General features: G+C 39.7%; 2 protein-coding genes and 2 pseudogenes across 4 annotated transcripts; 1 reads left to right on the plus strand and 3 right to left on the minus strand.

The window, feature by feature from the left end:
• Positions 1–13,757: 13,757 nt before the first annotated feature.
• LOC136884219 (post-GPI attachment to proteins factor 6) lies at positions 13,758–86,330 on the minus strand. 2 transcript variants are annotated; one of them, XM_067156274.2, is made up of 2 exons: positions 86,284–86,330; positions 13,758–16,179 (listed from the first exon to the last, which is right to left on the minus strand). In XM_067156274.2, the coding sequence occupies exon 2, from the start codon at positions 16,155–16,157 to the stop codon at positions 13,767–13,769; it is 2,391 nt and encodes a 796-aa protein (XP_067012375.2). In that variant the 5' UTR covers positions 16,158–16,179; positions 86,284–86,330; the 3' UTR covers positions 13,758–13,766. The 2 variants fall into 2 exon arrangements, with proteins under 2 accessions (XP_067012375.2, XP_067012376.2); XM_067156275.2 differs by lacking the exon at positions 86,284–86,330 and adding an exon at positions 75,965–76,060.
• A 20,254-nt stretch (positions 86,331–106,584) lies between these two features.
• LOC136884493 (uncharacterized) lies at positions 106,585–972,442 on the minus strand. Of its 2 annotated transcripts, XM_067156699.2 has the most exons (7): positions 972,427–972,442; positions 926,349–926,463; positions 634,835–634,999; positions 482,384–482,755; positions 386,840–386,969; positions 379,660–379,835; positions 363,216–363,299 (listed from the first exon to the last, which is right to left on the minus strand). In XM_067156699.2, the coding sequence occupies exons 3-7, from the start codon at positions 634,872–634,874 to the stop codon at positions 363,295–363,297; spliced, it is 723 nt and encodes a 240-aa protein (XP_067012800.2). In that variant the 5' UTR covers positions 634,875–634,999; positions 926,349–926,463; positions 972,427–972,442; the 3' UTR covers positions 363,216–363,294. The 2 variants fall into 2 exon arrangements, with proteins under 2 accessions (XP_067012799.2, XP_067012800.2); XM_067156698.2 differs by lacking the exons at positions 363,216–363,299; positions 972,427–972,442 and adding an exon at positions 106,585–106,786.
• Positions 190,765–190,883, minus strand: LOC136884584 (5S ribosomal RNA; annotated as a pseudogene).
• LOC137502801 (uncharacterized) lies at positions 764,822–767,649 on the plus strand (annotated as a pseudogene).
• Positions 972,443–990,888: the final 18,446 nt, after the last annotated feature.

A 990,888-nucleotide genomic window follows, 5' to 3' on the forward strand; every position in this document is an offset into this window, starting at 1 on the left:
GGGTTAGCGTCAGGAAATGGTTCCGGCCGTAAAACGGGACCAAATCCACATGTGCGCCGTAGTTCGAACTCGTGACCACACAGGTGTGTGGAAAAGTGGTAGAAAAGAAGAAAATTTATTTATTTATTTATTTATTTATTTATTTATTTATTTATTTATTTATTTATTTATTTATTTATTTATTTATTTATTTATTTATTTATTTATTTATTTATTTATTTATTTGGTTTGTTCCTTAAAACAACCCTGAGATCACCTCCTGCGTATTTCATTAAACATTCTCCCCTGCTCTAATGTCAGATATACTGAACGAAACTTTTCACGTAACATATTCCGTTTACAGTGTAACATTAATATGCTAATTTGGTGTATCAGTTTGACAAGCAGAAATAGGGTACACTTTATATGTAAAGTTTATAATCGAGTTGGGACTATATAGTTGCCATATAAAAGGTTATTTATGTTTTACATATATTTTTGAAGTCTCTTTTTCTATATCCCGTCATTTCGATACTTGTAGTGTTGCGATGTAACTAAAAACGTATTTACATTTAAATCAAACTGCACTGGGGAAGAGATAGAAAAATTGAGCTCGGATGCAGAGAATAAGCTATTTAACAAACTTCTACCAGGATGCTTTCTAGGTGATTATAACAAAAACAGTTCAGCACAGCAGATTTCTAAAGTTCTAAATACAGAAATAGGCTATAAATATATTTCTTTCAAGTTAACTACAAATAGGACCTGAGGTCCTTTTGTCGGTAACCAATTTCCACTGTAACTTAAATTAATCAATTAATATATAAAATCTAAAAAAAGATACATAAAAGAGCGTAAGATAATTTTCCTACTGAGGATAAGAAATATTAAGAGATAAACATCTAGGAAATTACAATATTAATATTATCATTTCAGAAACATAGACTATACTAACAAGGAAGAGGACACATAAGAGAAACCTACGATACATCTTAATGCCGAGGATGAATCAAGAATAAATCTAAACATCTAAAATGTATCAAGGATGTTATAATATTTCGTTATATTTAATTAATTCGATTAAAATTCACTTACATGGCTTAATAAATGGGAAGTTAGCGGTATTTAAAACATTTCTTCTGAGTTTTGATGCTACTAATGCTGTATTTCATATAGTTCAAGGTCACTGTATAATTGAGAGGCAGTGACAATGAACGACTTACTGCATTTTACCGTACGATGCTGTGGAACCTGAAGGGTGTTAGCTGTAAACCTATTGTCCCGATCATGCACTTGACTCATCTGAAAAATCGACTTGGTCAAACAGGAGGGAGCATCAGATCTTTCGAAAACTGGATCATTCGAATGAAAGTGTATCCCCTTGAAATTCCTATTGTAATCAATGCAAAAAAATAATAATTTGAATTTTCGAAGCTTAAATGTGGATAGTTCGAAGTCAAGATTGTATCGCAAGTTACTTTTGTAACGATTCCATCCATGAATTGAAGCCTTCGAATAATTTCCAAGGATTGTCAATTTTATTGTAACTTCCTAGTTATGGTCAGGTAGTCGCTATTGTTAACAGACTTTATCTCTGCAACTGCAAATGAGTGTAGGATCGGTATGGCTTTGACCATCGCTTGTCTACGAGCATCCGCAGTTGGCCACTGGAAAATGTCCCCTTCCCCCCATCCCAAAATCGTCAACCTTGGAATGAATAAACTCATGCAGATTGTTCCAGAAGAACTAGGAATGCACCTGAATCTGAGCGATGGCAAGAAGTAATGTCTGACGTCAGTTATGACATCAATATTTCTGCCCGCACTACCAACTTTTCACCTCATACGTCTATCCTTTGTTTACATCTCACGGTCTTCTTGCGACAGATGTAGTCGAGCGGTGCACATAGCTGCCAACCTCTCTACTTATGAACTAAGGCCACGGGATGGAACTGGGAAGCCTGGACTACCAGTGATATGGGAACAAGCAAAGGGAGTCTGGGAGCGTAAGCCCCTAGATTAGAAGCTGCGAAGCGGCCTTAGGCCTCTAGCTTCCTGTGAAAACATCATTGTTCTGTACTGGTTAGGGACAGGCAAAGGCGGTCCTGGGACGTAAGCCACCAGGTTAGAAGCCGCGAAGCGGTGTTAGGCGTTTAGCTCTTTCTGCCCGGGTTGGTAATAGTTATTAGTTATATCTATATAGTTATTATGATTGACGGGAATGGCGCCACATGCGACTTTACGTTGGCCAATAGGAATGAAAGTTGCTAATTCAGCAATAGAAAATGGCGTGTATAGCTCTTGATTACGTTATAAAAGTAAATATGCCACTGGGAGTGGGACGGTGGGTTCCTGGAAATCTCAAAGAACACGTCTCTCCTCTGACACTCATTCCAAGTAAAATTTCAGTAATTTCTACTTTCTTAGAATGTTAGAAACGTAAGATAGTATGGGGTAAATTTTTACCGTTTTGAGTGTATTTAGCTGTTGATACTGCAGTTTAAGTGTGTGGAGATTTTAGAAGAGACGAGATTCTGCGACAAGTTCCAATTTCTAATCCATCCCATGATGAAGAGGAGAGCCAGTACTGACGACATCTAAAGCTTTCAAAATGGTAGGAATTGTAAGATTTGTTGAAGCTCAAGCAAATGTTTTTGATGACACGTTTCAAGCTTTAAATGAGATTGAAGATTTAGTCTCTCATGTAAAACTACGCTAAATAAACAAACAAAAATCACTATCTTAAGTGAGGAATGGAATTAGTGCCAAATTGTGTGTTAAGGCTGCTGATTTAATAGTCTTTATACAGTATATTTTCATGTGAAAACTTCCATCTACAGTACAGGGCAACATGGCAGATGTTACGGTACGGCAGAATGCATAATACTGTAAGAATTATTCATTATACTGAATTCGTTTTATGTATTTATACAGTACTGTATTACATTTTCGTTAAAATAGTCATTCTTTGTTAATTCGAATTTTGGATGATTCTATTTTTCTGTTTCCCCTTGGAGGTCGAAGGTATTCTATCACTTTTAGTGTTCAACATATATAGAAGCTGTCGTAAGAAATACTGATCTGACGGAAGCTGAAATCTGGTGAAAGAAATATCGTGGTGAGTTGTCGGAGTATTGTATTTATATTTACAGTTTTGCCTTACCCATATTAGTGAATCGAAATTATCAGCCTCTTAATCAGTTCATATGAACAATATTTACTTACTTTATCTGTAGTTTAGATGCAAGAACGTTCTGAGCTATTTTTCAAAGCTTAAATTGTCAACCATCAGGCGGAATTTCTCTTTCTGATTTATTGAAAAAAATCTATACTCCCAGCCCTTCAGGCAAACAACTCAGTGTTGGAAAAATTCTAGGGATATGAGCTACGAATTTTAACTAAATAAAATATAATAAAGTATGAGAATATATTCTTTATTTATTCCTAAACATTGCAATCATTTTCCTTAATCATCTTTATTCGGTCGATTAGATTAGCAGTTTGTCTTTTCCTACCACTACGAGCGCTAATGAAAGTCAATGCATTGTTTCACTTAAGCAGCACTACGAGCGCTAATATGAGTCAAAGTAGAGTTTATTTTAAGCCCTTATACCTACACTCGGTGTGGAAATTTTTCAAAAAATCAAAAAGCGCCTGAGGGTATTGAACCAAGGAATACATTACAGAAAGAATTATGAAAATACGTTAATTTGTCTAGGATTTGAATTGGAAAGAATACGAGTAAAGAAACAAGTGATTTTAGGCTTTTTTCCCCCGAAATTACATTTACCAGTAGGTCGGAAGTTAGTTTCGAATTTTTTTTAGTTTGATAGAGCTATCCAAGACTCACATTTTGAAATGTTTCCGGGCCCTTTAGCCCTTCAATTTTCGGCACAATTTCGGAAATTGCTTAATTTTACGTTTTTCATAGAAAGGTTTTCAAAATTAAAATACGATATTTGGTTTTTCAGGTCAGGGATTAAATACAGTGTTTTACAGTCTCCAGTGTATTTTTCAGCATAGAGTCTCCCATGGTTTGTATGATGATCTCCGATTTTTTTAAATCCTCAGCGGAAGGCCTTCTCTTCGCAAACTAATTGAGGCTGCTGTTCATTTTCCTCGAATCTTATAGTGGGATCAACCAACATGCCTGTATATTTTGCCTGGTGAGTGACAACGATATCAGTTCGTCTTGTAAATCCACGTATGGAAACACAACCCATTTCTTCATAGATCTCCAGGTGTTGTTGTTTACGGAGGCTTTCAGCAATCAATGTGCGAATTACATAGTGCCCATTGATTCTCTTCAGTTCTCCCTTATGACAGAACCCCAACACATGAGTTAACATTTCGAACTCGTCGCATATTCTGCGACGGGATGTATCAATGCTCTTTCCAGGATGAGATCGAACTGGGATGACATTATAGTTAATTTCAATAGTTTCTTCCCAATTTCCAAATGACATACTGATTCAAACGTTTCCTTTCTTCCAGTGAAATGATAAAATACTCGCAGTCACTACTATTAGGGAATCGAAATTATCAGCCTCCTAATCAGTTACTTTGGGTGGTAACATGCACCAACTTCTAAAGGAATCTACAAAGAATACTTTTCGGATGAGCTTGGGAAGAGGATTTTGAATAGGTTCAACTTGTTCCTTGATAATATCATCTAAGAGTTCACTTCCTTCTCACGAACTGTTGTTCATCACAACTGCGAGCTTACTGAATTAGCTCTGCTATACCTTCAGTCTATTTCACTTGCTATACTACCATCCTGGGAGAATACAGGTCCTAAACATTTGAAACGATCTTCGTGTTCCAGTTTTGTATTTCCAATATGACTTTCAGTCTCCCTAGATTTTTTCCCAAGCAACATCACATTAGTACTGGGAATCCTAATTTTCATACCTTATTTACAGCATCGTTTTTCGAGCTCCAAGATAGTAGATTAGAGGGTTTCCATCAGAAGAAACAACCTGGAAAGAACACACTAAATCTCATTCATTTTAATTCTGATGGCGCGTTTTAATATTCCCCATGCAGTGCTGATTACTGCAGCAGAAAATAAACTAAAGAAAGACCATTACAAATACTATAACTCTTTTATTAAACAACTTTTACAAATATTAACTTATTATACTATATGCATTTTCATGTAACTGTATATACAACAATAACTGATGAAAGTATGGGAAACAAGTACAGAAATACGAAATAGTAATACGTATAGAATATATAAATTTTAAAATATAAAACAACATAATAGTAAACAATGAAATCAACTACCAATGAGTTACTGAGAACCAAATTGCTGAAGTACCATTTAAACTATTGAGACAATGGTATTTGTCCTATATTTAAGCGATGAATGAACAACATTTCGGTAATACTCAAAACGAATCCGCAAATAGCAAGTAGGTGTATTTATTCTAACTTCTTTGATTTTTACCAAAAATCATACATTCTAAATGGATGATATTTTGCTAAACTGAATCAATTTTATTATTTTAAGCGGAGTTTCTGACATCAAACGACAACTTAGAGCACAATCATTGATATTACAGAAATATGTACTATTTTTACTACAAAGGAAATTAATTAAAGGCGAAAGATTATGATCATGTTAACGCAGATTAACATAAGGTTAACCATAAGTCAGTAATGCCAACAATTTACTCATTTTTGTTTTGTGCAGAAATCATTTGTTTCATTATTTGCATTATCGAATTACGATATCAAACAGTAACAGTACATGTCATTTTCTAAATACAGATACATTGATCATGAACTTCTTCAAATCAAACATATCTCTTTATGATCAATAAAATGCTCTACAAGTTCTGGTGTGAGTAAAAGGAATTTAAATCTTTCATACTGTAAATAAGTTGTGGGAGTGTGTCGAAGTTTTTTTTTTTAATATAACTTAAAAGCTTTGCAGTCTGTTGAACACACAAGTTAAACATAAACAGTAAACTATATTTTTGTTTTCAAAATTTCCCTCAGTTGAAGGTCACCACAATGGACAAAGCATGGACGAATAAAATGAAATTATAATTTTGGTTTACAATAATTTTGTTGATTACATTATTCTCATGGCGTCTTTAAACTATGAGAGTTATAACACGTAGCAATGACTTCTCAGTAATGAAATGCAACCTCATTAAGCTATAAGAAAGACACAGTTTTTAGTTCCGAAACGTGTAAATTAAACTACTTCCAAAAATTCAAAATCAATCGAGGAATAGTCCTACGAGCTCCTATCATTAATCCTATCACTTTAACGTCCTCAAATCCAAATTTATCTTTATGATAAATTACGGTCGGTTCATAAATAATCTTATTTTCCATATCAACTGCTTCTGGCTGGTCTGTGGAGATTTCAAAACGAACTGTGGGTCTTTAATTTTTTTTCTGGAGTAGAGACAAAGGAGATCATCATTGAGATAAGTTCCTTTTTTCGAGTTCCTAAGTGTTAAACAGAAATAAACATAAATATGGGTGTGATTTGATAGAAACTGATGATGTTCTTTTATAAAAACGAAACATGTCATTCTTACTTTAAGAGTGTGTACTTTTATTCCCTGTTTAATAAAGAGTTTCTTTTACAAGTATGTTATAATGTAATACTTAACTTTTAATTCGAGAGACTGAAAAGCTCTTCAGTCACATAACTGAGTCGACATTGGAAAGTATGGCTCCTTTCTTAACAAAACAAGTTTTCTCAGTAATTCTCGAAAACATAACAACTGTAATGTCACTACGTTCATTTCAGAGCAAGACCATCCATGTATCAATCAACTTTATTAGTGCATCATTCCACTTAATTATGTACTTTATCATTTATACAACCAAAATATAAAAGGTAATTTTAAAATTATGACTGTCCATTCTTTGTAATACTGTAGAGCAGGGCCTCTCAAACGTCCAAAATCTCACGCGTGCAAATCGAGGCGCAAGAGCTCCGTGCACTGTGCATCGGTCCAGCTCGGCTGGTCCGACCAACCCTTCGTCTCTGGGCTACTCGGCTCAACTCAGCTCGGATATGGAGTGCGACGGGGCAGGTGGGGAAGAGGAGGCAGTGGGAGCGAGCGAGACAGGCGTGAGGAAAGAGAGAGTAACCGCTATCGCTCCAAATCGAGGAGGGGTGGTTTGCACTCTGGTCAACCAAGCGAAGTCGTCTTTTGCACCGTGCACCACGCGCATGCACCCTGAGAGGCCCTGCTGTAGAGTATTGTCACGTCACTGACTGCCTAGGTACGCAAATCATTTTGATTCCCAGTACATCATATAAACTATACAATAAAAAAATTATCATAATTTTCATTAACAAAGTTTTCACGAACTTGCCAGGACTAGATACATACAATTTTATAACTTTCTAAAGAGAAATATAAAAAATAACCATTTGAAAATATTCTTAAAACAAGTATGGCATCGGAATGTTTTATAGTTTAAATTCTGAAACATACTTAAAATCATTAGACGAGATTATTTTCGCCAACAAAACCATGATATACAGTATATGAAATTACCTACATATTTAGTTCTTATAATACTTGATACCTTCAGGTCCCAAAATTTATCTTTTTATGCTCCATAGTGCTTTAGAACTTCCCCCTCTGAATGCTATATTATTTCAGTAATAACTATGAACTTACAAATAATCAGAGGTAGATTGCGACGACTGTGTCAAGAAGTGAATTTCTCACGGCTACCATTGAACTGATTCGATTTCCTTACACATTTTTATTATTTTTACAGCTGGAACAATTATCTGAATAGAGAAAGAAAATACAGAAAAAATGATTATGATAAGTATTATTTTACATCCCATTAACTCCATTTTTATGGTTTTTGGAGATGTCAAATGCCGGAATGTTGTCCCCCAGGAGTCCATGTACATGCCAGTACATCTACCAATATGAGGATGACATATGTGAGCGCCTTCATATACCACAGGACTGAGCCAGGATCGAACATGCAAAGTTAGGCTCAGAAGGCCAGTGCTCTGTAGCCTAATCCATTCAGCCCAGCGTGTGGAAAATTACATTAAAGTTCTTAAACCGCTACCATGGACAACTAAACTCATCAACAACAAAATAAATTACACCCCTAGTAAATACTGCAAAATTTTACCTATTATCTCTTTTTTTAGCTGTATCATTAGAAGTCATCGTTGTATACTCGCCCTTCTATGAGAGTCAGTAATAAGTTTTACTTCTTGGTAACTGTTTAGGGAAGTTTGTAGGAAGAGGAGGAAGATATTTATTTGAATGAATGATCAAAGAGAAAGTATGAAGTCTAAGATTCAAAGTACGTAGACGTACAGGAGAGAGCGAAATTACACTGAGGAACAGCTCAAGCATGAGTCTTTTAGCTGCACTAGAGATTAACTCAAAAGACTGGTATATTGGACCCTGAATGTGTAAACCAAATCATGGAAACTTCTCAGTTAGCCATTAAAACCTAAAGAGAAGAAAGCATTTTGAAACACGAGATAGACTCATATAATTAAACTCTAATAATAAGTTTAATGCAATGCACGAGGGAAAAATTCGTTGTCGTGCCAGAACCACCTAGAAAAATACTGTCTTAAGACACTGACCAGATTAATTGATAAAGAGTACACCAATTTGTTAAATAGTTCATATGTACAGGCTGTCCCAAAAATCTCCATGCATATTATATCTCCATTGTTATTGTTGACATGAAAGTACAATGAGCTGGAAAGTTGATGGTGTGGTGTGGCTTATTGGTGGCTAAGTGAGCAGTTTCCAAACCATTGGATCGGAAGACGAGGACCAGCTGAATACCCCCCATGATCTCCGAACCTCTAACCCAATTAATGTTTTCATCTTGCGAGATGTTCGGCAATATAGCCAACATATCGGGAACATTTTGTAAAGTTTAATTATTTAATATTACCAATTAATATTCAATTTGAAATAAACTGAAAGTGAAATATGATTTTTTTTTCCTATACATGGAAAAGTTTGGAACATCCCGTATTATAGTATAAGGGGAATGTATTTTTTTATCTGTTTCTTATGTAATAATACAAGAAAACTATCATATAATAGCAAACAGGGACAGTGTAAAGATTCAATCCATTACTAACAGTATTAATTCGAAAATGTCATTCAATAGTTAGTTTCTACAATTATAATCATATTTTAATATTGGAAGCCTAACTATAAATCATGGACACTAATTACAATTTAGTCTTCGAGGACATAGATTTTCAAATAGCATCCTACTAATTGTATAACATTTATTTTAGTAAAAACTAATATAAATTTGCCGGTATCTACTTGGAAGAGTACTGTATGTATCAAATATTATAGTCATGCTATTGAAAGTCACCCACTAACACATTTAAAGGCATCATTGTTCTGTTGTACTTTGCGACTCTCACTGGTTAGAGATATTGAGTATTTTGATAGAACTTCCTGTCTACTATTTTTGAACTCTGAAATACAGCATTGCATTTGGTGATGGCAGATGTCTTCTCACTCTTTTCACATAGTAATCGTCCGGCTCTATGGCTAAATGACTGCCTGGCCTTTGGTCCCAGAAGTCACGAGTTTGAATCCCGGCTGGGTCGGGAATTTTAACCTTAACTGATGAATTCCTTTGGTTCGGGGACTAGGTATGTGTGCTATCTTCTGCATTAGAATACGTCAGTGGATCTCAAACTGTGGTACGCGAGCAGCCTTCGGGGGAGAAAATGAAGAAATATTAAAATATGGAAATAAATAAGAAGAAAGTTAAATGTGTGTACAAATGGAGCCACGCTTCGCTCGAAAGTTTCACCTGGACTACGACACATCACAAAACTGTGTTACGCCATGCAGGCACATCCGTTCTATTGAAATTTTGATGCTTCGCAATGTCTGAATTCCAGAATTACGATCGAAAATTTTCCATCCTTATTTATTACTTTGATACTGAGGCTAAAAATACAGCGTTTCGTGAAAATTTCATACAAACAGGGCACCCTGTGATACTTTATTACCATTGTATTATACTTAATACAGACAAAAACTCTTAAATTTCTAGTATTGTGTTAACATTTATTTTATTTCACAATCTCGTCTTCTTTGCGATGTTTATTTAAAGAATGGTTTATAATAAATTAAAATGCCTTAATAATTAGTCAGGTACTCATATTTTTAAACCTATAATTTAGGGACTTTTTCGTTGAGCTACATTAAACTTCCAGCCATGAGTGAGGGGTACAATCTCATAATAGTTTGAGAAACTCTGGAATACGTTATAGGTAGGGCCCCTATCTCCACAGACGCACAGGACACGTATAAGCAACAATTTGAAAAACCTACATCAAGCTTCTATGGTGGCCATTATTACACCAAGTAATAGCTCTCATTCATATAGATCTGTTTCAAAACATATGCAAGATCCAGTTTCACATATCAAAAACAGCGAATATTATAAAACAAACTGCAGTGGATCTCCGTTTATGGAAAAGTGAATGTGTGGTGCGAATTATGGCTAGCTAAGTGCGCAATTTCCAAACCACTCGATAGGAAGACGAGGACCAGCTGAATGGCCACCGCAATCTCCGGACTTCAGGCCCCTTGATTTCTACCTGTAGGGACATCTGATTCGGACGACTTAAAGTCGGGATTAATTTTAAAATACACTACGCCATAAATATCACAGATTCTATACAATTTACTGCACAATGTCTTTTACAATGCTAGTAACAGTACAAAGCAAAGTACGAATCTAAAATTAACAATAAACACAAATACAGAACATAGAGTATAAATTCAACTTCAAGTCAGAATTTCGTTTGCGGTAACGCTTCCGTATCCTTCACGCGGAAGATAGGTTTAAGATTCAATATGGTGAAGCTTGGACGATGTCACAATGCAGTACGCAAGGCTTACCAATGTCAGCGCATTAAGCGATGTCAGAGAAACGCATTCTATGTTCAAGAGTTTTCAAAACTGGAAATAATAAACTACTCCCTGCTTAGGCGAGTGACATTCTAACTGGTTGGTTGATTAGGAGGAGAATGCCCTCCTACTCCCGTGATAAAAAGCTACCCCACATAATAATGATAAAATATGGAATTTCTCTTCCACAACATTAAAAATTGGTGGATTTCTTTTTATTTTCACCGAATGTGGCAGCCTTGTGGCCTGACATAACTCGAGCTCTGTCGGAAACAGTATGAAATTTGCCTTGGCCAAGATCAACGGAAAAAATGGCCGCATTTCTCAGATTTACACGGTTTCACTGTTAATTCTTCTGGACAAGTAACAATACTATCTGGAACGGGCTGGAGGTCTCCTGGCAAGCATAAAGGAACAATCATTCCTCTCTCCTACGTCAGGTATTGTATCAACACTATCTTTATGATGCCCCTGTCTCCCAAACATTCATGGAGGGCACAAAAGCACCACCTCGTTTGTTTCAGCTTTAAGAGCTGTCCGGTATTATAGACGCTTTGGAGCATTAGTTCAATCGGTACCGGGAGATAGTGCGTTCGAATCCCACTTTCGGCAGCCCTGAAGATGGCTTTCCGTGGTTTCCCATTTTTTTTGCTATTTTGCTTTACGTCGCACCGACACAGATAGGTCTTATGGCGACGATGGGACAGGGAAGGGCTAGGAGTTGGAAGGAAGCGACCGCGGCCTTAATTAAGGATGAGTCAGCGACTAAAGTGTTGTTTTCTTTGCTTTGGGCTAACATACTATTTATAAATGTGGCATATCTCATTATTATGTAATAACCTGTTAGAAGGTGCGTGGGTGCGTTTTACCCATGGCAAAATTAATTATTAGTAATTTTTGGTGGGACGGGTATTTTGTTTTCTACCCCTTGCTAAATTCTTAATGAACTCTCCCAAACAGTGGTTATTGTTTGATATTTTACTAACATCCGTGTTGTTCGAGCTGGTAACCTGTCTGTGTGTTGATCGATCATATTATCGATTCAGATTTCATTTTCATTGAAAATTACCGGACCCGGGAGAGCTCCCTCCTTACTGATGTTAGACCAGCTGTGTGAACTTAGCTCAGTTACCCTATTATGGGTCCCTGGGCACACAGGTGTCAGTGGAAATGAAGAAGCTGATAAACTAGCGAAACAAGGCTCTAAAGGTCCTTTCATAGGACCAGAGCCCTTCCTGGGAGTGTCACTCCGAAGCGTGAAACTGGTAATATCCCAGTGGACAAACCAGTCTCACTTAGACATTTGGAAGAGGTTAACTATAGCAAGGCAGGCACCTGAACTTATCAAAGGGCCTAGCCAAAGTTATAAAAAGGTCCTGATAAATTTGAATAGGACCAGAATGCGAATGGTAGTTGGAGTGTTGACAGGCCACAATACCTTACAGAGACACCTACACATCATGAAAATCAGTCAGGATTCGATGTGTAGAAGATGCGGCAGGGAGGAGAAGACCTCCGCGCATGTGTTATGTCAGTGCCAGGCTCTTGCAAGCACTAGACATCGATACCTTGGCTCACATTTCGTGAGCCTGGAAGACATCAGGAATGCCAACATCCGGACACTGGTATCCTTTATAGGAGCACTAGGACTGGGCTAGGCAAACCCGTTTAAGGGACACAAAGGGTCTTCACAGACCTACGTGTGGAGCTCTGCGAAGGCAGGGTTCACCCATTCTTTATCTATCTATCTATCTATCTATCTACCTATCTATCTATCTATCTACCCCTCCTTACTCCTCACCCCCGTAACACCAGCTATCACTAAAAGTTGCGCGAGTAGTGGTTGCTACTGCTTTTGAGCGCAGCGGGCTGAGATGAGCTGAATAGCTGCTGGTTGTCAGCAAAGATATGCGCTGGGCAGTGCGAGTTGAAATATGTAATATATGTAATATTTGAAGTATCAATCGAAAAATACACTAATAAAAGCGGAAGCAAACTAATTTTGGGATTTAAGGGTAGGCCTTAAAAGGCGCCTCGCCCCTGGGTATGAATGAATGGCGTAATGTTATGTTTATAAATGCTAGATACACGACGTTAAAGGATGTAGAGACGTAAAGGACGCAGTGGAAAATACCAGCATGTTCAAGAAATGCATTTGTTTGGAGATGGTGCTGTCATATTTTGGACCGGGATTATGTATAGCCGTCGTACACCTTTGATACCAATTAGAAGGAACGTAAATTACCCAGCGGTATATCGATAACATTATTCGACCAATTGACCAATCGATCATTTAGAGGTGAATATGGAGCGGAGTTAGTTTACGTCGACGACAATCTCGCCCACATCGGGGTGCATGAGTGAGGAACTTCATCAATGAATGGCCGATATAAACTGGCCAGCTACTTCATCAGACATGAACTCCATCGAGCATGCAGGTTGAAAACTGGCTATGTTTGATCGTCCACAGACACTCCGAGATCTCATTAGAGTAGCCCAGATGGAATGGGATATTGTTCCTCAGCTTGACGTCAATGTACTGATTGTAAGAATGCCACAGCCTGTCAGAGACCTGAACAATGCCAGAGGAGGCCAGACACGCTGTTAAGGCAGAGTGAAGAAGGCAACACCTTCACTAAAAAACACACATATTTTAACCTTTTCATTAATCCTGTTTGTTTGTGCTAGATATTGGAAGAAAAACATTTCGGTTACGTACATTCCAACTTTCGAAAGTGTGGAAAATAAATGTAATTGTGTAAAAAATGGAAGGCATGTAGTTTTAAACTCACCTGAATGATTGTGAAAACATGTTCGCACAAACTATCTAAACTTGGATGACAGCATACTGTTACAGCGAATATCATTGTCTTCGACAAAGTTTACAACGCCGAAATTTCTGGTTTGCCCAGAAACTCCGAATAGAAGAAACCAAAGAATAATCAGAATAATCAGATTCATCAGTGTTAATTTCAGTATATTTCTTCATCGGTAAGAGAAATACAATCGATACAGCCATTAATGCATGCCATAAGCTATGGATGTATTTATAATTACTTCTAGTTTGTAAGAAAGAGTAACAAATGAGTCCAATAAATACAAGAATTAGACCGACAGAAAAATAAAATAGCCAATAGTGGCGTTTAGGATAACATGCTTTTTGCCGCCTACATCGGGAGCCCCACTGATACCCAAGTATAGAAAGACCGATAAAGGCAGGTACCAAAAATACAGCTAGAGAAGTTCTATCATACTCAGTTCCTAGAGCGATACCAACAGCACCAACCATATGAGCTAAAGACTTCCAAGTAAACGTCAAATCTGCCATACAGAGAAGAGTAACCCATAAAGATAATATCGCAGTATAAAAATCACAAAATTGTAACACACCCAGTTTCATAATACAGAATGAATACACATCTTCACCTGCTTCACAAGCATGATAGAATGTTGAGAAAAACATGGTGCATGAGTACACAAAAGATTCTGTCCACAACTTCCTTCTTATAGCAATAACAATTGCTGGTATAAAGAACATATTGCTTAAAGTTAGTAGCAATGCAGCAATTAAAAGTTCATATAATGGAGTAACTCTGCTATCATCAGTACATCCCCAACCTCGATATCCATGATCACATACACACGTTGAGTAGATCACACCTCCACTCATATAATGAACACAAGTTCCATATCTTCCACAACTATCAGGACCACACGAATCAGAATCAAAGACGAAAGCCACTGTAATAAAATTAAGACCGCTACAATTCACCTCCTTATAATCTGTATCGTAATTACCTTTTGAATGGCTGCTGTTTTGAATGAAACAAAATGGCTTCAAAGTAACATACCACCAACCTGGCTCGGGATAAGGCACAAGAATCTTCCCTGAAACACTTGAAGATGATGTTGAATTCACAACAATACTTGCTCTTGATACATTATTAGAGTTACTCACACAAAGGTCAGGAAATGTAGGCTTGGATCTAGACTTGTAACTCATACAAGATACAACACTTATATTGTAGAAATGATCTGTTATATTTTCAAATCTCGGATCTTTATCTAGCCTCATTTCAAATGTAAGTGTACCACCGATATCTTTCACTGAATGGACTTTACCTTTGAATACTGTTGGTGAGCTGGTTGTTATGTTGACAGAACTTGATGGTTTAACACCCCAGAAAGGAATTCGAACGAAGTCGTATGTGAAAAATGCCGGATAATTTTGTCGCATGAGAGGTACCCGGGGCCAACAGTGGTTACAATCCAATTCGGAAGTATTACTCTGTTCAGTTGCATTATTGCTCAGAAACAACAAATCATCGTTATCTTTATCAAAAGTAACTTTAATTGTATAAGAAAACACATGGCTACCATCGCCTGACTTTTTGGATGGAACGCTACCTACTGACACGTAATACCAGGCTTCTTCAGAAGGCATGAATTGTAAGACACAGCTATCACCTTTAGTTATTTCTTCTGAACTACAATGAATTTGCATGGAACTATTGTGATTTACATATTTTGTATCTGGTAACCGAAAATCCTCGGCAACCACGTTCAGCGAAGGACAAGTTGGTTTACAATAATCTACAGTTAAATTGATATGTACTTCCCACACTAAATCAGGTACATAAAATTTATAATGTTCAAGAATTTCACTTTCATCATTGCCTTCCACGGTGCGTTTCTCAGACTGATTCAAAGCTAGAGTAATAACGTTCTCCTCTCTTGTGAAATTCATTGAAGATTCCATTAAGGCAATGCAAGAGGATGTGAGACCTTGTTGTACAATTTTGTCATCCTTAGGATCAGTATAACTTAAAAACACTGCGGCATACCAGTCACCTGGGGTTGGAGATTTTATGTTGAATATATAATTTTCCTTGCTTGTTAAAAATTCTGCACTATACTGAGGAACTCTGTGATTCCAATAGAACTTTGGAAATGCGGCACCATCTGGATTTACAACAGGAAAGCTACCCGATTTAAGCACTACAGTAACCTTTCTATGCGGGCATTTATTTACACCAACATGAATTCTCTCTTCACGCACAGTAAAATTGAAAGAGACCACACTAGTTTGTTTTGGAACATTATAAGGCAGGAGAGAGACATCTTTATACATTCTGTACTTTGAAATTTCTCGTCGTGCTGATCTCGAGTGACGAATTTCTTGGGAGTTTGTAGGTAGAATGACGGCTAACAACAGAAACAAACCAGTCATCCACGTTGAAGTTAGAAAAGCCATATCTTTTCAGTCAGCAGGCCATCTGAAATAAGAAAAGAAGTAATGTTATCTTTACATTCGAAGACGTTCAAAAGCGCACAAAACACACCACTCAACAAAAACCTCTACACACTCTGAATAAGTTTATCGACATAACGGATATAAGGGATGCGACATTAAGAAAAATGAAGATATCGGCCAAAGAAAGGCGATGACCAAGAAGGGCGTGAAAATGAAAGATTCCCTGGCCCTCGAATTCTCTGATACCGTCGGACTCGGAACAAGAGTTGAGCAAGGGAGGTCGGATAGGATAGATGAAAGTGAGGAGCCTGGCACAAGTAAGTGGAAGCAATACCGGGATTAAGCTAAGGGTCCCGCGGTCATCAATCCACACTCCAAAGTTCAGAGTCTCTGGGGCCCCTTTTAGTCGCCTCCTACGACAGACAGGGAGTACCGTGGGTGTTATTCGACCGCCCCCACTCACTGGGGAATTTTAGTCCGGGTCCACTATCTTGTCTTCAGGTAGATACTTTAATGCCTCACATAGTCTGAATGGACTCGAACCAGCCCTCATATACATGTAAAAATTCATGTGCTGGCCGAAAATTGAATCTAGGGCCTCTGGGTACGAGTCACGGAGCTGACGGATATTCCTTCAACCTGAGTAGGCCTAGTCATCTATCACTGTGTTTTCTTATCAAACACGAAGAAAATTAACGAAAAATAGAAATTAATCCAAGGATTGTGGATTAAAAATGTTGAATTACCAAGCGATTTGGCTACGCGGCTTAGGTGAGCTTGCATTCAGGAAATGGTGGGTTCGAATCCCATTGTTGGCAGCCCTGAAGATGGTTTCTGCGGCTCTCAGTCTTCATAAAATGAAAAGCTGGGGTGGTGGTGATTATTTTTCGGGCCGATGACCTTCGATGTTAGGCCCCTTAAAACAACAAGCAAGATTATTTTTCTGATTCTATTTCATTTAGCCAGTTGTTCTTGACTTTCAGTGTGAGGGCAAGTTACATTATTATTATTATTATTATTATTATTATTATTATTATTATTACTGCACTTGTTTTACGTCGCAGTGACACAGATGGTGGTGGTGATTATTGTAATTAGAGGAATTTTATTAACCAGAGATATTCAGTAATTAAAGTATTGTGTTTTATCGATGTGAGGTAAGAATGGTATCGATAGAACAAAGTGGCAACCCTGATAGTGTACGTATTAATTAGGAAAGAAGTATGCACCAATTAAGCAAAATTGATTTTTGAGTTCAGTGTATTTCAGTGGTAATACAGGAGGATTCACTCCGCAAATTTTCATTTAAAATATGGGGTATACCTACCTCGAAGAATGAAGGTATCGGCGGAAGGAAAACCAAGGCCTCGACACCTTATAACATCCGGGTCAGAAAAAAATAAGATTTGATCAAGGGAGGTCGGTTAGGATAGATGAAAGTTAGGAGTCTGGTACAAGTAAGTGGAAGCAATGCCAGAACTCAGCTACGGGTCCCGTTGTCCCCTACCCACGCTCCCAAGTTAAGAGCCCATTTTAGTCGCCTCTTACGACAGGCAGAGGGGATACCGTAGGTGTTATTCTATCGCCCTCACCCACAGGGCGATCAATTGTGAGGCACAATCTTCATGTTTAGTCACAATGCCACAAACATATTTACACAAGCGAAATCGGACATCACGTTCAAAGTACGGTACCTTTTTCTGTGCAAAAAAAAAAAAAAAAAAAAAAAAAGCCCAAATATGACTTCAAGCAACTAAAATGACCGAAATACGACCAAAGCTATTTTTAAATTGCAAAATAAGCATTTATATGCCTGAAAAAAGGTTAAATATGCTTAGAAATGTCCAATTCGTGCTTAATTCTAACAGGTAGCCAAAAACGAAAGACGGGGGAAAATAGGACACTTTCTGAACAGAATGGAAATTCTAAGTTCCCAAGGAGAGAATTAGATACTTTTCCACCAATAGAGCATGTCAAAAAACAGATCAGATGTAAGGCTTTTCAGTCGTTTGCTCTATTATCCAGCGTTTCGTCTTAGGTCTGACACTAGACTTGTGGAGGATTAACGATGCCTTTATTTTCTCTGTGTGTGAATTATTTGTATCTTCCTTGACGTCACTGTGTTTTTCTCTTGGTACGAAGTGAAGTAGTATAAAGAAAACTTGTTTATATATACGGCATAATTTGGTGCCGAAACCCGCCCTGGGAAATTTCGGGAAATAGGGAATGAATTGCGAAGATACACGAACACGAGACGACAAGTTTGAATACTTCCACTAGTTGACTTCAGAACTGGCGAAGAAAGTGAACGAAATTGTCAACATTATTATTAAACGAGCTTCACATAACGATCACATGGTACCGGTACTCCGCCACGAGACATCGAGAACGCTGATAAGTATCTAAATTACCTATTTGAATTACTTTGAGGTATTATACGGGAGTTATTCATTGAAATTGTGCCAGTTAAGGGTTGATTTGTGGTCGTATAGCTAAATGCTAGATTCCTTTATGTGCGAGAGAGTGGCCAGTAATATTGAAGGGAAAGAGCAGCCATCTTGTTTTCTTAGATACAATGAGTGCTAAAGGAATCTAAGAACGTATATGTGACTAGTGCTGCTATCTATCGGATACGTATAGCAAAATAACCAACAAGAACTTCCCTTGCAGTCTGTTTAAAGTAATATTTCACGAGTATGGCAGACGAGAACGGAGATAAGGCGTTAATGTTGATGAAGAGAAAACGAAAGACAGTGCGGGCAAACATAACCAAATTCAGTAATGACATTACAAAGGCAGCGTCGGATGCAGAAATAGATCACGAATATAACCGGACGAGTTTGCAAGACCGAGCTCGATAGCTGCAGTCGCTTAAGTGCGGCCAGTATCCAGTAATCTGGAGATAGTGGGTTCGAGCCCAACTGTCGGCAGCCCTGAAGATGGTTTTCCGTGGTTTCCCATTTTCACACCAGGCAAATGCCGGGGCTGTACCTTAATTAAGGCCACGGCCGCTTCCTTCCAATTCCTGGACCTTTCCTATCCCATCGTCGCCGTAAGACATATCTGTGTCGGTGCGACGTAAGCAAATAGCAAAAAAAAAAAAAAAAAAAAAGATTGCAAGAGACCTTATATCAACTCATTTCCCTCGATAATGGCATTCAGACGCTGAATATGACGCAGACGTCATAGAGTATGAGAAATACATCGAGGTCGCGAAGCGCGCGATATTTAATTCGACAGGCGTCATTCGTGACAAATTATGTGAGTCCTTCGGAAACATGAATCTTGACCCTTCCAGACCTTTATCCGCAGTACCAGAGCCATCACACTTTTCCATCACGCACTCCGTAAAATTACACACTATCAAACTAGAACCATTCGCAGGAGATGTAGAAAAATGGTCCCGGTTTTGGGAGCAATTCCAGTCAGCGGTAGACAACAACCCGACCATCAACACTATCGACAAACATGTCTTCCTTCGTGGATACCTGGAGGGAGAACCTAAGGAGCTAATTGATGCCATAGCGGTGAGTGCAGACGCATACGAGGAAATAAAGAGGATTCTTATTGGACGATATGGCGATAGGAACCGCATCATCCAGGCGCATCTGGATTACGTGGAGACCATGAGACCAGTTCGTGATACTACGCCCGACGCCCTCAATCGTACATATATAGAATGTAATAGACGTATTCAGGCTTTAAGGGCATTAGGGGAAAACGTCGACCACTACGAGATAATGCTAGCCCCAAACTGTTACGTGCATTTGCGGATGATATCTGTAGAAGGTGGATCATCTACGCGAAGAGAGAGAAGATTCCGAAGCGCACATAACAAGGCTTACGGAATTCCTCAATGAAGAAGTGGAGGGCGCAATGATGGCGCAGAAAATCAAAGGAGACAACGCCATCTCAAACTCATATTACCCAACTGCTGCTGCCTTGCAAGTTACTACTAGGACGGGCCAGACGTCCAAGAAGACGAATACGTCACCATTTTGCGTTTTTTGCGAAGGCTCAAAATTGTACCAAGATGACAGATGTCAAGCAACGCATAGACAAGCTGAAGTCTACTCACCGATGATTTTTATGCCTAAACAGAAGTCACACCTTGAGAAACTGCAGCAAAAAGAACAAAGTATCCTGCACTAAATGTAAAGGACCACATCACATCTCCATCTGTTAAGGACAAGTGGGAGTAACTGTCGGAAAAATACATGTTAGCATGCCGAACTTGCACATACCTCCAAACAGCTCGAATTTGGGTAATCGGACCAACCGGTCTTCGGAAAAGAACACGTTGCATTCTGGACGCCGGAAGTCAGTCAAGCTTCATCAGCTCGGAACTGGTAGACGATTTGAAGCTGAAAGTCATTGACAGGAGAGATCTGTCAGTCACAACATTTGAAGCACCATTAAGTACATCGGTGGCTCGCAGATTGGCCAACTTCAGCATGTGGAATGTGGACGAAGGATTCCGTGCGAATCGCGGCATTCGAGAGCAGGAACACGTACTCACCACACCCAACCGTCCCACGTGACATCCAGAGTCTATCACGCCTTCACAAATTGCAACTAGCAGATCCTCAAGTTGATGCAGACGATCTGATGATTGAGGTCCTGATAGGAGGAGACCAGTACTGCAGGTGATGAAGGACGAACAGTTCCATGGTACTTCTTCCCTCTAGGTTTGGTTGGATTCTTAGTGGGAGTAAGTCTGGTACTACAGTGAATCATGTGTCCGTAAACCACGTCAGTATCAATGCAGAATTACTATCTTCCGAGGACAATCTACGCAAGTTTTGAGATCTAGAGGCACTAGGGACAAAGGAAGATCAGCAACGAGCACTCACTGCGAGAGAGTCTGCAATCTTGGAAGGCTTTCATGAGTCATTCAAAATGGAAGACGGGAGGAGGGTTGTCTCCCTACCAAGGAAGGAAGGAAGGAAGGAAGGAAGGAAGGAAGGAAGGAAGGAGTAATACTGCACTCGAATCGCAAAATCACTAAGAACCACCGAGGAGACGAAATAGAAGCGCTCCTACCTGTGGATCGCATACAAGCCACAAAACCTTTCACGGTCACAGGAGTGGACTTCGCCGGTCCACTGTATGTCAGGGTGGGGGGCATGTTACAGAAATCGTATATTGTAATGTTCACTTGCGCCACTACAAGGGCTTTGCACCTGGAATTAACATCGGACATGAGTACTGAAAAATTCATCATGTCGTTCAGACGCTTCTCCAGCAGACACGGATTACCTCACACCATCTACTCGGACAATGCGAAGACCTCTCTAGCGGCGAGCAGAGAACTGGCGGAACTTTCTCGGATCTTCACGGACCCACGTACGAGCCAGCATTTCGCCCACAACGGTGTAAGTTTATTGTTCCACGGGCGGCTTGGTGGGGAGGCTGGTGGGAACGAATGGTGGGCACAACAAAACGATACTTGAGAAAAGTGTTGGGCACGTCTCAAGTGGACGAGGAAACTCTGAAAACAATACTGACAGAAATAGAAGCCGCCATCAAGAGCAGACCAATTATTCAAGATGGTCCCAACGTACTGACACCAAACCACTTCACAAACGGGGGAATATTAACAACATTACCCAACGGTCCAGAACCTAGCGTCAACACAGATCTGAGAAAAGAAGTGAGACTAAGGGCAAAAATGCAAGACGACTTCTGGAAGAGGTGGAAGAAGGAGTACCTTCTCTCCCTAAGAAGTTTCCACGAGGTGCGGCAACCAGACAGAAGATCGACGAAGTGACGGAAGTGAGATGTCGTCCTGCTTCAAGACGATCTGCGTCCACGTCACATATAGCAACGAGCTCGCATCACTGGAGTGAGACCTGGCCGTGACGGGAAGGCGAGGACTCTCGTCCTCCGACTCAGCGATGGAACGGAGATTACCCGACCGGTACAGCTGGTCGTACCATTGGAGATCGACCAGGATGGGGACGATGTGGAGGATTAACGATGCCTTTATTTTCTCTGTGTGTGAATTCTTTGTATCTTCCTTGACGTCACTATGTTTTTCTCTTGGTACGAAGTGAAGTAGAATAAAGAAAACGGGTTTGATCAACCCCGCAAGGTATAATCAATGCTCAACCGACTCAGGACGGGACACGGAATATGTGGGGATTCACTTTTTGAATGGCGAATGCTCTCCTCGCCGCTATGCGACTGTGGTGCACCGCGACAAACTATTAAACACATCAGGGTGGAATGCAGCATCAGAGCATATGGAGGGCCATATGAAGACTTCTTGATGGCAACCCCAAAATGTATTGAGTACATACAAGATCTAGATATTTGTTTGTAGATTGGTTCATTGGTTATTTTTGTTCATTTGTAATAACGTATTTGTATGCCATACGCTAAATAAATAAATGTCACTAATCAATGTTATTAACCAGAGATATTCAGTCATTAAAGTATTATATTTTATCGATGTGAGGTAGGAATGGTATCGATAGAGCTAAGTGGCGACTCTGATAGTGTTCGCATTAATTAAGAAAGAAGTACGCACCAATCAACGACATTAAAAATATAGACTGCTAATCTGCCGGCCATCTTTGAATCAACTTGAGCCACTGGCGGCCATGACACTTGAAGGCAAAACATATGCTTACCGTTCCTTTGAATTTCCCACAGAGAGGACCTGTAGAAATTATTGTGTGATGGAGTACGGTCTTTAAGAAGGCATACAAGGTTAAAATAAATAAATAAATAAATAAATAAATAAATAAATAAATAAATAAATAAATAAATAAATAAATAAATAAATAAATAAATAAATAAATAAATAAATAAATAAATAAATAAATAAATGTACGCTATGAAGTCAGGCGAGGATTGACCGAGAGAGGTCCGACAGAAATATTAAAGCGGTGTGAAATGCCGTATGTCCTCCGGAGAGGCCTGGTACAGGTCTATTGATTTGACTCCCGTAGGCGACCTGCGCGTCGTGATGGAAATTAATCAATTATGGTTATAATTTCCGACCCTGCCTAGAATCGAACCCGGGACCCCTAAGACCAAACGCCAGCACGCTAACCACATTAAAGCAGTGAAGCTGGTAGAATGGTACCGTATGTGGAAGGAATGCTTCATTCAGCCAGGGTTCTAGTGGCCTCAAGTTTAGAATCTGGGGTTACCCAGCTTAGTGGCCCCTTACGACCGGCTGAGGATGCCGTAGAGATGTTCTACACCGCAACCAACGGGTGTATGTGCTGTTTGTTGCACAGCATTTTTCAAAAGGTAGCCATAAGTAGTAAAATGCATAAAATCTAACAAACTAGACCAAGAAGCAAAATTGAAAAATTGTTACCCTTCAGATTTCGTTCGAACCACTTCCTAAACCCTCTCAGGAGTAATAAGAAGAACTTGTGAAATTTTCAGCGAGATCGGTCCATTAGTTTTTGAGTCTATTAATCTCAAATATACCAACATTCACTTATACAGTATATAGATACATTGGAAGAAAATAGGTACACCGCCTTTTAATCTTGCCAAAAGCGATAAATCTGTACAACAGCAAAAGCTAACAGAATATTTTTATCTGAATACTACGATTGTAAATATGAATGACCGTATGCCTCGTTTGCCTCATCCACAAAACCTTGATAACACAGACGATTACAGCAGCTTGTACAGCAAACAAATAAATATTTAGCATATCACACAATTCCCAGTATATCAACAAACCATTTATTTTTGAAGATAACGGCATAGAAAAAAAGAAAAACGCACATTTGAAAATAATTACAAATGTAATTCACTCAATCACTGGGATGAGGGTATTGGGGAGGGAAAGAGGAAAAAGGTGTTAGGCATGCGGGATAAATGATTCCAGTATCCAAATCTGTATGCATATATTAATTCCGACTAATCTACTTGTATATTGTGGGTTGGTTACGCCAGATAAGAACACGAGAGTCGGCCTGTTGTTTTTCGTGTCATCAGTCATTATATCTGTCTGTATGTATACGCATGCGTATTTTGATTAAAATTTAGCTTATTAATAAATAGTACATGAGCAACATTATTAAAGTACACATATAGTATTAGAGCGGGATATTTGTATGTAATTTTTTGCTTTTTTTATATGTTGACTAGCTAGAGTTTCAAAGGCAATAACGGACACTTATTTCTTATTTTAATCCTAATAAATTCACTGATCTCTCCCCCAATCTCAGTTTATTCTACTGCTGGTCCTAAGCCCGGATAAAGGAGGACGATGAGTAGCTGGTATTTTTTTTTTAAAGTCCTGAGGTTTCCAATGATGCCGAAAAGATGCAACCGTTAAAAGTCGAGAAACGCTTAAGGGGACGTTAACTGAGTTTAAGGTCGAAACGTGGAAAAAATGCTGTTAAACCCATATCTTGTACAGTTTAAATGAACTTGTTTTATTATTATTATTATTATTATTATTATTATTATTATTATTATTATTATTATTATTATTATTATTATTAATATCTCCTACCTGTTTTGATGTTGTGGGCTGTTAAAGTCGATTGTAAGGTGGGCATGGCATTTTAAATAACGTAGCTGTACAGGTAAACGTTTTACTTTACAAAATAATAGGTATACTTTCACCAGCGATAAATGATATTGAAAATGAACACCTACAACCTGTTTACCAGTCACTGACCGGGTCAGGGATGTAATGAATGAAGCAGATATAGGCTGTTAGTACGATGGGGTCGCCACTCCCAAAGTGATTTATTAATGAATGACAGATGCAATGAAATGAGAATGGAGAGTGTTGCTGGAATGAAAGATGACAGGGAAAACCGGAGTACCCGGAGAAAAACCTGTCCCGCCTCCGCTTTGTCCAGCACAAATCTCACATGGAGTGACCGGGATTTGAACCACGGTATCCAGCGGTGAGAGGCCGATGCGCTGCCGTCTGAGGCACGGAGGCTCATAAATGATATTATAATGCTTAATTTTGCGGATATATTAGGTCGTGTAATGTTTATAATATGCTGACGCATCTCGAACCTGCGACCAGGATCGTCTTCAGAGCAATAACAAAGATGTTATTGGCAGTTGTCACTCCATAGTAATCAGACTCAAGATAGAGAGAACCCTTTTAGAACTGTACAGGTCATCGTGCTGGTCACACGAACATCGTCGTTCCCTATATAGCATAACGAATTTTACGTGACTATCATCACCCCAATTTAGAGCCACAATTACGTGAACAGCTTACAAATAATTTAAAAATTAAAATATTTAAATTATCTGCAATTACAATCGTCAATTTAGCGTAGAAAATTTTGTACAGACAAAAAATGATACCGTGGTAATCAGGCAAGCAGTGTTCGTCGTATGTTTATACTACGTCTTCATCATCTTCTTCCTCACATTATTACCGTGTGCTAGAACTCTGTCTTACAAATGGTACCGTGTTTTAAACAAGTTTCCACTGTCTTTGACCGGCGTTTCATCTAAGTTACAGCAAAGCCCCTTACACAACCTAATATGTATCTTTTGAATATGCATTCATTCATACCCTAAAGGCAAAGCCTTGTCGCTGCAACCACATTTTTCTCTCCTCTGCTGAGTATTTCAGGTGAACATATTTTTTTTTTCAAATTCAGCCTGTCCATCACGGAATCCAGATACTTCTTCCTCGGCTTTCCTCTTCCCTTCTTACCCACAACGTTTCCTTCCAGCATAGTCGTGAGGAATGTGTTATATCGAAGCCAAGGAATTTGGTTTTCCTCTTTTCTACAATGTTGAGCAATTCCCTTGTTTCATCTATTTCCGTAAATACGCTATTACCGAGCTGGATAGCTGGAGTCGCTCAACTGCGGCCAGTATCCAGTATTCGGGAGATAGTAGGTTCGAACCCCACTGTCGGCAGCCCTGAAAATGGTTTTCCGTGGTTTCCCATTTTCACACCAGGCAAATGCTGGGGCTGTACCTTAATTAAGGCCACGGCCGCTTCCTTCCCACTCCTAGCCCTTCCCTGTCCCATCGTCGCCATAAGACCTATCTGTGTCGGTGCGACGGAAAGCAACTAGCAAAAAAAAAAAAAAACCAACCCTATTATTTGACTTTTTCTTTGTCAATGTTATTTTCAACATCCTCCTCCATATCCACACTTCCATTTCTTTCAGGCTTTTTATATCCTGTATAGCTAAGACCCATGTTTCGCACCATACAACAAAACACTCCACAGAAACATTTTGGCAAATTCTTTCCTAATTTCACTGTTAATGTTCCTGTTTGTTAGAAGCTGTTTCTTGTTACTGAAGGCTTGTTTAGCTAGAGCAATCCTCCTCCTGATTTCCTGTTGTCCTGAGTGATAATGCTTTCCAAGTAGCAAAACTGTCTTACTTGTTGCACAGTTTCATCACCTATCTTAATATTATTTGGTATATCTCGGTTGTTTCTTGACAACTAACACTTTTGATTTCGAGGTGTTCAGTTTCAATTTTGATTCTTATAGTGTTGATGTTAAAACTCGTAGCAATTTACTCATTTCCCTCTCTGAATCTGCAATTAATGCAATGCCATCGGCAATCTTTTATACCGTGGATTTCTTCTCCGTTAAGTTTAATGTACGCCCATAAAATTGTGTGCTAAATTAGCCATAATTTTGTAGAACGTATAGATCTGGTTAGGAGCGGCTATCTTTTGACATGGCATGGAAATGTTGTGTGCTTGATCAGCTGCCATATTGTTGAACATAGATCATGATGATACACAGCCTTTCGATTTATCTCCACTGTGGTTAGAGCCAGAGGAGGCATTATCTATACCCTTGTATGTCGGAAGAGGCTACTAAGAAGGGAACAATCACAGAATCTGTACTCGCTTTCTCGTCTTCTAAGCCGAAAAATCATATCAATATCCCTAGTAAAAACAATAGTAGTAGTAAAATTATAGTAGTGATATTAGCAGCACCTAGTTTTATTTCTCTCCTTACGATTTAGAAAATATTGCAGTTACAGTGTTAAACAAGTAGGTACACAGTGATTGAAATTTTGCATTTTACAATGTTGAACTGATACACAGAAAGAGTTATACAATGAATACTGTTTTCTTTGGTTTATAACGTCTCTTATTCACATTTCTCTTTCCCCTCTTTCGTTGAAGAAATCCTCTTGACGCGTTTTTTCTTCTTTTCTCCTTGTCCGCGTACAGTCGTATAAAATATGTCCCACTTCCTTCGCAGACTCTGCATTTATTTTGATCTTCTTTAATTCAGTGCCTATTGACCAGGAAAAAAATTGTTTTGTTTTATGCTTTCCAAGTCTTCTTTCCTAATTGGCACTAATGTGGATTACTTTCTTTCTTTCCTTGGATGGAGGCGCTAGAATAACACCCGCGGTATCCCCTGCCTGTCGTAAGAGGCAACTAAAAGAGGCCCCAAGGTCTCAGAACTTTGGAGTGTGGGTAGGCGACCACGGGACCCTTAGCTGAGTCGTGGCGTTGCTTTCACTTACTTGTGAAAGGGTTCACACTTTCATCTATCCTATCCGACCTCCCTTGGCCAATTCTTTTTTTTCCGACCGCGACACTATTAGGTTTCCGAGGGATAGGGAGTCCCTTCATTTTGACGCCCTTCGTGGCCGTTGTCTTTCTTTGGCCGATACCTTCATTTTTAAGTGTCGTATCCCTTTCATTTTTCTCTCTAATTAGTGTTATAGACCTAACTAGTTGTACTTCCTCCTAAAACAATAAGCATCACCACCACCTGACGTCAATCCTATGTAGAGGGAGGTATTAAATATTTCGTGTTTTTGTGGTGTCTTATCGTTATGATGAGTTGTGTCTAAATGAAGACGTGTTTCAATGATAAACACCCAGCCATCGAGCTGAAGTAATTATTCAAACGTCGCCTAAATCTCCAGCCCAAGTGGAAATCGAACCCGGGGCCTTGTGACCCCAATTCCACTATGCTAACCAGCCAAGACAATCTCTATACCTATATTTTACCTTCATTAGCTGTAATTTCACACTTGAACAAGGCCGTCATCAAGTTCTCAGCCGAAAGAAATGCTAAGCTGCTAGGCCAAGCATAATATGGAAAATTTGCTTGGGTCGTTGCGTAGCTACATAGCTTCGTAGCTTAATATCGAAGTCAGTGCGAAGTGTATTGCTGTTTTATTTATTTATTTATTTACGCATTTCTGTACTAGACGGGGCTCAGGCTGTGAAGCCTGCTATTATGCCAAACCATACACCTGCATAAACAGAACATACTGAGCACTATAACTATTTAAAATTAAAAGTAAATTTAATATAATTTTATTTTAACGTCAAATGGAATTGAACTGAAACTTAAATTATCATAAAAATTAATTTTAAAGTGATTAAATGAATATAGATACAGTGGTGTAGGGGTGGCGTGCCTGCCTCTTACCCGGAAGCCCCGGGTACGATTTCCGGCCAGGTCAGGGATTTTTACCTGGACCTGAGGGCTGGTTCGAGGTCCACTCAGCCTACGTGATTAGAATTGAGGAGCTATCTGATGGTGAGATAGCGGCCCCGGTCTAGAAAACCCGAGAATAACAGCCGAGAGGATTCGTCGTGCTGACCACACGACACCTCGTAATCTGCAGGCCTTCGGCTCAGCAGCGGTCGCTTGGTAGGCCAAGGCCCTTCAAGGGCTGTAGTGCCCCATGAGATTTTGGGTTTATTTACTATGATTAAAAACTAAGTCTTATACATTTAAACTGCAGTGGTACTGATCTTGCATTTAAATAATTTTTATTTAATAATCTTACATTTGAGGGTGCTTCTTAGTTTCATTAATCTCAATGTAGGTACAAATTCCAGCACTTTCTTCTGAATCGCTTTAGGTTACTTAAGTCTCTAATTTCAGCCTGGATAAAATTCCAGGAACGCATAGTCGCTGGTACAAATGCATTGTTGTACGTACTATTGTAATGAATGGGGATGGACAGCAACGATCTGATCTTGAAGGTGTTCTGCCTGAGAAGGGGAGGTAGTTGAAATCTATTCTGAGGTAATCTGGTTTGCCTGTTTGCAGTATTTTTATGAAAAAGAGAAAGATCATGGTACTTAAGACTACCATTTGATTACACGTCGTCTTTCAGTGCAGGACTAAGGATTGTACTAAGGGCAAAACTAAAACGGGCTATGCTGTCGAATATGCGAACTCAATTGTGAACAAGGCCTTACATTCAAAAACCAATATTAGTTTAGGTTAAAGTTGTAAAAGGAGCTTCGAATTTTATGTAAATACAATATTATAAAGTATGATAATATATTCTTTATTTCAGACGTCATCACGTAGTTGCTCTAGGGAGCCGGTGTTACTTGCTCCGCTCGGGACGGGTGTTTGCCACGTGACAAGAGATCGGCAGTCAGGCGGGTTGCATACCGTGGCCGTACTGTACTTGCGTCACAGGCCTTCAGTACATACTACGTCATGCATTTCCCCTACTTCTTCCCCTACTTGCCCGCTAAGCTGCTCTCGTTCCTCGAGAGCGGGGAGCAAACTGGCTCCGAAGACATTTCGCTCTCGATGACGATGCCTGCTTTATTTTTTTTCCTAAGAATTAAAATCATTTTCTTAATCATCGTTATCCGGTCGAATAGATTAGCAGTTTGTCTTTTTCTACCACTACGAGCGCTATTGTGAATCAATGCAGAGTTTCATTTAAGCCCTTATAACTACATTCGGTGTGGACATTTATCAAATAATTAGAAAACGCCGGGGGGTATTGACCCAAGGAACACATTACAGAAAGGATTATGTAAATAAGTTCATTTGGCTAGGATTTGAATAAAAAAAGAAAAAGAGTAAAGAAACAAGCTATTTTAGGCCGTTTTTCCGGAACTGCATTTAGGCCGGAAGTGATTTTCGATTTTTTTTTATTTTGATAGAGCTATCCGAGACAGTTTTTAAACATCTCCGCGCCTTTTAGCCCTTCAACTTCCGGCACAATTGAGGAAATTGCTTAATTTTACGTTGTTCATCGTACGGGGACCCCTAGTTTGTCTGCTGAGAAATGTTTTCAGACTAAACTGATGATAACAACCTGGAAGATGCAAGAATAAACCAGGAATATCCAGAGGAACTGGTTACGTCCGAATGAATCATGATAACTGTTGTGTTTAGTTAGTCATTTTTAGAGATGACCTCTGTCTTGAAAGGCTATCAATGAATATTAATCATGTCGAGCAGAGTGGCGGAGAGTGTTAACGCGCTACGGCTATGGAGCGAAGTACTGTATTTGGGAGACAAGTAGATTCCAACTCCACCGACGGCTGATATAAGAATGGTTTCCCATGGTCCCATTTCAATTCCCCCCCCCCCACTCTAGGCAACTTAACATAGACTCCTCTTCCCTCCTCAGATTATTACTACACTTACTCTCCCCCCAAGTCTCCCTCCTGCCAGCTATGCCAGACAAACAACTTCCCATCCTCTAAGTCCCCAAGTCAACTACAGTCCTAAGCAGCCACCTCTCCTTCATCCTCCCTTACTCTTCTGAAGTTCTACTTTCAGCTACAATTACGATGGTTAAGCAACATTGGTCTTGGTCAGTACATGGATGGGTAACCATTCCCAGGCCATTATCTCACCTACCAATACTCTGAAGATATCATGAACTTAATATACACTTCCCCTCACGGGAAACTTCTATACCCTAGGGCCTGACCCTAGGCCACTTTTTCTCACCCCTCGGGGTGCAGGTCACACTCTGACCAGTGCGATATCTTACAAGGTACCACCACCTACCAAACCATCCTGTACAGTTACTACCTGTCGAAAGCAGCACTCAAGACCTTCGGGTCGAAGGGCTATAATGGCACAAAGAATCCGGGCTCCCACCCGCATATCCCTTGTGACGCGTGGTCTGTCATTTTAACTTTCATAGTACTGCGACTGTTCCTTCTCACAGGCGATTATTTCCGCTTCCATACTCAACTTCATTCACCATAATTCGTTTTGTCTTCATTAGCTCCTCAAATGATGTTGGCGTCAGGAAGGGCAACCGGCCATAAAAACATGCCATATAACTTCACCTCATTCTCGACCCCATATAAGAAACTAAGGGGAAGATCTAAAATTAACATGAATCATCCATTTCATTTTGTAAAACGTCTCTATCTTATTGGGGGGCATGCTCTTCTACCACAGACTTTATCTGTAGTTCTGACCTCAGGTAAATGGAAATGATCTTTAGAAAGGTAATCTATACCAATATAATAGAGAGTGCGAATTTTGTGACTTTGTGTATATCTGGAGGGTAATCTCAGAAACTACTGGACCGATTCTAAAAATCCTTTCACTAATAGAAAGATACATACCGGGCGATTTGGCCATGCGGTTAGGGGCGCGGAGCTGTGAGCTTGCATCCGGGAGATAGTGGATTCGAACCCCACTGTCGGCAGCCTTGAAGATGGTTTTCCGTGTTTCCCATTTCCACACCAGGCAAATGCTAGGGCTGTACCTTAATTAAGGCCACGGCCACCTCATTCCCATTCCTAGGCCTTTCCTATCCCATCGTCGCCATAAGACCTATCTGTGTCGGTGCGACGTAAAGCGAACAGCAAGGAAGATATATTATCCCCTGAGTGCTATAGGCTGTATTTTATATTGTTAAAATATAAGTTTTCAGTGATTCCCAAAGGCGTTTATGGAGTGTGGCTGAAAAAAAAAAAAAATCAATTCACTGATACACTGATAAGGAAAACTCCACAACCGTTAAACCTAAAGACTTGGAATTTGGAAAGCATTTTACTTTTTCCGATTACAGATTTCCTAGGAACACGTTTTTTGGAAATCGACCCTTAAAGGTTAAGGTAAAGGATTAAAAATCCAAACCAAGGAAAAACGGCCGAGTGGGGATATGAAATGAAGGAGTTTAATTTGTACGTTAAAACGTTGATTTCGAACTTGAGAAGAATGCAGAATCTCAAGGGCGGGGGGGGGGGGGAAGGAGGGTTAGCGTAACAGGGGGTCTGAGGGTGGGGGGTTAAAAATCGAACGTAGGAAAAAACGGCAGAGTGGGGTATCAAATGAACGAAAAAGCTTAATATGTACATTACACAATTAATTTGGAACTTGAGCAGAATCGGTCGGGGGCGTTAGCGAGACAGGAGGTTTGAGGGGGTGGGGGTAGAAATCGAACCAAACCAGTCTCGTCGAACTAAACAAAGGTATTTGCTTTCTTCAGAAAAGTGTAAACCTATGTGTTTTCTCCAACTCTACGTGTATGCAGTCTAAAATGGTCAAATATGCCAACATCTATGTCCCTAAGGAAACCACTGATAATGTCCACTTAGTTGCACGAAACCAGTTTGGTATATCAATCTACCTATCTATATTAATATAGTAAAGAGAGAGTGCGAATTTTGTGAGTTTGTATTATCACTAAACACAAAACTACTTCACCAATTTACCCACACGCACCTTTGTTAATTAATATATAATATCATTATGAGTTCCGCGCATTATTACCACGGACGAAGCTGTGACAGGTGTGCTAGTATATATATTTGCGCTAGTGGTTTAACGTCCCACTAACACATCGAAGACCGGGCGAGTTGGCCGTGCGCGTAGAGGCGATAGTGGGTTCGAATCCCACTGTCGGCAGCCCTGAAGATGGTTTTCTGTTGTTTCCCATTTTCAAACCAGGCAAATGCTGAGGCTGTACCTTAATTAAGGCCACGGTCGCTTCCTTCTAACTTTTAGGCCTATTCTATCCCATCGTCGCCATAAGACCTATCTGTGTCGGTGCAACGTAAAGCCCCTAGCAAAAAAAAAACAAAACAAAACACAAAACACATCGAAGGTATTTGGCGACGCAAGAAAGGGAAAGGTCTAGGATTGGGAAGCTTGCGGCCGTGGCCTTAATTAAAGTAAAGCCGCAGCATTTGCCTGGAGTGAAAATGTCAAACCACGGACAACCATCTTCATGCCTGACGGCGGTGGTATAATTTTAAACAGCAAACCACCGGGCGAGCTGGCCGTGCGGTTAGAGGCGCGCGGCTGTGAGCTTGCATCCGGGAGACAGTGGGTACAAATTCCACTGTCGGCAGCTCTGAAGATGGTTTTCCGTGGTTTCCCATTTTCACACCAGGCAAATGCTGGGGCTGTACCTTAATTAAGGCCACGGCCGCTTCTTTCCAACTTCTAGGCCTTTCCTCTCCCATCGTCGCCATGACCTACATGTGTCCGTGCGACGTAAAGCAACTAGCAAAAAAAAAAAAAAAAAAAAACCGCAAGCCTATCGCCGGGATATCGGTGTATGCTGAGGATATTAAGGGATGAAAAGTCTTGTTTGAGGGCGTCGAAATAGGCATTATAAAGAGATGAATACGCACGATAAACATTTTTATAATCTTGTATTACTTTTTCCGCGTCTTATTTTTCTTCTGTTGGTGGTGATTACTCCTTTAAGAGGAAGTACAACTGGGCAACCATCCTCGATTAAGTAATCAGAAAGAAAATGGAAGAGGTCCGACACTTCGAAGAATCAAGGTATCGGCTAAAGAGAGGGGAGGACCGGGCGAGTTGGCCGTGCGGTTGAGCGCGCAGCTGTGAGCTTGCATCCGGGAGATAGTGGGCTCGAATCCCACTGTCGGCAGCCCTGAAGATGGTTTTCCGTGGTTTCTCATTTTTACACCAGGCAAATACTGGGGCTGTATCTTAATTAAGGCCACGGCCGCTTCCTTCCAACTCCTAGCCTTTTCCTATCCAATCGTCGCCATAAGACCTATCTGTGTCTGTGCGACGTAAAGCAACTACAGTAGCAGAAAAAAAGAAAAGAAAGAAAGAAAGGGAAGGGCCACGGAAACCCAATAACGTCGGGGTCGGAAAAGAAAAGGGTTGAAGAAGGGAGGTCGGATGTCAACTGAGAATTTTATTTGTGGGTGGAGGCAGTAGAACGACACCCACGATATCCCCTGCCTGCCGTATGAGACGAACAAAAGGGGCCCTAGGGGCTCTCAACTTGGGAGCGTGGGTTGGCGACCACGGGTCCCTTAGCTGAGTCCTAACATTGCTTTCACTTGTACCAGACTCTTCCTTTATTTTTTTATTTTTTTTCAGAACTGTAGTCATGGAGAGGCAAATGCAAAGGTTTGGGTATAGCACACTGCTCGCGGAGATGAGAGGCAAAACATGGGAGGGGCGTGAAATAGTGTTTGGTGACAACGGACTCGGCAGTCTAGATATGAACAGAAGTTTTTTCCTTATATTAATACTTGTAAATTTATTATTTGTCGATACTGGTTCATATTATCACTAAACTCTCTATCACTGACAAGTTTACGCAACGTAAACAAACTGTACATATATAAAAGAATGTTTTAAGTGACTTGATACAATCTGAGGATGTTCTTGTAGAACGAAACATGTCATCATGTGTATATTTGTATAATAGTGTGCATTTTTACAGGTATGTCTATAGTGATATAATTCATATTGAAATTGTTGAGTGTTTGACAGACTGGAAAAATTTTATGTTACATGTGCCAGGCTCCTCACTTCCATCGATCCTATCCGATCTCCCTTGGTCAACTCTTGTTCTTTTCAGACCCCGACAGTATTAGAACACTCGAGGCCTTGGGATATTTCATTTTCACGCCCTTCGTGGCCGATACATTCATTTATCGAAGTGTCGGATCCCTTCCATAGTTTCCAATTATTGTTAAATAGAGGATGGTTGCCTAGTTGTACTTTCTCTTAAACACGATAACCACCACCACCACCACCACCATCACCACCACCACCACCACCACCACCACAGGCCAATCCTTCCAACTCATTACCCAAGAAATATACTTACTCTAAGATAGAGAAGATCACGGACACAATGCGCAAACGCGGAGCTCGCTTCCACAGTCACTTACAACGGATGGACGACTCTCGATGGACAAAATGCATTTTTAATAATTTTGACTCAACCCCCCCCACCTCAAAAAAAATTCTGGTACGTTAACGTCAAGAATGACTTCGAAGAAATGGGCCTTCGACTAGAAGACGTGCACAAACGAGACCTTTTCAAAACAATCATCGTGACTTTTGTGACTTTCCGGGAAGTGAAGTGGACAACTGATGCAGAGTGGTCGGATGAACGTCGTACTCGACACAGCAAGCTAATGAAAACCTACTGGATCAATCAAGAACTGGGCAAACACCAGAACGTATAATGAAACATATCGTAGTACCTAATTGGCCAATTAGCGAATAATAATAATAATAATAATAATAATAATAATAATAATAATAATAATAATAATAATAATAATAATAATATTGATAACTTATGACTAACTTTGGAAATGTTCCTACAGTGTTAATAACAGATTATGGAAAAAATCGACGGCGAAGAAAAGTACTTGAGGGAAGTAATGCAAATTAATGGTCTAGAGCCAGGGATTTCCAAATGGCGGCCCACGGGCCACATGTGACCCGGGAACCCATATTTTGCGGCCCGCGAGGGCTTTAAAAATGTATTTTAAGAAATGTGAAGAAAATTTACGAAAAACATTATATTATATTTTTATATCTTGTATTGACCAAAGTCAGAACTAATTCATTCTTTAATATTATCTCCTGCTTTTTAGTATTCACTTGTGCTGAATAGATTCTTTCATTTAATAAAATAAAATTCCAAACTTCACCGCAAAATGAGTCTTCACAAATACCAGTTCTAGGTCTTAATCATTATATAAATGGCTATGGAATAAATACCAATTCTTGAACTCCATGCCAACCTCACTGTGGCCTTTATATTCAACGTAGCATGCAATGAATACCAAGCATTACTTTAAAAGCCACTGGTGTAAGAAGCGGTTTCATTTCTTCGTTCTTCTCTCATTGGCAGTACCGGTTCAGGGAAGTACTCCTGGAAGTACAATGTTGGGATTTTAGGCTCTTAAAAATGTATAACATTGTGCTCTTCACACTACTCCCACTAAATTTTCCTTCTTTTTGTTGTGACTACATTATTAATTTTAGTTTGTCCATTCTTTTACTTTTTTTTTTCATTTATCAAATATTAATTCAAATGGACTGACATTGTTGAGTGCTCTTCTACCAAATTCAATCGTCCTGGGCATAATGGCGATTATTCTTAATTTCACTCTTTTATGCTATTTTAAAATAGTGCTTTAAGCAATTAAAATTATTAAACCTTCATTTCAATTGAACTATGCACATTATTTTGTATACTGGTACCTCTGCTCTATTTTCAGAATTTTACCAAAATTGGCCTATTATTAAAGTGCGGCCCGCGGTCATGCTTCAGCTTTCCAATGTAGCCCTTGAGTTCTTTGTAATCGGAAATCCCTGGCTAGACAAAGAAGCAAATAAATCAAAAGCAAGGAAATTGGAACTCGCTTACCAGCTGACCAAGGATACCTATAATAAGAAGTTTCTCCATCGAAACTAAAATCAGTCACTAAAACACTAATTAAATCAGAATGTCTCTATGGTACAGAGTGCATGTTCCCTATGAAAACAGGAGAAATAAAATAGCTAGAGAGAAAAGAAATACAAATTCTAAGAAAAACATGGGCTCCATTAAAGACTGAAAATGGGGAGTTCAGACAGAGGAAGAATGAAGGCCTCTACAAAAAACAAAGAAACTGGCAGAATGTCTGATACGATCAGAAAGAGGAGAGTTCAGTTCTTTGGTCACCTAATGAGGATGGATAATGCGAGACTCAGAAAACAAAATTTAATCATGTTCACGAGAGTAAGGATGGCAACCAGAGGATGCAAAGTTTAAAGAGAGATATGGCAGAGGTAGGAATAACAGGAGATAAAATACACGGCAGAACAACTTTTAGGAGATTCATACAAAAATTTCAAGCGTTTCCAGGAGAAAGAAAAGAAGGAACGGAATAAAATCTTGACAGAAGAGAGGAAGAAAAAGAAACACCGAAATAATGAAGAACATTTGGAAAGCAAGAAAGGAAGCAATAAACAAGCGGAAATGAATGCAGTGGGTTATTTTACATGGCCCTAAGATGGCAGAATTCAGAATAATAATAATAATAATAATAATAATAATAATAATAATAATAATAATAATAATAATAATAATAATAATAGCGTTACCCAAATATTGCCTCCTTTATCGAACTAATTTAATGCACAATGATGCAGTTAGTACACACACACAATTTTATTTGAAATGGATGACAACAGTTCCCTAATTAGTTGCTATTTATACAGTCTCTTGTCCTCCTCACAGTAGGTCGTCAGCTCTGGTATTTAGCTGGAACGACGGTCCTTTCCGTAATGTTGATTGACAGCTCACCTTTCGTCTCACTTCGCTTCAGATCCTCAGTCACTGGTTCGATCACACGGTCTGTTAGCATTCACGACGCTCGATGATTGGACCTTTCCCTCGACTGCAGATAAGACCGTCTCTCACAGAATCATTTCACATGGCCGCTCCACTCAGTGACTACTTAGTACATATCAGTCGGGCTACTAAAAACAACGACCACACTTTCAAACATTACTCTCCGTCGTATTCCTCCAATACACTCAGCGACGACAACCACGACATGCACTCCAACAACAACAACAACTACTGCTCTTTTTACAATTAGCTTTACGTCGCACCGACGCAGATAGGTCCTATGGAGATGATGGGATAGGAAAGGCCTAGAGAGTGGGAAGGAAGCGGCCTTGACCTTAATTAAGATACAGCACCAGCATTTGCCTAGTCTGAAAATGGGAAACTTCGGAAAACTTCTTCAGGACTGCCGATTGTGGGGTTCGAATTTACTATCTACCGGATGCAAGCTCACAGCTACGCGCCCCTAACTTCACGGCCAAATTGCCCGGTACTACTGCTGTCAAGCTCCACAATGTAACGACAAAACTCCAACACGACTGATATGGACAAGAGTGCCAATCAGCACTCCTCTCCAAAAGTCGACCGCGACGACACTCACTAGCCCGCACTACTGCTGTCCTACTCCCCTCGTTTTATATCGCAGGTGATGCAATGCTAACATCTTCGTGGCTCGGCTGGAGAAGGAATATTCTCGTTTCACGTTCCAGAAGGCTCACGTGGATACCAGACAAAATGACAATACAAAGAGAGGCCGGCCCATGCTCTCGGTCCTTCTCGGAGTTCTCCGGACTGACTTACTCGTCCCAGCCGGCTGGGTGGCTCAGACGGTCGAGGCGTTACTCTTCTGAGCCCAACTTGGCAGGTTCGATCTTGGCTCAGCCCGCTGGTGTTTGAAGGTGCTCAAAAACGTCAGCCTCGGGTCGGCAGATTTACTGGCACGTAAAAGAACTGCAGCGGTACAAAATTCCGGCAACTCGGCTTCTCCGAAAACCATAAAAATATAGTTAGTGGGACGTAAAACAAATAGTCCAACATCATTATTATTATTATTATTATTATTATTATTATTATTATTATTATTATTATTATTATTATTATTGCTTGAGTCATCAGTACTACATCCTACGTCTAGTCTAATATGTTTGTCATATTCATACATTGGTCTACCCATGCAGTTTTTACCACCAACACTTTCCTCAAAAAGTAACTGAACAAGACCTCGGTGTCTTAAGGTGTGCCCTAGCATGCTGTACCTTCTTCTGTTCAAAGTTAACCAAATTGTTCTTCTCTCACCAATTCGATTCATTATCTCTTCATTTGTGATTCGAACTACCCACATCACCTTCGGAATTCTTCCGTAACACCACATATCAAAAGCTTCTATTCTCTTTCTTTCTGAGCTAGTGCTCGTCTATATTTCATTTCCATATATTGCCACGCTCCAGATCAGGGACTTTCAGGGTGCATGCACGACTTCGCTTGGTTGACCAGAGTGCAGACCCCCACTCCTCGATTTGGAGCAATAGCGCTGTCTCTCTCTTTCCCCACGCCCGTCTCGATCCCTCCGCCTGTCTCCCTCTTCCTCACTTGCTCCGTAGCGCTCCAAATCCGAGCCGAGTGCAGCCGAGCTTAGCCGAGTCGCCCCGAGACGACGCGCTGGTCCGAGCCGAGCCGAGCCGAGCCAAGTGAGACCGATGCACAGTGCACAGAGCCTCAGTTTGCACGCGTGAGATTTTGGGCGTTTGAGAGTCCCTGCTCCAGATAAAATCCTTCAGAAAGTCTTACTAATTCCTATATCAATGTTCAAATTGAGAACATTACTTAACAAATGCCTTCCTTGCTTCTGCCATCATTAGTTATTCTAATACCCAAGTAAAAATATGCATCAACATCCTTTAAGACTTAATTTACTAATCTAATATTTCCTGCATCACCAGACTGCATTCGACTGCACTCCATTACCTTTGTTTTGGATTTATTTATTTTCAGCTTGTACTCCTTCTCCAAGACTTTGTCCATATTATTATTATTATTATTATTATTATTATTATTATTATTATTGTTATTATTATTATTCACTAATCATAGAGGGCTGGCAGTTGACTGATCGCGGAATAATAACATAAAATACAATCATCAGCATAAAATATATACACACGTATAGGGCCTAGGCCTATTTTTATTATTATTTTATCTGGCTATGGGTATAATCTACCATATTAATAACAGATGGTGGTGGTGGTGGTGCTGATTATTGTTTTAAGAGAAAGTACAACTATCACTAACAGAGAAACATTTTAATCTAACTCGTTTCTTGGTATAACACAAAAAGAAATACTCTGTGGACTATACACATAATATGAAAAGTACAAAGAGTAGTTCCTCCATCTAATCGTACAAATTCTACTGATCGTGTGCAGCAAAGCAGAATACTTGTAGAAGAAGATCCCGCCTGTGTAGGATATGTCTGCAAGAGTCGCATTAGTACGATGCGGAAAAATAGAAATACAGTGGTATCTTTTTCCTCGATGGTATATCGTCCAAAAAAAAAATTCATATTTTGCTTTTTTTCTTTTTTTGCTAGGGGCTTTACGTCGCACCGACACAGATAGGTCTTATGGCGACGATGGGATAGGAAAGGGCTAGGAGTTGGAAGGAAGCGGCCGTGGCCTTAATTAAGGTACAGCCCCAGCATTTGCCTGGTGTGAAAATTGGAAACCACGGAAAACCATTTTCAGGGCTGCCGATAGTGGGATTCGAACCTACTATCTCCCGGATGCAAGCTCACAGCCGCGCGCCTCTACGCGCACGGCCAACTCGCCCGGTCATATTTTGCTCATAGTGAAGCTTGTCATCTTTCATTCGACGACATTTCACCCACGAACTTCCCAACCGGAACGCTAGCACTCCTAATCAGACTATTATCAAGCAGCTTCCTTTCGGCTCCACACTGCAGGGAATTTTTAATCGAATTAAACACACGAACTATAACGAATGAAAAGTTATAGAACATGTAATCATATAGATGGAATAAACACGAAGTAAGTAAGATCCCAAAAGAACAAAAATTCACAACTTTGATGATTGACTCCAATTCGGTCGAAGAGTTCCGTCTAAGTCTGAACATCCCAAAAGTGTTTGATTATTCCCCTGTGTCTGGCCACATTTGGCACAACTCATACATCGAAACCTAGACAATATCTAATAATTTTCTGGATTTCTAATAATTTTATTGCTTTTATAGCATGTATTTAATACTTCTGTTGAATCAATAAGTAGGGCCTAGTTAAACTGGGTTTTCCGAACGCCAAAACGCAACCTGGTAACATGAATAAATATCCATATCTTATCTCTATTCTTTTTTAATTTCGTGTGGCTATTTCTAGCCGAGTGCAGACCCTCCGATGAGGGCAGGCAGCATCTGCCATGTGTAGGTAACTGCGTGTTATTGTGGTGGTGTGTGATTTGCAGGGATGTTGGGGACAGCACAAACACCCAGCCCCCGAACCATCCAATGAAGGTTAAAATCCCCGACCTGGCCGGAAATCGAACCCGAGACACTCTGAACCGAAGGCCAGTACGCTGACCATTCAGCCAACGAGTCGGACATCTCTAGGTGATTGGGCAGATCATTGCTTAATTATTAAACAACGTTGGCGGATGCCGAGTCGGCTGTCGAGCAGTTACGGGAACGCAGCTGTGAGCTTGCATTCGGGGGATAGTGCATTCGAACCCCACTGTCAGCAGTCTTCAAGATGGTTTTCAGTGGTTTCCTATTTTCACACCAGGCAAATGCTGGGGCTGTACCTTAATTAAGGCAACGGCCATTTCCTCCCCACTCCTAGCCCTTTCCTATCCCATCGTCGCCGTATTACCAATATGTATTGGTGTGACGTAAAGCACTTGAAAAATAAAGCAGAGTAGTCTTCGGTTGTACCGGTGACCATTGCTGGACCGTGGTCCATATCTCTGCATCGGAAAACGTAGTGGAGCTGGTCCTGAAAATGGTTTTTCGTGGTTATCCATTCTCCTGCACTAAGGCGAATGCCGGGACAGTTCCTAGTACAGGTCACGGACGCCAACGAACATCACGGAATGAAAACTTGAGTAGTAGTAGATGTAGTAGTACACAAGAATGGGAAAAGGGAAACGAGAAGTAGGCATCAGTGTATGTGTGTGAACATACTAACATCAACAAAGGGGCTCAATGTTCCAGAGTCAACTCGATTTTATACGTAGATACAAAAATATGTTTTTAAAAGTACTCATAAGAATAGGTAGTGAAAGCATTATAGGCTACGTTAGTGCTTAAAAATGTTTAAAAAATGATTCCATAAAGTAATGGGTGTCAAGTTCAAAGTCACCCTATAAATATCACACCACTTCCCAACTATTCTGTTCTCAGGGTGTCGTCCGTCCGTCCGTCCGTCCGTCCGTCCATCCATCCGTCCGTCCGTCCATCCATCCATCCATCCATCCATCCATCCATCCATCCATCCATCCATCCATCGCTACTGATCTGCATTTAGGGCAGTCACCCAGGTGGCAGATTCCCTATCTGTTGTTTGCCTAGTTTTTTCTTAAATAACTGCAAATAATTTGGAAATTTATTGAACATCTCCCTTGGTAAATTATTCCAATCCCTAACTCCCCTTCCTGTAAACGAATATTTGCCCCAATCTGTCATTTTGCATTTCAACTTTATCTTCATATTGTGATCTTTCCAACTTTAAAAACATCACAAAAACTTATTCATCTACTAATATCACTGCATGTTATATCTCCACTGACAGCTCGGAACATACCAATTAGTCGAGGAGATTGTCCCCTTTCTTCAAGTCTTCCCAGACTTGATTGATTGATTGATTGATTGATTGATTGATTGATTGATTGATTGATTGATTGATTGATTGATTGACTGAACACTATAGTAGTCAGTCCTTAAAATACATGCTGCTAACAGCTGCCGAGCGAGATTACTGCGTGGTGCGTGTAGCATATGCGTAAATTTGCAATCAGGATATGAACTCGAATACTACTGTAGACAGCGAAGAAGATATCTTTCCGTGTGGACCTTCAATAAAACCAAGGCTACTTCCCTACCTTTCCTATCCTATCCTATCGTCGCTGAAAAAAAAAATCCACCTGAAGTTCAACAACGAGGTTCTCTGACGAGAAATTTCCATATTCCATTTATTTATTCTTTAGTTCCTGGTCTTCCTGAAATTTATCAATGAACACAACAGAATACCGTTTTATTTTTATTTTATATTTGTTAGAATTTGCTTTACGTCACACCGACGCACATAGGTCTTTTGACGACGATAGGATAAGAAAGGGGTAGAAACGGGAAGGAAGCGGCCGTGGTCTTAGCTAAGGTGCAGCCCCAGCATTTGCATGGTGTAAACATGGGGAAACCACGGAAAACATTTTAAATAAATACGGTCATTAATTTTATTCAATAACTTAAAAATCCTAGTCCACAGACTATTATAAGCTGTATTTCCTATCCGTTTTTACCACTGTTAACATTATTATTATTATTATTATTATTATTATTATTATTATTATTACTATTATTATTATTATTATTATTATTATTATTAGTAGTAGTAGTAGTAGTAGTAGTACAGTAAAACTTGTTCAGAGCGGAAACTTGTCCACTATGGAATGTTTTCTTGGTCCCGGTGAAGCTTACTACGTTGCAATGTTTTTACTTTCGTATAATGCGGAATCTCTTCAACGCGGAAACGAATTATGAAAGAAATTTTAAAAATCTGCTTGAACAATGCCGAAAATATTACGAACTGATGCAGTTTTACGTACTGCATTGCTGCTGCTGGTATGATCAATGCCACTGTATGGACAAAATGAAGCACGTGTTTGGACATCCCTGCCATCAGAACATCTGCCTTTCTATTTCCTCATTGGGACACTTCAGGAATTTTTGTGAGGGAAAGGCCAGTAATCCGTCTTCTAAAATAGAACAGGTACAGTGATACAGAAGCTGGGAAGAATGAAGCGCTTGAAAACGTATCGGCAATATCCGACCTGTGCCAAGAAAGAATCAAGGAAATTTATTCGAAGTGATGAACAACTTACGACACATCACAATTTCGAATCAGCAACAGCCCTTCTAGCAGTTATAAAGGGAGAGAGAGATTAACAGAACGGAAGAAGGAGACGAGCAAGAAGGTGAAGATCAGATCAAGATTCGAATCTACGAACAGATGTATCATACTGTATGTAATAATAAAGCGCAGTAATAGGCTAATAATTAACAAATCAGTGTACTAAAGTACTACGTACATCAATCTGGACAGCCGAGCGTCATGCATGTGCATATACAGGTAAGCACTAAATAATATTTAAAATGTCTGTATACTGTACCATGTTTTGTGTAGCGGTGGTGATGATTGGTGTTTTAAGACACGAAGACAATGTGTTCTGTAATGAGAAAACTTGTCCAATTCGGAGAAGGAAATTCGGTCCCTTGAGATTCCGCTGTCAGCAAGTTTTACTGTAGTAGTATCCAATTCTTAAATCATTATTAATTATTTTATATGACACTTCTTAATTATTTCAACTAACTGTAAACTGTATTCGTTTCGCGTATTTTTATAATCTTGGCTTAATAAGTAATAATAATAATAATCGTATGGCCTCAGCTACCGTGTGCAGACATTTCGATTTGACGCCATCTGGCTGTCTGCTCGTCAATTTCGACGTTCCGTTTTACTCTAGGTCCGCTAGATGGCAGACCGAGTAAACCGGATTTCTCTTGGGCGTCCATGGCTGAGATTGAATTAATTTTGTCGGGTAAATACCAAATGTATCACCAGACATCTTTTACATGACGACATCGTACGACATGGAGTGTCGAATGGACTTTATTCCGCCCTTCAAAAATCCGACTACCTCTGCCGGGTTTGAACCCGTTATCTTGGGATCCGGAGGCCGACACTCTACCACGGATCCACAGAGGCAGTTTAGTGTATTGATAAGGTTTCACGGTCTGAACTACACGAACCAAAGCAAGGTAGGCTATATAAAAATAAATAAATAAATAAATAAATAAATAAATAAATAAATAAATAAATAAATAAATAAATAAATAAATAAATAAATAAATCATATATTTATATTCATATAGTATATTTATGCCTTTGCTGGCAGTGTAACGTTCCAGACGTTACAGTGTAATTATGTTAATTTTATTATGTGTAATTAATTCAAGAATTTAACGTCATGATATTTATTTTGGTATGTAATTGTATTATAATTCATGTTTAATCATTTGCTCACTATCATTTCATTACTTTGTAACTACGACTTGTAAACGAGGGCTGAATATCCTAATATTCACTTAGATTCTTGCGACATTTGTTTAAAATTAACTTGCAGTAGATTTCCTCTATCTTGCCACATCACCGAGGAAGAAGGAAGGACAAATTTAGACACCAAGTTCTGGGAAAAGCGAGCACGTGTTCAAGCGTTCTAACGTAAGCTACCGTATTTCGACCAGAATTATTCAAACTGATCAACGCCTATATTTTCAAAGGAGCGTCATGTTGCCATGGATACTGAGTGAAAGGACTAATAGAAGAACAGTTGAGATCAGGGTTAAGACCCGTCAACTCTAATATCTGGAGTGGGGAGAGACATGTCATCTGATTGGACCACGTGTAGCGACCTGTAATTAGCACCAGAGAAGGTTATAAAAGGGCGTGTTGGAGCTCTTGGCTTCATCTTCTTCGTTTGATTCTGCATTCGTATTCTACATTAATTACTTCATTTACCACGACGTGGTACTTAGAAATTCTGAATGAGGGGTGTATAGCCACTCTCATCAGGAAGTACGTACAGCTCGGCTACAAGACCGGTTTGAACCAGTCTAAGTCAATAGGTAGTATTAATCTAGATAGAAATGAAACTTCAGAGCACATTTTCAGTAAAGTTGGAAGGATTCTTAATTGAGTATCCTCTCCATAAAACCCAAGGTGGTTCTTCTAACTATGACTTAGGGCTTATCTCCAATATATGGGATAGAGCATAATAGGGAGTGTTAGTTTTGAAGTCATCTTCCAATTAGTGGGAGGTGCAAATTGCAAGGCAGGAATGGTACTTAGCTGCAGATGAAGAGATCTCAAAGACGACCGATGATGTTCCCGCTACAAGGATGGAAGCTTCCCAAGGACCAGCAGAACAAGACTACATGGTGAGCAAGCGAGTTAAAGATATTGCAAGTTTTCGCGAAGTAGAGTCATTCAACTTTTTGTTAAATTCATTTTCTATTTTAAATTCAGTTCTCGTTAAACCGTCGTCATTTATATTAAATATAATAAATAGTATTTTTCTAGTTCACTTTAATCAATCTGCCTTAATTAGCCTTTTGATTTCTAATTCTCCTGCTTAATGATTAGTGCACTATCACCCCACCCCTGTGATAAGAGTCCGTCCAAGCTTGATTATAAATTTTTATCTTTAAGTCCTCAACTTAAAGATTGGCGCCCTTAGCTTGAATGGTTGCATTTCTCGTTCGATGATTGTTCTCCGAGAGGGGAAGTCACATAAATGCCGCTCCAACGTGTGGCGAGAAAATCATTAAGTACGGAGCAGTTAATGACAGTAACGATATCAGAATTCGTATTATGGGCAAAATTTGGATATCCACGTTTCATTAGGAGTGTTTGATTGTGGGAAGGGTCATGGCTGATCAGACGAAAGAGGAGAGGATGTTGCGCAGTGGACGGGCGATAAAAGGCAATAACGTATTGAGTTCAGAGGAAGAGTTGTGTAGTCTGGTAGAGGAAATTGAAGATAGAAGTGTAAGTAGTATGGAGAGTGAAGGCAAGCAGAAAGAGGTCAGTATGGAGTCAGATGATAGTAGGATGGGGGGCGAAGCGGAAGTAAACACTAACAATGAAAGTAATAATAATGATCAGTTAATGGGAATGATGCAGTTAATGTTAAGTAAGATAGAGGACAGTAAAACTGAAATAAAAAATGAATTGGAACAAACTAAATCTGAGCTTAAAGGTGAATTAGAACAAACTAAATCTGAGCTTAAAGATGAATTAGAACAAACTAAATCTGAGCTTAAAAGTGAATTAGAACAAACTAACACTAAAATTGAGAATATTAAATATGAACTTAAAGAACAGTTAGAGCAAACTAAAGCTGAATTAAGCAGGGAGATGAGGGAAAATAAGGAGGAAGCGAATCGGAGAATGGACGAACACAGTAGGCAGTTACGCGATTTGGTGGTAAAAAATGAATATTTTAATAAGCGATTAGAGGACCAGAAAAGCGAATATGTACGGCAAGGGAAAGAGGTAGAAGAAAAGTTTGCGGAGCAGAGAAGTGAATTCCTGGAATTAATGGGGAAGGAAAACAACTCTACTAGGGAGGAAGTAATGAGGCAGGTCACTAGTATTGATAGGAGAGTTGAGACTCAAAGAGGGGAAATACGGATATTTAAAGACCACGTCCAACAAGAGATTGAAACGGTAAAGCTTAGAATAGAAGATGAGACCCGGGCAAGTGAAGAAAGGTTTGCGATAGCTGAAGAGAATAAGATTGAAATTAGGACATTGAAAGAGAAGCAGGTTAATTTGGAGAGAGAAATTGATAGGAGAGACAGAGATGTAGAATGCCGGATGGAGAAAGCAGAAAATAAGTTAAAACAGGTGGCAAAGGATAAACAGGTTTTCACGGGAAGGCAATGTCTAGGAAATAGCTACATTAGGGAAATTGAACTACCTAAATTTAATGGGAAACAAACGAACCCGCTAGATTTCCTTAAGATGATAGAAAAACGATTTGAAAAGCGTCTAGAGGAAGGGTCTATGGACTGGGAAGACGTTATGGAAAATATTGACCATGCTTTTGTAGGAGAAACTCGGTCTTGGTTCATGGTATATAGGCAGACGATGACGAACCTGAAAGAATTCAGAAATAAGTTTAGAGAGAAATTCTGGAATGAAGCGATACAAGCTCGGGAGAGAGAAAGGGTGGTATTTGGGAGGTACAAACAGCATGAAGGAGTTACTATGACCGAGTACTTCCTGGCACATGTCATGATTTGTCAGAACTTAGATGGTATAACCGAGGGGTCTGATGTAGTAAGACTACTTTTGAGACATTTTCCGGACAGGGTGAGAGAAGCGGCCTGCATGCAAAAAGTTGGAACTATTCAGGAGATGGAGAACCTACTAGGCAGTTTTGATGCGTTAGGTAACCTTAGGAGTAGAACGGAGAATATTCAGAACTTTAGTCATCACAACGGAATGAGACATAACGGTAGAATACAGAATCACGAAGCTCGCAATCAGTTCAGACCTCAGCAGAACAGCAGGAGCGGAGCACCTGAATATAGGACAGGAAATTCCCAACGGAGGCCAGAGCAATGTACTAATGAGTCCAACGTCAATACACAAAGGGAACCTTTAAACTAACTAGAGGCTGTAATGTTAGGTCAGAATTCCAGCCTAGTACGAAGGTAGCGAAGTGTCTTGCCATGAAAGTGTTACCATATGACCTAGATGTTAGAGACGATTTGTTGTATGAACCCGAGCAGAATAATGGAGATTCAAGTAATAAAGTAGTCAATCCCGTTGTTAAATTGAAAGTCTGGGGGGCGTGGGTTAAAGTTTTGATTGATTCTGGTAGCCAAATATCATGTATTAGTTCTCAGTGGTATGAGTCATTAGTGAAACAGGGTATTCAGTTGGAGGAAATGCCTGTTAAGTCTACTTTCATCATTACGGCTGTTGGAAAGAAGTCTAAGCAAATTTGTAAACAAGTAGCTGTCCCGATCTGTATTAATAATTCTATTAGCGTTCAGATATGTTTGGTAATTCCGCATTTGATATTTGATCTTATCTTGGGATCTGACTGGTTAACGTTAAAATTGGCTCAGTTAAATTACAATGATCTAGCGCTAAATTTGAGGTGGAATAATGAGTATATCAAGGTCAAGTTTGAGGAGGAAATTCAGAGGAAAACGGAAGTTAGTACAGTGTGGAGAATGAGAGAGGTTTCTAAAGTAAATGAAGAGGCTAGTGAGGGCCTGAAGTTGTGCCAGTTGTGGATTAATGAGGATAAAATATGTGGCTTGAAAGAAGCCGTAAGTAGAAATGAGTTAAATGAAATCCAGAAGGACAAGTTATTTGAAGTGTTGTGTGAACACGTGGAGATTTTCTCCGAGAAACCTGGTGTTACCCATCTGTATGAACATTCTTTTTCTGTGCTGGATAAGACTCCATTCAGCGGACCGCGGTATCCGATACCACACAAATATGCCAAAGCCGTAGAGGATCAAATTCAAGCTATGTTAGCAGACGATGTGATTGAATTATCAAACAGTCAATATGTTAATCCCTTAATTGTCGTGCCTAAGTCTGATGGATCTATACGTCTGTGTATTGAATGCGAGAGCGTAGTGAGAGTGTTAGGTTTGCCTGAGGAACCACCTCGTAATGCTGAATTTTACGTCCGACTGGCACGGGAGAACCTGATTAAATCTGGAGATAAACGTAAAAGGCAGCAGAAACGTAAGGTACTGGATAACTTTGAGGTAGGTGATATGGTTTTGGTGAGAGTTCCTATGTTGTCAAATAGTGAGGATAAGGTAACAAAGAAATTTTTTCTTTTATATCAAGGCCCTTATAAAGTACATAGAAAACTAGGACCCTGTGCTTACAAGTTAGCGGATGGCGAGAGCGTAATGAATGGTTCATATAACATTAGTAGTTTACGGAGATACCTGTCGTGTGAGGTGGCTGAACCGGATTGTGAGATATAGGTCAGTAACTCGGGGAAGTTGCTACTTGTTATGTCAGACTACGAGCGGGATGAGTTTACGTCTCAATTGTGGTGGTATTTCCTAGTTGTGTTTGTAAACAAGGGAGGTGTTTGTGTGGCGGTAGAGTTACGCTCGTTCATTGACAATAGATCATCTGTTTTCCGTATGTGAGGCCATGAAATTTTATATATTTGTTTTCTGAGATGTTACAGAAGGCTAATTAAAGCTGACGACGGCAAATAATTAATTTTCCCGTATGTGCATTTCTAACTTGCAATAATTTTACCGTGAGCTTAAATCACGTGTGGATTTGTGCGAAGTGTATTGCATCCTGCTTCAAGATAAGGTTGAAACATTCGAAAGAGTGATAAAAGTGTAAATTGTTTGTATCATTTGTTTTCCATGTTTCTAATGTAAAAGATTGGAAGAGAACGTGTTACTGCTATCTAGCAAAGAATGTCGGAGAGATGGGGAGTAAAAGGACAAATAGACACTCGGCAGAGTTTGTAATCTGAATTGTGTATATATTATGTTATATTCTCTAGGATAATCTTGTTTTTTTACAAAAGTGAAAAGTTGCTCATGTTGGGCATAATTTAGCATCTAAACCTCAAGATGAACTGAAATAACAGACATTCGCAATGGTAAGCAGTCTAAGAGAGATATGGAAACAGTGAGATATAATTAATTGTATGAAAATAATGTCGCTCGTAATGGGCAGGTAATAGAGGTATTTCAAGTCAATGTGGGAGTAAGTGTGTGAGTTCTCAACTCATGTGATATTTGTTAAGAACTCATGGGGGCGTATGTAACGTTCCAGACGTTACAGTGTAATTATGTTAATTTTATTATGTGTAATTAATTCAAGAATTTAACGTCATGATATTTATTTTGGTATGTAATTGTATTATAATTCATGTTTAATCATTTGCTCACTATCATTTCATTACTTTGTAACTACGACTTGTAAACGAGGGCTGAATATCCTAATATTCACTTAGATTCTTGCGACATTTGTTTAAAATTAACTTGCAGTAGATTTCCTCTATCTTGCCACATCACCGAGGAAGAAGGAAGGACAAATTTAGACACCAAGTTCTGGGAAAAGCGAGCACGTGTTCAAGCGTTCTAACGTAAGCTACCGTATTTCGACCAGAATTATCAAACTGATCAACGCCTATATTTTCAAAGGAGCGTCATGTTGCCATGGATACTGAGTGAAAGGACTAATAGAAGAACAGTTGAGATCAGGGTTAAGACCCGTCAATTCTAATATCTGGAGTGGGGAGAGACATGTCATCTGATTGGACCACGTGTAGCGACCTGTAATTAGCACCAGAGAAGGTTATAAAAGGCCGTGTTGGAGCTCTTGGCTTCATCTTCTTCGTTTGATTCTGCATTCGTATTCTACATTAATTACTTCATTTACCACGACGTGGTACTTAGAAATTCTGAATGAGGGGTGTATAGCCACTCTCATCAGGAAGTACGTACAGCTCGGCTACAAGACCGGTTTGAACCAGTCTAAGTCAATAGGTAGTATTAATCTAGATAGAAATGAAACTTCAGAGCACATTTTCAGTAAAGTTGGAAGGATTCTTAATTGAGTATCCTCTCCATAAAACCCAAGGTGGTTCTTCTAACTATGACTTAGGGCTTATCTCCAATATATGGGATAGAGCATAATAGGGAGTGTTAGTTTTGAAGTCATCTTCCAATTAGTGGGAGGTGCAATTTGCAAGGCAGGAATGGTACTTAGCTGCAGATGAAGAGATCTCAAAGACGACCGATGATGTTCCCGCTACAAGGATGGAAGCTTCCCAAGGACCAGCAGAACAAGACTACATGGTGAGCAAGCGAGTTAAAGATATTGCAAGTTTTCGCGAAGTAGAGTCATTCAACTTTTTGTTAAATTCATTTTCTATTTTAAATTCAGTTCTCGTTAAACCGTCGTCATTTATATTAAATATAATAAATAGTATTTTTCTAGTTCACTTTAATCAATCTGCCTTAATTAGCCTTTTGATTTCTAATTCTCCTGCTTAATGATTAGTGCACTATCACCCCACCCCTGTGATAAGAGTCCGTCCAAGCTTGATTACAAATTTTTATCTTTAAGTCCTCAACTTAAAGATTGGCGCCCTTAGCTTGAATGGTTGCATTTCTCGTTCGATGATTGTTCTCCGAGAGGGGAAGTCACAGCAGGATGTAGTGTTTACAGTGCACTATATCTTGTGGTATGGGCTAGAATAAATTTGTTACTTTCATTGACCTGTCTCAGTCTCATCCTTGGCTTTGACAATATGAAAGTGACTGAGGTATGAGCGATGCCAGTAATGCCATTCCTTATGCAGACAGTCCCTGTTATGAATGTTGTGAAAATATCGCTCACAGGGTCGGTTAGTGCATGCATTTCAGTGGGCTTGGCAGACTGATATGCAGTAGCAACTTCTGGCTCAGTGAGGAAAGCAACGGGAAACTACCTCACTCCTCACTTCCCTAGTATGCCTCTTCAGTGACACCTAGGCTATCTATGACAGCTGTTGGTGGAACTGTAGAGGATCAAACCAGCCTTCCGGCTGAATACTCAACAACAACATATTATATTTATCATATATAATTCCTAGACATGGTGAGAGCAGAGAAAAACTTACATTAGGCGCAATGTCGGAAATAGAACACCTGACATCTGTTCCGATTCGAACATCCATAATGTTCTTATTCTGAATTAATCTCCTTAAGATAAATGTCTGACGTCTGACCTCCTAATCAGTCTGGAGATAATGGGTGTTTATCATACAGGTTCAATAAGATCGGGCGAATGACAGGTAGAAGAGACAGCAGTAGATACGGGCATTGAAAACGGATGATATGATTGACAGTTCCATTGCATGTTATTGCTGTAAGTTCGACAACAATAGTGCCTACTAAAAAAAAAACATTAATGGAAAAAGAGTACAAGGAAGAACTAGAGAAGGTCAGATGAAGCAGACAGAAAGACCTGGTTAGGAACAACCCAAAATGGGAGAACATACTGGAAGAGAGGTGGTGAGGAGATACTGTACAAGTTTGCGGATGGGTCGTGTTCATTCCAACACGCAGTCTGCTCAAGGAAAAGAAATGGTGACAGGGATTATGATTAATGATAAATTAAAACATCCTCAGGCACTACCGGCCCCGAGGCTCATAAAGTGATCGCTTCTCAGTCCGAAGGCCAGCAGATTATGTGGTAACATGTGGTCTAAGTGACAAAAATGCTCTCACCCAGGCGCTTAAGACCGGGGCCGCTATCTCACCGTCAGTTAGTTCCTCAATTTATTGCTTTCAAGTAGATGGAGTGGATCTTGAAACAGCCCTGAGGTCCAGTTAAAAATCCCTGACCGAGTTCGATAGCTGTAGTCGCTGAAAGGCGGCCGGTATCCAGTCTTCGGGAGATGGTGGATTCGAACCTCACAGTCGCCAGACCTGAAGATAGTTTTCCATGGTTCCCCTTTTCCACACCAGGAAAATACCGGGATTGTACCTTAATTAAGGCCACGGCGGTTTCCTTCCCACTCCTAGCCCTTTCCTGTCCCACTGTCGCTATAAGACCTCTCTGTGCCGGTGCGACGTAAAGCAACTTGTTAAAAAAATCCCTGACCTGGCCGGAAATCGAATCCGAGGCCTTGAGTAAAAGGCTTACAATTTTACTAACAATTAAAAAAATGAAAATCCACAGACTGTTTCCAGTCATTTGTCTGGTTCAGGAATGGAATGCATGAAGGCCCATCTAGCGGCGAGGATAGGAATTGTGCCGGCTGCCGAAGCTTATCGCACTTCTCAAAGAGGTGTTGATAGAGAATAGGATCACCCCCGCCTGCAGGATCGAAGAATGAGGAAATGATTAATAACTGACAGATGAAATGAAATTATATTGGAGTATGTTGCTGGAATGAAAGATGACAGGGAAAACCGCAGTACCCGCAGAGAAACCTGTCCACCCGCCGCTGTGTCCAGCATAAATCTCATATGGAGTGACCGGGATTTGAACCAAGGAACCCAGCGGTGAGAGGCCGGCCGCTGCCGCCTGAGTCACGGAGGCTTCTTAAAAAAAAAAATGTCGGACTGAGTGACTCAGACGGTTGAGGCGCTGGTCTTCTGACCCCAACTTGGCAGGTTCGACCCTGGCTCAGTCTGATGGTATTGGAAGGTGCTCAAATACGTCAGCCTCGTGTCGGTAGATTTATTGGTTCGTAGAAGAACTCCTGCGGGACTAAATTCTGGCGCGTCTCCGAAAGCCGATTAAGTAGTAGTTAGTGGGGTGTAAAATAATAATAATAATAATAATAATAATAATAATAATAATAATAATAATAATAATAATAATAATAATAATAATCCCAGGTCTTTCTTGGCTATGTTGTCAAAGTAAACGTAACGTGCGTCTGTCATCAAGGTGTGGCTATCCGAGGTAAACCTAAGACTGGGTGGCGTAATAAAAAATGTCTAGTTACAGGTATGAATGTCACGAAGGCATTCTGTGTCCGTTTTATGCTACTCGTCATGTAAGCCTATACACTAAGGGTGCAACCTTACCCTTTCTCCCCTATTAATACTGAAGGTAGTGATTTATAGTTATTTTCTAACTGTTGAGTTTGGTTCAGTGTCGCTAACTTTACAGTTTAGGGACCCTACCAAATACAGTAGAGATAATACGCGACACTTCCGGATTTAGCCTTGTTAAAATGGGTGACAAGTCGCGCTAAATTCAAGTATAAATGGAAATGTATATACGGAAATGGATAAATAAATTACGTCTAGAAAGAAAGTGTTACTAAGATATTAATTTCAAAGTTACTAAAGCAATTCTGGATAAATGAATCAAGAATTATTTAACAGGTTATTATTTTAAGACTGAAATTAGACATATAATCAAGATGTGAAAGGGACTGCTGTGAAAGGGCTTGATCTTTCATTTATGCATTACTTTTTTAGCTTTAGAATTCCTGCCTGAACGTTCACGGCTAGATTTTTCTTTTTTCTCATTTAAAAGCATTGTATCATCATATAAAACACTTGTCAACAAAAATATCGGCACATTCCTTACACAGATGATTCAATGAATTTACATTTAAGAACTGGACAATTTTCCTTTTAACTTGAAGCCTACTAACAGAAAGAAAATCTATAAATTTAGCCTCAAAAACATTCAAACTTTCCCTATAAGCAATATTTGCCATGATGCCATTATATTAGGGCAAAGCAAATTTGCATCATCATATTGTTTCAATAAAATATGTACATTTCTTAAATCACCCATATTTTCTTCAGTGCTTGACAACGCATTACGGCATTCCAAATGGGGTAACTTGGAACACAATCAGCCACACTCATATGCATATGTATTTTCCTGAATTAAATCAAACCCACAGATCACACCTGCAACAACACATCGGTACTGAAGGTTAACTGCTGCACTATGCAATAAAATATGCGTATTCTATTTTAAGCCAGTTAAAATATGGGTCGACCGAGCTCGATAGCTGTAGTCGCTTAAGTGCGGCCAGTATCCAGTATTCGGGAGATAGTAGGTTCGAACCCCACTGTCGGCAGCCCTGAAAATGGTTTTCCGTGGTTTCCCATTTTCACACCAGAGAATAGGGCGGCGTTATTCGATTTCTTAGTGTACAGCCTTTCGTCCCGAATACTATATAGTTCATCTCGGAGTTCCACTTTTAACACGTTCAAATGGCACCACACTCGACCGGGAACGATCGCTCAATTACTACAGAAGCAGTCACTGAAGATATTGATTAACGTCTAGCTAAATATTGGTAATATATTTTAATCACCACATATTTTAAATAACAGCGATGTTAATAATGTATCGCAGTATCGATTATACACTACCATATTTCTTTATATTTTCCCTGTTTTTATCTTTTTTCAGCCAATAGTAGCGTAATTTAAACGTAACCTTCTACATGATATTGACAAGATGAAAACAGACCCCCCACTCACTGGCTCCGGGCGTGTTTATCATGTTGTCATGGAAACCGATATGTTCTTCCAGTCCCTCCTACGTCCCCTAACTCTCCTTCGAATATAATAGATATCTACAATCAGATACTTTTTCTACATATTTCCGAAGAAATAGCAGGTCTTTTTTCTTAACTTCCGCCAATCCACTTCGAAGTGGAGTGTCGGATTACATTTTCTGTACTCTCCGTCTGTCGTAAGGCGTGCTTCCAACTGGTCGAGCCGCATCAAAAAGGCAATATCACCCAATATATTCACCTGGAATAACATGAATCTAACGCGGATGGGCAGTAGCTGCGACTGGGAGTTAGAAGTGTGGGGGGGGGGGACAAACATTTATAGACAGCAAAATATTCCCGGGTTTAAGGGTTAGAACCGAGAAAAGGGGAGGGGGGTGTATGCCATAAAAATAAAAATAAAAAACAAAGCCTTTTTAATGCTCTCTGGGCGAATTTTGATAGAGACGTGAAGGATGAGTCTATCAACTTTAGTGCGGTAATAGTTGTAAGTTATTATATAATAAAACATTCACCAAAGGGACAATAATTACAGATGTATTACATTATTAAATAGAAGTTCGGCGTGAAAGTTCGGCGTGATTATATTATTAAAATTTCATTTAGTATTTGACTACACACTAACAAAGTTACAGACACTAGATGGAATTACAAAGACACATTGACTGACAACGTCCAACTGATTTCAACGAGTGTGGCTTCCCCTCTTTCAGAACAATCATTGAACGAGAAATGCAACCATGCAAGCTAAGGGCGCCAATCTTTAAGTTGATGACTTAAAGATAAAAATTTATAATCAAGCTTGGACGGACTCTTATCACAGGGGTGATAGTGCACTAATCATTAAGCAGGAGAATTAGAAATCGAAAGGCTAATTAAGGCAGATTGATTAAAGTGAACTAGGAAAATACTATTTATTATATTGAATATAAATGACGACGGTTTAACGAGAACTGAATTTAAAATAGGAAATGAATTTAACAAAAAGTTGAATGACTCTACTTCGCGAAAACTTGCAATATTTTTAACTCGCTTGCTCACCATGTAGTCTTGTTCTGCTGGTCCTTGGACAGCTTCCATCCTTGTAGCTGGAACATCACCGGTCGTCTTTGAGATATCTTCATCTGCAGCTCATTACCATTCCTGCCTGGCTAAGTGCACCTACCATTAATTGGAAGATGGCTTCAACACTAACACTCCCTATTATGCTCTATTCCATATATTGGAGATGAGCCCTAAGTCATAGTTAGAAAAACCTCCTTGGGTTATGTGGAGAGGATACTCAATTAATAATCCTTCCAACTTTACTGAAAATGTGCCCTGAAGTTTCATTTCTATCTAGTTTAATACTACCTATTGTCTTAGACTGGTACAAACCGGTCTAGTAGCCGAGCTGTACGTACTTCCCGATGAGAGTGGCTATACACCCCTCATTCAGAAATTCCTAAGTACCACGTCGTGGTAATGAAGTAATTAATGTAGAAGTGATAAACTATCACACTAGTCCACTATGGTACAACAACCATAAGACAAGTTCTCAGACCTACAGCGAAATACAAGATCGAAGAATCAAGAAGATTAATAATAACGAATGCAGAATCAAGAAGAATGAAGCCAAGAGCTCCAACACGCCCTTTTATAACCTTCTCTGGCTCTAATTACAGGTCGCTACACGTGGTCCAATCAGTTGACACGTCTCTCCCCACTCCAGATATTAGAGTTGATGGGTCTTAACCATGATATCAACTGTTCTTCTATTAGCCCTTTCACTCAGTATCCATGGCAACATGACGATCCTTTGAAAATATAGGCGGTGATCAGTTTGAATTATTCTGGTCGAAATACGGTAGCTGTCGTTATAACGCTTGAACACGTGCTCGCTTTTCCCAGAATTTGATGTCTAAATTTGTCGTTCCTTCTTCCTCGGTGATGTGGCAAGATAGAGGAAATCTACTGCAAGTTAAATTTAAACGAATGTCGCAAGAATCTAAGTGAATATTAGGATATTCAGCCCTCGTTTACAAGTCGTAGTTACAAAGTAATGAAATGATAGTGAGCAAATGATTAAACATGAATTATAATAAAATTACATACCAAGATAAATATCATGACGTTAAATTCCTGAATTAATTACACATAATAAAATTAACATAATTACACTGTGACGTCTGGAACGTTACACGAGCTTCAATGTACCTGAGGAGAGGGACGGGGGCGGGGGGGGGGGGTGCACTCAACAGTAACTCAACAGTAACTCGTGTATAAGGGTTTATGTCAATACGCTTTCGTTTTCGAAAAAACTGAGGTTAAATGTCATGACGCAGGATACGCTTCGGACAAAGTGGAGGTGTGAGTGAGACTTCCAGAATGACGAATGCGACCGGCAAGAGGGTGAATTATACCTGTGTCCATGACCTTGGCAAGAATATAGCCTTGCTACCCTTCCTCACAGCACATACAGTACTACACGCTGCTGCGCGGTATGAATCGGTTAGCCGCAACGAACGACATTTTGTATTTCCGTTGAAATGGCGTATGGCTTTTAGTGCCTGGAGTGTCCTAGGGCATGTTCGGCTCGCCAGGTGCAGGTCTTTTGATTTAACACCCGTAGGCGACCTGCGCGTCGTGATGAGGATGAACTGATGATGAGGACGACACAACCAAGCCCCCGTGCCAGCGAAATTAACCAATGTTAATTAAAATTCCCGACCCTGCCGGGAATCGAACCCGGGACCCCTGTGACCAAAGGCCAGCATTCTAACCATTTAGCCATGGAGCCGGACTGTATTTCCGTCAAGTATTACTCTTAATAATTAAAGACATTCAAGGAAGGAACTATCCAACAGGGACTGTACAAATTGCTTTTTATAATTTTTAGTTACAGGCGATTTTTAAATAACTTTTAAGTTCTTCTGCCTGTCGAAACTTAAAAAAAATAGTCAGGTGCCTGAAATGGAATTTTTAAAATAATGTTTTTTTTTTTGCAAATGGCTTTACGTCGCACCGACGTTGGAAGGAAGCGGCCGTGGCCTTAAATAAGGTACAGCCCCAGCATTTGCCTCGTATGAAAATGGGAAGCCATGGAAACCCATTTTCAGGGCTGCTGACAGCGTGATTCGAACCCACTATGTTCCGGATGCAGGCTCACAGCCACGCGCCTCTAACCGCACGGCCAACTCGCCCGGTTAAAAAGAAATCCCCACGAAGTGTGTGTGTAGGGGGGGGGGAATTGCCCGACTGCCCCCTCCCCCCTACCCCTAACTAATCGGCACTATTGAGACTGAGTGCAAGCAGCAGCATTTGAGTGCGGAGCAATTGAGCACACAGGAATGCAGGATACCGTTTGAAGGCGCGGGAGTATGGTTTTTCCAGACTGAGTCGCGGTGAAAGGGTGACTCAACACTAACCTTGCTGTTACTACCATTACTACTAAATGTTTTCATTCCTTCCCTGAAGAGGAAGGCTAGCCACCTAGACGGTGACGCCGTCTCTCAGGCCAGGAGATTTGTATCGAAGGAGATGGGGGGAGAAGGTGAGAGAGGCTGTGGTCTATACTATGAACTGCCCCTACATTCGCATTAGTGCAGGAGAACGGAAAACTACGGAGAAACCATTCTCAGGACAGCCGACGCTGGAGAACAGCCCCTCTCCGTCTTCCGCATACAGAGGCGCAGAACCACGGTAGAACCGTGGCCACTTGTGGGCCGAGACACATTCTGTATTCTGTATTCGTCGACCTTGCTGGAGTAAATCCCATCTCTTCTACTAATATGGATATGTTTATGGGGTAGGGGCTGGTCTAGAATTAGCGTTGACAGATTTTCGCCGAAAATTATCCAACACCGCTGTAACCATGGCAACCACTGTACAGTGTGGATCAAAATAACAAGCACAACAAATAGCAATGATACCACTAAAACAGGGACGTCTTTCTTTTCTTTCTTTCTTTCTTTCTTTCTTTCTTTCTTTCTTTCTTTCTTAATCTGCTTACCCTCCAGGGTTGGCTTTTCCCTCGGACTCAGCGAGGGATCCCACCTCTATCACCTCAAGGGCAGTGTCCTGGAGCTTCAGACTCTGGATCGGGGAATACAACTGGGGAGGATGACCAGTACCTCGCCCAGGCGGCCTCACCTGCTGTGCTGAACAGGGGCCTTGCGGGGGGAGGGGAAGACTGGAAGGGATAGACAAGGAAGAGGGAAGGAAGCGGCCGTGGCCTTAAGTTAGGTACCATAAAGGCATTTGCCTGGAGGACAAGTGGGAAACCACGGAAAACCACTTCCAGGAAAGGAATCGAACCCACCTCTACTCAGTTGACCTCCCGAGGCTGAGTGGACCCTGTTCCAGCCCTCGTACCACTTTTCAAATTTCGTGGCAGAGCCGGGAATCAAATCCGGACCTCCGGGGGTGGCAATTAATCACACTAACCACTACACCACAGAGGTGGACGACGACTTTCTTCTGTCCGTAATATATTGGTAATGCACTGATTTTGATTTGTTTTTAGTGGGGACTGCGGAGAATGAACAATTTTTCGTAAAAGAAACATGGATTTTTGGTTGAAAAATAAGAAAGTTACAGGATTCTAAAATTTTAAGTACAGAAAAAAAATAACGATTTTTAGCATCCTAAGGGAAAACTGTAGCACTAAGACACTTGGAATCTGGCGTATTAATAAGCCTATCAAAACGTGTAGCTTAAAAAAAAAAAAATAGGGGAAAATGTGACGGGGAGTGAGAGCGTCATATATTTTTTGAAATATTCAGGAAAACTACCAATTTTTAAGGCCTGTTAAAAGAATACAAATTTGGTGATAGCACTCAGTTTTTCTCACGGCTTATTTGATACAAGTCACTTTAGACGGGAAAGAACATTTCTATCGTAGGTGGCTTTTGCCCAGAGCGGTATCTTGGAATTGTATTTTGTCGCACATTTTTTTACATTATTAGAGGTTATAGTTAAGAGGTAAGGGTTATTCTGCCCGAAGGCAGGTCCGAACCTCCGCAGAGGTGTTCCTGAGGCGGAGTTTACGTGCGGTAGGGTGGGCAGTTCCTTTCCGCTCCTCCATTCCCTTACCTCCCACCAACAGCGCGTGGCAACCCATCCAACTCCTGACCACGCCCAATGTTGCTTAACTTCGGAGATCTCACGGGATCCGGTGTTTCAACACGGCTACGGCCGTTGGCTACGAGGCAAGAAAAGCGTCATTATACTGAACTTGAGACAAACTTTAATACAGATTTAATTTGAAAGTATGCGGATGAGCTTGAAAAATAAAAGAGCAGACGATTGTCACAATATTCAATATACTGTATTTTTATATGAGTGCAATCTCAGGCTTCTACAATACCTGGAAAATGTGATATTTGATATACATCTTGAATGATTTTCGATCGTTCTTTTACTGCGTGGAAAATAACTTAATGCCTTGCCAATAGGGGAACGTCTTTGCACAATTATAAACATTATTGCCTTGCACTTAAGAGCGTAGTCTCCTACAATAAATGACATGAACTACTGCACTGGAGGCACTAAAAAGTTGTAATCTCTCGGAAACTCCAACCTATTTTCAATTTCTTCCAGTTTCTTGTTCATTATGGCTTTGGTAATTAGGTACGTATCATTGAAGAAAACTTTCTTAGAATGGACCATCCTTTGCCTTCTTTAATTTATGGTTTTCATACAGCAGTATAGCTTCAAACTTACGTCTTCTAGATGCTGCCATTTTGAAATTTTAACAGCTGTGAAAAGGTTTAATACAGAGCTGATGTCGTGGTAATTTAACACAAGTATTAACGTTTTGTTAAATTGTGTGTTAAGTCTACATAACAGCAGTGTAACACTTATATTATTATTATATTCGTCGAAGAAACCGGCCCACAGTATATTACCATCCTGAGTATTTGAAATGATCCATAAGCTCCGGTTCAAGAAAGAACACAACATTATGAAAGCACATCCTCGCAATTTGGCACAACACTACCAACTGACTCATCAGCTGATTTATAGCTAAACATAATCAGCAAGTTCATTAAGCCAAATTGGCACCAGTACAAGAGAAAGTTTATACAGTAATTCCAAACTGCTATGGAGAGCTTGCATGTGTACAAACAACGGCATGAAATTCACTTTTAAAGGTTTGCTAGCCATTGGCTAATGTGCTGATATCCCAGCGTTCCTCATCTACTCGTAGGAATGTTTATCGTAAAATTCTAATAGCATACGAGGGAAAATAAAATGTAAAATATGAAGTGAGAAACTGAAAAACAACTGAATATTTGTTGTTGTTTGAGCCATCATTCATAGACTTCTCTCATGCAGCCCACCATGCACCCTATCCCGTGTTAACCTTTCCATTTCTTCGTACGTAACCACTACATCCTACATCTGCTCTAATCTGATTATCATATTCATACCTTGGTCTAACCTTACCATTCTTACCGCCTACACCTCCATCAAAAACCAACTGAACAAGTCCTTGGTGTCTTAAGATATGTTCTATCATTCTATCACTTCTCGACAAATGTGGCCAAACCGATCTCCTGTCACCAGTTCGAATTAGTATCTCTCCATTCGTGATTCGATCTACCCCTCTCACCTTCAGCATTCTTCCGTAACAATACATTGCAAAAGCTTCTATTCTCTTTCTTTCTGAACTAGTTATCATCCATCTTTCACTTCCGTACAAAGCTACGCTCTAGAAGCATCTAATTCCTATATCAATGTTCGAAGTGAGCAAATTTCTTCTCTTTAGGAAAGCCTTCCTTGCTTGTGCTAGTCTGCATTTTATGTCCTTCTTACTTCTGCCATAGTTAGTTATTTTACTACCCAAGTAACAATATTCAACTACTTCCTTTTAAGACTTAATTTCCCAATCTAATATTTCCTGCAACACCTGACTTCATTGACTGCACTCCATTACTTTAGCTTAGGAATTATTTATTTTCATCTTCCATTCCTTCTGTTCATAACATTCAGCAATTTCTTCAGATCTTCTGCAGTCTCAGATTAAATAACAATATTATCGGCATACTGAATATTTAACGTGTCCAAAAAACGCAATATATTGGTCTTTGCGTCTGGTGTGATCTTGGATTGGGTTTTCAACTTGTATACTGGTCGAAAACGACGCAAGCGGGGTATATGAGAGCTTACCCCATGGCACTATAGCCCTTGAAGGGCCTTGACCTACCAAGCGACCGCTGCTCAGCCCGAAGGCCTGCAGATTACGAGGTGTCGTGTGGTCAGCACCAGCCCTCAGGTCCAGGTAAAAATCCCTGACCTGGCCGGGAATCGAACCCGGGGCCTCCGGGTAAGAGGCAGGCAGGCTACTCCTACACCACGGGGCCGGCTATATGAGAGCTGGTCAAGCTAATAATTAATATTTTCAAAATAATACGATATCTCCCGTCATTCTCTTATATCAGCTGTTGAAGTTAGCCTATCACTAAGACACTTAAAATGACAAGAGCTCCATTTCTGAGGTCTAACAGGAAGATGCGAACTGAACAACTGAACTTCGCATTCCGACTCTTAGAACTCAGATAAATAAACTAGTAAAGATGACCAAAACTAGTATCCTCTCTAGTAATTCAACTGACAATGGCATCCTTCTCTTAAAACAGATCGTGAGGGCCAAGAAGCCGCGGACTCGTCTGAAGCACCGCGGCCCTTGGATCACTTATGATCTGTTTTAATTTGAAATTAATCTCATGTTTCGGCATTTTACAAATTAAAAATCGCACCTATCATGAAATGCCTCAAAATTACACCCCTGAAAGGGCTGTTTGTTAAGAAGTCTTCTCGTTGAAACGCACAGCTATCCGACTCATTAAAAATTCTTCTCCCAAGCGAAGAGAGGGTTTCATCTCTGACGGGAGGCAAATACCGACTCTCAGCCAGATTGTTTTTTCCCCGCTAGTGTAGCAAATCAGAGACTTTCCGACTCACAGACATTCTCGGAAACAGGTGAGTAGAGGGGCATAGTTTTCACCCCGGGACTCTCGTGGACTAGCCCTCAAAAAACAAATCAGATAGCTTCGCTGGCGAATTAAGAAGGGGTTTTGCAAGGCAGTTTTGCTAAATCTGCAAGTGGCTTATGACTGCTTGAGAGTCATCCCGAGAAATGATCATAAAATACAATAATAATAATAATAATTGTTACCGTGTTTTGGTGGTAGGTAGAGGTGAAAGAAGGTGCGGGCGTGAATGAGTCTCAAACTACGGAATCAAAGTTACTGTAAAATTTAACAAGGTTATATTTTCTTTTCAAAATTAAGTAATAACAAAGAATAGGTACTTAGTAGCCGAAACACAATTTGAAATGTACAATTACAGAGATTACAGAATTTGGGCTTCGAGCCCTGAGTTCACAATTCTTGGGCAACTAGCCCAACTTTCCGATATACAAATTTTAACCAAGGGGCAGAAGACCCCAATCAAACCCTGGAGCACTTGCTTCAAATTACACAGTAAAGCCTCCTCGAGGCATACAAAAATTGAATTCCAAAAGCGCAATCTGCTCTCAAAGTGTAAGCCAATCACAGGCCACACCAAACTTCACCTTCAAGCTGTCCTCTCAGGACATATACACAGGGGTAAAATACCCCACCTACTGAGGTCTATTGAATGAAAAAGAAGGTTAATTAAATGACCTCTAAGATGACAATTTGGGAGGAGGCAAACTGGCACTCCTAGTACACTTTGATTAAGACCTACTTGGCACTAGGCCGTTAACACAAGGGCTAATCCCATTCTAAAGAGGTGACTTAAGAAGAGAACACATTGTTTTACGTTATCGAAGAATAGGTTGAGAAAACTAAGTTCACCTCACAACAATATGAGTGGGAGCTCGAGAGGGTTAGCACTCTCTATCCCAATATGAAGCTTTAAAAGAGAATATATAAAAGAGTAGTTACATTTAGGAAAAGGTTACATGGTAGAACGCTTAGAACCCGCCCCGAAAGTTAAACTGCTGAGCTAGCAAAGAAAGAAGTTATTAATCGGCCATTACCTTGTTGTTGACCGCTGCCGAAGAAAGAGGCGCTTCCCGCCCCCTGCTATGTACTTAACACACTGAAAGATGGAACAGAAGTGGCCCGGAGACCCAAAAATCAGCAGTTTATAACCTCTCGTGGAAGGTTCTAGGCGTTAGGGGAAAGAAAACACCCGCCCACAACTATTTTATTGGCTAGGACCCCGCAATCGATACAAGTTGGGGGAAGATACTCCAGATTGGTCAGAAATTAATAGAAGAATTCCGGGATTGGATACATTCAGAACAAGGGGAAGAAAGGGGTAAATATTGCCAACTTAAACAAAGACAGAAAGAAATTTAACAAAGAACAAACTCTTGAAATTAAATTTTCTCCAACAAAATAGTTCTTTGACTCCGCACTAGGTTGCACTATTGTAGATCTTCAGTAGTGTCCTCTAGAAGAGAAAGTTCACACTTCTTACTTCAAGCGAAACAAAAACACATCAAAAATGACACAGTTCAAAAACTCAAATTTTTCCACATGGTGACATCTTTTGAGAAAGTAAAGAATTAACAGCGTAGATAAAGTTCAGCCCTCCTCCAGCAGAGGAGTTCCAACAGGCGCACATTTTAAATTAACGGAGTGGAGGTGTACCGCCCGGTACAGACCTCCCCCCCCAAAAGTTCCTCCAGGGATTTCACATGAAGTCAGTTTGAAAACAAAAGTCCAAGTTTTGATGTTGATATTAAAATAATTTGCAGAAGTATTTGGGAAATTCTTAATTCAGTTCCAAAATTTTTGTTGTAATTGGTAACGTAAGGTTTTTATGTTTGTAGAAGGCGAATTTCTGAAGATAATCTTTTAAAATGTGATGAAAAATTTTGCAATGTCCACCAAATTTGTTGTTGAATTCCCAAGTGTAGTCATCTCTTATAGTGACTGTCCATGTAGTTGATGTAGGCTAAGTTGAATGGCCAGACCGGCCGTTGCAGCTTGCGTCCAAAGGAGGCCGCTCGGACCCCTCAAGTACCCTGAGATACCGCTCGCCCGCACTATGAGGGGAGCAGAGGTGTTGAAGTACGCCGCGCCCGCGGTGAACATATACAGGCTGCGGGCAAGTAGCAGGTTGTGCGCCGCACATCAGCCTTGGCCGGGAGGAGAGCTCCGGCTCGCCGTGCACATGTCGTCCTCGCTGGAGAGGAGGGGGCCCATCCCCCTCCCCAGTTGCTGCACGGCGCTGCGCGGCTGCGGGGGCACTGAAACATAAAAACTCGGCGGCAGAATTGTGTTGGACCATCATGTTTCTTTGAGGGCACAGGCTTGGTGAGGAGGTCGAGGGGTCAGCGGCGTGCAGATATCCATGGCATTTACTCAAATTAAGCCACAGTGTGTATTGAAGCAGGAGACGGGAGCGTGGTAATGGCCGAGGCAAAGACAGAATGGCAGTTTAACGGATCGGGGAAGGTTTTACAAGAGGATTACATATAAGACCAAAATATTATAGAAAGGGCAGAAAGCCTTAAAGTTGAACTCAAAAAAAAATATAACCTTCATATTCCTTTCAAATTATTTGAAGCAAGTTGACACAAAATTTACACCGGTTTCACCTGGGACAGGTGAACCCTAAATATCCTCTCGGTGGCTGGATTGCTTACTAACAATGTAACCGGCGTGAGAAAATCGAGAATTATACAAGGCCCATGAAATCTGGGGGCAAGCTTGCCCGCGGGAACAAAATTCTTGACCATAACTTGGTCACCTACCTTCAAAGGGGTGGGTCTCCGTCCACGATCATACCTTTCCCTAACCTTTTCATGAGACACTTTAAGATTGGCTTTAGCCTTCTTCCAAAGATCTTTAATGTTATCCGGATCTATTGTCTCGGGTAGAATGTCACTCAGAGACCAGAGGTTAGAGAGCGGCGAGTTGGGAACAAACTTGAACATCAAAGAAGCTGGAGTAAACTTGTGAGATTCATGAACCGCCGAATTCAAAGCAAAAGCTAACCAATGCAGGGACGTGTCCCACCTGGAATGATCATCATGATGATAGGCAATCAGTGCGGACCTGAGATTACGATTAACCCGTTCAGCCAGAGATGGTTGAGGATAATACGCGGAAGTAGTTACATGAGAGATGGATAAGTCAAAGCAGAATTTACGAAATAAATTAGATGTAAAAGCCTTAGCATTATCGGATACAATATATTGGCACGGACCAAAAGAAGCAAAAATAGAACTTAGGCAAGAAATGGTGGACTGAGCGGTAGCCAGCTTAGTCGGAAATAACCAGGAAAATCTGGTAAAACCATCTACACATACAAGGATAAATTTGTTGGCATTTCCCTTCGACTGGGGGAAGGGTCCTACATAATCAATATACAGGCGTTCCATGGGGCGCGATGCTTGATGCGAAGACAAGAGGCCTACCTTGGTGGACGTGGTTGGTTTACTAATCAAACAGGATTTACAAGCCTTTACTAGTTCACGGATTTCACCGTCCATACCTTTCCAGATGAACATTTCACGAATCTTTTCACGAGTTTTAAAAATACCAAGATGCCCCCCTAATGGGGTCTCATGATAGTACTTGAAGATCATAGGCACAAGAACAGCTGGAACGACAACCTTCATCATCTTGTCATGCCTCGAAGGGCAACATAAAACACCATTCCTCAGAACATAAGGGACGACATGTTCCCCAGAAGAAAGGGTTTCCATTATCGGAGCCAGCGTCGGATCTTCACGTTGGTATTTCTCAATATCCCTAAAAAGCATGGGAGCATCTGTTAAAATGGCATTAACACCAGATAGTATGGACTCGGGAGGTGATGAACTGTCGACCGGTTCCTGGATCTCGACGTCGTTAGAAAACATACGGCTGAGTCCATCAGCAACAAAATTTTCGGTACCTCTGATATGCCTGACGTCAAATTGGAAGGCAGAAATACGGATGGCCCAACGGGCTATACGACCAGTACGACGCGGCCTACCTAAGACCCAGCTTAAGGCTTGATTATCTGTCTCCAGGTCGAATTTAACATGTTCCAGATAGAGACGGAACTTCTCTAAGGCGAATAAGACTGCCAAACCTTCGAGCTCATAGATGGAATACTTGGCTTCTTGAGCCGACAAAGTCCTAGACGCATAGGCGATGGGGCGCCTCCCTAGTTCAGTCTCTTGAAGAAGGACTGCAGCTACCGCTGACGACGACGCGTCGGTTTGGACGATGAATTTCTTCGAGAAATCAGGCATAGCAAGTACAGGGGCATTACAAAGTGCTAATTTAAGGTCTTCAAAAGCGGCTTGTTGAGAAGGTCCCCACTCGAATTTGATGCCTTTCCTACGAAGAAGGTTTAAGGGCGCCGCTCTATTAGCAAAGTTAGGAATGAACTTTCTGAAGAAATTCACCATACCAATGAACCTGGCGATACCTTTAATGTCCTTGGGAGGTTTAAAATCACGGATGGCCTGTGTTCTAGAATGATCGACTGCTACACCATCGGGTGACACAATATGCCCTAGGAATGACATAGAGGGCTTAGCGAAGGCAACCTTGGACAACTTAACAGTTAACCCAGCCTTACGAAGGCGATCGAGAACTTCTCGCAGATGATCTAGATGCTCTTCAAAAGTCTCTGAAAATACGACGACATCATCCAAGTAGTGATACAAGTATTCAAATTTGATGTCGGAGAAGACCCTATCTAGTAGCCTAGTGAGTACAGCTGCTCCCGTGGGGAGCCCGAAAGGCACGCGGTTGTATTCGTATAAGTTCCAGTCCGTGGCAAACGCTGTAAGATGTTTAGACTCTTCGGCAAGGGGAATTTGATTATAGGCCTGATTCAAGTCCAAGATAGTAAAGAACTTGGCCTTACGAAACCATGAAAAACAAGAGTGAAGGTCAGGAAGGGGCACAGATTGTAACACCACCTTCCGATTGAGAGCCCTGTAATCAATGACAGGCCTGAAGCCTCCTTGGGGTTTCGGGACTAGAAAAATAGGCGATGAATACGCCGACTTAGAGGGCCTAATAATACCATCCTTCAACATCTGATCGATAATTTCTTTCAGAGCCTTCATTTTAGGTGGAGATAGCCTATAAGGTGGAAAACGGACAGGAATCGAATCCGTGACCTCAATTTTGTATTCAATAAGGTCAGTAACACCAAGAGTATCAGAGAACACCTCGGGAAACGACTGACACAGTTTGCGAATACTATTAGCCTGCTCCTCAGGTAGATGTCTAAGGTCTAACAACATCTCATCCTGGGTAGGCGAAATAGAAGAACATGACACGGAATTACACTTTAATAGTGGTATTTTACAATTAGAAGCAAATTTGAATGTGCACGACCTAGACTGGAGATCGAGCACAAGACCAGTGTGAGAAATAAAGTCCGCTCCCAATATAATGGGGCTAGACAATTGCTTGGCCACAAACAATTTAACTTTCCATGTAAACTTAAAAACACGAATTTTGACCAGTAAGGAACCTAGAATTTCTAATGGAGATGAATTAGCCGAAACGTATTGAACAGGAGAAAAGACATAGTCAGGAAGTTTACAAACCGTTTTCAATTTAGAATACCATTCAGCCGAAATAATCGAACAAACACTGCCTGAATCTAAGAGAGCTGTTATAGGCTCGTTATTTAACTCAATCTTAAGAAAAGGAATAGGTGCGGGGGAATCCGCCGCAATCCTAAGACACTCTTTGGGGCATTCAAAAGATGAATTTGAAAATTGCTCGTTCCCTGAATTTACAACCTGTTTACCCGGGGCTGAGTCTCGGGAAGATGGATTAGTCGACTCAGCCGAAGCCACTAGTCACTTTTTATTATTGGCATAGGTGGAATTTGCACCAGAAGTTGAGCAGGAGGGGGTGCTATTCGAGTTTGGGCAATTCTTGGCGATATGTGAGAAAGCCCCACATTTAAAACAGCCTTGTGCTGAACCAGCTCCATTATTTGCCCTACTAGACTTGATCAGTGGACACTTATTGCGCAGATGGTCAGGCGACCCACAAGCATAACATTTACGGGGTGTGACTGGTCGGCGAGGTGGAGGCCGAGTATTACTAAACGAAGGAGGGGGTTCTTTCGCGACACGCAAAGAATCGGCGTATCTAACTCCTTCCGCTGAGACGGCCAATGCTTCAAGTTCAGAAAAAGTTTGCGGGCACGCCGCGAAACACAAATATGACCTGTAGGGTGGTGAAATCCCTTCCACAATAGCTTGTACAATTTGATCCTCAGGGAAGTGAAGAGCAAACACCCTGGTATAAAACTTAATGTCTTGTATGAAATCAGCCAAGTTTTCATCCAAGCGCTGTACCCGATAATAGTACTTCTGAATAAGGGAGGACCTAGCCCTAGCAGGGATGAAGTTAGCTAGCAAATGGGCATGGAAATCCTCAATAGATGATTGCTCGGCAATGGCTCTTACGATTTTATCAGAGAGAATACCAATATCATACGGATAGATAATTTGCAAAATTTGACATGGAGAAAGAGAAAACACAAGGGCATGATCCTGAAATTCAACTAGAAATCTTAAAAAAGAAATTACATCACTGGTGGTATTAACGGAAAACTTAGAGATCCCTCTGAGCAACATTGCCAATGGATGAGGCAAGCTGCTAAACCCGGGTGACATAGTCGGTAAAGGTTTCAATGGCAAGGAAGTTAATTCAGAACGGATGTTACTCAACGATGCACGGCGTTCAGGCTCGTTGTCCAATGGGGCAGAGATAGTTTGAGCAGCAACGGTTATGCTATTAACTTCTCCCTTGGGAGGCGCTTCCTCACTACCTGCATTCACTATGGTGGGTTGATCAGATTTGGGAGGGACTTCCCCAGTCAACAATAAAGTGACCTTACTAGATAATTCGGAAATATTTTCCAGGAGCGTACTAGCTTCCTTCCTCTGAACGTCATTCAGTTTTAGAGACAACAGATCGTTAACCCTATTCGAAAAATGATATAGCCTGCCTTGCACACGCTTAATTTGATTAGGAGACGGATCATTTTCATCAAAAAAACTAACTACAGAAGCTAGCCCAGTAATATTCTCGACGATCGTGGAAAGAGAGTCATCAATTTCTTTCTCTCCCAAATTGGGGATGGAAATGGGCAAATCTAGGGACTCTCTAAGCTTGTTAGTGTCTACTGCAACCGTGCCTCCAGATTGTACATTTCTGATAGTTAATTCATAGATCAACTCCTCTTTGCGCAAATAATTAAGATGGAGAACATCGCGAGGGCCTGGCATGATGACAGAACAATTTAGAAAAACTCAAAAGATTCCAGCAACTGGGAAAATATTTAGAGTTCGGATCAAAACAATGTTTAGCCGTCAAAAGGGGCTAAATTGAGACCCATTCAACCACGCTCTGCTACCACTTGTTACCGTGTTTTGGTGGTAGGTAGAGGTGAAAGAAGGTGCGGGCGTGAATGAGTCTCAAACTACGGAATCAAAGTTACTGTAAAATTTAACAAGGTTATATTTTCTTTTCAAAATTAAGTAATAACAAAGAATAGGTACTTAGTAGCCGAAACACAATTTGAAATGTACAATTACAGAGATTACAGAATTTGGGCTTCGAGCCCTGAGTTCACAATTCTTGGGCAACTAGCCCAACTTTCCGATATACAAATTTTAACCAAGGGGCAGAAGACCCCAATCAAACCCTGGAGCACTTGCTTCAAATTACACAGTAAAGCCTCCTCGAGGCATACAAAAATTGAATTCCAAAAGCGCAATCTGCTCTCAAAGTGTAAGCCAATCACAGGCCACACCAAACTTCACCTTCAAGCTGTCCTCTCAGGACATATACAAGGTTAATTAAATGACCTCTAAGATGACAATTTGGGAGGAGGCAAACTGGCACTCCTAGTACACTTTGATTAAGACCTACTTGGCACTAGGCCGTTAACACAAGGGCTAATCCCATTCTAAAGAGGTGACTTAAGAAGAGAACACATTGTTTTACGTTATCGAAGAATAGGTTGAGAAAACTAAGTTCACCTCACAACAATATGAGTGGGAGCTCGAGAGGGTTAGCACTCTCTATCCCAATATGAAGCTTTAAAAGAGAATATATAAAAGAGTAGTTACATTTAGGAAAAGGTTACATGGTAGAACGCTTAGAACCCGCCCCGAAAGTTAAACTGCTGAGCTAGCAAAGAAAGAAGTTATTAATCGGCCATTACCTTGTTGTTGACCGCTGCCGAAGAAAGAGGCGCTTCCCGCCCCCTGCTATGTACTTAACACACTGAAAGATGGAACAGAAGTGGCCCGGAGACCCAAAAATCAGCAGTTTATAACCTCTCGTGGAAGGTTCTAGGCGTTAGGGGAAAGAAAACACCCGCCCACAACTATTTTATTGGCTAGGACCCCGCAATCGATACAAGTTGGGGGAAGATACTCCAGATTGGTCAGAAATTAATAGAAGAATTCCGGGATTGGATACATTCAGAACAAGGGGAAGAAAGGGGTAAATATTGCCAACTTAAACAAAGACAGAAAGAAATTTAACAAAGAACAAACTCTTGAAATTAAATTTTCTCCAACAAAATAGTTCTTTGACTCCGCACTAGGTTGCACTATTGTAGATCTTCAGTAGTGTCCTCTAGAAGAGAAAGTTCACACTTCTTACTTCAAGCGAAACAAAAACACATCAAAAATGACACAGTTCAAAAACTCAAATTTTTCCACATGGTGACATCTTTTGAGAAAGTAAAGAATTAACAGCGTAGATAAAGTTCAGCCCTCCTCCAGCAGAGGAGTTCCAACAGGCGCACATTTTAAATTAACGGAGTGGAGGTGTACCGCCCGGTACAATAATAATAATAATAATAATAATAATAATAATAATAATAATAATAATAATAATAATAATAATACCGAGATCAATAGCTGCAGTCGCTTAAGTTCGGCCGCTATCCAGTATTCGAGAGATAGTACGTTCTAACCCCACTGTCGGCAGTCCTGAAGATAGTTTTCCGTGGTTTCCCATTTTAACATCAGGCCACGGCTGATTCCTTCCCAATCCTAGCCATATCCTATCCCATCGTCGCCGTAAGACCTATCTGTGTCGGTGCGACGTAAAGCCAATTGTAAATAATAATAATCTCCGGTTTACCCCCTGTGGCTGGGGGACGCAGACGAAAATTACCACCACGGCATCCCTGCCTGTCGTAAGAGGCGACTAAAAGGGACTACCTAGGGATGATTGTATTAGAATGATGAATGTACTTGTAGTTAGTATCACCATGCGAGAAACACCATGGGTCGCCTTTACTTGAGAGTAGTACCACTATGTTAGGTACACAATAGGTTTGTGATTAGTAGCAACAGAAGGTGAGTCTGTAGGGGTTTTCCAGTACCCGTGATTAGTACCACTATGAGTCCCTGCTATGAATGGTGTGAAACTATTACTCATAGGGTCGGTTGGTGCATGCATTTCAGTGGGCTTGGCAGACTGATATGTAATAGCAACTTCTGGCGCAGTGAGGAAAGCAACGGGAAACTACCTCACTCCTCATTTCCCTAGTACGCCTCTTCAGTGATGCCTAGGCCAGCTATGACAGCTGATGGCAGAGCTGTTGAGGATTTAACCAGCCTTCGGGCTGATGACTAAACATACATACATACATACATACATGAGAAACACCACGGGTCTGGGCGTTGCCTGTAATTAGTACCATTACATCAGCGACACCGAGGGTCTGCGTTGCCTGCGATTGGTACCCTCTATGTGAGGAACACCACGGCAATACCGGCGCCCGTGATTGGTACGGTACACCTAGGTGAGGAACACCATGGGTTTGCGTTGTCTATGAGTGGCGCCATTATGTGAGAAACACCATAAGTCAGCGTTACCTGTGCGACGTACAATACTTGTGAGTAGTACCATGATGTGTGGACCACTGTGAGTCTACGCTAGTTTTGATTAGTACCGCAACATAATAAATACCATGGTTTACTAGCGATAAGTACCATTATGAGCGGCCGTTGACCTGGATTTTGGATCCCTTTAGACAACAAGCATCCTCGATTCAGGGTTGTGCTTTAGAAGCAGTCCCTTGGTCTGTAATACTATTGTTTACGATAGTTTCTGTGTCGGATCCATTGATTGTTTTAAATTCATATCCACATCCATTCATTCTTCACCATCACGTTTTTTATTCTGGTCAATGGATGATTTTGAACTTTTAAATTGTCATTACATTTCGTCTCATTTTATACCATTGGAGGCCAATGACCTAGATGTTAGGCCCTTTTATACAACAAGCATTATCATCTTCATCAATCTCCGGTTTTCTTCAACTGTGTTTTGGAGAAGATCCTCCACGAATGGCAAAAAGAACTGGACGAGAAAGGGACTGCTCAACCGAGTAGCATATAAGTTGGAGAATCAAAAATGGCATCAAGATTAACTGCCTTGCATCCGCAGATGACCTCGCGATCCCATATAGAAACACCCGACACAACTACAGAGCAGATAAATACTCTAAAGCAGATAAAGCTGGACTCCGAATTTCCTTTAAAAAAAAACCCAGCAAAACAGCCCCTCATCACTTGAAGACAGCGCATGGTAAGATAGTATACAGCTTCAAGTACCTCCAAGAAATCATACAGCTGAGAACTAGCGAGAGAGAAAACAAGTAAAGTACGCCAAGCGAGAGAAGATGGCCGCTGCTTTTCGCAGGACACGTACTCTTTACAAGCGGAAAGCCATCTCAAGGCAAGCTAAACTAAGACACTACAACACAGTGATTAAAACAGAGTGTCGGTATGCTAGCGAAAGCCTCCAAATGACAGAAATGTCAGGACCGAGAGAAGCTGAGAATTTTGAGAGAAAGTTCCTCCGCAAGATAATGAATCCAAAAATCGTGGTTGGTCAGCATACCTTACGAGGAAGGGAATTATACCAGGAAAGCGAAGGATTGATTGAGTCAATGAAGAAAATAAGAAACAATTTTTATGGACATCTGTTTAGAATGGACGAGAAGAGTCTAGCAAAACAGATTTTCAAAACTCTTGAGAGTAGACCTAGAGTTTCTGACAAATGGTTCAGGGAGGTAAGGAAGGTTCTTGTATAGTCTGGATGAAATTGGGAAGATATCATGAACCGAACAGAATATAGGTCATTGACTGACAGTTTCAGAGGCTTCCACGACGAACAGAAACTGAAAAAGGGATGGACAGAGGAAAGAAGACAGGCTGCTAGAGGAAGAATGCGAAGGCAGCTTCCATTACTGTGGTATCCAATGGCCGTAAATGAATATAATAATAATAATAATAATAATAATAATAATAATAATAATAATAATAATAATAATAATAATAATAACGGTCAGTTACATGGCTAAATGGTTACGGGGGTCAGGTGTATGTTTCGTCGTCATCATTTCATCCTCATTACGACGCGGAGGTCGCCTACGGGAGTCGATTTAAAAAAATTACACCTGGCAAGCCGAACCTGTCCTTGGGCGGTCCCGTACTAAAAGCCATACGCTAAATTTATAATAATAACAATACGGTCACAGCTACTGTGTGCATGCAATTTGACTCCGTTAAAGCTACGTGCGTGTCAGTTTCGATGTTCCGGTTAACTGTATCGGTCAAAAGAGACACAGGAAATCTTCTGGGCAACCTAATACTGGGTTTTAATTAATTTTGTTGGTGAACAATGGAATGAGTCGCCAGAGATCATTTACATACAATTTGTTCATAACAGAAATAATACTTTTCAAATCCTCATCCACTATCTTAATATAGCATTTGATAACTCCCGTCTTTGCATGTTTGAAAGAACAGCACAAAGGCGTAGGGTCAATACAAGTTGACCATACAACGTTGTCGAAGCGGGAGGTTGAGAGGGTCGAAGCCCCGAACCTTGAAGACAGGAGGAACACCTCACCTGCCACCTGCACAACTACTGTGTTAGCCGCCCAAGAGCATAACAAATACCGTACTCCATAATGTTATGTCAAAGGTACAGCTGTTACAATATACACAAATACTGCCTTGGCAGGAAGTACTTCCGTTACTACACAGGGAATATTACTTTTATCGATGAGCCCTCGTGACCTCATAGTCTAGACTAGTGGTGTTCAAAGTATGGTACGCGTACCACCAGAGTACGCGGTGTCGTTTCAAGGGGTGCGCAAATTTATCATTAAGAAAAAAGTTGAACCTGTTCATTTTCAATAAAATCGTGTTTTGATTTAGGGTTACGTCGCGCATTCCTATCTACGAAATGTCACTAAAATTTGTCACAAATGGAACATAATAATTGCTTTTACACAGTTGAAATCTAAAATCTGCGGTAAATTAAGAAAAATTTTATTTTTGGAGAATATTATGTACACCTAGTTAACTACTTTACAAGTACCTTTGGTGCTACGCTCACAGTAAAACACGTATGTCTTTTGTTTGTCTTACACTTTCAACAATTTCGTGTGTGATGTCTGTGTTCATTTAAGTTCTTTGCTTCAGTTGTCAATGACATCATTTCCTGAATTGTATTGCGATATGCAATATTTAATAGGCGACAAAAGCTATGGCCAATGTACATAAGAAGAATTCTGTGGACTAGTGATTTATTGGTCCAGGGATCATGCTATTTTTCTTTCAACAAAAATCATTTTTTGTGGTACCTGCGATATTTCTCTGTAATGTGCAGCACCAAGTTGTTGAATGCGTCCTTGGTTGTTTTTCCGTAGAGTTCCAGCCACACCACTATAACATGGTCATTTGCCTCATTGAAGAACGAAATAACATCGCGAATGCTGTTGACCTCCATTTTGCTGTATGAACTGGCCACTCTAGTCATATGGACAAAGATAATGAGAATCCACAGACATAGTACTCCCATTCCTCGATGCTAGCCCTGGACCTCAAGAAATTAACAAAAAACGGCACGAGCAGCGGAATACGACATGAAGGAGTCCAGTCAACAAGCCTTATGTATTTCTCTAATAACGACGGTATTTCTTATTTTACCGCAGATTTTTCACTTCATTTAAGTAAAAGCAATTATCCCATTCCTCGGTGCTAGCCCTGGACCTCAAGAAATTAACAAAAGACGGCACCAGCAGCGGAATACGACATAAAGGAGTCCTGTCTGCAGGCCTTAAGTATGTATTCATATTTCTCTAATAACGACATTATTTATTAATTTACCGCAGATTTTTCACTTCATTTAAGTAAAAGCAATTATTATGTTCCATTTGTGACAAATTTTACAGTGACATTTCGTAGATAGGAATGCGTGATGTAACCTGATTTAGTGTTTGTCCTCCTCTGTGGTGTAGTGGTTAGTGTGATTAGCTGCCACTCCCGGAGGCCCGGGTTCGATTCCCGGCTCTGTCACGAAATTTCAAAAATGGTACGAGAGCTGGAACGGGGTCCACTCAGCCTCAGGAGGTCAACTGAGTAGAGGTTGGTTCGATTCCCACCTCAGCCAACCTGGAAGTGGTTTTTCGTGGTTTCCCACTTCTCCTCCAGGCGAATGCCGCGATGGTACTTAACTTTCGGCCCCAGCCGTTTCCTTCCCTCTTCCGTGTCTATTTCTTCCAATCTCCCCATCCCCCCGCAAGGCCCCTGTTCAGCATAGCAGGTGAGGCCTCCTGGGCGAGGTACTGGTCATCCTCCCCAGTTGTATCCCCCGACCCAGAGTCTGAAGCTTCAGAGGTAGAGGTGGGATCCCTCGTTCCATACAGTTATCTCCCGAAAACGATTCGTTCGACACAAATAAATTCATTACTATCGATTTGAATTTCATTTAGTGAACGATATATTTACGATCAAAAGCCTTTTTTCCCCACAAGATATACGTCAATGAATGTAGTTATAATATGACAGTTCGTACATTCGTTTACATACTCACGTCTGCGCAAGTGTGGTGGTTCACTTCCTATGCTGTCTGCTTACTTGTATCTCTGTACGTTCGCGCTGTCAAGTCCAGTCAGCCTTCGGACACGTGACTCCTCGACCTGCTTCGAACTAGCTCGTGCTTCGGCGGCGTATCGGGTAGGGGATCGGTCCCGTTGGAACGCCGGTATCGTTCGCCCATATACTGTAGTTCGAAGCTTCTTTTTTCCTGCTAGTTCCCCAACGCCGCTCCAGCATTTGTCTGGTGTGAAAATGCTGTGAACAGCGGGATTCGAGCCCATAATCTTCCGATTGCAAGTTAACAGCTATAGGTCTCGATCAGCGTAGACAACTCAGACATCATTCTCCCAGGAGGAGTATACAAGGCGCCACTCTGAACCGGCATTGAAAACAGCGCGTCCAGACTCACCTATGCAACGCTCTTTGTTATTTAAGACATGCACTATGGAATTTTGCTAAGAATCGGAATGACACATAGACTTTAATCTGTTTTTACGGCCGGTTACCCTTGGTAAGGCCAACGCTATGTACAAGGATGCACTCAACCATTACGTGTTTCTGCAGTGGTTACCGGTGTGTGAAAATAACTAGGCCTGTGTTAAGACAGTACAAACTCCCAGTCCCCACAACGAATATGTGGACAACTTCCCCAAACAAGAAGCAGAATCAGGCCAAACTCTGAGACGTACCTAGCATCCACTAGATCTCATTTCTAGGGCACAACATCGAGCATATGACATGTGGAATGAACAGTGGAATATATCCAAACAACATCTTGGACATTATTATTCTGATACAGCTTAATCTTTAAATGGAATTCGAACAGGCGATATATTACTTCCATCATCAGAATCAGATTCAACTTGGTAGCTTCCGCAATCATCTACTGCGTATTAATGTTACCGACACTCCGTATTGTATATGTGACAGAGAGTCGTTGGAGAATCCAGGGCATATATCTGTTCAGTGCAACCGTTTTACTTCTCAGCAACAAACACTTCCAAAGACAATAAATAGTAGAATTACATGAACCACTACCAACCAGCCTATCAATTTTCCTCACTACAAAACGTGCCTCAGTGTACTCCGATATCCAGAAATTTCTGAAGAATACAGGCCTCTGTTTCTAACACACGCGATGACAATTTCCCATAGTACCTCATCAAAATCAAGAGCTCATTGTGTACACATTGTGTACTAATATGTATATGTTATGTTCATTTTTCTGTGTCTTTTATTGCGTTCCAGAAATGTATCTATAGTGGCTGAATGAGCATCACAAAGCCGAGAGTCATAAATATTTTTTTTAAAATCGCAGCCTTAGAAACTAATCACATGTGACCAAAATTCGCAGCTCGGCCGGGAACAGAACCTGCTATCCTCTGAACCGAAGTCTGTCATGCTGACAAAAAGTCAGATTACTTTCTAAAAGTAGTACTTTATTTAATACCATTTTCAATTGCCTGTGGTGATCGATAATGTTTGACTAACACCCTTTAATAGCCACTGACTTCAGCCAGGGTCGAACCTGGTATCTTGAGAACAAAAGTACACCTGCTAACTGACAATCAACTGTTAACCCGGACTCAGCGAGGGATCTCACCTCTACCGCCTCAAGGCCAGTGTCCTGAAGTTATGATATCATCTCCAAATCAACATCATCTTCTTTAAGGTTGCAAAGGCGCTCTCAGGAATTGGCAGTGTGTCGTATTGTATAAAAGTAAAGACATGTATTAAGAAGAAAACAAAAAAATTCCAAGCTAGGGGAATTACCTAAACGCAGTCAAAACATCAGCCAGAGCGGGAATCGAACACAGAGTCCTCTATACAGCAGGCTGGCTGACCATTCACTGAAGGAGCTTGGCATTTTAAGCCGATAACATTACTGCTAAACCCGACTTCGCTGTCAATATAGAAAGCTGAGTTAAAGTAAAGTGTACTTACTCAATTCAGTGGGGAAAGCCTGATTATGTTGGTTACTGAAGGATATCGCTTCGAAAGTGTGAGGCAGTGGTAATCAAATGCACCTCGCCATTCCACTCTCATCTCTTTTAATGTGAACACTGCAATGATCTCGGGATAAAAGATTATTGCAGGTACACACCGACATAAAGAAGATATACAGTGCCCAAAAATGATTAATACATTCAGGTTTAGTGGATTTTTTATTTTGATGTGTGTGCGAACGTACATTACACATTGCCAAGGGCAAAAATGTAAACTCGTGGTCCAGCTCTTTGCAGGCACATCCCCAATGGAGGTGAGCTGCATGTAGCATTTCAACCACATACCAGCCATCCTGCTATTCTTAAATTTCTGGCAATAACAATTGAGCTAACCATAATGCTACGGAGGCAGACATTGCCAAGGATAAGTTATAGGCTATTCAATATTATTATTTAACCAGTTAGCATCCAGGGTTCCAGGGTGGGGTTTACCCCCGGACACAGCGAGAGATCTCACCTCTACTGCCTCGAGGTCAGTGTTCTGGAGCGTGAGACATTTGGTCGGGGATAAAACTAGGGAGGAGGACCATTAACTCGTCCAGGCTCTCTCGCCTAAAATGGTGAACAGGGCCCTTGTGGGGAATGGAAAGACTGAAAGGGATAGACAAGGAAGAGGGAAGGATGCGGCCGTGGCCTTAAATTAGATACCATCCCGGTGTTTGCCTGGAGTAGAAGTGGGAAATCACGGAAAACCACTTCGAGGGTGGCTGAAGTGGGGAACGCCCCTCTGCTCATTTGACTCCCCGAGGCTGAATAGACCCCGTTCCAGTGCACGTACCACTCTTTTCAAATTTCGTGCCAGAGCCGGGAATCGAACCCGCACCTCCGGGGGTGACAGCTAATTTCACTAACCACCTACACTACAGAGGACCGGGCGAGTTGGCCGTGCTGTTAGGGGCGTGCAGTTGCGAGCTTGCATCCGGGAGATAGTGGGTTCGAACCCCACTGTCGGCAGCCCAGGAGCTGGTTTTCTATGATTTCCCATTTTCACACCAGGCAAATGCTGGGGCTGTAGCTCATTAAGGCCCCGGCCACTTCCTTTCCACTCCTAGTCCTTAAATATCCCATCGTCGCTATAAGATTTCCCTGTGTCGGTACGACGTAAAGCAAATTCTAAAAAAACACCACATAGGCTTACGCCTCCCAATTCGGGAAACGGAGGAGAACTGGTCCCCACCATCGACTGTCCTGAGAATAGTTTTCCATTCTCCTGCACTAAGGCGGATGCCGGGACAATTCCTAGTATAGGCCACGGCCAACTCCCTCACCTTCTTCGAACATCTCCTTCACCGTAACAAATATTCTGCCCCTGAGAGACGGCGTCACCGTCTAAGAGGCCCGCCTCCCCCTTCACGGGAGGAATGAAAACATTTTAATAGTAGTTAATAAGTAATCACAATCTAGAACATGAGCGAGTCGTACCCTCTTGCTGTTTATATTCATAATAGGCTACACACACCAAGACCATTTCTGACACCAAAAAAGTGGCTACGTATTTTGTTTAGAAAAATGATGGAAGGAAGATACAGTCTAGTACTAGTAATTATCAAGACATGTAGTCTACATCGGTAACTTAGATTACAGCTAAAAAAAACCAAACCTCATGGCACTTCAGCCCTTGAAAGGCCTTGGCCTAACAAGAGACCGCTGCTCAGCCCGAAGGCCTGCAGATTACGAGGTGTCGTGAGGTCAGCACGACGAATCCTCTCGGCCGTTATTCTTGGCTTTCTAGACCGGGGCCGCCATCTCCCCGTCAGATAGCTCCTCAATTCTAATCACGTAGGCTGAGTGGACCTTGAACCAGCCCCTCAGGTCTAGGTAAAAATCCTGACCTGGTCGGGAATCGAATCAGGGACCTCAGGGTAAGAGGCAGGCACGCTACCCGGGCCGACTAGATCACTGCTAGCTAGTGCAAAACAGAATCCTCTTCAGGTGAGTCAGTTTGCTGCTTTTCAATCAAATATGTATTATCTTGACATGATAAACGTTTGCATTGTATGTTTATCTTTCCAAGTACAAATGTCGACTTTGTAGAACCAGTGCGGTAGCATTACATAGCGTACCAGAATGTTTACGAAAAAATAATAATAACAATCAGTGCTTTTCTGTGGCGGTTCGCAACAGTACACAGTACCGGCACCTTTTTCCCGAAAGAAACAAAAGAAAATGAACTGGATATCCGTTAAAGTGTTGGTTTATGGTTTAAAATCAAGCTCGTTTTTCCCCTTTTCTTGAGTTACTATAGATATAATGCCTATGAGGACATGATTGAAGTTTCTGTAAACTGCATCCCCTTTGGGTGGGGAGACGCAGACGAAGAATCCACGCACGGTATCCCCTGTCTGTCCTAAGAGGCGACTAAAAGAGGCGACCAAAGCATGATGACATTAGAACCATGACACTACTTGTGATTAGTGCCATTACGTGCGGACATCATATGTCGACGTTACTTGCGAATAGTACCAACTTGCGAGGAAACCCATGGGTCTACGTTACCTAGGAGCAGTACCATTATGCAAGGAACACTAACGGATCTGGGCGTTGCTTGTGATAAGAGTAATCGTGTGTATTCCATCGAGGCGGGACTCTCGGTTGCATAGACAAGTATCTAGCGAGAGTAAGTGCCGAATGTGCTGGTTCCACTGCGCTGAGAATGGGTCTGCGTTACCTAAGAGTAGTACAAATGTATGAGGAACACCATGGGTCTACTTTGCCTGTGATTAGTACTACTATGTGCGAAACACCACGGGTTTGGCTGGCGCCCGTGATTAGTACAACTATGTGAGGAAAACCATTGGTGTGCGTTGCCTGAGAGTAACACCATTATATGAGTAACAGCATGGGTTGTTATTGCCTGTGGGCGTTACCATAATGTGTGATACACCGTGGGTCTATATTGCCTATGATTCGTACCACTATGTTAACGACTCCATGAGTATAAATGGCCTGTCATTAGTTCCACCACGTGAGGAAAACCACGGGAATACCGGCGCCCGTGATTAGCCCAACTATGTGAGGACCACCAGGGGTCTGCGATGCTGTGAGTGGTGCCCTTATGTGCGAAACACCATGGGTTTGTGTTGCTTGCGAGTGGTACCATTGTGTGTGTGTGACAAACCATGGGTCTACATTACCTATGATTAGTACCACAAAGTGAAAAACGCCAGGAGTCAACGTTACCTGTGATTTGTACCATTACAGGAGGAACACCATAGTTCTGCTTTACCAGTGATTAGTACCGTCATGAGGGGCCGGTGACCTGGATTTTGGACCCCTTTAGATAACGTATCATCCCAGTAATTAAGGCACTGTGCCGGGCTGAGTGGCTCAGACGGTTAAGGCGCTGGCCTTCTAACCCAAACTTGGCAGGTTCGATCCTGGCTCAGTCTGGTGGTATTTGAAGGTGCTCAAATGCGACAGCCTCGTGTCGGTAGATTACTGGTACATAAAAGAACTCCTGCAGGACTAAATTCCGGCACCTCGGCGTCTCCGAAGACCGTAAAAGTAGTTAGTGGGACGTAAAGCAAATGACATTATTATTATTATTATTATTATTATTATTATTATTATTATTATTATTATTATTATTATTAAGACATTGTGAATTCGATTCGCTGATTGCTTTTTAATTCACGACCATTTTTTCATCACCATTCATTTTAGATTCTAGTCAGTGGATATATTTTGAAGTTTTAATTTTCATCTCATTGCACCTCGTACCACTGGGGGCCAATGACCTAGCTGTTAGGTCCATTTAAACAACAAAGATCATCGTCATCTGTAACCTGCAATCCTAAAATTATCATTTTTGTCCTATTAACCATTTCGTACTTTGGAGTTAAAGAAAAAGAAAGAGAGGATCTTCGTCTTGCTATTTCCCATCCTTCCACTTTTTTGGCTACTGGAATACAATAGAGTAGATTGTTGGTTTTCTCACGCTTCAGCAAACAAATAGTTATTATCAAGGACAATCTAACGGTATCCGTATTGCGCACAAAGAGCCGTTAATACCAACGTAGCAGAAAATAACTAACAAATACGGAACCGTCATAGTTAATCTGTTTGTATATTTTTAATTTTAAGTGTCTTCGCTTTTTTAAATAATTTGAAAAGCATAAAACACTTGTTTTATGTTGCCGAGGCAAGCAAGTTCATAGTTATTTAGTAGGAGCAAGGGATGCGCGTTGTTCATAAGTTAGGGAAGTGAAATGAATAAAAATAATAATTTTTTTGTACCTGTAAGGAACAAAGAAAGAAGGAAGATTATTTAGAAGTATCTCCTGAACCTGCGAACAGTGAATAAGCGAATGTGAAGAAAACATCGCAAATATCGATAGATTTACTACGGTTCAAGGTGGAAACACTTCTGATCATGATGGATCAGATTGTTGGATATTAACTCTGAGAAATGACTTCTTCCAAAGTAACAAGTGGCTTTATGATAAACTGCTAGGCTGAAAGGTGTGCGAAGTTTTCGCAAGTTTAGGACCAGCAAAATAGTTGGAAGTGAACATTTTCTTCAGATTGGGCCAGTAGTAAAATCAGCGTGAGATTTAGTTTATGAAGTAATTCTGGTGTGCCCAGTACCGGCGACTTTTTTCGAAAAAATGAAGGAATTGGATATTATTCAGAATATTCCTGTTACAAGTGATGGCTTATGGCTTGAATCCAACTTTTTCGCCTGCTTTTGTTACCTTTCTATAAAAATAATGTGTACCAGCACATGACTGAAGACAACTGTAGGCGTGTGTAGCAACATCATAATAGATATGCAGCTCCTATAAATAGGAAGGATCTTGAATACTCGATGGGTAGCATCAAGCTTCCGTAAGAGTCCATACAGCGTGGCAAGATTACCCAGCGCTAGTTATGTCATTCCAACAAGCACAGAGACTGCAAGAAGCAAAATACAGCGTCATCTTTATGGCGGCCTGTTGAATAAAATTATATCTTGTTATTTCATTTTGGATTTGGGGCTCATGTATGATGCTTTTCAAGAGCTGAGTGATTTATGTTTAGAACTGCAGGAAAGGAGTACAATAAGCGACTTTAAAAAATAACTTTTAATGCTAGCCCATATTATAGCATCTAACTCCAAAGCGGAAAAAGCATGATGTTAAAACTGAATGAACTTCAAAGAAACAAACAAGAATCACAGCTGTTCAATGAATCCAGGCAACTTTAATCAGGGTCTATAGGAATCATCAGATGTAGGGGACATATACCGATTTGCCTGACTCTTATCACTGGCCAGAAAAGACAGAAAATCAAGTATGAAAGAGGTGTGAGAACTCGGGTGAAATTCAGTTCATGAAGAAGTTCAGGTGAGTACCGCCACCTTTTTACTCAGAAAAAAGAAACATTGGTAATAATAATAATAAAGGAAAGGGCATACCGAGAATTTTTGTAATTAAACGTGCTTATCTAAAAGTCTTAAAATAAGACACTGTAACACAGTAGTGAAAACGGAATATCTACGCGTGAGCGAATGCCTAGCATTATATTATAGATGTAAGCGACGACTAAAAGGGGAACCGGGGAGTTTCATCTTGGGAGCGTCATTTAGCGAGCACGGTCTTCCTAGCTGAGCCGCGCATTGCTTCCATTTACTTGTGTTATGCTCCTCACCTTCATTTTTCCTATGCGTTCTCCCTTGCCCAATTCTTGGTCTTTTCCGTCCCGGACGTTATATGGTCAGCAAAGCCTAGGGAGTTTTTCACTTTCACTCAATTCGTGTTCTTCCCTTTCATTCGGATGACTGCTAATAAGTTGGAGAACAGTTGTTCTGTTACACTGTCTCTTAAAACAATAATCACCAACATTTAGATAAATAATTACTGTACTTCTACCTACCAAATAAGAGGTATTCTATCGTGTGATTGACTGATATAAAATATTTTGTTCTTGCAACTCACTAAGCAAAAATCAATTATGGTCAAACATAACGAAAACATATTTTGCGGAAGACCATTTAGAATGATATCGCGGGTCGTATGATTGCCTCCTGGTCAACATGAAGCAAGAACAACAACAGTACCACCACCATCAATGAGCATTTGTTATGAAAATACAGGAACAGGAGAAAATTAATACAGTACCAGAATCAGCAACAGAAATGTTCCTCAAAATACAGGGTTTCAAAGTTAATAAAACATAATTACTTTTATTTAAATCACTCATATTTAAAAAAACAAAAACTCTGCAACTGTAAGTGTTCAGTGCTTTCAAGTACGTTGGAACCACACTGGCGGCAGGTAAAAGGGTGTTGTTCTCTGAGCTTAATATTAATATCGTGATCTGTACTTAAAATAGGAGAAAGAACATGGAACTGGCAGCAAAAATATTGGCACTCGACGAAGAGAATGAAACCGTCAAATACTCCCGTAGTGTTCGTTCACGTATGTCAAAATCAATACACCATTTCACTGTGGAGGTTATTAAATCCTGTTGACGAAGGCAATTCGGAAATATATTGTAGTATTTTAATAAACATTCACTCTACAACATAAAAATAAACAATACCGTATTTTCTTTTATTGTTTTGACAACCGTACGTCAGATATGAGTGAAATCTCCTACAGCGCACTGACACATAAATAAAATGAATTTCAATTAATGTGGATAATATTAACGGCATATAAAACACAAATTTAAACAGATATTAGGCCTAACGTGAAGTACACTTGTTTCGCGAGGGAAGTGAAAATGAACACATGAATTCTACGCTACTATTCTAGGCCTATACAACAATTTGAGAGCAACGAATTCCTAACCTCACTTTTACGTTTTTCAAGCTACTAAATATTGTCCACTTATTTGCTTATCTGCACATTAAATTCTTAAAATGTAAATTGGAAGGTGGTGATGTTTTACCGGGTTCAAGCTTTAATTTTGTTAAGCAATGATTAACATTATTATTAGTGCACTGTTTTAATATGCTCTGAACTTCTGGTAGTGTATATTCTGAGAAGAATGAAGGAAAGAAACAAACAGAGAAAGAAAGAAAGAAAGAAAGCAAACAAGAAATTCCTATACAGTATATGCAATAAAAATATATTTAAATCATAATTGCTTACCCCAGTATGTATCACTTGAAGTAAACTACTTTTTTTTTTTTTTTTTTGCTCACAACTTGACCCCCCGAGTAACAGTGGACGGTCGCACTAAACGCCCGGTAAATACTGCAATCAGTGCAGCTGTTTCGGTGGCCTTGGGACGTGAAAGTACCCGCCTTCTTTTCCAGTTACGTCACAGGTTTATGACGAATCTTGTCTTCCTCTTCTGTGCTAGCATGTGGTGCCAGAGAATCAAGCGAACTTCCATTCAACACAAAGACCGACACAATCACAAAATGAAGAACAAATCCAGAAAGACGGATGGAAGCCAGAGCTTTCAGTATTCAGTCAACACCTCAAAGTATGGCACACAAGAGAATGCTTAAAACGAATCACAGTAAATATTGTTCCAAGAATGAAACGAAAAACAAGCCTCAGTTCAACATGCACTGCACTGCCACCTATTGATTCCCCGACTCTCAGCTGGTATCTCGCGTGAGCCCGTCCCCTGTCCCCGCTGTTCTCCTCCCGTTAGAAGCAGATATGGCGGGGGGCCATGATTACCAGCGTGGGTTTTTAGGCCTGGCTCTCCGCCAGTCGCGCCAACATTCAGTGGAAAGAACTAATGTAAACTAGATCAACCTAGACAATCTATTGTTGATTTATAATGTTATCATGTTTGCCAGCGAAATACATTCCTTGCTTATTTTGCACATCCAAAGTAGGTCGTGAATAACTGTACAGTAGCTTACAAAGTGAACTGTAGGGATGTACAGGGAGGGCTTAACTAATTCCACTGTATAATTTGGGAGGAGAGCGAATGAGGTCTATGAATAACGTAGTGTATGTGTTTAAAGGAGGGTAACTTCGAGACTATCAAACCTCTAACATTAACTGTAGATGAATTGAGCAGCATTAGCAGGTTCTATCGTGGCTCAGTCCGGTGTTATTTGGAAGAGAAATACTAGCTTCGCTTCGGTAGATTCACTGAAATGCGAAATAATTCTTGTGGGACAAAATTTTGGCACCTTGGCGTCCCCTAAAACCGTAAAAAATATAGTTAATGGGAGGTATAACCTCTAATATTATTATTGCACTAAATGCAGGGGAAAATCAAATATTTACCGAGCAATTTATTGCGCGGTTTCGGTCACGTAGTTGTCAGCTTGTATTCGGAAGTTAGTGGGTTCGAACCCAACTGTCGGCAGTCCTGAAGGAGGTTTTCTGTGGTTTCGCACTTTCACACCAGGCAAATGCAATTTTCCTATTCCATCGTCGCCGTAAGACCTCTCTGTGTCGGTGCGACGTAAAGCCAATTGAAAAAAAAACACACTCGAAATTATGAGTAATATTAAATAAAATAATATTGTTTTTACGTACCACTGACTACTTTTGGCGGTTTTTGGTGCCGGAATTTAGTCCCGCAGGAGTTCTTTTATGTGCCAGTAAATCTACCGACACGAGGATGACGTATTTGAGTACCTCCAAATACCACCGGACTGAACCAGGATCGAACATGCCAAGTTGGGGTCAGAAATCCTGCACCTCCACCGTCCGAGCCACTCAGCCAGGCAATAATGAGTAATGTGGAATAGGGAAATGAAAGAGAATATGCGAAGAAAGCGACCAGTGAAATGACTGCCGATTTAAAAACATACCAAGGGTTTAGTTGGGGCGGTATTCACGGATATGCAGTATGGTAGTACGAATAAATTGCTTTATGAGTAGCCTACCGGAAGTTTCCATACATTTTAGAAAATTATGGTACACTTCAATATTCACGATTTATATTTATCTAGATCTAGATCTAGATCTAGAAAAGGCATTCGATAATGTTGATTGGACCAAGCTATTTAAGATTCTGAAGGTGATTGGGATCAGATACCGAGAACGAAGAATTATCTACAATCTGTATAAAAGTCAGTCTACAGTGATAAGAATCGTGGGCTTTAAAAAAGAAGCAGAAATCCAGAAAGGTGTGAGGCAAGGCTGCAGTTTGTCCCCCCTCCTCTTCAATGTTTACATAGAACAGGCAGTAAAGGAAATCAAAGAGGAATTTGGAAAGGGAATCATAATCCAAGGAGAGGAAATCAAAACCTTGAGATTTGCCGATTATATTGTTATTTTACCTGAGACTGCAGAGGACCTCGAGAAGCTGCTGAATGGTATGGACGAAGTCTTGGGTAAGGAGTACAAGATGAAAATAAATAAGTCCAAAACCAAAGTAATGGAGTGCAGTCGAACGAAGGCAGATGATGCAGGAAATGTTAGATTAGGAAATGAAGTCTTAAAGGAAGTAGATGAACATTGTTACTTGGGTACTAAAATAACTAACGATGGCAGAAGTAAGGAGGACAAAAGATGCAGACTAGCACAAGCAAGGAAGAGCTTTCTTAAGAAAAGAAATTTGCTCACTTCAAACATTGATATCGGAATTAGATAGATGTTTTTGAAGACTTTCGTGTGGAGCGTGGCATTGTATGGAAGTGAAACATGGACGATAACTAGCTCAGAAAGAAAGAGAATAGAAGCTTTTGAAATGTGGTGTTACAGAAGAATGCTGAAGGTGAGATGGATAGATCGAATCACGAATGAAGAGATACTGGATCAAATTGGTGAGAGGAGATCGATTTGGCTAAATTTGACGAGAAGAAGAGATAGAATGATAGGACACATCTTAAGACACCCAGGACTTGTGCAGTTGGTTTTTGAAGGAAGTGTAGGTGGTAAGAATAGTAGGGGTAGACCAAGGTTTGAATATGACAAGCAGATTAGAGCAGATGTAGGATGCAGTAGTTACGTAGAGATGAAAAGGTTAGCACAGGATAGGGTGGCATGGAGAGCTGCATCAAACCAGTCTATGGACTGATGACTCAAACAACAACATGATTTTTCTTTCATTTCTTGGTACAGATTATTTTCTCTACAGTCCGGTCACCCCTGTCATTTTTAATTTTCTCTGAAGAATTATTCGTGCATATGCAAGACAGGCTTGCATGTCTAAGCGAAGAAAAAAATATGATCTCTTCCCTCTTGTGTTCGCACTCGACTCTATTGCATTATCCACAGTACACTGTGACGAGCCTTCAGCTCAATGAATGAAATTGTGACTTCTGTTAGAAGTACGCCTCCTCTTTCAATGAAACACGTAGCAGTCGTAAAATTTACTAAGCCTTGCTAGATCGTGTTTACATGAGTACAAAATGACAATCAATGGATGCAAAATATAAAAAGAGATATGGCAGAGATGGGAATAACAACAGGTATACCGGGCAAGTTGGCGCGCGGCTGTGAGCTTGCATCCTGGAGATAGCGGGTTCGAAACCCACTGTCGGCAGTCCTGAAGATGGTTTCCCATTTTCACACCAGGCAAATGGTGAGGCTGTACCTTAATTAAGGCCACGGCCGCTTCCTTCCCACTCCTAGGCATTTCCTATCCCATCGTCGACATAAGGCCTGCCTGTGTCGGTGCCAGTGTTGCCAACTTAGCGGATTTTCCGCTAAATTTGGCGGAATTAGAAGACGGTCGGCGGGGAAATATATCATTTAGCGGACAGCGGATTTTTTGGCGGAATTCTAGATTTATTATAGCGGAATTTAGTGTTTGATCTATTTTACGTTTTTCTTTTTTAAATATTACTCCAATCTGTCTCCGAGCTATTCCGTATTTCTTGTCAGGAACTAGCAGTCACATGAGGAAGACATGTTATTTCGATTTGATGTTATGAGATCATGGTATCATAAATTTGTAATGCGTGGGGAAAGGTTACTTATCTCTTAGTTGACGAATGACGACAGATAATGAAACTGGGAGAGAGTAGCATTTATATTTATGCTATGAAGGTAGACCGTTTAAAGAACTGGACTGTTCTGTGTGTGACCCTTGAGGTAGGGGATTCACCTAGTTTGTACCCGGAAGTAAAACGCCTGCAAGTTTTAGCTCGCCGGCTCGCAGGCAGGGGGTTAATCCCGGTGAAAATCACAGATCAGGTGAGTGCAGACATTTACTTTTATTATTATTATTATTATTATTATTATTATTATTATTATTATTATTATTATTATTATTATTATTATTATTATTCCTCATTATTTGAGATCGGTTTTCTTGGCGGAATTTTAGCGGATTTTTGGTAGTATTTAGCAGATCTTGAAAATATAAGTTGGTAACACTGGTCGTTGCGACGTACAGCAAATTGTAAAAAAACAAAACAAAAAAACAGCAGATATAAAACAGGACAGAACAACTTTCAGGAGATTGACAAAAAAATCAAGGGTTTCCAGGAGAAGGGAAAACAGGAACGGAGAGTATTCTGGTCAGAAGAGAGGCGGAAAGAACACAGTGAATTAATGAAGAACTATTGGAAAGCAAGAAAGGAAGGAGTAAACAAACGAAAGTGAATACAGAGGATTATTCTACCAGCTCCTAAGTTGTCCAAAATGGTGAAAAGAAAGACTAATAAATATGATTTGATTTTTGTCGCACTAACGCATGGAAGATATTCGGCAACCCAAACATGGGAAATGGCTAGGATTGGGAAGGTACTGGCTGTGCGTGGCCTTTATTAAGGTTTTGCTCCATCATTTACCTGTTGTGAAAATGGGAAACCCACGGGAAATGAACTTCAGGGATGCCGACGGTGAGATTCAAACCCAATATCTCCGGAATCCAGTCTCATAGTTACGTTAACCTAACGATACGAGGCTAGTGCATTTGAGAATCTTAAAATACCACCAGACTGAGGTGAGATCAAATCGGCCATCATCACCTCCACCACATAAGCCAGTCAGCCCAGAGAAGTGAGAAAAAGAACTATGTTTGGTTAAATTCCCAGCGTATTTGTGGGTATGGACTTCATTTACTACGTCCCCCTGTGGGTGGGGGTAGTAGAATAAAATCCACGGTATTCCTTGCCTGTCGTAAGAAGCGACTGAAAGGGGCCCTAGGGGCTGTTAATTAGCAGCGTGTGTTAGAGACACCGGGGCATTTAGCTGAGTCCCGGCATTGGTTCCTTTTACTTGTGCCACTCTCCTCGGCTTCATCTAACGTGTCCGACCTCCCTTAGTCAACACTTGTTCTTTTTCTGACCCCGACATTGAACTGAAACGAACAACAAATGGAAGAAAAGAGTGGTTGCTTCGACAAGGCATTAGCCTTTAGAATATTGATTGACGGTGTTAGGATTGCAAGGCCGATGGAGTCTTCATTTTCCCGCCCGTCGTACCCTTATCTTTCTTTGGCCAATACCTTAATTTTTCAAAGTGTCGGATCTCCTCCATTTTTCCTCTTCATTAGTGGTATATAGAGGATGGTTGCCGGGTTGCACTTCCTCTTAAAAAAATGATCACCACCACCAGTTCATTTCCTGGGAGCTATGGTTTAAGCGTCGAGTGTTTATCTGCACCTCTAATTGAAGTCCTCGCAAAACAGGAACTCGATTTGTCGAGAGAAAGTCCTCCACGGCAATCAAACCAGTTCTTTTTTAAGTTATTATTATTTTTCTTGTTCCGGTTGGCAGAGAAAGGAAATGCATAGGTTAAGAGAAGAAAGTGGGCGATGAAGGCAATGCCATACTCCTTGAACTAGACCTGTCACCACGTTCACTTATTTGTCCTGAGGAAGCTACCATGACGGGGAAGGAGGATGCAGTCACAGTAGATTACTTTCTCCGTGAAACTTGGCTAACAAATCAGGAGCTGTCCTTCGCTCTTCAACCCTGTTCCATCACATGAAACTTAAACATATGAAACTGCTTATGTTACTTATTGTATGTATAGACTAAGTCAATAAGGAAGACTTACCATTTTTTTTTTTGAGAGGTGGTTTTGTAAGCACTGACTTGTAAATAAACTACAGTATGTTCAATCGGGTCCGCCTCTGTGGTGGTTAGCGTGATTAGCTGCCACCCCCGGAGGTCCGGGTTCGATTCCCGGCTCTGCCACGAAATTTGAAAAGTGGTACGAGAGCTGGAACGGGGTCCACTCGGCTTCGGGAGGTCAACTGAGTAGAGGTGGGTTCGATTCCCACCTCAGCCATTCTGGAAGTGGTTTTCCGTGGTTTCCCACTTCTCCTCCAGGCAAATGCCGGGATGGTACCTAACTTAAGGCCACGGCCGCTTCCTTCCCTCTTCCTTGTCTATCCCTTCCAATCTTCCCAATCCCCGCAAGGCCCCTGTTCAGCATAGCAGGTGAGGTCGCCTGGGCGAGGTACTGGTCATTCTCCCCAGTTGTATCCCCCGACCAAGAGTCTGAAGCTCCAGGACACTGCCCTTGAGGCGGTAGAGGTGGGATCCCTCGCTGAGTCCGAGGGAAAAACCGAACCTGGATGGTAAACAGATGATGATGATGATGATGATGATGATGATGATGTTCAATCGGGGGCTGCCTGGCCGAGGCGATAAAGGCGTGCTCGGTCCGCCCGGAAGGACGTGGGTTCGAATCCCCGTCAGGAAGTCGCAAAATTTAAGAAACGAGATTTTCACTTCCGGTGGTGCATATGGCTCTGAGGTTCACTCAGCCTACACCAAAAATGAGTACAAGGTTAATTCCTGGGGGCAAAAGCGGCCGGGCGTACAGCTAACCACTCTACCCCATCAAGTGCCGAGGTTACGGATAGTGGAAGCCTTTACCTTCCACCCCTCCAAGGGCCTTCATGGCCTGTACGGTGAAATGGGGGTATGACTTTAGTGCTGGTCTTTTGATTTGACACCCGTAGGCGACCTGAGCGTCATGATGAGGATGAAATGATGATGAAGATGCCACATACACACAGTCCCCATGCCAGCGGAATTAACCAATGATAGTTAAAATTCCCGACCCTGTGACCAAAGGCCAGGACGCTAAACATTTAGCCATTTTTTTTTGCTAGGGGCTTTACGTCGCACCGACACAGATAGGTCTTATGGCGACGATGGGATAGGAAAGGCCTAGGAGTTGGAAGGAAGTGGCCGTGGCCTTAATTAAGGTACAACCCCAGCATTTGCCTGGTGTGAAAATGGGAAACCACGGAAAACCATTTTCAGGGCTGCCGATAGTGGGATTCGTACCTACTATCTCCCGGATGCAAGCTCACAGCCGCGCGCCTCTACGCGCACGGCCAACTCGCCCGGTAGACATTTAGCCATAGAGCAGGACTACTATGTGTTAAGAAGTCGAAGAAAACTATCTCAATAATATTCATATAATATTTGACACTCCGGAGATGAAATATATTTTTTACCTAATGCATGGATTTTCACGAAACTTTGTGGGAATGTCACCTACACAAAAGTAGAGGTATCATGATAATTACTTTCATGTACAATTCATAGTTTAACCAATTTTTTCGAAAATTTAATTCCATTTCTTTCATGAAATTTAATTAACATGTTAATGTAAATTCGTAATTAGGTAGATAACACTTTTTAAAAAACGGATTACGTACCGATTTTTCTGTCTTCTTCTTCTATGTGCGCTGCCCAGTTTCTCGGACGTTGGCGATCAATGTGAGGAGTGCGTTTCTGTCTTCAGCAACACGGTACAGTTCTTCGGTACTTTTTATGCCCGTCCAGTCTTTAATGTTCTAAAGGCATGTTGTTCTCCTTCTGCCTACTGCTCGGCGCCCTTCAATATTGCCTTTCAAAATTGAATGAAAAACTGCGTGTTTTTTTTTTTTTTTTTTTTTTTTTTTTTACATAATTTATATTAGGAGATATATCGTACTAAAGTTTGTGTAATTTTTACGTTCTAAAATTTTGGACTGCAATCAAAAATTCCATACGCAGGTTTCTTATGATACACAACTTTTGTTACATTGGCAGAATATTATGGGAGGAAAATGGATTTAAATGTAAAATTACAATTGGCAAACAAAGCATAATTTTTAACCCCATGGCACTACAGCTCTTGAAGGGCTTTGGCCTACCAGGCGACCGCTGCTCATCCCGAAGGCCTGCAGATTATGAGGTGTCGCGTGGTCAGCAATACGAATCTTTCCGGCCATTATTCTTGGCTTTCTAGACCGGGACCGCTACTCCTCAATTCTAATCACGCAGGCTGAGTGGACCTCGAACCAGCCCTCAGGTCCAGGTAAAAATCCCTGAGCTCGGCAGGAATCGAACTCAGGGCCTGCGGGTGAGAGGCAGGCAAGCTACCCTTACACCACGGGGCCGGCCAAAGCATTATTACAGTGATAAATTATTTGAATTCAGCGGAATAACATTTTGACAAGAAAAAAAAAAGAAACTCAATCCCTTCTATTTCAGTCCAAAAAATCACCCAAATAACCAAAATATCGATTTGTATCTCCGGAATATCGCCTTAACACACAAACCATCAAAAAAATAAACAATCCCCTGTGGATTTTGAAAAACTGTCATATATACAGTACATCTTTGAACAATGAACCAATCATTTGCATTCGCCTATGGTTCGCACGGCCTTACTTCTAAATTGACGTTTCGCAAAACAAATGAGCATCGCCTTTCCTCTGTTGCCAGCGCGCTCCGCCCGCGAGAACAGCTGACGCAATACGAGCGCGGTAAACAGCCCTTGTGAAATGTTATACCCTACTCAGAAAAACTAATGAATATGGATTGAAAACAAATTCACAAAAACTACACTTACTAACAACATCTGACACTAATAAGAGAATATATTATTAAAAATAAAAGAGAATGAGGAAATAAAACATCACTCACCACCAATGGCTGACACAGGAAGGAGGCTACGGCCTACAGAGGGAACACTCCACCGACACTCCACTGATCTCAGAGTCACTAGAACCCTCCAGCAATATGAAAAACACACTAATTACTGAAGGAAAATGCAAAGGATCGCAAAACGTACCGAATACCATACACGCTGAGCGAGAGAGGTTAACCACGTGGCGAATGTAAATATTAGAGTTGGCAACTGCGTTTCGAGATCGTGTTCTGCCGATATAAATCGATATGAATGGCAGATTGGGATTGGTTGGATGTCTATGCTTCAACACATACCCACCAGACAGAGCTAAAATCGGACAAAACGTCAATTTAGAAGTAGAGCCGTGCGGAGTATAGGTGGCCGATTTCCTATCAATTGTTTATCTAGCCATTTTTTCAAGTATGTTCAAAAACTTGGAAATTTATCGAACATTTCTCTTGATACAATACTCCACTCCCTTACTCCTCCTTCAAATAAATATTCGTCCAAATTTGTCCCCTTGAATACCAAAACGATATTCCTTCCTTGTAAAAGCCCCGCTCATGCTTGTTCGTCTACTAATATCATTCCACGACAGTGAACATACCACTTAGTCGAATTTCTCGTCTCCTTACTCCCAAGTCTTCCCAGCCACGGTATCCCCTGCCTGTCATACGAGGCGACTAAAAGGGTTCCCAGTGGTGGTGGTGGTGATTATTGTTTTAAGAGGAAGTACAACTGGGCAACCACTATATAACACTAATGAGAGAGAAAAAAATGGAGATACCGTGGGTGTTATTCTACCGCCCCAACCCACAGGGGGAAAAGGGTTCCCAGGGGCCCTCAACTAGGAAGTGTGGTTTGGTGACCACGGGGCCCTCAAATGAGTCCTGGCATTGCTTCCACTTACTTGTGCCAGGCTCCTCACTTTCATCTATCCTGTCCGACCTCACTTGGTCAATTCTGGTTCTTTTCCGATACCGTCGCTATTAGGTTTCTGAGGGCTATGGATTCTTTCATTTTCACGCCCTTCGTGGCCCTTGCCTTTCTTCATCCGTTACTTCATTTTTCGAAGTGACGGATCGCTTCTTTTTTCTTCTTTTTTCTCTCTGTTACCCCATGCGGGTGGGGGGACGCAGACGAAGAATACACCCACGTTATCCCTTGCCTGTCGTAAGAGGCGACTAAAAGGGGCGACCAAGGGCTGATCGAATTAGAACCTTGAGACTACTTGTAATTAGTACCACCACATGGGGAACACCATGGGTCGCTTTTACTTGCGCGTAGTACCACTATGTTAGGTACAAAATAGGTTGGTGATTAGTAGCAAAAGAGTGCGCTGTCGGCTTTTACAGTACCTGTGGTTAGTACACTTACGTGATGAACACAATAGATTTGCGTTGCCTATAAATGGCGCCGTAATGTGCAAAACACCGTAATCTGTATTACATGTGCGAATTTCATTACCTGTGAGTAGTACCATAGTGCGCGGAATACCGCGAGTCTCTGCTACTTTTGATTAGTACCGCAACATTACAAATACCATGGTTCTACTTTCCTAGCGATGAGTACCATAATAAGGCGCCGATGACTTGGATTTTGGACCCATTTAGACTACAAACACCATCGATTCAGTATTGTGCTATAGACGCAGTCCCTTGCTCAGTAATACTATTGTTTTATGTCAGTTTCTGTGAATGTGAGACATTGCGGGTCGGATCCACTGATTGTTTTAAATTCATATCCATCCATTAATGTCTTTGCTGGCAGGACCTAGTGTTTACAGTGCACTATGTCTTCTGGTGTGGGCTAGAGCAATTTTGTTACTTTCATTGATCTGTCTCTGTCTTATCCTTGGCTTTGACAATATGAAAGTGACTGAGGTATGAGCGATGCTAGTAATGCCATTCCTTGTGCAGCCAGTCCCTGCTATGAATGGTGTGAAAATGTTGCTCATAGGGTCGGTTGGTGCAGGCATTGCAGTGGGCTTGGCAGACTGATATGTAATAGCAACTTCTGGCTCCGTGAGGAAAGCAACGGGAAACTACCTCACTCCTCATTTCCCTAGTACGCCTCATCAGTGATGCCTAGGCCATCTATGACAGCTGATGGCAGAGCTGTTGAGGATCCAACCAGCCTTAGGGCTCAAGACTGAACATACATACATACATACACATCCATCCATCCATTCATGCTTCATCCTCACGTTTTGAATTCTGGTCAGTGGAGGATTTCGGACTTTTAATTTGTCATTACATTTCGTCTCTTTTCACCGAGATCAATAGCTGCACTCGCTTAAGTGCGGCCAGTATCCAGTAATCGGGAGATAGTGGGTTTGAGCCCCACTGTCGGCAGCCCTGAAGATGGTTTTCCGTGGTTTCCCATTTTCACACCAGGCAAATGCCGAGGCTGTACCTTAATTAAGGCCACGGCCGCTTCCTTCCGTTTCCTAGGCCTTTCCTATCCCATCGTCGCCGTAAGAAATATCTGTGTCGGTGCGACGTAAAGCAAATAGCAAAAAAAAAAAAAAAAAAAAATCGTCTCATTTCGTACCATTAGGGGCCGATGTCCGACTCGTTGGCTGAATGGTCAGCGTACTGGCCTTCGGTTTAGAGGGTCCCGGGTTCGATTCCCGGCCGGGTCGGGGATTTTATCCTTCATTGGTTAATTCCAATGGCCCGGGGGCTGGGTGTTTGTACTGTCCCCAGCATCCCTGCAACTCACATACCACACATAACACTATCCTCCACCACAATAACACGCAGTTACCGGTACATGGCAGATGCCGCCCACCCTCATCGGAGGGTCTGCCTTACAAGGGCTGCACTCGGCTAGAAATAGCCACACGAAATTATTATAGGGGCCGATGACCTAGATTTTAGGCCCCTTTAAACAACAATCATCATAATTTGATTGAATTATTGATTGATTGGATTGGTTTTAAGGCCAACTAACCAGTTGAAGTGATGTTTACACATCTGTTCTCTTCATTAATATTGAAAGGGTGGTGACTTGGTTATGGAAAATATCCATTTATAGAATTCTAATTACCACATTAATCATTCCTTCCTGACGCATAAAGGATGTAGTTTTAAATATGAAAACAACCTGAATGACAAGTCATTTCTGTTTTCTTCCTACTTCAGAGTCATATTTGCATTCGTTCCGGATGACTGATTACAGTAGGAGTGTGGACTGTATATGTAGCCTATGTGTTTGTGTGTGCTTCATTTTAACAACTTGCAATACACGGTACTTAGTGTGAGAAGATTACTTACGCTGTCATAATGCAACGAAATACAGCGTCATTAGCAAAATAACGTTGTTGTTCTTGATGTTATTTCATTTGAAAGCCTTAGGGTAGGTTGCAAGAACGCATACATTTAAATCATTATTACTCCGTTATGATGCAGTCTCAAAATATCTGAACACGAAGGTGACAGGAAAGAGAATCTAAATATCTGCAAGAAATATGTAGCCGAAATAAATACAGGGTCTCATATATGAAACGGCGTATGGATTTTAGTGCCGGGAGTGTCCGAGGACAAGTTCGGCTCGCCAGGTGCAGGTCTTTTGATTTGAAACCCGTAGGCGACCTGCGCGTCGTGTTGAGGATGAAATGGTGATGAAGACGACGCTTACACCCAGCCCCCGTGCCAGGGAAATTAACCAACTAAGGTTAAAATTCCCGATCCTGCCGGGAATCGAACCCGGGACCCCTGTGACCAAAGGCCAGTACGCTGACCATTTAGCCATGGAGCCGGACGGGTCTCATATAAATTAAGACCGAACACACTGTGTTTGTACTCTGGGCTAAGGCAGCTGCCTCAGCCGAACTTGTCGCGCGAGGCCGCCCTGCTTTAAGCTTGTATACATTCATATATGCAATCTTACCTTATAAAAGATGTTGCAAGTGTCGTCCTTGCTGGGTTATACACGCAGTGTGTCTGACTGACGCGAGTTAGTTCTGCTAGTGTGATGTTTTTGATTTATTTCGTAATGTTTTCTTTCAGCTCCTCCACTGTGTGAGGATTTGTCTGATATTCCCTTTTTTTTTTCAGTTTACCCCACAAGTAAAAATCACACATTGTTAGATCTGGAGAACGAGGGGGAAATAGACCGTCACTGAGCACTGTGTCTGCAAACACTCTCGGGATTGTAAGAAGGGAATCTTCTGCTGTATGAGCAGGGTCTGAATCTTGTTGAAACCACGCATGCGATTTTTCTTCTTCCATTAACTGATCGAAGAACGGCGGAAAAATGTCAGCTTAGTACCTCTCTGCATTTACTGCTGTCCCGAAAAAGGTAGGTCCAATTATTCGCCTTGCACTAACAGTGCATCAATCACCAATCTTTCTATCATAATGAGGAACTTCATAAACACCATTAGGATTTTCTGTGTACCAATAGCGAGAGTTATGAGTGTTCACACAAGCATTAAAGTGAAACCAAAACATTTACATAGGAAAATACGGTATTTACAACTCTCTCACCATGTTAACAGCTGAGATTCTGATTGGTGACTGATGCTTGCCAGGTCGGACATGTGCAGACTACTTGCAAGATCAAGAATTATGCGCGCGCCTCCCATACTGGAACGTGCGTATAGGAGAGTAAACATGCCGCTTCGACGGTCTTAGTTTATATGTGAGAGCCTGTAATCTAGTGAGTCTCAAACTATCCAAGAAGTGGAGGTAGCTGCATAGGTTACAAGGACTTCAAATTATTCTTAAGTTTACTAGGAGGGTACCCGTACTTCACTACGTTCAGGGTCAATCTTTTTATTTTTATTCTGTTTATTTGAAAGATTTTGTCGAATACTTGTAGGACCAGTGGCTGGAAATTCCATAAATGCCACTTGAACTATGGAATTGTCCTGAAAAACGACACCGAACAAACAGATACCGTTGAAGGAAACGAGCTAGAACAACATAGAGAGGCGTAAGCGCTGCCTATTTGAAGCTAATTGAACGAATGCCCGCCATGTTTCCAGTGGTCACATAAGCAAGGGGGCGTGGCTGTCGAAAGACGAAAAATGTTGAAAATATGCATTTTAGAATCACTGGTGTAAAATAAGGACCATTATACGAAGCTTAGAGCATTAAAAATCGTAGAGTGCGATTAGCGCCACTTCATCCATGATACGGTGTGAGGCACCAACATCATGATCATTGTAAAGTAGTTTCAAAAGTATATAAGGAGAATCGTCATACAATGACATATGAATAGACGACGAAATCGGAACAAGAGCATTGCCCTGTTTAGTTATTGTGGTTAAGCTTAAATTACAGTAAAAACCGAGGACATAAATGGACAGTTATGAAGGATGTCCTTGAAACGAAAGGGACCTAGAATAGGTTACAACCACATTATGATAATATTTTTAAACCTGTTACATCCCCTTGTGTACCACTCTAATTTTTTATTTTATTAATTAATTAATTAATTAATTAATTAATTTTGCTACCTGTTTTACGTCGCACTAACAAGTCGAAGTCCCCCTGTGGGTGGGGGTGGTAGAATAACACCCACGGTATCCCTGCCAGTCGTAAAAGGCGACTAAAAGGAGCCTCAGGGGCTCTGAACTTTGGAGCGTGGGTTGGCGACCAGGGGACCCTCAGCTTCCACTTACTTGTGCCAGGCTCCTCACTTTCATCTCTGCAATCCGACCTCCCTTGGTCAACTCTTGTTCTTTTCAGACCCCGACGGTATTACGTATGGAGGCCTAGGGAGTCTTTCATTTTCCATGCCCTTCGTGGCCCTTGTCTTCCTTTGGCCGATACCTTCATTTTTCGAAGTGTCGGACCCCTTCCATATGTTCTCTCTGATTTTTTTTTAAATTTCGTTTGGCTATTTCTAGCTGAGTGCAGCCCTTGTAAGGCAGACCCTCCGATGAGGGTGGGCGGCATCTGCCATGTGTAGGTAACTGCGTGTTATTGTGGTGGAGGATAGTGTTATGTGGTATCTGAGTTGCAGGGATGTTGGGGACAGCACGAACACCCAGCCCCCGAGCCTTTGGAATTAACCAACGAAGGTTAAAATCCACGAACCGGCCGGGAATCGAACCCGGGATCCTCTGAACCGAAGGCCAGTACGCTGACCATTCAGCCAACGAGTTGGACTTCTCTCTGATTAGTGTTATATAGAGGATGGTTGCCTAGTTGTACTTCCTCTTTAAACAATAATCACCACCAACACCTAACAAGTCGAAGCTTTTCTGTGACGAAAGGACCTTAATTAAGGTACAGCCTGGTGTGAAAATGGGAAACCACAGAAATAAAACCATCTTCAGGGCTGCCGACGGTGGGATTCGAACCCATTATATCACTAATACGAACTCGAAATTGTGCAACCCTAAGCGTATGGCCAACTCGCTCGATTAAAATATTTATTATAATGTAGGGGACATATTTTGTCCTTTTACCGTATTATACTGTGTATGTTAGCTGAAGGGTAACCTTGAAAGTTTGTTCATTATGAAGTGTAGCCTAATTTTAAATATTAATGCGACTGACGTCTACAATAGACATTTCATACATTTGACATCACCAGTAAAATTCCGTATTTACCATGCTTGGTGTACGTTTGACTGAAATAGGTCTACATCAGACCATCACTCAAGCACAAGATACAGAGTGACACATAGCCTTCAGGATCATTAAGGAGAGAGGAAAAAGAAAAGAAAGAATCAATATCAAACTTCAGTGAATCATACACCACGAACACCAGGTGGTAACAAATATATATATATTTGCAACTTGCTTTACATCGCGTCGACACAGATAGGTCTTATGGCGACGATCGGTTAGGAAAGTCCTAGGAGTGGGAAGGAATCGGCCGTGACCTTAATTAAGGAACAGCCTGGTGTGAAAATGGGAAACCAGGGCTGCCGACAGTGGGGCTCGAACCCACTATCTCCCGGATGCAAATCAACTCTCAATGGCAGGCAAAAAATATGACTAGTAGGGCAGGCATATCAAGGCAAGTTATCTGACCTATGTGCTGCGGAACAGCAAGGGAGATATATCTTTGAAAGTTTTACAATCTTATCCTCTCCAAGTATTTATTTCCTGGATATTGTTGAAAATGAGTAAGCTAAATACATACCTGACAAATTTCCTGCCACTCTGGCAAAATTCCAGTGCACAAACTACGGTAGAGTAGTGTGAAGTGCTAATAGTAACTGTCCATGCACAGCAGAGCTCTAGGTTGGTAAGGGGAATCTCTGTATACTCACAGATGAGAATGTATTAGATGTAGGAGGTGCATTTCCTGTTTCTGCGAGCATTCTGTGGAAGAAGTAGTGGTATTCCTTACGCTAGTATAATGTTAGCATTACGAGGAGGCAGCTGGTCTACTTAACATGGTGCGTGACATGATCTGGGATGATGAGATGAGATGAGAGCCGTCACTGTGGGCGACTTGGAGACAATGGACAGGATGTCACGATCAGTGTTTAGTGAATCACTACCTTGTTATGGTACAGTTAGTATGTACTGTAAGCATGGTTTTGTCTTTGCTACTGAGGAGTTTGACCTCTTACTACGCCGCGTTAAGAAGTGATCAGTTCAAACTTAGCGCACCCCACCCACTTGGCTAACTATCCTTGGTACGAAAAGATGACTCAAGAGCTCCTCTGTATACTGTATAGTGGTACTCGTAATAAGGTCAATGAACAATAGCAACTCCAGTCAATTACAGTGTCTGGATTCATAACGGTAGCCAGAGGAACATTCCTTTATTTTGACGTGACACCGTCTAGAAAAATCAGGTTACTTATTTTTCGAACATTTTGTTTCCTAACGTGGTCAACTATCGACTGCATGCATCTTAAGGATTCCTGGTCTATCTTCACTTCTCTTCCCAGATCCTCTTCATTCTTTCGCTTCTCGCCTCCTTTATTGCGAATTCTCTTCAAATGATTTTAGACTTTCCATAGCATTTCAGCGTTCGTTTCCGCATTGTATGCATGATCTTTTCAGAGTACTTGTAGAGCTCCTCATTTCTTTTTCTCTTCCAAGTCCCATGAGTGGTCTTCAGTGGTCCAAAAATTTTCTTCACAATCTTCCTTTGCTTCTTCTCGAGTTCTTGCAGCTCCTCGTTTTTATTTTAAATTTACAGTGTGACGCTCTGAAAAGTCCAATCCTTCCGGTCTTATTACTGTGTCGAATTTTGGCCTTGTAGGACGTTCGCCGTTTTTATAGCTGTTCTGTGCTAGCTTGTAGGCCAGATTTAATTTTCTGGCTCTAGCCTTATTTGCCTATTAATCCAGTCCGTTGGGTTGGATCCATTCTCCCAGGTATTTGAACTTCCATACCATTCAGCAATTTATCCAGATCTTCTGGAGTCTCAGATAAAATAACAATATCTCACGGTTTTGATTTCATCTCCTTGGATTGTGATTCTCTTTCCAAATTCCTCTTTGATTTCCTTTACTGCCTGTTCTATATAACTACAAATTTAATAATAATAATAATAATAATAATACTGTCATACTTTTTTTACATAGTTTATGCCCCCATTGGAGCACTTTAATCAGTCATATACAATAAAATCTATTAGTATTAAATAGAATCAGCTTTTCACCTTCTTCTTTCGCTCCCGAAACTTCATCCTGTCGGATCTGGCTGCCCTTTGGTTGTCAGTAATGGTGTACTTCCTTCGTTCAAATCTTATGAGTTTGAATCGCAAGCGTTCATTCCTTAGAATTATCTTCTCCTCTCTGCCTTCCCTGTCATATTATTAACATTTTAAATATACTTTAATTTTTTGAGCGGCGGTAAATATATTTACTCACCGATTTGATACGTGAAAGTAATGTGATCACGCCCGTCAATACTTTTCAAGTGGCAGCTTTGATACAATTGCACTATTCCTACAGTTGTCACAAGTAGATCCATGAAGAACCTTCCATGTCAATTAATTATTCGAGTTATAATTAATGACTTTACGTAGATTAATCATTTTTATTACATCATTAATTTTGAGCAAAGTAATCTTATATAAATCACTTCATTATCTGTCCTTAGAAATACTGGTTTTTGTGCAGTAGCTCAATAATCAACTACTGCATGTTAAGAAAACAGTATTACCCTTATGACAACAAGGTTGCCATATCGAACTACTCTGTTCAACAGCATCACGAGAAAACGTCGGTACATTTATTGGTGAAAATCAGTGATTAATTTCAAGATAAAAAGGGGAAGAATATAACCTGCAAATTACTACGGTATAGGGGTTGTAGAGGGGGATTATTTAAGTTTCAACAGCAACAAGAGTGTAAAATACTTCACATACAAAATCTCAGTGTTGAAGTTCGAGGTAAACTGGGGGGAAATGGATAACAGATAATTTTTATAGTTTTGGGTGGGGGAAGGAGGTAAGGGGTGTAGTGTTTTAGTTATTTATTCTTCTTCTTCTTATTCTTTGTATTTTGGGTCTACCAAGCGGCTCGTATCTTCTCGTCACTTGAGCCTTCTGTTTTCTCCTCTTCCAGTATTCCTTCATTTTCTGGCTGTGAGCCATCTTTCTTTCCTCCATCCACCTAAGTCTGCTGGTTCCTGTGTTCTTCCTACTCGTAAGTGACGTTGCAAAATTCCCCGTTGGTGGCTTGCCGAAACTGTGGATGTTCATGTATGGACTCATGCGGGATTCCAAGTTGTTCCAGATCCGTCTTGACCGAAGGCATCCTCTTGTTCCTGGATGCTTTTCCTCTACCTGCCACAGCGAAGATCCTGTTAGTAAGTCTGCAGGAGTTCATGCGGTTCGTATGGCAAGAGTTACAATAGTATAAATATGTACAAATTATTAGTCTTCAATGTTGAGTTGTAGGATATTTAAAGTTAGATCAAGGTTTTCAGTGTAATTCTGAAAACAGCCTTTTCTAGTTCTAGCATTTTTCTCATATGTATACTCTGATTGCTGGGATATCCATAAAGCAAAGCTTTAGGTCCAGAAGCCAGTGCACTTACTATCTTGGCACTACACAGGGTTCAGATGTAGAGCAATTTACAGTTAGGCTGTACCTACGCAAGTGTAGCAACAACACCGATTGGGCAAAAGATATAGATTGCTAGTTGACAAATGGCTCCCGTAAGTAGGGCACCGCATAATCAATATATTGGTTTCCATGGTATCAATCGAGAGTATTCAATATGATGACAGCTAGAGCAAGATTTCAAAAACAAGGAAAATAACACTCTTAGCAGATTAATCTTTGGATCCGCGGTATATAATCCAATATGGAGGAACTTAGAGCAAACAAGTTAAGCCAATATACACCCTAGAAAACAAAACGAAAAATAGATCGTAGATTACAGAGATAACACTTCAACACTATCACCATATAAAATAGAAACACAGATAATCTTTGGAAACCAGAGCATCCGTGGCTCAGGCGGCAGTCCATCAGTTTCTCAACTTGGGTTCCGGGGTTCAAATACCGGTCACTTCATGTGAGATTTGTGTTGGACAAGGCGGAGGCGGGATAGGATTTTCTCCGGGTACTCCAGTTTTCCTTGTCTTCTTTCATTCCAGCAATACTCTCCAATATCATTTAAATTTCATCTGTCAGTCATTAATCATTGTCCCAGAGGAGTGCGACAGGCTTCGGTAGCTGACGCAGTTTCTAACGTCGCCGCTAGATGGCGTTTCATTCATTCAATTCCTTACCCGGTCAAATGACTGGAAACAGGCTGAGGATTTTCATTCTTTGGAAACCGCAAGACAAATGAGATCAGGATTAAATATCTTAAGAAAGCATTCATCTTCATTGCACATGATCTTCATGGCATTTAATACATTTCCGCAGGCTACACCGGGTACTACTGTGACATCCTATCGTCCCACGAAAATAATTTTAAAAATTACGAGCACTCGTGAAAGAAAGGTAAAACTAAACAGCAGCTAAGTAAAAAACCAAGCACAGATAAAAATCATGTATCAGTTAAAGTCATGCCGTGATGTATCGCTGCACACCACAGCATCAAAATCTTCAGTAACAACTGCTGCACAGTACAAGAATATTATAACACACGCATACACATAAATAGATGACTTCTCTCAACAATGATAAGCTGCCGGCGCTTGACAACGTATCAGAATAACTCAGAAGGAAAATGAAGGAAGGCAACAGAGCGATGGCTGTTACCGTCATTGTACTTCCCCTCCTGTGAATGTATTTATGAAACAGAGAAAGTTAATTAAATAGTTGTTTTAATAAATTACGGGAAAAAAGCCTCATCCGTTTTCTTTCATTAATAATACAATGTAAATCACATTACAATATTCCTTCATCACGATGAATTACGGGAGCCTAAGAGGGGGTCTGTTTACTCCTTGTAGGTCCATAACAGCAGTACGTTTAGTTAATAAGGAATGATCTATAGGCCCACTCAGTTATATATTGCATTTTTGCTATCCTGTAGAATTCGCTTATAATATAGCATGAGTGGGCGTCAAAATAGGCTGTGCGTAGGACACAAAGCAACCTACTCGTAAAATACTGGCTGGCCTGATACCGCCTTGGGTGGCAGCATATCTCGCACATTCCTACAAGAAAACAGAATACATCTAGAAGGAAAGAAAGAGATGAAAATTTAATAAAAATTCAACTTAATAGTATTAATATCTTTATTTAAATCTAGTAAAAACCGTGAGGATCTAATATCTAATATATCTCTCCTTAGACTAAAAGAATGCTAATGGCATGTACAAAGTCTATTAAATGGTCTCTTCAGTATCATTGTCTACTCATACAACATATTATTTCGGCTGTACAAGATAGGTTGCTATCCTGTAATAGTTTTGTCGTATAAATGTAGTAGTCTCTTTCTTCTTGACAGATGATGTACGTCTTAACCTGAAAACGAGAGGAGAATAAACATTAATCACCTGACCAAAAAAGGGATATTACGTTCACTGATATGTTCGTTGAATCAAGACCGGTTTGGTAGAATATTTCTCCTGTAACTGCAGTACATATAACACAAAAAAGAGAATAATAATAATAATGCAAATAATAGGCCAGAAGCAAGTCTTTCAGTTGAAAATCTCCATGAAATTATCATCACAACAGAACTTCAAATTTTTCAGGAGTAAAAACAGTATGTAGAAGGAGACCCACGATGTTTATACGGGCAACCTTTGTTAACTAAATTCGGCAAAATTTTTCAATCGCATTAATAAAAGAAATTACAGTGATTGCCCTGAAATATTTCATCCAAATCTTGAAGAACCTTATCCCCCAAACTTTCTAATGCAACAACATGCAGAATGTCAAATGTGCTAACCAACTCAAAATTAATATTCATCTTGTCTTTTTGTATACTTCTTCCTCAGGGGCAATCTCCAGTTGGGGAAAGTCGAAATAAATAAATAAATAAATAAATAAATAAGTAAATAAATAAATAAATAAATAAATAAATAAATAAATAAATAAATAAATAAATAAATAAATAAATAAATAAATAAATAATACCCAGGAGAAAAAATAAAGAGAGAAACTCTAAATTACAGAATGCCTACTGAATTACCTGGAATTCATATAACAAGAAATCAATATCTGGGAAAGTGTAATCAAACGCGAAGCATTATACGCATAGGGAACCTTAATCATGGGTGGTAGATCATTAATCAAAGACATAGAAAAGCAAGAAAGGAAAATTCTACGGAAAATATTCGACCCAGTTTCTCGAGATGGAATCTAGATAATGAGGGAATCTCAGGAAATATATTGTCATGCCGAAAAAGTCTCGAACATCTTCAGGAAAAAGCGATTGAATATCTATGGACATATTCTCAGAATGAAGGAGCTTGGAATGACTAAAATAATTTTCAACTTTGCCCTTTCATTAAAAAACAACTGACTTAGTGAAACTGAAACAGATCTCCAGAAGAGGCCAGGTGCAGGTCTTTCGAGTTGACGTCCTGTAGACGACCTTCGCGTCTGCGAAGATGGGGCCCTACCTAAGATAAAGTAAATACAAGTAAATTCGTACCCTCTTCCGAGGTGGTGCAGCTCTTTTCAGGATGTGAGCTGCGTGTAACGTTTCGACTACATACTAGCCCTCTCGCCAATATTACAAATTCTGGGAGAACCGTGAATCGAACCCGGGCCACACAGGATGGCAAACGATATTGCTAACTATTAAGATACCGAGGTGGACGCTACCTGAGTTAAATTGTAATGATGAAGACGGCACAAATACTCAGCCCCCGAGCCAGAGGAATTAACCAATGAATGTTAAAATCCCCGACCCGCCCGGGAATCAAATTCTGGACCACTTAGACCAAAAATCAGCATTTTAACCATTTAGCCATCGAACCGGATATAATAATAATAATAATAATAATAATAATAATAATAATAATAATAATAATAATAATCTTCTTTGCATTTTCCCATTCATATGGAGTCTGTCTTCTTGCAGTTTTTCTTTAACTTCACTTGATCCATAGCATCTCGAGGGCTAAGTTTGGTGAGTCTCATGACATCTCTTACCCTATCCGGCCAGCGTGTTTGAGGTCGCCCTCGAGGTCGGCGACCCTTCACGTTCAGATGAAGGGCGATCTTTGCAACTGAGGTTTCACTGCTACTGATTACATATCCATACCATCGCAGACATGATTCACGCATTTTCTCTGTGATATAGTAAACTTTGAATTAGTTCCGCATAACATCGATCCTGATATGGTGTAGTCAAATCTAGTCATTTGACCATAGCAGCATCTTCTTTTTCGTTGTATGAAGTGCTTGTTCGTGCTTCAATGTTGCAGGACAGCATTCAGCTCTATAAGGAGCCACAGGTCTGATCACTGTGCGGTAGACTTTAGAGTTTCTTATCTAACAGAACTCCAGTAACTTGGCTACATTTCATTTTGTCTTGACATCAGGAATTGTATTGTAGTCTGAGGTGATGCAGGGCCCTAGGTATTTGAACTGGGTCACTTTATTAAGTTGAACCCCACCCACACTAATCGTGCCATCAGTTTGGTCAGATTTATAGAAGGGATTCAGTGTACAGGAGGAGGTACACGAACTGAACATAAACGGTAGTTCGCAGAGAATTGACATCATAGCCTTTAAGGACAACACTCTCAAGGATTCATATTAGATCTGACAGTCAGGTTCGAGCACCATAGCGGCCACCCAGAGGAGGTTAATTTAGAAAAGATTAACAAATACAAACCCACTATCCATTACTACAAATCTAAATATCACCTTCAAGAAATCGAAATAATAGGGATAATGGTCGGAGCTCGCGGTACCGTACCTCGTCACTTCCTCGCCACATGGAAGCGCTTCCAGCTCCCAATGAAGCTCATCGCTGAAATTGCGACCCTCGTCTTCCGAGGCTCCATCAAGTTCCTGAGACACCACCTCTACAGCTAGAGCTCTGAAATGCCGCACTAATTATACTGTTCCTTAATAATAAAGTCCTCTTCAATTAATAGATCTGTACAGATATTTGATATGTTTTACCTTGTAACTTAGTGGCAGCCTGTAAATACAGGAGGTTGTTCCTAAATAAATGGAAATGTATTTCATCCCACATTTTTCAAGAGGCATCTTTCAACACTTGTACTCGCTGTTCGAGGTCCTCAGCGTGTCTCGTTAGCTAGCATGACATCGCCCGCATATAATGACGTCTAAGGATGCCTGGTATGGATCATTTTTGATGGCGTTCACGCAGAATACGAAGAGCAATTGAGACAAGGCTGATTCTCGATGGACACCAACATTGATAGGAAAGGTATTGGACATTCCTGCTGCACACCGTACTGAACTTGTGGGCATTCGGTACAGAAGTTTCACTCAGTTAACATAAAGCTCCAGGTACGTTGTGTTGTCTCATTGCCAGCCAAAGGACATCATGTGGTACATTATCGAACGCAATGGAATCTCGACGAACCAAAATAGAAACAGCCTTCCAGCTTATGAAAGACACCTATAACAAAACAGCCCTCTCCTGGAATTCCAAGATCAGACATTATAATACTGTAGTCAAGCCTAAAGGCCTTTATGCTGCAGAAACACTGTCTATAACTACATATGGTCCAATGGAAAAGTTGGAGATAAAGGAAAGGAAATTACTACGAAAAATTCTAGGCCTCAAATTCCATAATAACGAACTTGAACACATCAGTATAGGAAATCAGAAAGGATTTTCGACACAAGAAGGAAAAGGAGAATTGACTTCTATGGCCACATCCTAAGAATGGACCTGAAAAGGATAACTAAAAGAATCTTCATCTATTTCCGCAATGAGAAAACCAAGCCGAACTGGTTTAAGGAAACTGAGAAGGACCTACGAGAGTTCCAAATTACAGAAGTGATGCTTGTAGATGGATCTGCGAAGAAAATAATCAAAGAAAAAACAAAGAGGTTTCAGGACAAGGTGAAGCCCAAACGACTATATAGAATTTCTGAAGAAGAGAGGAAGGCAAGATCTGAAAGGATGAATAAGTACTGGGAGGACAGGAAAACACAACTCACTAACCATTGATAGATCTATCGTACCCCAAAGAGGGTGAAACGGACAATAATAACTGTACCGGGAGGTACACCTCAACGCCGCGCATTCAAAATTAGCGCCTAAATAATAATAATAATAAATTTACAAGATCTAGAATATCTTTTATTTTCTCACAATTCATGAGTCTTACCATTCTCTTGTGGATAGGCCTACACCAGTGGCGTATGCTGAGTCCAAGACTTGGGCTACCACTAGACTTAGGTTACCCTTTTTGATGGTTGGTTTGGTGAATGTCAAGCCTTTTAAGAGTTTCGGGCTGCAGCCAATAACCAACGGAGTAGAATGCTGCGTTGTCAATGCTGTTTCAGAAGCTACTGTCCTGGAATCTGCTACTGTCAATGCCGAACACCTAATCAGTGGAGATGGTAGCCTTAGGTTAGCAAATTAAAGTCCGGTTTTGTGGTTAAATTGATAGAATGCTTGCCTTTGGTACGATGGCCCCGGTTCAGTTCTCAGAATTAATTCCCTCGTACTGTTAATTCCCCTGGCTTGGGGACTGGGTATTTATTACGTCTTCGGCATTCATTTCATCCTCATTAGGTCACCACCAACATATGCCATGCACTATTATTATTATTATTATTATTATTATTAAATACACATTTTGAATTTTCAGCATTACCAGAGGTCGTACGTATCGTTTACTGGTTTATTAGCTTCCTTGGGAGATCAGTGGTGGTGTCCGACGCATGATCACGGGTTCGATTCCAACCAGCAAAAGAGAACACTACACCTGAAAGATTGCATTTCATTTTAGCAGATCTACCTATAAAAAGAAAACTATATTACTCTTACAACAGCAGCCCTTTAGAGTCTTCCTAGAAGGATGTAGAAGTAAGGGGAGTAAAATGTCAGCACTCTGTTATCTACGAATATAAGGTGAGGAAGTATATAAGATGAGGAACGCATGGCTGTTAGTAATTAGGACCAAGGAGGGAGCTAGCTCATACAAGAGTCCTCGTAATTGAACGACTAGCTCTTAAGGAGCAGGGAGGAGGCTAGTTCTTACAAGAGTCGACTCTCAATGAGAGAGCTAGCTCTCTCCAATGATTCGTTGAAAAGAGTCAGTTCGTTCATGAACGACCCATCACTAGTTAGTTAGCAGTGGCGATCTAATGGACCGAAGCCTAGCACACCTATCCCCCGGTTCCTGCACCTATCAAGCATACATCAGCAAGCCGCGTGAGGTGGTGAGGGGAAAGGGACGCAGAGTCCGGGCTGCAATATCTTTCTCCGATGCCTTGCTGTCAGAAATACGTGCGACGCTTTTTCTCACTGCATTGAAGTTTTGTAAATGGAAGAATGTGCCATATGCTTACATTATAATGTACTATTGACTTCCATCATTCTCATTTGAGGTTTGGGCTTCACCGATAGCCTCGGTAGCCCTCAGTACACGCCACTGGCCTACACTCACCTGTCTTTCGATTTATCGTAACTCTTTATCTCCCCTGTGGGTGGAGTCAAGGACGCATTATCTGTACCGCCTGTATATCGTAAGAGATTACTAAGAAGTGAACAACCAAAGAATCTCTACTTGCTCTCTTGTCCTCTAAGTCCAACAATATATCCATTGTTCTATATCTATTCGTGTCACGGAAAAATGTGCGAGTGCGAATTTTCTTAATTGAGACGTTTGTCGCACCTCCACTAGATAACATTATTGTTGAAGAGATTATAAAAAATATGTCGTCTGCAATGACAGAACGATGGGTTCAACAGCTCGTAATAATAAAAACAAAAACTGACTCTCGGTGTGACTCTATTTATCATAATAATACTAACTAATCACTTGGTTCATTTAACCTGACTGTCCCGGGGCACAATGGTTCATTCTGATTACGTGCTCTATTTTTAGCCATAACAGAACAATAGCCTCAGATTACAGTTTACCCTCTACCCCCACCCTCCATATTTCCATCCCTCTGTCACTCCACCACCAAGGTCCTAGGTCCTACGTGAATGGCATATTATATCCAAACAGCCCCAATGTACTTACACTGAACTCAAATGCAAATCCATCCTCTCACCTTACAAGGTTTTGCTTTTAAAAAAAATTCATTCTTTGTTACAGAGGTGAAGCTACGATGGATATAATGAGGGAAGAGTGAAAGGTGGAAGAACACAAATAAGAAAAATAACAGGAAAAGAGAAAATGGTGTCATATCTTTACCTCTACAGGAGGCTTATTAATTCTCTCTTGCTATGCTCAGATATTTCTCTTCTTGTTCTAGTTGAAAGTAGTTCAAGCTCGCGGGATGAATGGTCAGAATCGAGGCGTTCGGTTCACGAAGGTCTTGGATTCGATTCCCGTCCAAGTTGGTTCCCCTGACTCGGAACTGGGTGTTCGTGTTTACCCTAATATTCTCCTTCTCATATGCACAAAATATATTACACTACAAGTAACCGGAGAAATGTGCAAGAGTAAAATCATCCCCTACATAGGACTGGCGCCCAAAAGGCCATCTGGCAGTAAAACAGTGGCTATTCCACATGTGCTTCACAGTTCGCACCTACGACCTCATTAAGGCATAAGAAAAGTGGTAGAAAAGGAAGTACCTTTTGGGTGACGTAGCTGTCAGCTTCAGTGGGGAGTTAGTGGATATGAATCCCACCGTCAGCCGCCCTGAAGATGGGTTTCTCTGGTTTCCCATTTTTACATCAGGAAAATGCTGGAGCTGTACCTTAATTAAGGCCACGGCCACTTCCTTCCCACTCCTAGCCCTTTCCTGGGTAGTACGGAACAGGTACGACGGTCAAAATATTCCAAAGATATTTTTGTTCATAGACATCCTCAGAGCAAGAAAAAATAAAAACGTTCAAACGTTGACAAGGAGGCTTTATAAGTCAAAATAGTGCAAGGAAATCGTACACCAAACATTGCATATAAAGAGATTTTCCAATGATATTAATACTAAAAGCCCCTCTCCCCACAAAAAATCAAAGTACTTCAAAAGTCAAAAAGGACATTCAATGCATTCGAAGTCGCGAGCACAGCAGTTAAAAATAAAAGTACTGTATCTCATCCAATTCACCTCTGTAAAAACGACATGTGTTAATGAATATGTTTTATTTTGCTTTTAAATAGTTTAACCATCTAACGGCAATATTAATAAATATTTAAATAATCAAAAGGTGACAAGACACAATCGGGTTCAAAGTGGCTAACCTAACCTAACCTAACATTAAACTAAACCTAAACCTAATCTAATCTAAAGGGCACTAAATATGTTATTTGACAAGGCCAAAAGGCAGCTACATATATTAACTATATTGTCCTGTGTCATTTTATTGGGACAGTTGGTATAATATATGAGCGGACGATAAGTCTTCTACCGGATGAGTTGGCTAGGCGGTTAGGAGCGCCCAGCTGTGAGCTCGCATCCGGGAGATAGTGGGTTCGAACCCCACTGTCGGCAGCCCTGAAGATGATTTTCCGTGGTTTCCCATTTTCACACAAGGCAAATGCTGGGGCTGTACCTTAATTAAGGCCACGGCCGCTTCCTTCGCATTCCTAGCCCTTTCCTGTCCCATCGTCGCCATAAGACCTATCTGTGTCGGTGCGACGTAAAGTCACTAGCAAAAAAAGATAAGTCTTCTTCGATCCTTGGTTTTGATATTTTAGCGTCGGACCAGTTAGACCCCACCCACTGTGCTAATTGTCCGACCAGTTCGAACCCACTAATTGGTTGATCTCCAAATTCTTATAACAATCGGACCAATTCCCACCTTTCCTAACCCATTGTTGTCATAAGTCCTATCTGTGTCCGTGCGACGTAAAGAAAAACTACTATAAGTCACCAGAGAAATGTGCAATGGCGCCAGGAAGGCCATCTGGCCGCAAAACAGTGGCTATTCCACATGTGCTATACAGTTCGCACCTACAACCTCACTAAGGTATAAGAAAAGTGGTAGAAAAGTAGTTGCAAGTCGTTGCGCGATTTCGGTCAGGTAGATGTCAGCTTGCATTCCGGAGATAGTGGGTTCGAGCCCCTCTGTCGGAAGATGGTTTTATCAGGTTTCCCATTTTCACATCAGGTAAATGCTGGGGCTGTACCTTAATTAAGGCCACAGTCGCTTCTTTCCCACTCCTAGCCCTTTCCTATTCCACTGTAGGCGTGACGTAAAGCTAATTGTACAAAGAAAGAAAAGAGGCTTTAAATTCGTCTCCACTTGCAACACGAAGCGGCGTGGTGGTGGTGATTATTATTTTAAAGGAAAGTACAACTAGGCTACTATTCTCTGTTAACACTTATCAAGGAATAATTGAAGAGGTCCTAACTTTCAAAGAAAAACTCAAGAAAGAAAATGGAAATACCATAGAGGGCAGGGCAATGTAGAGCTATTTTCTCTGTGGACGAATGCGGTAGAATAACATCCACGGTATCCCCTGCCTGTCGAAATCGGCGACTGCAAGGTGTCGAAAGGGCTCTTAACTTGGGAGGGTGTGTTGGCGATCACAGGGCCCCTAGCTGAGTGCTGGCATTTCTTGTGTCAGGATCCTCATTTTTATCTATCCTATCCGACCTCTCTTGGTCAACTCTTCTTCTTTCCCGAGCCCGACGCTATTAGGTTTGCACGGACTAGGGTATCTTTCATTTTCACACCCTTCATGGGTCTTGAATTACATTTGCCTACAGATTCATTTTTGAAGCATCGGACCTCTTCCAATTTTTACCTCTGATCATTGTTAATAGAGGCTGGTTGCCCATCTGTACTTCCTCTTAAAACAGTAATCAGCACTATCAAGGATGATTTGTGCAGACCTCGCCAACATAATATCGTCGGGGTCAAGAAAGAACAAGAGATGGCCAAGAGAGGTCAGATAGGATTTTTTAACATTTAAATAAGTCTTGGAGAAGCCAGGTGAAGCAATGCGGGCTCAGCTTCAATCTCGTGGTCACAATTCCATGTTCACTAATTATGAGCCCCTGCGAAGAAGTAACAAAATTTGTGATGATGGATGATTTTCTAACAGGTGAGTGACAGAAATGAATGGCCCTTCATATGAGGAAACTGCTAGAGTTCTAACGTCTAAAAGATAGAGTCGACTAAAAGAAGAACAATTATTATTGTTATTATTATTACTTTTTTTCTGTTCGTTTTGGCCTACTGGGGACCACGGGGCTTATCTTAAATCTTAGCTGTGGTATTCTGCTTTTTCTTGGCCCAGTACGCTTTCATTTTCTGGCTGTTATTATTATTATTATTATTATTATTATTATTTATATTATTATTATTTATATTTAACTAACAGGAAGGTGCAGAGCAAACTCCCCCTGTGGGTGGGGGCGGTATAATAACACCTACGGTATTCCCTGCATGTCGTAAGAGGGGGCTGAAAGGCGCCAAAGGGCTCTGAATTTTAGAGCGTTGTTTGGTGACCACGAGACCCTCAGCTGAGTCCTAGCATTATTTCCACTTACTTATGCCAGGCTCCTCAATTTCATCTATCATATCCGACCTTCCTTGGTCAACTCTTGTTCTTATTCGACCCCAAAGGTATTAGATCACTGGAGGCCTAGGGAGTATTTTATTTTCACGCTCTTAGTGGCCCTTGCCTTTCTTTGGCCGATACCTTTATTTTTCGAAGTGTTGGATCCTTTCCATTTTTCTGTTCGATTAGTGTTATATAGAGGATGGTTGCCCAGTTGTACTTCCTCTTAAAACAATAATCACCAACACCACCCGAGCAAACCTTATTTCCCATACATATCTTGACCTGCATACCACAATTAGCCTATAGCTTAACCACTGCATGCAAGGAGCATCTTTTATCCGTAAAAAAATGCGTGTTGTAGGAAAAGAGTAGATGAAGTCACGTGTGCTAAATAAAAGAAAATTGGGCCCTTAGAATTCTTCTTTCTATCTTCTAGAGAGAACATCTCGCGAATTTTGTCTTATTTTTCAACGTTTTTTTGAAACTTCGAACAACTATAACAGCAGTGTCCTCTATGGAATCAGAAGAATCACTATAATTAGGTAATTTACAACACGTGCAATATAAATCTCTGTCTACGGCTTGAAAAATATTTTTTATCAAATTCAAAACCTTTATTTTGGACCATATTTCCCCTCAAATCAATCATTTCCATCACTCTGATGAAGTCGTTGTACTAAAGACAAGTAATAACGGGCTTATTTTTCATCCTTCTGTCCCTTTATGTTCGCTAATGTGTCCCTAAGTGAATTTCGCTACTCAGCTTGGTTCCATATGACGTAACGTAACTTTGATACGACTCTAGTGGACGTAATCTGTTATGAATGTGGGGAAAGAGCAGTGTAGAGTCGCGTAGTCGTTAGTTTGAATGGTTTCTCTCTGGAAGCTTCCATAGAACACAGACACAAATAATGTGAATTATAGTCCTGTAGATGGCTGTTGTTGTTCCTATTATGGTTACAGCATTCCCCGCAAATGCTCGGGCCAACTTCTACTAATTTCTATCGTAAACTCCTCCCACACTCACACAACGCACATTAAGCCAGGCTACAAATAAAATCCAAGTCTGAAGCGAAAATTGCCATACAACTGACCGAAGCTGACGGGTTATAATAGAAACATTAGGAAATAAATGAATTATTATAAATTATTCCTCCACTTAGAGGATGACCGAAGACAAAGAATACACAATACAAAGGGTACTAGGAAAGTTTTGCAATACGCAAGAAACGGTTGGCTGGACACTCTTGTTATGGTGAGGGATGAAAAGAGGGGTGAAAAGCGGAGTAGAAGACAGCAAGGCGCGACCTTCACACCAGTTGTTACCAAGCATTGGGACTGAAAGCAAGTTAAGATGTCAGTGTGGTCTAAAGGTGAATATCGTGCAATTATCCGCTACAATTTTGCTTGTGGATTAACTGTTGACCAGTGCCTGGAGGAAATGACTCCTGTGCTTGGGAAAGACTGTCCACATCGGACAAAAAATTTCCCCTGGTACAAAGAGTTCCAGTGGGATTGAAGACGATCCTCGTTCTGGGTGACCGTCTGAATCAGTGACTGAGGAAAACATTGAAGTTGTGAGGAAAATGTTGCAGCAAGAGAGGCGGTCGACATATCGGCAGGTAGAAGAGACCCTCCACATCCCTGCACCAGCTATCCATTCAGTTCTACGCGACCATCTCCATGTTAGGAAGGTTTGTTCCCTTTGGGTGCCCCATTCACTTTCAGAGGAACAAAGGGCTCTATCGAATGAAATGGTGCAGAAAAATGCTAAGAACAGTTTGAAAATGGGACTTCGCGTAACGTCAATAGCATCGTAACAGGTGACGAAATTTGGCTTTATTATTACGATGTCCCAACAAAATCCCAGAACAAGGTGTAGCTGTTTGAAGACGAGTGTACTCCTGTGACTGTGCGAAAGTCAAGGTCTGTGAAGAAAAGGATGATTGCAGTATTCTTCACTAAACGGGGCATCCTGACTCGGGTTGTGCTAGAAACACAAAGGACAGTTACTGCGAAGTGGTACAGTGAGACTTGTCTGCCTCAGGTCATCCGACACAAGAGTAGCGTTACAAAAATGTTGCAATGTTTGGGTTGGGAAGAACTGAGAGAAAGAAGAAGAGCTGCTCGACTAAGTGGTATGTTCCGAGCTGTCAGCGGAGAGATGGCGTGGAATGACATTAGTAGACGAATAGGTTTGAATGGCGTCTATAAAAGTAGGAAAGATCACAATATGAAGATAAAGTTGGAATTCAAGAGGACAAACTGGGGCAAATATTCATTTATAGGAAGGGGAGTTAGGGATTGGAATAACTTACCAAGGGAGATGTTCAATAAATTTCCAATTTCTTTGAAATCATTTCGGAAAAGGCTAGGAAAGCAACAGATAGGGAATCTGCCACCTGGGCGACTGCCCTAAATGCAGATCAGTATTGATTGATTGATTGATCCAGGCTCTCAAGCAGCTCCATCCAAGGTCACGGCTCAACAAATGGTTCTTGCATCACGACAATGCTCCAGCAAATCGTGCTAACGTAACAATGGATTTTCTTGCCAGATCAGGGTTGACTGTGCTTGATCACCCTCGATACAGTCCTGATCTTGCCCCATGTGACTTCGCACTTTTCACAGAAGTGAAGATGAAGCTGAAAGGGCGGCGTTTTACATCCGACGAGGAGCTTCTGGCAGCATGGGATCAAGAGTGTGAAAATGTAACCGAAGAAAATTAGCAGAGTTGGTTCAGTGACTAGTTTCGAAGCATGGAAAAGTGTATTGAGTGTGGTGGAAATTATGTTGACAAAGTCTAAAGCGTTCACTCTCATTGCAAAGCTTTCCTAGTGCCCTTTGTACAGTGAATCTCTATATTAAAAGAATTTACTAGATTAGATTAGATTAGATTTATTATTTTTCTTTAGATCTACAGTAATAATACCCATTTGATCCGTTATAAAGAAAAATAACAATGTCCAGCCTAAGCCAAATTACATACTACTAACTTGGTGGACCCTACACAGGCGGAATACCGGACAACCATGCAAGGATCCACCCCTAGCTAAATCTGTTAAGCTGCCTCTAACATGGACGGATGACCGGCTCACATGCTAGGGCACCCCCTATCTCTAAATTAAGCCTATAACTAATTACAACATTAAATCTATACTAATCTATCTTAAGCTGCCTCTAACATGGACGGATGACCAGTTCACATGCTAGGGCACCCCCTACGTCTAAATTAAGCCTATAACTAATTACAACATTAAATCTATACTAGTTCTAAATCTATACTAATCTATCCTAAGCTGCCTCTAACATGGACGGATGACCAGCTCACATGCTAGGGCACCCCCTACATCTGAATTAAGCCTATAACTAATTACAACATTAAATCTATACTAATTCTATCCTAGTACCTCTTATCATTAACTAATAAATCAAAACCAATACTGTCTCAATACACATAAATACACCTTCACTTGAATAAATACCCTCTAAACTTCGCTATCTTTCCTAATATCCATAAATACACCTTCACTTGAAAAAATACCCTCTAAACTTCGCTATCTCTTTTAATATCCATCCATCGAACTCAACACTCATTCACTTAATTTCCATGCCACATATCATTACATATCTACCTCTTATCATAAAGACACCTTTACTAGAATAAATACCCACTAAACTTCGCTATCTTTCTTATCATCCATTCGCCACCATGCCCCTGCTGAACATACTCACAAACCTTTGCACATTCCATTCCTCCTACATTTCCTCTACTTGTCTCTCTCAGGGTTGCTGATTCCATGCTTCAGCGGTATTATGAATGTCACAGACCCCATACACGCTAACCTTAGCACATTCCATTCCTACTACATTTCCTCTACTTGACTCCCTCGTGGTTGCTGATTCCATACTTCCGTTACACTCACATTCTGCTAATACGTATTCTACTCATGTTGCGACTTTATCACTGCACTACCTATCTATTCCTGCTCATCTTATTCAACCATGCTTAATCTAATTAAATAATCATCTAAAACCAACTTTGCTTGTCGATTTACCATTAACTAATAAATCACTTACCAATGCCATTTAAACTTCGCTACCTCTCTTAACATTCATCCATCATCGTCATACTTAACACTTCAATTCCAGTCCTCATTCACTTTACAATTATAATACACATTAAGACATCTTTACTTGAATAAATACCATCTAGACTTCGCTACCCCTCTTCTCATCCATCCATCGAATTCAACAATCTATCCATCTTATATCTCAAGTCTCATTACTTGAATAAGTACCATACAATTACAGTACACTTAAAAACACCTTATCACCTCGCTACCTCTCTTATCATTCATCCATCATACCATACACATGCAGTCTCTTCAATTCCATACCACATATCCTTACATATATACCTCTTATCATTAACTAATAAATCACTCACCAATACGATCTCCGTCATGCCATCACTTGAATAAATACCATACACTTGGTCTATCCATCTTCTACCTAAAGACACCATCACTTCAATTACAATTATACTACACATACAGGCACCATTACTTGAGTAAATACACACATACAAATACCACCATAACTACGCTTCTGTCCTCCATCATAGGCAAACTATGTTACTTACTACTGTTACTTGACTTTTTACTTCTCGTAATTATTCCTTCCATTTTTCCTTTTTTGTCCCATAGGTCCTTCAAACTCAAGCTTCTCCCTTTGATCACGGCACTTCTTACTTCTGCTTCCTCCCTCAAACCATTATTCTCGCTCCGATTCTGTCCGCTTGTCTTCCCCTGTGGTTCTTTTTCTTCCCTCGCGCAGACTTCCGACACTAATTCGTCCATTAAATTCCTGACTACTTCCATCCTTCTTGCATTTACTTTTTCTTCAGCTCTTTTCATGATCTCTTCCCAGGAACCCCATCTACTCAGTGTTCCTTCATTTACAGTATGTACATCAGCCCTGGTAGTTTCTTCTTGCCTCGAACTGTCAGCCCTGCTAGTTTCTTCTTGCCTCAAACTCTCATCCATTAATTTCAGTTTCGATATTGTCCACTTACGGGTCCAATTTCTGTCGCTCACCACGAGTATCTGACCACTAATATACGCTTTCAATCCCTGAATTTTTGCTTTCACAAGATGTTTCTTAAGAATTTTAAAATTTCTACTCTCTTCTCTTCCGAAATCTCTCTTAATTCTAATGTTCTCACACTGTAGATTACCCGCGTTCCTTATCACTATGTCTGCCATCAATGAAGATAGCAGCGACACTTTTATGGGCCTGTGCCCTCCCACCTTGCCAACTCTCTCCACATTGTCTATATCTACCTCACTGAAATTTATTTTCATTTTTTTTTGTATAACATCTACCACTTTGTAAATAATGTCCACTTTAGATTCTGCCTTGTCTTCCTCCACCCCATAAATAAATATGGATTTCTTCTTGCGCTCCTGTCTGCAGAATTCGATTTCTTTCTTCAGGTTTACCATCTCTTCATCCATATTTTTTATTTTCTCTCTTAGTGACACCAGTTCTTTCTCGCTGCCTTCTATCATCGCCTTGAATTTACTAAAACAGTTTTGTCCAATCGGTCTGTCCGTTCTACTGGACCGATTTGCTTCAGTTTTGGTTTATTCTCCCCAGAATTACCTGTGGGTGAATCAACAAGCATTGGTGGGTCTCTAAGTTCAGTCAGCTTTGAGTAATGCTAAAATCAAATCTGTAAATAACCACTTCAGGCGAAGGCCAACACTAGCTCGCAATGCATTGTGTACTTAGCGGGTTGAACGCAGTTAAGGGGCACTATCCCATATATTAAAAGAGTTTACTAAAAACAGCTTTGGCAAATCCGTCCGTCCGTTCTACCGGACCGCTTCTCTTCCTTCTTTTTATATTCTCTCCGAAATTACCTGCCGGTGAACCATGAGACATTAATAGGTCAGCAAAATTGAGAAATTTTAAAATCAGAGCATTGAATGATCACTCCAGTAATTGCAGGTAAAGGCTTACCCTAACCAACGTTACATTCTGTACTTAGCGGGTTGCTAAGCTATTAACACTTTCATTAATATTCTAATATATGTGATTTTCATCCTTTGTAATGTGATTGCATGCAGCCATGTTTGATTACTACCTGTCAAGTCAGAGAATAAACACTTCCTCTGATCATGGAAGAATATTATTCTGTGGTATATCGTTGCCTACGAGATACAGTATACACTGCCGGGAAGTGGACCGATAAAAATGCGGGTCGCAAGTAGTTTTACGAACGTCCGCTATGCTGTTAGCCCGGAATACATTCTGTTACCGTGTTTTTGTGGTAGTTATGCATGAAAGAAGGTGCTGGGTGGTGAATAGGTCTCAAGCTACTAAAGTGAAATTAATTTTAAAATTTAACAAGGTTATATTTTCTTTTCAAAATTAGGTAACAACAAATAGAACAGGTACTTAGTAGCCGACACACGATTGAAAAATACATTTACATAGGTACCCCATTTGGGGCTTCAAAAGTCAGAAACATAATTCTTGAGCAATGAGCCCAACCTTACAATGAACACCATACAACAAAGGGGCCGAAAACCCCCAAACATGCCAGAAACATTTGCTTCCAATTACACCCAAAAGCCTCCTTGAGGCAGAAACACAATTTTCAAGAAAGGGCAACTTCCCCCTAAAATACAAGCCTATCATAGGCCACTCCGAACTCCACTTTTAAGCTGTCCTCAAAGGACATATACACAGGGGTAAAATACCCAACCTACTGAGGTCTGTTAAATGACAAGAAGGTTAATACATGACCTCTAAAATACAATTTGAGAGGAGGCGAACTTGCACTCCTAATACACTTTGCTTAAGACCTACTTGGCACTAGGCCGTTAATACAAGGGCTAATCCCATACTACAGAGGTGACTTAATAGCAATTTACATTACATTACGGAAGAATTGGTTGAGAAAAATAAGTTCACCTCAAGACGATGTGAGTGGGAGCTCGAGAGGGTTAAGCACTCTCTATCCCGATATGTCGTTTTAAAAGAGAATATATGAAAAGAGTAGTTACATTTTAGGAAAAGGTTACATGGTTGAACGCTTAGAACCCGCCCCGAAAGTTAAACTGCTGAGCTAGCAAAGAAAGAAGTTATTAATCGGCCATTACCTTGTTGTTGACCGCTGCCGAAGAAAGAGGCGCTTCCCGCCCCCTGCTATGTACTTAACACACTGAAAGATGGAACAGAAGTGGCGCAGAGACCCAAAAATCAGCAGTTTATATCCTCTCGTGGAAGGTTCTAGGCGTTAGGGGAATGAAAACACCCGCCCACAATTATTTTATTGGCTAGGTTACAGAAACATATCCAAGTTGGGGGGAAATACATCGGATTGGTCGGAAATTACTAAAAGAAATTCGGGATTGGATAAATCTAAAACAAGGGGAAAAAGAGGGGTATACAGCCAACTTAAACAATAACAGAAAGAAATTTAACAAGAAACAAACATTTGAAATAAAAATTTCTCCAACAAAATAGTTCTTTGACTCCGCACTAGGGTGCACTATTGTTGATCTTCAGTAGTGTCCTCTAGGAGAGAAGGTTTACACTTCTTACTTCAGGCGAAACAAAAACACATCAAAAATGACACAGTTCAAAAACTAAAAATTTTCCACGTGGTGACATCTTCTGAGAAGGTAAAGAATTAACAGCGTAGATAAAGTTCAGCCCTCCTCCAGCAGAGGAGTTTCAACAGGCGCACATTTTAAATTAGCGGCGTGGAGGTGTACCGCCCGGTACAGACCTCCCCCCCCAAAAGTTCCTCCAGGGGTGACACATGAAATTGTTTGAAACAAGGTCCAAGTTATGCTGTGGATATGAAGATTGATTGCAGAAGCATTTATAAGATTTCTTAATTTGGTTTGATTCAGTTTCAACATTTGTTGTTGCAGGTGAAGTACAGTCTTTATGTTTGTAGAAGTTGAGTTCTGAAGATAAACTTTTAATACTTAAAAGTGATGAAAAATTTTGCATAGTCCACCAAATATTGCAGTTAAATTCCCAAGTGTAGTCGTTACTTATAGTAACTGTTCATGTAGTTGATGGTGATGAAGTGGGATGGCCAGACCGGCCGTTGCGGCTTGCGTCCAAAGGAGGCCGCTCGGACCCCTCAAGTACCCTGAGATACCGCTCGCCCGCACTATGAGGGGAGCAGAGGTGTTGAAGCACGCCGCGCCCGCGGTGAACATATACAGGCTGCGGGCAAGTAGCAGGTCGTGCACCGCACATCAGCCTTGGCCGGGAGGAGAGCTCCGGCTCGCCGTGCACACGTCGTCCTCGCTGGGGCCGAGGAGGCCCGTCCTCGGACCCAGTTGCTGCACGGCGCCGCGCGGCTGCGGGGGCACTGAAACATTAAAGCTAGGCGGCAGAATATTGTTGGACCATCATCATTTTTTTTGAGGGCACAGGCTTGGTGAGGAGGTTGAGGGGTCAGCGGCGTGCAGATATCCATGGCATTTACTCAAATCAAGCCACAGTGTGTATTGAAGCAGGAGACGGGAGCGTGGTAATGGCCGAGGAAAGGACAGAATGGCAGTTTAACGGATCGGGGAAGGTTTTACACGAGGCTTACATATAAGACCAAAATATTATAGAAGGGGCAGAAAGCCTTAAAAGTTGAACTCAAAAAAATATAACCTTCATATTCCTTTCAAATTATATGAAGCAAGTTGACACAAAATTTACACTGGTTTCACCTGTGACAGGTGAACCCTAAATATCCTCTCGGTGGCTGGATTGCTTACTAACAACGTAACTGGCGTAAGAAAATCGAGAATGATACAAGGCCCATGAAATCTGGGGGCAAGCTTGCCCGCGGGAACAAAATTCTTGACCATCACCTGGTCACCTACCTTCAAAGTGGTGGGTCTCCGTCCACGATCATACTTTTCTCTAACCTTTTCATGAGATACCTTAAGATTGGCTTTAGCCTTCTTCCAAAGATCTTTAATATTATCCGGATCTATTGTCTCGGGTAGAATGTCACTCAGAGACCAAAGGTTAGAGAGCGGCGTGTTGGGAATAAACTTGAACATCAAGGAAGCTGGAGTGAACTTATGAGATTCATGAACCGCCGAATTCAAAGCAAAAGCTAACCAATGCAGGGACGTGTCCCACCTGAAATGATCTTCATGATGATAGGCAATAAGTGCGGACCTGAGATTACGATTAACCCGTTCAGCCAGCGATGGTTGAGGGTAATAAGCAGAAGTAGTTACATGAGAGATGGATAAGTCAAAACAGAATTTACGAAATAAGTTAGATGTAAAAGCCTTAGCATTATCAGATACAATATATTGGCACGGACCAAAAGAAGCAAAAATAGAATTTAAGCAAGTAATGGTAGACTGAGCGGTAGCCAGCTTAGTCGGAAATAACCAGGAAAATCTGGTAAAACCATCTACACATACAAGGATGAACTTGTTGGCATTACCCTTTGACTGGGGGAATGGTCCTACATAATCAATATACAGGCGTTCCATGGGGCGCGACGCTTGCTGAGAAGACAAGAGGCCTACCTTGGTGGACATGGTCGGTTTACTAAGCAAACAGGATTTACAAGCCTTTACTAGTTCACGGATTTCACCGTCCATACCTTTCCAGATGAACATATCACGAATCTTTTCACGAGTTTTAAAGATACCAAGATGCCCTCCTAATGGGGTCTCATGATAATACTTGAAGATCATAGGTACAAGAACCGCTGGAACAACAACTTTCATCATCTTATCATGCCTCGAAGGGCAACATAGAACCCCATTCCTCAGAACATAAGGGACAACATGTTCCCCAGAAGAAAGGGTTTCCATTATCGGAGCCAGCGTCGGATCTTCACGTTGGTATTTCTCGATATCCCTAAAAGGCATGGGAGCATCTGTTAGGATGGCATTAACCTCAGATAGTATGGACTCGGAAGGTGATGAACTGTCGACCGGTTCGTGGGTCTCGACGTCGTTAGAAAACATACGGCTGAGTCCATCAGCAACAACATTTTCGATACCTCTGATATGTCTAACATCAAATTGGAAGGCAGAAATACGGATGGCCCAACGGGCTATACGACCAGTACGACGCGGTCTACCTAAGACCCAGCTTAAGGCTTGATTATCTGTCTCCAGGTCGAATTTGACATGTTCCAGATAGAGACGGAACTTCTCTAAGGCGAATAAGACTGCCAAACCTTCGAGCTCATAGATGGAATACTTGGCTTCTTGAGCCGACAAAGTCCTAGACGCATAGGCGATGGGGCGCCTCCCTAGTTCAGTCTCTTGAAGAAGGACTGCAGCTACCGCTGACGACGACGCGTCGGTTTGGACGATGAATTTCTTCGAGAAATCAGGCATAGCAAGTACAGGGGCATTACAAAGAGCTAATTTAAGGTCTTCAAAAGCGGCTTGTTGAGAAGGTCCCCACTCGAATTTGATGCCTTTCCTACGAAGAAGGTTTAAGGGCGCCGCTCTATTAGCGAAGTTAGGAATAAACTTCCTGAAGAAATTCACCATACCAATGAACCTGGCGATACCTTTAATGTCCTTGGGAGGTTTAAAATCACGAATGGCCTGTGTTCTAGAATGATCGACTGCTACACCATCAGGTGACACAATATGCCCTAGGAAAGACATAGAGGGCTTAGCAAAGGCAACCTTGGACAACTTAACCGTTAACCCAGCCTTACGAAGGCGGTCGAGAACTTCTCGCAGATGATCTAGATGTTCTTCAAAAGTCTCTGAAAATACGACGACATCATCCAAGTAGTGATATAAGTACTCAAATTTGATGTCGGAGAAGACCCTATCTAGTAGCCTAGTGAGTACAGCTGCTCCGGTGGGGAGCCCGAAAGGCACGCGGTTGTATTCGTATAAATTCCAGTCCGTGGCAAACGCTGTAAGGTGTTTAGACTCTTCGGCAAGGGGAATTTGATTATAGGCCTGATTCAAGTCCAAGATGGTGAAGAACTTGGCCTTACGAAACCATGAAAAACAAGAATGAAGGTCAGGAAGGGGCACAGATTGCAACACCACCTTCCGATTGAGAGCCCTGTAATCAATGACAGGCCTGAAGCCTCCTTGGGGTTTCGGGACCAAAAAAATAGGCGAAGAATACGCTGACTTAGAGGGCCTAATAATACCGTCCTTCAACATCTGATCGATGATTTCTTTCAGAGCCTTCATTTTAGGTGGAGATAGCCTATAAGGTGGAAAACGGACAGGAATCGAATCCGTGACCTCAATTTTGTATTCAATAAGGTCAGTAACACCAAGAGTATCAGAGAACACCTCGGGAAATGACTGACACAGTTTGCGAATACTATCAGCCTGCTCCTCAGTTAGATGTCTAAGGTCTAACAACATCTCATCCTGGGTAGGCGAAATAGACGAACATGACACAGAATTACACTTTAATAGTGGGATTTTACAATTAGAAGCAAATTTGAATGTGCACGACCTAGACTGGAGATCGAGCACAAGACCAGTGTGGGAAATAAAGTCAGCTCCCAATATAATGGGGCAAGACAATTGCTTGGCCACAAACAATTTAACTTTCCATGTAAACTTAAAAATACGAATTTTGACCAGTAAGGAACCTAGAATTTCTAATGGAGATGAATTAGCGGATACGTATTGAACAGGAGAAGAGACATAGTCAGGAAGTTTACATACCGTTTTCAATTTAGAATACCATTCAGCCGAAATAATCGAACAAACACTTCCTGAATCTAAGAGAGCTGTTATAGGCTCGTTATTTAACTCAATCTTAAGAAAAGGAACAGGTGCGGGGGTATCCGCCGCAATCCTAGGACATTCTTTAGGGCATTCAAAAGATGAATTTGAAGGCTGATCGTTCTCTGCATTTACAACCTGTTTACTAGGGGCTGAGTCTCGGGAAGATGGATTAGTCGACTCAGCCGAAGCCACTAGTCACTTTTTATTATTGGCATAGGTAGAATTTGCACCAGAAGTTGAGCAGGAGGGGGTGCTATTCGAGTTTGGGCAATTCTAGGCGATATGTGAGAAGGCCCCACATTTAAAACAGCCTTGTGCTGAACCAGCTCCATTATTTGCCCTACTACTTTTGACCAATGGACATTTATTGCGAAGATGGTCAGGCGACCCGCAAGCATAACATTTACGGGGTGTGACTGGTCGGCGAGGTGGAGGCCGAGTATTACTAAACGAAGGAGGGGGTTCTTTTGCCACACGCAAGGAATCGGCGTACCTAACTCCTTCCGCTGAGACGGCCAAAGCTTCAAGTTCAGAGAAAGTTTGCGGGCACGCCGCGAAACACAAGTGTGACCTATAAGATGGTGAAATGCCTTCTACAATAGCCTGTACAATCTGATCTTCAGGAAAATGAAGGGCAAACACCCTAGTGTAAAACTTAATGTCCTGTATGAAATCAGCCAAGTTTTCATCCAAGCGCTGTACACGATAATAGTACTTCTGAATAAGGGAGGACCTGGCCCTAGCCGGGATGAAATTAGCTAGCAAATGGGCATGGAAATCCTCAATAGATGATTGCTCGGCAATAGCTCTTACGATTTTATCTGAGAGAATACCAATAGCATACGGATAAATAATTTACAAAATTTGACATGGAGAAAGAGAAAACACAAGGGCATGATCCTGAAATACAACTAGAAATCTTAAAAATGAAATTACATCACTGGTGGTATTAACAGAAAACTTAGAAATACCTCTGAGCAACATTGCCAATGGATGAGGCAAGCTGCTAAACCCAGGTGACATAGTAGGTAAAGGTTTCAATGGCAAGGAAGTTAATTCAGAACGGATGTTACTCAATGATGCACGACGTTCAGATTCGTTGTCCAATGGGGCAGGGATAGTTTGAGCAGCAACGGTTATCCTATTAACTTCTCCCTTGGGAGGCGCTTCCTCACTACCTGCATTCACTATGGTGGGTTGATCAGATTTGGGAGGAACTTCCCCAGTCAACAATAGAGTGACCTTACTAGATAATTCGGAAATATTTTCCAGGAGCGTACTAGCTTCCTTCCTCTGAACGTCATTCAGTTTTAGAGACAACAGATCGTTAACCCTATTCGAAAAATGATATAGCCTGCCTTGCACACGCTTAATTTGATTAGGAGACGGATCATTTTCATCAAAAAAACTAACTACAGAAGCTAGCCCAGTAATATTCTCGACGATCGTGGAAAGAGAGTCATCAATTTCTTTCTCTCCCAAATTGGGGATGGAAATGGGCAAATCTAGGGACTCTCTAAGCTTGTTAGTGTCTACTGCAACCGTGCCTCCAGATTGCACATTTCTGATAGTTAATTCATAGATCAACTCCTCTTTGCGCAAATAATTAAGATGGAGAACATCGCGAGGGCCGGGCATGGTGACAGAACAATTTTGAAAAACTCAAAGAATTCCAGCAACTGGGAAAATAGTTAGAGTTCGGAACAAACAATATTTAGCCGTCAAAAGGGGCTAAATTGAGACCCATTCAACCACGCTCTGCTACCACATGTTACCGTGTTTTTGTGGTAGTTATGCATGAAAGAAGGTGCTGGGTGGTGAATAGGTCTCAAGCTACTAAAGTGAAATTAATTTTAAAATTTAACAAGGTTATATTTTCTTTTCAAAATTAGGTAACAACAAATAGAACAGGTACTTAGTAGCCGACACACGATTGAAAAATACATTTACATAGGTACCCCATTTGGGGCTTCAAAAGTCAGAAACATAATTCTTGAGCAATGAGCCCAACCTTACAATGAACACCATACAACAAAGGGGCCGAAAACCCCCAAACATGCCAGAAACATTTGCTTCCAATTACACCCAAAAGCCTCCTTGAGGCAGAAACACAATTTTCAAGAAAGGGCAACTTCCCCCTAAAATACAAGCCTATCATAGGCCACTCCGAACTCCACTTTTAAGCTGTCCTCAAAGGACATATACACAGGGGTAAAATACCCAACCTACTGAGGTCTGTTAAATGACAAGAAGGTTAATACATGACCTCTAAAATACAATTTGAGAGGAGGCGAACTTGCACTCCTAATACACTTTGCTTAAGACCTACTTGGCACTAGGCCGTTAATACAAGGGCTAATCCCATACTACAGAGGTGACTTAATAGCAATTTACATTACATTACGGAAGAATTGGTTGAGAAAAATAAGTTCACCTCAAGACGATGTGAGTGGGAGCTCGAGAGGGTTAAGCACTCTCTATCCCGATATGTCGTTTTAAAAGAGAATATATGAAAAGAGTAGTTACATTTTAGGAAAAGGTTACATGGTTGAACGCTTAGAACCCGCCCCGAAAGTTAAACTGCTGAGCTAGCAAAGAAAGAAGTTATTAATCGGCCATTACCTTGTTGTTGACCGCTGCCGAAGAAAGAGGCGCTTCCCGCCCCCTGCTATGTACTTAACACACTGAAAGATGGAACAGAAGTGGCGCAGAGACCCAAAAATCAGCAGTTTATATCCTCTCGTGGAAGGTTCTAGGCGTTAGGGGAATGAAAACACCCGCCCACAATTATTTTATTGGCTAGGTTACAGAAACATATCCAAGTTGGGGGGAAATACATCGGATTGGTCGGAAATTACTAAAAGAAATTCGGGATTGGATAAATCTAAAACAAGGGGAAAAAGAGGGGTATACAGCCAACTTAAACAATAACAGAAAGAAATTTAACAAGAAACAAACATTTGAAATAAAAATTTCTCCAACAAAATAGTTCTTTGACTCCGCACTAGGGTGCACTATTGTTGATCTTCAGTAGTGTCCTCTAGGAGAGAAGGTTTACACTTCTTACTTCAGGCGAAACAAAAACACATCAAAAATGACACAGTTCAAAAACTAAAAATTTTCCACGTGGTGACATCTTCTGAGAAGGTAAAGAATTAACAGCGTAGATAAAGTTCAGCCCTCCTCCAGCAGAGGAGTTTCAACAGGCGCACATTTTAAATTAGCGGCGTGGAGGTGTACCGCCCGGTACACATTCAATTAATAGTACATGTTGGTTGTTAAAGACGTAAAAAGCTACCATCAAAGTCAAATAACAAGTATAACTATACGTCCGTTGCCAAGAGTAATCCTTCAGGATGTTCCAATTCCTTTTGTAACACAAGTGAAGAATCTCGGTGTTATCATGGACGAACGCATGACTTGGTCTGCACATGTCTTACATATCTGTCAAAAAGTTTACTCAGCCTTACATTCTTTATATAAATATAAACATATATTTCCAATAAAGCTTAAAAGGAAATTAATTGAAGCTCTTGTAATTCCACATTTTGACTATTGTGATGTTGTTTTCAATGACGTGAGGCCGCAATTTTCCCTAAGGTTACTGCGCGCTCAAAATGCATGTGTGAGATATATATGCATTTTAAGAAAATGTGACCACGTGTCACCATCTTTCCTAAAATTAGAGTGGTGGTGACTCGATGTTCGTCGTAACCACCATATTTTGTCTCTCCTCCATCGAGTTCTTACTACATCTTCCCCATCTTACCTTTCTTCGCGTTTCCATTACTTCTCAAATGTTCATGACAGACACACAAGGGCTCAAACATCCAACCTGCTCATCATCCCTCACCATCGAACTGCCACATATAACAGCTCATTCTCGGTGTTTGCCGCACGAGAATGGAATCGTTTACCGGACGACGTTAGAGGAATACCAACTACAGTGTCATTTAAAAGAGCGTTAAGAGGTACAGCAGGGTGCGAGTGACCTGTGCATTTCTGGCCTTTCAGTAATCGTGCTACTACAATATCATTACTAGCTATTATTATTATTATTATTATTATTATTATTATTATTATTATTATTATTATTATTATTATTATTATTATTATTATTATTATTGCTGTTGTGTGTATCTCACTCTGGTGGAATTTTATTTCAGTTATATTTTGATTGTGTTTTAATTGTGTCTCCCAGTATTAATTACGGTAGTATTACTTATGACTTTAATGTATACTAATTAGTTTAGTGTAAGAGAAGGCCCAATGGCCTTAACTACGCCAATAAATAATGAAGTTAGGACAACCTAAATGTGATTTAAAATGTGATTGGATGTAAAGTAAAACACATTTAAGTGATATTTAGAATTATTTTAGGCGAATTCAAGTGCAATAAATAATAAAAGCAATACATTAAAATGACTTACCATGATCACTGCTCGTATCATTCACATTTTTAAGATCTTCCAACTTAAATGCTTTGTCCTAAAGTTCTTTTCCAAGTCAAGAGCATCTGTAATTTTATGAGCTTCATTGTCGAGTATTGGTTTTAAAAGTTCTGTGATGAGAGTTAGAGTCAGTACTCTCCGATCACACTCGTCACATCTGAATGCCTCAATGAACTTTGGAACAACAAAACGTGAAGGTATCCAGTAATTGGGAGATAGTGGGTTCGAGCCCCACTGTCGGCAGCCCTGAAGATGGTTTTCCGTGGTTTCCCATTTTCACACCAGGTAAATGCCGGGGCTGTACCTTAATTAAGGCCACGACCGCTTCCTTCCAATTCCTAGGCCTTTCCTGTCCCATCATCGCCATAAGACATATCTGTGTCGGTGCGACTTAAAGCAAATAGCAAAAAAAAAAAAAAGTGAAGGTTTTATGTTGCCCAGATAATGTAAGTATTGGCACGTAAAGTTCAATATATTTTGCGGAAAATAAACAAATTTTCTTGAGGGGTAGCGTAATGCTCCACGATCTTTCATCCTAATGAGGCAAATAATCGGACTGTCATTAGTGGCCGACGATATCTGTCCCAAGCATGATTCACAATTGGAATTTTCTTCCGCAACTCGAACAAGATAACCACCTATCTTGGCCAAGGAAGACAACTCTAGAGTGACAGGTTTCTTTGAAAAGGCATGGTGTCATTCTTAATATCAACAGCGTCTACGATAATATAAAACTTGCAGATATTTTATTAAGATAGTACTAAAGGAAATACATTAATAGCGAATTGATTAGTTTTACCTTCGAGCGTCTCATCAAGTAATTCCAAAACTGTTGTTGGTCAAGATTACGATTATAGTGTACTCCGGGCTTGATAGCCTTTTCATCTATGATACGGGATCCTAACGTTTCCTCCACGCATGTGAAATTTATGGCTTCATAGTGTAGCCTTTCTTTAATGAGGGATGATATTCCAGTTTCTCCATTCGAAAAGCCAACGTAATTCTTAAGTGTCTTTTGATCCGGAAGTCAGAGGCAGTGAAGTGATGTAATGAATATGTAGCCCATAAACTGAAGTCTCAATATTTAAAATGTAAATTACAGACTCTGAATGACGTCCCAGGCGACCAAAGGTCTGGATATGGCAATTCTCCACTTCTCTTTTAAATTTGGATCGGCAGGAAACGACTGAAAACTCCAATGTTCTCCTTTCTTTGACGAATTGGACTTACAGTACGATATACCATATTTTATAGTGTATATGAAATCTACTTGCAATTCATTTGAACACTAACAATAAGTGAAATCTGTAGTAAACGTATTAAAACACTTTTCTCCATACGTTAATACACCACAGCAAATGCAAAGTATAACACGATGTCGAGACATCTGACGGCGGTACTGCGAATCTGGTTGGGGACGGTTTTTATGCTCAGAACTAGCGCACACTTCCCGGTCCTGTATATCTCGTAGGCAACGGCTATAATCACTTTGATTCTGTGACCTTCTCCAGCTTCTAAATATACTCAACAGATGGCAGAACTTTCCTAATAACTTACATGCTGCTAAGAGAAAGCAGTCCACGTACGTACTGATGGGAAGGTATCAAGTCGACCAGCCTTCTATATGACCATTACCAATGAGAAAGCGCCGGGACAAACTCTTGAAAAAGGGGGTGTCTACTTACTCGAACCAGTATTGAGTCACGGCCAATTGTATGTTGCACTATCTCGAATAAGATCAGTTGAAAATGTTAAGATCCAGATACACCCGAATGATCGAAGCAAAGTTGAAAACTGTATGGAAGGAAGTGTAATAAACTACATTACGAATGAATCAGTTATTATTAGAGTCCGGATTTTTAGGTACTGATAGGTTAGAATGCAAACTTCCTTAAGCCAGTAACAAGTATACCCTACACTGTACAACGTTTATGCTATGAGATTTGCATATATATTAGGAGTACAGCCTATAGACCTCCTTGAATTTATGCTACTCTTCCGACATTATGGTACAACGGTTTGCATGGCACTTTCTACAAACCAAATTACTTTGCATTCTAACCTATTACCACCTAAAAATCCGAGGTATAGTTATTATGCACCTGTATTAAATATTCATAAAACTGTTGAAAAGGGCAGGTAAAACAATATGACTACGCCAGGGGTATGAAAGACGAGTTATCCGACCGATTTATAACGAATGCCGCGGAGAAGCACGGGTTATCTAGTCTTTACGTAAATAAATCAGCAAAGTTAAACGATTAAAAAAAGGCAAACCTGAAATTTCAACCAAACTTGGTGCGCACATGAATACTACCTGGAAATAAATACTGTGGAAATATGACGCACCTAGGGTCGGACCGGGCAGGGAACGACATGTAAAACTAATCGAAAACAACCGATATAAGTGTCGAATCCATACTTTTCGAGGTCATTGAGATCAATTGTGACACTCTGGATGTCGTTTAAGTCCAAGTCAGCGTCCATCGGCTTTTCTTACATCTATAATAAAACATTATTCTATAGGCCCCGTTAAATTCTCTTAAAACTATCTGTTTCTCAGGCATACAATCATTCACATTAAAACCATTCAGTCAGATGTCCTGAGCGGGTAGTCACTATAGGCGATAAGGATTTAGTGTCTCTAACCTGAGATGACAGGTAATTCTTGGTAACAACAAATTATATATTAACTGCTGATCGACGCGCTACGCGGCGAATTACCTCGTACCTTTGTTCCTACTAACTTGTCTGTAATTTACGCGTGTTGTTTCGGACTTAGGAATAAGCTATACTGAATACATCTAGCTTACACTCTCGTACGCTAAATTCAATTTGAAATTATACCGGTGTAAAATTATCTTGTCTGAGAATTCCTTTCTTACGGAACAGCCTATCTCCCCGATGCAAGCTCACAGTTGCACGCTCCTAACCGCACGGCCAACTCGCCCGGTCTTAACTAGGTTTAAATATTTTTAGGCGGCTTCAATTTTACATATTTTAATAGGCATCAATTAAAATACCATGTTAATAATTAATAATATTTCCTTAGGGAGATATACAAAACAAGTTTCACTCACCTCTTTGCTGCAAACGTCACAGAATATGATTTTACTATCCGATGTGAAATTGGGAAACTTCTGTACCCACTTTTTGACGACTTGGAACCTGACATTTTCGGCATAATTGATAATGTTTACTGTACTGCTACATTCAGTTTCAAGCCCGTCCCGCTAGGTGTGCTGGCAATCAATGTCTTACGATATCTCGCAAAGTGGCATGTATTCTCTGCAATGTATTTGGTATTAATCACGGGCGTGCATAATCCCGTACTGTTCCTTTCATAGTGGTACCAATCAAAGGCAACGCAGACCCGTTCTGAATACATGGGAGCCAACGCAATTCAGCGCGTCGCACGTCAGCTCCTCCTGCACGGACGCCAGTTCATGACGCCGCGCGTTCTCCCCCGCCTTGGTGGAATGCACGCGATGGTGCTAATCACAAGCAACGCTCAGACGTATGGTGTTCCTCGCATAATCGTACTAATCGCAAGTAATCACATATTTCTAATTCCATCAACCCTTGGTATGAGATACCGTGGATGTATCCTTCGCCTGCGTCCCCAACCCACAGGGGGTACACCTAGATTCGATTTTACGATCCTTGGATAATACACATCGTAAGCCCTGGAAACGGTCAATTTATTTCCAGTCTTGACTGAGAGTCACTCAGCGCTTTGATGATGGATTGGCTGTCTTTCTAGGTAGCAAAATATAAATCACCACTAGATAACAATGACAGTTCAACTGTAACACTTAAACCAATCGACAGATACATAATGTTATGAATGTATTACTGCCAATTCAAACACAGAGCTTTTGTATATCAATGGAACTAATGAATTATTAAGTGAATAAAGTGAAAAGCTTTGAATTTTTGTGTATGTTTGTGTCACTAGAATTTTGTTTTAAAAATACTACGGTGGTAGGCATAAAGCAGAAACATGTACATAAAATAAAAACCCTTTTTAAAGAATATTTGAATATATTATAATATATTAAAACGGGAGAGAAGGAGAGTATTACTAAAAAAACGTAGTGAATAATAAAATTTAATATTGAAATTAATGGATACAGGATTTCTATTTATGTGCAGAGCATACTAAGTTTCTGCAATTCATTTGATATTTTAATCATGTTAATTTAAAATTCCAAACGCGTACACAAGACTACAGATGCTCCTTTTAACACAGAGCAGAGCACGTGATGTGGAAGCTAAAATAGCTCTCTCTCTCTTTCTCTCTAAAAACCTCTTCCACCCACACAGACACAGAAAACACAAACTCTAAAATACATGTGATTCTCCTCTTCAATACACACACACGCGCGTATACAACGTCCTCGATACTACCATCACACATTTTACAGCCTAGTTACAGAGCAACAGAGGGAAATAAAAGAAGGGACAATGTTTTTGATTATGAATACGTGTCGGAATTACACTCAATGTTAAAAACGTAGACCAGCATTTTTTATTGAATAAAATAGAATCAAACGTGGAAGTAAATAGATTAAGTTTCTTAACACCGCTCTGTACACCAGAGAAGGTGTGTGCTGTGGTGATGATTATGTATAACTATAGATACTACTATCTCTACATTATTTAGAAGAGAAACGAGGGAAAGATCCGATCCTTCGGAGAATGACAAATGAAAGAGAAGTGAGATGAAAGGCGTGAAAAAAAAGGCTCCCCAAGTGACACAAACCTAATACCGCTGGCGTCGAAAGAGAAGAAGAGTTAACCAATGGAGGTCGGATGAGAAAGAGGAGTCTCTCAGAAGTAAACTGAAACAATGCCACACATGTAGAACGCAGAGGACTTTAATATCACATGTTGTTCACTCTAGTACAGAGCAACAGACAGAAATTAAAGAAGGGACAATGTTTTACGTTAGGAATACGTGTAGCCATTACAATCGATGTTGAAAACATATACCCATAACTATATTTACAACGTGTTTTAGTAAAATAGTTCACTGAGATCGATATCTGCAGTCGCTTCAGTGCAGCCAGTATTCGGAAGATAGTGGGTTCAAACCCCACTGTCGGCAGTCCTGAAGATGACTTTTCGTTATTTCTCATTTTCACACCAGGCAATTAAGGCTCAATTAAGGCTACGACCACTTCCTTCCCACTCCTAGCCCTTTCCTATCCCATCGTCGCCATAAGACCACATGTGTCGGTGTGACGTAAAGCCAATTGTAAAATGAAAACAGTAAGATAGTTCGAAAAGTAAACAGGGAACTTTCAACCTAGGGTCTAAGGAACTGGCTTAGGGAGATATGGTTTAAACGTGTAAATCCTTATTATTGTCTATATCTATCTGGCTAGTGTTTGCCGGGTAGTTTACAGATAGCCGTGAGCTCGCATTCGGGAGATAGTGGGTTCGAACCGCACTGTAGGGAGCTCTGAAGATGGTTTTACGTGGTTTCCCTTTTCACACCAGGCAAATGCTGAGGCTCTGCCTTATTGGAGGCCACGGCCGCTTCCTTCCCACTCCTAGCCATTTCTTATCCCACCGTCGCTCTAAGACCTAACGGTGTCGGCGCGACGTGTACCTAGATACCGATTTTCCCTTCGGTTTCGTTTAGGTGTTCGGTATGTTTTTGTAAATTTGGGATGTCACGAGTTCTTCTACTTATTATTATTATTATTATTATTATTATTATTATTATTATTATTATTATGACTATGATTATTATTATTATTATTATTATTATTATTATTATTATTATTATTATTATTATTATTATTATTATTATTGTGTGTGACCAACCCTTGTCCCGTTTCTCTACGGGGTCGGGTATGAAGTAAGATGAATATTTGTAGCGAGTTTTGTGATCAGATGCCCTTCATGACGTCAACCTCACCAGAGGAATTAAGATGAAATGAACGACCTGATATAGGATAGGAACTTGAAATGTTGCAACTTTTAGACCCCTTAGTTAACTCCCTAATGAAAATCAGCACCCAAAATTGATGCTGGCATCTTTTTTACGTGTACCCCAATGTGTTTTCCTAATTTGATCGCAATCGGAGTCTTAACTATTGCTGATGTTTTTTCGTTAGTACAATGCCAAGGAACGATTACTTTCATGAAATTGCGAAATCCACGTAAGAGAAGCCGCGGGTAACTGCTAGTCTTTCAATAAACTGTGAGACGCGATGTTACCTAGCAACCATGCAGGCTGTGATGTAAAGTATTGATGGATGGCCATGACATACAGAAGTGCTGTTGCTAGGTAACATCGCGTGACATATTTTGTTAAATGACACTATTTTGTGACACAAAGTTTCCGATGACCAGCCGCTCAAAGACATATTCATGTCAAAATGCACTCATGAATAAATGATATTTTATTGTTTAAAGGCACGAGGTTACAAAGAATGCAAGGAAATCACGAAGAATATGTCATAATATTGAGATCATTAAGGAAAAGGAGATGAATAAAATTAGTTCTAATTAATGAATCTTCCAAGATATTGTCTGTGCCGATTATAATACAGCTGAATGAAGCCAATTACTCCCACACCACTCCGTCTGGAAGAACGAAGGGAGAACGGGATATTTTTCTCATTTCCCTGTTTTAAACCGTCTCCTTTGAAACATCGCTTTTATCTCCCTGATAGAAATATAAAAGGAAGGAGTTCTTTTCCGATTGGAGATGAAATATCAAAATAGAACTCAAAGGGTGTGAGAGATAACTCTTTAGGAAGTTCATGTCCTTCGTTGATTAAGATAAGATGAGCAATGAAGTTGGCAGGCATAGGAAGTCACCCACACTAAGAAATGCTATTTATGACAATTTACTAAGAGAGTCAATTACGAAAGAAAGACAGGAAAATAAAGGTTTGTAGTGGTTTTTTTGTTGTTTTGAAGCAGAGGTTTCAACCAATGTGAGCCTGCATCCCCTTTGCATCCGTAAATTATTTCACGCCACGTAATGTATTATTGATTTACGAAAGTTCTATTTTTCTGTTAGGGTTAAAACCTCAAAAATATTTTTTAATGATTTTATTATTACTATTATTAATATTGCATATTTTTAAGTAATAATTGTAATGCAAAGAAAGTCATGAATAAATCACATAGTAATACAACAAGGGAATACAACAAATTACAGTAAATATATATTACGGAGAATTCTACACTCACTGCAATTAACATTTCGAACAACATCATTTGATTTGATTTCGTAAGAACAGAATTAATAATCAATGAGAGGCCTGACGCTGTTTTTCTTTTACAAGTTTTTATTGTTTGGTTCCAGCTGTGACAGTGCACACCTCAGATCACTTTCAGCATCTGGCCGTACTCGGTATTTTGATTTGAATTATGCAAGCGTAGAAAACTCAGATTCACATAGTTATGTTGATGGAAACTACACAATACAAGTTGAAAATAAAATAAAAATGTTAACATTTTCCCTGTAAATTGGTAATACATTCATATTGATTAGTTGATTTATTACTTTATTTTAATCTTTTACCTTTTTATTACATTCCTTATACGCGTAGAAAAAAATCTATGTAAAAATTTTAAATATGCAATAATTTTAAATATATTTCATTTTAAAAATTCTTGTATTTTTGTAATTTTTATACAGTTTATTACACAATTCATAAACACGAATTCCTTGTCCCAACGTTACTATAAAGTATAATTGTTACCGAGTTTTCGTGGATCACAGAGATGAAAGAAGGTGCGGGCTTGAATGGGTCTGTCTACAATAGTCAAAGATGAATTTAAAATTTTTAAATAAAGGTAATATTTCTTTTGAGATCTTAAATTTTATCAAAACACTTCACTTGGAGAAAGAACAGGATTTCAGGTACGGAGCAATTTTGGTTCAAAACAGAAAAACCAAGAATTGGTAATTTACAATCTTGAGCTTCAAACTCGAAATCTACAAAGGTCCCAACATCGCTAATGTTCCGTTTAGTTAGACAGGCAAGGAGAGATATCTCCCAAAACACAGTTTTCAGAGCACTTTGCTCCAAGGATTACAATTTGCGACCTTCCAAAGGCACCGCTCAATATTACACAATTATCTATTACAATACCAGAAAAGAGCTTACGTGCTCTACAACCTCTACAAGGAGACAGCGCTCCCGAACTCTTACGGCCTACTCAAGGCAACCATTAACTATTACAAAACTGAAAAGAGTGTCTCTGCTCAAAAAAATTACACCTTCAGGCCTCTCTAGGCACAACCTATAATTTACAATACCATATTATTTACCTTTTAGTTTACACAGGGTTATCTCGTACCCATTCTACTGGGCCTTCGTGAAAAAGAACAAGTTAAGCTACTGGCCCAAACTCAAAAATGTATGGAGGCATACACTTGCGCTCCTATAAACCAAGGTTAAAACCCTACTTGGGTTTACGGCCCGATGATGCAGAGGCTAATCCCAAACTACTGAGGTGATTAGATGGACAAGCTAATTTACAATTTACAAGAGACTAGCAGTTACAAAATCGTAGTCACCTCAAGATTAATTGAAGGGGAATTCGAGAGGGTAACGCACTCTCTATCCCCGATTTACAGTTTAAGTCCTTAAGACTTACATGAAATTTTACATGAGAAGGAAGAAAGTTTACATCTTAGGAAACTGACTGTTACATAGTTAAATCCCCCTGTGGGTGGGGGTGGTAGAATAACACCCACGGTATCCCTTGTCTGTCGGAAGAGGCGACTAAAAGGGGCCTCAGGGGCTATGAACTTTGGAATGTGGGTTGACGACCACGGGGCCTTCAGCTGAGTCCTGGCATTGCTTCCACGTACTTGTGCCAGGCTCCTCACTTTCATCTATTCTATCCGACCTCCCTTGGTCAACTCTTGTTCTTTTCCGACCCCGACGCTATTAGGTTTGCGAGGGCTGGGGAGTCTTTCATTTTCACGCCCTTCGTGGCCTTTGTCTTCCTTTGGCCGATACGTTCATTTTTCGGATCCCTTCCATTTTTCCCTCTGATTAGTGTTATATAGAGGATTGTTGCCTAGTTGTACTTCCTCTTAAAACCATAATCACCACCACCACCTGTTACATAGTTAAAGACTGGAACCTTCCCCTCGAGTTCAGCTTGCGGAGATAACTGAAGAGGTAGAAACTAGTGGCCATTACCTGGGCTGATGTTCTGCTTGCCGAAGAATGAGGATCCCGTCTCCTCTCTTAGCACACACACTCAATAACGCGACGATAACTAAGACAAGTTAACTCGAAAAAGCGACAGCTTTTATACTCGAGAGGAAGCTCCGAGAAGGCTCTGGACTAAATCTGGACATATCCTTCCATTTTTATTGGATAGACAAAAAAATGAAAGAAGCCTATGATTGGCTAAAAAATAAATACAGAATATTTGTGGTTGGCCAGACTCCAAAGCTGGCTGGATGAGAAGGAAGTGTTGCAAACCTTGAAGTATCAAAAACGAAGAAAGTCCATGCAGATCAGAAAAACTATAAATACAAGACTTCTTTAAATTTCTAGTTATTTCACTTTGCACCAGAGTGCAAATAGAGATATCTATGGAGAAAAGTCCAAATTTCTTGAAACTGTTGTTGCAACGAGTGATACACCAAAACAAAACAAAGACATCCAGTCAGTTTAGGGAACTTACACATTACTAACACATTACTCTATCATTTAGTAGTGACATCTTTTGTTCAACGTCCCAACTTCTGGTACTAGTTGTTTCAATTATTACATGATAGATAGCGTTCTTCAAGGCGGTTCAATTTAAATGTACGGGGTTGAGGTGTACCTACCGGTACAATAATAATTTTAGGAAAAAAAACCCTTTTTCTACGTGTACGATTTAGCGGTGAAGAAGATAACTTTTTACAGTCAATTATTTTCTTTGTCACAACTTTTTATTGTTTAGCAAATTCGTGCGTGTCTTCCAGTGCTCACCATGCCTACTGTGAAATTTTGCAACGCCTCGCCAGACTGAGAACCGTTGTTTTAAAGGGAACTGGTAATCATCGGTGGAGGTGGTGATTATTGTCATAAATAGAGTCCTAATGTGTAAGCAATACTAGGTTGGATATAAACTAAGTTTGGTCGGTAGGAAGAGTCTGCCAGTGAGGGTCTCGATCACTATTGTAGAAACAACCGAGAATCATTTTGCAAGCAACTAACTCTTCTCACATGAAGGCAACACGCGGACGCCTACTGTGCTGACGTAGTCAATGGTGTCATTACATTATTAATTAATCTTTCTTAAAATATTTATACATAAATAATTTTATTTGTCTGTAATTTTTAATACTAACTTGATACCTGTATTTTTAAATTCCGGACAGGAAAAGTCTACAGTACATACCGGGTGGTATCGCTGCCCCTATTTTTTCCCAAACATACGCAACCAGCTAATAATTAAATGTCTCTTAGTCCTATCCTGCGCAACATTTTACAGCAATTTTGTGTGCAGTTAGTCCAATATAGATTCCTGTTCCTATAAACGAATATTTTCCCCAATTTGTTCTCTTGAATTCCAACTTTATCTTCATATTGTGATCTTTCCTACTTTTAAAGACGCCACTCAGACTTATTCCTCTACTAATGCCATTCCACGCCATCTCTCCGTAACAGTTCAGAACACACCACTTAGTCGAGCAGCTCGTCTTCTTTCTCCCAGTTCTTCCCAGCCCAAACTTTGCAACATTTTTGTAACGCTACTCTTTTGTCGGAAATCACTCAGAACAAATCGAGCTGCTTTTCTTTGGATTTTTTTCCAGTTCTTGAATAAAGTAATTCTGGCGAGGGTCGCATATACTGGAACAATACTCTAGTTAGGGTCTTACCAGTGACTTATATGCCCTCTCCTTTACATTCTCACTACAATCCTTAAACACCCTCATAGCCATGTGCAGAGATCTATACCATTTATTTACAATCCCATTTATGTGATTACCCCAATGAAGATCTTTCCTTATATTAACACCTAGATAGTTACAGTGATCCCCAAAAGGAACTTTCACCCCATCAACGCAGTAATTCAAACTGAGAGGACTTTTCCTTTTCGTGAAACTCACAACCTGACTTTTAACCCCGTTTGTCATCATACCATTGCCTGCTGTCCATCACACAACATTATTCATTTCACCGAGGTCATGCTGCAGTTGCTCACAATATTGTAACTCATTAATTACTCTATACAGAGTAACATAATCCGCAAAAATCTTACCTCTAATTCCACTCCTTTATTCATATCATTTATATATATATATGTATATAAGAAAACATAAAGGTCCAATAATACTGCTTTGAGGAATTCCCCTCTTTATTATTACAAGGTCAGATAAAGCTTCGCCTACTCTAATTCTCTGAGATCTATTTTCTAGAAATATAGCAACCCATTCAGTCACTCTTTTGTGTAGTCCAATCGCACTCATTTTTGCCAGTAGTCTCCCATGATCCACCCTATCAAATGCTTTAGACAGGTCAATCGCGATACAGTACATTTGACCTCCTGAATCCAAGATATCTGCTGTACCTTGCTGGAATCCTACAAGTTGTGCTTCAGTGGAAAAACCTTTCCTAAAACCGAATTGCCTTATATCGAACCTGTTATTAATTTCGCAAACATGTCTAATATAATCAGAAAGAATGCCTTCCTAAAGCTTATATGCAACGCATGTCAAACTTAGTGGCCTGTAATTTTCAGCTTTATGTCTATCACCCTTTCCTTTATACACAGGGGCTACTATAGCAACTCTCCATTCATTTGGTATAGCTCCTTCACCCAAACAATTATCAAAAGTACTTCAGATATGGTACTATATCCCAACCTCTTGTATGTAGTATATCCCCAGAAATCTTATCAATTCCAGCCGCTTGTCATATGTAAATTGTAGTACATCTTTAGCATTAGTCTCCTCCTCTATCTGGACATTATCCTTGTAACCAACAATCTTTACATACTACTGACTTAATACTTCTGCCTTTTGAAGATCCTCGCATACACACTCCCCTTGTTCATTAATTATTCCTAGAATGTCCTTCTTGGAACCTGTTTTTGCCTTAAAATACCTATACATACCCTGCCATTATTCACTAAAATTTGTATGACTGCCAATTATGCTTGCCATCATGTTATCCTTAGCTGCCTTCTTTGCTACATACAATTTCCTAGTAAGTTCCTTCAATTTCTCCTTACTTCCACAGCCATTTCCAACTCTATTTCTTTCCTCTTCTTTCTTCTTAATGTCTTTATTTCTCTATTATAATAAGGTGGGTCTTTACCATTCCTAAACACCTTTAAAGGTACAAACCTCTTTTCAAATTCCTCAACAATTGCTTTAAACGCATCCCAGAGTCTGTTTACATTTTTATTTACCGTTTTCCACCGATCATAGTTACTTTTTAAAAACTGCCTCTTGCCTGTTTTATCAGCCATATGGTAGTGCCTAATTGTCCTACTTTTAAGGTCTTCCTTTCTATCACATTTATTTTTAATCTACGACAAAAACAGCTTCATGATCACCAATACCATCTATTACTTCGGTTTCTCTATAGAGCTCATCTGGTTTTACCAGCACCACATCCTGCACAGCAATAAAGTTGAAACGAAGAAGGCTCAAACAATTGATATGGGACATAGGACCGCCAAGGTCGGAGGCCCCACCTTTCAATCATCCACTGGTGCCCCCCGCGGGGGGCACACAGGGAGTCGCTAAAAGCAGTCACAGCTCACTATATTGATAACAAGCATCTCCATCCACAGTCACCAAACCCAAAAAATCCGTGTTTATTAAATCTAAACCTTGTCCGGCCCCACGGTGTAGGGGAAACGCATTAGTCTGTCACCCGGCGGGCCCGGGTTCGATTCACGGCCTGGTCAGGGGTTTTAATTGTAAATGATTAATATCCCTGGCCTGGGGGCTGGGTGTTTTTGTCGTCCTTAACGTTCCTTTCTCACATTCAACACTGTACACTTCTGGAATTACAATTACACGCAGGTTCATATCATAGGGTGCAAGTAGTGGCAAAAGATCTACGGAACGAACAAATAATGAAAAATCTAAACCTCAACCAAAATAATAACCACTCAACACAGCCGCAACCTCACACGACATATCTTCTAAAATGTCTCCTCTCTCTTCTAGCAAGCACAAATTAAGTCAAGTATCCCTAAAATCGAAGAATTATCAAAACTCAGAAACACTGTGTGCCTCAACAGCAATACCGCACGCTTAATAAATATGCTAGTAGCCACACAATCCTTGCACACGAATTCTGGTCTAGATAGGTCACCACCACCACATTTCAACCACTCCACATTCGCACTCATTCCCATCTTCCCCGAAATACTGGAATATTGCAATTAGAACCAACGTAGCACAGCAATAAAGTTGAAACCGCGGAGGCTCAACCAATTGATATGGAACATAGGACCGCCAAGGTCGGAGGTCCCCTTTTCAATCATCCACTGGTGCCCCCCTTCGGGTGCACACAGGGAGTCGCAGAAAGTTCGGATCGGATCGGCTCTACCGTGGCTCTACGCCTCTGAAATCGGGAGACGGGACAGGACTGGACCTTACGGTTGGCCCCAAACGTTGGCTGTCCTGAGAATGGTTTTCCGTGATTTTCCATTCTCTTGAACAAGGCGAATGCCGGGATAGTTCCTAGATAAGGTCAGGCAGCCATTCCCCTCATCTTCTCCGTGCATCTCCTTCACCGTAACGAATCTCCCAGCCTGAGAGACGGCGTTACCTTCTAACAGGCCGCCTCCCCCTTTAGCGGAGGAATGAAAACATTTTTAGTAACAGTAGTAGTAGTAGCCAGCCACATGTGGACATTTAGTTCATTAGAACAATATTCGTTGTGTTCATTTTCCTATGCTTACGAGTGAAGTATAATGAATCTTAATGTACCGCACTCTAGGAATATATGTTTGCATCACTTATTTACTCCTACAATATAAAGTACTTACGGTTGATTTTCCTTTACACGTCAACATACGAAAATGAACTAAACGAAAATTTTCTGATGGGCTACATATCCACATGTGGCTGGGAGGCGTGTTCATTCTTAAGGAAAATAATGTGTAGGAAGAGCATTGAGAGATATGATCTTCTGCCTGAACGTCGAAGAATTTACCAAGGGAGATGTTCAATAAATTTCCAAATTCTTTGCAATTATTTAACAAAAGGCTAGGTAAACAACAGATAGGGAACCTGCCACCTGGGCGACTGCCCTAAATGCAGATCAGTGGTGGTTGAATGATTGATGATTGAATGCTAAATGCCGTGAAATGTTTTAAATTCCTCCACCGAGCTCTATAGCTGCAGTCGCTTAAGTGCTGCCAGTATCCAGTAATCGGGAGATAGTGGGTTGGAGCCCCACTGTTGGCAGCCCTGAAGATGGTTTTCCGTCGTTTCCCATTTTCACAGCAGGCAAATGCCGGGGTTGTACCTTAATTAAGGCCACGGCTGCTTCCTTCCACTTCCTAGGACTTTCCTATACCATGGTTACCATAAGACTTATCTGCGTCGGTGCGGCGTAAAACAAATAGCGAAAAAAAAAATCCTCTGGTTTTGCAAGTTTGTGTCACCTATCAATCACTGGCATTGGTTTTTGTTTTTTAAATTTGTGCCCTTCTGAGTAAGAAAATTGTTTCAGAGAGCAAAATTATCTAAATTTATGATTATGACTATTTTTAATTGAACACCTTTATAAGAAAAGACCAGGGCTGGGACAAAAGCGGCAGTTGGCACACCCAAGATACAGCCTCAGCATTCACCTAAAAGAAGAATAGGAAACTTTGGAAAACCATCTTCAGAACTACTGATGGCACAGTTCGAACGCAACATCTCCCGAGTGCAAAGAATACCTCTATTCGATCAGCACCACGCAGTCAACCCCTCTTGGTCGTTGAACAAACCTACAGAAAAATATGATCAGACTTCTGCATTTTCATGGTACAGAAAAGGTTGTGTTAAAGTGAAGGTAGACCCGTTGAATCATGCAGAAGTCACTTTGTAAAGTTAAACTACTGTAGTTCGTAGAACGATAATTTTACAACTTACGTCAGAAGTGCAGTTCATATGCAGTTCTATTAAAACTTCTACCATCCCCCGTTAATTGGGAGTCGTTTATCATGGATATAATGAGAGCTATTCTCAAGTTCGTTCTTTACAGTTTTCACTAATTTTTCCTTATTCAGCCGTTGAGTAAGGGATCAGATGAATATTACTGCGATGTTGGAGTTGTACCTTGTTAAATGGAGTAATACACCGTGTTAACCAGCTCGCCGTTACGTTAATATAAAGAGAAAAAGGAAAGAGTTTTAACACAAAGAAGAATTAATGATATAAATATTATTTCTTCAACATCTGTTTAAATTTATCTTTTTCATTCTGATTTGCTGTTTGGTGTCATATACTTCAACATCCTCCTATCCGGTGGAAGTTTTTTTTACTTCATGTTTAGTTATACATCTGATTTTTACTACCCTGTGGGGGAGAAAGAAAAACAGAGGTGGTATGTTACTTGAAGATTATTCCCCTGGCGCACTTCAGTAAAATGAGAAAACCACTTTTCCCCAGACAGGCGTCTATAAAAATAATAACACTTGAAATTGCGTACTGGGGTCCCGACCAATTTCAGGAACAAGTTCTTGACAGTTTCCAATATTGCAGTTTATTTCAGGTGAATATATTACCGTACGCTCATTGCGAAGAAGCTGCGTCTCCATGACTAAATGGTTAGCGTGCTGGCACTTGGTCCCACGGGTCCCGGGTTCGATTTCCGGCAAGGTCGAGACATTTAACCATCATTGGTTAATTTCGCTGCCACAGGTGCTGGGTGTATGTGTCGTCTTCATCATCATTTCATACTCATTACGACGTGCAGGTCACCTACGGAAGTCAAATCAAAAGACCTGCACCTGGCGAGCCGAACTTGTCCTCGGACACTCTCAGCACTAAAAGCCATAAGCCATTTCATTTCATTTCATTGCGAAGAAATTATATTAATATTTTAGTTTCAAATCATTTGGTATTATTTTCTCTGATGCATAAAGCCTCAAGGTAGTGGTGGTGGTGATTATTATTTTAAGAGAGATCTTTTGCCCCTACTTGCACCCTGTGATATGAACCTGCGTGTAATTGGAATGAAGGAAGTGTAGTGTGTTGAATTTGAGGAAAGGAACATTAAGGACGACACAAACACCCAGCCCCATGCCAGGGATATTAATCATTTTACAATTGAAGAATACTGACCCAGCGCGCCGGGTGACAGGCGGACGAGTTGCCCCCTACACCGTAGGGCCGGACTTACACAACACTAATCACAGAGAAAAAAATGGAGGGGATCTGGCACTTCGAAAAATGAAGATATCGGCCAAAGAAAGACAAGGGCCATGAAGGGCGTGAAAATGAAAGACACCTTAGCACTCGAATTTTCTAACAGCATCGACCAAGTGAGGTCGGATAGGAGAGATGAAAGAGAGGATCCTGACATCAGTAAGTGGAAGCAATGCCAGGACTCAGCTAAGGGCTCCGTGTGGTTGCCAACCCACGCACCCAAGTTGAGAGCTCCTTGGGTCCCTTTTAGTTGCCTCTTAAGACAGGCAGGGAATACCGCCCTGACACACAGGGGGGCATAAGAGCTAAAATCTATTACTATTCTCCTGTAGGAACCTACAAAGAATATCTCTTATTGTACGGTCTCGAAAACTGTTTATCAGTAACAGTGTTTCCGAATGACAAATAAAATAAAATAAAATAAAATAAAATAAAATAAAATAAAATAAAATAAAATAAAATAAAATAAAATAAAAGAGAAACCACTTTTCTCTTTGCGAAAATCAAATGATTATCAATATGTCTCCCGGTCATGACCATCCATCAACGGTTGCTAATTTAAGATGGCGAACAGCCATAAGACATAGCCTGCACGGTTGGCAGGCAACATTGGGTATCCAACCATACCTTACCTGAATTCAATTTTCCATGCCTTACAAAGTTCCTACCCACATTTTGTACCTCCAGTAACCCACCCTCCTAACCCACCCTAAACTACCCCTCCTTCATCCCTATCTTATCCTGTCTCACCACCTTTCAACTTTAAACCCTTTTAATCTTTTCTTATCCACTAATCTTCTTTCTTTATTAATTTATCCTAATTTTTTTGGCCCTCACTTTCAAATTTAAACTCATGCCTTGCGTCCGCCAAATTCGACTACTTCAATCACGACCTGAATTTTTTTATATTCAAGAAATAGCGCACTGTGCATACACGTTTTCATTTGTTTCCGGTATTGCGCTTTTTACCATCTATTCTATTCACTATCGTTTTTTCACGTCAACTGTTCTAAAAATCTTAAAGATCACAATTACGTATTCAATTATATTGAATCGTATTATAAGTATATATATACAGGGTGTTAGGTGTATACGTGCAGATATTTATTGTAGCAATAGAGAACGATGTGACGAACCACTATATATCAAACTTTTAGTAATCCTCGGAAGTTATTTTCGAGAGCAAAGGGGTACGATGTTTTTAGAATAGGTAGTATGCCTTGTTCTTGTGAATGAACAGCTTTCCTTTGATAACAGGCAAGTCACGCGCCATCCCTGCCAAACTGGTTTCTGTTCTGTTTATGTTTAAGAGCAAATGTACTACTGTGACAGCTGAGCGCTCCCTATTCAATGCCACGGGATGTTACGCAATAAACTTGCCAAACTGGTTTTATGTTTACGAGCAACTGACCTACGGTAACAGCTGAAGGCTACCAGTCTACAACATGTTACGTTACATTATCGCCAGACTGGTTTGTTGTTGTTAGTATTTAGTTTCCATCTTAGGGGTTTCAGACAACACTAGTTATCGGTTTCGGACCCTGGAGATGTATTGAATTCTCAGCGTTAATACTGGTTCATTTGCTGTTACGTCCTTTAGGGGATAGGGATATCTGTGGTCGTCAGCCCTGTTGTCTAGTGAGTATGGAAATGACCTGAAAACCTGTGTCGGTGCGCGACCTGTACGAGCGTGTGATATAATTATTGGTTGGGATACGCACGCCGGGACGTGAAATGCGGTACGATCCCCGTTGTGCATTGCGTAAAGGTAGAAGAAGGAAGACAGTTCCTTGCGCCAACGAACAAATGCATGGCATAGGATATCCATATGAGTAGAATCAGAATTGAATTATCGAAGCACATCGAACGTTTTGTTTCAAACGAAAAATGGACATATTATACAACTAAGTAAATTAAACGTACCTACATTTCGTGCTTTCTGCCTGGTTGAGTGGCTAAAACGGTTGAGGTGCCAGCCTTTTGACTCCAACTTCGCATGTTCGAACCTGGCCCCGTGCAGTGGTATTTGAAGGTGCTCAAATACGTCAGCATCGTGTCGGTATATTTACTGGTACACCGAGTTCGATAGCTGCAGTCGCTTAAGTGCTACCAGTATCCAGTATTCGGGAGATAGTGGGTTCGTACCCCACTGTCGGTAGCCCTGAAGATGGTTTTCCGTGGTTTCCCATTTTCACGCGAGGCAAATGCTGGGGCTGTACCTTAATTAAGGCCATGGTTGCTTCCTTCCCACTCCTAACCCTTACCTGCCCCGTCATCGCTATAATACCTATCTGTGTCGGTGCGACGTAAAGCAACTTGTCATTCGAGCCAAGACACCACTGTGGTTCAGAATATCCTCTGGTGCTTAAACATACGTTCACGGAGGTCATCCGAAGTGGTTACCTCAGTTCGGTATACTTTGTTTCTCATGTCCCCCCAGGCATAACAATCCACTGGAATAAGGGCTGGCCAATTGATAGTTCCACATCGTCCTGTCCACCGTTAGGAAATGTCTGCACCATCGTGTAAAATCCACGTGGTTCGGCGTAGTCGAAGCGACACGTCCTCTGAAAGCTCCAGTAACGTACTGTATCTACTGTACAGGAGCAAGATAACATTAATAAAAAGATGTAACCGACCTCCAACTACACCCATCCTGATATTAATTAGAACCGGTGCTGGAAACTGCCTTGTCCTATTGAATGGGGATATTCCACAGCTCATGAGTGGGATATAGTGGGTTCCAACCCCTCTGTCGGCAGCCCTAAAGGTGGTTTACCGTGGTTTTCCATGTTCACACCAGGCAAATGCTGGGGCTGTAACGTCATGAATGCCACGATCGCTTCCTTTCCGATACTAGCCCTTTCCCGTCCCATCGTCACCATAAGGAAAGCTACACCGATCAAATTTATGCAAGTAAGGTGATTGGTACCGGTCTGAGTGTCTGAGACCGTTGAGGTCCTTATCTTCCGACCTCCAACTTGGCAGGTTCAATCTTGGCTCAGTCTGATGATATTTGATGGGGCACACATACGTCAGTCTCGTGTCGTAGAAATACTGGCTCGTAAATGAACTCCTGCGATATGAAATTTCGTCACCTCAGCGTCTCAGAAAACGGTATAAATAGTATGTGGGACGTAAAGCAAAATAACGCTAATAAAAAGACGATTGGTCAAAGAGACAGACTTCCCACTGCATCCATCCAGATATTAATTGAGAGCCGGTGCTAGAGGTTGCCTTGGTATACTAAATATTAAACACTCCTTCTATAAAAATTGCCTCATGTGTCACTAATACACTTGACAGAAATTCTGGATTGAGTGCTTGATCAATTAACCAGCGGCAGAAATCCACTCTTAAATCATCACCGAGCTTGATAGTAGCAGTCGCTAAAGTTCGAACAGTATCCAATATTCGGGATGTACTGGCTTCGAATCCCTCTGTCGGCAGCTTTAAAGATGATTTTCCGTGGTTTTTCATGTTCACACCAGGCAAATGCTAGGGCTGTACCTTAATTAAGACCACGGTTGCTTCCTTCCCGATCCTAGTCCTTAGTTATATCTGTCGCCATAAAACCTATCTGTGTCGGTGCGACGCACCGATACAGATAGGTCTTATAGGACGATGGGATAGCAAAGGCCTAGGAGTTGGAAGGAGGCGGCCGTGGCCTTAATTAAGGTACAGCCCTAGCATTTGCCTGGTGTGAAAATGGGAAACCACGGAAAACCATCTTCTGGGCTGCCGACAGTGGGATTCGAACCCATTATCTCCGGGATGCAAGCTCTCAGCCATGCGTCTCTAACCACATGGCCAACTCGCCCGGTAATAATAATAATAATAATAATAATAATAATAATAATAATATTTTTTGCTGCCGGGCAGAGTGGCTCAGACGGTTGAGGCGCTGGCCTTCTGGCCCCAACTTGGCAGGCTCGATCTTGGCTCAGTCCGATGGTATTCGAAGATGCTCAAATAAGTCAGCCTCGTGTCGGTAGATTTACTGGCGCGTAAAAAGAACTCCTGCGAGACTAAATTACAGCACCTCAGCGCCTCCAGAAACAGTAAGAGTAGTTAGTGGGACATAAAGCAAATAACATTACCGGTATTATTATTAATAAGTCATTAGGAGCTGAAAGGCAGGGAAGAAAATAGTAAAATATGCGTGGTGTAGGAGGAAACAAGATGAAATGTACTTCACCCGTGCCTACATCGCTCGCAGTAGTTTACTACAGGATAGTATGCGTAAAAGACCAGAACCAGGTCTCTTTGCGATGAGTCAGGTGTATCTTCGTATTGTGGTTAGCACTAGAGGACAAAGTGTGACAAACAGGTTTTGTGTATAAACATCAAACCTGCACATCAACAGACACACACACGCAATGTACCCAAACCAGTACAGTGTAGAATGAAGAACTGCCATGCTGTGTTCAGGGTCAATATCTAGCGTTTTAACAAGCACGTCGACCGGGCGAGTTGGCCGTGCGCGTAGAGGCGCGCGGCTGTGAGCTTGCATCCGGGAGATAGTAGGTTCGAATCCCACTATCGGCAGCCCTGAAAATGGTTTTCCGTGGTTTCCCATTTTCACACCAGGCAAATGCTGGGGCTGTACCTTAATTAAGGCCACGGCCGCTTCCTTCCAACTCCTAGGCCTTTCCTATCCCATCGTCGCCATAAGACCTATCTGTGTCGGCGCGACGTAAAGCCCCTAGCAAAAAAAAAAAACAAGCACGTCTTCCGTGTGTTGTGTTCAGCTTGCGCCACGTACAAGGCAATCGCGAACTGAAACTCTAGATTTATAATTTTTGTTACCGGTACTTCAATTTTTCTGCTCGGATTTATGAGAATATCGAACTATCGAGACTCAAAATACTACATCGATTGAGAACTGAACTCCCAACTCAATACGCTGCAGAAACGGTGTAACATCTGACATACCAATGTGAAACACGTAGCAATTGTTCAAGTGACCTCCCTGGACTACTCTGCAGGCTTCACTTCTCCGTACCCGGCGAGTTGGCCATGCGGTTAGGAGCGCACAGCTGTGAGCTCGCATCCGGGAGATTGGGGCTTCGAACCCCAATGTCGGCAGCCCTGAAGATGGTTTTCCGTGGTTTCCCAAGTTCACACCAGGCATTGCGGGGGTTGAACCTTAATTAAGGCCACGACCACTTTCTTACCATTCCTAGGCCTTTCTTGTCCGATTGTCGCCATAAGACCCCTCTGTGTTGGTGCGACGTAAAGCAACTAACAAAAGAAAATCACTTCTCCGAATCCAGTCTTCCGTAATATCCATTGGAGATCTGGCGGGCCAATTGATGGGTCCATGTCGTCATATTCGCCATAGACCAAAGGACTGATCCAAATGATCACGCAGTAAGCGGCTTATATCAGGTGGTGGACCATCGTGTAAAAACCACATGTTTCGGCGTAGTCGAAACGGAGCGTCCTCTGAAAGCTCTAATAACGTACCTATGAGGAACTCCAGGTAAGATACCCCTATGAACTGTGCAGGTAAGATGATGATAATAATGTCATTGGCTTTACGTCCCACTAACTACTTTTCACGGTTTTCGGAGACGCGGATTTGCAGGAATTTAGTACCATAGGAGTTCTTCACGTACCAGTAAATCTACTGACACAAGGCTGACGTATTTGAGCACCTTGTCAAGACTGGACTCAGAAGGCCAGTGCCTCAACCGTCTGAGCCACTCAGCCCGGCAAGATGATTGGTGCAGCACTGCGTAAAGTGCTGGTCTTCTAAAACCAACTTGGGAGGCTTGGTCTTGGCTCAGTCCGGTGGTATTTGAAGGTGCTCAAATACGTCAGTCTCGTGTCTGTAGATTTATTTGCATTAAAAAATACTGCGATAAAAAAATTCTGGCATTTCAGCGTCTCCAAAAACCGTGAAAATTAGTTAGTGGAACGTAAATATATTATTATTATTATTAGTAGTAGTAGTAGTAATATTATTTTTACGGAAGATCTAATTAAACGGGTCCATTACAGTCATCATTTTATCTATCGGTACTTACTGTTCAGTAATAAGCCTTCCGTCCGCCTCTGTGGTGCAGTGGTTAGTGTGATTAGCTGCCACCCCCGAAGCTCGGGTTCGATTTCCAGCTCTGACAAGAAATTTGAAAAGTGGTACGAGGGCTGGAACGGGGTCCACTTAGCCTCGGGAGGTCAAATGAGTAGAGGTGGTCCGATTCCCACCTCAGCCATCCTGAAAGTTGTTTCCCGTAGTTCCCCCCTTCTCCAGGCAAATGCCGGGATGGTACCTAACTTAAGGCCACGGCCGCTTCCTTCCCTCTTCCTTGTCTATCCTTTCCAATCTTCCCATACCCCCGCAAGGCCCCTGTTCAGCATAGCAGGTGAGGCCGCCTGGGTGAGGTACTGGTCATTCTCCCCAGTTGTATCCCCGATCCAATGTCTCACGCTCCGGGACACTACCCTTGAGGCGGTAGAGGTGGGATCCCTTGCTGAGTCCCATGAAAAACCAACCCTGGAGGGTAAACAGATTAGGAAAAAGAAGAATAAGCCTTCTATTAGAAATGCCCGGCGGCAATTCCACAGTAGGTCTTTTTCCTTCGAGCAATGTTCACGATGGATGCAACTACGGTTTTTGAAATATGTCTCATTAATAACAATTTCACTGAATACTTATAGCCTTTTCTTTCAGTGTCCACCGTCCTTTCAATGACCTAAAAAGTTTATGAATAAGCATAGACAACCCGCATTGTCTGTTGTCAGAAATTCATCGTAGACTGTCGCAATAACAGCACAGAAATGTTGCGCCCATATTTCATTTACTTATTAACCATTTCCTTTCATTTTGTCAGCTTGGATCACTGAGTAATGCCATTTACGTCTTAAAAATCGCACACAAATACACAACACTTGATTCGAACGTATGTGCTTGTACGGATCTTCGACGTCACTGTAAGGATTCTGTGTACTTTTCACACAGAGTACCCTACACCGGTTTTCGAGTACAGCAAGTGACCTGGCACGTGAGTCATCCTCTTCTACTTGCTAAGCCTTTAGGGGAAGTGCACAACAACATGTGTTGGCCTGCGATAAGAAACAGGTTCAACCAGCTCTATACTCGGCTACTGTACTTCCGCTACGCGTGGACAGAATGACATCACCGGCGTATCCTGCTACGGCCGTTCAAAACACATTAGGTCCTGAAATATTTGGCTCAGTTATGGGCAAACTAATAGGACAAGGTAAAAAGTACATAGCATATATTATGAGATGTATTTTTCTTAGCCGACTAGCTTAATATCTGCACGTATACACCTAACAGCCTGTATAGGTACATTTTCGTGAACTAAGCAAATACTTGATCATTAATTTATCCTTCAATCTCCATCAGCGTATGAAACTACAGCACTTGACGTTGTAAACACCGCGCCGATCTTCTGGAGCTTGCTAGTTACTTCGGTTGAGCTGCTCGTCTTCGGCTTCTTCATGACTTTAGATCTTCATATTTGGATTGTGTTGTGACTTTGTGCCTGACGGTTTATGCAGTCTGGCTCATTTAACTGTTCTCTGCTTTTCGTGAACATTGTGACACAGTCTGAATTTTACAGTGCCTACTCCCGTCATTTTTATATCGCCTCTTCAACTGATATTGTGTTGACTTGACCGTTAATTTCTTTCTTACTTATGCATTGTTTTTCGAGTTATAATCGGCTGATGATGACTCAGACTGGGGTCGAAACCGGTACCATTTCCACTTTTAATTAAATAAGAATGTAATCTCTATATTTCTTATTTAGGCCTACTTGTATTGAATAGGTTGAATTACCATATTTATTATTTCAATTTAACTTTGATACCTTACCTTATCACAGCCTGCACGGTTGCTATGGTTACACTTCCGTCACACATTTTGTCACGTCACGTTACACAAACTTTCGAGTCACCCTCAACCATAAGATATATGCACATTTCTGTGCTACATGGAAAATCATAGAACAATGGATATGTTTTTGGGCTTACAAGACGAGAGAGGGAGTAGAGATTCTTTGGTTGTTTCCCTCTTAGTAGCCTCTTACGGCATGCAGAAGGTTCATACAGGGTATCCAAAAATAACACCGACAACGCTTAGTATGTTGTGCGGGAAGGCAAACTGATCGGTTTTCAAGAAGGAACCCATATCCAGAAACGCACGGCTTGGTCGCTGTAGCGCATTGAAGTGTGAGATGTGTGTGCGTTCCACATGGCGTCAATAAACCAAACATGAGTAGCACACTGAGCTCATTAAAAACGGAGTTCAAACTATTGCAGAGCTTACATCGGCGGTGCTAAGCCTCGCGCACATGACCCAATACCTGCGGATGTCTTTGAAGTATTTCAAATGCTCCATGGGTTCGAGCAATAAGGTCATCCACTGACGTTATAAGAGTGTCATATGCCATACTTTTCAAACTATCCGGCTTCTCTTAGTCGCCTCTCGATGGCCGCGAATGTGGATTAATGTGGGGTATATTTATTTGGAAAACGTTCCGCATATAATCTTGCAGCAGCTCTACCATCGCAATCCGCTTTGCCATATGCAAGCACAATCTCGGTCATTTCCGCAGTTGTTTACTGGTACATGTCGCACTGTTGATTAACAACGATTCTGCACTAGCAGACTACAGTACAAAAGTAATGCAGTAGGATGCACATCAAGGACTCTGGAGGAATGTAGCGCTTGCGCAGGAATGTTATTAGGCTGAAGTCGTCCACCCGCAGTACACAGGTGGCTACAGTGTTGCATACCTTCCGTATTAATGCACCACATCGGAAGAAATTGTCACAACCGGGCGAGTTGGCCGTGCGTGTAGAGGCGCGCGGCTGTGAGCTTGCATCCGGGAGATAGTAGGTTCGAATCCCACCATCGGCAGCCCTGAAAATGGTTTTCCGTGGTTTCCGATTTTCACACCAGGCAAATGCTGGGGCTGTACCTTAATTAAGGCCACGGCCGCTTCCTTCCAACTCCTAGGCCTTTCCTATCGCATCGTCGCCATAAGACCTATCTGTGTCGGTAAAGCCCCTAGCAAAAAAAATGTCACAACCGTTCTCAGACTTCGACGCTCTCCAGCGCCCAAACAGTGCATTTCTGGATAGGGGCTCCTTCTTAAAAATCAATCAGTCCGCCATACCTCACAATATACTAAGCCTTGTCGGTGTTTTTTGGGGATACTCTGTATAACGCATCCTATCACTCTATCACTCCACCCTCAAGGGTGATAAAGAGTTCTGATAAATCGAAAGAAATATACAGCATCATGATCAAAGACCAACAATATGGCAGCAGATCCAGCACACCATATTCCCATGCTATGTCACAAGATAGCCTCACCGATCAAAATCTACGACCAACCGTTGCCTACGAGATAAGTAATGGCCTCTGCAGGTGCGGTCTTTCCATGTACTAAACTGACAGAGAAATAGCAGTTCAAATAGCGCCGCTAGATGTCAGGTTATCCCTCCATTCCTCAGCAAGATACCAATTGGCACTACGAGAATAACTTTCACATAAAAGCACAACTCCTCGTTCAGGCATCGGTGGGACACTAGTGACAGCCAATACCTCTATCGCCCTCAGTCCAGCCAACGATTCCCAACACAATTAGTGCCACACTGACTGCACCGTGGTGTCCAACATGGTGCGCGAATCCAGCAACAACAACACTCACTGTCAGCGGCTAGCCTCCTTTTTATAGCTCGGGTGATGTGCACCAGAATATTCGCGATGTGGCCAGAGACGGAGTATTCTCGTTGGATTTCCAAGACACTAAGAGGTAAGCCAGCCGACGAGAAAAATACGCCACCCATGCCCTCCAGGCTGGCTGACTCACTAGTTCCTTCCAAGTAGTACCGAAATACGCTGCCACAGGGCTGGTACTTGATAATATAATGCTATCCTTCTTGAATGTTAAACCGATATTTCTTTCAGTTAATCTAGAAAAAAGAATCTGGTCTGAAAGCGATAATTTTCTTTCTAATCATTACGAATTCGATACATCTTATCATATCACCCCCTTTTCATATCAAACACATATTATGCAAGGTTGCTCCTTACTATAATCAACTATCGGTCTTTACCGTCTGATCCTGTAATGATTAAGTGGGGGTACCTCAGGGCACTACTATTGGACCTTTATATTTTCTTGCACACACACACACACATATATATATATATGATATGAGTGAAATGCAAAGATGCGTCTATTTGATGATGATGATGTCATAGTGTGTAGAGTAGTACATGAGTTGTAGGATTGTGAGCGACTGCAGGGAGACCTAGACAATGTTGTCTCTGTTGCTAAAATTACGTACGATTCACTCGTTAATAACGCATTGCATGATTCCCAACAACACCCCAAAATACACTGTTCAGTAGTCGAAGGGTTAGCAGACTTGGTGACACATTTTGAGCACTTCCTGTACAGAAGATTGGCTACTCCTACCAGATGTGAGATTGTAATAAGACTTTGGAATGTATGTACCTCGTAAATAATTGACCACAGGACATGTGCACATAATAACGTTTTCTGTCGTTTCCATTAATTTATAATAATTTTGGGACACCCCCTATAGAACCATTCACATAACATTGTAATTAACTGGAAAATAAAGTATGTTTTCCACATCTAATTTTTTAAACCACTGCATAATTCTGTAACATCAAATGTAATCCATTTACCCAGTGTTACTACACAGGATTCGAACCTATGTTTGTTTGTTTGTTTGCACATTCTCACTCCAAGTTCCCATTTTAAAGGCAAAAGCTTGTAATTTTCTGTGTTGGAATCTCCTCTAATCCGAAAACCATAATTGACTAACATGCTATCTGAATTAGGATCAAGGTGGATTGCCTTCTCGGCTGTCATAAACAAAGCCACATATCCCCTCCCCTCTCTTTAATAGGGTAGAAAATTACCCGCAGCCACTACCATAACCGATCATCCCCTCGACGTAGAAACGCATTAGGGGTTGGCTGATGTGGTGGCAATTGTCTGATAGCCATCGGCTGTAAATCTATCCTGTTTTTGAAACATTCAACGCTCCTTGTTATACAGTGGTGTACTTTATATAGGGAAGAGTTTGATGAATACTTACACAATCTGGTGGTTATAGCGGTTATTATTTCAAGAGAAAGTGGAACATGATCATCATCCGCCCCCTTTTCGTATCAGACACATATTATGCAATGTTGCTCCTGACTATAGTCGACTATCGGTCTGATCCTGTAATGATTAAGGGATGGTACCTCAGGGCACTACTATTGGGCCTTTATATTTTCTTATATATATAAATGATATGAGTGAAATGCAAAGATACGTCTATTTGATGATGATGATGTCATAGTGTGTAGAGTAGTACATGAGTTGTAGGATTGTGAGCGACTGCAGGGAGACTTAGACAATGTTGTGAGATGGACAGCGGGTAATGGTATGATGGTAAACGAGATGAAAAGTCGAGTTGTAAGTTTCACCATGAGGAAAAGTCCTCTCATTTTTAATTACTACGTTGATAGGGTGGTAGTACCTCATGGGGAACATTTTTAAGTACCTAGGTGTTAATATAAGGATTTATCTTCACTGCAGTAATCAGACTCGTATTAACGAGGTTGTTAAGAAAGGTTGTAGATCTCTTCACGCCGTTATGAGAACGCAGTTATAGTATGGCTCCAGAATATGGGGCATACACCAGGTCTACTTGATAGGAGAACCGGAAGAGATCTAAATGAAAACAGCACGATTTATTCTTGGCGGTTTCCGACAAAGGAGTAGCGTTACGAAAATGCTAAAACATTTGGACTGTAAAGACTTGGGAGTAAGGAGAAGAGATGCTGGACTATGTGGTATGTTTCGAGCTGCTAGTGGAAAGTTGGCGTTGAATGACATTAATATACGAATAAGCATGATCGAAGATTTTAAAAGTAAGAAATATCATAATATGAAGATGAAGTTGAAATTCAAGAGCACAAATTGGGGCAAGTATTCATTTATAGAACGAGGAGTAAGGGATTGGAAATAAACTAGCAAGGGAAATGTTCGATAAATTTTCAAGTTCTAGGTAAACAACTGATAGGGAATCTTCCACCTTAGTAAGTCAGTAATTTATCGTTGATGCATTATTGCTACTTGCATAAATTATATTTGTCAAAATATTTGTCAGATAATGTACATACACACTACATATTTAGCTCATTCAATTTCCTTTTAAGATATATTTTATGATGGAAGCCATGAAATGTGAGTTTCGCGGAAGGAATTTTGGTGGTGGATCTCCTGTCAATCAATGAAGGTTTGAAGGATATCTTCACGTTTTTTAAACTTTAAGTTCTTTGTGTTTAGTAGCGGGCAGTGACAAATTAAGTCTTAGATCTTCTTGGTTGAATAGTTGTCTCGTAAGGGGGGGAGGTACACCTTTAAAGGTATAAAAATCTACAATATTTAACCTTTTTTCTCACTAACACTATCTTCTGTTGAAGTGAAATTTCACACACTCATAGTACTGTCCTTCTTCTTTAGTATTCCGTTTGAAATTTGTAATTAACTGTCCCATGTTAATAAAAATTAATTTTCAAAATTTTGGACTAATTTATACATTCATTATGCTTTTCCTTAATAATTTCTACAAATTTTCATATTCCTGGAATATTATTGTTTTAGAATGTTTACAATTCTTGTGTTAACAATGCGAACTAAGATCTTTTGGTTATCCTTTGAAATAACGTTTTTCCTCCCTTTTTCATAGGAGTAGTTTAATTTTTGACTTTTTCTTGAAGTATTTCCTCCCCCAAAAATATCAAAAACAAAAGTTACAGCAATGGTTCTAGTTCAAATTGTAAAGACGCAAAAGGTAAATATGCATAAAAAATTTCAAGATAACTAAAAAAAATGTTTGAGTTATGAAGGAAAACAAAAGTAAAAATTAAAGTTTCGGAGAATGTGGTTTAAACTTACCAATAGGAGGAAAAGGCATCAAAACTCTCCTGCTGCATGAACAACCCCATTTTGTTGATATTGTCTTCCTTCCCTCTCTAACCTAAGCCGTTTCCTGCATTTTCTGGCCTCTTTTGTAGATTCTAGTGCCCTTTTATTTGCAGAAAACACTCGAGTTCTATCCTCTTCATGTAGCATCTGTGTACAGTAATCACCAAAGCCAAGTACCAATTCTTCCAGTACCTTAAGCCTAGCCTCCATTCCACCATTAAATGTCATTAATGGATCATTTGTAGCTATTTGTACCTTTTTCGACCTATAAAAGCAGTTTTTGGGCAAATTTTCCAAATTTTTCAGTTGAAAGATTGATTACTATTCTGCGAGTAGCCACCCACACACATTCTCAATAAATCTGTTGTAACCCGATTTTTGAAAACTGGTTTTATTTCTTCCTTGATGGCTGTAGGTGGACTACTTTTGTGCTTGTAACTGTTCTCTGTCCCTTCAGCAGCAGCTCGCTGGAATGGGCACCATGAGTCAAGGCCCTTTGGACAAAAGTAGTGAGTTGGGTTCTCATCAGTTGAACATTTATGATACTAAATTGCAGGTCCCATACCATCTACACATGAACTATTTGCCCTTATGGCATTGTCATAGTATACTGTAAGGGTATTAATTACTGCATCGGTCAGCCTGTTCTTCCCTCCAAGTGATTTCCCATCACTCAACTTCTTCCCTCTCATTGTGCTTTTCAGCTTCCTCAACTGAGTGCCCATTCGCTTTTGGACATCACCAACGCATTCTTTCTTTAATATTTTAGTTTCTGAACCATAACGTTGGTCATCAGCAACAGCCTTGTAACTTTTAGTGTCTCCATCACCAATATACTGTAGTTGACATAGAGTAGTTTATATTTATCAACACTCCGACCAAAAATAATTTTCATTCCTTCCATTTCCATAGGGGCTGCCTGGCCGAGGCGGTAAAGGAGTGCTCGGTTCGCCCGGAAGGACGTGGGTTGGAATCCCCGTTATGAAGTCGTAAAATTTAAGAAAGGAGATTTCCACTTTCGGAGGTGCATATGGCCCTGAGGTTCACTCAGACTACATCAAAAATGAGTACCAGGTTAATTCCTGGGGTCAAAGGCGGCCGAGCGTAGAGCTAACCTCTCTACCCCATCACGTGCCGAGGTTAACAATGGTGGAAGCCTTTACCTTCCATTCCTCTAAGGGCCTTCATGGCCTGTACGGAGGTGACTTTGCTTTGCTTTCCATTTCCGTACTGCCTGAGCTACCTTTGTGATTAATATTACATAAACTTTCATGCTTCTCTACCCATTCTGCATATTCTACAGTGTCTTTCTTACTTTTCCACTGCTCACATCCCTTGCAGGATGAGTGCATTACCTCTACATCCAATACCTTCCCTGATTTGATACCAGTGACAGTACTCACCCCATGTAGGGAACTGTGTACTCAGGTAAGCCAAGTACCATCGCAACTTACTGATATGTCCCTGCTATTAGTAAGTCTTGCTTCTTCTTCAGCTGCTGAACTTCTGGATTCATTAGCTACTTTTAGTACTTTTGTAGTAGCATCCAAAATCCTGTGATTTATTTTTGTAAAGGTACTTCTTTTTACTGGTGGTGCCAAGTTCATGCGAGTACAAAACACTTTGAGTGCAGCTAAACCCTGACCTATGCACCTCATAGCATACACTGCCCTTCTGTTTATAGAATAAACATCAGCATTTTTCCCAATTTTGTCACAGTTATTGAATGATCCAGTTTCACTGCACTTTTCACAGACAACTGCAACTTTACAACCTAGGCCTACAAAACTATTTACATTAAAATGTACACTGGCACCACAAACATAACGTAGGCACACTGTAATTCCCGAAAGATTATATTTGCATTACAAATAATATTAACATCATTATTAGTGTTTGTTACACTGTCACATTTCGCCCTAGTTGCAAATTTCTTAGTAGAAGCACTTTCTATACAAACCTATTCCCATAAAATTTTCGCTTGTTCGTTTTATAAGTTTGTTTCTTATTGCCCATTTTATATTTGTAGTTGATGACTTGGAGAGGAATTGTTACTGGCACTAATATTCGCAATGAATGTGCACACGAGGTTCGGCTTTGTAATATCCCACCAAAATATAAACAAAACAGAAGCTTTATCAACATTTCCTGTTCCAGTAATGTCAAAGAGATTATATATCCCAAACAAGAAATAGAAATAGAGCGGGTAATTTGAGCGGCAACAAATCATTTGCAATAATTACTTGGTAGATCAAGTGGGTGTGGCCACTGTCTGTTTTAAAAGGACAAGCTGCTTAACATGTGTACAGATTACGGGACCTATCCTGAATACCGTTAGAGATATTTACAAAATTCCTTCACCATATTAAAGAGAAAAGTTTATTCTATAAGGAAAAAATAATTTGAAAAATGATATTTTTTGACCAGTATAGTGCTTTTATCGCTACCCCAATCGCTCTTTTCAAGTATATAGCATTCATTTTCTCCAATGTGGTTAGATCTGTCAAGTACGGCCCCTCCCTGAGCAGTTCTATACCATCCGTTAAGACTGGGATGATTTTTGACTGAAATAGTATTATAACTGTTAGTAAAGGCAGTCTGGTAACGATCTCAGTGGCATACATTCCTTAGATAACAAATGAATTCTGAATTGTTTAAAGTCTGCACGGCAATGCCCGAATATTTATAAGAGTTGATAGTCTCAATCTCTCTTTCAGCTAGGGACATTTTATCTTTTTCCCCTTTAACTCGTTGCCAGAAGAGGAAATGAGGCAGGATGTCCCTTCGAAGAATGTAGGTATCAGCACAAGAATGAGAGGAACAGTACAAAGCGTGACAACGAAAGACTCTGAAGGTCTCGGAAGATAATACGAGGGAAGATTGGATGATGATGATGATGATGATGATGATGATGATGTAGACGTATGTGTATGTATGTTGAGTCCACAGACCAAAGGCTCGTTGGATCCTCATTAGCTCTACCATTAGCTGTTATACATGGCCTAGGCATCACTGAAGAGGCGTACTAGTGGAATGAGAAGCGAGGTACTTTCCCATTGCTTTTCTGTTCGGCTCCATGGCTAAATGGTTAGCGTGCTGGCCTTTGGTCACACGGGTCCGGGGTTGATTTCCGGCAGGGTGGGAAATTTTAACCATAATTGGTTACTTTTCCTGGCACGGGGACTGGGTGTATGTGTCGTCTTCATCATCATTTCATCCTCATTACGACACGCAGGTCGCCTACGGGAGTCAAACAGAGGATCTGCACCAGGCCTCTCCGGATGCCACACGCCGTTATTACTATTGCTTTTCTCAATAATAATAATAATAATAATAATAATAATAATAATAATAATAATAATAATAATAATAGATAATACTCCTTGGTCAATGCCCACGCTCCCACAAACACTGACAATAAGAAAAACCCAGATAAAGTGGAAGCCTTCTGGGAACTCTTAGAAGAAACCACTAGCAAGATTCCAAAGCACCACGTGAAAATCATAGTAGGTGATTTTAATGCACAGGTTGGCAGAGAGAGGAAACACAAATAGATTGTTGGTCATCACTCGGCACATTGGAGAACGAACAAGAATGGAGAACGTCTTATAGACTTCTGTAAAACATTTGTCTTAAAACTAATGTCTACGCATTTTGCGAGACCCCCACATAAGAAGAAAACGTGGAAATCACCAAACCCGTTATTGGGCGAATTCCAGATCGATCACGTCGCAATCTCCAGAAAGAATATGTGTGAGATCCAAAATGTTAGAGTACGGAAGGGATTTGTCGACTCGGACCACTACCTAACACAAATCAAAGTGAGATTCCAACCCAACAGATGCAGACCTAAACACAAAAGATCTCTAAGAGTTGATCCAGAATGTCTTCGACAGAACGCCACGACCTTTCTACAAGACATACGAGAGCAGGGCCCCAAGGACTGGCCAGGCCTTCGTAAAACACTTCAGACATCAGCCATGAAATTAGGGCAGCCTCCAAGGAAACGCAAACATAGGTGGTGGAACACGACCTGTGATAAAGCCATTGATGAACGGATGAAAGCATGGAATCAGTGGAATGGACATCAAACAACTAAGAGATGGGAGACCTTCCTAAAAGTTCAGAAAATCTCCTCAAAAATAATCCACAGGGAGAAACGAGCCTATGACAAAAATAGACTCATGGAAATCGAACAAGATTTCCTTAGAAACAACTCCAGGAGTTTCTACAAGACCTTCCGTGAGAATTTATCTAGCTATCAACCACCATCTTTATGTTTCCGTCGAGCAAATGGAACATTAGAAACGAACACCAAAGAGAACTGCACTATTCTAGCTGACTACTTCCGAGACCTCCTCAATTGTGATCCTCCAAAGGAAAGACTGAACTTTGAAAAGCCCATGCCCAACCCCGATTCACAGCCACCGACAATACAGGAAACAGCAGAGATTATACGATCGCTTAAAAATAATAAAGCTCCTGGAGAGGACGGCATCACTGCGGAGATGTGTAAACTTGGAGATGATCTTGTAAGCAAAATTCATGCAATCCTAGTAGAAATATGGGAAACGGAAATGATTCCACAGGATTGGAAGTGTGCATTAATACACCCATTGCACAAGAAAGGTGACAAGGCAGATCCAAACAACTATAGAGGCATATCTCTACTGCCAATCGCATACAAAATCCTTTCCAAAGCTCTCTTGAACCGGTTAGAAAAACAGACAGATCATCTGATTGGCGAGTACCAAGCGGGTTTCAGGAAAGGTCGATCATGTGCAGAACAAATATGGAACTTGAAGACGATATTAAGGATTCGCCGAAGTGCCAGCACGATCGTCACCTTTGTGGATTTTAAGAAGGCGTATGACTCTGTGGACAGACAGACAGTATTTGATACCCTAGAAGAACTCAGAGTGGACAAGAAGACCAGAGCACTTATCCAGCAGACCCTCACAAGTACGACCTCTAAAGTGAAATTTCTTGGAGAAATCTCTGAGCCTTTTGAAATATGTACGGGCGTTCGTCAAGGTGACAGCATCTCCCCTATTCTGTTTAACTTGGTGCTAGACAAAGTTATTAGAGAGTGGGAAAAGGATATCAAGGGTGTGAACATCGGAAATTTGGGAAGCAAGGTCAATGTGAAATGTTTAGCATTTGCTGATGATCTCGCAATCATTACTAAGACCAAGGATGAAACAAGGTATGCCATACAGAGACTACACAATATAGCATCAAAGGCAGGCCTCCAGATATCCTACGAGAAAACCAAGTACATGGAAAATCTACGTCAAAATAGCAAAAGAACTCCGCTAGAGATGGAAAACGGCACAATTTCACAGGTGCCCTCCTTCAAATACCTTGGAGAAATTATACTACCATCAGGATTAGACAGTAGTGCCAATGTAGAAAGAAACACCAAACTACATAAGGCATACATACTGACGTGGAATTACTACAACAAAAGAGTCATATCGCGTAATGCAAAATTACGACACTACAAGACAGTTGTATTGCCCGAAGCTTTATATGCCTCAGAAACCATATGCTTAGGTGGTCACTCTAAAATTACAGAAATTGAAAACCAGGAGCGGAAAATTCTCAGGAAAATTTATGGTCCTACGAGAGAAAATGGAATGTGGATTAAGAGGAAAACAGCGGACCTCTACTCCTTCACCGACAGGTTTACTGATGCTGTACGGAAAAGGCCCCTTAATTTCTATGGCCATATCTACAGAATGAACAGCGACAGACTAACTAAAAGATTATTCAAAGTAATCAACTCAAAGAAGGTCAAAATAAAATGGCTAGAAGAAACTAAGGCGGACCTCCAAGAAATAAATATTACAGACGACATCATGGAAAATCGTGGAGCATTTAGAACCAAAGTAGCTAATCATAAATTTAGGGAGAAACCAAAAAAGACAACTGGTAGGAAGTGGTCGACAGAACGCAAGATGCAACACAGTGCATTCATGAAGAGATTTTGGGAGGATAAGAAGGCACAAACCATCAAACCAACTATCAAGTTCAAACGCGCTCTATGAATGGGCATAACGAAGGAAGAGAAGAGAGAAATAATACAATGACCCCAGCTGTTGTATGCAAGCGTTTTGATTTAGGCTGCCTGATTTTCAATTTTGACACTCATGGCTCTAACAGGTAGCATGAAATTTGGAACTCTACTGGGCGATCTGAGTCCGTTTTAATTCATTTTTTCAGGTGAACAGGAGAGATCTCTTACATGTCAACACCGTACGATATGGACTGCCGAATGAACTTTTCTTCGCCTTTCAAAGAACCAAGTGCATATTTCGGGCATGAACCCGCGATCTTGGGATCCAGATGTCGACACTCTTCAAATGATTGGCAGAGGGATAACAAAGATGGAACTGAGTATATGTGGAAGGAATGCTAGTCTCAGGTAGGTCAGAGGTAACCTCGATCAATATTCAGCTTTTTGATCCGCATAGAGTGACGCGCTATGGGTGGGGGCGGTATGATAACACCCATGGTATCCCTTGCCCATCGTAAGTTGGTGGCTAAAAGGCGCCCCAGGGGCTCTTCACTCCGGAGCGTGGGTTGGTGACCACGGGGCACTTAGCTGAGTCCTGACATTGCTTCCACTTACTTGTGCCAGGTTGCTCAAACCCGACATCCCTTGGTCAACTCTTTTTCTCTTCCGACCCGAGCAGTATTAGGTATCGAGGCCCAGGGAGTCTTTCATTTTCACGCCCTTCGTGGTCCTTGTCTTTCATTGGCCGTTACCATCATTTTTGGAAGTGTCGGATACCTTCAAATTGTTCTCTCTGATTAGAGTTATATGAAGGATGGTTGCCTAGTTGTATTTGCTCTTAAAACAATAATCATCACCACCGCCACTTTCACTACCTCACGCCATTCCTGATCTCTCGACCCCAGATATTTAGGGAGTACTAGGTTAGAATGCAAACTAATTTGGTATTTGGAAAGTGTCGTCTTCCGTACTGTATCGTGGGTAACCTACATCCTAGGGGCTGTTATGTGTCATACCCCTAATGTTTATGCAAATCTCATAGCAGAGTCGTTGTGCAGTTTAGAATATATTTTTGGAAGTTCTCATTCATACCTGTTTCTACCGAAAATTGCGGGCTTTATTGAACCTGAATACTTGCATTTTGGAGAGCTCAGTTTTTCTTACAGAATACTGTTGATCGCAACTGTGAGCTCACTGCATTTAGCTTTGCTACACCTTCATTCAACTTCACTTGCAACTGACGTCTTCGAGTCATTAGTCTCCGACTTCGTTCAAATTTTGTGTGCGGCTAACTGAGCTATATTACATTCCATAATTGAAAACCGCATGTGTCCGGATTAATATTTAATAGTGTTAATTTAAAGTTAAAATGGGTCAAGAAGGTGGAGCCACCACAATGTCTATATATTTCTATATATAAAATTTAAACGTGTAACACAAAATTGTGAGAAAATCGTAATACTAACGCCTATGTGTTATACATCAAAAGAAAGGACACCATCTCAGGATTACTAGAAAATATATTTATTTCATTAAGTACTTTGTTTGCGTAACATAGCCTTTTATTCGAATAATATGATGCTTAGGTCATTGCAGTTAACTGTATTCGCCGGTAGATGGCTCTATGAAAGTTGTCTCCGCTGATCTTTCTATACCAGCCCAATAGAAGGCTCTGTGAAAGTTGTCTATGCAGATCTTTATATGTTACTCCGACAGATAGCTCTGTGAAATCAACTTATCACCAGAATCATTCGTCCATGTTGGTTCTAATAAGCGATGTATGGCAAAATTATAAAATTAGAAGTCATTACAGGTGTTTCGAAGAATCAAGTAATTTCTCTACCTGGGATTGGTTTCAACGGAGGATTTGAAGAGAGGCAGATCCCGTTACGTCTTGCACTTTCAATGACCATTGACAAAGCACAGAATCAAAGTTTTGACAAAATAGGTATATTTACTTATCTCTGTGGGTCTTCAGCCATCGTCAGTTATATGTGGTATTTAGTACAGTTAAAACTGCGAGGGATGTCAAAATTAAAATTATAACCACATAATATCAGGGTCAGTTCTCCAAAACTATACGGTATTTCACAAGAAAAAAAAACATAGTTTACAATGAAATACTAACATCAGTCAATGAATAGGGCGGTCAAATGCCATCAATAGCAGTGAATTGTAGCCTACTTTATTAAAGTGATTCATCACAGTTAAAAGCGGATTGTGATATAGCAATTGCCAAGGTTCAAATTCAACATACAGTATATAGTCACAACGGAAGTGTAAGTTTAAAGGCAAATAAATGGTCTTCTGGAGTTCAGTATATTTTCCGTGTCTTTTCTTACGCTATCTTTATCATCAGTTTCATTTTTGCTATTTGTTCGCAGGTCACTAGTTATCTATAATATAGGCTTGATGAGCTGTTTACACAACCAACCTTCTTTATAGAGTACTAGTGGATCTCTCTCTCACACGATGCTCGGCTTTATTCATGTTAAACCATCAACATAATATCGTACAGTTGAAGTTATTAACACAGTCATTAAGTGAAACTATTATAAAAGCCCATCAGAAAGCGCCTCGGTATAATGTAGTCAATTAGTAAAGAGTCCTAGAATCTACTACTTTAGATTGCCTCCATAAAATGTATTGTTACTCACTTTTGAGACGAGAGAGAAAGAGGAAAGCTTTGTTTTCCGTATTGTACAAATTGCATTGTTCATTACAAGAAAGTCACAATAAATATGTATGAGAATTTGAGGGAGAGCTTGGAAGTACAGGTGTGTATTGTCATTAGGTAGCAACTGGCAGAGACTGGCTGCCAGATTTAATAAAACATAGGCCTGAGTTGATTACACAGCGAGAGGAACAATAAAATGTCCTTTCTTTGTTCCGGAATTTGTTGAAGTAATAAGGTATTGGCGAAAACATTTGTCTCAAGAAATCTCATTACTTTATAAAGAGCAAGGGGTAGTGAACACAGTGGAAGAAAAAAGGAAAGTTAGAATGCTTATTTCTAAGGCCAGGATGTTTATGCAGTAATAGGTTAGAATGCAAACTTACTGAAGCGAGTAACAAGTAGAGTCTACCTGCACGACGGTAATGTTATGAGGTTTGCATATACACTGACTGACAGAGCAAATGCAACACCAAGAAGGAGTGGTTCGAAAGGGATGAAAGTTGGGGAAAAAACAGAGACGGCACGGACGAATAATTGATGTTTATTTCAAACCGATATGCAGGTTACACAATGCGCACGGCATCGACTCAGTAGGTTGTAGGACCACCGCGAGCGGCGATGCACGCAGAAACACGTCGAGGTACAGAGTCAATAAGAGTGCGGATGGTGTCCTGAGGGATGGTTCTCCATTCTCTGTCAACCATTTGCCACAGTTGGTCGTCCGTACGAGGCTGGGGCAGAGTTTGCAAACGGCGTCCAATGAGATCCCACACGTGTTCGATTGGTGAGAGATCCGGAGAGTACGCTGGCCACGGAAGCATCTGTACACCTCGTAGAGCCTGTTGGGAGATGCGAGCAGTGTGTGGGCGGGCATTATCTTGCTTAAACAGAGCATTGGGCAGCCCCTGAAGGTACGGGAGTGCCACCGGCCGCAGCACATGCTGCACGTAGCGGTGGACATTTAACGTGCCTTGAATAAGCACTAGAGGTGACGTGGAATCATACGCAATAGCGCCTCAAACCATGATGCCGCGTTGTCTAGCGGTAGGGTGCTCCACAGTTACTGCCGGATTTGACCTTTCTCCACGCCGACGCCACACTCGTCTGCGGTGACTATCACTGACAGAACAGAAGCGTGACTCATCGGAGAACACGACGTTCCGCCATTCCCTCATCCAAGTCGCTCTAGCCCGGCACCATGCCAGGCGTGCACGTCTATGCTGTGGAGTCAATGGTAGTCTTCTGAGCGGACGCCGGGAGTGCAGACCTCCTTCAACCAATCGACGGGAAATTGTTCTGGTCGATATTGGAACAGCCAGGGTGTCTTGCACATGCTGAAGAATGGCGGTTGACGTGGCGTGCGGGGCTGCCACCGCTTGGCGGCGGACGCGCCGATCCTCGCGTGCTGACGTCACTCGGGCTGCGCCTGGACCCCTCGCACGTGCCACATGTCCCTGCGCCAACCATCTTCGCCACAGGCGCTGCACCGTGGACACATCCCTATGGGTATCGGCTGCGATTTGACGAAGCGACCAACCTGCCCTTCTCAGCCCGATCACCATACCCCTCGTAAAGTCGTCTGTCTACTGGAAATGCCTCCGTTGACGGCGGCCTGGCATTCTTAGCTATACACGTGTCCTGTGGCACACGACAACACGTTCTACAATGACTGTCGGCTGAGAAATCACGGTACGAAGTGGGCCATTCGCCAACGCCGTGTCCCATTTATCGTTCGCTACGTGCGCAGCACAGCGGCTCATTTCACATCATGAGCATACCTCAGTGACGTCAGTCTACCCTGCAATTGGCATAAAGTTCTGACCACTCCTTCTTGGTGTTGCATTTGCTCTGTCAGTCAGTGTACATTAGGGGTTCGGCCCCTTAGAACCCCTAATGTTTATGCAAACCTCGTAACATTAACGAACATTACGGGTTCGGCCCATCAGAACCCCTAATGTTTATGCAAACCGCATAACATTACCGTCGTGCAGGTAGACTCTACTTGTCACTCGCTTCAGTAAGTCTGCATTCTAACCTATTACTGCATAAACATCCGGGCCCTACTTATTTCAGACGATACAATTTATCAAATGTTTCCATGTTGCGGACTAATACAGGAATTGACCATACAATGATACAGGGTGGTCAGAAACATCGAGAACCGGATATATGACATTTAGAGAGTTGGTCATACTGATAAATAATTATATATATCGCACCGTTGTAATTTTATCATCTGCTGAAGCTATACTCAAACCGTAACATAGAAAAAAATCATGGCGGTTGAAGTAGCTGGACTGCTTTGTATTGGTTACCACGAAAATAATAATGAATGTTATCGTCCGACTCATTGGCTGAATTGGTTAAGCCTCCATGGCTCCGGCGGCAGCGCGCCGGATCTCACCACCTGATTTCGTGGTTCAAATCCCGGTCACCCCATCTGAGATTTGTGCTGGACAAAGCGGAGGCGGGACAGGTATTCACCGGGTACTCCGGTTTTCCTTGTCATAACCCATTCCAGCAACACTCTCTATCTACCTATCCATATCATTTCATTTTAAGTCCGGTTCCGTGGCTAAATGGTTAGCGTGCTGAGCTTCGGTTCAAGGGGCCCCGGGTTCGATTCCCGGCCGGTCGTGGATTTTAACCTTAACTGGTTATTTCCACTTTCTTGGGGACCGGTTGTGTATGCCGTCATTAAAATAGAAAATAAAAGGGAAAGGACCGAGCTTGACAGCTGCAGTCGCTTAAGTGCGGCCAGTATCCAGTATTCGGGGGATAGTAGGTTCGAACCCCACTGTCGGCAGCCCTGAAAATGGTTTTCCGTGGTTTCCCATTTTCACACCAGGCAAATGCTGGAGCTGTACCTTAATTAAGGCCACGGCCGCTTCCCTCCCACTCCTATACCTTTCCTGTCCCATCGTCGCCGTAAGACCTATCTGTGTCGGAGCGACGTAAAACAACTAGAAAAAAAGGGAAAGGATGAGAAAAATAAGAAAAGAAATATCATTAATTAACAAAAATATGGTCAACGTTGAGGCCTTCGGTTCAGAAGGGCTCGGGTTCGCTTCCCGGCCGGGTAGGGTATTTTATTCGCCTCTGATTAATTTTTCTGGCCCTAGGACTGGGTGTATGTGCTTGACCCAACACTTTCCTCTTCATATTCGGACAACACACTACACTACCAACCACCACAGAAACACGCAGTGGTGATTACATCCCTCCATACAGTGTTGGCGTCAGAAAGGGCACCCGTCCGTAAAACTAGGCCAAATCTCCATGTGCGGCACAGTTCACACCCACGACCCCACTTGTGTGAGGAAAAGCGGTAGAAAAAGAAGAAGAATTAGTACTATTGGCTTTACGTCCCACTGACTATTTTACGGTTTTCGGAGACGCCGAGGTGCCGGGATTTTGTCCTGCAGGAGTTATTCTTACTTGTCAGTAAATCTACCGACACGAGACCTTCAAATAAAACGGAACTGAGCCAGGATCGAACGTGCCAGGTTGGAGTCAGAAGGCCAGCGCCTCAAACGTCTGAGCCAATCAGCCCGGCGCTTACCACCAAAATGTTGTTGTTGTTTGAGTCATCAGTCGATAGACTGGTTTGATGCAGCTCTCCATGCCACCCTATCCTATGATAACCTTTTCATTTCTACGTAACTATTGCATCCTACATCTGCTCTAATCTGCTTGTCATATTCATACCTTGGTCTACCCCTACCGTTCTTACCATCTACACTTCCTTCAAAAACCAACTGAACAAGTCCTGAGTGTCTCAAGATGTGTCCTATCATTCTATCTCTTCTTCTCGTCAAATTTAGCCAAATCGATCTCCTCTTACCAATTCGATTCAGCATCTCTTCATTCGTGATTCGATCAATCCATCTCACCTTCAGCATTCTTCTGTAACACCACATTTCAAAAGCTTCTATTCTCTTTCTTTCTGAGCTAGTTATCGTCCATATTTACTTCCATACAATGCCACGCTCCACACGAAAGTCTTCAAAAACATCTTTCTAATTCCGATATCATTGTCTGAAGTGAGCAAATTTCTTTCCTTGAGAAAGCTCTTCCTTGCTTGTGCTAGTCTGCATGCTATGTCCTCCTTACTTCTGCCATCATTAGTTATTTTACTACCCAAGTAACAATATTCATCTACTTCCTTTAAGTCTTCATTTCCTAATCTAATATTTCCTACATCACCTGCATTCTTTCGACTGCACTCCATTACTTTTGTTTTGGACTTATTTAATTTCATCTTGTACTTTTTACCACCCAAATATTACATACATATTATACCAATGGTATTAATTTAACATGATACATATAACATCATAAGGAAGATATGTCCGCCTGCGTGGCTAAATGGTTAACGTGCTGGTCTTTGGTCACAGGGGTCCCGGGATCGATTCCCGGCAGGGACGGTAATTTTAAACATCATTGGTTAATTCTCATGCCACGAGGACTGTGTGTATGTGTCGTCTTCGCTATCATTCATCCTCATCACGACGCGCAGGTTGCCTACAGGAGGCAAATCAAAAAGACCTGCACCCAGCCTCTCCGGAGGCCGCACATGACATTATTATTATTATTATTATTATTATTATTATTATTATTATTATTATTATTATTATTATTAGGAAAATCACTGTTGCACATATGAAAACGTTTTGCCAACAACTACCTACCACATATAATAAACTGGAATAACATATGTTCTATTAGTAAAAAAGAACAAGAAGCTGATTGTTTAGACATTTCAATTAGTCAAATAATGTTTTCTCTTAGATGTCACTCCACTGCAGAGATGGAAGTACGTAATAAACCTATTTCAATGATATTATAACATCATTTTAAATGTTTAAACGTAAATTAAGGTATAAAATTCATCTATTTATTTACCCACCGGGCGAGTTGGCCATGCGGTTAGGGGCGTGCAACTGTGAGCTTGTATCCGGGAGACAGTAGGCTCACGCCCCACTGTTGGCAGTACTGAAGATAGTTTTCCGTGGTTTCCCATTTTCACACCGGGTAAATGCTGGGGCTGTACCTTATTTAAGCCCACGGCCGCTTCCTTCCCACTCCTAAGCTTTACCCCTCCCATTGTCGCTGTAAGACATATCTGTGAAACAAATTGTAAAAAAATAAATATATATATTCCCTCTCATGAGAATTATGAAACATAACGTGTTGTCTTATTTTCGAAGTGGTGGACAATTTCTAATGTTCAGCACTCAATGAAAGGAAAGTACACTCAAAATGATTATGATAACTCAATTAATGACCCTGGCGATGTTAGGATTCCTTTTCTGGAAACTATTAAAACACATGTTGACATTAATAATAATAATAATAATAATAATAATAATAATAATAATAATAATAATAATAATAATAATAATAATAATAATAATAATAATAATGTTATGGGCTTTACGTCCCACTAAATACTCTTTTACGGTTTTTGGAGACGCCGAGGTGCCGGAATTTCGTCCCGCAGGAGTTCTTTTACGTGCCAGTAAATCTACCGACATGAGGCTGACGTATTTGAGTACCTTCAAATACCACCGGACTGAACCAGGATCGAACCTGCAAAGTTGGGGTCAGAAGACCAGCGCCTCAACCGTCTGAGCTACTCAGCCCGGCGCACATACGTTGACATACGGCATAGCAGCACCTCACACAGTCATGGTAAACTTTGTAATGAAACGTTCAGACACTAAAGATACTGTATGTATAATAGGTCATTACCTATTAAGGTACACGAGAGCAAAAACTCTATTGATTCTAACCAATTATGTCTTTAACCTTCGTGAATGAGCTTCAGTTGGATGTAGTCTGCCTAATAACAGTTTACAAAAGCATGAATCAGAAGATAAAAATTATATATACTCATTACTATTTCGTCATCGACTTTAAAATAGTCACGATGTACATTCCTAATCCACATGAATCTTTATCTTTTATTCCTTAGCAAAAAAGTTGTATGAGAGGCATTGCCGCAGTTCTATTTAAACTTGGTTCACAACATGATAAAAATAAGCACATTCTCATGTTACAAAGTCGTCTCCGTATAGGCCATGAAGGCCCTTGGTGGAGTGGAACATAAAGGCTTCCACTATTAGTAACCTCGGCACTTGATGGGGTAGAGTTGTTCGCTCTATTCCCGGCCACTTTTCCCCCCAGTAATTAACGTGGAACTCACTTTTGGTGTAGGCTGAGTGAACCTCAGAGCCATGTGCACCTCCGGAAGTGGAAATCTCGTTTCTTAAATTTTACGTCTTCGTGACGAGTGAACAGAGAACGCCTTTACCGCATCGGCGAGGTAGCCCCTAGGAAGACGCAGGTTTTGGTATTTCATGTTGTCGATAACAGTCATGAAAGTAGCAGAATTATTCCTAGTACAAACAGGTGGGAGATGCACTCGCAATAAGACGATACAGGCCAGATTGGGAATTAACTCGCGGGCTGAAGCTGTGTTTACAGGGACGTAGCCAAGGAGGTTTATTATTATTATTATTATTATTATTATTATTATTATTATTATTATTATTATTATTATTATTAATATGCGTGAATGGTCCCTTTCGGAACACACGAAGCTTTATTTATGATTTCGTTTGCGGAGGATCCAGGATGCTTTCATCTGTTCACTAAAGATCCTTTTCCTTTCTTCCGTCCACTTGGTACCTGCTCTTTTTTGGTACTTCATTCTCTGGAGTAACTTCCAAATTGTCAATTTTCTTTCTATATATATTTCGATTCAAAATGTCTTCACAGAGAATTTGTGCGTTCTCCATGTCCGCTTTTGTTTGTTGTATCCAAGGAAAATTCTTCAGTTTGTCAACTCTTTCAAGAACTTGGTGGGTTAGTCTAGTTTCTGGAAGCCTCTTAACATGTCCATAAATTTTAGCCTTTTTTTTCTGAGGTCTGCCGCAATATTAGATAATTTTTCTGTGGATTTCCGGGTTTGGAGGCGGTACCCTTCTCCCGTGTGTCTTGGTCCTAAAATTTTCCTCATGATTTTTCGCTCTTCTTTTAGGATATTTTCCAGTTCGCCCTTTCTATGAAGCGTTAGAGTTTCCCCTGCATATAAAGCCTTGATTACAGTATTGTAATGTTTAATCTTAACGTGGAGAGACATACATTTTTTGTTGTAGATTTCTCTTGTTCTCCCATAAGCTCTTCTGAGTTTTTGGACACGGTTGTTTTGGGCTATTTTCTCTTGTCCGGTTGGTTCGAGGATTTCGCCCAGGTATTTGAAGTGAGGGACTCTGTTGATTTGTCCGTATTTTGTATTGAGACTATGGATGTCTAGTTTTGCACAGAAAAATTCAGTTTTCTGGAAGGAGATATGAAGTCCGACCTTTCTGACACATTCTTGGAGAATTTCAACTTGCTTCATTGCTCTGACTTCATCGCTGGACAAAAGGGCCAAGTCATCCGCGAAGGCTAAGCATGGAATTTCAAGCTTGTTTTTTTGTGTCCCGATGTTTACTGGGTTCCAGCTATTTTGTGCTTTCAGTTCGTTTTCCCATTCCCTCATCACCTTATCTAGTACTATTATTATTATTATTATTATTATTATTATTATTATTATTATTATTATTATTTAGTGTTTGTCCATCATATTTGCGTCCAAGGAAAAATATTCTTTGCTCCAAGATACAATCCCAAGGTAAGATAGAAGGCAAGAGAGGAGTTGATAGACCACCGATGTCATGACTCCAAAACATCAAAGACTGGGCTTACATTAACAACACCGAAGAAAGGCGAGCTTTCTCTAGGGTGATCGCCAACGTCTGGGGGACCGGATATGACACTTGAAGAGGAGAAGAAGAAAGGTAAGAAGTGTGGTGCTAAACAACGCCATACCACGAACCTACGACGCTGGTGTAGTGGGGGCAGAGGTCATACTCCAACGTGCCGCGTTTCAGGTGGCGGATAGCGGGGTCCTAACCGGCTTGCCGGCGGAGTTGAAGGAAATAAAATTCCTCTCGCGGATCAAACACACCCTGTGGGTGGGGGACGCAGATGAAGAATACACCCACAGTATCCCCTGCCTGTCGTAACAGGTGACTAAAAGGGGCGACCAAGGGATGATCAATATAGAACCATGAGACTACTTGTAATTTGTACAACCACGCAAGGAACACCAGGGTCGCTTTTACGTGCTCGTAGTACCACTATGTTAGGTACACAATAGGTTTGTGGTTAGTAGCAACAGTGTGTGCTCAGGATGCATTTTACAGTATCTGTGATTAGTACAACTATATGAGCGACACTGTGGTTCTGCCTTGCCTATGATTAGTACCCACTATGTGAGGAACACCACGGGATAGTGTGAGTCTCAGTGGTTAGTCCATTTACGTGAAGAACACCATAGTTTTGCGTTGCCTGTATAGGTTTGCGTTCCTTGTAAATAACGACACAATGAGCGAAACACCATAGGTCTGTGCTACATGTGCGCATTACATTACCCGTGAGTAGTACCATAATGTGTGGAATACCGCGAGTCTACGCTACTTTTGATTAGTTCTGCAACATGACAAATACCATAGTTCTACTTTCCTAGCGATAAGTATCATTATGCGGGGCCGACGACCTGGATTTTGGACCAGTTTATACTACAAGCATTCAGTATTGTGCTTTAGAAGCAGTCCCTTGGTCAGTAATACTATTGTTTAACGCTAGTTTCTGAGAATGTAGGGCATTGCGGTTCGGATCCACTGATTGTTTTATCTTCATATCCATTCATCCATTCATCCATTCATCCATTCATCCATTCATTTTTCGTCCACACGTTTTGAATTCTGGTCAGTAGAGGATTATGGATTTTTAACTACCCTTACATTTCGTGCCATTAGGGGCCGATGACGTAGATGATAGGCCCCTTTAAACAACAAACATCATCATCATCATCATCATCATCATCAAACAACGCCATCCATCTATTTGAAAACGGAGGATTTTGGAGGAGTTTAGTTCGTTTACAGATGACTGCGGACTGAGTTATGAAAGGCACAACATTCTATAATCAAAAAGTACGTGTGTGTGAATGTAATTGTGAGAAAAGTAAGTAATGGGAGATAAAACATTAAGAGAATGGATGAAGAAGGGGGAAGAAATAAATCCTAAGTTTATTAAGAAGGTTATAATGGAGGAAAGACGGATAATTGGAAATGAAGAGGGTGTAAAATATACACGGAGAAGATAATCTGGTAAGAGGAGAAGGCAGTGTAAATAGAGACATTATGAGGGCGAGAGAAGGGGTCTGGCTTGCTTCGGCTAATGAAGGAAAGGGGGTTTGGGACAGACACAATAGGGGAGAAGATTGACTCAAAGGAAGATTCAGTGTGAAACTAATATGGTGACAGAAGGAAATGGGAGAGTGAGAAAGGGGAGGCTGTATTGAAATAGAGTATGTGATAAAGTGAAGATATAAAGAAAAAGGTAAATAATGGTTCATATATAATGGATGTCAAGAATTACCTTAAATATATGATGCCATCATGAGCATACAATTTGTTATTATTGCTGTTTCAATTCAGATGCCTGGAACAACTCAGGGGTAGTTGTTGTTGAGCAGCGATTCCAACCAGAGTCCCGAGAAATCCTTGGGCTTCGTAACGCCACATGTAAGTGTCCCACAAAATAATATGCATAAACATTTTATTAACAATCACAACTCACCTGTGGACGCTGCACACGGAATTTTCTGATAAATAATTCGACTAGTGTTAACATTGATGTTTTCTTTCTCCGTACTTGTAAACACGATATGGGCTTTTGGGCTTATGCCGTGCCAAGAAAACGAAGCGGAACTCTTTATGTTTCGCAAAAAGCTTTGGTCCGCCTCTGCAGAAGAAAAATCTCGACTGATTCCGAGGAAGTCTTCTAGACTGAAGATTGTGGTTTCCCATGTTCACACCAGGAAAATGTTGGGGCTGTACCTTAATTGACACGTTATCTTCCTTCCCACAGATAGATGTTACGCTGACGATGGGATACGAAGGGGCTAGGCGTTGGAAGGAAGAGACCATATCCTTAATTAACGTACAACCCCAGCATTTGGTTGGTGTGAATATGAGAAACCACCATCTTCAGGGCTGCCGACAGTAGGATTGGAACCCACTATCTCCCGAATGGAAGTCGATAGCTACGTGACCCAATCCGTGAGGCTACTTGCTCGGTCATCAGCCATCTAGTAGGCATAGGGTGAAGCAGAACGTCCAAATTAACGAGCAAGCAGCCAGATGGCGTCAAATTGAAGTGCTTGCACAATGTAGCCGAGACCATATAATAATAATAATTATTATTAAAACCCGGATTTTTATGCAGTAACAGGTTAGATTCCAAACCAATTTGGTTAGTAGAAAGTGTCGGCCACCCGCTCTTCCATAATGTAGCAAGAGTAACATAAATTATAGGGGTTCTGATGGGCTGTACCCCTCATGTTCATGCAAACCCTATAACATAATCGTTGTGAAGGTAGAATACACTTGCTACTCGCTTCAGTAAGTTTGCATTCTAACCTATTAAAGCATAAACATCCGGTCTCTAATTATTATTATCTACATATTAAAAGAGTTTACTAAAAACAGATTTGGCAATTCCTTCCGTTCGTTCTACTAGACCGATTTGCTTCATGTTTGTTTTATTCTCTCCGGAATTACTTGCCGGTGAATATTAAGACATTGATAGGTCTCTAAGTTCAGCCAACTTTGGGTAATCATTAAATCAAAACATTAAATGATTGCTCCAATAATTACAGGCGAAAGCTTACTCTAGCCCGCAATACATTCTATACTTCGCAGGTTGCTTAGCGGCTAACACTTTCATTAATGTTCTTATATATGTGGTTTTCATTCTTAGTAATGTCATTGCATGCAGCCATGTTTAATTACTACCTGTCAAGCCAGAGAGTATACATTTTCTCTGATCGCGGAAGAACACTACTCCCTGCTGGCTACTTTTTGATTATCTAACAATTCCCAGCTTCCAAATATATACAGTATCAACAGCCAGCAGAGCATTCCTTGTAAATTACATGCTGCTAAGAGAAAAAAAGTCTACGTACAAGCAGACCCTATCATGACATACGGTTTATACATTACCTGGGAACAGCTATCGGAGAATAACCTAGCTACCCTAGAAAGAGTGAAGGCCGTGACATGATACATGGCAAAATACGCTCTTTCGCGTCTAAGATACGAGTTCACAAGACAGCCGTTCTATATAAATGAAATGCGATTAAAATTACCATTGCCTTCTACAACACAATACCGAGCTTTAAATCAAGAACTGGAGGATAAGAAAAGCGAATACATGGATAGATTCTTACAAAACAGATGACATAATGACGTCAGAAAGGATGAATTCTGACTATGAATAGCGACATGCCATAACGCGTTTCTTATCAAATGTTCATAAAACCATTGAAGATGGCAGGCAAAAACAAGACTACAACAGGCATATCAAGACGAGTTATCTGACCTATTTATAACGAATGCTACGGATCACCACGGGTCCTCTAATTATTATTATTATTATTATTATTATTATTATTATTATTATTATTATTATTATTATTATTATTATTGGTTAATGTTTGTCTAACAAATTTGCGACCAAAAATATATGTTTTGCTCCAAGGTGCAATCCCAAATTTTCGAGAGAAACATCAACTGTTTTACTCCTTAAAGGAGACCTTCCAGGAACAATAATATATTGTTGTTTGAGTGATGTCCAATAGACTGGTTTGATGCAGCTCTCCATAACATCCTACCATGAGCTAACCTTTCTATTTTTACATAACTGCTACCTCCTACATCTGCTGTGATCTGATTTTCATATTCGCACCTTTGTCTACCTCTAACGTTCTTACACCCTACACTTTCTTTAAGAACCAGCTGTACAAGTCCTGGGTGACTTAAGATGTGTCCTATCATTCTATAGCTTCTCGTCAAATTTAGCCAAACCGACCTCCTCTCACCAACTCTATTCAGTAACTCTTTATTCGTGATTCGATCTATCCATATCACCTTCAGCATTTTTCTGTAACACCACATTTCAAAAGCTTCTATTCTCTTTATATGCCATCGTCCATATTTTACTTCCATACAATGCCACGCTCCAGATGAATGCCTTCAAAAACATCTTTCTAATTCCTATATCAATGTTCGAGGTAAGTTATTAGTATTCTTTAAATCTGAATTTCATTCCTATAAAGATAGAAATCCTGCTTCTGTTACAAACAGGGGATACCGTGGATGTCATTCTACCAATCCTACCCACCAGAGATCATGAGGGAATGAGGGCATGAGTAAAAGAACGCTTCAGACGCTTGAAAATAAGACTCCTTAAGATTCGTAAGTCCGCCTCTGTGGTGTAGTGGTTTGTATGGTTAGCTGCCACCCCCGGAGGCCCGGGTTCGATTCCCGGCTCTGCCACGAAATTTGAAAAGTGGTACATGGGCTGGAACGGGGTCTACTCAGCCTCGGGTGGTCAAATGAGTAGAGGTGGGTTCGACTCCCACCTCAGCCATCCTGGAAGTGGTTTTCCGTGGTTTCTCACTTTTCCTCCAGGCAAATGCCAGGATGGTACCTAACTTAAGGCCACGGCCGCTTCCTTTCCTCTTCCTTGTCCATCCCTTCCAATCTTCCCATGCCCCAGCAAGGCCCCTGTTCAGCATAGCAGGTGAGGCCGCCTGGGCAAGGTACTGGTCATCCTCCCCAGTTGTATCTGCCGACCCAATGTCTCACGCTCCAGGACACTGCTCTTGAGGCGGTAGAGATGGGATCCCTCGCTGAGTCCGAGGAAAAAACCAACCCTGGAGGGTAAGCAGATTCAAAAAGAAAGAAAGAAGATTCGTAAACCTAATATTGTCGGAATTAAAGAGAACAAGTGGTGAAGAAGATAATCCGGATAGGAATGATGAAAGGGAGCAGCAAGAAATAAATAGATCAAAGTGGAACTCATGATAGACTCAGCTATGTGCTCCTTGATGATCACTCTACTGCCTCAAGTTGAGAGCTCCTGTCTTAGGAATCAGCTAACAGATGTGGGCTTCCAGGGATTTTATACTTGTCACCATAAAAGAGTTAGAATTGGTTCTCCTTACTTGAGTCAATACCATCACCTTCGTATTTCTTATACAAACTCTCTTGGTCAATTTTTGTTTACTCATTACATAACAGCAGTCAACAACTTAAGATTTTTTGGATGACACATTGCTGTTGGCAGGAAGTTTAGACGATTTGCAGCGGCTGGCCAACCGAGTTGTAGAGGCAATTGTGAGCAAGACACGCTTATCTTAGTGTCTCGACTGTACCACCAAGAGAACTTGTAGGTCAATGGAGGGACAGTACAGAAGGTGATGAAATAAAAGTAAGTTGGCTATCCCGAAATTAAGTTTCTATATTCCTTTCCTTTTAAACATTTTTAGGCGGGAAATATTAGCATGCGCGATGGATGTATGACGGAGCATTCATATACCGGCCGGAGAAGTCCCGCCTGGTGTCAGTAGCGTAGCAGCAGTGGCTGGGAATGGCGGCTCGTATTCTTTCTCCCGGCGCCGGTGAGGTTCGGTCTGTGATAACGTTTCTACGGAAATTGGGATGGGTCATTCAAATCAAGAGGCGTGAAATGTTCAGTGCAGGTGTAGTGCTGACCTATGGCAATGCTCGCCCAGAGACGGCTCGGCGCTCAGCAACTGTTCAGTACGAGTTCCGCTGGGAGGTGTATGATCATCCACCGTACAGTCCTGACCTTGCTCCCAGTGATTTTATATCTTCTTGCACCTCAAGAGATTCCTGTTCTCCTGTCAGTATTTTCACAATGAACGAAGAGCTGAAGACGAATGTCACACGATGGTTTCATTCCCAGGCTGCAGATTTCTACGACATCGGCATACACAATTCGATCCCGCGATATGACAAGTGTCTCAATCCTGGTGGTGATGAAATGAAATGTCGTATGGCTTTTAGTGCCAGGATATTCCAGAACGGGTTCGGCTTGCCAGGTGCAGGTCTTTCTATTTGACGACCGTAGGCGACCTGCGTGTCGCGATGAGGATGAAATGATGATTAAGACAACACATACACCCAGCCCCCGTGCCGTAGGAATTAACCAATTAAGGTTAATTTCCCCGACCCGGCCGGGAATCGAACCCGGGACCCTATGAACCGGAGGCCAGTACGCTGAACGTTCAGCCAAGGAGTCGGACCTGGTGGTGATTATGTCGGCAGGTAGCTCCAGCATTGCTGTATCTGAGGCCAACAAAGCTTTTCATGTAGCTGTGTTGTCTTTTTCTAAAAATAGGGGAACTCAAATCCGGGATTAGCCAAACATGAAATGCATTCAATAAATTGCGGAGTGTGTTCTGCAGCAGATACAGTAGCTTATATCTAAGAAAATAGACTGTTGGGTTGTTATTTCTTCTCCACCTTGCTCTATGAAGTTGAAACCTGCACGATTAAAAAAAAAAGAGAAATGGACAAATTAGAGGCATTTGAGCTATGGACATGCAGAAGGATACTGCGTTTGAGCCAGACAGATAAGGCTACCATGAGGTGAATGAGAAAAAGGAAGAAAATATTAAAAATGCTGTCAAATCCAGAAAGCTGCAGTATCTCGGTCATGTGATGAGAGGAGATAGATGTAATATACTATAGATGTAGTATAGATCCCGTGAGATCTCCGAAGTTAAACAACATTGGGCGTGGTCAGAATCTGAATGGGTTGCCACACGCTGTTGGTGAAAGGTAAGGGAATGGAAGAGTGGAAAGGAACTGGCCACCCTACCGTACGCAAAACTCTGCGGAGGTTCGGACCTGCCTTCGGCCAGAGTACACCCTGGTCATTCAAGGGAAGGTACAGGATGGGCAAAATAAAACTGACCCAGATAATATTTATAAAACTGACACGGAATTGGCCCTTCTTCCCATCACAGGAAATGCTGGAAACCATGCTTTCAATGCACCAATTGGTTGCTGTCACATGTATACCCGTCCGTATCTCCTGCATGCTCTGTCCCGAGTACGTCGCTGTGAGTGAGTGAGAGGAGCAGACATGTTTAGAGACGAGTTGAAAGCAACTCAAAATGATGCTCATGATAGCACCGTGCCTGTTCATTATCGAGTGTTATGCGAAGCACGATTCGTGGAAAATCTGTGAGGAACTTTTTGCGCAAGAGTTTGAGACTAGCAGTGTTTTGACTAATCCCCAGCAAAGTGTACCGTTCAAAAAATTAGTAGCAAAATCGTGTGAAACAGGCTATGTAGCAAATAAAAACCATAACTCTCCGATAAGAATTCTAACACCAGAAAGCATTACTCGAGTGATGGAAAGCCTGGAACGAATTCCGATAATAATAATAATAATAATAATCGTATGGCCTCAGCTACCGTTTGCAGACATTTCGAATTGACGCCATCTGGCTGTCTGCTCGTCAATTTCGACGTTCCAGTTTACTCTGTCTACCATCTAGCGGACCTAGAGTAAACCGGATCTCTCTTGGGCGTCAATGGCTGAGAGTTAATTAATTTTGTCGGGTAAATACCAAATGTATCACCAGAGATCTTTTACATGCCGACATCGTACGACATGGAGTGTTGAATGGACTTTTTTCCGCCCTTCAAAAATCCGACTACCTCTGCCGGGTTTGAACCCGCTATCTTGGGATCCGGAGGTCGACACTCTACCACGGATCCACAGAGGCAGCTACGAATTCCGATGAAATCTGAATATCGTTAATGTGTGCAAGTGTGAATTAAGAGATCGCTGTGCAGAAACATTGTCAGTAACGACCTCCACCTGTATCCTTACAAGTTTAATGTTGTTATTATTATTATTGCTAGGGGCTTTACGTCGCACCGACACACATAGGTCTTATGGCGACGATGGAATAGGGAAGGCCTAGTTTTGGAAGGAAGCGGCCATGGCCTTAATTAAGGTGCAGCCCCAGCATTTGCCTGGTGTGAAAATGGGAAACCACGGAAAACCATTTTCAGGGCTGCCGATAGTGGGATTCGAACCTACTATCTCCCGGATGCAAGCTCACAGCCGCGCGCCTCTACGCGCACGGCCAACTCGCCCGGTAGTTTAATGTTGTTAAAGCGTCTAGATGAATCTTCGCGTGTTGAGTTCTGCTGGTGGTTTGTGAGTGAGTGAAGTGGAGCCAGTTTTTAATTTGTTCAGATGAGGCCATTTCTCTTCTATGATGCTCATCCCACTTCAGTCCTCTTGTAAATATTTTCCACGTCAGTTTTGTTTCGCCCACACGGTACAAGGCATAAAGGGAGACTAGGAATATGACGCATTTCATGGATTTATAATCTGAAATCTTGGTTCAACTCTTCCACTATTGAGCGGATTCATGCTGCAACATCTAAAGCAGGGCCTCTCAGGGTGCATGCGCCGGTGCATTGCACGGTGCGAGGTACAGGACACGACTTCACTAGGTTGACCAGAGTGCTAACCCACCCCCTCTTTCCCTACTTCTGTCTCACCCGTTCGGCCTGTCTCCGCTTTTTCACGTTCCCCGCTTATTCTTCCCTCACTGCGAAATGTTTATGTGCGGTGAGCGGAGACTCTGCTGTATGGGAAAATGTTACAGTTGTTAAAAAGGACTCTTTTTTGAGTTTAGTTTGAGCCACAATTTATCTAGAATTTCCTTTCCTATTTCTTTGCAATATCGGCTGACAGCAATTCTGAGAGCATTCTTTAAATCGCAAACAAAAATACTCGCACGCAATCAAGTTTTCGTACAACTCAAAACAGAAAAAAGACTTCCACATGTGCATGTGGAACGAAACATAGAAATAATCTTAGCTGCTTCTCGATGCAGCTTAGAAAATTCTTCCTTCGACAAATTCTCGTAGAATTCGAGCAGAGGCTTTGTATTGAAAAACATATCTCTTTGATGATAACGTAATTACTGTCCCATCGATTAAGCATTCGGCTTTATCGTCACGATTGAGAAAAAAATACAAAAGTTCCCAGTTCGATTGAAATGGTCTTTCAGAAGTCTTTGCTTTCTTCGAAACAGGTTATGTTGGTGTACTGCGTTTATCTATTTCACTGATAAACAAGCCGTCTATTGACGAAAGCTTGGTCGCTCTTAGCACATTACACCATCCCAGTGAAGCCGAGTTGAGTCGAGTCGGACCGATGCACAGTGCACAGAGCCACTGCGCCTCGGTTTGCATGCGTGAGATTTTGGGTGTTTAAGAGGCCCTGATCTAAAGCAAGAATCTACGTGATCGTAGCCGACCTTCCGAAAGATGATAGAAGAATAAGAATCTCAACTTTATCTTTATTTTCCCAATATTTTCATTCTTCCACTCAGCAGGTAACTATTATGTCATATTATTTCACTTGAAAAAATAACTCCGAACTCTTACGACAGGCGGAATATCCGGTGGGTGTATTTAATCTCAATAATATCACTTCTTCCAGTCTTCCTCTATTTTTAGAACATTTTTTGTTTATGTCCGCAAAAATTTCGCACACTTGTGTTTAATGTATGACCCATTGAACTATCCTTAATTAGTCGTCAAAATTTGACAGAAAAAAATGTTATATCCACGGCATAATAACTCTAAAAGTTTTTACTGTAAATTAAAATACACTCCACTTCCAAAATACATTTATACATATTAGGGTCTAAAATGTTATTACTACTCACACAGTTATTAGTTGATTTTCTCGCCCTACTCAATTGCCATAGCTTTTACCACACTCAGAATTGCTTTAATATCCTGGGAATATTTGTATACAGCACACTAGGTGACCACCAACCACTCTTTAAAACAGTATTAATTAATTTAGTCTAGAAATATTCATTTATTATGGAACACACATACACGTTCAGCGGTTTTAATTGCCGTTATATTTACGTAATTGACTATTAATTTGAAACTTCGTTTCGTTATTCTGACAGGATATAAATTGCATACACATCACGTTGTTGCGGATTGGCTTTTCAGCTTTTTTATCGATATAAATTGCATCTCATTGCTGGTAGTTATATTTAGACATAGGCTAATATTAGGTTACAGGGTGGTGTAGTTACGAGGGAGACGATAAAAGGAAGGTACGCGCATGAATGTGACAAGGTCTAGAAACAAGTAGGAAAGCAAATGCTAAATGGTCTTCGCATGAATTCTCCACGCTGTTCTGTCTTCAGCCATTCTCTTTGTCTTCCAGTACCTTCTATTCACCTTTACACTGTCCACTGATACCTCTTCCTTCCTCTATTCAGTTTTCCTGGTATCTTCCCTTCCAGTGCTTCGGTTATTAAACAATTTCGTTGCAAGCAGTGGCCTAACCAATTTTTCTTCCGTCTTTGAATGCATTCCAACCGTTCTCCTTCCTTCACCAACTCCTCATTCCTTACTCTTTCTTGCCGGACGATTTTCTCCATCTTCCACCAGATCCGCATCTCAAATGCTTCTAGTCTTCTTTCTTCCTCTTTTCTCAGCGTCCAAGTCTCAGCCCTATAAAGCGCCACACTCCACACAAAGCACTTCACTAAATTCTTCTTGAGGTCCTTATTTAGAGGCCCACTCAACAGTGTCTTTTGTTTCATAAATGCTTCCTTGGACAGTTTCAATTCTAGTCTTCACTTCGTCCAAGCAGTACAGATCACTTCTGATTATGCTTCCCAAATATTTGAATTTAGACACTTGTTCGATCTCCTCCCCCGAAAGTATTATTTTATCTGTTGAGTCCTCCTTTGACCCCATGATCATTGCCTTGGTCTTTTTCCTATTAATTTTCATGCCTAACTTCTTATAGGATATGTTTAATTTTTCCAAAATAGCGTACATCATTTTTCCAGTTTTTGCTAGAACCGCCATGTCATCTGCTAATCGAATGCATTCAATTCTTTTCCCTCCAACTACCACACCTTGTTTTCCTTGAAAGCAATTTGCAATTAATGCCTCCAGATATATATTAAACAGCGTTGATGAAAGACAACAGCCTTGCCTCACTCCTCTGCCAGTTCTGCTCCCTTCTGACAGATCATATCCTATTCTGATATTTTTTCCTGAAAATATGTTGTTTTTTTTGCTAGTGGCTTTACGTCGCATCGACACAGATAGGTTTTATGGCAACGATGGGATATGGAAGGTCTGGTGTTGGAAGGAAGCGGCAGTGGCCTTAATTAAGGTATAGCCTGGTGTGAAAATGGAAAACCACAGAAAACCATCTTCAAGGATGCAGACAGTGGGATTCGAACCTACTATCTCCTGGATGCAAGCTCACAGCCGAGCGCCCCTAACCGCACGCAATGTTATAATTAGACAAGTCATGTAAATATTGCTAAGAAGTGTGTAGAAATTAAAATTAACAGTGCAAGAATGCGTCGTCAGGTATTAACATATAACAAATCTTTGTTTGAAACATTTTAAAAATAAAGTAATCTCGTGTCCTAATCCCGAGATGGTGCAGCTCTTTTCAGGCACAACCCCAATGGATGTGAGTTGAGTGTACCTATTGAAACACATACCAGCCGTTCTGCCAGTTTCAAATTTCTGTCACTACCGGGAATCGAAACCGGACACCCAAGGACGGCAGCTAATAACACTAAATGTTCTTAAATCGGCACTGGCCATATGTGTTAATTTCCTTGGACACAATTCATGACTGCAATCCGTTTGGAAGGCGAAACAAGACTTGACACAGTATCCCTACAAGAAATACCCCATTGAACCGCTACATGTTTCAATTTTCTTTTTTATCATGGACTACTTATCTCTCTCATTTTTAAGATCAACTATCCTTCTTCCTTTATTATTGCTGGGCTTGAGAGCCATGCCGAGAAATCAAACATCAAACACAAACACACCTTAGGTTCCAGCCTGTGTCATCGTAGCGCACCTGTCTACTCGGAGGTCCGTCCTCAAATCCCCCCATGATTCTTCAATTGGTGCACTCAAGGCGGTCTTAGGCAACGTGCAGATTCTATCAATACCGCATCGCGAAAGCCCATTTAAATTCGCCAGCGAAGCCATCTAATTCACTAACTTCAACAGCTGATAAAATAACAACGATGCGAGATATCGATTTTTTCAGTTTGACCAATCCTCTAGAGCTCATACATTGTTTACGACCAACCTGTATAAATGGTTTAGACTGTAATATATACGATTTTGAACTTCCTTCCCAGTCTGACGTTCGTTCGACAGTGCTGTGCCCAGGTACTCGAGCACTTCGACACTTTCAAATTTATAAAACACCATGGCGCAACAGCCCCGAAGGGCCATGGCCTACCATGCGACCGCTGCTCACCCCGAACGCCTGCAGGCTATGAGGTGTCGTGTGGTCAGCACGTTGAATCCTTTCGGTCGTTATTCTTGGCTTTCTAGACCGTGGCCGCCATCTCATCGTCATATAGCTCCTCAATTGTAATCACGTAGACAAATTGGACCTCGAACCAGTCCTCAGATTCAGGTGAAAATCCCTGACCTGGCCGGAAATCTAACCCAGGGCCTCCAGGTAAGAAGGAGGCACGCTACTCCTACACCGCGCGACCAGCTAAAAACGGAATTGAGCTAACGGTACGTGATGTTCCCAAGCGGTCACCCATACAAGTACCGACCACGCTGAATGTTGCTTAACTGTGGCGATCGGACGAGAACCGGTGTATTCAATATGGTATGGCCGTTGGCTTTTCCAAATTTATGGTCGTCGATATTTAATGGCATGTGACTTCCGGTGAGGCCTGGCGCTGTAGGTCTATGGAGTTGACGACATGAGCGCTTGTGAGAAGGGGTCCTTATCTAAGATGAATTCCAATGCACAAGATGGCACAAACTTCCAGTTTACGAGCTAAAAGAATTAATTAATGAAAGATGAAATCTCTGACTGTTCAGGAATGGAATCCAGGGTATCTTGGAACAAAGGAAAGCCTGTTAAACATATTTTTTTTTCTATTTGCTTTACGTCGCACCGACACAGATATGTCTTACGGCGACGATGGGATAGGAAAGGCCTAGGAAGTGGAAAGAAGCGGCCGTGGCCTTAGTTAAGGTACAGCCCCGGCATTTGCCTGGTGTGAAAATGGGAAACCACGGAAAACCATCTTCAGGGCTGCCGACAGTGGGGCTCAAACCCACTATCTCCCGATTACTGGATACTGGCCTCAATTATGCGACTGCAGCTATCGTGCTAAACATTTAACCAAGGAACTGCATATCCTCGATATTGATTATTGATGGCGTACTATAGCCGCTAACCCATGCTCGGAACTTAAGGCATCCTAAAGCCTCTTTTATTCGCTTTTTACAACAAAATTCCACCACCCTCCCACCTACAGGGAGAGAAAAATGCCACTGTTATTACATGACCCCACCAAGGACTGAGGTTGGGAAGGGCAGCCAGTTAGGAAGATGAGGGAGGATCCTTCAAACTCATACAGTTATAAAAAATAGCCTGGGTGAAGCCAAGCGAAAGATGTATGTGTTGACATGATATCAAAGGTCTTAACCTATATTTTCTGTCCCATTTTCTTATCAAACATCTATTCATAACATAATGAAAGGAGCGTCACAATTGAGATATCAAACAAAGCACACATTCGCTTCTACTGTTTGGTGCTGAGAGCATCTAGTGCTGGAATAATATGATTATTACAGCTGACTCAGTAATGTTCTTAGGGATTGACTGGCTCTCAATGTAATAATGTGCTTGTTATATTTGACTCAAGGGTTCCAATGGAAACCCTCTTGAACCTCAATGTCACACGTATTACATGCCTGTGTGGGTGGAGGTAATTGTTACAATACACCTGTATCTCCTGCCACATCTCTCCCTTGGTGAACTAACACGATTGCCCCTTCCCCTTTCTGCAGGTTCACAATGAACAATTCAGTTATACTGTCACATTACGACCCCGCCCTCACACTGTCTCTCCCAAGTGAATTGTTTGACGACGGTGGTTGGATGGCTGACTTCATAAGCTCACAGTAACCCCTTGCCACTTCAGATGACCATTGCTAGTTCAGAATTATACATCACAATGTGCATTCAGTAGCATAGCATTGTCTTCAGTCTGTATATTCCTTACATTACAGTTCATGCTTTCAGGAACAGTCCTTCGGATTAAAATATAATAGTATAAAATAGATCAGAAGTCCATGGCGTCAGAGTAGTTGGTAACAAAAGAAGGACAAGCACAGTGGGGCGTTTACTGGGACTGGAAATTTTACAAAAAATTAAATAAACAAAAAATTACAATAAACAATAACCATTCAGAGACATAATTGTAGAACCAACAGATCTGATGAATCTGTTTTCAAAGAAGCCTCGAAAGTTGGATTTTAGATTGTAAATTGAACATACCATTCCCTGTAAAAGTGTTCACCTTGATGGTATTGTTCTTATTCTGTATTTTAATGTAGAACTAGAAGACTCGTGCTGCTCCTAGGCATTCCTTATAAACAGGTCACATAACTCGTCTTGATATACCTATCGTAGTCGTATCCTTTTCCCTGCCATTGAACATTTAAGAAGCAGCGTGTTACAGTATGCCTCAGTTCATTCCTCCATTCTGACACCATCACGCCGTCTGTTTGGTAAAAATCTATCCATATATTAGTTTTTTTTTAAATCTTGCAGTTCTTGATGTAAAACTTGGTATTGTGTCGTAGAACTCAATGGCATTCTTCATCGCAGTTCTTCTGTATAGAACGGTTGTCCTGTGAGCTCATAGGTTAGTCTCCTCCGGCTCCACGGCCTTTGATTCAGAGGGTCCCGGGTTCGATTCCTGGCCGGGTCGGGGATTTTAATCTAAATTGGTTAATTCCAATGGCTCGGGGGTTGAGTGTGTGTGTGTGGCGTATTCAACATTAGAAATCATCCTAGGGAGGTCCCTCATTTTCACAGACATGCAGGTCGCCTGTTAGGCCGTCTACGAGAAAAAAAGTACAAGCACCAGGCCTCTCCGGAGGCCATACGCCATTGTTATAGGTTAGTCTCGAAAGAGCGTATTTTGCCAGTCTAGCTAGTTTATTCTTAGACTGGGGTGTTCCCAGATAATTTCTCCTTCTTCGTGGTTCTTTTTTGGGCTCTGCTAGCGCACTGTACCCATTCGCTATTTGCTGTAATTGGTTGTTTGAAAAGTTTTTCTCTTTGTACACCCATTCTTTGCTATCTCCAATGTTCACATTGAGAGTACTTCCTAATTGTATTTTTCTTTGATTTTTTAATATTATTGATGCTGAGGATGGGAAATGAAGTGGTTTTTTTGTATTCGTTCATCTGAGTTGTCTAAAGCGTATGTCATGATGGTGTCCGTTTGTACGTAGACATTTTTCTTAGCAGCATGTAAGTTATTAAGAACGCTCTGCCATCTGTTGAATGTATCTGGAAGCTGGAAAAGGTCAGAGAATCAAAGAGAATCCAGCAGGGAAGAGTATTCTTCCGTGATCAGACGAGATGTATACTCTCTGGCTTGACAGGTAGTAATCAAACATGGCTGCATACAGTGACATTACTAAGGATAAAAATCACATATATCATAATATTAATGAAAGTGTCGCTTAGTAACCTGCTAAGTGCAGAATGTATAGCGGGTTAGGGAAGCCTTCGTCTGAAATTATTGGAGTGATCATTTAATGCTTTGATTTTATGATTACTCAAATTTAACTAAACTTAGAGACCGTCTCATGAATCACCGGTGGTAAGTTCCGGAGAGAATACAACAAAAATGAAGTAAATCGGTCCAGTAGAATGGACGGACTGATTTGCCAAAGCTGTTTTTTAGTGAACTGTTTTAATATATAGATGTTGTATTGTATTGCAATCTGATTATCAACATAATTCTCATGTATTAGTGTCGCTATAATGACAAGTCTTTCAAGCCCGCACCACACACGCACAAGCACCCTCATTGCCTTCTATCATCATTGTGTAAATAAAACCCTTCCCCCATCGGCCGATCCTGGCTACGCTATAGCGCGGAACCTTATGCAGAGTTTTGGAAATTAAGAAGTAACAATGAAATTTACCAGAACGTAGACAACATGTCAGAAACAATAAGAAAAAGGAGATTGCTATTTCGTGGACACATTTACAGAATGGATGACAATAGACTAACTAAACGAATCTTCAGGTACCTTTGGGAAAATAAATCAACTACCACCTGGATTCAAGAAGTCAAGAAAGACATGGAAAGGAAAAACATACGAGAAGAAGAATTATTGGAAAGAAAGATTTTTAGGAAGAAAGTCTTAAAAATGGAACTATTCCAAGGGAGGAAGGAAAAGAAAACAGGCACAAAGTGGACTGAAGACAGAAAAAAGAAACACAGTGAAACAATGAAAGAATACTGGAAGAAAAGGAAAGAACAACTAAGGAGGAACAATTGACATTGTAACGTGGTCCTTAGAAGGCCGGAACGCAAGAAGAAGATGAATATATGCCTGTACTTATGGACAACCGAGAGTGAAAATTATCGGAGAATTGTGGTTTTGATATGGTTATACCTGTGTTTCATTTAACATATTCTCAGCAATGGTAAACATTTTATTATGTAAAGAATGTAATATTTTTTTAACATTAGGTTATTAGAAAAAGAAAATAGTAAATTATGTCACCTCGTTTAATTTTCAGCTTATAGTAAAATACTTGGCGAATTTCATCGCATATACACTATATTTCATTGGCTTTAATATTCTTTTAAAATTGCGATTTCTATCCCTTTATCTATGAAATACAGTAGTCCGAGTGCCTAACAGCAATAATGCTTTCTTTGAATTTGGGATGGCTAGGTCTCTTTCATTGGTCAGAATTTCTAACAGACTCCTTGCAGTCTTGAAACGAAATCTAGGTAATTCAAGCTCTCTGTCTGTTTGTAATATCATTAGCGCTCAACAAGAAGAGCCTTAGGAAGATATTTCACCTAGCTTGTTTTATCCTTTAGCCCCGGCGACTTCCTGCGATGTTGAAAGGCCCTTCTTAGCCTACAAGAGAATTTTACCGGATCAGCGCCAAAAAACACAGTGGAAGGAAAACATGGAGAAGTACTTGGTGACACACTGCGTATTACGATGAACAAAGTTAGCATGCTAATTTGTGTTAATTCATTGAGATTTGAAGAGAGATTTCCTATTTACTTAAATTAGTAATACCGAGCTCGATAGCTGGAGTCGCTTAAGTGCGGCCAGTATCCAGTAATCGGGAGATAGTGGGTTCGGGCCCCATTGTTGGCGGCCCTGAAGATAGTTTTCCATGGTTTCCCATTTTAACACCAGGCAAATGCCGGGGCTGTACCTTAATTAAGGTCACAGCCGCATCCTTCCAATTCCTAGGCCTTTCGTATCCCATCGTCGCCACAAGACCTATCTGTGTCGGTGCGACGTAAAGCAAATAGCAAAATAAAAAAATAAATTAGTAATATTTATTTGTTTCATTTTTAGTTCATGAGGACAACGGGAAATTAGCTACAACAGTACATTGTGTAATATATTCCGGGATTTACAGTATACAACATTATTTATAAATTTTGGGATTATTTTGATTATGCCTTCTGTTTGATTATTTAATAATGTCAATTTTTTTCTTTGCTAGTGGCTTTACGTCGCACCGACACAGGTAGGTTTTATGGCGAGGATGGAATAGGAAAGGTCCAGGAGTTGGAATGAAGCAGCTGTGGCCTTAATTAAGGTACAGCCCCAGAATTTGCCTGGTACAAAAATGGGAAACTACGGAAAAGCATCTTCAGGGCTGCCGACAGTGGGATTCGAACCCACTATCTCCAGGATGCAAGTTCACAGCTGCGTGCCCCTAACCGCACGGCGAACTCGCCCTGCAATACTGTCAAATTAGAAAACAGTGTTCTAAATAAATTTTCTAAAGCAATAACGATGACTTTTCTCATAAAATATGGTGGTATTTAAAATTATTTTACTCTCTCATATCATAACCATGCCAACGGCCGTAGCCGTGTTGAAACACCGGATCCCGTGAGATCTCCGAAGTTAAGCAACATTGGGCGTGGTCAGGAGTTGGATGGGTTGCCACGCGCTGTTTGTGGGGGGTAAGGAAATGGAGGAGCGGAAAGGAACTGGCCACCCTACCGCACGTAAACTCCGGCTCAGGAACACCTTTGCGGAGTTTCGGACCTGCCTTCGGGCAGAATAACCCTTACCTTACCTATCATAACCATAAGTTACAATCAAAGGAATATACGAACATGATTGTAAATTTAGTGCATTAATAATGTACTATTACATATTTACTACATTTTTACGTACATATTTCTCACTTAAGTGTTACATAAAAATCAGGGAACTAGTACTAATTGTTTCGAGTGGCCATTTTAAGCCGAGTGCAGCCTTTGCAAGGCAGACCCTCCGATGAGGGTGGGCGGCATCTGCCATGTGTAGGTAACTGCGTGTTATTGCGGTGGAGGATAGTGTTATGGGTGTGTGAGTTGCTGGGGTATTAGAGACAGGAAAGACAACCAGCCCCCGAGCCACTGCAATTAAACTTTGAAGGTCAAAAATCCCCGACCCGGCCGGGAATCGAACCCGGGACTCTCCGAATCGAAGGCCAGTACGCTGACCATTCAGCCAACGAGTAGGGCCCTAGTGACGACCATTAAGGGGGGGGGGATGTATACAGGATGTTCAGAAACAACGTAAACTGTAATTGGTAATGAAATGGCGAATGGCCTTCAGTGCCGGGAGTGTCCGAGGACATGTTCGGCTTGCCAGGTGCAGGGCTTGTGATATGACGCCCTAAGGCGCCCTGCGCGTCTGGATGAGGATGAAACTATTATGAAGACGACACGCACCCAGCCCCCCATAGCTGGGAAATTAATCAATGATGGTCAAAATTCCCGACCCTCCCGGGAATCGAACTCGGGAGCCCTGTGACCAAAGGCCAACATGCTAACCTTCTAGCCATGGAGCCGGACAGAGGGTTGGTGAAATGAAATGTCGTATGGCTTTTAGTGCCGTGATATCCCAGGACGGGTTCGGCTCGCCAGGTGCAGGTCTTTCTATTTGACTCCCGTAGGTGACCTGCGCGTCGTGATGAGGATGAAATGATGATGAAGACAATACATACACCCAGCCCCAGTGCCGTAGGAATTAACCAATTAAGGTTAAAATCCCCGACCCGGCCGGGAATCGAACCCGGGACCCTCTGAACCGAAGGCCAGTACGCTGACCGTTCAGCCAACGAGTCGGACAGAGGGTTGGTAATACTTACAAATAATTTGAAAGCATCATTCTTTATCTCGCGCCATTGTCATTTTATGAGCTGCTGAAATTAGCCAGTCAGAACACTTACCCGGCCAATTCAAATTGGCAGTGTTGCGAAATCCGCACGTGGCTTAAAGGAGGAATTTGTACACAACCTAATGACACTTTCGAACAAGCAATCAGAATGAAACACAAGTGGGACACATGCCAGTCTATGACGATACTGTGTAGCAGTCTTCGTTGTACTAGCGTGAATCGTTCATGGTGCGCACTATTTTCTTGAACCGAGTATCTCATACCGTTAAATTGACATAGATGATGTTATGGTGCGCACTATTTTCTTAAACCGAGTATCTCATACCGTTAAATTGACATAGGTGATGTTATTGGATTCAAAATTGCAAGTCACTACTGATTACTAAGTTAATAATTAGATATTAAGTCTATGCAATTGTCTGAATTTAAGTGCTCCATTTTGTTCGAGTGGTAACTGTACTGCACCACCCCTCCTCCGGCATCTGTGTCAAGCCGGAACGGAACATGGCGGGACGAATGTCAGTCACTTGTGCATCAAGTGAGGCTGGCTGCAGGAAATGAAGGGCAAATTGCTTCTGAAAAGATAGTGACACTCAAACTGGACATGTTGACAAGGCGAGTTGAGCTGCCTTCCAGGTCTCCAGCTAGAGGCTACATGGGATTGTTACTAAACCTGACGCATTATAACGAGGAAAGAGCGACGCTCTAATTCTGAGTTTCAGAAGAAGTATGTGCTCTCAGAGTTGCGAATTAATTAACATGAGTGTAAAAGCCTCATTTAAACCTTATCTGACGTCTGTCTCAGGTAAATTCCTTCATTTCTTTGTCCAAATATTTCAGTTCAATTTATGTTTGTCCTCCGAATTACGTCCAGATTAATTTTGATCTAAAACCAACATTTCGCCCGAGTTTTTATTTGTCAGTGTTCACCATTATCTGTTCCAGTAAATTTGACAATCAATTAAAAACATACGTAATTGGTAGTTAGTTAGTATGGTTACTAGCTGAATTCCTTTCTGAATTTGAATTACGGTGCGACGAACTGTGCTCTTGCTTACTGTGCCGACTTGCCGAAGTTACACAATAATCACTAAAGCCCGGATTTTTATGCAGTAACAGGTTAGATTGCAAACTAATTTGGTTAGTAGGAACTGTCGGCCACCCGCTCTTCCATAATGTAATAAGAGTAACATAAATTATAGGAGTTCTGTTGGGCCGTACCCCTAATATTTATGCCAACCTCATAGCTTAATCGTTGTGAAGGTAGACTACACATGCTACTGGCTTCAATAAATTTCCATTCTAACCTATTAATGCAACAAGATCCGGGCTCTAATAGTCGCTGACCGGAAACCAGGCCATGAATTCAGTAACACATGTATTAAATATCAGCGGTCTGACATTCAAAATAAATTATTGAAAAGTAATATTCAAATAATACGATTTCCAATAGAATAAAACATAATATTGTTTTGTATTTCTTGTTGTTTGTTTCAAGAAACAATTATCATTGAATAAACTAGCAAATGTACCCGTACTTTGCAACGGTATTCTACATTGTATACGGATTTCTCCGTAAATTATTGTAAAGACAGTGAGTAAGATTATATTAAATTGCATGTCTCTTAGCGCTATACGAAAAACAAAACAGGGGGAACGCCATACAACGTTTCCGATGTAAGGTAGAGTTTTGACAATAATGACAGGCCACATTCCCCACTGTCATCCCAATCAAGTTCGGGAGTTTCTACTACAACGTCAAGCTCACTTCGCAACCGCCATTCACAGTAGAGATGGAGTTTTCATTATAAAGACAGGCCCCTTTTCCTAATGCCAGTGACAATCAAGTTCGAGATACTTGATTATAATCGAGAAATGCAGCGCTATCTAACTGTATCAACAATCGGAACACGACAATAAATCATAGGGCCATAGCTGTAGGTTTCTCCAAATTGAACTGCAATTTTGCTATCAGTTTTGTAATACGATTTACCGTTTAGAAAAAAACTACCCCGAAACGAAGGTCTGCACCATCATTAAAATGCATCCACATTTCTCTATTTTCCGGGGCCAAAAGTTATACACTTGAACAGCTTGGAATTTTTCCTCAATGCGTGCCCAGGTTTTGGCATTAGCAATTGCATACATACGGATAAATTAAGGAAGAAAGTAATACAGTTAAGAAAGTTGAAATGAATAGGAAATGGGTTTATAACCGAGGACAGTCGGATAGGGCAAATACGTAAATACCAAGTGGGTGTATTGGAAAATAAAATACTTACATACATTATCATTATGTACCTTTCAGCGTTCAGTCTGCAAGCCTCTGTGAATTTACTAAACGTTGCAACTAGTGCTGTGGCCTCATTTAGTTTTATACCTCTTATCCTTAAATCGTTAGAAAGGGAGTCTAATCATCGTCGTCTTGGTCTCCCTCTAGTTCTTTTAACTTCCATAACAGTGTCCACTATTCTCCCAGGTAAACTATCCTCCTCCATTCGACCCACATGACCCCACCACCGAAGCCGGATAGGACGAAATTGTATGAAATTTTAAGATGGAAAAATACAAGTGAACTTAAAGTTACTGGGTGAAAATGTAAATTGGACTAAATAGTATACTGGGTAACTGTGGGAAATTGACAAGAATACACATGCACGGACCGCTACAGTACAGTACAGTGGTGAAACCAGTAGTGTTGGCTACTGAATGAATGATTCGAAGCAGTGTATCGATTCATTAAAGTGTCCGAGTGAATCGATTCACAGGAACGGCGAGCTCACGGCACACGATTCAGCTTACTCCCAGCGGACAGTGCTGAGTGGCGCACTCACTGGACGTTGACGGGGAGCTGAGCTTCCGCTGCAGCGATACACTGAATCATGACACATCGAAAGAATCGTGAACGAGCGCGGCTCAGTGAGACACATGATACACACGGCTCCTTATCGGCTCACTGGACACGCGGAGAGCCGAGCTTCCGCTGCAGCGAGACACTGAATCATGGCACATCGAAAGAATCGTGAACGAGCGCGGCTCAGTGAGACACTTGATACACACGGCTCCTTATCGGCGCTCACTGGACACGCGGAGAGCCGAGCTTCCGCTGCAGCGAGACACTGAATCATGGCACATCGAAAGAATCGTGAACGAGCGCGGCTCAGTGAGACACTTGATACACACGGCTCCTTATCGGCGCTCACTGGACATGCGGAGAGCCGAGCTTCCGCTGCAGCGAGACACTGAATCATGGCACATCGAAAGAATCGTGAACGAGCGCGGCTCAGTGAGACACATGATACACACGGCTCCTTATCGGCTCACTGGACACGCGGAGAGCCGAGCTTCCGCTGCAGCGAGACATACAGTGAGCCATGCTACACTGAAAGAATCGTATGCTATAATGAACACTCGAGCTCAGCTCATTTGAAAATAATACCCATTTGCATTCACTGTCCTCTTCTTACAGGGAGGTTTAAGTAATAGATGGATTTATTTGCAGTGTTAAAAAGGTAGTCACAACATAATTCTGAAGTAGCTAGTAAGTAGGTAGGCTATTAGGTTGTACTATTTATTAGTGTAATGAATCTTAGTATTATAACTTACTTGACATTTGACGATTAAACTCGACTCTAGCCTGTCCTATGACTATGAGTCATGCTCATGACCACTCAAAAGTACCTGTTTTATATTTTGGAAGAACGGCTCAGTATTCTCTCAGTTCATATGTCACATCGTTGCACAAGACTTCAATCATATGTGGACAGACGCAATAACAGTATGTTGAATCAGAAAACCAGCGGGCTACTGTACATCTCGGGTAGCCTATACAAAATATGACGATTAAAAACATCCTCAGCTGATAGAAAAATACTTTTTTTTAAATAAATGACTGAGCGAGTTGTCGTGTGGTTAATATCGCGTGGCTATGCGCTTGCATTCGGGGGATGGTGGGTTCGAATCCCACCGTCAGCAGCCGTTAAGATGGTTTTTCCGTAGTTTCCCCATTTTCACACCAGGAAATGCTGGGACTGTACCTTAATTCAGGCCAGGGCTGCTACCTTCCTAAACTTTCCCACCCTGCGTCGCCGGAAACCTTCGATGTATTAGAGTAACTAGCATTTTTTCTAGGAAAGGAGTTCATTGTATGAAGACCAGATGGCAGCTGAGAGCACTGAATGCTGTTGCTGCTGTCTTACCAGCACATACTACACAGATGCAGTAAGAGCGGTGACCAATGAGCCGTGAATCGGATCACTGTATCGATTCAGTAACGTGAAGGGAATCAAATGAATCGATTCAGTAAAATGAATCGAATGTCCCATCACTAGAAACCAGAACGTGTTTACGCGTAGTTTTGAACTATAGTTTAAATAAACCGGAAGTACTGGACAGAAGAATCATGAGAAATATCTTAGTAGGCTTACCTATGAAAACAACAGAACAAGGAAAAACAAGAAGTAATAAGGAAATATACTGGAACAAAGAAAATATACAAGAAATAATAAAAAGAGATTAATATTTTGGATGTTAACTATGGAATGGTTATAACTAAGGCCCGAATTTTTATGAAGTAACAGGTTAGATTGCAAACTAATTTGGTTTGTAGGAAGTGTCAGCCACCCGCTCTTCCATAATGTAGCATGAGTAACATAAATTATAGGGGTTCTGATGGACCGTACCCCTAATGTTTATGCCAACCTCATAGCATTATCGTTGTGAAGGTAGACTAAACTTGCTACTGGCTACAATAAATGTGCATTATAACCTATTAATGCATCAAGATCCGGGCTCTAGTTATAACAGATTGACAAAACAGATATTCAAGTATCTTTGAGAGAAAAAGTCAATAACCAGCTGAATACAAGAGGTAAAAAAAATATTAGAAATAAATAAAATAAGAGAACAGACAAATATAGAAGAAGGGATTTTTAAAAAGAAAGTTTTAAGAATGGAAGGATTCAAGGAAGCTTGAAAAGGAAACGCAAAATGGTCTGAAGAGAGAAGAATAAAGCATAATGCAAGATGAAGGAGAATTCGGTAAGTTACCCATGGGTAGGAATTTATTAATATAGTTTACTTGGGGTATGATTGAAGATTCCTTTACTGATATTTGCATCCCAGATTTTTGGTTGCGTGTAGGCCTAAATTTTACTGATGTGTCAAGAGCGGAACTCGAAAGTTTAATAGTTTCCCCGCGAGGGTTGGCGTTCATCAGGGTTCAGTGTTTGGTCCCTTGTTATTTAATTTGTTCATACATGATCTGACCAAATCTCATGCATGAGCTATTTTGGAGTATTTCGTATACAGACGACCTAGTCTTGATTGGTGAAACAAGAGGGGGGTGGAAGAGGTACTTGAGAGCTACGGTCTGTGAGTGAGCAGGGCGAAGAACAAGTAGATGCACATCAGCTTTTCCAATTCACAACACTTTGGCCCATAGCGTACAGTTTTCCTGGATGATGAGCCCTCAAATTTGGTAGATGAACAAGGTATTTTGGATCTATCATCAACAGCATATCAACAGTGGATTATGTTCGACACCGAATCAATGTCTGTTGTCTGAAATGCCTATCAGTGATCGGTATGATGTGCGATAAAAGAATTCCTGCGAAAATCAATGGCAAGGTTTATAGCACTGTGATCAGACCAGTAATGACATACAGTGCAAAGATATGGGCCACGCAGTTCAAGCATAATCAGAAACTGCTCGTTACTGAAATGAGAATGTTACGTTTATCAGTGGGTGTGTCACTGGAAGATCGGATATCAATGATCACATTCGTGTTTCGACGGGAGTCTCTGCAATAACTGATAAAATGGACGAAGAACATTGGGAACGATAACTTTCATATTGGTTCCGTACTGTCTTACAATAAATTCTTAATAAGTTATAGTTTGTATTTACGGGTCTACCTTTTCAAAACAGCTTAGAATAAACACTGAACTTGAGCGTTGAATTTATCAATTAATTAATTAATTTAATCTAATAGTACGTTTACTGAGCACGTTAAATCAGTACTTCAATTGTTGCTATGTTCCTTTTTCCTCTCCGCCCAGATTAGTTTTATTCGTTCTGATCTCTGTTTCTGAAGCTGTTCTGTTTTATATGGTTGCTTTCTTTTTCTTTCTTATTCATCCCTGAAGATCTCATTTTGAGTTTTGTCTCTAAAAGACTTCCTATTATGTGTATACTTATTGTCAATATTTGCTTATGTGAGGTAATTTAATGTCTGTGTAATCCAAGCTGGTTGTACTTTGAGCTTTACGATTTTATTATACATTTGTTTTGTCAGTCTGTCATTATTCATTCCTTTAAAATGCCCGATAAACGACAAACTTCTTTTGCGAATGGTGTGTACTATATCTTCCACATGTACGTTGATTTCTTTATTAGATCGTGCCCTGTTATATTCTGCTTCTGTTGTCCTTGGGCCAAGAATGCTTCTAACCAGTCTTCTTTCTATGTTGATAATTTTGTTGAATTTAGTCATTAAAAAGTTACTGAACATGTCTCAACCCTCACTGGGCCATCATCAACTAGTTTTCAAACAATTGAAAAGACATTAAAAAACTAAACAAGTATGCCAGGTGGCCCTCTAACCCCGTACTTTCTACTTATAAATGTCTCACATGCACTAGTGATAAACGGGATGCCTAAACACTGGTTTATAAAGGAGCCCTATAACGTGCTATATATCGGATGTGAAATAAATAGCAGTCATTTTACTATACAAGTTCTGTAACAAGGTGCATTTTCAAAAACACTAATGACGCAAAGATGAAAGTATAACAACTCATTAGTGTATACACGTACAGACATTCTAGTCTACCGAAATGTTGCTTGTGTGTGGTATGTGTCTTGAGCGAACCATTAGCTCATAATTGCAATTCTGTTCGGCGAAATACGAGTATAGAAGGCAGGCGGCTATTTGGAAACTCCTGCGCATACCGTCTGCGATCTTCGGCTGCATTCCGACCAGATTCTTCATAGATTAAAATTATGGCTTTGTGTTCATCGTTCTTAGCCTCAGTGGCTCAGACGGCAGCTCGTTAGCCTCTCACCGCTGGGCTCTGTGGTTCAAATCCGGGTCATTCCATGTGAGATTTGTGCTGGACAAAGCGGAGGCGGAAAAAGTTTTTCTCCGGATACTCCGGTTTTCCCTGACATCTTTCATTCCAGCAACACTCTCCTCTCTCATTTCATTTCATCTGTCAGTCATTAATCATTGCCCCAGAGGGGTGCGAAAGGCTCCGGCAGCCGGCACAATTCCTATCCTCGCCGCAAGATGGGGTTTCATTCATTCCATCCCTGACCCGGTCATTGACTGTAGGTTTTTCATTTTCATATTCCTCGTTCCTGAACACAACAGCCATTGTCGATATGTTGACAGCAACTGTAGTGCAACGGAAACAAATACCAGCCTACTACTATGCGTTTGAAAACGAGGCTTACCAATGCAAGGGTGTGCATTAGACGGGTAACGCTAAGGAACATGCAGCGATCGGCCAATCTGTTATCTCTTCGTATTCTGACGTATTCAGGCAGGCAATAGTACCCCTTTGAAAATCAGTTATTAGGCATTCCATTCATCATGAGTGCATGCGGGACACTTATAAGTAGAAAGCACAGAGCTGACGGGGCATCTGGTAAAACAAATACGAAACAAATGATGATTGATGAGAAAACTAGGATACCTAAATGTTGTTAAAAATACAACTTGGCCGGGCTTAGTGGCTCAGTGGTTGAGGCACTAGGCATCTGACCAAAACTTGGTAGGTTCGATCCTGGCGGAGTCCGCTGCTATTTGAAGGTGTTCAAATACGCCAGCCTCGTGTCGGTAGATTTACTGTCAGGTAAGATAAATCCTGCGGGACTAAATTCCGGCACGCCAGCGTCTCTGAAAACCGTAAAAGTAGTTAGTGGGACGTAAAGCCAATAACATTATTAAAATTCAACTTATAATTTGTGGTTTTGGAACATTCTCGTCATAAAGCGAAATCCATTATTTACGAGGCTAGGTTGGGGGAAATCATCTTGTTCATATATGGTGAACAGATTTTGATCGTGGAACAGAGTGCTTCTGAAAAAACAACAAAATGTCAATATGGAACTCAGACATCAATATTAGAGGTAACTTGAAAAATGCCAGGATTATTATTATTATTATTATTATTATTATTATTATTATTATTATTATTATTATTATTCCTCCTCTAGTCAATAAACGACCCAAAATATTCATCGCTATTTTTCCAAACGCCATGATTCCTCCTTAGTCACAAGTTTTGTAATGAGTTGAGTTATTTCCGAGTTCAATACTGTGATAATTGCCTTTTGCATGTGTGTATGTGTGTTTGATGCGATGTCGGTACAATGTAACTCACACACAAAGGGAATATGTGGCTCACATGCGCACACACACACACCCTCGTAGAGACAACAGTATTATATGAACTTCCAGATTGCCCTCTCTCAATTCTAATTGTTGACGTACTTTTTTTTTGTGGAACACAAAAACTTTCCGCCCTCAATTAATGTTGGAGTCCCATGTGACCAACACCGCACTCAATAGAGGATGTTTGGAGCGCAGTTCAGCTAATACCTTGTAATTTACAGAAGTCTGCTCTGCAATGGCGTTATTTTCCAGGTTGCTATGTTTACAAACACGCACCAATCAGGGTGAATCAATGACACCAGAAAGTCAATCGACACATTTATAATGTAAAAGTCTTAAATAAAATTAGGTGTGTAAATTCGAGTTAAAGTTGCCTTTCACAGAGATTGGTTGAATTTCTAATTTTTTCCACTTTCACCAGTTTTAGGGGAGAATGTACCCCTGTGTGGTAAAAAATAATTTTTTTATGACTTTCGCAATTTTGAAGTGTGTTTTATTATGCATGAGTCCAGAATGATTCCTAACGCCCTCAAAACAATTTGAATGACGAGTTGCATTATCATCTATCTCTATTGGAAAGAAGATGGCCCTGAGGTTCACTCTTGCTTTGCTTTGCATTGGAAAGAAGATCCGTGGACTCGTAACTCATTAAAATATAAATAGAATAATTGTAACATTGGTCTTCCTCTACTTATCTTATCCGCCGTGACCGAATCTGGTATTTTCGTACGTAACCTATACACCTCCATTCACCTCGGATGACGCGCACCAGCGCTCACCCTCGCTTCCCTTTCATTATTATACAGGGTGTATCCGTGATGTTGTTACAAACTTTTCGGGGTGATGGAGGACGGCAAATGGATCAATCTGAGATAAGAAACCCGTAGTCCGGAAAAGATCGAGTGAAAAGATAAGTAAAATTCTACTCATTTAAGTCCGTTTACCTGCGCAAGTTTCACAGCCCGCTCCATTTACAAAGAAATGTTCGAAATGGCGTCTCTTGGCGTCAGTGCAGATATGGTATTGTAGCAAAAGTTACGTCGTACCCGTTCGAATATCCCTGGTGTCGTCTCGCCAGTTAAGAACGGACGGAAGTTAACCAACTTGGATTATGAATAACGTTTGACTCTAACACCCTGTATAATGTCAAAGCCAAGGATAAGTAATGGAGTTAACCAAATGAGTGCCTGGACCATTCCAGAAGACAATAATATATGGTATAAAGTGAACTTAGTCAGAAGTGAACAAGTATTTTTTGTAATAATATGTTTACAAATTTATTCTATTCACAACTCCCTTGTTCAGCAATACATCACTTTTAGTATTTTTAGAAACAATACATTAAGTTGTAGGGTATATAGAATAGAATAATACACTGTCATCCCCCAGTTCCGAATCGCCCGGAACTGGCGAGGCAGTAATCATTCAATGCAATCCAAATATTTTTGGTACATGCATCATTTTCTTGTTACAGTTAATGTATCTAATACATACTACCTTAAATATTACTGTACCGGAGGTACACCTTCTCCGTCCAATTGAACTGCGCGCCTTCTAGAAGGCCAACTGTGGTTTGAATCATAAACTATGGATATGGAGAAACTTGGACCTTTTATTTTTTATATGTCTCTACTATCGGCCTATGCGCCCCATCTACCGGGAGAACGGAAATTACTTTTAAATTTTTTTTTCCATTATCTAAGTTGGTAAACCTTAGGTGTTTGTACACTCTTTTTATGTGCTGAGTTTGTCAGAACTGCTACGGCTTCCTTCTTTATATTATTGTTTTCAGGGCTTACGAGCTCATCGTTATTCCATTTAACTGATATTTGTTGTTGTTATCTGGGCTGACGAACTCATCGTTATTCCATTTAACTGTTATTTGTTGTTGTTATCAGGGCTGACGAACTCATTGTTATTCCATTTAACTGTTATTTGTTGTTGTTATCTGGGCTGACGAACTCACCGTTATTCCATTTAACTGTTATTTGTCGTTGTTATCTGGGCTGACGAACTCATCGTTATTCCATTTAACTGTTATTTGTTGTTGTTATCTGGGCTGACGAACTCATCGTTATTCCATTTAACTGTTATTTGTTGTTGTTATCAGGGCTGACGAACTCACCGTTATTCCATTTAACTGTTATTTGTTGTTGTTATCTGGGCTGACGAACTCATCGTTATTCCATTTAACTGTTATTTGTTGTTGTTATCAGGGCTGACGAGCTCATTGTTATTCCATTTAACTGTTATTTGTTGTTGTTATCTGGGCTGACGAGCTCATCTTTATTCCACTGTTATTTGTTGTTGTTATCTGGGCTGACGAACTCATCGTTATTCCATTTAACTGTTATTTGTTGTTGTTATCAGGGCTGACGAGCTTACCGTTATTCCATTTAACTGTTATTTGTTGTTGTTATCAGGGCTGACGAGCTCACCGTTATTCCACTTAACTGTTATTTGTTGTTGTTATCAGGGCTGACGAGCTCATCTTTATTCCACTGTTACTTGTTGTTGTTATCTGGGCTGACGAACTCATCGTTATTCCATTTAACTGTTATTTGTTGTTGTTATCAGGGCTGACGAGCTCATCGTTATTCCATTTAACTGTTATTTGTTGTTGTTATCAGGGCTGACGAACTCATCTTTATTCCACTGTTACTTGTTGTTGTTATCTGGGCTGACGAACTCATCGTTATTCCATTTAACTGTTATTTGTTGTTGTTATCAGGGCTGACGAGCTCATCGTTATTCCATTTAACTGTTATTTGTTGTTGTTATCAGGGCTGACGAACTCATTGTTATTCCATTTAACTGTTATTTGTTGTTGTTATCAGGGCTGACGAGCTCATCTTTATTCCACTGTTATTTGTTGTTGTTATCTGGGCTGACGAACTCATCGTTATTCCATTTAACTGTTATTTGTTGTTGTTATCTGGGCTGACGGGCTCACCGTTATTCCATTTAACTGTTATTTGTTGTTGTTATCTGGGCTGACGAACTCATCGTTATTCCATTTAACTGTTATTTGTTGTTGTTATCTGGGCTGACGGGCTCACCGTTATTCCATTTAACTGTTATTTGTTGTTGTTATCTGGGCTGACGGGCTCACCGTTATTCCATTTAACTGTTATTTGTTGTTGTTATCAGGGCTGACGAGTTCATCTTTATTCCACTGTTATTTGTTGTTGTTATCTGGGCTGACGAACTCATTGTTATTCCACTTAACTGTTATTTGTTGTTGTTATCAGGGCTGACGAGCTCATCTTTATTCCACTTAACTGTTATTTGTTGTTGTTATCAGGGCTGACGAACTCATTGTTATTCCATTTAACTGTTATTTGTTGTTGTTATCAGGGCTGACGAGCTCATCTTTATTCCACTTAACTGTTATTTGTTGTTGTTATCAGGGCTGACGAACTCATCGTTATTCCATTTAACTGTTATTTTTTGTTGTTATCAGGGCTGACGAACTCATTGTTATTCCATTTAACTGTTATTTGTTGTTGTTATCAGGGCTGACGAACTCATTGTTATTCCATTTAACTGTTATTTGTTGTTGTTATCTGGGCTGACGGGCTCACCGTTATTCCATCTAACTGTTATTTGTTGTTGTTATCTGGGCTGACGGGCTCACCGTTATTCCATCTAACTGTTATTTGTTGTTGTTATCTGGGCTGACGAACTCATCGTTATTCCATTTAACTGTTATTTGTCGTTGTTATCTGGGCTGACGGGCTCACCGTTATTCCATTTAACTGTTATTTGTTGTTGTTATCAGGGCTGACGAGTTCATCGTTATTTCATTTAACTGTTATTTGTCGTTGTTATCTGGGCTGACGAACTCATCGTTATTCCATTTAACTGTTATTTGTCGTTGTTATCTGGGCTGACGGGCTCACCGTTATTCCATTTAACTCTTATTTGTTGTTGTTATCTGGGCTGACGAACTCATCGTTATTTCATTTAACTGTTATTTGTTGTTGTTATCTGGGCTGACGAACTCATCGTTATTCCATTTAACTGTTATTTGTTGTTGTTATCTGGGCTGACGAACTCATCGTTATTCCATTTAACTGTTATTTGTCGTTGTTATCAGGGCTGACGAGCTCATCTTTATTTCATTTAACTGTTATTTGTTGTTGTTATCTGGGCTGACGAACTCATCGTTATGCCATTTAACTGTTATTTGTTGTTGTTATCTGGGCTGACGAACTCATCGTTATTTCATTTAACTGTTATTTGTTGTTGTTATCTGGGCTGACGAACTCATCGTTATTCCATTTAACTGTTATTTGTTGTTGTTATCTGGGCTGACGAACTCATCGTTATTCCATTTAACTGTTATTTGTCGTTGTTATCTGGGCTGACGGGCTCACCGTTATTCCATTTAACTGTTATTTGTTGTTGTTATCTGGGCTGACGAACTCATCGTTATTCCATTTAACTGTTATTTGTTGTTGTTATCAGGGCTGACGAGCTCATCGTTATTCCACTGTTATTTGTTGTTGTTATCTGGGCTGACGAACTCATCGTTATTCCATTTAACTGTTATTTGTTGTTGTTATCTGGGCTGACGAACTCATCGTTATTTCATTTAACTGTTATTTGTTGTTGTTATCTGGGCTGACGAACTCATCGTTATTTCATTTAACTGACCTTTTGTTGTTGTCCATTCAGATTATCCATCAAATTTTACACTAAAAAAAGGCGTTGAGGTGGTTCATCTACTAGCTTTAATGCTCTTCGCTTTTATTCGTCAACATGACAACTAAATCTGTAATTGAAACAGTAGTTACAGTAAAGGAACTGAGTGAGTTGGCTGCGTGGTTAGGGTCGCGCAGCTATGAAATTCCATTCGGGACATAGCGGATTCGAACTCCACACTTCGAACAGACCTGAAAATGTTTTTCCGTGGTTTTACATTTTTACACCATGCATATGTTGGTTTTTACATTAATGAAGGCCGCTTCCTTCCCTCTCGAAGCCATAAGACGAATCTGTGTCGGTGCGACGTAAAGCAAATTGTAGAAATCTGAACAGGAATCAAATATAATCCAGATTAATTTAGAAATACCGTACTTTGAAACTCACTTCCCCTTTTATTTTTTTCTGTCGTTTTAATTATTATTATTATTATTATTATTATTATTATTATTATTATTATTATTATTATTTTGATTGTATCGCTAAACGTAATTTAAAGTGTAGAGATGTAGAAAGGTGGGTATACAATTAAAAATATAAGAATTTCGTAGTGAGTTTTTACGTCCTGATGCTCTTAATATCAACCTCATCAGAGGAGTTAATGGTTGGAATTGAATTCCATGATATATGATAGCAGGAAGGAACAGGGTGTAACCCGGTGCCGGCACATAGCCTGCTTCTGACGAAATGCACCAAGGGGTCTGCTCGAAGCTTAAACGTCCCCAGCTGACAGACGAATTACCATTAACACCGGCAAGCGCGGGGAGAAGGGAAACGTGCGGTGGCGAACCAATTGGAGTGTGGAGAGGAGGAGGTGCAGAGGCGTGTCTCCAAGTACGCAGTGTGCCAGCTTAGCATTGGCCAGCAGGTATTCATCGCTGATCGCGCGGAATTTGAAATGTCGCAACTTTTAGGCCGCGTAGTTAACGCCCTAATGAATGTTGGCACCCGAAAATGATGCCGACATCATTTTTACGTGTACCTCCATGTGTTTTCCAAGTTTCATCGCGATCGGCGACTTATCCATTGCCGATGTTCCCTTGTAAGTGTTTTAAAACTGGAGCTCAAAAGTAAAAGAGCTTAAGTACGCAACTGTAAGAATTTTCCTTGATTTAATGGGAAACATTTCTTTTTCCAAACGTTATTCATATTCAAATTAATTTTAACATCAAAACACGAGCAGGTCTTTTTGTTTTTTATATAGTCATTTTACCGTCCAGCGAGGGATACCAGCTCAAAGGCAGTGTCCTGATGCGTGAGACATTCGGCAGAGAATACAACTCGGGAGGAGGACTAGTATCTCACCCAGGCGGCCTCACTTGCTATTGTGAATAGCAAGGTTGGAAGGGATAGTCAATGAGGAGGAAGCGAAGCGGCCGTGGCCTTAAGTTAGGTTATCATCCCGGAAGTTGTCTGGAGGAGTAATGGGAAACCACGGAAAATTCCTTCGACGATCGCTGAGGAGGAAATTGAACCCCGCTGTACTCAGTTGACCTCCCGAGTCTGAGTGAACCCATTTCCAATGATCGTACCATTTTTCAAATTTCATGGCAGAGCCGGGAGTCGAACCCGTACCTCAGGGGGTGGCAGCTTATCACACTAACCACTAAACCACAGAGGCAGACATACGAGAAGGTGTTGAGGAAAATTTTCGATTTATTGAGTAGGTGAGGAAATTATCTACTAATGAGTTAAATTTGAAGTATAGGGATTTATTAAGGTATGGACATGGATAAGGAAGGCACTTCCCCGCACCCTAGAAACTTAAATCATTAATCACAATTTTTTGTTTACCAATAAATGTAAATATTATAAAATGTTCATGCATTTAAGAATCACGCTAGGAAACACCTTACCTTTACTTGAGCCAGGCTGAGTGGCTCAGACAGTTGAGGCGCTGGCCTTCTGACCCCAACTTGGCACGTACGATCCTGGCTCAGTCCGGTGGTATTTGAAGGTGCTGACATACGTCAGCCTCGTGTCGGTAGATTTACTGTCACGTAAAAGAACTCCTGTGAGACTAAATTCCGACACCTCGGCGTCTTCGAAAACCGTAAAAAAAGAAGTTACTCGGTCGTAAAGCAAATAACATTGTTACTTTTATTACATTTTCATAAGGTCCACCTATTGTTAACAGAACTAGAACTTCGATATTCTGTTGTAAGAACTGCGATAAATATTTAATGCCAAAGTGAAATTAATATTTGAGATACTTTGAAAAAAATGGTGCTAGGCTGTCGCTATAGTAACGGGTTTCATGGACTTAGTAAATTGTTTTCGCTGTTTCATCTAACTTCCGACTGAGCTTGCGAGTCAACACAGCGCCATCGTGTAACAGAGTATGCGTGTGGCGTCACATATTTAGCCTTATTTTGAAACGCTATTATATGAAAAGTACGCTTCAGATTATCAACTTTTTTTCTTGCAACAGGTAGGCTCCTCTTTTATCTGCCGATTGAGACATTCAACATAATCGTAAGTTGGCGATGTACGCGTTCTTCAAATTTTTCTTTTCATGTGCTCGTCGTCCATGAACGTAAGTCTACGTTAATATAAAATTCCCAAATATTTTCTGAGGAGACCAAGCTGGGGACCCTCTGTGGGTGGGGGCGGTAGAATAACACCCACGGTATCCCCTGCCTGTCGTAAGAGGCGACTAAAAGGGGCCCCAGGGGCTCTGAACATTGGAGCGTGGGTTTGCGACCACGGGGCCCTTAGCTGAGTCCTGGCATTGCTTACACTTACTTGTGCCAGGCTCCTCACTTTCATCTATCCTATCTGACCTCCCTTGGTCAACTCTTGTTCTTTTCCGACCCCGACGCTATTAGGTTTGGGAGGGCTAGGGAGTCTTTGATTTTAACGCCCTTCGTGGCCCTTGTCTTCCTTTGGCCGATATCTTCATTTTTCGAAGTGTCGGATCCCTTCCATTTTTCCTTCTGATTAGTGTTATATAGAGGATGGTTGCCCAGTTGTACTTCCTCTTAAAACAATAATCACCACCACCACCACACCAAGCTGTGGTATTCAAGTTCGGGAGATAAAGCGAAATTGCATAAGCAAACCAAACCAAACCCCATGGCACTACAGCCCTTGAAGGGCCTTGGCCTACCAAGTGACCGCTGCTCAGCCCGAAGGCCTGCAGATTACGAGGTGTCGTGTGGTCAGCACGACGAATCCTCTCGGCCGTTATTCTTGACTTTCTAGACCGGGGCCACTATCTCACCGTCAGATAGCTCCTCAATTCTAATGACGTAGGCTGAGTGGACCTCGAACCAGCCCTCAGGTCCAGGTAAAAATCCCTGTCCTGGCCGGGAATCGAACCCGGGGCCTCCGGGTAAGAGGCAGGCACGCTACCCCTACACCACGGGGCCGGCTATAGCATAAGCACACAAGTGTAAACCTTTCTCCAAAGGGAGGGAAATTTCCTGAAAATTGCACCACTTAACTTTAAACGTGCATAACTCTATTGACCCTAGATAAAATTTCTCAAATTTTATACATGATAATTAGTACAATGTATCAAACTATTTGGTGAAAATAATTTTTAATATTACCTTAAGGGTTTGTTTAAAATTAATATTTATTCTAAAATTTGTTATCATGTCATTTCGACCGATAGGGTGTAACTTGGACCAGGTGATCGTGTAATTTTGACTGGTAAATATAAATACTGAAAAGTTATTTAATTAATTTATTCTGAAATATTAAGCAATAGAATACGACCCTATGAATTGTAGTCATAACTTCTGGCATGAAGTTTGGCGCAGTTTTCATGAGCCCACGTTTGAAACTATTACATTGAATCCAATCGTCATCATAATACTTGTCACATCCAATGCCGTCAGACAGCTCCTCAATTACCTATCACGGAGACACAGTGGACCTCGAAGCAGCCCTCAGATCCAGGTGAAAATCCTTGACCTAATTGGGAATCGAACCTGGGCCCTCCGATTAAGAGGCAGACACGCTACCTCTACACCGCAGGGTCGGCCTCAAATTACAAAACAAGTTATTTTAGAGTCACCAGTAAACTACAAAGAAACGTAATTATTACAATTGTTTGAACGGCCCAAATTGCTCGACATGCAAAGATTTAATCAAAAACAAAAACAAAAAAAATATGCAAAATATTTAAAATTTATTAATGAAACTATGTTAAAATTTATCTAGGTATTCCATCAGTACTTCTGAAAGCTAAACACCCTCTTCACTGAAATGACTACGTCACAGTACACTTACTCGTCACCGTATAACCTTACAAGGAATGTAAGTATTAAAATAGTTTCCCTCTTTCCCCTTCAACCTTAAGTCCATTAGCAAAACTACTCCCAGGAAAAAGCTACCCTCGACTGTCTTACTGACCTTTCCTGTGACGGGGGTGACTATACTTGCAAATACCAAAAATATCATCGTTCCAAATTACACGGACTTCGTCTATATTGAAACTATAGGTTTAAGAGGAAATCACCTTTATTGTACGAAAGGTAATACCAATGTTGAACAAATCGACAGGAGATAAGTAATTTAACAAACATATTTTGGCCTTGTGACGTAAAGACCGCAATGCATTTGTCTTTCAGTGTTCTGCTTGAAACTCAACGATTTCTGAAGCTCACGTATGCAGCAAGTCGTTTATAAAAATGATGAGATAAAAGGCACATACGTCAAGTTCGAACTTATACATCACATGAAACAGTTTGTGAAAACTTCTGCTTGTGTCAAATTGTCACGAATTCAATCGAGTGAATGGCTATAGATCATCTTAGTTCTCTTATCGCACACAGTTATCGTGTTATTCAATGGGTTAGCCGTGCAAGAAAGGACCAAAAGAGAAGAAAAGAAAGAAGATGTAGACAGCTCTCAAAATAACACCTCAGTGTTAGTAGGTCAGCTGGAGGGGAGATTATAATCTCAAAGATCATACGCGTTCTGTCAGCTTGTTTCAACAGTCATGTGCTGACGTGGTTCTGACCCAGATAAACACTTTCTTCCTCCTCTTACACAAATGTAGCTGACATGACATTTCCTCTTTCACGACAAGTTCGCTCACTGGTATTAAAAATAATCTCAGAAAAATATTGAAGTACTTTTCTTGGGAAGTTGGCATGTTCAATCCCTAATATCCTAATTTTGCAGAGCCAAGATTCTGAAATGTAGCAAAATTAAAATTATACTGACTGCCTGTTGTTTTTAAGCTGAAGTATGCTATGTCTCTTCTGCGGCCACTCATCTCGGTTATGTGGCATTACAAATAAACACAATTAATTCGTCCAATGACGGGTATATACAAGGGCCATCCAGAAATTAAGTTCCCTATTTAAGAAAAACGACAACATAATTACATGGAAAACTTTATTGACAAAGTTGGAGCTATTTTAGGATATAATCACCACAATAATTGAGTCGCTTGTCATTTAGCGGGGTCAACTTTTGTATGCTGGTATCGTAGAAGTCTGCCGCCTGGGAATTGAACCAGCGTGTGACATTCATCTTCAGCTCTGAGTCCGTGTGAAAATGCTGACTGGAGGACAGGCATTTCTTCAGGCGCAAGAAAATATGAAAATCACTGGGAGCAAGATCAGCACTTTACGGTGGATGATCAAACATAGGGTTTCCAACTATCCCGTATTTCGCGGGAATTCCCGTATATTGGCTATTTTTTGTCAGATCACGTGTCCCATATTATTTCAAATTTATTCCGTATTCTTATAGCTTTTTCAATGGTAATTAAAATAATTTACTTCGCCTGACACGCTATGGATTTCCCTATAATATCTGGTCATGTGGTGACAAATAAAATAGTACACCGGCAACAGAGGTTTACTTTACGAGTAACTGGAGGAAGGACCACGTTACGCTAAGCCACAGGACGTGAGCTTTGTTCTGGTCAGATTCGAATTTTGTGATTTCTTTTGTTAATATGTGTTGCGATGAAGAGAGGGTGAAATCACCCCCGCAAGGAAAATAACTAAAACCATGTGCGTTTACCATTCATGTTGGGAAGAAACATATTCTTGGATTCGTCCTAATAAATAGATGAAGGAGATGAAGACTGTTTATATGATGAGTTTTGTAATGCAGAGGATATTTTGAAGCAATGATGGCAATTAAAACAGAAGGGGGGTTAATGCTTCCTGTACCTTGAGAACAAAACATTTTTCAGGTACCCAATTTGCTGAATGTATGAAGCATTTCTGGTTCGAACGCCTCGGGAGGTCAATTGAGTAGAGGTGGGTTCGATTCCCTCCTCAGCCATCATGGGCGTAGTTTTCCATGGTTTCCCACTACTACTCCAGGCAAATGCCGGGATGGTACCTAACTTAATGCCACGGCAGCTTCCTTGTCTATCCCTTCCAAACTGCCCCATCCCTCCGCAAGGCCCCTGTTCATCATAGCAGGCGAGGCCGCCTGGGCGAGGTACTGGTCATCCTCCCCCGTTGTATCCCCGACCCAGAGTCTCAAGCTCCAGGACACTGCTCATGAGGCGGTAGAGGTGGGATCCCTCGCTGAGTCCGAGGGAAAAGCCAACCCCGGAGGGTAAACAGATTAAGAAGAAGAAGAAGAAGAGGAAGAAGAAAATTATGCATGCAAGTTCTAAGTATACTCCTACTATTCTTTGTTGAAAACACTATTTGGAATGTTTATTTTGTAGGCTTCCTCCTCGATCCTTTACTTTCTCTGTAAAAAGCTGGTAATCCTAATTCAAACACTCCCCCAGCCGAACTTCTATAGAACAGTTGCTGAGCGCAGAGCCGTATGTGGGTGAGCATTACCACGGATCATCTCAATACCTGCACTGAGCATTCCACGTCCCTTATCACAACTTTATCACAGACCAAACCTCGCGGGTGACGGTAGAAAGAATACGAGCCGCCATTTCGAGCCACTGCTAATGCGCTACTGACACCAGGCGGGATTTGTCCCGACGGTATATGATTGGTACTTCATAGATCTGCCACGAATGCTCATATTTCCTGGCTAAATACCTTTAATTTACAACAAATACGTTAATTCATTAATACGTTAATGCGTTAATTCAATTTCGAGTAATATTATGAAGTTGATGCACAAATACAACATTACGGCCAAAACTAGGAAAAACTGTAATCGTCTTACACATTGTCATGTGCTGGTCATCTATCATGTTTGTTCCAACACGCGAATGAACTTGTGAGGTAGTTCAAACATTAACTTGATTTTATTTACACTAGGCTATAATTCTTATTCTCTTGATATTAGATGTGCCAAGGGCCGTAGCCGTGTTGAAACACCGGATCCCGTGAGATCTCTGAAGTTAAGCAACACTGGGCGTGGTCAGGAGATGGATGGGTTGCCACGCGCTGTTGGTGGGGGGTAAGGGAATGGAGGAGCGGAAAGAAACTGACCACCCAACCGCACGTAAACTCCCGCTCAGGAACACCTCTGCGGAGGTTCGGACCTGCCTTCGGGCAGAATAACCCTTACCTACCTACCTGATATTAGATTTGAGTATTTAGTTTCTTATCTTTCTTCTTCTCCTCTCGTTATGGTCTCTGTAGAACCACTGACATTTTTCTCATGGTTTGGGTTTTCTTATTACCATCCCAGAACCTCTTCATCCTCTCTTTCCATCTCTCCCGTTCTTCAGCTGATATTTTCAGTATCCTCTTCTCTTGTCTCTCCCACTGGTGCTTCTCTGTCTTATTCCTGTACCTTTCTCTGACATATTGGTTGGTGTATATTTATTTCTCCAATTCTCTGTCCCTTCCACCTTGATCACCATCTCGGTCCCGACGACCCACTTAGTTCCCGTCTTTCCTCCTGATCACATGGCCAACAAATCTTGCTCATTTGATTCTTATTTCTTCTCAGATCGTCCTCGAGTTTCGGTACAGTTAGTCCCTTGTTCTTCTTTCCCATATTCACTTCCTACTTTGAGAACCATTATCTTTCTCAGAATTTTTGTTTCTTCTTTCTCCACTTGCTTTGCCCATGCCTTCCTCGTATCATGGTCTCGGCCGCGTACAGTACCACGTTCCTGACTCGTGCCTTGTAGCGCCTGTTGATATGTTTCTTTTATTTTACACTTCCTAGTCACAAGGTAGGTAGTCCTTATTCTGTTCACCCTCTGTTTTATCTCATCGCTACTCCTGTTCCTTCTTCCAAGGTACCCAAACTTGTCTACCTTCTGCACGCTGCCTTCTGGTGTTTAGGTGGTGTTCGAAGTGGGCGATCCGTAACCCTACATTCTGGCTATCTTGCTCATGCTGTCGAGTTGTTTCTTTGAACCTTCTTCCGTCTCGCTTCCTATGGCCAAATCGTCTGCATAGGCTAGGCACTACTCCACCTGTGCACTGTTGTCCTCCTTGTCCCCCACATGTTTTTTTAATACAGCCATCGTTTCATTTGTTGTCCTCCATTGATCTGATATCTTCATCCAGTTCTAATTCACAATTCCATAAATCATTATGTTCTTATTCTTTTCAACTCCTTCTAATTTCAAACGTTTTGTTTCAATATTGGTAACAATGCATCCATTACATGACAATTATTATCTTCGTCAAACTTTATTTTTCCAAATACAACACATTGAGGTGTACTGTAGTAACAACGGTGCCGCATTCCGCCATCTTTCTTATCCTTCCTCTTCGATCAATTCTTGTTCATGTTTTTCTCGTCTTTCGGTTTTCTTCTCATTCTGTAGATGATTCCTCATTCTCCCAGGGAACGCATTATGAAACTGTGCTTGAACGCATTACTTGTCCGTGGTGAGTAGAGTCCAGTTGTTCTGGCGGTAATAGGTTAGAATGCAAACCAACTTACCTGTTAGGAACTGCCGTCTACCCGCTCTTCGAATGTGTAGCGAGAGTAACATAAGTTTTAGGGGCTCTAATAGCGCGAACCCCTAACATTTATGCAAATCTCATGGCAGAAGTGTTGTCCGGGTAGAGCACACTTGTTTTTTGCCATGGTATATTTGCATTCTAATCTTTTACAGCCGAAATATCCGGGATCGTGTGATCAGTGAATAGTTGTGAGTAATGAAGGCTACTTATTATAAAACCTGTACGTACTTAGCACATGGTGAATTCCCGAGCTCAGATCTTTGCAAGCCCAGAGGCGACAGAAGCGGGAGGGGAGACGTAATTAACGCGCAGTGCAGTTGAGAGAACTCATATCCAATAATTTCATTTTAGCAGATAATGCCAGTGGTAATTTTACTAGTGAAAAATAATTTTAAAAAATATTAATACGAAGAAATATAATTATTTTTGTGCGTGCTAAATGTGTATCACAAAATAATTTCGAAAGAGAATGTTATTGTTTTCACTACTTTTAAAGATTTCTGACACACTGAGGTGCTGCAGTTCTGCCCCATAGGATTTATTTTACGTGTCAAGGAATTTACGTACACGATACTTGTATATCTTCAAACAACTACCGGAAGAGGCCGGGATGGAAACTCACAAACTAGGGTTTCAATCATATAAATAGTCAGACCAGCAGAGAAATACGAAACTGAAGAATGTATCCCTCATGTGGAGTTACTGTAATAGTGTGCTTAGATTACTTCACCAAGCTTCTATATAAATAAAATCGTAACGACCGTATGCCTGTACATTGACTATTCCGTACAGATATCCGTTTCAGGTGTAATAATGACCATCTGCATATTTTTTAGCTTTTGGTGTCTGTTTGCCTGTTTGTTTGTCTGTTTGTCTATAACATGGAAACTACTGGATATATTTAGAATCCAACTGTTTTTGGATAGGTTTTAGGTCCAATATTGTTTCTAAATCCCTGAATTGACTGGAGTTTTATTCGAAACCGAAACCGCGATTTTTCACTCCCACATAATATATACAACCAAACTTAATGGATAATACCTGACTTAATGGAAATCAATTTATAAACCTTTTTCCTCATGTGCATCATTTATATACGAGGATTAATAAGAGAAATATCATTAACGGACCTTTTTTCGGTACAAGTCCCACCGGACTTAACTCAAGAGCGGGTGCGTGAAAAGCGTATTTCTTATAATTTGAAAACTACTGAAGATATTTCAACCAAACTTCATACTTAGCATCCACCTGTCCAAAGGTAGGTTTTAAAGTCCATACCATTTTAAATTCCCGGAATGGACTGGGGTTTATAGGGAACCGAATCAGTGATTTTACTATCCCACAATATGTACATGACCAACCTGACTGGAAATCGATCAACCTTGATGGTAATCCTTTTTTTCTCATGTACACTTTTTCAACAGCAGGATTAATAATTGGGATATCATAAACGTTCGGTTTTGAAGGCTACGTCCAGCGGACATAGCCGAAAAATGTGTTGTACGTGGAGCAGGTGCAATTTAAGGAAATCTTATTCACTGCATGTACAGTAATTTACTTCGATACCCGTATAGAATGTAGAATACCGGAGCGAAGCACGGGTACATTTTCTAGTCTACTCATAAATTGGCAGCCTGTATGAAGTGTGTTACCAGAGCATGGGATGTTAAATGGTTCCACGTATTTTGTTTGTCTCGCTCTACTAATTTAGCTGTTCTTTAATCCACCCGGTGGCCATGATGGTTAAGGCGTCTGAAAGCGCGGTTATCCGGGCTCGAGTCCCGTTGGTCGAAAAATTTTCACTATTAGAATGTTGGCCGGCAGGGTAGGAGAGATGGTATCAACATTCTAATCAATAGATTGCGTGCCAAAAAACCTGGATTCAATTACAAACTCTCCGCAATGTTATTATGGAGTGAAGGCATATGGCGTACGGCTCCATGGCTAAATAGTTAAGGTGCTGGCTTTGGTCACAGGGGTCCCGGGTTCGATTCCCGGCAGGGTCGGGAATTTTAACCATTATTGGTTAATTTCGCTGGCACGGGGGCTGGTTGCATGTGTCATCTTCACCAACCTTTCATCCTTATCACGATGCGAGCGGAACTTGTCTTCGGACACTCCCTGCACTAAAATCCATATGCCATTTCATTTCCAGGTCATATGGCGCTGTTGATCGTGATTTGCATGTCGTATGGGGACGTTGAGCTTTTAGTAGACTTCTTCGTACCATTCGACAGGAGTAGGCTATGTGCCAAACCGCATTTCACCCGCCCACTATCTCATCATCATCGTCATAATCCCACATTCAGACACGCAAGTCGCTAATGGGCGTGAAATAGAAAGAACTGCACCAGATGAACCGAACATGTCCTCGGACACTCCGACAATAAAAGCCATGTAATAAATCTATATACAGGGTGAAACAACGTGAACCGAGTATATGAGCGTTAGAGAGCCCAGATGTATGACCTAAACATATTAGAAATATATAAGCATTTATGACCTAGAAGTGAATTAATATATGGCATTAAATATGATTAATGAATGACATATGAAATGAATTGGTATTGGAGAGTGTTTCTGGAATGAAATATGACGGGGAAAACCGGAGCACCCGGAGAAAACCTGTCCCGCCTCCGCCTCCGCTTTGTCCAGCACAAATCTTACATGGGGTGACCGGGATTTGAAGCACGGTACCCAGCGGTGAGAGGCGAGCCCGCTGCCGCCTGAGCTACGGAAGCTCTCGTTTCTTTTATTATTATTATACGGTATTTTGAATTTATTTGTTTTTCCAATCCAGAGATAACTCTCGACTCTGCACAGAATGAAATAAATGTCATCATTTTGAAGGGCGATCAGAAAGAATCAAAATAGCAAATTACATACAATTTAAAGTTCTCAGGTAGGAACGATAATCATCTATTTTTCACGCAACATTCACTTGTTACTGGGTAAAAACCGCCTAACATCGCAGGAAATATTTGAATTATCGGAACGTTAAATTATTAGACCTCAATTGAGGCTCACCTTTTTGTCGCTTTCTACGCACCTGGCTCTTTTTATACAACTTACCCTCCTAATTCACATAAATATATATTTCTAAGGAAGATAATTGTAAGAAATTACAGACAATTGGGAGATGTGAAAAATGAATGGAAATGAAAAAAAAGGATAAAAATATGACGATAGGAATATTCACGGGGAAATATAACCATCATGTGAATAATGACAAAAAACTTTAAAAATGCTAAGCCAAAATATGACTTTATATGCCCCGTGAAAATCGCATCGTTTTAGTCAGCGTACATAAAATCATGCCTAAGTTGTATTTTCCAAGGAAGGAATATAACGAACAAATGTGACACGTCATAAAGGTCCGGACTCTACTGATGAGTAATTTGAGAAAAGATACCTCGCGCCATTGTCATTTTATCAGATGCTGAAGTTAGCCAATCCGATCGCTTCGCGGGAGAATTCAAATGGGACTTAGGAGGTGGTGTTGATACATCTGTACGTGGCTTGTGCTTGAGAATCATGCCGATAAACAAGCATCGATCGGTAACACACCGTAGTCTGCTTGCTGTGTCTTGTTCAAGTCCCTCCCCTGGAGAAGTTTAGTTTCTCTACAGGCGCTCTCAAGCCGCTCATAATCCTCGTGCAGATTTAGCAACACCGCCTCAACAAAGCCCATCTAAAGGCACCCGCGGAGCGATCTGATTGGCTAAATTCGTTATACTTTCCAATTATTGATCAGTATGACCAACCCTGTAACGCTCATACACCCGGTTCACGATATCTATTACCATCCTGTATATATCTTTGTAAAAATCCATATCGTTTCACCAATCTGAGCCAAATTTTGTTTACTGACCTTTTAGGTCACTACATGCAATCAAGTTTACAATAAATTTTAAAAATTCGGAAAAGCGAGGGGGTAGTGACCCCATAACATTTTCCTAGATTTCGGCCCATTGCCACATTAATGCTGAAGCTAGAGATGTTCTAACCCTGTGGTGGAGATTAATGGCACAATGACATAGAAATGCACTTTGAACAAAGTTGCCCAGTTTTCCTACCAGTGTAAGTATGATTGTTCTATAGTTCGCGTTGTTGAACTGTATTTGTTATTCTTCAGTATATTAGCGATTATGATTGGGAAGAAACATAAAACTCTATCCGTTGATGAAAATGTTTAGCTCATGAAAGCAAATGAAAATCAGAACCAGTCAGTGACGGTTTTTTCAAAGTGGAAAAACACTGGTCTACGATAAACTTAAAAGAAAGGAAGAAGGAGGAGAAAAATATTAAACTAAAATAGAACGCATACAGTAGCACAGTACTTACATGCTGTCTGACATTAGTTCCTTTCAAGCAAAATTTTCTAAGTTCTGTTTTACATGACTTGAGATAAAAACACAGTGAGCTTAGAATATGGATTAACCTGGCATAAAACGAAAATATCACATTTTCTTATTCTTCTTCTTTTACCATATCCTCATTGGATGTCACCTGTCACTAGGGCGATCTAGTTTTTCCTGTTAGAAATTCGGAAAAGAGTGGGGGGTAGTGACCCCATAACATTTTCCTAGATTTCGTAGCTAAGATTTTCCTGTGTCGGTGCGACGTAAAACCAATTTTAAAACAGCAGAGACAACAAAAACATCATTCTCCTTCTTCGCCTACTTCTCCTTCCTTCAATTTTACCTTGTAAGATAAACTGAAAGGGCGTATATTTTTCATTTTGAATGATACGGTCATAGTACCGTTTTTACGTTGTGCATGGCCTCTAGATCTTTGTGCAGACGTTGGAGTACTTCAGTGTTACGTATTCTGTCAACCCATGATATTCTGAGAAGACGTCGGTAGCACCACATCTCAAAAGATGGAAGGTATATTTGGTGGTGTTCTCTGTTAGTGTCGAAGTCTCAGTACAATAACGTAAGACAGAAAATTCATAACACCGGAGACAGAGATTGACCTTAAAGTCCCTCTAACAGAGAAGTTTGCTTATTCTCTTGAACGTAGTCCTTATCTTCTCAACGTGGGAGTAATTTCAATACCATTCTTCCAGCTGTGATCAAGTATGCAGCGGAGATACTTAAAGCATTGGACTTGCTCTAGTGATTTGCCAGATACAGTCAAGTTAACAGGTTGAATGAAATGTTTGCTTATGATGACCATTAGTTTTGGTGTTTTTCGTGTTTAAACGCAGACCTGCTGCAGCACTGTGTTCAACCACACAGTTTAGTAGTGTCTGCAAATCTTCAACATTTGTTGCAAGCGGAGCAGTGTCATCTGTACATCTGTAATTTTTGTGATCAAATTACCAACGACGCCGTCCAGTTTTCCTTCCAGTGCTTCGAAAAATACCCTTTCAGAGTAGATACTGAAGAGGAGTGGAGATAGAACAGTCGAGGAAATTAAGAATCGAGTATTGGACTTAGATGAAAGAGTCATGAGACTTGAAATGAAGGAGCTATCACTAGGTAGGGAGGATTTTTAGAGAAATATAGTAATATACTAGCAGTCTCCCGCTGGCTCCGCCCGCATTGTACAAAGTATGGTGTTGTTCGTTACTATCCTCACGGATGTATTTGCAAAGTTTAGACTCAATGAATAAAGCACATGATCTACTGTGGTAATAGAATGTAATATTATGTCAGCAAAACACTTGAAAATACATCACACGAAGAAATTGAATTAAACGTTCCTTGGAAAAGCACTACGCGCCGAACTGTTAAAAAGTCTTTCTAAGATCTTCGTCATGGAGATAAATGTACTCATAACTTTTCTCAGAATATACCAAATTAAGTAGTTATTAACTTAAAAGAAAGCGCTTAATTCACTGAGTACTTTTAGACCAAAACGAACTGCGTATCGCAATTAGAACTAATGATATGATTGCTTCAATGAGAAAAAATGACGAAGAAATGAGACGTTAAATTGAATGTGTACTCATAACGTTCCTCAGAATCAAACCAATTTGAATATTTAAGAGCTGAAATGAAAGAGCTTGATCCACTGAGTGTTCTTAGGCCAAAACGAACCCCATACCCTGAGGGGAACCAAAGATATGATTACTTCAAAGAGACAAAAAAAATAGAAAAATCAAATAGTTTCAAGAATGGGGAACTTCAGTGATTTATAGTACCTGATGAAAAATCTGTGCATCAATACTTTCAGTTAAAAAATGAAGGACGTCGACCGGATAGAATGGCCGGACTGACTGACTTTAGTTTTCATAATTTTTTTAAATACGCTGACTGACAGAGCAAATTCAACACCAAGAAGGAGTGGTCAGAACTTTATGCCAATTGCAGGGTAGACTGACGTCACTGAGGTATGCTCATGATGTGAAATGCGCCGCTGTGCTGCGCACGTAGCGAACGATAAATGGGACACGGCGTTGGCGAATGGCCCACTTCGTACCGTGATTTCTCAGCCGACAGTCATTGTAGAACGTGTTGTCGTGTGCCACAGGACACGTATATAGCTAAGAATGCCAGGCCGCCGTCAACGGAGGCATTTCCAGCAGACAGGCGACTTTGCGAGGGGTATGGTGATCGGGCTGAGAAGGGCAGGTTGGTCGCTTCGTCAAATCGCAGCCGATACCCATAGGGATGTGTCCACGGTGCAGCGCCTGTGGCGAAGATGGTTGGCGCAGGGACATGTGGCACGTGCGAGGGGTCCAGTCGCAGCCCGAGTGACGTCAGCACGCGAGGATCGGCGCATCCGCCGCCAAGCGGTGGCAGCCCCGCACGCCACGTCAACCGCCATTCTTCAGCATGTGCAAGACACCCTGGCTGTTCCAATATCGACCAGAACAATTTCCCGTCGATTGGTTGAAGGAGGCCTGCACTCCCGGCGTCCGCTCAGAAGACTACCATTGACTCCACAGCATAGACGTGCACGCCTGGCATGGTGCCGGCCTAGAGCGACTTGGATGAGGGAATGGCGGAACATCGTGTTCTCCGATGAGTCACGCTTCTGTTCTGTCAGTGATAGTCACCGCAGACGAGTGTGGCGTCGGCGTGGAGAAAGGTCAAATCCGGCAGTAACTGTGGAGCGCCCTACCGCTAGACAACGCGGCATCATGGTTTGGGGCGCTATTGCGTATGATTCCACGCCACCTCTAGTGCGTATTCAAGGCACGTTAAATGCCCACCGCTATGTGCAGCATGTGCTGCGGCCGGTGGCACTCCCGTACCTTCAGGGGCTGCCCAATGCTCTGTTTCAGCAGGATAATGCCCGCCCACACACTGCTCGCATCTCCCAACAAGCTCTACGAGGTGTACAGATGCTTCCGTGGCCAGCGTACTCTCCGGATCTCTCACCAATCGAACACGTGTGGGATCTCATTGGACGCCGTTTGCAAACTCTGCCCCAGCCTCGTACGGACGACCAACTGTGGCAAATGGTTGACAGAGAATGGAGAACCATCCCTCAGGACACCATCCGCACTCTTATTGACTCTGTACCTCGACGTGTTTCTGCGTGCATCGCCGCTCGCGGTGGTCCTACATCCTACTGAGTCGATGCCGTGCGCATTGTGTAACCTGCATATCGGTTTGAAATAAACATTAATTATTCGTCCGTGCCGTCTCTGTTTTTTCCCCAACTTTCATCCCTTTCGAACCACTCCTTCTTGGTGTTGCATTTGCTCTGTCAGTCAGTGTATATAGATGGCTCGGAATGTTCCAATACAGAGAATTTTAATGAGATGATAAACACAACATTGTTGATCAGGCAAAAATGTTAAGGTATACTGTAAAGAGAGCGATACTGACAAAGCCTTTAGAACACGAGGAGGAGACCTGTAAAAGTAAGTATGGTTAGAGCCCTGCGTATATGCACTTACATCGTCCACATCCGCGGATATTGTAGATATTTTTTACTAAAGTATATTACACGCAAGGTATTGGAACGGATAGATCTGTTAACATAACCCAATAGGCCTGATACCTAGCATCAGAAACCCTGGAGTCACAGGGTTATGAGAGATTTTCTCTACATCTACCAAGGTATTGACCTTTGTTCCTCCCTTCCATTAATTGCAGGCAGGAGCCAGTTAGGCTTAGGTTAGATATATGGCTTTATGGTCTCAAGGCTCTTTGTATATCACCATTCTCACGTCCGCCTCCGCCGCATGACGGTTAGCATTATTAGCTGCCGTCCTCCGCGGCCTGGGTTCGATTCCGGTACTGCCAGGAATTTAAGAATGGCAGGAGGGCTAGTATGTGGTTGAAAACGGTACTTGCAGCTCACCTTCACTGGTGGTGTGCCTGAAAAACTGCACCACCTCGGGATGAGGACACAAGTTTTCTTTTATGATTGTCCAATACCACTGTCAAGGGTCGCCTAACCACAAGTAAAAGAAAGCATATGTGAGTGAAAATAAATAAACTTCATTTTTTTAGAAATTATCAGAAATAGTATCCGCACCTCCATAGAGTTTGCATCCACCAAGACACTAACGTCGCGGATATTCGTGCAGGGCTCTGAGTATGGTATAGAGTATAAAAGAGCGAAGTGGTTTGGAAATGCGAAAAACCTGAAAGAGAGAGAGGACTGGTTCCGGAAGAGCCAGAAGACCTGAGAACGCTACGCCGTCATTTTCACATAGCATACAATCAATTCGTGGTTACAGAACACAGCCTTGCTTTATTTCTATAGCACAGGTGTTATGGACCCTAGTAATTTCTGTTTAGACAGGTTTTGCTGTATCACCAAAATACTAATCCAAAGAGAAAGCATATCTCAAGGATGCTGTCACTTAACAGGAAGCAATTATTCCCGGTAAAGGAGACCTGTCGTTATATCAACAGCAGCAGAGGAGATATTCTATCTTTTCTAAGTTTAAGAAAGATTTGATCATCATTACACGTTTCGACGATTTCAAACAACATTCACTACCGCAATACACATAATTAACCTCAGCTGATGATCAACAAGATTCCAATTACACGTGTTTTCATGGCGTTACGCACCCTGATTGCGCTGCTTTTGACTCTGTTCTGCTTTGAACTGAACAGCACTGTACCTTAAATATTGGTTAAGAAGGGAATTAGTCACGCAGAGTCACTGTAGCGAATCGCAAAATCCCGATTTAGCGAGCTCTTTAAAGAGGTTATTTCGTAACACAATGAGGATAGTAACCGAGTTATCTCGGAAATACTAACCCAATTACGTACCCAAACATAGCTTGGAGCTCCACAATTATTACGGCTCCACGGACCGAGTATTCTACTGATCGCCGCAGTGTTGCCTCATTTTAAAGCTTCTGCCTTAAAGGGAGGAAACATCAACGAGTTATGCTTTTGAACAGCGATAAATTCCTCTTGACCTGCAAGTCAAAAGGCTGGAGCGAATTACTGGAAATTACGTAGATTAAACACGGAGGTTGAGAGATTTGTGTCGAAGGTGACAGAGCCCTTCATGAAACCAGCATTTTCATCGCTTCCACTTGTAAGACATCTATTCAAATCATAGGCTGAACGACTGTGGCAGCCTTCGTTACAGTGGACAGTGTTGCCAATTCCTAAGTTCAAATTGGCCCCCCCAGATCATTCCTAAAATCCCTATAAATAAGACAATAACTCCAGATAATATTAATAACAACAATAATAATAATAATAATAATGATAATAATAATAATAATAATAATAATGTTGTTGTTGTTTGAGTCATCAGTCCATAGACTGGTTTGATGCAGCTCTCCATGTCACCCTATCCTGTGCTAACCTTTTCATTTCTACGTAACTATTGCATCCTACATCTGCTCTAATCTGCTTGTCATATTCATATCTTGGTCTACCCCTACCGTTCTTACCCCCCACACTACCTTCAAAAACCAACTGAACAAGTCCTGGGTGTCTTAAGATGTGTCCTATCATTCCATCTCTTCTTCTCGTCAAATTTAGCCAAATCGATCTCCTCTCACCAATTCGATTCAGTATCTCTTCATTCGTGATTCGATCTATCCATCTCACCTTCAGCATTCTTCTGTAACACCACATTTCAAAAGCTTCTATTCTCTTTCTTTCTCAGCCAGTTATCGTCCATGTTTCACTTCCATACAATGCCACGCTCCACACGAAAGTCTTCAAAAACATCTTTCTAATTCCGATATCAATGTTTGAAGTGAGCAAATTTCTTTTCTTAAGAAAGCTCTTCCTTGCTTGTGCTAGTCTGCATTTTATGTCCTCCTTACTTCTGTCATCGTTAGTTATTTTACTACCCAAGTAATAATAATAATAATAATAATAATAATAGCACTGCCATTATTCACGAAAGAATAAATCACTCCACTAAATTATTCACACATCACTGATATCGCCTTAATTTGTTAATACATCACGGAAATAGCCTTACAGCTGCATGAATTGTGCACAGTCACCTCGAAAACTGCATCGAGTTAAGGCGGCTACACACGTTACGGTATAACTGTGCGATTTAACTGCAACGATGAACTGCGCAGTAAAACTGAAAGCCCTATAGCCTCCACACGGTACAGATAACTGCGTCGATCGACAGTACTTACTCATCACCTCATCAGACATTTATCAAAGCAACATGTCATCGACGGACGATGATGACGTACTAGCTGTGTTGGGCCTATGTGTGTGTATAATGAATAGAGCCCGGATTTTTATGCATTAATAGGTTAGAATGCAAACTAACTGAAGCGAGTAGCAAGTATAGTCTACCTTCACAACGACTATGTTATGGGGTTTGCATGAATATTAGGGGTACGGCCCATCAGAACCCCTATAATTTATGTTACTCTTGCTACATTATAGAAGAGCGAGTGGCCGACACTTCCAACTAACCTAATTAGTTTGCAATATAACCTGTTACTGCATAAAAATCCGGGCTTTAATAATGAAAAAGCAAAAGAAGACACGCAGCGCGTGGTGTAAAGATTGGCTACTACAGAGAAAGCAATATTCACATGTACATTTATTGAATGAGTTACGCTTCGTACCACAGAATAACAGCACGTTAGTCCTGTTCGGTCAGTTCCATGGCTAAATCGTGCTGGCCTTTGGTCAGAGGGGTACCGTGTTCAATTCATGGCAGGGCGTAACATTGGAAGTACAACTGTCACATGGAAATTTACAGTATATTGCAGAATTTCCTTAAAGCATCTTATATTTCGGGGAAAAGACTCCAAGACAGCTGCAGATAATATATTCCAGTTATCGGTTTCGCACAGTTATACAGTAACGTGTGTAGCCGCCTTAACGTTGCTTTTACGAGAAAGTTATTCTTAGCGTTACATGTAGAATGTGTTGTTCATATAAGAAGTCCAATTGATGAAAGTATCACAAACGTGGAGTGTATATCTCGTCAGTGCCTGACCCCGTTATTTTAGATTGTTTAACTTTGTTTAACTCCTTTTTGTAAGAACTATTAAGATTATTAATCTTTTTTACAACTACGTCTCTGTTGGCTTTGCAGTCAATTAATTTATATTTTTCAATCAATTTACTGTAGGCGGCGTCTTTTCGGTTGCGATTGTGATAATCTTTAGACTTCGTCTGCCAGAGACAAGATTCATTTCTATAGCATTCAATGAAAGCTTCTAAATGCTCACGATATCCGCTTTGGTCTTCCTGAGACATGTTGTGATATCTTAACGAGTGACTCACTTGAACTGAGCAATCGGCAGCCGCCACGGTCCACACGTTGCGATAAAACTGTGCAAACGCAATCGACACAGTTTTATTGGTTAGAAAAATGAACTTGGTCCGAAGGACTGTGCAAGCAGAAATAACTGCAACGATGTACCATCCACACGTGAGATAAATCTCCACAGTTCGGTTGGTGCAGTTAAATCGCACAGTTATACAGTAACGTGTGTAGCCGCCTCACGCTATCAGACTGCTATGTTCACGTACTGCGAGGATTTTCCTCCTACATGACGTTGAAAACTAGTGACGTTTTCTCTACAAGCGGATAAATTAACTATGTGCGAGACCCAAATTGCGTGATTTCCTTTAACATCTACCAAAAAAAGAACAAATGCTCCTGCGGTTACCGAGGAGAAGGAAGGACAGACAGAGAAGGCGAGTTATATCCAATGCATGTCTCCCATGTTTTGATCTACCGGTAGATTGTAATTCTTATTAATTACCAAAACCAGCAGATTTTATATAAATACTCCTATCTTCTGGAAGTCAAAAAGGTAAAGAATCAAACGACAGCTGCGTTTATAAATGAGACGAGAAGAGGAAATCTCAAGGCACTCGAAGAACTGCTAGAAGAAAAAATCATGGCGTCGCATGATTATTTGCAATGCCTGAGACAGACAGGCAGAAAAACAAAAGACAAATCTCGAGATAAAACCAACACACTAGCGGAACCGAGCATGCTAATTCAATGAAATAAATAAATAAATAAATAAATAAATAAATAAATAAATAAATAAATAAATAAATAAATAAATAAATAAATAAATAAATAAATAAATAAATAAATACATAAATAAATAAATAAATAAATAAATAAATAAATAAATAAATAAATAAATAAATAAATAAATAAATAAATAAATAAATAAATAAATAAATAAATAAATAAATAAATAAATAAATAAATCACACTGCATAGCCCCCTCAAAATTCCTCAAAAAAATTTCGCCCTAGAATTCCCGCTGACTATTCTAACCACCCAACTTTCCCTTTGGGACAATTAAATCCCCCTAAATTTAGGGGTAAATTCCCTAAGTTTGCAACAGTTACAATGGGCTATGGATTCGTATGTTAGGCGGACCTGGGATTTTTAAGTGTACAGAATTGCCTTGTACCATGCACTTCAACCAGGCAATCAAGGTGCAAACAGCGAGAAGGAGATGGCTGAGAGTAAGTGTAGGATTTCTTAAAGACGGCTGCTTTGAATCGGTGTGACTTGACCCCCAGAAACTATTAGTAAACCTTAAATCACTCATCCCAGGGAATGACAAGGTAATTCAAAAATAAAAAGTTCTTAGGGGAAGCATTTCTTTATTTTTAAACAATACAAAATCAATGGTTCGTGTTTGTGGGTTACTGTAGTCACGTCCTAGTTCGTGAACCATGGGCAACGGCTGAGTGGCCTAGTAAGTGGTCCTGAGAGTCGGGATACCAGTTGCTATGGAATGGGAGTGGGCATCTCGGACATATTCTGAGTCGTGGCCCTCCTTGTGCTCAGGCGGCTAGGACTATACAATTCACCGGTGGTCCATAACCCGTTAGAGGAGAGATCCTCACTTGGACTATGTGCAAGTAGGGCAGCATCCTGCTTCATGAATTTACCGAGCTCAGAACACTTTAAGAAAGCCTCGGACCTATGGGAGTAATGGAGTCCCACTCCCATTTGACAGGCGAGGGACTCCTTGGAAACAACTTGGCGAACGAAATGGAATTCGATGGGGAGCTATCAATATTAATGGGGCTTATGGAAGAAAGAAGGTAGAACTGGCTGAGTCAGCAAAGAGGATGCATCTCGATGTGCTAGGAGTAAGTGATATTCGGGTAAGGGGAGATAATGAGGAAGAGATAGGAGATTATAAAGTGTACTTGACAGGTGTTAGAAAGGGAAGGGCAGAGTCTGGAGTAAGGGCTCTTTATCAGAAATACCATTGCACGCAACATAGTTTCTGTTACGCACGTAAATGAGCGAATGATGTGGGTAGATTTGTCAGTGGGAGGAATTAGGTCAAGAATTGTGTCCGTGTATTCACCATGTGAGGGTGCAGATGAGGATGAAGTTGACAAGTTTTATGAAGCATTGAGCGACATCGTGGTCAGGGTCAACAGCAAGGATAGAATAGTGCTAATGGGCGATTTCAATGCGAGAGTTGGGAATAGAACTGAAGGGTACGAAAGGGTGATTGGTAAATGTGGGGAAGATATGGAAGCTAATGGGAATGGGAAGCGTTTGCTGGACTTCTGTGCTAGTATGCGTTTAGCGGTTACGAATACATTCTACAAGCATAAGGCTATTCACCGCTACACATGGGAGGCTAGGGGTACCAGATCCATAATAGACTATATCTTAACAGACTTTGAATTCAGGAAATCTGTTAGGAATGTACAAGTTTTCGCGGATTTTTCGATGATACAGACCACTATCTGATCTGTAGTGAACTATGTATCTCTAGACCTAGGGTAGAGAAAGTGAAATCTGTCTGCAAACGAATAAGGGTAGAAAATCTCCAGGACGAGAAAATTAGACAGAAGTACATGGATTTGAGTAGTGAGAAGTTTTGAACAGTAGACAGTAAGCAGGTTCAGGATATAGAAAGTGAATGGGTGGCATACAGGGATGCTGTAGTAGAAACAGCAAGGGAATGTCTAGGAACAACTGTGTGTAAAGATGGGAAAAGGCGAACATCTTGGTGGAATGATGAAGTGAGGGCAGCCTGTAAACGTAAAAAGAAGGCTTATCAGAAATGGCTCCAAACAAGGGCCGAGGCAGGCAGGGATTTGTACGTAGATGAAAGAAACAGAGCGAAACAAATAGTTGTAGAATCCAAAAAGAAATCATGGGAAGATTTTGGTAATAACCTGGAAAGGCTAGGTCAAGCAGCAGGGAAACCTTTCTGGACAGTAATAAAGAACCTTAGGAAGGGAGGGAAAAAGGAAATGAACAGTGTTTTCAGTAATTCAGGTGAAACCATAATAGATCCCTAGGAATCACTGGAGAGGTGGAGGGAATATTTTGAACATCTTCTCAATGTAAAAGGAAATCATCATGGTGGTGTTGCAAACAGCCAAGCTCACGGGAAGGAGGAAAATGATGTTGGTGAAATTATGCTTGAGGAAGTGGAAAGGATAGTAAATAAACTCCATTGTCATAAGGCAGCAGGAATAGGTGAAATTAGACCTGAAATGGTGAAGTATAGTGGGAAGGCAGGGATGAAATGGCTTCATAGAGTAGTAAAATTAGCGTGGAGTGTTGATAAGGTACCTTCAGATTGGACAAAAGCAGTAATTGCACCTATCTATAAGCAAGGGAACAGGAAGGATTGCAACAACTATCGAGGTATCTCATTGATTAGTATATCAGGCAAACTATTCACTGGCATCTTGGAAGGGAGGTTGCGATCAGTCGTTGAGAGGAATCTGGATGAAAACCAGTGTGGTTTCAGACCACAGAGGGGCTGTCAGGATCAGATTTTCAGTATGAGCCAGAGAATTGAAAAATGCTACGAGAGGAATAGGCAGTTGTGTTTATGTTTCGTAGATCTAGAGAAAGCATATGACAGGGTACCGAGGGAAAAGATGTTCGCCATACTGGGGGACTATGGAATTAAAGGTAGATTATTAAAATCAATCAAAGGCATTTATGTTGACAATTGGGCTTCAGTGAGAATTGATGGTAGAATGAGTTCTTGGTTCAGGGTACTTACAAGAGTTAGACAAGGCTGTAATCTTTCACCTTTGCTGTTCGTAGTTTACATGGATCATTTGCTGAAAGGTATAAAATGGCAGGGAGGGATTCAGTTAGGTGGAAATGTCTAAAGCAGTTTGGCCTATGCTGACGACTTGGTCTTAATGGCAGACTGTGCGGAAAGCCTGCAGTCTAATATCTTGTAACTTGAAAGTAGGTGCAATGAGTATGGTATGAAAATGAGCCTCTCGAAGACTAAATTGATGTCAGTAGGTAAGAAATTCAACAGAATTGAATGTCAGATTGGTGATACAAAGCTAGAACAGGTCGATAATTTCAAGTATTTAGGTTGTGTGTTCTCCCAGGATGGTAATATAGTAAGTGAGATTGAATCAAGGCGTAGTAAAGCTAATGCAGTGAGCTCGCAGTTGCGATCAGCAGTATTCTGTAAGAAGGAAGTCAGCTCCCAGACGAAACTATCTTTACATCGGTCTGTTTTCAGACCAACTTTGCTCTACGGGAGCGAAAGCTGGGTGGACTCAGGATATCTTATTCATAAGTTAGAAGTAACAGACATGAAAGTAGCAAGAATGATGGCTGGTACAAACAGGTGGAACAATGGCAGGATGGTACTCGGAATGAGGATATAAAGGCTAATTTAGGAATGAACTCGATGGATGAAGCTGTACGCATAAACCGGCTTCGGTTGTGGGGTCATGTGAGGCGAATGGAGGAGGACAGGTTACCTAGGAGAATAATGGACGCTGTTATGGAGGGTAAGAGAAGTAGAGGGAGACCAAGGCGACGATGGTTAGACTCGGTTTCCAACGATTTAAAGATAAGAGGTATAGAACTAAATGGGGCCACAACACTAGTTGCAAATCGAGGATTGTGGCGACGTTTAGTAAATTCTCAGAGGCTTGCAGACTGAACGCTGAAAGGCATAACAGTCTATAATGATAATGTATGTATATGTATGTACAAAATCATCGATTCACCAAATGTTGTCATACCATTCTGCGTTACATGGAACAGCTTTTTAAATATTGGTTTTGTTTGGATCGTGAGTGAAATTGACTTGTCCTGTAATGGCTAGGCAACCATTGTTATGTAAGTCACATTTGTGTGTTGTTAGCTGCAAGATTTAACAGTTCCCTTTTACAAAGGCAGATGTGTAAATTCGCTACCAATAATTCATTTTCAAAATAATAAAATCAACGCCCACAATACCAACAGAAAATATACTACACACAAGACCAACTGACTTATCAGATTGAAGCCGCTTTTATTAACAATAATCAAAATATTAACAAGATAAGTTGCTATATTCATAGACGTTTGAATCACGTAAAACTAAATGAAGTTTAAACTGAGAAGATCTACGCAAATAAAAAGTAAAATTATACTCCTTATTTCTGTATATTATTTCATTACGTGAAGTGGGGCATCATAGAGAATTGGAATGTGGTCAATAACTGGTTCAAGAAGCAGGAACAATATAAACCATGAATGACCCAGATAAATCTTGAAGGTAATATTGTCTTTGGAGGGGATTGGTACAGGATCTTTGACCGCCATGGGCGACCTGCACATCTGGGTATGTATGTGATGATTAGGTCCAGGATGTTTATGCAGTAATAGGTTAGAATGCAAACTTATTGAAGCGAGTAACAAGTAGAGTCTACCTGCACGACGGTAATGTTATGAGGTTTGCATAAACATTAGGGGTTTGGCCCATTAGAACCCCTAATGTTTATGCAAACCTCATAACATTATCGAACATTAGGGGTTCGGCCCATTAGAACCCCTAATGTTTATGCAAACCTCATAATATTACCGACGTGCAGGTAGACTGTACTTGTCACTCGCTTCAGTAAGTTTGCATTCTAACCTATTACTGCATGAACATGCGGGCCCTAGTGATGATGATGATGATTAGGTAAGGTGAGGGTAAAACTAGATGCCAGCACTCAGCGTTCTCCTGTCGAATGACACCAAAAGTTATGCTCAACGCTTAACTGCTCCATCCGACAGAATTACAAGAAAAGGGTGCTATTTGCACCTGGGAATAAAAATGTGCAGAGCCAAAAAAGGAGATGTATTAAGTGCTGTATCTGGAGTATGACCTTGTATAGCAGATATTTCGGATTAGGTCAAATGGACTGCACCACCTTTGACTTATTTAAGGCGTTTGGTACGGTAGATCATGTGAAACTACTGAGCGTAATTGTAGTTTATCCTCTATGAGGTGGGATTTCCCTGCAGCAGAGCTTAGGGTCCTGCGGTCAATGCTGTTGCTTACTTAGCACCACCCAGGAGACTCTCCAGCCCTCGCTTTGGTTTATCCAGTGGCTGAATACTGCTGTCCTGTGTGGCTTAACAGCGCACATACTGCAAAAGTTGATATCCAATTAAATGACACAATGAGGACCATATCTGGCACTATCAAATCAACACCCCTACAATGGGTACCTGTGTTATCCAACATCCAACCCTCTCATATACGAATGGAAACAGCTCTGGCAAGAGAATGGAAGAAATGTCACACCAACCCTCAACTACCCTTACATCAGGACTGCAAATTTCAGAAACCAGTCAGATTGAAATCAAGGAACCCATCATGGAAATTAGGGGAATCACATTTTAATGCTGATCAGTCCTGGAAAGAATGTATGGTCTTGAAATCCTGATCACCTAGGTTTAATTAACGATCCACGTAATGCTCCGCCTGGTTTCAAATTACCTAGAAAGGCACAGCATTAGGACAGACCATAGAAGATGCAAATTCTGGCTTCACAAGTGGGGGAAAGCTGAAAACTCATACTGCGACTGTGTCAATGTCCCCCAGTCGATACAAAACGTTGCTACGGTGTGCCCAAGAGGAAAATTTGCAGGAACTATTCAAGATATACACAGTGCCACCGATGAAGTTGTGAACGGGTTGAATACACTCAGCATTACATTTTTATTTACCTGATCTGTGAAGATCTGGAACAAGTAGATTATTTCAAGTATTCAGGATGTTTATTCTCCCACGATGCTAATATAGTGAGACAATCAAGGTGCAGTAAATCTAATGCAGTGAGCTTGTCACGGTTTTTGAGAATTTCTAGGTATATATACTTATTATTATTATTAACTAACAGTCGGCATAAGCACAGGCTACACTTGCATTATTTACATCCAAAGGGTATATAGGTGACACAGTCCACAGAGTAAGCAAAGTTCTCACACCGTTATTCCTTTGGCCTAAAGCATAGCTACATAAAATAATCGATATGAACATAATAAAATTAAATATCTTCACGTACATAAAAATAACCTAATATTTACATTTTATTATTTACACAAATTGTTACTCCTCGCAGTTGCGATTAACAGTATTCTGTAAGAAGGAAATCAGCTCCTGGACGAAACTATATTTACATCGGTCTGTTTTCAGATCAACTTCGCTTTACGGGAGCGAAAGCTGGGTGGACTCAGGATATCGTATTCGTAAGTCAGAAGTAACAGACATGAAAGTGGCGAGAATGATTGTTGGTACAAACAGGTGGGAACAATGGCAGGAAGGTACTAGGAATGAGGCGGTAAAGGCTAAATTAGGAATGAACTCGATAGGTGACGCTGTACGCATAAACCGGCCTCGGGGGGCGGGGTCATGTGAGGCGAATGGTGGAGGATAGATTACCAACGATAATAATGGTCTCTGTTATGGAGGGTAAGAGGAGTAGAGGGAGGCCAAGACGACGATGGTTATATTCAGTTTGTTACGATTTAAAGATAAGAGGTATAGAACTAAATGAGGCCACAGCACTAGTTGCAAATAGAAGATTGTGGTGACATTTAATACGTTTACAGAGGCTTGCAGATTGAATGCTGAAAGGCATAACTGTCTATAATGATGATGTACGTATGTAAATACTGTATATGGCTTATTGTAATACTTAAATTTCCAATGTATCCTTATTTTTGCCATAAGAAATAATAATAATGCGAAACTACTGATAAAAAATGAGTGCAATTGAACTAGACCAAGTAGTGACTGAATTGGTGGCAGTCTCTCTAGAAAACAGAACTCAGAGAATTAGCGTAGGTGAAGCACATTATCTGATCTTGAAATCATTAAGAGGGGAATCCACCAAGACAGTATTATTGGACCTTTAAATTTTCTTATATACCGGATTATTCAGCTACGTTTTCCAACTTAAATAACTCGTGAACAGTTAGAGATATTGTCATTCTGATTTCACTTTGAGTAATAGTACCAAGCGGGCTAATAAATGGACTCACGACACTTTTTCATGCCGTCAATATCTTCTGAGTGCTCAGAACATACCACTTAGTCGAGCAGCTCGTCTTCTTTCTCTCAAGTTTTCCCAGCGCAAACTTTGCAACATTTTCGTTACGCTACTCTTTTTTCCGAAAACACCCTGAACAAATCGTGCTGCTACACTTTTGATTTTTTCCAGTTCTCGAATCAAGTAATCCTGGCGAGGATCCCGAACATTGGAACCATACTTTAGTTGAGGTCTTACCAGAGCTTTATATGCCCTCTCCTTTACATCCTTACTACAACTTCTAAACACCCTCATAACCATGTGCAAAGTTCTACACCCTTTATTTACAATCCAATTTATGTGATTACCCCAATGATGTTCTTTCCTTATATTAACATCCAAGCAATTACAGTGATCCCCTATAAGGAATTTTCACCCTATCAGTGCAGTAATAATTAATTTGGCGCAGCTCTTTACGTCTGTTTATCTGAATGTCGATTCTCGCTAGACTGTCCTATTGCCCTGTAGTGTTTCTCTAAGAACTTAGTGAAATGACCATCAGTGTGCCTTGAACGGTCTCTTTGAGAACGAAAGGAAATGGGTGGGGCGATAAGGAGATTTAACGCGACTTAAACAATGTCTCTAATGCCCCACAACAAGAGGTGCCAACAAGTTCTTGGAAGACGTCCCAAATGGGTAAAGAATCACCATATCCCAGTTATAGGAGCGTAATTCTACACGAGATAAAATGTCTGTTAGCTAGTAAAGGAAGCGCATTAAGAAATACTTGGCTTAGGAATGACGCGAAGGAAATAGTTTATAGAAAATCTTACCTAGATGCTGAAAATTATAGGAAATACGCTTATTTTGTACACTGTAAAATATCCCTATCGTTTGACGTATTACAGACTTCAGCCTCGTAACACATAGAGTTTGTCTGATTCACGACTAAAAATCATTGTAATTGTGGAGATATTCTTGTTTCGCCTGGTTATTTGTAATTAATTTTCGTCCTCTCAAGTATAAAAGCTTTCTCCTGAACTACCTGTTCTTCTTTTCGGAATGTTGTTAAATTTGTGTTAATAGTTTTAGGAAACAAAATTGTACTTAAATGTCAAATTTCAGATGCAAGTTTGAAGCACGCGAAACTAAAGAGAGAACAACGAAAAGATCTACGCACATTAAAAAAAAATACGTTCCTGGTTTCTGAATATTATTACGCAAGTAGGGCATCGTAGAGAATTGAAACGTGGACAATAACAGGTTCATAAAAGAGGAGATTGTTTAGCTGTTACTGGAGAAGTTAGAAGTTCTTAATGGTTCGTTCTTAAAAAATAGAAATGTTTCGTGTCTCTTATATGAGACATATTCAGCCTTGATACAATTATAGTAAAAGCACAGAATATTCCTGATAACAATCCAAAACAATGATATACCCATGCAAATTTTTTTGCAAGTTGTTTTACGTCGCACCGACACAGATAAGTCTTACGGCGACGATGGGACAGGAAAGAGCTAGGAGGGGGAATGAAGCAGCCGTGGCCTTAATTAAGGTACAGCCCCAGCATTTGCCTGGTGTGGAAATGGAAAAAACCAGGGAAAACTACGACCACAGCTATCGAGCTTGGTTATCCATCAATCTAGGAGCCAGTATGACTCAGTCAAAACATGCACAAAAATAGCTGAAAGGATTTCATATTGTTCAAATATCTTGTTATGAAAATATAAAATCATGAAGGTAGAGGGCTGGAAATTGTATGTTCCATTCGATTTATATTTCTTAAATTAAAAAGTTCAATATTAGAGTAACAATATTGTGAATGCAATAATATTGTAGTATTATGTGACTAATTGAAATTATCACAGGCATCCACTCACAGACCAGCGGGTCAAGAGAGAGAGAGAGAGAGAGAGAGAGAGAGAGAGAGAGAGAGGGAGAGAGAGGAATGGGGTGACGAATTAATTCTCACAATCCTCAGTATATGGAGTCACATGGTTTGTCCGGCAACGCAACCAATATATTGAGGGAAAGTCCACCTAGATGAAACAAACCAACATAAAGGCGAACCAGTCCCGTATAGTGATGGCAAAATTTTTCAAAATATCGGTATCAAAATATCGATGTCATTGAAATATCGGTCTTCAAAATATCGATATATCCGTTTTAAAAATATTGGTGCTATTATCAATTATTGTCAGTTTAGTTACACATTTAACACACTGATTAAAGGATTCATTAGGTTTAATAAGTCTTGACAGAGATCAGAAAAGAAGCTTGAAACAATGACCAAGTAACATGACCTTTTCACTAGAATGACACATTATACAATCATTTACAGCCGAAATATGTTATGATACATAGAAAAACAGTATATGCAAGGTGTATAGTAACTAGCTAATAACTTACACCGAAAAACCATATGAAAAAACTACAAACATATAATTTGTGCACGAAGTACGTGTGATGATTTATCAGAGCTCTATAAAATAATAAATAATTTTCTTCCCAACTTCTTCCTCAGCACTGCAATTCCATTTGTTCGTGAAAAATAAAACATGATGATGATGATCTTAGGTTAATTTCCAATATCTCTTAGGTAAGCCATTTAGAAAAGCAACTTTGATAACAGTTTGCCATTTAATCAGTTTCTCTTTTCCGTGATGGTGTCACCGGCCTTTGGAAACAGTCTCTCTGCTGTGACAAGAGGTCGGTATAATGGTCAAGTATTTCCTAGCTAACGTGTACAGCTATGCGTACAAGTTATGTACCACGAATGATTTGTGATATTATCACTGTATTTACCGAAGTAAATTGAGAAATGAAAATTCAAATTACGTAACTGTAGCATGCAAATATTAAAGGGGCCTGAAAAAGAATCAAATCGTAGACAAACGTATTAAATTAGACAGAAATATCGATATATTGGGCACACAATATCGATATCGACATTATATCGGATCTCAAAATATCGATGTCGATATATCGATATTCCTTTACCATCTCTAGTCCCGCAGCTGCACACGGCAGGTACGTGCGTGACAGGAAGTCTGCAGTAAATACTTTGTAGGAGACCTTTCCAGAGCGTTACCAATGTTACCAACAGTTTCTTGTGCGAGTTCTGTACGTGGTCTATTACGTTTCTTATCAAGAAGACTTCCCGTCTTACGTAATTTATTTACTAATCAATGAATCGTAGTCCGACCTGGAACTTTAACACCAGGAAACTTCTCTTGAAATCATTTCCTTACAGCCCTCGCACTCGCACTTTCTGTACGGACGTACGAATCGAAATGAATACTCTTTGGGGAACAGAATAGAGTTACCCGACTTGAGCCATCTGAGTCTTTCACTGAATTCACACACTGTATTGCTGGGAGATCAGAAGAATGCACATGCGGGGTGAGGCACGGGGCGAAGGGGTTTTCACCAGCAGAGCTAGTGACGCAATGGTTACCATAGCAACTCCGCTACTAATTTTTTTTCTACCCAGGTGACTTTATATTATCTTCTACTGGCAGCTCTTCGCTCTTGTCAGTTGTAATACGGAAAACTGCAAAGTGTGAGTCAATGTTTTCGTGTAGCAGATAAGAGCCGATCTGTATGGTCAGAACAGGAAGTTCGTGCTTGCAGGCCACATTCCTCATTCTTGCATTCTTCTCATCTCTACACTGTACTAATGTCACCAACGAAACACGTGCCACGTTTGCAAACGTTCAACGAAGACTGAAATCTGGTGCGGGAACGCGGCCTTGAGTATATCCGGCACTGTGTTTCGTCACCGGCCGACTGACTCACTCAGGAATTCCCGCGCACAGAATGGAGCGGTACTTCACAACATCAACAAGCCTGTGACGAATTCAATTAGTCACATAATACTCCAATTTTATTGCATTCAGTATATTGTTACTCTAATATTGAACTTTTTAATTGATGAATTATAAATACAATGGAACTTACAATTTTTCAACAGTCTACCTTCATGATTTTATATTTTCATAACAAGATATTTTAACAATATGACCTGCGTTGAGTTATTTTTATGCATGTTTTGACTGAGTCATACTAACTCCTAGATTCATGGATAAGTCATTATTTTAGATCGTTAGCAAGAATATTATTTTTTCACTATAATTGTATCCGGGCTGAAGATGTCTCACGTAAGAGAGACGAAATATGTCCCTCTTTTTTTGCTAGTTGCTTTACGTCGCACCGACACAGATAGGTCTTATGGCGACGATGGGACAGGAAAGGGCTATGAGTGGGAAGGAAGCGGCCGTGGCCTTAATTAAGGTACAGCCCCAGCATTCACCTGGTGTGAAAATGGGAAACCACGGAAAACCATCTTCAGGGCTGCCGATAGTGGGGTTCGAACCTACTATCTCCCGAATACTAGATACCGGCCGCACTTAAGCGACTGCAGCTATCGAGCTCGGTATGTCCCTTTTTAAATCTAAAACAAAAGGAATACAAGTTGTGTGGTATTGTAAAGGTGGAATTACCCAACCATTAAGAACTCCTAACTTGTTAAATTTGACAATACGGAATATGAAATTCTTTTCTTGTGGTATTACTGGGGAATATTGAAGGTGATGATGTCGTGTTCCTTCTAAAGGGGATTGATGCTGGTCCTCCTAGTAGATAGCCTTGAATGACCTGTGTATTTCGGAGTGTATGTGATGATGATGATGTTGATGATGGTTCAATTTAATACAGCTACACAGAGTTTCTTTCACCCGATTTCTTTCTAGCTTAAGATACCGAATTTCCTTCAAGTAAGAAAATCAACGAAGTAAATCAATTTTAAATGAACTACAGTTAAGGTCAGGATTATCCATGCGAAGACAGAAACGCGACTGAAGTGTTGACTCCTAAACGAAGGGAAAGAATCAAATATATTGCTAGGTTCACGAGTTGGGTGTCAAGACTTGAAAATTTATAGGGTAATGAAACATGATCTGAAGACGTATATTGTATCTTCACTAGGTCAACGTGTATGTAAAGACACCTTTCGATCCTTCATTGATTGTTTATAGGGCAGTAAATATCCTGTGACATCCGAACTGAGTACGATTAGCTTGAATGATAAGTACATACACACACACAGTGTCCGCTTCTACTTTACGAGCACACGTTCTAATTTAGCAAACACAGACAACTACGTACGTACTGATCAATACCTAGAGACAAAGCTGACCCATTCAGGGAATAATTAACGATCTAATGGTATTCAGAATCTAACATCCACCTCATCCTTCTGCTCCAAATGTGTTTGATGAATATTGTTAGCACATACTGTATGTGAGCTAAACATTCATAAGTTCCGTGTATTGCTAGAAGACTGAACTACTGTAGTCCATCATAAACATTATAACGCAGTAGATGAACTAGATTTTTATATAGAAATGTTATAGAAATAGTGGATGCTTAAATGGTAGCCGGCCCCGTGGTGTAGGGGTAGCGTGCCTGCCTCTTACCCGGAGGCCCAGGGTTCGATTCCCGGCCACGTCAGGGATTTTTACCTGGACCTGAGGGCTGGTTCGAGGTCCACTCAGTCTACGTGATTAGAATTGAGGAGCTATCTGACGGTGAGATGACGGCCCCGGTCTTGAAAGCCAAGAATAACGGCCGAGAGGATTCGTCGTGCTGACCACACGACACCTCGTAATCTGCAGGCCTTCAGGCTGAGCAGCGGTCGCTTGGTCGGCTAAGGCCCTTCAAGGGCTGTAGTGCCATGGGGTCTGGTTTTGGGTTTGGTTTGGATGCTTAAATGAAACGAAATTCCGGAAATGGGAAAAGTAGCGCATAGATTTTGGAAGTCATGGTCACCAATTTATAGGTTTGTACGTAGAGTGAATATGTGAGAGTTAGATCTATCGTCCTTATGCACATGCGCAGTTGGCAAATAGTTTGAGACGAGGCGAGCTAATTTCCTGTGGAAACGTAAGTGGCTGGAGACGTCATCTGTTTTGAACTCTGTGAGCTTCAGAAATCAATTCGGACTTGATACGTAACTTCAAGTTTAAAAATAGAAAGTTGAAAGACAGAAATATATATATATATTTAGATATAAATACAGAAGTGGGGATATTATATTTATATTTTTATATTTGGTAATTTTTTACTTATTTTGTATGTTACTTGAGGAACTAATCACGGCCGTGAAGTAATTATCAGGTCAGTTATGAAACGAACATAGATGACACTGGGTATGCGCGCGCATATCCTGACTCGCTGATTGAAAGAGTTTTCGTCCAATATCAGAAACTGTTCCATCGGTTTGCTGATGGTCTCCAACAGTTTGAAAACCTTGTACGAACAACATATTAGTAGTCAGCAACTCAGATGATCGCTATTAAGAACGCGAATTAGAATGTGCGCATGCGTCTGATAGTCGGCAACAGTTTCTGATTGTACTACGAACAAAGCTTATATTTTCTGAATATGTAGGAGCATGGCAGTTTGAATACAGTGCCTATAATTTTAAAAAGCATTGTCACTCTGTACTGACAGACGTCATCTGTCTGCGATGATGGCTTGTTAGCAACGCACGGAAAAGTTTCTGAGATGGATGCAAGCAAATTTGAACAGCGGTAATATGTTTGTCGTTGCAGACATGCACCTCAGTGTTACGCGAAGTGTTGGGTGTTAATAATTTATTTTATACTATGATGTAATTGCTCTCAGCACTGTTTGATTACAAATCGTCTCTGATTGGCCGAATTTCACTTCACAATAATGTAAACACGAATAGTTAGAGCAGGGCCTCTCAGGGTGCATGCACTGTGCACGGTGCAAAAGACGACTTCGCTTGGTTGACCAGAGTGCAGACCCCCCACTCCTCTCTCCCTACACCTGTCTTCCCGTTCGGCCTGTCTCAGCGTTCCTCACCTTCACTGCTGTTTCTCCCCCACTGCGAAATATTTACGTGTGGTGAGCGGAGACGCACAGTTGTATGGGACAAGGTTACCAGTGTTATTAAAAAAATTAAAAAAGTGAATTAGAAATACACATACATGTTTGAGAGGAATGTGAACATAATTTTTAAGAAATGCAGAACCCGTAACCAAAATGAAAATGCTACAGTACTGGAACACCTCATTTGTGGATATAGAATGCTCTTCTTCAAGCTGTTTCAACTTCCTTAATTCTTTCTCTCTGACGTCTCCTATGATTTCACAATAATTTTCCGAATGTAGTCTGTTGTAGTGTCTTTCAATAGACGATTTTCTTACGCACGTAATTATCGTCCCACAGATTAAGCATTTGGCGTTATCGTCACGACAAACAAACAAAAAAAAATACGGAAGTTCCCAGTTCGATTGAAATGGACTTTCGGAAGTCTTTGCTTTCTTCGAAACAGGTTGCTCCATTATTATGTTGTTGTCGTGCGCTTATCTATTCACTGATAAACACGTTGTCTACCACCAAACGCTTCGTCGCTCTCAGCACACTACACCATCCGAGTCAAGCCGAGTTGAGGCGAAGCGTACCGATGCACAGTGCACAGAGCCTATGCACCTCGCTCTGCACGCGTGAGAGTTTGGGCGTTTGAGAGGCCCTGGTGTAGAGAGATCTTGAATCAAGGAACACCAAATTTCAACTTGTTGAATTGTTTCTGCGCCTGACTACAGCACTTGTAGACTGATCGCAGAAAGGCATAATGGTCTATAATGAAAATGGCTGATGTATGTACGAGGGCAAATCAAAAAGTAAGTTACACTTTCAAGTTATGGCCATTTATGAAACCACCTACACATAGGCAACACGGATATGACAACACACAATGTAAGTTCAATTTTTCCACATAGTCCTCAAGAGACTATAAACAATTCTCCGAACGGCCAACCAAGTTTTCGATTCGGGATGCGTAGAAATCACCAGCAGTGCTATGTAACCAACTGGAGACAGCTGTTTTAATATCCTCATCGTTTCGGAATCGACGTCCACCGAATTGCTTTTACAGCTTACAGAACACAGGATAATCGCATGGCGCTAAGTCTAGACGGTATGGAGGATGTTGCCATGCCTCCCACTCGAATCGTTGCAGAAGTTCGGATATTTGGAGGGTCGTGTGAAGTGTTGCGTTATCGTGCAACAAAATCACACCGGCGCTCAATTTCCCCCGCCGCTTTTCTTTAATTGTCTTATGCAACCGGTTTAACGCTTGACAATACGAAGCAGAGTTGATTGTCGTGCCTTTCGGCATAAATTCCACGTTCATCACACCCTCCATGTCAGAGGACACTCGCCATTACCTTTCCTGCTGAAGGATGGACCTTGGACATCTTTCGTGGTGATAATATGGTGAATATCCATTCCATCGATGTTCTCTTGGTTTCGGGGATTAAGTGGCGGTCCCCAGTTTCATCCCTTGTGATGATTCGCCGCAGAAACTCGTTACCCTCAACAGAATACCCATGCAAAAAAAAAGTCAGTGACGATTGGAAACTTTGTCCCTTGTGAACATCGGTGAGCAGACGTGGGATGCACCTTTGACACAGTTAACAAAATCCAAGGTGCTGGTGAACTCTGCCATAGGAAATGTTCAGCATGCTAGCAATTTACGGCAGTGTTATGCGCCGAGTCTGTCCAATGATCCCATCCACAGGTCAACATTTACAAAGGTAATGGACGTTGCGGGCCGCCCTTCGTGATATTCATCCGCGAGATCCATGCGTCCGGCGTCAAACTGCTTACCCCGCTTTACAATACCTGGGCGAGAAATTGCACGCTCAACATACATATAACAGTGATTTCACGATGAATGTCCGTGGAATCGAGCCGTTTAACTAATAGAAATTTGATCGTTGCACGCACCTACAATTTGGAGTGAACGTAGAGTTGACGCGCCATTGAGCCTAGTCCTCTATGCACACACAACACGACGGGATAGCACACCAACCTTCCTATCAGACGTGTCAGCCGTTACTGTACGCCGTTACGACACACAGCGTGCTCTCTCAGTAAGCTTACTTGTTACTTCTTGATTCGCCCTCGTATCTAAAGATTTTAGTTTTTCATTCAAGTAGCTGTAGACAGATGAGGTTCGAGACGGTAGTGTTCATTCATATTTATCATTTCTGCTGGATATTCTGTTACAGGGTCTCAACAGAATAGTCCAGACGCTTTGTAAAACCACCTCAAAAATAATACAACAGTATTTCGAATACCTGCAAATTCGGTGTCTCCTTCGTTAAGCGGTGAGTTAGTCCATTTCAAATGCTTCACATTTTTTGCAAGACATTACACAGTTAATTACGAAAAACCCATCTAGAGTTCATGATAGTTACGGCATCAAGTCTGAACAGTCTGATACTATGTTAACCGGTTCTAGTCCCATTGCTGGAAGATAATTCACTATCAGTGTTTACTTCTTTCACAATTGTCTTTACGTCACACCGACACAGATAGGTTTTATGGTGACGATGGGATAGGGAAGGAAGTGACATTGGTCTTAATTAAGGTGCAGCCCCAGCATTTGCCTGGTGTGAAGGTGGGAAAACACGGAAAACCATCTTCAGAGCTGCCGACAGTGGAGATCAGACCCACTATCTCCCGGATTCAAGCTCATAGCTGCGCGCCCATAACAGCACGGCCAACTCGCTCGGTGATAATTTTTTTAAATTTGGCTAAATTGAGGAATCAAGACACACTTGTTAAACGTGAGTGCTAGCATGAATCGGAATCATTGAACGTGTTTGGAAAAGGTAGACTTGAAGTTATATGGAAGTGAGAAAGAAAAATGCTAAGAAAAATTCTAGGCCCAAATGCAAAAATGGGGAGAGCAGACTAGCAAAGAATTTTATGAAAGAAGAGAAGGAGTGAAGGAGTGGTTAACTGAACTGATGAGAAATAGAAGGTTACAGTTCTATGGACACTTGCTGAGGGTGGACACTAATAGACTAACGAAGAAAAGCTTTGTATTCTTCAGTAAAAGGAAGACAGAGCTGAAATAGTTTGGAGAACAGACTTGACGAGGATGATTCTGGAACACTGCATCATGAAGAAAAAAATCAATTTAGACAACTCGTCAAAACGTTCCGTCTTTTCCAGGAGACTGGAGAAATACCAACGAGGAAAGGGAGGTCCTATACAGAACAGCAGAAGAGGGAAGTAGGTGAAAGCGTGAAAAGATACTGACAGAGTGAAGGCAGGGAAGGCTCAAACTACTGCAAAGTGTGCCAAACGTGTTCTATAGACGGCCGAAACGAAAATTTAAGAAATAAAATAAAAATTACTTACAAAATGATTGCCCGTCTTAGCAGCTCAGGCGTTTCATTTGACAGTAATAGCCTATGTGCCAACATCGGAGTTAACCCTTTTTTTCTAAATCATCATCTTCTTCATCATCTGACACCCGTACATGCAGGTTGCTCTCAGACGTCAGATAGAAAGGTACCTAAACACGGGTACACCCTATACAAAAAGCCATACATTGAATAAATAAATAGGTTCAATTTTCTTGTGAGAAAAATATACCATGCAAGGAACTTATATAATACCATGTGCTTATTCTCTTTTGGAGGGCCTGTACATCTCAGGAAAGCATATGATGCAGAAAGATGGCAGAAATAACATTGAGACAGAAATAGATGATAATGTACTGGAAAGAGAGTACGTTTGCCATCTTGATGAGGTCAGAAGGTTCTCATAGAGTTACAGTCTACATTTTACTGTATGTAGCGATGAATCTGGTTTGTCGTGCCAGTTTATCCGAGAAAATACTGTATCATTTATCAGGAAATGGAGACCCACGGTGTATAATATATTATGGCACCACCCACAGGTAACACAGACCTTCGTAGGCGTACAGTCTGAAGTCGAATGTGACGAGTTGTATACACTGGGATGTAGCACCACAGTCATACTATTCGAAACCTCGGCATAGTGAGATGAAGTGTTTTTTTTTTTTTTTGCTAGGGGCTTTACGTCGCACCGACACAGATAGGTCTTATGCCGACGATGGGATAGGAAAGGCCTAGGAGTTGGAAGGAAGCGGCCGTGGCCTTAATTAAGGTACAGCCCCAGCATTTGCCTGGTGTGAAAATGGGAAACCACGGAAAACCATTTTCAGGGCTGCCGATAGTGGGATTCGAACCTACTATCTCCCGGATGCAAGATGAAGTGGTTTGCTCGACCTCCAAAGAATTAACATATTTTTGGTTTAGGTTGTGGAATATGTACATTTCTGGAAGGGGCATTTAGTGTCAAAATTTTTCAACTTCCTGCCCAGGAATCCAACTAATATCTCTACATATGAACTGAACAAGTCTCTGCCCCATTGAGAAGAACAAGATGAATAAAATCAGTCAAAGTTCTTAAATTTAGAATTACTTTTATGCCGCATCGACAGAGATAGGTCTTATGGTCACGATGGGATAGGAAAGGCCTAGGAGTGGGAAGGAAACGGCCGTGGCTTTAATTAAGGTACAGCCCCTGCATTTGCCTGGTGTGAAAATGGTAAACCACGGAAATCCATCTTCAGGGCTCCCGACAGTGGGATTCAAACCTAATAACTCCCGGATGCAAGCCCACAGCTGCGCGCCTCTAACCGCACGGCCAACTCAGCCGGTATCAATCGAAGTACTTTTTTCCGGGCTGAGTACCTCAGGTGGTAGAGTGCTGACCTCTTGAGCTCAAGTTCAGGGGTTCGATTCCGACTCAGCCTGGTGGTATTTGAAGGTGCTGAAATATGTCAGCCTCGTGCCGATAGATTTATTGGCACGTGAAAGAACTCCTGCGGGTCAAAACTCCGGCTGCTCAGCGTCTCGGCAAACCGTTAAAGTACTCAGTGGGACATAACGTCAATAACATTATATCTAATGTCAAACTAATCTTATTGAATGAAGTCGTATGCTCTCCTGGTTACGTCTGGTTAACTTGTAATTCTTAGGTTCACCGCCATGTGCGATGGAGCTTCATTTCAGTGTTAATGTCCGTCGGCTTCTAAATAACAGTTTTCGTGACAGATGAATCGGTAGAGATGGGCCAATGCTCTGGCGTCCACGATCTCCGGATCTAAACCCACTACACTTTCATATGTGGAGGAATTTGAAAGCTGCTGTGTATCGAAGCCCTGTACAAAATGCAGATACCCTTCCTGCTTGTATTGTAGGTGGCTGCGATACCATTCGCAATACTCCAGAAATTTCAGTGCACACGGGATTCAATGCGAGGGTGAGTTGCTGCATGTACCAATGCTAATGGAAGGTATTTTTAACATTTCATGTAAGAGTTCCATGTGATATACTGATATGTTCTGCACCTGTGCGTTTCACATTATTAATGTACTAAGTAGGGTTGTAGAAAATGAGTACGAATATGCAAATGAAGCCTTTTCGCACCCATGCCTGTTTAACATATTTTCTTCTTGTACGTGTGAGGAATGTGCTCTGAAAGTTTGGTCGTACATTATTGTTACACCCTGTATAGACCATACAGAAGACTATTCTTCACCAAAATAACACTTATTTTCCTACACACGGTAGGTACCACCCACCCTCATCGGAGCGTTTGCATTACAGCTGCTTCTAAATAACAGATTCCGTGACAGATGGATCGGTAGATATGGGCCAATACTCTGGCCTCCACGATCTCCGGATCTAAATCCACTATACTACCTCAAGTGCCATATCAGGTCCTTCAGACATTGGCAATCACCCTGTGGAAAGCATTACTTTCTTTAGCTAACTTAAAGAGTTGTTCGATGCTGACGATTAAGGTGCAGTCTTTGATCTTCTGGAGCCATGACATCGATAATCTACCAGCTCCTAGCTTTCCTTGTAATATGAAGAGTAGATTCTACCTCATAGATCAAGGTCTAAATAAGCTGTTTTCCTGTCTTTGATGATGTTTGCCAGCTCACAATCGGCTCTATCTCTCGTTAACACTTCATTACTGGTTACAAAATCTGTCCAGGTTATTCTGAGCATTCTCTTGTGTAACCACATTTCAAAGCCCTCTAATCTGTTCTCGGATCAAGCTTTGGGAGTCCAGGTCTCTACTCAATAAAGCAATGTTGACCAGATGTAAGATCTCAACAGCTTTTGCCTGAGTTTGAGGTTTAGACTATCATAAAAAATGAATGACTTCATCTTTTCGAAAGATGATCCGGAAATCATAATACAGCGCTTGATCTCATTTTCAGGGCCCAAATTGTCTGTTATGGTGCTCTCAAGGTATGTGAACTGAGATACTTGTTCAATATTTTGAATATTTTATGAAATGGAAACACTTTCATGGTTGCTTCTGCTAAATACAATTAACTTGGTTTTAGTGGTATTGGTGTTTAGATCATAACTTAATCCACTGAGATGAATTCTACTGAGCAGTTCTTGAATGCCTTCAACTATGTCGCATATAATTAGGGTGTAATTTGTATATCTACTCTTGTTAATGACGACTCCATTCACTTTCACATCTAGCTCAGTATCATTCAAGGCTTCTTTAAGGATGTGATCGGCATAGAGTTCATCAAACAATCAATACTGATCTGCATTTAAGGCAGTCGCCCAGGTGGCAGATTCCCTATCTGTTGTTTTCCTAGCCTTTTCTTAAATAATTTCAAAGAAATTGGAAATTTATTGAACATCTCCCTTGGTAAGTTATTCCAGTCCCTAACTCCCCTTCCTATAAATGAATATTTGCCGCAAGTTCTCCTTTCCTACTTTTAAAGACGCCACTCAAACTTATTCGTCTACTAATGTCATTCCACGCCATCTCTCCGCTAACAATTCGGAGCATACCACTTAGTCGAGCAGCTCGTCTTCTTTCTCCCAATTCTTCCCAGCCCAAACTTTGCAACATTTTTGCAACACTACTCTTTTGTCGGAAATCACTCAGAACAAATCGAGCTGCTGTTCTTTGGATTTTTTCCAGTTCTTGAATCAAGTAATCCTGGTGAGGGTCCTATACACTGGAACCATACTCTAGTTGAGGTCTTATCAGAGACTTATAAGCCCTCTCCTTTACATCCTTACTACAACCCCTAAACACCCTCATAACCATGTGCAGAGATCTGGGAATAAGAGCTGTGGAAGTTCGCTACGTTGCAGTACTCGTCTTTTGATGCTTATCATTCCGTCACTTCTTAGGATCGTAATCTCCGAGGAGGCTATTGGTCAGTTCCATCTCTCTCGGTCTTCGGTCAGACCTGCTGCACCAAAGAGTTTCAACCCAGTTATACTGTTTATAATCTTCGACCATCGAGTGGGAACTCGTCGACGATCTCTCTCGCCGGGAAAAATTCCAATATCATCAGTTTTTCTATGCTGTAATTCCTACGTCGCATAGTGTGGCCAAGGAATTGTAAAATTCTTTGTTTACATGTTGATGATAGTTTGATTCTGGGTTTGAGCTGATTTATAATGGATTCAATGGTGCAAAATGCTTTCCAATGTATGGGTAACATTTTCTCTACCACCACATTTCAACAGAATCGATTTTTTTTCTTCAGATCTGTAGCACGGAGGGCCCATACAACGCTGAAAATACCAGACTGGATACTACTCTCATGTTCAGTGATAACGAGATTGACCGATTCCTCTACACATGGGACATTTTCGTCAAATAGCTTTAGCTAGATGGCATTTGTATATAACATGAAGAATCCTTATTAGTGTTTATACATTTTTCAAGACTTTAAGGTATCAAATGAAGAAGGTTATAGTTTTAAATGACTGTTGATATCGTGACCATATCCACAGGATCTCGAGTCTTATTACGTGGAATTTTTCTTCAAAATTTTTCTTATGCCTATTCTTAATTTGTCACTTCTGGAGCGTATGTCCCTCTACAAAATTCATACAGGAATCACTTGGTAGTCCGTAATCAAGGCATCAGGAGTCATAAAAATGGTCCAACTTGATTTTGACGGCGAATCCCTCGAGATGAAGTGGGAATTTTACTCGTGAACAGTCCCGTGATTCTAACTCCTGTGGGGTTACGATATAGCTTTTCTCTCCGGGTCCGAGATGATCTATAATTCACACACAGGCCATTGGTTAACCACAGACACTACACTCCAGTATTCTGCGGTCATATTCGCTCTTCCATTGATCATTTCACCCCGCAGTTCTGCCGTGGGAATTAATTTATTGATAAACCCTACTCACGTCCAATTCAAACAGAGGTAAGTTCATTGATCTCAGGTGCACACTTCAATCTCATAAAGGTTTCAGTAGAGTCGGAGCATTTCTAAGTAGTTTCAATAGAAAAGTTGATCCGTCTATTCACGTGCGTTGTTCCTCTCACGTTTATACAGAGTGTCCTTGAAAAACGTTCCAATATATACAGAGGAGGCATAACGCCACAAAGGAAAGAAGGAAGGTCCTAAAAACATTGGTCGTGAACCCAGTATCTTCGGAGTTATGGTCCACTGCCATCAATAATAATACGGTGGGTCGTTTGCAACAAACAGAAACAGAAAAACATTCCTGCATAAATATTAGTCGTGAATTATTGTAGGGTTAGGCGACACCTAACATGGATCTTCCATTAACGATGGATTGGCCTGCCCGTTTACCTGACCTTAACCCTTCAGATTTTTGGCTTTGAGGAGATGTAAAAGACCATTGTGAATGCGATCCCCATAAATGACGAGGATAGACTGCAAGAACGAGTGTTCAGTGCCTGTGATGCTATCTGGAAACAACCAGGGGTGTTCCAACATATGCATGATTCCATGCGACGTAGGATGGAAGGCTACATTGCAATGGATGGCGGTTATGAAGAGCAGATCAAAGACGTGGTGAACATTGGTGGGAGTGATAGTGAACCGTAACTCCGAAGATAATGGGTTTACGACCAACGTTAATGGGACCTATTTCCCTTAGTTTGTTGTGTGCTACCTTCTCCGTAAATATTGGAATTTTTTTTCAGGACACACTGTATATATATATATATATATATATATATATGACATCAGTTTACTAAGTGTGCCTGACCACGGGGATTCTGAATTCTGAATGGAACCCAGACTATTAGAAAGAACTGAATCTGTAAAATGCCGTGACCTATGACTCAGTAATAGAGACGGCGATTTTCAGTATGATACTGAAACCTTTACGATGTTTACCGTGAGGTTCTCTAACGTAGGGTTATGAATAACCAATGCCTTCATGAGATTCCTTGTTTACAAAAGTTACCAAATACAAAAAATTCAAAATCGAGCAAAATTGAGGTAATGGGAAACATACATTGGCAGGGAGCTCCATAGTATGAATGAAATAAACAAAACGGACCAAATCTATGGAGAATAGGACTTTTAAAATCACATTTGATTACAATAGGTACAAAGAACATATGAAGTGACTTGGCCAAAACGTAATGTACATCGATGTAGCCAATGATGAATCATTTCCAGCGCACGTGACAAGCAGGAACAGAACGCTTGGTTTAAGTTACATTGTTGTATTCCATGATTTCATTTCATATTATTAACTAATCTGTGCTTTCATTGTAAATAGGTTTGATCACCATATATTTAAACATACCGTAGTCAGCTTTCTGATGCCTGCAGTGAAATTTATGCATTTCAGATGGAAATATTTAGAGTTTGAGTGCCAGAAAACACCAAATCTTTTCTTTAATATTTCTTAAATTACAAAAGTTTTAGTTGAAATAATAATAATAATAATAATAATAATAATAATAATAATAATAATAATAATAATAATGGCGTAATGGCGAGAGATCATGAGGAATATTTTTGGACCAGAAAAAGTGAAGACGGATACTCACTGGCTGAATGGTCAGCGTAAGAGGCCTTCGGTTCAGAGGATCCCGGGTTCGATTCCCGACCGGGAATTAATTAATCCTTCTGACTCGGGGGCTGGGTGTTTTTATTTGTTCTAACACTTTGCTCTTCATATTCAGACAGCACATTACAATACCAAGCAACACAGAAGCACGCAATAGTGATTACATCCCAATATATAGGGTTGGCGTCAGGAAGGGCATCCGGTCGTAAGACAGGGATACAGACTGAAATCCCGTAAAGCAATAGAGAAACTGTCCAACCTGGCAGCAGATATTAGAAACCGAAGATTTGAAATTTTATGGACAAAGTCAAAAGTCAAGAAGGACCTGAAGAAAGCCCAGATACATATATCTGAAGTATTAGACAGAAATCTGTTCCGTAAAAAAGCAAACAGTTTGGTAATACAGCCAGAAAATGAAGGTCCAAGGAGACCAGGAACCATGTGGACCGAAGAAAATAAGAGAGCCCACGGAGAAAAAATGAAAACCATATGAAAGTCCAGAAAGGCGAATAATAAAAGCACTGCATGATCCAACACGGTCTATACGCAAATAATAATAATAATAATAATAATAATAATAATAATAATAATAATAATAATAATAATAATAATAATAATAATAATAATAATAATAATAATAATAATAATAATAATAATAATGTCCGCCTCTGTGGTGTAGTGGTTAGTGAGATTAGCTGCCACCCCCGGAGGCTCGGGTTCGATTCCTGGCTCTGCCACGGAATTTGAAAAGTGGTACGAGGGCTGGAATGGAGTCCACTCACCCTCGGGAGATCAACTGGGTAGAGGTTGGTTCGATTCCCCCTTCAGCCATTCTGGAAGTGGTTTTCCGTGGTTTCCCACTTCTCCTCCAGGCAAATCGCGGGATGGTACCTAATTAATGGCCGCTTTCTTACCTCTTCCTCGTCTATCCCTTCCAATCTTCCCATCTCCAACCAAAGCTTCTGTTCAACTTAGCATCTGAGGACGCCTGGGTGAGTTACTGGTCATCCTCCCCAGTTGTATCACTGGACCCAATGTCTCACGTTCCAGGACACTGCCCTGGAGGCGGTAGAGGTGGGATCCCTCGCTGAGTCCGAAGGGAAAACCAACCCTGGAGGTTAATAATAATAATAATAATAATAATAATAATAATAATAATAATAATAATAATAATAATAATAATAATAATAATGGCGTCTTGCCTCCGAAGAGGTCTGGTGCAGGTTTCTCGATCTGATGCAGTGTAGGCGACTTGCGCGTATCTGAGGATGGGGCCCTAAGATGAAATCTAATGTTGAAAACGTCACAAACACCCAGCCCCTAGCAATTAACTAATAAAAATTAAAATCCCCGACTCGACTGGGTTTCGAACCTGTGACCCCTTGAACCAAACTCCAGCATGCTAATCATGTACCTACGTAGCTGAAAAATTGAAATCATTTCTATAGTAACGCATTTATTCTATCTAAACTCAATAATAGTGATAAAATGTATATTCAGTTGAAATTTTACACTCTGGGAATTCCGACATTAGATATCTCTTCTGGCTGGGGAGCATCCGAAAATGTGTGTAACGTGACGCGACGAAGCATGTGACGGGTGTGTAGCCTTAGCAACCGTGCAGGCAGTGATGCAAGGTATGGATGGATGGATTGTGGTCGGACAATGTTACCTACCAACCGTGCAGGCTGTGTGTTATGCCTGGTTGTCATCTGAAAATATCAACCATTAATGGATGGCCATGACCGGGAGACTTATTTATATGATCATTTAATTTTCGCAAAGGGAAAAATGGTTCCTTTTTCTATAATATTTTTCAAATTGCAAAAGTTTTAATTGATAAACTTTGCATGATAATGCAATTATTCTGTAAGAACATTACGAAAGTGTCAACATGAAATTTCAGTTAAAATTTTACACTTTGAGATATTTTCCTCTCTCCTGTAAACTTTTACTTTTGGATCTGGTACATTTTGGAAATGAGCTCCTCAGATCGTTACACTGCCTATGCAACCGTATAACAAGCCTATTACGAACCATCTGTTTGGACGGATGTTGCAGTGTTAACTAAGGTACGGACCATACTTGAGTGTTTTATCCTCTATATTGGAGAAAAAGACGCACAATAAAGATTTCGTATTAAATAATGTCGGTTTATGCATGACAGAAACATATCAGTAAAGTAAAATTCAGTAAATCGTCCTTATAATTACATTGATTTTTAGTGATAATTCATCTATATCATCAGGTATTCTATAGTCTGAGCATATTCCTTGTCAGGAAAGTATTTTTCAGCCTTGATTAAGACAACAAACATAATTATATTAGGCCATGTTCAGCACATTTAGTACATATAATTGAATTCGCCCACGACGGGCGACTTTGGCGCACTCTGCAGTTGTCCCGGCGGTAGTACCAGACCTGTAACTTAACCCTTTACTGTATACCGTAGCCCTCAGGCAACATATAACTTTTTACCTGTATAAATGGATACAGATTGTGGACAGAGGTAGTTTTACGATAAACCTTCAACTATAGAGTCAATTAAAGATATATACCAGTGAAGATATAGGCCTATATATATTTACAGAACATAAGACAAAGTAGCCCTACAACCACCCCGTCAACATCCACGCGTACCAAACTACCATTATCTTGCGTGGGCCCTCCCCATCACATTACGAGAGTCTTCAGGAGTACCTCTGGCTCAACCTCAAAGACATTACCGAACTAAGGTCGTGCAAATTGTACTTGCGCCCTGCAATACGTACCCATGGCCAGTAAGCGGTAATGTTCGGTCTTTGAATGTTAAAAGCTTAGAGTGACTGAGTGCTTGATTGACCATTTAATAGAAAAAAAAATCCTTAACCTACTGAAAATTAGTGTAATAGTGGAGTGATGCTGTCGTTGTTTTCTTAAGAATTCAGCCAAGGTTCGAATTCCAGACAGTGCACATTAGATCGATGAAATAAAGTGGCTTATCACTATGACGCATATTTGTTTTTTAGTCTCTTAACCAGCGATGGTTCGAGTACAGGAAAGTTAAGGTAGGTCTACATCAATCTGATGAGCATTGATGTTACAATATTTATGCAAATGGAGAAACTTACATGCTTCATGATAGACTGTTATCCCTATCAGCGTTAAGTCTGCAAGCCTCTGTGAATACACTAAACGCCGCCAAAGTCCTCTATTTGTAACAAGTTCTGTGAATTCGTTTATTTGTATGCCTCTTTTCTTTAAATCGTTAGATTGGTCTTGGTATTCTTCTACTCCTGTTACCCTAAATAACAGGGTCCATTATACTCCTGGGTAATTATCATCCTCCATTCGCATCACAAGACCACACCAAAGAAGTCGGTTTATGCGTACAGCTTCATCCACTAATTTCATTCCCAAGTTAGCCCTTATCTCATCATTCTGAGTAACCTTCTGCCATTGTTCCCACCACTTATTTTACCACAGACCTTCTCGCTACATCCCGATCTGTTACTTATATCTTATTAGTAAGACATCCTGAGTCCACCCAGCCTTCACTCCCGTACAACAACGGTCTGAAAGTAGGTCGATGTAAAGATAGTTCCATCCGAGAGCTACTTCCTCCTTACAGATTACTGTTGATTGCAACTGCGATAATACACTTCCTAAATACTTGAAATTATCCACCTGTTCCAGTTTTGTATCGCCCATCTTACGTTCGGTTCCCGTGGATTTATTACCTACTGACATCAATTTAGACTTGTAAAGGCGAATTTTCATTGCATCCCCCTAGCCCCTATTTTCAAGTTATTAGACTGCAGGATCTTGGCAGAATTTCCCATAAAGACCAAGTCGTCAGCGTAGGCCAAACTGCTTACTACTAAACTGAAGGGAAACTCTGATCATGAATGTTCGAAGGTAAATAATAGAATGACAAGTTTGGAAACCGTGCACCAAAGTTTGTAATGGAGTTTAGTGTGTACGTTCATTTTAAAGTGTGCCCAGTTTGACATTTACAAATAGTTACTTCGTCCAAGTTTATAAAATTTTGTGTTTAGAAAAATATTATTTATTTAATGCCAGTAGCACTGAAATGTTTGCCCGTATTCAGCGTTTTATCCCCTACATTGAAAAAAAAAGATGCACAACAAATATTTCGTATTAAATAATGTAGGTTTTTGGATGACAGAAACATATTAGTAAAATAAAATTCGCTAAATCGTCCTCATAATCACATTGATTTTAGTGATAATTCGTCTATAGCATCAGGTATTCTATGGTCTGAGCCTATTCGTCGTCAGGAAAGTATTTTTCAGCCTTAATTAAGACAAAAAACGTAATTTTATTAGGCCTTGTCCAGCACATTTAGTACATATAATTGAATTCGATCACGACGGTTGACTTTAGCGCACTCTGTAGTTGTCCCGGCGGTAGTACTAGACCTGTAGTTTAATCGTTTACTGCACATTGTTGCCCTCAGGCAACATATAACTCTTCACGTGTATGAATGGACACAGATTGTGGGCAGAGGTAGTTTTGTGGCTCACCTTCAACAGTACAGTCAAATAAAGACATATACAAGTGATGCTTTTTTTTTATACATAAAATAACACAAAACAGCCCTATAACCAACGGTACTGCTTCCGACCCGTTAATATCCACGCGTACCAACCACCGTTTATTTTGCGTGGGTCCTCCCTATCATATTACCACAGGCTCAACCTCAAAGACATTACCGACCTACGGTCTTGCAAGTGTGATAGTGGAGTGATATTGTCATTGTTTATAAGAAGGCAGCGAAGGTTCGAATTCCGGACAGTGCACATTAGATCGATAAAATAAAGTGGCTTATCGCTGTGACGCATATTTGTTATCCAGTCTCTTAGCCAGTGATGTTTCGAGTACAGGAATGTTGAGGTAGGTCTACATCCATCTGATGAGCATTCATTGGCTGTTACAATACTTACGCAGATTGAGAAACGTACATGCTTCATGATAGACTGTTATCCCTATCAGCGTTCCGTCTGCAAGCCTCTGTGAATACACTAAACGCCGCCGAAATCCTCCATTTGTAACTAGTTTTGTGGACTCGTTTATTTGTATGCCTCTTATTTTTAAATCGTTAAATTGGTCTTGGTCTCCTTCTACTCCTGTTACTTATCATGCTCAACTCGCATCACATGACCACACCACCGAAGTCGGTTTATGCGTACTGCTTCATCCACTGATTTCATTTCCAAATTAGCCTTTATCCTATCATTCTGAGTACGCCCTGCCATTGTTCCCACCGCTTATTTTACCAACAGTCATTCTCGATACATTCAGGTCTGTTACTTATAGCTTATTAATAAGACATCCTAAATCCACCCAGCTTTCACTCCCGTACAGCAACGGTCTGAAAATAGGTCGATGTGAAGATAGTTCCGTCCGGAAGCTACTTCCTTCTTATAGAATACTGTTGATTGCAACTGCGAGAATACACATCCTAAATACTTGAAATTATCTACCTGTTCCAGCTTTGCATCCCCCATCTTACGTTCGGTTCTCTTGGATTTCTTACCTACTGACATCAATTTACTGTTGGAAAGGCGAATTTCCATACCAACCTCCCTATTTTCAATTTATTAGACTGCAGGTTTTTGGCATAATCTGCCATTAAGACCAATTTGTCAGCGTAGTCCAGTCTGCTTACTATTAAACTGAAGAGAAACTTTGATCATGAATTTTCGAAAGTAAATAATAGAACGATAAGTTTGAAAACGGTGCACCAAATATTTAATGGAGTTTAGAGTGTACGTTCTTTTTAATGTGTGTCCAATTTGACATCTGTAAATAGCCTCTTCGTCCGGTTTATATATATTTTTTTTAGAGAAATCAATGGAATATTCGTTCTTATTTAATGTCAGTAGCACTGATATATTTCCTTGTATTCAGGGTTTTATCCTCTATTTTGGAAACAAAAGACGCACAAGAAAGATTTTGTGTTAAATAACGTAAGTTCATGGATGACAGAAACATATAAGTAAAATAAAACTCAGTAAATCATCCTTATAATTACATAGATTTTAGTGATAATTCATCTATAGCATCAGGTATTCTATGGTGTGAGCGTATTCCTCGTCGGGAAAGTATTTTTCAGCTTTGATTAAGACAAAGAACATAATAATATTACGCCGTGTTCAGCACATTTAGTACATATAATTGAATTCCCCCACGACGGGCGACTTTGGCGCAGTCTACAATTGTCCCGGCATACTGTTGCCCTCAGGGAACATATAAATTTCCACCTGTATAAATGGATACAGACTATGGACAGAGGTACTTTTACGGCACAGCTTCAACTGTACAGTCAAATAAAGACATATACCAGTGATGTCTTGTTTCTTTACATAACATAAGACAAAACAGCCAGGCAACCAAAAGTACTCCTTCCACTCCATCAATACCCACGCGTTGCAACCACAGTTTATTTCGCGTGGGCCCTCCCTATCACATAACCACATGCTTCAGGGGTACTTCTGGCTCAACCTCGAAGACATCACCGACCTACGGTCTTGGAAGGTGTACTTGCGCCCTGCAATACGTACCCATTGCCAGTAGGCAGTAATGTTCGTTCTTTAAATGTTAAATGCTTAGAGTGACTGACTGATTGATTGACCATCTACAGGAAAAAAATTAAATCTTTAACCTACTGAAAATTAGTATGATAGTGGAGTGATACTGTCATTGTTTTCTTAAGAAGGCAGCCAAGGTTCGAATTCCGGACAGTGCACATTAGATCGATAAAATAAAGAGGCTTATCGCTGTGACGCATATTTCATTTTCAGTCTCTTAACCAGCGATAGTTCGAGTACAGGAATGTTAAGGTAGATCTAAAACAACCTGATGAGCATTCATTGGTTGCTACAATATTTGTTAAAATGGAAAAACATACATGCTTTATTATAGACTGTTATCCCTATCACGTTCAGTCTGCAAGCCTCTGTGAATACACTAAACGCCGCCAAAACCCACCATTTGTAACTAGTTCTGTAGACTCGTTTATTTCTATGCCTCTTTATTTTAAATCGTTAGATTGGTCTTGGTCTCCTTCTACTCCTCTTACCCTCGATTACAGAGTCCATAATACTCCTGGGTAACTTATCATGCTCCATTCGCATCACATGACCACACAACCGAAGTCGGTTTATGCGCACAGCTTCATCCACTGATTTCAGTCCCAACTTAGCCTTTATCCCATCATTCTGATTACACTCCTGCCATTGTCCCCACCACTTATTTTACCAGCAGTCATTCTCGCTACATTCAGGTCTGTTACTTCTAACTTATTAATAAGACATCTTGAGACCTCCCAGCTTTCAACCCGTACAACAACGGTCTGAAAATAGGTCGATGTAGAGACAGTTCCATCCGGGAGCTACTTCCTTCTTACAGAATACCGTTGATTGCAACTGCGAGAATACACATCCTAAATACTTGAAATTATCTACCTGTTCCAGCTTTGTATCTCCCATCATACGCTCTGTTCTCTTGGATTTCTCAACTACTGACATGAATTTAGTCGTGGAAATGAGAAATTCCATACCATCCCCATAGCCCCAATTTTTAAGTTATTATACTGCAGGCTCTTGGCATAACCTGCCACTAAGACCTAGCCGTCAGCGTAGGCCAGACTGCTTACTACTAAACTGAGGAGAATCTTTGATGATGAATGTGCGAAATTAAATAGTAGAACGACAAGTTTGGAAATCGTGCACCGAATTTTTGAATGGAGTTCCGAGTGTACGTTCTTTTTAATGTGTGTCCAGTTTGACGTCTATTAATAGGAACTTCGTCCATGGTTATGAAATAATATGATTAGAAAATTCAATGAGTTAATTATTCTTATTTAATGTCAGTAGCACTTAAATATTACCCTGTATTCAGGGTTTGATCCTCCATATTAGGGGAAAGAAAAGACGTACAACAGAGATTTCGTGTTAAATAATATAGATTTATGGATGACAGAAACATATTATTGTAAAATATAATTCAGTAAATCGCCCTCATAATTACATTGATTTTTGTGATAATTCGTCTATAGCATCAGTTATTCCATTGTTTCAGCATATTCATCGTCAGGAAGGAATTTTTCAGTCTTGATTAAGACAAAACATAATTAAATTAGGCCGTGTTCAGCACATTTATTACATATAATTGAATCCGCCCACGACGGGTGACTTTCGCGCACTCCACAGTTGTCCCGGCGGTAGTACCAGACCTGTAGCTTAACCCTTTACTTCATACTGTTTCCCTCAGGCAACATAGAACTCTTCACCTGTATAAATGGATACAGTTTGTGGACAGAGGTAGTTTTACGGCACACCTTCAACTGTACAGTCAATTAAAAACGTATACCAGTGATGCCTTGTTTCTATTTTTTTTACATAACAGAAGACAAGACAGCCCTACAACCGAAGGTACTCATTCCCCACCGTCAATATCCACGCGTACCAATCACCGTTTATTTTGCGTGGGCCCACCCCACCACATTACCACAGGCTTCAGAAGTACCTCTGGCTCAACCTCAAAGACATTACCGGCCTTCGGTCGTGCAAGTTGTACTTGCGCCCTGCAATACGTACCCATGCCCAGTGGGCAGTAATGTTCGGTCTTTGAATGTAAAACCTCACAGTGATTGAGTTATTGATTGACCATCTAATGAAAAAAAAAATCTTTAACCTACTGAAAATCAGTGTGATATTGGAGTGATATTGTGATTGGATTCTTAAGAAGGCAGCCAAGTTTCGAATTCCGGACAGTGCACTTTAGGTCGTTGAAATAAAGTTGCTTATCACAGTGACGCACATTTGGTTTTCAATCTCTTGATTAGCAATGGTTCGAGTTCAGGAATGTCGGTTAGGTCTATATCAATCTGTTGAGCGTTCATTGGCTGTAAAATATTTATGCAAATGGAGAAACATACATGCTTCATCATAGACTCGTATCCTTATCAGCTTTCAGTCTGCAAGCCGGTGAATACACTAAATGCCGAGAAAATCCTCTATTTGTAACTACTTCTGTCGACTAGTTTATGTATATTCTTCTTATCTTTAAATCGTTATATTGGTGCTGGTCTCCTTCTACTCTTCTTACCCTCGATACCAGAGTCCATTATTCTCCTGAGTAACTTTTCATCCTCCATACACACTACATTACAATACAACCGAAGACGGTTTAAGCGTACAGTTTAACCACTGATTTCATTCCCAACTTAGCCCTTACCTCAGCATTCTGAGTACCCTCCCGCAATTGTTCCCAATTCATATTTTACCAGCAGTCATTCGCGCTACATTCAGGTCTGTTACTTCTAAATTATTAATAAGACATCCTGAGTCCACCCAGCATTCACTCCCGTACAACAACTCTCTGAAAATAGGTCGATGTAAAAGATAGTTCCGTCCGTGAGCTACATCCTTCTTACAGAATACTGTTGATTGCAACTGCGAGAATACACATCCTGAATACTTGATATTATCTAGCTGTTCCAGCTATGTATCCACCCTCATACGCTCTGTTCTCTTGGATTTCTTACCCACTGTCATCAATTTAGTCTTGGAAAGGAGAAATTCCACACCATCCCCATAGCCCCTCTTTTCAAGTTAATATACTGCAGGTTTTTGGCATAACCTGCCATTAAGACCAAGTCGTCAGCGTAGGCCAGACTGCTTACTACTAAACTGAAGAGATTCTTTGATCATGAATGTTCGAAATTAAATAATAGAACGATAAATTATGAAACCGAGCATCAAATTTTATGAATGAATTTAGCATGTACGTTCTTTTTAATGTGTGTCGAGTTTGACATATATAAATGGACACTTCGTCCATTATTATAAAGAAATTTATTTAGAAAAATCAATGAACTATTCATACATTTTGCACTGAAAATTTCTCTGTATTCAGTGTTTCATCCTCTATATTGGTAAAAAATTAACGTGCAACAGAAACTTCCTATTAAATAATGTAGGTTTATGGATGACAGAAACATATTAGTAAATAAAATTCAGTATATCGTCCTTATAATTACATTGATTTTTGTGATAATTCGTCTATAGCATCAGGTATTCTATGGTGTCAGCATATTCCTCGTCAGGAAAGTAATTTTCAGCCTTGATTAAGAAAAAATCATAATTATATTAGGCCGTGTTCAGCACATTTAGTACATATAATTGAATTCGGCCACGTTCGGCGACTTTCGCGCACTCTACAGTTGCCCCGGCGGTAGTATCAGACCTGTAGCTTAACCGTTTACTGCATACTGTTGCCCTCAGGCAACCTATAACTTTTAACCGGTATAAATGGATACAGATTGTGGACAGTGGTAGTTTTACGGCACACCGTCCACTTTACAGTCAAATAAGGAGGTATACCAAACATTGTTTCCACCTCTTATTTTACCAGCAGTCATTCTCGCAAAATTAAAGTCTGTTACTTCTAACTTATTAATAGGACATCCTGAGTCCACACTCCCGTACAACAACGGTCTGAAAATAGGTCGATATAAAGATAGTTCCGTCCGGGAGCTACTTCCTTGTTACAGAATACTGTTGATTGCAACTGCGAGAATACACATCCTAAATACTTGAAATAATCTACCTGGTTCAGCTTTGTTTCTCCCATCTTACGTTCGGTTCTCTTGGATTTCGTACCTACTGACGTCAATTTATTCTTGGTAAGGCGAATTGCCCCTATTTTCAAGTTATTAGACAGGAGGCTTTTGGCACAATCTGCCATTAAGACCAAGTCGTCAGCGTAGACCAGTCTGCTTACTACTAAACTGAAGAGAAACTTTGATCATGAATGTTCGAAAGTAAACAAAGAACGATATGTTTGGAAACCGTGCACAAAAGAGTTTAATGGAGTTTCGAGTGTACGTCTTTTTTAAAGTGTGTCCAGTTTGACATCTATAAATAGCGACGTCGTCCATGATTATAACATTACGTGTTTAGAGAAATCAATTAAATAATCGTACTTATTTAATGACAGTAGCAGTGAAAAATTTCCCTGTATTCAGTGTTTTAATCTCTATATTGAAAAAAAGGCGCACAACAGTTTTCGTATTCAATAATGCAGGTTATGGATGACAGAAACATATTAGTAAAATCAGGGGCGTATTCTCCTTGAATGCAAGGCATTCATTGCATGCGTTATGATAACACAAAGAACTGTCTGATTTACGATTTTAGGTTGTTTCAGGTCAAATATTAACGATTTCTTCTTTCAGGAGTTCAAAAGGTCCGCGCAACTGTACTGGTTCCGTTGCTTGATTACGTGTGGTGCTGGTGTAGTCTCGCCGTCTACTCCACTCTCGGAAGAAAGAGACAGCAAATGTAGGAGTTACGGACGTAAGGCATTCAATCTTAAAATTGCATTCGGTGGCAGACGTAGTTCTGAAACCCTCCGAACGATTTCGCTGCAATTGAAACTTGGTCAGAATTTGTCACCCCATACCCGTGCTACCCTCTGTTAGCAACTTGGAGGAGTCGACATGTTTACAGCGAACGGGACACACAGATTACCCCCCAGCGAGAACCCAACGTGACGAAACTGACCAATGCCACTGGGGTGACTTACCTCCAGTGCTTGAGTTGTGGCTAACTAGTGAGTTAATTCATTGTGTGTTTTGCTGATTAGTGAGTTCATTCTGTGTGTGCTGTTCCTGTGCTATTCGTCGTTTTCGGTGTGTTATTATATTTTGCGCACGTGTGGTATTAACGATGGATGAGTCTAAAACGGATATAATTGTAAATCAGTTTGAAAAGCCATTTACTGCCCGTTCGTTTGATGAAAAGATGCAAATAGTTAAAGCCGCGAGACCTCTACCTTCCCTCGTAAATTTCTTCTTCTTCTTCTTCTTCTTAATCTGCTTACCCTCCAGGGTTGGCTTTTCCCTCGGACTCAGCGAGGGATCCCCCCTCTACCGCCTCAAGGGAATTGTCCTGGAGCTTCAGACTCTGGGTCGGGGGATACAACTGGGGAGGATGACCAGTACCTCGCCTAGGCTGCCTCACCTGCTATGCTGAACAGGGGCCTTGCGGGGGATGGGAAGATTGGAAGGGATAGACAAGGAAGAGGGAAGGAAGCGGCCGTGGCCTGAAGTTAGGTACCATCGCGGCATTTGCCTAGATGAGAAGTGGGGAAACCACGGAAAACCACTTCGAGGATGGGTGAGGTGGGAATCGAACCCACCTCTACTCAGTTGACCTCCCGAGGCTGAGTGGACCCCGTTCCAGGCCTCGTACCACTTTTCAAATTTCGTGGCAGGGCCGGGAAGCAAACCCGGGCCTCCGGGGGTGGCAGCTAATTACACTAACTACTACACCACAGAGGCGGACCCTCGTAAATTTAAAAACAGAAAACAAGAATTGTGTACGCACGTTCAATCCACAAACTTACAGAAAAACTGTTTGGCTCGAGTTCACCTACATGTAATTAGGGTGAGTAGAATTGAAATTTACTTAATACATTGTGTTAACTGCATGGTTACTAGTTGCATGCCTCAGTGGAGATTCCAGGATACGCCACTGAGTAAAATTAAATTCAGAAAATCGTCTTTATAATTACACTGATTTTAGTGAAAATTTGTCTATAGCATCAGGTATTCTATGGTGTGAGCCTATTCCTCGTCAGGAAAGTATTTTTCAGCCTTGATTAAGATAACGAACATAATTATAATAGGCCGTGTTCAACACTTTTAGTACATATTATCGATTCGGCCATGACGGGCGACTTTGGCGCTCTCTACAGTTGTACCGGCGGTAGTACCATACCTGTACCTTAACCCTTTACTGCATACTGTTGCTGTCAGGCAATATATAACTTCTCACCTGTATAAATGAATACAGATTGAAGACAGAGGTAGTTTTACGGGACATCTTCAACTGAGAGTGCATATAAGTCTCTGGTAAGACCCCAACTAGAGTATGGTTCCAGTGTATGGGACCCTCACCAGGATTACCTGATTCAAGAACTGGAAAAAAATCCAAAGAAAAGCAGCTCGATTTGTTCTGGGTGATTTCCGACAAAAGAGTAGCGTTACAAAAATGTTGCAATGTTTGGGTTGGGAAGAATTGAGAGAAAGAAGAAGAGCTGCTCGACTAAGTGGTATGTTCCGAGCTGTCAGCGGAGAGATGGCGTGGAATGACATAAGTAGACGAATAAGTTTGAATGGCGTATATAAAAGTAGGAAAGATCACAATATGAAGATAAAGTTGGAATTCAAGAGGACAAACTGGGGCAAATATTCATTTATAGGAAGGGGATTTAGGGATTGGAATAACTTACCAAGGGAGATGTTCAATAAATTTCCAATTTCTTTGAAATCATTTCGGAAAAGGGTAGGAAAGCAACAGATAGGGAATCTGCCACCTGGGCGACTGCCCTAAATGCAGATCAGTATTGATTGATTGGATTGGATGTGCAGTCAAATGAAGACATATACCTGTGATGCCTTGTTTTTTCTTTTTTTACATAACATAAGACCAAACCGCCGTACAACCAAAGGTACTCCTTCCACACCGTCAATATCCACGCGTACCAACCACCGTTAAATTGGCCTGGGCTTCCCCCCCCCCATAACATTACCACAGGTTTCAGGAGTATTTCTGTCTCAACCTCAAAGACATTACCGACCTACGGTCGTGCAAGTTGTACTTGCGCCCTGTAATGCGTAACCATGGCCAGTAGGCAGTAATGTTCGGCATTTGAATGTTAAAAATTTAGAGTGACTGAGTGATTTATTGACCATCTACAGGAAAAATATAAAATATTTAACCTTCTGAAAATTAGTGTGATAGTGGAGTGATACAGTCATAGTTTTCTTAAGAAGGAAGCCAAGGTTCGAATTCCGGACAGTGCACATTAGATCGTTGAAGAAGGTTGCTTATCACTGTGACGCATATTTGTTTCTCAGTCACTTAACCAGGGATGGTTCGCGTACAACATCCTCCTCGTGACAGTGTTTTCCTCATAACTTGTACAAAATTTATATACAAGCTCTGTTATATGTTAGGATTAAGAGTTGGTATTGGTATTTATATCCAGTATGTATAAAGCTGTATTTTTCCCACATTTAATTAGGGCTATGCCCTTCAAAATTATAAAATTAATGTTGACACACCGGATCCTGTGAGATCTCCGAAGTTAAGCAACACTGGGCGTGGTAAGGAAGTGGATGGTTTGCCACGCGCTGTTGGTGGGAAGTAAGGGAATGGAGGAGCGGAAAGGAACTGGAAACTTTACCGTACGTAAACTCCGGCTCAGGCACACCTCTGCAGAGGTTCGGACCTGCCTTCGGGCAGAATACACCCTTACCTTACCTTAACAATTATAAAATCTCTTAACTGCAATAATCTTTACATGATTATCAAATGTATAACAAAATTTATTTATCAATCCATAAGGTACATTATTACTAAATTTGGTTTCATTTATCACCAAATGGTGACACACGGAGCGTTTTATATAGTGCGTCAAAACGTGTATAAAAAGAAGAATAACTTCAAAACAAAATGAGATAAATGAATCCAGATGAAAACAGATTTCTAGTAAGGGTCTATGTATGTGACATAAATTTCATTACAATAGATTGAAAACTGTGAAGTTTGACATTTCAGTCATAGGCCTACATCCCCTGAAATGCATTCTTTGAACATTACTCAGTGCCACTTATCTAATATTGCACAAACAGATTTACAATCGTACAGATAAAGAAAATATGCTTTCCGTATATCGGCAAAAGTAACGCTAGTGATTTTAGCAATACGTAATACTCGCAAGTCACGAAATAAACCATGCCTGTATAGTATCAACTGTAAGGCGTCGTATCGTCAAGTAGGGTCCCTAAACTGTATGGTTAGCAACACTGAATTGAACCCAACAGTTATAAAATAACTATAAATCACTACATTCAGTATTATCAGGGGAGGAAGAGTAAGGTTGCACCATTAGTGTATAGGCATACCTGCCAGGGAGAATATGTAGAGTGCTTAGATGTTGGTAAACATTAAATAATCTCATTTTTTTTTTTGCTATCAAGAGTTTATTTACTTGAGAAATCCCCCATGTCCCAATTTCAATCGCCATATCACTCTTTTTTTGGAAACCTTTGTTTTTCCTAAAAATGACCCGAATGATTACAAAAGATCTCCTAAATATTTGGTATAATAACTAGACATACATTCCAAACAGTAGACGCTGTTGGCAGTTTCTTCCACTTTTCTCAAAACTAGTAGTAGTGGACAAGTGTGCTTTCTCAAATTATAACCGATAAAATTATACAACCTCGTACATAATGCCTTTTTATACATCAGTTTAGATTAGGCATTGGCATTTGAACATTCATAAGTCGGCGTTGGGGGTTGGCTTCCAGACAAATTCATTACTCTCCTTCGGGAATTCTTGCAGGCAAGTTACACATCTCCCACCCCACCACTCATTTTATGAAATTTAACACTGCATCTTATATTGCATGCACTTCAATTATACCTTTTAATGCTAGGTTAAAAAAATGTAGCCTACACCATAAAAATAAACGTGATGAAATTCTGTTCTACAGGATAGTCGGAAGCAACGTGAAACGGATATATGAGCTATAGAGGGCTGGTCGTACAGATAAATAATTGAAAAATATAATTAGATATCTGCGATGTTGGCATTTAATCAGCTGCTGACGTTAGCCAATCAGATCGCTTCGCGTGCGTCTTCAGATGGGCTTTACGAGGTGGTGTTGCTAAATCTGCACGTGGCTTATGACCAGCTTGAAATTGCTAACATAATAAATAAACTTATCCAGGGGAGGGAATAGAACAAGGACCTCCATGCTGATAGGATCGGCCCTAAGCAAGTACGCTACGGTGGCATTGGCTGAACCCTACAGTGTGTTAGTGTTTGATGCTATTTCTCGACATGAATCTAAAGCCCGACCAAGTTACGTGCAGATTTAGCAACACGACCTCTTAATCCCATTTGAATTCGCACGCGAAGCGATCTGATTGGCTAACTTCAGCAGCTGATAAAATGACAATGACGTGAGGTATAGACGTAATTTTTTGAAATTACTCATCAGTACAGCCCGGATTTTTATGCATTAATAGGTTAGAATGCAAACTTACTGAAGCGAGTAGCAAGTATAGTCTACCTTCACAACGACTATGCTATGGGGTTTGCATAGACATTAGGGGTACGTCCCATCAGAACCCCTGTAATTTGTTACTCTTGCTACATTATGGAAGAGCGGGTGGCCTACACTGCCTACTAACCAAACTAGTTTGCAATCTAACCCGTTACTGCATAAAAATCCGGGGTTTACTCATCAGTATGACGATCGCTTTAACGCTCATATATACGGCACACGTTGTTTCCTGTATATGAATTTCCACCTCACCTGACTGATAGCATGCCGGCCCCATGTTCTGGGTATAGCGTGCCTGCCTCTCACCCAGAGTCCCGCGTTCAATTATCGATCAAGTCAGGGTCTTTTACCCGGTCCTGATGGTTGGTTAGGTAATTACTGAGGGGGTATCTGACGGTGAGATGACGACCCCGTTCTTGAAAATTAAGAATAAGGGCCAAGAGGATTCTTTGTGCTGACCTTACGACACCTAGTAATCTGCAGGCCTTTGGGCTGTGCATGGTAGGCCAAGGCCCGTCATAGCAATAGTGCCATTGAGGAGCTATCTGACGGTGAGATAGCGGCCCCGATCTAGAAGGCCAAGAAAAACGGTCGAGAGGATTCGTCGTGCTGACCACACGACACCTCGTAATCTGCAAGCCTTTGGGCTGAACAGCGGTCGTTTAGTAGCGTTTTGTACTATATAAAAGTGGTTTTTGTTTGCCTTGGTTTCTGATATCGTTACAACCAAGTTCTGCCTTGATTTCTTTTCGAATCCACATTTTGTCTCACTGTGTTTCTCATTTTATCTGGTGTATTTTAGAATCAGCCTGTGTTGGCATGGAATGTATACAGGCCAAGATCATTGAAATCCTTAAACTAGGGTTAATGTTAGTAAATTAACACTAAACATGTAACTATTCGCAGATACATGAATCGGAAACACTTCACGTTACTCTATCGAGTGAACATTGAGGATTCAGATTGCAACATTACAGTGATGGTCTACATTCCATTCCATGCTATGCATAAGCACGTTCGAGTGTTGTAGTATCGTTTTCCTAATGTTGGCGTGAACACAATTCTTTCATTAATACGGTCAACCATTTTCAAATTCCTCTTGACTGCGTGTGTGTAATTCCATACGTAATCTGCAGTTAGAACTGGAGACCATAACTCTAACAACAATGATAGTGATAATAATAATAATAATAATAATAATAATAATAATAATAATAATAATGACATCACTTGCAACCAAATATAGCAACATCATGCAAGTTAAGCACATCGAGTACTGAGGAGAAAATATCGGAAACAGTAGAAGTAAAAAAAAAGAAGCTAATATAATACTCGAAAAATTATGTAAAGCCTACGCAATCCCTTGGAATGTGTACTGTACCGGGGATACACGTTCTCCGTCTTGTTAAACTGCATGCCTTCTCTAAGGCCATCTTTGTAATTGAACTTGAAGTAATGTAATGCAAGATGCTTGGATTTGAAACTGTTAGATGTGTCTACCATCTGGCGGATTAAGGGCAATTAATTCTTCAGGGAAAGTCAATTTTCAAAGTTGGCTAACCTTAGCTTTTGAAGATTGCTTTGTTTATGTATCAAATTTGTCAACATTCCTACTGCTTTCTTCTTCTATAGTTACCAACCAATCAGAAATGTTTGGGAATATTTTCTCTAGCCAGTCAAAATTGGGGATGTGTACAGGTATCCAGCCTATCTGTAAAGAGTTCTGTAAAATTACCCTCGAAATGCTATAAAAGCTGGGCACTTTAGGGCTGTGTCGTCATCTTCATCACTCCAGTTGCTTGTGTGCGGCGTGTACTAAGGAGGCAGGGGCCGCAGATCGGCGTTCTTCATAAGGCCTAGTTACTCAAGGTAATGGCATAATTTTCTTAACATGTGATAGCTCTGGCAGATAGCTTGAGGGGAAGGTTTAAAACTTCTTTTATTCATGTATAGTTCTAATTTCATGGTTTAAATATTGATTTTTGGCATGTATGAGCACTCTGTTCATATCCCATTCTACTTGGTGTTGGGTGACTAAAGTTTCTAATCATTTAAAATTCTTAACAGTCTCTTGTAATTTCATGTTTTTCATTTAGTCACCCCAGTGTTGAATAGGCTTGAATAACCCCACTTACGGATTTAGATAGAAAATTCTAGAAGGAGTGCAAGTGTATCGCCTCCTACCCTTTTGTTCATGGCCAATAATGTTAACCTTTTATTTTTACATTAAGGCACTTATGGCCCCTGTTTATGTTCCTGTAAAAGAAAATGAACAGAAGATAAGCCCAAAACAGGGCTAGGTGTCTGTGAATAACCTATTTTGAAGATTGTCAAGTATATCCTTGTGCACTCTAAAAATCTTACACCTCTGAGAGGCTGGACTACATTAACTTTTGGAGCTAAGACTTCTAGGTTATGTTAACTAGTGGAGCAAACATGCTCTTATAGGATAGTGTATCTGTTAGTGTATGTTATCGTCTTGATAATTCTCTCGAGTTCTGAACCTGTTTTTTGGACCGTAAGTCACTATTGTTGAAGCTGTCGAGCTCATTATTACATTGTTACTGTTTATTCAGATCTTCTATTATTTATCAACATTGAATGTAAGAAAAAGGGGAAAGGAAAGAAATAATATTTCGAAAGTTAGTGCTTTAACTTATTCTCTGACCGGCCCCGCGGAAAAGGGGGCAACCCGGGTTCGATTCCCGGCCGGGTCAGGGTTTTTTAATTGTAAATGATTAATATCCCTGGCCTGGGGACTGGTGTTTGTGTCGTCCTTAACATTCCTTTCCTCACATTCAACACATTACAGTTCCGCAATTTCCAAATATATACAGGTTCATAACATACGGCGCAAAGTAGGGGCAAGGGATCTTTTTAGGTCGACGCCCCGAATAAGTAGCATTTTCTTACAAAATAAACTTATGCTCTGGCCATTTCCTTGTTCACCCATTCACCTCGGCACCTTGTGGATCTCTGTAGAACATGTACAATAAGAAATCGCTTTCCACAAAAGCCAAACTCTGCCACTACCACAGAGTTGAGGCTCTACGCACTCTACGCATTTGAGACGTCATCCTTAAAAACATGAAGGACCTGGAGAAGTTATACCCAGGAAAATATTCAGACTGAAGAGGGTATCTGGATGCGTGAAAGCTCAAGAGAACTGTGTTCTATGACAGAGCGATTCCCCTCAGTTGCACGGAAGAGACGCATGAGATTTTACGGAGACATAGCACGAAAGGAGGACCCTCGACTGACCAAAGAAGTCTTGTTCATCATTAACCGAACCCGACAAACCCAATTGCGTTGGATGGTAGACACTCAGAGTAACCTTGCAGAAAGTAATATTGACCCAGTGGCAACTATACGGACCACATTTAGACAGAACATCAATTCACATAACTTCACATCCAGGAACCCAACAGCTAAGAACTTGAAGGGCAGAAGTACGCGACCGCCCACTGAAATAATGCTGAAACATACCATAACACATTTCTCACAACATCTATTATAACATGAAAGGTAGAAATGCACCAATTTTACCATGTCAGGTCAAAGCCCTTCTGATTCTAATGGATTGCAATTTATAGTATTTAGACTTCTAGTTTCTTGTAAGGAATTTTTTGAGTATAAGAAATTTTTCAAGATCTTATTGAAAGAACAATCCTGAGAGATGTATGGGGTACCAAAATGCAGGATGAAATGTGGGTGCATAGATCAAGACAGGAGATATACGAGAAAGTAAAACCAATTTCAAATGCATTACGGAAAAGGAGGTTGAGTTTCGTCAGACATTTGATGACGATGGGTCACAAATGTTAAGAAAGAAGATATGGAATGCGATATGCTTAACGGGAATTAATGGACGAAGTTAAGGAGGATTGAAAGGTTCTTGGTATAATAGATAAATATCCACAAACGACTGTGTAATGTACATCTGTTTACAAAAAGCTCGTCGGAATTCACAAATGGACCGATACTAAGATCAAGATCCAAATCACAGAAGTGGAGAGAAATAGGTGTGAAAGAATGAAGAGGTATAGGGAAGAACGAAGACGTGCTGAGCAAGTCACTCGAAATCTTAACGGTCGAAGCGAATACAATAAATAAATAAATAAATAAATAAATAAATAAATAAATAAATAAATAAATAAATAAATAAATAAATAAATAAATAAATAAATAAATAAATGATTTACTTACCGTATGACGATATAAAGATATATACGAGTTACGTATATAAGAAACGTGGAGTGTAATTACAACATCTCAGTACGCAGTATTAGTCACAAATCCAGATCCAAATTAGAAACGCACTGGACGTGGCTTCATTAGACGCGAGATGAAGATCTGCCAAAGTGCCCTGGAAAGTTCGAAGTGGACAATCAGAGGCAATGTATTGAACTGTCCGTAACTGCCCGCCACAATTGCAGTTCGTCGAAGTCCGCCATCCCAATCTGGTGAGTGTAGCGCCACATCTGCCTTGATGAGTTCTGATTCGATTAACTAATCACCACTGCAATCCGGGAAATTGGAAACCAGCTGAGTGAACTCATGAGATTTTTGAAAAAAATCGTGCTGTGCCAGAGAAGAACATTATATCTACTGGAATTTCCAGCCACCTCAGATGATCGTATGACCTTTGTGCAGGCATTCTGATTTGATGCCATTTACAGTGCCCGTGGTCAATTTCGACGTTCCATTTATCACTACCAGATGGTACAGAAATGGATCTCTGACGGGTGGTCTATGACTGAAGCCAAGTTTTTCGCCTAAACAGCAGATGTGTCACCGGAAATCCTTTACACGCCGAGATCGTACGAAATGAAGTGCCGAATAGAGTCGCTCAAAAGTCCAACAACCTTTGCCGTGTTTGAGATATGCAGGCTAACACTACATCTGCTTCACAGAAAGAGTTATTCTCACTGAATTAAATCTTTGGAAAATTCGTCTATAATGTAACACTCGATCCGACACTACCCTCGCTGTTCCTGTCCACCGCTTTTCCTTACACAAGGTTATTCCCCTTCACGGGCGAACAACGGAACAGGAAATATTCACAATATATTGAAAAAAAATACTGTTCTGAGAAAATTCCTGTAAGGAAATTTATGGGCCTGATAACTGATGGTGCTCATGCTATGACTGGAGATGAAAATGGAGTACAATAAATCCTTGCTTGCGACTGGATTCTGACTTGCGAAATTCCTTTCCAGCTAATGTCAGGAAATCTAAGACAATCACAAATGTTAAAACTGTATGCAGAGAGTATTTGCTGAATACAATTGACGGTTCCGTATGAACGATGGCGTATGCCAGGATGTGTGATTTCACTAGTCCCATTTTTCTGATGTCCGTTACTAACATTGTCGTATTCTTCTTCTCCTTCTGTCGTTTCCTCTTTGGGGTAATTCAATCATTTCTCTGTGTGTTGTTCTTTTCTTAGTGCCCAGTATTTGTTCATTCTTTCTGATCTTCGTTTCCTCTCGTCTTACTATATAACAAGTTTGACTGTTAATGTAGATTTGTCTTGGACCTTATATTTTCGTCCTTATTTATTATAGCACATTTTACTTGTAAAACGATAATGTTAGTAATCGATATCAGAAAAATGGGACTAGTGAAATTACACATCCTGGTATACGTCATCATTCACACCTAACCGTCTATTGTTTCAGCAAGTACTCTCTGCGTACAGCCTTTATTATTATTATTATTATTATTATTATTATTATTATTATTATTATTATTATTATTATTATTATTATTATTTCCACTGCACATGGGACAACACACTACTTTACTGAGCACCGCATAGGCACACAACACTAAATATAACCCTTTACATAGGATTGGTGCCATGGGGGGGAGTTGGCAGTTCAACAGGACGTAGTCAACACGTGAGACACAGTTAGCAGACTTGAACCAACCAGGGTGTGGGGAAAGTGATGGAGAAAACTTAAAAGTAAGTAAGTTCTTATTGATTCACTATACGTAGATGTCCAGTTCCTTGGTTGAATATTCGGCGTAGTGGTCTTCGATTCTAAGCTGATTCGAAGATTTTAATATTAAATGATTAACTTCCTTGGCTCGGGGACTGTTCATCTGTGCTGTTTCCATATACACAGAAAACGCTGCTTACTCTCGTAGGAGCTGACTGAGTGGCTCAGACGGTTGTGGGGTTTGCCTTCTGAGTCCAGCCTGGTAGGATCGAACCTAGCTCAAATAGCTCCTATTTCAAGGTGTTCAAATACGTCAGCCTCATGCTCGTAGATTTAGTGGCACGTAAAATAAATCTTGCGGGACTAGATTCAGGCACCACGGCGTCTCCGAAAATCGTAAAAGTAGTTATTGGGACGTGAAGCCAATCACGGTAATAATTAATTCCCCCCGTCGGAGGGTTTTCCTTACAGGGGCTGCACCAGGCGTGTATTATTCCCCACCCCAACGGAAAAACTGCCCTGGTAGACCTTGGCCTACCAAGCGGCCACTGCTCAGCTCCATGACCTGCAGATTGAGAGGTGACGCGCGGTCAGCGTGTCGAATTATTGTTTACAAGTCGCTTTACGTTTCACCGGCGATGGGGATAGGAAACAGGAAAGGAAGTGGCCGTGGCCTTAATTACGTTACAGCCCCATCATTTTCCTGATATGAACATGGGAAACCACAGAAAACGCCCCTAACCGCACGGCCAACTCGCTCGGTCACGACGAATCCTCTCGGCCATCATTCTTGACTTTCTAGACAGGGGACGCTCTCTCGCCGTCAGATAGATCCTCAATTGTGATCATGTAGACTGAATAAAGCTCGAACCAGCGCTCAGTTTCACGTAAAAATCGTTAATATTTACGGGAATTAAATCTAGGGCCTTCAAAATAACGAACAGGTGTGCTACCAATAAGCCACGGGACCGGCCTGAGTATACTTAACACGATCTAATACGATATACCATTTTAGACTCAGAAATATTTATTTCTCTAAACACAAAAGTAATCACTTTGTGGAACTTCTTGTTCATTACGTAGTACTTTATGGTTCACAGTGGATGTAACATTGTTCTCTACAACGGTCCATGTACAGGAGGCTATCAATAAACGTGACCCATTTACAATGATTTACTGTTATCTGATCCAGACTACAAAAGGCAGGCCATTCAAACCTCGAAATAGCAAGTTCAGTTTATGCACAATAAATGATGCACCGCTATTTACTAGAAAAACTATATCAATATAGATCTCCTATCTATTCCATGACTGTAATTGATTTCGCATACCTCCTCTATCTACTCACAAGAATGGGATACAGCGCACTGATGACTTTATTTTAACAGCACTGTAAAATAAACAATTACTGTTCCACTATGGAGATTAGCACATCAAAGGCAGGTGTGATATCAATAGGAAGGATGTAGAAATGCGAATCAAATGAGAAGTCAAATAAACGGAAAGTACTATCTTCCCGAGATCGCGTGATTTTTTGGTCCTTCAGGATTTTATTGACAGCGTTACGTGGCGTAATTATGATTTAGGATGACATGAAAGACACGTTACGTGGTCAGTACAGTACAACTTTATTTACAAGTGGGTAAGTTACAGATGTTGTCCTTCACTAAGATGATTGCGCAACAAGATGGTGATATTTGTTGTTTAAAGGGGCCTAACAGCTAGGTCATCAGCCCCTAATGGTAGGGGTGCAACGAAGTGAAACGATAATTAAAACTTCGCAATATATCCACTGACTAAAATATAAAACGAATTACATTGGAAAGGGACAATGAATTCAAAACAATCAGTGGATCCAATTCACAATGCATTCTTTTCTGAGATTATACTTGTTATAACAAGGGGTCCAAAATCCAGGTCACCGGCCCCTCATAATACTGTACTACTAATAACTGGTAAATGTGCTGCTCCTGTAGTGGTACTAATGATAGGTAACGTAGACTCATGGTGTTCCTCGGATGGTGGTATTAATCACAGGTAATGCAGACCCATGGTATGCCACACAAAATGGCACAACTCGGAGGCAAACAAAACCCATGGTGTTCGTCCCATCAGGGCACCACTAGCAAGCAACGCAGACCCATAGTGTTCCTTACATAATGGTACTACTCTCAGGCAACGTAGACCCATGGTGTTCCTCACGTAGTGGTACTTATCATGGACAACAGCCAAACCCGTGATGTTCCTCAGATAGCGGAACAAATCACAGGTAACAAGAATCATGGTGTTCCTCACATGGTGTCACTAATCACAGCTAATGCAGACCCATGGTATGTCACACAAAATGGCACCACTCGCAGGCAAAAATGATCCACGGTGTTCTTCACATAGGGCTCCGCTCGCAAGCAACGCAGGCCCAAGGTGTTCCTCACATAATGGTACTACTCTCAGGAAACACAGAGCCATGGTGTTCTTAACATAATGGTACTAATCACGGGAAACAGCCAGACCCGTGATGTTCCTCACATAGTGGTATTAATCAGTGGCAACGTGGACTCGTGGCTTTTCATATAGCGGTATTACACATATGTAACGCAGACCCATTCTGAACATAGGGGAACCAACCCTTTCCAGCGCAGCGTACGGCATCTTTTTTCGCATGGAAATTTATACGCGCAGCCGACTCATTTACGACATGCAGGGGTACAAATAATGTACCCTTTGACTCCACCCACAAGGGAGATAAAGAGTTCCGATAAATCGAAAGAAAAATGAGTGCATCCACGAAATAATGGTAAGGCTTATGCATTGTGGGAAAATGAAAGACATGAAAGATATTATAGACCTCGTAAAAGAAATACTAATCTAATTATTATCATTATTAGCCAGTCCTGTGGGTTAGAAGTAGCGTGGCTACCCTTTATTCTAAGGCCCCGGATTAGTTTTCCGGCCAGTTCAAAGATTTTAATTCTGAACTGAGTAGCAGAGCGTGGTTCACTTGATACGAGATTCTCTCAAGCTCTTAGTTACAGGAAGAAAGCGCACAGTGAGAAGATGACGCTACTGAATGAGTGTACATAGACGAACCATTGGTTGCCATGGTTACAGTGGTGGTGGGAGATTGATGAAACTAATTCCACATAGACCTCTACCTAAAGTATTCCCATTTTATAAAATCCAAGTTCAGATTTGAGCCCTTCCTTTGCAGAATTATACTTAAGAAATTCGGACCATTTTTTAATGCGAATGTAAAACATCAAACACTATCTTCAAACATATTATCCACCTTTGTATATCCTTCGCTTTCTGAATTGTTCGTCAGAAACCAAATCATATAGTCAAAATCTTCGCGATTTTTAAAGCCTGGCATATTCAATCTAGGTACACCGTGTGCCATATTAACTGTCATGTCTCACTTTTCCAATCAAACGGTACCTCAACCATTCAAATCGGACTTTTATTTCTAGAGCTGTAACTGGCGAATAAAAGCACACGGCTTCGTTTCGCTGATGTTCGAATGTATGCAGCATTTTATACTGACGATTCGATTTATTTTTTATTGTTCGATGAATGATCACGTGAAAACGATAACTGTTGAAATAAACCTTTCCCACACATAAATTCAGTTCAAAAAGAGAAAACAAATAAAATCTTCTGTTGATTTGAAAATGCTAGTGGTCACTGCAGAAATCATAGTTTCGCTCATGAGATGTTATGTTCGAAAATGAAAAGAAAGGACAATTAAATTTTCTGCTTTTGATTATCAAAAGACGGCGGTCAATGCTTGAACAACCTATTTTCAGTGGCATAACACATTTATCTAAAGTCAATATCACCGATATGACCAGAGACGTTAAGAAAGACTCTGTAAATTAAGTTCAACTTGTCATTAGTGACTACTTATCCAAAAAATATAGAGTGCAATTATTGTTCTATACATTTTCTTCAGTTTCTTATAAATTCCTTTACATTTCTGTTGCTGACTGTAATTGGTTCATTTTAATAATATCTTTATGCACATCATAGACAAAATTATAGTATTATCGGAAAGTTAAAATATCTGACTTTTGGAGAAGATAGTTACGAATAACCTCATTCCAGTCTGCATTGATAAGAATGGAGGGCTTTTGAAAATGAAGCAGCAATCAAGAAATGAGCGAGGCAAGGTGATAGTTTGTACTCTCGTTTTCAGTGCTTATTTAGAGCAAACGGTGAAGGAAATCAAAGAGGAATTTGGAAAAAGAATCACAGTCCAAGGAGAGAATATCAAAACCCAGAGATTTGCCAATGATATTGTTATTTTATCTGAGCCTGCTGAAGATCTAGAGAAATTGCTGAATGATATGGAGAGAGTCCTGGAGAAAGAGTACAAGATGAAAATAAGGAAGTCCAGAACATAAGTTATGAAGTACAGTCGAAAGAAGTCAGGTGATACAGGAAATATTACATTAGAAAATAGATGAATATTATTACTTGGGTGGTAAACTAACTAAATATGGTAGAAATAAGGGATAGGCAAAGCAAGGAAGGCCTTTTTTTTAAGAAAATAAATTTGCTTGTTTTGACCATTCATATAGGAATTTGAAAGATGTTTCTGAAGAAATTCATCTGGAACGTGGCATTGTATGAAAGTGAAACTATCCAACTAGCTCAGAAAGAAAGATAATAGAAGATTTTGAAATGTGGTATTACAGAAGAACGCTAAAGGTTAAAGAATTAGTGAATCGAAGTGGTGAAAGGAGATTGATTTTTGTTAAATTTGACAAGAAGATCTTAAGACAGTAGGTTTTTAATGGGAAGTGTAGGCAATAAGGAAGGCAAGGGTGGACCAAGGTATGAATATGTAGAAATGAAAATATTTTATTTTTTGCTATTTGCTTTACGTCGCACCAACACAGATAGGTCGTATGGGCGACGATGGGATAGGAAAGGCCTGGGAGTGGGCAGGAAGCGGCCGTGGCCTTCATTAAGGTAGAGCCCCAGCATTTGCCTAGTTTGAAAATAGGAAACTACGGAAAACCATCTTCAGGGCTGCCGACAGTGGGGTTCGAAACCACTATGTCCCGGATGCAAGCTCACAGCCTCGCGCCCCTAACCGCACGGCCAACTTGCCCGGTAATGAATATGTTAGCACATGATAGGATGGCATGCATATCTGCATCAATCCAGTCTATGGATCAAGCAACAGCAGCCCCATTCCAAGCTAATTTGTGTTTTTCTCACCCCAGAATTACTCTCGCCGAGCCACGAAGACAAGGAAGAGGAAGTATAGAAAGACCATGTCAAACGATTAGATTTCCCGGTACTGCGGAGAAGAGTGTTTATTTGTTCGCGGTTATTATTACATTCTAATCGAGATCAAATATTTTGAGCACACATTTTGGGATGCCACAACATGTACTTTGAAAAATCCCCCAACATTTTTTTACCGTTCGGATTTTCATTTTTGGTTCTCTACAGGTCATATTATTGCTTTCAGTTGCGTGGTGTCGGAATGGTAGCTTTGCTCCCTGTCTTCCTGGTTGACGACAAGTGCTCATATTCCCAGGCCGGAAGGTCTCGAGAGTGTGTCCATTATCACTAATCTCCCTATGATCCACAACACTTAATATGCACGACTGACGTGACGGAATGTGCACAGTGGTGTCTGTCGGACAGCATCTCTATGTGCACATCCCCGGGATAAATCTCTTGCACTTTGAGACTCAGCTGCAACTTTCATACCTAACTAAGGCAAACACCAGAGTTCTAACAACACATGAGTACGCATATTTCACATAATCGATACGAATAAAACTGTAAAATTATTATAAATAAGTTAATGGCGCTTCATACGATACACAAGAAATTAGCATAACAATCCAGGTTTAGAAAAGACGATGTTCTTTATACTACATGCTCAACATGTCGGCCGACATTCATCAACGATACCTGTAATCGTGGGACAAGGTTGTGAACAGTACTCTACAGCATATGCCGAGGGATGTTGTCTTTTACTAACCCTAATGTGGTCGGATGACCGTGATAGACTTGCAACTGCACATAACGCCACAATCAGTGAACGAACGGATTGAGGTCGGGGGACCTGGGAGGCCAAGCAAGCCATGCCACGATTGCAGGCGCATCTGACGCCCTCTCTCACAACAGCTCCTTTTATACTGTATACGGGTCTAATGCGGCTTCACTGGCGTGTTGCTGTCCAACGCCATCTGTTGGTCATTTTTTGCGCTTTATTTTGTTGTCAATAAAACACCATGTCATGTCAAGCATGTGTGGACAATTTTTCCTGATGTGTTGTTGACAAGCGCCATCTGGTGGTCATTCTATGTACTTAATTTGTGTCAATTAAAGCCCACGGTTTGCCAATCTTGTGTGTCAGTTATTACCTATCTCCAATATTCCATGAAGTATTTCCTCGTCAAATGTTAACGAACTTTTTAGTCGCCCTGTAGGCCTACTTTGACGCATTTTAGAGACGCCGAGGTGCGGGAGAGTTGTCCCGCATGAGTTCTATTACGTGCCAGGAAATGTAATCGACACGAAGCCGACGTGTTATATACTACCGGACTGAGCCAAGATCGAAATTTCCAAGTTGGGGTCAAGAGCCCAGCGCCTCTACCGTCTGAGCCTCTCGGCCCGGCATTTTTATTATAAATTCTCCCTCCACGCGGAGGATGCCCGAAGACGAAGAATACACACTATAGTGAATATTGATTAAGAAATTAACAGTTTGAAAATAACTCTAAAAATAAAAATGATTGTGAAATTGGATTTTCAAATTTAAACAATACTGAAACAGAAATTAACTGTAATTAATAAAACGAATAAATGAAATGCTACAGAACATCTATAACATTGGAAATGATTTTAGAACAACTTGATAAATAATTTCTACAAGAATTGGAAAATAAGTATTATTCAGGCTTGAGGTCAGTTGATCTTAATCCGATGAGTGCAGGTGATGTCTCAGAATGAGGATAGACCTCCTGAGAGCTTTTAGCCCCCCAGTCCATGAGTCCATCAGTACTGATTCCGATGATTCTCATGATTTCCACTACCTGGTTGGGGATTGTCTATACACATAAAGTCCTTACTTTACTGTATATTTGGATTCTACCTCGGATTAGATACACGCAAATAGAAAGTGCGTTCTCTTAAATTTTTTAACATAAATATTTCGTATGGCTGGGGGTCTGGGGGTCATCCGATAATTTGACTAACGCGACAAAATGTGTGATGGAAGTGTAACCATAGCAACCGTGCAGGCAGTGATGTAAGGTATGGATGGATGGTCAGACAGTGTTACCTAGTAACCGTGCAGGCAGTGATGTAAGGTATGGATGTATGGTCAGACAGTGTTACCTAGCAACCGTGCAGGCAGTGATGTAAGGTATAGATGGATGGTCAGACAGTGTTACCTAGTAACCGTGCAGGTAGTGATGTAAGGCATGGATGGGTGGTCAGACAGTGTTACCTAGCAACCGTGCAGGCAGTGCTGTAAGGTATGGATGGGTGGTCAGACAGTGTTACCTAGCAACCGTGTCTTATAGCTGGTTGCCATCTGTAATTAGCAGCCGTTGATGGATCGCCATGACCGGAAGACATATTTATGATCACTTGATTTTCGCAAAGCGGAAACTTATTCGTTTTTTGACTGATTGCTTGATTGATGATTTATTTTTTTCTTTAAGATGTGAAGGTGAAGACCAACCCAACCTCTTCTATACAAGCACAGGGTTGGAGAAAAGGGGACATCTTGGCTATATTTATATTCTCCGTGAAGAAATATAACGGATTTTTCAAAACTTCACTCCCTTTACAGAAGCACGGCAAACAGAACAACATTTAACAATCTTCACAATTTTTTATTATTTCGTCCACCCAACCAATAGTTATATTAAATACGGTTGAACCCACATTTACGACTAAATTCGTCCAAGTTTGAAGCTATGTACATTTTATACATAGATATCCCGAAACGTGTCGTACGTAGCTTTCTAGACATACAATAGACCAAATGGCAAACGTGTATTGAACAAGAGATTTTTATACAATTAAATTCTTTTAGAATTTTAAATTCAATACAGAAGTGGAATGAAGTTCATTACTTGTAGGCCTAATTATTTTATTCTAGCAAGATTAAGGCCAGATGGTCTCCCATTGCATCTAAACATTTTGTTACCGAACAACATAATACACAGTAGAATGTCGGGACTAACAGAAGCGGAGAAATTTGAGAGGAAGATCCTCCACAAGATTATGGGTACAAAGATCGTGGATGACCAGTATAGATTAGGAGAAAGGGGAGAAATATACCAAGATATTAAAATATTGACTGAGTCAATGAAGATTTTTTGCTATTTACTTTACATCGCACTGACAGAGATGAGCGATCGGCAGCTCCAGAGGCTTCCATGACGAACAAAGAATGAATAGGAGATGGACAGAGGAAGGAAGAAAGCTGCCAGCGAAAGAATGCCAAGATTTTGGGCCGCAAGGAAGACTTCCAGTGATGTGTGATAGTTGCTTAACGGGGTATCAAATGTCCGTAAACGAATATAATAATAATAATAATAATAATAATAATAATAATAATAATAATAATAATAATAATAATAATACAGTGGGAGCTCAATTTACGCGGTTGTCGGGGGACATGCTTTATCTGAGTGGCTCAGATGGTTGAGACGCTGGCCTTCTGATGGTAGATTTACTGGCACTTGAAACATTTCAATGTGCCCGGTTTTTCAGTGTATAAATTACATGTAGTCTTCAAAGTCGCCTTGAACTTAACAGTGGTTACAGGAGTTTCACAATTTCACATTGGATAGTAAAATTATATTCTGCGACGTTTGCAACAAGGAACGCTTACACTTCCCTCAAAAACCAAATGAACATGTCTTGGGTGTCTAAAAGGTATATCCTATCATTCTGTCTCTTCTCGTCAAATTTAGCAAAATCGATCTCCTCTCACCAATTCGATTAAGTATCTCTTCATTCGTGATTCGATCTATCCATCTCATCTTCAGCATTCTTCTGTATCCGGGAGATAGTAGGTTCGAATCCCACTATCGGCAGCCCTGAAAATGGTTTTCCGTGGTTTCCCATTTTCACACCAGGCAAATGCTGGGGCTGTACCTTAATTAAGGCCACGGCCGCTTCCTTCCAACTCCTAGGCCTTTCCTATCCCATCGTCGGCATAAGACCTATCTGTGTCGGTGCGACGTAAAGCCCCTAGCAAAAAAAAAATCTTCTGTAACACCACATTTCAATACAAACATTTCTATTCCCATTATGAGCTAGTTATCGTCCATTTTGCACTTGCACACAATGCCACGGTCCCGATGAAAGTGTTTCTAATCCCTATATCAATGTTCGACATGATCAAATGTCTTTTATTAAGAAAGGACTTCTTTGCTTATGCTTGTCTGAATTTTATGTTCTCCTTACTTTTGCCATCGCTAGTTATTTTACTACCCAAGTAACAATATTCATCTACTTCCTTTAAGACTTCATATCCTAATCTGATATTTCCTGCGTCACCTGACGTCGTTCGACTGCAGTTCGTTACTTTTGTTTTCGGCGTATTTATCTTTATCCTGTACTTGTTACTCAAGACTCTGTCGACACCATTTAACAATTTTTCCAGATCTTCTGCAGTCTCAGATAAAGTAATAATATAATTTGCAAATCTCAGGATTTTGATTTGCTCTCCTTGGGATGTGATTCCCTTCCCAAATTCCTCCTTGATTTTATTTACTGCCTGTTCTATATAAATATTGAAAAGGAGGGGGAACAAACCACAAACTTGCCTCACTTCTTTCTGAATTGCTGATTCTTTTCCAAATGCTCGATTCTTATCACTGCAGACTGATTTTTATTCTTAGTTCTCGGGATGTGATCCCAATCACCTCCAGAATCTCAAATAGCTTGCTCCAATCAACATTATCAAATCTACGGAAATATACGAAAGCCATGTATGTGGGCTTATCCTCCTTACTTCGATCCTCTAAGATCAGTGGTAAATTCATGTTTGGTTTACGTGTTTTTACATTTCTTCTGAAGCTAAACGGACGTTTTCTCAACTAAGTTTAACATTTTCTTTCCATTCTTCTGTAAATAATACGTGTTAAAATTCTACGGGTGTAAGCTACGAAACTAACGGTGTGCTAGTTTCACACTTGTCAACACCGGCTTTTTTGAGAATAGATATAATAACTTTCTGCCGAAAATCGGATGGCACTTCAATCTTTTCTATTTCTCACGAACGAGTTATCAATTTAGCAAAATAAACACACAGTTTATTTTAAAATAATCTTATTAAAATACGTGAAATTTGGCTGCCTAAAATATATTTTTAGTATGCTTTTTCCATATTATAGCCACCTAAAATAACATGTTTATCACCTAAAACTCCAAGGTCTAATACAGATAAATTGAAAATATCAGAGGTGTAAATTTTTCTCTTCATATTCTAACTTCCCCTGCATGAGCTGACAGGCATAGAAAATACATTTTGCAAGAAACAAGTGACTACATGTTTCTAAATAATGTCGGCGTAGAAAAGACATTAATTCTAAGATATTGCCACGCTGAGCGACTCAGACGTTTGAGGCGCTGGCCTGCTGACTCCGACTTGGCAGGTTCGATCCTGGTTCAGACCGGTGGTATTTTAATGTGCTAAAATACGTCAGCCTTGTGTCGGTGGATTTACTGGCACGTAAAACTAACTCCTGCGGGACTAAATTCCGGCAACTCGGCGTCTCCGAAAACCGTAAAAGTAGTTAGTGGGACGTAAAGCAAATACGATTAATAACAATTCTATGATAACTGCTGGCACTGAAGATGGCAAGGCTTAGAGATGCTCCAGTTATTGGCGAGGTTAAGTGGAGTGAAAGCATTTAGTCTACATGGAAAATCGAACATTTGTTCTTCTCTGGTTACTCTCCATGAATCTCCTTAATGCCCCTTGATTTCCGAGGGAATAAATCTTAATAGGGCCCAGGAAGTCCTTGTCTGCATCATTACTTCGATATGCAGTCGACTGTAGTCTTATCGATTACGGATGGTCCGGAGGATAAATATCTCTGTAATATTTTCTGAGTGATAAGAATATAAAATACGCAGATCTTCATGGAATGTACGTATAAATTGTTCGACGGGTTGACTGAACCTTTCCAACAACAAAAAAATTAACGAAAGAAAGCAAAATGAAAATAAAACAAACCAAACAAAGAGAGCATAAGACAAAGAAAAAACAAATTAAACGAAAGAAAAGACACACAAAAATAAGCAAAACACAAAAAAATAATAAAAATTGGCGGTAGGCTGTTACTATTGTAGCAACCACAGTGTTTTGAGGGATCCTACACTTACTTATTATAAAGAAAATACAAATATTATGTGGATAATAAATTGTCCTTTACCAAAATCTTACTTGATGTAGATGCACCTTCATTTACTTCAATGTAGTTACTTATTGTAAATTTTTTCGCTGTTTCAGTTTTTCATAGTAACGCCTATTACGCTCTTTTCGCTTCATTTCTCTTATTCCTTCATCATTCACTTTTCTCGTTTGAAGTCTTTCTTTTGCACTTTTTTTTCTGAATCCTAATCAAATCTTCCTTTTCCGTAATTCAGTTCGTTATTCTATACAACTGACCACGATGTGTTTGCAACGACATCTAACCCCCAACTGAGCGCGCGAGTCAACACAGCGCCATCTTATAACAGAGTAAGCGTGTGACGTCACATATTTTGCAAAAATGTTGCCTTATTTTGAGACGCTATTTCATGGAAACTACGTTTCCCATTTTCAATTTGTGTTTGCAACTGGTAGGCTCCTCTTTTATCTGTGGGCGATATACACGTTCTATCCAAATACTAAACGCGTCTTAAATTTTTTCTTTCCATGAACCCGTTGTTGAGAAACGTAAGTCTACGTTAAGACGGATATAAAGTCAAATAAGCAAATAAAATTACAGGAAGTTAATACAGTGATGAAAGCAACGGGAAACTACCTCACTCCTCATTTCCCTAGTACGCCTCTTCAGTGATGCCTAGGCCATCTATGACAACTGATGGCAGAGCTGTTGAGGATCCCTCCAGCGGAATCGCTGACGTACTGAACATACATACAAGTTAATACACATAACCCCTAGATGCTATGTTACTCTTGCTACAATTCAGAAGAGCGGGTAGAGAACACTTCCTAATAACAAAATTAATTTGCATTCTAACCTATTACAGCTCAAAATTTTGGGATCTAGTTGATCTGCCATGACGGCAGATTAATTCAACATGCCTCATTTGAAGGCATCTGGGACTGTAAGATCCGAAAATCAGAAAGTGTACGGGCACAGGTACCACGACGAATTAAGCGATATTCAAAGTATCGTTGCAACAGGGTAAATGACTCTCCCCGTAACGGGAGACTGTAACATTTGTTGAAAAATTTCTCCACGATTCTCTTTCTTGGTGACGATTCTTGGGCGCCCTCTTGTCCTATATCGTTGACATATGAGACGAGAAATGAAGAGTTATCTAAATCTGTAGAAAAATCAGTCTGCGGTGAAGGCTATAAAAAAGAAACAACACTCTGGAAAGGAGTGAGGAAAGGGTAATATTTGTCCACACTCCTTTGCAATATTTATATGGAAATACCAAAACCCCTATATATCAGATTCGTATGTCTTGACTCATTGGTATGATCGCAGTCAGAGTGTATGGGACCCTCATGATGACTATGTGATATGGGAACTGGAAAAACTGAAATTAAAGCAGCACGATTTCTTCTGGCTGATTTCCGACAAAGGAGAAGTGTTAATATACTGTTACAGACTTACGGCTCGGAAGACTTGGGAGTGAGGAGACGAGATGCTCAATTATGTGGTATGTTTCCAGCTGTCAGTGGTGAGTTGGCGTGAAATGAAATAACATTTTTTTAAATAATTGGCTTTACGTCGCACCGACACAGATAGGTCTTATAGCGACAATGGGACAGGAAAGGACTGGGAGTGGGAATAAAGCGGCCGTGGCCTTAATTAAAGTATAGCACCAGAATGTTCCTGGTGTGAAAATGGGAAACCAGGGAAAACCATCTTTAGGGCTGCCGACAGTGTGGTTCGAACCCATTATCTTCCCGAATACTGGATACTGGTCGCACTTAAGCTTGATTGGAGCTTTTTAAAGATGAAGATAAAGTTAGAATTCAAGAGTAAAGATCGGGGCAAATATTCATTTATACATCGAGGAGCAAGGGATTGGAATAAATTTCCATGTTCATTGAAAATATTTAATTATAATAAGTGTAAGTATGAGGCAATCAATTGATAGTGAATCTGCCATTTGAGCAATCGCCCTAAATGTAGATAATTGATGATTGATTGTACTTTCCTATCAGAAGAAAGATACGACATGCTATGATCATATATGAGTCTATTTAAACTCACATCTCTTGCACACACGTGAATCGCTTGTTTTTGTAAAAAATGTATGGTCTTGATATATACTGTAAATATTACACATTTAATATAACATAACAACACATTAAAAATATATTCTTCCAATGTATGCTTTTTATGATGTCCTTTGGTGTAGCTAAACCTTCGAGAATAGGTGAGCTAGTTAGATAATATGAGAGATGTATAATAAAGTTTTAACATAGTATTGATATATGATGTAATCAACACAGGGGCTAACACATTAAAAATATACCTTTCTGATAGATGAATCTGTTCTAATGTCCTTTGGCGTAGCTCGACTTTATTTTAGGTGTATTAGATAAACAACATGAGAAGTGCATAAAAAGATAAATATTTATATTATTAATAGTTTTATTAACAAGTCCATAGCCAACAGGTATAACTGAAGTTGCAAGGATGATCTATATGTGAACGTGTGAATTATCATTTAGTAATATTTATGTGTATAGGCCTATTTACAGTATGAATTTGTGGCTTTCTGATCCGGTGGATTGATATGTTAAATTTTTCTGTTTAAATGTGATTATTTGAAAAATAAAATTAAGGAGCATTAAATTGGAAAAGGAATAATAGATGATTATTGTATTTAATTGTATGAGATTTATCTTTAGGTATTTTGTGAAGATATTTAACACCAATACTAGACTGGTCAGTCATTAGGTATAAAGGAATGGTTTATGATGGTGGAGAGTGAAAAGAGAGAGGGTCGTGAAGGTCAAGTTGGGTAGGGGGCAGGAGAGGTTAGGTAGGGGTATATAACTTGGAGATTTTAATGTTATTTTCCGTTGTTTTTTGACATAAATATGAATACCTATGTAAAAAACAATATTAGGTTTCTCATTAATTTAATTGATATTGTAATAGGGATTGTGGTATTGTTCAATATGCATATAAAGGACTTCCAACATGTTAAAAATTGGATCTTTCTTGTATGTGTTTAAAATGGATACATCTTGCTCCTGACACGGTATAAATAAAATAACCTTTTATTGTTCCTTTATCAACCTCATAAAATAAATTAATAACACATTTGGAAGTCCACAGGAACAATTGTATGTATATGTACGACCATATGTAATAATACTTTGGTTCTCTGGAATATATCAAGTCTGAAGAGAAGTTTCATCTCGTATACAATTTTATTGTACGCAAGGGACAGCACTTTGTTCGAGCAATTTATTATTCCAGCAATGCAATATCTTTTTAGCGCGGAGCATTGATTTGAAACGTATTTCTGAGAACATATAGAGACGACGGGTGAAGAGGGAGGGACTGGGAAGGAATTTAGGGGTGGAGGAATGAAATTAAATGTTACGTTTCTGCCGTCAACGAGTGGGATTTCTGGAGAAAGCAAATAGCACTAGTGAGTAAGAGAAAACCAGTTTAATATCGCATCACATCACATGCCATACCAGGAATATCGACGAGGGGTACTGCAGTCATTGATCTCCATCACGGATGGCGATGTTCAGATGCCTTAAGTGTTGGAATAACGCAGTAATTAATCCGAGGTAAAAACGAGATGGAATTTATTTCGAGGAACAATTAATGGGGAGTGCCTCAATGACACGACAGGGAGGGAGGAGGACAATGCTCCTAGTCTGAGTTGGAGTTATTCTACATGCGAAGATCTTGTTGAAGATAAATTTGGATGTTACGCAGAAAATATTAAAACCCATTTGCAATATGAAAAATACTCCGTTTAATTTTAAAAAGATAAGAAAGCACTTTGACGAAGTATTTGATTTTTGAGGTCACACACAAGTTGGTTTTGCTGAGTTCTTAACGTTCTCCAAGAAATTTTACCTGGCACCATCAAGGGTCCAAATATCTTAGTAATCTTCACAGACATCAGACATAATCTAATCAAAACGATGTGATGTCATTCAAGAAATCCTGAGTCTTTGAGAAAGTTGCATGTGAGAAATTTATGAGATGGGTGATGATGTTTGTTGTTTAAAGGGGCCTAACACATAGGTCATCTGCTCCTAATGGTACGTGATGAAGCCCAATGATATGGTTATAAAAAATTCCAAAATCCTCCCACTGACTAGAATTTATAAAGACGACGGCGAGAAATGATTATGAATTTTTAAACAATCAGTGTACCCGACCCGCAATGCCCGACTTTTCCATGAAATGCTTTAAAACAATAGCCTAAACGGAACAAGGGATTGCTTCCAAGGCCAAATCATCCAAAGGGGTTCTTACTTGTGCCAGGCTAGTAACTTTCATCTATCCTATCCGACCTCTCTTGGTCAACTCTTGTTCTTTCCCGACCCCAACTGTATTAGGTTCCATAGGCCTAGGGAGTCTTTCATTTTCACGCCCGTCGTGACCCTTGTCTTCCTTTGGCCGATATATTCACTTTTCGAAGTGTCGTGTCCTTTCTATGTTTTCCCTCTGATTAGTGTTTTATACAGGATGGTTGCCTAATTGAACTTCCTCTTAAAACAATAATCACCACCACCACCACCACGAAAGGGGTCCAAAATTTAGGATACTGGCCCCTCATAACGGTACTAAGCACTGGTTAAGTAGACCCGCGGTGTTCCTCATATAATGGTATTAATCGCAGGTAACGTAGGCTCATGGTGTTCATCACATAATGGTACAACTCACAGGTAATGCAGACCCATGGTATTCCACACATAATGACCCTAATCACAGGTAACGCAGAGCCATGGTGTTCTACACATAGTGGTTCTAATCACGGGCAGCGCCCAGACCCGTGGTGTTCCTCACACAGTGGTACTACTCACAGGTAAAAGACCCATGGTGCTCCTCATGTAGTGGCAATACTCACAGGCAACATAGACCCATGGTGCTCCTCATGTAGTGGCAATAATCACAGGCAACATAGACCCATGGTGCTTCTCATGTAGTGGCAACAATCACAGGCAACATAGACCCATGGTGCTTCTCATGTAGTGGCAATAATCACAGGTAACATAGACCCATGGTGCTCCTCATGTAGAGGCAATAATCACAGGCAACATAGACCCATGGTGCTCCTCATATAGTGGCAATAATCACAGGCAACATAGACCCATGGTGCTCCTCATGTAGAGGCAATAATCACAGGTAACGTAGACCCATGGTGCTCCTCATGTAGTGGCAACAATCACAGGCAACATAGACCCATGGTGCTCCTCATGTAGTGGAAATAATCACAGGCAAGATAGATCCATGGTGCTCCTCATGTAGAGGCAATAATCACAGGTAACGTAGACCCATGGTGCTCCTCATGTAGTGGCAACAATCACAGGCAACATAGACCCATGGTGTTCCTCATGTAGTGGCAATAATCACAGGCAAGATAGATCCATGGTGCTCCTCATGTAGTGGCAATAATCACAGGTAACATAGACCCATGGTGCTCCTCATGTAGTGGCAATAATCACAGGCAACATAGATCCATGGTGCTTCTCATGTACAGGCAATAATCACAGGCAACATAGACCCGTGGTGCTCCTCATGTAGTGGCAATAATCACAGGCAAGATAGATCCATGGTGCTCCTCATGTAGTGGCAATAATCACAGGTAACGTAGACCCATGGTGCTCCTCATGTAGTGGCAATAATCACAGGCAAGATAGATCCATGGTGCTCCTCATGTAGAGGCAATAATCACAGGTAACATAGAGCCATGGTGTTCCTCATATAATGGCAATAATCACAGGCAAGATAGACCCGTGGTGCTCCTCATGTAGTGGCAATAATCACAGGCAACATAGAGCCATGGTGTTCCTCATATAATGGCAATAATCACAGGCAACATAGACCCGTGGTGCTCCTCATGTAGTGGCAATAATCACAGGCAACATAAAGCCATGGTGCTCCTCATATAATGGCAATAATCACAGGCAACATAGACCCGTGGTGCTCCTCATGTAGTGGCAACAATCACAGGCAACATAGAGCCATGGTGTTCCTCATATAATGGCAATAATCACAGGCAACATAGACCCGTGGTGCTCCTCATGTAGTGGCAATAATCACAGGCAACATAGACCCATGGTGCTCCTCGTATAGAGGCAATAATCACAGGCAACATAGACCCGTGGTGCTCCTCATATAGAGGCAATAATCACAGGCAACATAGACCCATGGTGCTCCTCATATAGAGGCAATAATCACAGGCAACATAGAGCCATGGTGCTCCTCATGTAGTGGCAAAAATCACGGGCAACATAGACCCATGGTGCTCCTCATGTAGTGGCAATAATCACATGCAACATAGACCCATGGTGCTCCTCATGTAGTGGCAATAATCACAGGCAACATAGACCCATGGTGCTCCTCATGTAGTGGCAATAATCACAGGCAACATAGACCCGTGGTGCTCCTCATATAGAGGCAATAATCACAGGCAACATAGACCCATGGTGCTCCTCATGTAGTGGCAATAATCACAGGCAACATAGACCCATGGTGCTCCTCGTATAGAGGCAATAATCACAGGCAACATAGACCCGTGGTGCTCCTCATATAGAGGCAATAATCACAGGCAACATAGACCCATGGTGCTCCTCATGTAGTGGCAATAATCACAGGCAAGATAGATCCATGGTGCTCCTCATGTAGAGGCAATAATCACAGGCAAGATAGATCCATGGTGCTCCTCATGTAGAGGCAATAATCACAGGTAACATGGAGCCATGGTGTTCCTCATATAATGGCAATAATCACAGGCAAGATAGACCCGTGGTGCTCCTCATGTAGTGGCAATAATCACAGGCAACATAGAGCCATGGTGTTCCTCATATAATGGCAATAATCACAGACAACATAGACCCATGGTGCTCCTCATGTAGTGGCAGTAATCACAGGCAACATAGATCCATGGTTTTCCTCATATAATGGCAATAATCACAGACAACATAGACCCATGGTGCTCCTCATGTAGTGGCAGTAATCACAGGCAACATAGACCCATGGTGCTCCTCATGTAGTGGCAATAATCACAGGCAACATAGACCCATGGTGCTCCTCATGTAGTGGCAATAATCACAGGCAACATATACCCATGGTTTTCCTCATATAATGGCAATAATCACAGGCAACATATACCCATGGTTTTCATATAATGGCAATAATCACAGACAACATAGACCCATGGTGCTCCTCATGTAGAGGCAATAATCACAGGCAAGATAGATCCATGGTGCTCCTCATGTAGTGGCAAAAATCACAGGCAACATAGACCCAAGGTGCTCCTCATGTAGTGACAATAATCACAGGCAACATAGACCCATGGTGTTCCTCATATAATGGCAATAATCACAGGCAACATAGGCCCATGGCGGTCCTCATGTACGGTAATGGCAATAATCATAGGCAACATAGACCCATGTGTTCCTCATATAGTGGTACTAGTAGCAAGTAACATAGACGCATATTGCTCCTCATGTAATGGCGATAATCACAGGTAATATAAACCCATGGTGCTCCTCCCCTAATGGTGTTCCTCATACAGTGGTACTATTTGTAAGTCCCGTCGTCCCATGGTGTTCATCACGTAATGATACTAATCACCAGGTAATCTAATGGTTCCAAAGCCAACATCCCTTGGTCGCGTCTTACGACAAGGAGGATATACCGTGGGTGTACTTTTCGTCTACGTCCCCCACCCACAGGGGGTAAATGGGGTAAATTTATTAGGCTTGGAGGCATGTTTCATAGTGCCATCCACGGAAAGTTCTGCTAAAGATGCAATGGACATTTTTAATACTTATTTCTTTACTTTTAACCAAATAATTCCAAAATAATTGGTCCGTTATTCGAAATTATATAGCATACATTTTCCTGCTGACTCATTGTTGGCTGCCAGAGTTTCGCCCCAGTGTACCAATATGGGAAACATTTCGTAACTATCACATCCATCTCCTTGGCTGAGTGGTCAGCATTGAGGCCTTCGGTTCAGAGGGTCCCAGGTGCGATTCCCGGTCGGTTCGGGGATTTTAATTGAGTCCCATAATTTCTTCTTGCACGGGGACTTTATGTTTATTCCAACACTCTCCTCTTCATATTTAGACAACACGCCACCCTAACAATCACCACAATATCACGCAATAGTGTTTACATCTTTTTACACGTTGCTTGTGCTCCCTCTAATGTTCTTGCAAATTACATACCATACACAACTCATTCTCTGCCACAATAACACACAGTTTTGATATACACTGACTGACAGAGCAAATGTAACACCAAGAAGGAGTGGTTCGAAAGGGATGAAAGTTGGGGAAAAAACAGAGACGGCACGGACGAATAATTGATGTTTATTTCAAACCGATATGCAGGTTACACAATGCGCACGGCATCGACTCAGTAGGATGTAGGACCACGGCGAGCGGCGATGCACGCAGAAACACGTCGAGGTACAGAGTCAATAAGAGTGCGGATGGTGTCCTGAGGGATGGTTCTCCATTCTCTGTCAACCATTTGCCACAGTTGGTCGTCCGTACGAGGCTGGGGCAGAGTTTTCAAACGGCGTCCAATGAGATCCCACACGTGTTCGATTGGTGAGAGATCCGGAGAGTACGCTGGCCACGGAAGCATCTGTACACCTCGTAGAGCCTGTTGGGAGATGCGAGCAGTGTGTGGGCGGGCATTATCCTGCTGAAACAGAGCATTGGGCAGCCCCTGAAGGTACGGGAGTGCCACCGGCCGCAGAACATGCTGCACGTAGCGGTGGGCATTTAACGTGCCTTGAATACGCACTAGAGGTGACGTGAAATCATACGCAATAGTGCCCCAAACCATGATGCCGCGTTGTCTAGCGGTAGGGCGCTCCACAGTTACTGCCGGATTTGACCTTTCTCCACGCCGACGCCACACTCGTCTGCGGTGACTATCACTGACAGAACAGAAGCGTGACTCATCGGAGAACACGACGTTCCGCCATTCCCTCATCCAAGTCGCTCTAGCCCAGCACCATGCCAGGCGTGCACGTCTATGCTGTGGAGTCAATGGTAGTCTTCTGAGCGGACGCCGGGAGTGCAGGCCTCCTTCAACCAATCGACGGGAAATTGTTCTGGTCGATATTGGAACAGCCAGGGTGTCTTGCACATGCTGAAGAATGGCGGTTGACGTGGCGTGCGGGGCTGCCACCGCTTGGCGGCGGATGCGCCGATCCTCGCGTGCTGACGTCACTCGGGCTGCGCCTGGACCCCTCGCACGTGCCACATGTCCCTGCGCCAACCATCTTCGCCACAGGCGCTGCACCGTGGACACATCCCTATGGGTATCGGCTGCGATTTGACGAAGCGACCAACCTGCCCTTCTCAGCCCGATCACCATACCCCTCGTAAAGTCGTCTGTCTGCTGGAAATGCCTCCGTTGACGGCGGCCTGGCATTCTTAGCTATACACGTGTCCTGTGGCACACGACAACACGTTCTACAATGACTGTCGGCTGAGAAATCACGGTACGAAGTGGGCCATTCGCCAACGCCGTGTCCCATTTATCGTTCGCTACGTGCGCAGCACAGCGGCGCATTTCACATCATGAGCATACCTCAGTGACGTCAGTCTACCCTGCAATTGGCATAAAGTTCTGACCACTCCTTCTTGGTGTTGCATTTGCTCTGTCAGTCAGTGTACATTTGCCTTACAGCCGGGGCTCACTCGAACATTTGCGTAACTTGACGCGAGAAAATGTATGACGGAAGTGCTGGCAGTGATATAAGGTAGAGTTGAATTGTCAGGCAATGTTACCTAGCAACCGAGCAGGCAACGTCTTATGGCTGGTGACCAACTGAAATTAACAGGCGTTGATGGATGGCCATGACCAGGAAAAATATTTATCATCATTTGATTTTCGCAAAGGTAAACATTTATTAATAGATTTACACGCGTATTTGTATACATAAAGACAGCGAAGAACACACCTCGTTTACGATTATCAACAGTTTGTGGTGCAAATGATTCATATTACGCCACAGTAGTATTCGTATAAATGAAAATGGAAATAGTTTAGATTAAGGAAATTGAAACAATAATTGCACTAAAACCCGTATATAAAAGTACGGGGTTTTTACGTAGACTTATGCTTTCCAATGACCTTGGGATTCGAAATTTTATTCTAATCGAGCAGTAATTTAAACCTCATATACGTTTAAATTAGCCTGATCTATTATCTTTTATAAAAGTGGTTTTGGTACTTGTTTTAATTTTTAGGTGTTAGCATGTTACCGCACATGATGAATGCATCAATTTGTACGGTAATCACTTTTATGTGTCATTGACATACAACAACTCTCCAAAATTTTTGACAACACATATTGGGCAAATTGAGAAAGTAAAGAAATTTAAATACTTTGGAGAAATAATTAAACAAAATTGTGTAGGAAAATCTGATACAGATGAAAATAGAAATAACAATATTAAAATAAGGCACTACAGTCCAGTGGTGAAATTAGAATGTGTTTACGCAAGTGAATGTCTAGTTTTGAACTATAGTTCAGATAAACTGGAAGTATTAGACAGAAGAATCATGAGAAAACTCTTAGGACTGATGAAAACAAAACAAAATAATGGAAAATAAGAAGTAATAAGGAAATATACCGGAACGTAGGCAACAAAACAGTAACAATAAGGGAAATGAGATTGCTACTTTTTGGACATATCAATAGAATGTATGATAACAGATCGACAAAACATATATTGAAGTACCTTTGGGGGAAAAGTCAATAAAGAGCTGAATGCACGTGGTCAAGATAGATTTAGACAGAAATAAAATAAGATAAAAACATAGAAAGTGATAATTTAAAAATAAAGTTTTAAGAATGGAAGGATTCCTAGGACGAATGTCAAGGAAACCTTTCTCAAAGTGATCTGAGGATAAAATCTGAAAAATGTGACTTTTATTCATAATAACTTGCAATTACTATACAGATACTAATTTCGACTGTCGAGCACAGAAATACGTATTCGTATTTAATAATTTCCTGGTTTTGGATATCAATGAATATTAAAAATGATATATTTTTTGGTATAACACTCTCATTCTGCACTAGTTTCCAAAAGTCACCCGGTAGGATGTCAGAAGGACAAACGGAAGCTGAATCGCACACCATATGTCATCCAACTTGTCAAAAAAAAAAAAAAAACAGTGTCAGAAAGGTTCTGATAGCTAAGGTAAACATTTGACAACAACTAACAGAACTTGGCAATGTCTTCCACAACAGAATATGCTGTTAATAGGGTGTATGGTTACCCCTAACCGCCACAAATGCTTCGCAGCGACGTGGCTTGCCCTCTATCAGTTGGTCCAAGAGCTCTTGTGGCAGTAGGTCCCATTCCTCCAAAAGGGCAATGTGAAGGTGTTGGAGGGTCCTTGGTGGAGGCTGACGGGATGCAATTCGCCTCCCCAATGCATCCCAGGCATGTTCTATAGGGTTCAGATCCGCAGACCTCGCTGGCCAATCCATGCGATGAATGTCTTTCCCAGCAAGAAATTCATCCACCAGAGCAGCACGGCGCGTTCGGGAATTATAGTCCATTAAGAGGAAGTCTGGACCAACTGCACCTCTGAAGAGTCGAACATGTGGTCTCAGTACCTCATCTCTGTATCTCCGAGCGTTAACAGTGTTCCTCGGACCACCCATGAAGATTTGCAGGTCCGTACGGCCATTCAACATGATGCCGCCCCACACCATGACGCCACCACCACCATACTGGTCCCATTCCACGATGTTCCTGTGATTGCATCGGCTACCTGGTTCTCTCCAGATTAATGTGCGACGGGAATCGTTCTGCAAATTGAAGATGGATTCATCTCTGAAGAGCACATACCTCCATTCATACATGGTCCAGTTTCGATGTTGACGCCTCCACAGTAAACGCGCCCGTCTCTGTGCTGGAATGAGCAGGACGCACACCGCTGGATATCGGGTAAACAGCCCTGCTGTTGTGAGCCTCCGATACACAGTTTGCCGTGAAACGGCAACCCCGGAGACGGCTGCAAGCTCCGCCGACAATTGTCTTGCAGGTGAACTCCGATTTAACGGGCAGTTAAGGCCAGATATCGGTCCTGCTGTGGGGTGGTTTCTCTTGGTCGACCTGGTACAGGCCTACGACTAACATCTCCTGTGTCTCGAAATCGTCTCCAAAGTCTGGGAATGACACTTTGTGGCACATTCAAGGATACGGCGACTTCGTTCTGTGTCTGGCCTGCTTTCAAGCGGCCGAGTATTCTACCCTGCAAAACGGGGTCCAAACGGTGTCGTTGTGCCATTATGTTGTCACGTTCACCACGAGGCTGCACTCCGCACAATATAACATGGCCAACACGACTGAGGGAATATGAAGCGCGGGCACTGTCTGTGTTTACCTTGCGGTTAGGCCGCTAGTCAAAGCAGGGAACACTCCCTTCCTTTAGATAGCTAACACGTAAGTTTGGTAGGTGCATATGTCGTAGGATTTGCGGTCTATGTCCTGTTGCCCTGCTTACTCGTAACTTATGCTTAACTTTTGGACACTGGTGTTAGGGTAGTAGAGAGAACAGGCGTTGCAATTGGGCGGACACTTTCCTGCTAGGATGTAGGATTCTGGAGCTGCTCCATGAAGGGAAGTGTGCGAGATTGTAGAATATTCTGGACGTACTACTATGCAATCAACGTGTCGACGATCACTCTACGAGGAAAAAGGGAATTGCGGATGATTGCATTCCACATTATAATGCCACCTGTTCTGATTGCGTGACACTTCTCAAGGAATCTCGTATGCATCCAGCATATGCACCACGTTTGGAAGACTATTGCTTGGAGCACTGATTTGTTCCCTAAGGAATAAAATTGCACGCCTACGTTATGAACAAGGTAACCGCTGAATCTTCCAAATTTAACACTGATAGCCTAGCAATCGATATCTGTTTAGTTCTAATAAAAGAGAGAAGACAATATAAATATTTCCGTTATAAAAAATTCCACGTAAAATGAAGCCAACAGCAGCCAAGGATAAGCCACTCATCTAATCACGGCCCTTTGTTTGGCAATAGAGTACACTTCGTAATTCAGGATGATGCAAGAACAAGTTTCATTTTAAAACCGGCCGTGTTCAATTTGTATAAAGAATCAATAATGATGATTCAGATTTCGGAGTGAAAATGGAGACAGAAATATCAACAACCACCGATATGTCGGTGACACAATCCTACGTGTCAAAAGCCAAGAAGATTGAAACAGCTAACTCTTAATTTTTTACAGTAAATAATGTGGATCTGTACCTGAATGTCAAGAAATCATGAAGACATCTTCGATTGGCACTATAACAATTTAAATGAAGAAATGAAAACTTCAGAACTTCACTAAGATAAGTCTTAACTTGCAAAATATTGAAGGGTATAAGCGCAATTTAAACATAAATGTTTGAAAATTTTAAAAGTAATTTCATCAATTTATAATAATTAATTTAAAAATTGTGATTTGATAGGACCTGACGATGTCCTTTCAAGAACGAAACTTGGAATTCTTTCTTTAATATAGTGGTTTAAATGGTGTAACATTGTGTTGTAGTTTTTATATTTACTGTTCCACGGACTTCGTTCAAAATGTTAACCAAGAAATTGACAAAAAAGGAAAAATCCAAGATTTTATCTTCTTGGGATCAAAAAATCCATCAAAGGAAAATCTGGGCTTGAAATAAAGTATCAAGTATCAGTTGACCGTAGTGCAATGCTAAATGCGAATAAGAAACGGAAGCTCGAAGGCATCAGCACTTTCGTCACGAGAAATCCCGAATAGTCAGTGCCAAAATCTTTTCCCTTGTGAAACCTGGACGCTGATACAAATTGACCGGCCGAGGATCGATGTCTTTGAATTTAGGTGCTACAGAAAGCCCTTGAGTATTTCATGGACAGCAATAATCAATGTTGTAGTCATCCTTGATCATATTAGACTAAGGTTACCACTAGAAGGCAAAATTACCACAAAATTACCACGTGCATGCTGGTAGGAAAAGTAGATCATACTTCGAAATAGTAAATGGTGAACCAAGGATTTGATATGACAGCAAGCTGACGTTATGTCATCTTAAGAAAAGGAATAGAACAACCTGACGGGTGTCATAAGGTGTCGAATGGTCATCCCCGACTTCATCAATTTGCACTGATTATTATACTGGACGGAGTTTTATGCAAAAATACTTTAGAATGAAATTTTATTGAAGCGAGTAACAAGTATAGCCTAGTCCGGACAACGGCTAAGCTATGAGTATTGCATAGACCTCAGGGGTATGCCCATCAGAATCCCTAGGGTTTATGTTACTCTCACTACACTACGGATGAGCGGGTGGACGACACGTCCTAATAGCCAAATTAGTTTGCATTCTATCCTATTACTCCCTAAAATTCAGAGGGTCTACTGATTAAGCACCATAGGTCTTTGATAGTTAAGTCCTGATGGTCCTGTTTAGAGCATACGTACAGGCCCTGTGAAGTAGTAGTGTTCTGAGAACAATAAACAGGTAAGAAGCATTAAGAATTACGTATCATAACGCACAGCATATTAGAAATTTCAATTCTCAATGGGATGAAGTAAATCTTAAGTTCCGTTATTTTTAAGAACATTACTATGGATGCAAAGTTTCGTTATATTTTTGTCTGTTTCCTTTATTTCTTTTTTACCCCCCAGAATGTTTGGTATTCAGCGACGGCTCCTCATACACTCATGTGTTCTGTTCTCTATAAGCGGATTTAGCCAGCAAGCGAGCGAGCTGGCATGAGAGCAAGCTTGACTTATTTTGGATTACATGTTAGAGGAAAAATAAATAAATACTAGCTCTGTAAGCAACTGAGAACAAGAGAGATTCAAATACAGTAGAAGAAGAGAAGGTGGTAATGTGGAACGGAATGAATTAATGGAACATTGACTTATTTTAGCATGATTTTATAAGCTGTGCGGTATCAAATTCACTGGAGGGGATATTTCTCGTTCATGTAATCTGAGTAGAGTCTTCTTTCATCTTCGAATATCGTTCAGTTAAGAATGCCAGATTAAAAAAGAACTCTCCATTGGATAGTATTTCTATCAGTATAGAAACATGTTTATTTTTATAAATAACTTCCAATCCCCCTCCTACGGTGTTCAGTCCAAAGATTAGTTTGTAGCGGCTTTCCATGAACTACGTTCTCTGGGTAATCTATTTAGTTCCAATTAATTATGACAACCTATCTCCTGCATTATTTGGCTGATATACGATACTGAGTTGTGAGAAGATCAATTTGGCTTCAGTGTTGTAGGAATACGTGAAGCAAACCTCACTTTACCTCTGATCATAGACTATCGAATTAAGAAAGACAAGCTCACAAACTTTCAGGGATGATGGACGACTGCAAATGGATCAATTTGAGATAAGAAACCGGAGTCCGGAAACGATGGGGTCAAATTTTAAGAGCAATTCTACTCATTTAAGTCAGTTTACCTGCACAAGTTACACAAGCTGCTCCAATTACAACAAATGTTCGAAATGGCGACCCACTGCGTCTATGCAGGCATGGCACAAAGTTCTGTCGTACCCGTTCGAATATCCCCGGTGTCGTTTGAACAGCGTCGCAGGCAGCGAGAATTCTTGCCAAGAGATCCTCTTCATTCTAGACAGGTGTCTCATTCACAAGGCTTTACACGTGGCCCCACAAGAATAAAACAAGTGGAGTGAAATCAGATGAACTAGTGGGCCACGAAATAAGACGTTAAACAACTAGGATTATTAATCACTTTTGATTCGAACTTTGCCGGACTATGGCTCGTTACCTGAAACTAATTCACACACTGCATGTAACTGTACTTGTTTTCAGAAGACGGCCTTTCCCTCACGGAAATTCCTGAAGTGTCCCAGTGACGAAATAGTAAGGCAGGTGAGCTGATGGAAGAGATGTCCAAACACGTAATTCATACATGCACAAAAACTGTACATAGGACTACATCAGTTCGTAATAGTTTGCGCATTATTTCGCCTTTCAGTGAAGAAAAAGTATTTCCGTTCGCGTTGAGGTGATTCCGCATTATACAAAACACCAAAAAAATTTTCCGTAGTGGACAAGTCTCCGCTTTATTCAAGTTCCACTTTGAGCAAGTTTTACTGTATACGGAAATACGACGATACCAGACGAAATCAAAAATCCAAAGATCTTACTTCCCACAAATAAATATTAAAAAATCCGATATTAGCGGAAATTGTAAAAATTTTCGTGGACGTTACGTTAAACCTTGAAAATACAGGCATACCCGCATAAATGAGTGAATGAGTTAAAATAAAATAAAATGAAATATTGGAGTGCATTGGTACAAATCTCTGTGCACTACTTGCAGGAACCAATAGTGACAGGCAGAATTTATTCAGATGATGATAGCTACCAACGTTAAATCGCAGAAAATCACTATAAATGATAGAAGATTAATGTAAACATTTTACCATTAATGAACAATTCAACAACAACCACGAAAGACAAACAAACTAATAAATAAATAAATAGTTAAATAAACGAGTATACAAACAAAGAGCAATCACGGCATGAGTGTATTTGCAGCGAATGGAAAATTCGACAGGGAATAGGAATGTTCATACTGTATTTAAATCACGAGCAGTCTCGTGTGAAATCGATTGTTTATTTTCCGATTGAATAATTAAATAAGTTCTTTCCTATAATTGAAAACATTGACGGTAATGGTTCATATTTATAGCAGTGCATGGCCTCGCATAATTAAAATGCGAGAATCCAACAATTTGGATGCTCTGTAACAACGCTCTTGCCACGTCTTCAAATTTTTCTTTCGCATATAAAATTAAATTTCTCTTTTATTTTTCTTTCCAGTTCCGTACCTGGTACTTACCATTGTTCAGAAGGGAAATTGAGGCCGTGATTGAGAGAGTGTTTGGTAAATTTGAGTTGTTGGTATCCTCGTGTAGGTCATACTTTCATCTTTCAGTGTGCAAAATATCAAACACATCCCGAGACTTCCTCCCTCCTTTATTAAAGAACTTACTTATAAGTAATGAACTTCATTCCGGTTCCGTATTGACTTCAAATATCTAAGATGAAATTCTAAAAGAGCTTAATTATATGAAGTCCATCTGTTCAATACACTTCTGACATTTAATAAATAGTTTGTTTGAAAAGTTATATAGTTGTTTAATAAACTGCCTAGGAAAAGTTTCGATCTAGCCTAGATGTCATCATCAGCTAAAAATAACACAAAGAAGAAAGACATACAACAAAAACAGTGATACATAAAAATCCGAGATAAAATAAAATCAACGAATGCAATAGGAGTTTATGTTAAGACGTACATAGCGTCAATATTATTAATATTGAATATTTAACATTGATGCTATGCTATTTGACCTGATGATGACTTCTAGGCTAGGGCGAAATATGTCCTAGGTAGTTTTTAAACAAACATGTAACTTTTTGAACAGACCATTTATTAAATGGCAGATGTGTATTGAACAGATGGATTTTATATAATTCGATTCTTTTAGGATATCATCTTACAATTTACTTTATGCAAATTGCTAATCTCAAGTTTGTACAGCGAGACAATAAGCTATGACAAGGAGACAGGAGCAATCAAGATGTACGCTGCGTATTTTCTACGTAAGCTGGCCAATACCTTCGCCTGTTTTCAAACAAGTGTTAGTTGTGTATAATAGTATAGGCGGTGAAGGAGAGGTAAGAGTAAATAGTTGTGAAAAAAGAAAAGTTATAAATTGAGATAAGAGGAAAAGAAAAAGGACTTAAAGTGTGTAGAAATTTTGCATTAGAGGATATCAGTGATAAATATTTTGTTATTTGCTTTACGTCGCGCCGACACGGATAAGTCTTATGGCGCCGATGAGGGAGGAAGGGGCTAGGAGTGGGAAGGAAGCGGCCGTGGCCTTAATTAAGGTACAGACCCAGCATTTGCCAGGTGTGAAAGTGGGAAACCACGGAAAACCATCTTCAGGGCTGCCGACAGTGGGGTTCGAACCCACGATCTTCCGAATACTGGATACTGGCCACACTTAAGCGACTTCAGCTCGGTATCAGTGATAAAACGAACAAGGTGGTTCCTGAAATACTGTATATTGGAATAAGTGCAGCGTGCAAATTAGTGGCAGTCAATGTGAGCTGGAGTAAATCACAAACTAATACAAAATTGAAAAAAGAATCTGTGCGTTCATCAAAAACTGGTGACTATAATTCACAGAATGTATTTTATATAAACTGATAAGTCGACAAGAATTCTTTTTTGCTATTGGCTGTACGTCGCACCTACACAGATATGTCTTACGGCGACGATGGGACAGGAAAGGGCTGGGAGTGGGAAGGAAGCAGCCGTGGCCTTAATTAAGGTCCAGCCCCAACATTTGCCTGGTGTGAAAATGGGAAACCGCGGAAAACCATCTTCAGGGCTGCCGACAGTGGGGTTCGAACCCACTATCTCCCGAATACTGGATACTAGCCGCACTTAAGCGACTGCAGCTATCGAGCTCGGTAAGTCGACAAGAAAGAAGTAGCATTTACTGAAATAAAAAATAATATATTGATATTTCGAGAAGAATTCTGTGAAAAATTTCCGTCTTCCAGGAAGAAAAATAAAGAAAATTACTGTAAATATAAGGATATGATGGCTCTTCTACTGTATATACCGCAGAATCACAATGCTATATACCATGAACTCCAGCCGGATGACTCGAGTACAGCTGAGGATGTTGAAGAAGACCCTCATATCTGCAATTTCTCAAATATTTTGTTTGCCATAGCATTAGTTCAATATATGATTTAATGTAAGGTCCAAACTAGTCGACCCATGCTGCTCCGTAGCACTTGTTATAGACAGGTCAGATATCTCATCTTGACATGCCTGTAGTAGTCATATTATTACGCCTGCCCTTTTCAATAATTTTACAAACATAATAACTGATTCATTCGTTATGTAGTTTATAACGCTTCAGTTCAAACAATATTCTTTGTGCTTTGACAATTCGGGCGTATCTGGAAGTTAATATTTTCAAACGATCTTGCCCGAAATAATGCAACATACAATTGGCCGTGACGAAATATTGGTTCGGGTAAGTAGACACCCCCCTTTTTCAAGAGTTTGTCCCTGTGCTTTAAGACCGGCAATGGTCATGCAGAAGTCTAGGTGACTTGATATCTTCCCGTCTGTGCCTTCGTTGATGTTTTCTATTAGCAGTATGTAAGTTATTTGGAACGTTCTGCCATCTGTTGAGTATATCAAGAATCTGGGGAAGTGTATATTCTCTGGCTTGCCTGGTAGTAATCAAACATGGCTCAAAGCAATGTCATTACTAAGGATGAAAATGACATAATTAAATCATAATATTAATGAAAGTGTTTGTCATTTAGCAACCTGCTACGCACAGAATATATTGCGGGTTAGGGTAAGACTTCGCCTGCAATTATTGGAGTCTCATTTAATGATTTGATTTTATGATTACTCAAAGTTGGCTGAACCTACGTTCTGAGCTATCAATGTCTTATGATTCAACGGCATGTAATTTCGGAGAGATTAAAACAAAAATGAAGTAAATAGGTTCAGTAGAAAGGATGGACGGATTTGCCAAAGCAGCTTTCAGAAAACTCTTTTACTACATAAATTCCTTTTGAAAGGAACAAGAGATGAATAGCAATCGGATAATGAAGGTGATTTTTGGGCAAGTACTGAGTTACACTGATAGGGAAGTGGACAGTCAGACGGAAAGGTGAAATGGTGCCTTTTTTCCGTGTGATACCATAATTAGTTGTAGAAAAAACATCTTTGCGAGATAAAGAGAAAGAAAAGGATCTAACGTTACAGAGCAGATGAATCTATTGTAATGCAAGGTTATTTCGTTTGCTTGCGGGTGAAAAGGGCCTATGAAGACAGTTAAATGATGGAATTACAACATGAAAGTAATTTTCCTAACGAGTTTGAAATGTATAGTTTGAGAAGGTAAACAAGAAAGTATGTGTTAATAGGAACTTTTTACTCTCTATTAGGGCAAACACAAAACTCAAAATATCTCAGTTCCATCTAATTCTGTCATAGCCCACTATCTCACTCACTGTCTCAATTACGGCTTTTGTAGTTGTAGATTCTTCTGGTCTCATTGGTTTACGGGTTCTTCTGTCACTTGCTGACATACTGTGGATCAGGTCCACTCAGGGTGAATGTTCCGGTGCATTGCGCGGCGCAAGTTGCAAAAGACAACTTCGCTAGGATGACCAGAGTGCAGACCCCACTCCTTGATTTTGAGCAATAGTGCTGTCCCTCTTTTTCACTACGTCTGTCTCGCTCGCTCCGCCTGTTTCCCCCTTCCTGACTTGTTCAGCAGCGCTCCACCATCCTAGCAGATTTGAGCCGAGTTTAGTCGAGTCGTCCCGAGACAAAACGCTGGTCCAAACTGATCCGAGTCGGACCGATGCACGATGAACAGAACCTCTGCGCCTCGGTTTGCACGTGTAAGATTTTTGTCGTTTGAGAGGCCCTGACATAGATCGACGGGCTATGAAAGGAAATATATCTTACGTGGAACTGAAACACAAGAAGAGGGCTGAGATAAATGTATTCACTGGAGACTGAAACAGGTGAACATTTAGATAGATGTGAAGCATTAACGAGCGAAATAACATTTACGGCAAGGATGACAGAAATGTAGCGTGAAAATAGAATTAAATCTAGGACTTCTTATAATAAATCTTTGCATTATTTAGTAAAATTATTTTAACATAGATTGCCATTGCTAGATAGGAAAATAAAATACAACGTAAAAGAAAAGAGGAGACAGAAAAGAAAAACCTAAAAATTATTGTATAGGATTCAAGTAACACAGTTGGTTAATTCACTTGATCCTGAAGATGGATTTCAGTCGTTTCCCATTATCACACCAGGCACTCCTTATTTAAGACCACAGCTGCTCTTTTCCAAATCCTAGCCATTTCACAACCGTCCGTTGCCAAAAACCTTCAGTTATTGTTAAGTTAAACACCACAACGGCCACAACTTAGGCAGTCTAGAAAACTTCAGAAGTTTTTCATTATGTTGATACTTATAGAACCATTGTTTGTTTATACTTGTTCATATTATCACGTAACTCTCTATCATTGACAAGTGTATGCAACGTAAACAATACTCTACATACATATGCATGTTTGAAATGACTTGATAAAATCTGAGGCTGTTTTTGTAGAACGAAACATGTCATTCTTTGTATAATAGTGTGTATTATTTTTACAGGTATGTTCATGAAAATAAAAATCCACAGCCTGTTTCCAGTCATTGACCGGGTCAGGGATGAAATGAATGAAGCCCCTATCTAGCGGCGAGGATAGGAAATGTGCCGTCTGCCGAAGCCTGTCGCACTCCCCTGAGGCAATGATAAATGACTGACAGATGAAATGAAATGTGAATGGAGAGTGTTGCAGGAATGAAAGATGACAGGGAAAACCGGAGTACCCGGATAAAAACCTGTCCTGCCTCCGCTTTGTCCAGCACACATCTCACATGGAGTGACCGGGATTTGAACCACTGTATCCAGCGGTGAGAGGCCGGCGCGCTGCCGCCTGAGCCACGGAGGCTTTGGTATGTTCATAGTGTTATAATTTATATTGTCATTTTTGTGCGTTTGACAGACTGGAAAGTTTTATGTTAAAAAAAGGAGGTCAAATTTTCCTTAGGAAAAAACAAGTTATCATGAATATATTTTTCAATAAATAAAACGTCCACCTCTGTGGTGTAGTGGTTAGTGTGATTAGCTTCCATCCCCGGCGACAATGGGTCCACTCAACCTCAGGAGGTCAAGGGATTCGATTCCCACCTAAGCCATCTTGGAAGTAGTTTTTTCCGTGGTTCTCCATTTCTCCTCCTGGCAAATGCTGGGATGGTACCTAACTGAAGGCCACGTCCGCTTCCTTCCCTCTTCCTTGTCTATCCCTTCCAATCTTCCCATCTCCCAACAAGGCCATTGTTCAGCACAGAAGGTGAGGCCACCTGGGCGAAGTACCAGTCCTCCTTCCCAGTTGTATCCTCCGACCCAAAGTCTCACACTCTACGATACTGCACTTGAGGCGGCAGAGATGGGAACCCTTACTGAGTCCGAGGGAAAACGGATTAAGAAATAAATAAATAAATAAAACTAAAAGCTGAGAACGATTTACTGTATATGCATCTAACGAATGGTTTTCGAGAGACAACTGTATAGACTTTTCATTCGACAAGCATAGGATTTAGTACAATGAAGGGTGAGTTGACTGTGTGGTTAGGGGTGCGCAGCTGTGAGCTTGCATCCTGGAGATAGTGGGTTCGAACCACACTGTCAAGCAGCCCTGAAGATGGTTTCCCGTGGTTTCTCATTTTCACACCAGGCAAATGCTGGGGCTGTACCTTAATTAAGGCTACGGCCACTTTCTTCCCATTTCTAAGCCTATCCTATCGTCGCCATAAGATTTATCTGTGTCGGTGCGACGCAAAGCAAAGGAAAAGAAGGGGGAATTTATTCAGGACCAAAAATGACACAATCAGTTCTATAGAGTGTGATGAGGTGAGTCCTCTTTGATGAAATAGCCTTTTATATCTCTCAGTCATGAACATCCATCAATACTTCAGATCACATCCTGCAAAATCACGTCGAATATCTGTATTCTAACGTCGCTCTTTGATAATATGTATCTCAGTCATGGCTATCCATCAATACTTCAGATCACAGCCTGCAAAATCACGTCGAATATCTGTATTCTAACGTCGCTCTTTGATAATATGTATCTCAGTCATGGCTATCCATCAATACTTCAGATCACAGCCTGCAAAATCACGTCGAATATCTGTATTCTAACTTCGCTCTTTGATAATATGTATCTCAGTCATGGCAATCCATCAATACTTCAGACCACAGCCTGCAAAATCACATGGAATATCTGAACTCGAACACCGCTCTTTGATAATATGTTTCTCAGTCATGGCCATCCATCAATACTTCACTTCACAGCCTGCACGGTTGCTAGGTAACATCGCGTTACACAAATTGTATAGCTAATTTCGTGATGTTTTAACTCCCCAGCCATTAGACGTATTTATATCAAAGCAATATTCACTGAATGGATCTTGCCAAGATTGGAAGCTCTGATAATTTGATCTTTCTAACGATCGAAATCAACCTGCAATATTCTATTATACAAACTTCTCGTACGTAATGGTGGTGATAACTCATGAATCTTGCAACATATTATTCACAAAATTTCTCATCACGTTTCTATTGGACGAAGTATAATGACAGTTTATTTTGTGGAAGCCAACTGGGAGGAACTTGCGAAAATAACGAAAGAAAGAAAGATGACATTACAATTTCCGAACATCAGTTTAATTTTAGATAAGGTCGGAAACAAAAGAGAAAACGAAAGGAAGGAAGGAGACTTTCTTCCTATGCTTTCTCTGGCAACACGTGGATAAAAAGGAAATTATGAACTAAAACATGACATGGTGCGTCTTGGCAGAAGTTCAGAAACCTCTGTGGTATTGAACGGTCGAGGCCATGTGGTGTGTCTCCAAAACATTGGAGTTGGCACCACGGTAGGTTTATAGCGAGAAAAGAGGACAGGGTTGTTATTACCGCTAAATGATGTAATTTTGTTCGAACATTTTCTATACATTTGGATATTTGAGGAGCAACCTACCTAAACTTGCAATGTTCATTAATGAATTTTTTTCAGGAGAAGCGAAGAACTGATAGCTCCTAAAGTCTTCAATAAACGCAGTTTTCACAGTTAGTTTCTTATTGGGATACTGAAAGAGATGTCATGTTGCAAGAGGTGAATCATTTATTGGGGATGTTAGAAACTTAATGTACATTTTTGACAAAATAATTTTTGATCTCTCTTATAGGATATTACCATTTTTAATGAGTTTAATGTATTTTCATCATCATTAGTTCGCATTAATTTTAATAGCTGAGAATTATAACTTACATAATTAGACCTTCCACCATTCAAATTTGCACTACGTACTTAGAACAGTATAAAATTATATCTACCTGAAGGAATTTAACAACAACTACAATTACTTTGAAATAACCTGTTCAGGACAATAATTTGTTATAAGCAGAGTATTATTGTCTACAATAGGCTACAATCTATGCAGTCCAAGTACTTTACTTAAACAATCTATTCAGTGGGTTCCAGAGTGATGATTCTGCATGGAACCTGTAAAGCCATTAAAAAGGTCTTTATTTTTTTCAATTTTTTCCAAATCTTAAAGTGAGAAATTTCTTTACATCTTTCCTTTTCTCTTTATTTAAATTGCTTTATAATGGCAGGAAAGGTCTGTCACATACAGAGAACATCTTCTATCCCCCCTTTTCCCATTTTGTAAATGATTTAGAAGGGTCATCAAAGTAACAATAATGAATTTATTTTTAAAATTTTACATCTTGATCACTGACTCCATTCAATTTTGACTTTTCCAACATTATTCTTATTACTTCGCTGATACCATCCAAAGTGAAAATATGTCATTGGTGGACATTATACGTTCGGATCCGGTCACCCTCATGGATAATACAGGAATTGTTTTAAGCGCTCGCGTTCAAGTTATTATTTGAATGTTGCAATATACAGAGAGATACAATCTGAAAGCGGGAAGGTGTAGATCAAGAAAAATACTCCCCGAGACTGTATCAAAATACATTTTCTCCAGGGGTGGACATTATACGTTTTGATTGGTTTCTCCTCATTTAAAAAAGGACCAACAAAATTAACGACTAAGATCACGCTTAATGACACATTTTCTTTCTCATCAACAGGATGGGTGACTGTAACGAAATTTATTGACAAAAATATACAATTACTTCTTAACGTGACTATAAATGTAAATGTCACGTAATGCACGCCATTACAGAAAAACAGATATGCAAGCTGTTGGCTGTAGAATCTACACATATTTGCTATTTTCCTTATTACATCTATAAATATCAATGTTTTTTAATAATTATTTTTGAATCTACTTATCATTCTTTTATCTACAAGCCATAGTAGAATAAGTGAATTACTTGAAGAATGAATCCTTTTAATGTTGAAAAAATTTCTTAGCAGAAAAAAAAGGGGTTCCATATTCTATGAAAAATGTAAAATTAAGCAATTTCCTCAATTGTACCGAAAGTTGAAGGGACAAAGATCCGGGAAAGTATTCAAATTGCAAGTATTGGATAGTTCTATGAAACTAAACAACAAATTCCGAAAATAACATCCGGCCTACATGTCGTTCCGGAAAAACAGCGTAAAATCGCTCGTTCCTTCACTCGTTTTCATTCTGATTCTAATCCTAGCCAAATTATCCTATTTATATAATTCATTCTGTAATGCTTTCCTTGGTCCAATTCCCTGAGGTATTTTTTTGATTTCTTTAAAAATGTCGACAACGAATGGGCTTAAGTTAAACTCTGTTTTGACTCACATTAGCGCTCGTAAGGGTAGAAAAAGGCAAACTTCTAATCTAACAGGATAAGGATGATTGACAAAAGGATTATAATTTTAGGAATAAATAAAGGATATATTCTCATACTTTATCTACTTAAAATTCGTAGCTCATATCCCTAGGATGTTCTCAGCATTGAGTTGCTTGCTTAAGAGCTATAATTGTGGATTTTTAATTATTCTTTTGAAACTACCATTGTATTATCCACAGATCCTAGTAGAATAAGTGAATAATTTGAAGGATTAATATTTTTTTATTGTGTTGATTTTAAGCACAGAAATATTGCTAAAATTTACAAACAATGTTGTTTGTATGTAAATTAAACTTTAAATGACGGAGATTAAGTTCTACTATGGTTTGTTCTTCTCTACGCACTGCTGAAAAGTAAAAAAATGCTAACTATCTTGGAATCTCCGGGAGTTATCAATCAGGGAGATAGAAAGCGAGGGACAAACTCACTCAAGTGTTGGAAAGCTTCTAGAATTTAAATAACTATCATAAATGATTGCTTTGCACTCCTTAGGTTATAACATGGAAAGTATTATAAGCATCTGTGACATTCCAAAACTGATACGGAAAAGATATTTCATAGTTCATAAAACAAATAAAGCCCCTAAATTGAAAAGTGATATTTTTGGTGTTGTTCACACCTGTTACTACTGTTGCATCTTATCACATTTGTGTCTTATGTTAATTATTTCCAGAATAATTTCTCACATTATACCAGCCTCTTCTTTCCTCTTATATTAAATTGGATGTTTGGAATGGATAGTGCTAATAAATTGTGAAATCTTGAACCAAATACGGTTCTACAGTTTTCTTCTTGGCCCTTTTCTACCCTGGAGCCTAGTAATTTTCCTCTGCTTGGCTAAACTGCTGCCATAAAAACTTAACTACTCTATGTGAATCATAACAGGTAAAATGAAATCCACTCCTACTTCTAAATCCTAATCCTCCACCTGACCTACGGACGAAACGATAGCCGCTGTATTCAGAAAGCTATCATCATCACTGGTGGTCTGCCGATCGGCAGGTCTTCACATTAAGTCTCCACGCTGTTCTGTCTTTAGCCATTCTCTTTTTCTTCCAATAGCCTCTATTCACCTTTACACTGTCCACTAACTGATGTCTCTTCCTTCCTCTCCTCAGTTTTCCTTGTATCTTCCCTTCCAATGTTTCGGTTATTTAACAGTTTCGTTGCAAGCAGTGGCCTAACAAATTTTTCTTCCGTCTTTGAATGCATTCTAATATCGTTCTCCTTCCTTCACCCCCTCTTTTTAATACTTCCTCATTCCTTACTTATCCTTCACGCTGATTTTCTCCATCTTCCGTCAGATCCACATTTCCAATGCTTCTAGTCTACTTTCTTCCTCTTTTCTCAACGTCCAAATCTCTGTCCCATAAAGCACCACACTCCACACAAAGCACTTCACTAACCTCTTCCTAAGGTCCTTATTTAGAGGCCCACTCAACAGTGTCCTTTCTTTCATAAATGCTTCCTTGGCCAATGCAATTTTAGTCTTCACTTCGTCCAAGCAATAAAGATCACTTCTGATTATGTTTCCCTACTATTTGAATTTAGGCACTTGTTCGATTTCCTACCCCGAAAATATTATTTTAGGTGTTGAGTCCACCTTTAAGACCATGATCATTGCCTTGATCTTTTTGCTATTAATTTTTCGTGCCTAACGTCTTACAGGATCTGTTCAATTTTTCCAACATAGCATTCAGAAAGTACAAGAGGATAATTGCCAGGACATATCGCTTAAAGGAAATAAAGCAATCAACAATAATTCCGCACTACACCCCGTAAACCAAGACGAAGAAGAAAAAGAAACATTATCAACCGCTTTGATGTACAATTAAAGACAAATTGTCACTAAAAAGTCTGCTGTTGTGCCTCTTCAAGCAAGAAATATTCCTTAACAATCTCATAATTGTGGCTCTTAAATATCACCATTACCAACTCCGTCATTTTGCCTGTTAACAGAGAAAGTATTAGTATTAATCCCTGCATTTTGTCCATTTAATCTGAAAATAGAGAGAGAGAGAGAGAGAGAGAAAGAGAGAGAGAGAGAGGTTGACTATTCATATCCGGAATACGGTCAGGTAATTTTCCTCTGCTTGGCTAAACTGCTGCCATAAATACTTAACTACTCTCTGTGAATCATAACAGGCAAAGTGAAATCCACTACAACTTTATGGCTCCCAATCCTAAATCCTAATCCTCAACCTCACCTGCGGGCGAAACGATACCCGCTGTATTCAGAGAGTACAAGAGTTTGAAAATGTAACAAAAATTGAAATTTAATTGTTAATGCTGTTATCATCTTCTTTTTTCCACTGGGTGTGGGGGAGGAATGTTAATCACCTTCTCAATTATAGATGTGTACGAATGAACGGCAAACACCGATAACATTCCGTCCTTACACGCCTAAAAAATAAAAATCAGCCTCCCAAAACTGCTGTTATTCCTCTTGAAATAAATTCTACAGTAGTTTTATTTGAGAACAATATTGAGAGGATCGTGATACCACAGGAGCTACTGTAAATTTCTCCCTCCCCCAGGAGACTAAGTTAGTGTCGGTATTGACGTACTGCAGTGGGACTTGATGGCCACCAGGGTCAAGTTATAGCACTACCTGTCCTTGCTCAGATCGTCGTGGGCGAGACAATAAAACAGACGTATAAATACAGTCAACGGTTTACGAGCTACTTCATGGACACACAACATTACATTTGCTGTTGTTAAATGGGCTGTATAGACTTAATGAAGGTTTGTTCCATTGTTAATTAAATTTTGTTCCCTTTCTTGTAATCCTTACTATTACCTAGAGCAAAGGAAACGTCGTTGCAACACAGTGAATGTACTTGTCACTGTTGCAATGGGGCAGCACTCTGAAAAGAGGTTAATGGCAACAATAATTCGTATTTTCATCCATGTGGCTGAAGTATAAATGTCTTTCCATTCTCGCAGAAAGGCTACAAAATCGCAGTTTATTACTGTCAGTATGTTTCTAGGGGTGAAACAAAGAACTTAATCTAGACGGATCATTTTCATTTTTCAACTGTGTCGAAAGTTAAAGGGCTAAACGATCCAGAAAGGTTTCAAATTATGAGTCTTGGATTGCTCTTTCAAACTAAAAATATTTGGAAAATCAATACCTGCCTAAATGCAGTTCAGGAGAAATTGCATGTTTCCCCGCTCGTCTTCTTTTTGACTAAATTCCAGCCAAATTAACTTATTTTCATAATTATTTCTGTAATATGTTTCTTGATTCAATAATTTGAGGAGTTTTTCGGGTTTTTTGAAAAATGCCCACAACGAATGTAGTTATAAGGGACTAAGGGCCGAATTCATAGTCAGCACTTATACATAAGTGGAACCCTTAAGTAATAAAGGTTCACTTATAATATTCACTTATATGAGTTTAGATTTCATGGAAAGCACTTAAAGGGCACACTCACTGATACAGTAAGTATTACTGGAGATGTGGCAATGCTGTATATTATGCCAATGCTTCCTGGATCGCGTAGTTCTGGCTATCGAATAGTGGGATGATCTATTGTGTTTTGCTTATCAAAGGATATAGAAATTTTTGAGGTTAAAAGATCGTCTGTCTTGTATTTGATTATCAGAATGGTTAACAAAACAGCGAGCTGAGACATGCACATAATAAATAAAAAAAAATAGACTGACGAAGTTTCACACCAGAATATGAATGACGTGCGAAATATTTGTTGTGGACAATGCAAACTACGAAAATGTCCCGAATCTAATTTTCTTTTTGATATAATATGTTCATGGTTATCCAGGTACTCAAACCTATACAAATATTCATTCAAATGTAGAATATCTAGCCTTACAACGCTTTTAATGATTTGACAAATATATCCGTAGCCGTTACGTTGTAATAGGCCTGATTACTTCCCCAATAAAATGTAAATAGTATGTCTTGATGTGCGATAACATAATTTCAGAAACTTCTGATATAATACGGCAAACGATTGGTTGACTAACCTGATGTAATTAGCACAAATCAAATATAAAATGATTGGTATCATTTTTCTTACAACTCAGTATAAGCCTAGTTCTTTACTCTTCCATAGGTCTACAGTCTTGATAACTTATCAACTTGTAACACGTTTCCAATTAATTAAGCGAAATACCGGCAATGATATCAGTGATGACAATAATAACAACCTGAAATTAAGAGGTGGCATAAAATCTGAAAACAATATCTTCATTAATGGTGAGATAGTGAGTCCTCTAGAGGTTATGTTCACTCTCTCAATCAAAGGAGCAAGAATATTCATAACTTCCACTTTAATAAAAACCAAACCTTCTTTAAATTGTTGGTCACATTACATTTTGACTGGATTGTCCATCTCTACTGTGTGCACGGAAAGTATTCTGTGAATAAAATGCAACATATTCAGCATAATGATCCTCCATATTGCTGCAACATAACTGAGCCACTTAAGTGTGTGTGTGCGGGTGGTCCACTTATGGCAATAAGTGGGACACTTAAGTAGGTAATATGAAATGAATCCTGGCTTATAAGGGGCACTTATGTATAAGTGCTGTCTATGAATTCAGTCCCAAGTGAAACTCTACATTCACTCAGATTAGCGCTCGTAGTGATGCTTGAGTGAAGCAATGCATTGACTCGTAGTGGTAGGAAAAGGCAAACTTCTAATCTAATCCACTGGATAACGATGATTAAGGAAAGGATTGTAATTTTAGGAATAAATAATGATTATATTCAAATAATTTATTTTATCTTATTTACCTAAAATTCGTAGCTCATATCAACAGGATGTTTTCAACATTGCTTTTTTATTTTGCAGACGACACGATTTCATTTGTATATAAAGTCACGTAGGTCTGGTAAAATGAAAATAACAACTGGGAAACGATAAAATTACTGTGATAAACAGCTGTGCTTTCTTGAAATCTTCTGATGTTCTTATACAGGACTGGCCACTTATTCATGACCCAACAGTCATTATACAAGCGTTGTACTTGGGCTAGGACTAAGAATAGATGGCTCTTCCCCACTAAAAGTGTTTGTGAAAAATAATCCATTGCATACATTTATTTTTGTTTCCTGCTTCCTTTCTTACTTCCTAATAGTTCATTATTTCACTGTGTTTTTCCTCCTCTTTACTGTCGAGATGTTATTCTGTTCCTTCTTTATTTTTACCCGGAAACCATTAAAAGTTTGTGTCAATCTCCTAAAAGTTGTTCTGTCCTGTATTATTTCTCCTGTTATTCCCATCTCTGCCATATATCCATACACCTATTGCCATTCTTTCTCTAGTAAACATGATTGCAAATTTGTTTTGTTACTCTGGTATTATCCAACCTTATTATGTGACCAAAGAACTGAACTCTCCTCTTCCTGATCGAATCAGAAGAGATTCTTTCAGTTTCCTAAGTTTTGAAAAGGTCCGCATTTTTTGAGTCTAAACTCCCCATTTTCAGTCTTCAATGGGGCCCAGATTTCTTTTAGAAATTTTTCTTTCCTTTTTCTCTGGCTCTTCTTTTCATGGAGAACATACGCTCTGGAGCATAGAGACATTTTTGTTTATTTACAGAGTTGTGGTGTCTGATTTTAGTTTTGATGGAGAGACTGTTCTTATGATAGGTATTATTGGTCAATTGGTATGGTTGTACTAATTTCTTTGCTCTTGATTTATTTGTTACTTTTTATCTAGGAGATTAATTTAAATTACTTCCCCCAGGGACTGAAAATTTTCTACCCTGTCGGTGAATTTCCAATGTTAGTCATAAATTTGGTCTTTTAAAAATAAATCTGAAGTTCAACTTTCTCTGGAATGTTTTTCAAAAGATTTACCTGGATAAGTGCTCTTTGTATGTTCTCAGAATATATTGCAATATCATCAGCGTAGGCTAAACAATTTATACCTACTCTTTTAAATTTAAACCGTAGCCTTATCTCATGGTTGATTTCTCTTTCATTCAGCTCTCTGAATTAGGTAAGTAATGTTTAAAAGAAGTGTTTGACATTTTACTTCGATGTAGATTGATTAGAGCCGAATTTATTAGATTTTAAAATTTATCTATAGTAAAAACCATATTTTAACGAGGAGTGTACGAAATAGAAACTTCGTTATGTCTCGTAACGCAGACAAGAACATCAATACCCACACGTAAACGAGTACTCACTCAGCCTGTCTCTCTTGGAGGCTAATTCTGCCACTGCCGGTTGAACTCAGGAGTCAATTAGAGTGCAACGCCCTTGACATAACGTAACAGATGAGAGTCGTCTATCTACGACGCTCGGCGTCGCTTCCTCAGACTTGGTGAGGAAGGGGGAGAGGTGGAGAAGGAGTGTAGACGAGGGGTAGAGATAAGTGAAATTGTATTCAAGTAACAGAAAAGAACCCAGTAAAGTAAAAAAAAAAGTAGGAGGGAAAAAAGAGAAAAGTGTATATTGCCTGGATCCAGGCAATAAAAGAAATCGCGACACATCACTGAGTGAGGTGACATTATCAACTGAGAAGAGAAGACGGAGAGTAAGAAGCATTTACAAGAATATAATTTTATTTTATAACGCTTCAACTCAAGACTGATGAAAGCACAAGGAAAATAATTTAAACATTCCTTTTTCTTCTGAAGTCCCACTTTCCATATCTCTATGACTAGTGTTAGCAGAGTTCTCTCCAGCGTTTGATGTACTATTGCAGTCAATAGGTTCATGGACTGGAACCTACACTATAGGCAACACATTGTGCAGTTAGGTGCTGCAGTCAATAATTTTGTGGACTGTCGCCTGCAGTATACGCAAAACAGTGTACACTTACGTACTGCAGTAAATAAGTTCTTGGAGTAACGCCTACAGTGTATTATTTATTTATTTATGTATTTACTAATTTACCACAAATCGTACAGATTTTATGGATGGTCTAGTGAAAACGTATACATTAGTTCCTTCTCACACCCACTAAGCTAGTATTTACAATAATTACGTTATTCACATATTTACACTCGTACAGTAATTCATTCGCTTGTCAACCCTTTCTCTCCCGTCCATGTACGCACAGCGATTTACATCTTTTTACATGGTTTGTAAACTGCGTTAGAGACAATGCTTTTATTTTACGTTGTACCTCATTCCAGAAGCGTGCGAAGCGACCGTAGTAACCGGGTTGGTAGGAGGTGGTGCGGGCAAATTGAGCAACAATACTAACGCCACTGCGGACAGAGCAAAAGGATAGGGGAAGGCGGCGATATGGTCAAGGTTAATGGAGTCGGGGAGGGATTTTCGGAGGAAGATCAAGTCGGTTGTTTTGACAATGATTTGTATTGATGGGAGGTTAGCCGAATTAAGATGTCAGTGGTATGTTATTAGACTCTCCACCCGATTCTGTATTTTCTTAAATTTGTTTACATTTGCGACTGTGGTGGGACTCCAGGGCGGAAAGCTATAGGCTAGTATAGATCTTACCATACTGAGATAGGTTGTTCGTAGCCTTGAAGCCTTTTAGGTTCCTGCTAAGAAATCCCATGATTTTCGTCGCTTTTCGCCTTGCCTCCTCCGTCTGCAGGTTTCATTTTAAATCCCTAGATATAATTAATCCTAAAAGTTTAATATTTTCACACTGCGGTATTACATTATTATTTATTTGATGATGCTTGTTGTTTTAAGGGGCCTAGCATCGAAGGTCATCGGCCCCATATTATTATTTAATTCATACCTGTTCTCTAGGCAGTTCATTGATCTACTTATATTAATATACTTACATTTATGGTTAGCCCATTCACGGAACACAATACAGATAAATTTTGTAGATCTAATTGTAGTTTCAGAGTGTCTTATATGTTCTTTATACTTTTATACAGGACAGTTTCATCTGCATGTTTTATCATGTGTGCGGTTACACAATCCGGAAGATCGAGCACACATTCGAGGTACAAAAGGGGACCATCATAGAACCTTAAACCATTCCTGATGTCACTTTGATAGGTTGTGACCGGGACCCTCCTCATACCACACACTGTGTTCGACCTTCCAGGAAGGACCTCACTCAATCTGCCTCGTATACCAAGCTGTTGTAGCTTGAAGAGAAGTCGTTCATGCGGCACTCGGTCAAAGGCTTTGCTCCAATCAAGTGACAGGCAGTCTACCTGAATCACATCCGGTTGATCCAAGTAACACTGCCAGTCAGATGTGTAGGCAACACAACGTACAATTACGTACTACTGTCGATCAGTTCTTGCACTGATGCCTACATTCAAGCACCACCCTAGTCTTTGTACACCGGGTGAGTTGGCCGTGCGGTTAGGGCCACGCAGCTGTGAGCTTGCATCTGGGAGATAGTGGGTTCGAACCCCACTGTCGGAAACCCTGCAGATAGTTTTCCGTGATTTCCCCATTTTCACACAAAGCAAATGCTTTATTAAGGCCACGGTCTCTTCCTTCCCACTCCAATCCCTTTCCTACCCCATCCTCGCCATATGGCTTATCTGTGTCGGTGCGACGTAAAGCAACTATCAAAACTAAAAGCCTCTTTGCGTGATTTTTTCGCGACTGTTTTCCGTCGTGGCGGTACAACCGATTTCGCCTTCATAGTCTCACATGTTTCGCAGATGGATTTGCCTAAATTTTGGCAGAACTTGAAATTTACCATTGCTCAAGTTTCGCCTCTCACACTGAAATACCTTTCATAACAGAGACCACAGTTCTGCTTAAGCTATGAAACGGCAAAATATGCATGAATCTATGCACTAAAAACCAGCAATATATGCACTGTAGGATACTCTGCAAAATACTTGTTTTCCCTCTATGTGTAAAGTTGTTTCCCCAAATATATGTTACTGAAGCAAAATACTTTTAGATGCTCTTTTCTTTTGGCATGATTTCTAGTGGATACTGGTCTGCATACATTGAAGAAATGAAAGTTTAGACTATAGATCTAACACAGCGTCGGTTCCAGCGAGCGTGCTATGCACTAAACAAGCTTACCAACTTCTTCGCTTTATCCATAGATACTGGCTAACACAAAAGGTGGACGATAAAGGCAGTGTAAATCTACACAATACTGGTCTGGACTGGTTAGGTCCTGCTGGTTACAAGGCCATAGGAACAAGAACATTGTGACATTATTTAGTTGAAGGCAGTTTCTGTTTTAATTCTTCTATATAGTTGAAGAATACTTTTTAGAGCGGGCGGGGTGGACCATGCCATGCATCAACGAAGGATCTCTCCTCTCCGCTACTTCAGATCTCGTAAAACATTATTTTTCTATGATTTCAACAACTGAACGGGATACCAGAATGCCACCGAAAAATAATTACACATTGTCAAGCTCTTGTTAGTACTGTCGACTGTCAACAACAATATATTCTAAAGGCCTTTGGCGCCGAACAGGTGTATTGCATATTCATTCCTATTTATTGTTGTACCGATCTGATTATCAATATACAACAATATATGTTGTTTTATACAAAATAATTATAACTGCAATTATACATTTATATGCACGCATGTCAATAATATGCGTGTGTTTCGTGTATATACATTTATATGCACTAAAATTAGCATTCGATTTCAAATGGTATGGATCGCTTTATTTTTGGTGGGCATATTATTTCTTCAAGCAAATAAAGCCTGCAAATATACCAAAATCCACCCTATAGTGGTGACTACACAACGTAGAACAGTGACTGTATTGAACTGATTTATATTAGGGGAGAGATCCCCACTGAAATTTATAATTTGACGTATAATACATTACTAGAGAATGAAACTTGGTAAAAAGCGACACAAGAATGTAACTTTCGAGCGTGAAAAAATAAGCCTATTTATACCTGGTGAACCAACTACCCTTACCAATATTGTTTTTTGAAACCCGCACTTTAAATTAGGTCCTAAAAACACGCAGTACGCACAGTATCATTAATCGCACGGCATATAATAAAACAACATTAATTATACATGAACAACATGGATACATACATCCTCCAATCATCATCAATGACAATGCTGTACCGTACATTAAAAATGTAACTATTCTTGGAATCTCCATCAATGAGAATCTGATCTGGAATGAACACGTAGCTAATGTTCATTCAGCTCTACATCCCATACAACTTCAGAATAATGCTTTTTCTCAAATTCGTACATTAAAATTAATCCAAGCACTCCTATTTCAAATTTTAGATTACTGTGATACGGTACTGGTCACTTTAAATGCCGAACAAGCTTTGGGACTTCAAAGAACACAAAACTCACGCATACGATATTCCTTCCAACTGTGACACCTAATGACACTTGTTTACCAACTACTTTCGACGAACTCTCCTTTTTACCTATCTTCTAATCTTCGTTTTCTTTACTTATTCTTTACTTCAAATTCCACTAAATCGGACAAATTCCTACAATCATTCTTTTCTAGTTACTGAATCATGACTCTGGAATACCCTCAAAATGGACATTCGGCACTTTACTTCCTCTAAACGCATCGCCAACTCACTCCGGGTATTCAGACTTTACCAAATCTTAATGTACGGGGAAGATTATCTATCATGCCGATGTTCAGCGAATGAAAGTGTATGTGGGTCTAAGAAGGGCCGATATGTCATTCGGATTGGTTCATGACGGGGAAGGTTGTGTAGGGAGGCGGACGAAACTCCACTAAAAATGCTCGAAGTTATGGCCTGCTTAGATTATGAGGAACTCGAAATATCATATGCAGAACTCTTTATACTATAAGAAGTCGCTTATATTAAGCCTGTATGAATTTTCTGAATCATAAAACACTGGACTTTAAGGAAGATAGATACCCATTTAGCCAATGATGTACATAACAAATATTCAATATTTGGACAGAAGATTTAATTGAACGATAGAATTCACTAGAAGCATCTGGACTTTATATTCAGACCGGCATTTTATACTTTTATCATTATGCAATTTTAATGTAAAGGTACTATTTCAACCATTATTGTAAAACTCGATGTGGTACTATATTTATAGTCTCACTGCAATATATGTAAACTTGGTCTATTGATCAGTACCACGATACAATTTTATCTTACATTACATTTCATGCATTTCACCATCTTATATGCACATTATCACATTACACATACAGCTAATTTTATCAATCTTATTAACAAAATATTGTTCCGGGATATCGACAAATAAAGGTGTACCTTATTTAGGCTGATGGTGACCCACACAGGGTCGAAACTAATCTCTTAACAACACATAGTAATAATGTATTCATAGACATTGCAATTATTGTAAAGTACTGAGTAGGTGGAATAAAACTTTGTTAAGTAAAATATATGTGAACTCAAAACATCAGTAAATTGTCAACTCACTGCCTTCTTAATGATTTTTCAACTCGTGGACTTCGTTTGTTTTGTAATATTCTTTTATTCATTGCTGATATTAAGAATGTACAAGCTTACTAATATTCATATTTTTATCTAGAAGTAAGAATACAATAATTGTTATTGGTGTATTATTATACATTTTAACAATTAAAATAATGTACTTATAATATTTTTGAAACTAACAGGGAAAGGATATAGAAGAACTGATATACATTAAATTCTTATGTCCAGAATTTGTTTTTCACAATGTACATGCATTTATCCCTAAAATTTCGGTTAAGACTACGTGTGGCTTGTTAGAATAAGTTAGAATGCAAACGTATTAAACCAAGACGCAAGTGTATGTTACCTGCACAATGGTTCTGCGGTGAGATTTACATAAGTATTAGTGATCTGATTTACCATAACCTCTAAAAATCATGCAACCCACTGACATATCTGTAGAACGTCCAGATTATACTTGCGCCTTGTTCCAATACGTTTACATTCCAACCTGTTCGTGCCTAAAAATAATTTTCCTACTTGTAATGCACATATACCTTTCCTTACTTACCGAAGTTCCCTCGTATATTTTAAGAACGATACTTGTCTTGTAAGGCTGAAGGTTTGAATGATTCCTTTGCTCTACTTCTATATAAGATACTCAGCTGGGTCTCTCCTGTTTAAAACCAATATGGTATGGCCTCAAACCAAGTAGAAGACTTCATTGAATAAATTTACTGTTTTTCAAACGCGGACGTGTTTGGAACTGCAGAGCAATGCAATCAAAATGAATGAAACTCTGATCACCATGTGTATTACCTGTTTCTGTTCAATCATCTAAGCCAAGCACACTCATACACTGAGAGAAACATTCACATTCAGTGTAACTGAATTAGTCGACAATCGAACATCCAATTTGAAACAAAACCATTCCTCTCATTTTCCATTACTGTAACACTATCAAGTTCCATCAAAGTATTTGATTAATAATGCTCCAGTTGGTTCAACGAATCTCAAACCCTCGGAGTTTGTTATTAAATTATCCTCATTAGGCGACAATTATTGGTCTGTGTCTCTACTCAGTGTAGAACACGTATAGAGAGTATAACACTCCAGATACTGTAACGTGAGGCAAAATACATGCAGTCAAAGTTGATTGATGTTGGCAGCTAATGTCAATGGATAATACAGGGACTCTCTTTAGATTCTATGTCACATAGTTAGTTTAAATTAATATTTTCATAGTACATTTGTCCAAGGAGGGAATTTCTAAGCAGTATTGCATTCAAATTCATCTAGTTCAAAGGGTCCTCCCTCCCACAAGTACACTAAGTTCTATAGGGAGAGTTGCATGAATAATAGAAGGTCGGTCTCCTTGAGACTATGCAACTCTTCAAGCAAAGGCGTCCTGCTGTCCAGAGGACATTGTCCGCTCGTTGAAATCAGCATATTACTACAGGGAAATCTATTTCTTAGTAACGGTAGAGCAAAACATACAGCAATAACTAGTTATCCCAGTCGTTGATAAGTTAGTTTTTAAGCAGTTATAGCGGAGGGGGCTTGCTGTCTGGTTAACCGGATGGGTTATGGTTGAAGATTACTGCAGAGAAACCGTGGACAAGAGCGTTGTGCGGCTTTGAAGAAGATTTCTACTCATTGGAAACTAAGCTTGAAAATATGCTCCCTAACGATTACCACGAATTTTGTTTCCTGAGTATTTATTTTAACCAACGAACTGCCAAAGATTTTGCCTGTAATTTACTTAATACAGTAGCTGCGAAAGAATAACATCGAATACGTACATTGAAAAACTATCACCTGTAATGAGCCCCCTCAATAGAAACCGTTCTCAAAAGAACCGACTTGATCTTCTTTTGAAAATCCCTCACCGGCTCCATTAACCTTGACCAGTTTCGCCGCCTTTCCCCATTCTTTCGCTCTGGCCGCAGAGGCGTTAATCGTGTCCCTCCATTTGCCCGTACCACCTCCTAACAATCCGGTTACTACGGCCGTTCCGAACGTCCCCAGAATGAGCTACCACGTAAAATGAAATCCTTGCCTCTAACGCAGTTTACAAACCATCTGTGTGTGTACATGGACGGGAGTTAAAGGGAGTGTAAGTGTTGTCGAGTGAATGAATTACTGTAAGAGTGTAAATATGTGAATAATTTAATTAATGCAAATATTAGCTTAGTGGGTCTGTGAAGCAACTAATGTACATGAGGCTTGTCTTTTCCACTAGTTCATCCATAAAATCTGTATGATTTGTGGTAAATAAATAAATAAATAAATAAATAAATAAATAAATAAATAAATAAATAAATAAATAAATAAATAAATAAATAAATAAATAAATAAATAAATAATAATAATAATAATAATAATAATAATAATAATAATAATAATAATAATAATAATAATAATGCACTGTAGGCGTTAGTCCACGAACTTCTTGACTGCAGTTCGTAAGTGTGCACTGTGTTTCCTACATTGTAGGCGCCAGTCCATGAACGTATTGACTGCAATAGTATATCAAACGCTAGAGAGAACTGTACTAACACAGGACATCCGTCGTGAAAACAACATTATATTTACGGCAATATATTTAGCAATGTTTTATTTTACCTGTTAATATTAAGGCCTTAAGGCCTTCTCTTCCATCTAACCAGGCACTGAAATACACGTACATTACGTATGTTGGATACGTATTACGTTAAATAATGTGATTAAATACAAATTAAATTAAATTAAATTAATAATACAAAATGATGAGTGATTAAATTAAATTTTGAAATAAATTAAATATAATAAAATTAAAAATGAATAATCGCAGATGGTAGTTCTATGGGTAAAATAGCTGTGAAAAATGAAGGACATTATAGAGATGGCATAGGATATGCACAGTGCGACAGATTTAAAGTCGGTTGTATGAAGGACTTAAATGGTCTTAGTATTGTAGTTTACAGGCGTATGTCACACACGTTGAAATCTGCTCAACAGCTTGCGCCTAGCGTCTCTATAAATATATAAACGATAGGTAAGGTAATAACGTCTTTTAACTACATATTGTCTACATAATAGTATAACCTTCATACTAAAACACAACAGAGATGAAGAAGCTTTGAAAAAATCCAGAGTTCTTCGTTTTAAACAATAATTATTTCAACAATCAATTAAGCACAAATTTGAACAGCTTGTGAACGACAATGGAAAGAGCAAACCTGCACTTCTGACCTAAAAATCGTTTTGAATTTTGTTTTCTTTACGAATTGCTTTACATCGCAGTGACCCAGATAGGTTTTAATTACGGCAACGATGGGACAGGGAATGCTAGGAGTGGGAAGGAATCGATCGTGGCCTTAATTAAGGTGCAGCTCCAGTATTTGACTGGTGTGAAAATGGGAAACTACGGGAAACCATCTTGAGGGTTGCGGACAGTGGGGTTCGAACCCACTATCTCCCGAATACTGGATACTGGCCGTACTTAAGCGATTGACGCTATCGAATTCGGTTTTCCTTAAATTTATACAGCAAAAGAATTTCCAAGTGAAGATTATGACAGTTGGTGGGTTAAAGTCAAAATAATGAACTAATTATATGATAGTGTTCAAAAGGGATTTAACGTTTAGAATTGTTGGCTAAAACGCTAAGAAGAAGGAGGAATATAATAATTCTTGCTGATTTTATCATTTAATTAATGACGATACACATATGATTAACATTTTATTAGATTATATGATATGCCGTCCTCTGTAAGACTTTCTTCTGTATTATGAATCTACCTCAAAAGGCAGGAGGTTTATTTCCAACGCTCGCTTACCAAACGCAGTACACTGTATAGTTTTTACCAGCACCACGATACATCACTTCTCTAGCAGAGTCCCTCTCATAATTCAGAGGACCTCGGCTTGTGACACTAGCAGGCCATATATCAAGATAGTGAATATGTTGTACGAGTGCATAGGAGAGGAGCAAGCCAACTGTAGGGGGATTTCAGTTTTTTATATTTCTTAAACTGCGAGTGAAATGGAGTAAGCAATAGGGTATTTTTGGTAAGTGGATATTACGTGAATATTCGTCATACGATGATAATATTGAACTCGAATGGATTTTATATCACTAATAAAGGTTTAGTGTATAATAAAATAATCGTGTGTGGCTTCCGGAGAAGTCTTGGTGCAGTTCTTTCGAGATGGTGAAAGTTCCTTATGGGAATTTATGGAAGTGTTTATTACACATGTTTTTAAACTTTTTAAACGGTGAATCAGTAAGAGAACATATTATTTGATAATTAGACCATTTTAATTTACGTGTTGTTTTGAACAAATGTATTAAAATAGTGATTTATGAGGACAGATTTTTATGAAAACACACATCATGGGTATGAGAGAGAGAGAGAGAGAGAATGAGAGAGGCCACAAAGTACGACCGGTTTAAAAAAAATGTTCCATATCAATTAGTCAGGTAATGAAAATTTAATTAATGCGATCACTGAATACAAACAAGTGAATTAATTTTAATTATTAAATAATTACACAGATGTATCAATTATTGATTCATAAATCAGTTCAGAATATTACAAGCAGTGGCATTACTGGAAATAAAGACTCATTACAAAATTATACTCCATATGCCAAATGGAGAGAGGAGAAAAGTCGTCAATTCATAGTATGAATTAGGGTACTTTTGTCTGCTGAGGGAGATAATCCCATACACATTCAATCGTTTCCATCACTGTGTATGGTTCAACAGAACAATACTTGAGAGGACATAATGTCTTCGACTCGGAGGATATTAATCATTGTTCACTGTTTCTAATAGGTCGAACGCCTCTAATGTAGTCTTCAGAATAATTCCCATTTTCCCATTTCAAAAATGTGTTCGAAGAATTAAGACAGGCGCGGAATGTTATTGTAGTTTAATCACAGTTCAAAATGATTCTTTCCATAAGGATTTCGAAAAAAAAATTCACCCTACCTGTTTATTATCTCATTAACTCCTTTCGTGAGGTTCACGTCAGGAAGACCATCCGTTCGTAAAACATGCTACTAAGGTTCATCTCACTTCATACCCGATCCAGAAAAGCAACGGCACAAGGGTTGGACATACATTTAAGGTGTTATTTATGATTTCTAAGTAATTGTTTAAAAATGTATAAACCAAAATGATTTTTTCCACTTATTATATAGAACATGTTTCCAGAGGAGCAATAAATACACCGGGCTGAGTGCCTCAGACTGTTGAAGCGCTGATCTTCTGCTCCAACTTGGAAGGTTTGATTCTGGCTCAGTCCGGTGTTATTTGAAAGTGCTCAAGGACGTCAGCCTCGAGTCGGTAGATTTACTGGCACGCAAAAGAACTCCTGCGAAACTAAATTACGACACATTGGCGTCTCTGAAAGTATTAGAAGTAGTTAGTGAGACGTAAAAATCAATAACATTATTATTAATAATTTTTCCAAATTTGGCCAATTATGCAACGCATACAACTTAATGCTTTTCGGTGTTTCTTCTCCTTTCCTCCTAAAACCTCTTCACTCTTTCAATATTCGTAAAGACTGTCACGTAACATCTTACTACAAAGCCGCAGAGTGGTTGAAACTCAGGGATAGACGATCATACTCAGCTGCTTGTTTACTTCTGAGAATTTTAAAATCTAATGCTCCCTCATATTTGACCAAGTCCTTTGTCCAGATGAGTCAAGTGCACGACCGGGACAATAGGTTTACAGCCAACACCCTTCAGGTTCCACAGCATCGTACGGTAAAGTGCAGTAAGTCGTTCATTGTCACTGCCTCTCAATTATACAACGATCTTAAACTATATGAAATTCAGCAAAGTAGTGTTGGAACTCAGAAAAAATCTCTCAAATACCGCTACCTTTCCACTTATTAAGCCATGTAAATTAATTTTCACCTAATTAATTAAATAGTACGAAATATCATAATCCCCTAGATACATTTTAGATGCTCAGTTTTACTCTTAATTCATCCTCGGCTTTAAAATTCTTAGGTTTCTGTTTCGTCTTCTGTTCCTTGTTAGTATAGTGTATGTTTATGAAATGTTAAAACTATTATTGTAACCTCCTAGATGTTTAGTTTTTAATCTTATTCTTATATCCTCTGTAGGAAAATGTATCTTACGCTTTTTATGTATTATTTCATTAGATTTTGTATGTTAGGTGATACATTTAAGTTAAAGTGGCAGTTAGTTACAGCCAAAGGGACCTCTGGTCCTACTTGTAATTAACTTTAAATAAATATATTTCTATTCTATTCTATTCTTTCACTTCCCATCCTCCTCTCTTCCTCGGAAATGATCCGTTTGGGCGTCAGGTTTAGTGGTTTCCCTTCGAATAATTTTAAACTGTCGTCTCTTCCTCTGAACTCTGTTCTACTGTGGATTAGCTGTAGTGTAATTAACATTATTATTATTATTATTATTATTATTATTATTATTATTATGTGCCTTTGCTAGCAGGAACTAGTGTTTACCGTGCACTATGTCTTCTGGTATGGGCTAGAGCAATTTTGTTACTTTCATTGATCTGTCTCTGTCTTTAACTTGGCATTGACACTATGAAAGCGACCGAGATATGAGCGATGCTTGTAATATAATTCCTTCTGCAGCCAGTCCCTGCTGTGAATGGTGTGAAAATATTGCTCATAGGGTCAGTTGGTGCAGGCATTTCAGTGGGCTTGGCAGTCTGATATGTAATAGCAACTTCTGGCTCGGTGAGGAAAGCAACGGGAAACTACCTCACTCCTCATTTCCCTAGTACGCCTCTTCGGTGATGCCTAGGCCATGTATGACAGCTGATGGCAGAGTTGTTGAGGATACAACCAGCCTTAGGGCTGAAGACTGAACATACACATTATTATTATTATTATTATTATTATTATTATTATTATTATTATTATTATTACTAACAAATACATACTGGAAGAGCAAGCAGGAAAAAAGGACTTAGTATCTCACATGAAAAAGCTAAATTTATGAAACATATCAAAACCCCTCCACCTGAACTTAGCACTGGCATGAATAAAATTGCAAAAAGAGTACAAGGAATTTAAATACTTAAGAGAATGGATCACTGGAAATGGCAATAAAAATAAATCAGTAGCTTTAAGAATTCAGAAAATCGAAATTGCTTTTCATCACACAAAGAATGTTTATAACAAAAAAAGCCATACCCTTTCTGCACGACACGCAAGACGCCATATTTCAGCAGGACTATGCGCGACCATATGTTGCTGTACGAACACGTGCCTTCTTGTTGTCACACGATGTCAGACTGTTGCCTTGGCCTGCCCGATCACCGGACTTGCCGTCAATCGAAATTGTGTGGGATATGGTGAAACGACGGGTGCGGCGCTGTGACCCAATGCCTACCACCAAAGATGAACTGTGGAACCAGATGAATGCAGTATGAATGGCTATATACCAGGACGCCATTCGCGCCTTATACGCGTCGATGCCATCACAAGTTATCAGTGCCCATGGAGGACCCTGTGCCTACTAGGCAACAGGACACATGCTGAACCTAGGTGACTGAAATGCTAATCGTTTCCGCAGAACATAAAATTGAACATGTACTGTGAATATGAACTTTCTGTCTCTAGACATTCAACTTGTTCTGTTTTTTATGAACATGAGTTTATATATACACATTATGGAGTATTTTCATTTCTACTAGGACGTGAACTTTCCAGTCACAACGACCTAACTCGTATGGGCTTTTCTTGAATTACTGTGTGATACATTTATTTTTATTACTAAACGTCATAGAAGTAAAATTCTGGAAGGGAGTAAGACAGGGTTGTCCAGTAGCACCGTACCTTTTTATTCATTGAAAAAGCTACAAACAAATTCAAGGTGAACACAAAAAAGGAATTCGAATAAATGGACAACAAATCCACTGTATTCGATTTGCAGATGGTATAGCAGTAGTTGCAGACTCAGAAAAGGAATTATGCAAGATGCTGAATATACTGTTATCAAATTTGGTAGATTTATAATTAAACATTAACGTAAAGCAGACAAAAATATCACTTGTAAGTAAACATTCTGAGCGAAATCACACCAACATCAGGCTTGCTAACAAAGTAGTGGAACAAGTCACCAGTTTCCCTTACTTCGGAAGTCTAATCACAAATGATAACCGTTGCAGCAAAGAGAAAAGAAAAAAGAATAGCGCGTGCCAAACAATCATTAAGCAACTAAAGAAATCTTCTGACCAATATATATCTAGATATTGAGATTAGGAAAAGTTTTGTGATGTCATTTGTGTGGAGCGTACTCTGATACGGATGTGAATCTTGGACAATCCAAGAACAGGATAAGAAACGGCTTGAAGCATTTGATATGTGGGTCTGGAGGCGAATGCTAGAAGTCAGGTGGACTCAAAAAGGAACCAACGAAAGTATCCTGCGAGAAATACAGGAGAAGAAACAGCTGATTATAACAGTACATAGAAGAACAGCTAAATTCATTTGTCACACAGTGCGTCATAATACTTTTCTAACCAATCTACTAGAAGGAAATACCTTAGGAAAGAAGGGACGAGTTCGACCTAGGAAGCAATTCCTTCAAGCATTGATGCAAAACGTTGGATGTAGTTCCTACTGTGAGATAAAACGACAAGCTGAAGACAGAACACAATGGTTGAATAGAGAAGGCATTGCATTTAGTCATTGCTTGATTGCTTGCTTGCTTGCTTGCTTGCTTGACTGATTGATTGATTGATTGATTGATTGATTGATTGATTGATTGATTGATTGATTGATTGATTGATTGATTGATTGATTGTCATATAAATATAATTTTTCTACTCAAAACGCATTTTTAACTTACTAATGTGATTTTAGGGTGAGTTAGAGACCTTGTAGCGAACAGGGACTTCATCTCTACAGCAACGGAGGCATTCCGAGTCACCTACATATTCAAAATGCTGGCAATGATGACGATATAAAGATGATGAAAAATAATTTGCTTTTATGTGCAAGTTATTCTCGTAATGCCACTTGGAATCGTGCTGAGATCTGACATCAAGCGGCACTATTTGAACTGTTGCTCTTGTATCATTTTAGTATTTGAAAAGACCGCGAATTCAGAGAGGACTTTAGTTGTCTCGTATACGACGTCCCGATTCACAAGATCCACTTGCGCGATCGCGCTCGCTACGTTACATCCCACAGCTTGAAACTAAACTCCTTCACAGAAGTGGTCCGATTATTTTCTTACAACGCTATGTAGCAAAACACGAAAGTAGAGATGGCTGAAAAATAACGTAGCAGTTACTTTCCCACAGTTGTGTTGTAACCAAGGTTGAGATTTACAAAACACAACTTTATTATTCGCTTCAAATGCAAATACACTATTTACACAAATAAAATGCAATTTAACTTGAAGCAAATGAATTAGGAATCTTGAGAATGAGTCTATCTTTTGGTACACTATATACAAGTTTACAGTATTTACATCCACTTATATCTCGAAAAGATAGTCCTTGATATGAAATGTCGATAGTCGAAAACTATCCGAAGTACTGACATAAATGTTTTGGAAAGTCCTTCCTTGTTGAGTTCATAAAGGCAAGTTCAATGTTGGCAGAATTCTTACTTGGCGAAACCAAGGGAGCTTGCATTAATTAGGGAAATATACGGTATGTAATAGTATGACTGGATATGGGCAGCGGAAGAGGAGCGGTGACCAGAGGTGAGACCTCGTACTGCCAGAAATTCAGTCCACCTGGTCGAAGCACATTTTCAAGAGGAGTAGCCTCCGTGCTCGACGTAGGGTGTATTCTGGAGCTGGACACCGGGGCAAGTGGGCATCTGGACAGGCTGGGGTTCCTCTTTATAGTACACACACGATTGTTCAGGCACGCGCACTGAGGGCTGCGCGTCGAGGCTAGAAGAATGACACTTGGCGCGCGTGTAGCTGGCTGGCGGAGCGAGAAGGGAGCGCCGGACATACAACAAGTTATACAAATATACAAATATAACGAGGACAAAAAGTAACAGGTTACGGAATAACGATGAAAGAATAATGTACTAGTGAAAACAGTAACTGGGAAGTGGGAACCGTCACAAGTAGCAGTAGAAAATGTGACCTTCAGAGTTCAGATAATACTCATGTCTTCCAAGTGAGAGCGCTTTCGTAGGTGATTGATTTAAATCAAATACACTATAGTGTATAACATACTCGATAGTGTATTTGTTTAAGTTGCTGCTGTCATCTGGTAACTGAAGTGTAAACTGTTATGACATATTCAACAGCTCAGAGGTAATCTTTGACTTTGACATCCTGCAGAGCTACTTACATTATAATATTATTATAAGTTTCACCCATATAATTTTTCTTGTACCATAAATAAATTAGTATGCTAACTTTCCATATTGATATTATAGATAACATAACATTACTTCATTTTACTTAATCGAACCTCTTGTACCGGTTTGTGTCGAGGTTTGGGAGACAGACTATCATGTTTTCTTGTCTTCTATCCTTGATTGGGGCATTGCATTGTCGAACTCGCTCCTCTAGATTTCAGAAAAGACGCTCTGTTGTCTTCTCATTTCATCTGTTGTCAGCCTCTCGTCAACTTTATAGCAAATAGGAATGCGTGTTTTGCTGCACCGACTTTCAACAGTGTAGCGATGCGATTGAATGAATGGGACTTCGCAACAAAGCTGTAAGGAGACAAGCTTGAAGCCGTGATCAGGCTGTGACCAATAAAAGGTGAGTAACGTTGTACGTTATTTTAACTCTTACTTTATGTTAGCAGTGACAGATGTAGCAGTTACACAAAAATAACCCTTTGTCACACCTCTAGCTCCGATTATTTTCTTACAACGCTATGTGACGAAACGCGAAAGGATTGCTTCCACAGGTAGTGATGGCAAAACTTTTCAAAATATCGTTATATCGGTTTTCCGATACATCGATGCTAAAATATCGATGTCACTGAAAAATCGATTTTCGTATTATCGATATATCGCCCATATATCCGGTTTTAAAATACTGGTGCTGTTATCCATTATTGTACGTCTAGTTTTACATTGAAGCCAATTATTAAAGGATTCATTTAGGTTTAATAATTCTTGACACAGATCAGAAAACAAGCTTAAAACAATGACCATGTAACATGACTTTTCCACTACGAAAGATGTTACGATACATAGAAACACAGTGTATGAAAGGTGTCTAGTAACGAGGTAATAACTTACACCGAAAAACCACATGAAAAAACTGCAACCGTATAATTTGCGTAAGAAGTACATCTGATAATTATCAGAGCTCTATAAAATAATAACACTTTCTCTTCCCAACTTCTTCCTCAGCGCTGCAATTCCATTTCTTCGTAAAAAAAAAAAAAAAAAAAAAAAACGTGATGATCTTAGGTCAATTTTCAATACCTCCTAGGCAAGCCATTCAGAAAAATCAGCTTGGATAACAGTTTGCTATTTAATCGGCTTCTCTTTTCCGTGATGGTGTTACTGGCCTTTTAAAACTGTCTCTCTGCTGGGAGAGAGGTCGCTATAATGCTCAAGTATTGCCCAGCTAACATGTAAAGCTATGAACACAAGGTAAGCACGATAAATGATTTGTGATATTATCACAGTATTTACCGAAGTGAATTGAGAAATGAAGATTCAAATTTCGTAACTGTAGCATGCAAATATTGCAAGGGTCTGAAAAGGAATCAAATCATAGCAAAAAATATTAAATTAGTCAGAAATATCGATTTATTGGGCATAAAATATCGATATCGACAATATATCGGACCTCAAAATATCCATGTCGATATATACAAAACCGACTGCAATCCTCACACCTTAATGCTACTCTCGATCGTTCAAAGATGGCGAAACGAGTAGCCGGAATTGTTGGAAATGTGGGTTTGTTTTGGTTTGTTGTTATCGTATGTAGTCGGTGTAATTTCATGAAAGTTGACGATAAATGTTAGTTTCTTTGTAGAATATAAGTGTGCGAGTGTATTTATATGAGTCAGTGGACACAGAGGATCTGTAATTATACACAGTAATGTGAGAATGTGCTTGTTTTGATCGTGGTTTTACCCATTAAAGAACATGAGTGCACTAGGTGGACCAGGTTTTAGTCTAACAATGACAATGCCTCTCATAAACTATTCTTAAGTTTTCTACGGAGTAGAACATTAAGGGAGAAGTGGATTAGGAATATACATCGTGATTATTTTGAAGTCCATGAGAAATCTCTAGCGTGCATACATCATTTTGAGAATAAGTCTGAGGTTATGGAAGCCATTTCTCTACTTCCAAACTATTCGTGTTCCTCGAAAAATATTAATTTAGATAGGATATAACTGATATTGTGTTATTCCGTCAGTATCTATGCGCTTCAAAATGTCGAGTGATTTAGATGCAAGTGTATTTTAAATTATCTGTGCTTTGCCTGCGGAAATGTTTGGCTGGATCTTGGAGTATAACAACACTTATGAGTTCGGACAAGTTTAATCGATTGAGAAAGTCGAATTCTATGCAATCCAGCAATATTATATCCATAATGCTTGACGTTATATGACAAATTCTTTGTTAAAAGGGCCCGCGGATTGAAGTTAGACTTGAAATACTTCACATTGAGGCAGATTGCCTTTAATTATTAATATCGCTCATTTCATGCCCACTTGCCCGCCATCTATAGAACCTGTCTACACGTTGTGAATTACCTGCAGTGCATTCTAAGATTTAGAACAGGAACTACATGAAGCTAGCTATAGAATGGAATTATAAGCCCCATTAATCTTTCATTCCGGTGGTCAGAACTACAAAACTTGACTTATTCGTTAGTATAAAATGTCTATCGAGTGAACTGACTATATATGATGGTGGGAAAAAATCCTTTGTTAGACAAGAATGAAAGAGAAGGTTGAATTGAAGGAATATTTTCAATTCAGTTGCTATCCCAGTGTTACTACTCTCAATATTGTAGCAAATACTATAATATAAATATTTATTGGAATTCAACTATCATCATCATCATAAAATTATCCTGTAGATCATCTCCATCCAAGCTGGTCGAATTTCAGATAAGTTATTTCATTTCCCACAGTTCAATATTTCGAAGTTCCTTAGAAGGGAACTTACATATAGTGACGGCAAAACTTTTCAGGATATTCAAATATCAATATCTCGCCGATATATCAGTTGTGAAAATATTGGTGCTATTATCCATTAGTGTAAGTATAGTTTTACATTTAATACAGCGATTAAAGGATTCATTAGGATTCTGGTGTTGCCATTTTTCTTGTTAATTTAAGTGCTAAAGATTTATAGTACGCCCATATTTCTGTAACATCTGCATCTACTTCCATCACAGCCTCGAATTCTGAAGCTGATGGTCGCGATGCTTCTTTGGACAAAGTGGCAAAAAGTTTCTTAATGTGATTTAGGTCACTTGAGGCTGCCATTGAGCCCAGGAAGTGGATATTTTTTAATCCAGGGTCCAAAAATATAGGTAGGGCTAGCAAATGCGCCTGTTCTCGTTATTTAACCCTAGTATCAAATTCGTTGAGAATGCTAGTTTTCAAGCTGTTTCCAATGTGTTGTTTCGGTGATGAATAGGAGGTGACTGGAGCAAGCAATTCAAGAGTGGACTAACCATGCTGGCTTTGGTTGATTATTCCAGCGTGTCCTAATGTCAAGAAGTAATTTAGGCACTTCTCCTTGCGAAATTCCTCTAAATGTTTGCTCTTCTCGGAGTTAATCGCAAACATTCACTGACCGCTTGATGTATTTAACGTTTTCTCTTATCTTTTGTATTATATCGTGTAGAACCTCAGTGTTCTGAATAGCAGATTCTGATAATAAATTCATGGAATGAGCCAAACATCTCCTGTGATTATTTATCTCAAATAGATCACCCAATGCCTTTACCATTGCTGATTCATTGGCTGTAACAACACAAACACCATGTATATGGGAATATTACACTCATTTAATGCAGACAAAATTTGATTGCTCAGGTAAACGGCAGTAGCGGACTGCTGTAACAGAAACACGCCGAATGCGATTGATTCGACTGAAGACTCTTCGATGAAATGAACGGTAAAGCCAAGAAACCTGGTGGTTGTCAACATCTCAGACCCAACATCCGTTGTAATAGTAAATTATCCCGCGTGTTTGGTCATCTTCTTAAAATTAGAGCTTAGCAAATCATATTTTTTGTTAATCAGGCTCCTCACAGTGTCTCGGGTGGGCACTTTATAGAGAGGATTTGCTTCCTTCATAACACGCTGGAATCCTTATCCTTCAACCACCGATAAAGGCATGCGATCTTTGTAAGTAAAGTATAAAAGCCCTTCAGTGATGTTACAGTGCCACGGATCACCCACTGTAACAAAATCAGAAAAGTATTGCTACAAAGAACAGAAGGGGGAATTTGAAATAGAGAACTAAAGGCTCTTTAAAAATAGGCCTAATTTTTGCTTAATGGGTCTAAAAGATACATTCATTATTTGTATAACGTGGTAATCTCGCAAATGGTTAGAAGTTAATTCTCGGCTGTGTAGATACAAGAAAGGGCCCAACTGTTTAGTAAAACTAACCTGAAAATGAACACATCCAGACTATTCGTCTTCTTCTTGAAAAAAAACCCACTGAATACAACATCAAGATTCATCTGGCCTTCATTGATTACAAAAAAGCTTTTGGGCAACCATGAAGGCACTTCAAAATGCCATGATAAACTCAAGGTATATAAAGCTCCTGGAAAACATTTATGATTAAGCAACAATGGCAGTCATAGTGGACGAAGACCTCATCACCAATAAAATCCCAGTTGGCAAAGGAGTTCGAAAAGGTGACGCAATATCTCCAAAGCTGTTTACCCTTGCCTTGGAAGATGTATTCAAAACCCTTCATTGGGATAATAAAGGAATAAAAATCAACGGGTTATATTTGAACCACCTGCGTTTTGCCGATGACATTGTGCTCATAAGTGAAAATCTAGATGAGCTAGAAAGCATTATCCAAGAATTAAAAACTGTCTCTGCTAAAACTGGTTTGGAAATGAACATTAATAAAACGAAAATACAGACATTCAACCACTTAAAATGGGAAAGCAATATATACAAGCTGTCGATGAGTACATCTATCTTGAACACAAGATAAAATTTGGAAAAGGCAACCAACGTGCAGAATTCCTCGCAGGATAGGCATGAGTTGGATATTATTCCGAAAACTAAAATTCATCCTGACCAAGAAGGATGTTCCAATTAACCTGAAGACCAAGGTTTATAATACGTGCGTGCTGCCAGTTACTACTTACTGTCTGGAAACGATGACTCTGACGAAGGAAAGTGCTTGCAAGCTTCAGAGAACACAACGAGCCATGGAGCGACCGATGCTAGGGATCAGCCTTAGGGATAAGATCCGTTCAGAGGACATCAGGAGAAGAGCGAATGTTACAAATATCCTAGAGAGAGTAGCAAGACTAAAATGGCAATGGGTAGGAGACGTAGCTCGATAAGACTACAACAGGTGGACCTCTAGGATTGTTCACTGGAGACCATGGGAACACAAGAGAGGTATTGGAAGACCCCAGAAGAGATGGCTCGATCACATAAAGCTGTTGGGTGGAACACGCTGGTCCCAAGTGGCTCAAGATCGAAGACGATGGAAGAGGCCTATATCCAAAAGTGGATTGAAATAGGCTAGAAAAGAAGAAAAAGAAGAAGAACCTGAAAATGTCTTAATGTCTCGTAATGATTGCCGGACAGATGGGTGGATAGCTGCAGACGTATTCGGTGACGACAACTCAGCGTTGGTCGCCGATGTAGTGAACTTCCCATTGGCAGTTCCTAGTGATGATACAGACGCAGACGTTGCTAAGGACGTTGTAGGAGGGGCTTCAGCTTCACCAGATTTAAAGAGCGATTTACTGCTCCCTGCCACTGACTTAAGCATTCCTTTCGTGCTTGAAGTTCCTTTAACAGGCGACATATATAATATTTCATGTTTTAGTAGATGTATCTTCAAATGAGCCTTCATATTTGTGGTATTGCTGGAACGTTTCAACATTTTGGCACACGTATTTTTTTTTGCTAGGGGTTTTACGTCGCACCGACACAGATAGGTCTTATGGCGACGGTGGGATAGGAAAGGCCTAGGAGTTGGAAGGAAGCGGCCGTGGCCTTAATTAAGGTACAGCCCAAGCATTTGCCTGGTGTGAAAATGGGAAACCACGGAAAACCATTTTCAGGGCTGCCGATAGTGGGATTCGAACATACTATCTCCCGGATGCAAGCTCACAGCCGCGCGCCTCCACGCGCACGGCCAACTCGCCCGGTGGCACACGTATTACATGTAACTTCAGTATTATTGATTTTTGTGAAGTATCTCCACACATCACTTTTATTTGGAGCCATTTATGAAACTACTTGTTAAAAACTATATACCACTAAAATATGTAAACGTATGAATCACTTAAAGCAACACTATAAAGTATGAACAGCACTAACCGCCAACAATATTGCACAACTTTCCCATACCTCACTGACAACATAGTTAACGACTGGGCATACTGTGGGTGGCCGGTGTTGACTGGCGGCTTGTTGAATTACAAGGTATGCACGGTGATTGAGTTGTGCTATTATCACTGTATTTAACGACGTGAATTGAGAATTAACTGTAGCATGCAAATATTAAAGGAGGAATAAAATCGTAGCCAAAGGTATTAAATTGGATAGAAATATCGGTATATTGGGCAAAAAATATCGATATCAACAATATATCAGGCCTCAAAATATCGGTGCCGATATTTCCGATATGTTGATATTCGGCTGCCATCTCTAGCCACAGGAGCTAGACTCATGTTAAATAGTGTAGGGTAAAGAATAGGGATGGCAACGATATATCGGTTTTTACGAAATACCGATATTTTCCTTTCGATTTATCGATACCGATATTTTGATTCAATTTATCGCATAATATATGGGTTTTTCCATAAATGTATCGTTTTTCTTCAAATTATTATTTTCATTTAACAACATCCGCAATAGAGAACGCCGATAATTATTCAAGAGATGATGCTAGTGAAGGTGGAATTGCAACCTGGAAATATCTAATTTAAACAATACCTTGCTCTGGGTCTCCGATAGGCTGGACTATAATGCGAATACAGACGGTGAAATATGTAACACCATTGCCTACATGATTACTAATAAAGAATGCAGTCTTGACGAACTCCTTTCAATACGGGGACTGTTTCTACGTCATCCTCACAATTCCTGTTGCATTGATATTTCTCATTAGAATCCACCATTGTATATCACGTATTTCTTGAAGGATCTCTATAAATATGTTATGTTGAATTGTATTAAAAGCTCTTTCGTAATCTATGAAATACGCAATAGACATCGGTATTAACATCCCGGCATCGTTGGACTAATACCTGCAGTTAGAACAATGTGTCTCTAGTATCAAACTCATTTACGAAACAGAATTGAAGGCATATACGGAAAAACGGGTTAACCATCAAAAATTAAAATAACAGAGTTCAAGTGGTGCTATCTGGTGTAGGATAAGAGATACATCTGTCGCGATGCTGTGCTGTTTTCAGCAATCGTATTGGGTTAAATACTGAAGGCGAAAGTTCTTGTGTTTCTCGATTTGCTTTATATGTAATGTCGAGAATGGACTAAGGCACTACTGCAAAACGTCTGCCTACTAGAAGCGAGTAGAGGAACTAGTGTGTAAGCAACGTAACCAACGCAGTAAAAACTCCACAGTTATAGGCCTTCAGACAAACAACACAATGATGAAAACATCCTAGGATACGAGCAACGAAAATGAAAACCGACAAGCTGTTTTTCAGTCATTGACCGGGTCAGCGTATTGGCCTTCGGTTCAGAGGGTCCTGGGTTCGATTCCCGGCCGGGTCGGAGATTTTAACCTTAATTGGTTAATTCCAATGGCACGGGGGCTGGGTGTATGTGTTGTCGCCATCATCATTTCATTCTCATCACGACGCGCAGGTCGCCTACGGGCGTAAAATACAAAGACATGCACCTGGCGAGCCGAACCCGTCCTGGGATATCCCGGCACTAAAAGCCATACGACATTTCATTTTACCGGGTCAAGGATGTAATGAATGAATGAATGAATCATATATGGGCTATTTGTATGATTTGGTTGCCACCCCAAAGTGATTTATTAATAACTGTTAGATGCTATGAAATGAAAATGGAGAGTATTGCTGGAATTAAAGATGACAGGGAAGACCGGAGTAGTCGGAGAAAAACCTGACCCACCTCCGCTTTGTCCAGCAAAAATTTCACATGGGGGGACCGGGATTTGAACCACGGTATCCAGTGGTGAGACGCCGACGTGCTGCCATCTGAGCCACGGAGGCACATGAGCAACGAATTTTCGGTAAATAAAATATAACAAGTGGCCAAAATAGGATTGCAAATATCATTTGAAAAAACAAATTTCATGACAAAAGTCATTAATGCCCCTCAAAATATCACAATTAACAATAACACAAAATAAAAGGTAGCTATTGATATAAGAGTAAACAAAATGGACAGGATGTTTCATATGATAAAAATTATATACAATAAGAAATTTCTATCCTGGAACTTGAAATTGAGACATTATCAAACATTGGCCCGGCCGGAAATGTTGTATGCAGTACGAACTGAAACTTACAAGAAATAGGAATCTTAAAAATTAGAAAAAGTTGAAAGAAGAATTTTGCGAAAAATACTGGGACCTATAAGAAGAAACAATGTTGAATTTAGACTATGATCAAACAGAGAGCTATATTTAAAAGTTGAAAAGCTGACAATTGTAATGAGGAAAAGAAGACGCACATTTATAGAATGAATAACAATCAACAAATCTTCAACTTATTGAACAGTTACAAATCCAGAACAACATGGTTCAATGACATTGAAAAGGATACGAAAAGCACTGGAATTAAAATAGGTACGATAGAAAACGGAACACTTTTCAGAGAAGTAACATGAAAGGCCGGATTTCAGGTAATAAAATAACAATTGGAAGAAAATGGACTCAAGGGAAAAGGAAAACCATTCTCAGAAAATGAAGGAAGTTTGGAAAGGGAGAAAGTTAAATACAAAGCAAAGTAACCAAAGTTGATTTATCGTACCTTCAAAAGGATTATTCGAAGTAGAAGAAGAACAAGAAGGAGAAGGAAAATCTATTCTTTAATTATTACCTAAAAATTATAATCCTTTTCTTAATCATCGTTATGCGGTCAATTATTAATAATTAAGAAATACGCACAATGTGCATTAAGTTTGTTTAGCATAATCACACAAATATTATGATGTCTGTTTGCAAAACTGCAACTGGTATCTTCCACAACTGTCACCACACAGTTTACAGACACACGAATCACATGGTTCATGGGATCTCTTATTGATGCAGACTGCTCTATGGAAATCATGACATGCAAACCTGGCGACCACGTGCCTCAACTCGTAGTCTGACTGGATAAAATCCCTTTCCGTCACCGCGTCAGTGCTGTAAAGTACCCAACATTTATCAATATATTTTTGTTCTCGTCTTCTTAATGTTTTATGAAAGGTGGTCGTTGAAGGTAGAAGGATTTTATTTCTGATCTCTTGTGCTCGATAGTCTTCTTTTGTTAGTATGTATACAAGTCTTGATCGAGTGAATTCTGACACACCGAGTGTTCTCTTAAGGAATGATGTCTTCACTTTCTCTGAGGTAAATGGTCCCTTGTAAGTTCCATTCCGTTGTTAGACCCGGCATTATTTTCGCTTGAAATCGTTTAATTGCGGTGGTCAAGATTAATTTTTCTTGATTTTGGATGTCTTTCAAGGCTCTAATCGCTGCTGTTGCCTTTTCTTCGACATGTATAGAGAAGGTGGTCCGGGTTGTTTGGAGGGTAATGCCCAGATATTTGAACTGATTTAGAATTGCTGATTTGTTTCCCGCTAAGTATAATTGGTCTTTTGATGCAATCTTTCCTCCTTTCTGGAATGTCATTTGAACTGTCTTCTTAGTCCTAATTGTGAATTTATTTTCTATAGCCCATTCCGAGAGTCTGTTGAGTGCACCTTGCACCTCTTGCAGGATTGGTCCTCTTATGACGATGTCGTCAGCATACATGTACATCAAGACTTTCTTATCCTTCTCAAGGATGATTCTCGTTACATCGGAAATTGCGATATTGAATAAAATAAAACTCATGGAGTCACCCTCTTTTACTCCGTTCATCTGGGTTATGTCACTGGAGGTAGTGATGCTATCGTCTATGATCACTCTTATGTTGGATAGAATGTTTCTGCTTATTATGGCCAGGTAGTTTTCCTTTCCTTTTATGTGCTCTAGTTTCGTGATAAGTACTTCTCTGTCCAGCAAGTCGAAAGCTTTATTAAAGTCTATGAATACTGCGAATAATTTTAATTTTTCTATCTTTAAGATGTAATTGACGTCATTAAAGAGACTCCTTACTGCGTGGATTGTTGGTCTACCTTTTTGAAAGCGAAATTAAGGCTCCGGGATAGAGTTGTCAACCAGCTTGGTCACTCTGTTACAAAGGATTTTAGCGAACTCTTTAAAGCCATTGTTCTCTATGGCGATACCTCTATAAGAATTTGGGTCATCTATATTTCCGGTCGATTAGATTAGCAGTTTGCCTTATTCTACCACTTCGAGCGCTAATGTGAGTCAATGCATTGTTTCACTTAAGCACCACTGCGAGCTCTAATATGAGTCAATGCATTGTTTCACTTAAGCACCACTTCGAGCGCTAATGTGAGCTAATGCATTGTTTCACTTAAGCACCACCTCGAGCGCTAATGTGAGTCAATGCATTATTTCACTTAAGCACCACTTCGATCGCTAATGTGAGTCAATGCATTGTTTCACTTAAGCACCACTTCGATCGCTAATGTGAGTCAAAGCATTGTTTCACTTAAGCACCACTGCAGCTCTAATATGACTCAATGCATTGTTTCACTTAAACACCACTTCGAGAGCTAATGTGAGTCAATGCATTGTTTCACTTAAACACCACTTCGAGCGCTAATGTGAGTCAAGGCATTGTTTCACTTAAGCACCACTGCGAGCTCTAATATGACTCAATGCATTGTTTCACTTAAACACCACATCGAGCGCTAATGTGAGTCAATGCATTGTTTCACTTAAGCACCACTTCGAGCGCTAATGTGAGTCAATGCATTGTTTCACTTAAGCACCACTGCGAGCTCTAATATGAGTCAATGCATTGTTTCACTTAAGCACCACTTCGGGCGCTAATGTGAGTCAATGCATTGTTTCACTTAAGCACCACTTCGAGCGCTAATGTGAGTCAATGCATTGTTTCACTTAAACACCACTTCGAGCGCTAATGTGAGTCAAGGCATTGTTTCACTTAAGCACCACTGCGAGCTCTAATATGACTCAGTGCATTGTTTCAGTTAAACACCACTTCGAGCGCTAATGTGAGTCAATGCATTGTTTCACTTAAACACCACTTCGAGCGCTAATGTGAGTCAAGGCATTGTTTCACTTAAGCACCACTGCGACCTATAATATGACTCAATGCATTGTTTCACTTAAACACCACTTGGAGCGCTAATATGAGTCAATGCATTGTTTCACTTAAACACCACTTCGAGCGCTAAAATGACTCAATGCATTGTTTCACTTAAACACCACTTCGAGCGCTAATGTGAGTCAATGCATTGTTTCACTTAAACACCACGTCGAGCGCTAATGTGAGTCAATGCATTGTTTCACTTAAGCACTACTTCGAGCGCTAGTGTGAGTCAATGCATTGTTTCACTTAAGCACCACTGCGAGCTCTAATATGAGTCAATGCATTGTTTCACTTAAGCACCACTTCGAGCGCTAATGTGAGTCAATGCGTTGTTTCACTTAAGCACCACTGCGAGCTCTAATATGAGTCAATGCATTGTTTCACTTAAGCACCACTTCGAGCGCTAATGTGAGTCAATGCAGAGTTTCACTTAAGCCATTATAAATAAATTCGGCGTGGACATTTTTCAAGAAGTCAAAAAATACCTGAGATTATTGAACCAAGGAACACATTACAGCAAGAATTATGCAAATAAATTAATTTGGCTAGAATGTGAATAAAAAAGAACGAGTAAAGAGAAAGCAGTTTTAGGCTGTTCTTCAGGAACTGTATTTAGGCCGGAAGTGATTTTCGAAATTAGTTGTTTTGTTGTGATAGATATATCCAAAACTCACACTGTGAAATCTTCCCGGGACCTTTCGGCACAATTGAGGAAATTGCTTAATTTTGCGTTTTTTATGGTATGGAACCCCTACATTGTCTGCTGCAAAATGATTTCAACATTAGTATGTTCTAATTGAGGAAGCATATTTGTGAATGACTATCATAATGTTAAACAATGCCAATGTATTTAAGTTTTCTAGAACAGAATATTTTAAAGTTTATAATCTAGTAATAATCTAATTAGTTAACCGTATCTATATAGCAGTAATTCGGCAACGGTTATGCCGGCACTCAGTATTGAGAAAGTAAACAGTGAAAGTACATATCAATGTTTTGTGTAGTGCGAATCTTTTCCGATTCGGAAAAAAGTTGTGGTCTAATGAGATTCCACTTAGAGCAAGTCTTAACCGATTCGATAATTGAATTACACATTTTTTTATTTACTTACAATCGATGTGTTATGCTAGTAAACTCGAAAATATCGATTTACATTGATTATAATCTATGTTTTAACCTGCTTGATTTTGCAGGTGATCCATGCAATTATGTGGAAGAATCTACCAAGCCTTTGTTCATATTTTTAATCGCATGAGACCCAACATTTTCTATATTTCAAAATTGTTTAAAACATCAATTTCCATATTTTTTATCCAAAGTACAGTTATGGTGAAATAGAGGATTAAGATTCTGCGGAACTTAGAAGAAAACTACTATTAGGTGTCCGGTATTCCCCAAGAAATATCATAGCTCAAGAGTAATAATTCCTGCAAAAGTGAAAGATTTAAAGGAAGCGACGGATTATGTTCCATCAATTATCATCCAAACTAACAAAACATTAAATATGTTCCAAAATCAGAGGACATCCCTGATAAGACTATTTTTGATAACAACCATGACTATGGTTAAATAATCTATTCAATCACGAATTTCCTGGGCAAAATAGAGTTAGGAATTCAACAAACTTGGTATAACATATTCAAAAAGGTGAAATGGAGGGTTAAAGTGATTGCTTTTCATTGAATATAAACATTATTTTTATGTAAAAGTCCTTTAATTTTATTATTGATACTGTCTTGTTTTGGAATTATTGAAGGATGTATGCAATAAAATATGAAAATTTATAATGTGTGCTTCAGCCATAAATTCACAAAAATGAACACAGATAATTCCTTATATGTTTTCCAGCATCATACACAAAACTCCATTTTCCTACATTTAAAAACGTATGAGTTAAACCGTTTCTAGGGGCATGCCTTCAATTGAGTTGGGTCCAATGTGCTCCTCGTACCTACAATAAATTTTTAAATCTTGAAACTGTTAGGTTTGAAAATTGTTTATAGTTAAACCAGAACTGCAGTACTAAAACTAATACATGTGTTTATGGAGAAACTATTACGGAACACACATGTGAATTTACGAGATAAAAGCATCGGATCTGTTGCACGTAGTGTATTTTACATGTGTGAACATGTGGAATTATGAAAAAGACATTTTTCTCTATTCTTGATTTTTTTTTAAATATTGCCACTTTTCGTTTTGCTTTTGGATTTTGGCTTATGCCAGTGGGAAGGGACTGAATGTATTCTGAAATAATTAAGCAATACACTTTACAGAAAGCAGTACAATTTGTAAGAAACCTCACAACTACAATGAATTACAAATAAAATAAAATAAATATACAACTCTCTCCAGAATACCGGTGTTTGTTTGTTTGTAAACAGAAGTAACCATGCAGCACAGTAATCTGTAGTCATCACAAATATTACAGAAATACAATCAGCTCATCTAATGGTATTTTGTAGGCAACTAGAATGGCTCATGAAATAGAAAGAAAAACAACGGATATAAACAGAAATTAAAGAACGAACAGTATTGGACATCGTTTGACGAGGGTCTATTTACCGAAAGAAAGGAAGATGAAAGGTAAAAGAAGAAGACATGCTGGAAAATATCAGAGGAAGGAAATACAGTAGAATTCAGTTGTAATGACATCCAAGGGATCTGAAAAATTGTGTCGTTATAAAGGAGTGCCGTAGTAAGCGAGATTCTTATTCTCAGTCTAGTGAGGTGGAAAATGGAAAAAACAAACACAGTAATATAAACTTATTCAGGCTTCATCCACGTCATGGAAAGTCCAAAGTCATATTCATGTAGGGGTGACAAGGCAAAGTGGCGGGAAACTTCCACGCTATCACCTCGCGGTCAGTGTGTCTTGTGAAAAGATGAACATTAGAACCTTTTGTATATTTCACGTAGTAATAATGCCTATGTCCAACGCTATATAATACAGACGTGTGCAAATTATTAGAATAATGCATGAATTTTGTGTTTCTTCCCTCATTTAGTACAAAAACCTCTATACATATGAATATAAAAGTATGTTTCAACCTGTTTATGTATTCTTTGGTTCATGCAGTCCACTAATGGCCCTTTGGGATATCTGAGGGACAATTATTTCCCTCTCTGTAGAGGTTTCTAACACTGTTTATCGAATCAGCTGATGTTGTGGCAATTGTTGAATGTGGTTTCCATAGCTTTTTCTAGTTGAGTGTTGAGTTCCTATGCCAGAATTGAAGCCTAGAAGTGTTTTATATTGTTTATATATGTCTGTATAATCCAAGTTTGGGATAAAGTTGGGTTTTGGATTTGTTTCCTAGTGAGTTTTTGAAGTGGTGAACTGAAGTTGTATCTTCTTGCAAAAGTGAGGTCATGTTTAAGATAACAGATCTTTCTCCCCATAAATTGGCATTGACTGAATGTTTATTAAAGGAAGGTAGATATTCCCAAAAAGATATTGCTAGGAAATTGAATCTTTCGTAAGTATCGGTTAGTAGAATCAGCTCTGCATTGAAATCAGGGGAAAACCGTGCAGTCAAACGTAAGGGGAAATGTGGTCGAAAACCGATAATGAGCCCCCATATGCAACGAAAATTGATTCAAATGGCTAAGATGAATCGAAGAAGCATCAGTAAGGACTTGAGCAATCAAATAAAGAACTATGGAGTTGAAATATCTCCATCAATTGTCAGAAGCAGTCTTTGTGCTGCAGGACTTCCTGCAAGAAAGCCGAGAAATAAAGCCAAAATAACACCTACCATGGCTAAGAAACGGCTGGAATGGGCAAAAACAATGCATAATGAGCTTAAGGACAATTGGGAAAAGGTAAGCCACATGATATATCCCATAATTTACTGTTTGCTAAGAAGTAACTTCATCCTCATGGGTTAAGTGGATTTTTTTCAAAAATTCAGTCAGAGGTGTACTGATTTATTTTCTTATATTTCCAAAACATTCTGTTGAAAAAGCCATTCCAAGAAGTGCTTAATATCTTGCAGGTAATCTTTTCTGATGAGTCCATATTTTCTGTGTCGGAGGAAAGCAGCCAATATGTGAGAAGGACCCCTGATGAGGCGTTTTCTTCAAACTGTACCACACAGAAAGTTAAACATCCAACTTCAGTGATGGTATGGAGTTGCATGTCAGTTCATGGATGTGGCAGATTATACATTGTTGAGGGCATGATGGAGCAGAATCAGTACAAGAAGGTGCTTCGAACCCGTCTGCTGCCTCAGATCAGGTATTAGTTTCCTGATGGAGATTGCATTTTTATGCATGACGCAGCACCATGCCATAAGGCCAAGTCTGTTAAGAAATTCTTGGAAGGAAAACAGTATAAAGACATTGCCTTGGCCTGGTAATAGCCCAGACTGCATCCCAATTGAAAATTTATGGGGAATTGTGAAGTCAAGAATGAAGAAAAGAACAATAACCTCATTGAAAACATCATAGATATATGGCATCGAGATGAAGAAATTCAGAAAATGTGCAAGAACCTTGTGTCAATCATGTCAAAGAGGATCCAAATGGTTATAAAAAAACAAGGGAATGCACACAAAGTACTAAAGAGGTCATTGTATATTGATAAATTATTATAATTATACTTTAAAAGTGAATTACTGTTAGTTTTATCATTTATTCTAATAATTTGCACACGTCTGTAGAACAATGCAGAGGGTATCTCAAATCCATGTTACATAACTATCCTATGAATAACGCATACATGCTTGTACACGATAATGTTCTTTGTGGAACGAACAGAAAGGGTCGTCTAAATGGCTGTGCGGCAGCATTTAAATGTCTTGTTATGTCTTTAAAAGTGGCGGTACATGGAAAATCGTGATGATGATGATGATGCTTGTCGTTTAAAGGGGCCTAACATCTAGATCATCGGCCCCTAATGGTACGTAATGAGACGAAATGTTATGACAATTTAAAAATCCACAATGTTCCACTGACCAGAATTCCAAAACTTGAGGACGAAGAATGAATGGATGGATATGAAGTTAAACCAATCAGTGTATCCGACCCGTAATGCCCCACAGTCCCAGAAACTAGTGTTAAATAATAGTAATACTCACCAAGGAACTGCTTCTAAAGCACAATACTGAATCGATGAGGCTTGTAGTCGAAACGGGTCCAAAACCCAGGAAAATAGAATCATGCTATTTGTCACGTTGCGGTACTAATCAAAAGTAGCGTAGACTCGCGGTATTCCACACATTATGGTATTACTCACAGGTAATGAAATTCGCACATGTAACACAGAGTGTTCCGAACACTGCGGCGCTATTTACAGGCAACGCAAACCTATGGCGTACCTCACATAAGTGGACTAACCACAGGGATATGCACTATCCCGTGGTGTTCCTCACATAGTGGGCACTAAGCATAGGCAAGGCAGACCCATGGTGTCACTCATATATGGATACGAATCACAGGTACTGTAAATGCCGGCAACGTACTCTATTGCTACTATTCACAAACCTATTTTGTACCTAACATAGTGGTACTACGCGCACCTAAAAGCGACCAACGGTGTTCCCTGCGTGATGGTACTAATTACAAGTAGTCTCATGGTCCTAATTTGATCTTCACTTGGTCACCCTTTTTAGTCGCCTCTTACGACAGACACTTGATACCGTGGGTGTATTCTTCGTCTGCGTTCCCCACCCAGAAGGGGTTGTGTGTTTGGTCCGCGAGAGGTATCTTATTTTCCTCAAGCCCGCCGCTAAACCGGTTAGGACCCCCCTATACGCCACCTGGGACGCGCCACGTGGGAGTATCAACTCCCCAATCTCATCTGCAATGGTCATTGAAAAATGCGAAGTATTCGATAGAAAATGCCTAAAACTCGGTGCCAGTGTACCTTAAAACCGCAAGAAATCGGGCGAGTCAAAATGGGGTGGAGAATATGTCTGCATTCTCGAGGTCTATGACTAAAAGGGACAGGAAGGAATTTGCCAGGTCGCCTGATTTCAACAAAATATTTCTTAAAATACTTTGGTTCTTAGAAAATCTTATTCGAAACCGAGGTTGAAAATGACGTTATATGCGAGGTAGACGCATATCCTTTTGTCGTATTAATGAAGGCTGAAAACACATTTATTATGAGGAATATATCCGTAAAATAGAAAATATGACGTTATAGACGAGTTGTCGCTGAAAACCGATGTCGTTATAACGAGGTTGAACTGTATTCGGAGATGCAAAATTTTGCTATGGATAAGCAAAAGTGGAAGTGGTTATGACAATACCTGCCATAAGGCAGAATACCTGGGTGAATGATCAAAACTATAACCCTAATATAATCATGTAACATAATGATTAAATTTATTACGATACTTAATAAATAAATATAGTCGAAACCGTCTATTGCGACATCCCTTTTAACGACGTACTGGATATAACGGAGAAATTTAACGGTCCAGTATAAGTCCTGTATAAACACTGTATTTAAAAACTTGGATAGTACGACGTCGCTTACTACGACATATCATATACAATGACGTATTTTGGTCACATTCTTAGAGAAATATATCGTCTGTAACGTCCAATGTTGATTTATGTTTGTTACGTATTTGGGGATTGCTGAAAACAATGTAAGGCTTATTATTGTAGATTTCAAATCAATCTGTCTGCTGAATAGTCAAGGCAAGCATCCCTATGAAGACATCGCAAAGTAAAAGGAACATGTTTTATATTGTAGAAATGTCACACATAATATTGCGATAAGAAAAGTGGGAAACAATCACGTCAGCATCGCGAAGGATTTTGTTTTTGTATCACACTGAATGATTTATACCATTTTGAAGGTTAGAGAGAAAATACAGTCTCTTTTCGAAGAAAATGATTTAAAAAATTATCGTGCTACAACATCTGAGCACAAAGATATTGAAGCATCTTAACTTAGATGGTTTATGCAGCAATAAACAAATAATGCGCCGAAAAAATGGACTTATTGTTCAAGTGAAAGCCAATGAAATTCCTCGCATAGTCTATTCCACAAATACTGTTCTGTAAATACTTCTTTCAGTTATGGTTTTTGAAAAAAAATAATTACGTTATATAAATATATAAATATAAATATATAACGAGCGTTGTCGTTATAACGGATATAGACTGTAAAATATAAATAAATAAATAAATAAATAAATAAAGGGAAAGGGAAATTAAAGGAATAACCCTTGGCAGACTGCTTAAAAATAGAATTCACTTGCACTGTCCAACCTTTGCGGATGGCATAGCAATCCTTTCCAATAACAGGCAACAAACGATTCATTCCATTGAAAAATTACATGAAATTTCCATCAAAACGGGACTTCATATCTCGTATGAGAAAAATCAATACATGGAAGGAGCTTCACACTATTTAGATGGAGAACTTATGATAGCTAAATTCGGAAAAATCTTCCAGGTGAACCAATTCAGATATTTGGGAGAAATTATTCATCCCTCTGGTTTAAACCGCGAAGCAAATAAATAAAGAATTTCCAAGTTAAAGAAAGCTTACAGGCTCACTTGGAATGGGTACAATAATCTGTATCTCGGAAAGCAAAACATAGACACTATAATACATTAATCATACCTGAAGCGTTGTATGCTTCAGAAAACTTAATCATTGGTGGCGGGTCTCTAACCGAAGATATAGAGGAACAGGAAAGGAAATTTTTAAGAAAATTTTCGGACCAGTTTGTATAGAGGGAATATGGAGGAAAAATCATCCGATGAAGAGATTTTAGGGGGAGAAGAAGGCCAACACATCAGCTAAGCTGATCCAATCGAGCTCCTAGGTAGGGCATAACGAGGTAAAATAAATAAATAAATAAATAAATAAATAAATAAATAAATAAATAAATAAATAAATAAATAAATAAATAAATAAATAAATAAATGAATATGGCATGCGGTATATCTCAGCGAGGAATATTATTCATTGGAGTCGAGAGTAGAAAATTATTATCGTAATTTCCTCTTGTTGTGTCGAAATTCATGAGAAGTGCAAAGAGTTGGAAGGTTATTTAAAGTCATATTCTTGTAGGGCTGACAAGGCAAAGTGGCGAGAAACTTCCACGCTATCACCTCGCGGTCAGTGTGTCTTATGAAGAGACGACCATTAAGTCTTTATCTCACGCCAATGGGAGGTTCCACGGCCGACATTTGAGGCGGTAATTACTAGAGCTTAGTCTGCTGATAAGGTAAGGGGAGGGTTTTGTTAGAGAAGGAGGACCTTCCAAGTTCCGAAGTGGCCAAGCCATGAGCAACTTCTTTCATCCGGCCTGCTTCTGGATTGAAGGGAAAATTACATAATACACCTGCTTTGCCGCATTGAGTTGTATCCTTCTACGTTCAGCATGCATGTCTGTCCGTCTGTCTCCTAATCTGATAGGTCTATAAATATATACGTGTTAGAGTCAAGGGAAGTACTGTAATATAGAATGGCAAGAATTTCAAATTTAACATAATAGTAATAATAATAATAATAATAATAATAATAATAATAAATAGTATACAGTAAAATTCATGGGCGAAATTTCAAATCAGAACAGGGGTAAGACAGGGTAATGGGTTGTCCCTACTCTTATTTAATCTGGTACTGGATAAGATCATCAACACCTGGGATAAGTATGGCAACTAAAGATAAGAGCATTAACATAAAGTTCTTTGCCTTTGCTGACGACCTAGCGGTAATTAGCCGGACTCCCGAGGAAGCCAGACATACCATCGTGAAACTGCATGAAATTGCCATCAAAACTGGCTTTCAAATCTCTTACGAAAAAATGCCATACATGGACTTCAAGAACGAAAGCCTGCAACCAAATATGGCAACATCTCACAAGTTAAGCACTTCAATTACAGGGGAAATTATCGAAAACACCGGAAGTGAAAGAAACTAATATAACACATGCAGACAAATTGCGCAAAGCCCACATAATCACTTGGAATTTGTACAATAAAAAAATCGCATTCCACCTAAGCAAAAGTCAGCCACTACCAAAAATTTGTTTTCCCAGAAGCACTCTACGCAATTGAGACGTCATACTCAGGAAAATATTCGGACTCAAGATTCAAGACGGTATCTGGATGCATAAAAGCTAAAAAGAACTTTATTCTATGACAGAGCAATTCTCTTCAGTTGCATGGAAGAGGCGAATGAAATGTTACGGATATGTAGCATGAATAGATGACTCTAGAGTGACCAAACAATCTTCTTCATCATTAACGAAACCCGAAAAATCAAATTACACTCGTTGGTAGACACTCTAAGCTACCTTGCAGCTACTGGCAACTACACGGACCACACTGAGACATAAAATCAATTCACATAAGTTCACATCTAAGAATGTAAAAGCCAGAAACTTGAAACTCAAAAATGCTTGGGTAAAAGTGAGAGGGTAAGCCCATAGAGAAAGGATAAAAAAGTTTTGGAAAGGTAAAAAGAACGTGAAGACCAGTGCTAAATAGTGGTTCTACGTGCTCTTTAGAGAGAAAAACGCATTATGTAATAATAATAATAAATAATAATAATAACAATAAAAATGAATAATAATTACAATAATAATAATAATAATAATAATAATAATAATAATAATAATAATAATAATAATAATAATACTAACAATGATAATCCTATCCAACAACAAACAAGAAGCACTCCAGTACGTAGAAAGACTTCATGAAATAACGGCAAGAACAGGTATGCAAATTTCATATGAAAAGACAAAGTATATGGAAGGTACAAAATAAGGATTTAACAACCATCCTCTAATCATTAGATATGGCAAAATCTCCCAAGTAGATTAATTCAAATACCTAAGCGAAATTATACAACCAAACGGAATAAATCAGCAAGCAAACAAAGAAAGATTAACGAAATTACAAAAAGCATACAAAATTGTCTGGAGCAAATACAACAAAATCTCTATATCCCAAAACGCAAAATTACGACACTACAACACAGTTGTCAAACCAGAAGCCGTTTTTTCATCCGAAACTCTGATAACTGGTGGCAGATCACAACTGAAAAACATTGAAGAACAAGAGAGGAAATTTCTAGGACCTGAAAGCGAAAATGGTATTTGGATGAAAAGGAAATCTATCAAGTAACACAATTAGACACAATTAGAAAAAGGAGATTAAAATTCTATGATCAGTTGACCAGGCTGGATAAGAATAAGCTAACGGAGAAAACACTATTTCTCGCAGTGTCTCTAAAAAGGTAACTGGCTTCCAGAAATAAACAAAGATCTTCAGGAAATTGGTATAACTGAAGATTTCTTGCAAGACAGAAAAAAATTCAGAAATCTCATAAACAACAACAAATTTGCTGATCAACATAAGAGACAAGATACAGGATGGGCGGAAGAACGCAAGAAGAAGCACAGCGAAAGGATGAAGAGTTTTTGGCAAGACAAGAATAAACGTTGTGTTAAATAAGTTCACACGCCCTCCTTAGTCGCGCATAACGAATCAATAATAATAATAATATCAAGGAATCACTACAATAAACGAGTAATGCACGTAATGTTAAATTGAATCATTACAAAAGAGTTGTCATACCGCGAGATTTATATGCATCAGAAACCTTAACTTTAGGAGGTTAATCCAAAATTTCAGATACTGAAAAACGAGAACGTACAATTCTTAGGAAAATTTTCGGCCCCACACAAGAAAACGGAATTTAGATGAAAAGGTGAACTGCAGACCTCTTTAGTCACACAGACAGTTTCATCAACACTCTATGGTTTTTTGAGACGCCGAGTTACCGGAATTTAGTCCCGCAAGAGTTCTTTTACGGGCTATTAGATCTACCGACACGAGGCCGACGTATTTGAGCACCTTCAAATACCACCGGACTGAGCCAGAATCGAACCTGCCAAGCTGGGGTCAGAAGGCCAGCGCCTCAACCGCCTGAGCCACTCATCCTAAGTGAACATCGGGGAAAATATCATGAAAACTCGCGAAGTCTTCAGGACCTCAGTAAATAAACATACATTTATGGCGGAAATTAGCAGCAGGTGTGATACAAAGAGGTCAGAAGAACGGAAGACGCAATACAGTTACTTCATGAAGTTAGAACGCGCTCTATGAATGGGCATAACGAAATAATAATAATAATAATAATAATAATAATAATCATCACCATCATCATCATCTTCATAATAATGTTTGGTTCATCAGTCCATAGACTGGTTTGATATTGCTGTCCATGTCATCCTATGCCAATCTTTTCATTTCTACATGATTGCTACATCTTGAATCTGCTCTAATTTGTTTTGTCATATTCATACTTTGGTCCACCCCTACCGATCTTACCGACTACACGTCTCTCAAAAATCCAACTGAGCAAGTCCTGGGTGTCTTAAGATGTGGTGGTGTCTTAAGATGTGTGGTATCATTCTATCTCTTCTTCTTGTCACATTTAGCTAAATATATCCTCTCTCACCAATTAGATTCAGTATGTCTCCATTCGTGATTCTATCTACCCATTTCACATTCAGCATTATTCTGTAACACCACATTTCAAAAGCTTCTATTTTACTTTTTCGAGCTAATAATCGTCCATGTTTCACTTTCACACAGTGACATACAACATATTTCTAAATTCATCTAATAATAATAATAATAATAATAATAATAATAATAATGATAATAATAATAATAATAATAATAATAATAATAATAATAATAATAATAATTGTACCGGATGGTACACCCCGACCACACAAATTTAAATTGTGCGCCTACAAGTAATCCCCTGCAGGAGAAACCCTGAACTTTAATAACTGAAGCAACTCTACAGTTGCCCAGAAGATGTCACCACTGTAAATTTTGTAATTTTAAAGTTTTCTGAACGGTGTCTATTTCGATTTGTGTTTGTTTTGCCCTGTATCAAGAAGTGTGGACATTCTCTTCTAGATGTCTCTACAGAGAAAAGACTACGATTGTGTACTCTGGTGCGAAGTGAAGGGACTGTTTTTGAAGAAACTTTGTATCCATAAGTTTGTTCTTTGTTAAATTTCTTTCTTTCATTTTTTGGGTTGGTAATATTGATCTCTGTTTCCGCCAGTTTTGAATTCAGCCAATCCCGAATTTTCTAAATTAATTTTTCTCCAATCCTAGGTTTATTGTTCATGTTGTGTGTAACTTTTGTTGTTAGCCAATAAAGGGACGGGGTGTGGCGCTTTTATTTCATGAAAGGTCCCGAAGCTTCCTTGTGGGTATAAAACTGCTAAGGTTCATGGCTCGTGGCCACTCCATCGACATCTTGCTTAGTGTGTGAATATGTAGCAGGGGGCGGGAAGCGCCTCTTTCTTCGGGCAGCAGTTCATCAACAAGGTAATGGCCGTTTAATAACCTTATTTATTGCTAGCTCAGCAGTTTAACCCACGGGGCAGGTTCGAAACTTTTCTCATGTAACGTACCTTTAAAATGTAAAGACATTTGGTAAAAATTCCGTCTCTTTAACTACAAATTGGGATAGAGAGTGCCTAACCCTCTCGAGCTCCCACTCATATTGTTTTGAGGTGACTACGTTTTCATAACCGATTTTCTTCTTTTCTTAATGTAATAAAGTGTTCTTATACGAGTCACCTCCCTAGTATGGGATTAGCCCTTGTGTAAGCGGCCTAGTGCCGAGTAGGTTTTAAAAGTGCAAGCTACGCCTCCAGTCGATTTGGTATTTTGGGCCAGTAACTTAACCTGATGTTTTTGTTTTCTTCATGCGAAGGCCCCGTAGGTTGGGTATTAATTACCCCTGTTTCCTTGCGTGCCTTGAGGGCAGATAGAAGTGAAGGTTGTTGTGGCCTTTGATAGGCTTGTCAATTGAGAGCAGGTCCGCTCTTTTCGGTACTATTAAGTGGGAGCAAGAGCTCCAAGTAATTAAGGGTTTTCTGCCCTTTGATATTTTGTGATTGTGAGCTGAGAGCTCAAGAGTGGATCAATTTGGGCCCGTAGCCCAGGATATGTAAAGACCATTTACCTGGTGTTTGGTAAAGCGGCATTATACCTGATTTTCTTTGTTATTTCCCCTAGTGGAAACTGGTTAAATTTTATCTAAATTGTGCACCTGATTTAACTTGTTGTTATTTGTTGTACGCTCAAAAGTCTCTGTTACCATTGTTAAGTTTTGAAAATATAACCTTGTTAAAATTTTAATTCATCTTTCGAACTTTTGTAGTTGAGACCTATTCCAGCACGCACCTTCTTTCACCTCTAACTACCACCTATAACTCCGTAATAATAATAATAATAATAATAATAATAATAATAATAATATGTTATTTGCTTTACGTCCCACTAACTACTATTACGGTTTTTCGGAGACGCCGAGGTGCCGGAAATTTGCCCCGCAGGAGTTCTTTTACGTGCCAGTAAATCTACCGGCACGAGGCTGACGTATTTAAGCACCTTCAAATACCACCGGACTGAGCCAGGTTCGAACCTGTCAAGTTGGGGTCAGAAGGCCAGCGCCTCAACCGTCCGAGCCACTCAGCCCGGCTGTATCATTTCTAATCACTAGACTGCGTACCTGGAGCATGGTTCTAATTCCAAACCTCTACGCAGTATTCACATGGAGTGAGGGAATATGCTGCTGTTAATGGTGATTTGTCCGTCAGATGGAGACGTAAAGCCTTGAATCGAGTCCTCAGTTATATTCCACAGGAGAAGGCTAATGTGCCGGTAACATGTTCCATCCTCTCCCAACTTCATTATTACCATCATGTGACAACCATACGCGCAGGTTGCCCATGGGTGTCAACAGTATGTCGTGAGACAGGTGATAATATCATATACTGGACACTAGCGACACTAAAAGCCATGCAATAAATAAATAAATAAATAAATAAATAAATAAATAAATAAATAAATAAATAAATAAATAAATAAATAAATAAATAAATAAATAAATAAATAAATAAATAAATAAATAAATAAATAAATAAATAAATAAATAAATAAATAAATAAATGCATATACATGACCAATATGGAAACAGGACCCAGATGGATGACGGTTGAGAGAGAAAAGATTTAGAAAGTGGAGATTATAAATATCTGGGAGAGTGGATAGATAATAACCTGTCAGATAGAGAGGCAATGCTATTGGGAATGAACAAGATGAACTTATATAAACTAACTATGAACACTTTCAAGAAGAAGATTATCTTGATCAATACAAAACTCAGACTACCAGACAGTCATCCACCTGGAGGCTTTATGTAGCTGAATGTTTGAAGCTGTTAAAAACAGGATTGGTAAAGAAGTTGGAGGAGGCGGGGAGAAAGATTCTCAGGAAGATACTGGGACCCCAAAGAACAGAGGATGAAACATACAGAAATAGATTAAATCAAGCATTATATCTCTAGATGGAAAAGATCTCAGATAACACCCGCAAGAGGAAAGCCATGTTCTTCGGACATATCTACAGAATGAACCCGTGAAGACTGACCAATAAGATAATAATATTTATTGAGATCGGGAAAAGTACAGTGCGCTGGTATCAAGAGGTGAAAAAGGGCCTGGAAGAAATGGGAATACTAGGAACGGAAATCAGCGACAGGGATGTTCAGAATTCGAGGATCAAGGCCACGAAGGGTTGTCAAGGAAATGTTTGATCCCGTACCCAAGCGCCATGGACAGAAGAAAGGAGGAGTTTGCAGAGTGGAAGGATGAATGAGCACAGGAAGAGGATTAAAGCCCAGAAGCAGATGAAGCTGAATTCGAATTAACATGATTCATAGTCGGCCAAAACGAAAGAAGAAGAAATAAGCTGTCACATTCTTTCGTACTGAAGTGCATACATGGCGGATATGGATTTACAATATTATGAATTAAATTATAGTTTTATTTCTTACGATTGCCAGAAAATTCGCACTACCCTCTGATGCAAACAGTACGGGAAATTTCACGCCAATTTGTTTTCCGTGGAACTGTCCCGCCATTCACCTTAGTGAAGGAGAATGGATGACCACGGAAAACCATTCTCAGGACAGCCGATGGTAGGTATCACACTCTCGCAGTCTTTGGCGAACGAGTTTTCATTCCCCACCCTGAAGGGGTGGGACGGGCCACCCAGAGGGTTACTCCCTCTCACAGGCCAAGCGATGCAGGCGAGTTAGTCTCCCACAAACACTACTGTTACTGTTGGGAGCCCCACAACAAGTACAGTACATTGAAGCTCGTTGTTATATAGTTCAATCATGTTTTATTTTACCTATCAAGATTAAGGTCTTCAGGCTTTGTGTTCCGTCTGACCAAGCACTGAAATGTACAGATGTTGCATTGTATTACTTTAAACTAATTAAACTAAATACACATTAAGTGAATAATAATTCAAGAATGATGAGTGATGAGATTAATTTAAGATGAAATGAATTATATATAATGAAAGGAAAAATTCCTAAAAACTAATATCCTACATGCAAAAAAGGGGTAATAAATACCATTTAATAACATTTGGAAAACGAAACGGCATCCATGAATGTAGAATGGCTGTGAGTAGCAGCGTCAAGTTTACAGATGATTTAGACTGGAAATGGAAGAGATTGTGCTGCTTTCTGACTAAAGTTTTTATAACTTTAATTATTTAAAATATTAAAAAAATATGACTGCTTAGTCATGATTTTGTTTACATAAAGTAATGTACAGAAACTATACAGAGTGGTCGGAAACAACTTGAACCGGGTATTTCAGCGTTAGGAAGTTGGCCATGCTGATAAATAATTGGAAAGAAATTATTCGATATTTTGCCATATTTTCATTTTATCAGCCGCTGAAGTTAGACAATCAGATTACGCTGCGGGCAAAATCAAATGGGATTTGTGAGGCGGTGCTGCTAAATCTGTATGCGGCATGAAAGCACCAGTGGAGGAACAAAACTCCTCCAGGGGAGGGCTTTGAAAACACACCTCCAAGCTGAGAGAATCGCGCCATAGCAAGTACTCTACGCCGACATCAGCTGAAACCAATGTAGTGTTTGGCTCTCAAGCCGTTCTTAAAACACGTGCCGCGCAAAGCTAATTTGAATTCACCCGCGAAGCGATCTGATTGGCTAACTTCAACAGCTGATAAAATGACAACAGTGGGAAATATCGAATTATTTCTTTAATATTATTTATCAGTATGACCAACCTTGTAACGCTCTACTATACGGTTCATGTTGTTTCCGACCTGTGGTAAGTATATATCTATTAAATTAATTCCATCCCTTTCCTTACAATACTTCTACAGTTGAGCACTAACATTTTTATGTCATCCCTACTTGACTTCCATTTCCCTGTACCCTTATCGTCGCTCCCTAGGGCACCCCGTTTCCCTGAATATACCTCCCTATAACCCTTTTAAACAAATTTCCTAACTTACATGTATCGGTACCACTGCGGTTTAAGTGAAGCCCATCTGTGCGCAGATCCTTATCTCCTACCTACCCATTAGGATCTAGAAATCACACTCCCAGTTTCCCACATACCCACTCCATAGTCTAAATTAAAACCCCAAGCACTTTCCAGTCAGTATCCCTCCCACACAGTATTCCACTGGTAACAATCTCCGCTTCCTTAAACTTCACCCGTGCTGCATTTACCAGGTCCCACACATCCCCAACTATGTTGGTACTTATACCTGCTTGTCTTCCGTTGTTAGTACCAACGTGAAACACTACCACCTTCTCCTTTCCCTCCTCCTTCTCTTCTACTTTCCTCAACATCTGCCTTAACGTAATTCCTGGATAACACTCTAGCTTGGTTCCCTTTCCTCCACACACATTCCCCACATGTCTAACGATGGAATCCCCCATGACTAGAGCCTCAACCCTACCCACCTCATTTGATCCCCTCCCCTCCTGGCCAGTCCTATCTTTCCTGACAGCTGCAGAAGCTACTTCCTTCTCCCTTTCTCCATTCCATGACCCTCTTCCACCTGTCTGTTCCTACCCACCACTCCACATTTCCCTTTCCTACCTTTCCCCTTCCTCCTACTTCCACACTTCTCATCTTCCCTTGGTTGTTCTAATTGTCCTAAATTCTGATCCTGAATAGAGCCCTTAGCCTGCAATATCATTCCACTTAAAACATTAATCCACCTGTCTTCTATAATTACTCCCTTTCCTTCCCATCCCTCTTTTACACCTACTGTATCCTGTACATGGTTTGGGGGAGGGCTACTTTCCTTCCTGTCCTCTGAGAAAATCCTAGTTATCTCCCTCAAACGCTACTGTTACTGTTGAGTGCCCCACAACAGATATAGTACATTGAAGCTAGTTGTTAGATAGTTCAAGCTTTGTGTTCCGTCTAACCAGGCAGTGAAATTTTTATATATATATATATATATATATATATATCACATGGTATTGTTTTAGCGAATTAAATTAAATACAAACTAAGTGAAAAATAATTCAAGAATGAAGAGTGATGAGATTAAATTATATATAATGAAAGGGAAAATTCTTAAAACAAATATCCTACATGTAAAAAAGAGGTAGTACATACAATTTAATAATATTTGGAAAACAAAACGGCACCCATGACAATAGAATGGTTGTGGGTAGCAGCGTCAAGTTTACAGATGATCTTGACTGGTGCCTAAAATGTATCCCAAGTGCTTCTTTGAAAGTGCGAATAGCGTTTAACCCTCTGATACTTTCGGGAAGGAGGCTGCACTCACGGCAGGCAATTACTGCGAATGATTGATCGTAGATGGTAGTTCTATGGGTAGGTAAAGCAAGGATTGAATTTTTAGTAGATCTGCTGTTAAGACTGTGATAAGAACAGAGGTATTAGAATTACGAAGTAAGGTAAATTGACCGTGAAAAATGAGGGATTTTATGGAGATGGCATAGGGTTTGCAAAGTGCGACGGATTTCTAGTCGGGGCCAAGATAGGTGGTTATATGAAGGAGTTACATGGTCTTAGTTCCGTAGATTGAAACGTATCTGACAGATTCATTTTGACCACTTTGTAATCTGCTAACTAACTTGCACCAAGCGTCTCTGTACATCGCGTCACAATAGTATATATGAGGGAAAACATGTATTTATACCCGCGCAGCATGTGCAATGCAGAGATTGTTTTCTAGGTGATGCTCGTAATATGAGTTTTCCATGACATGTCATCATCGACAGTAACGCCTAGGACTTTTACTGATGACATGAATGGTATGTTAGTATTACATAACACTAGTTGAGAACGGGCAGTTGAGAATTTTCTTCAGGAAACATCCAGCGTTCTAAATGCTAATCTCATTTCGTACGGAATAAATCTGCTATTTCTTAACACGAATATATTTTTTATAACCTTTTCCTGTATCATTCAATGTTTTTTGAATACACTTCAAAATTCAACAAAATTCGAACTCGTAATCTTGGGATCATGACTTCCCGCTGATCCACAGAGGTACCTGATCTTAAGTTAGAACAAATCTTGGGTAAGAGTAGCTAGCTCAACAATAGTACCAGGGAACTTGATGCATTATTCGCAATTTCATCAAATCATTTAAGAAGATCATTAGCGATAGTGCAAAGTGAAAACTGAAAAGTAAAGGTTGTAAATTACGGACACTGAATTTGTGATTTTCTGCTTGATTTAGAATGTTAAACGAGTATTATTTCTTGTAGTATCCTCTTCCAGGGATTTGTTTTGTACTCATGTTGTTCTAGTTGTTGTTGTTAGGTAGTTACCTTAGTTTTTAAATTTACTTCAGTATCACACGTAATGTTAAGCTGATAGCAGGCTCAACGTATAGTTTTGTTTTGTAATCTGGACATATTTAAGTTGTGTGTGAATTTGTGTATGATGATGCTGGATATAGAATGTTAAACTATTAGTAATTCTTGTAATATTCACGTTCCATAGATTTGCGTGTTGTACTCTTGTTTCTCTGTAGTTATGTTTTAACTTTACCTTATTATGGTTGTAATGAAATGAAATGGCGTATGGCTTTTAGTGGCGGGATGTGTTCGAGGACTTCGGCTCGCCAGGTGCAGGTTATTTGATTTGGCTCCCGTAGGCGACCTGCGCGTCGTGATGAGGATGAAATGATGATGAAGACGACACATACACCCGGTCCCCGTGCCAAGGGAATTAACCAATTGCGGTTAAAATCGAACCCGGGACCCCTGCGGCCAAAGGCCAGCACGATGACCATTTAGCCATGGAGCTGGACATTGTAATGTTAAGCTAGAATTAAGCTCAACCTATAGTATTGTAAGCTGTAGTGTTAAGACCTGGAAATACTTAAGTTCTGTGTGAATTTGTATATGATGTTGCATTTAGAATGTGAAACTAGTAGTATTTCTTGTCCTATTTTATTTCCATGGAATTGCTTGTTCTACTTTGCTTGTTGTTGTCGTTGGGTAATTATGTTTTAACTTTACCTTGATATCACACTAATGTAGGTGAACATTGCGAACGGTATATTTCCCAATTGCGATGTATCTGCTAATAATAATATATTTAAAAACAATTACACTTTTTTAAAGTGCTAATACTTTCCTCAACTCAACCTTGAATGTGTTGAAGGGAAAGTTTATAGCAACTTAGAGTGAGTCCCATATGCAGGCCGGAGCTGCTCTTATCGAGAACTTGGTAATTACCATCTGGAACGTCCGCCAGGAACCTCCCCATAGCGTGAGATAATGTGCTAATAGCTGTTGTTGGGAAGACTATGCTCCTGGAGAGCAGCCAGAACTCAACAAATACTGATATTGAATATTTTCTATTCTTTATTGGCATTTCATGATAAGATAAAAGAGTTTTAACTCACAAATTGTTCGCAAACTAATAGTAGATTTGTAAGCCGATATACAGGGTAGTCGGAAAGAACGTGTTCAGGGTATATCGGCGTTAGAAGGTTGGTCATACTGGGGAATAATTTGTGATAAATAAATCGATATCTCGCTTCGTTGTTTTTTTATCAGCAACTGAAGTTCCAATGAGATCACTTCGCGGGCGAATTGAAATGGGCTTTGCGTGGCGGTGATGCTAAACCTGTACTTGGCTTAAGTCGAAGAATAAAACATCGTCAGGAGAGGGGTTTGAATACAGACCTTTGAGATGACAGGATCGCTCCAAAGCAAGTAAGCTACAGTGACAATGGCTGAAAGAAAAGTGAGTGTGCGTTTGATGACGATTTCTCGGCGTTTCATGTTTGCTATGCATGATACTGACAGAAGTCTTGAAATCTAATACATTTTCTTTACACGGCGTACTTTGAGATCAAAATGTCACAGATCATATCAAAAGTACACTTCGTATGAAGAAAATTCTGAAATTAAATAAAGGTACACGTGACACTGATCATAATACTAGAAACGCCATTTAGGAATAGCAAGTAATATAGGAAGAATAAGAATAAATTTAGTAACTGAAAATAAACATTCTATGAACATGCATATATCATCTGTTAGGCTCTTAGAATTCAGTCTGCAAGCTTCTGGGATGGACTAAATGCATCCATAGTCTTCTGTTTGCCACGTTCATTTTAATACCTCTTAGATCATTAGAATACGATAACTGCATTGTGTCTACTAATTATCAACGTTGTGATGAATAGAGAAATCGGCATTTGGCAATTTATTTCTTACAAATGAACTGTTGTACAGCGCTAGAGAACACTTCTCAGATTTTATCCGATACTTCTCCACTTGTTTTTACATGTGCTGGTAGAATCATATGAAAAATACAAAAACATACACTTTAAAATAGAACTTTAAGCACTGTCTAAAGCTCTAGAAATATTTATCTATAAGGAACTTGATTAATACTTGGAAAAATATTCTCTGCTTGAGCCTTTCCAATCTGGTTTGAAGAAAGGACATAGCACAGGTACGGCAGTACTAAGAATTACAGATGGAGTTAGACGAGTTATAGATGTGAGGAAAGTGCCTATACTTATTTTACTTGACTTCAGTAGTGCGTTTGACGCAGTAGATATTGATATATTATTAGCGAAACTACAATGATTCATTCTGAGTACTTCTGCTGTTCAGCTCTTTGCTTCATACCTCCCAATCGGCGAAAACGTATTATTATAAACGCTGTGACGACGGACTGGAAGAAAACTGGTATCCCACAGGGATCAATGCTAGGACCTCTTCTGTTTACTCTATATATCAATGATGTCTCTTCTCAGTTCAGTAACTGTAGTTGTCATTTATATGCAGATGATCCACAAATGTATTATCACATTAAAGCTGTTGATATTAAGTGAGGAATTCATCAGATGATATCTATTTTATCTGATTGCCTCCTATTCTAATGAGAACTGCTAATTAACTAACCCTAAAATTATACAAGTTATTATAATAAGACGACAAAGGCAGCTAAATGTTGTAAAGAAGGAGTTATTGCCTTCACTTTTGCTTTGTGGTGCAACTATACCATTTCAGAAGTCTGTAAAAAAACTTAGGATTATCATATGTGACACACTACACTGGAGTGGGAATATAACAATCATCTGTAGTAAATTTCACTCGTCAATTCACCCTTTCAAAACTTGTCACTCACTTTTTTCAATAATCATGAAAATTAAACTTATCCAGACTCTCATATTTCCCATACTTAATAATTGTGATACTGTAATGATTGATGCCACCATGGAACAAACAATGAAATTACAGAGGGCAATGAATTCATGCATTAGGTTTATAGTTACAATTACATTTTTAACTCATATCTCCCCCTACTATAAAGTACTCTCCTAGTCAAAAATCGGCGAACTACCATGTCTTAAGTCCAACTCCCGTATTTCGTCTGTTGAATGAATCTAAAGCCCAGTATTTTATCATCAAAGTTTAATTTATTCTGCTCCTCTCATGAACATAACACACGATCGACTACTACACTCTCAATTCCTGTGCATCACTCATCATCATATAACCGATCCTTTCAAGTGTCTGGTACAAGGCTATGGAATTCCTTTCCAAACAGTGTTAGGAATAGCACCTCTTTAGCCTCTTTGAAGCGGTCTTGCCGAGATTACATAATAATAAATATATATAACTAGTTTCTGTGAATGCCAGTATGAATGGAAGAATGAATGAGGTTAGGATTTTTTATTTTATTTATTATTTCAATATTCTGCGTTCTGAAGTTTATTTCAGATAGTATGTGGTGAAACGTAAGAGAGGGCTGTGAGCCGTAACTTCACCATAGATGAAGGCATGAAAATAAATAAATAAATAAATAAATAAATAAATAAATAAATAAATAAATAAATAAATAAATAAATAAATAAATAAATAAATAAATAAATAAATAAATAAATAAATAAATATTCATGTTCAATTTCAACTTGTGCATAACTGTACACTCCGTATATTATTACGTGATTACTGTACTGTACTGTACTGTTTAGTAATAAAGAGGTAAGTGGAGTGTTTATAACTCTCTGTCTCCTATTACCGCAAGTAACGTTACACATTTTCATCTCGGCATCATATTACTGACAGCCATAATCTGTGCGGATTACATGAACAAAGGCTTGCCAGTTCAGTAATGTGACGATCAATGGAATACATTCTCTCTTCCACTCATACTACTACTAAACAGCACTTCAGAACAGCTTAAGCGGAACAAACCTATACTGATATGACAGTACAATTACTGCTTCAGGGTAGAGTTCTATTCTACTGGACATGCGTAGCCGGGAAATGAATTCCGAAAATGATAATGCAATATAGCCATTACATCAGTCTTTGTTAGATATTAATTTGGAACAAGATAATATGCACCAGTTCATTATTTCAGTTCAATTTGAGGAAATATTTTAACCGTTTGTTGCAGAGCAATGTCGTGTTGAAAATTTATTTCAGCCTTTACCGCAAATATTTTCTAGCTGAGAAGGATTTTGTTTTCAGATCGTCAATAATAACCCAACGTTGGAAATATTCAGCTCCGAAACTTTGAGAATATATTTTCAAACCATGAATATTTAATAAAACGCAACATTAAAAAGCAATATTTTTTTAAAAAAATTCCTGCCATCATCAATTTGGTACGAAACTAGACAGAATGCATTCATCAGATATGTAATATTACTCTTACTTCAGAGTACAGAAGATACAAATATTACCAATGTTGAGTAATCCTTTCAGTTATACTAAATAAGTTCAAATGGAAAAGGCAGAAGAAGAGGGGCAGCAAGTGAGGTGTAGAGGATCAGGGAGGGGAGGAAGAGTACAGTTATAAAGGATTTTAGGCAGTATGAGACTAAAGAAAGTTTTTAAATTTTCATAGTACAAGCGCATTTTTCTTTAAAACTATGTACAGAATCGAAATTTGACTTTGACTCTCTACACTATACAATGCAAAAATAACTGGAATCAGTTTTCTATGTCAATTTTTTTACGAAACTGAAGTTGTACAGCCGGGCTGAGTGGCTCAGACGGTTAAGGCGCTGGCCTTCTAACCCCAACTTGGCAGCTTCGATCCTGGCTCAGTCCGGTGGTATTTGAAGGTGCTCAAATACGACAGCCTCGTGTTGGTAGATTTACTGGCACGTAATGGAACTCCTGCGGGACTAAATTCCGGCACCTCGGCGTCTCCGAAGACCGTAAAAGTAGTTAGTGGGACGTAAAGCAAATAACATTATTATTATTATTATTATTATTATTATTATTATTATTATTATTATTATTATTATTATTATTATTATTATTATTTTTGATTCGTTGTGCCCAGCTGTGGAGCGCGTTTGAACTTATTTTGCACAATGTTTCTTCTTCTTTTCTTCCCAATATTTCTTCATTTTTTCACTGTGTTCCTTTCTGCGTGTTTCTGTCCAGCCTGTATTTTTTCTTGTTGGTTTCTCTGCAAATTTATGTTTGTTTACTAAGCTTCTAAATTTCATTCTATCTTGAATGGTTTCGTCCTCAATACCCATTTCTTGTAGATCTTCATGTATTTCTGCTAACCAATTGTTGCGGATTTTCAGGGTTAGAGCTAGATTTAGAATTTTCTTTGTCAGCCTGTTGTTATCCATTCTGTGTAGGTGTCCGTAGAATTTTAGTCGTCTCTTTCTGATGGTATCTGTGATTTTTTCTGTGAATTGAAAAATTTCGTGTGGTTTCTTTTTCATCCAAATTCCATTTTCGAACTTTGGTCCTAGGATTTTTCTGAGAATTTTCCTCTCTTGTTTCTCAATGCTTTTCATTTGTGACCTGCCGCCAATGATCAGTGTTTCAGATGCATAAAGTGCCTCTGGTTTGATGACTGTATTGTAGTGTCGTAATTTTGCATTTTTTGATATACATCTTTTGTTGTATCTGTTCCATGTGATTTTGTAAGCCCTTTGCAGTTTAGCAGTTCTTTCTTTGTTAGCTTCCTGATTTAACCCTGCTGGCTGAATAATTTCACCTAGATATTTGAATTTGTCTACTTGGGAAATTATTCCACAGTTGGTGATTAATGGTTGATTGTCGAATCTTGATTTAGTTCCTTCCATAAACTGCGTCTTTTCAAATGAAATTTGAAGTCCGGGTTTTGCGGCTATTTCATTCAACTTTTCTATGGATTGGATTGCTTCTTGTCTGTTGTTTGAAAGGATCGCAAGTCAGAAAACATCTTGAGGCAACTTCTGAGGCTCAATACCTTAGTTGTAACTATGAGATTGACAAAGATCAATCTCCCCATTATCTTCAACTTACTAGCATGATGGCAACGTCAGTTAATGATTATTATTATTATTATTATTATTATTATTATTATTATTATTATTATTATTGAAGTTGTACAAACTAATTTTTGAAACCTGTAATAGAATCAGCTAATTTAAATTTAAATTAAGAAATTCTTCCAGAAAATAAATGTCCTGAAGCTGTAAAATTCGTATGTGAAATTTTAAAGTGATATCTCCATGTGTTTTCTTTGGAAAGAAATGATCCTCAGTTGTGTAATATGTTTTTGACGTATATTGGTTAAATGGTTAAAATGTCAACCAAAAACGTATAAATAATCAAAAACAATGGTTATATCATTATGGGGCGTGCGTGTAAATTTGTATTTGTTTATCTTAAGTATTACAGATTTTATGCCAATTTCAAATTTTCACAGTTCTTCAGCCGTCATATCCCTTTAACTATCTGTTGTACTTATCACTGTGCAATTTCAGATATATAGATTGAGATGACACGTCTTGAGACACGAAGGAATTAAGCAGTTAGTCTTCGATGGAAGTGTAGGCGGCATGAACATTAAAATTAGAACGCGGTATAAACGTGACAAAGAAATAGTTTCGTAGGTATGAATATATTTGCACAGGATAGAGGTTTTAAAATAATTGTGAGGCCCGTCAAAACTTATTTCGTATGACATACATTTCAGAAAATATTTGGAAAATAAAATATTTATTAGCAGATTTTAACCGAAAAAGGTAAGTTAATTAAAAACAGAATGGCATGTATCGTTCTTTAGAGAACATCATCAGTAGGACTCGGATTTGTACGCACTAACATGTTAGAATGGAATCTGAGGCGAGTAACAAATGTACTCCAACCACACAACGGTCCTGCTATGAGATTTTCATAAACGTTAGGGGTACGACCTATGGGAACCCCTAGAAATTATGTTACTCTAGGTACATTTCGGAACAACGGGCTAGTCGACGCTTCCCACTAGCAAAATTAATTTGCATTTAATCCTATTACTGCCTAAAATTCCAAGCCCTAATCATCAGATCCTATCAAATCACACACACACGTTTAATATTTAAAAATGTATTATGAATTCATGAATATTGTAAAGAAATATAAATATATTTATCTTTAAATTCTCTTTACACAGAATTAAAACTTATCTTAACGATGTGCTCCAACAGGACTTTCTCTCTTTTTACTTGTCCAGCAGAGGGTGCCTCAGAATTTAATCATAAAAATCTACATAATTCTTAATACATTTCAACAATTGATAATATATTTAAAAAAATACAAAATGCGATTTGATAGAATCTTATGATGTTTTTTCGAGAAGAATACGTTCTTAATTATTTGTATCATTTCTCAGGTATAATATAAAATAGAAATCTTTATTTTTTGGGTATTTTCTAAATGTATGTATAAAGTCCATATGTTTAGACATTTAGAATGAAATCTTACGGAAGAACAAGTATAATCTAGTCTGAACAACAGTTCTGCTGTGAGATTTGCATAAACATTAGGGGATCGACCTATTAGAACTCCCGGGACTTATGTTACTGGCGTTACATTACGGAAGAACAGGTGAGGTGACAATTCATCCTAGCCAATTTTTTTTGCATTCTAACCTAGAAGTGCCTACACATCCGCGCTTTATTTATGTAATAATGGATCAGTTTCCAGAGACTGAAGTGCCCCACAGTAATAATTTAACTAATTCAAAACTGAAGAAAAAAAGCTTCCATTATTTTAGAAAATTAGGCTAGATTTGCATGAAGACCTGAATGAAACCAATCTATAATGAAATGTCGTATGGTTTTTACTGCCAGGATATCTCAGGACGGGTTCGGCTCGCCAGGTGCAGGTCTTTCTGTTTGATTCCCGTAGGCGACCTGCGCGTCGTGATGAGGATGAAATGATGATGAAGACAACACATACACCCAGCCCCCGTGCCATTGAAATGAACCAATTTAGGTTAAAATCCCCAACCCGGCCGGGAATAGAACCCGGGATCCTCTGAACCGAAGGCCAGTACACTGACCGTTCAGTCAACGAGTCGGACAACCAATTTATGGACTGATAAAACAAATACAACACAACAGTTCTTTCGATCAAAGTGTTTACCACTTAAATACGATATATTTTTTCAACTGTGATTTATATCTGAAGCAATGTATTGCATATGCAGTGGCTCTGAAGCTTTACAGACAGAATAGTTGGAATCATATGAGCGATTCTTCTTTCTGGTGCCTTCTCCTTCTGGCTTAATCATACTTTGCGCTACTGTATACGAGTTACAGCACTGTAGAAGGTTCCTCACGCACGATTACATTCTTCACCCTAGTCCATGTTTCCCATATATCTTGTCTTCCTTATTCGGTTGAGAAAATGAAAATCCATAACCTGTTTTTAGTCATTCGACCTGCTAAGGAATGGAATGAATGAAGCCCCATCTAGCGACGAGGATAGGAATTTTGCCGGTAGCCGAAACTTGTCGCACACCCCCTGAGGAAATCATTAATGACTGAAATTCAATGAATGAGAGTATTACTGGAATGAAAGATGACATAGAAAATCGGAGTACTCGGAGGAAAACCTGTCTCTCATATATTGACCAAGATTTGAACTACAAATTTATTCTTGGACATAACAGGCGTTCAGCCCCAAATAAATGTTCACAATAAAAATGATAATAATAATTTTAAAAAACTTACAAAATCAAGAAAAAGGAACAAAGAAAACAACATCAACATGAGACTCTCAGGGCATGCCATGAGGTCCATCAGATACTCCGGAAATGTAACACTCCCTAGGGAGGATCACCACAGTAGACATGCCACGCCCATCGACCCCGCCGGATAAAAAATAAAAATAAAAATAAACGACTGATTGTCCGGCCATGTCATCATCCGTGGTGAGAAAAAGACCCCCCTCCCATGATGACACGACCGGCCCTATGCGTGGGGCCCGTAAGACGCACCCAACCATCCCTACCAGATGACAGTGCAGCTTTCTCACCATTCCAATAGCGGCCGACCTTGTGAGGCTCTCCTACTGTACCCCGCATCTCTCCTCTTTGTTCCGCATATATATATCTTTTATTTGTAATTGGTAGGCCCGGTTCCTACCCTTCCTCTTACGGGGATGTCCTTCTTTCCCTTACCAACTACTCCTTGCCATCACTTCCTGTACATAAATCGTGAGAAAACTGCAGACGGTAATAGGTAGCTATCCTGCCTTTTGTGAGGTTGAGGACATCTTCACTACTAATATGGTCTACTCATGGCACATTCAATATTTCAAAAGTCTGCAGAATTTTGATGAAATGCTGGGAGGTGTTTTTAAGTTTGAAGGAAATTATCATGAAAATATTTTATTTTTCGAGTAATGAAAAAACATATTTTTACTGTCGTTTCTGATTAAATTTATGGTAGTTGAAGTAGCCCACTATTATTTAAGAACTGTCATGAAATTCCTTTGGCATAATATGTCAAAGTAAAATGGAAAAGAAAATAGTGTATTCACCATGTGAGAGTGCAGATGAGGATGAAGTTGACAAGTTTTATGAAGCATTGAGTGACATCGTGGTCAGGGCCAACAGCAAGGATAGAATAGTGCTAATGGGCGATTTCAATGCGAGAGTTGGGAATAGAACTGAAGGATACGAAAGGGTGATTGGTAAATGTGGGGAAGATATGGAAGCTAATGGGAATGGGAAGCGTTTGCTGGACTTCTGTGCTAGTATGGGTTTAGCTGTTACGAATACATTCTTCAAGCATAAAGCTATTCACCGCTACACATGGGAGGCTAGGGGTACCAGATCCATAATAGACTATATCTTAACAGACTTTGAATTCAGGAAATCTTTTAGGAATGTACGAGTTTTTCGGGGATTTTTCGATGATACAGACCATTATCTGATCTGTAGTGAACTAAGTATCTGTAGGCCTAGGGTAGAGAAAGTGAAATCTGTCTGCAAACGAATAAGGGTAGAAAATCTCCAGGACGAGGAAATTAGACAGAAGTACATGGATATGATTAGTGAGAAGTTTCGAACAGTAGACAGTAAGCAGGTTCAGGATATAGAAAGTGAATGGGTGGCATACAGGGATGCTGTAGTAGAAACAGCAAGGGAATGCCTAGGAACAACTGTGTGTAAAGATGGGAAAAGGCGAACATCTTGGTGGAATGATGAAGTGAGAGCAGCCTGTAAACGTAAAAAGAAGGCTTATCAGAAATGGCTCGAAACAAGGGCCGAGGCAGACAGGGATTTGTACGAAGATGAAAGAAACAGAGCGAAACAAATAGTTGTTGAATCCAAAAAGAAGGCATGGGAAGATTTTGGTAATAACCTGGAAAGGCTAGGTCAAGCAGCAGGGAAACCTTTCTGGACAGTAATAAAGAATCTTAGGAAGGGAGGGAAAAAGGAAATGAACAGTGTTTTGAGTAATTCAGGTGAACTCATAACAGATCCCAGGAAATCACTGGAGAGGTGGAGGGAATATTGTGAACATCTTCTCAATGTAAAAGGAAATCATCATGGTGGTGTTGCAAACAGTCAAGCTCATGGGGAGGAGGAAAATGATGTTGGTGAAATTATGCTTGAGGAAGTGGAAAGGATAGTAAATAATCTCCATTGTCATAAGGCAGCAGGAATAGATGAAATTAGACCTGAAATGGTGAAGTATAGTGTGAAGGCAGGGATGAAATGGCTTCATAGAGTAGTCAAATTAGCGTGGAGTATTGGTAAGGTACCTTCAGATTGGACAAAAGCAGTAATTGCACCTATCTATAAGCAAGGGAACAGGAAGGATTGCAACAACTATCGAGGTATCTCATTGATTAGTATACCAGGCAAAGTATTCACAGGCATCTTGGAAGGGAGGGTGCGATCAGTCGTTGAGAGAAAGGCTGGATGAAAACCAGTGTGGTTTCAGACCACAGAGAGGCTGTCAGGATCAGATTTTCAGTATGCGCCAGGTAATTGAAAAATGCTACGAGAGGAATAGGCAGTTGTGTTTATGTTTCGTAGATCTAGAGAAAGCATATGACAGGGTACCGAGGGAAAAGATGTTCGCTATACTGGGGGACTATGGAATTAAATGTAGATTATTAAAATCAATCAAAGGCATTTATGTTGACAATTGGGCATCAGTGAGAATTGATGGTAGAATGAGTTCTTGGTTCAGGGTACTTACAGGAGTTAGACAAGGCTGTAATCTTTCACCTTTGCTGTTTGTAGTTTACATGGATCATATGCTGAAAGGTATAAAATGGCAGGGAGGGATTCAGTTAGGTGGAAATGTAGTAAACAGCCTGGCCTATGCTGACGACTTGGTCTTAATGGCAGACTGTGCCGAAAGCCTGCAGTCTAACATCTTGGAACTTGAAAATAGGTGCAATGAGTATGGTATGAAAATGAGCCTCTGAAGACTAAATTGATGTCAGTAGGTAAGAAATCCAACAGAATTGAATGTCAGATTGGTGATACAAAGCTAGAACAGGTCGATAATTTCAAGTATTTAGGTTGTGTGTTTTCCCAGGATGGTAATATAGTAAGTGAGATTGAATCAAGGTGTAGTAAAGCTAATGCAGTGAGCTCGCAGTTGCGATCAGCAGTATTCTGTAAAAAGGAAGTCAGCTCCCAGACGAAACTATCTTTACATCGGTCTGTTTTCAGACCAACTTTGCTTTATGGGAGCGAATGCTGGGTGGACTCAGGATATCTTATTCATAAGTTAGAAGTAACAGACATGAAAGTAGCAAGAATGATTGTTGGTACAAACAGGTGGGAACAATGGCAGGAGGGAACTCGGAATGAGGAGATAAAGGTTAATTTAGGAATGAACTCAATGGATGAAGCTGTACGCATAAACCGGCTTCGGTGGTGGGGTCATGTGAGGCGAATGGAGGAGGATAGGTTACCTAGGAGAATAATGGACTCTGTTATGGAGGGTAAGAGAAGTAGAGGGAGACCAAGACGACGATGGTTAGACTCTGTTTCTAACGATTTAAAGATAAGAGGTATAGAACTAAATGAGGCTACAACACTAGTTGCAAATCGAGGATTGTGGCGACGTTTAGTAAATTCTCAGAGGCTTGCAGACTGAACGCTGAAAGGCATAACAGTCTATAATGATAATGTATGTATGTATGTATGTATGTATGTATGTATGTATGTATGTATGTATCACTGAGAGACAGTGATCGAAATAAGAGACCTCAAAAAATTAAGCATTCTGAGAACTTCGCGCTACAGGCAGCAAGAACGAAGTGGAAATGGACAAGGCACGTAGCGAGGCTACACCAGAACAAATTGGGACAGAGTACAACCGTGTGGAATCCCTGCGAAGGCAAGAGAAGCCACGGAAGACCAAGATGAATATGGGAAGACGATTTCAGGCAGCTACTGGGTCTGCACTGGACCAGAGCAGCACGATCTACAACTTATTGGAAAGCAATGAAAATACGGTGGTTGAAGTAAAACCTGGAAAGTGAAAGGGAGGATGTGACAAGTGGTAAAATAAGTGTTATGAAATAGACTTGTAGAGAGAAAACCTACATTAGTTTAGTGAGTAGTGTTTAAGTAAGTGATACGTATAGAATTAGAGACGACAAATTGCATACAAGGAAAGTCTAAGTGTTAAAAGTAGGTGTAAGTTAAGCCAGTGAAGAAAGACTATCAAGAATGACATAAAACACCATCTCACGTGACTAGCTCATCACGTGAGATCAGTCGAATAGAGCTCCTCCTATCGAGGAAAGCCTTTGTCTTTCATGGAACACTACAGGCTTATTCATTCATTAATTCATTCATAACATGCACATAGCTTCCTCGATTTATATTGAGGAGGTCGTAGAATGCAGAGTTGTTTAGGTTTCTCGTTTTTCCTACAACTTCTCAAAGAAGATACGTGACACTTTCTTCACATTACGTCATAAAAATCATATATAAGAAATCTTTGTACAAATACTCTAGACAAAGAAGAAGACAGGTGGACGACTTCCGGTAGCTACTAGGACCTCACTGGACTTGGCCAGCGCAATGCAGAATTGATTGGAAAGGAATGGAAAGACTTCTAGACTTGCATAGTCATAGGGGTCCGACCTGTTAGAACCCCTAGCAGTTATGTTACACTCGCTAAATTATGGAAGAGCAGTATACGCGATATTTCATCCTTATTAAGCTCCCTTTTAGCTCTAAAATATAAATGCAATATCTGAGAAAAGAAAAATTTAGACGTAACTGAGGCTTCGTACTCACCAGGGTAATATTCCAGATCCTTGGTGACCTTGTAGTTAACCTCAGGGATACTCAGCTCACATTCAAATTCTGTCGGTGTTGATAACTGCGTATGGTGCAGCAGTTGATTAGCGTGGATTTCGAACAGTCCTGAGTGCATCGTGGACAGCCCTTTCACTCCCCTCAACTGTTGAGTTCTGTAAAGAGCCACCGACATCACCTGTTATAACCGACTGACTGACTGAGAGACAACATGCCATTCAAAGTCTGATGGGCCTTTGAAACAACAAAACAACCCAACATGCATGTCAACTCTGTGTCAGCACAGAACACTACTTGACATTTAGAAAAAAATATTTTAAAGAAAAATAAATACAAGATTAAAAAATGAGGAAGGGAGGAGGGTTCTGAAGTGTTGCCAATAGTTCAGTTTAGAAATTACATATCTTCAAGAGCTTACTAACTATTGTGGAGAGTAGTAATTATCTTCGTTACCCTATAAAATAGTTTTATATTGCGCATGAGAAGGCGCTGTTAGCTGTTCTTTCTGTATGATATGGGAATATTAACTTGGCATCGTATAATATACCAAGGTCAATATATTCAATGACTTCTTTCAAGTTCCCCCCTTACATTAAGTTCACCGCGTTCCAGAACTTCCACATCTAAAAGTGATTTTTTTTTTTTTTTTGCTAGTTGCTTTACGTCGCACCGACACAGAGGTCTTATGGCGACGATGGGACAGGAAAGGGCTAGGAGTGGGAAGGAAGCGGCCGTGGCCTTAATTAAGGTACAGCCCCAGCATTTGCCTGGTGTGAAAATGGGAAACCACGGAAAACCATTTTCAGGGCTGCCGACAGTGGGGTTCGAACCTACTATCTCCCGAATACTGGATACTGGCCGCACTTAAACGACTGCAGCTATCGAGCTCGGTCTAAAAGTGATTCAAGCAAATGAGAGCAAATCTAACGTGAAGATCAATGGACAAAGAACAAGATTCTAGTGTGCAGTCGACGTGAATAAAATATTAATTATTGTAATTAATATTTATTTGAACGGGAAACTATGGATTTATTTGATAAGTAAAATTAAAATTTATGTTCAAAGTTCTAGGGCAATTACATAACCCTGTAGTGCCCAGGATAGGTTTCCATAGGAAAAATATTATTTTCATTCAGAATTTTATTTATAGGATTGTTCTGTAAAGATTCCACGCATGATTGAAAACTTCATGGTACGTATTGTTTCTGTCACAGTGGGCATTAGCGGCAGAAATGTTTCTTAGCGACAAAGGTAAGGTGTTTTCTGCCCGAAGGCAGGTCCGAAACTCCGCAGAGGTGTGTCTGAATCGGAGTTTAAGTACGGTAGGGTGGCCAGTTCCTTTCAGCTCCTCAATTCCCTTATCCCCATCAACAGCGCGTGGCAACCTATTCAAATTTTGACCACGCCCAATGTTGCGTAACTTCGGACATATCACGGGATACGGTGTTTCAACACGGCTAGGGCCGTTCGTTCTTAGCGACAGCAAAGTACTTAATTCCCAATATTACAGATATGTAACACGGGGCACTGGAATTAATTAGGCCAAAATAACATACAGTAGAATATTTTGAAATCATCAGCATATAGTAGGTCAAGGGAGTAAGCTACACAATACATTCAGTTATTTATAAAGGCAACATTGATAATTTGTGGAGAGAAGTCTCTTAGCATTTGAGACCTGGTGCTAAAGTTTAAGACAGCTTACGCGGGAGCACAGGAGATCAGAACTCGCTAAGAATTTTTTAAATTACAAGTTGCTTTACGTCACACCGACACAGATAGGTCTTATGACGACGATGGGACAGAAAATTACTGGAGTGGGAAGGAAGCGGCCGTGGGCTTTAGGGAAGGTACAGCCCCAGCATTTTCCTGGTGTGAGAACGGGAACCTAGGGAGTACATCTTCAGGGATGTCGACTGTGGGGTTCGAATCCACTATCTCCCGAATGTGAGCTGACAGCCGCGTGACCGAAACTGCACGGCTACTCACTTGGTCCTTGCTAGCCTAAGAAATAAGAGAAGCGTTAAGTGAATAGGACTTCACTTCTGATATAATGGTTTAGTGAGTAGGATGAAATGAAATGAAATGTCGTATGGATTTAGTGCCGGGATATCCCAGGGCGGGTTCGGCTCGCCAAGTGCAGGTCTTTCTATTTGACATCCGTAGGCGACCTGCGCGTCGTGATGAGGATGAAGACAACACATACACTCAGCCCCCGTGTCATTGGAATTAACCAATTAAGGTTAAAATCCCAGACCCGGCCGGGAATCGAACCCGGGACCCTCTGAACCGAAGGCCAGTACGCTGACAGTTCAGCCAACGAGTCGGACAGTGATTAGGATAATAAAAAGGAAAGCAGAAAGAAGGGATCCTATAAGATGAGCACGCTTGGAATACATGGGTCAGGTAACGCATGAACTGGAAAGGAAAGCAGGAAAGTGAATGTCATGAAGAGCTGCTGCTCTCCCGACAGCATCCTAGATGGTCAACGTTTTTGTGACAATGTCGTATTTCTCCATGTGCGTGTTTCCAGGGGCTGAATTTTCCCCTGAATTCATTTTTATGGATGGTAATCCACGACCGCAACGAACAGCGCAGGTAGAGGAGCTCTTGGAACGAGAGGATATTCAGCGAATGGAATAGCCTTCCCGTTCCTCCGACTTAAATCCCATGGAGCACGTGTGAATCATGTTGGGCAGATGTATTGCAGCACGTCCACATGCATCAATGACCATCCAGTAGTTGTCAACCGCGCTGCTGGAGGAAAGGGACGCCCTACCACAAGAACTCTTTACCAATCTTGTTGCCAGTATGGGAACACGTTGAAGAGCAAGCATCGCTGTCCGTATTCATCACACACCCTTTTAAGAACCATGTCCCTTATTTTGTGATGTTCATGGGGCCATACTAAGTCGCGGTGATTTACGTGTAATTTATTGTCTCTATATAAAAGTGTCATCTCTGTTCATCTCATTGCATAATCCTTTCAGTTGCCTACCTTGCTATACTGTAGCAGTTGTTCCTATGTTTGATTCAAGTTTCATCGAGCTATGTTACTTGGCAGTGACACAACATGCGGAAGTTACTTTCGTCCTTACGTTTTGCACAGCAGCGTAGTTGTCCATCTAGTACGCTTTCCGGTAAACTGCTGGCTGGAGTCGCCGTGGTGTCTTATGCTAAGTTGGGTGCTACTAATATAACTGCGGTTGGTATGTGGGTTCGAGTGTCACTTGAGCCTGATAATTTTATTCGCATTTCGTACTTCGAGAATCATCTACGACAGGCATCGTCAATAGAGAGCGAAATGCCTTCGGAGCCAGTTTGCTCCCCGCTCTCGAGGAACGAGAGCAGCTTAGCGAGCAAGTAGGGGAAGTGCATGACGTAGTATGTGCTGAAGGCCAGTGGCGCAAGTACAGTACGGCCACGGTATGCAACCCGCCTGACTGCTGCTCTCACTTGTCACGTAACAAACACTCGTCCCGAGCGGAGCAAGTAACACCGGCTCCCTAGAGCAAATACGTGATGGCGTCTGATCTACGACGCCAATGTATCCGAGTACCCTAACATAACATCGTGTGTCATTAAGTAATTAATTACTTAGTTAAATTGGTTCTCGTCTGTGTAGACATTGTTCGTGGTACAGGCGCGGGTTTCCTGTGCGTTCAGTCGTGCTTCATCGTAGATGAGGAGCATGATAACATACTTATCTGGTGAATACATAACGAAGAAATGACGAACACTGCTAGACCAGTACACATTGAACATGAACGATACATGCTATTGGTCGAATGTGGCATTAATGGCCTTGTATGTGATCCTCAAAGTTTAAAATGTGATTAAAATATTTTGCGTTCATGCGATTCAAACCTACCTACCAACGGCACGTACGTCAGCACGTCTGTGCCTAGTCCATGGCACCACGGTGACTGTTGTCTCAAGGCTATCAGAAAGCGTACTTGGTGTAAAGCTGCTTCCCGTTTTAAAAACTCACACACGTTTTCTATCAGTATGCCTTCAATTTTAGCTTTAATTTCATATCTCATCGAGAGCTTATAATTTGCACGTACGTTTAAATACCTCGCATGCATGCTTTTGCAAACCTCTTGCTGTGATGACGCAGTAAGTGCTTTAAAGATGACTATAGCTTGGTACACGGAAAACGAGTATCGACCATCACACCACTGAGGTTCAATGGGTTGCCTAACAAAAGAAAAAGTCGGGTGCAGCGAATTTACCCGGTATACGCGAATCTGTTCTATACTGTATCATTCATGTAAGGTATGACCGACCAACAAACACCCCTCGAAGAATACATACAAAAATGGTGGTAGGTAAGGTTCGGTCATGTTTATCTAATAAATAGAACTCGAACAACGTACCAACTCTTATGGCGTTTTATAAGCCTTTGCTCGCAGAGCCCCTGTACAAACAAACAAACAAACAAACAAACAAACAAACAAACAAACAAACAAACAAACAAACAAACAAACAAACAAACAAACAAACAAACAAACAAACAAACAAACAAACAAACAAACAAACAAACAAACAAACAAACAAACAAACAAACAAACAAACAAACAAACAAACAAACAAACAAACAAACAAACAAACAAACAAACAAACAAACAAACAAACAAACAAACAAACAAACAAACAAACAAACAAACAAACAAACAAACAAACAAACAAACAAACAAACAAACAAACAAACAAACAAACAAACAAACAAACAAACAAACAAACAAACAAACAAACAAACAAACAAACAAACAAACAAACAAACAAACAAACAAACAAACAAACAAACAAACAAACAAACAAACAAACAAACAAACAAACAAACAAACAAACAAACAAACAAACAAACAAACAAACAAACAAACAAACAAACAAACAAACAAACAAACAAACAAACAAACAAACAAACAAACAAACAAACAAACAAACAAACAAACAAACAAACAAACAAACAAACAAACAAACAAACAAACAAACAAACAAACAAACAAACAAACAAACAAACAAACAAACAAACAAACAAACAAACAAACAAACAAACAAACAAACAAACAAACAAACAAACAAACAAACAAACAAACAAACAAACAAACAAACAAACAAACAAACAAACAAACAAACAAACAAACAAACAAACAAACAAACAAACAAACAAACAAACAAACAAACAAACAAACAAACAAACAAACAAACAAACAAACAAACAAACAAACAAACAAACAAACAAACAAACAAACAAACAAACAAACAAACAAACAAACAAACAAACAAACAAACAAACAAACAAACAAACAAACAAACAAACAAACAAACAAACAAACAAACAAACAAACAAACAAACAAACAAACAAACAAACAAACAAACAAACAAACAAACAAACAAACAAACAAACAAACAAACAAACAAACAAACAAACAAACAAACAAACAAACAAACAAACAAACAAACAAACAAACAAACAAACAAACAAACAAACAAACAAACAAACAAACAAACAAACAAACAAACAAACAAACAAACAAACAAACAAACAAACAAACAAACAAACAAACAAACAAACAAACAAACAAACAAACAAACAAACAAACAAACAAACAAACAAACAAACAAACAAACAAACAAACAAACAAACAAACAAATAAATAAATAAATAAATAAATAATTCAGAGTCTAGTCATATATACTGTTAGGAAAAAGGGACCCGAGTTTAGTCATATATACTTTTAGGAATAAGGTGAATAAATCAGAGTCTAGTCATATATACTTAAGGTGAATAAATCAGAGTCTAGTCATATATACTTTTAGGAATAAGGTAAATAAATCAAGGTCTAGTCATATATACTTTTAGGAATAAGGTAAATAAATCAGAGTCTAGTCATGTATACTTTTAGGAATAAGGTAAATAAATCAGAGTCTAGTCATATACACTGTTAGGAATAAGGTGAATAAATCAGAGTCTAGTCATATATACTTTTAGGAATAAGGTAAATAAATCAGAGTCTAGTCATATATACTTTTAGGAATAAGGGAATAAATCAGAGTCTAGTCATATACACTGTTAGGAATAAGGGAATAAATCAGAGTCTAGTCATATAAACTTTTAGGAATAAGGTGAATAAATCAGAGTCTAGTCATATACACTGTTAGGAATAAGGGAATAAATCAGAGTCTAGTCATATATACTGTTAGGAATAAGGTGAATAAATCAGAGTCTAGTCATATACACTGTTAGGAATAAGGGAATAAATCAGAGTCTAGTCATATACACTGTTAGGAATAAGGTGAATAAATCAGAGTCTAGTCATATAAACTTTTAGGAATAAGGTGAATAAATCAGAGTCTAGTCATATATACTTTCAGGAATAAGGTGAATAAATCAGAGTCTAGTCATATATACTGTTAGGAATAAGGTGAATAAATCAGAGTCTAGTCATATAAACTTTTAGGAATAAGGTGAATAAATCAGAGTCTAGTCATATAAACGTTTAGGAATAAGGTGAATAAATCAGAGTCTAGATATATATACTTTTAGGAATAAGGTGAATAAATCAGAGTCTAGTCATATACACTGTTAGGAATAAGGTAAATAAATCAGAGTCTAGTCATATATACTTTTAGGAATAAGGTGAATAAATCAGAGTCTAGTCATATACACTGTTAGGAATAAGGTGAATAAATCAGAGTCTAGTCATATATACTTTTAGGAATAAGGTGAATAAATCAGAGTCTAGTCATATATACTTTTAGGAATAAGGGAATAAATCAGAAATTTTGACGAAGATGGATATTGCTACTTCAATGATAAAACAGTTAATTATTACTTATTTTGTTGGATTACTTTACGAATTATGTAGGAGATTGGAGAGTGCTTTGACCAAACTGAAAGATTTATTGAGATATCCAGAACACATTTTACGGTTTAAATCGGCAGTGAATGACAAGCTATATATAGTGGATGAGGATTCCAATAATTAAGTAGAGATGAAAATGTTAGTACAGCATAAAGTGATATGGAGAATTTAATAGAAATAAGCGATTTTCATGTAGCAAAATGAACATTAGGATGATTTACTCTCTTAATAAATGTTTAAAAAAGTTAAGAACAATTTTATGTTAGCAATCAAAACAATTTCTTACCTATTATCTTTAACTCCCAGCTGGTAAAGTAACATCTCTGGTTTAGGGTACACATTCTCTGCCGAACAACTGATATTTACATTATCCTTATCAACTACCTCCCCAACGACGCGTAAGTTTTCACCGGGAGCTGGAAGAAAGGAAGGATATTATTAGTCATGTTTCTGAAAACTACATACTGTACAACATACAAACGAATATTTCAAATCAAACATATATTTCATAATGTTGTATCAGGAAACAACTTTATAAATAACTGAGCTTTGGCTTGGACGAAACAAGTATCTGACATTGCTCTTCAAAATAATATACTACATTTGTTGCTTGTGTCCTTGGGTAACTTGCTCGAAGATTCATGTAGTGCAGGCCTTTCCACGTGTTTTTCTCAGTGTACCTCAAAGATAACAAATTGGCCCTGTTTCAGGCGGGCCTCGGCAGCAGCTGTAGGACGGGTGAGATGGAGGAAGGCGGAAAGTGACGGAGACAGCACCACAGGTCACCAAGTCAGCGCACAGCTTACGTAACCAATCATTAATGACAACTTGTGAACACATAAACCCACCTTTTATTCTCTACATACTTTGGTTTACCTCTGTGAACATTTAGCATTTAAGCCGATTGTTGACATCGTGTCGCAGCTAATTTACCAATATTGCGTACAATCGATTTAATAGTAGAAATTCTAAGTACGGTCTCTAAGGCATCATCAAACATAGAAGTCCTGGTTTTAACTGTATTTAAATTTATAATTGAAGACATCTGTTCATATGCATAAACTGCTCAGAACATTGACGTAAACGTTAAGGCAAGTGCATGGAGTTTGAGAAATTTCACTTCTAGAAATGAAATTATATCACCATTGTAGTGGTAGTACCTGTCGTTTAGGACTGCATCGCACTGTAGTTTTAGCAGCTCTCTTTGGAAATATGATGGTGATTTTTCAGGACGCGCTTAGAAGGGTGTAATAAATACACTGACTGACAGAGCAAATGCAACACCAAGACGGAGTGGTTCGAAAGGGATGAAAGTTGGGGAAAAAACAGAGACGCCACGGACGAATAATTGATGTTTATTTCAAACCGATATGCAGGTTACACAATGCGCACGGCATCGACTCAGTAGGATGTAGGACCACCGCGAGCGGCGATGCACGCAGAAACACGTCGAGGTACAGAGTCAATAAGAGTGCGGATGGTGTCCTGAGGGATGGTTCTCCATTCTCTGTCAACCATTTGCCACAGTTGGTCGTCCGTACGAGGCTGGGGCAGAGTTTGCAAACGGCGTCCAATGAGATCCCACACGTGTTCGATTGGTGAGAGATCCGGAGAGTACGCTGGCCACGGAAGCATCTGTACACCTCGTAGAGCCTGTTGGGAGATGCGAGCAGTGTGTGGGCGGGCATTATCCTGCTGAAACAGAGCATTGGGCAGCCCCTGAAGGTACGGGAGTTCCACCGGCCGTAGCACATGCTGCACGTAGCGGTGGGCATTTAACGTGCCTTGAATACGCACTAGAGGTGACGTGGAATCATACGCAATAGCGCCCCAAACCATGATGCCGCGTTGTCTAGCGGTAGGGCGCTCCACAGTTACTGCCGGATTTGACCTTTCTCCACGCCGACGCCACACTCGTCTGGGGTGACTATCACTGACAGAACAGAAGCGTGACTCATCGGAGAACACGACGTTCCGCCATTGCCTCATCCAAGTCGCTCTAGCCCGGCACCATGCCAGGCGTGCACGTCTATGCTGTGGAGTCAATGGTAGTCTTCTGAGCGGACGCCAGGAGTGCAGGCCTCCTTCAACCAATCGACGGGAAATTGTTCTGGTCGATATTGGAACAGCCAGGGTGTCTTGCACATGCTGAAGAATGGCGGTTGACGTGGCGTGCGGGGCTGCCACCGCTTGGCGGCGGATGCGCCGATCCTCGCGTGCTGACGTCACTCGGGCTGCGCCTGGACCCCTCGCACGTGCCACATGTCCCTGCGCCAACCATCTTCGCCACAGGCGCTGCACCGTGGACACATCCCTATGGGTATCGGCTGCGATTTGACGAAGCGACCAACCTGCCCTTCTCAGCCCGATCACCATACCCCTCGTAAAGTCGTCTGTCTGCTGGAAATGCCTCCGTTGACGGCGGCCTGGCATTCTTAGCTATACACGTGTCCTGTGGCACACGACAACACGTTCTACAATGACTGTCGGCTGAGAAATCACGGTACGAAGTGGGCCATTCGCCAACGCCGTGTCCCATTTATCGTTCGCTACGTGCGCAGCACAGCGGCGCATTTCACATCATGAGCATACCTCAGTGACGTCAGTCTACCCTGCAATTGGCATAAAGTTCTGACCACTCCTTCTTGGTGTTGCATTTGCTCGGTCAGTCAGTGTAATTAAAGTTGAAGTGGCATATCGATAATTTCTTTGTCACCGGCATTGAAATCATCGTGCCAATTCCGAAACGACATCTGGAACACTCCAAGATTTTTGTAAGTCAAAATTTTCCTCTTTAAACTGATTTTTAAATAAAAAGATCTGCATTTTGAAAGCCTTAATTCTATCATACATGGTGCACTTCTACACAGGAGCACCTTGTATCCAAGTTTACCAAACTGTCGGGACCGAGCTCGATAGCTGCAGTCGCCTAAGTGTGGCCAGTATCCAGTATTCGGGAGATAGTAAGTTCGAACCCCACTGTCGGCAGCCCTGAAGATGGTTTTCCGTGGTTTCCCATTTTTCACACCAGGAAAATGCTGGGGTTGTACCTTAATTAGGCCACGGCCGCTTCCATCCCACTCTCAGCCCTTTCCTGTCCCATCGTCGCCATAAGGCATATCTGTGTCGGTGAGACGTAAAGCCAATAGCAATAAAAAAACTGTCGGGGTCTTCAACAGAACACCCGCTCCCACAGCAGGAACATCCTGTCCATCCTCTCATACACCAACAATAATGGTAGTCCCACTCGTTTACAGTAGGTGGTGAGCGGGTCAGGAACTCTGTAACAGACGAGTTACAGAGCCTGACGTCGGGGTCGTCTTTCTCAAACCAGTATAAGAAATATTTACTCTACTTTTAAACAGTATAAGTTGTTACGGCTAAATTGTGATTACGAACTCTTAATAATAATAATAATAATAATAATAATAATAATAATAATAATAATAATAATAATAATAATAATAATAATAATAATAATAATAATAATAATAATAATAATAATAATAATAATAATACTCAGACGGCAGCGCGTCGGCCTCCCACCGCTGGATACCGTGGTTCAAATCCCGGTCACTCCATGTGAGATTTGTGCTGGACAAAGCTGAGGCGGGACAGGTTTTTCTCCGGGTACTCCGGTTTTCCCTGTCATCTTTCATTCCAGCAGCGCTGTCTATTCTCATTTCGTATGATCTGTCAGTCATTAATGTATCACTTTGGGAGTGGCGACCCCATCGTACTAACAGCCTATATCTGCTTCATTCATTCCATCCCTGGCCCGGTCAATGACTGGAAAACAGGTTGTAGGTTTTCAATAATAATAATAATAATAATAATAATAATAATAATAATAATAATAATAATAATAGTGTAAGCGAAATCTTCAGAGTCTTAACTACGCCAAACAAGACAAATAAATAAATAAATAAATAAATAAATAAATAAATAAATAAATAAATAAATAAATAAATAAATAAATAAATAAATAAATAAATAAATAAATAAATAAATAAACTTGTTTCTCCCTTGCAACGAAGAATATGTTACGTTAGTGTCTCTGAGGCACACATGCAGTAGCACCGACCACTACGTGGTGAAGGTGGGAAAGAAGGGGAACGGTACCAGTGAGTTTAGCGCTCGTTCGCCCGAGTGCCAAGTGCTTGAGTTGTAAAGGCCTGGTGTATAACGTATGAGAGTATTCCGATCACCTCCATGACTGACCGGCTCCATGGCTAAATGGTTAGCGTGCTGGCCTTTGGTCACAGGGGTTCCGGGTTCGATTCCCGGCAAGGTCAGGAATTTTAACCATAATTGGTTAATTTCACTGGCACGGGGGCTGGGTGTATTGTCGTGTTCATAATCATTTCATCCTCATCACGACGCGCAGGTCGCCTACTTGTCCTCGGACACTCCCGACAATAAAATCCATACGCCATTTCAATTCTTTTTTTACCTCCATGACTGAGGGGGCTACGATCGTTAGTGCATTTATAATATTGATGTAATACGTGTGATTTGTTGAAGGTAAAATTGCAGTCTTCTTCTTCCTGGACCTTTAAAAATTGTGAGGGTCAACACTATAATTGGAATTAGCCCAGTTTTACGGCCAGATACCCTTCCTGGTGCCAACCCCGTTTGGAGGGATGCAGGCTGAGGTTACGGAAAATCTATCTTCTTCTAGCGCTTTTAGCTAGTAGACGCTTTCGCGCTTGTTCTCGATAATTGACTGGATGCCAGTCTGAGCGAATTCTTTACAAGCAATGGAGTTCGCTGTAGGCGAAGAGTTATTTTTATAAGAAAAATAGTTCTCTGAAATCTAGATATTTACGTAGAAGAAGGTATTCAGTGTGCCCAATTTATGAAAATCGACGTAAACACAATGAAATCAATTTTAATTTCGTGTGGCTATTTCTAGCCGAGTGCAGCCCTTGTAAGGCAGACCCTCCGATGAGGGTGAGCGGCATCTGCCATGTGTAGGTAACTGCGTGTTATTGTGGTGGAGGATAGTGTTATGTGTGGTGTGTGAGTTGCAGGGATGTTGGGGACAGCACAAACGCCCAGCCCCCGGGCCATTTGAATTAACCAATGAAGGTTAAAATCCCCGACCCGGCCGGGAATCGAACCCGGGACCCTCTGAACCGAAGGCCAGTACGCTGACCATTCAGACAACGAGTAGTGAAGTCAATCATTTTCAGAGAATGCTTAAAGACGACGAACAAACATTTCTCATATTATTGAATGAGGCCAGTTATATTTTTACTGTATCTTAAATAATATAAAGGACCTTATTACAAGACACAGGAATACTTTTAAGCAGAAGAAAAACACTGATGTAAGGGAATTGATGAAATTAAAGTATATTGGAAAATAGTCTTATTTCCTTTTCTATATTTTCTTTCATATTATACTTAATTCTTTAAAAATGTCAAAATCTGAGTGGAATGGCATGAAATCAAATTGTGTTCGTTTATTAATTTTATGCAATCCATGATCACCACTCCGCTGGCACGAGGAACCCGACAGCGGACCGATTCACTAGCTTTACTGGCGCTAGGTAGCGCGTGATAAAACGAGAATTTCAAACGCTTCAGTACTGAGCAGTGTTTACAAAACGTAGTGCTAGCTGGCGCTAGCTCCCTTTGGAGCCGCTTGTTATTTCGTAACCGTAGCCTTATACACTGCTGGATGTTTTTCTAGTGGCTTGCAGTGTAATATCGTCTCTCTTTTGCCAAAACGGCGAACGGGACAATGCTCTTCCTATCCATTATTTTGCCTAAGACTTGTCACGCCGCCCAGCCACATATTGATATGCATTCCAGCAGAACAATTTTCGTTGAGTTAATTTTGCTATGCGCGTGTGTAAAGGAAAATGAACCTTAAATACGTCACACTCTAGGAGTGGGTAAATGTCAAAGATACATTCCTTCAGTATGGTACATAATTTTAATTTTCCTCATTTTAAACTAATTTTGAGGTCATTTTCTTAATTTGCTAACGTAGGACTTGGGATTTTGATGTGGGAGATTTGCAACCTGCTGTCATGTACATAGAACTGTTGTATTTAAACACAATTAAATTTGAACAGAAATTTCGATTTCCTCAGCAGGAATTGAGCCCCTATCATTCTCACTGAATAGAGTAATTAGCTGCAGCAATTAGATCGACAGACAGAGTGGTGATTGTGATTATTGTTTTAATAGGACGCCCAACTGGGCAACCATCCTGTAGTATCACTAATCTATACTTACATACGTACATTATCATTATAGACCGTTATGACTTTCAGCGTTCAGTCTGCAAGCCTCTGTGAAAAAACTAAATGTCGCCACACTCCTCTATTTGCAACTAGTACTGTGGCCTCATTTAGTTCTGTGCCTCATCGTTAAATCGTTAGAAACTGAGTCTAACTATCGCCGTCTTGGTCTCCCTCTACTTGTCTTACCCTCCATAACAGGGTCCATTATTCTCCTAGGTAGCCTAACCTCCTCCATTCGCCTCTCACGACCCTACCACCCTGTGCGTACAGCTTCATCAATCGAGTTCATTCCTAACTTAGCCTTTATCTCCTCGTTCTGAGTACTCTCCTGCCATTGTTCCCACCTGTTTGTACCAGCAATCACTCTCGCTACTTTCATACATAACTTATGAATAGTATATCCTGTGCCCACCCAGCTTTCGCTCCCGGAAAGCAAAGTTGGTCTGAACACTAATTGTAAACAAAATGGAAGAGTTACAATCCTTGGAAAAATGAAGCTATCAGATTTCCTTTTTTATAGCGTATGGCCTACGGAGGGGCCTGGTACAGATCTTTTTCGAGTAGACGCCCTATAGGCGACTTGCAGTCTGTGAGGATATGGCCCTATCTATTTCTCATGATGAAGGTCACACACACACACACACACACACACACACACAGCCTCCGAGTCATTGGAAATCAATCAACGGACCCGCTGGAACACGGAGGGCGCGAAAATGAATGATTCCCTAGGCCTCCTAAACAGGATATCGTCGGGGTCGAAAGAGAACGAGAGTTGACCAAGGGAGGTCATACAGGAATGATTAAGGCCAAGAGGCGGGCATATGGAAGGGGAAAATTTCCAGACTCACCTAGGGCCCCATTTTCCTCAGTTGAAATTTCCTGGGCTCCTTTTAGTAGCTTCTCAAGACAGGCAGGGGATACCGAGGGAGGATATATTAAGGTTTATTTTTCTCTGAATTCTCAAGTGAATAAATAGAAATTGACTGTAAAATTTAGTTCATATGTTGGATGAAATGCTGATTCAGTTCAGAGAGGCAGATAAATATGATCAAGTTAAAGTAAAACATATATTTAACCAGTCATATCTGTAACTGAGCTTCGCAAAATAAGAAAATATTTCAAAACATTTTGTGTTTTATATTTTTTAAGGCCATTTTTAGTACTTACATTTATACATGAACTTAGTGATATGAAGAACATGAACCTGGTATATGAGTGCTGGAGGGTTGGTCATAATGATCAACACAGAATTTTTAAAAAATGTCGATATCTCGCACAATTGTCATTTCATCAGCTGCTGGAGTTAGCCAATCAGATCGCTTCGCAGAAGAATTCAAATGGGCTTTACAAGGTTTTATATACAAATGGCGTGAATTTAATCAAAATACAGATAATCCTCAAATTTAGAAATATTTGATTGCATGAGAATCATTTTAGCTCAAAGGAAAAATATTTCTGGGATAGAGTATAATAAAAAGTAATGGACCTCGAAAACACTACAACACTAAACGCTTTTTATGGAAAATAATGTGCTATTTCCCTCCTGTAGTGCAGAAAGTGAGATCATAAACTGCTTAACAGAAATGTGAAACTTCAGGAAACTGGAACGAACAAACACAGACGAAACACAAGCTGAATGATATGTTATTGTTCTATATCAGGATAGAAACAGTATAATTTATTTAGGTACTGTGGGTATACAGTGTATATAACAACAGATCATGTGCGCTTGCAGGTTACAAATAAGGGGGAAAGTTTTAGTACCCCTACTGGTTATGCAACTCATCCAAGAGAGCTGCAGTACGGACAGCAGTCAAACCCAATAAAGGAATCTTGTCAAATAAAATAAAAAGTGTCTCCTGGTTCGACTGTCATAAGCATCGATTATAAGTAAAATTGCGAGAAAATAATTTAGAATTCAAGAAACTAGGCTAAAGTCTGTCTCATTGACTGCTGAAAAGAAATGTGAAACATCAGGAAACTGGAACGAACAGACAAACACAGAGAGAACACAAGGTGAATGATATGTTGTTGTTCTATATCAGGATAGAAACAGTATAATTTACTTAGGTACAGTGGGTATACAGTGTATATAACAACAGATCATGTGCGCTTGCAGGTTACAAATTAGGGGAGAACGTTTTAATGCCTCTGCTAGTTATGCAACCCATCCGACAGAGCTGCAGTACGGACAGCAGTAATCCTCAATTAAAGAATAAAGGAATCTTGTAAAATAAAATAAAAAGTGTCTCCTTATTCGACTGTTATAAACATCAATTCTAAGTAAAATAGCGAGAAAATAATTTAGAATTCAAGAAACTAGGCTAAACTCTGTCTCATTGCGTGACATAATACCAGTTGGAAAAACACAAGAGAAGAGAGAAATACATTAAATGTTCATTCAAATTGTGTGACATATTTATGGATCTGATAGCAGAGTAAACAAACTTTTACATTCATTTCATATGTTCGTTTATTATTTTTATGATAACTAACGATTCCATTAGTTTAACGGCATTGCCGCTCTATTTTATAGCCTATGTCTATCTCTCTCTTTCAGTTATTTACATTAGACTACTCGTTTTGTGCCATCAAAGTGAGTAAACGTGGTGAAATGGCCGACAATTTTTGTGGTGTTCTGTATGTGTGTGTCACTGACACAAAATGTTAATACTTTGATCGAGCGGACGATATCATGGGATCGATAACGATATGTGAGTGTGTATGAGTGTCGACGTATTCTAAACACAATGGTACAATTAATGTACTCATTAAACGATGTATAAACTTTTTTTTACGATTTTGTTTGTATTGAGCGTCAAAGGAGGAGTGTTGAAGGTTGACAAATTAATTCGGTGATTATGAACTGTTCAAATAAAGACAAGTACTTCATAGAATTACAGCAAAATTAAGAATAATTAAGAATAAAGCTGTGAAATCTTAACGCCTTGTAGATACGTTTTTAAAAATTTTGATTCCTTCTACTCTTCATGGACAGATACTAATAGAACTTTACAACCAATTTGGAGCATGTAATGAACGAGTGGTTGACATGATTTAAATGACATCATTATTACGCAGGATTAGATAATTAATTTACTCTCATAAACTAATATCAAATCACCACAATATATGGTCTGAAAACCCGATTATCCTCTGATACCATAATACAAAACAATCTACCTATTGATATGAAAACAATAACTAATACAGGGTGTTTCTATATTACCATTACAGACTTTGAGGGCTTGCAGTGTGGTCCAAGACGGTTAAGTTTAGCATAGGACATTGTGTCAGGAAAAGTACCGTATTCCCGCTAACCGTAGAATCCCCACCGTTGCACATGTTCAAATCTCCTGCATTGTACGTGTCACTGCCTAGAGTACGTACGTCATTGAACGATCTCGTGATGCCTCATTCCCCTACAGGTTTGTTGACATTCTATGTCATTCAGTTGAGTGTGTGATCCACACGGAGACGTGGTTCATACAACAGTATAGCGGTAATAATTAACTACGTACACAGCAGTAAGCTGTACGTATAGCACTGTACTTACACCGAAGATTTGCGCAATAGTGGATAAGTCGTAGTGGTCCGATTGCTTGGCCTACACGTTCACCCTACTTGACACCGCTAGACCACTGACTGTTGGGTCACATGCAAACTTGATTTACGAGACCCCTGTGGAATCTGCGGATGGCCTACTGGCGGGGTTATGGCAGCGGCGGATGTTGGAGGACCAGGGATTGGTGATTGTGAGTACGAGAACATGATACCGGTATCGTGTCTGTGTTAACGTCTGTGGTCGTCACATCGAGCCCCACCTGTAATTGGACCAAAACGACAAGCAGTAGGAGTCGAACAGAGCGCCGGAAATGCGGGAACTGTGAACATGTGCTGCGGTGGTTCTTTGCGGATAGAGGGAAGGCAGTACGTTTCCGGACACAAGTTCCCATGATTGGTCTCCACTGCAAACCCTCTAAGTCTGTAATGGGAATTTAGAAACACCATGTATATCCCTTTAACGTGTTTTCCGATAGGGGCATTTAAATCCCAACATATGCAGCAGCATAGAAGTCAAGCGGGTATTTCGTTTCTAAATGTTCAGTGAGTATATATAGGCCAATCAATTAAATTAAACTCAAACTGGCATGATATAAAAGTATACAAACCCATTATTTATTTCTACTTACATATTCCATCTTAGGAATTTAAAACCTCCGTATGTGTACCTCGATGGTGTCTGCACAGCTGAATACTCCGCCATGTTCTGATGCTCATATTAAGCAACATCCTTGGAGTCACTGTCCAGAAAGCTTCGCACACCGCATTTTTCAGATCATCAGTTCCAAAACACCGCTGCTTTCTCACCTGTTCTTTGATGCAACCCCAGATGGCGTTATTGGGTGTTGTTATATCAGGGCTTCTTGGTGGCCATTCAAAAGGAGCCGGACCATAGTCCGATCCTCGACCGATCCAGCGATTCCCAAAGACTACGTTCAGACGTTAACGTACAGCCACTGTGAAGTGAGCCGTCACCCCTTCATGCTAAAATCGAACAACGTCTAAGATTCCTACGTTTTGCAGCTGCTGAATGAGCCAGTCATTAATCAACTCGAGGTAACTATTCTAATTAACAGAACGATAAAAAATATGGGCCAAACAGATCAGTTTGTGTCATTGGGGCCCAGATTATGACGAATATGCGTTTCTTTCGATTTATTGAAAACTGTGGATTTTCTTTTGCCCGAAAGTTAACATTGCGACTAAGGGAGCTGCGATAAATCGCAAATCGCACATTCGACAGCGAACGTGACTTCTGCCTTCTGAGGAATTGTTTGGAATTGCTGCATCATTAGACCACAAGCATCAACATGTCTCTACAAATCATCTGGTAATTAATTAGCACTCAATGGACGCCAGCACCTCATTTTCAGATCCACTTTGATGAGTTTCCTCATTGTTGATTCCGGTGTCCCCAACTATGACGCAGGTTTCCGTATGGTGATATACGAACCTTGTGCGTACTCTGTATACTAGGGTGTCCCTTATTTTCCGATTTCGAAGCGATTGAACGCTCATCATCTAATTTTGTTCGAATGACTCTAAAACTTGCCTATACAAAATTTTGCTGGGATCGGAGCATTCTATCTTGAGCGCAAATTCGCATGAAGAACAAGTTTGGACCTTCCACCCAGGTTTGAGCTTATCATTACGTGAATCTGCTCATTTTCGTGGAGAATTGGATGGACAATTATATGGTAAGCTTAATTTTATCCTGATTACCATTCTTTATTCGTTTCATTCGTTCATAAACATTCCCTAAATCAATCTTATTTCAGAGGAAAGAATGGACTACTTTGTGTCAACCAAAAGCAGAGTTCTGTTCTCTTGTGTGACGATAGGTACTAATTTTATTCGAGAATGCCCAGTCTCAAAGGTTATTTATGGAGTTGAAATCTGTGAATTACTGGGCTTAAAGTGGTGTTAAATTAGTGAAAGGACTACTGTCAGTAGACGATAAGCAAAAGCAATTTGCGTTGTGTTCAAGACATCGTACACTGAACCCAGATTGCAAGAAAGAAACACTGAAAAGAAAGTATCCACAAGAATACTGAAAACCAGTCTAAAGAGTGAACTTGTATTAAATTGTACGAGAGTCAATCAATAAGTATCTGAAATTTTTCTCTAATTATCTTTAGGTTGGCTCTGTGGTGTTGTGTGCTCTTCAGCCACTAGATGGCACCGTTGTCTACGTCTGTGGTACGTTTCTGCGTCATCAGATCGGTACAGATTGCGCTGTTGCGACGTATAAATGGCTGCGCAATTCTCTGTTTGCACCAAGCAAGAACAGCAGAACCATGGCTAATGTACATATGGATTGCCACGTCATCAACAGTTACTTGTCTGTTATTCAGGATTATATCACACATTTGTTGAATTTTGGTATTAGTTACGGCTGCAGATGGACGCCCGGAACTTTCCTCATCCTTCACGCTCGTGTGGCACCTTTTGAACTGTTCGGTCCACTGGTAAACACTTCGCTGTGGCAAAACATTGTTGCCGTATTGTATCGAAAGTCTTCTGTGAATTCCCACTCCTGGTACACCCTCGGGCCACATAAATAAAACGTATTAGGGAACACTGTTCTTCCTTATTATTAGGGCCCGGATGTTTATGCAGTAATAGGTTAGAATGCAAACTTACTGAAGCGAATGACAAGTAGAGTCTACCTGTACGTTGGTAATGCTATGAGGTTTGCATAAACATTAGGAGTTCTAATGGGCCGAGCCCCTAATGTTTGCGCAAACCTCATAACATTACCGTCTTGCAGGTAGACTCTACTCGTCACTCGCTTCAGTAAGTTTGCATTCTAACCTATTGCCGCATAAACATCCAGGCACTACTTATTATTTAACATTCTCGAAGATGCAACGCTGCCGTCCCACGATCGTGTAATCCTTCGCTCACAAAATTGTAAATGGGATGCAATACTGAACGAGGGAAACAATACGCCCAATGGTTTGATTACAGTCGAAGTTCAATATGCCCCACTCCTACTTCGACGCACACTATACAACGGTGTAGTAGTGTCCTTTGCACTCTGTTCAGGATGTGTGGTGTGTAGCGAACGACCTGGAAAGCTGCCAGTATTCTTGGTCCAAGCTCATGTTCTCATTCAACGGTTCCGGGCTGAATGGCTCAGAGGGTTAAGGTTTTGGCCTTGCGACCTCAACTTGGCATCTTCGATCCTGACTCATTCCGGTGGTACTTGAATGTGCTCAAATACGTCAGCTTCTTGTTGGTAGATTTACTGGTATGTAAAAGAACTTCTCCGGCACTAAATTCTGATACTTCGGCGTCTCTGAAAGTATAAAAGTAGTTACTGGCACATAAAGACAAAGATATTCTCTCTAAGCGTTTTCAGAGTAGTCATTTGTTCAGAACAAACTGTACACTGCCTAGTGTGGCTGGGAAGGAACTATGCAAAATAAACGAGAAACTTGTGCATTCACACCGAGCATTACCTCTGTCTCCCACTTCCCACTTCCCACTTCCCTTCCCTTCCCTTTCCCTCCCTCGTCTGACGCGGAGGAACAGGCATCTTCTGGCTCTCTGCACAGCAAATACGGCAAGTTTGTAAATTGAATCCTACGCCCAGAAGTAATAAAGTATCCTAATTTCCTAAAAAAAGAGGCAAATTTGCTCAGCCAATCAGGTTTCACCATCGTTCTTAACATAAAACGAATAAGATCCCTGACTTTTTGTTGGTATAATTCAGATACACCCTGTACATGTAGCGCGGAAATATACTTATATCTGTTTATTTCAATCAGCTCTCTCTGTATGGTACTTGTCTAACGTCACACTAACACGTCGAAAATTTTCGGCGATGGAAGGATTGGGAAGGTAGCGGCCGTGGCCTTAATTAAGTTACATCCCCAACATTTGCCTGGTGTGAAATTGGACGAAGAAAACAGTCATATTCTTCGTCTGAACAAATTCCGCTACAGCTCATACAGCAGGGCAGGACATGGATACAATTACGGAAGTGATTGAAGATAGAGGTTAGTTTTGCTTATTTTAGTACTGTTTTATTTTACCTGGCAAGATTAAGGCTTTCAGGTCTTCTCTTCCGTCTAACCAAGCACTGATATATTACATTGTATTACTTTACAACAATTAGATTTAATTCAAATTAATTTAACAATAATACAAGAATGATGAGAATAAATTAATATCAAATAAATTAGATATAATAAAAGGATAAATTCTAGTTTAGCCCTGATTTTTATGCAAACTAATTTGGTTAGAAGGAAGTGAGTCACCCACTCTTTCGTAATGCAGCATGTTTAACGTAATTTCTAGGGCTCCTTTTGGGGCCGTACTCCTAATGATTATGCAAACCTCGTAGCAAAATCTTTGCCCAGGTAACATATATTCAGTAAGATTGCATTCTAACATGTTACTGCAAAAAAGTCCTTACTCTAGTGATTAGTAGTAGTTTATGGCCCTTCATCTCTCTCCACATCTAACAGTCTGTGAGTTTTATTATGTGCGATACCCTGCAGGACGAATTGTAACAAACAAATCCCCGAATTGTGGAGGAACTTAAGGAAAATACATGACCTCAAAAAGAAACATTATATAATAATAGATTTATTACAGGTAATATTCATTAATGAAGAACAAAATCAATTTTAGGGAAAATAAAACGTTATTCAGTACATAAGTCATTTAGAGACCCGTGCCTCCTCTTACGAGAGCAATAATTATTTGCAATCAATTTTTATAATTTATTACAAAAAAGAGTACACACTTTTTATTGATCTCATTCTTCAACATAGTTACCCTGATTTTCAGTGCACATGGTCCACCCTTTCACAAGCTTTCTGGTATACTCTCTGCAAAGAAGGCTTTTTGTTGCGCAGAAAGCCGCGTATGCACCGCTTCCTTCACCTGTTGATCATGGTTAATGTGCATGTGGTTTGCCACGTCATCAACAGTCACTCATTTGTTATTCAGGAGCATATCACGCACTTGTTCAATATTGGGATCAAGTATTTAGGATGTGTTTTCCCGCAGGATGGTAGTATAGTGATAGAGATTGAATCAGGGTGCAGCAGAGCTAATGCATTGAGCTCGCAGTTACGGTCTTTTTTTACGAGAGTGAAAGCTGGGTGGACATAGGATATTCTATTCATAAGTTAGAAGTGACAGCCATGAAAGTAGAGGGAATGTTTGCTGGTACAAACTGGTTGGAACAATGGCAGAAAGTTACTCGGAATAAGGAATGAACTCGATGGATGAAGCTGTATGCATAAACCAACTTCGGTGGTGTGGTCATGTGACTCAAGTGGAGGAGGAGGAGGAAGATAGGTTATCTAGAAGAATTAATGGACTTGGATATGGAGGGTAAGAGAAGTAGAGGGAAACCAGGACGACGATGATAAGACCCAGGGAAGCCAGGACGACGGACGATGATAAGACCCAGTTTCTAAAAATTTAAAGATGAGAGGTTTAGAAATAAACAAGAAAACATAAGTATTTACAAATAAAGGACTATGATGTCAGTTAATAAATTCACAGAGGCTTGCAGACTGAACGCTGAAAGTCATAACAGTCTATGATGAAGATGTACTGTAGAGTTTCGATTACCTACTCTGAGATACAAGTGAAATGTGAGACATGCATTTTAAGCATGCTGACAAAAATATATGGATCAACAAATAAATTTATACTTTTTTACACTCGTAAACATTGTAGTGTTCACAGAACAAATTATTTCCTTGTCATGACAGGAGGCACGAATGGGGGGGGGGGGGGGGGATTTTAAGATCTTGTCTTTGAATTGGATGGAATCAATCATAAGGGAATCTATGTTCCATCCGCCAAGTTTTGTTACGTTGAAGGTAGGTAAGATCCCGAGGGAAGATTGATGTTATGCTTGGATATCCTTGGCACGAGATGGATTCACACGGGTGTAGCTAGGAACATCTGTGTTGGGGAGTATTGGCAGATCCCCCACAGACTGATGCCCTGCTACACAATCACTCTATACTTGTCAAGTTCAGCCACCACTGCCATCTAGTTCGTAATCTCTGAGAAGGAACGCTTGATTTTATTAATTCTACTGGAGTCATTTTCCGTTGTTCTCATTAAAAGTCAATGATACAGTATTTAAACTGAACAAAATACTTGTATAAGGTACAGATATTTAGAAATTAATTGACTGTTTTCAACATCTTTGAACAACATTTACACAGGATGTCACACTCCCGACTTTCCAGTAAGAAGTGTAACATAAATAACAGGGGTGTAGTCAGGGACAAATAAGGGACATATATATTACGAATTTTAGTTATTTGAAGTATGTTAAATGAGATTACAGCAGTTATATCGATGGCAGTCATTTCCTAACGGCTCATATCGCACTTGAATATCCGGTTGACACTTGAGATTACGCCCACCTATTCGACAAGGTATTTTTAAATAAAGTTCGTAATTTCAAACTTAGCGGTATAGCAGTGCGATCTGGTGGCACTTCTTTGTTTCTACAGTGTGCAGCAACTGTTTCTGCTCGTCAATTGTTTGTTTGGCCACGTTTGGAGTTGTTTACTGAAGCCACATGTGTTAGTTTGCTTTGGTAGTGAATCAAACACTTTTAGAATGCCTCTCCAATATCATTTCATTTCATATGTCAGTCATAAATCATTGCCTCGCAAGAGTGCAACAGGCTTCGGCAGCCGGCACAATTCCTATCCTCGGCGCTAGATGGGGGATTCATTCATTCCATCCCTGTTCCGGTCCAGTTGACTGGATAAAGGCTGTGGATTATCATTCATTATGGATTTAAATAACATATTAGTAATATAAATCAACCAACATTTTGTTTAACCTGATAATACAATAATAATAATATTGCTAATAAAGGACTCCTCGAAGAACTGGAAAAAAAAGAGAACAAAATTCACCGGAAGTACCATGGGATCCAATTACTGGCACCCATTATTAAAAATCCATCGGGCGAGCTGGTCGTGCGGTCAGGGGCGCGCGGCTGTGAGCTTGCATCTGGGAGATAGTGGGTTCGAATCCTACCTTCTGCAGCCCTGAAGGTGATTTTCCGTGGTTTCCGGTTTTCACACGAGGCAAATGCTGAGACTGTACCTTTATTACGGCCACGGCCGCTTCCTTCCAACTCCTAGCCTTTCCTATCCCATCGTCGCCATAAGACCTATCTTTGTCGGTGCAACGTAAAGCAAGTAACAAAAAAAACACATTAAGAGCCCAACAGAGATATTTACAGTAAAATAGAGAAAATTACAGAAACAATCCGTAAAAGACGGGGACGATATTCCGGTTAGCTCAAACGAATTGACGGAAACAGGCTCACTAAACAGATCTTTCACTTTTTTGACTCCAATCCCAAAACCACAATGCCCTGGTTTATAAACACCAAATGAGAAGTACAAATGCCGAATATAAAACCAGAAAACGTCTTCAATAGAGATCTCTTCCGCAAAAAGATAGGATACTGACGAATGGGCTAAACTGGGACAAACAACCGAAAAGAAGACAAGGTACCACCTGGACAGAGGAACGTAACCTGAGCCACTCACAGAAAATGAGGGAATTCTAGGCCCAAAAAAAGCAAAGCAAACTGCCAAAATGTAACAAGACTTAACGTGGTCCTAGATGACCCCAACGAATAATAATAATAATAATAATAATAATAATAATAATAATAATCGCCAGCCAAACAGGACTGAGGATCTCAGCGAAAAATATCAAATTCATGACGAACATCAAAGATGGACCAAAATTCCTGGAAACAGAGTTAGGACGGAGAGAAAGGGTCAAGAATTTCAAGTACCTTGGAGAGACGATACAAGAGAATAGACTAGAAAAAGCTGCAGTAGAAGATCGGATCTCAATAATGGAGAGAGCATACGGCTTGACAAAAATCATCTACAATAAGAAATGCTTATCCTGGAATTCCAAAATAAAATATTACAACACCGTGGTTAAAACAGAATGCCTGTGTGCCAGCCTCTCCATGGACAACAAGCTGGAGAAGCTAGAGGACCTGGAAAGAAGAATCCTCAAAAAAATTAAGGCGGCTGTCCAAACTGAAAGCGGATGGAAACTTCGGAGTAACAACGAAGTTTACCAGAAGGTGGAAAGAATCTCAGAGACCATGAAAAAAGGAGGCTGGCGTTTCTTGGACATCTATACAGAATGAACGCAAACAGACTTACCAAACAGATATTTGATTACTTCTGGAGAAAAAAGATCACTACAGCATGGATTAAGGAAACGAAGAAGGATATGGAAAGGTTAAGCATCTTGGAAGACCAGCTGTTAGAATGGAATACGTTTAGGAACATACTGAAGAATTTGGAAGGTGTTCAATTCGCAGGAAGAACTCGGGAGACCGGAGGAGCCTGGACAGATGAACAACGGAAGCAGGCCAGCGAACGCATGAAGGAGTATTGGACACAGAGAAAACTCCGCACGAAGAGAAAGAAATGAAGTTGTAGCGTGATCCTTAGTGGTCCATTTGCTTGTAAAAGAATAAAAATTCAAAAAAGTAAAAAATAATAATTTTGTTCTTACGTCCCAAAAACTACGTTTCTGATTTTCGGAGACGCCGAGCTGCCGGAATTTTGTCTCGCAGGAGTTCACTTATGTGTCGTAAAATTTACCGACACGAGGCTGTCGTATTTGAACACCTTCAAATACCACCGGACTGAGTCAAGATTGAACCTGTCATGTTAGGCTCAGAAGGCCTGCGCTCTACCGTGTGAGCTGCTCAGCCCTGCAGATAGTACGCTATGGAGGTCACTGTAAGTACCAAGGTGTTGATGTAAGGAATGACTATCATTACGGTAATCATAGTAACGAGGTTGTTAAGAAAGGTAAGAGATTTCTTTACAGGGTCATGAGAGTATGTAGGGAGTGTAGTAAGGATGTAATGGAGATGACGTATAAGTCTCTGGTAAAAGTCGAAATAGAGTGTATGGAATCAGTGTATGGGAACCACACCAGGAATTCATGACACGAAAACTGGGAAGTACACAAAGGAATGAAGCACGATTTGTTCTGGGGGATTTTCAACAACGGAGTGGTGTTACGATTTTTTTTTAATTTTGGGCTGGGAAGACTTGGGAGTAAGGAGACGAGATGGTCCGAGCTTCCAGTAGTGATATGGCGTGGAATCTCACTAGTAGCTGGAGCGGCGCTTTTAAAAGCAGAAAAGGTCATAATATTAAGCTGGAATTGAAGAGAGTCCGCCTCTGTGATGTAGTGGTTAGTGTGATTAGCTGCCACAATCGGAGGCTTGGGTTCGATTCCCGGCTCTGTCACGGAATTTAAAAGGTGGTACGAGGGCTGGAACGGGAGGTCAACTGAGTAGAGAAGTGTTCGATTCCCTTCTCAGCCATCCTAGACGTGGTTTTCCGTAGTTTCCCACTTCTCCTCCAGGTAAATGCGGGATGGTACCTGACTTAAGACCACGGCCGCTTCCTTCCCTCTTCCTTGTATATCTCTTCCAAACTTCCCATCCCCCTACAAGGCCCCTGTTCAGCATAGCTGGTGAGGCCGCCTGGGCGAGGTACTGGTCATACTCCCCAGTTGTATCCCCCGACCCAGAGTCTGAAGCTCCAGGACACTGCCCTTGATTCGGTAGAGGTGGGATTCCTCGCTGAGTCCGAGGGAAAATCGACCCTGGAGGGTAAACAGATGAAGGAAAAAAATAATAATAAGAAGAAAAAATCAAGAGGACAAATTGGGAGCAATAAATTATCAAGCGAAATGTTCGATAAATTTCCAAGTTCTTTGAAAAATTTAATAACCAGCTAGGTAAATAATTGACAGGGGATCTGCTACGACAGCGCTAAATGCTGATTGATTGATGTTGATGTCATCCCGTCTTCAGCCCCATCCCCAGGGATGATAGGGGTGTCTTGCTCTCTCTTACAGATAGTAAGTAATATATGTACCAAGTTTTGTTGAAATTGATTCACTGATTTGGGAGATGCGGAACAAACCCTCACACATTGTTGTTGTTGGGTAATTCATGGTGTAAAATTTTTAAAATACTTAAGGAACGTGTGAATTTTTACATGACGGTGCTGTAATACTAAGCTCAACCTGTACTGTTGTAAGCCGTAGTGTTAAGCACTGGTAATATTTAAGTTGTGTGTCAATTTGTATATGATGATGCTGGATTTAGAATGTTAAACTAGTAGTATATATTGTAATAATTTATTTCCATTAAATTTCTTGTTGTACTGTTGTTGTTGTTGTTGTTGTACGGTAATCACGGTTTAACTTAACTTTATTATTACTTTATTATCACTCCAGGAAAATGCCGGGGCTGTACCTTAATTAAGGCCACGGCCGATTCCTTCCAATTCCTAGGCCTTTTCTATCCCATCGTAACCATAAGACATATCTGTGTCGGTGCGACGTAAAGCAAATAGCAAGAATAAAGTGTAAGAGAGGACTCTGAATCCTAACTTCGACACTACTACAGACAAAATGAAAAAAAATAAACTACTGCAGGTGCTCATTGCGATGTATTTGTTAATAATAATCATAACATACATTCGTTGCATAAAATGAGTTATTTGTATTAAGACTTGTTAAGATGTAAGACGAATGTGTGTAATATTCAAGGAAAAACGTAACGTCATTTTACAAATGATGTTTAAAGACGAAGAATTGTAAATAACTAAATCTAATCTTAAAATATCCATTCTTCATGAGTTTTCAGTTTGTATGTTTTTGAGAGTAATTTTTATAAGGAAATACTGTATTATGTGGTGTGTAAATGTTTAACTGCAGTAAGCCGGTCTCCTTTCTTAGACCAACTACTTAAATAATAATCAAATCCCATTTCCTCCAGGCATTGCAAATAGTAAAATGTTAGAGAATTCCCATAACATATTTATAAATAAAAGCACTTATCTACTTTAAAGGTAATGCAAAAGGCTTCAAGTGAAGCTGAAAGAAAATGGCATTGCAGGTATTTCTCTAGTGTTGAAGTGAAGAAATTTATTTACAGAGACTGCACATATTTTCAAGAAAGAAGACATATTTGCAGAGGAGATAAGCTCCCATCTTAGATAAATTATTAAGGTTTAGAAATGCACATTTACCTCGAGAGAAATTCTCTCCAAACATAATTTAATTCATTTTTTTTAGACAAACTGCCACAAACTATCACAATCTAACACGTACTCAGCGTTAATTCTGTTCTTGTCAGATACTGTTTATAGCTACCAATTTCTTTAGCTGATGTTGGAGAATCTTTAATGCAGTCAACTATGTTGTCTGCACGTTTAAATCAAGCCCAGGGCTCTGGTAAGTAAAGATGTAAAGTTTAGAGCCCTTGAATTTATTCGATACAGTATAATCAGCGTGTCTCCAATTAAGTAACTTGTTCTTCTTCTTCTTCTTCTTCTTCTTCTACTGATTTGGGGCTCAACCAATGCGTTGACTTGCAGCAGTCTCCCATTCTTCTCTTCCTTTTTTCGACCTTCATTTTCAGTTCTATGTAGGTTGCGCATTTCATATCTGACATGATTTGGCTCATGTATTCCAGACGTGTCCTTCCTCACCGATTACGCCCTTCAATGCAGCTAGCCCTCCGCTATTTTTGTTGTCATTGTGTTATTGTGCAGGCGATGGCCTACCAGTCGGTCTCGTCTGACCTGATTCCGACGATAAACACATCTCGATTGTCCTGCTCTAGCGAACACCACATCACTCGTTACTCTGTTCTTCTGGCTCATTTAAGACATTCTCCGGTAGCATCAGTTTTCCGAATCTTCAAGCCTCCTCTTCTCTACTGTTCCCACTTTCCTTGTCTCACAGCTACACAAGGCAACACTCCGAACATGTGCCTTCATCAGTCTCAAAGAAAAAAATATAAACAATGAAAAAGAAAACCTAGCCCTTAGGTCGCTCTTTTCCAAATCTCCTTACTCTTCACTCCACACATCCCTACCTTCATAATCCTTCACATCTTCCAACCCACCTAAATCTCGTGGTCAGAGGGAAAGTGTTACCTTCTATGTGGCCCGCCTCTCCACTTCAGGAAGGGAAACGAAAACATTTAGATCGCCCGTGGAGGTGGGTGGTTGAAGAGTACTCTTCGGCTTACAAGTGGATGCGGCTGGTCCGTGGTCCGACAACTTTGCACTCTGACCTACCAACCAAGCAGAGCAGGGGTGACAACGGTTCTACAGTGTTTCTACGCCCTGGAGAGGTGCTGGTCTCCACCATTGGTTTTCAATTATCTTGCACTAAGGCGAATGCTGGGACAGTTCCTAGTATAGGAGACAGCAGCCAACCCTCTCATCTTCTCCGTACATCTCCTTCTCTAACACAAATCTCCTGGTCTGAGAGACAGAGTCACCGTCTAGGAGGCCCGCTTCCTCCTTCAGGGAAGGAATGAAGACATTTAGTAGTAGTGGTAGTACTAGTTAGTAGTAGAAGTTTTCCATAGTTCGTAATTGAGTTTAGCAGATATGGACAAGCTTTTAATAATAATATGAAGCTGGATGTGTGAAGCTGATAAGAAAAGGATTGGTAAAGAAGTTGGAGCTGGTGGAGAGAAGGATTCTGTAGAAGATACTGGAACCACAAAGAACAGAGTATGGATAATATAAAAACAAAGGAAACCAAGATTAATATCTCAAGATGGAAAAGATCTCGGATATCGTCCGGATGAGGAGAGCCAATTTCTTCGGTTATATCTATAGAATCAACACGGGAAGACTGATCAATCAGATAATAAGAATTTTTGAGATCAGAAAAGTTACGGTGCGCTGGTATCAGAAGGTAAAGAAGGATCCGGAAGAAATCGGAGTACAAGGAATGGAAATCAGCAACAGGGATGATTACAAGTCGGGGATTAAGGCCACTAAAAGTTTTAGATACCGTACCCAAGCGCATTAGGCAGAAGAAAGGAGGAGATTGCAGAATGAAAGGATGGAGGGGAACTGGACGAAGATTAACCCTACACTGCATAGTGATTCATATTTGAATCATATATTTTTCCAGCTTTCTGGTTTATTAGCATAATATAAATGACTTATTTCCATGCTGAGCAGTGGCGGTAGGCTCCCAGGAGCACACGAGCACGTGAACACCCAGTTGTAACGCATATCCACGCATTCATGAATACCAGTAATTCAAAATTATTTCCTTTTTTCGACCTGATTTCATCAATCGATCGAAAGCATTCAACTTATATCGAAGCTCCGTTACCATGAGAGCCGTTCGTTTCAACTGACAATTCCAGGGAGCACACTGCAGACTTTGCTAGGAGCCTTAAGACTATACGCATGCACATGGAGATGACGTCATGGTTTATTCACAAATATCTCCATAAGCGAGGAGGACGGTGAGGAATGTGCCTTTCCGTCTACAACCACCTTTAAACCAGAGATAGTATTACAGTTGACCACAAGGTTCCGCCACTTCCCCTGTTACAGTTGGCCTCAGCTCCCAGAAGTTACTATTGTATTACATCGCTGGAAGATCTCGCTAGTAGCTAATTCTGAACAGATGTTCGTAATCACGGGATCAGAAAACTAGAGCCTCAGCCAAATCCTGAGTGACTCAGCCCAGCACTCGTAATTTTAGTTTTCTTGTACACTCGCAGATTAGTCTGCATTGTCGGTTATAACGGTTCTACCATAGTATGAGTAGAGAGGCAAGCTTACAAGGAACGTTTAGTGAAATGGTTTAAGTAAGTGATTTTGTACTTATTTTCATTCTAATTAGGTGTATCTGAGACGTGAACACAAATTTTGTTGTGAGCCCTCTGAAAATTTGGTCTCGTACCCCCCTGATGCTGAGTCACATCCGAATCCTACCCTGTAACGTATTTGTAACGCAATTTTCCGCAAGATTAGGGTATGATTAGGATACGATTTAGTATTCTCTCTTCTTTGTAACTGATGGATAATAAGTAGAGCCCGTACTTTTATGCATTAATAGGTTAGAATGAAAACTTTCTGAAGCGAGTAGCAAGTATAGTCTACCTTCACAACGACTATGCTATGGGGTTTGCATAGATATTAGGGGTACAGCCCATCAGAACCCTCATAACTTATGTTACTCTTGCTACATTATGGAAGAGCGGGTGGCCAGCACTGCCTACTAACCAAACTGGTTTGCAACCTAACCTGTTACTGCATAAAAATCCGGGCTTTAATAATGAGTATTTGGAAATCAGTGGGTGAAATTTAAGATACCAGTAATATGTCGTGCTGCACCATATTGACTATAACAAAAATATTTAGTTACATTTTCAGTGATTTCACTCATTCAATTGTATTAACTTATATGCATTAAATGAAATGCATAAATCTGTTTGATGTATACCTGGAACATCGTGTATATCTTGACTTGATACATTGTTATACCGCATTTCACGAGAGTTCAATCTGGATGTAAACAAATAGGCGGAGCACCTTGCCTTTGCACGTGGACATAGACGTAGTTGATTGGAGAAGCAACCGTCGCACTCACTCGACTGTATGCGAGCTCGAAGAAAGATAGTACGTCGCGTTAATTTTATTTTTGTTTATTACATTTAGTCCGGTCTCGAAAGTCAAGAATAACGGCCGAGAGGATTCGTCGTGCTGACCACACCACACCTCGTAATCTGCAGGCCTTCGGACTGAGCAGCGGTCGCTTGGTAGGCCAAGGCCCTTCAAGGGCTGTAGTACCATGGGTTTTTTAAATTACATTTAGTGATTTTGGAAAAGTACGTAATGAAATTAAAATATGGTTGTCATGTTAAAAATATAAAATAGTGATTACATGACGAGAAATGAAGGCACATGGCGTGGTGTAATACAGGAAGTCTTTTCGTGGTGGGGGAAAGTCCCATGCTGTACAGCGTGGAGATAAGGTGTTGCATCTTGCAGCAGCTGTCAGTGTCAGTATTCATAGTGTGAGAAATGGAGCAAGAGGTAGGACCATCGCGTGCAGTGAAGCAAAAAAGAGGAAAACCGTTCAGAAGTGACCACAGGCAGTGCATTGCAAATGTGTTCAATAAACTAAGTGAACAGAATCAAGGTTTAGTCGTTTTTTTCATAAGTTCAGAACTTCGCACTGTTGTCGTATGCAATGCGCAGCCCTCTACACCCGAACACGAGACGTTGACGGGGTGGAGGTCGGTACTACACGCTCAGCGAATCACAACTCTTTCTTTGGCGGAGGCGTGGACATACCATGTTTACATCTGGATTAAACTCTCGTGGAAAGACATATGGACTCAACCTTATTGTTGTATTCATTACAAATTTTGTTTATAATTACAGTTAATACCTTAGAAAATGGAATGCTACTACGTCAGTGATTCAATGAAGTCCATAATAAATGATGAAGAACTTCATATTATAGTCGTAAGTGAATTTTCACCACGTAGTGAAGACTGCTCCGACAGTGAACGTGACTCCGTGTGTGTTGATATCGTAGAGAAAAGGCAAGTAGTGGAAAACAGTGTTGAGCGTACAACGTCTGATGAATTTGACAGTGCTGTGAATATTATAAGAGTCAAAAATAATTTATAACGGTTGCTTGGTGACAAGGAATGTATGGATGTATGTGTTCCTGTAACAGATAGCTTAGACCTAACTGAATCAAATGAAGTAGAACCTTCGTCCTCTTCATCCTGTAAAGAATCTGATCAAGTGAACGCAAACCTAGTAAGAAATACAATTCCCACCTATTCTGTCAAGTCAAGAAAAGATTGTGATACCAGAATAGTGTGGAGAAAGAATAATTTATCCCTCACTATCCGTAAATGCTGTGCTAAAAACGAGGTACTTTATTTTACACTTAGTGTAATACATTGCAGACATTGTGTGTATACTTCCTTATTTTTAAGCTTTGATTTTACTACATGACTTTATATCTTTACTTATTAAGTGTGGATTTTGAACTTGCATGTCATTAGCTGTATGTTTGCAATTTCGATATGGTCTTTGATATTCTTGATTTACGCATGGTGATCACACCTGTTTATTGGCATTTTCGAAATAAAAATATGAACTAGGAATTTTTAAATTATATTTTACATGGTTTATATCATTCAGTAAGGAAAAATAATCTTTTCAGGACCAGAAAAAGAATCATGCAGTGAAGGGTTAAACCCCAGAAACAGATGGAGCTGAATTCGGAATAGCGTGGTGCGTAGTCGACGAAAGCGAAAGAAGAAGAAGAATGACTTGTGAGTCACTGGAACTAATTTTAAGAATATTGTAGCTAATGTTTTGTACGTCGAAGTAACAATTGTCCTGAACATTGTAATTAAGACTCAAGACCTGTTATGTTCACAATAAATACATATGTAAATATACACATACTATCCAGTAGAATACGTCATTGGTTTTTATTATCAAAGGACTCTTCTGTCTTGAATCATTGCATGTTTATAGAAATAACATCTAAGAGATTCAGTGAATGGACGATACTCCCTGACGCCTTTCACGGCAGAAAGCAAACAAGTGTGGAAAAGTATCGAGTGCTAACACTTGAAAAGTTTTACAGAATAAACTACTGTATATTTCACATCAATAAGAAATGATATCAAAGTAGGACAAGTTCTATTCATGCGAGGGAAATGGTAGAAGTATAAAGTACCACTTCAACAATGAGAGTAGAAAAACATATACCATTTCCAGATATTAATAGTTCGAGAGAGAGAGAGATTCCTTTTAAAGCATGAAAGGGAGTTAAAATACGAGGGCAGAAATTTAGCTACCGTCAAAAACTGAAAGATAAGTAAGTTACCGAGGTCTATCACTGTGGATTGAGGAATACATGTGCTATTAAAGGAACAAATTAAACATGGCTGACAAGCTATGAAGCTCTTCATACACCTGGAAACCATGGTCTTTCAGCGTTGTCGAATGCATTTATTTATTTATTTATTTATTTATTTATTTATTTATTTATTTATTTATTTATTTATTTATTTATTTAATTATTTATTTATTTATTTATTTATTAGTGCCTTTTTCAATGGTGAAGCTAGGGCTCGTGGTCCGCTCTTACTCTTAACCACATACTAATTAAAATCTTAAATGAAATGCGACCGAGCTCGATAACTGCAGTCGCTTAAGTGCGGCCAGTATCCAGTATTCGGGAGATAGTGGGTTCAAATCCCACTGCCGGCAGCCCTGGAGATGGTTTTCCGTGGTTTCCCATTTTCACACCAAGTAAATCCTGGGCTGTACCTTAAGTAAGGCTACGGACGCTTCTTTCTCACCTCCTAGCACCTTCCTGTCCCATCGTCACCATAAGACCTATCTGTGTCGGTGCGATGTAAAGCAACTTGCAAATAAATAAATAAATAAATAAATAAATAAATAAATAAATAAATAAATAAATAAATAAATAAATAAATAAATAAATAAATAAATAAATAAATAAATAAATAAATAAATAAATAAATAATTAAATAAATAAATAAATAAATAAATAAATAAATAAATAAATGCTGATAAATACAATAAATACAACTGCATAAATTAAAAGAATTTAAAATGAATTTAAATACATTTCTTTTTATTTCCTGGCCATATGTGTGTCCACAATGGACACTCCCAAATATCACTCAGAATTGGCTCTTCTGATCCTTAGAGAGTCCTCCCTGCGGATGGATGTCTCCGTCACTGGAATGCCGTTTCTATTCAAGACCTTTTCGGTTGTACGCCCCCGCCTCTCCTTGGTTCCTCGATTGCAAGAACTCTATTAACGGGGTGATTTTCAACAAGTAAGCGATTTTAGGTTGTTTTTCCGGAACTGCATTTAAGCCGGAAATGATTTTCGTAATTTGTTTTTTTTTATTTTGATAGAGCAATCCAAGACTCACGATTTGAAACCTTTCCGGGCTCTTTAGCCCTTCAACTTTCGGCCCAATTCAGGAAATTGCTCAAAATTTATGTTTTTAGTAGAAATATTTTCAACACGAAAATGGTGAATTTGGAGGAAATACACAGCGTCTGGTTTCCAGCTAACACTATCTTTAAAATGTGTAGCTTCCGTGGATATTTTTTTTTTTTGGTTATTTGCTTTACGTCGCACCGACACAGATAGGTCTTATGGCGACGATGGGACAGGGAAGGGCTGGGAGTGGGAAGGAAGCGGCTGTGGCCTTAATTAAGGTACAGCCCCAGCATTTTCCTGGTGAGAAAATGGGAAACCACGGAAAACCATCTTAAGGGCTGCCGACAGTGGGGTTCGAACCCACGATCTCCCGAATACTGGATACTGGGCGCAATTGAGCGACTGCAGCTATCGAGCTCGGTCCCGTGGATATTATGATGATTCATACTCCTTAAATGTTCACCTTGATGACTAGATCCCAGAACATGCGCAAGAGTTTCAATCGTCTTGAGGCGTCACCTACAAGGGGAATCGTTCCCTTTTAAAGAATTGAAGAGGTTAAGGTACGTCGGGACTGAAAGGTAAATACCTTTACGAGATATATTACTGTAGATTGAAAGATTTGTGCTACAAAAGGGACATTTTAAAAGATTACTTATTGCAGAGGAAGTCGTACCCGTCATATACCGTGTATATTAGACGTGAGGTTAGGGCCAACCTTTAGAAACAAATCCATATACTTGTGTGTAAAGTAAATGTATAAGAACTGATTTATAATGAACTACATATATCTATGGCTTCGCCCGCGTTTATTAATTCAACGTTTAAATGTTTTTAAACCATTCATTCAAAATCATAATTTAAAAACATCTATTAACACACACAGTTTTTACATAAAATGCATAAAATACATTATTTTACTTTTAATAAAATTGCTACTTTCAATGATTAATAAACCGGGTTGTTGTTTGATGGAAATAATATTAAAACTGCATAAAACACAATATTATATCATCATCATCATCATCATCATCATCATCATTGGTTCTCTGCTTACCAGCAGGTTTTTGCATGCTTTTACCAAGCCGATCTGTTTTCTGCCATCCTTTTAGTCTTCCAGTATCTTCCATTAATTTTCACTTTGTCCGTCATCTGATACCCCTTCCTTCCTCTCAACTTTCTCCCTTCAAATTTTCCTTCCATTGGCCGAGTTAATAAACATTTCCTTCGTAAACTGTGACCTAATTAGTCTTTCTAATTTTGAATGGTGTTCAGTTTTGTCGTCCTTTCTTAACCTACTATTTCTGATATTACTTCATTATTTAATTTTTCTTGCCAGTTGATCTTCTACATTTTTCTTCGTACCCACATTTCAAAAGATTTCAATCTTCTTTCTTCTCAAAGTCTAAGTCTTAGACCTATAAAGAGCAACGCCACATACAAAGCACTTTACTAACCTCTTCTTGTCAATATTCACCCGCCTACCATTTGCATCATGTATACTTCGTTGCCCATTGCGATCCAGCTTTTCAGATCATTTCTGATTGTGATTCCTGAATTTCGATACTTGTTCTACTTCTGCACCTGAGAAAACTATCTTTGCTCTTACATTCTTCTTCTTACTCACGATCATTGCTTTAGTCATCTTTCTGTTAATTTTCATACCAAAGTTTTCACAGGATCTGCTCAATTTTTCCAGCATGATATTCATCATTTTCTCAGTTTCTCCTAGGACCACATGTCGTCAACAATTCTGATACATTACATTTTCTTTCCTCCCACATTAAAACCTTGCTTACTTTGATAACACCTTCGAATTATTTCCTCATGATATATATTAAACAAGGATGGTAAAAGACAACAACCTTGTCTAACCCCTTTTAGAATTTTGCTTTCTTCCGACAAATTATGTCCTACTCTTACCCGGACAGTTTGATTTATGTAAAGATTCTCTATCAGTCTTCTTTCTTTCCAATCTATTCCTTTTTCCTTCAGTATGTCTATTCATTTACCCAATTGAACTCTGTCAAAGGTTTTCTAAAGATCAATAAAAACAACAAAATAAAAAATATTCATTTTAGAGCTTCAGGATAAACTATATTAAGTATCTTTTCATCGGGAGCTAAGATGTTTAGTGTATTTGCCTCTCAAACTCCTGAATAACCCACCTACGGTTGGCCATGAGAGAAACATCGAGTCCTATAACTTTAAGCGGTTTTTCTTGTGCATTGTTGATGCAAGTAGTGAAACTCAAAAAAACTGAGTACTGAAGACATGTAAACTGAATCGGTGTATCCGAACGGACGATTTGAATAGGAGGAATGAATAATACTCCGTCCACGGCTTGTCCTGTTATGATGGTGCCTTCAACAATATTAGGCATCAGTTTCTTGACTGTAAACCTTGGACTTCATGTAAATTGGTATCGAACAATACCCCCTCTCTCTTTCACGGAATACATGGCTGAATTCCAGATGGTGTGATCAGAAATGCAATCTTTACAATATATAAAACTTCTCTACGCATTACGTGACTATACCACCGAAGTCGGGTATCACGCATTTTGTATAGAATCGCGGCAACTCCTATGATTTGCAGAGGGATGGGGAATTTATAATATATTCCAGAGAAGGATAATCAGTGCAACATTCATCCGCTCCAAGATGTTGGAGGGTACTCCAGTTGATGCCAAGTTGTACAAAAGCTCTGTCGTGTAGTCGACAACCCCATCTGTATTGCATTTCATGCCAATAGGCTAGTAACTTCGTAGGACACCGGGTAATTCTTGTAAAAGTTGATTGTAGATGACGTTGATAGATTTATTGTTTTGAAGGAAGAATTTTTCTTTGACACAGCCATCCGTGGTCGGTAAAATGAAATGCTGTGCCCACATTTGGCAAAATTTGGCTGGGCATCGCACACAGACGAGTAAACTACTGGTGTTCTCTGCGATCTCTGGATACCGATTCACCTGCAGTCCGAGGTTTACGGGATAGTTGTTCACCCATTCACTCTGTATTTGGCTTTGAATGCTGTCCAACAACAGCCAAGCACGAACAGACACTAGAGATGCGCATGCTTCGTTGTTCAGTTTGCCTGACCCGGCCAACATAGACATCCGGCAAATCATAGGAGTTGCCGCGAATGTATACAAGATGCATGAGACCTAACTTTGGTGGTATAGCCACTTAATGCGTAGATAAGTTACATCTATTGTAAAGATTGCACTTCGCATCACACCATCTGGAAATTGGCAAGGTGTTCGGTGCAAGAAACGCTAGATTGATCGCCTTCAAGAAGACATGCACTATTTTCATGTTGTTCCAAGCGATGCGCTTAATATATCCAAGTTGACCCTGCTTCATTGCGGCGGAAATGCTAAGAAGATAAGAGAGAAAAACTGACATAACACGTACAGAATATATTATAATTTAACGGATGTGGTATGGGTATTTAGAGGAAGAAAGCATTTGAAAAGCCAGGGATGTGATTTTCTATTATCATTGTTACTTACTATACCAACCATACACCCAAGTCTCAATTAATATTGATTGATTCTTGCAGGCATAGGGTGAAAACTTTTTGAAAATCTGAACCATTACAGCTGACAGGTAGATAGATGATGCCTTTATTGGTGGCGAAGTTAGGGCTCAGGGCCCTCTCTTACACTTAACCACTAGAGGAGTATACATCTGGATAACTTACAATTACGAATACAAGTAAGACGAATAATATTAATAATATAATTCTTAATTTTAAAATGCACAAAATGAAGTACACTTAAATGACATAACTACAGTAATCCATTCATTCATCTCATTCATTCCTTCATTCATTCAACAATTGTCCAGCAAGTCAGCGGGACCTATTCAGCAAATGATCACGGTAAGCCACTTTAAACTTGCGATGAGAAGGATTGTCTCTAATGTTCGCAGGTAGCGGATTACATGACCTGGACGAAGAGATTAAGAAGGAGCGGTTGTAAACAGCAGTGCGCTTTACAGATATTGCAAGAGAGGTGCATGTAAAAGGTGATGAAAAATAGTTGAGAGTGGTAGTGGAAATTATTTTGTGCAGAAGTGATAAAAGGGGAAATTCACGGCGCTGGTGTACTCGAAGCCACGACAGCTCCTTATAATAAGGTGATATATGAGCTTCATATCGCAGATTAAAGATATATATTACGCAGCTGCTCAGGCTCCGGTCCAGTTTCTTCTTACTGTCGCAGATTATTTTAGTCAACGCAGTATCACAATAGTCAAATAGATAGATAGATAGATAGATAAATGTCTTTATTGGCGTAGTTAAGGCCATTGGGCCTTCTCTTACACTAAACCAATTAGTATACATTAAATTCATAAGTAATACTACCGTAATTGATACTAGAAGACACAATTAAAACACAATCAAAATACAACTGAAATAAAATTCCACCACAGTAGGACATATATACAACAGCAATAATAATAATAATAATAATAATAATAATAATAATAATAATAATAATAATAATAATAATAATAATAATAATAATAATAATAAAATAGCTAGTAATGATATTGTAGTAGCACGATCACTGAAAGGCCAGAAATGCACAGGTCACTCGCATCCTGCTGTACCTCTTAACGCTCTTTTAAATGACATTGTAGTTGGTATTCCTCTGACGTCGGCCGGTAAATGATTCCATTCTCGTGCGGCAAACACCGAGAATGAGCTGTTATATGCGGCAGTTCGATGGTGAGGGATGATGAGCAGGTTGGATGTTTGAGCCTTCGTATGTCTGTCATGAACATTTGAGAAGTAATGGAAACGCGAAGAAAGGTGAGATGGGGAAGATGTAGTAAGAACTCGATGGAGGAGATACAAAGTATGATGGTTACGACGAACATGGAGTCGCGACCACTCTAATTTTAGGAAAGATGGTGATACGTGGTCATATTTTCTTAAATTAATTGCATATATATCTCACACATGCATTTTGAGCGCGCTGTAGCCTTAGAGAAAATTGCGGTCTGACGTCATTGAAAAGAACATCACATTGGTCAAATTGTGGCATTACAAGGGCTTCAATTAATTTCTTTTTAAGCTTTATTGGAAATATATGTTCATATTTATATAAATAATGTAAAGCTGAGTAAACGTTTTGACAGATACACAGTATGTAGTATCAGACAGCGAATTAGTTCTACTTTAAGTCGAACAGAAAGCACATTAGAGAACCGTTTCAATGGATATAAGCATTTATATACTTTATTACATGTGTTTATCACCTGTTGAGTTCAATTTAGGGGTTCAGACATAATAATTCCCGAGTTAGTCACTGAAGTAGAGTTCGGTATGATTTTATTGTTTAAAATTACTGGGGAGATACCCTGGTGCTTGAGGTAATATAGGTTTTTACTGGTACCGATAACGGTAACTTGAGAGTTTTATTCGGGTTTATTCATAAACTTTATATTCACATAGTAACTAAGATGTTAAATGCCAGAATTTATTTCAGAAATTGCCATTTCAATATCACTAGATTTTGAATGATAGTAAATTTTAGTAAATTGAGAAATTTTATTGGAATGGTTGGTACAGATATAATTTGATTAAGAGCAGTGTTTTATTTAAAGTATGCACCTAATCAAAACAATTCATAAGTGAAAATATATGCAGTTTCAATATCCAATCGTAATACCGTATATGTTTCGACTTACTGGAATACGTCTTCAGCCGTAGCGTCTTATTAAAAATAATAACTTAAAAATATAATCACATTGAATATCACTATTGAATACATTGTATAGTATTCATTTATGAACATTGTGATTTCACTTGTGAAGTGATGTGTATTGATTAGGTGGATACTATTAATAAAATGTTCTTAACTCTGAACCATACCAAAAACTTCGTGATGTGTATATCCAGAGGGTGGAAATTGGCTAGCTTACTGGGCATTAAAAAAATCTACATTTTCTCCATTAGTTCTCATCACAAGTAAATGTTTTACGGTGCTTATTCAAACATTTCAATGATATTCATTATATAAAGTTTTAACCAGATTTACACAGACTAGATATTTTCTATACCTTTAAAAATGGTTTTGTGAAATTACTCTCAGTCCGTTGCATGCCGTAACTACGAACACAGAAAAACACTTATTTCAATAACAAGAATATATCAAAAGCAAACGCAGATGTAATCAATTATAAAATGATAATAATTCATACTTTAATGTTGATATGGCTTACGGGCACTTGACATTCAAAGCATATGAAGGTCATAAAAATATTGACCTTATCACCTGGATTGAAGGAAGGTGAGGAGTATTTTTTGGTGGAAAATAATCCTGTATATCGCTGAGTGCTAAGCGAGTGTATTGCAATATTCCATTTGGCAGTGTTTTTGTGTGAAAGTGTGTTTGTACGAGTGTATGTGTGTTTGTTATTTTTATTAATTTCATAACATTCCTAAATGTTACCATTCAATCAGCGAAAAGAGTCGTATTTTTTAATCCAACTGCCTGTCTATTTTTAGATCTCCCTCTTCCTGTGTATTGATGTTTTTCATTTTGTAGTGTTTAATTACGCAACATGTCAATTTCATTCGGAACCTATTGCAAAAGGTTAATATTTATGACTGAAAATTCATTTAATGCACCGTTTCATTTAATAATATAAGAAAATTTCGCGTGAATTGGCTTGTTTGTCAGTTGCTATTTTTATAAACATTTTAAAATAAATATTTCTCTCTTGTTATTATTGTTATTATCGTTAATAAAATTACAGTATTCTGGCAGTAGACATCTAAATTCCGTGTTACTTCCTTCCATTCCTTCAGAGTGAATATCGCGCTAATCAAAATAATATGCCTGGCACTGTAAAGTATACCATCTACGTTTTACTTCTCTTGTAAAGTAAGTTAAAATCTTGAAAACTCACTTTTGTGACATAATAGCAGGAAAGAAAGAAAGAAAGGTATTGAGGGTGATTCTAAAGCCTAAGTATGTCACTGGACAACAATGACTGAGATCAAGGGATAAAATGTACAAGGAAGCTAAAGGAACTGTAGAACCAATGGCGAATAGATGAGCTGTACTTTATGGATATATTCGGAGAAAGAAGTAAGAGAGGCTCACATGAAAGATTTTGATCCACTTCAAAGGTAAAATAGTTTGTCCCCAGATGCATCATTGTCATCCGTTCAGATATGGAGAGAATTACAATCGGACAGGAAGGTATCCTTGATATAAAACGTTTCAAGTCAAAGGTGTCAGAGTAAGAGTACAAGGGTTTCTGGGAAGAAGTTGAAAGAAAACATACAAAGGTGGTACTTTCCGATGAAATAAAATAAGCAGCAGAAAAAAGAAATACTAGTGCAACACCAAAACGAATGGAGTAAAAATGTGGGCTTTAGACTCATTGTACTGAAGTTGTTTCTTGTTGTTGTCTAAGTCATCAGTCCATAGACTGGTTTGATGCAGCACCTCAGAAGACGAGCGAACCAAGAACTGTATAACAAGGTTGAGAAAATGTCGGACGTCATAGGGAAAAGAAGGAGCGCGTTTTTCGGACACATCCTGAGAATGGACCAGGGGAGGTTGACATTGCAAATAATACAGCTCTTGTGAACAAGAGAACCAATGTACGCTGGATCAAATAGGTACAAAGGAATCTAGAAAGAATGGGAATACAGGAACCAGAGATATACAACAGAGTGATTTTTAAATACAAGATTCAAGGTTGCACAGGTTTTCGGAACAGAACAAAATCATCATGGACAGAAGAGCGAAGAAGTGCACGTGGTTAGGACCTGACAGCTGTTTAAATTCCGCGCTCATGTGTTTAACATGGCAGCAGTGAGGTTAGCTACGTTCACTTGTTCACAAAAAGTAAGGTTAGGACCTGTTATTATGGCAGCATTGAGGTTAGCGACGCTCTTGTCCAAAAAAGTGAGGTCAGGGTCTGTCAAGGTAAGAGATGTCAAAAGCACGTGGCTTTGTTTACAAACAAGGCCAAGTGCTCGTGACGTCATGGTCACGTGGTCATGACCTTGGCCTGGGTCAATGACCTCGGGTGCTGACGCAGCACAAAAAATGCTGACGAGGTGGCTCAGAACCCGTATGGCTCTACTATTCAGAAGAAACGAAGCTGATTCGATTTAACGAGGTCCTCAGATGGACAAAACGGAAAGAAGAATAATTTTAAAATGAACCATTTTGGATTTAAGACACTTTAGAAATAAGCTTTTCAATTGTATAAGCAGGTCGAAGGAATCAGCCGTGGCCTTTGAATAGAAACTTTCCTGGCATTTGACTGGAAGTTAAAATGGGAAGCCACACAAAGCTATTCTCAGGACAGCTGATCGTGTGGTTCGTTGCCACTCATCTACCGAATGCGAAGTTTAGATCCATGGCCATAGCGCGACCACCTCTTCACAATACGGAGTGCTTTACAAGTAACAAGCTCTCCAATCATTTGAGACGAAACCGAGTGACAGAACATTTGTACAATTCATTTCGTTTGGTATTACATCAATGTTAACTTGCTGTCTACATTCATATATTTACCTTTTCGTTATTTTCAGGAGTAAAATTGTTTGTTTCCAGGCGATAAATTTGTTTATTTTTTTAATTGCATAACGTACTGTTTGAGAGGAAACCGTAAATAAATAAATAAATAATAAATTGAGTTTATGTTTATTGTACGAAACTTTTCAGTGATAATAAAAGCAAGTGACGTGACTACCGCGGGCTCGTGAACAAAATTCAATATGACTATTGATGTACATCAATGTGAAATATGCCAGCAGATATGTCGGTAGCTATTGCTGATATCCCTCTAGAGAGAAAGGTCAATTCTGGAAGAGAGGAGGGAAAAAATAGGAAATTATTTATGGAACATCAGAGTAATCATCATCATAGGCATTTATTTGCCAAACGAATACAAAAATGTCTTCTGGAGCATCAATTCTGTCCTCTGAAGTGGCTGGATAACTTCTATTTCATCTGTCTTTGTTTTTAATTTTAATGTGTTAAGGGGAGTCGGAAAGTCCTATCTTGATAATGTTAATTTGAAAGAAAAAATGCCCCGTTATCTCAGGAAGTATTAAGTTTGGAGTTTTGACATTTTTACTACATGTATTTACACCCTTTCCATAAGTACTGAACTAGGATGGAATGGTTGGAGCAAACGATTGTAAGGTTATGAATTTGTTTAATAAGTTCCAAATATTTAACAAGAAATGTCATTATAAATGTATGTAAATCACAAACTATATATGTGAAGTGCTTTTAACTGGTTCAGTAGCTGTATCATGGCACAAGGTGACGTTCTGCAAACAATGAACTGCCTATCCAGTGTAGTTTCTGAGATAGTGGGTCAAACATGTGGAAAAAGTCATTTTTCAGAATATGATTTCAAAGTAAAACAGAATGTTCACTCACACATTTACCCACAACAGTGCCTAAAATCCAACTCTATTTAATAAAAACTATTGAAACTTCTGCTATAACAGTGCCGAAAACCTCTGGGCATAACATTCAGGAATAGAACAGTGAAAATCACAACCTTCTTGTTTAAAGGGTTCCAGACATTTATATTTTCAAAAAGAAACATGTCTAGTTGCCCAATTTGACACTTGTGCATTGATTTTTAAAACATTTCTTGAAAATGCTTCCATGTGTAGTATTATAATACATTATACACCATTTTCATCAGCAGAATACAAATAATTGAAGTAGGCAACATTTGGAAAAAGCATTTTTTAAATATTTTTGGTTTCCGACTCACTTTAAATATACAGGGTCCCTCGTATAAACCCTGCGTTACGACACCTGTAGTATGTGAGATGCGCGTATAGTCTTGATCCTGCAAGCAGCCTGCACGTGTTCGACCTGGCAAGCATGAGTCACCATCCTGAATCTCACTATTAGCACAGTGAAGCTGCTCTGATTGCAACACCGTATTTTAGTTTGTAAAATTTCTTGATTCAACTTAATGGTCGTGTGAACAGTCATAACTATACCTCGGATTTGTAGGTGGTAATAGGTTAGAATACAAAGTAATTTGGTTTGTAGTAAGTGTCACGCAACCCGTTGTACCATAATGTAGGAAGAGTAGCATAAATTCAAGGAGTTCTATAGGCTGTACCCCTAATATCTATGCAAATCTCATTGCATAACCGTTGTACAGTGTAGGGTACACTTGTTACTGGCTTAAGTAAGTTTGTATTCTAACCTATCAGTACCTAATAATCCGGGCTCTAGTCATAACTCTCGCTGTCGGTGTGAGGAAAATCCGAATGCTGTTTAAGAAGTCTCTCATTATGATAGGAAGGGTTTTGTTAGGTGTACTGTAAGTGCAAGACAAATAATTGTTTTCTTTTGTGGAGAAGGCAGTCAATGTAGAGAGGTACTAAGCTGACATTTTGCCGCCGGTCTTCCATCAGTTAATGGAAGATGAAAAATCGCATGCGTGGATTCAACAAGGTTCAGCCCCTGCTCATACGGCAGATGATTACCTTCTTACAACCATAGAAATGTTTGCAGACATAGTGCTGGTCTATTTCCCGCTCATTCTAACAGTGTGTGATTTTTACTTGTGGGGTAAACTGAGAGAGGAAGTGTATCGAACAAATCCTCACACATTGAAGGAGGTGAAAGAAAACAATATTCGAATGAGATCAGAAACATTACAGTGACAGAACTCACTCGCGTAAGCCAGAATGTGGTTACCAGTTACATTACCTCTGTAACCCAGGAAAGACGTCACTTCCAGAATCTATTATTAGGTAAGATTTCATATAAGATTTTATACGCGCTTAAAGCAGGGCGGCCGCGCGCGACGTAAGTTCGGCTGAGGGAGCTGTCGTGGCGCAGAATACAAACACTGTGCGTTCGGTCTGAGTTTATAAGACAGACTCTGTAAGTGATGTGCTGATCCGTATCTATGCTCCTTCTAAAGAGCAAAGTAAATTTCTAAAAGAGGGGAGTGACAAATTAGGGAATTATTCTGTACGAAACCTTAGAAGTCATCAAGATAGATATTCGTCAAATGAACACGAATACATCTTCTGGAACATCAAATGTGTCTTCTCAAATGGGTGGTTAAGTCAGTATTTGAGTAGTTTTATGTGCTTATTTTACTTTAAATTTGAATAAAATATGCGATTTCATTTCAAAGAAAGATCCAGACCCCATCGTGCAACAGCCCTGAAGGGCTATGGCCTACTAAGCGACCGCTGCTCAACTGGAAGGCCTGAAGATTATGAGGTGTCGTGTGGTCAGCACGACGAATCCTTTCGCCCGTTATCCTTGGCTTCCTAGACCGGGTTCTTTTCAGAGGCAATGCCATTTTCAATTTTAGTATATCTTTATCTAATTTTAAATCATTTTAAGAGAAAATAAAGAATTGAGGTTTAAATTCACCGATTACTTTAAATTCATAAGCATTTTTTAACATTTTAAAAATACTAGTGTCCACCGCAGTGATGTAGTGGTTAGTGTGATTAGCTGCCACCCCCGGAGGCCCAGGTTCGATTATCGGCTCTTCCACGACGTACGATGATTAGAACGGGTCCACTCAGCCTCAGGAGGTCAAATGAGTAGAGGTTGTTTCGGGCCCCATCTCATCGACCCTCGAAGTTGTTTTCCGTAGTTCCCAACTTCTCCTCCTGGAAAATGCCGAGATGGTACCTTTGTTAAAGCCACGGCAGCTTCATGTCACGTCAAGTTTCCTTCTACCCATCGTCGTCATAAAACCTATATGTATCTGTGCGACGTAAAATAAATTGTAAAAGGTAAGTCGTAAAAAATTCTAGCCATTGGGTACATTTTAAATTTTAATTCATTTCATCTCCTACCATCAAGGGCCAACGAGCGAGATATTAGGCCCCTTCAAAGAACACACATCATCATGATCATCACATCATGATCATCAAGTGGCCGAAGAGTCCATTTCATAGGCCCACAGAATCTATTACAATGACAGCACACACTAGCTGTAACGGCTGAGGGTCATGAGAGATCACAATTCCTCATTCTTCCTCGTTCTTTCCTGATATTCCTTCTCTCATATTCAAATATTTTACCAACTTGTTAAAAATTTTAAACTCCATCATGTATGCCATTTAGCCTTATCATTTGCTATAGGTTCCCAATTATCAGTGTAGTATACGTGCAAAGAGCATTCTCGGAGCTATTTATGAAAATCCAGAGAAATTGTTGTTTTCACATGAATGAATGAACGAATAAATGAATTAATTGCCTCGGTGGATCCGTGGTAGAGTGTCGGCCTCCGGATCCCAAGATAGCGGGTTCAAACCCGGCAGAGGTAGTCGGATTTTTGAAGGGCGGAAAAAAGTCCATTCGACAGTCCATGTCGTACGATGTCGGCATGTAAAGGATCTCTGGTGATACATTTGGTATTTACCCGACAAAATTAATTAAATCTCAGCCATAGACGCCCAAGAGAGATCCGGTTTACTATGTCTGCCATCTAGCGGACCTAGAGTAAAACGGAACGTCGAAATTGACGAGCAGACAGCCAGATGGCGTAAAATCGAAATGTCTGCACACGGTAGCTGAGGCCATACGATTATTATTATTATTATTATTATTATTATTATTATTATTATTATTATTATTAATGAATTAATTAATGAATGATGTTTCAGACAGGTTTCAAATTGAGCAAATGAAAATTGGAGAAACTAAGTTTCCGATTTGACAATTAGACACCAATAGAGCAATAAAAATTAGATGTAATCCTTATATTTCATTTTTTCAATTACAGGTTCCTTATTGACATCGAATATCTGAGACGAAATTCTAAAAGTAATTCATTTATATTAGGTCCACCTACTCAATACATTTCTCCCATTTATTAAATGGTCTGTTTAAAAGTAACATATACGTTTAAAATACCTTGGGCATGTTTTGACCTGCCTTAGAGGCCACCATCAGCAAAATATCAAATAAGAAAGAAATACAACATAAAACAGTGATAAATAAAAATCCGAGATAAAACACAGTCAAGAAATGTATTGGGAGTTTACGTTAAAATGTACATAGCTTCACTATTAAAATATATTCGACAAGCACAAGGGAAAACTGTTAAAACTTACATGGAATCAAAGTTGGACAATATAAATTGATAGTTCAAGCGTATATAGTAAAATATTGCACAGCTGAAGGACAAATTTATGAACTAGTGAAGACAGTTGAATGTTGTTCTAATCTGTAATACTTCACTCCGTTTTCCAGAAATACCTTCCCCTCCGCGTGTGTTTGGTTGATACTAAATATCTTCGTACTTCCTTTTTCTCCTCATCCCCTCACTCTTCATATGTGTGCATGTGTTAACGCGTCTGATGGATGTGACCAATAAGAGAGAGTGTGTAAGAAGGTACTGGGTGGATCTGAGGGCTGCACTGATTTCATGCCTGAATTTCTGGCCACGATATACTAAAGACTTCAAGTGTACAATTGTTAGCCACTTCTTCCTGTCAGAGTATACTTTCTGTTCCTCTATGTTATCCCAATTGACATTGCTCCTTCAGACCTCCTATTTCACTGTGTCTATCCACCGATTCCTTGGCCCACCTACTGGCCTCTTCTCTTTCACTTCTCTGTCAAAGTAATTCCTTGTACTTGTTTCGTCCATCCTCCTAACGTGTCCTCAACACTGCAGCCTTCACAAAAGCTCGGTAACAGTTCTTTTGATGGCAGCCACCGTTCTGATCCGTTCATTTCTATTCTTGTCGTTCCTGGACTTTTGGTTCATTGTGATGATGAATTTCATTTCTATTGACTGGGTTTTACTATTATACCTGTTATGTAGGGTATATGTTTCGAGTCCATAGGTGAAAAGTAAGTCAGTCAGTCAGTCAGTCAGTCAGTCAGTCAGTCAGTCAGTCAGTCAGTCAGTCAGTCAGTCAGTCAGTCAGTCAGTCAGTCAGTCAGTCAGTCAGTCAGTCAGTCAGTCAGTCAGTCAGTCAGTCAGTCAGTCAGTCAGTCAGTCAGTCAGTCAGTCAGTCAGTCAGTCAGTCAGTCAGTCAGTCAGTCAGTCAGTCAGTCAGTCAGTCAGTCAGTCAGTCAGTCAGTCAGTCAGTCAGTCAGTCAGTCAGTCAGTCAGTCAGTCAGTCAGTCAGTCAGTCAGTCAGTCAGTCAGTCAGTCAGTCAGTCAGTCAGTCAGTCAGTCAGTCAGTCAGTCAGTCAGTCAGTCAGTCAGTCAGTCAGTCAGTCAGTCAGTCAGTCAGTCAGTCAGTCAGTCAGTCAGTCAGTCAGTCAGTCAGTCAGTCAGTCAGTCAGTCAGTCAGTCAGTCAGTCAGTCAGTCAGTCAGTCAGTCAGTCAGTCAGTCAGTCAGTCAGTCAGTCAGTCAGTCAGTCAGTCAGTCAGTCAGTCAGTCAGTCAGTCAGTCAGTCAGTCAGTCAGTCAGTCAGTCAGTCAGTCAGTCAGTCAGTCAGTCAGTCAGTCAGTCAGTCAGTCAGTCAGTCAGTCAGTCAGTCAGTCAGTCAGTCAGTCAGTCAGTCAGTCAGTCAGTCAGTCAGTCAGTCAGTCAGTCAGTCAGTCAGTCAGTCAGTCAGTCAGTCAGTCAGTCAGTCAGTCAGTCAGTCAGTCAGTCAGTCAGTCAGTCAGTCAGTCAGTCAGTCAGTCAGTCAGTCAGTCAGTCAGTCAGTCAGTCAGTCAGTCAGTCAGTCAGTCAGTCAGTCAGTCAGTCAGTCAGTCAGTCAGTCAGTCAGTCAGTCAGTCAGTCAGTCAGTCAGTCAGTCAGTCAGTCAGTCAGTCAGTCAGTCAGTCAGTCAGTCAGTCAGTCAGTCAGTCAGTCAGTCAGTCAGTCAGTCAGTCAGTCAGTCAGTCAGTCAGTCAGTCAGTCAGTCAGTCAGTCAGTCAGTCAGTCAGTCAGTCAGTCAGTCAGTCAGTCAGTCAGTCAGTCAGTCAGTCAGTCAGTCAGTCAGTCAGTCAGTCAGTCAGTCAGTCAGTCAGTCAGTCAGTCAGTCAGTCAGTCAGTCAGTCAGTCAGTCAGTCAGTCAGTCAGTCAGTCAGTCAGTCAGTCAGTCAGTCAGTCAGTCAGTCAGTCAGTCAGTCAGTCAGTCAGTCAGTCAGTCAGTCAGTCAGTCAGTCAGTCAGTCAGTCAGTCAGTCAGTCAGTCAGTCAGTCAGTCAGTCAGTCAGTCAGTCAGTCAGTCAGTCAGTCAGTCAGTCAGTCAGTCAGTCAGTCAGTCAGTCAGTCAGTCAGTCAGTCAGTCAGTCAGTCAGTCAGTCAGTCAGTCAGTCAGTCAGTCAGTCAGTCAGTCAGTCAGTCAGTCAGTCAGTCAGTCAGTCAGTCAGTCAGTCAGTCAGTCAGTCAGTCAGTCAGTCAGTCAGTCAGTCAGTCAGTCAGTCAGTCAGTCAGTCAGTCAGTCAGTCAGTCAGTCAGTCAGTCAGTCAGTCAGTCAGTCAGTCAGTCAGTCAGTCAGTCAGTCAGTCAGTCAGTCAGTCAGTCAGTCAGTCAGTCAGTCAGTCAGTCAGTCAGTCAGTCAGTCAGTCAGTCAGTCAGTCAGTCAGTCAGTCAGTCAGTCAGTCAGTCAGTCAGTCAGTCAGTCAGTCAGTCAGTCAGTCAGTCAGTCAGTCAGTCAGTCAGTCAGTCAGTCAGTCAGTCAGTCAGTCAGTCAGTCAGTCAGTCAGTCAGTCAGTCAGTCAGTCAGTCAGTCAGTCAGTCAGTCAGTCAGTCAGTCAGTCAGTCAGTCAGTCAGTCAGTCAGTCAGTCAGTCAGTCAGTCAGTCAGTCAGTCAGTCAGTCAGTCAGTCAGTCAGTCAGTCAGTCAGTCAGTCAGTCAGTCAGTCAGTCAGTCAGTCAGTCAGTCAGTCAGTCAGTCAGTCAGTCAGTCAGTCAGTCAGTCAGTCAGTCAGTCAGTCAGTCAGTCAGTCAGTCAGTCAGTCAGTCAGTCAGTCAGTCAGTCAGTCAGTCAGTCAGTCAGTCAGTCAGTCAGTCAGTCAGTCAGTCAGTCAGTCAGTCAGTCAGTCAGTCAGTCAGTCAGTCAGTCAGTCAGTCAGTCAGTCAGTCAGTCAGTCAGTCAGTCAGTCAGTCAGTCAGTCAGTCAGTCAGTCAGTCAGTCAGTCAGTCAGTCAGTCAGTCAGTCAGTCAGTCAGTCAGTCAGTCAGTCAGTCAGTCAGTCAGTCAGTCAGTCAGTCAGTCAGTCAGTCAGTCAGTCAGTCAACACTGATCTGCATTTAGGGCAGTTGTCCGGGTGGCACATTCCCTATCTGTTGTTTTCTTAGCCTTTTCTAGATTGCAAAGAATTTCGAAATTAATAAAAAATCTCCCTTGGTGAATTATTCCAATCCCTAACTCCCCTTCTTCTAAACGAATATATTCCGCAGTTTGTTCTCTTGAATGCCAAATTTATCTTCAGATTGTGATCTTTCTTATAAACACCACTCAAACGTATTTGTCTACTAATGTCATTCCACACCACCTCTCCACTGACAGCTCGGAACATACCAGTTATTCGAACAGGTCGCCTCCTTTCTCCCAACTCCTCGCAGCCGAAACTTTGCAACATTTTTGTAACGCTACTCTTTTGTCGGAAATCACCCAGAACTAATTGATCTGCTTTTATTGGGATCTATTTCTAATTCTCGAATCAAGTAATCCTGGTGAGGGTCCCATACACTGGAACCATACACTAGTTGGAGTCTTACCAGAGACTTACATGACCTCTCCTTTACATTAAAGTAGGTAGGAAACATAGTCAATTTTGCTTTCTGGGTTATTTTATCATCCCAGAATATATTTCTCGTTTGAATATAAAATTGAGAATCTTTCGAAGTACATTAAGTACTTCTTGGTTTATTGTGTTATATTTTGAAATGATACTTCCAAGTTATTTGAAGTTACAAACAGATTGTAACAAAGTTCCCTGCAGAAAAATGATGTTTGAATCTGTGCCTTTCCTGTTTATAATCATTTCAACAGTTCTTGTTTTACTGACATATTCTTTAAAAATGCCATTTTAAAGATTTATTTTCTATTGTACTTCTGCTTCATTTTCTCCCCAGATCAAAATCTGCAAAATTAGAATTTTAGGTTCTTTGGAATGTTCTTTGATGGATTTGATGATCCGATCCATGACGATGATGAACAAGAGTGCTTACAAGGCACTTCCCTGCTGGGCTTTCTTTTTGGTTTCAATTCTATCTGATCCCCTACTTGGAGGCGGCTAAAGAATTTTTATAGAATATCTTTACTTGATCAATACGAAAGTTTGACACACCTATACCTTCTGGGCATTCTCAGATTTTCTCCCTAGGCACGTAAATTAAAGTACGGCATGTACATATTTTATCTACACTTTCACTGTGGAGAAAAGCAAGCTTTCAAATTTGAAAAAAAGAACATCGCATGTATTGGGAGAATAAAAGAGATGATGGAGTGAAAGGAAGAATATTCTTTGAAAGATGTTGATTTATTGTTTCAGTTAAATACCGACAGGAACTGGAGTAATGGAGAGTAGGGGTTGGTAGAAAGTGAGGGTATAAACTCAAGAACGTCGCACGGTGAGATGAAAGGGAGGAATGAGTAGAGGAATGGAGGGTCTCAAAAGAGTCGGAGAAGTTCCATTCCTACCATTTGCTCTAGGAGTCCCCTTCTGATTTGATTTCTTCCACTCACCTCTAAAGAAAACACAGCATTACTTGAAACTTGCCAGGAAGCCCCTGCCTGCCAGCAAGGTTGAAATAACAGTCTATAAGGAAGCCATAATATGAACATAGAGAAATGCTCTGAATGAGAGATTTCACTTTACAGTTGCAGATGTACTTTCGTTCATATTTGATATAACTTGTTCGTTAATGATATTTGTATCTGAACGCGTTTAAAATGCAACTGTACAAACCGTCCTTCAAAGGAAGTACTTCAAAGTACCTTTACTTCCATTTTGGCACGATTTATTCTCCATATCAGGATGATATTGTTTTCTTATTATTCTTCGACCAATTATTGTGATCGGTCTTTATGCACAGGTGCTCTTTCTTACGCCAGACCTATGAGGGGGGATGGATTATGTATTAACTAGTGTGTGTTTCTGTGGTGATTGGTAGTGGGGTTTCTTGTATGCAGATGAAGAGAACTGTATCAAGACAAAACTTAAACATCGAGTCTGCGATCCAGAGGAATCAACCATACCTTGTTGTAATCCCCGGCCCGGCTGGGAATCGAAATTGGACCCTCTTATCCGAAGGATAGTGTTCTGACCATTTATTCAAGCATACTGGGGTGAACTATAATTTATTATTATTATTATTATTATTATTATTATTATTATTATTATTATTATTATTATTATTAACCGAAAATTCAATCCACAGACTTATGTTTTGTCACAAAATGATGCCTGGAATTTCCCCCCCCCTCCCGCCTTGCCTTACTCTAGCCCGTGCAACAGTTCTGCTATGGGATTTGCATACATATTAAGGGCGCGGAGTATTATAACCCCTAGAAATTATGCTACTCTCGCTACATTACTAAAGAGCGGGGCAGACAACACTTCCTACTCGACAGATAAGTTTGCATTTTAACCTATCACTGCCCACACATCTGTGATACACTTAGAGTGCATGTAAGGCTGCGCCCATATTTTGGAAGAAAGAACGTGATGGACACACAATGAATAATTCATAAAATAGAACAGGTATAAAATATTTAAAAAACCTAGTACATAAATGGTGAGAGAAATGTACAATTCACTTCCGCCAATTGTACCTTGTTCCTTCAAATGAACATCAATGTAGAATGTATGCCATCTACAGCAGGTCAAGTAGAGAATAGGCATCCTCAGAAAAGATCCAACTGTTTCGTATGAGTATTAAATGAATATTGTCCCCCAGACAAAGGACCCAAACGAGAAAGTTACGCAGGAAGTCATGAAAATTGAGAAGCATCTTGTGAATATATATATATATATCTCAAAAGTAGAATACTGTGATGCTTCGTGTTCTCTTTCCTGTATTATGGAGTATAAACCTGGGCTTTCATACTAGAGACAACTAGGTTATAAATGCCTTCAACGTGAGGATCGCAGTTCTGAGTCACCATAGTCCCAATATATTTGAAGAAAGACACTTTCTGAACCATTCTTTGTTAATTACTGATATACAGGGAGGCCTGATTAAGTGTTTTTAGGAATACAATCAGCTTGGAGTTGTCAATGAACAGACCAAATGCTGCACTGATCCTTACAGTGGTCTTAATATTAATTTGAAGATCAACAAAGGTTACTGGCTAACACAATGGTATCACAATTAAAGTGGATGTTACTAACGACATCTGCAATCATCCTGGTTGAGGAAACAATAAATAAAAGGAAAATGAGATGTTTTGATTAGGATAAATAATGCGCTATGAGAAGTACAACCTCCTTCAGGTAATCATTGAAAGAAAAGTAGAGTAGAACTTGGAAAAGGCAGACTTCATAGATCAAATGTATTCGACAGTGCTAGGATATGACTTCTTCGCAGCTGTTCCAAGGTAGTACCGATAAATTGTTGTGGAATAAGACGGCCACCAACGTGCAGTGAATATGAAGTACATGAAGTTTTTATATATTTTAAGAATATGTATAGTCAAACCTGATCATAACGGAATTGCACGGGGCCATAAATATTTTCCGTTATGGACAGGTTTCCGTTTTGGTTTAGAACAGAAGCAAATTCATAATTACATACCCCACAAACGTGTGGAACGAACATTCTTGCAGTACATTGTATATTTACGTACATACACCACTTAATTTCAATTTTTACATCAAAAAGTAAGACCAAGAAAAATTTACGTACAACACCACCGTTTAGTCACGCATATTTAACCTCGCATCGTGCCTTTAAAATTTCGTAAACTTGCGTCTTTTCACTTTTCGACAATTTATTTTAATAATAACTTGCATTTTAGTATTCAGGTCTAACACATTTCTCCTCTTTGAAAACATAATTATAACTCACGCTTTTGGCAGTTACTGTACACTATAATGTATGACAACAGAAACACAATGAGCTGCATGAGCTAAAGAAACGTTAGTCGAGACGTTATCCGTACAGTGCATTTACCCACCCGGAAATAGGTTTGTGCACTTCAGCGTGCCATGTCAATCCTGTAGCCTGTGTCTTGGTAAGAACTTTGCACGTACGCAGTGCAGATGGAACAATAACAAATATTTAATTTTATTATAATTTAGTTCATCATTTCCATTATATACACGATTTCCTTTCCGTTTCCGCGTTAGACAGTTTCCGTTTAATCAAGATTAATTTCAATTAATTTTATCAGAATTTATTTAGACCACAATAAATGCGATAAAGACAGGTTTCCGTTTAATCCAGGTTCCATTTTAGGCAGATTAGACTGTATTAGTCGAATAAAGCTGTTTCTCTTGTGGAACGGACTTTGGATCAAGAATTGTGATTGAGGTCTGTAGGAACACACCCCACCACTTGAGGCCAAAATCTGCTTTTCTCCCAAGTTACTGCAATCGCCCAGATTGAAGCTTCAACGATACACTGGCCCTGTTTTGTTCATGAATTGTTAATTATACTAATTATCTACTAAGTTACCTCCGGAGAACTCTTGTAATATATCGATTATCTGGAGCAGCAGGACGTTCCAAGGTGCAGAACAAGGAAACATAAAGTGAAACTTTGGTCTGTAAGGATGATTGTAGACTATAAACATAGAAAAACTAACGCCTCATCATCATCATCATCATCATCATCATCATCATCATCATCATCATCATCATCATCATCATCATCATCATCATTGTCGGGTACTCGGTCCGCAGACTGGTCTGATGCCACAAGGTCATGCCATTCTGTGCGGTTATTTGCAGTATTTTTCACTGCTACCTAGTTTCCTATTCCAGTTTCTTCCTGGTTTTGCTTGAGATATATATATCTTCGTCTTCTTCGATTTAGTTTTCCGTTAATGAACTCTTACACAACAATTGTCACCAGATGAGAATGGTGTTAGGAGTGGCTCCACCAAGAGATACGTCTTTTGCCCGAATCAGTTCTATCAGAGTTCTCTTCTGATTTACTGTGTGCAGTATCTCGGTGTCTGTCACCTTTTCTATCCACGAAACTTTAATGATCCTTCGGACACACCACATTTCGAAGGCCTTAAAATTATGAGGATGTTACTGGCTTTGCGCCCAACTAACATATTTTTCGGGTTTCGGAGACGCCGATGTGTCGGAATTTAATCCCGCAGGAGTTCATTTACGTGCCACTAAACCTACCGACACGAGGTTGACGTATTTGAGCACCTTCAAGTAGCACCCGACTGATGCAGCATCGAACCTTCCAAGTTAGGATCAGAGGACCAGCACCTCAACCGTCTGAACCACTCAACACGGATACTTAATTATGCCTCCTCACTAAAAGTCAAGAATAATTGGATAATCGAAATTAGAAATGAAAGGCAGCAACGTAACAGACAAACTTGTAAGGACAAGACTAGCTTTAAAACGTTGGTAAAGAAAAAACTTAAGATGATAACCAACATTGTGTGGACGCAGGAACGGAAGAGAAATCATAATGAGAGGATAAAGAGGTTCTGGGAAGATATGAAAGTAAATTAATCTGCTAAGTTGAATCGCGCTTTACAGTTGGTCACTATCTTGTAAAAATAACCTGTAAGGACATTTCAAATGTTTGGACGCATATGCTTTAAGCAGGCATCGAACAAATTATTGATATATGAAGAATATACGATTTGCAGTCGCACCTTTATAACACTTAACAACGAATCTCTTGCAGAAGAATTCGTTCCCAAGATATTTTAATTAATAGACACCTTTTCACAAGTCCTCGATACCCTGCTCCAACCCACACAAAGTGTCAAAGGGGACACATACACAGCACAAGCCATATCATTTACTCTGCTTAGCTGTATACAAATATTCGAAGGGAGACGTATTCCTTTTGAAAATGCAGTAGAGGATGTAGGAGAATGGCTTCTTACTTCTCTTCTTTTTCATAAATATCTGAGGTGATGTTAAAGTCTGTGCAAAGAGTGCGAAGAGGGACTTTGACTGGTTCCTCTGTAGTCTTCATCTCCGCTTGCATTACTTTGTGGTATTCACCCCCGCACCCCCCCCCCCCCCCCTGCACCTCTCCCTTATCACCCCTGCCACAACTTCATTCTTACATATACACATGACTTGATACACAGTAGTCAGATTTCCCTCTTTCTCTCCCTGTATCCTTCTTCTATTATGCTCTTTGAGAAAACGAACACACGGAGAACGGAAGAAGGAAAAGGATAAAGTAAGAAAACTTTTCTATCCATCACAAAATCGGTAGCATTCCCTGTTTTCTTTTGTCCTTGTTAGTAGGAATCTGTTTCCTCTCTGAAAGAATGCTATTCGGCGTTTCTCCTCGTTGGTTCTCCCAGAAAAGGAAAAAGTCTATATAACAGAGGAAAAAGCAGATTTGGTGAAAGAATTTAAAGAGGGGAAGGAAGTAAAAGGGAAAAGTTTGTCATGTAACGCTAAATAAGATAAGAAACTGGGAAACTTTATCTTCAGCTTCAGTAGTATTTTCTTGTACCGCTAATTTTCTAGTTGTTATTGCAATCCAAACTTCCTCTACAGATCGCTTATTGCCAATAAGTGACTGGGATTTCAGGCAGTAATTGGTTAGAATGTAAACTTACTGAAGCGAGTAACAAATACACTCAAACCTTACAAGGGTTAAGCTATGAGTTTTGCATACACATAAGGGGTACGGCTCATCAGAGCCCCTAGCATTCATGCTACCCTCGCTACATTTGAGAATAACGGGCTAGTCGACACTTCCTAATATCCAAATTAGTTTACATTACTGCAAAATATTCCGGAGTCTATCTATTGGAAATCACATATGATACTAGAATTGGTTGATAACGTTGAGTTCTTCCTTTCACTCTTGGTTAACCCAAGTTGATTGATCCGTTTTTAACAGATTAGTATTTATAAAACTCTCATTACTCACACGTGTTTAAATGAAAAATCCCCTTAGACCTAAAGAAAATAGCTTTATGATCAGCTTATCCTCATTTTACTAACTTATAAGTATGAAACCTAGACACTAAATAATTATCATCCTTTCAAAAGGCTAATCCTTGCCTTTGCTAACAGAGCTTCTTTTCTTCGGCAGTTCTTTTCATTCCCAAGCAGTAAATTCACCCCTTCTTAAAAAAAATATATGTCCGAGGTCATCCCTTTGTTTTCTTCCCTAAGATCCTGCCTTCGAAAATGTTTCCAACCCCTTTATAAGACAATAGTAGTGCTGTTAATATTAAAACATTTTTTGTGATTTTTGGGTTCAGAGGTGATGTATAAGTGGATTGAAAATGATTTTGGAATGGGCTACTTGTTAGTTTTACTAAAGAAATAATACAAATATTTAGCCACCGTCCATTCCAACGCACTGTACCTTGCATGTGATTGCATATGTTTGATTTAGCAACCATTCCAATACAGAGTATTTACTTTAATTTTCAATAAAATAAAGTTGAAGTTAGAATTCCATTGTCGGAGCATCACAAACAAACTCAATCTCAATTTGTATGGAATGGTACAAAGCACTCCATACGGAGTGCAACCTCACACTTGAGGAGACAGGACTTGAGCGCCTTAGTCATTTTTTGTGCTAGAGTGGGCACAGACGTTGATAGCACCTTTCACAGGCCTATGTTCACCTACATTGTTGAAACTTAATCTGAGCGCTAAAGATGCATATATCGTAAAATGAAAAGAATAATAATAATATTGTTTTAACATCCCACTAACTACTTTCTCAAGGTGTTTGGAGACGCAGAGGTGCCGGAATTTTGTACCGCGGGATTTCCTTTACGGTCCAGAAAATGTACCGACACGAGCCCGACGTTTTTGAACACCTTCAAATACCACCGGAATGAGCCAGGATGGAACCTGACAAGTTGGTGTCAGCAGGCCAGCGCCTCAACCGTCTGAACTACTCAGCCCGGCAAAAGCAAAATAAAACGCGAGGTTAAGATAAGCACCCAAAATAGCGGTATTATTACTGCAAATCGTATCTAAGCTGTTCAAATCCCATTTCAGAAATATATCAATGCTGATTCAAAAATTTTGTGCCTTGTTATTTGCCTGAGTGCGGAATTCAGAAACATATGGAAGTTACCACTTTGCGCAATTCGAAGTAAATAAAAACACAGAACTAATAATTGCAAGGACAAACAAATTATAAAGATGTACTAGATCAGCTTTTTTTGTGACTTTTGATGTTGTATGAATATTTATGATAATACACACGTAACTACAGCTAAACAATTGAGTCTCTTCCAGCATCGAGACATATTCATAACGATTTTATCGACGAAAAATGTACTTCTAACAAGAGGCCCTAAACAGATGGTTGCAAAATCCTTAGTGACTTTGATCTTCACAATCTCCTGCCGATTCGCCACAAACTCCTGAATCTCATTATGACTTCTAACATTCTCAGTACATATCCAGTGCCTTGATTCATGCCTACCTGCAGTGCATTAACACATGTGACTGATGACATAAGGCAAGCTATGGACAACAAACAACTGACAGTTCTAGCGTTATTGGACTTTAGTAAAGCTTTCGACACTGTTGACAGGGACATACTTATATCCAAATTAAATAGTTTAAATTTCTCCGCGAGTGCACTCCAGTGGATCAGATCCTATCTCACCGGTCGCCAGCAGTGTGTACTTAATAACAACAATGAATATTCAAATTGGCGTACGGTCGACGTAGGAATACAACAAGGATCTGTACGTGGCCCCCTATTTTTCTCTTTGTATATAAATGGCGTATCTTCCGGATTAAAACACTGTAAATACCACTTATACGCTGATGACCTACAGATATATATACACAGCAAACCCGAAAACCTACACTCAGAAACACGTCACCTGAATGAAGACTTGATGACCATAGATATATGGGCCAGAAATCACGGATTAAAATTAAACCCATCAAAATCCCAGGCAATAATTATTGGTTACCCTAAATTACTTTGCAAGCTCAATCGAACAGCGTTACCACAGTTGTCCATAAGTGATACTCTCATACAGTATAGCCAAAATGTAAGAAATCTTGGCATAATATTTGACGAACATCTGTCCTGGTCTGCCCAAACTATATCTGTGTGTAGGAAAATATACGGAATGCTACGCTGTCTCAGTAAATTCAAATCACTTTCCCTTTTAAACTAAAGAAAATTCTTGTTGAATCACTCGCATTACCTCATTTTGATTATTGCGACATAGTTTACAACAACCTAGGAGTAGACTGGAGAAGGAAATTACAGTGCGCTCAGAATGCCTGTGTAAGATTTATCTGTGGACTTCGTTTTATGCTGACCATGTCACACCGTCTTACATGCGGCTCGGGTGGCTTCGCCTGCAAGAACGACGCACACTTCATACTCTTTGCTTCTTGCATACTAATATTAAAAGTTCTCAACCAGCCTATCTCCGTGATCGAATGAAGCTCCTCTCCACAGACCATAACAAAAATACCCGATCCTGCAGCACCATGCGTTTATCCCTTCGTGTACACAGAACAGCAATCTACACGAAATCATTCACCGTTACCGCAGCTCGACAATGGAATCTCTTACCAGTGGACGTCAGAAGCATGTCCAGCAGCTTAGCTTTTAAACATGCCTGTGTCGAGATACTAGGTAAACATGCATGAATCATCAAATTATGACCTGAAAACACCTACTCCTACCGCCTCTTCATCATCATTTCCCTCTTCCTTTCACAGATATTCTTCTTCTTCCTCTTCTTCTACTTCTTACTAATCCTTCTCTTCACCTCTCAACTGAAGGCGATATTTCGGTGTACTGTAGAAATGCATATATTTTCTAAACTTTTTCTTAAGTAGTTGTTATAGTACTCATTATTCATAATTATATTCTTAGTACTCATTATTCATAATTATATTCTGCACTTTACGTACGATTTATTATATATAGATGATATGATCTTTTTTTAAGTGTAGTTACTTTTGTTAATGGTATTACTGTTACTATTGTCCATATTATCATATTATTGTCATCAGTAGTTATTATTAAGTGTTCTAGGTTAAGACTGGTTAAGTGTAAGAAAGGGAGTACATCCCTAACTTCGCCAGGATAAATAAAACTTATTACTTACTTACTTACATGAGCATCATTCAGTGCAATCTTTAAGTAATAAAATATAAAAAGTGGAATGGATAATGAAGAAGTAAGTGTTCAGTAAGCTTTGGTTTGCATTTTCGTATCGTATTGATTGCTGAATAATCTCATTACTCTTCCTGTCATCCCAGCTAGTTCTAACAGTTCTCCTAAACCACATTTTGACTGCCTCAAGTAGACCTGTATTCTGTTTCTGTAACGTCCAGGCTTCACACCCATATGTGAAGACACTCCATTCAAACATTTTTAGAAATCTGTTCTTAGTGTAGATGTTGATGTTCATGTTCAGCATAAGGTTATTTTTAATCTGGAAATCGTTCTTGGCCAGTGCTATTCTTTCCTTAGTTTCGTTGACACATTTGTTGTTTTCCTGAACACCGAGATAGAAAAACTCGGCTAATTCATCGAATCGCTCTCTACCTATTCTTATATCACTAAATTATACAGATGATGCTGCATCACCTACACTCACACCAGAGGAAATGCATCAGTCAGTTAACTGCTACAAGAGTGCATGTGATCCTCTTGGTCTAACAATTAAACAACCCAGCATTTTCAAACATTTTTATTGCGGCAAGAGGTGTAATAGATGATCTTAACTAATTTTGGGTCGCTGAACAGGAATCCATTGTCCGTTTCTACGTATCACGTAACGTTTTCTCGCAATAGGTATAACAAAATAAGAGATAGACCTGAATATTGCATTTAAAAAGTACAGAAAAATGCTGATAACTTAGGAAATATTTGTATTTCTTTGTATGAAATAGTTGAATATTATCTTGGATTATTATATACAATGAATAATTATTGATTATAAAATTACAATGAAATATTCAGCATTTATTGTAATATAATACTGATTTACACAAAAAAATTAAACAAACAACTCTGAGGCAATGAAAGCATTTTATTTTGACAATTAAAGGTGATTTACAAACAAACAATGTAACTTTTATTCAGTATCTTTATGAATTCATAAACGTGAACAAAATTAACAGTCCTAGATGTCCGCTTGGAATAAACGCTTGGATCCCCAGCGTCTGACTGCATCAAGATTGTCTTTTCTGTTCAAACACCAACAGCAGTCGGCCATCATTGGTTCATCCCACCTCCCCTGGTATCTTCTTTTTGCCTCCTTGATGTCCTGCTGGAACCTCTCTCCCATCTCTACATTAACAGCCGCAAGATTTTCAGAAATTGATCGAGATGAGAATGAAGGAAGTGCAGTTTCAGACTCACTCTCCGCAACTCTTTCATATCACCCAACATCCTTTTCACTATTGTTTCGTATTGCTCATCCTTTACATTTCCTAGGAACTTCATTATGACGTCTCTTATTGAATTCCATGCATCAAGTTCCACAACATTCATTGTCTGTTCAAAGTTTCTGTCTTTCAGAAGCTTTCTAATTTTTGGTCCATTAAAAATGCCTTTCTTGACTTTTGCATCAGAAAAATGTGGAAATTTGTTTGCATTGTTCTTGAAACAGGGGCTAATTTAGTCTAATGCCTTATCGAACTGCTTCATGATTCCCCAGTTTGATGTGTAGCGATGGCAATAATTTTTTGTGGGTGAACTGATGAAGCATGTGTAACATTTGTAACATTTTTCACACCAAGTGTCACAACTTGTCTCTTGGGCCAGGAAGGTGTAGACATCTGGCTCTGCTGTCCCATTCACATAAATAACAAGGATATTTAGTGTAGCCTGCTTGTTGTTTTAATACAATACCACACACCTTCAAGTCACTACACACATCCCACCGGTGCTCATGATACTTCATTTTATCTAAAACGGTTTGCAATGTGATATATTCTAATTTTCTTTTAGTGAAACCGAATGTGTCACAAGAATCGAAGCGAGAATGTTTCGGTTATGAAGTAGTACATCCTTTAAGCTCCACTTGTAGGAATCCACAAACAACAGATTCGCTGTTATCACAAAGCAGCGCCGTGCCGCAATGACACATTTTCAGACAGTAAATGGCAAATAACACGAAAACTAGATGTGATACAATAGAACGAATGACATTTCTGAAATCAGGAGACCTTATTTAGTTAAAATCACGTATCAGATGCTTTGCTGCAAAAATCATGCTGGGTAGTGTTATTAACGTTCACAAGACCAAGTTTTTGTTTTAACCTTCACCAGACACAACCCATCCACATGTCAACATCTCCATTAAGATACTCGACTGAAGCAGATAGACCACTTTAAAGAGAGTTTGGAAGGCAAAAATGTGAATTTAAAAAACAAGTACATCTTACGATAATATTAAGTGTTTATAACATTACTTGCATATCTGTCAAGCTAGTGAATTTAGGACATACTTCCTTTGTATATGGATGTCTTTGAAACCACTTCGCATAGAATGTTGTGGTTTTCACCTATCAATAGAGTATGGTGTTTTGAACGTTGGCATTCCTGAAGCTGTTAAGAGGGCCATAAAGCCAATCTACATATACCTAAGCTCATACACACCTCAGAATGAGTCCAACGATTTTATCTGGACTTGAGTGCCTGTTAATATATTTGTGGGATTAATAACTTTGAAATTGGGAGTCAATGACGCCGGATGTCAAACTGTTAAGGGACTGGAACATTCAGACAAAACTTAGAACGACTTGGAGTGGTGGGTTTCTCAGGAAGAGAGATAAGGAGATGAGGTAACATACGCTCAGTCACTAATGTTACTAACATCACTAAAAAGCGTGGCAACAATGAAATGGCAGTGGGCTAGACGTATGCCTCGTAGAAACGAGTCTTGGTAGAACGAAACCTGTTCTTCACCGGAGACCTAAAGAATATCAGATGCAAGGAGGACACTACCGGACTTAGGGGACAAGTACTAACGGGAACTACTTCAGTTTTATTTGCAAATACCTGAGTTTGCTGATAGTGATGATTATTACAGTGACATGACAGAGGAAAAAAACACTTAATTTCAACAAGTACTGTATTCCTGCCTGCGATTTATTCACAGTATAATATGTTGTTCATATCACAGCCATACTACCAGGGTTTTTCATGGTTGAAGCCAGATAAACACTAGCAGCTACACATTTTGGCTATGCTGTTTAGATACATGCATACGTACATACGTATATATTCAATATACCAGGTGAATGCAGAAGAATGTATAAAGAAAACATAGAATGTTGTGGTTTTCACCTATCAATAGAGTATGGTGTTTTGAACGTTGGCATTCCTGAAGCTGTTAAGGGGGCCATAAAGCCAATCTACATGTACCTAAGCTCATACACACCCCCACATACACACTTCGCCCATCATTCTGGTAAGTTATGAATACCAAGCCAGAAAAACTGCTTGTCTTTTACGGCAAACCATTCATAGACCCATTTTTCAAATTACTAGAAATTTCAGAATTGCTGCTCTGCGAGCGTGTGCCCCAGTGATGCCAGGTCGGGAGAGTACGGTGGCTGCGGAAGGATGTCCCATCCAAGCAATTTCAAGGTGTCTTTCACTGGTTTTTCTGTGTGATACGGCGCGTTGTTTTGTAACAGAATCACCTTTCCATGTCTTCTGGCCCATTCCGATCGTCTTTCGATCAATGCGTGGTTTAGATTAATCATTTGTTGGCGATAGGGTTGTGCATTAACGTTTTCATATAGTAACGCCTGCAATTCGTCTTCTTCGCACTTTTGTGGTCTACCAGATGGCGCACTGTCTTTCACCACGTTTAAATTGTCAAAACTATGTCTAAAATGTTCATGGATCGTGTTCACCGTACGTTTCTACGAAGAAAGGATGACCTTCCATAGCCTTTGTCTTTTAATTAAACAAGAAAAGCAATGCCAAATGTTCTTTCTCAGGCACAAACGTCGACATGATCACTGAACGATGCAACACAGACGCTAGTGTTTGGCGGACTCAACTTCTGGGTTTGGTAGGATAATGTCAGACGAACACACTGACGTATGTGTCAAATTCATACGCTTCGTACTATTTGATGGTCACATCTCTTATTGATACCGGAAAATACTTATGCATACAACGGGTATCAGGTATGATGTTCATAATACCGCATACTACCAGGCACTGTCATGGTTGAAGCCAGGTAAACAACGGCAGCTTCACATTTTACCGATGCTGTTTGGATATATATATATATTTATTTATAATAGACTATTATGACTTTCAGCGTTCAGTCTGCTAGCCTCTGTGAATTTAATAATCACCACCACAATCCTGTAATTGTAACTAGTTGCGTGGCCTTGTTTAGTTCTATTTTCCTTATCTTTAAATCGTTAGAAACTTAATCCAACCATCGACATCTTAGTCTCCCTCTACTTCTCCTACCCTGCATGACAGAGTCCATTATTCTCATAGGTAACCTCTCCTCCTTTATTCGCCACACATGATCCCACCACCGAGGCCAGTTTATGCATAGAGCTTCATCCATCGAGTTCATTTCTAACTTAGCCTTTATTTCCTCATTCCGAGTACGCTCCTGTCATTGCTGCTACCAGTAACGCTCCATGGCTAATTGGTTATCGTGCTGGTATTTGGTCACAGGGGTCCCGGGTTCGATTCCCGATAGGGTCGGAATTTTAACCATCATTGGTTAATTTCCCTAGCACGGGGGCTGGGTGTATGTGTTGTCTTCATTATCATTTCATCCTCATCACGACACGCAGGTCACCTTCGGATGTCAAATCAAAAGACGTGCACCTGGCGAGCCCATCCTGGGATCTCCAGGCACTAAAGGCAATATGCCATTTCATTTCATTTCATTGTTGCCACCTGTTTGTACCAGTAATTATTCTCGATAGTTTTATGTATGTTACTTCTAGCTTATAAATAAGTTTCCCTGAGTCCACCCAGATTTCACTCCCGTAAAGTGTAATTAGTACGAAAAGAGACCGGTGTAAAATATTTTCGTCCGAGAGCTGACTTCCTTCTTACAGAACTTACTTCTTACATCGCAACTGCGAGCTCACTGCATCACCTTTACTACACTTTCGTTCAAACTCAGTTATTCACCAACCGCTGTACATTTATTCCACATTCAACAATCATCATTTCATGACCTAAATACCCCTTCGAAATCCTTTCTTCCTATAGCTGTTTTCTACACAAATAATATTAATAGATCATTCCTGGTGACAGGCGCCAGATTATGGAACTCCCTGTCAGCTCAGGTCAGAGAAACGAACTCATTATCAAGATTTAAGGTCACTTGCCGAGACTGCCTGCTCAGGACAGATGAATTAATGTATGCCTCAGGATTAGTTTTAAGAGAATTTTACGTATTATTATGCTTTAGGATAATATTGCAATGTAGCTAAGGGGAAATCCTGTGAGATTATTGTTAACTGTGTTTTGAATTTATTGCATTATTAGAATTATTGTGATTTGTTGCAGTCGTAGTTTTATTATTGTGTCTATACTTGTTCTAAAGATATATTTTAATTTTTAAGGTTTCAGTATTTCGTATACCGAACTTTGATGATATTAGTTATGTGATGTTTATTTTAAGAATTTAATTTAACTTAAATTTTGTACACTTTTAAGAACTTATAAATTTAGTTTATAATTTCTTTAAAATTCATTTTAATTCTAATAATGTATTGAGTTTTAACTATTTCATATTGTAATAAAACTTTGGTCAAGTGTAAGGGAGGGCGTCGAACCCTAAATTCGCTAGTGAATAAGACACTAATAAATAAATAAATAAATAAATCAATTATTGTTACATTTCTTCATAATTCTTTTAGCAGAGTGCTTCCTAGTAAAAATAATCTGAGATATATCTTCACTTTCCACGGTACGTGTTTAATACTAACACCAAATTAGTAATATGCACCGCCTTCTAATTTTTCTGGTATAGTTCCATATCTCAGGAAGTGGGTGTCAATGAGGGAGATATACAGGAATGATCAGTCTTCAGGAAGCTATATTTGAATACTGGAAAAGAGACCTAAACTTTTGAATGAGTGATTTCAAGAGATCAGAAAGATTAGAAAGATCTTGAACAGGTTTGGACTAAAATGAATACTTGGATGAGTGGTTTTCAGAAGGTCAGAACGGTCCTGAACTGGGTTGGATTAAATCCGGAAGATATTCAAACTGATCACGGTACAGATTGAAAGTTAACAACTTGAAGGTCTTCCATTCAGAATACGGACAGGACAACGGATGGACAGAGGACAGAAATAAGGCTGCGAAGGGAAGAATGCAGCGATTCTGAGCTGCGGAACAGGCTTCCAGAAATGTATTACTAGCTATTTGTCGTAGTTTCCAGCGACCCGAAACAAATAAGAATGTAATTATGATTATATTTATAGCCAGAATATTTAGACAGTAATAAGTTAGAATGCGAATGTAATAAAGTAAATAACAAGTACACCCTATCCGGACAACAGTTCTGCTATGAGACTTGCATAAAGAGTAGGGTTCTGGCCTATTAGAACCCCTAAAATTTATGTTACTCTCACTACACTACGGAAGAGCTGGTAGGCGGCAGTTGCTACCAGGTAAGTTGGTTTGCATTCCAAGCTTTTACCGCCTGAACGTTATGATAATATTGTATACCTCTGTTTCAATTCTTCACGTACAAGGTCGTGATATCTGCTGCCATTTGCACAATCCCTCTAATGTTTTATTGCGAAATATATCAGGTTATCTTCGTTTTTGATTATCAGTGTTGTGTCATCTGCATAGCGCACGATATTAGCCACATAAATTAGTTGGGGCACGAGACATGAGCGTGTTTCACACGTTCGATTCTGCTGAATGATATATTACATGCTCATTACTCACACGTGAAGCCAACGAAGAGATGGAAACGAACGCAGATATTTACGAGCAATATAGCGTAATGGTTTCTGATCAAAATCTGGCGGTATTTACCTTAGTTTGAACATTTTATATCGGCACAGTGTGAATAATAATAATAATAATAATAATAATAATAATAATAATAATAATAATAATAATAATAATAATAATAATAAATTTATTCAATTAGTTTTTAAGTCCATGTTACATCCAATGATTCTACGCATTTGTATACACACTTCTTGCACACCATTTACGGTACCAGGACCGCCTCCATCTGGTCCATCATTGTTTGCAAGTCCTCCGTCCACAACTCGTTATCCAAGTTGCCTCGTCTGAAGTCGATTAGCACACTCTCACATGTTCGTTTTAGTACAATGGTCTGTAGGTAGGCCTGTAGCTGTTTGCTCACTTCCAATTTGTCCATGTGCTTCTTGAACAAGTTGGTAACTAGCCCGTCCCATGTTATTACCACAGGGACCATCGTCACCTTGGCCCCATTGTACATAAGTGAGAGTTCGTTGGCTAGCATCTCGTACTTTCTTCCCTTAGTGGTTTCGGTCTGTTTCAGGATATTTTTGTTTGTGATTCCAACTTGAATTAATAGGATTTCATTCTTTACAAGGTCATGTATCATCAGATCCGGTTTATTGTGTTCAGTGCGAAGCTCAGTCTGTATGATGACGTCTGACTTTATTCTAATTCGCTGATTGGATATGACATTTTCAACTTTATAGTTCTTTATTTTCTTAGAATTATTCAGCCCATACTTTTTGGTGAACATGAAATGCAAGCATCTGACAACATCATTGTGGCATTTCTTGTAGTCCAAATTAAGCATTCGTTCACATTGTGTTGCCAGGTAATCTAGTGTCTTATTGCCCTGGTTGCAGTGTGGGCACCTCTGGAATATACTCCCATGACTAAAGAAGATGTTTCTGTCTTGTATCTTACAGAACATTCCTTCTTCCTGTGGAGATATATTCCCCCTCATTAGCCATAACGATGACTGTTTTACGTCAACAAATTTCTCCTGTTGTTCACGGAACAATGTGGAATGCATTGACTTAGCCATGATTCGATCCATTCGCATCTGTTTTTGTTTCTGTTTAACTACTTTTACCGTGACATCGTTTCCTTCCTCAATTAGGTACTTCCGTTTCAAATGTTCTTCAATCAGTCCAAGATGGGTTGCATTTCTTCTTTCACTTTCTGCGATAAACTTCGTTCTTGTGTTTGTTGCCAAATATTTACATAGTTGTAGTAAAATCAATTCGGCTTTCTCAGAAATATTTTGTAGTCCTCTTCCTAACTCATGTCTTTTCAGGTACAGTCGTTCCATATTACCTGCTGTTCTGACGATATTATGCTCTCTCAAGATTCCTCTCACCTTCAGATCAATGTTGTTAAATTCTTCGTGCTCGTACGGGATCAGGCCAATATAATAGTTAATAGTTGATAACGCGTACTCATTTATTGCTGCAAACAGGTTTCTCGCGTTCAACTTTGTTTGGCATACATTTGTTACCCGTGATTCGATCTTGTTGGCTATGATAACTTTATTCTCGGGTTTAATTACATTTCTCGAGTCTTCTAATATTCCTAGGTATTTGTATCCTTCCACGTCATTTACCTTCTCTCCAAAGATATGGTTCGAATTGATATTGTTCGCTGACTTTTGCTGATTGATTGTAAAACCCATGTTGTTGAGAAATTGATTCGTCCACTGGCTCAGCTCGTTCAATGTCTGCACATCTTTGGCGAACAATTTAATGTCATCGATGAAAATGAGGTGGTTGCACTCAATTCTTCCATGTTCATCTGCTTGGATCTTCTCGCAGTTCTTATTTAAAATTCTGCTTAATGATTCCATAGCAATTACGAACAACTTGGGTGATAGAGCATCTCCTTGTAATATTCCTCTATTTATTTTCACGTCACCGACCACTTTATTTCCACATATTAATGTTGTTCTCTGTTTGTCAAGTGTTCTATTGACAAATTTAGTGATGTTTTCTGGCATATGTATCTTCCGTAGGCATTCAATTAGATATTCATGTGACAACGAATCATATGCTTTCTGAATGTCCACCCAAGCAGTACACAATTTATTATTGTACTTTTCATTTATGGTTTTGCTTATAAGTGCTTGTTCCTTAGCGCCTTGACATCGGTTGCGTGTTCCCATTTGATTACTTGAGATAATATTGTTCACGTCACAGAAATCATTGACTATTACCGTGAACACTTTGCTGATTAATTTGAATAAATTTGAAAGGCATGTAATTGGCCTCAGGAGCTGCGGTATGTTTGCATTCGGGACTTTTGGAATCAAATATGTTATCCCAGCATAAAGCTCTTCATCGATCAAGTCTGGGTTTTTTATTATTTCGTGGATTAGTTGTTCTAACCTCTCATGTAGTGCATACATTCTCTTAATAAAGTAATTATATACAAAATCAGGTCCTGTTGCTTTCCAGTTCGCAAGGTACTTTATACAACTGGATATGACCTCTTTTATCTTATCTCTATCCATATCTACCTCCACTTCCGCTGGACTTAGTTCTTGGATCAGTTGTTCATAATCTTGTCTTTCATCATATTGCCAAATTGTAGTCCAAAAGCGTTTGGTTTCTTCAAGATTAATATCTTCACTTACTGTAAATAATAATAATAATAATAATATAATAGAACTAGAGTGTTAGGTACTGTAGACTCAAGTTTATCATACTTATTTCTATAGTCTGGGATTTTGAGCACAGGTGCGTTAGAATGGAAACTTTATTGGAGCGAGTAACAAGTAGAAGGGTTATACAATGAGATTTGCATGAACATTATATTATTATTATTATTATTATTATTATTATTATTATTATTATTATTATTATTATTATTATTATTATTATTATTATTATTATAGTAATAATAATACGGCGGTGAGGTATTCACTGCATATTTTTAGAACTAGAGTGTTAGGTACTGTAGACTCAAGTTTATCATACTTATTTCTATAGTCTGGGATTTTGGGCACAGGTGCGTTAGAATGGAAACTTTATTGGAGCGAGTAACAAGTAGAAGGGTTATACAATGAGATTTGCATGAACATTAGGGGGGTATGCTATATCAGAACCCCTGGAATTTATGTTACCCTTGATACATTATAGAAGAGCGGGTAGTACGTCACTTCCTACTAAACAAATATGGTTTTCATTCTAACCTATTACCGCCTCAACATTAGGGCCCTCCTTATTACTATAACGAGAACTATTTATTGTGTCAGTCGTTGACAGAAGAATCCCCTTGGATCTCCTTGATTACATATTCGTCCCCCCACCTATTGAGCATTTTATCGAGAAATGGGACTGTGAAATATCGGAATATTAGTTTAATTTAACTTTGAAGCTTCTCAGTGTGTCTAAAACGCAACACACGTAACGCGCCATAAAATATTCCACATCATTAAGCATAGAATGACGTGCTTCGTTCTATAGGGAAATCCTCACATTCTATCATATCACAGTAAATTATGCGTATCTCTGCTCTATTCTCTGAATTTAGACGATCCTCACGACCCTCTAGACGTTTTCGTAAGTTATTATTTATCAGTAAAAGTAATATCTTACAATATGCTCTTCAATTCAGTTCCATACTCTTATTTCATAAAATTCATTGCCTTGAAAGTACTCCATAATATACAAAAATACATTATAATATGAAGAAGTAGCTGTTCCCGTCCACTCGCCAGTAAATAGAGTCACTGACGACAGAATTCCACTCACTTCTCTACATAGCAACCATGAGCGGAGCAAGGGAACTGGCTTCAGTCCAAACGGAGTGACTGCAGGTGACGGACAAATCAGATTGCAAAAGTACAGAAAACTTTCTCAAAGTTACCAAGGCGACAGGGCAGGACTCCTGCATTCATAATTAATCTCACTTGCTCATAAGCGATTCACAATCACTGACAAGTTTACGCAACGTAAACAAAATTTTAGTGATATGCTCATGATTAAAAATAATTTGATACAGTATGTGTATATTCTCGCAGAACGACCTTCTGTTTGTAGTAATAATCTTATTTGCTTTACGTCCCACTAACTACTCTTTTATGGTTTTCGGAGCCACCGAAGTGCCGAAGTTTAGTCTCGCAGGAGTTCTTTTACGTGCCAGTAAATCTACCGACACGATGCTGACGTATTTGAGCACCTTCAAATACCACCGGACTGAGCCAGGATCGAACGTGCCAAGTTGGGGTCAGAAGGCCAGCGCCTCAGCCGTCTGAGCCACTCATCCCGGCTAACCTTCTGTTTGCAATTGCCAATGTGCCCTCTTATTGTGCAAAACCTCTTACCTTGGAGTCATTCAAAACCGAGTTCAATCATTAAAACTGCCATTCTCTTACCCCCCTTCCAAGTCCTTTACTTTCTTTCACGTTCGAAACCATTTAATAACGTGAAAGAACCCATCGGATTCATTCACGTATTTACTCTCCTGACAATGCTTCTCCATTAATGTTGCAATTATATTTTGACTTTTTACATTTATTTCTGTTATGATATTCAGAGTCAACTTAGTTTCCATTACTGTAGACCAAAGATGACCGGTTATCGGAGGACTTTTCCTCTGTTCTTACTCCATTCTAGAATACCGTTGAACACAATGGTGCAAATCGAATTTGTTTTCCACTCACTCCAATTTAGTTGAGAGCTAAATAATTGATATTTATTTTGAAAATAATTTTTTGAGGAAACTTGATGAAAAATTGAATATTTTATAGAGAAAAGCATAGAACAAGTTTCGATCAGAAATTCTTCACAGTTACGATTACAACGTTATGCGGCTACATGTTGGCATTTGATTCAAGGCGTTCCGGGTTCGAGTCGCGGCAAGGCTAAGGAATTTAAGTTTCATTGGTTAATTTCTTAGGCTCGGGATCTGGATATCTTTTCCGTCTACAACATTAGAATTCATATTAGGTATTGCTCCATTGTCGTAAAAATTAAGATCGTTTGTAGAGCGTCAAATAAAAGACCTCTCGAGGGCACGTGTCACTTTTGTTATTATTATTGTCATCATTATATAATTCACAATTTTACAGTTGGGTCTATGTACTTCTTCTGCACAATGTACACGGAAGAAGTACTATTTAGTATACACGCACATATGCACCATAAATACTGGTATATACGTACAATGTTGACAAATAAATTTGACAGATATTTGTAGGATATTTACTATACTGTACATAGTCTATTAGTAGACGATTTCCATTAGTCCTGTGTATATGGTGGATGGTTCATAGCAATGAACTTCCTTACTGTATAGAAATTGTCCTGGATTACTGCTTTTTTTAAATTATCTGTAAGTGAGAGAGAGAAGATTAAGTGCTTCAGTGCTCCTTTGTAGTGTTTTTGGTATAATACCAATACATACAATCACTAATGGAATGATGAAATCATTTATGAGTTTCGTCATGGTCTTTATTTCTGTGGCCAGATATGTGTACTTGAATATCTTCTCTGTATGTGTTGATTGGAGGTAGTGAGAATTAGGACAGGCCGTGCCAATTATGAATACAATTTTCTTGTTTTTATCTACATAAGTTATATCTGGACTATTGCAGTTAATAGTTTTATCAGTGATGATACTTCTATCCCGGTAAAGTTTCTAATTTTCACTTTGCAAGACTGATTGTGGTTTCTCTTTCCAATATACTGTAATACAATGGATTAGATTACTTTACCGTGATAATTTCTGAATAATAATAATAATAATAATAATAATAATAATAATAATAACAATAATAATAATAATAATAATAATAATAATAATAATAATAATAATAATAATCCTGGAGCGTTTGGAAGCACAAGTCGAACATCAAATAGGTAAGTACCAAGGAGGGTGCAGAAAATGTCGCTCAACAGCTGAACAGATTCAAAATCTCAAAACGATCATCAGATATTGTACACTAAGGTCCAAGCAGTATGTGTCTGTCTTTGTAGACTTTAAGAAAGCGTACGATTCCATTGACCGGGAAGTCCTGCTGAACATCTTAAATGAATTTGGAGTTGATTTGAAACTGCTGGCATTAATTAGAGCCACCCTGACCGATACAAAATCCAAGGTGAAGTTCCACGGATGTCTCTCGCATTCCTTTGACATCAAAAGAGGAGTCCGACAAGGTGATGGGCTATCCCTGATACTCTTCAACTGTGTTCTTGAAAAGATCATCAGAACCTGGCGGGTGAGATTACAGGAAACCAACTACAGTCCATTGAGAATAGGAACCAAATCCAAGGGGATCGCAACAGACTGCTTAGCATTTGCCGATGATATTGCTGTTCTCTCAAACGACATAGAAACCGCTAGAGCTCAAGTTGAAATTTTAAAGGAAATTGCCGAACAAACTGGTTTGCAGATATCTTTTGAGAAAACAGAAGTAATGACTAACATCAAAGAGGCTTCACCAAAACTTCATACAAAATACGGGGACATCACCCGAGTAGACAAATTCAAATACCTGGGTGAGATCATCATAAAAAATGGACTGGACAAAGAAGCACTTCAGGAGCGAGTACGCAAACTGGAAATAGCCTACCAAACATCCCGCACAATCTACAACAAAAAATGCCTTTCCCAAAACACCAAGATACGTCACTATGAAACAGTTCTGAAGCCAGTAGTTCTATACGCATCCGAAACCCTGTCTCTAAATGCCAACAAAGGACTCCTTGAAGAACTGGAGAAAAGAGAACGCAAAATTGTGAGAGGAATCTTGGGATCAAAGTACAGAAATGGAATCCATCAAAAGAGATCCAACAAGCAAGTCTACAGCAAAATAGAGAAAATTACCGACACAATCAGAAAAAGACGGGCACGATTTTATGGTCATCTGAAAAGAATGGACGGAAGTAAGTTAACTAAAGAAATCTTTCACTTTTTTGATTCAAACCCCAAAACCACAATTCCCTGGTTTAGAAATACCAAAGGAGACCTGCAAATGCTACATATCTCAGCTGAAGACGCCCTCAATAGAGATCTCTTCCGCAAGAAAATATTGACGAACGGGCTAAACCGAGACGAGCAACCGAAGAGAAGACACGGTGGCCCTTGGACAGTGGAGCGTAAGCATGCCCACTCACAAAGAATGAGGGAAATTTGGGCTCTAAAGAAGGCCAAGTTCAGTGTCAAATGCAACAAGACTTAACGTGGTCCTTGATGGTCCCAGCGAATAATAATAATAATAACAATAATAATAATAATAATAATAATAATAATAATAATAATAATAATAATAATAATAATAATAATAATAATAATAATAATGTTCCAATAAAATAAGTAACACGAGAAATACAGTATATTCGCATTTTATTTATAATTAATTCTGTCCATGTCCATAGTGTAACGGTTACAACTATTATCTGCCATCCCAAAGGACTGGGTTCGATTCTCTGTACTGATAGGGATTTAAGATTCGCAGGTGGACTGTAATGTGTTTAGAGAAGTAAATGCAGTTTACCTACATTCTGAGGTGTACATTGAAAGAGCTGCGTCGGCTCAGAAAGTACGAGGGCACGAGCATACTTAAAATAATTCTATTCACAAGCTTTTTCGATAGGAGTAGATCTACAAACATTTCAGTATTCTCATGAATAATACTATATGTTACATCAAAAATATGGTGTTGTTGAAACTGTCCCTCGAGATATAAAATAGGCGAAGACGGAATTATAAGCATATGTCTTTTGATATACTTTGTAAAGTTTGGACTACGTTGAAACAAGAAGGGAACATGGGTAAAAATAATACCATATAACATTTATGGGATAAGTTCCGTATTTTCCCCTCCTGTCATAAAAATAAACTCCTTATACTCTCGTATCCCCTTACGAACCAACACCGCCCTCACCACAAAAGGTTTATTTCATCATAAGAAGGAACTGGATAAAAAGGTTATAGTACAAATAGTCATATAATTCATAGGCTGGTTATAACACGGAATTTTATGGTGGTCAAAGAAAGTAGCAATAAAATAAAATACCTTCACGATGGGAGGTCTCGTTTCAAAATGATGAAAGGTGCTCAGAAACGGTAAATGTTTTCTATGGCTATGAAGGTTTAGTAATGATTTCTTAAGAAATTAATAAAAGGAAAATGGTAACTTATTTTTATGAAGGAAGTGAGAAAACAGTGCTTAAAATTATTACAATTGATTCAAATGTGTTACTCTTCTATATCATGTGTGAAGGACATATACTAGCCCCTGTCAGTTATGCAAACCTTTCTACATTAGTGCTTGGCTTGGTCGAAAAGGATTCTTGTCAACTTCGTCTTCCTTAAATTACAAGTAAATGATTTCTTTATACTTTCAAGTTAAGTGCTTGGATTGTTGGTAAACCACCCCCATACTTAGGCCTACTTATTATGGAATTCCATTGAAAACAAGAGTGTTGATGCATCTCTCTTGGTGTGATTATTTCCTGAAAATGAAAATCCACTGCCTGTTTCCAATTATTCGACCGGGTCGGGAATGAATGAGGACCCCATCTAGCGTCGAGGATAGGAACTGTGTCGGCTGCCGAAGCCTATCGCACTCCTCTGGGGCAAGGATTAATTACTGACAGATGAAATTAAATGATATTGGAGAGTGTTGCTGGAATGAAATATGACAGGGAAAACCGGAGTACCCGGAGAAAAACCATTCCCAACTCCGCTTTGTTCAGCACAAAAATCACATGGAATGACCGGGATTTGAACCATGGAACCCAGCGGGGAGAGGCCGGCGTGCTTCCGTTTGAGCCACGGAGGCTCTTATGAGTTAGAATTATAACTAAGACTAAATATGCCTATATTTTGAGTATTGTGTTGTGAAAAGCATTTAAGTGTAATGGGATTTGTGAAATATTGAACGTATGATCTAATTGTCAGCTGAGTTTCAGTTTTATGTACTGTGTTGATGGGATGACTAACTCATAGGGATCACTGTAATTATTCAGGTGTTAATATAAGGAAATATCTTCATTGGTGTAATCACATAAAAAAGTTACATATCTCTTCGTACGGTTTTTGACTAGGTGTATGATTTTAGGTACGAACAGATCAAAATGGAAACGTATCTGAACAAAACGCAGGTATAATCCAGCCGCTCTACAGTGACACCGGTTGAGTTGCATATATTTTAGGGGTTCTGAAAATTTTGATCGCTAATATTTATCCGAATCTCACTACAGAACCGTTGTGTGGTTAATATACACTCGCGCCTTGGTTAAATACGTTTGCATTCTAACCAATTAGTGCTTATGAAACCTTTTCCTAATTATGAGGGTATTTAGTAGTTGTTGTTAGGGTGCAAATGAGAGGACATGTAACTTACTAGAAAGACCCCAAATTATAGTCACCTCACTAGAATTACTCGGCTCGAGAAATGGGAAAGATCTAGAGGAAAGCAGTAGTATTTGTTGTGGGTGATTTTCGAGAAGCGAATTGTGTTACAAACATATTGCAAAACTTTGGGTTGGGAAGACTTAGGTGTAAGAAGACGAACAGTTCGATTAAGGGGATTGTTCTGAGCTGTCAGTGGAGAGAGAGCATGCAATGACATTAGCAGACGAATACGCTTAGGCGGGATTTTTGAAAGTAAGAAGACTATGAAGATAACGTTGGAATTTAAGAGGACAAATTGGGGAAAATACTCGTTTGTAGGAAGGAGAATTATGAATTTAGGTTATTTATCAAGGGAAATGTTTGATAAAATTCCAACATTTTTCAAGTCTATTCTATTCGGTTCGTTACGACCCCTGAGGATCACGAGTGACTTGTTTAACATGTCTTCTTTCTTCCCAGTACCTCTTCCTTCTCTCACTCCTCTTCTTTCTCTCTGCTTCCCTCGTGTGAATCTGGATCCTGTGTCCGTCCATCTGTGACTTTCCACGAGCTTTCTGTATTTGGACCTATCCTGTACTGTCATTAGTGGATATTTTTCCTTTATGCCAATAGTCTCCCGATCTTCTCTGACTTCCTTCATACACTTATTTCGCGTTCATCAGGTTGATTTCCATACCATCTTCGTCAGTCTACTGTCATCCATCCTCATGAGATGTCCAATAAATCATAACCTTCTCTTTCTTATCACATTCGAGATTGGTTCTGTACTCTCATATACTTACTGCCTTGATCTGTGTACCCAGATTTTATCTTGCTTTTTGGTGCCCTATATATGTCTCAAGATTCTTCTTTCCTTCTTCCCATTCCCAGTGTCAGCGCCTCAGTTGCATATAGTGAAGCATTCCTGATGGTTATCATGTAGTGTCGGAGTTTGGCGTTCCTCGAGAGGTTCTTCTTTGCATATGTATGCATGGCTATATTTCGTAGTTTCAGCAGCAGTTGAGCTCTGTATGTGGTATTTCTGTAGCTTTGTACTTTACCCGCGATGTTCTCACCTGAGTACCGGAAGATGTCGACTCTCTCTACCACTTGTCCTTTTACATTCTAATAGGTCTTCGTATTCAGTAACTTCGTCCTATTGTAGGCTATTTATAGACCAACCTTTGCTGCAGTCTCGGCTAGATTTGCTTGTGCCAATTCCGCGTCTTCTTCCCTCTCATGTAACAATACCATATCATCTGAGAAGGCAAGGTAATCCACTCTGATATTGTATCTGATCTTATATCCAATCTGTACACCTTCAATTTCAATGGCTCTATTTAACTCTCTCCACTGCTTCTCCACTTCATTCAAAACTAAGTTAAATAATATTGGTGACAGAAAATCCCCTTGTCGGACTCCTGTCTTAATTTCGAAGCTGTCAGACAACATACTCCGGTACCTTACTCTAGCAGTTGTAGCCTCCAGTATTTCCCCCACCAACGCATGTGTTGTAGAATCCAATCCTCTGTCGCGTAGGATGTTCAGTAGTGTGTTCCTGTCTATCGAGTCGTAGGCTCTTGCGAAGTCTACAAATGTCACTATTGAGTCCTTTCATTTCCTGTGTCTGTGTTCTGTGATCCTCTTGAGCCCAGAGATCTGTTCTACGCCGTTTCTACCTTTCCGGAAACCACCCTGGTATTCTCCTATAGTCCATTCAAGCTATGATTCCACTCTATTCAGCAATAATCTCGAGAGTATATTGTACCCAATGTTCCGTAGTGAGATACCTCTGTAGTTATACAGTACTCTTTTGTCCCCTTTCTTATGTACTGGTAAAATTATGGCTTCTTTCCAATCATTAGGTTTATTCTTATTTATCCAGATATCCATTATTATTCTATACATGCTTTATTCCATTGCAGGACCACCTCATTTGATATCCTCGGCGCATATACCATCATTACCTATCGCTTTCTTGTTCTTGAGATCCCCGATTGTCTTCACAACTTCTTCTGGTGGGTGCTCGTCCTTGGTTGATGTCTCTGCTGTACTGTAGTGTCATACTCCCTGTGGGTGCTTCTGTGTTCAATAGACATTTGAAATATCTTGCCATTTCCTCGCATACGTCTTTCTCAACTATTTTCAACTCACCATCTTGTCCTTTCACAAAAGTCTCTTTCGCCTCATAATCCTTTATCCTGCCCGTTATCTCCTTAATGAAGGATCGTGGTTTGTTTTTCTTCAACGCATGATCAGTTTCTTCCAGCCTCTCATTCCACCATTTCCTTCTGGCATTCCTGATCGTTTTGGTAGCCATTCTATATCTCTTTCTCTCTTTCGAATGTTGACATGATTTCTTCCTTCTTGGTAGGTTGCCACCTTACCCACATCTTCCTCCTGTACTCTAACACCTCTTCAAATTCTTCTTGGTAGTCTGCCACCTTACCCATATCTTCCTCCTGTACTCTAACGCCTCTTCACATTATTCTGTCCACAATTCATGTTTCCTTCTCTTGTTATTAGTGGCCAATCATTTAGATTCTTCTCTAACCTTATCCTTTAAGTTTTCCCATTTACTCTTCTCTGTCAGGTTCTTCATGCATTGATCTCTGTTTTTGTTCAGCAGTTCTCTGTCAATCTGGTGTGAGTTTGTGTTCGTGTTTCTCCTAGTTCTGTTTGATATCCATCTACATTTGATTTCAGTGGGATAGTGGTCAGACTCCATTCTGCTGTTTTTTCTGACTTTGGTGTTCATGATCTACGCATTTTTTGTTCTCGCATAACCAGGTGATCTATCTGCCTTTCACCTATTCTGTTGCCCGGACTTAACCGGGTTGTCGTTCCACTCGCCTTGGGTTTATAATGTGTGATCATGATTTTCATCGTTTTTCTTTTGCACTAGTTCGCAAGCTTTTCTACTTTCTCCAATCACCTAAAGCGCCTATGAATCTCCTTTCAGTGCCTAACTGTGCATTGAAATCCCCCAGCAAGATCGTGAGACCTCTCTTGTTTGCTTCCGTTACTACCTTATCCAATGCGTTACAGAAGTTCTGTCCCTGCCTGGCCTTTTTTGTTCTTATCATTTGTGGGGGCATGTGCATTGACAAGGGTATACATTTTATTGCCAATTTTCATCATCAAGTATGACAGTCTCTCATTCACACCCCTCCAGTCAATGATACTACTCAAAAAGCTTCGGTCTACTACAAACATAAATGGCTGTTGTTTCATCCTGATACCCGATTTCCTCTTCAATATTAAATATCCTTCTGATTCCACAGTATTTTCATCTCTGAATCTCGTTTCCTATAGAGACAGTAGGCCGATTCCATGTTCTCTCATTCCATCTAGGACTTGTTTCAGTTTCCTCACTCTGATCATGCTCTGTATGTTGATGGTTCCTAATTTAAAGGTTCTCTTGGGTCTGATTTTTTGTGTCCGGCGTATTGAGGACGTTAAGGTATTGGAGCTTCGACTCTCCCTCCACACAAAAGTCATTTAAGAAAAGACTAGTTTTACAAACGATAGGAAATCTTCCACATGGGTGACAGCTCTAAATTGAAATTTGCATCGAAGCCATGAACTGAAACTTGTAAGAAAGTAACTCTGCTTTACGTCACGAAAAGCATTATCTCAATCCTAAAAATCTCTTAGTATGTTGTCCACATAATTTTACCTACTTTTGGGATACAGTGTGCTTAGTTTTTATTTATGATCTGTTATGGTAGTAACTTATAGTACACTTTTTTTACAACACGCATGGGAATACTGTGTAATCAACCACTGAGAATCGCGAGTTTACGACAGGCAATTACCAATTTATGTTTTATTTCAGGTACCGTAAAACTATCATAAAATGTAGTAGATAAACCCATGTTTTATTCTCATTAGGGATTATGGAATATATTGATCCTGAAACCTTCATAACCTGGGTTAAAGTTAAGAATTTTCTGTTGTATACCGATCTGTGAAAATTATTACATTCAATGAAGGACAAATAAATGAACTGTCTTAGTGTAGACTTTCACCCATTGTAGTGTTTAAATTAGTATTCCAAAAACTGAATTTCTCCCCTTCAATCAAATAATGAACGCATAATTTAGGAAAGGCTCCATGCATACAGCCAATTGTTCCATAAGGCTTGTCAATACGACGATTTTTCCCTTGAAAAGCCAATAGTAATTGAATAAAGTGTGTTGGTGGTCAAAGGGTTATGCCAATTTCTTCTTGTAACGAGTAGCCACATGCACACTAGTGGAATTTGAGGGAACGTAGCAACGTACCACACATATAATAGAGCTGATAAGAAAATATTTATTTAAAAAAAAGAACGGTGTCGAATTTTCCTTTGTGAAAGCAAAATTATCATACACTGCCTGACCAAAAATGTTAATCACCCAGAAGGAGTGGTAGAAAGTGAATGAAAATACATATGCTGAAAGGCCATATGCCTTTACTGAACTGATTACAGTATGGGATGAAGGAGACAAGGCCATTGGCAGTTAAATTAGGAATGTCGGCGCCAGGTCAGTAGGGTGTCACACCCCCTCTGACCGCAATGCATGCCCTAATGTGGTTCGGAATGGTGTCAAACAGCCTTTGGATCATCTCTTGAGGCAATTTCGTCCACAGGTGTTGCAGCTGTCGCTCCAGATTCTGCAAGTTGGTGCTGGGATGGAGACCCCTCCAATGTCATCCCAGACGTGTTCAATGATGGAGAGTTCCGGGGACCTTGCTGGCCATAGGAGGACCTCAACATGCTCTAGTGGTGGCATAGACACGCGTGCTGTGTGCAGACATGCATTATATTGTTGAAGCACTGCCCCAGGGTGCTGTGCCATAAGGGGTATGACGTGTGGACGCAGAATATCAGTGACGTATCGCTCTACCGTCTGCCGAAGCACCATGAAAGGTGACATGAACGCTTATCCTATTACTCTACGCACCTGATGACAGGGGGGTATGCCTGTGCGTCTTTCCTTAACAATATGGGCAGAATCTGCCCTCTGCCCTCGACGCCGCCAAACCTGCAGACGATGTTCATCGGAGGTTATGAAGACACGGGACTCATCACTGAACATGATGCGATGCTTCTCGGGCAAGGCACCACTCCAAACGCAGGCGTTGATATTCTGGTGTCTATGGCAACTGTCGCATGGGATTGTAGGACCCCAATCCGTCGGATACGAGTCGTCAAGGCACTGTGCGGGAGCTCACAAAATGCTGTAGGGTCTCCAGTACGTGTTCGTGGATGGTGGATACCGAGGTTATGGGATCCCGCAATGCATGGCGTACCATACGACGGTCCTCCGTCAGGGTGGTGTTTCTTGGTCGACCCGAACCTGCAGAACGTGATTGCGTGCCCACATATACCGAATGATTCCAACATCGGGCCACTGTGGCATCTGAATGGTCCACATGCCTTGCAATTGTACGATACGACGAACCAACCTCATGAAGTCTCACAATGCGACCTCTGCCAAATGCTGTCAATTGGTGGATAGTTCGCCTAACGCGTCTGCGAGGCATTGCGGCTGCTTCGTACTGTACTGTAGTACTTTCTGCACGTCCTGCTTAACTCTCTCACAGCAGTTGACTGGAAACAACTTATCAAGAACAGAATGGTGTCAACACGAATACACTCTTGTAAATCTAAACATCAACTCACACATCCATGATATGAATGTATACCGAAACGGGATAATATTGGACCACTCCCTCTGGAAGCCTCACTGTTTTGTCAGGCAGTGTAGGTATGTCATTCAATAAATGGAACTCAAATTATAATGATTAATTTATTTGCATATAACGAATTTTTTCTGAGAGACATCTGGATGGAACTGGTGGTCGAGAGGAGCCAGATTCAGTTCATGGAAAGGGAGAAACTGATTCAGGGCTTACACAACCACTACGAACACACTCAGCGAGGTGGCTGTATCAGGAACGCAATGAATTGCATCGAAATTTTGAAGGTGGTTCATTGAGGAATGAAGAAAACTTTTTCTTGACTAAAGCCTTCGGGTTGCTGGTTGATGTGCATATACATAGGCTATGGAAGACATCCGAGAAGCTATGGACAACAAGGAAATGACAGTTTTAATACTCCTAGATTTGAGCAAAGCTTTTGACTCTGTTGACATTGACATTTTGCTCTCGAAATTCTATTCCCTTCATTTCTCGGACAACGTCCTCCTTTGGTTGGATTCCTACCTGTATGGCCGTCGGCAGTGTGTTACAGATAGAACAAACAAATCAACTTGGCGGTCTGTGAAATGTGGTGTGCCCCAAGGGTCGGTGTTAGGACCCCTTCTGTTTTCTATTTACATTAATGATGTCTCTCAAACTTTAACGCACTGAAAATACAATAGTTATGCTCATGATGTACAAATGTACCTCCATACATCTCAAAATCTAATATTTTCGGACATAGACAAAATCAGTCGGGATATAACATCGTTTTCTTCTTGGTCTTTGAGATGTGGTCTTAGGTTAAACCCAGCAAAAACGCAAGCTATCATCCTTGGATACCCGAAACTACTCGCAAAGGTCAATCGAGCAGAGATTCCATCTATAAGGTTGTGTAATACTAACATACCTTTCAAGTTATCAGTAAGAGTCCTAGGCATTACTTTCGATAATGACATGTCATGGAAAACGCATATTACGAACATCACCCAGAAAACATTCTCTGCATTGTACATGCTGCGCGGGTATATATACTTATTTCCTGAAAAACTCAAAAGATACTGGTAGGAGCTCTGGTTTTCCCTCCTTCCGACTATAGTGACGCGATTTATCGAGACGCTCCGAGCAAGTTATTGTGACGCGATTTATAGAGACGCTCCGGGCAAGTTATTGAGCAGATTATATAGTGGTCAAAATGCATGTGTGAGATACGTCTGTAACCTACGGTACTATAACCACGTAACTCCTTCATATAACCACCTATCTTGGCCCTGACTAGAAATCCGACGCACTGTGCATACCCTATGCCAACTCCATAAAATCACAGCCATTTTACCTTACTTCATATTTCAAATACATATCCTCTTATCACAGTCTTAACAACAGATCTGCTAATAATTCCATCCTTGCTTTACTACCCATAGAACTGCCATCTATGATAAATAATTCACAGTAATTGCCTGCCGTGAGTGGAACCTCCTTCCCGAATGTATCAGGGGTTAAGCGCTATTCGCACTTTCAAGGAAGCACTTGGGAGACATTTTATGTACCAGTAAGGATTATCTGTAAACTTGATGCTACTACTTACAACCATTCTATTGTTATGGATGTCCTGGTAGAGAGTCTAAAATTCTTATCCGATTTGTTTTTAAAATCAAATTTTATGTACTGCCTCTTTTTTTGCATGTAGGATATTATTTTTAAGATTTTCTCCTTTTATTATATCTGATTTATTTCATCTTAATTTAATCTTAATTTATTTCGTCTTAATATAATCTCACCATCCTTGTACTGTTATTAATTTAATTTGTATTAGATCTAGTTTTTGTAAGTAATACAATGTAAAATATGTATATTTCAGTTCCTGGTTAGATGGAAGAGAAGGCCTGAAGGCCTTAATCTTGCCAGGTAAAATAAAACATTACTAAATTAAACTAAACTAAATTTCACCAAATCATTCCCCTCACCAATTTAATTCAGCATCTCTTCATTTGTGATTCGATCTACCCACCTCACCTTCAGCATTCTTCTGTAACACCACATTTCAAAAGCTTTCATTATCTTTCTTTCTGAGCTAGTTATTGTCCAGGTTTACTTTCCATACAATGCCACACTTCACATGAAAGTCTTCAAAAACGTCTTTCTAATTCGAATTGAGCAATTTTGATTTCTTATAAATACCTTCCTTGCTTGTGCTAGTCTGCATGTTATGTCCTGCTTACTACTTCCATCATTGGTCATTCTACTAGGCAAGTAACAATATTCATCTACTTCCTTTAATACTTCATTTCCTAATCTAATATTTCCTGCATCACCTGACTTTGTTCGTCTGCATTCCATTACTTTTGTTTAGGATTTGTTTATTTTTACCTCGAACTCCTTTTCCAAGACTGTTTCGATTCTATTCATCAGTTTCTCACTGCAGACTCAGATAAAATAACAATATCACCGGAAAATCTCAGAGTTTTGATTTCCTCTTCATGGATTGTAATTCCTTTTCCAAATTCTCCTTTGATTTCCTTTACCTTTTGTTCTATATAACCATAATGTAGTGAGGACAAATTGCAGCCTTGCCTCACTCGTTTCTGGATTGCTACTTATCTTTCATCTTTTTTTTATCACTACAGACTGACTTTTGTACATTTCCATCTCATTTCGTATATTCTGGAATTTCGGAGGATCTGGCAATAATGTGGCTCAAATGCATTCTAAGGTCACAGAATTTGAACAGATAACTTCAATCTTCTAATCCCGTTCGTCTTGTTTTCAGTAATAAGTAAAACCATATTGTTTATTTTTCATAAAAAGACGAAGATATTTGATATATCTGAATTATTGATTAGGGCCGTAAAATTTAGAGGAAGTGAATATGTGCATCGTACACATGTAATAACATCTGAGAGATCAGACCCCTAGCGTAGAACAGGAGTTAGTGGCAACTTCTGCTGGTATTTCTTTCTCTTTCTCCTCTTCTACTTCCTCATCCATGCCATCTTTCTCCCTTCCCCTGTCCTGCGCTCTACTTCAGCACGCTGCCTGTCTGGCTCGCTCTAAATTTCATTAAAGTGGGCGATTCTTCCCTCCACCTCTTCCTCCTACCTATCTGCCACCCTCGTTTCCCTCAGGCCCTCTATTCCATCACCCTTCTGTGTTAAAGGATACGGGACGATATATCCTTTTACTACGCTTTTGTGGGTATAGTCGTAGCATATATAAAATAGACGACCATATGGTGCCATAATATCTAGCCAGTTATTGAGAACATTCGTTATGTTCTTATAGACCTTTAGCGGTTACGGTAGCATCTTTCTTCATATCTTTGCATTTGAAGACTTGTACATTTGGAGGAAGAAGGGCTCAGACCTGTGGGGATAATAAAAGGTGCGGTGCCTTCTAATGTTCGCGGTTTTACTATTCATCATTTTCAGACACTGAATGAGTGAATTTTGAGACCGGGTATGCGGTTATTTATAGCATTTCAAACTTCTGTTCCGGTACATTTAATATATCGAAATATTCCAGAAATGAAAGGAAATACAGGAAGAAAAATTTTCCCCTCCACTCGAAAGTAAAGGTAATTTCTTGAGTATGAATAAAGATGATACATTGATACATATTTTAGAAAAACGAAATTTTAATTGTTCAAAATCATGGACATTTCTATGGATTGGATCACCATTTAATTTCAGTTTTAAATTGAATGTTATAATTTTTGTTTTAACGTCGAGTAAAGCCACAGATAGATGATTCTGAAAATTTCTAAACCACAGCGAAAATAATGAAATAAGAAGACAATGATTAGCAAATTCCTCATTTATCCCTTAACCAAGTTTATGGACAGTGTAACTGAAACAAACAAACAAACAAACAAACAAACAAACAAACAAACAAACAAACAAACAAACAAACAAACAAACAAACAAACAAACAAAAACAAACAAACAAACAAACAAACAAACGTTATGCAAGGTATAGATCAGTGTTACTCTCGTACTTCATATCAACTATTTTGACTGGATCATGCATATATTAAGTAAAATAAATTAAAAAAGACCATTATTGCGCGTAAGTGGTACAGAGGTAAAAGGGTTTGAGATCTATCAAACTAATTTAGAATAGAAAATACACGATGTTTAATTTGACGGTATAAACACACATTGCTATGCAGAGCATTCGATAAATTATCTACATCTCTGTATTCTCAATTTAGAGTTCATAAGTTACGAGTTTTAAGATATTTCAAAGTGGAATATTTAAATCTGCCTCGTGTATACCTTTGATCAACCAAGTAATGATTTATGCCTGATTCTACTAGCAGTAACAGAATTCACGTCACAATTTTACAATGATTTCAAGCGCAATTTGAATCCTGTGATCGAGCACGAACTTACAGCTACACTAATGAGTTGAATGGCAGATAATTGAGGGATTTTACAGGATCTCAGTTTTGTTAGAAGAATAAAATGTGTCTTGTGCTTTAAGCGCGTGAGGTATGATGTATTATTTCGAGAAACGGCAGGGGACTTTATTTCCCTTTTCCCCTAGGAAACTCTTACTAATAATTCATTATATTAAGTGGCGATGATACGGCGCCCTTCTAAATAATGTAGAACAAGGGAAAGGTATCTTCTTTTGTGAAGCAAAATTTATCATTAATTTTCTATTTCCATCAATCAAGGATTAAACACAAGAGGCAGATGAGAAGCTCGAACACTTTGGGAAGCAGAAGCCCTTCTTTCCCAAGCAAAGTAGATGAGAAGTGATAGAGGTAGACGTGAGAAAGTAAGAGGCTTTGTCTTCCCTTTCTCTTATGAATGGTGCTGTAATACCTCTCATACTTACATTGAACATGGTAAGGGGAAATTGAAGACAATACTATGGAATTACCTGATCAAAGAGGTACATTTTTCTGCACCGCTGCAAGGGCAATTAATCTTCCTTGTCGGGCATCGTTAATGTCAGAAGCATAATTATATTGTATCTAGGGAATATTGATTGCGTCGAAAACACTGTATGGAAATAACAAAAACGGACAAGTTTTACAAGCTTCGAAGTCTATTAAAGTGTGATGTACTTTCAATATTTATTACATTAATTACCAGTGCTAGAATTTTGATGACATGTCATCTTTTAATTGGTTCACAACAGACATTGTTAACTTGTACAGACATTCTCATCATAGTTACCACATTGTAAAAATGCTAAGTTATTAGGCAATGTTGCAATTTTGTATGTACAGGTACTTTTCTAAAATTATACTTCATTACTTGGTTATTTTATGGAATTTATTGGACTATTTTATCATTTTTGTGTTATTTTCTTACATGTTGGAGAATTTTGAAGCATTTACGTGGCTGATATTTTACATTGTCGCAACTTCCTCCTCGTGAACAAAACCCGATTTTCATCTGGAGATACGGAGCAAAGTTTTCTGCGAAATGCAAAGTATTTCACTGTGTTTTCTTGACATGAAAATATCCCAAAAGTTTATTATACTGGCTGGAACGTAAATATAGACTGCACTGACTCGATTAGTAAACTGATTGTAAAATATATATTTTATTTTGAATTTTTTAAAGGTTTTGAACATTTTACTGGATTCCCCCCTTCCTCCTCATTTTGTAGATAATTTTTTATACTTTGAAGTCATCAAAATCCTGGCTCTGTTAATTACTGCTTAGTAATATAGTAATAAGTTGATAATTACTTGAGCAAGGTGAGAAATTATGATAAAATACGATCAATGAGAACGCATGCACAGTGACCTTCAGTACAGTTGTTAAGGGGAGACATGCCTGAAAATTCATTGATATCCTGACTTCTCTGTATCCTGGACACTATTCGAATTACAATCATGAAACGTTGCACACTGACATAAAATAGATTTTTCTTAACAATAATCAGTTAATTCAGATAAGGAATAGATTTTTCAATTATAATTTTGTTCATAGTGATGTACCATTTCTTCAGCAATGTTCAGGACCTGGACCTCATAATTTATTTTAGTGATTTCTAATACCTTGATGATTTAATGCCTGGAGGGGTTTGTAATTGCTTACACACTTCAATTTTTAAAAATAAATTAACCTTGAAATTTGAAAAGTTAATAAGAGATACAAATATATGAAACCCTGGCATCCTTAAAATTAAACATTTTGTAATTTCCTTGCAGGAAAATGTCTGACATTGCTTATCCTGCCTATCTATCAAGTTTCAGATTGATATCATTAGTAGTTCCATAGAAAATATACCTTTGCCGTGGAAAAAGTAAGTCCAGGAAACGAAAATTGAATTTCGCAACATGCAACCTCGCACTGTATCCCTCAAATCAAAGCAGACTTTCCCCGGTAATCGCCATGCTTGACCAACCGGCAATGACGCTTCACAGACTTCTTCAGTACTACTAAGTGTGATACCGCCTGACAAAGCAGACGTAAAGTGTTGAATGAAGATAGAAAAAAGGAGTGCATGAAAAATGGGCGTGGAACTTGAAGCGCATTTTTGCGAATTTAGTGCATTTAGGGACTAAATTCCATACATAATAAGCTAATACATAATGAGCTTAAAATGATCAATGTAATGAAACACTTGGCTGCATAACACACACATTAACGGATGGTTTCGGCATGACAACAAGTTTTCGCACTATTTTATCTTATTCTTAACTCCAATTGAATTTAACAAGAAATCATCGGATCATAAAGTACACAGTGACCTAACGCCATAACAAGAACACAGTGCTCAACATTTTAATTCATACAGACTTTATTCTATTGTGTTTTATCGTATTCGACTGGATGGAATTAAATTCCATGCATCCACTCTTCGATTTTTAAAATGTCAAATTGTATTGGCAACAGTTTTGGATTCCTTAATGGCTCCCCCTTTTAATTAGGTCTTTTTGTGTACAGGAATTTTAATTTTAATTTGATTAGCTGATGAAGGGAATGTATTAAGATTCTCGTAACATGTACTAGACTTATGTAAATAAATATAAATAATTAATATTTAGTATTCACTAGGCGGTCCGTCCACCTACATATTTGTTGTGAGCAAGTCAATACGGATCAAATACCGGCCACTATGGTCAAGATTATTAATGGTCTTCTCTATGACAACTAATAAAGTGACAAGGGATAAACTCTTAAGAACCAGAATTCAGCCACGGCCTATTGTGTATTGCACTATCTTGGGTAAGATTGTTTGATAATGTTAAGATCCAGATACGCCTGAATGTTCGAAGCACAGTGAATATTGTATGCAAAGAAGTGTTATAAACTACGTTACAAATGAATCAATTATTATGTACTATCGTAGTCGTATTGTTTCGCCTGCCCTTTTCAGTGGTTTTATGAACATTTAATAAGAAATGCAATTCGTAGTCAGAATTTATCCATTTTGACGTCATCATGCCGTCTTTTTGGTAAAAATCTATCAATGCATTCGTTTTTTTAATCCCGCAATTCTTGATGTAATGCTTGGCGTTGTGTCATAGGAGGCAATGCTATTTTAAATTGCAGTTCTTCTTGTGAGATCATAGCTTAGTCTCGTAAGAGCGTTTTTTGCCAGGTAGAGAAGTTTATTAACCCGCGAGTGGTCGCTAGTGGAAATGTAACGTGAGTGGTCTCGCGTGAGACTTTCTCTCACATTAAAATAAATATGAAATTTTTCACACTTTTGTGGGGCGTAAGGCTGAAATTTACTACTAAAATGAAACGCAAATTTTAGATAAATTAAATGAAATGGCGTATGGCTTTTAGTGCCGGGAGAGTCCGAGGACAAGTTCGGCTCGCCACATGCAGGTCTTTCGATTTGACTCCCATAGGCGACCTGCGCGTCGTGATGAGGATGAAATGATGATGAAGACGACACATACACCCAGTCCCCGCGCCAGCGAAATTAACCAGTTAAGGTTCACATTCCCGAAACTAACGGGAGTCGAACCCGAGACCCCTGTGACCAAAGGCCAGCACGCTAACCATTTAGCCATGAATCCGGACATATGTTAGATAAAAATGATTAATTGTTTATTATAGACACAAATTACTACTTAAAATAACATATGCAATGTATATAAAAACTTCCCTCCTGAAGTTTAAAATATAAAATCTTACACATGTATTATATCTAGTAATATTTACGTACAAAGCAAGGTTTCTGAACACAATAAAATTTTCAAAAACAAGAAGTGCTCATAAGTCAAATACGCCTATTAACGCGTACAACAGGAGTAAGTTTCACGCTCCACTTCAACATAACACCAACGTCATTAGTCGCGCGATGAGAGAAACTCCCTTCAAATGTGAATCGCTCTACTCACGACAGTTATAAACTCAGCTAGAAGAGGTAACAGTCACCTCCCTTTCATCGCTGTGAAGTAAGGTAAGGTTTATTGTGCCCGAAGGCAAGTCCGAACCTCCGCAGAGGTGTTCCTGAGCCGGAGTTTACGTGCGGTAGGGTGGCCAGTTCCTTTCCGCTCCTCCATTCCCTTATCCCCCACCAACAGCTTGTGGTAACCCATCCAACTCCTGACCACGCCCAATATCGCTTAACTTCGGAGTTCTCACGGGATCCGGTGTTTCAACACTGCTACGGCCGTTGGCACTGTGAAGTATCACAATAAAAAATAATGTGAGAGAAAATCTCATATAGCGACCATTCGTGGGTTAAGATACGTGGCCTTTACTCTTTCTTGTGGAGCAAGATTATAATTCGACAGGTGTTCCCAGATAATGTCTAAGTCAGATGTCGTGATGGGGTGTGTTTGTACGTAGACTTTTTCTCTTAGCAGCATGTAAGTTATTAGTAACGCTCTGCCATCTGTTGAATATATTTGGAAGCTGGGAAAGGTTAATTATAGAGTAAGTTACCTAGCAGGGAATAGCATTTTTCCGTGATTAGAGAAAGTGTGTACTCTCTGGCTTGACAGGTTGTAATCACTCATGGCTGCATGCAATGATATTACTAAGGATGAAACATCATACATATCAAAATATTAATGAAAGTGTTAGTCGCTTAGCAACCTGCTAAGTACAGAATGTGTTGCGGGTTAGGGTAAGCCTTCGCCTAAAATACTGGAGTGATCATTTAATGATTTGATTTTATGATTACTCGAAAGTTGGCTGAACTTAGGGACATATGAATGTCTCATGATTCACCGGCAGGTAATTCCGGAGAGAATACAACAAAAATGATGCAAAGCGGCCCAGTAAAACGGACGGACAGATTTGCCAAAGCTGTTTTTAGTAAACTCGTTCAATATATAGATAATTATTATTGTTATACAATAAGGATATATGACAAGGGCTCTCATGTCAATAGAATTGTGCCCATTTAGATTTCACATCAACGACGGGCAGTACAACAAGTTTTAATAAGCTATTGACAGAGATGTTACTGATCTGCATTTTGAACGCTGCAAATAATTATTGGTTTGAGGAAAATGAGTGAAAAATTATTTTAAATTCTGTTCCACACTGACATGCTACATCCTGCAAATTACGATCACGTACATTGTCGGAGCCTGGTATGTTACTGAATGTACTCTTTAACGCTCCCTTGGTCGCTGTCAGGCCAAGCCCAGTGATCTACCTCAGGCATTGTCCTCGCGGAGCAATCAACAGAGTTGATCTGATTTACGAGGGCTCCACGAACATTAAAGTCAATAATTCTATCATGAATCAATTCGCTAGGATTAGAACCAAGAACGCAGGACGGCACAGGAGACAAGTGGAGATAGAATCTTCACCAACACGTTGTAACACCTTGTGGATAAAATATAACATCGACATGCATTATAATGAAAAATATTTGGAAGCTGCTTTAACGTACGTGAGCCTTCGTGACTCAGGCGGCAGCGCACAGGCCTCTCACAGCTGGATTCCGTAGTTCAATTCCCGGTCACTCCATGTGAGATTTGTGCTGTGCAAACCGGAAATTGGACAGCCTTTTTTTCTGCGGTACTCCGGTTGTCTCTGTCATCTTTCATTCCAGCAATACTATCCAATATCATTTCATTTCATCTTTCAGTCATTAGTCATTGCCCCAGAGGAGTGTGACAGGATTCGACAGCCGACACAGTTCCTATCTTCGACGCTAGATTGGGCTTTACACACTCCCTCCCTGTCTTGATCGACTGACTGCAAACAGGCTGTGTATTTTAATTCTTTTTAACGTTACGTATTTTGGGTCATACATTTCTGAGAATTTAAACTCAAAACTCTTCGTAAGAAAGATAATTGTGTATTATCCGAGAATCAAGATTTTCAGCGCAGCCCGATGTAGTTCAGTCTGGGCCTGTCTCTGTAAATTCTTCCCTCCAGAGAATCCTCCATTTTCATGGCGATATTGTGTGCAATCCAGATGATCGTACTTTCCCTCACGTACTATTTTAAGCATGGCTAGTCTCTTATTATTCTCAGAACTGCTAGCTCTGTCTGTCCAGCATATCTTCAGCATTCCTCTGTAACACCATAAATTGAAAGCTTCTGTCCTTCTGTCTGTCACGCCTAGTGTCCACATCTTACTTCCACAGAGAAACACGCTCCAGATATTTGTCATGAACTGTTATTTTATTGGTCTCAAGTTGTTGTTGTTGGGTGTAAATAGATTTACCAGGTGCATGCATAAGATTTTGCCGGTTCTTGTGGTAAAGAAAACACGTGATTTTCAAGGGAAATTCATTCTTTGTTTATTCAAAACATTGGCCATCAGCTTCTACACACATCACCTGTCTTTCAGGTAAGTTATGAATACCATGCCAGAAAAATTGCTTGTATTTTGCGGCAAACCATTCGTCGATCCATTTTCCAACTTCCTCTAAATTGCCGAAATGCTGCTCTGCGAACGCGTGCCCCATTGATGCGAAGAGGTGATCGTCAGTTGGTGCCAGGTCGGGGCAGTACGGCGGGCGCGGAGGGATGTTCCATCGAAGCGATTTCAAGGTGTCTTTCACTGGTTTTGCTGTGTGAGACAGTGCATTGTCTTGTAACAAAATCACTTTGCCATTTCTTCTGGCCCATTCCGGTCGTCTTTCGATCAATGCTTAAATTAATCATTTGTTGGCGATAGCGATAGAGTTCGTAATGCCGAAGAAATTTGGCGAAATCACGTCTCACATGTTCTAGTCGATAGCGCGTGTTCACCATATTTTTTTCTACCAGCAAACGATAACTTTCCACAGCCTTTGTATTTTGATTCGATGCAAAAAGCAATTCACGCCGCAAATGTTCTTTATCAGGCACAAATGTCAAAATGATCACGGGACGATACAACACAGACGCTAGTGTCTGGCGGACTCAACTCATGTGTGTTGCACAAACTGACGTAGCTGTGTGTCAAATTTATACGCTGTGCACTGTTTGCTGGCGGCAACCCTTAGTGAAACCGAAAAAGACTTATGCATACAGCTGGTATTTTATTAGAGAAGGCTGTCTTTGCTTTGCTGAACTCGATGCCTGTCTCTTACCTGGAGGTCCTGGGTTTGATTCCCGGCCAGGTTAGTGATTTTTACCTGGATCTGAGGCCTAGACGGAGGTCCACTCTGCCTACGTGATTACAATTGAGGAGCTATCTGACAGTGAGATAGAGGTTCCGGTGTAGGAAGCCAAGAATTTTTTTTTTTTTTTTTTTTTTGCTAGGGGCTTTACGTCGCACCGACACAGATAGGTCTTATGGCGACGATGGGATAGGAAAGGCCTAGGAGTTGGAAGGAAGCGGCCGTGGCCTTAATTAAGGTACAGCCCCAGCATTTGCCTGGTGTGAAAATGGGAAACCACGGAAAACCATTTTCAGGGCTGCCGATAGTGGGATTCGAACCTACTATCTCCCGGATGCAAGCTCACAGCCGCGCGCCTCTACACGCACGGCCAACTCGCCCGGTGAAGCCAAGAATAACGGCCGAGGTGATTCGTGATGCTGACCACATGACACCTCATAATCTGCAGGCCTTCGTACTGAGCAGCGCTTGCTTGGTAGGTCATGGCCTTTCTGAGCTTTCGCGCCGTGGAATTTGGTTTGGTCTGGTTTGGTTAGTCTTTGCTTGATTAATTCTGCTAACTATACTATAATATTGAAAGAAGCGTTTTGACAGTTAGGGCAGGAGGGACGAGCATTGCACGGTATTGCCACATTCCTTTCTTTCTTCCCCTCGCTTTCGGCTCAGTTGTTCGTCCGTTCAGACCTCTGTGTTCTGTTGTAAACTTCTCAGAAGTGGGAGGTCATGCATCTGCAATTAACACGAACTCGCCAGCAGGCTTATCTCCATGGCAACCGTACCCCCTACTCCCTTATTCCCACCCAAATAGGCAGTAAATGGTCCTCCCCCTAAGAAATATCAGAATGCATCTTTCAATATCACCACCTTAGATCTAACTTATTTCAAAGTTATGAGGTGTTTTCTATGCAGAGTTATTTCAGCTTCGGTATGGTGCCAGCTTACCAAAATTATCCCTGTCATGTCTCTATTAATTTTCATGTTGTACCCAATTAGAAAGGTACTATCCATTATTACCAACATTGTCATCAATTTCTCGTAATTACGGCAATGTCGTCTGTTTAGCAAAATTTAAAGAATTTAATGTATAGCCTTATTTACACCCTACATATACTTATATTTTAATATATCGAGCGTATTGGCTGCATGGTTAGCGTTAGTGTAGATCTAAGCTTGCATTTGAAACCCACTGCCAGCAGACCTGAAGAGAGCTTTCCGTGGTTTCCCCTTTTCACACGTGGCAAATAATGAATGAATGAATTAATGAATTAAGATCACAGCCACTTCCTTCGCAATATTCACTTCCTACGCTTGTTTCGCCGAAAACCTTTGAGGTCCTCCCGCTAAAAGAGAACCCCAAAAAATCGAATTTTGAGGAATTCTACCATACCGTTATACACAATCAATCAATCAATCAATCAATCAATCAATCAATCAATCAATCAATCAATCAATCAATCAATCAATCAATCAATCAATCAATCAATCAATCAATCAATCAATCAATCAATCAATCAATCAATCAATCAATCAATCAATCAATCAATCAATCAATCAATCAATCAATCAATCAATCAATCAATCAATCAATCAATCAATCAATCAATCAATCAATCAATCAATCAATCAATCAATCAATCAATCAATCAATCAATCAATCAATCAATCAATCAATCAATCAATCAATCAATCAATCAATCAATCAATCAATCAATCAATCAATCAATCAATCAATCAATCAATCAATCAATCAATCAATCAATCAATCAATCAATCAATCAATCAATCAATCAATCAATCAATCAATCAATCAATCAATCAATCAATCAATCAATCAATCAATCAATCAATCAATCAATCAATCAATCAATCAATCAATCAATCAATAAATCAATCAATCAATCAATCAATCAATCAATCAATCAATCAATCACCTATTTCCGACTTTGTTAACCTAATCCATGATAAGAACGAAATATGAGCAAAATATTTGAGATGCACAAGCGACACTACAAAATCCCCTCTTGGTGGGGGAGGTAGAATAACGAACACGGTATGCACTGCCTGTCGTAAAAGGCGACTAAAAGGGGTCGCAGAAGCTCCTAACTAGGGAGCGTGTGTTGGCGACCGTGGGACCCTCAGGTGAGTCCTGGCATCGCTTCCACTTACTGGTGCGAGGCTTCTCACTTTCATGTACTCTATCCGACCTCCCTTGTTCTTTTCTGACCCCTACGGCATTAGAGCACTCGAGGCCTACGGAGTCTCATTTTACGCCCTTCGTGGACCTTGTCTTTCTTTGGCCGATGTCTTCATTTTTCGAAGTGTCGCGTCAATTCCATTTTTTCCCTCCCTGATTAGTGTTATATAGAGAATGGTTTACTTGTTGTACTTCCTCTTAAAACAATAATCACCACCACTACCGATGCTACAAATGTATTTATATATATTTTGGAATTAAGGACCTCGTAGGCGAGGCCGCTGGTGGAAACTAGCAAATGAATAAATAATAAAACCGAAATGCGGGCTCAAGGAAACTAAAGAGTGGTAATATAACATTGAAAAAAAGTTCGCCAAGAGCTTGGGGAGGAAAGATCACTTTAGAGCTAATGCGTTATACGTGTAGGACTAAGATGAAAAGTGATTTAGGAGTATTACAGCACGTGTGATTCTAATAGAATCTTATCAGTCTTTCAGCACGTTCTTTTCCTCTTGCTTACCGCCTCTTTGAACAAGTTTTCATTTACGCTGGGACTCTCGATTAACGGGTAGACTACTTTCAAGGCTCAGGTGTGAAGCGAAGGAAAGTTTACAAGAAGGCGTCTAACAGAACTGAGCACAGGGAAGAAACTTCTGGGCCTTTAACACAATTACTAAACACTGATATTGAAACAAGGCTTTGGAAAATTGCAAGTTTGGTGATGAAAAAGTTGTATCATGCATACTGAGTGAAGGAGGAGAAGTGGGGAGAGTCCAAGGCACTTACAGGTAAGATCATGTTAGTGCACGATGCTCCTATTCTAGAAGATGTGGAAGTATTCCTTTAAGCAATTAAGTAATAATAATATTAATAATAGGCACACGACAATACGCAAACGAAAGGCTAAATTTTCTGGATGTATTTCAAGAATGCCTTAATACAGACTCACTAAGATTTCCTTTAACCATTTAAACAGGAAAGCAAACTCTTATGACAAATGGTTTGTTAACACCAAGAAGGATCTGTAAGAAATGAACAACATGGATCAAGACATCCACAACAGAACCACTTTCAGGAGCATATTTGAGGGGTTACTTGAGACAGAAACAGCGACCAAGAAGAAACAACAGTGGACGGCTGAAAAGAAAGAAGTTGTAAGCAAGAGAATGAAGAAATACTGGCGCCAAGGAAAACTGAAGTCATGAAGAGTTACATACATGGTCTACAGTTGACCAAAATCGATTATGAATGAATAACAGTACGATACAGTAAATCGTAAAATACTGCTCGTCCTTCGTGAGTTTGATTGAGATGATAAATCACTTGCGTTAATCAAGAAGACACTAACAGACACCTTAGGAAAAATCTATAGCCTGTTTCCAGTTTCCCTTCTGACCCCAACTTGGCAGGTTCGATAATAGCTCAGTCCGGTGCTCCAATACGTCAGCCTCGTTCGATAGATTTACTGACACGTAAAAGAACTCCTGCGGGACAAAATTCCGGCACTTTTGCGTCTCCGAAAACCGTAGTAAGAAGTGGGACGTAAAGCAAGTAACAGTATTATGTGTCCAGATTCAACCGGGTCAGGACTGAAATGAATCAAGCCCCATCTATCGCCGAGGATTGGAACTATACCGGCTATTGAAGCCTGTCTCACTTATCTAGGGCAATGATTAGTGACTGACAGATGAAAATAAATTATATTGGAGAGTGTTGATTAAATTAAGGATGGCAGGGAAGACCAGAGTGCCCGGAGAGAAATCTGTCCCGCCTCCGCTTTGTCCAGCGCTAATTTCACATGGTGTGACTAAGATTTGAATCACGGAATGCAGTTGTGAGAGGCCGGATGCAGCCACCTGAGCCACCGAGGCCTGACAGACACCTCACCTCACCTCATGCGTGAACTCTCAGAACTACTTGAGATAAAAAAGGCTCTGAGACTAAGGACTGCCTTTCATCACAGCTGTTTAATTGAACCCTGGCAAAGGTCATCAGTGACTGGAGATCAAGAATGACCGAAAGGGAACAGAAACAATGGTATAAAGATAGTGGGTGGAGAAGGTGAGATCAGATTTGACTGCCTAGCTTTCGCGATGATATTGTACTACTTACGGACAACCTACATTCTGCCGCAAAACAAGTAGAGTAATTTAACAAATGTGGCCACCAAAGCTGTTTTAAGAATATATTCTGAAAAAGTGCATATATCGACTTAGAGAAAACGAATCTCACAGATAAAATTGAAACCAAATTTGGAGAAATCCATCGTGTTCATAAATTACATTACATGGAAAGGCGAGCCAGAAAATGAAGGAGTATTTGTGCCACAAAATTTAACGAGCACCGAAGAAAGTAATATGAGTTGTGTGATCATAGCTGACTAAAGGGAGCAGACATTATCTATTATACAAGGAAAAACTAAGGATATGGTCATGAGAATCTTGAAAACGGGTGTACGGTCCTTACTGAGCAGGTACAGAGAGAGGCAGATGCAGAGCGAAAAAAAAATGGATATATTTCAAAACTTAATGTATTCAGCCTGAGAATTTGATGAATAAGTTCCCTATTATTTCTGACTCGTAGCATTAAATCAAAATATTTTCTGAACAAATAAATGTCGCCTGGCTAATCAATTTTTATAACTCTCTATCTTTTAACATGACACGGTTATCTTTCGCTTAAAATCAATAAGTTCTTTCCTGATAAAGTTCATGAAGATCTCAAACATTTGTTTAAATGACAAAAATGAAATTCAAATTAAAACTTTTCATTTGAAAAATGAATTTCCATACAGTCTTATTTAAATGTTAACACTTCAAATCTCGTAAATTTTATCTTCTTCTAAAGGTCTGTGCTATAGTCTATTTTAGAATTGTCATTCAACACTTATAACATATAATGTGTATTCCAATGAGCGAAATAGTTCGTTGAATTATGAATGAAACCACTGATTATAAAGCTCAATTTGTAATAAAGTTAGTCTGTTTAAATCTCAAGTTTGTTTAGAGAGGCACTTATATCACCTGAATTATTTGGATATCAGGACTGGATATGTAGAGAAATGCGGTTCAACGAACAGCATGTGAAGTCCCTGGCAGCTGGCGTTGTGATACCATCCCCATGGTACCACGTTTGATTGCCGCGTAGAAACCTTGTACCAAATATAGCGTCGAACCAAGTTCCATTTCCCGCGTAGTACCCACATTTAAATTCCATGAAATCACCACGTTCCAACTCCCACGTAGTCGAAATGATAGCAGGTTGATATGACAAAAGAGGCACTCGGTCAGGGTTTCAACGTGCCACTTATAAACTTTATAAAGACGAGAAAGTTCAACAGACAAGATTAACTTGTGAGTGTTCTATGACTATAAACCGCAGAATTGGCACTGTATTTTACTATGTGCATTTCCTCTAATGTTTAATCACTGGTAGAAAATTTCTATTATTCATTAGCTTGGATTCAGTGTTCATGTTGAAGCACAGTTATAACATTATTCGTCTTATTCGTCATAACGAAATACTTAATTCGCGGATATTTACAAGTCCCTATGACGGCAATGTCATACAGTGTCAAATGCTGTTGTCTTGTGATGAAGGTTTAGCCTTATCGAAACTTCAACCAGTAGTTATTACACAGGTATTTAAGGTAATATTATGAAATAGATTAGTTTGACAGGTTACATGTTGAATTATTTCATTTGAAAATCGTCTTAATATTCACACGCTTATTTCTCATGAATGCTTAAAGTCAGTTTCATTCGAATATGAATGCAAGTTTAAATAGTGTTAGTAAGGAGAGATTGCCATTGCAATTAATAATTCCCTTCCCGATTTGACTGTCAGAAGACAAGGGAGCATGCAATTTTGTTCATAACTCCTCTGATTGTGTTTGGGAGTAGGCAAATGTACCCTCATTATAAACAAATTTACCCATCTAAAATGTGTCTGGCATTAGGCATAGTGGTCTTGCTATTAAAATGGAAACTCACCAACTCGATGTGACTGTCATTAAGGAAAGGGGCCTGTCATTATAGTGATAACAGCACAACTCAATTTTGACTGGCAGTATGAAAGGTGAGCCTGCTATTATAATAAATCTTCTCATCTGTAATCAATCTGGAAGTAGGAAAGACGCCTGCCATTGTAATGAACACTCCCCAAATCGATTGTGACCGCGCAGTAGTAATAGGGCCTCCAATTATTATAATGAAAACTTACCTACTCGATTGTGAATGGCAGTAGGGAAGTGACTCCGCAATTGGCACTTTACAGTGGATACAATGCTCTTTCTGGATAACGCTAGGAGACATGCAATTTGAAAAAGTCTTATTTACTGCTTGTACAGTAATTTACTTCGATATCCGTACACAATGTAGAATACCGTAGCGAAACACGGGTACATTTGTTATTCATGAATATTATACCTGTTGTAACAAATGTTCAATCTACGCAAAAACTGAGTTGGAACGTACTGTATAGAAGAAGGTATCAACGGAAATATTTTTCACTCTGGATTGGCAAACATTTTGGAAAAGGAAAGAATAGAAATAAAGGAGGGGGAAACTCTCCCAAAATACTTTCGTTTTTGTTCTACGCAGATTTGAGCACTTACCGAAATCCCAATTTTACCGATACCTGCTCAGTTCGAGAGCTATACGAGCCGGACACTTGGAGCTCAAACGGGGGGTTGTGATTCTGCCTTTCAGGGCTATCAAAAAAAAATCCCATTCGATTTCTTCTTTTTTTCCCGGATGACTTCTCATGAAAATAACGATGTCGTTTTGGGATTCCGCGCACCGAAACTCATGAGAATTCACTTATTACAATATTTCCGAAATTAGTAGATATTGCCTAAACTCCAGCTGAGTTTATCGAGTCCCAAATTAAATGGCTCAAAACTTCCAAAATGACCATTATATTTAGATTTTTTGAATCATAAAACCGTGCCTTTACACCTCTACCCAAATTTTTAAAATACTTGAAAGTAGGTTTAATTTCAGCAAGACAGATTTGAGTCAAACCCGAGTTAGAAACAGGTTTTTGCAGATGTAAGCATATAATAACGTTTCACCCAATTTGCTATTTCTCTGAAAATACATCAGTTGGCCTACCGGAAACGATCGCTAACATTGTTCAATTTTTTGTGTAAAACATAATTACCTTATCATGTTTATTGGAGCATAGCCCCTTTCGTTACGTATTTTCATACGTTTGAAAATATCCGAAACACTTGCACCACATGGACTTTGAAACGCTAGACTAATTGTAACCGGTTTGGTGCCACCTGATCAGGTTTCAAGTCTTCAGGGTAGGTAGGCGTGTTCAGTAGCGCGATTATCCCTGCTGATTTTCGTTGTAAAAAGGCGAACCCATCCCTGCCAGATCCCCTTTTCCATACGGACAATCTGTGCCTTTACCCTCGTACTGTCTTTCTGTGATAGAATTGTTTTAATTTCAGATTATGGAAAACAAAATGTACTGTAAAACTAGCAATAATACTTCTAACGGTGTATATAAAGGGATTTGTAAATATTTTTGGCTGCCTTTCAGAATAGCTGTCTTTTGATATGTAAATTTTATATGATATGGTTAAGTGTATAATTAAATACTTAGCTAAATATTCACTTTTCTGGGCACGGGTCATATTTTTCTCTTTTCTTGTAGAAATGATGTGACTGTATTCTTCATAAATTGTCGGTTAAAAATTAAAGCCAAACCGCGAATGTCACAATGATCTTCCTATTTGTTAAGACTGGTCACGACTCCCAGCCACACATGGATATGCAGTCCATGAGAGCAATGTTCCTTGTGTTCATTTTCCTATGAAATGGTGTAAAGGAACATGAAACACGTCACGCAAAATCTCATTCCTACTGTAAGGTACCGTAAGCTTCATTCTCCTTTGCATACATTCATAGGAATATGAAGATAGCGAATTCCTTTATGATGGAGTGCGGAAGGCGTGACCAGTCATAAGGAAAATAATGGATAGGGAGGCCATTTTGACATACGAGGTTTTGTTTCTTCAGCGATATGCACTTCATTTTTTGATTTTTTCAACAGTTCTGTGTTGATTTCTAATACACACATTATTTCTTACGGTACTCTGATATTTAAGTAACATAAACGTGCCATATCCAGCCGTAATTGTAAAGAAAATACAAAAGCGGAGTTTGACATCCCTCTGAAGTCTCGTGGAAAGAGATTTCATTCATGGCTGTTCAGTGAAGGAGTTGTACATCCAAAATTTGTGTTTGGGAATTGCGAGGAACGTCGTGTTCACAGTTCTCGCACTCTTCTCTTGGTTTGCTGGAAACTATGAGTTCATCGAAATAGGTCAGTAGTAAAAAATAATAAAGTCAGCGTTTTGATGGATTCTGAAAGGCAATTATGAACGTGTACTTACCAAAGACGACCATATTCTTCGTCAAGAAGTCCTCATCCTTGAACGTGGAGACGAAGCACTTGTATTCCCCCGAGAGCTCTATAGTAGGGTTGACAATATACAGAGCACGATGCATGGCTGATCTGTGGTCCGAAGCCCGATATCCTAAATTCAATCTGCCCTGTAGGATTCCCAGCTCCTGAGGTTTCTGTCCAGGTATCCACTGGTACACTGGAGCAGGTTCATTATTGAAAAACCATTTAACGACAAGTCCCGAGTCAGGCTTCAGTTCCTCTTGACGTAATGAGTATTCACAGTCCAGCAGAGCCCCTCCTGAGCCGTTGCGAACTGCAGGCGGTACTCGCAGATCCGTTATCTTCACTGCATCTGAACCTGAAACCAGAGTTAGAAATTTGTCGGAGAACCGTAGACAAGAAAACTCTGAGAGGTGATGTTTACAATACGGCTATATACAGTATATATAAGCTTGACAAAGAGAAGATGAGTCATTTTCTGACTCGGATCTGTGATATATATAATCAATTTCATTTATCATAATTTGTAAAGAGAGAATTGCTAACGATCATTATTTTGTTTTTCTACCTAATAGTTTTCATCCCCCCTATGAAGGAGAAGGGCGGGCCACCTACAAAGTTTCGCCTTTCCTCTGGTTAGGAGATTCAGACGGGTTGCGATATGTGAAAGATTATGAAGTTGGCCATGTATGGAGTGTAGATTAAGGAGATTTGGAAGAGAGATTTGGACTTCTGGGCTAAGTTCGTTAGTTCTTTTTTTTAATCAATATTAAGGGCTACATACATTTATATACTGTACATTATTATATATTGCGCTTTTGCTATTTGGGACTGCGTATATTCAAGAAATAAAGCATAAATTGAAGATAACCGAAGAACACTCACCACATTAAGATGTATCATTCCTATCAAAATTGAAGTTCAAAAAGGAAACCATAATTAGTAATTTCATTCCTTGCAAATGTTAAAATCATTCAAGCCCTTTAAGCCTTTCCACTCGTGAAATTACCAGCATTTCGTCCCTGTGTAGCAGTGCGCTCATTAGTTGGATTGTCACACGTTTCCAAGAGGCTGGCGATTAGTGCGCCGTTCAGACATTACTACTACTGCTGCTGCTCAGTGTTTTCATTCCTGCCCTGAAGGAGGAGGCGGGCTTGCTAGACAGTGACGTCATTTCTCAGGCCAGGAGATTTGAATCTAAGAAGGTGCGGGGGTTGACGGTCCTGGCCTATATTAGGAACTGTCCAGGCATTCGCCTTAGTGCAGGAGAATGGAAAACCACGGAAAACCATACTGAGGACGGCAGGCGGTGGGAACCATCCCCTCTCCGTCTCCCGAATACAGAGAGGAAAACCACTATAGAGCCATGGCCAAACCTCCTCTGCTCGGTTGGCCGGTCGGAGTGCAGAGCTGTCGGACCTCGGACCAGCCGTGGCCATTCTGCATCCGCCGACAGACCTTGAGTCACCACCGCAAGTCTTCTACGCAGCACAATGCAATGATGGTGCACTTACGGAAGTATATATCCACTTGTTTAAATGACTTCCTAAGTCCGCAAAAAGAGCCATAATTTAATTTCATCGATTGGAAACGTTAAAAAATTCAATCTCTCTAACAATTCATGCCATTCTTGATATCATTTCTTGAAAATTATTTAAGAATGTTTTAAATAATAATAATAATAATAATAATAATAATCGTATGGCCTCAGCTACCGTGTGCAGACATTTCGATTTGACGCCATCTGCCTGTCTGCTCGTCAATTTCGACGTTCCGTTTTACTCTAGGTCCGCTAGATGGCAGAGTAAACCGGATCTCTCTTGGGCGTCTATGGCTGAGATTTAATTAATTTTGTCGGGTAAATACCAAATGTGTCACCAGAGATCTTTTACATGCCGACATCGTACGACATGGAGTGTCGAATGAACTTTCTTCCGCCTTTCAAAAATCCGACTACCTCTGCCGGGTTTGAACCCGCTATCTTGGGATCCGGAGGCCGACACTTTACCACGGATCCACTTGAAACGAATGCATTTTGTTACACATTTCTTCTACTTTCCCCTAAGTGAATTTATACAACGGAGAGAAAACATCAATAAAATAATGTTGAACCAACATAATTGTCTAGTGTGTGCTTTAAAAAATCCACAGTTATTTTTGAATTTTATTGCAATTGATTGGGGAGTGTTATATGTCAGATCAAAAATTAGATGTAGGGTTTTTCCGGCATTTGCTCTATTAACCAGCGTTTCGTCTTAGGTCTGACACTAGACTTGTCAGAGTGGGATGTGTCAGACCCTACCCACTGACGCTTGGGTGTATGCAAGTGAACTTATCAGAAGCCTATTTAAGAGGTACAGTCTGATAACTGCATACGGGAGATAAGACTCCACAATGGAATTAATGCCCGCCTAGCAATTCCAAATGGAATTTCTTAGTTCCCATGGAGGGAACTAGATATTTTTCCACCAATAGAGCATATCAAAAATCAGATCAAAAATTAGATGTAGGGTTTTTCCGGCATTTGCTCTATTAACCAGCATTTCGTCTTAGTTATCAGACTGTGCCTCTTAAATAGGCTTCTGATAAGTTCACTTGCATACACCCCAGCGTCAGTGGGTAGGGTCTGACACATCCCACTCTGACGAGTCTAGTGTCATACCTTAGTATCGGTCCACCTGTGACTTTCGACGAGTTTTTTGTAGAAAGATCTGTCCTGCACCGCCGTTAGTGGATATTTGTCCATTATATCAATAGCCTTCCCGTCCTCCCAAACTTCCTTCATCCAGTTATTTCTCTGTCAGTATGTCGCATTCTATATCTTCTTTGTCAACCTGTTGTCATCCATCCTCATCAAATGTCCTGCGGAACTGAACCTTCTTTCCCGTAATACACTTGAAATGGATTCTATTTCCTCCTGCTGTGATGTACCCATCCATATTCCACCCTGCTTTTTGGTACCCTGTCCATCTCTCAGGATCTTTCTTTCCTCATTTTCCAATCGAATACAAGCTCTTTGTGCCAATGTCATGGTCTCAGTAGTGTACGCACAGCTTTCCAGATGGTCAACGTATAGAGTCACAATTTGGCGTTCTTCGATAGGTTCCTCTTCCCGTGAATAGTAGTTTCTGCAGAGTTTTGCTTCGTCTCCCGTACTCTTATTATTTTGTAGTTTGGATGTTATATTCTCACCTAGGTACCGGAAGCAGTCGACTCTCTATTATTACTATTCTTATTCTTCTTCTTCTTTTTGGCTGACTATCGACCACGTTCATTCGAATTCAGCTTCATCTGTTTCTGGGCTTTAATCTTCGCCCAGTTCTCCTTCATCCTTTCATTCTGAAATCTCCTCATTTCTTCTGACCATGGCGCTTGGGTACGGGATCTAACCTTTCCTTGAAACCTCTTCATGGCTTTGATACTCGACTTGTAAGAATCGCTGTTGCTGATTTCCGATCCTTGTACTCCAATCTCTTACAGGTCCTTCTTCAACTCCTTTTATTAGCGCACCGTAGTTTTTCCTAATCTCAAATAGTCTTACTATCTGATTGTTCAGTCTTCCCGGGTTCATTCTGTAGATATGTCCGAAAAACATGGCTCTCCTCTTGCGGATAGTACCTGAGATCTTTTCCATCTTGAGATAACATTCTTGGTTTCCTTTCTTGGCCAGAGCGAAAGCGTCACCTTCTAGTTGGCCTGCCCCTCCCCTTCAGGGAGGGGAATGAAAACCTCCCCCTGGGTCCTACTTTTCTTTCTGTATGATCCATCCTTTGTTTTTAGGGGTCCCAGTATCTTCCTCAGAACCTTCCGTTCATTATTATTATTATTATTATTATTATTATTATTATTATTATTATTATTATTATTATTAATAGAGAAAATCTATCTGCAGATTATTGCTGATGTGTGAGTTCTCTGCAGTCAATGCGACTAATTTTAGTACTTGGCTAAGTGCTTAATCTGGATGCCCTCTCAGACACCACGCGTCTTCTCAAATGAATATTTAAACCCGGTATTCGAACCTAAAAAATCCACACGTAAAACCAGAAGTAACTGAATTCACTCCCTCTAGATACAAATTCATCCGTAGTTATGCATGGCGTACAATTTGCAAATTATAACTATTCATTAAATCACGATAAAATTCTGGCCGACCAAGTTCCGTTATCCCTAGAGGAAGAGCTTCTAAAGATAAAATCTGCTTTTCAAAATTAATGAACACCCTTGTTATCACGAAATCATAAAACTAGGGTCGGTATTCAATTACTTATAATTCCATGATCTCCCCATTCATCACACTTTGCTTGCTACCAGGAGAGAAGTTGAAAGTTTTGGACAGCATAGAAAGTCCTCAAACATTCCTTTCTCCTCTACAAATGAAAATTCTCTCTCCCTCTCTCATTTTGAGCAGGAAGTTGTGCAGTTAAGTTGTGTTTCCTGCTGTATACATATATATACGAGCTACGGAGAATTTTTAACCTGTGACGAGGAAGTGGATCAACCTCCTTGACAAGCTTGATCTCCCAAGAATTAACTCTTCCTACGTAATTACGTACTATACTCCAACAAAAGCTTGTCAAATACAAAGTTACCATCTGCACTTCCCAACCCAACCCAACCCAAGCCGCCACACAAATGAAAATAACACGATGATAAAACTTCCGAGAGGGTTTCACGCAAATTTCCATATAAAGCTGGGGAAAAGTGAGCAAGGACTTTGTCAAGACTTGTGCTGTAGGAGCATATTCATTTTGTACAATTTCATAAACCTCACATCTGAAAGAAAGAAGCAGGAAAATGGGAAAAAAGGAAGTGTGATGATTTTAAAAGTTTAGGCCTCTTCAGACTTGAGTATAAATTGTACAATACATACTGTGTATCTTAAAAACGTACAATATCAGTTGCTCAGATGGTTGGCTCTGCATTCTGAGTTGAAATCTTGATGGCAGTAAATATGTGATGTATTATAGGGGTACGAAGATAATAACTGCATTTTCTCTTAAACCTATAATTATTAAGATAGGGGTCTTACGGACAGTATAATTGGACCTTTATGTCTTTATATATATACACGCTAGCAGTTATCCACGGCTTCGCTCACGTCGATTTCGTAATTTGATAAAAGTAACACTGTACTAAGACATTATCTGAAATCCCCTAAAGTATAAAAACTCACCGAAATACAGAGTTTCATTCAACCCAGAAACTCTTTGTAAATCACGTTTGAGGTATTGCTTCTTGGGGCTAAGACGACCATGCTACACAGAAATCTACATGTGAGAAACAGTCTTGTCTCAAGTCGAAAAAATATAAGTTTAATTTTAAAGGAGATTCCAAATACAAATTTCCATGTCTGTAACATTTTCATTTTTTGAGATATTAGCATACTCATAAAAATTACTCAACTCACTTTTCAACTTCCTTTTACCCCCAATAAGAGCCTTTTCCGAAAACACAAACGTACTTCTTCCTGTATTTCTAAGGACTTTCCAACTACCAAGTTCCTTGTCTCTATCATGTTAAGTTCTTGACATATACTGTAGATATACCGATAATAATTTTAAAACTTCACCCCTTTTTTCAATTCATTTCAGCCCCTTAAATGAATTTTCCGAGAGCAAAAACATACGTGTTTGATTATTTTTAAAGGAGATTCCAAATACCAGTTGTCACGCCTGTACGTCTGTAACACCTTCGGTTTTTTAGATGTAAGTATTCTCATAAAAATAATTCAAATTCTTCATCACTTCTCCCCCCCCTTCTTCCCTCTAAAGTGGACTTTCCGAAAACAGAAAGTACGTATTTCTTTATTTTGAAAGGAAATTCAAATTACCAATTATCACGTCTGTTTTAGTTCATTTTATAAGATATAAGTATCTTCATGCAAGGTATTCAACTCTTTCTTAACTTATTTTTAAACCCCCTTAAGTTGATTTTCCAAAAATAAAAAAACGTGTTTCTTTATTTTAAAAGGAGATTCAAAATACCAATTTTTACGTCTGTAAACTTTTAAGTTTTTGAGATATAGATATCCTCATTTAAAAATGTCAACCCCCCTTTAGTGAAGGAATGCCCGAAAAGCCTTTCTTAGTTAGAACCTACACAGTAATATAAAAGTATCCTCAAAATTTAATTTCTTTATATCCAGTAGTTTTTGCTCGGCGATGATGAATAAGTCAGTCAGTCAGTCAGTCAGTCAGTGGGGACATGTTATTATATATATATATATATATATATATATATATACATAAACGATATGAATGAAGAACTGGAATCACAGATAAGACTTTAGAGTAGTCAGTGAGTTGCAGGACTCCGAGCGACTGCAGGGGGACATAGACAATGTTGTGAAATGGACAGCGGATAATGTTATGAAGGAAAATGGGATGAAAAGTCAAGTTGTACGTTTCACTAAGAGTAAAAGTCCTGTCAGTTTTAATTACTGTGTTGATGAGATGAATGTGCCTCATGAGGACCACTGTAACTACCTGTATGTTAATATAAGGAATTATCTTCATTGGGCGTAATCATATTAATGATGTTGTTAAGAAAAGTTACAGATTTCTTTACATGGTTATAAGAGTATTTAGGAGTTGTAGGAAAGATGTAAAGGAGAGGGCATATAAGTCCCTGGTAAGACCACACTTAGAGTATGGTTCCAGTGTAAGGAACCCCGACAAGGAATACTTGACACAAGAACTGGAAGACATCGAAAGGAAAGCAGCACAATTTGTTCTGGGTGATTTCCGACAGGGGAAAAGTGTTACAAGAATGTTGAAAACTTTGGTCTGGAAAGACTTTTGAGTAAGGAGACAAGATTCTCGACTATGCGGTATATTCCGAGCTGTCAGTGGAGAGTTGGCGTGGAATGACATTAGTAGACGAATAAGCTTAATGCAAGCTTCTAAAAGCAGGAAATATCATAATATGAAGATGAATTTGGAGTTCAAGAGGGCAAAACTAGGGCAAATATTCATTTATAGGACGAGTAGTAATACATTATCAACGAAAATGTTCGATATATTTTCAAGTTATTTACAAATGTTTACGAAAGGCTAGATAAACAGTTGATAGTGAATCTATCAGCTGGGCGATGGCTCTGAATGCAGATCATTGATGATTGATTGATTGATTGATTGATTGATTGATTGATTGATTGATTGATTGATTGATTGATTGATTGATTGATTGATTGATTGATTGAACACGTTCTTATTCTTACGTGATTAAGCGACTGCAGTAATCCTCCTCGGTATTTCCAGGTGAGTGAGTCAGTTTGGGGACCTCCTACCCAGGCTGAGCCATGGCCTCTCTTTGCATTGCTCTGTTCGTCTGGTTTCCCCGTGGGCTTTCTGAAACTCACCCCGAAGATTCCATTACTTCATCACTGGAGGTGTAAAGGAGGGTCACCGTAAACAGATAGATTGTGTGTAGAGTTGTTGGAATAGACATCCGAGCATTGAGAGTGTGCTATTGCCAGTAGTGTTCAAGTGGTGGTGTTGTTATGTTGTGGGGGCTTGCCAACAGTAGTTATTGTTGAGCTGTAGTAGTGCATGTCGTGATTGTCGTTGCTGAGTGGATTGGGAGAATATAGCAGTTCACTGTGCTGAACAGCAACGTGAAATGTTTGGTCGAGTGACGGACTTGTCTGGAGTCGAGCCCAGTAGCCTCGTCGTGATTGCTAACAGACTGTGTGTTCAAACCTGTGTGCGTGTGTGAAGCTGCTGCGTGGAGTGACTAAGCATGCGAAGCGAAGTGTAGGGTGAGCTGTCAATCAAGAGTACAGAAGGGATTGCTGTTCGAGTTAAATACCAGACATGACGACATCCTGTGTAACTAGGCAACTGTTGTCATGCGTTCTCAAATACAATTTTTGATGTGGATTGCGCTCCAGGATATCATCATGTGTGATGCCCACCTCTTGTAGAACTTTCTGCACTTCATCGAGCCATATATTTGAAATACGAGAAGATCCGCTTGGTTGAACTTGAAGAGCTTATTCTTGTCACGTTACCATAGAACGCAATTTATTCTTGTTATGTATTACTTATTATAGAGAGTTACTAACAGTAATATATGCGAACAAGCCCATTACTACTGCGCATAGAAATTAGGAGGCGTGAAGTTACCTTCCTTGGTGCCCATATGTTTTTCCCTTTACTGTGGGCTTCCTTTCATCTTCTTCTTCTTCTTACCCTTCATATCATTATCTGGACGTCAAATTGTACAAATTCACTTAATATTAGACGTCTCATTAGAGCAATAATAAACTCGGACGGTCAATGTTAAGTTATCCTCAATATTAAACACCTGCATTTTCATTTCACTCCGCACATACGGTGGAGCTGTGCTGCTGATTCTGCGCTTCCACCTCAGAAGATTCATTTTTATCCGCTCCTGTTTTATTCTCTTTGAGAAATATTTTTCTTTTACCACTCACGTGTCTGTCCACTCTTCCCTCTCTTTGTCTTTACGTGCCAGGAACACAAAGTCTAAAGCCTCTTGCACATGCCACATATGCTTGTCGTGCCGATTAGCCGCACTGAGCTTCTGTTACTATATAAGTGGTAGACAACCTGTCTCTTTCAGGCTTTTACTTGACTTTGAAATATACGTATCTCCTAACTCCCGTTTTTTTCGAGGATATTATAAACAGGTGAAACACAAAGAAAATTATGATAGAGGATGCAAAGTTCGTGAATTGGTATTGCAAAAGGAATATAATTAACATCATTAACATCTTTACTGCGCTTGGGCGGAAAACTGGTAATTTTTTACGATTGATTTTCCTGAAGTTTATTTCCTATCTCAATGGGAAGCCATACTTTTGGTCATCCTATATAACAAGTGGAGATGTAATTCTCTCCCTATTACGTCAGCACTGCATTGTTCTTATCACAGGATAGCTTGCAGGGGTCTAGGTCCGACTGTCTGCAACACTTAAAGCAGCCATGGAGGTTTATTGCCTCTTGAAAATTGTGGACTTACCAGGTGGCCGAAAGCAAATCAGGGAATTCTCTACAAATGGGAATAATGGATATATTTTAATCCCAGTTATAACTGTGATTTCTACTTTTCAGTATCTGTTAATTTTAACTGCGATTTATAACAGTTACTAACAACACAGTAGATGAAATTGGGTGCCTTATTTCTTTTATTGTTCTAGATGATAAATACAGGATATCAGTAGTAGCACAAACAAAAAGATACATTCACACTGTAATTTTTAAGCTATACTAAACGGGCTAATAAAAGCATTGGCCATCATTTAAATTACTTATACATCTTACACAACATATAATACCTGTTGTTCACCATCAATTTTTTCTTTCAGTTAAATACTTCACAGAAAAAGCTACCAAATCTTGTTAAAGATTGCTCAACCTTGCTGAAAGTTTGACAAAGTTTGGAAAGGTTTGACAGGATATTGTTTTACAATGGAGGAAATGCAAGCAGCAGTTCTGGTTGATGGACTAGCCGTGGGATATGTTCTTAAAATGAAGAGAAACGTACAATAAAGAATAATTTACATGAGGAAAATATTCATGTGGTTACCTTCAACATAATTTTTGCAATGTATTTACTGGCATAACATTATTTGCAGAGGTTATGTTATATCGCATGCCTAAACACAGCTATGCTTTTAATCAATTTAGTACATCACATATTGTGATTGCTATTGTTTGGTATCTGGACGAAATTACAGTTCGTGATTGTGATGCGCATCTCTAGTCGGGACGAACCCATCGGCTTCATCGCACTGAACGTTAATCAGTAAATATTCCAGCGTCGATCCGTATTTTCCAGCAAACTTTACATTTGTCTGGGGCTTTGGGTCAACAAGGGGCTGCCTGGCCGAGGCGGTAAAGGCGTGCTCGGTTCGCCCGGAAGGACGTGGGTTCGAATCCCCGTCAGGAAGTCGTAAAATTTAAGAAACGAGATTTCCAATTCCGAAGGTGCATATGGCCCTGAGGTTCAGTCAGCCTACACCAAAAATGAGTACCAGGTTAATTCTTGGGGGCAAAGGCGGCCGGGCGTAGAGCTAACCACTCTACCCCATCACGTGCCGAGGTTAACAATGGTGGAAGCCTTTACCTTCCACTCCTCCAAGGGCCTTCATTGCCTGTAAGGAGGTGACTTTGCTTTGCTTGGGTCAACAACCATACACACCATATTCTCCTGCCACTGCTACTCCTACTACCAGCACCACCTACGTACAATTCGTCGAATTTTCCGGTGCCGTTTCTTTCCATATGGCACCGATGCCCAGACATATAGTTTCGAATTACGAAGCCCGATTTCTACCAGTGACATCAGTTCATCGTCCCTAAACCTCACGGGCACCACCCACGAGGCGGCTCACTCGACCAGCCCAGAGAGAGGAACGAGCACCACATCACCTGGCAGTGGATTCAGCGCCAGCACTGCAGTTGGCCACAGCAGACAAAACATCTCCTCCCATAGATAGCAGCATACAGCACTACCCGCTGTCTGCAACTACTACCACCACTACCAGTTCCCGGCTCGAATATTCCTCCATTTCTGGCACTAGACGACCGATCACCCACCTCCGTTTTCTACAGGCAATCCCCTCTGGAACTCATGCTTTTCTCCTCTCCAGTCCTACCCCAGAACTTCAGTCACACCATGCCATTTCCTCCACACTTCTCTACTACAATCTGCACCGAGAAGACGTCGCTGATATCCGAAAGAAACCAAAAAGAATAATCATCCAAATGAACGGACGCACTACAGATCATCAACTGCTCCCCCAATTCAGAGCAGCCCCCTTCGAATCAAACACCTCTCTTCAACCCCTTTCTTCACCACCCCGTTATAATCCGCTAAGCTGCGTCATCCGTGGCGTGGATCCCACAAGAAACGATTGTCACCAAGCTGAAGGCGGAGGGAATACCAGCTCAGAGCGCTTCCCACATCGGGAATACTGCGGGGCCAAAATTCATGGTGCGGATCCTCCTTCCAATATCAGCTGACGTGATCAGACTACTTTCCAGTGGTGTCTCAATCCATCGTCATCATCACAAAGTCGAACCTTCCCTTAGATGTGAAAAATGTCTCCATTAAAGAGAACATACAAAAGCCCAGTGCAAAGCGAGTCATCCCACCTGCGGTCATTGCACCCAGTATCACATCACCAACAAGTGTCCCAACACCCTTCAACACCTGCGGTGGCAACCATGTAGTTTATTCCCGCTGATGTAGAGGCCGCCTCGCACCTCCCCCAAACCACCCTGAATTAATAACCCCTATTCGCATTATTGACCCACCCACCACTCCAACACGTTTACTACAATCGAAGATCTAATAAGATTTTTCAGAATTTCATTTCTCAGTATCCACCCACACAGTAGACCGCTAGTTATCAATCATCTACAGGCCGCAAAAAATCAGACGCTGAATTTACACTTTCTCACAACGCATTCAGGTTTAAATACACATTTCAACTTTAAAGCTTTTGAAACTCTCTTATAACCCTTTTCATAGCCTCAGGCACTTCCCCAGTACCAATATGTTTTCAAGATTTATTGCCTTGCGCTAAGGACAACCAAGTCAATAATAATACAGGGGTGTAATTGCAATGAGATCCACGCAATTACTTATACTGTATATGTATTCATAGCTCAATATTTGTCATGTATATCAGGTGTAGGATTTTAAGAAACCATGAAAAAATCAAAAAGAAAACACATTTTAAAAATGAAAATAATTACTCATCTTGTATGAATATCTAATTCTATATATTTACATAATTTGTCTAAACAATACTGAAATCATATGACAGTTCAGTAAAACTTAACCCATTGGCCACAAACTCCCCTTCCATCTCTGTCATTTCTCACATCCTTTACCACCGGTTTTTTGCTGGCCGTGCGGTTAGGAGTGCGCGTCTGCGAGGTTGCATCCGGGAGATAGGGGGTTCGAATCCCACTGTCGGCAGCTGTGAAGATGGTTTTCCGTGGTTTCTCTTTTTCACATCACGTTAATTAAGGCCACGGCCGCTTCCTTTCTTTCCTATCCCATCGTCGCCATAAGACCTATTCGTGTCGGTGCGACGTAAAGAAAGTCACTTGCAGGAAAAAACATCCTTAACCCATCTCCTTTTTCCTGGACATATCCCCAACCCGCCCTCGTCACTTGGCCAGAGGAAGGGCGTAACTTATTTAGAATACTCTTTAAGGTTGAAGGAATCGACAAAGAAAAAAGGAAGGACATGAAGACAGTGAGACTAAAAGGTTCCCTAAGATAGTCAAACGTAATATTACTGGGATGAGAAAAGAGTCTGTTTTGTCCTGAAAGGGAGTACCTATGGCAAAAGTGAATGTTCAGTTCATATCGATGGCCACTACTCCACGCTCCAGGTCGGGTTTTGAGAATGGAAGGATCCCAAGAAAGAATGGAAAGGAAGCCTAGTTCAAAGTAGTTCGAGAAGATAAGTGCATAGAAGGATGATGAAAGTATTTATACTGGAATGAATGAAATGGCGTGTGGCTTTCAGTGCCGGAAGAGTCCGAGGACAAGTTCGGCTCGCCAGGTGCAGATCTTTCGATTTTACGCCCTTAGGCGATCTGCGCGTCATGATGAGGATGAAATGATGATGAAGACAACACATACACCCAGCCCCAATGCCAGAGAAATTAACCAATGATGGTTAAAATTCCCGACCCTGCCGGGAATCGAACCCGGGACCCCTGTGACCAAAGGCCAGCACGCTAACCATTTAGCCATGGAGCCGGACACTGGAAAGAATGAAGGAGGAATTTAAATTGGCATGTGGTCCCTAGCATACCTCGCCGTGAAAAATTAATAATAATAATAATAATAATATTAATAATAATAATAATAATGATGATGATAGTAATAATTAACGTGTTTGTGGTCAGACACATGGCCTCCTGAAAACATTTTATGTAATTCTACTGGCGCCAAACTTCTTTCCAGTCAAAGAACTAACATGGACTAACAGCTCTGTAAACAGGTTTTCCACTGTTCTCAAATGGCCTGTTACTTTCCCTCCTTTTGCTTTCTTAAGAACGAACGAAGAGAGGGGCTAAACTGTAAAGTGGTGAGGAATAAGATGGAGAGGGAGAGATATTGGAGGCTGGGAATTCGGTCGACGTCTTGTTCAACTTACTGGTATAAAATAAATAAACAGGTAACTTCTCTCTCCCCTTATTTCCTGGAAGCAAGTAAAGCTAAGTATTGATTCAAGGTGATTGCCTTCACTGCGACGGCGAATTAATTCGTATCAGCAGTCGCGAAGGGAAGAGATTGAAGAGGAAGGGAAAATAAAATAGGAAAATGTGCCGTGGAGGTCTTGAGTTGGGAAGTCCTGATGTTACACACAGACAGGGAGGGCTTAAATGAAGCCACACCACGGAATCCCCTTTCAATTTTTTTTTTCCTTCTCCCAATGACTATAAACATTAAATTCTGCCAACGCATATACATTCACACAACACACAGTATTATTGACATGAGACAGACAATACGAGGTTTATACACCGAGGCTTAAATGTACAATAATGGTGGTTTAACTTGATGTTCCTTTCCTGAAAAGAAAAACATCGAGTTCGGACGCAAAATTGTCGTAGGATAACCCATACCTACAAATAAAAAATACTATACTATTCTTCCGGAACTATCCGAACAAATTTATAAAGGACCTACATAATGCCTAGAGCAGGGCCTCTCAAACGCCTGAAATCTCACGCGTGCAAATCGAGGCGCAGAGACTCCGTGCACAGTGCATCGGTCCGACTCGGCTCCACTTGGCTTGACTCGGATGGTGTAGTGTGCTGAGAGCGACACAGCGTTCGGTGATGGACGGCTTGTTTATCAGTGAAATATATAAGCGTAAGACAACAACATATTAATCGAGCAACCTGTTTCGAAGAAAGCAAAGACTTGCGAAAGTCCATTTCAATCGAACTGGGTACTTTAGTATGTGTTTTTTGTCAGTCGTGACGATAAGGCCAAATGCTTAATCCGTGGAACAATAATTATATGATAAGTTAATCAAAGAGATTTATTTTCCAATACAAAGGATTTGCTCACAATCTACGAGAATTTGACGAAGGAAGATTTTCCTAAGCTGCATCGAGAAGCAGCTAACATTATTTCTATGTTTGGTTCCACATGCATATGTGAAAGATAATTTTTTTCTGTTTTGACCTGTACGAAAACTAGATTGCGTGCGGGTAGGCCTATTTCTGATTGTAATTTAAAGAAGGCTCTCAGAATTGCTGTCAGCCGGTCCCTTTGTTCCAGACATAACTGGTATCGTTGCAAAGATAAAGGAAAAGAACAGCTAGGGAAGATAAATTGTCTGCTAAAACCAAATTGATAGAAGAGTGTTTTAACACCAGTAACATTGTCCCATACAACAGTGTCACCACTCACCACACATAAACATTTCGCAGAGAGGAAAGAATCATCGGGGAAGGTGGAGAAGGCGAAGAGAGACCGAACGGGTGAGACAGGTGTAGGGGAAGTGGAGCGGGGGTTTGCACTCTGGTCAACCTAGTGAAGTCGTCTCCTGCAACTTGCGCCGTGCAGTGCACAGGCGCATGCACCCTGAGAGGCCCTGGCCTAGACAAACGAACTTCAGAAATTGATTTAAAATGAAATCTGCTATTGGGAATAGGGGATGCTTTCGGAGTTTTAACACATTGCTGTCCGGCCCATCTGACGTATAACTGGCCCCTGTGGCCGGAAGGTTTTGGCTGAGACATGGAGTTATTGCACGGTATCATAATTTAATAATTTTAGGTTCATTCACAGTTATATCTGTCCACTGTAAAGTTTTTGGCGAGATTTTATATTTCGGTTCATTCTGGTATTGATATCTGTTTGATTCCTCCACCATATACGCCAACAAATCATTAGGGCTACAAATGAACAACTTGATATCACAACCTATATTTTCAGGTTCACTCGCCGAAATTTTAATGCCAGGCGTCCACGAGAAAGATTCCAAAAACAGTATAATATCCTGTTCGGCCACTCACTGCCAGAAATAGGGAGAATATTATCAACAGTACTTACATCTAGACCATCTTTGCTATCTGAAGCATCAGGTCATTGCTCACATGGTGCAATAAACGTGTCATTCAACGCATCACTTCCACATAAATGCATGACACTAGCACTAGAATTATCACTAGACAATTCATCTTCACTCTCCTCATAATCACGGGACACATATAACAAATTATCAGCGTATAATTCATGTATAATATCACCAGGATTCAGTCCACTGTTTTTGTTTACCGGGGCTGCCATTTTTGTTTACTAGCATTGATGGATACACGGAAGATATTCGAAGGCACAAACAAATGCAACTGACGCACTAAAACGGGCAAAACCAGTACTAAAAGAAGCGTAGTTTTTCTACCATTTAGGCACATCAACGATAATCTTCAAATAGTTCCTCAATAACCGTTAGATGGCATCAGAAGACAGACTTGCACAAACACGTATTTATACGTGATCGGCTGCAGAGCACCGTGCTTGGAAACACGTATTGATACGTGAGCGGACAGCATTGTGTTAAGATATATAAGGGGGATCTCTGTTGTAACGTGACGATACTGCCATCGCTGTGGTAGGCCAACTGCTTAGTGACAACACACATGTGCACGCAGTTGTTGGGTTATTTTCTTGTTGCTGTGCGGACTGGTCTAGTGTGTTCGTCCAGCTGTAGATATGGAGGCAAGCAGAGAAGAGCAGAGAAGTGCGGTTCGTATTCTGGTGGCTAGGGCGCTCGAGTACGCGAAACTCATGGTCGCATGTCTGCTGTGTATGGTGAGCAATGCATTGCATAGGAGTGGCATAGGAGATTCCGCGAAGGGCGCACACAACTGCAAGAGGATGCAGGCCCAGGACAGGCCCATCGAGCCTTTACTCCTGGTGAGATGAGGCAATTAATCCGCCCTACAGGTAAAACCGACGAATCACGGAGGAAGGAAGATATTCGTGGACGTCGGTTTCATTATGACGAGGAAGTACAAGAGTGGGTGCTGTTGAGGATCCATCAGTGACCTACCTCTTCCTACAAAACTGGAATAGATCGTCTCGTCTCCCAGTGGAGTAAATGTATTAAGGCTTTTGGTAATTGCTTTTAACTAAAAGCATTCCATAGTCATGTTGTAGCGGGTTTTCGGTTTTCTTTTGACTGCCCCTTATAAAACGATGGAAACTGCGCAATGTACTTGTTTCTTCATTCATTTGTTTATTTGTTATATGATGTGCTTAAAGCATCGACGACAAACACCACAAACACATGACACCAGTAAAGCGTTGATTGTCGTACACGTTCGTGAGATTTTCGTTTGTTCCATGGCACAATTCTTGAAAAAAAAAAGTATCTTTCTCCGATCCACTTGGTGTTCTTTTTGCTAGCTGCCTTGAATGTCACAGGAGGAACTATTCTGAATATATGAGATCGAGGGATACCTCTCTTGTCAACAGTAGTCGACGTAAACAGACCTGAAAACTATAGCAATAAGAACATTTGCATTTTTACGGAAATCCAAGCGGCCATTAAGGCACTAGCACCAGTCCGGATAATATCCAGAACTGTCTGGTATTGCCATTCACTTCTCCTGAAGCTCTCAAAGTACAACATTGTCAAAATAATACGGTTACCAGGGCATACGGGTATAAAAGGAAATGAAAAGGCAGATAAACTGTCCAGGAAACGGGAAGAAACCCATTTTGTAGGCCCAGAATCTGTATGAGATATTTCCTATGGGCAAGCCCGACACTTCATAAGAAAATGTGTACAAAAGAAACAAATGGAGAACTGGAAAAATACTTTAGGATGCAGGCTTGCGAAGGAACTGATAAAAGGACCAAACAATAAGTATACTAAAGAACTGTTGAAACTCAGCAGAGAAAATATAAGATGGGTTGTAGGACTGTTGACAGGACACTGCCATCTGAAAAAAAACACCTACATAGAATTAGAGTAAGAAGAGACATCATATGTAGGAAATGCAATGAAGCAGAAGAATCATTTGAACACATACTTTTGGAATGTGAGGAGCTGGGTAGAATCAGACTCTCCAGTTTAGGACTACCAGGTGAAGAGAGAGAAAAAATTCAAGAAGACCCAATATGAACAACCTGCAGCTTTATGAATGGAGCAGGTATATCTAGGTGGGAATGAAGAAAAAGCATGGTAGTAAAATATCTTAGAGGTCGACGCTAATTAGGAACTAATATTTAGAGGCCCATGAAGAAAAGAAGAAGAAGAAACAGACCTGAAAGGAAAACGTTGTAAACCTCCGCTATCATCAACAGTTGTCACCAGTTGACACATGAACGTACCTGAAGTAAGTTTGTCTTAGTTCTCTCCTGTGTCAACTAGTTCAGAGAGTTGTGCAGGATCCGGTATATGTGAAACTTGAAATGGATGACATTTCATTTGGCAAGTAATCTCACAACTGAGTCTGAGCTAAGGTCTTGTTTTGAGTCTCTCATTTGGCATGCTTCGCGAACTGTAGTCTTAGTTTGAACCTTCCTCTTAAATGCCAGATGTTCATGTAGATCTGAAGAGATGCCTAAACGAGCCAGTAAAGATGTGATAGATTAACCTGAAAGGAAGTTATTTCCGGCCAGGAAGTGGATAAAGTTTGATAAGGAAATTTCTATTCATGGCGAGACTTATGGCCCTGTTGTTCACACAGCCTACTCCAAAAATGAGAACCAAATTAATCTCTGTGAACAAAGGTGGATGAAAATACTGCTAACTACTGTATATCCCCTTAGTGGTAAACAGACAAAGAAGCCTACAAAATTAGCAACACAGAATAATAATAATAATAATAATAATAATAATAATAATAATAATAATAATAATAATAATAATAATAATAATAATAATAATAATAATAATAATAATAATATTTTTCATGTTCTTCATACGTTTGTCATTCCTGATATGACCTGGAGTGTTCTTAGACAAAAGAAAGCAAAGCCATCAAGTTTTGGGAATAGCGGAAGAAAAAGGTTTCCAATGTCCTCACGATTAATATCGATTAATATCGAGTTAAAGAAGTACAGATCTCCTTTCTATCAGCATTGATCTTTCGAATTTCAGCTGTTGTAGTACTTTGTAGCCGGCCCCGCGGTATAAGAGTAGTGTGCCCGCCTTTTACCCGGAGGCCTCAAATTCGATTACCGGCCAGGTCAAGGATTTTTACCAATAAGTGAGGTCTATTTCAAGGTCTACATATCTTACGTGATTATAATTGAGGACTATCTGATGGTGAAATACCGGAGCCGGGCTAGAAAGCCTAGAATAATGGCCTTGAGGAATCGTTGTGCTGACCAGACTACACCTCGTTTTCTGCAGGCGTTTGGATCGAGGTGCAAGTCATTTCGTACGCCACGGCCCTTCTTGGCTTTCGCGCCCTTGGGTAGGAGGGGATACTCTTCTGTATCTCTTAATTGCAACGTGAAAATCAGGTGTTTCTTCTCCTGTACGAGACGAAATCCTGAAGATATGAGTCACTATAGACCGAAGGAAAACAGTAAAAATATTCTCACATTGAAGAAAGATTTGTGGGGAATCACATCATCCTCGGGGTGTCTTCATATAGTTATAGTGATGATTGGGGAGTGGATTTTCAAGTAATAATAATAGCTTAAGTTTCAACGAATAGAAAGCTTCTGCAAGACCGCTCAACCCACCAGTATAAAGGGTTGCATAAACATCAGGGGCACATTACTTTAAAACCCCTACTAACTCTTACTGCTGAACATACATGTAGGGTAGAAAATGCCTTCTAATCGTTAAAATCTAACCGATTAGTGCATGAGAACCGTTCCCTAACGATTAATAACCTTGAAGGTCAAGTGGCTTTGAGGTTGAAAATATATATTTATAAAATGTGCTAAGTGTACAATATTTTATGGCTTTACGGCGCACTGGCCCAGATAGGTTTTATGGCGACGATGGGATAGGAAAGGCCTAGGAGTTGGAAGGAAGCGGCTGTGGACTTAAGTAAGGTACAGCCGCAGAATTTGCCTGGTGTGTACAGTAAATGGGAAACGACGGAAAACCATCTTCAATGCTGCCGACATTGGGATTCTAACCCACTATTTCCCGGGTACAAGCTCACAGCCGTGCGCCCCTAACTGCACGGCCAACTCGCTCGGTAGTATACAATGTATCAACTTACGTGAGAACATTCATAATTTCGTCTGCACGCTTCACATCTGTGCCTTATACTGTTCTGTTTTTATCGCGGGTTAGGAATATAAAATCCGAAAACAAGCTCGTTTGCATGTTAGTTAATTATGTCATTACGGGACAAACTGCTAAATATCAAATCACAGAATCAGCATTCATGTTCATGGATAGCGGAGGTTTGCCCTCAGCTGTATGTGTATTCAGTTTTGGAACAGTATAGACGGAATCGAATCAGAAAATGTTAAAGTACTTCGTTAACGTTAGTTGGAGTCGAGAAACAAGGAAGTTATGACATATATACTTTCCTATTTTTCATGTTCCGTACTTTTACCATGTGAGGAATAACAACATACATATTTGAGATTATTACATTTTTCACCAATTTCCGAGTGCCTCCGGAAATATTAGTTCTTTCAAAGAACTGTAAATAACAATATTTAGAAAAATCACCATACCCGACTATTTATGAATCATGAATGACAGAGATGCTCACAAATAATATCATGAACGTCAAGGATCATCAACATGACAAGAAAAGCATGAAGAAGAAGAAGAAGAACGTATTATAATAAAAGTCATTAAATGAAGGGTAAATGAAATATCCCACTATCTGGTATGCTTCAATATCGCCAAGCTGGGATAATATGCATTATCGAAGCCCTACAACATTCTAATCTCATAAAACTAACCAATAGCTGATTCCCAGGTTATACTTCAACGATTAGTGTCATCTCCTAGTCTGTAAGTAAGTTTAGTACGAGGGGTTGCATAAAGAGTAGAGGTTTTAAAGGACAGTACCTCTTAAACTTAAACAGGAACGTTGTGCGGCCTAGAGGAAGCTTTCTATTCGTTTCAACTGAAACTTTTGCTGCTTCCAAATACGTTTCCTACTGATCCACAACAACATTACTCTGTCTGTTGTTAATCAGAATACTCTCTCTCCCTCTCTTTCTTCAGCTGTTGCTCATCTCTCGCAGGTGGCAATTCTGCTGCAATTGTAAAAATTCATGGCCGTTGACGGCAGGTACAACAACAAGTCTATTGCTCTAAAAACGAGCGACAGGTTACGAATCTAATCTACACAGTTGCATGTGCGTTTGAATCAGATATTAATTACACAACTCTGATTCAATCCTGTAATACATAAATTACAGAGCTATTCAAACTTCTAGTTTCATTCGCGGATTACAAGAAGTTATGAAGATCTTTTATATTTTTGGTATTAGTATGTTAGAAGCAAGAAATCTCTCCTTAAACCAACCCCCTGTTCCCTCCTATTCCACCCTAAACTTGCAATATCCTCAAGTTAGAAAAGAGACTAAAACATTCTCGTTCGAATTAAAATGCATGGAGAGTTTTTGAATTCCTTTTAAAAAGCTCTGAAAACTTTAGAATAGCCAATTAACGAGTTTCAAAACTAGTTTTACTCTGTCTCGCGGAGTTGCCTTCACTTCATCCAGCTACTCTGAGAACTAAGGTTATTCGTAAAAGAATATATTATTATTCCAAAAATTCCCTCCTCCACTTCACTGTTCACTAATAACGAGCAAACATTTAGATTTCAGTGTAGTTTAAGAAGAAGGTTAAGTATACTGCTATTCAGGTGAGGCTGTGCGTGAGTGGAACATTTAGATTGGCTGACAATCTCATTTACGGAACTATTGATCATGTAGCAAAAGAGAATGATGGTTAATTTCATAAATAATTCACTATTAAAATTAAGCACATATGCTTTCATTTCCTCTTCATAATTAGTAGGGATTTTACAGGGCAGTGCCCCTAATGCTTATGCAACTATTTAAACAGGAATGTTGTGCGGCCTAGAATAAGCTAAAATTAATTGATCGTATGTATGTCTTTTAGTAAACGAAACACAAATTGATGATTATTAATTTATTTGGATCTAACAATTCGTTTTCCCTAGAAAACTCTATGGAATTAGGAATTGACAAATGTAGGATTCTAGGCATCGACACGGGGAATTTTACTCAGGAACTATGAAACTACCACGAACGAAATAATCATCCCCTTAGCCCCTTGGCTTACCTAACCGTCGAATCGACGGTGTGCGCTACCTTTTACTCGATTTACGTAGCCGCCGATTCGTTGGGGCAATGCAGTGCCCTGTGTTATCGACGAAACAGTGAAGTAATTGATTATTCATTTAACTGATGGTATTAAATTGCTTCTTTATATTACAAGAAACTCTCTTATTGCTGTATTTACATTATCCTTTCGTGAGTAACTACTATATTTGAAGATAGCTGAACAGCTGTTGTCACGATTATTCAGTCAGTAAAGATAAGCGCGCGCGAAGTTATAACCGGGCGAGAAGTTGCGGATATCCTACTAGATAGTGATTGTGATGAAAGTTCTTCTAGCGAATGTAGAGATGAAGACACCTTATCTGTGTTCAGCGAAGTTAGTGGCAATGATACGAGTGATGAAGCAGAAGTAAATATTTTTTCGAAACATCGAACTTACGGCAAAATAATTTTTCTAGACCAATTTCTCGGTGATGACTTTTGGCAAATCGTGTGTGATGAGACAAATAGATATGCGTTAATAGGTGAGTTTATTTCCTACAGTTCATTTTTTCGCCGTAACGTAGCAAATTTCATACACTTAGTTATTTGTACTGCATTGGGCTTTGGAGAACAAGGTGGCAGCTGTCCGGCTCGTGACCTGAAGATGATGGGAAGAGAGCAACTGCATTTATTGTTCTTTGTTAGGTGCTAGTACTCACAGCAGCTCCCTAAGTGTCTTCAAGACGCATGGTTGACGCAGTTCCAAGATTCCTTCTATTGCTACACTATTGTCGATGCCAAGAATCGAACCCAGGTTGCTTTAACGAGACGGTAGAATTCTAGACTGGACCCACAATGGCTCAGAGCATATGTTTATATAGCAAGCAAAGGGGCTAGAGTATGATGAGGCGAGGCCTTTTTTGATAAAACTACTTTATGTCTCAGTCACGGTCATCAATCTTTACTTCACACCACAGCCTGCACGGTTGCTAGGTAAACATTGCGTCGCAGATTTCGTATCACCAATTATGTGACGAAAATATTTCCGATGTCCCAGAGCCTTAACAAATTTATACTGAAATACGTATTACGAATTTCCAATTCAATCCCTACGAGAACCTCAAAATTTGGATGCAAGACGTGTATACATTGTATTATACTCTAATGAATTGTCGCCTGGTTGTACGGAGAATTGGAAATAAGCATTCTGTTTCGTAAAACTATATTATTGAGTTCGGAAATATGTAAAATATTCACCTTTTATTTTAAGAAACCTCAAGAAAAAACTTAGGGACTCGTGAACTTTGAAGATGATGAATAATGGAATAGCTCGATATGTTGTTTTACAATTTTGCTTTTTTGAAAAGATGAAGAAATTATTAACATTGCGAGAATTGTTTTGTAGTGATCTTTGCATTTAATTTCATGTAGTTGTGTTTGATTGTGTGTCATGTAAATTAATTTTAAGACGATTTAAGAAAGACGTTCTGGACATTGAAGAAATATATTTAATGTAATTGGAAGAAATTGTGTTTTGGGGGAAACGCGTGCAGTACATAACTTTTGAACCAACAGATACTGGCACATGGAGGAAGAAGGTGATGCAATTCCAAATGCATCAGCGATTTAGTAACTGGCTCTATATGGACATGTAATTGGATTGGTCAGAATAACGACCTTCCCAATTGGCGAAAAACGGGAATCTGGAGAAATTCGGTGTCCTACTGGTTACTTGTTGTGGGTCCATTTCCGGCCTTCTGCCGGCTTCGCTTGTGTGATGCGTGCTGTCCGTGTCTTTTCCATCTGACCGTCCTCGTGAGCGCTCGCGCTCGAGGGCTCCCCTCGGGGAACTCCAGTCTCTCTTGGTAAGTGTTATTTCTATGTTATTTCCATTATGTTTGATTTCATTTAATTCATACTAGTGTTTCGGTATTTTTTTCAGATAACGTAACTTTCAATGGTTCAAATTCCGCGTGTCGGAGTTTGCTCTAGATTCCCGTATTCATGAACTCCGCTTTTCTGAATGAGTGTGTTTTCGACAGACAGTCACCCACATTTTGTTACTGGCAACTTATTGTTAGTCTGTATCAATCTTATGTTAAACCTTGTGTTTCACATACCTCGATTTCAGCTGTGTTTGTCTTTGGTTATGTCTTTGTTTGGATTTATTTGATTTGCATCTTGGTTAATTTTATTATATTTGAGCTAAAGGGTGTTCGATGCGAGCCTCATGTTCCCCACAACGAGAAACGTTCCCATGGCCTTATTAGGGTTTCAAACACGTTCCACAATCCTTTCTTAGTTGACGTTGTTAGACCTGTGAGTTAAGTTTATAAGTCAACCGCCTCGTTTTCCGACCAGATGTGAAGCCTCAGCGACATTTATATTTTCCGAGTTCATTATTATGTTGATTATTATTATTATTATTATTATTATTATTGGTTTTATTATTGTTATTAGTTGTGGCGTGCTCACCGGCTGCTGCAACATGAATGGCACGTTGTACTCGAATGGATATTATTAGAAGTATCCAGAGCAGGGCCTCTTATACCCCCAAACTCTCACGCGTGCAAACTGAGGCGCAGAGGTCCTGTTCACAGTGCATCGGTCCCAATCGGCTCGGCTCAGACCAGCGCGTCGTCTCGGGGTGACTCGTCTAAGCTCGGCTCGACTTGTGTCGGATTTGGAGAGCTACGGAGCAAGTGAGGAAGAGGGAGACAGGTGGAGCGAGCGAGACAGGCGTGGGGAAAGAGAAAGACAGCGCTGTTGTTGTTGTTGTTGTTGTTGTTTGAGTCATCAGTCCATAGACTAGTTTGATGCAGCTCTCCATGCCACCCTATCCTATGCTAACCTTTTCATTTCTACGTAACTATTACATCCTACATCTGCTCTACTCTGTTTGTCATATTCTTACCTTGGTCTACCCCTACCGTTCTTGCCACCTACACTTCCTTCAAAAACTTATTGAACAAGTCCTGGGTGTCTTAAGATGTGTCCTATCATACTATCTCTTCTTCTCGTCAAATTTAGCCAAATCGATCTTCTCTCACCAATTCGATTTAGTATCTCTTCATTCGTGATTCGATCTATCCATCTCACCTTCAGCATTCTTCTGTAACACCACATTTCAAAAGCTTCTATTCTCTTTCTTTCTGAGCTAGTTATCGTCCATGTTTCTCTTCCATACAATGCCATGCTCCACACAAAAGTCTTCAAAAACATATTTCTAATTCCGATATCAATGTTTGAAGTTGAAGCGCTATTGCTCCAATTTGAGGAGTGGGGGTCTGCACTGTGGTCAACCAAGTGTAATCGTCTTTTGCACACTGCACCGCGCAATGCACTAGTGCATGCATCCTGAGAGGCCCCGATCTAGACGCATGATATTTTCGCATAAACGATAAATGAGACAAAATATATTTTGAAGCGATTTTGAGATGTCTTGACGAATCATATGATTCTGATTCAGAAATCAGTAACTTCGTTTTCGCGAATTACGGCTAATTAAAGAGACAACACCAGTTTAAAGCGAAATTTACTTACTTTGCGATAAATGCGAAACTGCAGCGAAATTCGCGGGAAATAACGATCTTAAAATTGTATTCCAATGAGACTTGTGTGAAGGGAAAGATTAGACTGAATAAGGATTTCTCGTTTCGACAGAAGTATCGCTTCGTATTAATATTCTAGGATATCCCTTATAGGGTGAAAGTTATCACCATGTAGGCTGAAAGAGTAATTTGTTACGAAATATTGTTTAGGAATACAGTATATTATTCCAATAAAGATTACATAAGTAACATTGAATTATTATGAATAACGGTTCCCTCTATCTATCTTTCACAAAAAGAAAATTTACAAATCTCACGAATTGAACTTTTATGAATACCTTATGAAAATGATTAAAGCGATGGGGTCAGTCCTATTTCGGAAAATAACGCGAAAATTTTTCCGTTTCGCAAACTCGAACATAAATTAATGCGAAAATATCATGCCCTAACTATACCGTTTGAATTTTACTCTACTACACGAAAGCAAAGAGACATGAGAAAAATACCATTTTCTGGGCTGAAGTTCCTGTCTCTTCGAGTGTACACGAAAGTGTTATATGGGGATAACAGATTCAGACGGATACACATAATATTTATGGGCAACATTCTCTCCTTACGGGTTAATGATTTATCCAACGGAAAGCAGCACGATTCATTCTGGTTGATCCAACAAAAGGAGAGTATTATGAAATTTTTCAAAGCTTTGGGCAGAGAAGACTTTATAGGAGAGGAGCTGGTCGCCTATGATGTATGTTGCGAACTGTCAGTGGCGAAATTTAATGGGATGACATTATTAGAGGAATGAGTTTCAGTGGAGCTGTTAAAAGTAGAAAATTTCATAATATGAAATTAAAGTTGGAATTTAAGAGAGCAAATTGGAGTAAATATTTATTTATGAGAAAATGAATTAGGGAATGTATTAAATTATTTCTTTGAAATCATTGAAGAAATATCTAGGTAAACAACTGAAAGGGAATCTGCTGCCTAAATAGAAATCAATGGTGATTGGTTGATGTTTGAATGTTCCAGTACCGGTACATGATACTTAGTCTAACTTGCAGAACATTAAATTTTCATCATTTTTTACAATACTGTCTCCCTGAATGTTAGAGAAAAGCGTACGCCAATTTTTCCGCAGATGGGGGAGAGACAGTTATTCGCAGTGATGTCCAGCGTTTTCGATAAAATAATAATAATACCAATAACAACAACCATATCCCTTGGAGGTCACTCCAAATTATAGAAATTGAAAATCAAGAAAGGAAAATTCTACGGGAAAACGTCGATTAAGAGAACAGCGGACCTGAACTCGTTAATTGACAGGTTCAGTCATGTCGTACGCAAGAGATGCCTGAAATTTTGTGGCCATGTCTATAGAATGGACAGCCAGAGACTCACCAAAATATTATTTAATGTAATCAACTTAAAGAAGGTCAAAATAAACTGGCTAGAAGAAATTAAGTTGGACCTCCAAGAAGTGAATATTACGGACGACAACATGAAAGATCTAGGAGCCTTTAGTACAATAGTCACCAAGCACACATTCGTGAAGAAACCTAAACAAAAAATGTTAGTAAGTGGTCCATACGACGCAAGATGCAACACAGTGCATCATGAAGAGATTTTGGGAGCAAAAGAATGCGAAAACCATCAGGCTAACGAAAGAGTTCAAACACGCTCTTTAAATGGGCATAACGGAAAAGAAATAAATAATATTTTAGTTATTCTGGAAAAGTTACTTAATAATAACTACTTCAATATTAACAATGATATCAGTAATCTATGTTTTATATATATATATATATATATATATATATATATATATATATATATATATATATATATATATTAAAGGCTAACTTCGACCGGCTGTAATCAAGGGTCAGGCAAAACTACGCGACATAAAGAAATGAAATTTATGGTATACATCGATATTACAGTGTAGGTGCTCACAAAGGGAGTATTTTTGGATATTCTGTCACTAAGGCGGTGAAAAGGGGTGTGAACTCTTCAAACGAGTACATCTATATCTCAAAACTTGACAGTTTACAGAAGTACAAATAGCTTTTTGGAATCCACATTATAAATAAAGAAACGTACTTTTTTGTTTTCGTAAGATCCACTTAAGTGGGATTGAAAAAGTGAAATATGTGCTGAAGTATTTTTATCAACATAAATAAAATCGTAACAACCGTGTGTCTGTACGTTGACTGTTTTTGCGAAATTATTGTACACTTGTCGGTTTCAGTTGTAATAATGACAATCTGTATGTGCTTTAGCTTTTGTTTCCTGAAAGTCCTCATTTTACACCTATTCCCAAAATTGAGATGGCGGCACAATCTGCCAGGTGAGCTAGAAAGTTACTGAGGTTATCCATTTTCTTCAAAACTGCCCTACCCTACAGTAGACAAGGGGTCCCTGTATTATAATGGAAACTTCCCAACTCGATTGTGAATGGCAGTAGGCAAGTGAGACTTCTGGTATCTTCACTACTCCGCAACTCGCAATTAACAATGGAAACAACGCATGGGGACCTCCCCAGGCTGTTTCATGTATAAGGCTAAGAGACATGCAACTAGAAAGAACTTTATTCACTGCGTGAACTGTAATTTACTTCATTATCCGTATACAATGTAAAATACCGTAGCGAAGTACGGGTACCTTATTTCGCTAGTATATATGTATAACAACATGGACTGACTGACTGACTGACTGACTGACTGACTGACTGACTGACTGACTGACTGACTGACTGACTGACTGACTGACTGACTGACTGACTGACTGACTGACTGACTGACTGACTGACTGACTGACTGACTGACTGACTGACTGACTGACTGACTGACTGACTGACTGACTGACTGACTGACTGACTGACTGACTGACTGACTGACTGACTGACTGACTGACTGACTGACTGACTGACTGACTGACTGACTGACTGACTGACTGACTGACTGACTGACTGACTGACTGACTGACTGACTGACTGACTGACTGACTGACTGACTGACTGACTGACTGACTGACTGACTGACTGACTGACTGACTGACTGACTGACTGACTGACTGACTGACTGACTGACTGACTGACTGACTGACTGACTGACTGACTGACTGACTGACTGACTGACTGACTGACTGACTGACTGACTGACTGACTGACTGACTGACTGACTGACTGACTGACTGACTGACTGACTGACTGACTGACTGACTGACTGACTGACTGACTGACTGACTGACTGACTGACTGACTGACTGACTGACTCATCACGGCCTAGTCAAAAAGAGTGGATATAACGTAATGAGATTTTCAGGGAATCATTCCTATAGCAGTGTTGGTGCTCACTAAGGGAGGATTTTCGGATATTCCGTCGCTAAAGTGGTGAAACGGGGGTTCAATTTCTGAAATGAGTATGGCTAGGAAAAGTTGATTTCAAAGAGCATGAGGTTGTTTTGAGGGGTGCCTAGTCCATAGGAGAAGGTACAGAGAGGGAGGATCGCAAGGCGAAATAATAGATAATATAATTTTCTTCGATTTATTCAATCTATGAAAACTTGCTCTATTATATCGCTGAATTGTAGTGATCATAGATATTTATTGGAAAATATACCCTATTTACAACAACAAAATATCGAAAAATTATATTGATCGTAAAAGATCCAACTGAATAACGTTCCTTTCAACCAGTTATGTCCATCATGACTTTCTGAATGTAAATTAATACAGCATGCTGTAGGTAAGTAAGAAATCCTAAAGTCCTTTCTATCAGCACTTGTGATTTCAGAGTGTACTTTCTACGTAAATTAAATAAAGTAAAATTTATGATTTCTCCTTGTGAACACACTAAACTATTTGTATTCAAATACAATACACTTGAAATTAAATCCGATCTTCTGGTATAAAGTTCTGGGTATTGTACGTAAATTTACGTAAATATTGCAAATGAAGAGTTTATGGTACGCTTTTACTATGAATGAAGCACTGAATTAAAATTTTAAAGTTCCAACAAGTGAGGACATACGATATTACGAGAGCGCACTCTCTTCTGAAAGTCTGTCTTTACTTTTAAGTGTTGTAAAACGTTAATTTTCCAAGTTTATAAAAATATCAAGTAAGTGAGCTTTTGAATAGAGTTAATGTTCTTTGTCAGCAATGACACTGTCTATAAGAATTCTGTTGAAAGTCAGAATTATGTTTCTGAAAGAAAAGACACTTATATCACCTGACATTCGTCTTATTGTCGAGCTCCATCTGTTGAATACTGCTCCGTAAGCAGCAATCTGGAACCCAGCTAACAGCAAGGACCACGATGTTCCACAGTACCGCATCCCTGGAACTGTCCCTCCTAGTACCAAGTCCACGTTGATCTGCATCAAATCTCCGTCGATCTCCGTCGTCTTGAGTCAGGATTTCTCATGTTAAAAAAAGACTGGCTTTAACACGAGAAAGTCCATCTGACTAGGCCACTGATAGTGTCCTATGTTGAAACGTGCACCATTTGATTTGTGCTGTTTGAACTGATTATAATTGTTTCAGAAATAATCACCATTCACTAGATAAGTAATGTGTCGAAGCACTGTTTTATTTCGTAAGCTGCGATAATTAGAAAATGAGAAAAAACACATTTATATGCATAGTTCATCTTTACACTCACTGCGCATGGTTCGTAGTGTCAAAAATGACTCTCATTCGCAGCACAGTTTATCGTGATTCACTTTCAAAGCAAGGAAATAAATCAATAACTCTCTCTCGTAATAGTGTTATTTCTCACTATCATAGTTCCTTGTGTATTCGTGTACGAATCCTATATTTCTCAATGTCACTGAATTACGAATTACGGCATATTCACAGTTCATTATACAGTCTATTCACACGGGTTGATTCAAAAGGTACAATCTGTTACGATGATTAGCGAGCAGTCTTTATGCACAAGTCAAAGTGTTTTAGGCTTTGATATTACTCAAAATAGTCAATGTGTTACAAACCTACACTCACGATGTTCTAGGATGAAACAGTTCAAGATCATTACAATTTAAAGTAGTCGTGCTAACTTCAACTTTGTTAAAGTTATTCACTCGAAAATCGAGATATTTTTTAAAATCAAATATTGGCGAAATATTACAAGTCTTCGATGTTATTAACACGTTAATTTCCGAAGTTCGAATGTCTGTGAAGAATTGTAAGTCCAACAATTTATAAGTTACTCACTCGTGTTCATATAAACTAAGTGTCAACTTGCTGTCGAAATTTATATAAGTATTACGATGTTCCGGCAGAACGAACACTGAGTTCGACTTCACTTTGTCGCGAGCAGCATGACAGGTGAGACATGCTTCTTCTGACGTCCACTGGTAGGAGATTCCATTATTGGGCTGCGGTCTCAGTGAACGATTTGGTGTAGTTCGCTGTTCTGTTGTACGCGCTAAGTTAAAAAATAAAAAGTTGCATTCACTTACGTTCATCTGCATCAATGTGAATGGGTTACCTTATCCCACAGTGTTCTAGGGCAACATAAGGCCTATTCATTTTGTCAAGCTTAGCTGACAGACTCGAGAGTTGTCCTTTAGTATTTCGCAGGTACATGGCGAGGTCAACAACATACACAGCATGCATCTGAGTGTAAAGCTCTAGCATATAATTTATATACACTTGAGCTTAATCTGATAATTCTCTGCCGTAACCACAAGATAAGCTCTATACTCTCAGCTATTATTCAGGAGAGAAGAGGATGATTTGAAGTAACTGCAGTAGGGGTCAGGTGTGTCTAATACTACTAACAGAAGTGGGCTGTAATGCTATGTCAGAATTATACAAGCCCTTACTTAGAGCTAGGATTTGACCATTAAGGTTAAAGAGTAAATCCTTCTCATAATAATTATAACAATAACGGTTATGTATAGTCGTAGTTTATAAAGAGAAATCCCTTGTATAATACAGCCATCGTTTAGCATGAGAGATTGTCAGATAACGTTTGCTGCACAGTACAGCCTTCAGAGTTACAATGTCCTCTCTTCTCTCCTAATTAGATAGTATTATAATACAAAGGGAAATTAAACAGAAGTACAAAGAAAATCACACCTAGCAACAAAACAGCGTACAGTCCCACAACTGCTTCTTAACAACCGAGAGGATCTAATAAAAGCCTCATAAAAACCAACTGTGGTAAGAATAAGAATAAAAATTTTGTATCATATTTTCATTTTTAACTCTTGTAGTTAAATATCTCGCTACAGTGTAACATACAAATGATCTCGGTAGCTTGAGGGGTTGCCGATCCAGCCAAGATCAAGGAATGTTTGCTTTTTACCACTTTCTGTTGTTCTAATTCGATGTGGAAAACGGATGAGAATTATGAATAGAAATATATTATGTTGCTCTATTACAATTATAAATATTCTTTAGGTATATGTGTTTCTCCATAACAAATATTATTAATTTAATCCCTGTATTTTACTCCCCAGATCTCCTCAAGTATTGAAAAACAGCTCTCTTCTTCCTGACTATTATGAATATAAACTTTAATAACTTCAAACCAAGGAGTGATATTTTAATTAAACATTTCAACGAATGTTCCTCCAAATATTTACTAGTCCTCAGTAAAAATTTGTATGCCTGAGACGAAACTTTTAAGGACAGGGATCGTGCTCATTAAATATGCATGTGACCTTAAACTTTTGGTAGGACCTGTAATTGCTACTCATCCTTTTCTATTACAAATTGAAGACTTGCAAATAATAATAATAATAATAATAATAATAATAATAATAATAATAATAATAATGATAATAATAATAATAATAGCATTCGTCTCTTTTATAGAGTCCGCATTTTTAACAAGTATAGTCTAGCCTGCATAACGGTTATGCTATGATTTTTGTATAAATATTAGGGGTAAGGTCCATCAGAACTCCTCCGATTTATGTTACTCTCCCTGCATAACGGGAGAGCGGGCTAGTCGACAGAATTTTAAATGTCGATGTTTGAGATTTATTTATTTTAATTTTTACTTTATCGTACAGCATCTGCAGGCTGCCACAAAGACGAAGATTACTATATAAAGTTCAGTTACACATGCACCTGTTCTTTATACAGCCTGTGACAAAGTTCGGTGAATGAAGTCAGAATGGTCGATCTGGCAACACTGGCGACACACAACACTGCATCTGCGTAGCAGCAGGTTTTGACCACTTGCTCCCGACGTTGTTCACTTGAGCATCGTGTGTGTGCCGTGTAAGACCTGTTTGACACAGTGCGTGTTTAGTGCGTTGGTTCTAAACTGCGAACAGGAACATGAACGACCAAAAGATCAATGCACAGTTTTGTTTTAAGCTCAGCAAGACACCGAAAGAAACGCATGCGATGCTGGTATATGTTTATGAAGATCAAGCACTGTCCTTGAAGTGTGTGTACGACTGGTTCGCCCGTTTTCGAGGAGGGCGGGAAAGTGTTTCTGACAACCCCCGCAGCGGAAGACCGGCGACCGCCGTCAGTGACGAAAACTTCGAGACGGTGAGGACATCAATCACGAACGATCGGCGATTAACTATGTGCATGATAGCGGATGAACTGCAGATTAACCGTGAATTCGTGTGACAAATCGTTACCCAGAAGTTAGGGAACAGGAAAACGTATTCTCGTCTTGTGCCACATCACTTGACTGACGATGGGAAGGAGGCACGTTTAGAGGCTTCCCAAGATTTTGTATAAACGGCGGATGCGACACCAAATTTCTTGAATTGTATTGTCACTGAGGATGAAACCTTGTGTCTCAGGTACGACTCTAAAACGAAACGGAAAAGGATGGAATGGCATTGTCCGGGATCCCCTCGTCGGAAAAAGGTCAGAGCCGAAAAGTCACGCATCAAACTCACTTTGAAAGATTTGACGATGTTCCTGACATCCAACGAAACGTGACGAGGCATTTGAACACCATCCCAAAGGAAGCCTTCTTGCAAAGTTTCGAGGACATGTATTGCTGATCTCAGCAGTGCATAGTTATGGGAGGGGACTATTCCGAAGGACAGTAAGATCACTGTCGTGCATTTATAACCTATGTTGATAGTACAGGACTATTCACCGATTTTATTGTCACAAGTTGTAGAAATTGAATAATCAAAGGACAAAAAGATACAAGTGGTAAGGTTCATACGTGTGGTTACTAAACTTAAAGATGGAGCCTTTCATTGCGCTAACTGCAATGGTAGTGATAAAGGTTTTTTGGAAGTCTGAATTTCTTACAGAAGTCTGTAAATATTTTCCGGGTGATGCCTCTTGCTCATATCATGAAACCAGTGACTGATATATCTGTAATATGATACTTTTCTTCGAACAGTGGGTTCTCGTATATCTGCGCTTAAAAATTATGTCAGTATAGTCCATTTCCAACGCATAGAGAAAATACGTGCGTTGAGATTGCAAACGAGTTCATAAATTTTAGGACCATAAAACCGCTGTAATGTAAATAGTAATAATTAATTTGTGTTAAATGAATTCTTTTCGCAAACTATCATTCACCAAGAACTATAATTTCATTTCCCTACAAAATAAAAATATTTGTCAAATTTTGATGCAGTTTGACTATTTCGACGATCACAGTTCGTGAGAATGGGAAAATCGGTACGTAAGTTTAGTTCAAAAATTATGCTTCTTAGATGATCAATCACAAAAATCGATATAGTAAATTTTTAACACCCTAAATATTTGGAGATTCTTACCTCATTTGAAGTAGTGGTGGTAATTTAGAAAAAAACAGGTAAACATCCACTCTTACCACTAACCAAAACAAACAAAATTTCATGTCGAAACAGCTCCGAAGGGTTTTGGCCTACCAAGCAACCGCTGGTCATCCCGAAGGCCTGCAGGTTATGAGTTTTCGTGTGTTAAGCACTACGTATTTTCTCGGCTGTTGTTCTTGGTTTTCTAAGGTAGACTGTGTCCCCATCTGACCGTCAGACAGCAACTCAATTGTAATCACGTAAGGTGAGTGGAACTCGAACCAGCCCTCGGATCCAGGTAAAAAATCTCTGACCTGGCCGGGAATCGAACCCGAGGCCTCCGAGGCTCTGGCACTCTTACTAAGAATCAGAGAAAAAGGAAGGCCGACATCCATACGACAAATTAGGATACAGGAAAACAAAAAGGACATAAATAATTCAAAAAGGAAGAGCCTAGGCTTTGAAAATCTAAAATCTTCGGGGTTGAAAGAGAATAATAGTTGATGAAATTAGGTCAGACTGAGTAGAGAGAGAATCAGATGTCCACCCTGCACGTCATCCCACGTCCCTAAGGTGAAAAGTCCCAGGGATTTCTTTCTCCGCCACACCTTATGAAATTTTGGAGATATCATATTTTCTAGAGCACCCACCTGCCACGGAGTTTCTCTCATTTTTACGATCCCAAATTGTCAAAATTGGGAAAAATAAAATTTTTACCGAAGTGAAATCTACACCAACACACATCAGATACTCCGCAGTTAATTTTGTGTTCCTATGGTTGTATACAATTTTTATTCAAAATTATAATAGTCTGGATTCAGTTCCAATTCCAAACCTCTCCACAGCGTTCATAGAAGTGAAGGAATATCACACTGTTGACGGCGATTGATCCGTCCGACGGTGACGTTAAGCCGTGCTATGTGCCGAAACAGAGTTTCATTCTGTCCCTGCTCATTACCAAGAACATCATCTGAGTACTGGTCTGTGGGTCCTTTGGTTCAGGGAGTCCTGGCTTTGATTCCCGGCTTGGACGAGGATTTTATCTACCTATGGTTCATTACTTCGGCCTGGTTTTTGTTTTCGTTTTAATGCTTCTCTCTTCATTCCACAAAACACAAAAGACTACACTTTTTTGCTAGGGGCTTTACGTTGCACCGACACAGAAAGGTCGTATGGCGACGATGCGACAGGAAAGGCCCAGGAGTGGGAAGTAAGCGGTCGTGGCCTTAATTAAGGTACAGCCCCAGCATTTGCCTGATGTGAAAATGGGAAACCACGCAAACCATATTCAGGGCTGCCGAAAGTGTGGTTGTAACCCACTATCTGCCGTATGCAAGCTCACAGCTGTACGCCCCTAACCACACGGCCAACTCACCCGGTGGACTACCAAACACCACTGTAGCACTCAATAGTGTATACATCCATCCACATAGGTTTGGCGTCAGAACGGGCATCCGGCAATAAAACTTGGAAATATCCACATTAAATGCCTTCTCCATAAACTGGTGAAATGGCCATATAATAATAATAATAATAATAATAATAATAATAATAATAATAATAATAATAATAATAATGAATGAATGAGACCTGACCCATAGTTCATTTCTAAAAGACATGTGTGATAAGAAAATCATCCATTCACCGACCCTAGGGAATTAACGAAATGCACAGTGCCATCTCTAATAGGTAAAAGTAAAAGAATTCCTGTGCTAAAAATGGCTCAAAACCCAACGTAGGTAACGAGACATGTCCCGCAAACAGTAAAGCGATATGTACACCGAAATGTTCTTCCATGGATGCCGCGCCAACCATTCACTGTTTTGGCGCAACAGGAAAAGCAGAGTTACATGTATCTTGGTTTCGTGAGCTTGTTGTAAGGGGAGTATATACGACCAGGCATCGTCAATCGAGAGCGAAATGACTTCGGGGCCGGTTTGCTGCGCGCTCTCGAGGAATGAGAGCAGCTTAGCGAGCAAGCAGGGGAAGACGTAGGGTAAGTACATGACGTAGTACGTACTGCAGGCCAGTGGCGCAAAGGTATAGTACGGGCACGGTATGCAACCCGCCTGTCCGCTGCTCTCTTGTCACGTGACAAACAGCCGTCCTGAGTGGAGCAAGTAACACCGGCTCCCTAGAGCAACTACGTAATGACGTCTGTATACGACGATCCTCGCTATTAATTTGCGAACTAGGGTGGGTATTCTATATTTGAGCAGTTGCTTCTCACATGGACGCACTGTTATAGAACTGGACCGCCTTGAATAAAACCTCTGTTACGAACATATTGCACACGATGCCATCTTCACTAAGGCTTTTCACAAAATGACACCGAATTACGTCTCTAATCCTTGCGGGCATATATTTATTTGCAATTTGCTTTACGTCGCACCGACACGGATAGGTCTTATGATGTTGTTGAGATAGGAAAGGGCTAGGAGTGAGAAGGAAGCGGCCGTGGCCTTAATTAAGGTACAGCCCTAGCATTTGCTTGGTGTGAAAATGGGAAACCACGGAAAACCATTTTCAGGGCTGCCGACAGTGGGGTTCGAACCCACTATCTCCCGAATACTGGATACTGGCCGCACTTAAGCAACTGCAGCTATCGAGCTCGGTCGGGCGTATATTAAGAGTGACGATATTTAAGAAGTTCCTGCAGGAGTCTGCAATAGTTCGTATTATATTTTGATATTTTTCAGAATCTTAGAATGACGAATCAGGTGGTGGCTGAGACATGGTTGTAAGAATTCGATGGAAACTCTGTTGTATTCTCCACATTTCCGTTGACCTACTTTGAAATTAATGTTCGAGAAATGTTGAAACTGAACTGCAGGATTACACGCACGTACTATGCTCGAACATATACAAACGCTGGCAAATCTGTCAGAGGAAGTGAGCGTAACTTGTATGTAGTCGCGAATCTAATTCTCCTAGTGATGAAGAAAACTAATAAACACTGAACTAAATAGAATGTTCCACCTGTTAGTGTTCTACAAGGAATATATTTTTGTTCTCGCACTTTGCGTTTTCATTCAAGATATTCATGCATCAAATTTTATTTCATTTAAGTTTCTTTACTCATGAACGTTTCTGCTTCGACTAAAATCCGCCAATAAAGCATAAAAATCTGATTTGTGAGTTATGTCATGGAAAGCCAATACAACATTGGGCGCCATATATTTTGAAAAGTTTCATCTGAGAGCGTAAACTTTACTTTTTACGCTCTGCAAGTGAACATTTGGTGACAATGGACGCTAACCAATTTACGAAGATCCTTAAGTACATCGTAAAACTGAAGGCTGCAACGAATAGGATGGAGGAAGTCAAGAAGCATGCAGAGGAAATAGGGGTTAAAACAGATGCGCTCAACAACAGTAAGGAATCTAGAAACAAGTCGTACAAGAAGAAGAAGAATTTGGCCTAGCAGGAAATTCGAAAGTAATCGTCTGTGTCTGTGTGGCGTTCAACGTGTTAATGCACAGCACTGTGAGACGTGGCTAATACACAGCGTTCGTCCAAGAATCCAAGAATCGAATGCCATGACGATGAAAATTCAGGCAAGGAACCAGACAACAGGATAATATATGTGGGTTTCTGACATTCTTTTTAACAAAACTTGCCCCTGAGTCAAGCAACTCAATGTTGAAAACATCCTAAGGATATGAGCTATGAATTTTAGGTAAATAAAATATAATTATATATGAGAATATATTCTTTATTTATTCCTAAAAGTTACAATCCTTTCCTTAATCATCGTCATCTGGTCGATTAGATTAGCAGTTTGCCTTTTTTTTTTACCAATACGTGCGTTAATGTGAGTCAATGCAGAGTTTCACTTAAGCCCTTATAAATACATTCGGTGAATACATTTTCCAGAAAATCGTAAGGCACTTGAGGGTGTTGAAACAAGGAATAGATTACAGAAAATTTATGTAAATAAGTTAATTTGGCTAGGATTTGAATCAAAAAGACACAAGCTATTTTAGGCTGTTTTTCTGGAACTTCATTTAAGCGAGACGTGAATTTCGAATATATTTTGATAGAACTTTCCAAGAATCAAATTTAATTTTTTTTGTGTCTATTAGCACTTCAGCTTTCGGTGAAATCAAGGAAATAGCTCAATTTGACCTTTTTCGTAGTAATGGGACAACTGTTGAGAGTATTTTTTCAACATTAACATCAATTCATTATTAATGCATCAACTTTCTGGCAAGTCTTTAATTCATGTAAAGTCAGTCTAACCAGACGCATACAGAGTTATATGAAAATTATACATTTTTCAAATAGAACAACATGCATTTGCTGAAAATTGTGAAGTTTAATGTAGGAATGCAAACATTTTAGACGACTCTCTAATGCTGTCGAGACGAAAGTTTGAAATGTTCTGACCTGTATTAAAGAGTTTAGAATATCCAATACATTTCGAAAATGGGAAAGTTTTCAGTTGGAAGGAGGAACGCCATCATCATCAAAACAAGTTGGAAAGGGAGGAAGGTGGTGGGGGAGTGAATCTGGTAATGGACGCATCATACATGACAGAAAAATCAGACGGACAGATTTCCATTACGTCGAGAAGAAGAGAAGAGAATGGCAGAGGAGAGCTGAGGCAAGACTAAGCAATGAAGAAAGATACGAAGATAAGGGACATCAGAGGCGACGGCCTGGAAATGAAAAGCGAACGAATTAAAATGAAGACGGATGACTCAAGGAAGATCGATTCCTGCTGGCATTCGAACTTGCGAAGCGTAACCTTTTTTATTCTTTATTTTGTCACAACGATGTTTACACTTCGGAGTTGAAACATCTTATTTGTATCGCGCCTCCGAGTAAAAGAAAAAAGAACGACATAATTCTCACACAAGCGTAATGGATTTTAATTCTTCTTTGGAAGAAATTTTTAAAGTGGAAAATTTATAACTAATGAAATGACATAGATATGAATATATTTTACTTTAAATTTAAGCTGTTATATATATGTATATATTAACTTACTATAAGAAATCTGTCTTGGATAAAATTACTAAAGAGGAAACATTGTTACTTTCCCGCTTCCGAATTGTATAAAACTTTGGAACATTGAGGACCAGGCTAGTTGGCCGTGCAGTTAGGGGCGCGTGGATGTGAGCTTGCATCCGGGAGATAGTGGGTTCGAATCCCACTGTTGGCAGCCCTGAAGGCGGTTTTCCGTGGTTTCCCATTTTCACACCAGGAAAATGCTGGGTCTGTACCTTAATTAAAGCCAAGGCCGCTTCCTTCCAACTCTAGGCCTTTCTTATCCCATCGTCGCCATAAGGCCTATCTGTGTCGGTGCGACGTAAAGCCACGAAAAAATAATTGAAGAAAAGGCAACATCCCCGATGTAGTTTATTTCGGAGCTCTCTCTATCTAGAGTTATTGAAAGGGAAACTTTAAATGACTCCTAGTAATAAGCAAACCTTAAAGCGCCGTTTGGTCATATGTAAGAGGAAAGTTACGTTTAAAAGGTAGACAGCTCATTTCTTACACAAACATGCGTCATATTTGAACTAACTCAGAACAGGTACAACAGGCGAGCAGTTTCGTACAACGCTCAAGTCATTTAATAAGGGGCAGAAGTAAAACCATACGGTCTTCATGAGTTGGGGCGTTTAACACTGAGTAAGAAAGAGGGTACTGAAGGAATTGGAAAGAAAGCAACAAAACCATCTTGAGAAAATTTCTAGGACAACTAACAAATAGTGGTGTGACATGGAAGGAAAACAGTGAGACACTGAAAAATCACTGTATCCACGTGGAAACGAAGAAAATAATAATAATACTAATAATAATAATAAAGATACCCGGCGAGTTGGCCGTGCGGTTAAGGGCGCGGAGCTGTGAGCTTGCATCCGGGAGATAGTGGATTAGAATCCCACTGTCGGCAGCACTGAAAACAGTTTTCCGTGGTTTCCCATTTTCACACCAGCCAATTGCTGGCGATGTACCTCAATATAGGCCACGGCCGCTTCCTTCACACTCCTAGCCCTTTCCTGTCGCATCGTCGCCATAAGACATGTCTGTATCGGTATGACGTAAAGCAACTAGCTAGCGTAATAACCAAGATACACCCAAAGAAGGTTACAGGTTACAATCAATCAAAACAACAAAAGAGTTCTGAAACATCGAAACTGACATTAGGAAAAGACAAATATGATATTCTTCGGCCATCTGACTACATTACCAAGATATCGAATGTCAAAAAGGATAATAGTAAACTCTCTTAAGAACTCAACACACTGGCTTAACGAACTTCGAAAGGACCTCAAAAACGCAAACGTAAGTTCAACAGACATCTTAGAAAGAGACAACTTTAAACACAAAGTAAACGACTGGGAAGTTACATCAAAGCAACCACAACAAAACCAGTACAGACCAAAGTGGTCCGTAGAACGAAAACAAGCCTTCTCGGAAAGAAGGGAAACCGATTATAAAAACAAATAGAACTCTCAGAAGAAATGATTGAGTTATTTGCTTGTCTTCCAATACAGAGGGAAACAACAACAACAACAACTACTACTACTACTACTACTACTACTACTACTACTACTACTTCTACTACTACTACTACTACTACAGTGCAACATACAGTGCAACATACTCTAAAAGATGTAACTGCTGCTCTTAAAGATGCTTGTAGGACCAGCCGATTGAGGGGATCAACAAAATATAAAACACGAGTCCCTTACTGGTGGAACAATGAAATAGACATGCGAAGGAAAGACTGCAATCGCAAGAGACGAATTCTTACAAGATCTAGGAAAAAAATCAGCCAGGTCAACTTAATACCATTAGAAGCTGACTATAAGGCATCAAAGAGGCAACTAATGAAGCTAATAAAGGATTCTAAGAGAAATCTCTGGCAAAAGCTATGCGAAGATCTAGACAGTGATATCTGGGGAGCGGGATATAAGATAGTGACCGGTCGAATAATCAACAGGGTACCAGTTCAGCTCCCAGCTGATAGAAGGAAAGCCATAGCAATGGAGTTGTTCCCTTGTACTAATGACAGACTTGAAACGGAATCAGATTTTAGCGTTGCAGAACCGTTCACTGTGGTTGAGTTACGAGAGGTAGCACGCAATATGAAGACTGGTAAGGCTCCAGGTGTAGATGGAATCCCACCAGAAGCCATCAAGTATGCAGTTGAGGTGGCACCTGGTTGGATCTTATCAGTCTTCAATGATTTATTAAAAAAGCGTGAATTTCCCGATGAGTGGAAAGTAGCCAAACTAGTGCTGTTATTGAAGGCAGGGAAACTATCATTAGATCCATCAGCATACAGGCCACTGTGCTTATTAAACACCTTGAGCAAACTTTACGAAGGCTTGATTAAAACTAGACTGGAGAAAGAACTTGAACAACAGGGAAGACTTTCTTCGAACCAGTTTGGATTTAGAAAGGGTAGAACCACAACCCAAGCTATTGAGAGGGTGATTCAAATACAGGCAGAAAGCAGTGAGAAATGGGCTGCCTTGATAACGCTAGATGTCAAAAATGCTTTTAACACTGCTTCTTGGAGCATTATTTTGAGAGAACTTCGCAGGATGAACATTTCTCAGTATCTACAACAAATAATCGTTAAGTACTTCAAAGGACGAAGAATACGATTTCATGATTTAGAAGATCTTGAAATGAGTGCTGGCGTTCCACAGGGATCTGTCCTAGGACCCACCTTGTGGAACATTCAATATGATGGTGTCTTACGCCTGCAGCTGACAAAAGGGACAACATCTATTGGTTATGCAGATGACCTTGCAATAGTGGTAATAGCAGAGAATGTAGAAGAACTGACCTTCCGAGTAAATGAATCACTGAGACGAGTTAACCTTTGGATGGTAAATAATAAGTTGAGATTGGCTCCACATAAGACTGAGGCTGTAATTTTGAAAGGTTCCAGGAATTGGAAAAATGTCCGTTTCTTATTAAATGATACAGTGATTATCCCAGGAAAGTCTGTACGATACCTTGGGGTTCTTATTGACAGGAATTGCACATTTGGTGCACATGTGAAGGCAGTAACCCAAAAGGCAGAGAAGAAGGCATCGGCATTAGCCAGACTTATGCCTAACATCGGGGGACCAAGAACAGTTAAGAGACAGATTATGTGCTCTGCAGTATATTCCATTTTAGTTTATGCTGCACCTATCTGGCACAGTGCACTCAGGAGGAAGATTCACCGAAGAGCTATGGAAAGAGTACAGAGGAAAATGCTGCTCAGAGTTACCTGTGCATATCGAACTGTTTCGACAGCAGCTTTACAAGTTGTAGCTGCCAGTATTCCCATTGACCTCCTCGTTGTAGAGAGAAAACTTTGGCATGAAAGGGGTGCAACTATATCTGCTGAGGAAAAGAAAGCCTCGAGGAACCAACTCTTACTAGACTGGCAATACCGATGGGATGGCACAACCGATGTTGGCCAATGGACAAAAAAGCTAATACCCAACATAGGAGACTGGCTTAAATGTAGACATCGGCAGGTAGATTACTATCTGTCGCAGATCCTGACAGGACATGGAAGATTCGGCGTATACGCCATGAAGATGGGAAAGACGCAGGGAGATGGTTGTCGGTACTGTTCTGAAAGGGATACAGTAGAACACACCTTTTTTACTGTGTTCGATGGGAAGAAGAACGAAGAAAAGTCTGCCAACAACTTGGCCGACAACTCACGCCAGGGAATCTGGTTCAGATTATGTTAGAGAGCCCGTTTGCCTGGAACACAGTAAAGGCAATGGCGACAAGCATTATGGGGATGAAGGAGAAAGAAGAGAAAGGAAGAACTTAATAACATACATCACTCCATTCTGATGTCATGCCGACAAGCAGTTTCAGAATGGTCTGAGTGAAGAGGGCAGGGGTTTTTAGTTGGTGGAAATCCAACTCCCACACAGAGTGGTGTCTTTAAAAGATTTTCCCCTGCCATAACAAAAAGAAAAAACTACTACTACTACTACTACTACTACTACTACTACTACTACTACTAACATAATGTATGACGGCTTGTTACGTGTGGAGATGCCAGAGGACACGAAGCTTGTGGGGTACGCTGATGATGTGGCCACCTTGATAGTAGCTCGTAATGTTGAAATGGCTCAAATTAAACTGAACCAGGTGATGCGGTGCATAAAAGAATGGATGACGAGCCACAGTCTAACATTAGCCGAACACAAAACGGAGATAGTTCTTCTGACGAGGAAAAGGATCGAAACTCTTGTACCAATGACTGTTGGAGAGTTAGTGATAGAAACATCTGCGAGCACAAAATATCTAGGAGTGACACTTGACTCCAAGCTCACATTCTGGACTCATATTCAGAGAGTAACAGACAAGGCAGTAAAATGCATGACTGCACTTAGCAGACTAATGGGAAATATTAAAGGTCCGAAATCCAATAAACGACGTCTTCTCATGTCGACGGTTCAGTCAGTGCTTCTATATGGTTCTGAAATCTGGGCTGAATCCTTGAGATTTGCTTGGTATCGGAGAAGGATAGCTGCCATACAACGGAGAGCGGCTTTACGTATTGCATGTGCATACCGCACTGTTTCCGAACCTGCAATCCTCACGGTGGCAGCAATAGCCCCAATAGACCTACTCGCATTGGAGCGGCATGAAATCTGGCGTACCAAAGGAGAGCTGGGAAAGAAATGTGCAAAGAAGCGCGCCTTCTGTCAACTGATGAGGCGATGGCAACTCAGACGGGAAAGTGACCCTCGAGGCAAATGGACCAAGCGACTGATACCACGCTTGGATATCTGGGTTGAAAAGACCCATGGTGAAGTAAATTACTACCTCACGCAGCTTCTAACAGGACATGGATATTTCCGGATTTTCCTGCATAAAGTGGGCAGAGCGAGTGACGCAGCATGCATATACTGCGATGATATTGACGACGTATATCACACCTTTTTTGTATGCGGCCATTGGACAATTCAGAGAAGATGTGTGGAAACTGAACTAGGAGAATTGACAACAGATAATGTTATTTCGGTGATGCTGCGAAACCAGGAATCCTGGGATCGCGTGACAGTACATGTGGAGGACATCCTTCGTCAGAAGAAGAAGGATTTGGAAGCATACGAACGTTCGTAAAGGAGAAATGAAGAAAGAAGACAACTGAAAGACAAAGCACGATATCACCCTGAAGTAATGCGAGAGCGGTTCCGGGGTGATGACTCACATCGTGGGAAAAGGGTGTGTGGTTTTTAGTGGGTAAGAATCCCACACACTTGTGGAGTGCGGACCCTTCACAAGTGTCTTTTTGAAGATTTTCCACAATCCCTCGTAAAACTACTACTACTACTACTACTACTACTACTACTACCGGGCGAGTTGGCCGTGCGTGTAGAGGCGTGCGACTGTGAGCTTGCATCCGGGAGATAGTAGGTTCGAATCCCACTATCGGCAGCCCTGAAGATGGTTTTCCGTGGTTTCCCATTTTCACACCAGGCAAATGCTGGGGCTGTACCATAATTAAGGCCACGGCCGCTTCCTTACAACTCCTAGGCCTTTCCTATCCCATCGTCGCCATAAGACCTATCTGTATCGGTGCGACGTAAAGCCCCTAGCAAAAAAACAAAAACTACTACTACTACTAATAATAATAATAAAAAATAATTATAATAATACGGCATACTCCCGAATATCCCGTTTGCGGCTTATCCGCGCACCCCCAGGGTTTATTGTGTTTTCTTTCCTTTATTTTCGTCACGGCATTTTGAATACACGTGAACTGCGCACTTGAAATTCGAGCACGCTCTCGACTGCAAGCGTGTTGGCGGCATGCTCTGTTCGAGAACTGAACACTAAACAACGAACTGTGTAGCCGTTTTTTGTTGGCGCTCTTTGATACGAAGCGACAGAAAATGCTTTTAACTTTCAATTCATAGCTTGAATTAATTGAAATGTTCCTTAAAGGAGAATCAGTAAAGACATTTTTTATAAGTTGGTTTACGTCGCATCGACACAGGTATTATCCGCACACTATATCTTGGTGCATTTACACCCTAGTGCGGAATCGGTCGACCTCGGCGATCTTCGAGATTCGTACTGGCAACCTTTGAAACACAAACTATGAATCGCTTAAGCATCGTTGTGCGACATCTGACGTACACTTTACGTACTAGTACTGTTGTTGTTTGCACAACAAAGCCAAACTATAGAATTCATGCTAGGAACAAGATTCGCATCGAGAAATGTTTTATAATGTTATATAATGTGTATGTGACATAGTTGTTGGCTTAAGATGATAACGGTTTAGAAATTTCATATCGATCGATCATATTCTCGATTCAATTCAGATTTCATTTTCATTCAGTTGGCAGCACTATCGGAACCGGGACAGCTCCCTCCTTACTCCTCACCCCCGTACACAAATGCCCCAAGATAAAGTGTGCGGATAATAGGTCTTATAGCGACGATGGGACAGGAAAGGGCTAGGAGTGGGAAGGAAGCAGCCGTGGCCTTCATTAAGGTACATCCCCAGCATATGCTTGGTGTGAAAATGGGAGACCACGGTAAACCATTTTTCAGGGTTGCCGACAGTAGAGTTCGATTCCACTCTCTCTCGGATGCAAACTCACACCTGCGCGCCCCTAAGCGCACGGCCAACACGCCCGGTGGTAAAGAAGTTAGCAAATGATTACGGGAATGGTGTTCTGACAGAGACATGAAAAGTAGCAAACATAAACTGTTATCATTATGATTATGGTGATGTTGCATTTCGGAACATGCGTACTTGTTATAGGAAACCAGTTCATGGGACCGCTAATTGCAATTTTCAACTTCTACAATTTTTCAGATATCAGCACAAAATTTTGTGAGCGCGTACATGAAGTAAATATAATCTACCATACAACTTTTCAAAACAGTGCACAGTGGGACGAAATGACGAAAACGTGGCCGAAAGTCTAAATCTTGGTAAAATTGGACATAAATGGGTACTATAAGATTTCTGACACTGCTGATTACGAATCTGATGTTAAAATTGAAAAATTCAAAGTGGCAGATCCAATATGGCTGACCAAAAATTCGTAAAAGTTGGTTTAATTGGATAAAAATGAGTATTATAAGGTTTCTGATACTGATGATTACGAATTAGATGTTAAAATTGAGAAGTTCAAAACGGCGGATCCAATATGGCTGACCAAAATTCGTAAAAGTTGGTTTAATTGGATAAAAATGAGTATTATAAGGTTTCTGATACTGATGATTACGAATTAGATGTTAAAATTGAAAAAGTCCAAATTGTCAACAACTACTTGCAGGTCACTGGAGAGATATGGTTTCATTTGGATAAAAATGTCTTTTCTCGAAAAATGCACGTCATCATGGTTACTAGATGAACCTGAAAAAGCATGTAAAATAATATATATACATATGTATGTGTGTGTCTGTGTGTGTATGAAAAAAAGATAGGACAGAAGATAATAGCATCGTTTGTCCTTTTCTAAGTTATGCGTCAGATCCTTCAAAGGAAGGGTCAATGTTTCCATCTCCTTTCATCACATTCTTTCCTTTACTATGCTACACGTATAAATAACTTTTTACAAAATGCATAAATATCGGCTAATACCAATTTTCACTTCAAATGTGGTTCATTACCGGAGTAGTGGCTAGTAGTGCGTTTTTCCAAGAGATTTTGAAAGTCAATTAATTATACTTCATCATAGTATGCGAGATTTGGCCGATTACTGTCGTATACATAACTTTTACCTATCATTTGTTACTATATTTCAGTATTATTTTACGTTATTTAGCATAAAAGTTAATTATAAATAAACAACTGTTACTATTTTGTTTAACATCTAATAAGGTTTGAATAATAAACTACATACCTGGAGAAACATTATCCATTTTGTCGATACTTTTATAAACGTCTGAGACCACTTTTATCAATATCTTAACATGTGATTCGTAGCTCGCTCAGCTTGCCTCGTGCGTGACTAACGCATGTGACCTGCTGTGCAACTTCATAACGAACCGGCCGGCTGTTTCTAGGGCCGGAATTCAATAGTCCCAATTACCAACTTATGAGTCGAAAATCCCCAATAGAAAACAAATTTTTTTTCGGACTTTTGGCCACGTTTTCGTCATTTCGTCTTACTGTGCAGTGGGTTGATTCAATTTTCATCAATACATTTAAATATTTAGTTATGAGTTACTGAAAAGAATTCCCTAGCACTCAATTTTGGTTTCTATGACTTCAACGTTTTATAATGGTGTTTACATACATATATAAACATAAGTTAATTAAAAATGTATTTCTCCTCAGTTATGTCTCAGACTAGAAATTTCTTCTATAGAAGAATAATATTCTGTAGCAATCAAATGCACGTAATGTTGCTTCTAATCTACAAATAACATTCTTTGCATGTTTTGCTACTTGAAGATATTAATAAACTTCCTGAAAGTTCCATATCAATCAAACAAGAACTCAGAAAGAAAAGCACCGAAAAAATGCAAAACAAATCTGAAATTTCGAATGTACCTAATATTTTTAAAGATTATTAGGTAAAGAGTGGAGCATACAACTGACAATTTGTCAAATCTTGGAGAAAAATCCGAGCGGAAGTGGTAAAATACTGCCGAAACATGGAATGAAGTGCCGTTAGAGTGAGGTGGGCGTGGTACACACACTCACACGGCAGCCCATTAAAATCTCGGCGTGGCCTTTAAAAGTGGCGGAAATTGAAATATTCTTCCATTTTCTGATAATACAAACATGCGTGTTATTTTTAACAATAATGCTGAAAATCATTTTTGTAAGAAAATCACGAAATTTTGGACATCGATCCCCTTAAATAAATCTTGAAAGCAAAATAACATTAATGATCATTTTTCGCCAAAGGACAAGAACTGATGTTTTGTACCCCAAGTGGTTTATAAATAATAGACATTACAAGTAAATTTTGTATTTGCCTACTTTCTTGATAAAATGGTTATTGAATGTGTTAATTGTTTGACATTATTGCACTGTCAATAGGTGTATTATTAGAAGTTTCCCTGTGCATTATAATGTACAAAATCGTATTATCCGTGTTTCCAGTTATCCGTGCGAAACTCATAGTCCACTACTTATAAGAGTGTGCTAAGAAAATATGGTATCGTCAGGTGGCCGAGTGCTTGGTGAATTTTCTTAGCTTCGTAACAAGTACAGTCCAACCAACCAACCAACCGACCGACCGACCGACCGACCGACCGACCGACCGACCGACCGACCGACCGACCGACCGACCGACCGACCGACCGACCGACCGACCAACCAACGAACCAACCAACCAACGAACCAACCAACCAAATCTGCATTTCACCCAGGTGGCAAATTTTCTGTTGTTTACCTAGACTTTCGTTAAGAGATTTGAAATAACTTAAATTTATCGAACACTTCCATTCATGAATTATTCCAATCCCTATTTTCTCTCTTCATAAACGAATATTCGGGCCAATTTTTCCTCTTGAATTCCAAAGTTATTTTCTACCTTTTAAAGCTATACTCCAGCTTTTTGATGTCATTCTACGCCATCTCTCCACTTACAGCTTTGAAAATACTGCTTAATCGTGCAGTTCGTCCACTTACCTCCACGTCTTTCCAGCCCAAAGTGTGTAATATTTTCGTAACGCTAATGTTTTGTCGGAAATCGGCCAGAATTAATCATGCCGCTTTCTGTTGGATATTTATAGTTGTATTGAGTAATCTATACACTTGAAGGATACTTTACTTAGGGTGGTACTAGACACGTAAACGCCTTCCCCTTCAGTTCCTTACTACAACCCCTAAACACATTTACAACCACATTAATGTGATACTTCTTAACATTAACACCTAGGTGCTTATAGCGATCTCTGCGAAATAATTCCACCCCATTAACACAGCAATTAAAACTGAGAGTACCTTTTCCCTCGGTGAAATGTACAACCTGAAATTTTCATCCCATTTGCTATCAGTACCATTAACAGCTTTCTGTCTCACAACATTGTACCGTTTCCACCACTAGTACGGTTTTTACTACGTTTTTCTTTCTCTCAGGCAGTATTCCATCATCATAAAAACACCCTTCTTTGAAAATATGGGAGTTCTAATATTACTTTTTTACTTAGAATTTTAAAAAAAGTACATTATTCGATTTGAACAGGCTTAACAATTTGCTGTGTAGGAATGAAAAGCACGTCCAGAAAAAGAAATATGTACGAATTTGATTTTAATACATTTGAGTTTACCAAGGTTTACTAGATTATTCCTTCACCAGTAATGATCCTTCAAAGACCGCTGTATCGATGGGAGTAATACTCCAGAATATTACCATCTTGAAAGGAACTGAGTGGATAGAATAAACCCATCATAGGCATTATAGAATATTTTAGGAACACCTGAATCAATTCTGACTTTACATCTGATCTCAGAGAATAGAATTAAGAAATACAACCCCATGTGCGCTGCATTTGTAGATCTAGAAAATGCATTCAATAATGTTAATTGGACCAAACTAATTGAGATTCTTGAAGGTGATCGGGCTCAGATACCGGAAAAGGAGAATTAACTACAATCTGTACAAAAATGAGTCTGCAGCGATACGAATGGATAGAGAAGCAGCAATGCAGAAATGAGTGATGTATGGCTAGAGACTTTCTGCTCTCCATTTCAATGTTTATATAGAACAGGGGCTAAAAGAAATCAAAGAGGTATTTGGAAAAGGAATCATAATCCAAGGGGGTGAGATGAAAAATCTGAGATTTGTCGATGATAGTTTTATTTTATCTGAGGCTGCATTTTTTCGGGGGGGGGGGGGACTGAAGAACGCTCTCCCCGCGTGGCAATCAACTCAATCTACATTTCCTCCGACATCCTATTAATTTCTAAGGAGGAAAGAGATGGCAGGGAAGAGTGGGAAGAGATACAAGGAGTATTGCCTGTTTCCATGTCAAACATGCTACCAAGACTGCAAAAGACCCGGAGATATTTCTGAATGGTACGAACAAAGTCTTGGAGGAGGAGTACAAGATGACGATAAATAAACTCAAAAAAGCAAGGGAGTGCAGTCGAAGGAAGTCAGGTGATGCAGGAAATATTAGATTGGAAAATGAAATCATTGTTACTTGCGTAATAGTAAAACTAACGATGGCAGAAGTAAGGAGAACATAAAATGCAGACTGGTGAAAGAAAGGGAGGCCTTTCTTAAGAAAATTAATTTCCTCGTTTCGGATATTGATAGAGGAATTAGAATTAGAAATACGTTATTGAATACTGGAGTGTGGCATTCTGGGGAAGTGAAGCATTACATCCAATAAATACGTTTTGGGGATGAGTATATTTTCTTTACCCTCGTCTGATTAGTGATAGGTTAGAATGGACACGAGGTTTGCAATAGGATTTCTTTTATCAGGTGTGTTTCAAAGTATTTCAAAAGTGCATTTCGGATATTCAAATTTGTGCATTGTTCAGATCATCACAGTAAGCAGTAGGAAATTACACCTCAAGAGAATCGAAGGGAAATCTAGAGAAAATGGTTGGTCAGACTGACCGTAATGTGCATGAATTTCAGCTGAAGCATGTGTGCAGGATGTTTTTGTCAGCGATGAAAATAGTGAGGGCCCTCAAAAGAAAGGCAGGTGAATGCTCACTGTGCCACCCAGTCACATCTGAATAAGAGGCCATGATGGGCCATGCTCATTATATGTAAGCCTAGAATTGATGATCGTATTGTGAGTGACATTGTGAGTTATTCACTGTTTGCGAGAGTGTGTACCTTAGAGCGATGATAGTTGGGTTTCCAATGAGGACGAGGCTCAGAAAGAAAGAGAAGAAATCTTTTGAAATGTGGTGTGATAGAAGAATACTGAACGTGAGATGGGTAGATGGACTAACGAATGAAGAGATACTGAATCGAATTTGTGTGAGGAGATCGATTAACGGAATTCAATATTTTTACGAAGTTAATATGCTTGTTCTGTCATCTGGTCGTAGGATCATTTCTTCGACGTCTTTCTTGACGTACGTTTATTATTATTATTATTATTATTATTATTATTATTATTATTATTATTATTATTATCATTATTATTATTTCTCCGTTAGGGTCTTATAGGGACGACGTGCCAATTTCAATGATTCATTCCTCGTTGGTCTTTCTTCTTCTTCTTCTTCTTCTTCTTCCAATACTGCTACATCTTCTATCTATGTCTCGTTTTACTCTCCCCGGCCTTCGATTTCTTCTCATTTTAAAAATTTATTTAAAAACGTATATCTCTGTTGCTTCTTCTTTTTTTCCTATATTGTTTCTTTCCAAATCCAGGCTGCTGTTGACTTCTATTTCTGAAGATATTTAAAAATCTGATTGGTTGACCTGTTTCGTCCATTCCGTATAAATACCGAGCTCGATAGATGCATTCGCTTAAGTGCGGCCAGTATCCACTATTCGGGAGATGGTGGGTTTGAACTCCACTGTCGGCAACCCTGAAGATGGTTTTCCTGATTTCCCATTTTCACACCAAGCATATCCTGGGACTGGACCTTAATTAAGGCCACGGACGCTTCCTTCCCGCTCCTAGCCCTTTCCTGTCCCACCGTCGCCGTAAGACCTATCTGTGTTGGTGCGACGTAAAAAAACTTGCATTCTGTATAAATATCCAAAAATATGTCACTTCATCTGTATTGTTTCTGTTATGTTTTGAGTGTTCCGATATATTTCATCATCACTTCTTGCTATTTGCTTTACGTCGTACCGACACAGGTATGTCTTATAGCGACGATGGGATAGGAAACGCCTAGGAATTGGAAGGAAGCGGCCGTGGCCTTAATTAAGGTACAGCCCCGGCATTTGCCTGGTGTGAAAATGGGAAACCACGGAAAACCATCTTCAGGGCTGCCGACAGTGGAGTTCAAACCCACCATCTCCCGAATAGTGGATACTGGCCGCACTTAAGCGACTGAAGCTATTGAGCTCGGTGATCACTTCTTGATTTCCAGTGTTGTGTAGTTAAATCATTATTACAACAATAATTATTATTCGATTAGTCAGAATTGTTGAACCCCAGTATTTCGAAAACTGTGCATTCTCTGTATTTATTATTTGTTTACCCTGTATAAGCTTCTATTTTAGCTTGTGTAAGCACTTTTGAATTACTGAATCATGTGTATTGATATTTCCTCTTTCCATTGAGGTTAAACTACTATTTGAGGGATTTGATGGATTTTAAGCAATAAAAATAATGAATACCCTCCCTCCCCACACTGATTTAAAATTCAATCATTTCTAAAACCTATATCGAAATGAGAAAGGGTCCTTCAGACTCTGGTTTTAGAGTACACATCAAGTAATCACCTGTGGTAGGGTGTGCAAACCATTGCTCCCGAATACAGTGTTATTCACTCGTGCTTAGCGTGTCAGAATGCCAAGCACAAACCAGGTAACTGCATGTTCATATTTCATCTGAGTATAGCGGAGGCAACCACAACCGCAGGTGCTATAGAATGGATTTGCGGTTCGAGTACAGACACGTGTACCCAGATCGTATATCTGGAGCTTTACTAGACGTAGATATATCATAATATATACATAGTATACCGAATTCTGAGAAGTTCATTAGGGACTGAGTAAAGTTGGTTATGCACGTTAAATCTAGAAGGCTTGTTGTTGTTGTTTATGTCATCAGTACACCTACTGATTGGATGCAGCAGTCCATGAGACGATGAAGAGGTTTTGGGAGGAGAAGAAGAAAGCAAAAAATCCGCAAAATGAGTTCAACCGCGCTCTTTACGTGGGAATAACAATAAAAATCATAATAAAAATAGTTTAAGTATTTGGGAGAAATATTACAAGAAAATGGTTCGGGCGAGAAAATGGAAATGGCGTTTTTACTGACGAGGAACACCTACAACAAAAAGGCTCTGTCTTATAGGGCTAAATTTAGGCATCTAGACACCGTTGTTAAACTGAGTGCAGCGGAAACATTGGACATGATTGGAAAGGCTTGACATGAAGATATCCGGAAGAGAGAAAGAAAAATGCTAAGAAAAATTTCTGGGCCCAAATGTAAAAAAATGGGGAGAGGTGACTCAAATATAACAAGAAATTGTATCAAACAACAGAAGGAGTGGTTGAACTGATGTGGACACTTGTTGAGGATGGACAGTAACAGACTAACGAAGAGAATCTTTGAATTCTTCAGAAAGAGGTATACAGAGATGAAATAGTCTTGGAGAAGTGAGCTTGGACTTGAAGAAGATTGGGGGGGGGGGGGGAGGAAGGTTATATCATGGACAGAAATTAATGTTGACAGGTCATGGAAAAGTTCAGTGGTTTCCAGGAGACTGGGGAAATTCTAGTGAGAAAAGGCAGGTCCCATACAGAAGAGCAGAAGAAGGAAGTTGGAGAAAGAATGAATAGATACAGGCAGAGGGTGAACGCAGGAAAGGCTAAAAATACTGCAATACGTGGTCCGTAGACGGCCGAAACTAAAACAATAATAATATTAATAATTATAATTAGAGCCCGTTTTTTTATGCAGTGACAGGTTAGATTGCAAACTAATTTTGTTAGCAGGGAATGTCGGCCACCCGCTCTTCGATTATGTAGCAAGAGAAACATAAGTCATAGGGCTTCTGATGGACCATACCCCTACTGTTTATGCAAGCCCCATAGCATAATCGTTGTGAAGGCAGGCTATACTTGCTACTCGCTTCAGTAAATTTGCATTCTAACCTATTAATGCATAAAAATCCGGGCTCTAATAATAATAATAATAATAATAATAATAATAATAATAATAATAATAATAATAATAATAATAATAATAATAATAATAATAATATCAACATAATTCAGCTGTTACTATTTATGTATTAAATCCATGAATATTTCAAAAACAGTAATGGTATAGGGTTTCTAATATTCATTCATTTACATCAGACATTAAATGACAGCATCAATAAATAATTTCGAATGATTGCCAGTAAAACAATTTATTACGATTCAAAATTATCACTATACTTTTTCCCATACATTTATTGTCAATTACAGAGAATTCATTTATTAATGAGAATTGAAATTGGGATGCCATTAAAACAAATGTTGCTCGCATTAAAGTAAATAGCATATCAGACATATTCGCAAAATGAATTAATAATTTATGTACGAAGTGGATGACTATTCTGTAATGGGACAGATTACGTTGACGTTTATCTAGCTCTGAAGGTCCTCCAGCGCGTTCGTGAGAGCCCCTTCTGCTTATGCAAATGTTTCAACAAAAACATGAGGCCAATGCACCACTAGATATTAGTTGAAATCTAACCTGTTATCGAACAAAAAATCAATTTCCTAGATAGATGGTAGTTCAAAAATATAGTATGGAAGGATTACAGATCATTACTAGAGTAAAAACGACGTAGCTCTCTGATATTTGGTTCCACCAGACACAAAGCATGGTTTTCTTGCCGAAGTGATTTGTCGTCGAAACCATGTTTCACATATTGCAATCAATGGAGCGTATTCACCATATGTTTCTACCAGCCAAAGACGACTTGCCACAGCCTTTCTTCTTGTTATTAAATAATAAAAGCAATGCATGCCGCAAATGTTCTTTTTCAGGCACAAACGTTGGCATGATCACTAAACGATACAACACGGACGCTAGTGTTCGGCGTAATCAACTTATGTGTGTTGGTAGGTTAATGTCAGACGGACAAGCTAACGTATGTGTCAAATTCATACGCTGCGTACTGTTTGCTGGCGCCATCTATTAGTGAAACCAGAAACGAGGATAGCCTCTTTTTATCTCCTTGTGATGTCCGACTCGTTGGCTGAACGGTGAACGTACTGGTCTTCGGTTCAGAGTGTCCCGGGTTCGATTCCCGGCCGGGCCGGGGATTTTAATCTTAATTGGTTAATTCTATTGGCACGAGGGCTGGGTGTATGTGCTGTCTTCATCATCATTTCATCCTCATCACGACGCAGAAAAACCTGCACCTGGCGAGCCGAACCCTTCCTGGGATATCCCGGCACTAAAAGCCATACGACATTTCATTTCATCTCCTTGCGGTGTTCCAACCGTACCTGGACAGATGGGAGTCTTCGTTATAGTGGTGGATATTACACACAGGTATTGAAAACCCATAGTGATCCACCCACGGACCCATGATATTCCCCACACAGTGCTACTAATCATAAGAAAATTCGACTCATGGTGTTCCTCGCATGATGGTACTAATCACAGCTAAGGTGATGGATCAAAATTCAGCATCACTAGGTTGCCCCTTTAGTCGCCCCTTACGACAGGCAGAGGGTACGTGTGTGTGTATTCTTCGTCTGCGTCCCCCACCCACAGAGGGTCGTTCTTATTATTCTCGGTTTGACCATTCTTTTTCACCCTGGTGCCATGAGGATTGGAAACTTTCAACGCACTTGTGAATTCGGCAATGTTTTACGATCCGATGCTCTTCCTGACACCATTCGTATGTTGAGGGATGTGTTCAATCTTGCGTATTTTTGTAGTGTTTGTTCGTGTGGTCTGTTATGTGTATACGAAGCGGAGTGTACTACAAGAAACACACGGTTACCGAATTCAATGAAACCATTACACTCAGTTAAAATCGTTAATACGACCAGGAATCGAAGCCGTGACGCTATGAACCGAAGGCTTAAACGCTGAAAATTCAACCAAGGAGCCGAACAAAACTGTAATGAATAAATAAGCAAAATTTTTCTGTTTCTATGTTCTGTTGTGACTGACTGCCTGCATCCATCGCTGATACAGCTGACTGGTCACACTGAAATCTGCCTATAACTGTTCACATGAGGCCTCGTTCGTCATCGTTCGTCGTGGTTGTTCGTTGAGTAGCGGGGGGAGGGAGAAGTATGAACCCACCATTCTGCGAAATACGATTAAAGTGTGCAATCATATCTGAGCCGTTGTCAATATTTTACTTCTGTTAGAAGTTATAACTATAGCCAGGTAGCAGAGTATGTATTTTTACCCTCTACTTCTAATTTCTTCTTTTTTCCGAATAAGGTCATCTATGGACTGTACAGAACATAATACTTCTTAGCCTTTCTTCTATTCCAAGCACCTCTTCATTATTTCGCTTTTCATCTTTCTCTGCTCTTTGGAAATAACTTTTTTCCTTTTAAAATATTGGCTTTTGGTTATACACCATTTGGTCAGCTGGTAGTGATAGGGATGATACTATGTCTTCTCGCCATGAGGCCAGTCATGGCATTGATATAGGGTGGTAAGTCCACGGTAGAAAGGTAGTAGTTAATGTGTTGTAACAGTTACTAGATTACCTTTATTAACTATTTCTATTGATGACTTCTGCATCAGGGTTTATATAGACAGAATCGTGTCTTGTAGAAACTGGATCAGTGCTCTGTAGGTGTTGTTATCGTGGTCTTGAAGAATAATGTTAACAATTGTAGGAATGGGATATGTAGTGACCGCAGCTATGCGAGTAACTTTGTTCGTTGTTGCTCATACCTGGAACAAGAAAAAACTATATGATTCAGATACGCATCATCGTAATGGTCATGAGGAAAAACTTTCGAGGTATACACTCCGATGCGGCGGAGGTGGTGAAGGTAGAATATGTGTCCAAGGCAATATTGTATTTCCAGAAGCAGGGTTTTTGTGGTATTGTAGTTTGCAGTGTTGCGCAATGTGTTCCTTGATGGTGGCTAGTTTTTGCCCAGTAATCTTTTCACTGGGTATAGGCTCTTATTTAACAAGCGGAATTATTTGTTTGAGTCTTCCTTTCTTAGGTGATCCTCGTCAAATAGTTTTCAAATGTTTACGTTTCTTTTGAAAACCCTTCTATTGTGGATCATCTCTAGTGTATGCCAACTACTTTCGCAACCCTTCTACTCACTAGGAGTTAACCTTTAAAACCATGCTGTACATGAAGATATTTTTACGTAGAATTTCAGCCTTCTTTTCCGTGATATTTTCAGTGTATTTGTAGAGCTACTCATTTCTCCTTCTCTTCCAAGTCCCAGAATTTTCCTCAGAACCTTCCTGTTCATACTCTCGAGCTCTTTCAGCATCCCTATCTTATTTATAATAAGACATTCAGAAGCGTACAATACTTCCGACTTTATTACCGATTTTTTCCCTTGTAAGATATTGCCCGTTTTAATACCTGTTGTGTGTTAGCCTGTACACCAGATCTAATTTTGCGTCATTTGATTTGCATGCCTCTTTATCCAGTCCGTTGGGTTGAATCCATACACCCAAGTATTTGAACTTCTCTGTCCTCTTAACCTTTCCACTTTTATCTCCACATGAATCTCACTCAGGTGCTTGTATTCCGTAGTCTGTATTTCGTCTTTTCATAATTTCTGCTTCATGATATTTTCTTTTCCCATCTTCTTAATATTGTGTAGGTTAAAGATTCATATTTAGTGGGTTTATAATTCACATTTTCTTATTTTGCGTCATTGTTATCGTCGTCGTACTATATTTATATTCCGTGTTTCTACGTTTTTAAAATATTTTTTAGGTTTACCTGTACTTAATAAGACTGCACCTAGAGCACCACTGCTTTCACCTCGGCCAACTTTACGTGACGTGCTCTTGAGTATCCATACCCGGTGAGAAGATCATAAATACTGATAACACAAAAGCGTGTTGTATGACGACCATATTATTGAGGGCCGCCTGAATTTAAACTCATTTCTCATAAATCCGTATCTTAACTAGTAGTAGATAAAATCGCCATTGCGCCTGCGAAAACCGGTAGTTGACGATGTTGTTGGAAATATACTGACCCGCAGTACATAACTCAGCAAGAATGATAGTAATACCTTGAGGATGTTCGCACAATGCTGAACTTTAGATGACAAGCCCTTCCCATTAAAAAGTTCTAAGCTGAAATATTTCATATAGCAGTTTTCGCAGGCACAATGCTGAAATGTCGATTCATATCAGAATTATTTTGCATTCAATTTTATTTTATTTCTAAAAATCTAGTCACCCTTGGTTATACTGGACTCTTCTACCAGGTGGCCCACCATCCCCATTATTTCTACTTATAAGTGTTCTGAATGCACTACTGTTGAATAGGATGCCTAAAACTGATTTTCACAGGGGTACTGTCACCTGGACGTAGGTTACGCCAGAATACGAAGAGAGAGAAACCGCCCGGCCTCTCGCTGAATGTTCCTAAGCGCTACCCGTCTAATGCGCTCCCCTCCCCACCTCGCGTTAGTAAGCCTCTTTTGTGAACGCACAGTAGTAGGCTGGTACTTGGTACAGTAACACTACAGTTGCTGTCTACATATCGATAATGGCTGGTGTGTTCAGGAACGATGAATACGCAGGAATATTTTAATCAATGACGAATTTCGTCGGAATGCAGCCGAAGCTTACTGATGGTATGCACAGTTGTGCATTCTATACACGTATTTCGCCGAACAGAGTTGCAATTAAGAGCTAATGGTTCTCTCGAGGTATATACACTGACTGACAGAGCAAATGCAACACCAAGGAGGAGTGGTTCGAAAGGGATGAAAGTTGGGGAAAAAACAGAGTCGGCACGGAAGAATAATTGATGTTTATTTCAAACCGATATGCAGGTTACACAATGCGCACGGCATCGACTCAGTAGGATGTAGGACCACCGCGAGCGGCGATGCACGCAGAAACACGTCGAGGTACAGAGTCGATAAGAGTGCGGATGGTGTCCTGAGGGATGGTTCTCCATTCTCTGTCAACCATTTGCCACAGTTGGTCGTCCGTACGAGGCTGGGGCAGAGTTTGCAAACGGCGTCCAATGAGATCCCACACGTGTTCGATTGGTGAGAGATCCGGAGAGTACGCTGGCCACGGAAGCATCTGTACACCTCGTAGAGCCTGTTGGGAGATGCGAGCAGTGTGTGGGCGGGCATTATCCTGCTGAAACAGAGCATTGGGCAGCCCCTGAAGGTACGGGAGTGCCACCGGCCGCAGCACATGCTGCACGTAGCGGTGGGCATTTAACGTGCCTTGAATACGCACTAGAGGTGACGTGGAATCATACGCAATAGCGCCCCAAACCATGATGCCGCGTTGTCTAGCGGTAGGGCGCTCCACAGTTACTGCCAGATTTGACCTTTCTCCACGCCGACGCCACACTCGTCTGCGGTGACTATCACTGACAGAACAGAAGCGTGACTCATCGGAGAACACGACGTTCCGCCATTCCCTCATCCAAGTCGCTCTAGCCCGGCACCATGCCAGGCGTGCACGTCTATGCTGTGGAGTCAATGGTAGTCTTCTGAGCGGACGCCGGGAGTGCAGGCCTCCTTCAACCAATCGACGGGAAATTGTTCTGGTCGATATTGGAACAGCCAGGGTGTCTTGCACATGCTGAAGAATGGCGGTTGACGTGGTGACGTGGCGTGCGGGGCTGCCACCGCTTGGCGGCGGATGCGCCGATCCTCGCGTGCTGACGTCACTCGGGCTGCGCCTGGACCCCTCGCTCGTGCCACATGTCCCTGCGCCAACCATCTTCGCCACAGGCGCTGCACCGTGGACACATCCCTATGGGTATCGGCTGCGATTTGACGAAGCGACCAACCTGCCCTTCTAAGCCCGATCACCATACCCCTCGTAAAGTCGTCTGTCTGCTGGAAATGCCTCCGTTGACGGCGGCCTGGCATTCTTAGCTATACACGTGTCCTGTGGCACACGACAACACGTTCTACAATGACTGTCGGCTGAGAAATCACGGTACGAAGTGGGCCATTCGCCAACGCCGTGTCCCATTTATCGTTCGCTACGTGCGCAGCACAGCGGCGCATTTCACATCATGAGCATACCTCAGTGACGTCAGTCTACCCTGCAATTGGCATAAAGTTCTGACCACTCCTTCTTGGTGTTGCATTTGCTCTGTCAGTCAGTGTATCACATACAAGCAACATTTTGGTAGAACGGAATGTCTATATGTGTATACAATAATGAGCTATTATACCACATTTTCTGCATCTTAGGCGTATTTACAAATACACCATGTTACAGAACATGTGTGTAGTAAACTGTCTATTTCTTTCACATCCGAAATATAGCACGTTGTAGCGCTCCTTTGTAAAGCAGTGACTAGGCTTTCCATATATCATTAGTGCATGCGGGACACATAAGTAAAAAGAACGAGGCTAGAGGGTCACCTGGTATATGTAATTAACGGGTTCATTCATATCTTAAAGGCAACCCCTCATATACGCATCCAGCCCAATTTGCCATTTGTTGAAATTTTGAATTTAATGTCATTGCTGCATTCAAATCTCTTTTCGACGCCTTCCAAGTAGGTCCAAGTTATTCCCGGACTTTACTCTTCCATTCTTCCCCCAAAATTTCCCTACAATAATAAATAAATGTTATTCTCTTTTCCACTTCCTTAAAGGGGAGTATCAGTGGCCTATCCTGATAATGTTAAATTTAACAGATTTACATCCCGGTTTCTTTGGAACTTCCAAGGTAATAATACTAAATTCTGAAAGGACGTAGGTACATATCTAGTACATTTACTGATGTACTTTCTTGTTTCGAGCTTTATAAAAATCGAAATATGGATTGCTGAATCAAGTTCACACATTTTTAAATTTATTTATATTTAAATCATATTTATGGTCAAACTACGCATCGTATCTCTACCATTTTAGAACCATATAAAAGATAATGTTGTTAATGAGAGAAAAAATGTCAAAGCTCTATCTTATGTAGTTTCTGAGAATGGGAAACACTCCCAAGAAATATGTAGTTTATCAGAAATCACACTTGAAATTGTAATGCCACTTACAGGACGTGGATGGTAACATGTTTCTTACCTGAAAAAGAGTAGATATGTAGTCGTATCAACCAATCTAGCCAACTTATGCAACAGGATGTTTAATATATATCAACATAAAATTACCGTCGTCTAGAGCAAATAGTAATAATAATGTACCATAAAAAGTAAAACTAGCCCTTTTTACCGGTACACATTTTGTACTCTCATTAATAACTAACAGGTAATACGAAGTAAAAAGTGTGCTAACAATGTATTCTATATTCAGTACTAAGAAAACCTTCCTATCTCTACCACCTCTGCACTAGCAAGTAAATCAAGAGAAGGTTTCCGTGTAATACTGTATTTGTCCATCAGCTAGAAACCACGCATTCACTTTTTATAATACATTAAAGAACGATTAACTCTAGCTTTCTCCGACTACAGCGTTGCGTAGTAAGATAAAAGGGAAGTTAATGATGTTGGTTTAGACGGCAGAGAACACAAGAGCGAAATATTCCTTCAACATTCCCGACACCGAAGCATCCGCGGCAGTCCAGGAAGAAAGACGACGAAAAGCACAGCAAATCCCGGAAGAATTCTATGAAACGGAGGCAGTGAGAAACGACGAATGGAAAGGGCCGGGCTACAACCTACGCCACACCTTCACCCGATTCGCCGTCCACGGGTTCCACAGAAGGGTATGCCAAACCGCTGGATACCACGAACCAGACGAAGAATATACCTACCGGCTGTGTGGTGGAAAATGCCCCAAGTACCACCTCATCAACTGCACCTCAAGAACAATATCCATTACCGCACTCGCAAGAGACTGGTAAAGAGGAACCGCATGCACCTACAAGCGGACGAGGCATGTTTAACAGTGTGTTGCAAATTAGACATACAGATGACTACATCACTATGCCCTGCAATTTGCGATCTCAATACAGTGTCGCAAATTAGACAACCATATGGCCTCTCATCACTGTGCGTTACAATATGTGTCTGTGGCAGAGCTCAGCCTAAATGTCCTCTCACATATGAACAGACGAACACCACTCTACAGACCTGCTTACAAGCTGAACGCTAGAATATTCGTCTCCCAGTATGATCAGCAAACGCACTTCGGCCATCTATCTCTCTCTCGCCCCTTTAAAGCCACCCCACTCGTGAGATATTGGAACAGCCTTCTATCATTATGATTATCAATGTGTCCCTAAGAAAAACGACCGCTTAAATGTACTCCCACAAATAGAACAACCAATGAGCTTACCCCCGTTATGTGTAACGGTACGTGACCCAAGAGAGAATTTAACCTAAAGGAGCTCCAAACGAGTTTTATAAGAGGTCCCACAAACGGAACGGAAGTCGTTCCCCACTATGACTGCTAGTGAGTACCTGACAATGACTATCTGACTGTGTACATTGTTACCTATGGAATTTAATTACCTATGTAACCTAATCATTGTGTATTATTGTGTGTATGGCCATCGGCTGCAATACATTATTATTAAAATACTGCCCAATGTGAACGTTAAATTATTAATCGCCTCTGCCCGTGAGCAACAACCAAGAAACCTAGCTGAATCGTCATAAGTTGAATCATTCCAATAAATGTTATTTTAATCATCACTGTCTTGAAGCTTCGTTTAGAGGTGAGATGTATGGAGAGGGAAGAAAAAGCCTCAAATGTGAATAAAGGGTCTTATTATAATCACAATATCATTAATACTTGGGTGGTAGTTTGGACAAAAAGCAAATTCCAGTTAAACGTGGACAAAACTGTTCCCATTATATTCAGGAGGGGTGGCAGAGTTGCCGCCACAGATAAACTGTCCTATGAACAAGTCTCCCTAAAAATCGTACATGGTTTTAAATATCCTGGGCTAACGATGAAGAGCTCCGGAATCTCCTTCACGAAACATGTAATAAAGAAGGCGATAGTAGCAGAAATAGTGATGAGCGACATCAAAATGCTATGAAGACTATCAATTGACACGGCTTTGAAGATTTTCTTTAGTAGAATAAGTCCCATCGTCACCTATGGGATACAAATCATTTGGCCCTATCACACACAAAAAAAAATTAATTGGAAAAAACAAAGGCAACTTTTATGAAGAAGATTTTGTGTTTGTCCCGACCAGATTAACTTGTGAATTCGCCAGGGAAACCTTTGTTATAGAGGGTATAAGACTACAGATGCGCCAAACATCGACAGCCACCCAGCAAGGTCTATTAAAGGGCTACAAGCTAAGGAGAAGAAGTATGATGTGAATCCTATGCAACTGAAGCCACGATGCTATTTTTCAGTGGAAAGAGCCCGACTATGATCTTCAACATATGTTAACTCCTTTCTCAGTACACGGCTTCCACTTTCGAGTGCGTAAATCCAAAGCCTTCCACAAGTGCACCTGTGTGGGCAGAAATATGAACGATATCAGGCTGAGTGGTGTAGTAAGAGACAAGGGTCTCGTAAGGACGTATGTAGTGATTAACATTTCACGTTAATTTATTTTTTGATTAATGGTTATAAGACAATAAATCTGTCAATAATACTGGGATAATTTAAAATGCATTTTGTTTTCTCCCGACTGGGAGAAATTACGGCATTCGAAGTGCAGGCACTCAAGGCCTCCCCTTGTCAACATTCCTCCTTTCCCCCATTCTCCAAGTGATCATCATTTCACGAAGCTTTTCCTTGAAGAGGATAGATAAATTCCGACACTTTATTCATCAAAGATTCTGATTGCACATGCTGTAATTGGGCATTTATGACTGATTCTACCAGTACAAGAGCATGTTACATTAGTATCTCGCGCTACGACGTACTTTAGTAAATAAAATGTGATAGAGTAGAACCTCATTAATGCGGATTAATTGGGGCTCTACGTTATCCGAATTATTGAAAGTCCAGATTAAACAAAAAAATTTATGGAATCAGCTAAGGTACATATTTAAACACACTGTTCAGTAAAAAGAACGAATCCAGTAGAGTTTTTTAAATATAAGAAATATAAATGTTATTTAGTATACAAGATATAATGTAATACAGCAGTAGAATAGAAATATGTTTATGTTAAGTTAATTAGAAATAGGACCAGAGATCCTTTTGGCTGTAACTAACTGCCACTTAAACGTATCAATTAAGATACAAAATATGATAAAAAGAGTACATAACAGAGCGTAAGGTACATTTTCCTGATGAGAATAAAAATATAAGACTAAACTAAACATCCAGGAGATTACAATATTACTTTTACCATTTCAGAAGCATGAAATATACTAACAAGGAAGAGAAGACATAACAGAAACTTAAGATACATTTCAATGCCCAGGATGAATTAAGAATAAAATTGAAATGTGTCCAGGAGATTATATTTCGTACTATTTAATTAATTTGGTGAAAATTCACTTACATGGCTTAATAAATGGAAAGGTAGCGGTATTTAAGACATGTTTTCTGAGTTTTGACAGTTTGTTGTATTTCATACAGTTTAAGGTTTTCTTCTTGCTTCCGAATTTGGCCAACTGTGGACCGCGTGAAACTTAATGCTCTCTGGCCAGTCTTCTTCTTTTCTCCTTCCAGAATTCTTCATTCGATCATTCCTTATTTTCTCTGCTCCTCAGATATTACAAATTTGGGCCTGTTTTCCGCTGCTCTTCATGAAATTTGTGGTCATCTACTCGAGTTCTGAACTTCTTTCTGTTGAGGATCAATTCTGGTGTTATTTTAATTTCTTCTGCGTCCTTCTTAACCTCCTCCACCCATTTCGTTGTCATACTCAATCCAATTATATATTTAAAGATCCTTTTAGTCAGGCGGCTGTCATTCATTCTGACGAGATGTCCGTAAAATTTCTGTCTTTGTTTTCGCATTGTGTCCGTGATATTTTCGGAATACTTGTAGAGTTCCTCATTTCTCCTTTTCCTCCATGTACCATCCGTCGTTTTCTGACGTCCTAGAATTTTCCTCAGAAATTTCCTTTCCTTCTTCTCAATTTCTTTCAGTTCCCCTTTTTTTTATTTAAGACAAGGCATTCTGAACCGTACAGCCCCTCTGGTTTTACAACAACGTTGTAGTGTTTAATTTTGGCTTAGTAGGATGTTGCCCGTTTATTGTAGCTGTTCTGTGTCAGTCTGTAGGCCAGTTCTAATTTTCTGGCTCTTTTCTTGTTTGCCTCCTTGCCTAGTCCATTGGGTTGGATAAGTTCTCCCAAATACTTAAACTTTTCTACTCTTCTAACCTTTCCGCACTTCACTTCCATGCTTTTCTCTCCCTGATGTCGGTACACCATCTACTTTATCTTTTCGTAGGAGACTTTGAGACCTGTTTTCTTCGTAATGTCATGAAGAAGCTCCAGCATCCATTGGGCATCCTCTCTGTTTTGAGCTAAGAGAGCAAGTCCATCAGCAAAAGCCAGATATTTAATTTCCAAATTTTGTCCATTGCGCCCAAGATGAATTTCCTGTATGCCTTCTAATTTCAGAGAGTTTTCCCAGGTTCTTATGACTTTCCCCAATACAATGTTAAACAGGATGGGTGATAATCCATCTCCTTGTCTGACTCCTGTCTTTATTTGGAATGGATCAGAGATTTCTACAGCGAATTTAATTTTTTAGATGGTGTCTGTCAGGGTTTGTTTTATTATTTCTGTCGTTTTCCTGTCGATTCCAAACTCTTCTAGGACATTAAATAATGTTTGTCAATCAATTTAGTCATATGCCTTTTGGAAATAGACGAAGATTACCACTGTGTTCTGACCCCTCAATGCTCTAGTCCTTAGAATACCCTTGAGGATGAATATCTGTTCTGTACATGACCTTCCAATAAGGGAGCCTATTTGTTCATCTACCCTGTTCAGAAACACTTTGGAGAATATTTTGTACGCGACTGAAAGTAAAGAGATGCCTCTGTAGTTATTAATATCGATTCGGCTACCTTTCTTGTCGAGTGGGTGGACAAGCGCACATTTCCAATCCTTCGGAATCCTTTCAGTTTCCCAAATCTCTTTTATGAGGTAATGTATTCTTTCTGCAGCCACTTCTTCTCCAATCCTCCATATTTCTGCCACAATGCCATCGTCCCCTGCTGCTTTCTTGTTTTTAAGCTCCCCGATTATACATTTTATCTCATCTAGACTTGGTGTATAACAGAGAGGCAGTTGCAATGAACAACTTACCTGCACTTTACCGTATGATGCTGTGTTAGCTGTAAACCTACTGTCCCGATCAAGCGCTTGACTCATCTGAACAAAGGAATTGACCAAATATAAGGGAGCATTAGATTCTAAAATTCTCAGGCTTAGGTCCTATAAACTACAGAACAACCAGTGCAGTACAGAATTAGAACATGACAGTCAAGGCACACCGTCATTGCCCATGCGTGACACGGTTACTGGTTTGAAGAAGCTGCTGATATTTTGTTGTATTCCTTTGATATTAATTTCATTAATAGTTAACTCGCGCAAATGACTCAAATATTAGTAATATGCAGATATTTTTTATCGTTGTTGTTTTCAACGTATTTAATGGCCTTTAATTTCACTATATTTTGTTTCAGGGTTAATAATATCACCTGCTACACCCTGGTCATATTCATCCGTTTCAGAGCTTTCTGCAGCGATCATACAACGATCTCCTCCTCTGGGGACTTTACTACATAACAGTCGGAACTCATCTTTATACTGTAATTGCATTTATGTAATATTATTAAACGGCTGTCCGAATTGAGCGACTTATAATGGGGTCCAGTTTGACGAGTTTCTACTGTATATGTATTCAGAAATACGGGGATATCTTAGAATCTTGTTTTCTGGCAATATTGTAAACACAAGTATTAAATTACTTAAGCACTCAGTTTATGCTGATTCTTATTTTTCCCTTCGTTACGATTACGAGCTACAGAGATCTGAAAGTACCTATATTGATTTTAACGTGACTATACCATTTAGGTCATTCCACCTGGCTTACTGATCCAAATCCCAGCACCTCCCCCACTGTTGCTGTAATGGTGTTGGTTTAGGTACAGGGATATAACGGACGGAAAAAAGGAAGAAAGGTGAGTAAATAAGGGATTTTATAACCGAAATCTCGGCTTTTTATTCCAACTATCTCACTCACTTCTACCCTCTACTCTTCCAAACAGTGGACTCCCCCTCCCCACCTCCTCCTCTTTACGTTATATCCTCACTCCACACCTCCCACACATTTTACGACATGTTGTGTGTTTCTCTTCAGCACCTCCCTCTACTCCACACATATTACTGCCCTCTCCCCTGAACCTTCCCACCAAACTCGTATTTTCTACTGAAATGACCGCAAGGGTGACATTTGGTTAAACCACTGAATGACCCAGTGGAGAAGGAATTATTTGTGTGCTAAAAATGTTTAGTCAAAGATTCAAGCATACACTTTTTTCCTTGCTCGTTTTATTTCATTCAAACAATGCATGGGATATATTTATATTTCACCTCCATATACCTGAACAAGAATATTCATTCAAAGCCTTTTGTGCTACTCGAATGTTGTACCATGCAACATATTTTCATCCACAGCTCAGCAAAGTATAAAAACATTCAACATAATAACAGATACAGTTCAGGAACCTAAATAGTTCTAGCTGCATCCTTCAATGTATTTTTGGTGGAATGTAATGTCAGCTGGTCCAACCTCTGTAGATGACTGTTTTTGAGAAGTATTCTGAAATATACTAACATTTCCAAAATAGAGGTTACTGTTTCATGAATGTAAGAAAGATAGAAAAAAAATTGAAATAAAATTACTCGTATTTCATTCCCTGCGAGAAAATATCCAAGATCAGGAAAAAGCAATAAAATAGCCTTTTGTTTGTAGGAAATTAACTCTTGTCGTGCAAAATTCGAAAAACCGTAAAATTAGTTGTACAACATCTACAAATCTTCTTATTCTGTGGTGTTCAATCCGAAGTTTGGTTTGTAGCTGTTTTCCATGAACTCCGGTCTGTGGCTAGTCTCTTTAAGTCCTAGTAATTATCACAACCCTTATCGTGAATGATTTGTTTTATATATCCTAGTCGTGCTTTATTTCTGCAGTTCCTTCCTTCCCACCAGTATTGTGTGCAGAAGACTTACATGCCTCAAGATATATCGAATGCAATCACCTCTTCGGTGAGTAAGAATATTCCATAAACATAGCTTCTCTCTAATTCTCTTCAGCGTTTCTTTATTAGTGATTTTGTCCACCCTTGTAATTTTCATTATTTTCCTGTAGCACCACATTTCAACGGATACTATAAGTTTCTTATCAGCCAAGCTAAGAATCCATATTTCACTACCATACAACAGTACGCTACACACAAATATATTCACAGGAAGTTTCCTGACGCTCATACTAATGCTTTTAAATATATAGAGCTTTTCTTTTTGGACGCTATTTTGGCTATATCTCCTCTACCTCTTCCATCTGCTGTTATTTTGCTACCATGATAAGTGAACTCCTGTTCATTTGTCAACTGCTCTCCATTTACAGTACAACGATGGGGTTCATACTGCCAGCTACACAAAAGAACTTTGGTTTTCATTTAGTTGATCTTCATGTTATATTCGCTGAAGGTGGATTCCATTTCTGCTAACGTATAATTCAGATCATCTTCATTTTCTGCCAGGACTGTGATATCATCTGCAAAGCAAAGCATGGTTATTCTTTGTCCTTGAATCTTGTGACCTCCAGCCATTGACAAATTATGATTTACTTCATCTTTTGCTTTTTGGATTGTGTCCAAGATATTGACATATCTACAACCCACTGAACGAAAAATACACTTATCACAGCCAAAACAGCAGCCATGGACACAGTACCTAGTGTAAACTTACACTGAGTTATGTTTAATAGGGAGTCATACCTAGAATTTGGTACTTATACACTTTACAACTTATTATAACCAAATTTAAAATGCAAGCTTATATTAATATGACATAGCACCACACAAAATTTGGAGTTAATTAATTTGTTGCAAAGTTATTGACAAATATTTGTTATGTTTTATATGCGGCATGAAAAATTCTCCTTGCGGGATTTTAATTATTTTTGGCAGAATTTTCAAAAATACACATATACTTAATAGTAAGTCTGGGTTTTGAAGTCAGGTATAAACTACTGAAGATCTAAGATTTTTAATTTTTAATTATTCGTATGGAGCATTTTTAAGACCAAAAATATGAAGGTAATATTGAACTGATAACAACATATAGCGCCACTTTTAATTCCTGCACAAACTGAAGCATTCTCTGAAAATTTCATATGAATCTGATAAGGACACTTTCGCAAGGAGCATTTCATGCATGGCAAAGAGCGTTGAGCTAGAAAAATTCAATTGAAAGTTTAAAGAAAGAGAGTTATTTCGCACACACGAAACAAAATTGTATTAAGGAAGAATTTCAGTGATACCGTATTGCGAAATATGTTACACATTAAACTCAAAGTCCAGCATCTGCCGTAGGAGAAGCATTTTCATAAAACGGGCAGTTTTGTCACATAAACAGATTACTACAACATTTAAGATATATACAATATTTACACGTTGCCAGTACACAAACTAAATGAAGACTCGCTGAAGGAGAAATGTTGCATAGCAACTTACTTGTAAAGTCGAAGTGCTCATTCAAGAGATGAAGGTTTGGGAATGTAAATTTTTTATAGAGATATCAGTGAATCTAGAGGTAGAAACCTCACGAGCTAGTTTCACTAAGCTGCTTATATAGAGTATCTTATGCGCTTCTGAAGTAAGGTGGCGGATTCCCTATCTGTTGTTTTCCTAGCATTTTCTTAAATGATTTCAAAAAAATTGGAAATTTATTGAACATCTCTTGTAGTAAGTTATTCCAATCCATGGAATAAATTCTATAAAACAATATTTGCCCCAATTTGTCCTCTTGAATTCCAACCTTATCTTCACATTTTGATCTTTTCTACTTTTAGAGACACCACTGAAACTTATTCGCCTACTAATATCATTCCACGCCATCTCTCAACTGACAGCTGAGAACATACCACCTAGTTGAGCAGATCGTCTCCTTCCTCTCAAGTCCTCCCAGTCCAAATATTGCAACTTTTTTGTAACGCTACTCTTTTGTCGGAAATCACCCAGAAAAAGTAGATCTGCTTTTCTTTGGACTTCTTTCCAGTTCTTTAATCAAGAAATCCTGGTGAGAGTCCCGTACACTGGAACCATACTCTATTTGGGCTCCTTCCAGATACTTGTATGCCCTCTCCTTTACACCCTTACTACAACCCTTAAATACCCTCATAATCATATGGAGAGATCTGTAACCTTCATTTATAATCCCAATTTTGTGTTTACCCCAATGTAGATCTTCCTTTATATTAACACGTAGGTACTTACAATGATTCCCATAAGGAACCTTCACCCCATTAACACAGTAATTAAAACTGAGAGGACTTTTTCTATTTGTGAAACTCACAACCTGTCCTTTATCCCCGTTTAGCATCATGCCATTTTCTGCTGTCCGTCTCTCAACATTATCGGTGTCATTTTGCAGTTGCTCACAGTCTTGTAATTTATTTATTTATTTGATTTATTGTTCAACAGGCATTTCTAGCCACTTACAGAATATTTCCATTTCTTATTTCTAATTTTATGAATAATTTACAATAAAAATTGAAATATTAATATATGAAACCTAATACTATACTTATGAATTATGGACAGTGGTAAGTGTGTGTTTCAAATTATTATTTTAATTTCTCCTAAAATATACATTGTTGATCTAGATTAATCTCAGGGCTAAATTAGTCATTGTACATAAGTATGCTTCTCAGTTTAATCTTCTTTCCGTGTGAGTTCCCCTCTGACTGTCCTTAACAAGATACTCTCCTCGTGAAATATGTCCACGTTTGGAATTTTATCAATTGACTGACATATTCCTTTTAATGGTGAATTCATATGGTGATTTGTGTTTGACCTTTTAACAAAGAAAGTTAAATTATTTCTATTACTTCGAAACGGTGCATACAGGTTTATTTGGTGGAGTAACTCTCGGTTATCTGCTTTACCTTTGAGAATTCTATGTAGGTATTTTACAAACGTTAATATTCTCCTAGTATGCAATATATCTATCCCAAAATGTGTTATTAAGTCACTCTATGCCACATATTTTGCACTAGTTTAAGAGATACAGAAATACAGATATCTTTGAAATTTAGCTTGAATATTTCTATTTCTTGTATACGTTTAATACAGGATGGATTCCAGAGTATAGAAGCATATTCTATTACTGTTCTAACTATTGACTTGTATACCTGTATTATGGCCTTGATATTTTTGAATTTGTTTGTGTTTCTCATTAGAAATCCTAGGTTCCTATAGGCCTTATTTACGGCGTTATTTATGTGTATATTGAACCGAAGTGTACTATCAAATATCACTCCTAAAATCCTTCCTTTCTTCAACTCGTTTTGGATTGATACCGTTCATTTCATAAGAATGGACTTTTGGTCGTCTTTTTCTAGTAAAGATCACTGGTTCACATTTCTTAACATTGAATTGAAAGGAATTGCGTTTTCCCCATTCAACCAGTGCTTTGAGGTCTTGTTGTAATTTTTCGTTATCTTTGTTTGAACTAATCTGTCCGTAAATTTTCATGTCATCGGCATATAACTGAAATTTAGAATTCTTAATTACAGAGTCAATATCATTAACAAACAAAATGAACAACAGTGGACTTAATTTTGAACCTTGGTTTATGCCTAAAGTTACCCTGTACATGGATGAAGCTACCCCTTTGAAACTAACAAACTGAAATCTATTCCTGAAGTAGGAGTTAAAGAATTCGACCAGTTCAGGGCTAAAACCAAAACTGTGAAGCTTGTTTAGAAGTTTATGATGATAAATCCTATCGAATGCTTTTGTCATGTCCGTGCATATGACATCCACTTGCCCTCCTTGATCTGATGACACATAGTTCGTAAAGTTCACTAAATTTGAACTTGATGATCTTACCTGCATAAATCCATGTTGTTGCTCTATGATGACTTTCTCAACATGTCGATAGATATTGCAGTAAAGTATATCCTCAAACCTAATAGGTCGTTTTACGTATATTTAGAACGTGTTGAAGATATGTTAAGTACAGAACAAAAATGGCCAACCAGACACCAGTGGGATCCGAACCCACAACCTCCCGATTTCGCGTCGGTTACTCTGCCAATTGAGCTATGGTGGCCTAGGCGATCTTTGTTCTGTTGGAAAGGATCTGAGTTACAGGTCTGGTACTACTACCATCACACTGTAGAGTGCGTTTAAGTTGCCCGTTGAGGGCCAAGTCAATTAATATTGAATTTTCACGACCGGATTGTAATCGAAACCGACTTTCAACCTATTATGTCGTGTTACTGGTATCTGGTTGGCCATTTTTGTTCTGTACTTAACATATCTTCAAGACGTTATAAATGTACTTACCACGACCTAATAGGTTGAAAGTCGGTTTCGATTACAATCCGGTCGTGAAAATTCAATATTCATATCTTCAAACACTTTGCATAAGACCGATAGTATTGATTCTGGTCTATAATTATGTATGTTTTCGATATTACCATCGTTGTGAATTGGACACACTCTTGCTATCTTCCACAAATCAAGAAATATTTTTTGTTGCAGAGATTTCTGAATAATTATACAAAGTAGATATGCAAGAGCGCCTCCGCATCCTTTCACTACATATTGGGGTATATTATGCGGACCAGCACTCCTTTTAGATTTTAATTCTTTTATAGCACATTTAACATCATCAACACATACCACTGAAATGTTTAGCATGTCAAGTTCCTTATATTGCAGTTCCTATAGAATATACTGCTCATTATTTTCGGTGTAATTTTTTGTGTATGTACTTTTGAAGTAAGAGGCAAATCCATTGGCTATTTCGGTCTCAGAAGTTAAGGTGCTATCATTCAGTACATATCTGTGACATTCTTGATTATTGGTCCTTTTTGCGTTAAAAAGTGCCAAAAGGGTTTGCTATTACTAGCTATACTACTTTCTATACCTTGAATGTATTCTTTATACGCTATTCTCATTTTCTTTTTAAGGATTCATCTCTTTGTTTTGAACTCTGTCATACTATATTCACTGCGATGTATTCCTTTCCTATGATACTCCTTATTTCGAATTAGTTGTATTATTCCTTTATTATACCATATTGGATAAATTCTTTTACTATACATGGTCAGAGGAATGCAATAATCAAGAATCTCACAGAGTTTATTATAGAAGCAATCTAAAGCATTGTTAACGTCCTCAATATCATTCAATTCTGACCAATCACAAGTGTTTAGTAATTCAAAGAGTAATTGAAAATTAGCTCTATTATAGTTATGATGCCTAAAAGTTGATCTACTGTCCAATATACTAAGTTTTCTTAGATTAACTTCTATTGAGAGAATCTGTGCAGGATGATAGTCATCTTCAGGTACAAAAGGCTGGTCATCTCGCTCAATGTGAATTTGCACTTTTGTAGAGGCCAGAAATAGATCTAAACGGTATCCAAATTTATTCGTGACAGTATTTCTAGACGTCAGATTCATGAAATATAGGAAGTTTTGAAGCTGCTTTGCTGCCGATCTCGCTTTACTTGTACCAGCATCCTGATTTGTTTCTCTCAAATTGAAGTCTCATACAATACAAATAGGACTTTTATTTCCTGGATTTATTGCTGATTCAACTGTTTCAAAAAATTCACATTATTGATCAAGGTTAGTATTAGGTGGAAAATACACTACTCCTATAAAATATGACCTACATTTAAACTGGACTTTAACCATTACAAATTCGAATTCACGAAAGTAAGAAATGATCTGATGAGTTTTAAACATTTTATCAACGGCTATTACCACCCCACCTCTCCCCCACCCCCGTTTATCTGTTATTTTATAATCTCTATCTGCTATAAACACACAGTAATTGCTAGGGATGATTTCATTATCATATATAGACTTAGTGAGATAACTTTCGGTTAGGCAGATTATCTTATGGTTATTTTCAGAGACACCTAAATATAGTTCTTGAGTCCAAGTCCTATCTCCTCTCACATTCTGATAAGTAATAGTTACCTCTTCTTTACTACTATACCCATCTATACTATTATTCATATTTTCTTTTGGCATTTTACTTTATCTTTTCAATGTCTTCTGCACGTTTAATCTGAAAGACCGGATTGCCTGGCTTCCTTCTAACAAACATCTTGGCCGCTTTCCTCTTACCTGTGCAAAGAGCTTCATCCTGGAAGGGGAAAGGCATTCATTGATGAATACCGGCTGAATTGTTGTCCAACCAAGGTCGAGGGTTGTTATTGTCTTCCCTCGTTTAGCTCTGCATCCATCAGTTTTTTCTTATCCGTTCTCCGCACGAACTTCACTATGATGCTACGAGGTGGTGTTGGAGTTCCCGGTCCGGCAGATGTTCTTGAGGGAAGTCTGTGAGATATGTCGATCATTGATGAATCGATATTTACCCCAGTGGCAGCAATAACTTTACCAACCACCTCATCCATGCTTTCACCTTGTGTTTCTGAAACTCCGTGGATTTCTACGGAATTCAGTCTGGAGTACAGCTCGATGTCCTCCAGTCATCCCTTTAAGTCATCCACTTTCTGTTTCAGTTTGTTGTTTTCAGATTTTAGAAAGTCGATTACCTGGAGCAGGTCCACCAGCGACCTCTTTTGGTCATTCATCGCACTCTGTGTGTCGTCTAGTTTGCAGTGACAAACCTCCAGAGAGTACCCTAGGTCTTTTTGCTCACTTCTTAGTTCTGTAAGTTGCTTATATATGTCCTCCATTGTAACTTTAGAAGGTTTATCACCCTCCTCTGTTTTCGTTTCTCCTTTGTTACAGTCCTCACAACTCCATGTTATACTTTTATTTTTCACAATTGCATCACTCTCACTTTAATTACGTTTTACACATTTACTATAGTACACTGTTCCACACTTACCACAAGTCACCTTCTGTCCTCCTATGATCGAGTCTTCACAGATTTTGCATGGGGCCATGTTAGAGGTTATGTCTCCGTGTATTTATTTATAAATGTCCGTATAGCCGTTACCCAAGTTACTTTCTAGAAATTACACTTTACACTGGCCACACTTTCCTTAATTAACACAAATTTACTATATTAATGGTTATGTCCTCGTTGGTGTCGCCTTACTTTGTCCAATTTACGGAGCTTCACCCGTACACACTTCTACACAACCGCCAAAATGCCCAAAACTCTATACAGAATAACATTCCGCAAAAAGACTTATTTCTGATTCAAATTCTTTACTCATAGCATTTATATATGTAAGGAAATATAAAGGTCCAATAACACAGCCTTGAGGGATTCCCTCGGTTAATTATTACAGGGTCAGGTAAAGCTTCGAGTACTCTAATACTCTGAGATCTGTTTTCTAGAAATATAGCCACCCACTCAGTCACTCTTTTGTCTACTACAATCGCACTCATGTTTGGACAGCGTCAGATAAAAGGGGGAGGGCTTGCTCAATATACACTATGCCGTTATCTTTTAAATCTGGCATTTAGAGGTTTGAAAATGACGTTAAAAGAAATCTGATAAAGGGATTTGAAAGAGGAAGAATTTTAAATTGAAAATTGAAAAATCAATTTTTTGGTAAACATGTCACAACAATTCAGTCATCCGTCCCCTTAAGGTATAAAGGAAAAAGTTAATAAGAATTTGAATGCTAATCTAAGATAGAATTTGTAAAACCACTTCTATAATACTTTGCCCTTTTCACCAAGAACCTGACCACGTGACCAGCTTTTCAATTGACGGTCACATAGAGGTATTCATGAGCAAGTGGATTTACTGAACATGTGATGTGGCAGACATTGCTACACAACTGGGAGCAGAGTGGATCTGTGAGCGTGCAGGCCATACATTATATACAATTCATGACTAGCAGAGAGTAGAGGCGGATACAGAATTGCTGAGTGAACAAAAATTCAAACGGTAGCATTTTGTTTTTAGTGAAACACTGAACGTGATTTGAAACACGCTAAAGGTACAGAGGGAGTGTTAACAAATTGTGCCCCAATTGTACAGTCACGTTCAAATTGTTCTACATTCCAGAGCTCTAATTAGTACAGTGGTGATTAAAAAACGATGAGTTATCACATAAAGCTCTCCTTATATTGGTCTGCTTTAAGTACAGACAGGAAACGAGGATAATTATTGGTACAAGGTTTATCACAAAGAAAGGTTTCCCATTTTTATAAATATAAAGAACACTGCATTCCTATAATACGAGGGCAAATCAAAAAGTAAGTTACACTTCAACGTTATGGACATTTGATTAAGATGATGTTGCTGTTGTTTAATAGGGCCTAACATCCAAGGTCATCGGCCCCTAGTTATGGACATTTGTGAAAGCACCTTCACATGAGCAACATGTCAATGAAAACATACAATGTAAGTACACATTTCTCGGAACGGTCAACCAAACTTCTCGATTCCGGATGCGTAGGAATCTCCTCCAGCGCTGTGTAACCACTTGGAGGGAGCTGCGTTCACCTCCTCATCGTTTCGAATCCATCATCCACCGAGATTCTTTTTCAGCTTACCAAAAATATGATAATCGCATGGCGCCAAGTCTGGACTGTATGGAGGATGTTGCCATACCTCTCACGTGAATCGAAGCAGCAGTTCCGATGTTTGGTGTTGAGTTATCGTGCAACAGAATCACATCGGCGGTCAATTTTCCCCGCCACTTTTATTCAATTGCTTTACGCACTCGTTTCAACGTTTCACAATACGTAGCCAAGATGATTGTCGTGCCCTTCGGCATAAATTCTTCGTGCACCACACCCTCCATGTCAATGAACAGTGTCACCATTAGGATTCCTGCAGAAGGTTGGACCTTGGCCTACTCTTCTTGTGGTGATGTGCTGTGCACCTATTCCATCGATGTTCTCTTTGTTTCGGGGGTAAAGTGATGGACCCAGGTTTCATCCTCTGTGATGATTCGCCGCAGAAACTCGTTGCACTCTACAGAAAACCGTTTCAAAAATGCCAGTGACGATTAGAAATGTTGTCCCTTGTAAACATTGGTGAGAAGACGTGGGACCCATCTTTGATACAGTTTGCGATATCCAAGTTGGTGGTGAACAATTGAGAACACACTGCCATACGAAATGTACAGGATGCTGGCAATTCCTTGCAGTGTTATGCACCGATTCTCTCTAATGATCCCATCCACACGGTCAACATTTTCAACGGTACTGGACGTCCGGGCCTGCCTTCGCGATATTCGTCCGTGAGATCCGCGTGTCCGACGTCAAATTGCTTACACAACTTTACAATACCTGGGCGAGAAATTGCACGCTCACGATATACAGCAGTGATTTCACGATGAATATCCGTGCAAATGAGCCGTTTAGCCCATAGAAATCTGATCGTTACATGTACCTCCGATTTGGACGCGGCATTCAGCATAGGCCGCTTTGCATACACAACACGACGGGATACCACACCAAACTTTCTGTCGGACGTGTCAGCAGGTACTGCAGCTTGTTCCGTATTGGCAACGGTCACGATACACAGCGTCCTCTCGCGACGAAGTAGTATAATTTACTTTTTGATTCGCCCTCGTATTTGCATAATTGAACATTTATCCCTTTTTCTACATAATCTACATTTCGATCGATGCATTTTTGTACACGCTGTGACGGTTTGGGTAAGCCCATGTCATACCACCTCACTTTCGACCTTATTTTTCACGTCTTCGTCGCTGTATGTTTGAATTTCCGTGGCTTAGGCGAAGAAGGATGTCGCAACTCGCATGATTGTTGTGTGATCTCAGGTGTGAAGTAGAACGCTCAGGTTTCATCACCTGTCACAATCGAGTCCTAAAAGTCGTCATTTTCGTCTGTATAGGCCAAAACCAAACAATATCAACGCAGTAATTATAGTGGAGTTTTCCTCTTTGCAAAACACACACCCTGACTTCAACCCGTTTGTCGAGGTAACACTGTCCACTGTCGATCTCACAATATTTCCGAGTTTGTTTTGCAGTCCTTCACAACCTTGTACCTTATTTACTACTGAATACAATATTCCGTCATAAACGTCAAAAAACCGTAAATCTGATTCCAGTTATCAACTAATATCATTTATAAATGTAAGTGAACATAAATGTCCAATAACATTGCTTTCAGGAATTCTCCCATTCTTGTGTGTATACATTTTAACCCTTCATTTGCCACATAAATCGGGGATATATTCTAAATTATTATTGGGAGACTGCAACAGAAATCAAGATGCACTCTGAGAAAGCAAGGCAGGTATTCATAAAATTGAGGAAAACCTAGCTCAACTTACATCGAATTATACAGTTCAAAACTCCAATGATGAAATTCGGTGTGTTGTCAGTCCTTAATTCAGGTGTAGACGTATGGACTCTCAATGAAGTGCTAACTAGGAGAACAAGCGAGGTATGATGTTACTGCCGTACGCTCCGAATATATATATTTGCTATTTGCTTTACGTCGCACCGACACAGATAGGTCTTATGGCGACGATATGACAGAAAAAGCCTGGGAGTGGGAAGGAAGCGACCGTGGCCTTAATTAAGGTACAATCCCAGCATTTGTCTGGTGTGAAAATGGGAAACCACGGAAAACAATCTTCACGGCTGCGGACAGTGGGGTTCGACCCACCATCTCCCGGATGAAACCTCGCAGCTGCGCGACCCCTAATCGCACGGACAACATGGCCGGTGCTCCAAATATGTAAGATCTATCATGTCAAATGGAATTTTGGTCCACAGAACGAATAGAGAAATGCAGGCCATAACAACATAGAAATGGAAGAAACGAAGGGTGTGGTATTTGTTTAACATAATGCTGAACTAGAAATGCCATCTCCCTAAGATCATCATTGAATGAAATATCAATGATAAATGAGGATCCTGAGCAAGGCGGACTTCGTGGCTCAAAGTTATGCGACAGCGGTTGGACAAATCAACATCATAGCTGTTCCGAGCTGGTAACGGCAAAATATTGTCGAATAGGATAACCACCAATGCCCATTAAAGAATAAGTATACAAACAAGGCGAAGAAGATGATGATGATGATGATGGTCCAATATAGGAGACTTCGCTTCTAAACCCGCGGAATATGACTTATATCAATGACGGAGTATGTGCAGTAGATAATTTCTCACCGTAGAAAACCTTTCTGTGTGGGTGTTTCAACACCATGATTCTAAATCGAACGGAGTTTATGACTTTTAAAAATAAAGAGTACATATTTTCTTCTTTTAGGTATGAGGAGTATGTCATGAAAGTTTTAGGTACTTTATTGATGCTTGGATTTTGTATCGGATGGACAAAATAAAGCCTACGTCAGGTTGAGTTTAATTTTCATGTGTTTTAAGAATAACACGAGAAAAATAATAAGTGGAAAGTTCATGAAACTTTGTATTTGATTTCAATCTTCAGAAGTAAATAAAACTAGATCTATCTCTCTTACCGTTAGTTTTATGCGAAAATAGCTCAGGGCTAAATAGTATATGGAATTTAATTTACAAACATTCGTGTTGTTATTAGCAGAAAGTGAAAAAACTTTCAATAAAATGCTAAAATATATGAACGAATCCCGCGAGGAGTATAGGATGAGAATCAACACGTCAAAAACGAGGAATATGAGTGTAGGTACAGGAAAGTAACCAAAAATATCAATATAGGGCAAGTTAATATCAGCTTTCAAATATATTGGAAGTAAAATAAATGAAGAAAATTAAACTTCATAAAATAACGATTAAACCAGAAGCTGTAGACTCAGCAGAAACACTAAACAAGAATTTCAAAGGCCAGATGGAGAAGCTTGAATTAAAATAAATGAAAATTTTAAGAAAGATCATAGGACCAAAAATTCAGGATAAAAAGATAATTCACATCAATCATGAAACACTCTACAATAAAATAGTAAACTCTCAGATACTATGCGAAGAAGGAGGGTACATTTTCAGTCATCTTCTCAGAATGAACTCTAATAGATTAACCAAACAAATCTTTGACTTCTTCCGTAACCACAAAACAAAACCCTACTGTATAAAAATCTGAAAAAGACCCAATGGAATTTAAGAAATACAGAATATCACTCTTCGATTGAGCAGCTAGAGTAATAACTAAAGACAAAAATATAACGTTCAAAGAAAAATCTAGGTATACATTAAAAGCCACACCTTTTTTATCTCGGAAAACGATAGGAAACGGGGGTGAGAAATAGTGAAAAATTACTGGGCACTAAGAAAGGAACAACACAGAGCGAAATTATTGATTCGAAATACCCCTAATGGCACGAGGTGAACGAAATTAAAATTAAAACTTCAAAATATATCCACTGACCAGAAACTAAAACCAATGATGATGAAAAAATGATCGTGAAACAAAATCAATCAGTGGATCCAATTCACAACGCCTTAATCACTGGGATGATAATTATTATCTAAAGGGGTCCAAAATCCATATCACCGGCCCCTCATATGGTACTAATCACTGGTAAGACAGAACCACGGTGTTCCTCCTACAGTGGGATTAACAACGGGTAACGTAGACTCATGGCATGTCACGTACAATGGCACCACTCACAGGTAACACAAATCAATGGTGTTTCGCACATAAAGGTACTACTCACTAGTAAAGCAGACCCAAGGTGTTCCCTCACATGGTGGGGCTAAGCAACGGCGCCGTTATTCCCGTGGTGCTCCTCACTTAGTGGAACTAATCATAGGCAATGTACACTCACGGTGTATCACACATTATGGTAACACCCACGGGCGACACAAACCCATGGTGTTCCTCTCATAATGGTACTACTCTTAGGCAGCGCAGACCCATGGTTTTTCTCTCATAGTGGTACTAGGCATGGGAGCCCGCCAAACCCGTGGTGTTTCTCACATACTGTTACTAATCACAGCCAACGTAGGCCTGGAGTGTTTCTCATAAAGTGGTACTACTCATAGGTAACGCAGAGCCATTCTGAACACAGTGGAACTGACCGGTGAAATGTACACGATGACACTCATCACTAGAGCCCGAATTTTTATGCATTAATAGGTTAGAATGCAAATGTACTGCAGCGAGTAGCAAGTATAGCCTGCCTTCACAACGATTAAGCTATGGGGCTTGCATAAGTATTAGGGGTATGGTCCATTAGAACCACTATGATTTATGTTACTCTTGCTACATTATCGAAGAGCGGGTGGCCGACATTCCCTGCTAACAAAGTTAGTTTGCAATCTAACCCATCACTGCATAAAAATCCGGGCTCTACTCATGACAAGCAAAGCCCAGACCCTTAGAGTCCCTCACGTGATGGTACTGTTCCTATGTGATGTAGATATATGATTTTCCTCGCAAGGTGGTACTAGTCACAAATAATGTCGACCCATGGCGTTACGCACGTAATGGTACTAATCAAAAGAAGTCTTATGGTTCTAATTTCTTCATCCCTCTGTCGACCCTTTTGGTCACCTCTTAAGACAGGCAGGGTTGGTGTAAAACAAGTATTGGAAAGAGTTGGTGAGAAGAGAAGATTGCTGTTCGTTATAAGAGAAAGGAAGAAGAACTGGATGGGACATTGTTGAGACAGTGTTTGTTAACGGAAGCACTGGAAGGATTATTTTCGGAAGAAGAAGCTACAAGATGATATCAAAGAAGAAGAACTTACGAGGATCTGAAGAGAATGACAGAAGACAGGAGAGCATGAAGTGCTGCCTTGTAGGAGCTTGTCTGTGGGCAGAATACATGATGATCATGGTGATGATTACAAACATTCTGATATATACATTTTCCAGTTACTGTAAAACCTAAAGCAATGATCAGTATTAGTAAAGGAGTGTGAACTTTCAGTCCAATAGCCATTCTGGCAACTGAATTTGGAGATCACACTGGAGTATGGAAATGAACAAGAAATTATCATTAATGCACTCACCTCCACACAAAAAGAAGCTTCCTAAATATTGATATCAAACATGTGAAACTTCAAATGGATACTGTTAGGAAAACAGTGTATCGATAAACAATGCATGTTTATATGGTGCGTGTGTTATTAATTTAAACACATATAAACTCAGATATAAATTAAACAATTTAACTAATGATAACCGAGTATTGATAAATAGTGCTTTCCACTCTATCTGAATATTGTGAACTCATCGAAATGAATACTGCAAATATTTGTGCATACGTTTTGTTTCCCATGTCAAAAAATGAACTGCAGCGATCATACAAACATTCATAACAGAAACTGAACATCATAATTATTGTTACTTTTATTCTACTCTAGCTATTGTGTGTTCTTAATTGTGTTATACTAACAATCATTATGGTATATTTACACAGAGGGTTTAGGCAAACAGTCAGAGAATTAAGTGGAGAGAAGTACAATTCTTGCATGTATTACTAGCCTGAGTAACCAAACAGATGTATGGTGATAAAATGGGAAAGTCCGCTCTTCTCTTCAACTGTGTCATTAAAATGGTTGTAAGAGAATGGCGCAAAGAACTGAACAACTTGGGTGTCCAGAGTGGGATATACCTGGGTCGTAAGAAGGAAGGTCTGGTTGTAGATTGCCTAGCCTTTGATGACAACATGGCACTAATTGCCAAAGTGGATCCTCAAGTGTCGTTCAAGAAAACAGCGATCTTCACCAACATTAAAAAAGGATAGCAGAGAGGTAATACTAAAACGGGGAAATCTCAAGAGGACTGAGAAATTTAAGCATCTCGGCGAATGGATTGAACCTAACTTATCAGAATGACCATCATTATCCATCATGTTGGAACCGGCCTATCCACTGAAAAAGAACATTTATAACAAAACATTCCTGTCACGAAACCAGAAACTGAAGCACTACACGTCATTCATTTGACCAGAAGCTATGTATACTATGGAATGTCTTTCATTGAACCGAAGAGGAGAAACAGGAGTCAGAGAGAGGGAGATTCCCAAGAAGACCGCAAGTCCGATCAAAGAAGATGAATTGCGTAGACCGCACAATTCCAAGATCTACGAATATATAGAGAGGATCACTGATTGTGCTCGGAAAAGGAGAGTAGCTTTTTATGGTCTTACATTAAGAGTGTATCCCAAAAGACTGAAGAGTCGAATGTTCATCTTCTGGCAGAACAAGAAGATTCCTACCACTTGGCTAACGGAAACTGAGAAGGACACTGAAGAACTGGGAATATTAGAACTACAAGGTATACGGACTGTACGACATACTTTGAAAGAAGTCCATGGATTTCAGGAAAATCCCCAGAAGGAATGTACGCCCTGGACAGATGAAAGAAAGGAGTTACACCGGCAGAAAACGGGAGAATGCTGGGTGAACAGTTTAACAAGCGTGATCCAAAGTAGGTCCATTCGAACGAAGAAGCAGAAGAAAAATATTACTGATATGCGTGAGTCTTGTAGTTTTTCAGTAGCGTTATGACTGAAACATTTGATTTTTGACCAAAAACAGTTTTTATTTTTATTCGTAAACTATACTCCATTCTTTCCTCTAACAGATAATGGTATCAATTAAGTCGCTTGAAGCAGCACAATATGTTATGAACTAGAACATGAACTATGAGATCTGGAAGAGGAACTAGAACGTAAACTAAATGAGAGATGGAACATGAACTAAATGTGAACGGAATTGAGAGCTGGAATAGGAACTAGAACGTGAAGTATAAAGAGAGTTGGAAGAGGAACTAAATCTGAATGTTATTGCGAGTTGGAAGAGGATCTAAAACGTGAACTATAATCAGATCCGAAACAAGAATTAGAACATGAACTAGAAAGAGAGCGGGAACAGGAACTAAATGTGCCGTAATGCCAGCCGGGACAGGAACTAGAACGTGAACTATTATGAGAGCTGGAACAGGAACTAAACGTGAAAAGCTTTGCGAGCTGGAACAGGAACTAAAACATGAACTATAATGAGATCTGGAAAGGGAACTAGAACATGAACAGTAACGAGGTCTGTAACGAGAGCTGGAACATGAACTAAACGTTAACGGTAATGCAAGCTGGAACAGGAAATAGAACATGAACTATAATGAGAGTTGGAACAGGAACTAAATGTGAACGGAATTGCGAGCTGGAACAGGAACTAGAACGTGAAGTATAAAGAGAGTTGGAAGAGGAACTAAATCTGAATGTCATTGCGAGTTGGAAGAGGAGCTAGAACGTGAACTATAATGAGAGCTGGAACAGGAGCTAAATGTGAAATGCATTGTGAGCTGGAACAGGAACTAGAACATGAACTATAATAAGATCTGGAAAGGGAACTAGAACATGAACAGTAACGAGATCTGGAACGAGAGCTGGAAAAGGAACTAAACGTTAACAGTAATGCAAGCTGGAACAGGAAATAGAACATGAACTATAATGAGAATTGGAACAGGAACTAAATGCGAACGGTGTTGCGAGCTGGAATAAGAACTAGAACGTGAACTATAATGAGAGCTGGAACAGGAACTAAATGTGAACTGTGTTGCGACCTGGAACAGGAACTAGAACATAAACAATAATGAGATTTTGAACAGGAACTAGAACATGAACTGTATCGATATCTGGAACGAGAGCTGGAAAAGGAACAAAACGTTAACGGTAATGCAAGCTGGAACAGGAAATAGAACATGAACTATAATCAGAATTGGGACAGGAACTAAATGTGAACGGTGTTGCGAGCTGGAATAGGAACTAGAACGTGAACTACAATGAGAGTTGGGAGAGGAACTAAATGTGAACGTTATTGCGAGCTGGAAGAGGATCTAGAACGTGAACTATAATGAGATCTGAAACAAGAATTAGAATGTGAACTATAATGGGAGCTGGAACAGGAACTAAATGCGAACGGTGTTGCGAGCTGGAATAAGAACTAGAACGTGAACTATAATGAGAGCTGGAAGAGGAACTAAATGTGAACATTATTGCGAGCTGGAAGAGGATCTAGAACGTGAACTATAATGAGATCTGAAACAAGAACTAGAATGTGAACTATAATGGGAGCTGGAACAGGAACTAAATGCGAACGGTAATGCCAGCTGGGACAGGAACTTGAACGTGAACTATTATGAGATCGGAAACAGGAACTAGAACTATAATGAAATCCGGAACTGGAACTAGAACCTGAACTATAATGAGAGCTGGGACAGGAACTAGAACAAGGACTGGAACTAAAATACAGTAGAGAAATGACATTAAAGATAATTAGAATATGATACTGAAAATCCACAGCCTGTTTCCACTTTCAACCGGGTCAGGAATGGAATAAATAAAGCTCCAATCTAGCGGCAAGGATAGGAACTGTGCCGGTTGCCGAAGCCTGTCGTACTTCTCTGGGGCAATGCTTAATTACTGACAGATGAAATGATATTGGAGAGTGTTGCTGGAATGAAAGATCACGGGGAAAACCGGAATAGCCGGAGGAAAACCTGTCCCAGCACAAATCACACATGGAGTGACGAAGGCCTCCACACCGCCAGCTGCGCAGTTGCATTTGATTGGGAAAGAGATCTCCATGCACGTACCGCCATGTTGAGGGCACCCTCGAGCTCGCCGAGGAGATCGTAGTACGGAATATATGCATTAACTCACATTAACACAAGCACGATAACCCCTGTTGTTATTATTTCTATGACGCGTAAGAATGAATATTAATTAGGTACAAAAGGGACAGCAACAGAAAAGAGAAGATCGCCAGTGCGCAAACCAAAAACGCTGTATTGCTAATTTTAAATGCCATGCCAGGCATAAGTTGTATACAGGGAAGTAATCCGAGGTCTGAAGATGTAAAATTTGGCCGTGAATAATGAAAGTCTGTGTGTTCTTTCACACTGATTCTCGGTAAATGTCCGAAAATGTCTCAGTAAAGCCTCAGAGAAACTTTGCCATTCCCAGGTAATTGGTAATGAAAGACACTGCCTACACCAACTACCGTGTACACATAAGAAAACATTTTGCATTGTTAATGAACAATCTCCACTTACATGTTTTAAATTAAGAAAACAGTCCCCGAAGAGAGAAATACATCATAAATTGGTACGTAACATTGAAAATCTTAAAAAAAAATTAGGTAGCTCACTGGCTTGTAATGAGCACTTTATAGACTTGGGCCTAGTAAAAGTATCATGTTTACCCATTCGTTTATTGTATATGGTAACAGATATGAAAATAGTACTTAAAATAATTTTTCAGATAATGTTCAATAATTTTAAGCAATACATTGCCCTAAAGCTAGACAGGTTTTATCAACCACATTTTCCGGACTCTAGGTTCATGTTTTCCTATTATTAGTACCGATATACAGTCTGTAAGAAAATATATGCATGTTTTTTTCAGAATAGCTGTGTATTTCTTAATAATTACCCTCAATAAGTTGAAAAAATTCCACGAATAATAAGCCTACTCGCTCAAAATTCCATGTCCACACATTCTCTGAATCCACCGTCCTATAGTGTTTTTAATTCACGATTATGGTAACTGAAAATTATTTAATAACAGTTGAATTTCCACTCATTTATGTTAAGACATACCAGATCCCTTCTGATAGCGATCTGTACAATTATGAGCTGCACAAGGGTTCACCATCCTTGAACTATTTTCCACTCCACATGCAAGGCCTAACTTTCTCCTGTAATATTTCCCATCAATTTAACTACTGCGAAAGCTCTCAGTTATTCACTGAAAACATTTGGCAATATATTATTACTCCATCACATAAAATACTAAACCGGAGCCACTAGTTGACACGATTCAGTGTGAAAGCACGTAAGGAACTGTAAACAATATCACGTACTAATCATACATTCAAAGCTGAAGTTCCCACAACATGGCGATGCACGAATGTGATTACTCCTAGCATCAGCACACACACTGTGAGTCTAGATAAGTAATATTAAGATCTCTGGGAGTGACCAAGATTTGAATTACGGAACTCTGGCACTCTGCCGCCTGAGCCATGGGGCCAGAAAGAGAACTAGTTTTTTTTTTTTTTTGCTAGGGGCTTTACGTCGCACCGACACAGATAGGTCTTATGGCGACGATGGGTTAGGAAAGGCTTAGGAGTTGGAAGGAAGCGGCCGTGGACTTAATTAAGGTACAGCCCCAGCATTTGCCTGGTGTGAAAATGGGAAACCACGGAAAACCATTTTCAGGGCTGCCGACAGTGGGGTTCGAACCTACTATCTCCCAAATACTGGATACTGACCGCACTTAAGCGACTGCAGCTATCGAGCTCGGTACGGAAAGATTTAAGAATATCAACGAGATACAAGGAGGGTGTGTATTAGAACATGAATGGGAAGAACATAGAAAGGAAAGAGAACATGCATTGAAGGTGGGAAGAGAATAGAGTGGAAATACGCTCATTCTTATACCAATCATCCATGAGAGAAATTTATTCTACAAACTTGAACGCATGAAGTTTAATCAATCAGCTCGTCTGAAACTGGACTAACACAAACCAATATCCTGAGTGCACAGTATGCTTGTTTCATAATAATAACAATTTATTCAGATCGGATATTAAGGAACAAAATCTGTTTGTAAATCTGATACGCTCTGCATTTTGTGGATATTCACCAAACGATGTTTACTGTTAACCATGTGGATGCTGTTCCTAACACAGAGCTGCGAATTTCGATGCAAAACCAATCAACGATGCAACTGAATATACAATTCGAGCAATCAGATGAAAACTCACTCTACAAACCACATGCCTCCACACACCGTCCTATTCACTATCGAATTTTCGTTCATGTATCAAGGATTAAATCTCTCTTCCAATACAATCACTGGAAAAAAGCGACAGAAGTTCGATTCCTTCCCGATATTCTTGCGGTTGCCAGCAGCTAAATCAATGACTAACAAAAAGTACTTATTTTCCCCCAGTATATTGGATTTTATATTCCTGTAACCACGACAATGCTTGAATAGAAGTGATCAATTTGCATTTCGAGGACAAATATATTTCCGGATAGTGGGAAATATTTGAGTCCTTTCAATCGTTGAGGAACTTTGAGATGAAATATTCCTGCAATACATTTCAAAGTCGACGTTTTTTGACAATTGTCACTAAATTCATACAAACTAAATTGTTTGGAATTGCACCCGGTCTCTGAAACCGTGGATCCATTATAGATTTAACCGGAGTTAACAAGGAATATTCTATTGAATTTCCAGCAAATATATTTTAGAATGGTAACATTGTGTTCCCTTACATTGATTGAATCTGTAACCAAATTTTAGGTGTTATATCATGCACATAAACAGGCGTCTACTCCAGTTTCATGATATACCCTACAGGCCGAAGTTGGGTCCTTTAAAATAGTACGGTATTTATAATAATCGCAACTTAGAAAAAAACAAGGTCTTGTGATATGAGAGTCGGTGACAAGAAATATTCCTCCAGTACGTTTAAAAATCAACGTTTTGTATCCAATTGTCACTAAATGTATATAGACTATGTTGTTTAGAATTTCATCCTCTGGAACCATGGATACATTTTGGAATGAACCGGATTTCACATTAAATAATTTCTTGATTTTTCAGTGAAAACTTTTGAAATGGTAACACTGTGCTCTCTTACCTTGATTGGAGCTGTAACCAACTTTTAGGTGTACATCATTCACATAAACAGAAGACTATTTCAGTTCCTTGACATACCCCATGGGCCGAAGTTGGGTCCTTTAAAATAACATTTATTACTCTCGCAACTTAGAACCAGTGAGGTCTTGTGAGATAATCATATGAGAGTCTGGTGACATGAAATATTCCTCCAGTACATTTCAAAGTCAATGTTTTGCGACCAATTGTCGTTAGATGTATATGCACAGAATCATTTAGAATTCCAGTTGCTCTCTCGAACAGTGGATCCATTCTGAAATTAACCGAAGTTCACAGCGCATATTTTTTGAATTTCCAGTGAATACTTTTGGAATGGTAATATTGTGTTTCCTTACTTTTATTGAACGTATGATCAAGTTTCATGTTTTCATCATGCACATAATAAGTAGTCTAATTCAGTTCCACGAATTTAAAGTAGCATTTATAATAATAAGATCAGTATCTAGCATTATTTCTACCTGCACCACGTTGTTAAATTAAATCTTCAGTGTCCCATTATTAATTCTACTTCTCCTTTTGACTCCGAGGATGTCCCTACTACAGTGGTAAGGTGACATCATAGGCCAAAAATCTCCGTAATCTGAGCTTACAGCAATGAGAGCCCATAATACCAAGGTAAGTTTTCCGGTAATCAATGGACGTCGAAGTCGTTGTAACATAATCCTTTAGAAGAAACACAGAGCGGCTAGTTTAGCATACAAAACTTGAGACAAAAATCCTCCCAAGTTAAAATAGAGAATCCATGTACAATACTTGACAATATTTAAGGATATCCGTGCATACAGGCAAATCACATTTGTACATCTTTGATATTTGGGATGTAAAGCGTACAGAATAACCTGGAATTACTAAAACAAAATAGGCATACGGCGTAATGAAAAATTACGACACTTCAAGACAGCTTTATATGTCTCGGAAACCATTTGCCTTGGAGGTCACTCTAAAATTATAGAAGCTGAAAAGCAAGAAAGGAAAATTCTCCGGAAAATGTACGGTCCCATGAGAGAAAATGTAATGTGGATTAAGATGAGAACAGTTGACCTCAACGCATTAACTGACAGGTTCACTGAAGCCGTACGCAAGAGACGCCTGAAATGCTATGTCTATATCTATATAATGGACAGCGACAGTCACCAAGAGATTATTTAAAGTAATTCATTCAGAGAAGGCCATAATAAACTGGCTAGAAGAAACTAAGGCAGACCTCAAAGAAGTGAATATCACGGACGACATCATGGATGATCGTGGAGCCTTTAGTACAATAGTCTCCAAGCACAAATTCGTGGAGAAACCTGAAAAGAAAACTGGTGGGAAGTATTCCACTGAACGCAAGATGCTTGTGAAGAGATTTTGGGAGGATAAGAAGGTGAAAACCATCAGGCCACGAACAAGTTCAAACGCACTCTAATCCCATTGGGGCTCGAATCGCATAGTTGGCAGGCTTGAAGATAATTTCTAGAGAGTTCTCAGTATCACATCAGGTAAATTCACATTGATTAAAGCCAACTCGAGATATGGAAACATTTAGTATCCCTTTTGTATTCCACCGTCGTCGAAACCCTACACAGTACATAGTGGTAGCAACTAGATATAGGCTATGAAGCCATTCCAAATACATTGGAGATAGCCCGAACGCAGTATATGAGTAGTCATTAGAGACTACGTTGTATTTCAGGTCTTAGTTCCTCTTATAAGACACAAATTCTGGCATGAACCTCCTACAGGCGTCAAAATATATTTGATCAAAATATGGTACGCTGTTTCCATGGATTTTTAAGTCCTCTGTTTGTTGGGAGAAAGGATGATAAATTTTGCTGTTTGTCCTCTAAGGGGAGTCATCATTCAAATGGTGCGATTCTTGACCAAAAATCGAATTTTCAATTTTAATCTTAAAAATCACCCAATTCTTCCTTCTTCAATCCCGTTATCACTTTTGGAATAACACTATTTTTTTGTTATAAAAACCGGATGTAAAGGGTATTGTTACGGCGTATATAGAGCAAGCATATTCCCTTTGTCAGACAATATTGGCTTCAAAGTCCTTTCGGACTATTATTTCAATAATCCTGCTGGAACATGTTTACCTTGTAGTAGGCCTAGGCTCTGTATAAGAGGAGAAAGAAGTCTGAGCGAGTAACTTACAGTCAAGAGCAGTTTTAATGGAAGTATGTTTCTTAAACATTTTAATTGCATTTTTGTAGCTTAAAATATTATCAGCTCATTGTCATGTATTATTATTGAATTTCCAATGAAAATAGAAGGGGAATCTATTGTGAAAATGCATATTAGAACTATGGTTTAACAATTATATACAATTTGCAACAGATTGAACAACATGACGAAAGCTTATTAAAGATGAAGTGGATGAAAGTTAAACAAATTATTATAACAACATTACTTTTAATTATATGAAGTAGAGGTTTGCTCAATTCAGTGTCACAAAAATTCAGGTGACATACTAGGGTATATCTTGGTCTTTCGTCAGCAGGAAAATCAAAAATTAAATGCTGCACTGTTTGAGAGGATCAACAAAAGCGTAAGTAATCGTCTGAGATAGTGATGTTAAATCCCTAGAAATATGATTTAAATTTGCCATGGCCAGATAGAAATTGTGCAAGCACAAAATTAGGCATGAGCACTTTGGACTGGAATGGATGCTGGATATCTGGTTCCTTTCGTTACGGATCATTTGGTGCTTGTGGTCCAGATGTTATTCCACTGAAGAGATGTGCCATTTATAAGCTTCCTTTTCAGGTAACTTAGCGGAGCTTTATCATATGCTACTTCCATCGCTGATTTTGCAGCTTCTTTTTCTAATAGGTCTGCTTTCTCATTTCAAATTCTCGCTGTGTGTCCTCGAAACCAGCATAAATACATGTGGGGGCTATTCGGGATTATGGATCTTATATCAGCAGCTATTGGATTTAAATTATACTTGTCATTTATTGCGTTTAGTGCTGCTTGTGAGCCACTGTGTACCTTTGCACTTTTCCCATTATCTATGCACCAGTGCAAGGCTGACTTTATGGCAAAAAGTTCAGCTTGAAAAACTGAACAATCTGAAGAAAAGCTTATGTTGTTCTGAAAATATGTCAAGATCGTTTTCATATACCAACTTATTCATATTCATCATTGTCCGGTATGGGTTATATATAATATTGAGTCATGAGAGCTTGAGCAACTATCGCTGACAAGTTTCTTAAGATAATAGGATGTCCAGATTGAAAATTGCTTTGTTCCTCCACGGTGATCTTGATAATGGGCACTGATGAGATTCTATGTTTCTTAAGTAAAGCAAGCTGAGCCCTACACATTTCACTCAAAAATAATGCTTCAATTCCTGCAATAATAATAATAATAATAATAATAATAATAATAATAATAATAATAATAATAATAATAATAATAATAATAATAATAATAATTGGACGTTGTGCGGTAGGCGCGGGTAATTCGAAGAGCAGATCTTCTTTGAAGTGGCATTAAATTGTTTTGAGCCCGTTTATTTTCCAGTACAGAGTGGAATGAAGAGGTACGGTATAAAATCAATGGTATGAAGACTGTGTTGTAGATTACTCGCATTATAAAATGCTCCTTGTTGTAGAGTTTTTACCAGATTCACTTTAAATTTTCTGATCAAGTTTCAGTATGTGCAGGAATCGAAAGTAGTTTGGCATTTTACTGTATTTATCAGTTGAATACTACCCTCATATTTCTGTTCCTAAAATAGAACCTAACTAGATTGTTGCCTTTTATGTGAATAATGAAAAATTGAAAATCTTTTTTCTTCAACAGTTTATACCTGACTCAATAAACCAGATTTATTATTAACAAGTGGACTCGACCTGTTCCGCAGCGTTACTTATAAATAGGTCAGATAACTCGTCTTGATATTCATGTCGTGGTCATATTATTTTGCATGCCTTTGTCAATAGTTTTATGAACCTTTAATTCCGATAATATAGTTTATAACACTTGCTTTAAATACAATGTTCTATGTGCTTCAACTATTCGGCCTTATGTGGATATTAACATTTTCAAACGCACTTGCCCCAGATAGTGCAACGTACTGTACAATTGACCGTGGCTAAATACTGGTTCGGGTAAGTAGACCATCCACTTTTTCAATAATTTGTCCTTGCACATTGTTAATGGTTAAAGAGAAGTCTAGTCAAATTGATACCTTCTCCTCTGTACTGAACGAATCAACGACGTACCGCAATTACGGGTTGCCACAGCGGACAAAGTAAAGCGTATCAGGATACAGAATATTTTATCATATAGAAATATATCGGTAATATGGATTTTTTAAATTATGGAGGTCCGAACAAATGAGATTTTAGGATGTGTACAGAACAACGTATGACCTATTCCTTCAATGTTGTTTATAGCCAGGTCAAACTTCCTCCAGAATTCTATGAACAAGGCAGTTTTTTCTGCAGCATGTAAGTTATTAGGAACGTGATGATGTTGATGATGATGATGATGATGATGATGATGATGCTTGTTGTTTAAAGGGGCCTAACATCTAGGTCAAGGCCCTTATGGTACAAAATTAGACGAAATGGAATGACAAATTAAAATTCTAAAATACTCCACTGACCAGAATTCAAAACGTGAGGACGAAGAACGAATGGATGGATATGAATTTAAAACTATCAGTGGATCACATTCACAGAAACTGACGTAAAACAATAATATTACGGACCAAGGGACCGCTTCTATAGCATAATACTGAATTGATGATGCTTGTAGTCTAAATGAGTCCAAAATTCAAGTTATTGGCCACTCATAATGGTACTTATCGCTAGGAAAGCAGAACCATGGTATCTGTCATGTTGCGGTACTACTCAAGAGTAGCGTAGACTCGCGGTATACCACACATTATGGTACTACTCACAGGTAATTAAATTCGCACATTTAATACAGACCTATGGTGTTTCGCACATTGCGGCGCCATTTACAGGCAACGCAAACCTATGGTGTTCATCCCATATGTGTACTAACCACAGCGATTCGCACTATCCTGTGGTGTTCCTAATATAGTGGGTACTAATCATAGGCAAGTCAGAACCATGGTGTCGCTCATATAGTGGTACTAATAACAGGCAACGCACTCTTTTGCTACTAATCACAAACCTATTTGGTACCTAACATAGTGGTAGTACGCGCAAGTTAAAACGACCCATGGTGTTCCCCGCGTGGCGGTACTAATTACAAGTAGTTTCATGGTTCTAATAAAATCATCTCATGGTCGCCCCTTTTATTCGCCTCTTACGACAGTCAGGGGTTACCGTGGGGGTATCAGAGAATATTATTATTATTTTTCCATCATCAGAGGAAGTGGATTATCCCTGGCTTCACAGGCAGTAATCAAACATGGCTGCATGCAGGTAATTCCTGAGATAATAGAACAAAAGTGAACCAAATTCTTTTAGTAGCGGATTTTCGAAAGCTGCTTTTTCTGATAATATGGGTATACTAGACAAGCCTGTCAAATTTTAACCAAAAATAATGGAAACATTTCCGCAAGCAACATCTTCCATGCAACATATACAAATGAAAAAACTTTGCAAGAAATTAAATAATCAGCTTCAAGTTTTGTGTGGCGCTCTATCTTATTAATGTATGTTTGCGTTTTAAATTTAGTGGTGATAAGTAGCAAATTGAAGAATTTACAAATTTAAGTGCTGACTCCCCTTGATACGATTACCAAAGAACGAACCAGCAGATTCCTTGATTAAATTATTCCGATATATCCCTGTTGTCCCTAGAATTCAGTCTAATTTTAGGCTGTTTTAAAACAGTACCTTTAGGTATTATTAACATTGGTCGTGGAAGCCAATGTTCCAGATTTAGAGACGCGGCATACTAAAGTGACAATTTAATTAAGGAAATTCTGATTTAAATTCTGTTTGTTCAGCAAGATTCTTTCAAGGCCTCATTTATAAAGCAAAGGATTGTTAAGCTTTCATTTCGTCACTGAAATTATAATTTCCGTGCTCGACTGTTGGGGCTTATTGGTTTTAAACTTTGAAGAGGAAGAAAATCCGACACGCGAACACTCGTAACCTATTCAATCAATTACTATTAGAGTAGCCAGAAAGTGATTCTATAGCACTGTAGCCTGACTATTATGACATCAATTCTGTTACAATTAAATTAATATCAGTGGCATGCATGATCCCACAATTCAATATAGAGTACCTGAACATCTCCGTTATGTTTTAATCAATTATACTGCCCATTAGTGGAGATTAATATTGGATTTTTAACTAATTTATTCATTTCGACCCTTAGGATCACGTGTGACTTATTCAGCACGTCTTCGTTCTTACCAATACCTCTTCATTCTTTAACTCCCCCTATTCCCCTCCGCTTCTGTGATTTGGATCTTAGTCTTAGCATCGGTGTATTTGTGACTTTCGACAAGATTTTTGTGAACAGATCTATCCCGCGCAGTCGTTAGCGGATATTTATTCTTTATGCCAATTGCCCTCCAATCCTTCCTTTATCGATTAATTCCCGTCAAGGATGTCACTTTCCATATCTTCTTTGTTACCCAGTTGTCATCCGTCCTCATCGAATGCCCCACAAAACTCAACCTTTTTTACCATAATACACTTGAAAGGGGTTCTACCTTCTCGTACACCTCCTGCCTTGTTATATGGACCCATATATCACCCTGCTTTTAGATACTCTATACATCTATCAGGATCTTTATTTCCTCCTTTTCCAGTCGAACAAAACTTCTTTTTCCTGAATATCATGTTCTCAGTAGCGTTCCGGATTGTCATCGTACAGTGTCGCAATTTGGCGTTCCTCGATAGGTTCTTCTTCCTATAAGTCATCTTGGCCTTGAATCGCAGTTTCTGTAAGAATTGTGCTTTGTCTCCCACACTCGTATTATTCTGTAGTTTGCCTGTTATATTCTCATCTAGGTTCTGAAAGCTGTCGACTCACACCGCTACTTGATCTCCAACCTTCCAGAAGGCCTTTGCATTCAGTATCTTGGCAAACGTCAGGCCAATTTTCTCCGCAGCCTCGGCTAGATTTGCTAACGCCATCTTCGCATCTTCTTCCATCTCGCATAACAATGCCGTATCATCTGCGAATGCCAAGCAATCCACTGTGGCGTTGTGTTTGATGTTGTATCCAATCTGTACATCTCTGATACGCATGGTTTTGTTCAACTGTCTGCATTGTTTCACCACTTCATCCAGAAAAAATTGGTGAAAGTCAAATACCTTGTCGGACTCCTGTGTTAATTTCGAAACTGTCAGACAGTGTATTCCGGAATCTTCCTCGGGTATTTGTGAATTATAGAGTAGGGAATTTTATTATTATGATTACTATTTTTATTAATATTTTTATTTGCGAATGGGCCCCGATGGATCGCACAGAGCTAGAAGATAATAATAATCATAATAATAATAATAATAATAAGAGGTTAACGAATAAGACAAGGAGGAAGGAATACCTTTGGACCCTCCTCTATATTATATCTTCCTGTTCTTCAGTCTTAGTTAAGAAGAAGGTAACGAAGAAGAAGAGAAAAAGACAAGGTGGAAGCAGATTTTTAAGACCCTCCTGTATATTTTCTCTTCTTCTCCAATCTTCCTAATAAGTAATATGATGATGTTAAAGAGAAAGAAGAAGAAGAAGAAGAAGAAGAAGAAGAAGAAGAAGAAGAGAAAACGGCGAGGAAGAAGGAACGTTTTAAGACCCTCCCGTTTATTTTATTTTCTTGTTCTCCAATCTTCCTTAAGAAGACGTTAACGAAGAAGAGAAAAAGATAAGGTGGAAGCAGAATTTTAAGACACTCCTGTATATTTTCTCTTCTTCTTCTTCAATCTTCCTAAAAAGTAGTATGATGATGATTCGCGTTTCTGGTCTTCCATACAGTTTTTATTTTTCCTTCGTGGGCTCTCTTCCTTTCCTTAATCCTCTTGATTCCTGGTCCCCTTGGAACTTCATTCTCTGGCTGAACTACCCATTTCTTTACTTATTTACACAACAGATTTATGACTGATATTTCTAATATATCTGAGCTTTCTACAGGTCCTTGTTGACTTCTTGGATCCATGGTAGACTCTTCAGTTTTCTGCTGTCGTATGTCATGATCTTGCCTGTAAGCCTTGTTGTTGGGAGTTATTGAACGTGTCCACGAAATTTCAATCTTCGTTTTCTAATATCTGCTGCAAGGTTGGACAGTTTCTCTGTTGATTTACGGAATTTAACTCTGTATCCGACTTCAGTTTCTTATGGAACAAGAATTTTTCTCATGATCGCCTCCTTTTCTATTGAGTACCAGCGTTTCGTTCGCGTATAGAATTTCAGGTTTGATCACAGTATTGTAGTGCCTGGTTTTTGTGTGTGTGGACATACACTTCTTGTTGTAAATGCCACATGTTCTTCAGTACGCTCTCTTGAGTTTCTGTAGATGAACATTCTGTGCTTCCTTTTCTAGCCCTGTTGGTTCTGAAATTTCACCAAGGTTTTCCACGTCTGGAAAGTATACAAGTCTATAAATGTTGTGTCGAAACTAACGTAGGACTTCAGATATTAGATAAAAATTAAAAACAAACTGTACCATGCAATGACAACAAAAATTGTAATTAGATTAACTAAGTGGAAGCGTAAAATAAACATCCTTCACTATAATAGAAGAAGAAAAGATATAAGTGCCATGTAGTTTTTCAGTGGGATAAATTAAAGTACCAGAAATTACCTCTCTGTACAATCATATCAAATGATGTGAGCTCAGTGATGAAAACATCGTAGGGATATGGCTAAGAATTTTAGGTAAATAAAATATAATAATCTATGCTAATATTTTTTATTTATTCCTAAAAATGCAATCCTTTTCTTAATCATCGTTATCCGGTCGATTAGATTAGCAGTTTGCCTTTTTCTACCACTACGAGCGATAATATGAGTCAATGCAGAGTTTCACTTAAACCCTTATAATTGCATTCGATGCAGACAATAAAAAAAAATAAAAAACGCCTGAGGGTATTGAACCAAAGAACACATTACAAGAAAGAATTATTTAAAGAAGTTCATTTGGCTAGGATTTGAATAAAACACGAGTGAAAATACAAGCGATTTTAGGCTCTTTCTCGGAATTGCATTTATCCCGAAGGTGATTTTCGAAATGTGTGATTTTAGTTTGATAGAGCTCACCAATACGCACAATTTGAAAACTTTTTTGGGCCCTTCAGCCTTTCAATTTCAGGACAGTTGAAGAAATTGCTTAATTTCACGTTTTCATATTAACTTATGGGGACCCCTATTTTTTCCGATAAGAAATGTATTCAACATTAAAAGCAGAAACCAACACACTTTTATTAAGGTACAGTCCCAGCATTTGCCTGGTGTGAAAATGGGAAACCACGCAAAACCATTTTCAGGGCTGCCGATAGTGGGATTCGAACCTACTATCTCCAGAATACTGGATACTGGCCTCACTCAAGCGACTGCAGCTATCGAGCTCGGTCTATACATTTCTGGCAGAAACTAAAATCTCTCTCTTTCTGGTCAACTGTGTCGAAACGCACCTGCCGTAAAAGAAGACATAACACTATGAGCAACCAAATCTGGTAAATGAACATTAATTTGAACGGAAGTGGTGGTAACCAAATATCAGGAAGTGACTTTGATGGTACAGACCACTGAACTAGTATGTTATCGATCTTCCAATATACTATCGGCGCAACCACATACAGCCCAAACCGCCATATGGTGCGGTGGAGATGTTCATGACAGCAACATGATAGAATTGGTGGTCTGTTCATTAAGCTGTGTGGGTGATAATGAATGGGGGATGCTCAAAGCATTGATAATTACACAAGTTCCCCTAATGTGAGTCAATTTAATATTTAAATGGATTAGAATAACAAGGTGGGCGGGGTTGAAAACGGAGTGTTTCCCGTCTCATTAAGGTGTAACTATGAACTGTAATGTCATAGAAAGTGATGTACGGCAGCTAAATGAATATATACATAATATATTAATATGTAATAACCTGCAAAGACACATAAACTCACTCAACACCGTTACAACAAACAATCAATATCGTTCTAGGAAAAATTCAGATACTACACAACTTTAATTAAACCAGAGGCCTTATATGGATTAGAATGTTTAACGTTTAACTTAGTGTGATCGCTCCACTCTCTTAACATTGCCCTTGGTGGCCACCTCGGACTGTGGCGCTGCAGTCGCAACGAACCAGCTGCAACAACACGTGCGCCAAATTGTCAACGAAGGTAATCACTAAAGCCCGAATTTTTATGCAGTAATAGGTTAGAATGCAACTTACTAAAGCGACTAGCAAGTATAGTCTACCTTCACAACGATTGTGCTATGGGGTTTGCATAAACATGAGGGGTACGGCCCATCAGAACCCTTATAATTTATGTTACTCTTGCTACATTATGCAAGAGCGGGTGGCCGACACTTCCTACTAACCAAATTAGTTTGCAATCTAACCTGTTACCGCATACAAATCCGGGCTTTAGTAATCACGTGCGTGCGTGAAGTTATGGTAGAAATTTTAACGTCCATCGAGATAATTTGTTGGTTTTGATATTTTCGGAAATTATGTATTAATATCAGTGCAGTGATTTGTGTATGTAATCAACTAGTTTCCTATTATTTCGAGAAAATATCGTACAGTTTCGTTCCTGGTTGTAAATCGGGTTAATGGAAGGAAGCCTGATGGTAGACTATTTTTAATACTGCCAAAAGAAAAGTTAGGTACTAATATGGGTAATAAGAATGCAATACAAGTGTTTAAATCTTATTACAGTTGTGTAGTATTTTTTCAAGTAATTCCACTTACTTTATATGTGTTGATTATGTTTGTAAGAACTGAATATATTATGAGTAGAATTTTGTAAATAATATAAACTTATTAAGGATGAGCCGTGTGTTTAATAGACAAAATGTTAGTGTAAACAGTATAATACTGTGTTTTAGGAAAATGTCTCTTTCTCTTATTAATTTAAAATTTAGTGCTTGAGAACAATGTATTTTTATCTACTATTTGCCACCTTGGCACTTGCAAATAAAGTGATTTTGATTTTGATTTTTGATTTTTGAAATAATCAGTTTTTGAAGTGGACGAGAGTTATTCCGCGGAAAGATAAGCAATTGTCAGCGAAACGCAGAATATGTGACCTGCATTTTTCGGCAGATTTAATTAACTTATAAAGGCGGACTGTTTCTTTGTGAATGGTAAAAACGTTGAATTTCCTCATGTGAGGTGGAAACTAAAACCAGGATCGGTGCCTCGTACGTTAGCAAATTTACCGAAATATGAAACTGAGGTAAAATCGCGAAAGACACCCAGTAAGGAAAGGAATGAGGACAGTATCAAGAGGATAAGGAACAAGAATCACTATGTGAGTGAAGCCGTGATGGAAACAGTTAACAGTAAGGTTCAAGGTCAGCCCAGTTGCCGTATTCACGGCCAGTCTAGTTCTCTTACCGATGCCCAAAAGGGAGTAGTGTCTCTCAAAAGGCAACTAAACAAGGTAACTCGTAATTTATTGCAAGCTTAATGTCTCTTTCCAAGTCAAAGTAGGATTAATTTCCTACAGTGGCAGATTAAGAACATAGAATGTTTATTGTGTTATGTTCTCTACTTAAAAAGTATTTTTTTAAAGTATGAACCGCACAATATTGCTTCCCCTGTTCTTAATGTTCCATTTTATCCCGTGTTCTCTTATTAAAGTCCAAATATGGTGTTTGGCTCCACTAGCGCCGCTCTGCGGGACGCGCTTGAACTCTGTGAGCGATCTCGCTAGATATTCTATTTCGTCATGGTTCAACAAAAGAAGTGAACAAGGGAATCAGGAAAGAAAAAAAAGGAATATACTATGGACAATCTTGGAACCTCAAGAGAATTAAAATGGAATACATTACCGCAAACCCAACAAGGAAATATATTTAAAATTATCTGAACTTATTGACAAAATGAGGCTGCGAATGAATAACACCAAACTTACCTATCGAATACACAGGTTTCTGCAAATCAAGCGTACGGGATCAGAATGGTATAAGCAAGTAGGGGAAGACCTCACTGCATTAGGATCAACAAATGTGCAGGATATAAATGTAATCAGGAAAATTGTTTACACTAGAGAATTTGAGGAAGGTGAGAAGAAACCAACACTATGTACCTGGTCGGAGGAACAGAAATTACAACAGTCGTAAAAATGAAGAACTATTGGGCAAAGAGGAAAGCTTTACAAATTTTGACTCCGCGTGGTATTAAATGACTCCTTGGCGCACAATAAGAAGAAGGAGAAGAAAGATTAGGATGAAGAAGATAAATGAAATCATCTACCACAATGTCGAGAAAATTACAGACACAATTAAAAGACGAAGACTACAATTTTATGTTCACCTTTACAGAATGGACACGACAGGATAACTAAGAATATTTCTGATTATATCTCCAAATTAAACGCACCATCGGTTGGCTGGATATGATACGATGGGATGTAGAAAGACCGAAGATCGCAGATAACATGATAAATAATAGGGTGGACTTCCAGCTACATATCACTTCTGCGGATGTTTAGTTTTTGAAAATTCGACGTCAACCTCTGAGACTTTTACCGGATGATCAGAGGCAAGCGATCAGCCGATATATGAAGTAGTTCTGGGAAGAAAAGGACAAGGAAAAATACTGTACCATAGCCTTGGGTTCTAAATGATCTGTAATAGGCCAAATTGTCCAATTGTTCAATTGGTCACAGGTGACTCGGTTTCGACTCGCGGCAGGATCGGGAATTTGAACCATCATTGGTTAATTTCGCTGGCACGGGAGCTGGGTGTATGTCTCGTCTTCATCATCATTTCATCCTCATCACGATGCGCCGGTCGCTTACGGCCGTTAAATCAAAGGACCTGCACCTGGCGAGCCGAACTTGTCTTCGGACACCCCCGGGACTAAAAGCCATACGCCATTTCATTTCTTTAATTAAAACATGGCGGTAGACTGTCACTATTGTAACAGGCGCAGGGTTCTGAGGGCTTATTAAAAATGACCACGATGTATTCACAACGACAGCTAACCTCTAAATGAGCGCGCGAATCAACACAGCGCCATCTTATTACAGAGTACGCGTGTGACGTCACATATTTAGCACGAATTTTGCCTAACTTTGAAGCACTGTTTAATAAAAATTACGTTTCGGATTTTCATTTCTTCTTTGCGAAAAGTAGCCTCCTCTTTTATTTGCCAATTGAGACATTAAACATAATCGTAAGTTAAATACTCTTGGAGATATACGCGATCTACCCTAACACTAAAAGGAATAATCACAACAACTTGGAATTCAAGAGGACAAACTAGGGCAAATATTCGTTTATAGGAAGACGAGGTATGGATAGGAATATTTTACCAAGGTTATGGTCAATAAATTCCTTAATTCTTTGCAATTATTTAAACAAATACTAGGTAAAAACCAGATAGGGAATCTGCTACCTGGATGAGTGCCCTAACACTAGAAGAATTCTTGTGCCCATTGTAAAGCAATGTACACTAAGTCTACCTTAAAATACATATAATAAGAATGTAATGTCTGCCTGTATAACCTTTACTTTCCAAGTTTTGAGAGGGTAATAATAGAAAACACAATGTGGAGACCTACCTGTCATTTCAAAAATACTTTTGTTTGTATATCTATTAGTTAGATGACTTTATTGTTCTTGACGATGTTGGGGTTCTTGGCTTTCTCTTACTCTTAATTAGGTATGGAATAAAATGTGTACACACTATTACAGTAACTAGAACAAACACAACAAAGAATAAAAATTAACCACATAATCTTAGATCTAAATGAGTTTAATTCTACAGTACTGATAATACAAACAAAATGACATGAGAGTATACGTTTAGGTAATATTATTACTTAGTCTTCCTCAAATGATTGAGGGTGCAAGTCCGACAAAGGATATTACAGAGAACGAGGATATATATGGTCTACGAGGAATTGCCGGGATTTGAGGCAAATGGAAGCAACAGACGAATAAATATCATAGCCTCCAAACAGGAAGGAAAGAACGCAGAGAACATTGCCAATCAGTTAATGACCACTGATCTACATTTAGGGCTGTCGCTAGGTGGCAGATTCCCTATCTGTCTTTTGCAAAGAATTCGGAAATGTATTGACTATCGCCCTTGGTAAATTATTCAAATCCCTAACTTATCTTCCTATAAACGAATATTTACCCCAGTTTGACCTCTTGAATTCCAACTTTATCTTCATATTATGATCTTTCCTACTTTTAAAGACACCACTCAGACTTATTCGTCTACTAAGGTCATTCCACACCATCTCTTCATTGACAGCTCGGAATAATTATATCCCTTAGTCGAGCAGCTCGTTTTCTTTCTCCCAAGTCTTCCCAGCCCAAATTTTGCAAAAATTTTGTAACGCTACTCTTTTGTCGGAAATCACCCAGAAAAATTCGAGCTGCTTTTCTATGGATTTTTCCCAGCTTTTGAATCAATTAATATTGATGAGGGCCCCATACACTGGTAATACCAGAGACTTATATGCCCTCTCCTTTACATCCTTACCACAACGCCTAAACACCCTCATAACCATGTGCAGAGATCTGTACCCTTTATATACAATCAATTTATGTGATTACCGCAATGAAAATCTTTCCTTATATTAACACCTAGGTGCTTATAGTGATCCCCATAAGGAACTTTCACCCCATCAACGCAGAATTAAAACTTAGAGGACTTTTCCTATTTATCACAACCTGACTTACAAACCAATTTATCACTATACCATTGTCAGCTGTCCTTCTCACAACATACTTTTGTGCATGCGCTCTTCTTCTCCCATGCGGGTGGAGTCATAGGATGCATTATATGAACCCCCTGAGTGTCGTAAAAGACTACTAAGACGGGAACAGCGAAACAATCTGTACTCGCTCCCTTGTTTTTTAAAGCCCAACATCACATCCACGATTCTATGCTTTCCGTTGTAGCTGAGAAAATGTACAAGGGCGAATTTTTTCTCCAACAATATAACGAACAGTGATACATTTCTCCAACCACTACCTAATGCTTACATGACTTGGAAGTTGTTCAGTTTCAGTGACGGCTAGTAAATAAATCAGTTTTGTGCTGTGAATCATCCCCCTAAAAAAAAAATTAGAAATATATGCGGTTTTCAAGAGGCTCTACACGGAGTTTTCCATACTGAACAAACACGAAAACAACCTCAACGCATAAACACATTACTCGTAAAGAAATAATTAAAAACGCAGTAACACCTGCAATGACAAAACATTCACAAACTCGGAAACACTTGTGTGAGTGCGCAAAAACAGAACTTCTCAATGTTACCAAAATCATTGAAATAAAACTAATAACGTCGTAGTGCAAAATGATATGTTATGTTGTTATAGTGAAATTTATAAACTAGACATTTTAATTAAAGAAAATCACGATATCATGTCCTTATTTTGACAACATAGAAACACAACGTTTATAGTTCATCGATTTACAAATGTGGCTCTGGAAAAGGTAAGTCGGGAGTGTTAAAATTCTGGCACAAAGAGTGATGGCTTCCTCTACAATATTTTGTTTTCCGGTTTGCTTTGAACGATCCCCTCTTAAATCCTACTGCTGAGTCAAGAGGGTGCAACCTGTCACGTTCTCATTTCGGTCGAAATGCAAGTGTGACTAGTGCTGCCTCTCTGTGGTCGAATGAAGACTCGCCGTGATTTCTCGGCGGTCTTGGCTGTTGTTTCCACAGCACATCCGAAAATTTGGGCACGAAAGCGCAAAATACAGAGTTTCTAATTTCTAGCAAAAAGCTTAGAATTTGTTGCTAAGCTGTGATTTGCACAACACCCGGCGTGGAGCTCTCGACTAGTTACTTGGTTGTGAGGGGAGTTGAATGATTTCCTATTCTTTAGATGACGTCCTTTTCAATGCAGTCTATTTGATTGTATATAATATTTTCAAAGTAGTTTATTTTTCAAGTAGACGATGTGCTGCAGCACTTCAGCACGTACGGAATGTTCGCACCTGTTCACAGTTTTTTAAAGCACGAAAAGCAAGAATCAGTACACTCTAACATTCTTGTAAAACACATTATAAGTGGAGGAACGACCATACAGATCTCAAAACACTTCCCCGCCTCCCTTTTTATGATTCTAAATCAGTTCAAATAGTAAGCATGCATTTCACAATATTTTTCATTATTACTTAATGAATCCTACAGGAGGTTACTCTGACGAGAAGTACGTCGTGAGTATGGATCATGTTATTCTGTGAATTGTATGAATTTAGGCAATGGATCGAAAAACGAGACCGTTTGTTGTTATTTGTGTTGTTAGTACATAGCCTAGATTAATGCATCCCTCCATGTCATCCTATCTTTTGTTAAACTTTTCATTTCTCCGTAACTACTACATCCTACATCTACTCTAATCTACCATTATTACTGTTGCGGAGTATTGTGGATGTGCAGAGGTGAAAGAAGGTGATGGGATGAACAGGTCTCAATCTACGAAATTAAAGTTAATTTAAAATTTAACAAGGTTATATTTTCCTTGCAAAATCAAGAAATAGCAAGAATGGCAGGTGCAGAGTAGCAAAACAACCAATTCGAGAGTGTACAATTACAATGTTACAGGATTTGGGCTCCGAGAGCCAGACACATAATTCTTGAGCAATGAGCCCAACTTTACGATATACAAGATTCAACAAAGGGGCAGAAGACCCCAATCATGCCCAGGAGCTCTTGCTCCCCATTACACAGTAAAGCCTCCTCGAGGCACACAGAAACAAATCTTAAGAAAGAGTGACCCGCTCTTAAGTTCAAGCCTATCAAAGGCCACACAAAACTCTACTTTCAAGCTGTCCTCCAAGGACATATACACAGGGGTAAAAATACCCAACCTACTGAGGCCTATTCAGTGAAGAAACAGAAATATTACATGGCTTCCACAATACCAACTTGAGAGGAGGCGAAACTGCACTCCAAACACGCCTTATTAAAACCTACTTGGCGCTATGCCTCTAATGCAAGGGCTAATCCCATACTAAAGAGGTGACTTATAGAAGGAGACAATTTACATTACGTTAAGGAAGAAACGGTTGTGAAAATAAGTTCACCTCAACGCAATATGAGTGGGAGCTCGAGAGGGTTAAGCACTCTCTATCCCAATATGTAGTTTAAAAGATAGAATTGATACCAAGTGTCTTTATATTTTAGGGGAAAGTTACATGGTAAAAAGGCTTCGGACCTGCCCCGAGAGTTAAACTGCTGAGCTAGCAAGGAAAGAAGTTATTAAAAGCCCATTACCTGGTGGTTGAACTGCTGTCCGAAGAAAGAGGCGCTTCCCGCCCCCTGCTACGTACTTTACACACTGATAGATGTTACTGAAGTGGCCCGGAGACCCGAAAATCAGCAGTTTATATACCCTCGCGGAACATTCGAGACCTTTCAGGAATGAGAACACCCGCCCACAAGCCTTTTATTGGTTAATGGCAAAAACTACTACACCAGATGAAGAAGAAACACCTTAATGGTGGAAAATTAATTACAGAAATTCCTTATTGGTCAAATTCAAAACTGGCGGAAAGAAAGGGTTAATATTGCCAACTTAAACAATGACTGAAAGAAATTTAACAAAGAACAAACTTATGAACTCAAAATTTCTCCAAAAACACAGTTCTTTCACTTCACACTAGTGCCATCTAGAAGAGAATGTCCACACTTCTTACTAAAGGCAAAACAAAAATACATCGAAAACGACACAGTTCAGAAAACTTCAAAATTTACAAGTAGGGACATCTTCTGAGAAACTTGAGAATTAACACTGTAGTTAAAGTTCAGGCTTCCTCCAGTAGAGGAGTTTCAACCGGCGCAATGTTTGAATTAGCGGAGCGGAGGTGTACCGCCCGGTACAATTACCACCTACACTTCCTTCAAACACTAACTGATCTACTCCCGATGACTTAAAATGTGTCCTATCATTCTATCTCTTCTTCTAGTCAAGTTTTGCCGAATTGTTTTCTTCTCGCCTATTGTTATATTGTCCCTTCATTCGTGATTCCATGTACCCATCACACCTTCAGCATTCTTCTGTCACCGCATTCCGAAAGATTCCATTCTCCTTCCTTCTGAGACAGATGACGTCCATGTTTCACTTACAATAATTCCTATATCAATTTTCGAAGTGAGCAAATTTCTTTTCTTAAGAAATGTCTTTCTTTCTTGTGCCAGTCTGCACTTTATGTCCTCCTTAATTTTGCTATCGGTCCTCATTCTACTACCCAAGTAACAGTATTCATCCGTTATTATGTCGTTATTTGTCATTAAAAGTGACGTCATAACAGTACCTTTTAATATGTAACTACACATTTATTACTTCGAAAGTCGTTACATGCATTCATTATAGCAAATTAACACCCTCACTCTGTCTCCGCTGTACAAAGGGATTACGTTTCTGCGTCACTCCCGCAGACGAGGTTGGCTAGGAAGTGGTGATGAGTGTACAGAAAGCTTCAAATCACGAACGGACGACGAAGTTTTTAGTATTAAACTGTAGAACTATTCTAAGGAAATAATTAGAATTACGTAATTACGTGTATATATAGTTACTACGTAATGTAATACGAGCCCGCCTGTGTGGTGTAGTGGTTCGCCATCCCCGGAAGCCATGGTTCGATTCCTGGCTCTGACACGAAATTTGAAAAATGGTACCGGGGCAAGAACTGCGTCTGTTCAACCTCAGACGGTCAAGTGAGTAGAGGGGCAGGGGGTTCGATTCCCACCTCTGCCATCTTCGAAGTGTTTTTCCGTGGTTTCCCACTTTGCCTCCCGGTAGATGCCGAGATGGTACCTAACTTAAAACCACGGCCCATTCCTTCCCTCTTCCTTGTCTATCTCTTCCAGTCTTCCCATGCCCCTACAAGGTCCCTGTTCAACATAGCAGTTAGAAAGCCTGGGTGAGATGCTGGCAGTCCTTCCCAATTGTTTCCCCAACCAAAGTCTCATGCTCCAGGGCACTGCCGTTAGGGCTGTAGAGTTGGGATCCATCGCTAAGTCCGAAGAAAAGATCAACCTTCGAGAATAAACGGATTGAGAAAGAAAGAAGGAAAGAAAGAAAGAAAGAAAGTATAACAGGAGTTGATTCGGCAAAGAAATGATATTATGGATGCGAAAATTTTGCCCCGAATATGGAGTGTTTATCGTGGAGACGTGATAGATTCGAAAGCATGGGGAAATATTCATTCTGGTAAAAGAATAATTTGTAAGCTGCAAAAAATTAATAATAATAATAATAATAATAATAATAATAATAATAATAATAATACTAATAATATGGTTGACAAATATGAGATCCTAGATGTAAGACTCTTCTCGAAAGGTAAGAGGCAACTTAATGTGTTGGGGGTGTTCAAACCTGGAAAGGGTGAAGCTGACGAAGAGTTATTTGATAATACGATCGCTTAAGCGGGAACGACACTAAAAGGAACGTAATTGCAACAGGTGATCTAAATTTAGCAAATGTTAACTGGGACGGTAATGCGAATGACAGAAAGCATGACCGACAAATGGTAAACACGTTAATCTGGGATGGACTGCTGAATCAGAAGGTCAGGGTAATCCTGTTAGCAGATCAGAAAGCAAGGAACCTGTACTCGTCCAACAGTGGCTAACCCGAAGCTAATTAAGATAAGTACCGACAGAAAAAGTTACAAAATTGCCAACAATGGACTTCAAATTATATAAATTGTCTCACTTGTTTCATCATCATTTCCTAAAAATGAACGGTACGCCTCAACATCCTGTTTGGTCCAGATTGGTTGGGCAACGCCACGGTCTAGGTGTTTGAGAACCTCGCAAACACTGCTGGTTGGCTGACTTTTCCGACTCCATGTTAAAGTGAGTGTCTGTTCTCTACACTGGTTTCGATAATTTTCGAAACTCTAGTAGTCATTTGGTGCAACGAACAGCAGTGGAAAACGAGGGGCCAGAGAAGGGAACCCATGAAATATAAATATTTAACAGGCTCGTGGCGTAGTCATGCATTCGACAGACAGCGAATTCGCGGTAAGTATCAATGACATGACACTGATTCATTTATTTTAATTTTAACTGCGTTTAATCACGAACATTGTAAACTACCATTATATTTTACCGTGGTTTACGGCTTATCCTAACATACACACAAACACACACACACACATATATATACAAACACATTAGACCGGTAGCGCTGAGAAACATGTTGCGAACGACCGCCCGTTTGTTATCTCTTCGTATTTTGACGTAACCTGCCTGCAGGCAGTAGTGCCTGTGTCAAAATCAGTTAGTATACATCCCATTCATTATATATAAAAACTAGCTGTATTACCCGGCCTTGCCCGATTGGTTTTTGAATGTTGAATATTTACTTTTAAGATTAGTATTAATATGTAGTTATGTGCGAAGTGAATTTTTATAGAATTCCTTTTTGAAATATTGATTCTTAACATCTAATACGAAGCTTTAGAGTTATTTAGATATGTTTGATTTCAAGTTTTCTATTATTTAATCATCAAGTAAAACTTTATCCTTGTGGAAGCTCGAATTCACTGGGAAGTGTTTGATCCTTTCAAAAAGTTAATAAGGCGAAACTACATGTATGTATTAGTCGCGCTATAGATATGATATACACGATTTCAAATCTCTTTGAGACTGTCACCAATCAGCCTCGTGACTCCAAAAGCAGTGGATTCAACACTAATCTCGGTCATTTTAGACTATTTACTACCAAACTCAAAACGTTGACATTTAATTATTATCGAAGAATAACAGAGGTATGCATCTTGTCTACAATTGTACTAATTTCAAAAACATAATCTCGTATAAGGAAATGTCTTTATAGGCTTGTTCCAGTGTATGACACCCTCACCAGGATTACATGATTCAAGAACTGGAAAAAATCGAAGAAAAGCAGCTCGTTTTGTTCTGGGTGATTTCCGATAAAAGAGTAGCGTTACAAATATGTTGCGAAGTTTGGGCTGGGAAGACTTGATAGAAAGGAGACGATCTGCTCGAGTAAGTGATATGTTCCGAGCTGTCATTTGAGAAATGGCGTGGAATGACATTCGAAAACGAATAGGTTTGAGTGGTGCCTCTATATGTAGGAAAGATCAGAATATGAAGATAAAGTTGGAATTTAAGAGAACAAATTGTGGCAAATATTTGTTTGTGGGAAGGGGAGTTAGGGATTGGTATAATTTACCAAGAGAGAGGTTCAATAAATTTCCAATTTCTTTGAAATTATTTAAGAAAATTTTAGGAAGAAACAACAAATAGGGAATCGGCCACATGGCCAACTGCCCTAAATTCAGTTCAGTAGTGATTGACTGATTCACTGATATACTGATCATCGTAAACCGTGTAACTCCTGGCGTCGCCATCCTTGACAGTGTTCAGGTTCTCTTGAAGCCTGCTTAAGAGTCAGGCTGGGGGTGTGCTTGACTTGGTCGGCCCTTTCTCGTGGTCTTCTAACAACAACCTTGTCTTCCATAATACACTTCTCCAGATTTTCACCATACCTTCCTGCTATATGCACAAATAACTTTGTCTATTCATCTTATGAGGCGAGAAGAGAGACAATCGGAAGCATTCAGTTCTTGAATAATAAAAGCATTGATTCTTTTTCCCGTCCAAGGTATACGGAGGATCCTTCTCCAACACCGTATCTGGAAGGCGTCGATGCGGCTTTTATCTTATACCTTGACTGTCAAGGTCTTGGAAACATACGTGAAGACGGAGAACGGATGTGATAAAACGCAAAACTGTACAGGGAACCTCTAGTTATAGCTGTGAAAACAGAAAAGGTACGTATGAACAATTCTCACCTACTTCATGTAGCATAAAATCTTGCAATTATTATAGAAAGTGTCCAACAGACCCGCAGGAGAGATAGATAAAGGAAGAAAAAGGCATAGTCTGGAATCGAAGACGGAAGCTTCCGGTAAGAGGAACGATATTTGGCAGGTTAATTGTTTTCATTCCCAATTCAAAAAACTGAAAGTTAAAAAAAATGATGATTTTCTCAGAATATGCAAATGAAGTTGTGAGATAATGGGAATGAAAGGTGAAAGAACACGGGGCTCAGCATTAGTTTTAATGAACTCTGTATGTGTATAAGTACTGTTAATGTTGGATACCGTCATAACAATCTAATATTAGCAGTACATAGCTGAGTTTCAAGGCTGCCATCCTAACTTGTGATTAAAATTAATGTTTATTGTTGGTTATGAAGCGTCCTGCGTTGGCAATATGAGGGAGCTATCCCCAACTTTGTATATGTATCGCCTCTCTAAAATGAAGGTATGGGATTGAGAGAGAGTTAGAGAGAAATTCATTATTAAATGAGGTGGGATGAGCATTTAGAATAATGAAAATTCCGATAGTATTTTATATTCAAAAAGAGCAGAAAAATAGGGAAAAACACTTCTCCTAGAAAAAGGAAATTACTAGCAGGAAATGTAGTAATATTGTTACTTTGTAGAGCAGTTGTACACGCAGAATACGCTCGTGAGCGCATGCGTGTAATACAGGGTTGTGACATGTTTACATATTACGTGTGGAAGGCCTAATACTCGCGTATGTTGCAAAATTAAGACAGAAATGTTAAATGAAATTTTGAAAACAAATTAATGGAATTTTCTATGTTAGATAATATACACATAATACTGGAATTAATTAAAATATATATACAGCGGAAGTATTTATAAAATTCATGTCCAGTAATCGTTGATTCAAGCCAGACTGAGCGGCTCAGATGTTTGAGGCGCAGCCCTTCTGAATCCAGCTTGGTACGATCGATCCTGGCTCAGTATGGTGGCATTTGAATGTGCACAAAAACGTCCGCCTTGTGTCGGTAGATATACTGCTAATAAAAGAAATTCTCGCTCCTCGGCGTCTCCGTAAACCGTAAAGTTATACTTCGTGCGACGATGATTTGATGGTCATTACGTATGGCATGTTACGCCACGGCAGGCGTCTCTGGCTGCGATGTTTCACAGAATATCCATTGTTCAGGAATATTTCGGAAATCAACTCAAGTTTTCAGATTGTTGAAGAGCTACATTCTAAGCCAAAAGGCAGATTGTCACGTGATTTTCCTCCTTGGAGTCTGGCCTTCTTGCCATATGTACAATTTTCCAGGAATAGAACTGGCAATATTCTTAGAACGCACAATATCAAGACTATATCTGAGAGCCTAATATCATCATAAGTAATTGCTTGCGATCTATAAAAGATCCTACTTATTTAAACTGGCTTGGAAAGTATATGATTCCTTGTTTCCTATTTTAAGCATGTTTTCATTCCTCCCCTGAAGTGGGAGGCGGGCCACATAGAAGGTAACGCCTTCTCTCTGGCCAGGAGATTCAGGCGGCTTAAAACTGAATTGTGGGATTTAGGAGGTAGGTAATGGATGTGTGGAGGCATTTGGCCTATTGGCTAATCGTATTTTATTTATTTACTTAATTTATTTATTTATTTTCATTCGTGTGGATCTATTTATGTTGGCTAACATGTAGGAAGGTATCTACGAGAGTTAAGGAACGCGCCAGCATTTAATAACACGATCTAATATCCCCAGACTAGAAATATTTCTTGTTTTTATTCTCGTATTTTTCTATCTCCTTTTTACTATTTCCATCTTTCCCTCCCCTAACGCCCACCCTTTTATTTTTGAACCACTTTTAACTTTAATTTTCTTCTCTCTTCTATCGTTTCGTATCTTTCTTTCGTTTCACTTGTATTCCTCCCTTATATTCCTCCTTCCTCATAGTCTTTGGTTATTGTGATGACTTTGTTGTTTATTCCACAACCGACACACAAATGAACACAGAATACCCTACTTAGAGGTACAGTAAAATGGCACCATAACTTCCTACTAGGAAGGCTCTAGCGTTTACAGAGCCATCTGGTGACGAACAACAGTATCATTTACAATACTGTTTTATGTTGTTAATATGAACTCGAAGTGATTGAAAAATCACGAGTTTCTGTTAAAAACTGTTTGTGTTGTATGAGGTTAATATTTTACATACATCTTCATTATAGACTCTTAAGGCGGGATTCCACTGAGGCAACATTTGGGCGACATGGAGCATGCGGCTGGCAACAAATGTTGCCCTTTGTAGCATGCGGATTGTTGTCAGTCGGGCACAAAAGATGTGGTATGCTACATGTGTTGCCGTGTGTAGCATGCGTCACTTGTGGAGACTTGTCGCCAACTACAAACGTTATTCCATCAAGGCAACCAAGACAACAGTTCCTCACTCGACTTTGACCGGCTGGTGACAGCTATACTTCCTTGTTTCGAATTTCTCAACCTATCATCTCACGAATCATCACGGAAATGTGCATGGCGCGGAGTGATTCAAGCTGATAAGGCATGGAGCCCTTGGCAAACAAACCGCGTCGGAATTTTCAAGAGGCGAAAGCCATTAGTGATGATTTTTTTGGAATACTTTGTCAGATGAAGGTCGTGTACCATTACAGAATCTGTATGCCTAGAGGTACGGGAAGATTTAGAAACTTATTGTTCACTGAAATTTAATGATATTTTAAAATTTAAAATGTATTAGTTTTAAGCAAATACAGTGGAGACAATACACGACACTTACGGATTTCGCCTTGCTAAAATGGGAGACAATTCGACGGTGTCGCTCCTAGTGACTTGACCTGAACAAATCGCGCTAAATTCAAATATCGATGGAAATGTATATACGGAAATGGATAAATAAATTGCGTCTTGAAAGAAAGTGGTATTGAGATATTAACTTCGAAGTTGCTAAAGCAATTCTGGATAAATGAATGAAGAATTATTTAAAAGGTTATTATTCAAGGACTGAAATTAGACATACAAACAAGGTGTGAAATGGACTGCTGTGAAATGGCTTGATCTTTCATTTAAGCATTACTTTTTTAGCTTTAGCATACCTGCCTGAAATGTTACGGTTGGATTTGTCTTTTATCCTCATTTAAAAACAATGTATCATCACATTAAGACATTTGTCAATAAAAATACCGGCACATTCCTTACACATATGATGCAATGAATTAACATTTAATAGCTGGACAATTTTCCTCTTAACATGAAGCCTACTAACAGAAAGAAAATCTATAAAATCCCGGCTTTAATCTGAGAAGAGGGATAAAAGAAAGAAAAGTTTGAAAATGTTGTCGATAGTGATGCTTTAAGGAATATTTACGTACAATTAGAGTAAGAATGTAACATACCCTTGGCTGTATAGTCGAGGATTTTTAAAGTCGCTGGCCTGGAAATGATCTGAACAGATCTTATAATTCTTATACAAGCGTAACGTCCCTTCTTTCGTGTACAATTTATCCAAATCGCTTCTGTGACATTTCAAAACCCACAGATCACACCAATCACACCTACAACAACACATCGGTATTGAAGGTTAACTGCTGCACTATACAATAAAATATGCGTATTATATTTTAAGCCCGTTAAAACATGGGTCGAGCAGGTCAGAAGATTATGAAGTACTATAAAAATCTCTGTCACTGGAAGAATATATATGCGAACACAATATTACTTACATGTTCTTGTCACGAGGGAACCGGAAGAACGAGCGCGCATTTTTCTCTACTTCGTAATTACTGCAGCCAAACACAGCACATACCTTTCCCCTCATGTTGAGAGGAGATATCAAGGAATGACACACGCTACTATCTTATTATGTCAACTCACTGAAAACGCATAAATAACACCAAAAACTTCACACAAAAATACACGTGCTCTTATGACAGAATCAGTACCGTTCAGGTCTATCCGCTAGAGTGAGCTCCAATAGCTGTCCCTCGATATCTCGCTCAGTGTCGTGTATTGTCTCTACTGTATTTGTTTTAAGCAGAATATCCTAACCCTATTTTGATTATTTTACCCCCTTATAGTTCACATTTCTAATACAGTTATACTAGGCTAATGAAAGGTAACTCGTAGCAACTATGACAATAAGTAGACAAAAATACCATGGCACTACAGCCCTTGAAGGACCTTGGCCTACCAAGCGACCGCTGCTCAGCCCGAAGGCCTGCCGATTACGAGGTGTCGTGTGGTCAGCACGACGAATCCTCTCGGTCGTTATTCTTGAATTTCTAGACCGGGGCCGCTACCCGGTATCTCACCGTCAGATAGCTCCTCAATTCTAATCACGTAGGCTGAGTGGACCTCGAACCAGCCCTCAGGCCCAAGTAAAAATCCCTGACCTGGCCGGGAATCGAGCCCGTGGCCTCCGGGTAAGAGGCAGGCACGCTACCCCTGCACCACGGGGCCTGCAATAAGTAGACATAGTGAGAAAGAAAAAGACTATGATGAAACAATGTTGGAAGACTGCGTAATTAGAGTAGCGGCGAAGAATATCCGAATAAAAAGTAGATTAATTGTTGTGTGTTAACAGTGTAGAAAAGGGAACCATTTGTTGTTATGCTATTAAACGACGTGTTTACGAGAAATCCATAGGCATGGAAATGCCATGATATACTGATATGTAGAATTTATTATTATTATTATTATTATTATTATTATTATTATTATTATTATCATTATTATTATTATTATTATTATTATTATTATTATTATTATTATTATTATTATTATTATTATTGTACAATAATGTTATTGGCTTCAAGTCCTACTAACTACTTTTACGGGTTTCTGAGTCGCCGAGGTGCCGGAATTTAGTGCAGCAGGCGTTATTTTACGTGCCAGTAAATCTACCGACACGAGGCTGACGTAGGTCTACTAGAACACCTTCAAATACCACCGGACTGAGTTAGAATCGAACCTGCCAAGCTTATTATTGTTGTTGTTGTAGTTAGTACTATGATGTCATTAAATTCTATTTTAATAGTTATTTCTAATTTATTTATTTCTAATGCAAACTATTGCCAGTACTAATGAGGATAAAACCAGGAACTGAATAATAATAATAATAATAATAATAATAATAATAATAATAATAATAATAATAATAATAATAATAATAATAATAATCATAATCATAATAATCATAATAATAATAATAATGGCTTTACGTTCCACTATCTACTTTTACGGTTTTCGAAGATGCCGAGGTGCCGCAATTTAGGCCCTCAGGAGTTCCTTTAAGTGCCACCGACACGAGGCTGACGTATTTGAGCACCTTCAAATACCACCGGACTGAGCCAGGATCGAACCTGCCAAGTTGGGGTCAGAAGACCAGCGCCTCAACCGTCTGAGCCACTCAGCCCGCTGGGCATTGAATAAATCACAATTTTATTTGCAAAACTTCATAAGCAGTTAACTTATTTCATTTATTAGAGGAAAACAGTAGCATAAAATCAATTCATCTCACGTTCCTCATTGTAACCTGACGTTTGGAGCATCGATGTCAAGAAGAAAGGTAAGTAGATTATACGAGAACCACAGATTTCCTCTCAATGGAGAAGCAACACCAATTTTTATTTTCTGAATATTTTATGCTCTCGGTGGAAAGCTGAACGCATTTTAAAAATGTTCTTCAGTTCGTGGACACTGCAGTCATATTTTTCTGGGGGCCGTTTTGACATATGCTTTCTTTTCTACCGTTTTTATAATCGCTCAATGTTACATTCCTCAATTCCGGAGCATTGTGATAATCCCCAATTAAATTCGCAGTGTTTTCAATAGCTCACTTCATTTTGTCGCACGGAAATTGTAGCACCGATCCACACACTGTTGGATCCCGGGCGACACTGTGCGACAAGCATATTTTTGAGGCATGCGACACCAGAGAGTGTTCGACAGATGGCAACATGTCTCATGCCACACAGCCGCACGCTACATGTCGTGCCGTGTTTCTTCAATTGAAAGTCGACTGCAGCATGCTTCACTGTCGCATGCTCCATGTCGCCCAAATGTTGCCTCAGTGGAATCCCGCCTTTATGTCTTTTAGCGTTCAGTCTGCAAGTCTCTGTGAATTTGCTAAGTGCTACAATAATCCTCAAATTGTATATAGTTTTTAACCTCGTTTAGTTATAAACATCTTAACTTTAAAACTTAGGAAACTGTACCTAACGAACGCTGTCTTGGTCTCCCTCTACTTCTCTTACCCTCCATAACAGAGTTCATTATTCACCTTAGTAACCTATCCCCTACATTTGCCTCACATGACCCCACCACCGAAGAAGGTTTATGCGTACAGCTTCATCCATCGAGTTCACTCCTAACTTATCCTTTATCTCCTCATTCCGAGTACCCTGCTGTCATTGTTCCCACCTGTCTGTACCATCAATCATTCTCGCTACATTCATGTTTGTTATTTCTAACATATGAATAAGATATCCTGAGTCCACCTAGCTTCCACCTCCGTACAGCAAGTTTGGTCTGAAAACACACCGATGTAAAGATAGTTTCGTTCGGGAACTGACTTCCTTCATACATAATACTATTGATCGGGGCTGTGAACTCACTGCATTAGCTTTACTGCACCTTGTTTCAATCTCACTATATTACCACCCTGGAAGAACACACATCCTAAATACATGAAATTAGCTACCTGTTTCAGCTTTTAATCACCAATCTGACATTCAATTCTGTTGGATTTCTTACCTACTAACATCAAGTTAGTCTTGCAAAGGCTGATTTTCATACCATACTCATTGCACCTATTATCAAGTTCCAAGATATTAGACTGCAGTTTTTCGGCACATTCTGCCATTAAGACCAAGTCGTCAGCATAGGCCGAACTGCTTATTAAATTTCCACCTAACTGCATCCCTCGCTGCCACTTACTACCATTCAGCAGAGGTTCATGTAAATTATGAACAACAAAGGTGAAATATTTCAGCCTTGCCTAACCACTGAAAGTACATTGATTCAAGTAGTATAATAGGCGGATTCGGCCGCCACCACCACCGCCACAGGCTCCCAGAGGCCTCCTCCACCACCACCACAGCCAGAGGCCTCCCAGAGGCCTCCTCCACCACCACCACCACAGCCAGAGGCCTCCTAGACGTCTCCTCCACCACCCGCGGGAAATTTGAATTTGTAAGCAAAGCCACGGGCTTTTTGACAGCTATCATCGACAACAACGCATCGCTAACCTCAGTGCTGCCATCTTGGCGGACCTAAACCTTAGTGGTACCAACTAAACCTCACTAGCGCCAGATAAACAAATCCACGTGCTTTTTTTTACAGCTGTCATCCGCCTTCTTTAAACTACAGAGCACCGTGCTGCCCTCTTTATCGCAGTAGCTGCAAATTCGTCACCTGACATCGGCAGTGCTGCTAACCTGGCAGGCCTAAACCTCAGTGCTACCAACTTAACCTCACTAGCGTGAGATGAACAAATCCACGTGCTTTTTTGACAGCTGTCATCTACCATCTTTAATCCATAGAGCACAGTGATGCCCTCTTTAGCTACTTACCTTTGAAATGTGGTACGTCACAGCTGTCATCCACCATCTTGCATCGCAAACCTCAGTACTGCACTCTTTAGCTAGATACCTTTGAAATGTAGTGGCGGCAATTTGAGAAATTCTTTATGCTCTTGTTTGGAAACAAAGCCACATGCTTTTTTGACAGCTGTCATCCGCCATCTTTAATCCAGAGAGCACCGTGCTGCCCTCTTTAGCTACTTACCTTTGAAATGTAGTACGTCACAGTTGTCATCCGCCATCTTGCATCGCAAACCTCAGTGCTGCACTCTTTAGCTAGATACCTTTGAAATGTAGTGGGGGGCAATTTGAGAAATTCTTTATGCTCTTGTTTGGAAACAAAGCCACGTGCTTTTTGACAGCTGTCATCCGCCATCTTTAATCCAGAGTGCACCGTGCTGCCCTCTTTAGCTACTTACCTTTGAAATGTGGTACGTCACAGCTGTCATCCGCCATCTTGCATCGCAAACCTCAGTGGTGCACTCTTTACCTAGATACCTTTGAAATGTAGTGGCTGCAAATTCTTTATGCTCTTGTTTGGAAACAAGCCTATGCGCTTTTTTGTCAGCTATCATCCGCCATCTTTAATCCAGAGAGCACCGTGCTGCCTTCTATGTGGTGGTAGTAAATTCTACACGCTCTTGTTTGGAAACAAACCCATGTGCTTTTCTGACAGCTGTCAACCGCCAGACAGCACCGTGCTGCCCTCTTTGTGCCGGTGGCAAATTCCACGTGCCTTACAAACTCACGTGCTTTTTGACAGCTGTCATCCGCCATCTTGCATCACAAACCTCAGTGCTGTACTGTTTAGCTAGATACCTTTGAAATGTGGTGGCGGCAAATTCCACGTGCTCTTGTTTGGAAACAAAGCCACGTGCTTTTCTGATAGCTATCATCCGCCATCTTTAATCAATGGAGCACTGTGCTGCTATCACGCGGGTAATTTCGTCAGCTGTCATCCGCCATCTTTAATCTACAGAGCGCCGTGCTGCTCTCTGTAGTAGCGAGCAATTTGAAAAGTTCTGTTAGCCGTCATCCGCCATCTTTAATCAAGAGAGCACCGTGCTGCCATCTTTAGCTAGATACATTTGAAATGTGGTGGCGGCAAATTGAAAAATTCCACGTGCTCTTGTTTAGTAAACAAAGCCACGTGCTTTTTTGACAGCTATCATCCGCCATCTTTAATCAATAGAGCACTGTGCTGCTATCATGCGGGTAATTTCGTCAGCTGTCATCCGCCATCTTTAATCTACAGAGCGCCGTGCTGCTCTCTGTAGTAGCGGGCAATTTGAAAAGTTCTGTTACTTGTCATCCGTCATCTTTAATCAACAAAGCATCGTACTGCTATTTTTTGCTACATACATTTAATATGTGGTGGCGCATAATTTGAAAAAAAACTTCCGTTAGCTATCATTCACCATCTTTATTCAACAGAGCATCGTGCTGCTATCTTTAGCTACATACATTTAACATGTGGTGGCGGCAATTTGAAATTTTATCTAGATCCCATCTTTAATCAACAGAGCATCGTGCTGCTACCCCTTTGAATTGTGGTGACGGATAATTTGAAATTCCGTTAGCTATCATCATTAAACATTAGTGCATTCGCTAACCTAACCTCTCATCTACTATCTTCAAGGAGACTATACGACACCTCCTCTACCTCCTGCTCTTCCTCCACCTCCTCCTCCCCTACCGCCTCCGCCTCCTCCTCCTCCTCTGTCAAGGCATAGCTTTATCGAACACGCATCGCGAAGGCAAGAGTGTGCAGCGATGTGCATGTTTAGACTTGCGGATTACGAAAGAAACATAACAAGACTTGAATCGAACACTGCACTCGATGTCGTTAACTTCAACAAGTGATTAAAACATTGTCTGGTGTGTTTAGAACACTACATAAGTAATCAAGACTAGAATCGAACGCTGTACTTAACACAACATGTTAGGGGATACCTTTGTTCTAAGAAGATCAGATTGAAACATAACAAGACTAGAATGAACACTGCACTCGATGTCGTTAACGTTAACATATCATCAGAACATTGATTGACGTGTTCAGATCACTAAACAAGCAGAACCGAACACTGTACTCGATACAACATGTTAGGGGATACCTTTGTTCTAAGAAAATTAGATTGAAACATAACAAGACTAGAATCGAACACTGCACTCGATGTCGTTAACCTTAACATGTGCTCAGAACATTGATTCATGTGTTCAGATCACTAAACAAGTAGAACCGAACACTGTACAACATGTCAGGGGATACCTTTGTTCTAAGAAAATTAGATTGAAACATAACAAGACTAGAATCGAACACTGCACTCGATGTCGTTAACCTTAACATGTGATCAGAACATTGATTGATGTGTTCAGATCACTAAACAAGTAGAACCGAACACTGTACAACATGTCAGGGGATACCTTTGTTCTAAGAAAATTAGATTGAAACATAACAAGACTAGAACCGAAGACTGTACTCGATACAACATGTTAGGGGATACCTTTGTTCTGAGAACATTAGATTGAAACATAGCAAGACTAGAATCGAACACTGCACTCGATGTCGTTAACCTTAACATGTGATCAGAACATTGATTGATGTGTTCAGATCACTAAACAAGTAGAACCGAACACTGTACAACATGTCAGGGGATAACTTTGTTCTAAGAAAATTAGATTGAAACATAACAAGACTAGAACCGAACACTGTACTCGATACAACATGTTAGGGGATACCTTTGTTCTAAGAAAATTAGATTGAAACATAACAAGACTAGAATCGAACACTGCACTCGATGTCGTTAACATTAACATGTGATCAGAACACTGATTGATGTGTTCAGATCACTAAACAAGTAGAACCGAACACTATACAACATGTCAGGGGATACCTTTGTTCTAAGAAAAGTAGATTGAAACATAACAAGACTAGAATCGAACACTCGATGTCGTTAACCTTAACATGTGATCCGATACAACATGTTAGGGGATACCTTTCTTCTGAGAACATTAGATTGAAACATAGCAAGACTAAAATCGAACACTGTACTCGATACAGCATGTGATTAGAACATTGTTTGATGTGTTCAGAGCAAAAGTACAACTTCAATGATTTACTTAGCGTAAAAATCAAAAACACACACTGTGCACATATCGCATAGCTATCTCACCTATCACTTGCCTAGTACGAATGTCAAAAACACACTGTGCACATATCGCATAGCTAACTCAGCAACACTTCAAATGATTTGCTTGGTGCGAAAATAAAAAATCTATACCGCGTACCTAACTCGTTCACCGCACTGCTAAGGCGCTTAGTAATTGCAAATACACTGATATATGTCATGCGAAAATCAAGAAAGCACACTGCGTAGCCAACTCGCTCGGTCACTCGCTTAGTAATTGCAACACGACTAGAACACACACAGACACACACACACACGGATGAGAATGTTGCGAGATACTACATAATTACATGGTTTTTTTAAAAAGTAGGGGGATGAAAGATCATAAATTATATGTACACATGTTGTCTCCTCCGAGTTGTAAGACGAAATAGATGCAGTACTGCGAGTTTCCGCTATAGCTGGCGAACGGAAGTAGCATGATATCTCAGCAGAAAATACGCGTGAGCTTGCATACACGCAAGTCAGACACAATGATGGATACCGCGATTCAAATCCTGGCAACTTATGCCATCAGGAAGGGCATCCGGCTAGATCATGTAATTACACGTTATGACGATCGTGCAGGTCCCGCGCCTAGCATTTGCTATTTTTTAGGGCTTCCGACAGTAGGAGTTCGAACTTGCTATCTCCCGAAGTAGCGAGAATGATTGCGGGTACAAGAGTGTTTGAGGGTGATTCATTTGTCGGATGGGGGTGATAAGCCTTGTGCAGGCTTTTTCGGTAGGAGTAGGCTATGTGCCTATGTTGTATCGAGTACAGTGTTCGGTTCTAGTCTTGTTAAGTTTCAAAGTAATTTTCTTAGAACAAAGGTATCCCCTGACATGTTGTACAGTGTTCGGTTCTACTTGTTTGGTGATCTGAACACATCAATCAATGTTCTGAGCACATGTTAAGGTTAACGACATCGAGTGCAGTGTTCGATTCTAGTCTTGTTATGTTTCAATCTAATTTTCTTAGAACAAAGGTATCCCCTGACATGTTGTACAGTGTTCGGTTCTACTTGTTTAGTGATCTGAACACGTCAATCAATGTTCTGATCATATGTTAAGGTTAACGACATCGAGTGCAGTGTTCAATTCTAGTCTTGTTATGTTTCAATCTGATCTTCTTAGAACAAAGGTATCCCCTAACATGTTGTATTAAGTACAGCGTTCGATTCTAGTCTTGATCACTAATGTAGTGTTCTAAACACACCAGACAATGTTTTAATCACATGTTGAAGTTAACGACATCGAGTGCAGTGTTCGATTCAAGTCTTGTTATGTTTCTTTCGTAATCCGCAAGTCTAAACATGCATATCTGTGCACACTCTTGCCTTCGCGATGCGTGTTCGATAAAGCTATGCCTTGACAGAGGAGGAGGAGGAGGCGGAGGCGGTAGGGGAGGAGGAGGTGGAGGAAGAGCAGGAGGTAGAGGAGGTGTCGTATAGTCTCCTTGAAGATAGTAGATGAGAGGTTAGGTTAGCGAATGCACTAATGTTTAATGATGATAGCTAACGGAATTTCAAATTATCCGTCACCACAATTCAAAGGGGTAGCAGCACGGTGCTCTGTTGATTAAAGATGGGATCTAGATAGAATTTCAAATTGCCGCCACCACATGTTAAATGTATGTAGCTAGAGATAGCAGCACGATGCTCTGTTGAATAAAGATGGTGGATGATAGCTAACGGAAGTTTTTTTCAAATTATGCGCCACCACATGTTAAATGTATGTAGCAAAAAATAGCAGTACGATGCTTTGTTGATTAAAGATGACTGATGACAAGTAACAGAACTTTTCAAATTGCCCGCTACTACAGAGAGCAGCACGGCGCTCTGTAGATTAAATATGGCGGATGACAGCTGACGAAATTACCCGCATGATAGCAGCACAGTGCTCTATTGATTAAAGATGGCGGATGATAGCTGTCAAATAGCACGTGGCTTTGTTTACTAAACAAGAGCACGTGGAATTTTTCAATTTGCCGCCACCACATTTCAAAGGTATCTAGCTAAAGATGGCAGCACGGTGCTCTCCTGATTAAGGATGGCGGATGACGGCTAACAGAACTTTTCAAATTGCTCGCTACTACAGAGAGCAGCACGGCGCTCTGTAGATTAAAGATGGCGGATGACAGCGGACGAAATTACCCGCATGATAGCAGCACATTGCTCCATTGATTAAAGATGGCGGATGATAGCTATCAAAAAGCACGTGGCTTTGTTTCCAAACAAAAGCACGTGGAATTTGCCGCCACCACATTTCAAAGGTATCTAGCTAAACAGTACAGCACTGAGGTTTGTGATGCAAGATGGCGGATGACAGCTGTCAAAAAGTACGTGAGTTTGTAAGGCACGTGGAATTTGCCACCGGCACAAAGAGGGCAGCACGGTGCTCTCTGGCGGTTGACAGCTGTCAGAAAAGCACATGGGTTTGTTTCCAAACAAGAGCGAGTAGAATTTACTACCACCACATAGAGGGCAGCACGGTGCTCTCTGGATTAAAGATGGCGGGTGATAGCTGACAAAAAAGCACATAGGTTTGTTTCCAAACAAGTGCATAAAGACTTTGCCGCCACTACATTTCAAAAGTATCTAGCTAAAGAGTGCACCACTGAGGTTTGCGATGCAAGATGGCTGATGACAGCTGTGACGTACCACATATCAAAGGTACGGTAAGTAGCTAAAGAGGGCAGCACGGTGCTCTCTGGATTAAAGATGGCGGATGACAGTTGTCAAAAACGCACGTGGCTTTGTTTCCAAACAAGAGCATAAAGAATTTCTCAAATTGCCCCCCACTACGTTTCAAAGGATTCTAGCTAAAGAGTGCAGCACTGAGGCTTGCGATGCAAGATGGCGGATGACAACTGTGACGTACTACATTTCAAAGGTAAGTAGCTAAAGAGGGCAGCACGGTGCTCTCTGGATTAAAGATGGCGGATGACAGCTGTCAAAAAAGCACGTGGCTTTGTTTCCAAACAAGAGCATAAAGAATTTCTCAAATTGCCGCCACTACATTTCAAAGGTATCTAGCTAAAGAGTGCAGTACTGAGGTTTGCGATGCAAGATGGTGGATGACAGCTGTGACGTACCACATTTCAAAGGTAAGTAGCTAAAGAGGGCACCACTGTGCTCTATGGATTAAAGATGGTAGACGACAGCTGTCAAAAAAGCACGTGGATTTGTTTATCTCACGCTAGTGAGGTTAAGTTGGTAGCACTAAGGTTTAGGCCCGGCAAGATGGCAGCACTGCCGATGACAGGTGACGAATTTACATCTACTACGATAAAGAGGGCAGCATGGTGCTCTCTGGATTAAAGATATCGGATGACAGCTGTCAAAAAAGCACGCGGCTTTGTTTCCAAACAAGAGCATAAAGAATTTCTCAAATTGCCGCCACTACATTTCAAAGGTATCTAGCTAAAGAGTGCAGCACTGAGGTTTGCGATGCAAGATGGTGGATGACAGCTGTGACGTACCACATTTCAAAGGTAAGTAGCTAAATAGGGCACCACTGTGCTCTATGGATTAAAGATGGTAGACGACAGCTGTCAAAAAAGCACGTGGATTTGTTTATCTCACGCTAGTGAGGTTAAGTTGGTAGCACTAAGGTTTAGGCCCGGCAAGATGGCAGCACTGCCGATGACAGGTGACGAATTTACATCTACTACGATAAAGAGGGCAGCACGGTGCTCTCTGAATTAAAGATGGCGGATGACAGCTGTCAAAAAAGCACGTGGCTGTCAAAAAGCACGTGGCTTTGTTTATCTCGCGCTAGTGAGGTTAAGTTGGTACCACTAAGGTTTAGGTCCGTCAAGATGGCAGCACTGAGGTTAGCGATGCGTTGTTGTCGATGATAGCGGTCAAAAAGCACGTGGCTTTGTTTACAAGTCAAATTTCCCGTGGGTGGTGGAGGAGACCTCTAGGAGGCCTCTGGCTGTGGGGGTGGTGGAGGAGGCCTCTGGGAGCCTGTGGTGGTGGTGGTGGTGGCCAAATCCACCTATTATACTACTGATTCAAGAACTCATTCTACCATCAATTCTCACTGCAGCCCAATTGTCAACATAAATTCCTTTGGTTTATTTTAATAATCTATCCTTTAATCCCATTGTCCCCCAGTACGGTGAACATCTTTTCCCTCCATACTCTGCCTTAATGCCTGTTCTAGATCTACGGAACATAAATTTACTGTCTATTCTTCTCTTGGCAATTTTAAATTACCTGGAACATACTGGAAATTTGGTCCTGAAAGCCCCTCTGTTGCCTGAAACCACACTGGGTTTCATCCAACTTCCTTTCAACCACTGATCGCACTCACCCTTCCAAAATCCCAGTGGTATAGTCATCAAAGAAATACCTACAATCTGTTCCGCATAATATTCTAATCATTTTCGACTGAAAAATGATAATGAAAAACTTACTCAAATAGCGATGTTTTACTCTTTCATGTAGTACCAACGATAACAAGTACTATTAATACGCAATACAGTACTTTCATGAAAGTGAATGTTCGCTACTGTAACATGCGTGAATTAAAGACAATAATTGGGCACTGTATTCTGTCATTGTAGATCTAATTGCGCTATCGTTGTTTAGAAACACATTGCTGTAAGCCGTTTTTCCCAGAGTTGGTGTCTGACAGGTTGACTGGTGAAGTGCTGTGTTACAGAGAATCACCACCGAGCAATGTTGTCAAGAATAGGCAGTGCCACGCCCTTCTCGTAGACTCTCACTGTTTCAAAAGTCATGAAAATTTTCTGCAAAGTTTTATTATATTTTCACAATACTAGAGTGCGCACGATACCGTAAAATTATTTGCTAGTTTGTTTAGGTCACTCCGACACAGATAGATCTTATGGCAACGATGGGATAGGAAAGGCCTAGAAGTGGGAAGGAAGCGGCCGTGGCCTTAAGTTAACAGCCCCAGTATTTGCCTGGTGTGAAAATGGGAAACTACGGAAAACCATCTTCAGGGCTGCCAACAGGAGGGTTCGAATCCACTATCACTCGGATGCAAGCTCACAGCTGCGCGCCCCTAAGCGCACTGCCAACTCGCCCGGTCTGTAAATGACTAAAAATAAAAATTTAAAGCGCAAATGACGTAGTGTACTAGTAAAATAGCCCGACTTTATGGATTAATTTTAAAGTTAGCACGAAGTAGGTCTCAGGGCAATTCTGGTTTGTTTCTAGATAGGGCTTGGTACAGGAGGCAGGGTCCTATCTACACATTTTTTAAAAATAATAATAATAATAATAATAATAATAATAATAATAATGTTATTTGCTTTACGTCCCGCTAACTACTTTTACGGTTTTCGGAGACGCCGAGGTGCCGGAATTTAGTCCCGCAGGAGTTTTTACGTGCCAGTAAAGCTACCGATACGAGGATGACGTATTTGAGCACCTTCAAATACCACCGTACTGAGCCAGGATCGAACCTGCCAAGTTGGGGTCAGAAAGTCAGCGCCTCAACCGTCTGAGCCACTCAGCCCGGCCTATATTTTTTTAAATAGATTGAAGAATAGTTTTTATTCAAGAAATGCATTTCAAAGTGCACATCACCTTCTTGTTGATAGTCTCTGTCTTCAACATCGCCTTTTGATGACCCGTGCTCCCAGTTCACCAGGCTCAACGGGGCTGGAACATGTTCTGGAAGTTGCCAATATTACGTTGAGATAAGGCTGGAACACCCAGGTTGGTTTGATATGGGTTTGTGTCTCGAACTTTCGACGTTCTGGATGTTCTCCGACGTTCTCCGACGTTCTCCGACGTTCTCCGACGTTCTCCGACGTTCTCCGACGTTCTCCGACGATGTTGCGGGGTAATCACTCGTCACATAACTTATACGAGTGTCCAGAATCACACAGTCCCCAGACACTTTGGTTTAACATCACTGTTTTCCTAAATATGGTTGCGATATGCCGTCGAATTCACTCTTAATCTTGTTGATAGAATTTATTAGTTCACTAAAGATGTAGATGCGAGTAGCATCGAGATCGGAAGAGAATAAAGCACCGTTCATGAATAGAAATAATGAAACTGAAAACTGTTCACGCACTTGGCACAGATCGTGGTGATTTTCCACTAAACAAAGTAGCACTTGACGTTGAAAGAAATGTATGACTGCTCTAGAGTTTATTCAAGACACTGCTGTCAGTCATGCAATAATACTATACACTTTGACGAAGAAATAAGGTTGAAAGGAAAAGCACAGTTCGTTGTTAGGCGCACTTGACATTAAATAAAATAAGTGGCTGTTCGAGAGTTTATCAAAGACACTGCTGTCAGTCACACACACTGTTCAGAAGAAATAATACACAATTTAGTTTGAATTGGATAAAGAACACAGTTTGAGTTCGGAGTGAATCACTTGTGTCCTAGCAAACGATTACACTTTTATCATGGTAATCATTTGCATTAACATTTATGGGAAAGTTCGAACACTTTCATAAATACTCGTGTCTGTTAAGGAAATTGTGCTGACTGAGATTTAAAGAAAAAAATGCCACAGTTAATAGTATGACGTAATAGTATCACACTGAAATTAATGATATGTGTTCAGAGATTAAGCTCTGCTGACTGAGATTTAAAGAGGAATATCACAGTTCGTAGAATATTGCAGTAGTGTCACATTTAAATTAATATTGGTTCGGAGATTAAGTTTCACACAGGCAACGTGGTAATGAACTCAGTTCCACAAGAACGAAAGTAAGTTATATCGAGAAGTTTCTACTGTACATGCGCACAGAATATAAGTTGTAGTTTACAGCTGTCACTAAGTCCAATACACGACTTGTCACAAACAGAGTTCCAACACACGCAAAAATTGTAAGTTTAACTTAACTGATGGACTCAATGTCCATTATAAAGACTTTGTTATACATTACAGTTCACACGCGCACAATTTATAAGTTCAATACGACTGTCAGAGTTTAAGTCCCACATGAAGACTTTAAATATTCGAAGATAAACTCTGTCAGAACTTCGACGAACACTGCAGTGTGGAGAGTCAGGCTGAACACTCAGCTACGATTGTCTGATCTGGGTAAAGTGAGCTCTCCTTATATTCAGTTTGGGGCTCCTACGTCATCAGATAACGCGATCCTTTGAGGCTGATTACCTCGCGAATCCCTCGACGGATTTCGTTGATATTCGCAATTTGAGTCTTTTATGTTATCCTCTTCAAAATGACGTATCGCTCAAGTCGCTGCGATTACTATTAGAGAAGTTTTGAATTTTTTTTCAATGGAATGTTCACGAAGGCGTGACGTTCATATCCAGAACATACCAGGCCATGCAGGCTATACGTGGTGTCAGGCGGGTAGTCTAGCTTGTCCTTGCAGCTACGTCACACACACAGCTGTCGCTCGCTCGCCTGTTCGCTCCTCCGAACGTAAACAAACCAAGTTCGTTCTGAACGTCTTGCGTGATGATGAAGTTCAATAGTCAAAAAATACGGCGGTCGTAAACGGTACAGTAGGGATTATGAGCTCAGTTGTACGTTTAAATATTTCGCACCGGTTGAGTTGCACGGTTTCTAGCATTTACTGTTTTTGAACAAGGGTGAGTTTCCCATCAATCTTATAAATATTTTCCGTGAGAGTTTTATTTTGTCAACGCTGTATATCCAGATACTTGTACATTTGAACTACCGAGCTCGATAGCTGAAGTCGCTTAAGTGCGGCCAGTATCCTGTATTCGGGAGATAGTAGGTTCGAACCCCACTATCGGCAGCCCTGAAGATGGTTTTCCGTGGTTTCCCATTTTCACACCAGGCAAATGCTGGGGCTATACCTTAATTAAGGCCACGGCCGCTTCCTTCTCACTCCTAGCCCTTTCCTGTCCCATCGTCGCCATAAGACCTATCTGTGTCGGTGCGACGTAAAGCAACTAGCAGAGAGAGAGTGTACATTTGAACTGAAGAGAGGAACGCAGTTGACAACATACAGAACAGGGTCCTAAATATAATTAATATTGGAACGTACGTTTTCTGTGGTGTTCCTTTCCACGTTTGAGGAATATTTTGAAAGCAGTGCTGGTGAGTGGTAGGTCATGATTCTGCTGTATAAGCATTTTAAACTTCCCACAACTACAACTCATGAACTAGACATTCTCCGGGTTTATTTATACCGGTCATAACTGCTAGGCTTCTGATCCCAGCATCCGAGCGCTTTGACGTGGCAGCCCCCTCTAATCTGCACTTCAATCTCGCTCAACTCATCCGTCATCAGAGCTGTCCCCCTTCGGTCGCTTGTCAAACCGTGTCACCGTCATCTCCCATCACAACATAGGATTTACCTCACCTGGTAGTTTACATCATGCCTTCCGTTAGTGGTATGTTCCTTGGACAGTAATGCAGAACTCTATCTTAGTTGAGAACTGTCCAGAGACGATCTAAAAGGAAAACAGGTAGAACAGTAATTAGACAGTAGGGATATTTATAATTAATTTAAAGATAAGTGAGCTTTTCCTTCTTCCTCTGCTTCTTATTCTTCTTCTCCTTATCCTTCTTTAGTTTAGGCCGACTATGGACAATTTTAATTCGAATTCAGCTTCATCTGCTTCTAGGCTTTAATTCTCGTCCAGTACTTCATCCTTTCACTCTGCAGTCTTCTCCTTTCTACTGTCCTCGGCGGTTGGGCACTGGGGCTAACTTTTTCTTGAAACCTCCTTATGGTCTTGAGCCGCGACTTGTAAGCATTCCTGTTGTGGCTGATTTCCGTTCCTTGTATTCCCATTTCTTCCAGGCCCTTCTTCAATTCCTGGTACCAGCGCACCATACATTTCCTGATCTCAAAACTTATTATTATCTGGTTCGTCAGTCTTCCCCTGTTCATTCTCTCCTCTTCAGGATGGTATCTTGGATCTTCTTCATTCTGAGATATTATTCTTGGTTTCCTTTCTGTATGATCTATCCTCTGCTCTTTAGGGGTCCCAGTATCTTCCTCGGATACTTTCTCTCGACCAATTCCACCTTCTTCACCAATCCTGATGTTATAAAATTATAATATTCAGCGGCATATAAAGCCTCCGGATCGATCACTGTCTGGTAATACCTGAGTATTGTGTTGATCAAGATCATCTTGTTGTAAGTGTTCATAGTTAGTTTATATGCAAAGTTCATCTTGATAACAGTGCCTGTCTTTCTGGTATATTCTATAAGTGTGTCCTTTACTAAGTCGTAGTGATACTTATTTCAGCCCAATCCGAAGATTCCGATGAAATTCACAGATATGTCAGTAAACCAGTGCAAACTGTACCTAAATGCAGCAATAAGAAAGGGACTTCCGTAGATTCCAACATATCGCATACTTCCCCATGATAGCAAAGAAGTTCAGTCGCAAGCATGAGGAGGCGTTCGAATCGAGTCGAGAATGAACACTGCCAAGGTAAGAAAACTACCTGCACAATTTCATTAGTGTTCTTATGTGCTGGACTTACTTCTTCACATGCCTGCCTGTCTAATTGGGCAGCACCACTCCGCGTAATCGCTGGAAATGGCCACTTGTCTATGCCATTAACGCCTTCACCTAGTCTAGGCTGCAGTGGTTAATCATTGCGTCAGTACTGCCTGTGATATTTATTGAAGAACATTACAGAATTTCGGCCCAAATATATGCTCCCGTTGCAAAGAGAAGAAGTAAAATTTATGAACTAAATCTACCACGTGAACGCATAATAAAAATAAACGCTTACATGGGCGGAAAACCGAGCCACAAGCAAGCGCCACCCTTAAAACATAAACATTAACGAAAACTACTATGTGGACGCTCACATGGGCGGTAAACCTATCCGCATGTGAGCGCCACCCTTATAACTACCTTACTAATCGGCCATGCCGTCCCCCTGTGGTGAGGAAGAAAGGTACCGCCCTCCCTGGAACGACACAACCGGCCATCTACACAGTTGTCAAAGCTATATCCTCACCATTCCGTTTGATTACAGGCCACCCGCGTGCTGGAATCCAGCACCCCAGGCACCCCGTCTCTCTTTCTCTCTCTCTCTCTCCCCTCTCGACCACCATCTATTCACCTTTGTCAACAACATTTGGGATAGGCGCGCCCTATCCCTACATCTTGTGTCATTCCCTCCCTCCCCCTTCCTAAAAATATACAAAGTCTACAATGTAGACGCTCACATGGGCGCAAACCAATCCTCATGTGAGCGCTCCCCCTATGACTAACTTATTCTAAACTCCTCTACCTTAATTCTTACACACACTTATTTACTCATGACCTTCAGACCAGTCCTGTTAAAATCAACATTTCATCCTCAGAAAAACACTGCTTCCCAGCTCCGCTTCTTTAGCAATCTGTTATCCGCATAGCATGTCATTCTTCTTACCTAATCGCCATATTCGTCTACTGGCTTAGCAATTCTTAATATCAGTACTGTCTGTGGACCTGTGGATCCACAGATCTTGCTCTCTGTTGCTGGTTACGGTTATGGTTTCTGTCATTGTTATTGTTGATGATTGTTATTATTGCTGTAGTACAGCTACTCACACTCTGGCAATCCGAGTGACAGTGAGAACATCTTAGTTAGAATGTTGCGAAATGAAAGAAAACAAGGTTTATTTGTTTTTTGTCGAATGATACTTCTTGGCGTGTTTATATTCCAACGGCGCTCAAAGGTATCTACAGACCGCTGTAGGTGGGGGACGCAAATGAACAATACACTCACGGAATCCGCTGCCTACTTTAAGAGGCGACCAAGGGATGATGGATCTTGAACCATGTCATTACCTGTTATCATTACCGCTACATGGGGAACACCATGGGTCTCTGTTGCCTGTGGGTGGTACCATAATGTTTGATACACCGTGGGTCTACATTGCCTCTGATTAGTACCACTATGTGAGCAACACCGTGAGTATACTTGGCCTGTGATTTTCCACTATGTGAAGAACACCACTGATCTAGCCAGCACCCGTGATTAGTCCAACTATGTGAGGAACTCCATGGGTCTGCGTTGCTTGTGAGTAGAACCCTTATGTGAGGAATACTGTGGGTCTGCGTTACCTATGAGTGGTGCCATTATGTGTGACATTCTATAGGTCTACATTACCTGTGATTAGTACCACTATGCGAGGAATACCATGAGCCTACGTTATCTGTGATTAGTATTGATATAGGAAGAACACCATGCTCCTGCTTTACTAGTGATTAATACTATTATTACGGGCCGGTGACCTGGATTTTGGACCCCTTTGAACACAAACATCATCTCAGAAAATGCGGCATTGTGAACTGGATACACTGATTGTGTGGTAGTACATACATCACACCCTCGCCCTATATGTAGAAGTGAGAGTTATTATTGTCAGTATTCGATTTATTATTATTATTATTATTATTATTATCTGCATTTCAATTGTATATTTTGTCATTAATATTTGTAAGTTGGGAGGTCTCCATATACGGTAGGTATGAGTAATTTGTTTTGTACAACGGCTGGGAAAACATTGCTATCTTGAACTTGGAAACTTGGCATGAGTCATGTATATATCCCAGTCTGATGAGATGAGCTTGTTGTTGTACTCGGAAAGTTCTATGACTCATGTGAAACACCCCAGAGTTTGTTATTGTCTTGGGAGCAAGAAGAAGTCCAGGGCGTGGTCATGACAAGAGGATCTACCATGATTGGCTGGCCATGATCAATCTCGGCGTATCATGTGAGAGGAAGGGTGAGAGCTGGGGTCTTTGTATACTTCAACATCCCAGTGGTAAAAACCACACCCATTGTACGGGAAGGAAGTAGTGCTAACACACACGGGAGTGAAACTGAATGTACGGTACTGGAGTGACACTGCTGCACTATACTGGACTGGACTTCAAACGTTTGTGGAACGTAGTCTTTTTATGCTTGTGAAAAGTGACTGACATACAACTAAGTACTGTAGCACTTGTGGTGGTTTGGCATTATATGTTGGTGAAAGATATCTCAGAATTTCCGTAATTTATGTTCAGGAACGACAAGCGTGTGTTGCTCAAATTTATATATCTTTAAAACAAGTGCTAAAGTCAGTGAACACAGTATTACGAGGTACAGTATCTGTGTGATGTTCAAGTGCCGATTATGAGAATCGACAATTCGTATTGATACAAGGACAGTAAAGGGTTCTTAATCTACATATATGTACATTGTTCAATGGACTAACCGCAAATGGTGGCTTAGTTCTTGCTTCCGTTTTCCCACTGATTGCTTTGTTGTTGTTGTAAATATGGAGTCTTCCAGTAATATTGTGTTTGTGTATTATAAATGTATTTTAGTGTGTTGATCAGGTGCTCATGCACGGATTTTATTGAGAATATAGTTGGACATTTTAGAATCAGTGGAGTTATTGATGAACCTAGGTGCAGTTCCTACCTATTTAGTCGTTTTCAGAAGGTTAGGTAAGGCCTGTAGCAGATGTACCAGTACGCAGCTTTTATGCACACGCCCTGGGAGATAAAGAACTATCATGCTCTATCTAAATTCGAGGGATCCATTCTGGTGAACTCTGTCGCCCATACTACGGACATTTTGATTAATTTTTTTTATTGATTTAATTTATTTCAAGTGTTTTATTAAGTTTGTTACCGTGTTTTAGCGGTAGGTAGAGGCGTAAGAAGGTGCGGGCGTGAATGGGTTTCAAACTACGGAATCAAAGTTAATGTAAAAGTAATTTAAAATTTAACTAGGTTATATTTTCTTTTCCAAAAACAAAGCAATAACAGACATGGCAGGTACAATGTAGCAAAACAAGGGGAGATACAATATTTACAGGTTTTGGGCTTCACGCCCTGACTTCTGCGATCAGCTCAGTTTTACCACAAACACAAGTTTTAACAGAGGGGCAGAAAACCCCATTCATCCCTAGGAGCCCCTGGCTCCGAATTACACAGAAAAGCCTCCACGAGGCATATGACACTCCATTTTCAAAAGAGCGATCCGCTTTTAAAATTTAAGCCTCTCAAAGGCCAAACCAAACTCTACCTTCAAGCTGTCCTTTAAGGACGTATTCACAGGGGTAAAATACCCAACCTACAGAGGTCTATTACATGAAAAGAAGGTTGATTACATGACCTCTAAAATAACAATTTGAGAGGAGGCGATCTTGCACTCCTAATACACTTGGTTTTTTTTTTTAAAAACCTAATCTGGCTCTGGGCCGCTAACGCAAGGGCTAATCCCATACTACAGAGGTGACTTAGAGAAGAACACTTTACATTACATAAACGAAGAATAGTTTGAGAAAATAAGTTCACCTCAAAACAAATGTGAGTGGGAGCTCGAGAGGGTTAGCACTCTCTATCCCAATATGTAGCATTACAAGAAAAGATGAAAAGAGTAATTACATTTTAGGAAAAGGTTACATGATGGAAATGCTTCGAACCCGCCGCGAGTGTTAAACTGCCGACCTAGCAAGAAAAGAAGTTATTAATAGGCCATTACCTGGTGTTGAACGGCTGAAGAAGAAAGAGGCGCTTCCCGCCTCCTGCTATGTACTTAATACACTGAAAGATGGAACAGAAGTGGCCCGGTGACCCCAAAATCAGCAGTTTATATCCTCTCGCGGAAGATTCTAGGCGTTAGGGGAAATAAAACACCCTCCCTCAAAGTTTTTATTGGTTCGGGAAAAGAAACCCCTACATAGAGGAAAAGGAAACACATTATTGGCGGAAAATTAATTAAAGAAATTCGGGATTGGCTAGATCCAAACTAAGGGGAAAAAGAGGGGTATACAGCCAACTTAAACAATGACAGAAGGAAATTTAACAAAGAACAAATTCTTGAAATAAAAATTTCTCCAACAAAATAGTTCTTTAACTCCGCACTAGGTTGCACTATTGTAATTCTTCAGTAGTGTCCTCTAGAAGAGAAAGTTCACACTTCTTACTTCAAGCGAAACAAAAACACATCAAAAGTGACACAGTTCTAAAACTCAAAATTTTCCACGTGGTGACATCTTCTGAGAAAGTAGAGAATTAATAGAATAGATTAAGTTCAACCTTCCTCCAGAAGAGGAGTTTCAACTGGCGCAACTTTTAAATAAACAGAGTAGAGGTGTACCGCCCGGTACAGACCTCCCCCCGCAAAAGTTCCTCCAGGGGTGACACATGAAATCAGTTTGAAACAAAGTCCAAGTAATGATGTTGATATTAAGATTAATTGCGGAAGCATTTATAAGATTTTAGTAATTTGGTTGGTTTCAATTTCAAAATTTTGTTGTTGCAGGTGCAGTAAAGTCTTTCTGTTTGTAGTAGTTGAATTTCTGAAGATAAACCTTTAATGCTTAAAAGTGAAGAAAAGTTTTGCAATGTCCACCAAATATTGTTGTTAAATTCCCAAATGTAGTTATCTCTTATAGTAACTGTCCATGTAGTTGATGTTGATGAAGTTGGATGGCCGGACCGGCCGTTGCAGCTTGCGTCCAAAAGGAGGCCGCTCGGACCCCTTAAGTACCCTGAGATACCGCTCGCCCGCACTATGAGGGGAGCAGAGGTGTTGAAGTACGCCGCGCCCGCGGTGAACAGATACAGGCTGCGGGCATGTAGCAGGTCGTGCGCCGCACATCAGCCTTGGCCGGGGGGAGAGCTCCGGCTCGCCGTGCACATGTCGTCCTCGCTGGAGAGGAGGGGGCCCATCCCCCTCCCCAGTCGCTGCACGGCGCTGCGCGGCTGCGGGGGCGCTGAAACATTAAAGCTAGGCGGCAGAATTGTGTTGGACTATCATCTTCTTTGAGGGTACAGGCTTGTGGAGAGGTTGAGGGGCCAGCGGCGTGTAGATATCCATGGCATTTACTATTATGAAGCCACAGTGTAAGGTGAAGCAGGAGACGGGAGCGTGGTAATGGCCGTGGCAAGAACAGGATGGCAGTTTAACGGATCGGGGTGGGTTTTACAAAAGGCTTACATCTAAAACCAAAATATTACAGAAGGGGCAGAATGCCTTAAAAGTGAAACTCAAAAAAAAAAATATAACCTTCATATCCTTTCAAAATAATATGAAGCAAGTTAGCACAGAAATTACACCGGTTTCACCTGGGACAGGTGAACTCTAAATATCCTCTCGGTGGCTGGATTACTTAGCAATAAGGTAACCGGCGTAAGAAAATCGAGAATGATACAAGGCCCATGAAATCTGGGGGCAAGCTTGCCCGCGGGAACAAAATTTTTGACCATAACCTGGTCACCTACCTTCAAAGGGGTGGGTCTCCGTCCACGATCATACCTTTCCCTAACCTTTTCATGAGACACTTTAAGATTGGCTTTAGCCTTCTTCCAAAGATCTTTAATGTTATCCGGATCTATTGTCTCGGGTAGAATGTCATTCAAAGACCAGAGGTTAGAGAGCGGCGAGTTGGGAACAAACTTGAACATCAAGGAAGCTGGAGTAAACTTGTGAGATTCATGAACCGCCGAATTCAAAGCAAAAGCTATCCAATGCAGGGACGTGTCCCACCTGGAAGGATCTTCATGATGATAGGCAATGAGTGCGGACCTGAGATTACGGTTAACCCGTTCAGCCAGAGATGGTTGAGGATAATAAGCAGATGTAGTTACATGAGAGATGGACAAGTCAAAACAGAATTTACGAAATAAATTAGATGTAAAAGCCTTAGCATTATCAGATACAATATATTGACACGGACCAAAAGAAGCAAAAATAGAATTTAAGCAAGTAATGGTTGACTGAGCGGTAGCCAGCTTAGTCGGAAATAACCAGGAAAATCTTGTAAAACCATCTACACACACAAGGATGAACTTGTTGGCATTGCCCTTTGACTGGGGGAAGGGTCCCACATAATCAATATACAGGCGTTCCATGGGGCGCGACGCTTGATGAGAAGACAAAAGGCCTACTTTAGTGGACATGGTGGGTTTACTGAGCAAACAAGATTTACAAGCTTTTACAAGTTCACGGATTTCACCATCCATACCTTTCCAGATGAACATTTCACGAATCTTTTCACGAGTTTTAAAGATACCCAGATGCCCCCCCAATGGGGTCTCATGATAGTATTTGAAGATCATAGGTACAAGAACCGCTGGAACAACAACTTTCATCAACTTATCATGCCTCGAAGGGCAACATAGAACACCATTCCTCAGAACATAAGGGACAGCATGTTCCCCAGAAGAAAGGGTTTCCATTATAGGAGCCAGCGTCGGATCTTCACGTTGGTATTTCTCAATATCCCTAAAAAGCATGGGAGCATCTGTTAGGATGGCATTAACCTCGGATAGTATGGACTCGGAAGGTGATGAACTGTCGACCGGTTCGTGGGTTTCGACGTCGTTGTGAAACATACGGCTGAGTCCATCAGCAACAACATTTTCGGTACCTCGGATATGTCGTACATCAAATTGGAAGGCAGAAATACGGATGGCCCAACGGGCTATACGACCAGTACGACGCGGCCTACCTAAGACCCAGCTTAAGGCTTGATTATCTGTCTCCAGGCCGAATTTGACATGTTCCAGATAGAGACGGAACTTTTCTAAGGCGAATAAGACTGCCAACCCTTCGAGCTCATAGATGGAATACTTGGCTTCTTGAGCCGATAGAGTCCTAGATGCATAGGCGATGGGACGCCTCCCTAGTTCAGTCTCTTGAAGAAGGACTGCAGCTACAGCTGACGACGACGCGTCCGTTTGGACGATGAATTTCTTCGAGAAATCAGGCATAGCAAGTACAGGGGCATTACAGAGAGCTAATTTAAGATCTTCGAAAGCGGCTTGTTGAGAAGGTCCCCACTCGAATTTGATGCCTTTCCTACGAAGAAGGTTTAAGGGCGCCGCTCTATTAGCGAAGTTAGGAATAAACTTCCTGAAGAAATTCACCATACCAATGAATCTAGCGATACCTTTGATGTCCTTAGGAGGTTTAAAATCACGGATGGCCTGTGTTCTAGAATGATCGACAGCTACCCCATCGGGAGACACAATATGCCCTAGGAATGACATAGAGGGCTTAGCAAAGGCAACCTTGGACAACTTGACAGTTAACCCAGCCTTACGAAGGCGATTGAGAACTTCTCGCAGATGATCTAGATGTTCTTCAAAAGTCTCGGAAAATACGACGACATCATCCAAGTAGTGATATAAGTACTCAAATTTGATGTCGGAGAAGACCCTATCTAGTAGCCTAGTGAGCACAGCTGCCCCCGTGGGGAGCCCGAAAGGCACGCGGTTGTATTCGTATAAATTCCAGTCCGTGGCAAACGCTGTAAGATGTTTAGACTCCTCGGCAAGGGGAATTTGATTATAGGCCTGATTCAAGTCCAAGATAGTGAAGAACTTGGCCTTTCGAAACCATGAAAAGCAAGAATGAAGGTCGGGAAGGGGCACAGATTGCAACACCACCTTCCGATTGAGAGCCCTGTAATCAATGACAGGCCTGAAGCCTCCTTGGGGTTTCGGGACTAGAAAAATAGGCGAAGAATACGCTGAATTAGAGGGCCTAATAATACCATCCTTCAACATCTGATCGATGATTTCTTTCAGAGCCTTCATTTTAGGTGGAGATAGCCTATACGGTGGAAAACGGACAGGAATTGAATCCGTGACCTCAATTTTGTATTCAATAAGGTCAGTAACACCAAGAGTATCAGAGAACACCTCGGGAAACGACTGACACAGTTTCCGAATACTATCAGCCTGCTCCTCAGGTAGATGTCTAAGGTCTAACAACATCTCATCCTGGGTTGGCGAAATAGATGAACATGATACAGAATTACACTTTAACAAGGGAATTCTACAATTGGACGCAAATTTGAATGTGCACGACCTACTCTGGAGATCGAGCACAAGACCAGTGTGAGAAATGAAGTCCGCTCCCAATATGATGGGGCAAGACAAACGCTTGGCCACAAACAATTTGATCTTCCATGTAAATTTAAAAACCCGAATTTTGACATGTAAGGAACCTAGAATTTCTAATGGAGATGAATTAGCCGAAACATATTTAACAGGATATGAGTCATAGTCAGGGAGTTTACAAACAGATTTCAATTTAGAATACCAATCAGCCGAAATAATGGAACAAACACTGCCTGAATCTAAGAGAGCTGTTATAGGCTCGTTATTTAACTCAATCTTAAGAAAAGGAACAGGTGCGGGGGTATCCGCCGCAATCCTAAGACACTCTTTAGGGCATTCAAAAGATGAATTTGAAGGCTGGTCGTTCTCTGCATTTACAACCTGTTTACTAGGGGCTGAGTCTCGGGAAGATGGATTAGTCGGCTCAGCCGACGCCACTAGTCACTTTTTATTATTGGCATAGCTGGAATTTGCACCAGAAGTTGAGCAGGAGGGGGTGCTATTTGAGTTTGGGCAATTCTTGGCGATATGTGAGAAGGCCCCACACTTAAAACAGCCTTGTGATGACCCTGCTCCATTCCTTGTCCCACTTGACTTGATCAGAGGACACTTATTCCGCAGATGGTCAGGCGACCCGCAAGCATAACATTTACGGGGATTGACTGGTCGGCGAGGTGGAGGCCGAGTGTTACTAAAGGAAGGCGGGGGTTCTTTCGCGACACGCAAAGAATCGGCGTATCTAACTCCTTCCGCTGAGACTGCCAATGCTTCAAGTTCCGAGAACGTTTGCGGGCACGCCGCAAAACACAAATATGACCTATAGGATGGTGAAATACCTTCCACAATAGCTTGTACAATTTGATCCTCAGGGAAGTGAAGAGCAAACACCCTAGTATAAAACTTAATATCTTGGATGAAGTCTGCCAGGTTTTCATCCAAGCGCTGTACCCGATAATAGTATTTCTGAATAAGGGAGGACCTGGCCCTAGCCGGGATGAAGTTAGCTAGCAAATGGGCATGGAAATCCTCAATAGAAGATTGCTCAGCGATGGCTCTAACTATTTTGTCAGATAGAACACCAATAGCATAAGGATAGATAATTTGCAAAATTTGACATGGGGAAAGAGAAAACACAAGGGCATGATCCTGAAATTCCACTAGAAATCTTAAAAATGAAATTACGTCACTGGTGGTGTTGACGGAAAACTTAGAGATACCTCTAAGCAACATTGCCAATGGATGAGGCAAGCTGCTGAACCCAGGTGACATAGTCGTTAAAGGTTTCAATGGCAAAGAAGTTAATTCAGAGCGGATGTTACTCAATGACGCACGGCGTTCAGATTCGTTGTTCGATGGGGCAGAGATAGTTTGAGCAGCAACGGTTATCCTATTGACTTCTCCCTGAGGAGGCTCTTCCTCGTTACCTACATTCACCGTGGCGGGTTGATCAGTTTTGGGAGGAGCTTCGCCGGTTAGCAATTGAGTGACCTTATTAGACAATTCAGAAATAGTTTCAAGGAGCGTATTAGCTTGCTTCCTCTGAACGTCATTCACCTTTAGAGACAACAGATCATTAACTCTATTTGCAAAGTGATACAGCCTGCCTTGCACACGCTTAATTTGATTAGGAGATGGATCGTTTTCATCAAAAAAGCTGACTACCGATGCAAGCCCAGTAATATTCTCGACAATCGTGGAAAGAGAGTCATCAATTTCTTTCTCTCCCAAATTGGGGATGGAAATGGGCAAATCAAGGGACTCTCTAAGCTTGTTAGTGTCTATTGCAACCGTGCCTCCAGATTGAACGTTTCTGATAGTTAACTCATATATCAACTCCTCTTTGCGCAAGTAGTTAAGAAGGAGAACATCGCGAGGGCCGGGCATGATGACAGAACAATTTTGAAAAACTCAAAAAATTCCAGCAACTGAGAAAATTGTTAGAGTTCGAATCAAAGCAATATTTAGCCGTCAAAAGGGGCTAAATTGAGACCCATTCAACCACGCTCTGCTACCACTTGTTACCGTGTTTTAGCGGTAGGTAGAGGCGTAAGAAGGTGCGGGCGTGAATGGGTTTCAAACTACGGAATCAAAGTTAATGTAAAAGTAATTTAAAATTTAACTAGGTTATATTTTCTTTTCCAAAAACAAAGCAATAACAGACATGGCAGGTACAATGTAGCAAAACAAGGGGAGATACAATATTTACAGGTTTTGGGCTTCACGCCCTGACTTCTGCGATCAGCTCAGTTTTACCACAAACACAAGTTTTAACAGAGGGGCAGAAAACCCCATTCATCCCTAGGAGCCCCTGGCTCCGAATTACACAGAAAAGCCTCCACGAGGCATATGACACTCCATTTTCAAAAGAGCGATCCGCTTTTAAAATTTAAGCCTCTCAAAGGCCAAACCAAACTCTACCTTCAAGCTGTCCTTTAAGGACGTATTCACAGGGGTAAAATACCCAACCTACAGAGGTCTATTACATGAAAAGAAGGTTGATTACATGACCTCTAAAATAACAATTTGAGAGGAGGCGATCTTGCACTCCTAATACACTTGGTTTTTTTTTTTTAAAACCTAATCTGGCTCTGGGCCGCTAACGCAAGGGCTAATCCCATACTACAGAGGTGACTTAGAGAAGAACACTTTACATTACATAAACGAAGAATAGTTTGAGAAAATAAGTTCACCTCAAAACAAATGTGAGTGGGAGCTCGAGAGGGTTAGCACTCTCTATCCCAATATGTAGCTTTACAAGAAAAGATGAAAAGAGTAATTACATTTTAGGAAAAGGTTACATGATGGAAATGCTTCGAACCCGCCGCGAGTGTTAAACTGCCGACCTAGCAAGAAAAGAAGTTATTAATAGGCCATTACCTGGTGTTGAACGGCTGAAGAAGAAAGAGGCGCTTCCCGCCTCCTGCTATGTACTTAATACACTGAAAGATGGAACAGAAGTGGCCCGGTGACCCCAAAATCAGCAGTTTATATCCTCTCGCGGAAGATTCTAGGCGTTAGGGGAAATAAAACACCCTCCCTCAAAGTTTTTATTGGTTCGGGAAAAGAAACCCCTACATAGAGGAAAAAGAAACACATTATTGGCGGAAAATTAATTAAAGAAATTCGGGATTGGCTAGATCCAAACTAAGGGGAAAAAGAGGGGTATACAGCCAACTTAAACAATGACAGAAGGAAATTTAACAAAGAACAAATTCTTGAAATAAAAATTTCTCCAACAAAATAGTTCTTTAACTCCGCACTAGGATGCACTATTGTAATTCTTCAGTAGTGTCCTCTAGAAGAGAAAGTTCACACTTCTTACTTCAAGCGAAACAAAAACACATCAAAAGTGACACAGTTCAAAAACTCAAAATTTTCCACGTGGTGACATCTTCTGAGAAAGTAGAGAATTAATAGAATAGATAAAGTTCAACCTTCCTCCAGAAGAGGAGTTCCAACTGGCGCAACTTTTAAATAAACAGAGTAGAGGTGTACCGCCCGGTACAAAGTTTATAATTAATTTCAGTTATTCAGTTATTTATATATTTTTATTTATGATATTTTATTGTTATTTATTGCTATTGATATCAAACGTTACAATTGTTTTGGATGCATGGTAATTTTTTATCATAATTTGTTTTATATTGTAGTCAGTGCATATATTCTGAAATTTTTAATCATCGTTTGATTTTTTTGCCCCTCGCACTATTAGGGGCCGACGACCTAGCTGTTAGGCTTCTTTAAACAATGATCATCACATGTCTACCGTTTGAGAGCATACGGTTAGTACGTTTGTAACATTAGTGTGGCATGTACGTTAGACACATGGAAGATAGTGCATATGTTCAAAATATCAGTCATTAATAGCTTGTGAAAACTTTAAATTATTTTGATATCCTGTACTTAGCTTTTACGAGATGGGTAATAGCATTCCGATACTGGGGAGTATCATGTTTCGATATGCATCATTCAGGAAATTTTGTGTTTTCTTTGTATCGTTTTTTCCGTGCTTTAATTGCCCCATGCACAGCCTCACATATGCACTGACCTGAAAAACATGCATTTCATTTTCGCGTTGATCTACAGTACTGAAAAGTGGATGCTACGTGCACTGAAGTTCCAAAGACCATTGTCACTGATGGAGCATGAACCAGGTCCAGTGTAACTTACCTGAAACTTCGCCGAATTGAAAAATCAAGGACCACTGTACCGATTTACTCGGATAAGAATGCCTATTTTTGCACGCCACAACGGCGGTAGGGATGGGAATAATTTTGTGACACATCAGCAAACCTACAAGAACTTGCCAGGTTTATTAACAGATCATTCTGAATGTTGATTATACGGTCCGTAGGGTAAATTCAAACAGGTTACATTCATTGCACCAAAGGTGACATGTACCTCTCATGATCTGTGGATCTTTTGCCTTGTGATTATGATTTTATTCCCAATGGACGTATATCGCACAAACAGGAGTATAACTGTCAAACAGATATAACTTCAACATGCTGATGTGTGACTCGTCAATATACTGTCAGGCAGTGTCCTGAATATAGAATCATTTTGATTTCATGTGTCACAATGCCTGGTGTAGACTTCGTGAGTCATTCGACAATCAGATCTGTTCCTCTACCCGATACAACATTGTTTATGGTTAGAACGATCATTGCAACCAAGGGTGAAGATGGCACTGTATCGCCCCAGTGTCTTACCTGTTGATGTTGAGAATTAAATTGGACAACTAAAGCAGGGTCACGCAATCGTAAGTTAGCTGTAAAGAATGAACATACTGCAGGCCTTTGAAGTGTGGATGTATGATGAGGTACGCTGTCGTGCCAGGAAATCATGGGAAGTTACAACTTTCGCAAAAGGCAAGACATCAGAATATTTCTTTGACATTTTCCGAAATGAACATAAAGTCTGATAGAAGTGGTTGTAGACTTCAACATAGAAAGCGAACTTGGACGTGGGTGGTCGAGAATATCTTGGGCACTGAATCTCAGTGGTTCGACATTCTCTATACGGGAAATATGAAATAATGAAAAGCACTCCTCGACAGCCGCCCATCTTCTTTGTGGTGATGGCAATAGAAGATAAAGATGGAGAATAATAAGAAAAAGAACAGTAAAAAAGAATCCAATTTTCCCTTTGCACAATTCAGATGTTCATAAATATGTCTCTCGGTCATGGTCATCAATGGCTGCTAATTTCAGATGGATGGCAACCAGCTATAAGACACAGCCTGCACGGTTGCTAGGTAACAATGCCTGTTCATCCATCCGTACCTTACATCACATCTTGTACGGCTGCTAGGGTTACACTTCCGTCACGCTAATTTCCGTTACGCAAATGTTCAGATGACCCGCAGCCTTAGGTCATGTATGTGAATGTTCGGTCCTCAGCCCTAAGGCTGGTTGAATCCTCAACAGCTCCGCCATCAGCTGTCATAGATGGCCCTAGGCATCACTGAAGAGGTGTAGTAGGGAAATGAGGAGTGAGAGATGCATGCACCAACCGACCCTATGAGCAACATTTTCACACCATTCATAGCAGGGACTGGCTGCATAAGAAATGGCATTACTAGCATAGCTCATATCTCATTCATATTGTCAAAGCCAAGGATAAGACTTTAAAAGATCAATGAAAGTAACAAAATTGCTCTAGCGCATACCAGAAGACATAGTGGACTGTAAACACTAGGTCCTGCCAGCAAAGGCATAAGGTTCAGGATACAGATAAAGAATGGGTGGCATACAGGGATGCTGTAGTAGAAACAGCAAGGGAATGCCTAGGAATGACTGTGTGTAAAGAAGAGAAAAAGCGAACATCTTGGTGCAATGATGAAGTGAGAGCAGCTTGTAAACGTAAAAAAGAAGGATTATCAGAAAAGGCTCCAAACAAGGGCCGATGCAGACAGTACATTATACGTAGATGAAAGAAACAGAGCAAGACAAATAGCTGTTGAATCCAAAATGAAGTTGTGGGAAGATTTCGGTAATAACCTGCAAAGGCTAGGTCAAGCAGCAGTAATAAAGAATCTCAGGAAAGGAGCGAGATCCCACGGAATCACTGGAAAAGTGGAGGGAATATTTTGAAAATCTTCTCAACGTAAAAGGAAGTATTCCTGGTGGTGTTGCGAACAACCAAGCTCATGGGGAGGAGGAAAATGATGTTGGTGAAATTACGCTTGAGGAATTGGAAAGGATGGAAAATAATTCCATTGTCATAAAGCAGCAGGAATAGATAAAATTAGATCTGAAATGGTGAAATATAGTGGGGAGGCAGAGATGAAATGGCTTCATAGATTATTAAGATTAGCATGGGGTATTGGTAAGGTACCTTCAGGTTGGACAAAAGCAGTAATTGCACCTATCTATAAGCAAGGGAACAGGAAGGATTGCAACAACTATCGAGGTATACCAGGCAAAGTATTCACTGGCATCTTGGAAGGGACGTAATATTTATGTCAAAATAAAATGCCTTAGTGTGGGTCTGATTCTAGCCGAACCCTGAGTGAAGTTTTTACTGCAGCGATGTTGCTCAGATACTCAACCATATACGGAAGATTATGTAATATTATTTTATCCGCGCTTAGTTTGCATACAACAAACTAATTGTAATACTGTTCAGGAACAATGGATTATTTTGGAAAAGCGTGTTTGAAAACAGTTGTAATCCGACACAAATATCTTCTTTTGTGCATATATTTACCACAGCACATACATGAGGTAGCACATTAGAGACGATGATAAATGTTATGTTGTATGACATATTATGAAAAGTTTATTTCGGAAAATTATCAAATCCAAAAAAATATATCATAATTGAGATGTTGATAGAAGACATACGTCTTTTCTTCCAAGCGTTTAGTCTCGCAGTGGTATAGGGTCCGCTTTTAAACATGCCATCCTCCACTTCCTGCGATCAAGGGCGTTAGCTTCAGTGATGCCCAGAGAGCGAATGTCTTCCTTGATGCAGTCGAGACATCACTTCTTAGGACGACCGCGGGTTCGGGATCCTCCAGGATCAAATTGGAGGGCTGTATATATAACTGAATCAAGAGGGATTCGGACGACATGACCATACCATCTAAGTCGTGCTTTTCGCATCTCCTCTGGGACAGGTGCCACTCCCATTCGTCTTCGGGTATCTTCATTTCTGATATGGTCAAGTCTTGTAAGACCCAGTGATCAACGTAACATTTTTCATCACCATACCATGTAGAACCTGCTCATGTTTCTTAGCTGTAGGCCAACATTCCGACCCACAGAGTGCAACTGGTCGGACCATGGATTTTTAGACTTTTCCTTTCAGGCGGGTGGGAATTTTCTCGTCGCATAGCACACCATTGAGCTGACGCCACTTCAGCCATGTAGCACGTACTCGTGCTCGGGTGTCTGGTAATGTCTTTCCGTCTGAGGTGATAAGTGATCCAATGCATTCAAATTTGTTGGCTTTAACTAGGTCTTGTCCGTCGATGCGAATACTACCAGCAGTCTGGAAGTCACACGTATGGAAAAAATACGTCTTCTTCATCATCTTTACAGTACCATATTCAGATCGCCTGACGTTGGCGTTCACTGTGGCCAATGCAGTACGATCTCTTGCTAGGTGTAAAAGTCTTTCAACACTGTGAATTGCAGTCCATTTTTTTATGTTTCCAAGCCATGATGTTCGCTTCCTCCCGATACCTCTTTGACTCTGTATTTTGCTTTGTACAGTCCGCTGTAAGACGAGGTAGCGATCATTTCTAAGGATGTGGCCAAGGTAAGAGATCTTCCGGTGTTTTAATGTTTGAATGTTTTTTCCCTTGTATATTTAAATACAGTCAGGTTGCTTATGACTGCAAAGAAATGTATGACTTTCAAAGGAAAATATTTAGAGATCAATTCCAAAAAGCACAAAATCCTAGCTGTTTTCTTGAGTACTTCTTAAACTGCAAACGTTTAACGGAAATAATTGTATGGTACTGCATTTATTCTGCATGAATACATTGAAAGTGGAAAAATGAATTTTGAGTTGAAATTGTAGACTTTGAGATTTCTTCATCTCTCCTCTAAAATTTTATCTTTTGTAAATAAGTTTATCATTCTATATCAGATTACTGTCCAAGAAAACTCCAATGACTCAACAGAAGATGAACAAGCACTCATCAACTGTACGAATGATATACAGTCTTCAGTTTCCTGTATACTGACTGCGCCCACAACGAATTAGAACTCGGGACTGACTGTGGTTTGGAGTTATAGAGCTTTATTCACGTACATTTTATAGCCTCCTAGATCTTCCCCAACTGATCTGCTTTGGTCAATTTCTCTACCCTTTCCTACCTAATGTAGCCCATACCCTCGTAATTCAAAAGATCCGAAGTCTACTAGTATTCCCCCTCCCCCAAATAATGTTAACCCTCTCCAGCCCAGCCCAAAATCATTTAGTACATGAATAATACAATTCTTGAAAATATCTTTCAAATGGGTATGAATAAATTTTCCGAGAAAAAGACCATAAAATGTGAGCGAAAAGTAAGGAAAATGGAAGAATGATTCCAATTGGAATCATTGAACTGTAAAGGGCTGAGTGGATTTGCTTGTTAGCTGCACTTTCAATTAGAATGATATTCATTACCCTCACAACGAACAATAAATAATGAAAATAAATAATTATCTACCGGGTCAAAAGCTTCTAAACTGTTGCTAATTTTAAATTTATAAGTATGTCTTTTATAGTAGATCGAAGTAATCCAAGAATTAAAAATGTGCTAAGAAGGAATTCATGACTTTCGATGGCGACACAACTAATCAAACTTCTCAGCTGTTCAGTCTGTTGCATTAACTAGTTATAACACACAAAAAACACTATAACATGCTTGCAATCCAATACACATTTTAAGTAACGTATGACCTGTTTCGCTCCACAAGAACATCCTCAGATCGAAGCTGCTGATCGTTCGTGCTCTCCAGTGACTACGCTTAGACTGAAGTCACTTCTCCTGCTCCGCTCATGGTGAACACAGTAATCGCTCGAGGTAACGGACTATTAGAAGCTTAGGTAAGTATAGAAAAAAATCTCAAAATTACTAAGACTCACTTGTTAAAAAGGACACGAATTCACAATCATTGAACAGTGATTTAGAATGATTTGTTCTTGTAGAATGAAAAATATCATTCTTTGTTTAAGAGTGTACATTTTTTACAAGTATGTTAATAATGTGTTGTGTGTTATAATTCGTGTTTTCTAGAGATTTTAGAGTTAGGTTAAAGGAATTAAAATCCACGCTAAACCGTGTATTTGCTTATAGTTGACATTTTGCAATTATTTGTATAATTCTACAGAGGATACATACTTTTTATTTCACTGTGTGTTTTACGTCGCACCGACACAGACAGGTCTCATGGAGACAATGGATTAGGTTAGGGATAGTTTTGAGAAGGAAGTAGGCGTGGCGGTAATTACGGTACACGTAGCAAGGTCGCTCGGTAAAACAATAATTAACTGTTCAGAAATTACACGAGAATGATGTCCATTACATATATCGACTTCAAAATTAAGAATATATCACTGATAATCTAAAAATTTTAACATTTATTTTCCGTCAGATTGATCAGAGCATGAATCCTGGATCTGCCATGGAGAACTTAAATCCATGTACGATAATTGTGCCTAGGTTCACTTAGCTTCGAGATGAAATCAGAAGAGAATGAACTAGGTTTTAGGTCAATATTCTGCCATGTTAGAAATGGTACTCTTCTTCAATGCCAGCAGAGTGTTAGGATAATTCAAAGCATTTAGGATAAAGTTGCTTACTTTCTTGTCTTACCACCAGTTAATTATAAATATATCACTGGTTCAGGTATCACAAGTAGACATATTTTAAATTTACTAGTTTAAAGAGCTTGATATCTGAAGACATATTTTGTTCAACAGAGAAATCAAGGTGTTTATTATTCAAATGTGTATTTTAACTACAGCAGTAGTATGGGAAAATGACATTGATAGTGGTTTATGGGACTCAAATTGATGAAGTAGAAACGTTGAGAGTGCACGTATATTATAAATGCCAATAAATTGCATGAATGTAGTTAAGAATGGTTGCAAAGATATAACTAGGGAAATTGTAACTGAAAAAAAAATCTGTAATATTTGTTATCCTACATCAGGTTTGGCTCCATGGCTAAATGGTTAGCGCGCTCGCCTTTGGTAACAGGGGTCCCGGGTTCGATTCCCGGCAGGTTCGGGAATTTTAACCATAATTGGTTAATTTCGCTGGCACGGGGGCTGGGTGTATGTGACGTCTTCATCATCATTAAATCCTCATCATGACTCGCAGGTCGCCTACGGGAGTCAAATAAAAATCTACATTTGGCGAGCCGAACTTGTCCTCGGACACTCCCGGCACTTAAAACCATACGCCACTTCATTTTCATCCTACTTCAGAAGTCTCAAAACGAATCCTGCTTGGTTGGTGGTGATCAATAAGGATCTTTCAAAGTGTGAATCACAGAAACAGACGTTCACCTCTGAGCACCACTCCAATACAAACATAGATAGGTTCACCAAGAAGATGTTCCAACTCGACTGATGCATGGAAGAAATTACACTCCGAAAGGATGGAAACCTGGTGGGCCCGCAAGAAGGCAAACAGTCGAGATTTCGCGGTAATAGGCTAATAATAATAATAATAATAATAATAATAATAATAATAATAATAATAATAATAATAATAATAATAATAATAATAATAATAATAATAATCCAAATCCTTGGCTGAATGGTCAGCATTAATCCTTTCGGTTCCGTGCGTCCCGGGTTCGATTCCTAGTCGGATCGCAGATTTCATTCTTTACATTCTTTACCGACACACATAGATCTTATGCTGACACTGGGATAGGAAAGGGCTAGGAGTGGGAAGGAAGTAGCCTTAGCCTTAATTACGGTACAGCCTAAGCATTGTTCTGGTATGAAAGCAGGAGACCACGGAAATTCATTTTCAGGGCTGCCGACAGTGGGGTTCGAACCAACTATATCCCGAATGAAAGCGCACGGCCAACTCGCTCGGTGGTCGGAGATTTTAAACTCGATTGATTAATTCATCTCGCTCGGGGACCGGTAGTTTGTCCCAACACTCTCGTCTTCATATCCACATAACACACCCCACTACTAACCACCACAGAAACATGCAAAAGTGTAGGGACAGGAAAGGTATCCGGCCATAAAACTGAGCAAATATCTATACGATGTGCCGAACCCAGAAAATATGGAAGGAGAAGAAGAAGAAGGAAATGATTTGCCATCATTAAACAATTACGTCATGTTCAGGGAAGAATATACTGTGTTTGTTCAACAATGACACTAAAAGGACAAGATGTTTAAACCTAAAAGTTCAATACACTAACAACAAAATAGCGCATGTGTATAATTCCATTATGTTATTCTAGAACATAATCTAAAGGAACATATGGTACTTGCAAAGGAAAATAATCTCTTTCCCGTAGGCGATTTTTGAAGGAATAGAAAGTATCGCTTTGAAGTAAATTCAAAACCAACACTCTGTTCTGATAGAGGATCCTAGTGTCTTCCCAGGTACACAGCTCTTATTACTTAACTCGGCAATTTCTTGACAGGATTCGAGCCCACGACCTTCAGTGTAACTAAACAAGACTTTACGACCTGTCCTTGGCAACCTAACGTACAATATGTAGTACATACCTCTTTAATAATAATAATAATAATAATAATAATAATAATAACATATTACAATTCTGCTTTACGTCGTACAGTCACAGATAGGACTTATGGCGACGATGGGATAGGAAAGGGCGAAGGGCAGGAAGGAAGCGACCGTGGCCTTAACTCATATAAAGTACCAACATTTGCTTGTGTGAAAATGGAAAACCACGGAAAACCATCTACAATGTTCGAACTCACTATCTCCAGAATACCATTCACAGCTACGTGACCCTAAGCGCACGGTCAACTCGCTCAATAATAATAATAATAATAATAATAATAATAATAATAATAATAATAATAATGATAATCAGTGGCTCAGTCAATTATTTGCTAACCTTCCGTTTCCAAGATAGCGAGTTTGAATCTTGTTAACTTCAATGGCATTTGAGTGAATTTAAATTCCTGAACTCCAGGTCGTTTACTTCCAGAAAATTACAGAATTCCTGCGGAACATAATTTCTACACTCTGCAATTCCTTAACCTAAAACTCATTGAAAGGATGTTTAGAAAGTATTATTATTATTATTATTATTATTATTATTATTATTATTATTATAATTATTATTGCCATAGTGAAACGCTGAGTTGAGTGACTCAGACGGTAAAACACTGACCTTAACGGATAAGTTCTAGGGTATGATAAAACCTCAATTCTTTGGTATTTTATGAGGCTCAAATACGACAGCCTTTTGCGGTGGACTTACTCGCACGTAAAAATATTCCTACAGGACAAAAATCTGGCACCTCGGCGTCCATAAAAGTAGTTGGTGGCACACCAATTTATCCTCGAGGAAATAATAAACGATTACAACATGAATGAGGTAGATAAAAGGGAACCTTCGTACATACATAGTGAGACAGCTAGGCCCTACTTGCATTTCTTCAAGATGCTTCGATTAAATTTGACCAAGAATATGACAGGCGAATGCATATTAATAATAATAATGTTATTAGTTTTACGTCCCACTAACTACTTTTTAAGGTATTCGGAGACGCCGAGGTGCCGGAATTTGGTCCCGCAGGAGTTCTTTTACGTGCCAGTAAATCTACCGACACGGGGCTGTCGTATTTGAGCACCTTCAAATACCACCGGACTGAGCCAGGATCGAACCTGCCAAGCTGGGGTTAGAAGGCCAGCGCCTTAACCGTCTGAGCCACTCAGCCCGGCAATACACATTAAGATTGGAAAGCTAACTGCTGATGATTTCAGAGAGGAAATGTTCGCTAGAAATACATTATAATAAAATAAATGTTAACTAAATAATTAAATAGGTTTGAATAAACAAAAGCAAAATAAAATAAAATAGATACCATTTGCAGTATTAGTCACAAATACGTAACTATAAACAAATTACAATCCGGAGGCTGTTTCCAGTCATTCGAGCCGGTCAGGAATGAAGTTAATTAAGCCCCCATTACCGCGAGGTTAGGAATTATCCCGGCTGCCAAAGCCTGTCGCACTCGTCATGGGCAACGATTAATGACTGATATATGAGATGAAATGATACTGAAGAGTATTTCTGGAATGAAATACGACAGAGAAAATCGGAGTACCTGGAGAATAACCTGTCCCGCCCCCGCTTTGTCCAATACAAGACTCACATGGAGCGACCGCGATTTGAGCCACGGAACCAAGTAGTTAGAGGCCGGCGCGCTGCCGTCTAAGCCACGAAGGCTTTAAGAAAACATAACTATTCTATTAAGTGGAAATAATTATTAATAATAAAAATGGCAGTGGCAATAGGATAAAATTAAAGGAACGTGATATTTAGAGCCCGGATTTTTATGCATTAATAGGTTAGAATAAAAATTTACTGAAGCGAGTAGCAAGTATAGCCTTCATTCAGAACGATTATGCTATGGGGCATGCATAAATATCAGGGGTATGGTCCATCAGAACCCCTATGGTTTATGTTACTCTTGCTGCATTATCGAAGAGCAGGTGGCCGACACTCCCTGCTAACCAAATTAGTTTGCAATCTAACCTGTCACTGCATAAAAATCCGGGCTCTAGTGATATTCAATTTTCACATTTCCCTCCAAATTAATCCATTGAGTTGTATACGCTCCCTGTGCAGGAAAGTATCAAATAGGGGCAAATTTGTATTAAGTTAAACAAGTTCTATTTTCTTTTCAAATTTATCAAAACCATAAAATCAAATTTTCGTAGACGCAGAAAAATATTACAAATACTCCTATGAACTAATGCATTCTAAATTTGTTAAAACTTACATCCTCATTACTACGTTATCAAATGATACTAAAGGCTGTTATCCGAAGACTTTCACTCACCGGCAATGGCGACCAGCAGCATGCACAGGTAGTGAAACATGTTTTTGTTTACAACACGAGTTCTCGCTGCCTTCCCTCAACGCCAACACACTCCTCACTGGGCCAGACCGAGCGTCGCTCGATCAGCTGGTGCTGACGTCAGGGACGCACTTGGCGCCGCGGCGGCTGTTGGCACAAGTACAAACAATAATAGTAACAACAATTGTTGCTTCGTCTACATGTGATATTGAGCAATTGTCTCTTCTTAGGGAACAGTGTTATAGCGTACGCTATATAGCAGCGTCGTTCTGCTTGCTATTGATTTATCGTTAAAAATATCATTGTCACTGACAAGCACATAAAGAAATGAAATATTAAAAAATGCAAGTAAGCGATCACTATTGTAACATTCCCATGGCTTTTTTAGGGTTGCGTAGACTTATTATTAAGAATAAAATACAAATATTATTTATTTATTTATTTATTTATTTATTTATTTATTTATTTATTTATTTATTTATTTACTTATTTATTTATTTATTTATTTATACATCGAGTTAGTCTCTATGGACTGCGTGGTAACAACCAACTTCATTTTAGTGTCTAGGTCTTGTTCTTGTTCCGGCTTTGACTTCCTACCAGTATCTTCTGAGCCTAGCGACGGGTGCCTGTTTATGCTCATCAGACAAAGGTCCTTTTCTTCTTCTTCTTCTGGAAGTTGATGCCATTTTGAAACCTTGATAGTTGTTAATCAACCTTCTGAATGCGTTCTTGTCAGGAATTTCTTGGTCTGAAATACCAATCTGCCTCAGAACTTTTTCGCATTCATGGAACCATCTCGGCCTTGTCGCCTTAGATTGAATAAAATTCCATATTCTTTTTGTTAGTCTATCATCAGTCATCCTCAAGAGATGACCGTAAAATAATGGCCGTCTCTTCTTAATTGACTCTGTAAGAGGTTCTGTCTTGCTGTACAAATCCTCATTTGGTCTCATTCGCCATTGTCCATCAACCCACTTATTACCTAGGATTTTTCTTGGTATCCTGCGCTTTTTTTCCAGTCGGTCAGCTTGACGTTTACTTCTTAAGGTCAAAGTTTCAGACGCATATAATCCCTCAGGTTTTGCAACTGTGTTATAGTGTCGGAACTTGTCCCCTATACTCATAGACTTTTCTTTTGCTAGGGGCTTTACGTCATACCGACACAGGTAGGTCTTATGGCGACGATGGGATAGGAAGGGCCTAGGAGTTGGAAGGAAGCGGCCGTGGCCTTAATTAAGGTACAGCCCCAGCATTTGCCTGGTGTGAAAATGGGAATCCACGGAAAACCATTTTCAGGGCTGCCGATAGTGGGATTCGAACCTACTATCTCCCGGATGCAAGCTCACAGCCGCGCGCCTCTACACGCACGCCCAACTCGCCCGGTAGACTTTTTATTATAGATATTATTTGTCATTTGGTATGCCTGGTCTAACTTCCTCATCCTGGCATTGGTTGCTTCCTCTTGTAATCCATTCTGCTCGATGACTTCACCAAGATATCTAAAATTCTTGACTCGACCGATTTTTCCAAAATTAGTGATCATCCATTCAGGTCTATAACAAATGTTTGTCATACATTTTGTCTTCGGAATAGAAATCTGGAGTCCTCACTTTCAGCAACTTCTGACACCCTATTGATCTTGTTGACTGCTGAATCTATGTTGTTATCAAAAATGGCCAGATTTTATTATTTATTTATTAAATAATTTATTTATGTAATATATTTATTTTATTTTATGCCTTTTGGATGGCGGTGACCTCAATAGGAACAAGGCACCTGGAATTGATGACATTCCCTCTGAATTACTGACTGCCTTAGGAGAAACCAACATGGCAAGCTTATTTCATTTAGTGTGCAAGATGTATGAGACAGGAGTAGTCCCATCCGATTTTCGGAAGAATGTTGTTATACCTATTCCCAATAAAGCCGGTGCTGACAGGTGTGAAAACTACCGCACCATTAGTTTAGTATCTCATGCCTGCAAAATTTTAACACGTATTATTTACAGAAGAATGGAAAAACAAGTTGAAGCTGAGTTGGGAGAAATCCAATTTTGCTTCAGAAGAAATGTAGGAACACGTGAAGCAATCCTGACTTTACGTCTGATCTTAGAGGATCGAATCAAGAAGGACAAGCCCACGTACATGGCATTCGTAGATCGAGAAAAGGCATTCGATAATGTTGATTGGACCAAGCTATTTATGATTCTGAAGATGATAGGGATCAGATACCGAGAACGAAGAATTATCTACAATCTATATAAAAATCAGTCTGCAGTGATAAGAATCGAGGGCTTTGAAAAAGAAGCAGCAATCCACAAAGGAGTGAGGCAAGGCTGCAGTTTGTCCCCTCTCCTTTTCAATGTTTACATAGAACAGGCAGTAGAGAAAATCAAAGAGAAATTTGGAAAGGGAATCACAGTCCAAGGAGAGGAAATCAAAACCTTGAGATTTGCCGATGATATTGTTATTTTATCTGAGACTGCAGACGATCTCGAGAAGTTGCTGAATGGTATGGATGAAGTCTTGGGTAAGGAGTACAAGATGAAAATAAATAAGTCCAAAACAAAAGTAATTTTGTGCAGTCGAACGAAGGCAGGTGATGCAGGAAATATTAGATTAGGAAATGAAGTCTTAAAGGAAGTAGATGAATATTGTTACTTGGGTAGTAAAATAACTAACGATGGCAGAAGTAAGGAGGACATAAAATGCAGACTAGCACAAGCAAGGAAGAGCTTTCTTAAGAAAAGAAATTTGCTCACTTCAAATATTGATATCGGAATTAGAAAGATGTTTTTGAAGACTTTCGTGTGGAGCGTGGCATTGTATGGAAGTGAAACATGGACGATAACTAGCTCAGACAGAAAGAGAATACAAGCTTTTGAAATGTGGTGTTACAGAAAAATGCTGAAGGTGAAATGGACAGATCGAATCACGACTGAGGAGATACTGAATCGAATTGGTGAGAGGAGATCGATATGGCTAAATTTGACGAGAAGAAGTGATATAATGATAGGACACATCTTAAGACACCCAGGACTTGTTCAGTTGATTTTTGAAGGAAGTGTAGGTGGTAAGAACGGTAGGGGTAGACCAAGGTATGAATATGACAAGCAGATTAGAGCAGATGTAGGATGCAATAGTTACGTAGAAATGAAAAGGTTAGCACAGGATAGGGTGGCATGGGAAGCTGCATCAAACCAGTCTATGGACTGATGACTCAAACAACAACAACAACAATAATAATAATAATCACAATAATAATTATAATTGGCTTTTACATCCCTTTAACTAATTTTGACGGTTTTCGAAGATGCCGAGGTACCGCAATTTTGTCCCGCGAGGCTTCTTTTACGTGCCAGTAAATCTACCGGCATGAGGCTGACGTATTTGAGCATCTTTAAATACCACCGAACTGAGCCAGGATCGTTCCTGCCATATTAGGGTTAGAAGGTCAGTGCCTGAACCGTCTGAGCTACTCAGCCCGACTTTTCGTCACCTTCTTCTTCATTTCCCCTCCATGGATAAATCCGTTGTTCTCCTTCGTTTCATTTTTTAACGTCATCCTGACACAGATATGTTTCATGGTGACGATGCGAGAGGAAAGGCGTAGGAGTGGGAAGGAAGCGGCGGTGGTCTTAACTAAGGTACAGCGCTAGCATTTGCCTGGTGTGAAAATGGGAAACCGTGGAAGACCATTTTGATGGCTGCGGACAGTGGGGTTCGAACTGGTTATATCCTGAATGTAAAGCTGATACCTACGTGCTCCAAACCACGTAGCAACTTGCTTTCTTAATCCTCTCTTCAAATGGCTATACAGTGAAAACTTGGCCTCTTATAGATTGGAAAATTTGAGTAAATTTATTGTCTACGTGTTCAAGCGTTTAATAATAATAATAATAATAATAATAATAATAATAATAATAATAATAATAATAATAATAATAATAATAATAATAATAATAATAATAATAATAATAATAATAATTAATGATAATAATAATAATAATGGAATGTGGATTAAGAGGAAAACAGCGGACCTCTACTCCTTCACCGACAGGTTTACTGATGCTGTACGGAAAAGGCGCCTTAATTACTATGGCCATATCTACAGAATGAACATTGACAGACTAACTAATAGATTATTCAAAGTAATCAACTCAAAGAAGGTCAAAATAAAATGGCTAGAAGAAACTAAGGCGGACCTCCAAGAAATAAATATTACAGACGACATCATGGAAAATCGTGGAGCTTTTAGAACCAAAGTAGCTAATCATAAATTTAGGGAGAAACCAAAAAAGACAACTGGTAGGAAGTGGTCGACAGAACGCAAGATGCAACACAGTGCATTCATGAAGAGATTTTGGGAGGATAAGAAGGCACAAACCATCAAACCAACTAACAAGTTCAAACGCGCTCTATGAATGGGCATAACGAAGGAATAATAATAATAATAATAATAATAATAGTAATAATAATAATAATAAAATTCTTGCAGCTATGTAGGGCCTATAGGACATGGCGTGTTATTGTAGTGGAGGATAGTGTTGTGCATGATGTGCGAGTTGCAAAGATGTTTGGGAAAATATGAACATCCAGTTCCCGAGGCAAGGGAAGTAATCATTTAAGGTTAAAATTTCCGTCCCGCCGGAAACTGAACCCGGGGCTGAATGATTCTAAGAGCTCTACCCTGACCATTGAGCCAAGGGGACGTACAAGTAAATTTGGAAATCCTCATCCCGTGGTGCCGCAGCTCTTTTAAGGCGCACCACCGATGAAGATGAGCTGCATGTCCACGACATTTGCATATTGATACGAAGATTGGAACGGAGTCCACTCAGCCTAGGAAGTTTAATTGAGTAGAGGGGGTTCTATTCCCTCCTCAGCCATTTCGTGCTTTCCCACTTCTCCTCCACGTAAATGCCGGGATGGTACCTAACATAAGGCTACGGCCCCTTTCTTCCCTTTTCTTTGTCTATCACTTCCAATCTTCCCATCCTCCCACAAGGCACCTGTCCCGAATAGCAGGCGAGGCCACCTGGGTGAGGTACTGGTCTTTCTCCGCTGTTTTATCCCCGACCACAAGTCACACGCTCGAGGACACTGCCCGTGTGGTGCAGACTTGGGACCCTTTGCTGAGTCCGAGGGGAAAACCAACCCTGTTTACTGTTTAATCAGGAAAGAAATACTACTCTGCTGGGGACTTTCTGACACCTGCTCACTGTGGTTTCTAGCTAGAACCGAGAGGTCATTACGTGTGGTCTGACCTTTGCGTGTGTCTAAAGTTGACATGCCACTTTTGCTCATCTCGATATTATCTTATTGACTGGATACATCAAAAGTTTTATCATGAAACTGTGTTCTTAACTCGACCACTAAATCTACTCGTAGTGATATGTCAAATTTAAGTTCCCCTAAATGCCAACAAACTAGGTATGAAACGTATCTTGCGATCTTGAGCATAGGAAGTGTAATCCTGACCAACTGACCTACAGAATTATCGTGCTCTGCATCAGACCATCCCTCACAATGTCAGCGATTGTAATTTATGGACGTATCATGGAAGTCGCTGCTATTTCCTGCTGGAAACGTTGGACGCATTACAATAGATCGAAATCCTGGGCATTCAGTTGTGATATGAAAATAAATTGTCATTTTAGGAACGATAATTCTTCGTACCTTACTCGAGGATTTTTGTTTATGCATTCTTGTTTCATCGTTCATTAATGTCCGGCGTTTACCGTTCCTTTTTATGTTGGGAATATTTAAAATTGATAGGCTAATAATGAAATAACATTATTACGAAGCCACTATGTTCATATTCTTTTGTGATTGTCTCCTATTTTTTATCTCATTTATTTAACTTCTCTTAAGTGGTCCTATATTGCACTTAACCATATTTACAATACAGGATGTTTGAAAATGAAATATCTAGTTTTAATGTGTCCTAGAATCTGTACAAAGTGGCATACACTATTCTAGTTTGTAGTGTGTGATTCATCAACTCTCCAAGTTTGGCTCCCCTGCAGTTGGCAGCTCTGCTTGACCTTGAGACGGCGCCAGTGTCCTTTGTTTCCTCTGTTCAGAACTGCACTGCACGCACGCCTGGACTGAACTGAGGAATCAAACAGCACTGGTTCCGCCGTCTCAAGGTCAAGCAGACCTGCCAACTGCAGGGGAGCCAAACTTGTAGAGATGACGAATCACACACCACAAACTAGAATAGTGTATGTTACTTTGTGCAGATTATAGGACACATTACAACTAGGGAGTTCTTTTTTTCAAACACCCCGTACTTTTCTCCAGATATACGACCTCATAATTTATCAGAGTTACTTTATGGTTAACATACACGGTCACATTCTCAGTTACATTTATAAAGGAATTAAAAATAGTATATTTTGCATTACCCAGTGTGAAATAAACACACAAACAAAATAAATGCACATATTTCACAACTATCAACTAGGTGTACATATACCAGAGAAACACAGTCTATCGCCATTCAGGCACCCAGCTGTAGAGTGTACGCGTCAGTTGACAGCTTCCAACAGGTAATCTCGGCAAGATTTCTTGAATTTAGTTAATGAATCACTATCCCTGATTCTGACTGGTAAGGAATTCAAAAGTCTGGAACTGGTCACATTAATGGAATTTTTATACCTAGATGAATGGTTAAGAGGAATTGCAATGGTAGATCCAGCGCGAGTATTATAGCTATGACATAATGAACGAAAGTGAAACTTAGAAGAAATCAGGTTTTAGCCAGGAAAGTTCGTGATAGTAAGGAGTTATGTGCGCATCATATCTCAAGTTATAAATGAATCTGAGGCTACAGTTAAAAGCTCGCTACAGTTTCATAGTTTGTTCCTTAGCTGGGTCAACAAGGACTACGTCACAGTAGTCGAGGGCAGAAAGAACTAAATTCTGCACTACTCTTTGTCGCATGTCCAGTGGTGAGATGTCTTTGTTTCTTTACAATGAATGAAGCGAAGGAAAAATTTTGACATACATTTTTGGTATGTTCTGTCCAATTTACATTTTTAGTCATAGTCACGGCAAGGTTTCTCACCGTTGTACTATAAGAAATGAATTTATCGTTTATCAGCAAAGGTGGATTATGAGCAATGTTGATCACGCGTAGTAAATTTTGAGAACGAAGTATGATTGCTTGTGTTTTCTACCATCCAGTTTGAATTATACCCACACTACATCCTCCATATTGCTAGATAATAATTCTTCGGTCTGATTATTACTAATCTCCTTCTTTATTAGGAGTGATACTCTTCCCGGGTTTCTGCCTCGTGAACCTCTCTTTCATTCCATTGCACTTCCCATAGCACACTCGGTCCACGATAGGTTCCCCTGTGTTTCTAAAAAGGCAAATATCTCAAAATTATCAAAAAGCTCGCACACTTCATCATTCCCCAGTTTACTTAATAAGCCTTCCGTATTAACCAATCTAACCGTGTGCGACTCATTAGCTGAACGTTCAGCCTCGAAGCCATCGGTTCACTGGGTTCCAGGTTCGATTCTCAGCCGGGTCGGGGATTTTAATCGCCAACATTCTCCTCGTCATATTCAGACGAAACATCACACTACAAATCACCGCAGAGACGTGCGGTGATGATTTCATCCCTCGATATACGTTTGGCACCAGGAAGGTCATCCATCCGCAAAACAGGGCCAAATCCACATGTGCTACACAGTTTGCACCCGCGACCCCACAGATGTGGGAAAAGCAGTAGTAGTAAAAGTAAAATTAACAATGCCAACCCTCCATTCCAGTTATTTCTCTTTCCTGTTATCTGTCACACTTCCTGTTTCACTCCCTGTACTTTTAGGTTTATCATTTTGAACTATACTTCCATGATTTCGCACCGACACAGAAAGGTCTTATGGCGACGATGGGAAGGACGGAACTAGGATTGAATGGCAAACGTCCGTGACCTCAAATAATATGCAGCCCCTGCATTTGCCTGTTGTGAAAATGGGAAACCGCGGAAAAACATCGTCAGTGCCGCCAGTCATTTTTAGCGCATGAGGTCTTCGGAACCCACGCGTAAATGCAACTTAAACATCTATAAAAATGGGACCCTACCTATGATGAGTTCTAATGTGGAAAAAACACACTCAATTACATATTCTAAGGAATTAACCAATGAAGGTTAAAATCTCCGACCAGGCCGGGAATTGAACCAGAGGACCCTAGGACAAAATGCCAGCTACCTAACCATCTATGGAGCCGGACATTTATTTGAAAATGGGAAACCACGGAAACCCACCTTTTGGTGGGATTCAAACCCACCATCTCTCCATGTAAGCTCATATCTACGCGACTCAAAGTGCGTAACATATTCGCTCACATATTGCTGTCGGCCGTCCACTACGGATGCTAACATCTTAGGTACAGTAGGCTCGTCTCCCTCGTCTGATGCAGGAGATTCTTCAATATGCCACACCGCTGTAGTCAAGCTCACGTGTATTTTATGGGAATATTCTTGCCGCCACGTACCCTCCCACGAACTACTAGCACTTCCATGTAGTCGGTTCAGGCCTGCTTATTTGGTTTTCCCCTTACTTTTCAGCTACATTTCTATCTGGAAATGATGGGGCGTGGGATTGGCGTCTTGGTCAGAATAACAACCGAATGTCGCCCAGTGCGGAGAAATCGTTGCCATGGAAACAGAGACCGGGTTGCCAATATGAGTAACGCAGCATCTCCATGTGGAAAGTGTTTCTTGTAGACTACTATTCAGGTGTTGCGCAGATTCACATACTTGTTCCTCACACATCTTCCTTGGTAGTTTCATATTTACTCGTGATATATTCAGGTCTTTAAATTTGATCGTTAACATTGGACTAGACACTATATTTATTGCGCTGTGACCCTGCATACGGGAGATGGTTCGTTCGAATCCCACAGTCGGCAGTCCTCGTACTCCGTGGTTTACCATTTTCGAACTAGGAAAATGCTGGAGTTCTATCTTAATTATGGGTATGGCCGCATAGTCCAAATTCTACCCCATTCCTATTATTCTGTCGCCAAAAACCAAATGTGTCATTGCGACGTTAAACTCCTAGCATCTGAAAAAATTGCTATTTATTCGGGGCGTCGACCTAGAAAGATCTTTTGGCCCTACTTTGCACCATATGTTATGAACCTGCGTGTACATGGAAATTACAGAAGTGTAAAGTGTTGAATGTGAGGAAAGGAACATTAAGGAAGACAAACACCCAGTCACCAGGCCAGGGATATTAATCACGGCCGTGCGGTTAGCGGCGCGCTGTTGTGAGCTTGCATCTGGGAGATAGTGGGTTAGAATCCCACTGTCGGCAGCCCATAAGATGGTTTTCCGTGGTTCCCCATTTTCACACCAAGCTGTACCTTAATTCCGATCGAGAGGATTCGTCGTGCTGACCACACGACACCTCGTAATCTGCAGGGCTTCGGGCTGAGCAGCGGTCGCTTGGTAGGCCAAGGCCCTTCAAGGGCTGTAGTGCCATGGGGTTTGGTTTGGTTTGGTTCTGTACCTTAATTAAGGCCACGGACGCTTCCCTCCAATTCCTAGCCCTTTCCTATCCCATCGTCGCCATAAGACCTATCTGTGTCAGTGCGACGTAAAGCCACTACAAAAAAGGGATATTAATCATTTAGAATTAAAAACCCATGACCCGGCCGGGAATCAAACCCGGGGCCGCCGGGTGACAGGCGGACGCGTTGACTGGCTCAAACGGTTGAGATGCTGGCCTTCTGACTCTAACTTGGCAGGTTCGATTGTGGCAAAGTGCCGTGGTATTTTAAAGAGCTCAAATACTTCAACCTCGTGTCTATTTTGTCATTCTGAAAAAGTATCTCAAATGTTTTTGAAAATACGACTGAAATTTTATGGACATATCAGAATGAACAGGGGCAAGCCAAGAAACGAGCATCAAACACTAACACTGTAGCGTGCTTGCTATGGGCCGAGCCTATCCTTGTTCAAGTCCCTCCCCTGGAGAAGTTAATTTCTTCCATAGGTACTCTCAAGCCCGTCATAAACCAGTGCAGATTTAGCAACACCGCCTCGCATAGCCCATTTGAAGACGCCCGCGAAGCGATCTGATTGGGTAACTTCAGCAGGTGAAAAAATGAATATGGCGCGAGATATCGACGTAATTTTGTTCAATTATTTATGAGTATGACCAACCCTCTAATGCCCATATACCCGGTTCACGTTGTTTCTGAACACCCTATATATCAGTCGATATTACACTGACTACGATCAATGTTATTTGGTTATTTAAATTTAAAGTTCGGTTTCGATTTTGTCACGTACTATTATAGATTTTTAAATCACAATGTGAAACTCTGCATCATATCAAGAAAATCATTTATGTAAATCACATCCTGCCTTTGAATTCAGTACAGTTCAGACCCTCAAACAGAGGTCGGTAAACACACTTAAGCTTCTCCTAAATCATCCACTTCACTCCTTACCAGTCCCCCTAATATCTCACTTCAAACTAACCCTATGCATATCCTGGCCAAAGAGAAAGCGACATATTCTAGGTGGCCCGCCTATCCCCTTAGGGGAGAAATAAAAACATGTACTGGTGATGATGAACAGAGGCGTGAGTGGACTTGCAGTGGTGTCACAATGGTGCACTAGTAACCAGCGTCTTATAAATGAGTGGCAAAGCAACTGATGATGTCACTACCACACTGTGGCGAAACTCTGGTGATTTCACTATTAAAAGATCTTAAAGAGCTTGAAATTTAATATTAAGAATAGACGTAGCTGAATTATGATTTCATACAGGTAACTTAATTTTTGATTAATGAAGCTGAGTTTGTGGACCAGGCTCGTTCATGAGTCATGTTAGGTGAATGCAGAAGATATCTTACTTAGAAGAAGAACGGACTCTGTCATGGAAGGTAAGAGAAAGAGAGATAGACCAATGCGAACATCCTTCGCCGTGCAGCCACGCCAGAGAGCACATCGGAGAGACCTAGCCCGAAGCCTCGTGCCGGAAGCCCAGACATCCGGCCCGCCGACCGCCCGGAGTCCAGCGTCGCCGACAGCAACCGCCAGCCTTAATAGTCAACGGTTAATACTGCAAATACGAGCCACCGTGGTGGCATTAGAGCATTTATAAATCAGCTTGGTGTCCTGAGATCGTGGCTTGCCCATGGCGTATTCCACGTAAAATTACTAGCCTGACACAACTCTGGCAACAAGTTGAGCGCTATTAGATTGGTCCGCTAAATAGCGTTTGACCTTCCAGGATTTCAATCCTTTCCCTCCTATAAATCATCCCAATCCCAGGAAAACACACCATGCCGCAAAAATCCAGAAGATGAATCAAGCCTGGTGGACCGAGTAGCTGGCCTCCTGTTCCACCTCAACCCAGACAATATCCCATATCAAGAAATATAGCACCTACAAGAAATCCCAGGCCCCCACACATCATCCAGTCGCCAGCACCCATACATGAAACAGACTCGGACTCTAGTCTCAACTCAGACTTTGACGAAGAAAATCTACAAACTCCCTTTCACTACTCTTGCAGTAAATCAAAAGCCCCAATTTCCTCTGAGTGAACAATGATTGCTATCCCACTAGCCTTCACAGGTTCTATAAACTGAAATAGATGCATAATCATTAACACTGTCAAAGAACTCATCCCAACTCACATTGCCTACATAGAAGAAACAACTACAGACATTCTCTTAATTATCGCTTATCAAGAAAACCACTTCCTAGATGTCCTGGAAAGACAGGCTACACTTGAGGATGCTCCAGGACTTATCCTCATTTGCCCATATAAATTTCACCCTGATAGCAGCACCGAAAGATGGGAAGAAGAAGAATTGTCAAATTCTGAGGCATCAGAAGAAGGAGAACTGAAGTCGATTACACCGGAACTATATGACCGTGGCACCCAAACTACTCCTCTGCAGACTCATGAGGAAAAGAGTATTCAGACCTCGCCCCTAGCTATACGCACAACTTTCACCCAAACCAGGGATATCCCAAAAGAAAAATCTGTAAAAACCAAACATAAAGAAATTCAAGCAAATATCAATATAACCCAAACCACCGCCTCGCTAAGTAATCAAACTGATACTCTAATGCCTGCAATTCCCCAACAACACCCATCCATCACCAAGTCGTAATCCGTGCAGACCAAAGTAAGAAAAGAAAAACACACCAAACCCAAACAAACAGAACCTCAAGCAAACATCCAAAAAAGTCAACCAAATATATCTGAAACCGCACATACTGGCAAACAGTCACCTGTATATACACCACAAATCTCTTCTTCCTCAGACACCGAAATGCCACATATTGATAATCAAAACTGAACCATCCCAAGTGAAAGTAGATCACAACATTCTATGATCTCCATGTGTTACAATTGTCTCCAGCTCAACCATTCAGTCGCAAATTGCCCAGGTTATACCCGCTGCAAAGGATGCGGGGACAATCATCACCACTCAGCTTGCCCCGTTCCACGTGATAAACCTAATGTGCTAATTGCTCAGGCAGTCATTCAGCCTCCTATCCAGGCTGTCCTTATTTTAAGAAGGCAGTCAAGGACCATTACAGCGGTAACAAGCACCTAAAATTTCAGCCTCTAAAGTTGAACACCCCATCTCTCCCAAACCTAAACCAAAACCTAAATCTCAGCTACCCAACACCATTGTAATCCTTTCCCACTACAGAATTATTCAAATGTCTCCTCACTCTTCTTACAAACCACATTTAAGTCAAGTATCCCAAAACAAATAGCAACCTAACTCAATCCAGCAACCCAGAGACGCTGTATACCACAACCGCAACTAAGAAACCACTATCTCCTTCAGGCCTAACTGCCTGCACGACAGATGGCAGGTCTCTCCTAATACGCTAGTATCCTTCAATTCCTCGTCCGCCATTAAGGTCTACAAACCCTAGTCCGCCAATTTTGGTCAATTTAAACGCCGCCTCCATATTTCAACATTGCCACCACCATATCACAACATGTCAACCACCACAATCCTTCCTATTTATCCTGAAATACTGGAATTATTGCAGCAAACAACATGTTGAAGACAATTAAGATGCACCAAGCAATTGAACCACCCCTAGGTAAGAGACATAGGACCACATCAGGTCGGAGGTCCCACCATACAATTCCACTGGCGCCGCCCGAAGGGTAGCAAACGAGTTCGGATCGGACCAATGCGAACGTATCTAGGCTCAGTTTTAATTAATTAATGGTAAGAGGCGTGGAACTGAAGCAGGCCACAGACCTAGTTACAAACAAAGGATCCCAGACGTTCTCATTGGAATAACTACATAACGCTGGAAGAAATAAGTGTATACAATGAAAATGGATAGATGTAGGTTTTCCTGATTAAATTCATTTATTTGCTTGTTATATACACCTGTCATTGAATTTGCAGTGACGTCAGTAATCTGTCATGAACAGAAAAGATGTTTGGAGCACGAAATGAAGTAAAAAGAGTGTATAATTGTTTTTCTCAGAAACATAACATTATTCAATATTGCTTTATATCGGGATTCCTCCTGTGTTTGACAGCTGCGTGGGTTTGCGGTAGTAAAGAACGGATTATTTTTATCAATATAAACATCGTATCTATTACTTGCATCATTAATTTCTTTGAAACCTTTATAGCGGTCAAAATACGCTTGCTGCTATCTTGACAGAGCCAATATGTCTTCAATCTGTGTCTTGGCGTAGGTCAGAGCAAAATGTAGCATCTACGAAGATCTCATTCTCATTTCTGTGACTGCATTGATGCTGCTGAGGTATTGGTGGTTCTGAGTAATGACAGTTGGAGTAGAGGTAGTGAATCTGGATGCTAAGAGAAGTGCTCCTCATAATGCGAGTTGTGCTGTAATAGCACTTTCTGGTTCTGTGTGGATTTTTCACTTCTCCTCATTTCTTGTACCCCTCACTGTGGAAGCTACTTGAAGATCCAATCAGCCTCCGGTGTGATGAGTAACCAGACAGGTGTCTAAATACTATAGCAAACATGAGGTAGGCTGTGGATTTATGGAAGTCAGTCTTGAGGGGTAGATCATGAGAGATTACTGACAAAAATGAGGGCTACTGGACTAGAAAAAAGAGTGGTTGAATGGGTGGCTACATTTGTAGAAAATATAACTCAGAGAATTGGAGTAGTTAAATCGTTATCTGATCCTCTAATGATTAAGAGAGGTGGCTTACAGGGCAGTATTATTGTACCCTTATGTTTTCTTATAGGGGGTGTATCCGTCGTGATGATACAAACTTTCAGGAACGATGCAAGACGACAAATGGATCAATTTGAGATAAGGAACCATATTCCTGAAACGATCGAGTCAAAACATAAACAAAATTCTACTAATTTAAGTCCGTTTACCTGCACAAGTGTTACAAGCTGCTCCATTTACAAGAAATGTTCTAAATTTCGTCCCCCAGCGTCAATGAAGTAATGGCATCATCGAAAAAGGTTCTGTCGTACCCGTTCGAATATCCCCGGTGTCGTCTGAGCAGCGTCTCAGGCAGCGGAAATTCTTGCCAAGAGATCCTCTTCAGTCTCGACAGGTGTCTAATACACAAGGCTTTTTTCATGGTCCTACAAGAAGAAATCAAATGGGTTGAGATCAGGTGAACGAGTGGTGCTCAGAGACAGTGCCGGATTAAGAAGTTTGGGGGGCCTGGGCTATTTAAAATGTGGGGCCCCTTCTTCGTAATCAAGCCCCCCCCCCCAGGCAGCGCAGGGGAAGGTACCTGGGTCTTCGGGGGTGGTAATCATTATTGCTACCACTACACCAGCGAGATCGGCAATTTATTATTTACGACTCCGAGTATTCCATACTATGTGACTGAAGTTTAAAATACACATTAGGATTCCCGTTCATTGTTCCTCAAACCATCTTCCTAATGCTCATGCTTTCCAATTCTGAAAATCTAATCTCTCTTAAAACAGCAGACCTAGATATTACACTCTTCGCTTACAAGTATAAGATTCCAATTCACCAGTAACAGTATCTTCGGTCATCGATGCACTTGATGACTTCCTGTCAAAAAATGTTGATATTTTCGGCAACTTTTCAATTTATTTCAAATGTTGTTCTTTTAATTTACGTTTTTTTTTTTTTTGGAACCACTAGGGTATTTTCTATCCGTTTTACAAGAACATTACAGTTGTAACTTAGGAATGGTTCAGTAATCAGATGTGAACTAGAAGTACTCTTCCTGATGGAAAGGTATAGTATAGCATAGTCATTCCACCGTGCTTTCCCTGTCCCCTCCCACTCACTTCCTAGACCTCTTCAACCTTCCCCCTCTGCCCGTACTCGCAAGCTGCCAGATTTAAATTTTCGTCAACAATAACCTTTACAATAATTCCAGTGCGTAAGTAGCGAGGATTCGTGTCTTCCGACGGTAATTGATTCTAGCAGTGATAAAATACAAACGCGGACAGCTAATAAGAAGGATGGAAGAGTGCGTATTCGACATTTTGCGAGCGTAAATATTCATATTCATGCACGGAGGTGGAGCAGCGGGCCTTTTTATAGAATTTTAGATTCGGCCAAGGGCCGGGGCCCCTTGGCACGTGGGGCCCGGGGCTGCAGCCCCTTTAGGCTCCCCCCTCCCCACATAATCCGGCCCTGCTCAGAGATGTACTAGCCATGTTGAAACCACATCTGTTGACGGGCGGACGTGAAACAACTTGGATTATTAATAACTCTTGACTCGGACATTTCCGGACTACCGTTCCTGATCTCAGATTGATCCATTTACCGTGCTCCATCATCCATGAAAATTTGTAACATCATCAAGGATACACCTTGTATATAGAAATGATATGAGAAAGTAATTGGAATCACAGATAAGGCTCTTTGCGGATGATGTTCTTCTGTATAGAGTAGTAAGTGAGTTGCAGAATTATGGAGGGCTGCAGTCAGACTTAAACAATGTAGTGAGATGGACAGAAGACAATGGTACAAATGTAGATGGGATGAAAAGTCAAGTTGTAAGTTTCACCAAGGGTTTTAATTATTGTGTTGAAATGAAATAGCGTATGGCTTTTAGTGCCGGGAGTGTCCGAGGACAAGTTCGGCTCGCTAGATGCAGGTCTTATGTTTTGACTCCTGTAGGCAACCTGCGCGTTGTGATGAAGATGGCATGATGATGAAGACACACTTACACCTAGCCCCGTGCGAGAGAAATTAACCAATTATGGTTAAAATTCCCGAACCTGGGACCCCTGTGATCAAAAGCCAGTACGCTAGCCATTTAGCCATAGAGCCGGATATTATTCTGTTGATGAGGTGATAGGACCTCATGCAGAATAATGTTCTGTAATATAAGGAATGATCTTCACTGTGGTAATCATATTAATGAGGTTGTTAAAGAATACTACATATCTCTTCACATGGTTATGAGAGTATTCAGGGGTTGTAGTAAGAATGTAAAGGAGAGGGCGTATAAGTCTTTGGTAAGACCGCAGTTACAGTATGGCTCCAGTGTATGTGACCCTCACCAGGACTACTTGATACGAGAACTGGAAGAAAATCAAAGAAAAGCAGCACGATGCGTTCTGGGTGATTTCTGACAAAAAAAAGTAGTGTTGCTAAAATATTGAAAATTTTGGGTAGAAAAGAATTGGGAGTAAGGAGACGAGATATTCGACTACATGGCATGTTTTGAACTGTCAGTTGAAAGATTTCGTGGAATTATTTTCGTTGACGAATAAGCTTCAGTGGATTTTTTAAAAGCAGCAAGGATCATAATATGAAGATAACCTTGGAATTCAAGAGGAGAGATTGGAGCAAATATTAATTAATAGGACGAGGATTAAGGGACAGGAATAAGTTATCCGGGGAAATGTTCGATAAGGTTCGGAATTCATCCACCTCTGTGGTTAGTGTGATTAGCTGTCAGCCCCGGAGGCCCGGATTTGATTCCCGGCTCTGTCACGAAATTTAAAAAAGTGGTACGGGGGCTGGAACGGGGTTCACTCAGCCTCGGGAGGTCAACTTAGTAGTGGCAGGTTAGATTCCCACCTCAGCCATCCTGGAAGTGGTTTTCTGTGGTTCACCACTTCTCCTCGAGGCAAATGCCGGGATGGTACCTAAACTTAAGGTCACGGCCGCTTCCTTCCCTCTTCCTTGCCTATCCCTTCCGATCTTCCCATCCACCCGCAAGGAACCTGTTCAGCCTAGCAGGTGAGGCCGCCTGGGCTAGGTAGTTGTCCTCCTCCCCAGTTGTATCCCCTGACGGAAAGTCTTAACGCTCCAGCACACTGCGCTTGAGGCGGTAGAGGTTTGATCCCTCGCTGAGTCCGAGGGAAAATCCAACCCCGGAGGATAAAATGATTAATAATAATAATAATAATAATAATAATAATAATAATAATAATAATAATAATAATAATAATAATTAAGAAGAAGAAGAAGAAGAACGCTGATGTAGTAGAGCTACTCAAGTTTATTGGCCAGAGAGAAGGCGTTGCCTTCTAGTTGGCCCGCCCCACCCCTTTCGGGAGGGGAATGAAAACCTTCCCCCCGGTCCCTCTGGGAGAATGGTTACCTCGGATCAAGTAGGGGTATTTCAGTCGCCTGGACAAAGAATACTGGAATGTATTCGAAACGTCGGCAAACTGTAGGTGATGTACAGAAAACAACAACACGATTCAACCCGGAAAAAGAACTAAACAATTGTTGAGAATTTATTCCGTTACAGTCATTTCGACAGAAGAAGGGCAGAAGGCGAGCAGCATCAGATACATTCAGTTACGAAGGCTCGCCTCTAAGAATTGTAAATAGATTTAAATCTCTCGGAATGACTCTCCAGACAACTGGGAGTACATTTACAGCTCACATAAGAGAAAGGACTCTCGAAGTAATAAAAGTGATAAACAACATAGATCATCTTAGTTAACTATCGATCAAAACAGCCTTGAAACTTTTCCATCTAAAAATACACCAATCTTGGCCTACGGCATTGAAATCATATGGACCTTCCTGAAAAAAGAAAGACCTAAAAGAGATGGAAGGGGTGAAAGCTATTTTCCTTAAAAGGAAACACACACACACACACACACACACACAACATTTGTTTATAAACTGTCTCAAAATCTTTTCTTCATTGGCCGGGCTGAGTGGCTCAGACGGTTGAGGCACTGGCCTTCTGGCATTTGAAGGTGCTCAAATACGTCAGCCTCGTATCGGTATATTTACTGGTAAGTAAAGGAACTCCTGCGGTACTAAATTTCGGCACCTCGGAGTCTCTGAAAAGCGAACAAGTAATCAATGGGACCTAAAACCAATAACATTATTATTATTTATTATTTTCTTCATTGAGGAGCCTCCGAGGCTCAGGCGGCAGCGCGCCGGCCTCTCACTGCTGGATACCGTGGTTCATATCCCAGTCACTCCATGTGAGATTTGTGGTGGACAAAGCGGAGTCGGGGCAGGTTTTTCTCCGGGTACTCCAGTTTTCCCTGTCACCTTTCATTCCAGCAACGCTCTCCATTAACATTTCATTTTTCATTTATTTATCATTGCCCCAGAGTGCGACAAGCTTCGGCAGCCGGCACGATTCCTATCCCCACCGCTAGATGGGGGCTTCATTAATTCCATTCCTGACCCGGTTGAATGACTGGAAACAGGCTGCGGATTTTCATTTTCTTCATTGAGGACCTACGGCATACTATGACTCTACAATGTACAAAAGAATATCAAGGTTTGTTACATGAAAAAGAGACAAATTTGGAGTGACATGTCTATAACGGATGCAATGACAACAGGAATCGGAGCCGAAGTTGCCTCTATCTCAGGCATACAGTGACTCGTGCAGCGGCCCATGATTCCCATCGTAAGGCATGTGTTGTACTTAGTTTTCGCGAACCGAACAATGATTGTCTGTGCCGATGGTGTGAAAAATATTGTGGTCGTTACCACACCCTGCATTGCCCGAAGAGGCCTTGTTCCCTGATCAAGCATTGTAGCGAATAAGTTGATATTAATGCACATTGTATGCTTTTCTATTTAATAACTTTTATGGTCAGTTCCAGACACAATCAGTGTAGCTATATTGGTCAGCGGATGCTACTCCACTATGTGTCGACCCCTTGAGATTAGCTGGAAAAGCAGTTCAATATTAGGTCAACAGGATATATGGTTAACTTTTTGAACATGTTATGTAACAATGGAGTTTAATATGGCCCGCCTAATATAGACTCGTACTTTATTGAGAAGTGGCGCGCTTGTAACCACTCGTGAATAAATTGCATATCATTAGTGTCTACAGCAGGGAAAGTGAAGCAGGGGTCAACATCTGCGACTGAGTCCTCGACATAAATCTATGGTTTCCATTCGCTCCAATTTGAGTGAGACAGAAGGAGTAAGATTTTCATTCGCGTGTTGCTTATTGGATACTGTGACGTCAACGTTCTGTCATCTGCAGCGGAAAGTTTTAGAGAGACCGAGATAAATATAAAGTGTCATTTATAATTGTTCACCTCAGCGAGACGCCATTGATTGGAATTGTTCTGCATAGAGCTATTTTTGTGCCTGACATCCATGCGTTGTGGAGTAATGCCTTTTTATATTCATCGAAAAGTGAGAAAGTGTTCTCTCTGGAAGCATTGGCTGTAATACGAGTTGACCGAATGGCCTAGGAGTGAAGGGACTAGAGGTAAATGGAATTTAATACTTCAAATACAAGTGAGATAACTGGAACGAATTACAGGAGGTTATATAAATAATTAGGTCAGGAGAAATAGAATAAGAACTTAAGGAACAGAAAAGGATGAACTATTTATTTATTTGTGTTTTTTTAAGAAACTAAAATAGCGAGATGTCGAATTACAGAGTTCCCCGTGAGAAATATAGGGTGACCAAAAATTGTCTCTTAACATTTGACTTCACGGAATATTGGACGCAGAGAGGAAATAATTGACACACATGATTGGCATGACATGAGGTTTTATTGCCACGAAAATAAATTACACAAACTGATCAACAGATGGCGCTTCATACGATCCGAAAGCAATAATTAGCATAAAAATCGAGGTTTAGCAAACACGATCTGCTATATAACACATGCTCTATATGTCAGCCGTCATTCATCAACAATGTTGTGAACAGCACTGTACAGCATGTTCGTGGGTATGATGAGAAATTGCCATCGGATGTTATCTTTTAGCACCCGTAATGCGGTCGGATGATCGGTGTAGACTTGCGACCAATAATCACACGGATTGAGGTCCGGGAACCGTGGAGGCCAAGCATGATATGCCGCGATTGCTGGCTCATCTGACGCCCTCTCTGCTACTACTACTACTACTACTACTACTACTAAAATGTTTTCATTCCTCCCCTGAAGGGGGAGGCGGGCTCTTAGACGATGACGCCGTCTCTCAGGCCGGGAGATTTGGTACGGTGAAGGAGATGGGCGGAGAAGGTTGGGGTGGGGGATTCCGTCGTTTATACTACGAACTGTCCCGACATTCGCCTTAGTGCAGGAGAATGGGAAACCACGGTAAACCATTCTCAGGACAGCCGACGGTTGGGGCCAGAGCTGAAGTCCAGCCCTATCCCGTCTCCCGAATGCAGAGGCGTAGAGCCACGGTACAGCCGTGGCCATCTCCCCTCTGCTTGTTCGGCCGGTCAGAGTACAGAGCTATTGGACCACGCACCAGCCGTGGCCACTTAAGTGACGAAACCCAAGGGCCGAAACCTACTCTGCGATCTACCGACCGACGCCCCCTCTCTCACGACAGCTCCTTTTATGCCGTACACGGATCTCATGCGACATCATTGTATTGTCGCTGTCCAACGCCATCTGTTGGCCTGTTTGTGCACTTGTGGTTGGTGTCAGTAAAATCGCAAACCATGTCAAGCATGTAGGGCCATTTGTACCTAGCGTGTTGCTGTCCAGCGCCATCTATTGGTCATTTTTGTGTAGTTTATTTTAGTATCAATAAAACCCTATGTCATACCAATCATGTGTGTCAATTATTACCTCTCTATCTCCAGTATTCCGTGAAGTGTTACATCGTCACATGTTAATTGACTTTTTGGTCAACCTGTATAACTACCGTAGAGAAGCACAATGCTACCTTAAAAATGTAAACAAAAGAGCTACGAAAAAACATCAACTAACGAAGAAAGTAGTGAAAGAAAATTAAAAACTGACAAAATAAATGTAGGGAAACAACAATTAACAATAAAAATAATGGCAAATGAAAAGAACGAGTAAAATTAAAGATTGAGAGTAAAACTTATAGTTAGGCACAGTTAGATAAAATACATTTATGACACATAAGTAGCGGTATAGTAGTGCAAAAAATAAATCAATATTACATTATGTACACTAGAGTGGGGACACCAATCAGAAGAGAGTTTGTTTTGCTAGGGGCTTTACGTCGCACCGACACAGATAGGTCTTATGGTGACGATGGGATAGGAAAGGCCTAGGAGTTGGAAGGAAGCGGCCGTGGCCTTAATTAAGGTACAGCCCCAGTATTTGCCTGGTGTGGAAATGGGAAACCACGGAAAACCATCTTCAGGGCTGCCGATAGTGGGATTCGAACCTATTATCTCCCGGATGCAAGCTCACAGCCGCGCGCCTCTACGCGCACGGCCAACTCGCCCGGTAATGAGAAGAGAGAAAAAGGGAATATGTTAAGGTAAGAACCATTGGATAAATGGCGGCATACGAATTTAAAACGTCCATATTTATGCTCTAATATGTTAGAATAAATATTTTATTTAACCTTTCGTTACTTGTGATCATTTCTGCCCATAACTGCTCCCATGAGGTCACTCAGGTCTCAGAAAGAGAGAATCCATTATTTAAGTCGTGCAATTATGATCAATTAAGCCGTATTTTGTTGTAAACACTAAACTGCGTAAGAAGAAACACATTCACAAGAAATCATCACGCACATTTTGCCCCACAGGGTCCACAAATTAAGAGAAATATCTCCATATTTGCTAAATAATACTGTTCATTGTCCTGTGATTGAAAGTTTTTCGTTCCTGTCACATCTATCAGACCCAACATTCCAGTAATTATTTCAAAGTATTCCATGTATATTCAATACTACTTCTATAATAAGAATTGTAATATTGCAGGGAATTTTTCTGATACATGTCAAAATATGTGCATAAATTTGTTTAAACAATTAAGATTGTAAATGGGATTAGTAATAAAGAACTCAAGAATATAACAGTAATATGTTGTTTTATTCTCATACATAATTACTCGCGTGGGTTCTTCCTCATAAGTCTACACTGATAACTTTACTTTGCATCAATAAGGTGGCTACTAAACCCAGATATTTTCCTCACCAATTTAAAGTATAGGATATGTCGAGGTCTTGAGTGGTCACTGCAGATATTTATTTTAAAAAGGTAATGACGCTTCGAAGACTCCCTGGGAGTAATCAAATTGATTAGGAATCAAGTAATTACTAACAGATAAGCTGTTCTGCTAGCAGACTAGAATAATCATTAGGAGGTAAGGTATTTCATAACCCCTGACTATTTATGCAACTTCCCCTACATAATAGTAAAGGCATGTACATTTCTAAGGAAATTTATATTGTAACCTACATGGACACGGATTATTAAATTTTGTGTAATTCAGTTCATATTAACTTCAAACTAAAATTAACTTGAGTTATATGGAATACTTGTTTTTTTCATATTGTGGTGCAGAGGACATATGTGCAGAGGGAATGCTGTCATGTTCACACAAGTAAAACTAATTTTTGTTTTCATCGGTTCGGATATGACGTCCTGTTATTTTTTTATGAGCTACAGTTTTAGGTCAGGCGAGTACTTCATATTTTGCGTCAACCCAAATAAAACTAAATATACGACTGAGCTTTATGTGAATATCAGAGCATGCATGGTTTTTATTGGCATATGAAATAATGGTGTGGACCACATAAATACGAGAGAAGTACAGGAGCTGTCTGTCGTAGGAGATAAATAAAGAATATACAAACGTGTGAATGTGGTCACATATATAACTTAAGTACATGACCATTCCATTCCTCAAGGGAAGATTCTGATTTATATGAAATATATAGATCCCATTCGGAGTGGAATATCCCAGGTTCGAAATTCAGTCTGAAGAAATCTTAGCGGTCTTTTATAATTCATGATTATATTGCATCCTTCCCTAGCTTATTAGATGCATTATTCTAAAACACGCTGAGATATGATATATTTATTAGAGAAATCTAAAATATATTCGACACAAGAAATAGGGAGATGGTAATTGCATTATTTTCTCATTTTTAATAGCATACTTGATAAATTTGCCTGCTGTCATTTCTTGATGGATACAGTACTTTTGTATTCATCTCTTGGCACAGGCCAGAGTAAAGTGTAGCTTTCACCGCAGTCCCAGTCTCATCCATGGCTGTGACAATATGGAAGCTGCTGGGGTATGGGTGGTGCTGAATAATGACATTCAGAGCACGACTAGTGCATCTGAGTGTTATGAAAGGTGTTGCTCATAGGGTCAGTCGTGCTGCAATAGCACTTTCTGACTCAGTGAGGAAAGCAATGGCAAACTACCTCACTCCTCGTCTTGCCTAGTACGCCTCATTTTGGTGCTGCCATTTGTTTTTGCGGTTTCCTTATAACAGCATAACCTTTGGTGGTGCTATTTGAGGATCCAACTAGCCTCTGGGCTGATGACCTAACAGACAGACAGACTTGATAAATTGAACAATCATTATAAAGTGGTGTACCATTGTAATACACTCCAGCTAATAATTTGATTCAAATTTTCAAAATAGGCTGCATTTATGACTAAATACCTTTCAGAGAAGGAAAATATAGCTGAAATAAAATGTGGGGAGTTTATTTGTGTATTACAGCCTTGGTTCAAATCCAAAAACAATCTACTGCCTTGAACGAAGATTATATTAAAGACCTCCTCAGTAGATAGGCTGATTTAAATATTTAAAATATATTCTGAATGCATCATCACTCAATTGCATCTGTTAAAGCTTAGTTGACATAGGGTATGCGTGTTTATGTACTTTAATATTTTGTCCTTGGTTTGAACCTCAAAATGGAGAACCCTCATCGGCAATGAAGAGTTGCAAATGAATTCTCTCTCTGGCTGTCAGCTAGATTCCAATAGATAAAAATAAAATAATTCCTTTAAAATGTTGAGAAGTCTAATCGATGTTAGTAACAGGAAGCCTGATTTTTTAATTCTTATGTTGTACCATTCGTTCGAATTCAAGACTGGAGCATTCTGAATGAGTTAGTCATTTAATAAACATCTGAATGACATGTTATCTAATCTAAAATACATATTACAGTTTTAAAAATAATTACAATTTATGTATATCTGTGCACTGAAAGTAAATGTCACAACGTCCATTTTTTACTAAATTGATGTTCTGGCATATGTTCATTGAATTTCTTGTGCTTTTCTCCGAGGTTGAGAAAACTATGTTCTACTCACAATTATACGTGTGTTAGGATTTTTGGCGAAAAGAAGAAGTCATGTCCAGTATACTCTCAATACACGTGAAATATATAATAATATTTGGTATGTGATTCTTAAAATGTGAGGAAAAAACCTTTGTATCATACAGTGACTGACAGAGCAAATGCAACACCAAGAAGGAGTGGTCAGAACTTTATGCCAATTGCAAGGTAGACTGACGTCACTGAGGTATGCTCATGATGTGAAATGCGCCGCTGTGGTGCGCACGTAGCGAACGATAAATGGGACACGGCGTTGGCGAATGGCCCACTTCGTACCGTCATTTCTCAGCCGACAGTCATTGTAGAACGTGCTGTCGTGTGCCACAGTATACGTGTATAGCTAAGAATGCCAGGCCGCCGTCAACGGAGGCATTTCCAGCAGACAGACGACTTTACGAGGGGTATGGTGATCGGGCTGAGAAGGGCACGTTGGTCGCTTCGTCAAATCGCAGCCGATACCCATAGGGATGTGTCCACGGTGCAGCGCCTGTGGCGAAGATGGTTGGCGCAGGGACATGTGGCACGTGCGAGGGGTCCAGGCGCAGCCCGAGTGACGTCAGCACGCGAGGATCGGCGCATCCGCCGCCAAGCGGTGGCAGCCCCGCACGCCACGTCAACCGCCATTCTTCAGCATGTGCAAGACACCCTGGCTGTTCCAATATCGACCAGAACAATTTCCCGTCGATTGATTGAAGGAGGCCTGCACTCCTGGCGTCCGCTCAGAAGACTACCATTGACTCCACAGCATAGACGTGCACGCCTGGCATGGTGCCGGGCTAGAGCGACTTGGATGAGGGAATGGCGGAACGTCGTGTTCTCCGATGAGTCACGCTTCTGTTCTGTCAGTGATAGTCACCGCAGACGAGTGTGGCGTCGGCGTGGGGAAAGGTCAAATCCGGCAGTAACTGTGGAGCGCCCTACCGCTAGACAACGCGGCATCATGGTTTGGGGCGCTATCGCGTATGATTCCACGTCACCTCTAGTGCGTATTCAAGGCACGTTAAATGCCCACCGCTACATGCAGAATGTGCTGCGTCCGGTGGCACTCCCGTACCTTCAGGGGCTGCCCAATGCTCTGTTTCAGCAGGATAATGCCCGCCCACACAGTGCTCGCATCTCCCAACAGGCTCTACGAGGTGTACAGATGCTTCCGTGGCCAGCGTACTCTCCGGATCTATCACCAATCGAACACGTGTGGGATCTCATTGGACGCCGTTTGCAAACTCTGCCCCAGCCTCGTACGGACGACCACCTGTAGCAAATGGTTGACAGAGAATGGAGAACCATCCCTCAGGACACCATCCGAACTCTTATTGACTCTGTACCTCGACGTGTTTCTGCGTGCATCGCCGCTCGCGGTGGTCCTACATCCTACTGAGTCGATGCCGTGCGCATTGTGTAACCTGCATATCGGTTTGAAATAAACATCAATTATTCGTCCGTGCCGTCTCTGTTTTTTCCCCAACTTTCATCCCTTTCGAACCACTCCTCCTTGGTGTTGCATTTGCTCTGTCAGTCAGCGTATAAAAGAAGTTCACGACGGTTTTCATTAAAATTCATGAAAATAATTAAAATACTGAAATGAAACCCACGTATTTAAAATAAATGAGACACTGAAAATCTATTTGAACTTTCCTGTGAAATTTTATATTTGTAAGACTATCACCTTTACTTCCTGGACACAGCTATTATTTCAGGACAGTAGCCTAAATGCTTGTTGAAAAATTCAAAATTTTTCAGTTCGACCCCATAGTTTGTGTTTTAAAATGCAAGTTCTCCACATTAATTCTGTTGTTCCTTTCATTAGCAACTTCTTCTCATGTTAGGAAAAATCATTTCACATTTATTCTGAAAGGAAGTTATAAAATCGAATTTTCAAATATTTTACTGAAAAAGGAAATTATTTTATTTACACCGTAATAAATAAACCAATTTGTACCCAACCGCCATGTTCACTGATATTCAGAGGAATTCGCCAAATTTCTAGTCTCCGGTCCAAATTCCTTCAACAGGACTGTTCAGGAACTCCACTAGATATTTAAAATTGTCCTATCCGCAACGAATAAATCACTATAATGATATGAAAATGAAAACGAGAAGAAGAAACTATTCGTAGATTTGATCGAGTGATCCCTAAGCCATTGCTTACTTCCTATTTTTCTCCACCGCTTTTCCTAAACAATAATACGGGGGTCGAGTCATAAGTCATGGCAACTATTTTTTTTCTCGCGAACATGAGACAACACAGAAAATCTAAGATATGCATTTGGAAATATAGGGTATGTACTTATGCATAGTGCCTGAAGACAAATTCTAACTTCAGGAGATTCTCGCAGGAAAGTGACAGAACACAGGCCATTGGTAAACATTGTTTATTTATGGTATAGGCAGCAAATACACAAGACTACGTACAAAGGACAGATCTCCACTGGTTACAGACTGTTATCACCATTACCCGTACATCTTTGTTCATGGACACTGGACGGCCTGCGCGGGTCAAATCGGCAGTTGATACCCTACCCCGTTTGAACGTCTCTACCCACCATCCCACTGTTCTATAGGGCGTGGCATGCACGCCTAATGCTTCCCGCAGCTCTGCATGGCATTGGCGTGCATTTCTTCCGCGGGGAACTGCAATTTTAATATACGATCGTTGCTTCTGCTTGTTGACTTCCATTTTGTGACGCTCTCACTCACACACTGAACTTGGGGGCATCCTTAGACCCACACTATTGTTTACATACACCATCTAGTGGCATCATACGCAAGTACATACCGTATGTTTCCAAATGCATATCTTAGATCTTCCGTGTTGTCTCCTGTTCGCGAGGAAAAGAATAGTTGCCATGACTTATGACTCGACCCCCGTATTATTGTTTACGAAAAGCGGTGGAGAGAAATAGGAAGTAAGCAATGGCTTAGGGCTCACTCGATCAAATGTACGAATAGTTTCTTCTTCTCTTCTTGACTTACGATTCTACCTACGTAAGAAAAAGACATATTTGATGGTCGATGAGATCTTGCAGGCTGTGATATGAAGTATTGATGGATGATTGTTACTGAGGGACATGGAGAAGGTTGTTTGGTCAAAATGGCCTCATATCATCATACTCATATGGAGCAGTGTTCTCAGCCTTTGTGGGCCTGCGCCCTGTTTGCATCCGTAAATTATTTCAAGCTACCCCTCCAACAAATTATTTATTTAAACGAGTTCTACTTTTCTGTTAGGGTTAATATCTCAAAAGTAGTTTAAAACGATTTTATTATTATTAATTATGAGTGCTTAATACATACATGTTACATGTTTCAAAGTATATTTATTTCGTGTGGCTATTTCTAGCCGAGTGCAGCCCTTGTAAGGCAGACCCTCCGATGAGGGTGGGCGGCACCTGCCATATGTGGGTAACTGCGTGTTATTGTGGTGGAGGATAGTGTTATGTGTGGTGTGTGAGTTGCAGGGATGTTGGGGACAGCACAAACACCCAGTCCCCGGGCCATTGGAATTAACCAATTAAGGTTAAAATCCCCGACCCGGCCGGGAATCGAACCCGGGACCCTCTGAACCGAAGGCCAGTACACTGACCATTCAGCCAACGAGTCGGACATGTTTCAAAGTAATAAATACAAAGAAATCACTTAACAAAGAAAATCATGAATAATACAAATAATAATACAAGAGAATAAAACAAATTTTTGTAAATATACTCGTATTTTACACTGACCGAAGTTAACATTTAAAAATAAATCATTTGATTTAATTTTGTAAGAATATAAATAATAATTAATTTCCTTTCACACGTTTTTTAAAAGTTCGGTTCCAACTGTGATAGTGTCAACTTCAGATCATATTCAACACCAGCGTAGAAAACCCACATTCATATAGATATGTTCATGGAAACTGAACCAACAACCTTGTAGCTTTTATAACAACTTGTGGGTATACTGGAGAATAGTTTCAACAAACTCCTTCAACAGTCACATTACTCAGCTTTTGCTTCGGAATTACATTTTATATCGATTGCCTGCTCCTGAAGGGAATCAGGAATTAAATCCAGTTCTATTTCGAACTTGCCATCTGTCCGAAGAAACGTGTGTAAAATAGCGTCCAACGTCGGTCTTCAAGGATGACAAATATTCTGAAATCAAGCTCCTCAAATTCCTCTTTAAATTTAATGGAAGGTTCTGTATGTCATCAAGAAGCTTGTTAGGTAAACCCTTTTTTCTACGTGTACGATTTAGCGGTGACGAAGATAACTTTGTGTAGTAAATTAATTTCTTTGTCACAACTTTAAACTGTTTAGCTAATTGGTGTGTTTTTTCAGTACACAACATGCCTCGCATGAAATTCTTCAACGCCTCCCCAGGGGGTGCGCCCCCCAAGTTGAGAACCTCTGCTCTAGAAAACAGTATATTTTCATTAGTGGTAGTTTCATATGTCGTGCCCTTTATTAAGGTACAGCCCCAACATTTGCCTGGTGTAAAATGGCAAACCACGAAAAACCATCTTCAGGGCTGTGGACAGTGGGATTCGAACCCACTATCTCCCGAATGCAAGCTCACAGCTGCGCGCTCCTAACAGGATGGCCAACTCGCCCGTCGCAAATAAAATGTTATCAATTTGAGTTACATTTTGAAAAACATATTTATGATCATTTGTTTTCTTCAAAGGAAGTTTGACTCTATTTTTTTCAGTCCGTTTGAGGCAAGAATCCTCAATCATGGCAGACAAGTACATGGCTGACAACATCACTCCGATATCTCTAAGTCAATTGACAGGAAAACATTCGTCACGATTTATAACGTGTTGTACGAATCACGCCATAATTTTGAAGGTATGAGGAAAAATACCGCTAGAAATTTTGTTCAGCATTAATTAAAAAGTTCATTGTTCACTAAAATTCAATTAAATCTCGTAATAGCTAGAACAAAATCGAATGCTGGACACATCTCTCGCTTACTTCGAGTTTCATCGGCGCTCGCCTGTGTGTTTAAGTGTGGTACGTACAGACGTGAACCAATACGAAAAGAGAAACGCAGTAACAGTGCATATTTCGCCGTGTAACCTGTTTGACCTCTCCAGAGCTGGTTAGCTTGCATATGACCCCTTTTCTGACCTACTACATCTACAAGTCAACACAGAATTATGCAGGGGCATGCACCGACATACACAGCCATAACTGGAAAACAGTCTTACAGAGAGCAATTATAAAAATCGCTTCGCTTGTATAATCGCTGTGTAACAGTGGAATATAATGAATATAAATTAACAATTATTGCCGTCAGATATGGGGTTAAAAGTTATTCCAAAGTAGAAATTGGGAATTCTGCCTGCAATGTTCAGAATAGCCTGTAGGATAAATTCTTCCCGAAAGAGAGAATGCACAATGTTGTATTTATTTACAGACAAGATAATGTGTCTCACTTATTTGGATCATGCCATCGACTCCTTGGAAACAAGATGATCAGGTCGTCAAAGATTGCATTGTACGGAAACAATCCACGCAAACAAATGCTGACATATACAGGAGTAAGTTTGCTACAGAATGATGTGGAGAGCTTTGGCCCAAGCAGTCACCGAATATCGGACACGACTGAATGATGCCACTGTACAGTATCCCTCGTGGAATATGTGGAAAGAAATACAGGCTATGAGGGTATCTGATGAAGGAGATGGAAACTTGGAGAGAGCTGACTTAAAGCATCATTAGTCTTCATACCTTTGTATATAAATTCTGAATTATGGGCTATTTCCAGAATAGAATGTAACAGGGGAGGATCTCCCCCTCTCAAAGTTGACGTTCGCAGTTCCCTTGAGATTGGTTCGGTCAACCATAGGGGTGCCGATGGGCAAACAACCAGGGAGGGTGTGCTGTAACGCATTCACCCTGGATAAATTTGCTCGTATATTACTACCTTTGTATAATAAAGATGATAACAGTCCACTGTGTCGCCGTATTTTACACCATAGAATCAAATAATTCTTTCTGAATTGGACGAACTTGTTATGAAGTCACGGAATGATGATAAAAGGGGTTAAAAGTCAAGTTGTGAGTTTAACAAATAGGAAAAGTCATTTTTCAGATTTAATTACTGCGTTGATGGGGTAAAAGTTATTTATAGGGATCACTGTAAGTATCTCGGTGTTAATATAAGGAAAGATCTTCATTGGGGTAATCACATAAATGGGATTGTAAATAAAGGGTACAGATCTCTGCACACGGTTATGAGGGTGTTTAGAGGTTGTAGGAAGGATGTAAATGAGAAGGCATATAAGTCTCTGGTGAGACCCAAACTACAGTATGGTTCCAGTGTATGGGACACTCACCAGGATTGCTTGATACAAGAACTGGAAATAATCCAAAGAAAATCAGCTCGATTTGCTCTGGGTGATTTCGGACAAAAGAGAAGAGTTAAAAAATGTTGCAAAGTTTGCGCTGGAAATACTTGGGAGAATGAAGACGAGCTACTCGGCTAAGTGGTATGTTTCGGGCTGTGAGTGGAGATATGGCGTGGAATGACATTACTAGACGAATAAGTTTGAATAGGATAAATTGGGACACACATTCGCTTATAGAAAGGGGAGTTACGGATTGGAATAAATTACCAAGGGAGATGTTGAATAAATGTCCAGTTTCTTTGAAATCATTTAAGAAAAGTCTAGGAAATCAACAGATATGGAATCTGCCACCTGGGTGACTGCCCTAAATGCAGATCAGTAGTGACTGGTTTTGATTTAATAATTGATCAATAAGATAATATGGTGAAGGTTCCTTCAAACGATAATAATGAAAGAATTAGTTCTCAAGATATGCAGTAATGAAGTCAGGTATCTTTTTTTTTGTTTTGTTTTAAATGAATGAAGACCCAACGAATCAGTAGCGGTGATTGGGGATTGAAAGTGCAAAAAATATACAGACAATAAACAGTACCCGGGTTTGTTGGATATAACGGGTTGGGGTGGTGGATTACATACATCGAAACTAAAATAAATGAACTACAAAATGGTAAGTTTTTATGCTGTCTGAGAAAATTTCGACAAAGAGGAAAAGTTTGAGAGTTTACCAATTTAAGTGCGGTAAATTGTTTTTTAATTTCTACATGTTGGTTCAATAATACACAACAAAACATTCACCAAAGGAACAGTATTACGCATTTATAAAAATGAAATAGAAGTATAACGTGATTATACAATTAAAATCATTTAGTATTTAACTACACACTAAGAAGAGACACTAAAGAAAATGCCAGACTGACGAATGCGCAAGGCAAGCGAGTGAATAATACCTCAGTGTCCATGAATTTGGAAAATATATAGGGGGTTATTCACCTAACATATTACACGGAAATAACTTCTAAACCATTAAAGATATCGGCATTCTCTTTTCATATTCGTAAACAGTACCCAGGGTCTTGTAAAGTAACGTGCTACTTAGTCTCATGGGTGATTAATAACCGAGATATTGATACTAACTCCATATTTGTAAACGGAACGGCAAAAATTCATACAGCTGGGCTAAAAGTTCAACTGCGTACAAGTCCAAATATCTGAGTATTTTCAAAATCGGACAATTACTTCTTCAGATATAAATAAGAAGAGCATGCACGGTTTTGCATGCCGCATCAGACGGCGTGAGGTCGGGCAAGGACACACTGACGCGTAAGCGGTTTCCTGGGAGTGATTTCAGCCACAGAATGGATACCAGGCATGTAAGCACTTCGTACACATGTGATGGGTTTGCAAAGTGTGTACAACAGGCGATCTCATGACAGGACACGGAGGGTTGATATATTTAAAAGCAATAAAATAATAACTATGACTTGGGAAATGAGAAATAAACATAACATAGGACACCTGAAGATCTCCTAGAAAAGCAAATAAATAATGTAGTAGCTTGCACTCGGGTTCGAGTCCTGCCTCTCCCGATCCGAAAGTGGTTTTCATGGTGTTCCATGTTCAAGACCAGGCAAATACCGGATTGGTACCTTTGAGAAAGGCCACGGCCGACGTCCTTTCCTAATCCTTCCCATTCCCATCTCTGGGGAAAGACGCCAAACTGAGCGCAACCTGTTACACATGGATTTCAAAACAAAACAAAGAAACTTTAATCTCCCTTCCCCGTTGTGTGCTCGCCAGTCATACAATAACGTTGCACACCCAGGGTATGTTATGGTACAACACATTATATGTACGATAGTTAACATTACATACTTAGTATCCGCTCTTTGGCTGGAATCAATGCCAGGAAACAGTTTGCGTGCCTATACGTCCTTGGCCGACTGCACACAGTCAGATGGGGCATGCAAAAGCCAAGATGCGATTTTTAGTGATATCTCAAGAAGGAACTGTCCGATTCTGAAAATACATACATATCTGAACTTGTACGTGGTTGTAAATTTAGACAGGATGTATGTATTCTGCCGTTCCATTTAAAAATATTAACTTAGTATCAATATCTCGGTTATTAATCCTCCCACGAGACTAAGTAGCACGTTATTTTACAAGACCCTGGGTACAATTTACGAATATAAAAACAGAATTCCGATATCTTTAATGGTTTAAAAGTAATTTTCGTGTAACATGTTAGATGAATAACCCTTTATAGTGACTTATACTCCATCCCGTTTACACCCTTACTGCAACCACTAAATACTCTCATAGAACCATATGAATAGATTACTCCTTCTTCTTCTTCTTCTTCTTGGTTCGAATGGGCCTACCTTGGACCACGCTTGTTCAACTGTTGTGCTTTGATCTTTGCTCGGTATTGGCGCATTTTCTGCAGGTGTAATTCCTATACTACACCTATCCAGGGGGTACCTTTCTTCCGGGTTTTTTCCTGAAATCCATGGACTTCCTTCAGGGTACGACGTACAGACTGTCTACCTTTAAGATCTGGTATTCCCAGTTCTTTAACGTCTTTATCAGTTTCTGTCTGCAAAGTGGCACGGATCTTCTTGTTCTGCCAGAAGATCAACAGGCGATTGATCAGTCTTCTGGAAGGCAGTCTTACTACACGGCCACAGAACGCTACTCTCCTTTTCCTAGCACAGTCAGAGAGCCTCTTTATGTGTTCGTAGAGCTCGGAATTGTGCCGTCCATGGAATTTTTCATCTTCCTGAAAATTCTCCTCTCTCTGACTTCCAGTTTCTCCATCAGATCTCTAAGAAATATTTGCAAGCTAATTAATGTTTTTACATGAACTTTTAGCCCGTTTGTAATCATATTATTGTCCACTGGTAGACATCATTTGAGGCATATAAATAAATAACAGGTCAAGCGCCAAAATCATAGTTTTATGATAATAAACAAGAAGTGCATAGCATGTGATTAAAACAGTTGGGAGAGACGAAACATGATACATGCAAAATATGCATTCAAAGCTTTTATACTATATACACTACTTTATTCTATTTGAAAAGTTTTGGTGTAAAAGATTATAAAATTAAAAAAAAAACTTTGAAACGGTATTTTATGTTAAAATATGCTAACATTTAAAACGATTCAAACTCTACGACATAAAGATATTTATTTTACTAGGAAAATGTTCGTTTTATTAACATTACCGGGAATTGTTTCAGTTAAGTCCTTTCATCTTTCCTTCATTTTTGCAAGTTTACGTAATGAGGTAATTTTAAGAGCAATTTAATTCAATAAGTCCTCGTAAGATATACTTTAATTTTTTTTTATGAAAATCATCAGTTTAGCACGTCCTTCCTATTATCATAGACCAGATTCTTTGCTCCCTGAAGTGCTTCCAACTCTGATTGCCGAAGATGAGAAGGCTTCACTACTGGTTTCAAAATTTCTTTGAACTATTCCATTTTGTTTTGTGTCGATCGAACTTACAGCACTCTCGGACGTTTAGCTATCAGCATGATGCACTGTGCCTTCGACGTATCAACATGTATGTTTCACCAACTCATTTGAAATTAAAGAAGTCCTCTTGCATAAGTCACTACAAAAAGGATTCGAAATGTAACTCCAAAACAATTCCAGAAAGATACATTTCCTTCGGTGAGATACAAGGATGCATTCCATTGTTCAGGTGCTTATTTCATTATTTGACAATCATGCTGGGTGGATGACTCACGTACCATCTCCTGTATTTTTCAAACTACTTGCAACTGCTCTAGCGCTTGCACCAGAATATACCATATGGCCAGCGAGCGCCGTACTTTCTACTCATAAATGTTCCGCATGCACTATTGATGAATGGGATACCTACTAACTGATTTTCACAGGGGCACTATCAGCAGCAGGCAGGTTAGGTCAGAATATGAAGGGATAACAATCGGCCTGTCGCTCGTAACATATTTCTCAGTGCTATTTGTCTAATGCAACTCCTTGTATTAGTAAACCTCGTTTTTGACCGCATAGTACTAGGCTGGTGTATGGTACAACAGCACTACTTATGCTGTCTACATATCGGCAATGGCTGGTATGATCAGCAACGGCAAACACACAACCATCACTTTAATCTGTGGAGAATCTGGTTGGAATGCAGCTGAAACTCACAGACGGTATGCACAGGAGTTTATAAACAGACGTCTGCCTTCAACACACGTATTTCACTGAACAGTATTAGTTTCATACAAACAACTTTTTATAGAGTGGAATTAACGTGTATAATTTAACAAGTTATTAAATTTAATTTTCTGCACCTTTGGCGTATTTACAAATGCACCTTCTTATGGAACGTGTGCATTAAAATGACTGCTATTTGTTTCACAAAATCCGAAGTACAACACGCTGTAGCGCTCCTTCAAAAACAAGTGGTTAGGCAACCCATGCATCACTAGTGCATGCGGGACAATAGTAAGTAGAAAGTACGGCGCTCGTGAGCTGGTACGTTATTGCCGATAGTGCATATAACATTATTTTACTATTAACTCAATTTTCAATATTTTGGAGCTTGACCCTTTATTTACTTACGTACTTTATTTTGGATTTACCCCATTTCCTGTGCATTATTTGTTACTCGATACAGTACAGTATCATTCACAATAAAACCTTATATGTGATTCCAGCTCATTTACTCTGTTGTTGTTTGGGTCATCAGTCCATAGACTGGATTGATGCAGCGTTCCATGTCACCCTATCTTATGTTAAAATTTTCATTTCTACGTAACTACTACATTCTACATATAATCTAATCTGTTTTTCATATTCATACCTTGGTTACTCATACAGTTGTTTCCACCTACATTTCCCTCAAAAACCAACTGAAATAAGTCGTGGATGTCTTAAGATTTGTTCTGTAATCCTCTCTCTTCTTCTTGCCATATTGTTCTCCTCCCACTAATGCGATTCAGTATCTCTTCATCCATGACTCGATCTATCCATCTCACCTGCTGCGTTCCTCTAACACCACATTTCAAAAGTGTATACCGTCTTTATCTCTCAGGCGGTTATCGTTTCCATAGAATCCCACGCTCCAGACGAAAGTCTTTAAAACGTCTTTCTAATATTCCTGTATCAATGTTCGAAATGAACAAATTTCTTTTCTTAAGAAGGACCTTTCTTAGTAGTCTGTATTTTATGTCCTCCTTTTCTGCCATCCTTAATATTATTATTCCCAAGTAACAATATTCATCTACTTCTTTTACTTCATTTCCTAATCTAATATTTCCTTCATCATCTGACATCGTTCGACTGCACTTCATTACTTTTGTTTTGACATTCTTTATTTTCATCTTGTACTCCCTAACCGAATCCATTCAGCAACTTGTCTAAATCTTTTGCAGTCTTAGATAAAATAACAGTATGATCGGCAAATCTCAGAGTTTTGATTTTATCTCCATGGACTGTGATTCCCTTTCCAAATTCCTCTCTAATTTCCTTTTCTGCCGATTCTGCATAAATACTGGAAAATAGAGGAGACAAATTGCAGCCTTGCCTCACTTATTTCTGGATTGCTGCTTCTTTTTCAAAGCTCCCGAGGGTTGTCTTATTCTATCCCCTAAATACCCTCATATTGCCCTATACAGAGGAGTTTTAATCTTTAATTTCAACCTAATTAACGTTATTACCTTACTTTTAACTCCGTTTGTCATGATATTATTGTCTGATAATTGTGCATAAATTCGCCGATATCAGTTTACAGTAACACAAATTCCTGTGCATTATTTATTACTAGAACCCGGATGTATGGCAATAGTAAGTTAGAAAGCGAACTAATTTGCTTATTAGGAAGTGCTGACTAGTCCGACTCATTGGCTGAATGGTCAGCGTTGAGGCTTTTTGGTTCAGAGAGTCCCGGGTTCGATTCTCGGCCGGGTCGGGGATTTTAATCGCCTCTGATTAATTCTTCTGGCCCAGGGATTGGGTGTTTGTGTTTGTCCCAACACTTTCCTCTTCATATTCATACAACACACTGCACTGTCAACCACCACAGTAACACGCAATAGTGATTAAATCCCTCCATATAGGGTTGGCGTCAGAAAGGTCATTCTGGCGTAAAACGGGGCCATATACACATGTGCGACACAGTTCGCAGCCGCGACACCACAGGTGCAGGAAAAGCGGTAGAAAAAGGAGAAGTGGTGACTAACCCGTTTTTCAGTTATGTAGCGAGAGTAACATGAATTCTAGGGGTTCTGATCGGCCGTACCCCTAATGTTTATGCAAAACTCATAGCATAACCGTTGTGCAGCATAGGCTAGACTTGTTACCCGCTTCAGCAAAATACAATATAATCCGCGCCAAAACAGCCTTATGTGTAGTTATATCATTCATACATGATGCTAGAAAGGAAGGAAAATTACTTGGCACCAAGGATGTCAATATCCATATTGCAATTTCTCAAAAAAGCAGGAAATTTTATGAAGTTAAACTGAAGAATAGACGTGCTATGGTAATGAAGAACCTGGTTATAGTGTTTGTTAACGTAGGGAAAGAAGTATGTATATAGGTCATTGACAGGCAGGCGGCCTAGCTGAGAGACGAGGTAGTGTGCACAAGACGGTATGAGGATCCGGTAAGTACACATAGGCCGAATATGGCGCTGCATTAATGAAGAAGATTCAACAAGCTCCGTGATATACACAACCAAGATAGAAGACGGGCTAAAAATAAAACCACACCGGCTTTTAATCTTTAAAAGAGAGAGGGGATTGAAGAGGGATCCGGAATAATTCCTAAGAGGTGATAAATTGAATTCTACTTCATTTTAAACAAGTCGAATGAATAAATGTAAGGATATGATACACTTTGAATCTATGGCACTGAATCACTAATATTATTGTGGCTAAGAGAATCTTCCGACCAGCGCAAATTTAGAATTTGGAATTAGGAAAAAACTAGTGGCCTGTTGCAGCAATAGCTGCGAACAAAGATTAAAAAATGAAATTGATGATGAAGGAAACGTGAGAAATGCAACGGAAAATATACTGAGCTCCCGAAGGCCTTGTATTTACCTTTAAACTTACACTTCCATTGTGACCATACATCTGGAATTTATGAACCTTGAGAATTTGTAGAATGTTTACAACGAATTCTGTTCGTAAGTCTTGAGTCTACGACACAAATCTGGCCGTATTATGCTCGGCAATTTTGAGTAGGCAGTAAATCAAAAATGTTGCACATGAGTTGTCCCATCTTAAAACAATAAGGATCTACTCCTGGGATGTGGCTACGGTTGTTTATTTGAGGTTGTGGAAATTAAACCAAACCATTGTGACAACACGAATTAAAATGTCCCTTTACCATTTCTGCAGCCTAATGTCGTGATGGGCAGTGCATAGAGATTTAATTTAATAATCCTACACTGAATAATGCAATGTAAGCTTCACAATAAAGGACTTTTTAACCCTTGTCTAGTGCACGAAGATTATTACGTTACTAGTCGCGCACGGAGGTAACATCCAGGGTTAAATATGCGCCTCATTTTCGTCCATTGAGATGATGTTTTAGCACGTTCGTTTGCAATATTATTCCGTATAATTAACAGAAACCCTTTTAAGTACATGTAGGTTATTTTTACACAGTTTGTTTGATCTAAAAAGCAGAACACTGTAGACCTTAAGTATGTCGAATGATCTTATTACAATATATTAAATTCGTGAGACTCGCAATTACGACGACCACATCATATGAAATATGAAATAATATTTGTTTCTAAAATAAGATTAGAAGAACAAAACTACAAGGTCATCGACCTCCAAAATAAAAAATGTCAAGGCGATGTCACTCGTCAAAACAATGATCTCACAGTCGCACACACGCGCCGAAATGCTGACAGGGCGAGTCAAAATGAACAAAGAGAAAGATATAAGGATGGGGAGGCCCACAGTTCAACTGGGAAGTTCAGTACCGTGCAAAATGTAATCGGCCCGGAGGAAATTAAGGGTTAAGGACGTATTTATTCTTTCCATTTCTCGCTTATTAGAACCCACACGGAGCAAAATATAACAATCTGGTGATAACTTGATTTTACAGAGCCATCTATCGGACAAGCATAGATAGCTATGCATGGACAATTTTTACAAAGCCCTTTATCGGGCAGGTATAGAAACATCAGCTAGACAACCTTCACAGAACCATCTACCGACGAATACAATTAACTACAACAACCTAAGTATTGTCTTATTAGAATTTCACGCAAATAAAGTACTAAATAATATTTATCTAGTAATCCTAAGATGGAGACCTCTCTTTTGATACATAACACATAGACGTAAATATTATGGTTTTCTCACAATTTTGTGTTACACGTTCAAATGATATATGTATATATATACATTGCCTTCTGTATCGAGTGTGCTGTTGTATGGATGTAAATCTTGGATAATCAGATCTCAGACTAGAAGATTTTGAGATCTGTGTCTGCGGGCGATTCTACAAGAAATTCATGGGAAGAGAGAACTGATGATAACAATACAGGGAAGAAGAGCTAAATTCATTTGTCACATCTTGAGACATTAATTTTCTTACCAATCTGCTGGAGGGGAAAATCACGGAGAATAAAGTTCGAGGACTACCAACGATGATATTCCTTCGAGACTTGGTTTCCTACAGTGAAATGAAAAACGGAACTGAGGACAGAAAACATTGTTTGAATAGACAACGGTTTGCCTTCAGACAGCGATGATACTGATGAATGTTGTTACAATTTGACCCACTGGTAAAACTTGAGATATAACTCGTTATCCGAATTTGTATTTTTTTTTCTATTTGCTTTACGTCGCACCGACACAGGTATCTTATGGCGACGATGAGAGAGGAAAGGCCTAGGAATTGGAAGGAATCGGCCATGGCCTTAATTAAGGCACAGCCTCGGCATTTGCCTGCTGTGAAAATGGGAAACCACGGAAAACCATCTTCAGGGCTGCCGGCAGTGGGGATCGAACCCACTATCTCCCGATTACTGGACACTGGCCGTACTTAAGTGATTGCAGCTATCAAGCTCGGTTTAACCTAATTCTGCAAATTTCTCAATTTTGGAAACAAGCAACCAAGTACGCATGTGGTTTTACGTGATTCGTGATATTTATTTTAATCATAGTTACCTTCTTTTAAAAGGTGCGTTACGTTGCACTGACAACGAAAGGTCTTGTGGCGACGATGGGGTAGGGAAAGGGCTAGGAATGGTAAGGAAGCGGCCGAAGTCTTGCCTGATATGAACATGGGAATCCACGGAAAATCATATAGAGGGCTACTGAGTATGGGATTCGAACCCATTATTTCCCGAATGCAAGCTTTCAGCTGCGCGGACCTAACCGCATGGCTAACCCGCTCGGCACATTAATAGTCATACTGCCTCCAATTAGGCCTCTATGCGGAACCCGAACATCAGGAATGCAAGGTTGCAACGTTTCATTCTAAATATTTCAGATGTATTGGTGCTGGGATTCCAACTGCGGAAAGCCAGAAACTACGTCACTCTGCTACCGTGCCCTCACAGACATTTCAAGGAAGATGTGGCTGAGTACAAAGTGAAAATATGTTGATCATGCCGAGCGACTATGGGACAAGTGTAGGGTGATGATATTTGGGTCAACAGTCCATACACTGGTTTGATGCAGCGCACCATGCAACCCTATCCTGTGCTAACCGTTTCATTTATACCTAAGGGCTCTATTACACTAGGACACTGGTAGCTCCACCTGGTTGTGACTCATTCCCCTCTCCCTATACACTTTTTCCTCAATCAGTTATCTTTTCAATATTATGGCAGACAGAAACGTTATGAAGAAGAGTGGTAGCGGAGATAAAATGAAGGAGTTTGCTAATTTAATAGATAAGCAAGTGAATACAGAGGAATTAACAGCCCAATTTGAAAAAAAAATACCCAGTAACTTGGAACAATGCAATCTACAAATACAGTCATAGAAATTTTAAATAAATGCGTGGAACGCAATTATAGTGTATTTCTTACCCGATTTTGAGGACAAGGATATTTCTTACTAGGATATTTCAGGAATATTTAATTTCGCAAACAGCATTCTGACCTCACGGCAGCGAATTTCAATTCTGAATAAATGTGTATACACACAGTTCAAAAAATTTTGGGAACATGTTTTTGAACGTATGTCATGCTCCACAGAACAATACCTCGCACCCAGGTATATTATCAACTAAACCTTTACTCAGTACCGTTGATGTATACAAAATAACGTCGATGGATTCGCTTTCATTTTCAGAATACAAACGGAAATGTCCAAGTAGGGGCGAAAACAAAGTGATTACAGTCCTCCAGGGTGGATTTTTATCACAATTGGAGAGCTTCAGTATGGTGTATATCTTTTACGAGCATTTATCACAGCTTTTCACATACGTGGCATGCTCCGTATTAGTCGATGGGAGTCACGTTGCGGTATCAAGTCCTATTCTTCAATGAGAGCCTGTTCGAGGTCATGGAGAGTCTGTGGTGGAACAGGATGTCCGCGAACATTTCTGTCAAGCCTATCCCACACATGATCAATGGGATTAAGGTCGGGACTCACTGCTGGCAATTCCACCTCTTGAATGTCCAGTTCTCGCAAGACAGCTCTGGTGATACGCGCTACATGAGCCCTGGCATTGTCGTGCATGAGTACGAATTCAGGTTCAACACCGTAAGCAGCAACCAACACATGCTGTAGCAGTATCTTCTCGCTGTACCCCGCAGTGGTAAGATTAACACGGAGGACGACGACAAGATCCGTACGGTCATCAATACTGATGCCACCCCACACCATCACAGAACCTTGTCCGAATCGGTCGCCTTCCTGTACAACATTTCGCATGTACTGCTCACCACGGAGTCTCTATACACAATGACGTCCATCACGCTGTTTCAGGGGAAATCTGGTCTCGTCTGTGAGCACCGCAGGTCTCCATTGGCGAAGTTACCAGTTGACATGCGTACGGACAAACAGAAGGCGAACTGCGCGATGCTGCTGCGTTAAACGGGGCACTCGAACAGGACGTCTGGGTCATAAGGACACTTCTCGTAACCTGTTCCTCACTGTCTGGTCAGACACCGTGACTCCATTGACCCTCCTGAGGGCTTGTTGAAGTTCTCTGGCAGTTGCTGAACGACGCCGTAACGCACAAGTGGTCAGATATCGGTCATCCTAACGCTGAATAATTGACGGAGAGACATTGGAATCCACAGCAACACTGCGAAAAGTCCATCTTTCCTGGATCAATGTGACGGACCTTGCGACTTGAACCTCGTTACGATGTCTCATGGGATTTGCTGGTTTACGTACAACGTGCCCAAATGACCGCAGTAGTCTGTGTACCTCACAACGACACACGGAAGCACCGCTATGAACTTTCTTTTGAGGGGTCACCTAAGAGTTTAATGCGTGGCTACGCCTACATATGGAGTATAAATTCTATCTGACATATCCTGAGTAGCTAAGGTCTCAAGGTATGCTGTACGACCATTGAAACCCCATCTACTAAATTAACGTTCACATACCAGACGTTACAAAACATCTTCCTCTAATTTCTTTGAACTGTGTATTTTTTGAATGTTGTTTCCGTTAGAAATCAACAAAATCACGTTATAAGCAGAACTAGCAAAAGTTGGTCCTCATTTGTAGATGACATCTTTTAAAATGGATATACACATGATTTCTGGTGACGACACCAGTGTCTAGTGAACTTCCTCTTTGGCGACACCTTCAGCGCCACCAGTGTCCTTACTGCTACATCCTACATCTGCTCTAATATGCTTGTCATTTTGGTATCTCGATCCACCCCTACCGTTCTAACCGCTTATATTTCCGTCGTAAACGACTTGAACAAGCCCTGGGTATCTTAAGATTAGATCCAACCCAAACCGCTCAACCACTCGTTCGGTTCCAGAGAATTAATGCTGAAAGTGTCAAGGAGATGTTTCCTTACTTTCTTTCCCTGGAAGGAAATGTTACTTTTCTCATTGATTATAATTGTAGAATAATTGTATTCATCACTTACTTTGTATAATCAATCAACAAAGTACAATAAGTTGCTCGTCACTGAAATAATTTTGTAGGGTAGATTGCACTGATCCTTCTTCTCAACCTTCTCATTTTATCCCTCAACTATTTCTCAAGGACTGTGAATTTTTTCAACTTGCTTTACGTCGTACCGATACAGAGAGACCTTTTCGTGACAGTGGGAGAGGAAAGGGCCAGAAATTGGAAGGAATCATTCTTTTACACGCTGGCATTGATAGGCCTTATAGCACTGATTGGATAGGAAAAGTCTAAGAGTGGGAAGGAAACATTTGAAAGTTGAAGATATTACAATAGCTGACAAAGTAGAAGCACCCACACTAGTAACAACGTAAAATTGAGCCATTTCTTCAATTCTGCCGAAAGTTGAAGAGATTAAGGTCCCGAAAAGTTTCAAATTGTGAATCTTGAATAGCTCTATCATACTAAAAAATCAAATTTCGAAAATCACTTCCGGTCTATATGCACTTCCAAGAAAGAAACAGCCTAAAGTCACTAGTTTCATTTTTTTCATATCCTAGCCAAATTAACTAAATTAACTTATTTACTTAACTCTTGCTGTAATGTTTTCCTTGGTTCAACACTCTCAGGCGTTTTTAATTTTTGCAAAATGTGTACTCCGAATGTAGTTATAAGGGCTTGAGTGTAACTCTGCATTGACTCATATTAGCGCTATTAGTGGTAGAAAAAGACAAACTGCTAATCTAATCGACCGGATAACGATGATTGAGAAAAAGGATTGTAACTTTTAGGAATAAATAGAGAATAATATATTCTCATAGTTTATTATATTTTATTTGCCTAAAATTAGTATGTCATATCCCTAGGATGTTTTCAACAGTGATTTGCTTGCATGAATGGCTAGGACTGTGGAGTTTTTAACAAACTGCTTTACGTCGCACAGACACAGATAAGTTTTATGGCGGTCATAGAATAGGAAAGGGCTGGGAGGAGGAAGGAACCGGTCGTGGACTTAGTTAAAGTGGAGCCCCAGTATTTGCTTGGTGTGGAAAACCATCTTGAGGGCTGCCAACAGTGGAGTTCGAACGTGTAATCTCCCAATGCAACCACTTGTACGGTGAATAACTTCGTAATAGAATTATATCAAGTTTACGCCGTGCAATGGTGGCAATCCCACTTACACACTCATAATGGGTTGTACACTAAGCCATGTTTGGTGTGTAGCTTATATCTGGTCCTTAGTTTACTGAAAAGGCCAGGTGAAGCGACACCAGTTATTATTGATAAAATCATTTCGGCCCGTGTCCAGAATATTGCCAGGGATGTCTCCAAGCTAGGAAGAGGATACTCTGGAATTTTAGTCACGAGTTCGGAATGAGAGAGAGAAGAGAGTTAAGCGGGGTGCAGAGGTGAGGGGAGGAGGTCAACTACGCTCCAATGTACCAAACACAAGGAGAAAGAGAGAAAGAGGAAAAAATTCCAACATTATCTCTGAATCAGACGGTGTTTGGCGAGGAGATCACAAGCTTTAAATGGACTGTGGTATTTTTAAGTAAAACAAGCGTCTGTTCGTGGAAAAGAATTTTACCTGTGGATTGTGCATACTCATTTATGTCATTTTATTCTATTCACTGTGACAACAGTTCATTGGTATTTCCCTATTACGACTGGTTCGATTTTGATGGAGGTAGATGGTACGTAAGTGTGTCTAAGTGCCGTTAAAATTTTCCAGTGATAGAAGTGATGTTAATTTAATGATTATTATTTTATGAATTTTATTATTTTTAGTTATTATAGCTACCCCGCCAATCATGCGGTCTAGAGATAGCGCACCTGTCTCCTATTGGAAAAAACCTTGTTCGATTCTGTCCAGGTCACGAACTTTCACCTGCACCTGACGACTGATGTGAGGTAAACTCTGCCAACCTGTGAACAATTGAGCAGCTATACGACTATCTATATATATAAAATAAGAGTTTTGTCTGTACATTGCTCAAAATTTGAAAAGGATGGTATTTCTGTATCAGTCATGTCCATAGTAACAAGGAAATGCATTTTTTAATTTTCCGTAATGTTTTTCTGTCTGTCTGTCTGTCTGTCTGTCTGTCTGTCTGTCTGTCTGTCTGTCTGTCTGTCTGTCTGTCTGTATGTATGTATGTATGTACACGCATCACGAGAAAACCGCTGAAGAGAATTTAATGAAAATCAGTATGTAAAGTCCGGAAATAAGTCGCTACAATCTAGGCCATAAATATTTTTTTTTCACGCTGAGAGAAATGGTAGTTTAGGGGAAGACCTAAAATTTAATTCTCAAATATTTATATTATTAGTGGTCCTATCTTAATGAAAACCAGTATGTAAAGTTCTAAAATAAGTTGCTACAATATAAACTATAAATAATCTTATTCACTCTAAAAGAAATGGTAGTTTAGGGGAAGGCCTAAAATTTTATTCGCAAATATTTGTTATTAGTGGTCCTATCGTAATTAAAATAGGTATGCAAAGTCGGCGAATAAGTCGATACAATCTACGCCATAAATAATCTTATTCACGCTGAGAAAAATGGTAGTTTAGGGGAAGGCCTAAAATTTAATTCTCAAATATTTGTTATTAGTTGTCCCATCGTAAATAAAATCGGTATGCAAAGTCGGGGAATAAGTCGCTACAATCTAGACCATAAATAACTTTATTCACGCTGAGCGAAATGGTAGTTTATGGGAAGGCCCAAAATTTAATTCTCGAATGTTTGTGTTATTAGTGGTCTTAATGACAATGACTATATAAAGTTACATACATTTCCGATCATTTATGTCTTATACATTTTGACCGTACCGGCTATGATAACGGAGATATTCATGAATATGGATTTCTGTTGCTAAGATCATATCAGCGCCGTCACGAGAAAATGGGTAAACAGAATTTTAATGAAAATCGGTATGTAAAGTCGGGGAATAAGGAACTACAGTCTACGCTATAATTAATTGTAAAAGACGGCCTTATATTACAGAATCGAAAGAAAATTGAATGTGAAGACCTATAATACAGAAAACTCATAACATTGATCAACAATAATATTACATTGACCATTGTTAGTTGTGATTTGCTTTGTGTCTCTGTTGCCATTTATCTCCGACAGATGGAATTACTGCTGTATACCGAGTTTTTTAAAAATTTGCTCTATGTCGCGCCGACACACATAGGACTCATGGCGACAATGGGATACGAAAGGGCTAGGAATGGGAAGGAAGCAGCCCCTATGTTAATTACCTTACAGCCTCAGCACTTTCTTGGTTTGAAAATTGGATACCACGGAAAACCATCTTCAGGGCTGTGGACAGTGGAGTTCGAACCCACTACCTTCCGGATCTAAGCTCACAGCTATGTGCCTCTAACCGCACAGCCAACTCACCTGGTCGCACCGAGTATAACAGCCTGCCTGAAAATTGGCGGGAATTAGCTGGGGAGTTAGATAAATTTCTGATGCTACTGATACGTAACAAACTGGTTAATCATAGCATTCGAGCTATTCAATTCCTACTCTGAGGCACTGATTGGAATGAGCAGTGTGCATATTTAACGGAATAATGGCAGAGAAGTGTTCACGGCTGTCTGCGGTCTGGTCATTGCAGCACTGGGACTTTGGACTGATAGATCGTCACCGTAGTACTGTTCGTTAGAAGTGAGAAATTTAATTTGATCGAGTATTTTATATAACATTGCTTTTAATCACTACATTTCTTCTGACGACTTCAGGCAGGAAAACCACAAAGACAATCTTTCTGAGAATCCCGTAGCGAAGCACGGGTACATCAGCTAGTATATATATATATATATATATATACAGTTTCAGTTCCATTAAAATAATTTTATGAAAGGTCCACCAAGTTAATACTTTTCAAAAACAGTTAAAATTAAATACATATTTCAATCCATTAGTAGGTAATGTTGAAATGTTACACTAAAAAAGCCAAGCTCATCAGATGAACTTTGCCAGTTAATGTGCAGTTTTTCAACGTGTTTTTTCTATGATGTGATTTTATCTTGTGTTTTGTTTTGAAAATTAACTTTTTAAAATAAGTATTTAGCTTTACTACTTTTTTAGTGTAACAGCTGAAGACGACCTAATAACGCGTTTAAACATGTACTGATATTTTAACTATTTTTGACAAATATTGACTAAGTGGACCTTTCAATAAATTCTTTTATTATAATGGAAATTATATATACTGCCAATGTTCAGCCAAAATGAAATTTGTAAGTTGTAACCAGCTATATGACGGTAGGATAGAGTCCCTGGATTAGAAAGCAAAGAATATTTGACCTGATGATTCATAACGCTGACCGCACGTCACGTCATGAGCTGCAGGTCTTCGGTTTGAAAAGAAGTCGCTCCATCAGCTAAGACCTGTCAGGGTTCTAACGCCATGGACAGCTTAGTTTTGACGGAGCTCGATAGCTTCAGTCGCTTAAGTGCGGCCAGTAACCAGTAATCGGGAGATAGTGGGTTCAAGCCCCAATGTCGGCAGCCCTGAAGATGGTTTTTCCGTGGTTTCCCATTTTCACACCAGGGAAATGGTGGGGCTATCACTGAATTATGGCCACAGCCTCTTCGCTCACACTACTAGCCCTGTTCTACCTTATCTGTTCCGGAGCGACATGAAGGAACTTGCAAAAAGTAAATGCAATCAATCAATCAATCAATCAATCAATCAATTAAGGCATTACATTATCAGCTGGGGAACTTGTTCACAAGTGAACCAGATAACTAAGTAGACTGAAAAAATGCAGCAGTTATCCAAACAGTCAATCAACCACGGAAATGTCGGTCTATTTGCCAGTCAATCAACTAATCAACGTGACAAAATCCAAGCGGTTAGCAAGGGAATCAAGGAAACGGATAAAATCCCAGCAATTATCCAGATAATCAGCTAATCAACCACGAAAAATCCAGCCATTTAGTCAAACAGTTTTCTAATGAACCAGAAAAGGCCAAGCGTTCTGCAAAAATTATCATCCTTGTAAAAGCGAGTATTTACCCAGACTATAAAGGAAGGGATTAGCTAGACAATAAATTAGCCGAAGAATCCAAAGTCGAGCATACAGCAAGCCAATCAGCTTTTCAACCAGGAAAAAATCCAGCCAATTAGCCAACCAATCAAATAATCAATCAGCCATGCAATCTGCCAAAAAATCTTCCTGTTATATGCAAGCATTTATCCAGACAATCAAAAAACCAACCAGACAAAAGCGAAGGTATAAGGCAGACATTCAATTAACGAATCGCTGCAAATCCAACCAGGCATTCAACGAATTAGAAATCCAACCATATAAGCAATAATAATTATAATTATAAGAAGAAGAATCAATAATAATAATAATAATAATAATAATAATAATAATAATAATAATAATAATAATAATAATAATAATAATAATAATAATAATAATAATAATAATAATAATAATAATAATAATAATGGGAAGAGAGGCCTGGCGAACGGGTCTCGAGTTGACACCCACAGGTGATTTGCAAATCTTGGAGAATGTGGTTCTACCTAGGATGCAATCTTAAGCCGAAGGCGGCAAGAACCACCAGACTCCAGAGCCAGTCCCAGAACCAATGAAGGTTAAAATCCCCGAATAGATAGCCAATCGAACCCACGATACCTTAAATCAAAAGCCAGATACGGAGCTGGATAAAATATAAATTCAAGCTCTGGTGCAAAGGCGTACGAGCAAGTTTCAGTCAACCCTTCAATGGAGACAGCACTCCTCTTACCAGTTTAATATTTCTTGGTGGTGTACAGCAAGCAATCATAAAACCAACAAACAAATTACACAACAAAATATTTGGATCTTGTTAGTGTTAGATTCTTCAGTCTGCCTAAACTAACTAACTTTGAGTAATAAATTAAAATTTCAAATAAATACTGTAACCACATATTTCTATTTTAAAGATAATTTATGAATTGATTTCTCAAAATTAGTTTTGGTAGATGAAGAATCTGACAGTTAAAAATCTAAGTCGAAACTGAGAAGGGATGGCATCAGGTATTACAAACAAAATAACTAAAAAAAGAGAAATTCAGCCAACGAACCAACCAACCAGCCAAGGAAACCATAAATAAAAAACCAAAGATTTATTATATATGTATGTATACAACCAAACAAAACAACCGAAGAAGTCAGGAAGAAATGCAAACAAGCAATGCACCAACCAGCAAACTAAACTTTTACCTAACCACACCAAGAAATCAATTAAAGTACCAATCAGCTAATCCAGAATCGAAGCTAAGAATACCTGCTCCGAAGTGAGTGAAACAAGTCCACATAAAATCTCTGCGACGGTGATGACATTATAAAGAATTTCTTCGGCGAAGTGAGAACGCTCGTCTTGCTGCAAATACAATTGAGACGACTTTAACAGGGGCCAAGAGAAGACAGAGAGACAAGGCACAATATAAAAGAGGAAAGGGAAGGAAACGAAATGAACCTGTTAGAAGGAGAAACCTTAGTTGCTGCCTTTCCTTTTATATCCGTGAAAAATCCTTTTTATCTGTCACATTTGGCGACAACGATACACTCGTGGGAAATCTCTCTTTTCGGAAGGTCGGACCTTGACTTTCAACGCTTTTGGCGTGTTGTCGACGAGGATGTTCTCGACTTGACAACTCGACCACTGGGAACGGACCACGGAACAAGGCAATATCACGATAATTGGACGAGACTCGTACGTCAGGGCTTAGCGGCGCACTTCACTTCTGTGTTGCGGAGGCGGAATCACGTAAAATATGAGTTGGAAATGACTACTCATGTGTAAAGAGCGGAATCCCTTGCCTGCCCGACAAGGAGGCGGGTGGGAGAGTTGACACCAAGACAGGAGAATCTGCTAATTAACTTGAGACTGAAACAGACGGGGGGAATGCGATAAATTCAGGAAAATACTTAAACTGGTCGAGCAATATCATTTGAGATCAGACACTGAGGATATGATATGGCGTAATATAGTTCGTATTATAACGTAATTGCCTTCTTTCCACACTCAAAAAGAGTACGAAAAATGACACTTCATCATACTGTAATGACCTCCTGCACTGATTTATTAGGATTAGTCATTAACAGGTTGAAATTTGCTTTACAGTAATCTAAACACAGGTGTGAATTTGCATTTGGGACATAGTGGGCTCAAACCCCACTCCCGGCAGCACTTAAGACGATATCCCGTGGTTTCCCATTTCTACAACAGGCAAGTGTTTTGGCTGTACATTAATTAAAGCCACGACCACTTCCTTCCTACTCTTGGCTCGTTCCCATACCACCATCACCATAAAACTGGTCTGCATTTAGAACAATCGCCCAGGTGGCAAATTCCCTATCTGCTGTATTTTCCTAAAGTAATTTCAAATAAGTTTGAAATTTATTGAACATCTCTCGTGGTAAATTATTTCAATGTCTAACTCCTCCCCATATAAATTAATATTTACCCCAATTAGTCCTGTTGAATTCCAAATTTATAGTCATATTTTGATTTTTCCTACTTTTAAAAAACACCACACAGCCTTATTCGTCAACTAATTTCTTTCCACGATAACTCTCCACAGACAAATCGGAACATTCCACTTAGCCGAGCAGCTCGTTTCCTTACTTGCAAGTCTTCCCAGCCCAAAATTTACAACATTTTTATAACACTAATCCTTTGTCGAAAATCACACCGGAACAAATCTTGCTGCTTTTCTTCGATATTTTTAAATTTTCGAATCAATTCTGGTGTGGGCGGCATACACTGGAACCATACCGCAATTGTCGTCTTATCAGTAATTTACATGGCCTTTGTTTCACATCCTTTTTACAACCCCTCAATAATCTCATAACCATAAAAAGAAATTTGTAACCTGTATTAAAAATTCCATTAGTGTAGATACCTCAATGAAGATATTTCCTTATATTAACACCTAGATAGCTACACTGATAACCATGAAGCACTTTTACCCCCATCATTAATTCATTAAAATTGGGAGGACCTTTCCTCGTGGTGAAATTCTCAACCTGAATTTTCACCCCGTTCATCATCATACCTTTCTCGGCTGTCCATCTCACAATATTATTATTTTTTTTTTTGCTATTTGCTTTACGTCGCACCGACACAGATATGTCTTATGGCGACGATGGGTTAGGAAAGGCCTAGGAGTGGGAAGGAAGCGGCCGTGGCCTTAATTAAGGTACAGCCCCAGCATTTGCCTGGTGTGAAAATGGGAAACCACGGAAAACCATCTTCAGGGCTTCCAACAGTGGGGTACGAACCCACGATCTCCCGATTACTGGATACTGGCCACACTTAAGCGACTACAGCTATCGAGCTCGGTCACAATATTATCGAGGCCCTTTTGTAGTCCTTCACAGTACTGTAACTTATTTACTACTCGATATATTATAACATCATTAGCAAGATCCCCTGTCTGCGGTTCCAGTTCTTTATATACATAAGAAAGTATAAAGGACCAATAGTACTGGCTTGCAGGACCCCATTTTTAATCATTGCATAATTACAGAATGCATCACGTTCTAATATCTTAACTGAACATTTCATCACGCTTCACTGCAATCGATCTGGTTCAAATCAAAAGAGTTCCTTTATCGCATGAAAAACTTTCTGGTAAGTGTAGGAAGAGAAATAGGCCTATATTTTGTGATTTTTAGGGAGCGGATTTCTTATCAGTAATAGCTCTCAACGATTCGAAACATCCTCCAAAGCCGCACAACGCTGATGTTTAAAGAGTTGCATAGAAATTAGGGGCATTGCCTTGTAAAATCCCTAATATTTATGCAACTTTTCTAACTTAAATATGGGCTACAGGCTGCCTTTGACAAGTTGAAATTTAAACTATACCTGAAGTGCAATCTGCTTCCTACTGGTTTCCATACATCAGGTCCATGTGAACGTATAGCTTACGGGTGCTTCCCTCTGAATTCTAACCCCAATGGATGAAGCAAAGCAAAGCAATGCAAAGCAATCTCCGTACAGGAGGCGTGGAGTTTAAAGGTCTCCCACTACCCCTAACCTCGGAAGTAAGCGGGGTGAAGTGGTTTGCTTACGACCAGTCACCTTTGTCTCCAGGATTTAACCTGGTACCAAAAGCGACATAGTAGGGAAATATCGATCATACAGTCTTCTTTGTGAAACTCGAGGCTTCCCACGAAACTGCGACAACAATGAAGCCGCTTTGTGACGTATGAACAAAGGGAACCTTATAGGCTGGCCGAGTGAGCGCTAATACTTCCAGTTGTTGTCTAGAGTTCACGAGATAGGGTTTTAACGAACTGAGATTTTTTGTAATGCTTGTTTACATGAGCAAAATCTTGGGTTACAGAACATCAAACTGTGAACACAGATTGTAAGTGAAAAATGAAATAATTTCCTCCGTCATTTTACGTGAGTTCACAGGTTATATGATGCAGAACCAGATATCTTACTTACGAAGTTTTCTTATTAGAGGGTAATACCGATCGTGGCGAAAAAGTATGTGCAGGAACTGGGACCTGAAGGCCCGCCGGATCCTCAGTATCTCTGCTACGATCTGTCACAGACGGCATAGACATCACGTAGGAGACATGCAAGATAGTTTCCCATTGCTTTCCTCACACAGCTAAAACTTATTATTACGTATGCGACAGGGTGGATAGCAAATGACGTTACTAGCATCGCTCACACATCAGTCATTTTTCATATTGTCGAAATCAGGGAATGGACAGACAGGTCAATGAAGGCAACAAATTTTCTCTAGCTCATACCTGAATTTGTGCTGTTGCATGCAGGTATTACATACTATCACCATTCTCTTTACGGGTTTACACAATGCCTTACCAGCAAGTGCATGCAGTGTAATATATCTGCCAGGGAAGAATGAGCATACGGAAGTCATGAGAACAGTCGCTGCTCCTTGCGCAAACTCACCGGCAGTGTTAACTACAGGAGAGATTTAAACAACACTTGCTGAAGATATGTTGATATGTGAAGATTTCTACTGAAAGGTAAGGATATGCGAAATTTCGTACAGTATTTTCTAAGCACATAGGGAAGGTAAAGAAATGATTCAAAGATAACCTCCCCTGACCAGAATGGATTTGTAGATTTCTGAAGAGAAGTCATGAACTCGTGGTTTATTTATCGTAGTGCCGGGAGTGTCCAAGGACATGTTTGCCTCACCTGGGGCAGGTATTTCTATTTCAAAGCCATGGGCATGTAAATCGGAGAGGGCACCATAAGAGTCACAATGTAGCAAGAGCAGCATTAATTCAAGGGGTTCTGGTATATCATACCCCTAATCATTGTGCAGACCAAATTACACTTGTTAATCACTTCAGTAATTTGTATTCTAACCTCTTGCTGCCTAAATATCCGGACTCTGCTTAGGACAAAGTTCGCTAGCTCATTGCTTAGTTAGTATATCTACGAACGTTCAGACTACTACGATCATTGCAGCCCGAGCTGTGCTGTACGACACTCAACACCGTCAGTTTAATTGTGGACACCCAGTACATTAGTAGAACACTTTTGGGGTAGGCTGGTGAGATTCTAGCAAGTATATAAGAATGGTCTCTCATCCCTGCTACTTCACTCAGAGTTTCATTTCCATTTAATGTGCTTTATTTTATGGATGAGATCTTGATGCTCTGTTCCTGAATTTATTAATTTTTAGAAAGACGGGTATTGTGCATTTTGGTGAGGAAAATGTCCTGTAAAATATTCCATGCAATTATAATGCTTATGATTAGATCTCGGACGTAAGTTACAATACAAAATAATTTGGTTAGTAGAAAGTTTTGTCCAGGCCGCTTAGAACAATAGCAAGCGAGAACGATCGTGATCTGTATCGTTCGCTGAACGTTTGGAGCGAGATCGTAACGTTTATAACTGTTCCTCAGTACGAAGAGGTCGTACTAAGAAATTGGAACAGCGTTGATAGTGAAGAGGATAATGAAAAGAGTCACAAAAAAAGTGTAATTTCCAAGTCTTGCCACAGGCGAAAATGTGGAAAATTTTCCTTGGACGTCAAAAGCCCCCTCACCTTTCCGAAAGCTGCTTTTCCCATAGAATAACTTTTTCTTGTCCCAATATAATAATAATAATAATAATAATAATAATAATAATAATAATAATAATAATAATAATAATAATAATAATAATAATTAATAATAATACATTTACGTCCCACAAAGTACTTTTTTACGGTTTTCGGGGACGACTGTTCTCGCTCTAGTTTTATACTAATAGCATTATTTCGTAATTCCTTCGTGTTTCAATGAAGTGAAGTAGCTATGTTGTGTGAAAAATTCAAACCAGTTTTTTAAAACATGACTATTATATTTTCGCCTATGGCAATACTTGGAATTAGTAATTTTTGTCACATAATTCGTGCGGGCTTTGCTTTGTTAACAGATATATCCGAAATTTGAGACTCTTATTATCCTTACAGCCCGTACTGTGCCGTGATCAACACCGTAAATTTAATTACGGACAACCGGTACATAAGTACGAATACCTTTTGGGGTAGGCTGGTTGGATTCTGCAGGTATAAAAAATGGTCTCTCATCTGTGCTACTTCACACATCGTTCCATATCAATTTACTATGATTGCTTCAGTGATCTGCCTCACTTAAGAAGAACACCACCACAGTGAAAAGAAAATGATTGAAAATGAACGTGAAAAAGGGAAGAAAGAGAAAAATAATAAAAATAGAAAAATAGAAAAATAAAGAGAAAAATAATACTTTTGTTTATAGGAAGGGGTGTTAGAGATTGGGAGATGTTGAATACATTTCGAATTTCTTTGCAATCATTTAAGAAAATGCTAGGAAAATAACAGGTAGGGAATCTACCACCTGGGCGACTGCCCTACATGCAGATCAATAGTGATTGATTGATTGATTGATTGATTGATTGATTGATTGATTGATTGATTGATTGATTGATTGATTGATTGATTGATTGATTGATTGATTGATTGATAAAGAACATTTCTGGATTCTTCCTTCCCTCCTCACTTTCTTTTCCTTCCTCTTCTTATTCTAGTTGTTCCTCTACTTGTTCTCTATCTTATTCCGCTTCCCCATTTCCTTTTTTACTCTGTTTTCTTCCTCCTGCTTCTTCTGCTGCCCTTTACTTCCAGTCATCTTTTTTCTTTCCTTCTCTTCCTCCATTTTTCTTCTTCTTCCTCTCTTACTTCTTCACTTCCATTAATTTTTTTTCCCTCCCTTATTTTCTTCTTCTTGTTTCTCCTCTGCGTAAGGTCTTCTTTTATTCAAAAACACGGGCGTGATTTTAAACGAGTATACTCCTCTACGGGAGCCAAGTTGTTATTATTGAGAGAATATTATTGAAGCCAAAGATGATCCTTAGGCAGATCAGTGAAAGTAACTACTTTGTTTTAGCCCATATCACAAAACATTCTACTCTGTAAACACTATTTCACATTCTGAATAGGGAACTGGTTTACACAATGCTACTTTTGTGTAAATCCTCCTACAAGACGAATTGGTAGTCATTTCCATCTGGTCTTATTGGCTGTAAATCATTCGTTTGTCTTTATTCGAAGCGGCCTTGCATATTTTGCTTCTACTGCACCTTCAACTTTTAGAGGTTTATTGGGTGGATGATATCCATTTCTCCATAGTACAGGTACAGTACTTTAATAAATCAGTGAGATATGGATCAGCAGTAAAGAGAGAGAGTTAGCATCTATATTACTAGTATTATGACATGTGGGGAAGGGGCAAGATGTTGACCAGTGAAGTTCACGAGGTCCCTAGCAGGAAATAAGCAATGATTGCTCAAGCAGAAGTCAGCTGAAGGGGCTTCAACACACACACACACACACGCACTATTTCCCTCTCTCTCATTCAACCCACAGAACTCATCACGACTCGGTTATTGCCAATATTTCTGAACAAACAGAATTCTCTCACAGCGGAAAGGTACACACTGCTTTATTTGTCCAGGTCGAAGCTAGAGTCAGATCCAAACTTAGTAAAGTCAATAAGAGACGGGGTGGACATTTCTGTCATTACCATCACCGGTGACTGCTAACTTCTCGTGTAACTTATACTACATCTCCTGCACATCCAAAGTCATTTTGTAATTATGCTAATTAATTATAAGACTGCTAACATTTATCGAAAGCAAAGTATTATGTAATTACTTAGCATTAATTTGTTTATTGACATCTCTTGAAATATTTCTGTGGACTAAGAGGAGAAAATTCATTCAAATTTATCGAGTTCGAAAAAGGTTCAGGCACGCAACATGGTTATTTGGGATGACCTGCATAAGAGTTGTGAGAAGAGTTGTGGCAATACTCCAGTGAGCAAAGAGGACAGTTTAGCTATGTCATTTATTATTTATTTATTTGCGTTTAGCAGTGGGGAATTTAGGATTCGCGACCTTCTCTTACACTTAACCACGTAAATTACAAGATAATACAAATAAAAAAGAAAAGTATTATTCTAATTTAAAATGAAAGATTACTAAGCTAAATAACTGACATTGAGAACATATAAAATAAAGTAAGAAAGGAAAGGTCAAAAATAAAAATAAGATAGAAACCCACAGCATAAAACTAAAATAGAAAAGGAAAAGACATAATGAAAACATTTCATACCAACTGAAAAATAAGTATAAACGAAAGACGATATATAAGAAAGTAACAAAAACACAAGTATGGCCGTAAACAGTAATCAATGTACAATAGTTAAAAGCTAAATATTATGTACATTTACACTATGACAGTAAATATGTAATAATGACGTAAAATCAATTATAAGAAAAAACATTGTTCTTGAATTATTAATAATAATTATATGGCCTCTGCTTTTCTCTGCTAGATGACGGTGTCATTGGAGCCCTGTTGATAATTTATGACTGAATTAATTTTGTCCGGTAAATTCCAAATGAGAAAGCAGTGAATTTTAACAAAATATAGAACGAATGTCCTGTTTTGCGCCATTCAAAATTCCGACTACCTCTTCCTGGTTTCAGCCCCCGATATCGAGAACCGAGGGCGGAAATTTTCACTGATGTAAAGAAAGAACTTCTGCAATTTCAGTAAAGACAAGCTGAAGATCGAAAATTTCAGTATATTTTATATATATTATATCGAAGGGGCGAGATTTCGTGTGGAGAACCACAATGCAATATGGATGACAGGCGGAAAGAGAAAAATATTTCATAATTAGAACAATTCTTGTCTAAAGTAGATTTTAATATGAGATTAGATTGATCTTATGAATCACCTAATGTTATACAGGGTTCTCCAGCTAAAACGTCCAAGAGATTAATGTGTGAAATTCATGGAATGTTGTTCTCTGCTTACAACATTGTTCCCTCGAAAGTGATAGGAAAAAAAAAATATCTCCCACAACTGTTGGAAAAATAGGTTTCTATGTACGCGGTATGTAATATATATATTAAGGATTAGGGTAGTAACTACCTTACGGAATTCTGTGATATGGGCGCGGTTTAATCGCCTGTGTAATCTTCTTGTTACAGGTGTAATCGTAAACTATATAGAAGCAATCACTCCGACCTTGAAAATGGGGACACATTAGCTTTTCTTGATTTTCAATTTTTTGACAATATGGATTATCACAAAACAGAAGAATGCTTGCAAGTTGAGACGCACTAACACTCAAATACACAGTTCAAAAAATTAGGGGAATATCTTTTTGAACGTATGCCATGCTCCACAAAACAATACTTCACACCCAGGTATATTACCAGCTAATCTTTGTTCTTTACCGTAGAAGTATACAAAAGAACACCGATGGATTCGCGTTCATTTTCAGAACAAGAACGGATATATCCAAATAGGAGCGAAAATAAAGTGATAACAGTCCTCCAGGGTGGATTTTTATCACAGTTGGGGAGTTTCAGTATTGTATATATCTTCCAAGAGCATTTATCACAGCTTGGTACCTACGTGGCATGCTCCGTACAAGTCGATGGAGGTCACATTGCGGTATTAGGTCCCATTCTTCAATGAGAGCCTGTTCGAGGTCTTGGAGAGTCTGTGGTGGAACATGACACCCACAAACATTTCTGTAAAGCCTATCCCACACATGTATGATGGGATTAAGTTCGGGACTCACTGCTGGTCATTCCATCTCTTGAATGTCCAGTTCTCGCAAGACAGCTCTGGTGATGCGCGCTACATGAGCTCTGGAATTGTTATGCATGAGTACGGATTCAGAGCCAACACCTTATGCAGCAACCAACACATGCTGTAGCAGTATCTAATCGATGTACCCCGGATCCACGGCATCTGCATACACGTTAACGCCCATCACGCCGTGTCGGTGGGGGGGGAATCTGTGGCCAACACAGGTATCTATTGGCGAAGTTACCAATTGACGTGGGTACGAACAAACAGAAGGCGAGTTGCGCGATGTTGTGCATTAAACGGGGCACTCGAACAGGACAGGACACTTCTCTTAACCTGTTACTTACTGTCTAGTCAGACGCCGTGACTCCAGTGACCCTCCTGAGGTCATGTTGCAGTTCTCTGGCAGTTGATGAACGACGCCGCAACGCACAGATGGTTAGATATCGGTAATCCTATAAGGTTATCATGCGCCCACGACCTCCTTGTGAGTTGGCCTGTCTCACTGTAGCGATTTCACAAGTGTTGAATAACTAACGGAGAGTCATTGAGATCCACAGCAACACTAAGAAAAGTCCATCCTTCCTGGATCAAAGTGACGTCTCTTGCGACTTGAACCTCGTTAAGATGTCTCAGGGGATGTGCTGGTTTATGTACAACGTGCTCAAATGATCGCAGTAGTGTGTATACCTCACAACGACACACGGACACACCTCTTTACACTTTATTTTGAGGGGGTAACCTGACAGTTTAATGCATGGCTACGCCTACAGATTAACTTCGATTTGACGTACCTTGAGTAGCTAAATTCTCAAGGTATGTTGTACGACGACCTACCAAATTATCATTCAGTTACCAGACGTTACATAGCACGTTCCTCTAATCTTTTTTGAAACTGTCTATATGAGTGCGGCCCATTCCTCTCAACTTTACCAGAGTAAGAGGCTGCTGAATGGTAATTAAATGCGCGTTTCTTCACCACTTTCATAGTTAAAGAAAGAGCATTAACCATTAATCTACACTGCTAATAATAAGAGTTGGTGTCTGACATTTCTTAGAGGGAGGTCCGTTTACTGCCTGCCGAGGTGGGATAAAGGGAGTCGCTGTGTGGTTGCCATGGAAACGAGGTTGGGGCGACTGCGGTTGCCATGGAGATAAAAACTTCAGGGCAGCTCGTCTTGCTGGGAATTGCCAAACCTGTCACTGTCACTGATAAGAACCTGATTGTTTGTATAAGAGTGATCGCAAATGGGACGACACCACCTGGACAGGTAGTCTACAACAGATCACAGCGGTCAGAATGAAGGAGGGAACAAGTGAGCCGGAAGCGAGGGGTAAGAGTATGTAGAAAGGAATGCTGGAATGTGGCAACATCGTGAAATGGCACATGCAGTGCTCCTCCCTCCAACCTTACCTGTCAGACGCCAACTTTAGTTAAGTCTAGTATAGACATATGATTTTCAATGTAATAATATATATATTAAAAGAGTTGACTAAAAGGGCTTTGGCAAATCCGTCCCTACGTTCTACTTGACCTATTTGCTTCATTTATTTATTATTCTCTCCGGAATTAGCTTCTGGTGAATAATGTCTCCAACTTTGAGTAATCATGAAATCAAATCATAAAACGATCACTGTAATAATTGCAGGCGAAGGCATACCCTAACCCCCAACACATTCTGTATTTAACAGGTTGCTAAGCGACTAACACATTATTATTCTTATATATGTCTGTGACTCTGTTACTTAGTAACGTCATTGTATGCAGCCACGTTTGATTACTATCTGTCAAGCCAGAGAGTTTACGGAAGAATACTATTCCCTGCTAGATACTCTTTGACTCTCTAACCTTTCCCAGTTTCCAGAAATATCCAATAGATGCGAGAGCGTTACTAATAACTTACGTGCTAATGAAAGGAATACAATCTACGTACAAACAAACCCCCTATTGACATGTTCCTTAGACATAATCTGCGAACAGCTATCGAAGGGTAACCTAACTACATTAGAAAGAGTGATGGCCATGTATCTTGTAAAAGTTCTCAACGTGGCAAAAAACGCTCCTTTTAGACCAACCTATGAGCTCACAAGACAAACGTTCTGTATAGCAGAACTACGATTAAAATTACATTTCCCTTATACGATATAATACCAAGCTTTATGTCAAGAACATCAGGATAAATTAAGAATACAGTAGAGCCTAAGTAATTGGAATTCGGTTAATTAACAATCCCGTCTTATTCGAATAAGCTCTCGTCCCGGAAACATGAAGTACGGTTTTGCATGTTATTAAAATTCGAAATACGGATAATTCGTAATTCGAAGAACAATATCGGCCCAATTACCGAAATTCAGACTGACATATTCATTAAAAATAGTCTTTAACAGAGTAATTTAAATTCAAAATATATGCTCGTCACGATAGAACGCGTCTTCCTGAACGTGCTAGGGAAATTTGTCAAATTTTCACCCACTTCGGTGTGTCTACAGTGTGCTTCATATTTGCAAATATAGAGTAAAATCGTAATTTTTTTGAATTCAGCGTTTTAGGGAACGCCACAATATCACGTAACAGGCAGTGTGCAGAGAAGCAGAATCCACTAACACTGGGAATGCCGACGGTTGGGGAAAAAGCGCGGCTCATATAATCAATTCGTATGCACCGAACAATATTGTCAATGCCGCTGAGACTGCATTTATTTTTTAATGCCAAGACCTTACAGACTTATGTTTTTAAAGGAGAGAAGTGTCAGCCGGGAAATGGCACAAGGTTGGGGGGGTCATTGTACTGTGTTGCAATGCACACGGAAGCGAGAGATCTCCTCCCCTCGTCATGGGAAAGTTCGATAAGCCGACTACTTTCTGTGCAAGTACAATGCATCTAAAAATGCAAACAGTAGAGTAATCGAAATAATAAAGCATTTGCGCAGGGGAGCCCGAATAATTGCTCCTCGTCTTTGAATCGTTAGGTTTTTCTTTCGTTTAGTGAGTTTATATTTGCCAGTGATTTGTCCCAGTGCATTATTTGAATAATGTAAATGCACCTTGTTGGATATATTTCGGAAATATTTTATCCATGATATTTGAAAGGTTTAACTGTGAATAAAAGTTAATTGCGTGCAGTAACGGGTCGTAGAATATTTTTTGCCGTGGCAGGGTTGGCATTTCTGAATTACTAATTGGCGCTTAATTCGAAATCACGTAATTCCAAGTCCGATTTTTGTACCATATTGTAATGTAGACGGAAGCGAGAGATCTCCCCTCGTCATTGGAAAGCTCGATAAGTCAGGATGTTTTAAGGGCATCGGGTAATTTTCATGCAAGTACAGGACATCTAAAATGCATACAGTACAGTAATACAATGAATAAGGACTTGCACAGGAGAGCCAGCATAGATTTCTCCTCGTTTTTGAAACATGCTTTTCTTCTCTTTTTGCGCGAGGTTATGTTTGTCAGTGATTTATACAAATAAATTATTTGCATACTGAAAATGCAGCTTGTTGGATAAATTTTGGAAATATATTTTTCCCATGAAATTTGAAAGGTTTAAACTGCGAATCAAAATCAGTTACATGCACTAACGCGTCGTAGAACATTTTGTGACGCTGCAAGGGTTGGCATTTATGAATTACTAATTGGCGGTTAAGTCCGATTTTTGCAACCCAACGACTTCGAATTAACGAGGTTTTACTGTATGTGGATAGACTTTTACCAAACATACGACATTATGACGTCATAATAGATGAAATCTGGCTGCGAACTGCAGCATACCATAACGTGCTTCTGATTAAATATTCATAAAACCATTGAAATTGGCAGGCGAAACATTATAATTACAGCAAGCATATCATGACGAGTTACCTGACCTATTTATAACGAATGCTGCGGAGCAGACCGGGTACTCTAATGATGATGATGATGATGATGATGATGATGATAAAAATATTATTGTCTTTACATACCACTAATTACTTATGACGGTTTTCTGACACTCCGAGGTGCAGGAATTTGATCCCACAGGAGATATTTTACGTGCCAGTAAATAAACCGACAGGAGGCTGGTGTATTTGAGCACCTTCAAGTACCACCGGACTGAGCCAGAATAATATCTCTCAATTTCGGGTCAGAAGGCCAGTGCCTTAACCGTCTGAGGCACTCAGCCCGACGGTTTTAAGTTTAGCTCATCTACCCACATGCACAGTTTGAACTGAACCAGATTGTAATGTTTCAAAATTTTCCCTTGTCAGTCGAAGAATTCCTATACGGATAGAGGCTGTGATACCAATTAACAATGAAGCTACATCATGTAGATACCATATAGGCTCCATTTAAGGCAGCGCGTACCCGTTTTCTAGTGGTTAATTGAAATGTAGTGTATCTGATATCCTTAATTAAGGATAAGCAATTATTAGTTTTGTACGTTATTCCAATAGTTCATGGAAAATTAGCTGTACACTTCTTTGGAAAACTCAACTTTATTCATTCATAACAACGCTTTAAGAGCATAGTGCACATTATAAATTAGTGTAGATAAAAGAGAGACAGGCGGAGTGATGTTTCAAACGTTGGTGGCACTCAAAATATTACTTTTAATACACTTGAAGGAACCGTGAGCTACTCCAGCAGCGGAGATGTTTAACGCATGCCTGAGCAAAGCTACCTAACTAACTATATTCATTACTTCCTTTTCAAGTCATTGCCTGGTTTATTTCTTGTAATCATCCCACCCCCCCTCCACTTTGCTCCTTTTACTGCCCGCATTTGATTTACTGGAACTCATTACAACCCCTATCTAATGTTTCCTCCCTGTCTACCATCCCTTACCGTCAAAAGACATGGGGGTGACTGGGCGGAATTGCATGAATAGAAATGTCCCTCTTTCTTGAGCAACCTCAGGATACGTTTCTCAATATGTATGCATGTATGCGGGGTGTTATGGGGTGGAAGATAATGGTTCATAGAATACAGGATTTGTACAACGTAATGGCTGAGATTTCAATGGGCAGAGGTATACAAGACGATGGAATTAATGTACTGGATTATTAAGTTTAATATATGGTTTATTCCATCGACAAACATAACGTCTTTAAAAAAAGACTCAAATTTATGGCATAGGGTATAGTCTGTTAATAAAGTGGATATTAGCACCTGGTGTTATTCCTTGTAACAACATTAATGAAGAGGAACTGAAATTTTATATAGTAACACATTAGTTTCCTAGAGTTGGCACGGCCGGACAACTCGTCTGTTTAAGAAATTGCATAAATATCAGGGGCGCAGCTTCTTAAGAACCCCTACAGTATATGCAGCTCCTTGTACGTAACTTCAATGAACCTGTAACAGCATAAATATCTTTTTTTTTTTTTTTTTTGCTAGTTGCTTTACGTCACACCGACACAGATAGGTCTTATGGCGACGATGGAACAGGGAAGGGCTGGGAGTGGGAAGGAAGCGACCGTGGCCTTATTAAGGTACAGACCCATCATTTGCCTTGTGTGAAAATGGGAAACCACGGAAAACCATCTTCAGGGCTGCCGACAGTGGGCTTCGAACCTACTATCTCCCGAATACTGGATACTCGCCGCACTTAAGCTACTGCAGCTATCGAGCTCGGTGCATAAATATCACATACATAATGAACTCGACGTACGTATTACTTACTCTTTGGATCAGGTGTAGAGAGTCGACCTTCGGATTCCAAGATCTCCAGTTCAACAGATGTAATCGAATGTCGGAAGATTGGAAGAAAGTTCATTTGAGATTCCTTGTCCTATGATTACAACAGTGCCCGAGAAACGTTAATATTTGATGGAACGTGAGTCTGTGATAATTTGTATTCATTCACCCAATTATATTTAATTATTTCATTCTCTCGTCTTAAATTTTCCCTTTTCGTTTTAGAATAACGTTTTTCTATAAGAACATATTCATTCAATTCCTATACTTCAAACGCCAGGTTCCGTACGAACGTCAGAGATAAATAATTCAATTTTTTATAAGAACGTAAAGCAGCGGAGACTGCAAATTCAGTTGTCTGTCACCTTAAATTTTGTATATTCTAAGTGTTCGTCCCTTCAACACAATTTTTGTCAAAGTTCATTCATCCCAGATAGCTTCTAAGCAATTAAATAACAACCACGCCCTTAAAAATATAAATATGTGTCAATTTATTTTGACATAGGTGTTGTGGCAAGGAAGTGAAGGAGAGGATATATAAGTCTCTGGTAAGACCCCAACTAGAGTATTGTTCAAGTGTATGGACCATCACCAGGATTACTTGATACGAGAACTGGGAACAAATCCAAAGGAATAGCAGCTCTATTTCTTCTGGGTGATTTCCGACAAAAGAGTAGCGTCACAAAATTTTTGCAAAGTTTGGGCTGGGAAGACTTGGGAGAAAGGAGACGAGCTGCTCGACTATGAGGTATGTTCCGAGCTGCCATTGGAGAGATGGCGAGGAATGACATTAATAGCCGTATAAGTTGCGTGGTATCTTCAAAATTAGGAAGGATCACAATATGAAGATCAAGTTGGAATTTAAGAGGACAAGTTGGGGCGAATATTCGTTTACAGGAAGGGAAGTTACGGACTGGAATAACTTATCAAGGGAGATGTACAATAAATGTCTAATTTCTTTGTAATCATTTAAGAAAAACCTAGAAAAACAACAGATAGGGAATCTGCCACCCAAATGCAGATCAAGATTGATTGATTGATTGATTGATTGATTGATTGATTGATTGATTGATTGATTGATTGACTTTGGACAAAATGTTATAATATGTAAATCCTATATAGCCCAGAATCTGTGCATCGCATGTGTTTAAGCAACGGATCTTTTGACGAATTTATTATGGTCCAAGAATTTTTAATTTAAGCAAGCACCAATCACTTTTTCGTAGAATAATGAGATTTTTTTTTAATTTTCAGGAAAAGTCTTTCGAAGTTTATAATATAATATTATAAACTTATTTTATTATTTTAACGTGTTACACTAATGTGATTTAATTTCTTAAATAGAATCTAGCTGTGCGTGTCCACAAGAGGCCGAAGCATGTTATACTTTTAGGTATGACTATTTAATTATTAATGGTCGATTTTAAGTATTGATTAATTGAAACTATTACAATAAATTCTTTTTAAAAATTACATTTTGCATAATATCGTACGATGTTGGCGTGTAAAAGTTCTCCGGTGACACCGCACAAATCTCATCCACCGACCACGGACGAGTGATTCGGTTTTCTCTACAGTATGGAAAAGTGAAACGGAACTTCGAATTTCACGCGAAGGTAACCTAAATATTGTCAAATTAATATACCTGCACGGAGTAGCTGGGACCACAAGGGTATAGTCTTAACCTTTACCGTATAGAAATCCATCCCCACTTAATGACTTGGATCGTGAGTTTGAAATCAGGATATGTTATGGTGACTTAAAAGTGATAGATCAAAGAATCATAGAAATTCGTAAAATATACATGAGTTTGACATTGTATCTTGATCAAAACACTCGGAATGAATATAATTTTCATGATTATACCCACGCTCACGTAATGAATATAATGTAGGGAACTCTTTTAAACGATAGCGGCGATGTGAAAAATCACCCACAACAGTGCAAAATGTTATCACTTATTCTTAAAATTTGCTAGGATTAATGGTCGAATTTCCTGGAAAGATTTCATTATAAACAAGTTGGAGTGATAAGAATCGATTTTTTCTTCTTCTCTTTGGGGTACGATAGATCTATCAATGGTTAGTGAGTCGTGTTTCTCGGCCCTCCCAGTACTTTTTCATTCTTTCAGATCTTGCATTCCTCTCATCTTCAGAAATTCTGTATAGTCGTTTGGGCTTCACCCTGTCCTGAAACCTCATTATTTTATCTTTGGTTATTTTCTTCGCAGATCCAACTACAAGCACCTCTTCTGTAATTTGGAATTTTCGTAGGTCATTCTCAGTTTCCTTATACCAGTTCGGCTTGGTTTTCTTATTTATTATATTTATTTGTTTTCTTTCAAGGGGAGAAGTTAGGGTACATGACCTTCTCCTACACGTAAACACACTTACACTACTTTTCTGCTGGTACAACCTGTGACAATAAATTTCGGTGAATAGTCCTGTACTATCAACATAGATGAACAATGCACGACAGTGACCTTAGTGACCTTGGAAATAGTCCCCTCCCATAACTATGCAATGCTGAGATCGGCGATACATATCCTGAAAACTTTGCAAGAACGATTCCTTTGGGATGGTGTTCAAAAGCCTCGTCACGTTTCGTGGATGTCAGGAATATCGTCAAATACCTTTCTTTTCAAAGTGAGTTTGAGCCGTGGGAATTGGACGAATTCTGGAGGATTGAGATCTGGCGAGTATGGGGATGTTCAAGTTGCACCACCCCCTTTGTTGCTATGAACTGTTTGAAGATATTGGCTGTGTGAGGGCGAGCGTTGTTATGGACAAAAACCATGAACCTTGTTATGCGCACTCCGGTCCCTGCGTAGACGTTTCATGAAACGGGTCAAAATTTCAATGTTCCTTGTCAAATTCAACGTCGTAACAGTCATCGGGTAAGTGGGTTGCCAGAAACACTTTCCCGGCCCCTCGAAAACGGGCGAACCACTCGTAAACACACTTCAGGGACAGTGCTTGATCTTCATTGAACTTTTGATCGTTCATGTTCCTGTTTGCAGTTCAGAACCAACGCACTAAACACTCACTGTTTCAAACAGGTCTTACCGGGCACACAGACGATACGCAACTGAGCAACGTTGGGAGCAGGTGGTCAAACCTGCTGCTACGCAAGTGCAGTGTTACGTGTCGCCAGTGTTGCCGGATCGACCGTTCTTGACTTCATTCACCGGACTTTATTGTCACAGGTTGTAGATTACGTTATAATTTAGTAGAATTACATTATGCTAACACACACGCCATAATTCTCAATCACATTTATAAACGAATTATAATATTACGCTGTTCGTTAACCAATATGAAATAATATTGCTCGAACACACACACACACATACACACATACAATAATTACACATAATACACAACTATCAACTAGGTCTATATTTCCAAGGGAAACCCATACTCAGTTGAACGGTGTACAGGTCAGTCGGTAGCTTTCAATAAGTAATTTCGACTGGATCTCTTGAATTTAGTTATTGAACCAATGAAAGAGAAGTAGCAGTCCAGAAACGAATGGACAAAACTGCAGTTTGTCTCCACTCCTTTTCAATGTTCATAAAGAGAAGGTTGTAAAGGCAAGTATAAGTTAAGTTCGGAAAGGAATCACAGATCAAGGGGAGGAAATCGGAGCTCTGAGATTTCCTGTTGATACTGATATTTAAATACGAATCTGTGAAGATCTCTATTTAGTACCTGCTCAACAGTTTAAATGACACGTCCAACCAACCCTTTTAATATCATGTTTCAGCATAACACAGTCCGACTCGTTGGCTGAATGGTCAACGTACTGGCCTTCTGTTCAGAGGGTCCCGGGTTCGATTCCCGGCCGGGTCGGGAATTTTAACCTTGATTGGTTAATTCCAATGCCCCGGAGGCTGGGTGTTTGTGCTGTCCCCAACATTACTGCAACTCACACACCACAGATAACATTATCCTCCACCACAATAACACGCAATTACCTACACACGGCATATGCCGCCCACCCCCATCGGAGGGTCTGCCTTACAAGGGCTGCACTCGGCTAGAAATAGCCACACGAAATTAAATTAATCATAACACAAAAATATTTACGTTGTTACAGTCTCTGTCATTCGAATCTATCATTTAGTTTATAGTTTACTTCATCTTGGCTGCATTCTATCTTGACGACACACCTATGTCGATTAGAATCGTTTAAATAACGCTTAATCACTGAGGACGGATCTTACAGTGTGAAACCCGATTCTGAACCAAATTGTGTGCGGATACGACTGTAAACATTATTATTATTATTATTATTATTATTATTATTATTATTATTATTATTATTATTATTAATAATAATGATAATAATAATCATAATAAAAGCAAAGTCATCCCCGCACAGGACATGAAGGCCCTTGGAGGGGTGGAAGGTAAAGGTTTCCACTATCCGTAACCTTGGCACTTGATGGGGTAGAGGGGTTATTAGAAGGCTCGGCCGCCTTTGCTCTCAGGAATTAACCTGGTACTCATTTTTAGTGTAAGCTAAGTGAACGTCAGGGCCATATGCATCTCCGGAAGTGGAAATCTCGTTTCTGAAATTTTTCGAGTTTCTCAGGGGCAAATGAACCCACGTCTCTCCGGATGAACCGAGCATGCCTGTACCACCTCGTCCAGGCAGCCCCTAATAATAATAATAATAATAATAATAATAATAATAATAATAATAATAATAATAATAATAATATCATCCCGGATTTGCAGCCAGTAATATGCTACAATGCAATCTTATTGAGGCTAGGAACAAGTGTCCTCCAACCGCACAACGGTCCTGCTATGAGAATGGCATAAACGTTAGGGGTACGTCCTATTAGAACCCCTTGAATATATGTTACCCTAGGTACATTTCTGAACAACGGAATAGCCTACGCTTCGCACTAGCCAAATTAAGTTGCATCCTAACCTATTACTGCCTAAAACTCCGCGCTATAATAATAATAATAATAATAATAATAATAATAATAATAATAATAATAATAATAATAATAATAATAATAATAATAATAACCATAATCATAATAATAATCGGATAGGATGGCATGGCTGTCTACATCTAACCACTGTAGGGACTGTTAACTCTAACAACCACAACACATAATGATATTGTATAGAGACGACATGATCCGGTAACAACTCATCAGGTTCTGAATTGGGGCAAGTTACATATAAGATTTCAATATAACTAGAGCCTGAATTCTTATTCAGATTGACGATTCACGTGCCTATAATCCCAAATCTAGTGAGGAATACTTAATGAAAATATTTCCTCTCTCCTCAATTTGCGATCAGTGACATAGGAGTCTGGAGTAGGAGAACAGGGAAAATCTTCGAAATATTGTCGAGTGATCTCTAATGGCTTTGATGAAGAGCATCGAAGGAAACGTAGTTGTATCATTGTCAAAACAACAGAGAAGTTCGGCAAGCCATGATAACGTTAAGCAGAGGTATTAAATTTCTCTCTTCACCCCAGATATAAATTTACGTGATTCATTGAGCTTTTCCTGAACAGAAATGCTGGTAGAGTGTTAAATCAGTACATTTTCTTTTGTTGTATAGGTACTTACTTGGTGATATTCAAGCGAAACTAAATTCTGAATTTCGTACAACAGTAAGGATGACAGGGCGATTATGTACTCCTATTTTCGAAATAAATGCGTATATATTTTCTACATGTTTTTTTAATTGAGTTCGCTTTTGAAACACTTCCTACAACAAAACGAGGGAAACTCTACATGAATTCATCATAAATTAACAATACATTAACTGGAGCGTAATCATAATAAAACAATAGAGAATTGTTAATATACAGTATGCATATATAAAGACGCAAGCAACATGAGATATAGCCACAGTAAACAGACAACGAATATGCCACGCGCTATTACGTAAAACATCTTGTTTTTCTTGTTCATCCTGTTCCAGTATCTCAAATCTCTGTTAAACTCGTTTCGAAATAAGATATGCACTTGTTTATACTAGATGGGAAGTAACCAAACTACGGTAACAAATATATGGTTGAAAAGGAAGAAATTGTGTTTCCAATCATTCATTTAAAAATATGCCATCAATGCATCTGTTATTGTCTTCAAAAATATTATCTTACTGACGTGCGCAGATAATTACATATTTGTAGTCTATGTTCACATCTGGGGAATTGAAATCTGACCCGCGAATTTGCATTAGGATTTGCTTTAATATAAGGTACTTGCTTCCTCAAATGTGCAAGTACATTACTGCAAAATTTCAGCAAATTAAGGATATTATAATGCCATCACTTGCATTTTCTATAACGTACCTGAAGGGACTTTAAAATCAATGATTAATATTATGTTCTACATTTTTGGTAAGCCTCTTCTGTAGCATAATTGTAAATCAAGGAAACAGTAGGGTAAAATATAGCATTAGGAATTGAGCTTGAAGACTCATGAAAGAGAGAATGGAAGATATTTGTGCATTAGATAAATGTTGTGCTGTTTTAATTTTTCAGTGCTTTGCTCCCTGCAAAAAGCTCCATCTGCTGCAGTTCCTGTCTGATTGGTATGAAACTCTCTGATGTTATGGTAATAACTTCAAATAACAAAACATACATTTATAGAATTGAATTTGTTGATCAGAAGCAACGTTGCATGCATTTGAATACCGCAATATATTATTTGTCTCTAGAAATTAGCAAATATGAATTTCAAAAATGTATACTCTGATGCATCTTTAAGGAGATGTATATCTATTGAAGTAAAATTAAATTCTAAATTCCGTTCAAAATTAATGATGACAGGGAGAATATGTAGACCTATTTTCGGAATAAATGGGTATATTTTTACATGTTATTCTAATGGAGTTCGCTTTTGAGACACTTCCTACGACAACATGAGGGATACTCTACATGAATTCATCACATGGTACGAAATGGTACTTCTAATTATTATTAACAGAATATTATTAATAGAAAATATACGAACATATTGAATACCGTTAGATGACATAATATTACATTTTCTTTCATCGGTCTATAATACCTTAGACCACTACTGTTGTGTGCAGCTCTTTTGCAAGGACACGTGTGGTATTTCTGTTGCGTGCACTTATGAAGAGCTATCCAAGTCAGTGAGCTAAAAAGTCCTGAATTTTTGACCTATGTCTACATTAGATACATTAACATTTACTGCCTCAAATAAGACTAAAATGTCGATCTGCCTTTCTAGGGTCTGATTTTAATTAACCTACCTATTCTCTCGCTTCGTCGTGGTTTATTGTACACCTGAGCATGTACTTTGTACTGTTCTTATCAAAAAGATATCTACCGTACTGATATTTTAAACGCATGAACAACTTACGCCTGCGATCTCACTTGCTGCAAGGCACATAATACTGTATCCTAAAGAGGGAACCAACAACTTTAACCTTCCAAAAAAGCGATTTTTCAGTTTATGTTTGTCATTTAAGATTGAAATTTTCTTTTCCAAAGTGCACATTTTTTGTTAATATCTCCAATACTTTCGGAGGTATGACCAAGAACGTTATGCCCTGTCACTCAAGCAAGCCCATTATCGGTAAGTTTGTTACTATTTTCTCGTAAATTTTGTTTTTCAAAACCGTTTCCCTGATAACTTTGAGAGTGCTTATGATATTAAGATAAAATGTTGTATGCATGTATATTTCGTAAGGAAGAAGATACGCTAGAATTATTGAGCTGAATTCATTGCTTACGTTTAAAAAATCTTTTCAAATGTAAATTAATGACAAAATTTGTTTCACTGATTCTAGTACACCGGGCGAGTTGGCCGTGCGCGTAGAGGCGCGCGGCTGTGAGCTTGCATCCGGGAGATAGTAGGTTCGAATCCCACTATCGGCAGCCCTGAAGATGGTTTTCCGTGGTTTCCCATTTCCACACCAGGCAAATGCTGGGGCTGTACCTTAATTAAGGCCACAGCCGCTTCCTTCCAACTCCTAGGCCTTTCCTATCCCATCGTCGCCATAAGACCTATCTGTGTCGGTGCGACGTAAAGCCCCTAGCAAAAAAAAAAAATTCTAGTACATGTTGTAGCTATAGCATTATTAATCATAATAAAAAGAATCATAGAAAAAGTTTCATGTGTTTGGAAATTATCAGAGAAACGTCAAAATAGTTGTCGTGGTACACTGCCATTTTTTATAATTAAATATATATAACGGAAGAGGTTAATATGTTTTTTAAATATGTACGAATATGATTAAGGAACAATGAGTTTGTCTTGATAAGTTTCCTTTTAGTATTAATTTCCATAGCTGCAGAAAAATGTTTATTTTACCACATTGTTCTATGTTAAAAGGTGTAGGTCCACCCTTAATCTATATGGGGTACTATTTACGCTTAGGAGGTGACTCTGGACTAATTTAATTTCAATCACCCTGTAACATACAGAATTTCACAATTCAGAATTTAATATATACAGCTTTCTTGTTAAAAGACTTTTCAACATTCACTGCTGTGTAAAAATAATTTCGTGTGGCTATTTCTAGCCGAGTGCAGCCCTTGTAAGGCAGACCCTCCGATGAGGGTGGGCGGCATCTGCCATGTGTAGGTAACTGCGTGTTATTGTGGTGGAGGATAGTGTTACGTGTGGTGTGTGAGTTGCAAGGATGTTGGGGACAGCACAAACACCCAGCCCCCGAGCCATTGGAATTAACCAGTGAAGGTTAAAATCCCCGACCCGGCCGGGAATCGAACCCGGGACCCTCTGAACCGAAGGCCAGTACGCTGACCATTCAGCCAACGAGTCGGACACTGCTGTGTTAATGCCCATTATTAAACACGTATTATACCTAGCCTTGCCGACTCTACTGCGCTGTTGTAAACACTGCAACCCTCCTCAGACTTTTCACACTTTCGTTTGGTCGCCCGTGTTTGTACTGCTGTCCATTATAGGTCGAACACACTGTGCCAAGACTTATGAGCGCTACATTATGGTCAAAAATGTTTCCGTGATATGTTAACTACAGTATCCATTAAAAATGCATTTATTGCGATAAAAGTTTCATTAGATGCGACAGGCATTAGTTAACATTAGATAATGCAGGACTAGAGAGGATTAATTCAAAACCGAACGTGCTAAAATATATTAACTAATTCTATCAACAAATGCAAACGTTACATTCGAATCAAAAACTCAATTCGCACCATGTTTAAAATTATTTCACAACGCTCTTTACATACTCAGATCAATATGATTCTAAATTTCGTAAATGTATTATGAAAATTCTAGTTTTTGCCATAAATTCTATCGGATGACCCAAAAGTACATTATAATTTGATAAGTAATATTGAAGGAAGGAGGTAAAAATTGACACACGCGATTGGCATGACACTGGGCTTTATTAGCCCCAAAATTAAGTCAATAAAAATTCACTAACGGTGCCTTTTCTGGCCACATCAACACACCGCGATTGCAGGCGCATCTGACGCCCTCTCTCATGACAGCTCGTTTTATACCGTAAATGGGTCTCATGCAGCATTACTGACCTGTTAATGTCCAGCGCCATCTGTTAGCATGTTTTTGCTCTCATTGCTGGTTCAATAAAACCCCATCTCATGTCAAGCTTTTGTGGCCATGTGCACCTGACTTGTTGATGTCCAGCACCATCTGTTGGTCATTTTGTGTACTTTATTTTGGTGTCAATAAACTCATGTCATGCCAATCATCTGGGTCAATTATTACCTCTCTTCCTCCAATATTCCGTGAAGGATTGCCTCGTCAAATGCTAACGAACTTTTGGGTCATCCTGTACAATGCATGTTTATCTGCAAAGAGATAAGAGTTATTTCTAGAAATTCTTATGAACATTTAAGGATAGAATCCATGTTTGTTCACTGTTGATGTAGTCAGCTACAGCCGAGATCCAATTTTGGTGAGATGCTGTGTTTACAGTTCACTGTTTCTTCAGACATGGGCCATAATAAGGTCATTGCTTTACCATAAAAAGACCCGGAGTTATTTGGATAATCACTGTTTTTAAATTCTACGTGTCAGTAGAATAATACGTGTCTGTACTATTTTATATTATTTATGAGAATATAGCAATTTAAATTCAAGGTATGCATGGTGTTCAGTCTATTTTACGATTTATTCAGAGTGCTCATGGTAAGTGGACGCTTACGTTACAGTTATCAATTCTGCGGATCATAGGGTGGATGGTTCAAATCGCGGTCTCGGAAGTTATTTTCAAACTTCTAGTTGATAATGTTTCTCTAAACCTAAGTGTAGTGCGTCATTGATATAAAAATAAAAACGAATGTGTACATAGAATAAATTTTCAATTGAAAATAAATTATATTCTTTCTTAATCTGCTTATCCTTCAGGGTTCGTTTTTGCCTCGAACTCAGCGAGGGATCCCACCTCTACCGCCTCAAGGGCAGTATCCTGGAGCGAGAGACATTGGTTTCGGGAATACAACTGAGGAGGATGGCCAGTACCTCGCCCAGGCGTCCTCACGTGCTATGCTGAAGAGAGATCTTTGTAGGCGATGGGAAGATTGGAAGGGATAGACAAGGAAGAGGGAAGGAAGCGGCCGTTGCCTTAAGTTACTGTAGGTAGCATCCCGGCATTTGCCTGGAGGAGAAGTGGGATACCACGGAAAACCACTTCCAGGATGGCTGAGGTGGGAATCGAACCCACCTCTACTCAGTTGACCTCCCGAGGCTGAGTGGATCCGATTCCAGCCTTCGTACCACTTTTTAAATTTCATGGCAGAGCCTGGAATCGAACCCGGACCTCCGGGGGTGGCAGATTTCCAACCAGTTAATTCAAATTGGAGACAGATTGAACAATTCATCAGGAAATCCAAAGCATAAATGAAGAGGGCAGCGTTGGACGAATTGTTCAATTGTCTGTTATTCTAAACTGCATTCGCACATTGGTGAGCTGGTCCAACCCGATTCGTACAGAAAGTATTTACAACAGCCAGTCTCATGAGACGACACCAAAGGTACCTTGGTAGGTCGAAATCTTTTGGCTCCAGTTTTAGAACGCAGTGACCATCTTCTTAATTCATTTTGTATATTAAAAACTCAATGGGACTTTAATCATTCAATTATTGGTCTTGAGACTTACACGAACTGTGTGGTTCTTTTTAAATCTTTGTTTAAATGTGATAGGTTAAGGCACCTTGACTCATCAATATTTCAATATATATCATTGTTTTCTGAGTATTAAGATTATCATATGTTTTACCATAATACCTTAGGCTGAAGATGACTCACAATAGAAGAGAAAAAATATGTCCTTTTTCTTAAAATAAAATAGAATATTGTACTGTATTTAAACCTTATTTCTTAGCGGGATAAAAGATGGTGGGCATTTGTGCCCAATGTTTTTAATGACCACTCCTCCTTCCAAATATGATTTAAATTAAATCTATCCGCAGTAAGTATCCCTGAGATGCCACCTGCTGGCTGGCCTTCTTGATCGCAGCCAGAATTCCTGATGCAGGGGTGAAGAAGGTGATGCGAAGATTTCCTTACCCTCCATCAGAAGAGATTGTTGTGTGGTGGAGAGATGTAACTTAACACAGGTAACCAGTGACATGGAGTTGATTTCACAGTCTCAGTGATGCAATGAATTGTGTCGTTAAGTTTTGCGTCCATTTTTTGTACATACGTACTTTCTAACCAAACAGGATACATACTTTATAACCAAATTGGTGCACAGAACTCGGTAGCCGAGTAGACAAGACTAATGCTAGTTAGACGAAGGCAATCAGCAGACCTTCCGCAATATTTTTTATGAGAGAACTTGGTGAGATGTTCTTTATAGTACAGGGTTCTGCCTAATGTAACTCCAAGATATTTTGAGAAAGGTTTGTATCTCAGCATTTAACCATTCAACAAAATTCTTGGGTTATAGCCCTCAACACGATAAGCTAGGCCGAAACAAGATAGTAAAGGTTTTATTGCATTGGGCTTTAATCTCCAGGTATTGAAAAAGTCATCAAAGTAAAAAGGAATTAAGAAAAACTAAGCAAACATTTCTTCCACGACTGTGTCGCGTTCCTAGTGCATCAAACCTCCAGATCCGTAGACGAACCACTACAGCTACTTAACTGTGGCCTTTGCCCACGTGCAAAGGTAAACAAGTGGTAAAGTTAAACGCCACACAGTGCTCACGCTATGGTGAGAATGTCGTGCTGCTCAAATGGAAATATATTGCCTGGGTATTTAGAGGAAACTCACTGTACACGTATCCTCACTCCAACACGATGTCTTCCGAGCTCCCTGGCGTGTAGTCTTGCTGACGCAAGCAGGTAAACTGCATCTCCCTCAACGCGGGAGATGGTATATCCCCTCTAGCACGGTCAACGAACTCACCAGCTGAACGTATACTACCATTGATGAGCTGGATGCGGGAATATCATACAGAATGTATTGGCCTTAAATAATTTACTTAACCATTTTTAATGTCACTTTCATGTGAATTGCCCTTCAACATTTCATTGTATCTCATATTTGCGAATGACACATCAAGTATAGCCTAGCTGAGAGGCTGAGACTGTCGAGGCGTTGGCCTTCTGACCCCAACTTGGCAGGTTCGATCCTGGCTCAGTCCGGTGGTACTTGCGGGTGCTCAAATACGGCAGGCTCGTGTCGGTAGATTCACTAGCACGTACGAGTACTCGCGGCGGACTAAATTCCGCCACCTCGGCGTCTCCAAAAACCGTAAATTTAGTTAGTTGAACGTAAAATTATTATTATTATTATTATTATTATTATTATTATTATTATTATTATTATTATTATTTTAACATTCGCTTACGGCCATTTGATAGCACTTTAAGCAACAATCACACATTACTGGAAGCCTTCTTCGCAGCCCAAAATCTTTGCATTTTTTCTGGGAGCCTGTTTTATTTCCTATGTCCATTCCCTGTTCACTTCCTACTGAAGCTGTCGACCACTGATCAATACTTTGTTCGGTTTAAGCCAGACTGTTCAAGATCGTTTCATACATCCCTGAACCATTTGTCGGAAATTTTATTAGGTCTAATGTCAAGTGTTTAAGAAACCTGTTTATTCAGTTCCACCTCGTCCCTTCTAAACAGATGTCAAAATAACATTTGAGTCTTCTTTTCTTCATTAACGCAATCAATTTTACACTTTCTTGGTATATTTATCCCCTTCCTCGTAACCTATACTGGTCATCTACGATTTTTGGACCCTTTAATTACGGCTTTTCTTAGTTCCAACATTCCTGTCATTTTGGGGCATTCGCTAGCATACAGACACTCTGTTTTGATTACTGTGTTGTTGTGTCTTAGTTTAGCTCACCTTGAGATGTCTTTCCTCTTGTATAGAGAATGTGACCTACGAGAAGCAGCGGCCATCCTCTCTGGCGTGGTTTAGTTTGCTTCCCCCTCGCTATACGATTTCTCCGCGGTATTTATTATTACATGAAGTATACAGGGTGTTTCAAAAATAGGGGTCATAATTTCAGGTATGTATTTGTTATATGTAGACAATCAAAATAGTTCATTACAACATGTGTCCGGAAATGCTTCGTTTCCGAGTTATGCCCTTCACAACACTGAACTTCACCGGTAAGTTTTCTTTCCGCAGGTCATTGTCATTACAGAAGATGTTCAAAATATGCACCTCCTGCTTGAATGCAGACCTCACATAGATGTCTCATTGACTTGGATCCAATGTTTTCTGATCGATGGATAGGTAGAGGTGACCCGATTGCTTGGTCTCCACGCTCACCTGATCTGAAGCCTCTCGTTTTCTACTTGTGGGGCCATTTAAAATCATCGGCGTATTCGTCTCCGCTGCTTGATGTGGAAACGCTTCGGAATCGAATTGTGGCATCGTGTGAGGACATACGCAATCTCCTGGCGTTTTGGATCGTGTTCGCAGGTCAATGAGACATCGATGTGAAGTCTGTATTCAAGCAGGAAGTGGACATTTAGAACAGCTTCTGTAATGACAGTGACCTGCGGAAGAAAAACGTTTTGGTGAAGTTCAGTGTTGTGAACGCCATAACTCGGAAACGAAGCATTTCCGGACACATGTTGTAATGCACTATTTTGATTGTCAACATGTAACCAATACACACCTGAAATTATGCCCCCTATTTTTGAAACACTCTGTATATTATAACCGGAGCTGAATCGATGGCGCTTCATGTGCGTGGACACTGTAACAGTTGATCTGCTCTCGCTTGACGGAGGATGTGATGGAGGTCAGTCGAGGGCGTCCTAATCCCATCTGTCGTGTGTGCTTCCCTAACAGTCTGATCAGAACGGCTTAGGTGATGGGTGATTCTTCAATACGATAATCCAGATTCACGTCGCCCGTTACTCTCGGGAAAACTGGGCTGAAATTCCCTGTTTGTGTGTTAGAGACATGTTGAGTGGTCGTCGAGATTTCCACAACTAGAAGGTGGTTTTCACTACGTATAACACCGAGCAAGAGTCCGAGCTTGCATTCGGGAGATGGTAGGTTCGAACCACAGTGTCAGCAGCCCAGAAAATGGTTTTCCGTGGTTTCTCATTTTTACACCTGTAAGCCACGTTCGTCTTCTTTTCCAATCGTATCGTATCGTATCGTATCTTGACGTTCACGAACTCAGGTGGAAGAACCGTAAATTTAAGCAAGCTACTGCGCCAAACGTTTGACTGTCACTTTAAGGTGCAAATGCATATGCAGCTTTCCACTTAAGTGACAATTATTTCTAGGTAAAAATATTCTCTTTCCAGTAATCAGGAGATCGTGGGTTCGAGCCCCACTATCGGCAGCCCTAAAGATGGTTTTCCGTGTTTTCCCATTTTCACACCGGGCAAATGCCGGGGCTGTACCTTAATTAAGGCAACGGCCGCTTCCTTCCACTTCCTAGGCCTTTCCCATCCCATCGTCGCCATAAGACCTATCTGTGCCGGTGCGACGTAAAACAAATACCAATATATATATATTGCTCCACCTACGAATATTCAGGCGTTGTTCAAGGATACCTTCATAGTACAGGGTGGCCCAAAAGTACGTCAACATTTGGCGAGAGAATACTTTACCTCTCTACCCCCAATATAACGTGATCATTGACACACGTGATTTGCATGACATGGGATTTTATTGACACCAAAATAAAGTACATAAATTGATCAACAGATGACGCTTCATACGGTACACAAGAAAGAATTAGAATAACAATCGAGGTTTAGCAAAGGCGATGTTCTTTATAAATCATGCTCATCATGTAGGCCGTCATTCGTCAACTATACCTTAGATGAGGGACAATGTATATAACACTGCGCAGCTTATCCGCAGGTATGGTGAGAAAGTGCCGTAGGATGTTGCCTTTTAGCTTCCCTAGTTGGGTCGGATGATCGCGGTAGACTTGAGACTTCAGGTAAGCCAACGGGGAGGTCAAGCACAGCATGGCGCGATTACAGGCGCATCTGACGTCCTCTCTCACGAGAGCTCCTTTCATACCGAACACGGGTGACATGTGGCATCACTGACTTGTTGCTGCCCAGCGCAATCTGTTGTTGGGGTCAATAAAACCCCATGTCATGTCATATCAAGCATGCGAGGCCATTTGTATCTGACATGTTGCTGTCCAGCACCATCTGTTCTTCGTTTTGTGTACTTTAGTTTGGTATCAATACAATCTCATGTCATGCCAATCATGTGTGTCAATTATTACCTATATACGTCCAATATTCCGTGAAGTATTGCCTCGTCAAATGTTAACGAACTTTTGGGCTTCCCTGTATGTTGGTATAAGTGACCCGTAGTCTCCAGTGTTTCGTTACATAGTATTTCAATTTCGTCTGATTTGCTGCCCCAGTTACCTTTGTACCTGTATTGTACTGAAAATAATACTCAAATTTGTTTTACGTCCGTCCTAAATGCCAATTACTAACAGACGCCGGGGTGTCAGAATTTTGTCCCGCAGGAATAATTTAACGTGCCGCAATCCAATGACAGGGAGTTTCTACCTTTCAAACACCCCTTAGAGGTTTATAGCAGGCTTCTCCACTCCTGTGAAAGCATTTTCACAGGAACAAAGATGATTGGAGTAACAAATCGAATAAATTATAATTGTATTATTAATATGCAGCGACCCACCCTGGCGATCACCCTGGAGAATACACCCCTTTGTTCAGTTAACTTGAAGAATTGTTCGGTCTTGCTGATTCAAGTGCATGGAGCCATGATATCGCTAGTCTGCCAGCCCCTCACTTGTCTTCTATCTTTCCTTGTAATATGAAGTGTAGAAGCCTGTACTTTCTATGTCGTAGAAAATGGCCTAAATAAGCTGTTTTCAGGCTTTAATGATGTTTGCCTCCTCATACTCAGCTCTATCTCTCGTGAACACTTCGTTATTGGTTAAGAAATGTTTCCATGTTACTCTGAACATTCTCCTACTTAACCACATTTCAAAGGCCTCTAATCCGTTCGTTTAAGAAGCGTTGACAGACCATATCTCTACTCCTCTTTTGCTTGAGTATGAGGTTTAGATTATAATCACAAACAATGACCTCATATTTAGGAAAGTTTAATTGAAAATCTCAATACGACGTCTGGCTTCATAAATGTATCACACCAGCCCTTTCTTGGCATTAATGAGTTGTAGGTGTAAACGATAAGCTACGTAGAAATGTTACTTGTTGAATTTGAGATTCAGTTTCAGAGAATTTAATTTTGCAAATGAAATACACAAGGAATATTGGTAAAGCAAAAAAGAGTACTAACATGAAAAGCATTGTTTTAATCAGGAATGTGTTTGAACTCTTTCCAATATGTTGGATCAATGAATGTTATTGCTACGTTTTATCTGATGGTATTCCATTGTAGATTTGTTATCCTCTATACAGTCACGAACATAGCAAAAAGGGCATGTATATTCATGAGATAGCATTACGCTACGAACGACAGTATCGTTTTGTGGGACTAATTTATGGAACAGTTGAAGTGATGTGAATTAACTGGTGGGGAAGTTATTTTCTTAAGGAACTCGGTAAAATCATCTAAAATCATCAGTGAATATTTCAATAACCTGATTGTATTTTAATACTCCTCGCTTCAGAGGCTGGAATTATCTGGAGCCAAATATCTCACATAGTATTAGATTGGAACACAGACTTCGGCTCCTTGGCTGAATTTGTCAGCGGTTCGGAAGGGAGTGAGTTCACTTCCGAACATGAGTAATTTCTCTGGCTTGGGGATAATGTGTTTGTCTTCGCCTTCATAAACTTCGCTTCATCTATACATAATACAACCACAAGATAGTGGGAGTGGGTACATTCCTCCATACTGTGCTGGTACCAGGAAGGGCAAAAACGCCGAGCCCAAGTAATTATGAAAGATGTCACAGAGAAGAATGGCTTGGAACACAGATGAGTAGAACCGGGATTTTTAGGCAGGAATAGGTTAAAACACAAATTTGCACAAGCGAGTAGCAAATTTACCCTACCTCACACTACGGTTAAGCTATGAGATTTGCATAAACTTCAGGAGTATGGCCTATTAGGTCCCTTAGAAGTAAGGTTACGCTCTCTACGTTGGAGAAGAATGTAGACGACATTTGATACAATCCAGATTATTTTGTAGGAAATAAAGTACGTTCGTATCACTGTTTAGAACGCCTGGAAAGTAGGCATGGCCGCTTAACGGCGTGTACGGAGAAGTTGCCGACGTAACTCCTAGCCATTCCAGTGCAAGGACAGCTGTGCTTCTGCAGGGTGGTCGAAAACAACGTGAACGGGGTATATGAGCGTTAGAGGGTTTGTCAAACTGATAAAATAATTTGAAAAATATAATTTCATTTCGTTGTCTTTTTATGAGCTACTGAAGTCAGCCAATTTATCGCTTCGTAGATGAATTGAAATGAGGCAGTGTTGTTAAATCTGCTAAATGACCGACTTGAGAGCCATGCCCATAAATTAGTATCAAACACAAACACAGCGGTGTCACCGTAGCGTGATTGCTATGGCGCGATAATTTTAGCTCAGAAGTTAGTGTTTAAATCCCTCCTCCTGGTGAAGTTCTTTTCTTCGATTGGTGCTATCAAACCGGTCTTAAGGGAATATAAGTTCCGATGTTTAGTTACATATCCCAGAAACTGAAAGAGATATTTCTTTGAATTTTATTCGTTATTGTTTTGGTAGAACATGAAGCTCCTATGTATAATATTTTGTTAATAAAGAATATCAAGTTTTTTTTAGATATTGTACAAAGTTCTCACAACTGACGTACCTTTTCCTCAGAAAATATTCAAACCAGACCATAAATACTTTGCTTGCATAATATATAAAACTTTCTTGATCTCCTCAAGCAACATAATTTTCCTATCGAATAGAGGAGTTGAGAAATGATTAGTTTTGTATCCTAGTTGAAAACTGAAATTTTCTCTTAATTTTTAGTGCTCTTCAAGCTGGCCTCCATGAAATAATCAATATATTTGATTATATTTACTTCCAGAAGCATATCTATATAGTTTCTAACAGACTCCCAAGATTCAAATACGTTGATATGATTGTTTCTGTAAAAAAAAAAAAAAGGTACACAAAGTTTAAAATGTATGACCTACCGAAAATCCAAACAGAATATTTGATTGGTAGCTGGCATCCAATGATATTCAGCGTGCAGAGTTACGTTTAAACCTAATTGCATTGCCTCAAATATAACTTGAGCACAATAATTGATGCACCAAATTATTCAGAGAAAATTGGAGATTTTTGCTCAAAAATGAAAATTGTCATTTTTGAAACTATCACACATTCCGGTTCTTTTAACCCATGCGAAGATTTAGCAACAGCGCCTCGCGAAGCTTATTAGAATATCGCCTGCGAAGTGATGTGATTGGCTGACTTCAGCAGCAGATGGAGTGAAAACGCCGAGAAATATCGAACTTTTTTTTTCTAATTATTTAACAGAATAACTAACACTCTAATGTTCATATATCCGGTACAGGTTGCTTACAACCACACTCTATTTACATTTTTTGTATGTTAACGGGATAGAAGAAACTAGGTAATTAGAGCAACACCAATTGTACAATGGGAAACTTGTGCAATGAAACAATACAGATTTAGGGAATTCGAATTAATTCTCATTACACTATGATGTAGAGGTCAATGAATGCATTCACGCAGGCAGAGATGAATGACTGACAATCAGCTGTTCAGTGTCTCGTCTGTGACTATTTTCCAATGGTTACCTAAAGTAAGAGAGAATCTTCGCTTTGTCAAATTGTTGGACACACAAATCATCAGGTCTTACATACGAATGCTCACGATAAAACAAACCGTGTTCATTGGCGAATGTTATGCGAAGCACGATTCGTGGAAAACCTGTGTGGAACTGTGTGCGCAAGAGTTTAAAACTGGAAATGATTTGAAAAAACCTTCGGCAACGTCTGCAATGCGAAACTAATTGGCAAAATTGGGTGAAACGGTGAATAAAGTCCGTAACTATCCGGAAAGAGTTTGAACACCAGAAAATATTACTCGAGTGAAGGGAAGTCTGGAACGAAGTCCAATGAAATTTCAACGCAATTTATCTGTGAAGAAACATTAGCAAAACGGACCTGCATCTGTACTTTTGTGCTCGCGTTAAAGCGACCAGACGAATTTTCGTATGTTGAGTTCTGCCGCTGGCGTCTGAGTGAAGTGGAGTCAGTACTTTTTGGATCTTCAGTTTTGGAAAGAAATATTTAAAGCCATATTTAATGTTAGGGTGCCAACTGCCGTAGCCGGGTTGAAACACCGGATCCCGTGAGATCTCCGAAGTTAAGCAACATTGGGCGTGGTGAGGAGTTGGATGGGTTGCCACGCGCTGTTGGTGGGAGTAAGGGAATGGAGGAGCGGATAGGATCTGGCCACCCTACCGCACGTAAACTCCGGCTCAGGAACACCTCTGCGGAGGTTCGACCTGCTTCGGGCAGAATAACCCTTACCTACCTTACCTAATGTTAGGGTAGAACTCGTATATCGCCGAAATTATGTATAATGCCCCATTTGACAGCTAACAGAGGAAAAATCTGAAACTTGGTTTTTATGAAATAGCGCTTCAAAGTTAAAGCAAAATGTGTGCTAAATATGTGACGTCACACGCATAGTCTGTTATAAGTTGACGCTGTGTTAACTCGCGCGCACTCAGTTAGAGGTTAGCTGTCGTTGTGGAAAGATCATGGTCAGTTGTATAGAAGAACACATTTAATAATGGAAATGAAAAATTTGATTACGATTGGGGAAAAACCGTGCGAAAGTATCCTGTATTCGGGAGATAGTGGGTTCGAACCCCACTGTTGGCAGTCCTGAAGATGGTTTTCCGTGGATTCCCATTTTCACACCAGGCAAATGCTGGGGCTGTACCTTAATTAAGTCCACGGACGCTTGATTCCTACTTCTAGCCCTTCCCTGTCCCATCGTCGCCGTAATACCTATCTATGTCGGTGCGACGTAAATCATATTGTAAAAAAAAGTAATTATGCGAAAGGAAGAGCGGAAAGGAGAAACGTGAATGATGAAAGAATGAAAGAAATGATACGAAATTTATTACTGAGATATTATTTGTCTTTTGTTTCTAATAATTAAATCGACCGATATCGATAGCTGTGGTCGCGTAAGTGCGGCCAGTATCCAGTATTCGGGAGATAGTGGGTTCGAACGCCACTGTCGGCAGTCCTGAAGATGGTTTTCCATGGATTCCCATTTTCACACCAGGCAAATGCTGGGGCTGTACCTTAATTAAATCCACGGACGCTTGCTTCCTACTCCTAGCCCTTCCCTGTCCCATCGTCGCCATAATACCTATCTGTGTTGGTGCGACGTAAAGCATATTGTATAAAAAAGTAATTATACGAAACCCAAAAAACACTGCGGCAGTTACAATAGCGACACCCCCGACGACGCAACAGCAACCTACCGAGCGACTGCTGCTCAGCCCGAAGGCCTACAGATTACGAGGTGCCGTGTATCAGCACGACGAATCCTTACAGCCGTTATTCTTGGCTCTCTAGACCGGGGCCGCCATCTCACCGTCAGATACTTCATCAATTGTAATCACGCAGGCCGAGTGGACTTCGAACCAGCCTTCAGATGCAGGTAAAATTCCCTGACCCGACCGGGAATCGAATCCGGGGCCTCCGGGTAAGAGACAGGCACGCTACCCCTAGATCGCGGGGGCGGATACAATAGTGACCACCGAGCGCCAATTTTTTTCATTTCTTCAGATCAGGCCATTTCCACCATCTTCTGTGATGTTCTTTAATAAGGGTCAATCCCGCGTCAATCATATTGTAAATTTGATTTTGCCCACCCGGTATCGTTTAGGCGTTTTGCAACAAACCCTTGAAGCACTACTTTACAATGTATTTATGTAATATGCTCTTCATCTGAGATCTCTACAAAAAACTTACCATTAAAAATATTTTAAAAATTCTTCGTAATAAAATTTTCATATGTTCATTAGTGTTCCTTTCATAATTTTACCCACGCATCCTTCTGTAAAATCCTGATGGCTATAAGTGACAGTCAACGTTCAAAAGATTTTTTCTTACCTCCCCCAAAGGAAATATTCCCCACTCACGTATAAAAAGTTCTTATACATACATATATACATATGCTATTACTTTCTTATTCTCAAGCTTCCGATTTGACTCGACAAAAATCCTGAGGGAGTCATCATATGGGAATTCTTTTCGTTCGATTCACTCCTCAGATATAGACCGTGCTCTCAAAACTTATTTAGAATTCTTCTAAGAGCAGTCTACAATCTCACAGCTCTCAGCACGAGTGTGCCCATTCTCAATTATTCATACATCAGGGGGTATTTCTGTTGCTTCACGTGAAGGCGGCGCATTGCGCTGTGCGGGAAGGAAAAAAGAAAGTAAAGGTGGAGGAAGGAGAATGAAATTTTAAATTCCGTCTAACATACCCACACACACATATCTCTCTATTGTAACATGTTACGGCGAGAAACAAAACCATTATTTCTTTCCGTTCAGAGAAATAAATGTTCTTGTTCCCTCTACTGGCAATCAGACCATTACGTATTATTATTATTATTATTAGAGCCCGGATTTTTATGCATTAATAGGTTAGAATGCAAACTAATTGAAGCGAGTAGCAAGTATATTGTACCTTCACAAGGACTATGCTATGGGGTTTGCATGAACATTAGGGGTACGGCCCATCAGAACCCCTATAATTTATGTTACTCTTGCTACATTATGGAAAAGCGGGTTGCCGACACTTCCTACTAACCTAATTAGTTTTCAATCTAACCTGTTACTGCATAAAGATACGGTCTTTTTATTATTATTATTATTATTATTATTATTATTATTATTATTATTATTATTATTATTATTATTAATATCATTATTATTAATATCATTATTATATTATTCATGATGATGTTTGTTGATTAAAGGGGCCTAACTGGTACGTCATCGGCCCCAATGGTAACAGGTGGAACGAAATGCAACGATAATTGAACCTTCAAAATGTATCCACTGACTAGTATCTAAAACGAATTATGAAAAAATGACCATCAATCCAAAACAATCAGTGGATCTTATTCACAATTTTCTGAGATGGTGCTTGGTGTCTAAACGGGTCCAAAATCCAAGTCACCGGTCCCTCATAATTGTACTAATCACTGGTAAGGAAGAACCATGGCGTTCCTCCTATAGTGGTACAATCCCAGGTAACATAGACTCATGGTATTCCTCGCATAATGGTACTAATCACATGTGATTTAGACCTATGGTATGTCACACACAGTGGCACGAATCGCAGGTAACGGACCCATGGTGTTCCTCAATCCCGGGCGCCGGCGAGATTCGTGGTGTTTCTCACTAATCACAGGCCACGTATACTCATGGTGTTGCTCACATAGTGGCACTAATCAGAAGCAGTGTAGAGCCACGCTGTATCACATATTATGGTAGCACCCACAGGCATGGTGTTCATCACATAGTACACATAGTGCTATTCACAGGTAACGCAGACACGTTCTGAACACTGTTTAACAAACAAATTCGAGCGCAGCAGCATTCTGCACTTATTCCCGCTAGACACTAGTCTGTGCAGCCAAGGCCACCCCCACCCGCAGCCTCGTTGGGGTGAACACGGTGGTGCTAATCAAAGACAACGCCCAGATTCGTGGTATTTATCACATAATTGCACTGCTCCTAGGCAACGTAGAACCATGTTGTTCTTAAGGAAATGGTACCATTCACAGGTAATTACATGGTTCCATATCCATCAATCCTTTAGTCGCCCCCTGTGGTAGACTTACGACAGGCAGCGGATACCCTGGGTGTATTCTTCAAAGGGGGCATTATGATTATTACTGTTCAGAAACTACCTGAGAAAGAAGGATGTCTCGTTTTTTAAAAGAAACATCAGATTCTGGGATATCATACTGTCAGTATTTTAATTTTTGAAATTATGAAGATTATTAAGTAATGTAAAAACATTTATCTTTACATTGTGTTAATAACGATGAAGTGGACCGGCAGTGATTCCTCTCTCTCCACTACTTCAGCGCAGTTTGCAAGGTAGTGCAATGCTCTGTCATGGGCGCCAGGCTGGCTGGTCTAGGTTGTTGGTAACTTTCACTTACGTCATACACCGGTGACGTCAATGGCTTGCGCGGAACTGTACTTGTAGCTTTATTGTTGTTATTATTTATTTATTTATTTATTTATTTATTTATTTATTAATGCCTTGTTTTCAGTGGCGAAGTTAGGGCTCGAGGCCCTCTCTTCCACTTAACCACATACTAATCAAAATCAAAAATAAAATTATGAGATATTTAAAATAGTTAAAACCAAACAAAAAATTAATAGAATTGAGAACAAATTTAAATCCATTACTAAGTTAATAATAAAACTAATTAATAGTAAGAACTCTTAATAATGACTAATCCTCAGGCGCGCACACATTCATACTTCAGCCATTCAGTTAGCTGTCCTCAGCAGGTAGTCTTGGCAGGTGACTTTAAACCTTTGTAAAGAGCTAGTTTCTCTGACCTGAGCTGGCAGGGAATTCCATAATCTTGCGCCGGTCACTACAAACGATCTATTAATTTTATTTGTGCGGTGCACTGGAATAGAAAGAGTGAATCTGGAACGTGTATTTAAGTTGTGAAACGATGATAAAAAGGTGAATTTAGAAGAAATATACAGTGGCTGACTTTCCGCTAGTACTCTAAACACCATCGTTAAAATGTGTAATTATTATTATTATTATTATTATTATTATTATTATTATTATTATTACCTTAGTTATTGAAATCCAAGGTTTTCAGGAACGTGTTTGCCCTGTTACTCCGTATAGTTCTCAATGCCGGCCAGCAACAGCGAAGCACGAACAAGCACTGGTCATTTGGCCTCACGGGGTATATCATGTCACCGACATAGAAATCTTGAAAATCATGGGAGTCGCCCCGCATGATACCCGAGTTCGGTGGTATGTCCACGGAATTCGTAGAGAAGTTCATCTATTGTACAGACAGCATTTCGAGTCACGACATCTAAATTCAGGCCACGTGGTCGGACCAAGAAGGCTGGCTTGATTGCCTTCAAGAATATATGCGCTATATTCATCTTGCTTCAAATGATGCACTTAAGAGAGACTGGCTTGAAAAGCACCGGACCCTGCTCCATTGCACAAAAAACGCTAAGACGATATTCATCTCGTTTATTCTTTTACATAATACAAGCATTCAATTCTAGCGTAGTAGCCGAAAGAGAGTTTATAAGTTTTCACAAAGAAGAAATAAAAGTAAACATTTATTATAAATCAAGTTAACTGAAAACATTTCATCCACCTGGATTCATGAATTAGAATAGGTAAGGTAAGGGTTATACTGCCCAAAGGCAGGTCCGAACCTCCGCAGAGGTGTTTACGAGCGGTAGGGTGGCCATTTCCTTTCCGCTCCTCCATTCCCTTACCCCCCCCCCACCAACAGCGCGTGGCAACCCATCCAACTCCTGACCACGCCCAATGTTGCTTAACTTCGGAGATCTCACGGGATCCGGTGTTTCAACACGGCTACGGCCGTTGGCATGAATTAGAATGATGTGTTATATTTCATTTATAGAAAGTTACCACCTCACATTCAGTTAAAAAATAATGATGATGATGATGATGATGATGATGATGATGCTTGTTGTTCAAATGGGCCTAACATCTAGGTCACCGGCCCCTAATGGTACCAAATGAGGCGAAATGTAATGACAATTGAAAAGTTCAAAATCAGCCAATGACCAGTATAAAAAAACGTGATGATGAAGAATGCATGGATGTGAATTTAAAGCAAACAGTGGATCCGACGCGCAATGTCCCACCTTTCCAGAAACTATCATAAACAATAGTATTACTGACCAAGTGACTGCCCCTAAAGCACAATACTGAATCGAAGATGCTTGTTGTCTAAAGAGGTCCAAAATCCAGGTCAACGGCCCCTCATGACGGTACTTATCGCTAGTATTTGTCATGTTGCGGTACTAATCAAAAGTAGCGTAAACTCACTGTGTTTCACACATTATGGTAGTACTCACAAGTATTGTACGTCACACAGGTAACACAGACCTATGGTGTTTCTCACATAATGGCGTCACTCATAGGAAACGCAAACCCATGGTGTTCCTCACCTAGGTGTACTAACCACGGGCGCCGGTATTCCCGTAGTGTTCCTCACATGGTGGGTACTAAGCACAGGCAACGCAGACCCACGGCGGTACAGACAACGTGGTGTTTTTGTCACAATGTTAATAATCACGGGTACTATAAAACCCAAACTGATTCACCCTCTGTTGCTACTAATCACAAGGAAACCCATGGCATTCTTCGTGTGATGGTACTAATCCCAAGTAGTTTTATGGTCCTAATGCGATCATCCCTTGGTCGCCTCTTACGAGAGGAGGGGATATCGTGGGTGTATTCTCCGTCTGCGTCCCCCAACCACAGGAGTTACTTAGAAAATTAAACGGGGGGATGTAACTGACGAGGGGTCAAAAAATCAAAATTTTGAAACATATGTTTTCCATATGTATGGTCTCATAGATATATTGTATAAAAGTTTCAAGCTCATATCTCAAGTAGAAGTATTTTTTAAAATAATTTATATATGATGTTGCATACATATAGCCACATCCCATTTTATGTCATTCAGTAATGTTATAGTTTTTATATTCTACTCACTGGTCATAAAATTATTTTTCTCCATGGAACATCTCCATAGATGGGTTCTCTTTGGAATATGATGTGTAGTTTTGGCACTAGGTAGCAGTGTGTTTTGTTTCGAAATCTTCCATGATACAGATGTGTTGATATTTAGGCCTACATGAGGTTTTGTTGAACTGTGATCTGTGTTCTGCACTTGTGAAGTAATTATTAAACATGCCAGGAGTCAAATCCTGTTTCAAGAAAAAGAAATTCAAGGGCAATGTTCATACCAGGAAAGTAAGAGTTGATGCTATGAAAACTGCTGTTTGGGCCACCTTTTTCCCAAAAATATCCACTGAATAAAATCCAATGCACAATCTGTGTCCCAAGGAAGGGTGGTGCGAGTACAACAGATATAGCCATACCTAAAAGCACAATAATTCACTTACAGAGGCTGTGATGCTAGCCATCAAGCCCATATTTAGGTCTCTTGCTGATCCAGAACTCGTGAAACGTTGCTTGCATGGCAAAACTCAGAACAATAATGAGAGTTTAAATAATCTGGTTTGGTTGAGAGGCCTAAAAACAACATTTTGTGGTTTGAAGGTGTTGAATATAGCAGTGTATGACGCTGTTCTGTATTTCAATGAAGGGAACAGGGGTAGAATTGAAGTCCTAAAGAGGGCTGGAATGGATCCTGGTGTTTTCACTACACACCCCCTCCAAGAAATTGACCAGCGAAGGATTGACAAGGCTGAAGTATCACAAACTCATCTGGAAAAACAGAGCAAAATGGAGAAAAGGTCCAGAAGGAGAGCACAAGAAGATGAAGATGAAGACCAGGGTTATCATTGTGGTAGCTTTTGAGAGGCAAAGTAACTCAGATGTGAGTAACAGTACATTACCAACTTTCAAGTGTTGTTTTCTCGACTTCAATATTTCGACCGCAAAGGTACAATTTTCTCTGAAACCCCAAGAATTAAAGTACTGAAATTTCCAGACACTGTTTATTGAGTGACTGTACACATACTTATGAAGAATTATGCTTCTATCTAATCATGTGTTCTATCTGCAAGTAATTACATTGATTTTTTACTATCTTTTACAATACCCTAATTTCAAATCGCCATAAAAAATATATTTCTCACTGTATTTCCATAATTCTTCACAAAGATAGAGATAATGTCATGTACATAAACGTGTAAAAAAATCAAACTAATATCTTTTGTAATTTTGTTTTAAAGTGTACCTAAAGAGGGGATGTAAGAAACTTCTTAAACTGACTGTACTGGCGCAATTTTTAAAACTGAGATACTTATTGTTTGGTGTGTAATAGCCCCATCGTTTGTAATTAACTCTACAAAGTTTCAGCTTTCTATGTCTTATATTGTGGACACAGTGAACTTTTAAATCCAGCAATGCATTCTCGGTTACATCCCCCCTTAACTGAATTTACAAACTTTGCTTTTTGCTATTTTTTCATTAATTCAGATCCTACGAAAGAGGTCATGAGAGCAGATGCGAAGCGTAGGACATATTTTAAAACTACAGTTCAATAACAACCATGAATAGGCGGGTAAATAACAGTTTTTATGTATCGAGAGTAAATGAAAAATATTTATTTCTGTCAACCCTATTGGGCACAAAATTAAGACGAACGAAGAAAGCCTAATGTGACAGCAAAAAGAATGTTATCTGGGTTATACAAATATTATGGTAGGGTCAGTACTGACCCACACTTCTTGAACTTTCTGAGGATACTCTACACATTTTATAGGATGTAACCGTTGGCGCCAGGGTATTTATTTATTTAGTTAGTTTACTTACCTACCGCTAAAAGCATAATCTCAAAATACATAATTTCCCTTGGAACTGTATCATATACATTATCTAGATATAAATACCAAAAAGCCAAACCCAATGGCACAACAGTCCCGAAGGGCCAAAAGCGACCTCTGCTCAGCCCGAAGGCCTGCAGATTACGAGGTGTCGTGTGGTCAGCACGACGAATCCTCTCGGCCGTTATTTTTGGATTTCTAGCCCGGGGCCACTATCTCAGTCAGATAGCTCCTCAATTGTAGTCTGTAGGGTGAGTGGACCTGGAATCAGCCTTCAAATTCAGGTACTTCAGATTCAGGCAAAAGTCCCTGACCTGGCCTGGAATCGAACCCGAGACCATCTGGTAAGAGGCATGCACGCTACCCCTACAACGCGCGGGCGGCCTTCTCTAGATCTACTAAACATAACTATCTATTCCTCTCATAACTTGTTTCACTTACCCATTTATAATAGATCATTTAATAACTATCGTCACATTCTCCTGTCGAGTCTGCCATCACAAGTCTTCCATGCTCAATAAATATGTATAGTCTGTTTATATTTGTGTCTGCCATTGACAGCTGATGATATACCACAGTGTTTCACTCCATCAGTACGGCGCCCGATTGTTTATCTATTATAAATCAGACTGATCTGACCTAGATTTTCAAGCTCACAATAAATATAACATGGGAAGCCCTTATAAATAGGACACAAACATGCCAATGCGCAAAAATATAACTCCTGCATTTAGCAAAATAACGTTATGAAAGTCATTCAGCAATGATTTGTGTGTTACTTTAAAAAATATTTAGTAATATAAGTAAAACTACACAATCACAATACAATAAAACCAACAAACACACTCCATGGCTCAACATCCCTGATACGTCTTGGACTATCAAACAGCCACTGCAGATTACGAGGTGATGCATGATCGTTCCGAGGAATCCTATTGGCTGTTATCCTTAGTTTATAGACCGGTGTTTCTATCTCCCTGTCAGATCGCTCCTCAATCGTAATCACGTGAGCTGAATGGACCTCAAACCAGCCCTCAGGTGCAGGTTTACCTGGCCGGGAATTGAACCTCGAACATCTGGGTAAAGGATAGGCTCACTTACCCCTAATCCACGAGGCCGGAAATAATACGAACACACGGCACGGAAAATGTTCTCAATCGCGATCTATGTCCGTGAAATATATTTTATTTCAGATTTCCTTTCTACAGGTAAATATATATAAAATATTGTTGGAATCAATAACCCATTGCAGACGACATCATAATTTATCCAATAAATATATGATATGTGATTTTTACAGGTATGCTTGTAGTGCTTTAATTTACATTTGAAACTGTTGAGTTTCTGAAAGCCTGGAAAGTATTTATTACATTTAATAAGTCGACACTTGAAAATATCGTTTCTTTCTTAACAAAATATTCTACCAAATTAATGTCTGGAGACAGTGGAGGACCATAAAATGTATAATATCCAATGAGAATGTGCCTTGAGCTCTCCTTGTGTGGTTTAGAGGAACGTTACGTTGTTCAGGAAACATTTTCTTTCATATTCCCCAGAATTACCAACGAGCCAAAGACATTAAAATAACAGGGACAATCACACCCATTATCAGCTGACTTGATTCGATATAATCTCAACACATCCATCAATACATAATGTAAACTTCACAACCGACCAGATATGTACATTGCACACGGAGATGGAAAAGCTTCAGTAATCGATAATGAGGTATTTAAACCGGTGGAGATGCCAGTATTAAAGTGTTGTTTTACTCAAATAAAATTTCGGGATAGCAGATTGCAAATAATCAGGGAAAAACTAACCAAAATTATGTCCCCTCATTGTCGTATTGCTATTGTGTCAGAGTTTCAACACTCAATAGATCACGAAGTCCAGTACCTTGGGGTGTCTCAACAAAAGCAGCAATACCGGAACTGCAAGAATCTAAACAATATATCACTAATGCAATCTAATAATTATTATAAAAACAGGAAAAACAAACTTGAAGATGTTGGAATGAAAAATGTTGAGAAAAATCTTAGGTGCACGTAAGAGAGATGATATGTACATTAAGGCAACTAATGAAGAACTATATGGAAGGACACAGACAATATCGGATATGGAAGAAAAAATGAGACTGATAGTTTCGCGGACACTTATTAAGAATAAATGACAATTCGCTAACCAGGAGGCTATTCAACCACTTCAACAACAAGCCGAATTTAAAATGCACGCGGATACTAAAGATAAGTAAAAATTTGGAAGAAGCTAACATTCGAGACGGATACATACGGAACACGCTAAGACTAGACAACTTTTCAAAATTTGGAAAGATTTGATGGAAATCTAGGGATAGAAAGAACATCTGGAATGAGAAGAGGAAAAGACTAGCAAGTGAAAGGGTGACGAAGTGGTGGAAGAACTAGGAGGAAAACACAGTTCTTTAACGTGGTCCTTAGATGGCAGGCACCGAACGAATAATAGTAATAATTTGGCTCCTTCGATGAATTGTCTGTGTACATTCCTTCATCTCGAAGTGTTCCGGCTTTGATTGCCAACCGTGTCGGTTTCGAAGTAGTCCAGAAATTTGACGACTTGGGATCCCAGATTTCTAACATAGGAGTGTGTTCTGATGAAATTAAGAGAACACCATTGAGCTGACCAGGATATGGGACGACCGCACAGTTACAACGAACACAAAAGCTACAGCTAGCTCACGACTTCATATTCTTCCTTGCCACCTATGCAGCTGAGACTTCGAAAATGAAACAGGCAGATAAGAGGAAAAGAGCTTTGAGATGTGGGTTTACAACTCTTTGAATTTCCTGGAATGAACAGCGCACATATACTACTCGTACATCCTTTCTGGAAGAACTAAGCATCCAAATTAGGCTTCTCGGGCGGTACAGCCTGGGTTATCTCATGGAGGAGCATGTAATGATGTAATGTAGAGCAATGGTAATGGGAAGACACTCAAGAAAATGGTTGGACCAAGTACAGCCCCTTGTGGGGAAATCATGCCACGCGGCTTCCCTTATACTGCCAAATCACCAGAATTAGAGAAAGCACATCAGGACAACATGCCCAGTCGGCAAAAATCATCGAGAGAAGGACTACTGAAGTGGGAGATCAGACGACCAGAATATTTAAACCAAAACGGCTTGTAACCGCTAGAAATCTGAAGGAGGTGGGGACAAGGCTGAGGCGTATTTGACAGACTGCGCAACAGGAAAAAGGACGTACAATACTGCCGAATATGTAAGAATATTAGAACAGCGGATCTATCGCAATACCTACGCAGAAGATGACATAGGCATGGCCAAATCATCATTGCCGGATTCAGGTGCGGAGACGAAGCTTTGGCCTACAGGTACTGGGATAGGTAAGATATAATGAAATGCGCAATCTGCAGAGAAAATGAAGAAACAATGAGATAACCGGATGCACGAGTATAATAAAAATGACGTATGGCTTTTAGCGCCGGGAGATTCCTGGACGGTTTCGGCTCGCCAGGTGCAGGTCTTTTTATTTGACTCCGACAGGCGACCTGCGTGCCTTGATGAGGATGACATGATGATGGAGACAACACATAGACCCAGCTCCCGTGCCAGGGAAACTAACCAATTAAGGTTAAAATTCTCCACTCTGCCAGGAATCGAACCCAGGACCTCTGTGACCAAAGGCCAGCACGCTAACCATTTAGCCATGGAGCCGGACGATGCACGAGTTGATACGGATAAATAGGAAAGAATAAGAAGAAGAAATGATTCCTCAAGAGGATGTGTTAATTGAAAGAGGGGGTTCATAATATGGATGAGAGAAATTTTAAATCAATAGAAGAAAATTTTAATTTTTGTATATATAAGCATCGCGTATTAGAAAAGGTTGTACGTATCAGATAGTTCGGACCCGCGGTGTAGGGGGCAACGCATCCACCTGTTACCCGGCGGCACCGGGTTCGATTCCCGGCCGGGTCAGGGGTTTTTAATTGTAGTGATTAATATCCCTGGCCTGGGATTGGGTGTTTGTGACGTCCTTAACCTCCCTTTTCTCACACACAACATTCCACACTACCGCCATTCCAATTACACGCAGGTTCATACAATATGGTGCGAGCAGGTGCAAAAGATCCAAAAGGCTCGGCACCCCGAACAAATAGCATTTTTCAAAATAAAAAAGTAAAAATATAATAAAAGTACCAGATAAGTGGCCTATGGGGCCAGGATCAGTATTGCAGAACTTCTCAAAAACTCTGGCAGATTTGAAGTCTTTGAAGAAGTGCGCTGTATTTCTAGCGATGGATCAAGTGAACGTGCAGACATTGTCGCGACTGGCAGGAAGAGAAATGCTGGCATTGTTGTTGATCCAACAATAAGGTTTGAGAATAACAGTTCAAAGGCCAAAGAAGTTGAATCTAAAAATAAGAGACACAACGAACACTGTTTTAAATACTTTGGAAACACTATTACAGACCCGCCAGTTGCTGGGAGGTGATTGGGTTGTTCTCCGGTGCGCGAGGATCTGTCAACAAATGTTCTGTTAATTTCTTACTTCGTTACGGTACTCCTGTTTCGTTTTAAAAAACATATTTGTTTATATGTTTTTCGTAACTCATTGCCAATAGTAAATAACCATTTATACGGTATATTGGAAGAAAAATAAAATTTTACTGGTCGGAGATAGCTGTAAAATTGGGAATTTCAGAATTAAAAATATGTAAGTTCATTTTATCCTGAGATAAATATAGTGTGAAAACTGGCAAGGCATTAGAATATTACTATCAATTTGATTCCGTTACCGTTCTAGAGCAGCTATACTTTGTGGATTCTCTCTCTCTTCAGTGTAAGCTCTGTTACATACTGATTGGAATATTTTCAATGACGACAGACTAGAAAAACACACTATTATAATTAGAAAATATTGAAATAATAAATACAATGTTCTATAAAAAAGGGCTATTTCTGGAGTGAAGATGTGTGATTCTTATAGATATTTTAACGCGTAATTTAAATCTGTTTTTCGTTTTCATACATCACAGATAGTTTAAGAGAAATCCTAATTTTAATTTCTTTTAATATATTCATGGTATAATATATATATATATATATATATAGAACAAGGGTCCCACACGGTAACGGCTATATATATATATATATATATAGAACAAGGGTCCCACACGGTAACGGATATATATATATATATATATATATATACACTGACTGACAGAGCAAATGCAACACCAAGAAGGAGTGGTTCGAAAGGGATGAAAGTTGGGGAAAAAACAGAGACGGCACGGACGAATAATTGATGTTTATTTCAAACCGATATGCAGGTTACACAATGCGCACGGCATCGACTCAGTAGGATATAGGACCACCGCGAGCGGCGATGCACGCAGAAACACGTCGAGGTACAGAGTCAATAAGAGTGCGGATGGTGTCCTGAGGGATGGTTCTCCATTCTCTGTCAACCATTTGCCACAGTTGGTCGTCCGTACGAGGCTGGGGCAGAGTTTGCAAACACGTGTTCGATTGGTGAGAGATCCGGAGAGTACGCTGGCCACGGAAGCATCTGTACACCTCGTAGAGCCTGTTGGGAGATGCGAGCAGTGTGTGGGCGGGCATTATCCTGCTGAAACAGAGCATTGGGCAGCCCCTGAAGGTACGGGAGTGCCACCGGCCGCAGCACATGCTGCACGTAGCGGTGGGCATTTAACGTGCCTTGAATACGCACTAGAGGTGACGTGGAATCATACGCAATAGCGCCCCAAACCATGATGCCGCGTTGTCTAGCGGTAGGGCGCTCCACAGTTACTGCCGGATTTGACCTTTCTCCACGCCGACGCCACACTCGTCTGCGGTGACTATCACTGACAGAACAGAAGCGTGACTCATCGGAGAACACGACGTTCCGCCATTCCCTCATCCAAGTCGCTCTAGCCCGGTGCCATGCCAGGCGTGCACGTCTATGCTGTGGAGTCAATGGTAGTCTTCTGAGCGGACGCCGGGAGTGCAGGCCTCCTTCAACCAATCGACGGGAAATTGTTCTGGTCGATATTGGAACAGCCAGGGTGTCTTGCACATGCTGAAGAATGGCGGTTGACGTGGCGTGCGGGCCTGCCACCGCTTGGCGGCGGATGCGCCGATCCTCGCGTGCTGACGTCACTCGGGCTGCGCCTGGACCCTTCGCACGTGCCACATGTCCCTGCGCCAACCATCTTCGCCACAGGCGCTGCACCGTGGACACATCCCTATGGGTATCGAATGCGATTTGACGAAGCGACCCACCTGCCCTTCTCAGCCCGATCACCATACCCCTCGTAAAGTCGTCTGTCTGCTGGAAATGCCTCCGTTGACGGCGGCCTGGCATTCTTAGCTATACACGTGTCCTGTGGCACACGACAACACGTTCTACAATGACTGTCGGCTGAGAAATCACGGTACGAAGTGGGCCATTCGCCAACGCCGTGTCCCATTTATCGTTCGCTACGTGCGCAGCACAGCGGCGCATTTCACATCATGAGCATACCTCAGTGACGTCAGTCTACCCTGCAATTGGCATAAAGTTCTGACCACTCCTTCTTGGTGTTGCATTTGCTCTGTCAGTCAGTGTATATATATAGAACAAGGGTCCCACACGCTAACGGCAATATATATATTTCCTGATTTTTCATCAAGATAGGACTACTAATAACAACAATATTTGAGGATTAAATTTTAGGCCTTCCCCTAAACTACCATTTTTTACAATTATTGACAGCCTAGATTGTAGCAATTTATTCCCCAACTTTGCATACCCATTTTCTTTAGAATACGACCAATAATAACATAAATATTTGAGAATTCAATTTTAGGCCTTCCCCTAAACTACCATTTCACTCAGTGTGAGTAAAATGATTTATAGCCTAGATTGTAAAGGCTCATCCCCCGACTTCTCATACCGATTTTCATTAAATTCTCTTCAACTGTTTTCTCGTGATGCGTGTACAGACAGACAGACAGACAGACAGACAGACAGACAGACATTACGGAAAAGTAAAAAGTGCATTTTCTTGTTACTATGGACATGACCGGGTAACATGTGGATGCGTTGCCCCCAACACCGCGGGTCCGAACTATCTGGTACGTACAATCTTTTCTAATACGCGATGCTGAGTGAAATGGTAGTTTAGGGGAAGGCGTAAAATGTAATTCTCAAATATTTCTTATTAGAGGTGTAATCGATGAATGCTACATAACTAAGTTTATATAGTATTAAATTTCCTATTACTCATGTCTTATACATTGTTACCGTACTGGCTATGATCACAAAGATATTCATGAATTTGAATTTTTGTTACTAAGTCCATATCAGCGCCGAGTAACGAGAAAATGGTTAAACAGTATTTAATGAAAATCGGTATGTAGTGTCGGAGAATAGTTTACGGTATAAAATATTTAACAAATCACAGAGTCGAAAGAAAACTAAATGTGTAGACCTACAATATAGAAAGCTCATAACATTGATCAACAATAACATTACATTGACCCTTGTTTGTCGTGATGTGCTTTGTGTCTTCTGTTGCCCCTCATCTCTGGTAGATAGGAATACTGCTGCGTACAGAGTATTTTTTATTTGATTTACGTCGCACCGACATAGACAGGTTTTATGGCGGCGATGGGATAGGAAAGGGCTAGGAGTGCCTCAGTCCTTAATTAAGATACAGGCCCAGCATTTGACTGGTGTGAAAGTGGGAAACCACGGAATACCATCTTCAGCGCTGCCGACAATGGGGGTTCGAATCCACTATCTCTCGGATGCAAGCTCACAGCTGTGCACCGCTAACCACACGGTCAACTCGCCCAGTCGTACAGAGTGTAACAGCCTGCCTGAATATTGATGGGAAGTAGTTGGGGAGTTAGATAACCTTCTTCTTTAGCATGCCATTCCCCTGGTTTATAAATTTTCTGATACTACTGGTACGTAACACACTGGATCATCATAGCATTCGGGCTATTCAATCCCTACTCTGAGGCACTGATTGGAATGAACAGTGTGCGTATTTAGCGGAATAATGGCAGATGAGTGTTCATGGCAATCTGCGGCCTGGTCATCCAAGCTCTGGAACTTTGGACTATTAGATTGGCATCGCAATCTAACCAGGCCCCGATTTCAAGTAGTTAGTGCCCTGGGCAAACAATATTTAGCCGCCTCGCACTCCCTGCTCGTTTTCCTGTTCCTCTAAAAAATAATTGTTTACAAATTAAATATTACAGTTTTCAAGATTATGAGTTTTAAAACAGCACATTATGCAAATACAGTTAACTCATAATTAAACTTATCAAGCCAAATAAAGGTAACAGCCAAATAAGAATCGGGCTGTTTTTCTTTTTCTTTAAAAAAACCGTTGGTTTGTATGTAAGTAAATAATTTTAGAAAGAAGACACATTTCCTTTATAAAATTTAAATCTATAGATTAAATTCAGGTTTTAAAGTTATGATGATGATGATGCTTGTTGTTTAAAGGAGCCTAACATCGAAGGTCATAGGCCCGGTTTTAAAGTTAGAATGGTTCAAAGTGTTTTATATAGGCTAATAAAATAATTGGAATAATTTGTGGAATGTAAAATTAATTTGAGTGTAATGAATTTAAGACGTAATTCACGCAGGCCACAACTACTCGATCCGCCAGCCCAGTCCGCCCATTTGTAAATCGGGGCCTGAATCTAACCGCAGCACTGTTCGTTAAAGTGACAAAACGTGCGGCTTTCCATTTGACCGAGTATTTTATATTATAGCATTGTTTTTAATCGCTACATTCATACTTACGTTTTTGTAATGAGCTATGTTGATTTCAGTAAGGAAAACCACAAAGTCAGTCTTTCTGAGAATCCCGTAGCGAAGCACGGGTACATCAGCTAGTATTATATAAAGCCAGAAGACTAACTAGCTGACTCACTGACATTAATATTCAGTAACTTTCACTTGAGCTAGAAATTTGAAATTCAGCATACTGATAGAAAAAAAATCAAAATTTAAAATTTTTGAATTTCCACACCCCCGAAAGCAATATGGCTGATGCAAGCAAACTTCCATGTGGGCTGGAATATTGAAAGTTGGCATAACTGTAGGTTTTAGCATGCAACCGACGGGGAAATTCCATAAAGTTCCAGTGTTTAACTTTTTCCTGTGAAAAATATCGAAATTTGGAGGCAACTTTTATGACGGTGAAGACCATCGTTTCGAGGTATTTTGTGGCTGCACGGTAAGTCATACCGCAAAACGGATAACATATCCGGCACCCCACTGAAAGAGATCTACAACTTTGGTCCGAAAACATTTAGCCGTATCTCGATCCCTTAGTTCTCAGATAAAGGTCAATTTTCCGATTGGACGTCCATATTATGCATTTTCCATAATTATTCTTCCTGTTTGGCACACTTAAAAGACAAATAGAATCGAGAAAAACACAAGAAATATGCGGAAACTGAACTAACATATCAGCCTCATCTAAGTTTCTAAACCAATCTAAGGTGTACCTGATGCAGATACGACAAAAACCAAAGAAAAATTCATATCGTTCCATCCACGATACGCCTCCCAGGTTTCAAGACCGTAGCTGTCTATTAGGCGAGGAAGATAATTTCTCATCTTGTGAAATACGTACGAAATTTGCCCCAGATCGAAAGGTTTATTTCTGTCCATGCTACAAATGGCCAATATAAGAGAAAATGTTATAGGACCAAACATGTAGGTAATTAATAGGACCGTCTGGTGGTGCAATCCATTTAGCGATACAACGTACCGTTTCGCCAGAGTAATTTTCCAAATGACCACTTCTAATGAAGAGCAACTGGGAGTTTAATGGCGGAACCCCCTACGAGCAAAAGCGAACCATTTTATATATACCGTCCGTTCTTTTAAATGAAGCGCTTTGGAAAATGCCATCTTAAATCTAAAACTGGCAACAACCAGAGCAAGAAGTTTGAACTTTTCTCTACAGATGTCTCTACCAAAAACTTATGTTACACCCTCTGGTGTGAAGAGGGACTATTAAGATTGCAAAGTAATTTGTGGCGTCTCCGAAGACCTTAAAAAAGTAGTTAGTGGGACGTAAAACAAATAGCATTATTATTATTATTAAAGTAATTTGTTATTTTAAGGTTTCCAAAACTGAGCTGGTTATTCTTTGTTTTTGGTATGTTAAAGTTTACAACACTTCTAGCTCTTCCCGCCAAAGTAACATGTGGGCCAATAGGAAATTTTGTGTGTGTATTTTTCCACCAATCACATTCATCTTATATCTATTTAATTACCCAATGTCAATTGGGGGTGTGTCGGGCCTTAGCCTAGAGTTCTCTGGATCTTTCTTCTCGGGTATAAACGCTGGCACATTTTTTGACCAGGTGGTCTTATTCATCGTTCCAGTCTATTGTGTGTGTTTATAAAGGAGGCGGGAGTCTCGTCCATTGCAGAGTCATCCATCAACTCAACATAATGGCAGTCCTATCTAAGTGATAGTTCTTGGAAGCTATCTCGAGGGGAAGGTTTCCAATCTTTACTAACTTAACTTTAATTTTCCAAAACTTAACTTGGAAGCAAGTCAATAGAACTTAGACGGAATCAGGAAATAAAGAGTGTGATACCCTCTTGCGTTCCCTATCACCTTGGTTTTGATTAGTTTGAAATATTTGTAATTTAGATATTCTATCCATCTAGTCACCTTGGTAGTATAGGCTTAGCTTCTGTAAATTCGGACCAGAAGCCCAAGTAGGGTTTTAATCTTTTATTTACAAATTTCAAGGAGTGCAAGTGACCACCTCCATATCATTTTGATTTTTGGGCCGGTAACTTTAACCTGTGGATTTCCACAAAGGCCTGGTAGAATGGGTATTCGATACCCCTGTAAAATACAATTTCATTCTTTTATGTTAAGAGGTTAACCGGTTGAGTGTCTAAGACAGTGAATACTGTTTGAATTGTAATTTGTGCCTTTGATAGGCCTGGACCTTTCTGGAACTAGGTTTTCAAGTGTAAAATTTTAATAGAACAAAGACGCTCCTTCTATGTAAAGGTTAAATGGTGCATTTGGAAGGCTGGTGTTGTATAATGTTTGGAGAGCAGTCTCCTAGATAATTTTGTGGAGCAAAAGGTGCTCCTAAAACACTGTATATTTTGAATACTCTGTCTCCTTGTGAAGTAAAATAAATTGGCAGGTTCATATCCTAGACTGTTTTTGAAAGGAGCCGCAGTACTCATGGAGAATGTATCATTAGGGAGCTTCAAGCTCAAGGTTGTTAATTGATAATCGATATTCTAAAATTGTTACCCTATCTTATGAACTTTAGTACCTGATTTACAAAGTTCATCTTTGAAAAACCGAAAGATAACAGAAAAAAGAAATATATAACTGATTTTAAAAATTTGAATTATTCTTTTGACTATCTTACATAGACCCAATCATGTCCGCAGCTTCTTTCACCTCTGTCCACCACGGTATCGCAGCAACAATATATATAGCTTTAATTTAGAGTCATAGACATACTGACAGAATTTCAATTAAGGGGCCCTATAAACGTTAGGAGTGTAATAAAATGTGACAGCTAAAGTGCTCACAAAATGTTCTAACGTTTTTTATAAAAAATGGAAAATATGGACTGAAATTTGCCACCACAAAATTTCATGCCTTAGCCTACTTCTTCCTTTTGTATTGAGCATCCTTCCAGCAATAGTAGGCCATCATTGGGGGCATTCCTTTCCCTTTACGCCGTTTCTCCATGACAGCTATGTATTTATGAAATCTTTCTCCATGCTTATCTTATACATCACTACAACTTTCTGGAAAGAAGTTCTAAATCTTCATAAGTTGTGATCATTTCTTCCACAAAATATTTTAATTTAGGATCTCTTCTACTTCCAGGCTCGCTTTAATTTTCAAACATACGGACATATCTAATAGAAATACAAAAGAAGGTACTATTCACAGAAATACTCATTTGGTATATCTGAAGAAGCCAAATGAATACATTTTAAATTGGCAGAAATCGTTGCATTCTCACTGTTGATGTTGCCAACTATTTAAGGGAACCGGGAAGTGTGAAATGATAGAAGAATGTTATTACCGAATGTTATTTACATATCACAGAAACTAACAGGGGTATTTGCTTGAATGTTCTTTTCATATATTCGCATACATTCATAATTATTTGGATAGAATATGTAGATTCTATGCTTAAAATTTTGTGTCAGAAAGAACATTATAAAACTGATATATTTAAAAATATTGTTAAAAGTTCCTTTAACTCATGTACCTTTTTATGGGAAAATACTCAAATGGTGCCCAAGAAACTTTGCATGCATAATATTTAAACCTTTTGGGCTACTGAAGTAAAGTTATCTACCTATTGTTTAAAGGAGTTGAGAAACGATTATTTTGTACATCCTAGTTGAAAACAGAAATTTTCTGTAACACTTTCAGTTCTCTTCAAGTTGGGCTCCACGAACTAATCAAGATATCTGATGAAGTATACTTCAACAAGCAGATCTATACATTGTCAAATACATTGATGTGATAATTTTTGAGAAAAGGGTACATAAAAGTTTTAAAAATAAATCCAAAACGAATATTTGACTGGTAGCTTGCGTCTAATGATATTCAGTGTACAGAGTTATGTTTAAGCATAATTTCATTGCCTCAAATATAACTTCATCATAATAATTGATACAGTAAATTCTTCAGGAAAGATTGGAAATATTTTTAAGGTCACAAACGAAAATGGACATTTTTGAGCTTGTCACACTTCCCAGTTCCCTTAACTTACATTTCATAGAAGTGCCATATTTGCTGCAAACAATGATACCACATATGACTTAGATGTTCAGATTAATGGAAAATCATTTCTGATAGCGCAATTCTGATTTCAGATTCCTTTAATATTACATATTTTCATCCCAGAAACAAAACCTTTGGAAAATACTAATATTAGTAACCATTTTGAATTAAAAATTTAAGTGTATTCTGACGTAATCAATATTTAAAATAATCAACACCAAATACTGTTAGGTTTATCTAGTGGAGATTCACAAGTATCTGTATTTCTGCAATGCATTTGATTTTGAGAGGGAAACCAACAAAATAACCAGAAGTTCATCAATTTTGACGACTTCAACATGAGTTGAGGAGTAAGTTAAGATCTTGTCTCACCCCAGGGGTTCCAAACTCCGTGCTCGCACTGTACGGTAGTTTCATCCCCCAATGCTACACTGACAATCTCACTTTCGCGTCACGTTTGATTGGGGCCCCACTGTAGCACCACCTGCTTTAGCTTGCGTTCGGAATTTAAAATTAACTGGAGGCAAGTACAGTGGAGCTATAGTTAGGGGGAGAGGGGTTGGATAAAGGGAGAAGAGATAGACAGACGCAGAGAGGGATGGCTTGAGTGAGCTATTAGGTTTTACGTCTAGATCCGCTAACTCAAATTATATCTGCACCATGACTGTGATCTGTCACAAGGAGCATGGCAGAAAGGAGGGGGGTATGGGAAGAAGATGAGGGAAGAGACTGATTTGGATCTTACGCTGGAATACAACAGGAATCATTCATACTATCTGATAAGGCTGGAAAACTTCAAAAGCAATAGGAAAAAGGAACACTAATCTCCACCTCACTGAGAGTAAGCTGTATGAATGAGAAGCTACTAGATGAAGAAGTTGTCAAATTAAAACGTTATTACTCTCTTGATCGTTGGCATTTTTCTAAAAATGAATACATACTTTCTTCAGAGTCGACTCAGTTAATCCTGGACAGGTTGCGGTCTTTGGTGGGAGGTGGCGTGGAGTACTTTCTGACCACAAGGATTGAACTTGCTCTAATAACAAAATTACTCATTTTATCCATCAATTAAAAATAGAGGACATGGATGGACTAACAACCTAAGCCAGAAACTCAAGTTCTGAGGGAAACACGATCAAAGTTTTAGAATCTCTGCCAATCGAACACATATACATATCGGCTATTATTTTGAAGTTATATTACTAGTATAATTTTTTCCTAGGGTTAGTAGGTATTTATTTTAACTCGAAATATTGTTTATCTAGTACATTTATGTTTAATCACAAAAGACAAATCTTAGGTCGTTAGCCCATGAACATATTTCAAACCTAAGTTTCCGAGTTAATGAGTGTTTGCTTTAACTCTTAACTGCATATTTTATCTAAAAAGGTTTAAATAATAACAAAATACACTTCTGCAGTAGGACATTCACGAAGAATCAATATTTACTAAAACTGATTTTAAAAATATTATAGAGAAATATGTCGGTAAATAATAAATCGTACAGATGCAGTGTTCATTACAAATTTGATTCATTTTATCAACTGACACTTACATAATATTCTAAGTCATTAAGGTCATCGGAAGGCACACCATGTACAACATTCCTCAACCACTCTGAATTTTCTGGAGTCATAAACTTGAGCAGAGAAAAAATGTCATTCTTTTTTACCAACTTCAGTCCAGGAGCCAACACTTTCTTTAAGTCTTCTTTACGTTCAATAAGGGTTATTTTCTTTGAGAAAATATTAAACGGTTGTGATAATACACCACTATAAGTTTCACATGTCGCCTGCAAGGAAACATCATGGATGACTATAACAAACAGCTTTGATACCACACGCCATGTTCTCTAGACAAAAAACTTAAACATCATATTTAAATACTTGCCTCTAGTTCCATCTAGGATCGTCGGAGACAAACTATTTTTTTATGGATATTAAAACAGACAGCGGGGATTCAGAATTCATAATGGCGGCTCAATTCGTTAGTCCACCCAGGTCCTCTATTGATTTATTCGGTTTATAAACTCAATAGCATGATATTTTATCGAAAATAAATCCATTTATCCAATACTAATTAGTGTCACAGCATGTAAAAATAGAAATTTGTCGTTCGTAAGAATAATCCTTATTAAACACCTTATCTTGCATAATTCAGCTATTTGTTTTACATCGCACCGACACAGACGATGGGACAGAAAAGGCCTAGAAATGGGAAGGAATCGGCCGTGGCCTTAATTAAGGTACAGCCCCAGCGTTTGCCTGATGTGAAAATGGGAAACCACGGAAAACCATCTTCAGGCATAATTCAGCTGACAGGCTTGTATTCTGCTAACTACCTAGTGGCGTGGAGGGTTTCATCCAAAATAATTGCGCCACTAGAAATAATTATCCTCTTCATGACAATGTATATCGATATAAGTAATTCGTTTGTGAGTATAATTTCCTCTGACTCTTTAATTTTCAAGGTTCGTAGAGTTTACAGTGAGTTGCAACATATCATCATTTGTGAAAAAATTCTCGAAGCTTCTTCAGATAATGATGCACTTCTTACTGTGGGTTTCAGTAAGTAACGATAAGTGAGAGACAATATTGTGGGTACGAATTGGCAAGATTTTTGAAGGAGGAATTTCTGTCCAGTTTTTAACACCAACCTTTCCTGTTGTTGTCCAAACCCGATGAGTAAGAGGTACATCATCACCAGTAATATTAAATATTAGTGCTCTGTCGTGCATCACTGTTAGAGTCTACTAATTCATTCTCTCTCTCACTAAAACATTTTTCTCTTCCACATACTGTAAAAGACGTAACACCCTTGCCAGCTACACTTCGTAAATTATTTCAGCAATAAGAGATTTAATGAATTAATACGTAACATGATTACACAAGAAAGCCACCAGGTACACTCAGCTCTGTTCTTGTTGTATTTCCGACGAACGAGACTGGTGGCGCAAGGTTCAATGATACACTTTATTGAACCTCTTGACAACAATTCCTCTTTCTAAGAATGAACACCCTTCACTACAATGCCACTGACGTCAGATGAAAAGGCAAGGAATGTAGGGGGAGGTATGTCGTAGCCAAGTTCCGGATTGATACAAATTTAAGGATTTTGAGTCTGTCGAAATATAAATTAATACGTATAACACTATAAAATGATTGAGAGTAAGTCGAGTCTCCGGATACGTTTAGGGCGTCCGCCAAAACGACACACAGTTCCTGGTGTTCTCGTCCTGGGCGAACTCTGGAAAGTGGGCATCCAGTGACGAAGACTGCAATCATAAATGTCTTGATACTTAACGGTAAGACAGAAGAACTAATAGAATACATGGAATAGAAGAACATTACATTGTTGGTATTGAGAGAAATCAAGTTGAATGGAAAGACACAGAAGAGTTTGAGCAAGGGGTTTCAGTTGATTTGGATTGCACGTGCAAAATGCAATAACGGTTTCATTGCGAGGGAAGACGTAGTGCAGTACATAAAGAAGGTCTACCAGGTAAATGACAGAATCATGAAAATCAGACTTTGCTTCAGGAGTGGAGTGCAAGATTTTATCCATGTACCAGGTTTATACATAATATTTTACCGGTTTTTTGTGCTAAAGAAAACAAATAATTTTTTACAGAAATTTATTTTTTTGTTTATTCAAAATATTGGCCATTGGCTTCTATATACTTCGCCCATCTTTCAGATAAGGTAAAATACCATGCCAGAAAAAATGCTTGTCTTTTGCGACAAACCATTTGTCGGGTCATTTTCCAACTGCCTCGAAATTGATGAAGTACTGCTCTGCGAACGCGTGCCCCACTGATGCGAAGAGGTGATAGTCAGATGGTGCCAGGTCGGGCAAGTACGGCGGGTGCGGAAGGACGTCCCATCCATGTATTTTCAAGGAGTCTTTAAGTAGTTTTGCGGTGTGAGACGGCGCATTGTCGTGTAACAAAATCACTTTACCACGTCTTCTGGCGCATTCTGGTCGCCTTTCGATCAATGCGTGATTTAAATGAATCATTTGTTGGCGATAGCGTTGTGCATTAACGGTTTCGCCGGGTTTTAAGAGTTCATAATACACAATACCGCTCTGGTCCCACCAGACACAAAGCAAAGTCGAATACGGAGAAGTTCCATGTTTTAATCGATGGACTGTGTTCACCATATGTTTCTACCAGCATACTATGATACAGCCTCTTTCTTTTGAAAGGTTATTTTTCAGACACAAACGTCGACATGATCACTGAACGACACAACACAGACGCTAGTGTTTGTATGTGTTTGTAGGTTAATGTCAGACGAACAAACTGATGTTTAAGTCAAATTCATACACTGCGTACTGTTCGCTGACACCATCTCTTAGTGAAATCAGCAAAGACTTACGCATACACATGGTATTTGCACCTCAGACAGGTAGTCGAAGAGAATCTAGAGGAGTTCATGGAGGAACTGGTTAGGCACCTTGAAGATAAAGAAGTAGTGACAATGAGATGCATGAATGCCCACATAGGAAGAGACAGACGAGGTAAAGGAGAAATAATTGATCCTTCCAGTTATGAAATTTGAACTGAAGAAGGAGAGCTACTACTAGATTTTTGTGAGAGGAATGGATTAATAGTAGGATCAGAACAAAGAACATCCAAAACATAACTAGATATGGGTAGAGACAATGAATAACAAGAACAATGATTGAAGTGATTTGAATTGAGGTAGAAACAACGGAAAGAAAATAAATGTATGTAAATTAAGGGAAAATGGAACAAAAGAGAATTTCCAAGAAGCACTGAAAAATTCCTAAAAGAGAAAGTTCAAACAAAGAATGGTGAAATCAGGTAGAGCATCAGGGAAAAAGAAGGAAAATGAGACACCGTGGTGGAATAAACAAGAAAAGGATGCAGTGAAAAAAGGATGGAGGATCTGGATAGGAGGCAAAAACACGGAGAGTAGACAAACGTAGATTCAAACAAAGAAAACATGTCAGAAGATAGTACAGGAGGGGAAACGGAAGTCTTGGGAAAACTTGACAGGACATTGCTAGACGATGTTAAAAGAGGTATGAAAGTGTTGTATGAATTGGTTAAAAGCAAAGTAAACAGGAGAGAAGATACTATCCAGCGATAGGAGGATTATTTTGCTAAATTAAAATGTGATTTTTTATAATCTGAATATGCTCTGGTAGAACGAAACCTGACGCTATTTGTTTTCTGTTGCGATTATTTTAAAAGTTATGATACATTATTGTGTTAATTAGTGTTTCTACAGAATGAAAATCTTTAGTGTAACCGGCATTTTCTCTGAAAATTATATGAGGGATGTCTTTGATATTTTTGCATGTCGCTATAATTCAAAATAATTTCTGGAGTTACGCAAATCCTCCAACACATAAGAGAATTTATCTTTACTTCCTCAAATATTTGCCTTACGAAATATATTTCCTTCATGTCACACGGAGGTTTAAAAATTTAGTTGTATACAAATTTATATGAATATATAATTCATCCAGAGTAACACACATTCATATTCGCATGGAAGACTGCCATGTAATAGTAATAGTATATTTTTTGTTGGTATGAAAATAAATAGGAGACCTTATTTTTCTCTGGAAATTAAATCCATTACTTCCTCACTGTTTAAAATTTCCTTTAAGTTAATGAAATATTTATTATTAGATATTCTACTTTTCCCTCAAATATGTGCTTTATTAAAGTATTTCTCTGATCACTTCAAGAGGTTCTGAAAATATCGACACTGAAATTTCGCATCCACATATTTTTGACAGACAGAAACTTGGACAGATCTGAATAAATAAGGAAAATAATACGAAGCATCGGCAATCTCTTTGACAATCAGGACAAGAATTCCGTTGATGCCCTTGATTCGTTATGATTTAAGACGCTTTGGATTGCTTTATAAATTTTCCAACACATCAGTAAGTTTAGTTTCTGTTTCTTCAAGTATTGAAAATGAAAACCTACAACCTGTTTTCCAGTCATTGACCGGGTCAGGGATGTAATGAATGAATCATATATAGGCTATTAGTACGATGGGGTCGCTACTGCCAAGGTGATTTTATTAATGACTGATAGATGCTATGAAATGAGAATGGAGAGTGTTGATGGAATGAAAGATGGCAGGGAAAACCGGAGTACCCAGAGAGAAACCTGTCTCGCCTCCGCTTTGTCCAGCACAAATCTCACATGGAGTGACCGGGATTTGAACCACGGTATCCAGAGGTGAGAGGCCGACGCGCTGCCGTCTGAGCCACGGAGGCTCCTCTTCAAGTATTATCTTTCCAAATTCCGTCCATCAAATCATTCAGAGAGGTTAAAAATTATATAAAATTTTGAAAGCCCTGTGTATTTCACAGAAACGAACGGACATTTTAGTTGGATCAGTTAACTGCAAGCAATAACGTCTTCTGGATTATTAAGGAAAGCAGAGGGGAATGTTGGTGATTCAGTATAAACATTATGCCAAAAATATCTACAATTCAGTATGATCTACCTGCATTTAGAGAGTATTAGGCATTATTCAACACATTAGTAAGTTTATCATCCAATAGTTCAAGCACATGTCCTTCAAAATTTTATCGTGAAATTTATATAGATGAGAAGATTTTCATTCGTTAAGTTCCAAAAAACCAGCGTGAAATTTTGTCGGAGTGTTTATTCTATGGCGACAGACGAACGTTCTAGTTTCCACCGTAGGTTAACATGTAATGGAAGCTTTTGGATCGGTAACAGTGAGGAGGCAATGGAAAATTTTGGCATTCACCCTAAACATTAACACAAGGACGGGTTTCATATCTGCAACTTGTTGTAATCAAAAAGCCTTATTCATCTATTACTGAGGTATCAAAAGTATTGACATGTAACTTTGAGTACATAAGTTGAACACGGTGTGGAACGAAGATCTCTGTTGGCTTCGTAAATTCGTACGTAACGTCATTTTCTATCTCCGCAAAGTAACTAACGAGAAACATGTCAGTTATATTCTCTTACGCATCATCAGTGTAGCCCGTAACGGTGCGTAACAATAATTGTTTAGACATTGTACGAGGGTGTGCTCTTCTCGAGGCATCATATAAATTAAAATCATTAGTCATTCTACATAGAGAAATATACCAGCATGAAGACGATATAGTCTCTAACCTCTCACATTTGTAATATTTCTATTTCTATTGATCAAACACTTCAGCCTCATTTCGGTAGATTTTTTGGCACGTAAAAACTCCTGCATGACTAAATTTTGGCATCCTGGCGTCACCGAAAACCGTATAAGTAGTTAGTGTGGCCTAAAGGAAAACAATGACATTAGTATTATTATTTATTGCTTTTAAACCACACTTACTGTTTTTGATGATTTTTGGAGGCGGCTAGGTACCAGAAATTTTTCTCCCATGCCAATAAATCTACCAATACGAGGCTGACGTATGTGTGCAGCTTCAAATACCACTGGACGGACCCGGGATCGAACCCGCCAGGTTGGTCTCAGAAAGACACATAAGCTACTCAACCCGGCCGTGCTATTTACGAACTAAAACAATGAGAATAAACATCTCAGTAATGGCACTGTAAAGGCAAAATTACATACTTTACAACTCTTCACATATTTGTTATTAGCAAATATTGAAATTTATTATACTAGTAACTAGATCATTTATGCTAATTACAAAGTCAATCACAACGCATCAACAACTATTTCCCTCTTTTATTCCATTAACATGCAAATGGAGATTGTACTTCTCTGTCTGTATGTTTATTGTTTATAGTACAGTATTTGCGAGTTACAATTAGTTGTTTGTGCGGGAGATTACCATACATGAAAACATCTCACTACTATCAGGAAACAGTAATTACATTGAAAGACACTAGCATCTCACCAAGACGAATCTGGTTCGAATAAGGGGAAATGTGTGTGGGATTTTTAAAAGGAAATTTGAATTGAATAATACGTAAAATTTGACGTCAGTTCAGATGTCATTATCAGCATGTTTTTGTTTGCTTATAATCACGTTGTCTGGTTATTTGTATCAGTATTCTCCACTGTTATGTCTTTCACTAGGTTTTAAATTCCGATTAAATGGTTTAATTTTTGAAGCGGAGAAGGATGTCTATGAGGCATTCCATCTCGAACGATGTACTATCACTAGAATGCTAACGTCTCAAGCGCGGCGCATAGTGCAGACGTTCACTTAATCAATTAATTATAACATCATTCATCTCTCACTGATGCATAGAGTATGAAATTGAAGGCAAAAATTAAATTCTTTCAAAACTAAATCTTCACGAACTGAAAACAACTCTTTCAAGCAAGGAGCAGGTAGAAAATCAGCTGTTCATCCCTGTAGTTTCAGTTGCTGTGAAATACAGGGTGACCCAATAGTCAGTTAACAATTGACGAGGCAATTCTTCACATAATATTAGAGGTAGAGAGGTAATAATTGACACATATGATTGGCATGCCATGGGGTTTTATTGACTCTAAAATAAAGTTCACAAAATGACTAGCAGATGGCGATGGACAGCAATACGTCACACATGTTTGACATGATATGGGGTTTTATTCACATCAACAACGAGTGCACAAATAGCAATATAGATGGCGCTGGATAGCAATACGCTGTACGAGACACGTGTACTATGCAAGAGGAGTTGTCGTGAGAGAGAGCGTCAGATGCGCCTGCAAACACGTCATATTGACGTTACCAGAAAAGGCACTCTTAGTGCAACGTAGGTGAACTTTCTTTTGGTGTCAGTAAAACTCCAAGGCATGAAATCATATATTCGGTGATTTATTGCATCGTCAAATGTTAACGTAATTTCGGGTCATCCTGTATTTAAAAAACACCTACGGATGACCAAGTTAAAACCTAATGTTCCAGCTGAAGTCGTCCGTTTATTTCCGTAAGAACTGCGTCACTTTGGGATATACCTTGTACAGAGATCGCTATGAATAAATTTTGTACAATATTTTAGAACATCCTGCCAAGTGATAAAAATAAACAAATCTCCCTATTATCAAGCCCAGCAATTGGCATTTATAATTCGGGACTTTCCCAAATCTTGACACTATGGTTTCGAATCCTGAGATTTAATACTTTGCTGACTTAAACTGCAGCATTTCTGGAGACCTATGAGGACTGATAGGAAAAGTTAGTAAATTCTCCGACGATGACTCCGAATAGTGCTCGATGGCCGAAGGATCTGTGTGGTGTAGCTCGCAATTTCCGTTCTGTTCTGCTTCTTAAATTTACATTGAGTGAACGAAAGAAATTCTGCGTGTTTTTTATACAATAACTTTCAAAATATATGTTTTTTTCACGAAAATCTGTATTAAAAAATGTACTTAGTTTTTCAAACTTTTGACGGCCTCATACTCCTCGGATATGGACGTGAATTATCTAGTACTTATCAGGTGTATGCATAAGTCTTTTCCGGTTTCACCAAGAGATGGCGCCAGCGGATAATGCGCAGCGTATGAATTTGACATGTACGTCAGATTGTTCGTCTGACACTAACTTACGAACACACACAAGTTGAGTTCGCTAAACACTAGCGTCTGTGTTGTATCGTTCAGTGATCATGTCGACGTTTGTGCCTGAAAAAGTACATTATTTGCGGCATGCACTGCTTTTGTTATTTAATCAAACGGAAAACGCTGTGGGAAATCATCGTTTGCTGGTAAAACGTATGGTGAACACGTCCATGGATAAGAACATGTGAGGTATGGTTTCGACAATTTAAATGTGGCGATTTCATTGTGAAAGACAGCGCGCTCCGGTAGACCATGAAGGTGCGAAGAGGAGCAATAATTGCAGGCGTTACTGGATGATGACCCAACTTAAACTCAACGCTATCACCAACAAATTATAATTGAAATCACGCATTGGTCGAAAGACGACCGGAATGGGCTAGAAGACATGGCAAAGTGACTTTGTTACAGGACAATGCACTGTCTCACACAACAAAACCAGTGAAAGACCTTGAAATCGCTTGGATGGAACATCCTTCCGCACCCGCCGTACTGCCCCGACCTGGCGCCATCTGACTATCATCTCTTCGCACGTGTTCTCAGAACAGCACTTTAGCAATTTAGAGGAAGTTGGAAAATGGCTCGACGAATGGTTTTCCCGAAGGAACAAGTAGTTTTTCTGGCATGGTATTCACAACTTATCTTAAAGATGGGCGAAGTGTGTAAAAGCTGATGGCCAATATTTTGAATTTAAAAAATGAATTTCCCCTTGAAAATTACGTGTTTTATTTACCAAACAGCCGGCAACAACTTATGCAAACACCCGATACGTGTGCATGTAAAATGGTAAAATGTGTTTTTTTTAAATAGTGATCTACTGCATGTCAAACTTTCGTCCTATATGAGTGAATCAACACTTTTCTAAATATGTGTGCAATACCTCAAGAAATGGCCTGGCAGTTAGAGAAAAATCAATAATATCAACTTCGCTAACCATCCACTATAGTTTTAAATAACTCGTAAGATATACAAACAATCTATTATAATTGCTAAATATTCTACCATTTATAACACAAGTAATTTACTGGTGTCGGTATCGGGAGCTTTGCAACCCCCCCCCCTCCGATTCGTTCTCGTTTTCCTCTTCCACTGTTCCCTATCCCAGCAGAACTTGGGTGTACATAAATAAATGGATAAATAAATAAGCGGACCAAACGAACAACCAACCAACCTCGCACACAGTAATAAAATATAAAAGGGAATATAGTTCCAAACAAACACAATCTCGTGGAAATTGTTATTGTGGACGCGGTTGATGTGTATCACACATAAAAGAAGTAAAGTATTACACATACAGAGGTCTGTTATCGACAATATTACTGCCATATCGATATGTCGGTCGATATTTTACGCTACATTACTTCATGCAGTACATTTGAGACAGTATTGTTTGAATTTCAATCGACTATAATGTTCATGTATTATCATGCAGTTGCAGTTTCTCTTCTTTTATTACATGATACGATCGCAGATGTTTTATTCATCTAAAGCGAATATGAATTTAATCTTTGAACACCCTCGAGAATGAATCTCTGATACTTCAGTCTCCTGCAAGTTTCTATAGAAATCAGCACGAAAAGATATATACTTAAGAAAAGCAAATATCGTCACCCGATTCTCAATTTTTAATGCTTAATCACTGCTGACAACGTGACTGGTTACATACTGAAACCACGAGAGATAACCATCAACTAAATAACCTCAATGTAAGTATCAATAATGAAGTTTCCCTTAGGCAAATGAATTATTATTTACTTAGCGTATGGCATTTACATGACATCTATATATATATAATAAGCGTTTTGTCTATGCATTGCTCAGAATTTAAAAAAAGATGGTATTTCTGTACCAGTCATGTCCACAGGAACACGGAAATGCACTTTTTAATTTTTCCGTAATTTCTGTCTGTCTGTCTGTCTGTCTGTCTGTCTGCACACGCATCACGAAAAAATTGCTGAAGAGAACTTAATGAAAATCGGTATGCAAAGTCGAGGAATAATTCACTACAATCTAGGTTATAAATAATTATATTCACGCTGAGTTAAATGGTAGTTTAGGGGAAGACCTAAAATTTAATTCTCAAATATTTATGTTATTCCTGGTCGTAATTTAATGGAAATCGGTATGCAAAGTCAGGGAATATGTTTATACAATCTAGGCTATAAATAATTGTGTTCGCGCTGAGGAAAATGGTAGTTTAGGGGAGGGCCTTAAACTTAATTCTCAAATATTTATGTTATTATTGGTCCTATCTTAATGAAAATCGGCAGGCAAAGTCGCAGAATAAATCGCTATAATCTAGGCCATAAATAATTTTATTCACGGTGAGTGAAATGGTAGTTTAGGGGAAGGCCTAAAATTTAATCTTCAAGTATTTGTATATTAGAGGGCGTATCGATAAATACTACATAACTAAAGTTATATAGTATTATATTTCCGATCATTTGTGTGTTATATATTGTTATCGTACCGGCTATGATCACAAAGATATTCATGAATTTGGATTTTTGTTACTAAATCCATATCAGCGACGAGTCGCGAGAAAATGTTTAAACAGAATTTAATGAAAATCGGTATGCAAAGTCGGAGAATAAGGAACTACAGTCTACGCTATAAATAATTGTATAAATCACAGAGTCGAAAGAAAACTAAATGTGAAGGACTACAAGGTAGAAAGCTCATAACATTGATCAACAATAACATTACATTGCCCATTATTTGTTGTGATGTGCTTTATGCCTTCTGTTGCCACTCATCTTCGGTAGAAACGATTACTGCTGTGTACCGAGTATTATTTTTTTATTTGCTTTACGTCGCACCAACACACATGAGTCTTATGGCGACGATGGGATAGGAAAGGGCTAGGAGTGTGAAGGAATTGGCCCTGGCCTTAATTAAGGTACAGCACCAACATTTGCTTGGTGTGAAAGTGCGAAAACATGGAATACCATCTTGAGCGCTGCAGACAGTGGGATGCTAATCCCCTATTTCCCGGATTCAAGCTCACAGCTGCGCACTCCTAACCACATGTTCAGCTCGTCCGGTCGTACAGAGTGTAACAGCCTGCCTGAATGTTGACGGTAAATAGCTGGGGGGTTAGATAACATTCTTCTTTAACATGCCATTCCTCTGGTTCATAAATTTTCTGATACTACTGGTACGTAACCCACTGGTTCATCATAGCATTAGAACTATTCAATTCCTACTCTGAGGCACTGATTGGAATGAGCAGCGTGCATATTTAACGGAATAATGGCAGAGGAGTGTTCACGGCAGTCTGCGGCCTGGTCATTCCAGCTCTGGAACTTTACACCGTAATACTGTTCGTTAAATGTGATAAAATGTTCGGTTTTTCATTTGATCTAGTATTTTATATGATAATATTGCTCTTATTCGCTACATTCCTCCTGAAGTTTTTGTAATGACCGATGTTGACTTAAATTAGGAAAACCACAAAGTCAGTCTTTTTGAGAATCCCGTAGCGAAGCACGGGTACATCAACTAGTGTAGTTATATAAAAGTAAATATGTACATAAAGAAAACAAAATATTAGGACAGCACAATAATATGAATAATGTTCAAAGTTTTACATGAAGTTCGATGATGCATACAGCGATCTCAGGAGTAGCCATGATGACATCGTTCCAATCACCAGTCAAAGATCGCCGCTCACATGCATGAGCAATGTGATTAATGGTGTGATGGGGGTCACCACAGTTACACTCATAACTAGTCACTTTCTTCCACTTGAACAAGGTGTCTCTACATCTAGCATGTTTTTCCTTGGTAGCTCCAAGGTTTGACGAGGTATGTTGAACCCTGCAACTGTTTGCCCAAGGGGGAAGTAACAATGTAGCAGAAGTTATGTCTGCGACTCTCACCGTTGTTTCCTAGTTGCTTCCCAGCATGCTTTGAGAATCTCGTATAGGTGGATGACAAGACTTTAGCCGATTTCTGTTGATAGATAGAATATCTTGCTGGATTTGAAGTTGTAGATTTTGCTCAATTTTCTGGAACTCTCGTACAAGGGCACATGAGCGACACAAATCTGGTGGTGCAATTCCAGCCAGTACAGCGAGCCATCTTATTTGGGTAGATCTAGTAGTGCCGGTTATCATACGCATAGTGGTGTTAAGCTGCGAGTCAAAGAGTTTCGAGTAGGGGCTATTAAGCCAGGCAGGCGCACGATATTCATAATTAAGTCTGTTTTCAAGCTTAATGAGGAATTAAGGAAATATACTCATTCACTTAATTTAACCGTTGAGGACTGGCGCGAAAAAATATGGCGCGAAGACTGGCGTATGGGTGTATTTGACCCGGATTTTTAAAATCTATTTTTAGCGATCAGGTACTACGTACAAAACTGTTTTGCACCTGGACTGTTCTAATGAACTATTATAAATCATTTAATGTGATTTTTAAACATGTATTCAAAAATAAAACATGCAAAATAATTACAATAATTTCATGAATTGTAAAATAGGCTATAATATTGGCAGGGAAGTATTTATCTTCAGTCACTTACGATCAACAATTCAAAGAAATATTCACATTAATATATAGCGCAAGTCCCAATAAACGTTTCCAATCACTCGCAAATCGTTACCAGTATTTTTCAAGAATTCATGGTTGTCCAAAATGTGCCCTTCTATTCATGCTGGCTGGTAGCGATACCCATACACTGGAGACACATGGGAGTGGTGTGTTGACCGCAAATCGTTATTACTGAATTGTTGCACTCAGTTTTCGTCTTCCTGTCAGCACTGGAAGGACAATACCTACATCTTGTTCGGCCTTTCTTAGCTGGAAGTCCAATCATCGGAGTTTCAATTCCTACATATCCAGCTATGTTCGACCTGAGTGAACGAAGGAAGTTCTCCATTACGTCTGGGCTTTTCATGTGTTCGTGGACCATTTCCTGAGACAGTTTCTTGAGAAAAGCACGTCTAACTACCTTATAAGATCCATTTGATTGGCAGACAATGAGAATATTTTTTGCCAGCTACATTCAGCATGGCATAAAATACCGTTAGTGGCCAGCGGTTACTCACACGTACAACGTTGTACGTTGCACAATGCTCGTCAACAATATCAACGCCAGACTGTAAAATTTATGCATCTCCGGCTTCTGTTTTTCACCAGTCTCTCCTTCAATGGCTGCCTCATGCTGCATTGCTGATAGGAGCAGCACGGTCTTTCCTTTCCTCGGAACATGTGACACCAGAGTCACTTGATTATCAAATGCAAATGTACTTGAATACTGTGGTCTGTGGTGTGTTGTACAAAACTAAGAGGAATTACTTTTTTATTCTTACGTATCGTTTCGACTAAAGCAAGCCGAAGATTGTTCAGCAAACATTTTGCTAAGCTCACTTTCTGACACACTTGCCTGTCCACCGATTCCTTTCTCCTCTTCATCTTCTTTAAATACTTCATCAATTAGTCGTTTTAAACGTTCTTGTTCCTTATTCCAATCCATCGACACAGATATCAAGATAAGCACTGATTTTACAGAAAAGTCACGCGAGGACTGGCGCCTTGGGTAAATCTGAGCTGCCAGAGAGTAACACACCAATAACTCGGGTGATGACAAAGCTATAACATGTGAACTTTCTCAGGATTTAGTCCAAGGTCAGGAAGGAAGGTACTGAAGGCGACAGGAAACGAAACCAAAACAGAATTATAGGCTAATGTTTAAGTACCGGGTCAAAAACACCCATGCGCCAGTCCTCGCGCGTTAAATGTACTTCTGTCTTTATTTTGACATACGCAATACTATAAACCTATTCTTCGGTGTTTGCCTGGTGTAAACAATTCAGTTCCCTCCTTAAAATTGATATATTACGTATATATTACATATATATATGCCGTAAATCAATATGAATACACAAAGGTTAAGTCTGCAAGGCCTCTGTTGCTCAGGCGGCAGCGCGCAGGCCTCCCACCACTGGGTTCCGTGGTTCAAATCCCGCTCAGTCCATGTGAGATTTTTTCTGGACAAAGCGGAGGCGGGATAGCGTTTTATCTGGGTACTACGGTTTTCCATGTCATCGTTAATTCCAGCAACTCTCTCCATTACAATTTAATTTCATCCGTCAGTCATTAATCATTGCCCCAGAAGACTGCGACAGGTTTCTTTCTTTTTTTGCTAGTTGCTTTACGTCGCACCGACACAGATAGGTCTTATGGCGACGATGGGATGAGAAAGGCCTAGGAGTTGGAAGGAAGTGGCCGTGGCCTTAATTAAGGTACAGCCCCATCATTTGCCTGGTGTGAAAATGGGAGACCACGGAAAACCATCTTCAGGGCTGCCGACAGTGGGGCTCGAACCCACGATCTCCCGGATGCAAGCTCACAACCGCGCGCCTCTACGCGCACGGCCAACTCGGCGACAGGTTTCGGTAGCCGGCACAATTTCTACCCTCGCTGCTAGATGCGACTTCATTCATTCCATTTGTGACCCGATCGAATGACTTAACAGGCTGAGGATTTTCAAAGGCTAAGACTGCAAACCGTACCAAAGTCGTGACGAGACAAGATTAGGTTCAGTTTGGTTTGTAAGGAAATTTCCTTTCATTTCATCTGAACTGAAGAGGCCTGTCAATGTCCAATGAAGCAAATCTGTCCCGTAGAACGACCGGGTGGATACAAAGCCGTTTTTATTTCACTTTTTTAAATGTATAGGTGGTTTTTCGTTGTTTATGACAAACTGTTGCACTAAACAATTCCCAGTATATTACCTATAATTAGTGCATTAAAGATAAACGTGTCTCAAACTACGATTGTTTGTGGTTCCACTGTAGAGAAACAATGAGCTTTATTTCCTAACTCCCTGCTCATTAATAGTTTCTATCACCTTTAATGCGGTTTGTATGTGCAGTCTGGTAGACAGCTGACAGTAAGAACAAAGGCGCTGTCTGCTGAGAGGAGATAGTGCATCCATTGTATGACGTCAGTGAAGCTCAGGAGACCTGTACACACTCCGAAATCCTTGCGTCAATAGGACTATGCTAATACAGCAACCTGCAGTTCAGTGAGGGAACGAACTAGGACAGGAACTGGAATACTTAAAATAAATAACACAGTGATTGGTATTTAGTTTATTTATTCAGTCATATTATCCGTCCATGTTATCTCTTTCTAGTTAGGGTTTTGAGTGTTGATGACGCTGAAGAAAGGTTAGAAAATAGAATGTAGCGAGTAGCACGTATAGACTAGCCCGTTGTACGGCTATGCAAGGGGAGTTGCATAACAGTCAGGGGTCCAACACACCATATCTATTTATATAACTAAAGTCGTAACGACCGTGTGTCTGTATATTGACTACTTTGGCGAAATTTCCATACAGTTATCCCTTTCAGGTGTAATAATGACCACCTGCAAACTTTTCAGCTTTGGATATATTTCCACCAAACTTCATAATTTAGAATCCACCTGTCCTTGGGTAGGTTTTAGGGTAAATACTGTTTCTAAATCCCTGAACTGACTGAGGTTTATACCAAATCGAAACCGTGATTATGCACTTCCTCAAAATATACACAACCAAATTTAATGAAAATCTACCTGCCTTAATGGAAATTCATTTCTAAAACTTTTTCTTCTCATGTGCATCATTTCGATACGAGGATTAATAAGGGAGATATCATTAACGGACCGTTTTTCGGTACAAGTCCCACCGTACTTAATGCAAGAGCGGATGCGTGTAAAGCGTATTTCTTACAACTTGAAAACTATTGAAGATATTTGAACCAAACATTATATTTAGCATCCACCTGCCCAAGGGTAGGTTTTAAGGTCAATACCAATTCAAATTCCCGGAATGGACTGGGGGGTTATAGGGAACCGAAACAGTGATTTTATTCTCTGATAATATATACAAGACCAATCTGACTGGCAATCAACCACACTTCATGGAATCCATTTCTAAAACATTTTTTTCATGTGCATTTTTAGGTAGGAGAATTAATAATGGAGATGTCATGAACGGTTTTCTTTGCAGGCTAAGTCCAGCGCACATGGCCAAAAATGTGTTTTACTTATATCAGATTCTTTATTCTTATAACTCAATTTATAACGACCATGTATGTCTACATTGATCTTTGTGGCTAAAGTTTCGCACAGTTATCCGTCTAAAGTATAATAATGACTATCTGCATATTTGTTTGCTTTAGTTTCCTGATATTCCTGATTTTTAACCGCCCCTACCTCCAAAAAGCACGAATGAGGCACAATCTGCAATAGAATTTAGACAAAATTATATGTCTAAGACTTTAATGGACGGAAAGATTCCAAGGTCTTTAAATATTTCATTTTTTACCCCCGAAAAATATCGGAATATTGAGGCAATTTTAATGACTGTGCAGACCTTCGTTTCGAGGTATTTCGCAGCTATTGACATTATTGAGGAATTGTGAAGTAGATTGAAAGGTATTTTTAAATGATTGTAACTGATAGGTGTTTAAAATTTCCTGTGGAAAATTGCATCTAAATTGAAAGAAGATTGTATAAGTGTATATTCATTTCGATGCATAACTTGCAGGGCAGGGTGTGCCACGAGTAAGTAGCCTTTTCCTGTCGTTTATGAATATCCGCTAATATGCAGGTTCAGCTGAAAAGATTGTTCTAGAAGCTCCTTGTGATTGGCCAAAATTACAAAGTTCCTTAATGGCCAGTATATTACCTGTTTTAATTGGTAAATGTGGCAGTTGTTATTGGCTACTTGTAATCGCACTATTTCCTCTTTTTGGATCCTCATGTGAGCAACGCATTTTGCCCACGTCTTTTCCATCTGACCCTCCTCGCTCAGAGTTTACATCGTCTGGGATCCGCAGTCCCTTACGGTAAGCGCCATATTATTGCTTTTCACTTCATTTAAATTTATTCTTGTGTTTCGGTCTTCTCTTGTTTAATTAAACTTTCGGTGATAAGGTAATTTGAATTTTCATAACGGAGTTTTCCTCTATACTTCCACATTTGCCAATTTTAATTTTTGAATGACCGGGCCTTGATGGGCGGTGACAGGAATATTTTTATTTTCTAGATAACTCTTATTTGGTTCTCAATTTGTAACCTAATCCATTTTCAGAAGAGTGGTAGTTGTAATCAAATTCATTTTGTTTGTGCTGTTCGCCTTACTGAAATTATGTTAAACTTTATCCATATTGTCGGAAGATTACAGTTTGCACCTTATAGAATTATTTAAATTTCCTTTTAATGCGTGTTTAATTGTCATCGGCTTCCTCTCTTCTTTTGGTTTATTTGATTTTGTATCTTTTCATTTGTTAACCAATAATACATTTGAGCTGGGCGGTCGCCGCGCGTTTCTCTTTCCTCAAAACGAGATACTATCTCATGGCCTCATTAGGGTCCCTTCCACGTTCCACGATGCTTGCGTAGTTGTCGTTGTTAGACCTTTAAGTTAAAAGTTGCCGCAACGCGAACATGGCGTTAAATATTTGTTTTTATTCCATTATTATTTGTAGACACCAGTTGATGCTACAGTAATTTTAAACATATATTATTCTAGACTTGAACTAGGTTCTTCCACGCTAAGTAGCATATCCGGCAACGAGATTTCTCGAGAAAATCCAGTCTGCCACTAAGCTTCGAGCCTCAACACAATGGATAAACATCCGTGGATAATTCTTCGTAGACGCTCGTTGTCTGGTGTTGCCTGACCTTGCTTTGGCTGTGTGTCTGCCTGAAGTTACCCACATCATTGCGCCTATTGTGATAACTCCATTATGCATCTGTAGAATTCATGCGTCACAAATATCAGGCTTCGTTCAATGACGTGATTATACAAGCGATACAGGCTACTTCCGAGCGTAACATCCACCTTCGTAATGTGGTGTGTGCAGTTTATTTCCAAAATTCTTTTGAGGCATCAATAATGAAAAACATTGAATTTGTGAGCTGATGACGTCTTCCAAGCTTCACTTTCATATAGACTCATCGGTATAGTAATGAAACGTAGAGTGCCATGTACATTTCAATCTTTTCAATGGCTTTTCCAGTTCTATAGTTGATATCAGAATTTGCGGCAAGGTTATTTATCTTCCATAGTCATAACTAGAGCCCGGATTTTTATGCATTAATAGGTTAGAGCGCAAAATTACTGAAGCTAGTAGCAAGTATAGTCTACCTTCACAACGACTATGCTATAGGGTTTGCATAAGCATTAGGGGTACGGCCCATCAGAACCCCTATAATTTATGTTACTCTTGCTACATTATGGAAGAGCGGGTGGGCGACACTTCCTACTTACCAAATTAGTTTGCAATCTAAGCTGTTACTGCATAAAAATCCGAGCTTTAGTCATCACAAAACAAGACATCCGTATTTTGAAACAGTCCTGATGATTTGCAATTCGATGCTCGGAGCAGCTGCAACGATCTAGTTACACTTGCTCTCATAATTTGTCACTGCTGTGATAGTGAAGCTCTATGAAATACAAGGCATCATAAAATACGACTTGCCAATAGTCATTGGTTAAGTAACTTTTGATTTACAGTCTTCGAGCAGGTTCATGATGTCCCTCACACTCATAGAATTACATGGTAGCCATCATAAATAATATAAGAAATCAAACCATCAGATTTGAAAGGTCTGAAACACAACACAATGAGGTTCACGAAGTAAAGAACCAACATGTGAATATGAACCGTCTCATTATGTAAACAAGAGTACTAGCTGTATGTTTTTGAAGTGATGGGATTAATGGTTGGTGGTAGAGGAACCATTCCTCGCTGTTGCACTGACTGCCTTGAAATATTCAACCCAAACCCTGAAAAACTATGCCTCTCAAACTGTTTAATGCAACAAAATGGATTAATGTATTAATCAACGATTATGTAATCAACAACTCACGATAAATTTTAAATTTTCTCTTGCTTTACTCTATGTTTGTTCTTGGGTACAATCTTAGGTTTGGAAATCAATCAATCAATCAATCAATCAATCAATCAATCAATCAATCAATCAATCAATCAATCAATCAATCAATCAATCAATCAATCAATCAATCAATCAATCAATCAATCAATCAATCAATCAATCAATCAATCAATCAATCAATCAATCAATCAATCAATCAATCAATCAATCAATCAATCAATCAATCAATCAATCAATCAATCAATCAATCAATCAATCAATCAATCAATCAATCAACCAACCAACCAACCAACCAATCAACCAATCAATCAAATCTGTAAATCTGTGTGTCATTCACAACGATATTGAGAAAATGAGAAGGTTTTGACAGCTGAATTTGGTACCAGTTATAGACTGTCATACGTTATTGTTCTTCTTTATTATCCGTTTACCCTCCAGGGTCGGAATTTCCCTCGGACTGAGCGAGCGATCCCACCCCTACCGCCTCAAGGGCAGTGGCCCGGAGCTTCAGACTCTGGGTCAGGGTATATAACTGGGGAGGTTTACCGGTACCTCACCCAGGCGGCCTCACCTGCTATGCTTAACAGGGACCTTGCGGGGGGATGAGCCGATAGGAAGGGATAGACAAGGAAGAGGGAAGGAGGCGGTCATGGCCTTAAGTTAGGTATCATTCCGGCATTTGCCTGGAGGAGGAATGGGAAACCACTAAAAACCATTTCCAGGATGGCTGAGGTGGAAATTGAACCAACCTCTACTCCGTTGACCTCCCGAGTCTGAGTGGACCCCGTTCCAGCCCTCACACCACGTTTCAAATTTCGTGGCAGAGCCGGGAATCGAAACTGGGTCTCCGAGGGTGGCAGCTAATCACACTAACCACTGCACCACAGAGGCGGACAATTTTAACCATAATTGCTTAATTTCCCTGGCACGGGACCTGGGTGTATGTGCCATCTTCATCATCATTTCATCCTCATTATGACGCGCAGGTCGCCTACGGGCGTCCAATCAAAAGACCTGCACCATGCCTCTCCGAAGGCCACACGATATTTCATTTCAACAGAACTTCTGAGGCAGCGGAGAGGAATTGCTATCTAGTGAGGAAATCCTGCCAGCCTTATGGGCACGTTTCCGGATAAGGCTCCACTGGACGAAGTATTCTATTTTACACCTTAGACTTTGGAGCTGGAGCGAAGCTTTCGAAAAATTGTAGTTGAAATATTATTTCGTAATTATATAAATGTGTGTACTTATTGTCAGTTCATAATTTAATTTGTTAAAGAACATCAGAAAGGAACTTTCAAATGCAGTGCTACAGTTCTGTTTTTGAATTATTAATATTATTATTATTATTATCATTATTATTATTATTATTATTATTATTTTGAATTTCCAATTGCTCTATAGATAATAATTTCAACTGTCGTAGACAGGCATAGGTAATAGTAAATAAAGAAGTAAACCAGTAAGTAAGTAGCATATATCTCTAAGTATGAAGCTGTAAGCAGAGAGAATGATACTCAATATCGTACCTCCGTATTTCAATAGTACATTGTCCCGGTGTTAGTCGAACAAAATTGAATGGAGGCTCAGATAACATGTGTGTTTTTTTCATCTTTTATACGAACTGGAGCCGCTTTCAGAATGGAAGACGCCAGCCAACCTCACGTTCCATTAAGAAGTAGTAGTGCTCGCTGTTACGTGGCGAGGCAGTGCCATTCGCCCACCACTTTACCTGTCATTTCAATAGCTTTTAAAGCTAAATTCCCGCTGGCACAAATGTCACCAGGCAAGGAGTAGCCTTGCGATATAACACTCTTCACGTATCTACCCCTCTTATACCTAGTATTATTAATATTACTTCACTGTTTACAACACGAAATGGATGGAGGTTATTTCTGAACACTAATATTTCCCTTTCCATACTTCAATACCCTCTTGTTTCCATATGGCATTTTCGCAGGTAAGATGTGCTATTGATATGTTACATTTGAAAGTCTTTCCCACAGATTCTTGATGGAGGGAACATGCCAATTTTTCATTTCCATTCCGAGATAGAATTGAAGTGTGTGAGCTCGTTATGGAAACGTTCTTCCTGCTATTAGCAAGGCTTATTATTGCATTAAATATCTCGTCAAATTTCCTTCTTTTCTAAACAATATATCTTAATAAGATTTTACAAATTGAAAATCAAACACACACATGATCAGTACAGTGAGAGCATATAGATAGCTAAAAATATATGTACATCTGTAACTGGACATAATTATAAATATTTCAGACATATTGAAAACACTTGTTGCAAGATGCAATTTCTTGTCTAGTTCATCAGTTTATAATCTGTTTGGATGTAGCTCTACAGGCAAACTTATTCTGTGCTAAACTTTTCATATTTACTTAACTACAGCTTCCTACATACACTCTAATTTGTTTGTCATATTCATTCGTTGGTCTACCCCATATTTCTTACAGCCTACACTTCCCTCAAAAAAATCTGAACAAATTCTGGGAGTCTTAAGGTGTCATCTATCATTCTTCAAACTTCACCGAACCGTTCTCCTCTCATAAATTAGATTCAGTAACACTTCGTTCCTCATCTTATCTACTCATGTCACCTTCATCATTCCTCCGTAACATGACATGGCCTAACAGCACAAAATCACTGATTTTTCGATATGTTGCTGTGAAAGCCTTAATAATTCTAAGGTACATATGCAATAATATGTTGGAATGCAGAATAACTTGATAATGAGGAAGTCACTCGCTCTTCGTTGATGTAAAAAGATTAACACAGATTCTAGGAGTTCTGATGGACCGTACCCCTAACGTTTATGCAAACCTCATAGCACAAGCGTTGTGCAGGTAGAAAATACTGCTTCGGTCAGTTAGGATCCTAACCAATTCCCTGCATGAATATCCGGGCTGTTGTTATATGTTGGAGATTGTGAGAGGGGAGGGGCAGGTACCGCCAACTTTGGAGAGAAAACATATTTTTATTCATTTTTTGTCACCATAAACTAGGAATTATATGATTTCTTAAAAAGGTACAAACTCTGCAGTCTTTTGAAATAATTATTTCCTTTACTTTCCTTAATTATGAAGACAAATACTTAGCGGAAATACGCATAAAATGTCGTTCGTTGTGACTAACCAATTTGTATAGCGCCACAGCAAGTAGTGGAAACTCGCGTAGTAACGTGTAGCATGTGCTATGAGGAAGGGTAGCAGGGGTATATTTTTGCCAAGGTCATAAACACTGAAGTGAGATTCACCCGCTTGCCGTGAGCAATCGTCAGTCTGCCAGTCACACTCATTCAATATATCTGTGTAGTTCTATCTAGTGTCTGTTATTTATAAAGTGTGTACTCATATTTACTGATCATGCAGAGGTGACTTTGTCGTAGGAAAGTTGGATCCATCGGACATTGGCTTCTGGAACATAATGGGAAGCCGGAGGAAGAAACAGTCCCACATCCGCTTTGTCCAACACAAATGTCACATGGAGTGACCGGAATTTGAACCACGGAACCCAGCGACCATGGAGGCTCAAGTTTATTATACAGGGTGAAGCGAAATTCGCGCACTACAGTGTTGCCAGTTTTCCAGTATTGATCGTCCTTTTTCTGCCTGATATACTCGCAGGACGAACTTTTGTGAGAGACATTTCTTTATTGCTGGCATGTGAGGAGTCACACTGCGACGCCCCAGTGCGCGAATTTCGCTTCACCCTGTATAGTGTTGGATAAAAATTTAAAAAAACTGCTATTATCGCAAGTCAGTATACTGTGAAATAACTCTAAATTTGCCAAGAGAGCAATCAATTTAGGTGTAACCCCTAGCCCTATGTATCCCTTAAATCCAGGTATATTTTGTTGTCTGTAAATTATTGTGCAACCCCGCACTTCTAATTCCCAATCACCACAATATGAAGTACAAACGCACACACTGGTTTTAGAAGGAACGGTACAGGATAGAAATACACCCAACTCTGTGTCAGCCGGACGTATCTTCCGCAGTTGAAAATCGCAGGATCTATTGAATGCTGACCAGCCAGCAACCATACATATATACACACACACACGTATATAGAGCAGCAGCGGTATTTCACTTGACACAAATCATGAAAGGCCGGATATGGAACACATGTTTCACTTGCTGCCTCAACAACTTGTTACTGGTGCTGTGATTGCGCCATGCCACGCCGTACCGGTGACATATTCCCGAGCTATCGGACTTCCACACACACACATGCACACACACACGCATTGATAGCCCCATTCTTCGCACTAGAACGAGCCTCTGCAATGCCTGTTTGATTAACATTAACTTCATTGTTCACAGAGCTGGAATGGTTTATTCCCTGCCGCGTTTATGGCTCGTCCATATCTCCACTTCAGTTTCTGTATCGGATCTCAAATGTGCCACTTATTTCACACATCCTAGCCATTTCGAAAATTATTTATTAAAAATTACGTACCCCTCACAATGAGAGACAACTGATTAATTTAGTACCTACTTTTCCATTAACTGAGATTATAATAATTATTTTTATTATTATTAACAAATACATCGCAAATTAGAAATATTCCGGTGGCAGTGATCACTTACCCAACAACAACAACAACAACAATAATACAACAAGCAATTCCATGGAAGGAAAATGTTAAAATAATTACTACTCTTTTAAATTCTAAATCCGGTATCATCATACACAAATTCACACACAACTTAAAATATTTCCAGTGTTTAACCCTATGACTTAGGCCGCGTGCACAGCGAGCGCGCTGCGCGTAGTGCATCGTGTGTTGCTCAACGCTAAGTGTCACGCTAAGCATAACCAGTGCTTTGTTCCTAATGCAGGTGTTCACACCGTCCACGCTCTGCTACGCTGTACGCCTACCTTACAGCTAAGTGAAGCGACAGATAACGAGCAGTCTTGGTTAATTCTTAGCGTTACATAGCTTTTTCTGAGACTATGGAAGAAGCAATTATTCATACAGTGCTTCAAAGAGAAGAAATATGGAACTAAAAACATAGAAACTATAAAAACCTAATTCTTTTGCAAAAGAAGTGGACTGAAATATCTGTAACATTTGGCAAAGATGGTAAGTTTTATTGCATTACTACAGTAAAAACATACAGTAATATTACTTATAGCCGCCACTGTGGTGTAGTGGTTAGCGTGATTAGCTGCCACCCCCGGAGGTCCGGGTTCGATTCCCGGCTCTGCCACGAAATTTGAAAAGTTGTACGACGGCTGGAACGGAGTCCACTCAGCCTCGGGAGGTCAACTGAGTAGAGGTGGGTTCGATTCCCACCTCAACCATCCTCGAAGTGGTTTTCCGTGGTTTCCCACTTCACCTCCAGGCGAATGCCGGGATGGTACCTAACTTAAGGCCACGGCCGCTTCCTTCCGTCATCCTTGCCTATCCCTTCCAATCTTCCCATCCCCCTACAAGAACCCTGTTCACCATAGCAGGTGAGGCCGCCTGGGCGAGGTACTGGTCATACTTCCCAGTTGTATCCCCCGACCAAGAGTCTGAAGCTCCAGGACACTGCCCTTGTGGCGGTAGAGGTGGGATCCCTTGCTGAGTCCGAGGGAAAAGCCGAACCTGGAGGGTAAACAGATGATGATGATGATGATGATGATGATGATGAATATTACTTATATTCTATCTGGCTCCATGGCTAAATGGTTAGCGTGCTGGCCTATGATCACAGGGGTCCCGGGTTCGATTCCAGGCAGGTCGGGAATTTGAACCATCATTGGCTAATTTCATTGGCACGGGGGCTGGGTGCATATGTCGTCTTCATCATCATTTCATCTAAGTCACGACACGCAGTTCGCCTACGGGCGTTAAATCTAAAGACCTGCACCTGGCGAGCCAAACCTCTCCTCGGACACTCCCGCCCTAAAAGCCATACGCCATTTCATTTTCACTTCTATTCTCACACTTTAAACTGGGATTAACATTGTGACAGGATGGATAACTTGTAATACAGTTGATAGAATGTCCCAGACTCTGTCATATCGGTTTATAATTTTACCAATGGAATACGGTAACATGAAGAATTATATCGCACTCTGCAGGCAAGTAATGGGCTTGGAAGAAAATATTCCTATCTATGAACGATTATACTTGTTATAAATTTACTCCCCTTTGGTTACGGCAGTAAAATGTATATGCTAAATGTAATTATTGTACCAAGATACAGATCCAGTGTCATTAAAGAAATCGCAGAAAGTATCTCGGATGTTTTATACCCTATCAAGGAAACGTCACTGTGTTGGTGTGTTAGTGCGTAATGAATTACCAAGCTGAGCAATCAGGTTCCCATCTGGGAAGATTCGTGGATTAAAATGAAGCTGTGAAGGACGCAAATAGCTTTTACAATATCAGTTTTTACTGGTTTCAGTAAAACCCGCCTCTTACTGTACATAATACCAAAGGCACCTTCTACATTTCTTTTTGCCCTTGAGATTCGATAATTATCTGTACGTTTCTGATTGTCTAAAATTCATTTGGGATATTGCCTTATCAAGTACTGCAAAAGAGGGTATGCTTCATCACCAATAATGACAAAAGGAGCGATATCTTGAATCTGTGGAAGTTCTCATGCTGGTGGAATATTTAGTGTGTTATTTAACAATAATGTGTATAACGAGGTAGTTCTAAAATTTCCTAAATCACTTTGACGTCCATCAGCCCCAATATCAACAGCTTGCAACCTGCATCAACAAGAGCTTGTTACAATATTGAAAAGTACAGTTTATATTTATAATATAACGAGCAGGATTTAGCCATTAAATTTCTATGGGTTTTGCCATTCAGTGTTCCTATACAATTGGGAAACTACCATTTCTCGCAATACTTTTCTACTTGTCGCAACATTTCTGTTGTAAGGGTTGGAATGGTAGTCACCTGCAAAATAATCTATAGTATGAAACACGTGTGTTTAATAATTTGAGAAACTGTCGACACGCCCAATCGAAAGTGAAGTGGCAAAATATGAAATGACTCTCCAGTTGCAAGATATATGACATAAATAGCAAATAGGTTCATTTAATTATAATTAGTTGTGTAGAATGTTTGTAATAAATGAGAAAGTTACATCTATAAGTCACATTTTTCATAAATATTGTATAACTGGAAAAGTCCGTACTAACTACTTATTTTCTCATTCAGGTCTACATTTTGTGTATATTTTAGTTAAAACTATGAAGTTCCAATGGAAATATCTTAGAGATTACTTCCAACGAGAGTGCAAGAAAGTGAATCATCCGAGATATGGAGCAGGAGCCGATCGTGGCAATATTTTGACGTGATGCTCCTTATCAAATGTGTTACGACTTCTGAAAAAGTCAAATCAAGTCTACAAGAAGAACATGACAGAAGCCAGGAAGGAATATCAGAAGACTCTACTGGACATGAAACGTTACCACAAAGTGAGGAGTCCATTCCACGAAGCTATTCTTCGTGTTCGTCTTCACATGTTAAAAAAACAAAAGGAAACACAAGAATATGAAATACTGGGTGTTGAGGGAAAAAGAAAATTGGATTTGTTATTGAATGGAGATAAACGGGAAGAATATGCTGATTTGCTCTTTCATAACAGTTAGTTGTCGGACATCAAAACACTGCCTCTGTGGGGAAAACGTCGTTTGAGATCTAAGATACATGAACTTGTCGTCAGCGAGATTAAAGATAACGAAACACAGTTGAAATAACCTTTATTATACCGCCTGAAGCTTATAATCAACCCACATTTTCATTATTTACTTACCGAGATTCTTTGCTTTAAAGTTGTATTTTTGCTACTTTACTATCTGATTAAGTAAAGTGTTGAGTGCTGTGGATTATTTATGTATCTCTTGTATCACCTTCCATCATAATACTAATATAATTTGGTTTTTAAATGTACGCTGTGACTCCACTTTCCATTATTATTATTTTTTGATTCGTTGTGCCCAACTGTAGTGCGTTTTAACTTATTTTGCACAATGTTTCTTCTTCTTTCCTTGCCAATATCTGATATAGATGTTGATTCCCATAGGGAATCTGAAATATTTGTTCCGAATGAGTAAATTTATAATACCAATATAAATGGTCTGTTATTGGACATTATTAATTGTCCAGCTAACTCATTCCTGGTTGCCAGCGTTTCGCCCTCGTGTGCTAGGCTGGGCTCATCAGTTGGTACCTAGCACACCTACCAAGACGCTGGCTAGTGCATACCGTGGAGGCCACTGCGTAGGCTAATTGTAGCCACCGGCAATGCCAATGCACTATGAGACACTTTGTCCCATTATCAAAAATTGATGCCTGCCTGGCCATCAGATGATATAGATGTTGATTCCCATAGAGAATCAGAAATATTTTTTCCGAATGAGTAAATTTATAATACCAATATAAATGGTCCGTTATTGGACATTATAAATTTTCCAGCTAACTCATTCCTGGTTGCCAGCGTTTCGCCCTCGTGTGCTAGGCTGGGCTCATCAGTTGGTACCTAGCACACCTACCAAGACGCTGGCTAGTGCATACCGTGCAGGCCACTGCGTAGGCTAATTGTAGCCACCGGCAGTGCCAATGCACTATGAGACACTTTGTCCCATTATCAAAAATTGATGCCTGCCTGGCCATCAGATGATATAGATAGGGCGAAACGCTGGCAACCAGGAATGAGTTAGCTGGAAAATTTATAATTTCCAATAACGGACCATTTATATTGGTATTATAAATTTACTCATTCGGAACAAATATTTCAGATTCCCTATGGGAATCAACATCTATATCATCTGATGACCAGGCAGGCATCAATTTTTGATAATGGGACAAAGTGTCTCATAGTGCATTGGCACTGCCGGTGGCTACAATTAGCCTACGCAGTGGCCTCCACGGTATGCACTAGCCAGCGTCTTGGTAGGTGTGCTAGGTACCAACTGATGAGCCCAGCCTAGCACACGAGGGCGAAACGCTGGCAACCAGGAATGCGTTAGCTGGAAAATTTATAATGTCCACTAACGGACCATTTATATTGGTATTGCCAATATCTCTCATTTTTTTCACTGTGTTCCTTTCTGCGTGTTTCTATCCAGCCTGTATTTTTTCTTGTTGGTTTCTCTGCAAATTTATGTTTGTTTACTAAGCTTCTAAATTTCATTCTATCTTGAGTGGTTTCGTCCTCAATACCCATTTATTGTAGATATTCATGAATTTCTGCTAACCAATTGTTGCGGATTTTCAGGGTTGGAGCTAGATTTAGAATTTTCTTTGTCAGCCTGTTGTTATTCATTCTGTGTAGGTGTCCGTAGAATTTCAGTCGTCTCTTTCTGATGGTATCTGTGATTTTTTCTGTGAATTGAAAAATTTCGTGTGGTTTCTTTTTCATCCAAATTACATTTTCGAACTTTGGTCCTCGGATTTCTTCTGAGAATTTTCCTGTCTTGTTTCTCAATGCTTTTCATTTGTGACCTTCCGCCAATGATCAGTGTTTAAGATGCATAAAGTGCCTCTGGTTTGATGACTGTATTGTAGCGTCGTAAGTTTGCATTTTTTTAATATACATCTTTTGTTGTATCTGTTCCATGTGATTTTGTAAGCCCATTGCAGTTTAGCAGTTCTTTCTTTGTTAGCTTCCTGATTTAACCCTGCTGGCTGAATAATTTCACCTAGATACTTGAATTTGTCTACTTGGGAAATAATTCCACATCTGGTGATTAATGGTTGATTGTCGAAACTTGATTTAGTTCCTTCAACAAACTGCGTCTTTTCAAATGAAATTTGAAGTCCGGCTTTTGCGGCTATTTCATGCAATTTTTCTATGGAGTGGATTGTTTCTTGTCTGTTGTACGAAAAGATCGCAAGGTCATCTGCGAAAGCTAAGCAATCAATGTGAATTTTGTCTTTAAGAAGTCTGCCAATGTTTATACCTTTAGTTTCTTTTCTCCATTCACGAATCACTTTTTACAAGACTAAATTGAATAGTAGTGGGGATAGTCCATCTCCCTGTCGGGTCGGACACCAGTTCTGATTTCGAACGGTTGAGAAATTTTTCCATTATTATTATTATTATTATTATTATTATTATTATTATTATTATTATTATTATTATTATTATTATTTTATATACCTGACTGTTAAAACTAGCCGTTGTTCAGGTGATATCTTCTGTTAAAAGTTAGTACCAGAGACACCAAGAGATTTTCTAACTTCCCTAAGAGCAACTCAAAGGTATTTTTGTCATTCTTAAGTAATCATAAAATTAATGTGAATGAAGTCCTGCATCTCTGTACAAAATGGTAGAATTCTCCGAAAGTATTTCGTTCTTCCTTTAATTCATGAACCCTCTTACGATTCGTCTTTCTAATGTTCAATTTTAAGTAGCTGTTATCTATCAAAAATGTAATTTCTTGCGAACTTAGATAACCCTAAAACGCCTCGTGCCACACTAAGCTGACTGCATAGGGTAGAGAATTCAGTGTGAACAGGAAACACGCCTTGCGCTATGCCCAACACTTCACGCTTACACGCGACACTTCAAAATGTTGCACTGTGAACAACAACAACAATATGAATGCAAAAAGCAATTCCATGGAAAGAAAATATTAGAAGAAAAATGCTACTAGTTTAACATTCTAAATACAGCATAATCATATACAAATTCACAAGCAAATTAATTATTCCAAGTGCTTAACAATGCGGCTTATAGTACTATAGGCTGAGCTTCCTACTAATTTAGTATTACATCACCATCATATAGAATTTCACACATGCCTAAACATTTCAAAATTTTACACTATGATTTTCAGTGGATTCATGTTATTAGATGAAAATATCATCTTATATATTTATTTCATAGTAACATCATCATCAGTATTCTGCCATATGGCAGGTCTTCACATGGCAGCTCTCCACGCAATCCTGTCTCTTGCCACCCTCTTTGTTTCCTCATACTTGTATTCTATCCTGATACTGTCCAGCACCTGATGTCTTTTTCCATTTACCGTTTCTTCTATTGCATCTATAGTCAAGCAATCTCTCCTCATCCAATGACCAATCCAATTTCCTTTCTCTTCTTGATTACTTTTAATATACCTCTCTCTTCCCCAACTCTTCTCAAGACTTCTTCATTTTTTACTTTTTCCATCCATTGTATACTTTCCATCATCATCTTCATCTGTTTAAACTCCAGGTTCGGTTTTTCCCTCGGACTCAGCGAGGGATCCCACCTCTACCGCCTCAAGGGCAGTGTCCTGGAGCTTCAGACTCTTGGTCGGGGGATACAACTGGGGGGAATGACCAGTACCTCGCCCAGGCGGCCTCACCTGCTATGCTGAACAGGGGCCTTGCGGGGTATGTGGAAGATTGGAAGGGATAGACAAGGAAGAGGGAAGGAAGCGGCCGTGACCTTAAGTTAGGTACCATCCCGGCATTCGCCTGGAGGAGAAGTGGGAAACCACGGAAAACCACTTCGAGGATGGCTGAGGTGGGAGTCGAACCCAGCTCTACTCAGTTGACCTCCCGAGGCTGAGTGGACCCCGTTCCAGCCCTCGTACTACTTTTCAAATTTTCGTGGCAGAGCCGGGAATCGAACCCGGACCTCCGGGGGTGGCAGCTAATCACGCTAACCACTACACCACAGAGTCCAGCATTTGCCTGGTGTAAAAATGGGGAACCACGGAAAACGATCTTCAGGGCTGCAGACAGTGGGATTCGAACCCACAATCTCCCGGATGCAAGCTCAGTTTCAGAACGTTAATGAAAAGTGTTAGTTGCTTGGTAACCTGCTAAGGAGATAATTATTGCGATTTGGTGTACGCCTTCGCAATTACATTTACGGATTTGATTGTATGATTACTCAAAGCTGGCTGAACTTCGAGATATATCAATGCCTCATGATTCAGTGGCAAGTACCTCCGGAAAGAATAAAAGAAAAATGAAACAAATCGGTCCAGTAGAACGGATGGACAGATTTGCCAAAGCGGAGTTTAGTAAACTCTTTTAATATTTTGAAAATAATGAACTGTTTTAAATACCCAAATTAAACCAGCTGGTTTTGATCTGCCTCGACGTACGTGGAAAACTTCCAATAGGATTCGAACAAATCCTGGTGTATGTAATGATTTCCTGTACAAAGGGAAGAAAATTTCTGATCCATCTTGTGTTTGTGGAGCGACTTCCCAGACCATCCAACACATTGTGCAGCAGTGTAGTATTATGTCATACTCGGGAGATCTGAAGGACTCTCTAACGCTGACTCCAGATGGTGTTAACTGGATAGACAAATTAACTCTCACTATACAAGTGCATACATTGTCAATGTATACTTTGTTTTATGTCTAATAGTAATAACGCCCTAGTAATTTTAGTATATCATTTATATATTGTTGTATATTCCATTGTGTTTCCATACGCTGAATAATAATAATAATAATAATAATAATAATAATAATAATAATAATAATAATAATAATAATAATAATAATACTGAACAATAAAGGACACAACAACTTCATGAACAGATTTTGTGAGAAGATGAATAATCGGAATGTAACTGTTTTCTTTAGGAAATTTCTTTACGTCGCTCCAACACTGATAGGCGACGTTGCAATGGGAATGGGCTAGGAGTGGGAAGGAAGTAGTTCTGGCCTTCATTTCGGTAGAGCCTTAGTATTTGCTTGGTGTGAAAATAGAAAACCACGTAAAACCATCTTCAGGACAGCCCACAGTGGTCGTCGAACCTGTTATCTCCCGACTGCAAGCTATCAGCAAGTAAAGCATTCAAGAGTCATAGACTTAATTCTTAGAGCCGCAGTCATAACGTGGTCAAGATCTTCTTTTCCATTTTTACAGGACATCTATACGTACAGCGTGCTTAACCGAATCCGCTTTCCTTTGCTGTTCAAAGCGAAGCAATTTTTCTCGGATGGATGACATTTTAGAACACAAGTTTTCTTGCGTCGCACCGACCTAGATAGTTCTTATGGGGACTATTGGGCAGAAAAGGGCTATAAGTGGGAATAAAGCGGCCGTGGCCTTTAATACGGCACAGCAACAGCATTTGCTGATCAGCTCAAGATGGGGGGCAAATCCACAAACAATGCGGACAAGTGCTGTATTTTCATGATTCCTATCCCCAATTCCAACCCCAATGTTCAAATTCGCTGAGGATTTAAAGGATCTTTTTTCTATCTCAGTAGATGCCCTGTACTTCGTGATTTTCTCTTCCAAGTTCATGAAGTTACTATTGTAATTTGTTTCATTTAAGTCCGAGGATCTGAGTTCAGGTGGTGAGTAGACCTGAACAATTCATTTTCGGGTGATGTCATTGTTAGATTCCGTTCTGATGATTTTGTTTGTCTTTGAATTTTGGGTAGTCACCACGTTACAGCATCTTGCCACTTACGCCCTTACGTAGAGTTGGTCATAGATATAGTTTATATAAGGAATTCTTTGTGACGATGGGAAAGACAGTATCAAAGGGGCAATATCATTTTAAAGACAATAAACTCTGGAATTTATTTCAACACTAACTCAAAGTGCAGCGATGAATCACAGGTCTGAGATACATCTTTATGATAATTAACAAATTTGGAAATTTTTCGAGATTGTCAACATAATAAATCAAATTTACAGATCAAATCTATTTGTTCATTGGAATGTGAACATCGAACTGGGCATAGTTCGCTAACAGATTTAGTAGATTATCTCCAGAAATGGACTTCCCGATGAGGAAATAGCTTAAATACGTGGTACTGTTTCTAGAGTTGTAAGATTTGATCCCAAACCTCCAATAAGGATTAGAGAAATGTAATCCGGTGGTTAATGTGAGCCCAAACCATCTAACGAGAGTTTCACCATGTTTCACCTTTAAAGCTATTGCTAGAAGAAAATTAGGTGAAACTCATGTAATCATTAGTTAACTAAGAAACACGATAGTCATACTAATTATTTAAACGTAAGAGATTTCTTCGGACAATATTGTACTTTGACGTTTGTCTATACTACCTACAGCTGAAATATTGAAACACTTTATGCAGTGAGCCTATGAAAAATGTCCGGATTGCTGCTTCATTTTACGAACTTCATATATCGCGGTAAATATATCCATGTAGTTCGGTTTGCACGTGTAAATATTTTCTCATATTCCGTGCGGCTAGAGCATCCACACAGTTCTGAGTGTACTGTATGTCACAGGAAAGGTAACTTTTGTACTGGATCAATTGAAATCCACGCCCATGACCTAGCGAGTTGCCTTAATGTGCGAATTCCGTAGAGTTTAGCAACTGTTTACCTATTGCTTCCTTAAATGAAGAACTTTACTTTTGAATTTCTTGTTCTAAATGATGATATATTCACAAGCATATTATCGTCACAGACTGGACAAGGACTTCCTTTACTCAGAAGTAATCTGGACTGAAAATCAATTTACAACTCTCGAATCCAGTGTTTGAAATAGTTTGCATGGAGTCATGTTATTTTCTTGTAAATAATCACCTTTGTTTACAGTATATAAAGTGCTTTTTCATGTTCATTGAGTTCTACTTTAGCAATTCTATCTAGACTTTGAGAACGAATTAAAGTAAAATCACAAATTTTGAAGAATGATTAAATATGTACCAGGCAATACTGTCCCATTCTTTTCGTTTTATTACGAGTAAATAAATGCTATTTAGTATCATAAACTTTGCGTATGTTATAATCTGAGTGTCTCATAAGTAGAGCCCGGATTATGATGCATTAATAGGTTAGAATGCAAACTTATTGAAGCGAGTAGCAAGTATAATCTACCTTCACAACGATTATGCTATGAGGTTTGCATGAACATTAGGGGTACGGCCCATCAGAACCCCTATAATTTATGTTACTCTTGCTACATTATGGAAGAGCGGGTGGCCGACACTTCCTACTAACCCAATTAGTTTGCAATCTAACCTGTTACTGCATAAAAATCCAGACTTTACTCATAAGATATCGTAATAAATATGTACCGTACATTTTATTCATCAAAATAAATATTGAGGTTCATTTTTGAAGGAAACGTTCATTTCCTGTTCTATATGATGATCTATTTTAATAAAAATTCAATCTTCTGCTTGTTGGAAGCAATGAAGGTGTGAAATTTTTTAAAGAGTAACTCTTTCAGCCTACCGTCTGGATTGTTTTGGTTTGATATTTACATAAACAGTAGGATTATGGTTAATTAGAACCCCTGAAAGTTATGCAACTCTACCTACGGAATTGCAACTTGGGCAAGACGTAACTTCCTACTCACTAAACAAATAATTCTCATTCTGATCTATTATTGTATCATAATCCGTAAACTCGTTTTCTTCTATTTCCAATGTAATTTAATTATTTCGTACATGGTTTAATACGTTTCGTGTTTTAGATCCGTGATTGATGGGATATCAAGTTAAATATAATTTATATTAAGGGAACTCAAAATAAAATATGATTCATTTCCTCAGACAATAAACGAATTGCTACCCATTTCATTGGCTGCATGCTGTGGTAAATGCATTCAGTTTAGTCCTCCCAACAATACGCCGCTTTAAAGATGAAGTGCTTTCTATTTTTAGCTTTCGTTTGTACTGTGGATTCTGTCTCTAAGCAAGACAAGTTTTACAGACACTCGACCACCACAAGTCAATGGCGCGAAGTTTACAAGCCAGCCAGGCACCGTGCGATGTCTGCACAAGAATAATGGTCGTCGAGACGGGCAACCATCCATATTAGCGTCGTGTCCATGTGGCAGACTAACCGTCCTCTTCAAATATTCAGCAGGTGGTTTGGAGAGAAGAGCTCCACCTGATTAAGAAGAACGACCGCCCTGGGAAGGGATTTAAATTGTTTGCTACCGAAGTAAAGTGCTGATTTAGTGAAATATAACAGTGAGATTCTGCGTTCTAAAAGCTGTCATACTTGCGCTAAATCCTTACAGCTGATATTTTTTAGAGTGGACATAATTTCATTAACAATATTCTCCCTATAAATAATGGAAACAGTACAGAGAAGTACCATATAATGTCATATACAGGGTATTCTCGAAATTGGAGTCAGTAATATGGGCGTGGATAAGAAATCCTAAAACAACAAAAAAGATCCCGATAAACATAGGTTAGAATGCAAACTTACTGGAGTGAATAACAAGTATATGCTAATCTGCACAACGGCTATGCTATGAGTTTTGCGTAACTTTAGGGGTTAAGCCCATTATAACCCCTACAACCTATGCTGCTTTCACTTCATCAGGGAAGAGCGGTCTAGACGACAAATCCTGATAACCAAATTAGTTTCCATTCTACACTATTACTGCGTAAAGGTCCGGAGTTTACTGATAATAGACCTCGAGTTCCTGTAATCATGTTTGTGAAGATCACTCTACAGGAAGTACTCAAAATGTACCACTAATTTGATGATTCATTTACCTACTGAACAGTGTATTTTCAGGTGTTGTTTGGGGCCAATGAGAAAAAATTAGTTTACTTGGACCAACGAGTAGGAAAAGACATCAGCGCAATTATTAGGAAGTAAATAATAATAATAATAATAATAATAATAATAATAATAATAATAATAATAATAATAATAATCGAATTTGACGCCATCTGGCTGTCTGCTTGTACATTTCAACGTTACGTTTTACTCTAGACCCACTAGATGCCAGACAGTGTAAACAGAATCTCTCTTGGGCGTTTGTGGGTGATATTTAATGAATTTTGTAGGGTAAACACCAAATGTGTCACCAGAGATCTTTTACATGTCGCACCGTACGACATGGAGTGTCGAAGGGATTTTTTCCGTCCCTTCAAAAATCCGACTATATCTGCCGGGTTTGAACGCGCTACCTTGCGATTCGGAGGTCGACATTCCACCACTGATCCAAAAAGGCAGATAGTAAATTGAATGATACGAAATACTAATGCAGAATCATTGATTCCGAGATTAATACGAAATATCCCCTCAGTTCCAGCTAATAACGTCGACAGATGTAACTGGTAAATTATCAAATCAAATCAAATCAAATCAAATCAAATCAAATCAAATCAAATCAAATCAAATCAAATCAAATCAAATCAAATCAAATCAAATCAAATCAAATCAAATCAAATCAAATCAAATCAAATCAAATCAAATCAAATCAAATCAAATCAAATCAAATCAAATCAAATCAAATCAAATCAAATCAAATCAAATCAAATCAAATCAAATCAAATCAAATCAAATCAAATCAAATCAAATCAAATCAAATCAAATCAAATCAAATCAAATCAAATCAAATCAAATCAAATCAAATCAAATCAAATCAAATCAAATCAAATCAAATCAAATCAAATCAAATCAAATCAAATCAAATCAAATCAAATCAAATCAAATCAAATCAAATCAAAATCAAAATCAAATCAAATCAAATCAAAATCAAAATCAAATCAAATCAATCACCCAGGTGGCAGATTTCCTATCTGTTGTTTACCTTGTCCTCCCTTAAATAATTTCAACATATTTAGCAATGTACTGAAAATCTCCCATGGTAAATTATTCCAATCCCTAACTGCTTTTCCTATGAACGAATATTTGCCCCTCTTTGGCCTCTTTAATTCCAACTCTATCTTCATATTGTGGATCTTTGCTACATTTAAAAGCACCCCCCTAATTTATTCGTCTACTAATGTCATTCCACGCCATCTCCCCACTGGCAGCTGGGGACATACAGCTTAGTCGAGGAGCTCGTCTCCTTTCTCCCAAGTATTCCCAGCACAAATTTTGCAACATTTTCGTAACGCTACTACTCTTTGGTCGGAAATCATCCAGAACAAATGGAGCTGCTTTTCTTTGAATTATTTCCAGTTTCGAATCAAGTATTCCTGGTGAGTGTCCCATACACTGGAACCATACTCTAGTTGGGGTCTTGCCAGAGAATTACCTGCCCTCCCCTTTACATCATTACTACAACCTTTAAATACTATCATAATTTTGTGCATACAGTAGATCTGTACCCTTTATTTACAATTACATTCATGTGATTACCCCAAAGATGTTTCCTTATATTCACATCTAGGTACTTACAGTTAACCCAATAAGGAATGCTCACCCTATCAACGCAGTAATTATAACTGAAAGGAATTTTCTTATTAGTGAAACTCACAACCTTATTTTTCAACCCCGTTTATCATCAAACCATTGCCTGCTTATAGGGAGGTCTTGTGTTGGGGTATACTAACAGCAATCCGATTACTCTATAGAGGTATTACAATGTGAATGGGAACACATAATTGGACGAACACGGTAACTAGTTAGCATCGGATTAGAGATCCATAGAAAAGGAGATTGAGACAAACATGCCAAAAGAAAAAGTGATCAGGACAGCATGAATATCTCCATATACTCAAGCCTTCAAATTGACAGGATCTATCCCCCAACAAACCCAGTTTTCGTAATACCATTTCTTCTCACTTTCAAACGGACTGCTTCTTTTGATTTAAAGCTTCATCAGAAGGACGGGAAATAGATCTGTAAGGTTGGCCCCTCAAAGATTTAAAGCTTGGAAGAATCGGATGTCGAAGAACTGGGAATGATAGTGTGATATCACGTCTGTCTTTTTTTGTGTTTTAATATTTGTCCTTGTCTCCCCTTCCATTGCTCCCTTTCCTGATACTGGTTGTCGCTGTGTTACCCGAATGCGTTCCTACTCATGCTCCTATCTTTCTGTAATATTCAATCCAGAATATTCACAAATAATAAGAGGCTCCTGAGGCCTGATGTTATTTTAAAGGGACACTGTTTAAAAGTGGCAATACCCTGCAAAATAAATCAAATAAATAAATATTTATTACACATCTATATACCAAATATGTGGAAACACATTGAACTCGGTGTCGTCATATCTCCACTTAACAGTCTCTGACCATATACTATTAAAGGTGTACTCACTTTTATGAGATTTGACCAAAATAGAAAATTATGGATCTAAGGAGAATAGGAATTCAGGTAAAAGGTTTGTTAGATATCGGGCGGAAATGCTATACTGTTCAGAAAAGGGCGAAGGGGAGCCCCAGAAATCTGGTGTTGGTTAATATTTCTGAAGATATGATTTAAGAATCGGAACACAAGGGAAGAAGTAATAATGTGAATTTGAGAAATTAAAATATTCTGGACACATTTTTGCTACAACTAGAGAAATCAATTCGATTTTGATAAGGCCTATTTAAAGGGAGATGAAAAAACATAGGTGATTTAGGCTATGGTGATTATACAGAGACGGAAGTACTTGGAGACAGTAGGGTGAAAATTATTATCACGACAATGAATGAATTGATGTTAATAATAATAATAATGATAGTAATAATAATAAGCTAATGAAAACCAACCGAATCAACCGAAAATATAACAAACACCAGTGTATAATAAAACGTGCTGTATTTGTACAATTGTAATAATTAATTCATAAAATAATAATTAATAACCATTGCAATATTATTAAAATAATCAAAATATATGAATAAAATAAAATAATCGCTTCACGCTTGGGCGTCAATTGTAATCTAATTCGAAATATATGAATAAATACTGAATAAATTAATAACATAATTAAAAATAAACTAATATAAATAATATTTCGAAATTTTCGTTGTATGAGCGCCATAATTCACCGGAATTGATCCCCCGAATTTTGATAGAGTGTGATAATTCTCTCTCCCAGGGCGTGTACATGAAGCTGCGTACGGGTGCATCTGCTTCAGGCCTTACATAACCTCCTGAAAATGACTAAATATGTAGGAACTGCACCTAGGTTCATCAATGACTCCACTTATTCTAAAATAACTAACTATATCCTAAGTAGCATCCGTGCATGGGCACTTCATCAACACACAAAATATACATAAAATTCACTCAGAAAATACCATATTTACAACGACGACAACAAGAACAGTGGGAAACCAAAACCGAGGAGCAAGCTACCATTTGCAGTTAGTCCGCTGAAAGTTCATTACAAAGCATATATATATATATATATATGGATGTGTCTGTGTATTAACACAACTTGCATATTCTCATTATTGGCATTTGTTGTGTCTGTCTGTTAGGTCATCAGCCCAGAGGCTGGTTGGATCCTCAAATAGCATCACCAAAGGTTATGCAGTTATAAGGAAAACTCCAAAAACCAATGGCAGCACCAAAATGAGGCATACTAGGCAAGATGAGGAGTGAGGTAGTTTGCCATTGCTTTCCTCACTGGGTCAGAAAGTACTATTGCAGCATGACTGACCCTATGAGCAGCACCTTTCATAACACTCAGATGCACCAGTCATGCTCTGAAGGTCATTACTCAGCACTACCCATACCCCAGCAACTTCCATATTGTCACAGCCATGGATGTTGACTAGGACTGCGGTGGAAGCTACACTTTACTCTGGCCTGTGCCAAGAGATGGATGCAAAAGTACTGTATCCATCAAGAAATGACAGCAGGCAGGACATTTGTTGTAGCATACATATAACTCTACTTTATCATTCTGTATTCACTGACTCTAAGAATTGGTTTAAAGATACATTCAATTGAGCAACACACGCTTGTCGTTCCAAAACATGAATTATGGAAAGACTGAGATACAGTACCCCACAGCTTTCACCAACATATAATACCAAGCCACCACACATTATACAATACCAAGCGCATAAGCACTCCACAGTTGTAGATAAGTACTACACTTCACATTCCAGAAATATTATCAGACCACGTTCCACCAAAGTTGCATCTCCTCATCATAGCAAAGTTTGCAGTACATTCTGCTCCACCAAAGTTAGAAGTCAAGTTTTCCGCTGTTTTCGCACATGCCTATACAGACCTCAGCTTCCCTCTACTCTTTCATGATACGTCTACATTGATGTTGGCCATCCAATCGCGAGTGGAATATCCTCTTGCCATTCCAAGACCACGCCCTGAATCTCTTCCGGATCCCAAGACAATAACAGCATTAACGGACTCTGGGTTGTTCCACATGGCTTATATAAATTTTCCGAGTAGAAAATACCACTGTTTTCCTATACGTTTGTACAAAACAAATTACTCATACCACATATGGCGGCCTTCCAGATTAAAATATTAGGAGCCGGGCTGAGTGGCTCAGACGGTTGAGGCGCTGGCCTTCTGACCTCAACTAGGCAGGTTCGGTCCTGGCTTAGTCCGGTGGTATTTGAAGGTGCTTGAATACATCAGCCACGTGTCGGTAGATTTACCGGCATATAAAATAACTCTTGCAGGACTAAATTGCGGCACCTCGGTGTCACCGAAAACCATAGAAGTAGCTAGAGGGACGTAAAGCAATTATTATTATTATTATTATTATTATTATTATTATTATTATTATTATTATTATTATTATTATTATTATTATTATTATTATTATTATTATTATTATTATTATTATTATTATTATTATTATTATTTCAGTTGCATATTTTGCTCTTAATATTAATTAATATTAATAATGTGGCCTCTGATAGTGAAAAACCGTCGACCATGACATATGATTCGTAGAAATTGGAACGAGATCATTTAGAGATTAGATATATGCCATGTTACAAAACGAACTCATTTGAACATTTGTAATATGCGTAGACGAAACTTGAAGATGTAACGGCTGTTTCTCTACATAATTCAATTAAATCCGATTATATTTTATTAAAAATTCAAATTCTTTTTTAAATTAATTTATGGAAACGCTGTATTGTTGCTTGAGTTTTTGAAAGGAAATTGAAAGTTCAATGGATATGTTTTTCTTACGGAATATGTTAGAAATATTTAATTAGGTTGTAGATGTAATAATTTTCATTAACATATATATTTGATGCAAGTTCCGAGGCATATTTTAGGCTTTTGTAGTGACTGAAGTATTATTTCATAAGTGGTGAAGAATGAAAATGAAGGTTGCAGAATGCTATTTAAATATCTGAAATTTACTATATATACAAATTTATTCCTCTATCTCCTACTGGATGAATTTTCCCCCAAATCATAATATTTTCTGTTAAGAACTACTTATGGGTTATAATGTAGTTCACATCTGCACCTTTCCTAAGAAAGTTTCTTGACTGTATACCTGTGTTACCTCGCACCAGAGTGTAGTGAATTTACTGTATCTTGTCGGAGTTCATTCTCATAGGTTTATATAACCCACTAAAAGTCACCGTTGAGTTACAGACCCTCGGTATCATACTTCCCGCAATACAGCTGTCAAGAATTACATACGGCCTCATTCTTACGTCTCTTCAATTTCATAGATCTTCCTGCAACAAACAACACCTTCAGGTGATTTATGGAGTTCTTTTATGAGTTTGAAGCTCATTTTATGGAGCATATTATCAACTTCCAATCTTCCAAGCATTTACAGCATTCTTATCATACACAGAGGAATTTGAGGTTGACCTAGTAACGACAAAACCGAGCTCGATAGCTGCAGTCGCTTAAGTGCGGCCAATATCCAGTATTCGGGAGATGGTAGGTTCGAACCCCACTGTCGGCCACCCTGAAAATGGTTTTTCGTGGTTTCCCATTTTCACTCCAGGAAAATGCTGGGGATATAACTTAATTTAAGGCCACGGACGCTTCCTAACCACTCCAAGCCCTTTCCTGTCCCATCGTCGCCATAAGACCTATCTGTGTCAGTGCGACGTAAAGCAACTTGCAAAACAAAGTAACGAAAAGTCCAATGCCTTTCTTCATCTGTTATCTTCTGTGGTTAAGACAGGTTAAAAACTATACAATCACTATTATTCGTCACCAGGGCTCGAAGGTTGAGATCTCTAAGTTTCCTAAAAGTGACCTCTAAAATGACCTAAAAGTATCCATAAGGGACCTAAATATTAACGAAAAGGGCGTAAAAAACCGATCCAAATTCATTCATTACTTCAGTTTTAATTGCATATTCAATGAAGAAGTATAATAATTAAAAATTCAAAATTTTGATGCTAAATATAACAGTGCAAAGTCAAATGAGTCGAACACTTCTAATTTGAGACATTGTATATTTTTTAATTAACATAATTAAAAAGGAATTCCGTATTTAAAAAAAAAGTACTTGCAGAATTTAAAATGAAACATTTTTCCACCTAGTATGAATTCACCGAACTCGCAATGGACATCCCGGAGAAGGAATTTCAAAATTAGTATAACTGGAATTGTATTTGGCTTAACCACACTAGGGTTACAGAAATTGAAATTCGGAAACCTTACCTCAGTTGATTTTTCAGTACACCACAATAGTCATTTCGTGGTTCTTGGGTGTAAAGGATCTCCGGTTTTCAGCCAGCACGTTGCGCAACATCGAGAAACTTCTCACCACATCAATGGATGTTAAGGGTTCATACTTGAAGCAGGTGAGATTTTCCCCTTTAAAAAAACTGCGATCAAAATTTTCTCCTTTCAATGTATCACTTATCTTGCACATGATACCCCTGGTTTTTTCAAGTACTGTCTTTTCAGACATGATTCAAATATAATTATGTATTTACTAGAGAGAATATGTTTAAAATGTGATGGATGATATAATGATTATTAGAATTGGGAATGGACAGTAAAAATCTTGCCGAAAGGAGGTTAGTTGCAAAAGAGCCGTTACGACATATAAAAGGATCACACTACAAGTAACCTACACAGGATTATTCATCTCAGAATTTTAATCTCAAATCATTCATAAACCATTAAAAATATCGCAAATCGCTTTCCACTTCCACTAATGTTACTAAGGAGCTCATATTCATTTGCTTTGATGGTACTGCATCACTTTCTACACCTAGCTTTGGAGCATGTAGAAGTTATAAATTCAGAGGTGTGTGTTATTTTCAAAATTTGCCCCGTGATTCTCCAGAAAATAAACTGCCGGAAAATAAATTCAAACACCATTAAATAAGGAATGTAGAAGGTGGAAAGGTCGGCAATATATTTCTTGAGGTAACTTATTTAATTGATTAAAGGTACAAGAATATAGATTAATATTCGCGCTAGAAAAGCCATAGCCAATCCATTAACAACCAGTGTAATCGCCTGATTGTTGACTGCAGGTATCCAAACGTGCATTCATTATTTTGTATAGGTGTCGGATGTCAGCTTGAGGGATGGAGTTCCATGCCTGTTGTACTTGGTCAATACAGGGAGGCTTAATTCCTGTTTTGGATGAAGCTGGAGTTGTCGTCCAATGATGTCCCATATCTGCTCGATTCGGGAGAGATCGCGGGATCGAGAGGACCAAGGCAACATGTCGACACTCTGTAGAGCACGTTGGGTTACAAAAGCGGAATGGGGGAGTGAATTATACTATTGGAAAATACCCCTGGGAATGCTATTCGTTAATGGAAGCACAACAGGTGGAATCACCAGACGGACGTATACATCTGCAGTGAGGGTGCGTGGGATAACCATGAGAGTGCTCATGTTGTCATAGGAAGTTGCTCCCCAGACCAGAACTACCGGTGTTGGTCCAGTGTGTCGAATCCGTAGACAGGTGGAATATAGGCGCTCCTTCTAAACAACACACGGCCATCACTGGCACCAAGGCAGAACCGGCTTTCATCGGAAAACAGAACGTACCTCAACTCCATCCTTGAATGAGCTCTCGATTGACGCCGCAGGGCGTCTGGCTCGGAGCTCTCCCTCAAGTAGCCGATTTCGAACAGTTTGTTGCGTCACTGTGGTGTCAAATGCCGCTCGAATCGCTGCGCCACAGCCGAATACGGCGGTCCTGCTTCTCGGTGTTGCCACGGAGACGTCCGGAGCCCGGACTTCTTTCGAGAGTACCTTCTCGTGACCACTGCTGCCATCACGCATGTACAGTGGAGACATTCCTGCCAAGTCGTTCTGTAATAGCGCGGAAGGAAAAATCCACCTTCATATAGCCCTATTATACGCACTCTTTCATCCGCAGTGAGCTGTTGATACTGTCCTTTTTGTCATCGTAAAGACATTCTTGACCCACTCACAGTCACTACGTCCGATCTCACAGGTAACACGCTCTCGCAAAGTACAGCCTGTATGTGCAAACTCCAGTGGCCGTTACAATCATGTGATTGACGTGAAATCTGAATCAACGTCATCTTGCAGCTGTACAAACACTCCTACCAATGTTCATTAATTTAACACAACTCCTTCTTGATGCTTGAATATTTCTTTCCGCAGGTGTATAATGTCTTGAATTACATCTTCATTCACTTGCTAACAGCTGCCCTATTCGTACGAATCTCTAACCAGGCTGGCATGGCATATAAAGCGCATGAATCCTGCGCTTGTTGACATACAAGAGTTACTCTACCCCATCTGAGAGTTGGGTATTCATTCCAGTATGCACGAAAATGAACTATGATAACATTATAGGATTTAAAATGTGACATTTAATTTGTGCCCCTGAATCATCATCATCTTGATCTTGTACTTCTTCCTAGCAATTTCCCGTTGGTGCAGGTCCCGCTGTTCTAATTTCGGCTCGCCATTGTTCATGGTTTTGGGCATCATGCGGTATGAAGTTCAGAGTCTTCATGCCATTATTTACTGTGTCATGCCTGCGCTGCTTTGGACATCCATGTGGACTTAGCTCATTAATTTCAAAGGTGTAGGTGAAGTTACCAACTGTTCTAGGACGTGACTATACCACTGGAGATCTCTTTTCCGTGCCTTCTAAGTGATGGGTGCAATGCCAATTTGCTGGCTGACCGTGCCGTTTTTGGACATGATGCTGGAGAATACTGTCTATCGACAAACTGAGAATGCGCATTTCCCTCTGGGTTCATCAGTCAGAAACCGCATCTATCCAAGACACAGGCAGGGTAGTAAACCACTCTGAAACCACTGCAAGCCATCGTGTGTTTCCAAAGTGATTAGCCGACTGGAACAAAATGCCAGTACTTTTCCTCTGGGAAAATAATTTTTTGATCTTCGTCACTGAATGTTGAAAACTGTACCCAAATTTTACTTGTTCTACAATAACATAATATGAACCTACAGTAATACTAATGGAACATAATCAGGTGGACCGTTACACAGTAGTAGAACCAGAGTGTCTCCATGGTTTGGAACTGTGAACTGCAGGAAATTGAAAAAGCGGGGAAGAAGTATCGTGAGTAGAATTCTAGGTACAGAGGTACTGACGGGATGTGGTGGGAAAGGCACACTAGAAATATCACACTCTAAACGCGGAAACGAAGGTTGAAATTCTATGGACACCTGGTGAGAAAGTTAAAAAAAATGGGGGTGAAAGTGGCCAAGAGGGATGCAGAGGAAACTGGAGTTACATCAAATGCCGAGTTGCCATTATCAAGACTTTCACAGAGGAACCACCAAGCTTGTAATATCTCAAGAGCAGGGAAGGATCAGAAGTTTACGAATGAAGAGGTTCTGGAAGGATAATTAGAAGAAGTTGATCTCCACGAATTTTCGATAGCCTTAGGATTTATGCGGTCCATTTTTCTTTCTTTCTTAATTCGTTCAACGTCCAGGGTTGGTGTTCCCTCGGACTCAGCGAGGAATCTCACCTCTGCTGCCTCAAGGCCAGTGCCCTGGAGGGTTAGATTTTGGGTGGGGGATACAACTGGGGAGGAGGACACGTACCTTGCCCAGGCTGTCTCATGTGCCATGATGAACAGGGGCCTTGTGGAGGGACGGAAAGATTGAAAGGCACAGGCAAATAAGTGAGAATGAAGCGAGAAGTGAGAATGTTAGGTACCATACGGCGTTTGCCTGGAGAAGAAGTGGAAAACCACAGAAACCACTTCGAGGATGGCTGAGGTGGGAATCGAACCCTCCTCTACTCAGTTGACCTTCCGAGGCTGAGCGGACCCCGTCCCAGCCCTCATACCACTTTTTGAATTTCGTGGCAGAGTTGGGAATCGAACGCAGGCCTCCGGGAGTGGCAGCTAATCACAAGAAGCACTACACCACTGAGGCGGACTATGTGGCCTATATTTCCCAAATTAGGTTTTTAAAAATTAAATTTTATTTTGAAATTCCGCCCGAAGGATAGTTAAATGTATAAAAATCTTCTCATGTATACAGCCACAGAACATAACTCCTTCCATCTCAGTGATTTAATGCAAAATTAAAAAGGTAGTGAGGGCTATATTTGTCAATAATGTGTACTTGTATACCCCTGTTGTAGTAGGAGAGAGATCACAGGGTTTAGTTCGAGGTCTGGCAACAAGGAAGACAAGATTGGCCCGCGCGTAATCCCATGTAACAAACATATATACCAGCGTCTCTGCTGCCATCTAATATATTCCTACTAAGAGAGGAACCTCAACCTCTATGCTGCGCACTTCTCTTCAGAAATTCAAATACAGAGAATGGATTTTATAATGTAGATTTGCAATAATATTAGATGCATGTGTACTGTGTATGGATGATGTCTTGCATACGCTTCCTTTCTTAGACCCTGAAGCTTGAGGGCTAAATTTGTCAACATAAGGAGATGATACATTGCTCTTGCCGGCCCGCGAATAACTCAACTATCCGTTACGACTTGTGACCTAAAATTGGCCGATTTATAATATTCAGGAATTCTTGGATACGAAGACTAAGTATCAGTTATAATGTTGAAAATATGTCTTAGCACACAAGGTGGGGGTCCCCATATAATGAAAAACGTAAGGTTAAGCAATTTGCTCAGTTTTGCCGAAAGTTGAAGGACTAAAAGGCCCGAAAAGGATTCTAATTTTGTCTTGATTAACTCTAAGAAACTAAGAAACAAATTTACAAAATCAATTCCGGCCTAAATGCAGTTCCGGAAAAACTGTCTAAAATCACTTGTTTCTTTACTCGTATTCTTTTGTATTCATATTCTAACCAAATTAACTTATTTTAATAATTATTTCTGTAATGTGTTCCTTGCTACCATATCCTTAGGCGTTTTTTTTCACTTTTTTTTGAAAAATTTTCATTCAGAATGTAGTTATAAAGGCTTAAGTGAAACTCTGAATTGATCACATTAACACTCGTGGTACCGGGCGAGTTGGCCGTGCGCGTAGAGGCGCGCGGCTGTGAGCTTGCATCCGGGAGATAGTAGGTTCGAATCCCACTATCGGCAGCCCTGAAAATGGTTTTCCGTGGTTTCCCATTTTCACACCAGGCAAATGCTGGGGCTGTACCTTAATTAAGGCCACGGCCGCTTCCTTCCAACTCCTAGGCATTTCCTATCCCATCGTCGCCATAAGACCTATCTGTGTCGGTGCGACGTAAAGCCCCTAGCAAAAAATAACCACTCGTGGTTGCAGATAAAAGGGCAAAGTGACAATCTAATCGACCGGAAAACGATGATTAAGGATTGTATATTTTTGGAATAAGTAAAGAATATATTCTCATATTTTATTTTCCTAAAATTCGTAGCTCTTATCCCTAGGATGTTTTAAACATTGAGTTTCTTGCCTGAAAGGCTAGAACTGTGAATTTATTGTAACTGAAATGAATGGACTTAAAAGCATTTCTCCACCCTTTTGAAAGTGCCATAAATTTTGAATTTCTACAAAAAAAGTTAAATCTGCGATGCTCAATTTTACCTGAACTCATTTATTTGCTTGACTGAGAGATATGTTTGGAACTCTCAATTCAGAGTTGGCGAGGAATGACATTAGGAGACAAATAAACTTGTATGACCTTTTCAAAATTAGGTAGGTCATATTTATGAAGATAGAGTTGGAATTCAAGAGAAAATATTCGATCGAATATAACTTACAGAAAGAAAAATACTAAGGATTGAATAATGTACCAAAGGAAATGTTCAATGAACTTTCAACTTCTTTAAAATAACTTGAGGAAAATATAGGTATAGCATTGGCACGTATGCTGCAAACTTCGCGGCAGCCCTAAATGCAAATCTGTTATCATTGATTGATTGATTTGCTGACAGGGTCGGATACATTTAAATAAAAATATAATAAGCTCTTTGCTAAAGTCTGAGGACTTTTCTGACATCTGTAATCTGACATTCTTGAACTTGAAAACAGGTTCAAAGTGCATGATGCGAAAATTAGCTTTTTCGAAGACTGTAGAGTTGTCACGTGGGTAGAAATCTACTAGCACAGAATGACATTTAGTGGTTACCAAATTGGAGAAGGTCGTATATTTAATTTGGACTGCCGGAATGAGAACATGCAACAGTGGCCGTGCTTGTCGGTGTCGTGGTGTCAATAGTAGCCTGGCCAGACTGTGTTGAGTGCAGACTGAGGGGTTGTTGTGTCAGTGATTCATTTGTCGGTAATTAGATGGCACTCAGGAGATCTGTGCGTGCGCACTCAGTTTTGACTCTGGAGGCATTAACTGAACAGCGTTTGCAACAGGAAACAATCATGACCCGTCGAAGAGTACGTGGTTCTGTTGAACAACTGCAGCCATTTGAACGGGGTCGCATTTTAGGCCCTGCGGGAAGCTGGATGGACGTATTGACGGATTGATGCGTATGTTGGGCACAGTGTATCGCTGCGTAAGCGGTAGTATGTGTAACATTCCCACATCCGTACACCTGGCTCCAAACATCTACGTAGTACATACGCATGTCAAGATCGACGCACTGTGCGAACAGCGCTGGCCGCCCGAACATCATCCAGGAACGAAATCCGATCACATGTTGCACCTACTGTGCCACCAAGGACCATTGGGAACTGTCTGCTTGCAGAAGCATTACTATTACGTGTGCCTCTAGCCAGGCTACCATTGACACCGTGACACCGCCAAGCACGGCTACTCTGGTGTGTTACGATCGCCGTATTTACACCACGTATTCCCTACCTTGCATACTGCTGTTCGCCTCGATCTTGTCTTCGCCGCATCAAGCATTCCACTACTCCGTTCACCTGTGATCTGCCAGCGCCATTCATCACGTGACTATTACGTCATCCTCGCTACACTTCGCTTTCTTCGTTGCCTGTGCGCTGTGTGAACACGTGATGTTATGGTTCTCGAACTCGCTGGCTTGTAGCCTTCTCACCTTTTCTGCTGCTCCACTTTTGAGTCGGGTTTCGTCTCGGAGTGGTGGAGCACCAAAATACTGTGCCTACTTGTATTATGTCAATTCCATCTGGACTATATCTTCAAGCTATTTGGTGAGCAAGATTTATCGTTATTTAACTTCATTTGGACTTTAAATTTTCATCGGGGCTATTGCCTGCTGTATTTTTCTTCCGTCGAGTAAATACATTGCTCATAACATAGACTGCACCTCTACACGAACTGCGCTACGGACAATATAAAAATATTTAATATCATTTCAGATGTCTTCCTAAACCTATGCAATTGGTAAACACTGGAATACCCGCTGAAGAAAATCCTTTCCCCATTCTAATCCTTATCCCACTTCCCTTTCCCCTCCCTTTTGCGCTTCCTTTCTTTCAGGGCTTGTATTTGTTCAATAGGTTTTTCGGAAATTCCATCTGTAAGTGTGGCACACTTTTCTGATTTTTCTCTAGTCTTGTATTTTTGTCTTTCACCATTTGTTAAAATTTCTCTTCGATTTATTCATTTTGTTACAATGTTTGATTGTTAAATATCTTCTATTCATATTGTTAATTTTTGGTCTTCCTATTAGCCTAACTCTTTCTTACTGCGCGTTTCCTTGATTTAAATCATTGATTATTATTATTATTATTATTATTATTATTATTATTATTATTATTATTATTATCCATATTATATTATCTCACTATTGTACTTAGGTACTCAGAGCTACTACGGTATTGCTTATATCATATTATACTTCACTGTACGATCATCAGATCACTTATCACGACAGTATTATAGCAGAGCTTCTTCCTCCCCACAGGTGTAGTAAAAGTGTCAACTGGAGCGGACTACGGCGCTCTGTTGTCTTCACTGACGAAAAGAGGTATGTATGCAAGTGATGGACGTACACGAGTACGGCGTAGACTGGTAAGTGGCCTATACCAGAGTGCATTCGCCCACGACACGCAGGTCCCATCCCAAGATTCATGGTGGGGTGCCATCAGTTCCAACTCGCGGCCATATTTGGTGTTTCTGCGGGATAACGTAACGAGTGCCCGCTACATTTCACAGGTTGTTGTCCCTGTCTAACGGCCATTTCTTCGAAAGGAAGGTGACGTGGCTTTTCATCTGGACAATGAACGTGCTCTACGTGGTGTACAACAATTGTCCTGGCCAGAAAGGTCACAGAATCTCTCGCTGATTGAACACGTATGGGGCATGATGAATTTGGAACTCCAGAGCCTGCAAGAACCATTGCCGAGTTGCATAAAAAAAGTGCAAGATGCTTGAGACAATCTGTTGAAGGATGCCACTCGGTACCTTTATGATCGTTTGCCTGCGCGAATACACGCCCGCATTGCCGCATGAGGGCTGGGAGGGGGAGGCTGTACACTGTGTATTGATGCAAGTATGTGTACATACTTTACTGTGACATTTGGTCTGAATTTGTAAACATATACTTCTACAATAATGAACTACCTATTACATCGTTTGTGAAGTAAATTACCTTACCCTTGAGGATGTTGTATGTTTTTTGATGGCAGTATGTAAATTCTCTAAGGATGGTAGTAAATCAAGTAAAATTGTATCGAGTAACAAAGTTGCTGACTTGAGCTCGGAATAGCATTCAACTATGCTCTCTGCGAAAGAAATGAGGATTCAGATGAAGCTATTTCAAACCGGCATGCTTTTAGGGAGCATTCGCTATTCGGAATTGAAACCTGGGTAGACTCAGCACACTGGATTAATAACTTGAAAATGAAATACCTGAAACTGAAGCAAGAGTAATGAGCCTGACTTTAACGTGAAGTCCGCGTATCCGATTCCGAGTAAGGTGAAGAACTTTAATTCCGAAATGAGATCCAGAATATGGTTCACTTTAAAATGCAATATTTGTTGACCAACTGCTGAATGTTAAATACCAGGAGAGGGAATAATTAACTGAATATATGCATACACTTTTACTTAATGGGACACGGAAGCTTTCAACAAACACCGCCATCAAGGTACAGAGAGTCGCAAAAGAATCCGACCACCTCCTGATACGATTACCACCTTTTTAAAAGGGCATCCACATGTCTTCAATGAACCCCGAAGGTACTTTATGTTAAAGTAACAGTAATGTTATTTGCTTTACATCCCACTATCTACCTTTTCACGTTTTTCTGACATGCTAAAGTGCCGGAATTTTATCCAGCAAGAGTTCTTTTACGTGCCAGTAAATCTACCGATACGAGGCTGACGTCTTTGAGCACCTTCAAATTCCACCGGACTGACCAAGGATCGAACCTGCGAAGTTGGTTTCAGAAGCCCAGTGTCTCAACCGTCTGAGCCACTCATCCCGTAGTAAAGTAACATTAAGGCGTAATATGATGACATCTTAATACTATCTACAGGTTGGGCAATATAAAACAACTCCTGTTAATTGTCGAGGGTTATGCGAAGCACGATTCGTGGAAAACCTGTGCCGAACTGCATGCGCGGGAGTTTAAGACTGGTAGGGTTTTAGCAAAAACTCCAGCAAAGTCTGTAATGCAAATGGCGTGAAACGACCGCTCTGTAGATAATAAAATCCCTAATTATCCGAAAAGAGTTCGAACACCAGAAAACCTTATTCGAGTGAATGAAAATTCAAATTTGAAAAAAAAATATGTTTTTCAAAAACCTTTTCATCTATCTTAATTGATTAATGCATATAGATAAGAGAGAAGTATTCTAATTCCATGTGCTAAGTTTCATGGTTCAAACTCAAATAATGTCCGAGTTACAGTCAACTTAGGAAATCAATTAATTATTCGGGAACTTTCTATATTTTGAATTAGTACCAAGGAGTTCCGCTAGATACCGCGTATCAGCGGATGTAGTTCCAGGGTTCCTTGATACCTGCCATGGGGCAGCTGATATGGTCACCATCGGAGCTATGGCGGGAAAATCACCGGCTTTATGCAGCAGTGAGTTAGCATACGGTTAAGACGGTAGCGTGAGGTTACTACGTACTGTGGCTCTAAGATTTGTTCTTACGGACTTATGAAGTTAGTTTTAATACACTTTACGCATTTTAATATGCAGACCAATATACTTCCGTGTTTACTAGACACATCCGTACCTGTAATCGGTCTTAAGACTCAATGAGACAGTTCGGCGAGTTTCAGTGGTAACAACTAGGTAAAAAAGGTTGACTACGCGGGATTTTGAACCATTTCTACGTACAATGTGTCAATAATTTCGAAATTGTACGTGAGCAGGCAAGCGTATAAAAAATCCAGGTAAGCAATTCTATATTTGAAACATTCTAGGGATATGAGTTACGAAGTTTAGGTAATTAAAATATAATAAAGTATGAAAACGTATTGAGTTTCCGTGGTTCAAATCCCGGTCACTCCATTGTGCTGTATAAGCGGTGGCGGGACAGGTTTTCCACCGGGCACTCCGGTTTTCCCTGTCATATTTCATTCCTCCGACACTCTCCAGTAGAATTTCATTTCATCTGCCGTTCATTAATCTTTGGCCCAGAGGAGTGGGACAGGCTTCGGCAGTCGGCACAATTTCTAACTTCGCCGCTAGATGGGCTTCATTTATTCCATTCCTGAACAGGTCGAATGACTGGAAACAGGCTTTGGATTTTCATTTTTCATGAGAATATATTCTTTATTTATTCCCAAAAAATTACGACACTTTTCTTAATCATTGTTATTCGGTCGATTAGATTAGCAGTTTGCCGTTTTCTACCACTACGAGCGCTAATGTGAGTCAATGCAGAGTTTCGCTTAAGCCTTTATAATTAATATTACATTCGGCGTGGACATTTTTCAAAAAAATCAAAAACTCCTGAGGGTATTGAACCAAGGAAAACATTACGGAAATAAGTATGTTAATAAGTTAATTTGGCTAGGATTTGAATATAATGGAAACGTGTAAAGAAACAAGTGATTTAGGCACTTTTTACGGAACAGCATTTAGGTCGGAAGCTATTTTCCAAATTTGTTTAATTTAGTTTGTCAGAGCTATCCAAGACTCACAGTTTGAAATATTCCCGGGCCCTTTAGCAGTTCAACTTTCAGCTAAAAATTGTTTTCAACACTAAAATTAGGAAGTTTTACGGTCGAAATATTTCTTAAGATAAAACGTGTGACGGCGGAGTTCAATATCTCATTGTAAAGAAGAACCCGTGTATTTAGCAGCAAGAGCATAACGTCACTATGACGTCATAAGGTGATGCAATAGTTCTGCCATCTTGAGGTATTGAAAACCGCCGTGCTGCGCGGCTAACAATTGTAATTTGGTGCGTTAGCACATCACGTCACGGTCAACTCGCTTATTAAAGCAAATTCTACCAGAAAACTTAAAGAAACGATAATAGTAAAGTTCAGACGGAATATGTTCAATATTCAGATTTTATGTTGAATACAATGGATACTTTATAGAACATACACAGTTTTACGGAGAAAACGACTTTGTACTCCCCTGTTCACTGCCTGTGAGTCGTCGTCTTGTTCGCTTGCTGCAGCCTAACTCCGTGTGACAAATCCTTAAAGGAACTCGTATGTATGCGTGCGTATGTGTGTGCTGAGCAAACTCCTTAATTTATATTAAATTCTGTGCTGTGGGGAGACGGAGTAAGTCCATCTCATGCATGAGATTTGCCTTCCTATTAAGTAGACGAGACAGATACACTTAAGGTCTGCCATGGACAAGTAATCTTGTTCACTCAGGTATTACATCGCACACAATGTAATTTACATTAATTTGTTACAATGAAAAATATTACATACAGGGTAGGAATGAAGTTATATTACTTTTGAAGCGATTTTTAGAATTTTTAGCTTTGCAGATAAGGAATTTTGTTTGAATAGACAGCATCTTTTATAGGACAGAACCTCTGGTTTAACAGAGGAATACTGTTTAGAGGTAATTACTGATAATCTAAGGATAATTATCTACGTACTCCTATAATTATATAGAACAAAAATTAGGTCATCTATACTTTTTTAATTACCGCGTTGATGGGGTGAAATTTCCTTTTGGGGATCATTGTAATTACCTAGGTGTTAATATATGGAAAGATGTTCATTGTGGTAATCGCATAAAAGGGATTGTAAATAAAGGGTACAGATCTCTGCACACGGTCATGAGGGTAGTTAGGGGTTGTAGTAAGAGTGTAAAGGAGAGGACATATAAGTCTCTGGTAAGACTCCAACTACAGTATGGTTCCAGCGTACGGGACCCTGATCAGGATTACTTGAGTCAATAACTGAAAAAAAAAGAAAACGAAAGAAGAGTAGCACGATTTGTTCAAGGTGATTTCCGACAAAAGATTAGCGTTACAAAAATGTTTCAGAGTTTGGGCTCGGAAGACTTGGGAGAAATGAGACGAACGGCTTTAGTTGTCAGTGGAGAGGTGGCGTTGAATGACATTAGTAGCCGAATACGTTCGAGTGGTGTATTTAGACGTAGGAGAGATCACAACATGAAGATAAAGTTGAATTCCAGAGAACCAATATGCGAAGATAATATTCGTTTATAGGAAGGGGAGTTAAGGACTGGAATAAATTACCAAGGGAGATGTTCAGTAAATTTCCAGTTTCTTTGCAATGACTTAAGAAAAGCCTCGCAAAACAACAGATAGGGAATTCGCCACCTGGGCGACTGTCCTAAGTACAGAATTAATTGATTGATTGATTGATTGATTGATTGATTGATTGATTGATTGATTGATTGATTGATTGATTGATTGATTGATTGATTGATTGATTGATTGATTGATTGATTGATTGATTGAAACCGTTCTGTTCCTTTTTCTTAATTCGTTTACCCTCCACGGTTGGTTTTTTCCCTCGGACTCACCTTCTCAAGTGCAAATCAAATGTTGTGTAAATTTTTGTTACCATATTTGAGTCAAAATGTACATAAACCCACAGATCGAATTTTTCCTGGAAAGAAACCAAAGAAAAGGTATTTGGATATTATTCGTAAAATTCCTATCGCATTTCCTATGAAGTGTTGGGTTACGGATTAAAATTAAGCCCTTTTATCCTCTTTTTTCGTTCAATTGGTATAATGAGTACAAGTTCATTATTGAAGTTACTATAAACTGCAATTCTAAAATTATCGTTCTTGTCCTACTAAGGGGTTGGGGGGGATGGGTCGGACGACATAGTGCAGAACACACGTCTTGAAACAAAAGACTATAAATTCTAGAGTTTTAAAGATACAATATTGAAATTTTTCACCAACGATTATAACATAGTTATGCGTGGTTGCTCTAAGTTTAATTTACTCTCATTCAAAAATAAGATGAACAGAGAAAATAAACTTTTAATCATGTTAAACTACTTTATTTATTTTTCTCACAGCTGGACATTTTAATTTTGATAACAATTTGCTGTTACGTTATTCAGACACTACTAATTAATTCTGATAAACTAATTTTTAATTATGCTGATAGCTATATTCCTATGTGAATTTTAATTCTTTGCTTAAAAAATCTCTCAGATTTACTGACATACATGATGATAAATACCATGCTAACACAATTTTATCTAAAAACTACTTCACAGGATTATACATTGCAGTATTTTTAAAGATACTACCAATGTTGAATGACGTAGATTTAATAGCTCCAAGGAAAAAGTACCTTGATTGGACGGAAGTGCCATTTTCCAGAAAGTTGCGATGAAGTCCCTGTGAATATTTAAGTCAAGTTTATTTCACTTCTGTTATTAAATGATTGTCATATCCATTGTATATTCTTCCTCCTCCTCCTCCTACTCCTCCTCTTGTTGTTTTGTCTTCACCTGCTTCCTCTGCCTAGCCATCTCTAGAAAATTTTCCACTGCCCTCTCTGCCTTGGCAAGTCGCACTTCATCAATATCTCTCAACATTTTTAAAGGTATTTCAAAGTGGAATTATTAAGTGAACCTTCTATAGGCGATTATTTAAACCTTGCTGGTTTAAATTAGCGCATAAATATGTTTTCGTAAACTTTACAAATTTGGACCTACAACCCGCCTTAACGACTTCGTTCTTCGGAGTTAAATAATAACAAAGAGATGATCTTAGTCTGCTCTGACTACTGGAGTACAATAGGGTGGGGGGTTGGTTTTCTCACACTCCAGCAAGGACAATCTAACGGTATCCATGTTACACAAAAAGTGTCATTAATACCAACAAATAAATAAACATCATAGTTAATCTGGAGTTAATGTATTTCTTAATTTATCTTCATTCGTTGCTTTTAAATAATTTGAAAGGTAGAAAACACTTGTTTTGTGTTACCGAGGCAAGCGAGTTCATAGTTATTTAGTAGGAGCAAAAGCTGATCGTGGTTAACAAGTTAGAAAAGTGAAAAAGTAAATTAATTTATTTTGTATCAGTGTGCAAAAAGTGTAGTTACGGCCCCGTGGTGTAGGGCTAACGTGCCTGCCTCTTACCCGGCTTCGATTCCCGGCTAGGTCAGGGACTTTACCTGGATCTGAGGGCTGGTTCGAGAGCCGCTCAGCCAATTGAGAAGCTATCTGACGGTGAAATAGCGGCACCAGTATAGAAAACTAATAAGAACTGCCTAGAGGATTCGCGCTGACCACACGACACGTCGTAATGTGCAGGCCTTTACGATGAGCAGCGGTCGCTAGGTAGGCTAGCCATTTGTTTTACGTCGCACGACACAGACAAATCTTATGGTGACGATGGGATAGGAAAGGCCTAGGAGTGGAAAGGAAGCGGCCGTGGCCTTAATTAAGGTACAGCCCCAGCATTTGCCTGGTGTGAAAATGGGAAACCACGGAAAACCATCTTCAGGGCTGCCGACAGTGGGATTCGAACCCACTATCTCCCGATTACTGGATACTGGCCGCACTTAAGCGACTGCAGCTATCGAGCTCGGTCGCTTGGTAGGCAATGGCCTTTCAGGGCTGTAGTGCCATGGGGTTAGGTTAGGTTAGGTTAGGTTATGTTCAAAGAAAAAAAGCACGACGATTCTTTTGAAGTAACTCCTGAACCTGAGAACAGTGAATGTGAAGGAAACCTTCCAAGTTCCGATATATTTACTTCAGTTCAAGTGGGAAACAACTATATTCTGATCATGATGAGCACGATTGTTGAACGTTAACCCAGAAAAAAATACTTCTTCCAGAGTAACGACGGGGCATAATGAGAAAAATAAAATGCCAGTTTGTATGGTATGTCAAGGTTTTGCAAGTTTATGACCAGCAAAAGAGATGGGAAGTTATAAACATTTTTCAGAGTGCACCAGTAGTAAAATTAGTCTAAAATTCATTTAATGAAGAAATTCAAGGGAGAACCTCCACCTGTTTCTTCAGAATAAGAAACGTACTACGATTCTCGGTAGAATAGAAAGGAATACTGCGATCCCTCAGTTTCGGATCACCTGAAATCATTATTTTATTGTAATGAAAAATGTGTTTGGATGCATGCATTCTTTTCCCTATTACTACTCTAAACATTACAATTAAACTTATTAACTATTTCAGTCAAGTTTACAAATTGCAGTTTTATTTATTCAACATTAGAAATGTTCAATGTCCATTTCTGTGGTGGCAGCCATATTTGCAAACTTTAACTTGTCTAAATCAAATACAAAATATATGAAATAAATCTACGAAGAAAAATCTACAGACTCTTCAAAAAGCTCGACCATATACACACACACAAAACTCGAACATGTCACAAATAAACAGAGACACAAAGATTGTCAGTGATGTATTTGTAATGCACTAGCAAACGTTTCATCACTCGGAGATGTATATTCTTGAAAGTATCAGGGACAATGTATTGGCATGGAATCATTAGGAGGCGTGCCCTTAGACGATGTTTTTATGATAAGGTGCTTTATGGGAATTTCGTCATCACCTTCACTTTCAGATATTTGATGCGAATCAATAGCTGATAAACTTTCAAAATCTGAATCTGCAGGTTCAATCTCAATAACCTCAAAGTCAGATGCGTCACTTTGATCTTCCAACAAATTTCGCACTACTTCATTACTACTTTTCGGTAATGAAGTGAAGATGCCATATTTAAACATACACTGTACTAAAATTGTACCTATGTAATAAATCAAATAACAATATATATACACGGAAGTAACTAACTCGCACGGAACAGAAAGCTACGAAATAAAATGAAACAGAATAGCAAAGCAGACCGCAACAACAATGTTGCTCAAACAGATCGTCGGAAATCTGCACTCGTTTATTTTCATGAAATTGCTCCCAATGAGGTTGTAAATATGAATGACACTGATCTCATGACTGCTGTGGATATAGAGAATGACAAGAAGTAGACCGTCATGAAGAAATGAGGAAATAACCAGAAGAAATATGAACATGTCGAATAATGAACAGTGCCACTACAGCGGGGAACAAAGTGTCGAATATTCGAGAGTTGCCAATGATAGCGTTAAAGATTTTTTTTTAAATTGTGTCCCAAACATTAACAGAGTTATACAGGGTGTATCTGTGATGATGTTAGGAACTCTCAAGGGTGATGGTGTGGCTACTCCGACCACTACTCTTATACCTTCATATCTTCCAACATAATATAAATAACATTTGTTTGAGCGCCAGTTGCTTTTTTAAGAAAAACAACAAAATTCGGTAGAGCATACCTCTTATATCAATTATCTCAAGGCGTGAGGTGATAAACTCACATATCTGGCAATATACAGGGATATGGATCAGGACAATATTAAATTACTGTTGCATTTCCACAATTGAGGATTGTACATGGAACTGGAATCACTTATTATAATTAAAAATAAAACTGAGTTTATGACTATAATTTACGTCACAATGAACAATCATTGACGTCTTTTAATTTAACACAAGAAATATATCGTGAGATTTGCGGTATAAAGAAAAGGGAAAATATAATCTAAACAAAAAAAGCTATTGGCATGAACTTGAAGTGAGATGTGATATCGCCGCTGATTACACTCTTCTTCATGTTATGAATGCATAACATGTCTGATGCTTTAATTACCTGTTGTCTGCATACACCGCTGTTGAACTTGAAATTCTTGGGAAAACCTGTGAGCTGAAGTCGGGAGCCGTCTGCTGTCTTATATAACAAGGAGTTGGCCTACATACCATGTACGCGGGTAGGGAGCTCCAATGTAATTACGTCCACTCAATATATTTTAAATAATTGGAAAATATTATTGAAACATCTTGTGAAGTCCATCCTCACAAGAAGATGATGTTTCTTTATCAGCATAGTACCCGTCTCTGTTCGGATACAAGCACCACTTGTAGACTTCCTCGACGATTACCTCTTCAAACACAACTCTTAGCTCTTACCATCACACTAAGACCACTTCTTCCATTTGATACATCTGACTGTTACTTATGATCTGCACGATCTCAACTGCTTATGAACTGAGTAAGAACAGAATACATATGATGAACTGAGTACTGTGAACTGAGTGATATCATCTGAATCTCTCACTACCGTTGCCTCGACTTATATCACCTCGCGATGACGACTCATCTCCCCACTCACTGTTCATCCCTTCCACTTCCACATACAGTAGCTGGCGAATACTGACACTTGGTCGCAATCACGTGTCCACGCACTGATGTCATCAGTCATGTGTCGTCTAAGCGTACCCAAGCGGTCCGAGAATGACTATGCCGAATGCGTCACCGGGAAATCTCCTTGCACAGAACATTCCCAGTTAAACATAGCCTCGATTGCAAAATACTATGCCAGCTCATCTAGCCAAAGTTACAAGCCACAGCATGACAATATGAAACCAACAAATCTCACTTACTACAATACAGAATAATTACAAACATATTCACTTAACCTATAATTAAATACAATAATTTACGCGATACCTAATTATTACAGTCTAAATGATGAGAAACAGAATATATAAAATCTAATGAATCAGGTTAATAATAATAATAATAATAATAATAATAATAATAATAATAATAATAAATACTGAATGGAATCTGTAACCTAGTTGTACGGTTACAGAACGCCTCCCTCATGAAATAATCGATTAAATGAATCGATTGATTCATGAAATATCTACACAATCACCTGAAATCGAGTACACCATAGATACATGTATAAAAATGCCCTTTACAAATTTGGTACATAGTATCATCCATCTGGATGTTCGTTGTTACACATATAAAACATTTATCAATTATCATTTTCACTTTGATTATACAGTATTATTTACATACAGATTACATTTCTTTCTCACTTCTGTCGTTTCAAACGTTCATTGAGTGTTCAAAAGTAATTCTCGAAGACATTTCATTATATACACTGTCTCCAAGCACTGGAGTTTATTGCACTGCCGTGCTCACTTAATATCACAACACACGCTAATTTCACTGAAGTCCTGTTCGCAATGCCAGCTTCATAAAACATGGTGAATTAACATAATAATGAAAATTAATCAACAAACTCACATGATATATTTCTTAAGATTTCTTATATTGTATGTGCCTACGATATTTCCTTCCTTGTCTTCTAATGAATAAGCACATTTCCCAATCCGTTTCACTACGGTGAAGTAACCCTGATATAACAAGAAAAACTTAGAAAATTGACCAGCTTCTGCTGATGACGGGAGTGGCACTCTGAGTAAAACCTTGTCACCAAGCTCAAATTCATCCAATATAGTCTTACAAAAATTACCATGCACCATCTTACCGTGTTATCCTTCTTAGGTATAATAACAAGTGGATTCAAATTAGGACTACATGATGGTTCAATTATATTATAATCTAGCATAATGTCAATCTGCTCTTCAACAGCGCTAGCGTATTTTAACGGAATGGGATATTTCGGTCCTACAAAAGTTGAGTTATCAATAACATTAAATTTGTGTTCGTAAAGATGTGTTCTACCAGGCCGATCGCTAAAAACATCACTATGTGATATCAATAATTCACACAATTCGTCCTTCTGACTTTCCGCTAAATTACATTTCTCCACTGTCTCATACAATTCATCTCTAGAATCTCTCTGTATAGACACATGGCAGACATCAATATTTTTCCTCATATTAGGAATTTCACAAGATCCTTCCGTACTAGAACACACTTTATTCGCACTAATTTCTGACAAAACATCATATGGTAAACTGACTTCCCTGCTACTCTTTCCCCAAATAAGATTGACATTACACAGATCAAAATTTAATTTAGCCTTGTGACACGTTAACCAGTCGGTACCTAAAATAACGGCATAAACTAAATTAGGCACAACTAAGCATGGTTGGAAAATACATTCTCCACTTATGCTAATGGGGACAGCTATTTGTTTATTCACTCTTTGAGACTTGTTTCCAACAGCTGTTACGATGAACGTATTCCTCACTGGAATTTCCGCTACCTCATACTTCTCTCTTAAAACTTCCTCATACAGCTTGGAATTTACACATGACTTCTCACTACCAGAGTCCAACAAAATCTTAACTTTTCTGCCCCATATCAGCAGTTCAATCGTCGGGGTAACAGTAACACTACTTAAATTATCCTCATTACATAATATAAGATCACTTAACAAATCTTGCCTTATATCTAAATTTAAATTACACTTATAAAATTTATTGTCTACGATTAAGTCGTCACTTAAAATATTTGAATTACTGCTACTTAGGTCACAATCATGTTCACTTACAACTATAGGCTGATCGACATTAACATACTTATCTACCTTATACGTGAACTCACCATTTACGGACTGTCTCAGTGACCTGTTTATACAGTCCGTTGCGCGTTTAAAGTACTTGGTTCGGTTACGACTTGTTGGTTACACACCTCAGTCGGCCTCCCCTGTTGCCTATTTCCTCTAGCGTCATTATTATTATTATTATGGCCTGTATTCTCTCGCCTCCCAGCTTCTGGTTGATTACCATAATCACGCCTCCCAGTCCTGAAATTTTCCGAACTATTCTGATAATTTCTCTCCCTGTGGAAATTATTATTAGGTCTCTCCTGATATTCTCTTCTGTAGTTACGATTATTCATAGTCCTGTCCTGATTATTAGATTGGTTACCCCTTCCTTCTACATTCCTATTAGGTGTCCTACTATTATTCAAGCTACTACTTAAAGCATCAAAACTTTCCAACAAAATCTCCATTTCCTTAATAGTCTCCACTCTTTGCATACAAACAGCTTCTCTTATTCTATCGGGATAGTGCTTAGCCATAAGTCTAACTATATCAGCCTCAGGTCCAATACATTCTAAATTTCTCCACACCAAAACATGAGCCAAAAAGTATTCAGTCATTCTAACACCCTCGTTAGAATTATACCTGCCAAACATTACTCTCTCTCTCTCTCTACTCTGAACACCTTCACTCCAAAATTTAGCCATGAATTTCTCCTTAAATTCAGTTAGACTAGACATCGAGCTTTTATATACTTGAAACCAAGACTTAGTTTCTCCTACGAAAGCATTAGATAAGATCTCCAATACAGTTTCCCAGCTAATAATATTGTCTCTTAATTGAACAGCAAATTTATTCTCTACTACTCTCATAAATTCCATCGGGTTAAATTCTTTCCCAGAAAACTTAGGTAAGTCATGATCTCTAGTGATTAAACCATTATTTACAATTATTTCACGTACATTTCTACTATCACGCACTTCTTTCTGGAGTACTCTCTGGCAACTCAGAAATTTTTCTTCCAATGTTTCCTCAGCCTTTTCTTCCATTTTTCTTAACTTCTCCTGTAATTTTTCTTCCGATTCTCTCACCTTCTGTGATAATGATTTTTGTTCACTCTCTAGATCACCTACTTCTCCAAGTTTTCTTTCCACCTGTTCTACCCTACTAATACATTTCCTAGTTTCTTGCCCCACTGTATTGGTTATCTTTTCAAACCTTTCTTCTACTAACTCATTGATTTCTCCTTTATTAGACTCGATCTTGGCGCCTAATTCATCAATCTGTTTGATGCATGTCTCACTAATTTGCTCTATTTCCGTATGGAGATTGCTCCGACCCAATTCCATCTCAGCTCTGATGTCACTACACTCCCTATTTACCTTACTTTCTAAATTATTAATTTGCTTACTTATTTCTAACACCTTATGATCTATCTTATTACTAACATCATCGATCTTCTTATTAATACTAATACCCTGAGCTTCAATTTTCTCACTAATAATATTATTCTGAGATTCAATTTTCTCACTCATAATATTATTCTGAGATTCAATTTTCTCACTAATAATAATATTCTGAGATTCAATTTTCTCACTAATGGCATTATTCTGCTCAGTCATTTTGGACATCAGCAAATTAAATAAACCCAGGTCAATCACCCCTTTACTTTGATCTTGTGTGACAGCGTTTTCCTCACTTTCTACTATTTTCTGACTTTCAGCAGGTCCCACCTTAGTCACCAACTTCCTATTTATGTTACCACCTTGGATTTCCTTGGACACAATAACCTCAGCCTCATCACCTGACTGCATATTGCTATCCTTGTCCATCTTCGGTTTCCTACTAATTTTTCGCGATCTCAAAGCTATTTCCCCTTGCAATTCCTCTGACATTACCCCCTAAATACAAACTTCAACAAAATGACCTTCCTAACATTACTCGGTGAATTTAACATGTGCGTACTCATTAAAAGAACTGATCCATGTATATTGCCATTCAGAAACACTTTTTCTGAACCTTTCGAGTCCCACGTTGCTGGCGACACTTTGTGGCTACTCTTTCCACTACTCTTATACCTTCATATCTTCCAACATAATATAAATAACATTTGTTTGAGCGCCAGTTGCTTTTTTAAGAAAAACAACAAAATTCGGTAGAGCATACCTCTTATATCAATTATCTCAAGGCGTGAGGTGATAAACTCACATATCTGGCAATATACAGGGATATGGATCAGGACAATATTAAATTACTGTTGCATTTCCACAATTGAGGATTGTACATGGAACTGGAATCACTTATTATAATTAAAAATAAAACTGAGTTTATGACTATAATTTACGTCACAATGAACAATCATTGACGTCTTTTAATTTAACACAAGAAATATATCGTGAGATTTGCGGTATAAAGAAAAGGGAAAATATAATCTAAACAAAAAAAGCTATTGGCATGAACTTGAAGTGAGATGTGATATCGCCGCTGATTACACTCTTCTTCATGTTATGAATGCATAACATGTCTGATGCTTTAATTACCTGTTGTCTGCATACACCGCTGTTGAACTTGAAATTCTTGGGAAAACCTGTGAGCTGAAGTCGGGAGCCGTCTGCTGTCTTATATAACAAGGAGTTGGCCTACATACCATGTACGCGGGTAGGGAGCTCCAATGTAATTACGTCCACTCAATATATTTTAAATAATTGGAAAATATTATTGAAACATCTTGTGAAGTCCATCCTCACAAGAAGATGATGTTTCTTTATCAGCATAGTACCCGTCTCTGTTCGGATACAAGCACCACTTGTAGACTTCCTCGACGATTACCTCTTCAAACACAACTCTTAGCTCTTACCATCACACTAAGACCACTTCTTCCATTTGATACATCTGACTGTTACTTATGATCTGCACGATCTCAACTGCTTATGAACTGAGTAAGAACAGAATACATATGATGAACTGAGTACTGTGAACTGAGTGATATCATCTGAATCTCTCACTACCGTTGCCTCGACTTATATCACCTCGCGATGACGACTCATCTCCCCACTCACTGTTCATCCCTTCCACTTCCACATACAGTAGCTGGCGAATACTGACACTTGGTCGCAATCACGTGTCCACGCACTGATGTCATCAGTCATGTGTCGTCTAAGCGTACCCAAGCGGTCCGAGAATGACTATGCCGAATGCGTCACCGGGAAATCTCCTTGCACAGAACATTCCCAGTTAAACATAGCCTCGATTGCAAAATACTATGCCAGCTCATCTAGCCAAAGTTACAAGCCACAGCATGACAATATGAAACCAACAAATCTCACTTACTACAATACAGAATAATTACAAACATATTCACTTAACCTATAATTAAATACAATAATTTACGCGATACCTAATTATTACAGTCTAAATGATGAGAAACAGAATATATAAAATCTAATGAATCAGGTTAATAATAATAATAATAATAATAATAATAATAATAATAATAATAATAATAAATACTGAATGGAATCTGTAACCTAGTTGTACGGTTACAGAACGCCTCCCTCATGAAATAATCGATTAAATGAATCGATTGATTCATGAAATATCTACACAATCACCTGAAATCGAGTACACCATAGATACATGTATAAAAATGCCCTTTACAAATTTGGTACATAGTATCATCCATCTGGATGTTCGTTGTTACACATATAAAACATTTATCAATTATCATTTTCACTTTGATTATACAGTATTATTTACATACAGATTACATTTCTTTCTCACTTCTGTCGTTTCAAACGTTCATTGAGTGTTCAAAAGTAATTCTCGAAGACATTTCATTATATACACTGTCTCCAAGCACTGGAGTTTATTGCACTGCCGTGCTCACTTAATATCACAACACACGCTAATTTCACTGAAGTCCTGTTCGCAATGCCAGCTTCATAAAACATGGTGAATTAACATAATAATGAAAATTAATCAACAAACTCACATGATATATTTCTTAAGATTTCTTATATTGTATGTGCCTACGATATTTCCTTCCTTGTCTTCTAATGAATAAGCACATTTCCCAATCCGTTTCACTACGGTGAAGTAACCCTGATATAACAAGAAAAACTTAGAAAATTGACCAGCTTCTGCTGATGACGGGAGTGGCACTCTGAGTAAAACCTTGTCACCAAGCTCAAATTCATCCAATATAGTCTTACAAAAATTACCATGCACCATCTTACCGTGTTATCCTTCTTAGGTATAATAACAAGTGGATTCAAATTAGGACTACATGATGGTTCAATTATATTATAATCTAGCATAATGTCAATCTGCTCTTCAACAGCGCTAGCGTATTTTAACGGAATGGGATATTTCGGTCCTACAAAAGTTGAGTTATCAATAACATTAAATTTGTGTTCGTAAAGATGTGTTCTACCAGGCCGATCGCTAAAAACATCACTATGTGATATCAATAATTCACACAATTCGTCCTTCTGACTTTCCGCTAAATTACATTTCTCCACTGTCTCATACAATTCATCTCTAGAATCTCTCTGTATAGACACATGGCAGACATCAATATTTTTCCTCATATTAGGAATTTCACAAGATCCTTCCGTACTAGAACACACTTTATTCGCACTAATTTCTGACAAAACATCATATGGTAAACTGACTTCCCTGCTACTCTTTCCCCAAATAAGATTGACATTACACAGATCAAAATTTAATTTAGCCTTGTGACACGTTAACCAGTCGGTACCTAAAATAACGGCATAAACTAAATTAGGCACAACTAAGCATGGTTGGAAAATACATTCTCCACTTATGCTAATGGGGACAGCTATTTGTTTATTCACTCTTTGAGACTTGTTTCCAACAGCTGTTACGATGAACGTATTCCTCACTGGAATTTCCGCTACCTCATACTTCTCTCTTAAAACTTCCTCATACAGCTTGGAATTTACACATGACTTCTCACTACCAGAGTCCAACAAAATCTTAACTTTTCTGCCCCATATCAGCAGTTCAATCGTCGGGGTAACAGTAACACTACTTAAATTATCCTCATTACATAATATAAGATCACTTAACAAATCTTGCCTTATATCTAAATTTAAATTACACTTATAAAATTTATTGTCTACGATTAAGTCGTCACTTAAAATATTTGAATTACTGCTACTTAGGTCACAATCATGTTCACTTACAACTATAGGCTGATCGACATTAACATACTTATCTACCTTATACGTGAACTCACCATTTACGGACTGTCTCAGTGACCTGTTTATACAGTCCGTTGCGCGTTTAAAGTACTTGGTTCGGTTACGACTTGTTGGTTACACACCTCAGTCGGCCTCCCCTGTTGCCTATTTCCTCTAGCGTCATTATTATTATTATTATGGCCTGTATTCTCTCGCCTCCCAGCTTCTGGTTGATTACCATAATCACGCCTCCCAGTCCTGAAATTTTCCGAACTATTCTGATAATTTCTCTCCCTGTGGAAATTATTATTAGGTCTCTCCTGATATTCTCTTCTGTAGTTACGATTATTCATAGTCCTGTCCTGATTATTAGATTGGTTACCCCTTCCTTCTACATTCCTATTAGGTGTCCTACTATTATTCAAGCTACTACTTAAAGCATCAAAACTTTCCAACAAAATCTCCATTTCCTTAATAGTCTCCACTCTTTGCATACAAACAGCTTCTCTTATTCTATCGGGATAGTGCTTAGCCATAAGTCTAACTATATCAGCCTCAGGTCCAATACATTCTAAATTTCTCCACACCAAAACATGAGCCAAAAAGTATTCAGTCATTCTAACACCCTCGTTAGAATTATACCTGCCAAACATTACTCTCTCTCTCTCTCTACTCTGAACACCTTCACTCCAAAATTTAGCCATGAATTTCTCCTTAAATTCAGTTAGACTAGACATCGAGCTTTTATATACTTGAAACCAAGACTTAGTTTCTCCTACGAAAGCATTAGATAAGATCTCCAATACAGTTTCCCAGCTAATAATATTGTCTCTTAATTGAACAGCAAATTTATTCTCTACTACTCTCATAAATTCCATCGGGTTAAATTCTTTCCCAGAAAACTTAGGTAAGTCATGATCTCTAGTGATTAAACCATTATTTACAATTATTTCACGTACATTTCTACTATCACGCACTTCTTTCTGGAGTACTCTCTGGCAACTCAGAAATTTTTCTTCCAATGTTTCCTCAGCCTTTTCTTCCATTTTTCTTAACTTCTCCTGTAATTTTTCTTCCGATTCTCTCACCTTCTGTGATAATGATTTTTGTTCACTCTCTAGATCACCTACTTCTCCAAGTTTTCTTTCCACCTGTTCTACCCTACTAATACATTTCCTAGTTTCTTGCCCCACTGTATTGGTTATCTTTTCAAACCTTTCTTCTACTAACTCATTGATTTCTCCTTTATTAGACTCGATCTTGGCGCCTAATTCATCAATCTGTTTGATGCATGTCTCACTAATTTGCTCTATTTCCGTATGGAGATTGCTCCGACCCAATTCCATCTCAGCTCTGATGTCACTACACTCCCTATTTACCTTACTTTCTAAATTATTAATTTGCTTACTTATTTCTAACACCTTATGATCTATCTTATTACTAACATCATCGATCTTCTTATTAATACTAATACCCTGAGCTTCAATTTTCTCACTAATAATATTATTCTGAGATTCAATTTTCTCACTCATAATATTATTCTGAGATTCAATTTTCTCACTAATAATAATATTCTGAGATTCAATTTTCTCACTAATGGCATTATTCTGCTCAGTCATTTTGGACATCAGCAAATTAAATAAACCCAGGTCAATCACCCCTTTACTTTGATCTTGTGTGACAGCGTTTTCCTCACTTTCTACTATTTTCTGACTTTCAGCAGGTCCCACCTTAGTCACCAACTTCCTATTTATGTTACCACCTTGGATTTCCTTGGACACAATAACCTCAGCCTCATCACCTGACTGCATATTGCTATCCTTGTCCATCTTCGGTTTCCTACTAATTTTTCGCGATCTCAAAGCTATTTCCCCTTGCAATTCCTCTGACATTACCCCCTAAATACAAACTTCAACAAAATGACCTTCCTAACATTACTCGGTGAATTTAACATGTGCGTACTCATTAAAAGAACTGATCCATGTATATTGCCATTCAGAAACACTTTTTCTGAACCTTTCGAGTCCCACGTTGCTGGCGACACTTTGTGGCTACTCTTTCCACTACTCTTATACCTTCATATCTTCCAACATAATATAAATAACATTTGTTTGAGCGCCAGTTGCTTTTTTAAGAAAAACAACAAAATTCGGTAGAGCATACCTCTTATATCAATTATCTCAAGGCGTGAGGTGATAAACTCACATATCTGGCAATATACAGGGATATGGATCAGGACAATATTAAATTACTGTTGCATTTCCACAATTGAGGATTGTACATGGAACTGGAATCACTTATTATAATTAAAAATAAAACTGAGTTTATGACTATAATTTACGTCACAATGAACAATCATTGACGTCTTTTAATTTAACACAAGAAATATATCGTGAGATTTGCGGTATAAAGAAAAGGGAAAATATAATCTAAACAAAAAAAGCTATTGGCATGAACTTGAAGTGAGATGTGATATCGCCGCTGATTACACTCTTCTTCATGTTATGAATGCATAACATGTCTGATGCTTTAATTACCTGTTGTCTGCATACACCGCTGTTGAACTTGAAATTCTTGGGAAAACCTGTGAGCTGAAGTCGGGAGCCGTCTGCTGTCTTATATAACAAGGAGTTGGCCTACATACCATGTACGCGGGTAGGGAGCTCCAATGTAATTACGTCCACTCAATATATTTTAAATAATTGGAAAATATTATTGAAACATCTTGTGAAGTCCATCCTCACAAGAAGATGATGTTTCTTTATCAGCATAGTACCCGTCTCTGTTCGGATACAAGCACCACTTGTAGACTTCCTCGACGATTACCTCTTCAAACACAACTCTTAGCTCTTACCATCACACTAAGACCACTTCTTCCATTTGATACATCTGACTGTTACTTATGATCTGCACGATCTCAACTGCTTATGAACTGAGTAAGAACAGAATACATATGATGAACTGAGTACTGTGAACTGAGTGATATCATCTGAATCTCTCACTACCGTTGCCTCGACTTATATCACCTCGCGATGACGACTCATCTCCCCACTCACTGTTCATCCCTTCCACTTCCACATACAGTAGCTGGCGAATACTGACACTTGGTCGCAATCACGTGTCCACGCACTGATGTCATCAGTCATGTGTCGTCTAAGCGTACCCAAGCGGTCCGAGAATGACTATGCCGAATGCGTCACCGGGAAATCTCCTTGCACAGAACATTCCCAGTTAAACATAGCCTCGATTGCAAAATACTATGCCAGCTCATCTAGCCAAAGTTACAAGCCACAGCATGACAATATGAAACCAACAAATCTCACTTACTACAATACAGAATAATTACAAACATATTCACTTAACCTATAATTAAATACAATAATTTACGCGATACCTAATTATTACAGTCTAAATGATGAGAAACAGAATATATAAAATCTAATGAATCAGGTTAATAATAATAATAATAATAATAATAATAATAATAATAATAATAATAAATACTGAATGGAATCTGTAACCTAGTTGTACGGTTACAGAACGCCTCCCTCATGAAATAATCGATTAAATGAATCGATTGATTCATGAAATATCTACACAATCACCTGAAATCGAGTACACCATAGATACATGTATAAAAATGCCCTTTACAAATTTGGTACATAGTATCATCCATCTGGATGTTCGTTGTTACACATATAAAACATTTATCAATTATCATTTTCACTTTGATTATACAGTATTATTTACATACAGATTACATTTCTTTCTCACTTCTGTCGTTTCAAACGTTCATTGAGTGTTCAAAAGTAATTCTCGAAGACATTTCATTATATACACTGTCTCCAAGCACTGGAGTTTATTGCACTGCCGTGCTCACTTAATATCACAACACACGCTAATTTCACTGAAGTCCTGTTCGCAATGCCAGCTTCATAAAACATGGTGAATTAACATAATAATGAAAATTAATCAACAAACTCACATGATATATTTCTTAAGATTTCTTATATTGTATGTGCCTACGATATTTCCTTCCTTGTCTTCTAATGAATAAGCACATTTCCCAATCCGTTTCACTACGGTGAAGTAACCCTGATATAACAAGAAAAACTTAGAAAATTGACCAGCTTCTGCTGATGACGGGAGTGGCACTCTGAGTAAAACCTTGTCACCAAGCTCAAATTCATCCAATATAGTCTTACAAAAATTACCATGCACCATCTTACCGTGTTATCCTTCTTAGGTATAATAACAAGTGGATTCAAATTAGGACTACATGATGGTTCAATTATATTATAATCTAGCATAATGTCAATCTGCTCTTCAACAGCGCTAGCGTATTTTAACGGAATGGGATATTTCGGTCCTACAAAAGTTGAGTTATCAATAACATTAAATTTGTGTTCGTAAAGATGTGTTCTACCAGGCCGATCGCTAAAAACATCACTATGTGATATCAATAATTCACACAATTCGTCCTTCTGACTTTCCGCTAAATTACATTTCTCCACTGTCTCATACAATTCATCTCTAGAATCTCTCTGTATAGACACATGGCAGACATCAATATTTTTCCTCATATTAGGAATTTCACAAGATCCTTCCGTACTAGAACACACTTTATTCGCACTAATTTCTGACAAAACATCATATGGTAAACTGACTTCCCTGCTACTCTTTCCCCAAATAAGATTGACATTACACAGATCAAAATTTAATTTAGCCTTGTGACACGTTAACCAGTCGGTACCTAAAATAACGGCATAAACTAAATTAGGCACAACTAAGCATGGTTGGAAAATACATTCTCCACTTATGCTAATGGGGACAGCTATTTGTTTATTCACTCTTTGAGACTTGTTTCCAACAGCTGTTACGATGAACGTATTCCTCACTGGAATTTCCGCTACCTCATACTTCTCTCTTAAAACTTCCTCATACAGCTTGGAATTTACACATGACTTCTCACTACCAGAGTCCAACAAAATCTTAACTTTTCTGCCCCATATCAGCAGTTCAATCGTCGGGGTAACAGTAACACTACTTAAATTATCCTCATTACATAATATAAGATCACTTAACAAATCTTGCCTTATATCTAAATTTAAATTACACTTATAAAATTTATTGTCTACGATTAAGTCGTCACTTAAAATATTTGAATTACTGCTACTTAGGTCACAATCATGTTCACTTACAACTATAGGCTGATCGACATTAACATACTTATCTACCTTATACGTGAACTCACCATTTACGGACTGTCTCAGTGACCTGTTTATACAGTCCGTTGCGCGTTTAAAGTACTTGGTTCGGTTACGACTTGTTGGTTACACACCTCAGTCGGCCTCCCCTGTTGCCTATTTCCTCTAGCGTCATTATTATTATTATTATGGCCTGTATTCTCTCGCCTCCCAGCTTCTGGTTGATTACCATAATCACGCCTCCCAGTCCTGAAATTTTCCGAACTATTCTGATAATTTCTCTCCCTGTGGAAATTATTATTAGGTCTCTCCTGATATTCTCTTCTGTAGTTACGATTATTCATAGTCCTGTCCTGATTATTAGATTGGTTACCCCTTCCTTCTACATTCCTATTAGGTGTCCTACTATTATTCAAGCTACTACTTAAAGCATCAAAACTTTCCAACAAAATCTCCATTTCCTTAATAGTCTCCACTCTTTGCATACAAACAGCTTCTCTTATTCTATCGGGATAGTGCTTAGCCATAAGTCTAACTATATCAGCCTCAGGTCCAATACATTCTAAATTTCTCCACACCAAAACATGAGCCAAAAAGTATTCAGTCATTCTAACACCCTCGTTAGAATTATACCTGCCAAACATTACTCTCTCTCTCTCTCTACTCTGAACACCTTCACTCCAAAATTTAGCCATGAATTTCTCCTTAAATTCAGTTAGACTAGACATCGAGCTTTTATATACTTGAAACCAAGACTTAGTTTCTCCTACGAAAGCATTAGATAAGATCTCCAATACAGTTTCCCAGCTAATAATATTGTCTCTTAATTGAACAGCAAATTTATTCTCTACTACTCTCATAAATTCCATCGGGTTAAATTCTTTCCCAGAAAACTTAGGTAAGTCATGATCTCTAGTGATTAAACCATTATTTACAATTATTTCACGTACATTTCTACTATCACGCACTTCTTTCTGGAGTACTCTCTGGCAACTCAGAAATTTTTCTTCCAATGTTTCCTCAGCCTTTTCTTCCATTTTTCTTAACTTCTCCTGTAATTTTTCTTCCGATTCTCTCACCTTCTGTGATAATGATTTTTGTTCACTCTCTAGATCACCTACTTCTCCAAGTTTTCTTTCCACCTGTTCTACCCTACTAATACATTTCCTAGTTTCTTGCCCCACTGTATTGGTTATCTTTTCAAACCTTTCTTCTACTAACTCATTGATTTCTCCTTTATTAGACTCGATCTTGGCGCCTAATTCATCAATCTGTTTGATGCATGTCTCACTAATTTGCTCTATTTCCGTATGGAGATTGCTCCGACCCAATTCCATCTCAGCTCTGATGTCACTACACTCCCTATTTACCTTACTTTCTAAATTATTAATTTGCTTACTTATTTCTAACACCTTATGATCTATCTTATTACTAACATCATCGATCTTCTTATTAATACTAATACCCTGAGCTTCAATTTTCTCACTAATAATATTATTCTGAGATTCAATTTTCTCACTCATAATATTATTCTGAGATTCAATTTTCTCACTAATAATAATATTCTGAGATTCAATTTTCTCACTAATGGCATTATTCTGCTCAGTCATTTTGGACATCAGCAAATTAAATAAACCCAGGTCAATCACCCCTTTACTTTGATCTTGTGTGACAGCGTTTTCCTCACTTTCTACTATTTTCTGACTTTCAGCAGGTCCCACCTTAGTCACCAACTTCCTATTTATGTTACCACCTTGGATTTCCTTGGACACAATAACCTCAGCCTCATCACCTGACTGCATATTGCTATCCTTGTCCATCTTCGGTTTCCTACTAATTTTTCGCGATCTCAAAGCTATTTCCCCTTGCAATTCCTCTGACATTACCCCCTAAATACAAACTTCAACAAAATGACCTTCCTAACATTACTCGGTGAATTTAACATGTGCGTACTCATTAAAAGAACTGATCCATGTATATTGCCATTCAGAAACACTTTTTCTGAACCTTTCGAGTCCCACGTTGCTGGCGACACTTTGTGGCTACTCTTTCCACTACTCTTATACCTTCATATCTTCCAACATAATATAAATAACATTTGTTTGAGCGCCAGTTGCTTTTTTAAGAAAAACAACAAAATTCGGTAGAGCATACCTCTTATATCAATTATCTCAAGGCGTGAGGTGATAAACTCACATATCTGGCAATATACAGGGATATGGATCAGGACAATATTAAATTACTGTTGCATTTCCACAATTGAGGATTGTACATGGAACTGGAATCACTTATTATAATTAAAAATAAAACTGAGTTTATGACTATAATTTACGTCACAATGAACAATCATTGACGTCTTTTAATTTAACACAAGAAATATATCGTGAGATTTGCGGTATAAAGAAAAGGGAAAATATAATCTAAACAAAAAAAGCTATTGGCATGAACTTGAAGTGAGATGTGATATCGCCGCTGATTACACTCTTCTTCATGTTATGAATGCATAACATGTCTGATGCTTTAATTACCTGTTGTCTGCATACACCGCTGTTGAACTTGAAATTCTTGGGAAAACCTGTGAGCTGAAGTCGGGAGCCGTCTGCTGTCTTATATAACAAGGAGTTGGCCTACATACCATGTACGCGGGTAGGGAGCTCCAATGTAATTACGTCCACTCAATATATTTTAAATAATTGGAAAATATTATTGAAACATCTTGTGAAGTCCATCCTCACAAGAAGATGATGTTTCTTTATCAGCATAGTACCCGTCTCTGTTCGGATACAAGCACCACTTGTAGACTTCCTCGACGATTACCTCTTCAAACACAACTCTTAGCTCTTACCATCACACTAAGACCACTTCTTCCATTTGATACATCTGACTGTTACTTATGATCTGCACGATCTCAACTGCTTATGAACTGAGTAAGAACAGAATACATATGATGAACTGAGTACTGTGAACTGAGTGATATCATCTGAATCTCTCACTACCGTTGCCTCGACTTATATCACCTCGCGATGACGACTCATCTCCCCACTCACTGTTCATCCCTTCCACTTCCACATACAGTAGCTGGCGAATACTGACACTTGGTCGCAATCACGTGTCCACGCACTGATGTCATCAGTCATGTGTCGTCTAAGCGTACCCAAGCGGTCCGAGAATGACTATGCCGAATGCGTCACCGGGAAATCTCCTTGCACAGAACATTCCCAGTTAAACATAGCCTCGATTGCAAAATACTATGCCAGCTCATCTAGCCAAAGTTACAAGCCACAGCATGACAATATGAAACCAACAAATCTCACTTACTACAATACAGAATAATTACAAACATATTCACTTAACCTATAATTAAATACAATAATATACGCGATACCTAATTATTACAGTCTAAATGATGAGAAACAGAATATATAAAATCTAATGAATCAGGTTAATAATAATAATAATAATAATAATAATAATAAATACTGAATGGAATCTGTAACCTAGTTGTACGGTTACAATGGAGAACGGCAAATTGATCACTTTGAGATAAGGAACCATATTCCGAAAACGATCGATTCAAATTTAAGCAAAATTCTACTCATTTAAGTCTGTTTACCTGTACAGGAGCTTGTCGAGATAATGGATCGTGTTCAACACGAAAGTCGCAAACTTGGCATGGAAATTAATTGGAACAAGACAAAACTAATGATTGTCAAGAAAGGTGCAGAGATTCAGCTGCCACAGTACCTTAACAGTCTCCAAAGAGTCCGTCAGTTTCCTTATTTTGGTTCAATAATCGAGGACGAAAGTAGCTACGGAAAAGAAATCAAACGTCGCATCATTCTAGGACGTACAGCTATGGCAAAATTAAAGAAGATCTGGCAAGATAGAGCAATATCTATGAATACGAAAAAAAAGATTAGTCCATTCGCTTGTGTTCTCGATCTACCTGTATGGATGCGAAACTTGGACCATAAAAACTAAAGACAGGAACCGAATCAACGCATTTGAAATGTGGTGTTGGAGAAGGATGTTTTGAATACCGTGGACAGCCAGGCGAACAAATGATTCTGTCATCCGGGAAATTGGAATACAAGAAAGTTTATGCCAAGTTGTGTACCAGAGAATCCTGCAATTCTTTGGTCACATTATGAGAAAAGAGGATGACAACCTGGAAAAATTAATTGTCCAAGGAAAAGTTTCTGGTACAAGGACACGAGGACGGGTCGCAAAAGGATGGGTTGATCAAGTAAGAGAGATCATGGACTTACCATGGAGAGTTACTGTCTGGAAAACGCAAGTACGTACCGAATGGTATCAGCTTATAAAAGAAACAACAAAGTCCTTGGGTCACGATACTCAGTCATGAGTGGAACGACTGGAGAGAGAGAGACCTGCACAAGTTTCACGAGCTGCTCCATTTACAACAAGTGTTCGAAAGGGTGTCCCTCCTGAGTCAATGCAGTCATGGCACCGTCACACAAAGTTCTGTCGTACCGGTGTCGTTTGAACAGCATTGCAGGAAGCGAGAATTCTTGCCAAGAGATCCTCTTCAGTCTCGACAGGTGTCTCATACACAAGGCTTTTTACGTGGTCCCACAAGAAGGAATCAAGTGAGGTGACTATTGAGGAACGAAACTCCGATACCCCGGCGTCTGATAAGAACGGACGGACGTTACACAACTTGGATTATTAATAACTTTTGACTCGAATTTTTCCAGAATACGGTTCCTTATCTCAAATTGTTCCATTTTCTGTCCGCCAACATCCAGAAAATGTGTAACATCATCACGGATACAGCATATATATTCTAGGACAAACGTGTATCTTACCCTCTCTAAGTAGTATCAGCGCTAGTTCTTCTGTCATTAGTCTTCAGAGAGTTATTCTACAGTTAAAAGGTACATTTTGAATGAACTGAGCGAATGAAAGAGTGAATGAGTGGCTATTAAAAAACTGTATTCTAACCCATTCACGGATAGCCACCAACGGGGAAGAGAGCATTCATGATTGAGTGGATGAAAGAAGGATCTATAAACAGCCCAAAGTGGAGCGCCGTACACTGCACGGCGACTCCGTAACGCTCTCTCTCGCTGAGTGACGTACACTGCACGCGCGTAACAGTTTCTGCTTTGTGCTTCTATCTAGCGAGCAATTCTTGAACTATTAAAATGGAATGATATATATATAGACAAACCATCGATCTTTCATTTGATGTGTATATCTGTCAAGGTTTTATCGATTACATATTATATATTGCGTCTGAAGTACCAACACATTCTGTTGTTGACACCATGGCAAGTAAACATATATTTTTGTGATCGCAGATTCAAAAATTAATAATGTTTTAGCAAATGATGATACAGAAAGTTTTGTGTTGTTAAGCGATGACTTATATATAGGATTTAAGAGTGAAAGTAGTGATCATCACAGCGATATTATTTGCGATATGCGGGAAAATATCGTCCATAATGTTATCGATGGTGGGTTTTATTTGGGAAGACATGGATAATATAGGACGAAGGGAAATGTTCACGACAGATTATAGACCTCAGAAGACTGCAAACAATTGCTTACATACTTTGAACATTTTTTAGTTTTTTTTTACTGTCGAGTTCGCAAGGATGGTAGTAGAACAGACAGATATTTATGCTCAACATCACATGTGGCGACGCGGTGTGTTATTTCTGTTCGGATCGAGGCTAAATTAATGGGTACCAGTTACTGTGTAAAGAATGTATGCAGTTTTTGCAGTTTATATGTTAATAAGCATATTACAGAAACATATATTTTGGTCTTATTCCTAAAAAACCTGGGAATTAGCTACTCCTGTATTTGGTTCAGTAGGGACAAGATTCCTCCACTACACTGACCTTAGGTAATTCTGGTAACTTATGATGTACTGTATGTCTGTCCATACACTGAAAATTTTGGTAAAATTCATTGAACCGTTTGTGAGTTATACTCGATTAATTAAAATCCTGCATTCATGGCATGATTGACGCTATAGTCTTCTCGTAGCACAGGGTATCCAGGTAGTGAAAGTTCTCCCGCGCGGAGAAGAAAAAAATTAAAAAGTCCCCTCTCCCAGTTCCGGATAACCACCAACTTCGGAGTGAGTTACATGGATGAATGAGTGAATGAATCTGATCGAATGAATGATTTCATGATTGAATCGTCTTTGTGCATGAACGAATGAATAAACCCAGTTCACACCCAGTCACGGATAGCCATCAACTGGGAAGAGGTGCTTTTCGATAGTGAATGCTATTTCTTCTGGGTGAATTGCCACGTATCAGTTGTTACCGTAAATATGCAATCACTGTACACTCTGAAAGCAAGCATAAGGGGGCAGTTCATAAAAGAGTGAGAGAATATTGAAAGCGAATTCAGTGATCATTTTCATTGAAGGAGCCGCACGTATATAAACTGCTATGAATGACTCTTAATAAATGCTGCATATGAAAAGCAAAACACATGAATATGAGGCAAATGTGGGGAAAACCACTTTGCCGATATCCATAGTACCTTGATTAATGGCGGCCGATTGAAATTCGATTCGTCCATTAAATATACGTTATGAGGAGGGTTTGGAAGTGCCAGAAGAGAGGAGAGGGGGTGTCACATGACAGAGGGGTGATGAAATTAATGACAATAATTAATAACTGTTAGCGGTCACGTTGAAAATGACTGAGTATTGTGGTGGTGGTAATTGTTGTTTCAGGCTGTTCTCACAAGGGGGCCGTTCGTCATAGGTAGAAAATGAACAGTCGAATAAGGCTCGTCATATCTGATGCACAATGTAAAATTAGCATAATCTACTGGATGTACTTCACTACACGCGCAAAACGCGATGAGTATTAAAAAAATACTCGTGCCACCGCGCTGCTTCGCAGCTTTTCTTATAAATAGGTTAAGTAATTCGACTTGATATGTCTGTCGTAATCATATTGATTCTCAGCCCTGTGCCGCACCAAGTTTCCCTTGGTGGCGCACTTCTCTGTATGTAATACATTCTTTGACCGCTATCGACCTTTCGGTCGATTTATTCCCTGGACGTGACGTATGACTCGTTTTCTCCTTGACAGAGTGCGCTTCCGGCCATCAGCCGAAGTGCCCTCTTCGTCAGTCTCGTGTCCGCCTTCTTTGAATTAAGTTCGCAGGACGGTTATAGCCGACATGGCGGTCGAGACAACAATGTACTTTTTGAGATACGAGATCTTTGACCTGTGCCGTTTACTTTTCCTTCAGTATATTTATCTGCTTGAATGCCCGGCTCTTTATCTCGGTCGCTATTTGGTGACTACCTAATGCTCTCTGCAACGCCCGACTACTAAGGTAACCTTTTTTTTGGCTTGCTATGGTTGCGTGGGCGTATTAGTTATGTACATTTAACCGTTAATGCTGCATTTTGTCTTATTGCTAGTTTTCTCTGATCTTGTGTGTTCTGTTTTTTGTGTGACTTAAACCCGTAAGGATGGAGGATGGTTTTAGTCAGTGGTGTGTTTGTTTGGCGTGTATGTGGTCTGAAGTTCGAGACCTATTGCCATTTATTTTTATTCGTCGATTCTCTCATGGCCGAGCTCTTGATGCGTGACGTTGTGTTTGACGCTATGACTGGTATTCATGTTCGTCCGTGGTGAGGCGATATGAATACGTTGCAAGCGTGATGGTTACGATGAAGCTACTGTGAATTATGTGAGGATGTGCTTTGCCTTCATGCGGCAATCCTTTGTTATATTACGCGTCTTGTATTGAGCTCATGAGTCCATGAAAGCACTTGTCTTGCTATGCGGACCTCTCTGTGTTCGTTATGTGTCTGGACAAAACTGATTATTCTACCCGTATACATTTCTTTTGGGTCTCTATGGTGTGTGTGTACGTGTGGTTGTGCTGTATGCCTGCCTGATTAACAGCATTCTCCTTTTCTTACAGTGTTATTTTTTTAAGTATTATTTACATTTTCTTATTTTCATTCCTCAGGCTCTTTGCTGGCCTAATTATATATTTACGTTTGTTGCTTTCATTTGAATGAGTCTTCCTTCATTGTTAGCATTGTTTACTCTCCTCGTAACTATGGCAGCCATATTTATTCTTTGATTTCTTTCTGGGATGCTGTGTTTTTCAAACGGGGGATTGTTGCGTGATGGATCTCTTCTCTGGGATGCTGGTCCATATACTTGGAGATGTGTGAGATGTAACGTGTATGTTTTTATTTGATGTGCGTGTAAGTTCTTTCGATGTATGTCCACTGATATTAATTCATTGCGAGGACGAATGTGTCATACGTCGCGTGTATGAAATTATGTGGAGGAAGTAAATCGTATGTTACAAGTTTGTGATTGAAAGAAGCTTGTGTGGCCATGTTTGATGTCTTTTCAATCTGCCTCTTGATATGATTGGATGAATAACCTATATGATAAGTTTCTACGCATATCTCCGTGAGTAATATTTCAAGCTTGATTTTATTATTTTGTTTGTTTGATCTCTTTCACTTTATTTTCATTAATAAACCCCCATGTATTTTCACCCCGTTCTTTCATTTATCGGGAAGGGTTCTGGGTTCTTTCCGTCTCCCGCTCCTCCCTTTAGTTTAATTTGGTTCGAGTCCAGCTCCAGACTGTTTTAGTCTGTTCCAGCCCGTCCACGGCCTCGTCTCATGAGGTAAGTTGGTAAGTATTCACGGACCTGTTGGTGTGTGCGTATGTATGTGTGTGCGTATGTGCGTGTGCGTGTCTACGGTAGCAGAGTGTGTGTAAGGTATGAGTGAGTGTGTGCGCCGGAGTGCGGGTGTGTGGGCGGTAGATGCTATGCAGAGCGTGGTTCGTGGCTGGAAAGTTTCACCGAGGGGCTGATTCTCGGTGGAGCAGAGCTGGATTCTTTTAAAATTAAGTCCTCCTTTTTGTGTTTATACTGCGCCATGAATAATATATATATTAATTGATGCTATTTCACAGCATACTTTCGTTAAATCTTGTGTATAACTTTGGTTGTGATTTTGTCATTGTTGACTGTTGCCCTTGCATTATTTATCTTATCTGTAAACAATGGAGAACATACAAGATAATGCGTGTGAAAATCCTCCCAGTGTTGATATGCAAAATAATTCATGCACGTCTATGGAAGGTAATTCCATTCATTCAAACTCTGATCACAACAATGCGGGTATTGCTGTAAACAATCGCCCTAATGAGTTTATCTCTAGCATCGATGTTCATACTGTAAATCGCATTCCTCAGCCTATTGTGAGTGGGCCATCTCAATTTAATCCTGCGCTTGATGTTGTTCGAAAATGGAATTTGAAATTTTCCGGCGAAGAAAAATGTTTCTCCGTGATCGAATTCTTAGAGAGAGTCGAAGACGTCGCTGCGTGTGCTTCTATGTCCCTAGACCTATTTGTCCCTGTCATCCCCGGTATGTTAGAGGGGCGTGCAAGTAAATGGTTCCGATTAAATAAATTTAAAGTCAAATGTTGGTCCGATTTCTCGAAGGAACTTAAAATTAGGTTTGGTCTATCAGACATGAATTTTGTTCTTAAACAAGAGATCCTACGGAGAACCCAAGGTCCTAACGAACCTATTGATGAGTATGCGACTGGTATCCTTACCTTGTTTAACCGTCTTGATGTTGACATTCATGAGACTGAAATATTTGATACATTTTACCGTAATTTGGCTCCTAACTACAAACTCTTCATAAAGAGATGTGAGGTAAATTGTGTGGATGATATAATCAATCTAGGGCGCGAATACGAGTCTACTCTTCAACTGAATCACTTATATCAACCCCCTCCTCCACCCGATGCCTGTTCTTTCCCTGATACCGCCTGTCGCTCTGTGTCTAAATCGGTCTCCTTTGCCCAACCGCTCTCTTCAGCGTCATGCGCTGATCGTTCTGATTACCGGTCAAAACCTCCTCACTCTTTAAATAATATGGCAGGCAGTCTTCAAAATCAAAACGTACCCCGTAGGAGGATGTCTAGCTCCATTAAATGCTGGAATTGTGGGAAAGATGGGCACGTCTTCATGCAGTGTAACTCGAAGCCCCCAGTAAAATGCTGTCAGTGTGGCCTAGTTGGCGTATTTCGTGATATCTGTCCTCGATGCAATGGAAACCAGGGAAACTGATCCCGCACCCACGAGTTGGCCCGTCGTTGGTGCCCCAAACCTCTTCAAACCGCAAAGTTTGTGGTCTTCCCTTTGCGTCTCCTTGGGCCAAAATTATTTCCGGCTCGCGCTCGCTATATGCCCTTTTGGATACCGGATCCTCGAGTTCTTTCGTAAATCAGTCTCTGGTAGAAGGCATGGCTTTGAAACATCTTCGAGATAGTGAATGTTCCGCAACTTACGTGTCTGCCAATGGCCATCGTATGTGTCCCACCGGACGTGTTCGTATCCATTTCAAAATTCACAATTTTTCCTGGGACTGGAATTTTAACGTTGTTCCCGATTTGACTGTTCCCCTCATCCTTGGATCTGATTTCATGTTAGCCACCGGGTTATCTATCGATTTTATCAGCTGTTCATTTGCCTTTCGCTTTCGATCCAATGAAAACTTTCATTTCGAGGTTCCTTCTGGTAATAATCCGTTATGCCTTGTATCGAACGGCGTTCCCCTTATCGATCCATCCGATCTTTCCAATGACCAAGTCTCCGTGCTCAATGATCTTCTAAAAGATTTCCCTGAGGTACTTACTGCCAAATTAGGGTGTGCCAAAGAATTTTCGTACTGCATCGAACTGAAAGATCGTACTCCCGTCAGACACCCACCTTTCAGTTGCTCCCCTCCCAAGCTCGCCGCTATGAGAAAGTGTATCAATGAACTGCTGGAGAAAGGCGTCATTAGCCCATCAAAGTCTTCTTTTAGTAGCCCCGCCTTTCTGATTCCCAAAAAGGATGGCCAACCTCGTCTTGTGATTGACTATCGATCTTTGAATCGCAATGTTATATTCGACAGTTTCCCTCTCCCAACCATCGAATCTGCCCTGCAATCCTTCGGGAAGGCCCAGTTCTACTCTGTTTTCGACTTCAATTCTGCCTATTTCCAGATTCCTCTCGACCCTAGTTGCCGAGAATTTACGGCTTTTGCCACCCCCTTTGGCTTATATCAATTTAATAAAGTTCCCATGGGTATTTCAGTAGGCGGCCAAGCGCTGAGTCGCATTCTTGACTCCGTCTTCGGTGATTTAAAGTTCTCTTGTTTATTCTCGTATTTAGACGACGTCGTGATCTTTTCTGACACATTTGAGGAACATGTCGCTCATCTTCGCGAATTTTTCACTAGGTTGAAGAGGCACGGATTCACTGTCAATCCTGAGAAGGCATCTTTGTGTTCTAGAAGGATAAAGTTTTTAGGACATATCGTTTCCGGCTCCGGCATATCTGTTAATCCTGAGAGAGTGAAATGCATTCGTGATTTTCCCAGACCAAAGAACCTACGAGCTGTCCGTAGATTTCTTGGCATGATTGGATTTTATTCTAGATTCATCCCCAACATTTCTGAAATTTCAGCGCCCCTGAACTCGTTGAAAAAGAAAAATGTTCGTTTCTTCTGGAGCGATGCTCAAGAGCAAGCCTTTTGCCAACTTAAAGACGCCCTCTGTCAAGCTCCCGTATTGCACAACCCTGACTTTAACGGGGAATTTGTCCTTCAGTGTGACGCTAGTGATATTGCTGTCTCTGCTGTATTGAACCAAAGACTGGAGAACGATCATCTCGCCCCCATTGCTTATTTCAGTAAGAAATTGCTCGACTCTGAAACCAGGTACTCCACGTACGAAAAAGAATGTCTGGCTGTTGTCCTTGGTGTCGAGAAATTTCACTCGTACCTCGAACACCGACATTTCTGGATTCATACTGATAACCAAGCACTATCTTGGATGGCTGCCAATGTCAAAAGGTTAGGGAGGACTGCTCGTTGGATTCTCCGACTGTCGTCTTATAATTTCACTGTTGTTCATGTAAGAGGTAAAGATAATATTGTTGCCGATTGTTTGTCGCGCATGTTTGAAGGTGGCGAGACAACTGATTACGAGATCGGGTGCAGCCCCGATAATCATCTTCCTGTCTGCATCCTTCGAAACTACCCCTTTAGTTTTACCGAGTTGTCTGAATTCCAGAAGAAAGACGATGAATGTATCCGTCTAGCCGATAGACTTTCGAAGAAGGAACAAGGTTGGGAATCCTTTGAAATAAAAAGGGGCCTTTTGTGTTACAAAAGTCTTCACAACCGTACTTCTAAAATTTTCGTCCCCCAGAATCTGAGACCCATGATCTTAAATTATTATCACGATTCTCATTTAGGCGCCCACCTCGGTCAGTTAAAAACCTTTCACAAAATTTCCCGGAATTATTACTGGCCGAACCTAAAAAGGGAAGTCTTCGAGTATGTCAAAACCTGTGATGTTTGCCAAAAATGTAAGCCTGCTCAGAATACTCAGATTGGTTTTCATTCCGCCGACGTTGCCAATTCTCCTGGTGAGAAACTATTCATTGATTTCTTTGGACCCCTAACTCGATCTCAATCTGGCAACGTGGGTATCTTATCTGTTATCGACGGTTTTTCTAAATTCATTTGGCTGTTCCCAGTTCGTAAAATTAATTCTAACGTCACGGTGAATTTGTTAACTAAACACATCTTCGAAGTTTTTGGTCCACCTAGGACGCTTGTCTCTGACAATTCTTCGGTCTTTACCGGCGCTAAGTTCCGTAATTTATGCTTCTCCTGGGGTATAAAACATATCCGTCTGAGCCCTCATCACCCTCAACCGAACCTTGTTGAAAGATTTCATCGAAATCTAAAAATCTGTTTGTCTGCCTTCCATTATAACACCCAATCCCTTTGGGATTGCTATCTCTCTTTTTTCAGCCTAGGTTTCAACACTGCCATGCACGAGTCCAGCCGGTTCACTCCTGCCGAATTATTTTTGGGCAGGGTCCCCAACGATCCACTCTCTTTGAAATGGAATGTGGAGTATCTCTCCGAACCCTCCCGACGTCTGGATGTCCTGGAGAAATGGAAGATAGCCTCCGAGCAACTGATTAAAGCCAGAGACAGGGTGGCCCAGAGGTATAACAAGGGAAGAATGCCTGTGCCTTTCCACGTCGGAGATCTGGTCCTGGTAAAGAGGTTCCCTGTCAGTTCTACCATGGATCACATTAGTAAAAAGCTGTGTCGAAAGTGGTCTGAGCCCAGAAGGATCACTGAGTTTCTGGGACCTGTTACGGTAAAAGTGGAGGATCTCTCCGGCCGTGTGCAATCAAAGGCGCACGTTTCCATGTTAAAAAAGTATTACTCCAGAAGTTCGTAGCATTGATTTATTTAGCACCCTTAAGATGTATTGGACTTGATAATATGGAGTTAACTTTGACTTGTTGCAAGCACGTATGCTTATATTGTTTTGTGTTTCAGGTAATGATTGCCCTGTGAGAAACACTTGTATCGTGAGGAAAAGAAACGTATTGATAGCTCGACCAAATTCCTTCGAAATCCACCCTCAGTGACTGAGAAGAGGTCGGAGTGTAATGGGATACTGTGGTCTGAACTTGTTTAATTCACTGGATTATTAATCGACAGATACATATGTTTGCCTGACTTGCCATAACTCTCCTTGGAGTCAATTATCGCTCGGTGAAAGGACACTGACGCTTGCATAATTCTTAATGAATCTGTGTTTGATAACGAAAGGACGTTTATTATATTGTATATCTTCAAAATAAGGTGTAATTATGACGTGTGCATAGATGTTTTCATATTCTGTTGTCCATTTTTAATGCCTGAAGTTATTGTTAAATTGATACGCTTAGTTATAGGGTGTGTACACACTTAGTGTTAAGTTTCGCCCGTGGTAAAATGAGCCCTTCTTGCCTGATCACCAAGTAAGGACTCATTTTCGAGGGGGTGTGGGGAAGATGTGCCGCACCAAGTTTCCCTTGGTGGCGCACTTCTCTGTATGTAATACATTCTTTGACCGCTATCGACCTTTCGGTCGATTTATTCCCTGGACGTGACGTATGACTCGTTTTCTCCTTGACAGAGTGCGCTTCCGGCCATCAGCCGAAGTGCCCTCTTCGTCAGTCTCGTGTCCGCCTTCTTTGAATTAAGTTCGCAGGACGGTTGTAGCCGACATGGCGGTCGAGACAACAATGTACTTTTTGAGATACGAGATCTTTGACCTGTGCCGTTTACTTTTCCTTCAGTATATTTATCTGCTTGAATGCCCGGCTCTTTATCTCGGTCGCTATTTGGTGACTACCTAATGCTCTCTGCAACGCCCGACTACTAAGGTAACCTTTTTTTTGGCTTGCTATGGTTGCGTGGGCGTATTAGTTATGTACATTTAACCGTTAATGCTGCATTTTGTCTTATTGCTAGTTTTCTCTGATCTTGTGTGTTCTGTTTTTTGTGTGACTTAAACCCGTAAGGATGGAGGATGGTTTTAGTCAGTGGTGTGTTTGTTTGGCGTATATGTGGTCTGAAGTTCGAGACCTATTGCCATTTATTTTTATTCGTCGATTCTCTCATGGCCGAGCTCTTGATGCGTGACGTTGTGTTTGACGCTATGACTGGTATTCATGTTCGTCCGTGGTGAGGCGATATGAATACGTTGCAAGCGTGATGGTTACGATGAAGCTACTGTGAATTATGTGAGGATGTGCTTTGCCTTCATGCGGCAATCCTTTGTTATATTACGCGTCTTGTATTGAGCTCATGAGTCCATGAAAGCACTTGTCTTGCTATGCGGACCTCTCTGTGTTCGTTATGTGTCTGGACAAAACTGATTATTCTACCCGTATACATTTCTTTTGGGTCTCTATGGTGTGTGTGTACGTGTGGTTGTGCTGTATGCCTGCCTGATTAACAGCATTCTCCTTTTCTTACAGTGTTATTTTTTTAAGTATTATTTACATTTTCTTATTTTCATTCCTCAGGCTCTTTGCTGGCCTAATTATATATTTACGTTTGTTGCTTTCATTTGAATGAGTCTTCCTTCATTGTTAGCATTGTTTACTCTCCTCGTAACTATGGCAGCCATATTTATTCTTTGATTTCTTTCTGGGATGCTGTGTTTTTCAAACGGGGGATTGTTGCGTGATGGATCTCTTCTCTGGGATGCTGGTCCATATACTTGGAGATGTGTGAGATGTAACGTGTATGTTTTTATTTGATGTGCGTGTAAGTTCTTTCGATGTATGTCCACTGATATTAATTCATTGCGAGGACGAATGTGTCATACGTCGCGTGTATGAAATTATGTGGAGGAAGTAAATCGTATGTTACAAGTTTGTGATTGAAAGAAGCTTGTGTGGCCATGTTTGATGTCTTTTCAATCTGCCTCTTGATATGATTGGATGAATAACCTATATGATAAGTTTCTACGCATATCTCCGTGAGTAATATTTCAAGCTTGATTTTATTATTTTGTTTGTTTGATCTCTTTCACTTTATTTTCATTAATAAACCCCCATGTATTTTCACCCCGTTCTTTCATTTATCGGGAAGGGTTCTGGGTTCTTTCCGTCTCCCGCTCCTCCCTTTAGTTTAATTTGGTTCGAGTCCAGCTCCAGACTGTTTTAGTCTGTTCCAGCCCGTCCACGGCCTCGTCTCATGAGGTAAGTTGGTAAGTATTCACGGACCTGTTGGTGTGTGCGTATGTATGTGTGTGCGTATGTGCGTGTGCGTGTCTACGGTAGCAGAGTGTGTGTAAGGTATGAGTGAGTGTGTGCGCCGGAGTGCGGGTGTGTGGGCGGTAGAGCCCTTTTACGAATACTTACGAATATTTAATTCAATTTAATTTATGAATACTTAATACCGGTACACAATAACTGATTCATTCGCAATTTAGTACTTAGCACTCCTTCTATATATTTATTGAGGAACTCAACGACTTTTCAGACATTCTGGATTGTCACAAGGACGAAGTTTAACTGCATAAAAAAATAACATAATTAAATCGGAATAATTAATACCACAATGTACAATTTATATCATTGTGTGCTTGTTGTTTAAAGGGGCCTAACATCGAAGGTCATCGGCCCATTGATATCATTAAACATTTGGAAATACAAATAAAATAAAAGCAATTTATTGGTTATTAGGACAATAAACGTAACTACTAAGAATACAGATGTGATTTATTAAAAATTGATAAACATCCTCGTAAAGTGGCGATTACCAAAAGGTTGATTCTGGATTTCTGTAAGCCGAATCTGTCTTGGATGGTGAGTACAATATGAAAATAAATAAGGCTAAAACAAAAGTAATGGTGTGCATTCGAACGAAGGCAGGTGATGCAGAAAATATTAGAGTAGGAAATGAAGTCTTAAAGGAAGTAGATGAATATTTTTTTTTTTTTGCAAATTGTTTTACATTGCACCGACACAGATAAGTCGTATGTCGACGATGGGACAGGAAAGGGCTAGGAATGGGAAGGAAGCGTCCGTGGACTTAATTAATGTAGAGCCACTGCATTTGCCTGGTGTGAAAATGGGAAACTACGGAAAACCATCTTCAGGGCTGCCGACAGTGGGGGTCGAACCTTCTATCTCTCGAATACTGGATACTGTCCGCACTTAATCGACTGCAGCTATCGAGCTCGGTATGAATATTGTTACTTGGGTAGTAAAATAACTAACAATGGCAGAAGTAAGGAGGACATAAAATGCAGATTAGCACAAGCAAGGAAGACCTTACTTAAGAAAAAATATGCTCGCTTCAAACATTGATACAGGAATTAGAAAGATGTTTTAGAAGACATAGTGTGTGTTTAGTGAGTTGGTTCTGAACTGAGAACAGGAACATGAACGACCAAAAGATCAATGTACACTTTTGTTTTAAGCTTGGCAAGACACTGAAAGAAACGCATGCGATGCTGGTACGTGTTTATGAAGATCAAGCACTGTTCTTGAAGTGTGTGTACGAGTGGTTCGCCCGTTTTCGAGGAGGCCGGGACAGTCTTTCTGACAACCCCCATAGCGGAAGACCGGCGACCACCGTCAGTGCCGAAAAAAAAATTAAGAAGCTGAGGAAATTAATCACGAACGATAGCGGATGAACTGCAGATTAACCGTGAATCCGTGCGAAAAATCGTTACCCAGAAGTTAGGGAAGAAGAAAACGTGTTCCCGTCTTGTGCGACATCACCTGAATGACGATCAGAAGCGGGCTTGTTTAGAGGCTTCTAAGGATTTTGTCGAAACGACGGATTCGACACCAAATTTCTTGACCTATATTGTCACTGAGGATGAAACATGGTGTCTCACGTACGGCCCTGAAACGAAATTTCAAAGTATGGAATGGCGTTCTCCGGGATCCCCTCGCCGGAAAAATGTCAGAGCCGAAAACTCACGCATCAAACTCGCTTTGAAAGGAAAGAGATTTGACGATATTCCTGACATCCAACGAAACGTGACGAGGTTTTTGAACACCATATGAAAGGAAGCCTTCTTGCAAAGTTTCCAGGACATGTATCGCCGATCTCAGAAGTGCATAGTTATGGGAGGGGACTATTTTGAAGGACAGTAAGATCACTGTCGTGCATTATTCATCTATGTTGATAGTCGTATAATAGTGTCGAATCCACTGTTTTCGTGGTCGCTTGAGATGAATAGTGACAATCTGGATGTCGTTAAATTCCAATTTCAGACTTCACCGCATTCGGGTCGCAAGGTGTAACAAAGAAAATGTCCAAAATGTCCGAGATCAGTACCGAATTCACAGTTTTTGGCTTCTCTAGGCTGACTGGTGAACGTCCCAAAGGCAGTTGTACATCACATATAAAGCGTGACGTGTAAATACATACAGTTATAACTTATCAGTTCGTAAAAACGAGCGAGCGGTATGTGTCACGTAGCTGTCAGCAAACATTTGGGAAATACTGGGTTCGAACTCCAGCGTCGGCAGCTGTGAAGGTGGCTTTCCATTATTTTATACTTTCACACCAGGAAATGCTTGGAGTCTACCTTAATTAAGGCAGTGGTCGCTTCCTCCCCAGCTTTATCACTTTCCTATCCCATCGTGCCCATAAGACCTGTCAATATCAGTGTGACGTAAAACCAATTGTAAGAAAAATACTTACATTATTAATCAACGCCACAATGAGAAATGTACAAAAGATCTCTTGGGACAAAATGTTAACATTTAGAAAACGTCCCCAGGTAACGCATGGAGAAATTTCAGATCATTAGACATTATTTGACCTACAGTACTTATAGCGAATGCTGTGGAGGAACACGGGTCCTCCACTATCATTTAAAATTAACAGAAGAAATTTCTACCTACCCATTTCATTTAAACTTTCCAGAGATAACAAAAGAGTCTGACCTGCAATGTGCTTCTTTTTAAAGTTTTTTCCTAAGAGAGTAACGGAAACTCCTGGTCATAAAATACACTAAAAATGTGGTTTTTGTTTTCCTAAATTTTACGCCAAGCGTCTGGTGTTGTAAAGATGTAAACCTGTTCCTTTATATTTTATTTCATTTAAAAAATAAAGTGGTAAAAGACAAACACTAGGAACTAGAAGACGTTTCTCGCGTGTAATATTATTTGTGTGTGTGTGAGAGTGGCTGCACTCCGGATAGAGAGTGAAGGAGGAATATGCGAGGAAAGAGAGAGAGAGAGAGAAACAGAGGGAACAAAAGCTAAATGTCGGATAGTCCCCCAGAGTACAATAAAGGGAAGATTCTGATATGAGTAAAGTTTTCACGTTATTCAAGGCGAAATACGCAGAGAGTTATTTTATATAGGATGGACCTGTTATCTGGAGATCATCGTCACAGAACGGCTGGCATATAAAATTCACTTCTCCTTACTTTTAAGCTCCTAATGAATAGTTAATTAAACTACGGTGAAATCAATTATGTTCTTGTCTTTGAAATGGCGAGGCTTCATGAGTAAATGAAAGTGATGCATAAGAGTCATTCTATTTTAAATAAGAATTTCCGTAAAATTGGCAGGGTTTAGAACATTGATGCGTACTTATATAGGCCCTACTTCTTCCTTATGGACGTATATACAGATTACCAGTATCTTCAGACAATAACAAGAGCTCATACGAAGCAACTTTATTGTGTATTTAGATATAAGGGTGAAGAAAAATATATTATTTTGAAATGTGGTGTTGGCGAAGAATATGACGCCTACCTTGGGGGAGAATTAGGCACCAATGAATCCATTATAGGCCAGCTGTACCTCAGGATCACATCATCATCAATATGTAAACAAGGAGTTTTACATTTCCTTGGACACACTGTGCGACGTGCGAATGACAACATAGAGAAAGTTACCATTCTTGGAAATGTTCCTGGCATGGGAGATCGTGGGTGAATTCCCACTCGATGGGCGAACATTATCAAGAACAGAAAACTGGGCTGAACCTTTTTGGTACAGCACGTCTTACCAAGGACCGATAGAGATGGAGACAACTGGCCAATAGGTTCGTCAGAGATTAGGATTCTCAGAATTGGGGGAGTGATAAGTGTGGGGGTGGGGAGTAGAAGGGTATTTAATAGTGAGCCATTGATATGCTTCCCAGCTGGAGGTTCTCTGAACCGTCCGAAGAGAAGAAAATGCTGGGTGGCATGATAATTAGAATAAAGACTCTATATTATCCAAGCATGATGATACGATGCTACTCTCTGATACACCGCAATTACTAGCAAGGTTGCATATGTGCTTACGGTAGCGCACCGCCCAAGGTTATCAAGCAAGAGAGCTTGGCCGGTCACACGCTACACAGGCTGACACAGAAGTTACCCACGATTGAACATACATTTCTTCGTCAAATTTCTGGTGAGCTTTCACCAGGAAGAGATAAAATACTCTAGAAATCGATTATTGAAATCATTTAAGGAGAGACTAGGAAAACAACAGATAGGGAATCTGCCACCTGGGCGACTACCCTAAATGCAGATCAGTATTGTTTGGTAACACTATGTTTTATATGAAGCTTTTGTTCAGACACCTGTGTATTATTGTGTACATCATCATCATCATCATCATCATCATCATCACAAATTCATTCTTTGCTCTTCCTATTTTTAAAAATACAATTATGTAACACTTGGCAACTGTAAAAAGGTTCAATTCTAGTTTAATTCTTTTAATTCTGCACGTGTGAATGTTGTATTTCTGTTAGCTCTTTGAAGGAAAATATGCGTATTTATTATGAAAATGTCCAGGGCATGTTTATTTCTTCCATGTGCACTTAGCAGAATATCAAAATGATTTAGAAATTTTTAGAGTTTTGATGTGGGCGATTTAAGATGCTATATATAACATACCACCGTGCCAGTTAGGCTGTGTCATTCTCAACTAATATATGCTAAAGATCAGGAATATGTCGCGTTTTACTACTATTTTCCCAGTTCTAAATGTTAGTGAACACTAATGCAATAGATAATGATTTGATTGAATTACTTATATTCATTAATGAAAAAAGGAGAACAACAACAAAAAATTACATAAACCAGGGCCTCTCAGAGTGAATGCACCAGCTAAATGCGCGGCGCAAGGTGCAACAGACGACTTCGCTCGGTGAACAGAGTGCAGACCCCCAATCCTGGATTTTGAGCAATAGCGCTGTCTATCCCTTTCCCTATGCCTGTCTAGCACGTTCCGCCTGTCTTCCTTTACCTCACTAAAATCTGCTGTGCTCCACCATCCGAGCCGAGTTGAGCCGAGCTTGGCGGAGTCGCCCAGGGACAAAACGCTGGTCCGAACCGAGCCGAGTCGGACCGATGCAAGGTGTGCAGAACCTCTGCTTCTAGGTTTGCACATGTGAGATTTTGGGCGTTTGAGAGGCCATGACATAAAGAAATCAAAGAAAAATAAATTATTTATAAAAAAATTGCAATTCTTCTCTAATTACGACCAACATTATATCCTAATATTTGCTAAAATCTTGGACACGTTTCGTTTTCACTCAAGTTTTACAGAGGAACATTATATTCGGCGCACATCCACTTGGTGTTGACATACTTGTTCTTCGTGCTGCATTTGTCACAACGCTGTTGCGTGATCTGGAAAATGGCAGTTTAACATTCTGTATAGCATGTGGCTTATGTTTCCATATCTGAACTTCACTTCTAGGTGATTGTTTTGTGCAGACATTGTCTGAAATAATATCCATCACAATGGAACACAGAAATATTAGCTTATAATCCCTACCGTCCTATTTGCATGGTACAAGCATGGTGGTAGATAAAACATACCACCCACTTTTCCCTAGCGAGATACATAAACATTCTAAAGTAGAACAAAGTGATTATCTCTGATATCTAGTGAATTGTTCAGCAGAAATTAACAGTACAAAGGTGTGTTTCTACAGCAACGATGCGATAAATAATAGCAGTTAACGCACCGAGGTTCACTTCCCTGTAGTAAGAACACTTCTTTTTTTATTGCTAGAATTTGCTTTACGTCGTACCGACACAGATAGGTTTTATGGTGACTATGGGAAAGGAAAGGACTAGGAGTAGGAAGGAAGCAGCCGTGGCCTGAATGACGTTACATCCCCAGCATTTGCCTAGTGTGAAAATGGGAAACCACGGAAAACCAACTTCAGGGCTGCCTACAGTGGGGTTGGAACCCACTATCTTCCGGTTGCAAGCTGACAGGTGTGCGCCCCAAACCGCACGGCCATCTCGCCCGGTGCAGTTCGTTTATGAGAGAAGAGTTATGTGTAAGAAACGGATAGACCAAGTTATGAATATGACAAGCAGATTAAAGCAGATGTAGGGTGCAGTAGTTATGTAGAAACGGAAAGGTTAGCACAGAACAGGTTGGCATAGAGAGCTCTACCGAACCAATCTATGGACTGGTGGCACAAATAATAATAATAATAATAATAATAATAATAATAATAATAATAATAATAATAATAATAATAATAAAAACGAAACCCATGGTGAAAGAATGAAAGGAACACAAATGCATTAGTTTGCGTAGTCCTAATGGGCTTATTCGCATTAATAATATTATAATATCAAATGCCGCTTTGGTAAAATTGAATGACTATGAACCTACTACTCTGGCATAGCAGGGGGAGAGGTGATAATCCCACGTGGCGCGTCCCAGGTGGCGGATTGCGTGGTCGTAACTGGCTTGACGGGGGACTTGAGCGAAATAAAACAGCTCTCGCGGACCAAACACACAACCCCCTGTATGTGGGGGATGCAGACGAAGAATACACCCATGGTATCCCCTGCCTGCCGTGACTAAAATGGGCGACCAAGGGATGATCGAATTAGATCCATGAGTCTACTTGTAATTAGTATCATCACGCAGTGAACGCCAAGGGTCACTTTTACTTGCGCGTAGTACCACAATGTTAGATACGCAATAAGTTTGTGATTAGTAGCGTCAGTGTGTGAATCAGGGTGAGTTTTACAGTACCTATGATTAGTACCCACTACGTGAGGAACACCACGGGATGGTACGAGTCCCTGTGGTTAGTACACTTATGTGAGGAACACCTTAGGTTTTCGTTGCCTGTAACTGGCGCTGCAATGTGAGAAACACCATAGGTCTCTGTTACATGTGCCACTACATTACCTGTGAGTAGTACCATAATGTGTGGAATACCGCGAGTCCACGCTACTTTTGATTGGTACCGGAACATGACAAACACCATGGTTCTACTTGCCTACTGATAAGTACCATTATGAGAGGTCGATGACCTGGATTTTGGACCCCTTTAGACTATAAGCATCATCCATTCAGTATTGTGCTTTAGAAGCTGTCCCTTGGTCAGTAATACTATTGTTTAATGCTAGTTTCTGGGAATGTGGTGCACTGCGGGTCGGATCCAATGATTGTTTAAATTCATATCCATCCATTCACTCCTCGTCGTCACGGTTTGAATTCTGGTCAGTGGAGAAAGCTTTTGATCGATTAGACTTAAAACAACTTTTTACTACCATGAAGAAAGCAAGAATTGATTGGAAGGAGAGACACCTCGTACACAATTTATACAGATTGCAGGGCACTGATTTATAAATCAATGGGACAAAGAAAAATGCCAAACTAAGAAGAGGTATGGGGCAAGGATGTCCACTCTCTGCTTATCTCTTCAATATGTTTATCGAAGAAGCCACCGCAGTCATGAAGGAGAAAACAACTAAGATCACAATTAATGGCAAACAAGTATATTTTAGAAGATATGCTGATGATATTGCCATACTAGCAGAAACAGGCAAATATGTGCACAGAATGATCAATATATTAGCAGAAATTTTAGGCAAATGGAACCTCAAAATTAATACAAGTAAAACAAAAACCATGACAATATGTAAACACAATAAAACACCTATAACACAGTTCAAAATTGGCCCTGATAAAATTGAACAAGTGAAACAGTTTTCCTACCTAGGAACCCAGATCACGAGTGATAATCGGAGCATATAAGAAGTCACAATGGAAGTTGAAAATTATGTGGATTTATGCCCTAGACCTCCATTTAAAACTTGGTTATCGCCACAGTGGTCGAGACTGACTGGGAGAACTTGCTACTATCTTTTTTTTTTTTTTACTATTTGTTTTATGTCGCACCGACAGGGATGGATGTTATGGCGACGATGGGAGAGGGAAGGCCTAGGAATGGGAAGGAAGCGGCCGTGGCCTTAATTGAGGTACATCCCAGCATTTGCCTGGTGTGAAAATGGGAAACCATGGAAAATCATCTTCAGGGATGCCGACAGTGGGGTTCGAACCCACTATCTCCCGGATGCAAGCTCACAGCTGCGCACTCCTAACCGCACGGCCAACTCTCCTGGCGGGAGAACTTTGCCTAACCTTTACGACCTCTCACGTAGCCATAACATCACTGTGGTTGAACAGCATACGCTGCGCTCATCGCCTGCCAGTCCGCCCACTTACAGAGCTGGGCGCCCGCGAGACGAAATGACAAGCGTGAGCACCTCCGTTCTAACCTATTCGTGCCGTGCCTGTAATCCTTTCCCTTCCTATCACCATTGACGTTGAATGGAATGGTTCTCGGTATCAGCAAACTTCGTAAAGGAGGAAGCGGGGAGTTGAAGAGTAATGAAGAATTAATGCGTACTTGACCCAGAAAAGAGTTGCAGGCGAATGAATATTGTTATACGCGTAGGAGATGATCCGTTCTAAGTAGGCTAGGTGTGCTTATTAACGTTTCTTGTAACATATTAAAGACCGCAACTTTTTTAATTATCAGTTAAGCTCTCGCTTAAGAGAGGATTACACTGAAGGTGCTCTTGTGCTGCCAGAGAGAATGTCTTACTGATGCTAGTCTGTCTTGGATTTAAACGTTAAATAATATAAGGTTTAAAACTTAAAAATTAAATACATAGATATTACACACTTCTCATCATAATTCTGTGATAATATAAAAATCCAATTTATGGTACAGCCACGTTGAAACAACGAATCCCTGGAGATCCCTGAATTAAAATTTTAATTTGTAATCACTTCAATGGGTAGAATGCAACTTGGCAACGTGGTTTTCATCACTTAGCTGTGAGCATGTGTTAGGGAGATAGTGGATTCATACCCCTCTGTTGGCAGTCCTCGAGATGATTTTCCATGGTTTCTTATTTTCGCACTAGGCAAATGCTGGGGCTCGACTATAATTATGGCCTCGGTCGCTTCCTTCCAAATCCTACCCCTTCTGTATCCCATCGTCACCATAAGACCTACTTGTGTCGCTCTGGCCTTCTGACCCCAACTCGGCCGGTTCGATCCTGGCTTAGTCCAGTGGCGTTTGAAGATGCTCAGTTTTGTGTCGATAGATTAAGGGGATACGGAGCCGCCTATGTTTTCAATGATAAATTTGTTTGATTCATGTTTATTTTAGTCAGGATCTAATAAAGTTACGAAAATGAAATTTACGTAATATTTCATTCAAATCTTACTTGACAAATAGACGGGGCGTTTTATAATTGGAATTAAGGGAACTCGGATACATATACATTTTTGGACAGTCAAGAAACTGAATGATTTTTTTACTAAAACAGCTAAATCCCATATAGTTATTCTTAAATAAGAAAATCCTTGCATAAAATTGTTAACCAACATGAGAATTTCATGATGAAAATTACACTGCTCCGTCATAATATATTATCTAGAAAAAGGAACATACAAATGAAAAAAATGTAAACTGAGGAAACTACGCTTAAATCTTTCCATAGATTTGTATATGTTTCAGTGCATCCCTGCCCCATGTGAAGGAGAATCTGGATCTTCTTGTGACTCATGCAGGTTCTCTAGCTTCCGTTTAGCCTTGTCCCTGGATTGCCTCGAATTTTATGCACTTTCTGAGCCATTTCTTCTGCTTTCCCTAGTCTTTCTCGGTCAAACTCCTTAATGGCATTCATACGTTTCCTTCCTATTTTCAGTCCTAACTCCTGTAATACCAGAGAATAGGGATGCGAGACCAGGTGAACGCAGGTGAACTAAGGCTGAGTGTGCCTTGATCAGCGGACACCAAGTCTGGCTGCAGTGCTTACAAGTCTGTGTAACTCACTGACTTAACGAAGGATCGCAATTTTATGTTATTTCAACAGTGGTAGAAATTGTTTTTAGTTACTGAAGAGAGTGTCATGGATATTTTTGAGGCCTCTGTTTGGTTCAAAAGCTATGAAAGTAATCTGGAGTAAAAATACCTACTTTAAATTATTGTAATAGTTTAATCTTTGAGAGGAAGGATAATGTATATGTCGAATATTACCTTAGCTATTAAGATCAGATTTTCGAATACACTTCTTTTATTTTTGAAACAGGGCATTATGTTGTCGTCATTTGAATTCAGGGACCGGTAAACTTTTCACAAAATCTATTCGTGATAGCCACTTTAAATTTTAAGCTTTATTGTTAACACCCTTAGCTGTAATAATAAGATGAAATTTTTGCAGAAATAAAATACCTTTATGAGTGTTCTTTTTTTGGGAAATGCAAATTATTAACCTAAAAATGTGGCAACACCTATTTCTGACTTCTTGAAGTATTACGTACAGATATATAGGCTACCTTCATATTACTCTTAATAAGGGTCATGTTGGTGCTCAGTGAAAAATTCGGGACCTAGCATTAGAAGTTTTCTCGCAAGTGGTACCAAAGCGCAAAAACTATGTAGCTGAGAAAAACGATGCTAAATTTATAAAACACTACATTTCATTTAGCATATTGTTGCCGTATACTCTTGATTACTTTGTTTCGCTTCTTTACTTTTAAGTTCGTCATCATTTTCCGGCTTTGTTTGTCATCTTTTTCATATTTGCTGAGGATTCAATATTTTCTTTGAAGAACTTGGTGGAGAGACGCGGTAAGGACAAGGTGGTGTTTTCTACAGCATTAGCCTCTATCAAATTTGAATCACTCACCTTTTCACCCAAATTAAAGTTATTTACACAGCGATATTTCCCTTATATGTTCTGGGCCGATGACCTTAGTTGTTAGGCGCTTTTAGACAGCAAGCATCATCATTAAAGTCCGGATTTTTATGCAGTAACATGTTAGACTGCAAACTAGTTTGGTTGGTAGGAAGTGTTGGGCACCCGTTTTTCCATAATGTAGTAAGAGTAACATAAATTATAGTGGTTCTGATGGGCCTTACCCCTAATGCTTATGCAAACCCCATAGTACAATCGTTGTGAAGGTAGACTATGCATGCTACTCACTTCATTAAGTTTACATTCTAACCTATTAATGCATCAAAATCCGGGCTCAAATCATCATCACCTTATATGTTCTCTTAGCATATGCTTTAGACCGAGTCATTGTATACTATTAGAATGTAATATCGGAACATCATGACAGACAATAGGATTTTGTAAATACAAGCAAGTGATATCAGAACTGTTCATAATTGCCAACATAAATATTGAGATTTACTGAGTAGAACGGAGGTGAGTTCATAAATCCATCTCTAACAGTTTAGAAATTATAGGTTCAAATGTAAAATTCTGTAAAAGTGGGCATGTTCTCTCAAAGTGCGCCTTCATGACTAAAGTCTCCTTAAATACTCATTTTTAACGCATTTTTGTTCTGTACATTGTAAAATTGAATGAATGGTGAGGCCTCGCAAATCGAATAATTTTAAGTCCGAAGAGATTGCTGAACAAGGGTGTTCAACAGGTAAGATAGAAATGAGTATGGTTTTACAAGTGGAAATCATGAAAGGCACAATCAGGTCTCTCATAGTCACAACTTATATTATCAAGCTGCAAGCTTCTATGGGGACTGGATGATATATAAACTGTAAACTCATAAACGCCCATTAATCCTATCATGAAATAGTACAGTGTCTGTTAAAATATGTCTAGTGAAAAGCCACTACAAATAAACTACGCTATAATAGTCAACTGGAATACAGAATGTTTGTGAAAAATGAAAAACCTCAGCCTGTTTCCGGTAATTAGATCGGGTCAGGGATGGAATGCATGAAGGAGGCGGAGATATAAATTGTGCAGGCTGCCGAAATCTGTCGCAGTCTTCTGGAGCAATGATGAATGACTGACAGATGAAACTAAATTATATTGGAGAGTGTTGCTGGAATGAATGATGACAGAGAAAACCAGAGTACCCGGATAAACATCTGTCCCGCCCCCGCTTTGTCCAGGACAAATCTCACATGGAGTGACCGGGATTTGAAATACGGAATCCAGCGGTGAGAGGTCGGCGCGCTGCAACCTGAACCGTAGAGGCTCCACTGAGAGAAGTACATTTGACTTTGCTTGACACGTGACACTTAGAATGGAAGTTATAAATCTAATATTTATAGTTCAGGTAGTATTTAATGATGAATGGCTTAGGACACTGCTGCCATACGTTACAACTGTTTCCTGTGTGAAAACGTTCGCCTCATGTACGTAAAAAGTTTTCACACGAATTATACATGCTTAATAGCTGAAGCTGTAGTGCAGTGATGTACCAAGAACCGCTTCTTACACATGACGGATGAATATTCACCAAAAAATGCAAGAGCGTTGTGATATCAAAATGAGAAAAACAAGATAAATGCATTGTGAAATTCAGTAGTTAGACCCTTGAAATTGTTGACATTTTGAAATACCTAGGGTATTAGAGTCGAACCTCGATATCTCGAAAGTCGATTACTCGAATTTTCAATATCTCTAAAAACTTAAGTTTCCCGGCCGGTTGTCCTATTCTTCACGTGTATTTATTTCTCTGTTACTTGAAATTCGGTTCGACGAATTTCTCGATATCTCAAAGCAAACATTTCCACCCTTGAAGCAAAAAATACTCTGTAACTCGAAGTTTTTGCAACATTAACTGTGCAATACGGCGGCCATTTGCACTTCCGGAGGTGGATATCTCGATTCTTAATTTTTTTACTTCCTGGCAGTGAATCGAGTCCGCCTCTGTGGTGTGGTGCTTGCGTGATTGCCGGCTCTGCCACGAAATTTTAAAAGTGGTACTTGGCCTCGAAGGGGATCCACTCAACCTCGGAAGGTCAACTGAGTAGAGGGGAGTTCGATTCCCACCTCAGCCATCCTCGAAGTGCTTTTCAGTGGTTTCCCACTTCTCCTCCAGGCAAATGTCGGGATGGTACCTAATTTAAGGTCACGGCCACTTCCTTCCCTCGTCCTTGTCTATCCTTTCCGATGTTCCCACCGCCCAATAGGCCTCCTGGGCGAGGTACTGGTCCTCCCCCATTTGTATTACCCGACCCACAGTCTGAAGCTTCAGGGCACAGTCCTTGACGCGGTGGAGGTGAGATCCGCTGCCAATTCCGAGGGGAAACCAACGCTGGAGGTTGAACGGAATAAGAGGAAGAAGAATACAGGGAATCGAACCCTCGTCCTGCTGTGTGAACCGGACATATATTTATATTATATTTATATTAGTTATATAAAGGTCCTATGTACTTATGCAGAAGGATTATATAACATTGAACAATCATTTGAAATATTATTGTTCATTTAAATCCATTGAGTACGAAAGTACCAGTTTCTGAATATATCAAAAGATATCATTATGAGTTTCATTTATCAAAAGACACATTTATGAGCATTTGAATTTCCCAATGGGAATTTTCACACCATTTTCTCTGCCATTCACCTGTTTACCTTGCTAATATTCGCTGATGCGTTTTATTATATACTAATAACATTTCACTCAAAAGTTCCGCGTGTTTGTTACATTTTACTACTTTCTTTTTCTTATTTTCCTCATTTCCTTGCTTTCCTTTCTTTAATTTTCCGTTTTAAGAACAACACACATGCCTAGTCCCCGAGTCAGTGGAAATAACCAACCAAGGTTAAAATCCCCGACCCTGCCTGGAATCGAACCCGGGGCCTCTTCAACCAAAGGCCAGCAGACTAACCATTTAGCCATGGAGGCGGACAAATTTGAGTGGCATGGGTGTAGGGTTACAGAATACTGGGTTATGGATTTAAATGAAATCGTTGCTCAGGTTTGCAATGGATACATATGAGTACTTGTCTCCTAAGTCGATATAAATGCATGATTGCGACATTGGCTAGGATACAGCACAATAAAACAACGCTGAAAATGTTGAGTCGAAATGAAGAAATTCAGCAGTACTACAATACAGATACGTACAGTGAAACCTGTTTCATTGACGTTGCAATAAATGTATTGCTAAGTATTTGCAAATCCCTTTCCTGAAAATACAGTGAAGTTGAATGGAGAGAGAACTATGCTGACTGGGATGTGCAAGGATCCAATTTCCTTGGAAATTGCGTGTCTCGTGTTAGCCGGCCGGTATTACGCTATAAAGTGCGGGTATAGCGCACATTACATGGGTAAGACCGCCTCAATAAAAGACATTTCACTGAGCCGTCTGTTCACACGTCTTGTGAATCCTCTGGAATGTTCTCCAAATACCTTTTGTCACACAACTTGTCGCTACATATTGCTCAATATCCTTCTCTATCGCCAAGCATAATATGATTCTTGGGCTTTACAGGAAGAGACTTACACGTCATTCTAAAAACATTTACTATCTTCAATTCCTTCTTACGCAATACTTGCCATTTTTTCTCGGCATTAAAGAAAGAGTAAGTGTGTACAGATTGCCCACGAAAAATGTTCCAAAATTTACGGAGGAGGTAGCACGCAACAAACGAAGAATAAAAGGTCATCTAAACATTGGTAGCTAATCCAATATCTTGGGAATTATGAACCTCTTCCTCTAGTGACAATGAATGTCATGTCTTTGATCTAATCCTCAAAACATATGCTCAATATGACCACCATTCAGTGCAATGCAGCCTTCCAGCATTGGTTGGAACACCCCTGACTGTGGCCTGATTGCATCACAGACATTGTACACGCATTCTCGTCGTGTATCAACATAATTTATGGGCAAGGCATATACTTGCCATAGTCTTAAACATACCCAAAACCAAAAAATTCTAACGGGTTAAGATCAGGCGAACGCGCAGGACTAGGTATCGGCCATTCCCGACCAATCCATCATTCATGGAAGACACGTATTTGGTGTTGCCTAACCCTACGATGAAAATGGACTGGTGCCCCATCATAATAAGACCACAACACAACAAGCCAATACGTTAACTACCAATGTTTAAGCAGGAACGTATTTCCGTCTTTTTTTGCATACAACCCTCCGTAAATTATTGATGATGATGATAGATAGATAGATAATGCCTATATTGGTGGCGAAGTTAGGGCTCAAGGCCCTGTCTTACACTTAATCACTAGAAGAGTATACATGTACATAACTTATACAGTACTTACAAATACAAATCAAACAAAAAATACTAATAGAAAAAACAATAGTAATAATATTAAAAATGACCATAAAAGAATCCTTAATTTTAAAATACACTTAAGTGATGTAACTACAATAATCCGTTTATTCATCCCATTCATTCACTCAACAATTATACAGCAAGTCAGCAGGATCTACTCAACAAATACTCGCGGCACGCCACATTAAACTCGTGATGAGAGGGATTGTCCCTAATGTTTGCAGGTAGCTAATTCCATGCCCTGGACGCAGAAATTATGAAGGAGCGGTTGTAAGCAGCAGTGCGGTTTACAGGCACGGTAAGAGGGAGCCAGATCTCGTATTGTGGTCATGATATGAAGAGAGGTACGAAAAAGGTGAAGAAAGATAGTTGGGAGTATTAGTGGAAAGTATTTTGTGCAGAAGTGATAACATGTGAAATTCACGGCGCTGGTGCACTCGAAGCCATGACAATTCTTTATAATATGGTGATATATATATATATATATATATGATGGTGATGCTTGTTGTTTAAAGGGGTCTAACATCGAGGTCATCGGCCCTTAATGGTACGAAATAAGACGGAATGAAATGACAAATTGAATGCTCCGAAATAACCACTGACCGCCACTCAAAACATGAGGAAGAAGAATGAATGGCTGGATGAATATGAATTCAAAACGATCAGTGAAACCGACACACAGTGCCTCACATGCACAGAAGCTGAGTAGAACAATGGAATTACTGACCAAGGGATTGCTTCTATAGCACAATACTGAATCGATGATACTTGTAGTCAAAAAGGGTCCAAAATCCAAGCCAGTGGCCCCTCACAATGGCACTTATTGCTACGAAAGTAGAACCATGGTATTTGTTGTTGCGGTATTAATCAAGAGTAGCGTAGACTCGCGGTATTCCACACATTTTGGTACTACTCACAGGTAATGAAATTCGCACATGTATTACAGACCTACGCTATGTCGCACATTGCGGTGCCATTTAGAGGAACCGCAAACCTACCATGTTCATCACATAAGGGTACTAACCACAGGGATTCGTACTATCCCGTGGTGTTCCTCATATAGTGGGTACTAATCATAGGTAGGCCAGAACCATGGGGTCCTTCATCCCATGGTGCCGCTCATATAGTGCTACTAATCACAGGTACTGTAAAAGCCGTCACAAATCTTTTTGGTACCCAAAGTAGTGGTACTACGCGCAAGTAAAAGCGACCCATGGTATTCCCCGTGTGGTGGTACTAATCACAAATAGTTTCATGGTTCTAATACAATCATCCCTTGGTCGCCCCTTTTAGTCGCCTCTTACGACAGGCAAGGGATACCGTGTGTGAATTCTTCGTCTGCCTTCTCCACCCACAGGGGGTGTGTATTTGGTCCGCGAGAGGTATTTTATTTCCCTCAAGTCCACCGGTAAGGCGGTTAGGGACCCCCTATCCACGACCTGGGACGCGCCACGTGGGAGTATCACCTCTCCCCTCCCCCCGCTACGCCAGCGTAGCAGGTTCGTGGCTGTAAATTATTTGAACATCGTTATCATTGATAGTAGTGGTTGTGGACCATAATTCCGAAGATACTGGGTTTCTGACCAATGTTCATAGGACCTCGTTCCTTCCTTTGTGGAGTGCTACCTCCTCCGAAAAAACTGCAAGCTTTCTCTTCCTTTTGCTACAAGTTGCTTTACGTCGCACCGTCACAGATTGGTCTTACGGTGACGATGGAATGGGAAAGGGATAGGAGTGCGAAGGAAGCGACCGTGGCCTTAATTAAGGCCTGGTATGAAAATGGAAAACCACGGGAAACCATCTTCAGTGCTGCCAACAGTGGAGTTCGAACCACTATCTCCCAATATACTGGATACTGGCCGCACTTGAGCAACTGCAGCTCGGTACAAACTTTTTCATGGACACCCTGTAAAATTTCAGAAACATCTTTCCTATAATAACAACAAATGATATGTTGCCTCCAGAGAAGCCTGGTGAAGGTCTTTCGAGTTGACTCCTATAAGCGACCTGCACGAAGGTGGTGATAGAGCCCTAGCTTTGGTCAATTCTAGTGCTTAAATACAAACAAACACCCCCAGCCGCCCACATTTCTGAATTAACAAATTAAGGCTAAAATATTTGACCGAGCCGAGAATCCAACCCGTAACCACTAGGACCAAAGGCCAGCATGATAACCGCGCAGCGCCGTATTGTACACCTATTAAATGAATAAAAACAATACTATAAGTAAATGAAAAGTATGAACATAGATAAAGACGTGAAATACTAAGAATCCAAAGATGAGGAGCTTGTGATTTGACACCTTCTATTCTGTTATCATTTTCACTATGAAATATACCACACAATAGTATCAGTCAGTGTCGACTATCTCTGCATACATCTTTGCATCCCACTTTTAGACTATTTTACTCAAGTCGTAGCAAAGGAACGTAGGTTCTTACAATAGTGAGACTGACGGCGAACAATGATAAAAACCTCTCAAGATTCATAATGTGATCGTTCACACTGCGTGGTAGGGTATTACGATGTGAAGGTGAAAACGTCTATTGCCCAAATGGCTACATGCATGTTGTGCGTGTTACAAATTGCTGTAGTTACGTGTATCGCATGCCATTAATCTTGCAACGCAGCATAATGCGATTTCCTTGATTCTTTTAACAGAGAAGTAAAAAAGCAGATACCCTAGTGACTTACTTAGTAGGAACATGTCAGACTTTCAGGAACGTTTAATCCTCTGCAAGCGAGCCTCGGGTGTATGGCTGGAGTACCTTCCTTTACCTGGAGGCCCCGATTTCAATTCCCTCTTTCAGCCCAGGTGTTTTAATACTGAACTGAGAGCTGGAACTACAATACAATGCAATACAACAATAAAATAGCAAACACTTGAAAACGAGTAGGTTTGTTTTTCAAACAGGGCTCCTCTTCATCTGCGAGTTCGTAGGTGACCGAACAGCCCAATATGGGAGGCACAGAATTTACCGCAGAGATGGCAGATAGTCCATATCTCCTATTCTTCCTTTTTTCCTCGCTTCGTTGCCTCTTATCATTCGCTATTCGTTTTCCTCAAATGTAGTGTGCCGCGAAGAACTAATGATTTCCAGGCCTAAGGTCTTCTAGTTGTTAACATCAATATGACACATTTTTCATGTTAGCTTTAATTACATCCTTAAGTCGCTTCCTCTGACCTCCCAAACAGTGTTTACCCACTGTCAACTAAGAGTGAAACACTTGCTTCGGAATGCGATTATCGAGCATGCGTGTTACGTGCCCTGTCCATCGTAGATAACGTCTTAAAACTATGCCTTTTATACTGGTGGTCTGTGCCTCTTCTAGTATGCTGACATTTTTGCCTCTATTTCACCAAGTTATAAGTCAAATTCTCCTCAAACATCGCTGGTGATATAGTTCCAAGTTTTTAATATGCACTCTCTAGCACGTCTAGGATTCACATCTATATAATAAGCTGGGAACCACAACTGAATTGTACACAAGGATCTTTGCAGCAACATTGACATCATATTTGTCAAATACTCGGGATGCTCCAGCACGGTTGATTCTAAATTGGATTTCCGAATCTATATTTGCGCCTCATGAGAGGATGCTGCCAAGGTAAGGAAAGTAGTTTTCTACCTGAAGGCTCAGTCTATCGATGGACACATTGATCTGTCTATGTCCTTCTCCAGGGGCTGGTTGATAGAGAATCTGTGCCATACTGTTATTCAGTTTGAGACCAATATTTCTGTACGCAGCTGAAAAGGCATTCAGAATTAACACCAGTTCTTCTTCAGACTGAGTTACAACTGCATTATCATCAGCATACTGTAACTCGACTAATGTTCTAGAATGTGTACGGGTCTTCGCCCTTAGACTGGTAAAATTAAACAGATTCCCAACCAGTCTATAATTTATCTGTATTCCTGGAGGAAGAACGTCCTTGACTAGTTGCATAACATTGGCTATATATAATGCGAACAAAGTGAGGGCAATCACACAGCCTTGCTTAACACCAGTACTGACACGAAATGACTCTAAAACAGAGCGCCATGGCAGTGTAGAACAAGATGGAAATACATTTCTGTGGAATAATAATAATAATAATAATTATACCGAGCGAGTTAGTTGGACGTGTAGTGAAGGTCACGCAGCTGTGAGCTGGCGTTCAGGAAATAATGGCTTCGAACCCCATTGTTGGTAGCCCTGGGAACTGTATTCCGTCGTGTTCCCTTTCATTAATTAATGTTATTATTTATGTCCCCACTAACTACTTTTCAGTGTTTTTGAGACACCGAGGTGCCGCACGTTTGTCCAGCAGGGACGTGCCAGTAAATCTACCGACACGAGGCTGGAGTATTTGAGCACCTTCAAATACCACCGACCGGGCGAGTTGGCCGTGCGCGTAGAGGTGCGTGGGTGTGAGCTTCCATCCGGGAGATAGTAGGTTCGAATCCCACTATCGGCAGCCCTGAAAATGGTTTTCCGTGGTTTCCCATTTTCACACCAGGCAAATGCTGGGGCTGTACCTTAATTAAGGTCACGGCCGCTTCCTTCCAACTCCTAGGCCTTTCCTATCCCATCGTCGCCATAAGACCTATATCTGTGTCGGCGCGACGTAAAGCCCCTAGCAAAAAAAAAAAAAAAACAAACACCACCGGACTGCGCCACGATCGAGCCTGCCAAGTTGGGGTCAGAAGTCCAGCGCCTCAACCGCCTGAGCATCTCGGCCCGGTTCTCCGTTAACACGCCAAACATGTGGTGACGCTCTGCCTTAAATAAGGCCATGACCCCTTCCCTTCTGCACTCAGCCCTTTCCTATTCCATCGTCGCTATACTCTTCTTCTTATTCTCTTTATTATTATTATTATTATTATTATTATTATTATTATTATTATTATTATTATTATTATTATTATTATTATACCTCTTTTCCCTCAACTATGAGGTTACGATTGCGAACTCTGTCGCACATGTGAATTTTCCCCTCTGTTACGGCCGGATGCCCTTCCAGGCTCCAACCCTATATGGAAGGATGTAATCACTAATGCGTCTTTCTGTGGTGGTTGGTAGTCTGGTGTATTTTCTGAACATGAGGAGGAAAGCCTTGGGACAAACACAAACACCCGGTACCATACCCTAAAGAATTAATCAGACGCAATTCAAATCCTCGACCTCGCCAGGAATCGAACAGGGGATCCTCGGAACCGAACGCCTCAACGCTGATCATTCAGCCAAGAAGTTTATTATTATTATTATTATTATTATTATTATTATTATTATTATTATTATTACAGTCCGGATATTTAAGGATTAATAGGCTAGAATGCAAACCATATTACCTGGTAGGAACCGTCGTCTGCCCGCTCTTTCGTAGTGTAGTGAGAGTAACATACATTTTGCGGGTTCTATTAGGCCTGGACCCTAATGTTTATGCAAATCACACAGCAAAACTGTTGCTCGGGTAGAGTATTCATGCTATTATCTTTAGTATGCTTGCATTCTAATCTATAAAAAGCCGAGCTTCTATTAAAGGGCATTATTTTCTTTATGATAATGCCCGCACTCATATTGCCAATTCCATGAATTATTATTATTATTATTACAAATATACGTAGAATGAGACATGAATGTTCTTCCAAAAATCGAAAGTAAGTTTGTTTGTTCTTTATACAAATCCACACGCTTCCACTGATCAGTACCAACATTTACACGAAGACGCATGAGGCACTTGGACGCTTCTTTAAGTCTCCAGTTGTGATAGTTTACTTTACAGCTTGTTTTTGCTCCATGATCCAATCAAGAAATTCATCCTCTGGAAATTTAACCTCAATTCCATGAATGAGTAGGTAATGATATTTTTAGGTGCCGACTACTTGCTTCAATCATATGTGATATAAGGAATGATCTTCATTGGGGTAATCACATAAACGGGACTGTAAAAATAAGGGTACAGATGTCTGAACGTGATTATGAGGGTATTCAAGGGTTGTAGTTAGGATGTACAGGAGTGGGCATATAAGACTCTGGTAAAACCCCGAACTAGAGTATGATTCCAGTGTATGAGACCCTCACTAAGATTATTTGATTCGAGAACTGAAAAAACAAAAAAACAAAAAAAAAAAAGAAAAGAAAAGCAGCACAATTTGTTCTGGGTCATTTCCGCAAAAGCTTAGCTTTACGAAAGTGTTGCAAATTTTTTGCTGGGAGGACTCTGGGAAAGGAGGTGAGCTGCTCAACTAAGTGGTATGTTCCGAGCTGACAGTGGAGAGATGGCGTGGACTAATGTTAGTAGACGAGTCATTTGAGTGGTGTGTTTAAATGTAAGAAAGATCACAAAATGAAGATAAAGTTGGAATTCAAAAGAACAAATTTGGGCAAATATTCGTTTATAGGTAGGGGAGTTAGGGATTGGAATAATATACCAATTAATTTCAATTAATTTCCAGATTCCTTGCAATCATTTAAGAAAATACTATGAAAAGAACAGATAGGGAATCTGCCACCTAGGCGACTGCCTTAAATGCAGATCAATGTTGATTGATTGATTGATTGATTGATTGATTGATTGATTGATTGATTGATTGATTGATTGATTGATTGATTGATTGATTGATTGATTGATTGATTGATTGATTGATTGATTGATTGATTGATTGATTGATTGATTGATTGATTGATTGATTGATTGATTGATTGATTGATTGATTGATTGATTGATTGATTGATTGATTGATTGATTGATTGATTGATTGATTGATTGATTGATTGATTGATTGATTGATTGATTGATTGATTGATTGATTGATTGATTGATTGATTGATTGATTGATTGATTGATTGATTGATTGATTGATACTATAGTTCTCCATATGCCTCCCTTCGTTGAATCTAAACCCATTCCTTTATTAGGTGTTTTCTTGACTCTGTCTATTCCAACCTGTAGCAACTGGAATATTTGCCCTGAATCATTCACCTGCTTAGTGGCTAGTATATACTGCTGCTGCTTTGTGAGATTGTACTACATAACACATTGCCATTTTTACACAATTCATTGTTTGCTTGCTTGAGAATATTAACTCAGTTGTGACCCACTCTGCTTCGTAGAGTTGAATATGAGACAAGTCCCTTTAACACCCTCATATCGGTAACACTTAAAAGGAAGTGAACGCCTAATTGCATTTCTGATTAAAAAAAAAGAATGTCAGGATGTTCTAAATCCAATAATGAGAGACTGTGTCAGGGATTAGACCTAAATGAGGTTACACATTTTCTGGGAATTAGAATAACGAGTAGTGTTGTCACCCACAAACAGAGTAACCCTAAACTAGGGGGGAACCGCCAGCGAGTAAACAGTGAGGGTCACAAATAGACAATCAACCAGACACCTGGTCAGACTATGCTATCCTCATTAAAGCGTCAGCCATTTTCTCCCTCTGTCTCTGTCACTCGCATACACACAATGTTTAGTTGCGGGTGCTACAAAATCAATCCACCCAATCCTCATTAGTCGTGGTAAACTACCCCCTTCCTCCTTCCCCCTCTCATCTTCCCAAACCTAAACTCAATGTTTTATTTATTCAACACTACTGTGAACAAAAACGATGGAAGATTATGTTGAAGGTGAAATTTGCAATCACACGGACTTCCGGAATATATATTTGATTCCACATTTTTCCTCACTAGAGCGAATGCCGGGACAGTTCACAGTACAGGGCAAGGCTGCATCTACCTCATCCCATTTCCAAATCACAAATCACCGTACCACGTCTGCTGACCTCAGAAAGGACGTCAGCTTCTAAGAGGGGAGGAATGAAAATTTTTAGTAGTAGTAGTATCTTAAGTCCAACTGACAAGCCCACTGACAGATTGAGAAGGAACGCTGGTAATTTTGCGGTTGAAAAGGCCTAAAGTCATATAAAAAAATTGCAAAATAGAATTCTACTCTAGAAATTTGATTTCAAAGGTGTTGAGTAAAAATAAATCATATTTATGGAGACAAAATAAAGATTTGGGCATAAACACACACATGTTTTAAGACACGAGTTAAGAATGAAGAATTTCTGAGTAGTCAATTATTTCTTACTCTCTGGCTATAAAGTTACCACCTGTGGAGAGAACATAAACGATGTTTGAATGTACTAGCTTTTTATATTAAAATCGCCAATTATTTGGCAATAATTAGTTTAATATTTATATTAAAAAATTGCAAATTTGTATTGGACTCAGATGTATTGCTAACAATTCTAGCACAACATTGTTTCAATCCATACTGATATTGCAATCGTTATGCAGTGTAATGATGAGGATCAATATTTTCAGTATCAAATGTTTCATTTTCAGGACGAATATTTATATCACTTCGTATATATTCAATATCGTGTTTGGACCTTACTTTTCCATTTATAAAATACTTCCTCACTGAGTTCAATCGGCTCACTGACTAGCGTTAATCATTAAAATACATGTTCTAAAAACTTATCTGATATACGTGGCATGTCAAAGTTCAGTTACAACATGCAGTGTGGTCTTCGGTCGTCTCTTCAAGAGATTCATCGATAGGATTGCTTCCATAATACACTTAAACTTTCCGCAAGAGTACTACCAGCGCTGTTCGTACTGAAATGGGCGAATGTTCGAGCAAATGCCGATGTCTGCGAAAAGGCCAACATCTCGAACTGTCAAGACATTCAATCACCTTCTTGGAAAGGCTGGTGCGGAAAAAAATGTACCCAGTGACACACATCGTCGACCGATACAAACAGACGTCCAAGACTGTATTTTTTCGGTTTGAACACGGGGTCGCAGTCAATGCACAACGCTATGAAGATACGTTGCAGAAATGGTGACACGCTAGAAAGTCAAAACGCCCTGAGCTTCTGTTGAACGGTGGTATTTTCTACATGATAATGCCCGCCCATACATTGAAAATTACGTGAAATATTCAAATATTAAACTGGTAAACCTATCAATAACCTTCGTATATTCCTATCTTTTTCATTACAGTATCATATCTTTGGGAACTGAAGATAAACATTCGAGGGGTCGAATTGCAGCGGACGATGAAGAGTCGAACTAGGTACAGATCTCGATAGCCTAGTAGACGTTTCAGTAATAGGATTGTTCATTTCACCACGCAGTTCTGGTTATTACTTTTGAGGTACGAAATGTTGTATTTTATGGTGTGTGACCCATTTTCAGTGTATGATTTCTAAGAAGTATTACCCCTAATTATTATGCAAATATTTATACTGAAGTTCCTTACGTGACAGACTTGTTATGGATTGTAATTAATTTTACTCACAACTATATAAATCCATTCCGCATCAATTACTATTACACTATCCGATATAACGAATGCAGGATTATTTACCCTCTATACCAAACGTGTGGAATATTTGTTTGGTTATCCTAGGTTGCTAGAGGGTAAATCATCAATTATAGCAGAATATCACAAGCTGGTTTAATAAATATATTCATAATACAGTGCAGGTATTAAGGCATTAGCGGAGCAATTCATTTTGTTAGCTATTCATCGGGCAGTTACCACGAAATAATCTCATGACAAGCCAGAAAGAGACAGACCACCTACCAAGCCGCGAATGCACATTTATGATTACAGAATCGTTGGGGATTTCAGCGGGTATCAGACACCAAACAAAAAGCTTCGAATATGAACAAATCCACTGTCAATGTTATTGAAAAGGTGTTAAATGTTTAATTTGTTCATATTTTAATGGAAATGAATGTTATGTTTTGAAAATACTAGATATAAGAAAGGAAACATTCTTATTCTGAAGTCTTGCATGTTATGATAATAAAATATTGTCATTACAATCAAATTATCTAGACGCAAAAGCCTATGAAGAAACTGTTATATTTCAACAAAACCTGATAAAACAAATCAAAAAAGGCAAGGTTGAAAAGAACTGTGGATCTGGATGGGGAAAATTTTCATGGATCCCAAAACTCCAACAGTGGCTCAAGATTCACGATGCAGGAAATTCAAAATTGGATAATATACTCCATGAAGTTCACCAATTTTAGCGAAGAGAACGCAAGTGAAGGATAATTATTACTGCATAACTTTTCACTCCTATTCATTTTTTTCCACTTCCTATTCTTCTTCTGCCACTTCTCCCATATCCATTCGAATTCTCTTCTTGACACCAAATGTTGCGTATTTCTGGTACGATTGGTGGTGTTCTTGTGTTGCGAGTATATGAAGAGAAGTGTATTGGTAAAGAAATTTACCACACGCAGAAAATGGTGGACATTGGCGGAAACCGAACCCATGTCCCTGTTAACGATGTAGTAATAAAGAAACTATTACAACCGATGAACGTTTCTAAATATCTTTTTCACTAAATACGCATTCAATGTACTAATGCGTACAAATAAGTAATTCTCAATTGACTACTGATCCGTCGAGCGGTATCGATATTAAACTTGCACAAAATAAATGCACTGTACTCTCAATACTTACATCACATTACTAATACAACTCACTATATAATTCATACAAAATGCACAGTAAATCACGATTGATCCCTTCGAGCTGTATCGATACAGCTGATTTACGTGAACTCGCTACATAACACAACATCAACTGAACTGACTCTACTACCGGCTTCACCTAAACTCAACACGCTTTATATACATACCGGCTATGATTCTGGATATTTCTGCCCACTCACAATATAATCGAGAAGTCCTTGGTAAGTTCTCGTTCTAGAATCGTATTGAAACAGATTCATAATTATGGTACATTACCTCACGATATCTAGCCAGACCTAGAATTCCTCTACAGACGTTTTTAGTACACCAATAATCTAGAGTTCACTTCACTCAACACATATACCATTAGAAGTTTCCTGAACAACTTGAAAACACATAAAACATTATATAAGTGATAAACATAACCTAACTTGCGTCAACACAAAGCTGACCCTTCAGCCAATGAGAAGATGTAATAATTTATTGTAACCTACAGCAGAGAAATCGTGACTTCAAAATTGACAAATAATCCATTCAAATAGCATGTCTCCACTGTATCTGCAATCCACTTAGTTAATATCTTCTGAGTTGCAGTAGCCTCCACGGAATTATTTAATTTCACGTCTAGTGAACCTACAGTATTACATATTTCCAGAGAATAAGTGTACTCATATTGCTTAACGTAGTGGGGGCAATTCTCTCATAAATAAAATAAATATTCCCACCAGGCTTGTATACTCTGGAGATAGCTCATAAACATTATTTCAGTCTAAGGATATTCCTCTGCAATAACTTCTCATCTTAAGTGATTCTGTTCATATAAGCGTGTAATTTTCAATTAAGATTGTTGCTTACTAAAAGTATACAGTATATTATAATTTCACAATTTTTAGGCCATAATTTAAATTATTCGTCAAATTGCTATTTGAAGCAACTGCCATAAATAACATACACTGCTTGCGTACGAGCTCCATCAATCAACATTTATTTACCAACTGAAGTTCCTTTTCAAAGCATTCTTCCACTAACTGAACGGGTCACGTGATAACGCAATTTTTAACCTCAACTCTATATTTGTTCAATAATATTTCGCTTGGATTTATTAACAATTTAGTAAAAATGATTTGATCCTGATAAGTCCTGCAATGGGGTACACCAACTGGGGTAAGTGGTCTGCTAATATGATTTTGATTATCAATTCTGAGTCTAATTACCGAGCTCGATAGCTGCAGTCGCTTAAGTGCGGCCAGTATCCAGTATTCGGGAGATAGTGGGTTCGAACCCCACTGTCGGCAGCCCTGAAGATGGTTTTTCCGTGGTTTCCCATTTTCACACCAGGCAAATGCTGGAGCTGTACCTTCATTAAGGCCACGGACGCTTCCTTCCCACTCCTGGCCCTCTCCTGTCCCATCGTCGCCATAAGACCTATCTGTGTCGGTGCGACGTAAAGCAAGTAGCAAAAAAAAAAAAAAATCTGAGTCTAATTTTGTCGATTTCTCGACATAGCTTAAGAAGAATGACTACGCCAACGTGTCAGTAAGGATTTATGAACGTTTCTGTGACTATTTCAGTTTAGTCAGTATTTCTCCAAACAAGTACTCAGTTCGTGAAGCGTGATTTGTTCTTTTTCGATTTTTGGCCCTCTAAGGATCATGGAAAGTAACACTGTGCATTCATCTCTACCTTTCCTTCCTTGACTTTCAGTAGTTGATCTTTTCACTTTGCGGTTTCCATCTCTTGTGTTTTCCTTATCCTGGAAACCCTCGACATTTTCTATCAGTCTTATGAAAGTTATTCTGCATTGTATTATAACAGGCGGATCGCGAGAGCCGTACTTTCTACTTATAAATGTCCCGCACGCACTAATGATGAACGGGATATCTACCAACTAATTTTCACAGGGGCACTACTGCCAAAACGCAGGTTACGATAGGATATGAAGAGATAACAATAGGACGGTCGCTCGCAACATGCTCCTCAGCTCTACCCGTCTAACACAACCCCTTGCATTCGTAAACCTCGTTTTCGACCACATGTATGATACAGCAGCACTATATTTGCTGTCTGCATATCGGCAATGGCTAATGTGTTCAGCAGCGACGAATACACAGATATGATTTTAATCAATGGTCAAACTGGTTGCAACCGAAGCTCGCAGACGGTATGCACAGGAGTTTCCAAACAAACGTCTGCCTTCTACACACGTATTTCGCCGAACAGTATTAGTTTTTGTTTCATACAAACAACTCTTTTACAGAGTGGAATGTCTGCGCGTGTATAAATTAATAAGTTATTAACTTTCCTTTTGTGCATCTTTGGCGTATTTAAAAATGCATCATGTTATGAAACGTGTGCAGTAAAATTACTGTTATTGTTTCACAACATCCAAAATACAATACGTTGTAGTACTCCTTCGAAAACAAGTGATTAGGCATCCCATGCATCACCAGTGCATGTGGGACATTTGTAAGTAGAAACTAGGGTGTTTGCTGGCCGCCTGGTATATTACGTTATTCCAATCTCTGTCATATCCTTTCTTTTCTTTACTCCTTGTATATACGTTTGATCGACTTTCTTTCATCCGTCCTCATTACGGACCTGATCCTGAACATCTGCGTAAGATATATCTTTAATCTGCGATATGATGTTCATATAACACGTTATTATAAGAAGTTGTCGTGGCTTCGAGTGCACCAGCGCCGTGAACCTCATATGTTATCACTCCTGCACTGAAAATAATTTCCACTAATACTCCCAAATATCTTAATTCGCCTTTTTCTTACCTCTCGTCCTATCATGACCACAATGCGAGATCTCGCTCCTCTACCCATAAACCACACTGTTGTTTACAACCGTTCCTTCATAGTTTCTACGTCCAGGTCATGGTATTCGCTACCTGCGGATATTAGAGACAATGCGTCTCATCTCAAATTAGAAGTGGCTCGCTTGCCACGAGCATTTCCTGAGTACATCCCGATGACTTGCTGGATAATTGTTGAGTGAATAAAGGAATGGATGAGATGAATGATTTCATTACTCTAGTTACGACGTTTAAGTGTACTTTGCTGTGTGTATTTTAAAACTAAGGATGGTGTTATTATTAATATCGTTAATGCTATTAATATTATTTTTGTTATATGCATTTGTAATGTATGTAGATATGTACTCTTCTAGTGGTTAACTGTAAGAGAGGGTCTGAGCCCTAACTTCGCCCTCAATAATAGCACTATCGATCTATCTGTGGAACCAAAAGATTTAATTCCTTTCTTTATGTCCGACATCTCTCACTTTCTTCGTCCTTGTATAGATCTCCATTCATACTATTTCCAAACTCTCCCCCCCCCATTTTCAATGGTCCCCAGATTATCCTCAATATCTTTCATTTACATTTTATCACCTCTGTTTTACAGGTTTTCATAAAGATCATGCATTCTGTGGTATACAAACATTGTTTTATTTCATACTTTCTGTAAATTTCAATTTTAGTATATTTCCACTCACGAAAGCCTCTAATTTCCGATGTGGCGGGTGTTATATAAATTACCTCTATTTCCATAGTATTTCAAAATAGTGAATTTTAATAAGAAAAATATATCACTTATGTGGTAGGCCCAATTTTAAATCTTCAAAGAAGTGGACGTAACATACATTTCAAATGGAGGAATTCAGAAAGTCATCTTGCTTGGAAGTTTGATCTACTTTCTAAAGTGCTGAATAACGTAGGGGCTCCATATTTTCTCTCCTTAGCAGATTTGGACTTGTGGAAATTCAGGAATGTTACGGAAAAAGCTATAAATGTATTGTAAATTACTGAATATATTCTCGACTTACGGGCAAGTTACAATAACACTGTTATAAAGTAAGGAAGATAATATTTGGCATAAACATTGCCAAAAACTAAACTACCGAAATTTGTTCGTAATTTCGTCCCCTTCAAAATTTAGGAATATACAATTAATTTTAATATACATTTCCTTTCTAACCTTACCAAACACTTCCCCTATAATGACTTACTTTAAGGCTATTTATGAAAAAGGTTTTCTTGGTATTAATTTTAACATAGTCTTTCAGCGTTGCTCGTGGAATGTTAAACGCCTTACTTACACGTTCCTGACACATTATCTTGTCCCTCACTGCCTTAAAAGCCTTTTCACAGCCTCCCTAACCGACTGATTGCGTTTTTCCGTCTGAAAATAATAATTAACTTCATAAATCACATATAAAATGAAGGGGACGAAATTACGGACATTCCCTCGTTTATTAAATTGACCGTTACAGTAACTCACGCCAGCCACCTCACTGTAGCGATTACACGCCAGGAACTACACCACACGACTATAATGCGGCCCTGAATTTCATACACTTATCAATGTTCACTCTAGGAATAACAGGCTACTAATTTGAATGCTGCACTCATTCAGCTCAGCATGAAAAGTGGATCCTCCTTGTACGTGGGAAATAAAAGTGGAGCACACAACTAACTCTCACAGCAAGGCAAGGGGATGAGGCTACGCATGTGCGCGTGGCTAAACAGTACGTACCAACCGTGCAAACTGAAAATCACTAGGAGAACAAAATTAGTTGTGAGACGGGATTTGGCCCCCCTGTCTTATACTTTAAAGTTTATTACGCGATTATACAATATAGCGGGTTACTAAATACATTACTTTGTGAAATAAGTTAAATGATTGATGCGAGTGAGTTGGCCGTGCAGTTAGGGCCGCTCAGCTGTGAGCTTGCATTTGGGGGATATTGGGTTCCAACCCCACTGTCGGTAGCACTGAAGACTTTTTCCATGGTTTCGATTTTTTGCACCGGGAAAATGTTGGGGCTCTACCTTAATTAAGGACACGGCCGCTTCCTTCCCGATTCTAGCCCTTTCCTATCACGTCGTGGGCACAATACGTCGGTGCGCCGTAAAAAAATATATTTCAAAATGAATTATAAGAACAAATACATCAAGATGCTTGGATTTCTTCTGTCTATAAACATTCCGGTTCGAAAATTGTATTTGTTTTCTTTATTTCCTGTCTTTGATGCAGAATATATGAAGATAAAGACCAGAAAAAATCCTTTCGTTTTGTACCGGGCGGTACACCTCTACACCGTTTATTTAAAAGTTGCGCCAGTTGAAACTCCTCTTCTGGAGGAAGGTTGAACTTTATCTATTCTATTAATTCTCTACTTTCTCAGAAGATGTCACCACGTGGAAAATTTTGAGTTTTTGAACTGTGTCACTTTTGATGTGTTTTTGTTTCGCTTGAAGTAAGAAGTGTGAACTTTCTCTTCTAGAGGACACTACTGAAGATCAACAATAGTGCAACCTAGTGCGGAGTCAAAGAACTATTTTGTTGAAGAAATTTTTATTTCAAATGTTTGTTCTTTGCTAAATTTCTTTCTGTTATTGTTTAAGTTGGCTGTATACCCCTCTCTTTCCCCTTGTTTTGCATGTAGCCAATCCCGAATTTCTTAAATTAATTTCTATCCAATCAGATGTATCTTCCCCCAACTTGAATCGATTGCGGGGTCCTATCCAATAAAAACATTGTGGGCGGGTGTTTTCATTCCCCTAACGCCTAGAAACTTCCGCGAGAGTATATAAACTGCTGATTTTAGGGTCTCCGGGCCACTTCTGTTCCATCTTTCAGTGTATTAACTACATAGCAGGAGGCGGGAAGCGCCTCTTTCTTCTTCAGCCGTTCAACACCAGGTAATGGCCTATTAATAACTTCTTTTCTTGCTAGGTTGGCAGTTTAACACTCGCGGCGGGTTCGAAGCATTTCCACCATGTAACCTTTTCCTAAAATGTAATTACTCTTTTCATCTTTTTCTTGTAAAGCTACATATTGGGATAGAGAGTGCTACCCTCTCGAGCTCCCACTCACATTTGTTTTGAGGTGAACTTATTTTCTCAAACTATTCTTCGTTTATGTAATGTAAAGTGTTCTTCTCTAAGTCACCTCTGTAGTATGGGATTAGCCCTTGCGTTAGTGGCCCAGAGCCAGATTAGGTTTTAAAAACAAAGTGTATTAGGAGTGCAAGTTCGCCTCCTCTCGAATTGTTATTTTAGAGGTCATGTAATCAACCTTCTTTTCATGTAATAGACCTCAGTAGGTTGGGTATTTTACCCCTGTGAATACGTCCTTAGAGGACAGCTTGAAGGTAGAGTTTGGTGTGGCCTTGTGATAGGCTTACAATTTTGAGAGCGGATCGCTCTTTGAAATTTGTTTCTGTATGCCTCGTGCAGGCTTTATGTGTAATGTTTGGAGCCAGTGCTCCTGGGCATGAATGGGGTTTTCTGCCCCTTGGCTAAAATTTTTTGGAGTAAGGCGGGGCTGATGGCCCAAGAGTTATGAAGTAAGGGCACTGAGCCCGAATCCAGTAATATTGTACCTACATTTTTGCTACTCTGTACCTGTTATGATTGTTATCTCTTGTTTTTGAAAAGAAAATATAACCTAGTTAAATTTTAAATTAATTTTACATTGCACGTTAAATTCGTAGCTTGAAACCCATTCACACCCGCACCTTCTTTCACCTCTACCTACCACGGATATCTCCGTAACAAGTGGTAGCAGAGCGTGGTTGAATGGGTCTCAATCTAGCCCCTTTTGACGGCTAAACATTGCTTTAATTCGAACTCTAACAATTTTCTCAGTTGCTGGAATTTTTTGAGTTTTTCAAAATTGTTCTGTCATCATGTCCGGCCCTCGCGATGTTCTCCTCCTTAACTATTTGCGCAAAGAGGAGTTGATATACGAGTTAACTATCAGAAACGTTCAATCTGGAGGCACGGTTGCAATCGACACCAACAAGCTTAGAGAGTCCCTTGATTTGCCCATTTCCATCCCCAATTTGGGAGAGAAAGAAATTGACGACTCTCTTTCCACGATCACGGAGAATATTACTGGGCTAGCTTCCGTAGTTAGTTTTTTTGATGAAAATGATCCGTCTCCTAACCAAATTAAGCGTGTGCAAGGCAGATTATATCACTTTTCAAATAGAGTTAATGATCTGTTGTCTCTGAAGGTGAATGACGTTCAGAGGAAGCAAGCTAATACGCTCCTTGAAACTATCTCTGAATTGTCTAGTAAAGTCACTCAATTGTTAACTGGGGAAGTTCCTCCCAAATCTGATCAGCCCACCATAGTGAATGTAAGTAGTGAGGAAGAACCTGCTAAGGGAGAAGGCAATAGGATAACCGTTGCTGCTCAAACTATCTCTGCCCCATTGGACAACGAGTCTGAACGCCGCACATCGTTGAACAATGTACGTGCTGAATTAACTTCCTTGCCATTGAAACCTTTACCTACTATGTCGCCCGGGTTTAGCAGCTTGCCTCATCCATTGGCAATGTTGCTCAGAGGTATATCCAAGTTTTCCGTTAATACCACCAGTGACGTAATTTCATTTTTAAGATTTCTAGTGGAATTTCAGGATCATGCCCTTGTGTTTTCTCTTTCCCCATGTCAAATTTTGCAAATTATCTATCCTTATGCTATTGGGGTTCTCTCAGATAAAATAGTAAGAGCCATAGCTGAACAGTCATCTATCGAAGATTTCCATGCACATCTGCTTGCAAATTTTATTCCTGCCCGCGCGAGGTCATCTCTTATTCAGAAATACTATTATCGGGTACAGCGCTTGGATGAAAACCTGGCAGACTTCATCCAAGATATTAAGTTTTATACTAGGGTGTTTGCTCTCCACTTCCCTGAGGATCAGATCGTGCAAGCTATTATCGAAGGGATTTCACCACCCTACAGGTCATATTTGTGTTTCGCGGCGTGCCCGCAAACCTTCTCTGAACTGGAAGCATTAGCCGTCTCTGCGGAAGGAGTTAGGTATGCCGATTCCTTGCGTGTGGCAAAAGAACCCCCGCCTTCTTTTAGTAATACTCGGCTTCCACCTCGCCGATCAGTCACCCCTCGTAAATGTTATGCTTGCGGGTCGCCTGACCATCTGCGCAATAAGTGTCCTCTGATCAAGTCTAGTAGGGCAAATAATGGAGCTGGTTCATCACAAGGCTGTTTTAAGTGTGGGGCCTTCTCACATATCGCCAAAAATTGCCCAAACTCAAATAGCACCCCCTCCTGCTCAACTTCTGGTGCCAATTCCACCTATGCCAATAATAAAAAGTGACTAGTGGCATCGGTTGAGTCGACTAATCCATCTTCCCGAGACTCAGCCCCTAGTAAACAGGTTGTAAATGCAGAGAACAATCAGCCTTCAAGTTCATCTTTTGAATGCCCTAATGAATGTCTTAGGATTGCGGCGGATACCCCCGCACCTGTTCCTTTTCTTAAGATTGAGTTAAATAACGAGCCTATAACAGCTCTTTTAGATTCAGGCAGTGTTTGTTCGATTATTTCGGCTGAATGGTATTCTAAATTGAAATCTGTTTGTAAACTACCTGACCATGTCTCAGCTCTTATTCAATATGTTTCGGCTAATTCATCGCCATTAGAAATTCTAGGTTCCGTACTGGTCAAAATTCGTATTTTTAAATTTACATGGAAAATCAAACTGTTTGTGGCTAAGCACTTGTCTTGCCCCATCATATTGGGAGCGGACTTCATTTCTCACACTGGTCTGGTGCTCGATCTCCAGAGTAGGTCGTGCACATTCAAATTTGCGTCCAATTGTAGAATTCCCTTGTTAAAGTGTAATTCTGTATCATGTTCATCTATTTCGCCTACCCAGGATGAGATGTTGTTAGACCTTAGACATCTACCTGAGGAGCAGGCTGATAGTATTCGGAAACTGTGTCAGTCGTTTCCCGAGGTGTTCTCTGATACTCTTGGTGTTACTGACCTTATTGAATACAAAATTGAGGTCACGGATTCGATTCCTGTCCGTTTTCCACCGTATAGGCTATCTCCACCTAAAATGAAGGCTCTGAAAGAAATCATCGATCAGATGTTGAAGGATGGTATTATTAGGCCCTCTAAGTCAGCGTATTCTTCGCCTATTTTTCTAGTCCCGAAACCCCAAGGAGGCTTCAGGCCTGTCATTGATTACAGGGCTCTCAATCGGAAGGTGGTGTTGCAATCTGTGCCCCTTCCCGACCTTCATTCTTGCTTTTCATGGTTTCGTAAGGCCAAGTTCTTCACCATCTTGGACTTGAATCAGGCCTATAATCAAATTCCCCTTGCCGAAGAGTCTAAACATCTTACAGCGTTTGCCACGGACTGGAACTTATACGAATACAACCGCGTGCCTTTCGGGCTCCCCACGGGGGCAGCTGTGCTCACTAGGCTACTAGATAGGGTCTTTTCCGACATCAAATTTGAGTACTTATATCACTACTTGGATGATGTCGTCGTATTTTCCGAGACTTTTGAAGAACATCTAGATCATCTGCGAGAAGTTCTGAATCGCCTTCGTAAGGCTGGGTTAACTGTCAAGTTGTCCAAGGTTGCCTTTGCTAAGCCCTCTATGTCATTCCTAGGGCATATTGTGTCACCCGATGGGGTAGCTGTCGATCATTCTAGAACACAGGCCATCCGTGATTTTAAACCTCCTAAGGACATCAAAGGTATCGCTAGATTCATTGGTATGGTGAATTTCTTCAGGAAGTTTATTCCTAACTTCGCTAATAGAGCGGCGCCCTTAAACCTTCTTCGTAGGAAAGGCATCAAATTCGAGTGGGGACCTTCTCAACAAGCCGCTTTCGAAGATCTTAAATTAGCTCTCTGTAATGCCCCTGTACTTGCTATGCCTGATTTCTCGAAGAAATTCATCGTCCAAACGGATGCGTCGTCGTCAGCTGTAGCTGCAGTCCTTCTTCAAGAGACTGAACTAGGGAGGCGACCCATCGCCTATGCGTCTAGGACATTGTCGGCTCAAGAAGCCAAGTATTCCATCTATGAGCTCGAAGGTTTGGCAGTCTTATTTGCCTTAGAAAAGTTCCGTCTCTATCTGGAACACGTTAAATTCGACCTGGAGACAGATAATCAAGCCTTAAGCTGGGTCTTAGGTAGGCCGCGTCGTACTGGTCGTATAGCCCGCTGGGCTATTCGTATTTCCGCCTTCCAGTTTGATGTTAGACATATCATAGGTACCGAAAATGTTGTTGCTGATGGACTCAGCCGTATGTTTCATAACGACGTAGAGACCCACGAACCGGTCGACAGTTCATCACCTTCTGAGTCCATACTATCTGGTGTTAATGCCATCTTAACAGATGCTCCCATGCTTTTTAGGGATATTGAGAAATACCAACGTGAAGATCCTACGCTGGCTCCGATAATGGAAACCCTTTCTTCTGGGGAACATGTCGTCCCTTATGTTCTGAGGAATGGTGTTTTATGTTGCCCTTCGAGGCATGATAAGTTGATGAAAGTTGTTGTTCCAGCGGTTCTTGTACCTATGATCTTCAAATACTATCATGAGACCCCATTGGGGGGGCATCTTGGAATCTTTAAAACTCGTGAAAAGATTCGTGAAATGTTCATATGGAAAGGTATGGACGGTGAAATTCGGGAACTTGTAAAAGCTTGTAAATCTTGTTTGATCAGTAAACCCACCATGTCCACTAAAGTAGGCCTTTTGTCTTCTCATCAAGCGTCGCGCCCCATGAAACGCCTGTATATTGATTATGTGGGACCCTTCCCCCAGTCAAAGGGTAATGCCAACAAGTTCATCTTTGTGTGTGTAGATGGTTTTACAAGATTTTCCTGGTTATTTCCGACTAAGCTGGCTACCGCTCAGTCAACCATTACTTGCTTAAATTCTATTTTCGCTTCTTTTGGTCCGTGCCAATACATTGTATCTGATAATGCTAAGGCTTTTACATCTAATTTATTTCGTAAATTCTGTTTTGACTTGTCCATCTCTCATGTAACTACTTCCGCTTATTACCCTCAACCATCTCTGGCTGAACGGGTTAACCGTAATCTCAGGTCCGCACTAATTGCCTATCATCATGAAGATCATTCTAGGTGGGACACGTCCCTGCATTGGTTAGCTTTTGCTTTGAATTCGGCGGTCCATGAATCACACAAATTTACTCCAGCTTCTTTGATGTTCAAGTTTGTTCCCAACTCGCCGCTCTCTAACCTCTGGTCTTTGAATGACATTCTACCCGAGACAATAGATCCGGATAACATTAAAGATCTTTGGAAGAAGGCTAAAGCCAATCTTAAAGTGTCTCATGAAAAGGTTAGGGAAAGGTATGATCGTGGACGGAGACCCACCACTTTGAAGGTAGGTGACCAGGTTATGGTCAAAAATTTTGTTCCCGCGGGCAAGCTTGCCCCCAGATTTCATGGGCCTTGTATCATTCTCGATTTTCTTACGCCGGTTACCTTATTGCTAAGTAATCCAGCCACCGAGAGGATATTTAGAGTTCACCTGTCCCAGGTGAAACCGGTGTAATTTCTGTGTTAACTTGCTTCATATTATTTTGAAAGGATATGAAGGTTATATTTTTTTTGAGTTTCACTTTTAAGGCATTCTGCCCCTTCTGTAATATTTTGGTTTTAGATGTAAGCCTTGTGTAAAACCTGCCCCGACCCGTTAAACTGCCATCCTGTTCTTGCCACGGCCATTACCACGCTCCCGTCTCCTGCTCCACCTTACACTGTGGCTTCATTATAGTAAATGCCATGGATATCTACACGCCGCTGGCCCCTCAACCTCTCCACAAGCCTGTACCCTCAAAGAAGATGATAGTCCAACACAATTCTGCCGCCTAGCTTTAATGTTTCAGCGCCCCCGCAGCCGCGCAGCGCCGTGCAGCGACTGGGGAGGGGGATGGGCCCCCTCCTCTCCAGCGAGGACGACATGTGAACGGCGAGCCGGAGCTCTCCTCCCGGCCAAGGCTGATGTGCGGCGCACGACCTGCTACATGCCCGCAGCCTGTATCTGTTCACCGCGGGCGCGGCGTACTTCAACACCTCTGCTCCACTCATAGTGCGGGCGAGCGGTATCTCAGGGTACTTGAGGGGTCCGAGCGGCCTCCGTTGGACGCAAGCTGCAACGGCCGGTCTGGCCATCCGACTCAATCTACATCAACTACATGGACAGTCACCATAAGCAATAACTACACTTGGGAATTCAACAACAATATTTGGTGGACATTGCAAAATTTTTCTTCACCTTTAAGTATTAAAAGTTTATCTTCAGAAATTCAAATTCTACAAACATAAAGACTTTCATTCACCTGCAACAACAACATTTTGAAACTGAATTAAGAAATCTTGTAAATGCTTCTGCTATCTCTCTTCGTATCAACATCATTACTTGGACTTTGTTTCAAACTGATTTCATGTGTCACCCCTGGAGGAACTTTTGGGGGGGGAGGTCTGTACCGGGCGGTACACCTCTACACCGTTTATTTAAAAGTTGCGCCAGTTGAAACTCCTCTTCTGGAGGAAGGTTGAACTTTATCTATTCTATTAATTCTCTACTTTCTCAGAAGATGTCACCACGTGGAAAATTTTGAGTTTTTGAACTGTGTCACTTTTGATGTGTTTTTGTTTCGCTTGAAGTAAGAAGTGTGAACTTTCTCTTCTAGAGGACACTACTGAAGATCAACAATAGTGCAACCTAGTGCGGAGTCAAAGAACTATTTTGTTGAAGAAATTTTTATTTCAAATGTTTGTTCTTTGCTAAATTTCTTTCTGTTATTGTTTAAGTTGGCTGTATACCCCTCTCTTTCCCCTTGTTTTGCATGTAGCCAATCCCGAATTTCTTAAATTAATTTCTATCCAATCAGATGTATCTTCCCCCAACTTGAATCGATTGCGGGGTCCTATCCAATAAAAACATTGTGGGCGGGTGTTTTCATTCCCCTAACGCCTAGAAACTTCCGCGAGAGTATATAAACTGCTGATTTTAGGGTCTCCGGGCCACTTCTGTTCCATCTTTCAGTGTATTAACTACATAGCAGGAGGCGGGAAGCGCCTCTTTCTTCTTCAGCCGTTCAACACCAGGTAATGGCCTATTAATAACTTCTTTTCTTGCTAGGTTGGCAGTTTAACACTCGCGGCGGGTTCGAAGCATTTCCATCATGTAACCTTTTCCTAAAATGTAATTACTCTTTTCATCTTTTTCTTGTAAAGCTACATATTGGGATAGAGAGTGCTACCCTCTCGAGCGCCCACTCACATTTGTTTTGAGGTGAACTTATTTTCTCAAACTATTCTTCGTTTATGTAATGTAAAGTGTTCTTCTCTAAGTCACCTCTGTAGTATGGGATTAGCCCTTGCGTTAGTGGCCCAGAGCCAGATTAGGTTTTAAAAACAAAGTGTATTAGGAGTGCAAGTTCGCCTCCTCTCGAATTGTTATTTTAGAGGTCATGTAATCAACCTTCTTTTCATGTAATAGACCTCAGTAGGTTGGGTATTTTACCCCTGTGAATACGTCCTTAGAGGACAGCTTGAAGGTAGAGTTTGGTGTGGCCTTGTGATAGGCTTACAATTTTGAGAGCGGATCGCTCTTTGAAATTTGTTTCTGTATGCCTCGTGCAGGCTTTATGTGTAATGTTTGGAGCCAGTGCTCCTGGGCATGAATGGGGTTTTCTGCCCCTTGGCTAAAATTTTTTTCGAGTAAGGCGGGGCTGATGGCCCAAGAGTTATGAAGTAAGGGCACTGAGCCCGAATCCAGTAATATTGTACCTACATTTTTGCTACTCTGTACCTGTTATGATTGTTATCTCTTGTTTTTGAAAAGAAAATATAACCTAGTTAAATTTTAAATTAATTTTACATTGCACGTTAAATTCGTAGCTTGAAACCCATTCACACCCGCACCTTCTTTCACCTCTACCTACCACGGATATCTCCGTAACACGTTTTTTTTCTGTTTTTGGTTGATTAAATGATTAATACAAAATGCACATGGTTTTGAGGGTATTTAGAGGTTGTAGTAATAATGTAAAGGAGAGGGCATATAAGTCTGGTAAGATCTCAACTAGAGTATGGTTCCAGTGTATGGGACCCTCACAAGGATTATTTGATTCAAGAATTGGAAAAATCTAAAGAAAAGCAGCTCGATTTGTTCTGCGTGATTTCCGACAAAAGAGAATCGTTACAAAATTGTTGCAAAGTTTCGATTAGGAAGACTTGGGAGATAGGAGACGAGATGTTCGACTAAGTGGCATGTTCTGAGCTGTCAGTAGAGATATGGCGTGGAATGACATCAGTAGACGAATAAATTTGAGTGGTGCCTTTAAAAGGAGGAAAGATCACAATATGAAGATAAAGTTGGAATTCAAGAAGACAAATTGGGCCAAATATTAGTATGTAGGAAGGGGAGTTAGGGATTGGAATAACTTAGCAAGGGAGATGTGCAATACATTTCCGATTTCTTTGCAATCATTTAAGAAAAGGCTAGGAATTCAATATCCTATAGGGAATCTGCCACCTGGGCGACTGCCCTAAATGCAGATCAGTAGTGACTGTTTGATTGAAATTTTTGAGCTTGCCGCCATGTAAATCATAATTAATTTGAATTTAATCTATCGTGAAATTTAGATTGCAAACACCATCCCCATTTTAATCAAAGGTAAGGAAATCACATACATGCTATACTGTATATTGTATTTCTGTGCTTCCCCTCACATTATCCCACATTTCACCGTGTATCCGTTTTGCTTCCCATGCAACAGTATGTTATAAAAACTTAATGCTATCCGAAAATGGCACAGGCTGAGTTTAAATTCTCTATTCATTGTCGTTCCCTGTGGGAGTTACTTTAATCTGTTTTGGAGGTTCTAGTTCGGTCCCTTGCGGTAAGGTAATCTCCTCTAGCACGCGCTACCAGATTGCTCTACGTCACGCGAATGTCTTCTGTTAAAAACACTCTTCGATCCACTTGTTCGCCTATCACGTCAATTACGTTCCTATACTTAGCTTCTTCGTGTTCGCAGACCCATCAATAGATAACAACAGACCACTCTGCTAACCAGAAAACATGCTTCTGTGGAATCAATTATTGTGCCAGATCAATTACGTTTTTGAGACTAGGCCGTACAAGTGTATAGTTCCTCATGGTTCTTTAGCCTTCAAGACAGATGCTATAGCTAGCAACTTGTAGGAAGAAGATTAATATAATATGTTACACAAATACGGCAACGAATACAACTAAACACGACAGGACATGTAATATGCTGTATACTCTGATCCCATAATTATGCATCCTACACCATTTTTTTTCTATTTGCTTTACGGCGCACGGACACATGTAGGTGTTATGGCGACGATGGGATAGGAAGGGCCTAGGAATAGGACAGAAGCGTCCCCCAGCATTTGCCTGGTGGGAAATTGGGAAACCACGGAAAACCATATTCAGTGCTGCCGACAGTCAGATTCGAACCCACTATCTCCCGGATGCGAGCCCGTAGTTGCGCGCTCCTAACCGCACGGCCAACTCGCCAGGTAGACCATTTTAATAGCTACGTATCATTTACAATATCTTCAAGGCTTAATTTACTTTTAGCTGGGATAAGTAGAATTTAAGGTGCTCAAGTACGTCATCCTCATGTAGATACATTTATCAGCACGTAAAGGAATTCCTACGGGACAAAATCTTGGCATCTTGACGTCTCCAAAACAAAAAAAAACAAAAAAAACAAACAGTAAAAGTGGTAAGATGGACGAAAGCAAATAATACTATTTATTCAATAATTTAAAAACACTACTAAAAGTTTACAGGCTAGCATGGTGACTGAAAACCTAATTATAAATCATGTGGAAGCAAATGGTTTGATATAAATATATGATTATTTTAAGGGTAAAATAAGGAATTTCATATCTTCTTTCATTTTATTCCGATTTAGAACAAATTTTGTTAGACTAAAAGTGTGGACTGAATGGAGAAAATTGCAAAGTAAATTGTTTACCTTGAATAATTACTTTCGGAAATACGGCCTTTTTGAAGAAAAATGTCATTTTTTCTTCAAAATGATCCATTGCACCAATGTCTGAGATTTATAGTGTTAAACTTGCTTGATGTTCAAGGAAGATAGTGGCACATTACGTAGCATTAATTTTGGTATTAGCTGCATTCCTACAAATTAACATGTTCATTAGTAAGATGCACTAAGTACCTAGAATTTAACATTTTTAGTAGCAAACTTAGAAAAGAATACTAAGTTTCGTGGGAGACTCCGTGGCTCAGACGGCAGCGCGTCGGCCTCTCACCGCTGGATACCGTGGTTCAAATCCCGGTCACTCCATGTGAGATTTTTGCTGGACAAAGCGGAGGCGGGACAGGTTTTTCTCCGGGTACTCCGGTTTTCCCCTGTCTTCTTTCATTCCAGAAACACTCTCCATTCTCATTTCATAGCATCTATCAGTCATTAATAAATCACTTCGGGAGTGGCGACCCTCATTACATCCCTGACCCGGTCAATGACTGGAAAACAGGTGGTAGGTTTTCATTTTCACTAAGTTTTGTCTAGAACTATTTCAGAAATAGTGTACAATATCACGATGTGTAAAATATGGAGTAAATTGTATAAAAAATGGATCATTTTGTATTCTTTTCTTGGTTTTCTTTGCTATTTGTTTTACGTCGCACCGACGCAGATAGGTCTTATGACAACGAAACGATAGGAAAGGCCTAGGAGCGAAAGGAAGCGGCCGTGGCCTTAATTAAGGTACAGCCCCAGTATTTGCCTGGTGTAAAAATGGGAAACAACGGAAAACCATTTTCAGTGCTGCCGACAGTGGGGTTCGAACCCACTGTCTCCCGGATGCAAGCTCACAGCCGCGCGCCCCTAACCACACGACGAACTCGCCCGGGCATTTTGAATTCTAGGAAAGGTTATTTTCGAATAAAAGTGCCTTATATATATCACTGCGTTAGCTGGGTTATGTAGACCAAAGATATCTATGAAATATCACTGTAATATTTGTCCCAAACGGAACATAATAATTGCTTTTACACAAATAAAGTAAAAAATCTGCGGTAAATTAAGAAATATCGTCATTACTACAGAAATATGTATACGTCCTTACGGGCTGTATACAGAACTCCCTTATGTTGTATTCCGCTGCTCGTGCCGCGTCTTGTTTCTTTCTTGAGGTCCAACGAATGGGATTGCTATATCTGTGAATTCTCTTTCTGTTCAAACAGCAAAATAGCATGATCCCTAGACCAATAAATAATTATATTACTTTATTATCGAAAGGAAAATAATATGATTCCTGGACCAATAAATATATCATTTAATGAATGAGTTAGAACACAAAACGAATGAGCAACATGAAAAAACGACACCTAATTAATTCAAACAACTTCAGTGAGCAAAGACATCACACACGAAAGTGTTAGACAAACAAAACACACACGGAAGCGCTGCAACGTAGCAGAAAATATAGCTGTAATGTAGTAAAGTATGTATCCATATTATTCTCTACAAGTAAAATATTTCGTATTATTTCTTAATTTACCGCAGATTTTACACTTTATTTGAGTAAAAGCAATTATTACATTCCATTTGGGACAAATATTACAGTGACATTTCCTAGATATCTTTGGTCTACATAACCCATTTGCTGATATTCCTGTGTGAAAATTTACCAGTGCCAAATGCATATCTTCCCTTGGCATTCCCACTCTCCTCGAAAATGGTGTTTGTCAGTTAACCCCCTTCTTACACTTTTCACGCGACTTTTACACTTTATTAACGTTTCCCTTTTACGCGTTCTGTCACAACCTTCTTATTTTTATGGTTCTACGGTGTCATGTCTATTTTCATATTGATACCTACTTTTGTACATCCTTCTACTTAGATTTCCAGTTAATTGTATAATATGTCATTACAGCACGTGGCTCATTTTCGTAATGAGTTTTATATCTAATTATTCAGGGATGAGTAGTTTTATATCTACGTATTATTGTCCTTTTCTTTTCGCAAAGAAAATAATTTAAGTGAAGGTGCATATTTCTCATAGTGCACCATCACTGCATTTTTCTACATAAGAGGCTTGCAGAAGTGTTAACGGCGAACTAGCCGGCAGCTTCTTTTGGCAATCCGAGTGACGAGTCCACTGCCAGTTGCAGAAATGTACTATTGTCGTTGATTATCCGAATCAGTCCGTCTGTGGTGCAAGATCGGATCGTAAGATCGCGGGTTGAAAGCCGCAAGAAGTATTCCAATTTTTAAAGTATAAGGTCCAATTGGCACTCCCTCTCATACATTGCCAGCCTAAAGGAGATCACCCAAAATAAATTAATTTCTGACCACCTGGTGGAGGAAAATGGTACGTCTAAATTGACACACCGGCAGTCTGAATGGCATCATATGAAAATGTCTCCACTCGGTAGTTGAGGCAGGCCTCCGAACAGTGCCCTCTGTAGGCGTTGGCACAGTTAATTTGCAAACCTTATTTATGACGTCATTACACTGCTAGATCGCAATTAGCTAGCGCACTCAGGAAACAACGCTGCAGAATACTTGACGACGTTCATAGTATTTCCGATGAAGGAAGCACTCGCATAATTGATATCATTACTTTTCAACCTACATCTCATGAAGGTCACATTAAAGAGCCGACGATACGATTTAAATCTCATTAGCAATAAGTGTAATCAATCATCTTTTATAAGGACCACTATAATCTTAAATCAACTACGGTCTCCACAGAACAGATACTGAGGTCCATTGATGAACAACGAGTTGCAAAGGCAGAGGCATCAATGCAGACCATTCAACAGGCAGCTAGGCAGAGAAGCAGAGCCGACGAGAGAGCAGCAGAGGATGGTAATGAAGAAGAGGGTTTTGGTTATGGACAGTTCTAGGAGATGTGTAGTCATGATACTTTATTATGAAAAGTTTTCTTTGATTTCCTTTGATTTTTCATAATTTTGGTACACTTATCTCAAGAACTACTTGGTGTAATTTCATAAAATCATGAACACAAATCACCCGACTATGTACAAAGCTTGAAGCGGAGTAGAATAAATTTTAATATGGTGTATAAGAAAAAAATTTCGATTAAAACGTTTAAAAAATAAAATTAATTAGTATCAACTGCAAAAGTTTACAGAGAATCAACAAAAAAATTTAGGAAAGAGTTACTGCACTTTTAAGTCCCTATACTTGTGTATATTATTAATATATTTGAAATATGAAATGTGATGTCATTACTAGGGGCTGCTTGGCCGTGGCGATAAAAGCGTGCTCGGTTCGGCCGGAAGGACGTGGGTTCGAATCCCCGCCAGGAAGTCGTAAAATTTAAGAAACGAGATTTCCACTTCCGGAGGTGCATATGGCCCTGTGGTTCACTCAGCCTACACCAAAAGTGAGTACCAGGTTAATTCCTGGGGGCAAAGGCGGCCGGGCGTACAGCTAACCACTCTACCCCATCACGTGCCGAGGTTAACAATGGTGGAAGCCTTTACCTTCCACTCCTCCAACGGCCTTCATGGCCTGTACGGAGGTGCCTTTGTCTTTGTCTTTTTGATGTCATTACTAACTCAAAATGTGTACCGAAAAACAGTGACGTATAAAAAAATGAACACCTCAATTACTTAAGAGAAAATTACCGTAGTGTCCCTTAAATATACACACCAGCTCAATGGGTCATTTTAAATGAGTGTACTAGTTTAATTTATATTTGATGAAAATTGTGGAAGATATGTGTAATCAAACATGTGATTGTAAATCTGCCTACGTCTCCCCTTAAACTTTCAGTCTGCATTAGGACAGTGATTTGTTATCTCACTGGCAACGTTGAAAGTATAAATTATGTATATTTTCCATAATTATGGAATTGTTAATTTAAAATTGAATCTAATAGTTTTCATCTTTCAGTTCTTATCCCTCAAAATATGGATATATTTTAATTACCCCAGCTCTTGTTACATTGTTCGTAATACATATTTTTACTATCATACGGCATATGACCTATCGTTGCATGTGATTGTATTTATACTCGTTATCACTGGCAGCCTGCAACTACTGCAGGAAGAACTATAAATTAAAAAATAAAAATGTGATAAATTTTCGTATAGGAAAATAAAATGATCATACCATACGTCTTACATATCTCCCTTCAGATAACCGCTAGTCACTATTGCTAGGTTACATTTCCGTCACACATTTTGTTACATACACTATTTCTTAATAACAATTTTCGGATGACCTCCAACTCTAAGACGTGTTTATGTCAAAATATTACTGTAACAAATCAAATAACTGTTTATTCACGGTGTATCACACTTCCATTTACCATAAGCATAGCACCATCATAGTTTTGAGGAATTTACAATCACCTTCATGATCGTAATGATAACGATAATGGCACCGAAGTTTTGTATTCTTTCGGGTAAAATAGCGCGAAAACGAATCTTTCACTGTGAGTTCTTCAGTTTCCCACATAATAACATGAAACTACAACATTTACGTTACTGTAGATCGTAAACTCAACCATCAAAAGAAGATTGCAGTATAATTGGCATTTGCAAATATTGTGAAATTAAGAGACGTAGATTTTCGAGAATCATTACGGCATAAAAATATCCATGTCTAATTTCAGATTCTCCATACGTATAATTGAAAGCACACACTTCCTTCAGGAACTATGCTAAACTCATCCAGAAATTAATAGTGATTTACGTCAGTTCCAAGCCATTAAACGTGGTTTGTTTGACACGGTAATAAACGGAGAGAATGCACAGTGTTTCAGTAATATATATGGCCTATCAACTTTAGTAAAATCCCTTGTGTGTGTGGCTTTTGGACATTTAGTGCCAGCAAGAGGACATATGAAGGGCGGACCCAGCAGGTAGAAACCTGTTTAATGTACTAGCAACCTGTACGCCCACAACAAGGATTCTCTCCACCATTTGATGGATTTTATAGGTGTTTGCTTACTGTATATCACACACAGCGTTCTATTGTCGAAACTGGGTCTGTGGAATAATAATATTTAAATATCAAAACTTGTCATTTGCTACAAAAGTTGCTATGGGAATAAGGTTTAAGTCTCAGACATTTCAAGTAGGTATCATTAAGAGTAATTCGTGAATTACAGTTGCACTTCTGCTTGCAAAAAACAATTTCTAACTTGTAATAAATCTTCGGAGGGCCTGCTTCGTCAGAGAAGACACACTGACAGCGCTATCAACAGCAGATTGTAGCGTTAGACACGGTTGTTACCCTTTCCCTTTGCTGTTCAATTTGTCTAGATACAGGAATTAATACCACGCAGTTAAAATCCTCGACACAGTCTGGAATCGAATCTGAATCCAGTTCTCTGGGTATTTATCTAAAGAGACACATTATAAATGATACTACTATACCCATTTTATTCACCGGGCGAGTTGGCCGTGCGGTTAGGGGCGCGCAGCCATGAGCTCGGATTCGGGAGATAGGAGGTTCGAACCCCACAGTAGGCAGCCCTGAAGATGGTTTTCAGTGGTTTCCCATTTTCACACCAGGCAAATGTTGGGGATGTACCTTAATTATGGCCACGACCGCTTCCTTCCCATTCCCAGGCCTTTCCTCTGCCATCGTCGACATAAGACCTATCTGTGTCGGTGCGACGTAAGTAAATATTTTATTCAAATAGACAATTATTATTTTCCTTAATAGCGTTTGAACTTGATAAAGAGATAAACGAATTCTCTCTGCCCTAGTTGGCGAGTGAGGGAGAAGAGTATTGTATTGTATTCATTCATAAAAAATATAAAATAAATTTCAGGATATTTATAAAATAACTTCCACGATATTTCAAAGTAGCAAGAGCGCTAGATGTACACCACCGGGTACTGAAGTGTTGAGGCAATTCTTTCACCACACCAAATATGTGTTGCTCCCATTCATGTAATTTTCTAACTACGACAGATACCTCTCTTTTGGTATTAAAAATTGAATTGTGGCGTTATTCTAAAATTGATAATTTTGGCCTTGCACTACTTGGGGAATAATTGGCTGAACTGAGGTGTGCTACCTCCACTTGTGTGGGACCATTGATATCCACTAGACTGTATTATTGCTGTACAAAATGTAAGTCGACAAAGCCGTGCATACTGGCTGAAAGGACACACAGTATATCGATTTATGGAAAATTGTGCGTAAATTTCAATTTTTTCTTTGCAGTCTGCTTACGAGGAATGGGAAAGCAATTTTTAAATGACTTTTTCCAGATGTTTTCTCATAAAATGACTTGGACTCTGCTGAATGAAATAGTGTGTAATTTACTATGATACCCTACCCGTGAACATAAAGTATTTTAGTATATTAATGCACAAATGACAAATTTTAGAACTTTGGGCATGTTTCTCTTTGAAGAATTTAATTATTTCTGAAAATTTTCATCTACAAGACTGTGATTTTCTTTAATATTTTCCAGAATTGTGTGTGAGAATTTGCTGCCACTATCGTAACAAACACTCAGATAATCAGCTACTGAAATAGGAAAACAGTATTCCGCTTGATTGGTTTCTAATTTAGAGCAACCATCTGGCGAGTTGGCCGTGCGGTGAGGGGCGCGTAGCTGTGGGCTTGCATCGGGGAGATGGTGGGTTCGAAGCCCATTACCGGCAGCCCGTTTTCCGTGGTTTCTCATTTTCACACCGGGCAAATAGTGGGGCTATGCCTTACTGAATGCTACAGCCGCTTCCTTCCCATTCCTAGGCCTTTCCTAGCCCATCGTCGCCACAAGACCTATCTGGGGAGGTGGGACGTAAAGGAAGTAACAAAAGATTAGATAAATTTTTAAAGACTTTTTTTGTGAAAATTGGGGGCATTAAAAGAATTAATCAATGTACATTTCTTCATTCTATCCAATTCATTTTAATTCAGTACTTAGAGGAAGGCTGTATTATCAGTGGTAAACATTCCAAAAGTTTAAGCTTAATAGTTCCTGTGATATTGGGATATCTTTTCTGTAAATTAACACTGTAAAGTTGGGGCTCCCCCACTGCCCTTAAGAATCCCGCGTTATGCCATTAATTTTCAATGTTAAGGAAGTATTTATATATCAGTTTATTCCTTAGAGAATTTGGACATTACTTGGCTTTCGTCATTCTTTCCCACTTAAATGGTCCGTAACATGTTTATCTCCTTTGACTCTAGTAGCAAGTGTACTTCCATGTGTTTGTTCGTGTATTTGCTTTGATGTGTCTCCCAAATGAGGATAGGTAATTCGGAATAGAGGACAGTGACGCAACAGGACAGGTTAACCACGCACCGTGACCGTTAGCTTGAAGGCCCATCTAATAGCTGCTTGTCCTCTCATTAACTAACAATTCACTGTTCATTCACCGTTTGTACATTAGAGAAATGAGGCTACTATGTGGCTCCACAGAGATATTAACTCTCTCCCATGGTTCAGAAGATGAAACAGTATATAACAGAACACTGTCTATTGTAGGACTAGTTGAAAGCAGTTGAGAGATGGTCAAATTAAAGCAGCAAAGAGTGTGAGTAATAATGTTCAATTAAAATTAAAATTCCAAGCACACTTAATTACAATTCTCAAATACATTATATGGGTAATATAATGTGGATTATTTCAATTATGAGTGCTAAACATTCCAGGGTTATGTGAACGAATCCGATCCACGGAATTTCACTGTAATACTTGTCCCAAATGGAATATAATAATTGCTTCTGCTCAAACAAAGTGTAAAATCTGCGGTAAATTAAGAAATACCATCGTTACTAGGGAAATATATACGTACCTACGAGCTGTAGACAGGACTCCCTCATGTTGCATTCCGCTGTTCGTGCCGTCTTTTGTTTCTTTCTTGAGATCCAGGGCTAGCATCAACGAATGGGAGTGCTATGTCTGTGAATTCTCATTATATTTTTCCATATGACCAGCGCGGGCAGTTCAAACAGCAAAATAGCATGATCCCTGGACCAATAAATATATTACTGTTTGGTTGAAAGGAAAATAGCATAATCCCTGGGTCAATAAATCTATTACTATTTTGTTGAAAGGAAAATAGCATAATCCCTGGACCAATAAATCTATTACTATTTTGTTGAAAGGCAAAAATAGCATGATCCCTGGATCAATAATAATGAATGACTTAGGGCACAAAACGAATGAGCAGCATGAAGAAAACAACACATAATTAAGTCAAACAACTTCAGTGAGCAATGATATCACACACGAAAGTGTTAGACAAACAAAACATATACGAAAGCGCTGCTAAGTAACAGAAAAAATGGTTGTAAGGTAGTAAAGTACAGTATGTATCAATATTATTCTCCACAAGTAAATTATTTCGTAGTTTTTCTTAATTTACCGCAGATTTTACACCTTCTTTGAGTAAAATCAATTATGATCTTCCATTTGGGACAAATAAAACCGTGACATTTCGGGGATCGGATTCGTTCACGTAACCTATTTCCGGATCAAAATAAAATTCTAGGCTGATTTTGTTTTACACTAGTGGACCTCACTATGACATTGAGCCTGTTGAACCATAAATCAAACCATAAAGGGCGATCAAAAGTTTCCATTCGGCGGACGTAAAGTCCTGAATTGGGTGGACTATCAGGCAAAAGAGCCGTGGGCATTAAGGCACTCATCCCACCGACGCACCAGGTTAAAGATCCCCATGTGCTAAAACACGGTGTCATGCTGTGTGAAGAAGTCCGTAACCGCTGCACGTTATCATGCAATAGGAAGCGTTGACCCTTCTAAGCCTTTCTGAGGGGACCGAGGGTATGATAACCGTACGGGGACACATCAGGCCCAATAGGCGGGTACTTGAATGTCTCCCACTTGAGTTGTTGTTTTTATTGTCCGCAATGAATAAGGCTGGCCTCCCAGATCGAACGTGATCCGCACGGAATTTTTGTGCACCATTCCACAACGGTGGTTTTCTACAGACATGCTGCCCTATACACAGTCTTCATTCTTCAACGGGTGTCCACCGATGATTGTCCTTCGGCAGCCAAGAACAAAATAACATCACGTTGGTCCTGTTTGGACGCATTCTGTAGTAATGTTGCCATAGATCACGCACGTGGCCGCATTTAACGCACGCACATCGGCACGGCACGTTCACCACACTAATCCCTTTGCCAACATGTCCGTGCTTATATACCCGCATCTGAGTCGCGCTGCGTTGAATGTCTGTCGCAGCAATGCCCCCAAACGGAAACTTCTTGATCGCTCCTTGTAATGAGACCAATGTCACACTACGGTGAAAGGCAGGTATGTCGTTTCACAAAATTAGAATTACCAAAAGTACCAAGGTGAAATTACTCTAGAAATGCTGGGATATTTCTTGATGGTGACAATGAACATGATGGTACAGTATCCTGGATCAAACCACCCTCCCACTGCATCCCGAATACGCTCATGTTTATCTGGCGTATGCATGTATCAATGCGAAAGGAGTACGTTTTGATCTTTTAATGCGAGTTCAATGTGGTATTCTGATATGTAATGTTGCTGGGTGTTTGTCATTAATGTACTTTGTAGAGTTGTACAAAATTTGTTCTAGCATGGACATGAATCTTCCTCAGACCCACATACATACAACATATTTTCTTTCTCTGACTTCGAGAAATGTGTCTTGAATGTTTCACCGTACAGAGGAAGGCAGAAGAAGGACCAGAGTAAGATTAAGGGATATTAAAGAGTTATAACTTCTAAATATCTAGACTCCGTATAACAGCGGACAATAAAACCTCTATGTAGATACAAGGAATGATAATATGAGGGAACCGATGATTTTCCTCGTTGTAAAATGTGTTTCAATCAGGGAAGGTGTAGCAGGAATACAAAAATAGAAATATACAGAAGAGTACTGTGACATATAATGATGTACAGCGCAGATTACTGGGTGATAGCTACAGATATTTGTAGCTGCTAGAGATCAAGATGGATGGAAAATGAGGACAAATGTAGAGTTGAAGGATTGTTTGGCTAGCCAGATATTATCGTTAAAATCAAGCGAGGAAGAATTAGGTCGGCTGGTTACGTCCTGAGAATGGAAGAAACAAATTTTGTCTAAAATTATTTACAGGAAAACTTGAAGGAGGGGGAGAGGAAGTCCCAGAAAAATATGGATCGACGATGTTGAAGACATCCTTAGAAAGAGGGGGTTTAAATTCTGGAGGTGGAAAGTTGAGGGCCGAGATGAATAAGAAGATGAATTTAAGAAGCGTATGACCTAACATGGACTGTAGAGCCGACCAGTAGGTTATTGTTACAGTATAATTTACATTCTGTACATGTATAATACTCATACTTGTATATATTGAATTTAATGGCATATCAGGAATCAAGGTCGTATGTCTAATGTCAAGACGTAACTCATCTATGCAATTAAATATCATCCACCTTGAATGGTGCAATTATAGCTCGATGACATACTGATGGCTGAATATTGCCTGATGTTATCGTGCTACAGTACGAGATCTGTTTTCGCTTAGGTCATTTTCTATGACTAATTCAGATACTTATATGTTCTAAAATAGTAAACAAATCACACTATTCACTTCAGTGTTTGAGAACTCTTTCATGTCATTATTGAAGTTGTGTCTGTGCAGGCAATATGAACTAAGGTCGTCCTGCCAAGGGGGAAAGTTTTGTTTTCTTCGCTATAATGCAAAGAGTTATTGTCATGAAATAAGTACGTAACATTAGAATTGTCAGAGGGCTTATTAGTGCCAAAAACAAGAGAAACCAGCAGAGATCTAACCAAAATATAAACGATTTGCAATACCTAGGGTGAGTTTTATTTCCACATTTTATGTTCCTTTGGAACGGTGAATGGGTCTAAGCAATGTATAGATGCCATAGTCTAAGCCCATCAAGTGTAAATAATTTGGACTATTTACTGTAAGTATTGAGACATAGAAATATATGATTAGTTAGGTCAAGTTATTGGTAAAATAGAAGTGGTTAATTTATGGAAATTGGAACAAATAAGGAATGGAATGAAAGTAAAATGTTAACAGATTTTGCACATATTAATTTTTAACTTGTCCGTATCTTATAGATATATAATTTCGGAGTTAATACCATATACTGTTACACCTATACTCGTGGCTTCTAATGCTTTGGATTTAGGAGGATAGTATATGTCGTAGAATATCAATGTTGTGCTTACATATAATTTGACAGTATAAAAAATTGTTCAAATACATAATTTACTAGAGATGATCACAGTCTGGCTTGAAAATACCAGCGACATCCGACTGACAGGACTTTTCGCAGTGTTGACAGACGTTTTCGGACAACCGCAGTTAACACCTGTCCGAGAGAATACCTGTATTTTTTGAGGATAAGGATGTTGTTTTGGACAATCTCGTACTAGCCCGTACCTGGTAAGATAAGGGTGTATTCTGCCCGAAGGTAGGTCCGAACCTCCGCAGAGGTGTGCGTGAGCCCGAATTTACGTACGGTAGGGTGGCCAGTTCCTTTCCGCTCCTTCAATCCCTTACCTCTATCAACAGCGCGTGGCAACCCATCCAAAATATTGACCACGCCTAATGTTGCTTAACTTCGGAGATCTCACGGGATCCGGTGTTTCAACACGGCTATGTCCGTGCCCATACCTGAATACACGAAAAACTTCACAACAGGTTAGTATCAGCCAGGCTTCTGTACTATGAATACTGCATGCGCATTAATATTACCCATACCATTTACAGCTAAACCAGGAGCTCCACGGGTGTGATTTAGAAGATCCAATGTATTTCTGTCGCTGACTGTTACGAGATCTAGTAAGTGATACCTCATTCCTGTCGAAATGCCTGTTCTCGGATGAATCGCGACTCCACAATATTTGCACCTTCAACCACCACAGCATACACTAGTAGGGTGCTGACAATCCACAATCAGTGCGACAGGCAGCGTACGAAGTGCAATGGGTAGTTAATGTACGGCGTGGAATCTTGGGTGAATGCCTTATTGGACCGTATTTCTTTGAGGGCTTTTTACAAATGTGCTTGCTACATGCACTTCCTACTTCATGAACTCCCACTTCAGCTGAAGGATGTGCCGCTTCGAGAACGTTCTGCGATGTAATATCAACAGGATGGAGCTCGACCACATTGTGCGTTAGCTATCCGTAAAAATTTAAATGAGCCACATGCAGGAAATTTGGTAGGAAGTGGAGGACCGGTCCCTTGAACTGCCAGATCACAAGATTTAAAGCCATTGGACTTAGTTTCTTGGTTGCTTTTGAAATAAGCAGTTTACACCCAGGAGCTGGGAAATCACGAGTGCCTTCGATAACTCATCGCCGAAACCTGCTGATCAAATACACTGGGTATGCTACAGTGATCATTCAGCGGCGTGTGCAGATGTGCATAAACCTATCAAGATATCACTTCGAGCAGGTAACGTAACTGGTATACCACCTTCATCTGACCTCGATATTCACTATCTCTATATTAGTATACAAGGAGAGACTGTGATTTTGTGTGTATGCAATGGGTAATCTCAGAAACTACTGGACCGATTTTGAAATTTCTTTGATCATTTCAATGATATCGTCTTTCCGGATAGCATAGGTTATATTTAGGCAGTAATAGGTTAGAATACAAACTGCTTTGGCAAGTACCATGCATCTTCTACCAGCTCTTCCGCGATGTATTGAAAGTTGCATAACTTCTTGGGGTTCCAATTCACCGGGCCCCTATTATTTAAGCAAATCTCATAGCAGAACTGCTATCCGGGCTAGATTATACATGTCACTCGATTAAATAAGTTTGCATTTTAACCTATAAATGCCTACATTCGGGCTCTACTTTTCAGCTTATCGGAATATTAAAGGGTTCTTATAAGAATCCGAACTTAGGCCCTTTGGCATTTATACATAAGCTAATACAGGCGAAATATTGAATGTGTGGATGAGACAAATCTCATTTTCATCCTCACGACGCGAAGAACAAATATTGGTAGAATTCTATGAGACACCGAAAACCTACTTTTAAACCAACAGTTTGCGAGATGCTGGCACCACACTTTCCCACTGTAGGAATCGGATGTAGAAATAACCGACCGTAACGTTGGCAACGTCAGCTCAAGGATTCTGGAATGCAGGCTTGGTGTTGGAAGTAGGCACGTGCGTGAGTGCAGGCGAGGCGAAGGAGAGATCATGCTTAAACATGTCGGATTCATAGATAGCGTTAATCTGCGAAACAATTGTTGTTTCCGGATCCAAATTATTAGCATAATGAATTTGAATAGCACCAACGTGCTTTCGCTGTACACAAGGCCAATTTCTAACTGGCTTTAATCTGCCGAGATTCTTATATTTACTAGATCCACGTTCCATCAGCACAATGATTTTCAAAAGTGCCGAAGTGTTGTTTCACTGTTTACAAGAGATTCTGTTTAAATATATTTAAACTCACAGAAAGAGCTAATCTTCCCAGATTCTGTCATGATTATTGGATCCACATTTCAATAATCTGGCCACGATAATGATTGTTAACAGCATTGAACGGTTGTTTTCGCTATTTATTTTGGCCTACTGTGTTGAATACACCGGTTCTCGTCAGATCACCGCCATTAAGCAACATTGGGCGTGAGGCCGCTGGGGAACACAACATGTCGTTGGTTCAATAACGCTTAGTGGTTACCTGGCCGAGGCGTGCTTAGTTCGCCCGGAATGACTTGGGTTCGATGCCCCGACAGGAAGTCAAACATTTAAGAAACGAGATTGTAACCTTCAGAGGGGAATATGGCCCTGACGTTCACTCAGCCTACACTAAAAATGAGTACCAGGTTAATTCCTGGGTTTAAAGGCAGCCGGTTGTAGAACCATTGGTGAAATGTTTGAACAGAGTCTATGATAGGAACGTGGATTTGAGATTTATATTATTATATCAAAGCTCTTGCGCGAAATGATAATATTATGGCATAAAAGATTCCTATTTATCTACAGGGCTACAAAGATATCAGTTTTTCTGTATTTACTATGTCTACCAGGGGCTGGCTGGCCGAGGCGGTAAAGGCGTGCTCGGTTCACCCGAAGGACGTGGGTTCGAATCGCCGTCAGCAAGTCGTAACATTTAAGAAACGAGATTTCCACTTTCGTAGGTGCACATGGCCCTGAGGTTCAATCAGCCTACGCCAAAAATGAGTACCACGTTAATTCCTGGGGGCAAAGGCGGTCGAGAGTAGAGCTAACCACTCAACCCCATCTAGTGCCGAGGTTACGGTTACTTTACCTTCCACCACTCCAAGGGCGTGATTGGCCTGTACGGAGATGACATTGCTTTTACTGTGCCTTCCGGAAGGAGATGTATACAGGACGTACACAAAACTTTGGTGATGTTGATTGGGGCAGCCGGCTTGCCTGACAGAACGTTAGTTAATCATGTGAGGGTTAAATTCTTCTGTTAAGGAAAAATCTAAATTCTCAATATTTTATTCTGTCTCTTGTTTAACTCATGTAATCGGTCTAAACCAAACTATGTTTAAACATTACCAGCCATATCTAGTGTGCGTGGCTCAATATTAAACTTGTTCAAATATAGTCGTCCGTCCCTTGCTAATTGATATCCTGCGTATTTAATGTCGGAAAGCCTTTTCAAAGGAAAGCAACTGTGGCGGAAGTTTATTAACCACCAAGTCCCTGTAATATCGTAGAGATTACACAGTGTCGACCTCTACTTTCGTCTAATATCGCTGTAGCCTACGGCTTGTACGCTTCCCTCGGGCGGGGCACCTTCCCGCCAGCTTCAGCTACAAAGCGAAACAGCAGCCAGATATTGTTTTGTGTACGTGTTGAGTGCGTAGCTGGCAGACATAGAGCGTACGAGAAACAAATGCAATTTCTTCATCGTGGAGAGGATAAAGGAGTGGTATTGCTGCATCAGATTCAACGCAATAATATTTACTTCATTTGAGGGCCGTGATTGGTACAGAGAATTTGCAGTCGGATTGGATTTCCACCTGGACGGTCAAAGACTGAGTCCCAGGGGATTCATGCTGGATTTTTTAGCTGATACATCAGGTGTGTGAAAGCGTATCCAGCTTATAGCCTCTAGTCAGAGAGACTCACAAATATCGGTAATAACATCAAGATTTCGTTTATTTATCGACCTTTGGATGAGAGAGAGAGATATTTATTAAAGAAATAAATCTTTCGTACTCCAAGAGTGTGACCATTCAGATCCGTAATACAATAAGGTTATAATTTCAATGGAGTTTAAGTAATCAAAAAAGTGGAAATTTAATCCTTAATGCTGTTATCTTATTTCTTTCCAGGGTTAGTGGGGGAGGAATTTTATCACGTTCTCAGGTTTAGACGGAAATGAATCATTTGTAGAGAGTCTCTCAGTATCTTTATTACTATTTTTTTATATTACACAGAATGGAACTTTCAAATTTTGTAGTAAAGTCGATGTCTGACTGGGGAGGGTGCCTTCTGCTCCGAATAGCAGGCCTCTGAAAATCCACCGATCAATAGGTATTTTATACTTTGCTGACAGGTAAGGCAAGTATGGAACAGAAAATACCTTGCTTTTTTAAATCCACATCCCGAGTCTGATTTTAGTCTCTTTCAAAGCGAATGGTGGGATCTAAGGCCATTGCTTTGCTGTCTCTTCTCCTGATGGCTATGACGTCAGCCCTCCTATGCAGTGCACCTCCTCATGCACCTTCCATCCACGCTGTCTCATGGAGTGAGCAGTCAGCGTACTTACACGATGTTGGTGATAGTTGCGCATTAGCTCAGTGCTCCCATTCAAGAATCCTATTCGCGTTCTGTACGGGAATTTATAGATACATAAGATTCATTCCTCAAACTTTAAGTAAATTGCAAATTTTACCAGTCTATTCATAATTAATTTTTTACTTTTATCATAGTTGAAGGAAGGAATATAAATTCAACTGAATTTTGAGGAAGATTTACTGATCTAGTTCTTATTCCTAGAATTGTTGGTGACACGTAATACATTCCATCTTTATCTGTGGTAGGGTTGTTATATATAACAAATTCCAACTTGTACGTTTTGGGAAGTTCCATCTTTCCACCACTTTAAACCTTACGATATTCTTAGATCACAGTAACATTATGTTATTTTAGAACATTTTTTGTTGGTATATGTTTCGGTTTCCATGGAAAACATCTTCAGCCGTGAGTCTGAATGATAATTAAAATATACAAAAGAAGGCAAGTAACATACGTAAAACACAGTAACAAAGACAACGAGGTCGAGTCGCTTAAGTGCGGCCAGTATCGAGTATTCGGGAGATAATGATTTCGAATCCCACTGTCGGTAGCCCTGAAGATGGTTTTCCGTGGTTTCCTATTTTCACACCAGGCAAATGCTGTAGCTGTACTATAATTAAGGCCATGGCCGCTTCCTTCCTAGTCCTAGCCCTCTCCTGTACCATCGTCGCCATAAGAGCTATCTCTGTCGGTGCGACAGAACGCCAATAGCAAAAAAGTAATAAAATCAACGTGTTCTTCGCTAATAAAATGTTTAAATGTCTAAAGAGGCAATGATTTTCTCTTGAAACTCACCGTTTGTCACCTCTTGGTGTAAATGACGTTCTCATGAAATGCCACTTAAAAACTGTCTTAAAATAAAGGGGTCTTAAAATGTTTCCTGATAATTTTTTTTGCTAGTTGCTTTACGTCGCACCGACACAGATAGGTCATATGGCGACGATGGGACAGGAAAGGCCTAGTAATGGCAAGGAAGCGGGCGTTGCCTTAATTATTATGATGCTATTGTTTTAAGGGGCCTAACATCTAGGTGATTGGCCCTTAATGGTAAAAAATAATACAAAAGGTCATGATAATTTAAAAGTCCAAAACCACCCACCAGAATTCAAAACGTGATGAAGAATGAATGGATGGATGTGAATTTAAATCAATGTCTGGATCAGATCCGCAGTGCCCCATATTCACAGAAACTATCGTAAAACAATTATATTAATGACCAATGGTGTGGTTCTAAAGAACAATCCTGATTTGAAGATGCTTGTAGTCTAAAGGGGTCCAAAATCTGGGTTTTTGGCCCCTCATAATAGTACTTATCACTAGGAAAGTAGAACCATGGTATTTGTCGTGTTGCGGTACTAATTCCACACATTATGGTACTACTCACAGGTAATGTAATACGCGCATGTAACGCAGAACCATGGTGTTTCACTCATTGTGGCGCCATTTACAGGCAACGCAATTCTATGGTGTTCCTCGCATAGATGTACTAATCACAGGGAGTGATGTTATTCACATAGTGGGTACTAATCAAAGGCAACGTCCAGACCCGTGAGGTTTCTCACATAATGGTACTGTTTACAGACAACGTAAGCCCGTGGTGTTCCTCATGTAGCGGTACTAATCACAGGTGCTGGAAATCCCACCCTGAATCACACTCTGTTGCTACTAATCACAAACCAATTTTGTACCAAACATAGTGGTACTACTCGCAAGTGATGGCGACCCATGGTGTTCCTCGCGTGATGGTACAAATTACAACTAGTCTCATGGTTCTAATTCTATCATCCCTTGGTCGCCCCTTGTAGTCGCCTCTTACGACAGGTATAGGATACCATAGGGGTATTCTTCGTCTGCGTCCCCCACCCACAGGAGGTGGTTACACGATTTAATGCGCGGTTTAAATCTCCTTACATTTGCGCATAAACATTATACATTTATAATTAAAAATATAGGGAACAACAAATTTTTACGGTAATTGCTCGTTGCTTTAATGTTCGTAGAAGTTAGTGGAAAGAATTAATCGAAGTATAGATGCAATATATTGTTCAACCCTGTTGATTGTAAGCTCTCTTTCTCTCTCTCTCTCTCTCTCTCTCTCTCTCTCTCACTCACACACGCATACACACACATAACACTAACAATGTATATTCAGTTGATTACAGTGTAGGCTCTCCCGGCTGAGTGGCCATCATTCACCTGAGATACATGCAAATACTGACCCGCAACACATGTTTGTTGAGGGAAGCACGTCGTCTTAGAATATTCAATCTCGGAAGACAAATGCGTTGCGGGTTAGTATTTGCATCTCCTGCAGGTGTTTCCTGAGTTCAGCTGTTACCATTACAATTTGGTTTCAGGAAGGCCCCATCCTATGATCCTAGAACTTGAATATGAAATCTTGGCTGGATCATTGAATATGTGAACTTGTGTGAATGATATTACAGTGATTCTGAGTTAATATTTGTCCTCCCAGGGACATGAACACGCATACACGCATGCTTTCTTGACATACGCATTAACCAGTCTGACTGCAAACCCATCAAACATTTGTTCTTTAAATGTAAAATAATCAAGAGGAAGATATAATTTAATAATTTTTCTCAAATACTATGAGGAATACAATTATTATCGTTTCACTGAATAATTCACAACAACCTGTAAATATAATCATTCCTAGTTCAGTCCAGAGGTACATTATCAAATGAATGCCCCTTTTGTAGAAATCTTAAGTAATTCGTTCGATCATATACAGAATGTATCAAAACTATGTCGAGAATGAATTTGAGGGATGTTTTTCGTATTAAGAATCATGGTGCAATCAGATTGGCGGAGACAGTTTTTTTTCTTTTCTAGAACACGAGATTACTCTGTTACTTTCGGGTGCGCGATTCAAATTGGCGATCTCACCGTATTTGATATGCCAGAGCACAAATCTTCGCCGCGCTTCAGGGAAGAGAAAGGGAGGGAGGGGAAGTGGGGTGTATGATGGAGACAGAGATAATGCTACGCGCGTATCCACATGTTTTCTCGTTCGATTCGCATACGTTTGTCCTTGTCTCTTACAGGCAATATCCACACACTTCATCTATTAAACAGATGTAACTGCACACACAGTACAAGGTAACACTGTGATTAAGACACACTTGTCAGTCACGGAGTCTCCTCTCGTCTGGTGGTCGCAGTACAATATGCTCGAGGTTGAAATGATTCAGTCCCACGATTTTGTATTCCTTCACTCACAACATTGTAAATGAAAATAACTACTGAACGAAGGAAACAATACGGCCAATGCTTTGATTACAGTAGATGTTCAAATTACCCCTTCCTACCATGGTGCACAATTCATGGCAGTGTAGTATTGACTTTTGGACTCTGTTCAGGATGCGTAGTGTGTCACGAATCACCTGAAAAGCTGCATGTATTCTTGGTACAAGTTCATGCTCTCTTTGTACAGGGTTCGCATAGTAGTCAGTTTGTGCAGAACAAACTGTACACTGCCTACTGCGCCTAGGAAGAGACTATACGAAACGGAACGAGAAACTTGTGCATTCGCACCGAGCATTACCTCTGTCTCCCACTTCCCACTTCCCCTCCCTTCCCTTCACTCCTCTGACGCACAGCAAATACGGCAAGTCCGTCAATTTGAATCGTGCGCTAGAAGTAAAAAAGTAACCAATTTTCTCGAAAAGAAACATTTTATCAGCCAATCCGACTGCACCATATCTCTTAACATAACATGAAGAGCATCCCTGATTTCTGTTTTTTGTTATAGTTATGGTACACCCTGTATAATCAAGAGAGAATTCATTTCACTACTGTAAGCACAAAGTCTCAAACTATGGGACAAGTTTACATTTTATTACAACGTTGAATAATGCTGTTACTGACTGCAAAGGGTATAAATACTGAAACAAGTACAATATGATCGGTTGATCAATTAGGGTCACCTTAGAATGTTTCATTTCTCCTTCCATATTTCCTGTTACCCAGGGTGAAATCATTTATTGTGAGTTCGTGTGGGAAAGTACCAGGTGTGTGCATACGCTTCTGTCGGTGTTTGTGGTAAAGAAAACACGTAATTTTCAAGGAGATAAATTTTTTGTTTATTCAAAATGTTGATCATCGGCTTCTACACATTTCGCCCATCTTTCAGGGAAGTCACGAATGCCATGCCAGAAAAACTGCTTGTCTTTTAAGGCAAACCATTCACCGAGTCATTTTCCTATTTCCTCTAAATTGCGGAAGTGCTGCTCTGCGAGCGCATACCCCAATGATGCAAAGAGGTGATATTCAGATGGTGCAAGGTCCGGGCGGTACGGCGGCTACAGAAGGATGTCTCATCCAAGCGATTTCAAGGTTCTCTCACTTGTTTTTCTGTGTAAAACGGCGCATTGTCGTGGAACGAAATCACTTTGCCTTGCCTTCTGGCCCATTCCGGTCGTCTTTAGATCAATGTGTGATTTAAATTAAACATTTACCTGCGATAGCGTTGTGCATTGACGGTTTCGCCCGTCTTCAAGAGTTCATAATACACAATAACACTCTGGCCTACCAGACACAAAGAATTGAAATCACCACGTTCAAATTGTCGAAACCATGTTCCATATGTTCTGATCGATGGAGCGTGTCCATCATATGTTTCTACCTGCAAATGATGACTTTTCACAGCCTTTACCTTTTTAAATAGAAAAAATCAATGTGTGCCGTAAATGTTCTTTTTCAGGCACAAACGTGAGCGTGATCACTGAACGATGCAACACAGTGTTTGGCTGACTCAACTTGTGTGTGTTGGTAGGTTAATGTCAGCCGAACAAACTGGCGTACATGTCAAGTTCATACGCTGTGTACTGTTCGCTGGCCGCCATCACCTAGTGAAACCGGAAAAGACTTGGGCATATAACTGGTACAAACAACATCAAAATGAAGGACAACACATCTGAAATAATATCACTTTAATGGTTTTAAAAATACATTTTTATACTTAGAAAACTCCTACAGTACAGGATCTAAGATGACTTTTTTCTTCTTCACCTTCATACTCAGCACAGCACATTTTACAAGGTCATCAAATACAAACATACAAGATGTTAAAGCGCTTTAAACATGACACTTTATCTCAAATAGTCGTAATACTTTTATTTTATCAATAACACTATGAAATAGATATAAATAACAGGTTTAAATTTTTCACTTTGTAATTAAGTTTTATTTTTCTTTATTCAGAAACTAGGACAATATCCTATATATAATCATTTTTTGTTTGAAATATTACATCAAATGTAAATATCACGCTATATGTTTCGGTATGGTCCTTGTCATTTATGTTATCTGAAAAAAGGAAGCTAGGAATCTTCATAATAACAAACATGTCGTTGCAATTTATAAATTGCACCGTGAAATGTGTAGACCAATCATTCTGTGAGAATGACTGCCCTGGTGACATTCTTAACATTTTAGCTTGTTAAAAACGTCCATTTCCATAAATACCTTCCAAATCTGAGTAGATTTTCGAGGCTCACTTTAGCTCAGAACTTTCCGTCCCCATGCATTGTCAACAACTTGAGATTGTGGGGCTACACTACATTATTAAAAACGTCTATTGGTTAGAAAACTTAGGCTCAAGGCCTTCTGAAGTTCAAAATTACATATGGTAAAGTATAGTTATCTTTAATAAATTCAGAAATAGATGGTCATCGAAACTTAAAGTAATTGACTTATATTTCTAAACACAGAGATACAAAGAAAGTTATTTAAAATATATATTTTGAAATAAGCCAAAAACTTCCGCAGCAATACATCAGTATCTTCGTGAATATATTTTTATACGGTGTACAATGTCAAACTTGAACCGGTATGTTTAACACTTCAGAATGGCCAAGGAGAACGTACATATCACCAAGGAATATTCCAATATGATTTTAAAATAAATGTTGTAGATATTCATATAAACATCAACAACTTTGCTGTGTGTGACCGCAAGGTTCCTAAAATTTTCAGAAACGAAAGTAGACGTAATGTTACAAGTTAAAAAGGGCCTAGTTGGTCACGAATAAAACTCATTTCACGGGAGGAAGATACAAAAGTCTCGTAAATAAATGATTACACAAAATATACTAGGTTGACAATCAAGAAAAACAAAGTTTGTGGTTATGCATAATGCTTAACGATTCTTCGATAATGCCTATCATGATACAGTTATGTTTATTTTGAAGAATATCTAATCCCTTTTAAAATATTGCAGGTACATTATGAAATACCTCCTCCGCTATCAAATATTTTTTTATAATTTTTTAGTCGTATGTTGTAACGTTCGCGTAGATATGAAAGCTAAGGTTCATAAATATAATTATTTTCTAAGTCATTCTCAATCGGCAGCTCAGTGTCCCTTTCAAGACGTATAGTTGGATCGAAAATTAATGCAGTGTGTTTTTATTGTTTACTAAATATGCTGTATTTCACAATTGTGATTAGTATTTCTCCAGTATTGGTAAGAACGTAGACCCCGAAGATTTGAACCATTATTATGTGGATCATTGAACCTCAACAGATCTCTTTGTCATCAATCCATGGCTGTGTGTTCCCAGCGTTATGACGGGAAGATCAGTGAGCAGACTACGATAGGGTATCATGGTATATCACGTATCAAACCATACAGATATACAAATACAAAATTAGTATTGGCAGAAAGATACAATATTTGTAAGTTATAAGGAGGTACTCAATTAACTTCTAATCCATTGAACGTGTAAATATCCGTATTCCTCTTCTTATAAGGCATTAACGGACTCATGAAACTGTCAATATATTACGCTAAATTTTCCGTGGGAGTTTTAATAACTGATTTATCGGCAAAACATAATTTTTAATGGAACTGTAATAATTTCTTGAACTAGCAAGAACATTCCAACTGTTTCAAAATCATACAAGAACTATTACGTTTCTGAAATATAGGTACGAAAACTATTATTCAAATTGCGATTTTAGTGTCTAAGGGAAGGCACTAGTCTTGCCATATAAGACAGCATTCGAAGGCGTAAAAACATTTTTACGAGCAAGGTATGTCCTCCTTACGTCCCCTGCTACAGAAATAGTGCTGCATAGACTGAACAAGAATGTCTTGTAAATGCAATATGATGCATCCCTTGGGTTTGCAACGATTTTATAATAAGTCAACCATAAACAAGAAGATGCGATCTACAATTTTTTATAAGAATTAGCATGATAGTGTTAATTATAAGAAAGTTACTGTGTTTGAATTCCGTAAGCAGCCAAGTCTTTCTCCTCAGATTACAATAGATATTCACTACGGTTGCCCGTTGTACTATTAAGTACCTCTAAGCCATCATTACTACCGATTCTAGGAAAATTTTCTTCTTCTCTTGTTAATTTAAAATTTAGTGCTTGGCACGGAGTTAGACGGCTCATTTGCAAATAAAGAGTTTTGATTAGATTGATTTGATTTTAAGATGATGTTTTGAAAAAACTACCTGACACTCGGTTACAAGACACATTTGAAAGGATCATATCTTCCTGGTGCTTCATAATTCCATTATGTGACAATGTTGAGGGGAGAAATAGTGACCCGAAGCACGAGAATCACTTAAAATGAAACATTAGCTGATGTAGTTCATCTAATACTGAACCTTAGATGACGGAACCTTTCTGGTCAGAGTTCTAAGCTGAAATATTATAACACAGCGATTTTTCTAAACTATATAAAATACCTCCTCTTAACTTCATTGTGATACTAGAAGGTAACAATAAACATAGAACCGGTCTTTGTGGCAAATAATCAGTAAAGGCGGGAAATTATGCTTGCGAAGCAAACGTGTCGAAATTAGTAGAATTTCGGAGTAAACAACAGAAGAATTTTCGGACGATTCGGAAACTGAGTTCCAGGTAGCTGACATGTCTGCTGTTACAGAGAAGTTAAATGAAATTTCAACCGATTCTCATCTATAAATACCTGTGAAAAATACGAGCAGCTCATAGAGAATATTGTCATGTACCTTTAGCTGTCGATTACAGTACATCAGCGCTGAGTATTTCTTGTTCTTCTTCAACCTTTATAAAAACGTCAGAATCGTAAATCGATTTTAATATAAGTCCGGATTTTGGACTGTATAGCACACTCTTTCAGCCTGATCTTACAAAGTGAAGTTTATCAAAGCTGGTTCAATGATCTCATTAATAATGTTTCCACTGTGTAGTGATCCACGTAAGAGTCATCCCATGTCTGTCGTAAGAGGCGACTAGATGGTGCCCCATGGGCTCATAACTTGGGAGCGCAGGTTGGCGACCACGGAGCCAAATCGTTTCATTGCTTGTACCAGGCTCCTCACTTTCGCCTACACTATCCTACTTCCTTGGTCGACTCTTGTTCTTTCCGACTCCGACGCTGTTGGATTACGAAGGCTAGGGAGTCTTTCAATTTCACATCCTTCGTGGCACTGTTTTTCTTCAGCCGATAACTTCACCTTTCGTAGTATCGGAACTCGTAATTATTTTCTCTCTGAAGAGTGTTAATAGAGGATGGTTGCCTAGTTGTACTTCCTCCTAAAAGAAATTTCATGTAAGAAATGGTTACTATTAATTTCAAAGTTTAAATATTTAATTATAAAAATTCATCACGAATCTATAATTATTATTTTGTGCATTACAAATACTGTGAAGTTTCACTATGGAAAATTACCAGGCTGCAACTTTTCTTTCCATCCCATTATCTAATTTCTACTGTTTTGTGTGAAGCTGGAAAACAGAAAATACTTATAAATAAAAGAAAGGGTATAATTAATAATAATGGGTTCATAAGGGTTAATTTAGTCTAAAAAGTTCCAGAAACACACGGGTTAATTGATTAGTTAAAGAAACATTTCCATGAACTCCATTTCGTGTGAATATTGAACAATAGACGTTTTTAATTCTGTCTCTCCAAGTTATTTCTCGAAGCAGCTCCCTTTGTATTCTCGAAAATTCTGCCATTGTACAAAAATTTAAGAGTACACTTTTAGATACAGTTATAAAGCACACAGAAAATACTCTTTCCAACATTGATAAAACAAAACAAAAACAATAGTGTAGACCCAGAGACAAGGCTTAAGCGTAACATCATTATAACTGGTCATTAAATAAATATACAAATATATATTTCACATTGATACAATAACTGATAAATTTACAGTATTTAGAATATTATCGGAATAGAGTAAATTAATATTCAAAATGAAATAACAATTACAATATCATTAAAACACCTCTGATAGTGTGCAATTCCTTTCCTTTAAATTGAAAAATGATGGTTCAAATATTACAATGATAATGGTAATTAGATTGATGTTTTCACTGCCCATATTGACAGACAAGAAGTTTGTTTAGGTTTATGCCGTGTCAAAAATTTATGATGGCTTAACTCTTTGACATGGCAAAAAAATCAAAGACTATCATGTCTCCTAATGTAAAACAATAGTAATAATAATAAGAATATCTCCTGAGGCCCGATCTCCTTTTAAATGTGCACAAATTTAAAATATAAAAATATTCGGAAACCGTATACATTTATTTACCATATCGTTACGTGCTAAGTGTTACAGCTCCAACTTCTGACAAACCATTGTTAAAGAGGTACAGCCTACGTGGAGCTAATTAGAGTTCACACCATTCGGTGTCAAATGTCTCTTGTAATGATTAAAAGCTGAAAAATGAGTAAAACTGTTCGTCACATAAGTACACATGTGTAATAACAGTTCGAAAATATCAAAACATCGTAGTCAATAAACAAATACCACGTATCTGACAATACTCATCCTATCCATTATTTTTCTTAAGAGTAATTACGCCTCGGATCTACTTGTAGGTTGTGTTCGTTTACCAATGCTTGTGTCTAAAAGAAAATTAACATTAAATACATTATATTATTTATAGTCCCCTGGAGGATAACATTCTTACTGTAATTTTTCATAATATACTCATAAACAAATCTGTAAAAATTTTGAAGAACGAGAGATCATGAGGAAACATTTTGGTCCAGAAAGAAAAACTGAAGACGAATGCAGACTGAAATCCCTTCAAGCAACAGAAAAAACTGCCCAACCTGCCAGCAAATATCAGAAAACTAAGATTGATATTTCATGGGCACGTTCAAAGACTCCCAACAACAAGGCCTACACACAAGATCATGGTATGAAGCAGAAAACTGAAGAGTCTATTATTCATTCATTCATTCATTCATTCATAACATTTTTGGCCTTATGGACAGTGTTTGAACTCGAATATCTCATGATGACACAATTTCCACTTCTTTCCCTTCTTCCACTTCTCTTCCAGAAATCTCTTCATCCTTTGGCTGTACTCTTGTTTCCTTTGTTCTGTCCACAATGTTCCCGTGTTCTTCTCATTTACTATAAATCTTGTATTCTTAATTTTCTTTCTGAATTATTTCCTGACCTCTTATTATTTGCCTGTTGATCCCCACCTGCCTTAAGTCTTCCTCTATTTCATGATACCAACTTGTTTTCTTGCTGTAGCTGCTTACTACATGAAATATTTCCTTTGTAAGTCTGTTGTTGTCCATTCTCTGTATGTGCCGATAGAAAGTTAGTCTGCGTTTCCTGATCTTGCCTGTGAGTCTGTCTGTGTGATGTTACAGCTCTTCCGTAGGTCGTTTCATCCATATGCCATCTCTGTGATATATATAGATTCAATGAGTCTATATATATAATCAAAAATATTTAACAGAAATCTGTTCCGTGAAAAAAGTAAGCACATGGATAGTACAGCCAGAGAATGAAGTTCCAAGGGGTCCAAGAACCAAGCGGACTGAAGAAAGGAAGCCAGCCCACGGAGAAGAAATGAAATCAATATGGGTGATCAGAAAGGCCAATGATAAAAACACTGCTTGACCCAACAGTGTTCATACACAAATAATAATAATAATAATAATAATAATAATAATAATAATAATAATAATAATAATAATATTGTAGGAGTCCGTTAATAGGTCACGCAAACATATATTCCTACAATACGGTATATTACGGTTCATTTTCCTTTACACATTAGCATAGGAAAATGACCACAACGGAAATTGTCCTGATGGACTGAAAATACATGTGTGTCTGGAAGGCGTGACCTGTCATAAGGAAAATAACTGATAGGAAGTGCATTGTCAGATAAGTCGTATTAGAACTAGGCCACTGATGTAATTTTAAAATATCACCAGGTCTCGGTGTTGAATGAGCCCAACTAACAGTAAAAACATCTTTCTGCTTTTTGAAGAAAAGAACTAGTGTCTTATTTGGCCCAAATATTTCACACTTATAGGAGCGGATCCCACTAAACATATTTGTAGGCCCTTGGAGGATAAAATGCTGAGTGTAATTATGTAGAATATAAACTTAAATTGCTGTCAAAATTATATTACAATCAATGAGATACCATTTCTCAGCACAATATTTTCGGACCTAAATGGTATTATATATTTTGAGCAGAACGAAATGTAATGTAATGCAGGTAACGTTTCAAACACCGTTCCAAGACGATTCATCACTTCCAGCCATGGAGCTCGTGAACTGAGGGGTACATAGTGAAACAATTCTTGATAGCCTGGCCACTACGACGCCCACTTTATTTTAGAAGATTCACATTTGAAGGAAGGAAATAATATTTCAAGTGTGGTTCTTACAAAATGACATTGTTCGAAACGAAATGGGCACGTTGCTGTAGTTCGGATTCACTGTTGCCAACATAGGAAGACCCTCCTATTCCAACAATAATTTTGGTAAATGTGGTAAAATGTATGGAATCATAGTACTTCCTTAATAAACAGAGACATTTCTGTCCCTTTGAAACTGTAGGAAAGAGTAATTGTACGGATAATCGCTTACAGCGGGTAGATATATGGGAGACTTGTCTACCATCGAGCCAAAGTGCATCCCTGGTTCCTGGAAACTTGCTATTAAATTATTCATCCGACCTCTTTTATGTTTATACCTTAAAATATGTTAGCAATTTGGAAACTATCAGTGTCGAGATTCCATCCTAGATACTAAATGATAACCGGGCTAAATGATAATTTATCTACGTACTCTCCCACGTCACATAGTGTGTCCAAGAATTGTAAATATGTTCCTTTATATATTGAGTGATCTGGTTAATAACAGAGTCACTGGTGCATACAGTTCTTCGCCAGAAATACACTTCAAAATCATTGGATTTCCTCCAGGTGTGTTTCACGAAGAGTCCACGTCTCAGGTCGATTGAGTAAATTTGAAAGTACCATGCTAAATTCTCTCCTCATCTTAAGTGATAAAGAGACAGCGGTCTTCCCATAAATGGGACTAATTCGCCATTATATTTTGTGGCCATTAGCTGTCCTTCTCAATCACAGCATAACAGCTACCTGAATTGTTGCTGTAAAGGCTAACCTTAAAGCTTTCCAGTCTGTCAAACACATAAATTCAATATACAGTATAACATAATATACCTGCAAAAATACTCACTATCAAACAAAGAATGACATGTTTCGCTCTACAAGAACATCCTCAGATTCTATCAAATCACTTAAATCATGCGTACATATGAACAGAATTGTTTACGTAGCGTAAACTTGTAAACGATTGAGTTTTGTGAAAATATAAACAAATGTTAACAAATAATGGGTGTATTAGTATTCAACTGTCACCGTATTAACTTAATGAAATTATTTGGTATTCATCTAATTTGCCTAAGCGTTGTACGTTGTTTACAGGAACCAGATGCAGTCCAGAAACAGTGTTTGTTCCTAACGCATGTATTTTTACGAAACGTTTTGGGAATGTCACCAACATAAATGTAAAGGTATCACAAACATTTCATTCATGTAGAATTCATAGTTTTTCCAATTTTGAAAAATGTGTTTCGACATTTTTACTTCCATTTTTTCTTGATTCTTAATAAACATGTTAATGTAGCAATTAAGTAGATAAATTGTTTTTAAAAGCAATACGTGTCCATTTTTCTGTACAGAAATTATATAAGTAGATATATCGTACTCAATTTGGTGTAACTTTGGAGTTCTAAAATTTTGGACTTAAAAATCCGTACTACATGAAAAAATTCTCAATCAAAGATTCATTATGCAGTTTTCTTAACATGGCTGTGATGCATATACCATACAAATTTCGCTACATTTGATAGAATATTATGGAAGAAAATGAGATTTAAATGTAAAATTCCAATTGGCAGGACAATGAATGCAAAGTTCTAGTGACATTTTCTTTCTGAACCATTGCCTAAAAGTCAACAGAACTGTACGTTTTCCTTTTCTTTCTTGGCAGCATATGCATGAATATTGGCAAATCTGAAAGTTTGCCTCTTCCTCTTCTTCTCCAAAGAACGGCGGACTCTTTGTTTCACTCTACGATGATTCCTCTGTTTACTCAGGAGTCCCTTCACTTCGCACATCAGGTTCCCATCTGCAATTTTGGCAACTTCAGTACTACATTGTCCTTTGTTGTCCAATGAAATTGCTTCTGACAGAGCCATTAAAATTTTATTCCTCGAAACAAAGATTTATTTTGGGCATTTTTATCAGATAACACTGCGGAGATTTTCATTAGCATTTTGTGACTTCGCAGCACTGCACCTTGCTAAAATGGATTCTGATGCCAGTCTACTGTACACGGGAACAATTTTCAACAAGACATCCATATTCAGTGGAGTGTGAATTGCTGACTTGTGTAAAACAAAGCATTATTACAGTGATAAATTATTTGAATTCATCGGAATAACTTCGTGACAAGAAGAAAGAGACTCAATCCTTTCAATTTCAGTGATAAAAATATTTCACCAAAATTACCAAAATATCTATTTTTATCTCCGGGCTGTCGCCTTAAGTTAATGCAGTGAGGTTAAATACTCATAGGAATATTATTTTTAATACTTGTTGATATTTTCAGCAAAATCTCAATAAATGATAAGTTCACGCTACATTAACAATACTGTACAAATAAATGCATGATTTAAGTGATTTGATAGAATCTGAGAATGTTCTTATAGAACGAAACATGTCATTCTTTGTTTAATACTGTGTATATTTTTAGAGGTATATTATAGTGTTATTAATTCATATTGAAATTGCGTGTTTGACCGACTGGAAAGGTTTTCTGTCACATTTATCTAAGTCGACACTGGAGAATATGGCTTCCTTCTTAACAAAGAATAAAATAAAAATGAATTGTTGTTAGAAGTTCAAAATTATTTGAACGTATCTGTTAAGTTGTTAACTTGCTTTCAAAATTTTAAATTCAAATTATTGTTATGAACAATACCGACATATTACTGAAGAAAATCGTGTGGAATATAAATTATTCTGTTTGTTCCATGGTTGGTAGATGTTCAAAATTTAATTTCAATTTCAAATCGCAGGCGACCTTCCAATCAGATTCACTCACATAACCACTGAAATTTTGGTCGATCCAATATCTTCCGGACCACGAATGGTACAAAATAATTGTACTGAAACAAGTTTATGAGTTAGAGTGTTACAAATTAGGTAATTAAGAATATGCGGATATAGAGAGAAAGACAGACAGAGATTGGAGAATGATATAAAAGCATAAACAGTTACTTTCTTCAGAAAATTCTTATATATATATTTAGGCATCAGTAACAAACATTCATATACATTGAAAATAAATATCCGTAGAGGCAGATAAATAACTTCTTCAAATTATTAAGTTAATGAATATATTCGTTGCACGAAAATGAATTAAGAAAATATATTTCAAATTACACCATTCGTATGATAAACAAATACTGTGGAATGGAATATCACGCAATGAGTCGGGCTCGCTAAACTACGTAAAATTAAAAGCTACAAATTTTAGAAAGCCGTAAAATATGTTTTTTTAATATTTTCAAATATTTTCAATGAGATTACCCTGTTATTCTGCAATATAATATTATTTTATAATACAATAATTTACAAACATAAATGTATATAATTAATAAACAAATGTAATGGAGATTTATCATATACATCTTACATTTAAATCCTTATCTTTGGCGTGCCAGTACAACAATTATAGTAATAATAATAATTATACCCATTCAGGTGAATGAATGGTCCAAAAACTCTTTTCTTTCTTCTTTCATCGAAGGAATTGCGTGATTTGTTTTCAAAATTCATTTTTCCACCGGACGTTCACTCCATTTATTTTAGAAAACAATACTTTTATGAACTACACCAACGACATATTATAGCCATTGGCTAATCCAGTAGAATATAGACCATTCGTATCGTTAGATTTTCAAAAAAATGTCACGGTCCGTTTGACCTGTATTTCTGTTTTTGGAAGTAATAGATGGCAAGCAGCTGAAACCGACTGGAATTGACTGGCTGTTTATGACCTCTGAGGCATCTGAAACAGAAAAGGAATTTAATCAGTTGTTAAATTTCTTACTTTTATCAGAGTAGGGCATACATAACCAAATTGTATATCTTTTTTTTTTGCACATTGAGGCTTTCACGGCAAAATATATTATAATATCAGCAATACACTGAACATTTTAGTTTATTAGCCTGAGCATGTTTTGTAATAATGTTGTAAAATAGGATTGCTACAATGAGCTACCATCAATGAAACCTTCAGTACTGTAATAAGTTTTATACTCTGATAACGTAAATGTTTTCCACTTCCGGAGGTGCACATTTAACCGAGGTTCACTCAGCCTACACCAAAAATTTGTACCAGTTTAATTCCTGGGGGCAAAGGCGGCCGGACGTAGAGGTAACCACTCTACCCCATCAACTGCTGAGGTTACGGATAGTAAAAGCCTTTACCTTCCAGCTCACCAGAGGCCTACATTGACTGTACGGAGATGACTGCTTTTTTTAAAACCATAAATATAACCCCCATAAAGGTACCACGTAAATGCGTAACCATTAGGAGAGCCTGGCAGAACGCCAATATTTAACATTAGTAGAAAACGGTACGCGAGAGTTGAAGCAAATTTACCTACATACATTTCCAAAGAAAGAGGTTTGGGACAAATAAACAACTCAGTCCTTGGAAGCTATCAAGTATGCAACCTTACAACACCCCAGGCAACTGGCTGTTAAAACAATTCTTATGTGGGATTCGAACCTCCTATCTCGTGCACTGTCCACTATCACATATCTCCCCGCCCGCTTGCCAAGTAAGCTACTGCGACGCTTCACCTACGGCGCCCAATTTCCAGCCTATACAGTACCGTGCTTCAGGTCTGTTCGTCCACCTCCTGTTTTAAAGCACGTGTTCTGCGTATCTGTACTCGTTTTACGGGTTCATTCAAGCACGTGTTCTGCGTATCTGTACTCGTTTTACGGGTTCATTCAAGTTATCCATGATGAATTAATAGTGGCGCTCACGATTCCTACTGTCTTACAGTCTGTAAACACACATCTCGTTATATTAGCCCGGATTAGGGAGAGGGACCGATGTCTTTCAGAATTGTAATAAATGTTAATGGATGCATAAAACTGGATCGCAAGGGGCTGGCGGACGACACGGTGTATAAGAAAATCAATTCTAAAATGTTGCTGTTGAGCTATCAAAAGCCCTGAATAAATTTAATGCCAGAATATGTTTCTAAACTTTGTACAAATTTGCAGATTAGAAGCTACAACTAACAGATATGAAGCATGGTGAGCTGAATTATGCCATGTTTTATGAAAATAGTTTAGTTGCGTTAGAATTCAGTATTTTTTCTTTCTTAATCTGTTCACCCTCCAGGGTTGGCTTTTCCCTCGGAGTCAGCGAGGGATCCCACCTCTACCGCCTCAAGGGCAGTGCCCTGGAGCTGCAGACACTGGGTCGGCGCATAGAACTGGGGAGGATGACCAGTGCCTCGCCCAGGCGGCCTCACCTGCTATGCTGAACAGGGGCCTTGCGGGGGATAGGAAGACTGTAATGGAGAGACAAGGATTAGGCCGCGGCCTTAAGTTAGGTACCATCCCGGCATTTGCTTGGAGGAGAAGAGCTAAACCACAGAAAACCACTTCCAGGATGGTTGAGGTGGGAATCGAACCCTCCTCTACTAAGTTGACCTCTCGAGACTGAGTGGACCCAGTTCCAGCCTTCGTACCAATTTTCAAATTTCGTGGCAGAGCCAGGAATCAAACCCGCGCCTCCGGGCGTGGCAGCTAATCACACTAATCACTACACCACATAGGCGGACAGAATTCAGTATTACAGTTTCAAATGTAGCTTCATGCGGTAAATTACTATTACAGTAATGATGAAATTTCATTTGAAGTAATCATGCCGTAATTAATTACATGACGATAATTTACTATTACTATCTTTGATGCACATTACAGTAGGCAAGTTACGTTGCGACCGCCAATGAAGGCTTACACGACCGTGGATTGAAAGATCATAGCAATAGAACCGTCACTGTTATAATCTCACAACATCGTATAACATTATATAACATCGAAATACTATATGTACTTCAGAGACGCTCAACAGACACTTGAAGTGCGCTACCTGATAATTTGAGAAATTATTTTGTATTACAGTACCTAAGAAAGGGAAAGTCAGTTAATGAACTCATGGTCCTACATTCCTTTCACGAATTGGTCCGCAAATTATTTTGTGGCTTATTCGTGCTGATACACACATCATTAAAACAACTGTTGAAATATCGAATGAACTTTAAGAGTTACAATTTTTAAAACAGTTTGAGAACCCCACTTTCGGGTGTAAAGATCACGCTGTTCAATGAGCTACAGAAGGAACACGGCTACTTTATTATTTTCTAAATAACTGTCCAATATACTGTACATATTGGCATAAACGCCGAAAGATGGAGAAAACTTAAGGTTGTCTTCTTTTTGGTTTTTTTTTTGAAATTTTGCATCTAACTAATAAAAACTAACACCGTATTTTAGAAATGCTTTAAGAATCTTTGTAACGAGCTACCTTTCTTTCAATTTTCAGTACAGGCTTAGCTCAACCAAATAAGATGAATTCAGCTTAATGAGGTCACAGAGCTAGTTACAAATAGAAAATCAGTGAAGCGTTTAGTGAATTCACGGAGGCTTGCAGACTGAACGCTGAACGGCACTAGAGTGTATTATGATGTACTGTATGTTTGAACGAGGTGAGTTCAAAACGAACCCGAACTTTAGAAATAGAGTGCCAACTGGCAGAGGAAGGGCACGTAGCGGTGAGTTTAGGCAACAAACTGCCTTTTGCTGCATTTCGCTATGACCGTTATTTGGCGAGCTACAGCCGCTGAAGTGAGCACGTGCACGAACAGTTCGTCGGATTATTGCGAAAGTGACAATGAAAGTTCTTGAAGAACAACGTGTGTGTGTGTGTGTGTGTGTGTGTGTGTGAGAGAGAGAGAGAGAGAGAGAGAGAGAGAGAGAGAGAGAGAGAGAGAGAGAGAGGAGAGGGAGAGGTAGAGGGAGATTTTGCTACAAACTTGGCAAAACCTTGACGGAGTCGTTTTAGTCAAATGTTGAGTGACAAAGTTGAGATGCGTCGTGTCACTGGAAAATTGGTGCCACGTTTGCTGACTGGCGATCAGAACAGAACCGTGTTGAAATCAGTAACTGCTTTCCACTTCCAGTGAGAATGAACACTTCCTTATGAACATCATAACAGGCGATGAGTCGTGGCTTCATAGTTATGATGTTGTAACCAAACCATAGAGGAGATTCAGGACAAAGAGACTTGCGTACAATCCCAGAAACTAAGTTCCAGGAGGCTTTCCAAAAATGGAAGAAACGATGGGAACGATGTATTGACAGTAGAGTGGAATAAATTCATGGGGTCAATACTTATTATGTTGTATAATAAGCGATAAACATGTCACAGCAAAAGTTTGTTTCTTTTCGAACACCATTCGTATGTATGTATGTATGTATGTATGTATGTATGTATGTATGTATGTATGTATGTATGTATGAATGAATGTATGTATGTATGTGTGTATGTATGTATGTATGTATGTATGTATGTATGTATGTATGTATTGCACACTTTGGGCTTATGGGTGCAGTATGTATGTATGTATGTATGTATGTATGTATGCATGTACAGTATATATTGCACATTTTGGCTTTCGGGTGCAGTATGTATATATGTATGTGCAGCCACTAAAAGAAATTTTGCATGCCTGGCATTTGCTATTCCTCGGATTTAAATTTTTATAGGAATTGTAATTATTTAATTATAAATTCCTCCTACATCCACGAGAAACAATAAATATATATACGTACGAATATTTTCAAGAAAATCGTAGATGCGAAGAACGTACACAATACCATACATTCGTATTTTTAAGAACAGTACACATTTATTACACGTTAATACAAAATATATGTACATGTAACATGCGAATATACTGTATGTGCACATAATACAATGACTGGTCTTACATTATACAAAGATTATGGCGATTATTACACGTTAATACAAAATATATGTACATGTAACATGCGAATATACTGTATGTGCACATAATACAATGACTGGTCTTACATTATACAAAGATTATGGCGATTAAATTCAATTAAAAGCATGCAATAAAAAACATACCACATGACATATGTATAGGCGATCACGTATCAGCGACATCAAAATGCTGAATATAATTCCTCCCCACATTACATGCACATTTTATCGCCACATGAAATCAATACTAGATAACCTAAGGCACTAATTAAAAGGGAAAGTAATATTTTTACTTACTGGACTTGTATAGTTTCAAGATGCAAACCACGAAATTCTCTTGACAATATTCATGCAAACTTCATGCTTCACGTCTTCAGGATTCATGCTCGAAAAGCTAACAAATAAAAGAAGCCATTCACTAAATAAAATTGCAAACCAAAGCAAAACTATAAAGCATGATGTCCTTGCTTTTATGCCGATGGTAACGTATAACTGGGTTGAACGTGTAGGCTTATAAGTAATTTCACATTGGTATATATTTGTATAATTAGAACCCAGTTCCTATAAGGAAATCCATAGTTTAGTATTGAATTAATTCAAATCTTATTCAAATGAAATATCAACTAGCGTTTGCTTTGTGCTTCAAAGCAAATAAATAGTCGCCATTAGTTTCCAGAAAGCATTTCTGCGATAAATGCATATTACCAATTTAATAAATAATACTAAGAATTGGCTGAAGCAGCACCTTTACCTCGTAAAGAGAGGACTGAAGTATATTCAATAAAAATTGTATAAAACAATATTTATTTCACGTAAGTTATATATAGCTTATGCTCCCTTACGTGCTGGTACATTGCTTTAGCTCCTTAAGTTTGAATACTGGGTGAATAATTGGGTTCACTTGTGGACTGTTGTTGATTAGCTATCAAGTCTCAGTTTGAACCACGCAACTCTAACGCATGCCTTTTCTGGCAAGACGTAGCACTTAAAATCTGATTTATGTAGCACCGACAAAGACATTTTGGATACGATGACATATGAAAGGGCAAGGAGTGGCAAGGAATTGGACGTGGCATTAATTAAGGTACAGCCCCAGCATTTGCATGTTGTGAAAATTGGAAACCACGGACAACCGTCTTCAGGGCAGGAATTCGAACCCACTCTCTCCCGAATGCAAGCTGATAGATACGAGACCCTAACTACGCCGTATTTACAGTATACTATTTCTTCCGTACAGTCTGGAACAAATTCTGTTACTTTCATTAACCTGTCACAGTTTTATTCCTGGCTTGGACAATATGAAAGTGACTGAGGTATGAGCTATGCTAATAATGCTATTTCTTGTGCATCCAGTAAGTGGTACTGAAATGTTCTAGTAGACCTCTTGTGTGGAGTCGAGTCCTTCTATTAAAGCTGAGGTCGGAGCTGCTGAGGTTTCCAATTAACCTTTGAACTCAATCTTCTACGCAGTCATCAGTCAATCACTACTGATCTGCATTTAGGGCAGTCGCCCGGCTGGCAGATTCCCTATCTGTTGTTTTCCTAGTCTTTTCTTAAATGATCGCAAAGAAACTGGAAAACTATTGAACATTTCCCTTGGTAAGTTATTCCAATCCCTAACTCCCCTTCCTATAAACGAATATTTGCCCCAATTTGTCCTCTTGAATTCCAAATTTATCTTCATATTGTGATCTTTCCTACTTTGAAAGACACCACTCAAACTTATTCGTCCACTGATGTCCTCCCACGCCATCTCTCCACTGACAGCTCGGAACATACCACTTAGTGGAGCAGCTCGTCTCCTTTCTCCCAAGTGTTCCCAGCCCATCTCTAAGTCCTTCGTATAATTCTGAGAGTTTTCGTGCTTTTCCCTTAGAATCGTGGGCTTACAATATTTTAAATTTCTAGATTGCCTGAAGGATCCTCACTAATGTTTACCTATTTCATTGTTATATCTACATTTATAGGTGGCTTTACATTGACGTCTATTAGTATAGACTTATTTATGTACAAAAATGCATGACCTTTGCACTGCGACCATTTAGGTCTACTGTATTTTCTTCACATTAATCTGCATGTAGAACTCCCCAGATAGTGGTCTCACAACATTCATCACAAAGAGAGAAGTTCATTTAAATCAATAAAACGTCTTCCAAGTGTGTTAGATTTTAGCATGGTTAGAGCTTCACATTCACATAGTGTGTGTTTAGTAGTAAGCATTTTCTTTACGACATCTACACGAGATGGATTGACAACAGTTCCAGTCTTCTGTATGTACCCCTTAGTCCACAGTGCCCAGGGAGCAGAGAAGGTGTCCATTTAATATGTATTATTTTCGTCTGAAGTAATTTGTTATCACTGTTTGCATTGGTTTCTGTATACTGTTACCTGTTGACGCGATAAATAAATGCGTTTGACTTCTAACATTTATTTATTAACTACTAATAGCTTACACAGCACACAGACACACCAGGACAAACACTTAGACTCTCAGTACAAAACACACATATACACAGATCGCGCTCTCTCCTACTCTCAGTGGTCACTCAGCCTAATTCACATTCAGTGTTCACGAACACTAACAGTCTCACAGCTACTCTCACTGCCGCTATCACAGCCCGTGCACGACAATCTCACAGCACGGTATTAGTGGCGTGCATTGTTCGAACATGAGACATCTAACCAAGACGGAGCAAGGCGTGCCTTGCTGCATATGCAACCACCATCACACATAAGTGGAGGTGTAATCTAAAATGCCGGAGTTTGCTCCTGTTCGCTTGACAGGCTTGTTCGAAGCGAAGTTGCGTGACTAGGGAGGATGACCTTGCATACTTGACTCATGTTATAAGCAATGTGGTTCATCTCGAGATGAGTAACCCCTTGTGTACAATGAGCGTAGGACGGGTATTTGGGGGCATAAAAGGAAGATGGAATGGTTTAGTTAACTTAGTCTTAAGGTGAACTTTACCATGCTACGTTAACCGACGGACAGTGTTAGGGCTAAAGTACAAACCAGCGAATATAAACTAATCTAGAGAGATGGACTCAGTTCTGATGTTTGGAAGGAGTTCCTGGTTGTGTATACTGCAGACAGTCAGCAGACAGGATATGTTTCCTGTGCACCGTTAGCAAATAAATCCAGTAAAACTCATTTAGAAAGTACGTTTGTAAATTTAAAGCAAGTGCTTCTCGCCAATCATTTCCCGACAATACAAAACAAATCATAACTCTAGCAAGTGTTTTCTTGTGTGACAAAGACTTCCTACAATTTAACATTGTTGCATGCTAAGACTTTAAAGTATTGGGGCATGAACCGGTTAGTATTATTGCTATTTTTGACAAAGTAGATATTGTTGATGTGTTACCACATCCATCCACCATTAGTAGAAGCAAGGCGGTGGGAGGCGTGTGAAGGTGGGAGTATCAAGGTTCATGGTTGAATGAACATAGCTCTCATCGCTTTTGAGGAGCAAACCTCGGTCATTGTTATGCCTAACGTACAGGAATCGTGAATATAGCATGTTTTGCATGACACTATTCGATATGACGTACGCTGTCCGAACTCCCCGTCGATTCTGTTCACTCTCCCATGCCTATACTGACTGTTATCTTCCACGCCACTCCAGAACTCGACGTTCAGTACACAGCGGCTGGGCCAGAAGACTCAACATCACGGTGAACAGCAGGCAGAACGAACAATCCGTTCCACGGACAGAGCAATCCACAGACTGCCTCCTCAATTCAGGCTGTCCCTTCCCGCAGAGAGACTCACACACAAGCTCGTTCACCGACAGAACACAACTGAACTCTCCATTCCAACAGAACTTAAATGAATCCACACTGGCAATTCTCGCTGTCGTATATAGCCAGACGGCCATTCGAGAGATTTCGGACACTATAGTCCTAATATTCAAAGACACGTTCTGTCAGCTAGCATAGGAGGGAGACACTACTGTAGTGCTGTTGTGTGGTATTGGCTGAGTGTTACATTCCTTTCTCCTTCTCGCTACCGTGTTCTTTCAGACCACTGTATCCTGTTTTAGTGTGCGAGAAAATCTAACTGAGAGGTGAAATGTTCGGCAAACTCCAAGCAAATCCAGGCGAGAAGCAGGTACGTTTCTATGGCGACCACAGTGGGCTCACTTACTTTTCCTTGGCAACCATCTCACATTTCATTTAATATTAGAACTATAGACGCCCATGGAAGTCTCTGGAGACTGAAGGCTCCCGGTTCAGAGTTCTAATTCTTTTTACATAGCCAGAGACCTCAAACGACGAATCGACATATGGCTCTACGGCAGCAGGGTCTGAGCAGTGCGCACCCGGCTCTCTCTCGGTTGGCTCATCGTGTGGCGAAGGGCGAGGTTAAGTAGTGACCTTACTCCTCATCCAGTCCAAGCTCGGCTGTACCTCCCGATGGTGGATGCGGAGGTCTTCCGCGTTATAACACTGTATGACATTTGAGACACTTTAAAACCTCAAATTGCTTGTTGTTGCTTGTTATTTAACGAGGCCTAACATCTAGGTCATCGGCGCAAAATCTTAAATTATTAGTCTATCATCTATTCCTTAACCTTTTTCTTAATGGATCCTACGAAAGCAATAATTATATGGTCAGGTTCTATGTATAAGCCCCAAGAGCCTCCTTTGGATTTTTTTGCTCTAAATTCCCTGATGTCCTGGAATCCTGATCACCTGAACTGACTAAACTCGGCAGTTGCACGAGTGTATTTAGGCTTAAAAGTATCAGTTTATCCTCAACAAATATAAGATACTGATACACACAACTAAGCATTCCCGATAGTAAGCCTTGTGTGGTGGTTGTAATGACGTCATACATTTTTGTCAAAGAGATGAATATATTCTGAAAGTATATTTGTGGATATAGTGGTAATTTAGTCCGTAGGTCTAACCTTAATGTACCTATACCTGACCCTTTGGTGAACCTCAGAATGAAACAACTCGAACTGATAGATCTATATTTCAAAGATCACTCAGGAATAACACTGAGGAAACATCATGACAGCTAATATGAATCTTCCAACTTAGCCTACAAAGTATTATAACAGGGAAATAAGATTACGTATCAAAAAAAATTACACGACCAGAAATATACAACACAAGCTCAGATCCAAGGTTGTACGTAATGATTAATTTAAATTATGTTATTTGTAACGCAATATATTTTCATTATCATCCCTACCAAGTCATTCACATACACTTAAACTAGATGAAAGAACTCGTAGGAGAATTTCTCAAAGATGATCTTCGGTAAAATAACAATAATATATTATCTGATTAACTGCTATTTTCAAATAACCGTGCTTACCTTATTCAATTCTATGTAATTCCTTTAAGTTTTCAACCTCTACAGATATTCCCGTGCTATTACTTCAAAAGTTAAATTATATAGTGCAACGCATGACTTTCACCTTACGTGAAAGAAAGTGCTGTCTATCAAATATCATTCCTCATGCGTGTTCGTTACTACGACTATTACTCAAGTGATGACATTTTTTTTTACAACTTGCCTTACGTCGCACCGACACACAAAGGTCTTATTGCGACGATGGGAGAGGAAAGGCCAAGGAGTGGGAAGGAATCGACCGTACCCTTAATTAAAGTACAGCCCCAGCACTTTCCTGGTGTAAAAATAGGAAACCACGGAAAACCATCTTCAAGGCTGCTGACAGTGTGGCTCGAACTCAATATGTACCGGATGCAAGCTCACAGATGCGCGCCCCTAATCGCACGGCCAACTCACCCGGGGATGAAATTATCCCGTTATTTTCAATCTACTGCAATCAAAGTCACAGCTTCATTTAGATGTGTATAGAAACATACTGATTGTTGCAATATTTCGTCACCTAATATACTTTTTCCTTTTTGAGTCAACATATTGACAGTTGTCAGGTAAAAGGCTGTAACCCTAATTTTTTTAAGTAAATGGAATTTTTAGACCGTTGGACGCATCGTGACTTCCTACATTTTCTTGTAAAGTGCCGTAACTTCTAGATCATTAGCATATGTGTAAATAGGCTTTTAGTTGGGGTAATTCTGGAACGAGACCAAAAACGAATAGGTAAATTGCTGTGATGTGTTATTTGCCGTAAAGTTCAGTTGCTTGCATGCTTGTGAGCCTCACTGGACGTGGATCCTGGCAGGTAAAGTGCTGTAACCCACAGTTTTCTGTCATTCTAATAATGCAAACTGTCGTTTGTCACCCCTCCTGAATTTTTGAAGAGGATGTAGTGCCAGTGCATGTACCAGAACTAGTGTGCGAACAGCAGCAGCGAACAGTAATGCATAGGGTACTGTAATAAAACTGCTCGATACAAGACTTCGTTCGACCAATCAGATGTCCGCAACCGCGATTCCTACTGCGAAATATAATTGTCTAAACGTTTTTGCACCACAGGTGTGATTCCTTTCCGCTATGATCAGGAATGTTCGGGGAATCTGAGGAAGAATAATGTGCTGTATTACCTGATGGAAAAGGTAAAAAAAAATAATAATAAAGCCGATATCATTGCCGAGTGATGCCTACAGTCTGGATGTTTGAATGCAAACTAAATTTGTCTAGGAGTAAGTGTCGTTTAGCCCATTCCTCGTGAAGTAGCGTGGAGAACATTACTTCTAGGGGTTCTAATACGCTTGTCCCCTAATGTTTATGCACACTTCATAACAGAACTGTTTTTCGGGTTAGTAGCTTAATTTAAGTTTATTTTCTCCCCGTTATATTCTCCACCACCAATAACGGGTATGCCGGGCAGGATAGCTCAGGCGGTTAAAGCGCTGGCCTCCGATCCTCAACGTGGTACTTGAAGGTGCTCAAATACATCAACCTCGTGTCGGTAGATTTACTGGAACGTAAAATAACTCCTGCGGGACTAAATTTCGGCACCTCAGTGGCGTAAACACAAGTAACATTATTACTTAATAAGGAGTACCGACAAAATTCGTGCGTGAGAATGTGGTGTTTGCTTTTGTGTTGAGGAAATAATCACGTGGGTTACGCCCGCAATGTATCAGATTTACTGATCCGTATAATGCCGTAATCAGCATTTGTCGGTTCTTTCTTTTAAGAATGTTAGATGCTCTGGTCATAACCTTTGTGTGAAACAATTTGATGGGTATATGTGGCAGGATTGGAAATAATACAATACTAAGTTTCAAACCGTGTGTGCGTTACGTAAGCGTGTACTAATATTTTTAGTTTCACCTATCATATGTAATAAATTGGAGTCACACAGCCTGACAACCCTAGATATTTACTAGCTTAAAAATGCGCTACAATATTAGAGGAAGTATCTGACCACAATTTACAATCTAATTTTTTCAATCTTCTAATAGTGTTCAGCACACTCGTCAGTATTGCTCCATCGCTCAGTGATAAACGAAGTACGGACAGTTTGAAATAAATAATAAATAATAAATAATAAATAATAAATAATAAATAATAAATAATAAATAATAAATAATAAATAATAAATAATAAATAATAAATAATAAATAATAAATAATAAATAATAATAAATAATAAATAAATCTCTTTCTTTTAAGATACGACTTACTGTTACAGTAATTTACATTATTGAGGTTATTTAGTCTGTTTAAACTAATTTAGAATAAATGAAAGTGTAAAGTATCTAAAAATGAATTAGTTTAACTAAAAACAGCAGATAGAAACATGTCATTCTTTTTTTTTATTAAATTACACCTTCCCAGATATAAACAGTTATTAAATGTTCTTCTTATCAGGTATTTATTCTTTGAAATTCAGAATTAGGCTAATTTAAGTATAAATATGACTAGCTAAATATTATTAAATAGTTATTTCTATATTAGAAGAAAAGGGATGAAATGGACTTAATTATCAAGCTCCAGCTTTTTAAATTATCATGCATCATCAGCATTATATAAAGTAATAACAAGCACAAAGTTCAAACATGCAAGTTGATGCAGGTGCACTAATAGTCAAACACAAAATGTGTAATGCTTTGATGAGTGTTTCAATAAATATGAATTCAGTCCCCTGTAATTCGACTATTTTTTGTAACACATTGTGCGCGTTTTATTCTCTTTAATTATACATACAGTGACATTCTTAAGCTTTAAACTAAATATTTGAAGTTCTGAATTTGTGTGGTTTGTGGAACTGTCACAGTGGTTAACAATGTATTACAAAATTGTGTTTGTAATTTTTTAAATTATAGCTCCTATTATGTTATCGACAAAACGCTGATAGTTTTGTCTTCGCAAGGTAACAAAAAAATAAAAAGAGAAAGTTCGCACACATTTCCGTTATCATAACATCACGTAAGACCAATATTCGTAAAATACACAGATAAGTCTTAAGTCCAGGAACATTAAAGTCGGCATGTGATGACTTGGTGTGACTTAATCACTGGGGATTGCACTTTTTGGCAACGAGTAGGAAACTCCTTTAATGCCGCACAACGCTCTGTTTATAGAGTTCAGTAAACATCACGGGAATGGCTCTTGAAAACCCTTGATATTTATGCAACTGTTCCTTCAGAACTTACACACGGACTACAGGAAGCCTTCGACACATAGAAATATAACCTACTAACGCGCGGAAATTCGGTTCCTTGTAATCACTATTACATTTAATAGTCCTAGTAGTTATTCTTTCGTTGCTTGCACTTTTAAGGGTGGTTTAAAGGGTATATATAAGAATACGGGTCAAGGAGGGGAACATGAGAAGGATCGATGTTTGTTATGTTGAGCAACAGTGGAATAGGCTCATCTATTGCTAATATGACAGACCCTCTTAGGATTAAATGTCTGGGAAGTGGTCATAAAGCAAAAAATAGAAGTAGGTAATGTATTCCGTAAAATGTTCAAATTATAAAAATAAATGTGGATCACATAGGGAAGAACAGCAAAATATTTTTTGTATTTAAAATACGTGGCAAAATATTTACGAGAAAATATAATAAACACTAACTGTTTCTCTATAATATATATATAATTGTATAACATTCAGGACGAAACATTTTAAAATGTGTACAAATATTTTTTCCACTCTGCTTTACGTTGCACCGACACTGATAGGTCTTATGGCGACAATGGGATGTGAAGGGACTAGGAGTTGAAAGGAAGCCTTCGAACCCACTATCTCCCGAATCCTGGATACCGGGCACACTTAAGTGACGGCAGCTATCGAGCTCGCTGAAAAATTTACTAAGTTTAATAATTTTGTTTAATTTAGTGGTAGACAAACTAATTGCAATAAGAAGAAACTAATGAATATATCAAAAAAAATTTTTTTGTCCATTAATGCTCTTAACTCAGTTTCAGGTGATCCAGAACTAGCAGATGGAAGTATTCTATTTGTGTTTTACTAAAAAGGTGTGTGCGCAAATCTGAATAGTTGGAGTAACATATGGGCACAATACTGAGCTGTTCGTCGTTGGCTGTTTCAGCTGAATCATGTACTCTCCTGATAGATTAATAAAATATTGTTTGCTTATTTATTGCATAACTTTATTCGATAAATTATGCACCTTACAATTTTCCAGAATAGCTCAGATATCTTTTTGGCTAAACCAAGACAACAAAATTTAATTACAAACTGAAGTGCCCTGAGACGGAATGACATCAAATGTTCCATGTTTTAAATAACAAATTTTGAATGTTTACAAAAATTATTTGAATATACTTATTAATCACATGATGATGATGATGCTTGTAGTTTAAAGGGGCCTAACATCGAGGTCAATGGCCCTATTAATCACATTGTGGGACATTCTGTAGAGACAGAGAGTGCTTTCAAGAGTAGTGAAATTTTGCTTTACTTTTGGAAATAAAGTGATCTTTTTGAAAATACAGTATTACATCAGAATTTTGTCGATTACCAATCGCATACACTTTACTTTTTATGCCATGCAAAACGGATCAGTATTGACGTATAGGTCGTGAAATTTCACTACTCTATACTATCCGCAATGACACTGAATACTTTCTGGAATTTACGTTCGATGGTGTATGAAACCCCTTTAAGAAGATTAACGATTTTATTTAAAAAAATAAAATTTGATACAGGTGGTATGATTTATTATCTTGATGTAAACTTTGGAAATACATATTTTTGTTCCATGTTTCATATTCTTGTGTCAATGAGTATAGGTCGAGAGAAAAAAAAATGCAGGACTGGGGGCTTACTCGGTTCGGCGCATTCTCTTTTTCCTTAAGTGTTGGACAAATTATTCCGTAACAAGCGTGATGTATATACCTTTTAAAACAGGGGTCGACACATGTGTCTGCATATTAAATCGCTGATGCAATACCAGTGAAAGAGGATAATGTATGGAGATGCATAAGTAACAGGTGGTCAAGAAGTCCTACGGGACCATAGAATGAAGGATAAAAAAACATTATCCCAGAACAAGTCATTGCCAGTGTTCGTGCAGCTGACGAAATCCCTGAAAATATTGTTAATGATTGCGAAATTTAACATTAGATTGCATTAATAATACAATTCACCGTTTTATTTTATTTAATGTTAAATAATATTGCTTGATATGGAATTATATGATGTGATGTGAGCAGAGCAGCAGTTAAAAAATGTATTTTACTCATTTTGAAAATATTTAAATTGCTATATTTAAAACTTCTTCAGCCTATCCCTGTTATTTTTGGAGTCGCTGGAACCGTGCAAGTCGGAGTTATAAGATCGGATGCCCTTCCTGACGCCACGTGATTCTTGAGATAAAATCTCTACCCTGGATTCGAACCCGAGCCTTCTGGGCGGGAGGCCTGCAGCTACGTCACTGAGCAAATCACGCTCCCCAAAACTGTGATGTTTCTTACGTAAAATTCAAATTGATATCATTATAAACATGTTGTTTAGTTAACCTCTTTTCGTTTTGACTGTAACTTCCTAAAATTAAGAAATTAAGAAATTAAGAAATTAAGAAATTATGCACAACAACATTCTAAATAAAACCCATGGGTCATCAGCCCTGTAAGGCCTTGGTCTGTCAAACGACCACTGCTCATCTCCAAAGACTGCAGATAACCTGGTGTCGTGTGGTCGGAACGGTGAATTCTCTCGGCCATTATTCTTGGCTTTCGGATAAAAGTGTATAACTTAAATAATATTAAACGGAAGAGACTTTCAATCTGTTCTGCACTCTTTAAAATAAATTTTTGTTGATTTACAATTTGCATTATGCAGCGCCGACTTAGATAAGTCTTATAGTGACCGTGGAAAAAAGAAAGAGCTAAGGGTGGTTAGGAAATTTCGAGACCACAGAAATCCATCTTCAGGGCTGCCGACAGCAGGGTTCAAACCTACTATTTCCCGAATTCAAATTCACAGCTTTACGACCCTAACCGCATGACCAGTTCGTTCGGTAGGTAAAGAAAATTGTATCGTGCCTTTTTTGATAAATTCTCCAAATTCAAAACGTCCATGTGACTTGCCCTCCACAGTGTTTGTAGTATCACCATGAGACACCTTAGCGCACGTGATTTTCCTTCGAACACTATGCCCTGGGAAGGAAAATCCGAACTCTTCCTTTGTTTCAATTGAACTAGCCTCGCCGATATTGCCTGTTCATGTTTAAATGGCAAAGACGAAACACAATCTTATATTACCACAATTATATTATTAAAAACAAATTCCACAGAGATACTAACATTAGGGGAGAGTATAGTATGTGCAGATGAGATCTAGTGCCTCAATATTTATGCAGTAATAGGTTAGAATCCACACTTACTGAAGCGTATAACAGGTATAGTCTACCTGCCCAGCGGTTATGGTATGAGGTTTGCATGTACTTTAGGAGTACGGTCCATCAGAACCCCTAGAATTTATGCTAATCTTGCTTTATTATGGAAGAGCGGGTGACAGACAGTTCCCACTTACAAAATTAGTTTGGATTCTAACCTAGCATTGCATTAAATCCAGGCTTTAGATATAACTAACAAATAGAAAGAAGTATTTATATTAATGAACGTTCTTTTTTTTTAACGACTACTTGTGTGCGCATCCTACACCTACCACACAGGAATCAGCGTCCTGTAAGTAATGAGTATACGTTCATCCGACATGAAAAGGGGGTTACATTTAAATCTCTTCCCTTCTATGTGTGTTTTCCAGTTAACAACTTCCTCAAAAGTGGAACGTTTTGTATTTGAACAAACCTGCAGTTAAGAGACAAACGTTTCCTCTTTGAAGTTTTTTATCATTATACGAATGAATTTTACAGAACGAATATTGACGACAATCCCTCAGGTTTCGCTCATTTTGCTGATTATTTCGCTAGTTTTCCGGTCTATACATAAAGAGAAAATAACTCAGTTTCCTAACTGGAGAAATCAATGAGGATTTGACTCAGGATTGCGGCAACATTCTTTCCATACCACTTTGCTAACGGATACCAGTACATTTACACTGTTTTCAAAATAAATATTCTATTTCATGAAATAATTTCCCTCATGCAGAGCCTGCGACAAAGTATACTTTTACATTTATTTTTAGAAGAGAAATAGATATACTTGAGAAATGTTGAAGGTAGCCTAATTGTAACAATGATTTCTTAGAATTATCAGTGAACCTCTTAAGGCTATGATGGCAATCTGAAGTAACTACTACTACTGTTATTTGCTTTACGTCCCACTACTTTTTAAGGTCTTCGGAGACGCCGAGGTGCCGGAATTTAGTCCCGCAGGAGTTCTTTTACGTGCCAGTAAATCTACCGACACGGGGCTGTCGTATTTGAGCACCTTCAAATACCACCGGACTGAGCCAGGATCGAACCTGCCAAGTTGGGGTTAGAAGGCCAGCGCCTTAACCGTCTGAGCCACTCAGCCCGGCATCTGAAGTAACGTTGTAACTGGCAGAGACATCCTTTTCCAGAAATTAGCGAAAAAAACGGGAATTGTTCCCCTAGCTCCAATCAATAGACCTACTATGTCGATTTCCTCTAACTGGTATTTCTCCCTGTAGTAAGGAATTGAATAGTTGTATAGCTCTAGGACTCGAACTTCGCAAATGGCGTTTCTCCCATGACACTGCCCGTGGGTTGTTCTAGAATATCTTATCGGCTAACCCGGTATGTTAAGCATTGAAAGTAATAGTAATATTATTAAATATTAAATAATGTATTCCAAGACACTTCTGTTTTAAATAGATGTGTTTAAGACATTTAACGGCTGAATTCATAAACACGGGCGAAGCTAGTTACCTATATCGAAGCAAGAAATTTCACAGTAACAAAGGGCAAATGAAAAGAATGCACATTATGACAAGAAAAAGCCGATTATTAGCACTGTAAAATAAAAAATAAAAGCAATCGCAAATAAATCATTAAGTATTTTTTTGAAAAATGATTTAAGATGTACTTTTATATGTAGCGTGTCAGTAAAATATTTATAGTGCTTCAATATTACGAATGTGTTACAATAGTACAAGTTCATTTCTTCCATTGTCTTAAGGTTTATAGGCCTTTTTCCCAGCAACCTTAGGCATTATTCCTTACAAATAGTATAATTCACTTTCCAATCATCTCCAAGATTCTCTAAATTATTTGAAAATGACATTCTGAAGATAAAATATGAACAGGAAAACATTAAAGCGTTCGCTTGAACTTAGTACATGTTGAATGTTATACTGCACTCCCAGCGTGTATATATATTTCTGAGCTAGTGAACTTCATCGCACACTTCGCACATCCTAAAACTCAATCTGGAATCCTTATCTGATTTATAACTTTTAAAAGTCAATAAATCTGTATCCTCAAGACATACAGCTAAACTTCCGACACTGGCGTATTTACGAGCCAGATCTTCTTTTTTAATGGGAGAGCAACATTTCGTACTAGTGTAGGTCACAAGGCGGAGATATCATTCGTCAAGTACTCATCCTGTTTCTTTTGCTGAATACCAGCTCCTTTGCTGAATGCTCGTCGTACTGACCTTCGGTGTAAAGGGTCCCGGGTTTGATTCGAAGCAAGTTTAGAGAATTATTAATTCTCTTTGTTCGGAGGCTGGGTATTTGTGTGATATCCAACATTCTGGTAATACGTAGTTTCCTATAAACCACCCTCGTTTTTATAACTTATAGAGGCTCTACCAGACTAACAGTAGAGACACCAAATTACAATGAATATTTGCTGAATTATTTGTTTTATGGCTTGCCTAATTCCTCCCTATTTCCTCCACCATCACCATATACTGAAAGAAAAGACATTCAAGACAATGTCCAGTGATTAGTTACGCCGTATCTCCTACCAATAATTTTATGATGATTAATATTGTTTAAATGGCCTGACATCCAGGTCATCGGCACCTAAATTTAAAGCATGAACTAAATGAAATGATGGATTAACATTTGAAATTTACACACTGACTAGAGTTAAGAAATGATAATGCTGAGGAAAATGTTTATGAATTTAAAATGTTCTGTGGATCTAATTCGCAGAGCCCTGTTTCTATGTAACACGATTAAAACATGAATTAATATGTAATGAAATAGGGCACTGATTTCAAAGAGTAAGCTCAAGAACAGGGTGACCCAAAAATTCATTCAGTTTCGAAGAGGCAATATATCAAGGAATATTGGAGGTAAAGAGGTAATAATTCATACAGATAATTGGCATGTCATGCGATTTTATTGACACCAACATGCAACAGATGGCGCTGAACAGCAACATGTCAGCAATGTCATATGAGATCCGTATACGGTATAAAAGGAGCTGTCGTAAGAGGAGGCGTTATATGCGCCTGCAAACGCGGCATGTCATTATTGGCCTCCTCGGTCCCCCCGACTTCAATCCGTGTGATTATTGGTTGTAGGGTTACCTGAAGTCGCAAGTCTACCGTGACAGTCCGACCTCATTAGGGATCCTAAAAGACAACATCCGACCATACTTACGGATATGCTGTACAGTGCTGTTCACAACATTGTCACTCGACTACAGGTACTGTTGATGAATGACGGCTGACATCCTGACCAAGTGTTTTTAAACCATCGTCTTTGCTAAACCTCGATTGTTGTGTTCATTGTTACTTATGTAACGTATAAAGCGCAATCTGTTGGTCATATTGTGCACTTTATTTCGGTGTCAACGAAGCCCCATGTCATGCCAATCATGTGTGTCAATTATTACCACTCTACCTATGATATTCCGTGAGATATTGCCTCGTCAAATGTCAACGGACTTTTGGGCCATTATGCACATTATTCAAGTACGATATTAACATATCTTAGAACACCAGAAACAAAAAAATACTAAAAAGAATGATAAACGTATTTATAATAGATGATGCGTAAAAACAAATACGTAAAATAAAATCTTTATTGTTAAACAGGACAAAATGGGCCACTATTCCTCGTAAAATTGATGACACGCAGGTCATTTCATAGATGAGAGTTTGAGACTACGGCGCAGATGGGCCAGTCCGAGCTCTACGTAAGGGTGTGTAATATGCTCAGCTGGCCACCACAAGAAAACTCAGGGAGTTCTTCTCCCTTCAGTAGGCAGAAGTGCGTTGCTACACCACGGACGATCAGAAGAGGACGCAACACCACTGCTACACTGCGGGATACCTAAAGAGAAGTCTTCCATACCTTCGTAGTTCTTTTAATCTTTCTCTGCTTAATATAAAGAGGCCTTTTCACGGGTCACTTCCATTCATCAACACAGTAATTAAAACTGAGCATAACTTCTATCTTTGTGAAACTTAGAACCTGAATTTTCATCCCATTTGTCCATCTCATCTATTTTTTTCAGTCGTTCATAATGAAAATCCACAGCCTGTTTCCAGTCATTGACCGGGTCAGGATTGGAATGAATGAAGCCCCCGTCTAGCGGCTATGGTAGGAACTGTCCTGCCTGCCAAAGCCTGTCGCACTCCTCTGGGGCAATGATTAATGATTGACAGATGAAATGAAATGATATTGAAGAGTGTTGCTAGAATGCAAGATGACCTGGGAAACCACAGAACCTGGAGATAAACCTGTCCAGTGTCCGCTTTGTCCAGCACAAATCTCACATGGAGTGACCGGGATTTGAACCACGGTATCCAGCGGTGAGAGGCCGGCGCGCTGCCGCCAGTCGCTCATAATCCTGTGTCTTCATGTATTAATCTATAAGTGATCGGCAAAAATCTTTACTTGTGAGTCAATTTCCTTACTCATACCATATATACGCATATACTGTATATTCAAACATTTACTAATATTAAATGTACAGTATATGAAGAAATTAAGCTCCAATTATAATGCTTTGTGGAAACCCTATATTTCATATAGGATAGGATAAAGCGTCAAGAAATCTAATTCTCTGATATAATTTTTTATCTAGAAATTTAGCAAACTAATCAATCACAATTTTGTCTAGTTCAACAGCCCTCCCTTCTTTCAGTCATCACCAACGATCTGCCCTATCAAAACCCTTGTTTAACTCAATGACACAGTCCGTTTCATCTCTTGACTCTAAAATATCTAGTGAATCTTGCTGTAAAACTACAAGTAATGTGCTCCCATTGTTCAATCACTACTGATCTGCATTTAGGGCAGTCGCCCAGGTGGCACATTCCCTATCTGGTTTTTTCTAGTCTTTTCTTAAATAATTGCAAAAATTTGGAAATTTATTGAACATCTCCCTTGGTAAGTTATTCAAGACCCTATTTCCCTTCCTATAAACGAATATTTGCCACAATTTGTCCTCTTCAATTCCAGCTTTATCTCCATATTGTTATCTTTCCTACTTTTTAAGACACCACACAAACTTATTCGTCGTCTACTAATGTCACTCCACATCATCTCTCCACTGACACCTCGGAACATACCATTTTGTCGAGCAGCTCGTCTCCTTTCTCCCAAGTCTGCGCAGCCCAAACTTTGCAACATTTTTGTAACGCTACTCTTTTGTTGGAAATCGCCCAGAACCAATCGGGGTGCTTTTTTGGGGGTGGGGGATTTTTTCCAGTTCATGAATCAAAGTAATCCTGGTGAGGGTCCCATACACTGGGACCATTCTCTAGGACGTGTCTTACCAGAGACGTCAGCCTCACTGGAATAACATTTCGTTATCTTGAGTTTCTTCTGTCAAACCACTCAGTATTGGTTTTGTAATATCTGAAGCCATCCCTTTTTAGTCTCGACTTATTCAATTTATAACGTTAGGTTCCTCAGTCTCTCTATATATTTTTTGTTTGAGTCATGAGTCCCATAGCATCCCATCCCATACTGTGATAGACTACTCATTTCTACATACTACGACTTCCTACATCTGCTCCGATATATGTTTTGCATTCATATCTTGCTCTACCCCTACAGTTCTTACCGCCTACACTTCCCTCAAAAACCAACTGAACAAGTCCTGGGTGTCTTAAGATTTGTCGTAAAATTCTAACTCTCCTAGTCAATTTTTTTTTCAAGTTGCTTTACGTCGCACCGACACAGTTAGTTCTTATGGCGACGACGGGATAGGAAAGGGCTGGAAGTGGGAAGGAAGCAGCCGTGGCCTTATTTAAGGTGCAGCCCCAGCATTTGCCTGGTGTGAAAATGGGAAACCACGGAAAACCATCTTCAGGGCTACCGACAGTGGGGATCGAACCCACTATCTTCCGAATACTGGATACTGGCCGCACTTAAGCGACTGCAACTATCGAGCTCGGTCCTAGTCAAATTTAGCCAAATCGATCTCCTCTCACCAATCCGATTCAGCATCTCTTCATTCGTGATTCGATCTATCCATCTCACCTTCAGAATTCTTCTGTAACACCACATTTCAAAAGCTTCTATTCTCTTTCTTTCTGAGCTAGTTATCGTCCATGTTTCACTTCCATACAATGCCACGCTCCACACGAAAGTCTTCAAAAACATCTTTCTAATTCCGATATCAATGTTTGAAGTGAGCAAATTTCTTTTCTTAAGAAAGCTCTTCCTTGCTTGTGCTAGTCTGCATTTTATGTCCTCCTTACTTCTGCCATCATTAGTTATTTCACTACCGAAGTACAAGTAATCATCAACTTCCTTTAGGACTTCATTTCCTAATCGAATATTAACTGCATCACCTGACAGCATTCCACTGTACTCAACTACTTTTGATTTTTTTAAAATTTATTTTCAACTTGTACTCCTTACCCAAGACTCCGTCCATACCATTCAGCAATTTTTCCTGATCTTCTGAAGTCTCAGATAAATTAACATCATCATCGGAAAATCTCAGGGTTTGGATTTCCTCTCCTTGGATTGTTATTCCCTCTCCAAATTCTTCTTTGCTTTCCTTTATTCTCTGTTATATTATAAACGCTGAAGAGGAATGGGGACAAACGGCAGCCTGGTCGCTCCTTTCTGTATTGCTGCTTCTGCTTTGAAGCCCTAGATTATTATCACTGCAGACTGATCTTTTAATATAGATCTTAGATAATTTTTCGTTCAGGGTATCTGATCCGGATCACCTTCAGAATCTAAAATAGTATGGTCCAATGTACATTATCGAATGCATTTTCTGGATTTACGAATGCCATGTACTTGGGATTGTCCTTCTTAATTCTTACTTCCAATGAAAAATGAAAACCTACAACCTGTTTTCCAGTCATTGACCGGGTCAAGGATGTAATGAATGAAATATATATATATGCTGTTATTACAATGGGGTCGCCACTCCCAAGGTGATTTATTAATGAATGATAAATGCTATGAAATGATAATGGAGAGTTTTGCTGGAATGAAAGATGACAGAGAAAACCGGAGTACCCGTAGAAAAACCTGTCCCGCCTCCGCTTTGTCCAGCATAAATCTCACATGGACGCGCTGCCGTCTGAGCCACGGAGGCTCTCTAACATCCAATATCAGGTATAAAGTCAGGACTGCTTCACGTGTTAATACATTTCTTTTGAAGCTAATTTAATCTTCTCCGAACTCAGTTTCAACTTATCTTTAAATTCTTCTGTAAATAATGCGTGCTAAAATGTTTCAGGCGTTAGATACTAAACTAATTTTGCAGTAGTTTTCACAATTTATCATCATCGGCTTTATTGGGAATAGTTATAGCAATATTCTGCCGAAAATAGGATGGCACGTCTCCTGTCTCATTAATATTTATTACTCAAAATTAGTTTCGGCAACTTCGCAAACGTATTTAATTTATTTAATTTAATCAGAAAGCCTGTTTTTCTGGAGCTTACGTGCATCACATGTGAAGCTAACTGGCCTCTAATTATCGGCTTTACATTTATCAACCATTCCTTTGTACACAGAGTCTCCTATAGAAACTCTCCATTCATTAATCTTTCATCAACACAACAGTCGAGTAAGTCCTTCAAATATGGTACTATATCCCAACTCATTACATTTAGTATTAATATCTTATCAATTGCAGCTTCTTTTCTAGTTTTCAATTAGTTTATCTTGTTGTAAATATCTTTGTTATCACTGATAAATTACTGATATTTTAACCCTATTCTTCATTCACGACGCTAATGACATTGGACCTGTAATGATCATTATAGCCTCTTCAATTAAATTACCCCTTTGATGTATGATATGTGTCTGACAAGCCCGGCACCACATGCGAAGTTCTATATATTTTGATAAATTCATAACTCCAGGAATGGAAATATTATCAGATAAAACTTAGTCATTCCTACTGTCTAATACATGACATGGGCTTTATTGGTAGCCTGCAGAATCTTCATACTTTTCTAAATGTTTAACTTTCACAGGGGATTATTAGCATGGTATATTAAAAGTTGACGTCATGAGTGTGTGGTTGCTAAGTGGGCGTCGGCCTACGGTTGATCCCGTGGTTCGACGGCTCTGCACTCCGACCGACCAACCGAACGGAGAAGGGGTAGCCGCGGCTCTGTCTTGGATCTACGCCTCTGCATTCGGGAGATGGAGAAGGGATGGTCCCCATCGCTGTAAGTCCTGAGAATGGCTTTCCATGGTTTTTCATTCTTCTGCACTAAGGTGAATACCGGGACAGTTCCTACTATAGGCCACGGCTGCCAATCTCCTCACCTTATCCGTAACAAATCTCCTGGCCTGACAGACGTTTTCGCCGTCTAGGAGGCCAGCCTCCCCCTTTGGGGGAGGAATAAAAACTTGTATTACGGTAGTTTATGTGTTTCTGAAGTGCTCCTAGGGGTTTCTGGTGCGTAAGAATTTCAATATACTGAATGAACGTGTGAGTACGAGCTGACCATTTGCCACAAAGAAAGTTTAACTATCAGTGGCTTAAGACTGTGTCGTGTGTGGAAGATGTACAAGATAATGAATAGCATTTTGTATTCATGACAAAAGAATGGCGTATGGATTTTAGTGCCGGGATGTGTCCGAGAATTTTGGCTCGGCAGTGATTTGACTCCCGTAGGCGACCTGCGCGTTGTGATGAGGATGAAATGATGATGAAGATGACACATACACCCAGTCCCCGTGCCAGGAGAATGAAACAATTATGGTTAAAATTTCCGACCCTGCCGGGAATCGAACCTTGGACCCCTGTGACCAAAGCACAGCACGGTAACCCTTTAGCCATGGAGCCGGACTATATTCATCATGATTTATTCTTAAATTTATTTGCATCTATCTTGCTTTCTTTTGGTACCTTCAATTGCTCACCATTCGTATTTCTGGAGCCACCTAAAACAGCATAATAATATGTTAGAAGTGCCTTCCTCTACCGTAAAATGATCGCTCAAAATTGGGTCAGTTTCGGTGAATATTACAATGGTAACTGTAAATTTAGTATTATTTATTTGTATATTTTGGGAAAGCTGGTACAAATATTGGTTCAAATACGATTACTGTTTTACGAGTTTCTTAACAGTAATAGATGCGTACAACATATAAATTGCGGTTAGCAGCAAAGCAATGGCCTAAAATTGTTCACTTAGGTGGATTGAGGTATGTATTATATCCTGTGTGACTGGTGTCTCTAGAATTATAAGAAGTTTAGGAACATACTGTAAGTTTGTTACACATGGTATGTATGAACCTAGGAAATATCTTGTCATAAAATAACATTGAAATACAACCATGCTTAATTTAAAACAATTGAGAAACAAGCTTTTAAAATGTGCGTAAAAATGCTAAGCATACTGTGGTTATATAATTGCTTCACATTCCAAATCAGATCTCACGACGCGTGCATAATATTGTAGTGAGACGTAGGCCATGTGCAAGCAGCACGTGATGTTTGTCTTACCTGTGCCACCCCTCAGTTCAGCAACCAGCCCCCAGCGCCGCCAGCAGCGCTAGACAGAGGGCTAGGAGTCGACTCGATCCTGCCCCCGCAACAACCCCTCCTCCACCGCCACTATCTGGAAATAAAGGGGGCAGAGTATGATCACACCTATGATACGACTACACCGGAAACAGTACAAAGTATACATGACGAGGTTACACTCACTACTATGTTGTAAATGAAAAAAACCTCATTATCTGGTCTAACTACAGAAGAGATGACGGAAGGAATATTATTTTCTTTGCATTCCATTAGGAGTTTGCGGAAACTCCTTCCACTAAATACGAGGAAATTATTTTTTCATAGCTTAATTTCACCCATTTTCGATTATGGTGACTTAATATAGAAAAACGTGAATACTACACTTCCACTTCCGGAGGTGCATATGGCCCTGAGATTCACTCAGCCTACACCAAAAATGAGTACCAGGTTAATTCCTGGAGGCAAAGGCGGCCGGGCGTAGAGCTAATCACACTACCCCATCACGTGCCGAGGTTAACAGTGGTGGAAGCCTTTACCTTCCACTCCTCCAAGGGCCTCCATGGCCTGTACGAAGATGACTTTGTTTTGAATACTACACTTAATGCTAATCTTCAGGGGGCTTATAATAGATGCGTCCGTTTTTTTATATTAAATATATCAGGTGTTGTAGACATGATATTGTAAGGCTTTTGGGTTTATGCCGTGTCAAGAAAATAAGGAGAAATTCTTTACGTTTCACAGAGAACTGTGCTCTGCGTCCTCAGAATAAATCTCGACTGTCCACGAGAAAGGCTTTTTAAAACTTTCTTAAGCCTTTCTCGTGGACAGTCGATATTTCTTCTGAGGACGCAGAGCACAGTTCTCTGCGAAACGTAAATAATTTAACCTTATTTTCTTGAGACGGCATAAGCCCAAAAGCCTATACAGTAACATGTCTATAAGTAGGGGCTGTGAAAGCATCAATGGCAACGTATTCACTCGATCTCGCTTGTCCACAACGTCCTCTGTACAGACACACCAAGTTATCTGAGAATGGATCTTAAATACTTGTCATCCCCAAACAGTATACCTCCAAGAAAAGGCAAGGTTCAGCAAATCTTTAATACCTGGAATTTCCTTCCGGGTTTAAATAGAGACATATATAGTAGACATGTATTTTAAAAACAGAGATGACGGGGCGAGTTGGCCGTGCGCGTAGAGGCGCGCGGCTGTGAGCTTGCATCCGGGAGATAGTAGGTTCGAATCCCACTATCGGCAGCCCTGAAGACGGTTTTCCGTGGTTTCCCATTTTCACACCAGGAAAATGCTGGGTCTGTACCTTAACTAAGGCCACGGCCGCTTCCTTCCAACTCCTAGGCCTTCCCTATCCCATCGTCGCCATAAGACCTATCTGTGTCGGTGCGACGTAAAGCCCCTAGCAAAAAAAAACAAAAAAAAACAGAGATGTTGAAAATAGTACGTAGACTTAAGAAATCAGTACAGTATATGGTGTAGTGTTTCTTTATAGTAATACTCAGAAATTTACCTTTGGTATAAATATATTTACACGCTGCTTTACATCGCACCGACACAGAGAGGTCTTATGGCGACGATGGGGGGGCAGGAAATTTGCTAGCAGTGGGAAGTAATTGGCCTTACAGTCCCAGCATTTGCTTAGTGTGAAAATGGGAAACTCATGAAAACCATCTTCAGGGCTGCCGACAGTGGAGTTTGAACGCACTATAACTCGAATGCAAGCTCACAGCTGTGCGCCCCTAACCGCACGGCGAACTCGCTCGGTGTATTCATTCCTTTATATACATTTATGTATTAATAATAAATATGTTAAAAGAAATTAGTGTAGATTTCTTATAGTTGGGATGCTTTTGTCCTGCTGTAAATCACAGAAAATAAATAAGGTTATACAAAATAAATAAATAAATAAATAAATAAATAAATAAATAAATAAATAAATAATTAAATAAATAAATAAATAAATAAATAAATAAATAAATAAATAAATAAATAAATAAGTAAATAAATAAATAAATAAACAAAACTTCTCATATTTCCACTAAAATTGGATTAGTCACATAAATTACTCGCGGCAGACTTAGCATGAAACAATGTAGTTATTAGGAGTATTAAGATTATTATTAATGAATGTAAATTGGTCTTTGGAAGCCTTGGTTCAATTCCCGGTAGCGCCACAGATTTAAGATTGTCAGAAATGCAGATATGTGGGTAAAATGATCGTTGCAGTTCTCCTCCACTGATGGGTGTCCTTAAAAATAGTCACACCATCTCGGGATAAGGACAACAGTTGACGAGAGAAATCAAACTTTCATGTCACCCCTAAGTTATAGGAGGATAAAAATGAAATATACAAATTCAAAGAATTCAAAATTTTGACGGTGTATAATAATTTTATCTAGCGTTTCTCGCTACGAAATTAACAGATATATTCTCATTCACAATGCTACTCCAAATTTCAAACATAATTTTTGCTCTATAACAGCGGGGAAAGAATAATTTTCCCGTACAGTGGAGCGGGTATTGTGGTATCATTAAATTTTATTATCTGCAAGCTTACTCTTTGGCTGTACGAAGCCCATGCATTGTGATACAATAAATCTTGCTCTGTGCTGGCGGGTAGGCAGGCAAGCATGCGTGCAGTATTGGACGCGGGTTGTAAGTTTGTTCCTGGCAGGGGGAAGCGGAAATTAAACTGGCGTCTGCAGGCGTGAACTACAATGGCGTCCGCCCTCCAAGTTGGTTTTCCAGAAATGGATTATTACGGTGAACTGTATATAAGCGGTCACTGGCAGGTTTTATCCGTGTTTTACCTACCGAGTCCATAAATTGGGTAATTATTATTGCTCTAACATCGGCTGCTTAAAGGGGTTGGATGATGATGATGATGATGATAATGATGCTTGTTCAAAGGGCCTAACATCTAAGTTATCGACACCTAGTGGTAAAGAATGGGTCTGAATTTAATGATAATTTAAAAGAACAAAATTCACCCAATCACCAGAGTTCAAAACGCAATGATTAGGAATGAATTGGTAAATTTGAATGTAAAATAATCAGCGGATCCAACTCACAATAATAGCAAAGCAAAGAAAAGTCACCTCCATTCAGGCCACGAAAGCCCTTGGAAGAGTGGAAGCTAAAGGCTTCCACCATTGTTAACCTCGGCACGCGATGGGGTAGAGTGGTTAGCTCTACGCCCGGCCGCCTTTGCCCCCAGGAATTAACCTGGTACTCAGTTTTGGTGTAGGCTGAGTGAACCTCAGGGCCATATGCACCTCCGGAAGTGGAAATCTCGTTTCTTAAATTTTACGACTTCCCGACGGGAATTCGAACCCATGTCTTTCCGGGTGAACCGAGCACGTCTTTATCGCCTCGGCCAGGCAGCAACTCACAATAATGAAAGGTAAAAATAATTCCTAAATCCGTCCATGGCTAAAATTAAAGAAGACGACGATGAGAAATATTAAAAATATTTAATGGAGCGAATGGCCAAAAGTAAATATAGGATATGCACATGAATTATTCCTTACTTAGTCCGGCTCCATGATTAAATGGTTAGTGTGCTGGCCTTTGGTCACAGGGGTCCCGGGTTCGATTCCCGACGGGGTCGGGAATTTTAACTTAATTGGTTAATTTCGCTGGCACTGGGGCTGAGTATATGTGTCATCTTCATCATCATTTCATCCTCATCATGAGGCGCAGGTCGCCTACGGGAGTCGAATCAAAAGACCTGCACCTGGCGAATTGAACTTGTCCTCCGACACTCCCGGCACTAAAAGCCATACGCCATTTCATTTAATTCCTTACTTAGTTCAGTCAAGGCCTTATCTCTTTCCTAACAATGAGAGGCATGATATCTATCACAACGCTTGCTACACCACAAGCACACACATTGCAGATCTGGTACATGATCCGCCTTACGTTGGCAGCACTTATGATGAAACCTATGAATAGCAAAGCGGGTCACTGTATGTAACGGCTATCTGTCCACCCTGTCGTTGTCATCGCATCAGTAAAGTAGAATTCTTACCATATTTCTTCTTTCTCCCTCTTCAGTTCGTCCAAAAGGTCTCCATAGCTCGTAGTGTAAGGCAGATGAATCTGAATCCGAAGATCTTCAATAAAGTAGTTTTGCCTTGCCATTTCATATGCTCCGGATCCGAAGATAGCGGGTTCAAACCCGGCAGAGGTAGTCGGATTTTTGAAGGGCGGAGAAAAGTCAATTCGACACTCCATGTCGTACGATGTCGGCATGTAAAAGATCTCTGGTGACACATTTGGTGTTTACCCGACAAAATTCATTAAATCTCAGCCATAGACGCCCAAGAGAGTTTCGGTTTACTCGATCTGCCATCTAGTGGGGGCCTAGAGTAAAACGGAACGTCGAAATTGACGAGCAGACAGCCAGATGGCGTCAAATTGAAATGTCTGCACACGGTAGCTGAGGCCATACGAGTATTATTTTTATTTCATATGCTGAATGATACACTTAGAAATCTTTTTAGGTAGATCGCTTTTACCTTCTCCAGCTCATTTAAGTCATGTTTGCTAAGATAGTAAAAAATGATTTGGATTCTGTAGGTAACCACAGGTGTTATTTTAACGCAGAACAAAATCCTTGCGGTGTCAATAGAGGTCTGGTTTAAGTGCATGATGCTCTTGATTGCCAAAATTCCGGCTGCGGTTCTCTCTCTGATGTGTTCCGTGAACACTATCCCACTATTCTGCATGGTTATTCCTAAATATTTCCACTTATTGACTATGTTAATTTTGACTTCTTCATATGTTAAGGTTTCTTTGCCTGAGGTTCTGCCTCCACTTCTGAATATTATACCCACAGTCTTATTTCTGTTGATAGTTAATTGATTCTCTGCATACCACTTAGTTTGTCCAGGGATTCCTGTAATTGTCCTAGATTCGGCGATAACAAAACCATGTCGTCTGCGTATATTAAAATCTTGACTTGTTCTGAGGCGATGAAAAATGACCGACACACAATGCCCCACCTTCGCAGGGACTATGTTAAAACAATAGCATATACTGATCAAGGGGTTGCCTTCAAAGCACAATCCTGAATCGATTATGGTTTTTGTCTGAATGGGGCCGAAAATCAAGGTGAAGGGCCCCTCATAACGGTACTTAGCGCTGGTAAAGTAGAACCATGGTATTTCTCATGTTGTGGTACTTATAAAAACTAGCGCACACTCTCACGGTGTTCCATACATTATGGTACAAGTATTTTACGTCCCATACGTAACGCTGACCTATGGTGTTTCTCCTATAATGGCGCCACTCATAGGTAATGCAAACTCACGTTGTTCCTCATATTGTGGCACTGATCACAAGCAACTCCCAGACCCGTGATGCTTCTCACATAATGGTACAAATGACAGGCAACATAAGCCTGTGGTGTTCCGCATGTAGTGATGCTAATCACAGGTACGTACTGTTAACGGACAGTGAACCGCTCTTTGCTGCTACTAATCACAAACCTGTTGAATACCTAACATAGTGGTACTACTCGCAAGTAAAGGCGACCCATGGTGTTCCCCGCGTAATGGTACTAATCGCAAGTAGTTTCGTGATTCTAATTCAATCATCACTTGGCCACCCCTTTTAGTCACCTCTTACGATAGGCAGGAGACATCGTGGATGTATTCATCTACGTCCCCCATCCACAGGGAATTGAAGGCGTCTTAGTTTCTCGCAAGAATGATTACTTTATACATCGTGTCCCAGGAGGAATGTTCACTATTCAGAGGTGTGACGGGAACGATCATTTGAAGCAAAACACTTCATATAGACATAATGATTATTTCAAAATATAGTTTCCGAGATAAAACATATTTAACGTACATTTGTTTTAGGCTAGTGGGGCATATGTGTCTTACCAACCCAACCGCTTTGACGTTTTGAAATGGGTACAAGTTTAAAGCATGTAAACAGATCACCATACACGTGATACGTGCAGAAATTCGCCGTGTGCTGGTAGTAGGACTACGGTTCACATTTCAACAATGTGTTGCTGATCCTGCACAGGTTGTTTAACTACACGTTCTGAAGAGAAATGGGAACTTGAAAGAATACCTGTTCAATGCAATGTGCTGAAAACTCTGGTGAACACTCTACGATCAGGAATTCGACGTGTCGCGAAACACCGACGGTATTCCTGGACAACAGCAGGGGCATTACCATCACAGAAGCCCTAAACCCACACCTTATCCGTATATTCTTCATTAGTGTGCATGTGTGGCATTTTAGCCAGTGCGCGTACAAACATAGTTAACCGATGCTTCTCTCTGATAAATTCTCAATCCACACACCATGGACAACTGAACGTTCAACGGACTAGTATTATGGCAGAAAGACATCCCAAGCAAAGAGGTTGAAATCAACGAGGTAAAATTAAACGTCAAATAGGTTGGCTGGGTGAGACAAATACGTGCGTGCCACCAGCCCAAAAACAAATGTACATTAAATGTGTTATATTTCGGAAACCTTTAAGTACAGGGCATATATCCACATGATTTTTTTTTGCTTCAGTTGAACTTTCCCGTCATATTCCTGAATATGAAACATTCCCGTGGTTTCTCACTTCTCCTTCTTCGGGAAAACGCCGGGATGGTGTCTTAACTTAAGCATCCTTTTCTCTTCCTTGACTATCCCTTCCAATGTTCCCATTACACCCCCCCCCCTTCCCAAACAAGGCCCCTATTCAGCATATTAGGTGAGGCCACCTGAATGAAGTACTGGTCATCCTTCCTAATTGTATTCCAGACCAAATGTCTCACGCTCCATGACACTGCCCTTGAAGCGGTAGAGGTGGAATCCCCCCCTCAGTCCGAGAGAGAAATCAATCCTGTACTGTAAACGGATTAAATAATAATAATAATAATAATAATAATAATAATAATAATAATAATAATAATAATAATAATAATAATAATTAGAGCGGGAGGTACACCTCTACGCCGCACATATAAATCTTGCGCCTAAAATAACTCCTCTTCTGGAGAAATAGTGGACTTGCAACTACACCTACTTCAACCATTACTCAGAAGATGTCACTACAGTAATTGGACGTAATTTTCTTACTTTGAAGTTTCATGTACTGTATCAAATTCTACGTGTTTTGTTTACCAGTCATCAAGAAGTTTGGACTTTCTTCAACAGATGTCTCTGCTACAAAAACTATGATCATGCACTCTGGTGCGAAGTGAAAGAACTTTTTTGAAGAAGTTTTGTATTCATAAGTTTTTCTTTACTAAATTTCGTTCATTCATTTTTGGGTTGGCAATATTTATCCTTTCTTTCCGCCAGTTTTGAATTTAGCCAATCACGAATTTCTGTAATTAATTTTTTGCCTATCACAGGCTTCTTCTTCGATTTTATGTGTAACTTTAAGGTAACCAATAAAGTGAGAGGGTGGCTTGATTATTCATAAAAGGTCTCAAACTTTCCCCGAGGGTTTATAAACTGCGGATTTTCACGTCTCTTGGCCAATTGATTGTCATCTAACTTAATGTGTGTGTCAAGCAGGAGGCGGGAGGTGCCTCTTTCATCAGGCTGCAGTACTCCGACAAGGTATGGCCACTTAACATTTTTATTTCTTGCTATCTCTGCAGTTTAACCCGAAGGAGAGGTCCGAAACCTTAACTATGTAACCTAACTTTCTGAAAATGTAACTTCTGCCGGCTTATGTAACAACTTCATAAAATCTTTGACTGTAAATCGGGGATAGAGTGAGGTATCCTCTCGAGCTCCCCTTCATATTGGCTCGAGGTGACTATGTTTTGTAACTGGTTTTCTTCCTTTCCGTAATGTCTTAAATTCTTTCTTATACGAGTCACTTCCATAGTTTGGGAATAGCCCCTGTTTCATCGGTCTATTGCCCTTTAGGTTTTAGAATTCACATCTAGGAGTGGAAGTATTCGCCTCCTTTCATTTTTCGGTCGGGCCATTTATTTAACTGTTATTTCTTTTACACGAAGGCCTTATAGGTTGGGTACGAGATACCTCTGTTTCAGTTTGTAAGCTGAGCCATGGAAGGCCAAAAAGGTGTTATATATTTTTGGTGTTGCCTTGAATGGGCTTGAAAACTAAGAGTCTGTTAGCTCTTTTTCAAAGTATGATTACGGAATGCCTTTTGAAGGCTTGATATTGTGAGTTGGGAGCCAGCGCTCCATGTATTAGGGGATTTCTGCCCTTGTGTAAAATTGTACTTTTTTGTAAAGTTGAGCTGAGAGCTCAGGAAATGTAAAGTGAGGGGCTGAAAGCCCTGATTATCAAACAGTCACTAAATTTGGGTTTTCTTGCTGTGTCTAAACTTTGTCATGGTACCTGATATATCACTGTTATATCACTAAGTGAGAATTTCGTTAACTTGTTGCTTTTTGAAAATATAAGCTTCCATTTCAGTTTAAATTCTTTCTTGACATAGTAGTTAGACCCATTCTCCGGCACCTTCTTTCACCTATGCTGGTCACGAGTATCCCCGTAATAATAATAATAATAATAATAATAATAATAATAATAATAATAATAATAATAATAATTGGTCAATAACGGGCAGGATTTAGAAAAGGGAGATCATGTATAGAGCAAATTTTCAACCTTGAAACCATTCTTCAAATTTGAAAATCCAGACAAACTGCAATTACATTTATTGACTTCAAAAAGGCATACGATTCCGTATACGGATAGTGTTTAACGTTCTAGACGAATTCCAATTCACAATAAAACAAGAGAATCTATCAAGCAAACAATGACCAACACAATATCGTAAGTCAAATTTTTTAGGAGAAATTCCTGAAACATTTCAAATCAAAACAGGAGTCAGTTCCTTACTACTTAATTTAGTTCTAGAAAAAGTAATTAGGTTGTCGCAAAATGAAACTCAAGGTATAAATATTGGTATATGTATCCGAAACAAAATTCACCTTACTTGCCTAGCATTTGCTGATGACATTGCTATCCTATGTGTAGAGAAACTCCATGAAATAGCAACCAAAACAGGACTCCAAATTTTTTATGAGACAAAGTAAATGGAAGGGACTATATCACACCTTAATCACAAAATATGGAAATATCCTTCAAGTGGAAACATTTTGGTATCAATGTGAAATTATTTGACCAGCGGCGTTGAATTAGCGAGCTAACAAAGAAGGACATGAAAGCCTTCAAAGAGCATACAAAATAACTTGCAACAGGTACAATAAATGAAATATATCAAAAAAGGTAAAATTACAATATTATATCACAGTAGTGAAAACAATAGCAGATTATGCATCTGAAACTATTATAATTGGTTGCAGATCTCCAGTAAAGATGATCGAAAACAAGAAAGAAAATTACCCAGGAAAATCTGGATGAAAATGAAATCACATGAAATCTATGGGGTTACAGAAATATCACATGTACAATCAGAAACCGACGATTATAATTTTATGGTCGCTTATATAAATGGATAATTACAGGCTCACAAGTAAACTTCTAAACTTAGCCTTATCAGTGAATTATCACAATAATTAGCTAAATTAAATCAGTGAAGACCTAAATGAAATTGGCATAAATGAAGAAACCATCCAAGTTGGAATAAAATTCAGAATCTTCATTCACAAGCACAAATTTTCTGTAAAGCCCACTCGAATATAAATACAGGATAGACTGAACAATGTTAAAGGGAACACAGCGAGAGGATGAAGTGGATATTGGGAAGAGAAGAAGAAACACCAAAAAATGCTAATGACTGGAAACGCACTCCTTAATTGGGCATAACGAATCAATAATAATAATAATAATAATAATAGTAATAATAATAATAATAATAATAATAATACAGTAATAATAATAATAATAATAGACATGTTGAAATTCCCCTTCTCGCACTTCACAAAATCTCGAAAGTGGTTATCCTGCAGATAATATCTCGGATGCAAAATAACTGTTTAATTCCTAACCCACATTGGGTTTTAGGTCAATAATGGAAGGTTCTTTGATGGTAATTCCGAACTGGACTTGTGTTACAGCGGGATAATCCTATAACAAAGCCAATTCCAACCATGGACTGGAACATAGCCTGTCAATTAACACTCGCTGCTACGTCATGTACATACACGTAGCTGTCTCTATTACCGGTCTAACCAGCTGTTCATTTCGGCTTAATTTCATACACGCACCAATATTAAAGGATTTTCGACTAGTTGGAGAATGCTAGTTAATTTATTTGATCAGACTGGGATTGAAATTGGAATGATGGATGAATATCTGTGAGAGGACAGATAGGATGGCTGATAAACACGGTAATGGGATGAAATGGAATTGATGATGCTCAATTCAAGGCTTGTTTCAAAGTACGACGAGATAGGATTGAAGCAAACATGTGTTAATCTAGGAAAAGAGACGAAAATTCCTCAGATTTACACATGTCTGCTTGATATGACTAAGCGTATACTTCGGTGCTTAATGTACGAAACGTTTTTTTTAACTTTTAGATTCTTCCGTCTGTCCGAAATAATTTTGAATTACAGATTTTTAAACTACATGAAGAAAACATATGGTAACAGTATTATACACGATAAATAAACAACTTAATTAAATGGTATGATATGTTTCGTTCTTGGAAGAGCATCATCAGTTTCTACAAAATCACACTCAAATATTTAGAAATTTCTAAAAATTTATGTTTAAATACTTAGGAACTTGAAACCTGGAACTTATCATAATGGAGTCCCCTTTTATCTCCAACATAGCATAGAAATCGAGGTGTTGAAAAACCGTTGTTCTGTCATCGGCGCGAATCCAACTGGCTAGCCAGTCCGTTGACCTTCCGCCACGGCACGCCCCTCACCCATGATAAGTAATTGGCATGCTGTATTCTACTTTCAGGCGTTTAATTTTTAGTTATACCCTTTCTTGGTTGTTTTCGACTTCTTCTTATCATCCACGTCAAACCAGTACAAGAATTTACAAAACCTAAGCAAGACCTGTACTTTGCTATGGCGGTGAAGCGTGAACCTAGAAGAAATGCGATGAGGGAAGAATAACTACCGGTGAAAGGAAATGCATGCGGCGAACAGCAGGAGTCACTAAGTGAGAACACAAAAAATACAGAAGTGCTGAGTGTTCTTAAAAGGAGATCTATATTGGAATACAAATATGAATACCAGATAAAATTCCTAGAACACCTAAACAGGATGCGCAGAAGCGAGATCCCCAAAGCAGTCATGAACTACTGCCCCGGTGGGAGAAACCCCGGGACGCCCAGGAAAACAGACGTAAAACTGCAAATCTTTTGTATAAACCGTAATAGTTTTTCTATAGGACTAATACATCATCATCATCATCATCATCATCATCCTATTACAATGCATTTTAAACTATGCAACAATTCAGGAGTTGTCTAATAAGCTGGCTAGTTTTTCTTTAATTTTCCTCACGCACTTTACATTTACGTGAACGTTTTTTGTGACACTACATTCGTAGTATTAATATTATTGTGTGATGACATTAAATTTATGTTAAACATTTGACTGGGCAATGCATAAATATAATTAAAATGTATTTTGTAAGACATTATTGACGTTATCGATAAATGTATGTAATATATGTATATGGCTATGTACCCAACATACACAGTTTCTACTGAGATACATAGCCTTTGCATCACTCAAGAGGCGTACTAGATAAATGAGAATTGAAAGTTTCCCCAGGCCATCCGTTACAACTAGTTTTGTCTAGGAGTAATTTTTTTTGTTATTTGTTTTACGTCGCACCAACATGGATAGGTCATATGGCGACGATGAGGGAGGAATGGGCTAGGAGTGGGAAGGAAGCGACCGTGGCATTAATAAAGGTACAGCCCCAGCATTTTCCTGGTGTGAAAATTGGAAACCACGGAAAACCATCTTCAGGGCTGCCGCCAGTGGGGTTCGAACCTACGATCTCCCCAATACTGGATACTGGTTGCACTTAAGCGACTGCAGCTATCGAGCTCGGTCTAGGAGTAATTGTAGCCTAGCCCGCGCTTCCCTACTGTAGTGACAGTAACATAACTTAAAGGGATTTTAATGTTCCGGCCCCTAAAACTTATGCAAATCTCATAGCAATACTCTTGTCTGGGCTTGTGTACACTTCTTACTCGCTTCTGTAAATTCGCATTCCTAAACATTAGATATTAGTATTACATGTTTCGAGTTGTTAATGTGTCCTCATAAAAGAAAAGACCACACGCGCTGTCTTCCAAACTATAGAATTAATTATTAATTCGAAATAAAATCTAGTACTTGGTTAGAAGTTGTTACTGTGTTCCCGAGGTAGTTAAAAGCTTTACAACGCCATCTTACTTTATCCTTTATGGGTGAAGCTTTTATGATAAGCAGGCGAGCGATACTAAGTTACTCTTACCATCAAGAACCCCCACTTTTATTTGTCACGCAATAACTTCCAGTCGTCTGTCTGTTACTGCCACTAAGAGTGAATGTGGAAACTCAACTTTATATTCTGTTTCATGTTCCATGAATTGTATAAAACGTTACTTGCCCCCTTGTTGCGAGAAACAGTGTCGTTGGTTCAGGAAGTCGCTTACAGTGAATATGTACTATGTGAACAATAACACATCATTTCGTTTCACACATCAAAGGAATATTGAAATTCAACTTGTCAAATAGAGTCTGTCACCATTTGCCTGCTTTGTTCTCTCTGTATTCTTCTCTTTCATCATCACTAAAATTATTAGCATCGTTATCAGTATACCAAGGAATGTTAGGCAGTCATGTGTTAGAATGAAAACTAATTTGGTTATCGGGAAGTATAGGCCAGCCCGTTCTTCCATTATGTAGGGAGAGTAGCATAAATTCTAGGGGTCCTATTGAGCCATACCCCTAATGTTCATGTAAATCTCACACCATAACCGTTGTGCAGGATAGACTACAGTTGTTACCCGCATCAGTAAGTTTGATTACAACCTATTACTGTATAAAAACCGGACTCTAGTTATCATTATTGGCATCATCCAAATCCTCACCACCGGTAAACCTCAGGAGTTAATACGTTCAGTCGTAAAAGTACATCTTCTATAGAGATAATGAAATGCCCAAGCGTGTTGTCTATGGAGTTCGGGTCGTAAAGCTGTGAGCTTGTAATCGAGAGGTGGTGGATTCGATTCCCACCGTCGACAGACTTGAAGATGGTTTTACGTGTTTTCCCATTTGTCTTCGGCGGGTTCGAAGTCCAGTGCTGATCACTCGACACCTCGTAAACTGCAGACGTTCGGGCTTAGCAGCAGACGCTTGGTAGTCCATGATTCATCAGGTCTGTAGTACAATGTGGTTTGTTGTTATTTTAGTAGTCGTAACTGAACGTACAGTCTCTCAGAAAATACAGAGTGCACGGTATTACATTAGTTCCTCCGAGGTACACTGTTCTCAGAAACAACTGAAGCTACAATTATAATGTATCCACTTGGTTTGATCTACTTGGTAGGTGCAATATCTATAGGTAATAATTACAATTGGGCCTATGCCTGTACGAGAAATGATAATACCTATCATGCACTCATCCCTCTTTTAGCTGCTTAACATCACACTGACAATTAATTTTTTAGGTGAACCTAATTGGTCAGTTTGCATGTAAATAATAATAATAATAATAATAATAATAATAATAATAATAATAATAATAATAATAATAATAATAATAATAACTTCCATCACCAAATTTGACACATTTTTTCATATCCGCAGGCCACGATGACAAATGTCATCAGTTAAAATTTCAAGGCACATTTTACACTCGGTTCCGAGGAATTGGAAGTTGAAAATTTCGATAGTATTTCACAAGATCAGCACATGGCACATTCCCACAACGAACACGCATTGAAACTTGCAATCTCCCAGCTTCGTAAGCAGATCCACCAGGGATCGAATCATGTTTCTTTAATGATTTTGTTAGTTACAGGTTTTCACAAGCATCGGGCCTTATTTCGGTGTACTAGATGTTTTACAAACTACAAATTACTGATTCTCTTCATTTTATGATCGCTACATCTCGGATGTTTAGGCATTTAAAAGTCAGAATGCAAACTTACAGAAACGAGTAACAAGCATACACTAGCCTGGAAAATAGTTTTGCTATGAGATTTGCATAAACAGAAGGAGCCTAGCAATTTAAACCCCTGTACGTTATGTTACTCTCACTACGTCAGGCGACACGTACTCCTAGCCAAATTTAGTTTGCATTCTAACCTAACACTACCTAAACATCCGGGCTCTAATGATTAGGACCAGCCTGGTTCATTCAGCCACAACACAACTATTGTACACCGTAATATTAATCACAAACAAATCTGTCGGAGAATTCCACTCTGATGATGATGAAGCTTGTTATTTAAAGAGCCCTAACATTGAGGTCATCGGCCCCTAATGGTACGAAATGAGACGAAATATAATGACAAATTAAAAGTCCGAAATCATCCACTGACCAGAATGCAAAAACGTCAGGACGAAGAATGAATGGATAGATATGAATTTAAAACAAGCAGTGGATCCGACCGGCAATACCCCACATTCCCAGAATCTATCGTAAAACAATAGTATTACTGACCAAGGGGCTGTTTCTAAAGCACAATACTGAATCGATGATACTTGTAGTCTTAACGTGATCAAAAATGCAAGTCATCAGCCCCTCATAATGGTACTTATCGCTAGGCAAGTAGAACCACGGTATTTGTCATGTGCGGTACTAATCAAAAGTAGCGTAGAATCGCGGTATTCCACACATTATGGCACTACTCACAGATAATGAAATTGGCACATGTAACATAGACCTATGGCGTTTAGCACATTGCGTCACTATTTACAGACGACGGAAACCTATGGTGTTCATCACATAATTGTACTAACCACAGGGACTCGTACTATCCAGTGGTGTTCGTCATATAGTGGGTACTAATCATAGCTAAGCCAAAACCATTGTGTTGCTCATATACTGGTACTATTCACAGGTACTGTAAAAACCGACAGAGCACTCCGTTGCTACTAATCACAAACCTACCTTGTACCCAACATAGTGGTACTACACGCAAGTAAAAGTGTCTCATGGTGTTCTCCACGTGGTGGTACTAATTACAAGTAGTCTCATGGTTCTAATTCAATCATCCCTTGATCGCCCCTTTTAGTCGCCTCTTACGACCTGCAGAGGATACCGTGAGTGTATTCTTCGTCTGTCACCCCCACTCACAGGGGGTGAATTCCACTTGAAGTGAAACCCGCAGACATCTTTTTAACTGCATTTCCGTAGTTCTTATAACAAGGAACGTTGAACGATAATAATTAGCATCTGATTTCCTACAGAGAACCAGTTGGTTAACACACAATGCTCAAACACTATTGTTAAATAAATATTGCTGCTAATTCCTTCAATTGCTTGTAATGCACATAAAGTACAAACGAAACGTTAGTTTAAGCCAACCCACCCCAAACAAATAAAAAGAAAACCGAAGCCGGATGAAATCCTGTGGATCATGAGCTTGAGAAACAGTCTCAGAATACCCAAATTCCACTTTCTCTGAATTTAGTGTAAGATAATTGCCGCCTCTAATCGGAACCGGTGAGAGTTCTTACAATGACCTGAAACTACGCTGAAACTGGATCACATTGGTGAGGACATGTCCCCTTAAATATCTTAGACACTTCATATTAAAATTAACATGGGATTTTATGATTATTGCACCTCCTTGGAAATAAAGGATGCTGTCAAGTGGAAGCCAATTTTATAGTTTGTTATTCTGCACTTGTGATGTCCTTCAGTCTGTTAATGATTAAATACTACAGGTATTTAGAAACTATGTGAAAAAGACAATATTTAACAACAGATCACACATAAAGGAATATAATTAAAAATAGAATGAGATGTTTCATTCTTTAAAAAATAATTAGATCCTATGAAAATTATTTGAAATTTTAAAATTAAAATTGAAATTAAAAATGTAAAATATGTGATTTGACAAAATCTGATGATTCGACCCTGGATTTTGAAGAAGTAGTAAGTTGGTTTATTGGAAAATGTCTAGCTTGCTCTTCCGTAATGGAGCCCGAGTAACAAATTCTAGGAGTTCTGATGTGCCGTGCCGTACCCCTACTGTTTACGCAAACCTCGTAGCACAAAAGTTGTGCAGGCTGGAGTATATTTGTTTCTTTCCTTTCAGTAAATTAGCATTCTAAACTATTGCTCCTTAAAACTCCTGGCCTCTACGTATGATGTTCTTTGGAAGACGAAACATGTAATTGTGTATTTAATTAATTTATTTCTATTTCTGGTATAATCTGTTGTTAAACATTTTGTTTTTCAGGTATGTTATAAGTTTCATTTAATCATCACTTAGTGTTGACGGATTGAAAACTTAACACTAATAAATCGTCAAGGTCAGTGAGGTGGAATTGTTGAAATATACTTGTTAGTGCGTGCGTTTTTATAAATCTAACTGGATGATGTTTTCTTTTGAACTGTATTTACTCAGTACGTTTCAATATTTGCCAAATATATGTAATTATTATTCCGTTCATAAGTATAATACGTGACAAAACAAGTTGTGCTGAAATTACTGACATGTTCTGAACCTGAAGATACGTCATTGTAACGTGAAACGTAACGGTGGCAATCTATATCCAAGTGCATTGTTGCAGCATATGTTCAAACTGTACACCATGACGTGTGCACCATCACATGTCACGCACTGTTCAAAACTGTGCTGCACATTGTCGAACATGCTGTTAAACACCTTTTTTTCCGCAAGGACCAAAATTCTTCTAGCTCTTCCAGTAATTCGGGAACACTTATAGGTGAGTCATCTGACCGAATGTCCCATATGTAGGCATGTGGGGGCGAGGGGTCCCGGGAGTAGGAAAGGTAAGGGAATTTCAATCCACTGGAATCTAAGTGATTTCCAAAGTGTTGTTGGAGAAGGTGGGATTGCAGCTTCATCAGTTCTCGTGGCAGTGCCAGGTTTCTGGCGACTGCTTGAGGTGAAAGACATATTTTTCTGCATACTGTATTTTTCCACTTGTTGATCTTAAGAATTCTATGAATTATAATTCTATGGTGATAGTAACTATTGACTGGAAGGGAATTGAACTTAAATATTAAAGTAAATGGAATTGGAAGGTGTATGATGCTACGAAAAAAGTAACAGTTGGGAACAGATTTAGAACGTAAGAGCCAAAAATGCTGTAAAAGTTAAAGACTCCCTCCCAAAACGAATGCAGTGGCAGCTGCAAGACGATAGGAGTTGATCAAGTTAGGTGGGGCGGAAAAGTTTATAGCAAGTTGGTTGACACATGTGAATGGAATAAACACCGGAAACATTTAGGTGCTGATTTTCACCAACACGGGCTCCAAAATGGTGAGCCCCTGAGGTATTCCATTTCAGTCAGAACTTACGACCTGATACCTCTTATGGAATCCCACAAGGGGTATTATGTAATTTATATTAACTGCCATAACAGAGATACAGCTAAAACGTTTACAACTTCCCAATCATCATTTTATTATAGCAAAATATTAGTTTTCTGCACCGTTTTATCACTCAGGTAGCAGGTTCTTCTCTTGTCCACAGCGTCCACTTGTATCTATAATTCACATGGATGGACGTCAGAAATGTTTCCTCTAAGTCATCGTGCTTCCATGAAATTTTTGTAAATATGTATGCCAATGTCAGCCTCACTTCTAGTATCTTCTTCAATAAAGACCACGCCAGTAATTATATTGCTCAAGAATTTATCCAGTCAAGTGATTATCAAGGATCATCTAAGCATACTGGTTTTCATTGCATGCATATACTTCACTAGGGCTTGCACAACAGGCCAGCATCCTTTGTATACAATGCTAACCAATCTCACGATAGGAAAAGAATGCCTGTGGAACATCATCAATACAGCAATGTTTCAGTTACAGTATTTTCACGGGTAAATACCAGTAGAATTACTTTTACAGTGAATATGATGAATGTTAGCCCCACCGGGTCCGGAAGTCAATGATCCCCAATTGTCTAGTCCTGTAATATTTTGTTCCCGTGTGAAGAAGAAAATATGTTTCAGTTGGGACTGAGTGTGGCAGAGTATCTCTGTGTATTGAAACGAAGTTCTATGGGAAGCAGTAGATGAACAGAACAATGTCTGATAATGTCATTTCTAAAAGTATCTTAATTACTGCAGTAGAGTAAAACATAATTTGCACAATTCAAAAGAGTCCTGCCTTTTTAAATGGGGTGGAAAATGCTACACTCGCAAAGTACATTGCACTGGTGTTCTTCAGTGTATTATTAAAAGTACTTCTGGAGTTATTAATTATACTAATTATTCGGCTGAAAATTGCCAGTGATAAGTTTACTGTAGTTTTCGTTATTTGTAAAGTTTTATGCGGAATGTTTCCAATGTTTTAATTTTCAATATTTACTGTTTTCACAAAGTGTATTGTTTCCGATCGCAGAATTTGTGTTTGAAATGTTCATATCCACTTACTTCTTTATAACAATGTTCCTTCCGGGATGAGTGGCTCAGACGGTTGAGGCGCTGGCCTTCTGACCCCAACTTGGCAGGTTCGATCCTGGCTCAGTCCGGTGGTATTTGAAGGTGCTTAAATACGTCAGGCTCGTGTCGGTATATTTACAGGCACGTAAAAGAACTCCTGCGGGACTAAATTCCGGCACTTCAGCGTCTCCGAAAACCGTAAAAGTGTAGTTAGTGTTACGTAAAGCAAACATTATTATTATTATTATTATTATTATTATTATTATTATTATTATTATTATTATTATTATTATTATTATTAACAATGTTCCTGACGTCGGAATTTTTACGTATAATTATTTTTTCCGTTAACGTCTTTTGTGAAATATTCCTAATGACAAAGTTCAGTATGCTTAATTATTCTTACTATAAACATCTTGAAATATTCCCTCAATATATCTATAATAATAGGTTACCTTCGTCATCGTTCAAGTGAACGCTTCACTTCTGCATTCAGTCGCTCTCTCCACGTCACCTTCTTGAAGAATTTATTATTCAAATCATTATAGTGCCTTCTACGCTCGCACCATATAAACCATGCCACTCCATCTGAAAATCAGTCCAGTTTCGACTTTGATACGGCGGGGAGTTATGCCGCCCGCAGCCATATTTGAGGAACTTAGAAGAAATCATCAGATAGCCATCGAAGGTATAAAACACGTAACAATTCATACCCCCCCCTACTTCAACAGCACACCTGCCAAAATCATAGATCCTAAGGATTTAAAAGTCGAACAGACTTATTAATTAAGACTGGCCACAAGTAGTAAACACTTAGATAATCATGTATCAACAAATGTTCTAAACTCTTCGTAATGTAAACATCGATTTATGGATGCTTGATCCCTCTTTACTATTGGTGGACTGACAGGAGTCGTATTAGCTAATTCCTCACTAGGCTGCTACGTCGAGACAAATGGGTAAGCAAACGCAATTATGAATTTGTGCTGGGACTTTTACACGCACAGCCCTCTAGGCTTCAAACTTTTGCCTTGTTTCCAACTGCATTCAAGTCGTCGAGGAGTAGCAAGCCATCTACGAGTGCGTCGTTTTCTTTTCCTTACATCATGAACTCCAATGACGGTGTCTGCCAATGACATGTAAACTTAGAGAAAAACATTCTTCACCAATATGTGTAGGATGTTTTCAGCATTTGGTATTCATTCTCTCCAAAACTAAATGTTTACTTTGCAGGACACTTCCTTACCATTGCACACCTGGCTTGTTTTCCCTCCCCTTTTCAACAAAAGGGTTCTGTTCTCTTTAGGATGGTTCACAACTTGTCAGCCTTTTACTTGGACTCATAAGAGTAATTTAGTGTAAAGTTTATCGTTCTTGTCTTTATATAATTGTCTCTGTGCAGATTATTTCCTTACTGCTTTTGTTTATTGTATGTGGCTGGTTCAATTTAACGCTACCTCACATTTTAAATTTGTCTCCGTTTCTATCTCTTTTTGAAAGTTTTGGTTCTCTTTACTACTGTATTTATCCCCGGTTTCGAAAATATATAAATAGTTACTTGCCTGTTGAATTACGATTCCTATTCACCCTCTGTGTCATTTCTGTACCTACTACGGACATCTCTAAATTCCCAGCCAATTTCCTAATTCATGTGTTGTGACATCATTACTACTACTACTACTACTACTACTACTACTACTACTACTACTACTACTACTACTACTACTACTACTACTACTACTACTACTACTACTACTACTACTACTACTACTACTACTACTACTACTACTACTACTACTACTACTACTACTACTACTACTACTACTACTACTACTACTACTACTACTACTACTACTACTACTACTACTACTACTACTACTACTACTACTACTACTACTACTACTACTACTACTACTACTACTACTACTACTACTACTACTACTACTACTACTACTACTACTACTACTACTACTACTACTACTACTACTACTACTACTACTACTACTACTACTACTACTACTACTACTACTACTACTACTACTACTACTACTACCATGCCACATGCTTCAGTAGATGGCTCCCAAAGTTATAATTTTACAGTTCAGTTAAAATCTTTGCGAAAAACCTTCTGATGTAAGAATCAATGTATGGAATTATTGTTTGCAAAAACTTCTTTCGGTGAATGTTTCTAACAGCACTATACAGGGTGGTCCACCAGCCACTTGCGATCCAGTTTTCTGCATCCCTTCATATTTACTACATTTCTGAAAGACACTGGTCCCTCTCCCTAAACCGGGATAATATAACGAGATGTGTGTTTACGGGCTAGAAGACCTTCTACCTCGAGCACTGACCACTATCACATTTATCCCCCGCCCGCTTGCCATGTGAGCTACTCCGACACTTGTCCTACAGCGCCCATCTCCCAGCCTATACACTACCGTGCTCCCGGTTTGTGTGTCCACCTCCTATTTTAAAGTAGGTGTTCTGCGTATCTGTACTCGTTTTTCGGTTTCATTCGATGTACCCATAATGAATGAATAGTGGCGCTCACGATTCCTACTGTCTTCTAGCCCGCAAACAAACATCTCGTTATAAAACCCCGGTTTAGGGAGAGGGACCGATGTCTCTCAGAATTATAGTAAATGTGAAGGGATGCATAAAACTGAATTGCAAGGGGTTTGTGTATAACCCGGTATATGCATATCTATTACTTGATTTAATTTAGCAAGCAAAATATTCATAATGACTAAAGCCCGGATTTTTATGCAGTAATAGGTTAGATTGCAAACTAATTTGGTTAGTAGGAAGTGTCGGCCACCCGCTCTTCCGTAGCGTAGTAAGAGCAACATAAATTACAGGGGTTTTGATGGATCTTACCCCTAATGTCTATGCAATCCCCGTAGCACAACGGTTGTGAAAGTAGACTATACTTGCAACTCGCTTCAGTAAGTTTGCATTCTAACCTATTAATGCATAAAAATCCGGGCTCTAATAATGACCGACAACTTTATACATGTAATGACTATTTATACAAAATTATTTTGTTTTTGTTTACTTCCTTAGTGGAATGTTACTGACAGAAGAATTTATACATGGAATTCGTATTTTACCTATCTTCCGCAACGGCATATTTCTAAGTGCAGAATATACAAATAGAGTTATTATTTCAGAATTTCCCTGTAATAAATGTGCCTAATATCAGAATTTACAAAGCATGTGTCTAATCCAATTTTGGGCCTGCCTAGTCCGTACAGTCGTTCACTATAGGAAATTTTCAGTATCAGACTATGGAGAACAAACAAAAACAGTAATTAGATTAAAATATATATACTTATTTTTAGGAACGAAGTTTCATTTAACCAGTCAAATTCCGTTTCAAGTCAATGTTATAAGCTTATTAAACTTGACATTTGCAGGAATCTTTTTGACTCTTTCCAATATTCCATCTCCATAACCTGATATGCTCCCTGCGACACAGTTGTTCAAAAGGACGTAATTGCTGGACAGATACATCCATACATACATATATACTAGTTTTCCCTGTGGGTCACAGAGCCATACAAAAGCGTGAATGCATGTATAAAAAAAAGCGTCGATAATACGAAAGGGTGTGAAAGCTTAATAACTCCCAGTCATCAAAGCTGTCAATTCATTCAAATTACCATCTTAACCATTACAATTTTGTTTCAAACTGGGGAAGTACTTGCAATTATTCACAAACGAAAATGTTTATACGCTAAATCATGCATTCCTTTTCATGTTATCTCTCTCTGTGTATACATATATGTGAATGGGTGTTCTCCTGTGCAGTATTGGAAACTTTTACTTGCAGTATAGCCTAGTACATGTTTGTTGTAATCTGGTTTATCAGTCCATACCCTGGTTTGATGCAGCGCTCCATCCCACCCTATCACGCACTGATATTTTAATTCCTACGTAACTACTACATCCTATATCTACTCTAATATGTTTCTCATATACATACCATGCTCTACCCCGGCCCTTATGACCCATACACTTCCATAGAAACTAATTCTGTGTGTCTTAAGATGTATCCTATAATTCTATCCCTTATTCTGATCAAGTTTCGCCAAATCATTCTCCTATCATCAATTAGATTCACTATATCATCATTCGTGATTCGATCCACTCATCTCACCTTCAGCAGTCTTCTGTAACACTAAATTTCTATTCTCTTTCTTTCTGAGCTAGTTATCGTCCATGGATCACTTCCATACAACGCCATGATCCAGACGAAAGTCTTCAAAAACGCCTTTCTAATTCATATATTCGAAGTGAGCGTATTTCTTTTCTTCAGGAAGGCCCTCCCTGCTTGTGCTGGTCTGCATTTTATGTCCTCTTTATTTCTGCCATCAATAGTTATTCTAGTATTCAAGTAACAATGTTCATCTTCTACCTTTAAGACCTAATTTTCTAATCTAATATTTCCGACATCACTTGACGTAATTCGACTGTACTCCATTAAACTTTTTAAAATTTAATTTATTTTCGTCTTGTACTACTTATCCAAGGCTACGTCCATACCATTCAGCAATTTCCCCAGTTCTCCTAGATACTGAGATAAAATAACAAAATCATCGGCGGAACCGAGCTCGATAGCTGCAGTCGCTTAAGTGCGGCCTGTATCCAGTATTCGGGAGATAGTAGGTTCGAACCCCACTTTCGGCAGCACTGAAAATGGTTTTCCGTGGTTTCCTATTTTCACACCAGCCCTTTCCTGTACAATCGTCGCCGTAAGACCTATCTGTGTCGGTGCGACGTAAAACAACTAGCAAAAAGAAAATCATCGGCAAGTCTCAGAGTATTCTCTCCTTGGAATGTGAATTATTTTCTAAATTACTTTTTGATTTCCTTTACCAACTGTTATATATGAACATTGAAAAGGAGAGGGGACAACCTGAAGCCTTCCATAATTCATTTCTGTTGCTGATTAATTTTCGTAGCTTTCCATTCCAATCTCCGCATTGTGATTCTTTTTAAAGAATGCAAATAATCCTTTATCTGCACAGATATGTACTAATATTAAATACTAGCAGTAATCTCACTGATGTCAGAATTATATATCGGTTGAGAATTATTGTATCAATGGTGAGCAGTGCAATTACAATCCCCCCCCCTTTTTTTTATTTACAATTTTGCTTTACGTCGCACCGACACAGATATGTCTTATGGCGACGATGGGACAGGAGAGGGATAGGAGTGGGAAGGAAGCGGCTTTCATTAAGGTACAGCCCGAGCATTTGCCTGGTGTGAAAATGGGAAACCACTGAAAACCATCTTCGAACCCACTATCTCCCGAATATTGGACACTGGCCGCACTTAAGCGACTGCAGCTATAGAGCTCAGTAACAATACATTTGAAGACTCACAAATATCATCTATGAATTGACGTGTCCAAGTCCTTAGCCAAGGACATTAGTTCCTCTAGAACCTGCAAAGCACATTACGCTGAGTTCTTTCCGTTAGGAATCAAAACCGCAAATGGTATCAGAGGAAAAACTTTTACCAATTAAACCATCTGACAAAATATTTAATCCCCTAGAAGAAATGGTCGGATGTCAATGTAACTTCGTACACCTACACAACATATCGGCGAATATTTAAATAATTAGAGTTGAAATTCTCTGGGACAGTTATGAAGGACAGCAGAGTGCATTAATTTCGTTCATGTTTAGTGTTGTAACCAGGCCTGGTAGGATATATAAGGGGCATGAGCTGCGTCAGATTTTGAGTGATCACTGAAGGACATGGAGATGCTGCGTGTGAGGCTCCTGGCAGATTTTGAGAGGGTCTATATTTGACCGCTGCAATATCCAGATTTATGGGGCATTCGGGTGTGACAGTGGCCCGATGTCGGACGTGAGGGCAGTCAAGGTTCCGACTGACGACGTATGACAATAACAAGTAAGGAGCACATCTTAACGCCTTGACATCTGCACCTGCCATCCGAAAACATGCGACATTCTGTGTTATCCTGCAGCCAGACTAGGGAACTGCCATCCCATGCGCAGTCTTCCGTTGACGCCACAACATTTGGAGTGGTACCGTGACCAGTGAGTAGGGTAAACTTGGCAAATATGGGCACTAAGGTAATATGGGCAGATTTAAGAAATTTTTCATTTCTCACGCAATGGTAGCGAGTAGAAGCATGCGCTCTGCTAGGCTGGTGATCGTGAAGTGTCATGCCTGCTCAGTATGTTAAAGGATGTCTTCTACTGTGCTAACGGAAGCTGAAAAGAACATGGTTTGAGGTAAGTAGACCAGTCTACTCTTCCAAAATCGAGGCATTATAATAACTCAGTTAATTTACTTAAGGCACTACACGCAAAATAAGTTTATTTTTCAAGAAATATTACTAGGGGTAGTTTGCAAGGTTAGTGTAGGGTATGTTGTAGCGAGAGGATACGCGCTTGGGAGTTAGTTCTTTCCCATTAATGCCAACTTCTGAAATGTGGCACTAAGGCAAAAATGGGCAGTGACATTGTAGGTAATATGGGCATCATCAAATTACATTGTATTTACGTGACGGGCTCTGAGATAGCCTTATTCTTTTTTATTTCTACGGCAATCTGTACGTTTTCATGTTAATCGATTAATATAGCATGTAGCTATTTCTCAAAAAAGAAATAATTTTTCCTTTTTTTCCAGATTATGATCCAAAATGGGAATGAACGAGCGGGTATCCGCCAGAAATGGGATAAAGAGGATATGTCGCGTGTTGTAATAACAGTAAGAAATGGCGATTGTAATCATTTACAAGCATCTAGAACTTATAACGTGCCTAGACAAACTTAAAATTCTTGATAAAAAAGATGAAGGATTTGAATCTGCTAAACAAGCCGGCCAGAATATTTAATGCCGATGAGTCAGGACTCCAAATGAACACGAGGGGTGGCCAAGTTGTATGTGAAAAAGGAAAAAATTAGTCCAGTTCCAAAACTGAAGATGGCGACTAGTAAGTGGGGAAGACGTAAGTGTTCTGCAAGAGAACTTGCAAGTGAAGAAACTCTGGCTTCAGCGCAGAAAAGGAATCAGTAGAGGAGGTTTAGCCGCAAAGCGTAAAGCCATACGGAGCAACAAAGTTTCCTGTATTTGTCCTGTGTGTAAGGGGAATTATTATGATGAGAATGAAGGGCAGAAGTGGGCTAAGTGTTGTGATTCATGTGCTAAGTGGTTCCATGAGGAGTGCATAGAGATGGAAGGCGATTCTTTCTATTGTGATGAGGGCAGTTAAAAATCTTGTCAGTTTCTATGACTCAGAGTGCTCTCATGTGATTGTTTCTGTTAGATTAATCCTTTTACTTTTCATATTACACACAGTTTTGGCCAGTTTTGTGTTACTTACATTCTCTAATTCAATTCAAGTGATTCCGAGTTGATAACTTAATAATGGTATTAGTTCTACTTCCTTGGTAGCACTTGTTCATGGTCAGTGTTTAATTATAATATATATTTACCCTTATTTCATATATGTATGTTCAATACAACCACCTTGTTACAATACGAAATGAATATAACCATATCAATGGCTCTAATTGTGATTTAATAACTTGTGCCCATATTACCAGAAAATGTGCCCGTATTACCTTAAGAGTTTGGCAAATATGGGCAGTTGCAGGGTTTGCTGCGAAGCTGCACAGTATGTCAACCACTATGGGATAGAGGCTAGTTCAAGCTTTATTCGAATGGAAATGGTTGTAAGTTTTCAAGGATTTTTTACCAGGAAAATGGAAGTTGTTTTAGTGCTCCTTTTCTTCAGATATACCTTATGGTGCCCATATTTGCCAAGTTTACCCTATGGGCTGCTGATGAATAGCATCCCATTATGTTCAGCGATGAATCATGTTTCTGCATTACCCCGGATGGCCATCGTGTCAGAGTATGGCGGCAACCTGGGGGAAGGTCCCATTCTTCCTATATATCGGAAAGACACAGTGGTACGTCACGGACATCCTCATGTGATACCTCTTATGCGACTGGATCGTGGTCCCATTTTTAACATGACTATTCTTGTCCATATACCGCACGTGTCTCTATGAACTGGCTGCGTATACCCCCGTGATAATCAAGATCCCCAGATCTGTCCCCGCTAAAACACGTGTGGAACCAGCTAGGACGTCAATTCCGCCCCAATGCTGGTGTATCCAGGATATCAAGAACCAGTTACAACAGTTGTGGGCCATTTTGCCTCGGTAGGGATTGCGGAGACTTTATGACACCATTCTCAACTAAATCAGTGCATAAATCCAGGCCGGAGGGTGTGCAACGTCATACTGATAAGTGGGCACGTACTGCCAAGTTCTTTGTAAATTCGAATCGATTTTGTAATCACTGCAATAACATCAAATATTCTATCAACACGTGAAGTTTAATTTCATTTCCTCTTCCCCAGCACTGACACAGAAAGTTCGCATGGCGACTACGGACAGGAATTAAGGTAAAGCCTCGATTGAGTGAATATTGGATACCATAGCCTATCTTCTTCAGAGCTGCCAAGAGTGGGACTTGAACCCACTATCTCCCGTAGCCAACTTGCTGGGCAGTCTATTCTTCTGCATAAAAAAATTTCTTCAGCAGTCCAATTCGAGATTTCCGACACACACCTGCCATCTTCAGTAATTTTCCAGCCTAAGTAGTTGCATGTTTCAACTTTCTCAATTATGGTCCGATGCTTTGTTACACGGAGGGGTCTGTGTGAATATAGTCTGTTTGATCTTTAAGGCGTTAATATTCATCAAAACTGTTTAATTGTAATTCCGAAAATCGTTGACTCTAAGGAAGATGGACCTCTTGCCAATATATTCTGATCATCGATTAATTTAATCATCGTTACATTCAATATCACGGCTTCTAGTTCTTCTATCGTCATCAGATCTCTAAAATTCTTTGTTGGGGCTAGTGACTTAATCTGAATTAATCCTGACCTGATAGCAAATACAGTAGAGACAATACGCGACACTCAGCGAGATATCGAGGGACAGCTATTAGAGCTCTCTCTAACAGATTGACCTGAGAACTACTGATTGTCATAAGAGCACGTGTACTTGTGTGTGAAGTTTTTTGTGTTATTTATGTGTTTTCAGTGAGTTGACATAGATAGTTAAATAGTAGTGTGCGTCATTCCTTGACATCTCTTCTCAACATGAGGGGAAAGGTATGTTCTGTGTTTGGCTGCAGTAACTATGAAGTAGAGAAGAATGCGCGGTCTTTCCTCCGTTGCCCTCGTGACAAGAAAATGTAAGTAATATTGTGTTTGCATATATATTCTTCCAGTGACAAAGATATTTTTATAGTAAATCATAATCATCTGACCTGCTCGACCCATATTTTAACTGGATTAAGATATAATACGCATATTTTATTGTATAGTGAACCAGTTAAACTTCAATACCGATGTGTTGTTGTAGGTGTGATCTGTGGGTTTGATTTAATTCAGGGAAACACATATGCATATGAGTGTGGCTTGTTGTGTTCCAAGTTACCCCATTTGAAATGCCGTAATGCGTTGTCAAGCACTGAAGAAAATAAGGGTGATTTAAGAAATGAACATATTTTGTTGAAACAATATGATGATGTAAATTTGTTTACCCTAATGTAATGGCAATATGGCAAGTATTGCTTATAGGGAAAGTTTGAATGTTTTGAGGCTAAATTTGTAGATTTTCTTTCTGTTAGTAGGCTTCAAGTTAAAAGGAAAATTGTCCAGCTCTTAAATGTAAATTCATTGAAATATGTGTGTAAGGAATGTGCCGATATTTTTGTTGACAAGTGTTTTAATATAATGATACAATGTATTTAAATGAGAAAAAAGAAAAATCTAGCCGTGAACGTTCAGGCAGGAATTCTAAAGCTAAGAAAGTAATGCATAAATGAAAGATCAAGCCCTTTCACAGCAATCAATTTCAAATCTTGATTATATGTTTAATTTCAGTCTTTAAATAATAACCTGTTAAATAATTCTTCATTCATTTATCCAGAATTGCTTTATCAACTTTGAAGTTAATATCTTAGTAATACTTTATTTCCAGACGTAATTTATTTATCCATTTCAGTATATACTTTTCCATTGATATTTGAATTTAGCGCGAATTTTCAGGTCAAGCCACTAGGAGCAATACTTGCGACTTATCTCCCATTTTAACAAGGCTAAATCCGGAAGTGTCGCGTATTGTCTCAACTGTATTTGCTGATAGTTGCCGGATTCCAATGGCATCCCTTACCTGAAAGAACATCCTTCTTATAACTGTGCGGGTCGAAGACAGGAGTGGCAATTTGTTCTTCCAAACGTATCATGTAAAGGAGTTGGGAACAGTTTATGCCCCAGTACTATGTCGAAAGACATTTTTCTACAGTCTACAAAACTGACATACATTTTTCCTTTCCTGTCAATGACGCGTTGGTCGACAAGGAGCCTGTAGTATCTCGTGTGTCCCAAAACCACAGAAGCCAACCCATGTTTCTCTGAAGTAATCATTGGTATTTATTTCCATTTGGTATTTGCAGCAAAATGTAAATTAGTGTAAGTTTGGAATAGTATAAATTTTTATATACAATACGACATAAATAAGGAAAGCTTATAGCCGTATCTCAAAATTATCAATTTATGGATTTCCAGTCAAATCTAATATTACACATATAATTTGTTTAACTACGGACAGTTTTGTAGATGACATGTTATTGTATGTATGTGCACTGCATATGCTACTCACAAATTGCTCTCCCATTTGCTACACTCTTTTCCAACCCCCATACATTCCCCTCATGTGAAACCCTCCTGAATATAAACACACACATGTATATGTAGAGGGTCTGTTTAATGTGAACCACTGTTTGTTAACTAGTATAGCACACACTGCTGCAGTAGTTATAGAACTGAAAATTCAGGTCGTCATGTTAATAAGCTCTTTGCTTTGTAGTTCACATCATATTCTACATTATGTGTTCTATGCATTGTAACACACAACACCCCCACGTACTCAACGTTGTTTTGCTATTCGGTATGGAAAGAGAGTGTACAGAATATTTTACTAGTCCTCATTTTTTACCTTAAAATGTATCCCGGGTCAATTAAGCTTCTACAGCATTATTACTTTTCACAAGCTGGAGAGTGTATATGTTTGTTGCTCCTATACTCAGGAATCTCTGTACATATGTTTGAATTTCCCTATTACTAGCTTTAATACAAGCCTACCTTTTAGTAATGTTATTCCAACAATATTTGTCACGAGAAAATGTTTGACTTTGTCAGTGTCATACTCGCAAAGAGCTTGCAGGTGATAGTGTTGACATACAATCAACTTCAGGAATTTCACATGATATTTTGTACAAGCAATCGTTAAGGTATGCAGATTACACTGTACTTTTGTCATTATTCATGAGGGTATGAAATACCTACCGAACAAGGTTCACCTCGCTGGAATTAAATGGAGTCTTAACATCAATGTTGAAAGGTGATGATGATATACTGTATAGATTAATGAATACTGTAAGGTACAGGACTATGAGCACACCAGACAGACCTCGACAATGTTGTGGGTTGTATAGCAAGCAATGGTATGATTGTAAAAGGGGTTTAAAGTCAGGTTCTGATTTTTCATTAATAAGGAAAGGCATAGAAATTTTAATTACTGCGTTTATGGGGTAAAAGTTCCTTATGCGGATCACGGCAAGTACCTAGGTGTTAAAATAAGGAAAGATCTCCATTGGGATAATAACGTACGCGGTATTGTAAATAAAGGGTATAGATCAATGCACGCAGATTTGATGTATTTAGGGGTGTTAGTAAGGATGTAAAGGAGAGGGCATATAATTCTCCGATAAGACCTAGTGTATGGGATCCTCACGAGGATTACTTGATTCGGGAAGTGGAAAATATCCAAAGAAAAGTAGCTCAATTTGTTCTGGGTGATATCTGACAAACGATTAGCGTTTGGAGAAAGCAGACGAGCTGCTCGGCTGAGTGGTGCGATCCAAGCTGTCAGTGGAGAGAGGGCGTGGAATGACATCATTAGACGTTTGAGTTGTGTTTTTAAAAGTAGGAAGGATCACAATATGAAGATAAAGTTTGAATTGAAAAGGACGAATTGGGGCAAATATTCGTTTATAGGAAGAGAATTTAGGGATTGGAATGATTTACCAAGGGAGATATTAAATTAATTTCGAAATTATTTGGAATTATTGAAGAAAATGCGAGATAAAAATAGATAGGGAATCTGCCACCTTTCCGAATGCCCTAAAGGCAGGCCAGTGGTGATTGATTGATGTTGCAAACACAAAATCCACGGTGCGTAGTCTTAAACTACAGCAAGAGGTTTCAATACAGGGTTTTGTTAGATATTTAGGTTGCATAATCAGTGAAGACCTAGACCCTACACAAGAAATGTATCACTATAGATCATGAACATAAGTAGGAATCTCTACACATATGTTCGAATTTCCTTACTACTAATTTCAATACAAACTTCACATTTTTGTATTGTCATGCCAACAATATTTGTAATGGGGAAATTGTTTGATTTTGTCAGGGTTATACTCACAGAGCTTTCAGGTGATTATGGTCATTTGCAATCAACTTCAGGTATTTCGGAACATATTATTCCCACTTATTCGTTAAGGGATGCGCGGACACTGTGCCTGTAACATCAGTCCTAAGGGCCTGCTATCCCTACTGAACAAGGTTACCCTTACTGGAATGAAACGGTGTCAGTTGCACTTGAGCAAGCAAGGAGAAGGAGGTAATAGTGATGAGCGAGTGACAAATGTAGGAAGTATTAAAGCGAGTGTCTCAACCGAACTTGGTAATATCAACAGAGCAATATCGGCGCGCTACAGGCAGGTGGCAATGCAGACTGAAACTGAAAGTAATGCAGACCGGAATCAATAATCATAACATAAAGCAGAAGGTGTTAACATGCCTGGCGGTGATGGTGCTATTGGTGATCGGTGGTACTGAATTAAAACCCAGGACCTGGACTGTCTTGGGAAGATTTGGAGAAAGTGAAGGAGGTCTTGAATGTGGATAAGACGCGCTAAATGCTAATGGAGCAAAGTAGATAATCTAAAGTAATTGAGGACATTATTGAAAGAAAAGCTCAGTAATATCAAGAAGAAGAAGGTAAGACATAGATGGCTGAAATGAAGCATAAAGTCCTGGAATTAGAAGAACGGATAAGAAAGTTGCGACTAAAGGAAAGGGTTCAAGGGAAGGCAGAGAGCGCGAGAAATATAATAATATATGGGTTGGTAAGAGACATATAAAGAGAGTCCTAACATCAATGTTGAAAACGAAAAACATTAAAATGTTTCATTCCAGTTTAACGGCTAGAATACTGAAAGGAAGAATGATGTTAAATACTTTGGTTGAATCATGACTACAGAACACTTAAGATTCTAAGCAAGAATTTCTTTGCCGATTTGAGGCAAGAAGAATTTCAACAAGATGAAGTACCATTTCTGTTATAATAACCTTAGTATAAATTAATGTTAACAAACGTGAATCTTTGTGCGGAAGGGGAAGCGTAAACGGCAATGGAGATTTTACAGCAGGGTTGAACAAAATTTTATGTGATGTAAAATTCTGCAGTTATTTGTTTTAACTTCTTGCGCTACTCACGGGTTTTCGTAACAAACTAAGTTACTCAGCAGTTAAGATTCATCAATATTTTGCACAATTGGTAGGAATATTAGTAAAAGCGGTATTTGCGCTTTCTTCAAAATAGAGTTTTTTAATATAAAGAAAAAGTAATTAATATCCTCTGAAATATTTCACCTACAATCATTTACTCTTTCTTAAATTGCACAGTATCTTACGCTAATTATAGAACCACAAAAATTTCAAAAATGGAAAAGAATTATCTTACTATAGGTCCCTCTCCGAGAAGCGGATCACAAATGTATAAAAGTTCCTATCATTCCCACTGTACGGCGCTGAGACGTGGAATTTAAGATCCAATTCCGTGAGACAATTAGAATCATTTGAAATGTGGATCTTCTGAAGAATATTTCGTATATCTTGGACACAAAGGATTAGAAACACAGAAGTTCTTCAACTGCAAAATCAGGCTGTGAAAGTTTATCTGTGATTAAGCAGAGAGAAAATGGGGTACTTTAAGCTTATTACGAAAATATTCTGCAGCTAGTATTACACGCTAAAATGATGGAAAGTGAGGACAGGTGTGCACACGTTAAATCAATGCTTTAATTCTTGAGATATGCCTTGTGCAGGTAAGTGAAAGAATCGTATCCGTGAAATTTCATTGTAATTTTTGTCCTAAATGGAAAATAAATATTTTAAAAATTTCCCACTCCTTGACTAAATGGACAGCGTTGAGGCCTTCGGTTCACAGGGTTCAGGGCTGGGTCGGGGGTTTAATCGCTTGTGATTAATTCTTCTGGCTCCGGAACAGGTTGTTTGTGTTTGTCCCAACACCTTCCTCTCCATGTTCACTCAACACACCACATTACCAACCACGACAGGAACACGCAATAGTAACATAGAGTTGGCGTCAGAAAGGGCATCCAGCCGAGAAACAGGGTCAAATCCAAATAAGCGACACAATTCACACCCGCGACATGACAGGTGTGAGAAAAGCGGTAGAAGAAGTAATTCATTTTAAAAATCCTCCCGCTTTTTAAAATTCTTTTCACCTCCTTAAGCGGATTTTCCAAAAAAAGTGTGTTCATTTATTTTTAAAGGAGATTCCAAGTACCAGTTTTAACGTCTGTAACATCTTCAGTCTCTGATATATACGTATCCTCACATAAATAATTCAACTCCTTCCTCACTTCTTTTCACCCCCCCCCCCCGCCTCACCCCTTAAAAGGATTTTCTGGGGAAAAAAATGAATTATTTCGTTTTAAAGGAGACTCCATTACCACTTTTCATGTCTGTCACAAGTTAGGTATGTGTGTTATATTGTAGCTAACGTTGCCATGGTTACGGCAGTTCATTTCTTTATCCGATTCCTAGAACAGGGGTAGTGTGGTGCTAATATCTCCATAAGGGTTGGTTTTAGGTCCCGTAGGTTTTACTGCGTTATGTTTTTTGCGTCAAGGGGCTTAGGGGCTTAAATTGAGCTTTGTCTCCTCCTTGTACGACAAACTCGACATTTTGCCTATATTAGTCTATTATATTTATAATATCCCCCGTGCCCACCCCCCCCCCCCACCTCCATTGAATTGTTTTCAAAATAAAATACAGCCCATGTCCCTCAGGAATAATGAATGTTTACATTTTCCCCACGGCACTACAGCCCTGGAAGGGCCTTAGTCTACCAAGCGACCGCTGCGCAGCCAGAAGGTCTGCAGATTACGAGGTGTCGTGTGGTCAGTACGACCAATCCCCTCGGCCGTTATTCTTAGCTTTCTAGACCGGGAATATTTACATTGGGAAAAGATATTTTAGGATCGCTCCAGTAGTTCCTGACATTAGCCATTATACACAAACAAATTTTCCCTCTTTATGTATTAGTATAAATATGTATCTTTTGTAGTTCCATTATTTTTACAGGGCATACAATTAAGTTATGAGCATTGCGCTCCAAATGGTTGTCATAAGAATAAAACCTTTATTAAGTGAACACATATTTGGTCCGCCAAAAGAATGTACACACTCTAGCAGATGCTATCTGCGTATTGTTGCTGAAATCGTATTGGATTATCTCGTATGACATTGAAAGAAGTTGGCCGGAAAACAACAGATATTTGACATTTCTTGATGGGAATCTGCAAGGACTCTGTAAGTGAACTGGTATACCTGAGTTCCCTAGGTTGCTCAATCAGGCAATCGCCGCTGTAATAGTTGTTTAATTGCAACCATTTTAGGCACATCCTTTAACTTAGCGTGAAACTTTTATTAAATTGTAATGTAATACAATTATACTTAGTCTAGAGCCCGGATTTTTATTAGGTTAGAATGCAAACTTACTGAAGCGAGTAGCAAGCATAGTCTACCTTTACAACGACTACGCTATGGGGTTTGCATAGATATTAGGTATACGGCCAATCAGAACCCCTATTATGTATGTTACTCTTGCTACATTATGGAAGATCGGGTGGCCGGCACTGCCTATTAACCAAACTAGTTTGCAACCTAACCTGTTACTGCATAAAAATCCGGGCTTTAGTAATAACAGTTCCCTAACGATACGGCGTGCATACGTTCCTTTTGTGAAATCTGAATATGGGTAGAAAAGCGATAAATATCGCTGTGTTGTTCAGTAACAGTCATTCACGTTGCAGATATATTTTGACATATACTCCTCTGCCAACAACAGTTCAATGTATGAGAGAACGACCAGATTGTTTCAGAAGCACCGTAGAAAACTTCCAGACTTCAGAAGGATTAGCCTTTCTCTTGCTCCAATTCTTTCATAGAAGCTTTATTCACACTCTCATCTCGTGTTTTCCATCACTTCTCTTCTTCTTTTCTCCACTTTTCTTTTCTCTGATCTACTCAAGAGCTACTTGGAGCTAGGCGGCTGTCAGCAGCTTTCCAGTGGCTAAATGTCACCACCACATCAACCCTCAACCACTTTGTTCCATCGAGCACATTACACACATGGCACTCTCTAACATGTGTTATAATGTAAGAGAGCGCTCAGTTCAAAGGCCTGATTTAATAGCTCTTGAGTGTTACATCTTCTTACCTTAAATGGTTGTACCAAGCAAGCATGATTCATAGTTTAAATATATAAAAAAGAGTGAAATATAGTGGGAAATCAGGAATAAAATTGTTTCGTAGAGTAATGGTCAAAGGCAGAACTTGAGCACATGTATCTCCTCAATGCATAACTTTTATACTCGCGCTGGATCTACTCTTGCAATTCCTCTTCACCATTCATCTTAGTATAACAATTCTTTTAATATAACCGGCTTCCGACTTTGTAATTCCAACAATAAATCAATCAGTCCACACTGATCTGCATCAGTCGCCCAGGGGACAGATACCCTATCTGTTGTTTCCCTAGCATTTTATTAAATGATTGCAAAAAAATTTGTAAATTTATTGAGCATTTTCCCTTGGTAAAATATTCCAATAACTAACTCCATAAATTACTGTTATATTAATTCCACTTAGAGTAGTTAATATTTAATTAATTTTGTCCATTTTAGACTTAGGATGTACATCTTTTAGTTTTAGTCTATATTAAGTTATATTATATACCGTGTCTTAAGTTTGGTTTGTATTCATTATCAAGCCGCATAATGTGGTTAAGTGTAAGAGAGGGCCAGGAGCCCTAACTTCGCCACAAATAAAGACATAAATGAATAAAATAAATAAATAAAAGAACGAACATTAGCCCCAATTTGTTCACTTTAATTCCAAATTCATCTTCATATTGTGATCTCTCCTACTTTTAAAAACACCACTCAAATTTTTTCCGTCTACTAACGTCTCTCCACGCCATCATTCCACTGACAGCTCGGAACATATCACTTAGCAGCTGATCAGCTCATCTCCTTACTCCCAAGCTTCCTCCGCACAAATTTTGCAATATTTTCTTAACACTACTCTTTTGTCGGAAATCACTCAGAACATAAGGTGCTGTTTTCCTTTCGATCTCGTCCAACTTTCGAGTCAAATAATCCTGGTGAGGGCCCAATACACTGGAACCAAACTCTAGTTGGAGTCTTATGAGAGACGAACGCACTCTTCCTTACTATAAACCCTAAATACCTTCACAACCATTTGATGAGATCTGTAACCTTGTTTTACAACCTCGCTAATTTGATTATCAAGGCGAAACATAAATGAAACTAACGTTTGGTTTAAAGGATATTTCTTGACAGTTCTGGTAACTTACATAATTCCACCGCGATTTTTGTATGTTGTTTTCAATGCATGAGTGGCATCCAAAACATATGTTACACCTAACGCCCTAACCGAAGAGCATGCTTCATGGTAGAATGGAGTTGTCAGAAGCAACACTTCTACTGCAGTATTGGTAAAAGGAAGCATCGTAGAACGTAAGTAAAAATAGCGTGTAAATTGGAAGGTTTCTCCAAAAATGATCTTTGTTGAATGGTACATCGTTCCTTTCCCGATAAACTTCAAAACTGTACTGAGATTCACCATAAAACTGTGGTGTTGTGCAACCGGAATGCAATTTCATGTCCAGCTATTTTGAATGGTGTCAACAACAGGACCAAAGTCGTACAGACAAGGGCGATGCTGATTGCCCACGAAAGACATTAACTTCGACACACTGTCTTGCAAATCGAAGGAAAGGTTCGGCATTATAGCAGAGTGCGTATCGCAGACGCTTGACAGGGGATGGGTATCTCAATATGAAATGCACATGCCACGGCGCGTCACCAGCTGGATTACTGGAAATTGTTCTCACGGTAGGTTCCACGAAAATTGAAACCCGAACACAGAGCAGGAAGGATTATTGTTTCCCTGGAATTCCTTCAGTGTTAGTCTGTTTAAGGCAACGAGTCCCTATGTGGCATCATTATAGACATGAAGACATCTGTGCGTCATTGCGTACCAGGAGCAAATCTGGTGTCTATGGTATCTTTCCAGTGTAAAATAAATTCTAAGTTGCACCATCAGCACGAAAGGTTATGGGCCAGAGTTTTCTTCGAATGTGTAGGATGTCTTTACACAGAGTTTACGTAAGAGATCTGACCTTTAATGCAAATATCGGGGTTATTACGCAATACCGCCAAGAGCAAGAGGTGGAAAAAATTTAAACAACGACGTTATATTCGTTCACGACTATTGCAACACATTATGACTCTAAAAGTCCAAAGTTCCAGTGCTGGAATGAACGGGCGGAGTTTAAGCACTAAGAAGTGAGATTGCAAATGAATTTGGTTAGGATAAAGCGCCATCCCGCCCGCTCTTCCATGATGTATTGAGAGTAACATAGTTTCTAGGGGTTTAGATTGGCCCTACTCCTACGGAATATGCAAATCACATAGCACACACGTTGTGCAGTGTAGGGTGCATTTCTTACTCGATTCAGAAAGTTAACATTCTAACCTATCGCTGCCTAAACATACTGGACTCTACTCATAAGGCACGAAGAACACAAGGTTTCCTTTAGCAGTTGTGGTAGGAGCTAAGGCAGCATCCAGCAATCGGTGCAGAACTTGCACCAACTGATTTCCATGTGTTTGCCAAGCTGAACGAATACTTGGGTGGGAGAATTTGTCAATAAAGATCAAGTACAAACAGCGGTTCTCCTGTGATTCCGGGAGCAAGGAGTGGATACCTAACATCTGGAAATTAATCGATCACTCGAAAGTTCCGACGGTGTTCCGAGAGTCTCGGTGTCCATGTCGGAAAATAGTGTGATCTATCTCTGACCATTTGCGTTTTACTGCATATGAAAAGAGTTTTGTCTCTATATTGTTCATAATTAAAATATGAATGGTATTTATGTAGTGATTGTGTCTCCAATAACAAGGAAATGCACTGTTTTTTTAAATTTTTCGTCATTTCTGTATGTATGTACAGTATGTATGTATGTATGTATGTATGTATGTATGTATGTATGTATGTATGTATGTATGTATGTATGTATGTATGTATGTACGCACATCACGGGAAAATGTCTGAAGAGAATTTAATAAAAATCGGTCTGTGAAGTGGGGAAACGTGGCTCTACAATCTAGGCTACAAACAATTTTATTCTCGTTGAGTGAAATAGTAGTTTAGGGGAAGGCCTAAAATTCAAATCACAAAAATGTATGTTATTAGTGGTCCTACCGATCAATACCACATTAACGAAAGTTGTATAGTAATACATTTCCGATCACTTATGTCCTATAAATGTTTAACGTACCGGCTATGAAAACAGAGATGATCGTAAATTAATTTGTTTTTGTAAGTCCATAATATCAGTGCCGAGCCGGGAGAACAAAATTTAATGAAAATCGGTATGTAAAGTCGGGGAATAAAATTTTGCATTCTAGGCTATAAGAAGTTTTTTGCATCGAATCCCACTGTCGGCAGCCCTAAAGATGGCTTCCTTGGTTTCCCATTTTCACACCAGGCAAATGCTGGGGCTGTACCTTAATTAAGGCCACCGCTGCTTCCATCCAACTCCTAGGCCTTTACTATCCCATCGTCGCCATAAGACGGTGCGACGTAAAGACACTAGCAAATAAAGTTTATTCACGTTGGTGGCGAGATGTAGTGTTTACAGTGCACTATGTCTTCTGGTATGGGCTACATCAAATTTGTTACTTTCATTGACCTGTCTCAGTCTCATCCTTGGTTTTGACAATATGAAATTCACTGAGGTATGAGTGATGCTAGTAATACCATTGCTTATGCAGCCAGTCCCTGTTATGAATGGTGTGGAAATATCGATGATAGGGCCGTTTAGTGCATGCATTTCAGTGGGCTTGGCAGACTGATATGTAAGAGCAACGGCTGGCTCGGTGAGGAAAGCAACGTGATACTACCTCACTCCTCATTCCCCTAATACGCCTCTTCAGCGACGCCTATGCTATTTATGACAGCTGTTGGTGGAGCTGCAGAGGATCAAACCAGCCTTCGGGCTGAATACCCAACATACAAATTGGTAGTTTAGGGGAAGTGCGTAAAATTTGAATTCTTATTTTCTATGTTATGAAATTTAATGAAATCTTAGTCACAAAATACACATGACTTCATCTAGAATTCCGTATACCCTACAGTGTAGAATCCCGTAGCGAAGCACGGGTACGCCAGCTAGAGTAATAGTACAGTAAAGGTTCATTGATCTATCATGTTTTGTTGTATTGATTAACAGGAAGGATTCTGCGAGTTTGTAACACAAGATTTTAACTCCTTTATTTAACCCTGGAGTGGTCGCGATGGGTCTACGAGACCCGGGCAGACATACTTAGTGGTGTTCCTGTTGTTGGAATGTACCGAGCGCTTTCCCCTCCCTGGTAGCTTCTTGACTCCCGACCTTCGACCAAACACAGTAGCGCGCTCTCAGTTGCCTTGGAAACTTTGAGTGAACAGGTTGTCTCGCAGACCCGGTGCGACTGTTAACGTTGGTCTTTTTTTGTCAAACTTCGCATTGTTAGCTTAGTACACTTTCTTACGTGTAACAATGGATGAAGCTAATTCTGGGTATAACCACCCTGTGCAAGCACCTGCCACAGAAGTTCACAGGAAAGGAAAGAGATATCATTTCTACCCAACAAAAACAGGAAGACATCCTTCATCTGCCACAAGTGCCAAAATTTCATTTGCGGTGAACATGGACAACTTGGCTGCAGAATGTGCATAGAAATTGATTAAAGTGATGCTTCTCTGTACTTGGATCTGTTTCTAAAATTAATTTGATTTTTATTTTATGAATTATGACACATAATTTACGTATACCTAAAAAATCCATATTTTTGTACCAATAGTTCAAGTGTGAAAATCTCATAAATATGTTTTATTAAGACTGTGTACAAAATATATGAAAGTGTAGCTTTGTGCATGTAGATGCAGGAAAAAGTGAAAAAAATTATGTGAAATACATTTTACTGTTACCATGTTTTACCTCTCAAAAGTCAACAGAAATTATTCAGTTTTTCAGTGTAATTATAAAAATACACTTTTGGGTTAAGAAACGGGATAGTTAAATATTGTAGTCATGTAAACTGCATTAAAATAAATAAAATCATGTCCTGTAATACTGTAATTGGAAATAAAGTATAAAAATCGAATAGTAAGACACTGAGAAAGAATGGGTCTGAGAGACCCGGTGCGACCATTAATATTGACAAAACCCATGCGACCACTCCAGGGTTAAACTAAAATTCTAAAAACGCGACAGAAATCGAGTAATTTTGCTGGTTAGTAAGCAATGAGACAAATTAATTAATCCTTGAATATGAAATTACCCTGGAGACAGAAGTCTTTAAATCTTCCGACCATTAGATAGTGGAAAAGCAGATTGGGGTTTTGATAAAATGGACTGGTGCTATAAAATAAATAAAACTCTTGTCATGAACAAGTACGAAGAGCCGGCTATTTATAAACACGATACAGTTGTATAATATTAATATTACTGTAGTTCACTTTCAATTCAAAAGAATTCCATTGCCCCCAGTATTTCATTTCTTTTGATATTTGACTGTATTTACACACAGCTGATTGAAAACGAACCCGAAGAGAGAAAAAAAAAGGAAGGCTAGAAGCCAGGCAGCGGGGAAGATCCAGTCCCAACCTGCCATACAAATTTCACGGCTGACAAGCCCAACAACCGACTCCAATATGATTGATGAACAGACAGAGAGAATTTCAAATATACTCAGTAGAATCTCTTTCACGTAAGAAAATAACTCTCTCCCCCACACTCCTACCAACCATCTGATAACGACAAGATACGCATTAAACATCTGTGTTTGTATTCTAGAATGGCAAACAATGGTTATACAGCCGTCAATCAGCTAGAATTTTTAAGTGTAGCAATTGTGAGATGTGACTAATAACTAAATACCTTCCTTTGAAATACTTGTATCCCAGTTCTACATTGATAACAATGGTTTCTTTTATATTACGGAATGAATAAGTAGAGACATATTTTCAATCACTTTTTTTAATTGGCTGTACGTTGCTCCGACACGAGTAGGTCTTATGGCAACGATGGGAAAGGAAGGGCCTAGGAGTGGAAAGGAAGCGCCCAAGACTTAATTAAGGTACAGCCCCATTATTTGCCTGGTGTGAAAATGAGAAACCACTATATCCCGGATGCAAGATCACAGCCGCGCGCCTCTAACCACACGGACATCTGGCCCGGTAGACAAAGAACTAACTAAGGGAGTAAAGTGAAGTTACATACATGTCAGTGGTGATGTTTGTTAAATAATCAAAATAATGCCGGTCCCACGGTGTACGGGTAGCCTGCCTGTTTCATACCAGGCCCCCGATTCGATTCCCGGCCAAGTGCGGCCAGTACCCAGTATTCGGGAGATAGTGGGTTCGAACCCCACTGTCGGCAGCCCTGAAGATGGTTTTCCGTGGTTTACCATTTTCACACCAGGCAAATGCTGGGGCTGCACCTTAATCAAGGCCACGGCCGCTTCCTTCCCACTCCTAGCCCTTTCCTGTCCCATCGTCGCCATAAGACATATCTGTGTCGGCGCGACGCAAAGCAACTTGAAGGCTACATGATTACATTTGAGGAGTTCTGTGACGGAGAGATAGCCAAGAATAACGGCCGAGAAGACTTGTCGCGTGCTGACCACATGACACCTCATAATGTGCAGACATTCGGGCTGAGCAGCGGTGGCTTGGTTGGCCATGGCCCTTCCAGGCTGTTGCGCCATGGGTTTGGGCTTAATAATAATAATAATAATAATAATAATAATAATAATAATAATAATAATAATAATAATAATAATAATAATAATGTTATTTAACTAATATTCCACCAATTATATTTACAATTTACTTAGACTCAAAAATGCCAGAATTTTGCTCCGCAGGATTTCATGTTGTATGTATTAATTAATCTACCAATACGAGTCCGATATCGGAGCAGTTTCAAATATAATCGGACTGAGACGAGATCGAACCTATCAACTTGTGGTCAGATAGCCAGGGCTCTACCGTGCGAGCTACTATGTTCGGCATTTGTCAGAAAACAGACATCTTCAGGAAACTAGGAAGTCATCTAGGTAGCAGCACGAATGTCATTGAAGTACAACCATGTTCATAAAAACCAGAACATATTGAAAGACTACAGATAGGAAGTTCATATTCACAGGACATGTGTATTAGTATGTTCAGAAGAAATGATTAGTATTCGACCCATGTCGCCCTCAGGTTCAAGGTCCATATCGATATCTCTGCGCACAACAACCGACTGGCAAAACGTGCCAGCTGCTCTCGTTGTCGCTATAAACCGAATGTAATGGATCATTGTGACTTGAGCAGACGTGCAGAATGCCTCGAAAACGTATGCGAGAACCGTACCGTCAAATGAGAGAGTTTGAAAGAGGGCGCATGTTGGCATGAGAGTACGTGATGCATCCATCCAGAAAATTGCTGCCCGTGTGGGGGGAAGTGTATGGGCAGTGCAACGGGTATGCACCGAATGGTTCACAGAAGGTCGTAGAACACGACCACCCAGAACACACCCCGATAAGATCGACACCTCATCCGAATGACATTGCAAGAGAGATCAGCGTCCTCCTCAGCTCTGGCGCAACAGTGGAAAAGTGTAACACCTCGTACACTATCAGGAGTGAGAGTCAGTCTTCGTTTATTACGGTATGGGTTACCGGCGCGTCGTCCACTTCTCCGTCTATCTTTGACTAATGCGCATGAACATGCTAGGCAGCAATGGTGCATGAAACGACGTCAATGGGGACAGGAATGGCAGCACATAGATTTTTCGGATAAATCCATGTTCTGTTTGTTTGAAAATGATGGCCGCATTTTGGTTCGCTGCAGACAGGGGATGATGCATCACATTGTCTGCATTCGCACAAACATACAATGCCAGCTCAAGACCTTATGGTAAGGGGTGCTATTGGGTATAACCACAATTTATATTTCATGCGTTTCCAGAGCACTGTAACCAGTTTGATCTACGTGAATGACATCCTGCGACCCGTAGACATACCCTTTCTGCACGAACACGTGCCTTCTTGTTGTCACAGGATGTCAGACTGTTGCCTTGGCCAGCCCGTTCACCGGACTTGTCGCCAATCGAAAATGTGTGGCATATGGTGAAACGACGGGAGCGGCGCTGTGACTCATTGCCAACCACCAAAGATGAACTGTGGAACCAGGTGAATGCAGCATGGATGGCTGTACCCCAGGATGCCATTCGTGCCTTATGCGCATCGATGCCATCACGTATGGAACAAGTCATCAGTGTCGGTGGAGAACCCAGTGCCTACTAGACAACAGGACACATGCTGAACGTAGGTAACTGAAATGCTAATCGTTTCTGCAGAACACACCAATGAACATGTCCTGTGAATATGAACTTCCCATCTCCAGCATTTCAAGATATTATGTTTTTATGAATATGAGTGTAGCAGGAGCACATATGAATTTTGAATGAATGCATTGGAAAGCATTTACAGGAGTCCATGTGCCAATCGATCACAGATACGATACATTTTATAAAAGTCTAAAACATTTTGACAAAATAATTCCTGTGTGGTAGGGAAATATAGCACAAATACAAATTATACGTCACGGAGATGCACATACTATAATTATCAATAACCCTCACTGACCCCATTTTGAACGATGTTAGAAGACAGAAAATTGTCATCATCCCAGATTCAGGTGAAATACATTAGAAAAACCTGAAGACTTATGCTCTCATTGCAAGTGCTGCAGTCAACGCCATAGCCGATGCATGTTAACGGATATCGACCCATGGGCAGTTCTAGGTAACAATGTTAAGACCAAAAGTTACCTTACTATTCGTAGTTAGTATGAGTGGTATTGTCAGAAAAATAGAGAATTTAGTGACAAATATGGGGCTCAACTGAAAATTCTTTCATCACGGAATTAGCGATACGAAATTGGGACGAGATGTTACCAATCAACCATGCAGGCTGTAATGTTGTGTACTGATTGATGGCCACGACAGAGACATATAGAAGGCTCTTTGTCCAAAGTGGTCTCATGTAATCATACATTCGAGAACTGATTCATTCTTGGTAGTTTGATAAGTACTGATTCAGTTTCCTATTTTCGATACACTGAATCCTACTCTTGTGGATTCAATTTTGCATTCAGATATCTCTTGAAAAGTTAGATACAAGTACATTAATCGTTATCAGATTGATTTTCATTTACTGAAAGGCATAATTTTTGGTCATTCTTATTCCTAACGGAACATATGGCATCATTTTAGGTACACCATAGGTAAAAACTCGCTCTTGCATGGATACAATACTGGAAAGCGGATCAAAAATTTGAATGCACTGTCAGCGATATGAGAATTTTTGTTTACTAATAAGTAGAGCCTGGATTTTTATGCATTCATAGGTTAGAATGCAAATTTACTGAAGCGAGTTGCAGGTATAGTCTACCTTCACAACGACTATGCAAAGGGGTTTGCATAGACATTAGGGGTACGGCCCATCAGAACCCCTATAATTTATGTTACTCTTGCTACACTATGGAAGAGCGGGTGGCCGACACTGCCTACTAACCAAACTAGTTTGCAACCTAACCTGTTACTGCATAAAAATCCGGGCTTTACTAATAAGTATACATGGAGCTTATAGTGTGAGCCCACCATATTTACATTCAGTAACTGACACTTTATCCAGAGCGAAGGACGGATTTGCGATCAAATGCTGCCAGACTTTAATCAATATAAACTGCTGTATCGTGATGTGGGCTCTTCACGGGAGCCTTAGAAGAGAATCCTCCAGTATCAACGATGATGTCCCAGAAGTATAGATCCTAATGAAAGACGAAGCCATACAGCAGTTCAAGTCAACACGAGTCAGAGCTGACTAGTACACGCGTAAGTGAGGTTGCCTAACCTGAGGGAGTGGTGGAATTGATAATTATTGTTTTAAGAGGAAATACAATTATTGATCGACAGTCAACATTAACCAGAAGGAAAGGAGAACTCCGATGTTTCGTAGTATGAAAAATCGATAAATGAGGGGGAAAACCCTCGGAGGGCATGAAACTCAACACCCTACGCAATGCTCCACAATCATAATACAAGCGGGTTTGAAGAGACCAGAAAATGGACAAAGGTGGTCAGAGAGGATAGATGAGAATAAGGATTCTAACACAAGTGGAAGAAATGCCAGATACACTCAGGTAACATCGGACCGCGCACACAACTCCCGTGATAAAGTACTGATTTTATCCTCTTCTAGTCGCCATTAACGGGAAGGAAATGATACGTTGAATTATCCTACCACTCTCATCATCAAAGGGAGACTTAAGGGTTTATCAACACTATCACGTTATTCCCACTTCAGGAAAAGGCATTTCGGGCTTAATGATTTTCTTCAGTGTAAATTACGTGCCAAAAGCCTGGATTCAATTACATACCTCTCCACAATCCTAATATCTTTATAGCGATTCGTCCGTCGGATAGAGACGTTAAGCCATGAGCAGACCCCTTGGTGCTGTTCAAAAGGATAACGATATGTGCTGGCACCAGATTTTACCATATCGCTTCCTACTTTCATAATTAAAGTGATTAATCCCATCTGATTAACTTCTTTGATAACGGTGACTGCAGGAAGGGCATTCGGTCATAAAAACTCGCTACGAAGATTCATACCACTGCATGCCCGACCTCGTAGAGATATGCGTTAAGGGTAGAACATACACTATGTTCTTCTGTATGGTATATTACACTACAAGCTGTATTTGATTTATTACATTCTGAATTTTCTGAACCATTGTGTAACATTAAATCCTTAACAGAAAAGAAGTGAAAAGATGTTAAGTATATGCATACCTAAAAGAACTCCACTGTAACTGCAATCATTAAATACAACTTACTGTAAGATTTAAACTGGAAGATCAGAAATGCTGAATATTTACTTACCAGTTGTAGGTCTAAATATTCCTGAAAAAAAGAGGAAATAGTCGATTAAAACATGGAATTTAAAGATAAGTGCAATGAACATTCTTAATTGGTATTAATGTTATTCTCCCATGTTATACACTATATCTAGCTGTAACTTTACATGACTTCATACATTATTCACTAGCACATTTTTTCCATCAGCCAGTAATGCACTGTTGGATAAATCGCTCTTGGTTAAGAATACATGCACATTTTTTTTAAACACAGGCATATTTAAAATAGTCCTTTAAGCTAACTTAGGTCGTATAGCATAGTACTTATGAAGAATGTAATTACTATAATATCAGGTCATTTACATGTGCTTAGAATTAATCGACAGGTATCCGGAATGTAAAAGTCTGAGAGACGTTGGAACATTTTGCTTGTTGCTTTACGTCGCACAAACACAGATAGGTCTTATGGTAACGATGGGATAGGAAAGGGCTAAGAGTGGGAAGGAAGTTGCCGTGGCCTTAATGAAGGTACAGGCCCAGTATTTAGATAGATATGGTATATTTTAACTGTCAACGTTAGGGTCTGTGTCCCTGTCTCAAACTAAGTGAATTTATAAATAACATAAAAGTATTAAAATACTAAATAAATGAAAAACTACTATGATACACTATATAAATTTACATTTTGCTTCCTGAGTAAGATAATATACTACATACGAATAAACTAAAATACAATGAATTACAATAATAATAATAAACGTACCGGGAGGTACACAACAACTCCGCACATTCAATAGAAGCGATTAAGGAACACTATCTCTCTAACAAAACGTTAAACATCTACGGCATGAAGTTGGGACATTGTCCGGAAGATATCACCATTGAAGTATTGAGTAATTGTGTTATTGTGGAGTTGCATAAAATGACTGGACTACTTTGCTTTGTGTTTATTTACTTCAAGAAGTTTAAACTTCCCTCCATAGATGTCATTACAAAAACTGAGGTCATGCACTCTGGTGTAATACGGAAAAATTAGTGATTTAAAGAAGTTTTTTGTTCTCATGTTTCCCAACTAAGTTATTGTTCATTTATTTTCTTATTTCAAGGTTTGCAACACTTTGTTATCATTCCGCCAGTTTTTGAATCTGACCGATCATGAATTTTTCTGTAATTAATTTTCAACCAATCACACATTTCTTGTTCATTTTGAATTTGCCATTACATATGAGAAGGAGTGTCCAGACTTTGTCCATTACCCTCTCGAACCGTCCCCTTGGGTATATAAGCTGCGGCTTTCAGGCTACCTTCTCTTTGGATAGCCGTATTTCTGAGACAGTTTGTGTTAAGACAGGAGGCGGGGAGCCTCATTCTTCGCCAGGCGGTCCAAAAGCCAAGCTAATGATCACCAGTCTACTTTGGTACCCTCCTGTTTTCTAAAATGTATACCTTCTTTCGGCTAATGCAAAATTTCATAAATTCTTAGAACTGTAAATTGGAGATAGAGAGTGCGTTACCCTCTTGAGTTCCCCTTTCAGTTTAATTTGAGGGGACTATAATTTTGTAACCTTTTCTCTTTTCTGTAAAGTGTTAGATTCACCTACATTCTAGTCACCTCAGTAGCTTGGGATTAGCCTCTGCATCATCGAGTCGAGAGCCCAATTAGTGTTTTTTAATGTTCTAGGAGTAAAAGTGTACGCCTCCATTCATTTTGAGTTCGGGCCAGTAATTTAACCTGTTCTTCTTTCCACAACGGCCCAGTAGTTTGGGTAATTGATACCCCTGTGTAAAAATTGTAAAAGTGTAAGATGGGCCTAAAGAGGCCAGAAATGTATAAGATTCTTTGATGTAATGATGCCATGAGTAGGCTGTAAGAAATTGGTAGCGCCGTCTTCTTGATTGATGTTGGAGATCGTGTAAGCTCTTTTCTGAGATTTTGAATTTCCCGTATTAGTGAGGGGTGCCTCTGGAAGGCTACTAATTTGTAACCTTTTGGAGGAAGTGCTCTTGAATTGGGAGATTTCTGTCCCTGTCTAAATAATACCGCATTTGCAAAATTGTAAATTTGTAAAATAGGAGCTTGAAGCCCAAAATTCTTAAATTCCATATTCTGGGGTTTTCTAATCTAATATCCGAATTTGTCATTGCTATTTCACCGAGTGAAAAGTTGTTAAGTTTGTTCTTTGAAAAGAAATATAACCTACGTTAAAGGTTTAATTTAATTTCTGATATCGTAGATAGACCCACTCCACTCGCCTCCTTCTTTCACCTCTTTCTGATCCACGGAATCTCCGTAACAAGTGGTAGCAGAGCGTTGTTGAACTGGTCCAGATTAAGCCCTTTTGACGGCTAAAAGTGGGGTCGGTTTCGAACTCTAAGAATTTTCTCGGTCGCTAGGAATTTTTCATAATCATTGACTTTTCTGTGAACATGAGTGGCCCTCGCAAAGTCCTCGCTCATGGGTACTTGCGCAAGGAGGAATTGATCTATGAACTCTTCATTAGAAAGGTCCAATCTGGAGGTATGTTTGTGGCACATATTGCCAAACTTAAACAATCCTTAGAATTGCCTCTTTGTATCCCAGTCTTTGGGTAAAAAGAAATTGATGAGGCTCTATACAATATCACTGACAATACCAACGAGCTAGCATCTCTAGTGAGTTTTTTTAAGTAAGCAATCCACCAGGCTAGACTGTTCCATTTTTACAACAGGGTTAGGGACCTATTGTCTCTAAATTTGAAAGAGGACCATGCTAAGGAGGCTAGCAATTTGGTCGAATATCTGTCGGAAGTATCAAGTAGAGTTAGTCAATTCGTGACTGGGGCAGCTGCTCCCTAAACCGACCAAGTCCCTTCGATGATCTTGGCAACTGAGAAAGATCCTAGTAAATCTACTGAAAGTAGGAAATCTGTGGCAACTCAACAAACTTCGGCCCCATTGGAAACTGAGTCTGGTCATCCTAGACAAATACCAGCATTCTTTTTGAACAATGCTGTGTTTGAAACCACTCAACCTTCTATGCCGTCACCAGTTATGTCACCCGGTTTCAGTAGTTTGCCTCTTCCATTGGCTATGGTCTTTAAGGGAATTTCTAAATTGTCAGTAAATTCCACTAACGAAGTCATTTCATTTCTCAGATTCTTAGTTGAATTTCAAGATCAAGCACTAGTGTTTTCCCTATCTCATTCTAAAATACTTCAAATCATGTATCCATATTCGGTAGGCGTCCTTTCAGACAAAATAGTTAAGGCCAAAGCTTTCGATCATCCATAGAAGACTTTCGCGCCCACCTTTTGGCAAACCTTATTGTAGCTAGGGCACTGTCATCGTAGATAAAAAATTTTATTTCAGAGTACAGCGATTGGATGAGAATTTTGCTGATTTTATCCAAGACATTAAATTCTTTTTCTTTTCTTTTTTTGCTAGTTGCTTTACGTCGCACCGACACAGACAGGTCTTATGGCGACGATGGGACAGGGAAGGCCTAGGAATTGGAAGGAATCGGCCATGGCCTTAATTAAGGTAAAGCCCCAGCATTTGCCTGGTGTGAAAATGGGAAACCACGGAAAACCATTTTCAGGGCTGCCGACAGTGGGGTTCGAACCCACTATCTCCCGAATACTGGATACTGGCCGCACTTAAGCGACTGCGGTTATCGAGCTCGGTTCATTAAATTCTACACCAGGGTGTTCGCCCTTCATCTTTCTGAAAATCAAATTGTGCAAACTATCTTTTAAGGTATCTCTCCACCCTATAGATCTTACCTATGTTTCGCGTCTCGTCCTCAAACCTTTCCAGAGTTAGATGCTATGGCTGTATCAGTCGAAGGAGAAACGTATGCCGACACATTACGAGTTGCGAAGGAGCCCCCTCCGTCTTCCAATAGTTTTCGGCCTCCACCTCGCCGAACTTTCACCACCCGCAAATGCTATGCTTGTGGTTCGACGGAACATCTGCGCAATAAATGCCCATTTATAAAATCGAGTGGGACAAAGAATGGAGCAGGGTCATCTAAGGTTGTTTCAAATGTGGCTCGTTTACTCACCTCGCTACGAATTGCACTAATATCAATAGCACCCCGTCCTGCTCAACTTCTGATGCAACCTCCGCGAACTCCGAAAATAGAAAGTGACTAGTGTCAACGGCTGAGTCGGCATGTTCAACTTCCCGAGGCTCTGCCCCTGTTGAACCCAGTAAAAAGGGTAAAATTTCCTCTAATTTATCGTTCGAAGGCGGAGACCCCCGCATGTGTGCCTTTCCTTAAAACTGAAGTGAATAATGAACCCGTCACTGCTGTATTAGACCCAGGGAGTGTGATTTCCATTATTTCGGCTGAATGATATTCTAAATTAAAAACCGTTTGTAAGTTTCAGGACTATAGTTCTTATTCTGTTATATGTGTTTCGGCTAACTCTTCTTCAGTAGAAATTTTAGGTTTCATTTTTGCTAAAATTCGGATTTTAAAATTTACTTGGAGAACAAAATTGTATGTTGCTAAACACTTGTCTTGCCTTGTAATATTGGGGGCTGATTTCATGCCTTCTACTGGTCTCGTGTTCGACATTCAGAGTAAGTCGTGCACCTTAAAATTTGCTAATGATTCCTCTTTTAAAGTGTAATTATGTGTCATGTTCACCTGTTTCGCCTTTCCAGGATGAGATGTTGTTAGATCTTAGACATCTACCTGAGGAGCAGGCTGAATGTATTCGTAAATTGTGTCAGTCCTTTTCTGATGTATTTTCTGATACTCTTGGTGTTACTGACCTCGTCGAATACAAGATTGAGTTTACGGATTCGATTCCAGTCAGGTTTCCGTATTATAGGCTATCTCCACCTAAAATGAAGGCTCTTAAAGAAATCATCGATCAAATATTGAAGGATGGTATAATTCGACCTTCTAAGTCGGCTTATTCATCAGCCATTTTTCTTGTGCCGAAACCGCAAGGTGGCTTCAGGCCTGTGATTGATTACAGAGCTTTGAACCGGAAGGTGGTGTTACAATCTGTGCCCCTTGCTGATCTTCACTGTTGTTTTTCATGGTTCCGGAAAGCCAAATTCTTTAACATCCTGGATCTTAATCAGGCGTACAACCAGATAGCTCTAGCCGAAGAATCGAAACATCTAACAGCTTTCGCCACGGATTGGAAATTGTATGAGTACAATCGCGTGCCATTCGTGATCCCCACGGGCGCAACTGTTCTTACTAGACCGTTAGATAGGGTTTTCTCGGACATCAAATTCGAATACCTTTACCACTACCTCGATGATGTCGTATCTTCTTAGACCTTTGAAGAACACCTAGATCATCTAAAGGAAGTACTCAATCGCCTTCGTAAGGTTGGGTTGACTGTGAACTTATCCAAGGTAGCTTTTTCTAAGCCTTCCATGTCATTCTTAGGGCATATTGTGTCCCTCTATGGTGTTTCCATTGATCATTCTAGAACACAGGCCATCCGTGATTTCAAACCTCCTAAGGACATCAAAGGCATGGCCAGATTCATAGGCATGGTGAATTTCTTCAGGAAATGTATTCCTAACTTCGCTAACAGAGCGGCGCCCTTGAACTTGCTCCGTAGGAAAGGCGTCAAATTTGAATGTGGGCCGTCTCAGCAAGCCGCTTTCCAAGAACTGGAATTAGGTTTTTGTAATGCCCCTGTATTAGCAATGCCAGATTTTTCGAAGAAATTCATTGTCCAAACCGACTCCTCGTCATCGGCGGTTGCTGTTGTCCTTCTTCAGGAAACGGAACTCGCAAGGCGACACATCCCCTATGCTCCTACGACTTTATCGGCTCAAGAGGCCAAATATTCTATCTATGAAATGAGGGTTTGGCAGTTTTGGTTGCTTTAGAGAAGATCCGCCTCTATCTGGAACATGTCAAATTCGACCTAGAAACAGATAACCAAGCCTTAAGTATGGTATTAGCTAGGCCTCGTCGTACTGGTCGTATAGCCCGCTAGGCCATCGAGATTTCTGCTTTCCAATTTGATGTGAGGCATATTAGAGAATCTGAAAATGTTGTTGCGGATGGACTAAGTAGCATATTTTCTCACGAAGTGGAGACGACTCAACTGGAAGACAGTTCTGCTCTTCCCATGTCCGTACCTTCGGGTATTAATGCTATTCTAACTGATGCCCCTATGTTATTTCGGGATATTGAAAAATATCAACGTGATGATCCTGCGCTTGTTCCAATTGTGGAAACCCTTTCTTCTGGGGAACATGTCGTCCCTTACGCGTTGAGAAACGATGTTTTGTGTTACCCTTCGAGACACAATCAAAAGATGAAAGTAGCAGTTCCAGCTGTACTTGTACCTATGACCTTCAAGTACTATCATGAAACCCCCTTAGGGGGGGCATTTAGGCATCTTCAAAACTCGGGAAGGAGTGGACGGTGAAATTAGAGAAATGGTAATGGCTTTTAAATCTTGCTTGCTTAGTAAGCCCACCTTGTCCACTAAGCTAGGTCTGTTGATGATGATGCTTGTTGCTTTAAGGGTCCTAACATCGAAGGTCATCGGCCCCTAAGCTAGGTCTTTTGTCATCTCATCAAGCGTCTCGCCGCATGGAACGTCTATATACACAGACTACTTTGGACCTTTCCCACAATCAAAGAGGAACGCAAATACATTTTTTCTGGTGTGTGTAAATGTTTTCACTGGATTTTGCTGGATATTTCCGACTAAGCTGGCAACCGCTCTGTCTACTATTTCTTGTTTGAATACCATATTTGCTTCTTTTGGCTCCTGTCAATATATAGCTTCTGATAAATCTAAGGCATTCACATTTAACTTATTCCGCAAATAATGTTTTGACCTGCCTATCTCACATGTAACCACTTCAGTTTATTACCCTCAACCGTCTCTGGCTGAGCGGGTCAATCTTAATCTCCGTTAGGCTTTAATTGCGTTCTATCATGAAGATCATTCCATGTGGGATACTTCCCTGCTTTGGTTGGCTTTTGCTTTACATACGGCGGTTCATGAGTCACACAAGTTCACTCCAGCATCTCTCATGTTTAGGTTCGTACCTAACACGCCGCTCTCTAATCTTTGGTCACTTAATGATATCTTACCAGAGACAATAGATCCAGATAATCTTAGATATCTAGGAAGAAGGTTAAAGTCAATCTTAAAGCTTCCCATGTAAAGGTTAGAGAAAGATGTGATCGCTGACGGAGGCCCACTAATTTAAAAGTCGGAGATCAAGTCATGGTTAAAAGTTTTGTTCCTTCGGGCAAGCTTGCCCCCAGAATCCATGGACCGTGCTTCATTCTTGATTTCCTAACACCGGTTATATTATTGGTCAGTAACCCAGCTACGGGGAGGATATTTAGGGTTCATCTCTCTCAGGTGAAACCTGTGTAAATCCAGGGTTGTTTTTAATTCGCCACTAAACATTGGCAGGAGTCGAAGGTTATCTTACTTTTCAAGAAGCGTCGTACTGCTTAAAAATTATGTAATTTGATAATGTGGCCTTCTGCGCCTATTATAATAAGTAGGTATTGTATTTACAAATGTAAAACCTTCCCCTCTGAGTATTCCCGTTGTCTACTCCCTGGTGGCCATTACCTAGCCCCCGTCTCCTTCATCCACGCATTGCTGTCACACACTCACAATTTACGCCGCCCGCCCCTCTGCCACCAACAAATGCTCTCTAACACCAGCAAAACAATTTCTGTCGCCCACATATTATTGTTTCAGTAACCCAGTGTCTCAACATCTGGCGAGCGAGACCGCAGTGAAGTGCGCGCTGGAGCTCCATCATTCCGGCAAGGGCTGAGGTGCGGTAACTCTACCGCCAACCCATCTGGGGACTGAACAGGTACATCTGGTCTGCGGCGACCATAACCACGACTGCCCCTCCCATAGTAGCGGGAGAGGTGTATCTCAGGGTCCTTCTGGGGTCCGGGCGACCTCACCTGGGTATCGGCAGCGGCAGAAGGCCTTGCAGTCAAACTCAAATGGCATATCCATGAATTCTACGGTGGTTAAAAGACTTCAAATATGGTTTTCCCAACTAATTTTCTAAAAACGGACTTTCAGAAAAATATTCTCTCCTATTTCTATGTGCAAATCTTCTTCTGTAAAATTTCTTCTGTGTCACCTCAAGGAAGGACGTTTGCGGCGGGAGGTCTTTACCGGGAGGTACACCTCAACTCAGCACGACAATGCAGTGACGGTGCACTAGGGGAGGCATGTGCCACCACTTATATAAATGCCTGCGTTTTGCTTGTGTAAAAATAAAATAAAATAGACAACACGTACATAAAGTAATTTACATATTCTAATAGCTTTGGAAATGTTCAGGATTTTTGTTTGTTAATTTTATGTGTTTTGTGCATATCTAATTAAATTTAGAGGAACAGCTCATTGTTTTATTTCATGTGTATTTTGTATTATGGCGTCTACATTACTGTGAATATGAAACCTACGGATTTGAAGAGATACTTAACATTATGAATTCCAGCAGTACATATCCTTCCTCCTAAAACTATAAATCACATAATGTTTTGCGTGATATACTCTAGGGTGGACTCATGTGAATGCCTTTGAATGGTCATTGATTTTCTTTGCCAATAAGGTCATCCCCTTTGGGACAGAGTAATATCCATTAGTCTTTTCCACGAGGAACACCAATAATTGATGAATTTAACGCCCAACAAAACGTAAATGACAGTACTCTGTAAACCCGTCAGCTAATGTGAATTATTACCGAGATAAGCATCATATATAAATTTGTTCTGCCATGAATGGCAAAGAATATCAGAAAACATGTAATACAGTTGACAATAAGTTATATCATTTTTTTGTATGGACCCAAATAAATTAAATTAAACCTAATGCACCAATGCAGGTAGAGTCTGGTAAAGTGAATTGTGTGCATCCAAAAAATAACCAGCAAGGAGTGACGCTCTGGGATGGATATGTTTCCCATTAAAATGCGCATTTTTCTGTTAAGGATTGCTTCGTTGGTTAGGTGGAAACGTGTCATTGTGTTGAACAACTTCTTGAGAATGGTACCCCTCACACCTAGCAACGGCCCAGTAATTTCTATGCATGGTAAGTTGTATTTCTCCGTGTAATACGGAACAGCAGGGGTTTATATCGTTTTCTTCCCCGCACCCATTTCTCCGCGTAGTTCCAGACGTGTCTCGAATCTAATGGCAGGTTTGAGTATAAATCCCGTCTTGTCTTCAGGTTTAAAGGCGATTATGTCAATTATTCGTATTGTACCATTAGGCGCGGTGCCGTACACTTCTCGCGCATGTGGTGCTTAGTATTCCTCAAACATTCGCCGAAAAGACAATATGACCCTAATGAGTTTCAACCCCACCACACCTCCCTTCTGAGGCGGCCGTCTTTGGGTTTGCCTGTGATGGCTTGTACTGTGCCTACGTTTACTGCCATTTTTCCTCATCTTTCAATTCAGTGCTGCTAGGTTCATTCTGTTTGTGAATTCATCGTTGAGCGGGGGGAATTGTAGGATTAAAATTTATCACAAGACCTGAGGCTTGACTTTGCAGCTCATCGAATGCTTTTAATCCTGAACTTTTCTTTTCTGTTTTTGTTTAAGATTTACCTTTACCTCTCACAGACAGAGATAGGTATTACGGCGACAATGGGATAGGAAAGGGCAAAAAGTGTGAAGGAAGCTACCGTGGTCATATGGTACTGCACCAATATTTGCCTGGTGTGAAAATGGGAAACCACGGAAAACCATTTTCAAGGTTCCCGAACCCCCTATCTCCCGATTGCAAGCTCACAGCTACGCTACCCTAACCGCACGGACAACTCGCTCGGTAATTTCCATAGTTGCAGGTCGAAAGACCTTCTCAGTTGAGTAGAATGTAAATCTACGTAAAACCGAAAGAACGAAATTCGTACAGCTGTACAAACCAAACCAAACCCCACGACACAACAGCCGTTGAAGGGCCTTAGCCTACCAAGCGACCGCTGCTCAGCCCGAAGGCCTGCAGATTATAAAGTGCGGTGTGGTCAGCACGACGAATTCCCTCGACTGATATTCTTGGCTTTCTAGACCGGGGACGCTATATCACCGTCAGACAGCTGCTCAATTCTAATCACGTAGGCTGAGTGGAGTTCGAACCCGCCATCAGGTCCAGGTAGAAATCTCTGATATGGCCGAGAATCGAACCCGGAGCCTCCGGGTAAGAGGCAAGCACGCTACCCTTATACCGCGAACAGCTGTACAGAGATTGATAAAAATACCGGACAACATTTCAATTCTTTACACCAAGAGATTAAGAATAGGATGTCACCTAAATTCCGGCACCTCGCCGTCACCAAAAACCGTAAAAGTAGTAAGTGGGACGTGAAGCAAATAACATTATTAACAGAGATATTCTGAAATATCAATTTTTGTTACTAAGGCCTTATCAACGCCGAACCATGAGATAATAGGGGAACAAAATTTAATACAGAATGTTATGTAAAGTCACGGACTAGGTCACTACAGCCTGAACTTAAAGGCAGTCATAGGCTAGAATGCAAACTATTTTCTTCTTACTATTTGCTTTACGTCGCACTGACACAGATATATCTTGTGGCAACGATGGGGCAGGGAAGGCCTAGGAATTGGAAGGAAGCGGCCATGGACTTAATTAAGGTGAAGTCCCAGCATTTGCCTGGTGTGAAAATGGGAAACCACGGAAAACCATCTTCAGGGCTGCCGACATTGGGGGTCAAACCCACTATCTCCCGGTTGCGAGTTCACAGCTGTGCGCCCCTAACCGCACGGCCAACTCGTCCGGTAGGATGCAAACTGATTTGGTTATTAGGAAGTGTACCCAAGCCCGTTCTTCCGTAGTGTAGCGAGAGAAACAAATTCTAGGGTTTCAATAGGTCGTAATACAATGTATACGCAAATCTTACAGCACAAGTGTTTTGCGGGCTAGACTCCTAGATTCCTGGGCGCCTTAGTGAATTAACCTTCATTAGTTGATACTGATGGCTCGTGGGCTTGGGGTATGCGTGCCACCTTGAGCATTAAAATTAATCATAGTTAGAGTCCCATTCTCACGGACATGAAGGTTCAGGCGTCAACTGCAAAGACCTGCACCAGGCCTCTCCAGAGACCGCACTCCATCATTGCCAATAAAGTGCTGTTAAACACTAGTTTTGTTGAATGGAAGGGATTTCTTTACAAGTTGCTTTACGTCGCACCGACACAGATAGGTCTTATGGCGACGATGGGACAGGAAAGGGATAGGAGTGGGAAGGAAGGGGACGTGGCTTTAAGTAAGGTACAGCCCCGGCATTTGCCTGGTGAGAAAATGGGAAACCACGGAAACCACTTTCAGGGCAGCCGACAGTGGGATTCGAACACACTATCTTTCGGATGCAAGCTCACAGCAGCGCCCTCCTAACCGCACGGCCAACTCACCCGGTTCTGAATATCTTAAGTTTGTTTATACGTTGTTTCCCTTTACTTTTGGTATGAAATTTAGTAGGATATTAATCGGTGCCGTTTCCCTGAATGAATTCACCAAGTTCTTCAAACTGAGGGATTCACTTCATTTTGCCACATTTAGGTTCCATGCATTGTTTCGCTTTCTTATTGTAAGTATTACTAATTTTCATCATCATCATCATCATCATCATCATCATCATCATCATCATCATCATGTACTATAGGCAAAGCCTTGTCGCTGTACCCATTCTCCTTTCTCCGCTACAACTATCCTCACTTCGTCATAGTTCCTGTACTTATGCATGTTCTTCAGATCTTCGAATATAATTTTCTGTGTCTTCCTCTGGCAGTCTGTTATTTATGATTCCATCATTGTTTTCCAGCACTTTTCCTTCGAAACTACTCTTCAGCAATTTATTGTATCTCTGGAGATGGCCCATAACACTCACTTTCTTCCCTTACGTCACTTTAAACAGGGTTCAGTTTTTATGACCTCTTTAACAATATGGGGGTGTGATTTCTCATCAGTCCAGCGCGGTATGGTGAGCCTCCTCTATACCCACATCTCCATTACCTACCTATAGTCGAGATTAAACCTCTTTCCCCATCTGTCCAACTTTCACTCCCATATACAAATGCACTCCAATTAATCATCATCGGTTCTCTGCCTATCAGCAGGTTTTCGCATGCATTTTTCAAGTTGATCTGTCTTCTGCCATCCTTTTAATCTTCCGGTATGTTCCATTAATTTTCACACTGTCCATCCTCTGATATTTCTTTCTTCCTCTCAATCTCTTCCCTGCAATACTTCTTTATCTTTTGAATGGTTTCCAGGATTGTCGTCCTTTCTCCAACTACTCATTTTAATACTACATCATTTCTCAATTATTCTTGCCTGTTGATCTTCCCAATTACTCTCCATTCCCACATTTCAATAGATTTCAATCTTTCTTCCTCCCTTCTCAAAGGTCAAGTCTCAGACTGAAAGAGCAACGCTCCATACAATACACGGCCTTAACGTCTCCACAACGTCCATTTTCAGTGTCACATTCATCAGTACTCTTTGCGTCATGTATGCTTCCATGGCCATTGCGATACTGCTCTTCCCCCCATTTAAACAATGTAGATCACTTCTGATTAGGCTTTCTACATATCTGATACTTGTTCTATATCTTCACCTGAGAGGACAATCTTTTCTGTTACATCCTCCTTCTTACTCATGATCATTGCCTTATTTATCTTTCTGTTCATTTTCATACCCAATATTTTTTCTGCTCAAGTTTCTCAACACGATATTAGTGATTTTCTAAGTTTCTGCGAGGGTCACCATGTCGATAGCAAATCTGATTAAGGGACTTTGCAAAAGCCTTCCTTGTCTCAAACTCACGTGCCTGCTAGTTGAAAATAATGTCCTCTTTAGTTTGGTAAGCTTGCTTACCCAATGCTTTTCTTTTATTTATTTCAATAGCACATCTGTTGTGAACAGTGAACACGCTTCCCAACTAACAGAATTGTTTTATATCTTCTATTTTTGATATTACCACTGCATATTTGCAGTAATTCGTGCGGCAGTGTATTTCATTCATATGTGTGTAATTACGCCTGGTGATCGAACTTCCACGTTGTTTCCCCTAATTAAAGAGGTCGAACTCTTTTGGGGCTGCTCGGATCATGTGAATTCAGAATTCTAATTCGTCTGGAAATGCTAAACAATCTACTTCCAATTTTTCTCTAGTCCATTGATTTTTCAGGATCAGATTTTACTATTATTATTACCATCAACAGCAGCAGCAGTTGCAGCAGTAGTGCATATTATGCGTGCAAGCATATGAGAAAAATTTCCGTTTGTACATTTTCTTTCTCTCCATCGCAGCGGAATAAAAACATTCAGACAATAATGGAAAAACACGTAGATACGAGACAAATACAAGATGAAGAATATATTAACATCAACGTGGGAGTCTTTTTTTTCCCCTTCATGAACACAGATGTGGTTCCCGCAGTGTACAGGTGCAACACCACCCGTCTACCCCCTCCTGCCGGCACTGCGGCCCACTTCCCCACTTCCCACCGCCTGTGGGGCGGGAAACTTATCGATCAGCAAAGTAAAGCGGGTAGCCTACAACACACCAACTACAGGAGCTACGAAGAAACATGATCTTTTGGAAAAAATGAGTGAACGATATTGTTCCTTCACAAGCGAATGTGATTTTACTATTAACTGTGTGACATGAGGCTTATTTACATTTCATGAATTGTACTTCATTACAATATCATGTTCGAAATGTTTTGTTTCCCTTTTCATTGTCATACATTCAATTTGTATTCCATTATGTAACAGTGTTTGACATGCCTGGCTCTTTGGTTCAATAGTCAGCGTACTGGCCTTTGATTTAGTGGGCCCTGGGTTTGAACCGTGCCCGTGCCGATGTATTTCATTGGATACAGTTAATTCATCTGCCCCAGAGACTGTGTTTCTGTTGGTCTTCGTCTCTGCAGTCTTCGTACACTTCTCTCCATCTACATATAAAACTCCAATCTATAAACAACCCCTTAAATACGAAAAAATGAACAGATTTCTCTCCTCGTAGGTTGTCGGCAAGGAGGGCATCCGGCTGAGAAACTCGCCCAAGTCTTCCTAAACTGCCGACCGCAGTAAATTGGGAAGAAGGCCACGTAGAAGAAGATATCAATGACTGGCTCATATTTTTGGGCTGTATCGGTCGTTTACTTGATGCTCAATGCTTTAGTTAAGAAGTAGCAGGAGATCTTTGTAAGTCAGTATCTATCAATTTACGATGATCTTGCTGACTTATGATCAAAATGGTTTTATATACATACAGTTTTATTTCATAATTGTTATATGTCAATGCTTTGAAACCGTTAACTAGTGATTAATAAACCAACGCCCTATTCACTACACAACTGCGGCCCACTCGTTCACCTGATCTCATACCATTTAATTTCTTCTTGTAGGGCCATGTGAAAAGCCTTGTGTATGAGACACCTGTCGGGACTGAAGAGGATCTCTTGGCAAGAAATATCGCTGAAGAGGAAATATTTTACACATTTCATCAACTTGTTGTTAAATATTTTCATCAAACTGTGGGGATTTTTTGTTTTTTAAGGATATTGTAACATGCGTTGTAACTCCATTAAGTCACCTGAATATTTTCTTACCCAGGATATTTTGTCTAAGTGGAATAGAATTCGGACTAATCATGGTGCATATGCTGGCTCGCTCTACAAGTGGAATAAGCTCTCCTCTCTTCACTGTGATTGTGGCGCTGGGAGGCAGACAATAAAAATTAATGTCTGAGAGCTCACTGAGGGAAGAACAGAGGATGCATTCAAAGATTCACATAGAACTTTAGAATCTCTGATAAGAAATGTGAAGCCAGTAAAAAACCAAAAATATACATTCATTTATACAACATCTTGTTGGTCAGGCTGGAACTAGAGTATATCCTAGGTGTATTAATTTGAAAGGGTACAAAGGAGATGCTTGAAATATTTATATTTCAAATTAATCTCTTAATATCCATATATGGTTGCGAATGACGCGCTTCTGCTAAAATTAGAAATGGAGATTTTAGAAAGTGGAAGTCAGAAGAATGCTGTAAAATTCATTAACAAAATAATAAATTCGCAAATTGATAATCCAGAGTTCCCTTGCCTCAAGAATTTCCAGTGCTACATCTAAACTCAAGATTTAATTGAACATTGTGAAACAGAAATATTCCAATATCTACCCATAAATATTGTAATTTTTACAAACTATGCAGCATCTCTAACAGTGCATCTTGGACATATTTCAGTACATATATGACTCTTTAAGGAAAATAATTTACAGTTAGCATTGACATATAACAATTATTATGAAAGAAAACTGTATGTATATCAAACTATTTAGAAACAAGTCTTGTAAGCTCAAGTCAATAATAAGAGGTTATATTATATTATCTTGTACAAGGTATTTCCGTGATGATGTTACAAATTTTCAGGGATTATGGAGGACGGCAAATGGATCAATACGAGATAAGGAACCGTAGTCCGGAAACGTTCGAGTCAAAATTAATTAATTAATTAAAGTTTATTAACGTCTGTCTGTCCGCAAGAGACGCCGGGGTATCGGAATTTCGTCTCGCAATAGCTTTTTAACGTGCCAGTGCCAATGTCATGCGGTTGTCATTCTTAAACACCCTTAAAAGCTACCGACCTCTGTCGGATTTGAACCCGCTAACTTGTGATTAGTAGACCAACGCCGTATCCACTACACCACTGTGGCCCACTCGTTCACCTGATCTTATCCCATTAGATTTTTTCTTGTAGGGCTTTGTGAAAAGCCTTGTGTATGAGACACCTTTCGAGACTGAAGAGGATCCTTGGCAAGAAATCTCGCTGCCTGAGATACTGTTCAAACGACATCGGGGATACGAGTGTACGAGAGAACTTTATGCGACGATTCCATACCAGCATTGACGCAGGGGGACGCAATTTCGAACATTCTTTTGTAAATGGAGCAGCTTGTGAAACTTGTGCAGGTAATCGGATTTAAATGAGTAGAATTTTGTTTAACTTTTGACTCGATCGTTTCCTGAGTACGGTTACTTTCCTCAAATTGATCCATTTGCCGTTATCCATCGTCTCGGAAAATTTGTATCATCATCACGGATACACCCTGTATAATACTATTACATACTTGGACTTATCAGATGATACCTACACGGTGCTGTCATAATTTAGTACACTAAAATGCTACTGATCTCAATTGGGAGCCAAAATATTATCTTCAGAAAAGAGGGGAAAATATACCGAACCGTGCCACTAAGGTCGGCAAAAATGTTCATCAGTAGAGCTCACCTTAATACTGCCGTTGGATAGTATCTGAGAGATCTACATTCACAATAAATCTAGGTTAAAACTTGGGAGAGAGATAGGTCCTTCGCCTTTTCAAAGTTTAGGAGCTAGATAGGTATTTATGTTTATCCCAGTATACTCATCTTGCAAAGTACACGGTGTAATTTCAGGGTTGGATTGCTAACATATTATGAATAAGGGTTCGTAAATGCGTATTTTCTTGGCCTCCAAGATTACCTGATCTGGACCTATTGGAGTTCTTTTTGTACTGTTAAGCAAAATCTTTGGTGTAAGAGACTATCGTCGAGGATGAAGCAACAATTCACCCAGCAGAATTGTAAGGTATTTCCGAATAAAATGTATAACACGGGACATAATCGAGTCTTTTCGTAACTCCATGCGACGTCGAGCGTAAAGTTGTATGCCTGGAGTACATCAGTACATGTCAGCTATCCCGCAAAACCTGAGATTCTAGTCCGAGACAGAAACTCATGTCAAGGGAAGTACGCATCTTCCGACCCATACCTATATACAAGTTTTCCTGCATTATATTCCAGAAATCGAACCCTAGAATTATATCGTATATATTTTCAAACACCTTGTGTACACAATACACCACACTGCACTACTATTCGCCAAATAAATACGCATTCAGTAATATATACCTCCATATCAGTGTCAATGACAGGAAGGGTATCTGGACGGAAATATTCATTCATAAGAAGAGGTGAAATAGAATGAAACAGCTCGCCATAGTACACCTTCAACACATTTCCCAAAATACGGGCATTACTTCAAAGGTATAATGAGGGCATGGCAGGGAAAAATAATACTTCAATAAGAGACATGAATGTACACACTAGTTTTTCTAATTTTTATGATTTGCAAAACGTGAAAGTGTTCCATTATGATTCCACTTACTTCGAATAAGTGCCAGATTTTCCGAAAATGGAACCTTTGAATTTAAACAACAGCATAATGTCTGTCCGTTCGGTATTTAGAATCATAACTAGAAAATATATATATTTTTTGCTAGGGGCTTTACGTCGCACCGACACAGGAAGGTCTTATGGCGACGATGGGATAGGAAAGGCCGAGGAGTTGGAAGGAAGCGGCCGTGGCCTTAATTAACGTACAGCCCACTGGTGTGAAAATGGGAACTAGAAAAATACAGATAAGAAAATTCGTTGCAAAATTGGTTCCTCACCACATGAGTGAAGAATGAAGAACACAACCGCATACTGCCGAACCAATACGCATAGTTTTTGGGAATTATGGATGGGAAATTCATTCCCAGTCATTGTATGAGCCCATCATATTGATTTGTCTCGAAAACTCAAGAGAACACCCTGACGAAAAGTTTTCAGACTACTGGGGAGGCTGGGGAGTGACCTGACAAGACAGGTGGCGTCCTAATGGGAATATAAGACTAGCCAAAATACTGGGCTGCTGTTATTAAGAATAATCGAGATTACACTGTAGGTCTCTATTTTGTGAAAAAGAACATAATTTTAAGGTGTTCAGAAATGTTTAGTGAAACTCGTATTTTCTTCTTGTATGGCGCTCACAGGTGCTGCGTTGTGTTACATCTCTTGCGAGCAAACAACTTTTAGTTTATCTTTCATTTTGCTTGACGTCACACCAACATACAAGTCTTATGGCGACGATGAGATAGGGAAGGGCTAAGGGTGGAAAGGAAATTTCCAAGAACTTAATTAAGATACAGCCCCGGCATTTGTCTGGCGTAGAAATGGACAACGCGGGAAAATTAAATTGGGGATGGTGAACGGGGGATTCGAACCGATTATCACCCAAATGATTGCTTACAGATGCCCGGCCCCACAAAAAAATCTGATCAACGTTTTGTGTTAAAGGGAGGGGATGAAATTGAGGTAACTAACCTGAACAATAACTCGCTTCTCAGGAAGATAGATGGCTGAAATAGGGTGTTCAAAAATGATTCTTATATGGTATTTAAAAATAAGCCTATTAATTTCAGATATTGTTTGCTTAAGAGATCCATCCATCCATCCATCCATCCATCCATCCATCCATCCATCCATCCATCCATCCATCCATCCATCCATCCATCCATCCATCCATCCATCCATCCATCCATCCATCCATCCATCCATCCATCCATCCATCCATCCATCCATCCATCCATCCATCCATCCATCCATCCATCCATCCATCC

Source organism: Anabrus simplex, chromosome 12 (assembly GCF_040414725.1).
Source record: "Anabrus simplex isolate iqAnaSimp1 chromosome 12, ASM4041472v1, whole genome shotgun sequence".
NCBI classification, from domain to species: Eukaryota; Metazoa; Arthropoda; class Insecta; order Orthoptera; family Tettigoniidae; genus Anabrus; species Anabrus simplex.

Excerpts from the sequence above, each read along its gene's own strand:
- LOC136884219 (XM_067156274.2), bottom strand. The coding sequence starts at position 16,157 with ATGGCTTTTCTAACTTCAACGTGGATGACTGGTTTGTTTCTGTTGTTA.
- LOC136884493 (XM_067156698.2), bottom strand. The coding sequence starts at position 634,874 with ATGTTTCACTACCTGTGCATGCTGCTGGTCGCCATTGCCG. Across the intron at positions 386,970-482,383 it reads GAAGAATATGGTCGTCTTTG|CTCCCGGTGAAAACTTACGC; the intron begins GTAAGTACACGT and ends CCTTTCTTCCAG. Across the intron at positions 379,836-386,839 it reads CTGGGAGTTAAAGATAATAG|AACTCAACAGTTGAGGGGAG; the intron begins GTAAGAAATTGT and ends GGCTCTTTACAG.